This window comes from Eulemur rufifrons, chromosome 18 (genome assembly GCF_041146395.1).
Source record: "Eulemur rufifrons isolate Redbay chromosome 18, OSU_ERuf_1, whole genome shotgun sequence".
In the NCBI taxonomy this organism is placed as follows: Eukaryota; Metazoa; Chordata; class Mammalia; order Primates; family Lemuridae; genus Eulemur; species Eulemur rufifrons.
This window is the reverse complement of record NC_091000.1, coordinates 43,529,043-44,682,475: the sequence shown is the minus strand read 5'-3', so window position 1 is coordinate 44,682,475 and position 1,153,433 is coordinate 43,529,043. Positions and strand designations below refer to the sequence as shown.

At 33.1% G+C, this 1,153,433-nt stretch overlaps 1 protein-coding gene across 3 annotated transcripts; it reads left to right on the top strand.

Moving 5' to 3' along the window:
* The first annotated feature begins 222,727 nt into the window (after positions 1-222,727).
* FSTL5 (follistatin like 5) lies at positions 222,728-865,404 on the top strand. Of its 3 annotated transcripts, none has more exons than XM_069493243.1 (16): positions 222,728-223,121; positions 273,571-273,712; positions 340,384-340,414; positions 443,689-443,937; positions 545,399-545,595; positions 560,862-560,982; positions 640,875-641,041; positions 708,477-708,597; positions 750,799-750,960; positions 754,287-754,421; positions 770,914-770,940; positions 780,770-780,888; positions 797,173-797,322; positions 808,192-808,299; positions 813,527-813,651; positions 862,843-865,404. In XM_069493243.1, exons 2-16 carry the CDS (start codon positions 273,587-273,589, stop codon positions 863,543-863,545), a joined length of 2,541 nt encoding a protein of 846 aa, XP_069349344.1. In that variant the 5' UTR covers positions 222,728-223,121; positions 273,571-273,586; the 3' UTR covers positions 863,546-865,404. The 3 variants fall into 3 exon arrangements, with proteins under 3 accessions (XP_069349344.1, XP_069349343.1, XP_069349345.1); XM_069493242.1 differs by having other exon boundaries at positions 340,381-340,414; XM_069493244.1 differs by lacking the exon at positions 770,914-770,940.
* Positions 865,405-1,153,433: the final 288,029 nt, after the last annotated feature.

Below are 1,153,433 nucleotides of genomic sequence, written 5' to 3'. Positions count from 1 at the left end.
TTTGATGTGGTACAACACAATTATGTTGATGTTGTCATTACTTAAGAATCACTTGTAGCAGATGATTGGTGAAAATATAAAATTATACATATGTGGAAGATTGCAATATGCCTCTCTGATGCTTATGCCAATGTATAAATTAGGTTTCCAATTTGGGAACTGCCTCTTACTGCACTTCTTTTTACCAGATCAACAATGCTTTTCTCTTCTAGTGGGGAATGAAAATACACTTATTTTCATCTGAAGAATCAACTATTTTTCACTCTCAATCTATATGGTTTAGATGGCATTGATTTCATCTCCTAATTTTAATCTCATTACCTGATTTAGTATAATAACAATAGTCAGTGTTACAGAGATTGGTTCACAGAAAGGCAATGACTCAAGCCAGATGCTGGAAAACCAGACTGGGAAATATATATATGTTTGAGAAGACGAAGCAAGCTGTAACATTGGGAAAAATACACCTTAGAAATAAGCCACTTTAGGGGAAACAACATCAAAAGTTGAAAAGGTACAGATTTGATACATGATTTAAGAATTTGGGTCTGGCTGTGCTTAAAGCCAAAGAGCTCTGACTTTAGTTATGAGAATCCAGTGGTTTCCTTTTTCATCTAACCAGCCATTGTGAGTTGGGTCTTGGTTTCTTGTAACCGAGAAGCCCTGCCAATGTCTACAAGTTTGTCTTCCCCGGCCCCTCCTACACTGCCAGCCCTTGGTGGAGTGGGAGAGAGGAAATATTTTTCTATTTTTGTTTAACTTTGGAAAATTTAAAGAAAGGGAATATTAAGCCTACCAGAAAAAAATTTCATTAAGAACTACTTCTTCATTGACTATGAAGGAATTTTTATATTATTGGGCCATGATTTAAAAATTACTCTTGTAGTAATTTTAACAACATGCTATTTGAAATATCTCATAGTTTTCTGCTAAGCCAGCAATTCAGCTAATATTGCCTCCAGCAGGTAAGGTGCAAGTCAAGGCATTTTCAGTGTGTTGTATGTTGTTAGGACACTTACCTGGATGCCTGGATGATTTATTCACTGCACAGTGCATCAAGGATGTAGTTCACTATGCAAAGACCACTGGCATTGAAAAGGGAGCTTAAATCTAATGCTGACTTTACAAAGAGTTTGTCCTTGAAAATTAATAATTATACATTAATTATTTCTTCAGCCCCCTTAACACTCAGCTCCTACTCACCCTCTAGACAGAAGGAGTTCAGTAAATATAATTCAAGTGAAAACACAATGAAAAATATATAACTATAAACAGTTACCCTATAATTGGAAGAATTAGAATCCTTTAATTAGAATGATGAAAATTTGTGCCCAAGATCTATTATATTTACTGTTGGATCCATATTTCCTCATAAACATATAATAACACCAAATGTACAGCACTGAACCCAACATTAATTAAAAACATCATTCCCAGGTCTAGGAATTAAAGCCACTATGATTGTAAACTTTGAAATATACTTATTCATGTGATAGCTTTAGTAAAATATTCATGTCCCACAAATTCACACTATGGTTGGATAGGCTTAAATGTACAAGTGCTGATTGGTCACTAGGATGTTACTAAGTATTTTTTAACAAATGAGGGCAACAAATGTTTATTGCATGTATAAACTGTGCTATTTACTAAGATTTATGCCGTGAAGAATCTTATGCTGTACTGCCTCTAGTGGCATTTTTGGTGCATTCTAACTATTCTTCTCTCAAATTCCATGATACTGGTTTTCACCTAAGATTTTAGGAATCTCAAAATAAACATTTGATGTCCAGTTGGTACCGGGGCCAGCTTTAATGAGGCACCACTCTATTTTTTGACAGAAACATGGTGCCAATATATGCTTTTAAAGAAATAGTTCCCCTGATTCATCCCATTTATTCTACATCCTGCTAATAGCAGGATGTAATTGCTTAATCATTTCTAATCTTTTTTACAGCATGTTAATTTATAAACCGCATGTTAGCATGTCCATTTGCAAGGAACTTTAACATTTTTGAGGTGGGAACAATGTGTATTCCTTAATACATAAAAGTAACATAGTAAGGACATTGCTTTAAATTTTATGGGTAAAAGTATATTGAATTTTATGAACAAATTAAATTATAGTGCAGTCATAAATATATTTATGGAAAATTCTATTTTTATTGACAATTCATATGGAGGATGTAATTCATAAACTAACCTTCCATGAAGTCTGTTAATTATATAGTTGGATTTACCAGCTGCTTTATTCTTCATCAGCAAAAACTGTAAATGATCAAGATGTTATTTGCAAGAACCAAATCATGAGTTTTAATCATTAGCAGAAAGGGAAGCGTGGACCCTTGTTATTGACCATGAGCATCAATTTCTACTGAGTTATGTGATGTCTTCCCCTACCTCCTTTTGGTGCTGAAATGCAAAAATGACATGTCCCTGCCTCTCTTGCTATAGTCTGCATTAATTTAAAATCTATCGGTTAAATATATTCCTAAAACTTTTTGAGGGCAGAAAGTAACCGGAGGCCATTTTTCTCTGTGCTTGATTTTCTCACATGTGCACATCTGCAGTGATTACATACCAGCCTTCTACCCTATCGCTAACTTCATGGCGTGGGGCAGCTGCGATGGTAACAGCTGGTGGGGCCACAGAAGTCCCTGACCTCTTGGCAGCAGCCACAGATTCTGGCATCTAGATCACAAGTTTGAGTACACAACATGTGGAAAGAAATAAAATGTGTTTGAAAAGTAACTGAAGGCAGCACAAATAGGAAGAGAAAATTCATAAACCATACGCGTGTGTGTATGTATAGAGTCTTCATGTTTATGACAAAAGTTAATAAATGGAAGAAAACAAATTTACATGTGGGTAAAAGTTGAAAATGATAGGATAGATGGCTGAGAATGTGGAACCACAATCCAAACGTATGGTTAAGAAGGTGATTTATTGCTTGAGGTCAGGAGTTCGAGATCAGCCTGAGCAAGAGAGAGACCCTGTGTGTACTAAAAATAGAAAAATTAGCCGGGCATGGTGGCCTAGGTACCTGTAGTACCAGCTACTGGGGAGGCTGAGGCAGGAGGATCGCTTGAGCCTAGGAATTTGAGGTTGCAGTGAGCTATGATGATACCACCGTACTCTAGGCTGGGGGACAGAGTGAGACCCTGTCTCAAAAAAAAAAAAAAAAAAAGAAAAGAAAAAAAAAGAAGAAGGTGATTTATAGAGTTAACACAGTAACCAAGGATGACTGCATTATTGACATGTTAGAATTAAAAATAACAAGACATTTAAATTTTAATATGCTTAATGTTTTTTAAGGCTCATATAATGTAAATTAGTTTTATACATTGTGATTGTTCTGTAATTGTGTACTTTCTTTGCAGCAGTGTTTTTCTTTTGTAGTGCTCAGGGGCTCTGTGAAGCTGCCTTATCCTTTGCTGCCACCCTGTGTTAATAGTAAGGAATTACACAAACAGTTTTACTTTGCCTGCCCTTACTTATTTATTTATTTTTTGATTAAACATTAAGGGAAATTTAGCAAAGCAAATATTTTAAAATTAAATGTTAAGTCACAATTCTAAAAAGTAACTTTTAGTACAAGTAAAATAATGAGTCACAAATATATTTTCCTGTACTAAAACACAAGCACACACAAACATACATATATGCAGAGAGGGCTTGCCACCTTGCTGTCATTTATTAACAAATTCAATTTCTTCAGGATTTTGTGAAATAATCGAGAGCAGAAAAGTGAAGAGAACATCATGCTTTTTATAAAAGGATCATTGACATCTTTTTTCCATTCACAAGAGTAAGCTATGGCTTTAACCAAGGAGATGCCCCTGATGTCCCTCTTAGTTACCTCTCTCCCTCCCCTCCTTTCCAGCTGTCTTTCCTATGTATCAGATTCATTAAAAGGACAGAAATGACGTATTCTGTACAGAAGAGTATATCTATGATCTATCAATATTAGTGTCAATGTTCAAAAACTTACAAACTGTTAATTTTTTCAGAAGTATCTCAGCTTTAACATCTTTTCTTTGAGTGACTGTGGAATTCAAAATCTAAACTGGGACAATTCTGAGAGTAAAAGATTTTATTATGGATAATCACACCAAGGTGACTAGGTTAACGAAGATGGCCCCAGCCACCAAAAACATACCACTCTGCCACATATCAATGTGCTAACTTATATTGTTATATGCAAAGGACCCCCCAAGGCTCTTTGCTCAGAAGGATTCAATGCTTGGTTTGCTAATCTGCTCCTGTCTTGAAATTCTTAATCATCTCTGAAAAAGGGGCCCCACATTTTCATTTTGCACTGGATCCAATTATGTAGCTAATCCTGGATAAAGGATGTTTGAATAATCCCTCTATTCTGTCTTTCTTAAAGAAACTCAGCGATCTACTTTCTCTTTTCTCCATCAGCAAAAAATTCATAACCCTCCAGACACTGTCGTCTTCAAGATGTGATTTCCTAAACAATTAAGTTAATCATATGGAATATTTATATTTTGTCTCTATGCACTAGTTATTTTTTCTTACCCAGTATTCCTCCAATTTAGTTTTATGACTCAAAATATTTCTGGAATTTAAAAATTGCTTTTATCATATACCAACAGTCCTCACTTGGCACCATTCTGATATGCACAGATTTTAGCTATAATACCATGTTTTAGCTACATAAACGCAGTTCCCCAACAACAACATTCAAATTTTAGCTAGCATGGTCTATTAACAGTGAGTAATTATATCAAGCAACAGACATCACTATTAGCACTTGAGTCCACAAATTACTACATAAATAACAGATGTGCAAAATCACATTCATGCTTCCAGAGTCTGTCAGCGATTGGTCACTGAACATCTGTTATTAGTTCACACACAGACAGCAAAGCATGCAATTGTGTTGCTTCCTGTTCTCCCAGTGATAAATGCATGTCATACTTTATTAAATGGATAATTGAAAGAGGGAATTAGCCAACAAAATAAAAGTGTATCGAAGAAATGAAAAGTGATTAATTAAAGGAAATTCAAACCAAGCACAAATGAACTTATAGAAGAAACAGCTTAATTTGGGAATGTTCACATTGCTGCATCTGAGGGACTTTAGATATGCAGCCAGAGGAATTTGGTGAAAGTGCATTTATTTAATGTTTTCTCAGGGTGATTAAGGTCACCTTGTACATTTTGAATCTTACATGATTACTTTTATGGTTCTGCACTAGTGTGTATTGTGAACACTGCTTGTATACATATAAATTATTAATAAAATGGTCAGGATACTTCTGGTAAATATTTCAAGCTACTGTAATTTTTAACACATTAACTTCCATGTGAGTTGTATTTAATTCATGCTAGTTTTGAGCCTGGGGCCTCATGAAGCATAAGTAACTCACATGTCTCTTCACCCTGGGAGCCATGTGAACCATTTTTCAACTTGCCTATAACTCATGTACAGAAAACAATAAAAAAATAACAATTTTTTTGTTAAATTTGAAAGGATCATTTTGTTTTCAAAGTTTTTATTCTATTTTTGTAATAAAACACCATGGCCCCAGGGAAAATTTTTTTTTTTTCTAGTGTGGCAGTCAATGTGTTAAATGATTAATAGTGATTATATTACATGATCATGCATGATAATAAGCCAAGTGTGCATAAAGTATTGAGAACATTTAAAATTTATATGTGCTTCCAGGTAATTATGAGCTCCTAAGCACGTCCATTTATTTCTTTTCTTTTTTTAATTTTCTTTTTTAAATTTTTAATTATTATGGATACATAATAGTTGTATGTATTTATGAGGTACAGGCACAAAATATGTAATAATCAAATCAGTGTAATTGGAGTATCCATCACCCCAAGCATTTATCATTTTTTTGCATTAGGAAAATTCCAATTTCACTCTTTTAGTTATTTTAAAATATATAGTAAATTATTGTTAACTATAGTCATCATATTGTGCTGCTGAATACCAGATCTTATTCATTCTATTTAACTGTATTTTGCACCCATTAATCATCTCCTCTTTATCCTCCACCCACACTATCCTTCCCAGCCTCTGATAGACGCCATTCTACTTTTTATCTTCCCTTCTAAAAGTTCATCAATTTTCCAATAAAAAAGCTACTACAGGTCAAGAACCCATGGCAGAGAGAAGATCGAGACAGGTGCTCACTAATGTAAAAGTGTCGTGGAGGAATTTTGGTAAGGAGCAGTGGGTGAAAGTTTATGGAGGGAAAATGCAATGCTGAGGGTCCAGCAGTTCTCACTCCAGGAGGAGGCTGGAGGAGTGGAGCGGGGAGGGCAGCTTCCCTGAGGACCTGGGGGACAATGCAGCCATGGAGCTGAGGGGAGTGGGCACACAGAGCCTGGCTAGTTAAGGAGTCACTCATAGAAAAACCAGCCCGCAACTCCTCCCGTGCTTTAAAAATGCCGGGCAACATGCAGTCAAGAATTTCATTCATGTGTTCTATTTTAAAAATGAACCCACTTGTTTGGGCAAAACTATAGATTTAATACAGGTTTTGATGACCCAAAATAAAGCCCTCTGTATTTGGCATGGCAGAGCATGCTTAGTGACCTGCTAATGTCCTGTCTGTGCATCCCAAATTAAAGCTCACCAGTTGACACATCCTGTCCACATACATGGAAATCTTGTTCAGAGAATATATAAGAAAATGGGTGTTCCTGTCTCTCCACACCCACGCCAACATGTGTTGTTTTGGGTTTTTTTGATAAAGGCCATTCTCACTGGGGTTAAGTAATATCTCATTGTGGTTTTGATTTGCATTTCCCTGATGATTAGAGATGTTGAACACTTTTTCATATGTTTGTTAGCCATTTTTATATCTTCTTTTGAAAAATTTCTATTCATGTCCTTTGCCCACTTTTTGATAGGATTGCTTGATTTTTTCTTGCTGATTTTCCTGAGTTCTAAATAGATTCTTGTTATCAGTCCTTTATCTGATGTGTAGTATGCAAAAATTTTTTCCCATTCTGTAGGTGGTCTGTTTATTCTCTGGACTGTTTCTTTGGCTGTGCAGAAGCTTTTTAATTTAATCATGTCCCATTCATTTATTTTTGTTGCTGCTGTGATTGCGTTGGGAGTCTTCTTTGCAACCCCTGTGGAAAGCATTATGGAGGTATCTTAAACAGATTCAAGTAGACCTGCCATTTGACCCAGCAATCCCATTACTGGGCATATACCCAAAGGAAAAAAGGTCATTCTGTAACAAAGACACATGTACCCGAATGTTTATAGCAGCACAATTCACAATAGCAAAGATGTGGAAACAACCCAAATGCCCATCAATACATGATTGGATTAGTAAACTGTGGTATATGTATACCATGGAATATTACTCAGCTATAAGGAATGATGAAGATACGACATCTCTATGGTTCTCCTGGAGAGAGTTGGAACCCATTATATTAAGTGAAGTATCCCAAGAATGGAAAAACAAGCAACACATGTACTCACCAGAAAATTGGTTTCCCTGATAATCACCTAAATACAAATCTGGGAACAACACCAATTGGACATCAGACTGAGGTGGGGGGTGGGGGAGTGGATGGGGGGTATGCCTACACAATGAGTGCATTGCGCACCGTTTGGGGAGTGGTAACACTTGAAGGTGCTGACTCGGGAAAGGGGGGGTGGGGAAACAAAATATGAAACTGTTGTTTTTAACTTGCATTGTTCACTTAATAATTTATCATGAATATTTCCCATATTATTTCATATCATTGTACAAGAAATAATGTATACATTATGAGGACATACTGTATCTAACAAGATATACTGTTAGACTCTTTGATTCTGTAAAATTAAATTGTTATTAATGAAAAAAAAAAAAAAAGAAAATGGAAGATTAATCTAGAAAGTTTAATATTTTCCTACTAAACTGCCAGAAAATGGCAACAGAGAAAATGAAATAGAAAAAATAATCAAAGAAATCATCATGTCAAGTTTCTCAAGAGCTGAGGAAAGAATATAAATTGTTATATTGAGGGGCTCAACAAGTGACAAACTAGATTAAATCCCTAGTTTAGCAAAATTATTAATAATTGCTATTTAGTTAACTAGTGTTGGTCATTCTAGTTTTATTAATGAAGGCTTGTAGATTTTAGATAAATCAAACCATTTTAACACACATTTTGAATGACTAGAGTATGAATTTTTGAAACTTTTAAAATAATATTGTATACATGTAAGGTATACAATATGTTTTGATATACATATACATAATATATACATAGTGAAATGATTGCTATACTCAAGCAAATTAACATACCCATATCCTCACATAGTTACCAGGTGTGTGTGTTGAGAGCACCTGAAATCTACTCTCTTAGCAAATTTTCAGTATATACAATACAGTATTATTAACTAAAGTCATCATGGTGTACATTCATCCTATGTAAACACAACTTAAATTAACCCAATGAATTACATTAATATACACAAAATCTTTAATATATTCTCCTACAGATACATATTTAAATTGTTTCTAATTTTACTTTTTTACAAGTAATACACTGTGGATATTCTTGTATATGTCTCCTTGTGCCCACATGTGAAATATTCTCTAGGCCATGCATTTAGAAGTGGAGATGCTGAGTCATAGGAAACATGCATCTTTATCTTTACAAGATAGCGGTTTCATTGCTCTCTAATGTGATGGTACTCATCAGTGTCTCTCCATGATAAGACCATCTTCACCAAAACATTGTATTGTTAGATGTCTTAATTTTATTCATGTAATGCCAGTATGACAGGAAACTCATTTGCATTTACCTGATCACTGGCGAAGTCAAACATGTTTTCATGTTTCGTTGACTATCCAGGCGTTTTATTCTGAGAATTGCATTCCCACGTGTCTTTATTTTCCTATTATTTGTTTGCCTTTTTTATTAACTTGTATGAGCTCTTTATAACTTGGATTCTAATCTGATGACAGATTTTTAGTTATTGTAAATATTTTTCTCAGTCTGAGGCTTGTCTTTTGATTATTTAAAAACAATTTTGGGGAGTATCCATCACCTCAAGCATTTATCATATCTTTGTGTTGGAATATTTCTATTCTACTCTTTCAGTTATTTTTAAATAAATTATTGTTATTTTGTTGTCATATAAAATAAGCCATAACTTATTGTTGACTGTAGTCACTTTGTTGTGTCATCAGATGTTGTCCATTCTATCTAACTATATTTTTGTACCCATTAACCACTCTCACTTGATCCTCACCTCCCTGCTACTCTTCTCAGCCTCTGGTAACCATGATTTGATTATTACACATGTATGCCTGTATCAAAATATCACATATACCATGTAAATATATGCAGTTACTATATATCCATAATAATAAAAAGTAAAAATATTTGATGAACATATATTTTTATTTATATTGCTATAAAGTGTATCAAATGTTTTCTGCATGTTTGTGTTTTGTGTTTTTTAAAGAAAAATATTCCTACTTCATCATAACATTTTCTTTCAAAATTTTTGTAGTTTGAATTTTTACATTGATGTCTTTAATTTATCCAGTGTATTTTTTTAGTGACAATTAAATCCAATTTCATCCATTTTTCTCATGTGGATCATCCACTAAAGCAGAAATGTTTACTTTTCTCATTGATAAGTATTGCTACACAAGCCACATATCACATTACAAATTTATGTATGTATTCTGTATCCTAGCTATTTGCAGTGTTCCATTGATTTATTTTTTATCACTGCACAAATAACTCCCTGTGCCTTTGCCACAGTGTTTAAATTACCATCATTTTCATATGTCTTGATATTTGATTCAGCAAGTTCTTACTTTGTTCTTCTTTACAATGGCCTTGACTGTTTCAGGCAATTAGTTTTTTTCCCATACATGTTTTGTACTCTAGATCCATGAAACACCCTTAGCAATTTTGTTTAGAAATGAATTTAAATTATGAAATATTTTAAAGAGAACATTAATATTTTATTATTGAGTCTTTGTAGCATGATTATAATGTAGCTGTTCACTTGATTACATTTCTTTTTATAACATTCAAGTTTTATAATTCTTTTTTCAAATGTTTCCACAACTTGTTAGAGGGATGTTTAGATGTCAAGCTTTTGGTTGCTTTTTAATCTAATTTTGTGTTTTGCTGGAATATGGAAGCATAATAGTTTTGTGTATATTGATCTTTAATCCAAAAAACTTGTATTCTCTTTTTAACTGTAGTATTTGCTCTATATTTTCCGATTATGATAACCATAATAATCGTGCATAGCTTTATCATTTTTAAATTTTTTGTAACTTTTTTGTTTACCTTTTACATATTTGAAAATGTTTAATCTTTTGTGATTAGCCAATTATTGTGTCTATTTCATAATAAATGGGCTTTTACTACAATCTTATTTATATTAACTTTAATTTACATCAATACATTTTACCTGTACCTCTGTGCCAGTATCAACTTACTGTCTGTCTGTCAACTCCCAATAGTCCCTTCATTACCTGCTCAATAATGGACTTGAAGAATTTCTTCTCTGCAGTGAGTCTGCATGCTACACTTTGTCAGTAGAGGGCGCTGGAGGGACGTTGCAAGTGAAAGAGGGCTCTCATGATTTTATTTATTTTTTTTAATTTTTTAATTTAATTAACAGTGTTTTGGACTTTTTGTATTCATATACGTTATAGATATGTGTGCATAAATACATATTTATGTACGTATATATGTATATAAAACTTACTTTTGTTCACTCAGCAGTATCATATAATCATATAACAGGGTAAACCTAAAGGATTTTTGGATGTTTTATCTGCTTCAGAGTTGTCTTTTTTTTTGTTTTTTTGTTTGTTTGTTTTTTGAGACAGAGTCTCTCTCTGTTGCCCGGGCTAGAGTGCCCTGGCGTCAGCCTAGCTCATAGCAACCTCAAACTCCTGCCTCAGTCTTCTGAGTAGCTGGGACTACAGGCATGTGCCACCACGCCCAGCTAATTTTTTCTATTTTTAGTTGTCCAGCTAATTTCTTTCTATTTTTAGTAGACGGGGGTCTCACTCTTACTCAGGCTAATCTCGAACCTGATCTCAAGCAATTTTCCGGCCTCAGCCTCCCAGAGTGCTAGGATTATAGGTGTGAGCCACTGTGCCTGGCCTGCTTCAGAGTTTTTAACAGATTTAATTTGTATTAAATCTGAATTATCTGAGGAAAAAAAAAAAAACCTTAATATATAATTCACACTCATATTCTAAAGATTATGAAGATTTAAAGACATTCTATCTAAAATTAATTTTACCTACATTTCAGCATAGACATATAGACATAAAATTGATTTCATTCTGTTAAAAAATTCCTCTTAACACTTATATATAAATAATGAATAAGATTCAAAAAAGTAAGCTTATTCTAAATGTTCAGTTTGATAGAAAAATCAAGTACTATATACAGCAGTCCTAGCTTTGCACTTAAGCAAGGATATGGTTTCTATGTGGACAAGTTTCAGTTAATATTGTACCATGAGAAGTGAGGATTGCTGGTATAACAAAAGCATTTCTATCTAAAAAGATCATTTCCCAATATTCTTCATTGTAAATAATATTTAGTATCTAATCTTAACTACTCTGTGGACAGTGTTCCATTAGTAGCTGAAATGTCCAAAACCAGAGAATTTAGGCTGAGAAATGGGATTCTCTTCCAAATAGTCTCCAGGAACTGCTTTCTAGAAAGTTAGAAAAGCGAAGTCCACTTAGAATAAGATGATTTAGTCAATGAAGAGTTAAATTGGGTATATGGTAGACACCTAGGAAATCAATTCACTTTCTGTAAGAGTTGACAAATCAAATAATTTTATTAGCTTTATTAAATGTTTTATTAAAATAATATATCCACCTGTACTTCATAGTTTATATCAGCACCCTGAGGACAAGTAAAGTAGAATTTTAATTTTTCTAACACATGAATATATTTGTGTTTTAAGGATTAATATAGTGTTGATATTAAGCGTAGCTTCCTCTGAAGTCATATTTAAGTATTTGTAGATATTTGGAAACATATATCCCATAATTAAATTATTGGTATTTAAATTTAAGAATAAAACTTTTTTCTGATATTTATTGCCTTAGATTATAGACAGAAACTCTTTTAAGTAACATGACGGACCCCTTTTGTGAATTGTTTAAAGATTTATATAAAATACCCTTTACAGCAGAACAGTACACAAGACTCTGGACCACAGGAAAGTGAAGCATCAGCAGAAAATAACTTAGCCAAGGATCCAAGATATGCCAGATATCTCAGAACGGTTCAAATGCTAAGCTAATTTGGCCCGTCTCTCTGTCTAGCAGCCTCATTTGAAATTCTTAACCCTGGAGGTCGCCATTGTTATTTTTTCAGTCTGAGGAAACTGCAACCAAGTGACCAAGTTTTCTACTCTGTTACTTCTTTTCTATTTTAAATAATACCTTGATAAAAAGTACCCAGAAATCAATGTTTTCTACTTAGAATTGATCACATATTTCAAATTAACATAGTTTAATACAGATTTATGTAAATTTTCTTGCTTTACAGTTATCAATGCAAATCTTGGATGTATCAGAAAGAAATGAATGTAGACGATTCATTTGGTAAATCATTTGATTTTAGCTTAATTCCCTTATGCTAGCACAAATAGTGTTTCTTAATTTTTTTTTTTTCTGATGTTCATCTATTCCTCTTCGTTTTACTTTTGTTGTTTTGTAAAGTCTTGGTTCACCTATACCCCAGAGAGTGTTTCCTGTTTGCATAGTGACTGTGGACCAGCTCTGACCCTGTGACCAGAAAACCTACCGGCCTGGTGGCTGCAACTGTATCTTCCCCCGCAAGTTGTGGGAGCCAGTGAAGGGCTGCTCTTCCACATTTGCCCCTGCTTGGGTGCTCTCTCTCAGCCCTGGGGTACTTTATACCATGTCTGCCTATCTTTCCAGTTACTTTCCTATTCTGCAGTTTAATAATTATTTATATTAAACGTCCCCTGCTTAAATGTTGTGTGGCTGTGTCTCCTGATTAAGTCCAGACTGATAACTCCTATTTTTTCTTTAGAGAATGCAGTTTGCAACACTTTATTCAATAAGGTAAAAAAAAAAAAAGAAAAAACTAACTTTAATCAATCTGCACAAAAGTATTATATAGATGCCTTTAACAGTTGTTATGCTGTTTTTGTTATAGTAGGTAAATTTCCCCAAAGAATCAACCTTTTTAAATCCTAAATTGTTCCTATAAATTGTCAGAAAGTTGCCCTAACATTACCAATAATGATACCTGTGGCAAATGATGCATAAATGAAGAAAGATCTGATAGTGATTGCCATTACAAGGCCCAGAGACAGCGCACCTATAATTTCACTAAAGATGATAACATCTCCTTTGTATCCTTTGTGGTCTCTTTCCTATACAGAAATAAGACATTTCAATGAGAATTCAGAACCAGGCCTAATTATTTTGTGTGGCTAATAAACATTCCACATGAATGCTTTCCACTATCCTCAGTAGATGATGGTTCATTACAAAGAGTCTAAAAGGCTATCACCCTGTCTAGGGGCATGAGTAACTCTGAGTGGAACAGACTTCTAAGGATATTATAATAGTTTCATTAATAAAAATTGGATTCAAAGTAATTACCTAGAACTTGTCATCACTTTAGCTGACATAGTGAATGATACCACCCAAGTTCTAGAAGCAGCACAAACCAATTTTAGTACCTTAAGATAAATAGTCATGGAAAATAAATTAGTCTTGGATTTTTTTCAACCAAAGAAGGTCTGTGCCATTGCTAACAATTCATGCAAATGTATAATATGAATACGTAAATTTAGAGAAAAGAAAACCTTGCTATATAACATAAGACATTATAGGGACTTGCTTTCTCTGTCAGGTAAGGAAAATCTTGGGTCATTGTTCCAAAATGTTTTCTATTCCCTTTTTATAATTTTTCTAGTTATAGTTATTTGCCTTAGAGTTCTTTGATACTTATTATCCAAAACCATAAATGCTTCTGGATAGGCATTGTCTCAACGGATGACTCAAAAAGTGATTGAAAGACAAAACCAGGATGCAATCATGCTGACTGATGATCAAATTGAAAAGGAAATATCAGAAAATAAAACTTTGTTTCAAGAATAGTGGTGAAAATATGAACAATCCCTGATGGTCTCTCTTTCAGCTTTGGCTGTGTTAAAATTAAAGATGAAACTAAGAATAAAATAAAAAATACTCTGCTTTTAAATAAAAACTAATTATTTTTTTTTCAAGTAGTCACCTGAATCAGATTTTACCCATTCTATTGATTGACGACAATTTCTTTTTAGTGTTGGGGGGAGAAAGCCAATCAGTAATTGTTTTCCACTTTAGAAAGTCAAGCAATTAGGAATAAACTCACTCCCACAATTTTATCAGACTAAATACGTTTTGACAGTTAATGTCAACCTACTTAAGCCTTTGCAAGTCCACCAATCTCTGACCTCTAAACTTTGAAAAACTCTTGCATAAATCCAGCAGGGGGCTCTCCTTAGAGACTGTGCCCGACCAGCATGGCTCTCTTTGCTGTTATAGCATAGTAAGCAATAAGCACAACTTTCTGTTTTCTTTCAAATAATTGAGTAGTGTTTTCCCCAAGGTTTGACAGTATCGTTTATCCTATAGCCAAATGGGTACATCATTCTGGGATTCCTTTTCAACATTAAAGCAATCTTCCCCTAATATCAAGAACTTAAAAAAAAAAAAAAAAATCTCCATTCGAGATTAGGTGGAAAATCAAAGTCAAAAACATTTTAGCAGAATTTATTTTGCTGTTTTTTTTCCTCCTAAATTTACCACTATAGTTTGGATACAGTCAAGATACTTCATTTCACAGACAACATCATATAACAACTTTTCATAACATTACTCATCATGGCTGTTTTCTCTCAAAAAAAAGTGTTTGGAAAGCAGAATTAAAAAGTGACTTTACAGTAACTGTTGCTTTTTCCCCCAACATTTAAAAGAGTCTGATTTTTCTTAGTTTTCTGTATACATAAAGTGCATATGACTACATTTTCTTTTATCTGAATATAAGTATGTTGACAGTGTAATGTGCATAAAGGAAAATATGCTTATTGAAAAGATCAGGCTTCAGGGAAAACTGTCTAGGCCTGGTTTTTAAGAAATGTTACATCTTGAACATTTTTTATATTATAGAAAAATATTACTTAATTAAAATGTAAGCAACTTAAATATTGGCGATGACTCTAAAAGAAATATTATAGACTAGTAACTAACACTTTGCTAATGTTGGGTATTTGTGGTGCTACTCTGTTCTCATTGCATGAGCTTTTAGACTATGCATTATAGAGTTCATGGCCATTTTCTGCTTACGAATGAGAATGTATACTTGTGAAAACACGGCATGTAAGATATCAGAAATACATATATTAAAATATGTCAGTTGCTGAAAAATGATACTTTTATTACTGAAGAAAATTACCTTCAGACTTGACTAGGTTTAGCTGTGGGACAAAACAAATGTTATGCTTCTAATTTAATGGAAGAGTAAAATGTGGTTATTTTAAAAACTGTTTAAAATTAGATTAAATTCTATGTTTATAAAACATTATGTGAGACCACACTGCATTATCCTTTTTATTAAATTTATGGCTATATATTCAAAATCTTAGGCTTTTTATATAAAAAAGTTTACACACACTTATAAAACAATATTAAGATTTATTCAGTATATATCTCCTGCTGTGTCTGGATATATATATCCAGGAGTTTAAGTTATAAATAAAAAAGACCTCTTTTAGAATGAGTGACTTCTAAGCTGAGCTTCAAATCAATTTTCAGTGGTAAGAAAAAGAAAGACTGTCAAAACTAGCAAATAACAATACAGGATGCCCAGTTAAATTTGAAGTCAGGCAAACAAAGGTAATTTTTTTTTTATTTCATCTTATTATTATGGGGGATACAGAATTGTAGGTTACATATGTTGCCCATGTACCGCCTTTCCCCCCAAGTCAAAGCTCCAGGCGTGTCTGTTCCCCAGACAGTGCGCGTTGCACCCATCATGTAGGTATATATCCCTCCCTTCCCCAGCCCCCCTTCCCGAGTCAGCACCTTCAAGCGTGACCATTCCCCAAACGGTGCGCAATGCACTCATTATGTAGGCATAGATTTTTTAAACAGAAGTTTATCCAGTCTGGGCGCAGTGGCCCACACCTGTAATCCTAGCACTCTGGGAGTCCGAGGCAGGATCTTTTGAGCTCAGGAGTTCGAGACTAGCCTGAGCAAGAGCGAGACTCCTGGGCTCAAGCAATCCTTCTGCCTCAGCCTCCCAAGTAGCTGGGACTACAGGCATGTGCCACCATGCCCGGCTAATTTTTTCTATATATTTTTAGTTGTCCAGCTAATTTCTTTTTATTTTTTAGTAGAGACAGGGTCTCGCTCTTGGTCAGGCTGGTTTCGAACTCCTGAGCTCAAACAATCTGCCCGCCTCAGCCTCCCAGAGTGCTAGAATTACAGGCGTGAGCCACCGCGCCCGGCCTAATATTATACTTCACATTTGGTTCCTTTTTATAGTTTATGTTTCTCTGCTCAGATTTCCTGTTTCCTTTCATTGCTAGCAAATTTTTCTTTATCTCATTAAACATCAGTATAACGGTTGCTTTAATATCATTGTCTTCTATTTATGTCATCTCAGGTTGGTTCTCCTTTTATTATCTTTTCTTTTTAGAATGTGTTGCATTTTTCTATTTATTTAAGTGATATCTGTTTGATTCTGAACATCGTGAATATTAATTTGTGAAGGCTAGCGATTCTCTTATATTTTCATGAAGAATGTAAACATTTTGGGGATGGCATCTCAGATCTCACAGGTTTTTTTTTTGTTTGTTTGTTTTTAATTTTTACCTGGTCTGTTAAGTATGATTCTAGAGTCAAAGGGAAATTTTGAAAGAGTTTGTAAGCAAACTTTGGGGTATCCATCCTGGCTCTCTCCTTTGTAGAATTCCCTCCTCATTGTACAGTTGCTGTGGTTCCTCTTAAATTTGACCTCTTTCTTCAAGCATAAAATAATCCAGGCTTCCTGTAGGCACAGTGGGAACTGGAGCCCATTCTCAGGCTAAAGGTCAAAACATATAGGAAAGTTATCTCATGTCATTGCTTTCTGCCAAGTGTCATTTTCCTTCCACACTTTGCCAGCATCTGTTCACTTTTTATTTCTATCAGGCATTTTTCATTTCAACCATTTATAGTTTTTATGTGTGGGAAGTGTTAATCAGGTATAAAGATCCTTGCTCTTTCCAGGTGTAGAACTCCAGCTACGTAGCTTATATATATAATTATTAAAATTAATTAATAAATGTTCAGACAATTAAATATATGTGTATATTTACATCTAAAAAACAAATATTGACTAGATAAATCATGCAATTAAAATTTTTAAAAAACACTTGAAATTACAAGGATTAATTCTGATTATTTTTTATTTCATCACTGCCTGGCATATAGTAAGTTTTCAGGAAATACCCTGTGAACAAATTAGGTGCCATCAATTCTAGCTTCCTGTTGCTTAGAAATTTCAACTATTGACAAGTACATGACTTGAGAGGAAAAGAATCAGTGAAAAGGATGTGGTTGTTGAAAAGATAATAATTCTGCCACGGTTTTCAAAAGGACTGATGAGCTCTCCCTACTGCATTATGGAGTCCTCAACTCCAATTATTGAACTGCCTATTTCTCATTCTGTTCCCTGGACAGTGATAGAAAAGTTTTGTTAAGTACATGGACTTTAGGATCTTCTTTCTTTATACTGTATGTAGGTAACATTTTTTGTTATTGTTGTTGTTGCTCATTATTTTCCATCAAATAGATGATCTTGCTAAAAAAAACATATTTTGACTTCAATTAATTTTTCATGTTTTCTTCAGTCATTCCAATTAATGTGTTTTCTTTTTTAAACCATCCAATAACATACTTACAAGTGTTAGTAGGATAATTTACCCAAATAACAAACTTTATATTTTGTGTGTTGCTTCTTATTTGTTTCTTTTTTAAAGATTATCTTTATTTGCAAACTCTATAGACACAGTTATTCATGCTGGGGAACCTGAACAGCAACATCAGTCATGAAGAATAGAAAAATACAATATGTGTAGAATATGACTATTATTTACTGATTAACATTGAATCTTATGAAATATTGTGATTATCATGTTTGAAAACTATGCTAAAATATATCCATTAATTTAACATATAGAGCTTTCTAACACCTTTCACTCAAATCCTATTACTGTGACCTGAAGCTACTAGGAGGAATTCAGTAGGCTTTATGGTTTAGGACAACACTGAAATTTTCAATTTTGTTATCCTTTTTTGTAGATCTAGGAAGAACATTACAAAGAATAAAGGATTTGCAATTTACTAGGAAAGATCTCAACCAAGTGACAAAAACAAGTTATTCTCTTGTGATTTGAAGAAACAAAGTGTATTTTATTCACTAGTCCTTTGTCCCTCTGTATTGACTTTACAGGATTATATTATATAAGATAGAACGGTGTTATTGTAAGGTGTTCTGATACGCTCTTTCTCTGGAGTTTACTCCCTGAGAAGGAATATATATTTTACTATAGTTTCCCAGCATGTTCTTTAAAATATAAGGTAAATATAAGTCTAAATTCAAAGAACATTTTAACTAAAATATCAATCAGTAGTTGTCCTGTCAAACATCTTGCTAGAATTTTCAGTGCTAAGATTTGTGCTTTAATGGGGATTAGCTGAAACAGGTCTATTGAGTATTACATTATTTATCCTGTTATTATTCTCAAGAGTTGCTTTATTGGTAAGACAGTTATTTTCCTCTTTAATTTTCAACCAGCTCTTTAATGATCTCAGTCCCTCATTCAATTTTGTTAATGAAGGGCAAAAGCCAAGGAAAATGAATTTCCCCATAATCCTTCACTCTAGTCTCTGGTGAATTGACTTTCCCTGTATTCATTGAAATGTGTTATCCCATTTATCTAGCCATGTCAGTGTCTTGCAGAAGGGTCTGCATCTGAATGTGACTTGGATAAACATGAGCTAATAACCCAAAGCAAATGACTTTTCCTTTGCCCTATAGATATAATTTATTAATAGTAAATGACCTTTACATGTTTTGAGGACATTAAAGTAGAAGAAAACAGACAGGTGCCACATGGAACCTTTAAAAGCACAGATAAAGAAAGTAAAGTTACTGATGGGACAGATGCTGCTTTACTTTCAAAAGTAAAGTCAGGAACCAAAAAGACCGTGTGTCTATGTATGTGTATAGTATTTATGGAACTAACATTTGCTGGGAAAGTATTATGAGCCAGGCACTAGTCCTGTGTGGAATGTACTTATATTTTGTTATGTAGCCCTCACAGTCATCCCTTTAAGAAGTGTGATTAAAAGAAGCATGTACTCAAAGAAAATGCAGACTTAGTTCTGGAGGCGAAATGCATGGGATAGGAAGCTGTCTGTTCTTTGTGCAAATGAAGCAGCTATAAAGCTGCCTTTCCTTTCCTATTGTCTCTCAGAACCTTGAACATATTAACACAGAACAGAGGAGGATGTTTTGTGGAAACTTGATGATGACTAAATATAAATATGTTAGAATGTGTTCATTTCTTTTTGCTTTGATGATGAAATAACACAAAACAGAAATTCTGGTTTCATGTCACCAAGCTCAGAACTATAAGGAAAAATAATGCAATTTTGCATCCCCGTTGCTCGAATCATTTTCTGCATTTAGTCTCAGGCTGCTAATGGCCAGGGAGACAAATTGTTCACGCAGCTTGCAGAAATGAGGAATTGGTTCTGTATTGTCAGTTTCCCTGCTAGATATGGGATTGCGCACGAATGAGATTCAACTACTAAATTGATAGACATCAATGGTAGTTATAGATTAAAGTGAAATTCAAACACAGACAAGGGTTCTTTAACAAAGGAGGTTTATCTGAGGGATGAAGTAGGAAATCATCACAACTAGGATATCCAATAGAGAGATTAGCAACATTCTAAACTAAAGGGAGCACAGTTATGGATGATGATGTTTAACACATTCACTGCCATGTGAGTTGTATTTAACTCATGCTAGTTTTGAGCCTGGGGCCTTGTGAAGCATATGCGATTCATATGTCTCTTTATCTTGGGAGCCGCGTGGTGCGCAGGCAACTCATGCTGCCATGCTGTAGCATAGGTGTTATGTGATGGGTGGCCCCCTGTAAGTCATGGACAGAAAACTATAAAAAGTAACAAATTTTTCATTAAATTAGGATCATTTTTTCCCTAAGTTTTTATTACATTTTTGTAATAAAATACTGTGGCCCCAAGGAAATTTTTTTTTTTTTCTAGTGTGGCAGTCAATGCGTTAAATAAAAGACTCATCAGAAATTCTGAAAGTGTAACTGTCCTTTCCCAGCTACTAGGTCTAGCCTTAAACATATAATACTGCCTGGATAAAAGCTGTAGACTACTTCTTTGGGTCAGGTGCACCTCGTCATTCTTCGAGTTGCACAAGGAAAAACATGACTATCAGTGTACAATCCACTTAGCACTAAACGATTATCTTAACTGACATCCACAGCTTCTACAGGCTAATAAAGCTCGGTCCAACTAGATTGTCAAGGACAAAATCAACTAAGTAAGGAAATTTATTTTACTGAGGCTATTGTAATAGGGAATGTACCAGACTGGAAGATCACAGTGTCTCAGCAGGGAGGTTTTATCTGAGACTTTATTGGGAGGAGTAGAGAAGTTAGAGGTAGGATGCTTTACAGTTAGTGTCTAAGTCACTTCTGTCTGCTATAATAAATTACCATTTAAGGGGTAGCTTAAACAGTTTCTCACTGTTCTAGAAGCTGAGAAGTCCAAGATCAAGGTGCTGGCAGATCTATTGTCCGGTGAGGGCCCACTTCTTGGTTTGTAGATGGCTGTCTTATCCTTGTATCCTCACATGGCAAAGAGGAAAGAGAGAAGCAAGCTCTCTGTGTCTCTTCTTTTAAAGGCACAAATCCCATTCATGAGGGCTCTACCCACATGATCTAATCACTTCCCAAAGGTCTCGCCTCCAAATACTATTGCATTAGGAATTAGGTTTCAAGACACAAATTTTCGAAAGACACAAATATTTGGTCCATAGCATTTGAGATTGCTTTGTATTCAGAAAATGTCTCAGTCATTTAGCTGTAGAGGAGGTGTTTATCTCTAAGTCCAGTTTCATGGGGCACAGTTCTAATCTCAGGTCGTAATTGATAAGACAAAAAATAGGGAGTTTAATGTTCTTTGGCCTTGTCATTAGGCAAGGAAAATGGGGACATGGGAGAAGGCATGGATAACTGGGAAACACATACTCCCAGATCTTTCGAAGATTTTTACACTGGATCTCTCCTAGTTACCCAAAGTAAACATTCCTCCACTTTGAGGTTAGAATTCTAAGATACCATTGGACAATCAAGGTAAATTTTCAAGATTATGAAAGGAAAGTTACTGCTCCTTTACTATAAAACCATTGCTCTTCTCTTCTGTTCTGAGATTAATGCTATTATTAGGAGAAAAATGAGTATGGGCAAAAGAAACCCAGAAGGATTCATTAAGGAAAAATGTATCAGGCTTGGTGATATGGGCAAGGTAAAGAAAGATGATTTACCACCACAAGAGTCCTCAAACTGAATTGATAAGTAGTTCACTCAAGGAGCTATGTTACGAGAAATCTCATAATGGAAAAAAAAAAAAGTGTTGCAATTAACTTAACAAACCAAGTTTGGAGGCTAATCTTCAAGTAAAAGTCAGGAGTGTACTGTAGTAATGATAACATCTTTACTCTCAGCCCTTTGGGGGAATTCTCCCTAATTACTTTTTGTAGCGTAAATATTTAATCATACCTGGTAAGTGAAACTCTTGGAACATAAAAGACAGCAGACCAAAATTCAAACCCAATGAGGGCAAATGTTTGTGTTTTGTTCACTGTAGAATACTCAATGCCCAGAACAGTTCTAGAATATGGAAGATACGAAATACATAATTATTGAATGAATGAATGAATGAATGGATGGAGAATGTAATGAACAAGTGGGTGCCAAGAAACTCAGTCCATTCCCAAAGAACTCAGTTCTTAGATTGATGCCAATGATATTCTTTAGTCTTTTTGCTCACCAAATAGATCCTTATTCTATAGGATTCACAAAATAATATAGGATATACCAATATATTTTGGGAATATCTTTCTTTCATTTCCCCTTTCTAAACATGAGTGTATTTCAATTGTCCTTTTTTCTTCCATCGTCTATGTCCTTTCTTCTTTTCCTGTCATTTAAGGATCACAGGTGGTCTTTCATTCCCATATGTGTTGATGTAGCTCCAAAGATCCTCTCAATCTCTTTCTTTGTTACTTAGTCTGTTTCTATAGAACACCACATTTTACTTTCTGGAGAAATATATTAAGTTCAATAGGCTCACATGTACTAAGCAATTGTTGAGTTATGTATCCAAAACCAATACAAAAAAGATGAGCTCACCATCAAAACATTTGTCTCTGGCACAGGGTCTGACCTAATGCTGATTAAAGATGTGGCTACCATAACCAAGAATAATTTCTATGCTTTGTTGCTATTTTGAAGCTTATTTTTATTCTAAATATACATTCCTTGACAAGACACAATAACAATAATTAGAATAAACCAAAGGATTATTTATAAACATTTAACACATATATGCATCACAGGTATCAAGGTAGTAAATGTAACTACATATGATGTATGAAAAAAGTATACAGTGATAACTACTATTGATTTCGGTTTATATAAACTTGCATTCATTTATACAATTTGAAATAAAGCATGTAGTATTATCTTTACATATTGTTTTAATATACAAAATTTTAGAAAAATTATAATGTCAAAAATGGTTTTATATTTGTGTCATTCAGCTATTAATGACTTCAGAATAAACCTTTGTTAAAATATTTTCTTCATGGTTAGCAAACACAAATTTGTAAGGTCAGTATAGTTGCAAGAAAACATTTGCTAACAACATCAAAATTAATTATAAATAGGAGAATGGCATTTCCTTTGTGGATGATTTCTTATATTATCCTACATTTGTAAAAGAGCCATCAAAGAAAACTGCTCATTAATTTTACATTAAGAAATTATCCCCCGAGTCCTTGCTAATTTCTTCTTGACAGATTCAGCCACAATTCCCAATAAGGTGGCAGAAAATGTAAGTTGAAAATGAGATAATGCCATTTGGGTTCACATAAATTTCTTCTCAATCAACCTTTTCGTAAATACTTCACTAACTCTATCTCATCGTCAGCATTAAGGAGAAACAGTAGGAAAATAAACATGCTGTGTTGCACTGTATGCTTGGGTTATAAAAATAAATTCTCACTTATGAGAGCTTTTGTGTGTCATCTGCACAGAAGGGGGTAAGTGATAACAATATTGAGCAGGAAATACATGGCTAAAAAGTACTAATGAATACCAGGTGTTTTACAAGAGTCACTTTTTTAAAATTCTGCAAGTGTCAATATACTGCCTACCAAAAATGCTTTTAGTAACATAACCACTCTACTCAGCATGGAAATAACACACTAACCAATTATCTATAATGACTATCCCAATGGGACAGAACAATTTATAGTAGGAGAATAAATTTGATTTGTCTGAGTAGGACTTAGTACTGCTTTTGGAGTCTTTTTTCTAATCTTTGCAAATGAGATCTATATTACTTAGTCTATTTATCTATCCCTCTTTTTGATATATTTCTATTATATTATATTATGTTAATATATCTTGCTGTATTCTTTCTGAAGTATTCATTATAATCATTATTTAACATTTATCAATTACTTAAAATGTAATAGGCAATGTACAGAATAAAATAAATATAGGAGATAAAGTATGGGTAAAAAACCCAAACTTACAGTGGTTTTATACTATGGAATATAAACTTTTGTTGGGGGTCACCAGAGTAGTTGCTCTAAAAGGGAAGAGTTTTGCATGAAATGTTGAGTTAGAGTTGTTAACTGTCTCTCATTTCTTCTGCTCAGTTAATACAACTGAAACAGAGAATATGGTGGAAAGCCATAAGACGAAAAAAATACAATGCACTTAACCCTAAAGCAATGCTGAAAATAAATTTTACTTTTACTAATGATTTAGAAAATAGTTGTTCTAACAAAATTAAATAAATATAATAAATATTTTATGTAAGAAAACTTTGAACTTAGAAGTAATGTAGCAAGAAGATATTATTAAAACTTTTTATAGTATAATAAATATATATCTTCTTTAGGATAAGTTATCTAACTAGCTAATATGAATTATAAAAAAATTTTGCTGAAATAAAACATCTAATGTTTAAGAGCTTGGAATATACTTGCATATATTCCAAATATAGCTCATCCTATATAGAATAAGACTTTACTAAATAAGCTTGGATGTTATTCAAATCATCAATAGATGGCAGTAGGAGTTTATATTTTGAGGTACTTTAAGGCATTTGGCACTCTATTCCAATAACGCATTGAAATTGTTGACTTTAAATTGTTATATTTAACTTTAATAATATCAGCAACATTCATCAAAGTTAAATATATGTTAATATATATTTGTATATATGCACATATATATGCATATACATCTCTATATATTTATATATTCATGTATTAGCCATCTGTTGCTGTGTAACAAATTACTTCAAAACTTAGGAGCTTAAAACAATAAAAATTTAAACACTTATTATTTCCCCCAGTTTCTGAGGGTCAGGAGTCCAAGCATGACTTAGCTGGGTGGCTCAGTGTTTCTCATGAGGCTGCGCTCAAGCTGTCAGTCTGGGCTGCAGTCATGTGAGAGACTGGACAATCTACTTCCAAACTCATTCCTATAGCGGACGGTAAGAGTCTGCAGTTCCTCCCTAGGTGGGCCTCTCCGTAGAGCTGTACACATGGCGTGGATGCTGCCCTCCTCCAGAGTGAGTGATGAAGGAAGAGAAAGCGAATGAAAGAACAAACAGCAGGAGAACCCAACGACCCCCCACACACTCACACAGCACTTAGCATAATATTACTTATGCCCCATCTATTGGTCACATACCTTTGTGTAATTTGGGAGAGGAATAGTATCAATACTGGGTGGCAATGGGAGATACATCTTGGGAACTGACGGACATCTCTAGCTCTATGTCCTCTTCATACTCAGTTTTTTTATTTTTATGCCAAGTTCAATATTTCTATTTCTGTAATTGAAAATACAGATTTTCCCATCTTTCTACTCATCACATTTCCTTTCTGCACTTTTCTTTCGTCTGTCCTTCCTTTCCATCTTCCTTTAGATCAACACGCATCATTATCAACCAAAAGTGAAATGAGTGTAAAAGAATAAACAAGTAAGGAAAAATCTGATCTCTTGATTAGGGCATTATTAAAACTTTTGGAAATTGAATGTCAGAGGAAACAGTGTTTATTATTCACTAATACAACAAGATCTTCTCAATACCAAGAAAAATATTTTAAATGAAATCCTTCCCGGATTCTAACTTACTTTCAGTAAATCTATGACAATCCTCACTTGCTAAGGATCTAAACAGGGGGACCAGGGTCTTTTTAGAGTGAGAATAAGTTTGTTAGAGATAGAGCAGTTGTTATGGGTACAGGGAACATGTCAGAATTAGGAGCGTAAAGGCAGTCATATAAAACTTTTAAAGTATCAGTTCTATATAAAAACAGCTTTACCAATGTTTTTTAAACAAAACTGTGATGTTGATAGGATAATAAAAATAAACAGAAAAAACACATAGAAAGGAGAAAGCCCTTCCTTTAAAAAATTAATAAATTTAATTTGAAAGTGCTTACTGGTTTGCAAGTTATCTCCATCAGGTTTCAGTAGAGGAAACCAAACCACTGTACATACTTCAATCAGAAAAAGATTTAACTCATGAAATTTGATGCCAACAAATTCATTGCAATTTGTCAGAGAGAGAAGTCAGGTCTCCCCAGAATGACTCATTAATAGAATGATCAAAAGTGAAGAAAAAAACTAAAGGGGATGAGAGAAGTGATAGAATGCTTTGAAATTTAGAATATCATACTAGGTTGCCATATTAACAGAATACTAAAACATTAACGGGATACCAACTTTTTAGATCAAACGTAAACTCAAAATTCGGAGTTTAAGAAGTTTCATTAATATGAAGCAAGACTTACTCATTGGTAATTCATTAATAAGGTAATTTTAAGTAAAAGTTAGGAGGCAGATTTCATTTCATTAGAAATCAGAAATTTCAGGCAACCATAATTCTCTAGATTTAAATAGGTTCTTTGCAAAATAATGGACAAGATTTGTTTAAAACATAAATAAGCAGAAAATATGTACAGGGCCTATAATTTGGAGTGAGAATTAGACTAGATGACCTCTAAGATTATTTTTTAAATAATAAATAAGCTGTAAATTTTTAAGAAATAATGTGTCATATGTTATATGTTATTTAATAAATTACAATGCATTTATGAAGACCAGAAAAATGTAATAAATGCTAGAACAGTTTTTCTCCCAAATTTGTTATGAGCTACACTATTGATTTTAAATAATAATATATTAAAAAATTAAGAAACTGTTTTAAATGTTTTCCACTGTTCTTTAAAAAATATATCTGAGTCTATTAATTTCTTCTCTACTGTTACTACCAGTTCCATACAATATTTTGTTTATTAATTGCACTGAAATAATCCAATGATTCTCCCTATTTTAGCTAGCGTGTGACTCCATACTGCAGCCACAATGTTACTTTCTTGATTAAAAATTTTCGTTAGCCTTTTATTGCATTTGGTGCACAAATATGTTTTTATAAGCACTTGTAGAATATCCTAAGAGATGAGTTTCTGCCAATTTTCTGTCATTTCTCTTTTGCTCACTATAGCCAAGTCAAGTCACACTGACCAACTTTCAGTTTCCTATTTGAAATAAGCTCTTTCCTGTTGCATAAGCCTTTCCCTCCCCTCTACTTTCGAGAACCCCTCTCCATCCCTTATTATCTGACAAATCCTTGTCTTACAAATGTCCCATAAAGGTACTTCGTGAAATCCAATCTAAATTATTTGCTTATATTTTCCTCTCACAAATCTTTTTTTTTCTATTGGAAACATTGTATATTTTAAAACTACATGTTTATGTATACGACTCTTTGTTTAATCAAATAATCCATATAATTGGTTGGTACAACAAGGGCTACCACAGGACTTTTATTCAATAAATAACTCAAAATATGGAAGAACTGGAGTTTTGGCTCTGGAAGAGTAAAATAGATTTTATAAAAATAATCCTTCAGAAGTAAATCATAAACTCTGGACAAACTTTTATAAAGAGGTCTTTGAAAGCACTGGGAAACAAACAAAAGCAGAAGAAATCTGAATGAATTTTATTCTCTAACGGAGGGGTTCAAGGTGTGTGAACTGTACGCTATACAGCTTTCTCCTGAGGACACCGCCCCATGCATATGCGAGGAGAGTAGAACACGAGCAGGAGGCCTCAGTAGTACTGTGTGAAGGCATCAGAATTCTGGGACCTCGTATTTGTAAATCAAGGGAGATCTAAAGTGGAGGGAGAAACAGGAGTCCTAAATCTGCATATTAAACTCACCTCAGATCTTAGTTGAGGAGTGAATTATGCACGTAAGGATGAGATTTTGAGGAGTCCAGGGAGCCAAAACAGATGAAATTCTGAGAGGAAAAAGTGAATATTTCAGCTGCTGCTCAGTGGAGAGGACACAATGTTTGAAATTTTAATCCCACTAACGTAGAGGGGTTTGGTACACTGCCTGGGCTTAGTCTTCAAACAAAGAAAAGGCCATGCCTGGAGAGTAAAACGGAGTAGGTCACTCTGGGATTAATGACTAAACAAAATAGACTCACCAAAACGGATTCCACAAGTTTAAAGTTATTCACTGATAATCTGTTCAGTGGAGCAAAACTTAACATTCTTATGAAGAAAACAACAGAAATAAAAATATTTTTAACGTATTTTATACAACATTCAGATTCACACATATATGAATACTAGAACAGGTAAAACTAAGCTATGGTGATAGAAATTAGAACAGTGGTTTCCTGAACAAGTGGAATTATTAACTAGAAAAGGGCAAAAGAGAATTTGAGATGATAATGGTGACATTCTTTATATTAATTTGGGCTTCGGTTACACAAGTATATGCATTTTTCAAAATTCATTAAACATTACAGTTTAAAATGGATAGATTCCATTGTATGTAAATCATACCTAAGTGAATAAGTAAATAAAAGCATAATTTCCTATAGTTTGTGCATAATATGTAAAAATCATTTTGTATATTCCTTGTATATAACTTAAGAAATAGCTAAAATTACATTAATTCATGCGATGGTAGCCAAGATTTCTTTGTTGGGGGGATCGTGTGTGTGTCTTTCTTTTTCTAATGTTATACACACATAACTCTCAAATAATTCCAAATTCCTGTTAGGCAATTTTTGCCTATTAAATTTTTGTTCTCTAATATAGAACAATATCAGCATATTCTCCCTTTGATTTGAGTATAAGTAGTAAGAAGGTGTGGTGATAAATACATTGTATTTCAGCAAGTCAGTGATTCTCACTTTTGCTACATTCCGGGTCACTAAACTACCTAAGCGTCAGTTTCACTATCGACTATCCTCTAGTTCATTTCTCACTCTTCAAGCTCCACCTCCTACATAGCAGTAATAGAAATTAAACCTATTCTAGCCTAGCGCATGCGTAGAATATAGAGTTCATAAAATATATCATTTTCAAAGGGAAACCCTGTAGAGTTAAATCCTCCGATTTAAAAAGGAAAGGGAAAAAAATACACTTCTTTTCTCATTAAAAAAAAGCAGCAGGATGGTTGTTTAGATCCAAGAAAAGACCCTTTAAAATAAGCCATGCACTTTGATTTACATATTTTACTTTGATTGAGGACTTTTAGGACTTGCCTTCAGTAAACAGAAAGAGTGGGTTTGATGTTTAAAGAGAAATTCCAGCAGTATTTTACATAACAGAATTTGTCTCTTTTATCATACTTTACAGCTTCATATCCAATGTCTAATGTATATGTAGACCATGTTTTGGTAATTTTAATTTTAATTTTAGAAAAGCTATAAAGAATAACAAGTTGTTTCATCATCCTGTGCTACTCTCAGATATGAAACATTATAGCACTTTTGGTAAAAGTACATGGTTGTGCATTTATTCATAAATCTTTATTTTGACACAAATCTATTGAGGGATGAAACTCCAGGGTAAGCATGAATGATTTTAATTTCTTGACACCCTTCTTCCTTAGATTCAAAATGCATTTAGCAGCTCTTGGCTTTCATAATATTTGTGGTCTTACTTTTATAGATCAAAGAACTTTGGAGATAACTTATACCAAAGCCTTAATTTTATAAGAAAATAGAAACAATAACCCAGAGTGGAGAAGCAAACTGCCAGCTTGTGGCTAGTTCAGCAGAGTAAAATCTAGGGCTCGAACAGCACATTCCAATAACATGTGTGTTAGGCTCTGAACGTTTAGCATTTTCTTATGTGATTCTCCATGCTTTTGGTTTTGCCTTTCATATGGAATGCTCTGAGCAAATCCCAGCCTCAGCATAAATCTGTAACTAATTAATTCACTTATGTGGGTTAACATTCTGATCTGGAACACATTTTTCAGATGAAAGAGAGGAATGGTTGTACATGGTTTATGCTGCATGAAATTTAAATAGAGCTGTATCTAGAAATATTTCCTTGGTGTTAGTAAACCTATCATTGTATGATTTGCTCAAAGATTTTTTTTTTCTAATAAGAAAATTTTTTTTACTTTAATCTGCCTGCAGACCTAATTCTATTGCCAGTGACAGAGAGCTCTCAAATTGCAGACTTTAGTATTTTTAGATATACTTAGCATAGGCATTCTAAAATGTTGTTCAAATCACCTTCCCCTCACTCCTGTAATACTATTCTTAGAATTTTTATTTTTTAGTTGTGATCAGGTAATTCTCCTAAGTGAAGAATATATTTAGCTTGAACATGTATATATCAAATGAATTTCTATTTGAAGCAAAATTTAGCTCATCCTTTTCTATCATTACCAATAAAATGGAGATGTTTGGGGAAAATATTTCTGAGTTTCTTTAAAAATTTTAAATTACTGTGGGGACACTCTGCATGCATTTATCCTTTGGGAGTCAAGAATCAGGTCTTTGTCTATAGACCAGTGGAATTGCATAATTCAGTCATAGTCATTGATGTTTTCCCTGCGCTATCTAGTATGGCTAATATTTCTTACCATTAGATAAAAAGGGTATTTTATTCTACACTCATCAACTGAGACTCAATTTACTCTGCATTCTATTTTTTTTCAATTATATGTATCATTGAATATTCTTTATTGTTATTTTTATGGGCTATGTCCTATTAAATATGACACATGATTTGTTCTTTTTCTGCTGTAATCAGTTGTTTATTTTTTCTTCTTCATTTCTACATTCTCTTTCTTTGGTTAAATGAGGCTACTTATTATTCTAAAACTAAAGATGCTCTTTTCAAGTGCTGGGAAGCAGAATCTGAACAACCACATTTTCCTTCAAAGCAGCACAATTCACAATTGCAAAGATGTGGAGTCAGCCCAAGTGCCTATCAGTTGATGAGTGGATTAACAAAAGGTGGTATGTGTATACCATGGAGTACTACTCAGCCATAAAAAAGATGAATTAATACCTTTTGCAACAATCTGGATGGAACTGGAGACCATTCTTCTAAGTGAAGTGTCTCAAGAATGGAAAAACAAACACCACATGTACTCACTATTAAATTGGTGTTATTGAGCATTTTAGTTGTTTTCAGTTTATTATTATAAATAAACTACTATGTCCATCCGTCAAAAAAAAATTGGAACTAACCAATGAGCACATGTGTGCACAGAGAGAAGTAAAACTCAGTGAAAATCAACTGGGGGGAGAGGGGAGGAGGAGCAGAGGGGGAAAAACCTGCCTAACAGGTACTATCAACGCTATTTGGTGACCGGTACACTTTTAGCTTGGACTCAAGCATTACAAAAATGATCCATGTAACCTAAAACATTTGTACCCCCTTAATATTTTGAAAAAAAAAAATGAAAGAAAAGGAAAACATAAATAAAGGGATTGGAAAAGTTGCATGACTTTTCTTTAACACGAAATTTTCTTTTGAGTTGAGAAATTCCCATTTATTTCCTCTATCTAGTTCTCTAGGATAGTAGATTATGCAGATATGTAGCTACTGCTATATTATATATATTGTTATTCATGTTTGTAACTTACTTTGAATACTTTTTAAATTTCATTAAAAAATTATTCTAGTGGCCACAATTTTTTAAAGAAAGGTGATGGTTCATTTTATGGATCAACTTGGCTGGGCCACAGTGGCCAGATATTTGGCCAAACTTTATTCTGGATATTTTTGTTAGGGTGTTTTTTAGGAGAGATTAATATTTAAATCAGTGGAGTTTGAGTAGAGCAGATTGCCCTCCATAAGGTGAATGGATCTTCCAATCAGTAGAAAGTTTTAATAGAAAAAGATAGACATCCCTTGAGCAAAAAGGAGTTCTATCAGGAATTACCTTTGGACTCGAACTGCAGCTCTTCCCTAGGTCTCCAGCCTGCTACCTACCAGGCACATTTTGGCCTTACAATGTTTCCATAATGATCACTCGAGCCAATTCCTCTGTGTGTGTGTGTGTGTGTGTGTGTGTGTGTGTATTCCTTAAGCATGTATATACCCTGTTGGTTCTGTTTCTCTGTAGAGCTCTGATTAACACAGGAAGTCAATTTCATAATTACTCATTATAAATAGATTTATTATATTAGCACTTTCCATAAGGCCAACTTTTCCAACCTTCATATAGTTAATAGCTGAACAACATCTCACATACAAGTAAGTATTAAATTATTTTTATTTGCACTATAAACATGACATGCAACTTCTTTAACTAAAAGTTTAAATTCAATGCTGAAAATCGAGGTATTTGTGTAGAATCCTCCTTAGTCCTTAAATGGCTTTGCTCTCTTCTTTTGATTCATTTTTCTCAACCTCTGATGATAAAGGAGCTTTGCATTTCACCAGGGGACTCAACAGAAATTGTTATTAGCAGGAGTTTTCTATGAGAAAATTGCATTGAGCCATATGGGCTTTCCAGATTTCACTGTATTACAAATGGGGATTTTAGGAGGGTCGAGGGAAATAAATTACTCACACCCACAGTGGAGAATATTTGAGACATCTAAGGAGGAGGATCAAGACAATATTAACGTCAGCGTGTTTCCTTTCAGAGATGCCTTCAGAGTTTGCTCTGAAGATATGTGAGAAAAATAAGTGAAAATTGTAACTTATTTTACTGAGTTTTTAAGAAAGCTTATTATACATGAATAAGATTTTTGAAGGATTTAATGTAGCAGTAAAAATTTAAATGTCCCAATTTTCATAAGATAAAAGAAAAATAACTAATACAATTAACCATTTCAAGGGGGTCGTGTATACGTATAGGTAAAGCCTACTGAGCCTCCAAACTTTGCATGAGTAATTGATTGCTTCACCCCTGCCATCTTGTTCTGCAGTAATTGCCTATGTGGCTGTTTCAATTTGTACTGATGTCATAGAAGTAATTGGCTATTCTGCCTATTTTTCTGCACAACCGTCCCATTCATGTCTTTAATTCTAATGTAAGAATTTAGGACTGTCCCATTTTGCCCAAGTCACATCCCTGTGTTTAGTTAATCATAATTGATTGGATAAGCACAGGTTTATTTATTTTTTCATATTTCTTGCTACTAATCTCCATAAAGTCTCATTCAACATTAATATTCAAAGGTTGTTTCTCACTGTGTGTTGCCAGAGTATATGCACAGAGAATCACAGGATTTCCTTATCAGAAGGATCTTTCAGTGACTAGTAGTCAAATTATTAGTCTGATACTCAGCACCAGCTACATAATTTCATTTACACAATTTCATTTGTGTAAATGAAAGTGAGACTTCTCGTTCTAAAAGTGAAGAATTTCACGACAGTGATTGCAGAGCATGAAACTAATTCTGGCGCCCTTCTGAGCAGATGATGCTCTACAACCGGCTGGTTCACACATACACGCAGCCTGTCCTACTGATGCTCGAATTCCTCCAGTATCATCCTTCCCATGTGGGTGGTGAGCCTCTGCTTGCACGCTTCCAGAGACTGGACACCCAATAGTTCTCAAAGATACTGATATCTTAATTCAATAGCTGTGTCTATTAGAAAATTCCTCCTTATTCTTTTAAAATAAGGAGGGGGGTTGATGGCACATGAATAATTGATGATCCTTCTTTTTTTCATTATTTATCACTTGCCTTTCTCAAATTTTTTTTTTGCATCCTGTGTTTTTAAAGTTAGGATGGGAGAGGAACTAAAATTATTTCCCCATTTTTCCTACCTTGTTATTGTTATTCCCTTCATTTTCTTTACCAAGTAGTTTTCTCCTCTCTCAAAACTAGAATAAAGAACATCACTAACCACCCCTCCAATGTTGGTTTTGAAAAAGAAGTGAATAGCATAACAGAGGAGTAAATGTGACATGATACCATCCAACCTAATTGCTGCTGGGCACACAGTACTCAGAGAGTCCACACAATGGTCCCCACCCCAGTTATCCATGCTTTCACTTTCTCCTGTTGCAATTACCTTGGGTCAACTGTGGTCTGAAAATATTAAATGGAAAATTCCAGAAATAGAGAATTCATACGTTTTAAATAACTTTTATTACAGTATATTGTTATAATTGTTCTATTTTATTATTACTTATATTAATATATTACTGTTCCTAATTTATAAATTAAACTTTATTATGTTAATAGGTATGTATGCATAGGGAAAAATATAGCAAATGTAGGGTTTGGTACTTCCTATGGTTTCAGATATCAGCAGGGCATCTTAGAACATATCACCCCTGGATAAGGGGGGGCTACTCCACTGTGGGAAATCCAGGCATTGACAGAAATTTCAAATGCCAGAATTCCATTTCCACACTAAACCAGTCCATGAAAGGGTCTCTTACTCACTGATGTACAAGCAATGAAAAGAAACTGAAAGTCTGTTCTATGTTCTACTGTCCTTTTTAATGTATCTTTGACTAGATAACTAATGCATCATTTTCATGTACCCAGTCTTACTGGAAACATTGATGTAAAAACATTCACCCCTTTGCTTAATATGTAGGTGAACTGTACTAGTATAGGAACTTTAAGAAGACATTTACATTCCATGTTCTTGTTAATCTTTCTCTGTGTATTTAGATGATCTTTTGTCCACCTCTATTTCAAGAAATCTTATTTATCCCTATAAGTCTTTCTTTGTCCTCTAATTCTGAGTGTCTCCCTCTCTCCAAAATTACATATAATATCTCTTTCTCATTTGAATCCTCACTAAATTGTGCTTTGATCTTTCCTTATTACATTTCTTTCCTTATTCACCTTCTATACTGCAAGCAACCTGAGGGTCACCCTCACAGCATGCGGCATAAGCCCTCATGAAAGAACTTAACTGCATTTAGTGGGCAAAAGATCATTAACTATAATACTTTTTTTTATTTTGGATAATACCTATGGAATTTGTTCACAATACATGCAAAAAAACCACACACATTCAAAGTCATAAAGAAAACAATGCTGCTAGTTTTAGAATCATTCAGTTTTCCATACATGAATATTATAGTGTTAAAGTAAGATATATAGTAATCTTCAATATAAAATTATTTCAAAAATCATATCAGAATATTTTAGAAAGTTTAATATTTATTGATTTTTAAAGTAATAGAAGTCTTTATTATATAAAATAATACCTGTGTAAAAATCACCTTGACAAGGTGATTGCTGACATGTATGATTTCATGATCACAAGTAGCATAAACTAAGGAACTATTGATGCAAACAGAGCTCTAGTGAAAAGTCTTTTTTTTTCCATTTTGGTATAACCAATAATTTTAAAAAGTTTTTTTTTTTTCTAATTGAAGAATAAGCATATGTTTTAAAGGAACTTGTGACCTATTGAGGCACCATCATAAAATTTTTTAACATGGTGATAGACAGTAAGATTGAGAATTGGTTACTAAAACTTTTATTAAGATATAAGACATTTTAAAAATCCTGAACCTAAATAATAATTTTGATAAATTTTCATGCTGGATGTTTCTGTTACTTTCATTTTAAAATCTTATCTACCAAAAATGATATATTGTTCCCTTATAATATTATAAAATTCTACATTTAATATCATTAAAATAATACTCTAATGTCATAGTTCTTGTAGTTTTTAAACATTTTAAGTAAAAATGAAATTTTACCAATATATTTTAAATTTATTTAAATAACATTAAACTTTAAATTCAGGAAAACTTTGACACTATGGTTATCAGAATCATCAATCTTGTGCTATTTTAATATGATCCCTTTACAGATATTTACATACATTTTTTTCTTATGTCACGTGGGTACTGATTCTATTCTATCCTTTATAATAGATTAATCCTTATAGAATGATGTGCTTAAATTAAGTATGTCAATGCCATATTTTGAAATAGCCATTCATTATGTTTTCTCATACATAATAAGAAACTACTCTGAGTTATAATTTAATGGAGATATATTTTCTACTTCTTATAGTATTTATATGTAGTTTATTGATCCAACAATATTTATCAAGTTTTTACTATGCTCTTGAGAGCATGCGAAGTAGTGAAATCAAATTAGTGATAAGATATTATACCTGCCATAGAATTTTTATTTAAACATAAACAGATAAATAAGAATATATGTTAGTGCTATTGAAGACAACTTACGAAATGCTGTGGAAGCTCAGAAAATGAAACAACTTCTGCTGGGGAAAGCTGAGTGAGAATGTAGAGTGATATATGAAATGAATGTTGATTTTACATTGTGTATAATAAAGTTCTTCAGCAGCTGGGTGGCATGAGCCACTTGCTTTTAGAAAGACTATTCTGACAGCTCTATGGGGGAGGGGCTCGAGTGAGGGAGAAATGGAGTGTCAGTAAAGAGAGTTATGAGGCTATTATTGTAATAGTCCAAGGGAGAAATGATGATGGCCCAGACCTAGACAGTGACAGTTGGCTGGGACAGAAAGACTGAGTTTGAGAGACATGCTTGAGGGAAAATTGACAGCATCTGGTGACAGGGCATTTTACTGTCAATCATAGTAAAAGTAGTTTAGTTTAAGAAATACATAAGAATATATGAATTATAACAGTTTATTAGCATTCTTAATTTAAGAATTATTTTGATGAGTTTTATTACTTCTATATAGATTGGTATTAAGGAGAATGTAGATTGATAATATTGATAATAGTAAGAGAACACATTGTTTCATGTAAAAATAGGAATTACAGAATCTATGCTAGAGTTGATTCTGTCATTTTGGAGAGTGTACTAAGGTCCAGGGGCATAAATTCAGTTAGTGGAAGATTCCAGGTCTCCTAACTCTGTTGATTTGATGGATCAAAATTTTCTTAAGTCATTTAATTTTATAAATAAAGTGTGTTCATAAGTATTTGGGATAATCTCTATTTTTAATGTGTTCATTCCCAAAGCCTCTCACTATCAGTGTTGCTGATATTGAGCATGCATTCAATATTTGATGGATGAAAGCCTGTATCAAATAGAACCAACAAGCAAAATGAAATGAATGCATCTTTTTATTTTATTTCATTTTATTTTATTATTTTTAAGGGATGATAGAGATGTAATCAGTACTTACTTTAGTGCATTACAAAATAAGTAGAATTGTGCCATTCTTAGATTTTATGTCTGTGATGAGCAAAAATTAAAAAGAAAAACTGGAAGGTAACACAGGAAATTGAGCCAGCATCGAACAGAGAAATGCATGGTAAACAAAAGAGATTTTTAAAGGTTTATAAGGAAAATAAAAGTAACAAGAAACTTAGAACATTTAGAACATAGCCCTCCAAAAATAAAACAAGGAGATAAAATCAAACTAGTTTGGTTTTTGAAATACATCTATTGAAATAAGATTAAAATACATCAAATATGATTTTGTTTTTAACTCTTTGAAATAAAACTAAAAAGTACTATAATTCTATAACAATTAGTAGTTTTTATTTTAAAGGGAAAGATGAAGGAAAAAGTAAAAAATAAATGCATTTACATAATAGAGAACTTTCAAATAGAGATAATATCAGATAAAGAATATATTTTTTCCTAGTTTTCAGACAAACATTTTCAGATTTTTGACACAGGAAATACAGAGTGAAGTATTTATAAATAAGGAGGGAGATAAACTCATGCAATGGTGTCCATGCTAACTACATGAAAAGCAGACACATGCTATGGTAGTCCATATACTCAAGCATGCTTTGGTGTTTACAGTGTATTCAGTACTGCAGACAACAGCGAGTTCATTCAGAAGCAGAGCCTTCTCTCCAGCTGTCTGAGTGCACTCCAGTGGATAATGCAGGTCTGGTCTGCACTCCTTTGTGTTCGGGACAGAATGAGGGATGATTTCAGTGTGACCAGACTTCTGAAATGGCCCTTCCAGAATCTGTGAGGTTTCAGTATACAGATATTCCTACCTAGTGGTTGGGCTGCTTTGATAACAGAATTAATTTGACCTCTAAAAGATTTGTTCTCTCAGGAAAAGTATTTCACAGAGTTGACTTTCCCCATAGTCCTTTATTTATCAACAAAATACCAATACAGAAGGAACATGAAAGTCATGAAATCACTTATAATTTCTTGAGTGAAGTAGTTTAGACACTTGAAGTATTCTTAGGGGAAAAAAGATTTTGATTGATGGCTTTCACAGAAGAACTCTATGTATATTAACAAAAACTTATCGCATATTTGAGAGTTTGACAATAATAAGAGAACAAGTGAAATCAAGAGAGTCTGGATAAAGTCATGTTTGTTTAAAATTTATTTTATTATCTCCATATATAGTTGTTGGATTTTTATAAGTGTGGTTACACTTATTTGAGTATCCTTTATGGGTTTTTAAAAAAAGGAAACAGAAAAGACATTGTAAATATATCTTTGGGAAGAATATGAAACCCAGATGTTGCAGTTATATTATTTGCTAAAAATTCCCAAAAGATGCAGAGAATTTTAAAGTAAAGAAACACATAGTGTGTATATTTAAAGAATGAACAAATTCCAGTGAAGGAAAATTGAATCGTGTATGACTTTTCCTTGTGTGCTCATTTATCTTGTTAATATAGACTGACTTTGGAAGTCTACTTTTGATAACATAGCTGGTGGTAGTTAGAAGCTTGTTTTAGGTTTTATAGACTTGACAGATGGAATTATAAATTTATTGATTTAATATTCTCTTACCTAAAATACTCCAGATGCAGATGTGACAAAATAAGGGTTTATGGCATAGTTAGAATAAGTTATAAAATATTTAAATATTCTAATCCATAGTACTGGGCTCATTTTGGATCTCAGAATATTGTCATGGTCTTTTATAAAGGGATCTAAATTAATTTGATGAAAGCATCATCTGCCTATATGCAAATTTAGGAATGTTTCTAATTGATATGCCAAATTCTACACAGTGTAACTAAATTGCCACAGGAGATTTAAAGTAATTATCTGAGCAATCTGGTCAAGACAAACTTATAATCATCAACAAATATTTATGGAGTGTCCACTGAGTGCCTAGCTATGTATTAGTTCTACAAAGCTGTTTGCATTTCTGGAAGTAGAGCTGATGCTAAAGTTGTGGGTGGGAAGGAAACAGACCTGTAGTCCCAGCTACTGCACAGGCTGATGCAGGAGGATTGCTTGGCCTAGGAGTTTGAGACTAGCCTCAGCAACATAGTGAGACCTCATCTCAAAAAAAAAAAAAAGGATAAATTAGATTATAAATCTACCAAAAAGATAAAATAGGAATTCAAAAAGAGAAATTCTCATTCACATTTCTATTTATTATATCTTCTAGTAATTCTAAAATAAAAAATGTGCTTAAATTAGATTTTTAAGAAGTCAGTCAACTTAAAATTCTTTGTTTTAAAGAAAATTACAGCATGATATAGGAAAATTTAGTCACTTTAGAGTTAAAAAATAATTTCAGGGTGAAATATTCTAAAGAAAAAAGAGAAAAAGAAAAAGAAATCAAAGGTTATCTGTGCCTTGATCTAGAAATCCTAATGTCATTTTCACTTATAGTAGGAGAAAAGAAAAAGAAAAAGATAAAAGAAAACTTCTGACAGCAAAAATAATTTTCTTCTTCAAGAATTTACCTTGTACACATAGATTTTTAAAATTAGATCTTACATTTCTAGGGCTTATGCTGTCTCTGTTGTGTTAATCTGCATTTGTAATTCTCTCCCTGCAATTAGGCTAACTGAAGCCAATGAGTTGGTGGGGCTTTTATACTTTTCTATGTGTTAATATTAGCTATATGTGGGAAAAAGTGTGTGTGTGAACTTGTCTATATTGTTGAGCAGAAGAACAGCAAATGGTGTTTCCAACTATATGGATCAGTTTGGCATTTCAGACATGACTGACCCACTTGTGGGCCTCCATAGACTCCATCATTTAATGGCAGCCCAATCCTTACATCATAAAGATGGATAAAGAATTGATTATCAAAATATTTCCAAAGACACATTCAGCTATATTTAGCACTATCAAACCAATATTTTCCTCTTTTTCTTTCAATATATGTGAGACTAACATGTATCTATTAATATATACATATCTGTATCTATATGAAATTAAAATGACTATAGGAACCAGGTATAAAATGTAATTAAATGCAACCCTTTGAAAGCTGAGTTGAAAAATTGATGTGGTGAGAACTACATCCTGATATAATAGACTATACCCATTGAACTCCAATTTATTGTGACAAGTATTGGAGGGGAAAAGTAGGTCCACAATTTTCAGAGCTTCTTATTTTGCTAGAGAATTCATAAATCTGAATGTAAAAATCTCCATGCCTAAAAAATAAAGATAACTGTGCAGTTCAAACAAATACTTCTTCTGTGGGCTGGATAGAAATTATTAGCAAGCCTCCAAGTTGTGCTCTTTCAGGATATGGAACACGATACCCCTTCAGTTACTTATAACCTGGAATAGAAGTTATAACTACATACAGATTTTTTCTAATATTTTATTTTTTCCACAATAAAAATTGTTTTATATTCTAACACATTTCCTTGTTATTGTTTATGTGTATTTTTTTCCGAATATAAAGTTGAATAGTAGGTTTAATTTTTCACTGCATAACCCCATATTAAATCACTATGAAGCACATAGTAATAAAGATATAATAATAAAATAATATGTATTTTTATCTTGTAAGATATTTAAAACGTCAACCTTTTCTAGGTTTAATGGAGGGAAAGAGATGAAAAGTATAATGGAGATATCTGAAGAAATGTTTAGAGTTATGACTGCTCAAAAATGCAAATCAAACATCCTTATATTTTCTTTTTCTAGAGAATTCACTAATATAAATAATGCTGCAATGAACATGGAAATGCTAATATCTCTTTGAGATAGTTATTTTATTTCCTTTGGAATTATAACTAGAAGTGAGATTGCTGGATCTTTTGATAGGTCTATTTTTAATTTTTTGAGGAAACTCCATACCGTTTTTTAAAACGACTGTACTCATTTACAATGAGTACCCTTTTACACTAAAAGGGTACAGACTTCCCTTTTCTCAACACCCTTGCCACATCCAAGCCTCAACAATACTTTTTATTTTTTACCTTTTGATAATAGTCATCTTAACAGGGATGAGATTATACCTCACTGTGGTTTCAATTAGCATTTCCCTGATGATTAGTCATGTTGAGTATTCTTTCATGTACCTATTGGCCATTTGTATGTCTTCTTTGGAAAAAAATGTCTGTTCAGGATTTTATGCCCATTTTGAAATTGGGTTGTTTTATTAACACTGTTGAGTTTTTCTTATTTAGATATTTACGTGACTGCTTAATTTTGTGAAGTGGTATTTTATAGCAGTTAGCTAAGTTAACTAGCTAAGTATATTATTTTAGCCAAAATACGTCTTCACTGCAGTCAGTCATTTTATTTTATTCATTGCACACACATAGCCTTTAAACAGCATGTAGAACATAGTGCTATCTTTTATAAGATTGATTTATAGTTCAAGGTAAGTTTTAAGATTTAATAAGCAGAATAGCATGGGCAAGAGCAATTAAAACAGACTAGCTATTATAGACAGTCCTCAACTTATGATGGTGCTTTCATAATTTTTTCCTTTAAGATGGTGTGAAAATGATACACATGGAGTAGATGCTGTACTCAATTTGAGTTGCAATACAACCATTCTGTTTTTCACTTTCAGCACATTATTCAATGAATTACATGAGATACTTATGACTTTATTATAAAAGAGGCTTTGTGTTAGATGATTTTGCCCAACTGTAGGCTAAGGTTACGTGTTCTGAGCATGTTTAAGGTAGGCTAGGCTAAGCTATAATGTTCAGTAGGTTAGTTGCATTAAATGTATTTTCAATTTATGATATTTTCAACTTAAGATGGGTTTACTGAGACTTAATCCTATCATAAGTGGAGGAGTAGCTGTATTGTTTTTACCTAGTTAGTTAAAAGTTTTCCTTTTCAACTTTGAAAGCATCTAAGATTGGTTAGAAATGAGGTTGTTTTTACTCTTACAAGCATAAATGAAGCACAGTATGACTAAAGGGAAATGTATACATACTTTCAGTGGAGACTCAAGTAGAGCAGAACACAACATTAGACAGGAGAATTGGTCATAAATTTTCTGATACCTAAGGTAAAAAGACTGCCATACTGAATTATGGTTTTCAGACAATAGGAAACACATAATACAATTTGCAGGCTTAATGTAAGAAGCAGTATGTTTTATAGATTCTCATACAAAAGGCATAGAGTTACAGGTAGAATATGAAAATGACATTTATTAAGTGTAAAAAATTGTAAAAATGATATTTTTCTACTGCATAAATATATATTTTCCTGGAATGTTTAAAAACATGCCAATGTATAGATTAAAATAAGTACTTAAACTGTTCTGAGATTAGTTTAAAATAAAATAAAATAAAATATTAATGGTTTTTTAATCCCAGGGAATGAAGTGATAACATCCAGAAGCAGTATCGAGAGAGAAAATAAAGGGGTTTATCTTTGAGTCCTAAAAGTTCTAGACAGAAGAAAATTTCCCAAGTGAAACTGAAAATTGGGTCTTCCTCTGCTCCTCATTGCCACAAATAAGAGAGTTACATTTAAGAGGATGAAGGAGATCTGAAGTTTAAGTATTTGATTTGTCAAAATGGAAGTGGCTAGTGATTGTGAAAAGTACAATATCACATTTCCAGTGACTGAGATTGAATCTAGATTAAAATAGGCTGGAATAGATATGGACATTTTCACGTGGGTAATGTGGAGAATTACACGTAACACATTCCTAGCCACAAAACACTTTAAAAACTCAAAAGATAACAACAATATCATTCCTGTAATAAATATCCAAACTTGCATAAAAGTAGAGACATCATTCAGGGACAAAGTTGAAACACAGAGAGATTTTCTTTAATGAAAATTTTAATTGTCCTAGAAGCACATGTTGGACTCTATATGCAGAGGATTTTGGTTTAATGGACAGTAGTGACAAGGTTCATTACTTTGGTTAAGAGAGGGGGCGAACTAAGACCCTTCAAAAAACCGGGACATTCAATGTAAAGACAAAATAGAGAAAAATCCATCATTAAATTTTCAAAAAGTTAAAAACTAGAAAGAAGAAAAAAAAAACAAAAAACACCTTTCTAGCCTTGGCTCATTCTATAGGTGGAAAAACAGTCTTTTCCAAAGATTTATAAGCGCTGGCCTGTTCTTATGCAGGACTGTGCTCACATTTATACTGATGAATTACCTACCACTAGAACTGGTGGCCAATTAGTTCTAATTTCCCCCCTCCCTTTTTCCCCCCCTGGAAAAAACTCAAAGACATCAAAACAATAAGGAAAATATATATATTTTCTCAGAAAATGTTAGGAGTTTGAGGAAACCTCAAATTACAACTTCTATATAACTGCTGCCAAATCAATTCAGATGATCAGATTATGCAGCAAGTCCCAGAGGAAGCTGGAATAAAATAGTAAAAAGCACAAACATTGCAGAGCGGTCTAATGTTGCCAGATCTCTGGAACTGTCTTCCACAAGAAAAACTACCCTGAATGAAAATTTCTATGATTAAGGCTAGGATCAAATAGAGTGTGAAAACTGGAATCTGAAGAGAGCAGGTGCAAAAAGTGCTTAAGGGAACCCAGAGGAAAAGAACAGAGAAAACACCAGCATATAAACATACATCTTCTAAAAGAAAATGTATTACTTTGGAAGGCAGGGCTGTGCCACTTCTAAGTTCTTAGAAGCATTAAGAGAAACGACCTTTTAGATATGCCAAATATTAATGAGAGAATATGACAGTGTGACCACAGGAGGGACAGACCTTGACCTGAAAAGGATGGCTCTTGGCAGGAAAGCTAAAGTGGCCAACTCCACCTCAACAGAAGGCTCGAGAATAGTTGGTTAACAAAATCCAATTTTTTCAAATACACACTGCAAAAAGAATTGGCATAACATTCATACAAAGACGGTGGAAATGGAAAGAGTTTGTGTGAGAAAACTAGAGATGATAGCTAAAAGCATGTATCTATCCAGGAAAGCTGGTTCTCAACGGTGGAAATCAAGACATGTTCTAGTAAGATAATTGGACACCAGGGGAGACTTCTCTTTGCTATTTTTAAAAGAGTGCAATAATATTGCATTTTTTCTATGTTAAAATACCTTGTCTTTAGGAGGATGAGATTACTGATAAAGAATTACAAAGGGATAATGAAGTTGTAAATTCTTGATAAGGCAAAAGGGAATTCAGCTCACATGGGGAGGGACTGATCATTGAAAAGATAAGGAATGCCTCTTGCACAGAAATAGTAAAGAAGAAAGGAAAAAAAAACAGTCAGACATGGTGTGTTTACAGAATTAGTCTTGGGAAGATTGATGTATTTCTGATAATTTCTATTTTCTCAATAAATATGAGCTCAAATTATGTACTCAAATTATGTACAGCTCAAATTATGTACTTGATTATGATAAAGGAATGTATGAAGAATGAGATAAAAGATGAAAATGTCATTGTTCAATAAAGCAGTGTAAACATGATGTATCATATTTTTTAAAAAAATGATATCCAATGAATGCCATGAGAAAAGGGCATAAAATGTTTTCAGAAAAAACTCAAAATACAATGTTTCTTATGGAAGATATAATGCTCATAAAAGTCGTAAGTACCACATAAATTAAAATTGATAATATCCCACACTCCCAAGTCCACTTGTCATTGTATTCTGATGACTTCTTGTTATAACCACATGGCAAATGTTAATAGTTTGAAGGTGCAGTATTTGAATTGTTTTCTATAAATGCATTTAGCTATATGTGCATAAAAGTGTACATTATATATCCCTCCCTCTTTCTCTCTCTCTTTCACTTTCTCTACTTTCTTTCACAAAAATGGTATCTAGCTTCTTGGTATCCCTTTCTTTTCTCAGTATGTAAGATCTACTTAATTATTATAAAGATTCTATGGTATCCATAACATGAATATATTATACTTTATTTATACCTCTTTCTGTATTTGAAGATTTGAATAATTACCAAATTTAAAACTACAAAAAGTAATGTGACAATCAGTTTGCATATATATTCATAAAACTGGTGAAAGTAGGATTGAACTAATGTCACTTTCTGAAATCTGTTACTTTTAAGTTTTTTATGTGGCATTTAATTATCTAAATGGGTTTGTGTGTTCCTTTATTACAATTTTCTGGCATTTCCTATGAAAATAAGAGGCATTTGGCTTAATTATGTGTCTTTGTGAAGAATAACCTTATATTTTTGTCTTAGCATATTTCTTATTTGTTGGTTAATATTTATAAATACTGGTTAATATTGAACTTACTTCTTAAAACTGTTTCAAGAATGTGCATATGAAAGTCTTAGCAGACCCTAAGACTGCATCCTGACCCCTGAAACACTTTCTAATGGTAGGTTAGCAAGGTGCATCTGTCGGATTATTTGGAAATATTTTTGCCTACATCCCAAAAAGCAGAATTTTCAAATATATTAACATATATATAACACACATAAGGTATATAAAATAATATATAACATATAGCATATAATTTTATGCATATAGTTAGTTATACGAGACATGATATAAAAACAAATATTGTGTACACATAAAATATCTCTGATGGGATACAAAAGAAACTGATGAAAATTGTTGCTCTTGTGTGAAGGGAACCGTGGTGGAAATAAGGGCTTATTTTTACTTTGCACAGACTGCTTTTTTGAAGATTTAAATTTTTCAATATCCGCTTCCTGTCCTGTGCCTTCTGCCCGAGCGCGCAGCTGACGGGAGTCCTGCGCTGCGTGAGTTACAGGTGCTTTTCCCGGAATCTTCTGGTCACTTGGACCCAAGAGAGGCAACAGCCCTGGCTGAGGCTCTTGGTTTCCAGAGAGTCTGGGCTGGTTTGGGTGCCTTGAAATAGATTTTTAGTGCAGTGGTGCTTATGGGGGAGGTAGGGATAGAACTTAAATGTGAGACTTGGGTGGATGGGGAATGCTAAATATTGGTCTCTTCAATTTTCTTTGCTTTTGATATTGTTACCATTTGTCATTGTCTCCATGTTAACATGCCAAAAATGGAAAAAAAAAACTGTATACCTAATATTTTAATAATTAAGTAATTATAAAGTACGTTTTAAAGTGAAAGTAAAATTATGTGGATAATTTAATACCAATCTTACCTTTTAACAATCTTAAATTCTTTAATCTCTAATGGCAAGGTCTTTATTTAGTGTAAACATAAAATGAGTGAGTTAAAATATTACCAATAAAAAATAACTAGTATTTTTACATTTATGAATAATGACAGATACCATGTTAAATGCTTTACATAGCTTAATATATTAAATCCTTGCATTGTGTCAGCACCTAATGAAAGTGATATTATTTCACTTTTGCAAAGAGCATAATTGAGAGACTAAATAACTTATAAAAGGTTGTGTGCAGTTAATTCATAGAGGTAGGATTTTGTTCCCATTGACTACAAAACAGAGATTCATGTAATATATGTATATAACACTGAAAATATAGATATAACACATTAAAGGTAGATGTGTAAATGAAAAAAGAAGAGACTTTAGGATTATTATGTATAAACAATGAAAGAAAAGGTCTGTTCAGCAAGAGAGGAACCAGGGGGAGAAGAAAAATACCAAAGAAACAAGTATAAAAATAGAACAAGTTCATTGCTGGAAGTACTGAGTTTTAAAAAGGCAAAAAAAAAGCAGGTAATCATCCAGAAGCTGTTTAATTCTGTAGTTCAGGGAAAGAAAAAAGTGGCAGTAAACAGAAGGAATACGACTTCAGTGTGATTTCAAAGTGACAAGGATGTGAAATGAGAGATGAAAATATATCAGACAGAAATGAAAGAGAAAGTAACTGGAGTTACATTTATTAAAGTCATAAACCTGCAGAGAACAATAAAAAATGATATCTGAGTCATAAGCAGAAATCAGAATCGAGTGATCCATATAACATATATTTCAGAGTTGAATTGTTGCTTGAGTAATCATACAAATTCAAAAAGATAGGGGAGAATTAACATATAGTATTAAAATAGTGATTAAGCTCTTGAATATAAAATGCAACAACCTGAACACAAATGGCAATGAAAAAAAAAACAGGAACACAATTCCTATTGTAGTAGAGTGTGTGTATGTGAGATAAATGACATTTGGGTAAATAATGGAGAAGTTCTGTTAAGATAGGAAAGCAAATGTCATTAACTCCATCAAGAAGTATAATTCAATGAAAGTAAAATCAAAAGGAAGTATACATATTATTAAGGCTATTAAAATAACCTATGATGATTAGGACGATAAATTACAGAGTGTGAAAATTTAATATTTTGGAATTCCCAAGAAAGAGAAAGATATTTGATAGCCTATGGGTTCCATTAACAAGCAAGGAAGATTGGGATGATTCACAGAAATGAAGTGAAAATGGCCATGTTGCCTGCACAGCTTGATGGAATGTATTTATTCACCTTTGTGTGACAAGAGATTTTCATGCATAATTGGAAATGCTAAGAAAACAGCATCTTTGCTTTGTACTGGACTTGACCAAATGTAAGGAAATCAAGACATTGAGAAATAAGAATAAGCAAAATGGAAGATTAATTAGCAGGTAAAGAAGGACTAAATAAAAAGAAAATGAATTTTGATAATCACCAAGAAAGATGAGAGAACTACAGGGATTAAATTAGGTGTGTTAATACAGTAGTCTAGTCAGAATAATAGATTTATGAAGATGCAGAAACTTTGTATATAAAAGAGAAAAAGTAGTATAGTAACATCAAAGGAAGATAATCCTTAAGAGGACAAAGTGGAAAGCAAAGAGAGAAATAAATTTGAGGTTAAAAAATTCTATGCATAGGGGAAGAAAATAAATAAATAAATAAATGTATGAAATATACATGAGTTTTTAAAAAGAAGTATAAAGAGGAGATAAAAAACTCAAGGATCTAAAAACTCAAAGAACTCCTTTGTAAATTATCTATACAGCCTGTCATATTCTAACACTCTTCATATGGATTATATCAAGTCTTATTTCCACAAAGGAAAGAAAATCTTACTGTCGAAAACCTGTGGTATCTTTTTGGGTTTCAAAATTTTTATGTGTTGAAAATGAGGCTCTGCAAAAGCACAAATAGGGGGTGGGCTGGGAGGTGTGGGCTTGCAGAGCCACATTGCTCTTCTCCAGGAAGATTGCTCAAGTGGCCACAAGGGGCACTTTGTTTAGTACTTACAATTTTTCTTTTTCTTTTTCTTTTAACAACAAATATATTGATGCATATCACAAATACAAAAAGGTTGACAAACCCAAAGTGGAGATAGTGATAGATTATCACAAAGTTAACCCATTCTTCTAAGAACTACCCAGCCCACAAAATAAAATATTAACACCGGAAGCATCCATATCTCCTCACTGTCTTTATACCCTTGGTCCTTCCAACAGGTAACGTTATCTTCACTTCTAAAACCAAAAATCATTTTTCCACCTATGTTTGAATTTTAAAAAAATAGAGTCCTATAGTATTTGTCCCTATATGATTGACCTCTTTCAGTTAATACTATGTTTGAGAGATCCAACTAAGCTCTTAAAAGGAGCAGCAGTTCATTTGTTTTATTTTTTAAATTGCTATTTCATCATATAATATTCCACTTTAAGGATATGCCACTAGTTAAATTACATTTTATTATTGATTTACATTAGGGTGTTCACCTTTGTAACTATTGTGGATAATGTGACAAATTTCTAGGACATAACTTTGGGGAACATATCACACTGTCATGTTATATTCCTAGGAGAGTATCTTCAAGGTCATAGGATGTGTACATATTTAACTTATTAGATACCACCAATTTTCTTTCCAACTGTTTCTTCAACACCTGTCAACAATGCAAGAGAGGACATAAAGACCTAAAGCATGTTCATTTACATAGCGGGAAAATTCAGTATTGCTAAGATGTCAATCCTCTTCAAGTTGATCTATAAATTTAATGTAATCCCACCTGAATGTCTCCATGCTTTTGTTTTAGTAGAATTTGACAAGCTGAATGTAAAATGTATAAAGGAATATACATTTTTTACATAGAATAATCTTGAAGTAGTAAAGTAACATTAGAGGATATTCACTACCATATTTTAAGAATTAGTATGAAGTTAAAGTAATCAAGATAGATTTACATTGGCCTAGGGTCAAAAACTAGTCCAATAAAACAAAATAGAGTGTCCACAAATAATAGAACCACATATATACTTTCAATTGACTTTCAACCAAGTCAGTATTTTAATAAAATGGGAGGAAAAAATCAAAACATGGCTTGCAACAACTGGTTAACCAAATAGGAGGGAAATAAAAAAATCCAATCCCAACCTCCCTAACTTAAACTAAAAAAAAAAAAAAAATGAATAAATCATAGATCATAGATATAAATGTAAAAGGTAAAACTTACAAAGTTTTTGAAACAAAGCAAAGAACATAGTGTATCATTTATGTTAATTTGGTTTTAAATAAAGTTTTCTAGAACAAAAAGAGTAGACAAAAAAAATTGCTGAAGTGTACTTATTCAATATAAAAAATTCAGAATTTCAAATGACATTGAAAGAAAAATAAGGTACTTTTTAAATAATGGCCATTCTGACAGGGGTAATGTGGTATCTCATTGTGGTTTTAATGTCATTTCCCTGATGATTAGTGATGTTGAGCATTTTTTTTCGTATGTTTGTTCACAGTTTGTCTATCTTCTTTAGAAAAACTTCTGTTCATGTCTTTTGTCCACTTTTTAATGGGGTGGTTTATTTTTTTCTTGCTAATTTGTTTGAGACTTTTGTAGATTCTGGATATTAGCCCTTTATCAAATGTATAGTTTGTGAATATTTTCTCCCATTCTGTAGGTTGTCTACTCTGTTGATTATTATCCTTGTGTTGCAGAAGCTTTTTAATTTAATTTTCATTTATTTATTTTTTGTTTTTGCTATATTTGCCTTTGGGGTCTTAGTCATAAATTCTTTACCAGAGAGTATTTCCTATGTTTTATTCTAGAATTTTTATTGTTTCATACCTTACATTTAAGCCTTTTTTATCCATCTTGAATTAATTTTGCTATATGGCAAGATATAGGGGTCCCACTTCATTCTTTTGCATATGGCTATCCAGTTTTCCCAGCACCATTTATTGAATATGGCTTACTTTACCCAGTATATTGTTGTCTGCTCTGTCAAAGATTAGTTGGTTTTAGATAAATGGTTTTATTTCTGAGTTCTTTATTCTGTTCCATTGGTGGATATCTCTACTTTTATACCAGTACCATGCTGTCTTGGTTACTATAGCCTTGAAGTATAATTTGAAGTCTGGAAATGTGATGCCTCCAGATTTGTTCTTTTTGCTTAAGATTGCTTTGGCTATTTGGAAAATGTCAACAAACAATAGATGCAGGCATGGATACAGAGAGAAAGGAACACTTATACACTGTTGGTAGGACTGCAAATTAGTGCAACCTCTATGGAAAACAGTGTGGAGATTCCTCAAAGAAATAAATGTAGACTTACCATTCAGTCCAGCAATCCCACTACTGGGTTATCTACCCAAAGGAAAAGAAATCATTTTATCAGAAAGACACCTGTACTTGAATGTTTATTGCAACACAATTCACAATTGCAAAGATTTGGAATCAACCCAAGTGCTCAACAATTCATGGGTGAATTAACAAAATGTGGTATATGTATACCATGGAGTGCTACTCAGTCATAAAAAAGGACAAATTAAGGCCTTTGTGACAATTTGGATGGAACTGGAAACCGTTATCCTAAGTGAAGTATCTAAAGAACGGAAATCAAGCACCATATGTACTCGCTATTAAACTGGAACTGACTGATGAGCACACGAGTGAATAGGGAGATATAAAACTCAGTGGAAATTAAGCAGGGGGAAGGGGGGAGGGGCAAAAACCTACTTAATGGGTATAATGAACACTATTTGGGTGATGGACACACTTACGGCCATGACTCAAGCATTACAAAAGTGATACATGTAACCAAAAACATTTGTACCTCCTTAATATTTTGAAATAAAAATAAATTAATTAAATAAAATGTAATGGTGGAAAAAAAATGAAATAAATGTACACTTACCATTCAGTCCAGCAATACCATGCTGGGTTATCTACCCAAAGCAAAATAAGTCATTTTATGAAAAAGACACCCTCACTTAAATGTCTGTCACAGCACAATTCACAATTGCAAAAATTTGGAATCAATCTAAGCGCCCATAAATTCATGAGTGGATTAAGAAATGTGGTACATATATACCATGGAGTACCACTCAGCCATAAAAAGAAATGAAATAATGTCTTTTGCAGCAACTTGGATGAAAATTGAAACCATTAGCTTAACCAAAGTATCTCAGGAATGGAAAAACAAACACCACTCTCTAATAATAGGCTCTAAATGATATGCACACACAGGAACAAAGAGATGTAAAGGTCATTGGAATCCAAGATGAGTGGAAGGGGCCGAGGGGTAAAAACTTAATTATTGGTTACAATGAACACTATTCTGGCGATGGGCACACTAACAGACCTGACTTAAGCATTATAGAAGATATTTATAATAAAAACATTTGTACCCCCTTAATATTTTGAAATAAAAAGGAAATGGTCCATTTCAATCCTGTTGCTAAGTGAAAGAGGAAATTAGTGACTCTGAGAATTTCTGTATCCACCAGTTGGTTCTTACAGCAGCCCAAATTCCTACCTTAGTGGTCTAAAAAATTCGGCCTCACTCAGAATTTCAAATAGCCTCAGGCTGGTGGCACCTGAACTTCCCTGATAGAAAGGCAAATCCTCCCTGATGTAATCTACCTTCAGTCTGAGCTGCAAGGAATGATCATAGATAAGTTCCAAGACATATGAATACATAATATAAAGCAGACACAGAAGAGAGTCAGCCCTGCAAGACTGCAGATATTGAAGCACCTCAGTGCATCTTGGTATGAACATAACATAGCACAGTAAAATATAACAGAAATAAATGAAGACATTGAAAACATGAGTAAAGAGTAAGACATTATAAAAATTCCCAAGCAGATGTGAAAAATTCATCATAGTTGACAAAAAAAAAACTAGAATATGAAAAGATTATTTAGAATAGAAAACAGAGTCAAAAAGATGACAAATGTGAAATAAGGTTAAGAGTCATGGAAGAGAGAATGAAAAGGACCAACAATCTACATCTAATAGGAGCTTTAAAAAAAAAAAAGCAAGGAGAGGAGAAAAAACAAACAGAGGGAAGATTTGAAGATATAAGAGCTAAGAACTTTCTGGAATGGATAAAAAGATGCCAATCTGCAGATTCAGGAGTTCCAATGAATCCCAAAGAGGATATCACAGCTAAACAAGTTATATTGAAACTGTAGAACAGAAATGAGAAAGCAAAGATATTTTTAAAAAATACCCATTGAAGAAAGGCAGATTGCTGGCAAAGGAATGGCAGTTGGACTGTGAGCCAACTGCTCAACAGCTGTAATGTGGAGAAGAAGACAGTGGATTGATGAGAAAAGAGAGTGGCAAACACATGCTTAAATCTAAACAAATGCAGACTACAAGTGTGGTAATAAAAATGACCTATGTGGTTAAAACATAACGAACAATGATATCATACAAGTTAAGGGGGCTGAAAGCAGTAAAATGTAAAATGTTCCAAAGTCCTTATGTTGTCTAAAGGAAGGTAATGATATTGATTAATTTTAGACTTTGGTGACTTAAATGTATATATATTTCTAAGTGTTAAAGAAAGACAAATAAGACACACTGGGAGAAAATATTTGTGTTCATTTCAGATAGAAAATTGTATCTATAATATATAAAGAACTCTTTAAACTCAATAATACAAGGACAATCAAATCAAGTTTAAAAGATTTCAGGCCGGGCGCGGTGGCTCACGCCTGTAATCCTAGCACTCTGGGAGGCCGAGGCGGGTGGATTGCTCAAGGTCAGGAGTTCGAGACCAGCCTGAGCGAGACCCCGTCTCTACTAATAATAGAAAGACATTATATGGACACCTAAAAATCTATATAGAAAAAATTAGCCGGGCATAGTGGCGCATGCCTGTAGTCCCAGCTACTCGGGAGGCTGAGGCAGTAGGATCGCTTGAGCCCAGGAGTTTGAGGTTGCTGTGAGCTAAGCTGACGCCACGGCACTCACTCTAGCCTGGGCAACAAAGTGAGACTCTGTCTCAACAAAAAAAAAAAAAAAAAAAAAAAAAAAAAATAAAAGATTTCAAAAGACATATCACCAAAGGTGATATATAATGTCACTAAATACCCACAACAACGGCTAAACTTTTTAAAAAATGAAGACAATAGGAAGGGATGACAAGAATATGGAGTGATGGGAACTCTCATGTAATGTTCATAAGAATGTGAGCTATTATAGTAAAACTACTTTGGAAAACATTTTGTCAGTTTTTCTAGAGTTACAAATTAACTACCCTTTGACCTAGCAATAAAATGAGAATGGAAAGCATATACCCATCCTTAGGAGGACTTTTATGAAAATAAATATAGAAGACTTATTCATAGTAGCCAATAAATTTGAAGCAACAGAATTTCTTTTCTTTTAGGAATATATAAACATAATGTGGTGTATTCATGCATGGATATACTACTGAGCAATAGATACATCGAGCAAAGAAGTCAAATACAAAAGAGTGATTCCATTTGTATAAATCCTAAAACAGGAAAAACCAAACTACAATGATTGAAATCAGAACTGCAGTTGCACCTGGATGGTATATTCATTGGGAAAGGGCACAAAAAAATTTTCTTGGATGATGGACATCTTTTATAATTTGATTAATCTGTACATTTAACAAAAGTCACTGAGCTGTACACTTGAGTTTAATTCATTTTATTGTATGTAAATTGCAAACCAACTTAAATAAAAGAGAGAGGAATAAGTTACGGTGATATAAGAAGAAATATAGTGAAAATATCATTTTAATTTTGTACTATGGCAAAATACTTACAATTCATATTTTTAAAATTTATTACCCTCATTCTTTTGCAAACCTGTTTAAGTTAATCCTTACAGTTTGCACATTGTGACTTTCAGTTTCTAAAAACTACAACTATTGAAAATTAATTGAGATGTCTGATGCTGGTATGAATACTAAATGTTTAGGAGAAAGGAAAATTGTTTCTAAAGTATATTAACATTCAGTCAAGATAGAGTGATTTAGCTTAACTATACAGGGATGAGTAAATTTGGATATATTTTGATTTTGCAGGTTGTTCAACTTGTCATTATTGTTAATTTTGATATGATGCTTTTTCTGTTTTCAACATTATAAACAGAAGGCAGTACTTCATTAATATGCATTTTATTTGCAGAGATGACTTACTTTTAGCAGTAGGTACTGCCATGAAGCCCATTTACAATATGGCAACAGCTACGAACTAGTCTGAATGATTCGATGCGGCCGTTTCTCCCCTACATGCTTCTATCCTTGCTCCTGGAGATGTTAAAGTTGGACTCCGTGTGTCAGTGTTCTCTGCTTTTGCTTTTGACGTTATGTCAGTGAATATCTTCAAAGAGAAATATCTTTATGTTGACTGATAACCTTTAATCTTTTCAAGAGAGTTACATTTTCCCACTTTTCAAATGTTTTGACTGAGGGATTTGGTAAAATATTAATTCTCTGAGAAATGCCAGGAGTGAATTCCTGCATGAAAACACTAATCAAATATAATTTGTGGAAGAAACTAAATTATTGGAGGCATTAGCCAATGGGATATTGAAGTTGTTCAATAAGATAGCAGGATTAGGGGTGAAACATAGACTGACACATGCTAATGGCTCAATGAATGAGGTAATGGCTGCGACATCTGTGGCTGAAGACAAAGGTCAAAGACACAGTATTATGGTATATCCAAATTATATTGGCCTCAACGGACCAGGTTATACCTTTTATTTTACTTTTCCATTAGTAAAAAAAAAGTTGGGATGGTAATGGCCGGGAATGGTAGAGTTATTCCACATTATTTGAATGCTAATACTATTTTCTAGGAACAGTGCTGAGAATTATACACAGATTACCTCATTTAGTTTCCCAAGATGAAGCAGTTATTAAGTATGAATATTTGGATTTAAACCCTAGTATACTGAAGGAGAATCAGTGTGCTTAGTACTATATCATACTGCTTCAATAAGCCTCAGTGGGGATCCTAAAAAACCTGAAAAAAAAAAGGGACATTTTTAAAATAGAGCCTGTCTTCAGTTAATGAACAGAAACAGAGAAGAAACTCTCTGACATAACGGATTTGGCAGCTGACAGAGAGACACAACTGTGGAGGGTGGAGTTGAGAGAACAGAAGGGCAGGGATAGTCTGGGCTTGAGAACACGCAAAGCCACTTGAGAATAAAAGAGACAAAAAGAATAGGATACCAGGGACTCTGAATTTTGAGTGTTGACTCTTGAAAAAAGGATAAACGGCATTGTGTTTAGTAGTTTCTTTAAGGAAAGTGGGTTTAAAGCCAGAGGAAGTGCCTCACTCAGGTTCATTCTGGATGAGGTGCACAACGAAGTCTGAATTTTCTGTTCACTTTGCCTAGGATGAGGCAATGCTTGTGGCTCAGCCTCTGCACTCAGGCATCCCAGGCTGGTAGTGGCATTTGTTCATGACAAGTACTGGACAAGCATTTCACACATTTCTCGGAATATAATAAAAATGGAGTAGTGAATATAGTGACCATTTTAACTAAATATAAACTTGAATTAAACAAAACAATTGACTTTATGTTATTTTATATTTTATATCATTTTTTGTAAAAGTTTTCTGTCATTTGTCAAATATCTACTGAATGCCTACAACACGCAGAGTACTATGATCAAAGGTGCAGATGTAATGGTGAACAGAAATAGATATAGTCACAGGCCCTCAGGTCTTAGGGGGCTTATAATTTAGTGAGGGGACAGGAGACAGACATTAATCAAATAATCATACAAATGAATGTATAATTATAAACTGAGATGGAGAAGAACATGAATCTATAAAAACATGGAACAATAGCAATAACAAGAAAAGGATTTTTCTGGAGTAAATCAAAAGCCTGAGAAAGTTATGTTTCTCATGAGATCTGAAGGATCAAAAATTGTTAATTATGTATAGTGGCTGTGGGGAGGGGAGTCATGAAACTGTGAGCCAAGCATAGGACACAGACGATGCATGGATGCTGGAATAAGAGGGTACATGATATCTTAGGTATTTGCAGCAGACAATTCTAACTAAAGCATGGATGGGCTGTGTCTGAGATGAGAATGGGGAAATAGAAATACGTAGAGCCTAATATAGACCATGTTAAGGATTTTGGCCTTTTTCTCCCCGCAGCCATTAAAACCTGGTACAGAGTTTTAGAAAAAACTGATCCGATTATATTTATATTTTGAAAAGGTAACTCTGCTGTATAGATTGAAGGACGTCAAAGTTGGAGGTTAGGAGACTAATTGGAAGGATGTTGCCTAGCCTGGGGCAAAGATGACAGTAACTTAGACCTCTGAATTGGCAGAAATGATGGAGATAATTGCATAATTTGAGATATGTCAATAAGAACTGGCATTCCGAATTCCATTAAAATTCTTGCAAATAGTTTCTATAGCATTTCAGTATTCTGAAATATTAGTAATTTGAAATTTTCATATAAGTGCATTTTTCTCACTTATTTAGATAGTTTCTCCATCACAATACTAAGATTTAACTGGGGTGGGTCTTTCCATTGAATCAAATTAAAATTACATTATTTTACTTATGGTAATATCAATTATATTTGTAGCACAGATATTTCTTGAGCATTATCTTTTCTTGCTCTATTTTTGCACGCATTCAAGTTTTCCCAATATTCATTCTCTATAACACCCTTTGTGGTATAATTGACAAAACAGCTATTTCATATTAGAAACTAAATATTTCATTTAAATGAAATGTAGCCAACTTTGTTGATGAAATATTTCTATAACCCTTAAACTGCTCTTCCGAAAATAATAAATGTTTTGCTGAAAAATATTGTCACTCCTTTTCTTGTCATCACTTTCTTTTTCATTTTACTGCAACATTTACCACTTCATAGCCCATGCAATTTTGCTCTTGTAGGATGGAGATAGAGTGTGCATTGTTCTGTCTGCATTTGGATGGCTACTGCCCCATTTAGCTCGCTGCAGACAATTGGCTCGCTTAGAAAATATTTCACCATCCAGGCAGAAATAGGTAATGAAAGAACAAAAAGGTCTTTGGAGAGATTTCTTTTAAAACTCCTAGAACATTTCTAGGAAATCTTGTAAAATAAGATCTAGATAACTTTCTTACAGTGTAAGAAATTAATAAAATATTTTTGTGCATGCCAGATAACCTGGTATGTACGAAAGAGCGAAGGATGTATAGTCATAGTACTCATGTTTAGATACTGGCTCAGCCACTTTCTAGTGTGTGAAGTTCAGCAAATCACTTAACATTTTGCCTAAGTTTCTTCATTGGTAGATGAGTACAATAGCACACTCCTTCCTCAGAGGATTGTTGAGAAGAGTAAAGAAAATCAGGCTTGTAAAGCAGTCCTTAAAACTGGGATTCCTTAATTAACATGCATTTTGGAGCTTCCAGGGGTTCATGATATTTTTACAAAATTGTGAGTGTTCTTGCATTTTCCTGTACAAAGAATGAATTAAATTCTCCAATGAGTCACTGATTGCCTCCATAGGATACTAACAACTACTCGATGCAATGTTAGATGTTGCCATCATTCATAGGTACTTTCACTACTGAGAGGTGGCTGGCGTAACAGAAGGAGCACAACCTTTGGAGCCATACATACCTGGAAATGGGCAGGTCACACGTGTAGACATCCAGTTCCTTGATCCTTAAAATAAAATTGGTAATTATTTGAATAAATATGAAGATTATAGTATAGGAACTTAGCGGTTATTAGTTCCTTTATTTCTCCTTTTGTATTTGTTCTGATATGCTTGTAATACTAACAATTTAGAAGAGGTGAAATTTTTACAGAGTATGTGTTTTTCTGAATTAAAGGCACTGCTTTGTAGATTCAATAATTAACAAAAGAACTTCAAATTATGGGACTTTTGCTAGAAATATTTTTAAACTTGAAGTGTTTTTAGAATTCAATATCAATCCTTTAATTTAGCATAAATTTACTTGTAAAAAAGATTTCTCACTAAATTACACTGATGGAAAAACTCTGATTCACAACTTGAGATTCTCAAGTGACAAACCTTATCATATTTCCTAAATTTATAATGACATAAGGAAAAGTAGATATTTTATGTCATTTTCTAAATTTTGAGAACTCTCTAAACTCATTATTTCTTTGTGAAATACTAATAAATCCTTGCTCTCTTTGTTGTATAACAGACTCAAAAAGTTTTTTCCTACTGTCAGGTAAATGGAGGCCATGTTCATACATAGAATCCTTTTCTAGAATGAAAGCATATTTTGTATTTTCTCTCTGTGTATTTGTCATTTTAAATTAATTTATAAATTCAGTGTGGTCCTTTGACTGTCTTGTTATTAAGTAAATAATTTGCTATCTTGAATAATTAAAGAGTACTTTTTGAAAAAAATTTATAGCCTCAAACAGTACACTGAATTTGTGGGATTTCATGTCCAGTAGGAAGCTGGTGGCCATAGGAGAATTTAGCAGATATTTCTTTATCAAGTTGGTGATGTTAGTAGGACCATGTACTTTCAGAGCTGGAATAAAATTTTAACCCATGCTCCAGCTATTCCACTATGTGCAGAGAATAATGGATCCATTGCTAAATACTAAGATTATAGTTCACAGGAAGCCAAGCCCCACATAGCTAGCATTTATGTATTGCTTAGTATATACTAGGCTTTGTACTTAGTCCATCATTTCATCTTATTTAATTTTGCAACCATTCTATGTGGTAGTTTTATCTCCATTTTATTTATTTATTTATTTATTTTTTATTTGTTTTGAGATAGACTCTTGCTCTGTTGCCCGGGCTAGAGTGCCATGGCATCAGCCTAGCTCACAGCGACCTCAAACTCCTGGGCTCAAGCAATCCTTCTGCCTCAGCCTCCCAAGTAGCTGGGACTGCGGGCATGTGCCACCATGCCCAGCTAATTTTTCTATATATTTTTAGTTGTCCAGCTAATTTCTTTCTATTTTTAGTAGAGACAGGGTCTAGCTCTTGCTCAGGCTGGTCTCAAACTCCTGAACTCGAGCGATCCTGCCACCTCGGCCTCCCAGAGTGCTAGGATTACAGGAGTGAGCCACCGCGCCCGGCCATCCATTTTAAAGTTAAAAGAACATAAGGCTGTAAAACTGTGTTAAGAGACATGGTATAATACCACATAACTACAAGGGGTAGAATCTGAATTCATCATCCAAGTCTTTTTAATTTTAAACTTGTGTTTTAAAATATTGTGCTGTACAAAAAACGTGCTTATTTTATTCTAAGTACAAGATAAATTTTATCTACTGGGTTTATATTGTCAACAAACTATACTATATTTCATTATGTATTTCATTCTACTTTGTAATCCTGGATAGTAGCTACCAACCAAATAAGTGACTGATGACAGTAGCCATGAGTAATTAAAAAGCTTTTTAGAATGTTTCATTTTGCTATGCCCTGGTATTCAAGAACATGTGGCAAAAGTAATGCCTGTTTTTTCTTTCAGGTAAATGAAAGGGCCAAATGGGAAATAGCTTGAGTTCAATAGTTTTGATACATATCATTTTTTATGCCTAACATACAAGATCCTTTCCTTTATTCATGAGGATTCTCCCACGTGAATAAAATAATGTCAGTTTCCTTTTTGATTGAACATTTAACAGTCTGTTTAGCTTTGTTCAAATTCTGTTGGATTTGTTTTTATTAATTAATCATTTTATGTTTTATTCTTTCCATGTCATATGAGTCTCTCTCACTCATATTTAATTTTATCCTTTCAAAAATAGCTTCCTACATTAAGGCGTTTTTCCATTTTTATTGAATAAATTAAATTATGAAATGCATTTATATTGAATATATTAAATTATAAATTATAAGCTTTTTTATAATGGAAGTCATCTTTATATTCTAACATTTAATATGAATGACTACATGTTCCTTAAGTTAAAAGCAAGCACACTGATGAATGAATCCAACCAGCTTCTACTCAAGTGCATTCCCTTTCCTTGCTTTCTACAAAACATTTCTAATTGTCATCCAAGCATACAAGGGCATTGTTTCAGCAGTTTCTCATACTCTCTCTCTCTCTTCTCCCCCCTCTCTCTTTCTCTCTGTCTCTCTTTCTGTCCATATATTGTCCATTAACTACTATATTAACATACATATATCCTATTGTATGTCATATAAAAACAAACAAAATTCTATATTGGCCTCTGTAAAAAATCTGTGTATGTATTATAAATACTTACTATTTTCTGCTTTTCTTATAATTCTTTCTTGAAACCCATCCCAACTAAGTTTTTACTACCAGCACTTCAATGAGACATCTTTTTTCAAGGACCTCAATGTCTTCTACATGGCTAAATCCATGGGCCGGGTCCCAGCTCTCATCTTAATTGATCCATTAGTATTCGAAATGGATGACCTCCCCTTATTGAGATGTTTTTTTCATTCTATCCTTTTCATTCCGGCCTCCTCACCCCCTAACACTTCTCCTCTGTCAATTGCTTTCCATTTCCCTGAGCTGTGCATGTGGAGGAGTCTCAGGGCTCAGAATTCTAATTACTAGTTTTTTTCCTACAGTCATGCACTTGACAGTACCATTTGGTTTAAAGGCTCTATATACCAACCACATGTCTATGTCTTCAAAATCTCTATCTACCTGATTATCTGTGAATACTACAAATTTATTTATCCAATTGCCTAATTAATATCTCCATGAAGATGTCTAATTCTTTTCACAAACTTAACATATCACAAACTGAATTTGATCTCTTTGTTGCTCAGGCCATACTTGGAGTTATCCTGTTACCTCTTTTGCTCTCATATTCAATATCTTAATCCAATAGCAAATTCTGTATATTCAATCATAAATATGCAAAATCCAACTATTGCTTCATTGCCTTTGAGTTTTCTACCTTGTCCAAACTGTCTTCCTCTTTCACCTGGATTATTTACATAGTTCTTACCTGCTTTCCTTGCTTCCTTCCTTGCCTTATTATAATACATTTCCAACTCATCTGTAAAAGGAATTCTTTTAAACATAAATCAGATCACATTGTTCTTCCGTTGGAAACCCTTCAAAGATGGACTGTGTTACCCAAAAAGTAAAAACTGAAGTCTTTACTACAGCCTAGAAGACACTATGGATTCCGGCCACCCTCCCTCTCTGGCATTGCTCTCTACTGTGGTCCCCCCACCCAATCTTCTCACAGCCACAATGTGACCTTGCTGATTCTTGGATATGTTCAGCATGACCCCACTATAGTGTTTTTGTACCTGACTTTCTCTCTGTTTTGAATGTCTACTGCATGTTTTTTGCTCAAATATTTTTTTTCTTAGTAAGGCCATATCGAAACATCTCATGTGAAATATAACAAGGCATGTTTTCCTGACAGGCACTTTTCTTCTCCCTCACTTATTTTGTGTTTTCTTTCCACTTGATATATGTGCCAAAGGCAGAGAATTTGTTTTGCTCACTGCCCTATCACTAGAGACTGATACATAGTGGGAACTAAATAAATATTTACTGCCTGAATAAATGAATAAATAAATGAATGAATCCAGTTACTCCCATGTATACTGCTCTTCTGATCTGTGATGTCAAACAGTGAGATCTCAGTACAGTTTGAGTAATCACCTTAGACTTAGATTTTTTGGGGTTGGTTCCCATGTCAGTCCCTATTAATTTGATTCTGATGTAATATCTTATTTTTCACTGTATGTATTTATTGTGATGCTGTTTCCATTATTGGACTCATTTTTTCCCATCACTTCTCCAGTATCACACTCTATGCTATGGAGTCTATACTATGACTTGGAATCATCTGTAATGGCCTTTATGGCCATCTATTAACAAGTTATCACTGCTCCCCCCTTGATTAAAAGCTACTGACTTTATACCCAGCTACAGGAGTAAGACTGAATTTGCCTACGATAAACATAGTAAGTTTATTTACATGGCCACTGCGATTGCTTCACTTAATGCAGATCTAAGTCTCTCAGCTCATGGCATTTACAAGGCGATGATGATTTCAGAATAAAGTTCAGAACACTAGCTGGAAATTTAGACATACAGACAGTCTCCTGCTACATACTATGGTTGGTGTTTATGAAGTCTGCTACTACTGGTACCTTTTAATACAAGCCCAGGGAATACAACCAAATGATGAAATTAGAAAATGGAAAAAAGCTAGACTGCTGAAGAAATGAGCTAGTGACCTTATTAAACTGAACTTGAACTTTCAGTTCCTTGAGGAAATGAGTCTCTCTGAATACTTAAGCCAATATTAGGTTATGTTTTGTTTTGTTTTTGTTGTTGTTTTTATGCTATCTGCCATTTTAAAAATCCTATTAAAATATACCCTCATGAATTTCAGACTACTCCAGGGCATGTAACTATTGTAACTGGCAATTTAGGAGCCAGCCCTTGTCCAGCATCTCCATGAGAAAAACAAAAAACCAAAAACAACTCAGAGATTTGATTTTACAAGCTCCTACTCATTTTAAGGCTATTTGGAAGAGAAAAAGACAAGGAGGGAGTGAGGGAGATGGGGAGAGAGAGAGAATAGGACAGGGGACAAGAGAAAATAGAGAATTTGGAAGGGGTCATAATCCACATAAATTTGAATTTTGGGTGATGCTCAAAATAAAAAGAAAGCTATCTGTTATGTCATAGCTTTGTCCTGTTTTATATCCACCATCTAAATTTATATATATATATATATGTGTGTGTTATATGATTATATAATATATATTATAATTTTTTCTTTTTACAGAAAATTTTTCAGGGAATAAAAGATCAAAAACTTAATTCACAACCAATTTTGTTTGCTTTTTATAAAAATAATCATAGACATTGTATACAGATACAGATATTCCTTGACTTATGATGGGGTCATGTCCCTATAAACCTATTATAAGTTGAAAATATCATAAGCCAATAATGCACTGGATACACCTAACCTAATGAACATCATAGTAGGATTTCTACTAAGCACGTATGGATTTCATGCCATTGTAAAGTCAAAATAGCATAAGTTGAACCATTGTGGGGACTGTCTCTGCTAAAATTCATACTTAATTGTTTTTCTTCCCTGAAAAAAAGATGTTTAAAATTCTTAGCATATTTGAAATAACTTAAATTCATTTGGAGCCTAGTGTAGTCCTTCTTTAGTTAAAGCCAGGTTGCGCAGTGCTGTGTGAGAGAGACCAGCCTATTGGATACTCCAGAATTGAAATGACTAAACTTATTCTTTTTTGTTTGTGTTTAATTGTGACAAAATACACATAATATAAGATGTACCATCTTAACTGTTTTTAAGTGTACAATCCAGTGCCATTAAATAAATTCATATTGCTATGCAAAGATCACCTCCAGCCGTCTCTAGGACTCTTTTCTTCTTGCAAAACTGAAAACTCTTTATCCATTGAACGGTAACCCCCATTCCCACCTCCTCCCAGTCCCTAACTACAGAATATATTTTTAATAAAATGGACTTGTAGCATAAAAGAAGGGATGTAAATATATGTGTGTGTGTGCAAATATATGTATAAGTATACATACACATATAAATATATACGTATATATGTATGTATAGCCAATAGTGGAATAATTAAGTAGATGTGATCAATTCATCCAATAAGCATTATTGTATAAACATTACTTCATTCTGCTTTTGTAGAATATAAACAAATATACATAGAGTGGGGAGGAAAGAGAGAAAGTACAATAGGATTAGAAAGGTGTTTACTATAATACTAACATAGGTTCTGGTAGTGGGTTTTATGGTGATTTTTAGTTTCTTTTTGTAAGATGTTTTATTGAGAAGGTTTTTCCTTTTCACAATAGCAGCTATTATTTTTACAACTGGAATAGACCTATTTTTAAAAGAAAATAATCTTGTCATGTATTCTCCATCATTTTAGATATTGGGGGAGTATTAAGTAAAAAAATACATGTTTAAAATGGCTACCTATCTCCAGCAGCACGGGTTGTTCAATGTTGCTGGGGAATGAGAGCTATATCCAAATAAAATTGAAATTAGTGTTTGCATAGTTGTGTGATTAATGATTATAAGTTTAATAAGAATTCAGAGGAGAGAAAAATCAGTGTAGAACAGAGTATTCAAACTAGGGTTCATGAAGGAAATGGAGTTTTATCTTACGATCCTTGATTTGGGGACCTAATGGGAAATATACAAGTTAATAGGCTAAGTATTAGAATGATCTCAGAGAGACAGTATTAGGATTTGTGCAAGATTTAATTTTGGATCAATTGTAAAGTATACGATAAATTCTAATTGATATAATGAATGGAAAAATTTTTTCAATGCATAAATTATATGACTGAATATTTAGACAAGAGCTTAAATAATTGCATGTCTCGAGATGTTAACAAAAATGGAAACCATCATTCCATTCCTGTGCTTGTTACATGTTGATATTTGGAAAAAATGCAAGACATTTAATTACTGTCATCTTATTACATTAGGCATCATTTATTTTTTTCAGTTGTCAATCTTGTAACATATATAATCTCAATATTAGGGTATTAAATTCCCTCGAAACACTCATCATTTATGCTTATTCTCTTAGTTATTTGTTTTTCTTCTTGTCTCCTCTGTATTATAAGGGAGATAAGGTGAAAGAGATTTATGTCTGACTAAATTTTAGCATCTGCTCTATCCTTCCATTATGTTGCTGCTCTACGTGTAGTATTGTTGCTGAAAAATTGCTCCTGTCAGCAAGAAAAATAGCTTAGCAATATGATCTAATGTATTTATCTTGTTCTTGAGCAGGGATCTTTCTAGTAGCCATATTACATAAACATGTTTATGGTAATGTAATGAATACTTTATGAAACTACCATTAATTAGCAGAATATTTAGTATGGGCCTGGCAATTGAGAATCTACTCTTCTTTTCTACAGGTTCTGTGGGATATTTTCTCTTAGGTTACATCTAACTGATAATAAATGAGTTCTTAAGAAGAAAAGTTTGCATTAAACTCTGAGCAAGATAGTATCTTATCTGGTAAGACCAGGCCATGATGCAAAGGTTAAGGTACCCCAACTTTTACAAACGCACTGTGTACGTTTGTAACAAGAATTTCCAACCTTTCTTCTTCAAGCAGGAATGGTGAGTTTATTAAGGAGACCTGAAATTCTTGACTATTGGTGGAAAGAAGCATGAAAATGTTTTTTTTTTCTTGGATGGCAAAATGATCTCATTAAATAATCAAAGGTGGGTACCTACATCAATGTGAAATCTTGAGGGCTGTCACTCATGATCCCTCAGAGAGCAAAGGCACTTGTTGGATTGAGATCAATTGGCTTTCTGGGTATGAGCAATAGGTTTTGTGCACAGAGTCTGTTCTGTCATCCTGCAGATTCCTCTATGGCTTCAGCCAGCCCCTTTGCCTTTGTAAGACCGCTGCACTCACAACCTGGGAGGCTCAAGTGAGTATATATGGTCATTAATTTAATCTCACTATTGAATGTTCATCTATCTTTTCTTAAACCTGCTAGTATATTGGGTAAATATGCAAAAATTGAACAGAAAGTGTACAAATATTAGAGAAAAGTGAATCCAACAAATGTGACCTGAGTAAAGAGGTGGGCAAATAATTAGCTTTTCCCTTCTGGGTAAGTGCAGTGTAAAACAGCACAAAATGAGGCCAGGGTATAGTTTCAAGCACACGGTATATTAAATGAAAGGATAAAAAAATGGATGCTATTAGCTTTTTGCCTTAGAGCATAAACAGCAAATAATTTTCTATTCTTCAAGTCCAACACATTTTCTTTCTGTATTGCAAGTATAAGGTAATGATTCTCAGCCAGGGGCTATCCTATTAAAAACACGTAGAAAGATTTTGGCAAATTGCCTATCACTGGAGTGAGTTAGGATTGAACGGATTAGAATTTTTGAAGAGACCAGTTTATGGAATGAAAAATTTTCCAATTATTCTGATACTCACTCCCTGTTCACTCAGCCACCCAGGTAAGAAAGCTGGTTTAAATGGGATAGCTCAAACAAAATTATATCTTTACAGATAAATCAGAATTTAAAAAACAACAAGCAACAACTTTTCTTTTGTATGACTGTGGCGTGCCTCATTGTTCCTTTAGAGCACTGGATTTATTACAGCACCTACACCACTGATCTGATATTTTTTGATTATAAGTCTGCCACTTATGCTAAACTGCAAGTGTTCAGCACACACAAAAACCTGAATCCATTAATAAGCTAAATAGGATTGATAAAGCATTGCATGAAATCTTTTGTTTTAAAGCATTTACTTCTGAGGAATAAAAAGTTGACATACATTATTTATAATTTAGCTAGAAAATGGTTAGCTCTTAAGAGGTGGCATTTAGATATGACGATGTAAGATAATTCATTAGGGCATTTTCTATTCCTAATATACTTTATAGCTATTAAACAGATAATAAAATATAATTTTAAAAAGTGCTACTTTCAATATACAACATGGTCTTTGTTATTTATCAAAACATTGTACAGAATTTTGTGTGTTAATATTTAACAATTGTTGATTTTTTATTTTTTTACACCTTTTCCAGTCAATCTATTAATATATATTATACTCATAGAATTGACTTTTAAAATGCTTGCTTCTCTCTAAATCATAAAGAGTTATGTCAATTTCAGGGTTTACCCCCAAAACTACCTCACAAATAAATAATCTACCACTTTAGCAACCTCACCAGAATCAAATAGACATGAACTCTGGCAAGTGACTTCCCTAATTGCAGAAGAATAGATGAAGCACTTTATATTTTACTCGAATGCTTATGCCTCAGGATGTTGAAGGATAAAATTATGTAATTATAATCCTATATATTATTATACTTTGCAAGCATAGCTGAGAATATTTAGGAGAAAAAAAGTAGCTCATGTTACAGAAATGAAATAATTTTATTATATGCATTTATTAAATGTACTGAGGTAAAACTCCTTCTATGGTCAAATGTTTACGTCCCTTCAAAATTTGTATTTTGAAACCTAATCACCAATGTGATGGTATTAAGAGGTAGGGGCCTTGGGAGGGTGGAAGATTAGTCCCTTTATATAATAAAAGAGATCCCAGATAGCTTCCTTGCTCCTTCCACCATGTGAGGCCACAGGGAGAAGGCATCTTCTATGAAGCAGAAAGTTGGTCCTCACCAGACACCTAATTTGCAGGTGTCTTGATTTAGGACTTCCCAGCCTCTGGGAATTGTGACAAATCAATTTCTTCTGTTTAGCAGCTACCCACATTATGGCACTTTGTTACAGCAGCCTGAATGGGCTAAGACAATGATGGTGTACCAAATTGTACTCTACTGGCCAGAAAGAATTAATTTATAATGCTGCTAATGTATGTCATTTATTTGAGAAAAAACTTGGCTATGAAGGAATTTGATAGAATGGTTACATTTACAGAGTACATGAGATTATAGTGTTTGTGGTTGAGAAATTATATGTTATATGTTACACTATGTATACATACATATTATATATTATAATCGAATTGCTATTTTTACACACACATGCCCCCACACACATGCAGAATTCTGAGGAAGTTACCATATCCATAACAGTTGTTTTCTTTACAATACAAAAGCAATTGTGAACATCAGAACTTCAAAGCCCACAAAATCATTGAATGAAGAACCAGGAGCTGCCTTATAGAACAGTTAATTAAACACTGGAGTGTTTTAGCTATTGAAAGTGTACATGGAAGTCAAGAAAGTTGGCCAAATGACCAAATAAACTGTAATTTAATAGCTAGCAAACATGCATATTGGAATTGAACAACATAAAATATGAGTTGGAACATAAAAATTTAGGATTTTTATAATTACTAAAAGTTATCTGTTTGCTGTCTCTATTAATTTGGCATTTTGTTTTTCTGTAATTATAAAGTATTGAGTACATTTGTCACATGCTATCAACCTCTCTCTGGCTTCCCTGTGGCTGCGTAATCAGGTTTTCCTTCTTCTCACTTGTCTTGTCCTTGAATATACAGTGATGGCCCTTAGCTCACTGCGGCTATGACCTTTGATTCCAATGCCTTCAGGTTGAGCAAAGCATATTCCAATCCACTCCTCCTAGAGGTCATGTCTCAATGTCCTTCTGGGTTTTATCACTGACTCTGTGGCACTTGACAGTCATGGCTCTGCACATTGATGGCAGGTATTCTTCCAATAATTGGTATATTTAACATATAAGGAGTGTGTTCCCATTAATTTCTGTCTGTTGAGAAACTAAAAATAAGTAAAGGTTTGGCAAGAATTAGTAATGAGTTGTGTAAACATCTGTTTATATGATATGCAATATTCTGCAAATGGAAATTTTTCTGAACAATGTTTTTTCAGTATGAAAAATATGGTTCAGAATATAAGCTATGCAGGATCTTTGTGAGGAATAGAGATAATCACCAGGACTCAGCCAGGGCTCAAAGAATAGCAGATATCTATTTCCACGCCCTCCCTTTTCCCATTGCTGCCTCTTCCTCTTTTTTCTGTCTTCTTGTGCTTTCTGATCACAGTGAACTGTGCAGTAATTAGCACAGGAACGTCAGCAGCAGACTGAAGGGCAGATTGATGAAGATAGCAAATGGGTGCAGTGTATTTAGTGACTACATTACATGTGTGATGTAACAAGGCCTGATTACAGCAAGGGCAATGGAAATAGAAAGTTGAAAATAAAATTGTGAGACAGAATCAGAGATAAAAATAGCATAGCAAGACTTGAAGCTTAGAAAGAGAAAGATTTTATAATATCATACTAGAGGTTAGATTAATAATGTAAAATAGACAAATTAGGCAAAAACCAAGATCTGATGTATTTATTTTTTTCTTTGAACATTTTTTGTGTTTGTAACAGCAGACAGGTACAACATTCCCTGTCTATGGCACTGGGATGCAATGATGAATGAAGCAAAGCAATCCTGGCCCTCATGCACCTTGTATTCTACATCACGGCTCATCAAACATTTTCTGTAAGGGGCTAGATAGCAAATACTTAGGCTTTGATGGGCGTTAGGTAACCTTATATTTGTAGTGTTAAATCAGCCAAAGAAATACTTAAACAAATCAACATGTATATTCCCCAATGCAATTTTTATTTATGGACACTAAAATTTGGATGCTATATAATATTCATGAATGTGTCATGACACACTATTCTTCTTTTGATTTTTTTCTCAATCGCAATAATAGACAAAAACACTGGTAGCCCACAGGCAACACCAAAAGAGGCAGAGGGATGGATTTAGGGGGAAGTCCTATTTTGCTAACCAGGTTCCACATTTTTTTTAACATTTCAAAATATTAAAGGATGAAAATGTTTTTGTTACGTGAATATCTTTTGTAATGCTCAAGTCAGGGCTGTTAGTGTGCCCACCACCTAAATTGTGCTCATTGTACGGGATGGGTAAGTCTTTCTCTTTCTCATATCCCTCCCTCCCCCTTCTTGATTTCCAATTACCTTTACATCTCTTTGTGCCCATGTATGGCCACTGATCAGCTCCCAGTTATTAGAGAGTATATGTGGTGGTTGTTTTTCCATTCCTGAGATACTTTTCTTAGGTAATATTTTTCAGTTCCATCCAAGTTGCTACAAAAGACATTATTCAATTCCTATTACAGCTGAGTAGTACTTCATGGCATATGTATACCACATTTTCTTAATCCAGTCACGAATTGACAGGCATATAGGTTGATTCCACATTTCTACAATTGTGAACTGTGCTGCGATAAACATTTGAGTGAAGGTGTCTTTCTGATAAAATGACTTCTTTTTCTTTGGGTAGATATCCAGTAGTGGGATTGCTGGGTAAAATGGTAAGTCTACATTTACGTCCTTGAGGAATCTCCATACTGCTTTCCACAGAGGTTGTACTAATTTTCAGTCCCACCAACAGCATATGAGTGTTCCTTTCTTTCTGCATCCACACCACCATATACTGGTTTTTTTTTTTTTACTTTTTAACAATGGCCATTCTGATAGGGTTAAGGTAGTATCTCATTATGGTTTTAATTTGTATTTCCCTGATGACTAGCGGTGTTGAGGATTTTTTTCATATGTTTATTGGCTATTTGCCTATCTTCTTTTGAAAAACTTTTGTTCATGTCTTTTGCCCACTTTCTAATGAGATTGTATTTTTCTTGCCTATTTGTTTGAATTCTTTGTAGATTTTGGATATTATCCCTGTATCAGATGTATAGCTTGTGAATATTTTCTTCCATTCTGTAGGTTCTCTATTTTTTCTGTTGATTATTTTCTTAGCTGTGCAGAAGCTTTTTAATTTATCAAGTCTCATTTATTTATTTTTGTTTTTGCTGTGTTTTCCTGTGGAGTCTTAGTCATAAATTCTTTGCCTAGGGCAATATCTAAAGGAGTTTTTCCTACATTTTCTTTTAGAATTTTTATGGTTTTGTGCCTTATATGTAAGTTTTTTTATGCATCTTGAATTAGTTTTTGTATATGGCAAGAGATAATGGTTCCTGTTTTATTCTTCTGAATGTGGCTATCCAGTTTTCCCATCACCATTTACTGAATAGGGCTTCCTTTCCCCTGTGTATGTTGTTGTCTGCTTTGTTGAAGATCAGTCGGTTGTAAGGAGATGGTATTATTTCTCCGTTCTCTATTCTGTTCCATTGGTCTCTGTCTCTACTTTTATACCAGTATCATGCTGTTTTGGTTACCATAGACTTGTATAATTTGAAGTCTGGAAATGTGATGCCCCCAAATTTTTTCTTTTTGCTCAAGATTGCTTTGGCTATTCAGGTTCCTGTTGGTTACAAATGAAGCATAGGACTAGGAGACAGTTCTGGGTGCTTGGTGGCAGTGCCTTTGTCCCTGGTGGCAGTGCTGGATCCTTAGGGGTCAAGCCTCCAGGCCAACAGCAGGGCTGGAGACTCAATGGTGGAACCTTGGGAGCAGAGCCTCGTGACCCCGGGGCAGTGCTGGAGGCTCAGGGGTTTAGCCACAGGCCCAGCAGGGGTGGAGCCTCAAGGACAGAGCTTCAGAGAGAGAGGGGGCTTGGAACAGGGCAGAAACTGTGTGGGTGGGGCACATGGGGTCAGATAGCAGTGTGGGAATCATAGAGGTGGAGCCCTGCAGGGCCAGTGGCAACATGGGGGCTGCAGAGTGGGTGTGTGGAGCCAGTGCCACTGGGTACCCAGGGCTCTACCCCTGCCCAGGTCCCATGGAAGCAATCACTGTGAGGCTTCTCAGGTGGCTTCTGTGGTGCTAATTCTGCTCAAATCCCCTACTGGGGAAAAGAGTTGCATGGTTCCAGTCACAAGGCGTGGCACGGGATAGCGTCTGCTCTGCTTGCTCCCTCCTTAGCTCTACGGAAGTGATGCACAGGTGGCTGCAGCAAAACTGAGCACCTTATAGACCTCACATCCTCCTGAGAGCTCAGAATGGCATCCATTTCAGTAACCTGATGACGGAAGGCACCAGATCCCTGCTACACCAACTCTCTGGTGCAATCTTACTGTAGAGAATCCAAGCAGCTCCCTGATCAGTCCAAACGTCTGTGGTGGTGGTGGCGGCCCCCTCACTGGCTAAACTACAGGGCCCATGAGGGGAGTGTGGGGCTCCAGAGATCTCTCCTTCTATCATTCCCCACATGTGGATGCCTCCCCCAGGTACCCTCTGATCTTGCAGAATGGATAGCCCTACCATTTTCTCCTTCACTCTGAATGTCCCCCGTCACTTCTCTGGTGATTCGCAATGCTCTTTCCAAGAATGCCCATCCATAGGTGGGCATCCATCTGCACCTTTTGAGCCTCTCCTTGAGAGCAGCACATAGAGGCTGCTTCTTGTCTGCCATCTTGTCCCTGAAACTCAGGTTCTGGATTTTACATGAGAAGCTTCATTTAGTTCAGGATGAATTTCAATGCTGTGGGACACCCTTGTGAAGATGTCTAGAAAATATTTAGAGGACTAAAAGCAGATATAGAAGGAGTAGGATCAGGTGTCACACATTTAGTGTTAGAAGCCAAGTGCAGAAGGGTTCAAAACATGGAAGAGGAGCTGAACAGAGACAAGGAAGGAGAGCTATTGAGTATTGGACCTTAAACTTACATCAGAACTTAGAAAACCAACTGATTTGCATTCACATTAAATTCAAAATAGATTCCAGGGAAGAGGAAAAGCAGGCTAATATTTTACAGAGGAGAAAAAACAATGTTTGAAAATAAGACACATAATTTGACATGAAGCAATTCACTAAGAGATAAATAATGTTTTAAACAATTTTAAATTTTTGTTATGCTTTGCCTTCACCCTCTCCTAGTACCACATGAAAAGACATCAAAAACATCAAAAGAGAAGAAAAAACAGTATCACCATGGGCTGCTAACCACTCTGATCTATATTTTAGATCTTAGAATAAAATTGAGAAAATCTAGTGTATCATAAAATATTCTTGAAAAAGAATCAGTTAGCTCTTTAATACGCTTTTGAGAGCATAATTTACATTTTAAAATTTCTCATCACTTCATCATAGATTGCTGTATTATTTTTAAATAATACTTCAGCTTATTGAAAAAATTTTATAATATTTTTTGTTAACATAGAGTTATTTTTATTCAATTTTTTTCTTGAAGTAATTCTACCCTTTCATGATGCTTATCCAGTTTTATAGTCATTTTAGACATGTCATTTTCCTTTTTTCTCCATATATAAATTGTCTACATATCTATGAACATTACTCTTTATTTAATGCTGGTCTAACTCATGCAGAGGTTGTGGCTCTCTGTTGATATTTAGTACACTGACTCCTTTTGGATCACTAGTAACCTCTGTCACCCTGAGTTTAACTGAAGGCCAATTTAAAAACATGATTTAAAAGACTGACTTTCTACCATTCTTTTCTTGACTGAGAGCCACCTGTGTCAGAGGTAAAAGCAAAACATTCTTTTTCATCCCATTGTTTTTAATTGCAGTTACCCCTATTGAAGTGGTTCTGGGAAATAATGGAGGGGAGACTGGACAGAGGAGTAAAATGGAAAATGAGTAAAAGCAATGTAAAAAATTTAAACCCAACAGAATTTTTGTACAGCCCATTAGTAACTGTAAGTTTCTTTTAAGACTGACTTAAATTATAATTAGGAGAAAATCATCGCACATTGAAAAAGTTAGAGACACCAAGTTTTAAAACTCTACATGCTACTTAATTAAAATTTGCATAATAGATTCTGCTGTCATCATTGTGGAAATGATGACTGTAGCAATAGGTATGACTTGAGGCCTAATTATATCCCTAATTCCCAAAAGTCACCATGAGCTTTGAGTCTATCATGAATGCAGCTTCCTAAAGGCTGCACCATCTGTAAAAACCCTGATGCCATATTTCTAATCTTCCCTGACTCTTGCACTATTGGGACATTATATGTTCTGGAAAATTTAGTAGTTCTCTTGAAGACCTCAATATAAATCCACACACTGACACCACAGCTTTGGCTGAGAATCATGACCAAGATATGATTCTAGGTTTGCAGTCTGTGGACTTGAGCCAATGACGTCTGATTTATGCCTAATTAGAAACAGGCTCTCACTTCAGTTGCAAACACACAGACACACACACACACACACAAATAAAAAGAATATATATCTGAACACTACTTGGGGAAAATATAATTTCAAAACATATTTTTAAAATTTAGTAGATAAATAAATCCTTTGTAATATAGAACATTTGCCTTCTTTAAATTCAAATCTATCATTATGTTTTGCCTGTATATAAATCTTTATATTACTGCCTAAAAGTCTCTCTTACTATGAAGAATATTTGAAAGTGAAGCTTAGACAATATTCTAAAAATTTACCAAGGTAAAACAACTTCCAATAAATATTCATTAATTAATTTGCAACATGGATAAAGGATTTATTTGTGAAAAAAGAAAACTTTGTCTCCAAGGACATAATCCATTGATATTTAATGAAGGACTTATTTTATATATTTCCTTGTAAACGTAACTAGTACTTGTTACCAAAATTTGTCTTTCTACTATATTTTAAATTCCCTGAGAAAATGGGATCAGCAATATCCAGTTTTATTATACTAAATGCACTTCATCAATTGTTAAAATACTGAAACAAAAGTACAGGAAAAAATCTTTTGGTCTATTACAGTACTAGCCATTTAGGAAGAGGCAAATCATCATAGAATATCCACATTACCCTTGAGAGAGAAACCCTTTGTACCTGACAAAAGACACTATGCTTTTGCAGTAAGGCCAGATAATTATATAATAGCAGGGTTTTTGACATTAAATTTAAATGTATTTAATCTCTTAAGTCCAAGAATAAAACAAAATATTATTACTTTTTAAGAAAGAAAGTTGACTGTTGTTTAGCATAAATTACTTGTTACAATGTGCCATAGACATTATAGGTTTTGTACTGTGTATACAAACAAGAGATTTGGGTGATATAAATTTTAGAGGAAATATGAATCTATTTATTGTGATGGTTAATAAAATATGTTTCACTTTGACTGGACTATGGATTGCCCAGATATTTGCTTAAACATTATTCTGTATATATCTGTGAGTGTTTCTGGATGTGATTAACATTTTAATCAGTAGACTGAGCAAAGTATTAATACATTGCCCTTCCTAGTGTGTGTGGGCCTTATCTAATTCATTGGAGGCCTGGATGAAATGAAAGGCAGAGTAAGGGAGAATTCGTTCTCTCTACTTGACTGTCTTCTAGCTGGGACATCAGTCTTCTCCTATCTTCACACTCAGGCTTGGTCTGGAACACCAGCTACCCTAGTTCTCAGTCCTTTGGACTTGGATTGGAACTACCATCTGTTCTCCCATGTCTCCAGCTTGCTGACTGTGGATCTTAGAACAGCCTGCATTACTGTGTAAGCTAATGCCTTGTAATAAATCTCTCTCTCTGCCCTCTGATCCCCGCCACAAACACGTACAATTGATTCTGTTTCCCTGGAGTACCCAGAGTAATAGTAATGCATCTATTTTGAGACTTCTCAAGTATCTTTTATTATTTAACGGGGAATCTAATGCTCTCCACAGAGAGCAACTCAGAAATATTTTGAGTATTTCTATAATACAAGATAAAGAGATAACAAGTATGTAATTTAGAGATTGTTCAAAGTGGCCCTTGATGGAAAATAATAGTCACATTGTTTCACAGGGATATGTCTATCTTGCCTACATGTTCCCAAACAGGAAAACTAAATGCCCAAAGGATGATCTAAATCAGATTTTAAAAAATTGCACATCTATTTAAAGTTATTTCAGTTTTTATAATTATAAAAGAAATGTTTTAAATGCCAAGCTGATATATAATATTTATTTTTAAAGATAATAAATTTGAATGTTAAATTTAACAGGTTATTCCCATTATAGACTTGTCAAAAAATAGATGCAATTTTAATTGATTCATATTAATTTTTACCTATTTATTAATTATATATTGACAAACTATAGTTCTATGTATTTATGTGTACAAAATGATGCTATAATTTTTTAAATATAATATGAAGTGATTAAATTAGCCTATTTAACATATCATCGCCACAAGTATTTAACATTTTTTATGATGTTAACATTTGAAATTTATCCTCTCAGTGATTTTGAAATATACAGCACTCAATTATTAGCTATATTCACCACACTGTAAAATAGATCTCACAAAAATAAATCAAACTTATTCCTCCTATCTAACTGAGGATTAATATACTTTGATTATCATCTCTCTATTCCTCCCAGACCCCAGCTTCTGGTAACCATCATTCTACTTTCTGCAACAGATGCAAACTCATGAGGAGGGACAGAGTCCCTTACCAGACACTGAATCTACAAGTGCTTTGATCTTGGACTTCCCAGTCTCTAGAACTGTGAGAAATAAATTTCTATTCTTTATAAATTACTCAGTCTTGAATATTTTGTTACAGCAGCACAAATGGACTAAGACAGTCCACATCTACCTAAATAAATCCAAAATAAATCCAAAATCCAATAATAATGACTCTATAGTCAATTTCTATAGAAGACCACGATTGATGATATTTATCAAGAGCTCTTTATATGCAACCTACCATAACATGAATGGGGGAATTCAAATTTAAATAAGAAACAAAAATTTTCATAAAGATGGAAAGTGTATTATTTGAGTTTTCTAAGAAGCAGAGGCCATAACAGAATTAGACCTGAGAGAGACTATTTGGAGGAAATGCCGAGGCAAGAAAGTGGGGAGGGAGCCAGAGAAGGGGGAAAACACACATTTGACCCCTGTAAAGTAGAGAGCAAAGGAATAAGAAACAAGTAGGAAGAGTTACAGACTTCAGCCAGCCCAAAGCTGTTCATTAAATGAATCCCAGATCTCAGAGGAACTGGCCTGTGTACTCAGTCACTGGCTGTTAACAACCTGAGGGAAGCATGGCTTTAGCAAAATCTTAGAGGTGGATCCAGAGGGCTTGGGGCAGTAATTGCCAGTCAGCTATGCTGCCTGCCCCAGAGGATTTGAGGGACACATTTTTAAGATGCACATAAAACTAAATGTAAAATGACTTAGAAGAGAAAAGTATATTAGTAAAGTTATAAAACTTTACTATGTAAAACCAATAAGCCATAGTATGGTTTTATAATAAACACACAACGGAAACTGAAATCAAATTTAAGAGAAGATTAATGATCATTAAGGGCTTGAGGAAAGCTTTTTAAAACCAAAAAGCAATATTTGACCTGGCCTTTGAAAGATATATAGGATTTCCATAGCACAAGGAATAGAATAATGGCTTTCCAAGAAAGGGAACCAGGAAGCTACAGCATGAAGACAATGAAATGCATGGTGTGTGTCTGTGACTCATCCAGCATTGTGATGGTCCTGGCATAGAGTTATGAGGGAGTTAGGTTAGAACAGATTGAGGAGAATGTATCCTGTGGGTCGAGAATATGTTAGGAATGAATATGTCTCAACAAAGTGACCTGATTTGATCACTACATATTGTATGCATGTATCAAAATATCACACTGTGCTCTGTAAAGTTGTATATTTGTTATGTGTCAATTCAAAATAATAATAAAAGCAAACAAAGAAAGTGATCAATGAAAAGAGCTACATGAGGGGCTAATTCCAGTGTCAACAAAGACATAGAGAGATGAAGGAAGGAGTAGAAGGTAGCTCAAAAGTGAAGGTGAGATGACGCCGAGGCAGGGGGATGAGGACAAGCTGGAGATTGTCAGTGTGGGGAGGAGCACGGAGGAAAGACAGGGACTAGTCTGAAATCATTTGGGACCCTTGTCTTCCAGGATTGTGCTAATAAAGAATATCAAGGAAAGACAGGTTTCAGAGAAAAGATGGTCAGGTTCATACTTACTGAGTTCACAGTGTATTGGATTACCACTTCCTCATCCTGCCCACCAAGGTGTGATCATGGCTCCATCATTTACTACCTATGAGACCATAGGTAGTAAATTCTGTGCCTCAGTTTCCTCATCTGTAAAATCAGAATAATGTTATCTCTACATTTTGGTACTATTTTAGTATTTAATGATGTAATTGACTATAGTTATTATTACTACTTTATAGAAATGCTTTTCCATTATTTTATATATGTTTTTATACATATATATATATATTGATAGCTTTTGTTTCCCATGGATCCATAAAAATATAAGCAAATAAAAAGTAAGTAACATCAGGCAACTTAATTTGTACAACTCTTTACATATTTCTTAATTTCAAATGCTATAATTCTATAGCATCTTTATTAATATGTAGTATATATTAACAAATATGTAAAGTATATATATTTAATTTGAGTGTAGTTGCACTTTGCTGAGTAAACTATACTGCATTATCAGTTCCTAAAGAGAGTTATTTGATTTGATATATCTATGCCTCGTTCCATAGCTGACATCCTCTGGAAACTCAGTCCAAATGGTTAGATAATAAAGACAAATTCCCCAAATTAGATGTATAGCTACTTTTTGAGAGAGAGAGGATGCACGCTGAATTTTAGTCCTCTCTTCTCTCCTCCCATGCTAACATGGCATATTTATAGCTCATTCTCTCACATTTCTTATTAAAGCAACAAATTTTGTCTTGTTTTTTTCTTTCTCTTTGTTTTTATCTCACAATGAAAAATATTATGCTTATGTTGCTATTTATTGATTTATAAATGTTATATCTTGCCTACTTTTCCTTAATGCCATGGTACATTGGGATTATGTACATTACATATGTAATATATTGCATATTACTACATTATGATTCAGTTCTTTTAACTCACCTCACCACTTCTCATCCTCCCAACAGAGGTAACCTCTGGCTGATTCTATTAAGTGTTAAGTGGCAGCATTGTTATAAATATATAAATACTATTAATTACAGATCAAAACATATATCATGAATGATTACCCTTTCTTTCTTTAAAACTTATTAAACTTTTAAAATATTTCACTTATTTTGTGATCTGTGTGTCTAAACTTTTTTTTCCTGATATTAATCCATGCCTCCTCACTCCCTCAGGAATCTCCTTCCCATGGTACTCCACCCATCTACTCTTTGGCTCTGATCTGGACTGTTCAGTTTGAAGCACTGTTACATGGCTGTTATCATCACACTTTCCTGTAATGTATTTATTGCTTCCTAAATGTCATATGTTTATCTTTTTTGCTTATTTCTTCATTTTCAGGAGTATTACTCGAGGGATTACTAGGAAATTAAAGGATAGAAGAGCTTGCAAGTTTTTTGAGTATTTGCTGATTGACAATATTTTAAATTTAACGTTTCCCCTTGATTGACATGTTGGCTGAGTGTAACATTCTAGGTCAAACTCATTTTACTCCAGAATTTTAAAGGTGGTTCTCTCTTGTCCTCCATCATCTATTGCTTCTTTTAGGAATTTCAGTATCATTCTGATTCTTTTTCATTGTTGATGTTTTAATGTGTGTTTCTTTTCCATCCTTTAGAAGCTTTTTGTTATCTTCCTCTTACTTTTAAATTCTGCTATCTGTTGTTGGTATGATTGGTTTGGTGTTGGCCTTTTTCATTTGTGGTGCTGGAGAAATGCTTGGGCACTTTCGGATTGGAGAAGGATGCATTTCAGTTCTGGATTCTTCTGTGCTAGATTCTCTATCATCAACGTGATGATATCATCACAGCCATCTTTTACTGTCTCCTCTGCACAGCAGAAGAAAAGCCTGGGGCTCATTTATTATAATCCCCTTGCCCCCTACGGTTGTGAGTTAGAATTTGTTAACAAGTAGTATTCCAGGGACAGCTGCGTTAACATATTGGGAAGATAGTAAACTCTTGAGATAGATCTCATTTAGAATAGCCAGGCAAAGAAAACAACAGTAATGGTGCACCTCCCTCAGGATTCTTGATTTTGCTGCCAGGTAAAGCTTCTGGGAATCACCTACTTTCACAGTTGAGACTGGGCAGGGCTTTCCTTGAGCCTTTGGGTGCCAGATATTCTCTGAAAGCTCCCTGCCTTAGCACTAGGAGCAGTGGATAGCAAGAGTGATTGGCGCCCCTGAGAACCCTGAGACTTGCAGTAGGAGTGCGGATAGATCTTGGGATCCCTTCCTTCTCTCCACACTTTCCTTTATCTCACACATTAGCCCTGCACATTTCAAATGATTTGTCTTGAAAGTCTTCCTACTTGGAATACCAAGAACGGCTTTTCTTGTCTTGAATGAACTTGGGAGAGGCCCCTTCTTTTGTTACTTACTTGGTAATGTCTTTGTTTTGATTCTTTCTGCCTATGCTTTCCAGAGCTGCTGTTTTCTATGAATGGGACTCTCGTATTGATGCTCTTCATTTTTGTTTTATGTTCTAGGGGTTATTTTCACCTCTTCATCTTTTGTTTGTATGTTTAGGAAGTTTTCCTCATTTTGTCCATTGATCATTTTGTTGCTATCTTTATTTTAGCTATCGTATTTTTTATTTCTAATGGTAGTTATTTTCTGATCTCAGATTGGTTTCCTTAATACCTTATTCTTATTTTATGGGGGCCAAATCCTTTTCTGAAAATTTATTTATACATTATAAATAATAATTTTTACAAATTATAGCTTTTTAATATAATTTTTATTTAAGTTTACCTTCTATTCCATGCATTATGTCTTTTTCTTCTTTTTTATTCCCTTATTTTCTATATTATTGGAGGTATTCTACAAATGTTTGGTGATCTTTAGATTCCCATTTGGAAGTAAAATACTAAAAAGCTAAAAGGCTCAGTGGAAACTGCATTGCTGAGGCTGGTGAATGGATGGATTTTGACCAAAAATTGCTCAGTTAAGGTGCTGATTATTTTTTAAAGGACCCTGAATAGCCAAGATCCAAAGAGATTTCCCGGTGCTTCTCATCTTTGCTGAAGAATAATTTTCCATTCTCCCCTAGGAGCCAATACTTGGCTAGAAACATTCTGTGAGTGGGAAAGGAGAAGCCTGGGATTCTATTGTTAAGTACATAAATTTTAATAATCTGTTTTCTCTCCATAACTCATTCCTTCCGTCTGCCATGTCTGATATGCCTGAAAGGGAAGCGTGTGTTGTTCAATTTCTGCAGAGAATAAACTACTCGTCTCATGCCTGGGAGTGCGACATATCAGTTCAAACTCCTACAATGCCTGCTATTTGCAGCTCATGAGTCTTATTTGATTATTTTCTTAAAGATCCATAGTTTATCTCTTTCCTGCTCTGTCTTTTTATCACCTTTCATTGCCTTTTTATCTTCCAAAATATAACTAACATCTCCTATTTACCTCTCCCATTTTATTTGAACTTGTAATTTTATACCGTTTAAATTCTATATTGTCATTTTATGGAGGTTTTGGGAGGGAAAAGATAAATACACATGGTTAATCTTCCATGTGAAGCTGGAAATCTCAAAGCCCATGATTTTATTCACTGTAATACACTGCTTTACGGTGTTATTTATTCTGAGGAGCAGTGGGAGGAGGATAAAACAAAGGCTGAATAGAATAGAGGTTAAGCTTTACAAGTAAATTTATCTTCCGGTTTGTAATTAGTCCCACTTCTGACTGACTCAGTCTCTTTTGGGTAAATGCTCAGTCTTACAGAGTTTTTCTTCTAATTATTATTTTGTAAGACAATTGCATGTGAGGTAATGGAGGGCAAGGCCTATGTGGTCAGTGTCCATTCTGTTGTGTTGTATTTTCTGGGCCTAGTTAACAATGTGCTAATATACTTGTGCATCTAAATGCTGCTGAAGTCAAAGCAGGTAAAGTTGAGGCTGTCCTCTGTTCCCTTTCTGTATCAGCAGCAGGGGAATCATAGGGGCCTTACCCAACCCACATCACCTGCCATTTCTAGGTGGCTGCTGACGGCCCATATTGGTCTGTATAGACATGAGCAGCAGTTTCCACCTAAAGTCCCACATAGGGAGTTAGAAGAGCTCATACTTTCCCAGCTTTCTCCCATGTCTATACCTGACATTGGAATCAGGAACGTGGAATCTCATCTCCTTATGACACTATTCCATAATCTACTCACCAGTACTCACCAATAGTGATCAAATGTCTATTTCTGCATCTTTTTTTTTTTTTTTTTTTTGGGAATAGGCACATCTCCTATATTATATCTTGTATTCCATCAAACTATGACCAATAATAATTTGTTTTGAGTTGTCCAGGCCTATGTTCCTATGTAAGAGAAGCTAAGGAATCTGAAATAATAAAATAAAATAACATAATATAAAGCAACATAAAATAAATTATTATGCCACTGTCCTCTTGTTACCAGCTGTTCTCTTGCACTCTCTTGAATCCTACATGAGAATTAGGGCAATCCATGGGCATATATTCCTCCCCTAACAGCCCAATAATGCATGGGCGCTTGCTTCCAGCTTCCCCTTAGTAGTAGAGTTTTTCTGGTCACCCTGCCTATGAGGATTTGCCAGTGTTTTTGTTTGTTTATTTGTTTTGTTCTGTTTAGATGGGGGGTTGGAGATATGGGAAGAGATAAAGAAAATGGTTTTGCAGTTTGTATTTCATTTTAATTATATGCATAATGTAGTTTCATTTTTAAAAACTGAAAAATCAAGTATTTGGCATTTGGGTTATCTGATTATTTTTTGACAACACTCTGTAGGATGCATTTCTAATAATCTGAAAGAGGGGACTGGAGTGAGAAGAACAGAATTTATCTGTGTTTTCAAATTATTACTCTACCACATGCTTAGTCGTTTTCTATAATCTCGATTATATAGTGACTTCATTAAATTCCATTTAATCATATTGTATTTTAATACCCAGGTTTTTTATTTTTTTCCATGTTGCTAATGTGCCAAAGCTGAGTCACTTGGAAGGCAAATATAAAGAGGCAAGAAGTACTTGTTCCTTAACTTCTCCATCATAATTGATGCAAAAAAATAAAATGTTTCCCATTTTGAAAATTTTTTATAAACCACTGTATTGTACATCCATAGATACATATACTAGAATATATATAATGGTTACAATGTATGATTTTATACTGTTAATATTTAAAATATATGAGCACCAGGTCACATTATCATTCTCTCTTTTTTTTTTTTGCTTTCTATCTTTGTGCAATTTTGATCAAAGTAAATTACATTTCTCTCTGAATCTTCCCTTGACTTTCTAGTGGGCAGAATGCTAATATTACAATTTGAATAATGCAAAACTGCTCTGAAAGTGGGAAAATCGGAAATGCATGCTGTGTCTGGTAGCAGAATTAGAGTCTTTTAAGTATCGAAGTTGAATTGCTTCTTTCTTAATTACGGTGTTGAAGGATGTGCGATTATTAAGTCACAATTGAGTAGATATGAATATTTTACTTACATTAAATACCACCTGTGGTGTGTTTGAACAGTTATTCCTGAAATATTATGCAAAAAATGGAACCTAAATTATTTATTGAACCCTTGAAGTGTTTAGTGTCTCTGACTGTAACAAGGTACTGTTATTTATTCACAGCTGTCAATTTGGGATTAATTCAAGGGTTAACTATCCATTTTATGATTTGTTCATACCTTCCCCCTCTGTCTTCCTCTCTCTGTCTGTCTATTGGACATCTTCTTATTTGATGGCCCCTGAGCCATGAGATGGAAAAGGGAACTAGTGTTAGATGAAAGGCAACAAGCCTCTTTTAAATGCAGAATGCCTCCATGAAAAGGTTGACTAGTACTGGAATTACTTCTTTTAAAATTTGGATTTGTATTAGCCTGTAAGCATTTGCTCTATTTCCAAATACATATCTGCCAAAAATTCTCTATGAGATGTTTTTATTATAATATTGACAATAAATAAATTGAATTCATTTCAAGAATAGATAAGCATCTTGATATATTTTAGCACTGTAGTGTAAAGTAAGCTAGTCAGTCATTTAAAATTATACATTGCAATTAAAACATGAGAAAATGACTACAGTAAATATATTCCCTTATTCATGTGTTGGTCTTTTAAAAATAAGTTTAGAAATTATTTTAAAATAAATATGCATGTATAGGGGGAAATATAAATATTCTTTTTTTAGCAAACACAAAGAAAATACAGGTGTTCTTTCTGTAATACTGAGGAGATAAACACAGAATCAATTCCAATAATCATCTTAATCATTTGGTAGCAACTTACTGTCCATATGGTGATGAACCAAAACCTAAAGATAAAAATGATACCCTTTTAACTCATGAAAATATTTACTTCATCATTTATTTGCCTAACAACAACAACATAAAAAAACCCAGTAACTGTTATGCCTTTTCATATCACAGGCTGTGTTTGCTGTGTGAATTGGTGTTTCAGACATTGATTAAACTCCCACTCCATCCAGAAGTTTGGGTTTGGTATCTCTGCTAAATGGGAATGCCAGAAGAGAATGGACAAACACGCCTGGTTTTAGCTCTTACGTATGAGAAGAAGAAGGTGATTCGAAGCTCAGCAATTACATTTCTCATGATTTAAGTCTGTCCCAATACTAGGAAATGGTTTTCTTCTTAATATTCATCTGTTTATTAAATTATACACTCAGCAAACAGTTATTTTGCATCAGCTGTGCATCAGTATCACACTATTAAAAATTAGCTTATATAAGTTCAAGACAGGTCTCTGGGTTATCTTTTATTAATTAATGTGTGGAAAATCATTCTCCAAAATCATTTCAATTAGAGAAAGGCCACTAATAGTGAGAAGATCTTGTCTCTGTCTCCTCCCTTGACCCCTGAATTGATATTTATCGAGGTTAAAACAAGTTCTTATATTTACTTTTTCTATATTTTATATTCTTCTACTGTAAAATGAATAAAGTCATAATTACTACCTGCCTAACTTAAAGAGCGTTATCAAAGTTCATGAGATGAAAGCCTTAAAACATTTTGATCTCTCTAGATCAAAGGTGCTTCATATCTATGAAGTAGTTTTATTTTTGTAAATTAAGTTGAATAAGATATGCATTATATCTAAAGCAACAATAACTCATCACTTGCTATTTCTTATAAACACAAAATGATCTAATTAGCACAGTGGTCCCTTCTACTTGAAATTGCTTCGCAAAATATGAAAAGACAAGAGCACCCGACAACATGCATAGAACTAAGTTCCTGGATTTTTTGAGGGAAGAGAACACTCAGTTCTCTTCTACTCAGAGTGTATTTGTGAGATTAACACTCCTTTGTAGTTAAATGCCCTCTCCCTACAGCATAAAAAAAAATTGAAAAAAGAAAAATATTCCAATTAAAACAAAGGAAGAAATATTTTCTTCATCTGGCTAAAAAAATATATCTTTCTACAAACACATAATGAGAGCAAGAAAGTACCTTACAAAATAACTTTTAAACCAATTTAGTTATCATTGCCTGCAATAAACTAATTAAAGAAAAAAAATGTAGAACCATTAAGAAGGTCATTGTAATTTAATATGCAGAAAACATGACCATGGAGGTGATTTGTCATTGTTTTGGTGGCACAGTACCTGAATCTTCTTTGACATTTTGGATATTGCCAGTGTTGTGGGTGGTACTGGAAGGCAGTGTGCCTGCTAACAGAGAAGCTAAAACAGTAGAACTTACTTTCTCAATGTCCTTTGCAGCAAAGAAACAAGCACATGATCCCTGCTGCAAGAGGGAAATGCAGGCATCCCAGAATTAAAGTGGGAATCTCATTGTGTTCATATGCTTTGAGTTAAGGTACTCTCTCCAAAAAGCAGTTTCTCGGGCATCAGTCACAGCACTGGTGTATAGTAATGTAGAACTGGCCATGCCAGTAACAATATTTAACATCTTGTTGCCAGTGGCGATTATATCCTCAAATGACTAATCATGGTGCAAATTCGAGTGTATTGTTCTTGTCTCTGTAGCCCCAAACTTAATTCTCTAATTGTTCTGTGAACAAACTAATTCCACTTTCAGAAACATTTCTTCTATAATCAGAGATAGATGGTTTTATGTCACTTGAAATGTAGGTTCCTAACTGATTCAAAATGGAATTAATAGCGTTATGGTAATATTAATCACATTCAAATCCATTTAATGCAAAATATTAAGTGAAACATATTGCACCCAGAAAGGAGAAAAGTCAGCAAGTTATAACTTATATTAGCAAAACATCAGGATATCTTCATCAATTCTTAGTAAATAAAAAAGTTTGCAGTCAAATGAAAGATATTTTGAGGTATGATATTTTATGGTGACAAAAAGAGGTAGAACTGAGAGACTGTCAGATCTGAAACGATATCCGGCTTTTCTGCTTTCTATGTGGCTTTAGGTAAGTAATTTAAATTCTGTGACTTTTGGTTCCCTCCCTCCTACGTAGGGTAAGAAAGATACTATTTATGTTATAGGATTGATTATTGGATTAGAGGTGATAATATTTCAGATAGTTATCATAGTGTCTAGGGCATGACAAGTGTTCATAAAATTATGTGACATATGAATTGATATCAATGAGTTAATTTCTCAAACTATTTTGCCTAGACATAGATTTTAGCTCAGTGTGGTACTTAAACACACAGAAAGTTGATGTTGAACCAGTCTGTCCCTATGTGGCACTACCTGATACTTATGGTTGGTGTCTTTGCTGATGGTTTTGTGTCTCTGCTCTATTGATGGTTGAATATTCTTTATATCACTCTTGGTCACACAAGAAGAGGATGATATTGAGTAAAAATATGTTAAGTTCTCTAAATTGTATTACAAAACAAAAAATTAAAATTAAAAAATATTTTTGTAAAGTGTGACTCTTTGTTCTTGTTTATATTTTATATCTGTCCTTACTAACTGTGAAAGACTCTATAGGTTGGCTACCCTAACTTAATTTTCCAAGATTTTACTACTTGACTGCTTAAGCTCGAGTTGAAAATTTATGAAATAAAGAGACATGTTATCTGTTCCCAAACTTTCAACATGCCTCTTCACATTGGCTTCAAATGCCTTTTGATACCACACTAGTCTTTGATAACTTCCTCACTATGTGGTCTGACAAAATGTTCTAGGCTTGTGTTGTATTTTCTGCCCCAGATACATCTATATCTCTTTATCCATCCTGAAGAGTCTGGTTTTCAAGGACACAAAGGATAATTGAATTACACTTTCATATAATTATTCACTGGTTTAATCCTACATTTTATAGACACTATTTTTATTCAAAAATATCAATACTACTACCATAATTATGATTATGAAAAAGAAATAAAGTATTTTTAAAGGCACTTCTCATTTACCCTGTTTTAAATAGCTATATATCTACTTATTGCAGCATATACCTTTACATAATAGTTTTTCTCTCATATAAGCTGCATTTAACTTTGGTATTAAGTGCAAATTTATGTTGACTGCTCACGATGAGTCTTTGCCAGTGTCTGCCTTGGTAATTTGTTTCTCTGCAGTCTGATCTCTACTACATTTCTCTCCCAAATGGTCTGTAGCTTTTCTGCTTGAAAGTCGGTTTGGCCTAATAAAATTCTTACGTTTATGTTTTCATTTCTTCAGACCCTAAATATATTTATCCCAGCATAATGCATTCTTATTGAAATTTCTGCTAACAGTTCTTTTTATTTTTTTTAATTTATTTTCTTTTTTAAAATTTCAGAATATTTTAGGGGTACAAATATTTTGGTTACGTATATGGCCTTTGCATCACCCAGGCGAGAGCTACAAACATGCCCAGCCCCCAGACAAAAGTTGGTTTTTCAAAAACAAACAAAATTGACAGTCCTCTTGCTAGATTGACAAGAACTAGAAAGGAAAGGACACTAATAAGTTCAATTAGAAATGAAAAAGGAGAGGTCACTACAGACATCACGGAAATATAAAACATTATCTTGAATACTATAAAAATCTATATGCCCAAAAACTACAAAACATGGAGGAAATAGCAAATTTTTACAAACATACAACCTCCCTAGGCTCAATCAGAAAGAAACAGAATTTCTGAACAGACCAACATCAAGAGCTGAAATCGAAGCAGCAATAAAAATCTTCCAATAGAGCCTCTTACTATAAATGTGTTTTGTCATTTTTGCTGAACTTATAGACTTGGCATATTCTATTGATACAGACCTTCATCCTCATTTCTTTTATACTGTTTTAATTCTATTTATTTTAATCCTATCAATCTTAGTATCCTATTATTTATTTTATCCTATTAATCTTTATCATTTGTTTTGGACTTTTTTCTTTTTACCTTCTCTTAAGACTATCTGCCTATTTACGCCTAGTTTAATTTTAGTTTGTTCTTCATTTTTGAACTGATGTTTTCTTTTTATTTAAATCACTTCATTTCGGTTTTCCAATACTAATTTCCAAAATTTGTTCTGTCAAATCTTGTATTATTTAAATATATGTATGTGTGTGTGTGTATCTCTCTTCATACTGTAGCAATGCTTATCTGTTTTGTGATCCAGTCATTCTAGAATGCTTTTCTTATCCATAGCAATGTTTTTTGCACTTCACTGTATTAAAATTCCTAAATAATTTCTTTTCTCCAAAATCACAAATTCAAGAGTTTGACACCATTAATTCAAGTGCTCCCCAGCTCATTATAAGAGTGTTCGTTGTTCCAATTCACAAGTAGCTTCTTTACCTTGTTTCAAATTATCATAAGCTGTCCTCTATATGTGTCTACCCTCCCCCCACCAGGAAACAATGAAGAAAAAACATACATATTTTTAAAATATGTACATTTATATTGAATCCACAAAAACAAAATCCACTTAAGATTTTATAAGGTGGATGAAGGGAGTACTTGTGTTATACATCCTTCAGGAAATTGCTTTAAAATATGTATTTTATTTATAAAATATATACATATATAAAATATACTATTCATGATATATAAGATATATAAATATATAAAATATACCAAGTATATTTAAGTCAAATAACCATTGAAGGGGCATAAACAGGGATGACTCTTTTCTACATGGAGTCCCCTACTTCTCCATGTCTTCCATCTATAGAAGAAGATTTGTTCATCATCCATTTAAAGGAAGAGAAAAGAATACTTTGCTTTCCCTGAAGGCAATTCTGGCTAATATGCTGTTTTCTTTATTATTACTATTATTATTTCTGATCTCATTACTATTTTAAATTAAAAAGACAATTTCTTTCTGAATTCCATTGCTTTGCTAATATTTCATACATAACACTGAAAATGTAAGACAGCAGGATACTCTTTAATTGAAGTAAACAAAGAGGAGAAGAATGATTAAATACAAATTAGAATTTTATCCCCTACAGTAATATTTTATATCTTTTTGTGAAGAGCACGTCAATGACTTGTACGTTTAATTATATGAAAAGAGATATATTGAGTTCAATATTTATTCATTAAAAATAAAATATTTATTTGCTCCCTTTTTCATATTATGAAAACTTTTTACTGATATTTGAATATTGAGAATAGTTACACATGCATACATGTGTCTTTTTATACATATATTGCACAGTATAGAACAGCATACGCAGGCACAGATATTCCTCTAACACCACAAGGGAAGGACGTTTGTTTGTTTTCTTCACCAATTATTTCAAGTTTTTAAGAACAGCATCTAGACCGTATTTGGCACCCATAAATAGTTATTGAATGACTATTTCTGATATATTGCTTCCTCTTCACCAACCTTTTCGTTTGAAAAAAAATTAAATACAGTATTTGGTGTTATAAGAGTATTGTGATTAATTCATGATTTGGAGCTCTGGAAAATAACATTATATAGAAGAACATAATATAGTATATATTGACAAATAATGCATGTTACATAAGATTTTCATTAAAAATTTTGTATATTACATTTAACTTTTTTGCAAGCAAAACACTGTTTCCTTAAGGATTTATAGTGAGTACTAAATGGAGTGGTATGATTTCTTTTCACACCATTAATGATCTTTGTAACTAATATTGTTATGTTTTTGATGTTGTCCTTGACTATGAATATATATTTCCTTGGACTGAGGAATTGGTGGTAAGAACAAAAACGTGGTTTATACTACAAAATAATAACCATTTTTCAAGAAACAGATTTCTGCTTTATTGCCCAGGGTATTATCTGACTGTTTTTGTGGCTGAAAATCCAACTATCAGTCCATGGCAGGCCTAAAATTAGTGTTGTGCAAGGACATCCTTGCACAGTGGGCAAGGTGCAATGAGATGCAGTAGCTCCAAGGCTGAAAAGAGCCCTAAATATTCCTGTTCCCATGAGATAGTTTTCCATTAGAGTCCATGCAATCTCTGAGTCCCCTTTTGTTTTTAACATGTCATTGAATAACTAACTGGCTAAGGATTGCAAAATCTCCTCCTGATATAGATCTTTAACCCAGAAATCCAATCAGGCCATATGCTGGAGGGTTTATAAACAATAACGTTTTTATCTCAAAGGTAACTAGTTTTACTTCAGTTTTGTAATGGAACCTCATTTTTTTGTTCACTTAAAAATATTATCAACTTATCAGCCACATCAAACTAATTATACTTGTCATTTTCTCAGTTATTCCTACATTTAGTAGTTTTATCAGAATCTGACAATTTCATCTGTCCAAAACAATCTGTAATTTTCTGACTTCAATACTAATCAACAGGGGTTTGGAGTCATTTCCATGAAAAGTTGTGGTATCAATATCTCGAGCACACAAGAATGAAAATTCTTGTCTTAAGATAAAAGTTTCTAGAGGATATGGCATCCCTTGGGGCCTGCTTCACAATAGCTCTAACTCCTCCTTGTTTGTTTAAATAAAGCTTTAACCCCTTACTCTGTTATTGATGGACCTGATATCAGATTTAGCTAGCTTTTGGTTGAATTGTTGGCAATTCTTGAATATTCTGAGAACACAAGAATCATTTCATTTTATGGTCAGGTGTAAAAGAGGAGAAAAACTGTTGAGCAATTACTTTGACAAGAAAGAGGACCTAGGGAAGGGCACGGGAGCTCAGGCCTATAATCCCACCACTTTGGCATACCAAGGTAGGAGGATTCCTTGAGGCCAGGAGTTCAAGACCAGCCTAGGCAACATAGAGAGACCTCATCTATAAAAAAAATATTATACAGAGGTGGTAGCATGCACCTGTAGTCCCATCTACTTAGGAGGCAGAGGCAGGAGGATCACTTAAGCCCAGGAATTCAAGGCTGCAGTGAGCTATGATCTCACTACATCACTCCAGCCAGAGCAACAAAGTGAGATCTTGTCTTAAAAAAAAAAAAAAAAAAAATTAGCTGGGAATGATGGCACATTCCTGTAGTCCTAGCTACTCGGGAAGCTGAGGCAGGAGGATCGTTTCAGCCTAGGAGCTTGATGCTGCTGTGAGCTGTGATTGCGGCCCTGAACCTACACAACAGAGTGAGGCCCTGTTTCTTAAAAAAGAAAAATAAAAAACAAATAGAATTTAGGTCTTTCAAAAATATGTCTATGATTAAAGGAAATAACCTGAAAACATTGTTTTATTTTCATAAATTTTTAATTAAATTATCCTTTGACTGTCTTTCAGCTCAGAATTTCAAGTTTATGAAGTTGGCTGTAGGGGTAATTGGTTTATAAACTACCATTTTCATCATCCTTTTCTTATCGTCAATGATATTTTATATCCTTTAGGCGTGTTATCTAATAAGCTTTTTTTTGCATTTACTTTTCCAGCCCTTCACTGTGGTTACGAAACATACGTTCTTTTAACTGAAGTTATAGATGAAAAATAACATCATGGTTTATGATGTGATACATTCAAGGGACCACTGCTACTTCCTCTGTGGATAATTTTAGAAGAAATATTGATTGAAATCCATAAGTTTTATCCATTTCTCTCAGGATGTGATAACCCTCAGCTCAAGGAGAGAAGTTCAATACTGTTCATTAACTCATGCCTGCATCTTTCTACCTTTGACATGCAAGAAAGATATTTCTAAAAGTGTGATTTGACCAACTAATATTTACAGTAATTGGCCACAGGAACCGACACAACTCCCATATCTAGGGGAGCCTGTGACTCTGGGACCAGTGGCATTAATGAAATACGTTCCAGTGTCCACTGTGGTAGATTATATTGCTGTTTGTCAATACCCATTTCTCTACTCTAGGGAAGGGTTTTCTTTGCCTTCCTCTACGTGAGTCAGGCTTGATCATATTACTACCTTTGGCCAATGAAATATGACTGCCAATTGCTAGAAGTTGTAAGAGCAGTTTGTGCTTTGCCAGATGCATTTTCTCTTTCTGCCTTACTGACCGCAGTGCTCTAGATAGACAGATGGTGTCAGCCTGGGTGAGAATGAGGATAACTGCAAGGATTTAGTTCCCCTTATGCTCACAGTCCCTGATGACTGACGACGGGCATGTAGCATAAATGAGAAATGAGCCTTTATTGTTATACGCCACTAAGATGTTTGTTTGTTTTTTACAGACATGATTTGTAGTTAACTCCCATCAGAGGAAATATCTTTTGCCTCATGATACCCAATTTACCAACCAAGAAATTTCATATTCTCTAGAACTATACCATCACTTCAGCTACCTCTTAGTATGTATAGAATTATGACTTCCTATGGGGCCAACTTCTTTTGTTTGCTTATTTGTATTTTTCTTCACTCCCAAGGTCATAGCATATGTCTTGTAATTTCTTCTGTGGAGGTGACATTTCTGACAACAGGTTAGGTACACTTGATTTCACTTTTCTCAGCCTCAATTATGTAATGAGTGGATTAACCTGTGAATCATACATCTCTCTAGAGTTTAAGAAGAGTTGGCACCCTGACCAGTTTTCCAACGTATGTGTGGTGTATTTCAAAACAGCATTTGGAATCTATTCATTAGGCAGATGACTATCAATTCAGGATTCTTGCTTCCTTTTGTGGAGCACCTTTAACCTGTCTTAGATGTATTTCAGTTTAATAATAGAATAATTCTGTATGTGCCCCACTGATGGCACAGAGATCATGAAATGCTCAATTCATAATTGAGTATACTTGCACAAAAATAACCAAATTGAACCTAATGTTCAATTTCTGAGCTCACTGAAATCCAGTAGAAATTGCAGCCATTGTTTAAAGTGTAATTTTTTCAAATATCTGTTTATTTATTATTTCAGCACATTATGGGGTACAAATGTTTAGGTTACATATATTGCCTTTGCCCCACCAGAGTCAGAGTTTCAAGTATGTCCATCCCCCAGTGGGTGCGTTCTGCACACATTAGGTGTAAAATAAACCTGTTCCCTCCTCCCCCCCCACCTGCCTGATACTCAGTGAATGTTACTACTACATGTGCACATAGGTGTTGTTCAGTTAATACCAACTTGATGGTGAATACATGATCAGAATGGGTCCTAGCTGCAGCGTGCTCAAAGAGCAACCCTCCTCCCATGGGAGGGCCATGCTCCCAGCTCAGGCCATGATCCTGGGCAGGGAACCTCCTGACTTGCATCACGATAATCAGGGTAGATCCACTGGTTTGAGGTCCTGCCTTCTGGCAGAGACCTGGGAGAAACCCTGGAATAGGGGGTGTGTCGAAAGGAGCAAGGCCCTGCTCCAGACTGCCAGACTGCCAGTCTCAGACAGCCCGACCTCCACACTCAGACTTTCTGGCTGAGCGGGGCTATTTCAGTCCCTCCCTGATAGCTTTGCCCAGAAGCAGAGAACAAGACCTTTGACCCCTGCCAACAGCATTTGTAGAGCTTGAAGCAGGCTCACCCAACCCAGCCCCACCCAGCCTCACTTCCCCATCTGCCCCTGCTGAGATGGAGAATAAAGACTCACCTGGAAGTTCCAGGGCCCCACCCACCACCTGAGGCACTAGTACATCTCCAGAGCAACAAGAGCTGGTCACAGCACCCAAAAACAACAATGCAGCCTGCTACTCCCAGCAAGCGCCACCTACTGATAGAGAGGTAAATTTGCATGTCCTTGTACTGCATTCACATGACTCATCATACAGGGTGTGGTCAAGTCTCCCTCCCAAGCACCACCTACTGGCTCAGACACTAAACTGGGTGTGTCATTATCTAAAAGAAAATCTAAAGGTAAGAAGCAACAGGAGCTCCAGATGGGAAGGAATCAGCGAAGGAACTCTGGAAGCATAAAGAACCAAACTGAAAGGATACCCCCAAAGGGGAACACCAGCTCTCTAGCAATGGATATCAACCAAATTCAGAACACTAAAACAACAGAAGAAGAATTTTAAACATGGATTGTAAGAAAACTCAATGATATGCAAGAGAAAATGGATACCCAACACAAAGAAACCACAAAAAAAAAAAAATCCAGCACCTGGAAGAAAAATTCACTAAAGAAATTGAAATATTAAAGAAAAATCAAACAGAACTTCTGGAAATGAAGAATTTATTCAAGGAATTACAAAACACAGTGAAAAGCATCAAGAATAGGGTAGATCAAACAGGAAGAAAGAATCTCAGGGATTGAAGATAACACCTTTAAATTAAATAAGTCAGTCGCAGAGATCAGAGAAATAAGAGTAAACAGCAAAGCCTACAAGAAATGTGGGATTATGTGAAGAAGCCTAGCATGAGAATCATAGGCATCCCTGAGGGTGAAGAAGAAAATACACAAGGGTTGGATAAACTATGTGAGGGTATAATGGAGGAAAATTTCCCTGGCTTTGCTAGAAATCTAAATATCCAGGTATAAGAAGATCAAAGGACTCCTGGGAGATGCAATGCAAACAGGAAGACACCACGACATATAGTCATCAGACTGGTCAAAATAAATAGGAAAGAGCCCCCCTATGAGCTGAAAGGTGAAAGCAGCAGGTAACCTACAAAGGAAAACCCATCATACTAACTGCAGGCTTCTCAATTGAGACCTTATAAGCCAGAAGTGACTGGGGCCCCATTCTCAGTCTTCTCAAATAAATTGTAAAAATTTTAAGGCCATTTAAAAATATTTTGGCTGCTATTCCAATTTGCAAGCAATATAATGAGAAATAGTAGAAAATTCTAAAGTCATATTCCTTTCAGCATATACTTTGACTCAGTTTTGCTAAGAAATTGTAGCTCAGGGCCACCTCTTCACTGAGATCCGTGGCTGTGGAGTGAGTGGTTATCAAGTGCGTGCAGAACACCCTCGGTGGGATAGAGTGGTTGGTTACAAGAGCATAAAGATCCTGAGGTGGGACTATGTGCCATGGCCAGATGACAAACAATCGTGTCAGCCACTTGGCTTCATTCTAAAATTTGTGTGTGTTGAGGAAAGTGGTATGCGAAGAAGCTGTCATGTGAAAATTATTTTTTGATGATTTTCAGTCTACCTTTGGGCCATTTGTACAGCTACCCTCTGAGGCCAGGAGCCATGGCCTGCAACAGAGTTCTGGAGGATGCTGTTCTGGAAGATCAGAAAGCAGATAATGGAATTCGCCCTCAGAGGAAAAAATGGGTTTATTTACCTGCAAGGATCTGAAAAGATGACTAATAGGCCAAGGCGTTCCTAGGATGTAGCTGGGATCCACAGTAGGTAGCCAGTGAAAACATTACTTGATTTATAAACAAAAAAATCAAGAGTTAGCAAAATACTGATGTCTGCTGCTGTCATGGAAATTCATACTCCGTCAGACAGTTTCCAGATCTAACTGATTTTCAGACCTAGAGCTCATTGACTGAAGGGGAGCCCGGGTTCCCTTCGAAGCCACAAGTGTTTAATATAAATTTTAACCCAGTTCTCCTCCAAAAGAACCTAAAATTTTTATCAAAGTTACTATACATGAGGAAAAAAGAAACCCAGATCTTTTAAAATCTGTGGGGTTCAGCTGACATAAAACATCATCGTGACCACTCCCCACTTAGTGTGTAGAGCTAACACGCCCAGAAGACAAATGATAAATTTCAAAATAAATGTATTAGACTAATCCATAAGATTTCCCAAATGTTATATTTTTAAAAGCATTATATGCATTTTAACATGCACAGATTATTTTTAAATTTATTAAGTAGTTATTCCATTTATTTGATTCATTTCTCCACCTCTACATTTAATTACAATAATTCTCCAGGATAATTAAATTCATTTTCTAAACTAAAGAAGCAGCTAAAATATCTCAGGCAAATTGAGGTTCCTATTTTGAAACTTTGGAAGCATTAGAGAGTTGAGTAACACTTAAAGATTGTCCACCAGGACAGAGAATCTGAGTGCTCCGTGCCTCCAAGTTAATTACATATGAGTCACAGTTAGGGACACTAAGCAGACGTGATAATGAGCTAGTTTAGCAGTCTCTTTCTACATTCTTGACCTCATCTTGCCCTGTGGTGCAGGGATTTCCTGATATTTCAGCTGTGTCCTTTCATTGTCCCAGACTTTGGCTGTGTATTCTGCACCCTGTGGTTTGTGACTAATTGGCTGGCACTTTGGTTCTCACTTTCAGAAAAGTCCTGCTTTACTCTTGGGCAAATGGTGTCATGTTGATAAGGTCCCTGTCACATGTAAGTCATAAGAAATTCCAAAGGTCTCTTTCTGTTCTCTCCCACATATGTCAATGTTCCTGTGCAATTGCCAAAGCCTGTTATGGACGTTTTAAATCTAATAGTGATTTTATACAACTTTCCTTCTCATTACTTTTATTTGCTCCATTATGAGACTGAATCATAAATCTCTTAAAACCTCCAGGATTCACCCACTTCTCTCTATCCCTCGCACTATCATCCTAGTACCATCTCTTACAAGACTCCTAAATTACCTGCCTTCCTGTCCGCATTCTTTTCTGTATCTACTCATTAGTAGCCAGATGCTGTTTTTGAAATATAAACACAATTATGTCCATTCTTCCTTCCTCCACAGTCACTCACTGTCACATCATCCCATGGGTTTGCACAGTGCTTAGTCCCAGTGCTTCCAGCACCTGCTGCCTCCACTGGACTGTGCTTCTGGTAGCCCCTCCGCTTACGATGCTGTCCTGCCCACTCCACCTGCAAATAACTGCCATTCAACGCAGAGCTCCACCGGTTGTCACACCTACAAACAAGCCTTCTCTGTCACACCTGCATAGGCTGTCATAGCACCTTGGCTTTATTTTATTTTATTTTATTTTATTTTTATATGATTGTCTGTTTACCTCGTTCAATTCCATGTCGCCAGGGGCTGGGTTCACCATTGTATTCCAGCACTTCTGTTGAATAAATTGCCTACGAAGTTCCATTTTGGAATGGTGGGTGACCATACTCTCACCACCACACTTCATTCTAGCCCCGAAAGCAAGCGGGAGGAATTTTCTTTCATTCATTTTTTCCCACTTATCAGGAAGTAGTAAGGTAGTAAGGTAGGTTTCCAGAGTACTGGGGAGGCAGGTCTTTGGAACCGGAAACCAGGTTCAAGGGAGTCTGGGTTTAGGAGGATGTAAGAGGCTGGAATAAGGATGTTAAATTTAATGAATAAAGAAACATGATGGAGTAAGACAATTGCATAAGACCATCAGTATGGCATCTATGGAGTTAAGGAAGGAAGGTAATTTGATGGGACTAGTCCCATTTTCCCTCCCCTTAATCTTACCACTGTTCTGTTACCAACAATTAGTTGATGACTCTTCTTAGGGATTATGAAAATTGGGGCAGAGGTATTGTTCTGCACTGAGGACATGAAACTTTTTATAACACTGATTCTATGGGAGCATGCATTTCAGAGCTCAAATTGAATAAATTGAATAAACAAGAATTCCTGGTACACAACTCATTCACAACCTGAAGACTGCATAAATCAAAGACAAGTTGCCTGACAATAGTTTTCAGCATTATATCTCAAAAACATCTGTCTTTCATGAATGAGCAAAGAAAATATATTCTTTTGGAAGGAGAGACACTATAAAATAGTGCTTTATATACATTACAGAAAATTGTTGGCTTTACTCCAGATAAATTATTCATCACTTTTCCTGGGCAATGTTAAGATTTTAAAGTAATGGCTAAGTTTTTGCTTCATCTCCATAATGTAACTTTTAAAATACTTCAGTTATACTTTTTAAAACATTTATTTTAGCATATATGAGTCAGCAATAACAGCTACTCAGATAACTATTGAACTACATAAATATATTTTGTTTCACAAGCCATCCGTTCTTTTGCAACTTCAAGTTTACTATCTAGTAGCAACAATACAATTTCAAAAATGTTATCTACCCATATCCTGAATTTGCCCAGTTCTCAATTGTCTGTGGTTTACATTTCAAATTTAACATGAAACTCATGGGCATTTACTTACCCCTTACCGTGGATGTCTTCAGAACCTTTTATATTTCTCCTTAAATATTTCTTCATTCTTCTTGCTCAAGGATTTTTCTGGAGGCCTCAGAAGCTGCTTCACTTGTCTTTTATAAGTATGTTTATTCCGCCTGGTGCTGTTCTTCCAGTTCCCTGTTGGTTTCACCATCTTCCACAGGCACTGCTGGGAGCTACCTGGCAGAGCCAGGGCCTTCCTGAGTATTTGCCTTCCCCTCAGCATCTCTAATGTGCCATCAGGCACTGTTGATGCCACTGCAGAAAGCGTGGACTTTGGCAGGTGAGGCCACTGTTCTCTTGAGGACCTGTGGTCTCTTTCTCAGGTGCTTACTGCAGCTGTTGTTCCTCTTTACATTCCCAGCAATGCCTTGAGGTAGCAGTGCTGCTTCCAAAGCTGCTTTACCAACTGCTGGCGCAGTGCAGGACTACGTGTCTCTCTTTCTGGTGACACATTCTCTTGGACATAGAGAGAGTCACATGAAGCACTTGTACCTTGTCTTACAGAGTGTTAGACAAACTTGCTTCTCCTGTATTGAATTTACTTTATTTTATTTTATTTTATTTTATTTTATTATTTTACAGTCAACCCTTGTTATCCATGGGGGATTGGTTCCAGGACTCCCTGGAAATATCAAAATGCACAGATGTTCTTACATAGTTGGAGGATGCTCTTCATAAAGTAATGTAGTATTTGCATATCACCGAGCAGATCCTCCTGTATACTTTAAATCATCTCTAGATTACTGATAATACATAATACAATGTAAATGCTATGTGAATAGTTGTTATATTGTATTGTTTAGGGAGGAATGACAAGAAAAAAAATCTGTACATGTTCACTATAAACACAACCTTTGGTTTTTGTTTTTTTTTTTCCTAAAATATTTCAATGTGTAGTTGGTCGAATCCGTGGATGCACACCTCACGCAGACAGAGAGCTGGCTCTGGTTTATGTATCATCTACCTATTTTCTATAGTTCTCAAGCATGAATCCATAGGAATTAGGCTGTGATGTAAATTTTGGCTTTTTTGAAAAGTAATGCTTCCTCTGATTATGCTCTTAATGCAAAAAAACCTTTGCTCTTAGCAGATCGTAACAAATGTTAGAATTCTACTTTGAATATCAATCAATGCATTCCTTCAACCCCAATTACCATCAATTTGCAGCAAGACTAAATTTTATAAAGTTCTCTTACTTCCTAATTCTGTTAATGGGGGTGCTGAACTGAAATGTTCTCTTCCAAAAAAAAATCATACTGATTTTTTTTAAAAAGACAGGCATTGAATAATATAATGTGCAGCATACCACACAAAAATAAACAGATAAATAGATAAATAAATGAAATCATAAGCTTATATATCTTATAATGCAATTTATTTTATATAAATATTTCTGAAATGAAATGAAGACTGCTGTGTCTATTTTCTGTTTGCCACCATTGATAACCCTGGCTTACTTGAAATTAGACAAATAACATGTTATATAAATTATGAAATCTAATAAATGTAAGAAATACAATTTATTCATTGACTGTTGTATTCACAATCAACATTTTTAAGGCATATAAATTTCCATAAAAATAGAAAATATAAGTTATCATGCTATAATGAAAAATAAATTAAAAGATCTAATTACTAAAAGATCTTCCTTGATCTGCAGATAGAAATATGGAAAAATTAACCTTATGATTTAAGCTAAGAGCACTGGAAAAAATTGCCTCAACCAAAGCACTTTTGGAAACACAATGACTTAGGATGCTAACTACTTTGTGAGCACACATTTCGAACTGCTCTCACTTCAGACCATGCTCAGGTATTCCCAGGTACCCACACTTCTGACCAGATGGCTAGAAATTTGGAAGTTCCCCCTACCCCCTTGAGTTCAATAGTTTGCTAGAATGACTCACTGAGCTCACTGCAAACATTATACTTATGAAGGAAGTTTTATTACAGAAAAAAGAATACAGATACAATACATATATAATAATGACTTTTGTTCCATATTAAGTAAGACTCTTTTGAAGATCAATATCTACAAAGCAGGCCGGGTGCGGTGGCTCACGCCTGTAATCCTAGCACTCTGGGAGGCCGAGGCCGAGGCCGGCGGATTGTTTGAGCTCAGGAGTTCAAGACCAGCCTGAGCAAGAGTGAGACCCCCATATCTACTAAAAATAGAAAGAAATGATATGGACAGCTAAAAATATATATAGAAAAATTAGCCGGGTGTGGTGGCGCTTGCCTGTAGTCCCAGCTACTCGGGAGGCTGAGGCAGGAGGATCACTTTAGCCCAGGAGTTTGAGGTTGCTGTGAGCTAGGCTGATGCCACGGCACTCTAGCCTGGGCAACAGAGTGACACTGTCTCAAAAAAAAAAAAAAAAATATATATATATATCTCTCTACAAAGCAGTAATGCAATAAACAGGAGCAAGGGGATAGTCAAGGGCACAGTGCTTCGTGTTTAATATTCCACATTCCCTCCACCTAAGTGAAATGTTGAAAGCAAGCTAATAACCAAAAAAGCATCAATACCCATAAAATTCTGTTTTTTTTAATACACATAAAATCTATCACTTCTCCCTGACAGAGATCCAAATATTGTGAAGATCCCATCTCAGTAAAATCAAGCAGTGCTTGATAAATGATGAATGGTTAATGAGAATTTTACTGAGAATTGTATATATCAAACTTTAAATCTAAGAAGTGAATTAAAACATAGCTCACGTAGATAGGTAATGACCAAGGAAAACCACATTCCCTTTCAGTTGAAACACTGACTCTGGGTAGATTGCTTCCAAGTATGTGGTTTATGGAGAAACGCTGCAGAAATGGGATCAGCCTGAAACTCCTTATGAATATGTAGTTCAGAGAGAGATAATTGATCAATCAAATTGCCCCCCATGAGAAAGATGAGAAAGTGCTTGGGAAATTGCTTATTCTTATGTAAAAAATATATAAAATTGGATCATTACTTCATCCTCTGAAATAAAATCCATTTCAGGTGTATATAAGACTTAGATATAAATTACAAAACAAAGCAAATTTTTACCCTTTAGTGTAAACGGAGGAGTCTCTGTTTTAAAAAATTAGTATGAGTACATAGTAGTTACATATCTTTATAGGGGACATAGCCTGGTCAGCAGATGAATCATTAGGGAACAAGTTAATGAATTTGGATAGATTAAAAATAAAAACGTCTGCCTGAAATAATGCACCATCCCCCCAAAAAAGTAATAGATTTGTATCACAGAAATATATTTGTAGCCTCCATAACTAAAACTCAATGACTATGTAGGATGTGTTTTTAAAAATTCCCAACAAATCAATAAGAAAGACCAATTAAAAAAAAGAGTAAAGGTATTTAATAATCAATTCATAAAAGTGACTAAATAACTGAAAAAAAGAGATTCAACCTGCAAGTAATCACTGGAGTGAACGTTAAATAACAATAAGATAAAATTTAACATACAAAAATCTGTAGAATATGTAAAATCTGCCAACATCTAGCATTAGTGAGAATGAAGGTAAAGAAATATTCACTGGAGGTGGGAGCATAAATTGGTACAACTACCTTTGAGAATGTTTAAGAATATCCAGGAAAAATAAAGATAAGCGTATTTCTAACCTTGTAACTACGTTAGTAAAACGCTTCCAAACATTCACTTGTAAGATTATTCAGATATTTATTACGGAATTGTTTGTAACTGTCAAAAATTTGAAAATGTAATGTGGAAATGAGTATATGTGAGCATATATATTTATATGATTAAATATATTGAAAAGTGACAAAGAATTAATTAGTACTGCATACACCAAATGGATAAATCTGAAAGAATGCTTTAAAAAAAAAAACTTCTTGTAACATTATATCACAGATTCAATATATGTAAACTTTAAAAACACACTAACATTGGCATATGTTCTTCGTGAACTCATGCATATGTAATATAATTCTCAAATATATGGATAGGAAGAAAATACATCATCTTCTGGGTTCAGTTTGCTACTGGGAATAAAGATTAGTAAGAATAAACATGTTGTGAAGCATTACACAGGACTCTAACCATATCTGTAGTATTTTTGTTCTTGAGAAAAGGTGTTCTGACCAAGTACGTCAAATGCTAACATCCAGTAAACCTCGGTGTAGGTACATGGGGCTTTGTTACTCTACCTTCTTTTATGTATAGATCAAATATTTCTTTAAAAATTTTATAAGAAACAAACCACAACAAAATAAAAAAAAAATCAAACCAGTTAGCATTCCATGGCATTATAATTCTCAATCTTGAATAGCAGATAGTAAGGAAATTTGAAATGAAATATGTGCTCAGACCTTGAGATACCATAAGGACTGGAAGAACAGATGTGGTCATGTGCCGCATGATGATGTTTCAGTCAATGGTGGACTACGTGGGAGACGGCTGTGCCAGAAGATTATAGTGGAGCTGAAAAGTTCCCATTGGCTAGTGCAACGAGTTACTCACCTGTCTGTGGTGATGGTGTAAACAAACCTAGTGCACTGCTAGTCCTATAAAAGAGTAGCATATACAATTATGTATAGTGCATAATGCTTGATAATCAACAACTACATTAAGGGTTTATGTATTTACAATACTATACATTTTATCGTTATTTTAGAGTGTATGCCTTCTACTTAAAAAAAGAAAAAGTTAACTGCAGAACAGCTTCAGATATGTTCTTCGGGAGGTGTTCCAGAAGAAGATATTGTTATCATACGAAATGACAGCTCCATGCATATTATTGTCCCTGAAGACCGTGCAATGGGACAAGGTGTAGAGGTGGAAGACAGTGATATTTATGAACCTGACTCTGTGTAGACCTAGGCTAACGTGCGTGTTTGTGTCTTAGTTTTTAACAAAAAGTTTAAATAGTAAAAATAAAAAAATTAAAAATAGAAAAAATATTATAGAATAAGGATATAAAGAAAGAAAAACTTTAAATAAATTTAGTGTAGCCTGAATGTTTATGATGTCTACAGTAGTGCACAGTAATGTCCCAGGTCTTCACAGGCACTCACCACGCACTCACTGACTTACTCAGAGCAACTTCCAGTCCTTGTAAGCTCCGTTCATGGTAAATGCCCTATGCAGGTATACCATTTTTATCTTTTATACTGTATTTTTACTGTACCCCTTCTGTGTTTAGATAGGCTTAGATAAAGAAATACTTGCCATTTTGTTAAAATTGCCTACAGTATCCAGTGAAGTGACATGCTTTACAGGTTTGTAGCCTAGGAGCAATAGGCTGTACCACAGTCTAAGTGTGTAGTAGGCTAAATCATCTGGGTTTGTGTAAGTACACTCTGTGATGTTCACACAATGATGAAATCACCTAATTCTGCATTTCACAGAACATATCACCCTCGTTAAACAATACATGACTATAATCCAAATGGTAAAAACATATATTCAATCTACATGGGCTTACATACATTCTTGGATAGTTAATCATGGAGGCTGGGTAAAAGAAAAAAAATTAAGTTAAAAGAATATGGTTTTTATTATCAGAAAAAGATTTTGGGTCTTCTTAAATTTATCACCTCAGAATTAAGAAAATTAAAGCATTATAAATTTTATAATAAAGGTTCTAAAATCATGGCAGAAAGTTTTATAGATTTATATAATAAAACTTTTTTTCTAAATAATATCACATCACATCTCATTAGGTTCCTGAATTTAACTTTGTGCTTTAGATTAACTGCTTCCTTTGCTTTTGACATTTTAAATGAGTGAAAATTAATAAAACAGTAGCCAATTGACACACATAATATTTCTTTCCCTCTCCTTACAAATGTGGTTTAATGTGAGTATCAATATAAAAGTCAAATGGTGTTGCACTAAGTTTAAATCATATGCTCTTCATTTGAAGATAAGACTTTCAATCTACTTAAATGTAAGACTAAAAATGTCAATAATTCTGAAAGTAAGATTCATAGATTAAATGATAGGGAGACAAGAAGTCTAACAGACCACGAGTTAGGATATGATAATTAGATATCATTTTCCTTAGCAATTTCACTTTTAATACTACCACGAAGTGAATAAGATGGTGTGTGTTCCCATATTTAATATTATAGGTGTAAAAGGATTTGCATTAAAAAGAATCTGTGCCAGCAGTATCTGCAGTATTAATTCATGAAGAGATTTTTCTCATAAAAATTTAAACACATTTTACCAAATATTTATTCTGTAATGAGTATGGAATGACTAACAACAAAAACAGATCTTTGGAAAATTTCATATTCCTTTTTGCATGTAGTAGTATTTCCATGTAAAAATAAAAATTAAAATAAAAGAATTTGAGAAGAGGCCAGTGTGAAATATCTATTAGAGCTCAATAGGCCGGGCGCGGTGGCTCACGCCTGTAATCCTAGCACTCTAGGAGGCCGAGGTGGGCGGATCGTTTGAGCTCAGGAGTTCGAGACCAGCCTGAGCAAGAGCGAGACCCCATCTCTACTAAAAATAGAAAGAAATTATCTGGCCAACTAAAATATATATAGAAAAAAATTAGCCGGGCATGGTGGCGCATGCCTGTAGTCCCAGCTACTCGGGAGGCTGAGACAGGAGGATCCCTTGAGCTCAGGAGTTTGAGGTTGCTGTGAGCTAGGCTGACGCCACGGCACTCACTCTAGCCTGGGCAACAGAGTGAGACTCTGTCTCAAAAAAAAAAAAAAAAAAAAAAAAAGAGCTCAATAATCTGTTTCTGAGCGTTTTTCATGGACTTTTTGAATCTGGTGGCTATAAACTAAGGGACACCAGTGAAGTGAGATTAGTGAGGAGGTCAGTAGAATCTGTTGAAACCAAAAAACAAAAGAATGACGCCTGGAAGACTTGAAACTAACTGCTACTCTGCCACTTCCTGGCGATATAATTCTGCATATTGCCAATCTTCTCTCAACTTATTCGATTTAATTAATAAATACAGTAAAATATTTTTTTGTCTCATCTCACAGGGTCTTCCATATGCTTGCTATATGGATTCAAAGAAAATCTGTATGGAAATATTAACAGATTTTGAAAGCCACACAGTGCTTTGCAAGAATAAAAGTTAATATTATAACTTTAACCCTACATATTCCTGGAGACATGACAAATACATAAAAGAAAATAACATATTCAGGCACAAAGTTGGTGGGGTTAATTGATTAATTGTACTATCTATTGAGAGGAAAGAATTTGCTTTAAATCATAAGATTTTATTAAGAGTCAAAAACAGAGTTAGGGTGACTGCACATGTTGCTGTCAGGACACTGAAGACCCGAGAGACAGGAGTATTTCAAGATGCTATTATTTTGGACATGTACACTGATAGCTGACAGATTGGGTTTGGTAGATACTACTAAACAGAGTAAGAAACAAATTTATTTTTAAATTCTTACTCAACCATTTCCCATCTGTATGATCTTGGGGAAATTACTCAGCTCTTTGAATCCAATGTTTTAAAATATCTACAATAGAGATAGTCAAAAAAATAATACCAGTAGTAAGAGAAGCTAACCTCTGTAAGCCTCAGTTTTCCCACTTTCAGAAAGATGAATAACAACAGCAGATGGTTAAATATGTTGAATGACTTTTATGATATTGCTTTTTCATTATATTATCAAATGATTCCAAATAAATATTTGTATATTATGCAAATGGAGGTCCTGCTCAGGTTCTATGTTTTGAGACAATTAAAAAAAAATCAGAAAGTAAAGTGTGTTGTAATGTTGTACTGCACTCTGAGTTTGTATCTGGTCATATTTGGAAGGTTCTAATATATAATTTTTTTAATGTGATACATCGGTTAAGATGAGCAGTTTCATTGAAATCAATAGTACTTTGTTTTCAATTCATTTTTGCATATTTTACAGACTGAAAATAGATTTTTTTGTTGGTTCATTCTTTAGCAATTTATCAAATTCATTCAAAAATTAAAATAAGACAGCCACTTCTTAAAATCTTTATGAATGATCAGGAAGAAATTTCTTGGGAAACAAATTAAGATAATTTTCAATGTAATATTTATTCTTCTGTATTCCAAGACATTATTTTCCACAACTAATATGGAGTTATTAAAAGTAAAGTGCATGATATATATCAACGTGTACTTGTGCAACACTCAGTCATTTGACTATCTCAGCAGCCCAGCGTCAAGTGTTACTGAGAGATAAGCTCAACCCCACTCTTCTGGTTGTGGGTTTCACACTTGGAAAGCCATCTGGAGTGCTCTGAGTATTGAACAATGATTATTGGTCCATGTACACAGGTGCACAGAGCAGAGAGAAGCAGATTGACCCACTTGGCTAATAATGGAAAATCTAGTGAGGAGTGAAATCATGTTTATTTCATTTTCTGATTTTTTAAAGCTTTAGATCGTTTGAATGTATATAAGGTGCAGAATACTCTGCTACATGCTATAAAGAAAGAAGTATTGAGAGGTAAATCAAATATAGACTCGGTGTTTACCCTTGAGAATTTTCCTTTATAAGATAGATAACATTTGTGCAGACACCAAAAATAAAATATTTAAAAGATGAGGGCATGTAGGCAGTCAGGCAATCCTGGAAATAATTTCCAAGATGTTTCCTCTGGCCCAAATGTGCACCAGAGTTTAGTGATATGTCACTATTGATGTAGTAGGTTATTAGTCAAAGTGAATTGACTGAAGCATGGATCAACAGAAAGACAATTTCCAGGGGGGAAAATGCACATCCAAGCATTATCTATTCTTACTGGGTTTTTTTTTTTTTCAATGTTGGATAGTTACAAAATATTTCTGAAGCTTTATTTCTGTGTTTCTCTCAATCTCTATGTACCCTGAAATTTATTTCCTGTTTTGTATGCTGATTGACTTTTTAAATTTATAATCAGAGGATTTCCTGCCATTGTGACATTCATTCATAAAACAAGTACTTGCTACTTCTTTTTATTTGTGAGGTTCTGGGCCAGAAATTTAAAGTTAGCTAAAATACAGTCCTTAAGCTCTAAATACTCAGTCTAATTATTTTTACCAAACAGTAGAGAAGACAGTAGAGGTGCAGAGAAGTCTTTTCAGAGGAGAGTCCTTTTTGTCCTGTCTTGATAATGAAGTACAACTCATTAGAAAGAAAAGGGGAAGATAATTCTAGGAAAAAATATTTTTAAAATGTGTTCAGGCTTAAAAATTCATGACCTATGAGGTTCTCATGAAACTGTGAGTACACCAACATTGTTGGAATACAGGATTTTTGAGAAAAGACAAGAAATAAAGTTGAAATAAGTTTAGATCATATATTAGCTTGTTATTGCTGCTATATAAAATATTATCACAAACTTAATGAAACAATACAAATGTATTATCTTAGAATTCTGTAGTTCAGAAATCTAAGAGTGTTCACGAGGCTAACCAAGGTTTTGGCAGGGCTGCTTTTTTTTTTTTTTTTTTGTCGAGGCTCTAGGGGTCCCTTGTTCATGTGGATTGTTGGTTTATACCAGTTTCGCACAGTTGTAGGACTGCAGACTGAGTTTCCTGGCTGAGTTGGCTCTGAGGCTGCTGACTTTCCAGCCCTTGTGATGACTTTCAACAGCTTCGAAGCCAGCAGGGGTGGGCCGAGTCCCTGTCCACTTAGAATCTCTTCTGCCTCTACTTTCACTGTTGCATCTCCTAGGCTGAGTCCTAGGCTCTTCTCCCCCTTTGACAGGCCCAACAGATTTCATTAGTTCCACATGATAACAGAGGACACTCTCCTGATCTGAAGGTCAGCTGACTAGTAAACAATTCCCTTTTGTGTTGTAAAGTAACATAATCACAGGTTCTAGTAAGGTGGTCTTGGGCATCTTCGGGGAGACCATTATTCTGCCTAACGTGATTTACTATATCCAATTAGTTTGAAAAAAATAAAGAGGAGGGTCTTTTATTTCATTTGAGGTCATTTAGTGTACCTCTGTCTATTCAAGTTTCCTAATTTTCTTTGCACTATTTTAACATATTATATGTGTTCTAAAAATTCTTTCATTTTGTTTATGTTACAGAACTAATTAGCACGTAGACATTCGTGCTATTGTGTAATTATTGTTTTAAGTGTTGACTGTGTTAGTACATATTTAGACCATTTCATTCACATATTTTCCCTTTCTTTCTTTTTACTCAGCATCATTAGAAGTTTGGCCTTCTCACTGATCTTTTTATAAAATGGTTGCTAGCTCATTATTTTTATTTCTCTAATTTGTTTTCCTATGTGTCTAAGCTACAAAATAATCTCTATGTATTTTTTATTCAAATTTTGTCATATTATATTTTTTTAGCATTCAGCTCTAATTATTTTTAATTTCCCTTATAATTTGCCTCTTTAACCAAATAGTAAGTGGCTTTTATTTAATTTTCAGATATTTGTTATAGCTTTTGCCATATTTTTAAAACTTAACTTCTATTTTTATTACATTGTGAATAGAATACACATTTGGTATGCTGCTGATTTTTGTTTCTATTGAGGCAAATAAGACATTTTTTACATTGTTTTGTGTTAAACATACTAAAGTTTTTCATTGAAACAATGTAAATGTTCATTTTCTGTTTAGATGTATTTAGTTCTATGTGTAGCTATTGGTTAAACTTTTATACCTAAATTATTCAAATATTATACATTTTGCCTTATTTATTTTGTCTTTTACATATCTTTTGAAATAAGTAATAAGCATAATTTATTATTTTTATTATTGATTTAATATTTTGAGGATATTTATTCATTGTACATGACATTAGAGGCAAACTCTATCAAATTTATAATGAACAGATAATCATTATCTTCAAAAAAAATTTAAATAATTATGGGAAAAATAATATGTAGAAAAACTGTTCAACTGATTTTATTAACTAGCTATGTATGATAAAAGGAAAAATGCCATTTAATTTATGAATACAAGAAATTATATAGTTATCATATAATTATTTTGTAAAATGTGTGTCACTGATAGATAAAACAAATATGGAAAGACTTTAGGCATATTTGTATTAATATATTTAATACGTTATGAGTGATACTTTAGTATTACTTCTAAAGAAGTTTAAAAGATTATTGGAAGGGATGAATGAATAAAACTGTGACACAAAAGCATAAGAAGCATGAAGACTGGAAGAGAAGATTTTTTAAAAATGTGATACAATTATCTCAACAGAGGACTAAATAGAATCATCAGATGAGAAAGTTTATCCATGTGGCTGAATAAAAGATCACCTTAAGACTATCAATAGCAACTCTTCATAGCAGAAGCAATTAACTTATAAATGTTATACAAAACAAATATTACTCATAAAACAACCAAAAATTAAAATACTTAGAAACCAAAATAAAGAGCTAAAATTTTTAAGTGAAAATTAAAATTATTTTAAAGTACTATAACAAAAAAAGATTTAAACAAATGGAAACGTATAGCATGGGCAGGATGGATAGCTATGTTTTACATCTAACTCATCAGTTTCCTCCAAAATTATACATATTGTTAATACAATCAAAATAAGACTTCCTGTTGAGTATCCTGAGACATTTGACAAACTTATTCTAACATGGATTTGAAAGTATCCAGATACAAAGATAGTTGTCAACTTTGATAAAGAAGGTAAAGGTAATCTTACTGATAAATATTGGTAGCACTAAACTGGTGCCAGAATAAAGAATTTGATTAAGATAACAAAATATAAGACACAGAAATGTATGTGTGTGTTAATGAGAAATGGTTTATCACAAATGGGAAAAGACTGGGCCATTTAGTAAGTGGTGTTGACAAAAAGAACAACTCCCTCTACAGAGAAGCGTACAGCTGTGTCACCACTTTATTACAAGTAATCTTCCACTTGACATGCATTAATGCCATAAAGGTGCAAGAAAAATAAATATAAAAATGACAGAACACAACTGGGAAACTTTTTTGTCACCAAGGGATGGGAGAAACTTCTTAAATGAAATCTAAGAAGCACAAACAAGGTAATGAAAAAACAGATTCGGCCATACAAATGAAATTTTTTTAAAAAAAATATTTTCACTGGCAGTTTTTATAACCAAAGTCAGCAGATACATAAACAACCAGCAAAAGATATTGTTAAGCATCTTCTAATAATCTAAAACTAAATAAAGATTAATAATATAAATTTTAAAAAGTTCTAGATAGTGAATAATAGAAACAAAACTATTTCAATAGTTAAAATAGTAAATTTGGCAAAGAGATGAATAAGAAGTTTATAAAAGTTGTAGACCAAATACCTAAGAAAATTCCTAAGTAATCAGAAAAGGAGTACAAGGTAAAATATCAAACTGATAAAAATAAGGAATATGGATACAACCTACTGGTGATAAGACTGTGAAGAAAAGGAATCCTTAACAGCATTTAGATAAACTAAGCATGTATACTCTACGGTTCTGTTATTCTATTCCTGAGTGTTGTAATTTCAAAAGGTGGGGGAGTTCTCAAAGGACTTGAGAAGACAAGAACAGTATATTTGTGGAAACTTTGTTTGTCATGGCTGGATGTCTGTCTCTAGATACGTAGATCACAGATGGGTAAATACTATTGAAAGCTAAGAGCAGTAAGAAGGAAAGGACTAAAGTACATGCAGCACCAAGGACAGATCTAAGAATCTAGAGATTAATGAGGACACTAGTAAACAGATTTAAAGTTAATACCATTTTTGTAAATTAAAATAACATATTCACATAACCACAATACATATTTTACAATAATATCTTCAAATTAATAACACATATTGGACACAGTAGATTCAAATTTACAGAAGAGAGGGAGAGAAAAGAGTATTAGGAAGAAAGGGAAAAATAAGATAGTAACTTATCTATTTTATCTTGGAAAACCCCATATTCCTTTTTTTATTCTAATGTAAACAGAGTCCAGAACTAGGTAGGAGTAAGTCAGTATAGCAGCTCATAGTATTATCAATCCATCAAACTCTTTCTATGTTGAGCACGTAACTGTGTCCATTATGACTGCAATATATGTGCATTTAACTCCAGGTTTGGCACATGCATTACAGTTGGGAACACAGGTAAGACATGGAGGCCAAACACAAGAAGGGGATGCCAGTTGTCTCAACTTCTTTCCCATAGTCCCATTCACAATCTTTTGGTTACGTCTTATTGACCAAAATTATGTCATATGGCCACTTCTAGGAGCATGGACATCTGGAAAATCAAATACTTAGACTTTTAACTCGATATAGTAAAGGAAATTACAGAAAATGTCATTGTAAATGTGTGCCAATACAGAACTCATGCATGCATGCTACATAGATCTAATGGGCTGAGAATTTTAACAGGGAATAAAAGGGATTGGATCTTGATGCATAGAGAATACAATAGTAACTGGATTTATTAATATAATGATAATATGTTTCAGTATAAAAGGTAACAAGAGTCACTGGCAATTCCTGAAAATAAGTAATAAAATGATGAAAATGCTATTTTAGAAAGATCAATATGACTAAAAGCTATGGCATATTTTGTAAAGTGGTAAACTAGAAACAGAAAAATGGAGTAGGAAAAAGTTTTGTAGTATAGTAAGAGGTTCATGGGCTTCATGCCCCTTAGGTTTTTTTTTTTTTTTTTCTTCAGACTATTAGGGTGGTACAAATGTTTTGGTTACATGGATTGCTTTTGTACTGCTTACGTCAAAGTGGTGTGTCCATCATCCAGATAGTGTACATTGTACCTGATAGGTATGATTTCACCCATCCCTCCCCCCGCTCCCGCCTGCTTGATTTGCACTGTTACTTCCATCTGTGCTCATGAGTGCTGATCGTTTAGTTCCAATTTAATAGTGAGTACATGTGGTGTTTCTTTTTTCCATTTTTGTGATACTTCACTTAGAAGAATGGTCTCCAGTTCCATCCAAATTGTTGCAAAAGGTATTAATTCCTTTTTTTCATGGCTGGATGGTACTCCATGTTGTATATATACCACATTTTATTAATGTATTCATGAATTGATGGACATTTGGGTTGACTTCACATCTTTGCAATTGTGAATTGTGCTGCAATAAACATTTGAGTGCAAGTGTCTTTTTTGATAAAAATACTTTTTTTCCTTTGGGTAAATACCCAGTAGTGGGATTGATGAGTCAAATGGTAGGTCTACGTTTAGTTCTTTGAGGAATCTCCATGCTATTTCCCATAGAGGTTGTACTAGTTTGCAGTCTCACCAACAGTGTATAAGTGTTTCTTTCTCTCCTGATCCATGCCAGCATCTATTGTTTTTGGACTTTGGATAAAAGCTATTCTCACTGGAGTTAGGTGATATTTCATTGTGGTTTTGATTTGCATTTCTCTGATGAATAGTGACATTGAGCATTTTTTCATATATTTGTTGGCCATTAGTGTATCTTTTTTTAAAAAAGCTTCTGTTAATGTCTTTTGCCCACATTTTAATAGGGTTGTTTGGTGTTTTCTTGCTGATTTGCTTGAGTTCTTTGTAGATTTCTGGTTATTAGCCCTTTATTGGATGTATGGCATGCAAATATTTTCTGCCATTCTGTAGATTGTCTATTCACTCTGTTGATTGTTTCCTAGGCTGTGCAGAAGCTTTTTAATTTAATCAAGCCTCATTGATTAATTTTTATTGTTGCTGTGATTGCCATTTGGGTCTTCATAAATTCCTTGTCTAGGCTTATACCTAGAAGAGTTTTTCCAACATTCTTTTCTAGAATTCTTACAGTTTCATGTCTTAGGTTTAGGCCTGTTATCCAATTTCCCCAGCACTATTTATTGAATAGGGATTCTGCTTGTTTCATGTTCTTGATGCTCATTAAATCTTTCTGGGTATCATTTTATTTATCTGGAAATTAGGGATAATGATACATATTACTATGACAAGTAAGTGAAATAATGTTTGTAAAATTACTTAGGAGTGTAGCACTTTTAGAGCAGACAGAAAGATCCTTATTATTGCAAATGATATCTACTAGGAACCTTTAACAAATATCGTACTTACTGGTAAAATAGTGGAATGTTTCTCATCAAAGGGAAAAACAAGCTAACAATGTCCACTATAGACTACTTTTACATATTGAACCTTATTGTTGGCCAATGAAATAGAAAAAAATAGAAGATAAAAAGTAATTAGACTTTGCTTCTAAACTAATTCTTATAACAAGGGCCTAATAAAAGCTACTCTTCTCACAATTTCTAGAAGGAGCTTATAGAAGACAGAAAGAATTCTAGCCCGGCCAATATTCACAGTGAGCCCTGTTAGTACACAAACCAAACTCGAATTATTTCCCCACTTGTAAAATAAGCCAGACTCAAGAACACTTTTCCTTCCCATAAGCTGATATCTCTAAATTATCCCTACGTAACACATGGCCTACTTTGATCATTGTTCATAGGTGTTTACCATTACAGAATGCTAACACTTCCAAAGTGTCCCCAAGTGTAGCAGAGTTGACTTTGTTACCTCTGCTAGACTGTCATACTGGTGATAGCTGAGAATTTAGGATTATCCTTAAGGTTACCCACTCTAGGGTATTGTTTATCAATGATTGCTGGTGAGCATGAGTTCTTTTATAATCTCTTTCCCTCCCACTGAAACTACACTGCCCTTTCCCTATCCACTAAAAAAAATGAAGCTGTACAATTGGGAAAAAGATATCTATAAGAAAAACATCACTATTTTATGGACATGGGCTACATAATGATGGTTTGGTCATATGCGATGGACAGTGAGTGGTCTCATAAGATTATAAAACCATCCTTCTACTGTACCTTTTCTATGGTTAATATATTTAGATACACAGGTACCATTGCATTATAATTATCTATGGTATTCAGTACAATAGCATGCTGTACAAGTTTGTAACTTAGGAACAATAGGCTATACTATCTAGACTAGGTGTGTTATAGGCTATATTAGCCAGGTTTGTGTAAGTACACTCTATATGTTTACACAACAATGAAATTGCCTAACAATGCATTTCTCAGAATATATCTCAGTCATTAAATGATGCATGACTGCTCATATATATGTATATATTAACAAGTACAAAAATACAGTTAGAGTGAATGAGATCCAGTATTTGGTCACACAGTACAGTGACTATAGTTAATAATAATTTATTGTATATTTTAAAATAACTAAAAGAATGGAATTAGAATTCTCCTAACACAAATTAATGATAAATGCTCAAGGTGACAGGTACCCCAATTACCAGATTTGATCATTATACATTGTATAAAAATATAAAAATATCACATGTACCTTACAAATATATACAATTATTAGGCATCTCATCCATATATAATAGTTAAAAATAAAAAATAAAAATATGTATAAATAATGAGTATAATCAGAGATCTACAAAAACAATAAAAGTCTCAATAAGATGTATATCCAGAGCAGGAAGTTAGGCCTATGAGAAATCATTCTCATCTGCACAGCAATATTTTGGCAATTACGGAATAATCTTGAGAATGACAAAAACTGTACTAAGTTTATTATTTAATTTTCCTTGCTTTGGTTCATTTGCTTAATGAGGCCAAAACTTTGTCAGTTTACAAGTGTTGATTAATAAATAACAAATACTATACTGAATACTATAAAACTAGAATGTATTCTAATTTTAACAAAACATCAACAATTTCAACTGTCATGAATAATTCAGCATATGTTTTAACCAAGCGTGCTTATGAACACTACAAGGACTTTGGATCTTAAATTTGCAGAAAATCCCATGGTTAAGAGAGTGAGAATTTATTATACAGTATTTGCATCAGGATCCTCAGATAGCAAGCTGACATACATACTAATTTTTAAAATGATAATGTGGTTTCTTCTTTTTAATCTAATTCTACAAAATGTAATAGAAAACCACTCTACTAATACTTATTGACCTCTGTTCTCAAGTTCCTCATATACATTATCTCATTGAATCCTCACCCAAACCTTTTCAGGCAAGGGCTATTATTTTTCCTACTTTGCAGAAGAGGAGATTAAGTCTGAGAGGATAAATGACTGCTTGAGCTAAAGAAGCTAGTGGCCGTGGGGACATAATTGAACCTCAGGAATTCTAGCTCTAAAGCTTGTTAGCTTAAAAACTAGACAACATTGCCATCTCTTAGAGATTTCTTTTATTCTTTGTTTAAATTGAGGTTATACCTTGACCAAATGTAGAGCTTGGATATGAGCTTATTAGTATGTGTGTCAGTGATTGAGACCTGTGTTTCGCTCCATAGCTTATTGCATGTCATGAGTGTAAAAGTAGACTTATATGAAAGGAATGAAACAATTGTTCACTTAGAGCACAAATAAATTGCCTTCCTTCTGGGCCCTATGTAAACCTGTGAAAGGATTTTTTTCATGACTTTAAAAGTATCTGGCCTCTTATATGTGATTTATGAAAATAGGCTGAATGAATTCTAAAAAACAAGTGATTTGGAGCTTTTTATTTTCTTTTATGGGAACATAACAGAGAAGCCAGAAGCCAGCAAAATAAGTTTATCTTGTTGCTTGTGTGTCAGAGATGCCCCTGAGGTTCCTTATAATAATGTACTATGAATAATTCTGTCTTAACAACTCAAGTTTAATAAGAACAAGTAATTCTTATATTGAGAATTGAGAGAATGTTCTTTAGTATAACATTCTAAAAATTGTTTTCTAAATTGAGCAAGAGTGAATGATATTAAAGCTGAGTAATGAATTCATACACTTTTTTCTATGTAAGATCTTTTTGAAAACAATTGTTCTCTGGTAATCCTTTTAAAATTGCGGTATTTTTACCAGGTAAAATTATACCTTTGTCAGCCCTCATAATCTGGCTTTTGTTTATTTTATACTTATACTTTAAGCTATAATATCAAATATTTGGAAAAATAGTAGAGATACAAGTAATACGTAATATTTTTCTGCATTCCTTTAATGATGCAAACAAAAGTAAGAGTTCTAAAATGGCATTCTATTCACACGTACTTTCAATAAAATTGTTAAAATTAAACATAATTTGATTTTTTCAGTACTGAGATTAAAATAGCTGTTGAAATCATAAAATGTAAATAAAGCCAAGTCTTTAATTGCCTCTAATCTACTTTATAGCATCAACTCAATATATAAATTAACCATATTTAGTATTATTTTTACCTATACATTTTTATAATGAGATGGTCACATTAATACTATTAGGAAAACCCCCAGTAGGAGGGAAGCTTAGTATCTAAAATACTTTAGGTGTTCCCAATTTCCAAAAAAAGTAGACCATGAATTGCAACTAAATTTCCTGTAAGAATTTATCTCTATTTCTTTTCAAGCCACCATTTGATGGGGCTGAGTTGATCCAGCAGTCCTTTCTAGTTGCTGACAACATACTGGGTAGAGCTGTCTGGTAAACCATCATCAGTATTATTAATCTTCAGTCAACAGATCATAAGTAATTTCTTCAAAAGAATATAGAAATGAAATGAGAAGTATAGTGGTAAGGTATGAATATGCACACTGGGAATGTATGCAATTTACATGTTTCTTTAGAACCTGTGTGAAGATACCTTTTATTACTATCTCTACCACTTCTCTTTTATAATTGAGCATGTTACTATGTAGCTCCAGCTATGTGTATCCTCTGTAGTGAAACAGTGTGCAGTCCTGTGAGATGATGACAATGAGGATCTTTCTAGACTGAATTTGGTACACATATAGAAAATTGACACTTGACAAATTTCCCTTTTGAAATACCGCCTTATTAAGTTTTAATGCACTTTTATTTTTTAAGATCCATCAATCTTTTCCAAATCGGTCAGTTACAAAGTGTGATCTAACACTGTGATTCTAGGACTGTAATTGCCCCAGGGTAGGGCACTAAGTCTTCTTACTCATTTGATGTGGAAGAGAATTTCTAAGCACACATTTTTTGGCCATTTATTCGAAAACTTTTCTTTATACCAAGAATCATGGAAACAATGAATATTATTAATAATTCCACATTTTCTGCAAATATCTACTCCAACTACATGCTCAGAAGAAAGTTAGGCATTGTATGGCTTTTGAGTCCCACTGTATTAACCAAGAGGCAGACTCAGGCTCAAAATCCACTTATTAACATACCAACAATTATATATGAAACTTGATAGTGGGGTCCTTCCTGAAGAGTATGCAGACTTCAATTTCCATTAAAGAACACTCAGCATTTGTGGTTCACAACTGGCAAAAGAAAATTATTTATCATAATGGCCATAGTCACATTCCTAGGCCTATACTTTTCTCAGTTTATAAATCTAGTAGTAACTGTCCTATGGATGCCATGAACACTCTCTTAGAAGTTTTCTATGATTAGACAAGTTTCACTGACATTTTTTTCTGTTCTGCATTGCCTCTGGCAGATAACTGTCATTATTTGGCCTCTGCTACCTAAGACTATTATCATTTTTGTTGCATTCAGGAAATTTTTTAGTGGCATAATCTTCCACCTTCATCCTCAAACTACACATAGCCAATAAAATATGTTTTTTCCTATGGCTACTTGCCTTACCAATATGATTCTCAAAGAGGGATTTTATGAGAACTCAGGGTACATGATAGGCTATAGTTGAATAAGATACACCGACATAGCTCTTCTAACATTTCTAGCTCCTTTAATTAATCCTATTACATAATACAAATTAATTTTTAGCATCAAAATTTCAATTTTACCATAGGCCACCATGAAGTCTAAGTTCTAGTCAACCAAACAAGTGAATCCAGAACAACTGGCAAATTCAAAGTTTCTTTTATTGGCTACTTTATCCACAGATATGGCCTGACATAATACAGAATATGCCCTCAATTAAACTGTTCATACATATTCTTCATATGTTATAAAATACTTATTTTTTTTACATTTTGGGAATATTGAGAAGTACCAAGTTTGACTGAACAATTTTATAGCTATGCTATAAAGCAATAGAAAAAAATTTTATGTGTTCAAAAACGCTTGCAATGATGTCAGTGTGAAACTTCCTTGAGCAATGTGCCAAAGGATGGATTTCATCTAACCAAAAAGTAGTTAGGAAACATTAGCTAAAGGATTGCCAGCAAGAAGTAAACATAATATATCCTAAGACAAAAACAAAGTTGTGACAAGGATGGAAGAAAGCAAATGTCAGTGTCATATATTATATTAATATTATGCCAAAAGTCGGGGGCAGAAGAAAAATATAAAATGGTAAAGTAGAAAAACACTGATTGTTGAATAGGTGGGTCAAATCAGTTAATTGAAGCTTAGTTAAAGAGAAGAAAAAGTGAATTAGTGAATAGGTAAGAAGAGTTAAATCATCTATTTTCAAGCTGAAAATAAACTAGTTGAAGCTTGGCTAAAGGTAAAAAATGAAAGAAATATGTTATAAGAGATATTAACAAGAAAGTAACTGCTAGAATGATAATAAAACTTTTCATTCCTTCTAAAATACATACAAAAATAGCAAAAAAAAAAATACCACCTAAAGAACAATGCGACTGTACCTCTTTCTCTATCACACACACACAGACACACACAGAGAGCAGGTATAAAGTGATGTGCATAATATGTATAAAATAAAACAATATGACAGTGTTGAGTATGGTCTTATCAATCATATTAATAAAGACAAATTGGTTTAAAGAACTAGTAAAAGGAAAAGTTATTCAGATTAGTTTCAAGGGCAAATGCAACTCTATGCTGTAAAATATAGTGTCATGAACTGAGTGTTTCTGTTTTGCCAAAATTCCTATGTTGAAATCTTAACCCTCAATGTAACGGTATTGGGAGGTGGGGCCTTAGGAATGTCATTAAGTCATGAGGGTGGAATCTTCATGAACGAGCTCAGTGCCCTTATTAAAAGGACCTCAGAGGGCTCCCTTACCCTCTTTCCTCAATGTGACAATAGAAAAGTCACTGTCTGCAACTTAGAACAGGGCTCTCATCAGAACCAATCATGTTGGCACCCAGATCTTGAACTTCCAGCCTCTAGAACTGTGAGAAATATATGTTTCTTTTTTAAATCACCCAGTCTTTGGTAATTTGTTACAGCAGCCAGAACTAAGACACATGGGAAACAAACACCTATATAAAAAAGGTGATTCAGAAATGAATGAGAGGGAGGGAGGGAAGGAAAGAGGAGTGGAGAAAGAGAGGTGCAAGGACATATCAGGCAAATGGAAATACCAAGCACGCAGATTTGAAATCTTTCTTCAACGAGGAAGGCCTCAGGTCTCAGTATATAAAAGCAGACAAATAAAGCTTATTTATGATGCAAAATTTTATAATGAACAATCAAAATATAGCAGGAATGAATAGCTATGTACAAAGCAACATGGTAACCACCTCTTTTATTTTATTAATAGAAACTAAAGGATTACAAGGAGAAATAGAAGAAAAACACTAGGAAAGTTTAACACTCCTTTTAAGTTTGTGCCAAAATAGCTGAAGAGGACATAAAAGTAAGCAAGCATACAGAAGATCTAATCAATATCAAAAAGGTAGATTCTGTGGAGAAATATCAAATAATATACTCTGATAATAGAGAATGTTCCTCCTCAAGGGTAAATGGAACACATGCAAAATATGCCATATATTAAGACATGGAGAGAAGGCAAATAAGTTCAACAAAATCAAATTTTATACACAATACTCTCCAATCAGAATTCAATAACACTAGAAATTGATAACAAAATTGAGGAGATCTTTAACCTGCAATTTAATTATTTTTTGTTTAGGTTTGCTCTGGTATAATTATATACAGTAAAATTAATGTTTTAGGTATACATTTCCATGATGTTTTTAAATTTTAATTTTCACAAAAGTTAAATTTGATGAAGTCCAATTTATCAAATTTCTTTTTTGGTTTATATGTTTTATATCCTAAGACCTTTTTCTCTAACCAAGAGTAGCAAGTTTTGTTTTTATTATTTTTTAAAACTTCCATCTTTAAGTGATAGACATTTTTTATATTTGTAGATCTTACATTTATGCCTATGACTTAATGTTAATTTTTGGAGATAATGTACGGTATAGGTAGAATTTCATTATTTTCCATATCAATACCCACATGATTCAGTACCATTTTCAGAAGTCATTCCATTATCTATTGAATTACCTGGGCACATTTGTCAAAGATCAATGAACATTTGTGTGGGTCTATATCTGAAGTGAATCTCTCCTTGGTTCCTGTCCTTGATCTTTCTTTCCGCACATGTTATTATATGTATTGAGACAAAACACCTTGCTTAGAAATCTTAGCTAGATCATTCAGTTCAGTACATATGATTTTTACTTTCCACCTTACTGCAGGGGATGTTTTTGCTAAACATTCATTTGCTGCATAAAAATATCCCTCTTCCTTCAGTTTCCAGTAAGATTTTTCATACTTTCCTTTAAGTCCTCATCTGCAGCCTTCTCAAATCTTATAACATTTTACAGTTTCTTCAGGGATCTTTGTACTTTCAGAAACACTTTCTTCAAACCCCAACATTTTAGGTTTCTGGGTTTTCTGTTGTTGTTTAGTTTGTGTTTTGCTGCCATAACACCCACTTCTCAGAACCAAAAGGTAAAAATTATCTATAGCTATGTAAACAACTGCCTTAAAACATAGAGACATAAAATAGAAAACATTGATTACCTAAAGTTTCTGTCAAAAATTCAGAAGAGGCTTTTCTGAGTGCTGTTGACTCAGAGTGTCATGTCTGGTTGCAGCTAAGCTGTTGACCAGGGCTGCAGCCATCTGAAGAATTGGCTAGGACTGGAGGATCCTCTTCCAAGCCTTCTGACATGGGACTTGGCAGGAAATTTCAGTTTCTTTCTGACCATGTAGGACTCTCCATAGGTCTAATTGGTTGATCTCATGACAAGACAGCTGGCTTCCCACAGAGTGAATGATCTGAGGGAGAGAAAGGAAGAAGCTACAATACCTTTCATGACTTAGTCTTTTAAGTGATCCATTTTCACTTCCACCATATTTTAGTCATTAAATAAGTGACTGATTCCAGTTCATACTGAGGGGAGAGGAGTAAAGCTTCACTTCTTAATGGGAAGAGGGTCAAAGAAATTGTGAATGTATTTTAAAACAACCACACAGCAAAGGAGGAATTTTTCATATGTTTCACATATACCAGACAGATTGAACGACATAGTAGGAATGTCAGCAGTATAACTGGATATAGAAATGCTTACGTCATGACCATACAGACAAGAGTTAACTTATTTGAGGAGGTGCCATATTGATATATGAGAAACTAGATAGGAGAGTTTTGTGGTAGGCAATTAAAATGAGCATTAAATTAAGAACATTATTTCTTTTAATTCAAGTCCTTAAAATGATTTTAAATCCCTGAGATCATTTCAACTTGCTTGTCTCAGGAAATACTCAGTTCGTGGTGAAGAGCAGCACACATTTTCTCTGTTTCCATTTGACATTCCTCTTAAGCTCAAATGCATCACTGAATAAAAGAGTAAAACATACAGAAAGTCATATTTAAGAAACAAAATCTGTTAGTGAATTTTGGTATAATTTATCTTAAATTTCTCCATCAGTTTTCTATGGACAGTGAAATAGCCAAGATTATTTTGGTTTGAGCAAAAATTATACACGTTACTCATACACAGGGAAAATAATAATGATAGTAATACTAGAGGTAGCCTAATATATTGAGCTGAATACTTATGTGCTGCTAAGTACTCTGATAAGCAATTTCTATGTGTTGCCTCTTTTAATTATCTACAAAAATCACATGAGATGGATGCAACAAGGAAGTAATTATTTTCCTTGGGGGAATTACCTTTTGGATTATGTTAATATGTTACTACATGCATATGAATCCCATTTTTCAGAAGTTTGTGTGAGCATTCAGTTTTTTGACTTACTTTATATCTACTTATTAAAACTTTAGTTGATTCAAGGTCTACTGATTACTATTATGATTTCACATTAGCTTTTGTATTCACCAAATCTCATACCACCAAAACCTATTTTCCACTATTTCAGGCAGTTAAAACTAAAACAATTATATAACATTTTTGTACAATGAGAGGAGAAATTTTACTTTTCTAGTGTTTGAACTGTGTACCGTTAATCTAGCTCTTCTTAATTCAGATCTAGTTTTCCCTATATAGGCTAAATTTATTTTTCCTATTATTTTTAGTTCATTGACTAAGTCTTAGCTGATTTACCTCAAGCAATGCCAGTGCCTTTTTGAAAAAGATTAATCTTTCTTCAATTGCCTTAATATATAGCACATATGAAAACATTCACAAACTTTAAAACATTATTCAAATATTAAGTATTATCAAGGTGTTATTCTAGTCCTGCTGTGACATAAATGGGGAAATATTTTTTCAATATCATTTTTCTAATGGTAGGAAACAATTAATTATAGACTTCAGAAAATGTAAAAAGGGGGCTAAACAAGCAAATATCTAGAAATTACCAAGGTTAACTATCTCCAATGAGTTTATGGTTATATGCATATATATGTACACATATTTGTAAATAAATACATATATACATACACATTTATATATAAATATATTTTTAAAAGATCATACTACATAATGTTATTTCATTGAAGGTTTTATCAAAAATATTCCCTGGTACCATTAATATTTTTCAAAACATAATTTTTAAAACTATACTGCATTCTTGAAAACATATATACTATCTTTCATTTGATTATTTTCCAATTGTTGAAATTATAATTGATGAAACTTGATCATCTTAAGCACAGTGAGAATGTATTTTAAAAGAATTCAGGGTGTTGATATATGAATGCAGTGGATGCCTTCTTAATGTATTCCTCAAGAGAATTCATCAGCCTTCTTTAAGATTGGCCTTCTATGTCCCCAAGGTTCTATTTTTCACTTGGAAATGTTTTAATATCTAGCTACCAATTACAATTGCACTATCATAGTACCTGAGGCATTTAATCATACATGATTCTCCCCTCTTTGCCCAACTCTATCTCAATTATCTTGGTGAGAAAAAAATCGTTATTCTCAGCATGGCTGCAGTAAAACTAGTGGAAAAAAGTAATATAAAAGATCAAGTAGAAAAGTCTGGGAAATGCAGCAGAAATTGCACCTGGATATAAGGGAAAGGTTTCTATTCACTGTTGAGCACTTAAATATTTTTGTGCCTTTGGGAAAGTCACTTAAATTTTTAGACCTTTGACTCCTCATCTGATAATATATTTCAAACAGTAATTTTAACTGTGAAAAATTTTAATTTATCCTTAGAGGAAATAAATACCTCAGTAGATACAATCTTATTTTGAAGTGATATATCTGAAGTCAGGTAAAAGTTATATAAATTAATTCTGTATACTTGGCTAAGTTTACCACTGAGGTTTCTATAATTAGAGTCTGAGTTACTTGCAATGACTTATTGATAAGAAGTATGTTTAAATTAGAAATTAGTTTGGTAAAAACTTATGTTATTATAATATCGAGTCTCATAGGGGTGGAAGTTTAAAATTGCTTTGGCCAAAAAGCATCACTTAGAATCTGATGTTTTCACCCCTTATTAGAAAAGCTGAACAGGAAGAGGCTCTTTCTGCCAGTGTGGCTTGGAAAAATAAATGTATAGAACTAGCTCAACTTAGTGTGTATGAGTAGACATGAAAGAGAGCTTGCTCTAATAGATATTAAAATATATTAACCATGTTTGATATTGGCCCTGTAATAAATACTGAAATCAAAGAAATGGAAATCATAATCTACTAATCAAAACAAGTCTGACATTAATAGAAAAAAATAATAAAATATTCAAAAATGAGATTGAGGCACTTATTAGACACTTAGATTTAAAAAAAAATTATGTGCTTTTTTTTTTACAACTTAACCAAAATGAATTTGATATGAATCAAAGTTAAAACAAGAATATTTATGAAATGTAAAATAAAGCACTATAATTATTAGAATAAAGTTTAATGTATTTTTAATTACTATTAATATGGCATAAAATTATTTTCCTAGCAAAATACCAACAATAAAAATACATGAAGAAAAAAATAGTAGATTTGACAGCAAAATCACTATAATCAAAATGCAAGAAAGGAAACAAAGGTAAGATAAGAAAAACTGAAGAAAGCAACTGCATCACAGCCAGTAGCATATGTGAAAGATCAGTTTAATATCTTTAACAAATAAGGAGATTTTACAAACCAATATAAAAAGTTTATGGGTGATAAGAGAGAAATGACATAGAAGTTAAATGGATTAATTAGAAAATATACAAAAGGCAAATAAACACATGTAATATATTTGGCCACACTTGTAAGAAAAATAAGGGAAATTAAAGAAAAAATATGAGATATAATTTTACCTACAAAATTTCTATTAGAAATTATGTGGAACACTATCATAGATTATACTGCAGAAGCATAAACTTTCTTTAAGCTTATTTATCATCAAAAGTCTTCAAATTTCATGGCCTTTGTTCTAGCAATACATTTCCAGCAATGTATCTGAAACTAAAAATGGACAAGGGCATAAAGATATGGTTACAAGGATGTACTGGAGAGGTCTATATCAGTGAAAAATTGGAAGCAACTTAAATGTCTTTCAATAGAAGACTGGTTAAATTAATCATGGTGTATTCCCAAAAGTAAAGTTACATTGGTCAAAATGATTAAAATAAATTTGTGTATTCATAAACAGGCAAAGATGTATACAATATACATTTGCAATATTTCTTTTTATTTTTTTATTTAATTTATTCTTTGTATTTTTAAAACCCCCTGTTCTAGATCCTATTTTCCCTGATGACATTGGTATAAATCCTACTTTCAGAAAAGCCCAGTTAATATACGTGTGTGTATACATATAATCACACTTATATAAAAATATAAACATATCCTGTCACTTTTTTACAATATAGAGTTACTGACAAAATTTTTCTATAAACAAGTTTTAAATTAGTATGATCTGTTAAGAGGTTTTAGGAAGTCATTTTGAAAGGAAGTAATGAGTGTTATAAGTTATAACTTATAAAATAATGCATTATAAAAATATTATAAACTAATCAAGTAATTTATATAATTAAATAAAAATTTACAATTTGGACTCATATAAGACACTTAAAAATTAATAATTTTGAGGGGGGGCAAGATGGTGGATTATAAGCAGCCTGCACTCTCCATTCTCAAGGAGAAGATCAAAGGTTGCAGGTAGAGGTTCACTCGCTGATGGACTGTCTCGAGAGAGCATTATGAATCATCAGGGAGGTGCCTGGAGATACCCAAAATGGGGAAAGGAGAGGCAGGGTGATCTACTTGACAAGATAAAAAGGTACCTGGGGAAGCATCCACATGTGGGGAAGGGTCAGGGAAGAGATCCCCAGGGCTCCACAGTCCCCCAGTGCACACTGTAACCTGTGGTGGGCTCCCCCCCACCACAGCAAGCTTCTGAACTGATCAAGGCGCTCCTTGGAGGCTGCTTGGAGCAGCACTGCACTGGAGAGTGGGCATAGTGGGGTACCGCCAGCTTCCAGTTCCAGGTTGCTGCAACAGATGTCATTCTGCACTCTCAGCCCCAGAGCACCCAGCCTGCAGAGGAGTTGGCTCCACTGCAGCTACCTCCCTATTAGCTCTGCCAGGTCAGAAAGGGAGTGGGCAGGGCAGGCACTTTCATGTGCACTGTGACTGGGTGCCTCCCAGGGATCCAAGCAGAGCAGAAGCCCACTAGCCCTCAGCATCTGCCACCACCATTTCGCCATCTTGATAGAACCATCACTGCTACCTAAGTAGCACCACAGCAGGTTCCAATTGGACCTGGACAGAGGGAGAGACTCAGCTACCATGACTCCCTGGCAGGGTGCCACACTTTTCCCTGGCCCTGCCAGCTGTGGGTGGCTCAACTGCTGCAGCCTTATGAACCACCCTGCCACCACATGAGGTTCCATGATCTACTCAGGCACCAACCAAGGCCTCCCAAACTGTCTAGGCACCTGCCAAGGTTCTGTGCCCTACACAGGTGCTCTCCAAGTTCTCACAACCCATGCAGGCACCTGCCAAAGTCCTGTGACAGGCTCTGCCACTGGATGCAATCCTGTGATGCATGTAGGCACCTGCCAAGATCCCATGATGCTCCCAGGTGCCAGTCAAGGTCTGTGACCTGCCCAGGCACTGGCAAAGGTCTTGCAACCTGCCCAGCTGCTGACTGCAGTCCCAGGAGATGTCCAGCCACCCAACAAGGTCCCTGCTCAGATACTGGCCAAGGTCCCAGGAGCCAGTGAAGGTCACACCACCTGTCACAATGGAAAGGGACTTATCCAGCCCCTTGCCCAAGCTTATAACAGTTGGTCAATGCAATTCCCATCCAAAACCAATGTCCTGTTTCACAAATCTAGGAAATATAATCCTAAGCTTTATTTGGAACCAAAAACAAGCCCAAATAGCCAATATCTTAGCAAAAAGAATAAATTTAGAGGCATCACAGCAAGAATTGGGGAGGATAGGAGGGGGTATGAGTGACAAAACCTTACCTCTAGGGTACAATGAGCCTTATTCTTATACTGGGCTCAGCAAAGCCCTGATTTAAGCCTTATACAAGGTATCCATATAACAAAGACGTTTGTAATACCTTAATATTTTGAAATAAATAAATAAAAATATTATTTTTATTTTGAAATGTTGATCAATGTTTCTTTTATGCCTTACATGTTTAGTAGATAGATTTGCTATATTTTATATACTTCAGACTGTTAATAAGTTGTCCTTGAACTTGCATTAACACAAGCTTTTTTGATGTTTGTAGAACTAAATATCTTTTAGATGATGCTCAATGTGAGTTGGCTTTATAGTGAATTTCACAGTGAATTGAACAGTGTAAATCAGTTAACTGATTGCATATCCATTTTTATGCCTTCTGAAATTTCATTAGATCCTGTATAGTGATGTAAAGTTTATATCTTTAAACAGTGTATTTCTGGAATGAATTTGAAAATCATTACTCCTCAGAAAAGGGGAAAAAAAGATTTGAATGGAAGTTATTCATTCTCACATTGTTTCACAGGTTCATTTTAATAATACTGATTTTTAAAAATATATTCTTAAAGTTGGTTTGCATGTATGTCCCAGAATTAGATGGAATCTGATATGGCTTTACATATCTAGTAGTTATCAGTAAAATAATTTAAATATTTATCATTTGTCAACAACTAACTTTGGCAGCCATATCAGATTACAGAGCAAACTTTCTTTTAAGCTATCTTTATAAGAGAACTGGATAACTGTAAAAGAGATGAATGTATGATCAGAGCCGTCCTAGGTCAGTCTCTTTCAAAATGCAAGAAGCAGCAAGATGAGGAAAAAGCCCGGAGAAAACTACCTACACAGGAGGCTTTATCATTATTACTTTTTATAAAAATTATCAAATATTGTCTAAATCTGTTCTAATTTATGGTTTTCAAAGTTTTCAAAGGGACTTCAACTACCATGTCCTTTATTTTTCAGTATAGTCCTCGTCGGTAAAATGGCCCAAGCCGCAGTGGCACTGTTGTCAAAGCCACTTTTGAGAATGTTTACAAAACATCATATAAGTTACGTAGCACAGAGGAGGCTTTCTGTACTTAAGGTTTGTCTTTATCTCAGATAAATACTTGTTTTCAGTTTTAGTTAGACACCCAGGACATTTTAGGGAAACTCAGATATTTTCATCCATGTATCCAGATGAACTTACCTTTTGGTTTCCCTGTTTAACAAAACTGACTTGAGGACCAAAGTCCTCTCTAGCTCCCAGGGGCAGCTTCACTGTCGTGTGACCTGTGCTCTCACATGGGTCTACCTTTGGAAGGGCCCCACACCTGGGCCAATGCTTTACAGTTGCCACCCTAAAATTTTTAACAGTTTTGTACAGGAAGCCCTGAATTTTCATTTTCCAAATTATGTAGCCAGTTTGGCTTACTCCTTATAGGTGCCATCCATAATGATGCAGAAAACTGGAACTGGTTTGTAGAATTGGTCATAAAATGGCACTTACAAGCAACTTTTCTAGACTCTGTGTGTTTTTAATTTTTTATTTTGCAACAATTATTGCTGTGGTTTGAATATGTACCAAAAAGTTCATGTGTTGGAAACAATCACCAATGAGACAGTGTTGGGAGGTGGGACCTAATAACAGGTGATTGGGTCACCAGGGCAAGAATACATTTGTGTGCACTAACGGGTGTAGGCTAGGTATGGAAAAAGTGGATTGTAATAAAGCTAGTCTGGCTCCTGGTGTCTCTCCCTTTTGCACATGCTCATTTGTCCTTCTGTTTTTCCACCATGGATAACGTAAGAAGGCACTTACAAGGTGTAGATGCTTGATCATGAAATTTTAAGTTTTCTGAATCGTGAGCTAAACACACCTCTAATTTTTTAATAAATTATTCAGTCTGTAGTATGCTGTTACAGCGACAGAAAACAAACTAAAACAATTATAAACTCACAGAAGTTTGCAAAATTAGTAAACGTAAGTCATGTGTACCTTTCACCTAGTTTTTCCCAATGGTAACATAGTGCAACATCAAAACCAGAAACTGACATTGGTACAATACATAGACACCCAAATTTCACCAGTTTTTACATGGACTCAATTGCATGTATATGTGTGTGTGTGTGTGTTTGTGTAAAATTCTATGCAATTTTATCACTCAAGATTGGGCAATATGCATAACCTAAACTTTTGTACCCCCATAATAAGCTGAAATTAAAAAAATACAGAGCTATTAAAGCATCACAAAGGAGGTCTTCATGGTACCCCTTTATAGGAGGAGGTATTATTTTAAAGACATGTCTTAATTTACATAAACAGAACAAAATATTGCGCATTACATCTGACATTAATTCAAGTACTTTTAAGACTACTTTCCAGGGACTAGTACCATTAGCATTTCATCTATACATTTACTAATTTATTTATTTATTTGTGCCTATGGGAAGACATGGTCCCTTACATTCTAGGTGGCTTTAGTTTTTGATATGAGATGTACTGAACTGCATATTTTACTCCCCTGTGAGGGATAAACTTAAATGATTCACATCTTGCCTACTGTAATCCCAAGAATGTCATTTTTTGTTTGTTCTTTTACAGTGTTGTGCACAAACCTAAAGAAATACTTGATGATTGATATTATTTTTTATAAAGCATGTATTCCCGGTGATTTATATGGTATAGTTTAATTTCTAGTTTGTTTCTAACTGAAAACTGATCAGCTACTGATATCTCATTACTGCTGATGTTGGTAACAACAAAGGATCTCAATTTTTTTATTGTTAATTGATACATTGAATCCAAATTCAAGGAGAGTGTATATCCTGTTACACTGAAGGAAACTGTATTCAAATAATAGTGTTATAAAATTGCTAAGAATTAGTCCACATATTTCCATACATTTTATCTATTTCCATCAAAGTTAGAACAATTTCAGACTTACATTGATTTTTTTGATAATCTGATAAAGTGATATTCAATTTAATCAATTCTGGGGTCGGGCAGAAACCCCTATCTATAATTAGATGTTGTTGTTTTTGCATCATATTTTGTGAGACATCTAATTATTTGTTTGAAGTTGAATATAATTCCATTTACTTAAAGCATTAATTTCTGATTTTTATGATTTGTAAACCTACATGGTGGCCTATGTGTATAGATATTTCTGATAACACACAAGCCCACCTGTAATTTCTATAAGTGTGGTGGCCACAAGTAAAATGCCAAACGTAATGTGTAATGCAAGGTGTTTATATCAGCCTCAACATCTCTACTTGTGAACCTTAGCTCTTATAGAAATGTCACTGCTACACTACTAGCTGTTTCTTGCTTTGTTTTGTTTTACCATACTGTGGCTATATTCCCTTTGGATGTTTGTGATTGCTTGCAAAATTTCATTAAACAGCACAGTTTATATCTAAATCTCCTTTAAGAATATTTGTAAGTAACTCATTAAACCTGTTACAAATAGCTCAAGTAAGACCTGGAGTTTTTGTTATCATTGCATATACTTGTTCCTTGAAAAGTATTTCAGGATTAAATATGTTTAAAACTTAAATATTTCTAAATGTGGTCAACATTTTGAGAGCAAATAATTTTTTGAAACAAAAAATATTTGATGAAAAAATCATATATTTAATATAAATTATACTAGACTCCAATGTTTTGAAGGAAAGAATTGTTATTGAGTTTATGTCCCTAGCATCAACTTCTTTAGGGTCCTGCATATAGTTGTAAAAAAAATAAGAGTATTTGTTATATATTACAGAAATCATTGCTTTTCACTGGTTTGTATCTTTAAATTCCTCTCAAGGTTTAGTTTATGTTAGAAACTGAGACAGGATGTTGAAGATTTTATTCATAGTCATGACTTCATTTACTATCTATACATGGATGATTTATTCATGTTGTTCAAGCCAGAAACCTTATAATCATGACACCGGTCTGCTCATATTATAAAACGAGCTGTCCATCATCAAGTCCACTCTATCACATTTACTATAATAAATATCTCTGAAATTAATCAATTACTTTTCACTTTGGGCACCATTACCCTGGCCTAAAGTTTCATCAAGGAAGGCAGATTTTCTCCTAATGCTAAAAAGCTCCTAAATAGTTTCTCCATATCTATACCTGTTATATCCAATACGGTAACTACACCCATGCCACAGAGAACACATTAAAAAGTGTGAATCTGAGCATGTCAATCTTCTTCTTTTAACTCTCCAAACTATCTCATGGCTCATAGAATATAGATCCTAACTAACATTAATATGGTTTCAAAATCCTATATCACTTGGCCCTTTTGGGTTTATTTTCTATATGCTCTCCTTTTTTAGTTATGATAACCTCCTAGTAGTTTCACAAAAATGCTGCAAGTAATGCCACCTCAAATTCTTGTGAAACTGCTATTATATGCTTTACTTGGCTGACCATAATATTTTGCCCTTTTCATTTTGTTAATTTCTACTTGGCCTTCAGTCCACAGTTCAAGTGTTAGTACTGCAAAGAGCCTTTTTTAAGCCTAGGACTAAAGCAGATTCTATAGTTTCATGGCCACATAGTTTCCTGTGCTTTTTCTTCTTCATAGTTCTTACCACAGTTTACAATTTACTACTTAAAGTATTTAATTTCTCTCTTTACCACAAGTGGCTTTAAGTTACACGTGACCTGGAATCGTATATATTTTATCCACCATTGAATTTTTTGGCCCCAATTAATTACCTAGTAATCAACAATATGTTTACCGATAAATATTTTACTTGAAAAAAATATTTGAACTCCTAATGGTTTGGTACCTATATATACAGCTGCCTTGGAACCTGGACACCATAGTACCCACACAATGAATGAGTGTGGTTCTGAAATTGGGTGTATGGACTCCCTAATGACCTACAGAATGATGATTATTAGATTACTCACCCGTGATTTACCAGGTCACAATATAATGAAATGATTTTCTCTTTTCTCTCACATTGCTTCTTCCTAAAATCTCTGTTTTATCCTTTTGCATGTCAGCAGAGACCCATATTACCTGTAAAAGTTATTATTTTGCATCTTATCTATTCCTCATGTTTAATTTTCAAAAGGGAAATATTTTGTTTAAAAAAGAAGAGGAAAAGAAGATGGACAGTTGAGAAGGAATTAAAAAAATGCAAGTTACAATTTTTTCATGCTATTACTTGATTAATATTCTTGTGAGATATCCTCCTCAATAATCAGATCCCAGACCAATTTTCTACATGAACTATACAGAGAAGGTCGTAGAAAATGTCCTTAAAACTCTACTCCTATCTCACAGTAGTAAAAGAAGGGCAGTGCATTGTGATGCAGATTTTCTGCACTGTTCAGCCTAGTTCTCTAGCAGACAGTTTCCAATGAATATCATTATCCTGCCCATAAAAAGAAGCATACCTAGTAATGGGCAAAAAACTACCCACAGTAAGAAAAAAAGCTCTCCCAGCTAGCAAACCCAACCACCTGACATTTGAATACTTGGAAATTACCAACAGGTGCAAGGAAGCAAGACAATAAAGATATTAGGTTGCAGTTTAAGGAATTAGAAAGAAAGTTTAGTATTACCACTGAGAGCTGTTGAACTGAGGTTGGTATTTGACAAAGGTTATATATTTGAGAGCTATAATAAAATACGTAAGGCTATGGAAATGAGTACATTACTTAGAAGAATTACCAAGAAGAAGTCTTAAAGGCCTCTCTCTGAAACAAAAAATATAGCAAATGAGGCAGTTTCTTATTATTATTGGCTTTCAACAAAAGTCTTGAAGTAAAAGTGTACATAATTTATGCTATTTGATTATATTTTATATATTAAGCATTATTTTGATATGAAGTTAGGAGTCTCCAAGGTAGATGCACATTTTATTTAAAAGTGAATCACTTTCAGTAAAATTTATTTGCACATTCTACTGAGTACTATATAATAAACTACAAGGATCTTGAATAAATAAATTTTATCATCTCAAGAAAAATAAAATTTGTACCTAAAAATCTAGGGTAACATAAGGCTCTGAGGGGTCTTTATAATCTATTTGACTTTTGAATGAACAATAAACATGTAAGAGGAATCTTAGATTAAGTTTACATGCTATTTTAATAGAGGCATATCATGATAGGCATTCCATATCTAATAATTTGTTATTGTCAACATTTGTTAGGTCCCTATCATTAAACAAGCATGTTAAATTTGAAGCAAATATTCTTAATTGTTTGAGAAATCAGGAGTCTCTTGATGGAGTCCTTGGATTTTTTTAGATATAAGATCATATCATTAGCAAAAAGTAATAGTTTGACCTCCTCTTTCCTGATTTGGATAACATTTATTTATTTATGTTGCATGATTATTCTGGCCAGGACTTCCAGTACTATGTTAAATGGAAATGGTGACAGTGGGCACACTTTTCTTGTTTCAGTTCTTAGTGAGAATGCTTTCAGTTTTTCCCCATTCAGTATGATGTTGCCTGTGGGTTTGTCATATATGTCTTTCATAATCTTGAGATATGTTCTTTCTATGTGTAATTTGTTAAGGGTTTTTATCATGAAAGGGTGATGAATTTTGTTGAATGCTTTTTCTGCATCTATTAAGATGATTATATGGTCTTTGTTTTTGCTTCTGTTTATGTGGTGAATCACATTTACTGATTTCTGTATGTTAAACCATTCTTGCATCCGTGGGATGAATACCACTTGGTCATGGTGGATTATTTTTTTTGATGTGCTTTTGAATTCAGTTTGCTAGTATTTTATTGAAAATCAGCAAAGAAAAGAGTCCCCATTAAAAAGTGGGCAAAAGACATAAACAGAAACTTTTCAAAATAAGACAAACTGATGAACAACAGACATGAAAAAATGCTCCACATCTCTAATCATCAGGGAAATGCAAATCAAAGCACAGTGAGATATTACTTAATTCCAGTGGAAATGGCTTTGGTCAAAAAGTCCCAAAATAATAAATGTTGATGTGGATGTGGAAAGATAGAAACACTCATACACTGCTGGTGGGACTGCAAACTAGTACAACCTCTGTGGAAAGTAATATGGAGACTCTCAAAGAGTTAAAAGTAGAGCTACCATTTGATCCAATAATCCCATTACTGGACATCTACTCAAAAGAAAAAAGACATTCTATAAAAAAGACATCTGCACTAGAATGTTTATTTCAGCACAATTCACAATTGCGAACATGTGGAATCAATCCAAGTGTCCATCAGTTCATGAGTGGATTAACAAAATGTGGTACTTGTATATCATGGAATACTATGCAGCCATGAGGAAGGATCAATTAAGGCCTTTGGCAACAATTTGAATGGGACTGGAGACCATTATCCTAAGTGAGGTATCTAAAGAATAGAAAAACAAATACCACATATACTCGCTATTAAATTGAAACTAACCAATGAACACACGTGTGCACACGGAAGTAAAACTCAGTGGAAATCAAGCAGCGGGGAGAGGAATAAGGGGTTGGGTGAAAACCTTCCTAATGGGTACCATGAACACTATCTAGGTGATGGAAACTCTTATAAACCTGACTTAAGCGTAACAAACTCAATACATGTAACCAAAAACATTTGTACCCCCATAATATTTTGAAATAAAAAAGAATCTTAAATAGTTAAAAAAAAGACTAATGAACATAATAATTGAGAACTATCTGGAAATATGTATATGTACATATTATGTACGTGTGTTTGTGTATTTATATAAAATCCTGTAAAATGAAACTGTAAATAAGACCTTAAGCTCTCCAGATAAAACGGACTCTCTGACTGATAGAGATACCCATGTTTATAAAAGAGAACCAAAAAGCCATGGTGGAGTGAGAGAAGAGGCATCACATGCCCTTTGTGATCAGAAAGGCAGTTCTTGACAAGCATCTTATTTTATGCTCTGGAGCCAGACTGTTCCTATAACCAAACCCAAAATAAACCGAAGCCCAAAAGCCCTTATCGTGATTTGAAAGAAACACTCAACAGAGACTTCTGATTTTGGGCTTAGAAATCACCCAATCAGGGCCTAACTATCTCAACCAATTGGAATTGAACAAAGTTGAATCATTCATTTACATAAATGGACCTGATTGAGAACTGGGACTGGAACTTTCTCTGTTTAAGAAAGATCCTGTCTTTGTTCTTTCAAGAGCACATATTCAGTTGTACTTAAAACTGTGCCTCCCTTACCTGCAGATTGTTGTTTATCAAAAATAAATTTCTCCCTTTCTCTCTACAGATCTCATCATCTTTTGTTAACAACCCCAATTAGAATATAAGCAGACTTTTTAAAAGTGACTTGTCAGTTCTAAAATTATCTGATACAGAAATGCATAAACTTATAATTTAAAAACAACAAAGTAAATTTAGAATAGAAAAACACAAGTGGAGGAAAAACACTCATATGACTTCAAGCTATAAAGTTGTAGTAATCAAAACTCTAGGTTCACAGACTTTTTCTGAAAGAGAACAGAAAGAAAAGACCTTATCTCTTCCAGGCCATATGTGTTGTCTCTTCACAATTACTCAACTCTGTTACTGTAGCATGAAAGCAATATGGACGATACATAAACAAATAAGCTTGTGTTTGAATATATCTTCATTCACAAATATTGACAGCAGGCTCAGTTTGCTGATCCTGATCAAGACTATGGAATTGAAAAAAGGATAGATCTATAGATGAATAGAAAAAAAATAGAGAATCCAGAATATGTCCACTCATATATTATCAATTGATGTTTTTCAACGAAGATACTAAAGCAATTCATTGGTAAACATTTGGCAGTAATGTCTTTACGTAGTTATATTTGAATTTCCTAAATAATGGTGCTGCATATCATTTGTCTTCAAGGACTTTACTGAAATGTCTGTTCAAACCTATTTTTTTGTAAAAATTTTGAAAATACAAATATTTGATTCAGATTTGGAGCAACTAGAACTCTTATACATTGATGGCAAGAATGTCAATTATATACTGCTCTGAAAAACTAGTTTGGCAAATTCTTAAAATGCTAAACAAATCCACCATATGAACCAGCAATTCTATCCCTAGTTATTTAACCAAGGGAAATAAAAAGATGTGTCCACACAAAGACTTGTAGATAAATATTCATAGGACATTTATCTATTAATACAATAGCCAAACTTGAAAAAGAAATCATCTATCAACTAATGAATAGATAACCCAACTAGGGTATATCCATAAGTGGAATACTACTGATAATAATTAATAAACCTCTGAAACAAGCATGATAGGAATAAATGCCAAAATCACTGTGTTGACTGAAAGAAACCAGACACATATAAAATTTTAGAAAATGCAATCTAATCCATAGTTAGTGACAAAAAGAAAATCGGTTGTTTCTTATAACTGGGGATAGAGAGAAGGGTGATTCGTAATGAGACACAAGGGATCTACTCTATATTTTGAGTATGGCGGTGGTTTTACAGTAGTAAACAAAATTAAAAACTCATCACATTTTAAAAAATTTTAAACAGATGCAACTTATGCTGTTTACATGTAAATATACTTTCGGGAGATGTCCATAATGTAACTTGATGCAATATAAATTTATTTTTGTAGTTATATCTAATGTAGTATTTAAAAGAACTCTTGAGGAGTAGCAGTTCAATAATTTATAGTGGAATAAAATCTGTCATGCTAAAATTGTCAGGCTGGACTTGAGTAATGATTTCATTTGTAATAAAGAAGATCCATTTTTTTAACAATCTGTATCCATTCAGGAAACAGAAATCACACAGTAGAATTTCTCCTGATTATCTGTGGGGGATTGGTTTCAGGACCTGCTGTGCACATCAAAATCCATGGATGCTCAAGTCCCTTATATAAAATGAGGTAGTATTTGCACATTCTCTGGTATATTTTAAATCATCTCTAGATTAATTAAAACAACTAATATAATATAAATGCTACATAAACAATTGTTATACTATATTTTTTAGGGAATAATGACAAGAAAAAAATTGTGAACATGTTTGATACAGACACACCATCCATTTGTTTTGCCAAATATTTTCAATATGTACTTGGTTAAATTCAAGGTACAGGACCTACAGTTATGGGGAATGACTATTATTTGAAAAGGGAATAATTAATGTAAGGAATATTTAGCTTCTAACAGGGAACTGGACTACTATTAACTAGTGACACAATTAGCTATAAGGATAAAGAAAGTCTAAGGAATACAGGAACAGCAGTCATAGACATAAGTAGTAACAGATCTTATAGACCAAAAATCTGATGGCAAGAATCTCCTTACCTTGAATGGCAGATAAAGACAATACAGTAATATGCCAATTGTAAATAAAGCACAATATAATCTTTTATTTTACATGGAAACTTTGTCTTAATTGATTAACAGCTAGTCTTAGCTCTTTATTTATTGTATTGCCATAAACAGACAGACATTTAACAGCATAACATCTGACTTACAAATTTATGCATGAATGCCTCGCTTTATAGCTGATTCCATTCTTATAGATGGCCTTATAGTTCTAGTTTTTTATATTACTTTCTTCACACAAAAATGACATATTATTCTGCTACACATTATTTGATATACTAAAGTAGAGAAGTTGTTTGCTATCCTGTAGTGACAGTCATAACTGTCCTCAAGAGATCATCTAATGTAATCTTACATCTTTATGTCATATGCATCATTCTATGACATTTTTCAAGCACAATTCTAGTCTTATTCTCTAATAGCAAAGTCTCCAAAATAGGCTCCCTATTTCCATTACTCTCTTTTATCTTAAATCTAGCCTCTCATATTCCAATTTACTTATGTTATTAGAAATTTTCATTTTGTGTATATTGGGATTAATATTTGCTGGCTTAAGGTAAAACATTGGTTATAGTAGGGGATCATTAACAAAATTATGCCATATAGCTTAAACACTGTTTTTTAATTCAGAACATAATAAAATGCATTCACCCAATTACCTTTTATGGAGAGCCAATTTTCCCTTAGGTCTGGTCATAATAGTGGCTAGTCTGCCTCATCTTTCATTTGTAAAGTACACTCATGAAATGTCATCTATAACATCCAGTTGAGTTCTTTAACTTGAGAATGATTTTGAAGATAATGGCAAAGTAATCTAAATTCAGAATCATTCTATATTTTTATAGTTTTCTTTAGTATTTTTGTTATATTCTTAAATTTAGTTATATTTTAGTAACCAAAAAAAAAAAAAATAAAGTAAATGCAGAGCCCAAATTTACAAAAGTTATAAAATTTCAAATAAATGGTACTACTTTTTAATGTCTCATTCCTTCCATTGTCTTATGTAACATTTCTTTAAGTTACATGGTACAATTATAAGTATAACTAGCATAAGTAAGATCAAATGAAACAGAATCACAGTAAGCATATATTTCATCAACCAGATAGAGTGCTTGTTCATGGGCACACTAAGGAATAACCTTATGTGATCTAGGGAGTGGCATCAAATAACAGTCAAAATAGTAAATACTTAATAGATGAATAGTGGTGAATAAGGCAATGTCTTTTGAGTTGAAACTGTTTTTAAGTTTTCCAATTCCACCAGACCACTAACTAAATTGTCTATTTACATATTTAATGAATCTCTACAAATATACACTAAGCACTGGCAATGTATAAAAAATAGAACAAGTCAAAGACCTGGGAGGTTCAAGTCCAGTTTTACTTACTGGATTAATGAACTGGAAAAAAAAACACTTTCCCATCCTTCTCTTCAATGTTTTCTTCTTTAAAATAGAAAGTATGCATATATCTGATGAAAACTTAACAGGTTAGTATTGGGACATATCACTCAAAAATATTAATTTAAATAATTGCTGACAATACCTGGTTTTATTATCATTCTGAGGTTTTTTTTTTTTAAGGAACAGAAAAAATTGGTAAATGAGAGATGAATAAGGGCAATTGTAAACATAGACAGGATTGGGAGACTGAGCAAATAAGAGGAAGTGGAAAAACAACTGGCCTGTAGGAATGCATTCTTGGTGTTTCTTAGGGAACTGCAGGAGTCAGCGTGAATTGCTCTGTTGAGTATTTTGTTAGTTTGTTTTATTTTGTGTATTTTCTCTGATATGAAATAATTATGAATAGAGGTAAAATCATAGGCATTGAGAAAAGGTGTCAAAAAATTCCCTGGGTATATATAATGAGGGCCTTATTAGGTTGACCAAAGAAATTGTTGCTTAAGTTTAACCAGTGTTTATCAAACTTTTCAAATCACCGTAACCATCCCGGACCTTGACTATATAGAGTTAAATACCGTGGACCTCTTTTTAAATACTCTTTTTTGAAAGATTCTCTCTCCTCTTTCAAAACACAGGATCATCAAAGTTTTAAGTGATATGGAAAAAATAGTCAAAAATCCATAGATAAGTCATAATTGTGTTTTTAGATAAAACTATTTTCAAATTTATTTCACTTCCTAGGCTACTATATTGAACTATTTGTATTTTCAAATTAATCCTCCAATGTAAACTCTCTGATAAATGTTAATAAATAGGAAACTACATTAAATACATTTATGCTACTTGCTAGAGCTACATACCCTGAGTCTTAGAAATTACTCTTGGATGATGTTTTTTTTCCTTCAGTTTTGAGGTTAATGTTTGGGAATTTTAGTATCTTTCATGTTTTTAAACTAATACCCATTAGAAAATATTTCTCCCACTATGTCCATAACAGATGATAAGGGGCCTGGCTAGTAGGTGAGTCAGGCCAAGAACAACTAAGACAAGAATAGAATATTATTGAGAAAATCTTACACATATAGTGCTTGGCAAGTATGTGTTTCAGTGTGGGGATTAATTAAACCTAGAAAAAGGATAAATACATTCATTAAGCATAATTTATAGACACGTGTCCCTGTATCAGGTATTTTTCTAGATGCTGGGGATAAAACAGAGAATGAAACACACAAAAATGCGTGCCCTTACATTGCTGCAAAGATATTTTACTTTCATTGTTTTATGAATTCAGGTTTATATAGTAATCGGAAATCAGAAAATTGGGGATCGAAAATGAGTTAGTTTTAGGAAATTTAAGCCAATCTTATGGAACAAGGGTTTATGCAGGATAGGACAGAGCCCAATACAACCCGTACAAACATCACAAGGTCGGCATTACTACCAGGTTAAGAGCAGCGCAGCGGGATCAAAGGGAAATGAGGTGTGTCCAAACAAGGAACAGTGAACTGGTGGAAAACAGGAATGTTCCATGGCCTGTGCCTTAGTCTTATTCTCCCTAGGTGGATGAAAATTCAGAGCAAAGCATGGTTGACCATTAAGCTTTCCAGATGAATGAAGCAGCTATTTGACCATAGGAAAAAATTAACTTGACATGCTTAAAAGTGTAATAAAACAAGTTATATACTTTGTTTTTTTTTAAGCCACCTTTTAAAAAATCAATTATTCTGGATAGTTTTCTTCTTTATTTAAGAGAAGAAACTTTTGATTTTATTTTAAAAATCAATCTTGTAGAAAATAGTAAAATTTATGAAATTTATTTTCTTCATTATGTTATAAATGGTAGAGTGCTAGCATTTATCTCTGCCTCACGGCAGAGAAGGCTAAGATTACTAAGAAAGCTGATTTATTCCTAAAGGACTACAGTTAACATGAAGCTCTGCCTTGAAGGTTCGAAGGTAAGGCAAGATTCACTTTGTCCTTCAGATTGTTGCTTTTGTATAAAAGTGACATTTTGGTTGGAATTTGTGTTTGACAGCTCTATAATGTAATTTTCCAGAATGTGTTGAAGTGGAACCAAATGTCACTGGCTTCATTCAGTATGTTTTCTGCTTGATAGAACATACCATTATTATTCTATTTATTTTTACAACCGATGAAAAAATTGATTATTTTGATTTGTGGAGTTCTTTTATACACAATTTTCCAGAAGATAAAGATCATATATTAGCCTCTATATATGCCCCTGATTGCCCATTAATTGACTTTGACCTATAAGAAACTGCCTATGTTAGTTCCATTTTGACATTACTTGTACTAGCAGTCAATAGGCAGTATATTGGATTAAGGAGTATGTGTGAGTGGTGGGAGAATTCTGTGTAATGATTTAAAGGGTGTTCATGTAAAAGCCATTCAGAAGTGCCAAGAATAAAAAAGGCATTTTATAATATAAAACCAACTCATGATTTGAGAGCAGAAATAAAGCTGAGTCAATTACAAGCTCTGAGTCAAACACACTGGGGTCTTGGACACACTTCTGTTTGAGAAAGAAAGCAGAGATAAGGCTGAGGGTATTAGAGGTAGGTCACAGAGTCACACAGATTTTTTTTTCTGGCCAGGAAGTTAGCCTGGGAACAAAAGGTATATGGAAGTATAGGTACTAAAATAAAGAAGCTTAGGCAGACATGGAGCTTTGTTTGTTGTTGTCATTTTACCTCCAGTTAACTTGAAATTAGCATTTTAAAGTAAAATATTGCTTAACTATTTTTATCAGATTAATCAGAGTAACCCTTGTGACTCTTGAGGAAGCTGTGACTATTTGGAAAGAGGGTATTACTAGACATCATTATAAGTTTTAAATTTCTAAGACTACATTTTGCTGCTTATCATTATTCCATTCATAAAAGGAAGAAAATCTACCTTTTAACATGCAAATTGTGATTTTAATCTATCTACTTAGCCTCTTGAATTTGGGAATAAAATGGAAAAGAAATCTTTCTTAGTGTAAGAGAAACCTAAAACTACAATGTTTGTGATAGTAAGTATGTAAACTTAATTTCTTATTTGCTTTTGTTTTCCAGCCACCAATACTTTCCAGCATGAAGTAGTTCATGCAGAATAATAATTTACTTGGATTATAAAAATTAACTTTAATTTGGATACAATAAAATCATTCATTCAAGATGATTATATTTAACAAGAAATATCAATACTTCATTTTACAGTGCTTACACAGTTTCATATGAGAGCACCCTCTTTTCTCACTTATTTTACTGCATATGTGCCTTTGCATTTATTTCAATTTTTAGAAGCTGCAATTTAGAAAATGGGTAAGAAGCAATAATGCAAGACTGAAGTAAATTCTAAAGATTAAATTAGCTATGTATAAAGCTCTTACCATTATTCATTGTGTTCTATATTCTATAACCTCTGCATTTCATTTTCTTAATTTTTTCTCTCTTTGTTATGCCTTTCAGTGGAATAAATAAGCAAAGTTTTAAAAATGAAAGCAACAACAAGTCTATTATTGCTCTATCTTGATCATTATTCCCATTCTCTTAATCCCTAAAAATTACAATATTGCATGTTTTGGAATAAATGGTAATAAGCCTCATATATTTTAATTCTGTTGTTAAGAATCTAAATGTTCCAGGGCAAAGCAAGCAGAACATGTATTCTACAAGGGAGGTGTGCAACCCCTTTTTCATATGCATTCTCTTTACATTTGCAAGTTGCATAATTGTAGCTGTGGGAGTTTCTACAGTTAGTTAAATGTGAACATGTGCAATTATATGCCAGCTTACTACTATTATTTGTAAAAAATGAGATGATATTTATATAATTTGTACTGAAGTACCTTAAATTCTGCCACTTCTAAACCTAATTTTATGATGCATATTGAAATTCTAATTGAAATTTCCATTATGTATATTTATGCATGAATGTATGTATCTATGTATTTATTACTGATTTGAAAGCATTTTTTTTTTTTATTTCTCATATAATGCCAATTCTGTGATAAGCAAATATGTTAGCTTGGAAACAAATTTAAAAGTGCTGTATTTTTCATTATGTTAGCCCTTGTCTTTTGTGAAATTCTTGTAGAAAGAACAGGTTGTCAGGCTTTTAGAAGGCCTGTATCAATGAGAAAAAAAAAGTCATTATTGTTAAGTCAAAATTCCATAATCTTGGGTTAGCTACAGAGACCTTGAGCAATAATCCAGTCTTCTGAGTTACAAGGGAAGATGAGAAGGGAAGATGACCGGGGTGATATATATATCAAAGTACATGCTAACCTGAGTCCAAATTCAACAGAATATCCTAGCTTTCAAAGAGTCTATACTCATGTCCTTACATCTTGTATTCCCCTATAAAGTTGATCACAAAATATTTGAAATTGTAGGTAACAAAAGATAATCATACAAGGAAGAGTACATGTTTAATATGGGGCCTCCATTAGGAAGAAACGATAATGTAGGATATACTAACAAATCCAATATAAATAAAGAAAGGACCATAGATTTGTCTCTTAGTTTTGGAAATCACATTGAAGTGAGAAATTGGATTGATTGATAATTCACAATGACTATAAAATATAAACAAACCAACTGCTCATTTTAAGGTGATAAATTAATTATTTTCCTCAAATTTCCTATAAAAAAGATGCTCTTGTAATTAGCAATGCCTTTAACAGCAGGATTATAATAAACATGGTTTTTCTTCTAACGTCTTTCAATACAATGTTTATGGAAATCATATTATATCCAGTAAAACATTTCCAAATGGAAACCATACATAACAAAATCCAAAACTCTTTATTAGCCTGGCTAAATTCTCACGTAGACCTTTACTTAATGTTCTTGAAGCATTTCTTCCTAAATATTATTATTTCTTAAAAATTCCTCATCCTATAGCCCACTTTTGTTAATTTCCTGAGTTAACTTTAGCTTAAATTGTTCCCTAAATTGTTTTAGGGAAATAACCCATGTGATTTGGGTGGTGTCTTCACCCTGCCGTTCCTCTGGAGAGCAGCAATTGGTCTTAACCAATCGACATGTCACATTCCCTCAGCTAAGCAGGGAGGTTCGGGAACAGGCACATTTCCAAACACAGCCCATGAAAAACTGTGGGATGTTTGCTGAGACTTTTGAGCCAGAGGTATATTCTTCCCTTTTAAAGATATATTCAGATATATATCTTCTTGAGGTATTGCCATGACTTTTTAAAATTATCATATGTCACCTAAAAATGACACCATTACAATGCTGGACAGAGATACAATGAATTCTTGTGACAGGTTTGTGTGCTAATCCAGTGGAAACACAGGACGAGCTTCTGCTGACTTGCACGTAAGGCATTGCATCCTCTTTTGTCTTAATTTAGACATTTTTGTATTTTTTGTTGGAATCTCTTAATATGTAGACTAAAGATATTTGATATATTTATTATATGTGGTTGTATTTTTTTCCAACAGTATGGCAGATTTTTCTCCTTTTTTAAAAATATTCTTTGTGTACCACACAGTCACATTTTAAAATTTCTCTATACCTCTATTACCAATACCTTAAGGTTATGCTAAGCTATTTTAACACTTATGCTTGTGGTGACAATTACTTTCTACCTTATGTAATCCCTTCTCCATTTGTGTGGAGTCTGTGAATATGATGAGCTAACCCCATCATGACTATATTGCATTATGTGGCGAAAGGCAGATTAGCCCAGGAGCCCTTTTAAAGCAGAGAGTTTTCTCCAGCTGGTCACAGAAGGGGAAGTCAGACATTGGAAGCATCAGAAGGATGTGACACTGCTGCTGGCTTGAAGATGAAAGGGCTCATCAGATAATGACTTGAGGGTCACCCCTAGGAACTGAGAGTGGTTCCTGCCCAGGGGCCAGAAAGAAAATGGGGACTTCAATGAGACAACCCAAGGAACTGAACTCTGCCAATAACAGGAATAAGCATGGACAAGGATCCTGAGCTTCGGTGAGAATTCAGCCGGCTGATTTCTTGATTTGAGACTGAGCAGAGAACCCAGCCATGCTGTGCAGGACTAACAAAAAGAAATATGAGCTAATAAATGGGTGTCATCACTAGCCACGAGTTTGTATTAATTTGTTAGGCAGCAATAGAAAACTAATACAGGAATGTCCATCCATTTTACTTTCTAATAGTCTGTTACTTGTTACCCATTTTCATACCCAATTTTTGTTCCCAATTATTTTACTAAATATTGAGCTAAAAAATCATACTTTTTCTTTAGTTTTTTGGGTAAATAGGCATACCTTCTGCAGATAAGAATGAGTTTGCCACACAGAGAGACACACATTGCATGTTATCACTCATATGTTGGAGCTAAAAAAGTTGATCTCATGGAGGTGGAGAGTAGAATGGTGGTTAGCAGAGGCTGGGAAGGGTCCAAGGCATGGGGGGAGGGCTATGGATGAAGAGAGGTGGGGTAATGGGTGCAAACATACAGTTAGATAGAAGGAATAAGTTCTAGTGTTCGATAGCACAGTAGGGTGCTGTTGTTAACGACAATGTATTACATACTTCACAACAACTAGAGGGGAAGATTTGGAATGTTCCCAACACAAAGAAATGATAAAAGTTGAAAGTGATAGATATGATAAATACTCGATTTCATCATTACACATTGTATGCATGTATCATAATATCACATGTACCCCATAAATGTGTGCAATTATTATGTATCAATAAAACATTTTAAAAGTGTTGCTTTTTCTATTTCTTTCCCCTATTCAAAGTTTTGACTATTATTACAAAATAATGTTACCTCATAAAAATAATTACAGACATTGTTACTTGTAGACACTGTTGTCACCCTGGCTATGATAGGCTTTTTACTGGAAGTACCTGAAACTCTCTGAGAGGTTTTCCTGGCTGCACGATAGCCATTGTGTATGTCACATTATAAATGTTGGAGATTGTATTACTTTTTTATTGCTGATATACAAAAGTATTTCAAATGTAGTGGCTTAAACAATACAGATGTATTAGCCTACAGTTGTGTGACAGTCTCACCAGGCTGAAATCAATGTGTTGGCAGCATTGTGTTCCCCTGTAGGATAATCCATTGCCTTGCCTTGCCAGCTTCTAGAGCCTGCCCACCTTCCTCAGCTCATGCCTTCCTTGTTCCATCTTCAAATCCAGCAATGATGGATTCTGTCCTTCTCACACATGTAACTCTGCTTTGACTCTCCTCTTCTGCCTCCCTCTACCACGTTTAAGGACCCCGGTGATTACATTGGACATCTGGATAATCCAACATAACCTTTCTACTTTAAGGCCAGATGATTAGGAACTTTAATTTCATCTGCAATATTAATTACCCTTTGGCATGCAACCTAAAATATTCACAGATTTGAGGCTTAGGACATGGAAGTCTTTGCAGGAAGCATTATTCTGCCTAGAAAAGAAATATGTGCTAGGCTTTCTCACCAATTGCATGGCTCAACTCTAAGGTGTGATCTTTGCTGTCTTCCATAGGGTACAAGTAGGACTGAACCCAGGTTGCACTTATTCATATGCTCAGTCCTTTCAAATAAGTGTTTAAAATCTTCAGTTTTTTTCCATTTGTTGGGATTGAAAGATTTACCTTAAACAAATAGGAATAGAAGTACCATTAGGAACTGGCCTCTTCTAGAGTACTTCTAGAACTAGGTAACTCACTGGTCAGATGATAACAAGGAACTCATTGCCTGTTATAAATGAGGCGATGATAATCGCTAATATACATAAGTATCACCAATTATTGAGATTTTTGCTTGAGGAGGGGGTTAAAGGCAGAAGAGGATGCACTTTTGATACAGTAGATTGAGGACATGACAGTTATGGAGGGATGGTAATTATAAGGACTGAGAAGTTATTTGACAGTTGTTAATTGCCAGGTTTTTAAACTTCAAAGTAAGAAAGTAACAGTCTGAGGTCAGCAAACTATCAATCCAGTGAGCACTGTGAAAGCTGAAAGTTATCATTTCATTGTTTAAAGAGGCATCTCCTGCAGACAGGTAGTAGACCATGATCGAAATTTGGCCCAGGTTTTGACAGTAAAAGTCTCAGAATTATAGAGGAAAATAAATTCAAATCCTTGGCAAGATTCCTATGCTAAAATTTAATCAAAAAGAGGGGAACTCAGATATCTAAAATTGGTATTATGTGGGATATACTTGAGAGCCTTGAATTCACAATTCTCTGAGAGTTCTGGGCTAGCAGAAATAAATGGCTCTTTCCCTCTTGCAGGAGGAAAGCCTCTCATTGCCTGAAAACCATGCAAAGGTCCCATCTGAGAAAGATGCACCACATGATTGTGCATATCCTCTTCAAGATCTTCCACTACCTCCTTCATTGATTCCACATCAATAAAGAGTGAAGCCTCAGCATCATTGGGCTGTAAGGTGCTATCTCTGTTATAAGAAGAAAAAACTATTCACGAAAGAGCTAACAAACATGGTTAATGTGCACTGGCAGGAACTGCAAGATAATGCCTGGGAGAGGATCCTGATGGAGCTGGAAGAGAGAAGGAAGAAGGTAAGACTGGAAAAGGGGAATTTATCAATATGGAGAATTTTCCCATGACTTAAAATTTAACATATTAATGAGAAGGCTTGAAGTCATCATAGTATCTGGAATAACTAATCGAAGCATGATAAAATGATAGCTTACAATAAAGAGTTGGAGCTTCCAGAACAACTCTGGCAGAATATCGATTATGGGTTTGAATGGCTTTGAGATATGGGCATGTTGAAATGAATTTGCTATCTAAGGTCAGAGAACCTAGTGGCTGAGAATGCTTCCCAGGATGACACAGAAAGTATCCCTTCACAAAAAGACAAGAAATGCACTTGAGAGAAAGGCATTGGTATATCTGAGGAACTTAGTGGTGGCTGTCTTATGTGGACAAGGATTGATGGTAAGATATGCAGCTTTAGACTTTATCTACCTAATAATTTCTACAGGGATATTAGGATTCTGGGAAAGCAGAAGTCATGGTCAGAATTCCCTACAACCAGAGAAGGAAAACCTTAAGATTGGTTCTCAATATACTAAAGTGATCTGAAAAGGGACTCCACTATACTTCCACTCAGTGGTTGCCCCAAAATACAGTATGAGGGGAAATCTGTTTACTCTTTTAGCAGCACAGTTGGTCATTAGCTTTATATGGAGGGAGACTTAGTCTAAGAAAAATATATATGAATATATTGACTATGAATAGGAGGAAATTCCCTGATTAGAATGTCAGAGGCCCCAAACCAAAGAGGTCTTGGAGAAGATTGAAATATGTCATAGATCTTTGTGTCTCCTGTCAGTGCCTGTGAGGCATAAGTTTTTCATCTGTGGCAATAGCTATATCCGCTTCCGAGCTAGGAAGCCACTGCAGATGCACCATCTCTGCCAGGAGCAAAAATGCTGAGCCTTTGATATGGTGCCATTGCTCAGGAGACCAATCAGCGCGTGGTATCAAGTTGATTTTATTACACCTCTTCTATCCTGGAGAAAGCAATGATTCATCCTTACTAGGATTGATATATATTCTAGATTTAGCTTTTCCTTCTTATCTGGCTTGGCAGAAGCACTCTATGAGACTCTTAGAGACTCTGATTTAATGACGTGTAATGTTACATAAGAACATCTTGGATAAAGGGACTAACTTTACGACAAATGAGATGTGACAATTGGCATCTGCTCAGGATTATATCCTCAGGATTCATTTTTCCATTTAAGAATAGTATAATGTTTTTTATACTGCTTTATCTGGAAGATGGCAGCCTGAAGGAACATTCTAATGGATTCTTAAAGGTGCAGGCAGCTAAGGCACAATCTTAGGAGTGACAGTTTACACGATTGAGGAGGTTTATATATATATATATATATATATATATATATATCTGTGTGTGTGTGTGTGTGTGTGTGTATATGGTTTCCATTGTATGGTGATATTATTCTAACTACTAAAATATACTAGTCCCCCAAAATTTAAAAGTTATAATTTTGTGTGGCCCCTATAACCATTAATCTCAATAATCCACTTGAAATATTTACACTGGAATCAAGACTATTGAATTATGGGTTCTGGTTCTTGGTGTTGGTGTAGGGGATGGGCAGATGCTGCAACCAGGCAACAGCAGTGGTACTGAAAGGGTGAGCAGAAGGTGAAGAAGAGAATGGTGGAAATTTTTATTCCTGAAAGGAATGAGTATATTATTGCTGATATTGCTTAGAATCACTATTGAATGTTGATACTAAACAGTAGACCAATATGTAGTTCATTATTGCTTTTAAATTCTTTACCATGCACCACCTCATTGCCTGAACCTAGAAAAGAGCACTCCTGTCATCCTCCGCCTGGGCACACCACTGGTTAACAGTACAGTTCCCGATAATCTAAAGCCAAGGCTGCCCTGCCACCTGATCACTTTGTAATCCTCATGCCTCTGGACCAGCAAGTATTAAAACCTGTCACTGCAGCAGAAGGAATAATTAATTGTAAGTTCCATAAGGAGACAGGGGTCGATTTTGCACAATGGAAGCAGGAAAGGTTATCTCCAAAATTCAGGGCACTCACTGAGTAGATACCTCCTGGTGTTTTGTGTCCAGGGTTAATCACTAACAGGCAAATGCAGCAACCTCATCTTGACAAGAGCACAGCAGCTAGAAGCCAAATTCCTCAGGGATAAAAGTCTGGGTTGCTACATGAGTAGAAAAATCTACACTAGAAAATGTAGTGGCTATGAGTGGAAACCTAAAATGTAGTGGCTATCAGAGGAGGAAGATGATGTTTATAAATTCCAGTTTTGGAACCAACTAGACCAATGGTGTGTATAGTTGTGCATTTTATCTCTATTTCTTAGTAAGTCTTTTTATAAATTTATTTAAGAAATTATGACTGGCCACTACCTTGACAGATCAGTGATAAAATAAACATACCGTGGATGTATGAGTGGATCTGAGATGGGCAAAGAATGGGATGCAACAGACAACGCCAGGACTACACAGTCCCTTCTATGCCCTTCTTGATGCAAGCATCTGAGACCTCGCACAAAGCATTCACCTTGCTACAAGAGTATGCTCAGGCACAGCTGGGCTAATAAAATTGCCAAAGCATCATTATTCTTAGGAGAAGCCTCCAGCTAATCACTCCCTCATCTGTCCATATTCTAATCCTTAGAAACTGCGAATGTGTTAAGTACACGGCTGGGGGAAATTCAGGTAGTACATGGAATTAAGGTTGCTAATCAGCTGACCTTAAAATAAAGAGATTATCCTGGATTATTTAAGAAGTCCCAGTATAATCACAAAAGTAAATCCCTTAAAGAGGGAGGTAGAGGAATGAGTGTCAGTGCAATTTGATGTAAACAAGACCATCCATTGCTGCATTTTGAGGGTGGCAGTGGGGCAAAACAAATGAATGGGGGCAGCCTCTGAAGGCAAGGAATGAAATTATCCCCAGAGCCTCCAAAATTGGAAACGTAGCCCTGCCAATACTTAGCTTATAGTCCAGTGTAACCTAGTTTGGATGTTTGACCTACAGAACTGTAAGATAATAAGTTTGTCTTAGGCCAATCAATTTGTGGTACTATGCTATGGTAGCAAGAAGAAACTAACATGCTCAGCCTTTTTGTAGGACAATTCTGAAGCTTACAGATATCTCTTGTTGGTACCATTGGGTAAACTATGCTCATTTTCTCACCTTCTATTGGCTTCCTTTTCTTTGCGGTTATATTTCCACTCTGCACTACAAATACTTTCTGGAATTACCTGCCAAATAAACTACCTGCACCTGAATTCACATCTCAGGTGTTACTTCTGGGGGAACTCATCCTGAAACAGGAGTTATTGTTTTCCTGTTTTTAATGGAATTTTTTTTTCTGTTTCACCCTCAGAATGGTGCTGGGTATGTGGTCTGGTTTCTTTCGAGTCTTGGGACCAAAACTATTCTAACTGAAACAATTGTTATCGTGAGGTGAGAAGCCCCAATCTGTGGAATTGGCAGAGTGAGAGTTGTGCTGGGCAGCAGTCCTGGGAGTTGGTCATCCTGGCCCTGAGGTACAGCATGGCCGGCTAAACTTTAATCCAGTCTGGTTTGAGATTCACACTGTATGTCTACGAGGGTGGTAGCTTTAGCAGACTTGAAAGATAAAATCAAGATGGGGTGGGGGAGGCAAGGGCAATCTACGTAACCTAAACTTTTGTACCCCCATAATATGCTGAAATAAAAAAAATAAAATAAAATTAGAAAAAAAAAGATATATTGTATTGGCTACTTATTGTGCTTTTCGGTAAGATCGTGTGTGTGCGTGTGTGTGTGTGTGTGTGCGTGTGTGAATTTTTGTTAAAAGGAGAGACTCACACCTTGTCAGCAATACTTCATAATTCTGAAAATCCTAAAAAATGTCCAAGCATCCTTGGCCATAAGTATAGAAAGGAAACTGCAACATGGGTAGAAATTCTGAGAGACATTTTTCTGTTACCAGTTCATATCTAGTCATGAAGTAAAGTGAGTAAGAGGGAAATTGCTGGATACTAGATCTGTGAAATATGAAAGAAAAGCCATGAAAGACAAGGTAGTGGTCAGTATGCTCCTTCCAGTTTGAAATTTTTCTCCCAGATGGGCCTGTTCATTGTAGTCCTTGTGTCTTCTTTCCCATACAATGAGTATACTGGATTTCAGGAGGTGACAGTGGGGTGTTGATCACACCTGTCATTTGTTCACTGGTTGCCGTACCTAGCTATCCATCAGTACATCTATCTATATGTCATTCTCATCATTATCTATCGATTAAATTTTTTTCTGGAAATTTTCTAAAATAAACTCTTTTTCATTTTCATGGCTTGAAGATTTAGACTAATATGAATGCTATCTGTTTACATTTATAATTTTAGCTGTTTCAGTGGCAGCTTATGTAATAAGTGATGATTATATTAATAAAAAAAAAGAAAGGGTTGGAGGAGGTAGAGAGAAGATAGGACAAGAAAAATTAACTTTCCCTAACCCCCACTTACTGCACCATATTTGGCAACTGTAGGAATAATACAACATTAACTGTGGACTAAGATGTCAGAGGAGGACAAGAGACTTTTGTTGATATCACTTCAATACATTTTGTATTTTATAAAAAACGATGTCCTATGGAGAAAATTTGTTCAGCATAATTCTTGTATTCCAATAAATTGCAAGATTTTTCACTTTTGGCAATAATGATTGCAATTCGAGTTTTCTTCGTGTCTTGAGAGCTTGCTTTACTTTACAGGTTTCTTAGTAATGACTAAAAGTTTTCTTTCAGAAAATTGAAAAAGTGTAACATAATATTTTCAATTACATAAAGCCTAGAAGATATATGCAACTTTCTATAACAATTACCATTGTTTAAAATGTATTTCTGAAAATTACATACTAATTATATATTAAATATAATTAATTATTGCTATATATTTTTACATTATCATGCATTGAATTGAATATTCCAGGTGGCATATAAAACAGGGCTATGTAAATTACATATTTTTTTCTCAAGAATGTAATTTTTACCTTTTGTTATTTGTTTTAAAATTTGTTTTTTTAAAAAACTTTCATTTTACCATCTTGCTCAATTTTTTAGCTCCTTTAGAGAAAAATATTTCATATACAAATAGAAAGAACACTAAATTGAATCTAAACACAATTTTTATCATTGTTCATAAGCCTATCATTTTCCAAACTTCTCTTGTTCAAAGGCTATTACAGTAATCTTCATTTCTGTAACTAGAAGCCAGTAACATTCATAAAATGATGCTACTTCAATATAATTTAATGGTAATAGATAAATATTACAGTATTGTAATGGGCATTGGCTATTTTCTAATTAAATGAGAATGTTAATTACTGTCTTACTCTGAAAACATAGAGGTCTTTGAAAATCTGTTGAGGTGAATGTGAAGTGACTGAGAGACATAAAATTCTGTGATGGTAAAAAAGTACTTTGTAACAGTGACCTTAAAGTAAAAGATATAATTGTTCTCTTAGCTAGTTTTGCAGGTAAGTAGGAGACATGGCAAGTATCTCAGTGAATTACTTAAATTTTCTAAGTTTTAGTTGACTCATATGTAAAAGAGAAATAAGTCAAACCCACCTTATGAAGATATTACAAGTACTTAAAGAAAATGATGTATTTAAAACTCTGAGGCACAATGCCTGGCATGAAATTAGCAGATGAAATTTACTCATTGCTATATTATTATTATACTATTTTATATCTTCTATTATATATTTTATATAGTACATATTTATATAAAATTTATTTTATTTAACACTTTATCATATGTACTATAATAATATAAATGCAACATGTTACATAAATATACTTGTATATTACATGACATTATATCATATATTTGTTATGTATTCTATGTTATGTTATAATATTAAGTCAGATATAGATCCGATTATATTAAATCTGATGTGAGAAAATAAATGGGTTTGGTTTAATAATATTTTCCATATATTATAATAGGTCAACCTACATATGAACTTAAATTTCCCATATATCTTATAGATACTTATCCTAAAAGTATTTACCCAACTTCAGACTGCTAGTAAAAACAACAACAAAAAATATCACTCACTGACTTTTTTAAAAGACTTTACAAACTGAAAGTTAATATTGATTTAAAAAACAAAGCACAATAAGTAAAAGGAAAAATATTTTCTTTATGTTTCCCAAAAGCAGAAATCAGAAACCTTCAGATGTCCCTAGTGGTAAAAATATGGTGTGTATGTGCGTGTGTCTTTTTTCAATACATTGCTACTTGAAATATAAGACAGATTTGATCCTAAAAAAAGCAAGGGAGACAGCTGTAAAGCATTAGATTAATGGCCATGAAAATTCACAGTTAGTTGACATTTAGTCTCCGATTTTTTTCTTATTTTTTACATCCATGAAACCTTTGTGTAAATTAAGTATTATCCAAAAAACATGAACATAAAATTAGATAAACTTGAAATGACAATGATTTAAGGTGGGGAGTGATGTGGTGATGGTAGGAAGCCTCTCTGTCACCTGCTCATCCACTCTGTCTACTCTTCCTCCAACCACACAGATCTACGAACACAGAACCTGAAACTTAAATGAAACTAACCGGTTTAAAAAGCAGAACAATTCGGAATTATTGTGAAAGTCAGAGTAAAAAGTAAATAAATAAAAGGGTAATTCTTAGTTACCTTATCCTGAAGTTCTCTGCCAAATATTTTTATTGCCATTCTTAAGCAGGGTTTCCAGTCTATTTTTGCAGGTCTTGAATGGCTTGTAATATAAATAAGTGATAAGATCTGTGTAATAGAGAGTGAGAAATGCTCAGTTTACCTAACAGAATAAGTATTATTTAACTCCTCTATTAGTCACTGTTTTAAGAAAATGGTGTTGCTAGATCTGATTTTCCAAGATGAAGACTGAAATTCTGAGTTTTACAAAAAATTTTCCAATGCTTAAGTATTTGCCACAAATTCAAAAATTGTTAAACATATTAGGTAAGTCAATGAAGTATCTGTAGTTAAAATTCAGCCCAAAGATAACCAGTTGTCAAAAATTCTATATACAGAAAAAAATATTTGATTGTTCAACATGCCACCTGATGCGTTATTCCTTAAACTTTACCTCGGTCTACATTTCCAAAACCTCTTCTACTATTCTCTAACATTTATATAGTCAACATTACAATTAAATCAAATCCTTCCCAGTTCTCATACTTATTTGTGTATATATTTTATTTATATAGACACAAAATGTATATATACTTTATATACATATTTTATATATAAAGTGTATATATATGTGTGTATATATATACTTTATATATAAAGTGTTGATCACTTTTCTGTAATGTATTCCTCACTGAAGAATTCCCTCTAATGTATTAAGGTGGAAGTCAATGATTGTCTTCTGGTAGCTGTGTTAACCAGCTCTATCTGTGTTCTGAAGATAATTTTCTATAAAGCTCTATTATATAATAGCATTTATTTGAAGAGTAATCTAAGGTTAACTTCATTAGACTATTAATACATCAAGACAGGAACCTGCTGTACTAATCTGTAATTATTTCCCTACTCTCAAATAACATCCAGTAGAGAAGAGATGCTCATCCCGATGGGAAGCAGCAGATGTTCTATGACACTTGAGCATGGAATAAAGCTATGGAAAAAAAACCCTTTGTCAGATATATGTGTCATAAATAATTTATCCTTGTCTATGTATTTCTTGTTTTTACTTAGTAACTTTTGATGACAAGAAGTTTTTAATTACAATAAAGTAAATTTTGTAATTTTTTATTTTATGGTTAGTGCTTCTTATATCCACTCTAAGAAATCTTGGCCTACCCCAAGAGAAGAATAATATTTTCCTAGTTTGTGTTCTCAATTTTTATAGTTTCATTTTTGTGTTTAGCTTGATGATGCTTCTTGAATAAATTTTGTAAATAGCATTATGGCATGAGGTAGAAGTTAAGGTATATATTTTACATATGTTATTCAATTTATCCAACAGTTTTTTGTTTGTGTGATTTCTATCTGTTGTTTTTGTTGTTGAATGGCACCTTAACATTTGACAAAATTCCTTAGCCTTACATATTTATATGTAAGGCTATTTTGTTCCATGGATCTATCCATATCTATCAATCTATCTGTGTATGTGTCTCTGTATGCCAATAATAAATTGTCTTGTCCATTGTAGATAGTAAGTCTAAATTTGTTCTCCCTTATGAGTATGCTAGATATATTTAGCTCACTGTAAATTTTAGAAACACCTTGCATTTTCTACAACTAACGAGAGGATCACTTTTATTTGTTAATATGACATATTACGCTATTTTTCAATTGTATAATAAACTTTCATTCCTGAGAGAACCCTATTTGCTCATGACATATAACTATTTTTATATATTGCTGGATTTTGTTTAGCTAATATAGTAATAGGGATGTTTGTCTTTTTGTTAACGAGAGACAAAACCTGTAAGTTGTTTCTATTGGTATCTTGATCAGGTTCACACTGGTGTTGCCTTGGCCTCTTAAAAGAAGTTTGGAATTGTTCCCTTCTCCTTTATTATTTAAAGATTTTGTGTAAAATTAGTGTTTGTTTTTCCATAAATATTTAAAAGACCACCAATTAAGCCACCTGGACCTGGAATTTTCTTAAGGGTCTCTTCTTATCCTTGTGTTGCATATAGCATCTCTAGAAAGATTTCTTCCTTCATTATTGCTATTAGAAAATGATTTTTTTCTCTATTTTTTGAGCAGTTTTTTTAGAGTATATGGATTTCATTTTTCTTTTTAAAGAATCGTGTTTTTGCTTTGTTATTTTTCCTTTTTCTGCTTTTATATTTCATTGATTTCTTATCTTCATTTTCTAACTTCTAACTTCACTGGGTTTAATTTGCTCCTCTTTATCTAGCATGTTAAGCTTAAGGCCTATATCATTGATTTTAGTCTTTTATTTCTTTTCTAGTATAATAATTACATTTAAGGCTAAAAATTTTCCCCTAAGCATTGCTTTATTATATTCTATAAATTTTGATTTTTTTGTATTTATATTTCAGTCAAGTTTAAAATAATTTCAATTTTTCCATGTGATTTTCTAACTTGACATTTGACTTATTTAAAAGTTTGTGGTTAATTTCCAAATACTTCCAGATATTTTTTAGATATCTTATTCTGTTGATTTCTTATTTAATTCTGTTGTGCTCAGAGAATATGCCTCGTAAAATTTCAAGCTTATAAAATTTATGGAGGCTTATTTAATAGCCCACCATATGGTTTGTCTTAGAGGATAATCAATATGCACTTGAAAAAAAATGTATATTCTACAATTATTGCATGTTGTCTTCTATAAATATCAATTAGATGAACATAGTAGCTAATGTTCAAAATTTCTATTTCCCTATTGAAAATTTTCCTACTTGTTCTATCAGTTAAGGAGACAAAGCTGTTAAATATCTCAAATTGTAATTGTGAATTTGTCTATTTTGACCTTTAATTCTTGTAGATGTGTCTTCATTTATTTAGATTTTCTGTTATTATTGACATTCATATTGAGGATTATTTCTTCCCGAGGACTTTACATTTTAACATTATAAAATTTTCCTTTCTATGTCAATAATATTTCTTTCCTTGAAATCTGCTTTGTCTGATATTAATAGAATTGCACCAACTTTCTTGCACTTATTGTTAAAGAATATACTAGTTTATAGTTGGAAAGTGCTTACAAAAGGGCCTGGTATTATAGTCAGTGATACATAAGCAGGAAAATAAAGAAACCCACCATTTCTGATAACTTTATTCCACATACACCAATATACATATTAGCCTCTTCATATGCTGTTCTCTCTTACAAAAGCCATTCCTTTTTCAAGAAGTGCCCTCCTACTTCTACTTTTTTCTGAGTCTTACCCATTTTTTAATATTATTTCTTCTCTCCTTCACCTTTCCTACAAAAAGTGGGCCTTCTCTAAACTCTTACAGACCCTGCCACCTCTCATTCATATTTGTCATTTGCTACCTTACAATGTAAGTTCGGTTTTATGTCTCTTTATGCTTAGCATTAGACCATATGCTGTTTTCATGTTAGGCTACACTCATTTTACTTGTGCACCTCTTTCCTCATAAAAACTTAGAGAAACGTATTTTTGCTTTAGATCACTTACATTTACAGCTTTTCCTAAGAATTATCTTTGGCATTGAGAAGGACAGAACAGCAACAGAGAATAATATGGCGATGGGCAAATGGAATCAAAGAGACACCACAGGGGGGAACTCATATTCTTTCTTGTCCCAGTCTTGTCTTCTTGTCTGACAAGGCCAGTTGAGTGTTGCAATTTTCTTAATCTGCCTCACACTTTCAACCAGGCCTACTTGGAACAATTTTGATAGAGTAAACTGTATAAGAATCAAGTGCATGTAGAATCAGGAGCTTTCTACAACCAGTGTCCTATTGATTATTCCACCCAGTGTTAATAATAATAATGATAATCCTCTATAGTAATTATACTATGTACCGGGTGCTTTCTAAGTACTTCATATAAATACTACCTCTTTAATCTTTATCATATTCCTACTATTATTTTTATTATTCACTTTTACAGAGGTGGGAACTGAGTGACTACAATAGACAGTAACTTGCCCAAGAACTCTTAGCTATTAAAAGTCGGAGTCAGAATCTGTACTAATAAGATGTGTTTTTATAGTATCCTTGACTTAACTGTGGAATCGTATTTTCTATCTTTCAAATCTCATTGATTTGGCATATATTATGCCAGGACCAAGGAAAAGATAGATGTATTGTGAGATACAGGAAAATCAGGCAATCAAGAGTTATAGGTCAGCAAACCAGGAAAGAAGGAGTTTGTGGTAATGAAGCCTGGAGCAGGCACAGTAAATGGTATATCTAGGATTCACCAGCTTGTGGGTATAACATAATGCAAACATTAAAATGCTTGCAGCCATCAACCTGCCTTTAGCCTCTCACTATTTTCTCAGATTTCTTTCTGACAGTGTCCTCAGAGCTCTCCTTCCTCATAAGAACTCCAGACCTCCAGTGGATCCTTTGCTGGTGATGTTTGCTGCCCCACCAAATGCCAGTCTCTAGGATCAAGGTGCTCCCATACAGATTGTTTCTTCATTTCTCCCACAATATTATAAACCAACACCAATGAAGTAATCAGAAACTAAGTAAAGCAGAAATCTCACGTAAGAAGTTTGAGAGAGAGAGCTAGGTTTTGCTCTTCTACAGCAAGAATTTGAGAAAATAAGGTAAATTTCGGTTAGAATCCAAGTCAACCTATAAGGCTTCTTTGACTTTTCTTTGAATGTTAAAATGTTATGTTTAAGATTTTTTTAGAAGAAAATGTTTTCTTTTCTTATATTTGAAGACTTCCTATAAATGAAGACTTCACGAAATTTTATTAAGAATCGTAGGAAGATCAGAAAACAGACAGAAAACAGCCTTCTGCTACCAGCTCCATCGCTTACTTTCTATTCTCTTTAACTTCTTACTCTCCCATACTCTTTCTCGTCCCAGTAGACCAGTCTTAGACATTTTTTCATGGGTTTCATATCCATGCTGTCAAGATCATTTCAATCACTGCAGCATTCCTTCAGGAGATATCCACATTCCGATGGAAGGATTTGCCATTTAGACACCAAGAATAATTCCCAGCCAAATCACAGAGAACAGCTTATGGTCTTTCTAAACATTTTTATGGGAAATTTTTTATAGTAATAAATTTAACATTCTTTATGTAACTGGAAGTGATTACATTAGTTTATATATCTTTTTGAGTTGTCTGTATGTAAAATTCGGACTTCTCCCTAAATTTCTACATAGAGCAGAAATTCTGCCATCAGACAGTTTAGTGGAACATGTATTGGAATATCTGTAAAGAGAACTGGCTTTGTTAACTTGGGCGAGTTACTTAACTTCTAGAAGCCCCAGTTTCTTCATCCATAAAATAAAGGCATTGAACTCGGGTCTTTAATAATATTTAAAAATCTTGAAATTTGAATCCAAAAATAAATGTTTTCTAATGCTGTAAAATTCTATTACTTGATCTGTTCTTTTGCATCACTTCACATTGTCTAGTTGAGTTTCTCTGCACAGAATAGCAAGAAATGTTGCTAGATGACCAAGTTTCAAAAAAAAAAAAAAAGCCTAAAAACAAAAGTCAGAGTCAGATTTTGAACTGAAGTGTTTTAGCTCTGGAGTGAACATTCATGTGTAGGAGGCATCTTTCTCTGATTTGTAGCAAATATAGCAGCAGCATTTCTTACCCTCTAAATACTCAGGAGTGAGAAAGAGAGGTTGGTGTAAGAGTTCTGATTTGTCCTGTTAGCTTGCCAATGCCGTCACCGTCTCTGGATAAAGGGATACAGCATTAGCCCTTGATAACTACTGCAGGCATACTTTCCTTAAATAAAAGACTAGATAAATAACCAGCGCAAATGGCATTTATCCATTAAAATTAAAACTCTACACAGCAAAATATCTACTCATTATCTGAATGACTAATACACTCCAGTGTCTTCATATATATCATAAAACATAATAAAATAGATAATAGCTATATTTCCCTTAATAATATTGCTGCAATTTAAATTTCTATTTAATGACATAAAAAGGAGCACATTTCTCTGCATAAAGTAGTAAAATGTCAGATTATAACTCAACAAAGGACTGCGTTATTATTTAAAGAAAAATTAATGAATCATCCAAAATAGCATATAATGCTTTTTCACATCTGTTTTTTATTTGATTTCTTTCTACTCCAAGAATGAAGCCCAGTATATTATACATACTCTCAGAGTAGATTTCCACTAGAAGGGTTACAAAATATATTTTAACAAATTATTGCTTAGAAATATTTTTTCATAATTCTGACATAAGACTCTTTCATTATATTCTAAAATGAGCTATTAATAAGTGGAAAATGTGGTATAATAAAAGCAAGAGTTTCATATTCTCTAGTCTTTAACAGTCTTACAGTTGTGTAATATCAAAATATCCCACAAAACAACTTTCCTAAAATGACAACCTAGCATAATACAAGTGAGAGTTACTGCACTTCAAAAGATGAAAAAAAAAAAGCCTCACAAATCCCAAGTACTCTTATCCCAAGGCATACTTCATTCTGTTTATGTCTTAAATGGAACATTAAATGCATATCTGCAAAAGAAATCCATAGCACTCCATCTAAGTAAAGACATTTTCCGAGAAGTATTATAAAATTCAGTGAAACCTATTGCTGTGAAGTCACCCAGAATGAAATAGCAACTTTAAAATTTTTTATGAAGTTTTCTATTGTAAAGCCTGACTAATGTTATATAGGAACATTTCACTGGTATCCTTTTATCTTCCCTATGTTTCTCCTTAGAAATGTTCCTAGTGCCTCATGAATTATGGAATAAAATAGTTCAGTAAATCACTGCTATATTTCTTTTCTAAATTTTAAGAATAGCTAAATATTTATAAATGCATTGGTATCCATAGAAACATAGGTAGTATAAACACATATTTCTGTTTTAATTTTAAGTTCTGAAATTGAACTCTTTCTTAGAAATAGAAATTAAACAAGATATAAGAGTAGCAGCAAAAGAATATATATCCCTGAAATTATTATTTTGAGTATAATTGCTAGTGATTTGGGGGGGAAAAGTAGGATTAATGATTCCCAATATTTTGAGATCTGATGATTACATTCACATTTAGTCATGAAAAAGTATTTACTATCTACTTAACTGTCAGCTATATTCTATTTATTTTCTGGGTGGATGGATTACCAAAGAAGCAGGAACTGAAGTGCAGCAGGAAGCCAGATGAATAGACAGTGCTGATGTCATCTGGACACAATCCCCTTGAAAGGGCGTGTCAGACTCAAAGCAATCAGTTTATGAAAGAAGTGAAACTTCCCTGTTGCCCTTGCCTGATCCTTGTACCATCCCAGAAGGGTCAGAGATCCTGAGAAGCCAAATGAGGGAGGAGGGGTGGAAGCAAGACGGTGAGGAAACTAGACTGACCAAAGCAGTCTTCTAGAATTTTCTTGCCTGAAACAAGCTCCAGTTGGGTGAGGAAGAGTAGCTACTGCCTTATACAAAATTGACATCCTTGAATAGTAAGCGTGACTGGCCTGTAAGTACTGAATCAGATCCATATCTATGTCTTAAAGTAGACATAGACCACTTTGTATTAAGCAAAATTGACCAGAGAAGGCATGAGTCTTCACCCAAGAGAAGAGGAAGAACTTGCTCTACTTTATTAATTTGAAAGGTAAGATAGGTGACCAAAAAAAAAAAAAAATGCTTTCTGATTATATACTATGAATTATTTATTCAAAAAATATGAATTTAAATAAAGATATTTTAAAAAACAGAGTCAATAACACCATATTATATAATTTGCAATGGTATAAAATAGCTCATACCAATAAAAAATGTGAAAGAGATTGGAAAACAAAGCTATCATAAGAAAAATTGAAAAAATGGGGGAGGCAATACTGCATGAGTGAACCTTTTATCCACAAATCATGCTATTTCTCAAAATATTGATTTGTACTTTGGTTCAGAAAAACAAAATGTGCTAATTTAAATGGAATAGTCATTCACATTGTACCTTTAAATGAATGATACCAAATAATTTGACTGTCGGAGTGTTACAAAAGAAATTTATATGGGAAATAACATGGTAATTTATATTATATAAACTTTTGCTAATATGCTGTTCATATCACAATGCACTTTTTGTAATGTAAATTGTAGTGCTGTATAGACAGATAGTAAAAGTTTTTAAAAAGAAAAAAGTAGCCCAGACTTTTAATATAAAATACTACTGAAAACATGAATATATAAAAAGATCCTATACCCCAGATGGCTTGCCTTGGAAGAACATTATTGCATATAATCTTCAATGCCTCCTATCATAGTTAACTTTTGTGTAATACTCTATACCCTAACATGGTAACAAAGGAGTGCTTATATATTTCCAAAGAGGAAACAACTATTTGGAGAAAATACGTAGAAGTTTGAAAATACCCCTGAGTTTGGAAATTGCAAATCTTCCTGGACTTCATCCTGAAAGTCATCTTCTAGAATCTCATATGCCCTATCAAAGTGTGATTATTCTATCATGCTGTTAAGATAAATGATTCGTATCAGCTTCAGTGAGCTCCTGCCTACCATTCATCTTCTTGATTTCCACCGCCAATGCCAATGTGTGATGTACTCAACAAGCTTAAAATTGCTCAAGGTCACTAAATAAATAATCTTTGGAGATGAGTGCTTGGATGGACAATCAAATTTTGAAAGTTGGCAAATAAAGTACCTCAGAATTCTGACAGGTGATCATCGTCCAAATAAAATTCTCTGGAAGAGTAGCATCAACTGAAAATCTAATTCTGGTCTAAGGTAATTATTATTACCTTCAGTAGACACAATTCTTGAGGAATTAGTATGCATTTACATCTCGAGTACCTCAACAATTCTGAACTTCAATGGGAAACCCAGCACTGTTTTTATGCCATTTCTACTAAGCACTCATTGCACTGTGCCTTCTTGTATAACTACATATGTGTCTCTTTTTCTCGGTAGATTTAGAGGACCTAGTACATTTGTTCCAGTTAGCTAAAAAATATTAAGGACTGAATAATTGCATCCAGGCACAAGAGATCCTCTATGTCTCTTACCATATTGTTTCCCCATCCACATAGAACAACGGTTGCCATGGATGGATTGATTAGTTCCAAGGACCTTCTACTGGGCTAAACATCTGAGTATTAAAACTTTTAGCAAACATAGACTATCAGTGCTCATAATATAGGACCCTTTCCTTCTCTTGTTTCTTTCTGATGAAAATGGTAAATATAAGCATTATTCAATTGGTAGACCAGGGTTATTTCTCAATACATAAGTATTTATTCTCATTCTTAACATCAAAACAGAGCATTTCTTTTATGCTCTGAGAAAGTCTAAAGTGTGCAGCTGTAGCCTACTCTGTAGTAGACATCAGGGACAAATTTTGCAATTTTTGTTGCTTGATTTTTGCCAACTACTAGAGGATGTACCTTTCATGTCAATAATGTGTTAGTTTCTATTATATGAGTTTATATATTTGTGGTTGTGGTGGATTATAGATGCAAGAAGGAAGAACTTTCTGAACTATATGTATGATTTAGCTGATTTAGTATTTTGGTATTTGGTTTGGTGCTGGGTCCTCAGCTAACCAACTACTACTGTTTGGGCTTTTTCGTTGTTTATTCCCATTCATTTGACGACATCTTTGGATGAAGAGGTGGTTGGAACAACTTAGGTTTAGGCATTCCTGCATTGTTGATGCTTTAATATTTCATTACATGCTCTTAATATTAATATCACATCTTACTAACATCCTATTATTATTCATATAGTATCTACTTTTTATATTGGGACCTTTTCTTCAGTACTTAATAGGAGTTCTTTACTTTCTCTAGCTTCACTTGAAAGTATATCTTTTTCATGATTTTTACATAAATTAAAAAATAACCTATTCTATTATACTAATTTATAAACCTAAAGGATTCAGCATCTTTCATCACCATGACAACCAGGAGTCTAATCAGGGATAAGGTTAACCATCTGTAAAACTTTTTCCTATACTTGGAGATATTTGTTCCAGAAAGTCTTCTATCAGATTTTATTTTATTTTTTCTGTTCATTAACATCTCATAAATTCAGGTCAACATCTTAGCACTTGTTTTATTCCCCGGGGTCCAAGATCAATAGCTCAAATTCTCACAAATAAAAATCTTTTTAATATCTAAGGAAAAGTGAAAAATATTCAAAATTCATAAAGGTGTAGGTTTTCATTGAATGGGTCTGTTTATTAATAAAGAAACCAAATTGACTAACAAGTATAATGCTACATAATGCAGGAAAACAATGGGGAAGAAATATTTATCATGGAATCTTGTGTAATTTCAGTCCATGGTAGTTTGATGCCATTTGAGTCAGAATTGGGCCATGTCATTTCTATTAACTATCTCAGCTACATTAATATCTTTTGTATGCCCATGATAGTGTTAAACTCTAGGCGGGAAGAATGGGCCTAGATGAATAAATTGTAATGCCTTGTGTTGTGAGGAAGATATAAACATTAACAGATGATTTCAGTATAACAGACAGCTGCTAACGAAAAAGACAAGCAGAGAAGAGGGCAATTGACCCAGCTGGAGAAAATTAGTTATCAAGGGAGGCTTCCTGGAGAAAGCCTCACCTTGAGTATAATCACATGAAGAAGTTAGTCAGCCCAAGAGCAAGAGAGGATTGAGAATAGTGGTAAAGAAGCTATTCTAACTAGAGATTTTTAAAAGCCTGTATGAAACACAAAAGTATGCATACAGCATACAAGCAAGTAGGTAGGTATTGCTTGAGTATCTCCATGAACTACAGTACGGTTTAAGATGCAGTTTAGCAAAAATAGCTCTTAGATAACAAACCAAGATACGTAATCCTACATGAAATAAAATTAGCAAAAGCCCTTCATATCAAAATATCTTAATATTTTCACCTCCACACCTGACAACAGTTATTAGCATAGAATTTTTGATTAATAAGTACAGAACAAAGTATTAAGTAGATATGAAAATAGCTTGCAGAAGATAAAGCTTCATCAATGTCTTTTACATACAATATAAACATGTTGTGGAATGGTTGTAAAAAACAAAATAGTTTGTATTTGAAAAGTGCCCCTTGTAGTTTCAGTCTAACTAAAATGTCACACACACACACACACACACACACACACACAAAATATGTTTGCCCAGAAATATTTGTATAGATATTTACAATATATCTTAGTGAAGACCTTTTGGGATGTTCTCATTCACTAATTATAAAATGATACAATATTTACAATATTATATTACTTAAAACAAAAAATGTGCTATTCACTGATTTCTTAGGTCAATTATTCCAAGAAACATACTCTTAGGCAGAAATTTGCTTAAGGGTAGCTTTTGGGAGAGTGGCGTGGGGAAAACACCTGTAAACAAATGAGAGAAGAGGTCTGGACAGAGGGGAAAGGTGACCTGCAGTGCGCTTGCAACAGATGCCTCAGCAGAGCTCAGGGTGACAATGGCCCTTCTGAGGTATCCTAAAAGTAGCAAAGGGACCAGACTTTGTACCTTCACATTAACCAGTCTTTAGTTACTGGATGCCTGAACACAGCCACTTTTGTCAAGAAAAATTTGTGGAAAGTAACTCAGCTGTGAGCCATTAGCAACCACAAGTATCGGCAATAAAGGAAAAAATCAAAAAACAAACCAGAGTTCCTTGTTGGTGTAGCATATCGACGCACTAAGTCTTGCATTGCTGGGTCCATTTACTTCAAATACTGAGTTCACATTATCTGAGAAAAGCTCCTCCAGGATTTTCATATGTTCCTATATGGAGAAAGTAAAGTTAAGTTAGTGTGACAAAGGACAGTGCATGTCATTCAACGTGGCCTCAAGGCCACACATAACATACAATGTCTTCTTCTTCCCTGCCCTAACCAATGCAGATTCCCTTACCTGTGGCTAGCACTTTGGTGATTAGTTTTTTTTGGGGTTTTTTTTTTTGGATATAGAGTCTCACTCTGTCACCCTGGCTAGAATGCAGTGGAGTCATCACAGCTCACAGCAACCTCAGACTCCTGGGCTCAAACCATCCTCCTGCCTCAGCCTCCCGAGTAGCTGGGACTGCAGGCACATGTCACAACTTCCGGCTAATTTTTCTATTTTAAGTAGAGACAGGGTCTCACTCTTTCTCAGGCTGTTCTCGAACTCCTGACCTCAAGCGATCCTCCTGTTTCGGCCTCCCAGAGTGCTAGGATTACAGGCATGAGCCGCCATGCCCGGCCAGTTGGTGATTTAGTATGTTTGCCTTCAGAGTGACCAAAACCTTCATCTTTGAGGAATCTGAGTAACTGGGAATCATGACTTCTCACATGGTGACTGCTGCACTCATCCATTTACAATTAAAATTGGTCAAGGTGGTAAGAAGAGATCTCCCTGGTGTTCTCTGAGCCACTTACATCTTTATGTCTAAATCTCTAGTAAGAGTACAGAAGTTATCCTCAGTTATTTCCTCAAATGTTCCCCAAACATTTTACTCTCTTTTTCTCCCTCAGGAATACCTATGAATTACAAGTTTGGTCATTTTACTTAATCTGATACTTCTCAAAGGCTTTGTTCATTTTATTTCAGTTCTTTTCTCCTTTTTTTTTTTTTTTCTGACTGGGTTAATTCAAAGACCTGTCTCCAAGCTCTGAAATTCTTTCTTCCACTTGGTCTATTATATTGTACATTTTATTTTGTAACTCCTTTAATGAATCCATTATTTCCAGAAGTTCTGTTTGTTTATTTTTTTAAATATGTATCTCTTTAGCAAATTTTTCATTCATATCCTGAATTGGTTTTCTGATTTATTTGTGTTGGTATTAATATTCCACTTACTTTTGGATTTCATTGAGTTTCTTCAAACTCAATGTTTTGAACTCTTTATTTGGTATTGCAAAGATTTCATTTTGTTTAGGATCCATTGCTGAAGAGTTAACCTGACCCTTTGGGATGATGTAAAACTCTGTTTTTCCATACCCCCAGAATTGTTTTTCTGGAACCTTCTCACCTGGATAAACTATCTCTTCTTTTTATCTTTGAATTAACTTTCATTTAGATTTTTTTTTTTTTTTTTATCTTGTCAATGTGACTATATTGTATGTTGTATAGGGTGCTTTGGCTTTGATTCTGGGTACTATCAGTTGCAAAGCTACTGTATGAGTTCCTTGGTTATAGATAGCCTTTGTGTGTTGGCTTTCTTAAATGCTAGTTTTAGTAGTGGTGTCCTGGGCATGCGAGCAGGCTTCCTACCTCCTATAGAAGTGGGATGACTGAGGTCTCAGGAAGCTGATCTCATTCGCCGGCATTGTGTACTTGTGTCACCAAGTTGTATACTGGGTTGTGCAGTTCAACTTACAGGCCTGTAGGTGGCACTTATGGGTCAGAGCTGGCTGCAGCAGAGCAGGTGGATATTTGCTTGATTTCTTTGCAGGGAGGGGCTCTCCATTTCTTCAAGTAGTGGGCTGGTCTATGGTGTGTGTGGTGGCCGGAACTCCCTGCACAGCCCCTGTCTTAGTCAGTTTTACATTGTTATAAAGGAATATCTGAGGCTGGGGAATTTATAAGGAAAAGAGGTTTATTTGGCCCGCGGTTCAGCAGCCTGTACAAGAAGCATAGCACCAGCATCTGCTTCTGGTGAGGGCTTCGGGAGCTTCCAGTCAAGGTAGAAAGCAAAGGGAGAGCAGGTATGTCACATGGTGAGAGACGGAGCAAGAGGCAGGGGTCGGTGTGCCAGGCTCTTTTAAACAACCAGCTCTCACGTGAACTCATAAAGCAAGAACTCGCTCTTTACTGTTGGGAGAGCCCCAAGTCATTCTTGAGAGATCCAGCCCCATGAACCCCTCCCACTAGGACCCACCTCCAACACGGGGGATCACATTTCCACATGATATTTGGAGGGGTCAAACCCTCAAACTATATCATCCCCTGAGGGAAAAACAAAGCTGGGTGGAGCTGAACCACTGAGATTGCCCTTGGGCACCCCAGTGGCAGGCACAAGCACCCGCCCTGGGGGGGTGGAGGGGTGGGGAGAGCTCCTGGGAAAATTCAGGAGTTAGGGGAGGAGGATTCTCTAGCTCCACAGCCTGCGCAGGCAGAAACGCAATTATCATCCCTGTCATGGCACACTGGATGCTCAGATTTGACAGGCACTGCTGTCTATCTCCAGGCCGCAATTTAACCAAGTGCCCTGCAAGACACCTGTCTTGTGTTCTGACCGCCAAAATGTCCTCAATGTGGAAGCTCCTCCCTCTGCTGTAGACACATAGCTTTGCAGCTCTCCTCTCTGTTGCAGGAATGCTGCCACTTCTTGTAGAGAGGGGAAGGGGCCCTGAGATACACCCAAGCCCAGCCTGGTGGGCACCCCACCAGTGAGGCTGCATTTGCACCTTTTCCAAGTGGATGAAGCTAGCTAACAGAGGCCCTAATCATCAATCTTGTGGGGGAAAGTTCATTTTCTCCTGTTGCCACTGGGTTACTGCAGCCCTCCCATCTTACAATGATCAAAACCAATTATCCCTGACAATTTGATGACCCCTCTCCTTGCCTGCTTAGCACAAGAACCAGGAAGTGAACAGGTGGCAGTCACAGCTTAAAATCCAGTAGGAAATTTCTGTATCATCTGGTGTAAGCAGGTGATACCCCGCCAGAAACCATGTGTTTTAGACACAGAGAACATAAGTTTGTAGGGGAGGAAAGCACCAGTTATCCAGATTACTGTGGGTGAAGAAGAAAATACACAAGGGTTGGGCTGGGTTCAGTGGCTCACGCCTGTAATCCTAGCACTTTGGGAGGCCAAGGCAGGGGATCGCTTGAGATCAGGAGTTCAAGACCAGCCTGAGCAAAAGCGAGATCCCATCTCTACTAAAAACAGAAAAAAATTAGTCAGACATGGTGGCTCATGCCTGTAGTCCCAGCTACTGGGGAGGCAGAGGCAGGAGGATCATTTGAACTCAGGAGTTCAAGACCAGCCTGAACAAGAGTGAGACCCTGTCTCTACTAAAAACAGAAAAAAATAGCTGGACAACTAAAAATATATAGAAAAAATTAGCCGGGCATGGTGGCACATGCCTGTAGTCCCAGCTATTCAGGAGGCTGAGGCAAGAGGATCACTTTAGCCCAGGAGTTTGAGGTTGCTGTGAGCTAGGCTGATGCCACGGCACTCTAGCCTGGGCAACAGAGTGAGATTCTGTCTCAAAAAAAAAAAAAAAATTGGTATTAATTGATCAACTCCTATGTGCACATAATATAGTAGTAACATTCATCGGGTGTCAGACAGGTGAGGGGGGAGGAGGGGATGAGTATATGCCCACCTAATGGGTGGGTGCACAGCGTATGGGGGATGGACATGCTTGAAGCTCTGACTTGAGTGGGGCAAAAGCAGTACATGTAACCTAAACATTTGTACCCCCATATTATGTGGAAATAAAAAAAGAAAAAAAAAAAGAAAAGAAAATAATAATTTCCATAGTTCTGCTAGCACATTCTTCAAAGACATATACTGAGCAATTCTTCATTGTTATATCTTGAGTGAGTAAATGAATTAAATGTGTTATTTTTTCAAATATTGAAGATCAAAGACATCTTTCACACAAAAAAATCAAAATATGAATAATAAAATAGCAACATATATGCAACCACTTAGAACCTAGTTATCTAACAGTAGATATTTTAATATAAATTTGGAAAATTAGGTGAAAAACTATACTTCCAGTCATCTCAATCAAGTTTAATATTTAAAAAGCATGAAAATTTCTTAAGCTAAACATTTAAGTTGAAATATTGTACCCAAGAAATTTATTCTCAATTATCTGAATGATATGGAATTATTTACCGATCAACTAGGTAGTTTATTTAAACTTGAAGATTGGACAGTGTGCAATAGTATAGTTTTTTAAAAAGTATGTTTTTAGAAACAACTATTCAATGAATCATTTTTATGACAAAAATTGTAATACATTTGATACAAAATCCATCTCTTTTAACAAGCCTAGAAAATAGAATTAAATTATACCATCCTCGTTGCAGTCCTGAGTCAGTCACTTCACATTACTTTTTGCTCAGGTTGATGTGTGCATTCACAGTCATTGCCAGACTCCCATTACTACCTTCCCCTGTCATTTATCATTAGTGTAGGATAGAAATCCAAGAAGAAACTTAACGTGATAAGGAATATATAAAAGAAATATAGCAAATAAAATGAAGAGTTTCAAATAATATTCTTTGCATATTCTTGTACATCACAAGTTAGAGAAAGTATTATTGTTGTATTTGTTCCCTTTCTAATATTATTATAATATAATCCATATGGGAAATACGTTAATGACATATAATTAATGATGGATGATTATACAGCATTATATAAATTAATAAAGCAAATTAAAAGTTAGCCCTTCTTCCCAGTCTCTTTCTTGTAATTCAGAGACATGGCAAAAATTACAGAACTGTGATTGAATGCTTTGGTGAGGTCATACTATGGGGAATTTGAGCCTGACTCTATGCCACTGCCCACTGGTGAGACTCATCATCCCAAAAGCTAATCTAATCCCTTCAATTTATAATGTTTCCTACATAAATCAAAACTGTGTTTTGAAAGTTTAGGGTACAAAAATATTTCCTGAAAATATGGAAATATAAAGAGTTTAGTTAACACTATAAACTCTCAGGAGAGGTCTAGGTCTTGAAGAATGTAGGACCAATCTGTCCTCCCAATGAAGTACTCTGTCTTTTCATATCTTTATCTATAGATTTATGGAGTCATGCTAATAATTGCTGGAAAACTAGCAAGATGGACCTGGCAATTAGACCGATGGCTGGTGTGCACCAAAGGCAGGATTGTTGCCAATGTCCTTATTAGTGATAAAGAAAATATATCATTCTCAGTGTCTGAGTCTGTTTGTGTTGCTATAAAGGAATACCTGAGGCTGGGTAATTTACAAAGAAAAGATCTTTATTTGACTCAAAGTTCTGCATGCTGTATAGGAAGGATGGCACCACCATTTGTTTCTGGTGAGTGCCACTGGAACCCTTAATTTGAGGGGAAGATGAGAGGAGCCAGCATGTTATATGGTGAGAGAAAGAACAAGAGAGAGAGAAAGGAAAGGTGTACCCACAGTCCTTTAACGATCAGATATCATGGTAATTAATAGAGCTGGAACTCACTGATTACCACAAGGGTGGCACCAAACCATTCATGAAGGATCTGTCCCAATGACCCAAACACCTCCCACTAGGTGCCAACTTCAACACTGGAGGTTTCAACATGAGATTTAGAGGTGACAAATATCCAATCTATTAATACATCACTCAGAATCTTTTTTCCCAAAATGGAAAAAAATAATTAACACTTTGTTGTTAGCCTTGTCCTAACAGTATTTGTGGAAATAAAAATATTTTCCATTAAAATTAAAATAGAGACATTTTGATCATATTAGACATGCTTACTTAGTTCTTAACATCTATTTATACCTCCTATGTGCCTTGCTCTATTGCAGTAATGGTAAAGCTAAAAACTATGTTTCCAAGAATATCTTATGAAATATTCTAGGTGCAAATTAAATTTTACCAATTATATGAATTTAAAAGGTATATAAAGTAGAAGAGAAGCCAATGCCATCTTACTGGTGTTTTGCTTTTATACTCAGCAAGAAAAGCCAAGCCTGTGAGGACAAAAGTGTCTCCCCATTTCTGTCTACAGCTTCATGGATATTTAAGGCAATTATGGATTCAGTTGCAGCTTCCTGATCCTGATTTTCTTATCCTTAGATCAATAGCTTCAGCAATAGCCATGTGATTCTCAATTATCTATTTTTTCTAATAATTTTATGAAACTACTATGTTAAGTGACTTTCTGTATAAAATACCTAGAGTGGTTTTGATTCTTGAAACAAAGTCTGATACAAACAACAAAAAGTAGGACATAAGCAATCTAGGTTAGTTTGCTTCTTATGTTCAAAGTAATAAGAAGTATTCTGCAGAACAAGCTACCATTAGCCGTGGAACAGATAGAAGTATCAGACATGTGAACAGCAAGGAAAAAGCCTTTCTTCAATGTCCTGGTCTCACCACTAGGCAAGGTGACAGCCTGAGATTGATGGGTCCACTGTGGAAACATTAAATCTGAATATTCTTTGCTCTATCATTAAGTTAACAATTGGAACATGTCTTCAACATCATCTACCATGAGATTCATTCTTTAAGGTTCAGCTAAAGAAAAGAAAGGGGTTCCAGCATTATGTTGAATGGAAGACATCTGCACTGGAATGTTTATAGCAGCACAATTCACAATTGCAAAGATGTGGAAACAACCTAAGAGCCCATAAATACATGAGTGGATTAATAAAATGTGGTATATGTATACCATGGAGTTCTACTTAGCCACAAAAAACAATGGTGAGATAGCACCTCCTGTATTATCCTGGATGGAGCTGGAGACCATTCTTCTAAGTGAAGTATCAAAAGAATGGGAAAACAAACACCACATGTACTCACCATTAAATTGGCACTAATTGATCAACACTTATGTGCACACATGGAAATAACATTCATCAGAAATCAAGCAGGTGAGAGCAGGAAGAAGGGGATGGGGATGGGTAAATTCACATCTGACGTGTACAATGCACACTATCTGGGGGATGGGCACACTTATAACTTTGACTCAAATGGTACAAAAGCAATTTACATAACCAAAATATTTGTGCCCTGTAGTATTCTGAAATTAAAAAACGTAAATAAACATGCGGGAAAGCAAATAAAAATTCTAACTACAACTAAATAGGCAAGAATTTAAAAGGATACATGCATGATTAACAGGGATACCTGGGGATAGAATAGGTACTTTTTGTTTTATACATGTCCATATTGTTTATTTTATAAAAAATATGCATTAGTTTTGTTAATTGTAAATATTTCCTTAAAATTCTGCTTTAGTATTCTTTCTCAAATGATATAAGCAAATAAATACAAAAAGAAAAATATATATATAATCATTATGTATTAATTAAAAGCAAAAACTTATTTAAAAAATCATAGAAAGCTCTACTCAGAAAAATAATTCAGGTACCAACTCATTGACCATCTGCCATCTCAAGTTTTCCTAATAGTTTATAAAAAATATAATATTCCATATATAGTCTTATTAGCTATCAAATACATACTTTGGCCAGCAAGTGAGATACAGACTTTCTGCACACAATCCTTTTCCAGAACTAGAATGGGGTGCTACCTAAAAAGACAAGGAAGTCCCAAGTCATATCCTTTCATAGGATAGATACAGGCACAATAAGAAATATTTGGAAAATATGCAAATTACAGTGTATCAGGCACTAGACTAGGCACTGAGCATTTTCATCTACCTGGAGTACTCTTGCTAGAATTTACTTTAGTGTGGGCCTAATGCTGGTGAATTTCCTCGGTTTTCATTTGTCTGAAGGATCTTTTCATTGGAAGTAGACTTCTGAGATGACATCTTACTTTCAGCATTTTGAAAATGTTATAGTTTGTTTTTTTTTTTTCTGTTGAGATATCAGATTCAAGCTGATTGTTTCCACTGAATTTTATTCTTCCCAGTTTATTTACGCAACAAATTTCAACGGATATAAAGCGTGATACCTCCTTCAGTGCAATTGAATTAAGCTGAAAGGTAGTGACAAAAAGATAGCTAGAAAATATTCAGTGCTTGGAAATTCACTGCTATGAGCCTATGAACAAATCACAATAGGTATTAAGTAAAATTTTGAAATGAATGTTAATAAAAGTTTATGTCAAAACTTGGCCATTGCAGCTAAATAATGCTTAATGGAAACATAGTATCCTAAAATGCACATAATAGAAAACAGGCTGAAAATCAATAAACTAAGCTTTCTTCTTAATAATTTAAAGACAAAATAGCAAATTAGAGTAAATGTGTGAAAAATGAAATAATAAAGACAATAGCAGAAATTAATAGAATATAGAAACCTACCACAGAGAGTTGTTAAACCAAAAATTACTTTTTATACTAATAAAATTGATAAATCCATATAAACAATCATAAACAGTGTGTAAAGAAAGTATACATAAACTAATATATAAACAATATTAGTATTTAAAAAGTTTGCACTACTACAGAACCTACAATTATTATAATGTTAATAAAAGAGTTCTATAAATAACACTATAGAATAACCTTGAGCAATATAAATGCAATGAGCACATTTCTAGAGAAACAACTATAACTAAAATTGGCACAAAAATTAATAAAGATTCTGAGCACACACACACAAGCACATAATTTCTTTCAAAGAAAGAAATTCTTATTCAAGACTCAGATGACATACTGGCGAATGCAACTTGGCATGATAACATTACTTGACTCAAAGGAAGCTCAGGAAAAGTGCTGCAAGTCCCAATATTTCCTTCACCCAACACTTTGTTTGGGTGAAATGAAGAAAATCGAAATTCACATATGGAAGTTGTAGGGCTAAATTAAGAAGGGCAGCATGCTAGTCTAGCTTCTAATCTCAGCTGGGTGTTATATTTACACGTACATTCTTGGGGAGGTATATATTCTAGCACTGAGCTCACATGGGGGTGGCTCACTTTAAAGTTTCCAACAAATACTTTCTCTAAAGGATCTAATAGACTCTATAGAAGTATCTATAGAAATATGCAGAGATTTGGAGTAGACAAACTTTATCTGCTTTATGTTATATGAAAGGGAAAGAAAAGGATAAAAACCAACACTATATATTTTTAATTTTTAAATTTCTAATCCTTTTTCATGATATTTTTGACAGCCTTATTTATTTAATGCTTCTTCTTTAAACAAGAATAACGTACATTGAATCTAGGATATTTTTACTTAACAATGATTTGTATGATTTTTAAAAGCTGTCATGTAGTGTTTCCATAGATATTATTTTCTAAATTTTCTATTTTTTCTTTCATTTAAATTTATAAATTCCAAAGAAATGCAATCATATTGTTAACAATTCAAAATGTACATTATTTAGTTATTCAGTATACATTTGTGGCAGTTTATATGTCTAACTTTGTGCTAAGCAAAAATAAGATGTTAGTCCTCAACATCAAAAAGCTTGTAGAATATAAGGGGTATTAATAAAATTGCAAATAACAACAACATAAATTGTTTAAAACTATTTCAAATTAAAATTGTATAAAAAGACTTCTTATGCATCATTACTCATTAACCAGATTTTATAGCTAAAACTGAATAAACTTATAATTTAAATTTATAAAGTTGATTCAATATATATTAATACATGTCAGAACTTAAGGAACAACATATAAAAACATTCTTGATTTATCTACAAAATATATTACAAAATGTCCAAATATAAGAAATAAAAATTTTAGTTTTTTCAAGGTATGCTATTTAATCTCAATATCAAAAACTAGAAATTAGTTGAGTGTGGTGGCATATGCCTATTGCCCCCACTACTTGGGAGGCTGAAGTGGGAGACTAAGGGAGGAGGACTGCTTGAGACCAAGAGTTCAAGTCCAGCCTTAGACAACACAAGACATCATCTCAAAAAAAAAAAAAAAATAGAAAATAGTAAATATACATGTATACTAAGGAAAATGTTATGTTATATAATATCAGAATCAAACAAGAAATTAAAAATTAAAAATAGAAAATTTAGAAAATCATGTAAATGAAAAAGTGATGTAGCAATGTATAGGAATCAGACGTGAAATTGATGAGAAAATGCAGTGACACATGATCTTTAAAATGAAGCATTAAATAAGTTTAGTGGGCAAAGGTAACCATGCAAATGGAACAGAAAACAGCCCAAAGGAAAATATGATTGCAATAAAGATAAAACTAGTAATATACACATTTAAGATAGGAAAAATTATAATACATCTAAATTCTTGTTCTCGTAAAAATGCATCAGAATTCATAAAGGCTTTGTAAGCTTAATCTACAAAATACAGAAAAGAAGTCCAAACAGCAATATTTTAATAAAATAAAGCTTAGGAAAATATAACAATGAAGGCTGAGTAGTCTATACGTGATATAGTTGATAATATCAACATATTATTTTCTGTATAAAATATTATTTGGTTTTATAATAATGATTGACAGCAACCCAAATTTTTAAAAATATTAATAGCACTCCAATAACAATTATTATTCAACCATTACAAATAAAAACTATTGAGTGTGCAACAAATTAGAAAATTCATATAAATGCTATGCTATTTTTGCAAGTTAATGATATGTAAAAATAAATGAATTCTGTATAATCTATCTACCTCATTAGAAACAATGTATACCTAAACATTATCTTCCAAGTACATTTGCTTCTTGAAATACATAAAATGAGTATATTTTTATCCTTTCTTCAGCAAAACTATATATCTTTTCATGTCATTAAAAATATAAATACCTTCTTTGAATTAAAATCGATACTACTAACATAATCACAACATTAATTATAATTATGGAACACTTAAACAATGTGACAAGCAATATATTAATACTAATACAACTGTACAAGGTGGATATTACTATGATTGTTACTATTTAAGCTTTTTCATGTTTAATTCTTACATCAACACTGAGATTTGTGCTATTTGTATCCACATTTTACAAATGAGAAAACTGGGTCACAGAGAGATTAGTTAACACACCCAAGATCATAATGTTCTTTAGTGCCAGAGATGGTAACAAAATCCATATTTTTCTGTCTCCAAAACCAGGGGTCTAACTCACCACGATATGCCAGCTTGATACCTACTTTTAATTGTGTGACAAGTATGTAAGACTTCATATTAGATGACAACTTATTTCTAAATAGTGATTGTTTTGCATTAAAAACATAATTATATATATTTTTAATAAATATTTTTATTTTTAATTATTATGGGTACATACTAGTTTTATGTTTTTATAGGGTATATATGATATATTGATACAGGCATGCAATGTGAATTAATCAGATCAGGGTAATTGGGTAGGATATTCATCACCTCCGACATTTATCATTGTTTTGTTAGGAACATTTCAATTTCACTTTTTTAGTTATTTTAATGTTCACCTTAACTTATTGTTAATTATATTCACTCTGTTTTGCTTTCAAATATTGTTCATTCTTTCTGTCTATATTTTTTCACCCATTAACCATCCCCTCTTTAGTTCCCCCTCCCTGCTACCCTTCCTATCCTCTGGTAACCATCATTCTACTCTGTATCCGTAAGTTCAGTTGGTTTTAATCTTTAGCTAACACATATGAGTGAGAACATGCAAGATTTGTCTTTCTGTGCTTGGCTTATTTCACTAAATATAGTGTTCTCCAGTTCCATCCATGTTGTTGCAAATGGCAGTATTTCATTATTTCTTGCAGCTATATAATATTTCATTGTGTATGTGTACCATAATTTCTTTATCCATTCATCCACAGATGAACACTTACGTTGAGTCTAAATCTTGGCCATTGTGAATAGCACTATAATAAACATGGGAGTGCAGATAGCTTTTTGATATACTGAGGCAAACTCTTTATCCAAATCACTTCTAGAGAATTTGAGAGAAACAGGTAAATTTAGAAGATGAACTACATATCTATGAAGTCATGCCAGGTCCAAAATCACAATTTTATATATCCAAGCAACACATACCTAGTGGAACTTGTTTCTGACAGACCAGGTGGCCTTAAAACCAGCCTCAGTGATTCTGGTCTGGATTCTTGGTATTCTTCCTCCTTAAAGATATATTTCTTTCTTTCTTTATTTACTGTATTGTGTAGCAATCTTTAAATATACCAAAATATATCAAATAAATTTTAAACAGTTTCTGAATACCGGAAAAACCTATTGCTCACAAGATGACCATGTGTGCCCTTATGGTTTTGGTGGAGCCACAAAAAGATCTAATAATTTTTGAGGGCAAGCAATACACAAGGCATGATGTTGTCCTTTACAAATACTCTTTGCTTAAGCTAATGCAGGTATGAGGCAGAGTAGTATTATCCTTGTTTCATGAATGAAGACAAAGTTAGGAGAACTGGCCACAGCTAGTTAATAATAGAATCATTGTTCAAATCCTGGTCTAATCCAAATATTGTTTTCTGCTACCATGCTATATCATATATAGAGGGGATGTGTACGGAGATGTGAAAACTATTTGCATATTTTTAAAAGACCTTCCCTCTGTTTCTCTAATGTTATTAATGTTTTTGAGAGAAACACCACTTTCCCCAAGTGTGGGTAGGAAGCCATTGGTGACATTCACAAACTCCGGCTCCTTCCTGGAGCATCAGAGTCCAGCAGTCTAAATTGCTTTTCGATACAAGAGTTTTGTAACAGCATCATCCTTATTGCACCAATGGAATCACCTCATGGCACACTTTCCCTGACATTTTTTTCTATGTGCAGTTTACTCAAATGAAAAGAACAGCCACAGAGGAGAGTGCCAATTATTTTTTATTGGTCTTTTCCTCATACATCCAACTTTCAGACTAGAGGGAAAACAACTGGATCTGTAAACATCAAATTCACATTAAAGTTCTGCATTTTCTTCCAATTACTGTTTATTTTCCTAAAATTCTGGTGATTCATATCTCTATTACGCACTTTTCACCAGCATTTCTCTCATCATTCTAATTTATTCTCTAACCACCAACCACTGTTATCGTTTAATATCCGAATTCCAGGTGCTGGGGATTTTTCCCCTTTTTGCTTTATTGGGCATAGAATGAGATAATAAACCTAAAGATATTTTCAAAGTCTCGGCTTCTCCTCATATGACAGAGGGACTTGTACATGCCTGGACTATGGGAAGATCTAATTTGTATTCCTCTTGTGCTGAGCAATTCCCTGCAGAGTCCCAAACAATCAATTGTGCATCACAGCAGCAGGACTAGCAATGCTCCTCCCATATCTGACATTCAGTTGATTATCTCAAGAATGTCCTTGTATCACTTTCTATTCTTGTTGATGAAACACACGGCAAATTGTGTCTCTGTTCTATTTGTTTCATTCTTTTTCTCATTATTATTTACACGAAGCACAGTAGGTAACGTAGTTTTCTTAATATATTTCTCTCTTGATTTTTCCCCTTAATAGCAATAGTAAATAACATTTTCCTTCGTGTGTGTGATTTTCCTAAATATATTTAGATTCTGTCTAAACTTGTGAGATTGCTTAATGTGATATGGAATAAAACATACTTCTTTCAGTTAGGCGTTTGCACTAACTATTAATACTTTGGATAATTCCCTCATGGGATCATTTATTTCCTCCTTTAATTGGAAAAGAAACGATTGTTAAATTAGTAACAAAATGCAATTATCTTTCTGTGGCCTCTCCTAACATCTGTTTACAGTTGTATGTTAATGTATCTTATTTAGATTGGAAAGCTTTTTACCTCCCTTGACAGTTCCAATAAGTAGTTCAATATTATTCATGCATATGTGTTATTTTATGTTTAAACTGAGAAAAATATTCAAGACTCTTTAATACATAAGACTCATTCATTTTAATGAAATGAATTTAGCTAATACTCTGAATATGAAAATGAAGATGTGTAAGTACTTACTATTAAATTATAGAACATTATACTATTTCATATAATTAGCGTATAATCTTCTTGAACATATGTTAAAGTTGATGGTTTAAAAATTATACCACAACTATTTACTTCAAAATGCTAATTGCCTATGTATGTGGTCAGTTTATATAATGAAAACACATGAAAAATTGAGAAATGCCATTCATTCAGTCATATAATAAAATTTATTAGACAGTTATTTGGTGCTAGGTACTTAGCTAAGTGCTAGAAATGACATATTTCCTTGAGAGGATGACAGGTTAACAGTAAAATATGTGAACAACTAAATATTTTTCAATTGTTTTAATAAATGATTACATATGTTTCCAAAGAAATGCATATATGAGCAAATATTAATCATTCCATGTAAGAGTCCTGAAAATTGTCCAGGGTTAATAGTTGAGTTATAACATAGAGACTGTGACAGTGACATTTCTGGCAGGGGAGCAGAGTGAGAGCCATGCAAAGCACATGTATGCCCAAGGAAGAGGAAGACATTTGTGTTAGCACCTTAAGGCTAACACAGGGTGGGGGACCTGCGGCCCGAAGGCCACATGTGGCCTTCTAGGTACTTAAGTGCAGGCTTTTGACCAAATTGAAATTTTACACAACAAATCCGTTTATTTTTATTAACACATTTTTGTTCATCTTCTATATTTTAATTTTATCTTCAAAATGAACATATTTAAAATTCCAACGAATAAAATAGATTTCAAAGAAATAATCCTCCTTGAATGGCCAGAACAATTAGAATATTAGTAGGCCATGAGGGCTAAATTGATGGCTGCTCCGCTCGCTCATGATTTAGTTCTAACTTCCCCTGCACTGCTACCCACAGGAGATTGGTTGGCGAAGAGTTTATGAGGGTCAAGGATGCTGGTCTGTTATCAGCTTTGACAACAGTGTCCTGTGTTTCGGTTAAAATATTTTTTTCTACTTTAATGCTGATGTCTATGATCATTTGAACAATGATGGGCTTTTGTCAGGATTATATTAATCTTGAAATTAGAATGTCAAATAGAAAAATACCAAACAAGGTAAATAGAAAATTTTAATAGCTTGGTTTGAATTATGCCATAATTTTGTTTTTATAGTTTTGTAAAATGATTTGGGAGATCTTTCTGCAAATGGTGAATGAAAAATTGTGTAGCATGTGTGTAGGTATGTTGAGACAAATTTACCCCATAAAAATCCTGATTTAAGGAAACATTAGAAATAAATCTAGGCTGCTATGCTTTCACTTTATAAATGCTAACATAAAATTATCCATTTAATAATTATAATATTTATTTACTATGAAAATAAATCCAGTATTTTAAATATCTATAATTTCATACTGTAAAATAAAGCATTTGTTTGGTCTTTTTCAGGATCCTTGGGATGGAGCTTCCAAACTTTTTGAATTCCTCCAGTAATAGGAGTGATTTTGTTATTGATAGTGAGCTGCTAGGAATATTCTTCAGTTTATGCTACTGAGATGACTCAAGGTGGAGCCCTAGATAGTCTCTGGGTGGGGACTAGCTTTGCTAGAAGGACAAAGCATGTGATTAGTGGGTTGTGGCTGTGTGCCAGGTGATATAAGCTTGACATCTAGGAAAGGGATGAGGGCTATAGATTCAATCACATGGCTGATGATTCCACCAATCAAGCCTACATAATAAAACCCCACAAAACGTTAGCAACTGAAACTTAGTTGACCATTCTGGTTGGTGAACACACTGCTGTGCCAGCAGGGCAATGGCATCTTGATTCCATCAGGCAAGGTCACAAAGCTGTATGTTTGGGGCGGGCTCAGACCTCATCCTCTGGGTCTCTTTTCTGATTTGCATCCTTTAAATAAGTAAAACTTTAATCACAAGTATAGCACTTTTATGAATTCTGTGATTCGCTCTAGTGAATTATTGAATCTGAGTGGGTGTAGGAACCCTGGATTGGTAGCCAATTGTTCAGAAGAGCCCATGTCTTTGGAATTTCTGGATTTTGCAGCTAGTATCTGAAGTGAAGACAGTCTTGTTATGGAGTATGTCCTTAACTTGTGAAGTCTGCACTAACTCTAAGTAGTTTAGTGTTAGAATAGCGTTGCATGTATTTATACTTCATTTAATTTAACATTTGATAACCACATTGCATCAGGAATTATCACAGGCATTAGAGGATGATACAAAGATAAAAATAGACATTATCATTGCTCTTGAAGAGCTCATTGTCCAATGATGAAAACATAAATTTGAATAAATAATTGAAATGACAGGTGCAAATACTTCAAGTTCTTTGTTAACCGCAAAAGGAGAGATGACTCGTCTCTTCTGGAAGGAGAAGAAAGTGATGGGAAAATGCTCAGGCTGTAGAAAATGAGATTTTTTAAAGAGAAGTGATATTTGAACTTGATTTTAAAAGATGATAAAATTTAAAAATCTGAAATTAGGAAAAGATCTGTTAGAAAGAATTGTATATGAAAACTGAGTTAAGAAATTTAATGTGAACTTCGTGGAAAGGAATTTCAGGAAATGAAAGTGCATCAGGAGACTGAAAAAAAAAATCTTGATTGTTTTAGGTCTTTATCTAGTGGACATAACAGTGGGTTAGCCATTGCAGGTTTCAAGTACAGTGCTATTGTCTGCTACGCACATTTAAAATATAAGTTGGGGCTGTGTGTGGTGCCTCACACCTGGAATCCTAGCATTTAGGAAGGCTGAGGCCAGGAGTCTGAGACCATCCTGAGCAAGAGCAAGACCCTGTCTCTACAAAAAATAGAAAAATTAGTCAGGTGTGGTAGCCTATGCCTGTAGTCCCAGTTACTTGGGAGGCTGAGGCAGGAGGATCGCTTGAGCCCAGGAGTTCGAAGTTCCAGGGAAATGTGATGACAGCACTGTACTCTAGCCCCGGCAGCAGACCCAGAGCAAGACCCCGTGTCAATAATAAAATAAGTTTGTGACAATATGGAAAATGATTGGAAGAGAATGAGATAGGAGGCAAGAAAGTCTGTTAGGAGGTTATTATAATAAGTCAAGATGATAAAAAGTTATGAGATAATGCAGGCATGATCTAAAACATCAATGAAATGGGGGGATTAACAGATTTTGGTGGCAGAATTTATTTTATTTTGTTTATAAAATATTAGATATGAGCAATAAAAAAGGAGGGGTTGAGTTCTAGATTAACAGGTGAAAACTGTTAACCTTGGTCTACGTAAATGCCAGATAGAGGCACCCTGGCTCCTCTGGATCGGCTCAGGAATGTGTGTGAGTGTGTGTGTGTGAGTGTGTGTGTGTGTTTGTGTGTGTACATGCATGAATGCATAGACTTTTTACTTTTGGAGAAATATCAATATGCTTCTTTAGTTTTTTCGAATGCAATGATGATCCAGAGAGACTAGGAACCATTTAGACAGTATGTGTATTATTACATGAAGGCATGAGTAAACAAATGATATGTTGTTTGGAATCAGCGAAATAGGGAACAGATACGCAGAGATGATCATTGCTTGTGGATATAAATGTTTGAGTTTCTTATAGGACAAATATCTTGAGGGTCATGTCTATTTGCTGAAGATAAATATTAGTGTTAATCACATATAGTGCATAAAGAGTAAAATTCCTCAATCATTGATGTATGTGGAATTTTTTCATTCCAGGTAGGACACTACATTTGGATATTTTCTGTATGACATAACCATGGAGTAGTTTCCAAACGTTAAGTTTTCTGCTTTGAATTGAAAAGCATATCTCCATTCAAGCATTGCATCATCCATTACAATGTATTAAATTTTTAATATCTAAAAATAAGAAAAAAATAATCATGAAACAAATGATGGTTCATACACATTTATATTACTGATTTTATTCCTTTGGAGTTATTAAATAAATGTCTGTGCTTTTTAAACTGAATGACCTTATTTTTAAAATCTTTAATAAATTCTAACATGCCAAAATTTGTAGTCTACTAATGCATACATGCAATTCACTAATAAGCATAATTAATGTTATATCAGACAAAGAAAAGGAGGAAAATAGAGATTGATAAAAGATGCCTAGACTTCCAAGCTCACATTACAACCCTGGGAGCATGAGAAGCTTAAATAAGGTCTTTAATATGTCAAATAAAATACCATCTCAGAAAGATCAATGTGAGCAAAACACTCATTAGCAGGAACAAAATCCTAGTGTAAACAGCTTTAAATAAAACAGAAAAGGGCATCAAAAAACAAGGAAAAAAAAGTTCAATCACTGTCTAACGTAGATCACTATGATTTAACTTTCTTCCTAATCAAAATGAGTAAATCTGTCTTAACTTTAATTTTTCCTCTCTTTGAAAAATTTTTTCACATAAGCAGCTGAAACATGCTCCGTTTTCCAAACCCACTTCATTACCCAGAATCAGCAGTTCTTTGAATATAGTTTCTTTTTTTTTCCTAACGGCTTTATTGAGATACAATTTACATATGCTAAAACTCACCCTTTTAAAGTGTACAATCCAGTGGCTTTGGTTATGTACATACACAGAGCTCTGCAAGCATCATCACTATCTAATTTTAGACCTTTTTTTTTCACTCCAAAAAGAAACTTTGTACATAAGAGCAGTCTGTCCTCATTTTTTTTCCCCTCTCCCAACCCCTGGCCACGACAAAAATATTACACTTTCTGTCTCTATGGATTTGCCTATTCTAGATATAGAATTGTACAATATGTGATTTTTATGACTTGTCTCAGCATAACGTTTTCAAGGTGTGAAGTGGAATCTCATTGAGATCTGATCTACATTTCCTTAGTGATTAATTATGTGGAGCATTTTTTCACGTTTAAGGTTATCAGTCTACCTATTTTGCAGAAAAGCCTATTTGTACTGTTGTCCATATTTAAATCGTTTTGTCTTTTTATTGTTGAGTTGTAAGTATTCTTTTTATATTCCAGATATTACATGTAGAGTTATATCAGATATATAATTTGTGAATATAGGCCGGGCGTGGTGGCTCACGCCTGTAATCCTAGCACTCTGGGAGGCCGAGGCGGGTGGATCGCTTGACGTCAGGAGTTCGAGACCAGCCTGAGCAAGAGTGAGACCCCGTCTCTACTAAAAATAGAAAGAAATTATATGGACAACTAAAATATATATATACAAAAAATTAGCCGGGCATGGTGGCGCATGCCTGTAGTCCCAGCTACTCGGGAGGCTGAGGCAGTAGGATCGCTTAAGCCCAGGAGTTTGAGGTTGCTGTGAGCTAGGCTGACGCCACGGCACTCACTCTAGCCTGGGCAACAGAGTGAGACTCTGTCTCAAAAAAAAAAAAATAAATAAAATAAAATAATTTGTGTATATTTTTCCCGTTCTATGAGTTATATTTTTACTTTCTTTTGTCTTTTGAGGATAAAAGCTTTTAATTTTTATGGACCTGAATTTTGCTATTTGTTTGTTACTTGCATTTTTGGTGTACTATCTAAGATACCATTGCCTAAGCCAAGGTCATGAAGATTTATTCCTGTTTCCTTCTGACAGTTTGATAGCTTTAGCTTCTATATTTAGGTATACTCCATATTTTGAGTTAATTTTTATATGGTATAAAATATGGATCCAGCTTTATTTTTTTAACATATGGATATACAGTTGTCTGGCACCATTTGTTGAAAAGGATAGTCTTTTTATATTGAATTGCCCTGATACCCTAATCAAGATCAATTGGTAGAAATTGTAAGAATTTAATTCTTGACTCCCAATACTGAGCTATTGGTGTGTAGTTCTATTTTTAATCCAGAAGCACACAGCCTTGATTATCACAGCTTTATAGAAGGTTTTGATATCAGGAACTGTGAGTCCACTTATTTTGTTCATTTTAAAGATTGTTTTGGCTTTTCTGCTCTCTTGCATTTTTATATAAATTTTGGTATCAGGGCTTTTTATTTTAATTTCTATGAAATAGCTGTGATTTTAACAGGAATTATGTTGAATCTGTAGATTGATTGGGAGAGTATTGTTATTTTAACAATATTAAGTATTCTTATCCATGAATATTGAATGCCTTTCCATTTATCTAGGTCATCTTTGATTTGTTTCAATGCTGTTTTGCAGTTTTTAGTGCATAGGGGTGTTTTGGAGGGTTCAGCGCACAGATGTTTTGGGAAATGTCTATGTACAGCATCATGTCCTCTACACATAAAGTTTTACTTCTTTCTTTTCAATCTAGATGCTTTTTGTTTCTTTTTCTTGCCTTCTTTTGTAACTACCGTATCTTAAACCTCCCATAAAATATTGAACAGAAATGAAGAGACTAGATATCTCCTTTTATTATCCTTACTTTAGGAGTAATGCATTTAATCTTTCACATTGAGTATGATGTTATCATTTTATAGATGGATATTATCAGGTGAGGATGTTCCTTTACATTTCTAGTTTATTGGGTGTTTCTACCATGAAAGGGTGTTGGATTTTGTCAAATGATTTTTTCTGAGCCCACCGAGATGATCATGTAATATTTGCCCTTTATTCTATTAATATGGTATATTGCATTGATTGCTTTTTATACATTAGAACCTTGTTATATCACTGGGATAAAAAATTCTCCTTAGTTTCTAGTTTATACTGCCCTTTAGTTTTCACAAATGAGCAAAGATTTTTTTCAGTAGTGTGGTTTGCTTTGTTTTTCTTAACAGTATGTCCTAGAAATCACTAGATATCAGTTCACAGGAATCTTCCTCTCTCTGTTTCATAGCCTCATAATACTCCATTGTGTGAGTAGCATAGTTTGCTCAACCATTTCCCTATGAATGGGCATTTAGATTGTTTTCTATATTTTCCACTTCCAAACAATGCTGCAAAGAATAATCATGTTCATCTGCATTTTTGTAGTTATAGAGGCATATCTTAAGGACATATTGCTATTAATAGAAGTGGGATTAATGAGTCAAAGGTAAGTAAATACAATGTCTCTCAATATTTTTAAAGTATTCTGTATACAGTGATTTTTCTGGATAATAAATGAGCCATATTGAGATAGATATTTAGTGCAATTGTTTTAAAAATAATGCTATTTCTATTTGGAAAATTCTGCTAAACAGCTTTCAGGAAAAGCCTCTCAAGTATGTTAATGTTTTTAATTTCTCAATATAAAACCCTGTCTGTCAAAACCATCAACCAAACAGTGATGCAGCTATCTTTAGAGATGCATCAGACATCACAAAATAGGTTTGTTCTTTTGATTGTATAGCAAGCAATTTCTACTCTAAAAAACTAATGTAACAATGAATGTGTTTAGTTATTTTAAATCTAAGTGTGAATCTCAAATGCTTATTCCTTGTTAAAATTATGAAGTGTTAAAAAGGTGATAACCTCAAAGTTCTGCAAATTATTTTTTATGAGCTTGACTCATTCTGGTAGAACACTGAGGCTATTCATCTTTTTGCCACAATTTGTCATTGAAAATATTTTCACCAAGTTGACCAGCTGGAAAAGTTTAGAGAACAAGATTTTCAATATTCTCACTACTCACATATTCTAGTATTTCTACTCCTCAACCCCAGTTCTAAGACTATATTCTCAATCAAAAAGAATTATATACAGATTCAAAAGTATAGGATTAAAATAAATTAATAAGAATTGAAGTCAATAATTTTAAAAACGTTACAAGACAAAACTAATTCTTCTAAATTAGAACAAGTTTCTAGTGTTTCAAAATCATATTTTCTTAAAAATAAGTTGCAAATGTCATTTATTATTAACATATGCTCATTACTTTTGAGGCAATGGGGAGCAGAACTAGAAAAATTATGGCAGGTAAATATAATACCAGTTTTTAGAAAGGACATGAGGAAAATAGGTATTATTATATGTATAAAGATTTCAAAACTGAGTTAAAATTTTAGAATTATGTCTGTGGGAATTGAGAAATGTTGCTGCATTAAAAAAAGTACTTTTCTAGGATTTTTGAGTGATTACTAAATTCTACCAAATATTAGGAATATATATTTTAATTTATACTTTTCTGTTTATTGGGTTTTTTAAAGTAGCTAGTTTGCTTTATAATAGCCTAGTTGAAAAAAATAGATATGTGATTTATATAAACTTGAGGTTTATGCCACAACTGCTATAGATTTAGATGTTCAGTTGTAAAACTGATGAACACAGGGTTAAAATGACAGATCGTGTTGGATGTTATACAGAGGATTACTTTTTAAAATAAAAGTTAAAAATCTTTTGAAAAGAGTTACCTCATTCTTCAAAAGAAATATCATAATATCCTGATGTCAATAATGGCTTAGTTTTCTGATTTATCATAGGTATTACCTCATTTGAGCTTTGCTCTTAATTGAAGGGAGGAATACAAAGTTCAGTAACAACTGTTACTTAGATACTTCATGTCTTAGTCCTTTCTGCTTTGCCATAACAGAATACCTGGACTGGGTGCTATGGTTTGGGTATGGTTTGATGGTACAACATATTTTTCATAGCATTCTTATAAAAAGTGCATAATCTCCATCAAGTCATGAAAAATACCAGACATAACCAAATCAAGGAATGTTCATTAAAATAACTCATCAATATTTTTTCAAAAGCTCTGAAGTATGAAAGACAAGGAAAGACTAGGGAAATGTTAAAGACTCTAAGAAACAGAAATATGGGATCCTGATAGACTCCCAGAACAGAGAAAATGCAGTGAAAAAATGGCGAAATTAAATAATACCTTTGATTAGAATTAACATTATTTTAATTTCCTTATTATGTTAATTATACTACAGTTATTTAAGATGTTAATGCTAGGGGAAGGATATATGAAAACTCTGTATATTATTTTCCCAGTCTTCCATAAGTCTAAAATTAAAGTTAAAAAATAAAATCATTACATACCTAAGCAATTGGTAAAATATTAGAAGTCTCTGGCAACCAGGAAGGAGGCAACACAATTTGAGGGGGAAAACTGCTATTTACCATGGTGTTATTTGCTGTCTTCAGGTTGCCTAGAACCATTACTTTAGTGAGGTCTTACTTATAAGGCACAAAATATCCTGGGTAAACTCCCAAAACATGGGATGGACCATTCATTACACCATTAATAAAGGAGTACTAGATAGTCTTCCACAGTGCATAGGACAAAGGTAATGATACTTGCCTATCTTTTCTTTGTTTCAGGGAGGGTAGAAAACAAAACAAAACAAAACAAAAAGAAAACACAAACAACACATAAAAAAGTGAAAAAAGATTTCTTACCTCATGGCTTCCCTCATACTAACAAATAAATTCCAAGGAAGAAATTTAAAGCAGTCTCAGGTTGATAGTATTCAAACTCATGGCACAATCAGATACTTAAAAAAAATTGGCCTGAAATAATTATCACAGATAAATATACAAAGACCACACCAAAACAAACCAAATCAAACAAAACAAAACAAAAATAGCAAATGAATTTGGAAATAAACTTTCTTGAATGAAAGCTAGCAGCAGATATGCATATAGAATATATCTTAAAATATATACAAGTATTTTATATGTTTAAAGACATGAAAGCTATCATTGAAAGTGTTATGAAGGAAGAAGCATATATCAAAAAGGACAAGGGAACTTTGAAGAACAGCCAAGTGGAACTATATTAAATTTTAATAGAAATAAAAATAAATACTTAAAATTAGAAACCCAGCAGATTAGACTAAGAGTAAGAGAGAATTAGTGAACTGGAATAAATAGCACAGAAAGAAAAGTCATGTGATTTATGCATACTAAAAAAATATTTTAGGCAGAGCCACCAAAAATTTTGCATGACATATGAAAAATAATGCTTAAGCAACTCCACTGCAACTATGGTTTATGGTTGGATTGGATGGCAAAAACAGCAAAAGGGGTCCTCTTTCTATGGTCTGCAAGTAATACAAATGCGAAGTAATGAAGTCTTACAGGGTAGAGACCATGAAGATGGGATAGATAAAAAGAAGTCAGAAGCCATTTTGAAAAAGATACATTAGTACTCAATGGTCCATTAATAAGATTTTACAGCATTTTCTTCAGACTGTTTGTATTAATGAAAGTAGAAAAATGATGAACACTTTTTGAAGCTAAAAATATCTTAAATCGTATTAGAGCATGTTTTAACAACCAGACTTTTAGGAATATAGTTAGCTTAATTTGATATGATTGCCTTGTTAAAATGCAGATACTATGCCATTTAATTCAGTCTCCGCAGCATTTCCAGGATGCATACATAATTTTGTTGATATTGCAAGAAATAAGAAAATCATAGATTCCAACAAGGAAAGTTTAAACAATTCAGCCATTAAAGTACATATACATAAATGAACAGCACTAACACATTTTAGCTGCACAACATTCTCTTGGTGGCACTTTGTGGAATGTGGTTTTGTCAGTAAATTTTGGTTCATCACCTGTAAGATAAAAATGGTCCTATTTTAAATCAAACATAAAAATTAGTTTTCCTGAATCTATCAACAAGTATTTATTCAATATAGCTTACACAACAATTGACTTCTTTACTGAAGCATGGAATATAATAGTGGAAGGTACCTTTGTCAAAAATCTGGTTTACAGACCCTACATAACTTTCCTAGGATAACACAAGTTCAAAGTGGTAAAACTAGAATTTAAAAAATCTTACGATGCCGTAAAACTATGCTCTTCTCAGTACATAATATTGCCCCTTAAAATTAAATCCATATTTCATGTTTTTTCTTATTCTGTTCTAATAAGTTTAAAATGTCAATGATGTCAAGCATATTTTAATTTAATTTCAATTGAATTTCAAATTAAAACATACAAAAATTCTTATCAGCTTCAAAATAACAATATATCTTCTAACACTTTTCTATTTAAGAAAAAAAAACTTACATGATTATACTCTGTCAGTGAATTAATATATTGCATCCTCACTATAGCCATTCAGGAAATTAAGATGAAAATCAAAAGATTCTTCTAGCCAAATGACAAAGGGGACACAAGTTATCAAAATCTATGGGATTTAGCAAAAGCAGTTCTAAGAGGAAAATTTATAGCCTTAAAATGCCTACATGCAAAACACAGAAAGATCACAAATCAACAATCTAATGAATAGTCTCAAGGAATTGGAAAAGGAAGAGCAAGACAATCTCAAACCCAGCAGAAGAAAACAAATAACTAAGGTCAGAGTAGAACTAAATGAAATCAATAACAAAAGAATTATACAGAAGATTAATGAAAAAAAAAGTTGGTTCTTTGAAAATGAAAACAAAATCAACAGGTCTCTCACTAGATTATCCAGAAACAGGAAGGACAGGACCCTAATAAGTTCAACCAGAAATGAAAAAGGAGGTATTAACTGATACCATGAAAATACAAAATATTATCTCTGAATACTATAAAAATTTCCATGCACATAAACTTGAAAACATTGAGGAAATAGACAAATTCTTGGAAACACACAACCTCCCTAGGCCAGATCTCATATGTTTGGATGTAGGTGTTTCAAACACATTCACTCAAGAAATAAAAAACCTTCAGCTTTTCTTTGCAATAAAGAAATTCAGTTTCGAAATTTAGTAAGAAATATTTTAGACATGACAAAGCTATTCTTATACACTTCATTGACAACAATTTACATGCAGAGCCATTTTGATGGTTCTAATATAAATCACTAAAATCTGTGCTTTCTTTTACATCATGAAATAATATTTAAAATAAGCATTTGTATTCCAAACACTCTTCAAAGTCACCCTATTGATAATCTTACTAAGCTGTATGTTCATAAATTTTATATTGTATGAGTATCATAGAGGTTCTACATATTGATTATTTGGAGGGACAGGGAAAGGCTTTTAGAAGCTAGCCCATTTTTAAAATTTCTTTATAAAATTTGATTTTCTTCAAATAAAATTTTCAAAAAATAAATTAATATGTAAGATATATTCATTACAAACAATCCCCATTTTGCACAATAGTAAGGGACTGTCAAATGACCGTGACAGTTAAAACCATTTACAGAAATCTTAATAATCATTGGGGAAAATTATGACTCTTTCATAATTTTAAACATTTTTTTCAAAATCTTAAAAGTTCTCTTGTTGTCAATAAGGATGAATATATAGGAAAATGAAAAAGTAGTAATTATTTATTTATGATATTTTAAAATACTAGAAACATTGAGAACTAATGTTGAGAACTAATTTCTTTGTAAATGCTTATCAAGAGTAGCATCAACAGTGTTTGACTTCTTCTTTCCATTGTGTAATGCACATGAAGCAGTATCTTTCATATGCAGAGTTTGTATCAACTTCTAACACTTTATTCTTTGTGTTTTCAATGTTATGAAATATCTTTTAGAGTTCTCTTAATGCAAAGTTTATGCTTTGTCATTTGCGACAACCTGGATAAACCTAGAGGACATTATGCTAAGTGAAAAAAGCCTGGCACAAAGAGACAAGTACTGCATGATCTCTCTTACATGTGGAATATTAAAAAATCTGAACCCTTAGAAGTAGAGAGTAGAATGTTGGCTGCCAGAGTCTATGGATTGTAGAGGAAAGAGGAACTGTTGGTCGAAAGGTACCAAGTTTCAGTTAGAGGGGAGGAATAGATTCCAATGATCTGTTGCACAGCATATTGATTATAGTGAATAGTAATGTGTTGTATATTTCAAAATAGGTAGAAGAATGGATTTTAAATGGTCTCATTACAAAGAAATCCTAAATACTTAATGTGCTAGATATGTTGATTGGCCTGATTTGGTCTTTCCACAATGTATACATGTATTAAAACATCTAATTACACCCTATAAATATACACAATTATCATTTGTCAGTTAAAATAAAATAAAACTTAAATGAATTAAGACTAAAACTATAACTGCCTGCTATTGATTAATCAACTGGAAAATGTTGATGATATTGATGGCACCTTTGTTATATTCTAGTTCCCTGAGTGAGAGAGTGTAGGCACCATAATATTAACTCGTCTTTCAATTTGATATACACTACTAAATAAATCACATTGCTTATACTCAGAAACTCAGTTTAAGACATTGACCATACAGGTTTTAAGTGTAGAACAGCTGGAATATGTTCCTGATTAAATTTATTTTTTGTTTTCTCCTCTCCAGAATCTACTTAGCCATAAAGAACACTGGCATAACAATTGGGTACTCTTCACATAAGATATATCGTTAGTATTAAAAAGTTTTTTATAAGTTAGTTATAAAACAATGCACAGAAAGTTCAGTAAAAACAGTATTTCATTTTAAATACAGTGGGATCGTGTATGTGAAAGCCATGTGTTATGGATTGGGGCTTGAATTAAACTCAGAATGATATATGATTTCAGATAATATTTCTTGGAACAGTAAGAAAGCCAAAGGTCAATAAGGGAATGCAAACATTTTTGACTTCTTACTGTACCACAGAAGGATGTTCTGTGGTCAGGAACTGCCCTTGGACACTCAGTGGATTTGTAGGACTTTAACCCTTCTTGTTCTACCTTCTTAGAGAAGAGAAACATATTCAGCAGGTTTTCCATAGACTACTGAGACCAGGCAGTCAGGTTTAGATGCTACCTCTTTAGAGTGCTTTTCTGGGAATTATAGCTTCCTAGCACTTTTCTTGTCTGGAAGATGTTACAGCCTCCGGGGCCTGTGAGGGGGAGCCATAAGCCCTGTGGGATGAATTGACTGCAGCTGAACTCACTCTGGCAGAAGGTGGATGGGGCAGGGTGGTTCCAGCAGTTTTTATAAATGGAGGCACAGAAGACAGGAGAAATAGAGAAGCACGTTCTTGTCCTTTTCTTTTATTTTAGGGTTTCTGTCCTTGTTAGCATGACTCCAGCACCATCACTTCACCCAGCATCCAGCTTCATTTAGAATGGCAAGTACTAGGCTTCCTAGAAACCTTCAGAGGTACCAGCCTCAGGTGGTTAGCCCTCCCTTCTCAGATGTCTACACCCCTGATCCAAGGGGTTTATTCTCTGAAATCCTGACTTACCTGAAGAGGATTTAATCACTGAAGTTCAAGCTAATCAATACTATACTTAAAATCTATTCAGAGGATGGAAACTGTGTGTGTGTATCTGTGTGTGTGTAGCTTGGAGGTTGGGTAATAGTGAGCTAAATCTTTAACTTCCAAAGTAAAAAAGCAAAAACAAAATCTAAAACAGAAATGAACTCGATAAATAACAATATAAACATATTTAGACATTAATACCAAAGCATTAGATAAAAGCGTAAAAATGAAATGCTTTTGAAAAAATATAAATGGAAAGGGAGTAGTGGACATATTTTTAACAACTCTTACTGAATTATTTACAAGTTTAAAGTAAATACATGATACAATTTGTTTAAAAACACTAAATTAAAATATCAATTCAGGAAACTAATTCCACACAATAAAATATAATTACCCCACCCAAATAACAGGAAACATGGTATTAAATATTATAACCCTGAATTCAATTTTCATTACATTAAGATCAAGATACAGCAGCTTTCGCTAATTTTTTCAACACCATTTTGGAGAACTTAGGTAATATTGTAAGATAAGAAAATTTTAAAATGTGTACACAGCAAAAAAAGGTGAAAATCAGGTTGCATATTATAATAATGGACTCACAATTATGATCAACCAAAAAAAATTATAATACAATTGCAAATGCTTGTGTATATATCTTGGCAAGAGCTATCGATACTCTCCTTATTGTAACTGAGTGATGTATATTTTTGAAACCATACATATTGAGTTTTATTGTCACTGAATGTATCTTAAAGAAAAAGAATATGTTATGATTTGACATCAACACAGACATTATTTTATACACAAAAAGGCTTGGAAACAGCAATGAGGATGTACATTTGATATAGTAAAACAAATATTTATTTGAGAAACATCTACAATTTTATGTTTACTTGCCAAAAAAAAAAAAAAAAGCACCACAATGTTCTATAAGACCTGAGAAAAGAAGTAACACGGTAATGTTCAACATTGTGTTATACTTTGTCATCTGTATATGAGAAAAAACATTTTTCTATTACAAGCCATGTGGTACAACTATGGCAATGGAAATTGCCAGCTCTGTTGAACAGATAAAAAGAAATTCAAAGCAATGAGAGACTGATTTGACCAATTTATGATTTGTACATGACTCTCATCAAGGAAAAAATTTCATGTTAGAAACTTCCTGCTTATTTTGAACAAAGGCTACTTAACCTCCAACAATCCATGATCCAAATGAGGAAAACAACAAAACTATGATTTAGTCAAAAAAGAAATGCTGATAAAACCCCAGTGTACTTCAATATACCTAGAAAGTATACATGGAGTCCTAAGGATGTTAGATAAGTTAAGATCATCAGCATCGGTTGCAAACCATTGTTCCATTGTGATTATACTGCCCTATTTAATCTTAAACTGCAGCAGAAGAAGGACATATACAAAGATTCTATCATGAGGAAGAAAAACTTTATATAAAGGCTGAAAAGGAGGGGTAGGGCAGAAAAAACGTAATTAGGAGTGGGCATATATAACATTATTAGAACTATATGTGTTAATAGTTGAATTCGTATTCAAAATATTTCCCACAATGAAAAGTTCAGACTAAGATAATTTCAATGTTGACTTCTGTCCAATATTTCAGTGTGACGTTCGTAATCTAATCCTTGAACAAACTCATAAAGCAAAGAAGGAAAGAACACTGGCAAATTCTTATTGTGAATCCCAGAGTCACCCTCTTTTCAAAACTGGGAAGGGCATTACAAGAAAAGAAGAGGGCAGATAGGTATCTTTCATGAACACCAATACAGAAATTTTCACCACATAATAACAAATCAAATTCATCAATACCCAAAAGCATAATGTGCATTGGCAAAATGGGGCTTGTCCAGAAATTAAGTGACATATTAACAGTTTAAATTTAATTAAAATGTTTCACCCAATTAACAGAATAAAGAAAAAAAAACACATAATTCTCTCACTGGCTGCACAGAAGTCTTGACAAAATCTCACTTCCATTTATTATCTTAAGAAAGCTTCCAATAAAGTAGGAATAGAAGAATACATACTTAATTTTCCAAAAGACATTCACAAAAGTGCTACAGCTAACATGTCTAATGGTACAGTGTTGAACACTCTCCCCATAAGATCAAGGAGAAAAAAATACTTTGGTGCTTATTCTCACATGTTCTAGTCAATGATTTACCAGAATAACTCAATAAAAATATTTAGAATGCATAGAGTGTAAAGAAATTGCAGATGACATGGTTGTTTATATACAAAATTCTAAATATGTACACAAATTTAACAATACATAAGTGAATTTATCAAGTTCTTAGGATACAAATTCAATATACAAAAATCAATTGCATTTTTATATATTAGCAAGAAACACTTAAAAATGAAATAGAATAAAAGTTCCATTTATAATTGCATAGCTAAAATTTATCTCTACTTAGCTAAAATTCGATAAAATGCAAGCATGATTTTTTATACTGCAAACTACAAAACATCGTTTTAAGAAATTAAAGACTACATCGGTAAATGGAGAGATAACCAAAATTAGACATCACCTCACACTTGCTAGAACAGCTGTGTGAAATTGGAACACTCATTCATTTCACACAGGAATGGGAGTGTAAAGAGATACAACAACTGGGCTATTCATATAAAGCCACACAGACACGCACACACACATACACACATACCCCTACTGTATAATCCAGAAATCCTTCTCCAAGGTATTTATTACAGGTTGAATTGTATCCCTCCAAAAAAGAAATGTTAAGGTCCTCATCCCCAGAACCTCAGAATTTTACTTTATTTGGAAATATGGCTGTTGCAGATGCAATTAGTTAAGCCAAAATGAGGTCATACTGAAGGAGGGTAGGCCCCTAACCCCATATGACTGGTGTCCTTGTAAGAACACAACTTGTGCAGATAAAGACATGCCAGGGAAACAGCATATGACGATGAAGGCAGGGACTGGAGCTATGCAGCCACAAGCCAAAGGATGCCAACAATCGCCAGCAAACTGCCAGGAACTGGGGAGAGGCCAGCAGGGATGCTCAACAGGTTTGAAAGACGGAGACCCTGATGACAGAGCCTTGATTTCAGACCTTTAGCCTCTAGAACTGTGAGACAATAAATTTCTGTTGTTTTAAGCCACCCAGTCTGTGGTATTTTGCTACATTAGCCATAGAAAGTTAATACAATGTTTAACAAAATAAATTAATTAATTAATAAGTCCATAAACAGACTTGAAGAAAAACATATATAACAGCTTTATTCAGTATAGCCTGCAGAGGATAAACTAAAGTAATGAACAATAGAATGGAAAATAAATTATGATAATAATCTTACAATGGAATACTACCCATCATTAAGAAATAATGACGTAAAGATACACTAATCATCCTTGGTTAATCTCATAAAACATTGAGGAGGGAAAAGAAGGCAGACAAAAAAGTGTAAACACTTTATTATCCCGTGGATGTAAATGTCAATACCAGGCCCAAGGAAACTTTCTGGAATAGTAAAAGTTGTTCTCTGCCTTGAGTTGTTCTGCGTCATCCCCCATGCCCCGCCTCCCAGTTTTCTTCTGCATTTAACTTTCCACTGCAGATGGGCCTCTTCTGTTTCTGAAATTTGTCAAGCACACTTGACCTCAGACTCTCTGTATTTAGCACTCTCTCTGTCTGGAATCCTTGCTTTCAAGTAATTACATGGCTTTCAGGTGGCACAACATTCAGGTGTCTACTATTAATAAAATGTTTAATGTTCAAGACATCTTCTCTCGTTGCACTGTCTAGAATAATAATTCTCATCACTCTTTCTCTGCCTGTCACACAGTAAGTTCTCAATATTTATTTGAATGACTAAACAAAGGAATAAGTTCAGTCGTGATTAACATCAAGAGAAACACAGAAAATATTTTTAGCTTTTATATTAATTCACTTGCTGTCAGATAATCAGCATTTGTAACCTTATTGGTTATGATGTTTATTTAGGAACCACAAGTAATCAAGTGAAAATGACACAAATTATTTTGTTTTACTGTTTTTTGTTTTTTTTTTTTTTACCAAAAGTAACACCTTCTTGCCTGTAGATACATTACTTAGCTAACTAAAAACAAAACAAAAACAAAAACAAAAATAGAGCACTTAACATGAAAATTAAATATAATTGAAATTCATTAAATAGAAGCCTGAAGAAAAGTTTATTTGATGCCCCATACTAAAAGGTAAAAAAATAATTTTTCTTTCAATTCACAAACAAGAACAAGCAGGGGCAGACATACTAATTATGACCATGTAATCTGATGGTATTCATTGGTAACTTTGTAAGAAAAATATTCATGGATTTATAAACAGTAAATGGCTAACAAGCTAAAACTTTTCAATACAATACATGGTTTTACACTTTTAAAAGTCATTGCCTTGAACTTGCCTATATGTCATACAGTTTTAATAAATCTTTGCTTTGAAGAGAATAGCAACATTAATACTATTTACCTCAAACTCTTAGAGTGTTGCAACATTGCTAGTAGAAAAATTGAATAAAAAGTGACTTGATATATATAAATACAGCAAAAAATACAGAAAAAGGAATAACTTATTTAAAACATATGCATTGTGTGATAAAGTTTTACCAGTACATTGATGCTAATTAGAAAAAAAAGAAAATAGAAAGAAACCACTATGACCATTAAGCACAGAGTGATGAATGATTAAATTTAAAATAACCACACATGTCAGGGAAATATTTTCTCTTTTAGCAATTCAGATTTTAATTGCTACAATTTCTGGAAGGATATACCCTAGAGATCCTTCTCATTTCCAAGTTGTGTAGAAGAATATATATATATTAATATATGTGTGTGTGTGTACATGTGTGTACCTATCATCTATCATCTATCTATCTATCTATCTATCTAGTTAAATAGGCAGGAGGCCATTAGCCTGAGGCTTCTCCTTTCCATGGTTACAAACCGAACCTATAAATAACATAAAAAAACTGAAACCTTACTTAGGGGAGTATATATATATATATATATATATATATATATATACACATATATATATTTATAACAAACAGCCAGGTTCCAACCAGTGACAACAGTTGAACTTAAGCCAACTGATCACAGGCAGCCAACTGATCAAACCATGTCCAAATAAAGCAAATGCCTAACTGTAGCATTTAATGATTACTTTGCTTGCAGGTTCAGCTGATAAAAGTTAACTGCTCACTTTGCTGGGTGGAGCTCTGTGAACCTCTTCTTGGTTTTCAGTGTTACTTGATTCATGAATTGTTCTTTGCTCAGGTAAACTCTACTAAATTTAATTTGCCTAAAGTTTTTCTTATGTATATGTGTGTGTACATATAGATATGTGTGTGCATATATATGTGTATATATAGTGTGTGTATGTGCATGTGCATATTCATATACATTCAGATTTGGAGAAGTAAAAATTTACTTTTTTCTACTAACTTTATAGGCCAAAAGATACCTTGGAGTTTGCAGTTATATGTATTTAAATTCATTTAGATTAAATTTCCCTCCATACACAAATGAGATTCTTTCTTCCATGGAATTATCTTTATCAGTCATAAGGTTCTCTTTGCCATATGGTAAAGTATAAGTAGTACAGTGCAAGCACTGTGAGCTCAAATCTCATCTTCACAGTGAGTGACCTTGGACGAATTAAACACATTGTTTGACCTCAGCTTATAATTAGAATTTAACAATGTCACCAAAAAAGCATTAAATAAATGTTGGTTCTTTTTAAGTTTGATTGTATACCTCTATTATTTTATAAAAATATTGCATTATTATTGTTCTTTTTCTTTTATATTATGAGGGAAAAATTCTATATTCTTAGCACAATGCTTAGAAAATGGAATGCCTTTGTTAAATGTTTGTCTAATAAATGATTTATCAGTTTTTCTGGGTACATGTGTTCTCACCACACAGAAAAATGTCATAATTTGGGTTCTGCATATTAGATACTAAGGGCAATCACACCACCTCTCAGGAAATTTTGAATTAACATAAAGTTACTGTTTGAATGAAAGGTATGACCTTCCTACTCAGGACTACTCCCAAGGGTCAAGCTCAAAAGTGTGATTCCATGCACATACCAATATATATTTACATTGACACATTTCTGCTGTAAGTAAACATTAAGTCAAAGTGAGACTATTTTTTAATCAGCAAAGTGCAGACAAAGGTCATTTTTCTTCACAATTCAAAAGTTTAAATATTCACCTTGCTAGATAAATCACAGGATTTCTATATATTTCAATAATCTACCGAGAAATCTCCAAAATGAATAAAATGTCACGTAACAGACATAAAATGAGTTGAAATATCAATAATTCTTGAAATCTGAGTGAAAAAGCAAACTATAATAATAAAATTGTTAATAGAATGAACATACTGATGGCAAAAAGATCGCTAATTTTCTCTCAATTTTATTGGCTCATTTAAAGATCTTAATTTCCTTTCATGCAATCAACTTAGGTTTCATACAGTCCTTACTATCCTGAATTATCATTTAGTAATCTATGCATGTTTTGTGTGATAAATGTTGTTTCCTGTATAAAAATTGAGAATACAGGAAATATATGAAAAGTCAAATGTGACTTTTTAACTATTTCATAAGTAAAGTCAGTATATGCTAATTTTGAAGATAACTTCAATAATAGATTTATATTGTTTATGTCCTTTTCAAAATGAACACTTTTGATCTGTTACTAGTTATTGAATGATTATAAACAATAAATCAACATAAGAAAAATTTATCAGTAATGATATTCTTAATTATACCTTTCTCGTTACCTACTACTGGCAAAAATGTTTTAGTATTATAATTAGAAATGTTCATATCAATTGAGTTTATAAAGTAATAATACTGACAAAAGATCCATGTGTATCTGCATAGAGTACTGTCTACACAATATTGATTCTCTTTTTCATGCCATTTCCCACATTTTTTTCCTAGACATAAAATATTGAAAGTTAATACTATTGTATCTCTAAGTAAACAATTTCTAGTAAATCCTTTTCAGAAACTGTAATTTAGAGAATTAGTAACAAATCAAATATTATATTACACAATTCTTGATGCCCTTTACCAGAGAAGGCCAGATGAGGTGAGCTTGGCTAGCCCAGTTTCCTTCACAATATTGAATTTTTTTTACCAGATTTTTAGCTCTGTGGAGAAAGGAATGCCAAAATTATAACACTTATAAAGAAATTTTTGGGGTTGAGCATTGTGGTTTATCCAAAGTGTCATCAGAGGAATGCTAGAGACAGTTAAAACAGGCCAAAGACCCAAAAAAGACTAAGGATCTACATAGGACAAGAGAGGAGTAATCCAAATGATACTTGTTTTTCATAGTTAAAAGATCAACAATAACCTCTTTTAACTGTTACTATAAATTCTTGTGAAATGCTTGATTGGGATTGGAATTTGATCTAATTAAGTGACCAAAATGAGACAGGTCACATACCCTCTAAAAATGTATGCCCACATTATTTGACATTCCAAACAGTCAAGCCAGATATTGGTTTTGAGCTCTAAGTTATTTTAGTTACTTTTCTTGGCTACTTCAATAATGACATTTAGAATTATCCAGCATTAAGTTATCTTGTGCGACATGACCTTCCTCCTTGATTATTAAGTAGAAGTTTGGATAGTCATAACTCCAGAATGTGGTAGGAAAATTTCTTCTACAAAGGTTCTCTAAGATACCTATCAAAATTATTTTCTATAGTTCCATGGAATTAAAAATATTAAAATGAAACCGCATGTTCATATTTTCACCAGAAAATACATAATTATGTACATATTTATTGTAATAATTATAAACTTTGGTTCGGAAAGTATTGTCAATAATTCTTAGCCAGAAAAGATACAGAATTCTCATAGAAAATTCTGACTAATCGATTTACAGGCAGGGAATATTTCCATTATACTAATTTAGGTTTTTGTGCTAAATTAGACCATTACTTAGTAAAGATGGGGTTTTAATCATACAGTTTGACCCAAGGGATTTTAGACTTTTAAAAAATAAGATTACAAGGATCAGATCAATATTTAAAGCATCATTAATGTGGTACTTGTGATAATGTAGAGAGGAGTGAGTTAAAGTTGTGTTGCCACTAAGAGAAGGTTTGAAATGAATAAATAGTATTTTAAAATGACTGGAATGACCGCATACAGTGTTCAAATGGCTCAACTGTACCATATTAAGAGTATTCCAGTATTTTAAAATATCAATCACAGAAACAGTACTATGCATGTGTGTGTATATAAATATATGTTTCTACATATACGGTAGAGATTTAACTGGGAATTATAACAGATTATAGTTTGAGAAGCCTAGTTTATTTTTGAGTGCATAATAAAGGTTGGCATCATTTAAGTAACACACATAAAATATACCTTACTTATAATTTTGAATGAATATTTAAGGGAGAATACCCATCACGCGATGAATAGTGACAAATCCTACTAAATTAAAAATATCAAATCATTAAAATTGAACCATAAAAATAAAAGATAATTGAAATAATTAAACAACTGTAACAAAATGAGTAAAAATCTCTTTTCTGCAAAGATAAGGAATGTAATATCATTGGGGATTAATGCTTCACCAATATGTGAAGGTAAAATTATAAAAAAGAAAATAATAAAAAAGAAAAACAAGATGCTATGAGTAAGGTTTATTCTGCTAGATGAAATGTCTAAGGAAAGAAGCAAACATGAACAAAATCATCATTATTACCACCAAATTTAATTTGATAAATTAAAATACGGGAAATAGACTCTTGCTAATTTGATTTTAACCTGTGAAGAATGATGTCTGAATATAGGACAGATTTATAGTACATTGATAATATAATTTAAGGTACATCAAATTTATCTCATTGGAGACTATTTTACATAAAATTATTTTTGAAATAAAGAATTGATTATAGTTTCAGGAGACGAATACTTTTCTGACATATGCCAGAAATATTTACGAAGGCAGGGTTTACTTTACACTTCCTAATCAAGATATAATTTAACATGTCTGTAATTGTTCGATGTAGGAGACATCAAATGCCACCCCAAATTATATGGCAAGGCTTCAAATATACAAAATTCTACACTGTTAAGGAAAGCATGATACAACAATAGAAATGAAAAATTACAGTTTTACCTTATGCTGTGCATATAACACTGTTAAAATAATGTTCTATGTGTATATAGGTGTATGTGTTCTAAAATTGTAATAATGGGACTGACGTGTACATTTATCCAAAATTACTTTTTTATTGATACAAATTTGTATTTATTTTGTTAAAAGGGAAAAACAAATAATAAAAATTTCCACAAAGGCTTATCCAAACAATTTTAAACACCATTGTGATTGATTACTGTTAAACAATGTCAATAGAAGTAAAACTACCAACCTGACGTTGATTTCCAGTGTTCCATATTGAGAGTAGATATTCTGTACATATTTTAATGACATTGATTGGACAAGATAGACAAGAACATTATTTGCGTGCCCAATGTGTTCCGTGTACTTATATACTGTCTAATTTTATCCTCCTCACAAAAACTGAGAGCTATCAATCCACAATTTACTGATGTGAAAATTTTGGTAAATAGTTGGGATATAAAGTAATTCCATTTATCTGGAAAGGATGAATGGAACTTTTGGAAGAAATCATGGAAGGTTTGTGGTAATGGGTAGCGGCCAGAACAACCCTGGTTTACACCTGTTACTGAGGGTGATTATTAATCATGCTTCTTTCACTCTCAAATGGCTTCCAGTTTGGATGACAAATTATATGGTCACTGGAGCAGTGGAGAACCATGACAGGCTTTTTAGTGGATAATGACATGATGTGGGCAATGCTTCAGAAAGATTAATCCAGAGGAAATGTGTAGAAAGGAATGAAGATAAGAAAGACCTGAAGCAGAGAAACCAATTAAGTGTCTACTTCAATCATCCCAGGAAATGTACTGAAAATCTGCACTAGGACAGGGACAGTCGCAGGGAAAGGGAAATATGTAAGACAAGCTGACGAGAGCAATGTTACAGATGTGGAACAAATAGGACTCGGATGTTAAATATTTTTTCATGCAGAAGATTGAGGAATTAATGGTGATATCAAGGTTTGGATTCTGAGTGATTGCGAATATCACGATGCCGATGCCACTAACCTGTGGAAGGCATTGTGTTTGTGTCCTTGGCCTTAAGGCTTTTTTGTTTGTTTATTTGTTTTTGTTTTTTTTCTTTTGAGAGAGCTGCTTCAAACACTTTCTCGTAAATTATTCCTTCAAGTACAAAGATGCCAATTTACATTTCTCTGAAGAATTTCTAGCTACATAGGTCACTTATGTGTACAGTGGATTTTAAAAACTGTGTTAACATATAAACCCCTACCTTCTAAAATTTTCACAATTGATTATTCTTTCCTCTTTGCATATATTATCCTGCAGAACAACGCCTCACCCCAGCATGAGAAATATTTTACAGTTTTTTAAAAAATCAATTATTATGGTATCTATTCTATTTCCCCACAGAATCAATATTATATATAATGAGAGTTATAAGTCTTAGGGTACCATGGTCAATCAAGCCTATTCAATCTAAAGAGTGCTGATATACTTGATATTTTAGTAAAAAATCAGAAAAATAATACTAACAGGTAAATACTACTGACAGGTTAAATTTGTCGATAAACAATTTTAAGGTAATTTTGAGGATAAAACACTGTATTCTTCTAAATAAAAGAAAATTGCTTTAAAATTTCATTGGGAAAGCTGATATCTGAAGAAAATCATGCCAAATTAGAGGATAATGATGTGCTCAATGAAAACTTAGATGGGATTAAGAAGTGGAGTGAGGCCTTCTCAGTGGAATCAAACGATAAGCACTGTTCTTTTATTTGGAATTTTTCCATGGATGCGTTACATTTGGGTTTGTATAAGTGTGTCACTAGCTCTACTTATACTCATTAATTGTGATCAGGGATTTTAGTTTTAACTTATAAATGAGACAAAAAGTGACAGAAACAAAAAGGTATTATATGTTTTCTGGAGTTATTTGAGCAGGAGGTAAAGGGAAATGGAGGGTTTTGGAAAAAATATTCTTATATTCTTATCTCTGAGAAATAAAATATCTACAGTGGACTCTAGTGAGGAGTGAGCAAGAAAAATTCTACATATAATTATGATGAAACTCCATGTAGAAGAAAAAAGACAAATTACAGGGAAGAAATAGCTCATTCAAAATACCAGGTGTTGTCACCATTTTAGAATAGTTTTGCTATAAATGGAATGGCCTGTCGGTAGATGAAGTGAGGAGGTAGTAACCAAAGGAAACATACAAATCCAATGCTCATCAGCTGCTGTTTATATGTGTGGTCCATGCAGTGGGTAAAAATATTTATACTACCACTGTTATTACAACCACTTTTCCTATAATGTGCCAGGTAACGTGAGAAGCAATTTACACAAACTACATGTCAGTGACATTAAGAGGTAGCATTAATTTTTCCACTTTACAGATGAGGAAATTGAGAATTGAAAAGATAACACACTTTGAAGTCCCCTCTGCTCAAAGACTATTGGAGACTCTATTCTGTGACTTCAGACAATGAAGACTGTATCTTTACTGCATTCTAAACTCTGAGCCCACATATTCTCATCCAATTCATAGTTTGGACCTCGAATTCCAGGGAATCTCTAAAATAATAACTGTTGCCTATTTCATAAATAGGTATTTTATCACACGTAGCCTGGTTACACTTGGAAAGGTCTACATTGAAAAACCAACATCCAGTCTTTTATCTCCAAGTTGTCTTTGAATAATTAAAATTGTTTCCCAACCTTCTCCTGCAGCTTTAATGTGAAAAAGTGTGCATTATAAAGTGATTGTAACAAACTGATACACCTTTATTTTCATTTTACCTTTCAAATAAAACAAATATTTTCTCACTATATCTATGTAAAACTATATAAATGGTAGACACATTTCTTTGTAATTTCTTAACAGTGCCTGTTACTTGCCAACAATTTTTGCCTTTTTTTTTTACTATGCTTTCAGATAAAAATCTTCTGTGGAAATCTTTACTAGACAAATGAAATTTGAAGACTCAAAAGTTTTAAACAATAATGCTTTTTAATAAAATCACTTTAAGCCTAACTAAGCCTCCATTATAGAAATTTAGTAATCAGTTAATAAATAATTTATTCTTTAAAAGTTACTGAGCATGTCGTGAATATCTTCCTTTTTTCCCTCCAGATGTGTCTGTATCCACCTCCACCTTACTCTGTGCCTCCCTGAGGCTGAGGCATGGGTGGGGTACATCGCTGGGCTTGCCAGCTGAATTCAGGGAGTGAGGAGCCTGAAAGGACATCCAGAAAGGGGGACAGGCAAAGCCATGCTAAGGTATATTCCCCATCCAGCTTGAGAGGTTTCCCTTACTGGCAGTATCCCTCTACGTAAAGTCTCACCTGGCCATAGTCTCTCTTTTTTGTAGGAACCAATAACTGTTTCCTACCTCACTAGCCCCTTCAGGCCAGAAAGTGCTAATGGGTGGCTGGGGACACAGTTGGTGGCGTCTTTTGTGCTTTTCCTACATCGTTTGTATTAGTTTGCTATGGCTGCTACAAACTAGGGTGGCTTAAGCAACCAAAATGTATTGTCTCACAGTTCTGGAGTCTGGAAGTCTGAGATCAGGGTGTCAGCAGGGTAGGTTCCTTCTGAGGCTGTGAAGGAGAATTTGTTCCAGGCTTTTGGTGCTTTGCTACCAATCACTGGCACTCGTTAGACACATCACCCCTATCACCGCCTTCAGGCTCTTAGAGCATTGTCCTTATTCACACATTTTTAAATATAAGAGATACCTATTATTAGGATTCAGGAAGTTTAAAGATTGTACCGTTTATTTATTTCCCATGTGCAAATCTGTATTTAGAACACAGATCATGATATTTTGTTTACAGAAATCCAAGCATTAAAAAGCCAACATTAAATCTCCTTGGTTTAATATCCAAATGGCTTAAGCAAATTTTATGCATTTCCATAACAAAGTTTATGAAATTTTGAAAAGAAACAAGAGTTTAACTACACTCCTAAAAATCTTATGTCTTAAAGATATTGATGTTAAATAAATGCTATTCCTCAGGTTTGTTTGCATAACCACACAGTAATGGACTAACATGAAGCATCCGTGTAATATTAGTGTCACAATTCTTATCACCTTTCTCATTATTAAGACATTTGTTGCAAAATACATTAAACAGAATGTATCAATTAGCAAACATAAAACAAATGCTGGGTATTGTAAGTATAAGTGTTAGCACTACAGTACTTAAGTACGGAAGGGGTCAATGCCAAGAGTTTGGATGGAGTACACAACTTCTCAAACGGTAAGAAATTTTCCTGGTTGAATTAAAAACAGAACTTTATTAAAGAATGAACGTGGTGACTATACAGATGGAATACTTGTGGAGTAGAAGTTGAAATGAAAATAACTCTAATGTAAAAGTTAAAAAAATGAACTTAAACTTGTCCACCAAATGTGTAGATATCCTTTCCTTGTTTTTAGAAATAAGGTTTCTTGGGGGTTATATTTATGGCAATAATATACATTCTATAATATTATTTTCCCAAGAAATTCTATAGCTTAAAATAAATGCTAAATTACTTTATAGTTGTGTATTTAGGAGTAACAAAAAGAAGAAAGAGGGTTTAGCTTTAGGTACTGTTTTGCAAAAAACCTTAATGCTTCATTATATGTGTCTGGAATCATGAAAAAGGAAGAGTGTCTGCAGCCTAAATATTTCCAATAATAATAAGAATGTCTTAATTCTTAGAGGGTGCCATTTCCTCTGAATGTTTGTTTCAATGCCATGCTCAGGGAAAAAGGAAAGTGAGAAGGTATCAATACAGACGGTAAAATCTCCAGATAACAAGGTTGCATAAGCAACAGAGGGACACTGACATGAGGGTCAGGAGATCATCAAAGTCATGGCTGACTCAGGAGAGACAGGGGAAACTAAAATCTTGCAGAGAAAGGAAAATTTAACTTTAAAGTTATAGACCAAAAGGAAAAGAGAAGAAATTAAGTTTGGAAAGTTATAATAAGATAATAAGAGAAATAGTATATGATGTTGAGAAAAATTCAATGGAAAGAATGAATTTAAGTAAAGGGCAGGAACTCAAGTGGCAGTCTTAAGTGGGAAAAGTGATGCTAAATTTGGGAAGCATGACGTTTTACTGCCAAATAATTCAAACCAATAGTTTCCCTGAACTTATAGTTGAGATTGACTGCATTCCATGCCATCGAAGGGGCACTTAACAGATGAGAAAAATATTTATTCATTTAGGCAACAATCAGTAATCACAGAGATTACTATTAACTAAGCAATAAATCTGGATATTAATACACACCATCTGTGGTCATTCATGACCTTTCCTTTGTTGCTTCTATAGTTCTGAAGTTCCCGCACACAGACCCGCTGGCATCTTACGTCTATCTACCTTCCTCTGTTTAGGACTCAGTCTTCACCAGAGCAGAGAATATATCAGGGATATCAGCCTCTTCCACTTATGAGGTTAAAAATTACTTGTGATCCTCATGTCTATGTGCTGGTGGTTCATTACTAATAGGCATGTGTGTACCATCTGGAAATAGTCTCTGGAAAATCTCTGCTACAATACAAGCACCTATAAACTTCTGGAGCCACATCTCTCAAGCCAGCCTGCCCAATCCTCACTTCCAGAAACAAAACAAAAGAAACAACAAAAAAATATTGTCATTGGTCTAGTCTATAAAAACTTCGAACTCTTGCCTCAAAGAGACAACTTATTACTATCAGTAAGGAAGGTGGAAAAATCATGGTTCTTAGATCCAGGCAAAATTAGATGTGAATCCCTACTTTTGCCACTTGCTAGATATTGTACTTTGAAATATCATTTTGCTTCTCTAACCTGGGGATAAATTTCAGGGTGAACTTTTTTTTTTAATTGTGAGAAAAAAACACTTGACCAAAACTTACCATTTTAACCATTTTTAATATACAGTAGTGCTAACTATATTTACATCATTGTGCAACAGGTATCTAAAACTTTTTCATCTTGAAAAACTGAAACTCTATACACATTGAACAGCAACTTCCCCTTTTTTCCACCCTCCAGTCCCTGGTTACAACTATTCTACTTTCTGTTTCTATGAGTTTAAGCACTTTAGGTGCTCCAAATAAGTGGAATCATACAGTCTATGTCTCTCTGTGACTGACTTATTTCACTTAGTATAATGTTCTCACGGTTCATCCATGTTGTAGCATTTGACAGGATTACCTTCTTCTTTAAGGCTGAATAATATTCACTTTAAGGCTGATCTAATATCACTGTTTCTTTATTCATTCATCCATTGATGGACATTTGGATCGCTTCTACCTCTTGTCTATTGAGGATAGTGCTACAATAAATATTAGTGTGCAAATTTTTCTTTGAGATCTTGCTTTTAATGTTTTTGAGTATATACATTAAAGTGGAATTGCTGGATAACATGGTGATGCTATTTTTTAATTTTTTGAGGAAACCTTTACTGTTTTCAACAGCAGCTGAAACATTTTACATTCCCACCAATAGTGCACAGGGCTCCAATTTCTCCATATCCTATTCTCCATATCCTAGCCAACACTTGTACTTTTTTTCTCTTTGTCTACTGTATTCCCAGTGCATATTCCAGCATCTGAACAAAAGGAGATGGCCAATAAGTATTTCTTTAGTAATTATGGTGATAAATCAAATAATAAAATAACTCCTTTATATTTCATATCAAATTCTTCCTCTAAAATCTACAATTTTTGTATTTAACTCCACTTATATGACAATATTAATCTAATTTGTATGTATATTTCATGCAGATCTATAAGTTTAATTTGGAAGCAAATCCTATTATTGGCAAGATATGCTTTTTTGTATTTGGAAAATGAACTTAAAACGTGGTTAAAGTTGAATTACAGTCCAGTAATTCATCTTTGTCAAAGTATTTTATGAGTGTTAAGTTGGAGCAAATGCAAAGAACATTTGTAGGAAAAAATATGAACTTCTGTAATAGATGAGGTGGAGAATGTTGAGAATCTTCAGCTCTGGTTTAATTAGGATTGATTAAATGTTAAAATGATAATGAAACAAGGGAACTGGAACCATTAATTGAACACAAAGAGAGGTAATAAGGCACGTTATCTGTGAACTGAAACTGAGGAAGCAGCTTTGTGAAGTCACCTACAATTATTCTGGGATAAATATTGTGTAGCTAAGTGAACCTTGTCACTTGTCTAGAGTCAGTGTATAAAACAGTGTCAGTGACAGTAAAAGTATATAAATAGCAAAACATTGCATTATGTGTGCTCTGAATTGTTACACAAGTCTAAGGCATCTGATTAGTTGTTTAATGTTTTTTCATAAATTTTCTTTACTAGTTTGTCTTGATATTTTATGCTCAAATAGTAAACATAGCTAGTAGAACATATTAATCTTCAAGACTCATTTTAAAATGTGTTATTTCTCTTTGTTTATAACTTTTAATTTCTTTCTTATATTTCACTGGCTAACAGAACACTTTTATTTATTCAGTACAAAATGTCCTCATTGAACTATTTCAGTAATTTAAGCAGCGTTCTGTAAAATAAATGATGCTATAAAACTCTTTGGGCTAAGGTTTTATGAAACAATGTAGTAGCATTGTATTGTTATTTATAATTGCTATGCCCCGTTGAGGAAAATATTAATATAATTGTTTTCAATGTATCACAGCTACATCATATTTGTTTTAAATTTCTCTTTCTGCAATAATTAAATTAGTTTAATCTCTATTTTTCAGGTAAAATAAGTAGAATTTATACATATTTAAATCATATAGTACAGAAATATTTATCCTATTTGCCACGGGTTTTCCCCTATTGATAGGTAATAGAGTCCTTAAATATGCCAAACACCGTCTGTGCTTGTTGCCTTCTTATAGGCAAGATATAGTTATTTATCACTTTTTAACTGACAGGAGGGATTATCACATTGGTAGCAATTAAATTTTGTCAATTTCTCCACTGCTTTGAAGCAAAACCATTCAAAAATATTAAATTCTATTAATAATTGCTAATGATTACATTTTTAGCAAATTACTCAATCTAAACATTATTTCTTAGTTATTTGGCATGGATATATAAACAGACTCTGTGTAATAGCCATAGTTTCTATATAGGTCTGAAAGATGGAGTAAACATTTTCTCAATTTTTTTTTTGTAGGAACAAAAAGATGGCTTAATATTAAAAATCTCATCAACATAATTTAACCTATAAAAGGTGGCGTTATCATTCTTCATAGATGCTGAAAATTCAGCATTAATTTTGTTGACTAAAATGATTCTTAATAAAATAATAGTAAATGTAGAGTATCTTTCTTTTTCAGAATATTATGGGAGTACAAACATTTTGGTCACGCATAATGCCTTTGCCTCACCCAAGCCAGAGCTGCAAGCGTGCCCTTTCCCCATATGGTGGTAGGGTGGGTAAACCCACAATTTCTCAATTTTTTGATCTTATCAATTTATAAAAGTGTGTGTCACTAACAAAATAGTACTAAAAGAAAACTGGATTTGTATTCATGTAAAACTAACAATTATTGTTTGGTCAATGTTTTCAATGTAAATTTAGTTTAAAGAGTTCTACATGTCCTTCTAAGTTTTAGGTATAAATACTTAAGTTATCCTTGTTTACATCTCTCTTCTACGTTTACCAAGGATAACTATAGACTAAGAACCAACAAAATGCTTCACAGAGTAGCTAAGACACCTAAGTCACTGTCATGAAGTTGAAATTTATGAATCGGAAAGTAGATCATTTACTCTCAGAAAATAAATTTTCTATTCACTCTATTCTTAGAATGTATTATTTTTCCTAAATATTCATAAAATATTACATTAACCATTTGCAGATAAATAATTAAACATAATTAAAATTCTAGTAATTTTAAGACATTGCTTCATAAAATAAGTATTTTAAGTGATCAGTCAAAATATAATAGGCTTGAGATAAATTCAGCAGATGATACTAATACTCTCACTCATAAGGTAAAAGATTATTTTAGGGAATGTTGAATTTGGTGGAACCACTATTCAGACATTCATTCTTTCATCAGTTATTTATTGGACTTCTGCTTGCCAGTTCCTGAGTAGAGAATGAAGACAGAGCATTGAGAAAAAAAATAGTCCAAACTCTCATTCCAGGATAAACAACAAACACATAAGTAGATAGAGAACAAACACATAAGTAAGTAAATATACATTTCCAGATTATGTATTTACTGTGAGCCTGAGATTCACATTACATCATGAATATAAATTTATAAATCTCAGTTGCTTTCTCTGAGGTGATCACTACCTAGTGATTAGAGGAATCGGAAAAAAAAAAAAAAACTTAAAGTCAGAATGAGCATGATAATAGAATTCTATAATGGTTCAAAGGAAGGAAGTGTCACAGTTTGCAAATTAGATAAAGTTCCATGAGAAAAATAGTATTCAATATATTCTTGAAAAGTGAGTAGAATTTAAAAAGGCTTAAAGGTGCAGAAAATGATTGCATTGCCAAATACATTAATGTTTTCATTCAGTAAATAGATACTGAACCCTTATGGGCAGTTCTCTATGCGTCCACAACACAGGTGTGAACAGGTTGAATCTTACATTCAAAGAGTTAACATTTGGGTGAAAGAAGACATAATATTGATAAATGAACAAATAAATGGATAATAGAATTTCAGACATACATGAATTAGTGTCTGAAGAAAAAGAAGCAGTGTAATGGTTAAGAATTGGTGATAGGGAGTATTGGTGGGCAAGAAAAGCCACTTCAGGTAGCTAAATGTTAAGGTGTCATCCATAGGGAAATCTGAGAGAACAGAATTTGGGAAGAAGAAACATGAAGCATGAAGGCACTGAGATGGTTATGAGCTTCATATATTCAAAGAGCAACAAGAAGTCTACAATGATTGAAACGCAATGAAGAGAAGGGAAGGTGTAGAATCTGATATCAAAGATGTGAGTGGCTGACTGTAGCAGGATATATAAACAATAGTAAATAATTCAGATTCTTAAAAATACCAAATGCAATGTCAAATTTAGGCAAACAAGGGGCGTAATAAGATATATTGAAAAATAATGATAGCTGATGTATAGAAAACACACTTTAGCAGAAGAGAAAGTAAAGAGATCAGTCAAATCACTAATCCAATAGACAAGGCCATAAGGTAATAGTAGGTTAGACTAAGGTGTGTAGTGGTGAAAATATAAACTTACAAAGTTTGGCAAAATTTATGCTATCTAATTTTACTTGTGTGAGAAGTTGGCAAAGAATTAGGGCAAAGCCAGTTTTCACTTAATTTAGTAGACAGTATCAATTAACTTAGTAGACAGTAGTATACTCCTTAAATGGTTTTTTTTTTTTTGCCTTTCTCATTCTTCCCTCTCCCCATCTGCATGCCTGCCTTTCTCCCTCCCGCTCCCTCTCCTTTTCCTTCTTCTAATCCTGAGTACGTGATATCTTTTAAAAGCATTAATCTGGAAATTATTAATACATGGTATGATTTCAGAAAAGAAAAGCCTACAAACTGAGTCCTACTTTATTTGAATATGTCCATCAATATAACATTTCTTATCTACTTTAATTTTTCTATATTAGGAAAACTCTTAGAATTTGAAGACCTTTCCTAATATTGAGTTTCATGCTTCCTTATTTCTTCTTACTCCTTTTATCATATCACAACAAAACAAACTTGAAATTCTGAGGGAGACACGTTATAGTGGTAAGTGGAAAGATGTTTTAAGTCAGACAGGCTTGAACTAATTCTGGTTTCTTTCACTTAACTGACACTGGACAAGTTAATTAACTTCTCTACATGCCTTCAACAGTAGATCAGCTATAGTAATAATAAACTCAAAGAAACATAGTGAGTTATAAAGGAAATCACCAATTTAAAGGACCTAGCAGTGTTTGACACAAAAGATTTTCTCATTTAAAGCTAATTCCCTTCCCCATGCCTTTTCTTAGTACTCTGAATGAAATTTTTATGTATGTATTAAATAGTACATCATAACCTTTTAAGATGAGTGTGAGTCTGGGAAAGGAGCAGAAGGATTTGACAAAACTAGATCAATTCACTACCTTAACACAACAACTGCCATGTGAGTTGCATTTAACTCACACTAGTTTTGAGCTCTGGGCCTCCTGAAGTATATGTAACTCATACATCTCTTTACCTTGGGACCCACGTGAACTATTTTTCAAGTTGCATATAACTCATGCACAGAAAACAATAAAAAATAAATTTTTCATTAAGTTAGAAAGGATTGTTTTTTTTTCAAAGTTATTATTCTATTTTGGTAATAAAATACCTTGGCCCCGAGGAAATTTTTTTTTTCCTAGTGTGGCAGTCAGTGTGTTAAATGAACGATGGAGGCAAATTGCTGAAATTCAGCCATATGAGCAAATCACAATTTTCAAAAGAGTAAGCAATTCATAGTCATTTTAGGTAGATAGTATAACATAATTCACATTTAGCTAGCTATTGCTCAACCAAGTGGGTGGAGTATGGAAATAGAGAACACAGGCAGACGCTACTCTGAAATCTGGAGATCATATATCTGATATTTGGAACCAATGTTCATTCAACGGACTTGTCAAAGCTTCAGAATGAGTTTCAAAGGCAGAACTTTTGTCCCTAGTAGAGACAACCTTAAGTCTTACGAGACTTGAATGATTCTAGGCATATTACACTATTTGAGTACTTATTTCATTTTATTGTAGTGGCATGGATAGGTCTTATTTATGATGTCATATATTATTTATTTTTGACTCTCCAATTCCCAGCATATCTCTTTTGGAGTAGGCATCTGATTTCTATATGTTGAAGGGAGACTGAAGGAATGTTTGGAAAAACCCACCAAGAAGGCTCTCATTCTGGGTAAACATGGGTAGGTATAAATGAAATTCATATAACTGAAGGATAGTGAGCAATTACTAAAAGTCTACAATGAAATCCAGGCAATTAGTTTTAGAGCAATACATCTGGGTGAGAATGACAGAAAAGCCAATTTCGTGCAGAACAATACAGGTCAGCCTAACTTAAGCTTATTTCAGGATTGGTAGTTAGAAGTTGAGATTCATTTTATCTAATTCCAGATAAATATGACTAGGAAATAAATGAGCATTTATCATAGGAGATCAGCGGTATCTGTCATGCAGGAAGCTAAAGAAGTCAGCAAATGTGCAACTAAGATATCTATAAGGGACTGATGCATATACATCTACTTCAAAATCAATTCATTTGCTGAGATGCGTCACATTGTTTCAGCAATTTCTGCAGTGATAACTGACCAATCAACCTCAAATCTCAGTGATCTAAAACAAATTTCACATACCAGTGTCCTCAAACAATCAAAGTTTATTTCTTGCTCATGCTACACATCCATAATGGGTCAGCAAAGGCCTCTGGGTCTATGGTTGTCCCTAAGGAATCCAGGCTGACTGAGAAGCCACTATCTCAAATGTTACCAGTTTCTTTGACAGAGGGAAGGGAGCCTACAGGATCTTACACAAACAGCTACATTCTCTGGGACCCGTGGTCTGGAGCAGCCCTCGCTCCTTTCCCCTCTCCCCTATTCCACGGTTTTTCCCGGGCCTCTGTCAGCAGGCAGGACCTCCAAGAAGACCCCAAAGGCAATCACAGCAACAACAAAAATAAATAAATGGGACCTGATCAAATTAAAAAGCTTCTGCACAGCCAAGGAAACTATCATTAGAGCAAACAGACAACCTACAGAATGGGACTAAATATTCGCATGCTACACATCCAATAAAGACCTGATAACTAGAATCTATATAGAACTCAGGAAAATCAGCAAGAAAAAAATCAAACAACCCCATTAAAAAGTGAGCAAAGGACATGAACAGAAACTTTTCAAAAGAACATAGACTAATGCCCAACAAACATGAAAAAATGCTCAATATCTCTAATCATCAGGGAAATGCAAATCAAAATCACAATGAGATATCACTTAACTCCAGTGAGAATGTCCTTTATCAAAAAGTTCTAAAACAATAAACGTTGGCTTGGATGCAGAGAGATAGAAACACTCTTACACTGATGGTGGGACTGCAAACTAGTACAACCTCTGTGGAAAGTAATATAAAGATACCACAAAGAGCTAAAAAATAGAACTACCATTTGATCCAGCAACCCCATTACTGGGCATCTACCCAAAGGGAAAAAAGACATTCTATAAAAAAGACATCTACACTTGAATGTTTATAGCAGCACAATTCACAATTGCAAAGATGTGGACACAACCCAAGTGTCCATCAGTACATGAGTGGATTAATAAAATGTGGTATATGTATACCAGGGAGTACTACTCAGCCACAAAAACAATGGTGATCTAGCACCTTTTTTATTATCCTGGTCAGAGCTGGAGCCCATTCTACTAAATGAAGTATTACAAGAATGAAAAAACAAGCACCACATGTATTCACCATCAAATTGGTATTAACTGATCAACACTTATGTGCAAAGATAACAGTAACATTCATCGGATGTTGGGCAGGTGGGGGGTGGAGGAGGGGATGGGTGTATACACACCGAATGTGTGCGGTGCGCACAATCTGTGGGATAGACACGCTTGAAGCTTTGACTTGGGTGAGGCAAAGGCACTATATGTAACCTAAACATCTGTACCCCTGTAATATGCTGAAATAAAAAACAAAAGAAACAACAACAAGAACCCACAAACAACTACAATCTCTGCCCAAAAGTGATTTGTGTCACTTCTCATAATTTTTTGTACAGAAGTGGACACATGGCTCCACTCAACCACTGGCGACTAGACAGTGTGATTCAAACATGTGCATAGGAGGAGAGCGCGGGTTATGTGATGAGCAGCAGTAATAAATGCAAAAGAAGCATATTGTTGTGAAAGCTTAATCTATTACATAGGATTGTGTTCAATTCTGTTTTTTGTCACTGTTTGCCTTTTTAAGTTCAAATAATTTCTGTATAATAGCAACAAACAACAGAAATAGGCATTAAAGCAGCGAGACTTCAAGAAAAGTAATATAGACATCATTATTGGGTCCCTTACCACATTTTGTTCCCGACGGTTCTAGTGCCATTCTTGGGTTCAAAAACTGGAACATCTGCTTTGGGCCATATGCTTTGGGAAGATCTCCTATACAGGGAAGTCTAAAATGAACAAATAAAAATCAGTAGTAATAATTTCTCACTTCTCTAAACTCTTTACTTCTCTTTCAGAATTTATCACTTTGTAACTTGAGAGTTTACTAATTTTTACCTGTGATATTTTCTCTATACTTCTAATACTTTTCATTTATAACTTATCTCACATTAGAATTTTACATAGTTATTAATTTATATATTATTTAATACATGCAATATTTATATTATATATTATACACACACAGATGCAAGACCTTGAATTCTACATCCTTTTCCATCCTTTTTCATTGTTATGCGTTTTTTTCTAGAAAGTAGCTATGATACTTTGTGCAAAATTACTTCTCTATCTGGCTGAAGATATAGATTATTTTCACTTTTTACATTACATTTCCTTACATATTATGTTTCTGAATTCAAGACTACATTTTTCACATTCTCAATGTCCTTTTACATTCTGCTCTTGAAAATTGTAATGGAAAATATGTTACTGTATGTAGCTTCTACTGAAACTGAAAGAACAATTATTTTTTCTCCTATAAAAATTTAGAAGTTTAAATAAAATGGTGAAGACAACTAATCTGAACAGTGACATATTAGACTCTAAAAGACAACATAAATTTTAATAACTTTGAAATAGCCAATATTATATTACAAACATTTTATAAGACCAACTCCCATACCATATTTGTTGTTATGTATTTGCTTACTTCTTTAAATCCAACTATAAACATTGCAGATTTCCATCATAATTCTCTTCATCGGTATATATTTTAATCATTGTGGGAAAATACATAACTCTAGAATTGTGTGAAATTCTCATATGCAATAGCACCATTGGCCAATAGATGTCCTAAGAGCTCTCTTAAACACAAGAACTCGAGAAACGAAAATTGTCTATTTGAACATCAACAAATTCTTATGCTCTATTTTCATAGTTCAATTAGGAAATAGCACCCTATTTTTAGGTTCCAAAGACTCTTAAGATTACCAAACTCCAAATTACTTCCCCAAACACTGTCTATTAAAATGACAGAAGAAAGAAAAGGAAACTTTTACAGAATTGATTTTAAAAACTACAATGATGGTAGGAATATATCTGATCTGTGTAAATTGATTATTTCTAATTTCATAAATGTAACCAATACTATTAATTGTTACTGTGATACATAAATATAACTCAAGGGTTAATTTGATCATAGAAGCAGATCAGATTGAGTTGTAATGTATTTCTTGAATTAACTGATACATTAAGATTTTCCTTACTTTACTATAATTTGCATCTTTATCTCTAATATAGCTATTAACAGGGTGTACACAGAGGGCTATTAATGGATGTTATTTTAATAATAGCTATCTGATTTTAGATTTTTTTAACATTGAATTTCATTAGAAAATAGAGTGCTCAAATATATTTGTTATATAAATCTAGCAAAATAGAATTATGTTCTTATCTTGCCATCTTTACTTTATAAAAAATTACTGTCAGATGGTTTTCTCTACTAAGCCAAGGACAAAATGATATACTGCTAGGTTTATGTCCACATCTAACATCCTCCTAATGAGGCCATCTCAAATTGTGAAGATACATGGCCCTATGAAAACAATTTTTAATTCTTATTTAATTACACTTACCATAAAATATTTCATTAATTCATCATTTTAATTCATGCTCTCTTTTATAGAGCAACATATCTGGAAACTATCCACATGAGAATTCTGTGCATGGACATATTGATAGATGCCAGCACTTATTGAAAGCTTATTCACATTATTTACAGACTAGTGTGGAAAAAGCAAATGTTCTTCAAGCCAAAACAGGGAGGCAATATTTAGCTCTAGGGGAAAACTTACAGTGGTATCACTTGGAAGCCAGGGGGAGTATGTCTATGAAGAAGATTAAATGAGAAAGATGAAAGTATTAATACGTAAAAACTAGATAACACAAATCCAAGTCTGCTAAATCTGCCTATTAATGTTCCTTCCCATCCTATGATTATATAAAAAGCAGGTTTTATTTTTGCCTTCAATTTAGAAGATAAAACTTATAAAGTTAAGAATCTATGTTTATCATAGACAAAAATATTAGATTTATATGTCTTTGCACTTTCAGCACCCATGGTACAAACCTTTGACTGTAGTCTACAGTTGTCCTTTGAATGGCCAGTCACTGTGTTTGATTCTCAATTCACTTTGACCTCAAATTATTGATGGTAAGGGACAAACCATTCCTTAAAGCTCAACCTAGATTTCTCTATTAAATGTTTTAAGTTTTAGCTTTCCAGTCAGCAGTATTTCTTGAAATATGTTCTATCTTTTCTCTAATTCATATTACCTCAATAAAGGTTGACATCAACTGATTTTTTAAGCCTGTAACTTTTATTTATACTATACATTTGTCCAAGTTTTTGTGAAATTTGAAAATACTATTTACTCAATGAGAATCAAAGTTCATTTGCACATTGATCCAAGAATGTAAGTAGCAGAATAAAAAGTTACATTCAATTTTTAGCATAGTATTTCTGAGAAAGACCTTTAATCCTTTATGAAATGTGCCTTTTGATGGTGGAATCATGATTACAGATAATAAAAATTGTCTTTCTTAGTGTATCTTTCTGTGTGTTAATGTAAATACTGCACAAAAAGACTTTGCAGAGTACTCTTGATTAAATTTTACCATGGCTTATCTAAAACTACCACAATGTCTGCACTATAATAAATAGTAGAGATGATTTTTAAAAAAATCATCTCAATTTTCAACATTGATTGAGAGTTTTAAAAGTTAAAAAATATAGTTTCATAAAAATTATGTAGTTCATTTTAAATACCACTTAGATCAAAGATGTGTATGTGCATAATGAAATAGTGTTCTTCAATTTGTAGTTGTATATATTAGGACAAAGTTCTTCATTCTTATATCCTAAGTTTTATGTCTATACTTTAAAGAAAACATATTTTAAAATACTTTTAAGCACATCTTACTTTCAAATACACACATACACACACATACAAATACATTTAAGATTATAATTCTGGGTTAATGAATAAACATAGATATAAATGTGTTGTATCAACATTCCATTCAATAACATAATACTGTATTTAAATATCCTATGTAGCACAACAGATATACAACCAACAAACATTTCAAACAGACCATTAAAATAAAATAAAACAGGTAGAGAGCAGAAAAGGGCCAAAGGGAACAAGAGATGGAAAGGTGGAAAGGAAGGCAGTAGCAGAAGTCAGGAAGAAAAACAAAAGAGAAAACAAGGAAAGGAAAACATATTTTCAAAGGTCAAATATACAAATAATGTTATATATATTATATATTCAGCATTTGGAATCACTATAAAAAGGTTAAAAAGCAAGAGCATAAATTAAATGTTAGCCATTCTTTCCTCATAAATACTAATCATTAAACGCAGCATCTACTCTTTAAACACATTATATAATATATGTTAACAGGAGAAACCACAATCATGTGGGGGTTCCCACGGCAGGGGAGTTAGAATCTCTAATATATTCAAATTCATGTTTATGTTGCAATATTTTCACTTTCTTTAATTAAAGAAAGCTTGGTTATTTGTGGCTATCAGCTTTTTCCTAGCCCTGCTTTATTTTGACCCCCGAATAGTAAAAGTGCTGGGTAAATAGTAAAATTATCCAGCAAAAGGTAGCATATTTTTGCTTTTCAAAATAATTATCTTCTTAATTCACAGCAAATCTTCTCATAATTGATTCAAAAAGAAACATTAACAAATATTAAGCACTTATTATCTTTAGAGTATTTATAATTCTAATGTACCACAAATACATTAAAATAATTATAATTTGAAAAGGAGCTTGTAAAATTTGATGACACTACAGAAGCCCAGAAAGTATACAGAATAACAAGACATCAGTACAATGAACTTCATAATTTCTGTGTATAACATTTCAATATGTTCATGTAAATTACCCAAATTAAAATCTGTAAGTAGATGTTGGTCATACAACTTTAAAGATATTTTCCTTGAATATATTTATTTAATTATTTAGTCATCTTGCCAATGACAATTTGTAACTACCATCTAATCGCTTTTCCCTGACTTTAAATTTTATTGTTGCTTTACAATTATTTTAAATATCCTGCAGAGTAGTTATATGTGTGACCACATGTGAGAATATTATAATATTGTTTGTATAATAAGTGGCTTCTTTAACAGTCCCGTTCTGCCTTCTCTTAGTTTCAGCCTTGGTAGGTGAAATTTATGTTTTAACCTCTCTTAGCTCATAATTGATCCTAGTCGTGCTTCTCTCCACATCTCCCAACTTAAATACCCTAAGATAACTTTGTCATAGTCTTAGTAACCACATGCCAATTTAACCCACTTAAGGGGAAAGTTCTTAAAGTTTCAAATTCTGATGTAGAATTTTTAAGTTCTTGAATTCTTATATAGAATCATAGAATGACAGATATGTAAGAAACTTTAAAGATAATTTAGTACAATCTACTTACTTTACAAATGATGAATGTGATGAAAAAGTTTAAAAACTTGCCCTCAGTTCACTGCCATTTGGAACAGAGCTAAACCCAGAATTCCCCGGGAGGCTTTTCTCAATGCTCTTCTGCATGTGTTCATCTTTGTTCATACTTGCCAAAATGGATAGCTCCATTTCCTTTTCTTTTCTTTCTTTTCTTTCTCTCTCCCTCTCTCTCTATCTCAGAGACAATGAGAAAATGATCTGGTTTCCCTTTTCATATTTGAAAGGTAGTTTTGTTTTTCTATTGCAGCCCCTAAGCCTTTTTGAATAATATTATAACTGCTTTAATTGAATTCATAGCCCCCAAACAGTATGATCACTGCAGTGAACTGAAAAATAGTGTCCATCAAACAAACAACAGAGGTTTTTGATAGAATTTTATAAGAACTATATATATCTACAGTGAACTATTAAGCCTTCTCTGACATTTTGGCATGTTGGCACGAAGCAGACCAAAGTGTGCCATGTGATATTTCCCAAAGAACCATATCATGTCTGCCCCAGCCAGACTAAGTACAGGTAATTCAGTTGGCTTCATTGTAATTATAATTGTACAATGCCCACCTGCCCTCACATATCATGTTTCATGCCCTACTGTGGTGTCTAAAACCATTATTAGAATCACTTTGGAATTGAAGCACTCTTAATAGGGGAGTATGTGTGTGTGTGTGTGTATGTGTATAACGAGTAGTGCAAAAAATCTTGCAATTTTTATATTAACATAAAAGCGGAAGTAGAGAAAAATAAAACATTGTAGATTACCCAGAATGCAAGAATTATGGTCTAGGTGTGTTGGAGGGATAATGCCCCAAAATTGCATATTTAGGAAAGAAACTGACAAATTCTAAAATAAAGCTGCAAAGAAATGTTTAGTGTGGGTGCAAAGCAGAAAAAATGGATGTTTCCCCAAAAGCAAAAATACCATATTTTTTCACAATTTTCTCTAGTTTAAGGAACTGCAAAGAAGGAATTTTAGTATATGTACCCACAAGGTAAATATGCTTCCTTACATAACTTCTTAAATATTTCAGAAAGTTAAATTTATTAATTATTTTTCTTGATAGGAAATAAACAAGTATATTTATTTGATTAGAGTCTCTGAAAATGCTCGTGAGTGATCCAGTGCTAAATTATGTTAGACTTCTGGAATATGATGACATATATCAGTAAGTATGAATTCTGATGAAAAATAATGTGTTAAATACTGTGAAATTTTTGGAATAAATAACTTTCTATGAAATATGTTGTATCCAACTTAAGAAAATTTAGCCTTAGTTTTATGTGGCCATTTCTTTGTACAAGTAAGTCAGATGGCAGTAAGTGGGACACGTGGAGAGTATGTGAATAATGCCCCTTCTGGATGCTTGATTGTTTCAGTTCACCAAAAGTGTTTGTTTACTACTTTAAGCAGTCTGTGGAATTTGGCGTGGCAAGTCCTCTTTTTTTTTTTTTTTTTTTTTTTTTGCCGTCAAGGCCCTCAGAGTTTCACTGGGACAAGAAACATCACATACACTGAGACAATTACTAAAGGCTATGAAAATGCTTCCAGCATACCCCATCTTTCATAGAACAATTGATATATTGGACATAATAAATATTGCATAACCTTCAGAATTTTGGCAGTGGAAATTGAAGCTGAGAACTTTCACTTTTTACATTATGAAATGATTTTTTTTTTTTAACCCCTGGAATCTCCAACTCCACATAGTTTGAAGATAGATTTAAATCATGAGCATGAATAGGGAAGGTTCTGTGGGTTATATAGGAACGTATATGAAGTCTGATATATGCTATGCAGCACTCAAACAAAAATGTTTTAAAAAAATTTTGTGTACAAACGATGATTGGCGTTGCATGCTTTCACATTTTCTCCCAGTGCTCAAGCAGTTTTTTTTTTTTTTTTTTTTCTTTTTCCTCCAGACAAGTTTCTGCAGCATCGACTCCCTCCAGCAGCTCCGTGAACCAAGCGAAGGGAGCAGGAACACCAAATGCATGGGTTTTCCGATAACCAAAAGACAGGGAGAAGGAGCAAAGTTTGGTCAGGAAGATCAAAAGGGTTAGGGATATTTTTAAGAATGGTTGCATGGATTTATTCTATTTTCCGTCACCTCCCCACTCGCCTCCCCACCCGCTGCTCTCCGTGCTCCACTGCCCCCTCTCTCCGCCCCGTCTTCCTGCCGAGCTGCGCCAGCAGCGATCTTCAGAGTGCACGGAAACTGCAGTCCCGGCGAGGCAGAGGCTCCAGCACCGCCAAAGCAGTTAGTTTCCACTGGACCGGTTGCCGATGGATCTTTAAGTCCAGTGATGCCCATGCTGATCTTAAGCCTGGATTTTGCCGCCTTGATTGCCACAGCTGACCCTAGCAGAAGCCCAGTCAAGGGGGCGGCCCCTCACCTCTCAGCGACTTGATATGCAAAACAGTTACGTCAGATGGTGGGGGCGGGGCACCCCCGGTTGAGTGGCAGCCGCTCTCGCCTAAGGAGGAGGCGCGAGAATCAGCCTGGTTCAGTGACTGAGACAAACTGGAGGTGAGCGGAGCTGGTGCTGTCCACGGTGCTGCCGGTGCTGAACCTGAGAGGCAAACGGACCGGGTGCTCTAGTACCTGGAGGCAACGCCCTCTTGCATCCTCTGTGCCCTGTGGGACCCGCTTCACCAGCAGGACCCATCTCAACTTGACAAAGGAGTGTGTTATCGGACGTGGGAGAGAGTCCGCTGTTTGCCACCTGGGCTCCCATTCAGGCGTGACTTTGGAGATTTCTGTAGTTCTAGACCAAACTATTTTTATTTTTTCCCCATCTAAGACGATCTTTTTAGTGTCTTTTTTTTTTTTTTAATTGTGGTTTATATATCCACACCATTTAGGAATCTTTCTGGGGGACTTTTTTGACTGTTAAAATAAGGTAAGAAAAAATAATATTGTTATAAATGATTACAAGTGGGGGAGAAATGCAGACTTTTATACAAAAATTTAGAAACAAGTTATGCTTATTTTTATAATTGGAAATTGGACTTTTGGCAATGATTGCAGAAATATTTTAATAATAATTATTATTATTACAAGAACATCTGTTGGTGATTATGCACTGAATTCTAGAGGGGAAGTTGAGAGCTTTATTTTTTGTGAAGTTAATGTCATCGTGTTACATCTTGCTTAATAAATATAAATATTTTAGAGGAATACCTCCAGCATGGCTCAAAGAAAAGGAACCATTCAACACAAGTCCCCAAATACGTTAGCAACTGACATTAAATAAATCAACCAACAAGTTGTTTAAAACAAATATAATCTTAAAAATATTTGAAATCCTAATCTCTGGTTAATCAATATTACTTTCCATATCTAAAGCATGGGCTGCAAAGTGCAGAGCTCGCCTAGCGTTTTTTGGAGGGGAGAAGATAGAGGTAGAAACATTTATTTATACCATGCTGGGTTCATTTAGATGTGTTGTTATGCAGTAGATCCAAATAAAACTTGTGAAACTCAGTCTCTGAGAATCCACACCCCAAGGTCATGTGTATTTCCAAGTTGGGGGCTGTTTGTTCCGCTATTGACTAGTAAATGTCATCCCCTCACCACCCCCTTGGGTTAGAGGTGGATGTAAATGGGAAGCTCTGATTTAATAATACAGTATTAGCTTGTATTATAGTCGCTACTGCTGTTGGTAATTGAATGGAACTGGGAAGCGTGGGCTGAGAAAATGTCTCGCTATTTCAGCAATGTTTAACCTCTTGCATGCTTAACACAGAGCTTTTCTGTACTTAGAAGATTTTCTTTTGAAGCTATGTTCCCTTTGTCAATTGGCAGTGTGTTCTGAGTGTGTATGAAGAAAGAATTCAGTGTGGAAAAACCAGTGAACAGTACGTCTCATAGTGAGCAATTATTAAATGATAGAAGTTATCTGGTACTCCTTGTATTTCTTATTACTATTCATGACTTTATTTGACAGACATGATGGTTTGCCTGATAAATAGAATTGTGATCTTTCATTTTTGTCATTCAGTGACATTAGATTAAATACATACAATGGCTGGAAAAGTGGGGCGGGGGGTGTTCCCTTTACATTACAGGGAGAGAGTTTAGGTTGCAACTAGATGTCCTATATTAATAGGAATGAGTAACATATAAAACTGTTTCATACTTAATAATTATTGTTGAACTGACTAGGGCTGTTTTTCAGCAAGTAAAGAGTATATATTAAGCTAGGTTTAAATATTTGTGTATTTTAAAATACCATAAAAATTTCTACTCTAGTTGCATTGGATGAAGTTTAGCCTAAGAGTTTATGCTTTAAAATAATTCCTCTGGGTAGAAATTTTTCATTTTATATGATTCCCAGCCCTACGTGTGAGTGATTGTCACAAGAAATGGATATTATTGCAAACACTAGAGGTCAAATGTAAATCTCCTTAAGTTGATCATATGTTTTACCCTAAACAGATGTTCTTTGTAGAATTCATGGCAGTCATGTGATCTTATGTTAACTATTCACACAAATTTTTAAAGTCTGAACAGGTAGAAAGGCAGAAAAGAATTTATAAAACACTGAGCCAGGAAGTTTATACCAAACAATCTCTTTTAAATGTATATAAAATCATTCTTTACTATTACATACATAGTAAATTTTTTTAAACTAATTACATTGGTTATAAATAATCAGACTGTGGAATTTAAAACAGAATTATGGCTTATTTTAATTTTAATTGTATTTGGGTTTTTTTGTTTATCTGGAAACGTTAATGTATATCTTAACTTTATAACTTACTGGAAAGGCAGTAACATATATAAACATTATATTCACTCAAATGTATTTGAGTGTCTCATTGACTTTTGTTTGCACAAAGTTTTCCAATAGGCATATCCTTGTTGGAGTATAAACAATTATTTTGAGGTACCAATATCTGGAATTCTTTCAAATGAAATTTAATGTTCTCACAATGAGATAATTAAACATGAAGATCAAACTATGTTCCTGGCAATAATAGTACTAAAGATCAAGTCAAAGAGATTGCATATTGCAAACTTAAAATATCAGAAGTATTTTTTGTGACTTTTCTACACATTTAGCTTTTATATCTTAGTTCTGAAGTAAGGAAAAATTAGGTTCCCATCAAACGCCCAATTTTAACACACAAGAAACACTATTTGGATAGAGAATAAGATTTCCACTGTAAACTAATAAAATTGCCAACTTTGAAGACACTTATGAAAGATATTCAAATGTGATGGCCCTTTATTAATTCTTTATTCCACAAAGAAATGACCATATATTGGAGTTATAACTTATTTGTATAAAATGCACAGGGATATTCAGTAGCAAAGCATTGAATAGCTTGTTAAGACATTAATTCATTTCATTAAAGAGACACTGCAAATATATGAAGTGCTATTGACTACAAGATGATGAACTTTGACAAAGTATATAGAAAATTGTTAAAATAATTTAATTATTTGTCACATGATACAGTCAAATTGTTTCTCAATTTTAGGCAACTCGGTCAAACCAAAAATTAAATAAAAAATAAAACTTTTAGATAATTTTTCCTTACAAATAAGATAAATTCCCACATATATTTTGTGAAATTTAAGATAAGGGTGAATCAGTTTGGGTTTTCTGTTATCAAGGCTATATATTACTTTCTTTTTTTCTTTTCTATTTAGTAACATGGGCAATAGAAAAATACAAGTAATAATGAACCTGAAATATTCTAAAAAGTTTGGAAAAAATTTTAAAAATGACTTTTAAAGTTTCATATAAGAGGTTATATGACTAATAATTTATTGAGAATTTTCTCTAAACAGTGGTCCTTTTTAATAATCTTTAAGGCTCATTTATCTATGAAACCCAAAGGCCTTGAATGAAATATTCTTATTAATCATTTATATTTGCCCCAAATTGCCAAACTAACTCTCGTATTTTTTGTTATTTAATATATTATAAAGCTCAAAAGACCCTTGTGAACTAATAGGCTAGAAAAAATACTTCCTGTTGTTAGCATCATTGTAACAGCCAGGTGACCAATTATACTTTACCAAACAGACTTAATCACCTTCTGCTTCAACACCTCCAAAGTCTTCTGGGTATAGTTTACTTTAGGTGAGCTGTAGGATCCCTTGTGGAAATATTCTAATTTTCCAGTTAAATTGGTAACCTCACAACAAAGCAATTGGTCCCTTTGTGTTTTAAATCACCTTGGTATTGAGGAATTAATATTATTATAATGGATGAGATTGTGTTTTGATAAACTCAGGATTCCAATGGGTTTTCCAAAAGACAAAGAATTAAATAATAGTGTAAGTGCTTGACACAAGGAGAGAGAGAGAGAGAGAGAGAGAGAGAATATGTGTGTGTGTGTGTATACACATATAGTAGATTCTACTCTGCAATAAACATGCAATGGAGATGATCTAGAACATGCAAGTTCAAAGACATGCTACCTAATATGAAAATACTTTACATCATAAGTTGTAATACAATATATAATTTTTAGTGGCAAATATGTCTTTTAATTATTGTTATTTTTTATTTAGGCTAAGATACTTGAACACATACCAGATTTTGAGGGGGCACAAAAATGCCATTTAGAAGCTCTTACACTGATTGGCAAGGAAAGAGACAATTGGAAATTAAAATTTGCCAGGAATAAGAAACAAAATGGATGTGGGCATAATGAAGAGTTTACAGCACTACATTAATTATGAGAAAATATGATGAGTTCTAACAAAGGATTTGAAAGTTACTGCCTATAAAAGAGACACATCAGTTAACTTCCTACATATCTTTGACTAATAAGCCATGAATTTCTAAGGAACAGAGCCTCAATACCCCCCACACATAAAATACTTTTCTTCCTTGCAGATTAGTGTTTTCATGCATACATGTGGTGAAATGAGAGAAGAGGAACAGCTTAACTCTGAGCCTTTTTGCTTTAAAATAAAGTAATTAATATTAATTTAATGTGGTTTTGGTATCAAATTATGTAAATCTCTAAAGCAGAGTGGTTGCTTAGTTAATTCATTTGCATGTCAATACAAAGAATATTATTTTAACTTATAACTAGTTCATAGCACTTCTAGCAATTCTGAAGCATGATGCAAAAGATTTGAAAAAACTTTTCATTGAGTTTTATTTAAATGTATTTATTGTAATAGAGAAACTTACTTTAGTGATTTGTTTTTCTATGAAAGTAACACCAAGGTAGCAATTAAAACATTCATACAGTAGCAATTAAAACATATACACCTGAACTATGTTCCCCAAAGATGATGATGAAATGGAAATAATTTTCCTTTTTTAGTTGGACCACTTCCACAAAACACATTAGATAGTGTTATAATGACCAGTGAGGCCTTATTTTTTTTTTAATTCTTGAAACCCTAAGAGTAAAAGTTCCTTACTTATATGAAGAAACAAATGCCTACAAGCCCTCTGTGGTTATGTGCCCTTTCTCTAAAAACCCAAGAAATTTCTGTGATCCTAATATCAATCAGACTCTGAACTACCTCATTTAGGATTAAGGAGATAGGCCCTTCATATTTCTAAAGAAAAATAGCCAGTGAGCTACTACTAGTAAAAACATTCCTGCTGCATAATGGAGTGCCTATTGATGTTTGGCCATTTGGTCTTTGAGCCTGGATTTGCTTGATGGTTTGGGAAGAGGAAGAAGACAGAAATAGGTACCATTCAAAGTATTAATAGGAAAAAAATATATGTATACACACACATAGCCATATTAGGTCATCTTATCCATATTAGGGCATTTATCATTTACATAGCTGTGTAAAGGTTGATATTATTCATTGTAATATTCATTTTCCATATGAGAAAGCAGAAACTCACATTAAACCTCTCCACTACTTTCTCCTGTGGTCATACAACTAGGAGTAGGTGGATTAGAGAATCAAACTGAGTTTGCCAGCTACACTGCACATGTCTAGTACCTCTGTTTAGGTGAAATATTCAACTGAGTGTGTCTCTCTTTCAAAACTAGGCTTTTTTTTTCTTCTGTGATACTGTCTTTACTAAATGTAAATGCCTCTTATTTTTCCCCTAAGACTTTTCCTCAATTATTAAGTTATACTTAAATTATTTTATAGCATATAATTTTTAATATACATACTTTAGAAAGTATGGTACCAAAAATCTTAAAGGGTTTTCTCTCTGTATATAATGCTATGAAAATGCTACCTTAGTCTATCTCACAAACTATTCAAAATATTAGCAACAGCCAGGGTTTTCCTTGTTATCATAAACAAAACAGAATAAGGATGAATGGAATAGACTAATGTTTCCTAAGAGTTCCAGTCTTTTTTCCCCTAAAAACTCCTACTGGACACCAAATTCAAATACAAATATGTGGTGATCTTCAACCCGCTTTGAACATTCAGCACCTGTGTGACCAACTGCTACCCGGATTTAAACCTTCAGACTAGTTAGCTACAATATTTTGAGTAGTCTGTGAGATTAAATAAAATAATCAAAATAAAATTACTGGATTTGAAGCACAATACCAAAATAGGTGGACTCTTGAATCCTTAGGAATCGTAAATACTTTACTGTTTCTAATTCTATTTGAGGTAAAGGAAAATATTGACTACTAGCCGTTGCTCTCTGGTTTCATATGGCATTCAGGCTGACTGAGGAGAAGAGATGACTGTTGTTTGTGGTAATTACAACACAGCTCCCAGGTGGGCCACAGACTTGCATCAGATTCCCTACTGAATGCCCATTAGACAAGTTTTTGGTTGTCTGTATTAAATTGATCCCAAAGGAGACAGAAAAGTTAGATTTGAGAAATTACATAAGGGGTATGATATACGTTATTTGGGTTATGGATACCCTAAAAACCCTGACTTCACCACTACCCAATTTGTGCATATAACAAAATTACACTTGTTCCCCATAAATTTATGCAAATAAATAAATAAAAGACAAAAAAAAAGAGAAAAGTTCGATTTTGTGGAAAGTTTAACTTTAAAGTGGAAAGATTATGGGGTCTTTTATTTAATATTTTACATATTGGTTATTAATACTCAGTGTTTCACCTTTGAAATGAAACCTGGTGTATAAAAGTTTTTAATCTTGAAATTTTTGCAACATTGTGTATACCAAACTTTTGATTCACTGTTCCTCATTCTTTGTGGAGTCAGTTATCATTTCTTCATAGATATTTTCCAAATCTGTAGCTCTGACCAAGATTTGAAGTCCCTTAATATATTTACAAAGGTCTGTAAGACATTTTTAACTCTGATTTCATGGTGACAGCACAAACTCCATGAACTCATGGTCTCATCCCTAACATAGCCCCCCATTCTGTTTTATCTGCTTGTCAGTTAATGTCACATTCTTTTTCCATTCATCTTGGTCTGAAACTTCATAGATATTTTAAACTTATATTTTTCTTTCTTTACTAATATGCAGAATCTTCAAGTTTTTGTACTCTTTAATTTGTAATGTAGCTTTATCATATTCTCTACTCTCTATTTTTTCTTGTCACTTTTACCTTGATCCAGACTATCCAGTCTCAACCAGGATTATTTTGACGTTCTTTACATTGGCGTCCCTTATTCTCGTTTCTTCCTCCTGTAGTAATCATTAGTGGTAATAGTAGCCACTAGTTGCTAAAAATTTTCATGATTCATTATAAGCCATGGATGGTGTTATTTATAAAAATGCTTTCATTTTATATGCACAATATCTTCTAATGTAGATATAGAACAACCAAGGCTTAAAATGTTGCTCACAGTATGGAACTTAGACCAAGTTTTGTCTGAAGCCAGAATCATTATCCTCTGATGATACAGAGTTCATACCTCCTCTAGATTTCTCTTGATTAAAGTCAACTTTCAAATGTCATTGTGTTCAGAAATCATCAATGGATTTCTAATTTTCACTACATTAAGTTGACCTTGTCTTTCTGCTTTTAAGATCCTAATAATTGCTTTTATACCCTGTAAATAGTCAATTTGATGTTCAGTTGTCTCATATGTATGCAATGCACATATGTAAAACAAAGTCAAAATATAAAACATGGTTCCTTACCTCCATATGATCACGATGTCCCGTCTGGGCTATTGTACTTTCAAGAATCCCAGCTTAGATCCCACTTCTCTGTATCCAGTTGAGTTTTCTTACAATATAAGAGCAGATTGTCCTCATATGTGCTTTTCAGAGTCTCTATAAGTTTTGTTGCAGTAAATGTCATGTTAGTGTCACCCTGGGTTTCACCAAAATGTCCAGTTTTTAAAAACGTACATATTTGTTTTTTACTGTTAGGTAAAAATGGCAACAAACTTAGCAGCTTAAACATTTATTATCTCATAGTTTCCAGGAGCCATGAATCTGGGTACAGCTTAGCAGGATCCTCTGCTCAGGATTTTACAATCAAGGTTTCAGCCAGGACTAGGTTCTTACTTGAGGATCAGGGCTCTCCTCCAAGATCACTTGGTTGTTGGCAGGATTTATCTTTTCACAGCTAAGAATTCATGGAGACTTGTTTCTTCAAAGCCAGCAGTAACATTTATCCGACTTCTTCAGTTTCTGACATCTAGACCTACATTTAAGGGCTAACTCATCCAGTCAGGCCCAGCTAGAATAACTTCTCTTTTGATATACACAAAGTTGACTGATTGAAACTTTAATTACATCTTTTAAATTCCTTCCTCTCTGCCATATATTGTGATATAACCACAAGACAATACCTTTGTTGTGTTCTATTGGTCAAAAGCAAGTTAAAGGTCCTGTGTACACACAAGATGAGGTGAATATACAAGGGTTATACAAGACTATATGTCATTAGGATTCATATAGAATTCTGCCTACCATACCTATTTAATGTTTTACTTGTACTTTAGTCTTTCTTAATAGCTGTAATGCTATTGAGCTCTTCTTTCTCAGCCCAGAATTTATGACCTGAATTGTGTGGTGGACAGTCTGGAGTTGCTTTTGGATTTTTTAATGTGTCTTAGGCTGTTCTTCCTAATTAATTCTTTTATAAGGTGAGGCCTAGGAACTCCTGTGTGTAAAAACTGCACATTTTAAAATTACTTCATATATATTATTATTTGATTCTCATTGGAGTTTATTCTTTTTTATGTTTGTTTTATTATGTAGTGTTTTGTACATGTAAGATTATGATAGATTTGTATAGTATTTTGTACATATAGCACTATAATAGAATTTATGCTGGTAGATTTCGCTAGTGTTTTCAGATTTTAGATTTTGATAATCTGCAGTGTTTTCCAATTCTTGTCTCTGGTCTCTGACTAATTGAAAACCTCACAAAAGGTGTTGTGTTAGTACTTTATTTTAGGCAACATGGAATCCTTCCACACAAATCAGAAATTTGTATTATGTTTTGTAGATAATATAGAAATTATACATGACATTTTACATTTGCTATTTAGGAAAAGTATAAGGTATCTATTTTATATTTACTTTGAAAGAAAAATTTCACATTTTAAAAGAATGTCATCATCAAAAGAATGTCACACATATGCTATGAATAATTTTTTCTTCTTTATTTAGTCTAAAGATTGGCAAATAATTGGATGTTACTTTTACTAACATTAATTATACAGAAAAATGTCATTACACTTACATATTTCATAGTTTATATACAGTTAAGGCAATCTCATCTTGACAAAAGCTAAATAAGATAATTAACCAGTGTAGAAATTCAATTTGAATTTTGATATACTTTTCATAAAATAATTAAAATTACATTTATTATAAGACGAATGAATTAATACCATTAACATATTAAGTATCTACTATGTTTCAGGTGCCCTTTTGGGTGCTGGGGTTGAGCAGGAATGAGAAAGACAGAGTACCTGCTCTGCCCTTTCTGTGGAAAGCTAGACAATAAGCAAACTAATAAGACAAAGTATCATTTCTGGCATTGGTCACCGCTAAGGTGAAAAGTAAAACAGGTGAACTATTACAAAGGGGTGAGTGCTACCTAAGTTAGAGGTTATCTTAGGTGCCAACTTTGTGCTATTCTTAGATACTTATCAGGTAGTTTCTGACTAAAGTTAACATAACTTATGTTATTCTAAAATATGTTATTCTAAAAAGCGTTAACGATTTTATTTGTAATTATAACCAAGAGAAAATGATCTGAGTAAACTCCAGGGACTTAAGGAAAGAGCTGATCATCCAGTAGGAAATCAATACAGTTAGGTTAGAAGAATGTTGAATTCTGAGCATCTACTCACAAAAATGAATATTATGATTATCATACCTCCATTTGATGTGATATCTTAAAATCCTCTCGAGTGAACTTTATTTTGTAAAATCCTGTTCATTCTTAAATGTCAAATCGTTGGCAAAAACCAGAAGGCTCACATTCTTTTTATTTGTGATTTTCTTCTTAATAAAAATTAGCTTCCTTCTTTGGCACTATATTTAAAATATGTTACGTTATTTTTTTCTTTCAACTTTTAAATACACATTCTTGGACTTTTTAAAGTTAATTGCTGAGAATAAGTTTGTATTCTTTGTGCCTTGTGCAGTTTATTAGTTTGGAACTTCACATTCTTTCAGAAAAAAACTCAACTATTCTAAAATTTATATACTTAAGGCAATGATTGAGTGAGCTAGTATTTATATCAAATGATTTATTATCCCAAGCACTATGACTTTATTAGAGAAACAGAAATGCTTAGAATGCTTTTTGGGTTTGTGCACATGCTTGAGAAAATACAATGTTTATCAGTTATTATTTAATTGTGTTCTTTTTCCAAAAAATGTGACATCATGGGAATATGTAAGAAAAAAGAAAATAATGATAATAAAACCACATCTATACTTTTAGAAAATAAAGACAACAATTAAATGTAAATATGTCAGTCCTTTGGCAGAGTGTCAAAAATTAGTGCCTTTACCGAAAAAGTAAGACTTGAAAGAACTTGCACAAATTGTGTCAAAGATTTTTTTGAATTATTTTCTTGGTGAGTTTTCTCATAAGCTATAATTAATTGAACAACAACCAAAAAAAAAAAAAACTGCAGAGAGAAAATTTTACAGAATACTTTGCAATTTAAATCTATATATTTATAATTCATGACAACAATAATTTCAAAAAAATCCTCTCTGCAACTTTTTGTGTCTTTTGGCAAGTTTCCTATTTCCCTGCATTTCCTGAGGCCTGAGGAAGGTGAAAGATTTTCATCGAGTATGTTTCTCTGTCTGTGCACAAATAGTGTAACTTAACTGATAATGTCTGGAGAAGGACTGTGCCCAGCTGTGAAAACTGCTCTCAATGCTGACACTCCACTGGACATCTAGTTAATTATATATGTTTTGTTGAACATGTTGGTGAAGTTAAAGACTGTCTAAAAATCAGTAGAGGGAGCTCAAGAAGGCAGTAAGGATATTTGATGCTGGCCTTCTAATGCCACAATGTTTTTCCTCCAAAGTAGTCCTCGGGTAGGGAGAAAAAGTTATTTTAAATGCAAAATAACCTTTGTGACATTATGAAAGTCAGAATTACTTAAGTAGTTGAAGAAGATACACTGTTTCTCTCTAAATGTCTACATCCCATTTGTTATTGACTGTAAATGAATTTTACTTATAAATTGTTAGAACATTATGGAAACCCCACTATGTGATACCCAAGATCTTACTGCCCCAGTTTTTAGATCTTAGCACTGAGTTCTTGATCCAGAAAATAGAAGATGACAAAAAGATTCTGAGGACACCAGAGACTTCTACAAATCATCATCAAGCTTAAATTGAATCTGTGATAGTCGTAAGAATACGCCAGGGCATATCAAATTTTGCTGTTTGGCTTAACTATACTGGACTTAAACATAGATTTTTGCTATACCCCAGCACCTTCCGAACTTTTAAAATTTTCACAAATATAAAGCCCAGCAATTCTCAGAAACTGTTACACAGGCTGTTTTCAGTTAGCAACTTCATGCCAACAGACACGTCCCATATTTATTTATGTATTTAATTTATATATATATATATATTTTTTTTTTGAGACAGAGTCTCACTGTATCTCCGAGGCCAGAGTGCAGTAGCATCATTGTAGTTCACCGCAAGCTCAGACTCCTGAGTTCCAGTAATCCTTTTGCCTCAGCTTCCTAAGTACCTGGGACTACAGGCGAGTGCCAGCACGACTGGCTAATTTCTTCTATTTTTAATACAGACGGGGTCTTGCTCTTGCTCAGGCTGGTCTTGACTTTCTGGGCTCAAGGGATCCTCCTGCCTGGGCCTCCCAGAGTGCTGGGATTAAAGGCATGAGCCACCACGTCTGGCCCCATATTTATATATTTTATAAATGAGAAAGTAGCAACTATCTCTGGGTATTTTTGATTGGGATGTTGCCCATGAGTTTTCAAAGTCCTGCTGAAAACATAAAACTTGCTAATTTAAAACACTTTTCCAATTAAAATGTTTTTTGTTGTTTTTGTCAGAGAGTATTAAATATACTCTAATTGTTCAGTTGAAACCTTACAGTGCTATAAGAATGAGCTATTAAATAGCAACATTCTTGAAAAGGAAGAAAAATTTTACTTCTAAGAACTTCTTAACATAGTTTCATTGTAATAGTATTATTCACTCCTGATTTAGTATTAAATTAATAGATTCCCTTCTTGAATAATGGCATTTTTGTAATTAATTGACTTTTTATGTGACATTTAAATTTAATAGCACATGTGATTTGTTGAAATTACATTAAGGTCAGATTTTAGTAAAATTTATATATTACTTGCTATTATTTGGCATGCTGTTTTTTTATATGAAGGCCTAGTGATCTACAAACTTTCGAAATGTATATTTAAATCAATTATACTTTTATTGTTATTATGACATTTCCTTAGAAGTTGAAGTACTTGGTTAAATCACACGATGACTTTTAAGTGATACAAACAGCTATTGTCATATTATTTGTATAGTGATTATTTATATCAGTATATTCAGACTAGTAATATTTGAAATATTATGTGATCATAGTGTTATGTATTAATTTAATGACAAAAATGCACTTTATGGGTTTTTATTTACATTTGCTTTTTTAAAATATATATATATTTATTTCAGAATATTATAAGGGTACAAACGTTTAGGTTACATATATTGCCTTTGCACTGACCAAGTCAGAGCTACAAGCATGCCCATCCACCAGGCAGTGCTCACCGCACGCATTAGGTGTGAATACACTCAACCCCTCTTCCCCCCTCCCACCTGCCCGACACCCAAAGAATGATATTATACTTCCATATGTGCACATAAGTGTTGATGAATTAGTACCAATCTGTTATGCTTGTTTTCCCATTCTTGTGATGCTTCACTTAGTAGAATGGGTGCCAGCTCCATCCAGAATAATACAAGAGGTGCTAGTTTACCATTGTTTCTTGTGACTGAGTAGTGCTCCATGGTATACATTATACCACACTTCATTGATCCACTCATGTGTTGATGGGCACTTGGGTTGTTTCTACATCTTTGCAATTGTGAATTGTGTTACCATAAACATTCAAATGCAGATGTCTTTGTTATGGAATGTCTTTTTTTCCTTGGGTAAATACCCAGTAGTGGGATTGCTGGATCAAATGGTAGTTTTACTTTTAGTTCTTTGAGGTATCTCCATATTACTTTCCATAGAAGTTGTACTAGTTTGCAGTCCCACCAGCAGTGTATGAGTGTTCCTATCTCTCTGCATCCGTGCCAATATTTGTTGTTTTGGGACTTTTTGATAAAAGGCATTCTCACTGGAATTAAGTGATATCTCATTGTGGTTTTGATCTGCATTTCCTTGATGATTAGAGATGTTGAGCATTTTTTCATATGTTTCTTGGCCATAAGTCTATTGGCTTTTGAAAATTTTCTGTTCATGTCTTTTGCCCACTTTTTAATGGGGTTGTTTGATTTTTTTCTTACTGATTTTCCTGAGTTTTACATAGATTCTAGTGATTAGCCCTTTGTTGGATATATAGTATTCAAATATTTTCTCCCACTCCGTAGGTTGTCTATCTATTCATTCTCATGAAACCAACATCACCCTAATACCAAAGCCAGGAAAGGATACAACAAAAAGAAAACTACAGACCAATAATCCTTATGAATATAGATGCAAAAATTCTCAATAAAATTCTAGCAAATCAAATTCAGCTGCTCATCAAAAAAATAATTCACCATGAGGAAGTGGGCTTTGTCCCTGAGATGAAAGGATGGTCAACATATGCAAATCTATAAATGTAATTCACGACATAAATAGAAAGAAAAACAAAGACCATATGATCTTCTCAATAGATGCAGAAAAATCACTCGACAAAATTCAGCACCCCCTTATGATAAGAATGCTTAACACAATAGGCATAGATGGGACCTCAAGATGATAAAAACCATATATGACAAACCCACAGCCAACGTCATACTGAATGAGGAAAAATTGAAAGCATTCTCTCTTAGAACTAGAACCAGACAAGGTTGCCCTCTATCACCACTTCTCTTCAACATAGTGCTGGAAGTCGTAGAAAGAGCAATCAGACAAGAGAAAGAAAGCAAGGACATCCAAATAAGGACAGAAGAGGTCAAACTCTTGCTCTTTGCTGGTGATATGATCTTATCTCTAGAAAACTTAAAAGATTCTGCCAAGAGACTTCTGGAATTGATAAATAAGTTCAACACAGTCGCAGGTTACAAAATCAATGTACACAAATCAGTAGCATTCACATACATTTGCTTTTTAGTGAATTTGATGCTTTAATATTTTTCATACAAGCAATTCTTCTGTTGTAACATATCCCTGTATGTTTTCTGAACACTAATCCAAGAGAATCTTAACTTGATCTTATAGCATCAATGAAAATAGACTTTGTAAAATAATAATGATTGTTTATTGAGCAATTATTGTGTCTCAAGCACATTTCTACATACAAGTTATTTCATTATAAGTTTAGAAGAGCTAATAAGGTAGAACCAAGGCTGAGACCAAGGTTTCTGGGAGGGTAAAGGCCACACTGTTACAGGAAGCACACATGGGCCTCTCCAGCTCAAAAGATCCCAACATTCTCTGGCCATATATTAATAACCCTATAACTTTAGTGTCATATTTTCCAAGCAAGTTTATTTTTTTCCATGTCTAAAGTCTTCATTAAAAATACATTGGGCCTAATGTGTTTTTGAAGAAAGCACTTGGACTTCTCAAGTATATGAGTATTTCTTCAAAATAACTTATCTCTTGAATGCTTAAGATTCTAAACAAAATATATTATTCTGATGTAATCCTGATTTTCCAATATTCTTTAAAAAGTTCTAAATTGCAATCAAAACCAAAAGAACCTGTCCCTAATTAGAGGGATACTAAAACTAATTTTATTAACATAGTTATATATCTTTGGTTTTCATTCATTTTTATCACTAAATGGTGGAATATTGGAACTTCTATTTCTGTCATGCTCCAAATATTTTATCTTAGAAATAGATGTCAAACTGAGCATAATATTGAAATTGGTTAACAAAATAAGTAAAATCATAATGTAGCATTTTTATCAAGAACAAAAATATTTTTAAAAATCATCTTTTATATATGTATGTATGTTCATGTAGATGTACATGTATAGGCACATTGACTCTATATTGACTTTTAAGTGGGAAGAATCATTATTATATAATTCAATAATTAGATATCTAATATTAAGCCATTTTATTTTAATTGTGATTAAAGCCAACCATGTATGAGTCTCATTTTAATTACTCCATACTCCCAGATTTGTTAACAATCCTGAAAAGACACATTCAGACACTTCATTTTGGGGGTATTTTCAGAATAACTTTTGAAACTAGAACTCCATTCATGACTGTGATCATATAGTGAATGACACATACAAAAGATTTTGGCTCTGGCTTTGTAGTATTTTTTCTCAAATATGCTTGAGTAGAGAGTAGAGTAACATCAAACATTTTTTTTATTTGTTTGTTTGCCTGTTTGTTTTATGTATATTCTTTTCAGGCTGCCTGTTAGATGTGGTACTTTTCAAGAATTTACCCTTTGAAATCATAGTGGTATTTAAAAATCATTCCTAATTATATAATCTGCATTCATTTTTAAAGTGGTTTAACAGATCTCTCCTTATTGAAATGCAGGTTAAAAATGCTAAATTCAGATATTTTGTGCTATATTATCAAATATTATTACCTGTTTAAGATAAACATAATTATCTCTTTTGAGGTATGAAACTACACAGATGATAATTTATTATTAACAGTGAATACTATAAATTTAATCATGTTTACCCTTAAATATGTAACATTCTATTTTTATAATGTATATTTTAAGTGTATATATATAAAATCTCTTAAAATTTTGAATCATTTGGAATTTTCATACTTATTAATATGTAGATAAGTACATGAAAAATAGAGCATTCTGTTGATATATCCACTAGATATATCTGTTGAAGATCCTCTAGAATGATGTATATATTAGATATAATGATTAAAAATGCAATAAAGCTCCAAATTCAAGACATAAAATGAATTTAGGGCGACACAATAATTATTACAGAAAAAGGACAAAGAGTGCATTTTATCTCAGTTTATTTTGAATTGTGTTTGATCAATTTTTTCAAATGACAGAATAGTTGAGGTATTCTGAAGGAAGATTTGGTCAACCAGCATGGAATAGTCTAATTTGTTCACCAACACACCTAACATGGGAAAGTTATGATAGCTTCAATGTTAAAGTATTTAACTATTAGTTTTAGATGTCAAGTTTCCCTAAGTATTGACTAGTAATCTTACAGAATTTAGGTAACTCAGATTGTGACTTAGGCAGCAAGATTGTGACTTGAGTCAGTTGGGTAGGTATAAATGTCTTTCATTTATCTAAGTAGTCTATATACTTCACATATTAATTTTATAGATACAAATGAATAAAAAATAGGCAAATTAATGAAACAATACCACCAATGAAAAAGTTTCTAGGAAGCTTCTTCAAAGAAAGGAGAGTAAATTGATCTCAAGTTAAACTGTAACTTACATAGTATACAAACATCTGAATTTAATTTGAATTTATCACGCTATTTTGTATTTTCTTAAATCTTACAGCCCTGACTATTATACACGCTTAGAAAAACTGAGCATAAAAGAATAATTGTGGATTTAATATCCAATTTTTGTCTGTTGTGAAAACAGCTTCGTGTGAAATGTTTCTTGATGTTGGATTTGATTGGCGTTATTTAAAAAGCAATATTTCTATGTTAAATAAGGAAATGTGAAGTAAAATGAAATAGAAGCTAAATTCCCAGATAAGGATATTTATAAAATTTTGAAGAAAATAAAACTTAGAAAACAAGTGAGATCACAGTTAAGAATGGACTACAGAAACATGATGACTAAATGCCATGTTATGTCCTGACTGTAATCTTGGAAAACAAAAAGCACATTAAGTAAAACTAAAGAACTCAGAATAAAATGTGAACCTTAGTTTAAAAATAATGTATTGGTATTGGTTCATCAGCTGTGACAAACGTATCATAACATGATACTAACGTAAGATGTTAAAAATAGAGTATACTAGTTGTTGGGTATATAATAACTATTAATGTATGATATATGTACCATCTTTGGAACTTTTCTCTAAATTTAAAACTATTATAAAATTCTGAAATATTTTTACCTGTGAGACATAAATATATGTATTTAAAAGACTACTTTAGCTATAGATATAATGATTTATTTTGTGGATAATCGGTCATTTTATGCTATATAGAAAACCATTGTTTTGGACTTTTTTAAAATATCTCTTTATAAGGAGAATAGAAATTATGACACAAAGTCAATATTAAGGAATTTATTCTAGAAAGTAAATTCTATATTTAATACTTCTATTAGAATAGATTTACTCCAAAGCTTCACAAGTATTTCAATTAAAAGAGAAATATTCTTTCGATAGATACATACATACAAACATGCAAATATAGATGCACAGATATGGATGATACATTTATATAGATACCCCTATCCAACTGTTAGAAAGAAAATCACATTGAGTGCTAAATGGGTTAAACTTTACATTCCAGAAAATCATTATTATTTTCTTCACTATCATGTTATATAAATAAAAAATATCATATCAGGAATCCTTTACTTATAAAAGAACATCAAAATCTTAACTATTATAATAAAAATGTGATTTTTTTTATCTATTTATCTGCCCCTATGTAAAAATATTGCATAAACTCTCAATTCACAGTCTGCTCACAGAGATAAAGTGCAAAAAAATTCCACTTAAACAAATCATGTGCTCAAAAAGGTTAGGAAACTTTCAATATTCAATATTGTCTCACCACTGGCATTGGAGAATCATCATACACATTAGGATATTCTAAGCTTTACAACATTAAAGGTCATGAACTATGGTAGAATTTATTAACGCTCACCAGTGTTTTTTGATTCTCTTATCTGCATGAGCATACAGTAGAATACCCTGTCTAATTCTCTTGAAATTAAGTGTGGTCATGTTACTTGTTTGATCAGTGAAAGAATAGCCAGGAAAGGGTTACCTCCATCTGAAAGTAATTAAGAGCTGATGCATGATTCTCTATGTTTTCTTTCCTTATGATGGCATATTCTAGTGCCCATGTTCCAAGGAGAGTGTCACAAGATGGAATACTCTTCATCAGTTTGTTTTTAATAATTTTATGAAAAAGACTTTCCTCCTGCCATCCCTCAAGGGATATGTAGGATAAGCAAGAAATACACGTTTTAAAAAATAGGTTCCTGAGATTTTGGACTTGTTTGTTGTGTAACTTAGATAATTCTGACTATAAATATTGTATAGAAACTTCTATAAACTTGCATTTTTATAGATATTTTGAAAATAGAATTATATTTTTATCATATTTATCAGGGATATCCCATGTGCATTTTACTCTGTTTCTGAATATGCATTTTGATTCTAATTTCTTAAAACCCATTAAGAAGTTGAATGAATTCAAATATTTTCCTTTCATTATTTGTTAAAAAATAAATTCTCATATTTTATGTTTATAGCTACCTTTATATATAAAAATGCATGCCTATAGAGATTTGTATTTGCATATGTCTGTATATGTGTGTGTAAATATATGTATGTGTACAAGTACTAGGTATGTGTTTATTTAGCATGTTATTTTATAACATTAAAACTTAAAAAAAAATTTTTTGACAATTCTCACTTCTTAATTTACTAACTAGAACAATGATTTTGTATGAATGTTTACCATTTAGAGCTAGTTCTGTATTCTAAGTTATACACTTTTATAAGAATTTTTATAAGAAAATTCCAAAACAAAAAACAAATTAAAAAAATAACAATTTAATTAACCAGATCACAATTATGTGCATACATCATATTTTACTTAATTCTTTATGTTTTTCTGTATTGGTTCCTTACTGTAATATGTATTCACTTTTTTAATTGATCATATTTGTCTAATCAGTTTTTCAAAAGAACAGTGAGGTTCTTGATATTTACAACCTCATCACCATGAAGCACTGCTATTATATTTGGTGTTATCATTCAGAGCTGACAAGTTTGTTTAAAAAATTAAGTTGATTTTGATTCCATACTAATCACACAGTCTGTCTTTGACAACATAACACACTCTGATATGTTTGATTGCAATGAATGGAATATAGCTCAAATAGTAACTTAGAAATAAATTTCCATTTGGAATAGCCTTGTAGGAGAAAAGTTCAAATTAAATCCTCTTAGTGCATTAAAATGCAAATATAAGAAGGCAATCCAATTGAGTTACATCAATAATAGAACATATAACACAAATGGAAATTCCTCCCAAATAATTAAGTTATAGCTATATAAATCACTGATGTGTGCATTTGAATTTTGTTCCCTTTGTGCATGCTTGAAAGTTCATTAACTTTAGATCACATTAGAATATGCTTTGTTTATCTCCCGCCGACCAGTCACTAGGCAAGTCCTTTGCTCCACTGAGGCCAATGAAGGCTCTTTCCTGCTCTTCACTGCATTCAATGTACTATAACTAAAGCTTTAAGCTCTACCAGCAGGTCTTGTTTTAGACATAATTACGGAAGCTCTGAAATTAGGGCATCATTCTGGGAGATTCAATGTCTTGAGTTTTCCCAGTAAATAATTTTGACTTTAAAATATGCATTACCATGAGAACAGTAATATTTATACTCTAATTGTGTGATTTATTTTTCTTTTTCCAATTATGTAATCTTGAGAAGAAACAAAAGCCTCAGATGTAGTTCTGTTTGGAAACTCTGCAAAGGCATGTTTCTCCTTGGGTTGTGTGTGTGTGTGTGTGTGTGTGTGTGTGTGTGAATTTGAGGTCAGAAATAATGCCACATTAGGTGGTGAGATTTGAGATTCTAAGCCTTGGTGTTTTAACCTATGTGTAATGCTTTAAAGATCTAGGTGCCCTAAAAAATATACAGCTTATAATAATTATGGAGGCCAAGTAACTGTTACAGTAAAAAGAGAAAAACAGAAAGAAAATAAGACACATTGAGCATTTAAATTGGTGATGGTAGCTACTGTAAATGAATGCTATTGAGTTCTTGATTTGACTCTCAGCTTGACTTATTAGTATATAGGAATGCTGTTGATTTGTGAACATTAATTTTATAACCTGAGAGTTACTGAATTTATTTATTAATTCTAGGAATCCTTTGGTGGAATTTTCAGAGTTTTACAGATACAAGATCATGTGGTTGTCAAACAGGGATAGTTTGACATTTTCTTTCCCCATTTGGTTGACTTTTATTTCTTTCTTTTGCCTGATTGCTCTGGCCGGGACTTCCAGTACTATGTTGAATAGAAGTGGTTACAGTGGGAACCCTTGTATTGTTCCAGTTCTTAGTGGGAATGTTTTCAGCTTTTCCCCATTCAGTATGATTTTGGTTGTGAGTTTGTCATATGTGACTTTTATTACTTTGAGTTATGTTCCTTCTATATCTAGTTTGTTGAGGGCATTTATCATGAAGGGGTGCTGGATTTCATTGAATAATTTTTCTCTATCTATTGAGATGATCATATGGCCTTGGTTTTTGCTTCTGTTTATGTGGTGAATCACATTTATTGATTTGCATATATTGAAGCACTAAAAATAAAACATCTGGGAATATACCTAACCAAAGAGGTTAAGAGAATTATGAAACACTGATGAAAGAAATCATAGATGACACAAACAAATAGAAAGTTATCCCATGCTCATAGATTGAAAGAATCAACATTTTTTAAATGTCCATACTATCCAAAGTGATTCACAGATTCCATCCAATTCTCATCAAAATTCCAATGTCATTTATCATGGATCCAGAAAAAATAATTCTAAACATCATATGGAATAAAAAAAGGCCTTGAATAGCCAAAGAAGTCCTAAGCAAAACGAACAAATCTGTAGGCAGCACATTACCTGACTTCAAATTATACTACCAGGCTACAATAATCAAAACAGCGTGGTACTGATATAAATGTAGGCATATAGACCACAGAACAGAATAGAGAACTCAGAAATAAAACCATATAGCTATGACCATCTGATTTTCAACAAAGCAGACAAAAACATACACTGGGGAAAGGATGACCTATTCAGTAAATGGTGCTGAGAAAATTGGATAGCTACCTACAGAAGAATGAAGCTATATCCCTTTTTATCACCATGTACAAAATTTAACTCAAGATTGTTTAAAGAATTAAATGTAAGACCTGAAACCATAGAACTTCTAGAGGAAAATATAGGAAAAACTCTTCTAGACATTGGCCAGGCAAAGAATTTATGACCAAAATCCCAAAAGCAAGTACAGGAACAACAAAAACAAGTAAATGGAACTTAATTAAACTAAAAAGTTTCTGCACAGTGAAGGAAATAATCATCACCATAAACAAATAATCTACAGAATGAGAGAAAATATTTGCAAACTATACATCCAACAAAGGAGTAATATCAAGAATCTACAAAGATGTCAAACTAATCAGCAAGAAAAAAACAAATAACCCCATCCAAAAGTGGACAAAAGAGAAGAACAGATTTTTCTCAAAGAAGATAGACAAATGGCCAACAAACATATGAAAAAAAAAAATGCTCAACATCACTAATTATCAGGGAAATGCAAAGTAAAACCACAATGAGATATCTCCTTACCCCTGTCAGAATCGCCATTATTAAAAAGTCAGAAAAACAATAGATGTTTGCATGTGTGCTATGAAAAACACTTGTACACTGTTGGTGGAAATATAAACTAGTACACCCCCAATGGAAAGCAGTACAGAGACTCCTCTAAGAACTAAAAGTAGTCCTACCATTTGATCTAGCAATCCCATTACTGGGTATCTATCCAAAGGAAAAGAAGTCATTGCATCAAAAAGACAACTGCACTAGAATATTTATCACAGCACAATTCACGATTGGAAAGATATAGAACCAACCTAAGTGCCCATCAACTGATGAGTGAATAAAGAAAATGTGGTGTGATACACACAGACACGAAAATATGTATACACACACACACATATATATAAAAAACACAAATACACACATACATATATGCACACGATAGAGTACTACTCAACCATAAAAAGGAATGAAATAATTTCTTTTGCAGCAATTTTGATGGAACTGGAGACCATTATCCTAAGTGAAATGTCTCAGGAATGGAAAAACAAATACTACGTGCTTTCACTTATAAGTGGGAGCTAAATGAGGGATATATATGATCATAAAGAGGTGTAATGGACATTGGAAACTAAGAAAGGGAAAGAGTGGGAGGGAGGTGAGGGATAAAAACCGACTTATCGGACACAATGTACACTACTCTGGTGATGAGTACACTGAAAGCCCTGACTTCAGCATTATACAATTCCTCTGTAAACAATAAGCACTTGAATCCCCTTAATTTTTGCAATTAAAAAAAAAGGAGAAAAAGAAATCTGCTCTCTCCATTGGCCACCATCTTATATTTTTAATCCTAAATAAATTTCTTCAAGGAATAAAAAAATAAATAAATAAATTGGAAATGGTGCCAATTATATATGCCATTATCCTGGAGCATTACCAGTTGTGTTCACCACTAAACATATAAAAGGCTGTCTTTGGTACAAATTCTGATCTTGAAAATCAATCGTCTGCTCTTAGATTTAAATTATATAAGGAACATTGGTAAATGATAACATGAATTCATAATTAAAATATTAAGATAAAATAAAATTTCATTAAATAAAATTAAATTCATGTAAATTAAGAAAGCATATTAAATACTTTAAATTCAAATCAAGCTAAAGTCAATAATCTTCAAAAGTGATTGATTTGGATCATTGTAATTTAATATGTTATACAAGAAACAAAATGATCTGATTAAATATAAATTATAGATGATTAATTATGAAAAAAGGAGATAATTGTTTAAGTTAATTTTTGTAATGTTTTGTTATTGGATATTAGCATTAATTTTTTAGCAGAAAGTATCTTACTTTAAGAAAGTGCTAAACAACTATAGATATTATATTTGAAGCTTTAAATCATGATAATCAGAAATATTTCAAGGATGAAGTAATTGATTTTATCATTAAAGATTATAATACTGATAGTTTTCATTATTTGAGAGCCTAATGTGCATCAAAGCAATGTGTTAGGTATTATGTGCATCCATAATCTTATCTAATTCTTAAAACAGCTTCAGATAAAGGAAGTATTATACAGGTGAAAGTGGAAGTACAGAAGAGTTTAAATAATTTGTCTAAAGCCAAATAGCTAATAATTGACAGAATCAAAATAAAATTTATGCAGGTAGGTATGCATATGACTGAGAATGCTTGTCCTTTCATCTTTTCCTTTGTCTCAAATTTTGGAATATATTGATTACTATATCAAATCTCTCTTACTCAAGGCAATTGCTCTAAGTGTTCTCCCCGATCTTTTCTGCCTCATCAATTTGTTCTGCTCTACTGAATGGTGGTATTTTCCTCAACTTTAAACTCAGCAAACAAGCAAAACTTTTGACCACAATTATCCTCCAGCTATCACTTCATTTATCTCTTTTATTTTATGCAAAATTCCTTGAAAAGCTGTCTCTATCTACTGTCACAAATTTCCATCTATATATACTTTTTTGGATATACTCTAATAGTTTCTGAAATCTACTCCTACCAAGGTTAGCAACCTTACTAAGTATCTCAGTAAGTTTTTAGTTCTCAATTTCCTTGAACTTAAATAATTTGCCATAGTTGAGATCACTTCCTCACCCTTAAGATATTTTCTTCACTTGCCCTTCACGACACCACAATCTCATTTTTCTCCTGACTCTCCAGCCAAACCTCAATTTCCTTTGCAAGATCTTTACCCCTACACTCCAAACCAGGATTTCTTAATAGAGTTTTCTAAATTTGGCACTCTTGAGTTTCTGAGTTGGTTAATTCTTTATTGTGGAGTTGCCCTTTGCATTGTAAGATGTTTAGCAGAATTTCTGCCTCTAATAGCCTCCTCATCATCTATTGTAACAAACAAAAATGTCTCCAGATATTGCCACATGTCCCTTGGAGGACAAAATCACTTTTGGTGCAGAGCCACTGCTCTCAAAGGTGGTATATTCTTAAGCTCTTTTCTTTCTACTTGTGTGCACTCCCTTGATACTCCCATCCAAATTCATGGCTTTCAATACCTGCTCTGTACTTGGGGCTAGACTGCTTTCTTCACTTCCATCCTCGTAAATCCAATTGCCTTCTCAACACCTACATTAGAATATCTACCAAGACTCTCAAACGTAATAGTCACAAACTGAGCTGCTCTTCTCAGCCCCTTCCCTCCACCACCACCACCAACCAGCTTGTCCTGAAGACTTCTCTGTTTCTCTAAATACTGTTTGAATATCTTGGGGTCATGTTAACCTCTTCTCTTTTTCCTACTCCTCTTATTGGATTCTTCAGCAATTCCTTTAGGTTACCCTCAAATTATATGTAGAATCTGAAAATTGTTGTATCACCTCCACTGTTACCTTTAAAAAAACCACCTCTATTTATGCATGGATTATGTTACTCTTAGTACTGATCTCCTTGCTTTTATCTCTCCCTTTAGTGTATTATCACCATAACAGTCTGGTGATCTTATGACAACCTGAGTCAGCCAAAGTCACTCCTGTGCCACATCTTCCAGTGGCTTCCTGTTTATTCTGAATAAAAGCCAATGTTGTTAAAGTGGCCTCCGATGGCTTACTCAGGCTGCTCCTCACCCCTGTTGACTCCCTGACCTCACTGGATTCTTTCCTTATGATGACTCTAGTAGCTTTCATACTTTAGTTTTTATAATTGTAAACATTCCTTGGTAAAATAGTACATCATCAACATATTCCTTATGTTACTGATTATTTCCTCATGCACACGTGTGAGAGTTTCTCTAGGCTCTTCCCACAGGAGTAGAATTGCTAAGCAGGTGGATGTTCAACCCTAATAGACATGCTAAATAATTTTTAAAGGGGTTGTGCCAATTTACCTTCTCATCAACAGTGTTTAGTTTTTGGTCTCTTCATATTCTTAGTAATATTTGATATTATCAGGCTTTTAAAAAAATTACTAACAGCTTGGATTGTAACAATCTATTCTTAATGTTTCCTAGCATTTCTCTAAAAATGGTGAAGGTGAACATATTTTTAAATATCAATGGGTTTTTAAAAGTGTTTTCCTTTCTACAACATTCCTATTCATGTCTGTTTGTCCATTTCTCCATGTAGCTTTTTGATCTCATGCTGTTGCTCAAATCCTTTGCTGATGACATGTAAAACAAAGAATCTTCTAGTTATAACTTGTCTTTTTACTCTCTTAATGGCATTCCTGAATCTAGTAAAATTCTTATTTTTGTCACAATATAATTTGTAATCCATCTTCCTTTGTGATGTGTGTACATTTTGTATCTTATTTAAGAATTCTCTCCTTACACAAATTTATAAAGAAATTCTCTTGTATCATGTTTAAAAAGTTTCATAGTATGAATGTTTATAGTTAATAGGTATAGATTAGATTTATATATTGTGTGGGACAGAAATTATTTTTTTTCCTATGGCTATACAATTTTCCTAACACAATTGTTCAAGCAATACACACACACACACACACACACACACACGCTCACCATAATATGTGTTGAAGTCTGGTTTGGAAAATCCTCCCACCTACTCCATCTCCAGAAAGCTCTCAGATGTTCTTGACCCTTTTCCTTTCATATGCACTTTAAAATCAGCTTATCAATTTCTATAAAGAACCCCATTGAGATTTTAATTGGAATTGCACTGAGTCTATAGCTCAGTTTGAGGAATATTGATACATTTGTGATAAAGAGTTCTCTCCAGAAAGTTAGTCAATGTCTACATTTTTTTAAATATTATATAATGTTTTCAATAAAATACATAATTTTTCCATAAAGGGCTTCCATGTATTTTTGATACTTTCTCACTTAAAAAAAAATACATTTTCTGACTAAATGTGGTAGCCTAAGGGTATTCAATTGCTTGTTGCATGTCAAATTTCTTTTTCTTTTTCTTTTGGTTCACCAACCATTATTTATTCTAACAACAAAAATGCATTTGGGGCCTTCTATGTGAACAAGCATTTCATTAAAAATAAGCAATTTTTTCTCAACTTTCCAATTATAATAGATTTTATTTTTATTTTTTTTCAATTTCACTGCTTAGGATTCTAGTACAGTCCTAAATAGAATGGATAATAGCCAGCATTTTCCCTTGCTGCTGGTCTTATTAAAAATTATTTCAATAAATGTGACATTCTTGATATTTTTTCATTTTTAGTAATAAATGTCCTTTTTAGGTTAAACAGTTTCCTTCTATTCTTAGTTTGCTAAGAGTGTTTATCATATATTACCTTGAATTTTATCAAATGAATTGCATGTACATGCACTAAAGAAGAGCTCTCATATCAGTATTATTGTCCTTTAATCTGTAAATGTGGTAAGTTACAGTAAATACTAATCATAAATACCAATCAAATTGATGAATTCAGTTAATTACCTAATTGAGGTCTGTAACTCTGAAGAGTTATTTCCATCATATGATTTCTCAAAAAACTACTTCAAATTCAGATTAGAGCTGGATTATACATTGAAGAGTGAGAAAGCTCATATTATGTTTATTTATATTATCTACTATGTGTGTATGTGTGTGTATATGTATATATTTCTGCTTTCTTATCATTTTTGCTTTCATTGTGTTGCTTTTTGGCTATCAATGACTTAAGTAAAATATTTAAAATTTGCTACAGTTCTTTTGTTTCTCTTTCTCATACTCTACCTTCCCACCACCCCAGAGGGTACTCAATAGATCACAGAGCCACGCTGTTTGCCAGGTTACTGTAGTCACTGACATGTGCTTCAAACTTCCATTATCTCTAAATGTACTCTTTTGTCCTTCTTGAAAGTTTAGCTTGATTGACTTTATTGGTTAGCAAATATATTAGTTTATGATATGTTAGCTATTATATTACTTTTCTGTAATGATGTAATAGTATTTTCTAATTATAGTTAGCAATACCTCTGGAAAACAAAAGCAAGTTTTTTTTTTAAGTTGCGAACACATTGGTAGACATATTTAATTTCCCCCAAATGTTATTTGCTCAAACTGGGTTTGTTGTGGTTTTTTTTTTCTTTCTCTTTTCTTTCTTTCTTTTCTTTTCTTTTCTTTTTTTTTTTTTTTTTTGGTAAATTTGTAAAAAAATGCAGTGCCTATTGCCAAAAAAGGAAAACTCATTCAATCCCATAGTTAACAAGCACTTATTATGCCAAATTATGAACTAGTCACTGGGGGGAAGAAAAGGCCCCAGCAAAGAACACAGTCCCCAAGAAAAAATTCCTAATATAGTGAGGAGTTAAATTTCACAAGTGGTTAAGAAAGGTTTAGGTATATATATGTCTCTGGTATGTGTTCCAATAGCTATTTTATTTGCTCATGTCTGGATGAAATTCCTTGTCCTAAATTATATTCTAACTGTGATTTCTGTGAACAATCCCCCAAATTCTGACATATTAGATGACTAAATAGTCTTCAAATTTTTAAGTAGTGGACTTTGTTAAGTTATGACCCAGTCAATGGCTGATAGAGATTTGGCATTCATGAATAATTAAATATGTATGTTGAGACGTTTCTGCATATATTAAAATTATTCATTATGTAGAAAATATAACTATTGATTTATAGCCAAGGAAGGAAAATAGCTGAAAAAAACAGGGTATTTTAAATGTGATTTTTTTCTTTGTTTAATATACTTCTTTTTTTTTCAGTTTTGTTTTACTTAGTATCCACTATATGTAACTGGGATGCCTGGATGTATTTATAGCAGTCTATTTCAAAGTTTAATCACAGGTCTATTTATCCCTTAAAATGTTCTTTTGAAAAGTAGGAATTGCTTTCAAATATGTTTAGGAAATCCTGCATACTACAACTTCTACTTGATGTTTCCAATATAAATTATCAGACTTAAATCTCTGAGAAATCTTTCAGGAATTTTTGTTTCTTATTTCAGCTTTCTTAAATTTTATTTGGTCACCTAAGTCTGTTTTCTTTCTATATAAATCCAACTAATATATCTGTCACTAGTGTTCTGCAAAATACACTTTGGAAAATATAGTTTTAGTTATGGAATGTTTAATTTTGCAGTAATACTGTGAATTGAATCACTTCCCTTTGGTATATTCACAGGTGGGCTTTTCTGGTATGGAGTTACAGCCTTTTTCTCACTTATTTGACTCAGTGATCCCATCCACTCCTATGAAGTTCTGTCTGGCTTTCTTGGTTAATATTCTAACCAAGTACCCCTCTCTATCCCAACCCATCTTGTAGGAACCCTAATATCCACAACTCCCCAAACTTTAAAGATATAAAAACCTGAATTTGACAAATTCTCAGTAAGTAATTTGGTTTTCTGGTATGTTTACTTTAAAAGTAATCATCATAGCCTTGTTAGTCCTCTAGACTCATCTTCAATTCCTCTCCTTTTCCTGTGATAACTAGGATTTCATCATCCTTCACAGCCAAGTCCATTTCAGTATGACTACTCCTAAAGATCTCACAGGGAGATAGTGTTATGTCTTGGGGGTAAAGAGTTAATTTTTTGGCTTAAGATCTGTTGTTTCTGAGATGTGGTATGTGTATCAAAGTGGAAAACTATAATAGGCAGTCACATTTATGAATCTAAGAATAGAAGATTTTTGAAGTATTTTGATTTAGGAAATATAACCATCTATATGGTAATTGAAGACACAAGAGTGCATGGAAAAACAGATAGAATATGCAAGATGAAGATGGGAAATGGAAAGTCACTAGCATTAAAAGTATATAGAGAAGAACAAAAGAAAATGAAAGTAATTTGGAACACCATTCTGATACAGAGTGAGAATCCAAAAGGTTTACTGTCATAAAATAAAATTCAGATATTTTGTTAAAATCAAGGACTTGACCATTTATTCAACAAAATATCCATGAAGCCACGTTATCTGCAGGGACAGTACTGGACTACAAAGATAAACAGCACAGGTGTAATCCCAGACCTTATGGAGCTTAAAATACATGTTAATACCCAACATTTGGGAAAAGATAAGGCAGATAAAAAAGTATTGAGAGGAGATGTTCGTTAAATTTAACAACAATAAGGCTATAAAGGACTCAAGGAGATAACATTTTGTGCAGCAGAGGAGAAAGAAGCCATATTCAAATGGATTGAACTGCAAGACATTTATTTTAGGTTCTATGCATAAATAAAAGACTGAAATATACCAAAATATTAAGCATCATTACCTCTGAGATGTGGGATTACAAGTTATTTTCATTATATTTTTTCTCATCTGTATTTTTCTTATATGTATTTATAAATGCCTACAATGAAGACACATCCTTTTTCATGATAAGAAAAAATGCAATTTATTATATTAAAAACAAAAACTAAAATGACTTTGTTCAAATGAATTATGATTGTGTTTTAAATATACATGAAATTGAAGTATAGAATGTATGATTAATAGTTTGATAAACACAATGAATTTAACAAAAGTATTCAAATAAGTAATAACAATAACTAAACCTCAGTAAATCCACTTTGAGGACTTCATTAGTCTGATTATATCCATAATGATCTAATTAAGTGGATAATTGCAAAAACTCCACTTGTACTATGCTGACACATCTACCCAGCTAAGAGCTTGTGGAAGTTTTTAAAAAGTAGCAAGCAAAGCATTGATTTATGTAGTTTCTAAGTTGGCACATGCTAATGCTTTCAAAATGTAGAATAGCTTCAATTCCCACCAGTTTAGCAGCTGACATGATTATGTACATGAATCCTCTAGGAAATTGAGGAAACAGTAATAACAAGCCTAGTTAACAAGAGAAGAAAAGGACTGCCTGGCTGACTGTATAAGTTTCCTATGTTAACACTGATTATAAACATCACTGGTGGTAAACACAGCCATTCCATGAGATTGAGTTGTGAGCATTTATAGGAAAATGAGATCAGCAGACATGATTCCATTCTGTTAAAACAACTCCTCTGAGGACTGTGTGGGATAATACTTTTGTTGTTCTCCCTTCCCTCTAGCATGTGAATGGGACTATGAAATTACAATCTCCAGGAGCTAAATGAGAAAGGGTTAAGCTGCTAATTTCTTCCAGTGTTACTGCATTGTTAAAAAAATGTACCGTGGCAACCAATGAGTTACTAAGTTGTTCCTTTTTTTTATTACCTCAGATATAGTGCATAAACAAATTAAAACACTTTGGAAATATTCTCAGGTGGTCTCCCATGTCATTTAACAGAAAATAGTGTGTAATTGCTAGCCTGAAGCCCATCAACCAATTACAGATTAATATGCGCCTTCTAAGATGTAAGACTTCAGGGGCAGTGAAATCACATATTTTAAAATTGATTACTTTGAGTTACACCTCAGTACACCTCTAGGTCCCTCTCATTAAAATTATTCTCTCCCAGTACACTCCACTAAGCCTCCATGGCCTGAGATACCGCCATGCTTAACATTTCCAGAATTATTCTTATTCCTCACCATTTTGCAATGTTGTAGCCCAGAGATAGATATGAAAGAAAATAAACTGGATGCAAGATAGAGGGCAAATAATGGGAAGCAGGATTAGAAGTCAGAATTGTGAGCTTTAAGAAACCATGAAACAAGAAAAACACCAAAACAATTTCAGTGATTCACCCATAAGGTTGGGGTCAGATGACAAGTTCCCCAGTTCTCAGGATGAGTTGCCCTTCCAATGGGAGCACTGTGACTTTAGTTCTTGTATGGGGAGGCAAGATAGTCAGAGAATCTCAGAGAACTCTTGGTTGGCAGTGGCTACCCTGCTAAGAGTAAATCTTGACTGAAAAGAAAGGAAATTGGATTCCAGGAAATGCACAGTACAATCTCTGTTCTTTATCATTTTAAAGGTGCTTACTTAATGTTCCTTTAAGGCAGAAACAGAGGAAATGAAACATCATTTTATGGCACCAATTATAACAAATTTAGAAAGTTTCATTTTTTAAGGGAACTATGTATAATTGATAGAGCTTTGTTCATTCAACTTTTAAATGTTTATCGAGATCTACCTATGACTGGCATCAACTAAAATGCTCACCTCATCTAAGATAGAGCCACAGCTTAGAGTGTCTGAATGTTACCAGTATTTATATTAAAATAGAACCTAACATGAAATACCAAAATTAAAACAAAAACACAAAACAAGATCAGGGTGAGAAGAAGAGGACGGGAAGGAAGCGTAGGGAGTTGGTAAAAAACTGTCAGTAAACAATGGTATGTGTCTGCCTCTTCTGCTCAGTGTGCTGTACAAACACAAATAGGGACCAGAAGAGCTGAGACTCAGGGTGACCTTGTGACTTACTATCTATGTGACCTCGGAGAAGGAACTTTCCTGCTTTAGGCCTCACTTGTTCAATTGTATACTATACACCAGACTTTTGTTCCTCTCTCACTTTCAGTGTTATTTAGAATAACAGACACTGTTAAAAGCTCAAATGCCTGTGAAAATATGTAAATTAAATCCAACACTACAAGCTTCTGAACAACTATTTCTGCTACACTTTGAGGTGATTTTAATCTATTTCTAATATTAAACACAGGTCAAACTATTTAAAAATAGTTATAATCACTTAATAGCATGTGAGAATTTGCAGGTTGACAGTCTTGTGGCCAATAACCTCCCCCTCTAGAAGACCGAGTTAGCTCCTCCTGGGGAGTAGATGACATAACCCCAAAGAGAAATTTAAATGCCTGCAATTTTCTTGAGTGCAGCTTTTTTTTTGTGCTTCTGAAGTTTGTTTTAAATCTCACCTATAGCAAAGATGTTCTATTGCCAATATATGAGGAACAATGTACAATGTAGGTATTTTTAATGCCACTAACAATTTCATCTTAAATTGGAAAGACTGGATTTTTTAAATTCTCAAGTATGCATTATTTTGCCTCTGATGGAGCACTTTAGTGCCTACAATTTTTTTGGCTCCTAAGATTGTAAATGAGAGCACTTGTAGATATAGATAACAATTCTACCTGTTCCCATTTAGGTATAGAACAAAACCAATATTCAGCCACTGAAATCCCAATCTCTAGTTCTTAAATTATGTTCTCAGGAAGCTACATAATCACCCACAGATATTTAGCTAGACTTTGCTTTACAAGTTTTAATTCAAATGTTTTGAGGTTAATCTGTTTTTTACATGAGTATAGGAGATAGTATAGAGCAGCATTTCACAAGTATGAGGCCAGCACCACTGTATTGAATCACCTATGAACCCTGTTTAAAATGTAGATTCTTGGTCCTTATCTAAGACCACTGGAATCAGAATCTCTTTGGTTGAACCCAGGAACTTTTTTTTTTATTTCAGCATATTATAGGGGTACAAATGTTTAGGTTACATATATTGCCTTTGCCCCACCAAAGTCAGAGCTTCAAGCGTGTCCATCCGGTGCTTGTTTTTCCATTCTTGTGATACTTCACTTAGTAGAATGGTGTCCAGCTCTAACAAGGACAATACAAGAGGTGCTAGTTTGCCATTGTTTTTGTGGCTTAGTAGAACTCCATGGTATACATATATCACATGTTATTAATCCACTCATGTATTGATGGGCACTTGGGTTGTTTCCACATCTTTGCAATTGTGAATTGTGCTGCTATAAATATTTGAATGCAGATGTCTTTTTTATAGAATGTCTTTTGTTCCTTTGGGTAGATGCCCAGTAATGGAATTGCTGGATCAAATGGTAGTTCTACTTTTAGTTCTTTGAGGTATCTCCATATTACTTTCCATAGAGGTTGTTCTAGTTTGCAGTCCCACCAGCAGTGTATGAGTGTTCCTATCTCTCTGCATCCACGCCAACATTTGTTGTTTTGGGACTTTTTGATAAAGGCCATTCTCACTGGAGATAAGTGATATCTCACTGTGGTTTTGATTTGCATTTCTCTGGTGATTAGAGATGTTGAAGAGGGCCCAGGAACTTTTAACAAGTGATCTCCACCCATAATCCTCCTGCCCACCAAAATCTGATAACTGTAGGAATGGTGTAAGTTCCGCTAGTCTATGAGAGCAGAGAAAGGGAAGGAAAAGGATAGGAAAGTCAGTGAGGCAGAAACTGGCTTAGAGTAGTGTCATTACAGACACCAGGGGGCCGGCCCTTGCTTAGTGCCTGAAGCTTGTGACTTTGGTTCTGATGCTGTCCCTGTCCTTTCAGCCCAGGGGCTCTCCTCTCAGTAAGAAGCCCGTACTGTAATGGGTACTCTCCAATTCCATGGAGTAATTTTATATCTTTGTGACATTTGATTACTATAATCTCTGTAAATAGAGTTGAATCATTTAGCCACATCCTCTGGAGAACCAAAGTATACATTTGGGAACGTGACTGCAATTTTAAAATAATGCCACCAGATGGCCAATTTTAGAGACAATCAATGAACTTGTTCCTAAATGGGCAAAGGGTTCACTCATTTTAAAATTTACTTGTTTTTTATATTAAACAATTTTGACATTCTTATAACCTCAATCCATATTTTTTCATTGTGTGAGTGTAAAAAAAAATGAATACATGTAATAGAAAATACGTACAGAACTTTATTAGTAGCCCACAAATAACAGGATCATGTTCTATGGTCACTCGAATTACTCAGATGATATCTGAGATTCTAATTTTATTCAATTTAAGGATGTCTGTTTAGTCATATATTCCTGCTTTTCTAAATACATTCTTTGAGTCTTCTGATGGGATTATATTCAGGTTAACGTAGCAGACAATGGAATATAAACCCATTGGACTACCCCATTTACAATGAGCATAATGTAAGTTGTGATCTAATTGAAATGATATGTTCACATAGACTATATAAGTATTCGGGCTAGAATATGTGGCCCTAAAAGAATATGTGTTGAAAAGTAATTTTTCTTTCCATTTATTATTATCCACATATCTAACAAGCAATGTGATTTAAAGATACCACTATTAGGATTGACATGCACATTTTAACAAAGAGTGTAGTGCTTCTCCAAGGAAATAAGTCATATAAATAAATGTGGAAAATATGTTCAATATATTATTAATGGCCATATTTAATATTCCATACCTTATCTATATTATAGAAATATTGATAAGGTGAACATTTAATAACTACATACCCCGTGCCTATTCCATAGTGAATTGTACTAATAATTAATTAGAATCTATTGATTTTTGGTCATCATAAATAAAAAGGATCTAATAACAAGGACCATCTGACTTTGTCAGTGTGGTCATCTTGGTCAAATCATTGCATGTGTCTAAGTCTTAGCTTTTTAGTTTTTGCCATAAGATGAAATTGAGTTATTCATATAAGCTATGTAATATAGAACCTTAAAAAAGGTAATCACTCAGCAAATGTTTGCTACTGCTATGATTATATTGTTTTAACTCTGTAGGGCTTGATGTGTAGGGAAGGGATTTTTCTATAGTTCTCTTTGAGCTAATGCAGCTTATATAAACACAAAAGCTAGGAATAAGAAACAATCACGTTTACTTGGAGTTTTTCTTACTTAATGTAGACTGTTAGTCATTTGGAAAAAATATGCTTGTAAGGATAATAAGCTTCTGTTTACATAGGTCATGGAAATGTAGTTTGTGTACTTTCCTAATCAGTTGCACAGAACGTGCTTAACACATTCGAGTTTGATTGAGCTTGTTTTAAAAGGCTACACATAATTTTCAAACTGATGAACCTATTTATTATGCATTTGATGAGGGGTGAATTTATAGTTCTAACAAAACATATTATACAGGTGATACTGAACCTATGGGTTTAGAAATATTCCTCCTTCCGAAGAATGAACTCATACAGACAGAACAGAAAACAAAGGGAAAGTTTTTTGACTCCCAGACACAGATGATTTTTTTTCCTAAACTCTCTGTCAGGTGCTCAGGGATAGCAGAATACAATCATTTTACAAGACCTTCAGTTTGTTGCTTAAAATGGCAGGGTGATTTCAGAAAATGAAAAACTCTCAATACCTGTGTGGACATTATCCCTCTAGGCCCTTTAGAATTCTATCACTCTATATTTGTAATCTCACTGTGTTGTCTTCCTAAAATATATTTATAGTGTTAGCATGTTGCCTCTTCAAATAGGGCACATTTAAAATCTTGTGATGAGTAAATCTAAAAGGAATTGATGGTTTTGTTTGATTAAACCTTTCCTCAACTCCTTTCATATCATACATATTTGACTACTATCTCTAAAGCTATAAAAATTTGGAAAATTGTTTTGATTACTTATTTAAATTTAGCATTTGCATAATATAGTTATACAACAAAATAGAATGCTTAATTTACTTTAAATTACTGTGTAAGAAAAGTTTAAAAGAATATTCTCTTTTTTAAATTTCAGTTTGTTTTTAACACGGAGCTATGAAATGCCTTCTCTTATAAATAATGCCATGGTACATTTTCATGACAATTTTAAAAGTTTTCACAATTACAGAGCAAAATTTGTGTTTCTTCTTTGGGGCAGCCTGTAAATAATATTCTCTTGATATTTTTGATTAGTATGAGTTTGTTGATTATTGTGCTCTAATTAAGAATTTGTTTTGTAACATCAAGTATGCTATCACAGTTTTTTTTCCACTTATGATTTTTGTAAAGAACTTGACAATTTGCAGGGATTTATTTGGAAATATTAAATTCCAGATGAGTTAAATAGGAGACTTTGTCTCAAAGCTTAAAACACAAATGATACTCAATAAATTTCCATTATAATATTCAAAAGATTACACTTTATGTAAGATATGGATTTGAACAAACAAATTAGTTAATGGACCATAAAAATAGACAAACTTGAACAGTGAGATTTTAGAGCCAAATTTAACTTGGGTATAACATACTACCAAAATGTGACCAATCATTTTTATATAAAATCATTTTTTACAGTGAGAGTCACTTTAAGAAAAAGATGAATTTGCAAATACCACTACAGAAGTATGTATAATAAATAATGAAATACAGTCTTGGAAAGATCAAAGAAATACCAGTAGCTTTTTCCTGTTTTCTCAACCTGGACATCTTTTTCTACATCTTCTATATATTAAGATAATCATGTGGAGTTACTCAATTAGAATCTGTCTTACTCCATTTGGACTGCCATAACAAAATGTTATAAACCAGGTAGGTTGTGAATGACAAGAATTTGTTTCTGGAGGCTGGGAAATCCAAGATCAAGGCAGATTTGGTGTCTGGTAAGGGCCCACTCTCTGGTTCATAGAATGTACCTTCTCCTTGTGTCCTCATGTGGTGGAAGGGGCATGAGATCTCTCTTGAGCCTTTTTCATAAGGGCACTAATCTCATTCTAAGGACTCTGCTCTCATGACCTAATCATCTTCCAAAGGTCCTACTTCCTAATACCATCAACTTGATGGTTAGGATTTCAACATATGAATTTGGAGGGCACATAAACATTCAGACCATAGCAGAATCTTCAAGTAAACACTTAAAAGGAACTCTGGGTTTTAGGAAATGTTATGTCTAGACATATTCTCCTACAAGTATCTAAAAATATTCTAGACATATTACTAGAAATAATTGGTTAAATACCATCAGAATTCAGTTCATCTTGCTGACTCTTTTTTTCAACTCTGAGAAATATCTTTGAACTATGTAAATTCTAAGGAGTATTTCAAATATGTATAAAATCCCATTTTTTTCATGTTTCATGAATTAGATTTATGTTGAAACCAAGCTAAATTTAGCATATAAATTACTTGCATTATACTTTGAAAATCAGTACAACTAGAATGATATGTTTTAAATTTTTTTTATAATAATTCCCTTAGTGCATAATTTTAATTATTTATAAGATATAGATCCAATAAGTTAATGATTTGTAAATGTTATTATCAATTCTCTCCACCCAAGCATTTCTGTTAGTGTGTAAATAGAATAGTAATATGCCAACTCTTGATATTTATTTTAAAAACCCATTCAGATTGACATTTTCTTCTTTTCTCTCTCCCAGACTTTCACAGTGAAGGTCTGGTTCTATCATTAGACTATATATCTCTATATATGTGTGTGTATGTATATGTGAGTGTGTGTATATATATGTAATTTGAATTCAAATTTGTAATTAAAAAAGCTCATAAATACACAGAAAAATTGTCTATTTTACTTTCCTTATAAGAAAAATTAACATAAATGCTATTAAATTCAAAGAAACAAATGGTTTCAAGATATACATACTCATTAAATGACTTGCAAATGGTATTTCTGTGACATACATCTGTTTTTTCAAATTTCTGACAACTCAAATTTATTTTTTGGATCTACCCAATAAGTAGTCAATATTTTATTTATCCTTGCACATCTCATAAATACAGATCAATTAAAGTGTGAGCATGTCTCAGATAAACCAAAAATCAAGAAAAAAAAACATACTTGTTATCCTACTTATCCTTTGAGGCTATTCCAAAGTATAAAAGATAGAACACTAATGAACAAAACATAAAAGGGGAAATCAAAGAGGCATACTATATATAAATGCAGGAGAGGAGCAATTGGCAAAAGCCAAGAGTTTACAAGAAATTTGACCACTGGCTTGGTGATAGAATTTGCATCATTCTCAGGATAGTCAAATGACAGAAGTCCAAAGTTGATAATAAGTCTTGGAAGGTAGGGTGAAACACAAACAACAACCCTCTCTCAGACACACATGCAAACATACACATTCATCAATACTGCAAATAGATCCATAAATATATAATTGAAGATGATTATGTTTCAGAGTAAAATTAAAGAAAAAGTCTGAAAATTTTAAGAAAATAAATGCATTTAGGATTGTCAAATAGGTAAAAGAAGGCAAAATGTCCAAAATCACCAGAAATTACAAAATGAAATAAGAATAAATTAAATAAAAAATAATTTAATACTTCTAAAAGATAAAACAATTAAAATCTTGACAAAAATGCCTATAGACATTTAAATAAAATTTAAAATGAAAAGTTATACATTAGGTTATACACAAAAAGAAAAAAATGATGATTTGTAAATTATTACTGAGAAATTCATGAGGAATAAAGTTCTGAATGACAAAAATAATTTTAACAAGAAGGGTGTTAAAAACTACCAAGGATAAAAGACACATTGCCTACAAAAGTATAACTGGATAAACAGGAGACATGTCATCATATTATAAGTGCCACAAGGTATTAAAATGTTGGGAAGGAAGTACTACCAAACTTGAATTATTTACCTGAGTAAAATAATAATTGAGTTATTATTTCAATAATAGTTTTAATATTAAGGGCGAGTCAAAGACATTTTAAGACACAAAGAACAAGAGACTTTGCCTCTTATTGTGCCACACTGAAAAACTATACAAAGATTTACTTTAGCATATAGGTAAACCATTAGAAATGTGTGGGATTCAAGGAAAAACGGCAAGCACATAAGTTAAATGACAATTGACTTTAAGTATTATAATAATAACTGATTACTTATTTTTTAAGGCAAAACTGTTCTCATTAATTTCATGTAAGATACTGTGTTTTCAAAACATGTTTAAAGCTTATGATTTTTGTCTGGTTCAGAAGAAAGATATATTGAGTATTGTAAATTTTGTGGAAACATGGTTAGTTAAATCCCATCTTCACCTTCTAGAAAGGGAGAAAAAAAGATGTATTGAGAAGGTGTATCAATTCAATTGGAAGTATGAAAGAAAACAAAAGAATCAAAGATATACAACGGTAAATACACTTGTACAAGCAGAAAACTAATTGTAGAGATGTGTTCAAATATATCATCAATCTTAATTATGTACAAAAATTAAATTCATCTATTAAAGATCAATTTTTATAAAGGTAAAAAAATACTGCTTAGATAATAAACACCTAAAGTAAATTACACTGAAGGATTAAAAATAAATGCAAATCAAGTATGAATCACAGCAAGGTCTGATGAAGAACTTTATGTGCTCATTCCAAAATGGATATGGAATATAAAAGAACCAAGGATTTTGCTTACTGGTATCAAGAATTATTATCAAACTCTAGTAATTAAAAGCTTTGGCATCTACATAGGAATAAGTTAATGAAAACAAAGAATTTAAAAACATAACCACAGACACAGGGAAATCCAACATGTGACCAAGGTACAGTTGTAAATCAGATTAAATTTTCAAAACCATAGCTTACTCCCAACAAGACAAAACAAAGTAAAACAAAATCTTGTCACCAAACTATGACCCAAATAATTTCAGAACAATTAAAAATTAAAGTGAAAAACTATAGATGAAAATATTTGAGAATATTTTTGTGAACTGCGGAGATAGCTTTTCTTAAACATGATAGCTTTATCACAAACCATTAAACAATTCAAAGAATTGATAGTTTATAATTAAAATTTTATACATATTAATTTAAAATAAAAATATAAGTATAATTTTTTTTTAATGAAATAAAAAATTCAGAAGCCAAAGTTGGTAGAAGGCTGTGTCCCCTGAGCTCATGTTCCTACATGCTTTATAGGCAATTCTGCCCTCTAAGGGTTGGCCTTAGCAATTTTTGTGTTTCCTGTAGGGCTATCAGTGGGTGGAGTCAAATTTGCAGCTTGCTTTTTCAAAAAAAGTTGTGAAATAAAAAATGAATTTGAGTAGAGTGCTTGAGAGAAGTTCTGATATTTTCCAGCTAGCACTCAGTATTTTTTGCTCTCTTGGGTGTTCAAGGGCCCGTTTTGCAATAGATTCCCTTATTAAAGAGACATTTTTTCTCAACCTCCAGCTGCAGGAAATCATTATAGTTTTTTTCTGGTTCTAGTTCTATAGGAACATGGAAAGGAGATATATTTTACTACCAATTGGAGCCCAACCGGTTATGCTGGGAATTTTTTATTCATTACCCAGAGAAAAAGAGGGATTAGAGAACAAAAGTTGCTAAAAATTACTGATTGTCAGGGTTACTGAGGTTTTTGCAGAATTACAAGGATTCTGAAGCAGTCTATCCGTGGGTTGGTTGATGCTACTGAATTTTTGATACCTGCATTCAGTCTAGAAACAGCGTCTTGATGGACTTGTACGTAAACTCTAATTATATTTAGTTAATTTTAGTGTAATCTCTATCTCTAAATTTAATTAGGGGGCATCATTTCAAAAGTATTCATATGTGAGATTCTCAGATATCACACTGGCACCAATGTCTTGCCTTTATTTCCTGTAAAAACACTTGTTTCAAAAAAAACATAATTTAGAAAGCTGTTATGTTGTCTGTACTTACCTGAGTAGTCTAGTGGATTTCATATTGACAGATTATCACGAAGGTGAAAGCTCATAGTGTAACTGTACCTGGAACACAGTATATATCCACTAAGTACTTTTTATGGTTATATTATAAAGCATTATGTTACTGTTTTTTATTTTTCATCTTTCATTGGTTGTCTTTCAAAATATGATAAAATTTGGTTAAAAACCAACCTTTTACCTGTGTTTATTTTTCAAATTAGAAACACTGGTATAAAATAAAATGTGAATTTTCTTATGTAACTTGCTGATAACTAACTCAAAACTAACTTTTGATATGTTAGTTGCTCATGATTTGTGTTTTGACCACTAGCTACCATTTATCACATGTCTAGATGAAACAGTTCCAATAGCTTTAAGGTTTTCTTGGAAAGTTTCTACTGCTCTTATCTGCTTTGGTTTAAAACACTAGGAGTATGCCCAAGTCTTCAGCTGACTGAGCTGAAGTTTATCTAAAAGGCTGGTTTACTCTCCACTTTCATATTTTCTACAAAAATATGGAGGTTTTGATTCTGAGAAACTTTGTGAGAATCTTCATGGTGAAACTAGGTAATATTAACCTATCTTCCCTCTTTCCTCTGCACACTAGGGTAGCCCAGGTCCCTCCTTTTGGAAACTTTCCGGAAAATATCTTGAGCCCCAGTTACTTCTATTAACTATAGAGTCCATCCTCAGATTCTCCATAGTTTTCTGAGAATGAACTAGAATAGCTCTAAGACTCAGCTGACCCCAAAGGATGGGCAAGTTTTCCCTATGGCATTTCAGTTTTAAATACAGAGGAAATTAAATTGTTCCCTGTGGAGCGCTTCATTGTTAAACTGTGACAGAATTTTTTTTCTTGTACAATAAATGTAGTTCCAGACTTAAAGAACATGGGCTGCTGAAGACCTTGGTGTGGAATAGGTTGAATTTAAAATCCGTCTGACATTGACAAAACTGCAATGATTTTTTTTAATAGCAAATAAAATCTGTAACATTGTACCTTTGGGAATTTTGGCAAAGTCAGTCCTAAGAGCTGCATTCTTCCTTAATTTACATTTTAAGTGCTCATCAAGGTAGAAGACAATGGATTTGGAAGACAGAGCCTATCATAATTTTCTCTTCTCTTGAACAAGAGCAAGATCTTCAAGGTCATATAATATATAATTATTTTTAAACTTTTAAAACATCATTTTTTCACATTATATTAGGCAAACTTAGATGCAGCTTAGATATAAAGTAGGGTAATAGGTCTTTCAGGCTAGACACATAGAAATGTACAAGATATATCCATAGTGTTTAGGAGAAAAAAATAAAAGTAGAATTGGTGATTGGTTAGTGTTAATTTGCATAACTTCCAGTTGGTACTTATATTTAAAAGAAATAAGATATTTTTCTTAACTTTCAGCTTGTATTACCATGACATCTAGATGTTGTGCTTTAAATTTTATTGAAGATAGTATTAAAAATAAAATTAAAAATACAAAGAAAAAATACACTTTATCATTCTGATAAAATTAGTTTCATGAATTTAACATTGCAAACCTGTGGCACATTAGCTTGAAGAGATTAGCTTGAAGAGATCAAGTGAGTAAAAGAAAGTGGAGGCTGGGCACGGTGGCTCACGCCTGTAATCCTAGCACTCTGGGAGGCCTAGGCGGGTGGATTGCTCAAGGTCAGGAGTTCGAGACCAGCCTGAGCAAGAGCGAGATCCCGTCTCTACTAAAAATAGAAAGAAATTATCTGGCCAACTAAAATATATATAGGAAAAAATTAGCCGGGCATGGTGGCACATACCTGTCATCACAGCTACTCGAGAGGCTGAGGCAGTAGGATCGCTTAAGCCCAGGAGTTTGAGGTTGCTGTGAGCTAGGCTGATGCCATGGCACTCACTCTAGCCAGGGCAACAAAGCGAGACTCTGTCTCAAAAAAAAAAAAAAAAAAAGTGGAAAAAGAGACTACTACAAAATCACGTCTAGAAAAGTGAAATGAAATCAGGAAGATATTGTGTGTTTAAGGTCAAAGTGAGGAAAGGTCAAGTTCAGTGGTGACTTCCAAACACAGTTTCAATGAATTAGTTGGTGGTAGAAGCCTGATTACAGTTTCATTCTGTTTCACAGTTGTTAAAAATGCTTTAAAGAATATATCCCATATTATATATAGCCATCTATATATAACTATAAGTATAAATATCTATATGGTTATATAACCATATCTATTTATATACAAATTTATATATATTTATATATAACTAGTTATATAACTCTAACTGTAACCATCTATATATAATTATAACCATAATTACATATAACCATCTTCTCAGTGAAGATTATTGTGATGAACCAAATGTATAAACAACAAAAAAAAACTAAAAAATCTACTTAAACAAATGGTTCCATAAACATGCTGACTCTGATGTCCTTTCAGCAACTTTTAGAAACTGCAGTGAATAGTAAATACAAAGCTGTCATGGCTCACAGAGACGCAGCTTCTAAACAATGTCTTAGACACTAAGGATTTGCAGATGTGTGTTTTTGTCTTTCCATAGTGAATGGGTTGTAGTCAGGCAAACTGTAGAATCTTAAAAAACTACTACACTAGGAATCAGGGCAGTTGTATTCTAGGCTCACTTTTTGTCATGGGCACACCTGTAACCTCTCATTTTCTTCATATATAAAAAGAAGAGGTTGCACTAGGTTTCTAAGTTCTGTTATCTTGTGGTCTATGTTGTACTATGATGTTCTTAAATATTTTACTTTAAAATATGTTTTTAGTGCACCAGAGGAGTTACTATAACTACAGCATAGTTTTGTAAAGCAAAGATGGTTTGCAAAATATATACTTACCACATAACATACTTTTGATAATGTGGGATTTTCATAAGTACCATTTGTTTAAAGCAGATCATATACATCTTCTTCTTTTTAACAAATTAAATGGAATTCAGTGTGAATACTTTCTACTAATGCAAGCTCAAATTCTTATGCATTTTGTATCTTAGTACCTCTAACATGGCAAAGAATATATTTTATCTATATTTGGCTGCTTCTTTCAGCCTCGAATTAAGCTGATTTTTGAAAGGTATAGTTGATTAGAATCTGGACAATTTTGTTCACCCAAATTAATGACTGAGATGTCATTGAAATAAAAGTTCCTCCTTTCTTGAAAAAGTGAAATTAAATTAATGGTCATAATTCTCTTTATTTAATGTTTAAATTTCTATTCTTATCCCACAAGCTAAGAAAAAAGTGTACTGAACATGTTGTAATCTTTCCACATAGAGTATGACATTGAAAAATGTTGGATACTTTCACAATATGAACCAATAAGACAAAGAATTAAGAACTACAGACAGAGGATATTAGAAGCTGGGAAGGGAAGAAGGGGATATAGGGAGAGATTTATTAAAGGATACACATTTATAGTTAGAAAAGAGAAATAAGTTCTTGTGTTCTATAGCATTGTAAGATGACTATACTTCACAGTAATATATAGTTTCAAATACCTAGAAGGAAGTTATTGAATCTTCCCAACACAAGGAAATGATAAATGATAGAGATTATGGACATGCTCATTACCCTCATCTGATCACTATGTATTGTATGTATTGAAACATCACTATGTGGCCCATAAATATGCATGATTATTATGCATCAATTTTAAAACAATCCTTTAATAATAATAAAAAAAATACCTAAAGAAACTCTCATGTTTTCTAGTGTTTCCAGATCTTTTTGAAAGGCCCTCGCCCGTACACATAGAAGCTACACAGGCCTCGTGCTGTCATCTTCATGGCATTTGTTTATTTAGTGTCTTCACTTACCTTGATCTAAAACAAATGTAAGTGAAAGATTCTCTCATCCAGCAGTATTCAGTATGGATAATTACGTTTTTTCCCCCCTTTGTGGCTGCCTCTTGTATGAGAAATCTTTTTATGTCTGCATCATTATGGGTGTCTTAAAAGTAGAATTATAGAACAGAAATGGGTCAAATTTGACTGAAGTCAGCCTTGGATTCAGACACCAGTTGCAGTGGGATCAGTTATTGTCACAATTGGCTTTCTAAACTTGGACACTCTTTTCTATAAGCTTCTCTCCTTTTTTTTTTTTTTTTTTTTATCTTAGCTCTTTATAAGCAAAAAAATACCTTCAAAAATATTTTTGGAGAATTAAATACCATACGGTACCATCCCATTATATCTAGTAGGATATATATGGTATGTTTTTCCTTTCTTGCTCTCCCTTATGGCTATAGAACATGGAGGTTAGTGATTCTCAGTTTGTTTTTAATTTTGTTTTAAACACTGCTGGTTAGAATAGTATTTGCAGCAAGTGCAAGAAAGGGGGGCATCTGTTGCACCAAGGAGGAGAACCCACTGCTGGATGTAGAGACTCCACTTTGCTGAAGGAGAGAATCCGTTGCCCTTAATGAGACTGGATTTTTCGGAGCATGGTTTTTCCTAACAGAAGTATTAAATTAGAACTCAACCATAGAGTTCAAAGTAGTAGGTGTGAAGTTAAAGTGGGTCAAAAGATGAGAACAGCTGCTACAACAGACTTGCCTGATGGGTGTAAAGAGTCTCTCTGGTTCTTCCAATTACACTTAAGCTAAGAAATGAAAAGCTTGTCTGTCCTTGACAAGGGGGGTTTTTCCAAAGGAACTTCCCATTGAAAGCTTCCTTTTGATCCAGGTGTAAAAGAAAAGCTTTTGTGATAACTGCAACTTAATTCCTAGACAGATTTCACCGTCAATTTGAATGAATATTCCATTATGTAAAGAATATTAAGAATCATTTAATGTCTACCTACTATTTCAAATTAGTTATCAACATTAGTTTATTCAGTCTTTTATTTATCCAAAAATATTTACTGAGCTCATACTATGGGCCAGGTACTGCTTTAACACATCAAATGCCATGAGAGTTGTATTTAACACACTATAGTTTTGACCCCAGGGCTGCATAAAGCATATATAAAATCTTGTTGATGTTCTTATTGTTACAATTAATATTGGCAATTTAATTCTAAAAACATGGATTAAATGAATAGAAGTCAATAAATTTCATTTTTCTATTTATGTTTACCTTTAAATTACACTTGAAATTTTTATTCTGTTTTCATAATAAAACACCGTGGCCCCAAGAAAAACTTTCTTATTTTTTGGCGAGTGTGTGTATGTATGTATGAGTGCGTGTGTGTGTGTGTGTATGTGGCAATCACTGTGTTAATTCCCACAAATGATTAACCAAGTCTTTTCTTTGTAGAGTTAACTTTGTGTCTGAATACAGAGAATACACAAATAAGCCAATAAACATACAGGATGCCACATAATAATAAGAGCTGTGGCTTCCAGTTATTCCATTCCAATGAAGTTTTTCATCTTTTTTTCCCCCCAAAATTACCATTTCACTATTCTCATTTTTCTCTACCTCTTAGAAGCCTATATCCTTCTATTTCAACTATACCTGACTGAGTGCTTAGTCTTTGGACCTCTTCTCTCTAACATCGTCGTATCTGATACCTAGATTGGATGATTTGTAAATGCTGAGAACCCCAAGCAGATATCTCTAGGCCATATCTCTTTGCTAATCTCTGGGTTTCTATATTCCAATACCTACTTAATATCTCTATTTGGACTACCAAAAGGCATCTCAAAAAAGAAATTGTAATTTGCTCTCTCACACCTGTTCTTCCCCCATCATCTCCAATTTGATAAATTCCTCCTCAGAAAGAATAATCTGGAACAGGTGTTAGACTATATAGGGTCATGAATGCCTTCTTACAGATGGGGCCCAAGTAGGGTAATTGGTTTTGCTTATGTTACATGGTAAGACACAATGTAGTTTAGAATTCGGTTTCTCTGTCTCATAGAATTCTAGGATACCAGAAAGGAAAAAAAAAAAAAACGCTAGTGATCATTTAGGCCTCTTTCCTGCTACAGAGCAGAGCAGGGAGAGGTATGTGGAAAAGTTAACTTTGCCAGATTGTGGCAGCACCAGTTTAGTGAACTTTCTTCTATCTATGTAAGGGTGGTAGCCTTTATAAAATCAATAACCACAGTGCAAGGTAAGATCACATAAGGGAGATATGCAAAAATTACAGCAAAGCGCAGCAAAGTGCAGCAAAGCCTGTGTTTCGTCGTCAGAGAACATCTCACAAAGAATGCGGTTGAAGCTACCTCTGAAAAAACTTTCAGTGTAATAAACTTCCAGCATGGAGTGAGGAGTTTTCCAGCATGGAGTTAGAAGCAGTTGAGGGTATTCCAGGTAAAGATACTTGACTTCTCTTTAACATTTGATAATGTTGGAGGTTTTCCTTCATCTTGACGCTCTTTTCATTCATAGGCACTATAGGACAGTTTGCTTTTTCGTCTCCAATATTGCCTTTTGTTCTTAAAGCGACACTTTAACAATCTTAGTTTGTTTCTCCAAGTGATTAGAAGTGAGATTCGGGAGGATATGGAAACAAATCAAAATCCCTTAAGTTTAAATCTACGAAATAATGTAACAACTCTAAATCCTACCCCCATGAGCAGCATGTCATGTTATGCCACATGGTGAAAAGAAAACTGGCTCGATTCTAAGAAAAATATTATTTTGTGAAGAACTGAAATCTCTGTTTCCACTCCTCTTACCATTTTAGATTTTGACGTTGTTAAATCTAAAGTTAGGCAGAAACTTTTTAGACACATATGAATTTTGTTTTCTTTAATAAGGAGATTGTTTTCGGAGGATTCCATGTACACATGGAGGTTACGAGGAAAAGGCACAGGATCATTATTGCACCATCTGTTCCAGCTGGTTTGTTTTAGGCACGTGCTTTCAGTGTTGTTAGAGAGCTGTCAACAAACTGCCAATTAATTATGCAAATCTAACAGGTTGTCAGAGGTTACTATGCTGAGAAAGTGAGATCACAAATGAGTATATCATGGGATCGATTACCGCTGATTTACAAACAATTTCCAGAATACCTTCTGTGGGTGAGTGAACTTTTGAAAATGTAATAATGACATCTTCAAATTCTGTAACTGAAGAGAAATAAAAAAATGATAATTACTCTCTGAGCATAAAGAAAGCCATATTTTTGTTTCAGTTGCTATTTGGTAACTATATAATTGGTTTCAATTATTTTTCTTAATAATATTTCAACGAAGAAAAAATTCAAAGGTAGCTATTCAGACACACACAACAATAAACACAGAAGCAAATCTTGTCTTGTCTCTTAGCTGTTAACTCTACACAGCTGAGCTCAAATGCCTATCTGTAATCTTAGTTCTCCTAAGGAAAAAAATGTTATTTGACTTTTAATATTAGTTCTGGTTAGCTTTATCTATGATACCAAGTAAATCATTCCAGTTGTATGATAACTTTTGCTGAGGTAAAACATATTTTTTTTTTATTTTTGTATAACTTCGTATTATTGAGAGATTTTAGACTTGAAAATCATAGGACTATCAATTAAAAGGACTATTAATCATTATTAATAACATAAGAGATATAGAGTAAAATAGCACAAGTAGGTCGCATATACTTCCCCAAGATTTACACGCTGAATTATTTTTATTGATTTTTATTGAAAGGTAAGGTAGATATTTCTAGGTCACTGCCTTTTGGTGGAGAAAATATTTCAGGAGAATGTTGATCTAATTATTAATATATGGAATTTGCTCATGGAAGATTTATAAGATTTTTGGCAACCTATTAAATTAATTAATTGTTAATTTATTCTATATTTTATAGTGGATGAAATATTTATAACCATGTGGTATATACCTGTGTGTGTGTGTGTGTGTGTGTGTGTGAGTGTGTGTATGCACACATACAGAGAAAAGAAGGAGTGGGGAGAGAGGAAGGGAGAGGGAGGACAAAGAGAAACCTATAATGAGCACTTTTAGGAAGGTTATGATTTTACCTATTCCCAGAGTCATGATGGGACAGGATTATTTTCATACCTCTTTTTCCCCCTCTCTTGTATGACAGTAGAAGCAGCATAAGTATTCAGAGTCTTCTAGAAAATAAAACTTCACTTGAGCTAGTCCTTTGGCTTTATTCTTGGGCTCTATCTTGGATTTAATATATTCCATCCAGTTGTATTATAAACAAATATTTACCTCTGAGAAAAGGATTAGACTATACATCAAAATGACAGAAAAAAGATGGATTGCAAATGAAAATATTTAGTTTTCTCAGGTTAGTTTTCAGACGCTCTGCAGCAGTAGTAGAAATAGGAATTGTATTCAATATTTTCAGAATGCAGGGAAACATGATCTTTCTTTTATCCTTGAATGCAGAATGACATTCCTTTATGCGTTCATTTATTAAGTGTCTAACAGATGTCAGGTTAGATCTAGGTGATATAATGCTGAAAAAAATCAAAAACAAAAGCAAACAAATAAAAAACCCCAAATTCCTGCATTCACAAAGTTTGGAGAAGATATGTATATCTTAAATAATATCTTAACTAATATCTAAGATAACTAATATCTTAAATATACATAAAATTTAGTGCAGAAGACCAACATTTTTTCAAATAATCATATTAATGATGTCTAATTACAAGGAGATGCTCTTGAAGGAAAACTGATTTATGAGAATGAGTACCTAAGACAAGTAACTCAAGCTACTGTTGTGGGAAGGGATTCCTGAGGAAGAAATCTGACATGTGCAGATCTTTGGGTGATAAATGGCGGCGGGGGGGCGGGGAACAGAGGAAATAGCTTACAAAAACCTTATAGCAGAAATGGACAAAATGATTTCAAAGAACTGAACGAAGCTTAATTTGACTAGAGAATATATATATAGGGAGAAAGAGACAGGCAGAGCCCTGACTCTGTGGGAACTTGTAAGCTAGGTCATTTATTTTGTTTTTGATCTTAAGGGCACATGAAAATCTGCTGAAGTTATTCGTAAGCACAGTAACATTATGACTCAGGTTCTTGTGTGGAGAAATGAAATTCAATGCATGTGCATAAAAGTGGAAGGCTAGAAAGGAAATGATTGGGGCAATTTCTTTGAAAAGTGGTGCTAATGGCTTAAACTAGAGTGGGAACAGTATATGTGAAGAAGAACTGAAGTTTTGGAGATATGTTTAGAATGTAGATCTAACACAATTTAGTCATGGGTTTAATATGAAGGCTCAGGGGAGGAAAATGTCAACGATGTTTCTTTGTTTCTGGCTTGGGTAAATGGATGAATGAAAATATAGGACAGCAGGGCTTTATGTGGGGGCATACATACTATGAAAAGTTGTTTTTGAAACTTGAGGATAGAGCTGTTAAATAGGCCAAACCATACCAATGTAGAGATTGAAGAAGACATAGTATATATAATTAAAACTATAGACAATGTTAAAATAACCTAGGCTGAGTGAATGAACTAGGATGGTAAGTGACTGGCAATGAGATTTGATAAACAGCAATTTTTAATGGCAAAACAAAGGAATAGAATGAACCTACAAAAGGACTGAGAAGTTTTCACAAATTCTACAGAAAGAGCAAAGTGTCAGAGATACCAAATAGAGTGACAATTTCGTGGAAAAAAAAATGGCCAGCAGATGTCTTGTAAGAAAGGGATTAGGAATGTTCATTGATCGGGGTGACAGGGGTGCTACTGGTTATTTATGAGAGGTGAAAGTTGCTCTGATGGCATGATGGAGTCAGAAACATGACTAAAGTGGACTAAGGTAAATAAAAAAAAGGGTAGAATGATATATACAATGCTTTCAGAAAATTCAGAAGGTAGAGGAGAGAAATTACCTTAAAATATAGGCTGTTTCAGCACGTCTAAAGATGGAAGAATATAATTGAGAGAGGAATTTAAAATATAGTAAAGAGTGGGATTGGTTATGTTGCTCACGAAGTCAGATATACAGATTGGCTAAGATAGGAGGAGACAAAGTTCCTCCATTGTCACAGCAGGGAAGGAGAAGTGTTGGTGAAAGCAGTAAGTAGAATATAGTTGAACTCTACGGTGTATCTAAAAACAAAGATCAGCAGAAAGAGTCATAAATATTTAGTTTGAAGCACTTGTAAAGCAATTTTCTAGAAAATGTTATTTTAAATACTGGAAAAATGCATTAATAATATTTATCTGCATAACTTCTGTTGTACTCAATTTATTTATTAAGTACCTATAATTGATTATCATCTTATTAATCTCTCATCAGTCTTTACCAGTGAGTTATAACAACTGTGGGTTTGTTAAAATTTATCCATCAAATGTACTTGAATAAAAGTACTAGATTTATAAATATTTTGGTAATTGTATTCTGTATAGAAAATTAGCTATAATTTAATACTTTCTCTTTTTTCTTTCAACTTATTTTTATTAATTTTTCCTCAATATATTTTATCAGACCCTATGTCTCTTCTTATTTCATGTTTTGTAAGGAAGGCTGAATTTAAAAAATATTTATTTGTTATGATTTGTTAGGGATAATATTTGGAGGTGCTTATGTCAATTGGGCAGCTGCCAGCAGGTTTTGATTAGATCAGTGAAAATTTATATGTGATGTTGAATATGTCTCGATACATTTCTTCAATAGGTAATGCATTTTCTCTGATTATTTGCAATTTTAATTTTGACAGGTGAAAAGCAATAAGGATGTTTAAGTGCTGGTCAGCTGTTTTGGTTCTTGGATTCATTTTTCTGGAGTCAGAAGGAAGGCCAACTAAAGAAGTGGGATATGGCCTTAAGTCCTATCAGCCTCTAATAAGATTGCGGCATAAGGTACAGTCAACATTCTGAATCTGCTCATAGTGCCTACAAATTATAAACTAAGCTATTAGTTGTCTGATGTATTATTCACTTAGGAGCACATCTTCAGAATATGCTTTTAGTAGTTTACATATTTAAAAAATGCACTTTTTAAAACATGAACTAGAAATAAATTTGGAAATTTAAAATTTGGGGAACTAAATACTTCTTGATAAAGAATAGAGATGAACCATTTAAAAATATTAAAATTTCTATTAAGTACTAATAGTAGATTTATAAAAATAAGTAAATATATTAACACCTGATCAAACAGGTAATTTCTGTAAGTTCCATATTAATTTCAAAATTGAAGATTTTAAATTAAAAAGCAAAGAGTTATGCTCTGGAATTTGCCATAAAGGTAAACAAAAAGATGGTTAAACCATCTGCAGATATATAGATTGGCAAAGGATTCATTTTCATAGCAATTATTGTAAATTTTAATTTCATCAAAAATCATAATTTTGGGGTGTCCGATGTTGGGCAAATACTTTACTTTCTGTGTTAAATATTTTCAAGTGTAAAATAAACTGATAATTAGGTGTACTATAAATCATAGAATTAAATATTTACAATAAATTAAGCTAGTGTTTTTATTTTAATAATAGTCCATGATAGTGCAAATAGTGTACTCAAATAACCTTTTTTTAAATTGAATAAAAGTTTACAATACATTTTTGGTTTGCATAGAAAGTAGTAAAAAATGACATGTTAAGTATGGGAGAAAACTACATTTATAAAATTTCTTATCTACTTGCCTTCACTTCAGAAAAGACTTTTGAAATAAACAAATACTGATTTTCTCCCTTATATTCAATACATATATTTACATTGCATATATTTTTGCTGAAATTCTTTCATAAATATCAAATACTTTGATAAAATAGTAGCTAACCTTTACTGGGATTTTTATGTGCCCAATACTAGGCTAAGCTCTTAAGTGTATTATTTTATTTAATCTTCAAAAGAATATGTAGATGTATCTATTTTCATTTTATAGACCAAAAAAATAACTTGTAGAAAGGCTAAGGGATTTTCTAAATGCACACATTTATTAAATATATTAACTGGCCAGGGATAACATGAAAGATAGGTTTGATACCAGCAAAAACGAAAGAAATATGTGAAAATATACTTCAATGTCAAAAATCATTGTAAAAATTCAACCACATGTGAAAGTAAATAAGTTTTTAAAGTGTCTAGTCTGGATAAATGCAATTGGAGAATTGGCCTTGTTCTACTGCCTTGCAACTATCAGTGCTATCCTCTACCTCATGGACTAATAATCAGTTTTATCTCCATCCAATGTTTAGAAATAGTAACTCCTTTATGAATGCTCTCAGAACACATTGCTAATACAACAATTTGGCTCACACTGTTACATACCCAGTGAATATTTATTTATTCTGTGCAGCTTGTCTGCCCTAAGTTATGTGTCTTGAGGTGGGGAAATGTGCCTTTCTCATCGATATATTCCTGGTGCTGCAAACATACTAGATGCTGTTTAATTGAATCAGTGACAGAAAAATGACAGGTTGAATATGTGGCTATGCTTTTCTGATTGTTTCCCTGATAAATATAATACCACAGGTTTTTATGCTTCAGTGTGTACAGTTATAAACTATTCTGAATTACATTTGGATGCTAAACCATTACTGTGAGATTAACAAAACTTTAAAGGAAATAAATAACACAATCATTTAAACGTGATTGAGAAGAACTAGTACCCACTAAAAATCATCTAAGTCACTTTCCAATCTTTTCCATTTCTGTGTGTCTTTACCTTTAAAGAGTTAAAAATAATACATCATTGTTGGTATGTAAAAGCATATAGGCACAGAATTGTCATGGCAATACCTAACTTTCAAAGAGCTTTGAACAGAGGTGAGATTAAACTATAAAAAGCATTTGGTGAATGTGTGTGTATGTGTCTGTGTGTGTGAGAAAGTGGATGTTTGACAGGACTACAGAGGGACCCCATGTTGCGCAAGTGCCTGCAAAATCTCCACCAGATACTTTCCACTCATAATCAAACTCTGTACTCGGCCTTAGGAACTACCTTCCCTTCTCCAAGACCAGGAAAACTGTATTATAGCCTTTATTTTTGTTTGTATCAGTCACTGTCAGGAGCCTGGAAATTCCTGGTCACCCTTTTCCCATTGATTCCCATCCTCATTATATTCATAAGCCTCTTTATTGGTGAGGCCCTCCCAAAACATGAGTGAAAATGGAACAGCCATAAACATTCCCTATTTATTTCTATGATTTCTTTTCATCCACAGAGCTTATCACCATTTGTCAAGACACATATTTCACTTACTTATTGGTTTCTTGGGTGTTTCCTTCCATTAGGATGATCTACTTTTCATCTTGCCCCAGCACCTAGAACAGTATTTGGCACATGGTAAACAATAAGTATATGTGGAATTAATTATTCCATCAGATGACTAGAATAGGTAGAAAACAAGGTGATATATGTATCATATATATACACACACATGTTTATTTCTATTTATACAATTAATAATAAAGTAAAATTTCCTTTCCTATTATTTCTCAGAATAAAATCAATAGAGCAATACCTCAAATTATAAAAATAAATTATTTTAATAGCATTATGCAAGTTAATTTTCTTTTATTTGTTATTTTAAATATAGTTTTATTTAAATTACAAAAAATATAAATATTTATATTTTTATAAGACAAAATGCATGAGGACATTTTTCCTTTGGATTAAATATTACTTATTGACTAGAAAAGTACAAAATAAATAATAGACACAATAGATATTCAGGTATTTTTAGCCATTTTGCACATTTTCCCCAGAAAGTTTGAGGCACTTTGAATCTGAACAAATGTATGTATAGACCTCATTTTTTCCAAATGTTTGTGTGCCAACTGTATAATAAATCTAATACTGAGATCAAAATGTAGTATGTGATATCCACTTGTCAGATTAGATTGAAATATTGTAGATATAAATATATGCATCCATATATATATCATGTGCAACTATAGATACACATAAATATGATTGAAAATTTTGCATATATCTTGAGATAAATATGAATAACACATAAACTTATACTAATTATAGAAATCTTAATTATAGTTCACAGATATGTCTCTGAGGGAGCTGATCATGTGTTTTGCCCAATTTGTTTATCCAACAAACATTTCTAGAACATCGTATGCAGGAATTCATTAGCACTCTAGAATTGTAAAATACAATTACCAAATCTAAATCTCAAAAGTGGTTCTTTTATTTATTATTATTTTAATTTAAATATTGCATACTTATATTGTGCTAGATGTTTTCATATACATTGTTATAATTTACTCATAAAATAATCCCGGAATGCAGGTAATTCCTGTTTACTCAAATGACAATATTACAACTCAAAAAGCTAAAGTAACTTTCCCAAGGAGAGGAGAGGACAACAGGCAGAATCAATGAGATCAATGAAAGGCAGGTAAAAGCAAAGGTAGACCATAGATGGGGGAAAACAAAACAAACAAACTCAAGTAGATGATGATAGTAAAGCAATGTGGCCTGACCTCAAGGAGAAATAGCTAATGCTTTTCCAGATTGCTCCTCCATAAGCACAACCACAGTATCTCCACATCCATTTCTGAAATGAATGTCTTCTCCTAATGGTTTTTGTAGCCCCAGTTTAGTCCAATCTCCCAATGAAGAAAGAGGAAGGAGTGCCACTAGGAAGCCACACTTACCACCGTAATTGCAGGTCTGTGACCAGGAATCTGGGTGATGAGCAGAGTGTAGTAACTACCACTGGCCATGAGTATTTGTGAAACAGTTCCTGGAAGCACTCCAAGTTTTGAGCCATCTTTATAATTGGAGTACTCAGAGCATCCATACAGAATTAGACTTAACAGTGTCACTGGTCATTTACCATATACCAAATACTGTTAGCTTTATTCTATACATTAGATCATTTAATTATATGAATATTCCCATGGAGTAAGTGGTATTATTGCTCTTTTATAGACGAAGAATCTGGAATTCACAGGTGTTTAATAATTTTTAATGTCACATAGCTATAAAGTTAGGTAGTAGGATTTATTTTTTTATTTTTTTACAGTTTCTTTTTGAAATTTTTAAATTTTTTTCTATTTCAGCACATTACGGAGGTACAAATGTTTAGGTTACACATATTGCCTTTGCCTCACTCGAGTCAGAGCTTCAAGCATGTCCACCCCTCAGTCGGTGTGCACTGCACCCATTAGGTGTGAACATAGCAGGATTTAGAAATACAGCCTAAATAACTTAATGTAGGTTCCAGAATGAGTACTTTGTATAGTAATGTGGCCTGTGTGCCATGTATTTCCTGTTCTCCCCAGTTTCTGGTCACATGATGGTAAGATTAGGTTATATGTCTTAGTCCCTTTGTGGTGGATGAGACCATATGTCTAGTTGTGACCAATGAGTTAGGGGCAAAAGTGCTGTGGAATGCATCTGGGCTGAATGTTCAATCACAATCGTAAAATCTTCCAGAACTCTCTTCTTCCTCTAGCACAGAATACAGCATCTGTTCAGGGTGGTGGCTGCTTAATCATCCAAAATTCTAAATGTCTATGATGTTTAATATAAAATGCCCTAGAGATTAGAGATTGTCATAGAACAAAAACTGAATAAAAATCTTTGTTGTTTTAAATCATCGAGATTTGGGAGTCGTTTGCTATCTCATTATAACCCTAGCCTATCTTCACCAATAAGGATAGAACTAGAACTTAACCACAAAGCCTGTACTTCTTTTTCTATATCTTCTTGGCTCCCTGTTTCGTATCTATTCTTAGCCTTTTCTTATTATTATTTCTCCAGTATTTCTTTCTTCTTACTACTTCTTGCTCAGATATAATTTCCCATCACAATTTACTCTCCCATTATATTTCTGTACTAATATTTCAGCACATTTACATGTACCCTAATTGGTTGCCTGTAAATCCTCTTAGGGTCAGCACATGTCTTAGAACCCTTTTTCTTATCTACAACACTGATGACGCTACTACATTGTTTGCCAAAGAAGATAATCAAAGTCAGGCTTGAGGGAAGATCTTATGAGGACAGAAGGAGCGTTCTTTGAGTATACCTAGTGGGACCACTTAAAGCCCTTACGATGCTTTTATTGCTATCTGACCAGAGAATCTATGCCCTGCTTTATAGTGCAGAGCTACCCCTGCCAATCTAAATTGACTTATGGTTTCTTTACTTCCTAAATCAAAATATGTTTATCTGTGTGGATGGTTTCTGTGCAAAAGGGGCAAGGAGTAGGAATCATTTAATAATTCCTGAGAGTGTTAATATTCACTGTAGTACAGTATGATTTAAAAAAGTCATTTGTGGTTTTTTTTTTTTTTTTTTTTTTGACTTTTGTATTAAAAGAGTGATAGATGTGGCTAGGTGAAGAGTGGTGGGGGAGAACTCTAGGGAAAGAGAGCAACATTAAAGAAAACATCAAAATGGTGACTGCTTAGAGCCTGTGAACCTTCAGGCAAACCCAGGAGCATTATTTTCTGGCTGAGAAAAAAATAGTGCTTTCCCTACTGAAATATCTGATTGCTTGCAGCATATTCAAGGGAAAGCTCTTTAAAATGTTAATGTATTTTGTAGAGGTCAGGAAGCAATTTAGGTCACTATCTAAGAGTAAAAATGTTAGGAGTGAGGGAGTTAAAAGAGTATGGGTTAAAGAATTTGTTAATTAAATGTTAAGGAATATACCAATTAATATGTTTATTACATATGTATCATAAAGTCTGAATATTATTGACAAAACTCAGAATTTTTTTCTAATCAAATAAAGTGGGTTTGAAAATAAGACTCTGTATGGATTTTTTTCTAACTAATGAAAACCCAGTATTTACTGACACCATCCTATTCCCATTTTTGGGATTGTGCAAAAACTGTTGAAGAATAATTTAAAAATTGGAGTCCTAGGTTAGTAAGATCAAAGTGCACATAATAGTTACATATTCTTCATAAATGAGAAGAATGGATTGAAGAAATCTCAGTAACAAAAATGTTTACTTAGTCATTTAAAAGCCTAAGCAAAAATCGAAACACAAAGATATTTGTAAAAGTTTCAGTTATGCAAGATGAATAAGTTCTGGAGATCTGAGGTACAGTAAGGAAACCACAGTTGACAACACTGCATTGTGTACTTGAATGTTGATAAGAGAGTAGATCGTGAGTATTACACAAGAAGACCTGTGACTTAAAGGACACCAGATGTTTCAGGGGCCACAGCATATCTGTTCTTTGCATCAGAGGGAGACACTGTCTCTATTATACTGGGCAGTAAGTATCCCTACCCTGTGTTCTGAACGGAGATACAATTTCTATCTTATAAGGCTGTAAACACAGTTGCCTTTTGCTCCAGAGGAAGACATTATGTATGTTTTAAGACTATTTGCTATACAAACATCCTTGAACAGACAGTCTGGAGCAAATGGCCATCACTTTCCTCACATGATTTGCAGAAACACAAGAAACCCTTAGAGAATTGTCTCTCAATAGACATTGGGAATACCACCTGTAACATACAGGTCAAAATTGCCACTACTAATTAAACTTGTCTCAGGCCAAAACTAAATGCTATGTGGGCAAAGTTAATCTGAAAACCAGGTACATGGTTATAGTTTAAGTCTACCTTTTACCTGGGTGACTTTGTCCTTTCAAGAACTTTAAGAAAATAAAAAGTTTTGTTGACTTTTGGATATGTTCTTTGCATTTTATTCCTTCAAAACAAGGTTTATTTGCCAATCTGGAGAAAATTAGCATTCAGTGGACTGAATCGCTTTGCTTAACTAAAGCAAGTAAATGAAGGGATATATCTGGCTTCTAAAATTCTCATGATAAGGGCCTGCTACAAAAAAATTGTCTTTTGATCTTTTTGAGAGTGAATTCTAAAGCAGTACTATTATGATAGATCTGTAGGTGGTATGCAGAAAAGACGCTCCTTTCCACCTCTATGACCCTACATTAAAATATTTTGCTTAAAGCTTTAAAATTAGCTATAACCTGAAAAAATAGAGCTGCTTTCCTTTGAAAATGTGAAGTTTTGAAATGCTAGAAATGTCATGCATTAGCATTCTATTTACATCTATTCAACGCAAATACAACAAAGTAGTCAAATTCATGTATTACATTAGAACCAAGCTTGTCAATATTCCAGAGCACTCCACCTATGCGCCAGCCTCGGGTACATACGATGTTTTCTATCACTCAAATACAGATTTTCAAGTGTCCTTACTTACAATGCTTTCTCTTATCCAACTGCATATATGTATTTAATTGTCTTGATAGTTGAAAATTAACATGGCTTTATGCTTGTGTCCAGGAATAGTCATTGATTCTTTGCTGACAAAGAAGGATAAGAATATTAGGCCAAAGTTGCAGTGAAGTAGGTTGTCATTATTGCTCATTTGTTTTGGATGACTTCCAAAGTGTTGTTACCATTGGATGTTTTTATTCTCACTACTTTTGTGGAAAGGATAGTGCTAGATTATACTGGTTTGCTGAAGAAAATCAAACTATTAACACATCCAAATCTACATTAATTAAGTACTTTGTGCTACCACCCATTCAAAAAATATAGATGTGGCTGTTTTTAACAGGTTTCAATGTGGATACTCTAAACATGTATATGTAGGAAAGAGGGTTATGAGTTAAGAGCAGATGCTAATCATAGATACTGACTGATATATCAGGAAGCTGGCATTTGAGTCACACTTCAATGTGTAAATTATAAGTTGTTTTGTGCATATTTTATTATTAAAAATTCTTTTGTGACATCAATTAGCAAAGTTCTAAATTATAAATGGCAGGAAATATCCTGATGTATGAGCTTGGCATTCAGCATATTTATGAGATAACACTTTTATGTATGAATCACAACTGAAAGAGTATTATTTTTAAATAATGTTACTTATGCTTTATTTTATGTATTAGCACCTTTGTGTACGAGCTGAGATGTAGCATTTTTAGAGCTATAAGACAGTAGAAAATATTCAATCCACTTCAAAAAAATATAATACAGCTGTGAAAAGTGAGGGCCTGAGAGGCAATGTTTTTTGTTCAAAGTGACACAGCCAGATACTGTTCAGCTGAGATTAGAACCCAGATGTTCTTTTTTATAATACAAAACTTCAAGTACTCCTTTTACCAACAAAAAAGTACATTCAGTCATTATTTCAGCAAGTATTAATTAGGTGCCTACTACACATGAAGTACTGAACAAAGCAGTTCAAATTGAGTTCTTAAATAAATAGCTTGATTTGCCCTATGACTTTTGATGAAGCAAACATCTCAGATGAATTTATTGAAAACATAATTCAAAGCCTTATTTAAATGTACCACAAGGGGACTATCCTTTATGGAGAGCCAGTGCAAAATTTACTTGTTAAGAAGTAGTCTACAAATAAATAAATGAGGACGACTAAGTATATTTGCTGGACTAAGTACAAGAAAAACACACTTAGCTTAAGACATTATAGCCACCAGGCTGTCTGAAGCGAATTGTGCATGTATCAGCTGTGTGAGTTAAACCAAGGGCACCCTTCAAAGATGGGTCTGTCAATCATACAACCTACTGGTAGAAACACCCAACAATAATTATCTAGTTTCAACAAGCTGTCAGAAGTTTGCATTGAAGGTTCCTCCGTGTATTTTCATAGCTTGAGAGCTCATTTCTTTTTAGTGCTAAATAATATTCCATTGTCTGAATGTGTCATAGTTTATTTATACATTCATGACTAAGGGACATCTTGGTTGTTACAAATTTTGGAAATTATGAATAAAGCTGCTATAAATATCCCTGTGCAGGTTTTTCTGTGGAAATAGGTTTTTAACTCCTTTGAGAGTGATTGCTGGATTGTATGGCAAGAATATGTTTACTTTTGTACAAAACTGCCAAACTGTCTTAAACTGGCTGTACAATTTTGCATTCCTACCAGCAATGAATGATAGTTCCTGTTGCTCCCCTATCCTTAACAGTATTTGGTCTTGTCAGTGTTTTGAAGTTTGTCCATCCAAATAGGTGTGTAGTGTTATGGTTTTAATTTAAAATTCCATAATGACATATGATGTTTAATATATTTTCATATGTATCTTGCCAATTGTATATCTTCTTTGGTGATTGTGCTTGCTCAGCTCTTTTGTTCATTTTACAATTGGGTTTTCTTTTTGCTGAGTTTCTAAAGTTCATGGTATAATTTGCATAACAGTTGTTTGTCAGATATGTCTTTTGTAAATATTTTCTCCCAGCTTTTCTTTTCATTCTCTTGAGAGTATCTTTTGCAAAGCAGAGGTTTTTTTTTTTTTTTTTTTTAATTTTAATGAAGTCCAGCTTATAAATTATTTCTTTCATGGATCATACCTTTAGTTTTGTGTTTAAAAAGTCATCACCATACCAAATATTATCTATATTATCTCCTGTGTTACTATTTGTAGATCATAAGTTTATTGTATATCCATTTTTGCCATAATAGATGTACCTCTCTTATTGCAATTTTTTTCCTATTCTAACAACACAAACTATGAATAATTCATTTAAAATAATGCTGAGAATTTCAAATTTAATTCTGCTTTCAACATTATCCTCATATGATAATCAGACATTTTATACACTTTAAAATACTTTAAGTTTTATTTTTTTCTCCTTTACTTAAATACCTTGGATACATGAAGACAATAAGGGGAAGGGGGCTATGAAGAGAAGTTGGTTAACAGATACAAAATGCAGTTAGAAGGAATAAATTCTAGTGTTTGATAGTACAGTAGGATGACTATAGTGAGCAATAATTTATTGTATATTTCAAAATACCTACAATAGGATATTTGAAATGTTTTCAACACAAAGAAATAATAAATGTTTGAGTTGATAATATACCAAGTACCCTGATTTGATTTTTACACATCATATGCATTATCAAAATATCACATGTACCCTCAATATTTTTACGGTCATTATGTTTCAATAAAAATTTTAAAAAAGAAATAAGATCTTCTATATTATCTTCTACTTTTATAGTTTGTTTTTTGCATTTAGTTTATGATCCACTTTGAGTTAATTTTTGTGACTGATTTAAGATCTGTGTATAGATTCATTTCCTTGCACACGGATGTCCAGTTGTTCCAGAGAACATTTGTTTAAAGGACTATCTTTGCTCCATTGTATTGCCTTTGCATCTTTATCAAAGATCTGTTGGTTTTATTTATGTGGATCTTTTTCTGGACTCTCTGCTATATTCCATTGATCTATTTGTCTATCACCAATACCAGACAGTCTAGACTGCAACTTTATAGTAAATCCTGAAGTTGAGTATTGCCAGTCTCTGACCTTGTTCTTCTCCTTTAATATGGAATTGACTTTCCTGGGGTTTTTGTCTCTCCATATAAACTTAGAATCCATTTATTGGTATCCAAAAAATAACTTCCTGGGATTTTGATTGGGATTACATTGAATCATTTTGTATTGAACCAGTGGATCCCATTCTATACAATGGGAAAACCCAGATCTTATGTGAATATTCTCTAAGTTTTGACAAATATGCCCATTTAAGAAAAACACGTTAATATATCGACATGTCAAATTATAGAATGCCATCATCCCCTGAAAAAGTTTCCTCAGGCCTCTTCCCAGTTGATCTCTCCTTCCATTCCCTCTGAGGCCACCAATGTTCTGATATTTTTTTACCATAGTATAGTTTTTTTCTGTTTTACAATTTCACATAGATGGGATTATATTGTATCAGCAGATTTGGGTAATACTTCTTTCATTCAGAATAAGATTATTGACATTTGTCTGTGTTATTTTGGTTATCAGTAGAGTGTATTTCTTTTTATCACTCAGTAGTTTTTCCCTAACTTGATATACTATATATTTTTTCCTCTCTTTAAGTTCATTTTCCTTTTGATGGAAACTGGCTGGGACTCTTATGAATGACTGCACTAGTTTTTTTGTGGCTGTATATTTTCATTTCTCTTGGGTAATTACTAGGAGTGGATTGCTGGTTCATAGTGTGGATATTTTTTTTTAAATAGGAAACTACCCAAACTTTTTCCAAAATAGATGTACAATTTTACATTCCCAACACAAGAGCAATGGATGAAATTTCTAGTTGCTCCACATCTTTGACAGTATTTGCTATTCTTGGTCTTTTGAATTTTAGTCATTCTGGAGAGTGTATAATGGCATCAATTGTAGTTTTAATTTAAATTTTCTTGTTGACTAGTGACTTTGAGCATCTTTTTATTTGTGTACTGACCTTTCATAAATTTCCTTTTGTGAAAAATCTGTTTGAATTTTTTACTATTTTTTGTAAATTGTTTTTATTTTTATTGTTCAGTTGTTGAAGTGCTTTGGGTTTTATCAATACTTCAAAACATATAGAATTATTTTATATAAATATTTATTTTATATCATTGTAAAATTTTAAATTAGATAAAACTACTGTTAGCCAGTTTAATATGATTTCATAAAAAATAATGTTCATTAAAATAATAAAATAGACCACATTTGGACAGAAGTTTTAAACACTTAATAATAACAATTGAAAGCTATAACCCCACAAATTAGACATGACTAAAATAATAGTATATTATATCAAAATGCATCTGAACATTTTATATATGTGCGATATATATACACATATATATGTAAAACATAATATTTGTTTCACTGATATTTCATTGTTAAAAGAATTAGAAATTTCTCTTCTTTATTGCAGTCAATTTACCAGACACTAAGATAATCAGTTACACCCAATTTAAGATTAAAACAGTATTTCCCTAGTATATCATCTCTATAACTCATTTCTCTGAGAATATCAACTATACACAAAGCAGAAATGGAAAAAATAACATTTAAAAGAAGAAATTAAATCTCTAATTAGGAAAAAAGCAATAGTAAAGAAACATGTAACTGTTGTAATGGGAAAATATCTCTTGCTTTATCACCTTATATTTTAGAGTTTCAACAAGTTTAAAAATGAATTATTTCATTTTGAAGACTAAAACCATAAGAAGTGTTCAATCCTACTGAGTTCTACATTCCAGTCAGTATTATAGGCATGTGGCCAGTGAGAATATAGTTACAATATATCACTCATTGTGCAAATTCCATTTCATGAAGTGAATATTGTTGACTTTTGATAATTTTTGTATTTATTTTATAAATTTATTTTGGATTTGTAGTTATATAAGTGAAGCATCCCAAGAATAGAAAAATAAGCACCACGTGTACTCACCATCAAGTTGGTTTTAACTGATCAACACCTAAGAGCACATATAGGAATAACATTCATTGGGCATCAGGCAGATGGGAGCAGGGAGGAGGGGATGGGCATATACATACATAATGAGTGCGATGCACAACATCTGGGGGATGGACACGCTTGAAGCTCTGACTTGGGGTTGAGGGGCAAGGGCAATATAAGTAAGCTAAACATTTATACCTCCATCATATGCTGAAATAAAAAAGAAAAAGAAGATTTATATGGTGAATAAAGCTTGTAACTGATATTAATCTTGTTCATATTTAAGCAATATCATATTGAAAACACTTTAAGGCCGGGCGCGGTGGCTCACGCCTGTAATCCTAGCACTCTGGGAGGCCGAGGCGGGTGGATTGCTCAAGGTCAGGAGTTCGAGACCATCCTGAGCGAGACCCCGTCTCTACTAAAAATAGAAAGACATTATATGGACAACTAAAAATCTATATAGAAAAAATTAGCCGGGCATAGTGGCGCATGCCTGTAGTCCCAGCTACTCGGGAGGCTGAGGCAGTAGGATCGCTTAAGCCGAGGAGTCTGAGGTTGCTGTGAGCTAAGCTGACGCCACGGCACTCACTCTAGCCTGGGCAACAAAGTGAGACTCTGTCTCAAAAAAAAAAAAAAAAAAAAAAAAAGAAAACACTTTAAGACTACATTACTTTTCCACAAGAACTACTTCTTTCTTTTAAATGGAGACATACATTAATCATGTTGTAGAGATACTAAGGGAAAGGGTATGTAGGAATTTGAGTCACTGCATGAGATTACTAGTGTTAATTCGGATTTATGTTTAGCTTTAAGGTTACTTGGATATAACCAGGAAACACATGAAAATACAAGTGAGCAGAAGGTTGAGCAGCAAGCTCTCTTAATTATCTACTCCCATTCTACCTAAAGCATTATATTTATATATTGTTACTGATCAAAAATTTTTTTTGAAGAAATATTTCTATTGCTTAAAAAAAGTTAAATCATTGGAGGGTTGGTCTTAAGATTCTAATAACCTAGTGATTTTGTGAATTTTGATTTCAAATGTTTTTTTTCCTAGTTCCAAAAATCAAATTTATCTTCAAAGAATGATTCTGAAAGTTTTTTCTAGGGTAGCAAATTAAATATGTGGAAGCATTGTTGCATTTATCTATAAAACAACTACAAAAGCATAACTGAAAGTTAAAGTTGAAATGTAACTTATCTGTCTACACATCTAATATCTTCATTTTACTAATGAAAAATTTACATACTAATATTCTTTTGTCCAGTTGCTAAAATCAAGTAGTGGTAGATTTGTGAACAAAACTCTGGTCTCCTAACAAAGAGTAGATAGAGATTCCATACATCAAGGACATCTTTTCCATATATTTGTTAAAAATACTCTATTATAGGACTTACACACATGTGATATATGTGTCTATCTTGTCAAGCATATTTCTATCAACTTTACTAGAATTTCAGCTCTTATATAAATTTTCTCTTTAAAACTTGATGTTCCTAATAACTATGTGTTATCCCAAAATAAGTACTATACCTTGTAATTCTCCCTGTGAAATTTCCACCATTGTTTAAGTCTACCATTATAATAAAAAACACCCTCTTTAAGAACACAAATAAAATTGGTTTATGTGTGATAGTTAAAAATCTGTCACTGTGCCCAATGTCTCTCTCTTTGAAAGACTATTCCTCAATATTTTATGGTTTTTCTCTTTGATTGATACAATAAAGTCCCTTATTCACCTCCCACAAGTCTACATTCATTGCCCCAGAGAACATTATTTCTGTGAAATGTTCTGCTGAAAAAGGATTCTAATGGCTGAGTCATTTGAAGAAAACTGCATATTACGCTTCTGTGGAAATCCACAATGCCCAAGAGCATACTAAAGTCTGAGAAACATTCTAAAGTTTGCTTAACCTAGAATTTCCCAACTAATGGACTATAGAAATTTTTGAACACCTTCTGATGTTCTGGGAAACACAATTTGGGAAAATCTGCTCTGGTGGCTTTTAGAAGTAACTGGTGCTATACATATCAACAGACTTGGCTTCTCTTGAAACTCACAACGTTAACAATCTGGCTTAATATCATTTTATAGTTACGATAATAAAGTATAATAAATCCATTTTAGCTTTTTATCAATATATATTTTATGCTTTTTATTTCTAGAAAGAGAATGTTGATGCTATATTTTTTAGGAATCATAATATGGGATTTAAATCATATGCTGTTCATGTATGAAATACTATTCCTCAAAATATTGCTATCAGAAACCAGGCTGTTTGACTAAAGAAAAATTTGAAATATATCAATTTTTAAATTTTAATTGAAGTAATTTACATTATTATACACTTCAATACATATTTATATTTGTGTACACTCATAGTACCACCTCTCAGATTATGACACAAAATATCTCCTGTGATTCAGAAAGTTCCTCTTGACACTTGAACATTTTAGTTAATATCATCTTCTGAAGGTAACTACTATTCTGAATTTTCTACTACTGATTAGTTTTTCCTTTGAATTTCACATAAAAAGAATCCTACAGTGGGTTTTGTTTGTTTGTTTTTTGTTAACACTATGTCTGTGATATATATCCATGTTGTTGAATGTAGTAAAAGTATATATCCATTCTTGTAAATTTCCCTCCTCATTTCCTGTAAGGATAAAATTGAGACTATATCATACTTAGTAAATATCATTAAGATTCTTGTGCTTTATAGGTTGACACAGAAAATTATAAACCAATAAATATTATAGCTAAACATATTTTGCTTAACTTTCATTAATTAGAGTAGTCTTATATAAGCTTCACTTAAATAAATTAAAATTGTAATATTCTATTTGGGCATAATTTAAATTACTCCTTTTTGTTCTCTTATTCAAAGAAAATAAAATTTTGTTTATTTCCTTTGGGCAGAAATAAGGTAGTCATTATGGGAAAGAACATAGAAAATCTGAAGAAGAGTTCTAGACATTCTGAATAGTTGCATTTTATACATTAGCATTAGTGCCTATCTTCAGAAATTTACTCAAATTTGGTGCATCAATAAAGTTTTTATGGATATAAATAAAAGAAATTTTCATCAGAAGTTACTATTTTCAAATATTTAAAGACTAGTCATCTTGATATTCACAGGAGCATGTGTAATGCTAAAATATTAGCCACACATTAGATTTAACCAAACCATCTGATGTGCTTGATTTTATCTTCCTTAACTATTGAACATCACTGAAACATTAACTTCAACTTTCTAAGGGTAAAATTATATTATTATTCTCCTAAATGGAAGTTTGTTGAATACATAGGAATCAAGTTTTGAGCTCTTTGAAAAAATATAAAAATCTATAGCTCTCTGATCAATAAACAGTTTGACAGATATACGGAAACCAGAAGAGGAAAACTAAAACCCCCAGGCAAAGTACATTTGGGAATACACCATAAAGACTGCCACATATTCAGCATTAAAAAAGTAATAAAAAAATTCCATTTTACATAGCATCAATTTTCAAAAGCCAGAGATATGTCTTAATGCTTACAAAATAATAACAGCATACCACATATTTATTATTCCAGAATTAAAGGTTTTATAAATATCTGATATGTTGTTCATGCTGCCATGGATATGGAATATTAGGTTAAGACATAACTGAGTAAATAGCATGCATTATCAACATCGCAGTTTGAAGGAAAAACTAACAAAAATAAAAAGGGAGGAGAGAAAGGTAGAGTGAGAGTAGGTAGGATAGGGAGAGTGAGAGAACAGGGAGAGGTAAAGAAGCATGGCAGAGAAAAGAAAAATGCCTATAATATGTAGGGTGGAAATTATGTAAAAAAAAGAAAAATTTGGAGGGGGTATTCTTCCTAATCTAAATTACAGATGTTTTGGATTTAGCCTGGTGCTCTCAGAAATTAGAAACTTAAAGAATACATTTTGATAAAAATTGAGTGAAAAACACATTAAGTTTATTAAATATTAAGGGAGAGAAGGAAAAGAATATTAAATATTGCATATAGCACCCCCATTGACAACACTGTATCACTGCTAACAGATTCGACTTCAGAGATGACATGCTTAACATGCTGTAAATATTTTAAAACAATGATTATGTAGACAATTGCTTATATCATGCTCAGGTGTCCTTCCTTAATGTAGCTACAATAATTTCTGATTTAAATTAAATTGTTAAATTTTGTAGAAAAAAAATCACATAGCATATAAATTGGATATCTAAAAAGCTATCAAATATAAAGCCCTGTATTTTAATGTCTGGGAGACTGAATCTTTGGAGCTACAGTGAACCACCACCCAAGCGACAGAAGTATTCAATGGCAGGGCCAGCAAGACAAGGCAGGAATTTTTGGTGCCTCAGAAAAGAAAGATACTAACAGGTATTATTATCTTTCTTTTCCATACCCACTATAATAACATTTGCTATAAATAAATCCAGTGTTTTAATGCCTGGCTAATGATTATATATGGATATACTGGATACATACTGGATGCTGTTTATTTATGTATTTACTTATTTATTTATTTTTGTGTATTTATTTATTTCTAATCTTTCTGTAAACTGGATAACACAATTGTAAGCAACCAAGAATTATTAGATTTTTTTTTCAAATATTGTTATATACAGTATCTTGTTCAAATTTCCTTATACTTAAGCTAAAAAATCTTTGTTATTAAAAATTATTTTTTAGTGATTTTTTTAATATTTATTGGATACTTGAATTTTCTTTGCTCTTTTTCATTGTAGGTATTATATCTTTTATAAGTATATAGAAGTACTTGACATATTAGAGATATTAACACTTTGGTCCTAGTTATCACAGAAATTTTTCCACTTTATTCAATAGCCTCAAAGGTTTTTAGTGAATAGAATTTTCAATAATTGAAATGTTAATATTTTCAAAATAAATTCCTTGACTGTTTCCCATTTTTTTTAGTCATTATGACTATTATTATTTGATGAGTTTATTTATTTTTCCTATGCTGCTGGCACCGTGCTAAATACAAAATGCTTAAAATATTTATCCCAGAAGTCATATGACTTAATTTATATTTACATTAAAAAATTTAAATATACCTTTCAAGAAAGTTTGTAATACATTTTGTTGTTGCTTTTATATTGATGTTTGGGCCAGGAATCTTTATTTCTTTTATCCAAATGATTAACCAGTTTTTAAAAATATTATTTATAAATGATTCATGTTTTTCCAACCTCTTTAAATGCTATTTAGTCACAAATTAAATTTCAATATAAATATAAATCCAGGAAATGCTACTCTAAATATTTAACAATAAGTATGAGATGGGCATTGACCAATTAGAAGGATTGTTGTATGTGTGTATCAACTAACAATCAGCCCTGCAAAATTCTATGTCTATTAATTTATACCACAGATGCATCTGTTCATTCTAGCATGAGTGCTACAATTTTATTAATGTAGTTTCATGAAATACTTTACTGTTTGAACTGGCCTACATCACCCCTGTTATAATTCATTTCTCAGAATTTGCTCTGCCTATTTGACACTCTTTTTTTCCCCCACAAATACATTGAAATAATGCAGCTAAATTATAAAATGATTTATTGTTGCATTGCATTAAAATTATTAATGAATTTGTTCTTACATCAAATATTTATTGGAAGTCATGTTGGTCAATTTTATTTTGAGGAGAATAATCTTATAATAATAAATGTAACCTTTCCCATAAAGAAACAAAATGTATCTCAATTGACTTTCCCTTTATAGTTCACAGTAATGTTTCTTAGTTCCTCTAGTATTGAGGAACTAAGAAACAAAATATTCCTTAATATTTTGCCAAGTTGATTTCTAAGAGTTTATTTACATGTTTTGCTATTGTAAATTTGTCTGTTTTGATAATATTTGAAATTATTCCTCCCAAGTGAATAAGAATGCCCTATGTTTTGTAATCAATTTTGTAACTAACCACATTCAGATTCTATTAGAGAATCATTATCAGTTAATAATCGTGTGTTTTTAAGGTAGAAAAACCTATTCCAAAGAATGCAGTTTTCAACATTATTTGCTTCCAATACAGTTCTGTAATCTTGTACAAGCTATTTGAATGAGAACCTCTGTTCATCTGACACCAAACTTTGTGTCCTTAAATACAGGCAATATTTTAAGTCCTAAAGTTGAACTATCTCAGTTTTCATCATGCTTTGAATAAAGTCATGTTCACACCAATCATCAATAGAACATATTATGATGTAATGATTGTTCATTGTTTTTTATGAGTTTAGCATTTTGAAAGTTTTCATTACTCTTGCTTAATCATTAAAAACAAGAAAATCATCAGGTGTTAGTGTCCGTATATTCTCTGCATGTTTCCAATAGACTTATGCCAAATCAGTATTATAAAAGGTCATGTCTGTCCATTTTATTAAAAGTGTAACAGGGGATAAAATAGTATATTGTGTCTGGCATGAATATTCTTATTATAAATTATTTATCCAAACAAATGTTTCTCAAAGATCTTGCCATTAAGTAAGCACAAAATACTGACAGCAGCTTTTACTGATTGGTACCATTCATTTAGCAAGTTTATAAAATATCACTATGAAGTGGCTTCAAAATTCCCATTTAACTTTGTATTTGATATTGATTTACTTTGTAGGATATGCTGAAGCATTTCTTCCCTGATTAGTTTCTGAGTGTGTTTGGATGCCACATGATGTTGAATAGGTGAGAGTATTTATATTATGCCCTGTCACCAACAAATAAATAGGAAAGAAAAAGTTTTATGTCCTGGTTTGAATATCTATGGGTTAAATTTAATATGATCCAGATATCAAAAGATATATAGGTATATATTTAATTTCTTGTGATCTCAAAGTTTATATAAGTTGATGTATTATATTTAAAGATTGTAAATTTGAATAAATTTGGGAATCAAGTAAGCAACATTAATAAATGCATTGGGCTTGGTGAATACTGTGAGAAACTAGAATACTTAGAGAAAAAAAATATACACTTAAATACCCTCATCATTAAAGAATTTGAAAAAATAAAGAATTTACTTGTTTACCCTCCAAATAAAGAATAAATCCAACAAAATCAGGAATTAAAAGTTAATAAAATAAAAGCAGAAAATAAAAATTACTTAAACAGGTAAATAAATCCCAAAACTAATTTGTTAAATAACCAATAACATATATTTTCTTCTTATAAGCCTAATAAAATATGTGAACAATCATAAATATCGGGAGAGACGAAAAGAATCCTAAGCAATTCTTACAGCAATTCAGTTGCAGCATTTTGAAAATTTAGACAAAATGGATGATTTCCTAAAAAAATGCAAATTTTCAAAATCAACGCAATTGAAAGTGGAAATCTTATTCTCCAAGTACTATAGAAGAGATTGGAAAGAAGATTAGAGATCAACATTGATAAAGACACCAGAATCAGATGGCTCCACAGCTGAACATTATCTAGTTTTTAAAAACCAGATGTCCATGGTATTAAAAAAATTCCAGTTTTAAAAGAGTAGCCAAAATTTTCATATTAGTGTGAAACACCTTAATTTTTAAATGTTAGCATTAATTCATGTTTTTATAGTTAGTAGGTGCTCAAAATAATTTTGCAGAATATATTGGCCACTGATTTAAAATGTTTTATCATTAGGATTGAGAGCTGCTTATTGGTTACTGAACTCTGTTTAGAAATTTTTGCCTGGTGCGATGGCTCACATCTGTAATCCTAGCACTCAGGGAGGCCGAGGCAGGAGGATCACTTGAGCTCAGGAGTTCTAGACCAGCCTGAGCAAGAGCGAGACTGTCTCTACTAAACATAGAAAAATTAGCAGGACATGGTGGTACATGCCTGTAGTCCCAGCTACTTGGGAGACTGAGGCAGGAGGGTCGCTTGAGCCCAGGAGTTTGAGGTTGCTATGAGCTAGGTTGATGCCACGGCACTCTAGCCCCGGTGACAAAGTGAGACTGTCTCAAAAAAAAAAAGAAAAAAGAAATTTTTGAAGTATATGTTCTTGTAAATTTGTCTACCTAAGGAGGTGTGTGTGTGTGTCTGTGGAGAGCTGGGGAGACAAAGAAAGAGGAAAAAAGAGATAAGTAATTTTTTTTCTGGTTCTATTCTCATATTATGTACATTCTTTAGTTTACAGTGTCTATGAACAAGACACCATACCATAGATGAGCTCTTGTTTATCAAATTATTATATTAAGTCTATGGTGATGTTAAATAATAAATGGAATACTTTCTGGACTGCCCTCCTTAGAAGTAAAGGAATAGTTTAACACTTTCCTATGGCCTGCCTCCAGTGGGACAAACATGAGATCTTTGTTTCCCAACTAGGTGTATTTTGCCTTTGGGAGGTTGAAGAGGAAAGATTGCCTGTTTCATTTTCCATATATTGTTTGAATTATCAGGGTTCTGTTCACTGACAGAACCACTTTGTGAGAGAGAATCACTTTGCAAATTAGCCTTTGACTAACCAAATGCCAAGTCAGAAATAATGAGAATTAAATCGTTCTGACTGAGTTTTTGCCTGTGATCTGCCTCATTAGCAGAGGACCCTCCTCCCGTGGCCCTTGGACCACCTAGTTTCACTGTGATCCGTTATATTTTGTCACTTCTGATTTACTCTAATGGAGACTTTGCTTGTTAAGGGCATTTTGGTGCCACTGACCCAGGAAAACTGATTTTATGTAAACCCCAACATTGCTAGTCCTTGAGAAGCTGGCATTAGATGAGGAGTGATTAAATATTCATTATTAAATAATTAGAATGCTTCCTAAAGTGAAGTTTATTTAGAGGGCAGGGATAAAATTATGCCCTAAAATGAACTTTCCAGCTTAATCAATCAAATGGTATATTTCAGTCTTGGAAATTTCAATTCCGATTTTGGGAAAAAATAAATCTCTAGAGCATAATTTGCACAGAATAACACTGTTTAAAGCAATAAGGCTTATTAATGTTTAGGTCACAGCAGTGTTTTCAAAGTTTGGCAATTTAAATACACTCTGTTCCTTTTAGTCAATTTATTTAGGACTCGTTGGTTAAAGAAATTGTGCTTTAGAAGCCCCTATATTTAATCTACTGAGCAAAGCTTTTTTGTCAAACTCAAATTAACAACTTCGGGAAGAAAGAGATCACATAAGCAAAGTTGAGAGCATGGGGGATTTTGTCCAGATTCAGTTTCCTGTTACTGAAACTCATGCAAAAAACTAACATTTTAAAAACAAGATGATGAAATGGTAAACTATATCATACAAAAAAATAGTAAAATATTGAAAAATCGTTTTTTAATAACTAATTTTAAGAAAAATACAAATCTGTGATACACATTTACAGTATACTTTATAAGACTTAACAAAAATGTCTAGAATTAATCTGACATAAGTTTTCCAGAGCTGTCTGTAGTTCAGTACCTACAAAATAATGAACAACCAATTCTCTGTCTCCCCCTCATCCTGCTCTAATTTGTCATTACACAGTTTTGTGCTCAGAGAGAACACACTTCTCTAAAACCCTCTAGCAATCAGCTTATGCCCTGCAGCATGAGATTTAATTATTCATATCAGTGTTAGGACACACATTAAATATATTAAGTCAGAATAAATCCTTACACAATTTACCCTAGAAAAATAAATGCTATGAAAATGTAAGTAAAATTATTCCCAAAAGTGACTGAAGTAAATCATATCTGAAGAGGCACCTGGAATCCATCAAACATAAAATAATCTCAGTACCATGTTGTTTCAAGAGATGTTGCTCAGTGAATGATGAACAAGGCAGAATATTTAAAGGTTCACTGGCAGCAGCACAAAAAATATAATTCTAAAGAGGGTAGTATATTTTTCCTGATTGCAATATGCATCATTTTATTATGGTAAAAACTTATAATACCTTCAGGCATGTACACATTGTTTTTCCATCAATGAATATCATGTTTAGCTTGCTATAATCACTTAATTATTATTTTCCTTCAGTGTATATGACACTCTTATTTCCTTGACCAATCAATGGAATGCATCCTTAAAACCAGCAGTAGTTTCTTGCTCCTCATACCACATACTAGCATTTCCTTGAATCCAAGGTCTACTTTATTTTTTTTTTAATTTTTTAAATTTTTTTATTTCAGTATATTATGGGAGTACAAATGTTTAGATGAGCTATATTGCCCTTGCCCCACCCAAGTCAGAGCTTCAAGCATGTCCATCCCCAGATGGTGCACACTGCACCCATTAGGTGTGTATATACCCAACCCTTCCTCCCCTCTCCCATTTGTCCGACACCCAGTGAATGTTACTGCTATATATACACTTAGGTGTTGATCAGTTAAAACCAATTTGATGGTAAGTACACGTGGTACTTGTTTTTCCATTCTTGGGATACTTCACTTAGTAGAATGGGTTCTAGCTCTATCCAGGATAATACAAGATGTTTACTTTATTATTCTAAAAGCTCTTTCCAATTTGATCATATTGAATATTCTGATTTTGTAGTTTTTTTCCCATCTATTCTTTCATTTTCCTTGATTGAATTAAATCTCCCTAAATCCTACACTTATTCTTATTTATCTCCTAGCATGAAGAATGTATAATAATTCATCAAATTAAAGGGTATTTGTCACCATACCCAAATATTCACACATGCAACTTTAAGGGCAAATAACATGAACCCATACTTCATTTTTTTGTTAAAATTTTAAAACTTTTAACATATATAACAGTACCAAAAAAATCTATAATAGAAACCAATGTGCTTGTAACCATTTTAGAGACATTGACATTTTTCCATGTTAATTTTATACTTTTTTCTTTTCATAAAAAAATGAAAAAAAAAAACACATATAGCTAATACCTTCTCTTCTTTTTCTCCCTCTTCTCTACCCTATTTCCAGAAGGTCTTTTGCCCATAGTGATATGCCCAGAAGTAGACATTCTGAGTTCCACTAGTCATGGATTGTGTCTGGGGAGGGTATCCATTGCACTCATATGGTCCTATGATCTCAACATGATATGCTTTAACCTGAAAGATAAATTAGAAAGTTAATCACCACCTATACACCTTATGTAAAACCATAGGAGAAAAGTAGACCAATATTAAAAATGTGGTTGATATTTGTAGCAGTTATAGCATAGAAGAAAGCAGAAAATACACAGTTTCTACAGTCTATAATACTCAACTAATCATAATGTCATAGAATTTCTACAATCTATAATTCTCAACTGATCATAGTATCATAGTTGGTGTTTAAAACATCCTACCTTTACTAACTATTCCATGTTTTCTGCATCCCTAGACAATACCTTCATCATTAGAGTTTTGTTGTTATTTTTGTTGATGTTTTCCATGGTAGGGTGTGCCCAAAACCCTTTCTTAAAAGTTAAAAGTATTCAGTAATTTTTCTTGTATTAGGTTTTTTATAACTTCCCATCAATATTTACCAGTGTATGTGAAAATACTATGAGTTAATCCAGAGAATCTCTTGAGTTCCAGACAGAAGCCTTGTGTCTGCACCTCTATTCCCTTGATAATCATCATAAGTCTCCCTGTTTACTTCTTGTTTCAATTGCATGAAGGTGTAAAATTGTCAAGTGGCAATTTAAACCTGGAATGTTTCTTTGCCCTACTGGGAGCATTTCTCCTTTGAATTCTAAAGTAACATATCTCAAAGTTGGAAAAAGAGTGAACAAAATTTGAGAATAGGTTATTTAGTATAACAGTAGGAAATATTTCTCCCACTTCTACCCCTCTGTTCCCCGGTATGCTGGGACATGAACAACATCATATATTGGTTACCAATGTATAATATCTATCTCATCTTGTACCATGAAGTCACAAACAATTGCCTCTTCCTAGCTGGCAACATAACGGAGTTCTCAATAAAATAAAACATTACACTGATTTGTAAAGCCTGCTGCTTCTAGATATTGGGATTCATGGTAAGAACAGTGAATTTCATAGTCATATTTATCACTTCTCTTATGTGAAAATGAGTTGTTTGATCTACAAGCAATATTGTATGGTGTATATAATAGTACATGAGGCATTTGGTGACTCCAAAGAAGGTGACAACTTCAGAAATGTTGTAGACAGGAAAGGTAAATCCACATCCAGATTACTATCTATTCCAGTGTGGACTTTTCTGTCAACTCCATGATGGCATGTGACCAATATAATCAACCTGCCCTAGGTAATTGGCTGGTGCTTTTATGTACAGGTGTATATCAAAAATTCAGTGTTGATTTCTGATGTTGACATAACCATGTTAGTTTTCAAGCGTGCTGGTTATCAACTCCCCAATGCCTTTATAAAGATTTTATAGTCTGGTCTTTCAAGGGACATTATGAGGGAGCCAGAGTACATAGCTCCAGGTAAGTGTATTCTAACTTTACTATCATCCTAAGTGTTTATTTAATTTTTTGTACTACATCAAGAAAGTTTAGGATACTCAATAGTATTTAATTTAGGGCACTGTTGAGTTTTATTTTGGTCAGTATATCAAGCAAAGGAATCAATGGTCATATTCTGAAAGTACCCAAATAAATCCAGAATACTCATTATTATAATCTATGTTGATAAATATGGTCTATTTTATTTTCCTTCCATTCCAGTTCTTTACTCTTAAATTCATCCCCACATATGTTCTTTAGGTTTTTGCTAATATAAATTATCAAAACTTTGCAAGTATTTTGGTGTGTTAGCTACCACCTCCTCAGTCGGATTTTGTATTCCCCCACCTGGGCCATGCTAGATCTGACACTGTGGGGTAAGAATGGAACAGAAAAGATATCGATGTGTCATTATAAGGTAGCAACATCAAATGAGGTTATTACAATGTCTTTAAGAAAGACAGAAATAGTTTAATTTTAAACATATTATAATCATTTGAATATGTCCCCCAAAGGGTATACCATGGAAATTTGATACACAATGTGGCAGTGTTGGGAGGTGTTTGGGTCATAGGGGTGCCACCCTCAGATGTGGATTAATGCCTATATCACAGGAGTGGGTTCCTTATAAAAGGACCAATTTGGCCCCCCCCCTTGCTGTTCTGCCATGAGTGACATACCAAAAAGGCTCCTGTAAGATGCCAGCTCCTCTATATTGAACTTCCCAGCCTCTAGAACTATAAGCAAATTAATTTGTATTTATTATAAATTACCGAGTCTCAAGTGTTCTCTTATAGCAACATAAACAGAGTAAGATACAATAGAATGAGCTAATTCTGCTGGCAATTGAGGTTCTGTAAACTGTCTCTCAAGGTATCTAATGGGTCCATTCTAACTTTTAGAGACCCACTTCTTCCCAGTTGGTACAGTAACACTTACATAAGAGACGTGCAGAAGTTATAAATTTATCTTGTAATCCAGCAATCTATATGTTTAGATTCTATGATTGATTTTTGGCTACATCAACTGCATGTATACAAAATATAATATATTATTTTAGGGCAGTTATAAAACCTCTTTGGTCCCTTCATCTGAGCATACGAAGCCCTTAGCTTACAATTTTCTCTATTCATTACAGTGTAGCCAGAAGCAGGCAGTGTTCCACCTGTATATTTCTATTCTTTCTCATCACAGTGCTGTCTCCAAGCAGCCACTTTATCCACTGTCTTCACTGGCTTGTTATTCTATATGATCTGAGATGATAATTTATGTAACCATTTGACACTGAATATTTGTGGGTTTGTCTCACAGCTGAAGAACTCAGAGCTTAGAGAACCCAAGTCTTTTGTAATGAGCTTCAGCAAACCTGTCAAAGCTTTTCCTAGATAAAGATAATGAATATTATCTTTATTATACTTAAAATTAAATAAACATGACCTCTACTCCAGATACAAATAGTATCTTTATCTTCCAAAGCTGTGTACTATGCAAACATCCTTGACAAAGTAGTTTGAAAAAGAGAGGCAATTAGTACTTTGTTCACAAAAATGTGCAGAAACATCAGAAACTCATGGGGAACTGTTTCACAACAACAAACTTTGAAATTTTAACTCTAGTTATAGCTGTATGGACTGTTCTTGAGTTTAATAATCCAGTAATCCCGTTGTGGTTGGAGACTTTTACTTTTTCAGCCATCTCAGTTATTTTGTAAGCACCTGAAAGCTGTATTCAAGTATTTGTGCTTCAAATACCAAGAATAGTTTCTGTTTCCTTCCTGCCACTGTATGTGTCTTAAGTTGGTTTCCCAGAAAGAGAAGACAGGATAGAGATTTGGGTTCAGTTTTCCTACTGGGGAGTACTCTTGGGGAAACAACCTTTATATAGAGGGAAACAGGATTGTGCAGAGGAAAGAGCTAAATCATCATATGGTTACAACAGAGATCCCAGCCTATCTCACAGAGAGTTCTGGAGTTGGGATGGCCTTTCTAGAATCGCTAAATTTGAGCCAAGGATGACAGCGTTTGTAACCCTGATATAAGCCTGTCACCACCTGTGCCCATCCCTAAGGACGCTATGCAGCATCTACACAGGTGTCTCCCTACTGCCCTGGTGCGATGGTCAGATATGATCACAAAGGAGTAAAAGCCTGAGTTTTAAGCTTTCTGCTCTGCCTTTAATAATGAAGTCATTTGTTTATGATCAAGGAGACTGGGGTGTCCTCTACCAACATTTGTGACATCGTGGCAGACTAACTTGTCAGTATGCAATAGTGTAAATTCTCAGATCCTTCATAGTGCTTGACATCAGCAAGCTATTGGTGCCTCACCACAACTGACTCTCATACCCATGAGCTTGATGACCAGCCACTGGAACATGGCATCTCTCTGATACTCCTGCCTCAGGTCCTCATAGAGCTGACATCCGGGCACCAGAATGCTAATTCTAGCCACCTTGCTCTTTCTAACACTCACTGTTACCACAGCACTTTCTGGCAACAATAGCAACAGGAAGATGGCCTTAGCCTCAACAGCCACCCCCAAATCTCATGCAAGTTTATCTAATTGAGAAAACCCAACTCACGTCCAAACCCTATGGAAAAGGAAATTTAGGAAATATAAATTTCAACTTTTCAGTCTGTCCAACAAACCATATTGGACAGGTTGAGAAATCAGGAGATTGAAAGATGCCATCTCTGGGATACATCCCAGGGCACATCTCTCTGGAAATCTTTTGCTCTTGGTTCTACCTGGGGCCTCAACAATATATCCAACAAGGTCCAAATTATATATTAATAACTTCCCCTGAGTTTTCCTATGGCATAGATATTTCATATTTAAAACCAACATTGTGGACTCAGGACTATGGTTATGTGTTTTTAAAGATTTCCCCCAATCCCCAGAACTAAATCAAACAGGTTACTTTATTTCCTTCTTGCTCCAATAAATACATGCCTTTATGTTTTCCCCAGTTCAGACTTTCACTAAGGGTATTTCCCACTCATGGAGCAGCTTTTTGAAGTCATAACAGATATAAACCAGTTTTGCAATCCCAAGTCTTCCTCTCCCATTTCATGTGAACCATATATATCAGGCCCTAAAATTGCTATACCAGCAGCTTATGGAATGTGCAGTTTAAGTTTTGACTCTTGCAACTTGGCTCTCATTTTCCTGTTTGTTTCTAGTAACTTCTGTTTCTTTCTTTCTTAAGAACTTAGGTATGCATTTAAACAAAGATGTAGCTTTTGTGTGTGTGTGTGTGTGGAGTTTTTTAGGTGTTCTTGGAGGGAGTATCTGTGTGTGAGTGTGTGTGTGTGTCTAACAGATTTCTGAAGCTAGGATCTAAATTATCCTTACTTTAGTCATGCCACTCCACTTAATATTGCCTGGTATAATTATTTCCTCTTTTTTTAAATTTATAGGCAATCAGTTTTGTCTGATAGGAATTTGGTAGCCCTCATCCTAGATTTCTCATTAAAAATGTGTTCTTAATTTTATCGCTAGATTACTTGAGGCCAGTATCCAGTAACAAACAACATTCTATTGATCAGCTTTGGAACATTTTAACATGGATATGGGGCAAGTCAAAAGAAATCAGCAGTGCTCTGAAAAATCTTACTTAGAACATGAATTCCATGAAAATATTCTTCTGAGATAATTTCCCATATATGTAAAGATGGAAATGATAACTTCCTTTTATTAAAATAATATTTTTGTTTATCTCTGATGCTGATCATTTTGAAGTGAATAAAAAGATAGGAAATCCTGTCCTTTGTAATAACATGGATGAACCTAGAGGACATTATGTTAAGTGAAATAAAGCCAGGCACAGAAAGACAAATACCTCATGATCTCATTTATATGTGGAGTCTGAAAAAGTAGAACTCGTAGAAGCAGAGAATGGTGGTTACCAGGGGCTGGTGAGGATGCTGGTGATGAGGGATGGGGGAGATGGTCAAAGGACATAAAATTTCAGTTAAACAGGAGGAATAAGTTCAAGATATCCATTGTACATCATGGTGACTACGGCCAATAACACTATATTGTATACTTGAAAATTGCTGAGATAGATTTTAAATGTTCTTACCACACACACAAAAAAATATTAAGTACAGATGGCTCCCAACTTATAATGGTTCAACTTAGCATCTTAGGAGTCTACAATGGTGCAAAAGCAATACACATTTAGTAAAAACTGTACTTTGAGTTCCCATACAACCATTCTGATTTTTGCTTTTAGTATAGTATTCAATAAATTACATGAAATATTCAACATTTCATTATATAATAAAATAGGCATTGTGTTGGATGATTTTGCCCAACTATTGGCTAATGTGTTTTAGGCACTGCTAAGGTAGGCTAGGTTAAGCTATAATGTTAGGAAGGATAGATATACAGTATTAAATCCATTTTTAACTTATAATATTTTCAACTTTCTATGCTTTGATCAGGACATAACTTCATGGTAAGTTGAGTAGTATCTGTATGTGAGGTGATGCATGTGTTAATTAGCTTGATTTAACCATTCAACAATGTACATATATCAAAACATCATGTTGTACACCCAAATATAGATAATTTTTATTTATGAATTAAAGAAAAAATAAATTTAAAAAGGAAAAAGAGGGCCTGCCTACAAGAAGTTTATATAACATTGAGATAGAGACTAGATTCAACAATTATGTAATGAGTGCATAGTAGAGGGTATAATTAAGTCCGTTACATTTTATGAAATTTAATATGCTAATAATTATGATAATATATTAATGCTGATTCAAAGATACTCATTAAACCCTTGGTAAATAGTGCCACTGGTATTCCATATTGAAACTTAAAATCTTTACTGGGAAAAATCCTTTGGTATAAAATTTATACTGACAAATTTAGAAAGAAACAAAGGATTCAAATTAAAAATAAATAAAACTTAGCAAATATTACTAAAATATTATTTAGACAATAATACATATTCAAAGAAAACTACATAAGCATGATTAAAAAATAATAAATATAGCTGGTAGAGAAAGGATTAAAGAATTTCCTAAGGAAAAGGGGATATGATAAATCTGTAATTTACTAAGTTGTGAGAAAAATACTCTGCCTTGGGAAATACTTGGTCACTAAAGGCATAATTTAGAATCACCTAAAATGGGAAAGTGACTATGTATAATCCAGCTGACTTTGTGAAGGGCTAATTGTGCTGAACTAATTTAATTTCTTTTTATAGTAGAATAAGAGTTTTCATAAGCAGGGAACAATTAAACAATTAGGTTTCAGTATATATTACTTTCTCATCAAACTGAAAAATATAAAATGCACCATGTTTAACTTATTTTTAAAATTCATTGGTTCAAGAATGTGGAGAGTAGAATCTGTATTGCTTTGGAAAAAACTTGTGAACAATATAAACATTTTCCAATCAATCCTACCTATTTCTCTAAAGGAGAAGTACTTCATGAATATTACATTTCACATACAATTATACCAGAATAAGTAGAGTTTTTAACTTAGAACAATTAATTTCCCTATACTTTTACCTATTATTATTTTTTTTTTTTATGGTAAAACTATTTTTTATTTTTTATTTTTTTTTTCTTGTTAGATACAGTATGTCCTCATAATGTATACATTATTTCTTGTACAATGATATGAAATAATATGGGAAATATTCATGATAAATTATTAAGTGAACAGTGCAAGTTAAAAACAATAGTTTCATATTTTTTCCCCACCCCCCCTTTCCCGAGTCAGCACCTTCAAGTGTTACCACTCCCCAAACGGTGCGCAATGCACTCATTGTGTAGGCATACCCCCATCCCCTCCCCCACCCCCCACCTCAGTCTGATGTCCAATTGGTGTCGTTCCCAGATTTGTATTTAGGTGATGATCAGGGAAACCAATTTTCTGGTGAGTACATGTGATGCTTGTTTTTCCATTCTTGGGATACTTCACTTAATATAATGGGTTCCAACTCTCTCCAGGAGAACCATAGAGATGTCATATCTTCATCATTCCTTATAGCTGAGTAATATTCCATGGTATACATATACCACAGTTTACTAATCCAATCATGTATTGATGGGCATTTGGGTTGTTTCCACATCTTTGCTATCGTGAATTGTGCTGCTATAAACATTTGGGTACATGTGTCTTTGTTACAGAATGACCTTTTTTCCTTTGGGTATATGCCCAGTAATGGGATTGCTGGGTCAAATGGCAGGTCTACTTGAATCTGTTTAAGATACCTCCATAATGCTTTCCACAGGGGTTGCACTAGTTTGCAGTCCCACCAGCAGTGTATTAGTGTTCCTGTCTCTCCACACCCACACCAACATGTGTTGTTTTGGGTTTTTTTGATAAAGGCCATTCTCACTGGGGTTAAGTGATATCTCATTGTGGTTTTGATTTGCATTTCCCTGATGATTAGAGATGTTGAACACTTTTTCATATGTTTGTTAGCCATTTTTATATCTTCTTTTGAAAAATTTCTATTCATGTCCTTTGCCCACTTTTTGATAGGGTTGCTTGATTTTTTCTTGCTGATTTTCCTGAGTTCTAAATAGATTCTTGTTATCAGTCCTTTATCTGATGTGTAGTATGCAAAAATTTTTTCCCATTCTGTAGGTGGTCTGTTTATTCTCTGGACTGTTTCTTTGGCTGTGCAGAAGCTTTTTAATTTAATCATGTCCCATTCATTTATTTTTGTTGCTGCTGTGATTGCCTTGGGGGTCTTCTTCATAAATTCTTTGCCTAGGCCAATGTCTGTAAGAGTCTTTCCTACATTTTCTTCTAGAATTCTGATTGTATCACGCCTAAGGTTTAAGTCTGTTATCCACCGTGATTTGATTTTTGTGAGAGGTGAAAGCTGTGGGTCCTGTTTCAGTCTTCTACAAGTGGCTAACCAATTCTCCCAGCACCATTTGTTGAATAGGGATTCTTGTCCCCAGAGTATATTCTTTCCCGCTTTGTCAAAAATTAGGTGACTATATGAGGATGGTTCTATATTTGGATTTTCTGTTGTGTTCCACTGGTCTGTGTCCCTGCACTTGTGCCAATACCAGGCTGTTTTAAGAACCACGGCCTTGTAGTATTGTTTGAGGTCTGGCAAATTAATACCTCCCATTTTGTTTTTGTTGCTTAAAATTGCTTTTGCTATACGGGGTCTTCTTTGATTCCATACAAAGTTATACTTTTACCTATTAAAAATTTTCTTGACAAAAATTGACTCACTAAAGTGAATCAAACCACTGTGAAACAAATATTCATTTTTATATTATTATTATAGTTAAACATTGTTTACGTACTTTTTAATTGGAAGTGTAGTTTTAAAATACAGCTTCTTAGATTCTATATTTTCATATTTCTTTACATAAAATTTCCCAATTTTTGCAAAGACTACAGGTATAGCACAAAAAATTATTACTTTGACTTTATATAGAATGTAACTGTGATGTTTGTGATTTATTAATTGGATAATTTATTATAAACATGTCAATAAGAAAAAGATGAATTTCCTAAACCATTCAATTTAAAATAAGTTATTTTTAATCAAAATAATATCATTATATTGAGTTCATACTCATAAAAATATACACACACACATACACACACAATACGATGATTAACAGCAATTCATTAAAAACATATTTGTATATTCAACATTAGGCAAAGTTCTTCAGAGAAACAGAAATAATAAAATAATGTGATGTAAATATGTGTATATAGAGTAATATAAAGAGACTTATTATAAGGAATTGGCTCATGCAAATATGGAGGCTGGCCACTCCCAGTTCAACAAGTTAAGCCACCAACTGTAGACCTAGGATTGCTGATAATGTAGTTCCAGGCTGAAGACTAGCAGGCTTGAGACCCAGGAAGAGCCAATGCGTCAGTTCAAGTCTGAAGGCAGAAAATAGTCAATGTCCCAGTTGGAAGGCAGGTAGGTATGATGAATTCTCTTACTCAGGGGAAGGTAGGCCTTTCTTTTTATTCTATTCAAGCCTTCAAGTATTTGGATGAGGCCCATCCACATTAGGTACCCCAATCTGCTTTACTTAATCTACCAATTTACATGTTAATCTCATCCACATACACCCTCACAGAAACTCGCAGAATAATGTTTGACTAAATATCTGGGCACCCCATGACCCAGTCAAGTGGACACATAAAATTAACCATCACACATTCTAAACTTAGATTTCAACTGCTGTTGTATTAGAACGCACCTACATTGTTAATGATATTTTCACTGATGAATGGCTATATTTTTCATATAACTATAAAATTTGATTCTGTGCAAAGAACTATTTCCATAATTAGAAACAAATTTGTGTGGTGTATTTATTCATTAAAGTAGCAGTAGATAAATAATTAATTTGGAATACACTTGTTAGTATAAGAAAATTCCCTTATAGTATTTTTAATAGAAACTTTGTTATCTTCCCTTACAATTACTATGTTATATGTTTCATTTCAACTTTACATTTTGGAAGAAATATATTTGAAATTATCTTGGTAAGTTTTTGTCTTTGTTCTGTATATGTTTGGTGGCAAAAAAAAATTAATAAATAAATATACTTTGGCTTTTCATATGTGAAGAAATATTTTGAACTCTTATTATATTATAGATAGTCCTTTATTAACTGTGTATTGATTTGTCCATCAAACTAATGTCAATTAAACTGACATTCATCATTGAAAAACAAATAATTACAAATACCTGTTATTTGATTTAAAACACCTGCATGTTACATCCATCTGTTACTACTACTTGGCATCAAAATTTGCATAATCACTTGCTGTAGATATTTATGTTATGATATCTCATTGGCATATAAAATATACAAGCAATGATGCCAATTTATTATAACTGATGTCAATCTTCACCTAATTTTTGTGTTAAAAATAGACTATCATGACATTTTTTTAAATTTTTTTATATGCTTCATTGACCCATTAGTCATTCAGGAGCAGATTGTTTAAGTTTCAAGGATTTGTACAGTTTCCAAAGTTCCTGTTGTTACTCATTTCTAGTTTTATTCCATTGTGGTCAGAGAAGATACTTGGTATAATTGCATTTATTGTAAAATTTGTTGACACTTGTTTTGTGGCCTAACATATGGTCTCTCTTAGATAATGTTCCATATACTGATGAGAAGAATGTGCAGCCATTGAAATGAAATATTTTTTAAATGTCTGGTAGGTCAAGTTGGTCTATAGGGCAGTTTAATTTCAATGTTTCTGTGCTGATACCCTGTCTAGATGATCTGCCCAATGCCAAGTGTCAGGTGTTGAATTCCACAACTATTATTAAATTGGGGTGTCCCTTTAGCTCTGATAACATATTTGCTTTACATATCTGGATACTCCAGTGTGAGGTGCACATGTATTTACAATTGTTATATCCTCTTGCTGAATTGATCCCTTCATCATTTTATAATACCTTCTTTGTCTCTTTTTATGTTTTTGACATAAAGTCTATTGTAGCTGATATAAAGTTAGCTACTCCTGCTTGCTTTTGATTTCCATTTGTGTTAAATATCTTTTTCCAATTCTTCACTTTCAGTCAGAGTGTCATTACAAGTGAAGTGAGTGTCTCGTTGGCAGCATATAGTTGGATCTTGTTTATTTATTAATTTTTATTTACTTAGCCAGTCTATAACTTTTAATTGGGGAATTTAAACTATGTACATTCAAAGTTGTATTGATAGGTTAGGACTTACTCCTGTCATTTTGTTAATAGTTTGCTGGTTGTTTTATATATATTTTGTTTCTTTCTTTCTATCTTTGTGGTTTGGTAGTTTTCTGTAGTGGTAGCATTTGTTCCTTTCTCTTTCTAATTTGTGCATCTGCTCTAACAGTGAGTTTCATACTTTTGCATGTGTTCATAATGATAGATACTGTCCTTTTGCTTCCAGATGTAGGACTCACCATATTTTTTTTAGGGCTGGTCAGGTGTTGATGAATTTCCTCAATTTTTGGCTGACAGTTTTTTGTTTTTTTTTTTCCTCCAGCACTTTGAATGTATCATCCTATTCTTTTTTGGCTTATGATATTTCTTCTGAGAAATCTTCTGTTAGTCTGTTGGCCATTCCTATATATGTGAATTAAGAGACAACTGATTTTCAATAAAGGTGCCAAGAACACACATTGAGAAACGGACAGCTTCTTCAATAAATGGTGCTAGAGAAACTGAATGTTTATACCCAAAAGAATAAAACTACACCCCTATATGTTAACATGTAAAAAAAAAAATCACCTCAAAATAGATTAAAGAATTAAATGTAAAACACAAAACTATAAAACTACTAAAGTAAACTTACGGGAAATGCTTTAGGACATTGATCTGGGAAAGAATTTTATGAGTAAGACTTCAGAAGAATGGGAAACAAAATTAAATATAGACAGTTGTGATCAAACTAAAAAGCTTCTGTACAGCCAAAAACATGAACAGATTGATGAGACAACCTGTAGAATGGGAAAAAAATATTTGCAAACTATTCATCTGAAAAGGGATTGATATCTAGAATTTATAAAAATCTCAATTCAACAGCAAAAAAAACCCCACCCCCCAAAAAAAACCCCAAATAATCCTATTAGAAAGTGGGCAAAGGGTTTGAATGACATTTCTCAAAAGAAGACATACAAATGGCCACCAAGAAAATTAAAAAAAAAATGTTCAATATCGTTAATCATCAGGGAAATGCAAATCAAAATTACAATGCGATATCATCTCACCCCAGTTAGAATGGGTACTATCAAAAAATCAACAGTAACATGTGCTGTTGAGGATGCTGAGGAAAGGAACTCTTACACACTGTCTGTAGGAATGTAAACAAGTATAGCCAATACGAAAAGAGTATGGAGGTTCTTCAAAAATTAAAAATAGGAATATGATATGATCCAGCAATCCTATTACTATTTATCCAAAGAAACGAATATCAGTATACAGAAGAAACATAAGCACCTCCATGAATATTACAGTATTATTCATGAAAACCAATATATAGAAGCAAAATAAGTGCCCATCAACAGATGAATGGATAAAGATAATGTGGTGTACATACACATTGAAATACTATTCAACAAAAAAAAATGAAGAAAACACTTATTCATGGCAACATGCATGCAGCTGGAGGACATTATGTTAAGTGAAATAAGTCATGTGAAGATAAGTACTGCATGTTCTCACTCATATGAGGGAGTTAAAAAATTTGAGCTCATAGAAATAGAGAGTAGAGTTGTAGTTTCAGAGGGTAGAGAGAGTAGGGTGGAGGGGAGGATGAAGAGTAGTTAGTTAATAGTACAAAGTAACAGGAGGAATAGGGTCTAATGTTCTATAGTACTTAGGTTGATTATAATTCATAATAATTTATTGTATTTTTAAAATAACTAGAATAGAGGATTTTTAATGTTCTCAGTACAAAGAAATGATAAACATTTGCGTTGATGGATATGCTAATTACTCTGATGTGCTCATTGCACATTGTGTGTGTGTGTGTATATATATATATAAATATCAAAATATCACTCCATACTCCATAATTATGTGTCAAATAAAAACACTTTTAAAAAGAAAAGATCTAATATCAAAGAGTGATGCTTTTATTGGCCTGGTTCAGTTTAGGTGTATTATAGGCTTATTATAAATAAAAGGAGTAAAGAAACCAATGGCAGGGAAATAAATTTTCAGCCCTCCTATCCTTCTTAGCTGCTGATTTCTTACATACCAATGTGACAAATAATGTGTCATGAAAGCCTTATTTTCATGCTTGAAGTAGCCTCTTCAATATCACCTTGTTTTTTCACCAAGTTCAAACCGAGAGAGTTGTGTGCTCTCTCGCTCTCTGTATTACCTTTTATTTAGTGGCACTTTCCATTTCCAGGATTTTACACCAAACTAAATAGCTAAACTATTTAGAAACCACAGATTTTTAAACCAAAAAGTAAGAAGTTTCAGGAAATAACTTAATAAATGTAAGTATGTACTTATTTGAAATAAATTATGATTGAACTGATCAATCATATGTTTGTTAAGTCTGCCAAGGAAATCTTTGATAAGCCAACTGTAGAAAGAATGAGACAAAGAGGATTCTTAAGGAGCAGACATGTTTATGTGGGAAAGAGTAGACCTCTCCACAGATTCATTTATTTTCCCTAAATTCCTCTTTTACAATGCAACTCCAGGAAAAATGTTTCATTTTTTAGGAAATGAAAACACTATGTTACAGAGGTATAAAAGGAATTTTAAGTGACTCAGTAGATAAAAATAAAACGATAGTTACCTTATGTTACGAGTGTAGTATTTAAAGAGGGAATGTGTCAGCTCTCAATAATATTTATGCCGGAAACAGTGTTAGATAATACATTGGTACCAAGCAACAGATGTCATTCAGATAAACTCATGTTTTACTTAGTAAAGATGATCACATGCTATCTCAGTTGGTAAGGCTGCTGTAAGAAAGTGCCACAAACTAGGTGGCTTAGAACCATAGAAATGTACTGTGTCTCAGTTCTGGAGCTAACCATCTGATATCAAATGTCAGCAGGGGTGGTTCCTTCTGAGGGTTGTGAGAAGAATCTATTCTTGGACTTTCTCCTGGCTTCAAGAGGTTTGTTGGCAATCTTGGCATTCCTTGTAGATGGTATTCTACCTATGTCTTCATATCATATTCCCTCCATATCTGTCTATGTCCAAATTTTTCAGTTTTGGGACACCAGTCATTTGGATTTGACCCTACTCTAATGACCTCATTGTAACTCCATTACCTCCTCAAAGACCATCTCTCCAAGGAAGGTCACATTCCGAGGTACTAAAATTAGCACTCAGACTTATCTCTTTTGGGGGTACACAGTTCACTGAATAACCCATATCAACATAAATAGAGTGAAAGGAACCTGGAAGTAAAATACAGTAGAAAATTTGTTTGACTATGTTGTTATGATGTGGACTTGCTCTTATTTTAAAAGAAATCACTAATACAAAGAAATAGAGGTTTACAAATATGAAGTGAAATATTTTATCTTTCTAGTATCTGATTTATAATTTTGATTTTTGAGAAATTGGATATGATATATTGAGGCAAGAATATCCTTTTCAGTAATTTCATTATAGTAAGATAATTATCAATAAAAGAGTACTTCCTATTTTTTGTCATGTCAAATTGTGATGTAATATGCTGAAAAAGATTTTTAAATAAATCTTTTCAAAAATTATGTCAAAAGTTTTAAACAATATTCATGATGCATCTCTTGATAAAGTATTTCATAAATTGCAAAAGCAGATAAGTTAAAGAAGCAAAAATACTAAAAATAAAATAGAAACCCAGAGAAGTTCAACAATGTAATAGGAGGATAGCTGACCAAAAAAGAACAAAAGTAGCCAATGTAAGAGGATAATATTAATATATAGAATATATTGTATAGAACCAATATGAATATAGATGAAGTAAATAGGAGTTTTCTTAAAAAACAAGTTTAATGTTTTTAGAAAGTTGCATAGACTCATACATATTAAACTTTATTCTTATCAGAAACCAAGCATAAACCTTAAAAATTACATTAAAGAAGTACAATCACCATTCCACAATTCAAGGAAGATATTCTGAATTATAGAGTCTCTACTATGCCATGATGCTTATAGCTTCAGATTTGAGTATATATCTAATGTGAGGCCACTACTGTTTCTAAAATTTCACAACTAAAAATCTCTGCTAAAATTTTTAAGAAAGTTATAGTACAGGTTATGGGAAAAAAAAAAGGTTAGGGATAAGAAAAAATAGCAGAACTGAAAATATGGAATTAATTTAATCCCAAATGAACACAAAACAACTTATTGTAACCTCGATTTTGTTGTTTTTTATTCCTTATCTCTAGTATAATTTTAAAAGAAATTATAAGAGATGGCTAGCATAATGAATTTATAATGAATATATATATTATGAATATGTATAATGAATTATTTTAAAGATATTTTAGACAAAACATATTAAATCAATTCACTTCTCTTTAAGTAGAATTCAAGGAAGTCGGCATTTTAACAAGTCCCACAGTGATTCTCTTGCACACTAACATTTCAAAAATTCTAAAAGACTCTTCCCAGTCCTGTGACCTTTATCCAAAAGTCAGACATCTGTGTATGAGTTTCTGATCTCTTAACCTTGATCTTTGCAGTCCACCTTTCCCCACAGAGTCTGCTTACATTTTGTGAATGACCCTGCCCTATCTTCCTCATGTTTATAAACATAACCTTGTCTCATTTGTCTGCATTATAGATTATGCTGTTTATGGACTATTATTAGCATTTTTTGCCACTGTGACACTCAACTATTCCTGACCTTTGTGACTGTGCACTGACTTAACAGATTAATCCGATATTACAGTATTCTGAAACAGAATGTGGTCTTCATATTGTGCTTGAAAATACTGATGATATTACATAGGTCAGATAAATAAACAATAATTGATATTATTTTTATTTCAATTTTCTTCTCAATCTCCAATATGATGGAGTAATTTAGAGCTTTGAACCTAACTAGGTTATTCTGTTGCAACTTAATTTTTATTTGACTCTGAAATAAGTTTAAAATTTGAATACTTTAATATAACTGCAGTACTAATATGTAAGAATGTATACTTTCTACCATGCATGATGTTCTATGGCTAATATTTTAGTTTTAATAATTGAAAATTGTTGACTATCTATAAGAAATTAGTACATGACTCCTGGATTTTTCTTTTTTTCTCTTTCATTGAGTTTGTATAAAAAATATTAGCCACTTAATGCCTGTTGGGATTTAAATATCACATAATTTTAGATTGTCTCAGACATCTGATAAAACCACAGACTTTTAAAAATTTGGACTGTGTTTAAAAGATAGGCATGTACCCCTGTATTAATCATTGAAAATATTGTGAGTGTTCTAACTTGTTTTTAAGTTTCTTCCATCATTTTGAAATGTTACTTCTTTTCTTAAATTTGAAATTCGTTAAATCGCACTTGTTCAAAGGGCAAAGAATTAGTGAATTTGCATTTCTAATACAATTATGCCATTGTTTCGGATGTAACAATGAATTATATCACTGAAACCCTTTCGCTTATTATTTTTTCTCTCTTAATTGTGTGAATAATGTAAATATACCCCATCTTCTTTGACTCAAAGCAAGTACTATATCTACTTTAAGTTAGTTTTGAAATCAAACTCCATTTAAATTGTATGTCAACATAAGAAAAGTTCCTGATTGAATCAGTAACAAATTAAAACTGTAAAGTTGATCAGATGTATTCTCCCTTTTAGAAAACTGGCTTCCTGGTCCATTCTATTTCCTTGTCATTTGATATCCTTGCTCTCTTACAAGGCCAATGATTCAAATGAAACCTCTCTATTCCCAGTTTAGCCTTGTCCCTAATTCTTTGGAAAATGAACTTACTTCCTCATCACTGATGTCAAATGTCCTACACTGTCATACTCATCTTCATGTATTACCTACACTCAGTTTCACAACATTGTATATATACAATGCATGCATACGTTTTTATCCAGTAACTAGAATCAAAATGGAATCAGTTAAGTATGCACACACACAAGTGAAATTGATTAGATTTTAAAATTTTCTCTCAGTATTTCACACTATTCTTCAGAATGTGTTGGCATACTACCTTGCTCTTGCCATTACTCAGTACTCCAGCATTTTATCTTTCAAATAAATGTGTTGAATATATAGTGAAATTAAAGTTAATTTTTAGAGAGCAATTTTAGTAACGCTTAATAAATTCACGGGTGCATTTTTATTGTGTATTTAAGCAAAGTAGTCAAAGTAGTTGTAAATATATTTAACTTTGCACACTGTTCTGCATTATGCATAATGCAAAAACGTTATAGATAACAAAAAATATTAATTCTTAAATCTGTTAAAATAGCTTATAACAGTATGAATAATTGCTAAATTATCCTTAGATACTTTTTTGTTTTAATTTTAGCTGAGGGATTTTCTTTTCAATGATGTAATGGTAGGGAGTATAGAGAATTTATCAGGGTAGAAGCCTTCTAGGAGTAGAGCTCTTGAGGGAAACCTAGATTAAAAAGGAATAAGCAGTGGAAAAGCTTTTACAATCCTCCTAGAAAGCTATGATTTAGTGAAATGAGGTTCCTGGAATTTAAAGATTAGATAAAAATAGAAGCCGCTTGTCAGCTCCTTTCAGCTACGGTGCTAATTGGGCAGATGGGCCACACACTCCAGCTGGGATGTTCTGTCCCCTCAGGACATATTTGCAACCTGCTGCACATGGGTCTTTTTATGTGAAACAGCAGTTTAAATCATACTCCTGTGAAGACACACAAAATCAAATGTCTCCACGTATCAATGTATTTTTCTCCGTGATAATGAAATCAACAACAGATGTTTGAAGTTAAATAATATTCTTTTTTTTTTTATTTGTTTAAGAGTTGGAATTTGGCATTTAGATACCTTTTCTTTTCCTTCAATTTACTACAAAATTTTTCATATATACAAAAATATACAGAAATAATTTAATAAATCCCTGTAAATCCAACACAAAAGTAAGAAATAAAATATTGACATTAAGTCCCTCTTTCTCCCCAGTTATGGTCCTTACTTGACCACTTCTTCAAAAGAAAACTTTCTTTGTGTTTTTTGTTGAACATTCCCATTATATTCTTTGTACATTCCATATATATGAATATGTTGGTAAACAATAAATAGTGCTGCTTATGTTACAAAATGCTATATTGTCATAACGTATCTTATTTATCCACATTGATTCCAGTAGCTTAATTTATTTATTTCTTCTATAACTAGTATCTCACCTACAAATATGCCACACTCATCATATGAAGGGTGATTTGCTTCAGATATTTTGTTATTGCAAACAGTAAGGCTAGTGACATTCTTATACATCTCTCCAAGTGTGCATGTGCAGAAATTACTCTTGGATACATACTCAAAAGTGGATTTTCTATCTCATAGGATATCTGCATATTCAAATATAGTTGATATTCATAAATGATTCTAGAAATGGGTGAATGATTTTCTCCAAAAAAATATTACCATCTGGTGAAAATGATCTGCATTGATTCCAGTTTCTCTGTTCATTCTGTTCATATATGTAAACCTTTTTTTGTTGTTGTTACCATTGAACTCTTTGTCTCTATTCTAGTTGATTTTTAGCATTTTATATATTCTGAGTACTGTCTTCTTAGTGACATTCATTGCAAATGTCTTTTTCCAATGTGTGCTTGTCTGTTCACATTATTGATAGGTATTTTGGTTCACGTATTTTTATGGTTTTAATTCAGGATATTATGGGGGCACAAATATTTTGGTTACGTGAAATTGGTTCATGGATTTTTTAATATGGCAACCATATTAATATTTCTAAATGGTTTCATTCTTACTATTTGTTTGCTAAATTGTTTCTTGTAGATCATATAGAAGCTTATATTATCTTTAAAATGTATAAAAGTTTTGCTTTTTGTACTTGGATCTTTAAACTAAATGTAATTATTATTCTGTATTGTGTGAAGCAAAATTCTATTTTATTTTTGTCTATGGGGTTATACAAAAGCCCCAGAACCATTTATTATATAATTTATTTTTTCCCCACTGACCTGCAGTGCCACATTTTTAACATGCATATTTCTTATTCTATTTCTTATATCTCTCTTTTATCAGTGTAATTTTCTGTCCCTATCTGTCCCTAGTCTTAAAAATTATAAGAAGTTTCAATACATAGTAAATTAAATTTCTCCATATTTTTTATTTCAAAATTTTCTTAATGAGTTTTGATTGTTACACTTCCAGATGTTTCAATGAAAAAAAATAACATTTGATTGAAATAGAGTTAGAGTTAGATTAAGGAGAACTAAGATGCTTAATATATTGATTCCCTATCAGTTGACCATACATATATATTTTATTTTTATCTATTCTCAAATGTCTTTCAGTACAGTTTATGATGCTTTCTATAAGAATATTTTCACAATGATATATATAATTTGCTAAATTTATGCCATATATTGTATTGATATTACAATGGTATTATGTTTCCAGTTATATTGCTTATATATAAGCATGTAATTTATTTTTATATATTGATCAAATTGCTTTCAGAATTATCTTCTAGTTATTAGAGTTCTTAGCAAAACAAATATATATTTTTTAAAATCTCACAACCCAGAAAACCTCTATACAAAGGCAGAATAAAAAGAAACATTTTTATTATTAGATATGCATGAAACCACAATTTGGTGCACATCACAGGTAATCCACTAAGAGATTGCAAAGGCAAAAAGAAATTTCATCTTTTTGTATAGCCAAGAAGATACAGCACATTCCCTACATGTTTCCAGAAAAACAATAACTAGTTCTCAAGTAAAAGGACTTGACAGCACCATTTGTCACAAAGTTCATCCATAATTCACCTGGTAATGGGGTGACGATCTGTGTTAGCTAATTTGCTTTATCCAAAAGGAAAGTTAACTTCTCCTTATATCTTTATGATAAAAGGTAGTTTTGCAACTTGGAGATAGTTTTGCAACTTGTAGCTGCAGTTAGGCTCCTACCCTCCCAGGGAAACTGGTATATAGGGACACTCTCTACCTTGATGATTGCATTTCAAAGAGATGTTGCCCAGGTCCTTGAGAAAGACATTCCTAGGTCTTAAAGCTGGCACAGCCTTATTTAGCTTTTAAAAAGATTTATACACATTTCAAAGAGACAGAAAAAGACCTTGTAATTGCAAGTTTTCTAAAGAAAATGTGCTAAGAAAAAGGAGTAATAGGAAGTTTGTTGCCTTATTTTCAACGAGGAAAATTTAAGCCTATTATTTTAAAATTTTACTTGCTCTTTACATTTCCAGTTTATTTCTACTTTCTATATTGACAAATATATACTTTCTCAAACAATGGTAGTGTTATTCTTTTTTGTTTACTGTTATTATAGCATTTACTTATTTTTTTTTCTCATTGTAATGTTTGGAACTGCCATTAAATTGTTTATTGGAAATAGGGACTGTTAATATCGCGGGTAGATTCTTAATTTTAAGTGGAATGCATCTGCTATTTCATCATGAAGTGAAATGTTTTTTGCAGGATATACTCATTAATTTACAAATGTTTTCAATATAGTGTTACTAGTTTGTTAATTAGTTCCTTATGTTTTTATAATGAGCAGATGTTTACTTCTGCATATTCTTTGGCATATATTAATATGAACAATTTCTTTTTTACATAGTGAATATTATTACTAAATTTTCTGATATAACTGCATCCTGAATCCTTACAATTAGCCTAATAAAAGCTTGATGTAGATGTGTGTGCATCTGTGTACTCAAATGTATAAAACAATGAGTTGATTTAATTAAATATTTTACCAAGTTTGTATCTATTTAATAGTAAAGTCTATCCATAATATTTCCTGTTGAATTTTAGTATTAAATTAATACTAGATACTAGATTCATCAAATAAGATGAGGAATCTTCTTGGCTTCTCATTTTATTGTCTGGAAAAATCTGCCTAGGACAAGAATTATTTTTTCAGTGTTTTAATGAATTCTCCTGTAAAATCCTCTGGGTCCATGTTAGGTATTTATGGGTTTGGAGTAGAATTTAAACTAATGTTTAATTTTTAAAATAATTGTATGGTTTTTAGGCAATCTATATCTTCTAAAGTCAGTTTTGATATTATAAATTTTTTCTAGAATATATATTTTTCCAAGTTTTAAAATTTATTTACATATGACTATAATATTCTTGTATTAATTTCAAATCTTATCTATATCTGTATTTAGGTCATCTATTTCATGTATAAATCAATTATCTGTGTCTTCTATCTTTATTTCTTAATCAACCATATTGGAAACTCGTCTATCTTAACTATTCTTTTCTAAATAGCTATCTCTTGAATATATTTATTTATATTATATCTTTGTTTTATATTTTACTAATTTCTGATTTAATCATCATTTTCTACTTTGTATTTGTGCTTGGAAGTTTCTCTATGTTTAGTGGTAGATGTATTTTTTCATATTCTTGGAAGTCATTGTACTTCCTAAATTAAGATTTGTGTTTTTGTTGTCAGTAAATGTAAATTCTCAGCTACTAAATTTTAAATTTTTAAATATTTTATCATCCTTTATATATGTATACATATATATATTTATATGGCTTCTATATGGTTTAAAATGCCTTCCAAGTTTTATACCTTTCATATTTTTGTATACTTTAGTCATATTTGTCTTTCAGTCCTCCAGTTCTCCTTAGCTCAGTGCTGTTTAACCCATTATTTGGTTAGGTTATTTTCAAACCATCCTAGTCATTCACAGAAAAGCTTCTCATACCTTAAATATGGTTTAATAATTCTCTGTCTCTCCTTAAACATCTTTAATTTCCTCAATTTTTATTCTATATTCAGTAATCCCTAAGTTTGAAATTTGGGGAAGCATAGTTAGCATAATTGCTTCCACTGACATTTACTCCGTAAATTGATAAGTATATATGTGTTTTCTATATTTGAATTCTGAAAATTTATTTTGTTTATTTCTGTCTTTGGGAATCTTGTAAGGTATGAGTCCAGGGCACAAAATTTCAAAGATGAAGTGCTTCTCTTTTTCAGAGGACCTTAAGGCGCTACCAAAGAAGGAACATTTTAACTTATTTGTTGAGTTTTGCAGACATAGCCGTGTAAATTTGTACTCCAGTCCTTACGAGGGCATGGATGTGGTTACAGATATTCAGGAAAATATTTTCCTCACACCTAGAGCACAGGGTGAAAATGGGATTCCCATGTTGCCCCCATTTGCCAAAAAAGTTCTTTTTAAAATGTATATAGAAGTGTAACTATGTGTCTTTCCTGTTGAATCCCTGACATAGACAAGTACCTGTAATCATCAGCCTGTTGAAATGAATTTTCTACTTTATTTTCATCTATCTATCTATCTATTTATCTACCTGTCATTTCACCCATCTATTTATTGCTTTTTATCATTATCCTCTATGTAACTCTTCAACCCATTGTCAACATTTTATTTTGATTGATGACTTATTTTTATTTGTGTGTATTATTATAAAACATATTTTCTTGTGCTGTGTGTTTTGTAATAACAGGAGGGATAATTTCAAGTGATCTATTATATATAACAATGACTATAGGTAGAAACAATATATTGTATTCTTAGAAATTGCTAAGAGAGTACATTTTGTGTGTTCTCATCACAAAAAATTAAGTAAGTTCTGTGTTTTCAATTCACATAAATATCATTATTTTTGTCTTCATGCTATTGCTTAATTTTTCACTCAGTGCTGTGTTTTTAAGATCTCTCCATTTTGTTTGATTCTTGCTTCTAATTGTTGAATTCTCCATTTTTACAAATCAGTGCTGCTAGTAATGACCACATCAATTGCCACCAATACCTGCTACAACAAATAACTCTGTGACAGTCATCCTCTCACCTGATCCCTTATGTAACTTAAATGAATTTCTAAGCTTTTATAACATATGATTTGCAGGGGATTATTCCTACTCAATTGCTCCAATCTCACACAAATAGCAGCATACCTTTTGCTATTTTATATTTTTGTGGAAAAGTTTTTAATATAGAAGCCATTTATTTCCTGCCTGTCTACAAGAATTCATCCACAAATACATTGGATGTGGGTATTTTGGAAAGAGATCTTTGGTGGTCATTTAAGAAAATTTTTGTTACTGTTCTTTTATTTTTGTTTTTCCAAATTTTACTCAGCTATGTAAGTTTTCTTTTTCTTCTTGTGCTATTTTGGCAGTCTGTGTTTTTTTCAGAAATGTGTTAATTTACATCTAGGATTATTACATGAGACTTATCAGAATGTAAGATTTAATTACCTTTACATTAAATCTCTGTTGTTTATATTTCCAATAATTTTTAATCTATGTTTTGCTTATTTTAACATTCTACCTTTTATTATTTAAAGCCTTCTTACAAAAGGTTTGGCTAGGTGATTTTATTAATCTTAACGAAAAGAAAGTTCTGATTTTATTTATATTCTAATTTTCATTTAGTTCTCCATTCCCTTGATGTCTATCTTTCTTGTTTCTTTTTATTTATGCCGTTACTATTTTTCAACCTCTTAACTTAAAATCATAGTTTCTATTTTGTAACCTTTCTTGTTTCCTGATAATTAAAGCTATAAATTTCCCACAAATGTTCCTTTTCACTGGTCCATGAATTTTGTCACGCAGTGCTTTCCTTTGGCTCAATCTAAATATTTCATGATCCCTTTATGATGTCCTTATTTAGGGTTATTTAGTAATATTACTTAGTTTCTGGTTACAAAGTGCAACTTTCAGCAGGCTTTTGATATTTATTCTGATATTACTGAATGATACCTGGTAAAATTAAATATATAATTTTTCCATTGTTTTTATGAAGCTGCCTATCAGGTTAATACAGGTCAGTTTTTGCTAATGTGTGTTTAAAGAATGTTATTTTTTCTTTTTTCTTAACGTGCCTAATAGCATTTTTTAATATGGTTGTTTATATTTCTAATAGTATGAGCTGATTCTTTTTCTTATCTTTTATATCTCGGATGATTCTTTTGGACTTTTTGGTTTCTGTGAGAGATGTTAAAAATTACATTACCATTTATTGGTCTATCTATATGCATATTTATCTCTGTATTGATTTTTATTTTATATAATTAATTTACATTTTAATTCAGTGTTAAATCTGTTATTAGGTGAATATATGTTTATGAAGATACATCTTCTTGTTTTGTGGTTCCTATCAGGGCTATATTTTTTTCTAATTCTCTTACAATATTTTTAACAGTTTTCTAGTTATTTTCATACCAGATTTCAGTATTGCTATACTAAATATATTTTGGCTCATATTGGAACCAAACACACACACACACACAGATATATATATGTATATATACATTTTTGTCCTCTTGTTCTAAGTTTTTCTTGCAAACAACATATTGCTAGACCTTATTTCTTGACCCCCTATAAAGTTTTAAATGGTGAATTTAAGCCATTTATAGTTATTATTACTACTATCACATTTGGCTTTATTTCTGCCAGATGTCATATATATTTCTACTATACTCTTATGTTCTATTTCTTTTTAATTTTCTGCTTTCACTTTACAGACCTAATTTCCTTTAATTAGTCGAAAATTTATAGTTTGTTTTTATCATTATCATGGATAAATAAAAACTCAAAATCCTTATTCATATTGTCTTTATTTATTTATCAACTTCATTAATACTCATATCTTCCCATCAAAGGACAATTGTTTTATATTAAACTCAAGTCCTTTTGTTTTCCATTCTCCCCAACCCCAAACACATCTTTCCTTTTACCTTAATACAAGTTACTCTCTTCTGTTTATATTTTTGTCTTTGCTATGTAAGTAACAATATACTTGAACAAAGTTATTTTTCATGTCAAATCCTCCTGGAGGTTTTTTTTTTTCTTTTCTTAATAATGTGTTTTCTTCAAGAGTGACTTTCAAAGAAAAAGGGAAAAAAAGTCAAACTGACAATAATAAAGAACATTGCTGAATTATTGTCAACACAATATATTGAAGCTATTTTTGTTCTTTTTGTGCCTATGCCTAGGGATATCTATATTATGAAGTGACATATAAATGTTGAAAGTATTTCATTTATTAATTTTAAAAATATTCAATGGTCATTATAGGCATGTTTCTATTGAAAAATCTGATGTCAATATAATTCATATTCCATTATGCATATTTATTCTTTCTTCCCAGAACTTAAAAAAAAGTAATTGATGTCTTTACATTTCTTCCTATGAAAGTAGCTATGATTCTTTAAAAAAAAAAAAGAAATCTTAATTGACGTTTTAAAAATCCTTGAATTCTAGATTGTTTATTTACTTGTAGAAAATATATTTGCACATGTTCTTTAATTCTCTTCTGATTTCTAGTTCTAGGTTTCTGTTTTTCTGGAATTCTTATTAACAGTTGATGGCTCTACCACTTAGAAGCCTTTATCACTTACCTTCTCTTATATATTTTCTAACTCTCTTGCCATTCAGAATTTTTGCCTTAATTCAATCTTCTACTTTACTAATAATTCAGCTTAATTTATCCTGCTATTTAACTCATTTCTTATATTCATTATTTCAACTACTATAATTATCTTATTTGATATTTTCACTTAGTTTTCTGTATCTTTTCTTGTTCTCATTTCATATTGCTAAACTATTTTCTTTCTCTTGTGTGTGTGTCTTAAAATAAATTTATTAAACCAATATGTGCAAATACAGATCAATAAGAAAAACCATTACTACTCTAAAAGAAGCATTTGTTTTACAAAATCATATAAAATTAATTAAATCAAATCAACAAATATTGTTACACTATTTTCTTAAGTATGCTCATCATGCTCATTTTAAAATTATAATTGTTTCAGATGTTTTATGTTGTTCAAGGTTTCTCTTTCGTAGAAGTTGTGCTCCTGCTTTTTCTGGTTATTTTCATGAGTAAGACCATATTTCAATAGGAAGATCAGCTATTCTTCCTCCGTAGCTGAAGGGCAGACGGATAGCCACTGCTCCCATTTAATCCTGACTCAATTCAAGAGAAAGGAAGAGCCACAGGGTTGAGATCCAGAGGCCTCAAAGAACCACCTCTGATCTCCTACTTGATGTAACTGTTCTGCTGGGAAGTTTACCTTTTGAATTCTTTGAAAGAAACAGCACTGTGAAGCTGTAATGCCTTGGTTCATAATCCATAAATTCTTGTTATTTTAAAATAGAGTAGGTGGAAGAATACAGGAGGAAGTAAACATAATCAGCCGGCTCACTCCAGCTGAAGGTTTGGGTTACACTAAAATTACCCCGCTGATAGTAGCTTTGGGGTATCTGTTGCAAAAATATGTATTACATGGCCAACAATAAGGGCATTTATGAAGCTTTTGGAGGTTGAGTAGGCATGAAACTAAAAGCAAACCTCCAAAGCTTCTTTCCAATCTAGTGTCCAACCCCTTACCATTGGCCACTTACCCTACTCAAAATCTCTGATTTTCTCATCAGTTTATCACTGTATTTCTGGTAGCTCCTCACTTGGAAGGTTTTAATCATGCTTCGGTAGATTTTCCAAAGTATTAGCAAATGATTCAAATATAGCCTTTTTTTCCCAGACCATTTCAAGGGTTTTAGCATTATGCCAACATCTTAGTTCCAAAATTTCACTTTGTGCTGTCCCAAGAAATTTTACATGCCCTCCCGCAACAGAGTATACGGAGTAGAACAAATGCCTACACTTTCAGCATCAGCTGAATCTTCAGCTACCTCTTTGGGTTTTGGACCCCATAATTCTGAGAGGATGTCTTTTCAGAATATTTGATTTATAATATTATAATAAATCAGTAGCTACAACACATTCCATTACTTATTTTCTTATTTACATCTTTGAATCCATTCTCTTAGCGGCTTTATACTACTACTTGAACCCATGAACACTGTGTGAAAAGATGATAGGCTTGTAAATTCAGTACGGTTTGTTTTATATATATCTCACAATATTCAATGTTCTTGTGAAGTAAGCCAGCATTTTCCTAAAGAGGAAGAAAATAATACAGAAAACGGTGGAGAACTCAGATGAGTTATTTACCACCATAATTATGGTATTATTTTTTATAATGTGCTAGGTTATCCATGTAAATTATTCTGAGATTTTGGTTTTTCTAAATCTTTCATATGTCTTAGTACTTAGAGTACATTGTAAGATTTTTGAAGGAAGAAGTTTTAACATGAACAATGGTAAACATAATGCTGTAGGGGTCACTCACCTGTAGGTTAAAATTAGGCTGATTTTATGATAGATATCACTACCTACTAGCCAAAACAGGAATGAAAATCCTGTCAAATATTCCTATTTATTTTAGGGAGATCCCAGATGGGGAGCTCATATTTTTAAATGGCATTTGACTCATGTTTTTGGCTTTGCTTTCTTGAAAAAACATTTGCTTTAAAATGCTGTGGTGCATACCATAGCACCATCCCCTAGAGACCTTCATTAACCCTTGGGTTGTGAGGACGTAAGTGGGGGAAATGACACCATGACTTTCGGGCACCTCAAATGAGATAATAGATGTAAAGAACTTAAGCATTGCCTGGCACATAATAAGAATGATGTAAGTGTTTTAATCTTATCATTTTTATTATTTTCCAAGCCTCAATCATCTTTTCATAGAGTTGCAACCAATACCTCTGTTTCCCAGGTAGCCTGAGTGTGTCTGTGCTTAGGCTAACGAGCTCCACTGTGCTTGTCTTCTCTCATCAAGACCCTTGGTTGCCTGTGCCCAGAGTGTTTTATATGAGTTTGGACTTGCCTGGGTTGTCTGGCAATGTCTTTATATTTTCTACTTCACAGAGTATAGTTTATAGTTTATTTTCTACTTCACAGAGTATAGTTTTTTCTTTTTTGCACAATGTATATTTTCAATAAGAAATGTTAGTTATTTATTGGTAGCCTCCAAAAAATTTGTATTACTGGATAAAGCATACTCTACTCCCAGTCACTGGGAATTCAAATACCAAACTATTAGATTCCTATAACAATTAATAATTATGGGCTGTTTACAGACTTAAACTGCAAACTTAAATCTCCTCAAGGATAAACATAATATAGACAGAATTCTAATGTAAATTTCTGTATTTTAAGTCATGCAAACTCACTAATTTACATAACAAAATCATTAATTAATTAGTGATTTATATTTATTACATTTATTACAACCCCCTTAATTAGTGATTTGTTTTTTAAAAAAATCATTAATTTTCACACTCCAAAAATACATTGTAAAAACTGTTATAATAATTGGCATGTTTTGTGAAAGGAACAGGAAAGAAAAGCACAAAAATAAATAAATAGATAATAATTGGCCTGTTTATTTAATTTATATGGCTCTGTACCAAATACCTTCAGTGATAAAACTTAACCAGCCATAAATTTTCTTCTGGAAATAGGAGAAAACTTTCTTGAATATATTTTTATATAATCCTCATGTCTAAAGAAGTATGCAGTTGGCTAGGCTTAACTGTTCACAGTTCCTCGGAAAGGATTAAATAGTTTACAATTCTGTGCCTTTGCACAGATTAATGCTCTTTTGCCCTGTCAAATTACTTTGCTATCCTTTAATTCTTAGCTCAAGTCACTCATTGACTGTGAATTTTCCCTTTGCCCTATAATTCAGCAAATGTAACTGCTCCTCTCATTCTTGTTTTCACATTATCCTATATATTTTTTATAATTGTTTTGTAATTAATAGCTATTTGTCTCTCTGGATAGAATGTGAACTTCTGAGATCAGTAATCTATGTTATCTCCTGTCTCCTAGCATAGCGTTAAACATGTATATTCCAAACAAACCTGTATTCAAATACTGAGTGGTTATTTAGTGGGTTAATAGCCTACTTAAGTGGCTATATGATCATAAGAAACTTAATGCCTTCCAATTATATTTCAAATTTCTTCACACAAAAATGAGACGAATAGAATATCTGAAACATGTTAGAATGTGTCTTATCAATATGAAAAATGTAATCGCCCTCATTTTATTCTTAAAAAATTATTTAAAAATTTCAAAATTAAATAGGTTTGTCTTTTAAATGTTTCCAAATTAATGTTAGGCATCTTTCACAATGTTATGTTGTCTAAGAACTGTAACAAAAACTGTTGAGTCATTTAATAAATTATTTATTTTGTTTTTCTTTCCATTTTATCATAATAACCAAATAAAGTGGCTTATCAACATACAACTATACATCATTTCATCGCATTTCATTTTATTCCACTTTATATGTATTACATTTCTTATAAATTGAAGGTTTGTGACAACCCATCTTCCGACAAGTCTGTCGGTGTCATGTTTCCAACAGCATGTCCTAACTTCCTATCACTGTGTCACATTTCAGTAATTCTTGCAATATTTCAAACTTTTTCAATATTATGTGTTATGTTGATCTTTAATCAGTGATTTTTGAATTAACTATTGTAATTGTTTTGGAGTGCCATAAATTGCTCCCATATAAGACTGTGAACTTAATCAATAACTGTTGTGTGTGTTCTACTGCTCGACAAGACTGACCATTCCTCATGTCTCTCCCTCTCCTCAGGCCTCCCTATTCCCTGAGACAGAACAATATTAAAAATAGGCCAATCAATAACCTTACAATAGCCTCTAAGTGTTCCAGTGAAGGGAAGAGTCACATGTCTCTCATTTTAAATCAAAGGCTAAAAATGATTAAGCTTAGTGAGGAAAGTATGTCAAAAGCTGAGACAGGCCAAAAGCTAGGTCTCTTATGCCAAACAGCTGAGTTGTGAATGCAAAGGAAGAGTTCTTGAGGGAAATTAAAAGTGCTACTCCAGTGAACATACATACGATAAGAAAGTGAAACATCTTATTGCTGATATGAAGAAAGTTTTAGTGGTCTGAATGTAAGGTCAAACCAGACACAACCTTTCCTTAAGCCAAAGCCTAATCTAGAGTGAGGTCCTAACTTTCTTCAGTTCCATGAAGGCTGAGAGAATGAGGAAGCTGCAGAAGAAAAGTTGGAAGCTAGTGGAGGTTGGTTCATGAAATTTAAGAGAAGGAGCCATCTCCATAACATAAAAGTACAAAGTGAAGCAGCAAGTGAAGATGTAGAAACTGCAATAAATTATCCAGAAGATCTAGTTAACATCATTGATGAAGATGGCAACACTAAACACAGATTTTCAATGTAAATAAAACAGCCTTTTATTGGAAGAAGATGCCAGATAGTACTTTCCCAGTTAGAGAGGAAAAATAAGCACCTGGCTTTAAAGCTTCAAAGAACAAACTGACTCGCTTGTTAAAGGGCTAATGAAGTTTGTAATTTTAGAAGTAAATGCTTATTTATTAATACTGTTCTGAAAATCCTAGAGTTCTGAAGAATTATGATAAATCTACTCTATCTGTGCTCTATACGTGGAACAAGAACCCCTGGATGACAGCACATCTGTTTGCAGCATGGTTTACTGAATATTTTAGCCCATCATTGAGACCTACTGCTTAGAAAAATATTACTGCTTGACACCTGTCCTGGGGGAGGGGCAATATGGCTGACGAGAAACACCGTCAGCCAGAATGTCTCTGCAAGAAAGATAGATTTTAGAAGTGAAAAAAAAAAAATAAATAAACAGGCAGACAAAGATAGATTGGATGAAGGTCAGAAGGAAGGGTGCCTGAAACTACAGGAGACTCCATGGGAAGAAGTTGCTGAGGAGAACTGGAAGGAGAAAGGCCCCTGAGAGGCTTGGAGACCAGCGACAAGGGTAGGTGGAGCGGTTTAATTTCCCCTTGCTTGCGTCTGGGACTGCTGGTGGGCTCCTGAGCGGTTGGAGAGACCTGCTAACACCAGCCCAGGGATGGCCACCGCCAGTGAGCAGTCAGCCTCTTGCGGACAGGGCACCAGGCTGCTAGCTCCCTCAGGGCACCTCCCAGCCCTCAGGCCCTCAGGCCCTCAGACCCGAGCTGATCGGCAGGCGCCATATTGCTTCATTCTCCCCTTCCCCTTCTCTACCTGTGGCTGCCAGGAGAGACAATTTAACAACCACCTGGAGGCATCTGCTGGGTACAGGACCTCTCCTTCTGGGGCCCTACAGCAGACTGAGGGGTCCTCAGGCTGTGAGCTCCCTACCCACCAGCCTCCCAGGTGCTGCTTGCCTGGTGACTCCAGGAGAGTGGGGCAAATCCTGAGGTGGAGAAACATTGATCCAGACTGGGCACCCTGTGGGTGACTTGAGACCAGCGCTCTTCTCCCTGGCAGGGTCAGGGATTGATCTCCGGGGCCCAGGGGACAGGTCTGCTGGCCAGATTCTGTACACCCAGGTCTCAATAGCATTGCCCTGGGGCACAGAAGGGATATTTGTGAATGAGCCTACTGAGGTGTGTGTGCCTTCAGGGGTAGATCAGGGTGCTTGAGGGGCAACCCTCCTCCCACAGGAGGGCCCTGCGCCCAGCTCGCGCTGTGATCCTGGGCAGGGAATCTCCCGGCCCATATCACAGCCAGGGGAGATCCACTGGCTTGAGGTCCTGCCTGCTGGCAGAGGCCTGGGAGTAACTGCAGAATAGTGGAGGGAGGAAAGGAATGAGGCCTGCTCCAGACTGCAAGTCTCAGACAGCCTCACCCCCACACACAGACTTTTTGGCTGAGCGGGGCCATTTCAGCCCCTCCCTGGCAGCTTTGCCCAGTAGAGAACATGACTTTGACCCCTCCCAACAGCATTTGTGGAGATTGAGGATAGGTTACCCAACTCAGCCCCTCCCAGCCTCTCTCCCTGACCTGCTCCCACTGAGGTGGAGAATAAGGACACACCTGGAAGTCCCAGGGCCCCACCCACCACTCCTCTGGAGTGCCTCTTCAGAGGAACAAGAGTTGGTTACAGGACCCCAAAACAACATTGCAGCTTGCCCTCCCAGCAAGCATCACCTACTGACGGAGGTCATTCTACACACACTTTTACTGCAATAACTGACTCATCATACAGGGTGTGAGGGAATCTCACCCACAAACACCACCTACTGGCTCAGAGAATAAACTGCGTGTATCATTATCTAAATGAAAATCCAAAGGTAAGAAGCAACAGGTGATCTAGATGGGAAGGAATCAGCAAAAGAACTCTGGAAGTATAAAGAATCAAACTATTGTAACTAAAACAGCATGATACTGGCCCACAAGAACATAGACATAGACCAACGGAACAGAGCTGAGAACCCAGATATAAAACCATCCTCATATAGCCATCTAATCTTTGAGGAACAGACAAAACATACACTGGGGAAAAGAATCTTTATTCAATAAACAGTGTTGGGAAAATTGGATAGCCATGTGTAGAAGACTGAAACAGGATCCACACCTTTCACCTCTCACAAAAATCAGCTCACAGTGGAAAACAGACATAAAACCCAAGGCATGAAACTATAAGAACTCTAAAAAAAATGTTGGGAAAACTCTTATAGACATTGGCCTAGGCAAAGAATTTATGAAGAAGACTCCAAAGGCAATCACAGTAGCAACAAAAATGAATAAATGGGACCTGATCAAATTAAAAAGCTTCTACATGGCCAAGGAAACTATCACAAGAGCAAACAGACAACTTACAGAATGGGAGAAAATATTCCCATGTTACACATCTGATAAAGGGCTGGTAACTAGAATCTATATAGAACTCAAGAAAATCAGCAAGAAGAAATCAAACAACCCTATCAAAAAGTGGGCAAAGGATATGAACAGAAACTTTTCAAAAGTAGACAGAACAATGGCCAATAAACATATGAAAAAATGCTCAACATCTGTAATCATCAGGGAAATGCAAATCAAGACCACAATGAGATTTCACTTATCTCCAGTGAGAATGGCCTTTATCAGTAAGTCTCAAAACAGTAAATGTTGGTGTGGATGTGGAGAGATAGGAACACTCATATGCTGCTGGTGGGACTGCAAATTAGTGCAACCTCTGTGTAAAGCAATATGGAGATACCTTAAACAGATACAAGTAGGCCCACCATTTGATCCAGCAATCTCATTATTGGACATCTACCCAAAAGAACAAAAGACATTCTATAAAAAAGACATCTGCACTAGAATCTTTATAGCAGCACAATTCACAATTGCAAAGATGTGGAAACAACCCAAGTGCCCATCAATTCATGAGTGGATTAATAAAATATGGTATATGTATACCATGGAGTACTACTCAGCTATAAGAAACAATGGTGATATAGCACCTCTTGTATTCTCCTGGATAGAGCTGGAACCCATTTTACTAAGTGAAGTATCCCAAGAATGGAAAAACAAGCACCAAATGTACTCACCATCAAATTGATTTTAATTGATCAACACATAATTGCACATATAGTAATTATATTCATCGGGTTTTGGGCAGATGGGGGAGAGAAGGGGATGGGTATATTCCCACCTAATGTGTGTGGTGCACACCATCTGGGGGATGCACACGCTTGAAGCTCTGACTTGGGTGGGGCAAAGGCAGTATACATAACCTAAACATTTGTACCCACGTAATATACTGAAATAAAAAAAAAATTTAAAAAAATAAGTAAATGGTGGTTAATGTATGCAAAAAAAAATATTAGTGTTAACAATGCACCTATTCACCCAAGAGCTCTGATGGAGGCTTACAAGTAGATTAACGTTTTCATGCCTGCTAACGCATATTCATTCTGTGGCCTGTGGACCAAGGAGTAATTTTGACTTTCAAGTCCAATTATTGAAAAAAAATACATTTCATAAGACTATATCTGACATAGATTTCTCTGATGGATCCCAGCAGAGTAAATTAAAAACCTTCTGGAAATGATTCAACCATCTACATCTCAGTAAGAACATTAATGATTCATGGGAGGAGGTCAACATATCAACAGTAACATGATTTGCTTTCAACCCTCATGGATAACTTTAAGGTGCTCCAGACTTTAGTGGAGGAAGTTACTGCAGTTATGGTGGAAATAGCAAGAGATCTAGAATTAGAAGTGAAGTCTGAAGATGTGACTGAATTGCCACAATCTCATAGTAAAACTTGAACAGATGAGGAATTGCTTCTTATGGATAAGCAAAGAAAGTGGTTTCTTGAGATGGAATTTACTGCTAGGAAAAATGCTGTGAACATTGTTGAAATTATAACAAAGGGTTTAGAATATTCCAAAACTTAGCTGATAAAGCAGAGGCAGGTTTTGAGAGAATTAATTCTAATTTTGAAAGAAATTCTGTTGTGGGTAAAGGTCTATTTAATAGCATCACATGGTACAGAGAAATCTTTCATGAGTCAAACGTCATATATATATTTTTTTTTCTTTAAGAAATTGCCACAGCCACCCTAACCTGTAGCATCCACCGCCCTGAGCAGTCAGCAGCCATCAACATAGAGTCAATATTTTCCACCAGCATAAAGATTACAAATGACATTACAAATTACTCAGATGATTGTTAGCATTTTTTAAGAATAAAGTGTTTTGAATTAAGGGGTGTACATTGTTTTGGGACATAGTGCTATTGCATACTTAATAAGCTATAGTTTAGCATAAACATAATTTTTATATGCACTGGTAAACCAAAAAATTCCTGTGACTCACTTTATTGAAATATTTGACTTATTGTGATGATCTGCTGCCAAACATATAATATCTCCAAGGTATGCCTATATATTAATTTTAGATTTTCCTCATATTTCATCTCAAAGTCTAATAATATAAACTGATGATATTGTTAGTAGCTTGTACATAACTGTCTTTTTTTATCTTAAATTATAAATTAGATAAAAGAGCATTTCCTTTTCCTTAACATATTTTTTAAATGCTCAAATTTATATGCACTGGGAAATAGATAAGTAATTTTATCCTTTGTTATGGAGAGGAGTGTTCATATGTGTGTGTAATGTATAGGATTTTTAGGGCATAATTGCCCTTTAGTTATTTCAATTATCTATCATGCTTAATATAATATAAACCTTTGTGTTATTTCCTGTGTAACACATCTCACTTCCTAATTCATCTCTTCTACATGCTATTTTTTCTGTCTTGGATGCCCATGATCCCTTCACCTAGTTGCATGCTGCTCACCCTTTAAGACCCAACATTTTATGTCTTTCATGAGTCCATCAACCAAAGATGTTCATTTTGACACTGGGCAAATTCTTACTGATTTTATTTGCCACAACATGTGATTATTAGTGCATATGTCTTATCCATTGAACCCGAACATACATTGCCTTGGTTAAAAAAATAATAATAAAACCAAACAAGCAAACAAAAAGCTTTTTGATATTTATAAATATTTTAAAACCATAAATATTATTACATATTTCCCATATTAGATTTTAATTTTATTTTCAATGTAAACATATATAAATTTCTTTCATAAAATTTCTAAATTTAATATTAAAAGTCAGAATATGTATGCAATAAAGTCATAATGCAAATATTTTTGAATACTGAAGGGATTTGATGAGTATATTCAGTTCTAGTTTGAAATTTTATTTTAAAGTCTAGTGCACATCTTCTGATATCTGACTTATGGTCTTTATAATTTTAAGTAATACGGAGAATCTAATCAATCTAACAGCAAGTTCTCTCTATTTTTCCTGAAAATTACAAACTTAGCAAACATAATATGAATCTACAATTAGAAGCAACTACAATTTTAGCATCAGAATGAATGACTTCACACCAAAATATTAAAACCAAAGGAGAGAAGCAACTGTAGATTGTCATTCTGTTGCTTTTGCACATTGCATTTTGAAACAATATACATAGGTGAAAATATTTCGATCAAATTTTACATGTGCTATATGTTAGGTTGCTAATGAATCCAATGACATTTCTTATAAACATAAGAAAATTACTTTCGTTTTTCCTGAATCATTGAAACATACTCCTTACTCAGACGTACTTAGTATAGTAACTTAACCATCCCAACCCCGCATTACCACAACACTCTGCTTGTTTTGCATGCATTCTTTTGGATCTGTCACTTTGTTCATGCCATGTCCTGTGCAAAGAATGTGCCCCTTCCCTTTGATGTTCAGATAAACTACTTTTTCTTACAGTCTCGTCTTTCTCCGTAGATTTCTCAGCTCCCCACCTTCACACAGCTCCCTTTCACCTGCCAAAGTTAAGGAAATATGTATGTCTCCCCTGACTGTACTATCTGGATTTGACAAATAATTCCACTCTTTAATGTCACATTTCATTTCATATTTTTGTGTGTGTGTGCCTGTGCCCCCAGCTGACTGTGAAATTCTAGAGTTCAGTGACTGTTAGGACAGGTGCTCCCTCTCTTGCAGGTGCTCTTCTAGCCACTGAGTATATACACCATGTAAAACTGCAAAGTCCCTATGATCATGGAGCATACATTGTAGTCAGGGAACAGACAATGCCCAAATAAATATATATTGTTCTGGGCAGTGGTAACTTTCATGAAAAATTACTAAAAATTAAGATAATCGCATAAGAATGGAAGTACTGTTTTAGATAGAATGGTCAGGGAAGGCCTGGTCAGGGAAGATAATACTGGATTAGGAAAATGATTTGAATTCCAAGAAGTATTTTAAGTAAAAGATGAGAAGGCTGTGATTAAACTAAGTAAACCTGAAAATTTGCCATTATAGTTTATTGATAATGTATCTATGACACCAAGATTGAGTAGGCTAGTTATATTTCATTATGATTGATAATGTCTCTTATTTTCCAGGCATTTTTATAATTAAATTGCCACTGGCAAAATAAATGTTTCTGAGAAAGTGTGTGTGTGTGTGTGTGTGTGTGTTTGTGGCTTGGGGGAGAGAAAGAAGTTCATGTATTTATGGGTATTTACATGTTTTATGTGTCAGAATGATGTAGAAGGAATTTGTTATGGGATTATGGTATGGTGGCTCTACTGAACAGTCTCTTATTCCCACCTTTCATAAATTTATAATCTATATTACTTAGTAATTCTAACAAATATTTTTAAAAAGCCTTCAGTATTTTGCATTTTACCATCTAGCACATGGGAACAAATATATGATGAATGTGAGTACTCTACTACAAATTAGCACTTACTCTACTGCTTTTAGTGGTGGAATTTCTCTGGGAAATAATAAATACATCAGAGAGAAGGGAAAAGTTAAGAGAAGGAATGTAAACTAGGCAGCCTGATAAAATTAATAAGATTTACCTCTATGTATATTTGACACAAAATTTATATTTTTATATACTTGCTTTCCATAAATTTAATTTTCAGTGTTAGGATCTACTGGCCATTATTCATGAGTTTAAAATTACACATTCTTACCTAAGCACTAAAGTATACATGCATAGGCCACCTTTGGTGAATGATGACATTAATTTACTTCAGGAATAACTGTAGATGGTGTGGATTGATAGCAAGATTACTTCAGCTAGGACACATAACTTTTGGTTACTACGGACTTATTTCTATCTTCTGTTCATTTTTTTTATTTTAAATATTGTTGATTCAGTATGGGCTTTGTTCAGTATTCCAGTAAAACTCCTCTGCACATTCACTTTTCTCAAACACTGTTAGGTAGGGATGAGGGTATGTAGGTGACAGGACAGGCAACAGGGGGATGTAGTCAAGGGCTGAGGGTCAGGATCAATAAAAGCAGAGTAAAGAAAGCACAACAACAAAAACTTGAGGTTAGGGACATGCAGCATGCTCAAAAACTAGGTGCTTATGACCAAAGATAACCTTTCCCTCATTAACATAGTAAAACTCATACTCCTTAATGCCATGACAGTTTTGGAGCCAGACATACAAAGACAGAAAATGAGAGGGTACATGATTCTGGTAAGCTCCACCCACTTCCCCCAAAAGACATAAATATTCCATCCTCAACTTAACATATTATTAGAAAGTATGCTCTCTACTGACCTTAAGAGTGTACTATTCTTTCTATGCTCTGTCTTTAAACTCAGGTTGTCTCCACTCATAGGAACAGATTTGTTCCTCTGTCTGGGGACTGACTTTCATTTTTCAATAAACACTACTTGTGTGAAAGTGCTTATGTCTGTCAGCACTCTGTCACACTGACCCTGCTTGCAAATCTTCCAAACAAGGAGCCAAAACACAAGGACAACTCTCCCTAACCACACCTGACACCATGAGAGAAATTATTTATTTTCAGCATATGGTCAAGCTAAGCACAGTTTGAATATGCTTCATATATACACTTAAGGCAAAGAACGATAGCAAATAAGTAGTCTATGTTTTTCTAACTTTATAATCCCTCAGTCACCCATTCAACTAAAAGAAATGCTATGTTTGAGTAGAGGAGGAGTTCTTAGGAAGGAAATAACTTTCCAGTATTGCTGCAAAGAGATGGAAGAAACCTACACCTAGACTTTTCTTTCTTTATGTCTTGTTTCCAATAATACTTATTTTAATCATGTTAATCATCTAGGTAACATGGCCTTAGTGCATGTTTTTTATTAATGACCAAATGCAACTTGAGTCACATGGTATTAAAGAACAACAATAGCAACCCAGAAATTTTTTCCTCATCACTCCCATATTAAAAAGGAAAAGAACTTTGCGTTTTATCCACTTGATATCCCTTACTTCCTTCAGTAGTATAGCCAGATTATTTTCATGTACAGTAACAGAAAGACTATATATACTTTCTCAAAGTCAGAGAGAATTAGTTTTACCTCTATAGAGGAACAATTAAATTCTGTCTGCACTTGCTTCATTCTTATGTCCCTCTATGTCAAAGGAAGTCTGTGATATTCTTGGTGTTGACCACAAAGCACATGGTTAGTCTCATTAATGTAATATCATATGTATGAACATTTAATAAAAAGGGGTGTCCATGGGTATTACCTGTATGGAGTTCATGCCTTCCTCTTAATGTAATATTAGTGTATAGTATGGAAAGGGAGAATATTCATTGATAGTTTGATGTTTATTACCTCAATGCTGTTATGGTGGAGATAATGTACTCAGCATTTAGATGATTTCTTCATTTCCCAGAGAGCACGTGCTTCTCAGTGAGAAGGAAGGAACTGGGTAAATGATATTTGAAAATATTGTGGCCAGGCATTAAGTTTTAATTTGATCATAAGACATCTGTTTTCATGTTATAACATAGCCATCATCAAATGTTAAGAATTGTCATGCCATAAATCCAAATGCTGGATGAGAAATAGTCTTAATAATATCTCCCAGTGTGGTAACATTCAGCACAGTTAAAGGAGTTGCAACCTGGCACCTCAGTGTTATTTGCTAAACTCCAGTTTGCTTAAATGCTTTAGGACCACTGCACATCATTTACACAACTACTATGCATCTCAAATTGACTTAATTTTACATTGGTTAGCTATGCTGCATTTACTATATTGTTGTTTAAAAATGGTTGTTTAAAAATGTGTTTCTTCTGAATCCATGCTTCTTCCCAGAGTGCATTTGCTAATCTTTATCATACTGTCTGCAAGAGCTATTAGTCCTTTGCTACTGTTGGGCTGGATTTTATGGAGTCTACTTATGTAATTAATATACAGCACTTTGGGATTCTTCCAAGGTATGGTGTAGTACAAAGTAAAACATGAATAGTTTGCTATTATTTAGCTCTCATACATGGCCAAATATTTTTCTTATTTTAAGACAAGATCACTTTATCAGAAAATCTTTGGAAAGAATGTTAAAATTCAGTTATGCCAAGAGATATTAGCATTCTGCTATTATGAACAGGAACTAAGGTGTTCTAATGTAAGAATGTTTTTTCAAATGCATCATATGGACAGAATAACAAATCTTTCTGACAATTTATGAGTTCTTACATAATTAAACAATCACAATTACTTCATAACCTTTTCTCATTTTAAAGTTTATATTTTAAACATGAAGTAATTGTTAAAATAAAATCAGAAAATATATATTGCTTAGTTGAACAATACAGCATTTTAGACATAGAAACAAATTGGACCAGTTATTACTTTGAAAATCCTAGATAAGTCTCTACTGAAAGAGGTTTATATGTATTTGACAGTAAATGGAGTAGAATAACATTAAGTTTCTTTCTCACTTTGCAAGTCTGTCTTCATTCTTCCCATCCCGCTCAATTAATTTGTTTTTTTCCAAATTCATGCCTCAAACATTTCCTGCCTATAGAATATTTAAGCCAGTTTGTATTGTTAATTTATAATTATTTACAATCATGTAGAGAATCGAATTTTAAAAAAAGCAAATATGGTCAAATATAATATCAATGAATGTTAAACCCATTCAACTATAATTAAACTAAGGCTAAGATCAGTATCACAAATTTATGATGACAAAACTCAACTAGGATTGCCTCAGTGATACCTGAGGCAATCCTGATACAAGTTTTATTGTGTGTGATCCTTCCCATCTACTCTTGCAAAAAACAGTACATTTAAAATCTCCTCTATCTTCTCAATTTTCTAATAAACCATTCTACCTCTATCACTCAGCCAAAGCCTTTCCTTCTATTACTTCAATAAAACAAATCATCACAGATTGAACATGTTTAATTCATTATATTAAACCTACATAACGCCTGCATCTATGACTAAGCCTCCCTGTGCCCACCTGTTACACTACAGGAACTGGTCTTTCTTCTACCTAAATTTGCCCCCTCCTGTGTCCTGCATCACATGCATCCTGTCAATAACGTTGTATAGTCAATCATATCATCTCTCCCTTGTGTGTTAATACTCTCAATTTCTGCTGTGTATCTTCTGTTTTACAGTTAGACACTCTCAAATCTCACTGACATATAATATTATGTTATAAAACACAATAAAACAAAAGCCAAATGAACAAAAGCAAACACAATACCTCTTTGAACTTTATTCTCCAGCTACACACCATTTCAGACTTTCCTTTTCCACTCATGTTTCTCTCATTCAATTTTTACCACTTCATACTTTTCTCAATCTTCCTCTCCTTCCTTGAATAACTTCAATTTAACGTCTAAGTCCAGAAGAGCGCCAAAAACAGTGTCAATAATTCTATCTATGCTGATAAATCTAATGAGCATTTTCTTAGAAATAATTGTATTCGATCTCTCAGAAGAATTCTATATTATTGAAAATTTCCCTTTTAAATAATGTATTCCTTGGGATTCCATTATTCCTTGCTTTCCTGATTTTTCTCCTATAAGTTTTTATTCTTCCATTTTCTTTTGCTGGCTAAGTAAACTTTACATTTTCTTATATATTTTCTAATAGTTCCAGATAATCCAACTCTACTCTATGTTGTCCTGATTCAGAATGATTTACACATAGACTGGTAATTTCAAAATTTATATATCTTGTTGAAATATCTCCCATAAGTTTCAGACATTATAACCATCTGCCTACTGTGCATCCTCAGAATGATAATAAAAATAAATTCAAGGTCAACATGTTCAAAAATCAAATCCATGGAAAATTTGAGGTCTATTATCTCTTAAGAGACAGAGTAACAAGGGTGACACTGGGGCTTTGCACAACTAGCAGAATGAAGTTCCTGCTACCTGAGATGAGGAAGACAGTCAAAGAAGTAAGGGAAGATCAGAAATGCAGTTTTTAACACTAGAAGTATGCTATGTTATTAGATGTCAACGTAGTGATGTCAAAAACACAATTGGACATATAAGTATGAAGTTTAATGTTGAGGTTTTGCTAGATACATAAATCTGGGAGTCCTTAATAATAGAATGGTACTTAAAGCCAGAAGGTTAGATAAGATCACAAAAGGAGTGAGCTACATGGAAGAAAGATAAGACCTCAGTGCCTGGGAAACTAGTATTTAGGAATTGAGGAGATGAGGAAGAAACAGCTAAAGAGACTGAACAGGGGTGGCCAGAGAGCTAGAGGAAAATTCAGTGTGGCTTTGCTAGAAGACAAGTGAAGAAGAGATAATAGTGTTTCTTCTTTGACCATCTTCCTCCACTTAGGGATAACTCCATCCTTCTAGTGACTCAGAACCTTGCAGTCATTCTTGTCCTCTCTGTCTCTCACATCTGTTTATCAGCAACCCTTGCTCTCACTGGATATTTCAAATCCATCGCTACCCCACTGTTCTTTGCCATTGTCACCGTCTTTTTCTGAATAGAACTTATTACCATCTATGTAATATGTTCCATGAGGACATGACATTTTTTTCTATTTTGCTCACTCCTTGTAGACTGATCACTTAGAATAATTCCTGGCACGTAAAAAGTCATCCACACGTACTTGGTGAAAGAACGAATGACTGAATGAGTGAATATTAACAGAGAAGACAGAGAGAGAGAGAGAGAGAGAGAGAGATTTTCATTAACAAATATTCCTTTGGAAAACTTAAACCTGCTAGTCCTGTAATTATGAAAGAATAATGCATTTTTAAAACAAGTAATTTTGTTATTTACATTTAAATTTTAGTTTAAGTAACTACCAGATACTCTAAATTAAAAATAAATCAGAACTGGAAAAATCAATTAACTAACAAAGAGCACAACAAAATTCAAACACAGAGGTTGGTTGAGTTAGAATGAGAGAAATAAAGCACAAAGTCTTAAAGCTTAACAATCATATCATTGGGCTGGTTGATTCAATAAATATATATTTGTTGATATGCATTTTATTCTCAAAATCTGAATCTGGGATTAATGTTTACAGCAAAATAAGTTTTCATTGTTTTACCCTCTTTCCAAAATTTATTGGCATTTAAACCATTCTGCAGTTCATTATTTGTGTTATTGTTATTTTTATTAGAAACATATTTCAAAATTATTTCAATGTGAGACCCTGAAACTTTTAGACAGAGTAAACTATGCTTGAATATTAATTGAGAAGTGCACAATATCAACTTTAAAACTTGAAAGCAAGCTAATTCTTTTGGGGGTTGCCTGGTAACTAATAAAGAGTATGTCAGATTGAGAGAAAAGTCTGACTGGAGCAGCCTTTGAATAAATAATAGAATTGTTGTCAACTTTAGCCTTAAAGATGTGAGAAGGGGTCCAATTCTAAATTAAATTGAATGAAACACAGTTGAAATCTTTTGTGTCTTTTTAGTGGAATTTTCTACTATGTGCCCCTAAACTTGTTCCTTTGCCAACAATTTATGATTAATGTAGAGCCCTTGAAAGTGAATTCTGAAGGCATCATTCAATATCTGTTGGAATTAAATGGAATGGCTTAAGGCATTTGAGAAGCATGGCTATTTATTATTCATTAACCATTTGATTATTTATTTATAAATCCACATTCATATAATTTATTGGTTTCATAGAGAAATACATGGTCTACCAAGAGTTACTACTACTCTAATAAAATATTTTATATAAGTATTTTTTTAAGGTAAGAATAGTGTTCCTGGGCATATCTATAAAACACATTTTGACAATTCTTTATAATGATACTTAACGTCAGACTATTGCTCACATATTTACTTACATATTTTGACCTATTTCTGTTTTAATTCCAGCAGGAAAAAAATCAAGAAAGTTCAAGAATCAAAGGTAAGAAATGAATGTTTTAAGATAATAATTATATAAATTCATAGGAGAAAGAAAAAGGGTGTGATGCTACTTTGTAGATAAAGCTAAAAATGAAAAGAATGATAATTCAAAATCTTCCATGTGATTATAAATCCATTTTGACCCCTTTGGGGATTCTCTATTGATATTTTTCTTCTTCATATAGTGCTCTTGAAAGTTTCAACACAATTTTTGGTGCATTCCCTCTGTAGTTCTGGTGTAATTCCTCCACCAAGCCCTGCCCTACAAGTTGGTGTTCTATCAAGTCTATGAATTGGCAGATGGATCTTATCAAAATATATCTCATAGTGAACCAACTATTTAGTCACTGCCAGCTCAGTATATTTTCTACAAAAGAGCTGGAAAATAGTTATTTATATTTTAACAGTTAGTAATAGATCTTAGTATGGCATAATCAACACTAGTCAAACATAGAAAGACTCTTTTCACTATAGAGACATTCCCAAGTTTTGAAATTTATTCATTGAGATAATAAATTACTCTAGGTAGATTGTCATCTTTCAATAAAAGGTTTCCATTAACTTGTGCTCGTGCTGATCGTAAGGATGGAACATCACAGATTTTTCTTGGGTTAATCGCTCTGGCCTCTCCGTCCACATGCTGGCCCTTGTTATCTACATTTTGGGCTTCCAGGGCTCACTTTTCCCAAGGGTGTCCTAGTCCTGTGCCTGTCCATGGAGTAAAGCACAATTGCCCTAGTTTCTTCCCTCCTTTTTGAATAGAAACATATGTTTATTGGGTTTTTTTCTTTCAGCGTTCTACAAAAATTTTTAAAAAATTGTGGGGAAGTTACTAAGCTTACATGTGCTCCTGAGTGGTGAAAGGGTAGTTACACTTCTGAGAGTCCCTGGATTGGCGATATAGTCTTGCTTGTTTATAACAAATCCAAATACAGTCCTCTCTGCACATTTTCCCACAACTGACTCACTGCCACAGTATTTTTTTCCATGTTTGGTCATCTCATAAAAAAGATATGTATTTTTTATTTTGCTAGATATATTTTGTTCAAATGAATTAGGTAAGACTGCCCTTCCAGGAATTCCCAAACTATTTGTGTTCATTTTCAGCAAACTGAAGTATGGCTTGTTATTTTATATGTAAAATTATTACACTTATTTATCCTCAAAACACTCATATTAGCTCAAAGTTATATACTTTTGTATTGCAAAAGGGAATTTTTACTTCAAGATGTGCTGTATGATGTGCATTTAAATGATATATGCATCTGATGCAAACTGAGTGCACATCTTCCTTCTTGCGAAGGGTCCCAGTGTTTCAGGCTAATCTTAAATCACATTTGTAATTCTGTTATAGTGGAAATAAGTTTAGTGTAGCTTTCTTCTTGATGCTTTATTGCCTTGGGGTACATAAATCATATCATGTGAAGTAGTAGAAATTATGTTTTTCAAACTACTGTCTAGTAACATATTTTCTTTTATAATGTAATAAAAATTTAAAGATGATCCTCCTCATTCCTTTCACTATTATTAGCGGACACATGGTTCAGAATGCTGAAGGTGCATTATGGCTTCCAGCTTCTGACCTGTAAGCAAATTGCAGATACATGATTACATCAGACTTGTTGCTTATCTCTACTTAGAAGGGTTCTACATTTTTCTTGACTATTTATGGGAATGATCTTGAAATGTTATTTTACTGGAAACTAAAGTGACCATTTAAAAATGTTTTTAGATGTCAATATTAAAACAAACAAAAAAACATTTCAAGCCATGAAAGCAATAGCTTACCCGTTACCCATTGGTAGATGACAAAAATTCTGAAAATCAAATATTTTACATTTATTGATAGCTAATTATTGAAATATGAGCTGTGTCTCACTTCATACTAGTAATCCATTGCCAGCTAGTAATTCTCTGGACTTCCTGACTAATGGTTAACCTCATTTAGCAGAACACATTCATTACATTATTGGAATGTATCCAGGGGAAGTCTTAATCTTATTTCCTGCATTCTGTGCCTATTTCTGTTTATGACAACAATCCCAACTTAATGACACCAGTGCCCTGAACTTGCGCTAATACGCAAAGCATTTGTTTAAGATAACCTTCCTTAAAGTTGCATTTGAGGATTATAGCTGGGAAATGAAGGCAGTCCTACAGATTTTAGAAAAAGGGTCCACAAACAGCCAGTCATATTTAAACACTGTTTTTCAGTAATAGTATGGATTTAACATTTTAAAATATTGCACATTAAATGTTTAACATCCATTGAGAATTTCATACATTTTATTAGAAAATATTTTCCTTTGAAGAATATTTCTAGAATAAAGAGTACAATAAATTAGTTTACTTCTGCCAATATTTCTGAGGGAAGTATTTAAATTTATGGTTGTTTTATTCATTTATATTTAAGAGCATCTCCCTAGTATTCTCAGTGATGAGAACAATAACTGTTTTTGAGGAAGATGGAAATAATTCTTAGTTAACAAATAGCTTACAAATAGTTTACAAATTCTGTCAACTTAGTAAAGTTTTTAGTTTTCCAAATAATTTAAAAGATTTATTGCCATCAGAAGGATAATATTTGTGGGAAATGTGCACATGCCTGTGCTTGGCATGTTCCTCAATATTAGCTTTACTCTTGCCTTGTAAAGAAAAGAGTGTCCATCCACCAAAAACGTACAGTTGCTTTTATCACACAATTTTTTCCTTCTCCCTTTTTAAGTGGACACTCTTGGCTCTTCCCATTCAAAAGTGATAAAAATAAAGATTATTTCCCTTTTACTGCTAGTTATATCTTGGTTATTTTAAGACTACAATTAAGAGACCCAAAGCACTAAAGATATTTCCCTAATGGACATTTTCATGCTTTATTTTTAAATACCTAAATTTTGTTAAATACCTATTAGCTTCAGACACTGTGTTGAGTTTTTACATATATCGTCTCATGTTAATCCTCAAACACATGCTATTAGATACAGTTTAGCATTTGTACATGCCAGCATTTTGAGAAGTCACATCCAAAGCAAATAATTCAGATCAATAGTATGATTTTTCTACTATTTTAAAATGGGCTGTTTATATAAAAATTGTGTGTGTGTGTGTATGTGTGCTATGTTGCCCAGGCTGGCCTTGAACTCCTGGGGTCAAATGATACTCCCACCTCAGTTTCCCAAATAACTGGGACTAAAAGTGCATGCCACCATGCCAGGCTTAAAGTGGGTCATTTTTTAACCAATTACCAAATGTACATTAGGTAAATTTAGTATACTGTTAGCACCAATGCCTTTTGCTATTTTTATTGATTTTATAAATATGAATTTTATTATTAGTGCTATTTTCCTTTAATGACATGGTTACAAATATTGTCCTTATTGCCAATTTATTTAAATACTGCTTAGTGCTTTATAACTTAATAAAAAATAGACAATGATAAAAGCAACATAGTACTATTCCAAGGGACATATCTAGGATTTGTACTACCTTGTTTACTAAAAACTTGTGATCTTTCCTTAACCTCTCTAGATACCATTTGTCTTTTATGGTAAATATGAGCATAACATATCCATGGTTATAAAAGTGCTTTACATATCTGAAATACTAAGGCTTATAATTTTATAAGAATATTACATAATGCTATTATTACAAACATTCTTCAAAACTATAATTCTCAATAAATGTCACATGATATTAATAAATATTAAGTTATATATATTCATGTACATGAAAAAAGTAAGCCACATAATTATTCTTCATATGGAGCTTACTACATATATCAAACAATAAACTAAAATAGTATGCTAAGATCATACCTAATCAAATTAAAGGTATGTATTTGAGACAGTAAATGTTATTAAAGAACTATAGGTCCTGCAGTCTTTACACACACACACACACACACACACACACACATTATGCACATACATATGCATTAAGCTCTATTTTCTATTTATTTTTACACAACCATGTGTTCAGATTCTTCTTTATTTTCTGTATTTCATATTGGCACCTGAGCAATGATGAAAATCGTCCAATCTATTCAGGGATGTATATGTGTCAACTAGGGTAGAGGGAAAGTTGCTATGAAGACTAGAATGTTTAACTTCTAATTCGAGATGCCTGAATATTCAGAGCTCTTTCCATTAGAGTTTCTGATGTTGCCTCAGTACTTCAAGGGCAAGTAGCTAGTCAGGAACAGTGATTAGACAGGAGTAGACCCTCAGATTCTTATTACTGAAAGCCATTGGTTATTATTACATCATCTAATGAAAATATCATGTAAAACTAAAAGGTGGTAATTCAGTATATGAACTCTTATTGAGACTCTTTTTTTAATTGTTGGGTGTCTTTATAATTACAAAATACAATATAGCCAGTACCATAAGTAATACCTAAAATGGAGATTATAACAACTATATGAAATGCAGATTCACTATATTTTAATGGATTATAATATCATACATTATTATGAATGTTATGTTCTTTGGTTTTCAGTCTAGAAGGTTATTTCTGAGGCTAATTACTTACAAGATTTATTAAAACTGTGGTTTTTGTCTATCACATTCAATGTTTATAATCCTCAGAAAGCTCAAATACCTAAAAGACAAGAAAACTCATTCCTCATTCCTTGGTTGAAGTATCAACCAAGAAATTGATAGTTTATTTGCTTATCTGTTTTTAGAAAAAAGTAATACTGGCTAAAGCTCAGACAAGTGTATTTATGGCAGACTCGTGATAATAATTCTTAAAAAATAATTGTGTTGTAAAAGAATATGAGGGAACAATAATTAGTTTCTACTATAATTTTATAGCATAGCAATTGTATTATATCAGAACAATTATATTTTCACTCTATTTGTTTTATTAAAAACTCATTTTCAAAATTAAATGAGGGCAGAATGCATTCTCATGAGTATTGATTACCTTGTAGCAAAATATCAGTTTCCCATATACACAACTTGATAATGTATGATTGACTGGCAACTCTTTAATTACCAATATTAGAATTTGAAATATTTCAATCCCTTTCACTTTACACCTGACTTAACAATATGAATACAAATTGATTTTTGAGTAATAAGTCAATTAAAAAGGTAATTCTCAATTATTATGAACATATTGCCACACTTTTCAGATTTCATTAGCTGACATCTGTTCCATTTATGATCTTTACTATTAAAAAAGTCATATCTCTTTATGTGAGTTTTATTTCTGTGATAATGTGAGTTTTTGAAATAAAAATAATAATAAATTGAATGAAAATTCTGGAAGCCCTTATATATGTAAGTTAATAATTGCTACTTTGACAAACTTTCAAAAACATAATTTCAATTCTAATATACAATTCTATAAAAAATTCATTTGGAAAATATTCACTATAAATCATCTAAATGAGGCCTCCAAATGCTTCACTAAATTACTTTCACATAGTATAGATTTCAATGTAAGTAATAACTTTCTTCTGGGAATCAAGGTAATATTCACCATCTATCCTTTAAAAAAAATCATTGAAATAAATTGTTACACAGCAAACAGGAAGACAAACATCCTTCTCTATATCATGATCTTATTATCATCAACCAGAAGAGTTTTCAAAAAGTAACTGGTCATGTTTCTTACTTATGCTATGAAGCGCCAAATTTCTATTATGCCAAAAATATCACCCTTTCCCCTCTCACACCCATTTTGCGTACAATCTCTAGTGTTCATAAGGTTACCAATAAATCATTTCATCCAATGGGTCGTTTGTTTGGATTTCAGGGTGATTTATTTTGCAGCTCACTTTGCCCACTAGGAGGCAGGGCCACTTCAAAGATGTCAACGCATAACTGAGGTTTGGTGATGTTGAGGAAAACAACCCAGAATAACTGGATGTTGTTTTTTAAATAAATAATTAATGCTGCACGTGATATCAAATTAATATTGTGCAGACATTGAATTAGGCTTTTCTTTGCATAATTCAATGCACTACTTAGCCTGTACACCAACATCTCAATATTGTTCTTCCCTTCAATCATCAAAACAAAATCTCTTTATTCTAGACTTTTAACAGAAAGCTAAATGGTTTCCGACAAAAGTTTTATAAAACATTCCATTAACTGTCTCATGAAATACTTTAATGTCATGTTTCAAGAAATATCAAGTAATATTGACCAAAACGTTTTTGATGGCTTCATTTATTTAGCTTCAAGGAATAACTTCACTTACCTACAATGGTCAGCCTTCATGATAGAGCAGTTCTTGAAATGGTTATATGGACGTTACGATTTTTTTTTTTGCCAAAAGTGGCTGTTTTAATTGCTAATGAAAAAATTATGTCTATGACTTTTCCCTTTTTGCTTTAATCTCTCCAAGCACTTTAAACATGAGATTTTGCTTTATTATAGAAAGAATATTTACTCAGGTTTTTGGAATATGTATTTCTTCCATCTTTCCTGAGAACTTAGCATTTAATGTAATAAATTGTAAGTTATTTGTAAGTTATTTGAAATATTTTGGGGATTATAAAGAATATAAATTTTATATAAAAAAGGTTTGCAACTTTCTAAATAATATTTTACCCAACGACTTCTAGATGCTAAGTAGATATATGCAAACTTTTTGTCTATGATGGATTAATTGAGAGTCTTACCAGTTATGTCAAAAACCAAATAATATCATTTCTAAGTAATTATAAGATATATTTCACAGTATCAGCTCATTATATTAGTAATAATTCCTTCAATTGCATAAATAACAAGATAATAATGTCATTCTACTAAAATTGACATCATTGTTTCTTAAATTGTTGGAGCATGGAATCCTTATCCATTGGACACTGGAAAATGAATTGGAGTCAAATATGCACTATGCTAGTCTAAAATTTTCACACACTCTTTAATGTTCCTTACCTTTGCTTCACTAAACATTTCCAATGTATTTGACCAAGGATTCCTTTCTCTCCATCACCTACATTTCTGGAAACAGCTATTATTATTCAAAGCACTAAATTTACAAGAACCACATTCTGAGAAGTACTGTCTTCCACAATACTTTTCAAGATATGTCATGGGGTTTAGATGCAGTGTACTTAAACTCAATTATTTACACTTCACTTATGGTCTCTGGATCTTTTCTCATCTGTAATATAAATATAATATGACACAAAGTGCTGTTTTAAGTAATTTTTCATAAACATCAGATATTTTTATTTTCTACTTATTTGTTTTCCTTTTTCATACACCAATTTTATTTTATTAATTTTTAATTTTTTTATTTTAATAGATTTAAGGAGTACAAGTTGAATTCCATTATATACATATAATATGTGTATATATACACACACATAATATATGTGTGTGTGTGTGTGTGTGTGTGTATATATATATATAGTATAGAGTCTGGGCTTTTGGTGTACTCATCACCCAAGTAGTGGACATAATACCCCACAGATAAATTTTCATCCTCCCCCTTCCTACCCTCACCCCTTTTGAGTCTCCAATGTCCATTATACCATTGTGTGTGCCCTTGTGTAACCATAGTTTATCTCCTACTTATAAGTGAGAACATGCAGCATTTTTTTTTTCCTGAGGTACTGTGCTTAGGATAACAGCCTCCAGTTCCATTCAAGTTGCTGAAAAAGACTTTATTTCATTCTTTCTTATCAATGAGTAGTAGTATGTTCTTAATCCACTCATCAGTTAATGGGCACTTAGGTTGATTCTGTATATTTGCAATTGTGAATTGTGCTGCAGTAAACATATGAATACAGCTGTCTTTTTGATAAAATGATTTCTTTTCCTCTGGGTAGATACCCAGTAGTGTGAATGTGGAATTGAATGGCAGATCTATTTTTAATTTATTGAGAAATCTCCATACTGATCTCAATAGATGTTGTACTAATTTATATTCCCACGAACAGTATGTAAGTGTTCTCTTCTCACTGCATCTGTGCCAACATCTATTTTTTTTTACTTTTTATTAATGGCTATTATAATTGAAGTAAGATTGTATCTCATTGAAGTTTTAATTTGCATTTACTTGATAATTAGTGATGTTGAGCATTTTTTCAAGTTTCTTACCATTTGTATATCTTTTTTTGAAAAATGTCTGTTATTTGCCCACATTTTAATGGAGTTTGTTTTTTTCTTGTTGAACTGTTTGAGTTCCTTGTAGATTCTGGATATTAGCCTTTGTTGGACATACAGTTTGTGAATATTTCTCCCATTCTGTAGGTTGTCTATTTACTGGATATGGCCCTCAGGCCCCTGAGCAGTGGTGTGATGGTGTGATGTGGGAGGCTGTGGTAATGGTGGAGCTGCCCACCAGGACCAGCACCAAGTGGCCCAGGTTGGTGTTATTGGTAGCTGCAGTGGGTTGGGCAGGTTAGTCCCCAGTCCTTCAGCTGCCTGTAATAGGGTGGACGGTATTTTCCTAAGTGTGCTTAGGGAAGCCTGGTCTTCCTTGTCCCTTCCTGGCTGTGTGGTGGCTGTATCCATACCACCTTGAACTCAGCCTGAGGGCAAGGTGTGACCAGTATTAAACTCTCAAAACAGAACCTGCTACGGGCTTGCAATCAAGTGGGGGGCAAGGCCCCTTTCAGGCAATCAACAGTGGCAAAAATCCGTGGGTGAGGAGTCCTCTGCTCCCATTTCAGTCTCATAGGAGCCAATAGCAGGGCAGTGAGAATTACCCTAGTTATGTGTAAGACAGCTATAGGAGAGATTGGGCTTTCCTGTCCCTCCTTAGGTAGGCAGGAGCACAGCTTCCTCAGCCCATGAGCAAGCACTGTCCAGCTTTAAACTTCCAAGATGTTACCTTGGGCCTGTGACCAGAGAGGGTGGGGCCCTTCTCAGGCAGGCTGTGCTGGCAGGAAACTGTGGGGAGTGCAGTTTGCTGGAGACTTGAACCCACAGCAGCTGGCTGCAGGATGGTGGGCACCATTCCATATGTGTGCTGAAAAATCTGATTTCCTTTCCCCTCCCCAGCTAGGCAGAGGCTGCAGCCACATCAGCCCAAATTCAGCCCGAGTGTGACTGACTCACCACCTGTCAAACTTCCAAAGCAGTGCTTTGGGCATGTGACTAGGGAGGGTGGGGCCCCACCCAGGCAAGCAGCAGGGGAGAAACTGTGGAGAATGCTGTGTGCTCACATCTCAGGCTCAACAGCAGCCTGCAGCTGGGCGGTGGCGACCTTCCAGGGGTGCACGTAAGCATCTGGGCTCCTCTGTCCCTCCTTGAGCTATTCAGGGCTCAAGCTGCTCTGGGAGCTTCCCCGGGGTTTCCACATGGACTCCCTTCCTGGAGCAAGGACTGTGCAATTTCCAAGCAACTCCCTACTTTAGGCCTGAGGCCGGTATAGGTTGGGCATTCGTTGTCTTGTAGCCAAGATCGTAACAGCTTGTCTTGGAGAGTGGAGTTGTCTATTTTTCTGCATCCAGGAACTTCTCCCAGCTGTTAGTCCTGGGCTGAGCAAGTCGCCCTGAACCCCCTTCTTACCTACTTTTGGTGCTTTCTATTGCTTCTGTGATAATCCCAGCATTCCCTCTGAGAAGATCTGTTCAAAATGTGAGAATCTTCTTACTCTTCTGGTTCCTTTCTGTAGAGGAGGCAGATATTACCGGTGTCTTTTTGGCCATCTTGATCCTATCTCTCTGTTTTAAGTATTAAATGAGGTAAAGTGTGTGACCCTTTTGAATAAAATGAAAAGTTCTTGGTTTATGTGAGTTCTTATTTCAATATGTTTTGAAATATTTGTTATTTTTTGAATACATCATGGTAGAAACATGTTTATAAAAGAGCCTCAATTTCATAAAATATTAAAATTAGAGATCAAGACATGTTTATTTACATGTTGCATCATTATTTTACATAACTGTAAGTTATAATTCATATATTTTCCAAACTTGAAGATATGTGACCTACTGATGTCAAATATCCTCTGGGTGTCTTGACATATATATTCTTAGACTAGCACAATTCCTACCATGTTCCTACCATGATGCATTAAGCACCATAATGGAAATAAAAAAGTAGTATGATGTAGACAATACTTTGAACATGAGCATATATAGATGATGTTTTCCTTATTCTTTAGAAAGTAAAGCATTATTCTCTGAGAGTATTAATTTGATGTTCTAATGGCTTATGTTTAATAAAGAAGTTTATAAGAAATCTTTAAAAAGGAAAAACCAAACTTAATTGAACCCATTGATTGTGAGTTAACTACATTCTACATGCTACATTTAGAAACAACTGCTTTGTGCCAGAAATTGTGTGGTAATGTTAGCATGACTGAAGAATTCCGAAAAGGAAAACATAATGGTAAGCTCAGCTGCATCAGATAATAAAGTTTAAATAAGTAACTTTATTAATTTAAATATTAGAAAAAGAGTTAGGTGCCAGGGAAATTAAGATTATAGACAATGGTTTTTCCAGGTCCTCTGCCAAGTGCTTCCCATGTACTATATTATTTTCTATAACCCTCAGAAGAATTTTATGTACCAAAAAAATGGTAAATTTCACTGTCGATCTATATATCTATCTAAAAATTACCCTGGTTACCATTTCGGTACATATTAATTTAGAATATATTACATATACATATATATTTGCAAAAAACTTTCAGTGTTGTTTTGGAAGTATTAGTGAATACCCTTGTTTCTCAAAAGTTTGTACATGTTTTGGGGTATATTCTGTGAATTAGTTCACTCAGTATAACCATTTCAAAGACCAATTAGCATGCTTTCCTTTTTATAGAATTTTCATAGAATCTAATAAATACAAAGCTACATTTCCCAGATTCCTTTACAGTTAGACTTCTAGATTTTTTTTTATGTTTCTCCTATCAGATTCATGCAAGCTTGGTCTTTTATGGGGTGACTTATTGAAATCAAGCCCATTTTTGTGGGATATCCATTTTCATTTCACAGATAATGGCAAAGGCAGTGTGGTTCTGAAGCCAGAAGATAGAGTAAAAGCTTTCTTATATAGTTAGTTCTGATAATGATAGAGGCAGCAAATCCTTTGGTGTTCCAGTTCTGTGGTGGAGTTTTAAAAACTGTTTCTAACAGCTCAATCTACAGCTCTTTTCTTCAATCCCATCAGCTATTTTCTATATCCCTTAATAAATATCTTTTACTTAAATTAAGCAGTGCAGATTCTATTCTGTAACAAAGATTCCTGATCAATGCATCAGTCCATTCTAGGACTACGGTAAGTAGAGATCTGGTATGAAAAAATAAATAGGCAAGGTATTGAGATTGGTATCAGAGATTGGTTTACCTTGTTCACTGGAAAAGACTGGGCAGTGAACTTACCTGCATGCTGGTGTGGGCAATGACAACCTGTAGGGACAAACTGTTAAGCCCAGATGGGATGTAGCAAACATATGAATGGTTCAGACACATATTAAAACCAGATGGTCCAATCTAGCTTGCAAGCATAATTCTAAGAAGTTCTTGAGTCAGACATAATGATGGTTAATACAGTCACTTACCCAAATTGATGTGTTGGGCATCAACTATGTTCCAACCATAGTTTTGGGCACCAGAGATATACTAGTGAAAAAACGGGAAAAATTTTCTTTGTGGATCTTAGATTGCATGTCCTAGCAAATCTGTTTATACCATAGGATAGTTGATGTTTTCCAGCAACCAGCTAAAATCCCATGAAAAGATCAGAAAGTTTTTCTTGTAGACTGTGAGACCATGAGCAGTCTCTTAATCTTACCCCTAAACCTCTTTCCAGTGGTTCAGAGTCACAGGAATTAAATGGTAATTTTCATGGTTTATAAAAGAAAAGTACTCCATATATTTCCTCTATTTGGTCTTCCTCAATATTTTATTCTCTCAAAGATGTGAAGCAGCAATGGCTTTAATATGATGACTTAGAACACATAGCAATCTAGCTTATGGTTTACTCTCAAAGGTACCATAACTTTTCTTGGTTTTTTTTGTTTTTTTTTAAATGGTAAACCTTCTGCTTTACTATACAAATTGCTATACTTTCATGAACAAGATAGAATTTTATTATTTATTATAATTTTTAATAAATTATATTTGAAATTTCTTCCTTAAAAATATTGGTAGGAAGTATATATGCAAATTATATATAAAATGTTAATATATACCCTGCAATATTATAGATCATAATAAATAATATATTATGTAAATATATCTAATTAATATAATCATAATATGAAATAATCATAGATGTGATTTATTTTCTATTTATGTATTTGTTCTGCTGTTGTGTGTGTTGTAAGGCTTTAATATAGAACTAATATTTATCAGTCTCTTGCTATGTACCACAAATTCGCATTATTTTTTCAGCTTATTAAATCTTGAGAAAAAGTTCTGAGAAATAGGTATAATTTTACATGTAAGGAAAATGAATCTTGGAGATTAAGAAACTTACCCAAGATGATGCAGCTAATAAATGCTTGAAGCTAAATTTTTTAATTTGTTTTTACTTGAAATTGTCTTCTTAAAATTATTCCTATGCTTCCTATTGCATGTGCAATAAAATATAGTTAAGCCTTTCTAATTTGGGGTAGATCTATATCTGAGAATATGTTCATCATTTGCAACTGCATAGCAACCAATATAAAGTACATTTTGTGTCCATTACAAGATGGGAAAGTCCTGCTTTCTTAAAATTTGAATAAATGAGTTAGTACTTTAGATGTCAGAATTCAGTTGAAAAAATTATGCTTCATAGCCAATAAAAATGTAAACAGGTCGAATATTGTAAAATGGGAGACAAACTTTTTCATAAGAAATGTAATTTCTCTGTGATTTAAAGAAATAAAAGATTAATTTTATTTACTTCAATAGCAATTTTAAAAGATTTTAATAATTAAAATGAGGACATGAAAGGACCTTTCATGAGCTGTCTGATAAGGCAATAATTATTTGGTTCAATCAGCACAGGGCACATGATAATTACAGAAAAATCATAATTGTTATTTGAAGTACTTTTATATTTGCTTGTTTATTGTCTTCTGTTTTTTTTAATTAAATAAGAAGTAACTTCATTCTCTTTTGCCTGGCTAAACAGAGTCAAATAATAATGCCATGTGATGAATAGTCCAACGGCCTGGGTTGCAAGCTGGCTTTAATGTTCACTAGCCATGTGACTTTAGGCAAATTACCCAATTAGCTTGAGACTCAATTTTCTTTTTCTCTAATTGAGGGCCAAACAATAGTTCCTATGTATTTGGGTTGTTGTGAAGATTAATTATGATTATATATAAAAGTGTTTGAAACAGTTTCAGTTTTGTAGTTAATACTCAATAACTATTAGCTTAAACACTATTGTAGTTTACTAAGTTAACTCCTTATGTGAACTAAGACTTAGGGAATCATTTGAGGACTATACTATGAGTCCCTGTGGATGGCGGCAGACAGGTAGGTACCTGTAGTAAGAAGATTGATGCCTTTCAACATGGATATCATTTGTAACACTGAACTTAACCATCTAATATTATAAATATTAGATATTGGATTTAACTTTAACTAAGCAGAATTACCTGTAATCCATTTTGTTCAACAACTTAAGCAGTTTAGTTTTGTCCACACTGTGAGTTTATCCACAAAGCCTGTGTCCCATGACATTGGTTAATTAAGAGATGAATGTGTAGTGCTACTTATTCTAATAAAAAAGAGTGGATAAATCACATATTTTTTCATTTCCTATAAATTTTCTCATTTATAATTCGGTGATAGCTTTGGAAATTTTTTCTGGTGAGGTTCAAATAAGATAATGAATGTGATGATGTATGATACATTATTTAGGAGGTTACCTGGAATCTTGTAGGTACTCAATGAATACTAATTATGTTTAAATCAAATTGTAGCTTGTAAATACAGATATAGATAGGTAGATATTTGTATATGTATATATACATATTTTATATTATATATAATCTATCATATAATTCACATTTTTATAAGCTTTTGTAGAAACGAAATATATTATAACTAAATATATTTATTTGTATATACATATATACTTAGATATGTAAAGACATAAAATTCAGTCACTTTCTACATTTTGAAAAGCTGCTATGTATTATAGCATAAGCACACACACACACAGACAACCAGTTTCTTTAAGGTTAAAATCAAGACATTCATTTTTTATATCTTTCTAGACACCCTGGCAAATGCCTTCTTTATAACAGGTATTCATAAATATTTGTGAATAAGTGATGAATGAAGTAGTAAAACATGTTTAGGTAGAAAATGTCAGTATACTTTCATATGAAAGTATTTAATGCAACATACCATGAATTAGACTATTTCTAAGTAGAAATGTAATATATTTTTTCTCAAAATTAATTTCTTTTCATAGTGTTCTATGTTTAAGCAATAGCAAATATATTCCATTTTCAGTCATCTTTTATAATGTATAATCTAGAAAAACAATGTGGCATAGTCTATTGTTAACTTTTTACATTTATTGTCATACAAAACTTTTTCATTTAATTTCAATTTTAATTGCAAATTTGGAAGCACACATTTTCTTTTCTTTTTTTTTTGTAATTATTTTTAATGTAGAGATGGAGTCTTGCTATGTTGGCTGTTTTCAACTCCTAGCCTCAAACAATCCTTCTGCCTTGGCTTCCCAAAGTGCTGGGAATTTCAAGTGTGAGCCACCATGCCTGGCCATTGAGAATTAAAAATGGATTGGTATCTGGATCATATGTTATGATTAGCTAAATTTTTAATGAATAGTTTATGTATATTGTGATCAGTGCAAACTGATTTTATTTCATAATCTGCTTTAGGGATTATACATGTATTACCAACATTTCATTTCCCTTAGTTGAGAAAAAATGTGTGCCATATTGCAAAAACTGCCAAATTTCAGATGCAGGGAGAAAAATATTTCTTCATGGCTGATGGCAAAGTCAAATTATTATAGGCCCAAATAACTTGACTAATATTATCAAAGGGCTATAGAACCAACAATAGTAAGTTTATTAAGTTTTTATTAGGATAAAGGTACTTAGATATTAATTAGTGTAGTCATATGATAAATAATATGTGGGCAATTTAGACTTTTAACAGATTGTTTATTCATTTCCAAGTTTTATACTTAAAAATTATTCAGTATTGGTTGATGGGGACAGTTAGTGTGGAAGAAAGGTCTCTCTAGACTGAAATGAAAGAAGGGAAAATATTTAGCTCCTTCGATGTAGAAGTTTAACTGTGGAGTTCCAGAAGAACAGGAACTGGACCTGATCTTATTTGGGGAAGAGTGTTTTCTCAGGTTTTCTGGAACTTGAGAGCAAATACTGAGTTAGCAGGTAGCAGTCACTTTTTTTTTTTTTTTTAATTAAAGAAATGTTAAACTATTGGACACAAAACACAAATATTATGTAGGTAGACAAAAACAGTTTATGACAAGTAGGTGTTAGTGTCAACAATGATTAAGGGAGCAATAATCTAAACTGCACTTATGGCTTCCATGATGTACTTCAGTATTATCAGCAAGCATTTTATAATTAATAATTAATCTTATCCAATATGCTACAAAGAAAGAAAATAATTATCCACAAATTCAAATTACTGTGACCAATTAACTACAATGTTAAATATCAATAGCATTTTTGGAAATTAAATGGAAAACAATATTCTAATGATGCAAAACCTATGATGTTGGGCTCAACCTATGTTAACTTGAAGAATCTTGCTTAATACATGTTTTTACCAGGCCCAACTCTAAAATTTGTGAAGCCTGGACCAAGAGTACCAATATTGCACTCTGCCTACCTACATACCTGGGCTTGCCCTCCTTCTCTTCTCTCACACATAATCACATTCCCTTTCTACACTTTCCCCCTGGGAAAATTAAACACTAACAAACAAGCAATGTCTGCCCTGGGAAGGGACTTGTGTGGGTCCTGGAAGTAGGCTCAGGGCCATTGTTAGGAAATTTGGGGGTTTAATTACCCTGAGCAAGACCCAGAAGAGGTCCAAACACAGAATTGGACTTAACCCCAAGAACTGCTTGCCTTGCGAGGAGGGAACGGCCAAAGCCAGGGGCTTAGGGAAGGAACCTAGCAGCCTACTCACAGTTGGCACTGCTTTAGAAGGTATAATGAGTTGGAAAATACATTTTAAGAAAGGTATAGTGATAGGGAAATTTGCATTAGGGGAAACTTTAAAAAAGGGACTACGTTGGAAGAACAACAGCTTACATGAGATGAAACCACATTTTGAAAATCTTGAGAGTTTGACAAACTTGCTAGTACACCTTTATATATTAAGAAAAAATGCTGTCCATTTTGTTATCTCATCCTCGAACATATTTTATAATTCTGACTCTATCCTCTGCTGATCCTATTATCCTGACTTAGTAAGTGGCCTGCTGGAGGTATGAAAATAAACAACAAAAACGCCCAAAATATCACACACCTTCCAGTTGACTGATCTGTGTTGTTGTTCTAAGATGATCCCGTTTTAATCTACTCTTCAAAATGGCAAAGGAAACCCTGCATTGAGTCATAATATCTCTGTTGCAGATCTGTTAATCATACAACTTCCCTTTTACATGGTCATCTTGCAGGTACCCAATAACTTTTATAATAATTTCTGCATGATGCAATGGAACTCAGAAATATTGAGTCATTTTGTCAGAGAAAAACATGCTTTACTTTTATTTTAGAGCTCTGATTATTTACAGAATTTATCTGAAAAAACACAAGCAAGGTCAGGTAGAGCTGTTTCAAAGAGTTTGGCTATTGTCTGGCTCTTCCTGAGAATCTACGTGATGCCAGCCTTCAGCCCATCTGTTACATGGTTTGCACACCACAGGTCCTATGATTATAATTACAGCAGGGCAAACCTGCCCGGGGTTACCACAAAGACTGACCTTAAGGGGCAATTATAAAGATTAGAAGCAGAGGGAATTTCCACCTTCTCCATCTAGATTTTTTTAAACTTTACTTTTAAACCATTTAACTAAACTGTTAGGCCTATGTCCAATCTTCAGTGTGGTCATTTTGCTTGGAATTTACCAGAACTGTTATAGGACTTCATAAATTCACAAATCCAATAACAATCAGGGCTACTGATGTACTGATGGTTAGTGTAGGTATTTGTCCCCCAAAGATGCTAAAATAGGTCAGAAGAAAAATAGCTTTAACTCTAACACTACTTCCTCCAAATTTGAAAATCCATTCCAATTCTCTTTTACTTCCCAAATTTATGCCCAGCTATGTTGTGAACTATATTTCATCCAAAGTTCTATATTGAGATTATATAACATTATAAATATACTCAGAAAATGCCAAGAACATAGTGATACTCCCAAAATAATTATAAAACTCATTCTTATTTGAAACCTGGGGAAGCCATTAGAGAAATTTAATCAGAAAACTAAATCTCCATGTAAGTTAAAGTCCAAAGACACTAAAATCCAAAAGAATTAAAATTTTAAAAATATCAATTATCTTTCCCCTTTAAGTTTAGAGAAAACCAAAATTTTCCCATTTCTTATCCTGCTCAGCGTCGGCCCTGGGAGTGTCTGAGCGTGGTAGTGGTAATGTCGTTTCCTTCCGCAGCTGCAGCCTGGCCAGCTGTTTTCTACAGGGTTGATCTTGTTCTCTTACAACTTCAGAATTTGAATTAAATAAGTACCAAGTTTGATGTGCCTCTCTTTCAGAGAGTGCAAAGATTATCACAGTCTGTCTTCTTATCAAATGATTTTTGAAAAGAAGCTCATTTTCAGAACCTAGACAAAGTTATCTGACACAAAATTGTGTTTTCAGAACCCCAAATTTAGTTTTGGCAAAGACCGTAACAGAAACTCAATGCTATCTGAGGAAATGAGGCTAGACAGTGAAAATATGTTTTGTTTCAGCCACTCCAGGAGGCCTGTTAGTGTATACCAGCTGCCCATATTCGTGAGCTTTGACAGTAATTTCAACCAGAAGACTCTCACCAAGAGGTTAATTATGGAATAGCATTTACTGTATCTGGGAGAAGAGTAATATGTAGTTTTCTTTTTCATCCAGCATATTAAACACATTTTAATCTCCTGTCTCAACTGAACTTCCCTGAAAAGCAACGCCTTTGGAAAAGCTTATGTGCTAACATTTTATGGTGAGCATAAACCCAGGAATTGGAGGGTAAAGAATAAAGGAAAGAGGAAGAGAATGTTGGAGAGACATAGAGGCTGTGCTTTGCCAACTTGGCCATCATACTTTATGACAGGCTAGTTATTTGGTCTCGCAGTACATCGTTAACGAAAGTTTATGAAGCTACTTCTTGGACAAATAGCTCATCCATAGGCAGGAAGGGAAAATAACTTGTCTGAATTTATCCAGCAGCCCCCATATCCCATTAGTCAAAGCTTGCCACACAAGTACTAACGGCCCCGCCCCACGCTTCCAGGCTGTGATGTGTGCATGCTAAATTGTATCTGTGCCTCTGTGGGCAGTGTGTGGTGTGGCGTGACCTCTTACTGGGGCATGCACATGAACATCAGTGAGTGCGAGCATTCCTGAAGGACCATTTTGAAGGCCGCTTTTTTGCTGTGCTTTCTTCTGTGATCTCAGTTCCACAAATTTATCTAACATGTTTTCTCCAAGTCAACTGAATGTAACTACATCACCTAAAAATTACTATATTATTTTTCAAATCTCAGGTGTCTGGATTAACTCCATGAATTCACACTAAATTCTACCACCATTTCCTCTATAGGCCTGAATGCAAAATGAAATTTGAAGCATCAGATTTAAGCCTGACAATGATAATTTTAAACCAGAACCTCATTAGTATGATGCTGCAAGCCTGGACTCCAGCTGCCTTGCAGTATAAAAGTCATTCCTTGTAGTCAAGGCTGAAAAGCACAGTGCAAATAGCAAATAACCATTCTGCTCTTTAAAGTCTAAATGGTGGATATATAGGAAGATTATCTTTTCCATACACATAAACTCTTGCTGCAGGTAAACCTGATGACTACAGCCTCTGCAGCCCCCTGGCTTATTGAGGCTCCCAGCTGCCTCCACAGATATGCCATGGGGGGTACTGGTGAAGCCACCACAGACTGCACTCCGAGAGCCAGCTTTCCCTGGCCTTGAGTCCTGCCCCTTTCCTGAGGCCTGTTAGGAGGTCTTTGTTGTATGCTATGGCATTTACTGCCCACATTCAGTGCATTTTTGTTTCTGAGACCCATGGGGCTCCCATTTTGCTTAAATCCATGATGCTCAGTACCTTTGCCAGAGTCAGTGCACCTTTGTTAAGGTCTGAGGTTAGAGGCATGCCTTTCTATATCTTTTTTAAAAATGCCAGTGGACAAGTCCTTCAAAAGTTTCCATGATCAGCCAAGGTAAATAAGAAAAAAATCATACCTGTTTCATTTAAGGCTCTTGGCAACCTAAAAGTTATTTATATAACTTACTATAAACATCTGCAAAAGAAGCAAAAAGATTCTTTTTTACTAATGTCTGAAGTCAAGCCGTGACCCCAACCTGTAAAACCTAAGTCATTGAGGCAAAAAAGAATCATCTTTAAAAAAAAGAGGAACAAAACAGAACAAGCCCAATGTTTTTTTTTCCTTCCCAAATTCTACTCTCAAATATTTCCTGCCTTTTTCTCTAAGGAAGACTGTAAAGGAACAGAAAGAAACTAGGAGTGTTATGTATTATACTGTTGTAGTTGCTCCACATGGAAGGAAATATCAGGATAGGAGGAAGGCCCCTCCACATCATCTTCATTTGCTGGTCTTCCACACTGCCATTCCTAAAAGCTCAGGTGTCTGGACTATTGCAGGGATCTCAGGAAATGTGTCACCTGTAATAGACACTTGTAAAGCTATTCTGAGAGGTCGTATTTTAGTTAACACAATTCATAATGTTCTAAGATTCAAAAATTCCAATGAAATGTAATATATAATGGAAAAGATAAAAAGATGCTTCTGGAAAAAAATCTATATGCCTCCTCCAATTTAATTAAGCACTCAGATGTTTGATTTTCACTTGACTTGCATTTGATATATCTAAATTTCTTCCTATATAATTTAACTAAAATCTATAAAATCAAATCAACCTTTCTATGAGATTTTCAAGTCTTGACAAAAAGGAATTTTTCTACCAAAACTCATTACCAGGGCAGAATTAAAATTCATATGCTTAGTGCCATACTTTTACTTAGAATTATGCCACAGATTTTCTTTCCTTTTTTTTTTTTTCTTTCAAGCAGGCTAGCAAACAGTAACACAGATTCTCTTAATTGGAGAAATAATTGGAATGTTTTGAGGTCTGGTTAAATTAAAATTTGAGTTGTATTATTTCATTTTTAACTGTAATTTTCTGTTTTCACTAATAATCCTTGTTTAATTGAAGAATTTATATATTTTCCCTAGATATCTAAGATGACATTAAGGCAAAAGAATCAAATTCTGATAACCTAAACAGTTTGAAAAAGGATAATTAAAATTCAGTATTTTTACTGCTGGAAAACTATCACGATTTCTGTGGTGGCATGTTCCTCAGAATAAATCATATTTTTTCCTTGGCCTCACCTGAAAACTGATATTTAACTTTCTCACCTCAGTCTCCTGTACTGAGGAAATTCATCCACAGAGGGTTTGCAAAAGTTGTGTTTCCATTTTAAATATAAACCAGATAGTATATTTCTGTCTATTACCCTTGGAACACAGTATATCGCACTGAGATTTAGAGTTCTACACAGTTATTGAACATCAAGGTAAGTGCAAAGTGCTCACCTAGGCATACTAAGAATATAAAATTATAAAATATATCACTTGTCCTCTAGAAGCTTGTGATCTGCTAGCTAAGTCAAAAATACACCAAGAGATAAATATAACAACAAAATAAACAAGACTCTAAAGAAGAAAAATAATTAGCAGGTTTTAGGAAAGATTTGATACAGCATTTGAAAATGGGACAAGTGTGGAAAGTGTTAATAAAGGAGACACACTTTCCAAGCAAATGGTACAACTTAAACTAAGTCTAAGAGTTGGGAGAGTAAAATTGACAAGCACAGGTTCATTGAGAGGGCTGGGCAAAAATCAGACTGGAAACAAAAGAAGAGTATGTCTCCAAATTTTTAGGAAAATATGATTTAAAATATTCTGCCCCACTGTTAGCCCATATGTTAAACCATATGCTCTGGGTTTTGCTTGAAAATCTGGTCTCTGGACTATGGGCCAATTTGTGGGGAGCTTTTATTTCAAAATTTCAAGTAATATTTTCTGAAATATAATCTGATATGAAGCTGGGGATGGAAGTCCTATAGATTTGATAATAGAAGGAGCAATGGCTCAGCATAAGAGTGGCCCTGGACATCTGGCACGAGAGTTCTGGTAAATCCAGACCCCTAACCTTCCAGGAATCACTGTACACCAGTTTCACTGCCACGCACACTTCTCATAATGTTAGAGCCAAGTAAAATGTCAGTAAATCAGATGTGTTCTGCCTTCCTGGGGCATCAATAAACAGTTCTGTTGTTCCTGGGTTTTATTTTGTTATATAGCACTCCTTAAAATATAATTAGCTTAAAAACAGAGTTATCATATAGCCCAACAATTCAACCCCTAGGTATATATAAAGAGAAATAAAAACTTACATCTACAGAAAAACTTATACACTAATGTTCCTAGCAGCATTATTCATAATAAGAAAAAAGTGAAAACAATCCAAATGTCCATTAACCAGTGAACGGATGAGGAAATTCAGTATATTAATGCAATGGAATATTTTCAGTAATAAAAAAATGACTTGCTGACACATGCTACAACATAGACGAACCATGAAAACATTAAATTAAGTGGAAGATACCAGACACAAAGGGACATGTATTGTATGGTTATATTTATATGAGATGTCCAGAATAGGCAAATATATAAATACAGAAAATATATTAGTGGTTTACTAAGGCTAGGAGCATGGGATGTGGTGGAGGTTAACTGCTAATAGGTGTAGGATTTCTTTATGGGGTGATGAAAAGGTTCCAAAATTAGGTTGTGGTGATGGTTGCACAATCCTGTTATTGTACTGAAAGTCATGAAACTGTACACTCTATGGTATATGAACTGTTTCTTGTATGTTCCTCCATCACTTTTTTCTTTTTAACATGATATTTATTATACAGGACTATACATCCTATTTAACTTCTCTATGATCTTGAAAAATAACTAACATTATTAATTATATATTAAAATGTATAGTTTTTATTTCATAAGTGAGTATACATTTATGTTTCTTTTCTCTGTACTTTTTTATATATCACCACGTCAGAGTGCTTTAACAAATTTATATCTTTCAGGAAGGCCAATGCATTAGAAAATGGAAAAAAAAAAAGAATTTGTTATATATGCCTGATACAACCTTGTTATTTTGAAATAGCATTGTCTCTTGAACCCCCAAGTTCAGTATGTTGAACTCTATAAAAAGAAAATTAACCTACAAGTAGGAATAAAGCACCAAGAAATTGTTCAGAATCTCCACTTATGGTTATATTCTGTACTAGCAAAGGGATAAGAAAGTTGTGGAAAGATATAATAGATTCCATTTAGTAAAACAAAACAAACAAAACAAAAGCAAACAAAAAATAAACCAAGAAACTGGTTAAAATTACACATCAAAACCAAACACCAACAATTGCACGCTACATTTCATCTTTATAGCCTGCCACTACTACATCTAATTTGTAGAAAATTGATCAGAAGTTTATTGAGTTGAAAGATTACTTATAATGTACACAGGAAGAAACACAAAATACTAAATGATGTTGAAATCTTTATGCAGGCAGAGAATAATGTAGGAATAAAAATAATCTTTATTTTCTGTGTATAACAGTTTTATTATTTTTATTTTATACCACCTATTAGCCTCGAGTCTATGAGTTAATGCTTTTAAATGTTATTAATTATATATTAAGATGTATTATTTTCTCTTATATTGTCTGCTAGTAATTTAAAGGGCAATCAGAGCTCATATAACCTTGAAATATGAATACAAGGAGTGCTTTTTTTGGTGGCATATTTTATAATTGTAGCCTTTTGCATTATGCAGGTTCTTACTGAAACAATTATTGTATTCATTTTGTGATTTTGCCTTTTCATAGAACTGCCTCATTTCATTGACTATTAAGGTCATGTTCTGGTTCACTCCAAGTGTACTCCTTTGCCCCTACCCCTGATCATAGCATGCTATTAATAGTGCCAGCTCTGGTTAACATTTATATCACAGTTGAGAAGAGATATTGCAATGAAGTGCAAATTAAGGCCTGCTAAAATGTGTCTGCCAACAATTATACGGGGACACGAGTACATTTTTCATTTATTTCAATAGGTCAGATTAACAAGGCTGCATGCCACTTGGTCATAAAAGGTGGCCAAGACTGTCAGTTCTGATTATTGTTGAAGGAATGGCATTTTAAAGAAGGCTTTGCTAAAAGAGAACACATGTATTACTAACTAGTGGTTTAAATATATATAATTATTGGACACTTTTTGTAGATGTTAGAAATTTCCGTCAAAAGGTCATTTTTTTAATTTCTCCTCTTATGTTCATTTTTTTTCTTTTCAATTGTCTACCAAAAGAAACAAATTTATGTAAGCTAAATAGATAGAAGAGAAATATTCTTACATTTCAATAACTTCTTTAGAAACTGAGCCTGTTTAATTTAAAATATCATAAAGCAAATTATTATCCTAGAGGAGGACTGTGTAAATCAAGCCCAACTTTATATAATTCATCTTCCATATTAAATATCAAAAAAGAGAATGGCCTAAAGTATTTATGCTAAAGGAGGTCAGCATTTTCTATCTAGTTCACTGTGTTTCAGGTAATGGTATCTATCTCCTGCAACACAGATGAAAATTGTATTTAATAACATACATTGCATAATCAATTGCAATGATTATGTCATTGTTTATACAGAAAAAGAACATCAAATCAGATTATTCTTTTTTGTAAGCTTCCTCAGGAGAATGGTGTATGAGTTATAGGCCATCTCTAGATTAAACATGAAAATAAAATAGTTTTCTTATCAGATCATCTTAATCAAATAAGCATCCTTTATTAAATATCATTCTTTCATATTGAAATTAAGTGGTCTTAAGTACTCTAAAGTATTAAAAGATACTCTTGGAAAATTAGTACAGTAATGGATCTTAACATTAGATCCTAATTTTTTCACGTTTGCCTAAGCCTCACTATGGCACTATGTTTCTTTGATATGCATTCAATTATTACTATCATTATGTAGAATACCTGTGTTTTCTTTATTTCATACCACCTTTTAGTTTTGCAAAGATCAAGATGAACATAAGTTGGTAGGAGCTGTACTCTCATTCATGATCTTTATATTAATCTGGCAATCAGTTCAAATTTCAGAAAGTTTAACAAGACAACAGATTTCCATTTTTATGCAATTTTCACTATATCTTTTCTTAGTATATACTATACTAAGAATGTCTTAGTATAGTATATTTATATAATGAAAGAAACAAATTCTAAGTATATAATTTGATATATTCCAGATCAGTAAATAGAATATTGCCGCTTCCTAAAGCTCCTCTTATACCCACTGAAATATCGGTGGGTATACTCATTGCTCAGTCACTAGCAACTTCCAGAGTTAACCACTACCATGACTTCTGACAACTAGTTTACTTTTATCAGTTTTTACTGTATATAAATAGAATAATTTAATATATAAATATATAATTTAATATATAAATAGAATAATATAGGTTCTTTTGTGCTTATCATTTCATGCTATTTATGTACATGTTGCTTGAAGTTGTAGCTTATTCATTTTTATTGCTATACAGCATCCCATTGGTATGAATATAACACAATACAATTACCCATTGTACTGCTGTGCAATATTTACCTATTACAGAGCAGGGATTTAAACCCAATTTTGCCTCTCTTTTGAGCCTGTACTTTTCTCCTACACTTTAATTTTTTTTAAAGTAAGTTGTATATGGTACAATATTGTGTTCCAGGCATTGTAAAATTAATAGAAGAAGACTTATGTGAGCACAACACAAAATTTATCAAACCATATAAATGTTTTAGGCCGAATATTTTTCCTGAAAATCCAAATATTCAAAAAGCTAGTGTTAATACACATTTTATTGTACTTTATATTATGTTTTATTTGAAAAATACATTTTCTTGACTTTAAAATATTGTAGTATATGTGATGTGCATATATATAGTCATTCTTTATGGTACCCGCATGAGAGTAACTTCTCAATGTCGAGTGGTGCAGTTATCTTATTTCTTTCATTTTCTAAAATAATAACTTATATGTTATCAACTACTGAAGAACTCCTGGCAATAGGTAACTGGTAAATTGGGCCACCTCCCTAAATCCCTTGTTGCTCAACTATCTGATAAAATTTTATCTATCAGAAAGTTAGAATATGTCAAGGACTAACATGGAATGTTAGCAGATGACTTATATATCTCTTTTCTAACTTAAAAATAGTATTTACTGATCCAAAAATTTAAAGACTTTAGCAGTCCCTGCCCAGAGTCATGAGCTTGTTTTGTTGTGTTTGCAAATGTGCATTATTTGGAAAAAATCTATCACAAAAATAGTAGATTCAGATTTGACAATTCTGGTTGTCAAAGCAGGAAATACTACTTGTAGAACAACATGAGCATGGCAAAATAAAAGAAATTGTGTTGGCTTATTATTAGGCTATTTAGAGCAATGAATAATAGTAGAGACTTAGGAAATATGTTTCTTTCTTGTTACCAAATGAATACAACTTATAATTTTTGAATACTCAACCCAACATAGAAATGTAGGAAAATCGTTCATTAATCACAAATTTGTTTTATGAATATAATCACATATAAAATTTTATAAGAAACACAGAGAACAAGTATTCCCTATGTTTTTTGTATAATTTCAATATAATTAATTTCTTTATTCTTATTACTTAAGTATCACAATGCTTGCATATTTGCCAGTTCAATTTTCAGAATGAAGGGCAGAAAGTTATTTTTAAAAGTTCTCCTATCATATCATTTTCTTCCATTTTCTTCTGAATGTAGAAGGGATCTAGATCATTAATTATGCTTACAGAAAATTACATTTATAATAAAAATGCAGGAACCTACCCAAATATAAAGTATATGGAAATATAATTTTAGCTTACATATTAGGACATTCAAACATCTCATTATCTTTTATGTTCCTTATTTACATCATTCAAAAAAAAATGCCTGTTATTTGATTTATGCAATGAAAGTTGATAACACTGAAGATGTACATATGGCTGCCACTAGTTAATTGTATATGTGTGTTGGGAGTGCTGTAAATGTGTGAGTGCACACTCATAATTTGAGACCAAAACAGGAAAACGTACAATTTGTAGAATTAGAATTTTGTAAAAACATAGTACCCAAAGAAGCAGTATACAAACGAATAAGAGAGTGGGTTTCTGGGTTTAAATACTATTTCAGCCACTTACTAAAAATGTTTCCTTGGGAAAGTTACTGAAACTCTCTGTTTTTGGTGGAGGTGTAAATAGTACTTATCCCACAAGGTCATATTGAGGGTGGAATGTGATACTATATAGAAAGACTGAGAATTATGCCTGACATTTATTTCTAGCATCAATGCACCTTAACTTATCAAACAGATGAAATGAAGGAAACAAAAGAGGAAAGAGTGTGGGACTTGTAATATTCTCCTCCCCTAATTCTTTTCTTTGTCTACTTCTCCCTTATCTACTTCACTGTGAAGTTTCTTGGGATCCCATTCCCATCTTACTAGTCTCATTTAACTCACTCTCTGGAATTCTTATTCAACTGCTTGATTTTATTCACCACCCATCTATTCAATAATACATGAGAAAATGTAATAATACATGGTAGGGCGACTACAAAGGAATTAGTAGTAGACAGGATATAACTCAGTGAAGTGATGGTTTAGTAATAAAGACAGAAAATTCACACACTAGCAGAGGGTGGTATGAGAACGTGACTCACATGGGTCTAATCTATTCAGAGAATGGAAGGCTGCCATCTGAAATTTGTATTTAAAGTTGTGTCCCAAAAGAGGAGCAAAAGATTGCCTAATGGAGCCAGAGCTGGGAGTTGGAAATAATTTTCTAGGAAGAAAGAACAACACCATCTGAAAACCTAGAGGCAGGAAAAATGGGACACACTGGAGCAACAGAAATAGGTCGAGGCAATGGAAGGGGGATGACTAGCAGGGATATATTACACGATCTGAGAGAGACAGGCACAAGGTCCTGCAGACTAATTTTAGGGAATTACAAAATATTGTAAGCATGATAGAAAATACATTAACAATATTAAGAAGAGTTGAATGTAGTTTGAAAAACGACCATTGGTGTGTGGATTGGCGTGGTACAGGAACAGAATCGTGGGGACCAGTCTGGAGTGAAGCCTGGAGGTTAGTATAGAAATCAGTCAATATTTATTGGATGCCTACTGTGTGCCAGCCACTGAAGTTACCTAGTGATCATTATTACTACTATAAAGCTTATTTTATAGTGTAACGAAACTGCAATCCATAAATAAATATCCAAATAAACAAGTTTACTTTAAATAGTGATGTATCCCACAAAGATATTAAAAATAATTTTATGGAATAAAAAGTGTTGGGAAAGAAGAAGAAGATGTGTGATATTTTAAGAAATGTGTTCTGGTGATACCTACCTGACAGGACAATATTTGAATAACCTAAATGATAAACACCTAGAAAGTGCTGCCAGATGCAGTGGCCACAGCAAAAGCTCTGAGGCAAAAATGAACTTAAAATATTAAAAAAAAAAAAATGGAAAGAGGACACATGTGATTGGATTGTTATGAATGAAGTGTAGGTTGGCATGAGGTCTAAGAAGTAGACAGGGATGATTATGCTTCAGTTGTGGCAGTAGCGTTCAGTGGGCAGATCTGAGAGAATTTTGAAAGCAGAGATAATGGGATTTAGTAATGACTAGTTGTAATAGATGAATGAAAAAGGTCAAGAATAAGTCTTATGTTTTTGACTAGACAAATTTCTGTGGTGGGCACACAAAAGAAGGAAAGTGTCTAAAGGGAACAGCACAACTGAAGTTGTGCTGCATGCTATTCACGTGAATAAATATACAGAAAAGGGAAATTTGATACCTGGGTCTAGAGTTTAGGGGAAAAAAGTGATACTCATTCTGATTAAGATGAAGAAAGCAGAACTTGGAGAGGTTACTTAACTTGTCCAGTAATGCAGCTATTAAGTGGTAGAAAAAGGAAAAGCAATATTTTCTTAACTTCTGAATTAGGTCTAATGCTACTAGTCTTGATTCTGCTACCTGTTTTTGGAAGTCTCACTTCATTTATTCAAGAATATCTCATTTGTTGGATAATCATAATAATATATGAACTACCTGTATCTATAAAATTTGTGAGGGAAATGGGAGTAGTAAAAAATGAAGCAATATGTGAAAAAGCTCTTTATTTACATAATGTGTTAAATGAATAAAATATATAACTTGCATATATATCATTTCATTCACTATTTTATTATTGTCATGCTTAAAATATATTTATGCCACCTCTTACATATATATATTTAATATATATTTACACACAAAAATAGTATTAAGTCAGTCATTCCCATGGGTGATAATTATTTTTTCTATTTTCATCATTCATTCACTGTAGGCAAAACACCAACCTTTCCTCTCTACCTTTCTTTCTTCCTGACTGCCTTGCTGTCTTGTTTCTTTCCTTCATTTCTCATTTTATTCTTTCCTTTCTGTCCTCTCTTCTATTATTCATTTAAGCATTTATTTATTTAGTACCAACTGTGCTGAGACACCAAAACAGTATGATTGAGAGGCCCGATTCCAAAGCCCAGAATAAATTATGAATGGCTTTGGTGACTATGTCTCGGTTGCCCATCTCCTCAGTGGGAATGACAATACCAGTCTCACAGCACTTCTGGGTAACGGAATGAGTGAAGCATGCAGAACAGCGTCTGGCACGCTGTACATGTCAATGAAAGAAACTGTAATAGATATGAATAAGTTGAGATGAATAAAATTATTAGTGGCCCCCGCTAATAACATCTGATAACCCAAGGTCTGCAGAAACAAAATCATAGTCAGACATGAAAAACAAATAACAATAATAATAAATGTGGTGTTTGATTACCAATGTAGCTAAATACTGCAGTAACATAGAAGAGAAGCTGTCTGATATAATAGTAAAAATCTTCACACAAAATAAATATTTTTAGGTCTATGAAGTAGCTATTGTTTTATCTGATTCCATGAGAGGCTCTTGTAAGTATAGAACTAGACACTGATATTCCCCTGTCAGATTACCATGGAACATATCCTGAAGCAAGCTAGAAATGCATTCAATTCTGCATCTGTAGACATTTGTTCTGTCAATAGGATTGCTAACAAGGTATATACAATCCTATAGTTAAACTAACAATAACAACTGTAATGAAACAATTTGTAGGACAAGACAAGATGTTATGGACACAGCTAGCAGGAGAGCCTATCTTATGGAGCCCCTGTGCAGTGAATGGACTCAGTTTGGGAAGGGCTTACAGAGAAAGTAAGGTTAATCTGATACCTGAAATATAAGCAGGAGTTAACCATTGGATGTGAGGCTGGTTTAGGGGGAAGAATGCTACTGATATTAAAGTGAATCTCTTTCTCTAAAATTATTTTGAAACTTAGTATTTCTGTGTTAGTGCGTTAGTTACAATTATATAATGGAACGGATATTTTCATTAGTTATAAAGGTTGTACATGAAATCATAAAATATTAATCTCTTTGAGTTTATTGTAGAGTCCATATTTGTGTCGTAGGTCCATATTTGGAAAATTCCCATATAATAATTAGGTACAATTGTTGCTATATAAAATGCTAAACTTCCAATTCAGTTAATCAAACTAAATAATGATTTTTTTTGAAAAAAATATTAAGCATATTTGAATGCTATCTTGAAACTTTATAAAATTTGGGAGTACCTTTGTAACCTAAAAATATTTTTCTAGGAAACAAGAAATTCTTCTGTATACTTCTTTGAACGACTGCAGTGTCTGTAGTCATATCCTAAATAAGCACATAATTCTATAGAAAAATGAAAGAAAAAGGAGAATAAATCATTTTTCTTAATTTGCATCAAAACAGTAAGAGAATGAGAAGCATGTGGCTTTGGCACTCATACAGTGAGAGGTCTGCCTTCAGTGTAAAGAAAAAAACAAACCTGGGCAATACTTTGCAATAACATTATCATTTTTTGAACTATTAAACAGATTAAACAATATTAAACAGTATTATTATAGTATTAAACAGATTATTAAACTATATAAACCCACATTCGTTGAATGTTAGACACATATACTCAATGTATATATGCCTATCAGAATGAGCTTTATGTATGTTATTCAATTGACAGTTGAAAACATAAATATGGTCACTATGAGACTCTTCATGCACACTGAGGAAAACTAGAAATCATAGAATGAATGTGATTTGTCTAAGGTCTAATGGCTAGCAAAAGATTAAGTTGTGATTCAAATTCATGACTGTATGACTCTTAATTATGATTCAACCATGTCCCCTTTCCACAGCCTTTACTAATTGCTAAATATTTTCCCAGTTTTACTACATATATATGATGTTCCTTCGTCTATACAACAGGGAGTAATACCAATTGCCTTATAAGAATGTGAAAATGGAATGTGATAAAGATATAAAATACAGTATTCAGTTACTGGCACATAGCATGTAGCTGCTAATTCATGTTTGTTATGAAACTAAATTAAATGGTATTAAAATGAGAAAAATCTCAAGGCTTCTTTTCTTTTCATTTTTTTGAAAGTAAATTAAAACTGTGTGTGTTGGTCCACTTAGTTTACAATGAATAGTTTTTAATAGATGTGGATCAATGAGATATCAAATTTCATTCTTTATACATAATTATATGCCACTTTTAGTAATTCATTTCCAACACTTGCAGTTCTAATACCTTGGCAAGTATTGACAGACATTCCTTTTTTCTCCCTCTCTCTCCATCTCTCCCTCTCTCTCCCAGTTGCTATTTCCTTATTTTATGCCAAGAACTGTAATTTTTATGTTACATCTACTTCCTCAACCCATGTATGATAGTTTATAATTATGATCTTCTTGTAGAAGATAATAGCATTTCTTTTAATAGCACAACCATCAGTCCCCTCATTAGATTAAAGAGGTCATTGTACAGAAGTGACTTTGCACAATTATCCAAGAATACTACCCTAGCTTTGTTATTTTATTTCACAGAAGTTTAAATAATCATATATGTAGGAAGTATACAATTTTAAGTACTTTTTAAGACTGTAAGTGGTTCAGTAAAAAAAAAAATATTCAGTCTTCAGTTTTAAAGCATGGACTACTCAACCTTATGGATACCTGCATCTTTGTGCCTGCCAGGCATGAGTGTAAGCATGGAGATTTTGACTGATGTTGCCAGAAGTCAAACTTATTGAAATCTGTTCTCCTGATAGCCCTTGAGCAAAAGAACTTCAAATCCAATATATCAGATCAGGTCATCACAATCAATTTCAATCTTCAATCATTTAGTACAGGTTGACCTTATGATGCCTGTAGAATTCAACAAAATCTGTTACTTGTGTTTAAAAATCTACTTGTGTTTTACTTGGGAAGTCAGAGCTGAATTTGGCTGAAATATTTTCTAACTTTTGACTAGACTGGAAATTACTTTGATGGTTTTCATGTGAATTGTTCAAGGAAGTATAGTGGGAGTGTGCATTTTAAATCATAATTTCATATAGGCTATAAAATTTATACAATTTATGAATTAAATTTGAATTTTTCATTTCTAAAATTTAGATATAATTGGAGCATAAGTTAAATTTATTGGCTATCATGATAGTCATTTAGCCACATCAAAGTGTCTTATCCAAATGATCATTTGTGCATATATAATGCATTGTAATTTTTCCAGAAGAGGGTGATTCTCTTATTAGATGTTTTTAGAAAATATGTTTACTGATGAGTACAAATATGTTAATCACACCATGAACTGTTTGCTATACAGAGTTAATTAGAAAGATATTTTCTATACAAAAAAGGAGATAATTTCAACATGAATTTGTTTTCTGAGCAACATAAATTTCTATTACTGTATTAAACTTAATATTTCATTCTCAAGGTTCAATCTCCTTTACTTTCAGGCCATTATTTATTTTCTTCAGTATTTTACATAGGCCAGATATTTTATAATGTTTGGTCCACATGGCATAGTATTTATCCATATAATCAGATAATATATTCTTTATAGCAGCATATAAAATTCCTTTTAAAAGAAATAATAATTTCATATTTCTTTCAATGTGGAAGTAAAATAAATTAAGATCTTTATAAGTAATCTTTATTAGAACTTGAACAGATCCAAGGACTTGAAATATAACAACAATTTGTTATTGATTACTTGGCTATTAGATATAATTTTAATAGAACTTTCATAATTCATTTGATCAATATGTGTCATCTATTGTTTTTGTAAATAATATCAAAAACACATACAAACTCACCTTTAACACACTTTATGTTAATTCTTTATTTCTTTTCTTAGCACCATAATGAATTCAAGAATCTGGCCTTTTTGCCATCCTTGATATGATCCCAGACATCTCTGGAAATATCCTTGTTTTTAATATAACCAGTTTTCATACCATGTTTACTTTTTCCACCAGGATCTAGAATAGTTTACTCAGGCAAGGGGCCTGATTTCTTTAGTAAAGGCAGTGTGTGGTAGCAATCATCACAGGTTTTCTTATCCCATATGGTTACTGGTTCTTGATAAGGCAATACCATAGGTAACTTGGATTATTTCAGAAACTAAGCAGAAAAATTTCAGGCATGAGTGCTTGCCAATGTTTTCAATTTAACTGCATCCTCATTTATTTTATGTTGCTTTCAAACAGTGTTTCTCCTTTGCTTTGCATTTAAGCTCTCAGGTGATATTTTATTCTCATCCCTATGTTTTCAATGTTTTTTTTTTTCCCTGCATAAAATGAGACTGGCCAAAAGAAATAGAATATTTTTAAGCACATTTTACATTTAGATGATTTTAATGCCCATTCTGGATTATATAACCTCTTAGAAGTTTCATCTAGTTATATCAATTTGCAGTAATAAATTTATGTACCAGATTAGAGGTCACAAAATCCTATCACTTATGGAATACTTAAAAACAATGTAACTCTCAGAAAACTATGCATTGAAGATATTTTACCTAAGAAAAAACACAAACTATGGGAAGAGTTAGGATAAGGATCCAAAAAGCCATAGATCTTCCACTACCATATCTAGATAATTATTGTAGATAATGTACTTGAGACTGGAGGTTGGAAATATTTTAAAGTCTATACCCTGAAAGGCAAATTTTCTAAAAAATAACACAATCAATGCAAAATTTATTTTAAAGTACATTTGAAGAACAACAGCAATGTAAATATAAATTGTCTAATATTTTATTATAGATATTTTTTCTTAATGGACTATTTAATATAATGTACTAATTGATATATTATAATAAATAAATTTTATTTTATTTAAATATACTACACCTAGAAAGCACTTACTTCTCTTATATCGGTAAATTTGAATTAAAAAATTATTTTCTAGTATGTCACTGCTTTTTGTAATGCAGATTTATTTATCCACATTTATCTTCTTAGCTGAAAACCAATTTGCTAATTTTAGAAAAAATAAGTCTTGAGCTTTGAAAACAATGGAATCATATTGCTCTATAGCAATTTTGTTGAGGTTTTATCACCTCAACATTTGACAAATTTAAAACATTTGACAAATTTAGAAAATATGTATTTTTTAAGATACATATACAATAGTGTTTATTTTATCCAAGATATGTGTGTGTGTGTGTGTATATATATATGTGTGTGTGTGTGTATCACACCAAGTGAAGGCAAATATATTATTAAATCTCTCTTTGCAATTCCTTTTGTATAGTAGAAGCTAATGACCTAACTATGTAAGGCTCCATTTGCATGAATGAATATCTTAACTGAATTGACTGATTATTGAACCAAAAGCAATTCAATCATTCTCTTTCAGGTACATATGTTGAATACCTACTATAAAAGAAAAATTCCACTAGATACTTATTAAAAACAGCAAGGAAGACTTTATTCAAGATTATTGCAGTAGGAGTGAAGAATATTGAAATAGGGGAGAGAATGAACTCAACTCAGGCTGAAACAAAAAGTGAGAGGATTTTAAATGCTGAGGTCAGTTTGCAGGAGGATCTTCCTTAAGGAGGAGGTTGGTCCATGTGTTCAGACCATCAACGTTTGCCAATTGCAGCTTATTGAAGTTAGACTCCTACCTTCCCATGGAGCCCGGGAGAGGGGATACTGTCTTTCTTGATGGTTACATTTGAAAGGGATAGTTGTCAGGTACTTGCTAAAGACATCACTGCTCTGGGGAAGATTCACATCTCAAAGAAGAGAAAGAATTTACCACAAAAAGTTTTCCAAGGTAAATGCTGTAAAAAAAAGGAGATCAAGGGCCTATAGTGAGGAAAATGCCTGTCTGAAGTTCAGACAAGTTGAAGGAAACCTTAAGGCTTTCTTGGTTACTAAGACACATAAAACCTTGTGAAAATTCTAAAGCAAAGAGCAGACAGAGTCTCCTTCTTGGAGTAGCTTTAGATGAAGTATTGTTATAGGCATCCAACTCTGTTTCTTATATGATCCTAACTGGAGGTGTCAGAAGCCATCGTTGCTTTAGTCTCTGCTGTTGGAGGATGGTGCAGACACAGTGATCTACACTCACATACACACACATCCATGTATTCTCTCTCTCTCTCTCTCTCTCACACACACACACACACACACACACAGAGTTATATATGTTAGATAAAGAGACATAAAAAAATTTTGTCGTTTGTAGTAAGGTCTTCAGTTGAAGGGAATGTCTATTATAAGAAGAATGTACACAATAAATCTATTATATACAGCACTACCACATATGCAGAATATATTCAGGGATTATGCAGCAGTTGCCTGGGTTCTTTAGGGTTTGGTATTAGTTATGTGTGCATCCTACATTTCCTCCTCAATGCTTCATGTATGTTCTTTTGTCAGTTGTATCTATTTAGGCCATATATCTTAAGATATATTCTGAAGACAATAAGGAAAAATTTACTAAAACATAATACTATAGGAAAAATTAAATTGTGCTTAATTAATCACATAATTTCTGCAATGAAAATGATGTTTCTAGATATATTTATTTTCCTAATCTCTAATGACCTTATTAGTTTAAAATGTTTCTAAAAATTTAACTTAGCTACTTCATCTGCTTTTCACCAGGTAACAATAAAAATTTAAATAAAATATTTTAAAATTATAAAATAAAAACACAATATACATCTGTTTGACTCACTCCATGAAAGATCTAATTAGTATGTGTTTTGACTGTAGTCACATAAATTTCATTGAAGTGGTGATTTTACACTTTAAATATAATTACCCACTCAATTGCAGTATATATTTTTAACTATAAAAGCAAGATTTCCCTGTCATAACATCTATCCCAAGAGAGTGATCTTGCAGCTTTAAAAATATTTTCTAATTAGCAAAAGATATTATTCTTAAAGTACAGTTGGACTCCGTATTTATAACCAAACACTCAAGACATGCAAAAATATGGCCATATAGTACAATAACTGTGGGAAGCAAAGAAAGTTGGCAGATTTATCAAACAATCATCTGGTTCCAAAATGGGGAAGATGAACACCAGGTGGTACAAAATAGGACACATTTGAAGGCAGGAAAAATAATATGCTGTAGGCAAAGCCTACTGAATGACTTTAAATATGATCAGTTTTATATCTTAGAAAGATAATATATTGGCAGTGATGTGGAGCATGGATTAACAGAGGGAGACAGAGGAGACAGGCAAGAGGGACTTATGAGAAATACAGTTGCCTAAATTATGGCAGTAGCAATGAAGTTTGAGCAATGGGGAAGGACTTTAAGATATATGAAAGAGTTAGGATTGACAGTGAACATTAGGATGTGAGAGGATGCGATGCTATAGAGATAACTTACAAGGGCTTGAATATTTCCCACGTGCTGTGAATATGAATTCTGGAAAAAAAAAGCAAGTTGTGAAGAGTAAAGTCGTTCACTGGTGTGCAACCTCTATTTAAGGTTCCTGCAGTCATCCACTGAAATAATTTTATGGTTAAAATGTGGCTTTGCCGTGTGCAGGATGCATTACCTTGGGCAATTTACTTAATGTCTTTGAATCTCAGTTCTCTCATTGTAGAATGGAGATTGTAATAGCTAATTCACACAATTATTTTCCAGATTGGATCCATTAGCGAAAGCTATCTTTTCCTAGGCACTAGGCTTTACCACTCCAGCTTTTCTGGGCCTTAGTCAGTAAATAGTTGTGTTACTGAATTAACTCCAGTGTATTTCTATCTTGCTAATAAAGCGGTTTAGACGCATGTGAAATGATTGCTGTTTAAGAATATGGTCCTTTCAGGAGAGCAATCGTACTTTGAGGAGAGTAGCAGGCCTTGAGGTTCTCATGGGGGATCTGAGAGTGGTATGGGTCCCCCGAGAGTTCTTTTGGTTAACTCAAAGAAGCAGAGTGTTTTCATTAGACTTTAAAGGGAATATAAATCCAACCATTAAAAAAAAAAGCTCATTATGTGTTAATAGATACTTTGGGAAATTGTCAATTTATTTAGGGATGTATTTAGAGAACAGAAATTCATTACGTATTAATTAACAACTGAGTGGTCTGTATCCTAATTTATACTTCTGATGTGACACAGTATCTTTCCTAGGAAAGTACTGATGCTGAGTGCTGAGTACTGCATTCTGAGGTGCTGACGAATGAATAACCCTGGTTATTAAGGCTAATAAGAACAATCTTCTTTTTATGTACTAAGAGGGCATTTGTTTAGAGAAGGTCAGTCACCAAAGGATACAGGTGATACACAGAAATTTGATATATTAATACCTTGCCAAGTTGCGTGCTCTAGTGTTGGACTATCTGGTTTGGAATCCTGATTCCATTGCTTCCTCACTGTGAGAAGTAGGAAAAGTCGCTGCACTTCTTACTTTTCTTATTTTTTTTTTCTCTCCCGCCATCTTTTTTTCTCTTTCTTTCTTGTTTTTTTTTTTACTTTTCTTATTTGTAAAAGGGTATAATTCCATATTATCCAATAGAGTGGTTATAAATAACTGATATTGTACATGTGAAAGTATGTATAACCTTATGCAATTTGCCTAATATATGGCATATAAAATATAATTATTATTTTATCACCATCATTGTTTTTAACTACAGAATGAATTTTGATTGCCCTCCTTATATTTATATTCTATCCAAGTAGACCTCTTTTCATAACTTAAAGTGTTATTGTGAAAATTATTGATATTTTGAATCAATCACATATTCCAAATTATATTATACAAGTATCTATCCAAACAGGCACAAACACATTGACAAAAACTGAAAATCAGGTTAAAGTAACCTTGGCATTAGTGTTACTCACCTTCAATTTCCTCTTCCCTATTCTATATAACAAGCATGCCAGTAAGGTATCTTTAATTCAAAAGCCAAGTTCTTTAAAAGTCTTTGTGAGCCTATAACAAGGTGTTATAAGTCCTATGTTCATAGTTTTAAAATCTTTGATTTCAGTGTACACCCAAAACACAAAAATGTATTATATGCTTATATCCAAATAACCCATAAATATGTGCAATTATTATGAATTAATTAAAACAATGTATAGTGTTTTCCATTTACTTTTGAGTGACTTACAGTATGGTTAAAAATAATACAAAAGTAAAATAACTTAATTCGTACTTTTGAGAAAGACATGAATTTCCAGTTAAAGATTATATCCTAATTTTTCAAAGATTATATGGCATTATTATATGCTTCATAATTATTTCATATATTTTATCCTTCTTTTTAGTTGATCTTGTTGCTATTCAGTTATGTTAATTTATAAGCTTTGTAATTTTTTAAATGAAGCACTATACATCCAGAGCCTTTGGAAGAGTTCAGTTATATGATAGTATCATGATGTTTTTGATTTGTACATGCTGTATTAATGAATTATTGAAAAGGTAAATAATAATTGACACATAAAGAATTTTTTAAAATCCTTGTTTACATTAGACATCGAAAGCCATGAAGTGACCTCAATGTCAAATAAGGTACTATATGTTAATAAAACAAAGGTGGCTCATACCTGTAATCCCAGCGACTAGGGAGGCTGAGGCAGGAGGATCACTTGAGGCCAGAAGTTCAAGACCAACCTGTGCAACATAGTGAGACCTTGTCTCTAAAAAAAATATGAAAAATTACCCTGGTGTGGTGGTGTGCACCTGTAGTCCCAGCTGCTGGGGAGGCTAAGGCAGGAGAATCACTTGAGCCCACAAGTTTGAGGCTACAGTGAGCTATGAACACATCACTGCACTCCAACCTGGGCAACAGAGTCAGACCTTGTCTCATAAAAACAAAAAAAAAAAAAAAACAAAAAACAAGCACAAAACAAAAGGAAACAACACACACATACACACTACTTGACCACTTGTGCAAACCTATTGGCACATACCTCTACTTGGATATATAAAAACATCTCAAACTGAACCTTCTAAGGGTGCCATAATAAACGGAGTACTTCTTCTTCCTCCTCTTCCTGTAGCTCTTTCCCTTCTCGTTTAATGGCTGCTCCTTCCTTCCTTGTGCTCAGCCAATTCTAGCTATCAGTTTAGACTCCACTCTTACATTCATCACACTCCCAGGAAATCTTAGTCTCTACTTTCAAATATAGTCAAAGCTCTAGGTTGTCCCACAGCTTCTGCTTCTCCAGCTTGTGTCCAGGCCACTATTATCTCTGCCTGGAAGATTAAGCCAACAGTCTCCTTGCTCCTGCACTTTTCTCCCTAGAGACTCCTCCCCACCCGGGAGCCAGAGCCATTCAGATAGAGCCACTCCTCTGCTCAAACCACTCTCTTGCATGGTTCCTGCCCCACCCTGAGTGAAGGCTAAAGACCTAAAAATCACTAGTAAGGTCCTGCTGGACAAGTTTCTGCCTTTTATGTCTCTGATCTCAACCAGTATCACTTTGTCTTCTTTTGCTTTGTCCCTGCCATGCCACCTGCTGGCTGCTCCTCGAACAAGAGCACCTCAGGTGGCCTCTTCTGCTTCTTGCGCTTGATGCTCCCCTGCCTGAAAGGCTCCTTTGCTAGTTGTCGGAATGGTTTATTCCCACATATCTTTCAGGTCCGTGCTTAAAGACCATCTTTTCTGTGAGCTCTACCCTCCTATTTAAAACTTCAGCCTCCAGTTCACCTAGGACTCCCTGTCCTCTGCCCCTGCTTTCTCTGTCTTCATAGCCTTACCACCTTCTAACAAACTACACACAGTGGTCCCTCAGAATACCAGGGGATTGGTTCCAGGACCCCAGGCATACCCTGAAATGCACACATACTTGAGTCCCCAGTTAGCTCTGTAGAACCTGCCTGTTGGAAAAGTTGCCCGTCTGTATATGCAGGCTTCAGGGCCCGGAAACACTGTGCTGCTGATCCGTGTTTGATTGAAAAGAATCTGTGTATAAGTGGCCCTCGCAGTCAAACCCGTGGGGCTGAAACTCTGCACGTAGAATACTTTTTGGCACATAATAGATCGTTGATGAATATTTTTAGATAAGTTAAAATATGGAGGTTTGATTTGTGTTTATATCTTAAAATGTTACGTAGAATACACGAGGAAATTCCTCCAAATCATTATCTTCCGGCAGAAATATTGAACTAACCAAGTGAAAGACAGGAGACACAGAGTTGAAGGTAGTTGGTGCTGCAGGGACCAAAATAGTTTCATGATTTTGATTGTTTCCTAATTCTCAAGGTGCTTAATTTTTTTTTTCTTTTTCTTTTCTTTTTTCTTTTTCTGTTTTTGCTTTCTCAAAGTTCAGTCATCCCAGGTATAAAATTGGATGCAGATTATGAAATGACAACAATTACTCAGTAGGTTTTAGATAAACCAATGAGTTATGTGAACTAATTTACATTAAAATGAAATGCAAAATTATATGAAATTAAAACATGGTATTTCCAGTTTGAATATCTTAATAGCCCTTTCATTTTTATGTCTTGATGATTTTTCTGAATCAATAGCAGTATAATAAATTTTTTTAAGAAATTAGTGTTGGGATTTGATTCATATCTAGAGAATTTTTTTAATCCGAGTCTATTTCCATTCACTTACTTCTGGGATCCCATTGTTAACATCCTGCTGCGGGCTGCACTATTTTGATCTCTAGGTGAGTGGAGACAGCAAGTTTGGACATGCACACTCAACACCTAACTGGAGAGAGAAATCACTGGGCAGCCATTCTTCAATTTAAAACTTTGTGTGTTGCATCTCACATATTTCATTTACTGAGAAGAGTTCAGGAGTGAGTTGTTGTTTCAGTTCATTTGTAACTGAAGTCATGATGTTTCACAGGTAATTAAGCTGAAAATGTCTACACAAAAAAGAATAAGATTGTACCCTAAAATAAGCCGCAAATAGTCTTTCAGTGTAGCATCTCTGTTCTTATCAACCAATAAAGTTTCATATTTAATTGTATATACAGTTTTATCTTGTTCATGGGTTATAAAGAAAAGAAATTTATACAATGGTGATATAATTTGTGCAGGTAAGTTAATGTTAAGTTCATGAGAGAAACATAACTGATATATTTTATATTTTCAGTTATGCTATTACCATAATTTTATAATGATACATATTATTTAAAAGGTAGTATTGTTTAATAATTCATTCATATTTAAAAATACTTAAATTGAATTTTTTATTCATCAGATTATAACATTTAATATTTTAGTTGAAGATGCAACAAATAAAAAAAATCAAGCAAAATTCAGGAGCTTTTGTTTCAAGGGTGTTTAGATGAAGAAGAAATTTTGTATTCAGTCTAATATATTTTTCCGGTGTACTTACTTGACTTATTATGATATGAGGAAAATCACATAGAAACTTCTTTAAGATTGATTACATAGTTTAATTTCCTAAGATAGAGTTGACTAAACAAGAAGCTTGCATGGCTCGTTTGAATAGAATCCATTAGACTGTGTAGTATCTGAATTTCATTTTGTTTTGAGTATTTAAATTTAAATTGCTGGGAATAGCTTCCCCAAAGTTATTTTATGTATATGTAAATTTATTTAACATAATTTCAAAAACATCTTTATTGAGGTATAATTAAATCATAGGTGTTATATAGTTTTGGCAATGTATCATTCACACATTCCACCTTCACCAACATAAGAGATATAAGCAGATATATCTATCCATCTACACACATGCAAACACATATATATTAAATTCTAAATTTTATATTATAGTTCTATAAATTTAAGACCTGTTTAGCATCCTGTAATCACGACTACAATCAGGATACTAAATAGATCCTTCACCCCAAAACACTGCTTAATTCTAGTTCTTTGTAGTCAAACCTCCTCCACTCAACCTCTGCCAGTCACTCATCTGTTCTCTGCCATTATAGTTTTGCAGAGTATCACGAGTAGAACCACGTAGGATGTAACCTTCTGAAACAGAACTGGCTCTTTTCATTCTACCTAATGCATTTGATACTTCAATAAAGCAGCATTTGTTTTTAATGTATTAGTGCACATGTACAAAAGTCAATTAATAGTCAGCCACCTTTTTATTTAGCTTTGATTCCATAGGTATGCTTTGTCTGGTATTTAAAGCATGATAAGTCTATGTTCTTGAAATGTAAAACATGCTGTAATATTTTTAATGAGATCTCAGTTGAAAGTACTAAGATATTTTCCTCTTTAAAACATTATATAATTAAATCTTAATTGAGTGTAATATTCCCAGAGCATATTGATTACTTAGTGTACAATTGGCTGACCTTTCCTATTCTCTCAGCTTACTCAGAGGGAGGAAGTTTTTCATGTGCTAGTTTGTCTTTTTGAGAAGTCAATTGCAACCTGAGGCTTTCTTGCCTTGGATCTCCTGAGAAACATTATGAGGCAGGAGGCCTGTTTATTTCTTCCAAGCCTTTATTGTACTGGCAGAGACTGCCCTTTTCCAGATGTCTATTTTACTTCTCAAGTTGTGGAAACTGTTTAAAGGTTAGTGGAATCAAAGATTTAAGTAGAATACACCCTTGGCATAGAGGGTGTGAAGGTCATTGCCACATTCCACAAAATAATTATAGTTTCCCATCAGACACTTTTTCAATCTGATCCACTTGCTATCAGAAAAGTCAATATTTGCATTCTGTTGAATATGCATGACCACTAGTGTTTGAAGAAAGGGCTACTTGATATATGCACTTCTATGATTATCTTGTTTGCATTCACAAGGAATTATCTGAAAATCCTCTAATGATTCAAAGACTTTCTGTAAGGGGTTATTTCATTATTAGAATTAGTTCTACTGTAACTTTAAATTAAACTGACTTAGCATTTTATATTTCTTAATTTAAAATAAATCACCAGAAATGGGGACAAATTAAAATATCTAAGAAATAAATTCTTTTCTCATAAAATGTTAGATTATGTGTGTAAATAAATTTTTAACTTTTTTCATATTTCTGATTTATTTAATCTCTGAAGTATATGCATTGAAGAAGTTCATCTTCCCTGGGGGTTTCTGGTATTTTAATAGCATCCAACTAGCTTCAGTTAAAAATTATAATGTGGAAGTTTTTAACTGATAAGCAATTTCCAAGGTTTACTTTCTACAGAATTTCCTTCTCTTTGAGATTTTAGCATATCCTTGAGAAATATTGACTGTTGCTGTAATTCCTTTACACATATTCTATTTTGTTGTTGTTTTTCCTGTATCGACTTTTTAAATAACCCATCTTCTGTTTTTAATTATTCTGTTAACTTAAATACAATGAAGATAACTTTGCCTGTCTATCTGTGACTTTTCCATTTTAACCATCACGTTTTGTGTTTTCAAAGATATGAAAACAATAAATCTCGCTAAATACCACAGGAGACAGATCTAGATCTTAATATTTAGCTTTCCAATTTTGCAAAATAAAAAAGAAAGTGCTACAGCTTACATAGTCCTAGGGACAATTTTAATTTCTCATTAGTTTTATCTGTTGCTTTCTTAGTGTTTGAGTCTAATCATTTCTTCTCTCAACTATAAAATTTGCATTACTCTCTTTGTATTTTCAGTTTGAAGTTTCAAACTGAAATACGGTAAGGTTCTTCACCTCTTTTACAAGTTTGTAAAACGGAAAAGTTGGACTAGGTAAAAACCTGTTTTATTATGATTTGGTAGTCTGTGCCTTAGCTATCTCTCAAAGTCAAGCTAAATGTGGCAAATCTCTAAGTCAAAGGACATTTTATTTGGAGATATGCTCAGGTATGGTGTTCTGCACTGGGAACCTTCAGTTTACAAATTAGAATTTGTTAGAGCTACTGGGTTAGGAATACTTCTCATGATTCTGATTTCCTCCACGAGGCTTGGTAAGCTCACTGGACTTTTTTTTTCATACAGTAAGTTATTAACTTAAAAGAGTTATGAGCCTACTTTGAAGCCAAAATTTTCCTCTCCTTTTTTCACCACGCTAACGTACCTTCTCTTACTGCCTCATTACCTGCTTCTGAAAACCTACTAAATCAGATACATTTGTTTGGGTTACAGAAATGCTTTTGCTGAAAATAACCAAATAAAAATAACCATCAGTACAACAAAACCTCTGTAGCCAGAAGGCAGTAAGAGATCATAAGTGATAAAGAGGAAAGAATGATTTTTAAAATCAGATTTCTGTATAAAAGTGAGTAGATAAGTTTTGATAAGCCAAAACTAGAGATAGAGAAGGGATTAGTTAGATTGGGACAGGAGGAGGAAACTCAGGGAATATGTATCTATCTTGGAAGTAGTGCAGATTTAGAGAAGAGCATTGCTTTGTTTCTGTTTCGGAACACAATGTGAAAATTATGGATGCCAGCAATAGCTTCCTTCCCCCATAATGTATCAAAGTCAATTTCACAACTTCAGGTTTTAGAATATTAATATCATATTTTTAAGATTCTTTTTTCAACGTTTATGATCCATCTGTGGTAGTTTTCCCCAGACCTCAAGGGTTAAGACTCATTCTAGTCTTCAGAAGTTGTCTGAACAGGAATCACTTAAAGGCAAAGACTGGAGCCATCATTATCAAACATGGTGATCTGTGGTCAATCAATCACCCTCCTTCACAGCATCTCTGTCTCCAGCCCCTCACACCCTCTACTTTCAGAAAGCTTTTAATTGATGAGGTGAAAAAAAATTGGCCTCCATTCTCATTCAGCTACCTCATTCTGTAAAGTAACACATAAACAGTGATGTTCCTATATTTGAAATAACTGTGAATTCTCTCAATTATGAATTTTCAAAATATATTTGATCTTTGTATTTATTCCTCCATTTTTTAAAATCATTCATTCTTTAAACAAATATTTGTTGTTTATTACATACCATATTTTTTAGTAAATACTGAGATTACAATTGTCAAAAAGTTCTTTTCCCTACCCTCAAAGACCTTACATTCTAGGAGACTGAGGTGTAGAAATAACAATGCAATTTAATTATTTTAGGTACAAGAGTCTGTGGGAGCATAGGAGGAACATAGTCACATTTCCCAGGGAAAAACACAAAAAGCTTTATAGAGAGATGTGTAGCTTAAATAAATTTTGACAGTTACACATGAATATGCTAGGTAGGAAAAGTAGTTTCATGGAGGACACTACATCTCAGGGATGCATATTAAAACAATACCTGTTTTATATGAACAAGCACACATTATTCAAATTATTAGATATACATGGAATGTAGGTATGTAAGTAATGATATTTATTATATATCTATGTATGCAAATATTCATAAAATTATCTGAGGAAGAATAAATTACTCTTCCTCAGATAATTTTAATCAGTTCTTCAATTTATAGAATGTAAAATATAATGTGCCATCGAAAACTAAGTAGGATTTAGTGTTTGCATATTAGTATATGGCTATTTAAAAGTGTAAGCATATTCAAACCTAAATTCACCTATATACATTGGGCTTGTCCTTATTTCAGTGAAACTTTGAGCCAATTATATTTTTAAGAAAGTTCTTTTATTCAGTAACAAATTTGTTTATTTCAAGAATTTAAATTTGTGGTGAAACTTTGCAATATTAATAGATAGAGTAATTGGGTAAACTGCAAATTTATCTTATGAACAACATAAACATTTAAAGTAATGCACCCTACTTTTTTGAAGAGACTTACAACTAACATTATTTTAATGAAGTTTTTCATCAAGTTTTCAGAATGTTAATGTCCTTAATAGTGAGAATGAAGAATCTTAAAATACTCTTTATTTTGTAATAAGATATAAAAACAACAAAACCAATACTGATGGCATTTTTGACTCACTAGTAATTAATAATCTTGGGTAAACATTAGAAACACTCAGAGAACATGTTCAAAAGAGATAGATAAAATAAATAAAGATTCTTTAGCCCCATTATTAGAGATTTTGATTTCATAGTTCTGAGTGGGCCCAAGAAATCTGAATTTTAAGAGTTCTCGTGGCCATTCTGATATATATAGCTAAATTTGCAGAATGACTGCTATAATAGGAAACACATTACAAATATTTTTACCTTTTCTTAAATGTTAAAAGAAGTACAGATTGATTACTGCTAGTATTACTGTAATTCTTTGGAAATGACTGAGGTTATAGGAGCTAAATGAACTAAAAAGAATGAAGCAGCAATATAGAAACTTGATTCTAAAGTGAATGGAATTACTTTTAAGTATACTTTTTTATTCCTTCTTATCAAGCTTTATCTGCAAAAATTTGGTAAAATAAAATAAATAAATATATAACATTTATACAGTAAGTGCTGATAAAGTATCTGTAACATGATCAAAATATACTATGTATAAAATGTCCACAAACTTGATCTTAAATCTAGCGCAGAAAATTTATAGCAAAAAAAGCAAAGATCTATAGCAGATGAGCTTGAAAGAATATAATTCTAATTAATCACTAACTGATTTCACTTTACACATTACTCTGATAGAAAAAGGTTTTTGGTAATTTTGACTATAAATGTTTTGAAAATATATATAGAAACCAAAATTTTCAAATAGCACAATGTAGAATATAAAATAGAAAGCCCTTTTGCAATGGTTAGAATATTGTATTTAGTAATTATTTTAATTATAAAAGTGTTAAGAGAAATGTGTTTATCAGTTCAAATATTTAAAAGAATCAGGGCTTAGATATTGTATTGAATAAAAGTAAAATAGAATAGATCAATTTTGTAGAGAAATTTTCTAAAAATATTTGTCAATTGCATGAAGTACTATGAGCAGACATGTAATGTTTTTTGGTACATAAAATTTCAGTGTAGACCTGATTGGAAATAAAGAACTATAATGACCATTTTTATAGAGCCCCAGACAATGATAGTTTAATTTAATATAAATCATATAATTTTGTGCTATCTGGTTTTAAGAAGTTTCATTTGCACTACTCAAGGCTATCTTGGTGAACGATATAATACTAGAAAACATATATATGAATAAGATGTGGCTCATATTTTTGATGTATAAATGACTGTCTTGGGTTCTATTTTAATTCTCACTTTGTCATTTTCATGAAATGCATAGATCTTTAAAACTCTCTAAGAAAAGACACATATTTCACATTAAGGCTAAAATAGCAAGTATAAATCTCAAACCACAGACACAAGTTTTCAAAAAATTTGTTCTCATAATTTATAGTTCCAAGTCACTATTGTATTGGGTTAGCAGGAAATACCACAAGTCAGTCTTGGTTTCTCTCATGGGTCCTTATTTCCTCTCTTGTACTTAGAGCCACATAACCTAACTATACACTTTCAATGGTTTCAACCTTTGAAACCAAAAGCCAGGAAAGCAAGGATTTTGCAGACAGAGTTTGCTCTCTTGCCTGCCTCAAAAGTCCCCTGGGACAAGTAGGCTGAGTTTACTATCTGCCTGAATGAAAGTCATAAAAAATGGAAAGGACAGATTTCACACACACACATCTCTGACTTGCAGAAAATTATTATTTCACTTTCTAATGTACCACTTATAATTGATATGAATGATGATGGTTTCCTTAAGAGTTTGTTTTTCTCCTTGAATGTATTTTTCTGCTGTTTTCTCTTAATTTGTCAGTGCAATACATATAAATGTGAAACTGGAATGTTTCTGAATTTCTTTGATTATCACATGCTCTGATAATACCTTCTTTTTTTTAAGATTAAAATACCAAAATATAGTATTTGAGTTGGGTTTGAATAACATAGCACTGTAGAAGCTTCCAAAACCCAGGAAATGCATTGTATATTTTGATGGTAACTAAATTAATCTTAGTATCTTATCCATTGTTATAATATAGTTAATGCATTTTAAGCATGATCAAAATCTTAAGAAGTTCAAAAGAATACTACATAGACCTAACAAGTAGTCCATGAATATCGTTAATGAATCAATGAGTGAAGAAATGATCAGCTTTTTTTGGTAATTTTTCTTAATTTATTATCAAAATGGACCATAGTAGACTATAAAAGGACATAATCCTATGCATATAAATAAACGTTATCCTTCCATGTCACAAACGTTAAGTCAAATATTGTTCAAATACTATTCATGTATTCCAAATCTATGTGAGAGAGGTAGTCTTTTACAAGTATATTTTTACAGGTATTTTTTTCCCTAAACAAAGAAATATATAATGCAAATATGGCAAAGAATATACAAAGAGGTTATTAGAAAATTAGCAGAAACACAGGAGTAGGAGAGAATTCGTTTTTCTAAGCACAACTTTGTTTCCCTTTTCAGTAACTATGTGTTGCAGAAAAATGGCAGTTGTATCATTCTATTTTCTAATTGCCAAGTGCCTCTTTATACTTACAACAGACATTTTTACAATTTTGATTTCAACATTTTGTGAATACTGTGAGCAGGAGGAGAGCCCACAGCAGTTCTCAGAAACAAGTCTTAATCCCAAACAATCAGCTGGGCAGATGCCTTCTGTGCAGCTCATTCTCACAAGGTGACTTCCTAACCCAGCCTGTCTTTACACAAAGCAGGTCTCCACAAGCTGTTGTTTCTGTTGTTATTTATGAAGGCATGGGTAATGTTTGAAAATCCTAGGTTAACCCTCAACTAAATTGCTATAACTCAAATTTGATCTATAGGAGCCACTAGAAACATAAGCTTAAAAAGTGGGCTCTAAAATTCTATAATTCTATGAATTAAAGAAAAACGAATTAGAATTAATGGGCTAGGTTTGTTGAGTATTTTATAATAGTAAACATAACTCATTATAAAATATATCTATTTCTTACTGAAGAAAACTAGGAAGAACTTTAAGGTAACTATAGTTTTTTATATAGATCAATACTGTTCATAATTACTATATAAATGTACAATTTAAACATGTAAAGGAAATATGAATTTCAGTTTATTATACTGTCAATATTTAAAATGTATATGCTGGAATAAGGAAAGGAAAGAGTGTGCCTGAACACTAAAATATCCAATTGAAGACCAAGTCTGAGAAACAAAGATGCAAAATTCAAACCTATATTTGCTGCAAAGTGTCTTTAAGGATGAGCTAGTCATGTGCTGTGAGGTGAGAATGTAATCATAAATTATGGAAAGCAAAGAAAGTATAATGGCATTATCACTAGGGTAAAAAGAGTAAAATATGGGAGAAATGTTGTCAATATGCATGCATGTAAAAATTCAGAAGTACAAGTGGTATTTTATACCAGTTACCTGTATCTTCAGAATTAAGTAAATAATCTCAAATTAACCAAGGTCATGAGACTGAGAAAGTTTTACCTTTTGGTTGCAGCATGTCAAAAGGCAAAGAGCGTTGCTAGATAATCCCTGAAAGTCTTTCCATTCATTACTCTGCTTTCTTCTTAGAAAGTTAGTATAAAATGCATGATCGTCATTATAATGGCAAATCATTTTCATTATCATTTAACAGATCTAACTTCTGGCAGAGAATGTATGTTGTGCATGATAGTGAATTTCAATTGTGGAAGCTAGGATTTTGTATCTGTATTTCAGCAAGGAGGGAGCACATGGGATTTAGTTGGTTGTCTCATCACATCTTTTCAGGTACTGACTTTTCAGAAAATATGTGTCTTAGAACTAACTATAAAGTATTCTTTTGCTTTTGGCACAAAAAAGAGTGAAGGTTTATATATGCTAAGTTTTGCAAAATTACTTAAAGAAAGTACAACTAAGTTATGCTTATTGTTAAATTCCTTTTATGTTTCAGGGGTTTTTTTAGAGAAGGTATTGGTGTCTTTAGTAGATAAATTTAGAGATCAAGTTGGAAATTAAAAGAACCGCTCACTTCTCTATAATTTCCACATGGTATAGATAACATGAGAGACAAAAGACTAAATTGAGGATTATATAAGAAAAAAACAAGGAAGACAGAAAAGTGGAAAATACAGAGAGGGAATTACAATGAGCAAAGACAGAGACAACTGGGAGAAAAAAAATGCAAACTATAGTGTTTAGAAATAAGGGAAACAAAAGAACAGGTGCCATGGATGTTCTTTGGTCCTAAGCAGCTGCTTCTTTCCCAATGTTTCTTTTCAAATCCATCTGTCTCTTATAATTTATTCAGTTCCTTAGACTATCTTTTTTATCTTCTTTCTTTCATTTTTTTTGTGGGAAATGATTCAAGTGTATTTCGCTAGAAAATGTTTTGGCCTTTAGATAGAAAAGATGCATAATGTTGGCTTTGCATTGGTGACATCTGAATTAAATCATGAATTAAATACAATATGTATTATACATATTTTCTATATATTTATATTCTTTAGGTATGTCCTACACTAGGACCTAGAAACAGTCATCCAGTATAGGATTGAACATGCACAGAACCCGTATCTTGATTTTAAGGACCATTCCCCAATGAAATGACTTGGAGATCCTTGGGAAAATGGATGACTCTAGGTCTGGATGAGCAGTGAATACACTGTTATCACAGAAAGCAAAGAAATGCTCAGAGACAATAGCGTCATGTCAAGAGAACACAATAATCAGTATTATGGATATCATGGATATCTCCCTGTAGAATTTAATATGATTTCTGTTTCAAAAAGAAAAATGAGGCCAGGCGCGGTGGCTCACGCTTGTAATTCTAGCACTCTGGGAGGCTGAGGCGGGTGGATCGTTTGAGCTCAGGAGTTCGAGACCAGCCTGAGCAAGAGTGAGACCCTGTCTCTACTAAAAATAGAAATTATCTGGCCAACTAAAATATATATATAGAAAAAATTAGCCAAGCATGGTGGTGCATGCCTGTAGTCCCAGCTACTCGGGAGGCTGAGGCAGTAGGATCGTTTAAGCCCAGGAGTTTGAGGTTGCTGTGAGCTAGGCTGATGCCACGGCACTCACTCTAACTCGGGCAACAAGCGAGACTCTGTCTCAAAAAAAAAAAAAGAAAAATAATGGAAATAGATTATAACAGGTTGACAAAATATCCATAAATCCATAGCGACTCACAGAAACTCAAGAGTGTGTATGTCTGTCTGTATGTGTGTGTGTGTGTGTGTGTGTTTATGTGTGTGAGAGAGAGAGACAGAGACAGAGAGATGGAGAGAGAGGGGGAGAGAAACTTTTTAAGGCAAGCTAATAAGTGTAAAAGGAAAGAAAAATTAGAAAATTATTACTTTGGAAGCCCCAAAGTAATAACTAAATCGAGTAAAATATCATCAGTATATATTACATTTCAGTCTTATGCAATCCTATGTTGTGGCATATACAAAGAACATTTATTTTTCCCTCACATACCTGACACGTCTGGGTCAGCTGGGATTGTGATTTACTCTAGGCAGTAAATTGGGCTCATTCTATCTCATGTGTTTCTCATTCTCCGTGGACCAGTGGTTATCCAAGTCACATTGTTTTAATGGTGAAAGCAAGAGTGCAAAAGAATAAGCCCAACTGGACAAGGCATTTCAAGCCTCTGTTTTCATGACACCCACTGATATCCCATTGAACAAAGCAAGCCACATGGCCAAGTCCAGATCCAAGAATCAGAAAGGAATAATTTCCTCATGATTTAATCTGTCACAAATTAGCTAGATCTAATCTATCTAATTAATTTTCTGAAAATGCATCATCAGGATATTCAAATCTAAATATCATCCTATGTGTTATATTTTTGGTTCAGAGAGAGCGAGCGAGATCTCACAGCTACTTCTTAAATTAAATGACAAAAATTAGAATAATCAGTAATGAAATAACCTGATATTATATATCTCCTGTTTTGATACAATAATATCACTTACATAATAATCTTTCCTGAAAAAGTAATTAACTTTAACTTAAATTTAATTCTGAGAAAACGATAGGCAAAGCTAGAATGTAGAATACTCTAAAAGACAAATAGCTTTATACTTTTCAAAACACATTCTGAGACAAAAGTATTATTCTACAGAAACTAAGGAGAAATAACAGCAAAATGTAATGTGTGAAGCTAGATTGGATCCTAGATTTAAAAAAATATATCATTGATAAATTGGAAAACTTAAGTACAGACTATATATTAGGCATTATTAAATCATTATGATTTATTTTTTTTATTTCAGGAAATTATGGGGGAACAAACATTTTGGTTACATGTTATGACTTTTCCATATCCCAACCATGATTTGAGACATGTTCTTCCCCCCCACAATGCTCACCACATCCATTAGTTGTGAGTTTACCCACCCCTAAACCCTCTATCCCCAAAGAATATTACTACTGTGTGAACACCTTAGTGTTGATCAGTCAGTGCCAATTTGATGGCAAGTACATGTGGTGCCCATTCTTTCATTCTTGTGATACCTCACTTCAGAGGATGGGCTCAAGCTCTATCCAGAAAAATATAAGAGGTGCTAGATCACCGTCATTTTTTATAATTGAGTAGTATTCCATTGTGTACATACACCGTATTTGATTAATCCACTCATGGATTGAGGGGCACTTGGGTTGTTTCCATATCCTTGCTATAGTGAATTGTGCTGCCATAAACATTCAATTGCAGATGTCTTTATTATAGAATAACTTTTGTTCCTTTGGGTAGATGCCTATTAGTGCTATTGCTGGATCAAATAGTAGTTCTGCTTGTAGGTCTTTGAGGTATCTCCAAATTCTTTTCCACTGAGGTTGCATTAATTTGCAGTCCCACCAGCAGTATAGGAGTGTTCCTATCTCTCCACATCCTCACCAGCATTTGTTGCTTTGGAATTTTTTGATAAAGGCCAATCGCACTGGAGTTAGGTGATATCTCATTGTGGTTTTGATTTCCATTTCCCTAATGATTAGAGATGTTGAGCTTTTTTTTATATGTTTGCTGGCCATTATTCTGTCTTCTTTTAAAAGTTTCTGTTCATGTCCTTTGCCCATTTATTGATGGGGTTGTTTTGATTTTTTTCTTGTTGATATTTTTGAGTTCTAGATAGATTCTTGTTATCAGCCCTTTATCGGATGTGTAACGTGAATATTTTCTTCCATTCTATAGGCTGTCTATTCGCTCTAATGATAGTTTCCTTGGCTGTACAAAAGCTTTTTAATTTGATCAGGTCCCATTTATTTATTTTTGTAGCTGCTGTGATTGCTTTGGGCGTCTTCCTCATAAATTCTTTGCCTAGGCCGAGTCTGAAAGAGTCTTCCCTACATTTTCTTCTAGGATTCTTAAGGTTTCATGCCTTAGGTGTAAGTCTGTTACCCATCTTGAATTGCTTTTTGTAAGAGGTGAGAGATAGGGATCCAGTTTCAATCTTCTGCATGTAGCTGAAAATATGAATTTTATATAGTATTATAATAATACTGTATGTAGAAGACCATCCTTGTTCTTAGGAGATGCATGCTGAAATATTTAAGGGTGAAGTTCATGACATTTGCAGCTTACTTTCAAATGGGTAGATTGATAGATAGATGATAGATTATAGAAAAAACATAAAATTTAAAACTATTGTTAGATTGTGAATAAGTAAAACAGTATGACTTGTTGCATGAAAATAAAGCATGTCAATCAGCTTAATGTGAATATTTCAACAAGACAAAAAGTATATCTAAATGGCCATAAGTACCCAGTAAAAGGTTTTTTTTTCTTTGAAGGTTATCTTAACATTTTAGAAAACATTAACATTTTATAATCAATAAGTTCACAAGAAAGTTATAAAGTACATGCATATAAATATATATTTGAATATTCTGTACTCTACTTAAATTGGACATAAATAATATGTTATGACTGGAAAATTATTATTTATGTATAATTAATAAGTACTCTTATTAGCCATTATTTTCATGGCTATTATATACAAACTGCATTAAACAGACACAATAGGATGAGTTACCTCTGGATGTTTACAATTTAAATGAAGGTGGAAAGGCCAATACTATTAGTATCATTTTGATACTGTCAGTACAATGACATGAATAATAAATGGATTCTACATTGTTATGACAGCATTAAGATAAATTGCATATTTTATATGGTAATTCCTTGTGGTAATGTAAACATCTACATAACCATTATAAATTCCCAGTCCCTAGATTGACATATAGATTAATATAGAATATTGCATCAATGGAACCTTCTGGTCAGTACAATTCTGCTTTGATGAATTGTGGCTGATTATAAAGGAATGATGGGTCCACTTATAATTGAATTAGAATTCCAATTTTCTGTTATCAATCCAAAGATGGTCTCAAAGTACCTTGATAAAACTAATCATTTTCAGTTAAAATTTCATTAAAATAATTTATTAGTTTTTAATTGTGGTACAATATACATAATATAAAATTAACCACTTAAGTCATTTTTAACTGTAGAATTCCATAGTAGTAAGTATATTTATCATTTTTTCTTTCTAAAATTTATAAGCATGATACATTAAATTTCCAATTACAAACTTTTGTAATAATTTTATAATTTTGATCTAGCATATCCTATTTTTACTAGAATATTATTTCTTCTCAGTTTTTAATAACATATCATGAAATGTTTGTGTCATATCAATGAATTACCTTCCCTTTACTTTTTATAACTGACCTTTCTCTGAATGAATAAAATGAAGCTAACCGTAATTCTCATGATGGACAATTGAAAAGACAATGTTCAGTTCCAGAGAAAATTGGTTATTTTGATAATAATAAAGTATTAATCATGGCAACTTACTCTTGGATGAATCTGTAATCCTCATTATCCTCATATATCTAGAAAATTTTCCTCTTCTGTTCCCAGGGTTGGTTAGACTCCTACAGTTTTAAAAACTAATTTCACCTTAAAATCAAGTGATAAAAAACTAGTCATGCATCATTTCCACACTGAGAAATTTTTGTGCTTATTAATTGGAAGAAAGTTTATCTCACTGTTTTTTATCACCTCTTCTGCATATTTTTAATTAATCACTTTAATACAAAAATCATTAAGGAGAGGTATTCCTGATTTCATGTTCCAAACAAAGTAAGAAGTAGCAACACTAATTCCCCATCTACATAATCTGCCATATATCCCCAAGAAGAACATCCTCATAGTCTGAGGTTTCCCATTTTAGGTGAATGTGGGTGGAGATGAAATGCTCAGAAGCAATCGTTAAGTGACTCTGACTTAGCTCCTGTCTTTATTTGATCATTCAGTGTTAGAAGTTGGGTCTCATAGCACACATAGCTAAGATTTTTCCATACTCTTGCCATCAAAATTGTCTCTCTATAGTGATCTATGGTAACTTCCCTAACATTACCACAATAGGAGAATTTCTCTTTGGACTGAATTACATTTTTAAACACATATTTTTTTAGCACTTCCTCTCTAATAGGCATAAAACTGAGTGCTTTCCATTCATTTACTTAATTTTTCTTATGAGCTTATGGGGCTATATGTAAACACAACATAAAGTATTGTCTATTTCACTAATGAAAAATTGTTCACTAATAGTGAGGAAACTGAAACACAGTTTTGCTGATTCCAAGTTCCAATATTTTGAAATACTTTATTCTTTCTTGTATTAACTATCCTTCTTAATGTTATGTTACCTGCAAATTAAATGTGTATTATTTCTAGTTTCTCTTACACCTAAGGTCAAAATATTTAACAGAATGGGACTGTCATGGAGCCCAATAATAGTAATATCTTTACAGACACCCTGGCCTCATTTGACACTATTTAAATATATCAAAATCACCTTTCTTTGTTGGGTTATACCTGTGCAATTAAAACTGTCTTGAAATATAACTTTCACTGAGTTATACGAAAGATAGGAAACACTTTACCAAATGATTTCCTGACTTTAACTGCATGGATAATAAGAGGATCTGAAAAAAAAAAAAAAAAGTACCACCTAAGGAGAATAATGGGAGTCTGGAGAAATAGGTAAGGCTCATGCATGCAACATATTCAGGTCATAATAAGAAAATATCAGTTTCTTAGAATCAATGAGAAATCATTCAAGGAAGGATTTTAAGCAGTATACATAGCTGAAAGAGAGAAAGTGATATGATTAAGGTTGCATTTTGTATGAGCAACTGTGGCTAAGTTGTGAAGAATGTTTCTGATGGAGACAAAGGAGATGCTATTAAAATAGTAGTACTCCATGTGAGAGTGATGGTAACTATGTTTTCTATTTCCAGTAATAAATTACTACAAACTCATACACTTAAAACACATTTGTATGCAACAGTTTCTGTGAGTCAAGAAAACAAGCAAAGTTTAACTGGGCTCTCTGCTGTGGATTTCTCACATGCAAGATGTCAACCATGGCTGGAGTCTTATCTGAAAGTATGACTGGGGAAGGATCCATTTTCATGCTTACTTGGTGGTTGACAGAATTCGGTTTCCTGATAGCTCTGATGCCCATTTCACTGAAGGCCTTGGTTCCTTGCTAGCTGTTGGCCAAAAGTCATCCTCAGTTCCTTGTCACATGGACCTCTTTATACACATCAGCTCACAGCATGGGAGCTTGCTTCAGCAAAGCTAGCAAGAGAAAGAGTCTCCTAATAAGACAGATGTCACAATGTTATGGCATCCCATTATATTTTTTATATTGCATTGTTAAGAAACAGGCCAGAGTTTATTCCCAAAATTAATCAGAGCAATAGAGGAGCAGGCAGGAGGAGTTATGCAAGTGACTGAATACCAGCGGTCAGGGTCTGAGGACAGTCTTCGCATATGTGCACCACAAGAAGTTTGACTTGGTAGAGTCATGGATGATGGAAACAAACGGGTGGACTTTTGAGATAATTAGAAAGCATTATCAACATGGTAACAGACTGGATAAGTAAGAGTGAGAGAATGATTTCAAAAATATCCAACCATCAACTGGAGAAAAGATGTTGGAATTTACTGATACAACATCAGTATTTGTTTATACTATTTTTTGGATTTTTTGGGATATGCTGAAAATATGTTAGCACAGCCTATAACTAGGGTCTTTTGCATCATGTCAGTTGATAGACTGTGACTGATACCCTTTATGTTCTGACATTTAAGCACAGGAAATTTATAGTTTTCAAAGAATTAACCCAAATTATTTATTTAAATATTTTACCCAGGAATGTTGGGGTAATCACACTTCTTATTCCATGTTCCTGGTTACCTCTTAGTAGTGATGCCTCCTAGTAGATCTATTTCTTCAGAGGGGAGAGCTTCAGCTATGAGGATGGGTTTGTTAGAGAATTTGTGAAAATAATTCATAGGTACATCTTTTATTATCCCAGGTTTACATGAAATTTGTTTTAATCTTTTAAAAATGTTCTGGAAGTAATTTAATATGAAATTTATAAAAGTAATTTCTGATATTTTAAAATAGAACTATATAAAATTTCTGACATATTACAGTTTCTGACCTATTAAAAAGGGCAGTTTCATATGGTTTAATGTGATACCACATCATCAGAGATGACTGACAATCTGCTATCAGAAGTCTAATTTGAGAACTCTTTCCATATATCTCATGAAATCTCCAATCTGACATCATTTTATTTAAATGAAATATAAAAAAATGTGTTGAATATTTATCAGGACTATTATATGGTAGTAACTAGCATATGTGTTAGTAGGAAATCATTATTGTTTCCTAATAAAACAATTCATAGACCCAAATGGAAAAGTCATTTCTTAATGATGAATCCACTGTCCTTTTAGGTAACTATATCACGTACAGAAAGTACACAAATGAAATGGAATCCATACCAGTTATTAACTTTAATTTCTGCATGATTCACTTGAATTTCATTGTTCAAATATAACTGATACAGTTACAATTGCTTAGAATACAAATTAATTTCCAATTATCTATTGAAATCATATTATTCTTTTTGCATTTTAGAGATTATATTCTGAATACTTGTGTGCTTTACCATAGGGATTTTATTTCTAATCTTCTGTTTTTAATAGCCTTTCCTTAAACCAGGATTAAAGTTTTGTACCTTTTAGGAAACTTTCTGTTTAATATTCTAACCTCAGATAGTCTTTGTGCAGGATGGAAAATCTCTGTTTCCCACTGCACAGATCCCTTCTCCATAAGGCAATATTTTGCTTTTTGCTCTTAGTTCAATCTGAACACCAGATTCCTGAAAATTTATAATATAATTTAAATGAAATAAGTCTTATTTAAATTTTATTTTTTCAATGAGATATAATCTGCCCTACTAACACTCCTTGTTGCATTTCAAAACATTAAGTATAGTTCATTGATCTGTATTCTTTCCCATTGTCTTTTCCTCTAAGATCCAAACTCTCATTGATATTCACAATCAATTAAGGTATTTCCATACTGCAATGAGTCCCTTATAATCCTGAAAAATATTATTACTGACATATCCAAGATAAACTTCCTAAATATAGAATAATTTTTGTATTAATATTAATGTTTTTTAAAATCTATCCCTACTTTTTTATTTCTACTACCATGATCTTGCTTCAGGTTCTCATTATCTTCATCTGGACTATTTTAATAGTGGAAATCAGTCTTTGATTTTAATCCTTCTCCCTGAAAAACATCTTCTGTATTATTGCATGTATGCTTAAAAAAAACAAACCAAAAAGTATATTATTTCCCATAATGAGAAACTTAGTGACTCCCCATCCAATCAAATTCAACTGTTTTAGCCCAGAACACAGTACGAATTTGGTCTACACCAGCCTCTTCAGCTCACACTCTCACTCTTTGCATTGATTCCTATACTATATTAATACTTAATAATTGCTTTTTTTCAAACACACACCATACCCTGTATCTCCTCTAATCTTCTCTCATTTCCTCTGCCTATATTATTATCACCTCCCATTTCTTACTCACGTTTTCTAGTCATTTTTTTTAAAATCACAGTCTTAAATCAGTTTGTCCAAAAAGTGTTCCCACTCATCTTGAGACCTAGTTCCATCTCTTCTATTTCCCTACAGCATGCTTCAATACATCTGTATTAGTAGGTTTTATCTTTCTTAGTTTCACAGGAAAAAAAGTGTATCATATTCAGTGAAATACAAGATGAGGTTATTTTAGTATTTTTAGAAGTATTTTATGTCACAGTATTTCCTCCTTCTCCTAACTTCCCAGTCAGTGGGAAGTATAATAACTTGATTTCTTACAAAATAAAACATCTACATTGATATTTTGATTTATGTATCCTCCCTAATAAATTCTGCTATTTTTCTACACCTAATTCGTTTACATGATACCATTGACATATCACTGTCTATATGGTCTTAATTTTCATTTTTTACTTCCTCAAAATGCTGAAGATCTTAAGCAAGTGGTGTTGGTTACTTTTTCATTGTTTGTTCCTTTTTTTTTTGGTATAGAGATCTATCATTTTGGTTCTATCCTCTGCCTTTTTGATTATTCTATACCACAAATTGTAAACATAATATTAATTATTATCATTTCACTCTGTATTCCAGTTGGTTGACGCACCACTGCTGTATGGCAAGCTTTTGCTAGTAGAAAGAAGATACTCGTATAATGTGTTGATCATGTTCTCAAATTTTCAGTGCCTGCCTCACGTCACCACCATTTTTGTCAGCAGTGCCCCATGTCAAGTTGTCCCTCTTTTATGTTGCTGACCATTTTTCTTTGCTGCTGTTGTTTTAAAATATGTCCTCTGTGTATATATTATTCTTTTACCTATTACAGGCTGAGTTTATTAACATAACTGACTGTGATTTTCAATTATACATGGTCTATATTCATGCCTTTAGCCTATGTCTCCCAATGATAAATATGGCCCAAGTACATTAGCATGTTTTCTTGTACAAATGTATGCCTTTCAAAACAAAAGCAAAATGAAGGGCATTTGGACATTTTTGACTCTGTGTTGTTGTATCTTTTTAGATTACAGAGGAAACGCTTGTCAAATTTGTATATATCATGAAACTCTAATTGATAGATGTCTCAGTTTATTTGGGCTATTATAAGAAAATTCCATGAACTAGGTAGCTTATAAACAACAAAAATTTATTTCTCAATTTTTGGAGTCCTAGACATCCAAGATCAAGGTGCTGGCAGATTTGGTGTCTGGCCAGGGCCCACTTCTTGGTTCATACACAAGAACCTTCTCGCTGTGTCCTCACGTAGTGGAAGGAGCAGCTCTCTGAAGCCTTTTTTTATAAGGGCACTAATCCCATTCACAAAAGTTCTACCTTCATGACTTTATTACTTCCCAAAGGCCCCACTTCCTAATACCATATCATTGGTGATTAGGCTCCATCATATAAATTTGGAGTGAACACAAACATTCAAGCCATAGCAATAAACTAGATGAATATTTTGTAACCTTAAGTATATCAATATCCTGGTAGAGTAGTGTTACTATAACCAGGTAAAGTATGTTATTTCTAACATTTGGGTGAATAAAATAATTTGAGAGATACAGGGAAAGGAAATAGTAAAGTAGTAAAAGAAAGTATGAATTAAAATGACTTGTCCATACTTCGTAGATCCTATGACAGAACAGAGAGATGAATTGATAACTTCACTGTCTACCAAACCAAATATGGAAGGGATTTTTTACATACAGGTGGGGACTATAATCACAAAAATAAAGTGCCCCCAACATGTACAGAGGAATCTAGTTAATGTGGTACAAAGTTTTATGGACAGGTGATAGGTTCATGGCCCTTAGAAATTTCTCTGAAAGGGAAGGCCCTGTGTATGTGTCTGTATGTGTGGGTGTATGTATGTGCATGTGTGTGCTATGGCTGGTAGTAAGAGGCATAATAATCATCTTTGCTTATTTAAAGCTTTTCATGACAAGAGGGATTTTCCTCTCTTTTAATGTCCAAAAGGATTAATAAATAAAGGCAAAAGTGAGTATATTTGGTTCTTTATAAACCAAATATTAGCTTTGAATAATGAAGATGCTTGAGACCGTCTTGGCAGGCAATACGTGGTGTTGCTTGTCACAACAGGTGTTCAAACATAGACAGAATGATTGCTTGGCTAGAGTACTGCTGAGGAGATTAAAATATCAAACGAATGGTTGTTTTAGAATGTCTCTGGGGTTCCTTCTAAGCCCCAGGTTACCTAATTTTTTAAAAATATCTTCTTCCCCAATGTCTAGTTTAAATACTAAGTGGAAGATTTCTGTCCTAAATTTCTGCTATGAGAAAAATAACATCTCATATTTCTCCATGTAAGAATGTGCAGTACTGCATATATAAAGTAATGCACTTATTTGATTTATAAATAGACTGCTTTTAAACTCCATGTGTTTTATCTCTTTTATAGATATATCATTTATCTCAAAAATAAGGATGACATTTTTTTCAAAGAGATTGCATTTATGTGTACATGTGTGTATTTAATTTTACCCACGTATTTAACTAATGATGAAAGCATATTTTTCCTTCAACCAATTTTTTCCTAACAATTTTTTTTTGTCATACACTGAACTTTCCTTCTATCATATCATTTAACTTTCAGAACAATACATCTTATAAATGAGGAATTGATGTGCAACATAATAAACTAATTACCCATAGCTGCATAGCTAACAGGGGAAGGATCAGGGCATTTGAGAAAATTAGAAATACACCAAAGCCCTTGTCTTTAACAGCTACATTTTATTTAAAACAAACAAATAAACCAAAACAAAGAAACAAGCATTTATTTTCTTCCTGAAACATCCATAAGCACAGAAGATGTTAAAGGTAAACTCTTGAGGGAAATTCTCTAGTTTATTTCCAGCATAAAATATTTTCACTTCTAAGATTTGTCTGGAAGATATATTAAGATATTTCTTTAAATATGAAGGTTTTAGATTCCACAATCTATACTTTTAATTACTTTTATTAGCTTGAAAATATAGAAAATATTAGTTATTTTTTTAAAATAGATACTTAAGACTGAACCAATTGCTTCCAATTATTAATGATTTAAGAAAAAAGAAAAGTCAACTTAATCTACATAAAACTATGACTCCAAATTAATAGTTTTAGAGGATGTTTTTGTTTGGTCTTAATTTTTAAATACTTATCAATATAATGCAAAAAGTGATCTTATCTTTAGTTCATTTATATCCTCATATTAATTTAACAGATCAACACCTTACAAAGTTACTTTATAGAATTGAATATTTTTCTTTTTTCCTTAGATGTAGGCACCATCCTGTTTTTAAATTTACTCTTTTTCCGTGTTTTTTTCTTCCTTTTTTTCTGTTTTTATTTTTTCCTTCCATTTGCTCCCTCTCTCTTTCTTCAATGTTTTTCTGTTTTTTTTGTTTATGTTTTATTTTTGGTTTTTGTTGAGGAAACTATTGGTTCTATTGAGGGTATATGGAGGCAGGCTACTATCTTGTTTCTAAATCAGTGAACCTTCCAGATGAGTCCAAAAAAATTGCATAAAGTGGAGTTTCTCAAGAATACACCACAGGGATGTGTCTTATTGCCTTCAATAGTTGAGACTCTTGTCTAGAAAATTTTAAGATGGATTTAACAAGGTGACTATCTAAGCTAAACTGAACTAAAACTAAAGTTTTCATCAAATTCCTATATTTAGGTAATGACATATGACATTGTACACCTATGAGATAAATTTTGTGTGTATGGAGTATAAACTCCAAACCATTAGTCAACTTTTTATGAACTTGTTTAAAAAATTAAAAATTGTGTAATTGCCTAAAGCAATGACTTTAGTTTTAAAATAGCTTAACCATGTCACTTACAGAAAAGTCAATATTCTGTTTAGAAACTTGCAAATTCAAATAAAAGACAAGAATGTGCATAAAATAATATTTTTTCTTATTAAGTAATTTTAGTTCACTCAAGAGTAATTGTCAGATTCTTTGAAAATAAGTCAAAGAGGGAGCACTAGAATACACTCTATTTTACTGTGTTTGAATGACATTGCTGATTTTTAGAGAACAGTTTCCATTTGTTCAACAATGACATTTTGGACTCCTGAGGTTTAGCTGGTACCTTATTCTGTATGCAGAGTAAAGAGCTAGAAGGAAATAGGAAACAAGTCAGCCAATCTTATATTAACTTTATGTAGAGAGGTTTAGCAAGTTTTGTATGTCTAAGTTAGCTGTGACTAAGTCCATCTCATGTAAAACATTTCCACTGAAAGATCTAGATTATTTGCATGTCAAACAAATAGTTGGTCTTTAGTTTGAGTTAATTAAAGCATTATTTTAGAAAGATGGAATAGAGGTACCCAAGCAGAATCGTGAGGACAAGGTTAAGGAAGAGTGTCTGTGTTTTTTTTTTTTTTTTTTTGTCTGTGTGTGTGTGTGTGTGTGTGTGTGTTTTGTTTGTTTGTTTGTTTTCTGGGGATGTCATAACAAAATTCTAGCACCTAGGTGGCTTAAACAACAGAAATTTATTTTCTCACATTTCTGGAGGCTGGAAGTCCAAAATCAAGGTGTCAACAGGGTTGGTTCCATCTGAAAAGGCAGTGAGAGAAGGATCTATTTCAGACCTCTCTTCTTGGCTTACAGATGGCCATGCTATCCCTGTATCTTCACATCATCTTTCCTCTTAACATTACTGTGTTCAAATTTCCTCTCATAAGGACAACAGTCATATATGATTAGAACTCACCCTAATAACCTCATTTAACTTAATCCCCTCGGTAAAGACCCTATCTCCATATATAATTAAATTCTGAAGTACTGGAGATTTTTGAGGGGACACAATTCAGTAAATAATAGGTCCCTTTCAGAAATTGCCTTAAGAGTAGATTTCCTGAGTAATATATTTAGTGTTGCTTTTTATAGTTGGCTGTACAAGTGAAGGATTTAGTGAAGTTTAGAATAGACAGCTAGAGATCAACAAAATTAGCATGGAGGGTCTCAAATTGTAGAGCTGTAAGCCATTTCAGTATGAATTGAAACTTAAACTTTCACAAGCTCACTTACCTGCTCATACCTACATATGAAACCTTAGTATGAATCAAAGACAATACATTATATTTTCTTATTATAGTTCTATATTTCTTACCACAAGATTTCATTGCAGCCATGTTGTATTTGGGGTAAAAAGAAAATTACACACACACACATACATGTTCTTACACAAAATTAGAAATTCGCACATATGCTATGATGTACTACGTCCCAGATGTGTTGCATATCATCTATTTTATGTGGCTAATCAGTAGTCCTTAAGCTAATAAACTAAGTATGTGGGAACCTAAACTGGGACAGATTATCCATGGTTTATTGATAAATGATGAAAAGAGAAACATTTTTATAAAGCATCTACATCTAATTTCTTACCATGGGACACCAGTAGAAAATTGTAATCCCTGTCATTTTTTCACCAATTAAGCGCCTCACCTCCGTGTAGCATGAACAAATAGCCCAATGGACACTAGCTTCAGCATTAAGTACATTGTAAATTATCACTTTCTGATGGATTTAAATATCTTCTTAAGGACAATAGGGAGCAAAGCAACACAAAACGATGGCCTCCAGAGTAGATATGTAGTTTGCATATTCCAGGTTCCAGGAATCATGTCTACTGGGCATGGCATCCATTCATTAAGACAAATCGCATGTACTCTCTGTGGAAACTGTGCCCTCACATACTTTGCTAATAATAAATATTTTTAATGAATAAGTAATTAGAGAAAAATAAAAGATAATAGAGTAAGATTAACAGTCACTCTTTCTATAGCCTAGAAAAAATTACATGTACTATTCCACGGTGAAGATACAAAAACTCTTTGAGACTCTTTGGGCTTATTCAAAAATGGGGCTGTGAGATGATCTAAGTCACTAAGATTTATAAGGGGTCTAAACATTCTCTACTTCTATGAATTGGGGACACTTAGAAAAGTGTCTAGAGTGGGATTATGTGCCTGAGATACTGAAAATAATTTTAAAAGAGATCACAGATATTGAATGGAAGTTAAATCAAGTAACAATGGCAGTGGGCCCATGAGATATATAAAAGATATATAGAGATATAAGGGCATAATAAAAATTCAGTATTCATATAAATAAATATGAACTTTAGAAAAAAGTATTCAAAACAATTAATGTAGGATTACTAATAATCAGTTCTCTTTTAGATGTAATGAAGCTTTAGGGAAAATCTTAATAGTTTTGTATCAACTCTGAATGTTTTTTTGTTAATTAGGTGAGCGTTATCTTGCTCTAGAATAAAATAAAGCAATGGAATGATGCACGAACAATTATTGAGGGTCTCATGTGTACAAAGAAATTATTATACTTTTCTGGAAGTTCAGGAAAAGAAAATTCTAAGAAATTGTGACCATACGTGTTATAAAATTAGAAAGTGGTTTATTCCGAAATGTAACTGTTACAAACAGAAGCCAAAAATCATGTTTTATAAATTTCTATTACTATCATGCTGTGTCCTAGAAGGCAAACATGGGAAGCTATTAATATTTATAGACTAAGAATGAAGAAAACATTATAAATTAAATATTACATGTTTCCATGGAAGAGCACAGGAAACTGACCAAAAATCTGACAGAATATTTTCTATGTTAACAGAAGAAGAAAAGCCACAGAGAGCCTTTAAAGTAGTTAACTTTTGTTATTAAGTCCCCCATTTTACTACATACAAGAGCCTGAGATTTCTTGAGGTAAATAATAAACATCTACTCCCTAGTATTTTAGGTAAAACTTTGTATGCTTCAATATAATGTAGCTTCATTGTACTATGTGATTTTGAAAGGAAAACCTTAATAATCTGTATTTAATTTGTAAACCATGTGTAAGAAGCTGCTGCACAACTCTGTAGAATCTAATGGAGAATATGACAAACTGCTTGTCAATTAAATAATCAAAAACCAGTATCAGTGAGCTGATGTGTGATGTCATTTTTGGCTGGAAGTTAAATCTGACTTGAAATTTTCCATCTCAAGCAGATGACTGCCAGTCCAGAACACACAGTCAGAGACATTCTTCAAATTACAATAAAAGCCACTTTCAATTTAGTGTCTTTATTTATTATCCATCATACTTCAGGGTTACATCAGAATTCTGATTCATAAAGTCTAAATAAAACTAGAGAAAAAGAAAATTACTTAAAATTATTCTTATTATCTTTTCTAAAATCCTTTGTCCCAGTAATTCAAATATATACATAATTCAGAATTCTTTGAAATATATTACTAAATGCAATATTATCATAAGATTACTATTACAACCAATTTCCAAAGTGTTTTAATTGGTTCAGGAATTACTTAAATCACCACTCAGAAGTATTTTGCAATTACATGTGTCAAGCATGAGCAGAAAAAATGCTTTCTGAATTTGTTCAAGAAAGTGTAGTATCATATTTATACTTAGCCAACATCATTAAGTGGTAATTATAAGTATGTACATTATGTTGAAATCAAGAATAGTTGGGCACATTTTTTGTTTAAGAACTCTTTCTTCTGAATTGCATCAATTTCTTATAAAAGTTCAGACACTAATAATGGGGAATTCACTTAAGGGCATGGTGTGCACCGTCTGGGGGATGGACAGGCTTGAAGCTCTGACTCGGGTGGGGCAAAGACAATATATGTAACCTAAACATTTGTACCCCTGTAATATGCTGAAATAAAAAAAACATTGATAAAAAATATGGAGTTCATAGAAGCATAGAGTTTATAAAAATCACATATTTATGTTATAATTTTCTTTATTTATATGACTGTTCAAGCACATATCCTAATTTAGCTGTCTTTCTTTCATATAGTGTTTGGGTCTCCTTAAATCAGAAATTTATTAGTGGGAAATTAAATTATCTGAGGAGGAACCAAGGTTGCTGTAGTATTTCAGTTGCAGCAAACATGCACAATAAATAACCTTGCAATTGAGAAAGCTAGCTGAGAATTCTTTAATAGCTTTGATGTATTTTAAAAGTTCAAAATCAACTACATAATGAGTGTGATGCGCACTTTCTAGGGGATGGACACGTTTGAAGCTCTGACTGGGGGGGGTGGCAAGGGCAATATACATAACCTAAACTTTTGTACCCCCACAATATGCTGAAATAAGAATTAAAAAAAATACTCTTCTTGTAAGTATATATAATATATGAGGAATAGCAAAAATGTAGCCTTTTAATAAAGAACATCTTTGTGTCTTGAAGGTGAGTCTACATAAACTTGCTAGAACAAAGGAAAACTATTTCATAGATATTTTCAATTCAATTACAAGAAAGTAAAGAAAAATCCAATAGCTATTATGCGTGGTATTCTTATTTTGTCAGGTGTTTTGCATAATTACTTTACTTAAGTAATTTCATTTTAATTTACAGCACATCTGTGTGATAGTTATTGTATTCCCTCTATATTGATAGTAAGTTGGAGATAAACAAAATGCAGCTAGCAAGTGGCAATGCTGGAATTCAAAGCTAGTTCTAACCCCAAAGCCTGCGATACCTTTTTCATAATAAGAACTACCTAAAATATACCACCAACACATGCACACAAACACACCCCCACACATCTACATACCCTTTTTTTCTTTCCTTGAGATATCTGTTTAAATGAAAATCTTCCTTCCCTGGGTCCTAAACATTTTTTGATAGCTTTTTGATAGCAGAATTTACATATATACACAGCATTTCAAATAATTACTGGCATATAATAATCAACCAATGTTTATTAATTATATATATCTGCTTATGAAAATATATATCATTTTTATTGATAAAATTCAGCTTTTAGAGAAGTAGGTACTTTTTTCATAATGCTTGGTTCAATGAGAAAAATGAATTTCACCAAAATATTAAGTAGGTTGTGTATTTTTCATTGTTTTTAAAAATTTAAAAAATTTTAATCATATGGATGATATTCTAATTAGAACAAATTATAATGTCAAAATCACATATCTAGCATATAATTTTTTTACATAATTTTCCTCATCTGGAAAATGAATGTGTTTAAATGACTCTTTAAAGTGCCTTCAGAAATAAAAGTTCTTTATTTCTATAAACATGCCTGAAACTTAAATTAGTGATTATCTAAATAGTGTTTTAAAAAGCATTAAGAGCTAAGTTAATAAGCTGTCTCTGTGATAAAATTAAATTTAATTCATGATGCCTGCCCTAGAGGAACTTAAAAGACAGGGCATCAACTGATGAAAATTAAATGACAGATAAACACTAAAGGAAATGATAGAAGATGCTACTATACCCATAATTCCATTTTCAAAGAAGCAGTATGGGTTCTTCTGAGTTCATAGGAAAGTATGAATTACAGTGTTCTAAATGGTTACAATACAATAAAATAAATTTATTAGACGTCAAATAGGGAACAGTCTTGGCTAAAGTAGCAAGCAGGGAAGATTTTTAAATTTAGATAAAAATAAACATTGAGAACCATTTAAATATTTAAAACACTAACCGGTACTATACTCTCATGGAGCTTACAATCTATTTAGAAATGTTTGTATAAATAGTCAAATTTTATTCTGTACCTTTGTAATATTAACATTTTGAATAATATTATAAAATGTTATTATTAAATTTGAGAATAGGGTACAAAAACACTTAAATGCTATAGCAGATTTTACTCATCGTTGACTTTCTGTGAGTGTTTGGGACTCAATTTTCATGAAATATAGAAAAAGATTCTATTGCAATAAATATGCATTATGTGATATTAAAATAATATACGTATAATAATGTAGTCAAAACAATATATTTAGCATAAGTAAAATACATGTCAAATTAGTTGGTACAGATCTAGTTAACCTGTTTAAAGTTATGTGGATTTTCCAGTTTGGGGCAATCAAACACATTTCATAATTCCAGTATCCGCTTTATGATTTTATTTATAATCATAGATTAGGCCATGCAATAAAGAAAAGGACAATGATATAATTTTTAATTCAAGTTTGCAGAAATGAGAACTTTTTGATGATTATTCAGATATTAACTGGGTTTTACAATTTAAAAAAGCTAGTTAACACCAAATTTTTTAACTTTGGAGAATTTGATATTGTTCTGTTCTTCTATGGAGAAGTCTTTTGCTAACAGATTTTGCAATGAAAGAAGAGTATCTAAATTTAAGAGATTTCAATTTAATATGAAGTGATGTCTATTATATAAAGAGAGAATTCTCTTCAGAACTCAATTTTATACACACATACACAAACATACACATATTTCCTTTCTAGAGTAAGGTGAAGTATATATGATCTGATTACTGATTATCTCTTTGGGACCACGTATACCAGTTAAGTTAGCCGCTATGAAATGACATCATTTAAAATTTTATGATATGTTATAACTAAAGTCATCTATTCAAGTTTTCTGTTCTTTTGCTAATAAAGAGCAAAATAAAACAAATTAAAATCATATATAATCAAAAAAGAATAAATTAAAATCCTTCACCAAGTGGTTATATTTAATGAGATATACATTTAAAACAAGAATTTAAATTTAAAAGTTTTCACATTCACTTATAATTGAACTCACTGTATTCCCTGATTTATTTACATTGTGGCTCTTGACTCCTCTCAATCTTGAAATGTAAATTTAGTTTTCCCATTCCTAACTGATATTTCTGAAATTATTTTTCTTTAAAGTGTCTTCTCTGAGTCTCTCATTACTCTTTTAATGGTATCAGGATTGTGTTTCTTGGAAAGCAGATAGGTTAATAGGAATTTCACTTCTTTCTTGAAATTAATAGCAAATATGAACATAAGTACAGAACCATAGTTAAATAATTTGAAAGACATTATTTTAAAACAAAAATAAAATATATCAAATTTAATAAGTCATAAGCTATTTTTAGCCAGTTATGTAATATAAATATGTCCATATTAGCAAACATATTTCATATCAACTAGACATATCTTGGTGCTCATTAGTTTTAGAAGATTTAAAAATATATTTGTGTGTAAATATACATATATTAATAATGTCATTTGTTGGAATTATATTAAAAATCTATATTTTTCAATCTATTTTTAGCAAGGAAATAAATATTGAAAAAGCAAATAAGCTAAGTAAACATTTAAGTACTGAACTTAATTTTATTTAATGACATTGTAGATACTCAATAAGTGCATGTCTACCTTATTTTGTTTGCGTTTGTGTTTTTACGTGGTTTTAGTTTGAGATCTGGGAATATTTTGCAATGCTAGCTATGTCACAACGAGCACATCAAAAGCCAGAATTGGTCTTCTCTGTAAACTGCTCTCTGGATGTAAATTTAAAGAATAGTTCATTCTTCTAGCTAACCAAGGCACCACTTAGTGAATTACTGTTTGTGTTAAAGAGTAATTCAATAGCACACCTCTGAATTAGTTTTCTCAGACAGCCAATCCTCACCCAATAAATTGTAAAACACAGAACAGAACTCTAGAGGGCAGAAACATTATTATAAATAATGTCTAAGACCATCTGTATACCAAGAAACATCTCCAGTCTAAAGGCATGGTATTTTCCATGCATATATGTATTACTTCTCATTAATGTAACTAAAATTTACTGATATTAAAATATATTAATTTAAAAGCATAACTGAATTTCTTGCCACTGTTATCATTATCTCAATCAACTGCAATTAGAACTTCTCTTATGTATGAGGTCTACATTTTTTTAACACAAAAATGTAGTCATTATATATTGTCAATGTAAACTATTTACTGAAAGCATATGTAACTCTCTGAGGTAACAATTTATACTGAATGTAGAATGACATTACTTGTAAGACTTTATTTTGATACTATAAAAGTGAAAAATAAAATCCTGAAAAATTACAATATTACATTTATGTTAAACATATGTCTTAGAATCAATGAAATGAGTATATTTCTTTTAAAGTTATAAAGATCTGCCTACCATAACACAGTAAATGTTCTTGTCACTTTTCATAAAATAATAGCTTTACAATCATTAAATTTCAAATTCTATTGCAAGACTTTTGCTTCCAGCCAAGATGAAAGAACAGGGAAAAGATTTTTCCTTCTGCTTGAAACAACTAAAAAATTAGGATTAAAAATATGAAACAATGTTTTAAGACATTGGGTATCAGGAAACAGAGGACCCTGATACTTGAGAGTCAGATAATCATCAGTGTGAGACTTGTGTGGGAAATCTTCAGACTATCACTCAGGGAGAGGGATCTGAGTAAGAGCCAGGAGTCCCCTGAACTAAAGAGATAGAGCTGAAAGTCTAGGGAGGCTAAGATACCTAGAGTTTAAAGGACAAAATACTGGAAAGGAGATTACTTCACAGGGAAAAATTCTAGACTCTGCAGAAGTGCTTTCTCAAGTCTTCAGTTTTTTAATGTCAGCAATCTTTTCTTCTACAGTATCTGATCAGCTCTTAATTCCTCCATTGTATCTCACAGCACCAGCACATGAGAAAATGATCAGTGGTGGGAGAATGAAAAACCTGAAAGATTTGTGATAACAATTCCTGTAGCTCAGATAGGGCTAGGAATAGTTTTCCCACCATCCATAGTAGAATACTTCACTATTCAAGAACTAAAACATTAGATAGAATACCCAAAAGGGTTTTGCCTCAGTAATGGGTCAAATTTAGCACTAAAATAAAATATTATTCTGGTTCCCATTAACAAAGCTCTAAAGAAATACACAGAAGGGTCAAATTGTGTCTAAGTAACTTAATTTCATCCAAGAAAAAAAATCTCAATAATATTTATACAAATAAAAAAATATGAAGCACTAAAGGAGGTAAAATTTAAAAAGCATATTATCCAACCATCATTCACCATATTTGCAAAGAATCAGCAAAGTATGCCACACAATGAGAAGAACACCAATTAATTAAAATGAACCCAAACATGGCAGAGATGGTAAAATTAGTACACATGGACATTAAAGAAATATTATAACTTATTCCATATGTTCAAGAAACTAGAGGAAATATTTAATGTATTAATTAGAAATATAGAAGATATGATTGAAAACTCAAATTGAACTTCTAAAGTTGAAAACAACAATGTTTGATATGAAAGATACAACAGAAGAATTAACAGCAGACCAGACAGAACAGATGAAAAGACTGCTAACACTGAAGACATACTAATAGAAGCTAACTAAAATAAAACAAAATTAGAAATAAGAGTGAAAAAAATAAAAGAGCATCATTGAGCTATGGGAACCACTGATACCATAGAAATACAAAAGATCATCAAAGACTGTGATGAGCAAATATATGCTCACAAACTGGAAAACCTAGAGGAAATGGACAAATTTCTGAAAATATACAACCTCCTAAGATTGAATCCATAAGAAAACCTGAACAGACCAATAATGAGCAGTGAGATTGAATCAGTAATAAAAATATCTCAACAGCAAAAGAAAGCCCAGAACCAGATGGACTCACAGCTGAATTCTATCAAAGATACTAAGAAAAACTGGTACCAATCCTGAAACTTGCAAAAACTTGAGGAGGAGTGAATTCTCCTTGACTCATACTATGAAGCTAGTATCACTCTGATAACAAAAGCAGACAAGGATACAGCCAAAAATGACAACTACAAACCAATATCCCTGATGAACATAGATGCAAAATCCTCAACAAAATACGAGCAACCCAACCCAACGAGTTAATACAAAGTTAATACAACGTGATCAAGTGAGTTTTTTTCCAGGGATGCAAGGATGGTTTAACATATGCAAATCAATAAATGTGATTCATCATATAAACAGAATTAAGGACAAAACCCACATGATCATCTCAATAAAAATTAACTTATTTTCATTAACACTTGCATAGTTTACATAACCAGCCTCTTTTCATGAGTATTTTTTACTATTAAAAAACACACTATAATAAGTATCCTGGGCTATGCTAATATAGGTGAGGTGTTTTTTTTTCTGTCAATAGATTTTTAAAAGGATACCTAGTAATAGATTTCATGTATGTAAAACTTTTACTAGGTAGTACCATATCACTCTAGTAGATAGCAGCAACTTAAATGTGCATTATCAGTTTTTAAACTTCTCATTTTAAATACATTTTCTTTCACATTTAGTGTCATAACCTCTTGAAATTTTAACCAATCTGGTAGGTAAAAAAGCAGTTTGCATTATTTTGTATGCCTGTATTAGAATTTCAGCTTTTATTTTTTACATAAAATTGCATTTTTTCTTCTGTGTAGTGCTTTCTCAATATCACTTGCATATTTTTCCACAAAATTATAAGCTGTCATATGTTTGTAGGAATGATCGATATATTATAGATACTAATAGTGTGTTTCATGTGCTGCAAGTATTTTCTCTCTGTGCATTTTTGGAAGTACAGAAATAACCAAATTTTATGTAGTCATATCTGTCAAATTCTTTCTTTTAATGTGCAGGCTTTGGATAAGCCTTACATACAGTTAAAAATTTGCTTTTTAGTATTTTTATGTAATAAGTTTAAAGTTCATTCTATGTTTCATACATAAATTTTTCCATAATTTATTTTTATATATTTCCTTTTAGTCTTAGTTTTAAATTAGGCAATCAATTTATTTACATTTTTAAAGAATTAGACTTTGTTGTATTAATTGCACTTACTTTTGAAATTCATTTAATTTTATGTCAGTATTCATTTCTTTCTTAGTTCTCCTTTTGTAACTGGCGATTTATAGCTGAAATCCTGAACAAACTTAAATAAATAGGGGGGTTTTATTTTTATTTTTTTAGCATAAGAAGCAAAGCAGGTAATTCATGCAGTAGCTTCACTGTGATAGTCAATCTTTTATGCTCTTCCTTTCTTTCTCTAGCAACAGAAGCCTGTGATTCTCATTCTTACAATCTTTTTTTTTTTTTTTTTGGTTTCCCAACTGATTTTTCCTTTATTTTCAAGATCAGTTTGCTTTGAATTTATCACATATATTATTCCCAAAGAATCGAGCATGGTATATTCTCTATTTTTGGTTCTTATTTTTAGTATTTCTTTCTTTCTGCTTGCTTTAGGTTGAATTATCTCTTCTTTTTATAGTTTCTTAAAGTAGAAATTTAGATTATTGATTTGAAGCCTTTTTTTCTTTTGTAATGTATGTATATGAGTGTGTAAAATTTTTATAAGTACTGCTTTAGTTATAGCCCACAAATTTTAATATGTTGTATATTACTATTATTCTCTTAAAATATTTTGTACTTTTTCTTATAGTTTTTTTTTTATTGACCCATGGGCTATATAGAATTTTATTGTTTTCTTTCTCAATGTGATGAATGAATTTAGTATATTTTTATTGCAATACTGTTTTATTTCTAAAATAGATACATAAGTATTTTTTTACAACTTTTATGTCTCACCTCTTCATGATCATGTTTTATTCTACATTCTTAAGTATTCTTAAGGCTCTTGCACGTCCAGGTATCTCAGTGTTCCAAGCATGAAGAAGGGTAAATTATAGAAGTAAAAAAAAAACACAAACCCCCTAAAAACCACCACCACCAACAACAAAAACAACACCAGCAAAGAAAAAACTCTTTCCTTGAAAAATCTTTCCCTTAATTTTTTTTTTTTTTTTAGTTAAAGCTTATAGTTCTCTTGTATTTGCCATATTTATTATTAATGAAAACCATGTCACAAGGCCACTTACCCACAAGGGTTACAAATGCTGAATATACTAGGCTAGACTTGCACACTCCAAAGGAAGGTTCTGTTTGCAAAGAAGAGGTCATGCTTAATTAGGCTGCTAATCATGTATATCACTGCTATTATCTTCTGATGTATTTTGTTACTTAGTTTTTGATTTGTTATACTATATGGTAAGGTTAATTTATTTCAAGTTGTCTACTTAACATTGAATTGTATAAGAACAAACATTTTCCTATTGTGGAGTTCTGCATCCTTTTAGTATTGAGATACAATGTTATCACTTTGCATTGATTTCTCAAAAATTCTTATTTTAGTTTTCATTTTTTATTTGACACAAGATTTATTTAGAGCAAGATTTTTGTTTCTTTACATTATTTACTTGGGATTATTCTTTTGTTATTTATTTGCCATTTTATTGCCTGAAGGCAAAGAATGTGATATGGAGTAGTTCTACTTCCTGGACTAGTTAGGATATCCTTTGTGTTTAGGTACATAATCAGTTTTTTTACTATTCCTTATACAGAAAAGAAGAATTTGTATTCTATGTATGGGACATAGTTTTTCTCTCAGTTCCTCTTTGTCTCTATAATCATGGAAATATATATTAACTATAGAAAATTATATATTTCATAACTTGAAAGGCTCAATTTTTATATCAACATGGCATACATTTCTCTTAAGATCAAAATTGGGTGGTAAAATTTATTTGTATTAAAGCTTGCCTTTTTCAGTAAATTTGCATCATGAATTTTATTGTATTCTGTCAGTTGCAGAAACATGTATTATCATTATGTTTTCATGGTATATTAATTCACTGAATTTTGCCTTGTGTTTGATTTAGTATCTTGCTTTAAATTCCACCTTATCTACTTGAGTATTACCATCTCCAATTTAGTGTTTTATATAATCATTTATTTTTAATTTACTACAACATTTATCTGAGACACATTTGAAATGGTAGAATAATGTTATGTACATACTGATTTTGCTTCTGGTAGACATATGTAATGTGTTCAGTATTGGCGAATAAAAATAGTGAAAACAAGTAAAGAACAAAGGACAGTTTTGCCTTACTGCAATATAAAATCCAGGTATAGCACGATGCTAGATGCTAGATAGATAGAATGTAAAGATACATTTTAAAGGCACATTTTACACAAACACATACACACACATATTCCAATGCATATTCCAATGAATAGAAAAATTTTCTGATTTCCAACTAGTTTATAAAATCATCTTTGCTAATTGTATGTAACAAAATACTGGAGGCATTTGGTCCATGAATTTTTATGAAAATTTTAAAATAATCTCTTTGAAAATGTCTTCACGATTCTACTTGTATTTTATTCTTAGTGAATAAATGTCTTTACTTTCATTTGAAAGATTTATTTATTAAAAATAACTGTATTAAGAAAAATGCCACTAATTTTACTCTGTTCAGAATCTGAGATTACACATTTACTATTAATGTAATATTGTGGCTCTGACCATTAGTGATTCAAATTCTGTAAAATATTCATTTTGTACAACCTCATTTTCATGTTTTAAATGTTACTCTAACATTTATCTACAATTATATCTTAATTTTGTCATATATTGGTTTGACACTATAATTCTCCAACATATAGCACTTTGTTGAATAATGAATATTTTTATACAATGGATCATCTGGCATATACTGTCTCAGTGTATTATATTGTATAGTCAGTCAAAAATTATTTCAGTTGTGTTTGTGTTTTTGAACAATGGATATAAATTACTTACTCTTTGGCAAAAGCAACCTCATATTTAAATGCACTTTTTGGAGACTGTTACCAGAATCTTCCAAGTTATCTATCTTGTAATTATATAGAAAGCATTTGAAAGTTATTGAAAAGAAAATACTTTGTGAGATAATTGCAGGGTTTGAGATACACAAAGAAGTTATTTTGTTGTTTTTGTTCCTTCTAAATTTAAAGTATTTCTTCACATTTGAAAAAATATATATGCTTGCTAATTCTGTGGTGATCTAAAATTGTGCAATTTTATTAAAATAATATAAAATGATTGTTATATGACTTTATCAAAGCAAAGACAGCCTACCTACTTTAAAGAAGTATATATAGTCTATGAAATGTATGCCTAATCTGTGAATTGTAGTTACATTTGGACACATACAATTTATAAAGTAGTAGTCTCTATTTTGTATCTTCTATATGTATAGAACAAATTTCTTGCCCATAAGTTTTCCCACATTTCATATTTTTAAAATTATTTAAAATAACTCATCACAACTTAAAAAATGTAGCACTAAATTTTAAAGATACAAATTTTAATAATGTCTATAATATTTTATAGTTATCTCATCCTACTAAGATTGGGATGAATTAATTATAAGTTAAGAAGCCGACTACAGAACTATTCTTGAAGTTATGGACTTGAACTGAATCTACAGACTCACATAGTATATTGCAGATTAGAGTACAAATCTTATAGAGAGAAAACAGCCATATTTTTAAAATATGCTCTAAAGCAGTGGCCCCCAGCCTTTTTGGCACCAGGGACCGGTTTCATGGAAGACAATTTTTCCATGGACTGGGGGGTACAGGAGGGGATGGTTTCAGGATGATTCAAGCTCATTACATTTATTGTGCACTTTATTTCTATTATTCTTACATCATAATATGTAACGAAATAATTATACAACTCACCATAATGCAGAATCTAATGCTGCTGCTGATCTGATAGGAGGTGGAGCTCAGGCGGTGATGTGATGGGGAGTGGCTGTAAATACAGGTGACGCTGCTCACCTGCCTGCTCACCTACCTGCTCACCTCCTACTGTGCAGCCCAGTTCCTAATAGGCCACAGACCAGTACCAGTCTTTGGCCTGGGGATTGGGGACTGCAGCCCTAAAGGACCCACTCAGATTTCCTGAGATAACTGTTAAGGGGAGAAAGAGAACGTAAATAATCCTTTGATCCAGCCACCAATTTTCAGGGCCTTCAGGCACATACATGTCTAAAACATTTCTAAGAATTGTGTCTTGTGTTCAGGAAGATAAGGAAACTTGCCTTGAGACAAGAGTAAACGCTCACATAATTTAATGTATGCGTAGTTCTCTACAAACCCACAGTATTTTTGTACCTTCAGAATGTTTTTAATAATAAATTTTGTTTTAAGAATAAAATATTTCTTAAATTTATGACTGTGATGGCTAAATTTGAGATACATAATGATATATTTAGAAGCAACTAACAGTCAGATTTTATTTACCTGGCCTGAGAGAAACCAAAAAACTATCAATTAATACTTCAATCATTTTATTTCTCAGCCTAATACCATGCTTAGGCTTTCCTTACACATGTGTTAAATAAATGAGTGAACTTAATTAATGTACTGAATTTAAAAATTAAGATAAGATACTCACTATGTTATTTTCAAAGCCAGGTGGCATCTCTTCACTGTGTAACAATGTTGTAAATCCAAAGACATGATTTCTTATACTTTTAAACCAGCTATCTGATACCTAAATCAAGCCTGCACTATACGTTTCATATATATCTTGAGGCTTTGGCTAAAAGTACTATGCAGTATTTTTTTCTCATTATTATCTGATGCATTAAACTATTTTCTACTGACTTCAAATCAGTCTGTAATGATCACTTCAAAACCACTGCATCACAGTCCACCTTCTTTCTTTCCCTGTACAGAGTTTTATCTTCTCTCTCGCTTTCCATCCCTAGTTCCTCTGAGGCATATTTTTCAATAAGGTCAAAAATAGAACTATTGATTGTGTCTGACAAGTGTCAAAAGTCTTTTCTATCAAAAAGAGAGAGAAGAGAACACCTGAGTCTGATCAAAGTTAGTGAGATAGATGGTGTCACATTAAAAAGGAAGATACATTATTTCACCACTTATAACCCTTAAACTCCATAAGTGATTTGTCAAGTTATGTTTCTGTGAAACTTTCTCTTTTTGGAGATTATTTTTGACTCATGTTATATGAAGGGACTTATATTTTTAATATCATCAATGAGTAAACACACAATACCTTGAAGTCTATTTCAAGTGAGTAAGGAATCAGTGAATTTGGTTGTAGATACATCTAAATCTTTCTTATAAAATGTGAAGCATTTTTTCTTTTTTTGGACAGAGTCTCACTCTGTTAACTGGGCTAGAGAGTGCAGTGGCATCATTATAGCTCACAGCAACCTCCAGCTCCTGGGCTCAAGTGATTCTCTTGCCTCAGCCTCCCAGGTAGCTGGGACTACAGGTGCTTGCCACATCGCCCAGCTATTTTTTCTATTTTTAATAGAAACAGGGTCTCGCTCTTGCTCAGGCTGGTCTTGAACTCTTAACCTCGAGCAATCCTCCTGCCTCCACCTCCCAGAGCGCTAGGATTACAAAATGTGAAGCTCTTTAATCCATATAATTGAGTTGAGAATTATGTTAGGAGATTATTATGAAAATTTATTATTTTACCACTGCTATTCTAAAAAAATTCTATTTTTAAAATATAATTACACCTCCATGTAAAGACATAATAATATATGAAAATTCATATATACAAAATATACATTTAAAATCTAAAATATATGTCATTTTTGCAGCAAAGTTTTCTATAAGATTCTTTAATTAAAAGGTATAGATCCTAATATATTGTGGTATTTGGCATTTAACATTTACTTGAAAAACTATTTTCAGTATCTTTAATGGATCAAATGTTTAAATAATAACTAGTCTAATTTTCAATATATACCTTTTGCTCAGGATTAGTTAGTACACATTTAAAATCAAATAATGCAGACTGCTTTTGAGCATGAGGTAGAATGTTGAAAGAGAATATTACTTTCACTCTAATAATTAGAAAAAGCCAGATAACCAACAATATCATGGTTTTATAAACCCATCAGGGATTTGAGGATGTGAAAATCTTAATGAGCTAAAACCCTTGAAGTGACAAGCCCTTTCTAGTAGAGAATAGACCTATGGCTGCTTTCAGTCTTGGTAGAATGGATGAAGGAGGAGGAATTCACCAGAGAACAGGGCTGAAGGAGAAACAAGTTGAAACTAAAATAATATTATTAGTAGTACTAATAATACTACCAATGATAATAATAATGCCCAAGTGTTGTCTGGCATGATGGTTTAGAATGCTGAAAGGCCCTAGTCTCCTAGCAAGTGTGCATCTACCTGACAGCCCTTTGCAAAGACTTCCCTGAAAGACCAGAGCTATGGAACATAGCAGGAGAGTAGAGAGAGAGAACTCCCCTGAGGCACTTGAAATCCACTAGAGGCTAAGAATAGGGAAGAATGTTTGAGAAGAACGAAACTTAGGCATTCTGGGCTTCAGTAACTTGAAGGCCGCAGCTGTTGACTGTTGAACACTGGAAGAAGGGAAGGCAGAAGAGCAGTGATGATAAACCCATCACAGGTAAGCATTCTGATCCTTGGGAAATAGGAAGCATGGTTGTTACTGGCTGTGTCAGAGCAGATGAACTGAGAAAGATGTCCCTGAGGGACATGATGATTTTCCAGAGTATGAAGCACTGCAGCCTGAAGATGGGGACAGGATGAGAAAGTTGGGAAGAATTTTCCTAAGACTTCTTAGGCTTTCATTAAATCCTGGACTGCAACCCTTCAAAGGGTAGGCTCAGGGCAGCAGTACAGAAAAAGAGAGTACCTGAATGTCATCAATCAAGGATCAGGAGTTGACAACAAATAGAATTCCTCAGGAACCCAAATAGCTAAGAACTAGATCACTGATGGTTTAGAGTATTGGCAACTGATCTGAAAAGCAAAAGGGAATTCCTTGAGTGTCCTTTTTACTAAGATCCAGACCTAAGTCTTCCTGAAGAGAATGTTCCTCAACAGTACTAAATTCATTTTAATCAAAGCAATAGGCAATCTCAGAACTATCTCAACAACAGATGTATTGATTCAGAGACTCACATTATTGCACTGTTAAGAAGAATAAATTTGCCGTTTTCTGAAGTGAATATTATTTATCTCATTCTCTCATTAATATTCCTTTAATTATGAGACATGCAAAAAAATCATAAAATGTAACTTATCAAGAGACAAAATAACTAATAGAAGCAAATGTAGAAATGGCTTAGATATTATATTTATCAGATAGAGAATTTAAAATACTTATAATAAGTGTTCAAAGATATAGCAGAAAAAGAAACAACTTAAGTGGACATATGAAGAATTGAAGCACAGAATGTCAACTACTTTTTAAAAATAAAAATGTGAATGTTATAAAAAACATTTCAGTTTGCAACTATCAGAAACATGGGCACAGGAAAGACAGAATCAATGAAATTAAATCCTGATAAATAATAATCACATAAACAAATACTTGGAGAAAAAATATAGAATACTAATAACCATAAACAATGCATGTGAAAGCTGTGGGACAATAAGAAATGTTCTGACTGGTGTAAAATGAAGTCCAAGAAAGAGGAAAAAAGAGATTAAGCGAGAAAAAGATTGAAGACATAATTGCCAAGATTTTCAAAATTTGGTAAAATACATTTACCCATAGAATCAAGAAGTTCAGCAAACCCTATGTAGAGAAAAAAAGAATCCACTCTCAGATATGTTAAAGTAAAACTAAAGAACATCAAAGACTAAGAAAGACTTTGTAAAAATTGTGTGGTAGACTGAGTAATAGCTCACCAAAGATGTCCCTTTCTGAGTCACTATATGGCACAAGGAACTTTGCAAATTTGCCTAAGTGGAGGATATGAAATGGGAAGATTCTTCTGGATTAGCCAAGTGGGCCCAACATAATCACAAAAGCCCTTATGAGGGAAAAAGGGAGAGAGAAGAGTGACAACCATTTGGCAAACCCTGGGTCTTTTGATTGTTGAATTCATTTACATTTAAAGTATTATGTTAATGATAAGAAAGGATATGCTTCCTTATTTTCCTATTGTTTTCTGTATTATATTTTTTGTTCCCCAATTTCCTTCATTATTGTCTTATTTTCTGTTCAGCTGATGTTTATAATGTACTATGTTGATTTCTGTCTCAGTTTCTTTTATGTATATTTTTAGATGTTTTCTTGGTGGTTCTCCTGATGATTGTAATTAACCTCTTAAATGTATAATAATCCATTTGAATTAATATTACCATAGCCTTAATTGTATAAGAAACAATATCCTCACAACTCCATTCCTCCCCCTTTATGGTGTTGTTTTGACTAATTACATCTCTATACATTATTTGAATATTAGTATAGGTTTAAAATATGAGATTTTGCTTCCTCTCAAATCCTATAGAGAAACAAAAGAACTAATATGTCCAAATGCAATAATTCTGGCTTTGTATTTACCTATGTAGTTACCTTTACAAGTGGTTTTATTTCATATGGCTTTAATTCTCCAATGTCCTTTCATTTTCTTTTTTCTTTTTAAATTTTAATTATAATGGACATGCAATAGGTGTATATATTTTTGGGTTACATGTGATGTTTTGATACAGGCATACAATAGGTAATTATTAAATCAGGACAATTGGAGTACCCAACACCTCAAGCATTTATCATTTCCCTCTGTTAGGAACATTCCAATTCCACTTTTTTAGTTATTTTAAGTGTACCACAACTTGTTGATTATAATCACTCTGTTGTGAAATGTTATATTGTTTATTCTGTTGAATTATCTATATTTTGGGCCCACTAACCATCCCCACTTTATCCTCCTCCCCTCCCTGCTAGCCTTTCTAGCTTCTGGTAACCATTAATTCTACTCTCTGTCTTTATGAGTTTGATTGTTTTAATTTTTAGCTTTTACATATGAGTGAGAATATGTAAAATTTGTCTTTCTGTTGCTGGTTTATTTCACTTAACATAATCTCCTCCAGTTCCATCCATGTTGTTGCAAATGACGAGATTTCATACTTTTTTCCATTATCTATATTTATGACATTTTCTTTGTCCATTCATCCACTGATAGACACTTAGGTTTCTTCCATATCTTGACCATTGTGAAGTGCTGTTATAAATATGAAAGTGAAGATATCTTTTCAGTATACAGATTTGCTTATTTTGAATACATGCCTAGTTTTATAATTGCTGGATTACATGGTAGTACTATTTTTGGAATTTTGAGTAACATTCATACTGTTCTCCATATTAGCTGTACTAATTTATACCCCCACCAATAGTGTACAGGGTTCTACTTTCTCCACATTCTCACCAGCATTCATTATAGCTTGTATTTTTGATAAAAGCCATTTTAACTGAGATGAGATAATATCTCATAGTAGTTTTGATTCACATTGTCCGATGATTAGTGATGTTGACCATTTTTAATATACCTGTTGGCCATTTGTATGTCTTCTTTTAAGAAATGTTTATTCAGATTTTTTGCCAGTTTTTAATCAGATCATTTGATTTTTTCCTGTTGAGTTCTGTGAACTCTTTAGATATTCTGTTTTTTAATTCCATGTCAGATGGGTAGTTTGCAAATATTTTATCTCATTCTTCTGGCTGTCTTTTCACTTTTTTGGTTGTTCCCTTGCCATGAGGAGGTTTTTTTGCTTGATGGGATCCCATTTGTCCATTTTTGCTTTGGTGGTCTATGCTTTGGGGGTATTACTCAAGAAGTTCTTGCTCAGATCAACATCCTGAGAGTTTTCCCAATGTTTCCTTTAGGTAGTTTCATAGTTTCAGGTCTTATATTTAATCCATTTTGATTTGATTTTTGTATGCGGTGAAAGATGAGAGTCTAGTTTCTTTCATATGCATATGGATATCCACTTTTCCCAGCACCATTTATTGAAATGACTGTCTTTTCTCCAAGGTATGTTCTTGGCACCTTGTCAAAAATGAATTTACTATAAATGTGTGGATTTATTTCTCGGTTCTCTGTTATATTCCTTTGGTGTATGTGTCTGTTTTGATGCTGGTACCACACTGTTTGGTTACTATAGCTCTGTGGTATAATTTGAGGTCAGGTGATGTGATTCTTCCAACTTTGTTCTTTATACTCAGGATGGCTTTGGCTATTCTGGGTCTATTGTGATTCCATATAAATTTTAAGATTATTTTTTCTATTTCTGTGCATAATGTCATTGGTATTTTGATAGGGATTGCATTGAATCTGTAGGCTGCTTTGGGTAACATGGACATTTGTAACAATATTGATGCTTTCAACTTATGATCATAGAATATCTTTCTATTTTTTGATGTCCTCTTCAATTTATGTCATCAATGTTTTACAGCTTTCCTTGTAAAGATCTTTCACATATTTAGTTATGTTTATTCCAAGGTATTTTATTTTATTTGTAGCTACTCTAAATGGAATTATTTTCTTGATTTCTTTTTTAACATTGTTTACTGTTGGTATACAGAAATGCTACTGATTCTTCTATGTTGATTTTGTATCCTGAAACTTTATGTAATTTGTTTATCAATTCTAATAGTTTTTCAGTGAACTCTTTATGTTATTCTCAATATAAAGTCATATTGTCTTCAAACAAGGATAATTTGACTTCTTCCTCTCCAATCTGGATGCCCTTTATTTCTTTCTCTTATCTAATTGCTCTAACTAGGACTTCCAGTACTATTTACTAACAGTGGTGAAATGGGAATTTTTGTCTCGTTCCAGATCTTAGAGAAAAGGCTTTCAGTGTTTCCCTGTTCAATATGATACTAGCTGTGGTTCTGTCATATATGTCTTTCATTGTGTTCAAGTGTGTTCCTTTTATATCTTTTGATATATTTTATCTTTAACTGATGTTGAATTTTATCAAATTCTTTTTTAGCATCAATTGAATATATCATATGGATTTTATCCTTCATTTTGTTGATATGATGTATCACATTTATTTATTTCTGTATGTGGAACCATCCCTGAATCCCTGTAATGAGCCCCATTTGTTCATGATGAGTGGTCTTTTTTTTATTGCATTGTTGAATTTGGTTTGCTAGTATTTTGTTTAAGTTTTTTGCATGTATGTACATCAGAGATATTGGCCTGTAGTTTTCTTTTTGTGGTTGTTGCTGTTGTTTTTGTTGTTTTCAGAGTTTTTAAATTTCTATCACAAAATATCCCTTTACTGCTTCTTGGAGAGTTGGACTCCCACAGCTTTTATCTGGGAATGTCTTAATTTCTCTTTCATCTTCAAAAGATAGTTTTACCTGATATAAAATTCTTGGGTGACATTATTTCTGTTTCAGCACTTTAAATTTATCATTCCACTGCCTTCTGGTCTCTATGGTTTCTGCTTAGAAATCAGCTGTTATTCTCATGGAAAGTTTCTTTTACAGGACAAGTCTTTTCTCTCTTATGGCTTTCAAAATTCATCCCTCAACTGTCAAAAGCTTGATTTTAATATGGATCAATGCAGATATCTTTGTGTCCTTCTTGGAGTTCATTGAATGCATACCTTCATGTATTTTACCAAATGTGGAAAGAATTTGCTTATTTTTTTAATCAAATATTGTCTTTTCTTTTTCTCTCTTGTCTTCTTCTGGGACTACCATTATATATATATGGTATGGGTGATGGTGTTCCACAGGTCTAGTGAGCTTTTTTCATTTTTCCTCATTTCTTTGTAATTTTGCTCATCATACTGAATAGTTCCATTGACATCTTCATATTTTCTGTTCTTTCTTCTGATTGCTAAACTATGCTGTTAGAGGCCTCTGGTAATTTTTAAAATTTCATTTATTGTACTTTTCAGAACTATAGTTTCTGGAAACATGAGCTCACATCTTCAATACCACTGTGAAGCTGAGGAAGGGGGAGAGGGTAAGGGGAAGTAAAAATACAGCAATATTTTCCTACTATTTTTAAGTTGCCTTTTTCATGATTCAGCATTCTCTTGGCTTGTATAAATATTTGACTATTTTCTGTACCTATTCCAAAGCTGATTCTGACAGTTTATGCTTGATTTTTTTGGTATTCCTGTAAAGGCACAGTTCCATGTAGCCACCTACCACACTGTTATTGCTGAAATTATTTTGTACATAGCTTTAAAATGAACCTTTCTGATTTACTATTTTCCTCATGTTAGTGCTTGTCCAATAACTCAGAATGACACCTTATTTCCTGCTAAATGGAGCTAAATTCTCTGAACTTGCAATACAAATTGCTGTACTTTGCCCTTATATAAATAACAAAAATAAACTCTTCTTGTAGAGTCCTTCTCATTACACAATCATTTTCATGCCTGAGTTATGAAGTGTGTCAGCCAGCTTAATGAGCCTGAGTTCAAACTAGATGAGAATCAGCTAAAGGTTATCAAGAAGAAAATTTGCTAAAACCATTGGCTGAAAACCTTAAAACAGAATTGAATCTTGTCTTTATTATTAGGAATTTAAATAAAGAAAAAGTATTCTAAAGAATTAATATAGGCCGGGCGCGGTGGCTCACGCCTGTAATCCTAGCACTCTGGGAGGCCGAAGCGGGTGGATTGCTCAAGGTCAGGAGTTCGAGACCAGCCTGAGCGAGACCCCGTCTCTACTAAAAATAGAAAGACATTATATGGACACCTAAAAATCTATATAGAAAAAATTAGCCGGGCATAGTGGCGCATGCCTGTAGTCCCAGCTACTCGGGAGGCTGAGGCAGTAGGATCGCTTAAGCCCAGGAGTTTGAGGTTGCTGTGAGCTAAGCTGATGCCACGGCACTCACTCTAGCCTGGGCAACAAAGTGAGACTCTGTCTCAACCAAAAAAAAAAAAAAAAAGAATTAATATATCTATATTAAAAAGAAAGCTTCTTATATTTACAGATATTTCCAATATGATTTCAAGATTTAAATGCTATAATATCAAGAATATGTATTTTAATAATTCAATGTAATTTCTGCTCCCTTTTTCAACTTAATATATGGAAATATACTTTTTATATTTATTCTACCTAGATAAGAAGAATTTATTTTTTAAATGAATCCTCTTTATTTTAGAATGTTTACAAACTTTATATGTGCCAATATATAAAATGGTAGCACTTAGTACAATATAGTAATTAAATTATGTCATTATTACCTTTTACGTTTCTTAAGTGATGTAACTAATGGTACTGGTTAAAACTAAGAAAATGGTATACTGTGCTTGTTGTCATTCTGTTTTCTTGTAACTACATCTTCTAAATATATTTTTCTGCTACTAATTGCTCCCTTAGTTGAGGACTGAAGCAACAAATAGACATTTTAAATTATCAATTAATAAGCTGATTATAATTAGGCACTGGATATCTGTTCCATGACTTATATCACCAGTAAAAAGAAACTTAAGGTAAAGGATAACCTATTCCCTATAGAGAAGAGTTTCAAATAAAGATGGTGCTTATTCATAAGAATGCAACCATTAAATTATTAAAAGGATTTTATAACCAAATTAATCAGACAAAGTGGAAATCAAAGACAATTACTTTGATATGTAATACATATTGCAATTTTCCTTTGGGATGCCACATTTTTTTAAGCTATATATTATTTAATAATTTATTATTTTTCATCATTGGTAATTTTACTTTTCCAAATTCCCAATGTTTTAATCAACCATTATGCACAAAACATGAAGATGCACACCAGTATTTCTTATGATATGTTATCTCATGTAATATTTCTCATAGGAAAATGTTTTTATCTAATTTATGGAATTTTAAAAGAATTATTTTTGCCATATATATTTTTATATATTTATGTATAATTTTAAAATGGTATATATATATCTTTTAAAAATATTTTACAACATGCTGTGATCTGATGATGCATTTTGATCATCTTCATGTATACTATCGACCAGTGTATCAAGCAGTTCACTTATTCTCTTATCAAGACTCACTAGAGACTCCTAGTCCCTGAAAATAGAGTTTTTGAACAAAACGACAACACCTTTGCTCTCTTGGAACACATGTTTATTGAACATAGATATTAACTAAATATTCAAAATATTAATAGTAGTGCTATAATCAAAATTTTGTTTAGGTGTTATGCAGGCAAACACAGAGTATTACAAAGTGCATTGATATTGATCGGTGGTGGTGGTGAAGGAGACCTAATTTAGTAGGTGTAAAGAGGAGTAAAAAGGAAAGGTGTAAAGGAAGTTCTCTTAGATGAGAAGACATACAAGGTGAGATCTCTATGATGAGTGAGAGATGAAGAAACTGGGCATGTTGGTAGAAAGGTGAGCCAATTTCAGAGGAATCACCATATTAGAATATTTCAAAGTTCAGGAATTTTGCAATAGGTAGGGCATCGGGCAGGGCTGACGTGTGGACCAGGCACCAAAATGTACAGCAGACAAATGAACAGAAGGGGAGATCTGAATTTTTTTCTTCTAAGTTTACCATTGCCTATTTCCAGTACTTAAGCATATGTCAAAGCAGAAATACCTCCACGGGGAGAAAGAAAAATCCTTAGCTGACTGGGGATAAGCGGTGAAGGGGAGAGCAGGGTCAGGGACATTGTTAGCACAAGGTCCTTTTCCTTCAGAATTTTGTAGTGCTTTATAGCCTTCTTGTTTACTTGATGCTGTTGGGAAGTCAGAAGCAATTTTAATTCCTAATCCAGTTTGTGTGACTGAACATTTTATTTATCTTTCTGGAAACTTGTAGAAAATTATCTTTGTCTTCAATATTTTTAAACTTCACAATGTGTCATACTATATATCCATTCTAATTCATTTTATTGGGCACTAAGTGAACTTTCTCAATTTGGCAATTCATGTCCTTCAGTTCTTGGAAATATTTTAATATTTTTATTAATTATTTCCTACCATCTGTTTTTCTCCCCTCTCCATCTGGACCTTCTATTATTTAGACTTTGGAATTCAGGAAGTGATTATCTATGTTGTTTTATTAATATATATTTTCTCCCATGTGTTATCATTCTTTTCTATTTACTTATTTTCTATAAGACTTTCTTAACTTTATTATCTGGGCTTATTACTGAAGTTTTTGTTTTACTATCAGGCCTTTAGATTCCCAATAGCTCTTGTTGGTTTTTATAAAGTTGCTTCTTGTTTTTATTTCATAGATTGGCTATTATATCTTATTTCTGTGTTGATATAAATTACAGGTTTGGGTTTATTTCTACAGTATTTTTTCCTTGGGGATAATCTCATTTCACATTGTTTTTATCTGTTTGTTTATTTTGGTCTTATCTTTCAAGTTAGAGAGTTTATTCACATGTACAGTTAATGTTGGCTTTTGTTGTTGATTAAGAGGGACATACCAAAAGTACCAAAAATCTCAGTTGGAATCTCTGAGCACTGGGTAAGGATTTTCAACTATCATCTTCTCTGTGTGTGATCTGGGTGAAGCATTTTTAGGGAACTCCAAATTTCACATTAAACATTCTTTAGAAAGAGAAGAGTCTTTGAATCATCTGCCTAAAGGCTATGACTGTGGCTTTCACCATTCTTCTTCGGTGCTGGGGTGGAACAGTCTGTAGGAGAGAGCTGCTCTTCATTGCTTTCATTCAGAATTCAGTATTTTTTTGATGCTGTATGGTCTGAGTCCGGAGTGAACAAAATTTCCAGACTCCTACTAGGGTTGTACAGGCAAGAAGATCTGGTAATTTATTGACTTCTCAAATAATTTTCACCAGGCTCCAATATTTTAGTAACCACTGTCATTTTCATTTCCTGAGATACTTAATATTGCTAATTTATGTGCTTTTTTGAGGGATCTGTGAATAAATAAGATTTTCTGCTTTATCCACCAGGCAACTAAGTCAGTCCTCATCTTTCCATATGCTTACAGGCTTCCAATATTGTGTTGTTATCTTTACTTCTCTTCATCCTTATAGATAACTTTTAAAATGTTTTAATGGCTTTGAGGATTTAAGAAGAGAGTAAAATGATATTTAAGTCTGCAATATACCTAGGAGTTCATTTAAGAGGAAAATGTATTATTGGTAGTATATATGCACACATACACATACTGAGGTTATGTATTATGTGTACATGTAAATATATGTAAAATAATCTACATTGTTTTCCAAATTTCACAATTTCCAAAAGTCATAACTATTAGGAAATTCATCTGCATTTCAATAAAAGAAGATATGTGTTGGGTAAAAGTGGTTCCCTTTTGGTTTGTTTGCTTTTTGGTTTGTCTTTAATAAAACGATCAGGGGAGAGTCTTTAAGTCTACACATTTCTCATAAAACTATTTGTAAAGGATGTGTAGATTCATCCTACTGATTACCATTGGAAACACTGAGAGACCTATATAGAAAATCTATTAATGGATAAAAGTTTATAATGAGGAAAGTAAAAAAAACTAAGTCAGAAGCAATGGAGACAGGTGAAGAACAAGAGGCAGAATTTGATATCCAACAGCTTAAAATAAGTCCCCACCTTTTCTAGAAGAGTTTCTTGAACCATCCTGCCCAATCTTTAGTTACCTCTGCCTGGTGATTAAAGAGATGTCTCTGGTTATGTAGCCGTATAGGCCCATCAGAATGTTTATTTCGATATCAATAGTTGAGAAAAGGCAAAGAATTCTGCCCCCAATATAGAGAATAAATTAGAAACGAGATCCTCTGTGAAGCAAAATTGAAAGTAATAACGGGTCTCCAAAGCTTTTTTTCTTTTTTTTATTTGTATACAATTGTATAAATTTTTAATTGTATAAATAAATTTATTTATACAAAAAGTTTGTATAAATATCTATAAATTTAAGTGTAATTTTGTTACACTGATATGCATCATGGTGGAGTCAGGGTTTTTAGTGTCTCTACTACCTTGGAATCCTTCTCTTTACTGACCCATTGCAAATGCCTTGCAAAACTAGAGCTCTTGTGCCAAAGAGAATCATTAAGCAGAAACTGAAAGAATTCTCACTTTCATTACTTTACAAGTTTACAATGTAGGCACGGAATATAGTCATGAGATCCAAAATTAAATTGTTAGTCATATTTTGTTTAAAAGTGTTTTATACATAATGATTATTTTCTGTAATATCATCAATATGCACCATACTGTTGAATTATCAAGGAGTAAGTAGAGTTTGTCTGCTAACCTGGGAACCTATCATTTTTTGTGCTGTTTCCATGAGTACTAAATAGTATGCAAATTTTGGATTATAACTTCTTTGCCAATTGCATAATTTTTTGTTGTTTATTAGAATGAAATAAAATAACAATAGCAGCAATGATATTGATGTTAATAAGAGCTGACATTAATGTTGCACTTATTGTCTGACAGGCAGTATTTTAATTTCTTTGCATGCATTAATTTATAACTGTGATATAAGTTCAATTGCTATCTCCATTTTACAGATGAGAAAATTAGAGAAAAAAGAAAGCAAAAAAACAAATTCTAAGATTACACAGCTAGTGACTGATAGAATCCAGTTTCATTCAGGCAATAGGACACCAGGTCCAATTTTCCTAACCATGAGTGATCATATGAGTTTTTTAAAACTGCCAGTTCTTTAATGACAAACAGTAAAGGCATTCATATTTCCCTTGAAAAACTTTTCCAAAGTCCAAGTTGCTATATTTCCAACTCTTCTTTCTATACACTTTTTCTTCTCTTCCATTGCATTCATTCATATCTTCACCTATAATTTTATATACATGAATGTCAAGTTAAGATTCCTGGACGTTCTACTAAGCTCAACTTTTATGTTTCCAATCACCTGTAATACATAATTCCTATATATTCCACCAGAACCATAAAAATTGATAGGAACAAAACTCAGGCAGAATAATGTAAATGTTAATTGTTCAAATAGATATAAGTCTGAAGGTTTGAAGCCTGGCTCCATGACCGTAGGGCATGTTAACCATTTGGAGCTAATTTCTTTTTTACGTGTAAAACAGGAAACAAATAGCACTTACAGCATTGTTACGAAAATCAAATGAAGTAAAATGCTTAGGAAAATGCTTTAGTTGGAATGTCTAAATGATATTTATCAATATTACAAGGGAAACATGGTTTGGAGGTTTGTTTTCTTACTCTTTCTACTTTAGAGGTACTACTCCAAGACCCAACTACATAGAAAGAACGATTTAGGTGCTTTTTATGTAATTTAAAATATATATAGTAAGCAATAATTCAAAAATAAACCAAGAAGAGATATAATACGTTCTGCAAGTGTTCCTTCATTGGGTCAATTGTAAGGACTGGCTTAGCAATTTAGGGAAATATCACTGTGAAACCACGTGCGAGGGCAAAATAAAAATGATAAAAGAGTTGAGATTTAGGGGACAAAGTATTGCTTTTCTGTCTTCCTGTGCTCTTCTTTTTTAACCCATTTCCAACCGTCAAAATACTAACCATTTTTTTTTTAAATCCCTGATCAAATCTGACTTCTATTAGGAAGTTTTATTACCTTCTCTCAAAAATAAATGTCTCCCTCCTCTAAAATTTCATATCATTCTGTCTCTCTCATGTGAAGACTTTTTTAACTTATGAAATATTTATATTTTAATTATCTTATATCATTACTAAAATATAAGGCTCTTCCAGGCCTAAGCACATGACATGTATCTTAGTGTCTTTTTCAGTGTCTAGGCGAGTACGTTTCAGAAGAGACAGACGTCTATGGCATACACTGTACACACTCCAAAAGGAGATGGTAGGCAGAGGAAAGACTCAAGGGCAGTCACCAAGTCAGAAACCCGGTAAGACAGCCATCCAATGTGATCCTGTGGTTCTGCAGCCTGAAAGGGATAATCAGAGAAACCTCTGGCAAAGGGCAGCAATGCAAGATTCGCTGGCAGAGTAGGGACAGAAAGGTGCCAGACCACGTCATGCTAAGTATACACTAACCTGCCAAAAATGTAAAATAGATAATAAAATAATAATGTTAGTATCTAATCATATTATACAGGACATAAAAATATGTATAGAGAAGATTATCACATGCAAACTAAAATAGTTATGAAATATAATTTCTTAATGAATTGTATTATTTTATAACTTGTAGAGAATTTATCAATGGCTTGAATGTGACCAAAAGCCAGGGATAGGAAGAAATCCACAATCCAAATATCTGGAAGTCTAAGAAAACACCTTAATTAACCAATAAAATTAACAAAACAATCTTTGAAAATAACGTTAAAGCCTTTAGCTTTGGTTAAGCGATGAGTTCAAAATATTGACTTTATTTTGTGGGTGAGTAAAGATTCCAAACATGCAGAATTTGTAAATATGGAACAACTTAAAAAATAAAATTAGTTGTTATAAAAAGAAAAAATAATTACCATAGAGATGGAGGCAAAGACAAAATAATTATAGAGCTGCAGAATAGAGACAAATCGGTAATATCTAAAGACCCAGAGACCATAATGGGCTATGAGCTAAATGGGATTTTTAAATACATATTACACATCTATACAAAAATTCTAATATGATAATCATTATCATTATTGTTATAATTAGTTTTCAGATATTTTAATTATATTTCCGCTAATTTTACAGCTTAATTTTCAGACATATGAGAAAGGCAGGTAACTATCAAAGCTAATGAATAAAAGGATGATAAATGGTATCTAAAAAAAAGACTACAGATCTTGGCAATTGTCAATAAAGGGACTCCCCACTAGACTGAGTTATGTGCCCGTCTTTTATGGTGGTGACTTAATACTTTTGAGGTAGTGTCCTATTATTTCCCCCTTAACTTTTGTCCAATTCTAGCAGCAGATTAACTCCGTGTCTTTAGCCCCAGGAAAAGGATATAAGCACAGGAAAGCTGAAAGCCTTTAATTATTCCAAACAGCTAAAGTAAGGAAATTGAAAGAATTCAGATGTTAAGTTTTTGGAGTAATTAGTTATGAAATGGATTTAAACTATAGCTGTTGGAGGAGAGAGGTGAGGGGTTGAAGGAAATGAGTTTATAAGAGTAGAGAAAGTACTTTGCATTCTAAGTTTTGTTTTAAATATCCAAGGAACTCAAGTGATCAGGTGACTCGGAACCACCGTTGTATCAATAATGAGCCCAGGATTCTGAACCCGAGGACAACATATTCACCTCTCATGACTTGCTAGTACACAAAACTCTACCATTGGCCTAAACCTTCAAAAGGCGGGAAAAGCCTCAAAAGTAATTGAGATTAAATTAAAGTCTAAAGAGATGTGGTACTAAGTTAATTCTTAGAAAATAAAGTCTTTTTTTTTTTTTTTTTTTTTTTTGCAAATAGTAGATGTTCAAGATTTTGCAATGAAATTAATGAACTAATCAGTACTTTAAGTCAACCACTGCATTGAGGTTTCTTGTGGGGGAAGGGGAGAATTTGTTAATCATTGGCTCTGTTTAGATTTTTGCCAAGGCTAAGAAATCAGTTTTGCTGGAGTTGTCTTATACTGGTTTATGAGAGCTGACTATTTGATTATTCATATCTCTTCTTAAATTCAGGCTTCGTAATGTCTTATTTGTAGCTTTAAATCACTCACGTTGGGGGTATTTTGCACCATAGAAACTGGAAAATGCTACAAACAGTGCCTTTCATCACACATAGATCACCACATTACCGGTTATGAAGAGCTCAGACATTTTAAGGACCTTTCCAATAATCTGATGTTATAACAACTGTTATAAATATGGCTCTTACACAACCCTGAGGTTGTTTCTTATGCAACAGGTGTAAAGAAAAGGTGGGGTAAACATAACTAGCCACATTTCAAAAAAGTATAAATTTGAAGGAAAAAATGAGACAACCTTTAATCCAGTGCTGTGGAAATCTTGAGTCCTTCTCATTTCCCTTAATGGATGCCAGGGGGACTGGAGATGGTACTCCCATCCCTGCTTTAACCTGAATGGTGACACTTTGGTTTACTTTATATGGTGGGATTTTGCATTAGATTTTCTCTAAATAGTAATTTCTCAGTTAAAACAATGTGTACACACACACACCCACATACACCCACACACTCCTACCTACATCATCTATAGTAGTATTTAGAATTGTGACTGAGGGGTGTATGTTCCATTAACTAAGTATATTGCCAACTTTAAAGTCATTTCAAAGCCAGGTGCAGAAGCATGCACCTACAGTCCTAGCTAGTCAGGAGGCTGAGGCAGGAGGATTGCTTGGTCCCAACAGTTTGAGACCTGTCAGGTCAACGTAGCGAGACCCCATTTCTAAAATAAATAAATAAATAAATAAAGTCACTTTCAGTTATCAACATTCTACACCAAATTTTATGAAAGTAAATATTTTCCAATTAAAAATCTCAACAAATTGTTTTGTGGATATTGACAAACTGATTCTAAAGTTTGTGTGCAGTGACAAAAGACCCAGAATAGTCAACACAAAACTGAAGAACAAAGTTGGAAGACTGGAATTACTTGACTTTAAGATTTACTATAAAGCTACCGTAATCAAGACTGTGTTGTACTGCAAAAAGAGAAAAAAGACTGACAGAACAGAGTGGAGAGCCCAGATGGAAACAGACCCACACAATCATGGTCAATTGATTTCTGACAAAAAAGCAAAGGGAATTTAATGGAGAAAGGCTATTCTTTTCAATACATGGTCCCAAAACACCATACAAAAAAAAAAAGAATAGAAAAGAAAATGAATCTAGACACAGCCCTTGTATCCATCACAAACATTAACTCAAAATGGATAACAGACCTAAATGTAAAATGCAAAATTATAAAACTCCTAGAATATAGCATAGGAGAACATCTCGATGGCCTTGGGTTTGGTCATGAAATTTTAGTTACAACACCAAGCACAATATATGAAAGGAAAAATTGATTAGTTGGACTTCATTAAAATTAAAAACTTCTCTGTAGAAGACACTGTCAGGAGATTGACAACACAAGCTATAGAATGGGAGAAAATATTTGCAAAAGGCATATCTGATAAAGGACTGATACACGAACATACAAACTCTTAAAATTTTACAAAGAGAAAAAAATGGGAAAAGGTCTGAGCAGACACCTCACCAAACATGATATACAAATAGCAAATAACCATCTGAAAATATGCTCAACATCATATGTCATTAGGAAATTCCAAAGTAAAACACCAAAATAGCATTACTACTTACTGGAGTAGTAAAAGTCTAAAACACTGCTGACATTAAAAGGTGGTTAGGATGTGCAGCAACACAAACTCTCGTTCATTTTAGGAAATTGCAATTAAAACACCAAAATACCACTACTATTTAATTGAATAGTAAAAGTCAAAAACACTGCTGACACTAAAAGTTGGTTAGGTTGTGCAGCAATGAGAACTCTCATTCGTCACTGGTAGGGAATGCAAAATGGTACAGCCACTTTGAAAGACAGCTTGGCAATTTCTTACAAAACTAAATATTCTCTTACCATCCGATCTAACAATAGTACTCTTTGATATTTATGAATACCTAAATGAGTTGAAAACTTATTTCTCCACAAAAACCTGTACATGAGCATTATTTTTCATGCCCAAACCTGGAAGCAACCAAGATGTTCTTCAATAGGTAAATAAATAAATAAACTGGTTATCCATACAATGGGGCATTATTCAGCAATAAAAAGAAATAAGCTATGGAGCCACAGATAGACATAAAGGAATTTTAAATGCATATTGCTACATAAAAGAAGTCAATTTTAAAAGGCTACATATTGTATAATTCCAACTTTGTAACAGTCTGGAAAAGGCAAAACTAAGGAAACATTAAAAGGGTAAGTGGTTACCAGGGGCTCAGGGGAACAGAGGGGATGATGAGTAGGATGAACAGAGTGAGCCCCGATGTAAACTATTTACTTGGCTCACAAGGCTGTGGCAGAGTTGATTCATGGACTGTAACAAAGAAACCGCATGGCAAAGGAGCAGGATGTTGGTGGTGGGGAAAACTGTGCATTTGTTGGGGAAGGAAATATATGAAAACTCTATTTTTTATTCAATTTGTCTGTGAACATAAAATTGCTCTAAAAATAGTCCATGAATTTAAAAAAGTAAATATCAATGCATTAAAAGCACATTCTCATAAAGAAAAAAAAACAATTTTTCCAAAACAAATTAAGTGTATTTTTCTACTTTTATGCTTAATTTTTAAATCTTATATTTCTTTATGAGAAACCAATAGTTTTCTTGCTTTATTTTTACTTTTTTAGTTAATAGACTATTTTGGGTCAATTTTACTCCAAAAAATTTGGAAAAAATGTATATTTTTAAGAAATAATTTACTAAAGTTGATTTTATAATCAAAACTTAAACATATAAAGCAATAATCTTCTAGCAGTCATTTATCTCTATAATTATAACAGAAATTACTATGTCTTCATTTTTCAGTCAATTTTATATTAGCCATATGACAGTCTTGATTCTAACAATCAGCATAATAATTTAAAGGCTTAGCTGGCCAAATCTAACCTTCTATTATAATGTTTGACCTTCACTTAAAGATTTTTTAATATGTTGTTTAATAAAAATGTCTACCTTATCTGAGAATAATCTATTTACTAGTTTAAATTTTAATAAGAAATAAGATGTTTTTAAAGGGTTGGGTTTATTCCAAAGCCTGAAATATTTTAAGTCTCAAATATGATTCAGCATATGTCTTTAATCTCATTGCATAGATTTATATAAAATAAAATGCTATTTTTATTTATGCTAATTGATTTATTTTCTTATTAATTATATGGATCAACATGGTTTATAGAGGGAGTAACAGCTAACTATTGAGCAAAATAAAATACCTTTTTTCATAATTTCACTCAAGTATCTTACTGAATCAAAACACTTGAGAACAAATATTTTGCTTCTACTAATCAGAAATCTTCGTTCTCTAATAAAAGGCCTTAAATACCATATATTCACATATGGTCTCTCTCTCTGTCTTTCTATCTATTGACATATCTATAATGTCAAGATATTCAATAGCTACCAAGGGAAACTATATAGAGTAAAATTTTTGACTTTTAACCAATTTCTATCATAAATAAAATATTTTTACTTTTAGGAAAGTATGTGACCGTAAGTACTACTGTAAGTAAATTCTCAGTGGGATAGAGATGTTAAGGTAATATGAGAATTCATGGCTTACAAATGGGACTTGGAAAGGGTAAAATAAAATAAATGATGAAGAAAATCTTCGTGTACTTCACTGTCAAGGTCACAAGTTTAGGTTGGAAAGAGTTTTGAAATTGTACCTTAGACTCTTCTGTGTTCTACTGTCAAGATTATTGTAATTCTGTTGAGAACATCATATAAAAAATAATTGTTCGAGACCAGCCTGAGCAAGAGCAAGACCTCATCTCTACTAAAAATATAGAAAGAAATTAGCTGGACAACAAAAAATATATAGGAAAAAAAATTATCCGAGTATGGTGGCATATGATTCTAGTCCCAGCTACTTGAGAGGCTGAGGCAGGAGGATTGCTTGAGCTCAAGAGTTTGAGGTTGCTGTGAGCTAGGCTGATGCCACGGCACTCTAGCCAAGGCACTCTAGCCCCGACAACAGAGTGAGACTCTGTCTTAAAAAAAAAAAAAAGAAAGAAAGAAAAGAAATAATTGTTGCCATTTTAGTTACTGATCTCAAATCATCTAACTTCTGGAAATGACACATCAAAAATCATCTCCACTGGCAAACATTCATTAGTATTAAACAGAAACTATAATTTGGATGGATGCAATTTACCTGGATCCCTGGCTATTTTTGTACTTATCTTTTTCATATTTACCTATTCTTAAAAGGAAAAAAAAATCCTATTGCAAAATTACATGAAGGTGCTTGCAGAAGTCCAATGGATTGTCTAAAATAAAATAGAAAAGAAGGTTCCAAATTCACTGAACTCCAGATTATGTGACCATTCAAAAGGATTGTCATTCAATAGTGGCACACTGGCAAACTTTTCATTGGGCATCCTTGTTTTGACTGACTTCTCAAAGTAGCAGCAGGAAACACACATCCCAATCATTAAAGGTCATGAAAAGATCATACTGTGCTCAATCTTTTGTGGGCATTCCTGTATTTACTTGAAATGCCCCTTGCCATGAATTTTGTGAGGTCTGAATGCATTTTGTTACAGTTTACAGTGTGCAACAGGAAATTGTATTTTGGATTTACTGAAGAGTTTCACAGTTTTTCAATGTGTGGGTAGGAAAATGTCACCAAAATATTATACTTAATTCTAAATCAAAATATATAATTATATAATTGTGAGCCTTTACTTTCTTTTTTCTTTTTTTTTTTTTTGTTACTGAGAGAAATGTTCTTGAAAATTTTAGGAGTATTGAGAACACACGTTTCATCAGTTCTCTAAAGGCATTTCAAATGAATATAATAGAAATTAGAATTGTCAAAGGCAGTTTTATTTATTCCAGTGACTTTAAGTCAATATATTCTATGTGCCAAGTCTGTAGTAAATGATAATTCTTAATAATAATAATCACTACATTTTTAAGCACATATTTTGTGCCAGGCACTTTCAGTGCACCATCTCTTATAATCCTCTCAACAGCAATATGTATTATAATTATTATTATTTTTATTTCTATTTTATTTATTCATAGAATTAATACTTATTGAGTTCCTACTATGTTCTAGTTTAGATGGGAAAACTCCAAGACTCAGTCATTTTAGCCAACTTGCCTAAAATTGCACTTGTAGTAGGAATAGAGATAAAAGATTCTGATTTTAAAGACCACATTGTAACTATTAGCATAAAATAAAAACAAATAATATCAAAGTCTTAGAAAAAAAGAGCAATATGAATAATCTAAGTTAAAATTCTGTTGCACTTTGTATAGTTAAGGGTATTTCTACAGTATGTAAATATTATTCAAATTAGAGAATTATGAGTATATGATTATTTAATGCCAGTGAACTATAAATATTAGACATTCTAGCGTAAGCTTACTAAATATAATTACAAGACATTAACTTTCATTAGAACTGTGTTTTGCCAAGCATTATTAAATTAAAGTATTATTTATATGAGAGCAAATCTAAAGATAATTTGTTAGTTACCTTTTATTTAGCCGCTAGAATAGCAGATCCAAAGAGATTGCAGCCTCACCAAGGTCAGACAAGTATGTAATGAAAAAGACAAGACTTAATCCCATTCTATACCAAAAATCTGTTGTTCTTTTTAAAAAATCAAAGTGAATATAATCCTTACATTTTGTACTTCGACATAATAAATTTTCATAAGATAGCACCTCAAATAACTTGCCACTCTAAATACAATGATATGTTTATGTTCCACAATAAAAATTAAAAGTAGTTAGCTCATCAAAATCTGGCTCTTCCCTCCCCCTGCTATTATTGATTAAAAATCCAGCGTCTGTCTTTATTCCATGCTGCTCATAGCAGCCATCTGAACTCCTACCCTCTCTTCAAACACAACCTCAACTGTTACACACTACATTGTCTGTAAGGTCTGACCTGACCTTAGTCTCCTTTGTGCCCTTAAGTGTGTGCCTAAATCTTAGCCTGTCTACTTGAGCATGTTCAAGTTCTATCTTAGGCTCTTTCTAAGCCACTTGAAGAAAGTGTCATTGACTGTTCTTTTTATGTATCCTATAGCAACTAATATGACACCTTGCATAGAAAAATAATTTCATATTACTAAAGTTTATTTCGATTTAGATCCACTGTATGTTAAGTACCTGTCGGATATGTTAGATATGCATATATAGATATAAATATAAATATAAACATAGATTTATATTCCTTGAAGAGAATTTCATTCACGATTGAGAATCTGGAAAGAAACATCTTTAGAATTAATGTCGAATTGTTTGTTTTATGACTTGGTGTCTTTAATATTTTAATGTTTTATCTTTATTGCAAATCTGAGGAATTTTTGAAATTCTCTGCAGGAATAGAAATTATAAAATGATATACTTGTTAAATATGTATCCCTTTTTTGGAAAAAAGTTATATTTTATACAGCTATAAGATACCAGGATATAAATTCTAGATTAAAATGCATTTAGTGTATTATCTGACTGAATGTACTTAAAAGAAATCTTTGACATGTTGATCAGATTAAATTGATTTAATCTCAGCTGAAACTGAAGTTCAGCATTAGTCATGGATAATTACTGTCAGAAAGGGTATGTTCTAGCTATTCATTTACATAATATGAGCTTTCTTTTGGATTGCATATGAATTAATTAAATTTCCTTTAATTGTAGCAGCTACATGCAACACACAGCTTCTAGCTAGTGTAAAGTAGTTCATTAACTTCTAGAAAATGGCCAGTATCCTAATACAAATCTCTGAACACGAGTAGAGGCTCTCAGCAGAAGGATTTAAGAGGAGAAAATCTGGGAAATAAATAGTCGCCAAGCAAAATATGCTACGTATTGACCACATGTTATAGTGAAGCATTTCCCCCCAAGAAGGAAAATTACACTGATTCAATTTGTAACCAAACTTAAAATGATCAGGTACTCTTAATAAACTTTAGCTCATTTTGATAATAAAAAACTAAAACACTCTGTTGATAAATCTAACTTATCATTTGATAGTAAGAAAATATATAAAATTAACAAAGTATAACTATGTTAGTGAAATTCTTGTGTAATAATGGCAGCCCCATTTTGGACTCTATAAACATTAGATCAATAATTTGCCTAAGTACTGGTATAAGGATGGGGAAATATTTTTCCACTTTGAAATGCGTATTTTATAGTCATAATTGACATAATTTTGGACTTTCTTTTAGCACATTTGTTAAAATGAAAACTTTAGACAAATTGAATTTAACAGTTTATTTGACCAAAGAACAATTCATGAATCTGTAATAGTCAGACTTAGAAGAGATTCAGAGAGCTCTGTCCAGCAGTGTGAGCAGTGAGCTTCAAAAGGCCAAACACAAAAGCAAAGTAAAGAAATGACAAGATTGGTGACAGCTATGGCACTACCTTATTCTGGTGTGATGAGGTATTTGCCTTATTTGGGTATAGTCTGATCAGTCTGCTGCTGGTGATTGGCTGAAATTCAGCTGTTTACAGTTGGCTGAAACCTGGCTTTGTTACAAAAAATATACTCCTAAATTTAGTTTTGGTTTGTTACATACTAAGTTCAGTTGCAGTTTGTCACTTAGAAACTCAAAGTACTGAAACAATCTCCAGCTAATGGACTTCTCCTTATTTAATTTAACATATTGAACATTAAAAAGCAATAATATAAAAGTGTAAAAACTTGCCAAATATCATCTCAATCCAGCTAATTAATTATGTTCATTTTTCCATTTCTTTTCCTTGTATCTTCCGAAAAGTTGCAATATTTTATATGGTTTTGATTATAGCATTAACTTCTCATCTTTTCTACTTCAGAGCATTTCATAATCACTTACCTAGTCCTTTTCTTAGTATTATATCTATTTTAACTATAAAGTAGGGTTTCATTAAGTCAGAGGCCCTGAAGTGTGATCCTGGAAGCAGCAGTTATCACTATTACCTAGGAACTTGTTAGACATATAAATTTTGGACTATACTGAAGATTTATTGAATCAGAAATTCTCGGGTGAGATGGAGGAAGAATTTTTGTTTTAACAACTTCTCTAGGCTATTTTTATGCATGCCAAAGTTCAAGAACTATTGCATTAAATAAATATTCCAAAATTTATTAAAATATTTGAATGGATTGTCAATATTTAAAATAATACTACATTGGAAAGCTCTGTTCAATAAATTATTTTTTTCACTTTTTTGTTGCTTTCTTAACAATTGGAATATAGTATCAAATAGTGCAAATATTTTAAAATTGCTTTTTAGTAGATTTGTTCTAACTTCCACTGCTATCAGAACATGTAAATTAATTTTTTGAAAAAATTGTGCTATTGAAAGTGTTGGTCTTTACTGTGTAATTTTAATTTTGCCTATTTAAATTCTATTTGGAAATACATGCATAAATATAAAAATAAAATTAATGTATGAACTTCATTAAAAAAACTTGATTATTTAAATGTTTTTATTCACATCTTTATGTCCTATGAAAACTAGTTTTTGAAGAAATAATAACTAACACTTAAAAGTAACACTTTTAACAGTTAAAACTAACTAGTTTTACATATACCAAGCCCTTTAATCTCGATGAGCCTATGAGAATATACTACTGTTACTCCTATCTTATGTATGAAGAAACTGAGTTACGAATGGGTTAGGTACACACTCTCGGTGCCAAAGCTTACAACTGGTAGAGCTGTGATTTAAACTCAGGGTCAGATTTCATGTTCTTAATCATTTTGAAGCCATGATGTAGAGAGATGATCTAAAACAAACAAGCTGAAAATATACACTAAGTACCCAAGAAAATTACTATAATTTAAGTTTAAAACTTCTCAAATCTTTACTTTTCTTTTTGCAATATAAAGGTGTCATTGATGTTAATCATGTATACACATATATTTATGTGTAATATATCTTTGTATGCATGTTTATTTGTATGTGTATATGCTTATGCATATATGCATATATTTGTGTATATGCATATATTTATATTCAGTTTATTACCATTTTTGATTTTTTCAGAGGTCTCAAAAGAGAAAAGCCAGTTCTGTCTAGAAAATCATAATCATTTCAGCCTTAGTACAAGACTGCTGGATCCACCTATACTTTTCTGATGTCAATGGAGATTGTTAGACTGAATAAGTAACAAGAAAATTGATTTCTTCATGCCTTGTTCATTTAATCATGAAATGCATCAGTGATTTCAAGTGTTAAAGATCAAAATAAGAAAGGGTCAGCTATCAGAAGCTACTAAGAAGTTCATTATTTTTCACTCTAATCTCCTCTCATTTTCTGCCTTATATGCATGTATTTCCTTTCTCTTGTCCAGAAGTCTGTTACTGTAAAAGTTAATATTTATTATGTGCCAGGGATGTGCTTTCTATGGATTATTGCATGTAATATTTTGTACAACTCTAGGAGATGGTCCATACTTTTATCCCCATATTACAGATGGGACAACTTGGCACAGGGAAGGAATTTATCCAAGGACATCAAGCTAATAGAAGGAATTTATCCAGGACATAAATCCTGGTAGAGTCAACATTTGAACACAGGCAGTTTAGCTTGAGAGACCTTTCTTGAATGAAGCACTATACTACCCTGGGGATGGAGAGGAGGAAAAGAGGAGAAGAATGTTGAAAGCATTTTGAAAAAGCTCATCTGTGGGTGCTGATACAAGCATCTTCTCCACTGAAAACAACTGAATTCTGAATATAGTATTCTATAATTGTCTTAGAACATTTTTTTCATTTGATACTTAGAAATGTCCATATTATTTGGACATTTTAACCAAATGATTTTCTTTTCTTTTCTTTTTTTCTTTATTCTCAGGATTTCTGACTCAGGATGGCTCTTTTGGATCTTGTGAAAATAAGTACTGTGGTTTGGGGAGGCACTGTGTTATCAGCAGGGGGACAGGGCAGGCTGAATGTGCCTGCATGGAACTTTGCAAACGGCACTACAAACCTGTGTGCGGATCTGATGGAGAATTCTATGAAAACCATTGTGAAGTGCACAGAGCTGCTTGCCTGAAAAAACAAAAGATTACTATTGTTCACAATGAAGACTGCTTCTTCAAAGGTAAATACTGGGTGAACCTAAAGTGTCACTCTGTTTCTTTCCTATTCTCAACTAGTGCCTTTAAATATAAATGCTAGCACAATTTTATATTAACAAGGAAGAAAAGAAAGGCAGAAAAAATAAATTCAGCTTAATTAAACCAATAAGCAGTAGTGTGAGGAAATTTACATGGATACAATTCTGATATTCAGTTATGAGAAATAAGGCTGGCCAAAATATGACTCAAAATTTAATATAGCTTCCAGCATTGCACCATATGGCTTCTCAATCAGGGATTATCTTAGGGACACAGGGTGGCCAATTCACTCTACAGGCCAAATCCACCCAGTGAAAAGCACCTGGAGTGAAATTGAGGGAAGAATGAATGCCAAGCCATGCTGTGATAACATTTCATTACTTCCTGATGAAAAACAATGGTTTCAGTTTGCACCACATAATTCAAATTACATGGAACTGGTAATTGCCCACTGAAATAACTATGAAGAAATGATGCTAAACTTAATTAGTGAATCTGAGATGACAGTAGTTTAAAATTTTAAAGTGTTGGTATTTACTTTCATGTACTTGAAAATCATTAGCTTATGGAAAATTAGTAATTTGATACGTTATTTTAACATGTGATATAAATAAATCAGGGAACAGCTTTAATATCATTTATTTATTAATTTGTTGTTATTTGTTTATGCCTTTGGGAATATTTTCTTGTTCACAGTCATAACTTAGATTGAAATTAGTGACTTAAATATATAGATGTTCCACCATTCTAATAGGTCAATGATCAACCTCATTTCTAATCTTAGGTCGGTTCCAAGTCTCAGTTTCTCAGAAGGTCTCTGAAATGGGATTACACTTACAAACATGTTTGACTGCTTTATTCCTAGCTTAAATTTTTGGCTGAAATTTAATGTTACAATACTTCATTCATCTACCTAATGTTACAATACTTCATTCATCTACCTATTAAGGAAAATTGAAGATTTAATTTTTTTAAACTTAATAGGACAAAGTATTATTTTCAAGGTATTAAAAAAAAAAAAAAAGAATACACCCAGCTTTTCAAATGATACAAAATGTAGCCATTGTGGCTACTAGAAGCTCTTTGACATAATTGAAGTAAAATTATATGGATAGTTTACTTACCGTAGTGCACTATCTGAATCTTAAATATATGTGCATAGAATTTTATGATGCTAGATTCTCTTCTTTTACGAGAAGAATAAGAGATGGCTTTGGTTACAAATTCAATTTATTTCCCTTTTCAATCAAATCTATTTTATAAGTAGTTAGAACTGGTTCTATGAACATTGTGCTTTGATACTCATACACTATTTTTTCTGTCATTTTTACCTGAGATGGTACAGTGGAAATTATACTATTGAACTAATGGATAACATTATAAAATTATGTAAATCATATGCAATATGTAACCATGTAAATATTTTAACTTAGAATCATATTCTCAAGCTGAGGTTTTGTTCACCTGACACTCAGTGATTGATTATATGGAAGCACATGATATTAAATACCATGTGAGAAAGTAACCTTTTATATTTAAAGTCCTGCTTTATAGCCAGGTGCTTAGACATAATGCCATGCAATATATAAATCAGTATGACATAGATGAACAAGGACATAGATTACCTTCCTTATAAGTTTACTTCATAAAGCAATGCTTTGAAAAACTTTTGTCCTACAGACTTATATTAAGCATATTTATTAGATCTATAGTTGCTTCAAAATACTTTCTCATCATACATAGCATTAAATTCCATTTATATTATCTGGGTTATTTACCAAGTGTTGGCGTGTTTTCCAGGTCTCAGAAATTGTGGGTCTTCTGTTTGCTTGTTTATTTGTTTTGGTGTTTGTTAACATACAGCTTACTCATAAAATTACTTTATTTCAGCAGAAAAGGAGTAAACAATGTAGAACAAACTAATAAATTTCCTATCTTATTAGTGTGCATTTGGCCAAATTTGCGATGGAAAAGCAGATTCCGTAAAGGTGAAGGACTGATGTTGTTATAGCTAAAATTAATTCTGTGATTGTGAATGATATTTTCTGTGGAATTTCAGCAGGTTATATAGCTTCCTATAATGGCCCAATGAAAAAATCAAATCAAAGTATTAAGTTCAAGAACTGCAAAATGTTATATTTAATTAGATATTTGCAAATAGAATATTGAAACAAGTCAAAACAAATGAAATAGAGAAAACACATTTGCTACTTTTAGATTAACAAAAGTTGATTTTGAAACCTTAGAATGTGGGTTAACAAACATGAACCTATTGGTGAAATCCAGGTCAGGACCTATTTTTTTAACTTGTGTTTTATTGGAACAGAGCCACACTCATTTCTTTAGTGCTTTTGCACTACAAAGGGAAAGTTGAGTAGCAATGGGAACAGAGATCTTATGGCCCCCAAAGTCTGAACAATTTTTATCTGGATTTTTCCAGGAAAAGTTTTTGACCCCTGCTATACAAGATTACTGAGATCTTAAAATTCATTTTTAAAAATTTTAGATTTTTACTATTCTTTATGTTCTTGACTATCTTGATGAATATAGAGATTTACATATGTGGTAAAAATTTAATGAAATTAAACACATACACAAATGGGTGCAAATAAAATAGGAAATCTGAGTAAGATCCATGGATAGTATCAAAGTCAATATCTTGGTTATGATGTTGTACTATAATAATTTTGCAAAATGTTACCATTAGGAGGAACTGGGTAAAGGGTACATGGAATTTCTCTGTATTATTTCTGCCAATTATATGCAAATCTACAATTATTACAAAATAAAAAAAAACTTTAACAAAATATAAGTACTGGAAAAATATTAGAAAATAATTGAAAATTTTTAAAGAAAGTAGGATTTGCATTTTTCCTTACTGATTTGCACTTAAGGTAAGTCCCATTTCCTTCACATATTGAATTTATCAGATTTGTTTGGTATTTACATTTAAACTTATTAAAATAAATTGATGCATTGTTTTAAATTTAAGATTAAAATTCAGGTTAAAAATTATGTATCTATATCAAAATATTTTATATATAACTATATATATAATATTTTTTCTGTTATTTGTGTTAAATATTGAAATGCCTCTGTAGTAATCTCAGCATTTACTATTATTGACTTTTAAATGTACACATGAATTTACCAAGAATTTTCATTAGTGATTTATGATTTGTGGAACTATCTAAAACAAACATCCCTATGAATATAATATTTTTCTAATTTATTTTTATTCATATTTATTTGATCATGAAATAATAGGCTATAATAAGATGTAGAATATTGCAGCATTTGTTTAGTGCCATTAAATACTTTGTGATGACACCCAACATAACATAAAACCTTCTCTGTATATAATGTCTAGCTATTCGTTTTTTTTGATAAAATGGTTCTTCCTTAAAGCCGTTTCCCTTACAAAGGGCTTTCTAACTGCTGCAATTCACATCATCCTTATAGCAAGTACAATTTCCTCTCACCCTGACACCAGGGCAGTCCGTCATACAAAACCTCTAAACTACTCAGAGGGTAGATGTAAGCTGGAGTAAGAAACTCAAGATATAACCTCTGCCAAAATGAAAGAGAACTAAAACTTTTATGAGAAAGTCAATTGAACAGAAACCCTTTTGCCATTTACTATGCTGAGAAAAAAACTGCTGGAAAGGCAAATGTTCTGTGCACTTAAAAATGTGCATCACAAACAATAACAAATAACAACTTAAGAAATATGGTTGTTACAGCTATCTGTGTGCTATTTGAATGAGAACCGATGTTTTCTTTTTCTTTGGCATAATCTGAAGAGACTTCTGTATTTTATCTTTTAATTGATTCTTTTACCTGATTCTTTTTTTTCTTTTTTCTTTATTTTTCCTTTTTTTTTTTTAGAAGGGACTTGTAGAACTTAGACCTGAAAACTGGGCTGCCAAGAATATTTTAAAATGTATCAATGAATGGCATGTGCTAACCTACATGTACTTAGGTCCTTTAGTTGTTTTTTTTTTTTGAAAGGATACCTTTGTAAAGCTTCTATTTTATATATTTATAGCCTTTTATACCACTTCAAGAAAAATAGCAATCCAAATATATATTGTATATAAAAATGTATATACTATCTATGTATTTTATATATATGCACTCTGAAAACTGATACCCAGATTTTTATTTGCTTGTTTGATGTTTTGTTTTTTAGTCAGTATTGGCCAATTGGAACTGCATATTGATGGTGAAATTAATTACTTGGATTATTAAATTAAAATGATAAATTTAGGTGAACACTTTTGAAGCCAGAATATGAACACTTAGAGACTTTAGTTTCTCTGAATTCATTTAGTATCCATAGCATCAAAACCAATTTGATTAATCCCTTAAGTTTTGGTAGATTTATGTTAAAATTTTTTGAATTCAGTGTTGTGAATTTTACATATTTTACACACTTTACATATTTTATATGTTTATCTGCTATTTATAGATAAGTAGTAGCGAGACAACAGATATTATATCTAATATAAAAATGATCTAAAAGAAGTGATTAATAGGGTGATTAATCACTTTTTTCTGGGATTTAGAAATTAGGTCTACTAAACAAATGTTTTTAAAAAACATGTTACCAATCTGGCATGGTGGCTCACACCTGTATTCTAGCATTTGGGGAGGCCAAGAGGGGAGGATCACTCGAGCCCAGGAGTTTGAGGTTACAGTGAGCTATCATGGTAACACTGCTTTCAAGGCTTGCAACAGAGTGACAACCTGTCTCAAACAAAGAAAATATTACTGGAGACTGAAAAGGTGGGAGAGAGAGGGAGAGGTGGGAGGAAAGGGGAGGGCGAGAGGGAGAGGAAGATGGTGAGAGAATGCCAGTACTAGTGATGATGATAATAATAATGATAAATTGGGTATTTATTTCAAAACTTTCACAATGTTATATTATTAATTCATCATAATAACAAGCCAATGTACATAATGAATACAAGCTTAGTGCTTTAAAAATGGCTTGCCAACATTTATCAGTAAGTTAATGCTAAACTAGGACAGGAACCAAGGAATTCTGGCTTCTCATTTAGTGTATGTATGTTCTAAATATCTCTGCTTAAGGTTACAATATAATATCTTACTTGCCCGTGTGCCTGCTTTTCTAAATAAATTTTACTTCTAATAGTGATTTTCATGTGAATATTTGACATCATTTAGAAACAATCTCTCTGTAGTATTCATGAAGATTAAATCATGCATTTAGCATAGTTCTTGGCCAATAGAACACAATGTTAGTGGGTTTAAGACTGGAACTTCAATAAATGTGGACATTTGATTGTAATAAATTTTCAGACTTCAGTCTGTGAAGTCACACATTTTCTTTTAGTTTTGTATTTAGTTATAGCCTTGCATCTGGGCAAATCATGAACTAAGTTTGCCAGATCATTATAGGCTAATTGATGGTAGTAAATTTTCTGATTTTAGATAAGTATATTTAAAAAAAATAACTAAACTGAGTTGGGAAATATATTTGTTATTGATGGACATTTGAAAAACTTTCACTCATCATCACTTTTCTCATTGATTTAGTTTAGGTTAATTTTATCTTGTACCATAAATAGAATACCTATTGGATCTATAACTTAATACCATTTCACCACCCAACCACTCCTGCCCCCCCCACACACATACAAATATCTTTAGGGATTATGAAGTGGGTATTTTTACTGCATTTAATTTCTGTCAAATTGTCCTCAGTGATCTATAGGACCTAAATTTAACTTGCAAGTATTTTAATAGTCTTATCTCATTTTGTTGCTCATTTTTCAGGCTATATCATTTTATTTTAGTTCCCAGTTTAAAATAAGTATTTTAGCTTACTATTTTATTTTGCATTTTCTATGTATGTATGAATATTCCATTCATAGTTATGAGCACAATATTCAAAAGTGACAGGAAAAAAAAACAAAAACATTTTATTAGTTCAAATAATTTTTCTTCCACTTTAAGGAAGTTTAAATATTGTTTCAGTAGTTACCTTCCACTAACACTTTTGCATATCATGTTCATTTTCTCAGTATCCTCTTTTCAAATGCTGAATGTGACATTTTTATTGCTTACAAAACATTGAACAGTGAAGAACTTATTTTACCATGGTTAATTTTCAATATAGTTGATTTTTCTTCTTCCATTTTTTTGCAAAGTAAGGATGATGAAAACATTCCATTAAGTACACCCTATATATATATATATATATATATATATAATTGAGGATAAAATATTCTAGAAAATGCAGTTGAAAATTGTTCTCTATTAGTATGATTTATATTTCACTTTCAAAATTGTTTCTGAAGAGCAACCACAGATATTTCAGAGAACATATGAAAACTTATTGATAAAAAATTTAAAATCAAATGAAAAAAGTGAAAAGCTTTGCACGTTATCATTCCAGTAGTTATGTGAAAGAAATTTGGATGGAATCACATTAAATAAAGGAAATTTGGCACTTTCCAGCATAATGAAAAAAGCATAGGTAATTAGCAATGTTGCTTGTTTGATACACGTTAAGCAAAATTTAAGGAATGTCTTTGAATCTATCAATAAACACTTAAATTAATTTAATTCAGTGGTATGCAATTAGTTAGTTTTAGTTCAAGATACCATCTAATCTAGCTATAAATTATTTATCAGTCCCATGGTTACAATGGAGCTTCAGTCTATTGGTTACTGTGTATTTAAGCAGACATTCTACATTTCATATCTTACTTTATGTGACAATCACTTTAAGGACTTGTTTCCATAAGTTCCTCTTATCAATATATAAATTTCTAGTAATTTGGATGAGGTTTTCCTAAAGGTACCTCCTGAAGTCTAGACATGAGTTGTAATTACATTTTTTTTTGATACTTTTTGTTCTTGGTCATACCTAAAGAGCACACAAATGATTGCCAAAGTTCTTGAATAGATTCACTCTTCAGACTAGGATGAACTAAAGTCCACAATATGTAGAAAGAGTATTGAACCACAATTAAATTATAGCTTGAATAATATGTACCCTGAATAAGATATTTAGCTCCATTTTTCATCAGAATTGCAAACATACAAAATAACGTAAAAAGAAAAGACAATTACAAGTTGGTCTAGGTAAAACTTTGTGGTAATGGTGGAAATGCCTGAATAGAAATTTCCACTTTCTTTATTTCTAACATGAATCCATAATGACTTTCAAATATCTGTAACAATTTTATATAGAGATATAAAAAGTGGATTTATGGTCAATTCAAACAACGGATACTTGTTTCCAAAGGTTCCTTTTCAATTATTCAGAATAACTTAAGTCCCAGATACATCTTTCTTGTTGACTGTCCTTTATTTTAATTATAATATTGTGATTTGAAGTCCATAGGCAAAAGTGTGGAAGTATATCTGTATGTAACACTTAAAGGTCGGGGATAACAACTTGGTTGCCTTTAGGTGACAGACCAGGAAGAAGATAAAATATGACAGGAAGCCAAATCATAATTTACATTTGAAGTTAGAATAATAAATTAAGAATCTTGGCAGACTTGTCAAAAAAGAAATAAAATGGTTTCCCTAGTAGACCAGATAAGTAGAAAAAATGTTAAATGCTAGACATAAAATATGTCGGTGTATAGATTAGATTAAAATACTTTAGTATGACGAAGCAAAGTTGAAGCAGAAAGGTCAATTAGGACCTTTTTCTACTTGTCCAAAAGAGATAGAGATGATGGTGATTTCAACCAAGATGGCATAAGTAAGTGCTGCTGGTAAAATGTCAGATTGCCTAATATGATCTGCCATGGATTGAATATTGAGTTAATGGTAATTAAAGAAACTAGCTAAGCAAACAAGGTTTGGGGATCCATTTACTGAAATAGAAAACACTGGTGCTTCCTACATTTGTATACGTCTATGAGGAGAATATGCTTGTACATACTCATTTAAGATTAGTTAAATTTGAGTGTCTTTTAGACCAGCAAAAGAAAATGCCATATGTGCAATTGGATATGAGTGTGGAAATCAAGGGAGAGCTCAGGGCAGGAGATCACATTTATGATTGATTATATTGATAAAGGGGCAAGGACAAAGGACTCTATAGTTAAGATGAAGTAGAGAATGAGTGAAGATTGGGAAGAACAGAAAGCTGAGGATATAACTGTGGGGCACTTCCATTTCAGAGGTCATGAAGAGGAGGCAAAGCAAGCAAAGCAGATGAGTAGGTAGTCACCAGAGATGGAGGAGGAAAACCGGAGAATGAAAATACACAGAAGCTAAGGAAGAAAGTCATAGGGAGGACAGAGTGATGGGCTGATTGACTGTTGCTGAAATCAAGTATGATGAAGATTTGGGAAATGAACATTGATTTGAAAGGTTAAGGCCACGGTTGACTTTGGTAAGAGATGGCAAAAGAGAAAATAGGAGCTGAGGAAATGAGATAGTGAGCATAGATAGTTCATTAGACATGTTTTACTCTAAAAGAGCATTAGATATATGTGTATTTATTTAGAAGGAGATGCAGCTGGGAACAAGGAAACAGACAAAGAAAAAATTATGGTGTAAGAGAAATAGGAGGTAATTGTAGGAGTAGAGCCATTGGATACGCTCGGGAGGATGGGAGTCAATGCACAAGTGGCAGATTTAGTTTTAGGTGAGAGTGTGGACGATTCTTCCATTAAACTGAAGGACAGGAAAAATAAGTGCTTTCAGGTGCAGGTATTTGGGCATATTTTGTGGTATAAAAATGTGCTATCTCATCAGATTGCTTATATTTCTCAATGAAATAAGAAATGAAGCATCAGTTAAAAGTAACAGATGTGAAGGCTTTGGAGATTTCAGGAAGGGAAAATTTGTGAAATAATAAACAAAGAGAGAGAGAGAGAAAAGACTAGGGGAACATAATAAGTATTCTAGCAGTGCTGAAGGACCATGTGACACCACTGCTCACAAATTTAAAGTGAAGATAGTCTTTCAAGGCTGTGTATTTTTCTCAAAATGGAGTTAGCTGCATAGAATAAGGCATTGAGTAGTTGAAGAATTGAGTTTAACCAGGATTTATTATTTTTCCAGAAAAACTATAACTGAGGAAATGATCCAAAGCCTATTTTTTATCTCTCTTCAGGGGCAGTATTTTTCTTGACAACGGCATTCAGTTTACATCTATGCCTTTTAGTTAAAATCATTAGTCACGGAATCTGTTTAGACTAGTAAGCCAGGCCACACATTTCCTAGGCATCTAGAAAGCAATATAGGGTTACAGTAGCTGCTTAATTTCAATGGAACTTCCATCTCTGGTCAATAAGCAGTTACTAAGGTGGGCATAGTGACAAATTACATACAATATTTTTTTTTTTGGACAAAAAAATACTATTGACAAATAACTTTCTAAAACAGGGTATGGATGGGCAATTATTTTGAAACATATCTAATACAATATCACTTTGTTATTAATTCTGTAGGCAAGCTGTAAGTCAACATTACTGAGAATAGCCTTTGTGCTGAGGTTGCACTTTGACAGATGAAACTGCTTTATTGCATGTTATTTAAAGTTTGAGGCAGCTAAAACATTTGCTACCTAATATTTCTATAAGTGAAACATTTCATTTTTGTGTTTGTTTTAATTAATCAGCTTCCAAACATGTTGGAATATAGATTGATTTAATTAATGTGGGTGTGTGCCAAGTTGTTGCCATTGAATTCATTTTTTTAAATAATTTTTCCTAAAAAGGAAGAAAGTACTATTGAAAACTTGAGAAAAAATACATGAGCATTTGATGAATTAGTAGAGCATTGGTATAATTAACTGAAAGGAAAATATTACACATTAATTTTATAAACTGATTAATTTAATATTCTCAAAATGCTTATGCTTGTCAAAAAGATTTCAGGTAATAATTCATGTAGCATATCTACTGAAATAAAATACGTGCATATTGCATATAATAGATATGTATTACCAAATATGATTTTTTGACTGTTACTGATAATCATCTATTGACACCAAACCGTGTGGCAGATCCATTCTTTAGACTCTCTCCAAGATGGAGATATGACACAGTTCTCACTCGGTGGAGATGAGTGGGTAGATGAAGCAATTCATGGCCAATGATATTTTTCTCCATTGCAGGAGAATCTCATTCTTTTAGATTACTTTAACATCTATCCCTGATATTCAGCGACATCAAAATCATTCTATGTTGAAATAAACCTTTTGTGCAAGTAAAACATTTTTCCTATGTGTCTTGTTATAGCCAATCGTTATTCATGGACACTCAGTTTATTCTCTTGACAGTGTATTAATACTGAATATAAGGTGCAAATCAAAAGAGAGAAGCAGGGATCCATGAGAACCATACCTAGGAGCACATGATTGAATTAAATTAGGAAAACAGCAGCATAGAAGTTGGAAATCAAAAGCAATATGTGGAGAATTAATTGCACCTTTCATCACGCATGTTAACATGCTGCAGCTTTGAAAGATACTGTATATTGTTTTAATAAGTAGGCAATGTTACTTAATGAGAATTCTTATCTTGAAACATACTGAGTTTACTCTAACAACCTAGAGAGATACTGATCATTCACCTTGACTTTCAGATAAGTAAGTGAAGTATCAGCAACAGTGTTCGTATATGCAGAAGTTCATTCTCCTATTTAAACACCTAAAGAACTTAGCATGGTGTCTGTCAGATTGTGACTAAAATGAATATTGTAAGGAGGAGAAAAATTTTGGAACTGCTCATTTGCATTGTATCTATGTGGTGCCTTCATCTATGAATACTTCCAAACAAGCATAGAATATTAACCATAGAGCTCTAGCTTGAGGTGTTTTTATGCCCTATCTAAACTCATAACTTTTTTTGCATATCCTCACATTTACTTATTTTTAAAACAGACTCATATATGTAAAATATATACATAAGGCAATAAAGCTTATTATTTAACTTTTTCTCGAAAATATACATAGGCCCATATCAATTGTATTTTTAATGAAATATGAAAGAACATGTAGGTTTGTATAGAGTGTGTTTTCCAGTACTCAGAAGAATAAGTATGGCATTTAGCTGTGACAATAGTCTACGAAACATAAGAGTGGGATTTTGGGGTTTAATTACATTTATGTCAAAATTGCTTTCAAATCTGGAGAAAAATATGCCTGACTAACGCAGCACATGTTTTGGTCTTTAAAGATTTTAACAAGTGGAAACATTTACATGACACATTGGCACAGTCTCTACAGCTCAAAAATAGCTAGTATATGGCATAGCAACAGCTTTGTTCATTAATTCCATAGTAAACATGCACAACAACTCCTGTGTAAATTTGTCACTGCTGTGTCTACATCTACTGGAAGCCACAGGCATGGAAGCAAATTCCATTTAAATATATCTATAAATATATGAAAGGAATATTACCATGCCCTTTCCTAATTATTTGAATATCAAAATACTACACAAACTAAATACAGAAATATAAGTCTTATCTAGCCATCTAGACATTATCTTATAAACAATATTTGCTGTATTTGACTGCAGATCATTGTAAATATTTATAAAATTTACCTCCAGATACTTGACTTTGTTATCCAGAGGCAGATCCTTCTTCCAACTCTGCTCCCTCCCCACAAACAGGCACCATTTCATTGCTCTCTGAGACCTGATAGCAGTTAACCCCGACAGAGATACGTACTTACAGTGTGGCTCATGGAGGAGGCTGAGGCATGGTCCCCATTTACAATCCAATTTCCTAACTTTGTTTCTGTAGAAAAGTTCAAGAGGACCAACCTGTTAAGTGCATAAAAAACAGCCTTTCTTCCAACTTTATTTCCAATTAAATTAGAGTGAATGGAAAAATTTGCCCCAGCCTCTAGCTATTTCAAAACCTTATCTTCTTTTTACCAAACTATTTCACCTGAATCCCCTTGCCTTTGTGATTGCTCTGCTGCCATTTTTCTTCCTTCCAGAGATGGGTGAGATTCTTTACTTCCTCTCACCACTGAGAGGAAGTACTAGTACTAAAGAAGGAAAGTATGTGTCTATTCGTAATATCAGTGATGATTTGCAAGATTTGACTCTGGTTTGTTTCTTATAACTTTCTGGGGTGAGTTAGATATGTGTTTTCTTCAGCAAACTCAAGACTCTTCATTTATCATAAAATTTATGCCTTTTATAAGGATTCAAGTGTTTAGAAGTTTTGATTCTGATAACTTATCATAAGTTGAAACATGTTGGGCTCTATCTTCAGAGTTCATATGTGAAGATGACAGGTTAAAACAGTGTTATCCAAAGGTGAAGACCCAAGAAGTGTCCAGGCTCAGCCACATGCTGGGCCAAAGGAAACCCTTCTCACAAACCCACCTTCTCCTCCTTCTCTTCTACACAGTTGCACTTTGAATGCTCAGGGTTCTTTTCTTAATTTTTATTTCAAAATATTAAGGGAGTACAAATGTTTTAGGTTACATGGATCATTTTTGTAATGCTTGAGTCCTGGCTATAGGTGTGCCCATCACCCAAATAGTGTTCATAGTACCCATTAGATTGGTTTATTCCCCTTCCCCTCTCCCTCAATCCCTGCTTGCTCTCCATTGAGTTTTACTTCCCTCTGTGTACTTATGTGCTCATCAGTTAGTTCCAATTTAATAGTGAGTACATTGTCTTTCCATTATTATATGCAAACTCCATTTTAAATATTATAATCATTGTTATCTATTGAGGAATGGAAACCAATTCCTAATATTACATAAAACAAAATTGAAAGCGTGAACTTTTCCCAGTTGCATTAAGTTACTTTAATATTGTCTAATTTAGGTTTGGGGGAAGAACAACATCTCTCTAGAATTTTAATTAAAATTTTCATCTAAAGCATTAATATATTGCTTGAAGTCAATTAAGAAAAGGACAACCTGATAACCAAGGGTAGCATGAACATTTCTAGAGATAAGACTATTAGTTCAGAGCATGAGAAATTTCTAAAATTCATCCATATCTACTGTTAACTAAAAAAAATTAATGAGCTTGATACTTTGGGAAAAGGAGCACTTTATTTTTCATAGAGGGTAGCAACTTATTGGGTAGCCCTTCTAACAGATTGGAAAGCAAAGGCCCAGCCAAAAGCCAGGCATGTATGCTTGAAAGAAGAGACAAAAAGTGAACAGGATTTTATACCTAGCGGATGGTCAAATATACATATTCAACAAGCTATAGGAAGAGTCATGAATATACATGAAGTGAAATCATATGCATGTAATGATGCTTTATCTTTCCCATCTCATCATGACTGGGAACTCAGTTTTAAGGTGTTTCTGGGGTTCCCTTGGCTGAGAGGGGTCCATTCAGTTAGCAGAGTGCTTAGGATTTTACTTTTAGTTCACACTACCTATGAAATTAACAACTTTGTATATTTCACTTTAATATCTAATCTGTCATCTTTACTGTTAATTAAGGAATGAAATAGTTCAGGTGACAAAACTATGAAGATACAATAAATGTTTATGTAATCATCAGCAGTAGTTTTGAGAGTTTTAGAAACATTATGGAATTCAGAAGTAATGACAACATTTCAAAAATGTTAAGGCTAAACTAAGATTTGATAAATTATCTAGACATGTACTGTTCTCATGTATCAAATGTATATTTTCATGACCATGTAAGTGCAGGAGGAAACTACATTATATTATTCTTTTGCCCTGTGCCATTGATAAAGCCCAATATCATCAGGTATTAAATATTGAAGGGAAAATAACATAGGAAGAAAAGCTGTATTTTTGTTTGTGTTGAAAAAGAAAAAGCAAAAGCAAGCTCTGGAATCTGGGATACTGGTTCTGAATCTCACCATTGCCACTTAGAAACCCGTGGTCCTCTGGTCAGTCACTAGTACATGCAAAAGAAATTGTGACATGTAAAATACAATCCTAATCATCTTTTGAGAGGATTAAACACCATATGTATAAATGTCATTATCTCAGTAGCTGGCACAGAGTTAAGTGCACTCTAAAGTAAATTACAAACATTGGCATTATTATTTTGTTTTCTGCTGCTTGCTATGGTATTTCTGTCCTGACATATTATGAATAGCATCACAGTTACGACTGCTGTGGATAGAGCCATAGCAGATAATTTCAAGCTCTCCAAAACCCAATTCAAAAAAACAAATCTGAGCATAAACTCAGCTTCATTTTCTCTAGTTAAATTAGCTCTGGACTTAAAATCACAGATTGGGCTTAATTTCTGTTCTTGCTATTTACTAACAGTGTGGTAAATCTTGCAATTTGATTGGGTTTAGTTACAGGTGAATCCTAAATCTAATTTAAAAGGTGGATCCAATAAGAAAAAGGAATTGACACAATAGTTTTATTTTTTTAAATTAATGTTTCTTTGAAAGGTAGAAAGAACTGCAACACTCTATTGTTTTTCTTATTCATACAGAAGAAAGGGCATTTCTAATATAATTTTGAAATATAATAATGGAAAGCAGTGTGGCTAAATGGTTAAGACGATGGACCCTGGAGTCAGTTTAAATCTACTTATTGTGCTCTTGCTACTTATTAGCTGTGAAACCTCAGGCAAATTTTCCAAATATTCAATTCTGAATTCTCTTATCTGAAAAATGGAGATAATAACAATACCAACCCCACAGGGTGGTTGTGTTGATTGAACGCTCTAAAGAATGTACCTCGCAAAGCACAATGCTCGTGACATAATAAGTACCCTGTGTATATAAGCTGTTATTATGATTGATTTCTCTAAGCATTGATTTGCTTTTGACAAATACTGATATAGCTGAGAAAACTTTACTAAATAATGTGCACATTCTTGAACAAAATATTTTTGTTTTATAGAAGCTTCAGGTACAATATGGAGTATGTTATAAACATGCACCACCTAAATTAGCATGTGTATATGAGTGTGTGTCTACATAAGTACATTCTGAAAGAAACATCTGTTATTTGTCCACAGGCAGACATATACAAATGATCAATAAATGTTTTTTATTTGTTTTTAACTTTTCAAATACTCCACAAAAATGGACATTGGTGGTGATCTTGTACTTATGTGAGCATGAACTAAGAAGAATTACAAAATATTCAACTTACCAACTTTTGTTCTTGTTTATTCTGATGACAGGCCTAATAGCACTACAATGTAATGGAAAAGAAATGGAACTCTGGAGTCAGAGAGGCCTGACATTAATCTAGGCTCCACCTCTTACTGTGGGACTTTTTCCAAACATTCATCTCAGACTTGTATTTCCTCATCCATGAACATACTATTGAATTAAATGAATGGTAATATCCTCCACATTTAAAATTCTAAACTGAGAATTGCATACCATCCCCCAAACCCAACCATTTTATAATACAGCCCATAGAAAGAGGATAAAAAACACACCTATGTTTTTCTGCAATGGATAGAACTCAAACTCTTCAGGCATTCCCTTGAAATCCTGAATAATATTAAGTTTGCAGAAGTAAAAGTCTGGACATGATTAAAAATATTTAGGTACCAGGATTATTGAATCTTTAGAAAAAGGGGGGAAAGCCGTTAATAAAAACTGCTGATGTTAATTTGGAGCACTAAAAATTCTTAAGGGTGATTTTTTAAGGGATAACTGCTGATACTGCAAATCAGTCAGCAGTATGCAGTGATCATTTGTTCTGTTTTAATAGACCTTATATAGCTACTTAGGAATTACCCTGTTAGCAGAGTACAATAAATATCCAATGTTCAGAAACCATTTTGAATTACCTGATGAGAAAATAGAAGTGCATGGCTGCTTATTTTTTCCTAGGCAAAGGCATTAAGGGATTTTTTTTTTCTATTGCTCTATTTGATTGGAAACAGTATGAAGCATTCTAAATAATCCCTGTGGTTTAACTGTTAAGGATGATGTGATGGCTTTGGTTTACATTGATGACAACATTAGAAAAATGAAGCGAAACCACAATCAAAGAATTATGGTAAGATGACAAGTTTTACAATATTAGAATGGAATATAGAACTTGAAAACAATCTTTCTAGTGTTAAAAGCTAATTATGACTTAGAAGTTACATTATCTGTCTTAAATTTAAAACAACTGCTAAATGGATCATTTCTTTGGTTATTTAGCCATTTAAGCTTCTCTTTGATAAAGGTCCTTGCCATCCAAATGGAACATAAAGATTTTATTGGTCCCTAATGATGCCAACTACAGCTGTACAATCATCATTTTGGAGTCCAGGCTCTGTCTGCTCTTAGATCTGTTGTCACTTGATCACAATTGTAGAAGTATCTTTAAGTGTATTTGCTTAACCAGATGGTAAATGGCTGTACAGGGAATACATTCATCCTTTTTACTCTATGACTAAGTGTTAAAATAGAAATTTTAGCTATGGTGGGAAAACACAGACTTGTATCATTCTAAAATTAGTGTTTTTTTCATTTATTGGAAGAAACAGATATGAACATATGAACCAAGAGAATACAACATTATGGCAGAAATTTTTTGAATACGCACTTAAATATTTGAATAATACTTTATTAATAAAGTAATTAAAAGTTTTTAAAAGATAAAATAGTGGTATAAAATATATAATTTTTGAAATTTTTTTCAAAAGAAATCTAAAGACTATTTGCTATATTGTCCTTCAACAATTAATTTAATTCTTAGAATAACAGAGCTAGAGATCATAATATTCAAAGGTATTTTAATTTTCTATTAAAATAATTGTAAATATATATAATTAGAAATATTTATTTGCTATTTTTTAAATAAAAGATCATTGTATTTTATATATGAAAATACAATTAATATATATTTTATACATCATATACTTAATGATATTTTTATATAATTAATATATAACTATTTACATTTATATATAAAATCAAATTGATTAACGACAATTCGATAGAAAGCTATAGAATTTTGGACTGACAAGAACATAGACTGCTAGGGGAGGAAGATCAGGCAGCACCAGCTAGTTTTTCTGTGAACTCAGTGTTGTCAGAGCCCCTATGTGATACTAGTTGCTTTTGAGTTAGAGACACGACATATAATTTTAAGGTTCAATCAAAGGAGAGAGATTTATGGACAAAAAGTGACAGAGGGACACAGAGTGTGAATATTAGTTTTTTTTTTTTTTCTGACTTGAATTTTCTTATGGTTTTCAATAACTAAATATTTTAAATAATTTTACTGGTTACAAAGTATTTCCACATTTTATTTTTTCATTTTACAAAAAATAACACTGGAGATAAAAGAATAGATAAATTATTTTTGAGATGTTTTGTTTTACACTATAGTTAATAGAGATATAGGGACCTATACTATGGTCCATTCAAATTTAAATCTGTGATAACTGACACGGATAATTTGATAACATCTTGCATCCAAAATTTGTACCTTCAAGCCAACACTTAATCAAGTGTACCCATTAGGTGCCAACCAGGCAAATATGTGAACTTTCTTAGTTTTATACCTAATGTAGTTTATGAAAACTAATTTTAAAGATGTTATATAGATTGATAAATTTACATTCATTAACACAGAAAAAAGTCTAAGAAGCATTTAAAATTTGGAAAGTAGAGACCCAGTAGTATAGATATGATACATAGATGAGAGAGAGAAAGAGAAAGAAGTAACACAGAGGCTCATAAACAGAAGAAATGTTTCTATTTCATAAATAGTCGTAAAGATATACCCGATTTTTAATGAGAAAAGCTTAACAGTGGTGAATAAATTAACATTGTTTTTTTGTCGTTGTTTCTGCTGTTGTTACTCTTTTTCCTTTCTTGGTCAGAGATCTCAATGTTTAATTTATCTTATTTGTGCTTAAGTAATTGTCTGATACCCTTGAAAACATGTAACATTAATTTAAGTTAAAATACTATCAGTCTTACTTTCTAATGCTGTAGTGGGATTGGAGATTTGAGAAATTGTTACACAGAATTTCTTCAGAACCAGTAAATATTGCCTTGCCTGTGAATTACCAAACCAATAAAATGTTAACGGTCATAAATTAAGTTATTTTAAAGCTTAAGTAGACCAAGCTTGGAAAATATAGTTAAACATTAAAGTTTTTAATTGAGGCTTATAATCATTTGTAGAGGATAGCTCATATCAGAGTTGTGTGGACAATGCTGGGATTCTTGAGCTGCTACAGAAACATTTATGATGTGTTTCAATGGCAAGTTTAGCATGTGAATTTCCTAAAACAAAGGGTGTGCTCTTTCTTCTTTTGTATTAGGAATATAACAGCAGAATATATTACAAATGTGGTGGACTTTTCAAAATATACTAAGCTTCCTGATGAATGAATTATTAATGTTTACTTTCTGATACAGATAAGGTAATGATTATATGAAAATGTCCTCTTTTGTTGTTGTCTACTTTGCAGTCTATTCACAGACTTTAATGTACTGGCTCTTTTGTATCCAAATATGATTGAAGAATATGGAAGATATTTATCTTAATACCTCTTATTTATTGAAATAAAATACATTTCTTCTAAGATGGAGCTTTTTCCATCAGCTACACATGAATATGAATTAGTGTGGGTAATGCTGCACTTCTGGTTTTTGCAAATTTCAGTGGTTTACTGAAAAAGACTCTAGTTTCTATCACTTTTTAGAGAATTATGTTATGTCAAACTTTATTCTAAACTCCACACATATTGCAACTTGATCTCCTGGTCTCTTGGTCTACTAGCAGCTTTTCCCATGCAATTCCATTCATTTCCCTTGAGATGTCCATTTATCCAGGAAGACTTCACGACCTTCTAGGTTAGAGTTAACTGATCCTTCTATGAACTGTAATGGCACAGGATGCTACTGTCTAGGACATTTTCAAATTATAAGAACCTATTTGCTTGTCTCTCTCCCCAGATCAGATAGTAATCTTCTTATACGAATTCGATAGTATTGCTTATTGCTTCAACAGTGTCCAAGAACTAGTATAAAATATGATTTTAGAAATAATTAAAGGAAAAAGTAGGAGTTAAGTGTACAAGTTAATGTTATATTATTTTTAATTCCTTTAAATAACTTTTCGTATCATTCCTCTGATATCCCTCATTTTGTTATAACAGTTGTCTACCTAACTAATCCAAACCTTAGAGTTCTTACCAAACATAAAACATACATACATATAATACCACCTCCCAACACACATAGCCACCCCAAAAATAAATAAAAACAAAATCGATAACCATATTTTTCTTTTATTTTTGCCTTTGTATGTATACAGCTTCTTTAGGGGATTAATTCATTATTAGAATCCAAAATGCAAAGTTAGACTTTCAAAACACAGTATGCCATCAAAAATGTATTGAGAAAAAAATGTCTAAGTATCTTACCTTTGATTACTTTTACTCATTCTCCAGTTTATATAAATATAAATGACATACAATTTCATGTGTATGTAATTTTTCTGATTTCCAGATCAGGACAATTTAAATGGCAAATTTTATAAAAATTCGGGTGTTTAAATATGTTTTTAGACTACACACTTGGAGTTCTAGTAGCCAATAAACATTTTGATAATATCTATCTTTATACTTTGAACATTTTGATGATTAACTGCCAGTCAAGAGATGTCCATTTAAATAAATGTGCTGATGGTTCTCTTTTAATCATAGAAATTATTCAAACATTTAAAATTGATGGGTGGCAATTACTACCACTGAAATAATTCATCTAAATTTTCCTGATATTTTTCAATTTTTAATTGCAAAAACTGAATTTCATCCATATTTGGGATCTCAGAGCAAGAAAAACACTAGTTTCAGATTTTTTAAAAGTGGAAAATCCCTTTTAACTGAAATAAAAACTTTTCATTCTTTATTACTATTTTTGATGGAAATACCTACCTTAATCTTAAATTCATCTATTAGTTGTTAACCTACAGCTTTTCATCAATAGTAGATTTCTGCACACTCATCTCTAAAGCATAAAGGTATTATAAGAATTTAGAAACAAAAGGGAATATAAACCCAAATTTTAGTGTCAGTTTATACCTGAGATTTTGTGGATAACTAAGTATAGAAAGGCAAATCATGTATCTTTTCATTTTGTTGTTTTGTGGGATTATCTTTTAGTATGTAGTTTTCAGATTATACACTTGCTCTTTCATAGAAAAAGTCCTTAGTAACCTGCAGCGAGATACAGAGGAAGACCTTGGTTAACATTTCAATATTTTCAAAATTCTGATATCATAGATACAGTAATTCTTTACATGTGTATCATGTAGGAGATAAAGTTGATAAGGACCCAAGGCAGAGGTGTAATGAACACTCTAGAATTTTTTAATTGAGGTAGAAAAATAGGTTTAGAAAAATGCAATATTATCAAAGTATCTTTTAAAAGTGATTATTTTATTGCAAGTATCTTTCATTTATAGGTTTGTCTCATTCTTAAAGCACTAGCTTTTATATAAGAAATATCTCACATAAATGAAAGCCCAGTTTAATTAAATGGAATTTTGTAAGCTTAAGAAAAACAAATGTTCAAATTACATTGTTTAAATTGTTTCTACCTTCTTTTACTTCAGTAGAATGTGAGCTTCATTTTATTTTGCATTTCATTGCATTGTGCATTAAAATTTGTTTCTCAGGAAAGATAGAATAGTGGAAGACAATGGAAAGGGATACTGTTCTTAGATTGATATCAGATTCATAGTATGGGTTTTTTGCCTGTCTTTCACATCAGTTACCGCATATAATCCTCAAAACATATCTACCAGTGTACATGTGATAGATGAGGACGATGAGATCAAACTTTGTCCTAAATTCCTCATCTATAAAGCGTCAACTGTGAACTAGAATCCTCACCTGTCGCCTCTAATTCAGTATTCTTTGCTTCTGTCTTTCCTTTGTATTATAACAACCTATTCTAATGGACATAGAATTATTCCTGATAAGAGCAACTAAGATAGATTTAAGCAATCAAAAATTCAAGGAATTAATAATAAATTGACCTCAAAATATAATTTCACAGGAAAAAATGCTGAATACATTCTCAAATATGTAAAATGTTCTTTTAAAAGCATTAAATTTCACAGAAAATATTCAAAATATTGAGGAAAAAAATTTGATAAAGAACATAAAATAAAGCATCCCAGTCTGTGAGAAAGCTGTCAGGCTTTGGGAGTCACCTGCTGTACTTCAGGGACAATCTCAGACACGTGAAGCTCTCCTTTCTGACCTGAGAGCTTAGTATCTTCATTTACTTGCCTGCACCAATTTTCAACCTATAAATTAATATTTCTATCTGTTTATTTCAGTTATTAGAAATAAGTTCCTGATAAAATTTGATTTAAATAAAATGGTAATATGGCCCATGATTATTAAATCTGAGATAAGTCATATTGAAACACTTTCATTATCCCAGAGGGCTGATCTTGCTCCCCCAACTTATTACAGTAAATATCAAGGGAGACCTTTATTTCATTTGAATTTTAAATTACTTAGCAAACAACTGCATGAGACTGATATAGGAATAAAAACAACGACAGAGTTAATGTGACGTTGAGAAATGTGATGGATACAGGAATTAATTTATATATCCTTATAACAGAATAAATTATTGATAAGTTAGGCACTTAGAGGATGTTTTCTTACTTACTGCTGTTAAGTGAATGAGGCTTGTTCGGCTGAATGTCCTTGATTCTGCTCAGATCAAAACAAACCCTTACTGATGGTCTCAACAGGAGTTGAAGAGTCTATGGATTAGAGATTAAAGTATTACAGGTATGCACACTTACGCTGTTTAAGAGTTTATCTTTTAACTCTTGTTTGCAGACAGTAATCTTGTGGCCTAGGAAGGAAGAAAAATCGCACTCCCTTGAATATTATGTACTTTCCAAACATCCAAAACATATCTTTAATTGAACTTTACACAAAATTAGATGAAATACATATTCTTCAGCAGTGATCTCACTAAAAATCATTAATTCACTATTGACCCAAATGAGATAATATATGAGCATCAGGGAGGAATGTTTTTTTTCTTTTTTTCTCAGAAGAAAACAAACATCTTTATGAACTTGGGTCAAGCAAAATCTTGTTACGTATGTCAAAATCAGAAGTAACGAAAAATTAGACAAATAGGTTTCATCAAAATTAAAAATGTTTCTGCTTTGAATTATACCATCAAGAAAAGTGAAAAAGACAACATACAAAATTGGACAAAAATTTTGTAAATCATGGATCTGATATGTAACCAAGTAATCAAAAGACAAGCCAACTAAAAATGTGCAAAAGATCTAAGTACTTTCTCTAAAGAAGGCATACAAATGGCCAGGAAGCACACAAAAGGATGCTCAAAAGCATTAGCCATTTAGGAAATGCAAATCTAAACCACAGTTAGATGCCATTTCATACCCTCTAGGAAGGCTATAATAAAAAAAGACAAATAATAACAAATTCATGAGGATCTGAAGAAATTGGAACTCTCATATATTGCTGGAGGGAACGTGCAATGCTGCAGCCATTTTGGAAAACACTTGGGAGTGACTCAAAACATTAAACATACTGTTGTCATATAACTCAGAAATTTTCTTCTGTTTACCTATTCAAGAGAAGTAAAAACATTTCCACACAAAAATTTGTATACAAATGTTCATAGTAGCAGTATTCACAATAGCAAAAATGTGGAAACAACCCAAATGTACAACTGAAAACAAATAAACAAAATATGATATATCTGTGTGATGAAACATTATTCAGCCATAAAAAGAATGAATTATTGACACATAATACAATATGGATGAACCTTGAAAACATTATACTAAAGTGAAAAAAGTCAATGACAAAAGATCACATAGTATGATTAATAGACATGGTATGATAAATAGACATTTAGGTGCTGATAAAAATGTTCTAAGTTGAGATTGTGATGGCTGGAAAATTCTGAATATACAAAAAATTTTTAATTCTATACCTTAAATGGATGCATTTGTATGGCATGTGAATTATATCTCAATAAAGCTGTGAAAAAGTGCACATAAGTAAAAATATTAGCATTTTGTTTGTCTCACACTCCAGTGATGTGTAGAAGTTAGAAAAGAGAGGTCCGGGAAGGCATTGATTCTGCTCTTATCTGTGTACTTTTTTCCTTCTGTAGTTAAAACAAAAATGAAAGTAAGGTCTTAAGCTGTTTCTATAAAATCCACCCCCTTTCTGGTGAGGAGTGTCTTTTGGAGGTAAAATAAAAACAAACTATTAGTACATTTCAATGAATCATTTAGCAATAATCCTAATATATGTATGACTGCAGAATTCTACTGATAGTGCAGCCTACTCCACTAGGTGAGGGGTCTGTGGCTCTTGCCTCAAATGGAAAGATAACTTGAGTTCTGTAAAAATGATTATTGCACTGGAAATGGAAATGTAGTGAAGGAGAAAATGAAGATAAAACATGTTCTAAAAATCATTTTTATTTTTAGGTCTTGTAAATCTGTTTAAATTGGAAATATTCTAGACATATTATTCTTACTCATTATTTAAAGTTTTTATTTTTCTTTAATAAAGAACTTGCCATGGTTATTTTGGACTAATGGATAATACATTGGGTTGAAATGTTTACAGTGAATTTCAAAAAATAATACCAATAGAACAATCAAGTGTAAAATAGTAAAGAGATAAGAACAGAAAATCTTTTCGTTAAGAGAGGTGCTAAAAGGAGTTGGAACATTTTCAATTTTCCAAGTATTACCAGATTGCTTTGGTACAATAGATGAAGTTTCCAAATAATCTGCTGTGTCAGGAATTAGTTGAGGATTTGTGGTTTTCGAGTAGTAGGTCAGTAATGATTTGAGAAAATCCTGAATTAAAGAGAATCAATTTGAGATAAGACGGTTGATCAGCTTAAAGTCCATTACTGCTGGCTTAGGTCTTATAAGAGGAAAAAAAATATATTACTAGTGCTCACGGCATCTGGAAAAGGTTGACCAGAGGATGGGAGGAAAGAGGAAATGGAGAAGAAGGATTTTAATATGATTAAATACTATTTAAGCAAATATAGTAAATATTAAAATGATATTTTGATCAGTTGTAAGGCCATTGTATATCCTGTCTTAAAAGTGTCACATCACATAGGAATTTTAAGTGATCAAAAGGAATGAGTCTGACCTACTTAAGAGCTAACATCAAATAGCAGTTTGAGGCCATTTTGTAAAATCCACTGGATGTCTCCTGACATGGTTAATAAATAATCTTTGAGGGTTAATGCATATTAACATTTAAGAAATTGCTGTATTCGTCATCAGGGAATAAGGCAAGAGAAACAAATCAAAGAGAGGAAAAAAAGTCTTTTAAAGCCCAGGCTATAAGCGATCACACGGTATTATGCTGTACATGCAGTCCGTCTCATGACTGTTATGGAGCCAGATGGCCTAAAATAAGCCTATGTGAAGGAAGGTAGTTTTATTCCATAAAAGCAAAACAAAACGAGAGTGCAGTGACCTAAGTACTTTCTTGCTATTAGTAGAATGCCAGAGCCTGTGCACTTTTTTCACTAAAACAGTTAAAGCATCAGGACAATGGTGACTGTCAGAAGAAAAAAATAATAATCAGCAAGAATGTGCTGGAGTTCAAATGTCAGGATAAGAAATATCAGTATTAGTTTAAACAGTGATTTCTAAAATTTAAATATGAATGGGAGGTAGCTGTTTGTATGCCTATTTGATTTTCATTTATTATTTATTGTATTATATGATGTCCTAGGTAATTAGTATAATATGTTCTTAAAAATATATCCCCAGGTCCTGAAATTCACTGATACAACTATAGTTTCTAATTTAATCCCACTTTAAAAAAGAAAAAAGAAAAAAGAAAAAAAATACGTGTGTGTTGAGGAAAAGAACAAAATGTTGAATTGTAATCCTGTTATCAAATAGATATACTAAAATATTAAATATATTAATATTAAAATTGTAAACACTATTTATAAGCCAAATCATTTACTTTCACAAACGAAATTTCATAGAATAAAGTTTCATTTCTCAAAATATCACAAATTACTATATCATGCAACACCTGAAAGTTAATATTCTTTTTTAATTTACATATAGTAAAACTTACCTTTATCATCCCTCTACTGTACATTTCTATGAGTCTTAACATATGTATAGATTTTTGTAGCCACCATTATAATCAGGATACAGGGCAGTCCCCTCGCTCCCCCAAAATTCTTTTTACTGACTCTTTGTAGTCACACCCTCTCCCTACCCTACCCCTACCGGATGACAACCACTGATCTTATCTCTGTCCCTATAGTTTTGCCTTTTCCAGAACGTCACATGAATGGAATCATAAAGTATGGGACCATTTGAAAATGACTTCTGTCATCAGCATAATGCCTTTGAGATTAATAGGTATTGTGTGTATGTCAATAGTTTGTTGCTGTTCATTGCTGAGTGGTATTCTATTATATGGATGTGGTGCAAGTCCATTCACCCTTTGAAGGACAATTAGGTTGTTTTTAATTTTTGGCAATTAGGAATAAAATAGCTATAAACATTCATGCACAGAGTTTTGTGTGGACATAAATGTTTATTTCTCCAAGGTAAATATCTAGAAATGTTTATGCTAGGTCAAGTAAGTATGTGTTAAGGCATGGTAAGTGTATGTTCAATTTTTTGAAGCACTCCCAGACTGTTTTTCAGAGTGGCTGTATTATTTTACAGTTCAGCAATATAGGAGAGTTAATTTTTTTGTTAAAAAAAAATATTACATAGACAAGAGTCAGAGTTCTGTTACATTCAATATTTATGGTTTGTGTTTAATCAGCGTGGTAGATTGAATAATGCCCACCCCCACTGCCCAGATATCTCGGACTTAATCCATGAAAAGTGTGCATGTTACCATATATGGACAAAGGATCTTTGCTGATGTGATTAAGGTTTTGAGACAGATGCCTGCTGACAGGGTTAATAAATCACCCTTAAGGATTAATACAAATTAACATTTAAGAATTTGCTGTATTCAAAATTAGAGAATAAGGTGGCAGAAACAATTCTCTTGCTTTCACAGAGCTAACATTCTAGTGGGAGAGAGCAGATTAGAGAAATAGATAAATACAAAATATACTGCACAGTGGTAAGTGCAAGTGAGAGGAAAGGATAGGGGTGTGTCCCAGGGCTGGAGGAGGAATATAATTTTTTAGAAGTTCTTGGATGGTCCCTCATATAAGATGACATCTGACCAGAGAATTGAAGTGAGGTATGCTAGACATGTGACATACAGGAAAAGAAAGTTCAAGGCAGAAGGCAAAGGGATTGATAAGGTTCCAAGGCAGAAGCATGTTGCATGTATTTGGGCAATAACTGTGTTGTCCATGTGGCTGGAGAAGAGTGAGGAAGGAGACACTTAATGGAGATGATGTTTGAGAGCCCACAGAGATGAGCTCTTGAAGAGCGTTACAAATTTTGGTAAGCAATGGATTTCAACCGTTTTCTTTCTTTCTTTCTTTCTTTCTTTCTTTCTTTCTTTCTTTCTTTCTTTTTTTAATTTATTTCAGCTTATTATGAGGTACAAAAGTTCAGGTAACCATTTTCTTTTCATAAAAGAAAGTCACTGGAATGTTTTGCCTGAGGAAGTACCATGAACAGATTCTTTGTTTTAAAACAATTGTTTGCATCTACCAGCTGCTAGATGTAGTCTTTGTAAATTTACGCACATAGAATCTTACAGACTATTTTGCACACCTTACTTGTTTTCCTTTTAATATATCATGGAAATCATTCTATATGCATACAACATTTTCTAGAAGAAATTATTAACAGAGGTTACCTGTGGGGAGATTGACGAGGCTCTAAGGGGAAAGGCATTTTTAATTTCCTTTTATACATTTCTGTACTGTTTGAATTATTTTACTAAATTCATATGCCATTTTTAATTTAATAAAAATACAATTTTTTTGATAAGGAAATAAAACGATTGGTTTCTGTATGATAAATAATTTATGTATTGAGAAAAATGAAAGACAGGCCCAGGTAGGAAGCTGTCAGTAGTCTAGACATTAAGTGAGAGATGATGCTGGCTTAAAGCAATCTTACAGTAATGGAAGTGTGTAGGATTTCTTGGATTCTGGATATAATATGAAGGTAGATCCAATGGGATTTGCTGCTGGTCTAAAGGGGCAGGGAATGAGACAAAGAGAGATGTCAATGATAACATCAAGATTCCAGATCTCAGAAACTAGCCATTTATTGACCAAGGAAAGACTGACGATGAGAAAGTACAAGAGAGGGAAGAAGCCATAGTTTGCTTTTGGGAGTGAATATGAAATATTTAAGTGGAGATTTTTAAGTGGGAAAGATAAAACACAAATCTGATATTTAGGAGAGATGGAATAATTGCAGGAAAAAAAGAGACTTGCCAGAAAATAAAAATTTCTGAGCCCAGTAGTATCATCTGTAAGTGTGGGATGGTAATATCAATGTTAAAGAACGGATGAAAAACTTAACTGTGATTATATATAAAGAGAAAGTTTATAATATTTGCTATTATTATCATTCATTTTATTTAAGTTTAATCACCACAGAAATGGGCATTTAAGTTGATTAAAATGTGATCTTTTGAGAAAACTACCAAATCAGTAGGACTATAGTAAATGGAATTATAAACCCTTTGAATGTAGATGCTCCCTTTTTCTCTACATTTCTTTTACACCAAATCATTTTTTTCTCAAGTAAATTATTTGGAAGAGTGTTGACAAAACCAGAAGGCAGAACAAAAGTAGAGAAGAATAAATAAAGGGAAGGAAAAGAAGAAGGGAGGTAAATATGAAAGGAAGAAAGGAAAGAGAGGGAAGGAGAAAGGAAGAAAGAATTTTTGCAAAAATTCCATAGTTGAGCTGGTAACTCTATAAGTCTCTCTTGTGCATATCTTTTTTGTTCCTTTTTACTCTTAACCCTAAAGGACACACTGATGGTAGGTTCCTTGGAGTCTTCTACATGTGTTTACTAATGTTACTTATCATTGTGGGATCTGCTCACAGCCATTAACAAGGGCACCACGCAACTATTTTATCATTTTTCCAAAGAGGTTGTATTACGTGTCTAGGGTCCAGCTCACCGGGCTAGTGGAGGGTACCTGACCTAAGTGTAAGTAGGCTACGCTCCTGGCTTCTAGGGATGAGTGTGGCTACTGTTTTTATCTTACAATTAGACTCTCAGAAAAATTTATAAACCTGCAAAAATATTCTGGCAAAACTCAAGATTCTGTCTCCAGTCCCAACATTTATTAATATCTGAAGTTCTAGGTTCCTCTTTTTGTCTTTTCAATATCTCCATATATATTTCTAACACATATTCCAAATATAGTATGTCCAAAATAGAGTTATTTTCCTCTCCTTCCATTCAAATCTATCCCACCCTTCTCAGTCTTCCCTATATCAATAAAATAGAATCATCAATATTTATATGTATACACAATTATAAAATCTTTATAACATTTGTCTTTCAATTTCCCTCAAACTCCAAGTCTTTTATTGAACTCTACATGCAAAAAGTAGCAGAATCTATTCTCCCTATTTCCATGGCTACGACGCTGGTCTCAGCCCTTCATCTCTTACCTAACTTCAATATGAGTCTGTGGTTGGCTGTCACTCTTGCTACTCCATGATACATTTTGTGTGTCTTATTCACCACTACTGTCACCAGTGCTGAGAATAGTGCCTGGCACACAGTAAATGTTCTGTAATATATTCTGAGTTATGAATGAACCAAGACATCGAATAGCATAGATACAGCCTTGTCTAGCACTTGCTGGATCAAAATCTTTTGGAAAGGAGATCAAGAATGTAAAATTTTGTGAAGGTCATTAGAGGACCCTTCAGGATTCCTAAAGCCACTGCAGTAGGGTGTGAAAGGCCCTTCTGAAATTCAATAAACTTTATTTTTCAACTAAGCAATATATTTTGGTGTGAATAAAATCTGTAGTTATGAAATGTACAAACAAGACCAAAAAAGTTAATTTTATTATGTTCTTGAAATAGTAATTATAATAATAGCTTTTGTGACTATGAATTTGTGACATGGCAAATGCTTTCCCGTGTGCTTTCCAAAAATCCATTGATGGTTTCATGCAAACACCTTGTGAGATAGACACTATAATTATATATAACTGAGAGAACAGAGGTATGGTAATGTTTATTTCCTGCCCAAAGTCACACAGTTAATAGAAGCAGGAGCCATGAATCAAACCTGTTGCATAATCATAACTTTAATATATATATATATGTTTAGTATATTAACAAATAAGTTAGTTTGGAAAATGAATAATCTCCCTGAAGATGGTCAAATAAGCCTTTAACAAGCATTTGTTCAACATTCCATAGCTGGTCCCTTTCCCTGAAAATGGAGAATATTAATTGATGTGTCCCCTATAATATGTTGTTAAATGCATGAATATTATATGTGGAAATATATGTAGGTTTGTGTTATACACAACATGATATTAGGTAACTCTTGGTTTTACTGTATTGCTTTTCCAAAAGTCTTGACAAATTAGCAATCTTGATTTCAGCAATTCTTCTCATAAAATAGATCACAAATAAAAATGTAAAATTCTGAAATTTCTAATAATTAAGAATTTATCAATAAAACAAACTCAAAAACCATTCTTGGTTTTGAAAATTCTCACTACATAAATCAGTCTATGGAACATTTTTATTACTAAGAATGCAAATATATACAGACTTGTTAGCTAACATCTGTTATGGTCTATGTTAATTATGTAAGGTAAAACTGTATTGGCTTCTGTGGTCTGTGCTAATGAATGTCATAATGCAGATTCTTTATAAAACCAAAAAACTAAGATATATTTTTAAAGTATTTGGTTTTTATGAATTGGACAGTTTTGCAGTACTTATTTAAAAGATTGATCCATTATTGGACAACATGTTGTGAAGGTGGTGTTTATATACTAAGTCTATGGTTTTCAAAGAAGCAGCTATATTTTTAAAAACAAAAATTAAATTATAATTTATTTTTAAATAAAAGTACTGATTTAAAAAGTACCAGAATATTATTGAGGCATCTTTATGCATCAACAAACTTTATTCTCTCTTGTGTTTGTCATTCCTTTTGGGCTTGTTTTTATTATGTAGAGAATTTGGCCCATTTAGTACACTTGATTAGTATCCAGCTGTCTGAGACATTTCTCAAGCAGAAAAGTGTTTGGAAAAATAAAGACAGAAAGGGAATTAATATGTATTGAACATCTGTAATGCATCCAACACTTAGCTTACTTAATTTAATTGAATCCTAATAAAACCTTAAGGTAAGTGTTATTAACCCTTATTTACAGCATCAATTGTGGCTCGGAAAGGTTAAGTGATATTTATTAATTCATTAAGAATTTATTAGTGTCATTAAGAATTTATTGAGTGCCAAGTATATGCCAGACATTCCTTATTCTAGAGACACTTTGAAAATATTGCTAAAAAGAAAAAAAATTCCTACATGCATGCAGGACACTATAATGTGATATATTATAAAATAGGCAGGGTCAAGATTAGAAATCAAAATTGGTTAGAGTATTTTGAACTTCTTCTATACCATGATTCATTCTTTCTCTCTCTGTCTCCCTCTCTTTCTGTGTATATGTACATATACATACACACACACACACACACACACAAATCAAGAAATAATATTTAATCTTTGTGTCTTTGTGATGAAAAAAGGAAAATTCTTAAGCAACTTACTCTTTAGTGAAAAAGGCATAAAAACAAAGCAAGAGAAAAATTAATTATCATGTATATATCCCCTAATATGTGCCAGATACTGTGCATTGCACTGGATGGTGACAAATCATACATGACTTGTCTTAGGGAGTTTACAGTATAGTAAGGGAGATAGTGCAAAAAGAAATAAATATGGTCTTCGAAATCCAAGACTCATTCTATCACTTTTCTCTGTTGCATCTACTATATTTCCCTTGCAATCTGAAAATGATTGTTGATATTGATCAGAGCTACAAGCTTTCTTCTTCACCTTCAATGGGAAAATAGAAAAGGGGAAAAGAGAAATAGGAGGAGGAGGAAAGGAGAGGGACGGAGATTGAAGGTGAGAGGAGAGAAGTGAAGAAAGTGAGAGAAAGAATTTACTCCTTAAGAGAAGCTGTATGAGAGGGGAAAAGAAAAAAGATAGACTCTACTCTTAAATATGATTTCTGCAGTAAGTCAAACTATATCAACTTAAGCCACATATACCCTGGCAAATACCTATCTAGAGGAAATGCCATGTGCTGAAGTTTTAAAACTAACACAGTGCTTGAGACATCCATGGTTGATTATTAGATAGAGATTTCTCAACATTGACACAATTGGTATTTTGGGTCAGATACTTATTTGGAATGGAGGACTTTCCTACATATTGTAGAATGTTTATCAGATCCGAAGGTGACCTCTACCTATTAGATACCAGTAACACGCTGGAGTTGTAATAACCAAAATGGTCTTCAGATATTGCTGACTGTTCTCTGGAGGGCAAAACCACCCTTGCTTGAAAACCAGTGAAATCAGCATAATCCCTACCTAAAGGCGGGGAGGTGGGATGGGTGGAGAAGTCAGCTATCATGTCAACAACAGTGGTGTTATTCTTATTTTGCTGAAAAAGGAACTGATAAAGATTAAGAACCTTATTTGTGATCAAGCAACTGGTAATCTGGATCTATCTGAAAGTGAAACCAAGACTAACACCTTTTCTGTAATATATTTTTACTCCTGAATAGCTATCATCACCCACGGGGCATATTTTTTGTTTCAAAACATTTGCACATACTACCACATTTTCCCTTATAGCTGCCCACTGAGATAAGCATTATTCATTATCTTTTCACAAAGTGAGATCATTGCTGTATGAGATGACTTAGAATACAAGGGTAAGGCTTTCAAACTCTACTAGAAGACTCAAAGAAGATGGTTAAAGGAGGTAGTTTGTGAGGTTGGAGGAATAAGTACAGCATGAAACATATGCAAGGAGAGCACATCAAAGAGAGGGTCTAGCATTTACAAATGAAGAAAACTATGAAAGTGTGTGTTGTTAAGAAATTACAATGGTTTCAGTGTCATTGTGGATAAAGTGTCTGAAAGTAGCAGGATGCACACTTATGAAAATGAGCTCAGATACTGTCTAGTTCATGATAAGGAGTCACTGAGAAACTGTGACTAAAAAATTAATAACAGTACTAAGTTTGAAAAAAAATTACTCTGGCAATATTGTGGAAATTAGTTTGGTGGAGAGGAAGATTACTTGAAACAGAGAAGAGTCAAGTGGTTCAGGCAAGACTGAGTGAAAGATGATGGGCACCTAAACTAAAACAATGGTTTGGAAGAGAAAGTCAAGTTCCACAGAGATTTAGAAAATGAAATCTATGAGAGACACTCGTTGGTTTGAAACAGTAAAAGAAAGGGAAGGTGACACCCACACTTTTGTATTGGCCACTTGATTGGTACAATAGACTGATAAATGGAAGACCAGGAAAAAAATAAGATGGAGAAGGAGGGAAGGTTCAAGAAGGCACAAGGTTTGCAGATGATGAACAGAACAGGAGAAGTGATAGACTAACCTAAAGATGTTATTCCTGTTTCATTTCAAAAACCTTATTTATTTAACTGTTTCTCTAATTTTACAGAAACCTGTTTTAGTTAAAGTTATGCTGTTCTACAAACATTTATATATTTGATTACATTTCAAATAGGTTATCTTAATTTTTTGATGCTTCTTTTTTCCATATAATGTAGTTGAGATCACACTATAGATAGAAATTTGTGTCATGTTTCTTTCATTTTGAATTGTTTTATATGAATACCTATGTTCTTTTCACAGATATTGCTGAGACATTATTTAATGTCTCCATATTTCATTAAATTGATTGCATTAAACCCCAATTATTCAATAGTTATTTCTAATTTTTGCATTAAAAAACCCTGAAATGACCATCTTATGGAGTAATATTTTTTCTCTGTATATTGAATTCTTTCAAAAGAATAAGGTTTCAGTAGTTTACAGAATCAAAGTTTGTGAATATTTAATGTTCCTATTATATGTTGCTTCCTTTCTTTTCTAAAGCACTTTACTAAACTATTTTCACTCAAGTAATATTTAATTATGCTAATTTACTTTGGATTCTGTCAAATCTAATGCAATTATTTTTCATAGTTCATATAATATGCAAATGATTATATATGTAACGTTCACATAATTTTGACTATTTCATTCTAAAGTTAAACATAATTTCCATATATATTTAAAATATTTGTATTTCTTCATTTCTACATTGCCTGTTTATGCTTTTACTCAAATATCCACGTCACATAGAAAGTATTCATTAAATTTATTAGTAATTAATTATTTGATGCATTGATAAATTAACATATCAGTACCTTATATTACTTAAACATTGATTTTAAGAGTATATGATTTATTTAAGAAAGCAAATTATAATTAAAAGAAAATTTCAAGATAATAACCTATAAATAATATTTTATAATATGTACTGTACATGTATATAAATATGCAATGTATATGTGTGGGACTGAGACAAATTTATAAAGGTCAAAAGATTAGAATTTGAACTGAAGCCCAGAATATCTCATTCTATTTCTGTCTCTCTCCTTCTGAATTAACAATGATCTTAAATATTTCCATGGGCAAATGAGGAAGAGAAGTCATTTTACTAGCCAGGTACAAATCACATTCTTTCATGGTCTTCTTTTGTGGAAAAACTTAAAGATGGAGTAAAAATGTTGATAAAGGCCCTCAACTAATGTTACCACTTAGTTGCAGAACACAAATTTATAGATACTAAATTCATCATTTCCCAGAACTTCTTTATTTCCTTTATTTTCCCAAGGGTATGTACTTTAAAATGTGTCCACTTGTATTGGTCTTAGGAAAAAATTTTAATTTAATATATAGGAGAAAAATGTATGTGAAACTAAATATATTTTATTTTTAATTTGATCACTAAAGATATATGCTTTCAAAATTATACTAAAGTTACAATATGATTAATACATGAGAAAAATAATATATGCCTTTATGGGCATCATTGATTGTATGCTTTTGCTTATTTTCATATGTCACCCATAGTGTTGTTCTTTAGCCTATGATTTGGTTCAGACAATTTTACAGATGATTATAAACTGTCTAATAATCTTTAGAACAATAATTAATTTTGTTATTTTACTTTTAATTTTATTTTTATTTAAATTTTTAATTTTTAATTATGAGTACATAATAGTTGGATATATTTATAGGGCACTTGTAATGTTTTGATATAGGCATATGATTAATTTTAAATTGAATAAAATATATGTAAACTTTTCCCCATAGTGCTTACCACGATGCCCTTGTGGAAGTATTTAAAACTCTTAACTGTCTTTTTATCTCTTGACATTCTCTCATCTTGTTTTCTACATGACATTCTGTGGTTCTCTTCTAATCTCTGTGTATTTTATTGGCGTCTCTTTCTCTCTTTCCACTTGCTACCTGTAGGTATTCTCTAAGGGGAAAAAATTGACCCTCTTCTCATGTTATGCTGTGTCCCTTGGCCTATTTATGTAAATCAATAGATTTTATTCCTATCACTTGCTTCTATATGTATCTGCAGGTATCTATGGTTACTGTAACCTTGATCCTTTACCTTATGTCTCATTGCTGGGCATCTATTCCAAAAGAGTTCATTAGCAGTGCAAAAATATAAAGTGACATTGTTATTCACGCTCATTAATACTTTTAAAATAATTTCATTATAATATTATAGTAGCTTCCTACCTTTCCTCTATATTCTGCTTGGTTCCTTCTATGCATTAATAGTAACTGCCTTTAATTTCATCTGTGTCCAGCTCTGGACTAAGTGCTACTCTTATGTTATGCCATTTAATCCTCACAGCAACCTGTGAGGTTAATTACCCTATCTCTTTTATACAGATGTACAAAATGAGTGTCCCATGACATAGTTGACTGTCTATAGCCACACAGTTAGTAAGAGTCAGGGATGGCATTTGAGGCCTTATCCACCTGAGTCCAAAGCCAGAGAATGACATAAACTTCGCCACCACCACACATTGCTGTGAGAAAGAACCTGAAGTGCACTATGCTACTCCCCTTCATAACATCCTTTCAGGGCTTCCCTCAGGATTCTATTTTAACTCCTTGGATTAAAATATTTCAGGATCTAGCTTGACATAATTTGTTTCTAAAAGATGAAAGTATAATGTGTTCAATATCAAGCTAACCTATGGGAAAAATAAAAGTCAACATTACTCTTGAAGTCTTCAGAAAGGTCCAATTGAATATTAATAGAACCTCTTTATTTTTAAACAAATTTTAAAACAACAATAAACAACAAAAACAGACACTATTTTTTCCTCACTGATAATACCATGATCGGAAGACATGGCTTTAGATTTATTAGCCTAATGGTCTTACAAATTCTGATCCCAGAAATGGCCAGGCCCATCCCAGTAGTGCTGAAGTTCTTCCCCAGCAGAACGAAGCTCCTGGGGGAACAGGTGAGTAAGCTCGCTGCTGGCAGGTGGGCAATCCTCAAGGGAAATGGGGTAGAGCTGTGCCAAAGTTGCCAAATTGTACTTTGCAAATTTTTAAACAATTAAAGGACTCTATTTCTCAAGCATGGACCCAGTACAAGTGAGAGAGGGTGAGGTAAAATGCTTCTTATGAAAACCAGGAACAGAAAAGGGAAGAGCCTCTTATCCCACTTAGACAAGCTGGATTTTTCACACAGACGCTTTCTTTTCTTTGCCTGTATCATATCCAGCCTGTCAATCCTGCTACCATCAAGCCTCTCACGTCTCATTCAGCCTCTCGATGTTCTCTATTTCTGTTGTAACTATTGCAACAAATTGATTCCCTTGCTTCTTTATTTTCTTTTTGTGTTGACACCCGCCATGACCCGAATACAAACATTCATCCTCCTGCGCAGCATTGATGATAAAACCCCCTTTCCTGAAATGAAACAAAACTTATCTGTTACTGCATATGGTAAGAAGCAGTCTGCGACACTAGGTCTTCTGTCTTCTGACATAAACCTGTGCTTTCCATCATTATTGTCTACTGTTTACATCTAACAAGATCATTTGTCTATTCCTAACACAGCCATCCATTTCCCAGCACTGCACCCTTTTATTATTCTTCCTTTATACCTATGACAAAGATAGCTATGACAGAATTTATATTTCCATTGAAAATAAATGTTTAAATGCTGTAACTGATAGAAAAATGAAAAGTCTATTTTGATACAAATGAGTAGAAACTTCTGTAAAAATGGGCTTTACATGTATGTAAGTGTTATTACGTACGACAGCCAATTTTATCAAATTAATTTTTAATGGTATCACTGACATTTGGTAGGGGGAATATTTTGTACTTAATGGAGAATTAATGATACACAGTTTCCTTATTCATCCATAGCCTTATTGCTTGTATTCTTCAGATAGTTTGAATTATAACAAAAGTGCATTTGTAAATTCTCCACTTTCTTTCAGAAAAGAGGGATAACCACTCAGGATTTCCAGGTTCTTTACAATTTCTTTTTCTCTTGTAATGACTTCTTGTAGATCATTCCTTCATACATTGAATATGACATCCTTTCCAATATCAATACATTGCACACCTGATTTCGGTAGTGATGCTATTACTGCCTTAAAATTGAAATTGTAATATAAAATATTGAACTTCTTTTACTATACTAAAACTATTAATTGCCCAATAATTATTGGTTCATATTCTATCTTTCATATTATTCATAAATGAAATAATTAGCTATTGTCCTATTTAGTGTATTCCATTTTTAACAACTAAATGCGACAATGAAATATCACTACTTTAAGAAAGAACATATTTCATAACATTATCAAAGAAACTTTACATATAATTAAATGAGTCATTTAAAATGTTTTTTTACAGTTTATTTATTAAGTCAGAAGTATTTGCATAAAGAATCCATTTCTATTGAGAGTTAATTTGAACTCAATGTTATAGTTTTTACCAAAGAAAAAACTGAATTCTCTTGAGCATGCTATGTCAGTTTTACCAGGTGAGAAAAGACTAATGATGTTACATTACTTTTCAGTGAGACGGAATGAACTAAATTTGCATCAAGGGAGAAATGATTTCTTAGCCACAGACATATGCATTGATCAGATTGTCTGGGAGTAGTTTATTCTATGTATTTATATATTTTCTTTCTATCTTGCTGTCAACTATTATTATGCCACATTTATCATCAGAGAATTACAGTAAGAAAGCAAGTTCCAAAGACTGGTTGAAATGAGTTGAAGTTTGTTTACTAAATTCATTAGCTGCTTCTCTAGTAAGAGTCCAAAAGGAAATCAACCTCTACCTATCAAAAAATATAATGCTACCTGAATTTTTTTTACCAAAAATTACTCTGCTGGATTTTTGTACCATGTTTGAATGAGGATCAATGTCAGAATAATTTTTCTTCTAATTTGGGTGATGTCACTCACCTAGCATTTAGGATTCCTGACAAGAAAAGAGGATGTAATACACTCTAGTAGGGATTATACCATAAAAAGGATAATATCAACACATTTACAAAATACAACACACAATGTACCAAACACAAATATGTAAATCAGCAGTCCTTTTTGGCATCAAGAACCAGTTTCATAGAAGACAATTTTTCCACGGCTGGTGGAGGGTGGGGATGGTTTCAGGATGATTTGAGGGCATTACATTTATTGTGCATTTTATTTCTATTATTATTTTTACATTGTAATATATAATGAAATAATTATGCAACTCATCATAATGCAGAATCAGGGATCCCTGAGCTGGTTTTCCCGCCACTAGACGGTCATCCCATCTGGGGGTGATGTGAGAAAGTGACATCGAAGTGTGTTGCTTATGTCCAGTCTACTCTGTAATCTCATTTTGGTTGCTGTCACTGCAAAAAATTGCTGTCCTGCTTCACAAAGATAGGATGTTGGAAATGGAAGCAGGATTTTCAGAGCTTTTGTGGCAACCTCAGGATATTCCACCTTGATGTTAGTCCAGAACGTTTGGAGATTTGAAGTTGTCTCAAATATGCTTTTAAGGCCACCATCACTTGCAATTTCAAGCAATTGATCCTCTTCTAGCACAAAGTGGAGTCACTTGGCTTATTTACAATTGGGTCACAGATCCCTTCCTTCCCAGTTTAGGAGTCCTTTCTGGTTGGAAAGTAATGCTCAAACTCTTTTGAAAGCTGAGGTAGGTGATCATGCACCAGCTGGGAGAAATAAGGCCGTGGCTCAATCTCTTTCAAAATCTCTGCTAATGTTTGAAACACGTCAAAAATCCCAGTGTTCACTCATCGCCCCCATAATTCCAGGTTAGCTGTGAATGTAGCTACTTTATCTTCTGACTTGAACACAGTTTTTGTTCTCCCCCAAAGTGACAGATTGAGTTCGTTGAGCAGGTTGAATATGTCATACAAGTAAGCAAGTTTTGCAATCCCATTCTCTGTCACTGAAATGTGCTGCCAGTGGTGACTGTTTTTCTAAAAGAAATCTCTGGAGTGGCTCTCCTAACTCAAAAACTCTGGCCAGTGATCTATCTTTAGAAAGCCATCTCACTTCTGTGTATAGAGAAGACATGTGTGCTGTGTGTTCACCTCCTCACAGAGCTGGGCAAACAGACATGAGTTAAAGGCATGTACTTTAATGTGGATGATAATTTTAATCACATCCTACAAAACATTATTTAGTTCAGGTGACATTTTTTGGGTAGCCAGCACTTCTCTATGGATGACATGGTGCATAGAATCACATTCAGAAGTGACCTCCTTGACCTGAGTAGTCAAACCAGAAGGCTGTCCAGTCATGGCAGCTGCTCCATCCATGCATATACCGACACAAAATGACCAATTCAGTTTTCCTGATATGTAATCACTCAAAGACTTGAATAGTTCTGCAGCTGTGTGTTGGCTGGCAACAAAAGTGCACATAAAATATCCTGATGCACATTCTCCAGTACCACAAAAACAAGCATTATTGCCTTGTCGTCAACATTGGTAGACTCGTCAACCTAGATTGCATACCACGGTGACTCATTAATCCTCTCTAACAATTATGTCTCAATATCCTCTGCTATTTCATCAATTTGCCTAGTTATGGTGCTAGCCAAAAGAGGAACACATGCCACCTTTTGAACTGCAGCTTCTCCTAAAAGTTCACAGCAAATGTCCTTAGCGGCAAGATCAACTCTTCACCAATAATAAAGAGCTTCTTAGTTTAGCAATGCAGTTAGCCACTAAGAATGATTCTCTCAGTACAGACACATTTAATGAAGTGGTGGCCTTCAGTAATTGCTTCTGTTCTTTGTGTTCATGTGTTTTCTTTTTTTTTTTTTCCTTTTGAAAAACTCCAAAGGCTTGTCTTTTAATGCAAGGTGCTTGGTCTCCGTGTGGTGAAGCTGTTTTGAAGGTTTCATGGCTTCGCTGGATAGCTAGCTGGTCACAACATATTATTCAAAGCAGCCTTGGAGAATGTGGATCACCTGCCACAATGAACCTGTAATTTAAGTAGGACTCCTGGTATTTTCTTAAATGAAGCTTTCATTTTGTTGACAGTCTTAAAGTCTTCTGCTGTCTTGTCATTGGTTCTTTCCCCCTTTTCAAAGAAACTCTCCAGTGACTTTTGTTTTTTACTCATTTTTGCTATGGTTAGCTTGTGGCTTATCAAAACTGTGACTGACACAAGTGCACAATCTGGGAAAGAGATGCCGATGGAAGTGGTAAATAAAATAATGAGTGGGCCACGTGGACTAAAATAAGTGTTGGATTCTAACTTAAATCTTGCCACCAGAGGCAGCTGTACAACTGAAGTAAGATGCTTCCTTGCCACTATAAAGCCTGCCACCAGAAGCAGTTTAATTGTCACTTCCCACTCACTGAGAGGGTTTTGATATGACTCTGTAAGCAATTGATTTATGATGGTCTCTGTGCAGTCAAACCTCTCTGGTAATGATAATCTGTATTTGTAGCCACTCCCCAGCGCTAGCATCACAGCCTCAGCTCCACCTCGGATCATCAGGCATTAAATTCTCATGAGCAGCCTGCAAACTAGATGCTTTGCTTTAGTGGTTTAAAGTAGGGTTCGGTTCACACTCCTATGAGAATCTAATGCTGCCTCTGATATGACAGGAGATGGAGCTCAGATGGTGATTGGAGCAAAGTGGAGCAGCTGCAAATACAGTTGAAGCTTTGCTTGCTTGCCTGCCCCTCACCTCCTGCTGTGTAGCCTGGTTCCTAACAGTCCATGGACCGGTACTGGAGCAGCCCAGGGGTTGGGGACCACAGATATAAATGATATTTTAACGTATTTGCTTATAATATTGACTTAGGTATTATATTTTTGTGAAATATCATATGTGCTATCTAGGTGTGTTTCTGGGAGTAATAAATGTAGAATATTCTTCCAAGATCTCTTGAGCTATGAAGTTAGTACTTGTATTGTAAGGTGCATGCCAGGCATTTATCCATTGCTAGACAACACTTTGTTCAGCATTTCTTATAATGTGGGGCCACATAAATATAGTGTTATGAGATAACCTATGAAAAATAAATAAAGGCAACATGTATAAGAAAGGTGACATATTTTATTCCCTTCTTAGAGATTCCCCAGACAGAATATAAATGCACAAACCTAGGAGAATGATTAAATTAATTTCAGATGTCTATAGGATATTGTCCCCAGTGCTTGTACTTAGATGTAAGCTACCATCCCCTGCAGCACAGCTGCCTCCTAATTTAGCAGCTTGCCTCCAATTTTAAGCCTCTGGAAACTTTCTCTACCCTGGAGCCAGACTGACTGATATAAAAAGTTTAAATCTTGACCCTCTAACCTCTGAATTTTTCAAAACCTCCCCATGCTTTTGTTATAACACCCAAGCTCCCTAATACAGTATACAATCACATTATTACCTGTTAGCTTTATCTCTCACTCATCTTCACCTTTAGCTCTGCATTTCAGCCAAAGGAGGTTTGAAATTCCATGCTTTTTTACTTCTCAGAAAAGGACTGCACACATTGTTGTCTCCTCCCTGCCATGCCTTTTCCCATTTAATACATTTTTCTCATGCCATAGTCCTTACTGAACTTCAAAGCCTTCCTGGACACCTCACCTTAACCCTTCTCTCTGGGTTCTGCTTCCTTCCAACATGTTTCAGTAGCCCTCTGCACCTGAATACAATAGCATTTAATCCAGGGTATGTAAGCATCTGCTTTTTTCACAGGGGTTGTAAGCCTGGTGATGGTAAGGAACATGCCTGCTTTGATCATTAGTTTGTTTCTAGCAATTTGTGCTATAGTTCTTACATAGCTGACATCTTGATCTGAATTCATTTCCAAAATTTTGAAAACTGAACCAGTATAATTTTTAAAATAATCAAAGATACAAAATGTTGGGAAAAATAAAGGATCGATGAAGTGTGAGTCCATATTTAAGAGTTAAAGTTGTTACCATTGAGTTATGTTATAGAAAGTTTTTAGGTAACCAGATGAAGAAATTAGGAAATATACTAAAGGCTTAAAGAAATTTTTGGAGGTTTTGGACATGGATGTAACCCAGAGAAATGTGCTTTACTAAGGCTAATCTGGTGGGGAAAATGTATGATGAATCAAAGAGAAGAGACCAAGAACTGAGAGACCACTTACGAGGCTTGTAAATTAATATCAGTTTAAACCGTAAGACAGTGCAAGAGAGGAGATGTTTCCTTCATTCCTCTAAGATAGAAATAAATGCAGTTGGGAAGTTTGTGACAGTAGATAAGTTTGTAGGCACCAGAGTAGTAAGTTAAGGATTTCATTTTTTATGGACCAAATGTTCCAAAAAGTGGAAGCACTGTCATCTGCTAAGTAACTAGGAAGCCCTGTTAAAAGAGCCATCTGGGGAAAATGGAACTGAGAGAGGGATCTGCTCAGGAACACATACAAAGTCTACTGAAGATCAATCCTAAAGGAGATAGGACACTGAAAATTTGCAAAGCCACTAATTGAGACTTTTATGAGATTTTTTTCCCCCAGCAATATCCAACTGTTGCCATAGGCATAAAGAAAGCAAGATACGTAAAGGTAGTACAGAATGGGATTTAACCAGAATGTGTGGCTGGGAGGAGAGTTAAAGGAGGTAAAGCTCTAGGTAAAAGGAGGTAAAGCTCCATGGGATGTCAAGGGAAGAGACAAGAGGGAGTACAGGCAGCAGCAAGACACACATCTGGAAGTACAAGATGTAATCATGTACTGGCTGTCTCAATATAGTCACAGTGCAGAACTCATAGGACAAAAGTGGTGGAAGAGTCAGATTTGTGGTCAGAAAATGAGAATTAGAATTATCATTTCAAAGGTGGAGAAATTCAAAGTAGTATCTATAGAAGAGGGTAGGTAAAGTGGACCGAAGAGTATTTTATGAGATTGCTTAGTATTTGTCTCCTCCATTAGAACTTGATTTGCATAATGGCAGGTGTCACATCTGCTTTAGCTCACTACGTTGTCGTTAGTGCCTATCATAGTGCCTAGATATAGAAAGAACTCCCAAAATACACTTTATGAGGTTAATGATGCAAATAAGTCAAGGACTTTCAGGGCAGGTGTCTTAGTTTGTTCAGGCTACTATAACAAAATGCCATAGACTGGGTGGTTTATAAACAACAGAAATTTATTTCTTACAGTTCTGGAGGCTGGAAGTCCACGATCAGGGTGCTGGGATGGTTTGATTCTGGTGAAGTCCCTCTTCTCCATTGCAGATTGCTAACTTCTGGTTGTATCCTCACGTGGTTGAAGGAGCTAAATGTCTTTCTCAGATTTCTTTTATACGGGCACTAATCTCATTTATGAGGGCAGAGCCCTGATGACCTAATCACTTCCCAAAGGCCCCACCTTCTAATACCATCACCTTTGGGGTTAGGATAACACAGACACTAAGATCTTAGCAGTAGGGTATTTGAATTGGTGCCCAGAAGAACTTTGAGTTTGGTGGTTTGCCAGACATTAGGCTAAAAACTTCTTCCCTCCAACACTTAACTGATTGGTAATTGACAGAAATAGGAAAAGGCTTAAGGTGATAGAAGCAGATGACATAAGCCTTCATATAAAATTGGGAAAAAAAGAGAAGAGCTAAAAAGAGAGAATTACTTATTCACTCAATAAATATTTATTGACTTTCCATAGTCTGCAAGGTCCTAGTATTGGGAATAATCTGTGAATATAACAGACACAGGCTCTGCTCTTCTGGAGCTTTCAAAAAGGGGATGCAAAAATCAAATTAATGAGTTAAAAAGGAAATGATTAAAATTCGGATAAATATGCTAACATATACTCATGTGGGCTTGTTTTCAATAGAAAGCTGTATTTATTCTGAGTAATGAAGAGTGAGTAGCAGTAAGCTCAATGACAGAAATGGAGGATGGTCTGGGAGGGGGTAGCATTCTAGGCAGGTAAATATAATGTAGCAAGTGAGAATGTTACAAATAATTGCTCCCCAAGAATTGTCTTTTGGAGATATTAGAAAAATATTTCTAAATGTGTTGAAATATATTTTCACTTAGGTACTCAGACCAAATCACAGAAAATATTATTTTCTCCATTCTTTCCCTCCCATCTCACATTCAATCCACCAGCACGTACTGTAGCCAATACCTTCAAGATACATATCTGGTTCGAGAATCTGATCATTTCTCATCACTTTCACCACTGTCACTTAGACCAAGCCACTTTCATCTCTCACCTGTACTGTAGCCCTGTAGCCGTGTCTTTTTAATACCACTTGTCTGATGCAAATTTGTAATCAGAATAAAAAGGCAAGTCAGAGCATGCCACTGCTACTTTTGAACATTCCACCCAACCAATGGCTTTCCAGTTGCCCTTAGAATAAATTCCAAACTCCACACAATAATCTACAAAGACTATATGTCTGGCTTTTATATCTATCTTGATCCTCATCATTACGAATTTACTGTGTTTTAATCAAACTGCCCTATTTTTCCTTTTCTTCAGCATGCTAAACTCAGTCTGTCCTCAGTGCCTTGAGTACTCTACTTAAACTTCTCACCCATGCCTTTGCAGTGCTCATTTCTTTAAATCATTCGGATTTCGAACTCATTCCTGACTTCCCTCTTTGTCTCCTACCCAAACCTGCTCTCCCCCTTCTTGGTTTGATTTCCGTAGGATATTCAGTATTTTTTATATTTATGTTATTTGTTTACTTGCTTACCTGAGTTGGTGAATATACACATACATACACACATATACAAGTATGCAAATAAATATTAATAATAGATGCACAGATAGAAATGAAAATACTCTTTCCTCCCCATTAGAATATAAATGCCATAAAGAGAGATAAGCATTTGGCTTTGTTCACTCTTGTATCTCCAGGTTGAAAAGAGTATCTAGCCTATTATATGCCCAACAAATGTTTGAAGATTCATAAAAGTAAACCACATGGTTGCTTCAAAATGGCTTTTTAAATACAACTATACTTTGATGCTATGTAGACCTTCCTAAAATAATAATTTTATTAATTTTATAGTTAAATATATCATTGATATTTCTCTTGAAAAATATCTTTTCAAACTACAAGCTACTTGATTATGGTATTTTCCATCCTTTTATGCAAACACATTTGCCCACCTGTTTGCTTTTCCATGTTCTTCAATGTTCAATACTAACAAATTAGGCCTGAGTTCTCTTTTAAAGGAAATGCTTATTTGATACAGTAAACAAGAATTGTTCATTCTTCCAAATTGAACTAAGCTCACTGTTCCCTCAGCTTCAAAATATTTTGCCCATAGTTTCATTAATAATTAATATTCAATATTATGGATTTTTTGCTCATTGTAGTTCATATTTTGTTCCTATATGACTCTAAGCTCCTTTATAACATGATGCATATAAACATTTAAGAACAAAACAAAAGAAACAAACACCGAATAGCAAGGTTTTAAATATCGCGGTTTTTGTTTATCTGTTGAACCTTACTGCTTTTTCAAATATAGATGCTGTATCTTTAGCACTTTTTTTCCCTTCTGTTGAACAACTTTTTTCAGTTCTATCAAAATTATGTACATCTTTATAGTACAAATTGGAAAAATATCCATTAACTGGGATTCCATTTAATTTTGAGGTGTGTATTTTACCAATCTAAGTGAGAAAGTTAAATTTCATTAAATTAACTTCAGGGCAATATGATTGTGTCTCCAGTTACATTATATTAAATCCCCTATAAAGTGACTGAGTTACTGTATGAACAGGAATAAAAAGCATATACTTAAATAATATTCAGAGAAATCAGGTATTTTTACCTATTGCACAAGTTTCAAACACAGTCCTAGGACCAAATATTGTACCTACTTATCTTTTTCCTGCATCTCTATATTTTTTAGCATTGATATAATAAATAATTAGGAGCAGATTTCTGTGTTTCAGTGAATTTCCAATTTAACTCCAAATGCTATGACAAATTGTGATTCAGTATTCTGATTGCAAACAAGCAGACTGACATTATATTGAAAGAAATGTGTCTGTTTTATGCTCAGAGAAGAAGTTTGTTTTGCTTGCATGTATGCCTTATGGACCTGAATATATAATTTTCTTCTATTGTGAAATTTCAAGGGAATGCAGATTAGCTCTGAATGTGCCAGTTAGAAAGCCCTCCAAAGATACCTTATGGCAATGTTGCCCTATGTGTACATAGCCAAAAGCATAAAACTTTGCTAATCTTAATTTTTATATTTATTGCAATATAATTAGTTTACCTCAAATAGCACAATTAGAGTTTAATCAGACTCTCTTCTCTTTAATATCATCACCTTTAGTCACATTTTTGAGAACATTTTCAATCTTTGTTTCTAAACTGTAGACCTTAGTGACTATAAGGCTAGAAAGAAAAAACAAAACAAAACTCTAAAGTGTATTCCTCAGAAGAAATGTGAAGATTGGTTTAACTAATATTGTTATTTACATGTTCATTGCTATCAGGTTTAGATTTTTAAAAAGAATTTTAATATTACTAAAATAACCTTCTGAGTTGTTGGTAATATGTTTGTATGAATACCTATATGGTAAATATATGTCTATTTGTTTTAAATAAACACATATTACATAGCACATACTGCATTTTGTGCATTATAGTTTATGTAGTTAATTATTATTACATATTTTATAAAACATTTTTCATGACTCCTCTATTATCATGAAAGCCAGCTACTGTTTTGCATAGCAGTGTATTTATTCCTAATATTTCTCATTTGAGTCAGGCTCTCCGACTGAAGAAATGCATCCTTATCTACAAAATTGGTGTTTTTGTTGGGATAACAGCGGTAATCCCCATGGAGAATTAAAATCCTATCTCTGGCTGTGTAATAGCATGTCTTTTGTTCTCTGAGGCCGATGAAGAGGCATGCAATCATTCCCAATGAATGTGAATGCTTACCACCAAAACCCCTGTCAAGAGGAATTATCATGCAGGGACTTCCTGGTAGTCTGCAGTACTCATCCAGAGACTGATACTGCTCTTTCCTGTGCAAGCAGCCTCTGTGCCAAGTGCCGAGATTGTCTCATGAAGACTCATTCCATAACATAAGCCCCTTCTGAGGACTGAATTTACTTTATTGATCAAGGGTTCTTCTCAGTTGGGAGTGAATGTTAGTCATATTTTTCTTTCCATAATGCAAAGTGTTACTGTAACTGCCCAACTCAACACCTATCTCCACCGGTCCTAAGATTCTAGTGAAAGCCTTTCCCACCTACCTCCTGGCCAGCCCCACCCTCCCCCACCTTTGAGTTCTAGGATAAGCTTGCATTTAACTCCAAGTTATTACTGCAAAGAAATATACATAGATTATGATCTACATGTATAAATATGTTGTGATAGTTAATATTATTATATACTGTCTTAGTAGATGGGTTACTTTATTCAACCCTCAACTTGAGCCTGTAAAATAGAGATTATTACCTTTATGGTGTCAGTAAGTAAAGTAAGTCTCAAAGTCATAACTTACCTAATTTTACATAGCAAGTGAATGGTAAAACCCAGATGGTTTTATCAAATTCAAGAATCCAACGTTCCCCTGTTTTCTGTCAGAACCTAGCTAAACGATGTTAAAATGTATAAGAACATTTGAAATCAGTTTTACTGTATTTTTCTGACCAGAATAAAGAGGAGTAAATACCTCCTCAAGAAGAATTAACTTTGTTAACTTGACCATGTCAATAGTATCAAACCATTCAAAGTTTGAAAATTCTACCAAAAGTGAACATGTATATACCTAGACAAAGAGTAACAAATAAGTATTAATAATTCACTCTTAGGAAAGTTTAAGACTTTCCTTTTTCAAAGTGAAATGTACATTTAAAAAAAAAGAATAAGTCACTTAACACTTATTCATCTATATGTTGAAGAATTATATTATACTGATATTGTAGTTAGAAAATGGATAGGCTAGACAAAATGAAACCCAAGTATTTTTATGTAATTCTTTAGGGGAGCTATTAGGAAAACATTTTTTCTCAATTAAATGATACAATAATACATAAATGATGCAAAGTGTGAGAAAAGATAAGGCAAGAAATTCTTAATTTCACCTTTGTCTATTCTACATGGAAGGATGCATGCCTTTTTTGTTTCTTGAGATATTGTTATTTGTTTTTCAGGTAAATTCATTATCTTTAAATATGTTATTTTAGGTCCTTTGTTGGCAGTCATTTTCCTTTAGAATTTGTACATGCATATATTTTATATCTTCCTATGTTGAAAGAATGTATTCAACGTACACTTTGAGGTTAGTGTTACTAACCTCATTTAATAAGATGAAAAACTATGGTGGTCCTTAAGCAATACTCTTCTGGAAGATGAGATAAATTAACTAATTTACAATGTATTTTTTGATAAGATTATGACTTACCAAAGTGGCCAAACCCTCATGAATAATACTAGTGAAATCAAAATACATTTAAGTTAAATTAAATGTATTAAAAATTATATTTTCTTGTGTGTATATGTGTGTGAGTGTGAGATAAACTGTATTTTTAAAAATACTATTTTCCTTTAACACATGAGACAGTTGTAAAATAAAGTGAAAATATTCTCAGCTTGGGTAACTTCAAGAAAAGCCAAAGTTATAACTAACATAAAAAAAATGCAAAATATACTTCTCAAATAATAGAGGGAATACCTATGACTCTAGCATCCAATTTATTTTCTGAGTTACTATAAAATTTTTGCTAAAATTTAAATATTCTAATACCATTTACAATAACATAAAATTAAAAATATTTCTATCATAGGAAACTATTATAAAAACATAATAATGTTATGAATTATGTATGCACATGTTGCATGCATATATGCACATGCATATGTATGCATGTATTTATGTATATATGTGCACATAACTTTCATTTTGGTAGTTTGTCATTAGGAAGGACACTTGAAATGGTTTCCCAAATTAGCTATGATTAGGAACACCTGTGTCTGTGTAGCCAGGTAGGTAACCAGACACAACTCAAGATTCTCTACTCCAAACACATAAGTTTAACAGAGGCACTATAGCAACACAGAATCTGGGAGAAACTCATGTTTTGATTTATGTTGTAAAAATTTTCTAAGAAAGTGGCTTCTGTATTCCTATATATTTCATTTAAAAGAGAACTATGGTGTTAGCATGATGAACACCCAAATCCTGGCTCAAATTAATTATTAGCTAATGATTACGAGCAAGGGATGTAAGTTTTAAAGCTTTAACTTTGTCATGTGTAATTATGGGAATAACAATTTCTACAAGAAGACTAAATTTGACTTGAATCATTGTTGTCCTTGGAGATATGGGTAAACAAATCAATCCTCTAAATTCATATCCTGGCTCCCCTCCAAATTTATACAAATTTCTGACTTTATTTGCTTACAGTCATTTTTGTCTCCTTTTATATAAACATACCTGTCACAGCTTTCCTTTTGCTGGTTAACCCTTGAAGGTCTGTGGGTTAATGAGGAGGAAAGTTGCTTTATGGGATGCACAATTAGTGCCCTATGAGGGTGAGACACCACTTCGTTTTGTCATCTGCTGATAGTTGCCTCAGGCTCCACAGTCTTCCAAATGTCTCTGGGCCAGAAACATGACTCTCTTCCACTGGGAAGAGTATTGCTAAGTCACCCTTTCTGTCCTCACAGCATACGTGCATATGCACACATGTATATACACACACTTACTCTTTGCCTGAGACAATTCAACTGTGTTAAAAAACAATTTTCTTAACCTTGTTTTATGACATTGAATGGTTGTTCCAATAATTAAGTGGCTGAATGTTTTAAAAATCAGTAACATTACACAGTAATACAATCAATGCACTTTAGTTTCCCTTCGCTTTAGACATTGCAATTTTTATTCAATAGTGCTGGTTCTAAAAACACACTATTAATCTGTATAATTACTAACTTCTACCGCTTTCTGGCTAAAATCCCCTGAAACCCTATCATCTCTTTCCCTAAGTTAGAAGTTACTTTTTAACTCTCCGTTTGAAGCCAGTGATAAAATGTATAGAGGTGTTGTTGGAACTAAGAGTTTCCATGCTCAAAGATACTGATGATTGCAGCCTTAATTTTTTGTGATACATATTGCAGGAAAATATCTAATAGAATTTGGGAAGTCTGTGTTTGTGTTCGTGTGTGTGTGTGTATTATGGGGTTGAAGGCAATGATGAAACCTTGGGAGTACTTCTGGTCCATTGACAGCCAGGTTGTAGTATCCCTCAACAACAGATACTGCTAACTCAGAAGACATAACGAAGCTTTAGAGACTATTTTTTTTCCTTATAGTTTTAACCAGTGTGATAGCCTCAATGCTGTGTTGTGCGTAGTTAAGGAATAATAATTCATATATAGCTAAGGAGCCAAATAGGTCAGACCTATCCCTGCTGAAGAGCAAGGAGGCACAGAATGGAGAAATACAATCATGCTACTTTTTTCTGGTGAAATATACAGTTTTTTCCTAGTTTGCTCAGATCTAAAGGTGAATGGGCACTTTTTTAAAGGTCTGCCCAAGAAAATTTCTTTAATGTAGAAGTAATTTTAGATTATTTAACATCTATTCAAAAATATCGATTTAGCAACTGCTATGTTCAGTAAGGTACATATTTGGCACGAATCCGTTAATAGAGGCCATGATAGCTTGTAATACTTTTCCCATTTGTTTCATCTCTTCCCTAAGGGAGCAATAGTCAGCTCTGGACACTGATGGCAGTTTTTACCACATGAAGTGAGAAAACCCTTAATGAAGTCAGAGTGTCTATATGAATGACTTTGGTCAATTGAATGCAAGCAAAAATGAGATACCTGTCACTTTGAAGTAGGTGTAAAACTGGCTCTTGGCTTGTCAAAATTCTCTTTTCCCTCTTCCATGAGGATCTGAAAATTTCCAGGTAGAGGCAGCACCAACAGGTTGAGTCCCAAAATGATGATAATATAGAGCAGAGTTTCAACCAGTACATTGTGAATATAGAGCTAGGGTTTTCTGATTGTTCACACTGAAGAAAAATGTATCCTTTCTTGACTATTTCATGAAGAAATAAGGTCACATTTAATATGCAAATATGCAGCATATTATATTAATTTCTTAAAACTTTACAAGGCATGCTAGCATATTAAACATTGAGAATTTTCAGGCACTATGTATTCTAGTATTTTTAAAAACGATAATGGTGCTCTACTTCTTATTTTGTAGTTCCCATTACAGAAAATGAATTTAGGGTAGTATTAGTTTAGAAGAATGATAAAAGACTTAAATAGGGAAAATACAATTTCAAAAGTAGTAACTCTCTATCTCCTAAATCAAAGCTAAAATAATCAAAAAATCGGGATCCTGAAAATTATAAGGCTGATGATCCTTTCATTGTAACCATTATATTTATGAAAAGCCTAATTATGCCTGAAATCATTTTTATGGATTATTCTTAGAAAATGGTACATTTCTTATAAATAGTATGTCATCTTGGTATCCTAAAATTACTGTAATTGTGTAATACTGCAAACTATTACCTTTTCTTAAAACAAAACATCTAGAAAAACAATTGTATGTGCTTTTGGATATTTCTTGGATTTTTCAAAGTAGAAAATGATTATATATTATATTGAAATGAAAATGTTAAGGTTATATCTACAAATGCTGAAGTAAACCTGGAAGTTACTTCATTGTGTAATAGAATTCCATGAAAGAGAGAAAGAGAGGAGAAAAAAAACCTTAAAATAAAAAGAAAGAAAAAAGACTTTCAAACCTGATTTCTGAAAAAGCAACTACAAGTGATCTTTAAGGTGCCTTTGCTCCTTTATATATATGCCTGGGAGAGTCAGCTCTGTAGCTACATTGACTGGCATTATATCTCAGCACTGCCATTTTAATATCTGTGTGACCTTGAGCATGTGACTTACCAAATTGTATGTTTTCTCATGGGCATAATAATGGTAGCTGTCTCGTAAAATTGTTGTATCAATTGAGTTAATCCATTAAAAATATTTAGAACACGTTTGTACATTAAAAACACTCAACAAAATTATTTATTATAGTCATAGAATTACCAATTCATCATTCTCTTTATAATGATCCTTTGCTAAAACTTTGGATTAAACTTTATATGGGGCATTTTGGGGATTTTTTTTGACCCTGAAATGGATATTTTCTAAAAATTATATTTGACACATATATTATGTGACTTGAACACCAAAAAAGTAGTATTCTTATTCTAACATTAAATATTATTCATTTATCCCAGTTTTAAAGACTGTATTAGTTGATGGAGACAATTCTATAACACTGTCAAGTAGCTGACATTTGAAATAACAGCAAAGTCTAATATAGGTTATTAGAACATTCAGGCATTGCATGTAATCTAGGACTTGGGGTTAAATATATGCATCCAGTTATATTCAAATGAGATAAATTGTATGTATTTACTTACATTTATCAAAAATATTTTATGTTTTCCTAATCAGGTACAAAAAATTTTCAAGTAGACTCCTCGGTCAGTGCTACTTGGCTGCATGGTTGTACAGTGAGTGATGTTGGCAGTGGAGCACGGACTGCTTAGGTTCTATCCTCCATTTAACTTTCTCTAGCCTGTGCACCTAGGTAAATGCACAAACTTTCAGTGTCTCAGGTCCCTTATCTGCAAAATATTAACAATATAAAACCTACCTGATACTGTGATTTTAAGAAAAAATGAAATAATGAAAATAAAATTATTGGCAGCGTGGATTATGATTGATTAACCATTGTACATTCTCTTCATAGAAATCTATGCAGTGACTTAGTATCCATAATGTTTTCTAGTGTAAATACATAGTGTTTGAAATAATTATTACTAGGATTTAGGTGCTAATAAAAACCTACAAATGCCCTAAAGAATTATGTTAACTAATAACTTAAAGTAACACTCAAGAACTATTAAGCCATTGGTATATTGTCTATGATGTAATCAGTTACAAAAATTGATACCACAAATCTAAGTACTAAATTGATGATTATTTAATTATAGAATTTTAACATATGATAAATATATGATAAAATTTAATAATTTTAAACAAGATACTTTGGAAATATAGATATCTAAAATATATTTATTTTATAGTTGACTTCATTACAGAAAATAATTTATAGATTACTCCAAAAATAACATTGTGAATCACAGATTACTTACCTTTGGTTCACTACACACACAGACACAACTCACTGTACTTGATGTCAGATAAAACACTTAAAGTCACACACTTTGAATACCTCCAGCCTCTAGAAGTCTAATATGCTTATCCATTGTGCCACAGACACTTAAATTAATAAATAATTTTTTAAAATGTAAATAAATAAATAAATAAATAAATAAAAATGTATAATGACATGTATCTACCATTATAGTTTCATACAGAATAGTTTCACTGCCCTAAAAATCTTTGGTACTCTGCTTGTTCATCTCTCCCTCCCCTCTAACCCCTGACAACCACTGATCCTTTTATTGTCTTGATAGTTTGTCTTTTCCAGAATGTCATGTAGTTGGAATCACACATCATATAATCTTTTCAGATTGTCTTTTCTACTTAGTAATATGCATCAAATGTTCTGTCCTAATCTCAAAAGAAAGTACATGCTAAAAATAACATTACAAATTGCAGAATAATTAAATAATGAGCTATATTACAAACTAATACACCTCAACTATCAAAGGAAATTTTAAAATGTTGGCATTTCTGAACACATCATGAGTTTCTCCTTTGCAATTGCATTTGGATCCTAAGGCACAAATTTCCAATATATTCAGTGGTGTTAAATATGCTGTCTTTCAAGGTAGAACTCTTTTTCATGCCTGGTGAACAACATGAGTAATCAAACTTGATAATATCACTTGCAGTCACAAATCCAATTGTCTATTAAAGAATGAGATGGATTTTCCAGTGTGACTTGTAAACTGGTTCTGAAGACAGCTCCTAAGTACTCTGAAGCCTGAAAAAACAATATTCATGCTTGTTTTGGGAGTGCAGTACATTCCTACAGCAGGAGAGACAGCACAAGTAGAGAGAAGTAACATCTTTGTTCAAATAAAACTCAAAAAAAAAAAAAAAGAAAAAGAAAAAAACCAACATTTTTACTTGGTTTTAAAGATATTTAGCAATCAATTACTATAACTGAAGGATATATTAGTCTCATAGTCAGTACTACTAAAGTATAATAAATAGGTTTGTCAGACATGCAATTTGAAGATCTGGATACAAACTCAGGAAAGAAATAAATAGTCCCAGCATGGCTGAACTCATAAGAACTGTTTTTGTTGTTTTATGTTCTGGGTATTTTTTTTTCTTCTTCAATTATATTCTTCAATACAAAATTGAGCAACAACTTTCCACGTACATTATTTTCATCTAATTTTTAAGAACCTGTGACAAAGAGAGTAAGTAGCATAACAGAGTTTACTTGAATAATATAGCTATTCAGTCCTGTAAGTGAATATTCACAAAGCGTATAAAGAAGGTCTCTGGAAAAATGGTACTGCTCAGCAAACAATAAAGAATAGGGCTTATATTGCAATAGCTTAATTTAAAAAAAATACTAAATCATGTTGAAATAATTAACAAATGTTAAAAAATATAGTGGAGCAAACACAATCAAGTTAGCAAATATGTATTCAAATTATTCTGATTTCCTTATGGTAATAAATAATTATTGAGAGGATTAATGATTCTGTTAGAGAATTCAGTTTATGATTAGAGTCTCAAAGGATTCTCATGTCTTATGATATATGTCTATGTTTTATATTAATGATACTTGAACTTCAGAGGAGGGAAACTTAGAAGAATTAATGAAATGACTACTTGTAATTTCTTAGTGAAAGAAGAAATAATATTTAGCTGCTTGGATTTGGCAAAAATCAGTAATAGCAGATTACATATTTTTTTTGATAGGATAACATTTTTGTAGAGAAGAAAAATCGGTTATTTTTTAAAAATTTTGGGGGACATGGCCGGGCGCGGTGGCTCACGCCTGTAATCCTAGCACTCTGGGAGGCCGAGGTGGTCGGATCGTTTGAGCTCAGGAGTTCGAGACCAGCCTGAGCAAGAGCGAGACCCCCATCTCTACTAAAAATAGAAAGAAATTATATGGACAGCTAAAAATATATATAGAAAAAATTAGCCGGGCATGGTGGTACATGCCTGTAGTCCCAACTACTCGGAAGGCTGAGACAGGAGGATCCCTTGAGCTCAGGAGTTTGAGGTTGCTGTGAGCTAGGCTGACGCCACGGCACTCACTCTAGCCTGGGCAACAGAGTGAGACTCTGTCTCAAAAAAAAAAAACTGGGGGAGACAGGAAATTGCTAAAAGAACTTATAATTGTTCAATTTAGTGACATTAATTATGGTAAGTTTATATTTACATTAAAAACATAATAGACTTGAATAAAGTAGGTGGTATAAACAGCATATTATTAAATAACACATTCATCATATATAAAGAGACACAAATTTTATATCAGGTGAAGGTATTTGTGTTCTATTTTGGAACATTTGTAACTTGAGAAATAATCTGAAAGAATGTTTATACTGGTGTTCATTTTTAGAAGACCATTTTTAGGTTCATAGTTGGTTCTCAATAACTGTATAAACGAACTGTATAGAAGAACAGATGTTTGAAATTATGTAAGCAAACGTGGAAGCCAACTTGGTAAAGTCATAGACATTGGTTGAAACAAGCCTATAGCATTTATAATGCAAACAGCCTTCCTGATTGCACGCAGGAAGGTTCACAGACTGTACCTTCAAAATACAATAATCATCATCACATTTAAGCTCAAATTTAGCCACCTGTTTTTGATTACAGGGTACCAGCTGTCAATTTGCAGCTATTTATATTGATGTCACAAGGTGTCCTAGCTCTGCTGGAGTCCTTCAGCTGACACCCTGTGGAAGCCCTACAGTGTTTTCCCCGGAGCTCACTCTAAAGACAGCCTCGTATGGTCCAATGCCAACACACACTCAAATCTGAACAGACAGGGAGCCCAGCTGGGAGCAGATCTTAAGGCCCACAAAGTGGATGCCAAAGCCTCATCAGCATCAAAAACAGTTATTGAATAGACAACTAGCAGAATAAACAATAAAATATTAATTATGCTCTCATTCACTGCACATATACTGCACTGGCCACCTTTCTGCTCCTAAAATAACTTCCTTAAAGACTTAGGATCAGGGATTAACACTGCCTAATTAGACACTTAACACTACCCCAGATTTTTATATATTTATTTATCTATTTGTTGCCTGTCATCCCTCACCTAAATATAAGCTCTGTGAGAACAGTGGCCTTATCTGTTGTGTTTAGCAATATATCTCCATCTCCTAGAAAACTGCTCAATAACTATTTATTAAGTAAAAAGCATCCCACATGTTCATCTATGGGATTTTGTTCCCAAATATTATATACGAATATCTTGGAGCATATTTTGTATATAACCAATGGAACTGAAGTGTTATTTTAATATCCTCTGGTGAAGATGCATACATTCTATTATATTTCCTATGGCCTTACAAATATTAATATATATTATCAATACATTTGGACAATGCTTTTTTATGAGACATGGCTAAGAAATGACAACATTAGTGTATCATTTTCTTTTCCCCTTTAATTTAGAATATTTTTATCAAGGAAAGAGGTGATTAAATCTGAGTCTGGCAGGAAAAAAATATGGTGCATGCACTTTGGGCAATTTAATGAGAATTTAATTAAGGAACTGTGTATAGAAGTGTGGACTGGGCCTATGAACAGTAGGGTCCCATTTCCAATTGTGGGCTTGAGGAAGCAAAAGAAAACAGCTGTTATAAGGATACTGAGAAAGACAGACATGTGTAGAGCACCTTTGACAGGAAATGTGATGTTAGTTCAAGGAATGTAACTGACACCCAGGAACCTGCAAGTGATAGGGAGAAGATATCCCTATCTCTTTATCTCTATTTCCAATTTATATTCCATCTATCTACCTGGCTTTCTATCTCCACTCTCACTCTCCCTCCTCCTTTGATTTCTTGCAATTGTCCTCCAGATGGTGAAGCCTACCAGAAACTAAAAGGTAAAACAGTTCCTTGAAATCATCCATACAAGTTAAGAGAAAATCTGAAAGGGGAGCCAATTTGGGGGATAAATGCGTTCATTGCCCAGTTTATCCTGCACAATAATTTTAGCAATATGTTGGGGGTAGTTTGTAAAATTTGGTTTGCCAGATAACGTGGATTAGGTTGGAGTGAGATTATTTGAAAAGAAATATCCAAGAGGACATAGAGTGGCTAAAGTTAAAAGCTTACCGAAACAGTTCTCACTTTTACTACTGTTCACTTCTGTTGTTATCAACAAGGTTTGGAACTACTAGTTGGTGGTTAGTCTTGAAGATCATGCTACTTGTGTTTTTCCACCTTTTTAATCCAAATAAAACCTTGTTATAGACTGAGAAATAAGCACTATAATATAACCCCTACACAGAATACAGCAGTTACTTTGGATATGTAGATATAGGATCCAATCCAATTTCTTCAAGAGTTTTCTGAAGTCTTTATGTGTTACTTTTTAAATTTTTTCTGTCCTCCTCATTTTAACCAAGTATCTTGAAAATAAAATTTCTACTTATTATCTTCACCTCTCATTTCCCAATCACACCTCAATTCTCTGTAATTTGATTTGTGCTCCCGAGAGTTCATGGAAGTCACTTTCTCTCAGTTCAGCGGCTGCTGCCAAATACAGTGGGCACTTTCAGTCATTACCTAAAGAAGCTTCTACAAATAGCAGTGTAAAACAATCAAAAACACCAACATTATCAACAGTATTAAAACTCTATGATTTCTTGGCTTTTTGAACACCGTACTTCTCTTATAAGTATATTCTGAATTCTCAAAAGTCCTTAAGTCTGCTTGATCCTCAATTTGCTCAGTGCTTTTCTTTGTACATACTCTCCTGAGGCAAGCTCATTCAAAGTTTTCCTTTAAATGTCTTTTTAATTTATGTAAACTTAAATACAATGACACGCACTAACTTTGTGTTTAGTTTGAGTTTTGACAAATGCATATACTATGTAATCACCACTCCAATCAAGATATAGATTGTGCCCATCACTCCAGAAAAGTCATTCATTCCCCTTTTCACTTAAACCCCCTTTCTCAGCCAAAGGTACCACCATTTTTCTGATTTTGACCATTTATGGGAGGTTACTTTTTCCTGTACCTGATTTACATGAATAGAAGCAAGGGTAAACACAATTTCAGTCAGGGCTATTTTATTCGCTGTGTTTTCTGTGAGATTTATCTATGTTGTTGAGTGTGTCACTAGGTTTCACCCTTTTTATTGTGGAGCATTAGCATGTTGTACTATTATTCCACATTTGTTTGCGCATTCACCTGGTCATATTGGGTTGTTTCCCATTTCAGACAATTACAAACTATATTTTTGGCAAAATGTGATTCATAATAACCATATGATCCTGAAAGTCTGTATAATTGGTATAATCATGTCCTCTTTCATTCCTAACATATTTAACTTGTGTTGCGCACGCGCTCTCTCTCTCTCTCTGTGTCTTTCTCTTTCATTAATCTTGTTAAAAATATAACCATTTTATTAATGTTTTCAAAGAAATAACTTCCGGCTTCTAAATTTTATTGAGTGGTTTTTGTTTTTTATTTTTTCGATATTTTCTTTTATCCTTATTTCATCTCTTCTATATACTTTAGGTTATATTTTTCTTTTTATTTCTATCTTCTTAAGATAGAGTTATATTATTTAATTAAAACTTCTCTTTTTTCCTCATATAAACATTTAAATATCCAGTTTTCCCTATAATCCCTACTTTAGCTGCATCCTACAAATTCTATCTTTATTACATTATAGTTTGAAGTTTTTCTAATTTTTCTTTATTTTTGACCTCTGCTTTACATAAAAATGTATTTAATTTTCAATTACTTGAGGGTCTTCCTAAGTATTTTATTTTTAATGCTTTCCAGTTTAACTCCATTGTAATCAGAGTAAATACTCATTATGATTTCTAGCTTTTAAAATTGACAGATTTAGCCCAACATGGTTTATCTTGATGAACAATCCATGTGCTGATGAAAATAATCTTTTTTTATATAACATTCTAAAGATGTCCTTTAGGTCAGGGATCATATCATTTTTTTTACTCCATATATTTTAGCATTTTTTGACTTTCTTATTTTAAAAATAGTTGTGTAACTAAAATTTTCTAAATTTAGTCATTTCACAATGTATATATACTTCACATATATTTTTCATATCTCTTATGTCATTGCTCAATAATTATTTTTATTTTGACTACCTGTGTTATCAGTTTTTGAAAGAGGTGTTAAAACATCCAACTATGATTGTTGTTTTCTATATTTACCTTTATTTCTGTCAGTTTTTGCTTTATGTATTTTTAAATGGTTGTTGATAAAATACACATTAAGTGGTGCTATGCCTTATCTTCTTAATGTTGTAATATTCCTTGTCCTGAAATCTACTTTTCTGAATTAAATAAAAATTCACCTGTTCTCTTGTGCATACACCTTCCATGTTTTGTTGTTTTCTATATTTTTACTTTCACACTAACTTTTTCTTTACATCTAAAGTTTTTTCTCTGGTAGGTAGCAAGTTTGTGGTTTTGCTTTTTATCAATCTGACAATCTTTTTTGTTTCATTTTTAATTGGAGTGCTTAGTCCATTTATATTTAATATAATGATTTACAGGTTTGTCTTTAAGTCTAACTTTTTGCTTTTTGTTTTATAGTTTCTAATCTATTTTTCTTCTACCATCTTTTTCTGCCCTTCTTTTAGTATTTCATTTTGTTTCTCTATTAAATGTTTCACTACACCTTTATTTTCTGCTTTCCCTAGAAATTTTAAAATACATTTGTAACTTATCACAGTATACTTAAAAATGAGATACTACTATGTATAAATGTAAGAATTGTTCAACAGTAATATTTTAGTCCTCTCATTTATATTATTATTGTATTTAGATTTTTCAGATTTAGCAAATGAAAATACAGCAAATATACACATAATGTATGTATATATGTAAATGCATCAGACTCACACTACAAAATTATGTACTGGTTATCTAAAATTCAAATTTAAATCACTATTCTTGTTTTATCTGGCAACCTTATGTGTATTTTATGTTTATTTATAACTCATAATACTTTGCTTTAAACAGTTATTTTTAATTAAAAAATATTAAGATAAAAAATAAAAGGTAGGCAAAGATTTTAATAAAGAAGTTATTAAAATGTTACAGAAATCAAAATACATTATAAAGCACTACTTTCTAGTTCTTTAATCATTGCTCTCATTAAATCTGTAATACCTTCTAATTTTTATATTAGCATTTCCTCAACACCTTTATGTCACTAAAAATCTATTCTATTTAGAATTTTCTGACAATTTAAATGTATCTGATATTTCCAATAAAATTTTCTCATGTGCTTATGTTTAATCTTTTAAATAGCCTACAAGGTATTTTAGAGGAAATGCTATGCTTTATATTTCATACTCGTATTTGTGTTTTAACACCAAGTGACTCTGTTGTTTGATATAGGTAACACTAGTTAGTTGCCAAGAAAGATCGTAATGTTCTCTCAAGCCTTCTTTTGATATTCTTTTCTTACATTGATTAAATTTAGGAATAAGGAAAAATTTCAATATAAATTACAATCTTTATTTTTCGTACATAAGGTTATAGATGTAAAAACATACAAACGTACAATTTCCTGTCTTTATCATTATTTAGTAATATCAGAGAGGCAGTATTTTATTATTTTTTCTTTGCTATCTTATTTTGCCTTAGTTTTAGTTTGAAATTTTCCTTAAATAATTAGCTACAATTATTATTTATTTTTTCATGTGTAAATTCTGTATATATTTTGTTGAATTCCCCTATTTGTCAAAATTTAAAAATACATATGACATTAAAATAACCTAATAAAAATGGCTCTTTTAAGCTTAGAAAACCGTCAAGTCAAGCAGTAAACATTATATGAGTTCCATAATGATATATTAGCATTTATTATTGACCCTGAAAGTCAAATATATGTATTTTATAAATGAAAATGTACTTGTAATTTCAAATGAATCAGCATTGCTTCTATGAGTAGATAAAAGGGTATTAAAGGCATAATGAAGAAGATACATCCACATCATAAGCCATAAAGTGGATTTTTTGACCTTATTCAAAGCCTCAGTAAAAGTTAATCTTTATAAAGTGCTTTGTTTTTCTTTATGGTATTTCAAATACTAGGGTTTGTTGTGTAATTGGATTCTTTTCTTTATGAATCATAGGCAAAGACTGAAACAATCTCACAAATTCAGTAATGCAATCCTTTTAGTTTATTAATGATATTAAAGTGCTTTATCTATGTTAAATCCTTGTTTAATTTCATTATTTCAAATTTCTTGCTGTCTATTAACCTCAAACTAATGGGATGCCAACTTTTCCCAAAAATCCACTGAAATTTTTTCCCCCTAACATCAATAGCACCCTATTTATTTACTATATATAATAGGCGCTTATCAGGATTGGTTTAACTTTTACAGTATTGAAAATTTTTGAGCTCTTCATTCATATTAAAATTCTTAATGGTATTAGTTTCTAAATTTCCCTCGACACTTCTTTGATAACATCTTCTTGGACTCTTTCAGGGGCTCCCATTTCTCCTTCGTTAGTCTTAAGAAAGTATCTTTCTCAGAGCCCACATTTTGTGCTCTTCATTTTCACAATATATTCTCTCTTTGGATGACCTCAACATCACTTCTGTTGATGTTCCAAAGAAATTTCTACTCATTTTATGACCCATTTTCAATAAAAAAATATTCTTCTCTATGGATTCAAATATTACTACATTTTAATTAACTGTTAAGTTGAAAATCTGTCTCGAACATCCAGAGTCATAGGTCCAACTACATATTTAGTGCCTATGATGAGATGTCACACAGATGTCTCAAGCTCAATAGATCCAGACCTAACTGGCTATCTTTTCATAAACACTGCTCTTCTTCTTGTTTCCTATATCAAGGATTGGAATCAATATCCTCTCAATTATTCAAATCATAAAATAGGAAAATTTTCCAGATTCTTAAAGAAAATGTCTTTTTGCATTCTTAAATACCTCTTCATATGTCTCCTTTTTTTATATCTCCATTCTCCCTATTTTGAGTTGAAAAATATTTTTTAAAAGTCCAAATTTTCACTATATCTTAAATATTTCTCCTCAACAGCCTATTCTCAACGCTGTTTCCAAAGTTCTCTTTCTAATACCTAAATTTGGTTATATAATACTCTTGCTTAAAATAACTTCCTTGATTTGATTACATAATAGCCTTGCATAAAATAGCTTCACTGATATATTCCAAACTCCTTAAAAGAGCATACAAGAGACTCCATGAGCCGTTTGTCATCCACTGGACCCCCTCAGCAGCCTTTCCCCCTGAGGAATGCTGCACTATGTGCAGGTGCAGGAACACGTATTACTGGTAATCAACTCCATGAATTTCTTGCAATGCTTGCTGTCTGGAATGATTATCTCACCTCACAAAAATCATAACTTCACTATCCTCTTGTACAGCTCATTCATTTAGTTTGGTTTTCATATAGTCTATGAATTCTTCTGCTCTTGCTCTGGGAGCTTTGTTAGTTATCTCTCATCTGAAGTGTCCTCAAGCCTTGTAAATGTACACCACATACAACAGTGTAATAACATTTACCGTGCTATATGACAACGGTTTGTTTATATGTAGGAATTTTTCATAGCCTTCTATCAAGCCTCTTTCATCTCCAAACTATTGTCTCTAGTGCATAGTTAGAATCTGTTTAATGAATGAAGGATCTTAATTGGACAATGCTCCTTACGACTATTCAAATCATTTAATAAGATTAATAAAATCACAAATCACTGCTTTCAAAATTATTTTAAAATATAGTTTTTAGCAAATTATCTCTAAAACCCTAAGAATGATTGATTTTTTTAAATTTTCCAGAATGGCAAATTTATATATATTTATTTATTATATTTATATATTTATTTATATATTTTTATATATATGTGCTATTATATTATGGATTACAGTGCTATTAAGAATTATAATGTATTACAAATAAAATAGAAGTTATTTAATGAGTACTATTACTTTGAGAGGTTTCCTAAACAGCTCTTAATTTTTAAAACTAAAATCTTGTGGAAAAACATTTTAGAATAAAACATTCTATTAAATTTGAATAGAAAGAAATTGAAATTTATTTATGTTTTAATCTCAAATATACTATAAGGTAACTTTTTGAAACTAGGAATTTAAATCAACATAAAATGATACCGTTTTATGTTTTTATATAATTTTTCTATACCAGAACAAAGAGTAACCTTGGAGAGTTAAACCCTTCAATTTTGTTTCCAAATTTTATATTATCTTCTCAAAATACCACAAAAAATGCATTCCGGTGATGAAAATGTCAATTTAATAACAAGGCAAATGGTGCTTACTTTTCTATCAATTGCATAGTATAAAGTAGGTTTCAAAGTAGGAAAAAAATACAATTTAAATATCTAAACAAAAATTTGCAATATGTCCATTGATTCAATTTTTTAGAATAACTAAAAAGTCTCAAAAATGTTTCTTTTTTAAAATAAAATATAGTGTTTATATTTAAGGTATACAACATAATATCATAAAATATGTACTTATGGTAAAATGATCACTATAGTGGAATAATTTGACATATCCATTATCTCACATAGTTACCCAGCCCCCACCCCCATGGCAAAAGCAGCCATAATCTACTCAGCAAAAATTCTGTATGCAAAAATCTTTTTTAACGTTAGGACATGAAAGTTTCATTTCAACTTCTAGGAAAACATATAAAGTTGTGATTTTCAAATATTCTAGGCATCCTAGCAATTTATTGCTGATAGAGATCCATATATATATATGTCATGTAATATCACCCTTGGGGGCACAGGCAATATATGTAACCTTAACATTTGTACCCCCATATGATGCTGAAATTAAAAAAAAAATAACAATGCAGAATCCTAGAAGTCAAAGAGATGTTAATACATTCTGACTCTATCACCCTCACCTCAATTTTTTTAAGTACTCTCGTCAAACAATTTGAGGAAACGCCAGTTTATTTATTTATTTTTATGTTTTTAGTTTTGCTGCAAAATGTGTGGAGTCCTTAATATTCTGAGGTTCATGATGTCTGTCTTTTTTGAGAAGCTATAGAACAACTATTTCACAAACATATCTTCAAGGGATACTTTTCACTTAATTTTATGTTTTGTGAAACAAATAGGAGCATCTTCAGTTTGCAATACTTCTATTATTAATACCTTCATTTTTCAGAGAATCTCTAGTCCAGAGATGTTAAGTACCTTTCCTAGATCACAAAACGGAGAGAAACTAGGATGCTCTTCACAAAGTAGTGGTGCGTGTCAGTAGTCCCAACTACTCAGGAGGCTGAGGCAGGAGGATTGCTGGAGCCCAGGAGTTTGAGGTTGCAGTGAGCTGTGATGATGCCACTGCACTCCGGCCTGGACGACAGAGTGAGACCCTGTCTCAAAAAAAAAAAAGCATTCCTGCAAACACAATTTCATTTTTAATCAAAATCATTAATTTAAGCATACAATGTAAGTTTGGGTAAGTTAAATGCTAAAAATAACAATAAACACTTATTTTCTTATAAAATCCAATAATAAATATATTTACTATTAATTCTGAATATCCACTTAAGAATTTGGAAATTACAGCATAAAAGGCAACAAAATCTCTAGAATTAGCAGGATGTACATTTACTGTGGAAGTATACCCTCTTTGAAATATGCTAGGTGTCCCAGAAGTACAAGAAAAATGTGTGAAAGTGATTGGCCAATTGTTTTGTATAATAACTGAAGACCTTAAGTAACCATAAAAAGATTTTATTTGCACAATATCAAATATTTTTGCCTAAAATCTCTATGAATGCCATTACATCAGCCAAAAGGTCTATAGATATTTGTTTTCTTCTTTTATCAGTTATGCATACAATATATTTTTGTAAAATCTTTAAATCGATAAAATGATTCTGAAATTTTACTGTATCTTTTCATTCTAGTCTTTTTATACATCTCGAAAAAGGCTTCTGATTCTAGCCTTTTGCTGTTATAAACCTAAGTATTGCTCTTTCTTTGCAAACAAAATTGTAAAATGTGTTTGTTCCTTGTCATTGATGCACATAATCATTTAAGGGAAATTGGCAGGATATATTTGAGATTTTGGCTCTGTGGTTTGAAGACATTCTGTATATGCTTGTGTAAAGGCAGGTGGCAAAATGTGAATCCAAAACTATATCCATTATGTTCATTTACTTTACCATTTAGAAAGCACAGATGTTAACTATATAACAAGGTGGTTTTTATTGTAATCACCTGCTGTTAGGGTCCCTCCTGGCACAGTAGCCAAATAGATTCTTGTTTCCTTCCCATTTACAAGGTGTTTGCTATTTTGATGACTCAAAACAAAACTGGAAATTATTTTTCATTCACAAGAAATACTTAAAACAAGATAATTTTAAAGCAAAATCGTTATGAATTTGAATTGCATACTATCATAGGTAATTGTATACATTCATTATAATGTAATTTGTGTTGATTTTTAGCTTAAAAATCTAGTTCTCCCACAGCTTATTTTTTGATTTGCTATTGTTTAGAATTCCTTCTATTCACTAACAATCCTAAAAAATATTACTTGATTCTTTTTTCTTTTAGTTTTTATCCACAAAATGAAAAAAATTAATATTTATTTTTGCTAATTAAAATTAATATTTTAAAAAGCTTTTGCTCTTAAATATCATATCAGATATATAAATATGCATTGATATGCATGTATTCATATATCTTATGTGTAACATGTATGTTACATATTTATGTATTATGTGCAATATGTTATATATTTATATATAATATAAAGATATAAGAAATGTTTCATTAATATACTGACTAGAAGCCATATCATCAGATAAATAAATAATCTACAATCCACCAAGAACCAGTTCCTGGAGGTAGATTCCATCTGCATCCTACTTCTTATTATGTCTAATATGACTGAAGCTCTATTAAATCTTTGTCCAGTTTTTTCTCTTTGAAAGAAATCTGTTTTCAAGGATCCTAAATTCCCTACCATTTACACCAATAAAACACTGAGTCATAAAAGTTCACTCCTCTCATAACTTGGTTCTTAACCTGAGACTTGGTCAAAGACAAAGCTTCATATTTTGCTCTACTATCACGGCCTTTGACAAAAACTTGAGTTTACTGGAATTAGCCCCTGTCCATAGCTAGACCAAATCAGAACATCTGTTTCTATATCTGTCTTGTTCCCTCTCTTAACATGCATATTACATTTATAAAACACTATAAAAACTAATAAATGTGTGTTGTAATAATAATGTAAAATAAAAACCATAATTTTAAAGTAAAATTGGACACAAAATACATACATTTATTTAATCATTCAATTAAAGTGTAGTGACCATCTTATTATTTGTTAAAAATAACCAAATTCTAGCCTGGAAAGATTAATGATATATGACTACTGTCCCCAAAGAAAATACAATCTAGTAAAAGAAATCAGAGATTCTAAAATTTTCAGGTAACTTTCCTAAAAAAATCAATGCCTTTGTTGTATAATCAAATAATGCCCACTCCCAAAGTAAACACTTTAAAAATATGAATATTGAATATGTTTCAAAAGAACCTATCAAAATCTCCAAGTCTTCATTGTCCTTTACTTAAACCTGTTTTTAATTAAATATCATTTTTTCAAAAAAGTTTATAAACATATACGTTTTCCATTTGTAAAGTTTTGTTTTTTGAAAATCACCCTTGGAACTCTAATTAAGAATCTTTGAAGTATTGAAAGAATGGATAAACAAACACCACATGCATTCAATACTAAATTGGAACTAATTGATCAACACTTATCTGCACATATTGAAGTAAAACTCAAGGGAAAACAAGTAGGTGGGAGGGGAGAAGAGGTGATGAGTAAATTCACACGTGGGTACAATGCACACTAACTGGCTGAAACGCACACATATAACTTTGACTCAAACTGTACAAAAAGCAAATTATGTCAACAAAATGTACCCCTGTAAAAATCTGAAATTAAAAAAGAATATTTGCAATATTATTGTATTAGAACACTTATCTAACAAATAAACAAAAATATTATGGTGGATCAAATATGACAGACTTTTTTATTGCTTATATAAAATCCAAATTTTATTTCTGAAGTATTGCTGAAGGGCTGGTAGTTCTCAAGTAGTAACACAGCGATTGACTCAGATTTTTCCATCTTAGAGCTCCCTCATCTTCAATGCATGATTTTAAAGTCTCCCCTGCTCATTTGCATCAGGTTCATGAAGGAAATGAGCAGTGGGAATCACCCATGGAAAGTTTTTCTGGTCCGGGCCTAGAATTGTCGCATGTCACTTCTCATTTTCCATTGGCTAAATCTCTGTCACTCCACTATACCCTACTACAAGAAACACTGAAAAATGTACACATCTGTTAATTATAGAAGGAAAAAGAAATTAATTTGGAGAACAGCTATTCATTATATGTTTCAGTAACCTATTTTTCAAATAAAATTAGTGTATGTGTACCTATGTGTGTGTTCATGGACATGTAGCATTAGATTGCCTATATACTGCAAGTTATCCTTAAAATACACCTATTTGAATCCAAAGAATCATCAGAGGTTCTTACTGGGAATTTTGAATTCTTTTATTTTTCTCCCCTCATTGTTTCCATTTGTGTTTTACCTCGAAAATAAGGAAAAAATATATAATGAATCACCTCCTGTAATCTTTATTTTCCAATAATACTTCTAGATTTATTTTTAGATTAGAAATATTTCTGTCAATTGATATTACTTGAAACAGTAGTAAATGTAAAAAGAAAATTCTGGTAAATTTTTGTAAATAGTTTGCTACTCTGTCTTATTGGAAAAAAAATTGGAAAGCATCATGAGACAAATATTTTCCACTTAAAAAATCCCATAACAGAGTAAAAGTTTAAACATGCCAGAACTTTAATGGAACTAAACTCTTCAATGTCTTTTGGAGACAATTATTGAATAAGTTTAGAAAGTACTTAAATGATTTTGTTACTTTTTCCATTATATTATGATAGCAAACAAACAAAATATCATCAATTTTTGATGCAGGCTTAATAATTTGAAAAAAATAGTTGACCCAGATAATGCGAACTAAATTTTCCTTGGAATTACTGTTGCTGAAGAAGATGAGTTAATCCTATTTTCATGCCAATTTTATTAGAATATGCTGTTTACACTTAAATTTCAAAAGAGTTTACAAAGAAGATCATTTTAAAATGATCAAGCTGATATTAGGTTTCACTCATGAATTTAGAATTGGATTGTCTATTGAAGTCCAAAATTTCCTTCACTAATCTAAAAGAACCATCTAATACAATGGCTTGAAAATAAACTACTATATATCTGATTGATGCACTTTTCTAAAAAAGATCACACTCTGTCTATATCAAAATGCTAATATCGCATTTTAGGACTTTTAAATCTACAGACAGAGACAGGTAGAGGATGAGAACTGGAAACTGAAGATTAATTTTGGAAAACTGTAAGCCCTCTACTTTATTTATGTAAGCTATATGAAATAAAATCTCAGGGAAGTGTTTTGACTATTAATGCATAAAATAGAAAGAACCAACTCAGTAAACAAATTGCCTGTTGTTTGCTAAGTTATTTGACAAAGAGAGCTATTGCTTATTTCCAATAGAAATTTTTGGCTTTCCCTGAATGCTGAAAAATTCTAGTCTTTAAGTTCCACTAACGAAAAACAAATTTATTTTACTCCAAACACTATCAATTTAATAATTATTATTATGTAAACATTTAACTTCATATGTTAAGATAGTAGAAAAGTAGGGTTAGTAGTATATTTTATTACATTAGGCAACTGAATACATACATGTCATAGGCATTAATATTTATGATGCTTAAATAGTACTACTTTAAATTTTTCTCCTTATTTCTGCTTATGCATTTCTTTTCACTTCTCATCTCTAAATTAAGAATTTATTAAGCCTCAAGAGAGTGAAGATCAAAGTAACTACTCAAGATGGTTAAAAGGCAAATAAAATCCCAGAATTTTAGGAAGTCATAATTTTTCTAGAAAACCAGGAAAAATAATGCATAAATACATTGAAAAAGCACCTATTAGTAGATCCAAAATCATACAGTAAAGGTTGTTGTAATTACTGAGCAGAGGTTTTTTAGTATCAGTATTTCCCATATATTGAAATTTTAGAAGAACTTCAAAAAAAGGGGGATCATTCTTTGAATATTAATTAAATGTGTTACTATAAGATTTACAATGCAAATTAAGATTCAATTTTTTGAAAGAATTGAAATAATCTAAAAACATTTATGATCCCAGATACTTCCAGCTGAAAATGAACACACACATGCACACACACAAGACTTCACAATCAATTCTCAGATACATGGCCTAAAATATCTGTAAAACATAGAAACTGTTGTGTAAAATAGTGGTAATTTACACAACAATAGTATTTATTTCTCAAAGGAGAAATAAAATTGATAAGTGTTGTTGAGGGTATTTTGGCAAAATGAGAATACAAATAATTATTCTGTTTAGAAACCTCACCCAATTTCCTCATTTCATCATTGCAGAACTAAGATATGGCTCAATCTCAGTCCATAATTAAATGGCTGCTGCTCTATAGCTCTTGCTCTTTGCTGGCTTACCCTTGTTGCCAAGTCAAATGTTGTGCTAAATTTTCTCCCCAGAGGTCTCTTTTCTAAAAAGCATTTTGTTTTTCATATAAGCAATATTTCTACATAAGTATTTTTTACCTCAAGTCTAGATATTAAGCAGACCTTCTCATTGACCCTGATAAGCTATTAAATTCCCTTTTTTGCAATTTACAACACATTTTAACTTTTGTGTGGCCTCTCCCCCAATACATTGAGAGCCTTTGAAAGAACAGCTCAGGAAATACCTTTTCTAATTAGCTTATGGATTTCAAATTTGTTCTTGGCTTTGCACTTCATGGTCCACATTTTTTCCCAGCTTCAACATTACATATATCTTGTCTTCCTCATTATGACCTAGGCCTTTGATTTAATTCTTCAATTTCTTCCATGTATCTGACTTTTAAAGTCTTGGTTATAACAATGACACACCCAAATTTCATCTTTGATTACTCCACTAATAAAATATTTATAATTTTGGCCTGTTTTTTACAAGACCACTCAGATTTGGATATCAACAAGGTTATAGTATCATCTTGAATAGTTAAGAGCCTTTAAAATTAATCATTGCTGGTACATGTGACATGTCAAATGACTTATTCGATATTGTGATATACTTGGTAAGTAAAATTGTGATGTCAATATTGTTTGGCTCTATGAGAAGTCAATCAGTCAAGTCAAAATGTATAAATGTATTTACCATGTTCATCACTGTAAGAGGCACTACGAGCTAAAGCAAGGGTAGGGGCATAGACACAGATGAATGACGTGAAACATAAGAAATCACAGATAATGTTAGACAAGATTGCTGTTCCTAATAATTCTCTCTTCTCACCAGCCTCTATATGACAATATCTCAAAGAATAGGTTAGAGCCCATTGACATCTGAAGCCCAGTTATCACCCTTTGACAAATAGGATGATTCACTTTTACTTCGATTGTCTATTTAATTTCCAAGATTCTCTTTTATTCTGGGATAAAGTTTTTCTATGTCTCTTTCCCACTTAATTGCTCAGATACAGTTCTTAAAGCTTTTGCCCCTTTATAAAATGGAAACAAGTGAGGTGAATGAGATCTTTAGGTTGTACTAGGAAAGTTATAAACCAAAAACTAAATTTCAGAGAAAACTCATGAATATGGATAGATATTACAGTGTATGGTGGGAAATAACAGATGAATACTTCAACAGCTACATGAGTTTTTATAACACAAATGTAGAAACTTTAGAAATTAAATTTTAAATGTGAATGTCAGTAACATATTTAAACTTGTATTTCACTCAATGAAGAAATAAATATATAATTAAATAGATAGTGCTTGCTAAAATTAAATGTTCTATAAAGCCAAAATATGAAAAATTTCAAATAGGTACCCTTCTCAACCTTCATGCTAATCAGTATTTGCACCTGTGCAGAAGTGAGTGACAGCCTCACAATATGTATGTCATCAGCTTAGTTTATTTGCTGGATTTAGAGTCTGAGCATACCCTGAACGTTCTTCTGCCTGATTTAACACTACACCCCAGTAGCTTCATTTATAAGAAAATTATTCACATTAATCTAGACTGCAGGATGGACGCCAATGTTCTAATGTTCTATGTGATTAACTGTGTGTTCAATATAAGCTGCTGTTTCAGGTAAAGCATCTTTCAAGGCACTGTATTTTTCCTTACTTCTAAGTTCTTTCTGGGGGTGGAGTGAAGACTTTCATTTGGCTTATTTTCCATTATTTAAATTACTATTTTTAACAAACTGCTATTCAATAGCATGTGAAGTAATTGTAGCAAAACCAATAACTTGATGAAATTTAATGATCTGCTAAAAGTACAATAAATAGAAAATTACAAAATAGAAAATGAATTACTAAGGAATATGCTAAATTATTTGCTGCATATATTTTATCTATTAATACGTTTTAGCAATGTTGAAATCACTCAGATTTCCATCAATAATGTACTATAAAATGACTCCTAGTTACAGAATTATTTTTTCTTAGTCCTAATTGGATAACTATATTCATTTAAATTATTTGAGTAGCTGAATAAAAAGTCACTTGGATGAGGGTGAAAATAAGTGATAAATAGACCTTGCTTTCACACAGTCTAATTACTAGAGTTACAAAATTTAAACCATGGGAAAAAAATTAAGGCTTTCTGTATTTACAGGGTTAAAATTCTAAACACATATTTTGTTGTCTATAGAATGATATATAGTGAAATGGCTATTTTTATTTTTAGGATATAAATATTTACATAAATATTATCTCCATCTCCAAATTGGTACAATATTAATGAAAAGAGGCAACACACGACTTTCTAAACATTTGTAAATAAATATAAGCTGAAATTATTCTTATTTATCACATGATATTATCAAAAATATACAGTTTATACTATTCTATTTATAGTATCCAATATTTATAAATATCGTAATATCTTTTGTTATGTAATACTTTAGGTAATAATACATTTTGAAATTAAAATAGGTTAAAAATATATTTAAGAGCTTAGAAATGATATGGACTTGTTAAACATGAATGTTAATATGAAATTTTTTTTTTTTTTAAGATTTTTTAAAGGTAAGCCATTGGATATAATCTACAACTGCTTCAGACAAATGGTTTTTGGGATGCTATTTTAACTTATTACACTATGGCCATGGTTATCTACAAAAGTAGTCCTTAAATTTACAAAATAAAATTCAATCATTATTGCATTGTCTTATGAAGGTGCAGTTGGCATCTATGCTGACTTATATGCTAGTAATACCTATTATAAACCCACAAAAGTCAAGGCTATGTCTTCTTTTTGCATTGAGACATTGTATAGTATGAGAGATATACTATCACCATAGACAGAATTAATAAAGGTCTATCTTATAAAGTGATTAAATATAAAGTATATAATTGGATCAAACATCAACTTTTTTGGTCATCAGACTATGCAAGTTTACACTAAGTATAGGCAGACAAAGCTTTTGAGGTGGGAAACATTTAAACATTTTAAGCCAGAGGTTGGAAACATTTTAACTTTATAAAGCCAATGCCATATACACCAGAAAATTATTTTATATAAATGTTAATGTTTCTACCACACTTCCATGAGTCCATTATAACCTAACATTAATGATAAGAAACTTTCTCCTATTTTTTCAAGCTGTCTCATGGAAATGGAATCTGAAGCTAAGATGAACTAGCACCTTCACTACATTTAAAATATTATAATGATGCCAAAATAATCAGTCCAAATATTGAAAAGTCAATAAGTGCAATAACGTATCAAGAAATGAGCTAAGGAATCTCCTTTTCAGGCAAGTTTGAGTCTTTGCCTGTATTTGATTCATGATTATAACAGTATAAGCCTGGCTGTAACCTAGTTGAAGAACTTTATATATAGTAACTTGACCTGAGACCCAAGGCTTCGGGGCTCATTGTTTAATCAGATTTTCACAGAGCAGCTAATGTACTGATGATTTACATACATACTAATTTTCTCATTACTTTCATTATTCTTACCCTTCTCTGTCTCCTCTCTTTCATTGCTTTCTTCCTTCTCTTCATTTTTGTGCATATTTTTGTCTTCATCCATTGTTTCTCTTCCTCATACTTTTTACTTTCTTTCCCTCTCCCACTTACTCTCCTTTACTCAACGGCGTTTGCTTTTGCTCTTTTTCTATTTCTCTCTCTTCTTCTTCCTTACTGATTCCCTTGCAAATCATCCCTTCATTAGCTCTTCCTTATACAGAAATAACTTTCCTTACTGATTAGGTTAATTAGAAAAAATTTGCCTCTCCTATTTAACTCAAACTTTAAAAGAGAGGCAGAATTATAATAAGATACACTTTGTACTTGACCTTTCTTTCCATTTCCAGGTTTTCTTGGGGGTGGTCAGAGGATTTTGCTAAGAATTTGTTCTTTAATTCCTAATTACTGATAAAGAGTAATAAAATAAATGTAATTAAGGATATAGTATCTTCTCTGCAGTCTGCTAGCAGTGATTGTCAAGGAGGTCATTTAGATAAAAGAACTAAGGCAAAGAAGTCAATTTCTACAGAAGCTCTATTCTTGAAGAAAGAGTAAGCCCGTTGCTATCAATGCAACAGTACATAAACCGCAGAATACCAAGTGTGCACAAAGGAGGAACACCAGCTAGCATTCTCACAACAACCCCCAAGTGGAAGTTAGGATGCAAAGAAATGGAAGAACTTTCCGGTGATCTTTCACAATTAAGTGCCTGATTCTGATTTCTACATTCTCTTTCCACTCCAACATGCTGCCTCCAACAACATTTTATTAAACATAACTGCTTTTAATTCTTCACAGTTTAGTATGTTTAGTAAATGGGGTCTTAGACTTTGCTTTATGTGATTCTAAATAACCCTCCATAGTCTCGTATCCCCATGCCCTCGACCCTGCCAAAATCTCAGTAAAAGTCTATGACCCGTCTAAATGGCATCACCCACTAGAGAACAACTTTTTTACCCACTCTTATTACTTCTAAAACAGAATCTTAATTTGGTGTAATTTAGTATCTTGTTTGGATTAAATTTTTCCCTTATACCTAAAGATTTACATATATTCTCACTCAATAAAATACCTAATCAAGTACCCAGTAGGAGCAGCATGAGGAATAACAAATACTGGGGCTAGTATTATTGAAAATGTAGGATAGGATAGTGATGAAATATGCTAAAATAGCATTTTCCTTTGAAAGGCTGCTCCTGAAAGATGCTCCGAGGAATCATAGTGAGAACAGCTAACTATTAATGGGCCTTTTTATGTGCCAGATACTACTTTCAAACCTCAAAATACTAATTTTTAGTCTTCATTAGAACCTCATGTGGTAGCTTTGTTTATTTCATTTTATGTAAGTTTTTTTTTTTTTCTTAATTATAGATGGGGAAATTGAGACACAGGGAGTTTGAACAATTTGTACAAAGACCCACATATGAACAATGACAAAGCTGGATTTGTCCCCAGTTAATGTGGCTCCAAAGTTCAGTTCTGAGCCACTCCTCCTCATACTTATACTTATGCTGGATTGGCTCAGTGGTCCTATAAATAAATCAGGGAAAGCTTCAACTATGTGAAGCTTAAAAATTCCCAGTGCTTTTTATAAAGGTCTAAAAATCTCTTTAAGAATGTTTGCTTTAATTATTTTAAAGTATACCCTAACTTATTGTTGATTATAGTCACTTTGTTGTGCTATCAAAGATTGTTCATTTTCTCTATCTAAATATATTTTTGCACCCATTAACCATCCCCACTTTATTTCCTCCTCCCCACTACTCTTCTCAATCTCTGGTAACCATCATTCTACTTTCTGTCTCCATGAGACCAATTGTTAGTATTTCCAAATATATTTGTCCCACAAACTTTTTAAAATGAAACATCCATTAATATTTTATAGAGGTAATGTTGCCTAAAACACAGTTTGGGCACAAATCTCTCTAACCTCTATTGAATTTTCAGCTACATTTCCATTTTATGTACTATAACATAAAACAGAGTTTCTGTCATTCTCAGAGAAAAACATTTCTTATTAACATTTACATTATATTCACATATTTCTCTCAGTCATCATTGTCAAGTATTACTTCAACACTTAACCCATTAGTTGGAAATATTCTGAGTAGTAGCAAAGTAGTTGTGGGAACATGATCCTCAGAACATTTAACTTGCATTTAGAGATGCAGACTGAAAACCAATTGGAAATATTTGTTTATTTTATATACATCCTATTTTATATTTAATCCTAAGATAAATATTTGATTCCAAGGCTCATCGAGTATAATTAAATATTCAGATGAGTTATTGTGTATGGCATTTTCTGATTTGCCATAGGAGAATGGCATCTTAGTGTGGTACTGTGTTTTCAATGGTTTGATAGGTTTAACAATGATTAATGACATATTTTTTGTTTTTTCAAATCCTGTCTTGATATAAACAGCAAGTAGACTTTGGCGCAAACTATTTGCTTATGATTTCATCTCTAGGCTTTCAGATATACTGTATACTATGCAAAATTCACTCCCTTCTCAGTAGAGTCATTTTAAGGTTAACTTTGTAGCTTGTTTCAGGAAAAGCTGAGTGAGGGAAATTGAGATTCAATTGTATGTATATAGAAAGTCCATTAAAATGCTGTCACAATGTACAAGTCACTCAATAATTCAAATGCTTGTCAACTACATGAAAGGAAAACATTTTTTAAAAATTTTATTATAAAATAATGTTATAATTTGATAATCCAGCAAAAAAAATCATATGTTGTTATATATTTAACTCTCTCTTGCTTTGACTTCAGTGAAATTGTATTTCTTCAATCCTCCGGTGAGCACTGTGGTTGTTCCTTCCTTGAATTCTTTTGCTCCCCTCACATTTCCCGTCAACCAAAAAGTGTTCTCTAGATACGACCCACATTCCTCATTCCTTCTTTATTTAGTTAGTTACTTTGTACTACCTATCTATAACAATAGTTGGGGAAGGAGGGTCCTCTAATCTTCAAAAACCTCTAGGAAGGTTTTTGAAGATTAGAGGAGAAAATTCATTTGAAATATTTAGGTCAGGGCTAACACATAGTAAACACTATTGGTGCTGTTGCTTTTCTTGTTGTTGGGGTGGCTGCTTTTATTATTACTGGGTGCTTAGGTGTATCTATGTCACCTGATCTCAATAATTATGATTATTTTTGTTATAGCTAAAATATCTCAGCAGCTTCTATGTGATAAGGAGTTAATATAAATTATTATTATATAAATTATATATCAATTAATATTGTTATAATTAATTATATAATTTAATATTGGAACTAACCTATGAAGTAAGTATTGTCTTTCTCACTGAGACTCTAAGTAACATACCCAAGATCACACTGGTAGTAGAGTTAGACATCATAATCTTTCTGTCTAGCTGTAGCTAGCTGTGTAGGAAAGAGAAACATTTCACTATACCAACCACCAAATTAATTTCTCTAGTCAAAACATTGTCTCACAAGGTAGTCTCCAATCTTCAATTTTCTGTTAAACATCTCTATAGTTTTCTTCTCAGCTACTTAAAGTGAAAACACCTATCATTGTGGCTGTCTTTTTATATAACATTCATTTATTTTCTCCCCTTGCATTCTCTAATTATGGTAGTAATTTTATTATAATCCTACTCATCATAGACCCCAAAACTCAAAATAATAATAATATTACAATAATAATTAATTTTGTTGATTTCTTTATGTGCCACATATTGGGCTAAGTACTTCATACATATCTCATTCTATCTCACAACACTCTCATGATTTAAGTTATTCTCGTTAAAAATGTAGTAACTGAGTCTTACAGAGACTAATTGACTTGTCAAGGCTCATCAATTTGTAAGCAATGAAATTTTTACTCAAACTAGTGTATCCTGACTCCAGAGTCTATTAATTAGTGATGAAAATATTTGACTCTACATAATTCTTTTAAAATCTTATGTAAAATATACATAACATAAAATTTAGCATTTTTACCATTTTTAAGTTCTGTGGCATTAAGTACATTTGCATTGTTTTGGGACCGTCATTACCATCCATCTTCAGAAATTTTTCATCTTATTCAACTGAAACTCTGTACCCATGAACACTAATTCCCCATTTCCTTCTCCTCAGGGGATCCTAGCAACCATCATTCTACTTTCTATTTCCATGAATGCAACCACTGTAGGAACCTTACATAATTGGAATCATATGACATTTATCCTTTTGTGATAGATTTTTTCTCTTAGTGTAAAATTTTCAAGGTTCATCCATGGTGTTTTATGGTTCAGCATTTTCTTCCTTCCAAGGCTGAATGATATCCTATTATATGTATATAACACATTTTGTTTACCCATTGATCTATTTCCATCCATTGCTTCCACCGCTTGACTGTTGTGAATAATGCTCCTATGAATGGGAGTGTGCAACTATCTCTTTGAGATCCTACTTTCAATTCTTTTGGAAATACTGTAATTCTTTTTGTAATTCTTTAAGGAACCACTGTACTGTTTACAATAACAGCTCTATCATTTTTACATTCCTACCAATTTGCACAAGAATTTCAAGGGTTCTAATTTCTCTATATTCGAGACAACACTTATTAGTCCTCACCCTCCTTTTTAAATAGTGATCATACTAATGGGTGTGAAGGAAATCTCATTGTGGTTTTGATTTGCATTTCCCTAATGATTAGTTGTTAAACATCTTTTTATATGCTTCTTGACCATTTGTATGTCTTTAGTGGGGGGGGGGGATGGCTATTAAAGTATTTTGACCACTTTTTAATCAAGTTATTTAATTTTTGTTGTGGTGATTGTGGAGTTGTAAGAGTGCAATATATATTCTGGATATTAACCCCTCATCAGATAAATGATTCACAAATATTTTGTCCCATTTTGTAGGTTACCTTTTTGCTCAGTTGATTGTGCTCCTTGGTGAAAAGAAGTTTTCAATTTCTTTGTAGTCCAGTTTATCCATTTTCACTCTTGTCTGTGTTTTGGGTGTCATATCCAAGAAATCATTGCCAAGTTCACTGATATGAAGCTTTCCTTCTTTGTTTTCTTCTAAGAGTTTTATAGTTTTAGCTCTTACATTTAGGTCTTTGATCCATTTTGAGTTAATTTTTGTAAATGGTATAAGATAAGTTCCAACTTTTTGTTTATCCATTTATTCATTAATAAACACTTGGGTCATTTCCATTTTTTGGCTACTGTCAATACTGCCAGAACTCTGTACAAGTTCCAGCTTTCATTTTTTCTTGTGGGGGTGAGAGGAGGATACACCGAGAAGTGGAGTTGCTGGATATTATGGTAATTCTATGTTTGACTTTTTGAAGACTCTCTAATTCTTTTACTTCGTAGTCATACACTGATTATCTGTTTATCCCAATCTAGTTCTATTATTATTTTCTGCCCACAATATTTTAATTTCCTAACAATCCTTTCTCTGAATGCTATATCACTTAAATTTTTTTTCTTCATTTCTACGTTGCCCAAAATCATAATTCATTTCCTTATTGTGTAGCCACTGTCTTATGTTTCTACTGCGTCTATCCAACTTAGGTGCTATCTAATTGCAATTTAGCTTTACTTTCACCATTACAAGACACTTTTGCTATATCTAAAAGCTATTTTTAGTCTTTTTCTACTTAGACTTAACTGTGTCCTTCACTGCTGAACATTTTTCTTTTTCAAATATTTCCCTCTTGAATTGTCATATGACACATATTCCATTTTCCCTCCAATTCTGTATAATATTTTTTGAGTGTTTGAGGACTTATGTGCCCCACAGTGGTATTAAAGTGGGAGAAATGGACACACACAGACATACTCCAGGGAAACATTTTGTATGCTTAATGGTAAGAGTGTTTATCCAAGTACCACTGCAACTTACTGTATAACTTGGATAACTCTCAAAACTTCACTTTCACTTACTTTTCTCATTTATTGACTATAGTTTAATAATTTCATCTATCTCATAGGGTTTTTTAGGATTGAGTGAGTTAATGGGCATAAAGTGCTACAACTCTGCTTGGAACATAGGTGAGTGCACCCCCTTATTAGCTGGGTGTATGTTCTAAGACCCCCAGTGGATGCCTAAATTGCAAATAGTACCAAACCCTATGCATACTGTTTTTTTCCGATACGTATATACCTATGATAAAGTTTAATTTATAAATTAGACACAGTGAGAGATTAACATAATAAACTAGAACAATTGTAAAATATACTATAATAAAATTTATAGAAAATTGAATGTGCATGCTCTCGCTCTCTCTCTCCCTCTCAGAATATATTATCATATGTAATGTTTTCAGACCATGATTGACCATGGGTAGCTCAAACCACAGAAAGTGAAACCATAGATAAGGAGGTACTACTGTAGTATCTATATACTATAAGCAAATATAAAAGCAATAGAAATAGTCTCCAAAGCTTTTCTTGGACCACCTTAAGGTCAGTACATCTTAAGATCTCCATATTTTATGATGATAATGCCCTCATCCAAATTTTTAGCTAAATGACATATATTAACTCTAATCATGTTGTGAAAACGCTTGCTCTGGTGCCTCAAACACACTGTATCCACGCCTGAATTCATTGTCTACCTCTACGAGGCAGCTTCGTCATTCTGTAACTCTCCCAGGAACCTGAATGTAATTCTTGCCTTATCTTTCTATATCAGTGCAACAGCCAAACACTACAGCTCTTACCTCCTAAATGTCCTTAGAATACATCCCTTTTTAATTTACTCTCATAGCCATTCTTCTCTCCATGACACAATTTTCTCTTATCTGAAATGTTTTAGCAGTTTCCTAACTGCATCCAATCTTATAATATTGTTTCCCTGAAAGGTTGTCTCAAAACACAAACCTAATCAGAGAACACTTTTTTTTTTTTTTTTAGAATATTTCAAAAGATAGCTATTGATCTCTTAGTTAATATTTCTTAGAAAGTATTCCTAAGAAGTGAGGGACTGGTACAAAAATTTATTGGAAATGCATTTGGTATAAAGCAAATAGGAGTTGAAATTGGAAGGATTTGAACTATGATTCAAAAACTTTAGGTTAATCAATGGTGAACTCCTGAAATGGGATGATCTCACAGAATTGTCCTGTATCAAGGCAAAGGAAATGGGACATTGTATCTACATGCTGTATTCATTGGCCATTAGATGCAGGTTGCCTCAAGAGAGTGTTTACTCCTGGATGAAGTGTCTCTCTTTGAAGATAATTCTTGAAGAGGTAGCTGAGAAATCAGTAATCAGCAATGCCAGAAGCTGAAAAGGAATGTTTTGGATCTTAAGGATCTTGTTGCCCCATCATCTCATCTACTACAATTGCAATTTAGATCATGTCCAAAATATTTTAAGTGTCTTAAGTAACTTAATAATTGCATACATTTTCCTTTTCCTCCCCAGCCTTATCTTATATTTGACTGAATATACAATTAATCCTTTACTCTATTAAGAAGCTGAATTTAATTTTTTAAATTTACATTAGGCATACCTCCTAAAATTTTCATCATTAAATTTCTCTTTATTTTTACATAAAATATCATAAAAATCCACCCCAAATTTTTATAATTATCTTATAAATGGGGGAAGTATGATAGTTGTTTTATACTTTAAAGCAAAATGATGGCTGTGTAGAACCTATTTGATCATATACGGAGCTGTTAACATGTATTTTACACATAATTTTTTCAAGGAACATCAATGGTTATTTGGAGTTTGAAAGTAAAATGGAATTGAAATAATTCAATAGTAAAAAGAACAGAGAATGAAAATAATGCAGAAAACATCAGTGATAGGCAGAAATCATCATCCACCCCCAAAGATTTCCTTATCCCAATCTCTGGAATCTGTTAATATGCTGTCTTACACGGCAAAGGAACATTGCAGATATGGTTATGCTTAGGAACCTTAAGATAGAGAGAGTACCCTGCATTATCTGGGTGGAGTCAATCTAATCGCAAGAGCTCTTAAAAACAAAGACCTTACTCCAGCTGAATTTAGAGAGATGTGACAGGGAAAATTGCAGAGATTTGAAAGATGATAAGGATTTGATGTGTCATACTCAAGAACCACAGAGAGAACTCTGGAAGCTAAGGGTGGTCCCCAATTGACATCAAGCAAGAAAAAGGGATTTCAGTTTTGCAATTGCAAACACTCAATGTGACCAACAATCTGAAAGAATTTAGAAGGGGGTTTAGCTCTAGAGCCTCTAGAAAATAATGCAGCCTAACAGATACCTTTATTCTAGCCTTGTGAAAATAAAAGCAGAGGACTCAGCTGAGCCACAGTGTACTCATACTTTTGACCTAGAAAAACTGTGGGATAATACAGTTGAGTTATTTTAAACTAAGTTAGTGATAATTTGTCAGGGCTGCATTTGGAAACTATTATACTAAATACTTTTTATAAAAATTATTGATCAGTATCTTTACAAATAGAAAAACATCTGTTCATATAAATTTACTTGATATATTAAAAATTATATCACTATGAGTATTTTTAATATTTTGAAATTTGCATATTATAATGAGTAAATACAGAATATTTGATCTTCAATGTTTTACAGACTCATAGATATTAAAGACCATACAAATTATATATTATTTGCCTCCAACTAGTTGCAACCAATTAAACGCCAATGTTTTATTTATATGGAACATTTTAAATGTATTTCTAGCATAAATCTGAACCACATTATGCTAGAGGATGAATTTTATCCATTTAATCAATCATGAAGCCAGTGATAGAAAGTACTACCATGCACCGAAGCAGAATAAAAATGTAAATAATTTTGGCTTTATTCAGAAATCATGTACTATGCTTTTAAACACAGCATCAAATTAATTCACTTTTAAATTTGTAAACTAAGAAATGTAAAATATACTAACGGCTAGGATACCAAAAAAGCTCACAACTCAATATATGTGTTTTATATCTTTATTCTCTCTATAGATTCTTGCCATAATAATAGGAGCAAAAGAACTTTTCAAAGACAGTGAATTATTAAGCTTCAAAAATTTTCAGGTCATTGCTACAAAATATATTCAACTCAGCTATCTTCAAGTACAAAATTTCAAGAGGCATCCTTTTGTTTATAACATGGTGAATGTCATTATTGATAGAACAGAATAATTTTTTCAATTTCTCATCCACATATGAATAGAGTTTTTCTATTCAATAGCAGCATTTATATTCTTTGTCTCCTATGTTTTAGCAGCCACAATATATAAATTGAAGATGCTGTCTTGGACATAGCAGACACCAACTACTAAATTTTACCTAAAACTCAGAAGAACATCCTCGGGTATTGACCTAATAATAAATATAATTAATACTGTGGGATTGGGAAGGATGGAACATACAGCTTAATAAGGCTGCTCATATAGTAAAGTTTATCATCTTGTTTTCCCTACCAAAATGAATGGATATGGGAGTAGAGCAAACTGAGAGTTCTACACCACTTTCCTTGAGTGCATTGCCTAGCTCATCATTTGCTGGTGTCTTCTGAATTGGATGATTATAAGTGTGCCTATTAGGTTTAGGCAAATATCTAGACATGCACATGTATACAAATATACACAATACCTTTATAATGACTGGTTAGAGAAATGCTTAGATGATAGTGTCTATAATCACAGTCACAGAACCAACTCTTGTGGGAGGCAGTTAACTTTCTTTCATTTCATGACCAAAGATTGCACCTGGTTTAGACATAACTAAGGCAACAGAGGTATGATGTAGTTGCATCTTCAAGTACATGTGAAGGAAGAATTCAAAGAATCTATTATTTTTCCAATGAAGAAAATACTAAAGGTCAATCAAAATTGTCTTTTTGTGTAAAGAATAGCACATTATCTAAACGTGCTTGAGAAGTATACACAGATGTGAGACCTTTCTATGACTGCATGATTTTTTACCCACTGTTATGGCTTGAGCATCACCATAAAGTTAGCATCTATCCTTACATGCCGTGCAAACAAGGAGAAAGACATCTTCAAAGAATGCCATAGCTGTAGTTTATTTGCTAAGGAAAAGGAAGCATATTAGTACTAGAGACACAACAGAAATATCTTTTTACTCTGTCCTTCATATATTTCAATCACAGCTCATCAAGTGTTCAAGAAATTTGATGGAATATCTGCTACTTATAGACATTTTTCTCAAAAATTTTTAGTATTATTGTTATACATACTGTATTAGCTAAGATACTTATAAATATTTATATATAACAGTAATAAAATGAAATATTAAACTACAATTTCACAAGAATGTATGAAAATTCTGATTACAGTATGTTTAAGGCTGAATGCTATCAGGATAAAAGATTTTAAATCTGAGACCTAGAATTTCTGGAAGAAGAGAGCTTTGCTTTCCCATTAGGAACATAGAATTATAAAATAGAAGGATCTCTTAATATTGCAGATATGATTCTTTCTCATATTTCTCTGAGCAAATTTTCCTTTAAAGAAAATCTCAGACCCCAGGAAAGCATAACATGAGAAAGAATTTGTCAGGCCCTATTCATTTCTCCAAGAAATAAATATGCATTGAATGAATAAATAAACTCACATGGAACCCCCTGCTGTTTGCCAATTATGCTGGATACTAGTCATAAAAATATTAAGTAGTAGAAATAATATAGTTCCTATAAGAAATATATAGTTTTGTATTATTCTTGTCCTCCCAGAACCACCCCCCAACAATAAATGCATGAACAACAAAAATGAAAACATTAAGATATTTAAAAACAGGTTTTATTTTTTTTAAAGATTGGGACTTTAAATGTGCTGTTTTATTTATTTTTTATCTTCATAATTTGACAAGTGTACCATTTTTCATCACCTAATACCATTCCCTGTAGCTGTTTAATGAAGCACATTAACTATCATTTATCATTATTTTCTAATGGTTCTTAGTATTTCCAAACTCCTATTGAAAGAAACTGAAATTAATGTGTTCACATAGACTATCAACTACTTAAAAATATCACCAAAATATATTTCACAATATTCGACAATTCTGTAATATTATCAGGGATTCTGAGGGCTCTTGTGATAATTAAATATTTATTGATAGTAAAGATATTTATACGACATGAAGAACAACCTACTATAGCCAGGGCTTACACAGTTTATGGTTCACAATTTTCAAACTAACAATTTTTCATGGCACTTTCTGAATTAAAACATCACTGGACCTTGGTAAAAATGAACTTGCTAAATTTCCAAGTTTCAGTCACTTAGAAGGGCTAATTTATGAAAACTGCATCCTAACAAAACCTAAATTAAAAGTTAGCATTACTTAAGAGGTAGAGAAATCAGGGCAATTCTGTCTCAATTGAGAACAAAAGGAGGTCTTTGTATATTCATTTCCATCTGCCAGCTTGAGGAAGACTTTCTCTTTTTAAAGATTCTTTTAAAATTTAAATTTAGTCTATATGATGGCTCCGAAATGTCCTTTGACATAAATATTGAAAGGTGAAAATTGGCTAGGCCATGTGGGGAAAGCTACTGACAGTGGCAGTTGTCCTAGTTCTCAGATTCTAATGGAAAAAATAACTGTCATAGCAAAATGTTCCTCTCAGCCTTTTCTTTAAAAAGATCTTATTTTCGGTTTGAACTGGTTTTACTTTACTATATTTATTTCATTACATGAAATTAATGATCAGGGAAAAGATTTGTAACATAAGTTTTTTCCAGCCCCCTAGTAAAAAATAAAAGGTTAACTTTTTTCAGATCCTCGGAATTTGCATGTGGAAATTAAATATAGAGCCAAACAGTCAGGATGAAAATAGAAAAAAGATTTTATCTCAGTAATAAAAAGAAAATGTATAATTAATGCTTTAAGAGAAGACACTACCATTTGAATAATCAGCTAGCCATGCTTAATCTTAGCATCTATGGCATTCTACACTACATCTGTATGATAAGGTAATCTAAATTTGAACAGATGTCCTGCGTGTTATGTCAATATTTGAATTGCTGTCATGATTATGAATCAATATTACTTTGTAAACATCCTTATTTCAAGTGGCTTGAATCACAGCCCAGTGGTTAAATACACAGACTCTAGAGTTTAACTGCCTGATTTCATAACCCAACTCCAGCATTCACTAACTATATCTCTTTTGGAAACTTACTCAACACCCTATTGCCAGAGTTTACTCATTCACAAAAAAGAGATAATAGTTATCTCATAAAAAGGTAGCCAGGATTAAATGTATCCATGCTCAGTTTTGGCCCCTGTGAATATTCAGTTTTAATTGGCTGCGGTTAATCATGTATACATTAGGTCTTGCTTCCCTTTTGCTTTCAAGTAAGCCATGGATTGTACTAAAATATAGACTAGGTGAGCAAGATGTCAAGTGGAGATTAGAGATAAAAAGTAAAGTAATTTGAGTCAAAATCTCTTTGCTTCTATCATCAAAACAGTTCAGGCAAAAATCTTTTATTTTTTTCCATACATTTTCCCCTTGCAAACATCAGAATATAATAAAGAAATCTCTTCAAGTTGAATTGATATCACTATTATCTAACTTAAAATGTTTTTAAGCAGAATATTAATATTTAATTTGATCTCTCATAACTCTCTCATCACTGTGGTGATGTATTATGTTTATATTAAAAGGAGAATCTAACATTTTGGGGCAGAATCTAACATTTTGCTATAAACTGTAATGAGCTCTTCACATACACTATCATTTAATAATTTCAAAAATGCATGCACAAGGTTTTGATATCACTATATTAATTAAGAACACTAAGGCAGAGAAAGATGAAGTGGCTCACCCACACTTTCACAACTAGTACATACTGTCAGGTCAGCAGTCTGAAATGTCAGTTCTTGGTGTGCTCTTGGCCGGAGAATGACCAGACACACCAAAAACTAGGTAAGCACTAAAGGAGGTTTACTGAGGAGAGAAAGACAGGATTATAGACCAAAAGCAAGATACGTGTTTACAAAGCAAGAGCAAGATACATTCGCCACAGATGACAAACGAACCCCTTGTCATAACAAAAAGGCTTTGGTCATGGTCTGAGGTCTTGTTTCATAGTGTCTAGATTGGGCCCTGCTGGTGCTTCAGATGTCACCATGGACCCACTTTGTTGGACAATTGGGAGTTATATGACCTGTGTCTTACTGCACATGTGGATCTCCCATGAGCCTCTCTGAGAGCCTATTTTGTGGGGGTGAACCGCAGTATAGATTTAAACTAATGACATAATAATTAACCTTAGGTTGTCCTAGGTCACCTTTTAGACCCCATTGCACCTGTGCTCCTAGAGAATCCTCTGCATTCTTTTGTACTTGGCACACTAAGTTATGATTGGCAGATTCATAGGGTAGTCCCTCCTCCTCCAGATGTAGCAATTGCTGGAGGCTCCAGCTTTGTCCTCAGGAGGGGCCAGAGGTCCCTGGATAAATACCTAACAATATTAGAGTTCATTTCTAAATCCAGGTGCCTTTCCCTTTGGTAACTGGGATCAGTCATTTAATGATATATAGTCTCAAAATCAAACCTAATCTAGGATTTACCTTTTGACTTTTCATTAAGGTTTTGCTATAATGACTTCACATCCCCTCATAATTTCTCTCCAGTCTCAAATATATCTAGATTGCTTCTCACCTTCTGCTTTTCTTTCTATTTCATCCTTTTTAGAAATTCAAATGTTTTACTTGTTTTTCCCTTATTAAGTCAAATTATTAAAACAAAACACTTTTGCATTTATTATGCAATGCTAAAATTTAGGCTTGGCTCATCTCTAAGGTATTTAAACTTTGTGATTTTTAGATTTCCAAATGGGCCCTGTCACCAAATTATATTGTCGTGAGTAAAAGCCAGTTGTTGTCAACCTTGAGTGTTCACTTGCAGAACTTGTTACAACACAGATTGTTGGGCCACAAAACCGAGTTTCTGATCCATTGAGTCTTGATCAGAGCTGAAAATTTGCGTTTTCAAACTCACACAATTCAACAGCAGAAAACTAAATAACTCAATTTAAAACTGAGCAAAGGGCTTGAATAAACATTTCTCCAAGACATAAAAATGGCCAAAAGACTCAACATCACTAATCATTAGGAAAACGAAAATCAAAGCCACCATATGATATCATCTTACAGCTTGGCTATAAGGATGGCTGTTATCAAAAAGACAAGAGATGACAAGTGTTGACGATTGTAAGGAGAAAAAAAAACCAACCCTTGTACATGGTGCAAATGTAGATTGGTTTACCCACTGTGGAAAACAGTATAGAGATTCCTAAAGAAATTAAAAATAGAACTACTATATATTCCAGCAATCTCTCTTCTGGATATATACCCAAAAGAAATAAAATCACTACCTCAAAAAGGTATCTTCACCCCATTTTCATTGCAGCATTATTCACAGTGTCTAAGAAATGGAAACAACTGAAGTGTCTGTTGACAGAAAAATGGGTAAAGAAAATGTGGTATATATACACAATGGAATATTATTCAGCCTTTAAAAAAGAAAAGAAATCTTGCCATTTCACACATGGATGAATCTGGAGGAAATTATGTTAAGTGAAACAAGCCAAACACGGAAAGAAAAATACTGCATGATCTCACTTATATGTGAAATCTAAAAAAATCAAACAACTGACAAAACAAATAAAAACAAACTAAAATACAGAGATAGAGAATAAAACAGTGGTTACCAGGGATGGAGGAAAAAGGAGGTAGGAAATGGGGGCATGTACTTCAGAGGATACAAAGTAGCAGATATGTAGCATGAACAAGTCTTGCCATTTGATGTACAATAGGAGAACCATAGGTAATACTATTGCATATATTGCATTGTATTCTGAATTTTTGCTAAAAGAGTAGATTTTAGATGTTCTTTTCATACACACAAAAAAGTGAATAACTGTATGGGATGATGGATATGTTAATTTGCTTGACCATAGTAACACTTCACTATCTATATCAAAACATCATGTTGCACATGTTAAATATATAAAATATTTTTTTTAAAAGGAAGAAACTGGTCAAACTAACAGGAAAGAGAATTCTCTTACATCTTAGCCAGCCCACCCTCAGGAGAACGGCAAGTTTTTCTCCTGGCCCTTCCCTCAGGAAGTGCTCAGCCTGGCTATGCCTCTCTGTTTTCTTGGAATTCTTCTCTCATGTCATATTCCTTTGCCCTTTGACATACAGAAAATTTAGTATCACCTTAAATAATTTTAAACAATGTAAAGGAGACATAATAACTTATCAGATAAAGTACAATGCAATCTTTGCGAAAACTTATACTAAAAAATTATTCATTTATCTGAAATTCTAAAATGCCTTGCATTTTATTTTTTAAATTTGGCAACCCTAGCACTAAATAAAATGTTTATTTTCTGCACTCTTTTAGTTGTTTCTGTTTTTCATTTTTAAAATTAGATATTATAGTATTCAATAAATATTTAGTAACCAAATAGGTACTGGGCACTCAGTACTATTTATAACTAAAATATAAAAATATAACCATATTGTATACATACAGATCTATGTATGTATAGTTAGATAGATAGATATACATGCAGATAGAGTTTCTTCAATAAGCTGGTCACTAAGTTCACCTGATTATGACAATAAAAAATAGATGACATGTATGGTGGGAGAGTAAAGTAATATTATTTTAATCCTGGTATTTTATTTATTTTATGACTACTTATTGAAACTTTATTAAGTACAAAACCCGGTTCAAGAACCTGCAGATAATATATAAATGAATCATAATTGGTCCTTATCGTTAGTATATTATGGTCCAAAGGGGTGGGGGATAGAGACATATTCAAAAAATAAAGGGGGGAGAAAAAGAGAGAATAAATTTGATTTAGATATATTAACATTATAGAATGTTAAAGGGAGAAACACACTATTGCCCTCTGAGCCCAAATGAAGGGGGACACTGCCTAGATTGTCCCTATACTTATGTAGAGCATTAAAAGTGTGTGAGACTTGGGAGGCAATTTATTGGTGAAAGCACATTTTTCTTCAGCTCCTCTAATTTAACTCAGACTTACAGTTACCATAATATGCACAAATCATAACAATCTCTGAATGCTCAAGGCATTTTTTTGCTGCATAATCTACTAGGCTGACGTGAGTGAAAAGCAACCAGGAGATCGTGGTTTAGATTTAATACCCGAACTAATGTCAAGTCTCAGCTTTTCCTCTTGTAGGGATGTAAACTGAATCAGATTATTTAACCTCTGAACCAGTGGGTCTCCAACCTGGCTGCACAGGTAAATCATCTGGAGTGCTTCGAAAAAATGCTGATGCTCAGGCCCCACCACTGATCACTTAAATCCAAATCACTGAGATTGTGGCGCGGGCATCAGTTTTAAAGCCCCTCGGTTGACTATAATGTGAAACACAAGTTGAGAACCACTGCTTCCAAGAGTCCTGTTTTCTCATCCGTATGCCTAGAGAGCAACTTCAAGCTACACCAACAGTCCTCTCTGTGGTCTGGACGCCTGTTTGTCTTGCTTTCCTGACTGTTCTCACTGGGTGATGGAAAGACCTTTCTTATATTAGCCAAGTCATGTAATACCCATTTTACCCTGATCATATTTTTAAAAACACTTTCACCTAAAACAACTTCATTTGACCAAGAAGTTTCTTAAATAAAAGAAAAAAATGTGCAGTTCACATTTTGATTACAATAGAGAAAAATCAAGGACTTTCCCAAGATATCTGTGTTCCATCAGCCCTCTTTTGTTGTGACACTATTATCTCCTGAATTTACATAAAATATTAATTTCTCACACCTTACTTGAAATGCATTTGTATAACCAATGTTAAAAAATCTTTTAAATCAAGATAATAATGAAAGCAACGCTTCTTTTAAATTCAGCATTGAATATGTATATCTCTACATGTTTTTCTGTCATTCTCAAAAATACTGTACTTAAATTTCAGCAAAACAGCCCCCCCCCCCAGTAAATAGCCCAGGAATAATGTTAATGAATTTTATATCTATATCTGTCTTTGCTGTACTATTATTCGATAGATCAGAGGTCAGCAAAAGATAGCCCACAGCTTGTTTTTCTAAATAAAGTTTTATTGGAACACAGCCATGCCCATTTGTTCATGCATATGGCTGCTTTGCCCTACAATGGCAGAATTAATTAGTGGTGACAGAGATGGTGTGGGTCAGAAAGTCTAAAATATTTACCCTCTGGGCCTTTACATAAAGAGTTTGCCAAAACTTGTTGTAGATTACTTTTTAAAAATCTATAATTTAAGATAGCTTGAAATTACTAATTTTCTCAAAATGTTTTCTGGCAATACATCTAATAAAGGAAGAAAAAGAAGTAATTTTTGAAACAACTCTATCCCTTAGCATGTAAATGATCTCTCTTTTCTCTCTTTCTCTCTCTCTCTCTCTCTCTCTCTCTGTGTCTCTGTCTCTCTCTCATTTCTCTTTATCATACTCTCTTCTGGAGTTTCATGAGAAAACTCTCACTTTTTTTCTTTTCCTTTTATGGGTACAATTTTCCTATCTTCCTAATTCTTTGGACTTTTCAAATGCTTGCTATATTTCCACAAACTGAATGCTAAATTTTTCTTTGTTTTTCTGGAACAAAGTCTGGGAAAGATCATTCAAGAATCATTTGAAGGGTCATTAAAATAAGATAAGAATACAGATCATGCCTTCACAAATCTTGCCACTTTGTCTCTAGAGCTGGCAAAATTCCAGAGAGATGGAGTTGTGCTGGGAACTTCAAATATTGGGTGCCAGCCAAAATTCTGTCTGTCTTTTAGGGTGCTATGATCAGATAACAGCAGGAATCAGTCAGAGGGATCAGGTGTTCCTGTCTCCAGAATGTAGTAGAAAATGCACACTATGAATGAGAAAAATTGAAATATAAAAAGAGCACCTTCTTCAGTGGGTATGATATTGACTAAATAGTGACACCATTTCCTTTTAAACTGGGTTACTGATGTATTTGTCTACCAGATATTTTTTTAAATAACAATTTTAAAGCAGTATTTTTACAATTCTTTTGTCACTATTAAATATTATTAGCAGATCTCTTTACATTAGATATGAAAGACTATGATAAAGTATGAATAATACATATGATAGTGCAAAAGATTATATGTATTTTCATCAAAAAGGCCCTCATTAGAATTCATAATAGAAAGCTTTCTGCCTAGTATAAAAACGCTGAAGGCAGGGTTACTATAACAGTGTACACTGCACAAAGGCACCTGTCCAAAGCAATAAATATATGGGCCTGAAATCCAGCCTGCACCTCACTTGTCAAGCCAGGCCTCCTAGGGTAGGTAGGGTTGTATTCACTGCGATGTAAGGATGCTTTCTTCTTTCCACAAAGGCTGTATTTTCTTTCTAAGCTTTGTACCCAGAGTTGTGTCCACTCAGGTGGGCACCTTTCTTAATTCACAGAGAGGCATAGTAAAGTCTAAACTACTCTGTTAGAAGTTTATAGTAATTTGAAAATTCCTTTGAGTCCAACGAATCAAAATACTGAAACTTCAGGAAATAATAGAAAACATACCCTGATATTTTTGTTTACTTCATGGTCTTTTAAAATTTCTATTTTTTATTTCTCTACAATGAAATAGACGTGATAGTATTTTCTCCTTGAAAGGATGTTGCAATGATTAAAAATAATAATAACCTATTTAAAGTAAAGTGGTAGTGTATTTGTTCAGAAAGGTGAAGAGTTTAGTGAGCTCTATCATTTGAAGTTTATTTTGCATAGTTATGTAGAATGGAAAAATTAGAAATAAAATGTGTTATATAAGCTTTCTATTTGGATCTCTTTTTTTGTTACATTCTTTGCTAAATTTGCTGGAGATATATTCAGACTGATCTTTGTGAATTCACTTATGTACATTTACTTATATACAGGGTGTCCCAAAAGTCACCATACATAGGGAAAATGGGAAATTATAGCTAAATGGAACTTTATTTATAAAATATTCATTAAAAATTAAATAAACATACATTCAGCTACAATTTTCCATTTTCTCTATTTATAGTGACTTTGGGACACTGTATTATAAGTGATATATAGCACTTATGTTTGAAATAGTCATAAACAGTTTGAACCTATATTAGGCCTTTGTTACTCTTCTAAGAAAAAAGAGTTATAACATGTTTGGAATGGTGAAGGATAATTTTTTAAAGATAAAATTATGAGTACCATACAGATATAAAATTAACACATATTAAAAATTAAATTAGCTCATTATTTATAAGGAAACCCGGCAGTTGTCATAATCAGTTAAAAGAAGGCAAATAGCCACGAATTTATATGAAGTAGAGGGTGGTGGAAATGAACTTACAAACTCTCTTTATCCATGGAGCTGGGAGGGAATTCAAATGAATCTCTTTCAGTCAGAATTCATTTGCACACTGATAGGCAATAATTATTTTTCATTGCTATCAGCTATCTACAATTTATGGGATAATAAAATACCTCAGTCTAGAATCAGATAACCTAGAAAGTCATGCTATAAATAATGAATAATTTCCATTGACAACACATAGTAATCTTTTTGCTTATTCCAAATTTCTTTACCAAACTAAACTATTTAATAGAAATTAGTATATGTCCTAAACAACATTCAAGTCACACAAAGTGGCAATCATTAGACATAAACTATGTAAGCTACTATCTTTTATTTTAATTATGGAGCCTAAGAAGAAATACATGTGATTTAATAAAATAAAGTATTACTAAACGATTATATATTTTTGAATTAGTGTATAGATATACATATATAAAAATAGGTATATGAATATTAATGTTTGTTATGTTCAAAGAGAGCATGTTTTTTTTGTTTCCATTGCTCATAAACAGGTAACTAAATCAAGAGATGAAAAAAAAGGATATGACGTATACGTAAAGACAAAATATTGGTTTTCCTCTTTCATCACAAACTTGAAATCCAGACATTGTTTTAAAGTGAATTTATTAAATAATTCTGCAACTCATTTGTGAAAATGAATGACTAAAAACAAAGACTTTGTCACAGAAGAACAAATAATGCACGTTCTTACTCACATGAATCTAAAAAAGTTGATCTCATAGAAGTAGAGAGCAGAAGTTGTTACCAGACATTAGGGAAAAGGGAGGGAGGTGGATAGAGAGATTGGTCAATGGGGACGAAGTTACCATTAGACAGAAGGAATAAGTGTTGTGGTGTTCTATTGCACAATAAGGCGACTATAGTCAATGCTAGTGTATTGAAAGTTAAAAATAGCTATAAGAGAGGATTTTTGAATGTTCCCACTGCAAAGAAATATGTTTAAGGTGATGGATTTGCTAATTATTCTGATTTTTTCATTGCATAATGTATATATGTATGGAAACCTCAAACTCTACCCCATAAATATGTACAATTATGATATGTCAATTAAAAACAAAATAAAACTTAAAACAAATGCTGTGCAATTAATTTTCATCTGACAACATACATGAAAAGGACAACTACTTAAGTAATTTTCTTCTGATGTTTATTCATAGGTGAAAATTAGAAATTTTACATCTTTCTATTGACTTTAGAAATTTCACACATTTTTATTGAATTTTTTTCTTAAGCAAATATATTTATAATTCATATGCTTTTAGGTTGTAGAAAAAATTGATTTGTGTAAAGTAAAATTAATGAAAAGGCAACTTTCATGCTAATGGACCAGCAGAATCCACATTGTTAAAATGTCTTTTCTACCCAAAGTGATTTACAGATTCAATGTAACCTCCCTGAAATACCAAAGTCAATTTTCTCAGATCTAGAAAAAATATAAAAAATACTTCTACCCTTTATATGGAACCAGAGAAGACTCCAAATAGCTAAAGCAAGCTTAAGCAAAAAGAACAAATCAGGAGACATCACTTTATCAGACTATATGCTATATTATAAGGCTACAGTAACCAAAACAGCATGGTACTGGCACAAAAACAGAGACATAGAGAAATGGATAAGAACAGAGAAACCAAATGTAAAACCATCCTCATATTGCCATCTGATCTTGACAAAGCAGACAAAAAATACACACTGGGGAAAAGAATCCTTGTTCAATAAATGGTGCTGGGAAAACTGGATAGCCACATGTAGAAGACCAAAACAGGATCCGCACCTCTCCCCTCTCACAAAAATCAACTCACAGTGGATAGCATACTTAAATCTAAGGCATGAAACTATAAGAATTCTAGAATAAAATGTTGGAAAACATCTTACAGATATTGTCCTAGGCAAAGAGATTATGAAGAAGATCCCAAAGACAATCATAGCAACAACAAAAATAAATGGGACCTGATTAAATTAAAAATCTTCTGCATAGACAAGGAAATAATCAATGGAGCAAATAGATACTCCACAGAATGAGAGAAAATATTTCCATTCTATACATCCAATAAAGGATTGACAAGTAGAATCTACACAAACTCAGGCAATTCAACAAGAAAAAAATCAAACAACCCTGTTAAAAATTGGGCAAAAGACATGAACAGAAGCTTTCTAAAAGAAGATAGGCTAATTGTCAATAAACATATGAAACAATGCTCAACATCTCTAATCATAAGGGAAATGCATATCAAAACCACAATAAGATATCACTTAACTCTGGTGAGAAAGCCTTTTATCAAAAAGTCCAAAAACGATAGATACTAGTGTGGATCTGGAGAGAAAAGAACACTTATATGCTGTTGGTGGGACTGCAAACTAGTACAAACTCTGTGAAAATTAGTATGGAGATACCTCAAAGGACTAAAAGTAGACCTACTATTTGATCCAGCAATCCCACTATTGGGTATTTACCCAAAGGATAAAAAGTCATTTTATCAAATAAACACTTGCACTCAAAGGTTTACAGCAGCACAATTCACAATCACAAATATGTGGAAACAGCCCAAATGCCCATGAATACGTGAGTGGATTAATAAAATATGGTATATGTATACCATGAAGTTCCACTCCACCATAAAAAAAAAAAAAAAAAAATGGTGAGCTAATACTTTTTGTAACAACTTGGATGGAACTGGAGACCATTGCTTCTAAGTGAAGTATCACAGGAATGGAAAAACAAACACCACTTATACTCACTGTTTAATTTAAATTAATCAATCAACACCCAAGTGCACATATGAAAGTAAAACTTAATGCAAAACAAGCAGGTGGGAAGGGGAGAAGGGGATGCGTAAATACACACCTGACAGGTACAATGTACATTATCTGGATTATGGGCACACTTATAACTTTGCCTTAAACTATACAAAAGCAATTCATGTAACAAAGACATTTGTATTCCCGTAAAATTCTGATGTTTTACAAAGAGAATATCTTTCATATATGTTTACTCCTAAATGCAATATAAATCCAAGGAAATATAAATCAAAATTAACAACCCTTATAAAGCACAGCCTGCTACATCAAAACTATAAGATCTATGTGATGTATAAGACAAAATGCACTCATATTTTAACAGTAATTGTAGGGTTGTGAAAAGAAGGATGGCCTTGCATGCCATGTCCAAATTATTTATAGATAAGTTATCAGAAAAAAAAGATTAATTAGAAAAAACTCAAGTGACAAACAGCTTAACAGCATTAGCTTTCATATATTCTATAGGAGATATGTCTTTTTTCATATGAAGAATATATTTTCCTGGTTTTTCACTCTAAGAATGATTTTTAAAGACTATTAAATTCACTGAGCTTAAAATAATGCATTTTACCAGTTATAATAGCTAATATTATGTTACATTTTCTTATGGCCTAAGCATTCTAGATTATCAATTTCTTGATTGTATTGTGCTTTGTTTTATTTTGTTGTGTTTTCTGCCATCAGTTCTCTGCATCTTTAGTTTATAACATGTTTTTGTGTTTGTGAGAATGGTGGGAGGGGATGGTGAAAGGAAGTAACAGCTAAGCTTCACATTTGATGCAAAGTGTTTTACATTTGAATATAGTTGGAGACCTTAGAAACATTTCAAGTAATGTTGTCTCCGGGTTAAGAAAGCAGAGTGACCTGGATACTAGAACATCTTTTTTAAAATTCTCATACATATTCACAGTTGCCAAACAGGAGAATCAAACCCTTTTTACTACTGCTTGAATAGATTAGAAGACAGTTCCCAATGACAGTGTGGCATATAATTGACAAATTATTTCTTAAGTAGTAAAGTGTTTGAAGAATGGATTTTTAACTCATAACACTTCCCTTTTATTTCAAGTAAGATTAATTCCCAAAATTAATCAGTAAGCATGTCAATCGAATTAATTTTGTTTTTAGTCTTTTTTATTTAACCATTTAACAATGCTTAGGGCAATATTAAATTAAGTCAAATCAAATTTCATGGGTGTGAAAAGTGAGGGAAGAGTAAAGTAACCAAGGTCTCTTATAAAAATAATCCCTTATTAATTTAAAAAATTCTCTCTAAAACAAGATACCACTATATACTTATTAAGATGTTGAAAATTCAAAACACTAACAGCACCAAATTCTAGCAAGGGTGAAGAGCAACAGAAACTCTCATTAATTGCTGGTGGAAATGCAAAATGGTACAGCCACTTTGGAAGACAATTTGGCAGTTTCTTATGAAACTAAACATAGTCTTACCATACAATCCAGCCATAATGCTTCTTGGTATTTACACAAATTTATGCTCATATGCAAAAACCTGCACACAGATATTTATAGAAGCTTTATCCATAATCACCAAAACTTGGAAGCAACCAAGATGCTCTTCAAAAGGTGATTGAATAAGCTGTGGTACATCTGTACAAGGAGATATTATTCAGTGCTAGAAAGAAATTAGCTATCAAGCAAAGACAAGACATCTTGGAAACCTAAATATATATTTCTAGATGAAAAAAAGCAAATCTGAAAAAGCTGCATACATACTGGATGATTCCAACTATATGACATTCTAGAAAAGGCAAAACTATGGAGACAGTAAAAAGTTCAGTGGTTGCCAAGGGTTACGAGGGAAAGAAGGATGGATAGATGGAACACAGAGGATATTTAGGGCAGTGAAACTATTCTGTATGATACTATAATGGTATATATATGTCATTATGCAATTGTCAAAGCCCATAGAATGTATAACACCAAGAGCCCTAATGTGCCTAATGTACCTAATGAACTGTAATGTAAACTTGGATTTTGAGCGATACTGCTATGTCAATGTTGGTTCATTGATTGCAACACTATGATGTGGGATGTTGAAGTGGGGGAGGATCTGTAGATGTGAAGGAATAGGGTATGTGGAGCTCTGTAATTTCTGCTCAATTTTTCTGTAAACCCAAAACATTTTTCTAAAAAGTCATTTTTAAAAATTTCTCCAGATGTATGATAAAACCATGGCTCTTTAAATGTACTGTATTGTGAATTGGTTTGTGTATGTGTGTTTGTCTGAGTGAATCCCCAGAACTGGAATAGTACCTGAAACATAGTAAGCCTACATTAATTTATGTATAACTATAGCACATTTAAGTAAAGTTCATGTAACACAATATTATTTTCATCCTTTTGTTTTTGACATTTAAGTAGATATTACAGTTAAAGATTAAAGTTTGTTTTAAAATTCTGTTGAGGCTATTTTTAACCAAGATAATTTTAATTCTTTTGTATGCACAGTTTTATAACTTATAATTAGTATGAATATGATAGCTTTCCATGCTGAATTTGATTCATATGTGCATATTAAATCAATCAACTAAAGTTGTGACATGGTTGTTATGCTATAAATGCAAAACATTTATCTAAAATATTTTAAAAGAATTCTATAATATTATTGAATATTTCAAAAAGAAAAGTTCCTATATACATCATAATATACAAATGGAATTGACACTAAAATGAAAACATTAAATTTTTATTATTTGGATTTCTCACATTTCAGCTTATATTAGAATCAAATTAATCAAATTCTAAAAATAAATGTTAAAAAGAGAAAAAATAATTTTTTAGACTTTGGATATTTTGTGTTGAAAGGAATTGGTACTTTTTACTGGTAGATCAGAGGGAGGGATAAACATGTAATTTCAAAAGAGATAAGAACAAATTGAAGCCTTAGCAAAAACGCATTATACTAAGCATAATTGATATAATCTGTAAATTTTAGTACTTATCATGTACTCAGAACTGATGGTTGCATCACCAGATATGTGAGGCGTAATTATCCTCAGTTCCGCAGGGACGCGGAGAGGCGCTGCCAGCTGCACAGGTGCAGCCATCTCAGTGTCGGTGACTCTGCGTCCTTCCAGGCCTCAGAAGGCCAGATGGATTTTAACCGCCCTAGGAGTTACTGAGAGTCAAGAATGGGCACAGCCCCTGTCACTACATCCATGGAAAGGAAGCTGATGTACATACAGAGACCAACAAATTGGTCTCTGGGTCTCTGGTCATAGGGTCTTGTTCACCAGTATATCCTCGTGTCTAGAATAAGAACAATAGAGGAGGTTTTGTACTGGTTTTCCAGAGCAGGAAGTGAACCCAGGAAAATATTTCTTTACCTTTAACTATGCCAATCCTGTATCACTTGTCTGCTAAGTTTTGAGAAGAGGATTCTACCTAAGCAACCAAATAAACAAACAGAACTTCTTACCCTACTGCCCAATGCTAGTCTTGGATGGGGCGGGGGGCAATTTTAAATACCTGTTGTTCTTCATTAACCGTATTCGTTCTTTTTCTTTCCTATTGACAATTATTAAAAGAATAGTAAACACCTAACATTTCCAAATCATCATTTTGAATTCATTTCTTAACTCATCATAATTTTAAAATTTTTTTAAATCACCAATTACTTCCAATTGAAGGAATCCAATGGACATGTCTTACTGTTTATCTTACTTTTACTGTGAAACGTTTGACATTTCATCATACTCTCTTGAAAAGTTCTTTTCCCTTTGATTTTCTTTTTAGTACTTTCTCAGAGTCTAACTGTTATTTCTCAGATTCTTTTATTTTTTCTTTGTGATTTTTCTTTCTCCACCTCTGGTATAAACAGTGATATTGCCTAGAGTTTATTATTATATTTATCCTTCACTTTGCAAATAATCCTTAGAAAAATTTTCTGAATCCATATAAAACTTTACTTTAACTATTAAATGGCCGTGAAAAACTCTGAAGATGAGAGAAGTAAAATTAAAGAATAAAAGAGAGAGATTGTCTATGTGTAAAAACCATTTTGTACTTTCTAGCTTTGTAAAACGTGAACAAGTTATTTAATCTGTCTTTGCCTTAGTTCCTCAGCTGTAAAATGGTGATAATCATATTGTCTTTCATTTTGGGCTGTTGTAAGCATTTAATATGTATAAAATGATTTAATATGTATAAATTTCCTGGCACACAGGAAGCCTGCATTATATGCAAATCTATTATTAATAACAGATATACCTGTTTATTACTAAAGAATTATGAGATTTTTATTAAATTAACAAATTTTACAAATATTTAATTAATTTCATAACTATTTATTGTGCATTTCCATAGAATATGAATGCCTTAACTAAAGTGCTTTTATTAATATTTTCTTTGGATTGCCAGCAACCTCTCCAGTGCCTGAACTTGAGAAGAAATTTATAATAATTTGGGGAATGAAAGCGTTAATGAGAGTATTATGATCATCACCACTGATTTGATTAGATCAAAATAAGAGTGTGACAACCTAAACTTTATCTCCTCCCCCAATTTTAAATATTAGTTACAATGTTTTCAGTGTTTAAATCCCATTTCCCTTCTGACTCTCACCAACATCCTGATCTCTTCATTGCCTGTGGTCTAAGGTCAGCACCCACCTCCCACCTCCACCCTGCACCCCTGCAGTCCATAGAAATGAAGGAGATGGAGATCCAGGGTCATATATAAAAATCCAAGGTGCGGCTACTGGAATGAACTATAATCCTGTTTCTCATTCTTCTATCACACATTCTTCTCCTTCCTGGTGCACACATGCGCACACACACTCATATTTGAAGGTTCTTTTTGTGCTGCTTTCCCAGACACCAAAATTGCTAGCAGTGGCTCCAGATTTGTTTACTTCTTTTTTTGTCAGTGAGTTCCTTGCTATTATGAAAACATATTATTATTATTCTTTAGTAAGAATAGAATAATGCAAGATTGACTTAATCTGCATCACCAAGTTTACATTTTATTGTAAAAAAGAACTTGTTGACAGTATTGATGAAAACTGAAATTGCTGAACAACAGTAGTCATTTCACTGTCTTTGAAAAATAAAGATAGTCTATCATCTCTCTGGAAGAGATTGTATTTCACTTTGTCTTGAAAGAGAGTGAGATTTCAAATAATGTTTGTCAACCCCATGCTTCTCAGACATATTTAAACATCTTTAGAAATCTGTTTTTAAAATTGTAGATGCTGTCAAAGCCTAATTGTAAAAATTGACCATAATTATAAAGTTAGGGTTTTTTTCTTAAAACTATGTTGTAAAAATTTTCAGCTAATATAATACCTAGTGTTTAATTTTCAAATTACATTATGCACTGCATTCTTGTGTAATATATTTTATATCACATTGACTATCAGCAGCATGCATTTCATTTCAATGCACTATTTATAAATATATCATCATGTAAATATATCAGCAAGTGAAATTCTTTGTAAAATAACTTGTGAAGATATTAGAGGAACTGTAGTTATTTTTGAGAGACATTAAGCCAAGCAATTATTTTCATTAACTATGATGCTCCTGGTATTGTGATGATTACTTACATGGGAGATACTGAAAATCTGTAATGTTGCTTTAATTCAATAAGCATATAAATTAGCTGTGGAGAAGAAATTTACAAAGATCAAATTTAAGCTACCAAATGCAATTATATACCATGTTATACATGGAGTTTTCTAAGGGGAGAGAGAAATGAATATCAGAGCAATTAGAAAAGACTTTTGGGAGAACACTAATATAAGCTTAGTGCCATTAAGAATAGCCAGAACTAACAGAAGTATGTTGGGGGGGTATGTGTGTGTGTGTGTTTGTGTATACACACACACATGCATGTGTGTGCGTGCACACACACACACACATATATATATTATTAAAGCAAATCCAATGTCTATAAATATTTTAGATAAAAAATGTGGTATAATCTTTTGGAGCCAGATATATGTGCATTTAAGTGCAAGTCCAGCACAATTGAACCTTTTGCTTTGGGCAATTTATTTCACCTCCCTACACCTCATTTCCTGCACCTGTAAAACTATCAATATAGAGATGTATAGTCAGGATTAAAAGTAAGACAATAAATTTAAACACTGGAGAAAATTGGAGCCATCACGTTTTTCTACATCCCTCATAACATCAGTGTCTTTGTCATAAAGAAATCACACAGTAAATATGTTATTTAATATTAGATTTGATAGAAATGAATCTCTATCCTACAGTGGCAATAGTTCATTCCTTCTTCCTTGAATAAATTGTAAATCATGCAAAACTAGACATGTAAAAATTATGTACATAGCATCTTATCCATAAAATATCAGCTCCTAAACTTTAATAAAATAAATTATTTATTTTCAATAATATTGCTTTTAAAATAACTTATTTCTTTTATTACAGGAGATAACTGCAAGACCACCGAATACAGCAAGATGAAAAAAATGCTTTTAGACTTACAAAACCAAAAGTATATTATGCAAGAAAATGAAAATCCTAATGGTGACAACCTTTCTCGGAAGAAGCTGTTGGTGGATCAAATGTTTAAATATTTTGACGCAGACAGTAACGGACTTGTAGATATTAATGAACTAACTCAGGTATGATTATTTACTAAATTAACAAACTTACTGATGCATAGCATACACAATATGCTTGCATTTGTGTGAATTTACTCTATAATAATACTATATATATTTAATCCATATTGTTAAAGTGTGAGAATATAACTATTTTAAGAACGAATTTGACTAATTTGTGGTGTTTTACAGTTTGAAAAGAGATTTCTGCTTTTGATAGATTTTTATACCTTAAATATCTAAAGGAATTACCAGTTATCTATCCTATACAATTTATAAGATCTCTCCTGATATACTCTGGAGCCTATACAATGTTTAAGTTTCTATCAGTCAATAAAAGATGGTTTATCCAGAATATAGAGATGCTACTGACCAGCAGCTGAGCACATCTATAGCAAAATGTAAATAAAAACTTAAGATAGTATTGAATCACTGACATATTCCAGTACCTCTTAAATAATCAAGGATCAATTTGAACATATTAAATTTGGTTTTAGTACTGTCTAAAGTATTAAACTGTCTAAAGACCATGATTTCTTCCAAAACATATACTGATTTCAGGAAGTAATGTAGAGAGAAGAAGCCAAACCAGGATGATAGAAAAATGGTGATAGGAATGACGGATTTTGCTGACTTTTTGATGATCCCAATAACATATTTTTAGGCAGATTTTGCTCCTGCCCTTAACAGTGAATATAGGTTTGGAAAAAATAAATGTTAGATAGGTTATTTTCATAATATCATGCTATTCATTTTTGATGGTTAATTTTATGGCTTTTTTCAAAAACATGACATTGGAGAATATTGGTCTTATTAAGCAAGGATTTCTAAGCTTTGGAATAGAGCAACATTTTAAAGACTTCATATTAAAATCACCTTGTTAGCAAATTTGATTATATTAATAGTTATTATCCAAATTAGTTAAAATTTATATCATTTGCATTATCTTCTTTAATTTCAGCCTACATTTATTGAGTAGTTACTAAGTTTCAGGAATTAGAATTTAAGAAATTGAACTCTGGAATTGGAATAAAATTAGAAGCTATTGTAATTAAGATATTTATGTTGTCATATACCCCATGATTTGTTTTGCAAAAATGAAACTCTTGAAACTTATATTTTGTAGTAGCAATAAATGACTAGTTAACTTAATCAAGATACATTTATAATTAAGTCTTGCCATCTTGATCTATGTGTGCCTGACATATTGAAATATTTTGGGTTTTTGTTCTACTTTTTAATTTTAAATTTTTTATGATTTTTTTTAGTTTTCATTAACATAACTGTACCACTATAGCCATTGGTTGAACACAAAATATGAACAGATCAAATCTAGTTATTATCACAGTATCCACATCTAAATCCCAAAAGGAAGATTGCTAATCATTGGAAAATGGTAGTGTCTAATAGCACTGCATTCGTACATGCTTCAAATTTCCATTGTGTTCCAGTTTGTATTAGTTTCCTAGTGCTGCCATAACAAAATATTACCAACTGTATGGTTAAAACAACAGAAATTTATTATCTCACTCTAGAAGCTGAAAGTCCACAATCAAGGTGTTAACGGAGCCATGCATCATCTGAAGCCTGTGGGGAGGGTCCTTCCTGCTCCCTGTGGCTTCAAATAGCCCCAGACACTCTCTGGCATCCCTTGGCTTGTAGGGCAATCACTCCAATCTTTGCTTCTCTAGTCATAAGATATTCTCCCTTCATGTTTTTCTTCACGTGGTATTCCTTCTTTTTATAACGACACCAGGCATATCGGATTAAGGATGCACCCTACTCCAGAATGAACTTATCTTAATTTATCTTATTGTATCTGCAATGATTCTATTTCTAAATAAGGTCATCTTCTGAGGTACTAGGGGTTAGGACTTAAAAATATCTTTTGGGAGACACAATTCAACCCATAATAAAGTTCATCTGCTACAAAGTTTGGTTTTGTTTTCTCAACTATTTTTAATTTAGACTTTATGCCTGAAGAGTATTCTTTCAAATCATCTGAAAGTTATGATGTTGTGAGAGCAGAAGATGTCTTTAGAATCTCATTTATGTATTAGCCAACCAAGAGGTACAAGAAGGTAATAATCTAGGAAGGTCCTTACTGACATTTTCTGCATACATCCCACTCACCTACAGGAGAACATCTTGGTTACTTCCAAGTTTTAGATATTATGAATGAGGATGCTATAAATATATGTGTGCAGGTTTTGTGTGGACATAAGTTGTTAACTATTTGGAGTAAAAATCAAGGAGCATAATCACTGTATCATATGGTAAGAGAAAGTTTAGTTTGGTAAGAAACTGCCAAACTGTCCTGTGAAGTGGATATACCATTTTGCATTCCCACCAGTGGTGAAGGAAAGAGTTCCTGTTGCTCCACATCCTTACCAGCATTTGGTGGTGTCAGTGTTCTAGATTCTGGCCATTTTAATGGATGTGTAATGGTATCTCATGATTGTTTTAATTTGCATTTCCTTGATGAGATATGCCGTGGAGCATCTTTTCATATGCTTATTTGCCATCTGTGTATCTTCTTTGGTGAAGTTTCTGCCCAGAGTATTTGCCCATTTTTTAATCATATTGTCCATGTCTTACTATTAAATTTTAAGAATTCTTTGTATATTTTGGATACAGTGTTTTTTTAGATATGTCTTTTGAGAATATTTTCTCACAGTTTGTGGCTTGTCTTCTCATTCTCTTGACATTTTCTTCTGTGTAGCAGAAGCTTTTTAATTTTGATAAAGTTCAGTTTATCAATTATTTACTTGAAAGAGTGTGCCATTGGTGTTTTATCCAAAAAGGCATTTCCATGTCCACAATTATCTAGGTTTTCGGCTATGTTATATTCTAGGAATTTTATAGTATTGCATTTTGCATTTAGGTCTATGAGACATTTTAAGTTATTTTTAGTGAAGTTATTTTTGTGAAAGTCTTTGTCTAGATTCATTTTTTCCATGTATATATCCATTTGTTCAAGTACTATCTGTTGAAAGAACTGCATTTGTTCTGTTGTATTGCCTTTGTGCCTTTGTCCAAAGATCAGTTGACTATATGCATGTGGGTCTGTTTCTAGGCTTTCTATTGTGTTTCATGGGTTGATTTATCTATTCTTTCACCAATAGCACACTGTCTTCATTACTTTAGATTTATAGTAAGCCTTGAAGGTAGGTAGTGTTAGTTCTCCAATATTGTTCTTCTTCAATATTGTGTTGGCTATTCTATTTTATATTCACAAAATAACTTGTTGGGATATTGATTGGGATTGCATTGAATATATACATCAAGTGGGAAGAACTGACATCTTGACAATATTGAACATACCTATCCATGAACATGGAGAATTTCTCCAATTATTTAGTTCTTCTTTAATTGCATTCATCACAGTTTTGCAGTTTTCCTCCTATAGATTTTATACATATTTGGTTAGATTTACACCTATCTCATTTTGGAGGGTGCTAATGTGAATGGTATTGTGATTTTAATTTTAAATTATACCTATTAATTGCTGGTAGGTATAGGAAAGCCATTGACTTTTGTATAATAACCTTGTATCCTGAAAACTTGCTATAATTGCTTATTAGTTCCAGGAGGATTGATATCAATTTTTATATAGTCTACATAGACAACCATGTCATCTTTGAAAAAAGCCACTTTCCTAAACTGTATAATTTTTATATCCTTTTCTAGTCTTTTGTAGTCTTATCAAATTACCTAGGACTTTAGTACAATGTTGGAAAGGAATGGTGAGAGGGGGCAGCCTTGCATGTTCCTGGTTTTTGTAAGAAAGTTTCAAGCTTCTCACTATTAATTATGATGCTACCTGTGGGATTTTTGTAGATATATTCTTTTCAAATGGAAGAAGTTACCCTCTACTCCTAGTATAGTGAGAATTTTCATCATGAATAGATATTTGATTTTTTCAAATGCTTTTTCTGCATCTATTAATATGATCATATGATTTTTCTTCTTTAGGTTGTTGATTTGATGGATTACACTAAATGGTTTTTGAATCCTGAATCAGGCTTGCAACCTGAGATAAATCCCACTTTCTCATTGTGTAAAAATATTTTTCATATATTGTTGAATTTTATTTGTTAATATTTTTTGAGGACTTTTACATTTATGGTCATGAGAGATACTGGTCTGTAGTTGTTTTTTCTTGTAATATCTTTGTCTGGTTTGGGGATTAGTATAATGTTGGACTCATAGAATGAGTTAGGAAGTATTCTCTCTGCTTCTATCTTCTGAAAGAGACTGTAGAGAATTGGTACAAGTTCTTCCTTAAATGTTTGATAAAATTCACCAGTGAACCTATCTGGGCCTGATGCTGTCTCTTTGGAAGGCTACTAATTAGTGATTCAATTTTTTAATAGATATAGGCTTTATTCAGATTGTCTATTTTTTTCTTGTATGACTTTTGGAAAGTTGTTTCTTTTAGGAATTTGTTTATCTAGGTTATCAAATTAGTAGCATAGAGTTGTTTTTTTTTATTGTTTTCCTTTTAATGTTCATAGGATCATTAGTAATAGTTCTGCATACATCCCACACCACACAAATAATTTTTTTCATTCAGCAATATGCAGTGGAAATGTCAGTATCTCATCCACTAATGAACTGTGAAAAACAAAGAAGACTTTAAAAGGGACCCTGTAAAATATACAAGAAATTTTGGGCTATTTATAACACAAATATTGATTTTTGACTTGTGTGGTTTCAAGTTAAAGGTGCTTTTTAAGAACCTATATGTGAAGTATTATAACACCTAATACATATAAGCTTATTCATAAACTTGAGACTATATAATACCATAATTTAATATAAAATTTAAAATAATTTAAATTAGGATAAGAAGAGAATGATCTTAATGATGTCTGTTAATAAGTTACAAGGTATGATTAGCAGAGAAAATAATGTACAACTCAAAGATACTGCCAATCACAAGTAAAAATTTAAAAGTACAATTTGGCCTTGGGCTTTATAAATGCAGCATGAAAGCTGGCTGCACACATTCTTTTCTTGCTCCATATGATGAAGATATATTCTGGAGTTTCTTTTGCAGACTTTCAAGTAAATTAGAACCTAGGGGTCTGTCCAGTTGAAAGAAAAGAAGACATAATAAAAAGCAGCAAAGGAGGCTCTTTTGTACCATAGTTAGAAAGTTTTCATAGCAAGAAAATGTTTGTTAAAATGAACTGACCAGTTATAGAAATAGATCTTATTCAATCCACCTCTTCACCATTCTAGTTTTACATAAATGTCTACAACTGCACATTTAGTCTTTCTGTCTGAGACCTACTTTTGTATTTAGAAAATATCCAATGATAAAATACTTATTCCTTACAAAGTGAAATTTTAAACTCTCGAACAAACACTGTTTCTTGAAATTGATAAAATTGATGTTAGAATACTTGATTTGTCATTGACAATTGAAGATCTAGAAGAGCTAAAACAGGTAATGACTGAAGAAAACAAGTCAACAAAGATAGGATGAGACATGCATTTCAAAAGACCAAAAGTATATGTTTCAAATAGCAAAGGAGGAAGTGGCCCTAAATTGAGGAAATCCTAAGAAATTTTTTAAAAATTATCTTTTTTATGATCATAGCATAGTGGTTAAAACTATGAGCCTGGGTTCAAATCCCATCTCTATTGCTTACACGGTATGTAACCTATGGCAACTTACTTAAACTCTCTGGGTCTCAGTTTCCCTATCTATAAACTAGCAATAAAAATAATATCTAGTACATAAGTTTTATGTGATACTTTCATGATTTAGAATATGTAAGCTTTTTAGAAGAATGGCTAGCACATACAAAGTGTGATGTAATTGTTAGCTATAATTATACTTTCATATCTAACTTTCATGAAGATGTAGTGGATGATAGTGGAAATAAAGAGGCCATATACATTTGACTTAGTGCATCAATGATTGATAAATATTTTCTTTATGCTAAACCTTTGCATTATTTTAATGCTTAGGGTTGGATGGTGGGTGAGAACAAATCAAATATCATTAGTAGCCATTATAAACCAGAAATATGTATACCTCTTTAAACAAGTAAAGTTTTAACACCAATTTTTCAGTGAAAAAATTATCTTGCAAAAGAAGAGAAATAGTTTTGCTTATTTCAAGAAATTAGTGAAATATGCATTCTCATGAAAATAATAATAAATACTTACATGGCCTTTACTAGATGGCAGATTGTACATCAGTAGGTCATTTAATCCTCATCATAAATCTAAGAAGTAAATATGATATTATTATCCCCATTTTATAATGGTATGTACAAATATTTTATCTAGATGTTCACATAATTTTAATTATAAACCATGATCTAATACAAAGGTTATTACATTTATAATAAACTATTAAAAATGTAAAAAAAAAAGAAATTAGTGAAATAAATGACAGCATGATATTTATTTTGTTCTCATTTGAGCAGTTTATGTACCTGTCTCATATAGCTGGCATGAGTGCTATTAAATCCTGAGAGTTCTGTTCTAAAGACAAGGAAATATTATCATTCTACAACCACTGTGATCCTGGGCATTTCCCCCTCAGATTATAGAGCATCCATGTGTTACAGATAAAATGTTAAATTGAGCTGAACTTTAAATAAATATCATATAAATTTTATTTTGTGATGTTAAATATATTTTACTAAAATGTCTATGCACATCTTTAAGTATTAAATACCTAAATTCATGCAGTTTTTTTCTTGCCCATGAAACTTTTAAGGAATAATGAAAGCATTATTTTGAAAAAGGGGACACAAATGTGTTATGAAGGAAACAATGCATTTTCATTGACTATATTTTACAACTCAAATATTTTTTAAAAATACAAGTCCTCAGTTATGTATTGCTATAATTCAGATTCTGTTGTCTCTCTTTTATTTCTGTTTGAGGTCTACAGAAAAAATATATATATTTGCAAAAACTCATGCCGGCTTGATCAAAGAGCTCCTCTGTTATGCATAATAAAGGAGCTCTTCTGGGTGGTTTATTCACATGGGTATTGAGAATATTGAAAGAGTAGGGGTAGACAGAAATATCCCTGAACCAGGAGTTAAATCCATTAGTGAATTATGGGGAGAGAATAGGAAAGAATCATGTAGCAAAACTGCCTGAGATTTAAAGGAGTGGGTCTATCTATTATCTCATTTTTCTCTCTTTCTGTTTCTTTTTCTGACACTCTCTCTCTCTCTTGATCTTCCTATTTATCTATCTGGAGAAGTCTGGTTTTAGAAAAGGAAATATTCCAGAAATACCAATAGGGAGCCATTCAGTTGTCTACCACCTTCCTTACACTGAGCTAGAATGGACATGTGACAAAAATAAGCCTTTAATTAAATTAATTAAAATTACTGGACAAACAGATTATTAAGAGGCAGCCAGATTTTTCTAAAGTCAGTATGGTGAAGAACATATTTTTATAAGAAATTGAAGGCAAAGGAGAGTTTTCTGATCAAAGAGCAGAATTTCCAGAGGGCACAGTGATGGGTTTGGTTTGGAGAAGAAAGGAAATTGGATCCAACTGGGATATGTGCAGAATAATGTGGGGAGACTTGGATTTCACAGGTTAGCAGAAGTAAACTAGGGTAAAAAGCACAAAAATGTGTCTAAATGTTCCCTTAGAGGACAATGGGCAACTATTTCTTGCATTGTGATTTTGTATATTTGGTTCTCAGGGTCAGATGAGGGATGCATAGTAGGTTTCATTTGATTGAATGGCTGCCTTGAGTTAGCAGCAGAGGAGTACTTGGAGTACAATGGTGCTAACAACTTGGCAAGTCTGCTCGTTAGGCTTTTCTCCATTTGATAAAATAACACCCATGGAATTTAAGTCAGCAGTCATTCCCTTGTGATTCTGAGTTTAGACAAGCAGCTGCATTGAGTATGTTGATTTAGGCTTTTCTCCATTTAGATTCTGTCATCTTAATAAGCTGATGTACATTAGAAATGCATATTAGAATGAAATAATATTTCCCTAATGTACACATATACCAATTCTTTATTAAAATAATAAAAAGAACTACTTGTTCACAGGATTTAGATTATTACATTATACATATTTGACTTAAAATACCATTTGCTCAATGACTTCCATATGTAAATACATTTACAAAATTAAATAAAAAGGAAGCATAAAAAAGTAGATATTTTCAAGCTTACAAGATGGGCATAGCAATGAGTTTTTTTTTAAACATTTACATATATCAAGTATGTTTCTTTAAAAATTATTAGAAATGCTACCCAGGGGAATGGACAGTAAATCTGTACTTTGAGTTGACAAATCCTATCACAATTTTAAAAATTTCTTTAAAAATTCTGATCTAGCCAACAAATTTATTTTCCATAAAATTAGTAATAATTGTTTTGTTTCATGGATAAAAAGCTCTTTCAGTGGGAACCAACTAAATACAAATAAGTAAGCATTTGTGTGGATAAGGAAGTAAGATTAAGTGAGGATTTCCAGGGAATGCTATGGTAATTAATCCTATTAACATAGGAGGGTAGGAAGCACAGAGGAATTTGTCCAAATCATCCCTTAGAGGAGAATGAACAACTATTTCTTGCATTTAAAAGACCATAATCCTATCTAGAATACAAAATAAGGGGTTTGACAGAGAATGGCATTGTCAATGCCAGTAGAACCTAGTTGTACTGGACATGTCCTTGGCAGTGCTGAAGATTTCAGAATAATAATAATGGCAACAATTCACACTCAAGAGAAAAAGATAAGGCCTGTAACTGTTGGTTTGTGTGCTACAATTAAACACCAGTACTTTCAATTGCATTTGGAAACCTTAGTACCTAGTTTCAGATACTTTTTTTTTAAAAAGTGCTGTTCATAACATGCACAGAACAACTGGAATATTAAATTTTAGGTTTCTTAAAAAATTTAAGCATATTTTGTAGCATCTTTTCTTGAGAAGGTCAAGATACATTTAAAAATTTGGAATTCCTGTTCAGAGACTCCTTATAAGCCATGTAGGATACCCTAAAAGTAAAATACTTTTCTTCCCATCAGTGGCTTAATAAAAATAATAATATCTCTTTGGTTGGATATTTCAGAAGAATTACAATTAGCTCTATAAATTTTTTACAAAATATTATATTAGACACTTTAGAAAACCTAAAGGAAAACTTAGATTTAATTATTTCTATTTAATCATTTTCTTTCAATACATCTTTTATAGGGGGATAACATCCTTTATATATGATTAAACAATTCAAATTTATCATATTATTTACTCTCTGTCCTTTCATGTTGTTTTTTTCTTAAAGCACTGTTGATAATGTGTAATTATCTTCTTTAATAATTTGATTACATGTTTCCACTCATCCTCTCTAGGATAAAAATTCCATGAGGGCAGAGACTGTGTCATTCTTATAGATTAACTTACCCCCAGCACCTGGCAAAGTTCTCAGTATGTATTGGGTGCAAAGAAGGGGAAGAAAGGGGGGAGAGAGGAAGGAAGAAAAGAAAGGAATAAAGGGAGGAGACAAGAAGGGGTTCAGACCACATAGAGAAGCCGACTTGCAGTGAGTATGTGGGAGGAGCATAAATCTAATACCTGGAGATGTGTGTTCCTACCAAAGGAGGAAATTTATCTTCTAACCCTTAGTCTTTGATGTAATTGACACATTGGCCAAAAAAAGAAATAACGTATCTCCTTCTCCTTAACTTCAGAAAAGACTTTAATGGCTTTTCTTTAAAAAGAGGGGTACTGAGCACCAGCATTATCAAAATCATTGTGACAGTGACATGATCATGATTTGTTTGGGGAAAAATATTTTGTAAAGGGATGGGGAAGTGCTCACATGACTTGAACATGTCAGTGGTGTGTCTCTACATGAGTTCACAGTTGCTGTTTCTCTCCTGGCCCCACTAAGGAGAGTAAAGAAAAAAACACAGAACTGGACAATCTCACTCCTCTATCCTTGTCCCCCTACACACATACTTTCATCACACGGTCTGCGTTCACACCATTAAAATCAATCCAGTGCAGAAGAATGAAACAGGACCCCTATCTCTCACCATATACAAAAATTAATTCAAGATGGAAAAAGCACTTAAATGTAAGGCATGAAACCATAAAAATTCAAGAAGAAAATGTAGGAAAAACTCTTCTAGACATAAGCCAACACAAAGAATTTATGAAAAAGACCCCAAAACCAAATACAGCAACAACAAAAACAAATAAATGCAATTTGGTTAAATTAAAAAGCTTTTGTACAGCTAAGGATATAATAAACAGAGAAAATAGACAACCTACAGAATGGGAGAAAATATTTGCAAACTATGTATCCAACAAAGGGCTAATATTTAGAATCTACAAAGAACTCAAAAAAATAAATAACCACCAAATAACCCCATAAAAAAGTGGGCAAAAGACATGAACAGAAGTTTTTTCAAAAGAAGAGAGAAAAATGGCCCCAAAACATAAGAAGAAATGCTCAATATCATTAATCATCAGGGAAATGCAAATTAAAACCACAATGAATATTGCCTTACCCCAGTTAGAATGGTTTTTATCAAAATGTCCCCAAACAACAAATGCTGGCATGGCTGCAGAGAGAAAGGAACACTTATACACTGTTGGTGGGACTGCAAATTAGTACAATTTCTATGGAAAACAGTATGGAGATTCCTCAAAGAAGTAAATGTAGACTTACCGTTCAATCCAGCAATCCCACTACGGATATCTAGTCAAAAGAAAAGAAGTTGTTTTATCAAAAAGACACCTGAACCCAAATGTTTGTTGCAGTACAATTCACAGTCTTAAAGATGTGGAATCAACTTAAGGGTCCAACAATTTATGAGTGGATTAAGAAAATGTGATACACACACACACACACACACACACACATATCATGGAGTACTACTCAGCCCCCAAAAGGAATGAAATAATGTCATTTGCAGCAACTTGACTGGAACTGGAGACCATTATCCTAAGTGAAGTATCTCAGGAATGGAAAAGCAAGCACCACATGTACTCTCTAATACTTGGGAGCCAATTGATGGGTTCACATAGCCACAAAGAGATGAAAGGTCATTGGAATTCAAGAAGGAGCAAGAGGAGAGGAAGAGTGGGGTAAAAACCTACCTATTTGGTACAATGAACACTATTTGGGTGATGAACACACTAAAAGCCTCAACTTAAGCATCGTTAAAGGTATCCATTTAACAAAAACATTTGTACCCCCTTAATATTTTGAAAGAAAAAATGAATAACATGTCTTTTATCTGTTTTATGAAAGTCAGCATAATAGTCCTTGGATTTCCAAATCATCCCATATCCCCAGAAATCTAACACACAGACCTCTCTAAAACAGGGAGACAATACCTCTACACCCATTCCTGGCATATTCTATTTCTCTTCCCAGTTTATCTATCTTTTTATCACTATTATCATCTGACATAATATATGTTTTACATATATGTTTCTTTGCTCTCCCTTCACTAGAATATAAATTCTAAATGGGAGTGATTTTTGTCCATCTTATTGTTTGCTGTGTTTTCAGAGCCTAGGACAGTGCCTGACACATAGTAGGCAGTCAAACATGATTTGTTGACTGGATGATTGAATAAATGAGTGAAGGAGAATGGTAAAGAGACTAGTATAGTCTAGACAGAGCAGTTGTTTTTATTGTTTATTTTGGAACAAAAGAGAATACAGTGCCTAAAGCGTTGACTCATTCTTGAATTACTGTAGTCCTTATGCAGCTTTGACAATTGCATTACATTGAATTTGAATATGCACCCCTTCTGGGATGCTGCGTGTCTTAACTCCCCTGATGCCATCCACTATAGTAATACTTCTACCTTATCACACTGATCCTAACCTCTGTGGACCCTAAGATTCCTACAAGTTAAACTGTGATCTAGGAAGAAATATATATGAAAAATATTTCTTGTAGTCTTTAGGAGTTCACCCAAATATTGGTAAGTTTGGGAAACCTTCTTACTATTTTACAAGAGATAACAAATGGAATTATGATTGGCCTCCTTGATTGAGGCATCATCATAGGATATTTAAATTATAATATGTTCTGTGAGTCTGTCTTTATCATGAATTGTGAATCCGGAAGTAACGTGCATTTTGAGAAGCCTAGAGTGAAAAGTTTTTGTAACCAATACCAGGTTCTAAATGAAAGAAGTTGAGGGAACTGCCAGAGTCCTACAAGTTGGGATCCCCTGTGCCAAAGAGTGGTCAACATGTAGTGGGGGAGAAAGGCTACTTGTATATTCTGTTTTACTTTCTTCTTGACAGTCAAACACTCATCACCATTCGGCTGTCATGTCTCTGGCTATCTAAAGCAATTTTTCCAGGCTGATTGAAAGGTCCTACAAACTCATCAAACTATATACATTAAATATGCTTCATTTTTTGTATAGCGATTGTATCTCAATAAAGCTATTAAAAAGAAGAAAAAAGAAAAGTCATAGAAAAGTGGTGTAATAGGAACACACCAAGAGTGTGCTAAAGCTTCCCATCTGGAAACCTAAAGGAAAGAAATAGTTGCTAGAAATCATGTTTTACAGGGTTATTTCATCAACCAAGAATAAGCAATATATGTATTTGAAAGATTGATGAATAACAAAATGAGTCACTCCTGTCCTGCCCATGCACATATTCCACTATAGATGAGCAGGGCTTTTTAAAAACAAAGCTTACTAGCCAGGACAATGAGTTGCTCTAGGACCCAGTCATTAAAACAAGATGCCCAACTTAAGTTGTCTAATCATGGTCTTATCAAGATCAAGCTAGCCTTATACAAGAGCCAGTGATCAGGAAAAAGGTAGAAGTCCATTCTCTTGGTCTAATAAATAAATTTAATTTGAGTAAATATTAGAATGGAAATAAATATGAGACAGAAAATGATGAAAACTTTTCCCCCAACTTTCTATTCTCTGTATTCTTACAAATAAATAGAGAATAAAAGTCACTAAAATATTATTAAAATGCCTGACCAAACTCTTGTGTCACTGCATCCTAAATATTACCACAACACTAACATTGCACATGTTTAGGAATCATATCATATAGTGAGGCAAGATCAAATACTCTGTCCCCACTCCCAGCCCCGAGAAAAAGTCAAAAGTCATTTTCTGTGATCTAACCAATAACAGATGGAAAATCCCTGAGAGCTTTGTTGCTCTCTAAATAGAAAAGCAATAGTATTTTGTTTTCCCATCAGGCTCATAGGAGAGATGGCTTCAGCATTAGGTAGTTTGGTTAATCCCTCCAGCTGGATTTTGTAAAACTGTAGGGCTTAATATTTGCCATTTATGATATCTATTTGTGTGGATCAGTTAAACCAGATAAGCTTTTTGCCTTTTTTTCTCCTCTAAGGTGACAAATGGCAGCTTAACCAATAAAATTTTAATACATATACATACATAAGGATAGACCACCCACTTGCAGAAGTTCTATTTAGCAATGCACACGCTCACATTGCATCTCGCTGCTCAGGTGGCTGGAGAGGGCACTGGAGGCTCCAGTGACCCTCATGCTTAACCCCGTCTTAGAGCTATGTCCACAGCCCAGCCACACTCAGACATAATCCAACTGTCAACATAGCAGTGTTCCAAAAAGGGTTAAAAAATAGTTCAAAAGCATCTGAGGGTCTTTAGAAACTAGCATCACCAGTTTGCCATTGATGTAGTAAAGTCTGAAACATTCTGCTCTACCAAAAGTAATGAAAATCCATTGTGAATGTGCAATCATAACTGTTAGGTTTGTTCCTGGTGGGAACCCGAAAACTATGTATAGGACAGAATGTGGTTAATGGAAAACTTAGATAGTGATCATAAAGCCTGTGAAACAGGAGTCTGGAGGTTGTAAATCTAACTCTGACCACAGGCAGTTGCGGAACTGGTTCATGTTCAGATAAAAAAAAACAAAAAACAAAAAACATTTCCCTCCAAACCTCCTGTAAAGCCCACTGCTCTCCCCTTTTCTCTCGTGGACGCTCTCTTTTGGCCTCCACCCATCTACACCCAGATACTCAAAATAAACAGCATTTTGCTACACATGAGTCTTGGCGTGTCTCCCTCTGGGCTCTGGAGGTAACAATAACATGCACAAGCTGATGTCTGGAAGTCTGCAGGGAATTATTTGAAGAATAAATGCATTATGTAAAAATTACTATTTTTAATGTTAAGTGATTACTTTTAAGTATATGTTAATATCATATGTTAAGTAACACACCTGACTCTGTGTATGTGAGTGTGTGTGTGTGTGTAAATCTTCACATTCATTTTCTAACTGAGAAAAAGATAAATGATGTGCCTGAAATTATAGAGCTATGATGTGGCATTGACAAGAGCCGAACCCAGAGCTGACTGACTTCATAGCCTGTGTGTGTGTGTTTTTGTTTTTATTATATTGGACTGCCTTTAAAACAAACAAACAAACAAAATACTGTGATGCACAGCCCCAAGCAATATGAATTACCGTCTTTGTATGTGGGAGAGTAGGAAAGACCACAGACACAGACATGCAGCTACCCACAATGAATACAAATATCTGAGAAATCTTGGAGAGCTCTGTTACATGACAGGCAATAGTCAAAATCAGTAGAGTATAAAAAAGCTGTACCCTCGGTCCGTAGGACTGAGTACAGAGTAGAAAAGCAGTTTGATGTTATCTGCACCCACGCTTGGATAGATTTTCATCATCAATCGGTGCATTAATTCTATTTGGCTCCTGGAAACAGTCGTTTGCTTAATAGCTCTTTTGTGACCAAGAGAGTTCCTGCACAATCCCAAATGACTTAACTTCCAGCTGGGGAGGAGTTTAGGCAGAGGGAAAAATAAATTCTCACTTCATTTTATATAAATAATATGAGGAAGAAACTTGGAACAAACTGCCTCACCATTTTTTATTGGGAAATAGCACTGTTTTATTTTGACATAGGTCACTGAGACACAGGAGGCAATTTTCAGTGGAGGCATTTCCTTAAGTCAGTATAAATGAAGCAAAGTAAATGAGTGAATATAAAATGTGCTTTTGATGTGATTTGTCGGGTCCTACTGTGGGACTTTTGTATTAGAATGCCCAGACTAAATTCTAAGGACCTATCTTAACTTTCTATCTTTGAAATGTTTAACAATAATTGTTCGGTAACTGAAAACCTGGATTTTTCACAAATTGCATTCTTTGCTCTGCTGCAGATTTGAAATGATTTATTATGTGATTATTTCATATAATAAATTATACTATAGAAATTTTAAGACAGATATAAAAGTATGGCTATAATTTTCTTGTCAGGTGATAAAACAGGAAGAACTTGACAAGGATCTTTCTGATTGTACTTTGTATGATCTACTGAAATATGATGATTTTAATGCTGACAAGCACCTGGCTCTGGAAGAATTTTATAGAGCATTCCGTGAGTACACAATTCATTCTCGAGTTTCTCTTTGTTCTTTTTCCTGTTGCTTTACACAATATGGTATGTTTACATGATCTCAGAGAATAAGTTGTTTGCAAGAGAAGTGATATAATTGAGAGAATTTAAATTTTCAGCGGTATTGAAACATATGTAAAAGCTAAGAGATTTAGTAGCTCTAAAGTGAACACTTGGAAATATTTGATAACCTTTTATATAATATCAAATATTAAATATTTGATATCATCAGTTCTTATTGATTCTAGTTTAAGACATTTATTTCAGATGCTGCTTCCAAGGTTATTTCAGAGTAGGAACAACACTTGTCACCAGTTGTCACCAAATATCTATTAAAAGCAATTTACACAGTCACATTTTTAAACTTCGTTGGGAAACCAAAGTGGATTAACAGATGGAGTATCCATATATTTGAGGAGCAATAATTAGCTTTAGAATGAAAGTTATGTTTATATTAAGGTACTTCGGACTAATTCATATATGTTCAATTTGCTAAATGTGTCTTAAATTTACTAAATGTGTTTTATAGAATGTAGGTATAAAGATGACTTAGCTAACCAAAATTACCTGTCAGGTTATTCTTTAAAAATAATTAAAAGAGAAATAAATAAGATACAAAAAACAGAAAGCAAAGATTTAGAGGCTGTATGCAGAAGGAGGAGGAAAACATAATAAATTAACTAGCTGATATTTGAAAATAATCAAACAAGTCAAAGTAAACAGGACTTAATTCAATTAAGCATCTGAAACAAAAATATAATTTATTTACTTATTTTTTTTCAGAAAAGACAGGAAATAGGCTATGTACTTGGTGTAAGAAGATTTTCTATTCTTTTTTTCTATTTATATCAGGATATTATGAGGGTACGAACGTTTTGGTTACATTTTATATCTTTGCTTCACCCAAGTGAGGTTTAGAGGCTTGCCCTTCCCCTCTACAATGCACACCTCTGTGGAAAAGAATTTGGAGATACCTCAAAGAGTTAAACATAGAAATACCATTTGATCCAGCAATAGCACTATTAGGCATCTACCCAAAAGAGCAAAAGAAGATTTTCTTTTTGAATTATGCCTTGGTCATTTTGTCATTTATCAACTGATATTGTAGACTTTACTTAAATATATTATTATTCTTAAAAATCCATGTAAATAATTTTCTTACCACATGATAATTTTTATTAAAACATTGAGTTATATTTTATGCAATATTTTATATAAACAAAATAATATATGAGAAAAAGCTGCAGATTATGCATTTTTAAAGCGATATATTAATATGTTCTTTGGATTTAATTAAATTGCATTTTCACTTTAAATTACAAGGCAGAACATAAGACAGGATGATCAGTGAACTGTTAACCCTTTAAAAGGGTGTCGTAAAACTAGAATACTTTTTGGAAATAATCAAAATGAAGGAGCATTATTACTCTATTTTTACATGAAGCCACTGAATCACAGAGAAGTTAAGAAATAAGTGGCTGTGTTTATAATCAAATGTATATCAAGATAATTATGAAGTCTATGTGTTTTCTACTAAGTTTTACTCTGACGTAGGCATTCTTTTATGTGCTTCAGGTGAGGGACAGAGAAGAGGTTACGGTTTATCAGGGAAAATTTATGTACACATAGTAATATATATATTATATGTGTATATATCATATATATTGTATAATAGTATCATGCAAGATACATGTTATGGAAAGGCCTATGTAAAATACTAAGTAAGTTGAGAATATGATCTCTAGTTTTGAAAATTGAGACCTTATAAAGGTGTTAGAAATTGAATTAGTCTTCAGGATGAGTGGATTTGAACTTTGGGAGATAAACAAATGGTAGTAGACAAAAAGAATAACGTAAATGAAAAGTCAGGTGCCTGACATAATCAGGGCATTTAGAAAAAACTAGGCCAACTACATTATCTGTTCCATGTGTGAAATTCTGTGAAAATATATTAATTATTTTTATTTTACTATACTTATTTTATTAAGTAAACAGTCTAATTTCCTAATTCCTATCCTCATCTGACACCAGGAGAATATATGTATTTGACTAAATAAAAGTAGTTGAAATCTGAAGCAATAGCTGGAAATAACTTCAATGGTACACAGCTTATCAAGCATCAACAAGAGTATTAAATGGGTACGTTTGCACAGAACTTTCATTCAAAATATCACTATTGGTGGTGGTGCAATGGGGGAAGAAAAATAATAAAAATATATGTGAATGAGTAATATGTAATTTTTATGACAGTCAGAAAAGACTGAATAATGATCTCTGACCCTATTAATAAATAAGAATTTTTCCTAGAGTACTGCTGCTTGCACGTGTCATAAACAAAAATAATTCTGTGTTTAGGATATAACTTAATGTTGCTAAAGAAGGCAAGGTAGATCAGTCCTGTTAAATAACACTTTGCAAGTCAGATATCTAAATCGTCAGTGAAAGGGTTCAGTAAAGAAATAGCAAAACATGTTATCTATAGAGGAACTAGATTGCACTCGAAACTATTGACTATGTATAGTAGAAAATATATGTGATTTCATTAACTATCAGAAAGTAACATGTAACAATTTCATGGAAATTATTTGTAGTAAATGTAATGAATTTAATGAATTTGGTAATGATTCTACCATTATATCAAAGTTATGTATAACACAAAAGGTCTATATTTTTCATATTTAGTCATAAAGAGATGTTAGGTAATGAAATCATTTGGCAATCAGCAATCATGAGGTTTTTTTTTTTTTTTTTTCTTTTTGGGTAATCACGAACTATCCCGTAATAATGGTAAGATGATGTTCACATCATGCTTTAGAGAGATAATGTTTTTCTAAGTATTGCTGCAATTATAGGGGATATTTTAGTATTCTTTGTGATCTAACCAAGCAGTGTTCTGCAAAGTATGACACTTTTCAGTAAACCAGCCATCAAACTGTATAATGACCCCTCAGGGATAACAAAACCGACTTATATGTATAGTATCTGCATTAGTGAGAAGATATTTATACTTTAATGTGAATTATAAACACATATTTATTTCTTTCTCTTCATCTGTATTAATACCTTATAACTAAACCCACTTGGGTTTTGTGAAGTTTAGTGACAGGCTTTGTATAAATGACATGATTTTATAAAGTTATAAAATACTGAGATATCATGAATAAAAAATATGTAACTATAATGGGAAAAGCAATCTATTAAAAAATCCTGTATTAAGTACCTTTGTGTATAGAGTGTTGTGATAGTTAAAGCAACTTAAGAAGATAGGTTTCCTTTCCCATAGGAATATATAATCTCAGACAGTGATAAAAATGACAGATATAATAAGATGAAAAAGCAAGCATTTTTTTTTCTAGATCCAGGATGCATTCCCCTACATAATTTATTAAAAGAAGCTCAGAAAACTAGGAAAGCCCTAAGCAAATATCCAGAAAAACAAACTAAAGCCAGAGAAGTTAAGAGACCTATCATGATCAATCCATTAATTGTATTCTGGTAGTTCCAAATGTAGACAGATTTCTTGAGTTCCAATTTATTATTCTTTCTGCTATGACACAAAATAGAAGAGAATAAAGAGTAGTTTGCAAGGAGGAAAAAGTTAATGGTAAAAAGCAATAGATCATCAAATATTATTACACTATTACAATGTTATTACAGTAGTTATAAGTTTTTTTTATAAAATAGCTATTTTTTCCTTTGTAAATAAGGGAAATTAATATTTTCTCATAGGCATTGAATGGTCAATTATTCTTAATTTTTCTAAAGAATTCTTGGCATTATTAAAAAATCCTCTGATTTTTGCTAAGATATTTAAAATAAATCCTCAATGTGAGCATCAAGTATTCCATAACATGCCTTATTTGAATAACAAACTTGGAAACCTATTAATGGGATCCAATAAATAGTAAAGTCAGTGACATACCTTTGAACATTTAGAGGAAATACTAAATCCTCCAGTAAAGTGATGTACACCCTGCACCCTGGCATTTTGTTGCGATTAGTTTTAGTAAATTGTTTTCATCTTTCAGTGCAAAGGTTTCTTATAGAATTAAGATGAGTTAATAGTGTCATTATTTTATGCAAAGTAATAATGTTTTATTTTCTCCTACCTCAAGTTAAATCAAAATATAAAATTACATGTGATTTGTATGAAACACTATACTTCTGATTTAAATCTGTAGAGGAATGTAAGTGATTTTGCTGTCAGACAACATGACCACACACTGAATTGAGGCCTTTAAATTTAGAAGTGATATCAAATAAATGTATGTGTTTACTTATTGTTGCAATTAAACTCAATTGAGATGATGGAGTGATGTTATATGCTTATTGATTTTAGGAATAAATTGCTTCATTTGGATTTCCTAGATAATGAAGAATGGTATAATTGACAGCCCAGAAAAAGGATATTTGTTATGAAAATACTTTCTACATACTTTATTTCCTGAGTTAAATCATGTATTGCTTTGACTATAGTACTAAGCCTTAAAATTACACAAAATGAGAAGCTTGGGTAATTCTGATAGATTCTTAAAGTCCTATTAAACTGTTATAAGTTGCAGTTCCTCAAACCATATACATATACTTTAATATGTGTATATATTTTAGTGTGTTCAAATTCTAATGCCACGCTTAAATAAATCCCTATTAACTTAAAATGATCTTTATATGTGGAAAGATCCAAAAGAAGATTATTTTTCCAGTAGGCATAAAAATAATTAGCTTTTTGTAAGCATAATGCACCAGTTGTGAAGATTATATCGGCACTAATTGTGTAATAGCTCTATTGTTCTTTCTCTAAAAGAGAAGGTAACAAGGATTCTAAAATTCTAAAATATTAAAAAAGGAACAGTTATTTAAAATCACCTAACTATTCATGATTATATTCAAAATGCCATCTCTCTATGTAAAACTGTTCTTAATGGAATATAGATTTGATACTTACATTACAAGGAAAAGAAAATTCATTTTTCTAGGAAATCACAATTGCTACACTAAAATATTGCTTATTGGAACTTTCTAATAATTACAGCTATAAAAAATGAATATTGCATTAACATTCATAGATGTTAGATCAATAGTATATGAAAATGTTTGAGAAAAATAGCAGAGGTTAGTGAATAAAATTGAGAATATTGCAGTAATATAAGTTAAAGGTGATAGGGCCAGAACTGGAGAAGCAGTAGTAAAAATGCAGAGAGGTAGCTGTATTTGCAAAATAACTTATAAGCAGAAACATCTTGAATTGGTGGGTGATTAGATTTACATGGGAGTGAGAGGCTTGAGTCAAAGACAGTGCCTGAATGTCTAGCTTGCCTACTAACATGAACGGTGATACTGTCCATTAAAGTGGGAAACACAGGAAACAACTTTGGGTAAAGGCATTGAATTAATATCGAACATATTGGCATATTCAAAAAGAAACATCTAATTGGAGAATATTGTGGCCCAGAGTTCAAGCAGGAGACTTGGGCCAGAAATAAAGATATGGAGTAGACAGCTAGAAATTGAAGCTCTGTAGCAGGAGGTGAGGTTACCCAAAGTGAGTACATAGAGGTAAGCAAAAGAGTAGTAGTTGGGAACCATCCTAGTGGGCTGCTATAACAAAATATCACAGGCTGGGTGGCTTAAACCACAGAAATTTATTTCACACAGTTCTTGAGCCTGAGAAGTCCAAGATCAAGGTGCCAATCAATTCAAGGTCTGGTGAGGGCTGGCTTCCTGAGTTTAAACAAACCACCGACTTCCCATTGCATTGTCATACGCTGGAGGTGGGGAAAGTAGGAGAGAGAGAGTGCGAGAGAGAGAGAGAGAGAGAGAGAGAGAGAGGGAGAGACAATCCCTGGTATCTATTTTTAAGGACACCAGTACTATTGGATTAGGACCTACACTTATGACCTAATTTAACTTTACCTTCTTATAGGCCCTATCTCCGAATTCACTCACATCAAGGGATATAACTTCAACGCATGAAGTTTAGGGGTGGACATAATTCAGTCCACAGCAGAAATTAAAACTGAAAAGCACCAGACAGGTAGGGGGAAAACCAAAGCAAGGCACAATCATGGCATTTTAATAAGGAAGAGTTGACCAACATTTTCCAAGACTGACCAAGACAAGAAAATAAACTTTTCTCAACCACTAGATTTGTCACTAAGGAAGTTCCTGGTTAACTTTGGTCATGACATTTTCAGTACAGATGTAGGGGTGGAAGCAAAAATGCTGGAGATTGGGAAGTTTGATATAACAAAATTGAAAAAATGATGATGTTGAGCAAAGAAGCAGAACATTTAAGCATCCATCAAGTATGAATATATTTAGATAAAATCTAAAACAGCTAAAGCTCATCTATGGTTTTAGAAGTTAAGATGTTGAGAGAGAGGAAGGGGAAAGGCAGGAAGGGGGGTCGTCTGTGGTGCTGGTAATGGTCTATATTTTTTTGACCTACATGGGGATTTCACGGATGTCAATTTGACTGATTTATAACTTTTTGTTAATTTACTGATTTATATATCATGATTTGTCACTTTTTTGTATCTCTATGAAAAAAATGTTTACCGGGGCAACTGAATTAATCTCTGATAGAGTTCATGAGTTATCTCTGAAAGATCAAAACATACAAACAAATGCAATGCCATTGATGATTCTAAGCTCACCCTGATTTGGGAAACATTGTGTTCGATATTGATATAGCTAATATAAAATAACCATACAGACAGATCATTATAATATGAAACCTTGCAGCAAGTCAACCGGCTGACACATTTGGGAATAATTCTAATACAAACGTGGATTATAAAATTTATGATGCACATTTTTGTTTGTATGATTATAACATTTTGTGTTAGAGTTTACAGGTATCCTCTTTTTTGGTAAATACTGCTCAGCACCATTTGCTTGCAGGTAGTTTCCACTTTGTGTTGCTGTCTCTATCTCAGTTCTCTAGAATTCCTAAGAATAGGATTGTCCAAAATGATTACTGAGACCCAGACTACAGACATGTATTCCAAAAGGACAGTTTTATGCTCCTACACAAAATAAATTACTTATATATACCAACCACTAATAGAAGGAGAACAAGAGAAGCAATATCAAATTAAACAGTAATTTAAAAAAAAAAAGTCTTAGATTTTTTCCTATTTTAAAATGACTCGGTCCTCCATTTTGTCCTCTAATTCCCCACTGTTAAGATTCCTTAATCTATTATAGCTGTTGTGCCTTTAAGTTTCTTTTTTTACCGGTAGCCTCAGGCATTCTTCACATTCTGATGTCTCACTGGCAAATTTTGCTGGCCAACCTAATGATTTGTACTTCTAAACATAATTAGACATTTCAGTATCTCTTTTATTTCAGGTGAAACATTTATAGTATTTATTTCTTAAAGTATTGGCTTTTTCATACCAGTATTGATAAAGTAAGGCCTTTCCTTACTGAAAGTGAAATTGAAATTTAAAATCCAATAAAATAGTAATTGACCAATCACTCGTATTTTCCACAGTGTACTATATATTTTGCCAGTCATAACTTAGTGTATCTAACCTAAAATTACTTTCCACTGATTACAGGATAATATTCTGGGGTAAGGTTTGCCTGAGGCTTATGTTTTCAGACTTTCCAATCATTTCTGTAAATCATTGTTACTCTGGCTTTAACTCTGTGCTCTTTATACCAATTTCTCAGGAACTCCTTGAATTCAGCCTGCATTATGCCCGTGTGTGGTTTTGAAACCCTATCTGGATGGTGTTTTCTTCATAATGGCCAGAATTTATGAGCCACTTAAGCCAGTTGCCCTGTGATTGTGTCCAGACTTCCCCAGCAGCTTCTGTTCCTTAGTTTTACTGTCCAGGTTGCCAGCTACACTGATGCCTAGACCTGATCCCTTTGGGCAGGACAGAGTTGCTGCAGCTTGGCACCAAAGCCTCACCAAATTAATATTTTTTTGTTGTACGTTAAAAATCTATTTTAGTAGTTTTGAAATATACAGCACAGTGTTATTAACTGTGGTCACCATGCAGTACAATAGATCACTAAAACTTATTTCTTCAGTCTAACTGAAACTTTGTACTTTTTGATCACTGTCTTCCCTTTCCTATCCCTTTCCCTGCCCCAGCTTCTGGTAACTACCTTTCTACTCTCCATTTCTATGAGATCTACTTTTTCAGATTCCACATGTAAGTGAGATTATAGAGTGTTTGTCTCAAATGCAAATTAACATCATCTTTTAATGGCTGCCATTGTTTGAAAGTACCATAATTTAAAAAATTATAATGATTGTGTTCTACTATCATTCTCAAGCAATGATTTTTCTCCTTAGAGAAACACTATCCATTTGAAACATACTGCAAGCAGAAAATGCTAGCTATCATAATAATTTTTCATTTTATAGCAGTCACATTTAAAAAAACACAAAGTTGATTTTAATAATACTTTACTTATCCAAATATGTCCAAAATATTATCACAATGTCAATATAAAATTAAGTAAACATTTTCTATTCTTTTTTCCTTACAAAGCCTTTGAAATCTGGTATATATTTTACATTGTTACAGCCCAGCATATTTGGATATTCCAAATGTTCAATAGCCACATTTAGTTAATTACCGGCTACCATCTCGGACAATGTAGTGTTAGAGTGTGAAACAACAATAACAACAATCTATTTAAAATTTTGTTCCAATTATTTTAAATATGAGACTAAGTACAAATTCCAGTTGTACCTAAATAACATGGTATGAACTTCATACTGATATTTACTTTTCAGCAATTTAGGAAACTATACAGTAAGGATGAATGTACTTTCCTTGAAGGGAATATATATAGACATATAATATTTATATATATATCTTTAACTTAATTAGGGTATTTATTTTAAAGAATTCAATAAAATGTATTTAATGCCACCATATATCCCCCAAATGCTGTTTTATCAGTCCTTATTTAAATTATATATATCCTGCTCACAGTTAGCACATGTAAAAATAGTTTCTCTGATTTGTAAATAATCTCATTTTAGTAACTAATGACTAATTTGTTTCCCTTCCAAAAAAAAAGAAGAAGAAGAAGAAAATGCCCAATCGTGTAAGTCTTCTCATGTGAGTTGCCGTTCAGTCTGAGATTAGTGCTACCACACTGAGTTATTTCAGTCCAACAATTAACAGTGAAACAACTTGTAGGGATTTTGTACAACCTTATATAGCACATGGCTTAATGTTTTATGTTCAATTTTTTTAAGTATTACAGATAGCTCCAGAATATTGTTACCTCTGAGAATCCTAGGGAAATTAATATACTACATGGAACATAACCTAATAATTATTTAATCCTTAAAAATATTGAAATATTTTGTAGTGCCTCAGACTCATCACAATGAACAGAAATATTAACATATGTACATATGTATGCATTTATGTTTAACAAGATATGTGCAAAATACTTTAACATGCTGCATTGTAATTCAGTGCATGATACTGGATTACAGTGCACAAAAGGAATTGTGGAAATTCTTTTTATAGATATTTCAAAATCATTAATAAATTTGTTTTTCACATTTTAAGAAGAAGTGTAATAAATTAACACACATCCACCCTTATACTTTTATACAAGTAATTAATTTGATGGTTACTATTTTATATATGTCTACATCTTTTTTAGCAATACTTAATTTCTTGAATATTTTACTCTATTTTATTTGATATCAAAGTGGAATTTCTTAACAAAATTTTATTATACAGTCTATCCGTTAATTTATAATCTACTGCTATCAATGTAGTGTTATTGGGTGAGTAAATTTTTAGCATAATCTACCATTGCGATCACCCTTAGTAAATTTTGAAATAATTTCCTATAATGTATGATTAAAAAGTATATTTATGTTACACTTCTAATGAACATTTGTTACATCCTTAGGTGAGAAAAAATAGATTGAAGTTAAATAAAAATCTTAAAAATGGAAACAAGCCATCTATACCAAGTGCTGTTTAGCTGGCTGACTGGGGATTTTGTTAGGCACTGAGTACTCTATATAATCTGCAATGCACTCATGGCAAAATGTGTTCATCCTGATGGAAATTGTTCTTATAAAAAAATAGAAACTGCAATAAACTTGTTAGTGATCATTCAAGTATTGTAAACAGACCATGGTTGTTGCTGACCATATGGGACTAAAGAAAAGTATCTATGATGTTTAAAGCATTATAGAAGTTACAGATTACAAATCACATTGAGAGACTATGCCCATTCATAGGGACTATCTAGAGGACATCACAAGATTAACTTCTTTCTTCTGAGTGTTGCTTAATTGACTTTTATGATAATAATACTTTATTGAATAAACAAGTAAGTTAAACATTTTAGTATATGATATATTGTACTTCTGTATTCCAAAAGAAGAACATTTTCAAATGAAAATAAAAATTTTTATGTAAAATGGAAGGGAAAGGGAGAGACAGACAGAGATAAAGAGAGAGAGGGAGAGAGAGAGAGAGAAGGGAGAAGGGAGGTGAAAATAGATTGAAGAGAGAAGAGGGAAAAACTGAAGAAAAATAAATGAGGTATATCTTACGTAAGTGTTTTATAGTTTAAAATGTATTAGCTGTGCAATGATACAATTACATAATTTTACACATTTAAAGTAATATTGAAGTCACAATTATTAATTTCCTGTTAGTATATGCTTTTATTATATGACATTTTCAAGGGTAGTTACTACAAATATAAACATGGATAAGAAACAGTTTGTTTTCTCAACTCTATGAAATTAAACACTAAAAGGCAATTACAAAAAATATGGCATGGGGCAATGAAAATGGGTCACCCTCAGGGACTGATTCTGAGCAGAAAAAACTTGAATTACTCCCCTTGTATAGGAGTTCTTAAGGACAGAACACAGGAGGCCAGGCCATTTTCTGAGAAGGAGAGCATACATCAGCAAAGACTGTAATGTGGGAAATTGAAAGCATTTGGGGGACTGAGGGAGATGGAAATGCAAAATGGAAATTAGTGAAAAGAGGGATGTAGAGGCTAGGTCTTGACAGTTTATAAACACAATATTGAGAAACTGAAGTGATCTATGTGGTGATAACAAGACACTGGCGGTGATAACGGGATTGTCAGATTTAAACTGGAACGATTGTTTATGAAGCTGAGTGCAAGATAAGTAAGAAGTAAGATATAAAGCAGAAAGAACCACAGATCAGTGAAATCAGTGGTATTTTAGAGTCAGTGATTAAATTTTTAAGAATTTAGTTGTCAAGTTGATGTCACATTGGTAACTTGAAATTGGATCATAGTATAAATCTCTGCACTACAGATATTGTCAAATGCTACAAATTACCCACTACCCCCCACAAATACACACACGCCACACACAGACACAAACCCACATACAAAACACACCATCACCACAGCTCAGACAGCTGCTTTTTAAACATTCGCTAGAACACTACAGGCTGCAGTCCTCTAGGTGATGAATTTTTGAGGGACTGAACAAGGGCAATTGGGTAAATAAGAAGGTATCGATTTAAAGAAGATTTAGAAGAAAGACTCAACACACTTTTGGAAGGATAAGGCTTACAATTTCTAGAAAATATTCTTATAAAATATTCATCGTTCAATCCAAAACAAATCCAAAATTAGTGTTAGCAATAATCTTATCAACAAGTCTGTGACTTATGAAGGCAACATCTAAATAAAGTAATTGGTGACAATTTTTACTTTGTCAGACTTCAAATTAAAAAAAAAAAAACTCTTTTGTCTCCAGAAATTTTATGTAACATTTTATTACAGTAGAAATAATTTATATATGTGATACAATAGATGCTTGGCAATGAAAAGAATTCCTGACAAATTCTTTGCAAAAATTTTGAGCTATCAAGTAAGAAAAATTTAACTGTTTAAAGGTTTTTAAGTTAAATTTTAATTTTTTTATTACTGATGAAAAATGTAGACTGAAATAATATCAAACTAAGTTACCTGAGACAACTAAAGATCTGAACAAGTGATTGTATTTAATAGTATATGTACAATTCACATTTCCATTGACACAATTCATTTTATCGGAATCACCTTTTATAAGTGTCTATGTTAACATTGCAAAAACTAAGTACTACATAGGTGACCACTCAACATTTTTCTCTTTAATGATAACACCTTTTCTGGAATATATGAAGTGGTAACATTTTCTTCTGAGATCAAGAGTTTATCTTATCACTATAATGAGTGAGATTTTTTACTTAGGGGTTTGACACATTTCAAATACAAAAGGTATTATTTTGTGAAGTCTCATTAAAAGTACAGATTCTTTTCCCAACCTTTGTAGACATTTTGACACTCAACTAAAAATGTATAATTAAATATTTTGAACATCTTTTCACTACATTTGAACAGGCGAAAGTGCTATATACACCACTGCCTATACATATTCACTGTTGCTAACACCGTATGTTGTAAATTAAACAGCTTTATCTTCATATTATGTTAGGAAACTGTCTAACCTATTATGTTCCTAACATATTATGTTAGGAACACTGTCTGTGTTCCTGGTGTTTATAATTTAAAATGCAGCACAATTTCATATATAACCACATATGTGCAAAATAAATAGTGCCAGTGAAAGATTTTCATATGAAATTATACTGCCTCTTTAGTATAATTTTTGGGATATATGAATTTGTTTTTATTTTGACTTCAAACTCAACTCATGAAGTTATTACCTACTGAGATATTTTGAGACACTTTGATAATTTATGAAGTTAGTGGAATTTATCAATTTCAATCAAGATCATTTCTCAAAAACCACACTACATGGTCACCTTTTTTGCCTTTTTTAGCAAAATATTTCATTTTTTTTCCTCCAGAAACTCTTCACTCTTGCTTCTAGGTCCAATAAATCAGAATAAATTGAATCTGAGATTTTCTATTCCTAAACTTATTTCATAATTTGTATTACATGGCCTTTTACCATTTTTTAATGCATGGACAACTACTCAAAAAATACTACTAGCTGAAAGCATTAAAATTTGATTCTATACTCTGTATCTGTCACCAGAGAAACAAAATAATCTTCACATTTTGAAGACAATATAGTTATAAAGTGGATTTGAACCCAAAGGTGTTTACGAACAATTTTATCAGTTTTTAAAAATTTTATTTTAACTGAGACATGACTGCAGGGTGTTGAGAACTGATCTATGGCAATTTGATCATTAAGAGCCATTAGGTTCCTTTCAGTAGCAATCAGAGACCCCAGATAGTTAGAGGTGTGTGAATTCCTTATATTGCACCCCAACAGAAACTGCATTTGCTGCCAGGTGGTATTATATGAATATTGGTATGTACAGTGGAATTTGGTGTAAGACTTGCTTTTATCATTTATCATGTGCTCATAAATGTACAGACATAAAATTAGGAACAGAGCATGATTTTGCCACTATTGTTCTAAGGCATTCTATAATAAGGTATAGAAAATACAACCCAACATTATAATGCCTGGAGGAAGGTACAGATCATCTCAGCTTTGACCTTACCAGTTCGTTGAACCCTGAAATCTATCTCTAGGAGTTGAATGCGTAATTAAAGCATATTCAGAGATTTGTGATGCAAATATATTTTTAAGTTAATTGGGCAGGAGTCTCAGAGAGTGTTACTGTCCAAAAAATATCCTCACTGTGATGTACTCATTCTTTATGCATCCCTGAACATATAATTTTAATACTTTGTAATGTGCACAAAGCAGCTATCAGTGGAAAAAAACAGGATGATTTATATTTAAAAAACCACCAAAATCTTGTATTTGTCATGTTCTTGTAATAGTGGTAGAATTTGCAACTGGCTGAGCATAACATATTAAATGGTTCTGAACCTGTCAGCAATCTAGCAAATAAACTCACATATTGAATTATATTAGAAGAAAGAGTGGAAACATGTTTGATTCTAAAAGTTCTGCTACTGTATGTTTAAAACAGATTCCAGCTAAAACATCATCTCAAATGCAACTGCTTTGAGCCTCATTGTACCCATCTATCAGCTTAAACATGATCTGTCAATATACAATTTTATAAGCAAAGTATATTTGTATTTTTTATCTGTAAGCATTTCTGAGGTCATGAAGAAAGAAGTTGCAAATTTGGTGGATTTAATATGTATCTGTAAGACTTAATATTGTCAAGATGCAATACAATTCAAAGTGATCTACAAACTAAAAGCAATCCCTATCAATATTTGAATGGTACTTTTTGTAGCAATAGAAAAAAATCCATTTGAAAATTTTTATGGAATCTCAAGGAATCCTAAATAGCCAAAAACAATCTTGAAAAAAGAACAAAGATAGATGCTTTAATTTTCATTATTTCAAATCTTACTACAAAGTCACAGTAATCAGTATAGTATGATACTGGCATAAAAACATGCATATAGAGCAATGAAATAGAATAGAATAGAACAGAATAAAATAAAATAGAATGGAAATACCAGAAATAAATGTTCACATACATGGTCTAATAATTTTAAAAATGATGCCAAAGCCATTCAATGGAGAAAGAACAGTGTTTTCAACAATTCATGTTGGGAAAACTGGATATCCACCAAAAAAAAAAAAAAAAAAGGAAATGGACCCTTACCTTACACCATACACAAAAATGTATCAAGGACCTAAAAGAAACAGCTGAAACTATAAAACCCAGAAGAAAACATAGGAGGAAATCTTTATGATATTGGATTTGGCAATGATTTTTTGGATATGACAACAAAAGCACAGGCAACAAAAGAAAAATAGGTAAATTGGACTTCATCAAAATTAAAGACATTTATGCATCAAAGAACACTATCAACAGAGTGAAGAGACAACCCAGGGAGTGGTAGGAAATAATTTCAAATCATCTATATGATAACATTAATATTCAGAATATATAAAGAACTTCCACAACTCAACAACAAAACCAAAACAACTCAACTAAAAAGTGGACAAAGAGCTTGAATAGATGTTTCGGCAAAGAGGATATAGAAATGGCCAATAAATACACAAAAAGAATCTCAACATCATGAATCATGAGGGAAATGCAAATCGAAACCACAATGAAATACCACTTCACACTCATTAGAATGGCTATAAAACTTAAATAAAAAAACCTCAGAAAATAGTAAATGTTGGTGACTGTGGAGAAATCTGAACCCTGATGCACTGTGCAATGTAAAACAGTATAGCTACTATGGAAAATGATATAATGTTTGCTCAAAAACTTATTCATAGAATTAACCTATGATCCTGAAAGTCTATTTGTAGGCATATACCCAAAAGAATAAAAGGAAGGGCTAGAAAAGATACTGTATACTCATGTTCATAGAGGCATTATTCACAATAGCCAAAAGATGGAAGCAATCCAAGTGTCAGTCCGTAGATGAATGGAGCAAGAAAATGTGTTATGTGTGTACAATGTGTATATTTACAGCAGAGATACATACAATGGGGCAGTCTTAAAAAGAAAGAAAACTCTGACTCCTGCTACAGTATAGGTGAACCTAAAAGACCTTATGCCAAACCATAAAAGCGAGTCACAGCAGGGCCAATATTGTATGATTCACTTACATGAAGCATCTGGGGTAGTCAAATTTATAGACACAGAAAGAAAAATGGTGGTTGTCAAGGGCTAGGGAAAGGGGAAACTAGGGAGTTTGCATGTAATGTGTACAGAGTTTCAGTTGGGGAAGATGAAAAAGTTCTGGAGAAGGGGGTGGTGGTGATGGTTGCACGACAATATTAGTGTCCTTAATGCCACTGAAGTGTACACTTAAAAATTATTGAAATTGGGACCGGGTGTGGTGGCTCATATCTCTAATCCCAGCACTTTGGGAGGCTGAGGTGGGAGGATCACTTGAACCCAGGAGTTGGAGGTTGCAGTGAGCTATGATGACACCACTGCACTCGAGCCTGGGCAAAACAGAGTGAGACTCTGTTTCCAAAAAAAAAAATATTGAAATTGTAAATTTTACTTTATGTATATTTAATCACAATTTTAAATGATAAAAATGTATGTGCAAATATTTTGCAAAATACATGTAATGAAAGGATTCACTTATTTATAATGCCAATAATTTTATTTACTGAGTAGAATGGAGAGCTTTACCCATTGTTCTAGATGCCCAGGAAGCAATTAGTTATTATGAGTCAATTTTGTTCTTTTTAGTTGATTAAAATCAATTAGTGCACTGTGAGAACTCCCTGCTGAATGGATAGAGATTAGTCATACATTCCAGATAAATCTATCCAGTTGTCTGTATCCACCCTCATCATTTATTCATTATCTCTAGTTACAAGAGAAAACTCTTATCTTTATTCCTTGTAATGATATTTCTTACATCTGTTCCCTACATCCCTTTCTTTCCCTGAATCTTCTAAGACCTGAGTATAAAAATTATTCCTTTGCTGTAGCCTACTTTTGATCTCACATATTATCATGACTACCTTGCATTAATAATTTTAAGGACTTCAAGGCTCCCCACCCCCTTAAACAGCATGCATTCCTCCAACTGCCATCCTGTTTGTACTCTCTTCTCATCCAAACATTTGTGGTTTATATTCACTAGTCTACTACTTACCTCACAACCTGATTCCCAACCCTCCACTCAGAGAAGCTGCTTAGTGTCAATATTAGCCTGCATGTTACTAAACTCAGTAAAGTGCTTTTAGTCCTTGTTTTAATTAATGTCTCCTCACTATGTAAAGTTTCTCACTACTCCCTCCAACTTAAATGCTGGTGTTCCTTGGTTTTCTAGTCAGCATATTTCCTGGAAATCTGTTTATCTGGTGACTCCTCAATTTCCTTTATTGAGTTCCTTCAATCATCACATTAAGGTTGATGTTCCTCAGAGTTCTGACCTATGACTTTTATCTTCTCATCCTATCCACCTTGCTTTGGCAGTTGCAGTCTATACAGTACAAAAATCTGATTGATACCTCCAGACTAGACCTCTCAATCCAACTGCACCCTATCCTTGGCCAGCTGGACACTCTTGCTTGGATTCTCTTCTGGCACTTCAATACCATTTGTTCAAACCTAAATTCACTGTTTTTCATGTGTTAAAGACTACTCCTATTTCTGTGTTTCTAACTCAGAGCATAAAATTACAATGTGCCCGATTGCTACAGCAATATTAAAATGAAAAAGAAAATTCTCCCTCTTGCTTTTGTTCCAGGAGGAATCAAATATATATCTTGAATTCTTCTCCTAAAAATTAAAATTGGGTCCCCCTTTTTTTTATCCTCACTGTGAGTCTTCTAGAGCAGGCCACCATCATTTCTAGATAACACAACAGCTTTCTATGTGACCCCCGCACCATGCACTTATTGCTGTCCTCTCTTAATCCAGTCCCTGTACTGGGCAGCAAGAATATTCTTCCTAAAATGCAGAGCTCATCCTGAAATCATTTCAATGGCCCCAAAGTCTCCTCAAGATAACGAATACCTCTCTTAACATGTTTCTCTCTCAAATAGCTACTACTTCAGTCTAACAGTATTGATTTACTTATTTATTTTTTTGTTTTGTTTTGTTTTTACTCATAAACTACAAATCTGCCATACCAACTCTTAGCTGAAAACACCACATTCCTTCTTGCTTTTTGGACTTGGTAACTGTTACTCACTCACCTTAAGTCATGACACTAACTTACACTTTCCTTAATATTCATTCTTTCTTCCATTCCTGCTTCCTTCCCAGCCCCTGCCTGTGTTTACTGGACTTGCCTACGTATTCCTATACGAGTTCATACTTCCCCACCATACCTCCTACCATTGTCTCACGTAATTTCTTGTATATTTTTCTGCATCTTCCATTAGATTAGAGAATTACTTAGGTCTAGGATATTATCTATATTCACCTTCTGCTGCTGCCATAACAAATTACCACATTTAGTGGCTTAAAACAACATGAAGATTTTATCTTAGAGTACTGTAGGTCAGACATCTAACACAGGTCTTCCTGGGCAAAAATCAAGGTGTCAGTCCCTGGGCTGTATTCCTTCTGCAAGTCCTAGAGAAGGATTTGATTCCTTGGTTTTTCAGCTTCAAGAGGCCACCCCAGAAGTACTTGGCTCATGGCTTCAGTCCTCTATCTTCAAAGCCAGCAACATAGGGCCAAGTCTTTCTTAAGCTTATATCTTCCTGGGTCTCTTTATTCTGCCTCCCTCTTGCACTTATAAGGACCCTTGTGATTAGGCTCACCTCAATAATCAAGAATAATCTTCTCATCTCAAGGTCAGTTCATTAACAATCTTAATTCCATCTGCAATCCTAATTCCTCTTTGCCATGTAACCTAATTTATTCACATTTTCTGAGAATTAGTATGTGGACATCTTTTGGAGGGGGACAATATTCTTCCTATCGCACTGCTATGGTCTAAATGTTTTTGTCCCTCCAAAATTCATATGTTGAAACCTAATCATCAATGTGATGACATTAGGAGGTAGGATCTTTAGAAGATTATTAGATCATGAGGGCCGAACCCTCATGAATGTGATTAGTGCCCTTATAACACAAGTCCCAGAGAGCTGCCTTACCCCTTCCACTGTGTGAGAACACAGTGAGAAGGAGCCATCTATGAACCAGGAAGTGGGCCCTCACCATACACTGAATCTGCCTACACCTTGATCTTGGACTACCCAACCTTTAGAGCTTTGGGAAATAAATTTCTGTTGTTTTAAAGTTACCTGGTTTAACGGCTTACAACAACATAAAGCTATTATCTTAGAGTACTGTAGTTCAGACATGTAATACGAGTTTTCCTGGGCAAAAATCAAAGTGTCAGTCCCAGGGATCCATTTCTTCTTTTTGGTTCCAAATGAAGCTAAGGATTATTTTTCTAGGTCTATGAAATAAGATATTGATATTTTGATGGGGAATACATTGAATCTTTAAATCACTTTGGGCAGTGTGGACATTTTAACAATGTTGATTCTTCTAATCCATGAGCAAGGGATGTTTTTCCATTTGTTTATGTCATCTGTGATTTCTTTCATCAATGTTTTATAGTTCTTCATGTAGAAATCGTTCACCTCCTTGGTTAAATATATTACTAGGTATTTTATTTTCTTTGTAGCTATTGTGAATGATACTGAGTTTTTGATTTGACTCTCATCTTGACTGTTATTAGTATGTAGAAATGCTACTAATTTGTGTACATTGATTTTATAACCTGAGACTTTGCTGTATTTATTTATCAATTTTAGAAATCTTTTGGTGGAGTCTTTAGGGTTTACTAGATAAGGAAATTGTTCCATAACATTGAAAAGGAGGGAATCCTCCCTAACTCATTTTATGAAGCCAGTATCACCTTGATACCAAAGCCAGAAAAGGAAATATCAAATAAAAAGAAAACCACAAACCATTATCTCTTACGAATATAGATGCAAAAATCCTCAACAAAATACTAGCAAATAAAATTCAACAACACATCAAAAAGATAATTCACCATGATCAAATAGATTTCATTCTGGGGATGCAAGGAGGTTCAACATACACAAATCAAGAAATGCTATAAACCACATAAACAAAAGCAAAAACAAAGACAGCATTATCATCTCAATAGATGCAGAAAAAGCATTCAATAAAACCCAGCACCCTTCATGATAGAAACCCTCCACAAGCTAGGCCTAGAAGGAACATACCTCAAAATTATAGAGAACAGGTCAGGCGTGGTGCCTCATACCTGTAATCCTAGCACTCTGGGAGGCCGAGGTGGGAGGATTGCTTGAGATCAGCAGTTTGAGACCAGCCTGAGCAAGAGTGAGACCCCATCTCTACTGAAAATAGAAAAACTAGGTAGGTACTGTGGCATGTACCTAGAGTCTCAGCTACTGAGGAGGCTGAGACAGGAGAATTGCTTCAGCCCAGGATTTTGAGGTTGCAGTGAGCTATGATGATGTCACTGTACTCTACCCAGGGTGACAGAGTGAGAATCTGTCTCAAAAAAAGAGAATTATAAAAGATTATATGACAAACCCACAGCCAACGTCATATTGAATAGGGACAAGTGGAAAGCACTCCCCATAAGAACTGGAAAAAAACAAGGGTGCCCATTGTCACCATTTCTATTCGATATAGTGTTGGAAATCCTAGTCACAGCAGTCAGGCTAGAGAAAGAAATAAAGGGCATCCAAATCGAGAAAGAAGAAATCAAACTATTCCTGTTTGCTGACCAATTTCCTCTCTTTATAGGAATATCAATCATAACTGATTAAGGCCTATCCTAGTGACCTCATGATAACTAATTACATCTGCAAAAACACTATTCCAAATCAGTAAACCTTTTGGAGTACTGGTGGTTATAATTTCAACATATGAATTTTTGGCAAAATATATAGTTAAACCCATACCACAAGTAGTCTCATAAAATACATTTTTAATTACTGAATCATAAAGATTATGAATATATACATAAGATGAAACATGATTATTGGAATTTCCCTTTACAAATACTGACTTTTGTTAAATTTGGTTAAGAAAGTTTTTCCTCTGTAAATTTTAGAAATAATAGGACATTACAAAGGAACTTGATTGCAGTTTCTATCAGTAAGGAATTGTGTAAGTGATTTAATCAAAATATGTAAATTAATGAAAATAGAAAAAACAATTGAAATGTTTTAAGTATTATCAAACAGTATGCAAATAATCAAAGGTTTACTTTGTAGTTTAATATTTTGTTAAGCCAAACAGTTTTTATTTAGCATGCAATTTTCCAACTAAAGAATTATTATTTGAGTTTGATCAGCACTAATTAGTTTGTTTACCTTTCAGGTAGGCGTCCCCATTATATCTCTATTCGTTTTGATAAGCTTTGGCATGATTTAAGCTACACTTAGCTCACAATTTATTATATTAATTATCCTTGTTTCTGGATCATTTTCAATGTCAGCTTTTCTGACTTTTTTTCTTATTCATATGATGTGTTTTTTTCATTGCTTTTTTTGTGTGTTATACTTGGAAGAGTGAATGAGTGGGCTCTCCGCAAAATCATTCTTGACCTTTCTTATTTCGTCATTGAGAAAAATTATTACTAAATATATGATGAGGTGTTATTTCACAATTATTAAGCCAAATCATATGTATTACAAGGGCTTTCTAGGCCTCCAAAAGCCAGCACCCTAACATGATGTAATGTTAGTATTATTGACAGGTTAATGGTTTCTGCTCAACACAAGAACTTTTTTTAATATACTGTTTCTGTTTTAATTGCTTAAGTAAAATTGAGACTCAGAAGAAAATTATGTTTTGCCTACAATGTTGACCAAAAAATTAAAAGTTAATGGCATTTCTCAGTTTGGAAATAATTAAAATATGTAGATTTTGTTTATTTGGAAGATAGATAGACTGTTTTTTTTTTTTTTTTTTTTTTTTTTTTTTTTTTTTTTTTTTTTTTTTTTTGTTGAGACAGAGTCTCACTTTGTTGCCCAGGCTAGAGTGAGTGCCGTGGCGTCAGCTTAGCTCACAGCAACCTCAAACTCCTGGGCTCAAGCGATCCTACTGCCTCAGCCTCCCGAGTAGCTGGGACTACAGGCATGCGCCACTATGCCCGGCTAATTTTTTCTATATAGATTTTTAGGTGTCCATATAATGTCTTTCTATTTTTAGTAGAGACGGGGTCTCGCTCAGGCTGGTCTCGAACTCCTGACCTTGAGCAATCCACCCGCCTCGGCCTCCCAGAGTGCTAGGATTACAGGCGTGAGCCACCGCGCCCGGCCAGATAGACTGTTTTTGAGTCTTAATCTTCCTTTCATTGTTTCAATGTAACACGAAATATGCCAAAAATAACTTTTGAGAGCTACTTCATACTGAGGCCTAAGTGATGATAAATGGACACTTAAAGTTAATGATTGAAATTAATTTTTTAAAACATTGTATACTGTTGTTGCAGGAATAAGTTATAAGGTAGAACAGATGTTCTAAGAGAAGATGCCCCCTTACATTGTATGGTTCTTCTTGCTAGTCCTGCTCCATTGTAGGATCAAATTCCCTCTTCAACTCATCACGACAGTTACATGTATCTCCCTTGGTATCGGACCACACAGATTGACTGTAGGCAGCACTTTATTTTTCTTTCCTCCCTGTTTCCTTTATTTTCCATAAAGCTAAAACACCCAGCTATATGGACATGTCAGATATTCATAAAAGGTTAGGTTTCCTTAAGGGAACTATAAATTGGAATAGAAAAAGCAAAAACCTGAACTTTAAATCTGACATTTCTCATAAACCAAAGCCCAAGTACCCACAGAGTCAATAGTAGATTCCTTTGTGGATTTCACTGGTCATTCATCTTCTTTGCTCTTCCTGTTTTGTAATTGATGTCTCTCTAGAAAATTTCCTCCTTCTTCTAAGATCCATTTCGTTAATCTTCAGTCACATTTTGGCAATCTAAATTTCTTTAGATCATCCAGGGTAAATACAGACACCGCAAGTCTAGGTTCCTTAGACTAGTAGTCATTAACTTGAGGTACAGATATGGCATTTTATTCTTTAGACTTTTCAGGAGCAGCAGTTTAATCCTACATCCCCATCCCCCTCACATACCTCAGATGAATGAGCAGGCTCCCATATTCACAGACATCTCCTGCCAAGTGCAATATAAACCCATACAGAGATATCTGTTCATAACTGCCTCTAATTTGTAGGACAAATTCTCTCATAATCCCTCTTCAAATAATGCACCCTTCTCATCTGGCTCTCTAGAAATAATAAAGGAACTCTTATAATGACTGTTCCTTAGCTACACACCAGGAAAAAATTGAAGATTAGTTTGCATGATCATACTTCCATTTCTTTACTTATCTCCTGGAGAGCAATGTGAGGTCACTGTTTCAGTTACATTTGATTATTCAATACTAAAATATCATCTACAGGGTTTAGGAAGGGAATAAACTGTATGTATTTTATGTACTACAAAATATATTAGATGGTATTAGTAAAGCCAAAACTGCTTGTTAAGTGGTAGATTCACACCATTAAATAGATACTTTTATCTTGGAAGCTTGGTTTTATCTACAGAGTGAATTTATGTCATAATACTGCTTTTTTAAGCAAGAAAAGTTAATAATGTGTGTTCTTATTAATACAAAATGGTAGTAAAACAATGGGCTAGATGACACAGTAAACTATTTTCTAAAGAGTCTTACATCATTAAACATTTATTTTGTTAATTGTAAGCAAATAGCATTCTATAATCAAATGTACTGTTACAAAATTGTGATAGGATTCACTTTTAGGCTTTAAAATACATCAAATTTCCTAAAGAATGTCACATACACTCACCTAATAAGTTCACTGAGAGAACTCTATTTTCATATTATAATTGTAGATCTTTGGCCTTTGTGATTCCTGAACATGAAAGTTGAACAATATATAGACAATCCCTTCTCTCAGGTTATGCTGATTTTCTTTTCTTTCTTATCTTGTCTTATATTATCTTTTCCTTTCTTTTCTTTTATTCTTTCTTCTCCTCCCCTCTCCCCTGCCTTTCTTTCTTTGTTAAAGTCTAGATTAAGCTATTCCATTGGAAAATAAAATTTTTTTAAAAAGTATAAGATTTCTGACCTATGCTCTTTATAAGAATTAATATGCAATAATGTATAAATTATCACTTCATTACAAAGTATGCTTGGGAGTCTGTATATTCAGTTAAATGCAAACACAAACTACAATCTCTTAATAAGATCTTGTGGGCCAGCAATTTAAAAATATCTTCCTGATATATTTTGCTAAAGTTATCTATACATTAACAACAAATGAAAGTAGTACTTATACTATACAAATGATTAATTCTGAATAAAATATAAAATTTTCTTAATTAAAAAATGTATGACATTAACTGATCCAATTAGACCTCAGCTGATACGTTGATCTTAGAAGAAGGAGATGATAATAGAAGATAGGATAACCACTTGATTTTTGAAATTATATATTTACCTTAATTTATTTAGATTTAATTTGAAAGACTGACTGACTACTTGTCAAGGAAGAACCTCTGGGGAAAGGGAGAGAGGCTGGAGCTTAAGCTGATCACCAATGGACAATGGTTTAAGCAATCCTGCCTATGTAATAAATCCATGAAAGTCCAAAAGAGCAGGTTTCAGGGAGCTTCTGGATGGTCTAACATGAGGAGGGTCCTGGAGGTTGGTGTGTCTCAGAAGGGCATAGAATTTCCATGCTCTTTCTCCTTTCTCCTGTACCTTGCCCTATGCATCTCTTCATTGTCATCTCTATCCTTTGTCATTTCTTTCTTTCTTTCTTTCTTTCTTTTTTTTTTTTTTTTTGAGACTGTCTCACTCTGGTGCCTGGGCTAGAGTACCATAGCATCAGCCTAGCTCACAGCAACCTCAAACTCCTGGACTCAAGGAATCCTCTTGCCTCAGCCTCCCGAGTAGCTGGGACTATAGGCATGCGCCGCCATGCCCGGCTAATTTTTGTAATTTCTTTTATAATAAACTAGTCAATTTAAGTAAGGGCTTCCCTGAGTTCTGTGAGTTGCTCTAGCAAATTAATCAAATCCTAGAAGGGGGTTGTGAGAAACCCAATTTACAGCCAGTGCACAGGTAAAACTACCTGGAGAGTGACTGACATTGGAAGTGGGGGCCAGTCTTGTGAGACTGAGCTCTCAACTTGTGGGATTTGAAGCTATCTCCAGATGGATGGTGTCTCAATTGAATTTGAGGACAAACAGCTGGTGTCCCTGTAGAATTGATTGCTTGGTGTGTGGGGAAAACCCCTACACATTCGGTCACGGAAGTCTCCTGTGTTGCCTGTCCTGGTGTGCGAGAAGGGGAAAAACAGTTTGTGTTTTGGAGTATTTTTTCCACTCAGACTTATAGAATCAAAAGGAATTTAGCTAATAGATAATGAAGAAACCACATTGATTTGAGGTACACATGGACAAACTATTTTTATTTTCAGTAAAGTACATTTTGAAAAGTTTATGAATGTATATTCTTAAGCTGTCACAATCATCAGAGAAAACAAAAAATTTCAACCAAAAATTTACATGATACCTCTATTTAAACAGTAAAAATATTGAGGCTCTGGGATAAAAGATATATTAAACAAGGCTTCAGAAGTCCTTAGTATTACCCACTGAAATTTGGTTACAGCTGTCTGAATGCTAAGCTTATTCTTTGCTTTGATACTAAAATATTGCTTCATGGTGGCATGTCTTTTATGTATCTCTATTGTAAATAATAAAAACTTGAACTACTTTGAAAATGTTTTATTTTCATTGTAAAAGGAGCTTTATGTATTTGGGGCTATATTATTGGTATCTAAATTTCACTTCATTTCTTGTCCAAAAATCTTATAAATTATTAAATACTTAAACATTTATAAAAGGGCTCATGTACAGTATAATGTTTAAACAAAAAAATATTTCTCACCTATTAAAAGGCTTTTATATTAGCATTATCTAATTTTCAAAGATATGTTTATATTTTCTCATTGAATGTAAAATGTAGCTTATTGTAGTGTTATCTAATTTTCAAAGATATGTTTATATTTCCCATTGAGTGTAAAATGTAGCTTATTGAAGAGATTGAAAATGTAATTCAAAAATATTTTTATGTAATTTAAAGAAGGAAGAAAATGAAGAAAGAAGTATATTTACTTTACATTTCTGAGTGACCTTTAGACAGTCATTTAAACAAATTGGAAATCACAATCCTAATCTTAACAGCTCCTACATTTCTAAAAGAAGTACCAACTTTATATATAAAAGAAAATATAATCAAGTGTTTCAATAAATTTTAATTATAAAATTAAGAAAATACAGTAAACAAATTTGGTAACTTCACTAAAGTAATGAACATAAAAATAATTATAATCTTTCAGCATCCATTACTGAAAAACTGTCAGGAAACTTGAGGTAGAATGGAACTACTTCACTTGATAAGAAACACCTACGAAAGCCCTTTAGCAATCGCTATACTTAAAGTTCACAGACTCTATGCTTTCTTTCTATGACTGAGAAAGTTTGTCTGCTCTCACCACTTGTATTCAACACTGTACCAAAGTTCTATCAAGTGCAATAAACACAAGGACATGAAAAGCATACAGATGAGAAATGAAGTAAAACTGTCTTCATTTGAAAATAACACTATTATCCTAATGAATCTACCCCCCCCCCAAAGCTACTGCTACCAATAAATTTTGCAAGGGTACTGGATATAATGTGACTGCAAAGATGAATTGATTTCTATAAACTAGCAATAAATAAATGGAAATTAAATAAAAAACTATAGTAGTAACAAAAATATTCATAATAGTAACAAAAATATGAAATATATTGGGAAAATCTGACAAATGTGAAAATCTGTGCAGTGCGAATAACAATTTTTATGAAAGCAATTAAAGAAGACCTAAACACCATAGATAGAGAAGTAAATCATGTTCAGGAAACAGAAGACTCAATATTATTGAGACACTGATTCTGCCAAAATTGTCCTATGGATAGATACAATCCAAAACAAAATCATAGAAGGCTTTTAAGCAAAAATTAACAGCTTGATTATAAAATTACATGGAAATAAAGATTAGGTATGACAGAGAAAGCTATATTTAAAGGAGAAAAGCCAAGCTGGGGGATTTATATGTAATTTTAAAACTTATCATAAAACTACAGTAATAAAGACAGTGTAGAAAGTGCATAAAGATAAACATAGCACAATGGACTAGAATAGTCAAGAAATAAAATTCATAAAATCAATTGATTTGACAAAAGTGTTAAGGCTATCTAACCAGGAGAGGACCATCTTTTCAACAAATGATAGTGGAACAAATGGATGTGCCTAGACAGTGTAAATAAACTTTGACTGTTACTTCACACTAAAGACTAAAGTTAACTCAAAGGAGATCATAAACTGGAAATTAAGAGCTAAAGCTATCACACCCTTAAAATCAACCATAGAGTAAAATTTTGCTTGCCTTGGTTTGACAAAGCATTCTTAATTGTACATAAAAATCATCAAGTATAAATGAAAAAAATCATTCAATTAGTCTTCATCAAAATTAAAATTCTGTTCACTAAAAAATACCATTACAAAAATAAAAAGGCAACCCACAGAACAGGAATGCATTTTTCAAACCGTATATCAAAGAAAGAACTTTATATATAAAGTATAAAATATTCTTCCACCTAATAATGGGAAGTAAAAAACCTCATTTTTAAAATAGGTGGAAAAAATCAATAGAAATTTTACCAAAGAGGATACTCACGGAACATGTTAAGTATAAAAATGCAAAAACATCCTTAAGTATTGAAAAAAATGGAAATTAAAACCACAATGAGCTATCATGTACTCCCACTAGAATTGATAAAATTATAGGTTGGCTATACTAAGTGTTGGCAAAGATATGGAGCAACTGAAATTACTTTTATACTGCTGCGTGGAATACAAAATAGAACAACTGCTTTGGAAAACAGCTGGTTTCTCAAAAGTTAAGCATACAACTGACACATGACACAGCCAATCCACTCCAAGGAAAATGAAAGAAGAAAATTGAAAACGAAAAATGAAAGTATATGTCATACAATAACATGCACCTGAGTGCTTTTCTAGCAGTTTTATTTGTTGTAGTCAAAAACTGGAAATAACCCAAATGTCCATCAACTAATAAGTTGATAAATTATGGTATACCCGTACAACAGAATGCCACTCAGCAATAAAAAGGAATCAAAGATTGATGCACACAACAAAATGGATTAATCAAAGTGATCATACTGAGTAAAAGAGGCCAAACCAAAAACTAAATAAATAAATAGCACATACTAGATTTCATTTATAAAAATTCTAGAAAATATAAAGTAATCTATGGTAATGGAAAGAATCAGTGTTTGTCTGAGGATGGTGTGAGGCTGGGGGGTGAAGAGTGCAAGGAAAGGATTACCTAGTACCACAAAATCTTCTGGAGTGACAGATATGTTCATCATCTTGAGTGTGGTGATGTGTACACAAGTCAAAACTCTTCACTTATGCATTTAAATATGTGGAGTTTAGTCTACATCAATTTTGCCTCAATGAAGGTATAAAATTAGATATATTTATTAAAAACTAATAAACAGCCAGGCACAGTGGTCTGTAGTCCCAGCTACTCAGGAGGCTGAGGTAGGAGGATGGCTTGAGCCCAGAAATTTGAGATTGCAGTGAGCTATGATCATGCCACTGCACTTCATCCTAGGCAATGGGGTGAGACCCCATCTCCAAAAAATTAAAAAAAATAAAATAATAATAATATAATTTCATAGTGACTGATAACTATAATTTTGACTTACAATAAAAATTAATGATCTTAAAATTAATTTATAGATTTATATTTGTCTCTTTCTCATGGACACTAGCAACATGTTTTTGTTTGTTTCAGGATAGATACACTCCTCAGAATTCTCAATTTATTATATTGTGATATAAGAATATTGGTGTTTTTATTAACAATTTTCATTTAAGTAGCATAAAGTTCCTTGTAATTCAGTATTCATCTGTAAATCTAAAAATCTTCCAAATCTCTGTGATTTCTATATTTAAGTGCAAGCAAGAAAATGTAAATTAGTGTTGAATCAAAATTTACGAATACTAGAGCCTGCCTTCTGGCTAATGAGGCAATGCATCATTTCAGAGAAAAGACTAGATTTGTGGGAATTTGGCTAAAAGAGGAATGAAAAGTCAACAATTGAAGATTGATTCTGACAGCAGCAAACTTTCTGTACTAGCTTTTCATATGAAACATAGAGCCCATTTAGGAAGGATACCATTGCAAGAAAACCTTGATATGGTCAATACAGTCTTTATTAACTTTTGTTTTAAATAAATAAAATTAAAAATAATTTTAAATAAATAATCCTATGTTAAATAAGTAAAATAAAATACAAATAAAATGGAAAATACTTCCTTTTATAAGAAATTGTTTTGGTTTAAGGTACTTAATAATACTCCCTAATTCACATTTGTTGTAAATTGGTTCAGAAGAATACTATATACCTGAAAAATGCCTCAAAACAACTAATATTATAATTCCTTTGACACTATATTCTATGACCAGAATTTCCAATATAATAGACACTTACTAATTCTCAAAGGAATATTAGTTTCATACAAAGTTCTTTTTCATATGATTCCATTTGTGTAAACACACACCCCCAAAGAAGAATTGAAGCTGCAAAATATAGAAACTTACATATGAATATGATTTTCATAAAATAATAAAAGCATTCAACTTAAAAACGAATAAAACACACACCTATATGTACTTCTAATAAATGCTATTTAGAACGCTCTAGGCTGAAATTACATCTAAGTTCTCATGAAACATAAACATACACAGAAAAAAATTACATTACATCCACTCATCGGTGGAATTAAGGACCAGCATTGCCTGGCACGTAGTAGACTCAAGGCATCTGTCTCCAGTTTCTCTGTCCAAGTCCTCTGCGTAGTGCAGAACACATAATACTCCTCCATCTTTGCCACCTTCCTGTACCTGAAATTCCTTGGAGTTCAATTTTAATCATAACCAACTGCTATGGCCCCACTTCATGATAAATGGCTGTGGGAATAAATGAATAGTGGCACAAAGAAGGGTAAGATATTGTTTGCTTTTATTTCAAAGCTGAGGAAGGTAGTGTCTTCTATATTTTTCAATAGATTTTCATAGTTCAAAATTGCCTTGCTTAGAATATCTACTTTTGTTCTTTCTTCCAAATCTTGAAGTCGCTGAAAAGAATAAAAAGGAGACAGAACTCATATACCAGCGAACACGATGAAATGGTAATTGCCATCTTTTTTAAGACTGCTGGGCTAGAAAGATCAGGTATGAGGGCAGAGTGATTCAGGAGTGTGCGTTTAAAAACCCGTGAAGCTTAAAATCAGACATGCTCAGCATCATAAAATATTCTCAACCGCTTATGCCTCTTGGCCCGGCACACTTCCAGACTTTCACTTACAGAAAAACTGATGGGACAAGGACAGTAAGACGTTTATTTTATGAGAGCTACTGAGGAAGTTATAAAAATGGAGGGATGTGCTAGACTATGCACTAAAACTTTCTTAAACCTAAATTTTATAAAAATATTTTGGTATTCTGGCCACACTACCTGACAGGATATCTTGACTTGAAGGGGATGTGGCAGGGGTTCAGTCTTATTTAAAGAAAAACAACAGGAAAATGCAAGCATAATGGATATGCTGCTCTCTGAATTGAGAGCGGAGAGGTAGGAGACTCTGCTGGCCTCCTAACATGTTGGCTTCTCCCGGCATGTCTTCAAAAAGGGACCGTAGGTTCCCCACAGCTTTCTGGGACTTTTGAGGACATTTTCAAATTGGGTAGCTGCATAAGGCAGCTCTGAATGCATTGCCTGGGTAGCAACATTACCTAAAGAGAGCAGCATATTTAATTTCACTATATCAGGGAAAACATATCTATTAATTTTAAAATGGCATTAGAAGATCTAAAAGGATGTCATGTACCACCACATAATATCATACTCTACTCACTCTCAGAGAAGTTCTCTAAGTCTTTTTTATATATCTCATTTAATTAGACCTAAGTTTTCATTTTATTATATAGTCTTCACAGGAAATAGTTTAGCTGGTATACATTACTGAATCATGTAAACAGTAGAAGGTGGTTCAAAGTTGGATGTCTTCTTTGTCATCTGAAACTGAGTTCATATATATATAATTAGATAAATTGCTATACACGATCCCTTGAATGGTCGTATAAGCATTTTAACCCAAAATAAATTAATATCATGCCTCCATACTGTCATTACTTCCTTATCTCCTCTATGAGGTAAACACCAATTTTCCAGGCCTAAGTCTTTGCACTGTTCTTAATGTCTTTTTCCCCTGTCTGCCTTCCACAGACAATAAGCTATCAACAATAAAATTTTATTAAACTAAATATCCCTCAAAAACATTCCTCTTTCCATGCACATTTTTACTAATTGGTTAGGCCTTGAATATATTTGCCTAAATTATTGCAAAGGCTCCCAATTAATATTTCTATTTCAAAAATTTTTAACTTAATTTCTCTTCTCCAAACTGCCAATAGAGGAATATTTCTAAATTTCAAAATTGTTAAATTACTATCCCACTATAAACCTCTCAATGGATCCCCATGACTGTGGGAATCAAGCATCACCTTCTCGTAATCTGGACTCTACTTACTTCCTGAGGATCCTTTTATTTGTTTTACTCTTTCCTATTTGTAGCCCTTTCCATCCTCGTAAACTTTGACTCGAGACATTTGGAACTCACCGTGTTTCGTTTCATTCTATTATTTTAAGAAAGCTACTCTCCTTCTCTTGAACACCTTTTCCTCTCTTTTCTATAGTTCTAGTTTTGCAAAACTAAGAATTCACCTTTCCAGAAATTCTTCTCTTATATTTACAGTTTTTATTAATAGCTGTTGCCACTTCTCTACTGCTATTTTAAGGGCAACTAGAGGAATTTAGTGCTGCCCTGGGCAATGTTAGGAGCATAAGTGGATAAAGGCATGTATTCGACACATAGTAGAGAATATATTTTATACTAGAAAAAAATGCACCCAATTCCATGTGAAAATGCAGGTTTAGGGTCAGGAATCAAAGCTGGTCAGGAAATAAAAGAAAACTTTGAGGAACCTCTTCAGCAATTTGGCAGGTTGGAGATTCAATAAAATCACTAAGGTGAATTGGTATTTGGCAAATTGGCCAGCTTTACTCTCTCTATTCAATAATTTACCTCTCTTTCAAAACTGCTGAAGCAGAATCACATATGCTTGCCTGGGAATTTAGAAATATATCTAATTCTTGATCTAAATTAGGAGTAGATATGTTAACAAATAGTCTCTTTCTCTCTCTGTCTTTCCTCTCTTCCCTACTTGTGCAGGACTAACCATAATTCAAATCATATTAGTGTATATTCAGGCAAGGAATAACTAAAGGCAATTATATAGCAAAAAATAGCCTTGTGACATAAATAAAGAAGTCACTTGTCAAAAAATTAAGGTCGAGCAACAGCAGGATTCCCACCTCGGTGAATTTGCAGCTATTTAATTTTCACCTTTGATGCAGTACAACAGTATAATATTTGTCTCCCAATTCAGCATCATAATTAACATGTGATACCTTAGACCATCAAAATAGCTCTTTAAAATACTTCATTTCTCTAGAAGTATTAAATTAAGTTTGTACATAAAATTTTAAAATTAATACTTTCATTGTGCTTTAATGCTATTCTTCTTCTATAGACAACATTTACATGAAAATGCTTTTTGTTGTGTGTGTTGATATCGTACAAGAGCATTGATTGACTCTTGATTTGTTAAAATCACTTTATTGCTAATGTCTTCCTTAATCTTAACACTATGTGCCTATCAACCTCCAAATAATCTTGACTACATACATATATAGAGAGGGAGAGAGAGAGAGAAGTTTTTATCTAATTTTTAAAAATTATTTGTATTATAATAATGTACTTTTAACATTTCTGACAATGAAAGGTATGGCTACACATTTTAGTCTTTATAAAAAATGATGAATGATCATAAAGTGATGCTAATAGGGTTAAAACCTCTGTTAATATTTTTCCAGTTTATTCGGTGTGCATAGTAGTTTATTTTTTTCAGAATTAAGTTCAGACTATTTATTTAGAGTTAAATCCTATTTTTTTTTCTTTTGCTATCAAAACATCAACATTTTCCATGCCATTAAATAGTCTTTTCAGTTTGAATCCATTGTAAAAGCAGAATAGAGCCAGAGAGTCTACATGTACAATCTGCTTCTGACCCTCACCAGCTTTTGTACTTTGGGTAAATTACTTAACGAATTGGTGTTCCTCTTTCCTTAGCTGTGAAATGGGGATAATATTGCCTACCCCATAAAGTTGTAATGGGAATTAATTAAATTAATATATAAAGCCCTTGAAACATTTTCCAATACACTCTGCAACCATTATCATTACTCCTATGATTTAGGTAATCTTTCTCTTTGAATACATAGATGACTCCCAAGTTTGAAGTATTGATTATATTTTTAATTCAAATGATGAAATTTCTCATTTCACAAATGCACTGAATTACAATACCAAAAATGCATGCTGTCACTGAATCTTATCAAGAATAGATGTTTTTCAAAAATATGTCTATATATTAACTATGTGTCATTATCAGGTATTTTATTTATATATTCTATTTTCCATTTCCAACAACTATTTATATAATAATTTAAATTCTATATTTAAACTATTTTTTAAATTTTACAGTGCTCAAAGACATGTCATGATATTATCAAACTTGAATTTTATTTTTCACTGATTTTTAAAATATTAGTAACTATATGCACATGGCACAAAATTAATAATACTGAAGAATTTGTAGACTCAGTGGTCCAGAAGAGTTTTGCCCTTATCCCTCTTTCCCAAATGCAATTTACCATTTCTAAGCCACTTAAGTGAATTTCCAGAGATACTCCAAACATTCACAGGCAGTTATGAATTGTGAGTATGTGATATACATGGGTTCATATCTTGTTTTTTCATTACTATATTGTTGAGAAGTTTCATATTAAATCTTATGTTTCTGCCCCATTTAAATAAAATGTTCCTTTACACAAATGACTAAACATTTAATTTTGATTCATGTCATTTATGCAGGTATAAGTTTAAGTAAGTTTTACAGATAGGACATATGATTGGTATTTTTTCTGAATAATTGTGTATGTATGATTGTCTTTCTAGTGCTTTACTGCCTTTAGACATAAAAACTAAGGCAAACAAACAAACATTTACAAATATAAAATCGTGCATCACAAGCATAGTTTGTACATACTGCAAAGTCTTTTGAAATTTTGTAATCTAAAAGAAGTCTTCAAAATAACTAGTAATTTTATTTATTCATACTATATATTCCTTCATATACATATATAGTATAAACACACATGTACATACAAATATGAATATTTTGTTTATATATCTTCTCGCTAACTTTTCCATTTATTTTGACTGGAACATGATGGATTCACATCTTTAGGCCCATTTCTCAGTTTGCCAGGCATTATTCTAGTTTTGAAGCCATTCCATCTGCCTCCATGCAATGTACATTTAATATCCCATTCCCCAAATTCCTAGTTACTACACTTTTAATATACATTTTATAAACAGATATAGAAATATAAATGGGAAACAAAGGGAAATTATGTCTCGATATTCAGGATGCCCTGAAGATGTTGTGCCTTCCCTACTATTCTGTTTGGTATAGATCTTTGATTTGCTACTTAGAGGACCGAGAGTGGAAGAGGAATGTATCACGTATTTTAAAAAGGCCTAAGTTGTCCGCTGATGGTTTTTTCAGTGAAGTTCAATAAATTTTACAGTTAGTGGAAAATTTGTCTATGCCCTGTCAAAAAGCTACTGTAAGTTTTGATTTAGATTTTTTTCTTCTCAAATATTTTAGTGGATAGAGGAAGCTTCTAATCAAATGAACTTACAAAGCCTGGCTTTTAACTAAAACTCTTTATAGATGCATCTATATACATATACACACACACACACATATATATATACACACACATACATTCCTTCATTTCAGCAAGAAAAATATGCTTTAAATGTGCACATTAATTATAAAGATGAATTCTTATTTCAAAAATGTACTTTCTGGCTGGCCCCTTAGATGACTTAGCCTTGCAGATTTCTGTTCTTGTAAAATTATACATTCTCCAGAAAGCAATGTAGCTGGGCCCTGTAAATGTAAGGATGACATTATAAAAAACCTCGTACAGCTCTTACTGAGTACTTTTAATAAAGACATGTTTTAACAATAGCTATTCAAGGCCCAGAAACCTCAGTGGCATTCTAGTGGCCCAAAAGGATTAACGTGCCTCCGTGATTCCTGTGACATTTAGCATATTTAGTTTCAAAAGCTAATCAATCATGCCTTATGAGATATGTCATTTAAAAATAGTTTGGCTAAGAATATAATTCAATATATTTAAGGGAATAAAAGCTGTGAGAATGATTAAAATGAAAATTGTCTAGATGAAGGAAATAGCTAGTTAAGTGCCACAGGGTTAGTTCTGCATATAGATGGATCAGCAGTGCCATTATAAGGAAATACATCATTGCAATTTACATACATCAGAATATTCAAAGGTGTAGGAAACATACCGGTAGGGAAAATAACCTAAAATAAGTGAACTAAAAGGAGATATAGGAAATGTGAACTGAACATCAAATGAGATTCATCTATAGAGTAGAAGAGAAAATTATCTGAAATTGGTATTTTTATAGCCACGTACAGCCTAGAAATCAACATTCTAAAAAGACTTAGGTGACCTAGCTATTCATTTTGAATCACATCCATGTTGTGAATTAATTAAAACTTAATGACAAATGTTGAATAGAATTCAGCATTAAAACAAATAGATGCAAGAGGTTTTTTGGGTTTTTTGGTTTTTTTTTTTGCATAAGAGTAGAAGGAATTTTGCTAAGGAAAATGTTTGCATTTGCATTTAATTCCCCAGCTGTGTTTTCACATCATTGAGAGGATGAAAATAAAGTAATATTAACATTTCTGGGAACTAATCCCAGACACACACATAATCCTTAAGGCAAGGAAATAGAAGTTAGGCATGTCATTTCAGAGAGAAATGAAAGAAACAGACTTCTTAAAAATCTTTTTTTCATTTATATTTGTATGCATATTATGTATAAGAAGATGTTATCATGTTCTAATTATAATTTAATTCACCAGATATCCTTTGTGTCTTTTTACAAATTCAATTACTTTGACCCCTGGTTCACCACTACAGTGATACCTGGTTATGCTCCTTTAAATATCCCTTTGCAAACTATTTTAAAATTCACTCACTATTTCTTGTATAATCTTTACCAAAGGAAGAGTTTGAAGAATTTCTATTAGGTTAAGCAGCTTTATTCCAAAGAAAATTTCCCCTATAGGGAATGGTGAATTTTATGTTGTATGTCTTGTGTTGTAGCCTAGGAGGTCAAGGCTTTTGAAATGTGATCCTTGGAGACATTTCATTACAAAAAAAAAAAAAACTTAGAGGTTGTCATAGGAAGTGGGGTAAACTTGTAGGTCTTGGACCTCTACTTCAGCAGCTTTTTTTTTTCTTTTGAAACCACTTTATTGAGGTATCATTGACAGTACAAAACTTGTACATATTTAATATAAACAATTTGATGAATTTGGAGATAAGTGTATACCCATGAAACCCTTATGACAATCAATTTCATAAATACATCCATCACCTCCAAAAATTTCCTCTTGGTCCCTTTATTTATTTACTTTTATTTTTTTATGTACTTTTAAAATTTTTGTGATAAGGTCATATCAAATACATTAGGCCAATCAAATAAAATTGAGATCTCAGAAATAAACTCACAAATTTATGATCAACTGATTTTTAACAAGGGTGCCAAGAATATACAATGAAGAAAGGATAATCTCTTCAATAAGTGTTGCTGGGAAGACTGGATGTCCACATGTAAAAGAATGAAATTGAATCCTTGCCTTGTACTATATATACAAATCAACTCAGTTTGAGTTATTAAACTTAAACTTTCAGGGTTTTATTTGATGAAATTATAGATGAAGGTTTGTGTGTGAATTGTTTATATAAATATATCTCAATTGTAAACAATGGTTTTCTAGTGATTTCCAAAGAATTTCAAAGAATGTTGACTTATTCTTTCCATTCAAAGCAAAAATTGAGTACCTTAATTTGTATATTAGGCAAGTATCTCAGTGAAAATGAAATACACACACAATGATTCAGATCCGCCATCAAAATTTTAGTTGGCAGATATAGCTGCTGTGGTGTTAACACTTTACCATGTTTTAATTTGTAGATACATATTGTATAACTTATACCTTAATAACCATGATTTAGAATTGGAGAATATAAAAATACAAATTTTGAGATTAAAAATTTATGAATAACATAAAAGTACTAATAATTCTGCCAAATTAGCGAAAGATGCTATTCATAGATGAGTAAAAATCGTTCACTTGAATGAACTTTTTGAATTCTTTCCATAATATTTAAATATATCTCTAATACTTCAAACAGTATGGATAATAAGCTGAGACATGGTGAAGGTCATTTCTAATTTCTCTTTTCAGTTATTGAAGTATAGATAGTAAAACCAACTATATTTAAAGAAAAAGTACTTTAAAATGGCAGACAGAATTTTTAAAATTTATGTTATTATTTATAAATAAGACAAAACAATTATTATAAATGTATGCTGGTTGATTTTTCTAGGCATAAGATGCAATAATTTCAAATATCAGGTGATAAACATAGATTGTTTTTCTTCTTGATGCCATAACATATACTAAAAGCCTGCATATATTTTAGAATTAATATTTCCCAGATTAATTATGCAATATATCTATTTGCATGTGGTTACTTATTTTTAAACTCATATATTTGAATAATAAAATGCAAATTATGCATTATATCCAGTGACGTATGCCACAGTAACTAAGACCTGCTGCCACTGGAATCTCTAACATAGACATGGTACTGCCACTGACATTAGTAATAGTTTCACAAAATAAAGGCCAAGAGATCACCTTTCTTACCGACATACTCAGCTATGTGAGCACCACAGTCTTGGTACTCAATACAGTCTAAATATTCATGTCAGAAACAAAATCTCTAAAGAAAATATAATCTGTATACATGTAGATCTACCAACTTCCATTAATAAAGAGTATTTAACTTCTTAGTTTGATTTATAGGTATTTGGGTCATGTCACTACATTTATGTCTTAACCAAGAATCAAAAGATCTACTAAAAGAAATTTTCCAAAACAAAGGATAAGTCTGTCCCAAAAATGTCAATTCAAATCCCAGGTAAAAACAGTGTTTTTGATTTGACATAGTAGTTTCTTTTCATTCTAATCATAAAATTTTTCAAAAACATTTTGAAGTCTATGTTGAATTTACTACATAGATATTTTTATCTAGTCACTTCTCTCTACCTCAATGCTGTGACCTACATAATCAAAATAATAAAATTAATTAATTAATTATCTTTTCTAGACTTCAACAATTTTCTCAGTCATTCATTTAGTTAACAAATATTGTACATCAATCACTCTCCAGGCTTCTTGTCACTGAGGATAAAAATGTAAATAAAATACATAAAAGTTCACAGAGCTTCCATTCTACTGGAGGTTGGAGAGAGTGAGAGAGAAAATAAATGTGTAAAATATCACGTGGAAATAAGATAAAGGAAAAGTAAAGTAAGGGATTAGAGAGTGATGGGAAGTGTCATTTTCTATAGGAGAGTTGGGGAAGGCCTGTTGGACGTGACGACAAACAAGAGAGAACTGAACACAGTGAAGGAGGAAGCCATACACACATCAAGGGTATGTGGGGAAGAGACAGCTTTATCTAGCACAGGGAAGAACAAGTGTAGAATCCCTAAGGCAGGAATATGGGCCCTGTTATCAGACATGTGCATGGAGACCAGTGCAGAATGGCGGATAATGGTAGGAAATCATATAAGAATAGCTGCCAGGGCATAGTATTATATAGGGCTATGGTTAGGGTTTTGTATTTGATGTGGAGTGTGATGAGTCAATTATTTATTTTTTTATGGGATTTCTCTGACTGTGGTGTAATGAATAGTCTATGGAATAGGGGGAGAGCAAAAATGGAAGTGATAGGCCAGAAAGGTGGTTTTGGCACTAGCCTAGACTAGAGATTGTTTAGATGTATATTTGAAAGGTAGACCACATCTTTTGATTGGATGTGGAATGAATAAGAAAGGAAAATCAGGGATGACTGTTAGAATTTTGTCCTGGACACTTGGATGAGTGTCCTGAACACTTCCTGGATGGGGGAAGACTGAGGGAGGAGCAGGTTTTGTATATATTACATTTTGGTGCCTAAACATCCAAGTGGAGACACTGAGATGGAACTTGGATGTAGCAGCTAGGAGTTTAGAAGAGGGATTGGCTTTGGAAGGATAAATTGGAAATTATGAGCTTACAGGTGGTAAACCATGGAACAGGAGTGAGTGGAGAGTGAATAGCTCACATGAATATTCTCAGTTGTGAGTGCTGCTTCACTCTTCTGTCTAAAAGTCAGGAAAAGGAAAAGCATACAGCAAAAAGACTGAGAATAAATGACTAGTGAAATTGGAAACAAAGGAAAATACAGGATGTGTCATTTAAGAAGCCAATTAAAATAAATATTTCATTAAGGAGATAATGATCAACTGTTACCAAATACTTCAGCATTAGACAAAACTGCTTTGATTTCTGAACTATGTGAAATTACCCTTTTGTAATAGTGGGCATGTATCATCAGTATTAAATGGTTCATCCTAGTAACCTTTCTGCACTTTAGTTTTTGTTTTCAAATGGAGGGGAAAACCTACACATATGTTAAATGCCTTGCAAGTAGTAGGTTTCAGTGTACTTTTTTTATTTTCTCTCACCACCCTCCTCCTTAAAGCATTTGTTTTCCATTGTAGCAATTCTGTCTGTATTCATAACATGGCCACTATAATTATTTTAAATTATCAAAAATTATTTATTGTTCAAATATCCTATATAGTCTGTTTTACTATTAATACAAAATAGTGATGCTTTAAAATTAGTAAAACTTTTGCATTTACTTTTTATTAAATGGGGTTTAAAATTTGAAAGAAAAAAAATATAAGATTGTTATTAAAATCATTAGTCTTTATACTCAGTATAAAGACAACATTAGATAGAGAAAATAACCTCAGGCTGTCTTTGCAAAGAAAAAAAAATCCCAATTAACCTACTAAAAGCAAGTTTCACCTGCTTGCCTCCATAACCAACCCAGTGCAAAGGAAAGTTTCTTTCTTTCTCTGCAGAAACTATAGCTTGTATCTAAAGCAAATATTTTTAATTAGAGCTGGTATTTTTCTGTGTTTCCTTGTTTCCAAAAGGGACTGGTTAGTATGTATAGGTGATGTCGGGATAACCACAAAACTAAACAGATGACAGTATCAGTTTGAGAGTAGGAAACAAGGAGTCAGCAGCATAGAAAATCCTGCTTATGGAATGAACATTCATTACAAGAGATAGGCTAATGGATTAGAAGATTTGCTGAAGGATTAGATTTGAATCCCATTTTTTTCCTATTCTTTTTTATTCATCACAGTAGCTCTCATTGTGTATATTTTTTCTGAAATGTTTTATGTTTGAACATTAAGTAGAAAGTGGACAAAGAACTAAGTAAGACAGAGCTCACTTTCAACAGAAAACAGAACTCATAATATTCTGGGGTGCATTTTGGTACTGAGTAAATTGAATAAGAATTTGAGGTTTTCATTTACTTCCTCCTTGTGTGAGAAAGAGTGTCATGAAGTGACCTCAGACCATTTCACACACATTAACAAGCTTCTGCATGCCCTCTGAGTCATCTAGCCGGGTGGAAAGCTCCTGAAACAGCTTTTTCCAAAGAACATTTTGGAGGAAAAAGGAAATTCAATAAAGTAGGAATGCAAGTGACCAACAAATAGGAAAGGCTCATCAGGTTACTAGTAAACATAAAATTAAAATTTAAAATAGTGAGATTGTTTTAAACTTGGAAATAGAGAGTCAAATGATGCTTACTGTGGCAGGGAAGGGTAGTGAAGAGCAGGGGGATATAGAGGGAATGATGGGCAAGGGTACAAAAACACAGTCAGATAGAAGCAATTAGATTTAGTGTTTGGCAGCACAACAGGGAGACTGTAGTTAACAATAATTTACTATATATTTCAAAATATTTAGAAGGGTGGAATTGGAATGTTCCTAACACACACAAAAAATGATAAATTCTTGAGATGATAGATATCCCAATTACCCAATTTGATCATTACACATTGTGCTTGTATCAAAATTTCACATGTATCGATAAATATGTGTACCTATTATGCACCTGTAATAATTAAAAATTTGACTTTGCATTATCCAACTTTTCCCTACATTACTTCCCTACATTAACTAAACCCCTTTTGGTTTATAACTGCTTCTACTGAACATGGGCTGGGAAATACCTTCTTAGAAACTTCCAAACCTCAATTGTTTATCCAATACCTGGCACATTTCTAGGCAAAACTATTAACAGCGTGTATATATATAAAATACATTTTGGCATTTTGTTTTTCTCTCACATTATCAAATTATTAATAATTTAATGTGTAATTGTTTCTTTTTTTATAGGAAATGTACCAGAAAGTGGCACAGTTTTGTATAAATGCATCATACTAAATTTTTTTTAGAATAAATATCCCTAATATATATTTTCATAGGTCTAGAGCTAGCCTCATATTTATGCATGACAGGCAAAGATAAACTATTTTTCTTCCTATTATATAATTCATCTCTCTATCTCCAATTACTAAAACAATACATATTCATTAGAATTGGGGGGAAAGTTATACAACAAATTCATCACAGAAAGGAAGCAAAGATAAAATGACAATGGTTTTGTAATTTGGAAAACTTTAAAAACAATTTATATAAATTACTTTAATTGGGTATAAGTAAAGACTTAAAAAAAAAAAAAACTCAGGCACTAAATAATGCACATGGATTGAAACAGCTTTAAGGGGCACATCCAACAATAGAACTGCCTTCCTCTGACTCATAGCGCTGGACTCACTCTTGTTTGTGTTTTTTGGGTTTCTTACCTTTGTTCGTCTGTTAGTGTATTTGAAGTATTAAAGTGTAGCTATGTATTACTTATGAAAATATTCTGATAAAGAGAAGTTGTTATTTTAGAATATACTGACTGCAAATATAAACTATAAGTGCCTTTCATTTTAGGAAAAATCTAAGTAAAGAAGTGAGACAGTGCAGAGCATTAAAATTTATTTTATGTAAGTTAAAAGTTAAGAGATGTGAAGTTTTCAGCCCGAAATGGACACAGTTGAAAAAAATGTAATAGAGGAGAGTTCTTAGGCTACAAGGAAGGCAAGATTTACAATTTTTTCTTTGACTCTGAAGTTGGGATAGGTTACTGGCTACCTTCGGTGCTTAAGTTTTTTTTTTTTTTTTAATTTTATTTTTATTTTACTTTATTTTTTTTATTTCATCTTGTTATGGGGGATACAGAATTGCAGGTTACATACGTTGCTCCTGTACCGCCTTTCCCCCCAAGTCAGAGCTCCAGGTGTGTCTGTTCCCCAGGTCGTGCGCGTTGCACCCATCGTGTAGGTATATATCCCTCCCTTCCCCACCCCCCCTTCCCGAGTCAGCACCTTCAAGCATTACCATTCCCCAAACGGTGCGCAATGCACTCATTGTGTAGGCATACCCCCATCCCCTCCCCCACCCCCCACCTCAGTCTGATATCCAATTGGTGTTGTTCCCAGATTTGTATTTAGGTGATGATCAGGGAAACCAATTTTCTGGTGAGTACATGTGATGCTTGTTTTCCCATTCTTGGGATACTTCACTTAATGTAATGGGTTCCAACTCTCTCCAGGAGAACCATAGAGATGTCCTATCTTCATCATTCCTTATAGCTGAGCAATATTCCATGGTATACATATACCACAGCTTACTAATCCAATCGTGTATTGATGGGCACTTGGGTTGTTTCCACATCTTTGCTATTGTGAATTGTGCTGCTATAAACATTCGGGTACATGTGTCTTTGTTACAGAATGACCTTTTTTCCTTTGGGTATATGCCCAGTAATGGGATTGCTGGGTCAAATGGCAGGTCTACTTGAATCTGTTTAAGATACCTCCATAATGCTTTCCACAGGGGTTGCACTAGTTTGCAGTCCCACCAGCAGTGTATGAGTGTTCCTGTCTCTCCACACCCACGCCAACATGTGTTGTTTTGGGTTTTTTTGATAAAGGCCATTCTCATTGGAGTTAAGTGATATCTCAGTGTGGTTTTGATTTGCATTTCTCTGATGATTAGGGATGTTGAGCATTTTTTCATATGTTTGTTAGCCATTCTTATATCTTCTTTCGAGAAGTTTCTATTCATGTCATTTGCCCACTTTTTGATAGGGTTGCTTGATTTTTTCTTGCTGATTTTCCTGAGTTCTAAATAGAGTCTTGTTATCAGTCCTTTATCTGATGTGTAGTATGCAAAAATTTTTTCCCATTCTGTAGGTGGTCTGTTTATTCTCTTGACTGTTTCTTTGGCTGTGCAGAAGCTTTTTAATTTAATCATGTCCCATTCATTTATTTTTGTTGCTGCTGTGATTGCCTTGGGGGTCTTCTTCATAAATTCTTTGCCTAGGCCAATGTCTGTAAGAGTCTTTCCTACATTTTCTTCTAGAATTCTGATTGTATGACGCCTAAGGTTTAGGTCTGTTATCCACCGTGATTTGATTTTTGTGAGAGGTGAAAGCTGTGGGTCCTGTTTCAGTCTTCTACAAGTGGGTAACCAATTCTCCCAGCACATTTATTGAATAGGGATTCTTGTCCCCAGAGTATATTCTTTCCCGCTTTGTCAAAAATTAGGTGACTATATGAGGATGGTTCTATATTTGGATTTTCTGTTGTGTTCCACTGGTCTGTGTCCCTGCACTTGTGCCAATACCAGGCTGTTTTAAGAACCACGGCCTTGTAGTATAGTTTGAGGTCTGGCAAATTAATACCTCCCATTTTGTTTTTGTTGCTTAAAATTGCTTTTGCTATACGAGGTCTTCTTTGATTCCATACAAAGTGTATAATTATTTTCTCTACGTCTGTAAAGAATGATGTTGGTAATTTAATAGGGATTGCATTGAATCTGTAGATCACTTTGGGTAGTATAGACATTTTAACAATGTTGATTCTTCCGATCCACGAGCATGGTATATTTTTCCATCTATTTGCAAGTTCTGCTATTTCTTTTCTCAGTGTTTCATAGTTTTCCTTATAGAGGTCCTTTACCTCTTTAGTTAGATATATACCTAGATATTTTATTTTCTTTGTTGCTATTTTGAAGGGTATTGAGTCTTTAATTTGGTTTTCCGATTGACTGTTATTGGCATATATAAATGCCTCTGATTTGTGTATATTAATTTTGTAGCCTGAGGCTTTGCTATATTCGTTAATCAATTCCAGGAGTCTCATGGTTGAATCCTGGGGGTTTTCCAGATATAACATCATATCATCAGCAAAAAGTGAGAGTTTGATCTCTTCCTTCCCTATTTGGACTCCCTTGATTCTGCTCTCTTGCCTGATAGCTCTCGCAAGGACTTCCAATACTATGTTGAAAAGTAATGGAGACAATGGGCAGCCCTGTCTGGTTCCAGTTCTAAGTGGGAGTGCTTTCAGTTTTTCCCCATTCAGTATGATGTTGGCTGTGGGTTTGTCATATATGGCTCGTATCATTTTTAGGTATGTTCCATCAATGCCTATTTTGTTAAGCGTTTTTATCATAAAAGGGTGTTGAATTTTGTCAAATGCTTTTTCTGCATCTAATGAGAGTATCATATGGTTTTTGTTTTTGCTTCTATTTATGTGGTGAATTACATTTATAGATTTACGTATGTTGAACCACCCCTGCATCTCTGGGATGAAGCCCACTTGGTCGTGGTGGATTACTTTTTTGATAAGTACTTGGATTCGATTTGCTAGTATTTTATTGCAAATTTTTGCATCTATATTCATGAGGGAAATTGGTCTGTAGTTCTCTATTTTTGTTGCGTCCTTTCCAGGTTTTGGTATCAATGTTATATTGGCTTGGTAGAACGTGTTGGAGAGAATTCCATCCTTCTCAATATTGGAGAATAGTTTATGTAGGATGGGCACCAGTTCTTCTTTGTATGTATGGTAAAATTCAGGTGTGAACCCATCTGGACCAGGGCTTTTCTTTTTGGGAAGGTTTTTTATTGTTGTTTCGATTTCAGTTCTTGATATTGGTCTGTTCAGGTACTCTATTTCTTCCTGGTTGAGCCTGGGAAGACTATGTGTTTCTAAAAATTTGTCCATTTCCTCCACATTCTCCAGTTTGTGTGCATAAAGATTTTTGTAGAATTCATAGATGATATCTTGTATCTCTGTGGTGCTTAAGTTTTAATGAAGGAGTAAGGATACAACTTTTTCCTTTCCACATTGTATATAAAATTCTGTATTATAATATGTGTAGTCATTTACATGTTCTACAATCTGTGATTTTGCGGGCATTCAATTTCTATAACTGATAAACTACACCTTTGTAAAATTCAGAAGATGTTTTTGTGGAGGAAGTATCTGTTAATTTCTAATATTTTGTTCCATTTTTAGTCTTTGTTTTAAAGTTATCAGGTTTAAATCCCAAATATCAATGAAACAAAGACACTGTTTAGATACCAAATTCTGTTAAAGATTTTTTATCTTTTTTGTTCATAAAGTACTCTTTTATTTTATATCACCATTAATGAATGATTAGTTATTATTGTTTACCATTATGTAAAAAATCAAAATTTAAAAAATCAGAAGAAGAAAATGTGTTAGCAAATTAAATATTGCTATATCAATATAGTTGTCAGAATGATACTGAAAGAGCAAGGTTTTGTGAAAAACTTTGAAGTAAAATTTTAGAAGAGACATGTTTTAAATGCCTTCACTTTCAATATTAAGCCTTGTTAATTTATAAAGAATTATTGTATTTGGTACATTGTCAATCTTTATGCTTTAAAAATTTTTATCATTAAGACATTTGTAGCATAATGAGTGATGTATAACTTCAAAGTTTTATCTTTATTGTTTTCAACTCACTTATCTTCCAATAAACCCATCAACATAATTTTTAAATATTTCAATGAAAAAGTAACCTAGTTATTAATCACATAAACATAATTTCTAAAGAGTACATGTCTTGTTTGTATAATAGGAAAATGGCTAAGTAACTAGATTTAAAAATTCATTTCAAACAATGTTCTTCTGATATGTGAAAATTAAATTTCTTGCTTAAAAAGTGAAAAGTATCATGGAAATATTATTAGTTATAAGTAATGTGTATTTCCAGAAAATATTTCTCTCTAAGCAAATTATAGAATAAATTAATTTTTACTGAGATGATTTTAGTTAAATAAATGCATTAAAGCATGTATACGATAAAATAAATTACATTGTAGCACTAACTGCAGTCTGTATAAAAGTAATGGCAATTTAAGAAGAAATGACAAATAGCTGTGCATGTGTAAATATTTTACTGTTATTTCATGTCACTTTTCAATGAAATGTCCTAATATCTGAGTTATGTTGCTAATGAGATGATGTCAATATGCAAAGGCTGATTTTGAGAACATAATTTAGAATCTAGAATTGGATTACTCTGGAGGATGATATTGGCTTGTTAATTTAAACAAGCTACTTCCTTCTTATTTCTCTCTTTTAAGTATGATCTCCCCAAACATCACTAAGAGTACATTGTCGTGTCTTCACTTTAAAAACCACTTTTTAAAAAAGCATAAATATTTATAAACCATATTTAACCTATAAAATATTTTAAATAATATAAACATTTAGAGAAAGAATAAAAGTAGAGACACCTAGTATTAACAAATACAGCAATGTCTGTCACTAATTTTGTTTGTTTTCTTGATTAGAATCAGAGTTATGGTAATGGAAACAGTATTAAATTGACAATTGAACATTTCATTTCCAATCTCCTTTCCAGAACTTATTAAATTGAAAGCTTGGATAGGTTAGTAACACTTTTAGATACACATTTTATTCTCAATAAGAATTTTAAAATTGGGCAGAGTGCAGTGGCTCACACCTGTAATTCTGACACTGTGAGAGGCCCAAGCAGGAGGATTGCTTAAGGCCAGGCATTTGAGACCAGCCTGGGCAACACAGCAACAGAGTGAAACCTTGTCTTTACCAACAAATAAATAAATGTAAATTGATGATAAATTTATTCTGCCTCTAAGGCCAGATAATTTTGTTACATAATAAATGATAAAATATTATAAAGATTACATCTTTTCTACTTATAAAATGAAATAATTTTCACTTTCTTTCCTATCTAAAGCATCCAGACAGTGGCTTCCTTATACATACTACAAGCTAATAAATGTTAGTTCTTAAACTGATGCATTTACCTAATATTTTTACAGATGTTGGCAGTTAAGTCTCAACAGGTGGCAGTGTCATGAGATTTTTTTTTACTTGTTCATCCTTGTTTGAATCCAAATTAAACTCTAATCACTAACTTAAAGTCAGTGATTCATGCTGGATAGCCCCATAAACCTGTTATCAAAAAAAGTAAAAAATGTAGTCTCTTTACCTATATTACAATAGAATTACCCTTATAATTATCATTATGTTAACTATTTTAAAGCATTTTATAACGATGAAGTCTTTGGCATGCCTTTTAAGTTTTGGTATTCATTGTAATTCTGTAGAGAAAATTGGCAAAGCAAGTATTATTTTTGTGTTTTGTGGATGAGAAAACTAAAATTCAAAAGGGAGGATTAGACCAAGTTACAAAGCACAGAATAGTCCAGGCAGTAGATCTGGAATTCAGACCAAGTTTTTTTTTATCTTTAAGTTAAAAAAAAATTTTAAAGAATGGTTCTCTAATGTTGTGTTTATTCTCCTTTCCAATTTGAACTGGGTCAATTGACACAGATATTTCTTCTAAACCACAAAAGACATATGTTTCCTGTGATTTCCCATGAGGTTTCTGTTTCTTTTAGATTCAAAATCAGTTCTACTGTTAGCTTTCATTTTGATTTTTCTTTTTTAGGAAAAAAACATTTCTCACATATGCTCGTAAAAATAAATATTTATTCTCTTCTAATCAGTTGTCATAACAGGTTCAGTTCATTTCAACATTTGTTTAATGTCCACTTTGAAGTAGATTTACCAATATAAATATATAAATTTAAATTTGTATGTATATTTACAAACATAAATATAGAGTTACAAATATAAATGTTATTCCTGTATCTGAGGAGTATATAACCTATTGGGAAAGTTTATTTCAAAATAATATCACATAAATTAGAAATTTGACACAATATTTTAAATGTTATAATGGGATGCTATTAGAGCATACAGATGTATAAACCCAATGTAGAATTCAAGGGAGGCTTTTCCAAGTAATAGATGACAGAGTTTGAAAGATAAATCATGTCTGAATTTTAGGAATGAAAATGATTAAGTCAGAGAAGAAAAGTGCCAGAGAGAACAATACGAGCAAAACACAGAGAAACAAACCTCTAGTGGTTGATGATGAGAAAGAAGATGGCTTCAAACATGAGAAAGAGAGAACAATAATGTGGGGTGTACCTCTGTTACCTCGTATGGTTAGCAATACCTCCTAGGAAGTAGGTACATTTCTGAACGTAGATTTAAGCAATTGACTGAAGGATTTAATCTTGAAACTGCTTAGGTAACCACTAGTCTGTGGTGAGCCTTTTAAATACTCCTAACTAGATCCTATATTTTTGTGTTGTGCTAGTTTGCCAGTATTTTTAAATCGTCCTTTCTTTCTATGAAAAATTTTTTATCAGAAAAGAAATCTTGAATTTTCTTTCTTATAAGGTAGTGCCTTGTTGCAAGTTTGTAATAAAACTTTGACAAAAGGTAGTAATCAGCTTTTGTAAAAGTGTTACATTCCCAATTGTGTTTTCATTAGGTTGTTACTAAGTAATAAGTGGACAGGAGTTCTTTATAGCTGAATATGCTTAAAAATTATAGGTTGGATATAAATAAAGGTTTTTTTTTCCTATGAAAACTTGTTTGAACTTTTAAGATAATAGCATATGTCAAGTTCAAAGAAAAATATGAGATATAAATGTAAAGAAGGTAGAGCTAGATCATGGTATATAAGTCTCTATATTATAGCAGGTAATTGGGAAATTAACAAATTTTATGACTCTCCTGTAAACTCCTCAATGAAATGTTAAAATGTGCATGTCACGTCTCCGATAAGTTGTTCAGTAACACTGGGTTTCAAAACTAATTTCATGGCTGGAAAATAGAGTAATTGACAAATGTAAGTCATTGTTCTATAAAGCAACCCACAAAAAGGCTATTATTATTCATATAAAGGTCTACACATGTGGAAGGAGTAAAACTACATCAGTGGAAAGGGAAAGATTTATAGCTTCAAGGGAATTTACCTGATCCCAAGGATGGTCTTGAATCTCAGGAATTGGATAATAGAGCCATGAGATAAAGACCACCAGGAACAAAACTTGGGTCAAATAAATGTAGGTTTATTAACTTGCTGCATCAGGGGAGAATATATGAGGAGAACTATGCAGCATCTCAGTAAAAGGAGAGAGTCTGTGGAGTTTGGACTTAGGCTGAAAGATACTGAAAACAGGTTGCAACAGGGATCAACTATTGTAATCGTTTGCCAGGGCTGTTATAAAAAAACACCACAGACTAGGAGGTTTAAATGACAGAAATTTATTTTCTCACAATTCTGGAGGCTAGAAGTCCAAGATGCAAGTTTGCTTTCTCCTGAAGCTTCTCTCCTTTGCTTGCAGTTGGCCATCTCTCACTGTGTCCTCGCAGGGTCTTTATGTGTGCATGTCACTGGAGTGTCTCTTTGTATGTCCTAATCTCCTCTTCTTACAAGGACATCAGTCAGATTCGATTACAGACCACCCTCATGGCTCATTTCAATGTAATTACCTCTTTAGAAGCCTTTCCCCAAATACAGTCTCATTCTGGGGTAGTGGGGATTAGGGCTTCAACATATGAGTTTTGTGGGTACACAATTCAGTCCATAGCACTCTATCTGTCAGGTGCTTTTCTGAGTAGGGATTAGGGAAAATGGAGTTCAGCTTTGTGTTGGTTACTGTCATAAAGCAAGGGGGTCTCAGCCATCAGTGAAATCAGTAATCTCTTAATGGAAACCAGGACAACAAAGTGGAACTGGGGACACGAGTAGTGTGATAGGAGAAATCACCCCACAGAGGTGGCAGTTAATAGCATTCTATAGGTGTGGCAGCCTGGGGTGACTGTTTGTTAGCGTTGGAGCTATTCATATCTGTTCTTAATCACAATTACCACAGTCTGATTATTACCAGGGTTGATTTCATTCTCTTCTAGGATGTCACAGGAAATGAAGTACAAAGGATAAAGAATCCTGAGTTTACTCTAAAGTGACACCCCCTGTGGCATTCCTTTTGGGGGCATTGGCTGTACAGTAGCTACTCATAGATAAAAGGGCGTTAATGCATTACTACCTCTAGGTCAATCTCTGAAAACACTCCATGACCAAACTTAAGGCAGAGGAATTAAGAGTTAGGAGAGACATCTTCAAATAGATTTCAAAAGACCTAAATTTACCTGGTAATTTTTTTAAAAAATGGCTATCACCATGCAATATTCTTATTATCTTTCCCATCAGTTTTATGCAGACTTAAACTTTCATTTGATTCAAAAGATTTTTAAAAGTAAATATAGTTTTACTTGTGTCTTGTGTGTCATAAGACAATTAATTTCAATGACATAAAGTAATTCTTATTTCACTTAGTAAATCAAGAGAAAGCTTTAATAATTTTAAGTAGGAGAATGCCAAGGTCAATTTTTCAAGACTCAGCTAATACCACCAATGTCATAACATATTTGTGCCCCCTTTGAAGTGTGTTCACATATGTACTAAAGAAATATATAATATACTATGATATGAATAACCTACATAATATCTTATAAAAAGTATATCATTGTAATTAAGTATATTAACATATTTGTGTAGGTACTGCATGATACAATAGTACAATTAGATTTATAGTACAATATAAATCTAATCACATACCATTACAGCTTACTATTTTTTATATTAAGCATCAAAACATAAATAAAATGATTTTTTAACTGTTTCATGAGTGTTTGTTCTTTCATACACAGTGTATTCAAACACAGTTTGAATATTACATTGGAATAAATCACTTAATAATTATTTTAGTCAAATCAGTAGTCCTCTAACTACAAATACTTATGATAAAATCTTAAACTTACTTATATTTAGTGTGGTTTAGTTTTTGTTGTTGTTGTTGTTTTTAGAGATAGGATCTCCCTTTGTCTCCTAGGCTGGAGTGCAGGGAAACAATCCTATCCTCGCTGGCTGCAGCCTTGAACTCCTGGGCTCAAGAGATTCTCCTGCCTCAACCTCCCAAGTAGCTGGGACTATAGGCATGTACCACCACTCTGGCTAATATTTAAACTTTTTTTTAGAGATGGTGTCTCAGTGTGTTGCCCAGGCTTATCTCAAACCCCTTGGGCTCAAGTGATCCTCCCACCTCCCCCTCCTGAGTCACTGGGATTACAGGTGTGAGGCACCATCCATTGCACTAGGCCTTAACTTAAATTTTGAATAAGAAAGACAATAAGGAACATTTGCTTAAAACATTACCATTTTTAAGGATGAATTGTCATTATGAAAATACAGGCATTAAAATTGGTTATAAAAGTCACACCTTGCTTTATCTAAAACTTGTTCTGATTTATACTGTATGAAAAAACTATAATTTACTAGTTTCTTCTCAATTCTTATAACCAGAAATTAAAATGGTCCTGTTTTCTTTTTAGAAAATAATAGTGTCTTTAGTTTTACTTGTGAAATTTTTTTGAGAAGATATTTTAGTATATATTTAATGTTTTTTCTAAGTAGAATAACATTTAAGACAACATTTAAGAAAATGCAAAATATTTATTTCAGTGGGTACTAAGTATCTTTGTCACCCATACGAATGGATATTGCAAATCTTTTTTTTTTTTTTTTTGTTGAGACAGAGTCTCACTTTGTTGCCCAGGCTAGAGTGAGTGCCGTGGCGTCAGCTTAGCTCACAGCAACCTCAGACTCCTCGGCTTAAGCGATCCTACTGCCTCAGCCTCCCGAGTAGCTGGGACTACAGGCATGCGCCACTATGCCCGGCTAATTTTTTTCTATATAGATTTTTAGTTGTCCATATAATGTCGTTCTATTTTTTTAGTAGAGACGGGGTCTCGCTCAGGCTGGTCTCGAACTCCTGACCTTGAGCAATCCACCCGCCTCGGCCTCCCAGAGTGCTAGGATTACAGGCGTGAGCCACCGCGCCCGGCCGATATTGCAAATCTTGAGAACCAATATTATCCCTTTAAAATACATATTATTTTTTTCCTTTCTTGATACTTGGATGCATCAAAACGCATCAAATTATGCATCTGCATAAGATGAAATACTCAGTAAACTTGAAACATAGGCTATAGACTAAAGGATCTTTTGTGTCTGTTTAAAAGGTGATTGCTTTAAATTTATATTCTAAAGAGACAAACTAAATGAATGCAAGTTTAATTCAGTCTTAATTTCAGATATAAAGAATATGCCTCCATAAGCTTTATTGGTTTAGAATTTTAACATCATTTTTGAGGAAACTAAGAACTAGAACTTGAAAAAAAATAAGAAATCCCAAACTACAACAGTTCATAAAATACATGAGTGCAATATATGTTTTAAGCAGAAATTTTCTTGTCAATGATTTTGTAATTTGCAGGATGCTATATGCATTATAAAAATACAGGCATATAAATGTAAAAATTAACATAAATTTATATAATTGTACTCTACATAAATTCAGCATAATTTTTAAGTCTCTTTTCCAAATTCTTACTAGATTATCTTGATTTCTGTTGCAGATAAGAAAATTTTACTCTCATTCCCCCTAAAAATTATTTTACATCTAGGCATATAATTCTTATTTTAACACCCTATTTTATATAATTTTTATCACTTATAGCAGTGGAGGAATAGTTGAACCTGGGTTTGAATTATGGCTCCAACGTTTATTAGACATGTGTGACTCTAGCAAGATACTTTACCTCTTTGTGCTATAGTTCCTTTATCAGTAGAATGAGCATAATAATATACCACTTTATCCACATTACTTTAACGATCAAATATATTGATTTTTGTAAACATTAGAATAGTAAGTAACATATTGTAAACAGTATGCATTCATGAACCACTATTATTAATACTGATTGCTCCACGCAGCAAAAACTTTGTTGTCAATGTTTATGTAAAATTACATAAAGTGCCATAAAGATAATGATTGTGCTATTAGAAATCAGAAAAAAGATTTAAGAACTAGAACACTTAACCAGATGCCAGAAATCCATAGGTCATGATGACATTAGACATTCTGAATGCTGGTAGATTCTGAAATTTTAAAAACAAACCAGCATGGAAAATAAAAAGCATAGCACACAATCTTTGCTGCTGTTCCATTTTCTGTTCAAGATTCTGAGTCATTCTTGTCCTCATCAACTCTAGCATCAGAAACAGTTTTCCAGTCCCACAAAAACAATAAATGGCAATACAATGGCAATGCTCTCACCTCAGGGTACATAGTCTATGATGGGTAATGCAAAAACCTTTTTATCCCAACATTTTAAAAAAACTCTTGGGGGCAATGGAATGACATATTTAAAGAGCTCAAGAAAAAAATAATCTTTGAACTGATAATTCTATAGATGCCCCAAACACCCTGACTTGACCATTACACACTCTATGCATGAGTCAAACACTGACATATACCCCATAAATACATAAAATGTAATGTATCAATAAAAGAGAAAAAATAAAAACAATGAAGTATAAACAATATATATACAGCTGTGTATAGTGGCATAAGTGCTTCTCAACAAAACCTAGTGCTGCATGAAATGAAGTAATTCATTGACTTCAAGTAATTTGTTTATTTTGAAATTAACTAACCATAATAGGGCTAATAAAATCAGTAAGAAACAAGGACAGAAAAAGTCAATTATTATTTGTAAATGATGTAATTGCATATCTAGAAAACCTAAAGATCTCAATTAAAAAGCACTGTAATTGAGAAGCCTATTGGTGTCAAGGGGAATAAACAAGCAGTAGTAGTCCTGATTCCAGCAGTAAACATTAGAACACATAATGAAAGATGTCATTCATTGTATCAACAGTATAATTAAATATTTTCTGTCAACTTATCCATAAAAATACATCAACTATAATAGGAAATTTAAAATTCTGTAGCATTGTAAGCATATAAGAATATTTCTATAAATCAGAAATGATAACATACTTTTGAAAGATTTGGTGAAATATAAATGGCCCTAATCTCTGTGCCAATCCTCCCCTCAAGAGGTGTGGTCTATTTCTTTTCCCATTAAATGAGAGTTAGCTCTGTGACTGTCTCTGACCAACAAAATGTATTAGACCTAAATCTTTATGACTTTTGAGGCCAGGTCTTTAGAGAACCACGGTTTTTGTTTTCTGTCTTAGTCCATTTTGTGCTGATAAAACAGAAGTATCACAGACTGGTTAATTTATAAGGAACAGAAATTTAATTCTGACAGCATCACAGACTGGGAAGTCAAAGACCAAAGAGTCATATCTGGTGAGGGCCTTCTTACTACATCCTCACATGGCAGAAAAGCAGAAGGAGTGAACCCACTTGTATAGGCCCTTTTATAGTGACAATAATCCAGACATGAGACAGGAGCCCTCATGACAAAAATATCTCCCGTTAGGCCCCATCTCCCAACACTGTTGCTTTAGGAATTAGGTTTCCAACATATGGGGTCTGGGGGACATATTCAGACCATCGCATTTTCCCTCTCTTGAAATTCTTCTTGGAAGCTAACCATGGTGTAAGAAGCCCAAATACTGAGAGATCACTATGCTGTGAAGAAGCCCAAGGTAAAGAGAGAACAGTCCAGAAGAAGAGCACTGAGGTGACACATATGTGTCCAGTGACATGTGAATGAAGTCTTCCTGCACCTACCTGTCTAGTGCATTTACCAGGAGAATGCAACAAGGTGAATGTCATGGAGCACGATAACTGAACCGAGGCTGAAATGCTGACCTACAGAATCATGAATGAATACAATGTTTGTCTCTTTAAATTCATTAAGTTTTAAGGTAGTTTGTTATGCAAAAAGAACAATTAATTAACAAATTAAAATATATACACTATTTTGCCAATTAAAAAAATAAATATCAAAAAATACATGCAGGAAGATGAATTTTAAAAGAAAAATGAAAACAACTATTATAAGGAAGGGTTTCATTAACTAACTGAATGCATTCCAATACCAATCCAAATATGATTACATATACATATATATACACACACGGTCACATAGATATACATGTATGTTTAGAATTGCATATGGAATTTCCAGAAAATTTCACTTCTCTCATTCCAGTTTCTTCCTTTGTGTGGAATGCTAGGACTGGTTCAATAGTTATCTTAGATCAAAACATGACTTTGAAGGTAGAAGACAGAGGAGGTGAAAAAAAAAAGAGAGAGAGAGAGAGAGAGAGAAGGATCTGGTCATGTTCTCAAGCTACCACCTCTGGACTTCTCCCCAGTGCCTGAGAGAGAACAAAACCTTTTCTGTTTGCACTACTATAGCTGAACCTTATGAAAGGTTTATTGGTTAACTATATGAAACATAATATTATAATACATCGTTACATTCTTACCTCAAATTATGGAATATTTAATGTGAAATGTTTCCAAAATAGTAAAGTTAAAAAAATGAACTACCAGAAAACAATAAATGTGTTTTAATCACAGGTTGGAAAGGCTTTGTATAATAGGAGCACCAGTGGAATAAATGCTAAAGCATATGTGTTAAGTGAACTGCAAATCAATAAGTATGACTCCATAGCATAAATGATCATCAAAATTATTTAACATGTATGACAGATAAATAAATGTCATTAATTATTGTACTTATCATAAATGTAATATAAATTATTTAATCTTTATCATCTCATTGGATATTAAGTTTGTTTCAAATCCTTCATTTAAAATAATGAAAATGCAAATTAAAGCAATGAGGTACAATTTTTCACTTCTTTAATTGTCAAGGCGTGTGTGTGTGTGTGTGTGTGTGTGTTGTTTCATGATAATACATAATGTTGGCAGGGGCCAGAGAAACACTTGTTCTTTGTTCCAGTTTATTAGATTACATTAAAAATTGATATTCATTTTACATGTCAAATTTCAAATATAAATTAAATTATTAAATTTGTCACAAAATTTTTTCACATATTCTACTACTGGGAAATTAACCTAAAAGCAATCAAATTTGATTTTCAAAAGTGTGTCTATTGTACACAAGTTGTGATTTATTTAGAATAAATTATAATAGAAATGTGCAAGACACCAAATATATTAGTTTAAGTATAAATATTTTGCAACTACAGAATGTAATACAACATGATTATTAAAAAGAAGACAAAAATCAATAGGTGACGATTTATAATGTATTGCTGCAAAAAAGATTACAAACCTGCAGATGCAATGTTATCCATGTAAGTTTTATGTTACCATATTGAATGCATATACTTATATAATAGTGAGTTTTATATATATACACACACATACACACATTTAGCAAAATTTAGACCTCTTTATACAATTATTTGATATGTATATCAGAATATTTCAGTGAAGGATCATGGATGACCTTTCTTATATGTAGTTTTATTTTTTTGTTTTTTTCCTAAGTACTATAAAAAATTATATACAGAGTATGCTTAATTTGTAAAAATTTCTAAAATGCTAATATGAGAAAAGGAACAAATTAGCTTAATAGTGTATTTCCTAGCAAGTAATGCCAATGCCAAAATTATTTATATAGTATATAGTTTATATGTATATATCAAATATATATTAATAAATAGTCATGTGTGACATACGGACATTTCAGCTAATAATGAACTGCATATATGAGGGTAGTCCTTTAAGATTACAATAGAGCTAAAAAATTTCTATGACATGGTGTCGTAGTAGCATTACACATTACTCACATTTTTTTTTTTTGGTAATGCTGGTGTAAATACACCTATGCACTGTCAGTCATAAATGTATAGCACATACAATTGTATACAGTACGTAATACTTGATAATGATAATAAACAACTATGTTACTGATTTATGTATTTACTATATTATACTTTTTTACTGTTATTTTAGGGTGCGTTCCTCTTATGTATTAAAAAAAAGTTAACTGTAAAGCAGCCTCTGGCAGGTCCCTCAGGAGGTATTTCAGAAGGCGGCATTGTTGTCACAGGAGATGGCAGCTCCATGCCTGTTATTGCTCCTGAATACTTTCCAGTGGGACAAGATGTGGAAGTGGAAGTTAGTGATATTGTTGATCCTGAACCTGTGTACTAGGCTACTGTGAATGTTTGTGTCTTAGTTTTTAACAAAAAGGCTTAAAAAGTAAAAAAAAAAAAAAAATCAAAAATTTTAAAAATGGAAAAAAGCTTATAGAAGAAAATATTTTTGTACAGCTCTACAATGTGTTTTAAGCTGTTATTGCAAGAGGCAAAAACTTTTAAAAATAAAAAGTTTATAAAGTAAAAAGTTACAAAAAGCTAACGTTAACTTATTATTGAAGAAAGAAAAACATTTTTATAACTGTAGTATAGCCTAAGTGTCCAATGTTTATGAAGTCTACAGTAGTGTGCAATAGTGTCCTAGAACTTTGTACTCACTCACCACTCACTGATTCAGAGCAACTTTCTGCTCTGCAAGCTCCATTCAATGCCCTATACAGGTGAACCATTGTTTTTTATCTTTTATACCAAATTTTTACTGTATCTCTTTTACGTTTAGATATGTTTATATGCACAAATACTTTCCATTGTGTTACAATTACCTAAAGCAATATTTATTAGGGTAACATGCTGTACAGATTTATAGCCAAGGAGTAATAAGCCATACCATATAGCCTAGGTGTGCAATAGATGGTGTAAACCATCTAGGTTTGTGTAAGAACACTCTATGATATTCACACAATGACAAATTTTCCTAATGATGCATTTCTCATAAAGATTCCTTGTCATTAAGTGATGACTATATATGAAATCTGTATACAATATTTTTTCTTTTGTAAAGAAATTTGGCAACATGTACCAATCATCTTAAAACATTCTAAATTTTGACCTTTCCATTCTTATTTTGAAATGAAGGTGAGATAATATGAGGGAAAATATAGTTATGGCTATGTACCTTATTGTGTTGCATTTATTATACAAAAGAGAAATATTTAAATAAATTATATCTACTCCATACAATATGATCCAGTCATTTTTAATGATGATTATGAATAAGATTTCAGTGTTTATGTAAATTCTGATTGTTGTCAGGGCTAATATGCAACTGGCATGGGTCAGTTTTAACAGTATCTCCTGTATCACCTGTTCTGATTGGTCAGTGCCAATGCTATATTGGTTTGTGAAATTTGTTTAGTATATTCCTGGTTACAATAGTGGAAAATAAACATAAACATATTTGAATCCCACAAACATCCATTCATTCATAAAAATATAGCTAGAAAGAAATTTGACAAAATGCTAGTGATGTCTGCTAGTTTGTTTTCTAATTATTTTATATTTCTCAGATTTTCTGTGATGTAGTTTTTTATTGTTGTTGATTTCCTTTTATAATAGAAAAAACAAAAAGAAATAGTGTTTGTTCTCACCCTCAGTATTTAGACATATTTAGTGGACTAATTTCTGTTTTATGGACATTATTTTCAAATCTCTGTCTCTCTCTCACACACACACACACACACACACACACACATACGGACGCATAGAGGCTAATTTTCTTGATTCATGTGACCCAGGACTGAATTTATCTGCTTCATTAATTGATTTCCACAGTTACTCTCTCATGTGATGGAACTTTTGCTTTCACTCTATAATTCAGTTTGATTTCTGGACTGCATCTTCATATCATTACCATTTGCAGTGTTCCACTTCACTGAACTGAGTGATTTAATGTGTTTTTCTTTAATGTCAGAGAAGAACTTAGAAAAAGTGGAGAGTTGAAAACATGGAATTCCTTTGACTCTTGCTATTTTCAGTCTTTTAATGCATCATCTATTTTCAATCATTATTAATACTACTGTTATTGTGTATGCTACGATTTTTACTTAACTTTCATAAATTTGTTATTTGATGACATGTTTTCCAGATATTTTCTTCCAGGGAAAATTTAGAAGGCTATATCAATAAATATACTTTATTATGATTCTTTCCCTAAATTTTTCTTTGTGTAATAGAAAGAAATATAAACACTTAAAATAAAAGCAAATTCTAATCTCTAAGAAAGGTGGCATAATTCATAACACTTGAAAAATGAATGTCTCTACCACACCCTTGTCCTTCTGAATGCATATGACACATGAATAAAGACAAAAACTAAACAAACAAAATACAAACCAGAAAAGTTAAAGCTGCTGGCACTTCTCCTCACCTGTTAGTGGGGAGGCCGTTTATTAAACAGATTAAGAGTCTTAATCTAAAAATTAGTGGACCTGAAGCTGAATAGGGAATGATGAGACCCAAGGAGTGAGTAAATAGGTAATGAAAGGCACAAAGAATAGCTTGGATTGAGGCAATATGCTTACAAGATTGTTAAGTGGTCCCAACACTGATATTAAGTAGTTTCAGAGTTTGGAATGTGATGTGACAAGCAAAATATATGACATTGCACCTAGCATCAAATTCAAATCTAATTAACTTGAATTTCAAAGCACTAGATACTTATATTAAAATTTGGGCTATGTTCATTTTTAATATAATATGTTATTCTTTTCTTCCATAAATATTTATGCAAATAACAGTTTTTTAAATTAAAATTGTAGCTTTTAATATCTTTGGTATATTAATGGATATACTTTATATTATAAAATTATGTTTTGATTCATAACTGGAAGAATATAGTTCAGAATAAAAATGTAAATGTTTGAACCCTGGCATAATATCGTTTTGTAATTTCTGGAATATAAGCTCTGTAAGGGCATGACCTTTTCTCTTTTAAAATGTATTTTTTACATCAGAAGAGTGCCTAGCACATAGTATGTGCTCAATAAATATTGTCAACTGAATGAGAGAAGAGATTATATTGGTTTATTATTTTTATTTTCTCGATGAGATCATGTTTATCTCAAACTTTCCCTAACTTACTTAGGTTATTTTCTATGTATTCAATAAATATTTATTAAAAATTAGACTATATAGTAGGCATGATGCTTTTTCAATAATTCCCTTTTTATTTTATTTTTTCTACACTTGTATTCTGGTATACCTTTGCCCCTTTTCCCAATACTAGACTCAGCATAGCATAACAACTAGTGCATATTCATAGACTGGATGTGGCAGGTGTAAAACTCACATGCCACTCTACCACGTAATAGCTATGTGACCTTAGGCACATTGCATGCTCATTTCCTGCTTCAGTGTCCCTACTGTAAAAATGGGATAATTCCAATTCCTATGATTTTTGAAAATTAAATAAATCAAAACTATCAAAGCATGGCAAATAGTATGTAGCATATAGTATGTATTCAATGTATGTTAGCTATCACTGTCATTTTTGAAAATTATGTTTTAATGAAACTCTTTATTCCTATAATAATATCCAGTGCTTTTGCAAGATGTTTTAAATTTTTCTTCTTTAAGTTTTATCTATAAATTTTCATATTTTGTATCACCTTGATCCACCATTTATAACTATGCAACCTTGAAAAATTACTTAAGCTCTCTAAGACCTAATTTCCCATTAATAAAACAGGAGTAATAAGAATATTTGCTTCAATATTCACTTAAATTTTCAAAACTAAGATAAAGAATACAATATGTTTAGCACAGACTTAGTGTCTAATAAATTTTAGCTATTATAATTCTTCTTCTTTTTAAAGTTATTAGTTTTTGCTAAAATTGACCCTAGGTATACAAATAAAAAGCTAATAATGCCCTTTACATACTACAACTAATACTTATATTAAGTTTTACTTCACTCTCATTTAGCAAAATTCTCTCCCATAATAATCCACAGTAACTCTCCAAATGGTGCTCCCTAACCAGTACTCTTCAACTTGTTTCTTTCCCTTAGCATTCCTTCTGTGTATTCCCTTACAGTTATCTAAATTAAATCTCATCCTGTGTTGCTGTTTTCCCATTTCTCACTTCTCATCTTTCCGAAACTTTCTCCACCTTCACTGAGTTTTCAGTTTATTTTGAAAATATATCTGCAGCTCTGATAAATGCATACTCTTCTTTCTCTTGATCAAATGTGATGATAGAGGTCTCTCTGAAATCCAGCTAGACTCTGGATTGTAATATTCCCTTTCTAAATTATCAGTGATTTATATGTGTAGTTTCTATTATCAGCATTAATACAATAATAATAAAGATGAAAACAAATCTTGAAAGAATGTCAGAAACTATAAGATTGGCTCACTGTTCTCTTGTTGCATTTCTCTGAATCCAAATGTCTGAAAAATGAGGACAAAGAATGTTGGCAATATTTTATTTTTCTTGATATGGGAAAACCAAGAGTACAAATTTATAATTACTCCCTTTACTCCTTTCACTTCTTTCCCAATATTTACATCTCTAATTAATTAAATTAATTACTGTGAGGATGGACTATGTGAGCGTGGGCACTGTGATTTATTTCCAAATATGTGGGACATCTATATATATGTGTATATATAGTATATATTTACATGTTTTATAATATGTATAATATATATGCTATATAAAAATATATCTAGATTATACATATTCATATATATAGCATATTAAACCATTGCATACATCACAGATATTTATATTGACCAATCTGCCTATGAAAATTCAAGTTTTGCTGCATTATTTGTTAGTCATTCAATTGCAGTCTACAATTTTGGGGTCAATAATTTTTAATTAATTTATTTTTTAATTAACAAATAAAAATTGTGTGTGTAATATATATGGGTACAACGATCTCTTTATTGTACAACATGGTGATTATAATTAGTAACAATGTATTATATACTTGAAAATCCCCAAGAGAGTAGATTTTAATTACAGTCTTCCTAGTCTTGAGTAAAGTGCAAACTGTAACTTCAGCTCTTTAGAGAAAGTGAACAACTGTTCAGTTCTCACATGGAAGCAACAAGGACCAGAGTTCAGTATTGAAATGCTTGAAACTTTGTAGCTAAATGTTTCTGCCCTATGACTCTCCAATACGACTGATAGCATCATGAAGAGAATTTGTAAGGTTTCGGCCGGGCGCGGTGGCTCACGCCTGTAATCCTAGCTCTCTGGGAGGCCGAGGTGGGCGGATCGTTTGAGCTCAGGAGTTCGAGACCAGCCTGAGCAAGAGCAAGACCCCATCTCTACTAAAAATAGAAAGAATTATATGGACAGCTAAAAATATATATAGAAAAAATTAGCCGGGCATGGTGGTGCATGCCTGTAGTCCCAGCTACTCGGGAGGCTGAGGCAGTAGGATCGCTTGAGCCCAGGAGTTTGAGGTTGCTGTGAGCTAGGCTGACGCCACGGCACTCACTCTAGCCCGGGCAACAGAGTGAGACTCTGTCTCAAAAAAAAAAAAAAGAATTTGTAAGATTTCAAAAGGCATGATATATAATGAGCACACACTTGTTAACTAATGAATGACCATTTTAAAATAAAAGCAACATATGAAGTGGTAGCTATTAATTTCAATCTTAGATCATATAGATTTTTTCTGAAATGCAATATTATTTTGAATTTATTGTTTTGCTTGACTCTGCCCCTTCCCTTTCTCTGTTCCCATCTCTCTATTTGCCTCTCCCTGCCTCTCTATTTCTCTGTCTCTTTCTGTTGTGCACTCTCTCTCACTCTTTATTCTTTATTTACTTGGAAATATATGTAAATTAAATGCTATACATAACTGAATATTTCTCAAAGAAATATATACTATAGTTTCAAATTAGTATTTTGGGCCGGGTGCAGTGGCTTACACCTGTATCCTAGCACTCTGGGAGGCTGAGGCAGGAGGATGGAATGAACTCAGGAGTTCAAGAACAGCCTGAGCAAGAGTGAGACCCTGTCTCTACTAAAAATAGAAAATTAGCCAGGCTTCTACCCGGGATGACCGAGTGAGACTCTGCCTAGGGAAAAAAAAAAAAAAAAAAGAACATTTTGTGCTTTTATGATTAAAACTGGGTGTCATTTACATATAAATTCCCTAAATTGGGGTCATTTTTAAATTTCAATTTAAATGTAATTTTTAACATTTATAAAATTGTATTCTACATGAAGAGAGAAGAATTATACATATGGATCAATTCAGAAAAATATATTGCTATCTTAATATATTTAAATATATTTTTAAGATATTACTATCAATATATTTTTAATAGCAAAAAGTACTGTTAATTGTGTATTGCTGACATTAGTTAATGTGTAGAATAAAAGGTGAATTAATTCATTATGATTATTGGTATTCTTGGAAAATCTGAAAACAACCTTAAAAACTACACTGATCTCAAGGAAAGCAAACATTTTCTTTGTATGCTTCTTTGTATGTGTGTGTATGTTTGTGTGATTTTTTACACACACACATATATATACACACACATATATACATATATATGTTTTCCAAATACTGTTGTGAATAATTGTAAGTTTATTTTAAACAAGTGTCACACCATAAGATTGGAATTACTTGGAGGGGTAACATTTGGTAGCCTAATTATATTAATAACTTTCATTTATGGGATATTTAGTAAGCATTTTATATTAATCCTGACAAGATGTCTATTATATAGCTATTGCCATTACCCTCATTTTCCATATGAGGAAACTAATATCCTATAACTAGCAAGTGACAATCAGAATTTAAATTCAGAATCATAACAGAAACCACCTTGCACTGATCCAATGTCCTTTGCTCCCTACAACTATGTCACACAAATCAATTTATTTTGGGTAATAGGTTACATAGCAAAATAATATAGTTTATGTGATAATACACTCATGAAGTTGAAATATAGTACTTCCTTTGCAACGTTTCTTTCTCCCAGAAAATATGACCTATATCATTCATAGAAAATGTGTATTAACAATTTTTAAGATTTTCTATCAGATGGCATCTCATTAGCATAAATTAAGTCATGATTCCAGGTTTTGTGGTTTTTTTAAAAATGTTTTCCTTAAAGAAAATTTATATAAGTATTTCTTAGTAATATATTAAAATCTAATTGTACAACATGCCTTCAGGGGAATAAATATAGTTTCTTGTCTAACTAGAATCTTTTTTGGTGTTTTTTTGCTTCTATCTTGTTTTCTATCAGCATAAGTGGAATTTTAATATTTGTATTCCTAAGGAAATTAATATATCCAAGTTTGTGTTTTCATGATAATACAGTAAATCTGTTTCTTAAAACTACCAAATGAGAATTTTAATAAAAAACATGGATTATGGGCCGGGCGCGGTGGCTCACGCCTGTAATCCTAGCACTCTGGGAGGCCGAGGTGGGCGGATCGTTTGAGCTCAGGAGTTCAAGACCAGCCTGAGCAAGAGTGAGACCCCATCTCTACTAAAAATAGAAAGAAATTATATGGACAGTTAAAAATATATATAGAAAAAATTAGCCGGGCATGGTGGTGCATGCCTGTAGTCCCAGCTACTCGGGAGGCTGAGACAGGAGGATCGCTTGAGCTCAGGAGTTTGAGGTTGCTGTGAGCTAGGCTGACGCCACGGCACTCACTCTAGCCTGGGCAACAGAGTGAGACTCTGTCAAAAAAAAAAAAAAAAAAAAAAAACATGGATTATATAAAAATAATGTGCTAATTACAGAGATATGACATTATGAGGATAAAAGGCTTTAGTTAAGGAACTCAGTATCTTCCTGGGTTGCTATTTGAACAAATGGCCAGTTTAATGTCTGAATTATATAGTATTAAACCAATAATTAAGAAATACTAGAGAAATATTGTGTTCCGTGTGTTCATTTGTATTACTATTTTCAAAATAAATGAAATACTAGTTATATGCATTTAGAAAATGTGATGTACACCTTTTACAGCCCAAATTCAAAAATAAAATAGCAAATGTCTGGGTTTATCAAATTTCATAGAGAGAATAACACTAATGAAATATTTTCCTACATAATTTTTAACAGTATGTTATTTTTAATGAGAATGAACAATTAGTCATTATCAAGTGTTATATGTTTTACTTTTTTATCGAAGTGATTAAGAGCACTCCCATCTAGAGTCACATCTATTTTGTGAATTGAAATGGAGTATTCTGTTCTATCTGTAGTCTCATTTTTGCCTTTAAATCTATTTGCATGATGTTAGTCTTGAAGCAGACATCTCAACTGATTCAATCTATATTATAAAGCTAATCTCAGATACTGAGTTATATACTTCTGAATGGGAGAGAAGGGATCTATCTCCTGTGGAGCCCCAGAAGTGCAGCGAAGACACTGGGCATGGAAGCCCAGGGCATTTCCCAGGAACAGAATATATTCCCATCCCATGTTAAGCAGAATAGGATATATTGAGACCAAAAAGTTTCTTTGTCAAAATTAATAGTCTCTCTGTGCCTACTGCATATTGACTGCCTTTGTTGCATTTTTCCTGATAAACTGCTAAGTTCCAGACGTTAGCCCCTGGCATGATCACTATCTACCTCTTAAATATGTAATATCCCAATCAAATAAACCTATCAGAGAGACCCTTTGCAGGGAAACATACCGATAGGACAGCAGCGCCCTGCCTCAGTGGGGCTGAAGAGTGCAAAATATGTCACAGAGTATGCAGCTCTGACTGTTGAGTCTTGGAGCATTTTTTTCCTTCTGAAAAGAGATGTAAATATTAAAAGAGTTATAGGTAATTTATTACTTTTAGTAGTATTTACATCAAAGGCCAGGTAGCAATGGAGAAAAGAAACCAGTGGATGATACATTTGTCCATAAAATATTTTCCCCATTGCCTGTCTTTAATTCGTATATTCCTTGCATTGAATCTGCTGTACCAAATCTTTTCATTTCTTTCTTTCCTCATTTCTATTCCTTCCAACTTATGCTGTCTTCTCAAAGAAATTCTAATACCATGTCAGTGCTATAAAACCTTAAATTTTCACATTTTGTCAAAATATGTATTTGTGTTTTTTTTAAAAAATATATTTCTATTAGTAGTGAAAACCTATAGTGTTTTTCTTTTGCACTAATGCTTCAGTTTCCTTTAATTGTGTACTAAATAGTACACAGCCAAAATAAAATCACTCTTGTTAACAATTTTATACATAATACAGTGTTTGATCATATCTTAAAATTGTCTTAATTCCAAATAAAGCACATTATAAAGTTTAAAATACTTTGACTTTTTTCCCTTGATATTTTATGAATATACATTGAAATATCCTATAAATTCTATATACTTTGTAATTTTTTAAAAATAAATTATTATTATGGATTTAATATAAATATAAAAATATATCCTTAAAATAGTCATTTAAAAATGTAAACAAATGCCATCTTGTAAAGTAAATTATGTACTTCACATCATAAAATTAATAATATAAAACTCAGGCTTAAATATAAAAACAGTGACATTTGAGACTTCGACCATACTCTTAAATTTTATTTATTACAAAAAAAGGAATAGTGTGTCAGAGACTAGAATAGATCTGTGTGTGAGTTTGACTATCTGCTTAACACCAAACAACTGTTTTGTTTGTTTTTCATAGGATGCTATAACTAGTTAAGCATTAAGGATTACCTAAGGATTGCTAAATGTTTTTTGGAATTGCTTCAGTAACTTCTTTTTGGAAAGAAATGCATTTTATTTTTCTAGAGAATATCATTCACAAAATTTGTTCAGATGAGGAGGATAAAGACATAGTAATTTAGTAAAATCTCCACAAAATTGAAAAACTTACTACAAATATTGAATTGACATAAAAAATTGGGAACTTTGCATGTACAAAAAGCCACACAATGCTGATTCCCTTATTTATTGTACTGGACCTCTCTTCTCAAATAATCAAATGCCCATAACAAATCTGAGATGTGTACAGACAGAATCATACATGTTAAAATTCATATAAATACATTTTCAATCTGTTTAATTTAAATCCAGTACATTACTTTTAGCAATAAAAGTACAGAGTGTATATTTTCACTTAGTTAATTGCATAATTGTTCACATCTCTTCTTTGTTTTAATGATGAAGATGAATTACCCAAAATCTGAGTTCTTAGGCATCTAAATAGCATTTAATTTTCTGGAGAGCTTCCAACTGTACTGTATTACTTATGATTTTTTAAGAACCGTAGTTTCAAGATAGTGATACCATTTAAAATTATGCCTACAAGATACTAAGAGAAGTATATACTTAAAGTAATTAAAATTATATTCATATGCAGAGAAGATGCGTTCCTAGAATTATAAGTGATATAAAATTATCATTGTATAGCACCAATTGTAGGCTTGTAAAAATTCTTAAATTTGTGGCTTTTTATTTTGGGAGAGATGAAAATAAGCAAGGACAATCTGTGTTTTTTTCAATTTTAGATGTCTGTGGAATTATAGACCATAATTAAATGTTAGTGGTCCTCTAGTTAATATTTTGTAAACTCCCTCTCTCTTAAGCATAAGTGAGAATGAATGGAAGAGTTAAGCCAAAATTGGAGATTTTTCAGAAAAAGAAATCTCATTTCTGATTGTCAAAGAAAAATTGCACAGACAAGTTAAATGGGCATGGAAAATTCTATTTCTCACTGTTGCAATAGGGGCAAAACTCCCTTAAAACAAAAGACAAGAAAGTTATTAAGCCCTGGGGTTAGCATGTGAAAAAAGTACTGGAGTACAGTGGGAGTGTAGTGAGGTTGGTCCATGTGCTTAGGCCATTGTGTTTGTTAATTGGCATTTATTGAAGTTAGGCTCAGAGGCTCTCACTGAAACTGAGACAGGGGCACTGTCTTCTTTGATGATTACATCTGAAAGGGATAAGTCTCAGCTTGAGAAAAAATATTCTTGGGTTGTAAAATTGGCAAGAGGCTGGGTGATGATTTATATACAAGGGGGCACAGAATGTAGTTATAATTGCAAGTTTTCTAAAGCAAACAGGAGGTCAGAGGAACAAACTTACCCAAAGTGTTGTCTAACAGAAAGAAACACTAAGACGGTCTGGGACAGATCTAGATCTCTCTGGTTTCTTAGAAAGTGGTGGCAGAGAATTGACAAGGATTACTTGGAAGGTTTCCTTCTCAAAAGCATTTCTGTTAAGCATTTTGGTGGTTAAAGACACATTTGAATCAAAATGTTCCCTATTAAAATGTAAATACTCTTGGAGAATCAAACTTGTTCACAGATTAGTACTGTGAACGATTTACATGGGATAATCAGATTGCTTTCCTTCTGGCTGAGAACCTGTCCCGGGAACTTGTATTTTGATTGGGTGTTAAGAAGAAAGAAGAAATGATAATTCTTCTGAATGATAGACTTGGAAAGGATAGACCTGGTAGGATCCTACTACCAGGGACTAAAATTGCATTAGATAGGATAAATTTGACTTACTTTTTCATGTTGCTTTTGACTCTGAGAGTAGCAACTGCTATAGTTATGGTAGGAACTCATCCTGTGCCATTATTTACAGAAGGGTCAAAGAAGCTAAAAAAAAAAAAAAAAAAAAAAAAAAAAGGAGTAGTTTATGGACTCACCCATATATAAATGAGAGTAGTTTTCATGCAGACTCTATGTAATTATCTTAGGTTTAATGTTCTGAATCAAGAGAATGAGCCAAATCCAATAGATTACATGTAAACAACTTAAGCATGTCAAAGGAATGCAAAAGTGGCAAAGTAGTATTTTAATAAATAGGCAACTTTCTGTAAAGAGCCAGGAACTGAATATCTTAGGCTTTGCATGCCCTAAGTTCTCAGTGGCAGCTACTTAACTCTGCCTACATAGCTGAAAGCAGCCATAGACAACACAGACAATACAATAATGAATGGGTACGACTGTGTTCCAATACAACTTACTCACAAAAACAGGTAGTAGACCAGATTTGGTCCATGGGCATAGTTTGCCAAGCCTAGGACCATGGGAACATTTCCTGATGTGAAGAAACCTGTAATGTATTCAATTTTTCTGTAGCCTACCTGAGTTAATGCTCTAGTTGTACGCATATGGTGCATAGTGTAAAAAAAAAAAAAAAAAGAGAGAGAGAGAGCGGCTAAGAATTTGTCAATAAACTTGAAAGTGACAAGAAAAAGAAAGGCTCTCTGGCACAAATGTCTTTAGAGTTGCAAAGGGCAATTCATTAGCTGATTAGAGCTTGACTGCCTTGAGAATAGCCAACTCCCTTTTTTGTAATTTTCTGTTCATCCATCTTGTGAAGCTTTGACCTGTGCATTAGAAGGGAGATTCCCAGGCTCACAGCTGACACTTACTACTAAACCTGATGCTTTCCCCATTGTAAATGAATAAATTGGTATTCCAGTATAAACAAAGATATCCTGTGATTTTGATTAGCTCACTCAATCCCCAATAGCCTAATTAATTCCAGATGAATTGTTAAATTTGTTTCTGGATTTGCATAGCTGAGGCCCCGTCTTTGGACCCTGTGAAGAGCTGCCAAAATGAACAGCCAGTGTCCAATTCCCCACTGTTCACATCTATTTGCTGCAATATCCTAGAGAGACTAAACTGTAAAACTTCATAGTGAAGGCAAATGCGCTGGATCTCAGTGTCAGTTTTATCAGTAGTAGTAGCAGTGTTCTATCAGGGAAATAGCAATCTCTTTTAGCTGAATTGTTTTAATTAGGCAAACAATATTAAAGTCTTTTTCAGTCTGAAAGGCTCAAATTCTATTATACCACATGGAGGGATTAGTTCATTAATTTAACTCTCTCTGACTGACTGTAATCTAAAAAAATTGTGAAAAATTTTCAATTTATTAAACACAGAGCAAATAATGTGTCATTTGATTGACTCCAACATTAACATCCTGCGGTTTCCTTGAGATAAGTTGAAGGAATGAACATAGGTTAACATTCTGTCCTTATATCTGTAATAGCTTTTTAACCTGGCACTGAATACATCGTTAACATACAGGAAATGAGCATTGATTGACTGGTTGCTTTACTCTGACTGACAAATGAGGAGTCACAGCAAACTCTTCTTGTTAGACTCTCTTCTTCATATGTATATGCACATTCTCTTTCCAATATAAATAAAAATATATTAAAGATAGTAAATTAATTCAGTATGGCATGTGTCCAATATATCACAAATTTATAAGATAATATTTTTTAAATCAAACATATTTATACCAACAAATCATATAGGAAGAAGATACTTGATTAATTCAACATTTCATTGATATTTCTCATGATTTTTTGTAAGTGGAAGAGTGATTATCATTATGTTTGATGGCTTTTGCAAGTGTACATATATTTAAGAATAACCTAAAGACATTTAGTTTTTATATACAATTATAAACAAATAGAGCATTAAACGGCCTTATGATCTAGCCTATGGTCTACAAATGGCCTGGATTTTCCTCTTTTGATTAATTTTTTATTTATGAAAATAAAACCAATATGATTTTCCATGCATAAATTTATAAACATAAATTTGATAAGTTATCAAAGTAATAATAATGGTATATTCCTAACATGGTGAAATAGTGCCTATCTTAATCTACAGACACTTCAGTAACTCTTCATTAGTAAAGACAGCCTCACCATACGTATAATGTACCAAAGGCAGGCCCAGTAGGACTTTAATAAGCATTTAAAAATATTATATCTAATCTTTACATCAATCTTAAGAGTTAGGAATCATCTTTACTTTAAAGATGGGAAAATTGACACTAAAGGACTTTAAATAACTTGTTAAAAGTTCCCCAAATAGTGTACCTTAGAAATCAAACTGAGGCAGGTAGCAAAGTCAAATTTCAAATCCAAGTTTGGACAACTTAGTTCGTGTTGTTATCCTTCATGCTATTCAGTTTTCATAATCTGCAGGATGTGTCATTTTTTAAAAGACTTTATTTTTTAGAGTAGTTTTAGGTTTACCTATAAATTTAGAGGAAGGCACAGAGATTTCCCATATACTATTAGACTCCACACTTGCATAGAGTCCCCATTATCAACAACCCCTACCAAAGTGGTATGTTTGTTACAACTACATCAGCCAAAGTCTGTAGCTTACGTTTGAGTTCACTCTTGCTGCTGTACATTTTGTGGGTTTGGACAAATGTAAAATGTGTCCACCATCATAGTAGCATACTGAGTGGTTTCACTAACCTAAACGTCTTCTGTGAGCCACCTACCATGCCTCCTTCACCCATGATCCCTAGCAATAACTAAGCCTTTTACTGTCTCCATAGTTTTGCCTTTTCCAGATGTCATGTAGTTGGAATTGTACAACATACAGCCTTTCAGATGGGCTTCTTTCATTTAGTAATATGCATTTAAGGTTCACATCATATGCTTTTATGGATTAATAATTTATTTTTAACATTAATTTCTACCATTGTCAGGTCAGATGTGCCACAGTTTATTTATTCATTTACCTACTGAAAAATATATTTGGTTGCTTCAGAGTTTCAGCCGTTATGAATAAACCTGATATAAATATCCATGTGCAGGTTTTTGTGTGAACATAGGTTTTGAATTCATCTGGGTAAAAACCAAGAGACACAATTGCTGGATCGTAAGGTAAGAGTACATTTAGCTGTGAAAGAAACCTCCAAACTTCCCATTGGAATGACTACCATTTTGCATTCCCACTGGCTATTAGAGAGCTCCTGTTGCTCCTTGTCCTCCAGATAATGATTTTTCTAAGAGGTATGTAGTGGTATCTCTTTGTTGTTTTAATTTGCATTTTCCTGATGACATATGTTGTGGAGCACCTTTTCATATGCTTATATGCCATCTGTGTATCTTTTTCAGTGAAGTGTTTATTAATATCTTTGGTACATTTGTAAGTTAAATTGTTTGCTTTCTTATTGTTTACTTTTAAGAGTTCTTTGTTTATTTTGGATAACAGTCCTTTATCAGATATATCTTTTGAAAATATTTTCTCCCAGTCTCTGATTAGTCTTTTCATCCTCTTGACAGTGTCTTTTGCAGAAAATATATATTTTTAAATTTAATGAAATCCAGCTTACCAATTATTTCTCTCTTGTATCATGTCTTTGGTGACCTATCTAAAATGTTATCACCAAATAGGTCATCTAATTTTTTATCATCTAGTTTTGTAAAGTTTTTTGTTTTCCATTTAGGTGTTTGATCCATTTTGAGTCAATTTCTTTGAATGCTGTAGGATTTGGGTGTGTATTCATTTATTTATGTGGATGTCCAGTTGTTCCAGAACAATTTGTTGAATGATTATCTTTTTTACATTGCATTGTCTTTGCTCTGTCAAAGATCAGTTCACTATATGATGTGGGTATATTTCTGGGCTCTCTATTCTGTCCCACTGATCTATTCATCTATTCTTTCCTATACCACACTGTCTTGATTATTTACCTTACAGTGAGTCTTGAATTCAGGTAGCTTCAGTCCTCCAACTTTGTTCTTTTCCATCAATATTTTTTGGTTAATCTTGATCTTTTGCCTCCCTGTATAAACCTCAAAATCAGTTTGTTGATATTTATGAAATAACTTGCTGGGATTTTCAGTGCAATTTTATTGAATCCATAGATAAAGCTGAGAAAATTGGAATTTTGATAATATTGAGGAGTTGTCCCATTTACAAACATGGACTATCTCTCCACTCATTTAGTTCTTCTTTAATTCGTCAGAGTTTTATAATTTTCCACACATAGATCTCTTACATGATTTGTTGCATTTATACTTAAAAATTTCATTTTCAGGAATGCTAATATAAATGATATTGTTTTTAATTTCAAATTCCTCGTGTTCATTTCTGTTATATAGGAAAGTGGTTAATTTTATATATTAACATTATATCCTGGAACCCTGCTATAATTGTTTACAAGTTCCAGAAGTTTTATTGTTTATTCTTTTGTATTTCTACATAGAAAAATCATGTCATCTGTGAACAATGATAGTTTTATTTTTTCTTCTTAATTTGTATACCTTTTATTCTCTTTTCTTGTCTTATTGCATTAGCTAGGACTCTGGTGTTATGTTGAAAATCAGTGATGACAGGGACATCTTACATTGTTCCTGATCTTAGTGAGAAAGCTTCAAGTTTCTCACCATTAACTATGATGTTAGTTGTAGGCTTTTTGTAGATATTCTTTATTGAACTGGAAGATATTTCTTTATCAAGGAAGTTCCTCTTTATTGCTAGTTTACTGAGAGTTGTTATCATTAATGAATGTTAGAATTTGTCAAATGCTTTTTCTGCATGTATTAACAACATCATGTGATGTTTCTTCTTTAGCTTAATGATGTGATGAATTACATTAATTGATTTTTGAAACCTGAATAGGTCTTGTATACCAATAAATTCTACTTTGTCATGGTGTATAATTCTTTTCATATGTTATTAGGTTGGATTTGCTAATACTTTGTTGATGATTTTACCATCTATGTTTGTGAGAGATACTGGTCTACAGTTTTCTTTTCTTGTAATCACCGTCTGGTTTTTGCATTAGGGTATTGCTGGCCTCTGCTTCTATCTTCTGAAAGAGATTGCAGAGGATTGATATAAACTCTTCCTTAAATTTTTGGTAGAATTCACCAGCGAACTCATCTGGGCCTGGTGCTTTCTGTTTGTGAAGGTGATTTATAAGTAATTAAATTTATTTAATAAATATGGACCTAAGGCCAGGCACGGTGGCTCATGCCTGTAATCCTAGCACTCTGGGAGGCCTAGGCAGGTGGATCGCTCAAGGTCAGGAGTTTGAGACCAGCCTGAGCCAGAGCGAGACCCCCGTCTCTACTAAAAAATAGAAAGAAATTATCTGGCCAACTAAAAATATATATAGAAAAAATTAGCTGGGCATGATGGCTCATGCCTGTAGTCCCAGCTACTCGGGAGGCTGAGGCAGTAGGATTGCTTAAGCCCAGGAGTTTGAGGTTGCTGTGAGCAAGGCTGACGCCACGGTACTCACTCTAGCCCGGGGAACAAAGAGAGACTCTGTCTCAAAAAAATAAAAATAAAAATAAAAAATAAATAAATCTGGACCTAATCACATTGTCTATTTCTACTTATATGAGTTTTGGAAGATTGTGTCTTTCAAGGAATTGGTCCATTTCATTGAGGTTATTAAATTTGCAGGCATAAATTTGTTCATGTACCTTTATTATCCTTTTAATATCTATGAGATCTGTAGTGATCCTGTCACTTCTGATATTAATAACTTGTGTCCTCTTTCTTTTTTACTTAGCCTGATTTGATGCTTATTGATTTGAAATAACCAATTTTTGTTTTCATTGAATTTCTCTATTGATTTCTTATTTTAAATTTCCATTTATTTCTGTTCTAATTTTTATTATTTCTTTTCCTTGGCTTAATTTGTATTTAATTTGCTCTTTTTTTTATTTTCCTAAAGTGAAAGCTTAGATTATTGATTTTATATCTTTCATCATTTCTAATATATGCATCCAATGTATGTATCTTTTTAAGATGATTGTTTTCTTTCTTCTCACCCATTGTGATCAAGGATATGAAGTCCTTCTGTCTTTGCATTTGCCATCTTTAGTGTGTTACAGAACGTTATCACTGTGCTTACAAGATGGCTAATGAGGCTTGAATTATCTCTTCCTCACATGATAGCATCACAGACATAAAAAAAAAACAAAATCAATATCAGTACCTAGCTTATAAGCTAGTTATAAAAAATAAATGAATGAAACACTTTGAACAATGCCTGATAAATAATATGTGCTCAGAAATGCTCACAATTCTTTCCTTTTACCTATGTGTTTCAAGGAGTAACTCATTTGTAAAGAAATTTTAAGCTTAATATAATATACCTTGCAATGTCAGTATCTTATTATTCCACTGTATATAATTATAATGTTAAAATAATTCAGTTGTCTACATCTGCAAACTTTTCTAAATAATAAAGTTAAAAGTAATTTTACTACTTTGAGTGACCACCTAATTCTCCCTGTTAGATACAATTTTTGTTACAACAGGTTTCAAATGGAAACATTCTGCATAAAAGAGAATTATTTTCCAAGTTATTGTTGTCATATATATCATTGAATAAATGGACTGATATTTTACTTATTTAGCTTAAAATTAAACTGTATATAATTCATTTGAAAGAAAGAGATTAAATGAAATTGAATAAAGAGGTTGAATGAAATTGTACTATATTTATAAGACCACTAAAGGAATATCAAAATCATGAATAAAAAAGAAAATGAGACTTGTTATTGTTAATATGTAAAACTGCTTATAGTAATATCAAAATACAATTCCGTCTATAGGATTGTATTGTCATTATTGCTGAATAAGGAGAATATAAGAAGAATGAAAAGCAAAATTCCAATTTTGCACAAGAATCTTTTATTCATTGTTTTATAGATAGCTTGTATTGAAAAATCTTTTATTCATGTATTTTTATAACTTTTCAGTCCTAATGGCATTGGAAGCAACTACCTTTTAGCTACTAACTACTTCTATTTATATTTGTGATTATAAGTCCTCCTTATTACTTTCAAAACTTTTGGCAGAAATAATTCTTTTCTCAATTGCATTTTCAGAATCTTTCTCTCTGCTAGCTCCTTCTTTTCAGAATAAACTCAGGATTTTCTTACCCTATTTCTTTTTTTTTTTTTTTTTTTTTTTTTACTTTCTTTTTTTTTTTATTTAGCATATTTATTTTATTTTATTTTTTTTTGACTTTTTTTTAATTTATTTTTTTTTTATTTAATTTTACAGAATCAAAGAGTCTAACAGTATATCTTGTTAGATACAGTATGTCCTCATAATGTATACATTATTTCTTGTACAATGATATGAAATAATATGGGAAATATTCATGATAAATTATTAAGTGAACAGTGCAAGTTAAAAACAATAGTTTCATATTTCTTAACAGACTCATCTCTCCCCATTTAGACCTCTCCTTTTTCCTCTCTGTCTGGTGTATTAAAGGTATCTTGAAAATTTATGCATTGCTACTTCTGTTATCCCTTTATAACCACTAAACACGCTGCCTTTTTCTCTGTCCTAACTCTAGGCCTCTGCAACGAATATGGCTAACTTGGTTCTTGGCAACCTTGGCTGGCCAGGAAAGTTTGCCTAGACTAGTTTTAATTTACTAATGGGAAAAGTTTACACATGAATTTACACTCTTATTTAAGATATATAAGAACTTATGATCAGCTCTGTTCTTCCCATTATTTTAAAAGAAATTTTCAAAGTTACTAAAATCGTCCTCTGTGGCTCACAAATATTTATAATATTTCATTATCTTTCTGTATGTGTTTACAATGACATAATATTTTTACTCAAGTTAATATTACCATTTCTAGCACCTAGTTGCTATTGGAATAAACACTTCATAAATACCCACCAGGCATTGTTTCAGTTATACTAAATTATACTTGTCTCTTTGGCTTCAAATTCTTCTAGAAAAAAACTTCCAATGTTTCATTTTTTTGAAAGCAAGCTCTTAATATTTCTCTAAGCCAAATTTTCAAAATGAGAAAGCACAGAAAAGGATTCACGATGAGAAATGATTTTACTTGACTCTTAGGTTTCCTAAGTAATCAAAAGCAAACATTGGACTAGAAATGGCATTGTCTTCCTAGCATGCAATCAGAGAAAATACCATTAAAACTCGGACTTCATTCCTTGAATACTTGAGAGGGCCTCCAATGGGAGGCAAAATTTGTAGAAGACAGAAGTACTGAAGTGTTTCAATACAGTTAGTCCCATTTTTTATACTCAGCCTATATGTTTTCATTAATACCTTTTGTCAGGGCACCAGATGACTCTTCTGCATGTATCATGCATTATATGTGATTTTACTTTAAAAAGATATTCAGTAAATATCATTAAAATGCACTATCATTAGAGTAGAAGGGTTGTAGAAGCGCATTAAATTGATCAGTGCATTTGCTGCAAAGCAGGTATCAGTACCTAGCAAGCATAAGACGTTTATGGATAAAATGCTACAAAATGAAATACGCCATCACTAATGTATATCCCAGAAAACATAAATTAACCATAGTTGATAAAGGATTAAGTTTTCAATATTTTATTTGCAACTCATTTCTAAACTAACAACTATAATCATTAAAATGTAAACACACTCTGAGACAAACAACCTGTAATGATATACCTTAAATCAGTTTTAAATTAAATTACAGCTTGATTCATAGTTATTGTTTCAGGTTGTTAACACATTTCCAGACATAATGATCATGTATCAACACAACTTGTAAATATGACATTTTTAATAAGCATCTCACTCATCATTAATGCATTCTTGATGAAATTTAATAATAAAATGTTAACATTTGTAATTTTATGAGATTAAATTTTTGCCTGTTAATAACAATCACAAAGATAAGTAAAGATGGGCATGGCAGTTGTGTAGTGCAAAGAAATCTTGGTGCTAAATTTATTTAAGGGAAGGGCTACTTGATTTTGAGAGGTAACCAGTGAACATAATTGGTTTGGTGTATGTAGCTCTATCTGATATAGCAGGGAAGAGGTGAAACATTAAGCATTGAAATATGCAGAAAACATTCTATAGAGTTTTCAAAATACATATAATTATTTAGTAATTCATATTACCAAGATAGATTTAAAATAATTTAAAGTGTAGCCCTAAAATTTTTTTAAAAACTGTTTTCTGTGCATGTTAATATTCTAATTGAATAGTAATTATTTTAATTACACATCTTCTCAAAAAACTTTAGAAAGATGTCCCACATAATGTTATGCCAAATCTCAACATTATACAAAGATGATTGTATTACATAATTAGTATTGTAATATATAACTATGAAAAGCACAGCTAATTCAGATGGCCCAGTACCTAATACCAGATGCAGAAGTTTAGTGAAGAGATTCCAGGGTGACTTAGTAGCAATTGTATTTCTAAATGTCAGAATAGCCAATATGAACATGCTGTTTTTAAAACCAGATGTCCCATTATTTCTTACATTATTTAATGAGGAACCAGAAGCTGGAATTCAGCAATGCAAATTGAAAATTATTAATAATTATTACATGATACTCTACGTGATGTTATTACCTTTGTAATGTTCTCTCTTTCAATAAGTTTATAATACTCAACAAAGACATAATGGAACACTGTGTCTGCATATTTCAACTTTTCCTATTCCAATTGGTCAAATATATTTTCTTTTAGTTTTATATATTTGTGTGTAGATATATATGTGTGTGTGTGTATGTGTCTGTGTGTGTATATATGCATATGTATATATCTATATATACACATGAAAAAATATATATTAAAGAAAAGCAGACTGAAAATATTCTCTATGTTTTTATTACTCAGGAAGCATTAAAATAAAATAGGAATATGTCATCCAGGGAAGATTAAACTCTCCATACAAAGGACTGAATAAGATGTTCATTAACCATTTCTGTCTGGCTACCTATCTTTATTTCTGGTGATGTACCTACCAAAAGAATGTTTGGGCCGAGCCTCTCTCTAGTAGAGTTTTTCAATTTCAAGAGCATCCCTATATCCTTCTTTGACAAAACAAAGCAATATTTACCCAAATAACTGTGGCTCTTAGACTTAGAAATTATATACTGTATAATAGTATATGGGTGTCAGTATATTTCTGTTTATTTTCTTCAAATAATGAGGTGTCAGCCAGTACTGATAACACTGCACATCACTGAACATTAAAACCTAATGTGTTGGGGGAGTGTGGATTATATGTTCAGTCCATACCTTCTACTGCAAAAGCATGGACCATTTTTGGCACTGCAATTTGTGCCAACTAACTCTTCATTGAGTAGTTATATTCTATAAAATTCACTTGATTAGCATCTTCTTCCTCCTCAAGGAGAAGATACAATTAAGAAAGAGAAACAAAGAAGGTAGAATCCTGACAGATAGGGGATTCTACCTCTGAAGTAGATTACCAAAATTACACATCACCATGTTTATTACAAATTAAAGATACTACTTTCTCCTGTCAACCCCTCTTAAAAAATAATACCAACCACAACAAAGGAACAAAGGACAATTATTTCACTCCTTCACGTTGACATTTAAATGAAAATAGTCATTTTTGGTATTTCTAACCTGGCTAAGACTGAGCAAAGTCAAAACAAGACTCAATCATAGTGTAGAAAAGTTTGTGTCTGTGAATGTCAGCTGGAAACAAAAGGACAGTTTTTATTAACATATGGATGCAGAATTAGTAGACATTATCCCAGTCATCTTTTATAATAATTGACAATGACATAGTTCTTAATTCTCATAGCTGGTAAAGGTTGAGTGAAAACAGGTAAGGAAAGCCACACCCAGATTTCAAATAGTATTTTTATTTTCAGCAATAAACAGAAATGAGTACATTGGCAGAAATGTGTACACTCGTTAGTTAAAATATGATATTTAACTTTCAAATTTAAGGATCAGGAAGTGATTGTTCTGTACCAATATTACCTGATAAAGACAGTTGATAGAATTTCACTTAATTGCTGTTTGGTTGGTGAAGTTCAGATTTTGTTCTCCTTCAACTTCTCAAATAAATCTATTCCTTTAGAGTCAATTTAAGTTTCCAACATAATGATGCATTTTACCCATTCAGCTATGCTAGCGTTCTCTGAAGCCAGCCAGAAGTGATCTCACCTCACCTACAGTATAAATCTATCAGCGAATAAACAACATCATTTTTATTTCAATGCCGATGACACACTACATGTCGATTTGGCAGTTAAATAATTTATCTCCCTTTTGGGTGCAGTCTGCCAGACTTAGTATAACTCCACTTCTGATACTCATTTCATGTTTAATAGTTCTTTGCCTCATGAGGATGCTTGTCAATCAATTAAATTGAAATGTCATTCTGACCTTTTATTGGAAACAATTTACTCTTTCTTCATTTCATCACAAGCTTTTTTCCCTTTCATTCAAATTAAAAGCCTTAATTACTGGTATTCAGAAACTTTATACTAATTAACCTTACAAAACTACATGCTCATCAGCATCGGTGACACTTTCTCATTACAGAGGTGATCCAGTTGAGTCTGCCTGACGATCAGAAACTCAGCATCACTGCAGCCACTGTGGGACAAAGTGCTGTTCTGAGCTGTGCCATTCAGGGAGCCCTGAGACCTCCCATCATCTGGAAGAGGAACAATATTGTTCTAAATAATTTAGACTTAGAAGACATCAATGTGAGTACACAGAGTTGCTTTATAAAGTGTGTATTTCATGTGATGCACTCTAGACTTTGTGAAGTCTGGGGAGCTTAATGAATATTGAATTTATGGTAAAGGATGATTATGAAACATTGTTATATCCATTCTACTGACTGGGAGGTATGCTGTAGATCATTTGGAATTATCCAAATCATTTGTATTGGTATGGTAAGCATGTTATGTGGTAATGTGTTGGTAAGAAAATAAACTTGTGCAAAATCTTTACAGGGAATGCCTATTAAGTTTTAAAATACAAGTATAAATCCACATCTAAGAATTATTCCTGTAAGTATACCGATAAGTGAATTCAATATGTATGTACAAAATTGTTCACCTTCACACTTTTGCAAAAGTAAAAAGTTAGAATACTGTCAATACGTAACATGTGATTGTGTATGAGTGTGTGTGTGTGTGTAATGAAATTCTATATAGTTATTACAAACTGGTGATTTTTATGGGCTGATATGAAAATATAATATTTATATGTGTTTGTATTAAAATCTTACACAATGCTTCTATCCATCTAAAAATATATATTGTTTACTTATAAAAAAATTGTAAAACCATGTCTGTGAAATTATTCAGTGTTTGTGATAGGGATAGGGTCCCAGGATAAGTTCCAGAATGGAATGTAGACTTGCCTCCAACAGATATCCTCTTGGACTTTTTGCATTTCTAACATGTGCATGTATTAATTTTGCATAAGAAAATGCTTTTTACAGTAATACATGATGTAGATACTTATTGTGTTCTGATATCTATGGAATACATTCTACAAATTTGTGTGACTGGCATTGCATGGCTTTCACTTAAATACTTTCTTGGTTCAAGAATATAATACTCTGATTGGCCAATCTGGGGTCGAGTGTTCACTGGGCCAAGAGGGAAGCACTCACATGGATTGATCTGTATTACGATTGAGCAAGAGCTGGGTAGTTTCTCAATAAATGGGGAGGGCAGGAAAAAAATCCTTTGTAGTCTGCAACTCTTGGTTCATTATTTCTAGAAATCATGTTGATATGCTAAAGGTCTGACTGTCAGAATTTCTATAATTACTAACAACCTCTGTATAATGTTGCTAAGGTTGAGAAACAGTCTATAGCTTGTGAAAAGTTAAAAAAGAGGGCAAAGGCAGTTTTTACTTTAAATTCTTCATAATGTATTAGAAACAAGAGACATTAATCCTAATGAAAACATATTTTATTTTTCTAGAATGAAGGAACATGTTTCTCTACTCAGGTTTATTCCTAGGGATTCAGAATTTAAACTCAATTGAATAGGCTACACTTCAAAAGGGGAAAGAAACAGAAATAAACTCCAAGGATTTCATCTGTTCCTTCCATGATATATGTTTAAAATGAGCATCAAAAAGTGAACATTATCCTAGAAGATGAAAAGAAGTAAAAATCTTGTACTTACAAAGTTATCTGTGGAAATGAGGTGGGGCAATCCTTTGCCTTGGTGATTTTGGGGTTTCACATTCTTCTTGCAAAGTTTTTATCCATAATAGGAGCCCAAATCCTACTTGTTACATTTTCCTAATGTTTTTGTTTAAGGTCCTAGAATATGCTAAAAACAGGAAGCTTCTTCAATTTTTATTATGTTTAATTTTGACAGAATTTTTCTAAACTTGCTTACATATGGAATTTTCCTCAAAGTATATATGGAAAATGGTGTTTAATTCTCTAAAATATCAAGAACATTGAGCATTCAATGTATAATCTTAGGAGCATTCAAGAGTCTTTGAGAATCTTGACAAAATCATCATGGATTTGTTTTATGGGCTATTATGTCTGTGCTTTGTATTTTATTTTGAATCACCATTCTTATTCTTAAGCTTTCCAGTATTATTTTCAATAAACCCATACATTCCAGGGTGCTATCATCTGAAAACCTCAAAATAAGCTCATTTAAATTGTTTCAAGAATATGCTGTGAATGATCTTCTATGGACAACTCGCAAAAGTGGATACATTCTGGTGCACAGATCTTGTCAGTTACTTTGCTTACTTCCTAAATCTTACCTCTGTTCCAGAAACTCAAAGTTTCTAGAAAAATAAATATTGGATAAGTTAGGTCTCTAAAATATGCATAACCATTAGATAAGTTCTGGCATAAATAATTTGATTTTTATTGGATAAATTTATTTTGGATAGACTTCATAGAGCATATAAATAAAAACATTTCCAATATTTAGAAAGGTTCAGTTTCATTTTGAGCCATATTTAGTTAAGCTGAATAAATATTCATAATCTATAGTGTACACAAACTATTAGCCTTTCAAAATTTAAGCAGCAGAGAACATTCAAAGATATCTTTGAAAGAGGGATATTTATTTAATTTTCTGATATACTCGTGATGTGTTTAGGTACTATGACACCAATAGCCAAATTATCAAAATACATTTTACATACATTTACTAATATAACTATAATGTGAAAAAAGTTACAAAATATCACTTACTGTGTTTCATTTTATACTCATTTCTACTCAAAGCCTGCTATTATAAGTACTACACTATATCAATAAACTATATATATATAGTGTGTGTGTGTGTGTGTGTGCAAGTGTGTATAGTCAGCACTGTTGCTAGTAGATATTTGATGTGTTTTCTGGTTACCCAACACCTTTTAAACACTCTTTCAATGTTGTCAATGTTTTGGCAATTCTTACTCTGATTTTTGCTTCCTTAAGTTGGAAACCAAAATGCTAACTTGATTAGCCTTCCTTGTAGTTAAGGAGCAGATATGTGAATAAGGCTCTAACAAATAAACCAATGAACAAAACTCCATTTCATAAACAAGAACAAGAAAATGCAGGTGTTTTACAGAATTTATTTTCCTGGTCCATTCTTCCTGGTGAGTGCTGGGACAGAGAATCCCACTTTCAAGGACAATAGTGATAAGAGCTCTGGGGGTTGTTGAGTGCTGAGCTGCAACAGGGTCTTCAATGAACCAGTCTGACTATGTGGCTTGGTCATCTTTCCTGGCTTTTTAGACCCGAAGACAGACACTCTGCTCTTTTGAATATTCTGTGAGCTTCCTGATATTCTTTACTAGATTCATTTCCTGCTTAAAACTAGTAAGAATGGGCTTTGATATTTGCCACTAAGAATGTTGTCTCTTTAATTTTGAGGCTTAATTATCTTAAGAAACATATAGAATTATATTTGCATAAAATGAATTTTTCATTGTCAGCTATGGATTTCTTTTCTTTCTTTCTTTTTTTTTTGATAGAGTCTCACTCTGTTGCCCGGGCTAGAGTGCTGTGGCATCAGCCTAGCTCACAGCAACCTTAAACTCCTGGGCTCAAGCAATCCTCCTGCCTCAGCCTCCCAAGTAGCTGGGACTACAGGCATGCGCCACCATGCCCGGCTAATTTTTTCTATATATTTTTAGTTGTCTGGCTAATTTCCTTCTATTTTTTAGTAGAGATGGGGGGGTCTCGCTCTTGCTCAGGCTGGTCTCGAACTCCTGACCTCGAGAGATCCTCCTGCCTCAGCTTCCCAGAGTGCTAGGATTACAGGCGTGAGCCACCATGCCAGGCCTCAGCTGTGGATTTCTAATGTGTTGAAGGATCAAGATGATCTTCCTGTAGTAAAATACATTCTCACTTTGTTTGCAAGTAAAAATGATGTTCAGAAAATTCAGAAATCAGTCAGTTTTTATATTCTATTAGTATATTATCTATTTTCACAAAATGGTTTCAATTCCCATTAAGTTATGTAAATTAAACTTTTAAGTGTCTTTAATGTCAAAAGGAAGCAATAACAATTAGCAAAATTCTTTTTTTTATTTTCAGTATATATACTAGATAGGATTCAATGTATATTACCTAGAATATATACATACATTCTCATTGCAAAAAATTAAAATACTATAGATGCATTTAAAAAGCATAACTATCCTTTATTTTTATATACTCTCATTTTTTTATCTGCTATATTTGATAAAAATATTTTTATTTTATTCCTAAGTGCAGAAGAAACCCTGTGACTATACTTTTCATCCCCATTTCATACATTGCATATATAATTTTATTTCTTTATTAGGGATGGGTTCATATTACTTCCCATTATCTTATTACCTCATTATCTCATTAGCTCTAAAAACAGCTCCATGAAGCAGGGACTCTTATGCCCATTTATATTGGTGGAAATTTATGATAAGAGAGATACTCAGCTGGTTATTATTTACTGAAGGTCACTGAACTAATAAGTGGTATTAAGTGCTGGGATTTTTACGTGGCCTGATTGACTCTAGGTCAAGAATTTAACCACTGTGTGAGACTGAGATGTTCTGCAGATTTCTGCTACCTTTTGGAAAATGTATCCCAAATAATTCTGGCCATTCTATATTACAAATAGATGTGTTATACTCTGCTATTATGTGTTAGACTGATTGATATTCAACTGATGTTTGAAACCTTTCATTTTACCTGTCTTCTGTTTTGCATCAAATGAATAAAAAGCACACCACCAAACCACAGAAGCCAAGATGACAGTGGTTTGCAACATGAGCTGTGGATTCAGACTGTCTGGATTCCAATTAATCTTCAGTCACTTAGGAACAATGTGACCTCAAGCAAGTTATTTAAACTCCCTTTGCCCCAGCTCCCTTATCCGTAAAATGAAGATAACAATAGAATTAACTCATTTTTGGTGAGAATTAATGAGATTAAACATTTTTAAGCTGTTAACATTATATAAGGCACATTGTAAGTTTGTGAAACAACGTCTGTATTTTCTCTTCTTTCTTTTTCTCCTTCTTCTCTCCTCTCTCTTCTCTTTTTCTTTATATATATGTTTCAAGGAGCACAGATGCCTTTAATCTGCCTAAAACAATAGGAATTTATCGTTAGGGTACATGTAATACTAAGGGAGATTGGGATTCACAGAAAACACCAGAACCAAATTTTATCCAGTTATAATAGCCACTGGAAATGGAAGATTTTTTTCAATTCAGGGCAGCTTTAGGAATCATGCTATCTTACCTCTTAATTAGCAATCTTTTATTAATCCTTTCTGTAAAAATGTGCCATTATATTCACTCAGCTGAATGAATTTGTCTGTATGGGTCTCCTCAATCCTCTTTCTGCCCAAATTCCTGAAAAAGCTAATTGGCTTATTTTGATCTGGTTCCTGGTTTGCAAGTTGCTTTTGTCAGGGAAGCGGAATTAAGGAAGGTGAGGCAAGCATGGGGATAAAGATATAGATTCAAGAGAAATGTAGGGAAAGAATATAGAATAGGTCAGCAGGATGGGCAGTCAGGAGTAAAGGAAAAAGAGAAGTTGAAATGAGGCACTGTTTTAGATGTGTTGACTTTACCAAGAAAATTGTTGGTAGGCAGCTGGACAGCAGAAGCTTTTGTTTCGTTTTGTTTGTTTAACTTGAGAGAAATTAGGTCTGAAGATCCTAAACATTATTGTCTATATTTTATTTATAATATCTATAATTGTTCACCATTCATTAAGTTATATTATAATCTAGTCTAAATTCAACATTGAAATCAAATTACATCATACCAAAGTAGATTCCAGTCCTGGTTTTGCCACTTCTTGGCTTTGTGGCTGTAGTGGATTTAATAAAGAGATTTAAACTTCAGTTTCTTCATCTGTAATATACAAGTTGTCATAAAATCAATGACATATCCAATGCTCAATAAAACGTATGTTATTTCTTTAATCATTATCAGTAGCTTGATTCACTATGGCATTGTTGATTGTGTTTATACCAAAACTAAAACACTCATGAAAATATTATTTCTTTGAAAAAAATTTGATTTGATTTATATTATTATGACTTTCAAAAACTTAACAGGTAAGGTTGCTAGATAAAATACAGAACTCCCAGGTAAATTTAAATTTCAGATATACTATAAATATTTTTTATTTTATTACATACTTTTATAAAAATCATTCTTGTTCACCTGAAATTCAACAAAGTGAATTTTTCTTATACTCTATTTGCTAAATCTGGCATTCCACATAAAAGTCAAGTTGGTTTGAATACTGTATTTAGCCACTTTTCTACAAATGATAATGTGGCTTATATCACTGGGATTAAATGTTTGGACTGTCAAAATATCATGTAACTTTTACTGTTTTCTCATTCTTCCTCTTAATATTTTGTTATCTACACCTTTCTAAACTGTATTAGTAATTATGCTCAGTACTGAATAGAAGATACAGGAAACAAAAGTGGCTTCAATGTATAGGGGTTTATTTTTTCATAAAACATACTCTAAACAGCTGGCATTACTGCTCCATAGAGCATCTGGATCTCAGTCATCTATCATTTTCTTTTTTTTTTTCTCCCCCTCTCTATCATTTTCTATAGCATTACAAGACCATGGCTTCCATCCTTAAGGTCATCTCAGGATTCAAGAGGGCTGCTGCAGCTCCAGCCATCAATCTATAATCCATCAATATATATTGCAGATCCACAGCAGTGGAAAGCAGGTGAAAGATAAAGAGCACTTATCCCTGCTCTTCTAAAGAGTCTGCCTAGAAATTCTACCACTGTCTATAGTATAGTTTACTGCCATGCAATAACTAAAATAAATATAGCAGGGTGGTTGGTCAATATAATCATTTATCTGGGCACACTGCTCAGCACTCTGTTAAAAAGGAGGAACAGGAAAATGGATATTTGATGGCAATAAGCACTATTTAACACTTTATACAAGGCCATTTAAGAGAACATAAAATGCCCTACTTTACACTTTTTTTGTCGTTTTTCTGACTTGATTAAATATGATCATACATCTGATTTTAAATCTCTGCAACTCTGCATATCATTTTTCTTTCATGGTAAACTGAATCAGTCTTCAGTTTGGTTCTTTGTTTTGCTTTTATACGCCTTTCCTTAAATATGCTGCTTTTTGTTTTTTGTACATTCAGTCCGACAGTTTTTTATTATGATCTTTTTTTTTTTGTAGCAACTGAGTTTATTTCTGCCAGCATGGGAGAAAAATATGACAAATTTGATAAGAATATAGTCTGTCTCAAAAGGAAGTATAAACACCAGTTTTGTAAACAGTTTGAGAAAAGAAAATCTTGCAGATCTAATCTAGAATTGAAATGCTAGGTCAAGATGTAAATTTCAAGGTCCTAATTTATCTCTCTCATTGGATAGGTCTTAAGAGGTTGAATTAATCAGAACAAATTTGTGCCTCTAGTCATCTGAATGTCTGGTTACCTAGTTATCTCTGCTGGTTGCCAATATAGTTGGCATTAGAAATTTTGTCTTTTGCATATCTGACTTTAGTAGCTAATTTTTGATAGGCTTTATTCAGCCTACACTATTGATTTCTCTGTGATTATTGAGTATTTTCACAAGTTCTGACAGATCTGCAACTTTGCTGGAAGAATGTGCTCCTCTTAGTCTTTTGTCCACATAATATGCTGTCATGTACACATTCAGGAGCCAATTAAAACATGAAAAATATGTAGTAATGCATGAATTTACATACTAACTTCCAAAGAAATAATGTCCCTAATACCTTAAGGCAGGCAGCTTTTTAGTATAGCTAATGGAACATAAACTTAGGGCCCTTCATTTCATAGTCCTATACCTGGTACAGGAGGCACCCTAGCAATTTTGTAATCATAATTTTGTATTTTTTTAGAGAGGACCAAAGATAACCCAACCCAATTTGTATAAAATTCAGACCCTATAAATTCTGTATTCCTCCCTGTCTTACAGTAAACAATAAAATTACTGGTTTTGGATGCCATTTTTAGAAAATGAGAATTTAAAAATGCATGAAAGAAGTACTAAAGACATGTTTCCCCCCAATTCACTTCATTTTCTTTCTTTCTTTCTTTTTTTTTTTAATTGTGGTAAGACCACATAACACCAGATCTACCCTTTTAACACATTTTTTAAGTGCACAATACAGTCTTGTTAACTATATGCACAATGTTTTAGAGCAGAGCTCTAGAACCTATTCATCTTGCAATACTGAAACTTTACATCAATTAAAGACAACTCTTCATTTTCTCATCCTACAGTCCTTGGCAAGCATTATTCTACTCTCTGTTTTTATGACTTTGACTTGTTTAGATTTCTCATAGAAGTGGAATCATGAGGGATTTATCCTTCTGTAACTGGCTCATTTCCCTTAGCATAATGTCCTCTAAGTTCATCTACATTGTGAGGATTTCCTTCTTTTTTAAGGCTGAATGATATTCTATTATATATATATACATATATATATGTATATGTACACATATAAGTATATATATGTTTTATTTATTTATCTATTGAGAGACATTCATGTTATTTCCTCACCTTGGCTATAGTGAATAATGCTACAATGAACATGGGTGTAAAAATACCTCTTAAAGATAATGATTTCAGTTATTTTGTATATGTATCAGAAGCAGGATCATATGTTAATTACATTTTTAATTTTTTTGAAGAACTTTCATACTGTTTTTCATGTGGATGTACCATTGTACATTCCCACCAACAGTGTACAAGGGTTCCAATATCTCCATATCATTGATAGCACTTGTTATCTTCTGTGTTTTTTTTTCTTTTTTCTAATAGACATCTTAACTGTGTGAGGTGATATCTCATTGTGGTTTTGATTTGCATTTCTCTGTTGATTAGTGATATTGAATGTCATTTCATATATCCCTTGGCCATTTGTATTTCTTTTTTGGAGAAATGTCTATTCAATTCTCTTGTCATTTTTTAATTTGTTTGTTTGCTTGTTTGTCTTTGCTATAGAGATGCAAAAAAAAAAGCATTTGGCAGAATTCAATACCCATTCAGGATTTAAAAAACTCCAAACAAACTAAGTATAGAAGGAATCCACATATTAAAGGACATATGTGAACATCCCAGAGCTAACATCATATTCAATAGTGAAAAACTTAAAGTTTTTTGTCTAAGAGCAAAACAGGGCAAGGACGCCCCACTCTTGCCACTTCTCCTTAACATAGTACTGAAAGTTCTAGCCAGAGCAATTAGACAAGAAAAGGAATTAAAAGACATCCAAATAGAAAAGAAGAAGTAAAATTATCTCTGCAAAATGCATACTATATGTATAAAACCCTAAAGATTACACACACGTGCACACACACATATACTCACATACAGGCAACTCTGTTAGAAGGAATAAATGAATTTATTATAGTTGTAGAATACAAAATCAACATATATCAGTTGTAGATGTATGTAATTCTATATACTACCAGTGAATTTTTCAAAACAGAAATTAAGAAAATAATCCAATTTACAATAGCATCAAAAAGAATAAAATACTTAGGAATAATCTCATCCAAAGAGGTGAAAGACTTTTGCTCTAAAAACTACCATTTATGAAAAAAATTTAGGAAGACACAAATAAAAAGACATCCTGTGATCACTGAATGAAAGACTTAATATTGTTAAAATGCCCATATTACCCAAAGTGATGTGCAGATCCTATTTAATCCTTATCAAAACTTCATGATGTTTTTTACAGAAATAGAAAAATAAATCCTAAAATTTATATGGAACTACAAAGAATCCTGAACAGCCTGAGTAATCTTGAGAAAGAAGAAACAAAGCTGGAGAACTCTCATTTATTTCAAAGCTTACTACAAAGCTACAGTAATTAACACAGCATGGTACTGGCATAAAGATAGATATATTGACTTACGAAAGCCCAGAAATAAATTTATACATAGATGGTCAATTGATATTTATAAGGGTGCCAAAAATACACAATGGATAAGAAATAATCTCTTCAATGAATAATGTTGGAAGAAATGTATATCCACATACAAATGAATCATTTGACTTGTACCATACACAAAAATGGACTCAAAATGGATTAAGCTTAAAGAAAGACATGACACTGTAAAATTACAAAAAGAAAACATAGGGTAAAAACTTCATGATAATCTTATTGGCAGTGATGTCTTACATATGACACCAAAAGCATAGGCAACAAAAGCATATACAAGTGAGACTTCATCAAACTAAATAGTTTCTGCATAGCAGAGGAAACAATCATAAAGTGAAAAGTGAACTTACAGAATGAAAGAAAATCTTTGCAAACTGTATATCTGATAAAGGGTTAATATCCAAAATATATAAGGAACTACTGTAACTCAATATCAAAAATAAGTAAAACACACGTAATAATAACCATAACATCCTGAGTAAAAAGGGATCATTCATAAGATAATCTCTTCTCTGCGACTTAAAGTGGTTCAGACCATATATAGACAATCTTCATTTAAAGCAAAATATTCTGTTAAAATAAAATACACAGATATTAAATAATTAAAATGATCATTTAAATTCAAACCAGAATCCAATTGCAGGTATAACAACTTGCCATATTACTAGGTTTTTTTATTGTTGTTGTTTTTGTTTTTTTTTTAATCATGTAGGCTAAAGACAAACAATAATAATAATAAACACCTAGATTTTCCAGTACATAGCTGGCAAAATTAGTACTGAAAGATAGCATATTAAAACATAATGAATAAAATTTGCATTGTATGTCTGGATTTTAAAAATCATTAAATACTTCATATATAAGATTATATCTTATATAGAAAAAAAGTTTCAGTATGTATACTATACTTTAAAATTATAGGTAAAATCTTCAAGTCATATTTAGTTTCCAGAGATTGAAAGGAATGATTTTAGTAGTAGAGCATTCTAATTGTGCCATTAACACTTAATTTTAATATTTAAAGCAATGAGAAAATATAACTTTTCCCCTTAAAAAGTATGAATTTAAAAAGTGTGTGTGTGTATGAGAGAGAGAGAGAGAGAGAGAGACAGAAAGAAAGGGGCGTTTTTATCTTTTAGGCTATTCATTGGTAACAGAGCTGAAATTTTATATCACAATAAAAATAATTTAATTAGCAAGATCTTATTTCACCATTTTAGATTCCTATAATGTTGTCTTAATATGGGTCATATTAAGAGAATACCATCAAAATTAGTTATTTAAAAAATGAGCTATTGACTTTTGTCATCCCTAGACTATAAATCCATTCCTTTTTCCCTTTCAACTAAAAATGTAGACATTTAATGTTTGTAATAGAACACACTGCTCACTATATAATTTTTATCACCGATTCATTTTTAATATAGGCCTGAGGACATTGTAGCTCTAAAAATCCAAGTGGAATCAGAGAATATTTATGATTCAAAATCTTCCAAGCCAAATAAGCAGTGAGCATTGGCATGGCTGAGGAAGTTATATTATCTTTCACAAATATAAAGCATGAAACATGCATTAACTTTCCACCTAATGTATTTATGTTATGTTATCCTACATGTTATGTAGGATCAATTCTAATTATTAAATTGGAGAAACCACATGTGATCATAAATCACCTAAGAGTACATTGTTTTAAAATGAATAGTCTTCCTAAATTACTTTTTCCTGCTGATATATTATGGCCCCCTATATTACAATTCACATCTCAAAAATGACTTAAAATCAGTAATTTAAAATGTATTTTTAAATGTCATTATCCATAGTTTTTGGAACCTATTTTTGAAAATAGTAATAAATAAAAATGCAATATCCATGTGATAATGAGTGGCAGAAATATTTACATATGAGTTTGTTAAGTATATGGTAAATTTAAGTTCAGCTTCCAAAATTATTAAAAAAATCATATTATTTAAATTTTATGAGACATATTAATATTGAAACATGTCCTCACAATAACATTTTTTAAATAAGAATCTTGACTAAATAACTATTTTATATATATTCTTTTATTGAAGTATGCATGTTTAATATTTCTTCATTATCTTTCTGAGCCACGGACCCAGGCAACTACTGTGTTTAAGCTAGAAAATTCCAAAGTTGAAGTTCTTCTTGAAATTTCTCTTTTGGGTCCCAATTTTTTCATTTGAATGTGCAAAATTCAAAGAAATATCATTATCTCCAAACCTACATTTGTAGTGTTTCCTAGTCAATGGAGACACGGCCAGAAAACAGTCTGGCCAGGTTTTCCCCTCATATTTTTTCCCCCTCAAATCTAATCTGTCACAAAACCTTGTGAATTTAACTTTTTCATTTATCTTAAATTCATTCTGTCATCTCATCTCCACCGCAGTTGCTGCAGTTTAAGGCCTATCATTTCTCATCTTCAAACTTTATCCTGGCCTACTGAGACTGCTCCCTCACTTTGAATCCCTACTTCAAAGTGTTATAGCCAGACAGATCTTCATAAAATTTACATGTGGCTATTTCACTTTCCTTTTTAAACCCTTTAATGGCTTCTTGTAGCTTCCTGAGGAAAAAGGTAAAAGTTTTTAGCTTGTTCTAAAAAGTTTGTTTCTCTATTATTAATAATTATTCCTACTCTTCTCCGATATTCACTCTTTATTGTAAACTCTCTGTAGCACTAGCTGTTCTCTATGTTAAGTTGCTTGATTATACTATTCTTGAACACATTCTTTTCTCTACTGAAAATCCCTTTCTTATCCCCTTCATCTACCTAAATCCAGTGTGTCCTTTAGAAATAGACAAACACCTCTTGTTTTTGAACATGCTCTCTTTTTTTCCCTGTAAGTTCTTCATACACTAACTACAATACTTGTTGCGTCGTAATAAAACTGTTTGTGTTCTTTTCCTTCTTCTCTGGGGTACAAAATTTGAGCACCAGAACCTTCACCAGTGCATTATGATGATAGCACTGTACTGACACGTAGTAGGTATTCGATAATTTTTAAATGCACAAATAACAAGTCATGGAGTGATGGTTCTTATATTTGCAATTATGCATTGTTGAAAATTTTTGTGGATTTTTTGTATTTAAAACCTTGCTGAAGATTTTATTTTCTTACTGTAGCCACATGCAAGATTATCCATCAACCAGTATTTATTGGCAATCAATCATTTAAGCCTAGCACAGCTCAACAATTTCTAGATTCAATTTCTTTAATAACAGTTTTCATTAAGCATATTGATTTTTTACTACACTTTGATTTAATCTCTTATCATATGCAATAAGGTAGACAAGAAAAAAATGAAGGGAAACACATATGTGATCATTGTTTAATCTTCATGCATTTAACAAATATTAATTTAACTGCTACACGTTTTCAGGCACTCAGCTAAATGCTGAAGCTATAAATGTAAGAGACATCATCCCTGTCTCTAAAATCTCATTGATTGAAGGACTCAAAAAAAAAGAAGAAGAAGAAGACCACAACTGCTCTACATTTAATAATGCAATATGAAACAGTTGCAGAAGTATATACACCATGAAAGAACAGAAAAGGGAATGCAAATTAAGTGTTAAAGGCCAATACTTTTAAAAAATACACAAGTCTTGCAGTTTAGATGATAGCCAACTGAAAGAGTAGTAGGCAAGTATCCTTGGGAAAGGGAAGAGCAGGCTTGAGAGTGCATGGTACATTCAGTGAAGATCAAGTCCCTCATTATATCTAAGAGTATGCAAAGACTATGGATCAAGAAAGGGCATGGCTATGAAAAATAAAACTATTTTTATTTGATTATTGAGCTGCACATATATACTTATAACACACATCACAATGATATTCAGCTGTACATTCATACTTACAACACACATCACATAACAGTTAATGAATACTTAATGTTTTTCAAACATTGTATCCTGTCATTTAAAAAATATTAACTCATTTATTTTTCAAAATAAGACATATGTAAACCAACATGTCTATTCACAAACACAAGATGATGTTTAAATTGATATTTTCCATTTTTTTTGCTATGGTAAAATACATATAATAATCTACCATATTAACCATTTTAAGTGTACAGCTCAGTGATAATAAATACACCCACAATGTTGTGCAACCATCACCGCCATCCATCTCCATAACTCTTTCCATCTTGCAAAACCCATTAGACACAAATTTCTTATTTTTCCTTCCTTTCAGCCCTGACAACCACCATGCTACATTCTGTCTCTATGATTTTGCCTACTCTATGTACCTCATATAAGTGACATCATACAGTATTTGTCTTTTGTTACTCACTTATTTTACTTAGTATAATGTTCTCAAGGTTCATCTCTGTTTTCATAAATGTAAGAATTTAATTGTATCTTTTTATTGTATTGAAACTTTTAAAATATAATTCCCTTCTTTGTCTCTTATAAAATTTTTTTTATTTTATCTATTTTGTCTGATATTAGTATAGCCACCCTTGCTGTCTTTTGGTTACCAGTAGTGTGGAATATCTTTTTCCATCCTTTTACTTTCAATACATTTTTGTCTTTCTAAAGTGAGTCTCCTGTATAAGGCATATAGTTATGATTTTCTGTATTCTCCAATATTTGTTTTTTGATTAGAGAATTGAATTCAATTTACATTTAACATATTCATATGGTCTAGGGGTACAAAATTTCAGTTATGCAAGATAACTAAGTTTTGGGGATCATTTTTTGTACGTTAGTAGAACAACATAACTACAGTTAACAATATTGTATTATATACTTGAAATTTTCTAAGCAGATCTTAGCAAAATTTGTTAAGAGATCTTAAGTGATCTCACCACAGAAAAAAATAGTAACTATGGGAAGTTATGGCTATGTTGTAGCTTGATTTTGGCAAATATTTCACAACATATACACATATCAAATCATCAAGCTGCATACCTTAAATATGCACAGCTTTAGTTGTCAACTGTATCTCGATAAAGTAGAAAAATTATTAAAGTTATTACTGATAAGGAGAAACTTATTTCTGTCATTTTGCTATTTGTTTTCTATATGCCTTAGACCTTTTTTATAATTTGCCTTTTTTGTGTGTTTAGTTGATTTTTTTGTAGTGAAATATTTAAATTCCTTTCTCATTTCCTTTTTATATATATTTTATAGTATTTTCTTTGTGGTTATCATGGGGATTAAATTTAACATCCTAAAGTTATAACACTCTAATTTGAATGTTCACCAACTAAACTTCAATAAAGTACAAAACTCTGCTCCTTTAGCAGCTCCATCTACCCCTTTTTGTTGTTGATATCATAAAAATCACGTCATTATACAACATACGCTCAGAAACATGAAGTAATAAGTAATTTGAATGCAGTCATCTTTTAAATTAAGTAGAAAACAAAATGTGAATTGCAAACCAAAGTTATAATGATACTAGCTTTTAGATTAATATATTTTAATGTATTATTCTCCTAAATAAAGTAGAAATCAAAAAGTGGAGTTACAAACCATTGTTACAATAATAGTAACTTTTATAATTGCCCTTGTATTTATCTTTATTGAGATCTTTAATACCTTCATATAGCTTTGAGTTACTGTCTAGTATCCTTTCACTTCACTCTACAGGAATCCCTTGAGCATTTTTCACAGCACAGATAAACTGGTGTCAAGTTCCCTCAGATTTTGTTTATCTGGGAATGTCGTAATTTCTTCCTCACTTTTGAAGGACAGTTTTGCTGGATACGGGATTCTTGGTTAATGGTTTATTTCTTTTAGCACTTTGAATATTAGCTCACCGCTTTCTGGCCTTCAAAGTTTCTGGTTAAGAAATTTGTTGACAATGTTCGGATTCCTTGTATATAATGAGTTGCTGCTCTCTTGCTACTTTCAAGATTCTCTCTTTGTCTTAGCTTTTGAAAGTTTGATTATAATATGTTTAGGTGTGTATCTCTTTGTGGTCATCTTACTAGTTTTTTGAGATTCTTAGATGTTTATATTCATGTCTTTCATCAAATTTGAAAAGTTTTCATCTATTCTTTCATAAAATACTTTCTTTGCTTCTTTTTTTTATTTCAGCATATTATGGGGGTACAAAAGTTTAGGTTATGTATATTGCCCATGCCCCTCTACCCCTCCAAGTCAGAGCTTCAAGCGTGTCCATTCCCCAGACAGTGCACATCGCATTCCAAAGCTTTCTTTGCTTCTTTTTCTACCTCTTTCTTTTGCTGGATCTCCCACAATGCATATGTTGGAGCTCTTGGTGGTATATCATAGATTTCTTAGCTTTAGATAACTTTTGTTCAATCTTTTTTTCTTTTTGCTCATCAGATTTGATAATTACCACTGTTCTGTCTTCAAGTTCGCTGATTCTTTCTTCTGCCTGCTAACATCTGAATTTGAATCCCTTCAGTGATTTTTTTCATTTTTAGTTATTGTATTCTTAGGTTCAGATTTTATTTTTGGTTTATCTTTCTTCCCCGGGATTTTCTGCTTTTTGTTGTTTTTATTTATTGTTGTGGACTGTATCTGTGCCAACAATCTGTCTGAAAGGTAAACTTAAAGTCTTCTCAGGATTTTTCTGAGGTTGTGCATTTTCTTAGGTATGTGCAGTCACTTTCTAATTTTCCCATTATATGGCCACCCAACCCTCTTTCTGGCCCTCTAAGATCAGAAGCATCAATCAGCAATTAAAGCACAGATCCCCAGTGTTTGGGTAACAGGGTCCCTTTTGCTGCCCTGACTCCTGCAAGCCATGTGTAAGCTGCTTCTGGTACACTTGGGTTGATTTCACCTCTTTGCAATTGTGAATTGTGCTGCAATAAACATTTTAGTGCAAGTATCTTTTCTGCAAACTAGTACAACCTCTATGGAAAATAGAATGGAGATTCCTCAAAGAACTAAAAGTGGACCTCTCATAAGTTAGATTTAATCTAATTCTACACTAACATTAGCAATAGGTAAACAGAGTCAACAGATATGAATGAGCTTAGAGCATAGGAAATACATTGTTTTATATAAATTTATATTGGATAGATACAAGATATCTTTCAGTTTGTGGCAAGAACAACTCCAACATCAAAAATAAAGGTAATCTTCAATGGATTGGCATTATGTGTAGGAGGTGAATTAATATTTTTTAGATTAAAACAACTGGGATGAACATGATTTCAATGAGGTATTATAACATTTTCCCAGTTATATTGAGGTATAATTGATAAATAAAAATTATATACATTTATGGTGTACAGTGTGATATTTTGATACATATATACATTGTAAAATGATTACCACAATCAAGATAATTAGCACATCCATCTCCTGACATAGTTATATAGTTACCATTGTGTGTGCAAGTGCATGGTGTCAATAGCTAAGATCTATTCTCTTAGCAATTTCCCATATACAATAGAATATCATTAACTATAGTCACTGCTCTGTACATTGGATCTCCAGAACTTATTTGTCCTGCATAATGAAAAATTTATATCTTTTGACCAATATCTCTATATTTTCCTCATCCCCAGCCCATGACAACCATTCAACTCTCTGTGATTATGATTTCATACAGAAGTGAAAATCTTAAATTCCACATGTAAGTGAAATCATGAGGCATTTGTCTTTCTGTATCTGGCTTATTTCATTTATCATAATATCCTATAAATTCATGCATATTGTTACAAATGGCAGAATTTCCCTCTTTATAAAGCATGGAGAATATTCCATTGCATATTTAGACCATATTTTCTTTATCCATTTGTCTGTTGATGGACACGTAAGTTGGTTCCATATCTTGGTATTGTGAACAGCACTGTAATGAACATTGGAGCACAGACATCTTGTGAAAATACTAATTTCACTTTCTTTGGCTACATACCCAGTAGTAGGATTGTTAGATCATTGATTAATAGCCTGGGTTGGGATAATTAGAGGGCCATTTTTTGGCTAATGTCTTAGCGTCAATTGCTTGAGACAATGTCTCTCCCTCTCATTAGGAAAGAAGGTATTGACATTTAAAGTTTTTGTGTCACTATCTCTCCTGTCCAGCTGGGAATGTTATTGAGAAAAAAAAACTTGGAAATAAGCAAAAGGATGACAAAGCTTTCAAAGTCATATTGGAGCACGATGTAACAATACCATCCAGGAATTATTTAATTCTCCAGGGATGTGGCATTGGCTATTAATTACTGATTAGGGCACAGATTCTCTGAATGAGTATTTATTTGTATATTTGTTGTACAACAAAGATTCAAATGATTTCTATTCTATAGAAAATATAACTCTAAAATCATTGTTTCATTGCCCTGTAGGACATTAACCAGTTTTGTGTTTAACATGACAAACTTATTTAGCGTATCTTTTCCAAATTTTATATATCTCTACTCAAAAGCACTTTGAACTAGCTTTACCATCTTACTAGTTTTCTCATCAATGAGTTAGGTAAATCCTATCTCATGTCCATTTTATATTTGTATAACAATTGTGTTTTAACTGTTTTAAAATTTCACTTTAACAATGTTTTAAGCTCTATAAATCTACAGTTCCTAAAAATAAAGATATGCTTTATATTTCCTGTAATTTAGCTGAATAAAAGAGAGAGCTATTATTTAGATAATTTAGTAATAAAATTAAGTATTAGAAACAGGTTTTTTGGTGGGGGGATAAAATGTTTCTACTATTTAAAAACATTTAGAGACCTTAACATGATCCCTGGCCTAACAGACGTGTGCAGTCATGAAACACCTATGTTAGAAACACTGTGCTATCATTTCCTAGGTAACATGATGCTGGAAAAACATTCAATATTTCTAAATCCTTCTTATTTGTAAGGAAAATAAAAGACATTATAGAAACTTTCCTTGGAGATTTGTAAAAATAATTGCATTAAATGAAACATATGTGTTTTGACTAATACCAGGTATATAGTAAAAATATCATGATAAAATTAGTTCTTCCCTTCAAGAACTTTTACTCTATTCTTGTTGTCCTCACGTAAATTCCTTTATTCATTTCTAATAAGAATTTATCCTATTGTATTTGAATATTTTATTAAACAAAAGACTGAAAATTAAACTTTGAAATAAAATAGAAAAGTATACAAAATTTTAATGCATATTTCACAGAAATATGTAATATTTACCTCTAACTCAAAAACATAAAAATAATTGATAACACACTTTTCTTTATATTTCAGACTTTTATTTTACAAAAAAATATGTTTTCTTGACATAAATTCACAGAGTTAAATGTACAAACTACAATTGTAGAAGCATAGTCAAAAGAATATGATTACATAATTAGTAAGATATATGTGGTCAGGTTATTCACTCAGAAAAAAATGTTATTGGTTTTTAAATAACATAAAATTTTGGTACATCAGAAAGTACACACCAATGCCTAAAAATATTATGCACCATGTTTATTTGAATTTATTTTCTTCTTAACAAAATAAAACAAAAATTATCCCTGCACAGTGCAAAGTCACTCAGCTGAAAACAGTTGTTTAAGTTGGAGTTAATCTTGCTACACACTAAAATAAATTTTATACGAACCAATTATAGCTTCATTGTATTTCTAAATTAAATGTAACTCTAAATGAGAAATAGTAGAATAATATCTTACCTGAGTTCCCACTTAATAATGCTGAAATTTCTCATAAAATTTGGTTTAATTACCAAATTTATTCAGGTACTAGTGCAAATTTGAAACTATCCTTCTTAATTGAATAATAATGATGTACTTTAAAAGTTTTAACTTGTTTTACATGCTGTCTAATCAAAATGCTGTAGTAATTTATATGCCAAAGAAGGCTCTATGGAACACTAAATACTATTATAGTTTATTGCTAAACAAAATAACATCGCATCAATTGCCAAATTATTGTTGTGTGTCACACAAATTATCCATAGAAGATAAGATTATGAATTGGTGAACTAAAAAACATAATGAAAAAGTTCAAATTTTAGCCTTGAAAGATAAGAGGAGATAAAATAATTATAAAGGAATATTAGGAAACCTTAATTGTAGGAATATGATTATGAAGGCAGAAATGGGCAAAGAATTGAGAAGACAAAGAATTCACCACCCTCTTGCTGAAGTGACTCCTGGTATAAGGCACCAGCGAAGAATGATGTGTTCTTGAATGGAAGTCAATATTAAAAATACCTGGTATGTCTAATCAATTATTAACTTGGTCTACAAGGAATTGATTTACTTGTTTGTTATTGAGCACATTTGTTATAGGAATATGGGGAAAAAACAGAACATTTTGTGTCAGATTCCTGTTAAGAGAACAAGTATAGATGGTATGAGAGAGCCAGTTTCTTTCACAAGTTCACATAAAGCAATGTTCTGTCAGCAAATGAGGGAAAAAGCAGGAACAAAGTATGACTCAAAATTTGGAATCCGAGTGATTCAAAAAATCAGTAGAAATAGAAGAATCCTGTTAGTTGGATCTGTTGTTGGAATTAGAATATGGTTTTCATATAAATATGTTAATGTGAGGTGATTGAGTGACATCCTGTAGAAAACATTTGTAGTTTGAAGTGGTAAAATTTATTACTCATCTTTGCAGAGACATCCTTAACCAATGTTTGAAATTAGATAATATTCATATATCTAATCACTGTCATTAATAGTTTTGCTGATCCTTCAAGTTTCCAGTTATAATTATGATTTCGAAATTACTGCTATGGAGTACCAGTTTTGCCCTAGGAAATCCACATGTATTGTCTGTTATGAGAAAGGTAGCGTTGTCCCTGTTTTGCAGGCAAGGGAGGTTCAAAAAGGTACAAAATCCTAAGGGCTGTGCTGAACTGGAGAGAGCTGTGCTGCCAGGTGCCATAGGAGCTGATTGAGGCAAGGAGCCAAAACGAAAGCGACAGTCAAGACTTTAATCACTTAGTGTGAAAATATAAGCCAGAGGCTAAATGAGGGAGTGTGCTCACTCATCCCACTGTTCCATTTTCCCCCTGGAAACAGCACCAGTCAAGGGTCAGCTGGATGAGACATGGTGAATTGCCTCACTGCACAGAGAAGCTGAACAAAAAGGCCCTGCAGTTTTATGTGCCTGTGGGGGAGGAGAGAGGAAAGGAAGAATAAGGCATAGGAGTGGAAAGGAAAATACTGAGTCCTAATGGGAAAAAGTGCCTTCAGCTGCTCCCTCCCTCCCTCCCCCATTAAGAGGCCTCAGCAGAGGTGCCTGAAGAAAGAGTGCACCAAAGGCCCCTGGGCTAGGAATGCAGAGATGCATGGAGTATGGCTGGCCAGGGGATCCTGAGTCCTTGGCTGCAAGTCCCATCAGAGATGGCAGTGCATTGGCTGTGCACCACGACTGCTGTGCAGACGATAGCTTCCTCCACAAGAACTGCCAGGTAAAGCCTTTGTACTTCCTTGTGGTCAGGCCTGAAAGTTCACACATGGGTTTTTCACCAGGAGCCAGACTCCTCAATCGTTTTGAAATGAACTGGCCTAAACCAAACATAATATGTGATGGCTTGAAAAACATCCCATTTTCTTCTAATCAAGATGATTACCTCATTAAGAACATTTTTAAAAAGTTACTGTAACTGCATTGATTTTCATGTTACCTCTGGAATTTTTACTGTTCCTTACTAATAGATGTTTGGACATGTCTGTTGTAACTTGGGACAGAAAACAGAGCTGGAGATGAGTAGTATGTGGTAGTCCTATACGCCACGTAAAACGTGAGAGAAGCAGAAACTCCGTGTGCTGAGACTGATGGCAGGCAGCCACGGGATTCTGCTGCCTGACTGTACCATAAAAATCACTGATATCCAGGAACAAAATAAACTTAGATTTAACTAATAATTAGTTGATATCATTTCTTTCTACTTTATCTAACACATATTTATATATGTGTTGCTTTATCTTCACCACCAAATTCTAAGCTCTTTGAGATTATGTAACCCTATAATAAATACCAAAGTCATATCTGCATAGAAAGTTTTTGGTAAATATTATTGAGTTGAATATGCTAGGCAATTAATAAAACACAGAGCGTCACCGTTCCTCTAGATCAGTAACTTTTATGATACATCCGGGCAGCAGAATCTCATGGCTGTCCATTAGTACTTTGCATCTTGACACTTGATTAAGTGACAAATTGCGATCCAGGGAATAACATTGGCAAGGCCAACCTGATAGGAAGTTAAAAGGAATAAATTACTAATTAGTAATGGAGATTTCAGATTGAGATGCATTATAAAATTCAAACTTAAATTTCATTGGGATTTAATGTTACACTTAATGGGCTAAAGTGATTTCAAATGTCCTTTTTGGCATCACTCTGCACATTAAAAGTAATATGACTGTCATTTCATCATTGGTTAACCTGAGAAAGTAAAATAATTATGCTCTGATATTGTATTTTATATATTAACTTTTCTTTAAACATATTTTTAAAAATGGAACTGCCATTTGTGTGTTTCCATTAAGCAGTTTTTCTCATTGGTGCTCAATTTCTAGTTGGAGTGTCACATTTCCGCCTAAGAAGACCTTTAGACTCATCAGGACCCCATTGATATTTTAAGCTCAATATATTGTTGTTTTGTTGCAATTTCCAACAACCAACATATTCTTCATAATTTAAAATATAGAGATTATAGATTTTCAAGTGGAATATCATATAAAATAAGAAAATTGTGGAGAGGAGAAATAACATTTCTTAAGTGGCTAACACATGCCAGACACAGTGCTAATGTGTTATGTTACTTGGCTTATTTGATCACGATAAAAATGTAGGGAACAGTACTTCTTTCCATGTTCGTATCTGAGAAAACTGAGGCTGAGAGATTGATTTAACCAAAAGGAGACCTAGAGGTAAAGCAAAAATTAAAAGCTAGATTTGATGGTCCCAAAATTATACTATTTTTCTGTGTGGGAATGTTTCCGTTTATGTCTAATTCCTCTATGTGTATTAGATTTGAATTAAAAATAGGTTATATTGGCATATGTTGCCATCATAAAACTACTTCAAAGTCTGTATCTGTATGGCAGTACCAACATCAAATAAAATTCTTCTTAATACTGTCTATTTCAGATGTGAAATTATATGATCCTATAATATATAGACTAAAAATCTTTTCATTGTAGTGAATTTCCACTTTAACACTCCAGAAAAGTATTTCATAACATTCAAAGTTATCACACGGTAAATTATCAGGTTATACACTACTCATGAACCTTAAGCAATATAGTAATGGATATAAATATGTGGAGAATTACCAAAAATTTATTTCATATAATTAACCATTAAGATTTTTGACTTTCTGAATTTTTGCACAAAGGTACCTAACGAAAATACATTTCCTAAAGCTACAGACAGGCATATCTCAAAGATCTTGCAGGTCTTGTTCCAGACTGCTGCAAAGAAGTGAATATTGCAATAAAGTAAGTCACACAAAAAAAAATTTTCAGTGCTTATAACAATTTACATGAAACTGTAGTCGATTCAGTTTGCAATGGCATTATGTCTAAAAAATTAATGTACATACCTTAGTTAAAAATTCTTTTTTGCTAAAAAACATTAACGATCATCCGAGCCTTCAGTAGGTCATAATCTTTTTGCTAATGGAGGGACTTGCCATGTTGTTAATGGCCACTGACTGACCAGACCAGGGTGGTAGTTGAAGGCTTGTGTGGCTAAGGCAATTGCTGAAAATAAGACAACAGTAAAATTTGCCCCATTGATTGATTCTCTCTTTCATGAAAGATTTCTCTGTAGCATGTGATGCTGTTTGTTTTTTTGCCCAGTGTAAGACTTCTTTCAATAGCAGAGGCAATTCTCTCAAACCTTGCTATTGCTTTTTCAACTAAGTTTATGTAATATTCTAAATCCTTTGTTTTCATTTCAGCAATGTTCACAGCATCTTCTCCTGAAGTAGATTCCATCTAAGAAGGCACTTTCTTTGCTTATCCGTAAGAAACATTTCATCCATTCAAGTTTTATCTTGAGATCGTAGCAATTCAGTCACATCTTCAGCCTCCACTTCTCATTCATAGTCTTCTCATGCTATTTCCACCATATCTGCAATGACTTCCTTCACGGAAGTCTTGAACTCCTCAAAGCTATCCATTAGAGTTGAAATCAATTTCTTCCAAATACCTGTTAACATTTTCACCTCCTCTAATGAATCATGATTGTCTGTAATGGCATCTAAAATGATGAATCATTTCCAGAAGGTTTTCAATTTACCATGCCCAAATCCATCAGAGGAATCACTATCCATACTATCTATGGCAGCTAGCTATCTATAAACCTATGGCTTTAAAAAAATGTATTTCTTATATGATAAGACTTGAAAGTTGAAATGATGTCTTATTCCATGAGCTGCAGAATGGATATTGTGAGAGGAGTTATGAAATCAACACTAATCTTGTACGTCTCCATCAGAACTCTTGGGTAACTAGGTGCATTGTCAATGAGCAGGAATATTTTGAAAGAAATCTTGTTTTCTGAGCAGGATGTCTCAATTATGGACTGAAAATATTCAGTAAACCATACTATAAACAGATGTGTTGTCATTCTGGCTGTGTTGTTCTATTTATAGAGCACAGGTTGAGTAGATTTAACACAATTTTTAAGGATCTTAGGATTTGGGGAATGGTAAATAGCATTAGGGCTTCAACTTAAAGTCACCAGCTACATTAGCTTATAGCAAGAGAGTCAACCTGTCCTTTGAAACTTTGAAGCCAGGCATTGACGTTTCCTCTTCAGCTGTGAAAATCCTAGATGGCATTTCCTTCCAATATAAGGTTGTTTCGTCTACATTAAAAACATTGTTTGGTGTAGTTACCTTTATAAATTATCTTAGCTAGATCTTCTGGATAACTTGCTGTAGCTTCTACATCTGCATTTTCTGCTTCACCTTGCTCTTTTTATTGTGGAGATGCAATATATGTAACCTAAACATTTGTAAGGTTGAATTTAAGATGTAAGATGCTGAAATTAAAAAAAAATAATTAAAAATTTTCTTTAAATAAATAAATAATTTTGTTTTCTTTATGAGGAATGAGTCACAGGAAAAAAAAGTGGATATTTTGATGAAAACTCAACCTAAAACTAATTTAGAGTAACATGTTATCAAAAATTACATAGGGAATAATTTCATTGATAACATAGCACTTCAAGTAAAATTCTGACAAACAGGGAATTCATTTAACCAATACGAAAATTGCAAATGATCTTGACCAAAATAATCAAAACATGTTTTATAAAGAAAGCCCAAATATAATACTTCAGATTAAATTTTTTAAAAGATATAATTTATTTAATATCAATGTTGAAATAAAGATTGGTAAGAACATTTAAATAGTGATGATTAAAAAATTAAAAGGGCAAAACAAATTTCTTTTTGCGATCACATTTTTGTTACTTTTGTTAGTGCACGTGAGAATCAGAGGACATCAGTGTTTTGTTAATATCATAATCTGTAATTGGATGCAATATATTATAAAAATAAAAAGCTGAGCTAAACATTTAGAAAATTCCTGTTTAAGATTGAGTTCCAGGTATGACCCAAGAGATAATTCTGTGTGTATGTGTTGGGAGGGAATGTACTTAATATAATTTTTACTCCCCTCTCACCCTGTTTTGTGATAGTTGACATTTCTATGAAGGATAGGAGAAAACTCAAGAAATAAAACTTGAAATGGAATTGAGCCTTTCTGTCTCAAAATGCGTTCATAAATTAAAATAAAAAACCTTAATTGTTTGATGTGAATAATATTTCTTATGTTAAGGACATAAGTATTTTGGCTGTGTGTATTCTTACTTGACATTTGTTGAAACCTCTTCATTATTTTGTCTTAATATCTGCTAACACTGACACAGTTGTTTCTTTCCTATTGCTATGCTTTTATTTATTTTCATTGTCTTATTGAATCTCCTAGAAAATCTAGTACAGTGTTGAATGAAAGTGATGTTAACTGGAAATTTTCACTTCTGACAGATCTCAAAAGTAAGCTTTCAGGGTTTGACCCTTAAGTATGGTGTTTACTAGAGATGTTTTGTATATTCCCATTGGCGGATAACAGATGTTATTTATTCTAGATATGCTAAAAATGTTACCATCAATGATACTTTTTTAATAGAATGTGTTATTTTTCCAACAGTTAGTCTTACTAATTTCTAATCTTTTACTGTGATTAAATGATTTTTATAATATAAATTATCCTTGGCTTCCTATATTAAACCAGAAAGCCTCAGGTCTATTCCTAGCTTTATTTCTAGAGTCTCCTGATATCCTTAACAGAAATGTCAACCATCATAAAGCCGGGGTGGGAAGTACAAATTACACTATTTAAATACACACACACACACACACACACACAGAAACCCTGACATAAAAAACACAGTTGTACTTTGGGTTATACCTGAAACTGATTCTTATGTAGGAATTTTCTAAACTTTTTGGTTAGCTTTTTATTTTTGCACCATATTGCCTTCAATTAGAGATTATGATATTAATGAAATACTATTATCAAATGTTTTGCCTTCATCTATGAAGGTGGTTATACTATTCTGCTAACCTAAAAGATTACAGAGTTCGGTTTTCAAGGATTGAACTAACTTTTCATTCCTGAGATAATTCTAGTTGCTCATAATATTTTATCATTTGTATATTATCACTTACATATATTGTTTTTTTCAATTGCTAATATTTTGTTAGTGATTTTTGTGTCTACATTCATGTGAGTTATTCATAAAGGTCTATAATTTTCTATTCTAATAACGTGCTTTTCATGTTTTGATATCAGGGTTTTCTTGGTCTCATAAAATATTTTCAGAGGTGGTTCCTCTTCCTCTACTTTATAAAAAAGTTTGTTTAAGATTGATATTACTTCATTAATCAATATTTCTAGGATTCATCAGTGAAAACCTCCAAACCCAGAAATTTTTTATGGAGGAAGATTTTGATAATAACTTAAATTTCCTAGAGAAATAAAGGGCTATTCAGATTTTTTATTTAATCTCATGTTTATTGAGTTACCTTGAGTTTTTCAAATATTTTTTTCTGTCATTCTAAATTCCTGTTCATAAATTTATTGACATAAAAGTGTTTGTAATATGAACTTTTATCACTTCTAATGTTTAGGCTCTATAGTAATAGCACTATCTCAATTCTGAGATTGATAATTTGGATTGTCTTTTTTTTCCCTTAATAGATCTTATGAGGGTTTTTATCAATTTTAATAATCTTTTTCAAGTAACCAAATTCTTCTTGTTATTTTTTCTGTTTTTATTCTATTTTATTGGTTTTGCTGTAGTCTTTTATTATTTTCTTCTTTTATTTGCAATGGATTTAATTTCCTTATTTTTCTTAAGAGAATATCGTAGCTAATTTAGGCTAAATTTGCCTTGCTTTATTCTAAATTATTTATTTGTTTAAGCAAACATTGAGAATATTTCATTAGAACATGACTTTTTCTCCATTTGTTCATATTACACAGATTTACATACGCAGCAATAAGCATGCTTTCTTAAAGATTCTTCATAAACTATTTTCTTTCAGTGAATGGAAGTGTTCTACAAAGAAACATCTTTCTAAGATAACCTCTAGAATATGTTACTAGAACATCTCTTTCTCCACTGGGCACTATTAGGCCAAATTGAGTAATCTGACAATAAAAGGCAAATGCAAGCATGCTTTCTTTAAGACACATCATAAACTGCTTTCTTTCCATGAATGGAAAAATATGACAGAAACACATTTTAGTAAGAAAACATTGAGATTATGTTGTTAGAACATGTTTCTTTCTCCTTTGGGCCCTATTAGGCCAACTAAAGCAATCAACAATAAAAGGAAAATGTAAGTAGGTTTTCTCTAAGATGCATCATAAACTGTTTTCTTTCAGTGAATGGAAATGTATGACAAAGAAACAACTTTCTAAGCTAATCTTTAGAATGTGTAATCAGAACATGCCTCTAAATTATTTAATTTAAATCCATATGCACCATATTAGCTGTTACCCATAGATTCTCAAATCTTAATATTTTCATAAATATTTACTTTGAAATATTTTCTAACTTCTGATTGATTTCTTCTCTGCCTGATGGTGAGATATATAGATAGATAGATAGATACACACACACACACACATACACACACAGACACACTACATTCCCCTACTATTTGGGGATTTTTTCCAAATTGGTTTCTGGAGATGATTTCTTGTATAATTCCTCAGTGGTCGGAAAATATTCTTTGTAAGACTTAATTTTTTGAAATGCATCAGGATTTGTTTTATAGCTTCCATGTGATCTATCTTGTAACTGTCCCACAGGCACTTGGAATAGTATGCATTCTTCAGTTACTAGGTATACTGTCATGCAAACGGTAGGTCAAAGCAGTTGACAGTGTCATTCAGATCTTTTATATCGGTACTGTTCTTTTCCCCTCTTCTATCCAGAGAGACGATACAAATCTTTGATTGTGATTGTGGATTAATCTCTCCCCAAAGTTCTGTCAGGTTTTTTTCCTTGTTTCATTTATTTTGAAGCTCTATTATTAGGTTTTCTACGTATTTATGATTGTTAAATTATTATGCCTTTCTGTTATGTTGATCATTTAAACATTTATAATTTATATTTACTCATCTGTTTCCCATTTTGAATAACTTTATTCCCGTATATCTAAGAGACCATTGGTGTCATTTGCTTTCATCCTGAAGAACCCCCATTAGCTTTTCTTATAGTAAAGGTCAGCTAACAATGAATTCTCTCAGTTTTGTTTATCTGTTTTATTTTTTTTTCCTCTATAGAAAAGTACTTTCCCTCTATACATATAATTTGATGCTCACAGTTTTATTTTCATTTCTACCCGTGATTTAAAGATGTCATTCCATGGTTCTCCGGCCTCACCCCCTCCCCATGGGGATGCAGTGGTGCACCGCATTATTGTTCATGAGGCATGACGTGTCATTCTTTTTTCTAGCTGTTTTAAATACTTTCTCTTCATCGTTTGACTTCAGCAGTTTGACTGTGATGTGCCTGGGTAGGGTTTTCTTTTGGGTTTATTCAGGTTCAGTTTTGTTCTTCTCCTTAGATCTGTAAGTTGGTATCTTCCTTCAAACTTGAGGCTAATAATTATTTTTCTACCATATTTTCTCTTTCTCTCCCTTAGTGTTACGATTACATACACTTTGACACTTTAATGTCTTTTCTCAGATCTCTATCACCCTGCTAACTTTTCTTTAATATTTTATCTCTATAGGAGAATAATTTATTCATGGCGTAATTTATATTTATCTACCTTCAGGTTCAGACATGTCCTTAGGCCATCACCAATCTGATGCTAAGCCCATCCAATGATGTTTAATTGAATTTATTGGCTTTTCAGCTCTAGAATTTATATATGTATACACACACACACACGTATACTTACTTATCTTCATTTTTCAGCTGAATTCTCCTTCTATTCCTACTTTTTGCCTATATTTCCTTTAAGTTCTTCAACCTATTTATAATACTCTATTTAAAGACTTTGTTTACCTACTGCAATAGCTAAGGCATCAAGGTTAAGTTTTTATTGACAGATTTTTTTTGTTGTTGTTCTTTTTCTCCTGAGTTTGTTTGCATTTATCTGTTTGCATGCCTGATTGATTTTTAACTGGATACTGGACAATAAAAACAATTGTCCACAGTGGTTATAGCCACTCTTGACTCCATGTTCTTCCTCCAAAGAGTGTTCAGTTTTACTCTAACAGACAGATAACTTGACTGGACTCAAATTCCAATGTGTCTCTCGCCTTAGACATCAGTGGAAAACGGCACAGTCTCCCTGATATAATCATATTCCAAAATGGAAGGTATAAAAGGAACATAAATATGGGAAGAAACAGTTGACTAGGGAATGCAACTTAGACAATGTATGATGGCAATGTATTAATGAAGCATTAGAAACAGAGGATTTAAAAAGGAATTGGTATGGCAATATTCCAGGCAAATATAGAATCAAAACTAAACTAAAACAGTAGCAAAGCAAACAGAGTTGTGTTTTTGGTCTCTTTTTTTTTTTTTCCTTTTTAAATTTTGGCTGACTAAGATTTTTTTATCTTCTTAGACTGATCATCTCTCCATTACTCTATCTTCATTGGTTTTGTTGAGGTTGATTCATCCTTAGCTTCAGAGGGACATATGGACCTAGTCAATTCAATCAAAACAGGCATTCCTCAATCAACATAAATCCCAAGTTCTCCCCCCCCAGCTTTATTGAGGTATAATTGATAAATATTAAAGCTTATGTGTTCTGTATGGATTCTAATAAAATGCTCAGTCTTGTTCTACTATGAATCAAATGATTTTAATGCTTATGTGGTTCTGAGAAAGTTGAGCTACTTGAATCTCAGTTTACTTATCTTTAAAATAGAATGAATAAAACTTTCTTCATTTGACTAAATAAGCTTCAGTCAGTAAATCTTCTAGTATACTGCAATTCTGAGATAAATAATTACTAAACAAGAATGCCAAAATATAACAGAAGGGTTTAGAACTGTCTAATATAAAAGCTACACTGTGAAGTCCCCACTTTAGAGAGTTCAAATAAATTGCAAGCATAAGTGTTTTAAATAGAAATAATCCATTCTAATTGTTGGGAAGATGGCGGAATGGTGGTGACCTCCTGGATTCGTGCTCCCGGAGTGGAAGGCATGGGTCTCGGACTGCCACAACGCTAGAGGTTCACTCCCCCACAAGAACGGCGGCGTGAACCCACGGAGAATCAGCGTGGGACAGAGAGAGAACGAGAAAGGACTGAGGTGATCGGGAAATACAGCGCGAAAAACTAGAGAGTGCGGAGGGTCATCAGAGAAGGGAGCGCGGGACGGTTGTACGCACCCCACCAGAGAGTGGGGTGGGTTCAGCCCCACAGGAAAGCATCTTGTTCCCCCTCTGACCTCCACACCCACTCAATTGGGGATTTGCCCAAAGTCGGCGCAGAATTGCCGCGGGAGACGTGAGCTCTGCAGAGGAGACATTGGCGGGAGGCTTTTTGGACCCTAGAACGCTGTGCGCTGTGCGCGGCTGAGGCGCCTAGCAACTGTCTCCTATACGCGGGCTGCGGGGCTGCCTCCCTCCCGGCTCGAGCAGACGCCGATCTGTCTCGTTTAGGCGGGGCTGGGTTCTCCCGGTCTCGGCTCCTCTGGCCTCTGCCGGTCGCTGAGCGTTCAACCCCAGTGACAGTGCTGCAGACGGGCGGTCGCCATTGTTGGGTTTTGCACCCTAAACCCGGTGAAGTGATTGGGTACCGGGCGGCTCCCTTCCCTAGTCCACGGACCGACTAGGAGCTAAGCCTTTGTGTGAACACTGAGTGGTTCCCCAGTCACGAGAGAGTCGAGCGTGGACCTTGCGGACATTGGGGCGGGGAGGACCATCGCCCACGGGAACTGCAGCGGCTGGGGCGCTGGGCGAACGAGGGCGCCGCTCCCCTCCCCCTATCCACTGTCTTTCTCGCAGAGAGAGACGGAAACCACCTCGGGAGAGGAAGAGGAGCAGCCCCCCCAGCGGAGGTAGCAAAACCCTGAACAACACGCGAAGGGCTCCCCCTAGCGACAGAGGAGGCAGCTTACCTGGCGCTCACTGCCTGCCCCTTTCCAGACTAAAGCTGAAAGAAGGAATCTTAAGGATTCATCCAGATGGGAAGGGCTCAGCGAAAGAACTCTGGAAGTATAAAGAATCAAACTGAAACTTCACCCTCAAAGAGGATTACTAGTTCACCACCAATTAACACAAACCAGATTCCAAATAGCAACATGTCACAGGAAGAATTTCAAACATGGATCATAAACACGCTGAACAGCATGCAAGTAAAAATGGATAATCAACATAAAGAAACCACAAAAAAGATCCAGGACTTGGAAGAAAAATTCACCAAAGAAATTGAAATACTGAAGAAAAATCAAACTGAACTCCTGGAAATGAAGAATTTATTCAAGGAGCTACAAAACACAGTGGAAAGTCTCAAGAGCAGGGTAGATCAAACAGAAGAAAGAATCTCAGAGATCGAAGACAACACTCTCCAATTAAATAAGTCAGTTACAGAGCTGAAACAAACAAACATGAGAATTAACCACAGTCTACAAGAAATGTGGGATTATGTGAAGAAGCCTAACGTCAGAGTTATCGGCATTCCTGAGGGTGAAGAAGACAATAAGCAAGGGTTGAATAAACTATTTGAAGATATAATTGAGGAAAATTTCCCAGGCCTAGCCAAATCTCTAGATATACAGGTTCAAGAAGCTCAAAGAACCCCTGGGAGATTCATACCAAATAGGAAGACACCACGTCATGTAGTCATTAGACTGACCAAAATATCCACTAAAGAGGCCCTTCTTCGAGCTGTAAGGAGAAAGAATCAATTAACATACAAAGGAAAGTCCATCCGAATCACGCCAGATTTCTCAACTGAAACCTTACAAGCAAGAAGAGATTGGGGCCCCATTCTCACTCTTCTGAAACAGAATAATGCCCAGCCTAGAATCCTGTATCCAGCTAAGCTCAGTTTTATATATGAAGGTGAAATTAAGACATTCTCAGATAAACAAAAACTTAGGGAATTCACCAAGACAAGACCAGCTCTCCAAGAAGTACTCAAAACAGAGTTACACATGGTCCAGCACAAGAAGGACCCTCGAATGTAACACTAATCAAGAGATAAATATAAAAACCCAGTTATCATAATGGCTCAAGAGAGAAAACAGATCAATGAAATTCAACCCAAATTGAGGAAAAGCAATCTGTCTCACCTATCAGTTCTCTCATTAAATGTGAATGGATTGAATTCCCCACTCAAGAGACATAGACTGGCCCAATGGATAAAAAAATATAAGCCAAGTATCTGCTGTCTTCAGGAAACTCATCTAACCTGCAAGGATGCATTTAGGCTGAAGATAAAAGGATGGAAATCAATATTCCAAGCAAATGGAACCCAAAAGAAAGCTGGCGTGGCGGTTCTAATCTCCGATAACGTAGTTTTCAAATCAACAAAAGTAAAGAAAGACAAAGATGGTTACTATATACTGGTGAAGGGTACAATTCAACAAGAAGACATAACTATACTTAATATATATGCACCCAATCTAGGTGCACCCAGATTCATAAAGCAAACCCTACTTGATCTCAACCAAATGATAGATAACAACACGTTAGTAGCCGGAGATTTTAACACGCCACTGACAGTTCAGGACAGATCTTCCAAACAAAAAATGAACAAAGAAATAGTGGACTTAAATACAACGCTCGATCAAATGGGCCTGACTGATATCTACAGGACATTCTACCCAAAAACCACTGAATATACTTTCTTCTCATCAGCTCATGGGACATTCTCCAAGATTGACCATATCTTAGGTCATAAAGCATGCCTTAAAAAATTTAAAAATATAGAAATTATACCATGCATCTTCTCAGATCACAGTGGAATAAAAGTAACAATGAACCCTAACAGAAATCCTCACTTCTACTCAAAGTCATGGAAGCTAAATAACCTTCTCCTGAACAATCATTTTATAAATGAAGAAATCAAGTCGGAAATCAAAAGATTTTTTGAATTAAACGACAAAGGAGATACAACCTATCAAAATCTGTGGGACACAGCTAAAGCAGTCCTGAGAGGAAAATTTATTTCCATAAATGCTTATACCAAAAAGACAGAAAACCTACAATTAGACAATCTAATGAATAGACTCAAAGTGCTGGAGAAGGAAGAACAGACCGATCCCAAACCCAGCAGAAGGAGAGAAATTATTAAGATTAAATCAGAACTAAATGAAAAGGACAACAATCAAACCATAAGGGAGATTAATAAAACCAAAAGTTGGTTCTTTGAAAAAATAAACAAAATTGACACACCTCTGGCTAGACTAACCAAGAACAGAAAAGAAAAATCTCTTATAACCTCCATCAGGAACACAAAAGGAGTAATCACGACTGATGCCACAGAGATACAGGATACCATATATGAATTCTACAAAAATCTTTATGCACACAAATTAGAAAACCTGGAGGAAATGGACAAATTTCTAGAAACACACAGCCTTCCCAGGCTCAACCAGGAAGAAGTAGAATTCCTAAATAGACCGATATCTAGATCTGAAATCGAAACAGCAATAAAAAACCTTCCCAAAAAGAAAAGCCCTGGACCAGATGGGTTCACACCTGAATTCTACCATACCTACAAAGAAGAACTGGTGCCCATCCTACATAAACTATTCTCCAATATAGAGAAGGATGGGATTCTCCCCAACACTTTTTACCAAGCCAACATAACCCTAATACCAAAACCAGGAAAGGATGCAACTAAAACAGAGAACTATAGACCAATTTCTCTTATGAATATAGATGCAAAAATCCTCAATAAAATTCTAGCAAATCGAATCCAAGTGCTTATCAAAAAAATAATCCATCACGACCAAGTGGGCTTCATCCCAGAGATGCAGGGATGGTTTAACATACGCAAATCTATAAATGTAATTCATCACATAAATAGAAGCAAAAATAAAGATCATATGATACTCTCAATAGATGCAGAAAAAGCATTCGACAAAATTCAACACCCTTTTATGATAAGAACACTCAAAAAAATAGGCATAGACGGGGCCTATCTAAAAATGATACAAGCCATATATGACAAACCCACAGCCAACATCATACTGAATGGGGAAAAACTGAAAGCATTCCCACTTCGAACTGGAACCAGACAAGGCTGCCCACTGTCCCCATTACTTTTCAACATAGTATTGGAAGTCCTTGCAAGAGCTATCAGGCAAGAGAGCAGAATCAAGGGAGTCCAAATAGGGACAGAAGAGATCAAACTCTCACTCTTTGCTGATGATATGATGTTATATCTAGAAAACCCCAAGATTTCAACCAAGAGACTCCTGGAATTGATTAATGAATTCAGCAAAGTCTCAGGATACAAAATCAATACACACAAATCAGAGGCATTCATATACGCCAATAACAGTCAAACGGAGAACCAAATTAAGGACTCAATACCCTTCAAAATAGCAACAAAGAAAATAAAATATCTAGGAATATATCTAACTAAGGAAGTAAAGGACCTCTATAGGGAGAACTATGAAACTCTGAGGAAGGAAATCGCAGAACATGTAAATAGGCGGAAAACCATACCATGCTCATGGATCGGTAGAATCAACATTGTTAAAATGTCTATACTGCCCAAAGTTATCTACAGATTCAATGCAATCCCTATTAAATTACCAACATCTTTTTTCACAGACATAGAAAAAATAATTTTACGCTTTGTATGGAATCAGAGAAGACCCCGTTTAGCAAAAGCAATATTAAACAACAAAAACAAAATGGGAGGTATTAATTTGCCAGACTTCAAACTTTACTACAAGGCTGTGGTTCTAAAAACAGCCTGGTACTGGCACAAGTGCCGAGACACAGACCAGTGGAACAGAACAGAAAATCCAAATATAAAACCATCCTCATATAGCCATCTAATCTTTGACAAAGCAGAAAAAAACATACTCTGGGGAAAAGATTCCTTATTTAATAAATGGTGCTGGGAAAACTGGATATCCACATGTAGAAGACTAAAACAGGACACACAGCTCTCACCCCTCACAAAAATCAAATCACGTTGGTTAACAGACTTAAACCTTAGGTCAGAAACTATTAGAATTCTAGAAGAAAACGTAGGTAAGACTCTTACAGACATTGGCCTAGGCAAAGAATTTATGAGGAAGACCCCTAAGGCAATCACAGCAGCAACAAAAATAAATAAATGGGACCTGATCAAATTAAAAAGCTTCTGCACAGCCAAAGAAACAGTCACAAGAGTAAATAGACAACCTACAGAATGGGAAAAAATTTTCGCATACTACACATCAGATAAAGGACTGATAACAAGAATCTATTTAGAACTCAGGAAAATCAGTAAGAAAAAAGCGAACAACCCTATCAAAAAGTGGGCAAAGGACATGAATAGAAATTTTTCAAAAGAAGATATAAAAATGGCTAACAAACATATGAAAAAGTGTTCAACATCTCTAATCATCAGGGAAATGCAAATCAAAACCACAATGAGATATCACTTAACTCCAGTGAGAATGGCCTTTATCAAAAAGTCCCAAAACTATACATGTTGGCGTGGGTGTGGAGAGACAGGTACTCTCATACACTGCTGGTGGGACTGTAAACTAGTGCAGCCCCTGTGGAAAGCAATGTGGAGATACCTTAAACAGATTCAAGTAGACCTACCATTCGATCCAGCAATCCCATTACTGGGCATCTACCCAGAAGAACAAAAGTCATTCTATAAAAAAGACACCTGCACCCGAATGTTTATAGCAGCACAATTCACAATCGCAAAGATATGGAAACAACCCAAATGCCCATCGATTCATGAATGGATTAGCAAAATGTGGTATATGTATACCATGGAATATTACTCAGCTATTAGAAATGATGGCGATATGGCATCTCTTTGGCTCTCCTGGAGTGAGCTGGAACCCATTCTATTAAGTGAAGTATCCCAAGAATGGAAAAACAAGCACCACATGTACTCACCAGCAAACTGGTTTCCCTGAGAGCACATTTGGGATTCACACCAATTGGGTATTGGACAGAGGTCGGGGCTGGGTGGAAGGGATGGGTGTATACCTACTTGATGAGTGCGATGGGCACTGCCTGGGGAATGGACACGTTTGAAGTTCTCTCTGGGGGGGATGGGGTGGGGGGAGGGGAGGAGGGCACACCTACATGATGAGAGTGATGTGCACTGTCTAGGAAATGGACACAACTAAAGCTCAGACTCGGGGGGATGGGGAGGCATGGGCAATGTATATAGCCTGATCTTTTGTACCCCCTTGACGAGCTGAAAAACAAACAAAAAATAAAAAAAAAAAAATAAATAAAAAAAAAAAAAAAAAAAAAAAAAAAAAAAAAGAAATAATCCATTCTAAGCCTATATTGACTTTTTAATTTAAACTCTCAGATATTTCATTTTATTAAACATAAAAATTGGAAATGTAATATGCATAGTGCTATAATTATTAAAATAAACATAAAAATAATTTGAATAGTCAATGATATATGCTATATAATCAAGCTGCATTAGGAATTCATGTTTTGCATACTTCGTGTTTGCTTCCAAGTCTTTAGCAGAAAATAAATATTTCAACCATGAGTTTGAGACTTAATTGTATTTTCTGTTTTTTTATATACTTATATTATTAGTCAGTTCACAGACCAGCTATGTACCAGAAAAGTTACATGGGAAACAAAATTGTAATGTATAATTTAAATGATGCTGAGGGAAAGTGCTCTTTAAAGAAAAGATCAGGTGAATAATTGTAATGTATTAGATTGGTCCTTGTTTCCAAGAAATCTTGTGATCATTTTTATGATTCACTAGAGACTTACCACCTTCCAGGCTTGGTTTAAGTCTTTGTTATTATCTTATCTAGCTCCAAGCTTGTCTGCATTCCAGTATTCAATCTATCTTACAGTATGTGTCAAACATTTAAAATTATAACAAAACCACAATAATATACCTTATTGTGTTGCAGACATTTTTGCAAGTTGCTTAAACAAATTAAATAATTCAATCTTATAACATGATATTAATAGATACCATTAATGTCCATATTTTATAGATAATTCTGAGACAAGAAGAGGTTATGTGACTTGCCTATTGTTTCCACTGTATATCCTACTTCAATACCTTTCCCTACAACTCCCAATCCCTCAACACCATGGTAAACAGTTTCTCAGTCCACAAGCAAGAATCCTTTCTGAAGTTTTATAGCTTCACATGCCCTCATTGAAGTAACGCTCTAAAGAAGGTACTTGGTCCTTCACATTTTTAATTTCCAAATGAATTATATGACTTTGTATCTTTGTTAAAATAACCTAGAAAATCATATCACAAACCTATGTCGATGTGTTAATGGGGTCAATGACTATTATAGCACAATGATTGAATGCAATGCTATGGATTTCAAGAACCCAATTAATTTATCCTGATCATACAATAGTTTTGTTGAAGTGCAAAATAAAGAAATCTGACTTTTCTAGCCCTCTGAAATGCCACTAATTTTATTTTCCTTGACTGAATAACACACTGATACTCTCATTGAAATAAATCTTTGCTCTTTTATTGCTTTGTTATTGAACTACACTCTATTATCCTGAAAATTAGTAGAAATAAATTTTCATTTATTAGTATGAATACAATATTTCCATTCATTAACTCAAAATTCTTTTTCTGTATATTTTATTTTATTGCTTTCTTTTCATTCTGAACCAACGTTAAAATTGAACTTTATTCTTTGAATTACTATTTATTTTCTTCTCATGTTTTGCAATTAGTTGAAGTTCTGCAATATAAGTTGTTAATTATTATAAGGACACAAGGTGAAGAAACTCTTTTCTTTCTCAGCTTCTCACACATTGCTGGTTTTACCTGTGTCCTCTGGCTGCTCCTTAGCCTTCTTTTTTGCCCATTCATCCTCCACTAACAACCTGAAGATTTGGGAGGCTTTAGCCTTATCTCTCGTCTCTTTTCCTCAGATGAACTCATCCAGCCCTTAATTAAGGGTTGACGACATCCACAAGTCCACCAAGTCTGATCTTTTCATTTGCTCCGTTTGGGGCTTTGAGTCTGGTCTTTCTCACTCCTCCCATGGCTGGTTCTTTTTCAACATTCATATATCTCTTATTAATAGGAAGTTACCTTCTAGGAGAGAGACCTTTCATCACCACTCCATCTAAAGTAACTTTCCTACCTTAATTTTTCTCTACCATAATTTTTACACTATGAAATTAGCTTTTGTGTTAGTCCATTTTGCATTGCTATAAAGGAAATACCTGAGGCTGGATAACATATTAGTATGAAGAAAAGAGGTTTATTTGGCTTAGGGTTCTGCAGACTGGGCAAGCATGGTGCCAGCATCTGCTCTGCTTAGGGAGCTTCGAACAAGGCAGAAGGCAAAGGGAAGCAGGTGTGTCATATGATGAGGCAGGGAGCAAGAGAGGAAGGAACGGCTTCTAGGCTCTTTAAACAATCATCTCTCGAATAAACTAATAAAACGAGAAGTCACTCATTATTGCCAGGAGAGCACCAAGCCATTTATTAGGGATCTGCCCCCATGATCCAAACACCTTCAACCAAGCCCCACCTCCAACACTGGGGACCACGTTTCAACATGGGATTTGGAGGAGCAAAACATTCCAACCATATCAGCTTCTTTTTTTTTTTTTTTTCTCTCTGGCTGATTTTATTTATTTTTTTTTTCAATTTAATTTTACAAAGTCAAAGAGTCTAACAGTATATCTTGTTAGATACAGTATGTCCTCATAATGTATACATTATTTCTTGTACAATGATATGAAATAATATGGGAAATATTCATGATAAATTATTAAGTGAACAGTGCAAGTTAAAAACAATAGTTTCATATTTTTTCCCCACCCCCCTTTCCCGAGTCAGCACCTTCAAGTGTTACCACTCCCCAAATGGTGCGCAATGCACTCATTGTGTAGGCATACCCCCATCCCCTCCCCCACCCCCCACCTCAGTCTGATGTCCAATTGGTGTCGTTTCCAGATTTGTATTTAGGTGACGATCAGGGAAACCAATTTTCTGGTGAGTACATGTGATGCTTGTTTTTCCATTCTTGGGATACTTCACTTAATATAATGGGTTCCAACTCTCTCCAGGAGAACCATAGAGATGTCCTATCTTCATCATTCCTTATAGCTGAGTAATATTCCATGGTATACATATACCACAGTTTACTAATCCAATCATGTATTGATGGGCATTTGGGTTGTTTCCACATCTTTGCTATTGTGAATTGTGCTGCTATAAACATTTGGGTACACGTGCCTTTGTTACAGAATGACCTTTTTTCCTTTGGGTATATGCCCAGTAATGGGATTGCTGGGTCAAATGGCAGATCTACTTGAATCTGTTTAAGATACCTCCATAATGCTTTCCACAGGGGTTGCACTAGTTTGCAGTCCCACCAGCAGTGTATTAGTGTTCCTGTCTCTCCACACCCACGCCAACATGTGTTGTTTTGGGTTTTTTTGATAAAGGCCATTCTCACTGGGGTTAAGTGATATCTCATTGTGGTTTTGATTTGCATTTCCCTGATGATTAGAGATGTTGAACACTTTTTCATATGTTTGTTAGCCATTTTTATATCTTCTTTTGAAAAATTTCTATTCATGTCCTTTGCCCACTTTTTGATAGGGTTGCTTGATTTTTTCTTGCTGATTTTCCTGAGTTCTAAATAGATTCTTGTTATCAGTCCTTTATCTGATGTGTAGTATGCAAAAATTTTTTCCCATTCTGTAGGTGGTCTGTTTATTCTCTGGACTGTTTCTTTGGCTGTGCAGAAGCTTTTTAATTTAATCATGTCCCATTCATTTATTTTTGTTGCTGCTGTGATTGCCTTGGGGGTCTTCTTCATAAATTCTTTGCCTAGGCCAATGTCTGTAAGAGTCTTTCCTACATTTTCTTCTAGAATTCTGATTGTATCACGCCTGAGGTTTAAGTCTGTTATCCACCGTGATTTGATTTTTGTGAGAGGTGAAAGCTGTGGGTCCTGTTTCAGTCTTCTACAAGTAGCTAACCAATTCTCCCAGCACCATTTATTGAATAGGGATTCTTGTCCTCAGAGTATATTCTTTCCCGCTTTGTCAAAAATTAGGTGACTATATGAGGATGGTTCTATATTTGGATTTTCTGTTGTGTTCCACTGGTCTGTGTCCCTGCACTTGTGCCAATACCAGGCTGTTTTAAGAACCACGGCCTTGTAGTATAGTTTGAGGTCTGGCAAATTAATACCTCCCATTTTGTTTTTGTTGCTTAAAGTTGCTTTTGCTATACGGGGTCTTCTTTGATTCCATACAAAGTGTATAATTATTTTCTCTATGTCTGTAAAGAATGATGTTGGTAATTTAATAGGGATTGCATTGAATCTGTAGATCACTTTGGGTAGTATAGACATTTTAACAATGTTGATTCTTCCGATCCACGAACATGGTATATTTTTCCATCTATTTGCAAGTTCTGCTATTTCTTTTCTCAGTGTTTCATAGTTTTCCTTATAGAGGTCCTTTACCTCTTTAGTTAGATATATACCTAGATATTTTATTTTCTTTGTTGCTATTTTGAAGGGTATTGAGTCTTTAATTTGGTTTTCCGATTGACTGTTATTGGCATATATAAATGCCTCTGATTTGTGGAATTGATTAACGAATACAGCAAAGTCTCAGGCTACAAAATATCAGCTTCTTTAGATGTTTATTGTATGAACCTTACTGTAGTTATGCTTCCTGATGAAGGCATGCTGTTGGTTAGTTGGTTCACTTCTATCTACACACTACCTTGATCAGTGTTTATTTCCTAGTAGGTGTTTCATAAATATTTGTGAATCGATGTTTAAACTTCATGAATAAATGAAAACATTTAACACATTGTTAAAATTTAGCTAATTAGTGATAAAAGCTTTACTATAATAGTGTGTATATTGGGTTATAAAAAATATTTGTTGGATAAATGCATAACAGATTAATGAAGAAATTTAAATGAAATAAAAACACCTCAATTTTCTTGATAAATTAATAATTAAAGTACAGGCAAAAAAGGCCTTCATATAATGAATGATATAATCTACTGATTTAGAAAATTGTATCTTTTCCTTTCTTGTCTTCATCTGTTGAGACCTTAGGCAAATTATTCAAATCTCCTATGTCTCAGTTTATTCTTTGATGGAGTAAGGATGCTGAATTATGTTACAATTAATTATATATCTACCCTTTATAAGCTTAAAATTTAATTGTGTTGCCCATTTTGTCTTATGAATGAGAAAAGAGGCTGTAAAAAGTAGATATAATAGCTTTGGGAATCTAGTCTAGCTTGGTCAATTTTTCATTATATCTGCACCTGAAATTACCAGATATAAACTACAGCACATAAAATCTCCACAGAAAAACTTCATCCACAACCAAAATATAAATAAAATAAATTACAGAAGAAATCAACTTAAGTATGTTAACAATTTCAAATCAATGTGTCAGCAAGCTGCCTTATCATTTCAAGAAGGAAATTTGCAGCAGAGTTCTAGTTTTCAATTTCAACTTCTCTCCATTTGATTTCTAATTTAAGTTTCCACAGGAGAAGGAAAATATTCCCCCCACTGAAATGATCTTCCCAGTCTTGTTTAGAGCAATCCTGCACTAGATTTCTGAAACCTGGGTTTTATTTATTGACCTCAGTCATGTAATCACCTCCGGGTTCTCAAATTTAAAGTAAAGTTGAGCTATAACAGGGATAGAATCAGTTTTCTTCTTAGGCTATCAACACATGCTGGGAATGGAAAAGGAATATAACTGATGTTTAGTGTTATACGTGATGTGTCACCTTTGACTAAGTCATCTTTATCACTGCTGCTAGCTTAAGGATTAGATAATAAAGACCACAGTTTTGTGATTAGAGCATATTTAACTTTTACACATCCAACAGGGCATTTTACAAGTATGCAACATGATTGACTCTAGAAATATAATTCATAAAAAGGGAAGCCAACATTCAGTATTTTTAAAACCTCACATTGTTATGCATTTTTTTACTAGCAAGAGGAGTTTTGATAAGGCAGTATACTATTATATTTCTCTGGGACAGTATTTTGCAGGCTCAAATTTACCCTATTGAAATTAAAATTATTTAACTGACACATACATGTGCTTCTTTGATAACATGAATAATGTAATTATTCCAAAGTATAAACTGCAAAATCTACATTAATATGAGAAAAGTATATTCAGAGACAATTTTCCATAAGTCTCCCGTGTTTTTGAACATCCTGTGAGCAGAGGCATTGACTATATTTACAAGGGTATCTGTGTAGGAAAAAGTCTTTGAAAATAAAAATAATATGTTCCTGGGGAACAGAGCACAAGTTTGTTTACTGTCTGCAGCATTCACCTGGCTGCTTTGCATTGCCTCAATGGGACTTGGGGGACCAGGAGAATTACACAAGTATGAAGCTCATGCTGCTTGCTGTACCAATGTCTCTGATTCCTGAATCTGATGTCTTCTGCCAGTATTCACGAAACTGTGGCGGGATGACTTATTAGCTTGGAAGTATGCAAAAGTGTCAGACATTCACAGTTCTTTGACAACTTGAACTGCTTTAACATAACAAATTCACCACATTAAGTAATAAGATTAAATTTAATTTGACAATCATCTCTAACATTTTGTTGCATAATCTAATGAAATAAATAATTTAAGTGTTTATATATGTTGTTGGTTTTGAAACTGGAATGCTACATCGCAGTATTACATAATAATACAAATAATCACACAAACATCCACAGAGGTGTTATCTAAGTCTGACAAATCTAAATGGCAAAACTTAATAATATACCACTTCTTAATAAATCGAATCAAAGATAAAAATAAACTGGTTTTCAGCATTATACATTTTTTCATTCTAAATTTTTATGTTTAATTATTATGGGTACATAATAGTTGTATATATTTATAGGATAGTTATGTTTTGATATAGGCATACAATATGTATTAATCAAATCAGGGTAATTGGGGTATCAATCCCCTCAAGCATTCATTATTTCTTTATGTTAGGAACATTCTAATTCTACTTTTTTAGTTATTTTAAAGTATACCATAACTTATTATTTACTATAGTCACTTTATTGTGCTATCAAATGTGGTTCGTTCTTTCTTTTTAACTGTATTTTTGCACACACTAACCGGCCTCACTCTATCCCCCATCTCCACTACCCTTCCCATTTTCTTGTAACCATCATTCTACCCTCTGTCTCCAAGAGATCAATTGTTTTCCTATTTAGCTCCCACATGTGAATAAGAACATGAGATTTGTCTTTCTGTTCTTGGCTTATTTCACTTAATATAATGTTCTCCCATTCCATCCATGTTGCTGCAATTGACAGGGTTTCGTTTTTTATGGCTGAATAATATTCCATTGCATATATGTACCACATTTTATTTATCCATTTATCCATTGAGGGACACAGGTTGCTTCAAAATCTTGGCTGTTGTGAATAGTGCTGCAATAAACATGGAAGTGCAGATAGCTTTCTGATACACTGGTTTCCTTTCTTTTGGGTATATACCTAGCAGTGGGATTGTTGGGTCATATGGTAGTTCTGTTTTTAACTTTTTGAGGAACCTCTATACTCTTCTCCATAGTGGTTGCACTAATTTACATTCCCTCCAATAGTGTGCCAGGGCTCCCCTTTCCCAACATCCTCACCGGCATTCGTTATTGCCTTTGATAAAAAAACATTTTAACTGGGGTGAGATAATATCTCATTGTAGTTTTGATTTGCATTTCTCTGATGACTAAGGATCAGACTTGAGGATTTTTTTCATATGCCTGTTGGCCATTTGAGACATGTCTATTCAGACTTTTTTGCCCATTTTTAATTGTATTATTTGATTTTTTCCTATCGAGTTTTTGGGGCTCCTTATATATTCTAGTTATTAATCTCTTGTCAGACAGGTGGCTTGAAAATATTTTCTCACATTCTGTGGGTTATTTCTCCACTTTGTTGATTGTTTCTTTTGCTGTGCAGAAGCTTTTTTTAAAAAAATATTACTGTAGCTTGTGTTTCAAATCTCAATATCCTTGTTCCCTTAGGTTTATCTTGTGAATGACACAAATATTTCCTTGCCTGTTGAAGAACGTACCAATAGGTTAAAAGATAAACAAAGATAAAGGTACATAGAAATATGAAAAAGGCACTTTGAAACTGTTCTACTTTGGGGGATGAAGCACTGAATGGAAATTTAGAACAGCTGATTTCTATATCGAGCTTTAAACTAGCTCAATATGACATAAAAATCTCTTACTCTACTCACCTGATCTCCTATAGCCTCTTATTTGGTCTTCTACCAGTCAAATGAGGACAAAAATTCTACCATTACCAGAGAAGTTCTGGGGATTGAAAGCATAATTTTAAGCAGTACTCATATAAAAATATTTATAGATTGAAAATTATTTCAAAATGTAGAATACATTTTTAAAAAAAAAATAGTAACTGAAAAAATGTACTATTGGCATTACTTTTTAATTGTAAGCTTATAATTTAGATTCAAATATAGGCTTCTCATGTAGTATCCCACAGATAACAGTGTATTCAATTTATTCTATTCCTCACACTGATTGATTGGATTTTAAAATTTCCCCTTTTTGGCAAGAGAATCCTCAGCATGCATGCAAGCTTTCAAAGCAGCAGAACATGAGGTAATAACTATTCATGATCATGAAAGTTTGGCGTTTGTTACTTATCAAATTGTCGAGCTTGAATTGGGACAAACATGGGTCTTTTAAATATCTGAGAAAAGTCCTTTCCTTTGTAGAATTAAAGTCTTTGAGTAAAACACCTTTTTCATTTAATGTTTACAAATGGCACACTACTTCCTCACATTTCTCTTTATAAGAACACAGGTTGTTTAATCGAAAAAATATGGCATTTGACAAAGAAAAACTTCTAACATAAATGAAAAAGATGAGACAAATTATACTCGACCACAAAATTGTGTATGGGCATATCGGAGGCTTGACTTATGCACGATTCAGGGAAATCACATTCCATGTAAAGATTAAAACACATTTGTTTATTTTGATTTTGATGCATAGGAATCCAGAATCACATATTTCAATATGAAAAACTCAACTTCTGAAAAATAAAACAAGAATATTTTACCTTGGGCTTCACTATATACAATAAATATACATGATATTCCTAAAATACGAGTTTAAACATATAGGACATCTACACTCAAAGGAATTTCAGTGGATTTATATATATTTTCATATATACTACATATTTTATATATTTACATATATATTTGATATCTATTTTATATTATATATAAAATATATGTATACCCACACATATATATGGTATCCTTTTCAAATAATAGTCTTAACCACTAGGTATTTGTTTAAAAAAAATACATAAGAAAAATGAACTGCAGAAATCTTTTAAATAATACTCTCAAAATTAGTTTTAGTTCATCATTCCTTTTGAATGGTAACTTAACCAGTGTATGAATTCTTTTCTTTATTTATTTTTTCTTTTTTTATTTCAGAATATCATGGGGGTACAAATAGTGATGAAAATGGGCATCCTTATCTTGTTCCAGATCTTAGAGGAAAAGCTTTCAGTTTTTCCCCATTCAGTGTGATACTAGCTATAAGTCTGTCGTATATGGCTTTTATTATATTGAGGTATGTTCTTTCTATAACCAGTTTTCTGGGAGCTTTTATGAAAGTATATTGAATTTTATCAAATGTATTTTCAGCATCAATTGATATAATCGTATGGTTTTTGTCTTTGGTTCTGTTGATATGAATGTATCACATTGATTTGTGTATGTTTATATATCTTGAATCCCTGGGATAAATCCCACTTGATCATGATGAATAATCTTTTTAATATGCTGTTGGATTTGATTTGCTAGTGGGTTTTTTTGAGGTTATTTTCCTCTATATTCCTCAGAGATACTGCTCTGTAGTTTTCTTTTTTGGTTATGTCTTTGGTTATGGTTTTGGTGTCAGAGTGATATAGGCCTCATGGAATGAGATTGGGAGCATTCTCTCATTCTTGATTTTTTGGCACCTGCTGTCTTGCTGTCTCTGATGTTCATTCGAAGTCCATGAGCACTTTAGTCAATAGGTTTTGTATCCTGTAAGGACTGAGTTCTTTCCTTCAGGACAGTAAGTTCCCTTCTGGCCCAGGATTGGGTCTAGCAATGCCATCCAGGAACTAAAGCCTATAATCAGGGGCTTCAGAAGTTTGCTTGGTACTTGATTTTATTGTGGCTGAGCTGGTACCCAGGTTGCAAGACAAAGTCCTTTGTGCTCTTCCATTTCCTTTCCCCAAGCAGAAGAAGATTCCCCTCAAGCTGCCTGCCTGATTTTTGGTTTTACTGAAGTTTCTTGTGGGATAGTTCTTGAATTTGGTTTTCCTGTGCAGGGATGATTACTGGAGGGTTTTATTCTATCTTGCTCTTCTCACCAGCATTATGCATTTTTAAAATGTCATTTATAATAAATAAAATTTTAAATAAATACTTAAGAGCTAAAAATATTAATTATAATTGATGTATTAATTAATTATTTCAAATACTCCTTGAACACTTCCTGTATGCCAGGTGCTGTGCTACATGATGAACTTAACAGCATCTGCCTTCATGAATAAGTTTATGGAGATAGATAATTAACAAGTAATCACACAAAATTTAAACCTCATAATAATTATATTAAAAACTAGGAATAAAAGTATAGAGTAATAAGATAAAGTACACAAAAGGGACCTAATTTTTGTTATTTAATGGTAATAAACAGTAATGGTAACAGTGACATTAAACAGATATTTAACATAATGTCTCCAGGACATAGGAAATATTCTGAAAAGTGTTTACCAGGCAACAGGTGTAAAAGAACTGTGGCCTGCCGCACCATCTAACTAGAGCCTGCTGGCAGGAGAAAAGGCTGGGGAAGCAATCAGATATGTTTTTTTGACTTAAAATTTAAAACTCTCACATGACATTTTATTGTTATACCATATATCTTCTTTTCTCCTAGAAATAACCTAAGTGTTAAAATACTTTTAAAAGATATTTACTAATTATTTATTATTATAGATTATACTATATTCACTCTAGAAATATATAATATTAAATTTTAAGAGTTCATAGGCATGATTTTTCACTTTATCATTTCTTCATGATTTTAGAAATGTGTAGAAAATTTCCAAATTATGAAATGTAGCCTATTTTCTGTTACTCTTTTCTTTCTTATTTTTTTGAACTTGAAACCATCATCTTAAAAAAGGTTCCTGAACCTGTCTATCCCAAAGAAAAGAGACCATTAGAGAAATAGCTCTTCAATAAGAAAGTAATAACATCCACCTTCACTTATAAAGGAACTCCAGAACATCTTAATTTTACCAATCACATGAAAGAAAAACACTGATAATTGATGTAGGGACAAACTGTTAGAGCGATTATAAAGTGCTAGCCCTTATTACTTTAACAAGTTTATTCCCATTTAACAATGCCCGATGCATGCAAAATGGGCCAATATATAAACTGTTCATTCTTTATCATTAAGAAAATTCTGCCTCATATTTTATTGTAATTTACAGAGTGCTTTTCAAAATATCATTTTATATGCTCCTTACATCTACAAGTGAGATAAAGTGAGCAGATGTTTTAATTCCCATTTTGTATAATTTTGAAATTAAAGCATAGGGAGAGGAAACAACTTTTTCCAGTTTCTTGAAACTAGTCAGTGGCAAAACAAGGTTTCATATCCAGGTCTTTATTTTCCAAAGCTTGATAACCTAAATAAATACTTGCATTTGAATTTTTCTAATGTTAACAAAAGCAACAGCAAGCCTTCTTTAAGAAGCATGGATTTCATGGGAAAAACATTATGCAAATGCAGATATACAATAACATCAACACAGCTGATGGAAAAAGAAAGAATAAATAGAAAAAATAAACATTTAAATATGATAAATAATCAGCATCCTGTGAATACTGTCTATAACTTTTATTCAACATAAGCATACATTGAATTGGTGTGTTGACAATGATTTAAAATTAGAAGCGGAATAAGAACCAGCTTGCTTTATTCAGGTACTCAATACCAATTATATGTTTTTCTTTTTGATTAGCTAGAAGAAAATTATCCCTTCCAATAGGACCTCTAAAAATACAACCATGCAGTCTTTGCCTAAGATTCATAATGTCTGGTAAATAAGAGGTACCTAATAAACATTTCCTGAAATATATGAATTGTCTAAGAGAAACTTTTTAATGCTCTATAATTTTTTAAAAAATTTTTCTATTATCCTAGAAACAGACAGGTAGCATAAATATAAAAATAAGAGTTATCATTTTAGGGCATGATATATATATTTCAGCTGTTGTGTGTTGCAATTAGCACAACCAAACTCCCAATTCTCTCCTGATTTATAATATACAGCAAAGCCAATATCAGCAATACCATGTAGCTGCACCTAGAAAATATATTCATAAAATTTAGTAATAAATTTCTTATACATGACATATTTCTTGACTGATCATAAAGTCACAAGGTTTTTTTTTTTCTTACATTTTCAGAATGATACAGAACATAGATATACAGTTTTATGCAGCTGTTCATCATTTTTACCTAATTGACAGTCATCAAACTCATTATATTACTTAATAACAATCTGTGGGTTAGTGTACTTTGTGTGAAACCAACTGTCAGTGTGTCTACATTTATTAAATTACCACATTTTTATTGTAAAACATTTCCAAATAATTTTCAAATTATTTTATTTAACCCTTGCAACCTCTCTTAATGAGGAAATAAGATCTCCAGTATTATATGTTTAATTCTTATTTTTTAACCAATTATATCATTTGGTGAGGTTGTCAACCTAAAAGGAATAAGCTGAAGCAAAATTAATATAAGCAGACAGTTTATTTGTGCCAAGAGGATTGCAACCTGGGAGCATGGATTTCAGTTGCCCTGATTATATACTCTAATGAGTAGCAATTATAAGTGGATTTTTAAAGACAAAAAAGGAGATCAGGGAGTACACTGATACGAAGGAATTCTCACTGGTTTACATAAATAATATTGATTAGTGATAGGAAATACATTGTTAAGTTATAGAGTGTGGGTTATGGTGTCCAGTGTGGCATCTTTAGGTTAATTTATAGCTACTTATAGAAGTAGCAAGGGCTTTCAGAGATGCCTACATAGCTCAGAGGGGGAGTAGGGTGTGACTGATGTTTCAGTTTAATGCCTCTCTGGGCTTAAAAATTTAAAAGGACTCACATGCCTCAGATGGAAGTTCTTTTTTTTTCCTCCAACACAACATTTACAGATTTCAGATTTAAGCTTTTAACTCTTTCCACATAACCTTAAATGTTTATGGTACATAGTGTTCTGTATTTTGCTTGTAATGCAATTTAGATTCACACTCATTGCTGGTATGAAGAAAAATGGTCTCCAGCTATTGAGAAATCATCCAGATGACCATCTCATATAAGAACCTCAATGTGGCTTTTTGCTTCTCAATTCAGTTTGCCTATGCAATGACTCCAATGAAGTGCTATGAACATTATTTCTTATGAAAATGAAATAATATTAAGCATAAAATCAAATTTTAAAAAGTGAACAAGTGAGAGAGAAAACTTCAGCTAAAGGTTAAAAGGCAGAATAGATATTGCTACATGACATATTACTCCAAAATTTGGTGAGTTAAAATTATAAATATTCATTATTTTTCATAAGGTTTTGGATTGAACTTGACCAATCTTGGCTGGGTTTACTAATTCCTATATAATAAGCTGATGGTAAGCTATCGACCAACTAAATAGTCTTTAATGGCCTCAGCTGGGTTGACTTAGCTCTGCTCCAGTTGGTGTCTTGCCTTCCAGTCTGGGCTGACTCTCACGTTGATGGCAAGGATCCAAGAGAGCATGCCATGTCATCTAATAGGGCAAGCAGAAATGAGCACTTGTCTTAGAGTCTCTGCTTGAATTACATTTGCGAATACCACTTTACCTGGGGCAAATAACACAACACAGCACATAGTAAAAAAAAAAAACAAGAAAAAGAAGAAGTAGGAGGAGGAAGAAGAAGAAGTCATCCTGAAAGTTATAGAGCAAATAGCACAGTTTAGAAAATTAAGTAAGACCATCAATGAAATCAGTCTACCACAAAAGGTAACTTATTTGTTAACAACACTGTTGAAGAGACCTGTCTTCTAAGATAGGAAATGATTCTCCAATGAAGGATGAAAAGATTTCAATTTTCAGTCATTGGGGAAGATTTAGGTTTCATGCAAGGATAAGAATGTTATAATAAAATAGTGGCAATTTGATTTTTATGAAAAAATAATTAATAATCTTGGGGGCAGCTTCCTCAAAGCATTTATTATGGCAATTGTGTTCACTTAGGGGCAGACTGGGAAGTGCCAAGAAGTTATGGGGGATAAAAACATTTTGAATGACTAACAAGTCTTAACTTCTACAGTAAAGTCACTCTCCATTTTTTTTTCAATAAACACTTATTTAGGATCTACATATCTTTAGAGCTTAGAAACAAAATTATTTTATAATTCAATCATTGCTATTAAATGAGCAATTACAGCATAGAGAAATAAGTATGTTAATAGGCTAAGTTCATGGATTGTATGGGATGCTATATGCAGGCATCAGTTAATCAGAAATTAATCTTTGTAACACGGCATGTTTTATTTTTAAAGTTTTTAAATATAAAACTCTACAGATAAGTGCATAAACCATATGAAGAACTTGATAAATTTTCACAAATTGAAAACACTCCTGTAACCATCTCTGAGATATTTTTTAATTTATTCTCTGTATGCTATTTCTTTCCTTTTCCCTATTATTGATGGGTAATTAGGACAGAAAGTGTGTGTAGCGCAAAACATGTGGCCTGCAGTAGACCATATTGTTGACTATTTGTTCTCTTAAGCTGACATTTTTCCTGAGAGATATTGAAAATTGAGGACCTAGTTATTAATGCATTGGCATTGTGTTTTTACTCTAAATTATCCTGAAATCGTTGCTCCACAATATATCTGGATTCTGTAAATATCCCTTTTATTTAAGGATGGATGAGAAAAGGGGTTTCTCTTCTTAGTTCTTCTCCCTTCTTCTAGGCAGGCGCCTGCACTTCTGCAGCGTCGCCAGTGCCTTGGCTCCAGCAGAACATGAAGCTTCTACAGTCCCTAGATTCCTATTGACATAAAAAACCCCCAAACTCTAAAATAATTTAAAGAAGTTTATTCTGAGCTGAATGTGTATGACCCATGGCCTGGGGCACACATTTTCAAGAGGTTCTAAGAAAATGTGCCCACAGTAGCAGGGTTACAGTTTGGTTTTATACATTCATGGAGACAGTAATTACACATAAGATCATAAGTCAGTACGTGGAAGGTGTACATTGCTTTGGCCCACAAAAGCAGGACATCTTGAAGGGGGCAGGAGGAGTTACAGGCTTTAAAGATTCTTTGATTTATAATTGGTTAAAGAAATGAAGCTTTGTCTAAAGACTTGGAATGTTTTAAGTTAAAGTAAGGAAGTCTATTAATCAGTGATAAGCCACTGGACATTTATTGAAACTCAAGTGATCTGTTAAGTAAATTGATGGCCTTTAGGTGTGGATTAAGCTTTCTTTCTTGGCCCTAGGTCTATTAACGATTTAATATCTAGTTACAAAGAGTAACTCCAAAAGGGAGGGGTCATCATGAGGTATGTGTGATCTCCCGTCTCTTCATGGACTACAACCCAGCTCTAAGGTTTCTCTAGGGTTCCCTTGGGCAAGAGGGTGTCCATTCACTTGGCTGGAGGGCTTAAGATTTTATTTTAGGTCACTCTTCCAAAGTACTTGAGAAATAGCAGCTCATAGCAGTCTCCATGAGCAGATTTTCCCAGCAACACCATGAATGGATTCTCAATGGAGGATTTCCAGCAAGGCTCCTCCCACTGAAAATTTCCTCCTGTACCCTTTTGGATGGCTTTGCAGCTCAGTGATGCTCTCCACTATTCAGTGAGCCATAAATGTGCCCACTCTCTAGAAAGAGGTCTAGGTCTCAACACGGCTAGAGAGAAATCTGTTCCTTAAGAGCACTATCTCATTTCTAGGGGTAGTGTTTACTCTTTTACCTGTTATTCCTATATTTTTTAGAGTATCCTTTACCCTTTAGTAGAAAATGGCACATTACTCCAATTCCCAGTTATAGTTAATAATTTATTTTTATTTGAAATTTCCTTGTTCAAATTACTGTATGGTTTTTATCTTCTGATTGGTTTCTGAATAATGTGCTTATTTTCTTCAAGGCCCCAGAGTTCTGATTCAAAACTGACGATTCATTGTAACAGTACTAAGAGTAGATTTATACACAATACCATATTTACAGTTTATTCCATGATAATTAAAATATTTATCAAGAGAACTGAATACTTAAAATCAGCCCAAGAAGATATTGGAAAGATAATTTAAAATTTTATCTGTTGTTTATGTATGTATTGGGAGCAAAGTCTCTTGCTTTCCTAAAGTTCATTGAAAAATCTCTGACAAGAGGTAGATTGATTAATTGGAGAAAAAGATACAAATTTATTTAACATGTATATAGGGAAGCCTTCTGAATGAAATAGGGCTTAGAAGCTTATATGCTCTTCTGGTAAAATGGGTTTTGGGAGGGGAGAAAAGAGGAATTCCATTGAGAAGCAATAATTACTAGAGAGGATGAATGGATAGGAAAAAAAGATTAATTGGTAAATATTTCTCTTTGGAATTTGAATAAGTCTGAGAGGCAGAATATTATCTTCTTAAAGAGTCTATTCAGGTGTGGTCACTGTTAAGGGCCAAAAGCTTCAAGACTACTGACTATTATAACTTTTGGCCCTATAATGTTAAAGGCTAAAATTTTAATATTATCAAAGCTATTTCTGTAATGTCACAGTGTGAGTTTTGGGCAGAAAAATCATTAACCTGCTGTCTTGCTTCTGTAAAACTGCTTGCTAAAGACAGTGCCCCAAGTATGGGAATACAACACCCATGTTCTGCATGACCAAGCCCTAAACTGCCCAGATCATGTTGCACCAGGACATGAGAGTGATGTAATGCTACTTTTTGCCCCTGTAATCTGCTTATAAAAAACTTATGGGATTTTATTAAGCCCACCTAAATAATATTTCTTTTACATATCATGTAACATATTTATAGGAGTAACCTCTCAGAATATGAGCAGATTTAACTCACACTCAAGGGTAAAGTTTACTGGAGGTTCTTAGAATCCTATCCACCAGAGGGGAGGTGAAGCCTCCAACTATAAATGCAAATTTTCTGCTTCTCCTATCAGTTACAGAAGTTTTTGCTTCATTTATTTTTAAAGCAATGTATTTTCTTGATTAATTTATCCTTTTTCATTATTAATATCCTTCATCTCTGGTAATATTTCTTCTTCTAAAGTCTAATTTAGCTGATACTAAATAATCATTGAGCTTTCTTTTTGATATCAGTGTATATTACATTCCATCTGTTAATGTTTAACTAAATATATATTTATAGGCAACATGGTTTTCTTGAAGACAACATATCATTGAATATTGCTTTACTCTATTTTGTAATTTGGTGTTTTGACCATTTACACTTAATGTGATAATCTATATATTTGGATTAAAATCTATGTCTTAATTCTTCTTTTCTACTTGTTTCACCAGTTTTTTTCTTTTTTATTTGTTGAATCTAGTATATCTAATGACTCCATTATATTTCTACTGTTGGATTTATTTATAATATTCTTAAAAATTGTTTTCTTGTCACCCTCCAGTGCCATGCACACACACAAACACACACACATACATATATATGCAGGCATAGTTTCAATTATTGCACTTTGCATTATTGTCTATTGCAGAGCTTGAGTTTTTTACAAATTGAAGTTTTGTGTCAACCCTGCCTCAAGTATATCTATCAGTACCATTATTTTAAAAGCATGTGCTCACTTCATGTTCCTGTGTCACATTTTGGTAATTTTTGCAATATTTGAAAATTTTATGTCATTATTATCTCTTATGGTGTTCTGTGATCAGAGATCTTTGATGTTGCCATTGTAATTTTGGGGGAGCACCACAAACCACACCATATAAGACGGCAGCCTTAAGAGATAAATGTTGTTCATGTTCCCAGTGCTTCACTGACCAACCATTCCCTTATATCTCTCCCTGTTCGCAGCTCTCCCTTTTTCTGAGACACAAAAATATTTAAATTAGGCTAATTAATAACCCTACAATGGCTTCTAAGTATTCAAGTGAAATAAAGGATTGCAAGTCTGTCATTTTAAATCAAATGCTAGAAATAATTAATCTTAGTGAAGAAGGGATGCTGAAAGCCAGGCCTCTTGTGCCAAATCACCAAGCTGGGATTGCAAAGAAAAAGTTCCTGAAGGAAATTAAAAGTGCTCCTGCAGTGAACACATGAATGATAACAAAGAAAAACAGCCTCATTGCTGTTATAGAAAAAGTTTGAGTGGTCTACATAGAAGATCAAATCTTCTACAACATTCCCTTAAGCCAAAGCCTCATTCAGAGCCAGGCCCTAATTCTCTTCAATTCCATGAAGGCTGAGAGAGGTGAGGAAGCTGTAGAAGAAAAGTTTGAAGCCAAAGGGTTAGTTCATGAGGTTGAAGGAAAGAAGTCATCTCCATAACATAAAAAGTGCAAAGTGAAGCAGCTAGTGCTATATAGAAACTGCATCAAGTTTTCCAAAAGATCTAGCTAAGGAAATAGATGAAGGTGGGTACACTAGACAGCATATATTTAATGTAGACAAAGTTATCTTATGTTGGAAGAAGATTAAATCTAGAATTTTCATAGCTAGAGAGGAGAAATTGTTGCCTGGCTTCAAACCTTCAAAGAACAGGTTGACCCTTTTATTTGGGGCTAACACAGCTGGTAACTTTCAGTTGAAACCAGTGCTCATTTACTGTTCCCAAATCCTAGGTCCTGTCCTGTATAAATGGAATAAGAAAGCCTAGATGACAACAGATCTGTTTACAGTATGTCTTACTGAATATTTTAGCCTACTTTGAGACCTACTGCTCAACAAGAAAAGATTATTTTCAAAATATTACTTCTCATGGACAAGGCACCAATTATCCAAGAGTTCTCATGGAGGTGTACAAGGATATTAATGTTGTTTTTATGCCTGCTAACAGAAAATCTATTTTTCAGCCCATGGATCAAGAAATCATTTCAAATTTTATGTCTTCTTATTTAAGAAATACATTTTGTAAGGCTATAGTTTCCATAGATACTGTTTACTTTGATGGATCTGGGAAAAGTAAATTGAAAACCTTCTGGAAAGGATTCACCATTCTTGATGTTATTAAGGTCATTCATGATTCATGCAAGGAGGGCAAAATACCAACATTAACAGGAGTTTGGAAAAAGTTGATTCCAACACTCATGGATGACTTTGAAGTATTTACAAATCCAATGGAGGATAGAACTACAGATGTGGTAGAAATATCAAGAGAACGAGAATGAGAAATGGAGACTGAAGAGCTACAATCGCATCATAAAACTTTAATGGAGGAGGAGTTCCTTGTGGGTGAGCAAAGAAAATGGTTTCTTGAGGTGGAATCTATTTCTGGTGAAAATGCTATGAACACTGTTGAAATGACAACAAAGGTTTTAGAATATTACATAAACTTAGTTGATAAAGCAGTAGCAGACTTTGAAAGGATTGCCTCCAATTTTGAAATAAGTTCTACTGTTCTATTAAAATGCTATTAAACAGCATCACATGCTACAGAGAAATATTTCATGAAAGCAAGATTCAATTGATATAGCAAATTTTTGTTGTCTTATTTTAAGAATTTATTACAGCCACTCCAACCTTCAGTAACCACCCTCTGATCAGTCATCAGCCATCAACATCAAGGACAGGCCTTCCACCAGCAAAAAGATTATGACTGACTAAAGGCTCAGTTGATTGTGGGTACTTTTTAGCAATAATGTACTTTTTAATTAAAGTACATACATTGTTTTTTTTAGACATAATGCTATTACACACTTAATAGACTATAGTATAGTGTAAACATAACTTTTATATGCACTGAGAAACAAAAAAATATTGCATGGATTGCTTTATTAAAACATTCACTTTATTGCAGTGATATGAGAAAAAAAACCCTGCAATATCTCCAATATATGGTTGTGTGTGTATGGGTGTATATGTATTTAAACACAGATAAATATAATCACCATTTATTTTCAAGTTACATACTATTTAACATGGAGTATAAGCTTCTTACAACTCTATGCTGTCAAATACTTTCTCTCATTTTTTATCCTATTTTTATGCATTTTACTTTCACATGTGGTATAAGCACAGCATAACTGCTAATAATAATTTGTTTATAATTAGTAAATTATAGATACACCAAAAATATGAATATTTTTATTTATCTATTTATACACATTCAAGTTTCTTTCTCATATTACTAATATAATGAAGAATTTCCTGTAGTTCTTCCTATAGTGTAGATCTGCTGTTAAAGAATTCTCAGGTTTTGTTTGGCTGAACAAAGGTTTATTATATATCATATCACATATCACAAAAGTGCTTGTCCAGTATATATCTCTCTGGGTTGACTGTTGGTAATTCATCCCCTCCCTCTTCACCCACACCCCAGCAGGTTAAAGATATCATTCTATTGTCTTATGGCTTTCATAATTTTGGATAAGAGGTCTGTTGTAATTTTTACATTTGCCCTTCTGTATATAATGTATATTTTTTCTCTGGCAGTCTTAAACATGTCTCTTTATTTTTCGTCTCCAGTAATATGAATATATTTCTAGCTTTTTAAAATAATTATTTTCAAAAAAATTTTGACCATTTATTTTTAAATATTTTTCTCCCCATTTTCTCTGTCTTTTCCTTCTCTGATTCTAACTGCACATATTTTAGACTGATATTGGCTGACTTCTCTTAGATACTATGTTCTATTTTTTTTCCCAGCAGTTTACTCTTTGTGTCTCAGTTTGAATAATGTCTATTGACCTACATTCAGGTTCACTGAGTCTTTCCCTGAATGTGTTAATTCTACTGATAAGCCTGCCAAGGGCATTAATCATCTTAGTGTGTGTGTGTGTGTGTGTGTGTGTGTGTAATTTATTTCTAGCATGTCCTTCAACACTTACTTCTTTTTTCTTTCCATTTTACCCATTTCTTCATGAATGTCAAGTCTTTCCACTAGAAGACTTTAACATATTAGAGTTATTTTAAATCCCTGTCTGATTTTTTGTAACAATAGGTTTATATTTGAGATTAGTTCCATTGATTTTTTTGTCTTTCAACAACAGGTTATTTTTCCTGTCTATATTGTGTGTCTCATAATTTTTAGTTGGAATCTACATATTCTATGCAGGGTCACAAAGACCAAGTTAAAAGTATTTATGCCTCAAATTAGGCAGGCCTTTTTCTGGTAGATCTTTATTGGGGAGTTAAGCTATATTTCAGTTCTGTTGGTTGCTGTGATTACAATGTACTACCTGCTTACTACTCTAGTGATATCTTCAGCTGAATTATTTGAGCAAATTCTTGATTGTGCATGGTCTACCCTCAATTTTACGTGTTCCCTGTGAACCTGCACCTCAATGAGATTGTTTCTTTGTGTTCTTGTCCTCCAACCAGTGGCAGTTTGCTGTTGCTTATTTCTTGGTTCTTGCTAGCCTGGGTGGTGAGGGACAAGGAAGCATTCTACATTTCTCATTCAGCATCAGCCCTAACAGTTACATGAGTCTGAGCCTTTTGAGCAGAATTTTCTCAGTGATTCTGCCCTCTCCCCCGTGGTGAGGGATCTTTAATTTTCTGGAACTAGGAGGATTTCTCTCCTTTTTTAAAAACTCAAAGTGATAGGCTTTGCTGCCTTTTTCAGCAATTTAAGAATTTGTTACACTAGGGAAAAGAATCCCAATAAGATTTATTTGTTTATTTTTTTTTTTTACCTCAGCAGCAGCTGTTACCCACCACCAGGCCTGCGTTATGAAGAATGCTTTCTCTGATTTGCTAGTCAGGTGACCTGCAAAGTCCAAGCTTTGATGGGCTCAAGAAAAATAGGATTTTGTAGATTATTGTTTGCATAGGAATGACATTCTTTCTATTTTATCCTAAGATGAAGCCAGAACTCTGCAATACACATGGATTCACTGATTATACAGGTTATAGAACTTTAGGTTCCTTTGGCCATTATGTTATTACTATTTTTGATGAAACCAAAATACAAATTTATCCTTTCAAAATATGACAAAATACAGCTTAAAATCTAAACAGGATGTTTTCACATTAAATTTTAAGAAGTACAATCCAAGTATATCTACAGTAATAAGAAAAAAACATGGACTATTCTACATATACATAAGGAGAGATAGTGACTTTAAGATACATTATTTAAGGTTTAGTTGAAATATTTTACTGAATTTGTTTTTTGAGTTTCAGTATCATACAAACTCAAGGGCATATATAAGGATGTATAATTTAAAATAACATAATAAATGGATATCTCTATAACCAATAATCATTTAAAAATATAACATGATCAACAAACTGAAGCCCCTGTAGTCCCATTCCATTCTCCTTCTTCTTCTCTAGATATAACTCCTACCATAATATACGTTAACCATTTCTTTGCTGTTCTTTATATTTTACCATAAACATATATACAAAGGTCTGTCCAGAAAGTATCCAGCCATATAGTATGTTCTTGTTGTATTAACAATGGCTGGATACTTTCTGGACAGACCTCGTATTCTTAAAACACAGTTTATTTTTGCATGTTTTTAAACTTTACATAAATTGAACCTTACTGTGTGTATGCGATATGTATATATGAAGACATTGTGTTTGGGGATTCATCAATGTTGATACCTGTAGCTATGAAAAAGCGTAGACTTTCAGAACATGAACTCTAGTTTTGAGTATTTTATTGTTAACTTAATAGCCTTCACAGAAGTTAGTGTCCTTATGTATAAATCATGGTATTGTTATAATAATACATACATAATATATATAAGCAGAAGTGTTTCAAGGTTATATAGATCTTGAAGTTTTAAAGCACCTACATTTTGGAAAATGAATACAAAGTATATTAAATAGATAACAGTGAGCTACATAAGTGGATATTTATTTACTATAAGAGAAAAAGAATCACAGCAAATTATAAATATATTTGAAAATTTTACAGAAATATGTGTCCATGTAAACACATTGCGTAACTGCTCTCTCAGTTCTTTGGAAAGGGCTTATACAAATGAGGAGCACTTAATAAACTTAAACTTAATCAGCTTTATGGCAAATCTGTCATTATATATATTTAAAACACTTAGAATGGTATTATAAAAGTGATAAATATTTTTATTATTCATTATTATCACATTGTATGATTATACTATAATACAATGTATTAATCTGTTGTATTTTAGGTTATTTTTTGCAGATTTTTATTGTTAAAAATAATGCTGCTATAAACATCACTATAGCAAAATTTGTGTGTGTATGTGCAAGGGTATGTGTGTATTTTTCTATGTCTGAGTTGCCGGATATACATATATTCAAATTTATATTTCACAGATTAGTTTTTCCAGTTTACACTTTCACTACCAATTTGTGAGAGTTTCCATTGCTCTATACATTGGTCAGCACTTGGGATTATACAACATTTTAGTTTTTGCAAATTGAATAGGTGTTTAAAAAGTATCCTCATTATTACAATAAATTTGATTGCAAAGATTAGTAATAAGCTTTAGTATCTCTTCACATGTACAAGGTACATTTGTGTTTTCATTTTCAGGAAATGTCTTTTTATACCGTCACTTTTCTATTCAGTTGTTAGTCTTTTGTTTTTCCCTTGGTCAGTTACACATAGTGATTATATTTGATTTGTAGTTTGTTTTTTCACTGTCCTTATAATGTATTTTTAATAATTCTTAATTTTGATATAGTTTATTACTTCTTTTATGATTTCTTAACTTTTTCTCTTAATTTTAAAATTAAACCAATATCCTAATTCCTTACATTATGGAGATATTTCCCTATATTTTATACTAAAAGATTTAAAAGTTCATCTTTCACATGTATGTCCTTTCCCCTCTGGCCTTGATTTCTGTGTATGCTGTGAGGTACAATTCCAGTTTCAAATTTTCTACATGGCTAAACTTATCCAACTGCTTCAGCCCTGTTTCCTTAATAGACCAACAATCTTTCCCCATTAATTTGCCATGCTAGGTCTGTCATGTATTATAAAAGTGATCTATCTATCTATCTATCCTCTATATGCCATTTATTTCTATTTATTTATTAAGACAAAGAAAGAAGAAATAGCTTAGAATATTGGTTCTTTCTGAAACCACTTTATCTTAGTTTTAATCTTGTACACGAGTTTTGATATGTGGTAGAGAGAAATCATCTTTTCTTGCTTTTTATATTTCAGAACTGTGTTGGCTTTTCATAGTTTATTATATTTTCTGGTAAATTTAAATCAACTTTCAAGTTCCTTAAAAACTTGTAGATATTTTTATTGAAGTTATATTAAGATTTCGGATCAATTTAGTAGAAATGGGTACATTTAAAATATTGAGTTTTCCTTTCCATGATTTTCTACTTAAATATTCCTTAATATCTTTCAGTAAAGTTTTATTATTTGCTCAATGGAGACTTTTCAGGTTACATGTCGTATTTTTTGATCCTTTTTCTATTGTATTATAAGTGATATATATCCTTATTTTGCCTACTTTGGTTTCCTTTATCTTCCCCACACTAGAATTTAAGTAACATTGCTGGCCCCTCTGCCTAGCTCTTCATAACCTACAGTCACTCTACACTGCATGTTGCATAACAATCTACTCATGACAACTACTACAGACTTCTGCTGGCTTGCTTTTCCTTACAACCAGAGAAATATCTCCAGCTCCTTTTACTCTTCTCAAAACCTTTTCAAGTATGACTGTTGGAACTTCTATATTTACAAGACCCTTTTACTTTTCATAAACCACATTGTACCATATACCACATTTATAAATCCTCATGAAACTCAATAATCCTTAGGAACTTGTAGGGATTTTCTCTAATCCAATTCAATTTATAAAATAAAAAAGGACTCGCATGGAATTTTGTCAATGTTCCTTCTTTTCTCTGACTGTTCTAAGGTAGTTCTCATATATTTATGCTAACAATAGAGAATTCTGAGAAATGTGGCCAAGAAGAGTACATATCAATTAAAACATTTTTACAATTTATTTTCTTAAATGAAATAAATGATGAATTATCTTACCTATACCATTAAATAATATTATTACACAATGTTCTCATGTTTTTAGTTTTTGTTTTCCTACCAAAGAATGCAGCTGCTTGACTTCTTTTATGATAGTTTCAATTCACGTTAGTTGACTGTTCATTTCTAATGTGTCTCTTTAAATTGATTCATGAAATGGTTTACTTTAGGAAAACTAGGTTTTATAAATAATGCATTTACCAAATTGAACCTATATTATTTAATTTATTATTTCATAGTGCTATTTATTGGTAATAAATTAAGTATGTAAGAAAATAGGCTAGAGAGAAACAGTGATAGTTTCTAGCAAATCATGCAAACCATAATAGTACTTTAGTCAATTTCAATATGTAGATGTTTGCTTAAATTTCTTTTATTATTTTATGAAAATTATATTTTTATAGATAAAAATCTAGGAAAATAGCTTTTACAATATTGCAAAGTAAAAATATTCTAGAATAATCAGTATTAGAAATTACTTTAATGTCAGTGTATATGAAAACAATGTATTTTACATAAAGAAACTGTACTTAAAATATGGCAATACTGATATCATACAATATAGAACTACAAGAATGAACATAATATGAAAAGGAAAGTGAACTCAAATTAAAAATTTACAATTTTGTAATAGATACTTATTTTTTGATTGGAACAATCTAAACAATGCCTGTGGTTAAATACCAACCCACAATTCATGTGTTATATTCTGGTATAATCATCCCTGCTCTTCACTGCCTTGTCCATTCTGACTGATCAGTGCTCATCACCTATAAGTTGTTAAATGTTTTGTTTGTTACTCTTACACAATTTATTTATGATCAGTTTTGTTATTTATTTTGAATTTATTTGATCAGTTGTTAGTTGTCATAAAAATTTTCAAAATTTTAGAAATGTGCTATAGATGTTCTTTTTTCCAAAGTTCTCATTTGCACAGCCTTGAAAGGAATGTAAGCAATCAACTCAATAAAATCAATTTTGGATTTTTTTTCCTATCAACTCTTTCCAGACATCAGTGCCTTGAGGCAGCTCTAATGGTGTAGAGACTCATAAAGATTTAATGGCTAAAGAAATATTTATGGAATGTCTATTGGCAGCAAGATTATAAAGGTGTAACAGGGATTCAAAATAAGTGTGAGATTTTTGTCCCTGAATTCAAAATGTCTGTTCTACGGCCATAACTCTCAACCACAGCTGAGCACAAAAATCACACATTGGATTTGATCTATTTAAGATTAGAAAAATGCTGAGAAAATTTTTTAAAAAAGGAAAAGATTACAACTGCTGAATCAGGATGAAGGTAAAGAAGAGGTTTGATATATCTGTAATAATAATAATAATAAAACCTCAACGGGTAAAATTGAGGCTTGGCTAAAATTAATGTAGAATCTGAAAAAAGAAAGGTGTGTTAAGAATTATTTAACAACAAAAGTGGCTCAGTTCTGCAGTCTGCTCGAATGCTAACCTGAACCCCCTGTCTTTGTGTGGTGACTTTAACCAAGTTAGTCAACATGAGGACATTTCAGTTTTCTTATCTGCAAAATGGGACTAATGATGGTGCCTTTTTAGAATTTCATTTAAAGGATGAAATTTAACCTTTCATTTAAATTATTTAGTACAACACTTGACATATTGAAGTGCTCAGTATGTATTTACTGGGTTCTATTTTAAGTATACTGAAGAGATCCTTGTTTCATTCACTGTGGCGAGGACATATTGGGTACAGTCTTCCTTATTCAAAAAGCTGCCTGAAAATGTGCTCATGCAGTCATATATTGAAGGAAATTGAGGCTGGAAAATTTTGATCCCATTTAGAAGAAACAGGAAAAAACATGAACAAAGATATATAACTTAAAAGGAGTCACACATATGCTAATTTATAAAGGAGAATATTCTAACTAAAAGAGATTTTGTGTTATGGAATAACATAGATTTCTAGAAGACACTTGGAATAAATATTTTCCAGTTGTCTTGGATAATTTTCACATCACCACGTGAAGGAATTCTGATTATAGTGGAAGGGAAAAGAGCATGCTCTCCAGATAGCTACATAGAATGTGTGGAAAAGTTCTTTATTTCAGGTTTTATGGAAATTTAAAAAGGATTGTATAAAATATGTAAATATAAACATACTTATAAATGCCATATATATTTAAGGTTTTTGCTATTATTTTCAATTATTCTTTTCCAGCAAAAGGATTCATCTTTGCTCTGATTTTGTCTCCATGATTTTTCTGGTTGTGATGCGTCTGACATGTGCTTGTCCTGCATGTGTTTACCTTATGCACACTGGATATCTTGCTGTTATGGTTCAGTCATCAATAATTATTTTTTGCTCATAATCTTTCTCAACATAATTTTGGCTCTAATCTTGTTCAATTGATTTCTTCAAAAATTTGTCTCTCCTTCATTATACTGCGCAACATGTCAATTATCTGCTTAATGTTCACATGCAGCATGGCCTTTGCCTTTTCAGTTGACATTTCAGTTCTCTAACAGTGTTCTGTCCTAATGAGCCCTGTGTCTTTAAGGGTAGTCTGTGATGAAGCAGAGATACAGCGTTTGTGTCTCACAGATACTTCCCCGTTGGGGTTCAAGCTCCAAATTCTCTCCTAGTTGCAGTTCATGAGGCTTCCTCTTATGAATGCCCTAAAAGTAGCACCATGAACCTTTCCCCGGGAGTTGTAAAAATAAGGTATGATTAGTCTTATATAATATGATGTTGAGGAAGGTATATTTATCTGATAGCTCTTAAGCAAATATTATTCTTCACCTAAGTGGTATGATGGCCAGAGTATTTGTATACAGTATATATTTTTATTTCCCTTTCTTCCCACTCCTCACTTTGATCCTCCCCTTCCCCTTCCTCTCCTTCTTTTTTCTCCTCTTCTGGATCTCTCTCTCTCCTCTTTTTTTCTCTCTTAGATTATTTTCATCATTTTCAGGGCCAGGTTAAAAGCCCCGTAATAATTTTCTTGATCGTAATCAATCCTTAGTATCAATTAGAGGGAAGCTATATGTAATGGAAATGCACACACATGGCATAAATATAGGTAAAGTCAGAAACATATAAGGTACACTTGTAGGACACTGCTATGTGAATATTGGAAAGTCACCTAGAGCTATCATATTTTAAAAATACAAAGATTTAAAAAATTCACAATTGGGATGTTTGAGGCTACCGCGAGCTATGATTCAGGTGCTGCACTCCTGCCTGGGCAACAGAGTGAGACCCTGTCTATAAAAAACAAAAAAAATAAATTAATCTCTTTAAAGTGTGGCATTTGTTGCTTTCCAGTATATTAGGAAAATCGAGCAGCCATTGTGGCTATCAATGTTATAGCATTTTCATCTCCCAACAAAGGACTTCATACTTATTAGCGGTTATTTTCCATCCCCCACTCCCTCAGTCCCTGGTTACCACTAATCCATATTTAATGTCTACAAACGTGGCCATTCTGGACATTTCATATAATTAGACTCATACAATTTGTGGCTTCTGTGTCTGGCTTCTTTCATTTAGCATATCATTTTCAAAATTCATACATGTTATAGTATGTATCAGTACTTCATTCCTTTTTATCACCAAATATTCCATTGTATAGATACATAACATTGTGTTTATTCATTTGTCAGTTGACAGACAATTAGGGTGTTGTCACTTTGTAGCTATTATGAGTAATGTAACTATGAACACTTGCACATAGTTAGTCTGTAGATGTGTGTTCAATTCTTTTGAGTATATACCTAGGAATAAAATTGTTAGTCATAGGTTACTCTTTGTTTAATTTTTTGAAAAACTGCCAAAGTGTTATCCAAAGCGGATGTACCATTTAATACTCTCACCAGCAATGTTGAAAGGTTCCAAATTTTTCACATCTTTTGACACTTTTTACTGTTTGTCTTTTTAATTTTAGCCATGCTAGTGAATATAAAGTGGTATCTCATTGTTGTTTTTATTTGCATTTCCTTAATGACTAATAATACTAAGCATCTTTGAAGTACTTACTGTCCATTTATAAATCTTTTGATAAATGATTATTTGAATTTTTATTCATTGTTTTAATCAGACTATTTGTCTATGAATTATAATTGTTCTGTCTATATTCTGAACATAAGATTCTTATCAGATAAATTATTTGTAAATATTTTCTCCTATCCAGTAAGGTGTCTTCTTACTCTCTTGATAGTGTCCTTTGAGGAACAAAAGTTTTTAATTTTGATGAAGTCTAATTTATCTAGTTTTCTCTGTTTTGCTGTGTGTGACCACTAACATCTTTGCTTAGCTATTTTAGTGGCGAGCTAATGATTAGACAGATTTAATTGAATGTCTTGAATCAACAGGTCTCCCAGACTTTGCTGAGATGCTCCATTTCTGTTTTGTGTCACACACTGAGTGCTCCTACAGGCAGTTCACAGCTCTGCTGTTGCCTTCACTTTCTGCTTGTGCAGAGCCTCAAGGCCGGCTAGAGATGACAGTGTAGGGATTCTCAAATCTTTTCTGGGTACACACACAGTCCTGTATATTTGAATGCTTCTCTAGAGTCCCAGGAATATGTGGAGCTTTTCAAATCCCTCTCTGGATATCCCATTCTTCAGTTTTTCCTTTAGAGACTTTTTCGGTCAGCCTATTGTTATCTCCAGCTAGTATCTCTGTCTCAGGAAGTTGTAATATTAAACAATTGCTATTGTTTCTTTTCAATAAAGGATAGGACTGTTTACACAGAGTGAGCTCTAAGTGTTGCTCAAATGAAGAAAAGTCATGAAAATGTAAGTTTTCAGGGAACGACCAGACCTATCCAACACGGACAATTCTCTGAGGATGGGGCCTTCGAGGGCTGGAGCAGGAGGCTCCAAACCTGTTCTTCCCCCTCTAGTTTCTGCTAGGATGATGGTTTTCACAGCTAGCATAGTTCCAAGGCTTTTGGTTAAAGGACACCATGCAGCTGTGGAGAGGTGATGAGGAAGTCAAGTTAAAATACTACAAATCTCGCCAGCTTTACTGAGATTCAGTCACTTTTTTGAATAAATACTCTGTGGATAGTTCTGAGCTTTTTTCTATTTCCAGAATTCTGGAAAATTTGATTTGGGCAACTTTTGCCAGTACATTCATTACCCTTATGGAAGAGGAGATTGTCTCGTCTTTACTCTGCTTTTCTGGCCATGCTTCTTGGACTTGATTTTAACGAACAGTGAGATTTTTTTCTTTCTTTTTCCAAAATGGTTATTGGTTTGTCTCCACTGATTTGGAATGATATGGTCATTTTATTTGAATGTATTGCTTGTTTCTGAATTTTAAAAAAATGAATTCTGTTGTATGATATGGGTATAAATTTTATCAGTGAGATCACACTGCTTTAATAATTATTTTTCTTGGTGAATATATAATTAAATAACAAAAACTAGTGGATAATTAGGAGTGTGAAGAATGGAATTAAAAGGTGTTTGTTTGTTTTAGCTATAAATAAGAAAAAATGTTATCACTTCACTAACCTAAAAAAACATAAACTAAATTAGAACAAATCTGTGTGGATTGTTACTGTATATATAAACTCATATATTTCAAATAAGTTTTAAGAATCTATATTTGTGAGTAAGATCATACTTTTTAAACAAATCATATCTTTAAAAAAACGGTAATTACCAGTCCTCCACATTTACAGGCCTAACAATGATCATTTTGATAATTTTACAACAATATTTGAGTCTATTTATTTTGCACCTGAATACACCTTTTTAAAAAGTGAAATTGTGAAAATTAATTTTAAATACAAATTATTGTATTTTATTTTACTTTTGTTTATAGGACTTTGGAGATGATGGGTCCTTGTATATCACTAAGGTTACCACAACTCACATGGGCAATTATACCTGCTATGCCGATGGCTACGAACAAGTCTATCAGACTCACATCTTCCAAGTGAATGGTAAGAAGTGTGGTGTTGCTAAACTTGCATTTTGCTTAGGTAGATATTCATAGAACATCACAGTTGACTAGGAAGGGGAGGCTTCAATTATTTGAGTTTTGGCAAGACTCTAATTTTTTGAGTTTTGGAACTTAATATGAAAGTTTTTTAAGTTAAACAAAAAGTTTAACTATAAATTAGTTAGTAAACACTATAAATTAGTACTACTTTTGTCATAAGATATTACAGAGTAACTCATTATAATTAGAAAATTAAATCATAAGAAATTTAAATTACTTTTTCAGTTTAGAATATCAACAGTTAGGCAAATATATAAATATTAGAAACTGAAGAAATTAACTATTAACAATTTTAATCAGATCATCTATTTAATTGGTCTTATTAATGATATAGATATTATCTATGTATAGCAAATTTCATATTCTTAATGGTTAATTTAATGGCTATAGATGTTGACCAAGTAGGCTGATATCATTCCTATAATCAAAGCTTGGCTTTATTCCTAATTTAATTTATATTTTAGCCGTTTACTTGAATTGATATAGGCATGCATATATGCTTCATTAATAAACACTAATTCATTTCCATAATTTATCCTGATATATATGTTAATCTACTCCATGTTTTATGAAAAGGAGGCAGAAACTTACTTGGCTTTCTGTAGGAACAGCAAGATGGCTAATGTGATTGGCATGAATTAGGAGGAGAGTGACAGATAATGAGCCTGGAGAGGTAGCTCAGGGCAGATCACATGGAGTCCCATGGACCTAGGTAAATGTTTGTATTTCCATTCTAAGTGTAATGGGAAGCTATCCAAGTGTTTAGTGTATTCAGTGGCACATTCTGTATTGTTTTAAAATAAATGCATAGCAAAAAAAGATCTTAGCAGTATAGTTAAGAGATAACGGTAGCTCAAAATGCAATGTCAGCGGTTGAGTTATAAAGAAGTGGTCAGATTTGGAATGTATTTTGAAAGTGGTCCTTGACATTATCACTGAGGAATATCAAGTTAATGTGAGAGAAAGAGAATTAAAAATAAATGGGCCTAAGGCATTTGAAGGAGGCAGTTAGGTATATGGTGACACCTTTACTGCTATAAAGTAGCACATTTGGAGCTTGGGTAGGATTAATTTTTTTGATATCTTAAATATAATTATTGATGGAAAAGTCAAGTATTCAATTGAGGAGAATGACAGCTCAAAGTTGTATGTTTAGAGAGTATCAATGTGCATAGATTGCATTTAAAGCCATAAATCTGAGTTTGATGATGTCACCTGAGGAATGAGTATAGGTGGATATGGAGTTAGAGGACTGAGGCTTGGATCTGAGGTTAACAAGTAGAGAAGACTAAAAATGAGCACCCCGGAAAGGGAAGTATGTGTCCTAAAAAACAATTAATAAGATGTAAAAAAATACTTGAAAATATTGGGGAGTCAGTTTTGATATTGTTGACACTCAACAGAAGCAGATCTAGACCTTGGTTTCTGGTGAAAACCCAGCTGACAACTAGGCATAGTCAAGACTTTGATCCCAACTTCCCATGAAACCAGTGAAGAAAGCAGGCAAGATGCAAAGGAGTTGGTGCATGCTGTTCCCAGTGGCCTCAGATGTTTGCAATCAGACACTCACATATCTAACAATTGTACCCGCTGATACACAATCTTGGGAGGACAGAACAAGTCCATGCTGGGAATGTTCCCTGTCTAGATGTTGCATCTATGGGGAAATTGTTACTGCAAGTTGTCTATCACCTCCCTTGTTGGTAAATGTTTACTGACTGCTAGCCTATTTGACAAAACTAATGCCCTACATTTTTTTTTTTTTTTTTTGGCCAAGAGTTAGAAGGAGATTCTCCAATTTTGTTTTTGTTTAACAATTCTGTCTTTTATCTCTTATTCTCACTCCTAGTCCTAGTTTTTCCAGTCTAAGTACCAACTAAATACAAGTTCTTGGTAGTTTTTAGAGCAGTGTATAGTTCATGTTCTAATTCCATCAGATTCACATAAAAAAATTATCACAGATGCAAAACCCTGGGCTTCACTACCACTCTCTGGAAGTTTAATTTGAAATTTGCATTTTGACAAGCTTCCTAGGTAATTGTGATGCATGGTAATGTGTGACAATTATTCTAAATGGCTACTCCTCAGGAGTTGCTGTTCCTCATTCATGTCTGCTGTAAGTTTCTTGCATAACTCACTCATTTGCCATGCTCCAGCTGGTAAACCCGGGAAGGAGATTTGAGCCAAACTGCAGGCTTTCACTGAACAGCATTGGGGAAATGCATCTTCCCTATTTCATCCCCTTCTGTGAATGAACTGGTTACTCTCTGATCTCAGGTTTTTCTGAAGAAGGAATATGGGAATAGAGAAATAATGAAGTCTCAGAAACAGCTCCCCCACCAGCCTGAACATTATGAATTAATCAAGAGGAATTCAATACTAGCAGCGATTGCTTATGCTTAACTCTTTTCTAGGAACAGAGATTCTTGAACCAATATCACAAAGGGGATAAAATCCATCTTTTTCTATTACATCCTACTACATTTAAATTGCTTCAGATTTCTTAGGTTTTCATGAAGGGATGGGTTTGGGAAGAAGAACAATGATGTTGTCATTGCTGAGAGGGCAAATAAGCTGACAGGTATAATTTAAGCACTAGATTTGAGTACTTGGGTGTAATTAGTAACCTTTACAAGACCAGTTTTTTTTTTAAGTAAGGGGGAAAAACTATGATTATAGTTAATTTAAGAAAGAATGGAAAGTGAAAAAATAAAGAACACTAGTATTGTTAAGTCTTTCAAGGAGAACATTGGCTGAAAGTAAACAGAGCACTTTGCAGTAGATAGAAAATGCTGTGGGGTCAAAGGAGGAAATTTTATGAAAGTTATAGATATGCTAATCTTTCTTTATGTGAATTATTCAGAAAAAATGAGAAGGATAATTTTTGAGAAAAAAGGATAATTGTAATAAATTAATTAAATTAAAGTCAATGTGATCTAATATACAGAGGGACTGGTCTTTGGAAGATGAATAGTTAATCTGTTGAAACAAGGAGAAAGAAAATCAATTAATAAAATGTAACAAAATTCTTGAAAATATTGGGGAGTCTGGTTTAACTATTGTTGACACTCAGCACAGCGTGAGGACTGTTTGGGAAACACTCTCAGTGTGGGAACGTGAGGAAATCGTTTTTTCATTGCTTGGATGTTTTCAGTGACATGAACAATAACAGTGGTTGGAAGTGAAAGAGTTTGTGAGATCCTTAGTGGTTTCTGGAGAGGAAGAAATGTAAAATAATTATCTTGCAAGGCAGGAGGGTTATAGAAATAGCGATATGTAGTTGGTATGTTGGGGAGGACTTGGAGTACTTTTGAGGTGATATATATTAGTATATTTTCCTTCAGTTGTGGTTGACTGTGAAGTGGCAGTCAGAGAAAATAAGATTTGGATTTAACTAGTGTTTTTGTTTGTCAGGTGAGTAAGTGAGAAAGAGACAGGAGTGAAGAAATTAGTCAAGTTTATAATGGATTGATTATAGTGACAGACTATAGAATAAGTGTGAAAGGAGGACACAAGTGAGACCCAGAGATGTGACACGAAACAAAAGGTTTACTGGAGTTTAGAAGTTGATCAAATATTACCAGAATGAGGTACTAGAGAGAAAGATATGCAATACCTTTGTGACTGACCTCCAAGAGGAGGTTTTGCCAAGTTCTTGGTATTTGCTTGGTGTTCGTTGGGAAAAGAATTTCAGGACACACTACATAAGCCAAGCAAGCAACAGCTTTTACTGAAAGTGAAAGTATACTCTTAGGGAGTGGGCAGGCTCGAAAGAGAGCAGCTGCACTGAGAGGAAGTGCTTTTAGATCTTTTGTAGTCTTACTAACTGAGGGGAGGAATATTCAAGGCCAAGGGCCTGGCTTTTACTAAGAAGTTGGGCATTAATTCCTAGAATTGTGTTCTCTCCCCTTTTCATGCTTTATATGAATGCTTCAGAACTGTCATGGTGATTTCAAGGGCAAAGAAATTTTAAATCCACAATGTAAATGAAATTGTAGTTAGCCAAGGTTCATGTCAAGTGGCAGAATAGCCGACAAACTGGTTGAAGACATTTCTTGCCCATGGTTATCAGCCTCTCTGATTATCTTCTGCTTAAGAATTATTTATTCTAACACCTGCACCCAATCTTCAAGCCCCTGCATCTAGTCACAGTCCTGTCTCCTAGTCTCCTACTCTAATATCTTTACTCAAATATTTTTCTTAAAGCATCTGATAATTTATGTTTATGAGAAATGCTTTTAATTAGGTTAAGTCTATATAAAGGAAAGCAGAGCCACTAACGTTTACAAGGGGTTTAAGCAGCCCTAGAGTTCTAAATCTAATTTGCCAGCTCTAGTCTGAGCTAAGAGAAGAAATGAGGTATAAAACAACATGGATTCATCAAATTCAACCGTCATTGGTCAAAAACTTGTTCTACTGCATTTGTATCAACAAGAGAAGACAATAAGTGTGCTTCAAGAATCATTTTTAATACTAAACCTATGTGAATAAGACAAATAGAAGAGTAGAAAATATATTATGTTTGTATCAGTAAGGGATTATCTCCAGCTGCTATAACATAGGACCCAAAATAAAAGGAGCCCAAAGAATACACAGAGGTGTTTTTCTTACGCATAAAAGAAGCCCAAATGGGGTCATTTGGTGATAACAACTCCATGATGTCATCAATATCATAAGCTTTCCCTATTGTGATTAGCACATAATTTTCACTCTCAATGTCATCCTGTGTTTTCAAAATGGCTGTGGAAATTCTGTACACATTAAACAGGGAAAAAGGAAGAAGGAGAAGGGAAGAATGGCACCTGCCACAAGGGAAAGCACTCTTAAAGGAGTTTAATGAAAGCACCAACAGTAACTTCCATAGACCCTCCCTGAATGCAAAGATATTGCAAAGTATATTTCTTTCACCATGCACAGAAGTATAAAAATTATATTACTTGTAAGGAAGTGGGAAATAAATTTTGGGTGTGTAACTAGCAATCTTTGTCACAAAGTTTCTGGTATGTTCAAAACATTTTTCAAAACAGTAATAGAATAATGGCACTTTATAATAAAATACCCAGAAATGACAAGATTTGTTAAAAAAAAAAAAAAAACAGCATCTCTAAAATCGATTTGCTATGTTATGATTTTCTTTGGTGTTTCCCTTTCTTTTGGTTTATGGTGTTTTATATTTGGCATAATAACTTTTTTTTTTTTCCCTAATATTCTCATTGCTGTATTTTCAATGTCTTTTTTTTTTATAGTTGTACAGATATATATTTGTTTTGATATATACATTTTTTTTTTCAATTTAATTTTACAGAATCAAAGAGTCTAACAGTATATCTTGTTAGATACAGTATGTCCTCATAATGTATACATTATTTCTTGTACAATGATATGAAATAATATGGGAAATATTCATGATAAATTATTAAGTGAACAGTGCAAGTTAAAAACAATAGTTTCATATTTTTTTCCTCACCCCCCCCTTTCCCGAGTCAGCACCTTCAAGTGTTACGACTCCCCAAACGGTGCGCAATGCACTCATTGTGTAGGCATACCCCCATCCCCTCCCCCACCCCCCACCTCAGTCTGATGTCCAATTGGTGTCGTTTCCAGATTTGTATTTAGGTGATGATCAGGGAAACCAATTTTCTGGTGAGTACATGTGATGCTTGTTTTTCCATTCTTGGGATACTTCACTTAATATAATGGGTTCCAACTCTCTCCAGGAGAACCATAGAGATGTCCTATCTTCATCATTCCTTATAGCTGAGTAATATTCCATGGTATACATATACCACAGTTTACTAATCCAATCATGTATTGATGGGCATTTGGGTTGTTTCCACATCTTTGCTATTGTGAATTGTGCTGCTATAAACATTTGGGTACACGTGCCTTTGTTACAGAATGACCTTTTTTCCTTTGGGTATATGCCCAGTAATGGGATTGCTGGGTCAAACGGCAGGTCTACTTGAATCTGTTTAAGATACCTCCATAATGCTTTCCACAGGGGTTGCACTAGTTTGCAGTCCCACCAGCAGTGTATTAGTGTTCCTGTCTCTCCACACCCACGCCAACACGTGTTGTTTTGGGTTTTTTTGATAAAGGCCATTCTCACTGGGGTTAAGTGATATCTCATTGTGGTTTTGATTTGCATTTCCCTGATGATTAGAGATGTTGAACACTTTTTCATATGTTTGTTAGCCATTTTTATATCTTCTTTTGAAAAATTTCTATTCATGTCCTTTGCCCACTTTTTGATAGGGTTGCTTGATTTTTTCTTGCTGATTTTCCTGAGTTCTAAATAGATTCTTGTTATCAGTCCTTTATCTGATGTGTAGTATGCAAAAATTTTTTCCCATTCTGTAGGTGGTCTGTTTATTCTCTGGACTGTTTCTTTGGCTGTGCAGAAGCTTTTTAATTTAATCATGTCCCATGGCATAATAACTTTAAACATATGTTTTGTATAGAAGTAATTTTAACAAACTTAGGCTTACCCAAATGTTATAGGCCAAGAACAAAATAGTTGTGAATGAAGAATGACACTGGAAAGAAAATACAATGAAAATGAAAGAAAATGCAAATTATCTAGCCAAATAGCACATTTATCGTCCCAATAAATCTCTAAAACTAGTTTAATTCATTTTCCATTTTCCATCCACTTTCAGAAAAGGTTAAAAAGACCTTTAGAAAATCAGGTTTTTATGTGGATTTAAAATATTTATCTTACCAATTTGTCAATTAGTAATAAAAATAAAATATCACATTGATTACCATAACAAGCCCTGAAAATACCAAAAGTTATTGGAATTTGTGAAAGAATGTTTTTGAAGTGCAAAGTCTATTTAAATATCCCAGGGTGCAAACCAAACAAGTCTACCAATAGCCCTTTTTCTTTTCAAACAATGCAAAATTAGATTATTGAAATACGAGAGTGCTTCTGTGTGCTTGTCTGAAGAAACATTATGTATAAATCAAAAGAGCTTGAGTGTACCAGTGGATTTCATTTCATGCTTTTCTTTTCATTTTACATAAAGCAAATCGCCTTTAGATCTTAAGCTTATGACACAGAATGTTTGAAAATTTTAAGTCATCAGTGTTTACACTACCCTCTGGGCAGAGATCTTGTCCATATTCACAACGAATCCATATGTATGCTGTTACTTCTCTTTCATTCAAATTATTTAAGTCGTTGTACATAATACTGAGTGGATTTTTTCCCTACACATGTCAAAAACTTCTTCATAAAGTGGTTGTTCATCATTAGTTTTATAGAATGTCCATATACAATACCCCTATTTTTCTCTTTCAGAGTTTGCAAACATTTATAAGAAAGACAGAAGAGCCATATATATGGGCATCAAAGCATCACCTTCACTACTGACAAAGCTATTTAGAGAAAGTGATTTTTAGTCTGGGGCAACAATAGGCTTCTTTCTTGAATCGTAGAATTGAACTTTCTCATCCAGTTACAGGGAGCATTGCAACTTCTACACTGCTTGTGTTAAACCTTCCCTGCTAAGCTTTCTGCATGGCTAAAGTGCAGAAGAGAATAAAACCTTTCTGCAAGCAGTAAGATCCAAAAAGTAGGAAGTAAGAGTTCTCCTTCCTCCTTCTTTTTCTTCCTCCCACTGTGAGTTAACAGAGGATGAGAGAATAAGTAGCTATGAGGGTGACTTGGGGCCAGTGATTCTCAAACTGTGGTTCATGCACAAGCAGCAACAGCAATTTGTTTTAAAGGCAAATTCTCAGGGATTACCCATGCCTACAGAACAGAGACTCTGAGCCTGGGGTAGAGCAAGCTGTGTTTTAACAAACTTTCTTGGTGATCCTGATGATAAAGTTTGAGAACTACTGTTGTAGCAATTTGCCTCATACAAAAATGACAAGTGATAATTTATGTTCCTTCCTCATATTTCCAGCTTTTTATTCTTTTAATTTTGACTTGAAATGTTCAGCTTACATTCATTTAGGAGAGTGGCTCTCCCTTGGGAAGCAGTATCCACCATATATCATTGCAGTCTTCTCCCTCATGGGGCCCTGCAGCAGACAAGACTTATGTCTTGCTCCATAGCCCACCCAAGCTTCCTCAGCTGTGCTGGATGTCCCCTGACAGCATCCTACTAAAAGAGCCTGCCTCTCTGCCACTCTTTCTAAAGATTTTATTTGGCGCAAGAAGATCTGTTCACCTGCACTCATGGCAGCCCAGATGTCTAAGCACTTAATGTCCTCAGAGACAGTTTTCAATGAATGAAGGGCACAAGTCAGGAGGTAAGATGCACAGCTTCTGGGTTCTCTAAGAGTTAGCTCAAAGTGGAATAAAGTCTTAAATGTAATACCTGAAATATAAAAATTCTACAAGAAAATCTAGGAAAAACTCTTCTGAACATTGGCCTAGGCAAAGAATTTATGACTAAGACCCCAAAAGCAAATGCAAGAAAAACAAAAATAAATAAATTGGACTTAATCAAACTAAAATTGCACAACAAAAGAAATAATCAACAGAGTAAATAAGACAGCTTACAGAATTGGGGAAAATGTATGCAAACTATACATCTGACAAAGGACTAATAGTATCTAGAATCTACAAGGAACTCAAACAAATCAGCAAGAAAAAAACAAATAACCCCATGAAAAAGTGGGCAAAAGATGTAAACAGACATATATCTAAAGAAGATACATAAATGGTCAACAAACATGACAAATATTCCACATTGTTAATAGTCAGGGAAATGCAAATTAAAACCATGAGATACCATCTTATCCCTGTCAAAATGGCCATTATGAGGAAGTCAAAAACTAATAGATGTTGGCGTGCATGTGTAAACAGGGAATGCTCATACACTGTTGGTGGGAATGTAAATTAGTATAACCTTTATGGAAAACAGTATAGTGATTCCTCACAGAACTAAAAGTAGACCTACCATACTATCCAGAAATCCTACTACTGGATATTTACCCAAAGGAAAAGAAGTCATGATATCAAAAAGACACCTTCACTCATATGTTTATTGCAGCATAATTCACAATTGCAAAGACATAGAATCAATCTAAGTGCCTATAAACTGATGAGGGAATAAAGAAAATATGGTGTTTGTGTCTCTGTGTGTGTGTTCACAAATACACAAACATATCATGGTATACTACTTAGCCATAAAAAAGAATGTAATAATGTCTTTCACATCAACTTGGATGGAATTGGAGGCTACTATCTTTATTGACATTTCTCAGGAATGAAAAAAAGAAATACTGCATGTTCTCACTTCTGAGTGGGAGCTAAACAGTTGGTATGCATGGTCACACAGAGTGATGTAATGGACACCGGAGGTTCAGAAGGTTGGAAAGTTGAGAGGAGAGTGAGGAATGAAAAATTGCCTATTGGGTACAATGTATACTATTCAGGTGTAGGGTGCACTAACAGCCCTGACTTCACCACTATACAATTCATCCATATACCAAAAACCTACTTGTACCCCCTAAATCTATTGAAATAAATAAATTAATTTTAAAAATGTTGGTGGCAATAAATATACATGCTGTGGATCCATACTCTTGCAAGAAACAAGAATTTGCATTTGGGCATAATGCATCTAGGAGTAAATATGTTATTCCAAAAAAATAAGAAGAAGAAGAAGAAGAAAAGAAAAGAAACACAGCTTCCTACTCACTCAATGGGAAGGTCCTGAGGTGCATTCTACATTTCTCGGAGCATCCACCCTGGAACTGAATTCTTTGTATCCATAGTGATAACATGCTCATGAATCTCATGAATACACTTGCCCCTTTTTCTTTTATTTGCTGTTTTCCTTTCCCGCCTCACTTTTCCCACTCTCACACTTATGTCTCTTGGGATCATTTCCCCAATCAACTGTTTGAACTTCAGTTCTCTTCTTAGAGCTGCATTTAGAGACACTCAAAAAGTCCTTACCTTAATTGCTGTTCTATTGTAGCTCCCCCTGAGAGCTAATGGTGAGCACTATAAGTTTGTTTCCAGAAGACTTTGAAATATGATAGAACAGTACATTAATTCATTTATTTGAAGAACTGGAAAATTCTATCTATTGTTTCCTTGCTAAATTATGTCCTGCTCAATAGAGGTCTTCAGAGGCTTGTGGTTAAATTAAATCATGACGTAAAAATCCTCCAATTATTAAGTAGCAAGAATACAGACATGTTTAAAATTTCATATATATAAATGTTCCAGTTATTAAAGTACCAGAGAGAAATAAAACTTAAAATATTAAAGTTCCAAAGAAATTAGCCCAAAGTAGTTAATATCCAAAATTAAATTCTTCTGCCCTTATAAAGTCCTTATAATTTAAAGAAGTTCAAAAGTTTCTTCTGCCCTTATAATTTCAAGCCCTTATAATTTAAAGAAGTTCAAAAGTTTAAAGTAAAAGTAAAGTCTAAAGAAACAAGTCCTTCCCTAATTTCTTATTTTGTTTTCATTCGGTGAAAGGGGTCCTTGAAAATTTATGACTTTCGGATAACTTAAATATCTATATCCTGGGCCTATTCTCACTTGGTGTGGGGATTCCATTTGCTATTGGTTTTCAGCTAGTCACATCTGTTCTTTATTTATCATTTCCTTTTATATTGGCTTCTGTTGGATCACACAACTTTTAGAATTCAATTTTATTACCATGATTGACTTACTAGCTATACTTTTCTGTTTAATTTTGTTAGGTGTAGCTCTAACCTACATTTATAATACGTAATTTAACTTATTGTCATGTTTCTTTAAATAATATTTTAGCACTTCATGTATAAAAGTAAAAATCTTACAACAGCATACTTTGACTTCTCCCTTTTCCATCCTTTGCAATAAAATTGTCAAACATTTTACTTCTACATATGTTATAAACCACACAATATGTTGTTTTATTTTTGCTTTGAACAGTTAAATGTCTTTCAAAGAGTTTTTAATACAAAACAAGAAATCAGGACTTTTGCATTTAATATTGCTGATCTTCCTCCTTAGTTCAAGTAAATCTGAATTTTTGAATTTTCCTTTATGCTAATAAACATCTTTTAACAATTTGAAGTTTAGATCTGCTCCTAACACATTTACTCGGTCTTTGTTTATCTAAAGGTGTTTTTATTTTTCCTTCTTTGAAAACCATTTCTCTTGGATGGTGAATTTTAAGTAGCCAGCTTTGGTTTTTGTTTTTCTTTCAAGACTTTACAGATGTTCTATTGTCTTCTGGCTTGCTTGGTTTCTAATGGAAAGTCTGCTCTATTTCTATTCTTTTTTTCCCCATTTGAGTGCTTTTGAGATTATCTTGATTATATCTTTATCTTTGGTATCAGCAATTTAACTGTGGTATTCTTTGGCTTGGTTTTCTTTACTTGGATTTTTTTCTGTCAGTAATTACTCAACTTCTTGGACTGGGGTACATGTTTTTCAACAACTTTGGAAAATATATTGGCCATTCTTTTGGCCAGTCTGACGATTATGTGTTGTGGTGTCTTCCTGTTTGTAATGAATCTCCCAGGAGTCCTTTAAGCTTCTTGTACCTGGATATCTAGATTTCTAGCAAGGCCAGGGAAATTTTCCTCCATTATATCCTCAAATAGTTTATCCAACCCTTGTGTATTTTCTTCTTCACCCTTAGGGATTCCTATGATTCTCATATTAGGTCTTTTCACATAGTCCCACATTTCTTGTAGGCTTTGCTCTTTTCCCTCACATACATTATTTAAATTGGCATGACATGGCTTCCTGGACTAGTTTGCACTGGTCAGTAGGAGTGATACTTCAAAGATTACTTCTGTGTATACAGGTACTGGATAATGTTACAAAACACTCATGAGGTGGCCAGCACTTAAAAAACAGTATAATGACTAATTAATGTAATGACACTTGTATAACAAGAGTGGAAAGAAGGTTAATGTGATAATGAGGCTTATTTGATCTTAAAGATTTAGCATAAGGGCACTCTCAAGGCAGCTTAATTAGATTTTAAGCACCTTTTTCAATTTGCATGTGTACTTGTTAATCCATATGTTTTAAAAATAACTTTTAGTTCATTTAAATTAACAAATTTACCTGATCTCTTTCCTTGTGTTGTTTTACTGCTATTAGTGATAGCATTTTCTCAAATTTCACATTTGATGTGTGTAATTTATGATTATTTCTTCCATATTATGTCTGAATTGTAGTTCAATTTAAAATAGTACAAAGATATTTCTGAAGTTTAAAAGTAATAGCTTCATATAATTTATGCAGTTATGACAAGTTACAACTAGAATTATCTAATTAATCTTTATGTCATTTAACATACTTCATTATACCATATATCAGTAAATTTGATTTATTCATTGGTACCAGTGTTATTTTTAAACTTGACCAAATGGGAGGAACATTTTAGAAATTAATTTAATAATGAAACAGAACATCATTTGCAGTAGTAGTTCAGTCAATAATATGCTGCCTTCTCGTGCCCTGGGAAAATATAGAATACATTTTCTCATTCTACATATAGGCTTTTATGAGTTCTCCAAATTAATACTTTTTTATGCTTTTCTTGTACTTGTAATTATTACAATTCATTTGCATGTATTTTACTACTCACTCCTTGCATGAGATTCTACATGATCTAGGTTTTTTTCAATGTAGTTTGCTCTTATAGCACATTAATTCTTAAAGTTGTCAAGGCACAAGTACTGGCCTGAGTGTTCCAGTCTCTCTGACCTAAGTCAGATCATTCAGGCCTAACTCATGATCCATTTTTTACATGAAGATGCCAGTGAACACTGAAGCTCACAATGAACACTAATCTCTGCCACATCAGAAGTCCTGTGTTACTAGATGACTTTTTATTAATAATAATTAATTTCATATTTGCACCTCTTTTCCTTTAGGATTTCAGTGTATATGTAAATTTGTAATTAGATATCCAATGAACAATGACCATATCTCATAAGTTCTTTCTTTTCTCTTATAGATTTAATTTTGTATTTTTCAAATAGTAGAGAGTAAATAATTTTTAATGATCTACTTTGTTTATTGAACTAGAAGTTTTCTTAATGTACTAAACTAATGGTTTGTGGACAGGTGGAAGTTAACCATTATATTTATGTCTCAAGTTACATTACCCTCACAAGGAGGAAATCAGCACTCAGATTAATCTTACAACTGTTAGGCTATCAAGGAAATGTTCTGGTGGCATAGGCAGGGATATAACTCCTACCCACATAGATTTTTTTTTTAAATTTGAGATGTCAGACAAATCCATAAAGCTGTGTGTAAAGTGCAAAAGGAAAAATGTCTAAGAAGGTAACAAGAGGACATGTTTTGCTTGCTTAAATTTTCTCTCAATAAGCAAGATTGCCAGACATATAGATAAATAATTACATATGAGAGTCAGAGAGAAAGATATGGTTATGCAAATAGCATTTTTTCTCTCATATCCTACATATTTATTTATTTCAATTTATTTATTGAGATTGTAATATGTGTACATGGTTTTCAGTTTAGTTGAAATTATGAGGCAAATCTACTTCTAAGAACTTAAGTCCAAACACTCTAAATCGATCAAGTGCAAAAAGATGTCATTCTTATGGTCAATTATTATGAATATGATGATGACTATGATGATAGGCAAGATATGCCAAATGAGCTGGAGAAATCTATATGGATTGGAGAGCTTTGATTATTTTGCTGTTACTAAGAAGACCTGAGAAGCTCTTATGAATTCTTTGCTTCTGGTTTTACATTTCCAGATAACACAAATTATCTTAAATAAACTTTGCCAAAGTATAAGTAGAAGGTTTCCTATACCCTGGCAACTATGCTCATGATTTTAGAGCATGCTTCATAAATATATATATATATATATAATTTTGTTTGTCATACAGTTGCATTAACAATAGAAAATATATTATTTGGGATTACCAGTAGTGCTGTATCACTATTAATAGATAAGTTATGCTATTGAATCATAAGAGTTTCCTCCAACTCACTTTTTGATTTTAGAACATCAATTAGTTCAGAATAAAGGCAGGTAATAAGTAAGCAGGATACCCAGTGACAATAACACTCCTGACAACTGCAATACTCATCTTCCCCGCAAACGCTACTCTCAGTTAGAATATCTTGAACAATAATAAAAATAGATGTCTTAAAGAGTATCTGAAAAATATTGTGAATTATAAAAATGCCTTTTACAATAATTTTCATTTTGTATTAACATCATATAAGTATCATTTTGGAAGTGAGTATATTAAAGTAATGCATCACTATAATAAGAAAATAATAAATTGTTCATTGAAAGTAAGTTTTTTAAGAAGATAAATTATATAAATTAAATAAATTATATCATTTAATTAAATAAATTATATTATTTACCAGTTGATATATATCAGCAAATATTTTGTTATATTTTAGCAAAAAATGTGGTAAATAGTAGTGCCATCTATTGATAAAACTAAAAACTGCAGTTACTTCTTGAGTAAGGAATACTAATACTTCTGTTTACAGGAATGTATTTCCAAATCTAATGATTCCTTACTATTATGATTATTATTGGGTTAGGTCAAATACTGTAACTGTGTTAAAAAATAATTTGTGTGTACACTTATGTGTGCATATCTGCATATATATGTATATACATGTATATATATTACTAATAACGTGATGGTTCTGATACCAAATATTAGTTATTATTTCAGATTTAATTAGGCTGGCTGTGATTCATTTGAATAATATAAATTTGAATAATAATAAATTTAGTCACTCTTAGGAAAATTAAGTTTAATATTAAATACTTATTTTCTGCTAAAAAAACTAAGCAATTAATAACCATGTGGTGGATGATGAACATAGTTTTATTTTTATTCCTTCTATTTTAATAAGCAGATAGTATATTTTAAACATACAAATTTTCATATTTTCATTTTTGCACCCTACTATGACTATTTTTATGTTTCTTTTTCTTTTTAATTTTGGATTGATTATATATAATAATACACTACTACTTAGAAAAGTCTCAACTGAGGTTGGCTCTTTTACCAATTTACATTATAGTACACTTATTCCCCAAAATTCAAAATTGTATCTTTAACTTTTCCAAATTTGCTATGGTACACCTGGCAAGAAAAATCTGTATGCTATCTAGCCAAATTGTTGGGGAGATATTGAATAGTTTAGGAGAGTTAGATTTTTCTTATTACTAATTAGGAAGCAAGACTACAGAGAACAAAGGAGGGAATAGCAGTGGTAACATTCATTGACCCCTATGATGTGATCAGATTATTTGTTGCAGGGGACACATACCAGATGTTGTGGAGAAAGTGATAAGAGTGACCGGAGCAGAAATAATAATGAAAAAGCACAGGCTTAATAGGGACAAACAAAAATGAAGGCTGAGGTGAAATCAGGGCTAACTTTGACACACTATCATGGTGACAATTAGAACATAAAGTTGTTATGAAGCTCTCATTTAGTCATTTACTTGCACATCTTTGATCTATTTATTTTCTAACTGTAGATTTATTATACTATACCAGAGGCTAAGAATCCAAAAATGAACAAACAATAATTATAACTGGGTCTTCAAACCCATGGGTTCCACATACATGGATTCAATCAACCACAGACTGGAAATATTTTAAAAACTAGGTGGTTGCATCTGTACTGAACATGACATTTTTCTCAACATTATTCCCTAAACAATATGACATAACAACTATATACATAGTACTTACATTGAGTTAGTTATTATGTTATTTAGAGATAATTTAAAGTATATGAGAGGATGCATGTAGGTTTTATGCAAATAGACACCATATTATATCAGGTAAATGAGCATCTAGGTATTTTGGTGTGTGTTGTGGGTCCTGAACCAATTCACTATGGCTACTGAGAGACAAATATGTATTTTTTGAGGAGTTTACTGTCATTCTTGCTGCTACCCCATCCTCCCTTATATTGAATAATTGCTGTAATCAGTCAGGTATTATCATAAATACATAAATTTATGAGAAGTAAAAATATGAATGGGGCTTACAAGTTTGCAAAGTACACAACCAGCATAGCCATGAGTGATGGTCCTGTATGGAAGTGCGTGGGAGAAAGACAAAAGGATAGTTGATTGGACTTTTGCACTCAGGGAGACAAAGAAAAAGGGAAAACAAGAGGAAAATTATGGTTTAATCAGAAAAAGAGTGTAGTCTGGGTTATTTCAATCAGCATATAAAAAAACTTGGCATCAAAGGAGAGGAAGAGCAGAGACAGGGCAAAGCCTGTTATGCAATACAAACTGGAATAGAGCCAAAAGAAAAAAGATTAATAGAATAAAGGAAAAAATATCATTATCTCAAAATACACAGAAAAACCATTTGACAAAATCTGATACCATTTCATGATAAAAAAAAAATACACAACAAACTAGGAAGAGAAGGGAACTTTCTCAACTGGATAAGAAACATTGACAAAATCCTCACAGCAAAGTTGTGGAAGACATAATGGTGAAAGACTGAAAATGTCCTTCCTAAGATCAGTAGCAAGACAAGGATGTCTGTTCTTCCCAATTTTATTCAAAATTTTACTGGCAGTTCTAACTGGGACAAGTAAGTGAGATAAAGAAATGAAATGTATTCATATAGGAAAGGACAAAGCAAAACTTTTATCTATTTGCAGATGACATGACATTGTACATGGAAAATATTAAGGAATACCCCCAAAAAGAAACTATTAGAACTAAAAAGTGAGTCCATAAATTTTGCAGGATATATTCACAATATACAGAAAGCAATTGGGATTTTAATAGCCAAAATAATGTTGAAAAAGAAGAACAAAGCTGGAGGACTCTTCAAAACTATTACAAAGCAGAATGACTGGGACATATAGACAGACATATAGATCAATGGAATAGAATAGAAAGCTCAGAAATAAACCCTTGCATATGTGGTCAAATGATTTTTGAAAAGAGTACCTACCATGTCCATCCAATGGCAAAAAACAGTCTTTTTAACAAATGGCCTTGGGATATTAGGATATTCACATGCAAAAGAATAAAGTTGGACCCTTACCTAACATCATTTGAAAATTAACTCAAAATGGATCAAGATCTAAATGTAAAACCTAAAACAGTACAACTCTTAGAAGAAGACATAAGACTAAATCTGTATGGCATTAGAATTGGCAATGATTTCTTGGATATGACACAAAGGCACAGACAATAAGAGAAAAAATAAGCAAATTGGACTGCATGAAAATTTAAAATTTTGTGCATCAAAAGACATTATCAGCAGAGTAAAAAGGAAACCAACAGAACTTGGAGAACATATTTGTCAATCATATATCTGATAAGGGATTAATATCTAGAATGTATGGAGAACTCCTAAAATTCAACAACAAATAAATAAACTGATTGGAAAATGTGACTTGAATAGATATTTTTTCCAAAGAAGATAGAGAAATGGCCAATAAGCACATGAAAAGTGCCTCAACATCACTAATCATCAGGAAAATGCAAATCAAAAGCACAAATGAGATATCACCTCACACCCATTAGAATGACCATTATGAAAAAAAGCAGAAAATAACAAATATTGGCAAGGCTGTGGAGAAATTGGAACCTTTGTTCACTATTAGTGGGGATGTAAGAATATTATATTAGAGCTGCTATAGAAACAGTATGATGGTTTCTCAAAAAAATTAAAAACAAAATTACCATATAATCCAGCAATTCCACTTCTCTGGGCATATATCTGAAAGATCTTAATGCAATATGTGTACACCCTTGTTCATAGCAGTATTGTTCACAATAGTTAAAACATAGAAGCAAACTAAATGTGTGTTGACCAATGAATGGATAAGTGAAATGTGGCATATCATATAACAGAATATTGCTCAGATTTAAAGAGGAAGGACTTTCTGCAATATGCTACAACATGTATAAACCTTGAGGATGTTATGCTAAGTGAAATAAGCCAGCTATAAAAAGACAAATATTGTATAATTCTTCTCATATGAGGTACTCAGAGGAGGCAAGATCATAGAGACAAAAAGCAAAATGATGGTTGCCAGAGGGATGGAAAATTATTGTGTAACGGGTATGAAACTTCAATTTTACAAGATTTACGAAGATGGATGGTGGTGAAGGTTGCACATTATGAATATATTTAATACCACTTCACTGTATACTTAAAAATGGGTAAGATGGTAAATTTGATGTTATGTATATTTTACCACAATAAACATGATGGGAAAAAGCAGTTAGATTTTTATACACTCACAAGGAGCAATCCAGAAACAAAATTTAAAAAAATGTCCATTTATATTAGTATCAAAAAATAAAATAATAAAGTAATTAAGATTGAACTTAACCAAATAAACAGAAGCCTTTTATACTGAAAACTATAAAACATCACTGAAAGAAATTAAAGAAGACCTAAATAAAGGGAAAAACATCCTGTGTTCATGAATTAGAATACTTACTATTGTTAAGATGGCAATACTCCCCCAAAATGAAGGAGAGATTCAGTGTAATTCTTATGAAAATCCCAGATGTCTTTTTATGGAAATTGACAAGCTAATCCATGTATGTGGAAATTCAGGGGATCTGGAATAGCCAAAACCATCCTGAAAATGGAGAGCAAACGTGGAGACTTCACACTGCCAATTTCAAAGCCAACTACAGTGCTACGCTAGTCACAACAGTGTGGTGCTGTTACAGGGTAGACATGTGGATCAATGGAACAAAACTGAGAAAATTGCAGAAGGAAAAAAATGAATGTTACATGGAGGAGAACAAGGAAAATTGCAAACCCTGAGCACAAACTAGGACCCATGAGATGGGCCTGTACTCATGTCAATTCTCATTGCCTCTGGCCGACCGTGATAAAGTGAATATCAGGAGATTCTGGCTCCTCTATTGCAGAACTAAATACACACATGCCCAGGAACTGGCAAAGCTGGGAGAAGGTGGAGCAGTTGCAGGCCAGCTGCTGCTCTGTATCAACATGAGCCCCAGATTAGCCACCACGTGTGTGAGCTGCAAGGTCACATAGCTACTCGTCTCCAACATCCAAAAGTGGCTTTTGCTTGACTTTTGCCCTTCAACCCTTGAACAAAATTAAATATGACCCATTGTCACTAGAAATACAAAAAATGGGAATCCTGGGAAACAGAGTTCAGCCTAGCCAAGTCGAGATATTACAAGCCACTGCTATTATTTTTTACTATTTCTTCACACAAATGAAAACATGTTATATACATTGTTCTTCCCTTGCTTTTTTTTTTTTTTCACTTTGTCTTTATTGGGTTTTTTAAAGCTATAATTGCTACCTCATAAAATGCATCCCTTTAAAGTACACAATTTAGTGGTCTTGAGAAAATTCCTAGATTTATACAACCATCACCACTATATACTTTTACATTTTCACCACCTCAAAAAGTAACCCTGAACTAATTAGCAGTCACTGGGCATTCATCTTCAACCATCCAACCCCTGGCAGTTGCTAATTTACTCTCTGTTTCTGGGAATTAATACCTATTTCCTCACTTTCCATCTATCTCCCCTTCTGGACTATCTCCAGAATCAGACAGGAAAACAACAATCTTACAGAGGTTGTTTATCCAGTTTCTACAATTGAACTGTGTTAAGTCAACTTCCTATAACAAATCCTGTAATAAATTATATCTATACTTGTGTGTATATATATCTAAAAAATATAGTTATGTATGCATAACAGTTCAGTCAATGATGTATAACAAATATGGTGGTGGTCCCATAAGATTGTAATAGAGCTAAAAACTTCCTATCACCTAGTGATGTCATAGCTATGGTAATGTCATAGTGTATCGCCTTACTCACCTGTTTGCAATGATGCTGGTGTAAATAAACCCAGTGTGCTGCCAGTTGTATAAAAGTATAGCACAAACAATTATAATTATATATAATACATAATACTTGATAATCGACTATGTAACTGGTTTATGTGTTTACTATACTATACATTTTATCATTATTGTACAGTTTCTCCTACTTATAAAAAGATCAACTGTAAGACAGCCTCAGGCAGGTCTTCAGGAGGTATTCCAGAAGAAGCCATTGTTATCGTAGGAGATAACAACTCTATGTGTGTTATTGCCCCTAAAGACTTTCCAGTGGGACAAGATGTGGAGTTGGAAGACAATGATATTGATAATCCTGTGTAGGCCTAGGCTAATATGTGTGTTTGTGTCTTAGTTTTTAGAAAAAAAGTTTAAAAAGTAAAAAAAAAAAAAAAAAAAAAAAATTAAAACAGAAAGAAGCTTATCAAATAAGGATATAAAGAAAGAAAATGTTTTTGTACAGCTGTACAATGTGTTTTTATCTGAAGCTGTGTTATTACAAAAGAGTCAAAAAGTTAAAAAAATTAAAGTTGTTAAAATAAAAATGTTTCAGTCAGCTAAGGTTAATATATTATTGAAGAAAGAAAATATTTTCTTATGAATTTAATGTAGCCTAAGATACAGTGTTTATGAAGTGCACAGTAGTGCACAGTAATATCCTAGGCCTTCACATTCACTCACCACTCATTTACTGACTTACCCAGAGCAACTCTAGTCTTGCAAGCTTCATTCATGGACAGTGCCCTATACAGGTGTACCATATTTGAATTTTTTTTTAAGGCTAATCAAGTGAAGCAGTGGGAGTGGAGAATGAACAAAGAAATCTGTAATTAGTTATGAACACTTAGTTGTAAATACCACTTCACTCAGACTAGCCCATTTTTTATCTTTTATGCATTTATTTTTACTGCATCTTTTTGTATGTTTAGGTACACAAATACTTACCACTGTGTTACTATTTCCTTACATTATTAGGTATAGTAACATGCTGTGCAGGTTCGTAGCCTCGGAACAATGGGCTATACCATCTAGCCTATGTGTGTAGTAGGCTATGCAATCTAGGTTTGTGTAAGTTTGATTGTAAGTTTGATATTTGCTCAAGGATGAAACCACCTAAAAACGCATTTCTCTCAGAACGCATCCCTGTCATTAAGCTAATGAATGACTATATATTATAAATGTGTATGTGTATGTGTATATAAGTATACACATAATATCTCTGGAAGAATAAGTGAGAAACTGCTAGCTTTCTTTAGTTGCTTCCAAGAAGAGAGAGGAGAACTAGAAAACTGGAAGATAGTAATGGGAGACTTTTCACAGTATATATTTTTTGTATCTTTTGAATTTTCAACCATGTGAATGTATTGTCTATTCAGTAGTAATAATGAAATTAAAAGCGAACATTTAGAAACTAGAACATGAACAGAAAAAGGGGGAGGAGTAGAGGATGAAGAAAGAGATAAAGATGAGGAAAAGTAGAGAAAAATAAAAGGAAAAAAAGAGATAGGAAGAATTGGAAGTGAAGGAGAAAGCAGAAGGAAAGGAAGAAGAGAAAAGGAGAATGGCAGGTAAAATAACGGGAAAACAAGTCTACATAGGAGGAGAAAGAACGGATCATATATAATTTAGAAACATCTGAGCAGGTGTTTAAGAATGGGTTAACAATATATAAATCTTAAGAGGCTACTGCAGATCAGAAAATGAAGGAAACTTTATGTTAAATAGTTTGGATATTACTCTGAATAAAAAGAGGGATGCAATAATGGATTTTAATTAGATTTGTTGCATCATCATACTTTCCATGCACAAAGAAGTGTGGCAGCAGTGTGGAGAATGGATTTGTGCAAGCTATAGAGAGGAAGGGACAGTTCATATAGATTGTTCACTAACAGAGGCTAGAAATAGTGAAGGCCTAAAATGAAGGTAGAAAAAGGGAATATTTGAGAAAAAATGAGAAGAAGTATGTCGTGGTAAACAATTAGATTGTGGGCTGGTTGAAGGTTGCTAATGAGTTAGAGGGAAGAGTCATGGAGGACTCCCAGTTTTCTAATTTGGCTAATAAACTTATAGGAAGCATGTCATTTTTGACTAGAAGATGACATTACCTTGAGAGAGAACCTATATTAGTTGTTGGTGCTAGCAGCCACTACTAGCAGTGTGGAAAAAGACAAACGCTCCTGTCTAGACAAGACACTCCTCAGCAGTGACCTATGTCACATGCCTGTGGAGGGACCAGGAACAGAGAACATTTTGAGGGTTCCAGTAGTGTAACTAGTTTTCTTAGAGCTACTCAGGGTGGACCTCTCTCCATGACTGAAATAAATCATGTTTTATTAAAATGGATTAATAAATAATATTTAATTAACTTTTTAATTTTGAAATAAATATTTTCTTATGCAGTTTTAAGAAGCAATGCAGAAAGATGCTTTAACCCTTTCCCCATTTTTTCCTGTCGGTAACATCCTACAAAACTGTGGTACGTTAGACCAGCATAATGACATTGACACAGTCAAGACACAGGGCAGTTCCATCTCCACAAAGATCCCTAATGGGGCCCTTTGAGAGCCATATTGACTTCTTTCCAGCTCCCACCCCATCATTGACTCCCAATGACCTCTAATCTGTTCTCTGTTTCTATATTTATTATTTTAAGAATATCATATGAATGGAAGCAAACAGTGTACATACATTTTCAGTGCAGTTATCTGGAGATTCATCTATGTAGTTGCATGTATAAACAGTCCATACCTTTTTATTCCTGAAGAGTATTCCATAGTATGTACGTACCAGAATTTGTTTAACCACTCACCTATTGAAGGACATCTGGGCTGATTCTGGTTGTTGTCTATTATAAATAAAGCTGCAAAAAACCTTCATGCACAGGCTTTTGTGTGACATAAATTTTCATTTCTCTGGGATAAATGCTCAGTAGTTTCATTGCTAAGTGATATGACAGTCGCAAGTTTTGTTGTTCTTTTTAGAAACTGACAGAATACTTGTATCATTTTACATTGCCACTAGCAATGTATGAATTCAGTTTCTCTGCATCCCTGCTAGCATTTGGCATTGTTACTATTTTTATTTTAGCCATTCTGATAGGTATGTAGTGAGATCTTATTGTCATATTATTTTTCATTTACCTAATAGCGAATGAAACAGAATATCTTTTTGAGTGTTAATTATTTACCATCTATATGTCTTTTACAGTAAAATATCACTTATGTCTTTTGGATATTTTCTAATTGGATTACTTGTTTTATACTGTTGAATTTTTAGAATTCTTTATATGTTCTAGATACTAGTCTTTTGTTGTATGTGGTTTATAAATATTTCTTCCACTTTGTAGCTTGTCTTTTGATCCATTGCATAGGTAGGGTCTTTTCCAGAACAAAAACGTTTAATTTTGGTGAAGTCTAATTTATCATATTTTTTCTTTTATGGATAGTAGTTTTGTTGTAAAATAATTTTTTGCTGAGTTCTAGATACTAAATAATTTATTCTATGCATTCTCTTAAAAGGTTTATAGTTTTAAAGTTTACATTTACATTTGCAATTTATTTTGAGGAAATTTTTGTAAAAGGTGGGAAACTTAATAATTTTTTGATAGAAGGATCACATATCAACACTAACAAAAGAGAAACAGGAACCTCCATGCATGAATATGACCTTATTAATAGTAGGCAATAAGACAATGGCTCAAGTCTGTGTGGCCACTTCTCCTTATAATCACATATTTACCTCAGACAATTTATAGACCCCCCAAGTTCTGATCCCTAGGTAGGGAAGGGAAACGAAAGGATTCCCAGGTCTATGTAATATGACTGAATCAGAATTTTACTGGTTCTGTTTTCCCTTCTTCTAGGTTTTAGGAATGGATGTGAGGATCCGAAAAAAAGTGAGGAAACAAAAAATTCCAAAACTCTATTTTGAATGGAGATAGTTTCATATCTTGAGAGTAGCTGTTACTTAATTCTTTAATATAATTTAAAAAATAGGGTTTTATATATAACAATTAAACATAGGACTTTCACAAAAGCAGAACTGAAGGGGAGGGAATAAAAAGGACATTTATCAATGACCTATAAGAAAAAGTAAGTGAAAAGAAGGAACAGCAACACTATGTAATATACATATAAAATAATAATGAAAATTAAAGCAAATATCATATTTATCACAATTTATATATGTTGGTTGAATTTCCTCATTAATTAAAAGGTTGGGTTAAAAAATTCAAATGTGATTGAACAAAAAACACCTTAAAATAAATGATAAAAATAATGGTAAAAAAGTGATGGGTCAATATATACGGAGAATAAATTAAATGTAATCAAGAGTAGTATACAGTCATGCACTGCATAATGGTGTTTCAGGCAGCAATGGACCACGTATATGATTGTGGTCCCATAAGATTATAAAACCACACTTTTACTGTACCTTTTCTATGTTTAGCTATGTTAGATACACAAATACCATTGTGTTACAATTGCCTACAGTATTCAGTACAGTAACATGCTGGACACATTTGTAGCCCGGGAGCAATAGGCCATACCATACAGCCTAGTTGTGTAGTAGGCTATGCAACCCAGTTTGTGCAAGTCCACTCTATGATGTTTAGACAATGATGAAATCCCCTAATGACGTCTCAGAACATATCACTGTTGTAAGAAATGAATGACTGTAATTTAAGGTTTACCTCTATACAACTTATATGCATATATACAACATTCATGCACCTATGTTTATTTCTCAAATATGGGTTTATTCTCTACGTTACTCAGAATTTTTTTCACTTAAGATATCTTAGATATATTTTAGGGCATTAGCTCATTATTTTTAGTTTATTAATAATATTTCAAAGTATAGGTATGTGATAATTTATTCATCAGTTTTAATATTGATGGTTCAGATTCACAGCTGTGTACATAATCATCCTTGTACTTACATACTGGTACTTTCATTTCTTTAGATTAGCTTAACCAAAGAGGAATTGCTACATTAAAAAGTACATGCATTTAAAATTGGATATATAATTTTATATTACTATGCTAAAAGCTTTGTAACAATTCCTTTTCCCAATACTAACAAATGTACGAGAGGGCCCATTTTTCCCACAAATTCACTGAAAATGGCTTTTACTAATCTTTTTAATATTGAAAATGGGTCCTCGTTTTTAAAAAAGTGAATTTCACTGACTGTCACTTCGATGATTATGTTTTTACATATTCAGCCATTTTGATGCATTACTTGAATTGATTGTTCACAGCTTTTGCTCATTTTTTTCTTATTAATATACTAAATTTTTCTTAATAATACTTAAGTAAAAAAGTGCAATGATCCTTTAATTTCTATATTTTACATATTGTATCTAATCTATTTCTGTTGAATAATTAAAATGCAGTTTTATTCAATGTCACTTATCAAACATTTCTTTTCTCACTGCTGGATTTCTTTTCTTACTAAAGAAATAATCACCAACTTCGTCCACAGTTATAGGAATGCTTTCTAAATAATGAAATCCTAAAATTTAATGTATTTCACTTTTTTAAAATAATTGTATTTAAAATTAGATTATAATTCAGTTTATCATCCATTTTCCAGTTAGATTTTTAAAATTTTTTGTACTGTGTGAAGAAATATAATTTTCTTTTAATAGTATTGACTATTTCGTATATACAACCCAAGAATAAAACAATATGTTTTCTGTAATTTGATATTCTTTCTTCTTCATATCTTTTATATTTTTATCATTATATATTTTTATCATATATTTTAAGTGTTTATTTTTATTTTATGTATTATACACACATATATTATATATATTCATATTTAAAATGATTTTGCAGGTATATAGTTGCATCTTTTTCTGGTATCAATTCTATCCACTCCATGGATTTTAACATATCTTTAAAATAAATTTTAATGTCCCTTACAAGAAGTGCACTTAAACTAGTGTTCATTTTATCAGTTCTTTTTAGTATTTTTCCCACATTTGTTTTTTATTTGAAGAAGGAGGGGGGAGAGAAAGAGAAAAAAGGAATAAGAGAAGAATTAGAGAGGAAGGAGAAGGAAAAAAAGGAAACAAAGGGGGAAGGAAGGAAAGACAAATCCTTTGGAATTCTGATATAAATTGCATTAAACTTATTTAAGAAGATGTACGATTATTTAAAAATATGATATCTGCCAATCTAAGAACCTAGGTTGATCCATTTATTTATTTTCTAAGTCCTTCAATAAAATTATAGTTTTCTTAAATTAGAATCTTGATCTTTCCTTCTAGATCTTTTCTTTTGAACATTTTGTTTTTTTGCTTTTAATGGAAAATGTATGTCCATTATCTACTCAGAGATAGATTTGTCCATGAGCCCTAATTTTATTTTAATTAAAATTCTTTTAGATTTTGGTCTGCCGGGTTTCAGAGGTAAACCATAATACCATCTGCATATATATTTTTAAAAATTATCTATTTTATAATATTTATATTTTTGAACAATTTTGGATGATAGATGATAGTCCTATTTTGTCTTGTTTGATGTGAAAAGAAATGTCCTTTATGATGCAAGTTAGCATTTTAAAACTAAGCTTTATAACATACCGCCTGATTCTTTTTATATGTAATTTAGAATTTTTAAGAATGGTAGATGAATTTTATCAGACACTTTTCAGCATCAACTACTATAACATTGAAAAAAAAAATTCTCATTGGGGCCAACTATGATTTTAAAAAATACATAAGGAGAAAGCACTAATGTAATAGCCATCCAGACATTCATCTGTCTATCTGTAGTATATCTCAAACATATGATTGAGTTATTAAAATCCTCTTCATTTTTGCTTAGATTGTAATCAGTTCATATGTTACTTTTTAAAGCATATATTAAAATTTCCACTATTGTTAACACTTTTATCAATAAATTCTTTATTTTTATATTTTTCCTGAAGCAATTTTATTTTATTTATTGGGCATATATAAATTTTTGACTCTTATATGTTCTTCATCCATTCCTACTGTGGGAAAATATTTTTTTATTCTTGCCAATGAGTTAGCATAAATAAAACTTCAACCAATATAAATATATTTTCCTATTTAAAGGTTAAGACTGATTACGTCAAAATGTGTGGTGGAGGAAGACAATATTTTATGTGCTCTATATCATGGGTTTTCAATAAAAAAAATGCAGTAGAAATCAATATTATGGAAATACTAAAAAAAAAATCCAATATAAAGAATTTCTATTTTTTAGCATTGTTTTATGACTTCTCTACTACACACATGTTCTGCCTTTTATCTGCAAAAATTCTTTAAGGTTATTGTTATTATGCTGATTTTATGATTGAAGAAACTGAGAAAGCTTAGGAAGCTTCCAAGTATACATGACTGTGTTGAATGTGGACCTTAAGCCTGCATTGGTCTGGATTCATGTGACTCATCATTTTAGATGAAAGAGGGATACATGTTGGTCTTTGCTTCGTCCCCTTGTAAGATAAAAGTAATAGGTTTTGATTAGGAAAAATAAACTGTGCCAATGTCCATTAAGTTAGGGAATATTGTAAAAATTATTAACTTTATTAAGTACAAAATAACAGCATAAGTCTCCTCTATTTAGAGTTATCAGATTTAGTATGTTTGCCGTGAATTTTTTATAGATATGAATACTTAAAATAAAAATCCTAGTATACTTAACAATAAAAAATGAGGAAAAATTACATAATAAATTGTGCAAATAAGGCATATATATTTTTTTCTTTGTTTAGCAAGTTTTGGGCTTAATATGACTCACATAATTTTTAAGCCTGCTTTTTTATTTGTAGTTCTGTAATTTAAAGATTTTTTTGAAAGTTATTTTTGGTTAAACTATAAATAAAGTGATGTTTGGTCAAGCAAGCATGTTGCTGCTTTATTCAAGAGTGCTTTTCAAACTAAGTATCCACATATCTTTATTAAATTTATAATGTGGCTCAGTATTACATGACTATTGCCAAGTACAAGTGGATTGCATTTATAGTTCCTATTAAGAAGCTCATTCTGAAATGAGGAAATTATATTTACCAATCTCAGTATATTGGTTCATATAAAAATTGTTCTAAGATGAATTAGGTAGTTTCTGAAGAAATTACTTCATTTTGACAAAATGAATTAAACCTGTAATAAAAAATATACATATATCTCATACTTGGAATTATAGACTAGCTATGTGTGTATAACTATAGCTCAATTTAACCCTCTAACCTGTATATTAACTTTTGATTTTTACATAAATTCATTTGCAATGAAAATCCCTGAGCAAAATTTTTAATATTAGTGATTTTCATCACCTACTCAATTGAAAAGATTCTCATCCACATCTGTATCAACAACGTTATCATGAATTCACTTCTCTCTGCATAGTATATTTTAAAATGCTATCACGTGCCATTTCATCATAATGTTCATTTTACCAATGACTAAATAGGCATTGATAGAGTTGGAGTGAGTCCCCAAAATCACGGAGCTAGTCAGTTACACATTGTAATAAAAAATCTGGCTCTTGAATAATCCCACCTGATACAAGGCGTTTTATATTTTATAGTCTTTCATGTTCTTAAAGTTCTTCCATTTCTTACACAAATGGTGTTAGAAGATATGGCTACATAGAGAACTAGCTGTAAGAAAAGTTATGAGCAAAACCTCTAAGAATCATGTATATTTTTCTACACATTTTGATTTAACATTGAAAGACATTTTTTTTAAATCTTTTTAAGCCCTAACTAATGCAGTTGTTTATATTACTTTCCAGTCACAAAAATTGCTTATTACAGGGTATATATATATATACTTACTAGTGAGGTTAAAATGTGAGTGAAAAGAGCTGAGTAGATATATTTGATCTGTTCAGAGTATTTTAGAGACAGCTTTGAAGAAATCTATTTGTACATTGTATTTAGATAGGGTTTATGTTACATCTTGAACATTAAACTAGTTTGGAAAATGTTGTGCTTCAATTTCCTTCTCCCTAATCATGATAGATATTGCTGATCAATTATAGTTTTCTTTCCTATTAAACCCATTCATGGGCTTAGGTGGTTTCAATTCAGATCTCTAAGAAGTTCATTTCTACTAATCAGTTGGTATTGACAAATGAAATTAAACACATTTTCAATTCCTCTTATTAGGCCTCAGACATTATGCATGTAACTGGTAAAAATCATATAATTTCAGGAAGCAAAATGTATAAGACACTTAACATTTTCCTGATGATTTGTGCCTATCAGTGGGCTGGGAATTTACCATAGATTGTTTCCTTAATCTATTTAATCCTCAGAAGGAGTTCAGATTTTACAAATGGGGAAATCAAATCTCAGAAATTGGATATTTTATTCCTTAGAACAGAGCAGCAAGTGTTAGATATGCATTTAAATTTTCTGGTTGGAGGGGGTTACTGTAACATATCTATTGCATAGTCCTCGCCTCAAATAATTAATTTGAGATCTCCTGACAAATTATTTAAATCATGTATGTATTAAATCAAATTAAATAAAGTCTATAAAAAACAGCATCCATCATGTGCCAGGCTATATGATTTTTTTCTCATTTACTTTTGTTTTCTTTCATAGGTTTAGAGAACACCTTATGTTTAATAATTTTGGATGCTTTTGTTGTGTTTTCTTTTGTGTTTCAGATAGCCTTTCTAAAAATGGTGGCTTTTTAGATTTTGAAATTGGAGATTAAAAAGGCCACTAACTTTAAGGATTAGTAGAATAGATATAATTTAATTACACTGGGAGAAATCATTCCTTTCAAAGGAGGTTAAAAAGTTGTGATTTCTTAGAATACCATAGGGTAAATAGGAAGATTAAATAAAAAACTCACAAAAGTTTATAACCGTAAGAGTGCTGCTCTTAATTTATATCTTGCCTCCAACATTTGTTGCATCTGTTGCACTTTCATGAAGACTGCAATAATGTGATCAGAGAGTTTTGTAATATTGACAAGAGGCAATGTGAAAGTCATGAATATAAAAAGACTGCTTTGGGACAAAGTTAAAGAGAAATTGATGGCTTTAATAATGTCAGAGACAAAAGGCATTGGACAAGCTCAGTAGCATTTAAAATATTTATTAAATCCAGCCTGTAATTTTTCATAGGAAAGTTGCTTTAATGACAAAGAAAGTCATAATGCAAACAGAACGACGCAGCTGCCGCTGTGAGTCAGCACTGCTTCAGAGACATTTATATTCCTACCCTCAAGCTTTCTTAGAACCTTTTCTAACAGTTGCAGCTGTGTGAATAATTTGTGGAAGAGCGGTGATAGAATTCTTCAAAAGAAAACAAGATAATAGCAAAAGGGAAAAATAGCCAGTGCTTAGTTGTTTACTTACCAGTGACCTGACTATTCACCTTAAATTCATTTTAGTTTTCAGTTAGAATGAAGCCACTGTATTGGGTCAGTGATCTCTGTCTCCTGACTAAAATCAGGCATCCAACGCAGCCAGGTTATGCCGTGCTCATATTTTCTGGAAATAATGCAGGAACTTCTGAAGAAAGATCACAGTATAAAAGTATGAAAGATGAGGAAAAAAGCAGGGTTATTCTTATAGAGATCTTTTTATACTTTAGATTACATCTAATATTAGATTAGAAGAATTATTACATTAAATGGATTCTATTAGATCCTTCCTAATATTGAGAGAAGCACTGATCTATCTCTTCTAATATAATATAATGAAGTTATTATGGGCCTTTGAGAAATATAGCTGTCACAACGCAGAGTACTAATTCACAATCGCAAAGATGTGGAGACAACTCAAATGCCCATCAATTCATGATTGGATTAGTAAATTATGGTATATGTATACCATGGAGTATTACTCAGCTATAACAAATAACAGTGATACGACATCTCTTTGGTTCTCCTGGAGAGAGTTGGAACCCATTATATTAAGTGAAGTATCCCAAGAATGGAAAAACAAGCATCACATGTACTCACCAGAAAATTGGTTTCCCTGATCATCACCTAAATGCACATTTGAGAATGATACCAATCGGATATTAGACTGAGGTGGGGGGTGGGGGGAGGGGATGGGTGTATACCTACATGATGAGTGCGTTGCGCACTGTCTGGGGAATGGTCACGCTTGAAGGTGCTGACTCGGGGAGGGGGGGATGCGAGGAAGGGATGGATATATACCTACATGATGAGTGCAGTGCGCACTGTCTGGGGAACAGACACGCCTGGAGCTCTGACTTGGGGGGATAGGCGGTACATGGGCAACATATGTAACCTGAATTTTTGTACCCCCATAATAAGCTGAAATAAAAAAGAGAAAAGAAAAGAAATATAGCTGTCTACCACCACAGTTTTGTGTGTATTATCATTATAAAATACATTATGGTTTTGGGTTGATAAATGTTTACAAGAATTCCATATAGACACCAAAATTTCCAGAAAGAAAGACCTGAACAAATGTAATTATGCCAATTATAATATTTTCTTTAGTTTATCTATTTTTTTATTTCTATGTTTGTTTAAAGTACCAGAACCCCAACTCCATTTTTAAATTTCTATAATTTGTTAAAATGTATTAGTCTAAAGTGTTCTTAGAACAACTTGCCATCCATATATAGTATCTGATTATTCACATTTTATGCTCTAGGAACTATAAGATAAACTAAATAAAATTTCATTATATTTGTTCAATTTATTGACATGGTGATATCATTTATTTTAACTGAGCAACATAAATAGTTCAGTTTCCTTGAGAGGTTACATATATTTGAGATGAATTATTAATACTCCAAAATACTATAAACACACTAATTTATTTGACCTTAACATTTTACAATAGAATTTTTCTGGGATCTCTAATATGCCTTATGTATTACTCCTAAAAATCTAATCCATAATGTAAATGGGATATGAAGTAGTTGAATTCCAGTAGATATTTTTATGGAAACATTTAATTTATGATCAGGACCTGTGAGACAATTTAAGCTAGGAATGCATTTTTTTTTCAGTGCTCCATTTGGCTAATTTCAACTTGAACTCAGCACTCCCTGGACATGTTAATACTGGGTCCCAAACCCCTTGGCCACAGACTGGTACCAGTCAGTTGCCTGTTATTGGCTAGGCTGCACAGCAGGAGGTGAGCAGCAGGGCCAGTGAGCGAAGCTTCCTCTGTATTTACAGCTGCTTCCTATCTCTAGAATCACCACCTGAGCTCTGCCGCTGTCAAATCAATGGCAACATTAGATTCTGCATTATGGTGAGTTGTATAATTATTGCCCTATATATTACAGTGTAATAATAGAAATAAAATGCACAAAAAATGTAAGGCTCTTGAATAATCCCGAAACCACCCCACTCCCCCACCTCCTCTGCCATGGAAAAATTGTCTTTCATGAAACCGGTTCCTGGTGCCAAAAAGGTTGAGGATCACCCTGTTAATATAAAAAGGAGAGCAAGTGAAAGAGGGAAAGAGAAAGTCACTAACACAATGCACTACACTCTGAAGTTGCTCAGTGAATATCTGTATATTGTTATTTTAAAACTCAAAGGCCATGTAGTGCTTGTTTTTCCATTCTTGTGATACTTCATTTAGAAGAATGAGCTCCTGCTCCATCCAGGATAATTGGTACTAATTGATCAACACTTATGTGCACATATGGAAGGAACATTTACAGGGTGTCGGACAGGTGGGAGGGATGAGGAGGGGATGGCTAAACTGATACCTAACAGGTGCGGTGCGCACTATCTGGGGGATGGGCATGCTTGTAGCTCTGATTCAGTGGTGCAAAGGCAATTTATGTGGCCAAAGTGTTTGTACCCCAGTAATACTCTGGAAAAAAAAATAAAAAATCTCAAAGGACAGGTGTAGTGGTTCACACCTGTAAGCCCAGAACTTTGCCAGGCCCAGGTGGGAGGATTGCTTGAGGCCAGGAGTTTGAGACCAGCCTGAGCAACATAGGGAGACCCTGTCTCTACAAAAAACTGAAACAATTAGCCAGGTGTGGTGGTGTGTAGCTGTAGTCCCAGCACTTTGGGAAGCTGAGGCAGGAATATTGCTTAAGCCCAGGAGGTTGAGATTGCAGTGAACTATGATGACGCCACTGCACTTTACCTGGGGAAACGGAAACAGAGAGATCATTTAAAAAAAAAAAATCCATTCAAAATAAACCGATAAAATTTTATTCATGATTAAAACTTATATATTTACATCCTTTTGTATCCCTTTCCATTTTAAGTAATGGAAACTTATTAGAATATATTTTTGGAATAAATTATAAAAATGTGTAACCTCAACTATTCAACATGTTGGTGTATACATAAACACCGCATTATATTATTTGGAATTTATATTATTTGATTTTATTTGATAATATATCAAATAAACCAATGAATTTAAACTATTTAAGTTGAAGGCAATTCCTCAATTATTTTAATGAGACATCAAATATCATCGGGAAATATTCAGTGCATAGAAACTTACCTTTAAATATCAACTTTTGCATAAAATATCAGGTGCCTATTTAAAGTTTTTCATGGTAAATTGAGTTCTAAATCCAATGTGAAAACCCTTTGGTGGTCTTCATCAGTTTCTTTTTTCATGCATTGCCAATAGAAAGGAAAAGCCAAGTTCATAGAGTGTACTTCCTAACTAAAAATGACTGTAACAAATGGTTTGAAATGTTCTCTAAAGGATTATTGACTTTTTAATTCAGGCTGCTATCAATCCTCATTTATATTTCATAATATGTATCCCGGGAAAAGTAACCTTTTAAATGTGTAGCTTGTCACTGAGGTTAAATAGTTGTTATGCCAATCACTTATCTTTCAATCCTGTCAGTTAAGAGATACGTTTCAGAACACCACTTAACACTGATAAACAAAGTGAGACACATATTACATAGCAGTATTATTTTTTCCCAAAATACATATTATCTATTTGAGTATTAAAGTTTCACATGACAAAAATTATTATTCACTGATTTTCTTTCTGTCCATTCATGATTATATCAATAAAGTAGAAGCATCTAGGAAGACAGGAGGGGAACTGAACATCTTATATGAAAAGTTTACCTTTGGGGAGTATCAGTGATGGTATTAGTGGCCCATACAATATCTACATTTTTTACCATGAATAATATAGGATCTATTATTCTCATTGAAGTGACTCTCAAACATTTGTAGATTGTCTCAATTTTTTGCTACTCCAGAAAATGTTGCAAGAAGCATTGATCCTTACTTTGACTACAAATCTTTTAGCAAGATAAACTTTCTCTTATTAAATATTTATTGAGAATTGTTATCTATTCTGGTTTTCTGTATGTCTTTTTTTTAAAAAGCTCATCTTCTAACTCCCTAGTTGTTAAAAGATTAAAGATTAGGTTTGAATATTTTAAAGAGTCTTTTGTACTCCACATCTTATAGTGATGTGGGTTTTCCACAAGTATATTAACATATCTCTTTTAAAAAGTTATTTGTTTTAACCACTGATAAAATAAAATGTTACAAAAACTACTCAGCTCTCTATATATCAGGAGAGCCTAGATATGTGCTTTATGTCTCCAGGAAAGCAGGCACAGAATTAATGTAATAACTATTTTTCAAAGTGTATTTAATGTTTAAAAAAACTATTTAAGTAGTCATCAAGTGAAAAAACTTCAAACCTGGTTTGACTCTCTGTGGTTGTGCATGTTTTTGTGTACTGTATTTCTTTTGAATTATATTTGGAAGAGGGGAAAATGGTGCAGCAGATTTCTTCTAGTGCTTAGAGCTTTAAAAGTTCTATTATTTTCCTGCTCCTAAGAATAGTAAGACAATATACAAGGTTGAGTCTCAGCTGTGGGCTCAAAGTGTTATTTGGCCTTTCTGAGGAGCCTCACCCTCTTCTGTCTCTGTGTAGTTGATATGAGTCTAGTCTAATATCTCTAGAGTGCAGCCTAGAAAGGGAACTAAGGGACCAGTGGGGTGATAGGTATATCTATATCCTGACCTGGTGGCTTCAACTAGTCTCTAGGTTTGCATGGCTTTTATATTTTCAGTAGATCTGGAAGATTGACACTTATTCAGTAGTCAATCAAATTTGTGTATACAATCGATCATCCAGACGCTGAAAAGAAGAGAGGTGAAATTAACTTTGGGCTGGCTTTGACTCACCAAAGCAAGTCTCAGATTGGATGCTGACGTTACGTCTTTGATTGGCATTCTGATGGCTGAAAATGAAAAAGATATCAGGGAGTTTATAGTATATACATTAAACAAAGAGCGGGATGGTCCAGGTGTTCAAAACCTGTATGTCCATTGTCTTTTGATAAATAAGATATCTACTACAGAAACGTCTTTGAGAACTGGAGTACTTTTCTTTCTTTCCCAAGTCACATTCTTACTAAGGCAAATGCAGTCTGCGTTTTCATGGTCATTCTCTTAATAAATAGCAAATGCTAAAGTACAAGAGTGAAAAATGGATAGATGTGATAAGCCTGTAACAACGCATCGCCTGGACCACTTCTCGGTGCTCCACAGTGCTTCAGTCACCCACATATGTATGGGGACACAAGAACTAAATAAGGCAAGACGCCTTTTAGCAAGGAGCCAATTATTTTTGATATATATATCTATCTGTCTCATATCATGAATTGCTTTAAAATATATGAAGCTTTTTCACGTTTATAATTTCATTTGATTTTCAAAACCTTAAAATATGATACAATATCTATTTTACATATAAGAAAATGAAAGTTCATAAAGGTTTAAAAATGGGCTCAAAATCTCGTAACTATTGGGTAGCAGAATGAAGATATAAACTCATTATTTATCTCAATTTAAATGTCATTGAAGGACCACAGATATAAGTGTTTTCATTATTATAGAAGTTTCAAAATCTGAGGTCTAAAATTCACCTGAGAAAGACTTTCATAAAAACAAATATGCATCTTAAATACCAAGTATGTAAAACGACCACACTCTACAGTTTAAAAAATTGAGCTATCTAGAATGACTTGCTTCAGTGTGAATAGATTTAATATTTATATTAGAGATAGTATATTAGTTTTCCTTGAAAAGAACAGTATGCTTTTAGATATAGAATTAAAATGTCTAAGCCATTTTCCCTAATATACTCAAATTCTCATCTAACTTCAAAAATTTAAGTTGCATGATTGTTTGAACATTATATAATTAATAGTCCATCATTGCATAATTCCTGGACAATTTCCAACAAGGCATAGTACATTATAATGGCATTTATAATGTTCTTGGAATGTCTGGCACTAGTAAATAATCAATACATGTATGTTTATTGAACAAATGCAGGATTTCTCTCAGCACTCTTGGTGGCAAATTGAATTATTGACTCTCAGTATAATTGCATGTGATATATATCCACCTATGACACAGCTCAAGTTCAAGAAGCATAAACTCATTGAAATAAAATAATACTCAGCATTTTGCATCTGTTGTAAATGCTTCCCCCACAAGCACATTCACTAATGTGTCTGTCACACTCCCCAAAATGCTGCAAAATCCATTTCGAACAGTTTCCCTTAAAGCATTCTATGTTGATTAACTCCTTTTTTTCTGTAACCATCACAACTTCTATCAACGTTACTGCAGGACGCAATATGTTATGGTACGGTTATTTGCTTCTTTGTTTCTGTTATTGAACAGTACATACAAACCACATCCTGTCCCATGTGTCAACCTACCATTTTAGAGATTATCACAAATATTGGGTAATCAATATATGACTATTAAATAAAACAAATAAAAGTGAGCATTTCTGTAAGACACACAATATTTAGATGGTTTTTACAAAAATTGGTTTAACTGTTCCTGAAGTTAATGCAAATGAACAAAGAACTTCGGATGGCTAAAATTAATATAATGATAACTAGAAGAAATGATAGCTAAAGGTGCCACAAACATGGTTTATTACTCTATTGATTTAGTTCTTATTTAATTTTTCTCAATATTACTTTTAAATAATATTTAAAATTTTTTGCACTATTTGTTAAATATATTCCTAGATACTTAATATATTGATTGCTTTATTAAATGACATTACTTAAAATATTTTCAATGTTCATTACAGGTATTTACAAATATATAAATTTGTATTATGCAAACTTAACCAAATTCACTTATCTCACCATTCATAGACTCTTGTAATTTGCTCAGTCATGCCATTTACAAAGACTTAAAATAATTTTTACCATAATAAGGAAAATATACCCTCTTTTTTGTTTGTTAAAAGTAAATGATTTTTCTGCAACTATGGAGAGGATCACACGTTTTTTCTTTAAACTGTTTATGTGGTAAATTATATTGAGTGACTTGTGAATGTCTATAATAAACCCAATATGTCATAGTATATTACCATTTTAATATTCTGAAAAATTTGGTTTAATAATATTTTGTTTGGGACTTTTTCACCTATTTTCATGAGTGAAATTGACCAATAATTATTCTTTCTTATAATATCCTTGTCAGATTTTAGTATTAAGCTTATGCATCTTCTAAAAAAGAGTTGGGAGTTTCATTAGTTATCTATGTATGCTGCATAATAAATTACTTAAAAACTTAGTAGCTTAAAACAATAAATGTTTATTTTCTTATGATATAATGGTGGGAAAATAGTCGTATGAGATAAAAATAGAGAATGAGATAATAAAATGATTTGAAAACAACTTAGCTCAGTGTTCCTGACGTGAGTTCCTTTCTAAGCCTGCAGTCAACATGTTGATCAGAGACACAGTCAGCTGAAAGCTTGACTGAGGCTGATGGATCTGTTTCCAAGATGAGTCACTCACATGGCTGCTGGCAGGAGGCCTTAGTTCTTTTCTGGCTGTTGTCATGGGGTCTCTCTCTGTTGTTTGACATATAAGCAACTCCATAAAGCTGACTTAGTACCTTTATAACATAGCAGCTTACTTTTTTCAAAAGCAAGAGAGCAAGGAGGGTATTGCAATTACTTTTATGACCCAAAGTTGGATATTTTGTGCCATCACTTTGTCATACTCTGTTCATTAACAGTGAGTCATTAAATCCAGTGCATAGCTAAGGTGAGGAGGTTCACTCCACCAGAAGATACGAGTGTCAACAAATTGGTAGAGATATTTTAACACTACCAAAGAATACCTTCCCCCCAAGCTCCACCCATCTTCTGTTCTCTAGAATAGTTTAAGATTTGTGTTATTTCTTCTTTATTTCTGGAAAATTCTGAAGTTTTCATTGGTTAAAAGTTTTTACTGGTGCATAAAATTACTTAAATGTTATAACACAGATTTTATGTTACTTTTTGTGTAAGTTCTGCTAAACATTTGTGTTTCTAGAAATGTGTTCATTGAATTTATGGTTATGTATTGACATGAAGTTGCTTACAATCTTTTCTCTTTACTCTTCACCATTCTGTAAGAATTTAGCTTTCAGTCTGACTTTCTTTATGTGCCATTTTGTTTTCTGGGATTGCTTTTTTATTATTCTTCTCTTTTTCTTTGGTAAACAGTTTAACTATAATGTGCATATGTAACTTTTAAAAGAAGTTTATCTTTGGGCTTTTGGAATCTCTGGTTTATGCCTTACACATATTTAAGAATATCACAGCAGTTATCATTTCAAATATTGCTCCCTTCTTTCACTCCAGATAAATACAAAATAAGATATTCTTAATCTATACTGTATTCACTTACTGTTTCATCTGTATTTCCTATTTTTTATACCTCTGTACTTTATTATGGATATTATTTTTCCTGACCTAACTTTCTATTAGGTAGTTTTTTCCTTCAGCTTGGCTAATCTGAAGTTAAATACAAAGATCGAATTTACAATTTCTGTGATTGGCTTTTAAAAAAAATTACTAACACTTCTAATTGATTTTTCTTAGCTGCAACAGTATTTTTTTTTTTTTTTTTTTTTGAGATAGTGTCTTGCTCTGTCACTCGGGCTAGAGTGACATTATGTTTTATAGCTTCTCAACTTTTTGATATTTTTTGTATTCAACTATTCACTCCTTAAACATAGGAAGCATGGGTGAGTGTATGATAATTTCACTTACTAAAAGTTTATGGTTTTATGTCACTTGACTGTTGTTTTTATTGGTTAAAATTGTATTTTCTTGATGGAGCCTTGATGTATTTTATTGTATGCTGCAAACTTTATTTTATAAACTACTTTAAAATTTTTTGAAACATGAAGATAGTACATTCTTCAAGAGAGGCATTTCATCTACTTTTGCAAGGCACTTAAGACTTCCAGAAGTCCAGCAGTGAGTCTTTGGGCAATTTTTGGTCATTTCAATGTAATGCATCCCATGACTGGGTCTAGAGATAGAGTTACTATGCTGGGTTTCCCAGCCTAAATTATTGTGAAAATATAATACTGAGCCCATTACCTTCAATTCAGGTTGCCTACCAGAATCAGTTGATATTGGCATGTGTTTGTAAGCCATAAATAAATAAGTAAATAATTCAGGTTTCCCAAAAACTTTGGGGTTGAGTAGGGTAGAAGAGAGAAATCAGTGTATCTGATTCAATGCAGCAGCAGGGCTAGAACTTAAGGAAACACTTAATAAAGTAGTGGATTAAAAAAATGAAAACAAAACCTCCTAGAATTTTGAATTAATTTTTAAATTGCACACACACACACACACACACACACACACAGAACCTTTGACTAGAAATCATTTCTGACTTTTGGAATCTTTACCTGGTTTGGGAAATATTCTTGGTTCAGAAACAGCTCTAGCTTACTTCCATGAGCCTTAAAGTTCCTTCTATTATATTCATTCTGCCATTTACTATATTCCTAGGTTACTTATGCTTTCTAAAAATGCTTTTTGTAAACGTTTCCAGGATTTTAATTATCTTCAGGAAGATTGGAATCAATCAAAACCACTTTTCCAACATTACTGGAAGCAGGAAGTTCTCAATTGATACAGATTTCATTTTTAACTATTTTTTTTTAGTTATGTCTAATATTGTCTTATTTTTAATGTCAGTGATTTTATATATGTAACTGAAAATAAATATGAGATAATTTTTCTTTTTATCACTAATTAATTCAGAAACTGGGTTTTTTTAGAGAAAAGTACTTTAGAGAAAAGTAGTCAGAATGCAATTATTAAATTAGGAAATGTGACATTAACAGAATCCCATTATGGAGGACACAGTCCATATTCATACTTTGTCAATTTTCCCAATAATTGCTTTATAGCTTTCTTTTCCTGGTCCAAGATCCAATCTTGATTTACACATTACATTTTGTTATCATCACTCTTTAGTCTCTTTTAATCTACTTTTGAATTTTTCTTTAGCCTATCTTTGTCTTTTTTTTTATTAAGATGAATTTTACATACCATTTTATAATGTACAATTCAGTGGCTCATAGTATAATACATTCACAATGTTATGCAACCATCACCACTATCTAATCCTAGAACATTTTCATCACCCCCCAAATAAACCTTATATCCCTTAACCAGTCTTTCTCCATTTCTCCTTTCCCTCAGTCCCTAGCAACCACTAATCTGCTTTCCATCTCAATGGGTTTGCCCATTTGGGACATGTCATGTAAATGGACTCATATAATATGTGGCCTTTTGAGTCAGACTTCTTTCACTCAGCATAGTACCTTCAATATTCATATTATAGCATGCAATACTACTCCATTCCCTTTTATTGTATGGCTGTATCATTTTACATTCCTACCAGCAAAGAGCAGGATTCCAATTTCCCCTCATCCTCAACAACACACATTATTTTCTATTTTTTGTTTGTTTTAATACTTATCCTAGTGGATGTAAAGTTGCATCACATAGTTGTTTTGATTTGAATTTCCTTTTTTTCCTCCTTTCTTTACGTCTTGGACATCTTTTCATGTTCTTATTGGCCATTTGCATGTGCTCTTTGGAGAAATGACTATTCAAGTCTTTTGTCCCATATTTTAATTAAAAGTTGTTTGCTTTTTATTTGCTAATTTGTAATGGTTCTTTATATATTTAGATACTAGTCTTAGAAAGAACTAGCAAATTTTTTTTCCAACTCTGTGAGTTATATTTACATTTTCTCAATAGTGTCTGATGCACAAAAAAATAATTTTGATGAATTTTAATTAATTTATTTTGTTACTTATGCTTTGGGGATCATATCTAAGATACTATTGTCAAATCCAAGGTCAGAAATATTTATGCTATGTTTTCTTCTAAAAGTTTTGTTGTTTTAGCTCCTCGTTTATGTCTTTGATTCATTTTAAATTTAATTTTGTGTTTGGTATAAGGTAGGAGTCCAGGTTTATTTTCTTGCATGTGGATATCTAATTATCCCAGACTTCCTTGAAAAATCTATTTCTTGGCACCTTGTAAAGAAACAATTGATCATAGATGTATGTGTTTATTTCTGCATGCTCAATTCTATTCCATCCTTGTGTCAGTATTATGCTGCTTTGATTACTGTAGCTTCATTGAATATTTGAAATCAGTAGACAGGAATCCTCCATATTTCTTCTTCTTTTTCACAATTTTTTTGGCTATTTGCAGCCTCCTGTAATTTCATATCAATCTGACGATCAGATATTTTATTTATGCAAAAAAATGCAGTTAGACTTTTGATAAGTAGTACATTGTACCTATAAATAAATTTGGAAATACTGCCATCTTACCGATAATTCTTAACATCTTACCATTCAATTCTTTCAATCCATGGACACAAGATGTCTTTTTATTTATTTAGGTTTTCTTTAAATCCTTTCAACAACGTTTATAGTGTTGAGTGTGAAAATCTTGCGCCTTTTTGGTTAAATTTATTTCTAAATATTTTAGTTTTGGATACTATTATAATTGGAATTATTGTCTTAATTTCTCAACATAGTATAGTAAAGAAAAGCTTTCCTTTCTCTCCCATTATATATTCATTTATATAACTGAATGTATAGAGCTTTATTTAATTCCTTATACTCCCTTATAATTGATAATTATTTCAGTGCTCAAATTGTCCCATATTTTGCAGATAGTAGCCTCTTTGCACTGGTTTCTGTGTCCTTTTGGCATGTGTCAGCATTCCTTGAGGACTTCTTTAATTTCTGAAACAAGATATCCCAGGTTGATCTTGTAATTTCCCTGGCACAGTCCCAGAATAGCCTTTATCCAAGTAACGCGGGTATATTTTAGTGGAAAATATGATAGTATTTGGAAACTAAGATCTGTAAAAACATGCAGCATCATTAAAATGTATAATCTATGACTTCTCATATTGCGATTTTTGTTTCCTTTGAAAAATTGAAGGTGAATATGATATGAATCACTAATTCACTTTCTTTTTCTTTCTTTCTTTTTTTTTTAGTTCCTCCAGTCATCCGGGTGTATCCAGAGAGTCAGGCGAGAGAGCCTGGGGTGACTGCAAGTCTCAGGTGCCATGCAGAGGGCATACCAAACCCTCAGCTTGGCTGGCTGAAGAATGGAATTGATATTACACCAAAGCTGTCCAAACAACTCACACTTCAAGGTGCCTTTTGCTTGCATTTTTTTTTTCTTTTAAATGACCAGGTAGAAAATTTATAATACATCTTATATTTTTTGGAAAAAAAGAAAATGAGTCTTGGTGGCAACAGAATGTCATGAATATGAAAAAATGTAGTCATATCTAAGAGATTACATTTGAAAGGGTCCTTTAATATTTTTAATGTTTTAAGTAATAGTCTTGTCACAGTGATTAATTATGTCATTATTTTGGTAATAAGTAAAATATTAAATTATATGTCTTTTAAATACTTGTCCTATGAATTATAGCAGATACACTGAACAGAATAATTGGATCTCTTCAAAGAAATACATTTCTTAAGTTACATTTTAAATGTTTAAATAACACATGAAAATATGTATTATAAAGACTTTCAATAATACAGAAATTTTTAGTGAATGTTTTCCAGCATATTTGGTAAATGAAGAGAAAAATATTGAAAAGTTACTAAATATGTTTTGCACTTACATTTCATTAAAGTTAAGTTATTACATTCTAATATACGAAATATTTTGTATGTTCTAATATCTAATGTGTAGACATGATTAGTCAATCATTATATAGATTATAACAATCATAAATAAGTGGAAAATAAAAAACAAAAGCAGAAAATTTTGTATGGTTAAATAATTTGAATAGTGCAAAAGCAGTTACATATGATATGTTGATTATACTGGCAGTAAAAAAATACACAAATATTTTTTCCATTGTTAGGAGTTACATACATGACGTCATTTTACTGGAGTTTCTCTTGCATAGGCATTATATTCCTTATTCCATGCCTTTAAATTTCTTCAATTTATCATTCTAGAAATGGATATGTTTTCATTTTTTATTATTTCCCTAAACATAGAATTCTATTATTATTCTACTTTAATAATGAATATGTTTAATCATTATAAATTTTTAAATAAAGCTTTTTCAAACTTTTACTTATTTTTGCAAGTCAAAAATGACATGTCTCTAAAAGTGTTCTTGAACTTTAAAAACTTGATTCCTAGAAATCAGTAAATTACTGTAAGTAGGATTGACAAATTTACAACTTATATCTAATAATTACATCTTGGTGTCTATAATCTAAGATAAGAAGATTGATACGTTCAAGAGAAATTAAATTAAGAAAAGTCTAAGTAGCTACTTATTTTAGTATCTCTTGCCCATTCAATTGGAGCAAACCATATTATACAAGCATACCATATTTTTGCTTCCAGGATTATGCAGGAAAACAAATTTGGGGAATTGTGACACCTCAGGCTCTACAATGAAAGAGTAGAGGCCCTTGCAAAATAGTTATTGTCAATTTTAAAGACAGGAGAACATAGGTAAAGTTTTGAGGGAATATGACAAAAAATAAAAGAAAATTAGAGAGAACAATTTAAGACATAAATCTGAGCACAAAGGATTACAAAATTGCATGTGGTTTAATACATGATTATGTATTACCAAACACCGCAGTTACCTAATCATCCACTCATTGATCAGATGCTTCTTTAGCATTTGAGTGTGAAGGTCAAGTCTAGGCACTAATTGAATAACTGTGGCAACGGATGGCATAATGCATGAGTGAGAGGAAGTAAAATCCTGAGAAAGCACAAATATTTTATTAGCAGGCAAATGAAGATAAATAATACATGGAGATTAAAAGTCATCAAAGAGACAGGAGTCCAGGGGACACTTCAGAAGAAAAGAAAAAGTTAAAAATGCAGAAACAGTTCCACAATTGGACGTGTATAGAAAGGTCAAGGAAGATCATTCATATGTGTATACATGTTAGGTGATCAGCTTGTCCTTGTAACATTTAAAAACAATTTTTGCTTGTATAATTTGGTTTTTGTTTTTAGAATAAAGCCACACTCATTGTTTTTTTTTTTAAATATCATATATGGCTATGGCAAAGATGAGTAGTTGTCACAGAGACTTTATGATCCACAAAGTCTAAAATATTTAATATCTGGCCTTTTGTAACAAAACAAAAACCTGCTAACCCTTATTTTGGAGTACTGATTCTCAAGAAAGGATGGAGAGCAACAGGGATGTGCAATAAGCATTCATAAATTGAGAAAGGGGTTCAAGTGATTCAAATAATTATTCCTCCCCAAACACCCACTGCCTCTTTATATCTCGCTCACATCCCTTGAGAGCTCCTGGCTGCGAGGGATGGCATTCAAGCTCTTTTCCCATTGGTTTTCCACCCTTCTGTCTCCAAACTCAATTACACCAATTAAATACATCTTCTACCTGTCACAAATAGTCCTGTTTCATTCGACTGCACATTGTCTTCTTATAATTGTGTAACATGGAACACGAACACACACACAGAGGCATGCACACAGATGTGTGCACAGGAAGAAATGAAAAAAAAAAAGGAAAAGAAAAGAAAACTAAACAAATGACTACACCATATACTGAGCTTTAGAGTCACATAGAACAAGAGTCCAGCCTTCACCCTTAGAGTTGAGTGACTTGCATGAGTTCATTCTGTGAATCTCAAATTCTTCCTCTGATAATTAAATATCATCAGGGATGATTAAGGTATAATATATGGGAAGGTACCTATCATGTTGCTAATATGTAGTAAATGATTAATTATACCCTGATTTCCATGTTGGGAAATGCGACTCATTATTGAAGGATTAGCTTGAAATACTATCCCGCAAAAATTTAAAAGTTGGATTAATCACTCCCTTACCCATTTGGTCATACATTGTCTATATTAATTTTCATATTATAATATAGTTTATTTTAGGTATAGTTCTGAAAAAAGACTGTAACTCTTATAGACAAATCATGTATTATCTTTCTGTCCTATTTACCTAATAATTACAGATATATAATTAGAACTCAATAATTAGCTTGAAGGATGGCAATATTATATTTGCATGATGTTCAATTAATTCTCTATGAAAATGTCTTTTCATATGTATTTTCCTGCAAATGAACCATATTGCTGTTATTTACATTTCCATAAACTCTTAGGAAACGTGAATTCTGATTATAAGTAAATATATAACTAAAATTATATCTATCAATATGAAATATGTCATTAACAAGGCAGAAAATAGGCAATGATATAAAATATAAAGTATGTGCATTGGATATAGAGTTTTGGGTTCTCAGCAATAGGATGAAAGCACAGTTTATGAAATGCTTAAATGCGTCTGGAATAATTTGGCATGACTCCAAGTGTGGAAGTAGGAAGGAAAGCAGTTTAATTAGGACAAGCTAAGAGAACTGTTTGACTGTGTAATCAGAAAGCACTGTACCAAAACTAAAATTGTAGTTGACAAGTTGCATTTGCCTTCTGTTTTCAGCAAATGGCAGTGAGGTTCACATAAGCAATGTGCGCTATGAAGATACAGGAGCCTACACTTGTATCGCAAGGAATGAAGCAGGAGTGGATGAAGACATCTCTTCTCTTTTTGTGGAAGATTCTGCTAGAAAGACCCGTATGTATTGAACACACACACACACACACACACACACACCCCATACGTTACAGATTTTTGGAGCATACATTTGTTACAGCTTTTTTCAAAAAGCAAAGGCACCAGAAAACTGTGAAATGCACAACACATCAAAACAAATAATTTTCAATATGTAGGACTCTTGAAATACTAAAAGTAGATTTTTTTAAAAAAAGAAAAAGCTTGTGTAATTTTCATTACAACACTAGAATAATTTTCTTTTCTTTGCAAGTGCATGTGAAATGTTTCAGGTTCTGTCTTCCTATTTGCTCAATCACGAATCAAATCCCTTGCAAAGTTCCTCTCCTCAATGATATTTGGGGAGATCAAGGCTTCCAAGTATATCTAAAGTGTATCCTATAGGTTGAAAAAATTGCTATCTTTCTTTTTCTGTCAGTTGCACTGTAGTCACCGATCCAGTAGCTATATAGCAGCCCTTCTATGCAGCAGGCATTGTGGTTACTGCTACCCCAAGACACTCCCTGCTCTCAGCACCAACACTACTCTGTAGCTGTTCTTGGTTTAATGCTGGAAATCCTTTGTCATCACAGTTCATGTAGTCTGATTGTCTCCTGAAGTTATAAGAAAAATACCCTGTCCTTTTTTTTTTTTTAATTACTTGGCAAAAGGATATGGATGGGGTGGAATGCAAAGATGGATTGTTGTTTTTCAGGACAGCTGAATTGCTTGGAACTCATAATACTGTTACAGCATTTATCAAGTAACTCTCTGTAGGCAAACGCACATGTATTTTCTTTCCCTGGTCAGCACATGACTCAATATGGTTGTTTGGGGATAGGATCTGGATGTACTTGGAGTGACTATTCCCTTTGCTGTCTGCTCTTCAGTCTGATTTGTTATGCTCCTATTAATATAAGTTTTGCAAGGGTCTGATATTTTAGGATCCTCTTATTTAGCAGGTTCATTTTTTTGAACCCAGTTTTTGAACAAGTTTGAAGCATCAACCCAGGAGTCATTGCTATTCCCTTTTAAATCAATGAGTGTGTATACATATGCGTGAATCCAACCAGTAAGGAAGGCCTTACCTGAGTCCTGACTACCAGCGTACCTTTATCTATATTTCGTCTGACTAGGACAACCGTCATTATAAGCAAATATTTACAAATAAAAGTCTCAAAGTAGAAAAAGTAAAAAGAAAGCTGTAATAGATTTAATGACCTGAATGAGGTCCACCATAATTTCCTTATTTTATTCCTTATATGTATTCCTGCCAAATGCCAATTTGTAATTCACTTTCTGTTGAAAATTAATTTTAGGTGACAAGTAATTGAAAACAAATTTTCTTTGTCCTTTATGATGATATTTTTGAAACACTTTAATAACTCTATATTCTTATTTTCTTTTATTAATACTATCTGTTGTGCATTTTTTAGTATCTTTACCTAGCTACAAGAATAAAACACATAAGCAATCTTTTAGCATATATTAATAAATTCCAGAAAAATTTTAGAGGAAGATTTAATATAATTTTATTCATAACTTTAGTCATATGAATGTATTTGGTTATAAAGAGTTTCTGAAATACTTTCTCTCTTTAATGTATTTTACTTATCACTTCGAGCTCTTACTGGTCAAAATGATACATTTAAAATAGATTGTTGAGATTATATGTTAGCACTATATTGTTAAAATTAGAAGCAGTATTTTTATGAGCTATACCAGTGCAGACCTTACTATATTTGTATTTATGGAACTTTCAAAGTCATCTCATAGGAAAGACACAATACAAGTGAAAGATTTGGAGATTTTTTTTTCTAAATACATAATTAACACATTTATAGATGTAACCTGTGTATTTAAATTGTGCAACCTATTCAAGGATCAAAATTAGAAACTAACAGATTTCAGTGGTAACCTGAAAGTCTCAAGCATTTACTGATTCATGTTTATATTCTACTATTTTTTATAGTAGAATGCATGAAAATACAGTTTCTTTGGACTAATAAACTTTACATCTGATTTAAATAAATGCCCTTAATTTTTGCTTTGTGTTCTACGTATTTGCTACATTCATAATTAAGAACTTATCATATATATGCTGTTGATGTAAAAGGGCCATTTTTAGAAAATAATGTACGTAATTACAATCAAGACGATAAAAATAATTAAACTAGCTGAGTAAAATATTAGTAATTACTGAAGAATGTAAACTGAAAATGTAATAATGTCTAATTGGTAGAAGACAGTTTTCCTTGGGATGATTCCTAGTAGTGAGTAAATTGTCAGGATTCTGTAAACAATATAAAACCAAAACCAGGTGGAGATCATATTAGTGAAAACTAATGCCTTTTGTAACCCCCATTTTAAAAATTGCTCTGGATTCTCTTCTAGTAATTCCATGGACAGAGACCAATATTAATTATTCCTAGCACATTTGTATTTTGACAAACAGATGGTTTCAAGAAAACCAAAAGAACCAGTCACAGACCAGTAAGTGATGTCTTCACTCTTCTTCCTTGCACGAATTGAAAAACTTATTGATTTTTTCAAATCTACTAAAAATAATTTCAGGGATTTTTCTTTTGTTAGTGGTAGGATACATACAATATACAACTAAAAAAGCAGATTCAGAAGAGCATACATTTTGTAATACAATGTTGTAATCACATAACAGCTCAATGATTTGGGGCTATTATATGACCTATCTGAGTTTTCATCTCTTTATCTGTAATATGAAATAAATACTAAATACACTAAAGGATTTCTGTTTGATGTTATATATAAAGCACTTATCATAGTGGTAGACATGAAGTAGTTTTTCCTCTGACTCAAGCTTATTTTCTGAAAATAATTTCGTATTCCTTGCTAGAAAAGATTGACAAAAATCTTTTTTTAAAAAAAGCTCAAAAACCTGATAATTGCTAGATAGCAGGGAGTTTCCAAATTCAATGATGCATATAGATACAGACATAGATAATATAGGTATAGACACAAATAGATATATGTATGTTTATTCATATGCATTCAAATATGAAATATTTCTCTTGACATCTAAAAAAAATAATTAGCTGATTGGTTTATATACATTTTCTCTACTGTAAATATTAAGATATTTTGAATAAATTTCAAAATCTTTTGCCAGAGGCCACTTTTGTCACAGAGGCAAAACAACTCTTTAGTTCCCCTTTATATAGAATCAATTTATATTCCTATTACATTTTGAAAGTTCTTCTGCAGTGCACTTTTCTTCTATCTTATTTATGAAAGATGCAGAAAAGTATTGAATCCCATGTAGACAGCAATAAAAATGGGGAAAGATTTACAACTTTTGGGGTAAATAACACAACATAGACTGACTTTGTTTAGTACAGCTTCTGAGTAATCATCTAGCTATTTTCTATATAATATAGGACTCGTAGTAGTATCAATCACATTTTACTACACTACATTTCCCAGCAATATGATACTGTTGAGAGAACGATTCATGCAAAACATCACATGGCTGAGTTTGTGTTCCACTTCCATCCTAATCTTTGAATTGGGAAACTTTGATTTACGGTGCCCAACTTTATCAACAAACCTCACTGGGAGTTTTCTCATGTGACGAATTGAACTATAAAAAAGTGCTTCAAAATAATATAGTCTATGCTTCCATTAAGGATAGGTTTTGATAACTTAGGTTTAATGGAGCAATATACAGGGAGGATTTAAATGCAAAGACCAGTAGAAATGGACCACAGGGGACTGTGCAGCTCTCATAACAGGGAGTAGAAGATGATGTGAAATATGTGAAGGGATTTAGGCGGAAGTAGTATGTTATTTGTTTGAAAACATCGTGTACATAGCATAAGCACTTGACACATTTTTATTCCCAATGGAAGTAAATTCCCAGAAGATAATCATTCATCTTTAAGATGAGGTAAATGAAAGTGGTATGAATGTAGGCTGCTGTAGAAAACTTTTAAGCTGTTGGATGCATTAAGCACTGAACACAGATTAAATCACACTTTGCTAAAATTTTAGTGAGGAATGTGATTAATCCATGTGTTTGTAAATATTGGAATATAATGTCTAAATATATTGTAATGGTATATTATAGTCAAAATATATAATGATAAATATATTATTGTAGTATATGTATCTTTTATTTTTATTGTTGTCACAAGCAGTGTGACAGTTGGAAATATTAGGCTATTGCAGCAATATTTATTTTAGAATTTACTCTAATAAATTAATAGTAGTTGACTGAATTAACAAAAGTTAATATTTTGACTGTTCATGATTTATTATGAGCTAAAAAATAATTTTCAGATTCTTTAAAAAATAATTGTCAGATTCTTTAAAAAATGTTAGATGGGTTAAACACTAAAATAAGATTATTTGAATAAATAAATTATGTAAATATATAATGTTCATATTAGTTAATAATTATCATAAAAAGGCAATAAGTTTAATTCACAATACCGAGATTTAGAAATATGGTTAAATTCAGCCACTTGTTCTGAAATATTTTAAAAGATATATGAAAGTTTATGAAGTATTTGCCTATTTTAGAAGTAGAGGAAAGGGTCTTAAAGTAAATTGAGATGTTCTTTTTACATAGAAAGGCAGTATGATTATGACATCGTAAACTTTGGAAATAGAATAGATTCTGATAACATAGGCAAATTAATTAACCTCTCTAGTCCTCATTTATTCCTTATTTTTACAGAATGGAGAAAATACTTACTTCAAAAGGGAAGTTGTATAGATTTAATGAGATCACTTATGTAGGATCTTATTAATGTCTACAGAGGCTGGAAAGAGAATACAAATAGGTGAATAGTGTAGTCTATAAAGAGGTATAAATGAAGCCAGATGCAGCAGTCATCAACTAATAATTATTTCTACACTTAAGCAAAGTGACATAGGTGCAACAGTCATCATATTAATAATTGGGTTTTGTTTTACACTCAACAAATGAGAGATAGGTAGAATAATTAGGAATAGAGAAAAATCCATAGTTAAAAATAAAGTACAGACATTACAGCTAGGGTGGAACTTTAATCCTAACAGTCATGAGCTAAAAGCTAGAATCAAATAGAACCAAATAAAAATAAATATTTGGGGAAAAATGAAGTCAGTCAATAAGTTAAAAATATTCATTTTTATTTAACATTTATTGAATATTATTCAATAGAGGAGTTATATTAATTATATTTTAAGGCAGAATGAACAATTCATATTACTTTTTGAAAAGACCAAAAACTATTTGTTTAACATTTGATACAGACATTTACATAGTAATAAGCTTTTTGTGAAATAAAATACACTTAGTATAATCAGAGTCATGTCAAGGTTAACCATACTTGATAAAGATTTATTATTTTATGAGCTTTCATTATTTATCACAAATTTAATATTTATTCTCCTCAATTTGACCAATGACATTGTTACACCCTGTGAAGTAACTTGTTCCATAAATCTTTTCTTCTGTTGACCCAGAATATACTGAAATTATCTGCCTTATGATTTCCGTATCTGAAGGCTATATTTTTAAAATAATACTCTTTTTAATGTCACTAAATAGATCTGTTTATAACAACTGGAGAGCCTTGTTATCTAACAAGATGCTATATGACCTAATGTCACAGAATTGACAGGCTTACAGAAATTCTAAGCAATAGGGCATCTCTATTGCCTTCATAACAAAATAAGACTTAAAGCTTCTTATTTTGATTTATTGTCTAAATTTTCTCTGCAAAGTGTTATTTACCTTTAGGAGAGTGTTCAGTCTCATCTCATGTCAATGCCAATGTAGGGGTGAGGGGAAACTTCCTCTTTCCCCTGAAAGTTTGCTGAAAGATCAACTAACTCACAATTAAAATTGATAAGAGAAAGGTCTATTTACCATGCTTATGGGGAGACTCACTACTCAGTTTCCCAATGAAGTTCAGTCATTTTGATACCTGTCCTTTTGGAGGGGAGAGGGAGATAAGGAGTACAGGTAATTCTGTTTGGGGACAACAAATGGTGCTAGGGAGGATAAATGGATTTACAGATTGACTTGTAAATGATTGTATTTGCAAATTAAATTAACCTGAGAGAGGGGTATTATATTTAAACGTTTTGGGCCGGGTTTGGTTGCATTCCTGATCTTCTTTCATGCAATATATTGAGCTAACAGGGAGAGGAAGGGAAGTCATTTGTCCCTTTGATCCATTGATGGGTCAGTCAGGTTTAGGCCGATAAAGGGAAATCCCCCTCCAATGCTTTTTGATCTTGAATGGCCTTTATTTCAACATATTCTTTATATGAAGGAGTCATATTTTGGGGTAAAGTTTCTTGAGTTCATTTACCAATTTGACTAATTTATGATAAGTGATTATGAAATGTTATTTATATTATTTTAGACTCACAGACTAAGTGTGTGTATAAAGTGACAACTCTGAGTATAAAATCTCTATGAAACCTTGAAAAAATTTACATGCTAATATTGTGTACACTGTTTACAATGGCTGTAATTCACTTATGTAATTTAAATGTGTGAAGCTAGTTACCTTACAAAGTGTATAAATATTATTACTGTATTACTCCAGACTTAACTATTTGTTTCTCAATTGTCCATTAGAAAAAGGACATTTACAAAATTTAGAAAGCGAATAAGAACTTTCATTGTAAGCAAAATAAAAATTTCCAGGGAAAAATAGGTATGTTCATTCATGCTTTCACCTGCTAAATATTTCTAGAGGGACAAACAAATGTTGCTAGCATGTGGCTAACGTTGAATAAATCAAGTATTTACTTTCAGAAAGGCTATAGTTGAGTGCAGGTAGAGATGAAGACCAACTTTAACACATAGCAGAATGAAATACTTGCTGTAATAGGTACATAAGGCAAGTGTGATAGGATTGCAGACACAGAAACAAATTCCAACTTAGTTGAATATAGTAGTCTTTATGCAGGTGATGAAATTTGAGCTGATTTTTCATGGCTATAGTTTTGCTTCCATTGCTGGGGACTTAGGAGCAGGTCAGATCATGAAGTACACAGTGGGTTTGGTTAACTTTGTGTAATATATGATCATGAAAATATTTGCAATACTAGATGAGAATGGATTGTTGGGTGGAACCAAATTAAGAAAAGTCTTAAAGTATATGAATGGTAAAAGTCGAATTAGAAAAGATATACAAGCTGTATTTCTGCAAAGGTAAAAACCATTTTCTAAATATTCATTATTTAGTGTTTATCCTAGAAATATCACAATAAACATTTTTTTCTGCTGGATTTTATTTTTAACATGTAGTAGGTATTTGAGTATTATTATTATTACTACGGGGGAAGGATTAAGCCAAATTCCAATTCTTAACATAGTTTACAAAGCAAGTTGTCTTGTTTGGTTACCTTGTTTCCACCTGTAATCTCAAGGCAGAGTATGTATTGTGGAAACTCATTACACCATGCTGCTGGAGCTCAATTAATGCTGGCACTCAATGTGAAGTAGAATTATCTTCTTTTATCAATCTTTTGAGATTATTTGGCATAATGGAATTTCCCAAGTTAGTATTACTTGGCTTATGAGCTTATTTGAAATTCGAAGAAGAAAACCAGTTCATTCACAAAATATTATTTTTCATAATAAATAATCATATTAAAATAAAGATTAAAATCATGTTTTAGGCCTGTGGTCCCCAATCCTTGGGCTGTGGACCAGTACAGGTCCGTGGGCTGTTAGGAACCAGGCCTCACAGCAGGAGGTGAGCAGCAGGAGAGCAAGAAAAGCTTCATCTGTATTGACATCCACTCCCCATCACTTGCATCAACACCTGAGTTGCTGCCCCTCCTGTCAGATCAGCGGCAGCATTAGATTCTCATAGGAGCACGGACACTACTGTGAACTGCCCATGCCAGCGATCTAGGTTGTGCTCCTTATGAGAACCTAATGCCTGATGATCTGAGGTGGAGCTGAGGCGGTGATGCTAGCATTGGGGAGCGGCTGCAAATACAGATTGTCATTAGCAGAGAGGTTTGACTGCACAATAAATGTAATGCACTTGAATCATCCCAAAACTACCACCCCCCCACCCCCCAACCCAGTCTGTGGAAAAATTGTCTTCCATGAAACCTGTCCCTGGTGCCAAATAGGTTGGGGACCACTGCCTTAGGCCACTTATGCCTATTACATTGTAACCATTAAATTGGAGCAAAATTGACACTAGAAAGAATTTATTATGATAACAGAAGATAATCTGATGTCAGCTTTTCATGCTTTTGTGGCTCCCCGAGCATCTTTTTCTTCATGCCTATGTGTACATATGATTGGTATTGTTGGCCAGAAAGATAAATTTGGCTACAGAGCCTAATCTGAAAATATTTTGTGTAATACTTAAAAGAAGTAGATGTTTTGTTCATCAATTTGCTTTTAGAACATTATTATCTTACTCCACACTATTTGATTACCCTGTTATATTTTTAACACATGCTTGCTTCAATTTGCATTTTTAGATTAAGCTGTTATAAAAATTAACTCAATTAGAAACATTGTAGAAATGAAATTTTAGTGGATCCAATTCTCTAAAATACTTGGCAGTATATAGCCCTAATGTGGCTTCAATAGATGTTTCTTGTAATTACCATTATTGTTATTATTTTGGGTCAATGATTATTAGCTTTAAAATTTTCTTAAATGTATTAAACAATGAGTAAAATTTTTAAATAGATAAAAATGGTAGCATAATATTCTAGATATAGGAATAATCAAAATGGGAAATAAATTAGATATTTTATATTTGTATGTAATATTAAAATATTTTAAGGTTCAAATGTATTTAGAAATTGTTTATACTTTTATTAGCAGGTATAGTAATTGACTATTTGATTCTTTTGTATCATAGGTATTCTATTAATTACTCTTCAAAGAAGCTAAATTCCTTTTGTGAATCTTATATTCACACAACACATTACATCTTCAAGTTTGAAAAAATGATTCAAGAACATGAGATTTATAGTATTATTCAAATATGATAATTTTCCTTTGCTGTCCTGTCTTATGGAGTGAGTGTGGGAAAGATAAGTTTCCCAGGAAATGTTAGTAAATAATACTATATATGTATGTGTATATTAATATATGTGTATATATAAATATATAATGTATTAATAGTAACATTTTATATATATATATATGTAGAGAGAGAGAGAGAGAGAGAAGAGAGAAAGTGTTTTTATATTGTATTCTCAAAGTCATGCCTGGCCACATTTTGTTTTTAAGAATGAGCAATAATTAAAGGCTACGTGTGTGGAGTCACCACGCTATCAGAAGGCTTCAGCGGGAAATGCTCTCCCATTTCAGTGCCAACGTTCCTTCTTACCGTAGCCACAGTTGGCTACACTGCTGCTACTTGGCCTAGTTTTTTTTCTCTCCCTGTCGCTTCTCTGCTGAGCATCTCTGACCCCATTCTCTTTTTTCTGTGCCAGTAACTGCAGCTGCTAGAGTATCACTGCTATCTGTTGTTTGTTCTGCCTTTTTTGCAGGATTGACAATGGGAAGAAGAGCAGCTGATATTGCTCCCTCTTATTAATTTAGAAACTCTATTGTATGGGGGTGGGGATGGAAAAGAATGGGAGAGAAAGAAGGTAGGGCTAGAGGGAAACCGAGCATATTTTGTCATATTTCATCCTTTGTTTCTCCACTGTAATAATTTGAAGTAGTGATCCAACTCCTGGTAGGAGCAATAATGCTTCAAATAAAGAAGACAAGAAGTGATAAAATAACATGGGCAGTAACTCCAAATTCATCACCTGAAGTTTGTGGCAGTAGGGCATCATTTTTACTTTACCTAGTCTTAGATATTGATGTTCCCTTTCTATGCCTTAGTTTTCCCGTGTAACCTAACGAGAAAAATGGTGGTTCTCAAACTCATTTACAGGAACTTAAAAGCATAATGATAACTTCTCAACAAAGAAAGATTTAGGCTCCTAAAAAATTAGAAATTTAAATCCAGGTGGCATTATGACCAAGGAATATAATGTATTCGTATCAGAAGCATTTTAATTATCACAGGGAAAAAAACCTGTATGTGATGAGACATTGTTCTAGTTTTACTATGATATTTTCCTTTATCCTTAAATATATTCAGCTAATTCTTAATTTGTAATATTCAAAACACCATGAGTTCACTTAATTTATCTAGTTTTTTTAAAGATAAGTAAATTGTATTAACTAGAGCATATCCATCAAGAATTTTAGAACGTATACTAGTAAGTGGTAACTCTGTAAAGAGCTGAGATCAAAACGTCTAGCTAGAGCAGAAGCTCTAGAGCTTATTATATCATTTTTGGCAGAAGCTGCCATTCTCTCTCCACTAATGCAAGCAAAGCAAAAAAACTAATATTTCTAAGTCAGTGCTACTTTCAAAATTAAGTCACAGAGGAGATGGTTAATGGTACAAAAATACAGTTAGATAGGATGAATAAGATCTAATAGTTGGTAGCACAACAGAGCAACTATAATTAACAATTTATTGTGTATTTTAAAATAACTGAAAGAGCGGAATCAGATTGTCCCTAATACAAAGAAATGATAAATGCTTGAGGTGACAGATACCCCAATTTCCTTGATTTGATCATTACACACTGTATGCCTGTATGAAAATATCACACGTGCCCCATAAATATGTACAACTATTCTGTATCCATATAAATTAACAATTTATTTCCTTTAAAGATTGGATATTCTTTTATTTTACCCTATAGTTAAATATAATTATATTTATATGCTAACATTACATATATAATATATGTAAATATATATTTAAATGCATATTAAAATGAGTAAATCAGACTATGTAAGTAGTCATAAAATTTGTTAGAAATAATGTTGTTTTATAAAAAGCATCTGGTACATTGCAACAGCTTTAAAGAAAGCTTTAAAGATTTATTTACCATCTTTATTTTTTTTGCACGTTATTAATTAATATTCAACTACTCTTCCATTTCTCTAATGATTTTGTTCTCTTGAATGATAATATAGAGAGTTCTCAGATAGCTTTAACTATAGATTAAATATACTTTTTTGCAATATTTTGTTTTGGATACATTTCTACTTAATTTTGTGGGCATGATCACCTTGAGTTCTACCTAGGATACATATGGCTATATAGCTAACATCTATTGCGCACCTGGCTATGTGCCAGGTACTTAAAATATACAGGGTGTCCCAAAAATCCCCATACAAAGGCAAAATTCTATAAATTTGTTTAATGCATATTTTGTAATAAAGGTACATTTAACTACAATTTCTCATTTGTATGGTGACATTGGGAACACCCTCCCTGTATTATAATCATTTTATTTTTTAATTCACTAATTATCATTTAAAAATTAAAAATTTTTTGATTCACTAATTTTAAATCATTAATTATCTCTGTGCCATATTTTCTAAATATAAGAGGAAGTCACTTTGCTTGCCACCTACTTATAATGAGAGAATATACGAGGGAGTTATAGGGCGTGATTCTCCCCTCTTTATCTGTAGCTAGTTACCCACAATTGTTCAATAATATCACTATTTATTGTCTTTCAAGTAAAAATAACAATCAATCATTTGTGTGAAGAATTATAAAAGTTAAGTCACTTCCTGATAGTGGTGGCCTTAGAATTTCTATATAAAGAGAAGCTCAGCTGTTGGCAATCTGGCTAGGAGGATGTTAGCTAGAAAATTTTTCTTTAAGTTATGTTTTCTTAGTAAGCAGTCTCTTATACTAAGACTGTGTGGTGTCCAGGAATAACTAAGGACCATCATCTCCTGCTATACACAACGTTGTAATCTCTTTCCAGTTTGAAACAAGGAAGGTGTCTATCACACATAAAGTAGGCTGGCGGTGAAGGTGAATGACTTATGAAGCCTGCTCCTTAAGGGCATTACAGCCTCTGCCTTGCTTTTTTGGATCTCTCCTTCTGGGGGAAGCCTATTGCCAGGATGTGAATACACTTAACCAGCCTTGGGAGAGGCCCAGGGAGTAAAGAACTAAGGCCTTCTGCTGACAACCAAGAGCAAATTACCGGGGGCACATATGAGCTAACTCAGAAGTGGATCTCCCAGCCCGAACCAAGCCGTTGGATGAATGTACCCTTATGAGATAGCCCAAACCAGAACCATCCCAGCCAAGCTACTCCCACAAAGACCATAAATGTTTATTGTTTTAAGCCACTAAGTTTGAGATAATATGTTACACATCATAAGGTAAGCACTCACATTGTATGTTTATTTGGTTTGACATTGGAGGGAAAGATGGATGCAGTTTTTATGTTAATCTTTTGACACAGCAACACTTCTTACCTTGTCTTGGTTTCAATCAGATTCATTTGATTGCCACGACTAGACTTACATTATTTGGTTAAATAATAGATTATTTTAAAACTGGTCTGAACTGTAAACTGGCAAGACAAAGCAGTCAGGGATAGATCCACAATCAGAATCCAGAAACCTGCATTACACAAAGGACTTCTGACCCTTCTTGCCTCTCTCCTGGGTTGCATCCACTCTTTTTTTACTTTCCTTTGTTTTGAGTCTTGCTTTACGTTACCACAAGTTGTCACGGCGCTGACTATACCTCGTGGTGCCTTTTGCTGTGCATTCTTAACAATTCTTGTTCTCTCTGCTGTTCATTGTCAACATGATTCCTTGATTCCAGTTTTCCTAAAAAAGAATCTGATCATCCCATCTCATCACTTCATGGTAATTGAGACCATGGTTTCCTGGCTAGTTTCTGTATTATATATACCCTAATGTAAGCTGGACACTGTGGCCTGATCAGCTGATGTTAGATACTGGGTTGGGACTCTGGGTAGTCACAGGGGGGAGTCACCTTCAATTAGTGTTCAAAGAGTGACAGTTTCATTTAAAAGTGGATTTGAATTTGGCATATGGCGGGCAATGTACTTGACATATCTAATGTAGTTTCTAGCCTAAAAATAGTACAGTTTAAATGTTTCGTTTCATTTTTCATATGTAGATTGGAAGAAATTTCAACTACCATAACACTAACCATACATTTTACAAATACATTAAATTTTATCTACATTTTCTTTTACGGTTGCCCTTTTCATTTGCCTGCTGAAGTTAAGTCAATTTCTTAAATCCAAAAGGAAAGCAGTCAATAAGACATCTAGTTTAAATGTTATCCTTACATAAATGAACTTTATGAAAAAATGATTTGCAGTGGTGCACATCTTAAACTTTTAGACAAGGAGAAGGACAAGCAAAGAAATTTATGTCAATGAAAAGCCAGGCAATTTACATGAATAGCCAGGGAAAATAGCTGTTCAGTGCTATATTCTTGAAAATTGATAAATACTCATGATAAAAACCTCTGACCTTAAAAGTATTTCAGAAGAAAATGGTTTTTAAAAATATTTCTACCAATGACATGGTAATACGTATTCAGTTTTCTTCATGTCCTGTTTGGAAATTTGTATTTCCTTGGATGTTTTTATGATATTTAGATTTAGCAAAAAATCCTACATAATTTAAAACCATTATAGCTACAGTCATTTTTCCTCCCTCCCTGTCCCCCTCTCTTTCTGCCCCACCACCTTAATCCTCCCCCTCTTTCTTCCTTCCTTCTCTCACTTTCTCTCTTTCCTCTGTTTTGCCCAATAAAGCATCAATTAAGTCTATCCATTATTTTTTGGTTAAAACCCATTGTGTCCACATGTTAAATTCTCTTTTTCATTGTGTTTTATGTAAACTGAAATTATATTTTATTTTTTAATGTTGAATTTATCAATGAAGTTTGTGGATTTAAATTTAAACACTTGTATATTTGCATTTTCACTTCATTATTGTCTGAAAATGCCTAAACAATTTCTGCTTATTGGAATATACCTATAGAATAGGGAGAGACATTTTATTTTGTAATTTACCTCGTGGCCACACTTGGAAACTTTCCCCCAAAAAGTGAAAAGAAAACACTCTCTGTTTATATAGTTAAACCTTCATTATAAATATAGTAATTCAATTTTGATAATTGTATTGTTGAAATTTGTCTTTTTCCATCATTTTTTGAGTAATGAGGGTGATTATGTTAAAAAGCAGACTGTGATTATAGATTTATTAATATTATATCCAGTCCTAACAGTTTTTGTCTCATATTTAACTACTGTGTTTTTAGCTTTTGTAATTTTAAGCTCAATATGTAGTTACTTGACTTTTACCTTATATGATATTATGGGTGATTTTGTATTTTTTTGTTATATATTTATAGATGATTGCTTACTCTAAAATGTCTCTGTCCATAGTACTAATGTCCTTAGTCCTTTAAAATAGCAGTACTTTGACATACCAGTAGGATTTGTGCATGCTTTTTCCTGTATCTAGAAAGCCAATCCCTATAAACCTCACTTAGTTTACCCTTATTCATCTTGCAGACTTCACTTTTATCATTACCTTTAGGGAAGTCTCCCCCAGGTGTACTGACTATGTCTAATCCACTCAATAAAAACACTCACAGTACTGACTCTCTCTTTCATAACACACTAAATTTGTAATTTTTGAATTTTTTTCTGTCGTTGTTTGAATACTTTTTGTCTATTCAGTGAGAATATGGGCTCTATTAGAACAGAAACCTGTGTACTGTAGTGCTGAATACACTGTCTAACACATGCTAGGTACTCAATTAGTATTCATTAAGTGAATAGATGGAGATATAAAGAAACGTATGCTTAGCTACCTTTTTCTGTCAGACAGAGAAATAATGATGTCTAACTATGACTCAACCTTTCCTGAATCTACAGAAGAAAATTTAATTTCTTTTGTATTGTATACAAAAACTTACTTGATTTTATCATAAACAGTCCAGCTTCATCTTCTATAAGTTTTATCCTCCAAATACACCAAATTGCTTGAAATTCTCTGGATGTGTTTTGATATTTCTGGCTGGTATGCCTTGAACGTGTTTTTTTCTTGTGTGTAGATAACCTCTCTAGGCCTCCTACACCCCACAGCTCTCCTGTCAGCTCAGGTAATGTCACCTTGCCTACAGAGCACCAGCCCAATGAAGCCGTCCCTTCACCACCCAGCATCTTCCCCTCAGAGATGATTGTTCTGTCTCGCCCATACTGGCTGACTCATATTTACTTCTCCTATCTCACTTATCACCTGTTAGTAATCTTTGTTTCTCTTTCCTCTCGTGTCTGTAGCCTCTCCTTGAGAATAAGATTTGTCTTTTTATTTTATTATTTTAAAATATTTACTTGACAAAGATTGGGTATGTTCAAGGTGTACAAGATGATGATTTCATATATATATATTTTATATATATGTATTGTATGATGGTTATCATGGTCAAATTAATTAACACATTCATCACCACCCATGCTGTACATTAGATCTCCAGAACTTACTCATAACCAAGAGTTTGTACTTTTTTTCCTATTTATTCCAGGCACATTGTATGCACAAGAATAACAGCACAAAATGTGCTGAAGGAATGCACACGTCATGTATTCATGTTTGAATATATATATTTTAACACTGAAAAATCACAAAAAATGCTTACCTTTAACAATTTATTTTTAAAAGAAATATAGCAGGTGCTGAAAGCTGCATGACTTTGGCCTTAAGCCTCGAGTAAAGAGTGCTAAACTCCATTCTTGGCTCTGCTACATATACACAGGAGTTCAGTTAAATGAAAAAGTGATTATGCTTTAAAATAATCAAAATACTCAGGAAGTAATTAATGTGTGTATGAGATTTTCCATTTTTTACTTTCTTTTCACTTACATTGTTTTACTTTGAAAATATATAGAGTTTGTGTGCCTTTGAATTATAAAAGAGGTAGACATTTCCTCAAGAATATTTTCAATTGGCATTTTTTTACTTCTGTCTTACTATAATAACTCTCTCCTGATTTACTCCCTACATAATTATTTAATAAGCCTATTGTCTAGGAACAATTCAGTATGCACTGAAATACATAAAATATATCCAGATATATTTTCTTTCTATCTATTTTGAAGCAGTGAAAACATCTACTACTTAAAACTAGGCTACTTCTGTGTTTAATATCTTGTATGTACAAGAATCCTTCTTGTTCAAGAATATTTCATATTATGTAGGAATAGTACATATTGTGAGTACTGAGGATTAGAAAAAGTATAGCTTTTTTGTTGGTAACTTTTAACTAAACTGTCAACTAAATAAATAGTTTAACAACCAATACTTGCTCTAAAAATGTTTTTTGATAAAATTATCTTAAATACCCTATTCTTTTCAATGATGCATAAAATGTTCTTTGTTTACTAACAAAATATTTATTCTAAAGAAAAATAAGCTATTTCAATAAATGCAGAGAGCATTATCAGCTGATCCAAATTTTTATTGTTTTGTTAATTTAACTTGCATTCATTGTCACTACTTTTGTGTACATGTTCTATCCTAGAGATTTTGATCTCTTTAATCGTTAGATATATTATGCAGTTAATGCTCTCTTTACTCATTTTTCATTCTCTTCTTTTTCTTTTTAACATGCTGCAGTAGCTAACATATTATGGAGAGAAGAAGGTACTAAATTCAATTATTTTTTACATCGTTGCGACAATTTTGCTTGATTTTTATTACATTTGTTGACTATCATATGTTTCAATAATTATCTTATTCTTTATTTTGATTCAATAATTTTATTTCAATATTCTTGTGTAAACCTGCTACTATTACAAATATTTATTACTTTTCATCAGCTTGATACATTATTCATATATAGCCTGGAAATTTCATTGCAATATATTAAAATGCTTTCAAGAGTATAAAATTAGGTCAAAGATATATACACATGATCATTTAAAAACAAACAATTTACATAATAAACTCTGATTAAGTTGGAATGAGAATAATTATAAAAACCATTGCCTTATCAAGGGAACAAATAAATTATATTAAAAAATGGGTTACAAACTTGGAGGACCTGGATTCAAAGGTGGTCCCCACCGTTACAGAATATAGGGCAAGTGATGCAGCGTTTTTATGCCACAATCTTCTTATTTCAAAAAGGACTATAGTAGTCAACACTCAGGAGAGTTGTTATCAGTTCCTTAGATATAACCAGAAGTCAAAAAGTGGTATCCACTGTCATTTATTATGCAATTGCCATTAGTTTTTCCTCGTTTAGTCACAAAGTCTGTGGAGAATGTGTTTGACCAGGTCTCAAATAGTCTATCAGTTTTGCTTTACTTAAATTCCAAGAAAAATGTTTATAAGCCATCATTGGTAAGCAATGGCCAAAATTGCCTTCACAACCCATGCTAGACAAACTTTCTCTTCCCCAGTTATAGCTTTCTGTAGAAACTCGGGTCACTGCTCTCTATGAGGGACATTCTAATAAACCTCAAGTAATTCTGGAATTTAGCTATCTCAATTCTGTGTGCAAGAATGAGGCATCCAACATATTTTTTCTGCCTTCGTATTTGTCACTCCTTAAGTCTTTTGTATAAGCTCCTTTAAAATCTGGATTTATTAAAGAGATTCTGATGTACCTATACTCTCTCCTTTTATTCCACTTGAATATTTCACATCCGAATGTACCTGATTCAATCATTATTGAACCCAGCATTGACATATCTTTTAAACAACATTTCTTTACACTGCCTTGCTCTTGAGATCAAATGAGTATTTTGGCATTTTAAAACTTGATTTCATTTTATTATTGTAATGGAAGGAATAAGACCTAAGGAGTCAGAGATCAAGTACCACAGATCTGGCTCTGATTGTTAATTGCTGGAAAAAATTTTTTACCTCACTGAGTCAGATGCTTTTAGTGCAATGCTTGAAATAGACTTTGCACTCTCCTCACGATTTTGTGACATATAAATCAACTTAAAGTGTGTGAAACCACTTTCTTATATTTCGATTTTGATTATTACTATGAGCATTATTAGTTTATAATAATCTTTATTGCATAATAATAATCACATACCATTCTTCAGGCCACCATCAAAAGTATAGGAGCCCTTCAGATTAATTAAAATCATGATGAGATTCATTATATGAAATTTTTTTTATCTATTTAAAAATGTCTTCCATTAGTTTACGGAAAGATTAAGCCTCAATAATTTTTCTCCATTAATCAATTAATGTTCTTATTCTTCATGATTTTGCTTGACACATAATATGTGCTTAAGAAAAATATATTTAGTACATTTTGTGATACAATAAGAATTCTAGAAGAAAATGTAGGAAAGACTCTTACAGACATTGGCCTAGGCAAAGAATTTATGAAGAAGACCCCCAAGGCAATCACAGCTGCAACAAAAATAAATGAATGGGACATGATTAAATTAAAAAGCTTCTGCACAGCCAAAGAAACAGTCATGAGAATAAACAGACCACCTACAGAATGGGAAAAAATTTTTGCATACTACACATCAGATAAAGGACTGATAACAAGAATCTATTTAGAACTCAGGAAAATCAGCAAGAAAAAATCAAGCAACCCTATCAAAAAGTGGGCAAAGGACATGAATAGAAATTTTTCAAAAGAAGATATAAAAATGGCTAACAAACATATGAAAAAGTGTTCAACATCTCTAATCATCAGGGAAATGCAAATCAAAACCACAATGAGATATCACTTAACCCCAGTGAGAATGGCCTTTATCAAAAAAACCCAAAACAACACATGTTGGCGTGGGTGTGGAGAGACAGGAACACTAATACACTGCTGGTGGGACTGCAAACTAGTGCAACCCCTGTGGAAAGCATTATGGAGGTATCTTAAACAGATTCAAGTAGATCTGCCATTTGACCCAGCAATCCCATTACTGGGCATATACCCAAAGGAAAAAAGGTCATTCTGTAACAAAGGCACGTGTATCCAAATGTTTATAGCAGCACAATTCACAATAGCAAAGATGTGGAAACAACCCAAATGCCCATCAATACATGATTGGATTAGTAAACTGTGGTATATGTATACCATGGAATATTACTCAGCTATAAGGAATGATGAAGATACGACATCTCTATGGTTCTCCTGGAGAGAGTTGGAACCCATTTTGTAGATAATTTTAAGGCATATACAAGAAGTGTCTTTGGGTAAATTTTTTAATTCTTTTATTCTATCTATATACAATTATCATCGGAATGCTTTGTTGCTTCTTAAAAATATTTAAAAAACAGATACATGAAGACAACATATTTGATTTAGATTCATAGATATCTATAAACTATTTTTTATAATGCTACAATTATTGGCAAGGTACTACAATTAAAAATTATAATAGACCAGCTTAAGAAGTCACTGAACTCCAACATATATATAATTATTACATAAAAATAATTAAAATATTAGCTAACAAGTTTCCAAAGCAAATTTTTAATGCCATTTTTAAAAACTAGAATAATAATAAGTATAAATTATATATTTCTGAGAACCATTTTTATTTCTATTCTAGCTGTGTTTTATGTTTGTATGTTTGCCTCTTTGCCAAGAAAAATTTATCCAAGAGAGAATCAATTGTAAAATTTCAGGCATTTTAATATTGGAAAGAGAGTCGAAAATGATAATACCTCTCATATGGTCATTTTACTTATCTATAAATGTTAAAACTATATTACTTTATATTAAAATTATAATATTTTTAAAACATGAATATTAGAATCTAGCTTAGCCATGAGTTTGTAATTTAAATACATTTCACTGAATTTAATATGTATTATCTTACCAATCACCTTAATATTTAAACTTAGAAGACAGCACTCTCTATCTCTCTGGGTTCAACTTTTAGTTCTTTCTATTCATCATTTTAATTTACAAGAGTGTAAAAAGAGACATTAAGAGAGGATGTACCTCATTTATTTGTGAAGAAATATTTTAAAGACTTATTAAATATAAAACATTAGAAATTCATAGATGAATAAGATTTAATACTGACCTAAACTTTCAATCTTAAAAGAAACTGTAAATCTAGTTTCAACGCCAAAATCATTCTCATTGACGAATAATTTTACTATATTTTTTTAAATATATATTAAAATATTCTGCTTGATTGGATTTATTTTTCAGTATATTTATGATTTACTAATCAAATATAATCAGAAAAGTATTTCCTAATGTTTATTTAGTGAAAAATAAGTTTAGGGGTATGTTATTAAGTTAATAAGTGTTTTGGATAGCATAGGCAACCAATTACAGGAATTTAAGCCATTATATTCACAGAATGATTTATCTGAACTTTACATATGCTAATTTTAATCTCCAAGGAGAGGTATGGGTTGGGTCAGTACATAACAAGACATTTTCCAAATTTATTAGAACATAGAGTTATTTTGATGACTATCTATACTATCAATATTGAATAGAACATACATTGAAAAATACCAGCTTCATATGACATTTGAATAATTTGAAAGCAAAAAATTCATATTTATGAAAATTGCCTTTTTTATTCTGTGTAAATGTTTATGCGTCTATTCACACAAAATGTGCTTTAGAAATATTTAAAATAAATCATGATATTAGTTGGGTTAATTAACACAAACCAGTTAAAAATACAAATAAAAATGCAGTGAAATTATAAAACAAAATTTATATATAACATCATAATGTAATTAACTTAGTGATCTGTAATATGAGGTTTCCAATGTCACCAAAGTGGGAAGAAATGGATACAAGAAGCAGGTCCACTTAACTCCCTCAGCCTAAAATTATTTGAAGTTTCATTAGCCACAACTAACCTACCCTGTGAGAAAGATTGAGAAATACAGAAGAACACACAGCTATCTAGTGTGCTTTTAAAACTTCTGGTATAATTATTTTTAGATGAAAAAGAGTTAGACTACTGCCTCACAATAATATTGAATAATATTTAAAATGAAAAAAGAGAATTTTCAGAGAATAAGCCTTCTAAATTCATGAGATTTAGTATTATAATAGCATTGGGGGAAGTGAAGATTATGCTTTCTAAGGGCTAGTACATTGTGCCAATTAAATTATAATCAAGCTGTCAGTATTTGCACTGGCCAGTTCACTAACTTCTCTGTTAAAAACTGTATCAACCTAAGCTTTTAAAATTACCTTACAAGAAAGTTTTTTTAAAATCTAGAAGTAATGTGACAAGAGATATCCATTTGTACATTTATATATGCATATGCACATGCATGTATATATCTGTATATATGAATACACACATACACATGTGTGTCTATGTATATATAATCATATATATGTATGATTCCTAACCAATGTTATTTAATGTCCTGCTAATTATTCTATGAAATTAATTATGCAGACTTGCATTCAGTTTTTTCAGGATAACTTTGGAAGTCAGGAGATTGTATACCACTCAAAAAGATTGGTTTTTGATAACACCCCTCTGGCAAATGTACATAGTGGCCAGATAGTACACACTTCCTGGGTTAACAGTGCCAAAAAAAAAGAGCTTGACACAATCACTCCCCAAAAAACTTTCTAGTAAGAATGAGAGAATTAAGCAAGTCTTATTTTAGTTGAACATCCTACAAAGACCTTATGTGCAATGTTATGATTTTGCTCTGTGAGTGAAGACATTTTTAGCTCCAAAAAAGAATATGAGAACATTTCTGAACCAAAATCTATCCCTGCTGAGTTATTCAAGGTGAGAAATGCAATAAGACCGTCTATTCTAATACTGATATTATTCTGTAGCTAAAAGACGGGGATTTTGTCTATATTTCAAAAATATACCTGTATAAGTTTAGTATCATTTGAAAGTGAAATGGACAATATCAACACATGAAGGATTTTGTATAACACCAAAACCTACTGAAGCACATTTGATTGGTTACCAAATCACTATATCATAGATTTATAACTTGCCATTGTCTATAACATAAATGCTAAAGCAATGTCAATTTAAGCAGAGCAAGAAAATCACCACAAAGTATCTTTTATGAATGATTTAAATATGCATCCAATAATCAGAAATTAACCGAATTTTATTGCTTACATAAATTATATACTATATATGAATGATACAATTATATTAACATGGTACACTATTATCCTTGAAAAACCTCTTATTCCCAAAGGATTGAGACAGAAATGTGCATTACATCCATTTTTTTTCCTCAGTCCATTTCATGTAGTTAAAAGTATGGTATTGATTAGAAAATGCCATGGAAAATACTTCTTTCTCATGAGACTGCAAGTAATTCTTGCTTATGTCCTCCCGGTGTATAAAAAAATAAAAACAAAAACAAAATAAAAAGAAAGCTCACAATGTGAGGATCAAATTATGGATCACTTTCTAAAGCTACTATGCTCCATTAGATTAACGATCGACCTGGAAAAGACAAAGTACATGTGTCTATCTTCACCAGGGGATGAAAACCAAAAAACAGCCTGCACATACTCCCAATCTTTACTGTTGATTGAGTGGTGGAAGCTTTCACTGGAGTTGAGAATGTTTGTAATGTATTTCAACGAAATGCATTAATCAAGAGAGAAGCGTATTTGAAACCTGCATGATTATCAAACTTTTTGAGATTCAGGACCCCTGTATACTCTTAAATATCATTAAGAATTTAAAGAGCATTTTTGTGTATGGTTTATTTTTATCTACTGATATTTAGATAATAGAAATTAAAACAGATAACATTAAAACATGCATTTATTAACTTATTAAAAATAGCCATAATAAACCTAATAGATGTGGACATAAATAGCATATTATTTTTTTTAAAAAGCACACCCCCCCTAAAAAAAAATAGAAGAGTCACATTGTTTTACATTTTGCAAACCCTTTTAATTTCTAGCTTAACAGAAGATGCTAGATTCCTGTGTCTGCTTCTGAATTGAATTGTTGTGATATCATACGTGGAACATCACAGTTCATGTAGCCTGTCGAAAACAACATTCTACATTTGTATGAGAATTGAGAGAGAAAATGTAAATGACATCTTAATATTATGATGAAAATAGTTTGAATTGGCAGACTCCCTGAAAGGATCAAGTTTGAGAAATGCTGCACTAGAAAATGAAGTTGATCTTTTTAGAGTCAATTCATGGATTCTCGGAAAACAGGACTTAAAATTTGATATCCTAGAAAACTAAGATTTAGCAGCATATCTCCCAGCATAGGTTTGAGGAAAAATGAGGAGAGTAATCAAATTCTTGTTATGTACCATTCCACCATTTGCTTTTCTTAAAGAGTGTTTCAAAGGAGGGATGTCAGCTATAATAATGATAACAGTTATTGTTTCTTGAAATCTTACTGTGTGCCAGTCACTCTGCTAAACATTTACCTTCTTTACCTAATTTAATTCTTACAACAGCTGCATGATGTAAGTGTAATTATAATCTCCAAATTTGATATGGGAAAATTATCACACAGATTAATATTCCCATGGTAAAAGAGTAAATTCTATATCCTATAGCATTTTTATATAATGATTTTCCTCCAGTCTGTCAGAATGCAGAATATGGAGCTTACCATTTCTTTTTTGTCATAATCCCTCATCCTCTGCCCCCCTAAAAATATAAGACATAGAAACTTAGTAGCTGGAATGAACATACACAAATTCATTATTATTTTCTTTACACATAAAGCTAATGAATGCCCCAAATAGAAATTTGCATGTCTCTTCAGTTTCCAGCATCTCCATCATTAGGTAATTTGTATTACTCTTGCTGAGTATAATCTTAATACATTTATATTATTGCTGCAATATTATAGCAGCAAAGTTAAAAAGAAACACATCTAAGTCATATGTTCAGATCACAAATTGTTTCTAAAATCTAAATAAAACTTGTGAGGAACAAAATATATCTTGTAAAAAAAGTAAATGGCAAAATATTACCTCTTGTGAGTAATGAGGGGAGAAGTTCACAAGTAGCTTTAAAGGTAAAGGTATGGAGTTATATTTCATAAGCAGAATGATCAATATGTAGATGTTTATTTTATAATTACTATTTCAAATATAGTTATACACAGTTTTTTGTTGGCATTACTATTTCATTAGCACTGAGGAGTTAAATCCCCACTGAAAACAGTTAAATGAAAAAAACAAACTAAACTTTGCATAATGATATCTGTATTTCTTCTGTAACTTGTAACCTGGAAGGTAGTTTATGCTTTGTAAGAATGTTGATATGTAATTCATATTTTTAAAAGTGAGAAAATAGCTCTCAGATTTGAAAGAGTGCTTTGGATGGATTAAGTGGTTTTAGAGGAAAATACAGCTCAAAAATTTCATCAGTGCAACAAATCATAGTAGAATCCCACTGATTCATGTGTTTGCAGAATATGGTAAAACGAAATAATAAAAGTATGCATAGGGGTAAGAGAAGAAAATATTTCAAGAAACATTGCAAACAACCTGGACTCAGAGTAGTTGTCAGGTTCAAACACATTCAAATTCATGAGTGTAGAACAGTATTTTGGAGGAGTTAAAGGAGGGCAGTCATGTTCATTCAAAAATGCTAAGAGCTTTGTAATAAACCTCAAACATAGTATATAACTGACACAATTGAAAATTAGACACCACATTGCTACTTGGTTTTGTTCGTAAGTTTCAACAACAATATTCAGGAACCAATAATATTAAATTGATAGTTATTGGTATATAGCATATATCAATCTTATGTTAGTGTTTACAGGAGACTTTCCTGATACAAATCAAAATTTTTGCATACATGCTGATGTGCTTTTTTTTTTTTAGAGTTTTATCCTTTGGGCGTGGAATTTGTATTCATTTTTGCACCACTATAATTAGAAATGACAGCTAACTAAATTTTATTTTATGAAAAATGTGGAGAATTTAGTTTTTGTCAATTCTGCTACTCTTCAGGAATATCCTACCTTAACATAGTGCTCTCTGGAATTATAATGCAAAATTAACTGATAAAGATCGCATCTATTAATATATAAGTACTGAGAATCATTTATAAAATAATAAGATGTGTCAAACATGGGTTCATTTAAAATGTATACTTATTATTAAAACTAATGTTATGTGCCAAAGAAAAATGTATACACATTATATACAAACACCAATAAAGTCGTAATTAAGTTTGAATTCATTTTTCTCTGAAGAGTATATGAATACATGGCTCCATGGGCAAAATTGGGAATTTTTTTTATTAGAAACACATTTATAAGATTAAATATGACTTAACTTCAATGTACAAATATTTTTACAAATCAATAAACTTTTATTGTAATCTTCAGTGGATGCAAAGCCCCAGGCTAGACTTAATAGACCTTACACGAGTTCTCAGTTGATTTAAAAAAAATACTTGGGGAATTTTTTTGTATTTAAATAAATTATCTTTCTCTTTATAGATGTTTTTAGAATTTAAACATTTTAAGCAACAACGGTTTGGCTTTCCAAACTATCAAGATTTTAATATTATTGCTTATCTTTCAAAGAGCATGTGCTATCACTGAATTATGTAAAATACAACTGGAATGAATAAATTTAATTGTGCAAATCAATACAACTGAGCAAAGGAGCTACACAGGCAAGGATCAGAAAAGGAAGAACTACATGGGCTTGGGGCTGGGCACATAGGAACAAGGCAGAGGCAGAAACAATAAAGAGAACAGGTGTGCATGATTATGCAAAAGCTCCTTAGGCTCAGGCCTTGGTTAATCTGCATTACATTCCAGGTGTCAAACATGTAGCCTCCTGCAACCATTAGATGTGGATTTATAAAGTAGAGAAGACTAAGTTCTGAGATGTCACACACCCAGATCTGTAGCATGAAAAAAAATCAAAAGTATGATTTAAATGATTAAAATGAAATCTTTCTGAGACCTTAAGTTAATTTGTTTTAAAGTACAGAAATAGACCCCCCCAAATTGCTAGTGTACAAACTAATTTGTAGGGTCTCTATGGAGCATTATGTGGACAGAAATTAGTTTGAGTAAATATATATTTTACAAAATCTAGGGCACTTGGTCTTTTCGTTTCTCAAAATCTTTCTATAAACTAAACTCCTACAAAGAATGAAATTTGATTTTCCCTAGTGAACTCTAATAAAAATAGAATACATCTGATTCTTCAAAAAGTAGTCATTCCTTAATCAACACCTTCATTAAATGGAGAAGGTATCCAACATAATCTATGTATCAAAGAGTATACGATCCCCATGTATAATTATTTTAAAATATATGAAACATTTATTGAATTATATTAAATAAACCATTGAACTGCAGATTGGGGAGAATAAAGTAGAATGTCTGCATATCACAAAGTGGCTTGGGTATAGAATAAAGGTCCCATATGGTTTGCTTTATTAACATGACATGACTACACAAATTGATCTCCTGCTAGGGATGTGAGGGGCACTGAGTTTTGGTTGTAAAGGTTTATGATAATTCTATTTTGAACTTTTAAATGTGTTTTTATTCCTAAGGTCTGGGAATTGGGAACATGTTCTATGTTTTTTATGAAGATGGAATCAAAGTGATACAACCTATAGAATGTGAATTTCAGAGGCATATTAAGCCTAGTGAAAAGCTCCTGGGATTTCAGGCAAGTATCAAAAAATTCTTTTGCAATTTCTTACAGCAATTATGTATTAGAAATATAATGAAACCTGTACACTTATGTTGGAAGAAAAATAATAAAGCCATGATATTGGCTGTTACTCTACACAGGCTTTATATTTGAGGAGAAAGACAAAATAACATATTATGTATTCCTACATACTTGTTTGCATTTAAAATAAGGTGACAGAAGTGAAATACCAGGAATAAACAAAACGTGCAATAACTTCATCTGCTCCTTAATTTAGAATGCCTCCTATTTTTGTAGGCAGTGGTTACTGTCACAAAATAAAAAGAAAATATTGTATCAATAATCTGGTGTAAATTTGGGGTACATTAAATGCTTTAGAAAAGTTGATTCCCTTTATTCTTTATTTTTCATGAGGTCTTAATGGAATGGACAATTTAGATTTATAAGGGGAAATATCAGTTCCTTTATTTTCAACTCCTTACTCCAGCTACCAGTAACCAGTGTTGCTGTCATATACTGATATATGGAGACAACAATTTATACTTTAAAGCCATGCTCTAGAATGAAAAGAAGGAAAAAATATCACAAAAGTGAGATAAGACAGGCCAACTTCTCCTAGATATTCTATAGGACAAAGCATTCTAATATCCTCTTATTTAAGTAAAGGAAATTAATTAACTTAATATGTCCATGATTATTTAAAATAAATTAAAGCAATTTTATTTTAAAAAATTTCATCCGTTAGCTATATTATTAAATGGTATTACCACCGCTTTTGTTAAGATGTAATTTAACTACAAGTACAAAAACACCTTAAATTTAACATGTAATTTTATTTTCTAATATAATCTTACATTATTAATACTAAGTCCATTTTTGAATAAGGTATGTTTATGTGTGTAATAAACATATGAATAAAAACATAAATTCTTGCTTCTGATAAAGCAAATCCTTTCATTTTACACCACATTCACATTTTTACAAAAACATTCTGCATGAGAAATCTAGGCTAGCCTGCACATATAGAAAGTGTGGTGTCAAAATAATTATCAGAGCAAAATTATCTTGCAAGAGAGTGTTTCTCTCTGATTTCTACAGGACCAGCAGTTTTGTAGGTAACTAATACAGATGTCTTGGTTTTACCACAGAATTTGAAACTTGAATTACTAATACTAATCAAATCGCCTGTGAAATCCATATTCTTCATCACAAAACTGTCACCTCAGGAATTTGATTTGCAAATTTGGAGACAAAGCATGATCTTGCTGTACCACATGTGTGCTACTCCAGGGTGCCAGTAAATGGTTCAATGCTCTGTGACCAAGGACTTAAACTGTGTGCTTTTCCAGAACATTTTTGGATAGCTCTGGAAGAGTTAATTTAACCACTTGGAAGCTTCATCTGGAAAAAGAAGTACAAATTTGATGTGGCAATTTTGGGACATGTCTGGGTAACAGGGATGTGAACTTACCTGAATCTCTCTCTCTGTAAAGCCTTGGAATATTTAACTAGACATTCTTCTGAAACAAGTAAAGTAAAAACTATGTAGAACTTATCTCCCTCTTTCGAGAGAGAAATTAATATACAAAATGTACATATATAGATTTTATAAATGTAAATTATACATAATTTTCTATAAAAAATAAAAACTGAAAAGGAGATGGAAACCAAACATGAATAGTGACAATTTTAACTCATTTTCTTCATTCAGAGAACCCTTATTCACAAGTACACATCAATAGTAACAAAGCAGGGATAACTAGTTATTAAGAACTAATTTAATATACCAGATTTCACAAGTCACAGCCCCTGGAAACCTATAGTCATCTTCCATGTGGGATTAAAGGAGACTTGCTTAAACTAATTCCTACTCATGATTTCTAAATACAGAATATAGAGGCACTCACTTATACCAAAAAAGAAAGATATATTTCTTATTTAATTATTTTATGCCACATATGAAAGAAAGGCTAGAGTAGAAAACCTCTTATTTTATATTGCTCTGTTATTTTTCATTCTTTAACATAAGTTTAAATAATTTGAATATGTATACACAGACATTTTTATGTATTCATAAGAATATAGGAATAGAATAAGAAGCAGATTGATCATGCAATGCTTTAAGAATGAAATAATTACTTCTTACATGAAGTTATTTTTTTCTATGCTTAAACACAAGAGATGACAATTTCAGAATATAGAGGGTATTTGGTGCTACAGTCCACTAGATTTAAATGACTATTTATACAATAATTTCATGAGAAAGTTGTTGAGTATTATGTAATGAGAAAATATTTCTCCAGAAAAACAGAATAAATAGGATCTCTATCTCTATCAATTATCTCTATCTCTATCTCTATCCAGAGCGAGATTTATTTTAGGGGATTGACTCACATAATTGTGGGTAGAATGTCAAGTCCAAAATCTATAGGGCTAGCCAGCCAGCAGGAAATTCAGATTAAGAGTTGATGTTGTAGTCTTGAGTGCAAAATCCACAGATCAGACCAGCAGATGGAAACTCAGACAGGAGTTGATGCTGCAATCTTGAGTCTTAATTTGCAGGGCAGGCTAGAAACTGACGCACGGTTTCTATGGTGAAGTCTTAGGACAGAATTCCTTCTTTTGGGGGAAACCCTAGTCTTTGATCTAAAGGCTTTCAGCTGACCAGATGAGGCCCATACACATTATGGATGGTAATATGTTTTATTTAAACTCGACTGATTGTATATGTTAATCACCTCACAGATACCTTCACAGCAACATCCAGACTAGTGTTCCACCAAAAGACTGGGCACCACAGCCTAGCCAAGTTGATATATAAAATCAACCATCACATCTTCCCATTTCCTGAAGTCAAGGACTAGGTTTAATTAGTGTTTGTATTCCCCACATGCCCAGTACAGTGCCTTATACATGACAGGTGGTCAAGAAACATTATTATTTATTGTGAATTTAACAAAAATGTCATTGCTGAGAGCCTTGGCTGTTTATTCTTTTGTGCATTCTCTAAGTTTAAAGACGTATTCATCTAATTCTCTCCTCAACTTTCTCCTTACTTTACACTTCTCACAAAATATTTTGTTTCTTCCAATGTGTTTGTGAAACATGTTTTATAGAATAATTTATCATTGCATTGTTTCAGTGTAAATATAACCTCATGGGTCTATTAATTTAGCATCACATGATCAAAAGGTCCTGTGCGGATGTGCTGTATAAGGTAGTTTGGGTTTCCAGTATAGGAAAAAAGCTAATTTAACTGACTCTAGAGGATAGATCTCTTGAGTACAAGTGGGAAAATCATTTTGGAATCATTTTTCCCAATAAATACAACTAAACATGGATAAAATATTTTTCAGATTCATGGTCAACATTAAGAGAGTAGCAGTGCAATTCCCAATATAACTCATTGATCAGTAAAGTTTAGATAATATTGATATATTTAGAATATAAAATAGACCATCAAAACTCTCAGAAGCAGCTGTTTGCTTGCTCTAAATAAAAATTCAATTTTGATCCAGTGTCAGATGACATTAGGTTTCAGCTTTTGATAGTGAGTTGGTGAGAATTTATATGACAAACTTTCGGTTATTTTTTAATCTCCTTTTTTTCTTTGTGTTATGTAGCTTTACTAAATAGGATTCTTGCTACATTTATCCTAGTTGTATACATGATTTTATCTTGTCACCTAGAGTATGAACTTCAAGCAAATAGAATTCTCTTCTAAACTTATGGATTCAGGACTCAAACTGAAATGAGTTTGGAAAAATGTTTAAAATTAGAGGCTCAAGGATGAGAGGCTTTTGCAAGATTACCTTACAACATTTTTACTTTTCTGGTTTTCAACTACTGTGTCAACCTTATCTGTCACTCTTTTAATCTTGAACACTTTTTAACTCAGTCACCATCTTTGTTATAGATCTAGTTGCTTTTCTTCACACATACCATGGTATTACTCTTTAATGGGTACGAACAGAGCTCTAAAGAAAATCACCTGAGTCTTATTAGGCCTATGTTAGGTCCTATATTGTGGAAACTGAAGGTTCTATTCCTGTTTTTAACATTAACTTAAATGATAATGAACTGTGTAACTGAACACACTATACTTTACACAGGAAATCTGATGTGAATCTTTAAAATGTCTGCTTTCTGGATTTGAAATTTCCACGTACCAGAAGTATTTCCAATTTCAAATAAATACTATTACTACCCTATTAGAACAGTATTCACATATAGATCCAGGTTTTCTGTAGCATCCAGAATGTTTAAGTATTGGGTAATTGAAACTGAGGTCAGAAATGGGGAAACTCAATAGTCTACATTTCTTTCTCTGCTGGTGTCCCCTTTAATCAAGCAGTGCAGCCTTCAGGACATTCATCAGTTCCCTTAGTAACACCTCCACTTTGTCTTTTCAGCGTTTTATTATGTTTCCGATCCAATTACTACTTCTCTAAACAAGGTCCACAAAAATATTTGTTAAAACAGCAGCCCCTTTACATGATGCAGAGGATTCATTTCCCCATGTAACCAGGGAGCAACCTTTTGAATTTAACACCATTATGCATTTAAGAAAAGTAATCAAAATGTTTCCCCACTTATTCTTTTCTCAGTGGGTCTCTATTCAAACATGGCTTAACTTACAACGAGTTATAGAATGATAAAAATTTAAGCTTTTGTCCCTTTGTGGTTACACTGATGTCTTGCAAAGAGCTTCCTAAAGAGAGTAATGGAAAACACCTCTATTCCTTAGATTACGCTGTAGATTTCAAAGGAAATAAATTTGTGAACTTGGTTTTTGACATCCTAGATTTAAAGAGGTCTTCTAAAGTTTTATTAAAAGTCACACTGTTTTATAATTTTCACACTGTCTCTATTAAACCTTAGTGTGTAAGCCTAGCATTTGGGGGAGAATGACAGTGGGAAAGCTTATAATTTGTGCAACAGCACTGTGATGGAGATATATGGCATTATTAATTGGGTCAAGTAACTTTATCTAAAGCAGTATATTAAGTCCTCTTCAAGAGATTATTGATAAAAACCTGGCAAGTTATTTGGATGAATGTGACCAGAATGATATGTATGTCTCAGACAATACTTTGCCAACATATTTAAACATTTTATATGAGTAATAAGGACTCACTAATACACATATAAAAGTACATTCCATGTACCCTAGAGAGAAATTTGTTTAAGATTATTTAGATTATTCAATAGAAACTTTTAAGGGTAAACTTGAAGATTTTAACTGATAGAAAAATTGTTAATACAGATGTCTTTAAACATCAAAAGCTTTTTACTTGAGATTTACAAAATCACACAAATCTATCTTATTATATGTGTCTTAAATTATACTATTTCTTGATACTTTATTATGCTAAAAAAGAAAAAAATTACACTACGTCTTCTGGTCTAAGATTTATTTACATTCACAAAAAAGTACCTATTTGTTTTTTTTTTCAAATTTATATATTTGGATGTTAAAAATAAAATAATATAAAAGAGTATGTGATAAAAAATATTAGTTTCTTCCTTCGTGCCTCCTTATCTATATTCCAGTTTATACAATCAATTACTACATTTAATCACTTTAAAAATGTGCTCAGGAGTGACATTTCTTGAATTATCATCATTCCTCTATGAAAGATGATAATTTTGCTCACATAACTCCTAGATTATATTCTTCCTAAATATATTAAAAATTTTATAATTATTTCAGTGTTTTCATGGATTAGATTTATAATTTTAATGACTAATTAAATCTTCAGTCCTTATTTTTCTCAAAATTACTCCAAATTTCCATTTAATGTTAATTTTCTGAATACTTGTTTGATTTCTAATTGTTGACTTCTTATATGTCAACAATACTTCTTAAAATTTTAATTTAAAAGTGAAGGTATTCAGTTTTTAAATTTCCTTTCCATATTTCAGATAGACCACAAGTATCAGTTTGAATCATTTCAGTGTAGTAAATGATCAGTTTCAATTTTATTTTATTAAATATTTTAGTTGGTAAATATTTAAAAATAATTTCTCAGTGTTTAAAATTATATTTGCATCCCTATATATACTTTATAATATAATTAATTTATATATTTTTCCTGGAAATGAAGTTACAACTATATAATAAGAATTATAATAAAAACAACTTAAAACTCAAAATTATTGTTCATCTTTTAAGTATTTAAGCTGCTAATTTATTGCCTATTACAATTCATATTTTTTTCCATTTTAGTCACCTTCAAAATATTGTTGAAGCATTTTTAGAGGACATATTATGGATTATTTAGCAAATAAATGACAAATTCAATATTTTATCTAGGAATTGCCAACAACATAGTCATGTCATGAGCTATACTATACACTTATTTCTAAATTTTAGAAAGCAACGGAATTAGAGCAGCTACTGTTTTCATATAAATACATGCTATATATGAATGCATGGCACCAAAATGTTATCTTAGAATTCATAATATAGAGGCATGAAATTTATGTTTCTGGGTATATTTTCAAATAAATATTTCATAGAGAATAACTCATAATGATGTTTCTGCCGTTGTCTACAGATGGGGTCTAAATTTGATCTATTTAATACTGACTTCTGTATTATCACTCATGCACTTTTTTAAAGGAGGTTTGTTTACTTATTAATCCACAAATTGTTATTAGGAATTTGTTTCCTGTCAGGCATTGTGGAAGGTAGACACTGAGGAGAAAAGACTAATGGAGCCCAGGTCTGTAAATGTAAGCACACTCAAGTGCTTATGGGCATATGCATAATGGGGCACAAAGGAGGAAACAGTAGCATTGAATTTCTCCTAATTTAAACATCTTCCAAAAGATCAGGTAGATGGGCTGTCTTAAAGATATGCAAGGGTAAAAGGGAGATGGAATTGACATGTGGCTGCATATGTCCTATTTTAATTCTTATCTGTACAGCTTTAAAGAAAATGTAACATAAAATGTATTTGGAAAGGCACAACGACTGGCAGCATGGTTAAGCTGCCTGAAAACCCCACTGAGATGTTTCTGTAGGAATGGGATATGTTTGCTGCCTGTCTTTAAGTGTTACTTCTTCCATCCTGAAAAAGACAGCAACAATCAGTCCTATCTCACCCCTATTTTAAATTGAAAACTTTAGTCCTTATGATAGGAGCATAGAAGAGTGGGATTTCCATGTTTAAAAACCTATATATCTATCTCTGGGAGGCCGAGGCGGGTGGATCGCTCAAGGTCAGGAGTTCGAGACCAGCCTGAGCAAGAGTGAGACTCCGTCTCTACTAAAAATAGAAAGAAATTATATGGACAACTAAAAATATATATATAGAAAAATTAGCCGGGCATAGTGGCGCATGCCTGTAGTCCCAGCTACTCGGGAGGCTGAGGCAGGAGGATCGCTTGAGCCCAGGAGTTTGAGGTTGCTGTGAGCTAGGCTGACGCCACGGCACTCACTCTAGCCTGGGCAACAAAGTGAGACTCTGTCTCAAAAAAAAAAAAAAAAAAAAAAAAAAAAAAAAAAAAAACCTATATATCTAGTATCATTTTCATTAAAAAATAGTTAACTCTATAATCAGGAACTTTCAATGTACAGTTATCTATTAATATAATTATACAAAATATTTTCTTGTATCTGATAGCTCACTTTTGAAATTACTTGGAAAATTACAAAATAGAATTAAATAATAGCATGCTGGTTGTATAATCTGGATACATTTTCAAGGATTTGTGTTGAACTAAATCACAGTCAGTTTTGCTGAAGTTTCACTCAATATTGTTTTTATGTTCTTACTCTGACGGAGTTTCCTAAAGTGGATAGTGTAACTGGACCCCTATTTAACTCTCAGGTAAAAAAAAATAGGCAAGAAAAAAAAATGTAATTCTTTAAAAAATAACAATAATTTTTTAAAAATACAACAATTTTTTAAAAATACATAGTTTTAAAGAGAGTGGACAAAGAAGACATGCCTTTTATCTCTGTTTCCACCTAAAATAGAGATAGATACTGAGCAAAATTTTTCCTTTAAAGTAACACATTTCTAAAGATTTAAAAAGATGGTTTTAAAAATAGATCTTTTTTTCATTTTTTTATTAACTGATAAAAACATAACAAAATATACATGTATATAATTATTTTTCTAGTATCCTTTTACCACATAATTGTAAGAAATCAAATATAAGGTTATTGGTAATTATAATTAACCAGTAAATAGTATAAATTATGTCAAAATTACTTTAAAGAACATTGACATAAAAGGTTAAGTGCAATTTTACTCTTTGTAGACATTCTTATGTGGAACAAATTTATGTGTGAATTACAATAAAGTTTAAACATAGAAATGCTTATAATTACTTCTGGAAACAGATTAATAATTTTTTGAAGATAAATCCATTACACTTTAGAGTCATGTTTTCAGTCAGTAGAAGTCTTGCAAAAATCTATTAAGCCGAAAACTTATGTCTTCAACATAAGGCACTTCTGTGCTGGACAATGTGGGAAAATGGAAGAGCTTGGTCAAAATGACATGGCACCATCTGCTTGGGGAGATTATGTGCTACAGAAAAAAAGTTCAATTTTTAAGTAATATTATACTGTACAGAACCAAATGTAGATAATCCAACAATCATAAATTCAACTCGGTTTATGCTTCCATGTCAACTTTTCTTAGTTATAAAGCCAAAGGTGATCTTCACAGAGAAGGTCTACATGTAGATATATAGAAAAACAATCAGTGAAACCTGTCTCACTCCTCAACAAAGGCTCCCAAAAAGAGAAGTTGGCAAAATGTGTGTTACCAGAACTCATATGTCATCACTAAATGGAGAAATGTGATAAAAAAGGAGTAGGGGAACTTATATCTGATGTTCCTTCTTACTCAAATTGTTGGAACCTTTTTCTTAAAAATTTGTTTCCTTTTTCTATTATGGATTTGTAAATATGAGAAATAATTTAATTTATTCTACAATAATATGAGAAATATAAAGCATCCAGGTAAATTAAATCCAACTGGAATACATTTAAAATGTCTTTTAAAACCTAGAATTTTTGTTTTAACAGACTTCACTTCTGTTTTCATATATTAAAGAAAATATAGATTTTGAAATAATTAATAGCTATGAAATTGATAATTGGTCAGGCCAAGGAAATGAATTCCACAAGAAAGGACTAAAGTAAAAATAAAATAAAATAAAAAAGTAAAAAATTGAAGTTCAGTTCTTGGGGTCATGGCTTAAAAGCTGAATTAACAAACTATCAAAGACTCCTGGTTTTCAAAGTCTAAGAAAAAGGCTGAACATCCAGCTATCAGAAGAATCGTACAGAGAGATGTGCACTTTGGGCATTAAAGCAAATGTTTTATTGATCTTTTTGATCATAAATATGTATTAATCAATAACTGGAATGGACCATTTGGGCAAACCTTCTTACTACTACTTAAGGAAACTAGAGCATACTATGTATTTAAAAGAAGGCTTATCTTCCCATGATTGTGGTATTCAATGATGTTTATGGTGATGCCGTGATTATAATGAGCTTCCCATAATTTTAAGAAAGGATTACATACTTATAGCAGCAGTTGTGTGTGTATGTGTGGTGTCAGTTAACTTCATATGTTATACGGTAGTCAATTTTTTAATCTTATTTTTTTCTTGCCAACCCACTTACTAATTTTGCTTTGTAAAACAAATTTTAAATAGAGTACTATTGCTCCTATAGACATCAAATCATTGTGTTGGGGAACAAAATTAAACACATTTAATTCTTTAATTCCAGCTATCCACACTAGGTTTGAATCAAGTGTGGATTTTTAAGTGATATCAATTAAAAATTGATGAAAATACTTTAACCTCAGTGCCTTTAGAAAATGTCAAATAAAGAAGACATTCATTAACATTAAATTGTTTAATGCACTATTGTAAGACTGATTTTTTAATATCACAAAACAAGATTAGAAGAAACATTATATCTAGGATATTCACAAATAGTTCAGCCTTGATTTTCATATATAAATGTATGTTTGTCTATATACATATATTGTGTATACATATAAATATATTTCTACACTATCATAAAGATTACCCTGAGAATTTGAAACTAAACATTCTGCTATGGTACAAAAGAATCCTTATATTATTTGCCTTGATCTATGACAAATTGAATAGCTCCTCATCGAGAGTATTTACATTCTATGGCATTTGATAAAATGAATACTGTTTATTCAAGTATTTCATTATTCCATTATTTGCTTTGGTATTTATATCAATTGACCCAGATTGTTAAAGCTTTGGCTAAATATATACAAAAAAGAAAGAAAAATGGAAAGACAAGAGAAAGCTAGAAAAGAGAGCATGAAATCAGTGCTTCTTACACTCCCTGTGGGAAAGGATTACTTTAGTTTTTGCTCAATCTATTTTTCTTTTTTAAAACCAGTAGGTAGTTTTCACCACATGAAATCCTCCAGGCAAATTTGACAACACTCTAACCGGATAGGTCCACTGATCACATACATGGATTTTGCGGCAATGTCAAATTGCTATGAAAGGTTCTATATGGTTATTTTCAATTTGGTCACAAATGGTTGACAACTTGCAGCAGTACGCGGATCGCATTTTAATTAGTGCTACTCTAGAATTCAGTTTCTCAGTGACTCTCGATGATAAGGCATAGTGTTCAACATCATGATTAAGAAATATACATCACTTTTTGACTCTTATTTTTTGACTATAAAGTAAGATTTGAACATGTGTTTACCAAGCAAATAATGTACCTTTACCATTATGTTTACAACATGTAGAAATATAAGGATAGCAAAGGCTAACATTTTAATTGGGATTGATAGTGTATGATTCAATGCCAAAGTATGTGGTACAGAATATAAATTCTGTGACACTTCACAGGAAAATCAGTAAAACACAAGATAGTTAGAGATGCATTATGTAGGTGTTAGAAATGTGGCTGCCAAATGTAGATTAAAGAGAATTTGATTACTAAATATGTGCTGTGCTTTTCCATAGCTGTGGATAGTCATTTACTTTTTATGAAATATTAAGGAGAAAATTCTAGCTCACAGAAAAGACATTTGTTGAAGAACAATGGAGATTACAGTTATATATTTTGAAGTAAGGATTTTTAAAAATGAATGACTTCATTATTTTTGTACAAAAGAGGAGGTTCTTGGAAAGAATAATTTGAAGGAAATTCTATAGAAAGCAGAAAGAATTATGTTGATTGTCTTTCTTTTTTCCTTGGCACAATCTTATGCATTATTTGTGCCATTAAGGAAAGGAAGAGTAGATTTTGAGAAATTGGCAGCCAAGAGAACAACTATGTCAAATCAATTTTCAATTACTACCAAATGGAGGGACCTCTCCCTGTCTTAGGAATCTAATTGGTAGAGAAGCATGAAAGTGACAAAAGGCAGAACTATTAACACCAGTTTATTTTCCATAGCCACTTACCAGGTCAACGAGATAACCACTTCTGCAGTATCTCTGTGTATTTTCAAACTTCCATGCTTATATTCAATCATTTATTAAAACACCAAACTCTCTTTCCTCCTTTGTCTCAACATCTGTTTCTGTTCCATACCTCTCTACGAGTGTCTACATAACACTTTTAGATGGATCCACAGTGCTGCCTAATTCAGTGCCCAAGTTGGGTGTATGCATCTTAGGTCATTTTATTTGTTGCATATATATTTCTGTGTGCTTTATAGTACTAATGCCCATTTGTTTCCATTCACAGCTGTGTAAATTACATAATGCATCGCTAATCCAAATTACGCAGAGAATCACATATTGGCTTTTCTTTATATCTGAGAGCACCCTGACCCACTGGTGTTTATTTAACCTCCCTTTTCTATGCTTTAGCTGCTGTACTCCTAGGCCTGTCATTCCTTACATAATTAATTGTATATTTTTAATTTTTTCCTAAAAGGTAGAATATTTTACATATCAACTATATTTATGTTCTATATATAGGTTTAGAAATGATTTTATTGATAATTTTATTCTCTGTTACCTTACTATTCAATAGTCTATTATTTTATGAAATTGCTTTACTTTTTGAAACTTCCTTAATGTAATTTAAACTTTATTATCTTTCTTTGTCTGTGTACATGTGTGGGATTTTTTTCACCCTTTCTCTGTTTAACTTTTTTAATATAGCACACTTTCTTGTTCTACATAATATCTCTATCTGAAATGCCCTTTCAGTCATTTTTTTTCTAGATGAAGATGGAAGGAAGAAAGCCTGGTATATGGCGAAGCCATAGATTAAACTCTGGGTGTCATCTGACCATAATAGCAAATAGGCGATCAGACTGGTTGAGTTTTCAGAGGAATTTAATGTAAAGGAAATAGAGCAGAAAACTAAAGTCTGAGCCTTGGCCTTCCTGAAGCCATAATTAGCAAATAGAAGATAAAAAAGACACACAGAAAGAATTTAGCTAATAGGACTGAAATGATAACGAGGGCAGGGATGTATACTAGAACAGCATCAGCAACATCTTTTCTACAAATGGAAGAACAGTAATATCTTAGCCTTTCCAGTCCATATGGTCTTTTTATTTCACCATAGCATGAAAGCAGCCAAAGACAATATTTAAACGAATGGGTAGAATTGTGTTTCAATACACATTTATTTATGTAAATTTGAATTTTGTATAATGTTTACATGTCACAAGATTGTAATCTTTTCTATTTTTTCCCACCATTAAAAGGTGCAGAAAACATTCTTGTCTCCTGAACCACACACATAGGCAGTGGGTTGAATTGGCCTGAGGGCCCTCATATGCTGATCCTTTTCTTACAAGAATGAAAGAACATTCTATGAGGAATGAAGTGTCTGAAGCAGCCAAAGGCAGCAGAATTTATAAGCAACTTGAGAACAGGCGTTCTGTCATATTCATGTTCTTATTTTCAAACATAGCTCTGGACAATATCCTTGACATAGTAAGTGTTCAATGAATGCTTCCCAAAAAGAACTAAAGATGAACAATTAGGAATTTTGATGCTACAGGTGATTTTGAAGATATCTCTTTTGAAAGAGGTAATATCATGAAAGCCTGTTTGAAGTGTGATCAATTTAGAGGGAAAGGACAGGAAATGGAAGTAACATTCCAGAAAGCTTGTTCAAAAGTCAGAGGAGAATTACAGAGATGGTTGGAAGGGAAAGCAAATGAATCCAATCAATATTGTTGTAACATTTGTTTCTTAAATTTAGGGGGCAATGTGTATGCTTGAATACTTGGAGGTACAATTTTTTTTGTGAAATGTAGGGTGGGTCTTTTTTTTAAGTGAATTGTAGGGTGAGTCTTTCTGAAAGCAAAGGATAATGGACAAATCTAAGATTAGAGAGAAGGATGAGAGGAGTCATGACAGGAACTTGTTGAGCTGGATGCAAGGAAAACAAATGCTTGTGACAAATATTTTTCTTCTCTGTTTGCTGAGAGGGGGAATATGAAGAAAAAGGAAGGAAAAGATGAAAATTTGGACATTTTAGGGTGAAGTATTTTTAATAATTAATACAAGAAATGAAAATGGCAAAATCCTAGAAGAAGACAGGTGAACATACTCTTCTGTTTGACTTCCTTAGGTCTATAGATGTAAATCAGGAACTATTAACACTATTTTAATTGCTAAATTAAAACATCATCAATAGTAACACAACTTGTACTCCTTTAAAATTTTGGGAAAGAATAATACATATGCAAGAAATAAGTCATTCAGTATGGAAATTACCAAAGGGAATAGGATACGTTATGAACTAATATTTTCTTTTTCTTATTGACTCTCATCCTCATTAGTCCCAATATCTTATTAATTTCTTTCGCTCTAATTGGTAGTACATGTTTCTATAAAAAGGTGATTGAATGATACACTTTTACATAATTCCTGACAATTTTCATCATCAGTATGTGTTATCTTAATCTGATTTTCCATGTCTGGTATTTTCTGTCTTCTTTTTATACCATTAAATGCTTAACTGATGTGAAGAACATTCCTCTACAATTCGCATTCATGGAAATAAATATTAATCTATGTAATCTGATAAAATAAGAGTGCTGTTATAAAATGGGACCTAATAGACTACTGTCAAAATAATGGAATAAAACAAAGCAAAAAAAAAAAAAAAAAAAACTCAGGGTGACTATCTGGAAATTTTTAATGGCTTTTTAAAAATGATTATAAGTCTAGTCAGGGATATCTTACGGGAACAGCATACAAATAGAAAATAATTCCCAGCAAAGCAGTTTATTTTACTGTTGAATAGTTTTGTAGCAAACAAAGGGGTGGATATTGCTCCTGGTTCAGCAGTTGTTTGGCTGACAGTTATGTGTCAGGTCACTCACGCTTTTCATTACCTTGGCAGGTTTTGTTGGTTGCTTTCACAAACAGCAAAGAATTTGTAAACAATTTCCCTATGTTCTGAGCCTTTCACCAGCCTGAGGTCCCACTTTTTTCCCACCTCTTCGTGCCTCTCAAGTGCATATTTTACATAGTGTTTATTTCTCACAAAATAGGTTCTTTCCGATGTCATTTAGTATCTTGAGGAAAAGTTGGACATACAATATGAATTAATCAGATCAGGGTAACTAACATAGAAAACGATGTTTCAGTAGGAACTGATGAATGAACTCCATGGTGAACACGTGCTGAGGGTAAACTTCTGCTTCCAGGTTTGTGCTACCTCCTCCAGGGTGTCATGAATGTTACTCAGGTTGATGCCGCTGGTAGTCACCTGTAATGGTTCTGGCACATTCTATGAAATGAAGTTAATTTCATAACTCCAGAGCCATCGTACACAGTGCTTAGTTTTCAGGTTTTTTTGCTTTTGTCTTGGAAGCCGGAAACAAGCCGTGCTATTTATAAGAAAACACCACTGTTATATCTTCCTAAAGCTCATAATACTAGACTAGATCTTAAAAATTAATGGACGTTTTAGATCCTTCCTGAATTAGATCTGAAGTTTGGAGAACAGCAGACCACACACTGGATATCTCATTACAAAGTGCTCTGGTAGTAACATTATATTCCAGATTTTATGCAAACAGAATGAACCATCTATAATGGTTGTGTTGCCTGAGGAGGGTATTCAGTATAGTTACTGAATGCCAAACGTGGTATATCTGCTGTCAGGATTACTTTTAAATAAAAATAAATACTTAGCAATGTTAATAATAAAAGCATTGTTGATTTTGTTTCATGATTATTAAATATCAAATATATGTGTTGAAAGAGATCTCTGCTGAGAAACTGTTTTCATATGAATTGGAGAAGAAATAAATTATTATTCTAATTTAGCTTAGAAGATAACTAGACTATACAAATAAATGAAATTATGCATTAGTTTTTAATGATCAGATGTAAATAAGTCAAGTGAAACACCAGATATATCATTACACATATATTTTATGTACAATTTAATAAATTTCTCTTCTTAGCAATTTTCAACTGTAATTAATAGACTAGCGAAAAAAAGAAAACTGAAAACATAAATCATGAGCTAAATGACATTTTTCATGTCCTACTTATATGCCTGTTAGTCTGAATCACAAAGGCTTATGTATCCCTTCAACAATCATTTATGGACAAAATGAAGGAAAGGAGGAAATAGAGGCTATTATTTTGGCCTCATTCATGGACATCTAACACAAACTATACAATCTTCAACCAGCGGTCAGTTCTAGGGTAAAAGAGCAGAATAAAAAGCCTTGGGAAGATTGAAAGGTTTTGTAAAATTTGACCTTGATATCAAATTTAAAAATTAAATAATCATTGTGAATAAATACCTTATTATAATTTCTCTAAGTTTCTGAGTCAGCACAGATTGGAAGACACTTGAAATCATTTCCAGAGGGTTTTGTGACTTTTGACAAGACCATGGATGTGCCATGGGGGCAGCCACTAATATTTCAAGAAGCTCTGAATATGCTTTAGTGTGACATTTATTCTGTTAAAAAGGGACTTGAGATGGGGAAAGTTGGGGAAAAAACATTGGCCTTTCTGAAGTTGCTGATAAAAACAAGTAGTAAAAAAATGAAAGAACTCCATTTCACTAGAAAAATAAGTAATTAAGAACAAAACATTTATTTTAAAGGGATTTCATTTATTTTTGATTTTTATACATATTTAATGAACTTACGTATGCTCTACATACTGGTTTATTTGATTAAACCCTTTCTGTGTACATTTTTAACATTTGATGCTGAATTTGTAAAGCATCAAACATTCATTTTACCCATGATATTGCCATGTCTGTGTTATAATTTAAGATATAAACTCCATTTTTTATTTCCTACATTACAGGATGAAGTCTGTCCCAAAGCTGAAGGAGATGAAGTTCAGAGGTGTGTGTGGGCATCAGCTGTTAATGTCAAAGACAAGTTCATTTATGTCGCACAGCCAACCTTGGACAGAGTCCTCATTGTTGATGTGCAATCCCAAAAAGTTGTTCAGGTATGAATATTGCACTTTTGAAAGTAAATCTTTAAAAAAAATTATGTTAATGCAATAGTGTTTACCGGGTGACTTGTACATTGCCTTGGATTGTCATTGACAACATGTTTCATTACTTTAATAACTCGAAATGTATGCATTTTCTTAAAAAATCTCCTCTCATTCTACCTCTTGAGCCTAATGAATTAAGGAAGTAATTTAAATATCTTTTGTTTTCAAAAATTTGATTCTTAAACACATCATAATATTAACGTGACCAGTTGCACACAGATCACCCTCATAGTTGCCTGTTCTGTTGAGAGCAAGGAAGGTTCAGTCAGCGGCCAGTTAAGATATTCCTAGTTATTATGACAGAATCAGAATGAAATATTTCTTGTTTTGTCATTAGCAAAAGCCAAGACAATAGTAGGCTTCACTACATAATAGTACTTAAGTAGAATTTACTAGTCAGTAGTAAAATAAGAACTATGCATGTGGGTTAATGAAAAGTACAGCAATCTCTAATAAACATTGCCCTGGTCATGTTTTTATAACCCTGTCATTTCCTATTTGAAGATTAAGCCATTAGCTATTTCTGCTGTTTCTCGTAACTTGAACTAAGTTGCACAACAACCAAGGAGAGGTACAAGACCTGCATCTAGTCAGTCTGTCTCCAGAGTCTGGACCTTTGATTATTTTTATCTATTGCCTCTCAACTCAGAGGAAAGAGTCTTAAATAGCTTTATGAGATACATATAATCTGTTAAATGGGAATATGTTTCAAAATAACTCAGTTTTCCCTCTGCTTTCACACCACAACAATAATCAACACAAACTTCTGTTAACCCAAAATATGTGGGGATTTCTCCCCACCAGCAAACAAGCCATCAATTCTGCAGTGGACATAATTCAAAAACCATATGCCTAGAGATATTGTCAGTGAGATCCTATAGGTTGAGGAATCAGTCCCACAAGCCTGCCCCCACTTCTGACATCAGTTGCAAGTCTGGGCCTCCAGAAATTCTGATTGACCAGCTTCAAGTTGGAGTTCCTATGACCTTCTCTTTGGGTTCAATTAATTTGCTAGAGTGGCTCACAGAACTCAGGGAAACAATTACTTCTATCATTTTATTATAAAGGATGATACAAAAGATACAGATTAAGAGATTCATAGGACAAGGTATGATGGAAGGGGTACAAAGCTTCATGATGTTCCTGCATGTGTCATCCTTCAGGAACCTCCACATGTTCTGCTATCTGAAAATTCTCTGAACCCAGACTTTTTTTTTTTTTAATGGAAGCTTCATTACACCGGCATAATTGACAACTCTGTACAAATGTGATTGGAAAAAAAGGGTATGATCTCATACTAATAGACTGAATGGGCAATCCTAGCAAGGCCTGTCTATTCAGATTTTTCTGGCCTCTCTACAGCATTCTTTACTGTAGGGTATGGGGCAGGGCTCTCTCTGTCTTATGAACCAACAATAAGATTAGAGTCCAATTTTTTCTCTGAAAAAATTTGAATTTTGCTAGTTTTGAATTTACCTAAGCTCTCCTTTTTGCAACCATATATAACTTCAGTCTGTGCACCTCATAACTTTACTACCTGCTGGGTGAAATAGCACATCCTTATATTTAACTTAACATTACCTTCATAGTATGTGAATTTTAGTCCTCAAAAGAACATGCTTAAAGGTGAATTATCAATATGCTAATGACTCTATTTTTATACTTGGAAATACGTCATCTGTTAGAATTTTAAATTCTCTCAAAGCTTTCTCCAATTCAAAAACATGTGAAATGACAGATTTTATAGACATGAATATAATTTAAATTTATAATTTAATTTAAATTTATATATTTAATTTAATATAAATAAATATAATTTATAAATTTAATATAAATACATATAATTTAAATTTATAATTAAAAAAACTCCCTGTTTTATAAATTAATAATCCTAGTAATGCAAGTTTGAAAACGACTTAAAGAAAGAATATTTCTACCTACTAAAAAACTAAATTAAAAAAACCCTTTACTTGTGACTTAAGGTTTTATTTATATCCAAAGACATCGCACACTTTTGAAGTTACAGTGAACTGCAAAGTACAAAGTTAATTTTGTAAAGTGTAAAACATCCTTTCTTAATTTGGCCACTTATGTCAAGTGAGCCCAGATTAGAAGTTAGTCCCTTTTTGTAAAATGATGTTTTACTTACATTCAGTATGCTATACTTCTGTTTACTAATTTTTTACATAACCTGAACATATTATACAAAGGCAACTAAAAGTAATACTTATAATCAAAATTTAGCTAATAACCTTCCAAATATTATAGAATATACTATAGAATTATGTGTAGCAGGGGTATAGAAGTGGAACAGTGAAGTCCAAAAGCAAAATATCTTTTTCTTGAAGAAAATAATAATATAAAAGAAAGTAAGTAATGCTACCCTTATTTGAATTTAATCTTCCAAGCTTTCTTGTTCAACCTAATTAAAGTAGGTCCCTAGTGTTTTATACTGATCTCATCTATGAAATCATATTTCTGACTTTTGCATGCATTTGTCTAGACTGATATTAAATGTGCATTTTGGGACTAAATACTTTTTAAAATTTAAACTGCATTTTATATTTTATCATTAAAATAACAAATATTTTCTTGACAATATAAGATTTTACAAACTTTGTGATAAATTATTAGCATTAGGGGATCACTGGTATGCTTGTTTTCAGCGGATACATCTATATCATTTTTATCTGCAGCTAAAAAGTAAAGGTCACTTTTTTTTTAATAGAATCTATAAACTAGGTGTTGGTTTAAATGTCAAATAGTTTCAGTTATTGCTTTTCTTACCATTAATGTTTTTGGAAGAATGGCGCACAGGTGATATTTTGTAGCATAAAGATTAACTAGCAAACAACTGACCTCATTTTGTCTTCTATGGAGTGAGATCAGGTTCTGCTTGGATGCAGAAGGGGCTTATTGTAACACCTTGGGAGTATTCTTAAGTATCATCAGCAGTCTCCTCAGGCCATTAGCACATTATCTTGAGAACCACATCATTAGTTTAAATTAAGTTCACTTAATTAGCCAGCTGGTACTTTCCTTGTCAGACTGATAAACAAGCTGTGCTTCACTGTTCCTTCATGTCAAGACTAAAGCCTGAGTTCTGCATATCTTTGTTGCTGTTATCAGTATTTCATCTTTAGAAGTTGATACAACTAGTCCATGACCAGTGTATCACAACTTTTAAATTTTAGTATTTCTTGCACCACCTCAAGAAATATTATGAATTTTTAACATTATGTATGTTGGGATTATGAAGGAGTTAAGGTTTAGAGATCAACAAAAGGAATCAAAAATCTCATAGTATAAGTAAATTATATTCTTAAATAATGTTCTAAAAAATTAAACAAAAAATGCTTTTATCAATACCCTTATAAAGCTACACAAAATAAAAACTTAAATTTTAATTATTACACCATGTATTTTAACATATTTTTACAAAGGGCTGGGACAAAAGTTTATACATCATGATAATGTAACATTCTCAAAACAGTATTTACATAAGAAATTAAGAAATGTGGATTTTAGAATATGAATATACATCATTACTATTAATTTAGTAAAGTGACAAAATATTATTTGAAAGCTATTTCTGAAAATGTTTAATAATTCAATAAAACTTCAGAAGAAGGATTGTAGTTTAATAATCTGAATATCACCAGGATAAGCAAAAGCTACTCTGCGCACAACATCTAGTAGTGTTTACTGTCTAGGAGAAAAATTCCCAACCTTTAGTAATGGGACCATTTATTTAAATAAAATCGTCCAGAATCATTCACTAGATCAAAACTAATCACTTTTTTTCTGTTATAATGGGGTTCGAATCACCAGCTACAAGTAAAAGTCTCATTTCCATAGACTTCTCAAGGCAGAGTTTGAAAACAATTTTTCTAACACACTAATACTGGTGGTCCAATGCAAATTATACTAAGGAATAAATGAACATTCTATATCCGTTAATTTTGAGGTGAAAGAAAAGCACATAAACAGTGCTTTTTCTTAATCACCTATTCCTGAATATTGTTTTTAACTTATATCATTTTTCCTGAATTAAATGGATGGTGGTTGCAGAAACAAAAAATATACACACCAGTAGTCTCCAAAGTGGAGCATGTGCAACCCAAGGAAGATAAAAGGTGACTAGTTATGGGAAGAGAATCTTATGGCATCTATTTATATTTCTTTTTTCTCTTTAAGAAAGAATCACATTTCATGTTACAAAAATTTAATATATGTACCAATATTGAAGGCCTGAATTCATCTGTATGTTAGATGGTCAGCTATCATATAGTGGACTAGAGAATCTTGAGAGGAAAGTGGAAGTTTTATCATAGGGAGGGATCCACATGGGTGAGACACTTGGGCTTTTGTTTTCTTTGGTCTGCACAAAAGGAACAACAGTAGTGCATACGTCCACAAAAAGGTTGTAATTCAATGTTTTAAGATTTGTATTTATAAAATAATCAGCAAAAAGCTGGATGTATAATAAGACTGCTGCAGGAGTATAATTGTTTTTATTAAGTAAACTAATAATGATCTTAATGATAATTAATTGACATACTGAACACCTTTACAACTTATTTTTCACAATTAAGTAGATTTATAATTCATTAATATAATCATAAATTGAATACTACTATTTACTAAATATTAGTCTAAGTGCACAGGTCATTCAGCAGTCCCCAACCTTTTAGGCACCAGGTGCCGGTTTTATGGAAGACGATTTTTCCACAGACTAGAGTGGGGGGTGATGGTTTCAGGATGATTCAAGCGCATTACATTTACTATGCACTTTATTTCTATTATTATTATTACATTGTAATATATAACGAAATAATTATATAACTCACCATAATGCAGAATCAGTGGGAGCCCTGAGCTTGTTTTCCTGCAACTAGACAGTCCCATCTGGGAGTGATGGGAGACAGTGACTGTAAATACAGATGAAGCTTCACTCACTGGCCTGCTGCTCTCCTGCTGTGTGGCCTGTTCCTAACAGGCCATGGACTGGTACTGGTCCAAGGCCCGGGGCTTGGGAACTGCAGGGTTATATCATTGACCTAAACAAACACAAGAAGCCTGCTGTCTTAGAGCCTATTGGGTGGAACAGACAATAAAAAATAAATATACTAAAACACAAATTATTTCATATGTTGCTAAGTGTTAGTGGAAAAGATAAAATGGTAGAGGAAGACGAGGCAGCCTTGGGAAAGCTAAGGATGCAGGGACATTCACAAAGTGAAGGTGGGTTACATTATTAAATAGAGTGGTCAAACCGGCCTTGCTAAGAAGATGAGTTCTAAGCAAAGATGTCAAGGAAGCAGACATTGGAATATATGGGGTAAGACCTTTCCGGGGAAAGGCCCCTCAGAAGGCAGAAGTATGACTGACATGTTGGATGAACAGCAAATGAGGCCAAGAGCTTCTGTATTAGAGATACCAAGGAGAGAGAGTCAGAGAAGAAGACTGGAGAGTGTCAGATCAGGGAAGTCCTGATAGTAATTTTAAGGACGTTTGGCTTTTACCCTAAGAGAAGATCCTGTAGTGTTTTGAGCTAATTAGTGGCATGATTTGCTTAGTGCTTAAAAAAAGAAAAAAATCACTCTGACAAATCTAGTTAGATTAAGGAGCATAAGGTTAGGAGTTAGACATCATGTGATGAAGTTAGAGATGATAGTGACTCTGTTCATGGTAATAGTAGAAATGTTGCAAAGAGATAGTCATTCAGAAGGTAGATCCAATTGCATTTCCTGAGGATGTGAGGTGTGGGAGAAGAGAGAAGTCAAGAATAATAAAATCTTTGCAATCCTTTCCCCAAAATGTGGAGAAACAATTAAACTATTTTATGACACAGAGGCCCACAGGTTTTCTTGTGGTGAGAAATGTTTTAAAAAGTGTCACAATACTGCCTTTCTGTTTTACAAAAAGCAAATAGTCTAAATTTGCTTATCCTTTAAAGCAAATTTCCAGAGTATACTAGGAGATACTGTGTAAAATTCAATACCTAATTTATCCCTTCCAAAAGCTGGTGATATTAGTAGAAACATACCTACTTTTTGACTGAAAATTAGACTATGGAAAGATTATCCTAAAGATGGTCATTTGGAAATGTTTCTATCATTATTATATGATTTTGTTGATGAAAATCATATAAATATTCCCTCTGTAAAATGTGTTATTTTACACCTGAAAACTTGTAAATAGATTTTACCTAAGAATTAAAATTTTTTGCAAATAAAGTATGTCACATTACTTTTCTCCATTTTTATCTGCGTGTCTTTTTCAGTTATGGTGAACTTTTATAACCAAACACCAAAATAACAGAATTTAGTACAAAATTCTGGAAATGCTGAAAAAATATTCAAAACTTTGATCATCAAACAGACATTTTTTAAAAGTCTGAAGTCACTTTGAAAATTGATTGATTGTTCCTTCCTCCTCTAGGTACATATATATTAATTTATTTGAAGGCAATTAATCAGGAACTGCCTTCTGATACTGCCTGGAAAATATTCACATAAATTAACTTTTCAAAAAAGTCTCTTTCTTCCCATTCATAAAAATATTCATACTTTAAGGCTCAATTAAAACCTTACCTCCTTTCCTTATCTCTCATCCTGCATTGCACTTCTTCCTCTAAGTGTTCATAGCACTTGGTCATTATTTTTATTTTGTGACACACATTAACTTATTTTGAGTGCTTCTTTCACCTGCTAGCCTGAAATTCTTCAAGGACAAAGACAGTGTTTATTTATTTTCTCTCCTAGGTCTCAGGTTCTTCAAATAAGATGTGCAATACTCTTATTTGAGTATTGCACATCAAACTTTACAGCATTATGATGCTAATAGTCATGAAAATACCTCTAGTTAAATTAGTTTTTCTAATAGTAGTAGCAATAGCATGAGTAGTATTTCTGTAGTGTTTAATATTCAGCAAACGCACCCTAAACACTTTATATTTACTATCTCACCTAATGTTCACAACAACATTTGAAGTAGATATATTATATTCCCCATTTTATTGTAAAGGAACCTGAGCCACAGAAAAGTTTAGTAACTTCTTTAAAGTGTTATCATTATAATTGTTTTAATTTAAGTGAAGGGTTAAAATTTGAAACTGGCTTTAGAATACACGCTCATTAAATGGAACGTATAGTGACTTTCGATGATTCTGCACTAGGCTTGTGCTGCTTCTAGAGATGATACTGTATATATCTGAGCCCCTCAGGAGTTTTTTATCCCCCAATAGGGGAAAAAGACTTAAAAGATTGCCTCTTATACGTGAGACATAAATAAGAGGGCAACATGTTTATACATTCTCAGGAATTAAACTATCAATCAACTAAGAGGGAGGGACTTTTATGTGTAGAGAGGTTCCCACACTGGGGAGGAACACACACTATTACATCCCCGCTGTCCTAATCATTGGCTGGAGAACCAGTGGCAAGACTGAGCCTCTGTTTCCTTATCCCATTAAATGTGGGTATTAATATAACCTATGAAATGTGGTATGTCTGTATAAGATAAGATAATACTTGTGAAAGGCCACAGTACTTATGAAAGAAAAGCAGCTAGTGAGCACTGACAAACTAGAAATTTTCATTCAAATTGTTTCCTGATACTTAAAAGTTACTTACAGACCTTTGCTCACTGTATAAAGTATTCTTACAATTGAATAACAATGAAGGCTTTATTACTGTTGCTTTTATTGTTTGTATTGAGCTATTTTATCTTTAACATTTTAAAGACCTAAAGATTATTTTATTTTAAGCTCCATGCAAAATTACGCTGACTGTTGTATTCACACATAGATCAAGTTTAACATATAAAGGAGAAAATATGAAAAATCAAAGGAATCTTATTTCTTTGCCATAATGTGGTGATTAATGATGTCTCTTTTGTTATACATACATTGAAATTATTGATTAGTACATGAACAAATTTAAATGAAGGGTACGTTTGCATAAAATTAACACAATACTAGACTATTGCTTAAGCAATAAAGCTAGTTAGTTACCTAAATAACATCGAGTCTAGAGATAGCTATTCTAGGTTTGTGTGCAACTCAAGGTCATTATGGAGGAGTCAGTCTCCTTTTACTTTTCTCCTCATGCATCCTCAAAGTGTTGGCTTTTTCTCTTTAAGCTTATAGCTTCATGGCCTCAAAATGGTTTTGGAAAACTGAGGCTTAATATCCTCATATGACAGCATTTACAACAGGAAGAAAGGGAGAGTGTGGTGGAAGGAAATCTCCTCCTGCTATCATCTCTGTTGATGAAATGTAGTATTCTCAGAAAGCAGGCACCATATTAATCTTTACAATGCAGAAAGCAGAATATGCCATGTGACCACTCTGAGCCTCTGAAGAGGCTGGGACACTTAGTGTCTATCAAATGGCAATGGGATTAGTCATTGCCTTAAATTGCTAGTACACATCCAAGTGGGCCACCTTCCCTGAGGACACTGCTGCCCCTCTGATCCCAAAACAATATCCTGACTATGTTAACCAGGAAGAAAGGGGTGAAGACACTAATACAAAAATGTTTAAATAAGTCTCCTCAGAAACCCAATAGTTATTTCAGTAATCCAATAATATTGGGAATTTTAAATAGGCAAAATGAAGGGCATGGTGTTAGAAAAGAGATGCATTAGTAAAACTAAATTGGCAACATTTAACTTAAAATATGTATTTCCACATGTCCAACTGTCAGGTTTTAGTCTGAAATGTTGGGTCTTGGTGTGCTCATGGCTGAAGAATGACCAGGCACACCACAGTAAGGCAAGTGTGAACATGAGGTTTATTGAGGAGAGAAAGATGGGGTTATAGAGCAAAAGTAAGATACAGGTTTCCGGAGTGTGATATATACGCCGCAGATGATGACCGGATCCATTGTCGCAGTAAAGGGACAGCAAAAGGAAGGGCACAAAAAGGGTTTGGTTATGGTCTCAGTTTTGTTTTATGGTGCCCACATTGGGACCTCCCTGTGGCTCAAATGTCACCATAGAACCACTTTGATTGGACAGTTGGGGATTGTATAACTATTAGTATTGTCTTACCATGCACGTGGGTTGTTCTAGGTCACTTTTCAGACTCTGTGGTACCTATGCTGCTTGGCCTGGGGGCTAGCGTGTCCTCTGCATTCTTTTGCAGTTGGCATGATCAGTTGTGATTGGCAGATTTGTAGGGTGTCCCCTCCTACCCCAGGTATGACAGTCACTCTGGACAGAATTAAGGTGGGGCAGGACCAAGATGGGGGTCTGGGGTCCACCCTTGTCCTTCCCAAGTGCGGCAGTTGCACCAAGGCAAGGCACAAACTTTCATCCTTAAAAGATCTGGAATCCCTCACTAACTACCTAACATAACCACAACTTTAGTTTACCTTTTATTAACCACACTGAGAACATTACATTATGAATTAGTACTTAGAGAATTCTCTAAGGATATTTAACAGAGCTTTGGGGAGAAATGCTTTCAATATTGGATAAATGTTGTTTTATTGAATATACTTTATTTTATGTTATAAAATTAGAAAATACATATAAGTACCTACTACAGGAAATTGCTTTTAAGTAGTGTTAGTTTCTAATATAAATAGCTTGAAATTAAGATGAGTGAAATAACTTCCTGGCAGCAATTTGTTTTCTGGGAGTTGGGCTTTAAGTAAATGCTAAATATTATAAATATTAGTACAAAAACACATTTACCATAGCAAGCATGGTGGAAAAAAAGGCTTATTGTTTTCTTCTGTGGTTTTGGACTTCTCACTAAGGAAACTAAATTAGTTAATCAGTTATTAGAGTAGTTTGGGTGGAGATGCTAGTGCATAAGGGTTTTGAGGAAGATTTCTCCAGACAAAGATTAGGACAGAAAGAAGAGGTTTATTTACTTTTCCCTGGGGCAGAGGAAAGACCAGCACAGAGGTGGAAAAGGAAGAATGTGCTGACTTGGAAAACCAGTTATTGAGGCTTTTTAAAGGGGGTTGTAAAAATGGCAGGTACAGTCAAGAAACCGCTGAATCGGCTCCTTTTTTTCTCCTTGGTGGCAGGTAGATAATGAAAACTGCAAGGATGTCAAAGTCCAAGAGTTGGCTCTCCTGCCTTTGCTTAGAGAAGGGATTGTCACGGGAGATGTGACTCTGCCCTTGCCATATGGTTGAGGCTTGGCCCTCGTACCCAGCTGTTCGCTCAGGAGCTCTTTAGACTGTAAGAACGCAGATTTTCAAAAAACAATTTTAAAAGAGAGAGATTTACATCTCTTTTCCATCCTTTCAGCTCTTTTCAGAAGTTGTGCAAAACAAAACTCCTGCAGGGTACCTCTTAAGTGAGAGAACTCATAGGATTGATCTTTAACTGTTACTGGGGAAATTGTGGGATTAGGTATTTTCCTGTTATTTTTGCAAGGCCTCCCCTTTCAGAGTTATACCATGTATGGGATTGTTGGCATTTTAACATTATAGATGATAAAGTCTCATAACCAGCATTGAGGTGGAAAAAACTTAATGGTATAAACATAGCTCTCACCTGCATTTAACACTTGATTAAAATGAACATATTAATCTTTTATCCCTTGACTCAAAATTTGCATAGGTAATAAGTGAAAATAAGGATGTATATAATTGTGCAAATAATGAACAAAACTGTGTTTGAATAAAGTATGATATTTCCAAATTGATCAAATAAGGCTTAGAAAACTAGATAAGTAGCAAACTTTTGATCTGACCTCTAAATTCTTAGAATCTTCCATAATTTCTAGCCTAGTTTTAACTAATATTCTAGTCTGAAAATACTTTTTTTTTTTCCAACTCTTATTTATTTCAGGCAGTGAGCACGGATCCTGTCCCAGTTAAATTACACTATGACAAATCACATGATCAGGTCTGGGTGCTAAGCTGGGGCACCATGGAGAAGACGTCACCAACACTACAGGTAAGTACATCTCAGAATATTTGAGAAAATAGTGCTCTTTAAGCCTTTAGATATCTCATTGGGTATTTACAACAATTTAACAATGATAGCTTTCATGGGAAGACTGTAGCTTTCTTTAATCACAACTAGATATGTACAGAAAAAGGGCAAAAAAGTTAATGCTAAAGTACTTTTGGATTGGGAAAAATCATGAGTCATATTTATTAAAGGTTATATTTATATGCAAAAAGAAACAGCTATGGTGACAAAGCTAATGCCATTAGGAAAAACAGTCATGATTTACCTTTCAATAATTTTGGTAGGGCAGGTGAGATAGAGACCAAGAGAATTTGATGGTGAAAGTCTCGAAGCACTCAAAGCAGATCTGTTTTTCTACAAATAGTATTTTATTATCTGAGCACAAGCTCATTTTTAATGGAAGAATATGTAGTGTTATTCTCGTCGAATTTGCTTCTGCTTTGAAGTTGTTTATATAAGATCTTCACAGATATAGAAAAAGTATGCATTTTGCATGACCTTTTGGTATAGTCTTTAGATTTTTGGAATTACAAGTTTAAGCAGAAACAGAAAGGGTGTAGGAAGGAATGTTTGGCTCTGAAATGCGTTTATGCTATGATATCACTTCCTTAAGATTATACTACTTCTTTCAATATACCTCTCCTTACAAGGCCTTAAATCATCGACTTCTAACCATTTTTAATAAGTTTGTTGAATGCAATAATTTTAATCAGTTGTCGTTACTAATACTTTTAATGTTTCTGAAGTATTTTCGATATTGCAATATTTAACTTACAAACAAAATTCTATTGAAATGAAATACTTTAATGTAGCTATCTTAATTTAATGATGGTTCATTTTATAGTCACTAGAAATATGCATCATTTGAAACATCTAAACTCTAATATAGTATTGCAGTTATCTATTGTTACAAATCAATCCACTTCAAACCTTGAGGTTTTAAACAAAAGTAAAGAATGACTTATCACTCACAATTTTGCGACTTGAACATCTGAGGCAGCTCTGCTGATGTGATCTGTGAGCACTCATGGGCTCCAGTCACCTGATAACTTGGCTGGAGCTGGAGGGTCCAAAATGGCCTGATCCCCATGTCTATGCCATGGTTGTGGTGTTCAGCTGGATGCCTTGCATGTGGCACTCACCCCTCTAGATAGTCATCTTCAAGTGTAATGGTTTCACATTACAAGAGAGTGGAAGCTACAAGGCCAGTTAAGGTCAAAGCTTCAAAATTCACATAAAGTCTCTTCTCCCACATCCTATGGATCAAAGCCAGTTACACTGCCTGTCCAGACTCAAGGGGATGGAGCGATAGAGCCCGTCTCTCGATGTGGGAAGGGGAAGCACAGTCTTCATAGTGGGCCACTGTTAGAATGCTCTATCACAATCGGTGATAGGGTCTAGTTATTTGGGATTATGCATTGAAGTATCATCTTGATAAAATACATAAAACAGGTAAATATATATGATTTAAAAATTATTCCTATAAATTAATACTATTAACTTTAAGAAAAACATAGCTTTTGAAGTTTAAATACATTTTTTCTTTTTTTTTTTTTTTAAGAATAAAGCTATGTGTATTTTTAATGTATAATTTTCTTCAGAATTCATCCCTTTCCCTCCCCTTTGGTCCTTGCTGCTTGGGGAGATTAACAACTTTCCCAGTGTTGCAATATTTTACACAAAATGGCTTAGACAAATTTCTTTCATATTTCATGGGGGGAAAGGCTTCATAGAGTGTTAAGTAACTACCTAAACATTATTTATTCATTTAAAAATAGTTTCTTCATTTTTCTCTGAATGCCTAATAAAAATATTTTTGTGCTAACAGAATATAGTAATTTTTTAAAAATTTGCTGAGTAGCAGTGAAAGATAAGTATCACATATTAATAATATAAAATAAATTGTAGAAATTGAGAAGTATCCTTAAAAAGTATATATAAGAAGAGTTATTTACATAATGTTTATGAATATCTATATATGAATAGTATATATGATTGATGATAGATAAATAGACAGATCGATAGGAACCACAGGTTCTCTGGATCAGAGAATAGACCATTTCCTGCTTGTGGAGGATATGAGTGTTTATTTTCCAATCCTAATCAATATCGGGTCATGTGGTGAGGGACTAATGTTATCCTGTATGCCCAGCACACTTGCACTATAAGTGAGGGACCCTAGAATTATAAGTCTCTTAAGTTATTTTTAGGCTGCAGGTATATCAGTACATATTCACTTTGGAGAGATAATCATCATTACTCTGGAATGTATGAAAATCTTCTCCTGAAAGAGGAGGGGTAGGTCAGTTCCCTGGAATGTCAGTAATTGACTCAAAGGAGATAATTCTTAAAACCTCTCAGGAGCAATACACCATCACTAGCCTCTATGGCATTTTTGCTATATTATCATCCTTTAACCAAATTTGTCAATGCTCTTTGCTGAGAAAGACCTGACTTTGAAGAAATGTCAAAATATTCATGGATATTTGTTTCCCAACAGGATTATCAGGAAACAGCCACAAAGGAAATGGGATTTAAGACATGTTTGAAAAGGGGAGCAAATATTCCTTTGGAGAAATTGAATGCACAGAGCTAAAAATATGAGCAAGCCCTCACTTTGACCATAGTGTTCCTATGCCATAATGTTAAAAATTAGATTTGACAGAGATATCGATGCTAGTTTCTGAAGGCTAGGAAGTGACTTTTTTGTTCTAATGTAGTGTATCTTATAATGGTACCCACTAATCCTTAAAAATGCAAAAGCATCAAGGATCAGAAAACTCTACTTACCTTTCTATTTTGTATTTTTATTTTGATTATAATTTAATCTATACATCTTTGTCAATTATGAAAGCAAAATATGTATTTTCTGAGATATGTATAACTAATAAAAACTCAAAGTGTCTTAATTTTATATACATAAGACAATGATTTTCCAGTTAATGTCTTCAGATAGATAGATTCTCAAAGATTTATAACAGTTTTTTTCTAATTTTAAAGTCATCTATGTCTTATAAAAATTTAAGAAATACTGTTCTAAATATAATGATAAGTCTACAGTCTGCACAGTTTTACAAATGGTATGTAATGTCTTACTGAATACACAGCAGAGAAGAAAATATTCCCAGGAAACAACTTTAAATAAAGTCCTTCCAGTTTGCTGTTGGTCAGGAAGTGGGCCCCAGCCAGGCGGGTTGACAATGGGAGGCGAAGGCTGTGGGTTTGTGAAAGGCATCACAGGTTCAGAGCCCAGAAGCAGGATGCCACTAGGAATGAGCCAGGGGTTGCTGCAAAATTGGACATCCTGATTAAGGTACACCATAGATTTACCTGTGTGCTCTTGCAGTTAGTCATTTTAGTCTTGAATGTGGCAATTCAGGTGACCCACTCTTTTCCAGCAGTGTGAAGAATCTAGAACCATCAGGGAATAAGGTCCAAACTGAAGAGAACTAGGAAAGTGGCATTGTATTTTATTATGATTTAGGACAATGCCAAGCCACAAAAGAGACGTTCACACCTTGAGTGTACTGAAGGTTTTTTCATCTGTCAGTAAGGTTGGGATTGTAATACATACATTACAGCATTGTTTGAACATTAAATTTTGTGATGCCCATAAATTACTTAGAACACATACCGCCACATAGCAAGTTCTTAGTGAGGGTTGTTATTGCTGCCTTTAGTCTATTACTATTAATTTCAAATACATGGAAATACACTTTGAGTGCTATACATTTCTGCTATTCCTTTGAAAAGGAAGAAAATTTGGAGAATTCTCTCCCTACTTACTCTTGCTGATCTTTATTCAATTCTTGTAGATATTATTAGGAAAGGCTAAGATCCAATGACAACTTTCTCACTGATCAATGATATTATTAATAACATTGCTATACTGTTTTTAAAGGTTTTTAATCAAATCCTTTAGATTTTCCCTCCCCTGGGCACATGGTGGGCCCTTTTTGGTTAGGTTGAGCAACGTAATTAGTTCTGACAAATGAAATGTATTATGGGTGGAGACACTGAAGTTAGGTGGCTGTCCCTTCAGCTTGGAATGCTGAGTGAAAACAGTGAAAACAGTGGATATTCTCCCAAAGCCCTCTGGGAAAGGAACATGTGAAACTAAATCTTTAATTTCTGAGCCACTCAGACTTTAAGTTTTATTTTCTGTTTTATTTTTTTAATTGTATCGTAACAACCTATCCTGTTATAATTATTTATTTTTAATGAATATGGCAATTTCCAGTGGAATTCAATGAAACTATTCATTTGAATGAAGAAAATTGTCATTTTAGGAAAACAAACCCTAAAAATAAAAATGTTATTTATTTCTGTCATAAAAACCAAAGGAAAAGGGTTCAGTCTAGAAGAAGGATCAATATTTAACTTAGAGAGTCAATCAATAGCTTAAGAAGTTAATTTGGTGGCCATACGTAGAAAGTATTTAAAAGGGGGAAAACTGAAGAAAAGAAAGAAAGCCCTTTAAATTACTACCACAGAACAATGGTTGTACAGCAGGAACAATAACAAGAAATGTGGAATTTTAAGAAATCTGATGGATGAACTGATAGAATTTGGTGCATAATGGGAAAAGAGGAATAAAAGAGTTTAAATGGAGTGATCTTTTCTTTAATGGATTGTAACAATTTAAAAATCAATGATGAAAGAAGAAACCTCTTTGATTAAAACTTTCTTAAATCAGTTACTTTCAATGTATAAGAATAAAAAGTTTTAAAATATGGTTTTAGGCATTCTAATATTTTTAAAACCTAAAATATTTTAAATGATGTATTTTAGAGTTTTCAGACGTACATTGCCAGCTATGTTATATAGGAGGGATTTTGCCCTAATATCTCACTTATACCACCTAAATGCTTGCTTTTATTTTTCTCATTTTTAGGAAGGTGAAGATTTTTATAATGCAGAAATTTCTTATATGTCTATTTATTTTATATTTAAGCTGACATTGTTCAAAATAATATTTTTCTTGATTTTGTTTCTTTAAAGAAACAGAAATAAGCAAACTTAAAAATAAGCAAACTCATTTCAGAATTGCAATTAGCTTAATAATATATCAATTTTGAGGAGGCCAATTAAGAGTTTATGCAAACAACTGCCAGGAAGAAAGAGATTTATTTCATCTCTAAATAAAATGACAGCTCATGCTATTCCGTGACTGCACTATCGAGGTCTAACCGTGATGTGCTCTGTTTAGGTAATAACCCTGGCCAGTGGGAACGTGCCCCACCACACGATCCACACCCAGCCTGTGGGAAAGCAATTTGACAGAGTGGATGATTTTTTCATTCCTACCACAACGCTCATTATCACTCACATGAGGTAAGTGCTAAGTTGACTGATCAAATTTTTTAGCTTCCTCTAATTTTGATAAACAGCCATGTGAAATGATAAAGAAATTTAGTTATAAAACAAATACACCCATTAAATTGCACATGATTTTAGCTTTGTCCCACCTGCTTGATGAACCTGTATTTATCGTTAGTGATGAATTTCCCATTAAATGCTGTTTTTATGCCTAACAGAGAAGGGAATATAAAAAGATGCAGTTGTGTTTTTGAAATCAATTTAACAAATAATATTTTTCCCAAATTATCATTAGGATTCTACTTTCTAAGTGTTTGCAAGATGCTGACATTTCTAGGAAAAATAAATAATTTAAATGATAGAATCACTTCTCAAATGGAGACATGTTCATTTGAACTTAGCATGATGAAACAGCTGCAGCTATAGAAATCTATTTAATAAATGTTTACAACACTATTGTATTATTTTGGTCATATTGAAGTTAATATAAAATTGTACTAGGAAGTATCGTAAGTTGAAATGTTTGAGATCTTCACTTTGAGAAAGCATGTTGTGTTTTTCTATCTTTCCATGAATTTACAAGAGATGAAAAAGTAATATTAACTTCTAGTGATAACACTCCAAAGCTTCATAGAAGTTGTTTAAATACTTGAAGAGGAAGAATTTTGGTGTATCATGATTTCAGTGTTATGTTTCTTGATAATTCATTGAAATATTTTAAAAATACTTGCTCAGCAATGTTAAAAATGAATCTGAACCAAACAGATATTTTGTCCTTTTACTCAAGTGAATTCTGATGTGTGGGAACTGCTCCAGTTACATTATATGAGCCATTATTTGATTCTTGTGTGTATTTTCTTTCTTTGCATTAACTTGAAAATTAAAATTATATCATCTAAAAACTGGAGTTGTAAGAATAATGAAAGAGTGCAAAATTTGACTTCACAATAATAAAAATGGGAATTAATAAATCAGAATTGTGACACATAGACAGAGAGAGAATAAATTATTCCTCGCACAGCCAAGTGTGTTTACAAAGAGTTTGATATATTTGTCAAGCAATTGACCATTATTTTGGAATGCTTATTATGTTCTCAACAATAAAGTGATTAAAAGGGTAATATCCTATCGCAATTATTACATATTTATGGAAAATAAGTTATTGAAACTGCACAATACTTGAAAAATATTTACATCAAAGTAATAATTTTTAGGTTTTGAATGTATTAGCTCAAAGCTGAAAAAAACCAGCATTGAGCTGAAATGATACCACTTGAAATGGTATTTAAAGAATATATAAACTTTTTACACTTATACAATGAGAATAAAATTTCATTTAATTGGCATTGGCTGTTATGATTAATAAATATTCCTTTGTTATTTTCAAGTTATTGATAAATTGTTAGTAACCAACAATTAAATAAGCAACACTTGTTTTATTTATCCCATTCTCCTATTCCCTATTACAGTATTTAATATACTATTATCAACTTCCCTTATTTTTTAAAAAATGTACTGTTCATATAATTTCTTGGGGCAAAATTCTAGTCTCTAAGACAATAATAGGCTTAATTGTGCTTATTTTGGGAATATTTTTCCCCTGTAATATGTAAATCGTATCATTATGTTAAAATAGCTACCAGAGATGAAAGTATAGACTTTGGCTGCATGCAATAAGTGTTATGTGTAATTCTGTGTGCATAAATATAATTGATGTGTTGTCAGAACACTGCAACTCTTTAGGCTCTAAATGATTATTAAGTAGCTGGAGTTGGAGCTTATAATTAGCAAAATATCCAAATATTGTGAAAAAACATAAGGCGTAATTTTATTTTAGCTATTTCTAGATATTATAAAAAAGATTGAAAAGTATGCTTGAAGATATTTTTAAGCATCTTTATTCCTTTTAAGGATCTGTAGTGAAATGCATAGGCGTTTTGCTAGTACTTTATTTATAAGTATTTAATTTATCAAGAATAAAAAATTAAATTATAGCAATTCTACCTGCATAGAAAAATCCATTTTAATGAACATGAATGATCATCAAATTCCTATTGCAGTTTAAAGTAATTATTCCTATCACTACAATGAATGGTAGGTAGGCGTAAAAATTAACGTGCATTTCCAAATATATGCTGTTAAGTGTGTAAAGTATTTGTAGTATAATGAGGATTTATTCCACATCACGAACACCTGACTTGTTTGATGTGGTCTTCCTCCTACAAATTTCATGTAATATATTTCTAACCAAATTGGTGTATATTTACATATGTGTTGCTGACATTGGATCTTTATGGATTGTATTTTTCAGAATCTGACATTACTTTCTGCCTGTTGTGCGGGATAGATATTTCCATGCCAGGCAGAAGATTTGACACATAATATGTGTTTAATTAATATTATTTTTCTTCCTCTGCCCCTGCATCACATTAATCTGCTGTTCTCTCAGATTGCTACATCTTCATTTCAAATAATTTATACCTCCAATGTCTGAAGAGCTCCTGAACAAGTGTCAGGATTTGATATTCTTAGTGCCTAAAAATCGGTAGGCACTTAATTTATGTTTCTTATAGGCACTAAAGTAAAGAAGAAAATGCTACACTATTTCCTAAACCAGACTGTATAGTACTAAGGGAGGAACTCCGTGTCCCATGTACTGGATTTCTCAGTGTCTAAAACATTACCAGCATTCAGCAAGGGCTGCATCTAGAACATAGGAATTGTGTAGAACTGGTAATCAGCAGTAATAAAAATTTATATCTCCTGTCAGACAAATCTCAGCCTGAATGTCCCAGCAACACCATTCACCATTGTGTATGGTGACCTTAGCCAACATACTTCATTTCTTTCTAAGGATTAGAATAAAATAATGTCTGAGTATTGAGTTACCCAGTAATAGTTGTCCAGACTAGTCATAATCTACACTGGGACTCAATTTTGTTAAAAATTTATTTTTCCCTCCCTGATTTTTTCTCATTTTTTCCTCCAGTTATTTGGTTATTGTTGCTGGTGTTTCTGTGCTTAAAATTCTCAGGCTTTAGTCTGTAAAGTAAATCAGGATTGAGGAATTTAAGAATATTAAAATGGATATGTTAATTTGTTTGACTGTAGTAATAAGTTCACTCTATAATTGTATATTAAGCATATCAAGACGTCATGCCATATGCATTAAATATATACAATAAAAAATACCAAAATAACATTTATAACCTATTTTAAAAGATAAACGTATACTTTAAAAGCTAGTCAATTTTCACAAAATTTGGGAAGTTCACTTTTTAAGAATGTTTGGAATTCTCAGCACTTTAAAAAGTCTTGAGATCCTAAGTTAGGTTCTTTTTGAATCGCCTTAGGGATTTGAATTTTAGGGAACTAGTTTTCATGTTCAAAATATCTGAGAATGAGGGCCTGGAACATCCGCTCATTCAGAAATTCAGCTGAAATCTGTCCCATTCCCTGAGCGATGTGACCTGTGCCACAGACATGCTGTTCCTATTTTATCCTGTAGAGTAAGAGCTTATTAGTGAAAAGATCCCCTTTGGGTTTTATTTATAGCTTCCTTCTCCATAGAAATGTGAGACCCGGGCGGGGAATAAGCAGATACACCAATGCTGTACTACATTTGATCTTAATCTAAATATACTTTAAACTGTTGAGCTCTGTTTACTGGACCAAGCTTCCCCTGCCTTTTCCTTTCCTGAGAAAGTTTAACTAAATGAAACATCCTGGAAGATGAGAGAGGATATATTATACTCCTGTCTCCCAGATAGCTCCAGCTACTTGCTGAGTTTTGAAAAGGACTAAATGCTGACTAAAAGTTTACTTTTAAAAGGTTAATAAAACTTTGTAATACATATTTTCATATACCAGAGTGTGAATTGTTTAATGCTCCCCACCCCCAATTATTGTAGGAAAATTTTAAGTAACTTGAAATTTTAGTTACTAAAACAGACTTGATTTTCTGATGTTTATTGAAAATGTATTGAGTTAAATCACTGTGTGTTTTTTTTTGCCTTTCTGTTTTTAAGTAAGAATAATTGTTTTTATATTTTATGATTTGATAATTTACACAAAACTAGCTCCATTTAATATTTTTTAAATGATGTATTTTTCACATCAGTCATTCATTCCACATTTCAGTTAACTGGCAATGTATATTAACTAAACACTCATTTCCAGACTTGCAATTAGTAAAAAAAAAAAAAAAAAAAAAACTTAAATTAAAAACCTCAAATTTCAGCAAGATATTAATAAATATAAATTATCGTTCTAAAGTTGAAGAAATCATGCAGTGCAAAAGGAGTATATTTTGCCATGACATAAGAAATGTAAATTTGTTATAGACTTTCAATTTAGCGTCTATGTACAATTATACAGATAGGTAAACTTAAAAGATAGACTGTTAACAATAAAGAATGTAATTCTTATAAGAATCAACTATGTCTAGGCCGGGCGTGGTGGCTCACGCCTGTAATCCTAGCACTCTGGGAGGCCGAGGTGGGCGGATCGTTTGAGCTCAGGAGTTCGAGACCAGCCTGAGCAAGAGCGAGACCCCATCTCTACTAAAAATAGAAAGAAATTATATGGACAGCTAAAAATATATATAGAAAAAATTAGCCGGGCATGGTGGTGCATGCCTGTAGTCCCAGCTACTTGGGAGGCTGAGACAGGAGGATCGCTTGAGCTCAGGAGTTTGAGGTTGCTGTGAGCTAGGCTGACGCCACGGCACTCACTCTAGCCTGGGCAACAGAGTGAGACTCTGTCTCAAAAAAAAAAAAAAAAAAAAAAAAAAAGAATCAACTATGTCTATTTAATTTAACAAAATTTGAAATAATTCATTACCCTTTCAAATAAAAAGTGCTGTACAAATGGAAAGCAAAATGTTTCATCATTCTGCTTATAATTAGTATCCAAAGAAGTAAGTTATTATACAACCCAATTGTCAAATTAAATTGAAATACCATTACATGCAAATAGACGTATTTTAATTATATTGTAATTCTACTAATCTTAATGTTTCATAATATGGCTAATGCATGGGGAATTCAGTGATTTGTTATCAATCTTTTGAAATTAGCCAAGAAATTAGAAAGGAATTAAAAAATAAGTTTGTTATGTTTCAGAAACAATGCTTGTATTAAACCTCAAAGCAAGTAAATCTTATGAAGCATGGACATTTAATAACTGATTGTTTTATTTTTGGCAGCATTGTGAAGAGAGAAAAATTTAAATGTCAATTTTCTTATGTGTGAACACTGTAGCTTGCTGTGCAGGTGCTATTAGAATTTACATACAAGAAATGAAGCACAATAGGCTTGGCAGTGATTTGTAATGCTATATTTTGTTTTAATGTGTATATAAAGATTCTGGAGGGGTAAGGAGAATTAGGAAAAGGAGGAGAAGCTAAGGAGGTGGCAGATATTAAGCAATGAGTGATGAAATTTTTCCACAGAACCTCCCTCAAAAATTCTTCGATAATCCTTCCTGAGAATGATTTATTTTTGGTAGTAGGACGATGAAAGTGAGAACCATGTGGAGGCCAGTGTGATTCAGAGCAAGGAAATGTGATGAAGCTTAGTGCAGGATACCAGGAAGGCCAGAAAGTATAATCTACAACAAGTGCAAGAGTTATCAGAAGTCTTTCCTAGAGCTTTTGACCTGAGAAGAATAAAAAGTGGTGGAAGGAGGGTAACAGCAAGATATTTTCACCTCAATTGCAAGGGAGCAGCTAACATTTAGGTTATTTGGTGTTATAAGTAGAAATCCTTTAAAGTTCACGCTGACTAAAATAATACCTTTGATACAATTTAAAATAGGTGCCATTTGATGAAAAAAGATGTATTTATAGCCTGTCTGTTGTAGCACCTGAAAATCATTCCTTTCCCATCTCTTCTCCTATCTCTCCCAGTTAGAGTTCATGTAGAAACAAATTTAATCCAATCTAGCTGAAATATGTCAATCCCAATTGGCACAGAGGGCATCCAGAGTAAGTACAAGAAGGAGACGATTTAGAATTTATGCATCTGCTCCAGGACTAGTCCTGTAAGTAGTAAGGGAAGGCAGTAACACAGGCAATGCTATTTGAGATATCTGAAAGGCTTACCTACCCTTGAAACCACCCCTCCACCACCACCATTTGATCCTATTGCCTGGAATTTCAAACCACTACTCTCATTTCTTTGGGTTACATTTCTTAAAAAAAAAGAAAAAAAAATCATCTTTAAATTGTTCGTATTTCTTGAGAGGAAATGGAGCAGTTAGGAAATTAATATATTTACTATTGTCATTTTTCTTTACAGGTTGATTGGTTGATTATACAGTGTCTTAATGTTTGTACTTGGCAGGGTGTGTGTGTATGTGTGCATGTGCATGTGTATTTATTTCAATCAGTGAATGATTACATGATAAGCTATAAGATGAATAGAGTATATTTGTAAACCATAGTAATAGGGGGCCCCTTAAGGAGCAACATTTATATAAAATCCTAAAAATGCCAATTCCCACACTCTTCTCTTCCTCTGTATTTGACCTGCTAAACAAAACAAGTAAACGAATAAACAACTAGCGTTCAAAAAGCTTCCACATAATTCCTTCCTTCTTCAACACCATAAGGCAAGATGATATTGGTTTGAAATGAATTATCTTAAGTTGGGTAGGAATTTCATGGCGAGTGCACCTCAGTGTTACTCTACGATTTGGGTGGGCTGGAATGCATTCCTTAGGATCCTCGAAAGCCAAATGAGAGCTAAGAGTGTAAGGGTCCTTGCAGCTAAATTATTTACTTGGGGGTAGTAAGGGGCTAAGCATTTACTTTGTTTCAGATCTGTCATAATTCCTGCACAGCCAATGGCTATGGATCCACTGCAATTGATGAAGTACGCTGACATAATAAGTACGGACACCACTCTGGCAGTCTGGCGAGTGGTCTATAGTACGACTTTTCTGTTATAAATTACAGCAAGGAAATGATTAACAAGGGGTTGGGTTTGATATATGTTTCCTTAAACCTCCTCCAAGGGAAAAATAAACATTCTGTGAAAGTGAAAGTTAAAGTATATCATTCTCTCCCATATTTTATCGAATCTGTTAAAGCAAAAATTATATATATGGCTAGCCATATATCAAGACAACTCTAATCTTGTGACTTGATTCATGGGCAGGCCAGGTGTATGGAGATCCAATTTTAGCGCTAAAATTGTCTGGTTACAATGAAATCCTGGTACATCTGAAATTGAAAAGATCAGTTGTTCAATAGCATTTTAAGAAAAATAAAATCTCAGGATGATAAGCTACAATTAAAATTGTTCCAAAACATGGTTTTTAGTTGAATATCTCACAAAAGTCACAATTTGGTGAGGTACCTTTTTTTTTTTACTCCATTCATCCTTATATGTTAATTCCTCTCACAAAGAAAAATAAACTAACAAACAAAAAGGATTAAAAATATCCCAGGAACCAAAATTCTCTCTGTCTCAAAGAGCAAATATCTGAAACATTTGTGAGTTCTGAAACTATGACCTCCTCTTTCCCCAGTTTGTTTTAAATTCTTCACTCCCCCTCTCCACTCCACACAAACACAAACTCTAGATTGTCATGACCTGTTATCTCATCGGATCCTTACCTCCTCAGAGCCTTGTGCACTATCTGGAAAACAGAAGGCATTCATAAAATGCTTATTAAATGAAGTATATGGCCAAGGCGGGAGAATCACTCAAGGTCAAGAGTTCGAGACCAGTCTGAGCAAGAGTGAGACCCCATCTCTGCTAACAATAGAAAGAAATTAGCTGGACAGCTAAAAATATATAGAAAAAATTAGCTGGGCATGGTGGCACATGCCTGTAGTCCCAGCTACTCGGGAGACTGAGGCAAAAGGATTGCTTAAGCCCAGGAGTTTGAAGTTGCTGTGAGCTAGGCTGACACCACGGCACTCTAGCCCGGGCAACAGAGTGAGACTCTGTCTGCAAAAAAAAAAAAAAAAAAAATGAACTATATACATAAAGTTTTATGTATGTGTACGTACATGCATATGCAAACCATTGTTAGCAAACCTTCCAGAATTCTTATATGGATGCAAAGCACTGAATACATAAACATTGGATGACTTTCTTAATCTTACTATATTTCTAAAAAAGCAAGCACACTGGCCTTCAAGTTTTGATCTACAATGCCATTCGTCCTTTTTTGCATTATGTTTACCAGGCTTGCTTTTATTTTAAGTAATACTTTCAACCTTCTTTTGCATGTTAATACCACTCACACATTGAATGTAAAATGCTTAAACAGAAAAACAGAGTGTTCAGTTTGGTGTTTTCATTATTTCTTGAGTGAAGAGTCTCCTGTCTGTTCCCCTTCTTAGCCTCTGCTCTGTGTTAACTGTGCTCTGTCCTCTCTGAGCCTTGTGAGAAAAAAGTCAAGTACTCAGAGTGGATGAACCAAATAGACCATCACCTCTTTTTACACAGCTTTTAATTTTTTTAGTAGCCCACATTTGCTATGTAATGTTTTTGTTGCATAGGTAAATGAGATTGGATTTAAAGAGCAAGCTATTTTTAAAATATGGTGATTTAATTATTTTAAAAAGGAAGAGTTTTGTATGGGTTTTATTAGCAGACTCTAAGCTCTAGGATTTAATAAAGCCTCTGAATAGGCTTATTCTACAATAATTTTTACTGACGAAATCAATGGAGCACTAATAACATGTAATTTAGAAACATTCCACCTTGCAGATCTGACTCTTGAGTTTTATTATGCAAAGTAAAATAGCTCTTGACTCCTCACTCAGAGGTCCTTAAAGTGTTCAGTTAAACAGGGTAGTCCATTTGACAGTACCTAGTATACTTAAGAGACAGCTGTGGTAGACATATATAGCAAATTTCTCTACTTTTTTTCTATATTTTCAAATTTATACTTTTTTTTCTTTTTCATATATGATTTTGGGTTTGCTGGAAATGGTAAAATGAAAATTATTTAACCCTCAACAAGTAAATTATATGGTTAGAGAGATTATTTGACTCTGTTTGCTCAGGAATAAAAACACCCTCAGATAATAATAAAGGTATATAAAGAAATCTCTCAGAAGTTAAGATACAATGTAATTAATACACCACAAGAGAGGAGCAGAGCTCATTGTGAGAACTTAAGCAATTTCTTGGATGCATTTAATGTGCACGTTGCAGGGCCTGTTTCAAACACACATTTAATAGAGTAGACTATAATATTTTGAATCAAGCATATAAAGCATTAACTAGTTCTCATAAAATTTATATAAAGAAAAGGATAACATATATTGAGGTTTCTAATTCTTCATATTGTTAAATGGATATATTATTTTTCTGTTGAAGGAAAAGAACACATAATATATTCTACCGTAGCCTCTTTATGATTTCATGAAATTTTTCTTGATGCAATTTATATTTAAATGTTAAAATTTTAAATATGGAAGTATACAACATCAGACTAACTCTTTTGAATTAAAGAATCCTGCTGTGACTCAACAGAGGAACATTATTAAATAAATATTTTTATCTTTGAGAACACATGCATAAATTAATGATAATCAACAAAACATTTTGGAATTTTTTTGTGAATGGGGTCAAATGCTTATTTTATATACATACTAGTTTTCAATTTTGTTTGAGCACAAAAGCAAGGTGAATTTAAATGTAAAATTAGTGGTGGTAGTTGTTGGTGCCATCTTTGGATCTGCAATGTTGGCGTCACTGATATTCGCCATGTTCGCAAAGATCTGAGGCTGTAAAAATTATTCATTGTGAATCCAACGGAGTTAATATTTTGTATCATTTAAATTTAGTTGTAAATCTGTAGATGCAGCTTCACTATAGCTATCTGTGTAGAAAAAAGAAAGTATTACTTAGCATGAGTCAATCCAAGAATATTTAGATACTTCCTTTTTTCATTTAAATTAAATTTTATTTTATTTCATCCAAGTATGTTCACTTATTAACATTTACTTGTTGTTTACAGTGTTTTATTTCTTGCTTTTCTTTTTGAAAAATAATTATGCAGCGAAATGTCAGATTTTAGAGTTCTTTAAGATATGGTGCAGAGAAACATGAAGTATATAAAAAGGATGTCATGGAGCCTTTAAAATGAATTGTAACAGAGAAACCCATTAAATTATTAAATATGTGGAGAAGCTATCTATTATATCCAAACTTTCATTTGTCACAAGTAAAAGTATTCAACATAACCACATGCATGCATTAATAACATTAGGCAATGACAAAATGCCATGCTACTAGGCTTTGGTGTATCTCAAAATGATAGTTTCAGAGGAAATAAAAATGACAGTTGTTGTTAAGTGACTCTAAAACTGTTTATTTGGGTTAGTTATGCTTAACCTTTTCTCTGCATTTGTTTAGACTGAGGTTATTTTTTTTCTATAATATAGAAAGCTTTCTCTATTTTATTATTTTTTCTACTTTTCTCTATTTTTATTATTTTTCTTACCAAACTCTTATCTTTTTCTGGGGGGTGGGAGTGGACAAAAAAATATTTATACATTTTCCTGAATGTATTGACGACTTATTTTCAAGGAAAACAGTATAAAAATTACAGTAGCTCTTTTTTATGTTATGATATTGAAGTTTATTTTTATGCTTATGAAATTTTGGATGCATTAATATAGGTTTCAGCTTTCCTCTTTTTAATATAGCAATTTAAAACAAAAAAAGATTCAGAGATTGAATATGCTATGAAAGTAGTGGTTAATTTATGTGACTGAAGCCAAGAAAACTCTAAAATAATCTAGATTTTTTTCCTAAAAGATGTAAATCACAATTATTTATCAATTTTGAGTAATGGGAAACATTGCCTATATTGTTATTAAAGTATATATTATTTAATTTCTATTTGAAATGTATTAATATCAAATACATGTTGAACTTTTGAAGAATTATTGATCAAAAACTCAATAAAACTCATTTAATTGATATATATGTGAATATAATTTGAAAATAGATTATTAGTTTATGTTGGAAGAAGATAAATATTTTTAGTTGATCATAAATATACACCTATTTATATTGGCTAAACATGTCTTCATGATTTCTTGCATATAATCTTAATTCATTTGGTAATATTTTACACGAAAAATCTTTACCTCCATCTAAATTATTTTTCAGGCCGGGCGTGGTGGCTCACGCCTGTAATCCTAGCACTCTGGGAGGCCGAGGTGGGCGGATCGTTTGAGCTCAGGAGTTCGAGACCAGCCTGAGCAAGAGCGAGACCCCATCTCTACTAAAAATAGAAAGAAATTATATGGACAGCTAAAAATATATATAGAAAAAATTAGCCGGGCATGGTGGCGCATGCCTGTAGTCTCAGCTACTCGGGAGGCTGAGACAGGAGGATCGCTTGAGCTCAGGAGTTTGAGGTTGCTGTGAGCTAGGCTGACGCCACGGCACTCACTCTAGCCTGGGCAACAGAGTGAGACTCTGTCTCAAAAAAATAAATAAATAAATAAATAAATAAATAAATTATTTTTCACAAGAGGAAACAGTGTAATCTAATTCAAAGAGATTTTATTGGACACAAATGACTTTTTAAAAAATAGATGCAGACCAGGCCGGGCGTGGTGGCTCACGCCTGTAATCCTAGCACTCTGGGAGGCCGAGGTGGGCGGATTGTTTGAGCTCAGGAGTTCGAGACCAGCCTGAGCAAGAGCGAGACCCCATCTCTACTAAAAATAGAAAGAAATTATATGGACAGCTAAAAATATATATAGAAAAAATTAGCCGGGCATAGTGGCGCATGCCTGTAGTCCCAGCTACTCGGGAGGCTGAGACAGGAGGATCACTTGAGCTCAGGAGTTTGAGGTTGCTGTGAGCTAGGCTGACGCCATGGCACTCACTCTAGCCTGGGCAACAGAGTGAGACTCTGTCTCAAAAAAAAAAAAACAAAAAAAAAAAAAAATAGATGCAGACCAAATAGAAACTATTTGTCAACATATAGTCATTTGAGATGTACATTATTTTGATAACTTAATATTTTATGTTTCATGAATTTTTAAGAGATATCTTTTAAGGGCATCATATTATCAGAGACCTTGTAAAAATAGAGGTTACATTAACTTATTTATTACATTTTTTATTTCCTGAGTCTGACCTGTGTCTTGCCAACATAAAGTTATTAGATATATTCATAGTCCTTTTCATACTTGTACCACTAATCTGATTTTAAATTGATCTGTTTTGCCATCTTTTATTATTTTAAAATACTTGAAAACATTTTTTGGACTACCACAATACTTGGGTTTGCAGAATTAAAATAAGTTATATTTATTCTTCTGATTTGAAAGTCATTATTAAAACTTCAAATTCATTAGGGAAACATTCTTTCTTTCTGTATTTATGCAAGTAAAAACATAAACAATAAAGTTTAATTTTTATTTGTAAATTTATAATGTAAATAATTTACAGAAATTCACTATCTTATAGTAAACTTAGAGTGATTTTAGAAGTCATATACAAGAATAAATAAAAAATTTGGACTTTAGTAGGAAATAAATGACAATTTCAAAGAAAAGCAGAACAGTTATGTGAGAAAGTTACTGGAAATTGAGGCATTATACTACCATTTATTCATATTGTCTAACATAGAGTTTCATCAGTAATTTCTAACTTTCCTCTTTTCCTATGCACAATAATCACTTAAAGTGTTTCTCTATAATTTTTTTATTTTAATATAAAGTTTAAAGTCTGTGTTTATAAATCAAGTTTGAGTTTACCATTTACAGGCCTTCAGATTTTAATACTCAGTTTTAGTTTTTGTTCTTTTACTATGGTTATTATACATGTCAATAGTAATTAACAAACATTGAACACTTGCTCTATGCCAGACACTGGGCTAAGCAATTTTTATGTTCTGCCTCATCTAGAACTAACAGCAACATAAATTTTTATCCCTATTCTACATATGGTGTATTACTTAATAAGTGTTAGAACCAGATACAAACTCAGTTCTGTCCAAATTCAGTCTTACCACTAAATACATGATAGTATTCGAGTTCTTTCTTCACTTTCAAAATACAACCTAATGACTGCCGCACTCTACAAGTTACCCTTAGCCTACCTTTGTAACATTCCCTACTTTCCCTTATGTGTTTTTGCTATAACAAAACTCAACTCCTCACAACAGACCTATACTATATTTCCTTGCCTATCCTTATTTATTTGCAGAAAACCTTGTTTCTTTATTCTTTGCCTAATAAATCCTTCTAGGCCTATCTCAAAGCCACCTTTTACAAAATTTGTTACAATTTCCCTAATTGGAGTCCCCCTGGCATTTTGAATTTTCATTATTCGTCATTTGTATGAGATGCAGGCAGAAGTGAGAATTTGAGACCACACAGATCTAGGCTAGAAACTAGATTTTCAGCTCCTTTGAGACCTTTAACACAGTATTTAATATCTCTTAGATCAGTTTGATTTTCCTCTTCCAGAAGTAAATGATTTCAGAAGGGAGAGAGAAAAAAATACAGTGTAGTGTATGCAGTCCCTGTAGACCCTGCAATAATTTTTGCTGTCTGCTCATGTCTAACTTCATAAGGTCTGGTCATTAATCTGTTCCTCTCCAATCTCCCAGACACAGCCCTAAGCTGAGCTTCTTTACCTCTCACCTTGTAAATAAATACATTTACCTCTTTCCTTTTTTTTTTTTTTTATATTTCTCACTTTCTTCATACTTAAATTCACCAAAGAGAGAACCACTGAATTCCTTTTTCTAACTTATACCTATGATGATCTAACCCTCCAATGAAAAGGAAAAAAAAAAACCTAATAATCATTGCTTATAGATTATGTCCAAACTACATTGAACCCCCTCCTTCAGCAGCCCTATCTGCTAATACTGATCTGCACACAGCCTGTGGTCCAGCCAAGGTAAATCTGATTAGCTCCCATGCTTTCCTGCTTCCACTTAATTATTCATTATATCTAAAGTGCTCTTTCCGATTCTAATTTAGATCCTCTCAATTTATATCAGTCATCTGGCCAAACTCAAAAGTACTGTAATTAATGCAACTTTGCTTGTTCCTCTAGTAACTTATGATAGTGTTCTCTTGAGAACTTACTTCTCATTGAAGGCATGCAACCTTGCATCAGTTGTGAGCACACTTCATTTATTTATTTAATAAGGTTTCATTAAATATCACCGATTCACATGCCAGATGTAATTCCAGATTCCAATAGAAAATTGAATACAGATTTTGTTTTATTCTGCTATTGTGCTATATAAATTTATTATAGCTTAATAAAATTTAAAAACAAGATTTTTTAAAAAAATAACTTACACTTTTGTTCATACTTTGGAACAATAAGGAGGATATAGCTATAAACTCATGTTCTACCACCTACTACAGTGTGATTCCAAGTAAATTAAACTGTGGAATAAACTTTTTTAAAAAAAATTAGTCTGCTAAGGATTCACATCTGTGTAGGTCTATGTCTTTTGCATAAGTTTTTTTCACTTACTAATTGAAGGGGTAGAGCACCTGAAAAAGACATAGGCCAATTGTTCTTCAAATTCTCTTTGGCCACAATGATTAGTTCCAGTAGGAGCGTGTGACCCAGTCAGAGGCCATATGTTGCACTCAGACTTTAGCTAGGACTTTCGGAAGGAGACTGACTTTCTGTGTATGTTACTCTAGACCTTCAGAAAATGGCAATCGAGAGCTGAGCAGCTGTTTTCACACCACATAAGGTCTGGGTTTGAAGCCAAAATAGAAAGTGGTGGAGCTGTTCAGATAAAAAAAAAAAAAGAAAGAAAGAATTATGAGTTGATTACTGCAGACCAAAATTCAGCTATGATTGACCTCATCCTAACTTCAGAATTTCTACCTGTGAACTCTTAAATTCCACTTGTTTTTAAAAGTTTGGATTGGATTTCTTATTATCCACAAATGAAAAATTCTAAGATTAGACAAAGACTAGCGTTCCTTATGTCTAAATCATGCAGATTATCCACTTCACACTTTTTTAGGTTGACTGCAGCATGTTGTACAGTTTCTGGCACACAATAATTGTTTAACAAATGCTATTTTCCTTTTCCCTTGGATGATAGATGTTTGTCATAGTATTTCTTATAGTGGTTATAATAATTAGCATTTAATAAATTTTTGTTGAAAATTAATGCACTTATAAGGGAGAGTTTCTCTAAATATCTGGCCAGCATGGTGATTCTTCATAAAGGAAAAAAATTACGGTGAGCCAAGCCAATTTGTGCTCTACTGAAAACTTCTGTATGGCCTTAGGTGCTGCGGAGACAGGGAATTGCCAGTTCCCAGCCACCTGCATAGCACCATATGATGACAGTTCATGTGGAAGATATTTGGGCTACTTGAGTTAGCTCAAGAATAACACCAAAGCCATACGATTTCCATGGGTAGAAATTTTCTCAGTGTCTTTTAAATTACAACAGTTATACACGGGGTCATTGGTTTATTCAATCTAGGCCTCTATCCCTATGGCTTATACATAACCACATTTTTTTCTAAGTGTTTTTAAAAGGTAAACTGAGTCACAAAAAAAGTTTTTAAAAGTGTATTTGAACAAACAGTGATGAATTGGGAGACACCAAACTAAAACTGGTTTGGGGATCTGCTGAAGGTGCACAAGGGGAAGGCTTTTATAGGGTGAACCAGAAGCAAAGCAAAGCAAATTCTTGATTGGTTACAATTATGTAGTTACTCTATTTGGTCTATCCTATTGGAAAGTCCCTAGTTGTATAATTATAAATTGGTTGACAGCTTCTGATTGGTTGAGTTGACATTTCATTTCTCTTTAATATAAACATTTTTACAAGAAATAGCCCAAGTTAAGTTTCACTTGTGTTAGCAAATAGCTCCAGATAAGTTTTGCTTATGTTTGCAAATCTAGCAAGGTCAAGGTTGCCTCCATGGCTTGACTGGCTGTGCCTGCTCAGGGGATTCTCAAGCCTGGTCTCCATTTTATTTTATTTTAACAGTGCTGAGAAGAAGAGAAAACTTACTAGGCATTTCCTCAACTGGAAAACTTTTTATTTCATTTAGGATTTGACTGAAATTTATGATTGAATAAACACTGACCCCTGGAAATATTATAATTTTCGTAAGGTTTAGATAATGTATTTTTTTTCCACAAGTAGATTTTATTATAAATCTCCTAGATTGTTTAAGATTTATATCTTTCATGCAATTCTGAAGATGCCTTAGAGACATTTACTCAATGAATTTTTTTCTGTTTTAAAGCAATATATATTGCAGTGAATATTTCATTAAGCTTCTCAGTTTTCATTTAATATCAACCTAGATTTTAGAAATGTATATTAATTGGTAAAGTTTATAAGTAAGCTGGAACCTCAGCCACCTTATAGCTATTTCTGCAAAAAGTATAATTTTTCATAAAATGAAATTTATTAAATTGTAACACAATGAAGAGCAATATCATCTACAGTTGACTTGAAGTATATTCATCAAATAATTTATAAACCTCAGGAAGCCTTGTTTACTTGTTTATTTTAATTTGGAATTTTAATAATGGTGCTGAAGAAAATTTTTATTCTTCAGCAAACAAGATATGGAAGAGGTTCAAAACCTAGGATAGTATTTTTTTGTTTGTTTATCAGTTATGAGCACTAATGATTCACACAACTCTGGTGGTTAATTCCATGTAGAGCCTTATGTCTGACCAGAAATATTTAGAGAAAAAACATTCTGTAACAAAGATGACATGGAAGATTTCTAAATAAATGCCTGTCAAGTGGAATACTGGAGGATTTTTTAAAATGTCAATATCAAAGTAATCAAATAATAAATATATGCTCATTAACTAACATGTATCAGGCAGGTAAATGCTTAAACACGCTCAAAATTTATTAGTTTATAGGGATATCAACATCTACTCAAATTAGTAAAATATCTCTCGCAATTATTTCTATTATGCTCAATATATGCCACTGGTCAAAAACTATAAACATCAATTTTATCATGTAATTGATCACAGGCCCTTTGAGATAAAACACCATTAGTGGTTGAAAGCATAGCTACGATGGAGACCTTCATTTCCTCAAGGCTGAGAGGAGAGTGGTGGAAACAAGAATGTCTAAAATGAGAAGTCACTGAGATGTGATATCTGGCAGGTCCAGAGGCAGGTCAGTGTTATTAACAGCATGACCAAGTCAGCAGCATGGTAGATACTCATTGGGAAAGTCAGAACAGCATAAGGAAAGCAAGACAGAGCCTCATTCTACTGGAAAGTGAGGTTGTCAGAGAATTTCTGTAGGCGTAGGGAAAAAACAAAAACAAAAAACTACTTCATCAGGTCCAGATATGTGATTTACTCTCATTGTGCTCACTACAAAACTAAATGAAACAAAGACCTGTATGTTCGTCAGTCCCTTACATGCTCAATGGTGACATGTTCATTTTTAATGCCTTCTATGGACCATTAAGGCTCTTCTCTTTTCTTTTCAAAAACGAAAAATAAATAATAGCCTTGTCATTATGAAGTAAACTACAAAGTCATCTTGTTCTTCTCTGTGACTCTAATAATATTATCACATATTGTATTGTTTGGCATTATCTGCTCTGTCAGATTCTTTTTTTTTTTTTTTTTTTTTTTTGAGACAGAGTCTCACTCTGTTGCCCAGGCTAGAGTGAGTGCCGTGGCGTCAGCCTAGCTCACAGCAACCTCAGACTCCCGGGCTCAAGCAATCCTCCTGCCTCTGCCTCCCAAGTAGCTGGGACTACAGGCATGCACCACCATGCCCGGCTAATTTTTTCCATATATATATTTTTAGCTGTCCATATAATTTCTTTCTATTTTTAGTAGAGATGGGGTCTCGCTCTTGCTCAGGCTGGTCTCGAACTCCTGAGCTCAAACGATCCGCCCACCTCAGCCTCCCAGAGTGCTAGGATTACAGGCGTGAGCCACCGCGCCCGGCCTATTCAGATTCTGAAGCTTCTGGAAATGGCAATAATCTATCTTCAATTGCTTATAGAAAGTAGACCTGACCAGGGGATAAGAGCATGCTTAACTCAGAGCCAGCTCACCTTGGCCATTACTTGGGATAATCCCTGAAGCAATCCTTAGATGCACAAAATTATAGCTAGATCCATATGTAACTTAATTTTGAGGTAATAAAAATTTGAAGGTGTCATTTGATATCAAATTGCCCCATATGTACATACATTTGTACATATGCACATATGTATGTATATCAAATAATCAGGACCTGTATTAAGCAGGTGTCCACCAAGTTGTCAGAGATTCTAATTGGTTGATGTGTGAGACCTATCAATTTTCATATATTTTTAATAGGACTTCACAAATAACTGATCTTAATTAAGCACTTAATCTTTGCAAGGTGACGTTTTTTCCTTTGCATGTTTTAATCCATTATTGATCGTAAAAACCATATGGTCTAATTGCATGAATTAGGAAACAGACTCACAGGGAACTTAAATGGCTTACTCAACACTATATGGTCATTAAATTGTGGAGCTCGTAGACAAGCCTTCCTCATCTGGTTGGGTTGCTACCTGTTAGTCTTAACTACTTTGCTCTGCTGCTGCACTACATGCTGCCAACTCTCTCACCCTCAAAAATCAAACACACTCCCTTACTGCCATTTAAAATTTGCCTTTACTTGGTTTACATAGTAACCGTTTGTTTTTGTTTTGGAGCCATGTTGGAACTATTATGTAGTCTGATATATTTCTGAAACTTATTTTATTGGCAGCCTTTTGGTACGTATCCATTATTAATGTTCAATAAATATTATGTCATATAAAAAGACATTGAATCAATTTAATTATATGGATTATAATATGCATTTCATAATAATTAGGTAGTTGATATGTTCTGGTATTTTCAATGCTTGTATCATTTCCAGAAGAAAATAAGCATGCTCATTCTCTGTTTTCATCATTATCTAAGAACCTCCTTCATAGCTGTCACTGTGTTAAAAACACTGTGATCACCAACATTTGTACTCACTATCAAATAATACCAGCATAGGCTTTAGAAGGGATACAATTTATACTTCCATTTCAACTCTCTGGGAAAGGAATAACTATAAAATAGATTTTCATTTCTAATTTTTCTATCAGAGTAGATTGCTTATCTCTTTCAAAATTTTACTTCATATATGGTAATTAAAGAGTCTGTAAAAAATTCAAGCATTTGGAATATACTAGTTAATTCATTACATTAGATTCATCGGTTTAATTTTGCTTTTGAATACTTATACAGTAATGATATACTTTAATCCAATTCAATTATATTTTGTTCATTTATATTTATGAATTGTGGAATTGAAAAATAATCCTGGGTGTTCTTTAGATTTTTATAAATACTTTTATCATGGGGAATTGTAAAAACACTATTCTGTAGCCATATAAGAAGAAGCTAATCGGGGACCCTATTTTTTATCATCAGCAAGAGATAAAAGGGGAAATTAAAAGGCAACATATAAAAGATTTCAGATAAAATACTTCTGTTGAATGGGATATTCATTTTCACTATCAATGCATCTAGTGCAATGAGCTGCTCACTTGTTTCTAAGTAGCAGTTGTTATTTTCTCTCTGGTACATTATGTACGTAAAAGGAAAAAAAAGTAAGTATAAGCTTTGTCCCACTTACAGATAAGTGGGAAAAACCTCAAATAGCCAGATGGGCTCATAGGCAGAGAATCACTTTGAATGGCTAAACATTATCTCACTTTTATAGACTGCTATTTAAGTTAAATTTCCTTACATCCACAGCCTTGTACCAGTATTTTTCTTCACCCTTTTTGCCTTGAATGAAATCCATTCTCCTTATTGAAGCTTCTTTTGCACATATGCCTGGTATTATCCTTTGAAACAGCCTGATGTGTGTGGGAACGAGGGAAGGAATTGTTTGCCTTGCCCATCTCTGCCTACACTGTCATTTGTAGACCATGGGTTCTTTACCAGCATGAGCAAGATAAAAGCATTCTCTTTAGATGTACACAATCCTCCATCCCAATTCTATCACTGTCTACTCTTCTTATTCATTGTTATCTAACGACATCTAAGCCACTCCTTGTCAACAACTACATAATGACAACTTCATGTACTTCTTTTCTCTCCATGCCAAGACCTGGCAAGAGACTTCTTCTTCCAGGTGGAAAATCCATCTGCCAGGGCACTTCCCACATTCACAAAATCACCAAATTCTAATGATTCTATGATCAAAATATATTTTTAATTTATCTAACTACCTCTATTGCTATATTGCATTTAGAGTTAAGTTATGGCTTCAAATATGGCAATACTAGCCATTATCTTTAAAGTAAATAGTGACATATTTTCATAGAATTAAGACCATTTATGCCCTAGTTGTTTTCTAATTTTTTTTTTTTTACCCTCACTAACTGCTACTTTTTTTTTTTTTTTTTTTTTTTTTTTTTGAGACAGTCCCATTCTGTTGCCCAGGCTAGAGTGCTGTGGCATCAGCCTTGCTTACAGCAACCTCAAACTCCTAGGCTCAAGTGATCCTGGTGCCTCAGCCTCCCAGGTAGCTGGGACTACAGGCGAGCACCACCATGCCCGACTAATTTTTTTATTTTTAGTAGAGATGGGGTCTCACTCTTGCTCAGGCTGGTCACAAACTCCTGATCTCAAGTGATTCTCCTGCCTTGGCCTCCCAGAGTGCTAGGATTACAGGCATGAGCCACTGCACCTGGCCATTAGCTGCTACTTTCTAATATTCACCTCTTGCTTCTGTCAAACTACTCACAAAGCCTCTACCATGCCAAGCTCTCTTATGCTTCAATGTCTCTACTCCTATTATGACCTTCTTTGATGAACCTATTTCAATCCCTCTAATTTGTATTTTCATAGAATTCTATGCAAGCTTCTATGATAGCAGAACTAATTTTTTAAAAATATTATTTGTTCACATATTTTTCACCATCATGAGAATAAGGCCCTTAATAACAGAATCATAATCATTGTATTTTTATTCCCAATATATAGCTCATTACCTGGCACATGATGCAAATTCAGAATGCTAAATAAGAGAGTGATTGAATATACTCAGTAGAAGTTACTTGCAAAGCTCTTCAAAATCTTTCTTCTGCAATCTTGAAACCACTTAGGAAAAGATTTTCCTGCAAGTCTGACCCTGAGTAAAAAAGACGATAAAAAGGAAGTTAGTTTGGGTAGAAGCATTTTGGACTGCTGTAAAGACTAGGGAAGATTTAGCAGTGCTGTTGGGAGCCCCAGAGCCAAAGTCTCCATTCCAAGGAGCCTCACAGATAGCAAAAATGGGTCTGCTTTAGTATCAGTACTACATTCAGTCACTGGCTCAGAGAAGCCTGTCAAAAACATGGTCATGTCACAAATGCAGCTATAGATTTCAGAGCTCAAGAGCTGGGACCCTCAAGAGCTCAAGAGCTGGGTCAGTTAAGTTTCTCATAGAAGAGCTGGTAGGCTCATCTCCATGGCTGACACAGCATGTAACATGGATCCTACAGAAATCGATACTGACCAAGAGCTTAAAAAAATTAAATTATGTTAAATTAAAACTAATAATAAAAAGGAAGTAACACTTTCTTAAGGAAGCATGTTGAGATCTGTGCAAAGTTTTAAAGTTAACTTCTGTTGGACATTTGATACCTACTTTAGGAGTTCTCTAAAGTTCTCTGAACTTTATTTTGCATGTTGGTAATGTTTGCATATTAGTCCCACTTGGTTTTGTCAGATAATGTTTTATTTACACTTTTATCTCAGAAATTGATCTAGACCATTAAAATCTGTTGGCAGGATATTGATATAATACATATTTATCATGATCTTTGGTAATAAATGTACTTCTTTTGTAAACCATATTTTGGTGATTCTTCTGAGACAGCTGGCAAATGATTAAGTGTGACTAGAGACCATAACTACTTAAATATTATATACAATTATTTTAAAGTCACTCATAGCAAGATATCAGACAAAGGAGGGTTGTTTTACACTTCTTCAGAATTATAATAAAAATTTAACTTCTTCTATTCGGTGATTTGTTCCCTCAAGCTTGGAGAGGAGGGACGGGCATGTGATAGAAGTGAACTCAGAACAATTCCTGTGCCGAAATACTCACTTTTGAATCTGCCCACAAGTTCTGTCTTTTGTTTAAGAGCAACCTCAAATTGTGTCTGTTGATTCTAAAGAAACTTTCCAGATTTTTCCAGTACCATTGCCTACCTGGATCTATATTACTCTGTTTCCTATATTCTCAAAACTTATTATAATTCCAGCTGTTGCAGCATTTATCATATTGTGTCTTGTATCAGAGGATTTTGTTTATCTTTGCACTTGTCTAGATATTAAACTTCTGAAGTTAAGGCATTAGAGTTTGTGAAAATCTTCACTCGGTGCAAAAGACAATTACGATTAAATAAATGTAATTTGAATAGAACTGCTATATGTAGTTAATTATAGTGAATCTAATCACTATATAATGAAGACTGTGTAGAGACAAAATTTTTTCCAAGTTACACAACACAAATAATATGAAGCAAATAGCATAGATTGAGATAGTAGCTAGAAGATGGTGCATTTTCTCTCTTTAAGCATTTTTCCAGCTCTTTTTTAGGTTTACAACCTTCAATACAACTCCTAAATAGTTAATCTTTCTTTTTTTCTGTGTACCAATTTAAAAATAAAATAAATATCCCCTCATAGTTTTGGCTCTATCCTTGACCACCTCACTCCTGAGGAAAGAGAATAGGATTTAGGAACATAGTATCTAATCCAAGCTCTTCAGTAAGTGAGCTGTGTGATTTCAGGTAGATCCTTTAATCTCACCGGGTTTCAAGATTTTCATCTGTAAAATGAAGGGATTGAAACAGATCATCTCCAAAGTCACTCCAGCTCCAAAGCAAACTCTAAGATCTTAAGACTGCTGGCCGGGCGCGGTGGCTCACGCCTGTAATCCTAGCACTCTGGGAGGCTGAGGTGGGCGGATCGTTTGAGCTCAGGAGTTCGAGACCAGCCTGAGCAAGAGGAAGACCCCATCTCTACTAAAAATAGAAAGAAATTATATGGACAGCTAAAAAATATATATAGAAAAAATTAGCCGGGCATGGTGGTGCATGCCCGTAGTCCCAGCTACTCGGGAGGCTGAGACAGGAGGATCACTTGAGCTCAGGAGTTTGAGGTTGCTGTGAGCTAGGCTGACGCCACGGCACTCACTCTAGCCTGGGCAACAGAGTGAGACTCTGTCTCAAAAAAAAAAAAAAAAAAAAAAAAAAAAAGACTACTCACCCCAGAACATCTGTTCTGGGTGCTGTTCTTCTCTCTAATGCCTTGTGGTAGAATATAAGAACTACCAAGTGTTAATCATTCTCTTAAAGAAAGCAAACGTCCTGGGCAATGAATAGCAATAAAAATACAGTTCATAATCATTCAAAGATCAACTAAGTCTATACTACAGCTCAATTCACCACACTACCAAGTATACCCTTCACTGCAAATAAAATCTAGGCTCGATCTGTCTCATTGACATTCTACCAGAAACAGACACACCCAGATTTTTTGGATCTGGTGTCTAACCTACTTCGATATGGCTAACATCTAAATATAGAGGACTTGGACATTAAATCAAGATAGTGGCCTTTTCTGATATAATGTTTTTTCTTTCCTACCTCCCAGTTTCTCTCTTACTTGAATGTCTGCCTCTAAAAATTTCCAATATCCTATAACCTTTTATATTAGTTTCTGAAAATTGAAGCACATTTGCACAAAGTATTACTGCAAAAAGGCCAAGTAATGTTCTGCTATTTTCTGACTTAATTTCTGCGAAAGACAAAATTACAACAAATTTATTTACAGGTATAATTGGCTTGTGTTTGCTGTTCAAGAGCCAGAGTTACCTCCATTCTACAAAACAAAATGAGAGCTCTCACTGGGTAATGGCAGAACAATGGGTTTTGTAAAGTAGGGACAAGGAAACAGAAAAAGCTGATTGTTTAACATCACCTTAGTTAATGTTAATTAACTTATGTTAGTTCAGGTTACTTTTCTTGGAAGGGTTTAAGCAGAGATGACTTACTTATCATGCTGGCTCAGATAAAATGGAATCTCCTATTTTCAGGAAAAACTGATTTGTTTTGAAATCTTTATGCTTCCTTAAAGTTTAAATTTGATTATGTGACATTTAGCATAAATGACTCCATTTTGGTTTCAACCGGTCTGTTGGGACTTATTGCATGAGCTCAATCCAAAATAATGGCCTCCCATAATTTTTGTTTAATGTGTCCAATCTCTACACTTAGAGACTATTTGCAGAATCATATCAGCACACTGGGTCCTAAAGAAAAATAGGAAAGAAGCAATATTCCCTTTATCTAGAAAAAAAATGTTCAAAGAGATAGAATGGGGAAATAATACAAAGGGAAAACATTTTTTTTTTTAATTTAGAGAAGGAAGAAAAGGAGGTATAAGCTTTTCTTTAAATGAATGGAAATGCAAGTATTCTACAGAAACCATCTAGGAAATCCTCCCCCAGCTCCTCAAAAAATAAAAGCTTATAAAGGGTAAATTAGTTGCTTTCAGGATATCACATGTAACACTATGCCCTGTGGTCCTACTAAATAGTAAATAAATATTTGGATGAAATGAGCAATCTATTTCAAAAGATAAAATTTAATTATATTAAAACTACTTTAAGAATTACTCTTACTACATGGATAATCAGATAGAAGGAGGGTGGGAAATAAAGCCTGTGTTTCTATCTGAAAAGGTCAAGCCCTTTCTACTCCCTTAAGCTATTCTCAGGGAGGCTTCAGATCAGCTTCTGGTCCTCAATTTGTACAAATAACACACCTTCCTGGAAGAAGAGGGTACTTTCATTATGACCTGTAACTGTCCAATTATCTCAATGATGGAATGCTCAATGCTGTATTTCACTAATGTCTTAGTCCTGAGAAATTCAAGCTAATACTGAATGAAAAATATAGTAGTTCTAAAAAAGATATAAAGCCTTTAATTTAAATAAAAGAAAGCAATGAACTATCATGTCACAAAAAGGCATGGAGGAAACTGGAATGCACGAGAGAATCATCCCACTTCAAAACCCTAAACAAAACCAAAAAATGCAAAAATCCAAACACAGCCAATGAAAGTAATTGAGAGGATTTTTCACATTATTGAAAGATTTGGTTAAGTGTTTCTTTAGATAGCCAGCATTTCTATGTTAAAGCATGATATAGTTTACTACAAATTATTCTTCACATGATTTTTCAGGAGAATATTTTCAGGAAATCCTTAAAGAAGGATGATATTTCATACTAAACTCAACATTGTTTTTATTTATTTTTCACTCGCCAAGACATGAGCTTGGAAAGAACTTTCCATATGAGGGAAATGGTGATTGCCCCATATGCCTTTGAAATCGGTTCCATGTAAAGAAATGGAGTTTTGAGCCTCATCAATTCTTAAACACAAAGGAAGTACTTGACATACTGTAGTGAAAAAAAGTTATAGTCTCTCATTATTAATTCACAGATCAGCTGTTCAAGCAAAATTGTTTCTGAATTTATAGCAAACTAAAAGGAGCATAAAAATTATTTCTTCCTTGTGGTCTCCATAAACAGCTTTAACAGGTACTAGGTAAGAAGTGCAATATAAATGCCTTTCCAAATAGATAAGTGAAGCTGTGATCGGATTGTAATATGCTATAATGGGTTTCTAGTCCATAGGTCCATTCCAAGGCAACACTATAGCTTCTTTCATACTCTTTTTTTTTTTTTTTTCCTAAGAAAGAAATGTGATGCATTGTGGTTTGATTTATTTCAGAAAAATAAAACAAACTCCCCAGGGCACTTTGAAGAGTAGCATTTAGGTATCCTGCAGGGAATGCTCAAATCGCTAGCTATTTTTCTTGTCGCTGTTACACAGTCTGCAAGAGAAAAGCAAGGGTGAGCAGTATAGGCAGCCTTAGGCCTAACCTAGATGCTCGGCTCTCTGAGATACGCCAGTACCTCCACATTTTACTTTAGGCCCCCGGGCTCCTATCATCACTTTCTGTGTGATAATTCCAACACTTTCTCATTTCTGAAATATTCTAAGGCAATCTAAATAACAAAATTGGTTTTGTACTCTTAACAAGATTCTCATTAGCCCAGGAAGAAAAACTGTGTTCCTGTTCAGGAATCTCATAAGCCTCATTAAAATATCAATAGTGATAATAGTAGATGCTCTCTACTATTCTGTGCTCGGCAATCTACTGGATACTTTATGTATAACATTGACAGTATTCTCAATAATCCTTTAAGGTAGAAATTTATAGACATTAATAGAGGATGAAATATGGAAATTATATATAATGCCAATTACATTAGTCTGGGTTCTCCAGAGAAACTGAACCAATAATGTATATATGATATGAATACAAGAAGAGATTTGTTATAAGATAGTATCTCACACAATTATGAAGACTAAAAAGTCCCACAATCTGCTGTCTACAAGCAGGAGACCCAGAAAAGATGGTGTTATAGTTCGAAGGCCTGTGAGCTGATTCCAATCCAATTCTGAAGGTTTTTTGAGAACCAGGAGCATCGAGGGCAGGAGAAGATCAATGTCCCAGCTCATACAGTGAGGCAGAAAGCAAATTCAAGCTTTTTTCTTTCCTTCTTGTTCTCTTCAAACCCTCAACGGACTAGTTGATGCCCACCCACATTAGGAAGAACCATCTGCTTTACTCAGCTGACCAATTCAAATGCTATAATCTCTTTCAGAAACACTGTCACAGACTCACTCAGAAGTGAGTTCAATCAGATATCTGGGCACCTTGTGTGCCGGTCAAGTGGACACATAAAATTAACTATTACAGGTCCATTCCTTGTCAACTGGGCATCAGGACATGCCTTCTGAAACTGTACTTAATCTCTAAACAAAGAAAATAACAGGGTCATAATTTCACATATTTGATAGAACTATCCTTTGCACAACTGAAAATGTACTAGCCTCTACCCCTGAAGAGGAGGTAATGTCCTTGAATAATGTTTACTCTTTTCCTTGATATTCTATACCTCAAATACTATGACGTAAAATTAACAATACTTAAATACTTAATATTATGACAACGTCTTGGAGACAGAGTGTAGAATGATAGCTACCAGAGGCTGGGAATGGTAGTGGGGAGGGGGAGATAAGGTGGAGATGGTTAATGGGTACAAATATGTAGTTAGCTAGTTAGACAGAATGAACTATATTTGATAAGCACAACAAAGTGACTATACTCAACAATAAGTTAAGATATACTTTAAAATAACTAAAAGAGTGAAATAGAAGGGTTCCTAAGACAAAGAAATGTTCAATACACAATGTGTCTTATGTTACATGATAAGGAAATAAGAGTGGAAAGAAAACAACTTCCTCTTTAAATCAAAAATTATTTTAAAATATTTGCTTAACACACACTCATATACACACTCACACACACACATGTGTATTCATAGCAAACTAAGGAGGAAATATTTATACAGTTACAGTCTTGGTTTTGTATTTGGTCACATGGTCATAGCTGGTATTTATAACTGTCTTCTTCCACTACCCTGTCTAGATTACCTCTACCTTAAGCAAGCACCTTAGCTGGTCATGGTTTTTACCTGGTAGGATGACCGAAATCATCATTCCTGAATGGTCTGGATCATTAGTAGTCCTGCCTGGATTGAGTTGTTGTAGTTTTCTATTGACCTTAATCATAGTGCACTGTTATATTAAGAGATGCCCTCAGGGGTTCTCCTGTTTTCCAGACATATGCTTCCTTACCTGCATTGCATAGTAGCATCTCAGTTTTTCTTTGATAATAAATATGAATCACTCCAGCCAGCACTATAACACTCTTCTTAGCCTGTTGATTCAGTGGCATAAGGATCCCAAAGTGGCCAGGTGGCAGTTTTAACTTTCTGTTCAATGGAATCATTGTGTCTCCTGGTGGAAGAATTCCTCCCTCTAGAATTAAGACCTCTAGGTCAGCAGAGCATAAAGTTGCAGGAACAGGAAATTTTGCTAGTGGGTCACTGGTGCCAATAATGAGTGGTGCCGCCCTCATTTTCACCTCTTGAATCTTGGACATGTGAATCCCAGCTTTAGAGATAGGAGATGTGTTGCACACGTAGGGCCAGTTGCATTTTGTTCTGAGTGAGGTGGAAGCCAATGGAGATTCCAATCAGAGATATGTTAGGTTCTGATTTTCATTAGAAAAATGTCACTACTGGTTGTGGAGATTAGATTATATTTTAAGAGTGCAGGACTCAACATCACTAATCATCAGGGAAATGCAAATTAAAACCACGATGATGAGATATCACCTTACCCTATCAGAATTGCTATTATTAAAAAGTCAAAAAATGATAGATGCTGGCTTGAATGCACAGAGAAAGGAACACTTATATACTGTTTGTGGAACTGCAAATTAGTACAATCTCTATGGAAAACTGCATGGAGATTGCTCAAAGAAATAAACACAGACCTACCATTCGATCCAGCAATCCCACTGCTAGGTATCTACCCAAAGGAAAAGAAGTCGTTTTATCAAAAAGATACCTACACTTGAATGTTTATTTCAGGATAATTCATAATCATAAAATGTAGAATCAGCCTAAGTGCCCATCAATTCATGAGTGAATTAACAAAATATGGCACACACATACATACATGTACATATAAACATACACACATACACACATGCGCACACACATACACACACACCTCATGGAGTACTACAAAGAAATGAATTAATGTCTTTTGCGGTAATTTGGATGGAAGTGGAGACCATTATCCTAAGTGAAGTATCTCAAGAATGGAAAAACAAACACTGCATGTCCTCTCTAATAGTTTGGAACTAATTGACACAGTAGTAGCCCTGACTTAAGCCTTATAAAAGCTATTCATGTAACAAAACATTTTTACCCCCTTAATATTTTGAAAAGAAAGTGCAGACATGACAAATGGTGAGTAAGATAATGTAAAAGTCCAAATCCAAGGACAGGACCTTAAGACAGTGATTCTTCAAGGACAGGGTAGTCAGAAAAAGTTCTTGATAGTATTCAAGGAATTAATCTCTTTTCTTTGGGAGTATTTTCTTTTTTGCTTGCTGGTACTTTCCTTGATTTTCCCACTACAGTTTTTAAATCTCTATATTTAAAGGCTACTATGAAAAAATACATGTATCATTGTTAAAAAATTATGTTTGTTCCATGTGTGTAGACAAATACATACATATGTATGATTTAGATAGAATAACAGAAAAGGCTAAGTGGTAAAGGTGCCATCAAGTATGAATAGATAGGACTAGTTCCAGAAGACAAATGTGTTTTCAGTGCCATTGGTAATGGGCAGAAAACTGAAGTTTTTCAGTCTACTTTTTTGAGGGATTATGTGTGTATTATAGGTTATCTTGGAAGCTCTACATAAAACAGCTTGAAATGTGATTGAGAAGAGTGCTTAAGAGATGTTTGGGAAGCTGTTGCAGGAATAATGCATGAAATGATGGGTATCTCTTATGTTAAAGCTCCCTGTTAGAGAGTACAAGTACTGCAGTTATGCTAGCCCAAGACTTACCTCTAAGGAGCTTAGAAACAAGAATGAAATAAATTTCTGCTGTACACATTTCACTTGTGTAATGCAAGGCAGCTTGTATTTGCTATTACAGACTATGTTGCCTGTGTTGTTCCCTACATTTAGAATCTGTTTTGCCCTTTCTTCATCTGACTAACGCTTTTCAATACAGTAAGTCCTTACTGAACATCACGGATACGTTCTTGGAAACTGTGACTTTAAGCTAAGGATGTATAATGAAACCAATTTTACTGTAGGCTAATTGATATAAACCAGAGTCAAGTTCCTATAGTATGCTTCTGATCACACAAATATCAGCAAACTTATAAATAAAGACCCAAAACACCTCTAATATTAAACATTTAAATCAATGTGAGCTATCCATACATTGAAGAAATAATGGTAAAAACAAGATAATTATTTACTTAAGTTTTGGTGAATCAGTGAGTACGAGCAGTCATGGGGTGGTAGGTGAAGTCAAGAAATAAATTTTTGCAGAGCAATAATTGTAAGAAGCACCCTCTACCACTACGTAGTTCAAAAACAACAAATACGGTAGGCTTGCTGAGTGCTTTCATACTGCATTGTTGAGTGTCATGCATTTATGTGAGTATTATCTACTTTACAAATTTTTATTTGACAATAATTTGTATTCATTCATTCATTTTTGAACACACTTATTCTAGTTCAGGGTTGTGGTGGCCAGAGCTTATCCCAGCAGCTCAGGGAGCAAAACAAGAACCAACCCTAGGTAAGACATCATCCCATTGCAGGGTACACCCTCACGCACACCCACACTCAATCTCACTGGGACCATTTGTACAGCAAATTTACCTAAGGTGCACATCTTTAGGATGTTGGAGGAAAACAGAGAACCTGTAGAAAACCCATGAAGATGTGGGGGAATGTGCACACCCTCCATAGTCAGTGGCCCTGGCTGGTAATTGAATTTTTTCGTCATCAACATTATAATGAAATGACATTGAATAAAACATTATTCAAGGACCTGTTGTACTTAACTTCGTATCTTCCAGAAAGACTCTCATAATCTCCATCAATCTGTGTAAAGTGTTCATTTTCCAGTGGAACTTCATAACTAATTATAACACTAAGAATAGTGTATTAGAGAAATTTCTGTATTCACTTAAATACTTATTTAACAAATATTATGGCAGTATGTGCAAAACACTTTTATTTATGTTAGGTGATTTAATTGTTAGTCTTCACAAACCCCTATTAGTAAATCTTATTGCTATTCTCATTTTAGATGAGGAAACTAGATCTCTGGATACATAGTAAGTGGTGGGATTTGAGGGCAGGTAACTTGTCACCTGGGCCCATATTCTTTTTTTTTTTTTTTTGAGACAGAGTCTCACTCTGTTGACTGGGCTAGAGTGAGTGCCGTGGCCTAGCTCACAGCAACCTCAAACTCCTGGGCTCAAGCAGTCCTCCTGCCTCAGCCTCCGAGTAGCTGAGACTACAGGCATGTGCCACCATGCCCGGCTAATTTTTTCTGTATATATTTTTAGTTGTCCAGCTCATTTCTTTCTATATTTTTTTAGTAGAGACGGGGGTCTCGCTCTTGCTCAAGCTGGTCTCGAACTCCTGAGTTCAAACGATCCACCCGCCTCGGCCTCCCAGAGTGCTAGTATTACAGGCATGAGCCACCACGCCCTGCCTGTGGGCCCATATTCTTAATCCTCAAGTGTAAACTACTCCAGAATAATGACATTCCACACTCAATAATCTATTTCCAGTGTTTAGGCAAGTTTTTGCACAGTATACCATAAGATGAAGAAATAGAAAGTCAGAAAAGGATGAAAAATGTTAAAATAGTAACTTTATAATTTAGCTGTAATATAGGACCACACTATTGAAAATTAGTATGAAATAACGCAGAGAAGTCATTTTACAGGTGACATGATTACAAGAGAAAGAAGTTCACTCCATTTGCATGACCATTAAGAGTTTTGGGTTTTCTGCAAAATTAACTAGAGCTAAAACAAGCAAATAAACCCAGTTAATTATCTACTTGCTATGCTACTTCAGAATTAGGCTGCTGTTGAAATTTAAAGTAGTCAATGTTATTTGAGTTTGTTAAATAAATAACACAAAAGAGGCTGTTGAATGTACAGATTTTAGTATAACATACTAAATATTAAAAGTAGGGATGAAGTTCCTTTGGAAAGTGGTCAATTTACACAGACTGGGAAAGGCACCAATAATAGGCAATAGTTTCATGAAGAATATTTTAAAAACTTGCAGGAATTAAATTAGGAAAAGTGTGCTGATAAATTAACACTTTGTATGTAACTGAAGGCATCATGTGTTACGAAAACAAGTACTGATTTCATCATCTTTAAAATAAAATGGCCAAATAATAGAGGAACAACATCTTGAGTAGAAACAAAATTATCAGGAAAAGTTTGGGAGAAATATTATATGACAGTTTAAAAGTTGTTAATGGCACAAAGAGACCTGGCATGGTGGTTCATGCCTGTAATCCTAGCACTTTGGGGGGCAAAGGAGGGAGGATTGCTTGAGCTCAGGAGTTCCAGACCACCTGAGCAAGAGCGAGAGATCCTGTCTCTAGAAAAAATAGAAAACTTAGCCAGGCGTGGCGGTGAGCACCTGTAGTCCCGGCTACTGGGGAAGCTGAGGCAGGAGGATCACTTGAGCCCAGGAGTGTGAGGTTGCAGTGAACTTTGATGACATCACTGCACTTTAGTCAGCGTGACAGAGTGAGACTCTGTCTCAAAATAATAAAAAAATAAAATAAAATAAAATAAAAATGGCACAAAGAAATTAAAGAAATCAAATGAAAGGCCGCCGAGTCTGTCAATTGTCTAAATTGTTTATTCTGCCGAGCCATGGCAATCTGACAATACATTTAACATTGCATAGTCATCAGAAGAAATGAACAGCATTTGATGACCCCTCTATCAGATGAAACATTTTAATTTATTTCTTGGCATAATAATGATAAAATTATGTGTTGCACTAGATCATTGTGCTTTAGGGAAAACATTTGCTATTCCATCTATTAATGTTGATGGATTGACATCAAAAAGCTCATCAACAAATAAAGATGTAGAATAAGACTTAAAGTAAACACGGTCTCGTATATTGAATGTGCTGAGCAGAACTATTTCTCCATATGGCATTTTTAAAAATTTGAGTACTAAGTTCTATGAATAAAGAAAAGATCTGTGCAGGCCATCATCACTCACTTACCAGTTGTAGACATAAATTTAAGAACAATGTCAAATAGCAGCTGGTGTTCTGAAATGCTATATACACAGCCCCTATAATACCACATATCTCTTCTTGAGTAGGTAAAAGATGAGAAATTATTTTAAAGCCAAAGTAGCTAAGTAAGCCTCAAAAGTGAACAGACAAAAAAAAACTGGCCCAAGGGGAAAAATTGTAGCTGTTACATGTATTTATGTACCTTCTTTTCTCAGGGAAATGATCTAAATTCTTGAAAAGAATAAGCCGGTGACTGATATTTGCATTCTTTATAATTTTAATATATTTTCTTGACATCTCACAATTATCTTTAATGATAATAGCTGTAATTTACTAAGTATCAACAATATATTATATCAGACATTGAAAAAAATCTTTTTCTAATCTTCACTAGTTATACATTAGGAAAGAACCAAAGAAACATTGTTAAGAAAGGAACAAAGAAAAGTACCAAAGTCCAGATAAAGTAATTTATTCCAGATTTGCTGAACTAAGACATAGGAAACTGGGACTCAAAGCCAGGCCAAACTCCAAAACACAACTTTTCTGTATGAACAATCATTAGAAACCTGAATTAGAATATTCTCTTTCAACATTAGAATCCATATCAATATTTAAAGGAAGAAAATAATGTCTGTTAATTTCTTTTCAGGGGCACAACAAAATTAATTGCCAGTTAATATGGTTATGGGATTGCTGGTTTCTTGTTATTCTCGTCTTTAATTTTTTTCTAAATTCTTTCTTCTTGCTTCTCTACCTGTAATTTTTATTTTACCTTTTTTTTTTTCAGCTTATTATGGGGGTACAAAAGTTCAGGTTACATACGTTGCCCATTTACCGCCTATCTCCCCGAGTCAGAGCTCCAAGTGTGCCCATTCCTTTTAAATGAATTGAACTAATGAATATTAGGCAACCATCTAGGTTGGACCTGTATTGACTTTCCGATTGAAATTATGAAAAATAAAAAGATTCCAGACACCTGCTATATATTTCCATGATGAATAATTGGCCACTTTGAATTAAATACTAAAATTTCACCAAAGATTCAGGAAGCATGATCCTTACATTATGGTAGACTCAAAGAATCTCTAAATGTACACATTGAAATGTGTTTATTTTTCACTTCTTTCAGGCCCATGACCTAAATTATGAAGATAAGATTTTTTCTTATTATGATTGTCTATGGGATGTTATGTTTTTTTTTTTTAAATCCATTAACTAAAATTAAGGATGGACTGAGGATGTGGTAGAACTACTATGCAAATGTACTACAAGACAGAGGCAGAATTCTTTGATATCATCAGTGTCATGTTGAGTTAGACTTAGCAACCGATTTCTAATCTTTTTTTAATTTTAGTTTAGCCATCAATTAACATTTAAAATGATTATTTATTTTTAATCCTATATATATATATATGTGTGTGTATATATATATATATAGATAGATTAGTTCTTTTTACTCTATCCATGTTTTCTTTTAGCTGTTTGAGCAAATTTCAGACAGTTGAGTTAGTCTTTGTCTAGTAATTCCAATGTCTGTTTTTATTCAAGAATAGTTTCTGTTCATTGCTTTTTTCCCCCCTGTGTATGGTGCATACTTTCTTCTTTCTTTACATACCTCATAACTTTTTGTTTAAATTTCAATGTTTGTAATCTGTAATGTGGAAACACTGGAAATCAGATTTTTCCCCTAAGAGTTTACTGTTGGTGCTTTCTGTGGGTTATAGTGTTTTCTTTTTTAGTCACTTTTCTAAACCGCCTTTAAATAATTTATTCATTATGATGTACGGTCACTTAAATCTTGGTTCCTTAATTTGTGGTGAGCTTGTGGTTTAGCAAAGACTTTCTAAATGCCTGAAGCCAACAAAAATAAATAATTAAAGAACAAACAAAAAAATCTTCTGGACTCTGCCCTGCACTGGCCCTGTCGAGGCAGCCCTCGGGTCTTAGCCAGGCCATTTACAGTGCTTCCTGAGCCTCCACCTGCTGCTTGCATTGAGTCTAACGATCAGTGGGAGGTAAAAGCTCTCTTTTCAGATCTTTGTGAGCATATGTCCTGCCCTATTAGTGTGCATGGCTTTCTTGAAGCCCCATTATAGATTAGATCTTTTTAAAACTTACATTTTTCAAAGTGGTCCTCTCCCCAGAATTTTCTGTCAGGACTTTAAGTGTGTCTAGCCTTGGCCTAATTGTAATCTTTTGACCCAGGCTTCAGTAGCTTTTTCATTTGCCTCTCGATATTTTTCAGTATCATCCTCTGCTTAGCTGTTTTTCCTCGTTGAGGGAGTTCTTTTTTGGTAGGAAAAAATCAATGGCAAGCACCCTACATTCCTCCTTCAGAGTTCCCCAAGACTAGTCAAAATGCACAAACATAATCACTTGGGAACAGGGTCCACTCTGCCACCTCTGGAGTCAGAGACGTTTACTGGGAATGTGCGCTGCCATTTCCAAGACTGCCATCATTCATGGAAAAAGGATGGGGCAAGACTAGGATAAGTTAAAATGACACAGAGCTTGCCCTAATATGCTTAATTAACCTTTTTCTTAATTCAGTGTAGGCTTGGTTGCTGTAAACCTTTGACTATTTTCCAAGGTTCTGACAAAGTTGGTCCTGGCAGTCATAATTCCATCTGTGTGAAGGGATAGGTCCTTATAGTTCCCTACTGCATTGTTTTGCTGATGTCACTTAGTGAGACCTGCAGTTGTATTTTTAAAAATGGAATATATAGTGATGTTCTTTTGCTTTAGCCATATATTTCGGCATATGATTTTCTAATAACTAGACCATGAAAAATGTTTCAGTTCAAATATAAGTTTTACATATCCCTATTGCTAAAGCAGACATATACATGATTTCCTATTATAAATCCTGAATTGCTTACCTTATAAAGAGACAAGAAGGTGGAAAGTATTCTATTCTCAAACATGAACCAGCAATAGAATTAAAAAAAAAAATTCTGGAGAACACTTGGGGAAGGAAGTTCAAGAAACTGGCCTACTTTGGATACATTTAAATGTCAATGAACTAGGTCATAACTACTGGAATAATTAGTAATTCTTTAAATTTTTAAAGCTTTCTCATATCTGTTAATTTTTAAAAATTTTCTCTTGTCTTTCTTAGAAAAATAAGCTGTGTTAGTCTTTTGATGACAGCAAGAAATTCTAGTGTCCAAGAAGTTTGAAAACTGGGAAATTCCATAGGAGGAATTAGGAAAAACTATAATACTTTTTATGGTATTGAAGTATTTAAAGCTATAGTCACATCACATTGATTCAATATTTTGATTGTCATTTACCTTCATTAATTAATGATCCTGGGAAGTACTAATTACTATTTTGATATTTCAGAAAAACAAATAGAGTTCAAAGAATAGCTAAATTGCTTGCCTAAGGTTGTATAGTAGATAGTATAAGTAGAATCTGAATCTACATTTTCAATGCTCTTTAAAGAGGTGGCAACTGCTAGAAAGAGGGTATGAAATCAGGCTCAGTCAAAGGCCCTAAAGCAGCAGGGAGTGTGTAGTGTACATAAAGCTAACATAAGGAAGAACACTAGATGAGAATATATGCAGTCTGAGTCCTTTCCTCACAGAAACAAATCTTACTAAATTCTACTATCACTCAAAGCAAAAGAAGTTATATAATCTCTAGATGATAAGACACATTCTGAAAGCAAAACACAATGTGGCATTGTTTCAAAAATGCAATGGACAGTTCCTAATATTTTAAGTATTATACAGCAAAATCCAGCCATGTAGATTCCTCAAGGGAAGAGTCAATCTAAAGAGTCAAATACTTTATATTATTAATAATCCAAAATATTAGTGATAATTTATTTTAAACAATAGTTTTCATTTTAAATAATTCTAAAAAATATTTCTCACATTATTTATTAAATTTGTTCTTTTTGTTGCAAATATTGTGTTTTCTGAAGTGTGTGTATGTGTGTTTCATTTCCTTTTTCATCAGGCTGTCATCAAAAATATTAGAAAGATTCTTCCAGCTGGATCATTCCAGGAACGGTTCCTATGAGCCTTTCCTCTACTCTTAATTGACTGATGGTCGTATTGAGATATGAAAATCACTCTAAAAAACCTTTGACTAAATTAAAAGTAAGATCAAATCAAATAATTAAGAGAAATTTAAAATCACTGTAACAAAATAAGAAAAATCTCTTGTCATTGAGTTCTAAGTTAATTAGCATTAATTATGTATTTTAAAAGGATAGCAGCAATATAATTTCCATCTAAGTGAACTACAACCAATTTTCAGTTCATTATTATGAACAAGCCAGCTATATATATTTTGCCCTTCATAGAAATTTCATGATTTAACACCTTGAGATTCTTAAAACTAATTTATTTTCAGAGCATTCTGGGAATTAACTGTCATAATCACCATTATAAAAACAAAAATTAAAACAATGACATTATAGTATTTAAGTAGACTTACAATATACATATCAGGAACACTTTGGTTTTTTTAATTTCTAATTTAATCCTCATAAAATTTTCCAACATGTTTCTCTATAGCATCATTGTGTCAATTAAAAAAGAAGTCATAAGGGAAAGGTGACTGAATTTATAAGATTAAGTTTTCAAGCAGAATTGGTGACATAGTTATACAACTCAACTGCTTCAGCCTTGTTTTTCCTTACTTCTGAATTTTGTATGCTTGATTCAATATATGAAATAAATATGCCTTTTCAGAGAGTTACAATAAAGTCACATTCGATTTTAAATTCTGTTGTTCGGCAACCAAATTGTACATGATAAAATTAAAAATGGAAAATGTTCAAATATTGTTGAAAATGGGAATTGAGACAATTATTAAAGGTGCCATTTCGAGTAAAGAAGTTGTGAAAAACAATTAGTTACTGCTGGGTTGGAATTCAAAACAGGTTTTCAAAGAGAGAATAGGAAACCATAAAAACAATTTGATTAACCTTGTGGAATGATGTCTTGAGAGGAGAAAGAAATTTCACTGCTTCCAGGCCGGGCGCGGTGGCTCACGCCTGTAATCCTAGCACTCTGGGAGGCCGAGGCGGGTGGATGGCTCGAGGTCAGGAGTTCGTGACCAGCCTGAGCAAGAGTGAGACCCCGTCTCTACTAAAAATAGAAAGAAATTATATGGACAACTAAAATATATATATACACAAAAAAATTAGCCGGGCATGGTGGCACATGCCTGTAGTCCCAGCTACTCCGGAGGCTGAGGCAGTAGGATCGCTTAAGCCCAGGAGTTTGAGGTTGCTGTGAGCTAGACTAACGCCACGGCACTCACTCTAGCCCGGGCAACAGAGTGAGACTCTGTCTCAAAAAAAAAAAAAAAAAAAAATTTCACTGCTTCCTGCACCAATATGAAAAAATGCTTGGCATCACTAACCATAGGAGAAATGCAAATTAAAACCACAATGAGATACTACCTTATCACAGTCAAAATGGCCATTATGAAAAAGGAGTTTTTTTCTGATGTACTATCTACTAAAATCACCAGTGCAAGAATTTTCCCCTAGAAACTTTTAGTTTCACTCTACTACAAAAATTCTTTGTTGATATTACATCATAACATTTCTCATTGGAACTCTATTGAATATTTAATTACTATATCTTTTTTACTTTTACCGGTAATTTATAGTTCTAACATCTTCTTGGTTGACTTATGTATAATACAAGGAATCTTTGTGTTTATAAATTTTTCCATTTAATTTGACATCCAAACATACTGTGGTACTTAAAAAAATTCATTATTTCCGTCTTTGACCTATACCTCTCTGAAGTCTTTACATGGATGAATCTTTTTACTGAAGCATCAAGACCATCTGTACATATATCTCAACCCTTAGAAATGTATATTCAAGATTAAAATTATTATGAGAGCTATCTGAAGTTTTATTTAGAGATCTTATATATTTTTACATTTGTATCTATTGATTATCCAGCTTTGTATCTATAGTATCTATATATTTTTCTAGTTACAAAAGTAGATTATGCTCATTGAACAAAGACTTCAAACATAAACAAAAAAAATTACAGTTGACATTTTAACAACATGGGTTTGAACTGCACAGGTCCACTTATACACAGATTTTTTTTTTTGGTATGTGTATTGGAAAATCTTTAGGTAAGACAGTTTGAAGAAACTTGCCAAGGCACTGTATAGCTTAGAAATATCAAAAAAAAAAAAAAGAAAGAAAAGTTATTTATGTCATGAATGAATAAAAGATATATAGTTGCTAGTCTACTTTATCATTTACTACCATAAAATATGCACAAATCTTTCTAACAGAAAAGGTTAAAATTTATTAAAACTGAGGCATACAAACACAGACTGTACATGGCACCACTTGTGATGGACAGAAATGTATACAAACATAAAAATGCAGTATTAAATCATAAGTGCAAACACTTTAGTGTAATATGTAACATACTATTCTAATAACTTTATAGCCACCTTCTGTTTCTATTGCTGTGAGCTCAAGTGCTTTATTTGCTTAATACACAGTATGACCTGTGATGCTAATCATCTCCACATAAGCAGTTCATCTCTCCAGTAAATTGTGTATTACTGTAAGAAGTGATCTCTCAAGGTTCTTGTGTATTTTTTATCACGTTCAATGCAATACTGTAAACCTTGAATAACATTATGGACCCATCCGAAGTGTCATTAGTGATGCTGGAAGTGCTCCCAAAAAGCACAGTCATGATATTACAAAAAAAAAGTCGAAATGCTTGATGTGGACTAGAGTGTGAGGTCTACAGCTGCAGTTGCCACCATTTTGGACAGAAAGTTTATCTTGTAAACAGATGATGTAAACTCAGGGTATCAATAAACACAGTACAGTACTATCAGTGTATTTTCTCTTCCTTATGATTTTCTTAATAACTTCTTTTCTCTGACTTACTTTATTGTATGAATAAAGTATGTAGTATATATAGCATACAAAATATGTGTTAGTTGACTGTTTATGTTATTGGTAAAGCTTCTAGTCAGCAGTAGGCTATCAGTAAAATAGTGACCTTTGGAGGAGTCAAAATTTATGTGTGGATTTTCAACTGTATGGGAGGTCTGAGCCACTAACTCTGGTGTTATTCAAGGGTCAACTGTAAAACATAACAAAACAAACTTAATGCAGTCTTCCAACATGACCTCAGTTGACCTTTAATTTAACTCTTCAGCCCATGACTGGGCTTTGCTTATTTTATTTTTAATGTTTTAATCATGTCATTTATATAATAATGTGCTATTTTTACATGATTCCTTTAAATAAGCATAAATCCTAATGTCATGTATTATAAACATCCTTTTAACATGTGCAATCCATTGCATTAAGTGGCTGTATCATCATTTACATAAATATTCACTTACATCTGGGCTCTGGAATTGCTTATAAATTTTTGCTACTGCACATAATAGTGTTAAGTATGCATTTGCTACTCTGGAGGCTGAGGAGGGAGGATCATGTGAGCCTATGACTTTGAGGTTGCAGTGAGCTATGATGATGCCACTGCTTTTATAATCATGTTGTTACCTATTTAAATCCCCTCAGGATCAACCTCTTGTTTCTGCCTTAAAATGTAATATCTATAAACAGGCTATTTATATTAATTTGTCAATAAGAGACAAATAAATCTAACCACTAATTGAATAGCCCAAGTAAAACATGGGAGGCAAAGGCTGAAATACTTCCAAATGGTTAGAGATAATTTTAGAAAGTGCTAAAAGCAAAACACAACTTTGACTTCCCTTTCCATCATTTTTACATTCCCAAACACACACAAATACACAAGATAATAAAGTTTAAAAAAATAGCAAATCCAGATAGTTTTCTAAACATATATTACAAGCCTATAATATATTACATATATTATATCAGTCTATTAAGCAATAATTATGCAGCTGTAGTGTGTCTGAAAAAAAGGTAAAAAGTAATGACAAAATAGTAAAACAACAGCTAGTATTAATCATGTGTGTAACTTTTGCTACATGGCTATTAAAAACATGTGTATTTTACCAGTAATTGAAAGTTAGCAGGCATTTTCTGAAACTTTACCAGACGTAAGAAAATGCTACCTAAATAAGTATTCATTTCAGGTGAAAAAAAAATCAAATATTTCCCATTTTCCTACTTGCAAAGTTAATACAATTTTTTAATCAGTTGTCAAATGATCCCAATTAGAAACTAAATACATATGTCACAGTCCTCATTCCATGTAGCTTTGTATGTTCACTAGGACTGAGTTTTTCAGACTCTTCAACCAGGGAAATCTGTGCCTGCTCTTTTGCATTTCCACGCCCAGGTATACATTCTCTACTCCTCTCCACCCTGCCTTCTGTCCCCAAAAGCTGGCTGGTATGATTTTGGGTTGGTTTGGAAAGTGAGAAACCTGCCCGAGGTTGCAAGGAGTGCAACCAGAGGACTAGCTCCCAGCATCAGCTCCGTGACTGCTGATTTGTAGGAGACCAGCTGTTTCCTCCAATCAAAGTTTACCGTTTCTTGTTTCTTGCAAAACACACATCTCCACAAAACTACTTCCAAGGCTGGCAATGGGAACAGCTTTATTGTTACTCTGCCCATAATACTGCACTATCCCTTCTGGTCAATGTACACTTCTCAGAAAACAGTCCGTTTATTGTGCCCTCCTTGATTTATTCTAATGAAAATTTGTCCTTTTCCTTCTGGGGTCTAGGGTACTAATATGAACTCTCTCTTTCAATGAAAGCCTAGCCTAACAAAAATGCAATTGAGTAGCTGAAGCTACATCCATCTCTTCTCCGATCTTTGAAGAAGTTCCCACAACACTCAGGGAGTATAATTATAAGAATCCTGCTGCTTGCCTGTAGTTTACCTTGAGGATAGAGACCATTTATTTGCTCTCCATTTCTTTATAAGGTTTTGCACAGTGTACAGTCACATAGTAGATTGTGAATAATTGAATTTGCTCAGATGGTATCTAGAACCCCACTCATGCCAAACCTGCTTCCTCACACTTTTTTTTTTCACTTATTATTTTTGTCTTACAAGTATAAAATGAATGCTTTGGTAATACTGTTTGATCGATTAATATATTTTAGTTTGCTCCAGCCTTTGTTTTACCTTTCTTTTCTATTTCCTCCTCTGTACTCACCAATTATTTTTCATTCTTTTAATCGTTTATTCTATTTCTGTTATGTGAATTCTGAGCCATTAATCAGCTCCTGCATAAAACACACCCTAATGAGAAAAATGGGTGACATTATGGAGGCTGGTCTTTTCAGATTTTTATGTCATTTTTTCAATCTCAATTTAGGAAGAACAACCAATCTTTTAAAATGCCATCTTGAGGCATAGTTGTCAGTTTTGTGTCTTAAGCTCTTTGAAAAAAGGTGGAAGGCTTTAATATCAGAAATACAGTCTGTAATATATAAATGATGTGCACAGAATTATTAATAAATCTGATTTTGCCATATGTCGTCATTACTCACTAGAAGTGATAGGCTATTAGACTATAAAATTAACTCTGTCAAGCAATTAGACGTTCTTTATATCTCATAATTAAATTATGCATTTAATTTTTTGATTTTTTTAGAACAATCAGACTCCTTACATATCCAAAGAAACTGGATACAAGAGAATAAATAAAATAAGGATTTTAATATTCAGAAATCTATTCTCCTTTTTCAAGAAAAGAAATCTAAAAGTAAAAGTAGGGAAAGAAATAATGTAGCTAAAATTTTTATGTCGTATATCTTTAATGTACTTATAAAAGTCAGGGAGGAGGGCATCTTGTGGTTTATTTTAGCTATTTCAACCTATGTTTTGAAAACAGAAAACTTCAAAGTGCAGTCATTTATCAAACATATCTAAGCATTGGTACTATTCAGAAACTGTCCTTGCTCTAGTTATAAATCTTTACTAAATGTAGCAATTCCAGTTCTCTCTGCTTCCCCTCTTCCAAATATGAATGTGGCCACTCTTTTATGAACAGGTATGTTTTACTGAGCTATTTATGTGATGTTCAGATAAAAACTAAATCCTCCGGTACTTGAGTAGGAACAGCATTCAATCTTTTCTTACAAGGGTCGGTCTGGGATAATAGAAAACAACTAAATATAAAGGAATGCATAAACTAGTGAATAATGGTGCATGTCAGATTTATGGTTTGTATCCATGAAAACACTGTGTCAGCTGTAACACAATGGAAAATGTCGCTGCAACAGTATATTGTGTATATGGATTTACATATTAATTATGTGTGTTGGGGGGTTATGGTTTTAGTATCTTATTTGCTTAGCGTTTCTTACCTCCAAGTGGAAAAACGTGGTATTTATATTCCAATTAGAAAAGCAAAATAATAATAATCCTGCCCACTTTTATTTATGAGGTATGAACCACTTGATCATATATTTTGGGTATAGGTTTTCCTCAAGTAAAATTCCTGTACGACTCATTCTTAGGGGTGCTCAAATTCTTTGGTTTTGGATTTTATTTCAAAGAATATGGTTTCAATAATTGGGACATCAAAACAGCTTTTGAAATGCTTTTGTTTTTGATGTGAATTGCAGCAATGCTGGGTTTTGTAACAGATACAGTGTCTGGCTAACACAATACTCGAATATACTCAATCACCACTCACTACTTTTCATCTGCATCCATTGATATGCATACGAAGACTTGTTTTCCAATCCTGGGACGTGTTGATGAAGGTTTGAGGAAGAAGATCATGTAGGAACGGAGAAGCAGCATTTGGTCTCTTCCCAGCTTCTCGTATGGGAATTGAACATCAGTGGTTAGACATTAAAAGTCAGCAGTAAGGTGAACAGTTTAGTTGAGAAGCTCTGAGGACTCTGGAGTTAAGCAGTGCTATGTTAAGACCCAGGGGATAAAATAATTGTTATTCTGCAAATCTTACAGAATTCTCTCACTTCAAATGTTAGAGTATCTGGGACCATATGAGGACATTGCTATTGGCACCGACTATGGCAAATTTATATGACGAATTGACTGCAACTGTTAGATTCTTTTGAAAGCATCTCAGATGATGGATTTGAAAACAGAATAGAAGGGGAATAACATGCCGTGAGGTGACAGTGACTGGAAACCTGTTTGGTGAGACTTTGTGTGGCCAGACCCCTTCAGGGACTGTCTTAGTGCGGGACATGGGGAAAACATTACTCAATTGCAAGAAACGCAGCCTGGCCTTGTGGGATGTGGAGATGTTCAAGCATTGACTCTTTATCAGGCATCATGGTGTTTTAACCACGCTTCTCTCCAAATATCTGTTCTCCTGCTCTCTCTACCAAATAACTTCCTTTGTAAGGCTCCTGAATCGGCACACCATGAACACTGACCACAACTCTCCATGCCCTTCGATATCTATGACATAAAGTCAGCCACAAAATTTTCTCTGACTTTTAGCAAAAATTCTTAGTAAGCAAAGTATCTATTTCAATTTCCATCATCTGTGCAGAGCTCAAGTTCACCCAGTACACCATGGTCTAGTGCTCCATGTCCTCAGCAAGCAATGAAGCAGCACCTCTGAAGAACTTGGAGTGAACCAGAATGTCTTTATTTTTAAGAATGTGAGAGATTTGGTACTGGGCATAGATCCCATTGGTGCAAATGAAGGCAAGAATAAAAATATGAATTATTATTGTCAATGTGATCTCTCCACTATACATAAGTGGAAAAATATAGCCCTGCTTGACTAATACTATATGTTTATTTTTAACCTCATGGGAATATCAGCTATAAAGAAAAAGTGATAACTTTGGGTTTTTTTTCCATGTATGGGTTATAATAATCTGTTGTCCCGCAGGAAATATTTTGTGTGATTCATAATGGGAAAATAATGCTTCCTAAAGTGTAAAGGACTGAAAGTTTCTCCTTATTGAGAATCTACTGCATGTCTGATAATATACATGCATTTATTCTCATCCTCAAAGCAAGGTAGTACTTTTATCTTCTTCCTGCTGATAAGGAAATTGAAATTTGTGGAAGTGAAGGATTTTACATGAGGTCATATTTACACAAGGTCTATTATTTTGAAAAACTGGATCATGAAAGTAAGTCAGCCTGGAATGAAAGTCCTTACATCAATCAAAACAACAACTCTATGCATATGGATCATTTTAGAAATAAAAGCAGTAATTAAAGTTGAACCTTTTTGCAAACTTTATAATGAACTATACTGATTAAACATTCAGAAAGAAAAAATAATTTGGGAAAGAAAAAATAACTATAACTCTCCTCACCAAATCTGAAAAATCCACACAATGCCATGCTGAGAGCCCACACTATTCTAGTGGTATTAATTTCCTAGAATAAGAAGTGATTTTGAGAGTAAGTTTTAACTCTCTCATTTCTCAGTCTATAACTTCCTATCCACATTCTGAGAAATATTAGACAAACTGCATGAGGCCTAGTAGTGTGCAGGATTTTATGCTATTAAGCAGGCATGAAAGTTGAGAGCCTTGTAAATATTAATCAAGACTAATGAACAGTGGGAGACTGCTGAATATCAATCTGTACTGGGGGAAATTTTGAATTAGAGACACCACTTCCTAACCAATAAATCAGTGGTGAAAAATTGAAGGCATTCTCATGCATCTGCTTATGTAGCTAGATCTCTGGTCCTGAAGGAGTATACAGTGCAGATGCGAAATGGATGCAATTTTATCACCCCACACGGAGCTTCTGCATTTGTAACTGGACAATTTTTTTAAAAAATTTTAATTACCTGCAAAAGACGCTAAATTGTATCATAAAAAACTTGAGTATATTACATAGTATCAGAGTTAAAATAGTTCAGGAGTAAAGAGAGCTTGTCTCATTTTAGCTCATTGGCATTCAAAAATCTTGCCCAAAGGGTCTAGAGCAGTGGTCCCCAACCTTTTGGCACCAGGGAAAAGTTTTATGGAAAACAATTTTTCCATGGACTGGGGCTGGGAGAAGATGGGGAATGGTTTGGGGATGATTCAAGCACATTACGTTTATTGTGCATCCAAACCTGTCTGCTCATGATAAGCTGTATTTGCAGCTGCTCCCCAGCGCTAGCATTACCGCCTCAGCTCCACCTCAGATCATCAGGCACTAGATTCTCACAAGGAGAGTACAACCTAGATCCCTCGCATGCACAGTTTACAGTAGGGTTGACACGCCTATGACAGTCTAATGCTGCTGCTGATCTGACAGGAGGTGGAGCTCAGGCAGTGATTGGAGTGATGGGCAGTGGCTGTAAGTACAGGTGAAGCTTCACTGGCTCATCTGCTGCCCATCTCCTGCTGTGCGGCCTGGTTGTAACAGGCCACGGACTGGCACTGGTCTGCACCTGGGATTTGGGACCTGTAGGACTAGAAGACTCAAGGTTAAAAGGAGAGCTGAAATGCTAAAACTTGATTGGCTTATTGCTTTTATTCAATGAGCCTATTACTGTTTTTTCTCTAAGCTCACATACAATTTATAACAGAAAAAAAAAGATCTTCCATCCTAATTCATAATTTTATAAATAATACAAATACATCTACATAATTCCATATTAACGGTTGTCCATTAATGAAAAAAAATTTTTATAGTAGATGACATTAATATTTATTAAGACAAATCTGAGAGTGGATAGTGACATTTATGATTTTATAATATTTTTGATGCTGAGACACAAAAATACGGAATTTAGTTGACACAGGTTTTTTTTTTTTATTATTCTTTAGTATTCAGATAGGATTTCAAGCCTACGCTATGTTTCTGCACCAGGCATTAATTTTGTTATTTTGTTATTTTAAATTATTATGTGTACATAATATTTGCATATATTTATATGGTACATGTGATATTTTGATTCAGACATATAATGTGTAATAATCAAATCAGGATAATTGGAGTATCCATCACCTCAAACACTTAGCATTTCCTTGTGTTAACATTCCAATTTGACTTTTTTAGTTATCTTAAAGAATAACACAACTTATTGCTGACTATAGTCACTTTGTTGTGCTATCAAATATTGTTCATTTTATCTATGTTTTTGCACCTGTTAACCATCCCCACTCTATGCCCTGCTCCTGCTACCTTTTCCAGCCTCTGGTAGCAATCATCGTACTCTCTGTCTCTATGAGAGGAATCATTCTATTATTTAGCTCCCACATAGGAGTGAGAACATGAGCGTTTTGTCTGTCTGTGCTTGGCTTACGTCATTTAACATAACGTTCTCCAGTTCCATCCACTTTATTGAAAATGACAAGATTTCATTCTTTTTTATGGATGAATAATATTCCATTGTGTTTATGTGCCACTTCATTAATATTTTAATGAAAATATTTAGAGCTTATTGTTGACAATATGAATATTTCCTTATATCATCAAAATGAGGACTAAAATTTTATCCTGAATAGATATGGCATGAGTTGTGTTTATTGAAAGGACACAAATACATGTATTAAGGACACAGAAAACATAAAGAGCCAGGAAATAAGCCGGAAATGGTGGACATCATTCAGAGATACACTAGAAATACTATTTCCAAATATATTACTTTATATCATTTCAAATATATGAAACAAGTAGTCATTACTAAGTTAGGTAATGGTACAGCAAAATGCTATAATTAAGCATTAACCACTAACAGTTTTTCAATTTTTTGTTACTCAAAATTTCTAGACTCATTGAAGGCAGGGAGTGATGTTGATCTCCAAAATATTGTCACTGCCTTGTAATTAGTAATTGTTTAATAGATATTTAAGAAAACTTTTTAAAGAAAAAGCTATACATTGAAGTTTTTCCTTCATACAGAAGAATTTGTACTCTTTTCAAAGACAACAAATAGTCTCATTGCAAATGTTCAAATATAGCTAAAATTATAATATGGTTTCCCAACTATAAGTAATGTTATAAAAATGGAAGCAGTTATAATTTTGTCTCTTTTAGTAAGTATCTGTGCTTAGGCACTCCTTGCATTCCAAAATTACAACACAAAACTGATTTTTTTGAGAACATGGATCTTAGTTATTCTATGATATTAAATATATAAGTTTATTTGCATTTTGAGCTTGCTAAATGCTTATATTTGAAATTTTAAGGAGATAATACTCTGAATGCACCATATTTTACATTATGTGAGGAAGAGATCTTTTTTTACATAAAAAAACTTTGTGTGAAAATTAGCAAACAAAATTAATTACACAGATGACAATAACATAATTGGCTATCTTTAGAGTTTTTGTTTGATTTGTTTTGCTTTATCTTAATATTCATGATAAGGTTATCTTATTTTTTCATTTAGGAACACAATCAATGGAACATTTCTTTGATTCTGAGTTTTATGATCTTTTGGAACTATTAGGGGGTGATTTAATCAATATGATTAAGGTACATCAAAATAGAAATATTACATAATTCTGTTGGCTAATATCCATTTTGGATATAATTTTGTTTAATATTAATAGTTTCTATCTCATCTCTTAACTTATTTTTGATAGGAAGCTGCTTGTTATATATCAAAGTTTCCAAATATATTTATATTTAGCACAGAAACTTCTTATTATTTTCAGTCAATATTTAGAACAAATACTTTGAAAAACTCTGAACTAATTAAAGAGGCCAACAAAACAAAACAAAAAATTTCAAAATTAACTTTAATGGAAAAGCACAATAAATCTCCAAAGTCCTTCATTGTTCAATATAGGATAACCATTGCAATGTAGGTATATCATTAGAAACAATAACAACATAAACATGGCAAGGCTGAGATATGTAAATTGTATTTAAAATTTATAATAAATGTTAAAATAATAAAGGTAATCCACGTTATCCTAAAATTTAATAAATGGAAGTCTAATAGTTCTATACCAAAACATAAAATAAAATAAAAATTTGTATCTATTCATGTGGTCCTTTGATGTAAATTAAAATGAGAAAGATGTGCATACGTATCTAAATAGTAATGAGTGTCAGATTTAATAATGGTTAAAAGGCAATATTAAAAATAAATGATGTGAGTGAAATAGATATATATTCACGCCTTTTAATTCTTGCTGGGTTTAATAACAGCTAACCAAGCTTATTTAATATCAGAAGATTTAGAGACACACAAAATAATGTTTACTTTTTTCTCCTCTATGTGAAAAGAAAAATTTGTTGCTCCAATTATCTAGATTTATTTCCTTTAATTATTTTTCTTTCTTCATCATGAGTTATAATTATTTGGATGTAATGAAAGATTGACCTAGAGAAAGGAGGAGGGTGGCTCAATCTTAAGATTAATTCTAACACGACTGTGACGCATAGTGCAGCAGCATAGCCTGACGATTAATGCCTGGGTTTGCAATGGACCTTCGCACCATAATGCATTTTCTTGTGGTAAAACCTCTAGAGTTTCTTGTCTAACTTTGGTTTTCATCCTTTTAGGTTTGGATTTATTCTTCACAAAGCTGAAGCTGCACTACAAAAAATTGATCTTGAAACCATGTCATACATCAAGACAATTAACTTGATGGACTATAAGTGCGTTCCTCAGTCGTTGGCATATACACACTTGGGAGGATATTACTTCATTGGCTGCAAACCCGACAGCACTGGAGCGACTCCACCACAGCTCATGGTAGACAGTGTCACCGACTCAGTTATTGGGTTCAATAGCGATGTGACAGGCACTCCATATGTCTCTCCAGATGGCCACTATCTTGTCAGCATTAACGATGTGAAAGGTCTTGTGAGGGTTCAGTACATCACCATCAGAGGAGAAATACAGGATGCTTTTGACATTCACACAAATCTGCACATATCTGACCTGGCATTTCAGCCATCCTTTACTGAAGCCCACCAATACAACATCTACGGTAGCTCAAGCACACAAACTGATGTACTCTTTGTGGAGCTCTCCTCTGGGAAGGTCAAGATGATAAAGAGCCTTAAGGAACCACTCAAGGCAGAAGAATGGCCTTGGAACCAGAAGAACAGGCAAATCCAGGACAGTGGTTTGTTTGGTCAATACCTGATGACACCTTCGAAGGACTCTCTCTTTATACTAGATGGACGACTCAATAAGTTAAACTGTGAGATCACTGAAGTTGAGAAGGGAAATACAGTCATTTGGGTTGGAGATGCCTAGGAACCCTGTTACATAATTACTGAATGAAGAGTTTTACCGTACATTGCACTTAATCCATTATTTAAATTTACAGCTTAACTTTCAAAGTTTATATCCTAGTCAAAGATAATTACTTGGTTGGCCCAAATGAAATAGATTGTTTTTACAAAGACATACACAATTAACAATATTGGATGATTAGGAATATTTAATAAGAAATTACAAAAATCACAAGAATAAAAGGTCTATTATGTTTTAAAACCAATACAATTGGATTTTAAATTCTTAAAAAAAAAATAACTAAACTGCAGGGAATTTCAGATGACTTAAGCATCTTTTCATTTTAAAGGTAGTTTTCTATTTTTTTCTCTGTCCTTCTGGTATGCTTAAACCAGAAATAAAAGGTGTCGTGGAACCTTAAAATACTTAATTCAAAATATTCTGTCCCGTCCACTGTTTATAATCTTTTGTGCCTTGAAGGGAATGTCACAGGAGGAAAAGGAAAGCTAAAAGCTGCATGTTGACCACCCTCATAACTATAAATCTCTTGTCATTAAAAAATGTTTAACATCTCTTGCGCCAAATCCTGCCTTCAGTCATTTATTTAATCCTCAGTGGAATATCATTTGAAGGCATAAGTTGGCCTTAGGTTGTATGCAGGTGACAAACTCTATCTGACATGTTCTGTATTATCTGCAGCATACTATAGAAAATGTAGAGGAAGGGAGGAAAAATAATTATGGTAAAAATGTTTGCAATGCATTATCTATCATTTTGCTTTCAATCACTAGAGTGCATTATATTTTTAATGCAAGTCTGTCTGGGATGTTAACTGCTTACAAATGTTTATTTCATTATTAGCGGAATAGATTCTTTCTTTTCAATTAGTCCAGTGTTGCATCATCAGGAACTTTCATTTCTAAAAAAAAAAAAAAGCATTACTGTATCTGCTTAAGGTAAACCTCATATAGGGAAATGAACACCTAGGAGAAAAAAACTGGCAAGAGAACTGATAAAATATTATGTGGCTTAGAAAAATTAGTAATAGAAGCTGAAAAGAAAGGGTAGCCCCACAGTAGTGAGTAAAGATGTACTGCTCCATTGTTTTGTATTTAAAAAATAAAGCCCATAGAAAAACTTCATACCTAAGAATTTTCCTAAATGACCTCTTCTATTCAACTCTTACATAATCCTAAAATCACCTTCTCACTAACTGTGTGCCGTAGTTTGAAATCTAACTAATCCTCTTATTTGAGGCACTGCAGAGAAATAAAAAATTATTGCTTCTTTTTTTTTTTTTTTTAAGGGGAAAAGAGAAGGCCAGTAGAAGTAGATTAAAACTAGAAAGCTGGTTTGTTGAAATAAGCAGATAATTATCCAGGCTTAAAGTAATAGCTTACATGTTTTGAGAATCTTTTTACTTATTTTTGTTTTTATTGTTGCTAGAAATGCTAATGGGCTGTTGAAATGACCTCCATTTACTGAAGGGAATCCAGTAAGGTCTTTTTTAAATACAAAATTTTACTCAAGTTTAAATTGTGTAAAACTGCTTAGAAATCTGAAATTTTATAGTGTGTAATATCTTCTGTGTATATAGCATCCTGAGCTGTGTGATACAGTAGATTTCTTCTTAGCTTAAGGAAACATTATGCAAGATAGATTTAATAAACAACAAAAATCAGCTTATGTTTCTACTTATTGAATCTGCTTTACTTTTTAACAATTTTCTCCCTTGTGAACATGAACCATATAAAATGTCTGTGACTTAATGATTTAATGTAAGTCTGTCGCATACCTCCTACTTTGGTAGTTTACACCATGTGGATGCTCTGTCTGTAGATACTGCTTGATAAAAGGAGAATAAACCTCTTACATTTTAACCCTTGAGTGTTCAGTCAATGATTTAATGTGCATGCCATTCTTTCTGTTCCTCCCAGTGCTTCACACATAGTCTGGTGCCCGCATTATTTTGAAAGTAATTGGATGAAATGGAGGTATTGGGGAAGTAAAGTGAGATTGATCAAGAAAAGGAAATTTACTTTGCCTTTTTATACAAAAATCTAAATTGCCATATCCTCTCATCCTTTAATGTTTACAGCAAGGCATATAGCCTTTACGTGATATCTACCTCTTCAGAACCCCTTACTGTAAATTAAAGGAAAGAATATCAGAATGGAATATCAAAAGTGTACTCAAAAGAATAAACTTTTCTTTCCACATCCTTACACTATTAACCACACAAACATTAAACCATTTAAAAAACATTTTAATTGCTAAAATGCTGACATTTGTGAACTTAGAAAAAGCAGATGCAGTATTTATGTTACAATTATTTCTGAAGTATATAGTTCTTTCTTCAAAGATAGGGTAAGAAATAGCATACTGGGCGTCAGCATGATGCTACATATAGTTCTATTAAAGTGTATTGCAGGTAGTAATCTCATCAATAACATGGGTATGTATAAAAAGGGCAACTGAAGAAAAACTAGCGTAAAATGATGACTAAACTCATTTTTATAAAAGCTGTAACATCAAAGCATAGATTTTTAATAGGATGAAGAAAAAAGTGAAGTGATACTAATGAAGGGCATGAAATGAGTAAAAATATAAAAGCAGGAATGAGAATAAAATGGGGAGATCATTATGTAAAACTGACTGGACTGAATAAATGACTTCTGGAGAAAAGTTGACACAGATAAGACAAGAAGGTAGGTTATGATCAGTTTTTGAGTGAAAGACATAAAGATCAGAACTAATTTTAAAAAGCTGGACTTAATTCAGATAATAGAGACCTAACATTAATCTTTAAAAGGATAAATGATAGTAAAAATAATACTTAAAAATTTTTTATTTTTAATGGAATGAAAATTTAACTGAAGAAAAAGGAAGTTAGAGGAAAATTTTCAGGTAGCTATTGCAAAAATGTCATTTTATAGTTCTTAATACATGATAGTTAAATTGAAAGTATATATTAAAAAATAAGATTTGTTAAGGAATCCTACCAAAATGGCAACTGAATAACTGTGGATCATAAAAGAAACAAGAATGATAGGAGTCAAATATGACATTGTTGAAATAAGAAAGCCATGAAGGAGAGCCAGATTCAGGTGAGACAATGAGGAGTTAGAAAAAAGGCAAATTAAATAGAAGTATAGAGCATGGGATATAGTACCAGAGAAGTGTCATTCTGTATAGCAATTCAATATAACTTTTAGGAGTCATTCAACCTTCTGTTTAAATATATCTATGTAAAGTTCAAACACTTAAAAAAATTGCAATTCACCTTTCTGATTCCTATTCAAAATTTCTTCACAGAGTTTTCTTTTATAAAATAAATTAATTTGAATGAATTTTACATTCTCTAGTTAAGATTTTATAAGATAAAACAGTATGTTTAGTCATATCTTACAAGTTACATATACTTTTAAAGTGAGAGAAAAGTTTAAGAACAATATTGCTATTCATGGAAACTCATAAAATAAGATGAAAATATACCAACGTTACAATCTTAAGAGCTCATTTAGCATGTTCCTTTATGGGCAAAGACAACAAAACAAGCACCTACCAAAAGTCTATTTTCACTTTTCTTCCACTCATGCTTTCATGTTATGTACCTCTCCTGAGAAATTTCATAGGAAGAAATATGTCCTGAAAGTCATGTTATAGAAATTATCAGCTGCTTTCTTAAGTCATGGTAAATTTCCCCAATTTTCTAGAAGACTAAGTCATAATCATATGAGTATAGTGTTTTGTTTGTCTGCATTTAATAAATTGCACAGTCCTGTTGGTGAATGAAAAAGCACTTAGCTTTTCAGTAATATTCAGCTGGAAAATGAAGCTGTCTCTATGGTATCTAATGGTTACTGCACAGCTATTTTCCAATAATTTGCAGCTACAGTTGGTGAAGTGGAAAAGTTTTAACAGTTGTTTGCTTACACTAGACTTTAGTAATGATAAAGTTCTCAATATTTTGGGACTTGTGTTCATGTTCATAATTAAGTTTTATATGTAGTATAATTTGGTCTAAATTGAAAAGGAACATGCTAAAATACCAGACATATTCTGTTTTGATGTTTGGTAAACATTTTGAAAGACTATCCTAAAATACACATTTTTCTACTTTTTAAAAGAAGACTCAAAATCACCTTAGCATCAAAACAATACATTGGTACTTTAATTGAAAAAAATTGTCCACATTATTCATGTATATAAATTCCTTTTGCATTTCCATGAAAAAGCACAATTTTATTTTATAATTGTATCCATAAACTTGCTCAAAGTTACAAAATCCAAGTCAAAAGTCTCATGATATTCAAGGCAGACACATAAAAATATATAGCTCTTAAGAACGGTTAAACACTAAATTACTGTACTATGCCTCTGATCACCTACTACTATTAAATGAGTTTTGCTCTTAATTCAGTTCCTATCCTTTGTTCACAACTATTAGAAAAAAGTAGCAGAACAGTCAACATTTGTTCTTGTGAATAAAGTATAACTCATTACTTTCTCTAGATCAGTAAACATCATTTTGAAACATTAATTGTCCTCTAAGGTTATAATTGTTATAAGTTGAGCAAAAGTTAATAAATCAATTAAATTAAGGATACCAACACATAGGATGTTAATTTTATATTATTTTAAAAAGTTGGCCGGGCGCGGTGGCTCACGCCTGTAATCCTAGCACTCTGGGAGGCCGAGGTGGGCGGATCGTTTGACCTCAGGAGTTCGAGACCAGCCTGAGCAAGAGCGAGACCCCATCTCTACTAAAAATAGAAAGAAATTATATGGACAGCTAAAAAATATATATATATATATAGAAAAAATTAGCCGGGCATGGTGGTGCATGCCTGTAGTCCCAGCTACTAGGGAGGCTGAGACAGGAGGATCACTTGAGCTCAGGAGTTTGAGGTTGCTGTGAGCTAGGCTGACGCCACGGCACTCACTCTAGCCTGGGCAACAGAGTGAGACTCTGTCTCAAAAAAAAAAAAAAAAAAAAAAAGTTGATTGCTGATAGAAGTAGCACATCATTTTATTTTGTCTATTTTTGTGTAAATCTGCCATAGGCCATGCAGTTTTTTCATTTTACAACAATTAAACACCTCATTGGGGTTTTGTGTGTGCATGTGTGTTTTAATTTGGACATATACAAAAATGTAAAACATATTAGAAATATTGGATAATTAAGTTTTAATATTCAAACATATCTTGTTAGTATTTTGGAATGCCTATTAAATCTAGAACCATGATATTGATTTACATAAAGTATATTAAAATATAAGATTCTGTGTAAGTTTGAAGAATGATTCTATACCACAGGATCTTACATCTCCTATAGTGATCAAATGTATAAAAATATAAACTATAGAGATGTAAGGAGAAATTAAAGAAACACAAGAGTAGTAGGTCTTCACTCTGGAGACTATTCAAACAAGTAAATTAAGGATGTATAATTATTTACAGAATAAGAATAATTTAACGCTAAACTTTAATAAATACATAAATACATGCATATATATATTTATTAATGTATATTAAAATCACTTCCCTGATACATTTTCACAATACATATTTGAAATCAATTACAAATACAAATTTAATAAAGGAAAATAGTATAAAAACATTCTTAATTCATTCTATTAGGCTGAGAAATAAAAATTTCAATCACTTAATATATATATCTAAACAAATAAGCATATACATTTAAACAAATATTCACACAAAGCACTTTAAAGAAGAAATCAAATTGAGATATGCACAATCTGCAGAGTCTTTACATAATAATGAAAATGAAAACAATATCCTGCAAAAATAATATGGAGATACTTACACTGCTTAGAAAGTAGCAAACTGCAAAGAAAGTCATCCCCTCTTGAGTGAAGAGAAAAAGGCCACAGGTTCCCCACCCCATCAAGATCTTTTCCATAGAACTTCACCAGGTGCTCACACAGAAGTTCAGAGACAGGGCAGGAGACCAGAGGTGGATAGTTTCCTTGGTAGTGTGGTGTTCAAGTAGAGATCAGCTGCCATTGGGAGACAGGCCGTGTCCCTTGCCCTGACTCTTCTGCCCAAGGAAACACAAGTGTTAGGCAACTAAGGTGGGGGAAGTTATTTGTCTCACTCCCAGGGAACAAAGATCTCTTGCTTCTAGGATGAGTAAAAGCAAAACCTGTTGCCTCTGAGAGAGAGGTAGCAAACACTCTCATCCTCATAAGCAAGACACAGATCAATCTATTGCTACCTAAAGAGGATTAAAAAAAAATACATTCTACTGTTGGGGAGAGGAGCAGGAAATCTTTTCTAGGGGAATGTGTACTGAGAAAAAGTATAGCACTTACATTTAAAGAGATAGATACTCTAGTAATGCTTTTGTATTAAGTCTAATTTGTCTGCTTCTCCAATTTTCTTATTGATACTTTTTGCATAATGTGTTTTTTTCCATCCTTTTGTTTTCTATTTGAATCTTTCAATCTGAAATGTGTCTCCTTCAAATAGCATATATTTGGTTCTCTTTTTTTTTAGTCTCATCAGACTAAAAAATTAGATTGTTTAAACAATTCACATTAAATGTATTAGTTGTATAGTTGGATTTACACCTTCCATGATATTTTTATAGGTATCATGTGTTCCTGTTCCTCTGTTCTTCATTTTTTGCTTCCTTTTGTGTTCAGTGAATATTTTCTAGGGTAACATTTCAATTTCTTTAATGACATTTTCATTTTTTAAAGATTGTTTTTGTAGTTGCTCTAGGGCTTACCATATAAATCTTCACTTATTAGAATCAACATCAGATTTATACTAACTTAATGCTAATGAGATACATAAATGTTACTCCTATATAACTCTCACTGCTCGTTCCTTTTGTGCTAATTTTGTAACACATATAGTCCAAAAAAATGCATGATAATAATTACTTTATGTAATTTTATGTCTTCTATAAAAACCGGGAAAAATGAGAATAAGTATATATTTATATGGTCACAAAAATTTTCTTATTTACCATTTCTGGTTCTCTTTATGATTCCTGGTGGATTTAAGGGTACCATTTCCTCATTTCAATGCAGGTTTACTCCTGCTCACCTCCTTTGCACTTTTATTGTCAAATATATTGTGTAACTACTTTGATAGGTCCAAAAATAAAATATATACACTTTTGAAACAAATTATTTTTATATCAGTTAAAAAGAAGAAAAAATCTATAAGCATTTAAATTTTTTTAGTTGCACAATTATAATTCGTGCTTTGTGTGTGTGTGTGTGTATTTAAATTATTTTCTATGGTTATTTGCTTTCAGCCTGATGAAATTTGTTTAGTATTCTTGTAAGGTGGATCTGCTATCAAAAAATTCTCTCAAGTTTTGTTTTTCTGGCAATGTCTTTATTTCATCTTCATTTCTGCAAGATGATTTTACCAGATTATTGATTGAATTTTTTTCTTTTAGCAATTTGAATCTGTCATCCTATTACCTTCTGGCCTTCATTGATTTTGATGATAATATGATGTAATTCTTACCAGGATTCCCATAAATGTGACATGTTATACTCTTGCTGCTTACAAGATCATCTATTTGTCTTTGTCTTTCAGTATTTTTCCTATGATACGTCTGAGTTTTGATCTCTTTTTCTTTATACAACTTGTGGGTCATTGAGCTTTTTCAACGTTTGGATTGTTGTTTTTCCTCAAGCTTGGGAAGTGGTCAGCCATGATCATTTTTAATAATTTTTCTGTTATTTTCTCTATCACTTCTCCCTCTTCTATGCTAATTATATGTATGTTGGTATAATTAGTAGTGGCCCACATTTCTCTGAAGCTTAGCGCATTTTTAAAATTCTTCTCTCTTTCCTTTGGATTGTATGTTCTCTATCCATCCATTTTCAAGTCCATTGGTTCAATCTTCTGCCAGTTCAAACCTACTGTTGAACCACTCTAGTGAGTTTTTATTTTCCTTTATTGTAATTTTAACTCCAAAATTTTGATACATTTCTTTATATCAATTCTACCTTTTTACTGATAGTCTCTTTTTGATTAAGACCTTGTCATTATGCCTTGCTTTAGTCTTTAAGCAGTTTCAAATTAATTCTTTGATCACATTTATAATGACTACTTTGAAGTCTTTGGCTATCAAATGTGACAACTGGACTCTCTAATTGGCAGTTTCCGGTGTGTGAGGTTTTTCCCTGCCTTTTGTATGGGACATACTTTCTTGTTTCTTTGCATGTACCATATTATTTGTTAAAAACAGGGCATTTTGTATAAGATATCGGAGCAACTCTGGATATTTCCTCTCCCTGGTATTCTTCTTGTTAATTGCTTCCTTGTTTAGTTGTTCAATGACTTACCTGGACTACTGTGGTGAAACAGAGATCCCCCACATTGTGAAACCTTTGATGTCACTTGTCAGAGAGCACAGCACCGAGCATGTGTACAATAATCCTGGGATGACATTGTCTTTGGCAGGGCTTTCTTTGACCATTAGTTTGCCTGATCTTCCTATTAAGCTGTGTGTCTCTGTTGGCATTACTTCCAGCTGTTAGGCTCCACTAATAGCTGACTGAATTTGCTATTGTTTTCAAGAATGTCCTGGGAGACAAGTTGCTCCACAGACATGTCTGTTCCAATTAAATCCAGACTCCAATGCCGGGATTGTTTGGAAGTCTGCCTTCAAGGTTTGTTCTGACCTTGCTTTTCTTTGCTATCTTTTTTCCTAGTCATCTCTGGTAAATTAGCTGATCTAAAATTTAGCTTTTTGCCTACATAGAGCTACCAGCTTCTTCTGAATTGATTGTCACCAAAATCTCTACTGTTTTTAAGAGATCACTTAGGCTTGAATTTCTCCACACTCTGTTCAAAGTAAAATAGAGGTTATATAAAAATTGGTCTGTTGCTCTGTTTTTATGACCTGCCTCTCCCTCTGTTCTTATCATCTGCAAAGTGTCCGAGCCATAGCTCTGGAACTGGTGATGGAGATATTTGCCTTCTACACTGGAAGCAACATTCTGGATTTATGAGCAGGGCAGCAGGTGGGAGACACTAGTCTCTGTTCTTCTAGGCTTGCTTCTCTGATCCTGAAACAGTCTTAAAATTGCCTAAGTGGAACTACATGATGCACCTTTCATTAGTTCTCCAATCACCTGTTCACACCCTTCACCTTCTTCTTCACTCATTCCTCTTCAGTCACATAGCTTCCTTTCTCTTCTTCTGAAACAGCATATGTACTCCTGACTTTGGCCTTTATACGTGCCGTTTCTTCCACCTTGAACACACATTCCTCAGATATCCTCAGGAATGGTCTCTTTACCTTCTTCAAGCCTGTTTACCAGTGAGAATTCCTGATTATTCTATTAAAATTAGAAATCACCCTCCACAATATCCAAAATATGTCTATCCAGTTGTGCTGCTTATTTCCATAATTTTATAGGCATCTAACATGGCATATGATTAATTTTATTTATTACCTATATTACCTCATTCAACAATACGAATAATGAAATTTAATGAGAAAATATTTTTGTCTGTTCTGTTTATACCACATCCAGAACAAGGCTTGCTATGTAGGAGGGACACATTAGGCAGCCAATGAACATAGGTGAAATGATTGAATTGCTATTTTTCCTACTCTCTCTCTCTCTCTCTCTCTTGTCTGTATAGAGCATAGATTTTAACTTTTTGAGAATCTAAAATAATTATGACAAAAATGTATGCCTTGAACGTTATTAAACTGTGATAATTACAAGCAGCAACATTCAGGCAGGTGTTCTCTACTTAATATTCTCTAATTCTCTAATGTATTAGAGATAATAGACATGCAATGAGCATTTGAATAGGTAATGTCTTTTCAAAACATTTATCATCTCAATTTAAATACAATTGCTTGTATGAACATGATGTTTGTTATGTTAAAGATTAATCTCTTTGATATATTATTAAACTCAAATATACATCATGTTTTAGTTATTTATAGATGCAGCTTGTTCTTTATATATTAGCCTTACCACAAGAAGCATGCTTATATGAAAAAGATAAAGAATGTTGCATTTATGGTATTCTATAGCAATAGCTGTGTATTTGGGAAGGATAATTCATACTTTTGTATTGCAATTAAGTCCCTAAATAAAAAGAATACCATTTTATATTGAGAATAACTACAATTTTATTTAAACTTCTTTTAATTGAAAAGTTTCTGCTTTCCAAAACATTTGACATAATATAGCCTGTTTTTTGAATTCTCTTACTCTCACTTATTATGCATAAAATTATACGGTGTGTTATCCAACTGTAACTGAACTCTCCGTCCAGTACTAGCTCATTTTCTATTTTTGCTAGTAATATCACTTGACTTATTTGGACTGAGAATCATTTCTACAAAAATCATATTGCTTTAAAGAAAACTATAATATAAAAATAAATAAATGTATTTATTATGGTTGTAATGCTGAAGTATATTATTTAGAAGTTGTACTTTTGAATTCTATCAAGAATTTATAAATTACATTTTGGCTTTTAAAATACTATTTTAAAATTCTCTTAAGATTTTTGTTTATAAACACATTATTATACATCATTTTTATTTGTAAAAACCAAATCCAGATATGTTTATTAGTCTAAGTCTAGAAGAAATATACATAACAAAGAAGACCGTTGGAGAAGTGATATTATGGGAGGTAGGTAGAATTTATCTATTCAGTAAAGTATAAGAAAAGGTCATCCATCTACCTTAAGGTAAGGATATTTAATATTCAGAACTTTATAATACTATAAAAATTTAAAATAAGCATTGTTGATAATGGAATAGAATAGTAACTTGATTAATAAAAGGTCTAGGTTACAATATAAGGTGCCCTGTTACTTGGTTCTTATTAAATCTGCAATCCTAGTGGCATTGGAAGAACCTCTAGCAAGTCCTCCTGAATTCTGGAGTATCATCTTGTGCCAGAAAGATTTTTTAAAATAAAAAGTAGCTTCTTGTTTGCTCCTGGGTGCTAGTAGAGACTAAACTCTTGATCATGTTGAACAAAGTCACTATTTGACTTAAATTGTACTCATGATACAATTTAAGTCAAATATTACCTGATATGTTGAACCATAAAACTGTATGTCTGAAGAAACCCACTCATAGAGCAAAGAATCTTGCTGAATATAGACAAAATAAAAATACTGGTACCTTGATCAACTTTGCTCTAACTTACTTGAAAGGGAGAAAATTCAGGAATACCGGTGTCAAAAACCCAAGCCTACTGTCCTTAAAACTTAAGTGTTGCCCAGAGAAAAATGGTTCACTTTCTCCATCCCTAGTTTCAGAGCAGTGGCCAGATATTTTGTCCAGGAGGAGAAACAGGCCATATGAACAGAGAGCTCCAAAATTATCCTCAAAAGAAAAAAGACTATTTGAAACAAAGTGTATAGAAATTCAAACCTTAATGACAATCTTAAACACAATGAAGATTTTCATTATAAGCAATTAAGTGAAGGCTGATTCATTGTAGCTCCATGAAAGCAACAAGGTAACTTATAGGACAATTAGTTTACCAGAGAGAACCAGGAAAAAAAGACAGCTAAGAAGAGCTTTCCCAGCTTCAGAATAAACCACAAAGATATGCATCAAGAACTATCCTTACAGAGGGTCCTGAATTTAACTTGAGGAGATTGTGGAGTAATTTATCCTCTAGGGCACTGTTGAAAATAATAGCAAATTCAGTCAACAATTAGTGGACAGTAACATCCGGGTGTCGTATCAACAGAGACAAACCACTAAACAGAGAATTCATGCAAAGAAATAGAGAGCCCTGCTTAAACCAATCTCATGCCATGGTTATTGTAAAAATGCTAAAGGTCACACCCACTAAGTAGTAATATTAAAGGAAGTGTGAGGGGACTATATTTCACTGCAATATTTTAGCTAAATCACTAAACAAGCTACCAACAAGTAGCTCTGTTTATGGGTATTCAAATTTGGTATTATACGTCATTGAACATATACTGCTTTTAACAATACAACAGTAAAAAAATTGGGAATGCAAAGAAAAAGGAAAATGTGACTCAAACAAAGAAAAAAGCAAGCAACAGAACTTCTTGTGAGGGCGTCCACCTGTCACATTTGAACGAAAAGGATTTCAAAGCAGCCTCTGTAAGTATGTTCAAGGAACTAAAGGAAACAATACTTAATGAAATAGAGGAAGGTATGATAGCAATGTCTTATCAAAGAAAGAACATCAATAAAGATATGGAAATGTAAAAGGAAACAAATTGAAATTAGTAAGTTGAAAAGTATTGTAACTAGAAAGAAAAATTTACTAGAGGGGCTTAATAGATTTGAATTGGCAGAAGATAGAATCAATGAACTTGAAGATAGATACATAATGACTGTGTGATATAAATACCAAGACACAAGAGAATGAAGACAAATAAACAGAGTCTAAGATAAACATGGAACATCATTAACCATGCCGAAATATGCATAATGGAAGTGCAGAAAGAAAAGAGAGAAAAAATTTAAAGAAATAATGTCTGAAAACATACCACATTTTATGGAAAACATTAACCTTTACATGCAAGAAGCTCAATGAACCTCAAATAGCACAAATGTTATTATATCCATACCCAGGAACATCATAGTAAAACTTAAAATTCATTGAAAGAAAAAAAAATCATAACCGCAAGAAAAAATAATTTGTCAATTACAGGAACACCAATAAGAATAATGGTGGATGCATCATCATAAACAACAGAGGCTACAAGGCAGTGTAATGACATATTCAAAGATCTGGAAATATAATGATTAGCCAAGAATTTTATATCCAGCAAAATTATCTTTCAAAAAAGTAAAGCAAAATAAGATATTCTTGGACAAATAAAACTGGGTGTATTACTTTCAGACTCAACTTAAAAGGAATTTTTAAAGGAAGCTTTTTGTCTAAAAGTATGTGGCCCCTTGCACACTTAAATGGCTGAATTTTAGGGTATGTGAATTATGTTGTAATAAGTCTGTTATATAAAAAACTGATGGAGATAAAAGGACAAATTTAAATATACAATTAAATATGGGGAATTCAATAGCTCACTCTCAGCAATTTATAGATTTACTATTATAGAAACAAGAGCATAGAAGCACTGAACAACACCACAAAAAAAACAGATTCTCATTGATATGAGACACTCCACCCAACAACAGCAGAAAACGCATTCTTTTCAAATGTGCATAGAACATCTACCAAGGTAGACCCTCTTCTGTGTGATAAAATAAACATTAAAAAATTTAAAAGGTTTAAAATTATAAAGAAAGTTTTGTGATTATAAAGAAATTAAACTAGAAATCAACAGTATAAAGACAAAAGAGAAGTATTCAAATACTTGGAAATTAAACAGAATACTTTTTAGTATCCATCCTGTGGATCAACGTGCAGATCTCAGGAAAATTTAAAAAAAAAATGATATGAACAAAATTAAAATACAATGTATGAAAATCTGAGAAACCAGGTAAAGCAATGCACAAAGTGAAATTCATAGCACTAATGTAAACATTTATAAAAACAAAATTTCTCAAATCAAACATCTCAGCACCCATCTTGAGAACCTAGGAAAAAAAAACAGTAAAATAAACCCAAAGCAGAGAAAATAAAATACAGTTAATCAAGATAAATCATGAATCAATGAAGATAAAAATAGGAAAAAACAGATAAAAAAATGACTTTAGAGAAATTCAATAAAATTGATAAATCTTTAGCAAAATTGGGAAAGACAAAAAAGAGAAGGCATAAATCAGCCACATATTAAAGAAACTGAGATATCAAAACAGATCCTGTAATTATTACATAGGATAAAAAAGAAAGACTATGACCAACTTCATGGTTATAAATTTGACAAATTGGAAGAAATGTATCAATTCCTCAAAACCCACAAACTACAAAAATTCAGACAAAATGAAATAGACACTCCTGAAAAAGGAATCTCTAGTCTCCAGGCCCAAAATTGTTTCATTGGAGAATTGTACCAAACATTCAAAGGATTAACATCAATTTTGCATAATTTCTTCCAGCAAACAGAAGAGGTAGGAGCCCTTTCCACTGGCCCTATATTATAAGAGATCAGAATTATCTTCAGATCAAAACCAAATGCAAGGAAAAACAAACCAAACAACAACAAAAAACTACAGAACAATATCTTTCATGAACTTAAATCTCAAGGTGTCTGTTTTTTTTTTTTTGTTTTTGTTTTTGTTTTGTCAATTGAACCCAATAGTGTACGTAAGGAATAATACACATTTACTAAGTGGGATTTGTTCCAGTAGGCATGGCTGGTTCAATATGTGAAAGTCAATCAAGAATCATTTTATCAACAAATTAAAAAACAAACATGATTATGTCAACTTATGCAGAAAAAAAATTTTGAAAAAAATCAGCATCCTGTCCTCTTCTAGGCTCTGTAAACCTCATAAAGAGCATTTACAAAATCCTACAGCTAACATAATACAAATGGTAAAAGACTGAATGCCTTCTCTCTAAAACAGGGAAGAAGGCAAAAATGTCTGCTCTTACCTTCTCAGTCAATATATTATTGGAAGTTGTAGAAAGAGCAATTAGGTAAGAAAAATAAACAAAAGTCATACATATTGGAAAAGTTTGAATTCTATTCGTAGAAGACATGGTATTCTATTAAAAAATATTCTAAAGAATCTAAAAAAAAGTTTCCACAACCAATAAGTAAAAGTATGATCATTGGATAAAAGATCAACACATATAAATCAAGTATAATACATTTCTATATATTGACAATGAACAAGTGAAAATAAATTAAAAATGAAAACTATTTACAATTGGCCCAAAGAAAGTGAAATATTAGCTATACATCTAACAGAACATATCTAAGATCTATATGATGAAAATCACAAAATACTCAAGAAATAAATCAAAGTCCAAAATACTTGAAGAAACGTATTGTGTTTATTTACTGGAAGACTCAACATATTAAAGATAAACATTTTTAAATTGATCTATAGGCTTAATGCAATCCTTATCTAAATTTCAGAAAGATTTTTGTAGACACAGACAAAATTACTCTAAAATTCATATAGAAATTTACTAGGGTAGACAAAAAATGAAAAAAAAAGAATAAAGTGAGGAGAACCATTCTATACCATAAGAAATCTTATTCTAGATCTGGAGTTATCAAGACAGTATGGTACTGCTAGAGGAATAGACATGCAAATCAATGAAACAGAATAAAGAAACTAGAATTAGTTTCAAAATTAGGGTCAAAGCCAATTCAATTTTGGGGGATAGTATTTTCAACAAGTGGTGCTGAAGCAATTGGACAAATAAAAGTAAAATGTGAACTGCAATCTATATCTGTCACTTTATGCAAAATTAACTTAAAATGCATAATGGATTAAATATAAAACATAATACTATAAAACCTCCAAAAAAATAGGAAAAAAAATGTTTGCGGCCTGGGACTAGCCAAAGAATTCTTAGACATGACACCAAAAGCATGATCCATAAATAGAAAAAGTAATAAAGTAAACCTCATCAAAATAAAAAACTTTTCTCTGTGAAAGACCCTAAGCTGACAATTCAAATTATATATATTTTTGAATCCATCATCTGACAAAGGATTTGCATGTAGAACATATAAAGAACTTTTAAGATTTAATATCAATAAAACCAACCATAAAATTAGAAAGCAAGCCAAAAACATGAACAGACATTTCACTGAAGAGGATATGCAAATGAAAAATAAACACATAATGCTATAAAAATATGGTCTAATAAAAAATAAACACATGAAAAGATCTTCAACTTCAGTACCCTTTAGAAAAATACATTAAAAGCACAATAAGATATCAGCACATACCTATCAGAATGACTAAATTAAAAAATGGTGATAACACCACTAATGCTGTCAAGGATGTGTCAAAACTAGATGACTCATGCATTGCTAGTTTGAATGTAAATGGTACAGTAACTTCAGAAAAGAGTTTGACAGTTCCTTTTAAAACTAAAAATGATCTTAACATGTTATCCAGGAATTGCACTCTTGGCATATAGCCCAGAAAACTGAAACCTTTTTATATGTAGTAACTTATCCATGAATGTTCACAGTGGCTTTATTCATAATTTCTAAAACCAGGAAACTTTTAAAATGTTCTTCAGCACGTGAATGGTTAAACAAACAGTGGAACATCCATATCATGGAATATTCCTCAGCAAGGAAAAGGAACAAACTATCTATACATATCTTGGATGAACTTCAAGAAAATTATGCCAATTACAAAAGAATACATACTGCATGATTCATTTATATAACATTTGCTAAATAACAGAATTATAGAAAGAGGGGCAGAATGATGGTTGCTGGGGTGAAGGGTCGGGTGCAGTGGACATGCTGGCTGTAAAGTGGAAGCATGAGGAAGTCCTATGACAGCACAGGTAAGTATCCTGATGATGATTACATGAAGCTACACACATAGTAAGAAGGCACAAATACACACACACATACCACACAGGAGCTTATGTATCACTGTTGAAATCTGAACAAATTCTGTATTTTGAGTTTACAGTAATGTCCTAGTTTTGATATTGTAGTATCTTATGCAAGCTGTTAACGTTGATGGAGGTTGGATGAAGAGTACACAGGACTTTACTGTATATAGTTACAACCTCCTGTGAATCTATAATTATTTCAAAATAAAACATTTTGAAAATTCATATTTATGGAAAACGAATCCTACATTTATATTAATGTCAATTTTTATGAATGTGGTGAATAAATAATTTATTTGCCAGTTAAAAACTTTATGTTCCAGACCTTCAAATTCTGATTTTGTGCTATAACCATGGGGATGTGTCACTATGGAGAAATATATATATACACATACATATATATATAATATTACAAAATATGTTTATTACATTAAGAAGAGTATCATTGTATTTTATTATATTATATGAATGTCTACAGGAATTTTGTAAGCAACTGTTGTGGATTGAATTTCATCCTCCCCAAAAAGATATGTTGAAGTCCTAATCCCCAGTACCTCAGAATGTGACTTTTATTTGGAAATAGGTTCATCGAAGATGTAAGTAGTTAAAATGAGGTCATACTGGAGTAAGGTGAGGCCTGAATCTAGTATGTTGGTGCCCTCATAAAAGATATGAAGAGACACAAATATAAGAGAGAAGAAGGCCACATAACCAGGGAGGGTGAGATTGAAGTGTCACAGCTGCAAGCCAAGGAATACCCAGGATTGCTGGAGACTGAAATATGGGATAGATTCTTCTCTGCTGGTTTCAGAGAGGGCACAGCCCTGCTCAACCTTGATTTCTGACATCAATGCTCTAGAACTACAAGATTATACATTTCTGGTGTTTCAAGCCCTTCAGTTTGTTACTCTGTTACAGCAGGCCAAAAACACAGATATAAAAGAATCAACTAACGCAGGATAGATCATTCATAAACAGGATTACAGGGCTATCCTGGGAGGAAGAGAAACCAAGTCAAGAAGTTTCTGAGATACAGTATTTTCTAAATCTTTTTTTTTATATGAAATTCTATGTGGGAGCCAAATACATTAGGTGGGAGAAATGCACAGAAAAACTGAATACTATAAGATGAGTATGGAACCGAGAGGAGCAGTCACTGGCAGACAGATTCATTAGAGCTGTGAAGCCCAAAAGTACTTTCTGCACTGATGGGCAAGTTCTGTATCTTTACTATCCAATGTGTTGACACTATCCACATATGGTTACTGGACACTTGAAATGTGGTTAATGTGATTGAGGAATAGAAGTTTTAATTTAATTTAGTTAATTTAAATTTTAGTCCAGCTACATGAAGCTAGTGTCTACCATATTGAACATTCCCACATTTCTCAAGGTTCTAGTCTGAAAGCCATTAATTAGGGAAAAGCATTTTTTTAATTTAACCCTAGGATATATGACTTCTAAATTACAGTTGTTTATATTCTTGCCACTTCTTATCTGCATAAACCTGAATAGGCCATAATCTCTCCCGAATTGTTTACTTATCTCTGAAATGGAGGAATTTAGAATACTTTAAGGTCCTGTGTTTCTATATATTATCACACACCTCCCAGTGTTATGGTTTTGTTTAAAGTGTTTGTGTCTGCTGTATCACCTGGTGTACTACTCCCCCAGTCTCAGGTAGATTGGAGAATACTTTTCAACACAAATCAAATTACAGCCCAAGGGACTACAGTACAAGGTTTTTCTCATTGTGTGGAAGCTGTGCTCTCTTAGAAGCAGCGCTTTACTAAGCCAATTGATTGAATCATCAAAGGTATAAATGTTCTTTCTCTGAGGGAGTCACTGTCTTCAGAGGGGCTGACAGGCAGTGGGTGGCAGTAAGGTGTCTGACAAGACAGATTTTCATAGCATGCCTCAAGTGATGGGATTATATAAAGGAAAACATTTAAAAAATCAAATTAGTGTCAATGTCATGGTTCTTTAAAACCAGAGGAAGAATTTCCTAATGTTACCTATTTTACAGAAGATTTAACAAAGTAACAACACTAGCATCCTTTGTTGTCAGAGATTAGGACAAGCCTTATTTGATCTGGCAGGATGTCTGTTTTGCTGAGAAAGTTTCTTGGGATTCAGTTCAATTAAATTAATAAATGTGTGCCTGCTCTGTATCAGACACTGCATACTACCAGAGAACAAAGATGAATGACATACTATTGCATAAGAAGTTACCAATCCAACAAGAAATGACAATAAAATAAAACAAATGTTTTAAAACTGTTGTTTGGTGACTCTTTAACGTTATCAATTCAATTATTTGCATTTGTTTTGCAGCACTCCTAGTTTAGGTACCTGGTAATAAGGTATTATATGGGTGTGATTTTATTATGCTTTATATAGTAGCATAGCTTTCCCCAAGTTAATAAATATTTACTTTAGGAACGAATGGGCATTGCCTTTATTAGCGACCTGATTCTTTTAGCAGAAGAGTTCTCTGTTTCCTTAGCTACACTGATCTTCTAATCTTCAAATTCTGCTTCTTCTGTGCTACTTTTGTTCTCTTGTTCATTCACTTATGAAATATTTATTAAGCAGCTATGCTTAGTCTCTGCTCTAGGTGCTGGTTCTGCAAAACCAAAAACAAAGCAGGCAAAGATTCCCTTTAAGGGAGCTTATCTTCCAGTGGGGGCAGGAGCAGAGAGACAGGAGGACAGAATTTCTGTTGTTCTTCTCTCCTAAGTCTTTCACTGTGACTCCCTGCACCACCACCAGTCCTGTTCTTGGTGGTTTCAAAAGCTGTGCTGCAGCCAATTCCCATTTTATTTTCTGTGCTTTGTCGTTCACCCCTTTCCAGGTGATTGTATCATCCTTCCTCCATTTTCACTGCAGCTCTCAACCACAGTGTACAAGTTCCCTGGGGAAAGGAACAGAAGAAGAGAGACACATGTGCACTTGAATATACTGATGTTAAGGTAAAGCATAGTTTGAGGAGGCATAAAATTGCATGAAGCTAGCCTGGCCACTTTTCTCCATACTTGCCAATGATCTCTTTAACAAGATTGTCATGCTGCCTTCAATTCAACTCAGAGTCACTGAGTGTCTTCTAAGTGCAAATGTCATATCTTAGTTCATTAAATTCATTCAACATCGATATGACTTCATACCTTATACTGGAGTTTTTGAAATCATGGCACACTTGAGTCTACAAATAATTTGATTGCATATAACAGGTTCAAAATTTTATGTTTAACAAATTCATTTTAAAATGTCGAGTGTTAAACATAGGCCATGTAGTTTGCCTAAAAGACTGTTAGCCAGATGCTCAGAGATATTCGGATATGTGACCATTGTTTCTACTTCTCTGACTTCAAGAACACACACATGTGCAGGACTTTATTAGCCTGGGGAGGCTGTAGATGACAAATGAGGAATGGGTTCATGCCTGAGTGTTCTGTGCTTTTGCTTAGCTCTGTGGTCATACCGATACTGACTAGGTGTATGACATGCTTCAGATCTTGCTATGTGTTACAAGGACCCTAGCCTTGTCATATATACAGAAGGCTGAGTCTGGGTGGCTTAATGGAGCATCCTTGAGATTTCCTATGACTCAAATATTATTACTTCCTGGAACAGATGAGGATTTTTAAGTTTCAGAACTTTGTACCACTGTTTCTTATGAAGAATAATGCTTCTCTCTGTCACATATCTTGACTGCACTAACTTAGGTATGTATAGTTTCAATGAATTGCTGTGGAAACTCTGCACCATTTAGGGCAAATCTCAGCAGAGAATTTTCAGGGTGATAAAGGGAATGGAGGCAGGAAGAAAAATGTAATGCTTGATTGGACTGATTACCTCCTGTGACTCAGATATTAAGATATATCATGGCAAGTAGAATTCCCAGTGGAGTATGAAGATTACACTCTTATCTGTTAGGGGTCTAGCTCTTTAGATTACATTAGAATTTTTAAAAGAAAGAATTATTGCATTTCCCTGGTTACTGTTAACTGCTCTGGAGAAGACTGAGACAAGAGAGTTTGCACAAATACGATGGAGGTAACTTCTAGGTTCCATGGCTTATGTTCTTAGTTCTAAACTGAGAGACAAGGGGTTTGTTGTAACCTTGGCCAGATGTGGGGCTGAAGTGGTAAAACGTCAAAGATGAAGGGAAAGTTAACAGTGTTTAGCATAAGATCTATTCTGAGTAACATGGTTATTATTATAATAAAGTGGTGTGGAACTTATGAATTAATGCTAAAATCTTGCTGACATACGGATACTTATCCTTCTCACAGGTTTAAGAGGTCAGGCTTACTAGAAACCTCTGATCTTTCTTACTAAAAGCAGTGGGGAATTTTAAATAAAATTGGCTTGCAGAAAATGTGTCTTCTAATTAAAGCAATAGTAATATAAATATTTAGGGTATAAGAATTATATTAATAGCAAGCACTTATACAGTTTCTCATATTTTCAGGCACTCTATTACATACTTTAAGTATTTTAACTCTTTTAATGCTCACAACACCCTATGAAGGAGATACTATTAAAACTCACACTTTACTGATTAAAGAAAATAATGCGCAGAGAGATTAAACAACTTGGCCAAAGTCACACAGCTAACAGGAGGTGGAGCTGGAATGTGACTCCAGATGTCTGCCTCCAGAGTCCATACTTTTCATCACTACAGTAGTAGAAGTTCAGCAACCTGGAGGAGGAGGATATACTGTTATTGTTCCTTCTAATGCTAACTTTTCCCACTGTATTACAAGAGACAATCAGAAACAGTTTGCATGTACTTGGGGAAAAAATTCAAAACCTTTAGCGTGTCATTTTAGCAAAAGGTGAATTTTACTTTAATGATAATAATATGGTATGAAGAGGTATAATCTTTCATAAAAGATCATGACAATCATCACCTGTGCTCTGATAAATTGCATTGGTGATTTAATGTATGAGTCAGTAAAGAGAAATGATTTCTCAATTTGAGAAGACACATGACATACTCAGATGGACTATTTAAGATGAAAGAAAAAATGATTATGCCTGAGTCTGTCTTAAGGTGAATGTCAAGGAGTGAAATTATATGAATTTTGGTAAAATCATATACTTAAATGGGATAAAATTTGGAGACAAATATGTCGAGTCACATATAAAAAGGATGTTTCTGAAGAAGTTAATAAAAATTCCTATTTGCTCTATGACATTTAAAATGTCAGCTACAAAGACTCATGCAAAGACTGATGTCTCTGGGAAAAATATCAGAAGTTACTCTGCAGTGTCCACAGGTGTTGGACACAATGATTTATAGCAGTTGTTTACTCCCTTTTTGAAAGATAATTATTAGCCTGCTGCTTCACACTGGTTGAGACTCATCTCATTACTAAAGAATATTGAACTATGAAAAGAGGTCCCAGCACTGTACTTGGTGAAGTCGAAGAGGCATTTAAACAGGAAGGTTCCTATTCAATGAAGCTAATTGTTTACATGGAAAGAGTGCATGCAGCCATATGATAAAACAAGCAGAGGAAAGATACAAAAGTTTCAGGAAAGTGTGGGTAAATACCTTCTCTTGGCCCCAATGACTCCTCATCTTCCCAGATGCTTGTGTCTTAGGAGGAAGACACATGTGGTCTGAATCAGTGGGCTCTGCAGTCTTCCTGTATCCACTGTGAGGAGCCAGAACATGGTACAGAAGGCAGGAAGAGGGTAAAGTCAGGATACTTATTTCCCTGGCTCCTGCATCACTATGACATGGTCGCATCACTCCGTCAAAGTACATAACTTGAGTCAGAGGCTTCTCCATTCAGCTCTCTCAGATGCCAGTGAACATACCCTACTTTGTCCCTGTAGGCCCAGTTGTAGTGACAGCTTCCTGATGTTACTAGACTTGGAGTACTGCCTCTTACCTTCAGGCACTTTATAAACCCTGCCTACACTTTTTTAAGGGCGTGAACTTTCCTGAAATTATGCAAAGAAATATCCCTTTCCTATCAGGATCTTGACTGTTGCAAATGGAATCAAAAATACGCCAAGGAAAATAGAAAGTCCAGATGGGATCCTGGGTTGGTTTTCCTCATCTCAATAGGAAAAAGAAGACTCTTGAATAGTAAATACAAAAAATAATAATAATAATAATTGATTTTATTATCAGCAAGTGTTTTTACTCAAGTTAGCACATAAAATAGATGCTTCAAGTAAACAAATCAAATTCATCGTATGGTGTTTACCATCTTAGCTATATTACTGAAGTATTTATATACCAACATAAAAAGTATAATTTGAGTAAATCTATTTAGTACTTTTGTGTTGTTGTGTGGTACTGTACAGAGATTTCGTTTCTTACAGTTTTACTATTTTCTTTTTTTGGTAAATATGGCCCTTCCTCTCCTCCTTCAACATCAAGAATGTGTGGTAACCCTGAGCCTGCCTCTTTCAGCCTTCCTGCTTCCCCCCCAAATCTTTTCCTTTCCTTGTGTCTAGTGCTTAATAACCTATAGATGATACAGGAAAATGGACCCCAAAACTGGAGTCCAGCCAGAAGGCCAAGTGAGTTCTTGGCTTGTTCATGCAGCAAGGAATTCAAGAGCAAGCAGACAGAGGAAGGCAAAAGTAAGTTTATTGAAGTAACAAAGAAACAGAAGGAAGCCTTGCTCCAAAGGCAGAGCAGCCGCTATCACTCAGAGTAACAGACAGGAGCACCTTGTGAGTTTCTGGGGTCTTATTTTATACCTTTTATTTAATTCTATGTTAGGCAAAGGGAGGATTATTCATAAGATTTCTGGGAAAGGTGTGGGGCGTTCCAGGAACTGAGGGTCCCTCCTCTTTTAAATCATATAGGTTAACGCCCAGGAGTTGCTATGGCATTTGTGAACTGTCATGGCACTGGTGGGAGTTTCTTTTAGGATGCTAATACATTATAAGCAGGGTACAATGAGCAGAGAGGCTAAGCTGAGGTCATGTTTTATGGTCATCTTGGTCCTAGCCGGTTTCGACCAGCTTCTCCACCACCTCCTGTTTTACCAGAGACCTTGGTTTGGGTGCTGTGAATCCTTATCGAGCAAGGCCTGCTGGTTCCCATCTCATAGGGACCATTCTGATAAATAACTCTGATAAATTTAGTCCTGAAATAGGGGTAGGCAGATGTCTGGAAGGTATACATCACAGTTAAAGCCTTTATGTGATATGTGGAATAATGACAACCAAAAATTATCAAGTCCTAATCTCTGGCGTTTATAAATGTTACCTTATTTGGAAAAAAGTGCCCTTGCAGATGTGGTTAAGAGTCTTGACATGAGAAGATTACCTTGGATTATCTGGATAGGCCCTACATGCTCTCAGATGTGTCCTAATAAGCTGAAGTCAGAGGAAGATTTCACAGAGACATGCAGAAAAGAGGGGACTGTGAGGGCAGAGGCAGAGATTGGGGTGATATGGCTACAAGCCCGGGAATGCTGGATGATACCAAAAGAGGGAAGAGATAAGAAACAGGTTTTCCCTTAGAGCTTCCAGAGAGAATGACATCCTGACATACTTTAGACTTCTAGACTTTAAAACTGTGTGAGAATAAATTTGTTTTAAGCCACAAAGTTTGGGGTTATTTGGTGCAGCAGTCACAGGAAACTAAATATGTCCTTACTATGTGTTAAGTACTTTTCTGTGGATTATTTATGCATTAAATGAAGTACTCACAAAAGCCCCAGGAGGTATGTGCCATTGTTAGGACTCTTCTTCGGATGAAGAAACAAAGATACATAGAATGCAAGTAAGTTACTCAAAGTCACAGTACTGATAGGTACCCAAGACGGGGTTTGAACTCAAGGGAGTCTTGCTTCAGTGCCTACACTCTTAACCACTGCATCAGATATATGTGATACATTGTTATGTATCTCATTGTGTCTCATAATGTATCTCATAATGAGGGCAGCCTCACAACGGAGGGCAGGCTCAGCCTTTCTAACCATCACAGTCAAACAGTGGGACAAATTTTGCCTTCCTAATCAGGAAATTTTGTTTTCTCAACATAGTTTTTTTTTTTTTTTTTAAATTGATGTTAAAGTAATATAATACTTCTCCAGATACAGTGCAAACTCAGGGCTTATTCAAATATTTTAGGTGATCCTTGATAATCTTAGATTTCTTTTAGTTATACTAGACTCTATGTTATTGCATGCTCTCTACCTTTAATTTTCTAAATTGCCCTTGATTCATCAATATTTAAAGCAGGCTTGAAGAAAACTTTGAAACAATAAAATGAGATGGTTACAAAGCAAGGAGATACTTCACAACACTTACAATTAAGTAGCAGAAAGTCTCAGCTTCCCAAGATCACACAGTTGGAATATGATAGGCTATATTTAAACACAGGGATCCCATCTCTCTTTAGGGTATTGTACAATGGACTTTGGTACTGGAAGCAGACATAATCACAAACGGCAATATAGATATTTAATTTTTGGAATGATAAATTATATTTAAAGCATGGATATTCTCTTCAACATTTGTGTTGGTAATGTTTGTGGTATAGATTTACATCAAATCATTTTTTATCACTGAAATCTGGCAATATAAAACTTGAACTACTTTCATCATTTGTTTGTTTTTTGCTTCTAACTTAGCATAGTTAGCATATTAATTTTACAAATCAGTAATTAAATCACATTTCATTTATTCATTTATTGCACACTTATTTATTTTTCTTATTTATTTATTTATTTTTATTTCAACATATTATGAGGGTACAAATGTTTAGGTTATGTATGTTGCCTTTGCGTACTTATTTATTGGCTATTACATCCATGTCCCTGTACTTTCTAACATCAAGGGAATATAACAATAAATCAGGGCCTCCGCTTTCTAGTACTTGACAGTCTTGGAGGCAAGAAATAGAAGAGAGATATTTAATACTAAGAAACATTGTCTTGAGTGCTTTTATAGCTATGTAAACAAAATTTTTTGAGTGGCACAGAAGAGGTAGTGATTAAAGGCCTTATAACTGAACAATACCCTGTAGATTTCTTGGCACTGCTACCTGCATTAGTTTATTTAATCCTTATAACAACCCAATGAGGTGGTTAATTTAAATACTGTTTTTAACACTTTACAAGGGAAGAAAATGTTAAGTGTTTAAAGTAGCAAGGCAGAATCATGTCAAATCTCTTCTGACTTCTAACAAAATATTTGTTTATATTTTCATGTTACCTGAGTTTATCTTTAATATCTAAATTTAAACCAGAATATTAATGTTATTTCAATTTTCTTTTTTATATAAATATTTTTAATTTCAGAATATTACAGGGGTACACAAGTTTTGGTTACATAAATTGCTTTTATACTCTTTGAGTCAAAGTTACAAGTGTGCCCATCACCCAGATAGTGTGCATTTTACTAGTTAGGCATGAATTTACCCATCCTCCTCTTTTCCCTCCTACCTGCTTGATTTCTGATGAATGTTAACTCCATGTGTGCACATAAGTCAATTTTCAAGTTAAAATGGTGAGTACTGAAATATATTCACTTTTGCCTTGTGAATATTTAAAGTAACAAAAAAATGATGCAAGGTAAACATTCCATCTGGGAAGTGTCAGGAAGCACCAGGTACATAGCATTGTAATAGCTGATTTGTATAAGTTTAAAGAGATGAATAATGGAATATTGGGTCTCTAGAACAATAATTAGAATAAGATCCGTTGTGGACAGTTTCAACACTTTCCTGCTAGTTATAATACAGTAGAGTCTATTAATAATTAAAATATTTTAGTTAATTCTACATATAGAAGTATATCCATGCATATTCAAGACAATATACACTATTATCCTTTGTATTATATCAATTGCAAATTATAAAAAGAATCCATTTTCCCCATCCCCATTCACATTAATTAAGATGGAACTGAGTGGAGGAAAATTAGGAAAAAATTTTTTTGTGTGTGAAAATTTATCTAAGAGCCAAAGGTTATATTCTAAATGTTTTTTCTAAGAATAAAAATGAGAGTTTAAAGTAGATAAAGTCACCCTTTTAACTCATCACTTATATTTAATATACTTAATATAATATGTATATCAATAATATGCTTATCAATGAATGATTTGTCTAACAAGCATAGTTATGTTCATTTCTAATTTAATCACACGAAATGGTTTTGAGTGTTTGTACAGACATATTCTGTCCAGGGCACTTTGAGAGACGTGGACATGTAATACATCATAGATTTCCTTAAGAAGCACATTCTCTAATTAAGGGAGCAACAGAAATAGTAGCTGACAATCTATAAGGCAAAGCTTTGTGTAATTTATTAATTGAAATATTTGAAAGAGCAATGCCTCAGGGTGGAGGAGGAGGTGGGTGTTAATCTGAACTGTAATGGCATTCAGGATTTGAATAGGTAGAGCACAGAAAGCTAAGCCCTCTAATCAAGGACGTGGGTCACAGGAAATCTAGTCTGAATATTGACTGAATATAGGAAAGGTGGCCCAATTAGGGAGGTGGATCCATGTAATAGAAAACTTTAAAGCACTAGTTGATAAGGTCAGATTAAATGTACTAGAAAACAGTGGGTCAGATTAGTGTGTGAGGGAATACCTTTAGAAACCTGGTGCGTTTTCCTGGCAATGCCATTGAGTTTGAATTGAGGGAGGAATTAGAGTCCAGATAAAAAGCTGTCTCTAAAAATCCATAAGAAAAAAAATCTAAGCCCATTATGATTGTTAGTGGTCATCTAAGAGCATATAGTCTGAGAGACTGACAATTCTTATACAAACACAATTTTTTTGTCTCTACTTCCAAGTTTACAGTATATTGTTTTCCCTTCTTATTGCTTTACCTCTAACAATGTTTACTTCACTTTGCTACAGCTTTGCTATTTTGATTCCGCCTGTCTCAAGTTTTTATTTTCAGATTGTAAGCTTCGGGGCAAAGACTATCAACTTTTCATTTTCTACAATGTTCAGTGCACTGTATTCCAGTGATGAAAAGAAAATAGAAAGTGAAGAAGTAAACTAAAGTGAACTGAATTTCACCTTCCAAGGTATCACAAATCATTACTTTTTTTACACATAGTAAAAATAAAAAAGTTTATTTTAATTCATTAATTTAAAAATAGTTGTATTTGTTGCTATCAATAAAGTACAAAGTTATTGTTATTGGAAAATCTAATGCATATTCTATAAAAAAAGTAGAAACATGGTGTGAAAAAGATCTCCAGAGAGAGATTTTCTAACTGAATTTGGATAGTATGTGTAAACAAAACAGATGGATGAAAAGCTAACATATAAAGAAAGGAAATAAAGATTTTCTTGCAAAATGACTAGATCTGTGTAGGTTCATAATTTGTCATTCTTCCCCTTCTTAATACATTGTACATATCCATTAACAGCACATTGCAGGACAGATTTAAACAACAGTATGTTTTGCCACACAGAATGTGCTGCTACTTTTATGATTCCAAAATGTACTGTGCCCTCAGAACTGCAAATGTTGTCATATTAAAGCACTTGTCATTTGGATTTGCTGAAACAATAGCTTTTGCCAGAATTTGCTCTTTCTGAAAATGATTGCCTTTTAGGGGTTCTCACAAATAGATTTATTAGCTTTCACACTGAATAAACAACCACGAGCTTGCTATGCAGATCAGCCCCAGAAGCTGTTATAGAGGATATATTTCCAACTTTTATGGCAACATCCTTTACTTTTATGTTCTACCCTCTCTTGAATTGATAAATTGAGTTTTGTTTAAAAAATACAAGAAAATGCAACAGAATGAAGCAGGACAATTTCTTCTTCTTCTTTTTTGTTTTTTGTTTTATTTTTATTTTTTTTATAAATATAAACCTAACTCTTAGAGTCTTCTTAGTTTTAATGTATACAAGATTTTACAGCAGCAGAAGTTTTTGTTATAATGTTGTTAGAAATGGAAATTCAACAGGGATGGATTGAGGCAAATGAGAAATTTAGTAACAAACAAGAATTGAAATATCGTTTAGGAAATGTAGCTTCCCTGTAACTTCCTCTTCCCACTGGGTTTTTTTTGTTTATTTATTTTTCTTTTGAGAGTGTTGGTTGCTGTTTTTAAAGAATAAGTAAGCACATAAAAATTTTATGTCTTGTGAAAGCATGCTGTTTTGTCAATTAAAATATTATTAAATTTTATGAAACAAAAATACTTTTAAAATATAGAGAAAACTTTAGATATATACAGAGAGGTGAGAAGAGGGAATAAGTGACAGAGAGCAAATGAAGGCTAGAGACAGAGGAAAATAGAATGAGAGACTTCCAGGACCACATGTGATAACTGACTCGATGTAAGAAAGGAAAGGCATATTAACTCCAGTGATGATTATATTTCACACTAGATAAGAAATGCAGGTATTTCAGTTATGAATGAATCACATTGTGATACTATTTACATAAGTAGATTCCATACTTCTTTGCACTTACTTTTTTTTCTTGTAGAATAAACTCCAGGAATCAGATAACTCAGTGTGGGATGTTTCCCCTTCATATACTGCCTACCGAGTGTATCCTGGTTGCCTGCTCCAGGGAGTTCCTCTGTTTTGAAATAGAAAGGCTCTTTAGGACTAGATATTGATGGACCTAGTGCTGCATGTTTTATATTTCTTTGTAATATTTTTACCACAAGGAAAATATAGCACATTCAAATAACTATTTCCTATATTTTAGGTGAAAATGTTTTAAAACAAAAAATTGTAATACCCTATGATTAGAATCAGACTGCAAAGTTGAGGTTTGTTTGACGTATTTTCTCCAATCTCTTTCTTACCATCACAAAGTTTATAACAATACTCACTGTGAACTAAGTATTCAGTACTTTCATCCTCAGAGAAGTCTCAGCTAGGCAGGATCTGCAACAGAAGATGGAAAAAAATGGAAAGCCTTCTTTAACCTGAATTGCTTGAATCCAATCTTATAGGATTAATAAAATTTTGCCTACCAAAACAAGCAATATAGCATCCTTACATAATCTGCAATTATTTTCTACAAGTAGTATCAAAACTATACATGCTGTTGGCATCTGCCTTTATTATTTCTTCCAAAAACATATGGGAAGGGTGAAATGAAGAGTAGGAAGGTGAAGGAAGTGTTTTCACACTTCCTTATACCTAAGGAGGTCTCCTCTCCAGAGCTGTGAAATAGGAATGCATAGGCTAGTCCCACCCATTAGTAAACCCAGCATAAGGGAAAAATTGTCTGACAAATTTGTACTTTTTGCCCTTTGGAACAACTCTTTCTAATTTGTAGAAATTTTCCACATGTATGTTTTTGAACACATTTTTTTCTAGTCCATATTTCTTCAAGCTATTAAGTCCAGGGTAGAGTAGGAATAATAATAAAATTAGTTAACACTCGCTTAGCAATTGTCATATGAGAATTCCAATCTAAGAATTTTATATTTATTAACTCACCTAACTTTGCAATAATCTTTCTGTTAGATACTTTCAAAATCCCTGTTTTAGAGATGAAGAAACTGACGCATAGGGAGTTAGGGTAATTTATTCAAAACTCCAGAATTAGTAAATGACAAAGACAATCCTATTTGGTGTGTCTAAATTAGATGGTTCAGGTGGGCTAGGGTTACAATTGGAAGATTACCAGGCATATGGAATCACAATCAACCCTCAATCTCCCCCAACACACACATACATGTGCACACACACACATGCACACACAGTCTCTATATATTTGTATATTTTAATATGATTGGTAATGACTAATTTCATTAGAATCTTGGATATGGATTCAGATTAAAAATGAGATGGTGTGAAAGAATAAGGAGTTGATAAAGTGAATGTAGATATTGGCATAATTTTTATTGATGGAGACTTGCACTTTTAAAAAACATGGGAAGGTTCTGAACACAAGTAGTGTTGGTTTAAAACTCAGGAAATGAAGAACCACACAGATAGGAGCATATGAGCATGCTACTTGCCATTTCTAGTTGGCCTGGGCTTTGGTACTGTTAGCTCTCAGCACAATCACTAACAAATGATAACTTTGCTTAGTTGATCATTATTCTCAGCCAGGAAGTGAGAAGCACTTACATTTATTTGTTTATACCAAGAATTATTCAAAATGTTATAAAATGTACAGTGTCATTTTTATCACACAAAGGACTTAGATTAGGAGTTGTGATATTGAAAAGAAACAAACTGAGAGTTCATCAATCAGAGAACTTGTAGGAAAAAACAGAAACCCTACTGGCTATTTGAAATGAGGGAATTTAATAGGGAATTGGTTATGCAGGTGCTGAATGAGCTAAATGAAAAAAAGAAAAAATAAAGGAAAAAAAAAAATCCCTGAGGTAAGCCAGAAATAATAACTGCAAGAAGAATCTATCACTCTTAAATCTGGGAGAGTAAAGGGAAAAGGTTGTGATTATCACAACACAGGCTGTCAAAAGAGCCGTCATGCAGAGATGGATCTCAAACCGTAAGGGGGAGGGGAGCCCATTGCTGCTAGTACCAGGAGAGGTTTCAATGACGCTGGTGCCCGGAGAGAGAAAAAGATCTGGCGGCCAGAGCCAACTGCTACTGCTGGGGTGAGATGCTGCTGTTGACAAGAATAGCAAACACAGGAAATGGAAAAAAAGATTCTTCTTCCCTTTGTTTGCCTTAGTTTTCTTCTTTTGCTGCCTCCTATTGTCGGGATGTAAAAGGAAGGCAGTTACCATGAGAAATGTTGTTTGCAGAGTTTCAGACTCAGGATTGTAGAGATTAGCGAGGTAGACTTAATGTAATAAGACGCTAGTTTAATAACCAGGAAAACGGGCTAGTAGATATTAAACCTCATTATGACTCATTTTTCTCATGTATGAACTTTGGCATAAAATCGTATCCACCTTAAAATGGTGTTATAAATATTTAATAAGCATCTTTATTGCTTAAAAGAATAATGGAATCTAGTAAGTGCTCAATAAATGTTACCTATTAAAATAATCATTTTTCATTGAGTTCTCTAAAATACATGAAGGTGTGAGAGAGTTAAGTAAGAAAAGGGAAATCTTTTTTTTCTTTCTTAACACTGTAGAGAAATAATGGATCAATATTAAAATTCTAAGCAAAGTCACAAAGTAACTTTCACCTGACAATGTCTATATTGTGGTAATCAGCCACCCTTCTTACGTGTGAATAGTAAGCCAAGCCAGCAGAAAAATCAAATGTATGAAATATGTTGAACACACATTTCTAAGGTATTATTCATTCCCAAAGATTCTATTAAACTCCACGAAGAACACTTACATAACATTCCTATTCCAGTGACAACTCAATTGTGTCTCTGAACATTCCTGTTTATTAAAGTTTGAATGTGTAGCTGGCATTATATTTTAAAAATATGGTATCATGAATAAGAATCTTATGCTTAATCTCAACATTGTTTTTAAATACTGCTAAATTCTTATTAGAAAAAAAAATATTTCCTAACATTTTTCATTGATGGTCTACTATAGGAACATGGAGAAAACCAGAACTAAAGCAAACATCCTGTTCAACTATCACACATATCTGGAATGAACATGTGGTTTATAAGTATGATAAACCACAACATATGGCCAAGTTATTCAAGTGGTTTTATTAACCATATTAGGCCATATTTGCTTTAAAGTACTCTTTTAGTGCCCCTAGAATAAACAGAGAGGCAACTGTTATTTATTATGCCTTATACTTTAACTTTTTGCATTTAATGAGCACAATAACCTTACAAAACAAATGTTATACCATTTTATAGATGAGAAAAGAATTTGAGAAAACTTCCCAATATAATTATTTTAAGTGACAAAAACATTTATAACCACAGTTGGCTATTGTCTAATTTATCATGTTATTTATGTTAGATCATACTTTAATATATTTTATATATCTCTAACCTATAAATATTTCTTGAATGCTTATTATTTTTCTATGAATTAACATGCTGAATTTTTTTTTAAGTTTCATTCTTTGTCTGGAAGGTATTTTTTTCTTTTTGGAAAGATATGTCATCTAATATAAAGACAGGGAAGCATTTAGGGCAGGTTCAATGGCTCATGCCTATAACCCTAGCACTCCAGGAGGCCGAGCTGGGAGGATCATCGCTTGAGGCCAGGAGTTCAAGTCCTGCCTGAGCAAGAGTGAGACCCCATCTCTACCAAAAAAAAAAAAAAAAAAGGAAAGAAAAGAAAAATTAGCTGAATATGGTGGTGAATCCCTGTACTCTCAGTTACTCGGGACGCTGAGGCAGGAGGAGGAGGAGGATCGCTTGAGCCCAGGAGTTAGAGGTTACAACTCACTGCACTCTAGCTGGAGTGACAGAGTGAGACTTTGTCTCCAAAAAAAAAAAAAAAGAAAGAAAGAAAAGAAAAGAAAAAGAAAAAAGCATTGAATAAAACTGTTTAATTATTAATATAAATTATAGTGTATTGTCAGAGAATCTGCAGATTAGTGTTTACTAAATCTCTTAGTATGTAGTCTGCTTGTGAAGAAAAATTTGAATTAAATTTAAAGTGTTGATTGCATTTGATATATATTAAGGAGGGGAGTTCTCAGAGAGTTCTTGCTGATTTGTTTGTAACTGAACCTTGTGGGGTATGATCAGAGATCCTTGCCTTTAATCTGACACATTTTTATAGTGTTTTTCATACACACATATGGGGCATGTGGAGGCTAGTAAATAGCATCCATGTTCCTTAGTTGTATTCTGGACCAACTAAGAGATAGCGACTAAGACATGTGCACATGAAGGTAACAATATCAATTTAACTACCAGCAGAGAGATAAAATAATGGACTTCACTTTACAAAACAACACAGTAGACACATCTATTCACTTAGTTATAGAGGTGCTGATCACCAGTAGGGGCAGAGACCACCCTTCTGAAATGCAAGGCAGGGAAGTAATCTCAGCAAAAATAGCAATAGAAGGACTTCTGAAATTTTCTTAGTTTCTTCATAAATGCAACATGAACATTGGCAAAAAAAAAAAAAAAAAAAAATCAAAATCAGCTTTTTCAGACACCTAGAAATTATCCAAAAACTTTTAACAATCTGGGGAGGCTTTTTTTCAAGAAAAACAGATGAATCATGGAAAGAACAACCAGCTTTGTGGTGTTTTAACTTGCCCTCTTCCCAATTCTCATCCCCAGCTCTGTGGTCACCTTGAAAATCAATGGCCCATAATAACACTGGCATCTGCTAGAGGTCATAAATGGGACTGGAGTCCTTTCAAATCAAAATTTTCAGATAATTTTATTTCATATGACTTGTCTTGTATTCTCTGGGAGACTCAATTTGCAATGATGGTTGGCTTTGTTTAATCTGTCTGAGACTTTTCTAGCACTAACAGGCTTTTTCCCAGATTTTTTTTCCTGAAAACAATCAGAGACAATTGTTGAATATTGTAGCTGCCCAAGGTGGTAAATGATAGGAGGGGAAATCAGTTGGGGGGAGGATCCCGATAGAGTTATTGTCTCTATAGACAATAACTCATGCCTTGCATCTGGGGGATAAATGAAAAAGGAAGTTGTTGTTTCCCACCCATTGCTTTTTAGTGTCCATCCTGATCTCCCATTGATTGGAGTCTTCAGGAAGGGGTTGAAGGGGATGGAAAGCCCTTACAGGGTCCCCCATGGAGAATGAGATGTCAATAATTATAAAAGAAGGATTTATAAGAGGAGGAAAGGAGAAGACAGACTGATCAAACATGTGACACAAATGAGAACTATCTTTTAGGGAATTGCTGTATTGAGATTCAAAGATGCTGCTTGAGATGTATAGTGCAGGCTGCAGTTGTCTTGTCCCCTCTCATTAGCAGCTTAAAACCTGTCCTTTAATTGTCCATTAAAATGCTCAACCATCCTATGGCTTGGGGGTAATATGGAGCATGGCCATTTCACGGTACGGCCCATGATTGGGCCCACTGACGTGTAGCTTGAGTTGCAAATCTGGGGCCATTATCAGATAAGGCCATGCTCAGGGAACCTGAATACGACATAAATGTGGTCTTGTAGGACTTGGACAATTTGTCCCAGTTAGTGGAATGTAGAGAAATGACTACGTCAGTTCTAGAAAATGTGTCAACTGCAATCAGAATACAAGGACACAGTGAAAGCCGCTGGATAGTATTCAAGGACCAATATGATCTGTCTGTCAAGAATGCCCTGGCACATGGCTCAAGACACCTGTCCCTGGATTGTAGTTATAGCCTTAGCTAGGGTCTGCCAGGAGGGACAGGTTTTTCATGCTAGTTCAGCATTTTATGACGACAGTATCAGTCTGTGCATGAGGCTTAGCCTAGGACGTTGTCAGAATTCTCATGGGCCATTCTTTCATGTATCTAGCTGTGTGGATTTAAAGGTATACTGAAACCTATTCCATATAGAGGAAAATTGATCCTGATCATGGAGGGAGTTGCCAGAAAGGTCATTTGCAATAACAGTTGCTGCATACCAAGTTCTCTCAGTTTGGGCAATAGCCCCTATGATAGTCGCAATGCACTGTCAGTGCCAAGGGCAGGAGGATGGTGTTGTGCTGCCTATAATCAATGGTGGGTCTCCGGGCACTCTAGGCATTACACTGAGGCAGACAGGACTACTGAATGGAGAATAAGGTAAAAGAGGTAAGGTAATAACTTTTCATATCAAAGGCATTTTAGTAAATCATTATTATAATTATAATAAGTTAAATCACATTAATTGTGTATAACTGTTTTTACTCCAATTTAATAGTTCATATCTTCTTGTGATTTTTGAGGAGTTTTGAGGGGTTTTTTTGGTTTCTTTCTTTTTTTTTTTTTGAGACAGAGTTTCACTCTGTCACCCCGGGTAGAGTGGCATCATCATAGCTCACTGAAACCTCAAACTTCTGGGCTCAAGTGATCCTCCTACCTTAGCCTCCCGAGTAGCTGGGACTACAGGTGTATACCACCATGCCCAGCTAATTTTTTCCATTTTTAGTAGAGTCAGGGTCCCACTCTTGCTCAGATTGGTCTAGACCTCCTGACCTCAAACGATCCTCCTGCCTTTGCCTCCCAGAGTGCTAGAATTATAGGCATGTGCCATCATGCCCGGCCTTCTTGTGATTTTAAATCAATGAAAACTCCTCTGATGCTAATGATAAGTTTTCAGTGTGTACTTTAAGAGCAAGTTATTTCACTTTCTGGGAATGAAGTAGTGGACATTTGAGTTTGAGTGAACTTAATCAGTAAAGAATGTGCTGAAAGATATAGGGACACATACATAGCACAGCAGCAACCTAAGGAGCTGAGTAAGAAGATATGCTTTTATCAGGTCATGGGGTACATGACCTGATATAATCAAATAAACGATGTATATTATTACTAAAATTTCATTAGTGTGACATTTTTCTTCAACCAGCAAAAATAATTATTTTTTAAATATATGAAAAAATTTTGACTTATTCTTAGATTGAAATATATTTCTCAGATATAAACCAACCTATTAACCAACCAAGCAACAAAAAAATTAGAAAAAATTTAGTTCTTTCTAATTAAGGAGATAAAACACACATACACGTATACATCACACATACATTCACATATACACTCTAACATACTCATACCCACAAAAACATTATCATACTCACAAACACACTTAATAGTGAAATACTCACACATATACACAAATGCCTATGTCTTTTCATTGAGCAATTGTGAGGAGCTAATTTCAATAATCCATAATGAAATATTTTTATGGAAAATTGAATTATTTAAAATATGCTTATTTACATAATATCGACATTCTCTTTGTATGAAAAAGCTACAACATAGATGAAATGACGTTCAAAGAAAATTTCTTACAGAATTTTTTTCAATATACTTATAATGGTTTGAATTTTTCATTAAGTAGCCTATTCTAAACAGCATAATGTCCAACATACAAAGAATGGTTCCTTTTACAATAGAACAGAAGAAAAATAAGTGAATTATATATAATACTTTTAAGTACAGATATTTTTCAGAGGCTTTTCAGCCTAATGTCATCTAAGTAAGGGCCGTAATTATGTGCTCAACAATAAAATCTTTTACATAAAACAAACACTAATGGTCAAATATTACTACTACAACATTTAAAATCAATAAATATTGTAGTAATCCTTTCAGGCACTTCATTTAATCCCTTTCATAGAAGTATATTTGTTTATAACCAGATATTTATTTGTAGCATTCCTTAAAAAGCTATACAAACAATACATAAAGTACAAAAATTAGAAAAAAATATAACCTGTTTAGATAATAAAAACATGATAAAGTAGTCAGCTCCACACTATAGCTACATTGGAAAATATTGATTAGGATGAAAAAACATGTACTCTGATTTAGAACCAGAACAGATGCGGCTGGCATGTTGTTACTGAAACAACTGTTACTAAATGCAAAACTCCTTGCCTGGGAAATTTTTAATGTATGAGGGAAAAGTACTGGTTATAAAGAAATAAAACATTGGAATGCTGAAACTGAAACAAAAGTAAAAATGAGGCAAATATCCAAGTAGAAGAGAATTTCAAAATTTTAACAAACATTTTAAAGTCTAGTTTGATTTATTAAAAAATAAACAACTAGTATTTATTGATGTAACAGAAATGGCACCACAAAGGCTGCCGCCTCGGCGTTGAAGTAGAATACGCATTCAAACGGCCCAAGCCAGTAGCCAGAGATAAGAACTGAGAGGCAGCTCGGGTACCTAACAAACCCGGGCTGCTTGCTTCCGCCACATTTTACATGAACCATTCAGGCATTTGCCCCAGAACTTGTCAAAACCCTCGCCCTACGCCCTTGTACGTGCGCATGCGTGGTCTCTTGTGCGCAGGCGCTCTCTTGCTTTCTCTCTGTGTTTGCCGGAGTCATTTCTGCCTCCCATCACTGAGGAGTAGAGGATTGCCCTCCTCATTCTTTGAGCCCTCCCTGCTCAGGATCTGTAAGTAAAAATCTTGAACTTGCTTTCTATTGTGCTGGTGATATTGAATTTGGGCCTTCCATCTGAAGAACCAGGGGCTGCCTCGGGGTGGGATTTCCCTGGGCATGAGGGTGGGGGGCACAAATTCAGGCTTCCCATGCCAGAGCTATGGTCAGACAGGCATAAACCAGACACAGGTCAGACAAAAGCCACAAGATGTCTCCCAATTTAAGCAAGTTTCCTGGTGACGGACACCTTGGTCACTGGTCACTAGGCATTAGACTGCCCTCAAGGTAAAAGAAGTGTCCAGTGAAAGGCACACGGTAAACACCCAGGCCCCGCTCCCCTTTATCTCCCATTAGGGCAGGGTTGCCAGCCGCCCTGATACTGGAACCCCAATTATCTGGGGATTCTCAAACAACTGAATACTAAGAGAGAAAGTATACGTGGGGAAAATGAAAGGAAAAATTTCTTACCATCAGTTTAATACTGTCTTAAAGTAGCTTGCTGTTGGGAAAGACATTCCATGAGAGTGAGTACCCTAATGACAATAACAAAAGAGAAATTAAAGAATTAAAAGACATAAATTCCCAGAGGCTTTCAAAGCTAAAGATCACATCTTAAAGGATCTGGAAGGCCTTCAGAAGGTAGCTATTAAATTGAAACTATGAAGGATCTGAGATTTTACTCTGTTTGCAAGTTAACAAGTGAGCCTGCCAAAGTTTGCAATATATATACTGAGAAAACCTAAGAACTCTGGATCACAGATAAAGACAGGTAATAATTCATAATAAAAGCAGCACCCAGAGCATTGTCTTGCACTTCTCTAAGCCTCGATTCCCACACAGGGACACAGTGAGAAATGGATGATGTCTACATATACAGCAAGATGAATTACAAGACAGGAACTCAGAAGTTAGGAAATGCTAATAACCTACTGATTTTTTCCTCCAATGATAGACTCTTTATTTTCACTCTGAAAGGTAGATAAGTCTCCTCTGGAAAGGAGATTTTGCTCTCCTAATTGGTTACTGGGAGAACTTCTCTCTCTTTGTCCTCTGATATGGAGGGAGATTCTATTTCTAGCTTCCAAAAAAGATTTTTAGTACATTTTGCTCAGAGGACCCAAGCCATGTAGAAACATGAAATATTCATGAAGTATTGTTTTCCCAAATAGACAGCTGTTGAATTGGCTAAAAACAAACAAAAAAAAAAAAAAAAAAAAAAGAGAGAGAGAGAGAAGTAATTGGAAATCATCTTCAGATGGAAGAGACCCTTTGAACCAAAATATCCAGTAATACAAGACTGGAATGTATCTATTCAATTCATATAAAATTGAATTGGTGGCTCCAGTAGAAGAGGAAGAGAGGTAGCTGGGACATGAAAAAGTAAGGGGAGAAGGAGGGTTTATGCTTGGGCTGGTAAACCTGTCGTGGTCTGGTGGCTCTGCTATGTCATAAGCCTTCAGATATGAATAAATTGAATATGGGCTGCTGCTAAGACATCACGTATAAATGTAAAAAGTCTAGTAGTTATTTAAAATGTCATTCTACAGTTTGAAGAATGAATAGAACTCGAGACACAATTAGAACCCTTCACTAAGGGCTCATAATTTGATCTCTGGCAGTTGATCATGATGTTCTTGAAACAAAAATTATATATATCAAGGCCCATTAGATACATGATAGCAAATTGGAGACTTGATTGACAACAATAAGGTTGCTGCTTGTGAGTGAGGAACATATGTTATAATCAGTGAAATCCCCAAGCATGATGTGACTGCTATAATCTTTTGCCACATGACATGCTTACTGAACACGGAGAACACTGTCCCAGAACACATCAAGGGAAATGGGATCCCAATGCTGGAGGAAGCTCTGTGGAAACGGAAGGCATATTTTAATCTGAAATATTTTTCCATCTCTGTGGGAGCACAGCATGTTGATCCATGGTCAGAGGGGTTCACTATGATGAACTTGATACCAGGTAGCTCTCTGCCTCCTTGTCATGAGCTCAGTTTTAGTTTCTGTTCTTAGATGACTGTGTATTTATTTAGCAGTGTTGGTAGGCAAAAAAGTCTCAGTGAGGGGAAGTCCATTACTGATTCCAGATAAAGACTTCATCCCCACCACCAAAGTCATGTTATATATGATGGGTCATCTTGTCTGCAATTATAGACAAGAGAATCTTCTCCACAGGGGACGTCCTCTGGTGGACGTGTGTAGATATATGTGATACAAATACATACTCAACCTATTCCTAGAGGCCCATCAACATGCCTTTCTCAGACATATTTGTCACCAACTTTTCAGAACTTTTCAGTTTTGTTCCTTTTTTTTTTTTTATTTCAGCATATCATGGGAGTACAAAAGTTTAGGTTATGTGTATTGCCCTTGTCCCCCACCCCATCAGAGCTTCAAGTGTGTCCATCCCCTAGATGGTGTGCATCGCACTCGTTATGTATGTATACACCCATCCCCTCCCCCACCCATATCTGCCCGACACCCGATTAATGTCATTCCTAAATGTGCTCTTAGGTGATGATCAGTGAAACCAATTTGATGGTGAGTCCATGTGGTGCTTATTTTTCCACTCTTGGGATACTTCACTTAGTAGAATGGGTTTCAGCTGTATCCAGGAAAATACAAGAGGTGCTATATCACCATTGTTTCTTATAGCTGAGTAGTACTCCATGGTATACATATACCACATTTTATTAATCCACTCATGTATTGATGGGCACTTTGGTTGTTTCCACATCTTTGCAATTGTGAATGGTGCTGTAAGAAACATTCGAGTGCAGATGTCTTTTTTATAGAATGTCTTTTGTTCTTTTGGGTAGATGCCCAATAATGGGATTGCTGGATCAAATGGTAGGTCTACTTGTATCTGTTTAAGGTATCTCCGTATTGCTTTCCACAGAGGTTGCACTAGTTTGCAGTCCCACCAGCAGTGTATGAGTGTTCCTGTCTCTCCGCATCCACACGAACATTTATTGTTTGGGACTTTTTGATAAAGGCCATTCTCACTGGAGTTAAGTGATATCTCATTGTGGTTTTGATTTGCATTTCCCTGATGATTAGAGATGTTGATTATTTTTTCATATGTTTGTTGGCCATTTTTCTGTCTTCTTTTGAAAAATTTCTGTTCATGTCCTTTGTCCACTTTTTGATATGGTTGTTTGATTTTTTTCTTGCTAATTTTCCTGAGTTCTAAGTAGATTCTAGTTATCAGTCCTTTATCAAATTCTGCGCTGCCAAAGAAACTATGACGAGAACAAACAGACAACCTACAGAATGGGAAAAAATGTTCGCATGCTACACATCAGTTTTGTTCCTTTAAAATTTTGTCCAATTAATTATTGGGTCTCTACTAACTAATAGGTCTTGACTATTTGAGTTTGGATATTGAAATTAATATTTAGTGAGTTCCTTCTTTAACTCTGTCACTGTGTTAGAACTTTTCACGAAATACTATATAGTTTATTTTCATAAATATCCCACAGGATACAAGGGAGATGATTTTCCATTTTTATAGAAGAGAAAATTAAATCTCAAGATAATTGAATATCTTACTAAGGCCACACATTTAATAAAGGGTAAAAACAGAATCTAAATCAATTTCTGACTCCAAGTCCCATATTTCTTCTAGAATCAACTGCCTCTGAGTCGGATGAAACAGACCTGTTAAACTCTTATTGTGTGTGCATGTGTATATATGCGTGTGTTCTGGTACCTACAGAAGCAGGCTTATGCATATTAAATGCATTGAGAACATGACATTTTGCTACAGTCTTACTGCTATCATTTTTTCTTTGAATTTCCTCTTAGAGAATAAAAAAATTGTCTAATTCCACTAATACTTCTGGATCCTCATTGGTTCTGGGTACATGAGTATAGATCTGAACATAATCTTAAACATCACACTGCTTAAAATCGTGCCCCTTGGATCCCTCAAACAGTTTTCTGCTTAAGTTTTAAGTATTTTCAAAATCAAATTATCTGTTTAGCTTAAGAGTGCTTTAAAAACTATTTTCTTTTCACTATCTTCATTCCGTCACTTAATTTTTATTCAAAATACCATTGCTTTCCTATAATTTATTTATTTACCTCAAAACTAAATGTCAGCTTTCTCCTTTAGAAACTATAATAATGACTAATGCATAATAGCTTGTACTGTAGAGTCTAAAATAGAAAGGAGATGAATAAACAATTATAATAAGGAATTATTAGTATAAATGCAGAGCTAGGGCTAAATGCAAGTGGTTAGGTCTAAGAACTTAAATGAGTAGAAGTCTGTACTGACACTATTGACTTTTGTTGTATTCTCTTTAGTTCACTACCTAGTAACTGTTACTACTTGCTCAGGTCCAGTGAGAAAGAACACTTACACATACAACAAGTTACAAGAAGAGGGTTTATTACTTACAGATTGGCAGCAAGGCACAACAAAAGCCTAGGATTCCGGGCGAGCTGGTCCCTAAGGCTCACAAAAGCTGCCCAGGGCAGATGGAGTCTTGACCAGGTACGCTCCATTACACCTTAGCTGAGGGCCTCAGAAAGTAGCTGCCCTGGCATTTATAGCAGGGGCAATATGATCCATTGGGCTGAAGCATTGAAGGGCATCCTCTTCGGGGAGGGAGTGAAACAGAATCTGGCTGTTCTAGCCAGGTCCTCCCTGTCGCAGGATGTTACATTCCCGATACATTCTACAGTTATTCTTAAGAACTGTAAGTGACAAAGGAGAAAGAACTGAGTTGGTCCAAGTTCACCTGGAGAACTGTCCTGCAGTAGCCATATTCTTACTCACTAAACAAATATGTGTGTATATAGCCTGTACTATATATATGCCAGACTAGGAACAAACAGCTATACACAGTCTGTCTGTGCCCTCAGTGAACTTACAATCTTATATAAAAAACTTTCCGCAGTAACAAAATACTCTGCAGCTTTTTTGAACTTTTAGTATATTTACAGTCATCAGCAATAGAGAAAACTTCATAAGCTTACATGTTGGAGGCTCTTAGTCTTTCTGCAAAATATTAATTTTATTACCATTCCAAAAAAATGAAATTAGCATAAATTCTCTTCCAGTTGAAATCATATTTGGATCTCCAGAGATGCAAAGATAGACTGTAGTTTATATTATCTCAGGTTTATCTTCTTGGGACATTTTGCCTGTTGACTATACAGTACTCCATGTAATTCCTGGAAGAAAATCAAGATTTCTCTTTTCTCTCATTCTCTTCCTAACAGCTTCTTTACACCCCCCGTTCTTATTTTCTTTACCTAAAAAGCTCCCACTCAATGTTAAATGTCAAACTAAACAAAAATTCCTCGACATCGCACATCCATCATAGCACAGCAGTCAAGCTGTTGACACTTTAGGCTTATATTCTCCGTCTTCTCACCCTGCATATTTTAAGTTCTAATAAATGCAATTGGTTTGAGGTCACCATTATGTTTTCTGAAAATTTCATGCTGATCCCATCTCTCTAATAAACCAACTCCTTTGAATATAGAAGTAACATGGAGTCAGAGCTCTCTAGCTAAAATAATGAAAATTTATTAGCCATAGAGTGAGCACCATACCCATAAATGTCACCCAGTAGACCAAATTTGTCACAGAGAGTGCTACTGTCTTCTGTAGTTTTATCCTAATTGCTCTCATCAGCCATCATGCCAAACCTTTGTAAAAGATAGGGGATGATTTCTTTTGCTTATTTTGAGAGATATTTCTTTCTTTGCCATTTCATGTTTTGTAATACCAACTATGGATCACGGGCAACCTTCTAATTACTCTCTGCCTTACATCAAAACTTTAAAATAAACTAGATTTCTATTCTTAAATGGCTTGATACTCTAATTTGGCTCCTCTCAAAAATGTTTTTTTTTTTTTTTTAACCTTAACAAAGTTATTCATGTAATATTTTTAGTATATTTTTGTAAAACAGTAACAAGAGAAAACAAATCATAACAGAGCCATTTGACATGTGATATAATACCTTAAGGAAATGGTGTTAAACACTTTGAGAATAGAGATAGAAAAATACTCTGAAGTTTTCTGTTAGGCTGAATTTATTCCAATTGTGTTTGAATACTAGCCATCTTTATGATTACTATTAGGTTTTTGACAGATCATACCTCTTCAACCTTAAGTTGTTAATATTCCTTATAGACACTGTTCTTTCATATAAAATTTTCCTTCAGCACAGACTGAACTTATCCTATCTTTTGCTCCATTCCCTTCAAGCTATGTGTTCATCATCTTTAAGATTCAGATTCAATCACATCCTCATAAAACCTGATTTTCTCACAGGTTGATTTGGCCATGCAACTAATATTTATGAGTTGTCAGCTATGTGATAGGCATTGTGCTATATCTTGGGGAAATAAATACAAAAATACAGACTGTGCCCTAAAGGAGCAAGGAAGCAGTAATCATAATGCCATATGCTAAATTCAGTGACAAGCTTAACATAGGATAGAGACAGAAAAAGGCAAAAAGAAAAATAAAAGATTTTTATTACTCTTCCTCTATCAAATAATATTTTAATAACTTGTTTAAAATCTCTGCATATGGCACAAGCAATATCTTTTATATGCCCAGCTTTGCACAGCTGTTGGTCATTAAATATGTGTTTAATAAAGAAAGGAAATGAAAACTGTATCACTATATCAGTAGAAGCACTGGAAGAGTAACAGGATGCCTTATAAGGGATATTGTAGAGAAGACCTTTCTAAAGAATAGAGTTTTAAATTATAATGGTGATCTCTCTCTTTTTTTTTTAACAAGTGTAACAATTCATGTTTCCATTTCTGAATTAATGTTTTCCAGGTAATTTCATTTTAATTGCCCACATTGAAAATTTTCTGACAACTATTTGCACTTAGATGCAGCTTGTCAGATCTCCATAAATATTCTCAAAACTTATCAGTGCCTTGGGAGTATAGAAAATACAAAAGTCATAAGGAGCTTTTTTTTTTATGAGGTTTGTCACTATATATTGGAGCTGGAAGATCAAATAAAGGTTGAGTATAGTTATTGCCAGCTATGGTTTGAATGTGTCTGCAGAAGGCATGTGTTGGAAACTTAGCCCCAAATGCAACAGTGTTGGGAGGTGGGATCTACTGAGAAGTGATCAGGCTATGAGAGCAGAGTGAATGGATTAATACTGTTACTGAAAGAATTGGTTCCTTATAAAAGGGTAAGTTTGGCCCCTGTTTGCTTCTTCTTTTTTCTCATACTCTTTTGCCCTTCTGCCTTCCTCCATGGGTTGATACAGTAGGAAAGCCCTTGCCAGATGCCAGTCCCTTTATCTTGGAGTTCTCAGCCTCTGGAACCATGAGACAATAAATTTCTGTCCATTATAAATGACCCAATCTCACATATTTTTGTTATAGCAGCACAAAATGGACTTAGACATTTCATCTTACTGAAGCCCCCTCCCAAAGATCCATGCATGACAGAAGTTTATGTATTGTCAAGTTGCAGCTCAAAAGCTCTCTCTTCCATAAAATATTTTCAAAAATTTCAATCATATTTGATCTCAGTTTTCTGTGTTATCAGTATAAATTACAGGCAATACTATAGACTATAAACATAATCATTACAATTGTTTTTTATTAAGTGTGCTGTGTTCTCATATTTCTGTTCTGCTGCAGTGGAAGCTTCTTGGGTGCAGGACTAATTTGGTTGGGTTTCCCTCTATCCTATAGTTTTTCATACTAGCTAATTTATTTGGGACTAAAGCAATTACATAATTTATTCAGGACAGAATTATATGTATTCTCATCTAAAATCATATTGATACCACCTCAGGAAAGACAAAACTAAATATGAAAATAAAAATAATATCCATAATTATAAAAATTTTGAATGTTATCCATAAAGTAGCAAGTTAAAAAACAAATGTATGAAGAGTGTCTGTAAAAAAAGAGACTATAGAATGAGAAAGAATGTTCCTGATGATACTGTTTCACTCAACACCACTGTCAGTATCACTCAACAGAAGAAATTTCTCAACCAAATCACTTAACATGGTTAGCATTTGGACCTATGCATTTTGATTCCATACTGATTTTTCTTTGTAGTATACAGAACCAAGATTGAGAGGAGACATATAAGAACAATCACTTTTTAGAGTTAAATAGCAAATAATAGTCAATACTCCAAAGAATAATAAATGTTTACAACATTGGTAAGAGCAACATTATTGGATGAATATGTAATAGTAATTTATTAATTTATAATAGGCCTATTTGGACATCATTTTAACTTCAAAGTTTAGCATCACCTCACAAATGCAAAATTTATAGTTATAACACAAAAATTGATAGACTAGCATTCTAAGTTTAATATAGACATCTTTAAATTCAGAATGTATAATTCAAAGACTGAAGGAATTGGAAACAAATTTTGTGGTAAAAAATAATAAAACTATATTGACGATTGTAGCTCCCAAAGTAATAAGTTTCAATTGCTATGCCTTGAAGTTAGACATCAACAAAGTAAAAAGTGTGACATACAGCTTTCTGTTTTGCTTTTCATTATAAGATATGGTAAACATTCATAATAATCATATTTCATACTAGTCTTAGTATATAGTTATTTCTTGAATCTTATATAATCCTACAGTCTTACATAACCAGACACAGTGTGAGTTTACATGTTATTATTTTGAAAAATTGGACTTGTCAGTAAAAATATTTGTAACTTATAGGCAACTCTACCGATGAGGTATAAATAAATAGTTCTCTACCTTTCATATAGAGCTCTCTTGTCATTTATGAAGGGTAGGTTATAGAAATTTCCATGACTGATAGAACTGAGGAAGATCATTATTTAAGGACATATTATATAGGGAGGATCCCCAAACACAGAAATATAATACTTGCAAAAGCATATTTTGCTAATAATAAATGTATAATGATATATACCAAAGCAATAAATATGTGGTGAAATACTGTAGGGCTGCATAAAATAAATAAATCTTAACAGTAAAGCCTTTCTCCTGTATTTGGAAAGAACTCTATCAGACAATAAGAGAGTCAGTATGGTTCTGCTGCAACTATCTGAAAATATTAATATAGCCATTAATGTTACATTGTATAGGACACATTTAAAATCTTAAATGGTTTAAGTGACATTAAATAGATTTGCATATATGTGTCAAAATTGATTAATGCATTACGTTTCTTTTAATTAACATCTATGCTGTGCATGGATAGTTTCTTTCATGATATATAATTCAAATATACATATATTGAACTATTTTTACTTCCTTTTAATTACTAGATTTCAAATCAAAATAGACTTCTTAACATTTGCTGCAATGGAAATGTCACTACTTTCTAATTTCTCCTAATATCATTTAATATGAGAATTTTCTAAACACACATTGTGCCATTACTACATTTACTAAATGTCTTAACCTATTTCTTCTGCAATGACAAAATATCACAGAGTAGGTAATTTGTAAGTAATAGAAATTTATTTCTCATAGCTCTGGAGGCTGGGAAGTCCCAGATTAAGGTGCCAGCAGATCTGGTGTCTGATGAGGGCTACTCTTTACTTCCAAAATGGCACCTTTTTGCTGTGTCCTCATATGGTGGAAAAGATGGAATCTCCTGTAGATCTAAAGCTTCCTTGTATGGGCATTGATTCCATCCATGAGGGTGGAGCCCTCATGACTTAACCACTTGCTAAGAGGCCCACCTCTTAATACCATCCCCTTGAAGTTTAAGTTCCAGGTTATGAATTTTGAAGGCACTTATACTTTTAAACCATAGCACCAAGCATATCTAATCACTGGCCTTGTTAATTCTCCTCTCATAAGATATAAAAACTACATTTCCATTGATTTGCCCTGGAAGCTATTATATGTAAAAATATACAAATCTATATCATATTCATAGTAGATCATCCTGAACTGGAGTTCAAGAGATAGAGAACATGGATACCAGATGAGATGGAATAGTGTAGACTCCAAGGTTAGCACATTATAGGACTGATAGTAAATTATGCTTACTGAGAGTACTTAATGTCTCAGGTGGTTCAACTATAAACAGAAATACATAATCTTATGCTGTTGTATTTAAAAAAATCCGTTTTGTTCATCTCTGACATTTTCTGGATTTGAAGTCAGAGGAATAAGGAATAAAATATTAAAGTTACAAGCAATCAATTTAAGTTGCACCCATTTCATGTTGATTTTGAGGAGGTGACAAATATTACACAACAACATAAAATTATGTTAAGATTTTATGTTTTCTATGCCCTTGGTGTACCCATTTCTCATGCATAGTTATTTTCAGTCAAGGTCAATTTCTGAGTTCCAGAGCATCTCAGAAACTTATGTATTAGCACTTTCCACACCTTAATGAGACCCTCCCTGATTTTCCTCTTAATTTATTGTTCTTTGACTCTTTTGTTTGTTTTGTGAGATATTCTTCCTTTTTTGTTACCCTTTATAGGTATAATTGAAATGAGTGTAATTTGGAAGAAAAATTACCTATTTGATGGTATATAATTTTTGATAGTGTTCTTCCTACTTGTGTAACTCCAAGGATTGAAGTAAAAAAGTCAGAAAGTTTTATATTCTGGATTTGTTGTTCCTTTGACAAAACAATCCTCTCAAAAAATTTGGTAAGTTTCTGAGCTGTTTACTTGCAGGCATCTCAATGTGCCAGTAAAATCACACGAAGTTTTCTCTGTACAACTCCTCGGTCTGCTTTATTGATTAGATTCATGAATATTTTCTTCCCACTTAATTTTGGCTAACTTGAGGTAGACTGAAGAAAAATATTCTGGTGGATCAGTATTAGCTTCAATGACCTTTATCTGAAGATTAAGGCACTTGTTCAACTGAGGAGTCTTATTGTGTTTTTATCATTATCTCTCTTCCTGTCTCCTATCTTTTTAATTGGATTGAGAAGGAACAAGTGGCTTTTCCAACCCTCATACTTTATTTCCATTCTTATCTATGTTTTAAAACTACACAATTCTTGCTTGACACCATCTCTTTTAACACCTTGCTAAAAGCTGTTAATAATAGCTAATAACAGTGTATTTGTTTTAACCCACTTTTCCCAGAGTCATATCTTTAGGCAAATAGTTTGTTTTCAAAATTTTCAAGAGCTTTATGGACAACAGCTTTACTGAATATCTTTGCTATTGTATAATACTGATCTTCATCTTTACAACTTGCGATATCTGTTTTCTTACCACTTGTCATCCAACTACTAAGCCAATGTCACATACTTTAGATGCCTGCGAAGGCAGCAAGCCATTTCTGGTTACCAGTTTTGGTATAGGTTCAGGTAGTGCTAGCAGCTATAATAAATAAATGCACAAAGAGTCAAAACATGAGAAAATTTCATTTATCACTCAGGTAAATTCCAAAACTAGTGCTCCCAACTGGTTTGTATCTTTCTTCCTGGTGGTGATTTATAAATCTGGGTTTCTTTTGTCTTGAGGCTCTGCATTTTTCATTATTTGGGCTTTCATGCACTTTGGGTCATGTCCAAAGAAAGGAGAAAAAGCATGGAGGATTGTGTACAGGAAGTTTCATGGGTCAAGTCTAGAAGTAGTACCCAACAAGTCCACTCATGTTCTGCTGCTCAATCAGAGTGCAAGATCACAACTTATATCAACGTAATCTAGTTGTGAATGCAGAGATAAGAATAAAAAGTTCTGTATTCGTTTTCATGGAAATCTCTTATTTAATAATGTTTCAGTTTCTTTAGAGAGAGAGATTGCTCCCTTTTAAACAATACTTTTTGTATAGTACTAGGGATAAAAGACTGAAGGTTTGGAAAGATATTTTAAGGTCATTGAATTGATGACAGTTTATACAGCTGCCCCCTGATAAGAAAACTGGTAACTGGAAATATCTGGGCGAGTGATGATGGACATATAAATTATATTCCTTGGCAAGAAAGTGTTCCAGGAAAATCAATATAGTTCTCTAAATGGGTTTTACATTAGAAAATGTTAATTAGCTTGGATTTTTCATTTTAGAAAAAATTCAAAGCATAAAATGGGAGAAAAGAGGCATATTTTTGGATAAAGTGAACTCAGTTTTGTTTAGAACTACCACTGTATTAGGCATGGATGTGATTTGCTAAGTTGAACATGGAATGAGTATTTCTGGACGTGAACTGACATAAGTGTGCTGAATACTGTGATACAAATCATGCAAAACTTTAAATGTTTATTTGTTATATATTTCCAAAAAACTCAAGGTGGGGATGGCACAGGAAAGATTATTATAGAAGGATATTTTTCAGACAAAGAAACTTAATTAAATCTTTTTTTCTTGTCCTGAAATGCATCCCTCTTCCAGCTCTACATCTGGGTAATGTCATGTCTGTGCACATTTAAAATTTACATAAATATTTTTATGTTTCAGAGCTTTTCATTTACTGTTACGATTACTCATTATAATTTTCAAATCATATCATCTAACAAACCTTTTTAAATAAAAAAAAGCAAAGCAGTGGCAAATGATTGTGTTTTCTGGTTCTCAAAATAATATACAAAGGAGAGTAGTTTTAATCATAATTAACTCCAGATTTCCCAAGAGAGTAAGAAATAATTAGCTTGTATTGTGAATATTCCTTTTCATATATGCTATATTTTAAATTCTGTTTCATACAGGCACTTCTCATTAGAATAAATACGGTTAGTATACAACCATTGTTTTTAAAGTTTAAATTTCCTTTATATACATTTGGAACTAAAATATATTTTGAATTTAATTAGGCTATAGAATAAATATCTTGCCATTATAACAGTTTCTCTTATTATTTTCATGCTAAAAATGAGTAATTATTGGTACCTTGTTTATTTCTATTTTGGATAGGCCAAATAAAGTAACAAAGTCAACTGCTTCCTGCTTTTGTGTTTTTAAAGTTAGTTTTTATTGGCATTTGGAAAGAACATGACACTGAAAATTAAAGCCATAAATGTAAGCCCTATAGAGTTGAGAACACTTGAAAATAACACGATAGATCAGAACTAGCTGAGAACAGTGGAAGGAAACTCACCCTCGGAGGGTCTTAAAATTGAAGGGAAACAAATTCGTAAACAAGATAAAGATAATGTGTTCCAGGTCACATAAAAGATTATAACGTTTTGTTATATTAGACCAATTTGAGAAACTATGATATTTTTAAAAAGAGTCTGTCATTTTGCAACCTGGAGATAAACCACCTTGGAGCTGAATATTATCTAGTAGCCATCTTCTCTAAAATTTATGCTGTTGTCTTTTACAAAACAGAAATAAGGTAGAAATAAATTTCTACCTTCAGATTAGAAATTTGCAATAATGGTACCTATTTTGCCAGCCTAGGCACTAACAGCCTATTGACCTCAAAAGTACTCTATTCTACCCCTTAGTGATTTTACTGTTCTTTGTAAATCACGTAGTTTTTGCTATTTGCAGGCCTACGGGCTTTTTGAAGCTCAGTATGACTGGTGTTTTGTGTCATTCTTCAGAGTCCAAAGCATTATATCTTTGTCTCTCATACTGGAAGGTTACATGACTGACATTATTAATTTTCTTTAGCAAATTCCCTCTGTCAGCAGGAATTATCCTTGATTGTTTAGAATGGTCATGCCAATAAACAATTTTTAGTCAGCTGTGCTCTAAGCATTTAAGGATGAAATGACACCAGTGATGTCATATTAGATCTAATAGTTAGTATGCCATATTGTAGAAAATTTAAGTGAAGGTGGGAAAAGAGGCTTTTGAACTATACAATATTGATCACTGTCAAGTGATGCCCAGAATTCGACTACCTTATAGTGATTGCAGTATCAATGGATCCCTCCAACATTGCCTAACTGCTTCTTCCCCATAATATATCCCCCAAAAGAAGATTAAGGGATTGAAAGTAATAAGATTTATGTCTTGTATTAAGGTTTTTTCCTTGATGCTTTTTATATTGAGGTACTATAGATTACATCTATATAAAAATAATTGTATCATACTTTCATATTTATCTGTGTCCTAAATACAAATTATAAAGTATTTCACCTCTTGCTCTATAAAATAAGAGTTTTCTACAGAATTCAGGAGGAAAAACCAAAGCAGTATGAGAACACAAACTTTGCTAATTTTAAGAAAATAAAAAGAATAAAAATATAGTTTGTTGACAGATTTTACATTTCAGTTGAAGTTCATATGTATAACTCTAAATGCCACAATTGAACAAAACTTACCCTATGGAACTTTGCCTAGTTTTATATAAAAGGGGCCTTTATTATTGTGCTGTATCATAGCTAATCTTCGAGTATGACAGTAAACAATTATTAATTAAAAATAAACCATGTATAATAGAACAGCCATGGTAAAGAATAGATATGTACTGATTTTTTATTCTAAGTCAGCCAATTTTACCATACATCTCTCATGAGAAAGGTTTCTAAGTAGGAAATATATAAATATTAATATATATACACAATGCAATGTAATATAATATATAAAATATATTTTATTGGTATAAATATAAGGCATATACTTGCACACTGACATAGTCTCAGAAACATATGTACATGCACACAAATGGAAAATAAAGCAGAAGAAGATATCCAAAGTTACTCAATGAAGATTTATTTGCATATGAAGTAGAACACAAACATAGTATGTTGTAACACAATGAACACTTTATTGTGTCAAAAAGTTTTTGTTTGTTACTGTAGTAGGTAGAATTGAAAATATTATTGTTTCGTCCTCAGATATTGAGTATTTGTGGTAGGCAGAATAACAGCTCCTCAAGATGTCTCTATCTATTCTCCTGAACCTACGAATGTTAGATTACATGACAAAGGGGAATTACAGTTGCAGATATAATTAAGGTTGCTTATCAGCTGATCTTAAAATAGAGAGATTATTATGGATTATCTGACTGAGCTCAAGTAATTACAAGGGCCCTTAAAGTAATAGAGGGATTTGGAAGAAAAAGCAAGAGATGGCAGCACACCAAGGAATATGGGCCACCTCTAAGTGATGGAACAGGCAAGGTATCAGATTCTCTTCTAGAGCCTCCAGAAGGAACTCAACCCTGAAGACATAGTGATTTTAGTCTAGTGAGACCCATTTCAGACTTCTGATCTATAGACTTCAAAATAATAAATAATGTTGATTAAGCTACTAAGCTTGTCATAATTTATTACAGCAGAAATAACAAACTAATATAGATTTGGACACATTTTCATTCCAAAATTTTGAAGTCCTACTCTATCAAAATGTTTGAGGCCATCCTGTTTGATTTGCTATCTGTATGTTATAGTGTCAGAAAACTATTAAAATGTATTAACATTTTTGAACCATTGCAAGTGAATTACTTATTAGCTACATCTAATATTAGCTATTAAGTCAATTACTTATGAGCTACATCTAATATTTACAACATACGCATATACACACATGCTTTTATTATCATGAACTTTTAGTTAGCATTTTTATTTATATTTTAGACACTGAGAGTTAATAATCCTTTTTTACATAAAGATCATAATTCTAGGTGAAGTTATTTGAAGTTTTAGATTTTATTAAGAATTAAAACTTATAAACTTATTTATATTTCACAAGCACTTATATTCCAGGTATTGTTTTAAACACATTTTATGCCTCAATTTATGTAATTCTCACAACAATGTGCTAAGTTTATTTATATCTCCCTTGCTTAAAAGAAGATCCTTCAGTACAATGTCAACTACTTAACCAATATCATCCAGGAAGTCTGGATTCAGAGTCTGACTGACTCCCCGAAATCTTATGGACTATATTATCAAGCAGTTATTGTGATGATGTTGTGTAACCAACAAACTCAAAAGCTCAATGCCATACCACAACAAATATTTATTTTCCTTCTTTCTGAATCTATAGGTTGGCTGTATTTTGGGTGCTCTTTACTGGACTTACTTGATCTTAGGCTCAAGGCTTCAGAGCAGGTTTAAGTCCTCTTTATAGGTCTTCATTCTGGGGACAAAGAATGTAGAGCATCTTCTTTTCATGGAAGATGGTAGAAACTCAAGTGACTAAGCCAAACAACATAAGCACATTTTAAATCCTCTGTTTATATCACATCTGTTAACATTTTATTGTCCGAACAAGTTACATGGTCAATGGGTGGTTATATATTAATATATACTCTGTCAGCTCTACTGAGAGCTACTGTAAAGCCAAAATGACAAAATAATGTGGATGTATAATACATGGTAGAGAGATAGTGAAGGAATAAAGACAATTGTTAAATTTATCATAAATTCTTTTTTTTTTTTTTTTTGAGACAGAGTCTCACTCTGTTGCCCAGGCTAGAGTGAGTGCCGTGGCGTCAGCCTAGCTCACAGCAACCTCAAACTCCTGAGCTCAAGCCATCCTCCTGTCTCAGCCTCCCGAGTAGCTGGGACTACAGGCAGGCACCACCATGCCCGGCTAATTTTTTCTATATATATTTTTAGCTGTCCATATAATTTCTTTCTATTTTTTTAGTAGAGGTGGGGTCTCGCTCTTGCTCAGGCTGGTCTCGAACTCCTGAGCTCAAACGATCCGCCCACCTCGGCCTCCCAGAGTGCTAGGATTACAGGCGTGAGCCACCGCGCCCGGCCTAAATTTATCATAAATTCTATCGCATCAACTCCATTTCCACTTCTGGCATTTTAACTTTCTGTTATTCTCTATGGTTCAATGATTTTTACAAAATTTCATTTAACTGAAAAAAGAAAGAGTTTTAAGTTAAACCCTTAAAAAATATCTATCCCAAAGTTGACCATGCTCAAGTCTCAAAGGACTATAAAAGCTCAAAAGTGTTTTATTGTTAGACTTCTCAAAGGAATCAGGTAGAAGCGATTATCTTTTCTTTACATAGTTCCAGTGGGCCAGAAGAAAAGTATCCTCATGCTCATGTCTCTTCTCAGTCTTTTAAATAAAAGTTGAAAGCTGTTAAAAGTATAATTATTTACATTAAATTTCCTATTTACTGTGATTTATATATTTCCTTCATTTTATACTTGGTTCTTTTGAACAATTTATTTTTACCATATGTGCTATTTTGAAAAAACAAACACAAAACAGGGTAAACTGTTTTTGGAGAGAACCTTATACTAACACCCTACTTTTGGCTTGACCGTTTAACACTTATGTTCTTTTTGTGCACCATCTCTAGTCATGAAAAAAATGACAGAATAAAAGTATGTACATGAAAATGTTTAGAGAGTTTCTCTAGGTTCTACGTTAATGGAAATTTATTTTATTTTTCATAATTTTATGTAAATTTCCCAAATGTTACTGTAATTTATATATGTAACTTTTCTCATACAATAGTTTTAAAACCTTAAATATAATTAAATCATGTGACTAGCATTTCTTATATATTAAATGAATTTGCTGTTTAATTTCCTAGCTTTACTTAATATTTACATACATTTAAAACTGGTAACCCATAGTGGAAAATATCTTTCCAACTCTGTTTTAATGTCTGTTATATCATAGAGTGCTCAAGTATGACCCAAACTAAAGGTAAGAAAATGTCTTTTAAACTATAACTTAGAAGCAGGAGTGGAAAGACATAATTCTCAACGACAAAGAAAAATTCAAGCTAAAATGATTTCTAGCATAAACTTTCTAAAAAAAATTTTAATTATAACAACTTGTTTCCATGAGGATGCGTTATAATAATTTAATTTAATTACAGAAAATACTTTCCTTCACCAAATGTTCTTCAGAGCCAGATATGATAAGATAGCTGTTCAGTAAATGTTCATAATCAATGATTTGAGTGTTTATTGATATTATATAAAAATCATCATATATATATACATATATATAGTATATGTGATTTCTTACTAAGCATGCAGACTTAGAAGACCCAGGAAAGAATTTGAATGTTCTTTTCGTTGTCTTATATTGCAAATTAAGCACAATACTTTCTATTTTTATTTAATTCATACTCTAGGTTTCTCAAAGGAAGAATGATATTAAGTTTATTTGACATCATATCTGCAGAAAAAAGGTGTTTCACACATTTAGGCCATGATCAAAACCAGAGGCCCCTTAGGTAACACTCGGCATGACAGTTTGAGAGCTCTACTACTTGTTTATTCTAAAAACTGAGAGATTTTCTTTCCCTACTCACATTTAACTCTTATCGGAGTAATGATGGACATTCTTAAATACTCAATAGAGCAAGCTGTTTAGGATTATGATAGGCAGAGCTCTTTCTGTTGTATATGGAAGCTCTTAAAAATCCTTTGTGTTGGCTGCTTCTATATACTAGGAAAACAAAAGTTACCCTTTACAAATTGTAGTAGAAAAGACATGTAGTGCTAGAGTATAGTCAAATTGATTTTTATCTAGACATTAATTTTCTAACTGAATTTTAATTTTCATTAAAAAATAACATTGTTATTTATAATAATCAAGCCTTAGAAATCTTATGTGTCTGAATGTAATGGTGACAATGGTGGGAGCAATAGAAAGCGATATTTTAAGTGGAGGTAATCCTAGAAAATCTGATATAAATGATTATGAAAATAATATTTAGTCTATTATATTTAGCTTTAGTTCTCCTAAAAATCAGAATTGTAAAAGTTCAAAATAACCTGGAAATATATGTATACACACACACACAAATATATAATTTTTCTATAGTGGTACCAGTTTCAGTTCTAAGTATGTTGTGTAGGGTTATATAAACAACACTTTGAGGTAGATCCTATCATAAGTTGTGTTTTTTTTTTTTGTTTGGTTGGTTTTTTATCAGAGAAAATGATGACATAGAGAAGTTAAGTAAGATTTCCCAAGGTAAAAATTTGTCAATATTGAAGCTGATCTTAAGATGAAGCTATCTGTGCGTGTTAAATTTTAGTTGTGTACACAATAAAATGTTGCCTCTAAGTAAAAGAAAACACAAAAGTAGAATTTCAAATAATTTTCATTCATGTCCAATGTTTTGTCAATGTTGCTTATAATGTTTTAAGGAAACCAGAGGGCAAGTGGTTGGTAGAGTTTCAGTAGTTTCTTTTCAAACTAAAGACTATAACAATTTTCCTATGTTAGAACATGTGTTAAGGGAAGATTGACCAACTTTTTCCCCAAGGTAGCAGGCTCTTTAAAAAAGATTGATGAATCAATCAAATATTATTTTGTAGCTTGATTTCATTAATATTAGCAAAGTTGTTAAGATAATAAGTTTTATTTTTCTAAAAATAATACAATTTTAGGCCATTGATATTTATTTTTTAAATTTTCCTTTAAATTCTTAAATCACTGAATTTTTTATGGAAACATTTTATGAGTTTTAATATTCATAACCTATTTTGTGTGACAGAGTAACACTAAATGAAAGAATATTGCTATGACATACCAATCTCTGAATTGAAAATAGAAAATCCATGTTATCTAATAGAAATAATATAAAATAAATGAAAAGATAAGACCTGAAACCATAAAATTGGTAGAATAAAACATAGCAAAGAAGTTTCCTGAGATTGATTGCCAAAGATTTTTTTGGATATGACCTCAGAAATATAGGCAACAAAGCAAAAATAAACAATTGTGATTGCATCAAGTTAAAACACTTCTGCATAGCAAAGGAAATAATCAACAGAGTGAAGAGACAACCTATGGAATGGGAGAAAATATCAAACACCTTGATAGCAAGAAAACAACCCAATTAAAATTTGGGCAAATGATGGTGTTTCGATAGGATTTGCATTGAATCTGTAGATTGCTTTGGGCAGTTTGATCATTTCAACATTATTGGTTTTTCCAATACATGAACATGGGATGTTTTTCCATTTGTTTGTGTCATCTGGGATTTCTTTCATAAGTGTTTTGTAGTTTTCCTTTTAGAGATCTTTTAACGTCTTGGTTAAATATATTCCTATGTTTTTTTTGTTTGTTTGTTTTGTTTTTGTTTTTTTGCAGTGATTGTAAATGGGACTGAGTTCTTGATTTGGTTCTCAGCTTGGACATTATGGTTGTATATAGAAATGCTAGTGATTTTTTTGTATGTTGATTTTGGAAGTATCACACCACCTGACTTCAAATTATACTTATATAAGGCTATAGTAATCAAAATGGCATGGTACTGGTATAAACGTAGACACACAGATCAATAGAACAGAATAGAGAACCCAGAAGTAAAGTTATATACCTACCACTAACTGATCTTTAACAAAGTATACAAAAAATACACTGAAGAAAGGACACCCTATTCAATAAATGGAACTGAGAAAATTAGATAGTCATATGAAAAAGAATGAAATAGAATCCCTATCTTTCACCATATACAAAAATTCATTCAACATGGATTAAAGACTTACATGTAAGACCTAAAAACTTAAAAATTCTAGAAGAAAACCTAGGAAAAACTCTTTTAGACATTGGTTTAGGCAAAGAATTTATGACCAAGACTCCAAAAGCAAATACAAATAAATAAATAAACAAATATAAACAAATGGGATTTAAACTAAAAAGCATCTTTACAGCAAAAGAAACAATCCACAGAATAAATAGACAATCTACAGAATGGAAGAAAATATTTGCAAACTATGGATCTGAAAAATGACTAATATACAGAATCTACAAGGAACTCAAACAACTCAGCAAGCAAAATCAAATAACCCCATTAAAAAAGGGCAAATGGATGAACAAATATTTTTCAAAATAAGGTAAACATATTACTAACAAACATATGAAAAAATTCTCAACATCACCATCAGAGAAATTCAAATTAAAACCACAATGAGATACCACTTTATACTAGTCAGAATGGCCATTATTAAAAAGTCAAAAAAACTGACTGAGCATAGTGGCTTATACCTGTAATCCTAGCACTCTGGGAGGCTGAGGTGGGAGGATCACTTGAGGTCAGGAGTTTGAGACCAGCCTGAGCAAAAGGGAGACCCCATCTCTACTGCAAGTAGAAAAAATTAGCTGGGCATCGTGGTGCACACCTATAGTCCCAGCTACTTTAGAGACTGAGGCAGGAGCATTGCTTGATCCCAGGATTTTGAGGTTGCAGTGAGCTATAAATCATGCCACTGCACTCTGGCCAGGGCAAAGAGTGAGTCTCTGTCTTTAAAAAAAAAAAAAAATTAAAAAACAATAAATTTTGGCATAAATGCAGTGAAAAAGGAATGCTTATACACTGTTGGTGGGAATGTAAATTAATCAACCTTTATGGAGATTTCTCAAAGAGCTAAAAGGAGATCTACCATTTAATCCAGCAATCCCTTACTGAGTACCCAAAGGAAAGGAAGTCAGTATGTTAAAAAGATATCTGCACTTATATGTTTATCACAGCACAATTCACAATAGCAAAGATATAGAATCAGCCTAAGAGCCTACCAACTGATGAGTGGATAAAGAAAATGTGTGTGTATACACACACATATACACCCACACACACACCACATGGAATACTACTTAGCCATAAAAAAGAATGAAATAATATCTTTTTCAGGCACTTGGATGGAACTTGAGACTATTATCAAAGTAAAGTAACTTAGTAATGGAAAATCAAATGCCTCACATTCTCACATATAAGTGAGAACTAAACTATGGGCACACATGGTCATACAGAGTGGAATGATAGATATTGAAGACACCAAAGGTGAGGGAGTGGGCAGGGGGTGAGTGATGAAAAACTGTCTATTGGTTAAAATGTACACTATTAATTTGATGAGTACACTAAAAGCCCACACCTCACCACTATAGAATATGTCACAAAACTGCACTTGTATCCTCTAAATATATTGAAATTTTAAAAAATGGATGAATGACCTGAACAAACACTTCTTAAAAGAAGACCTACAAATGGCCAATAGGTATATGAAAAAATGCTTGAGATCCCCAATCAACAGGGAAATGCAAATTAAAATCACAATAGGGTATCACTCATACCTGTCATAATGGTTTTTATTTAAAAAACACAAGATAACAAGTATTGTGAGGTTGTGGATAAAAAGGAACCCTTCTACATTCTTGGTGGGAAAGTAAATTAGTACAGCCATTATGGAAAATAGTACGGAGGTTTCTCAAAAAATTAAAAATAGAATTACCATATGATCCAGCAATTCTACTTCTGTGTATATATACAAAGCAATGTTGAAGGAACATCTTCATTTCCATGTTCAATGCAGCACTATTCACAATAGCCAAGATATGTAATCAACCTAAGTGCCTATCAATAGGTGAGTGAATAAAGAAAATGTGGTGTATATAACACACAATGGAATACTATTCAGCCTTAAAAGACAGGAAATGCTGACATTTGAGACAACATGTTAATAAAAGAGTTAATGTACTATGTATGTGAAGACTGCTTAGAGAGTAGATTTTGAAAGCTATCATGACAAAAAATGGTAAATACATGAGGTGATAGATGTTAATTAGCATAATATAGTCATTCCACAAAGTATGGACATATCAAAACATCCCATTGTGCTTCATACATATGCAATAAAAAGTAAAAATAAACATAAAATTGTTACTTAAAATAAAAATAAACCAAAAAAAGATAAGCATCCCACAAGTAAAGACACTTTTATGTTAAAAGTTATGAGATGTAAACAAACTTTGAAAATTATAAATCATTGATCTCAAGTTTCTTAGGCAGTTCAAGATACTTCTAATGGATATGTACCTGTTAAAAAGTGTAGTCTTCCAAGTTTATTTTTGCCTGTTTAAATAAGTTTAAACTCTAGGATTCATCCTACGATCTCTCACCACTGTAAGAGCTGCAATGATTTGTCAGGGATTGATGTGGATTCCCACTGAGTGTCCTGCTGTCAAAGTCTCTTGAAGAAGACCATTCAAAACAGCTGACTAAACTACAGAGACACTGCCTGTGAAAGATTTCGTATACTGATTGTTGAAACTCTGAGGAATTTGATTCATCACATCATTTTTGTTCTTGAAACGCTTGTTTGCTATAGATTTTTATTTAGAATACAGAAGACCTGTCTTAAAAAACATAAACAGGCAAGAGACTGGACTCATCAAGGAGGAGATTTATCTTTTATTGGAATCTTTAATTTGAAAGTTGTTGCCTTATTTATTTATTTAATCAATTACTTATTTTTGGTGTGATATTTTAAAGTTAGTTTTCTTTTGTAAACCTCACCTAACTACATTTAACCCCTTTATTAAATTGTTTTCATTTTGTGTGAGATATTTACAGGTAATTGGAGATACTGTATGCCTTTGGTGAGGTGTCTGTTAAGGTCTTTGGCCCATTTTTTAATAGGGTTGTTTTCTTATTGTAGAGTTTCAAGAGTTTCATGTATATTTTGAACAGGCCATTATCATATATGTCTTTTGCAAATATTTTCTCCCATTTTGTGTTTTGTCTTTTCATTCTTTTAATAGTACCTTTCACTCAGGAGACATTCTTAACTTTAAAGAAATCCAACTCACCAGTTTTTTCCTCCATGGATTATGCTTTTGTTGTTATATTTCAAAGATCATCAAAAACCCAAGGAAAATTACCTAGATTTTCTCCTTTGTTATATTCTAGGAGATTTATACCTTTGTGTTTTACATTTAGGTCTATGAAACATTTTAAATTACTATTTTGAAGGTGTAAGTTCTGTTCTAGATTCTTTCTTGCTTTTTTTTTTTTTTGACATTTGGATATCTTGTTGTCGTAGAACCATTTGTTGGGAAAAAAAAAAAAAACATCCTTTCTTCATTGAATTGCCTTTTCTCCCTTGCCATAAATCAGTTGACTCAATTTATATGAGACTATTTCTGGGTTCTCTACTCTGTTCCATTGATCAATAGTTTATTTTTTCAGCAATACCATACTGTCTTGATTACTGTAGCTTTAATTTTGAAATTGGATAGTGCCAGTCCTGTTAAACCTATAGATCAAATTGGGAAGAACTGACAGCCTGACAATATGTAGTCTTCCTATCCTTGAACATGAAATATCTCTCTCTTTATTCAGTTGATTCTGTTCATCAAAGTTTCATACTTTTCTTCACATAGATATTGTACATATTTTATACCTAAGTATTTAATTTTGAGGGGTGTTAATAAAAATGGTATTGTGTTTTTAATTTGAAATTTCACTTATTCATTGCTGGTATATATGGAAGTGATTGACTTTTATGTATTAACCTTGTATCCATCCACATTACTATAATGACTTTTTGTTACAGGAGTGTATCCTTTTGGATTTTCAACATAGATGATCATTCCATCTGCAAACAAAGATAGTTTTATTTCTTCCTTCTCCTGTTAAGTACTGTTATGTCCTTTTGGAGAATTGGCTCCTTTATCATTATGTAATGCCCTTTTTATCTGTGATAGCTTTCCTGATTTGAAGTGTGCTGTATCTGAAATTAATATAGATACTTCTGCTTTGTTTTCATTAGTGTTAGCATAGTATATTTTTATCTATCCATTTATTTTTAGTCTATCTGTGTCTTTATATTTAAAGTGTGTTTCCTATAGATACCACATAGTTGCATCTTGTTTTTTGATCTGCTTTGATATTTTGTCTTTAATTGGTGCACTTGGACCACTGAGGTCTATGAAGGGTATGACTTTGAGTAAGACACAAAAAGCTTTTGTTTCCTAGTACAAGTTTCCAGAATATAAAATCTCCATTTATAGAATCAGTGACAGTATCTGTTTATACATTTAAATTTCTTGCTTACTATTTAATTCTTTAGATTTCTGTCATACTGGATTGATCTCAGAAAATTTCTATCATGGATCCAGAAAATTCAACCATAAATAAAATAAGTAAATATAAAATCTCATAATAAAAGTTAGTACATATATATATTTATGTATATTTATAGTATACATGTATAGATCAACTCCAGGAAATGGAAAGTATGTGATTTCTATTGAACTTTGAAAAAGAAACAGTGTCACAATTTATAAACCTGAAGGAATTATCACTAATTTTCTAGTTCAAGAATAATTTGTTAAAGGTTTTTTAAATTTTCAGTTAGAGATCAGTTGTTTGAAAACTTTAGAATTAAAAATGTAGAATTATATGAATTATATGCATTAATGATAGTATTAGAATCTAGTTTTGATAGTCATTTAAATTCACTTAGAATGAAATTTTTTGATATCCTCTCTTTAGATATGGATGCAAATATTTTAGCTTTTGAAATTGTTAAACTGTAATACTAGAAATATTACCTATACACTGAACTAAAATTCACACTTCAAACTTCCTTCTCTGTTCAGCCTCCTTAACTTCATTTACATTCAAAATGTAGTGAAGATGCATGTTATAGTAACCTTCAAATCAGTCAAAACTCAATTCAAACTGAGCCTCTGTTTGTTCTATTAATGCTCATTGACCTTATCTCTGTGCTAATATGCTATTTTTATATTGCCAATGCCATATAATACAAGATTTGTAATTTACACATCTGTGAGAGTTTCACAAGTCATATATTTATTTGATCCAAGAAATCTCAGCTCAAATAAATACAATCAGTTAGTCAAACAAGGTAAAGAAATAACCTTAGGGTCAAGTTCTCTCAAAGAAAAAAAAACCTCGAAGATGCTCTGACTGACAAGAAGAAAATGCTCATGTTTATTTCAAGAGAAATTATCATTCTTATAGGAATACCATATCTAAAATGAGTGGAATATGATTTGCCAGAGTGTTACTTTTACTCATTGTATAATAAATAGGAATAATAATATGCAAATCTAAATGTAACAAGCCGCCTTTTGGTGTGAGAGTAAGTAGTTAGATTGAAATAGAAAGAGTATTCCATTTGGGGGAAACTAGCATCTGAGAAAAAGTTCTGGTGATGCAATACAGGATATCTCTGAAAATGGAAATGGTAAGATGTTTGTTTGTTTGTTTGTTTGTTGTTTAATCTGGAACTCTAGTATGCGTGGAAGAATAATAAGAGTTTGGATAGGAGCTGGATTGCAAAATGTCATAATTAATTAAATATTTTTGCTCTCAACTCAGTAAATATTTGTGTTTTGGCTAGGGCTCTGTAGATACTGAATATTTTTTTTAACAAGATCGGCATGTAAACAAAGCTAGATTTTTGTGATGATTTATCTGATCAAAAAATATGGATGTGGTTATATAGACCTAAAGATACCGCTAAAAAGTCTAGACACATAGTAAAGCACTGACTTAGACAAAAGTTGTTTCGGGTGTAAATGAGGAAATAATTTAAATGAGTATATACAGAAACCCAGGAAAGAGGGTAAGTGATACTTATTGAGCAGCTACTATATGCTTGTTTTGCTAATAACTTTACATACCTTATCATATGAAATTTTCATAGAATTCATCTTGGTAGGTATTTTTATGTCCACTTTAAAGATTAGGATATGTGTTTGAGTACAAGTTGACCAGGCATGGACTGTGATAATTGGTTTAATGTGTCAATTTGGCTAGGCTATAGTGCCCAGTGATTTTGTCAAATGCTAATTTATGCGTTGCTATGAAGGTATTTTGTAGATGTAGTTAACATCTACAGTTAGCTGGATTTTAGTAAAGATCACTCCCTATCCTATATGTGGGCCTCATTCAATCAGTGGAAAGGACTTAAGAGCAAAACTGGGGATTCTCAAGGAAGGAAAACTTCTTTATCAAGACTGTTAACAGCTCCTGCTAGAAAGCATCTGGTGTCCTGAACTCCATGAATATTTCAGACTTGCCAGCTTTCACAGTCACATAAACCAATTCCTTAAAATAAATTTCTTTACAACGCACACACACACACATATATACACATGCACACATACATTTTGTTTTTCTACTGGTTCTGCATTTCTGAATAACAAGACAACCCTGACTGATGCAACGAGTTTCTAGTCAGGGCAATTAGGCAAGAAAAATAAATAAAAAGCATCCATATTTGAAAAGAAAGGTAAAACTAACTCTGCTTGCAGGTAACATGTTGCTATTAATATATATAGAAAATTCTAAGGACTACAGTAAAAAAAAAATTAGAATCAATAAGTAAATTCAGCAAGGTTGTAGAATGCAAAATCAATATGCAAAAATCAGTTATATATATATATATATATATATATATATATACACTTCCAATGAACATTCAAATAGAAATTAAGAAAAAATTAATTTATAATAGCATCAAAAAGCATAAACTATTTAGGTTTCAAGTTAACAAAAGATGTGCAAAACTTATGCTCTAAAAACTAAAAATCTTTTTTGAAAGAAATAAAGAAGTTTTAAATAAATGAAACAACATTCCATATTCATGGATCAAAAGACTTAATGTGGTAGAGATGGCGATACTCCTAAATTGTTCTCCAGAGTCAATGAAATCTCTAACAGAGTCTCAGCTGATTTCATTGTATCTGCATTATAATCTCAATTTTTCTATAAGTCTAAATCTGTTCTAAAAAGTAAATTACATTTTTAAAAAAACTCCTTTAAAAATTTTTCATGTAGCTTCTAGAGTTTAAAATCCATATATGCCTCACTGTATTTTGGATCCTGTTGACACAGAAAAGATTAAGAGCAAGATGAGAGACCTAAGCATTTGTAGCTTGCTACATAGGATGTGAATTTGAGAGCCTTGTGGTTTCAGATTATGCCAGGGAACTAATTAACAGGAAAGAATCTAGGAAAATTAAAAAAAATTTTTTTTTTGCTCACATTGCCTAAGTTTCCCAAAGTTGGAAAAGAAAAACAAACAAGGTATTTGTAATGTATCCTAAAATATGCAAGATGAGTCCACAATTTGGTATTTATGTCAAGAATTATTCAATTGCTTCATATAATGGAATCTCTACTTTTTAGTAATTGTGTGATTAAAATATATTGTACAATAATCAACTTTGTCCAAGTATTAGACATACTTGAAATTAGAATGCTATTTATTTTAGGATTCACAGTTAATATCTGGTTACCTAACAGTTGAACAGCAACAACAACAAAAACAAAACATAGAAAGGAAATTCCTTGAGATTAATAATTTTGGGAATTATAATTTATAATTTTTTTTCTGACAGTAAATTACTAATCAGCCATGACTTTCTAAGGACAGAAATATGATAAATATATTTTCTCCAGTAGATAATTTTTGGTTTATATGCTGAACAACTTTGGATAATTTGTTGTCTATAGTTCTTTTCCTTTAAAGCATTTAATTTCATTATCTGTGGTCCTTAAACTTTAGAGGCCAGAAATATTAATCATAACACTTTTATTATGTATATATTTTATTTATTGATTCCACAAATATGAAGTGAATAAAAATTAATAGTGTTTGGTAAATGATTTATCTGGTTAATTTTGACAACAAATGAGACTCATTAATTCTAACTATTTGGGTGACCTGTGAACTCTGAATCAAATTTCTTCCTAGTTATTATAGAAGCTTGTTCCATTTCTCTTTTGTAGTCTTGATACCTCCTTTCTAACTCATTCTTTTCTAAAATATCTTTCATTGTCATCTATATTATTAAAGTCAGCCCTTCAAAATACATCTGTATCTTCCCAGTATCATATCTTTTGTCTTATTTTCTCAGCCAAGCTTTCTTAAACATTAGAATAAAATTGACTCTAAGGAAATTAAAAAAGGAATTTAAGTTAATCAAGTAATTTTAAATAAGTTTTTGCTCTGACATGGACCTAAGTTTTAGACATGAATAATAATCGTTTGCTCTGTATATTTACCTCAGGTGCCTTGAATACTATGTTCTCAAGTTTACCCAGTTGGAAAAAGTAGGACTTAAAAAACAGTCACTTCATTCAACTTTCAGTGCCAGCTCTTTAGTAAACGCATCAAAGTCAGAAATTATATAGTGTCTACATTTAAGATATATGTTTGAAAAGGTGATGTATTGAGAAAATGGGAAGAGGTACATCAGAACAACTGGACCTTGGAATATCCAAGAAATATAGCAGTATGCTATGTTTTCAACCATCTATACTATCATTTATCCTCACTTGAAGGTTACTCTCACAATCACTCAAAGCTACAATAGCAGTGATTTTCAGAAGAGAGAAAGGACAAGAACTGGCAATGCGTCATATACACTCACCAGATAGTACAAGAAGGGTACTTGTAGTTTGAAAAAATCCCATAGGTTATGTTGATATGCACCTAAATAGAATATGTTTTTCTTGAGGATCACTTTTCAGATGTCACCAAAAGAAATTTGACCACAAGAAGTTTCATGAGTTTATATTTTGCTCAGGTGAGTTGTTTTTTTAAAAAGTCTTTCCTGTCAGCCAGATCAAATCAATATTATTTAATGCACTTAAAATCCTCAGCGGGAGGGAAGTAACCCTCGACTGCCTTCAGTGCAAGGCTGTACTTAAGGAGCAGATACATGTTTAAGTTTAAGAAATAAATAACATACATGGACTACAAATAGACCAGGACACAGATGTCAGCAGAGAAGATGGAGGCCTCAAGACAGGTACAACGTAGAGACTAGTTTGCATGTATATTCTTCTCTTTGGAATCACCCTGACACTTCCTCCCTTCATCAAAGTTTACTGTTGGGAAATTGTTCTAGCCTCAGTGTGTACAGATTGAGAATGGAAAGGAGGGAGGCTAATATTTGCTGAGTGCTTATTGTGCTCCAGGCACTGTGCTGCCACTTTTCTCACATACATCATTTTGGCGTCTCAACCATATCTAAACTGCTTCTCAAAAATGGAAAGAATACAGAATTTCATTGTGAGATCAGATGCCCTTATTTTTGGTTTAGAAAACAATGCCAATGCATCTGTACACAGATTCATGGGAATACAAGATTTTAGAGTTGAAAAGGGCTATGCAGATTTTTCAGTTTATCGCACACAGTTTATGGAAGACTTGAGGTCAGACTTCTTAAAAGAATGATCAAGTTCATATAGACAATTAGGGATGGACCCCAAGCCAAATTTTTCTGTACTTATTCCACATCTCATATGCCCCTAACCATGCCTGATCCCTCCTCAACTAAAACTTATTGTTAAATTGCACCAGAGCCCAATATACAGGTAATTACATTATATTAACAGTGTATTTTCTTATTTGACATTTATAGTGACATAGTCATAATGGTAAAAATAATAGATTAAAGAATAAACACGATTTCTGAATTTTAATGTTAAATTTCAATTTAGATTTTAAGACTCCCATTCAGGAGTGTCTATTTTTCATAAGAGATGAATTATTTTTAGAAAATTTTCATTTGTTTTTCAAATGTGTGTATGGCCTTTTGGAAGGATGTTTTATGTTCAAACTGCTTTATTTTCATGAATTTGATGCCTTATGTAGCTGTTTTTAAATTTCATGAGAGTTTTTTATTACACTGATTTTTAAATAAAATAGTTTCAAATTTGAATGAAGTGATGAGAGCAATTTATCATTTTCTAAGGCACTATTTTTTGAGACGTATTTTCTGAATTAAGTTTATAAGATCTGGGCTTATCTTGCACTTACAGAACTGTAGAACTTCAGGACTATATACAACCATAGTAATTATTTTTTATAATTTATTAAGTATTTACAAATAAGAAAGAAACACCAAGAAAATAGAATTAACACAGACAATTTTTAATTATGGAAAATATGTGGTAATTGAACATTCATATACAATTCATAAGCATTTGTTTATTTTGTGTATTTTCCTTAAATAAATATATTTTCTGTTTTAATATTTTTAATTGTCATTGTTGTGTCAGCAAAATGAATTCCCAGTATGCAAATTATAGCTTTAACTTAAAACAAGTAACACTCATTATGAGTGTCTGCAATTAATACATAATAAGGAGATTTTCCTTTTAAAAGAAAAATGTGTGAAACAAGCAGGTATTACACACAAGGTTATCTCACATTTCTTTATCCGACGTTTTTGATCTATGTAAAACTTTTGGAAAACCTGTTTTCACTGAAATAACAGATCAGGAAGATTTGTTGAGAAATCGACAGCAATAAAGAGAGTGTGTGTTGTAGAACATCTTGGAAGTCCTTTTAATCAATATTTCTTTTACTCCTAGAATGTGAAATAGTCTGATGTTATCTGTTGATAATTATTTAGCTTCCCTATAAACTTCCAGTTGTTCGGAATAAAAAGCTACATATCCAGGAAAACATCTAAATAAGTTTTTAAATGCTTGAAAGCCGCTTATCTTGCTCTCAGAGAATGTAAGATTTATGAGATCTGTAGAATGTGACAGAAAAGGGAAACTGAAATGCTTTCATCGTGCCCAACAGAGAAAGGCTGGGCTTTTGGACTGCAGTGTTAACAGAAGGAGAGAGGGAGGCACTGAAGCAGATGGGAGTGAGTAGCAAAAAGACTGATGAGTGTAACCTGACTACGAGGCCATGTTTGGTGGAAACATATGGTGCTTCAGAGCTACGTAGCTTCCAGGAGGTAGTGTTTAACTCTGGCTTGGTTCAGGCAGCTTGGAGAGCTGAAGAGGTCCATTAAGTTAGGTGAGACATTGTACAGTGAGAACACAGATAACAGGCAACTCTTGGAATCAGCCAGGTAATAGTGGACCAGCCTGCTTCACATAGGGCCACCGCTGAAAAAATACAAATTTGGAGGAGGGGTTGGCAAAAGGAAGATTGAGTGTTAGGGCCTCCAACCAGCTTGCCTTTGTTTGGTGAAGTGCCAGAATTAAAGTATACAGTGCTGAGTAGGGAAATCCAGGCTGGTAAAAATCTAGTTATACAGATATAGCAAGATGGCAGTGGAAGGGGCAGTGATGGAGGCGAGAAGGAAAAGACATGAACTTACATGTAACAAGGACTTTCCTGCACACTAAATACCAGGGCTTCAGCAAGACAAATTGCATAGCCTATCAGCTGCTGTAAGATGACAGTGTGCTGCCTACCTTGCTCAGGATAGGGGCAGGTGGAGTCTTTAGTTGATAAGCATCATTATTTTAAACTGAAAAGTGTAGACACTATATTGTATGGAGAAATAACAATATCAAATGAGTGAGTCAATATCAAAGCATTACAGTGGTAAGAAAAGTACAGATAACAGATCAGTTATTCACAGATAATTGATTTTAAATGTATTTTCTCAATTTTTTTTCTTGTTTCAAATTGCAGAGTCAAAAATACCTACACATTTTTGGGTGGTGAGAAGTACTATCACATTATTTTATATTAATGCAAACATAATTATTGAAAGTAACTTATTGCTTAGGAGTGTTCCAATATGTTTGCACATGTCTCATATTTATAAGTTCAAGCACAGGTGATTTGGGGAAATGGAGGCAAAGTCACATAAGGTTTAAGGCAAGCCTGGCTGTCCATGTTCTCAGGTTACCCTGATATCTGAAATGCTTTACTGTGCAGTCACTATCTCACAGTCCAACAGGGCATTTCCCCACAATGAAGCAAATATTATCTTAAAACCTTTATAATTTAGTTTCTCCTGTGGTGGTTGATCAGGATTCCTGTTGATATATAGGTGACCAAGTAATGATTCAAAGAGATTCATGTGTATCTGTCAGGGTTTAATGTAAGAAAACAGTCTAAGAATATATTTCAGGTATTTCAAACAGGAAGAATTTAATAAAGGAAGTCTTTTGGTCACAATTTTGGTTGAAAGACAGGATATATAGACGTTAAGAAATCTTTAGATACGGCTATCACCATTGCATTCTCTGTGTTTGACTTATACCTATGAAACTTGTGGCTAAATACAAAAATATGGCATCAGCTGTAAATATTCATATATGCCAGATCTTACTCGCTAGACATCAAAAGTGCAAAAAGATGGTCTTAGCTTCATTTTATTTTGAATCTCATTATTTATGAAATGTAAATAAACATAGAACTCTACCTGCGAGAGAAAATGACAAAAGTAGCATTGATCTTCCCACTTCTGTGATAAAGGAGTGGGGATAGAAGAGTTGGAAATGTATGTTTCCAACTGACAATCGGCAGCACCACATACAAAATTGTTTTCTAGGATAGACACTCATCATGGCCAGTTCATGTTTGAGTCAGCTAAATGTCAATGTACCACTGTTTAGCAATTACCAATAAGTACATCCAAATTATTTTGAAATGATTAGCTCTTCTTGGTTGAAAGGTTTACTATGTTAACAGCAAATGGATTACTTCAAATTGTACTTAGGAGTTAAATGCAAATTCTGAAATAATCTGTAATAATAGAATAAGTAAATAACCATAAATTAACTAAAAATTCATATGATATATATTATATATATTATTTTTCTAATAATAGTTCTCTTCCTGTTTGATTATTTCTTTTTATATGGAACTGTTCAAGTGTCGTTGCAAAAGATAGCTAACTAGAGGCAATGTCCTGTGCTGTTCCAGTTTTCTGCTTTCTCCTTTTGTCCTTGGAATCTCTATTGTCCTCTCAAACTTGTAATTTTCTCCTAAGGCAATGATTTTTAAAAGTGTGTTGGTCTCAGGCCCTCTCAAATTCCCTATTCACTAATTTCTCTAAATCGTAATAGCTGCTACTTTTTTATTAGTTTTTACTGCTACTACTATTGTATCTTTCATCTATTTCAGTCTCTTTGCATTTGTTCATTCATTCTTTATGTTTTACTACTAAGTGCAAGGCACTTTTCTCTGTCTAGTTAGGAAAACTGCTCTTTTTTAATCATTTGTAGTTTATTTTTGTGTGTGACATTGACTTTTACTGGAGTCAGTGTTTATAGACAGCACTTTCATAGTTACAATCAAAAGCTGCACTTATATCAGCACTCAGACTTTGGTCAAAATTGATTGTTCCCAGTCAAGTTAAAGTGTTGTATATCTCCTCTACTGAATAAGTGTCATTCTGCATGCATTTCTTAAGGTTATACATGCTCTTTTGTTAATTTCCTTCTCTAAAGGCTGGTTTTGGACAACTTAATATTCCAAGGGGCCAGACCTTCCTCATGTTTTTTGTTTTGTTGATTTCATTAAACTGGAACTATTTTTCAAAAATCTCCTTCCCTGGATGCTTCTAGGTTAGAGTTGGCTGAAAGCAGAGTGTATATTAGATTTGGAAAACAGGAATGAAGCAGGGTCGTGACTCTCTGAAAGTTGTCACACACCCATGGGTTCCAACTTCTAGCTCTGCTCAGCTCTTCTTTCCGATTGGTTAACTCATTGACTAACAGGGACTCCAGGCCACAATCATATGCTTGGCCATAGACCGACAGACGTGACAGAGGCAGCAGTTGCTCGTGGATCTCACCATGACTGTCTCCTTCTCAGGCCTATATTTGGGCCTAGGCATGCTTGCCTTTAATGACTTCTCTGTTTCTCTAATTCCACTTTTAGACTTTAGCTGTTTCAGCTCCTTCCATAAATGTAAAAGGTCAAATTTGTGAAGTAAATCTCTCATCCCATAATACTCAGAGTGACTCTGTTTCCTTGACTGAATCTTGACTGAAAAATATGGCTGTAGAAACATAGTATTAAGGCCTTAAGGTATCTAACGTTCTCCCCAAACCATATGTCTGAACTCTATTATTCTTAGCAGTTTAGACTCATGACTACTAAAAGCCTTATTCTAATGATCTCATGCTTCCATTGTGCTGTAAGCTTTCTTACAAAATCAGTGCTTACCTAAGTCCAATTGACTTGCTTCATCTTTCCTCTCATCATTTTCAGAAAATCAATTCATTCTGATTCCATGATTAGGCAAGGATAGGAAATGAATAAGAAGACTGATCTCTCTGGAAACATCAGATCATTTTCTTTGTGATTTCTTTTGTTTTTTCATTCCTTTTTTCTCCCTCTAATCTCCTTTCTTAAATCCATCCCCTTTTCCAAAAATTATAGAACAAGACATATGAATTATATGCAAAAGCACCTAGATAAAACACAAACTGGCACATAGTAATTCCTCATTAAAAGTTTTTATTTCTAAATATATTTAGCTTGACTTCCAATTGGTGTTGACACAGCTCATTTTAAGTCAGCAAAAGACCTAATTTTTTAAAGCCTCACTGCCTGAAAATTTCCCATACAGATACACATAAAGACACAAGAGATTATTATCCACATGTTTATTGTTACAGTATCTATATCTAATAATATCAATGTGGTAACAATATCACTGTGCAGTGTGCTGCATTTGCTGGCTGAAATTAACAACAAATTTTCAAAGCATACATTTGATCCAGATAGTTTGCTCTTTTCAAAGACAGTAGAAGCAGTACCAATAAGAAACGTTCTTTTCAAGAATAACATAGAGCTCTCAAAGTTTAGTAATGAAGTATAGTACTAAGCTCATATTGGTACTCAGGGAATATTAAAGATTCAGTAAAGGGCCTATGTTATATTTATTGGGATATTTGGAAAATATCCCAAACAACATAAAAATAAAAAGTCTAATGGTAGTTTACACACATTTACCAATATATTCTAAATCTGCCGTATCTCACATGCCTTGACAAAAACACAGACAGGAGGTTAAAGATGAATATGTTCACCATCTATCTTTCTCACCATCTGAGAAGAGTGTTTTGGAAGATTCTTGATCAGAGGAATCAAATAGATAGATATAAAATTCACCTTTTATATGCTACTTAAAGAATACATTTACACAAAGGCCAAGTTGTACGAGGACAGTGATTTATCTTTTTGGGTCAAATTTCATGCTTTTCTCCATAAATCACAAGCTGTTCTTACCAAAATATATGAGATACAGTGGCAGTCTCAATTTGGAAATATAGATTATGCACAACAGAAGTGATAATTGGCTAACCAAGGGTTTAAAAATCCTTATCTGACATGGGGATGATTTAACTAAGATGGCTTGGGAGTACCATCTTTAAAATCAAAACAAATAAAAAGATTTCTTTCCTTACTTCTCAGATGATATTCCTAGAATTCCACATTTAAGTTTAATTCTTCTTATATTAGACAATGGTTTTTCTGTATAAGAGCTAAAAACCCTGACTCAATGTTGCTTATACAGTGTATATATTGACTTATGAAAAGCTGAAAGTCTAGGAGTCTTCTGGCTTCAAGTATGGCTAAATTTTAGTCAAAATTTTGGGACCAGATCAGATATCTCTTTATGTTTATATAGTCTATAAAACAAAAAAGGAGAAGACCTCACTACAGAATATGCAAGGAACAAAAATTGTTTTGTACCTTGATCCAATTTCATTCCTACCTTGGGGACAACTACTGTGAACAAAGGTAGAGTACACTTGATGGCTCACTCTGGATCACGTGCTTACCTGTGTTGCAAGGGGGAGAATCAGCTCACCTGGATATTATTTCTTGTAAAAAATCAGTTAGACTTAGACTTCACACTGTTAGACAAATTAGAACATAATTTATTTAAAGACATTTTATTTTTCATAAAGCTTAAATGTTAAGTATCTCCATAATCTTGAGAAATGCAGTATTTAAAACATTTAAAGGAAGAATGGCTCAAGGCAGAGATATATAACACAGAACTGATATTACAGAAAGAGTAATTAAGATTATAATATAATGGAAGTTTAATTTATAATTAAAATATCAAGTAGTTTCTGAGAAATGCTTACACAGATCAGAGTTTTGGATTTGGAAATATGTACTATATTTTTCACCTCTGAACCATTTCCAAACAATGAATTTCTCTATTTTCTTGCAATTTGTTATGCAGACAATCTTATAAGATTATTTTCAAATGTACTTAAATTACTTAAATGTCACTTGAACCCATTTATTTTATTTAGTTTCCTAAGAAATGTAGGCCTGTTAACTCTGCAATGGAAAGCATCACTACTCTTCTTGTAACAACCATTATGTTTCATATAAAGAACAAAAATGTTAACCCCTTAGTTGAACTTTATTATTCGATAATTCTCTCAAGCATCATATGAAGGAGAAATTCTGAGTTGTTGTTTTTTATCCTCAAAATGGAAATGAATAAAGAAAATATTTATTGGAACATTTGTAGAATTGAAATAATCTAGTTCAAATATTTTGGTTCCCAAGTTCTCTTTATAGTAATACTTCTGATATGAAAGAAAATAACTTCCTGATTTGGTTTGGGGGGAAAATGGACTTATTATCTGAATGCTCATTAATTTTTCAGCAAGGAGTTAGAGGAAATCTTGGTGCTTATCTCTGCTCTGTGTATGTGCAGTAAGAGGAATTCTTGTATGTTAATCTTTCATAGGGCTTCTGTGAGCATGAAGTTAGCTAGGAAGTGATTTACTGTCTACTGACTGCAGATTCTGAATCTTTGTATTTTGTTAATGGAATTGATAAGAAAAATGGGCCTCTCCTGGCTTTTCTCTCCTATTTCTTTCCCACTTCACCTTGGCAAAGATTTATCTGTAGGCATGAAGAAGAGTCAGCTATATGAACTGTAGTGGTGTTTATCTCCCTCTGAGGTGACTGTAGTGTATGCCTTTTCTTCTATTGCAAGAAAAGAGTAGATTGATCATAAAGGCATGATGGCAAATACATGTTGTTGGTGAAGCTACTGCTTTTTCACAAGCTATACAAAATCTTTGAGAAAGGTCATAATTATCCCTGTTAGATACTAAAAGCCAAAGTAGTTTAATTTTTATATGCAAAGATACATAAGGCTAGTAAGTGAAAATGGTACACATGAGCTATTTATTGAAATATCGTAAACCAACTTTTAATTAACTAAGTCAATGAAAACAAGGTTTAAGAGAAAATATGATTTTTTATATTAAATGTACTGATAAATCACATTTTGCTTTAAAATATTTGTTTTAATTTAGAACCGAGACACTTCCTCTATCAGCTTGTAGAATATATAGGAAAATCAAATGTGATAAAGCTTCCAGAAGTCATCTTGGAATGTTCCTTGTTAGTTTCCAGCCTCCATTATCACTTCACAATACATTTATACTTTACCGACTACCATATCTAAAATTTGTGGTCTCTTGAATTTTGAAAGTATTTTGCTTCCCTTTTGTATTGTTAGTAAATACATTATACTTTTATCTACATATAAAAGGAGTTAGGCCTCTTTTACACTGTCATATTTAATTGTTCTCTATGCTTTGGAATTAAAGAATAAGAGCAGCTCTCAGGAAACAGTAGTAACGTGTAAATGATTGCCATAGTATTGAACATTTCTGTTTTTATCTCACTCAGTGTTTTACATTTAGAATACCATTGACATATATATTTAAATTGGAAACAAATATTATTCATTCTTATAATGCTCAAGAATATTATGGTATAGTTATAGATTAGAGTCACACACATTCATGATTATTAAGGTTAATAATGTTAATTAGCTTAAAAAACATACTTTTTAATATTATACAAAATATCAGTTTGCAAGGTGAACTATATTATATGTATATACTTGACTCTAAAAGATACGCATGCTTAGAATACAGCCTTGGACAAAGAAAACAAAAATGAAAATAGGTTGTAAGAAAAAATAACCTTCAATTTTCCTTTTTATAAGTATATCTTGCTAATTTTTTACAACGAAGATACTTTTATAGTGAAATATGACAATTTTTAAATGTTCTTACTAAAAGTGTGTAAAAACAATAAAATAAATTATTTTTGGAATTATTTTATCTTTTCTGTTTCCATTCTTTCTTCATTAGTTTCCCCATATTAGTCAATAAAATGTAGTGTATTGATTTTGAGAGAGAAAAGAAAAGGTTCAATTAAGCAAAAATATTAACTCACTTATTTGAAACAAATCTGTATTCCAAATTTGGTGGACATATATTCTTTAGTTTTAATAATATTATTAAGAATACATCCTGATATTTCCCCAACATGGTGTTTCTTTTCCTTTGTTTTCTTATAGCATATGTGGCATTAATTTTTTAAAAATTAAAAAAATATTAATATATAATATTTGTGTAAATATATAGCATACATATTATATTTTGTTACATGCATAGAATGTGAAATCATCAAGTCAGGGAACTTAGGATATCCATCACCATGAGCATTAGCATTTCTGTGTGTTGAGAACATTTCAAATCCTCACTTCTAGCTATTTTGAAATATACAATACCTTATTGTTAACTATAGTCACCGTGCTCTATTATTAAATGTTTTAACTTATTCCTTCTATCTAACTGTATTTTCGTATCCATTAAACAACCTCTCTTTTTCACCCTTTCCCCATTACACCTCCCGGTCTCTGATAGCCAACATTCTACTCTGTATTTCAATGAGATCAGTGTTTTTTTAGCTCCCACATATGATTGAGAATACACAGTATTTGTCTTTCTGTTTTGGCTTATTTCACTTAACAAGATGACCTCCAGTTCCATCTATATTGCTGCAAATGCATGATTTCATTCTTTTTTATAGCCAAATAGCATTCAATCATGTAAGGATACCACATTTTCTTTATCCATTCATTTGTCGATGGTCAGTTAGGTTGATTCCATATCTTTGCTATTGTGAATAGTTCCGCAGTAAACATGGGGGTATATGTATCCCTTTGATATACTGATTTCCTTTCCTTTGAATCAATACCCAGTAGTGGGATTGCTAGATCTTACAGCAGTTCTATTTTTAGTTTTTTGAGAAATCTCCATACTGTTTTCATTGATGGCTGTACTAACTTATACTCCCATCAACAGTGTATGGAAGTTCCCTTTTCTCCACATCCTCACTAGCATCTGTAATTTTTTGTCTTTTTGATAACAGCCAATCTAACTGGGGTAAGATAATATCTCATTGTGATTTTAATTTGCATTTCCCTGATTATTAGTGATGTTGAACATTTCTTCACATAGCTGTTGACCATGTATATATCTTCTTTTGATTTGATGGCTAAGACTACCAAAACAGGCAACAAAAATAAAAATAGACAAATTAGACTATATTAAACTGAAAAGTTTCTGCATAGTAAAGGAAACAATCAACATAGTGAAGAGAAAACCTGTTGAATGGGAGAAAATATTTGCAAAATATGCATCCAACCAGAGACTAATATCCAGATTATATTAATACAAGGAACTCAAACAACTCAACAGCAAAAATCCAAACAATCCCATTAAAAGATGGGCAAAGGATCTAAACATTGAATTCTGAAAAGAAAATATTGATTTGTTTTTGATTGTTGTTTTCTGTAACAGTACATCTTAAAACTTAGATTTACTTATTGGCTACATTAAACTCAACAAAGATATGGAGTCTGTTGTAAAGTGATATAACTTCATAAAAATTATAATTGCAATGTTCCCTTCCTTATGAATTTTGACATATCACTGGACCTTCTCTTTTAGAATTAAAAGTATAACATCACTAAAAATATGTCTTGAAATTCCAAATTCTGTTTTTTCTTTTGATTAATTCAAACACAATTAAAAAGTTTAAAGAATTATCAAATATACTTCATACAACTTTAGCCACAATATTTTTATCTTGGACATTTTCATAGTTAAATTAAGATTTTTATCATAAGTTAATAAACTCAATTTTACATTCTTCAAACAAGGAGCATGTCTGTCGAGATTGCGTATATAGACAAGATAGAGTCCAATTTAACACAGTATAGTAAATCTTCTCACCTAATAAATTAGAAAAAGGATCTCATATGTGAGTCAACACAAAGATTTTATATATATATATATATATATATGCTTCTATAAAGTTTTGCATGTGTATATGTGTGTATACACATATATATGTGTATGTGTGTATACACATATATGGTTAGGTACAGGATATATCCTACATTTGGAATTAATGTGAATTACTGTCAGCCACTAAACTTGAAATTGTTACCAACTCATTTCAGATTCTATGCTAATACTCGCTAGGTACTATGATTGAAATAAGAAAAGAAGAAGACATACGAAAGCAAAATTGCAATCTTAATGATTTTAGAATGTGAATAGAACATATTCTGGTCAGTGACCTTTTGCACAAATGCCAACTCAAACAAGGGTTATATCCAACATGAAGGCAGTTAGACCTCATGAAATAGATGAAATTTCCATCAGGAAAAGAATGATGAGTTGTGGAATAGCATGTGAAATACACTGGAAATGGACAAGAGGGCATATGATACTCAGATGCTTAATTTACCAACGTACTGTGGATATGTAAGATGGAAATGCTAATGAAAGCTTTAATTTATCTAAACTGATTATTGGGAATATCTTTTTTTTTTTTATTATGGGGGGTACAAAAGTTCAGGTTACATACGTTGCCCATGTACCACCTATCCCCCCAAGTCAGAGCTCCAGGTGTGTCCATTCCCCAGACAGTGCGCATTGTACTCGTCATGTAGGTATACACCCATCTCCTCCTCTCACCCCCTCCTCCCCGAGTCAGCACCTTCAAGTGTGGCCATTCCCCAGACGGTGCACAATGCACTCATCATGTAGGCATACCCCCATCCCCTCCCTCCACCCCCCACCTCAGTCTGATATCTGATTGGTATCATTCCCAGATGTGAATTTAGGTGATGATCAGGGAAACCAGTTTTCTGGTGAGTACATGTGATGCTTGTTTTTCCACTCTTGGGATACTTCACTTAATATAATGGGTTCCAACTCTCTCCAGGAAAACCAAAGAGATGTCGTATCACTGTTATTTCTTATAGCTGAGTAATATTCCATGGTATACATATACCATAATTTACTAATCCAATCATGAATTGATGGGCATTTGGGTTGTTTCCACATCTTTGCGATTGTGAATTGTGCTGCTATAAACATTCGGGTACAGGTGTCTTTGTCATAGAATGACTTATGTTCTTTTGGGTAGATGCCCAATAATGGGATTGCTGGATCAAATGGTAGGTCTATTTGAATCTGTTTAAGGTATCTCCATAATGCTTTCTGTAGGGGTTGCACTAGTTATTGGGAATATCTTAATCCAAATCTTATTTTATAAAAGATTTAACTATAGATAGCGAAGATTAGGTAACTTTTCCAAAGCCATATTGCTCACTGATGCTTTAAGTAGGAGTAGAACATTGTTTTCAGGATGGCTTGTCCAATTCTTTATGTACTGTATTCAATTTAATTTGAATAAGAAGTAAATTGCAGCCTGGAGAATAATCCTTCATAATAAGTGAGTTGCTTAATCTCTATTAATAAGGGTAGATTTTCTGAAGGTTAAAGAAATATCTAATCATTTAATTCTGCAAATTATGTTTTTGTACTGGGCTATAGCACAATGTACTGGAAAGGTAATGGGTCTGAAATCCAGCAAACTGTACTGGGAAGCTTGATTATGTTAACACTACTGAGTATCAGTGTGACCTCAGGTGAGTAGTAACTAAGAGTCTTTCAACTTCAGTTTAGTATGAAAATGAGCAGAGTAATTCCTACCAAACAAGATAGTTGTGAGTATTGAGTGGCACACAAAGAAAGAATGCTTAATACATCCCAGCAGGCATTACGTAAATGTCAGTTTCCTTCCCACTTCCCTTACCTTCCTATATATTTAGTGATTCCTTCGTGCATTTGTTTATTCATATATGCCAGACATTTCAATAGATTTTATGAATATAAACACAAATAAAATAGCTTCTGTCTTCCTGGAAACTATATTTTCTGTTTTGATTCTTATTATATGTTGTGTCCAATGAATCAAACTATAGAGACTCTCAAAAGAAGAGGGAGAGAATTGAATGCTTTCTTATACTATTTCTAATATTTACCTAATTTGAGACTTTAGGTATATACATTTGGCAGCCAAGAACTGTTTTTGGTTTTTTTTTTTTTTTTTGCCATCTATTTTACATGTTTTAGTTGTTATTAGGGAATGCTGAATACAACGTCAACAACAACAAAACTAGTTGTAGGTGTATAGGTTGCATGTGTAGGAGGTCCTTTACTCATTCACATGTAGGCACTATTCCAGGCATTGTGAATATATCAGTGAACTACATAGACAAATACTCCTGGTTTTAAGGAGATTGCATTTTATTGGGGAAGGACATATAATATAAGTAAATAAATAAGTAAAATGTGTTTAAGGGCTATGGAGAAAAATAAATGGGGATAAGAAGTGAGGTAGGGCTGTAATTTTTAACAAGTACCCAGAGAAGGCTATATTGATAATCTGATATTGAGTAACCCTGAGGAATTTAACAGGAATTGGCCATTTTGATATCTGAGTGGAAGTTGGAGATAACTGTAGGTAGAAGGAAACAACAAGGAAAAAGGCCCTAAAGAAGTAGTGTGGCTGTAGTTGTAAGGGGGCCAGTGGAGCTGCAGCCCAGTAAGCAAGGGAAAGATGAGTAGAAAATAAGATTAAGGGCCAGGTCATGTAGAATTTTATAGGTGCTTGTGAGAACTTTGAATTTACTTGAGATGAGATGGGAAGCCATTGGAAAGTTCTGAGCAAAACAATGACCTTATCTGACTCTTATTTTTGGGTCACTGTTAACTGTTATGTTGAGAATAAAAGTTTAGACATTGTTAACTAAGAGAAAATAAGATTTTTTTATTGCCATTCAAATTCCAAATATGTTTTTAAATAAGAGAACTGCTTGAGCCCAGGAATTTGAGTCTACAGTGAACTATTATTACACCACTGCACTCTAGCCATGGTAACAGAGTGACATCTTGTCACTAATATATATAAATATATATAATATGTTCTTGTCTATAACATATAGTATCATTTTTCTCATATTTCCATTATGTAATCTTTGATTGGAATGTTCAACCAATTTATGTTTAATGAAATTACTGACAAATTAGGACTATTTATATTTCTTATTTTATATATATAATCTTAGTTTTTATGTTCCTTTATTTCTCACATTATTGCCTTCTTTTGTGTAAAATAAACATTTTCTATTCCTTTTTAATTCATTTTTTTAATATATATTTTGAGATATTTTCTTCATGATTGCCCTGAGATTACAATTTACATCTCTACATAAAACTATTCATTTTCAAGAATTTGGGCTGGATAGGGATTTCTTAGGTGATGGCCTTTTTTCTTTAGCAATGCGAATCTATAATTCAACCACTACTGCTTTCTGTTCTTCACAGTTGGTATGAGAATTCCACTATTATTCTTATCACTGATCTGTTGCGTTTCATGAGTCTCTTGCTTCATGCTGCTCTCAAAAGTCTTTTTGGTTATTAGCTTTTGACAGCTTGACTATAATATGTCAAGATGTAACTATCCTTGAATTCATGTTACTTACAGTCTTTGAATTTTGTGGATGTGTAAATCATGTTTTTCATCACATATGGAGGTTTTTGACAATTAGTTCGTAAGTACTCTTTCTGCCTCTCTTGTCTGTTTTTCCTATGTCACTCTTATTATGTGTATGTGGTATGTGTTGTGGTGTCCTTCAGACCTTTGAGGCTCTGTCCACTTTTCCTCATTCTTTTTTTCTCTCTGCTCTCCAGACTGAATTAAATCTATTGATACACTTTGGGGATGTCAGTTCTTTCTTCTGTAAACTCAAATATGCTGTTGAGCCACCCTAGTGCTTATTATAAAGTTCAGTTAATATACTCCTCAAATCTAGTATTTCCTTTTTGTCTTTTTTAAAAATTTCTCTCTTTTTACTGGTATTCTGTATTTGGTTAGACATCAATCTCATACTGTTGTTTTATCCTTTAGACGTGATTTTCTTTAGTTCTTTAAATGTATTTAAAATAGATTATTTAAAATTTTTGTCTAGTTAAGTCCAGTATTTGTTCGTTCTCAGTGGTAGTATCTATTTACAGTTTGGATGCTAGGTATGGGACACAATTTAATGTTTCATTTTATATTTCTTGAAAATATTTTTAATTGAAAACTGCATGTTTTATTTTATTTTATTTTTTTTTTTTTATTTTATTTTTTTTTTTTTGTTGAGACAGAGTCTCACTTTGTTGCCCAGGCTAGAGTGAGTGCCGTGGCGTCAGCTTAGCTCACAGCAACCTCAGACTCCTCGGCTTAAGCGATCCTACTGCCTCAGCCTCCCGAGTAGCTGGGACTACAGGCATGCGCCACTATGCCCGGCTAATTTTTTCTATATAGATTTTTAGTTGTCCATATAATGTCTTTCCATTTTTAGTAGAGACGGAGTCTCGCTCAGGCTGGTCTCGAACTCCTGACCTTGAGCAATCCACCCGCCTCGGCCTCCCAGAGTGCTAGGATTACAGGCGTGAGCCACCGCGCCCGGCCTGAACTGCATGTTTTAGATAATATAAATGGCAAGTCTGGATATCAGACTTTCCCTTCTTCCCTAGGTTTTTTTATTGGTGGTGATTTTATTGCTGTTATTTTTGCTGTATTTTATTTAGTGACTTTCCCTAAATGAACCTAAAAATCTGCATTCCTTGACATTTATGGTTACTAAAGTCTCTGATCATTTAGCTTAGTAATTAGATAATAATTAGACAGAGATTTTCCTAAATACCTTAAATCAATAAGTCTCCCAGACTTTGTCGTGGTCTTTTGTTTCTGGTGTTGATTGTGTGTCAATGCACCTTTAGGCAGTTTGTATTCCTGCTTGTATAGAGCCTCAAAATCAGCCAGAAATGAGGCATTAGGGCATTCTTCGGGCTTTTCTAGGCATGCACACAGTTCTGCACATGTACACTGAGTTTTAAGTCCCTATGAAAATGAAGAGGTTTCAAAGCCACTATGGACATCACATTTCTCCCTATCTTCTTTATAAATGTTTTACATTCCTCTTGTTTGTTCCAACAGGTAATGTTGAATTCATCAACTACTGTGTTAAATAATTGCCATAATTATTCAGCAATTACTTGGGAAAAAAGGACATTTTCCACTGAGCAAACTCAGAATGAAACCAAATAACTATCAGCTCTGTGAATGCGACTTTGATAGGGTGTTCCCATACATGTCAAATAGTGAAAATTTTCTGGCTATAGGCTTTTGAATGAGCTGCACAGTAGGCCTTCTCCCTTCAATGGCTACTAGGGTTGTTGGTTTTTATAACTTTCATGGTTGTGTGACTTCCATTTTAAAGACTACCATTCCTTTTTCCTTGGATTCAGTTTAAATAAATAAATGAATAACTAACTAACTAACTAACCAAAAACTACTATTGACTTGGGGCAAGGTGGATGAGAAAAGAGCAAGTTAATATGCCAAAAAACTCATGGTTCTTATGAAGGTTTGGCTGTTGTTTTGAATAAGTATGCCTCAGATTGCCGAAAGCATTTGGTTAATTCCAGAGTCCTGAAAAAGTTGACTTTTATACATTTTGTCAGTTTTGGCATGGTTTTTATAATGATATGAATTTTTGGCCATTCTTCCATCTGCCATTCTGGAAGTTCTGCCTTTCTCATGAAACATTTAAAAGTGTAAGTCACCGAAATAATATTCATTTGTGAACAAGCATTCAAATAAATGTCTTAAGGCATTTTCTCCATATTAAAATTTAAATAGTTTTTTCCCCCTAAAATTTAATGATTAATTCTAAGACTAACTTTTCAGGTCTCTGCCTAAATCATTCTTTACCAAAATATACTTGTTAGGCAGGAAAAACAATAAATTTATGTACAATGTAAGGTAATCTGCCATTAACTTATGCATGTATTCATTCATATATTTATTTTAAGCAAATACTTATTGAGCAATCAAAATATTCTAGACACTGGGAAAACCATTGTGAATAACTTATACCATCATTACCCTATGGATGTTACATTACATATTTTCATGGGGATAATTAATAATATTGGAACATTCCTCCTTTGTTTAACTACTCTTTTCATTTCATAGAAGGATTATATATGCCTTAATTTTCACTTTTGACATTGAAGCAGTTTAAAATGTAAAATTTATGTCAATTTTGGTAGTTAATTGTACATCACACAGCGAGTAGATATCACATAATATATGTTGAGGCATTTCCTATGCCAGTATCTCTTAAAGCTGAATAAGATACGGCCTCTTTAAAAAAAAAAAAATCAAATTAAATACCTCAAACAACTAAAAGTAGAATTATCATTTGATCCGGCAATCCCACGGTATTTACCCAAAGGGAAAGAAAAGACATTCTATACAAAAGACACTTGCACTCAAATGTTTATAGTTGCACAATTCACAATTGCAAGGATGTGGAAACAACCCAAGTGTCCATCAGTACATGAGCAGATTAATAATATGTGCTGAATGTATACCATGAAGTACTACTCAGCCATAAAAAAATGGTGAACTAATACCTCTTCTATTAACCTGGATGAAACTGGTGACCATTCTTCTAAGTATCACAAGAATGGAAAAACAACACCACACGTACTCATCACTAAATTGGAACTAATTGATCAACACCTATGTGCACATATGGAAATAAAATTCATGGGAAATCAAGCAGGTGGAGGGGGGAGAAGGAGGAGGAGGAGGAGGAGGGGGGGTTCAATGGACACTATCTGGGTGATGGGTACACATATAACTTTGACTCAAGCAGTACAAAAGCAATTTTTGTAACCAAAATGTTTGTATACCCATAATATTCTGAAATAAGAAAAAAATCAAATTATTGTGAATTTCTAGTCTTACAAGTACTTTGTTAAAATACTAAATATTTTTAAAGCTAAATATAAACTCTTATGGTTTCTATGCAGCTATAAAATAAAATTAAATTAACAAATTAAGCATTAACGGAACTATACAAACAATAAAATTCCAATTAGCTAATTAATTTAATGTGATGAGTGATATTCTGAAACCAAGTTCTTGATAAAAGCTTGATTATGATATTTATGCTATTTTTTTTTTAAATTTGAACTACTGTGGAACTTTCTTTTGTACAGCTGGATAGCATTATTCAGGTTTTACTTGACATGAAAACATTATTTTTATGTCACATTTCCAAAGATCAATTCTCATTCACCTTTTCAGGTTAAAGTAGGACTACTTGTCACTAAGGCAGTTATAAATAGCATACCAAACACTAACTCTAAAATTATGTGGCACTGCTCAGTTATAACGTAAATAACCAGTTGATCCAGACTATTATAACAAATATCAAAGAGAAACTGTGTCCTTCTCCATACATTTAAAAAGAATAAGCTTTACCAGTCCTTTAAAAGAATAAGTTAGATTTTCATTCAAGGGTATAGAATGTGGCACAAAAAGTATTATCCTGAATGACACCAAGTTATGTAATGTATTTCATTATAATATAATTCTCTGAAGTATAATATACTAAATATTATATATTAAATGTGAATATTTAATTATATATATTTTATATATAACATATACATGGAAGGATAAACTCCAGACTATTAATTGTTTTTGCTAGTAGGGAATGGGAGTGGGTGGGGAGCTGAAAATTCGCTTTCACTTACTAGTTTGCACACTTTTATATGGTAAGATTACTATTTGTAATGAAACACCTATGCCATATAAAGAAAATATATGTTTGTATTCCATGGGATTGTTAAATTTAGGATAAGAACTAGATAACATTTTTGTAAATGTAAATTCATAAATAGAATTAACCCTCAAATGAGTGGGTAGGCAGTACACAGTAATAATGAGGTTTTGTGTCAAACCAACCTGAATGGAAAAGTATTAATACAATTATCTGAACCGGAATACATAACAAAAAGCAGCATTTTCAATTCTTTTAAAGATTAAGTTACAGATAAAAACAATTCAAGTTTATTTTAGATTTCTAGCCTGGTACTATAGGGACACTCAAAGCATGTGGTTCAGAAATCTGATCATTAATCGTTATCAGGCAAAATAACAATCCCTCCACACAAATAGATTTATTAAAAACCCTCAACTTCTAACAGTAGAATGTACCATTTCTTGTCTGACATCATGACAAGAGCCAGCTGTTTTAGAGCTAACAGGAAAACTCACCTCTTTATTTAGTATTTTCTTCTAAATGAACTACTGATTCATTCTATTACCAATAAAGATCCCTTTGTCACAGAGAGAAGTCATAACTTAAGCCAAAAACTTTTTTTCGTAATGTTCACGGAAGCATGGGCTAGCTTAGCATAATACAAGTTAAGTATAAATAACTGCTCCCTTGTGCCTCTTTTCTCAGCAACATTCTTTCCTATATGTTTGGCTTTTTTTTTTTTTTAAAAAAAAAGCACTCTGTACTTTATCTTGAAGTAATCATTTAAATATTTATAGAGTAATATAAATTTAAATATATACATGTACATATGGAAGAGCTACATTATTTGCATATCATTTGTACCTAAAAGTTGATACAAACAGGAATTAAACATATATTTTCATGATACCTCTTTCCAACTAACCCTTAGAATTAAACGAATTGTCTTACTAAAGTGATTATCTATGTTTATAAGATAATAAATTTCAGAAAAACCTTAATAACACTTTAGGAAATGATGATTATTAATTGACCTTGTTTATAAAATAGTTCAAAACAATAGCAATAATATCTAAATATTTTCCAAGTACACTTAATGTATTCATTTCCTTTGATACCTATGTAATTATTAGTTAGGTTGAAAAATATATCCATTTATTAAAAGGACATAATTGGGTAAATCAAGTGTATATCTAAAGTATGACAGAGGCCAGGTGCGGTGGCTCATGCCTGTAATTGTAGCACTCTGGCAGGCCGAGGCGGGTGAATCATTTGAGTTCAGGAGTTCGAGACCAGCCTGAGCAAGATTGAGACCTGTGTCTACTAAAAATAGAAAGTAATTAACTGGACAACTAAAAATATATAGAAAAAATTAGCCAGGCATGGTGGCACATGCCTGTAGTCCCAGTTACTCGGGAGGCTGAGGCAGGATTGCTTGAGCCCAGGAGTTTGAGATTGCTGTGAGCTAGGCTGACGCCACGGCACTCTAGCCTGGGCAACAGAGTGAGACTCTGTCTCAAAAAAAAGAAAAGAAATCTCATTAATTAGGTATAATAAATATAGCATAGGACCTTATTTTTCCACTTGAAAATGATACCTGAAAGCAGACCTGTTATGTGCTCTATAATTTACAAAACTGTAGACATAGGTAGTATAGAATATTACCTTCAGAAAATACCTTTATAGTTATTGGCACCACAGGTAAGAAATGGTAGAGTTGTATTCAAAGGTTCTTGGTTTCTAATCTTTGCAGAGAAGCTGATGTAAGCAATGAAATACCTCTGACTCGTTAAAATAAATTACAACCCTAGAGCCTTTAGCATGCCATCTAAGTTTCACTTTTTTTTAACCAGACAATAAGAATTGCTTTGCCTACTACTCAGTAACTCTTGACAAGTAAGTTTTGTATTTTGTTATACAAATAAACCTGGGCAATAAAAAATTAATGGTATTGACATTGAAACATCTCAATATTAAATTCTGTACCCAAATTGTACCTTAAGAGAAGAGGTTTGACAAAAGGAAGAACTGGGGAACCAAAACTGACATTTTCTTCAACTGCCATCAGGAATATAATTTTTCAGAGTTAACAAAGAGTGGGGTAAGTTGCACTTTGAGAAAAACAAACAAAAAAACAGTATAATAGTTTTACTCTGTCTGATTATATAGTTCTAATCCTCCGAACAAATTAGACCTTAAGCATGTTTGTTGTTGACTTACTAATTAGAAAACAAACAAACAAATAAGCAAATTCTTTTATGCTTGGGCTGTGTGATGCTGATTTTGGAAGATATGTTACATCCTATGCGGATATGGAAATTATGTGAGCAAGTGGCTATTTTCCTCCATAAACAGTGGTAACTATTAACTTGGTAACTCTGATAATTTTGCAGGATATTTTTTGTTCTGGTATATATTGTGTGTGTGTTTATTTGATGAGCCAGTCTTTTTGATGTCTGCCTTCCATGCAAAGTTACCCTTCAGCAAGTAAATTTTTCTTGTTCTAATGCTTTTGTCTTTGAATCTTGCTTTCTAGTGATTAAATTATATATAGATATTCTGATATGAAACATGAGGTCTTAGGATCCAAAGACAGTCTGTTTATTACTCACAGAACATGAGTAATAACCCTGTTTCTCTTAACTCCAATCTCTATAGGAAGATGAGGTAAGAGCATGATGTTATCTCATGCATACAATGGGATTGTGTTGCAGGAGAGGGATAATGGAGTTTTGAGACTTGAAACTTAGGTAGGGTAGCTAGCACACTGATGCAACCTCTCCTCTAGAGAGAAACACTGGCATCTTAATAGAAACAAATCTCTGTGGAGGAGAGAGAAGGCTCTCTAGCTTCCTTACCCAGGACTGTAAGTAAATGGTGGAAAAGCCTCTAACTATCTCCAGAGGGAAGCACTTAGATCTACCTTCCCAAGCATTTTTGCTATTGAATCAGGCTTCAATGATGTCTGCTAGTGTTCTTTCCACAGAAAACCTAAATCATAAAGTTTTTTTAATGTTTCATAAAAATGAAAATATTCATGAAAAATTATCCCCAATGGTTTAAAAAACTGAAGATATCTGTAAGTATAAACTGTAGAGAAGAAGACTTAACAATAGAAGAGAAATATTTAGGTTTTGTCTTAGATTCAGAAAAAAATATTAAAGAATTTATGCCTGGTCATACAGGGTGACTTAATGGACATTGGGGACTCAGAAGGAGGAGATGGAAGGGGGTACCATGTGAAACATTACCTATTTGTACAACGTACACTATTCAGATGTTGGGTAAATTAAAAGCCTAAACCAGTAGTGGGGAAACTTTTCATGTTGGAAGGCTGCATTAATTTAGCTGTAATCAAATAAGGCCACATTCAAGAAACTCCAAATAAATATACTTACAGATGTGCATTATTTTGTAAAAATCTACTATATATTTAATAATTTCAAAAAATGAAAACTATCTCTTTATTTTAAAATTAACTAACCTTTTAATGACTTTGTTATGTCTGCTTTTTGTTGGAAAGCATGTGAATATTTGGTTGCAGCATGAAAGTCTGCAGTTTCACTTCATCCTCTAGATGGATATCAGTCATTCGTGACCTTAGGGACATCTTGATTTGCATCAGGTAGAAAAATGTAGATTCCCAGCAATAAGTGGTTGAAAAGCAAGGAAGCATTTTTCGAGCATATTGCCAAAGGCATGGGTATTCTATTGCATTTTTCTTAATTTCAGTTGGATCTTAGCATCAAACAATGACTTTAAAATGCCATCTACTGAGATCTCACTCAATTCCATCTATAGTTCTTTAGGTTCCTTGGTGATATAAACTAGTTGAGGCTGAAATGCTAATTTGAGTGGGATGTCATGATTCTCAAAGTCAGTGAACCTTTCATTGTATTCTCCAATTAATAGGTCTATAACAGCTGCGTATTCTTCAAATTATTCACATATACCATCCTTCTCATCAATGACCTTTGCTAACTGGGAAAAATGTCCATTCAAAATTTCTTTTAAAGAAATATTTTGAGAAAAGATAGCTTTTTTCTAAATGCTTCAATTTTTTGCCACGTTATATATAGATTTAGTTTTACCTTGCAAAGAAATATTCAAGTCGTTTTGATTTGACATGATATGACACAGAAATGCTGCATTCCTATGGAAATCTTCTTTCAATAATCCACATTGCTGATTCTGTTCTTCATAAAATTTAACTGTCTGTTTTCACAAAGATAAAATCTTGTCTAACACCTGTCCCTGTGATAGCCACCACACTTTAGAACTATATGGCAAATCCACACTGAATACCTACCTCATCCTTCAACTTTACCATGTTACAAAACTGATGATGCCTTGTTGCATTTGCAGGAATATAGTTAATAATACTTATGACTTGTTGCAAAATGTCACTTAAAATAGCAGCTTTAGCACAGAGATTTTGCTGATGCAAGATACAATGAAAAGAAATGAGAGCACCTGGATCTGTAATACTTTTTTTATCTTCATGTTTTCCTGTCAAGGAAGGTGCACTGTCTGTACATAAACTCACTAAATTTACCCAATTCAGTCCAACTCCACGACATTTATCTTGAAAGTTGTTGAAGGTATCTTATTCCCTGGTGTCTGTTTGCAAGAGTGCCCAAAGTGGATTAACTCTTTGTAGCAAAGAAAATCTTCTGCTATGACCCAAATGAAGTATAAAACCTGTGCTGAGTCAATAGTATCAGTTGATTTGTCCAAAACAGTTGAATAATATATATTTTCTTTTTGAAGTATTGCATGAAGTTGTTCTGTTAAGTTGAAGGCTAATTCATGCTATGTAACAGTTGTGGTTCTCCTTGAAATAAGAGGCAGTTTGTACTTTGAAACCTTATCAGGGTCTAAACATCCTACAACTTCTACAATTTATTCTTTCACAGTTTTTCCATCATTGAATGGCTTTCCTTTTTTCCCGAGTATATAAGCTACTTTGTAAGTTGCTTCAGCGGTATTATTTCCAGGTCTTATTGCTCCTTGAAAGAATTGTCTTTGCTTTTCATCTTTTAATTTCTGCAATACAACCTTTTGTGTCTCTCTAATTTAAAATATTTGTGGTCCTTATGAGAGTTATAATGCTGATGAGCATCGAATTTCTTTAATGTTGATACTGCAGTATCACAAAGCAAGCAAATCATCTTATCTTTCGCAGAAACAGGATAATATTGCAACTCCCAATCCTCATTAAAAAATCTGTTTTCTTCCCTCCCTCAGCATTCTCTTGGCCTTCTTTGACATAATGGGCTGTTAAGCAGACAGAATTAAAAAATACTGTCGAGCTGTGCAACTATTCACAAATTCCACTTCAAATAGAAACAGTGCGTTGTTGTCAAAGCTGATAACAGACTGGGGAACTTGACCCCCATAAACTCCTGCCAACCAGCCTTGTGCAGCTGAGGCACCAGTCAGGCAGGGGAAATTAGAACTAAATCATGAATGTAGCAGCCGTCAATTTAGTCCTTATGGCTTACTAATGTTCTAATCGTGCTGGACAACTGGGAGGATTATTTTGCTGAAACTTATTTTATTCTTTGGTATTTTAAATACGTTCATTTTAAACACGAAATAAAAATATAAAAGACAAAAATGTATTAATAAAAATAAAAGGATTTGTTCTATAAAATTTGGATCAGTCAAAAGGCCACACTTAAGGACCTAGAAGGCCATGTGTGGCCTTAAGGTCTCAGGTTCCCCACCCCTGGCCTAGACTTCTCCACTGTGCAATCCCTCCATATAACAAAATCCACTTATACTCTCTGAATCCACTTAAATAAAAAATGAAACAAAAATAATGCTTAAGAAAGTTAACCATATCTAAAAAGTATACATACATATATGGTAATATATTTTAAACCTGTATGTACTTTCAGGATTTCATAGTAAAATAATCACTTGTGGAATATAATATCTCTTTTTAGTATATTGTGATGGCAGAAATATGTGAACATGAAAGTAGTATTTGACTTTTGTCACTTTCATGATACTAATTCCTATGACACATGTGCATGAACAAATGGTAAATACAATTTAACTACGTTAGCACAGAGCAATGTATAGTTCCACTGTCACATTTAAGATACTACCCTGCTATGGCCTGGATGTTTGTGTCCCTCCTGCCCCAAACCATATGTTGAAATTCTAACCCCCAAGGTGATGGTATTAGGAGGTGGGGGCTTTAGGAGGTGATTAGGTCATGAGGGTGGAGCCCTCATGAGTGTGATCAGTGCCTTTATAAAGGAGGCTCCAGAGGAACGCCTTCCCCCTTCTTCCAGATGAGGACTCAGCTAGAGGATGGCCATCTATGAACCCGGAGGCAGGCTCTCAGCAGACATTGAATCTGCCTGCTCCTCCATCCTGGACTGCCCAGCCTCCAAATTTGTGAAAAATAAGTTCCTATATTTATAAGGCACCTGGTCTATGATATTTTGTCATAGCAGCCCAAGCAGAAACCTTCTGCACTATATTAAAATATTGTTTTTTTAAGCACCACTTCCATTATGTAGCAATAAGAATAAGGAAAAATTTCAAAATATTCATGTGAACATGAATTTAATAAAATTCCTTGAAGTCAGACAAAGGATAATCTATGTTATTGTGAATAAAGTAGCCTATGTTGGGCAAGTTGCTGAGTGGTAACTCAGTTCTCTTAGGGAATTTTTAATGTAATCTCAAATCAAACTTGCCCCTTTCTTTCAATGTTAGATACATAAAAATCTTGCTGAGTGATGAATATCATGGCTCTTCAGGTTTTTGCACTTGCTTTGAAAGGATAGTAAAGGCTCAAGGAAAATTATTGTAGGCACTTGAAGTTTCTCACCTGTGAAAGACAAAATGCTGCAGTAAGTAAGAGTCCTTGGAGACTACTATAAAAGATTCATTTGCAAATAAGCTCAAGTGCCAAAGAGAGAACTTCTAAAGTACAGGCAAATGTTTGATATTTGACTTTTTTGTATTACTATAGCAATTGTGAGAACAAATGATTTTCTTCTCCCTAAGTATGTTTTTGAGGAGTCACAATTCTTTAAAGATAATTAACATCTTTAAAAAATCTTGTATCTTAATAAAAGCTGTAGGTCAGTTAAAATAAAGATTAAAGAAGACATTAGAAAGAAAACTTAGGTAGACAGAGGTTCATTGTACGAGATCATTATTTTGAGTGCCTAACAGGACTCTGAGCTTCCTGACAATTTACACTCCATCTCTCCTAATGCCAAACATCTATATTTTTATCGCACTTAATGTTTTTCATTATTACCTACATCTTCACATATTTATTCTTTATTCATCCTTGCATTCTCAACTTTATACTCTTTTCCACACTAGTTTTCCCTAACTCACACATTAACTCTAACTTCCATAAACATGCATTTTAGCACCCCTTATTATTTTGTAGGACTTATTAACATTAAATAATTGAATGCATAATTATCTGCTGAATGTCTGTTTCTCCCTCAGGAATACACGTTGCATGATGCTATGAACCTTTATTTGCCACTGCTTTCTTTGAAATGCCAATCATATTCCCTTATACAGAGAGAATTCCCAAGAAATCTCACATTGTGAATAAGCAGTTATATCATCACAGATGGATTATCTTATTACAAAAGATACCCAGAAAGTCATTAGAAATGAAGAATGTGATAGCCTTATAAAACTGCCCTCTTTTACAGTGACTGTGGGTAACTAGACTTTTTTCACCTTGAGTAAAAATAAAATGCCTTTTTATATTTGTGCTTTCAAAATATTTCAAATATGTATATGCATTGAACATAGGAAGTACTTAATTAGTAGTAATAAAATTAATGAATAAATAGAGTAGATTTATGTTAGCCATCTTCCTTATCTTCCATCTTTCTATGGAAATGCCCATAGTTCAGGGCAGGGTTAACCATATTTTATCTATAAATTCTGACTTATTGATGTTGAAGAGAAAGAATAATGGTCACGTAATAAGCTCTGTCTTCTTTGTGTACTTGTGTACCTTGACCTAGATAATGTACAATTGTAAGTGGGTACTTACTAAATTTGTATTTGTGATGGATCAGAAGTAATACTGCTTATCGGAAATGCTTTATTCATTTGTTTTAAATTAGCACAATTATAGGAGCTGACTTGCTTGCACAAACCAATAATTTTTGCTATAGATAATTTTGCTATAGATTTTTACATTTACATTAAAAAGTTGGGAAATAATAAATGTTTAAAAACTTATGTTAGGTCAAGAGAGAAATTAGAGTTCCAGAGAGATGGCACCAAGGAAATTCAACTCTTTAGCTGTTTTCTTACAAAGTGACATAGATTATTAGAGTTCTTATTTTAAGATTTGATTATTAACTTTTTCAGTTGTGTAGCTCTCTCTGGACTGTGAACTGAGAAGTGATCAGACTCAAGGGTATCAAGTCATGCTAGGCAAACTCTCAGGGAATAATAAATAGGATATGATTATAAGGAACCTGAACACCTTTTATCATTGTTTCACAAATTATCTCCTAGTAAGAAATAAACTGCATTAGAATATATTTTTTCATGAAGTATACTTGATAACCATAGACACCCTCAAAATATTAAGTGGCTTTAAGCAGTGCCAGCTACAATGGTAGCACGATGAGGCTATCCCTCCAGGAGAATATGACCTTGGCATTCCATCACCCAAAGAGTATTAGACACATATTAACAGGTTGTTTTTTCCTGTGAAATTCAATTTTTTTTTGTTCTTGTGAATGTTTTCTCATATTTACTAATAAAAGTTTTCTTTAGAAAGTACATTCATCAGGAAATAAATAACACTAGCTTTGAAAATTGAGGAGAGCTTAATAAAGAATTTTTTTAAAAAAATTGTGCTGGTAGGGATAGGAGAAACCAACAATGGATGGCAAAAGAGCCTAAGCTTATAATCAAGGGATCCACCCCTATGCCTGAAGTTACCAGAACCTGGACAGATTAGCTGTAGCTAAAAGAATTCAGCCAATGTACAGTGACTTTGCAGGGATGAATTCAGGGGAAACGTTCCATGACTAAGTCTACTTCCACTCACTGATTTTTTGCTAGTACTTCTTCTTAGTTCAATTATATGCCAAGAGGAAGAAATTACTTTGATTCATTTCACAAATACAAGTCTCTCTGGACATAGAGCATGGGTGAAAGGAATGGAGAGTGGATTTGGTGAGGCAGAAAGGAAATATATAACTCGTATAGATAAAATACGTTAGACAAAGTTTTACCTACTAAAACAAACATGTAAAACAGACCATACTCCAGACACCTTGGCTAGACTAAGGCTATTCAAAATTCATTTTTTTCAATGATTACACAGAGTATTATTTATTTTAGTTACTTTATTAGAGGGCTAACCTTATTCCATATCAGTTTTTCCAATTTGCATTATCAGAAAGTAACTTTTTTTCTAAGTTATAAATTCCTTTATATATTTCCTGTGTACTGATTAAAATGTCCACAGCTTTAAGTTAGGAAGTGTGAATACATACACACATGCACACACACATGCACACTATACAAACCTACAGAGTAGCTTTGTTACACGTCCCATGTTTCATCCTGTTTTGACTGGACATATGTTCCTTTATGGTGCTTTATTTGTTTTTCTTTAGAGTTGTATAAAAATCTGTTAATTCAATCTGTCAGTCATCAATTGCACACCTGTTAGTATACATTCTCCATGTAGTGACTGCATTTCAACCATTTCAAGCATGGCTGAATTGTGCTTTATTCTGTAATGCTGTCTACTTTCTGTTTACAGTAGGCTCTGATGTGGTATTATTTCTCTGGCAAATAAGAGGCTATTGTTAAAGCTATTTTCATTTCCACTATTCCAGCCAAAGAATCAAAATCAAATTTGCTTTTAGTAAGATATGAATGAAGCATTGCCTTGTGCTTCATGTCCTGAAAGTGCTACTTACCAGTTCACAAATGCTGCCATTACTGACATGGTAGGTATTACATATATCTGCTATTGCTACATATTAAGTATTACTGCACAAACATTTTCCAAATAAGAATATATCTCTACAATGAACATGGTTAGAATGAAATGATTAAGCCAACAAAATCTAAACATTCTCTACTGAACATTCAAACACTCACTTAATTCTAGACAACTCAGTTACCTCTACTCATAGAAATACAAAAATGTAAAAGAATATATAGTCTATAAATTATTATATTTGGGGTTGAAATGAGTCAAGAAACCAAGCATAGTCAAACATTTTTATTTTGCTTATGCAAATAAAGTGGCTCATAGACTTTTTCATTTCACCCAATGATTATTTTCTTATAATTCAGTCAACATCTAAGAAATATATAAGAAATATATTTTTCCTGAATTGCTGCTACATACACATCCGTGGTTTATTTTGAATGCATGTGACTTTCTAGTTTAGGGAATCACATTTGTCAACTATACTTATTTAGTGCTTATGGTATTAACAAGAGTTATATAATAACAACAACATATATTTAGAAAGAAACAGTACTAAATGTTCCCAATAATTATTTCATTTAATTTTCACCACACTACTCAATGGAATCGGAACAATAGTGTTAAAAGTCACAAGGGTGCCTTACAGACGGGCCATGTCACTACCTGCTGAAAAACAAGCACACAAGAAAAAGATACAAATTACCTGATATAGAGCAGTCATATGAGCTATTTATTTTTTAATTACATAATTTCATCTTTTAAATAGCATGCATATATATACAAACATATGGAATAAAATTCTAAATGGTAGAAAGGTTTATTAAATTAACAGTTTCCAAGAATAAGAGAAATGCTCTTTAGTTTCAGTGAAGTTATTTATGGCACAGGGTATATTTGTGATTTTGTGTTAGCTTTTATTATTCCCTGCTGTCAGGTATCTGCAGATATAGGGTAGCTCATAATGCACTCTTTAACCATACTTTTCTTACCAACAGACAGCTTCCTATAGATATGGCACATCTAAGGGATTGCTCATTTATCCTAATTCCCAGCTCCTCCTTCATGGTAAACCTGTCCAGGAAAGCTCTTGTTAATCCTTGGACTATGCTCCCATTGCTTTAAACAAGGGGAAGTTATTTTTCTTCCCAGGATGTGCTGTCTTCTTTAGAAAATAATTTTCTGCCCACATATCTCTGAGATCTGAAGCTGTAGGGATTCTCTTTAGCCTCCTTGCAACCTTCTGTCATCTTGTTTTATTAAAGATGGATTTTGTATATCGCTCTCTCACATTCCCTGTAGTATTTAATGATTTATGAGAGAAGTGGGCATTTCCCATTTATAGTCTACAATGTAAATGCTATAAACAAAATGGCTTTGTTTTTGTTTTTGTTGTTATTTTATACTGATTCAAAATAACTATGTCAGTGTGCATTGAGACTGAACCTAACACTAGTATTTTCTGCATTGTATGTGCACATGCAGAAAATATTAGTCATTATTTAGGTTTTGCTTATAGCAAAATATGTAAACTAGGAATATCTAAATTAGAGAAATAGGAGGGAAAGGAGAAGATTTACTACAAATAACTATGCAATTTGTATTAATTAATACATTAATGTTATTTGTATTAATATAATGTAGAGTATAATTTTGGCTGTTTGTTGAACATATAATTATTTCTTCATGGCACTTGGCAAGGTAAAATAGGAGATACCCAAGGGATAATATATGGTCTTCTATCTTTAGGAGCTTGCAGTTTTGGGAAAGGTAGGCTAGTTTTTAAGGCATAAATTCTTTGTCATGAAAAAAGAAAAAGGAAACATTGTTTCATGAATCTTGAGGATGAAGAGAGTGCTTTATTAAACAGCTGGTTCTTGAGGATAGGAATTGTTCAAAAAAAAAGAAGAGTGAAAATATTACAGAAGAAGAAAGAGCATGGGTGATGAGAGAATACATGGTGCACACACAAAAAGAAAGTAAATAAATTTCACTGAAGCCTAGAAAATATAAAAGATTGAAGAGAATTTTTAATAGTTTTGTAGAAACTCTTGAATTCCAAGTCAAGTAGTTTTATCCTTTTTCCTTGAACAATATAAAAGAAAATGCTATAAAATACAAAGACAGTTTTTATTAACAAGGGGATTTGAATGGATATTTTATTTGAACAATTTTTAAGTTTCCAAAATATTTGTGTTTCTTTTTTAGAACTTTTGAAACATAACAGACATGGAAACACTTTAAATGAACAGTTTTACTACTCAAAGAATAATTTTCACACAGGTATAATTTTAGGAAATCTAATTTGCTCTGCTTTCCGTGGATCAGTGAAACCAGTCTATATTTTGACTCTCTAAGTTTCTGTCCACTGCTTGAAGATAAGTGTGAAAGCTCTTAAGATTTTATTCTGGTAGTATCTTCACTACGAATTCCAACTAGTAATTAGCAAACTTTTGACCGTGCTACAGTGAAGCTAAGAAATGTCAAACTTTGGGGCTTTCACTTTCATTGGCTTCTTCCAAAGCCCAGGAAAAGGTTCTGGATATTTGTTAATTAATACAGTTCTATATTTTTGTAAAATTTTCCAAAGTAAGATTTTTAAATGCAATCGCTAAAAACTACCACCTTTTACTGGTTTACATTACCATGGACAAAGCATGGGCACCTTTCAGTCCAACTGAGGAAACATTGCGTAGGGGAATCTTTTACTTTTGGTTTGGTGGAATGTATTTCTAGGACTTGGCAGAGTATGGCCAGCAGTCTACATTTTAGGAATTACCCTTGAGTGTGCTGACTTGCCCAGCATCATGATACAGAGTCAAACAAAAAATGCCATACAAATGTAATCTGCAGCTCTAATGTCTGGAATTATGTGGGTAGCACAGAAGAAAAGAAATAAACATATGGATCCAAAAGTTATTTTCTGAAAAATTGCTCTAATTGTGAGATGTATAAATTGTAGCTGTAGTGCTCAATTTTGTAGTGCTCAATTCTTGTCTGAGTAGACCTATAATTCAATTTTTGCTGTTGTACCAGATGAATGGATGGATGGATTGATGGGTAGTATTTGGGAATTGTATAAAATAGAAATCATCAATGTTCATGAGTTTGTGTAGCACAAACTGGTTTTAATACTTGACAGAGTGAATGTGCCTATATGTGAAATTGTATATTGTATGTATCTAAGTGCATTAGATTCTATTTTAGCATGTTTCATGTGTTTTTCTGATAACATTTGACAGTCCAAAAGAAATGGCATGCGAAATTGCCTCTAGTGCAGCAAAATGGCTTGGAAAAACAAATATTGTAGTGAAAAAACTCATATGCAAATAAATAAATCATTATAAGTACTACTACAGTAATTTAATATGTGTGTTTTTGTAACTTAATACATATTGGCAAAATACAAAATACTTTCAAATTATTCTCATGTATGCCTTGATTTCAGAAGAAATATTTTTCTATAATCATTCATTCTACAAAAATCAAAATGAAACTGAAAGGAAGATCCTAGTTGAAGCCAAAAACATTAAAAGTAATACTTTCAAGAGCAGTAAAATATCAAACATTTGTTCCATTTTGTGTATGTGTATTCTAGCAAGCAATTAACTTGGTTGGACTCAAACAGCAAACTGTTTTGTGTAGAAGTTCGAAGCTAAATTCAGGTCTTTAATCCTTAGCTTTAGCTGTTTAGTGTCTACCTCACATATATGTTGTTCAAGGATAATCTAGATATTTGGGCCATGTTTACACACAGATTTAGAGGCGCGCGCGCGCTCTCTCTCTCTCTCTCTCTGCCTCCCTTCTTCTCCTCCTCCCCTTCTCTTTCTCTCCCTCTCTTTTTCTGGCTTTCTCCTTCCTGGGATTCCTCTCTCACTATCCAGCCCTGTGGTTGTCTCAAACTTAGTACTTTTCCTCTTCATGCCAGAAAGATGTGACATTTTCTTTTAAAGATTTAGACATCCAGATAACACTCCCAGCAACCTGCCTCAGGCCAAAAGTGGTAAAAAACTAAACTCATTCAGGGGCATTCCCCTCCACCAAGTGCCAAGCAGAGTTGGAGGGCTTTGTTCATTCACCCTCCAGGATTTTCAGGTAATTGTTTTTAGGATTTAGTCTAGAGTTTATTTTTTAACTATAAGGGTTGTTCCCCTAGGAGTTTACTAGGCCAAAGTCTAAGTGGTGGCTCCTTCTGAGTCTGGTGTTTGAGGTTGTGGCAGGTTTCTTTTTCCTAAGAGCTAACAGATAGGGAAGATACCATTCTATCCCTCAAAGCTTTTTGTTATTATTATTATTTATTTTTTAGCCCCATCCTGCTCATTTTTACAGACTGACTCATGCTTTGAGGGAGAGTCAGTGTCAACAACACTCTCAGCATCCTCCACCTCCTGCACAAGTGGGACCTTGTATCCTCAGCACTGTAACACTATGTGGGGGTGGTTTCACTTTGTCTTTATGGCCCAGACATCCATCCCCCTTAGCCACCTATAATTCGGAATTCATAAAATATGCCAGGGTAAATCCAGCCTTGTCTTATGGATTGACTAATTCCCAAACTGTCAGAATAGTCCTAGGTAATCATGAATGTTTCCACTCCCCTTCCCTAATGAGAATGTCCTATTGGGTTAATCCTGATCATCATCCCACACAGAGAGTTGGCAAATAAATTTCCATAGGGGAAAAAAATCACTGCTGATCATCAAATTAGTTATGAAGAGTTTTTCTTCTAAGGAATTTTAGTTAATCTAATTTTAGCTTATTTTTGTACTCATTATTTCTGTAGTCCTCTGATATTTTTAAAAATTAATTTCTGCCTACACCCATTAATGATGATAACTCTCAGAAAACTAGGAATAGAGTGGAACTTCTCAACTTGATAAAGAATATATAAGAAAACCTACAACTAACACAATCAATATCATTGTTAATGGTGAAGCACTAGTTGCTTTTCCTCTAAGATCAGAAGCAAGGGAAAGATGTTACCTCTCTCACTTTTATTCAACATCATGCTAGAAATCCTCCTTATAGGTAATGCATTAAGGCAAGAAAAAGAAACAAAAATTATAGAAATTGGAAAAGAAAAAATAAAACTGTCTTATTGCAAGATCATGTGATTTTCACAATGAATCAACAAAAATATCCTAAAATTAAAAATTCAGTATAGTTAGATTATAGGAGACAAGGTAAATACATGAAGGCAACTGCTTTCCTATATATCAACAGTGAGCAATAAGAATTTGAAATTAAAACACAACACCATTTACATTAGCACAAAATAAGTGAAATTCTTAGATATAAATCTAACAAAGTATGTACATGATTTATCTAATGAAAACTACAAAATACTGATGAATAAAATCAAAGTAGTTCTAAATAAATGGAGAATTATCCCATGTTTGTGGATAGAAAGGCAATATTTTTAAGATGTCAGTTCTTTCTGACTTAGATTGGAAAGAGTAGTATAGATTCCACCCAATCCCAACATCCTAATAAGTTATTGTTTGTGTAGGGATCGTCTCTGAGCAAGAATTGGCTTGAGCTCAGAGTCAGTGAAGCTGGACATGCTTCTTGGGTCCAAAGGTCAATGGGTCCAGAACGGCTCCTTGAGGCCAGAAGTCAATGAGTCCGGACACGGCCCATTGACTGCTGAATGCTTCTTGGAGCTAAAGGTCAATGGCCTATTGAAATAGACAAACTGTTTCCTATGGCAAATAGCCAAGGTGTGTCTCATTGTCCTGCATGCAGGTAATGAGGTCCAAAGGTTAAGATGCAAACCTTTGCCTTCCCTTGAACAATTTCCATAAGAAATGGAACATGTTGCCTCAGGGCTCTAAAGATAGTCACATACCAGGAAGTAGCTGCTGGACAAAAGGAGTATAAAAATAAAGCGACTGGTGCTTTACTGCACTGCAGTCTTTACCGTCTTTGTGTGTCTGCGTGTTTCTTTGTGTTGTCTGTATGTATGTTTGTGTGTTCATCCCCCGTTCTGTAATCAGGCCTCAACAGTTTGAATGGTGACAAACTGATAAAATTTATGTGGAAATGCAAAATATCCAGTATAGCCAACAGACGAAATCAATGAACTGATACTACTCAATCACAAGACTTACTATATACCTACAAATCAAGAAAGTGTGATATTGGTGAAAGAATAGACATATGAGTGGTACAGAATAAAGATCCCAGAAAGAGAATGACACCAATATAGTCAACTGATCTCTGACAAAGGAACAAAGGCAATCGAATGGAGAAAGTATAATGTTTTTAACAAGTGGTGCTGGAACACCTGGACATACACATGCAAAAAATTAAATCTAGACACTGACCTTGTACTTTTTGCAGAAGTTAATTGAAAATGAATTATATACTAAGTACAAAACAAAACTATAAAACTTCTAGAATATAACCAAGGGATACATCTACCATAGTTTTGGCAGAGTTTTTAAATACAACACCAAAAGCAAAAGCAATATAAGTTAAACCTCATTAAAATTATGCTCTGTGAAAGGCATTGTTAAGATAAGGATAAGACAAACAACAAGCTGAGAAAAATAATTTCAAAACATATATATAATAAAGGACTTGTATCCAAAATACACACAAAAAACTTAAAACTCAACAGTAAGAAAACAACTTATTTAAAAGTTGGCAAAAGAGATGAATAGATGCCTCACTGAAAAAGATCTACAGATGGCAAATAGTCATATGAAATGATGCTCAAATCAGGTATCATTAGTGGATCCCAAATGAAAACAACAGTAAGATACCACTATGTGCCTATTGGAATGGCTAACATCCAAAACACTGACGACATCAACTGCTGGTAAGAATGTGGAGCTACAGGAACTTTCATTCATTGCTGGTGAGAATGCAAAATGGTACAACCACTTTGGAAGACAGTTTGGTAGTGTTTTTCAAAACTAAACACATTCTTACCACGCAATCCAGACATTATTCTTCTTGGCATTTACCCAAAGGAGTTAAAAACTTACTTCCACTCAAAGACCTGCACATGGGTGCTTATAGTAGCTTTATTCTTAATTGCCATAACTTGAAAACCATCAAGATGTCCATCAATAGGTGAATGGATAAAGAAACTATGGTACATCCATACAAGGAAATACTACTCAGCAATAAAAAATGAATTATCAAGCCAATGAAAGACATGGGTAAACCGTAAATGCATATATTGCTAAGTGAAAGAAGCCAGTCTCAAAAGTCTACATACTCTATAATTTCAACTATATGATCTACTGGAAAAGTAAACAAACAAACAAACAACAATAAAAAACTATAGCAAGAGTAAAAATATCAGTGATTGCCAGGGGCTGTGGTGGAAGTCACAGAATGGGTAAGGAATGAATACGCAAAGCACAGGGGATTTTTAAGGCTGTGAAACTATTGCATATAATTCTGTAATGGTGAATATATGACACTATGCCTTTGGCAAAACCTGTGGACCTGTACAACACAAAGAGTGAACCCTAATGTAAATTATGGGCTTTAATTAATAATAATGTATCAATATTTGTTCATAAATTGCACATCAATGCAAGATAATAATATGGAAAATTGGGCAGACAGGAGAGAGAGTATATGGAAACTTTTTATTTCTTGTCAATTTCTCTGTAAATCTTAAAATGCTTTAAGAAATAGTCTCAATTAAAAAATAGTGCATGCAAAAAATTAATTCTACAATTTATATATATATTTTTCTATTTTCAGTGGGAGTCACAGCCTGTCACAGTCTACTGCATCTTACTCATGACAGGATGAAAGAAGTCTCAAGTAAGTGGAATTTTCAAGTAATACTTGAATAAGTTATCCTATGGTAGACTTTCAGGATATGCTCTCTGCAAACTAAATTGCTCATAGACAAGTACTGTGTAATTTCTCTTCACAAAATGAGAATAGACATTCAAAGCACCCTAGCATTTCACTGTTAAAACTCTTATCACCTGATATAGCAAAAAAAAAAAAAAAGAGAGAGACTTCTAATCTCACTCAGTTGGTGAATGGAGCATTAGGCTATGAGTCTTGAATACTTGAATCTGAGGTTGTGGTTACAGAATATGTAGCATAGGGAAAATATTTAAAAGTGGTAAGCTATAGTATTTTTAATATACTTTAGTTTTTAGAACAGTTGTAGATTTACAGAAAAATTGAGAAACAAATACAGAAAGTTCTCATATACATGTACAAACTTTCTACTATTGTTAATATTTTCTATTAGTATGGTACATTCATTATAATTATTTAAGCAATGTTGATACATTATCATTAAGTAAAGTTCATAGTTTATTCAGATATCCTTTAGTTTTTATCTGTCCTTTTAGTCTTCCAGTGTCCATCCAGGATGTATTGTATTTAGTTGTCCTGTCTTCTTGAGATCCTCTTGGCTGTGACAGTTTCTCAAAATTTCAAAATTTCCTTTTTTTTTTTTTCCCACTGATCTTGACAGTTTTGTGGTGTACTGGGGGGCAGATATTTTGCAGGAATATCCTCTATTGAAATTTTTCTGTTGTTATTCTCATGATTATACTGAAATTATGAAGGTTTCTGAGGACAGAGCTAATGTGCCATTTTCATCACATATGAGGGGTACACTTTATTTATTATTCATAATTGTTGATGTTGAGCTTGATTACTTAGCTGACACAGCATTTGTTAAGTTTCCCCACTATAATGTCATGCTTTCTTCCACCCTCACCATTTCCATACTGAACTCTTTGGAAAAATATCACTCTGTAGTTTGTATTTAAGGAGTGGAGAGTTACGCTTTACCTTCTTGAGGGCAAAGTATCTACATAAACTATTTGGAATTCTTCTCATGAAAGATTTGCCTTTTCTCCCTTATTTATTTGTTTTTCAATCATTTAATTTGGATTGTAATCCAATGCTAGTTTACTTTTTGATCAAATGGTTACAGCTTTGACCATAGGAGCTCTTATTTTGTCTAGTGTACCTCTTTTGATACATTCCCATTAATGTTTTTATTTTTGTTTTTGAGCACTTCCTTACTTTCTGTCACTACAAGATTCTCCAGAACCGTTTTGTATGTTCCTTGTGCCAGTCCTAAAAATCAGTCATTTCTCCAAGGAGACCTGATATCTTTTATTTAAGAGTGCCATTGTAAACCAATATTTGGGTGGTAGGTGTGCCTGTTACTATTCCGGTGTCATTTCTTTTAGGTCATTTATAGCATTTTTATATCAGTAACAAAAAAGATATGCTGAGTTATATTATTATAAAAATGATATAATGTCAAAAAAAGAGCTCAGGTTTTATACCCAAGAATAAAATAAAGTGAGGATGTATGGAATAGCTAGTTGGAAAATAAAGTTTATAGAAAGTCCATCATCTAATGAATGGGTAGCTGGTGAGTTGATTGGTAGATTTGTTGGTTAGTTGGTTTTGCTTGAAGCTAGAAGCATAAAACTGCAGCAATTTTTAGAAACTGTGACATAAAAATAACACTTACCTAGAATTAGAGAATTTTTTTTTTGCATGTGCAGTATCTCTAAGATGACCCATTTACCAATAATCTTGTCTATAGATGGCTGATAACCGAATTACATATAACTAGGAATTCTAAAAGTCTATCAAATTGTCCTAATTATGGCATTTTCAATGCTGATTTTTGATGTACCATATCTGCTGTGAAATAAGAATGCCTCTGTTCTCTGAGATTGTTATGACCCCTCCAATCATTTTTAAAACAGATAATTAGCACGATGCACAAATTGATCAGAAATCTATTTAAGAGATGTATTACTTATACATTAATTTAGAAAATAAAGTAATACTGACTTTTTATGAGTTACTGAATAACAGTTATTTTCACTTACTAATGAAAAGTAATATTAGAAAGAAATAAAAGATATTTTCTAAAACTGCATTTAAAAAATTGATATAACTGAGAAAATGACTGCAATATTATAATTTCTGAAAACCAAAAAAAAAAAAATTAACTAAGAAAAATAGCCCACAAATGGATAAAAATGCAATAGAAAATAAAATTGAAAATGTTTAAAAGTACATACTCTAGTACTTGCTTTAAAATTAACAGCAGAATGAATCTTCTAGTGAAATTTGTATCAGTGAAATGTGGCCCAGAAATAATAGATTTCTTTGGAAAAATGGGCCAAAAATAATATTTAAAATGGTATAATAATTTATAATTCATCAATATTGGCATGAACCAAAACTACTTACTGAATATTTGTTTAAAAGTTAACATGGCAAATAAGTGATCCCAAATAATAATTTTTGAGTAAAATTATAAATGTATTTTTTAAGAAAAATATAATTAATTTCACTTAATGAATTTTGCTACAAAAAATGTTTTCCCCAATATTAACACTTGTTTGCATCATTTTGATAAAATATCTGTTTTCATTTGGCTCAATTTAAACATTTTCAGGCAACAAAACAGTAAAGTCAATATGTCCACTAAAGATGAAGCCAGCAAGTTTTGAAACAGCCTATGTTCAAAGCTGTCTACAGAACAACACGAATCTATTAAAGTTTAGATTATCTGAAGTGATTTTCCTCACTTGGAACAATTTCTATACTTAGAATTTCTGGGTACCATTGGTGTCATCTGAATTTTTTGTTTCTATGACACCTATATCTAATTAAACTGTATTGAAATAGGAAGAAAATTGAATTGCATTTCCCTTAAGGAATTTAATATAAGACCTCTGGGAGTCAAAGTTAGAATATAAGTAAATAAGGATTATGGTGACTCTATTTTGCATGTTATAAAGAATGAAATGAAAATGTGGAAGGGTACTGAAACAAATAATTAAGAAAAGATGGAATAGTTTCAGATTTGGGTGAATTGAAACCAGGTTCATCAGTTAAACTTAAAGACAGAGCCAGTTTCATCCAATAGTATTACATGGCATTCTTTTTTATCATATTTTTTCTAGAAATCATGAACTTGTTATGTATTTGTATTATGTGGATGTTAAGATACATACAAAACCTCTTGTTTTTATGATTTTCAATCTTAAACACTAGAAAGTCACAAGAAATAATTTCCCAAGAAATGTACACAGTAAATTCTCAGAGGAAAATCTAAACCATTTTTTGGGCTTTCAATCAAAACAATGTCCTTATTAATGTCTGGGTGCATTGTGTGACCAATTTACTTATTGATTTAACAGAATGCTTTCCTTTTAGCATACGAAAATGTATGTCCAAAGTATGTCATGTTATTTCTCCCCCCCTTTTCCAATAACCATAGGCTTTTAAGTAAATATTTAGTTATTGTTTTCAGTTCAGTTAAACATGCCTCTTCCTCCTTTTCAGATCCTAGTACTGCATATAATACATAAATTCTGTGGGTGTGGGTTTAATATTAGGCCAGATAAAGAATATTGTTTCCTTAGACTACTTCTAGACAATGGAGAGTTATTTTCAGAGTACTTAGAATAATAGTCAACCCCTATAATAAAGACAGTCATACTTGCTGAAAAGATATTTTATTGGCAGTGGTTTCACAGAGCCATATGGATAGCTTTATTTTCTCCTTGTTGCTTTAGCTACAGTTGTTTCCCTTTTCCCCTTAAGGATGTCTTAGATATCTTGTTTATAATAATTTAAACAGTCTCATGTCCAGTGAGCTACTGCAACACTACGGCCTTGACAATAACTAAAAGTTTTCTCACCTTGGCATGGCAGGTAAGTGTGGATATATATTCATGATCTAATGAATCTATAATCATGTTTATGTACCAGCTGTTTACTTTTCCTCAGCTGCAGTGAATTTCCTCCTACTTTTTATTAACTCTCTTGGAAAAAGAAAAGAAATAAAAAGTCCACAGGCTATGAAAAGAGTCTTTTGATAAATATAAAATTCTGACTTTATAACTTAGCAAATATATAGGCACCATGATGAAACTCAATATTCTATGTGTACAAAGTACATCAGTGATCTTGATTTTAATATTCTAACTTATTTTAGATGGAGATTTTAAGAAATATACAATATGTGACTGCAAATAAAACTGATTAACACAAAGTACATTAATCACTTTTTTTTTTATCACATCTCACAGTCAAAGCCTTCCTAGATCAATCTTGCTTAAACAGATTCTGTTTTCTTTGTTCCATTTTCCACTGAGTCTACCTCTCAATTTTCTGATCTTAACATAATAGAGTTTCATAAGTTTTTAATGTCTTAGTAGGATTTGCCAAAAATACTGAATAAATACATTTGCTGTGTTCAGAATTTAAACGGCATGGAAAATAAAATGAAAATGTTAAATTCTTAGACCACTATTCTGAAGATTAGAAACATTTTCATCACCTTTAAACTAACACTGATGTGACACTTATATGCTCATTATTAGCTACATGTAGATCTGAGTGTAATTGGCTCATATTTTCACCCAGACCACGGATTGTGGAAATGTCATCTAGTTAACTCACATTTCAGTAAACTCTTGGAGCCTATCATTTTCATGGCTGTGTGAGACTCTAAAACTGTAGTGACTTAATCAAAGGATATTGTGGGTACCATAGATAGACCTAATGATTTTTGAAGATGTCGTATAGTGTACACTGAATGACCATCTCCTTGTTTCTCTGGTTAGTATAACTCTTCCCAGCCCAACAGTGAAAATAAAAAATGGTTCTAAGTTCTCCATTAATTAATTCATTGATTTAACAAGTGTTAATGAACACCTGCTAAGGGAGATACTTTACTGGATCCTGAGAGCTCAGCAGTAAGAACAGAATAATGAATTATCTTTCTTTATGAGCATTTATAGTCTCCTGCATACTTACAAAGAGTAGCTTAAAAACTATTTTCTATGGCAGAAGCACACACTAGAAACACATTATCTATCCAAATGGCTTTCTATACATTAAACAAATAAAGTTAGCTAAAAATAACAAAAATTTTATTTTTGTTACAAATACTATGAAGAGGGAAGAGTTGATAATAATGAATATTTGACAAATTCTTCATTGATTTGGCTTTCTTCTTTAAAACCAATTTATTAATACAGTTCACTTTTTAAAGTCATAATCTAAATTCCTTGCGTGCATAGTTTATTTACATATTTCTCATTTTAAAAATCAAGACATGAATTTTTAAATTTCAGGTATAATATGTAATGAAAGTTTTATTGTTAATATTTTCTTCCTAATGTAGCCCAATTTTATTAATTAAATCTAAATTTCTGATTATTTACTCAGGATAGATTTCTAAAAAGTAACAAAAATACTTGGCAGAATGCTAATTTGCTATAAAATATTTTTTTACTTACAGTTCTACTAACATTGCATAGTGATGCCTGTCTTATCACTTCCAGCCTCTTATTCATATCATAATTGAAAATTTTTGCTAATTTAAAGAGTAAAAAGAGCATCCCATTGAATTTTTAAAGCTTGATAGGTACTTGATTGCTGGTGTAGATAACTATGTTTTTACAAGATATAGATTTCATTATTTATTCTTTAATATATTATCTCCTTTATTATTCTTATCAATGAAATATAATCACATTTTTTAAAACAAAAATAAAATGGCTTAAAGAAAAAGCAGCCATTTGCTCCCACTATCATCATCTACCGACTACTATTTCTATTTTGCCAGGCAAGATCCCTGGACTCTTTTAGGTCTTTCTTCTGTTAGTTGTTAACTGTATAACAAGTTAAAACGCTTTCTGGTATATGTTTGATTTATGAATTTTATATATTAGCTCTTTTATTGAATAGGGATTCTTTTCCCCAGTGTATGTTCACACACATTTTTAATATTGGTTTCTTTTTTTTTTCTTTTTTTTTTGGTTTGGTAGTATTTTTGCTCTTGATTATTAAGCTTATTTATATGCTTGAATATTTTAACAGTAAGTTTTTAAAAGAAATCAATTTGAGTGTTTGACAAGGACTGGTTTCTGCAAGCTTTTGGCAAGGACTCGTCATTGCCTTCCTTCTACATGTATTACTCAGGAGGTAGCCTTATACCTGATAATTATCCCTCCAGCCACTTCTGATAGAACATGGTGAGTTAACCCAGAAAAAGCAAATCCATTGACTGAACTCAGAAAATCAATTGTGTTCTTTCTTTCTTTTTCTTTTCTTCCTTCCTTCCTTCCATTCTCCCTCCCTCCCTCTCGCTCTCTCTCCCCTTTTCTTTCTTTGTTTCTTTCTCTCTCTCTCTCTATCTAACTAACTTCTTCTTTCTAACTTCTTCAAACTAGCATAAACCCTATGGAAAATAGTATGAAGATTCCTCAAAGAGCTAAAAGCAGACCTACCATTTGATCCAGCAATCGCACTACTGGGTATTTACCCAAAGGAAAAAAAAGTCATTTTATCAAAAAGACACTTACACTAGAATGTTTATTGTAGCACAATTCACAATCACAAAAAAAGATGTGCAATCAACCCAAGTGGCCATCAATACATGAGTGGATTAATAAAATGTGTTATATGTATAGCATGGAGTACTACTCAGATTAAAAAAAATGGTGAATACCCCTTTTGTAACCTGATGGAACCAGAAACCATTCTCCTAAGTGAAGTATTGCAAAAATGGGAAAAAACAAACACTATATGTACTCACTATTAAATTAGAAATAACTGATCAACACTCATGTACAAAATGAAGTAAAACTCAATGGAAATTATACAGGTGGAAGAGGGCAGGAGGGGATGAGTGAAATCGTACCTGGGTACAGTGCACCCGATCTGGGTGATGGGGCACACTTATAACTTTGACTCAAACAGTACAAAAGCAATCCATATAACCAAAATATTTGTGCCCTTGTAATATTCTGAAATAAAAAAAAAATCAGGTAATAAAATAAAAATGAAATTGAGTTAATCCCAAGTCTCTTTATTGACCAAAATGATTATGTTAATAAAAGATCTTGTAATCATAGCAGACTTCTTGTTTTTATCTCTGTCTTGATTTAATAAATATTTCATTAAAAAAAGAATATTTGACCAGTGCCACTCAATTGCAGTGTATGTATAGACCAATAAAGAGTGTTGTTAGAATGGGATTGCAGTTCAGGTCAGAAATGAGGCCTGAGATTCACCATTTTTTTTTTTCTTGATTTTACTTTTAAGCAATTTGGTATTTCTACCAAACTCTAAGCTGATGCTCTGCTGCTTTTCTGAGGACTGCATTTTCAATAGAAATATCCTAGGCCTTATATTGACAAAGGAGTCAATGTTGAAATATCCTCAAAGCTCATTATGTGGTAAAAGAGAATCTAAGTCATCCTTCTTCAGTGTAAACTACAATTGAAAAAATACAATAAATGAGGGTATAGGAAGCATAGTTTATTGATTAGGATCCTGGTTCAAACTTTATTTTAAAGCAAATTATCCTTCTACTTTAGAAAAAAATATAGTCTTCCAGAAATAAAGTAATTCAAACTTTTGTCCTTGCATAATGTAAAAACTTATCAAGTATTTTTAGTCATAACAATATTTCTATAATCTTATGTAATTATAGATGATTTGAAATTTTATACTGGCTTTGGACCCTATCTTTTCAATAAGGTTTTATCTGTACTCTAACAATTCAGTAATTTAAAATTGAACTTATAACATTTATTGTTTTAATGGTTATTATGAAAAGTAGACTAATATATCTTTTGACTTCTGCTTAGTATAGAGTGCTAAAGAACACTGCCATGCATCCCACATTATCACCGTATCTAGTCAATTCTAGATATTTTACAAAATCATAGCTTTTCTTGAACCTACCAGAGAGCTAATGTCACAAGGTAACTTATCTAAAATCCAAGAAAGGAAAGATAGGACATGAGCAGAGCCCTGGATTACTTGACCAGTCACAGGAAGAAGACACAACCACCTTACCAGTTTTTTAAAACTTCACTCAATTTTTTAAGGTTTAAAAAATAATTAATATAATTTTTGATTGCAAAACATAATTGTATACATTATGGGGTACAATGTGATGTTTTGATACATTTATACAATGTGGAATGATTAAACCAAGCAAATTGACATATCTATACTCTTGCTTATCTATCACTTTTTATCATGAGACATTTGGAATTTATTCTCTTGGTTATTTTGTATATATTATTGTTATTATTATTGACTATAGTTGACTATAGTTACCCTACTGTGCAACAAATCTCAAAACCTATTTTTCTTGTTTACCTGAAACTTTGTATCCTTTGATCAACAACTCTCCATTTCTCCACACCCAGCCTCTGGTTGCCATCATTCTACTGTTTACTTGTCTAAGTCTGACACTTTTTTAGATGCCACATATGAGTGAGATCATGCAGTATTTGTCTTTCTGTGCCTGGCTTACTTCACTTATATACTTCAGATTCTTCCATGTTATGGCAACTGAAAGAACTTCCTTTTTTAAGGCTGAGTAGTATTCCCTTGTGTATATATCCTCCAATTTCTTTATCCATTCATCCATTCAGGGACTCTTGAGTTGATTTCATATCTTGACTGTTGTAAATAATGCTGCATTGAACATGGGAGTGTAGAAATCCCTTTAACGTGTTGATTTCAGTTACTTTGCGTACATTCTCAGACATTGGCTTACTGGATCATATGGTAATCCTATTTTTCCTTTTTTGAGGAATTTCAATAGATGGAAAAGCCTTCTACCCTTGGAGGAAGTGCAGGAAATCACATTTGGTCCAGCATCAAAGGTCTTTTATGTTGGAGGAAGGGCAGGATCACTGAGAAAACCTGACTCTCAAAACCTGAACACAGGTCCTACCTAGGATTGAGGTTGAAATAGGATAATAAACAATGTACTTCTATACCCATTGACCAACCAGTTTAGCAAACATCTAGTAACAAGGGACAGCAGTCTGCCACTAAAGGAATAGCAGGAACATGGCAAGAGACCCTCTCAAATGCACAGGCTCAGAGAGAAAGCCTGAAGTGGAGGATGGAAGAAGATGAAAAAAATCTCTATTGGTCTAACCTCCAACCCTAAGCCAAAAGCAATGCTGAAGAAATTTGAAGCTCAAGATAGTTGATGGTAACCATAGCAAAAAACCCCTCACCTAGCTTAATACTTGAGATCAACTCCTACTAAATACCTGCAGGGAAAAAAAAATACTTATGCCCATTTTGAGGCATAAGTATTATTTACATCACTCTCTACTTCACTATACACTATGTCTAGTTTTAAGCAAAAATAAAAGTCATATGAAAATTCTGGAACATCAATTCACTGGCAAGAGACAAAGCAACCAACAGAACCAGAAGTATTAATACATGATCTAGACTGGAAACCATCAAACAGTAAATGTAAAGTGACTATAATTATTTTATCAGCAGCATTAGTGAAAATAATTTTAAAACATGACAAAGGAAATGGCGAATTTCAGCAGAGAGATTAAAATAATGACAGAAGTTAAAATTGAAAAACCAAAAAGAAAAATCGTGACAATCAGGGTAAGAAAGATGACAATATTTCAATAGGCTCAGCCCATACTCATCACAGCTGAGGAAAGAATAAGTGAATTTTAAGAAAGTTTAAAAAAGTTTGTGACTTTATCAGACTTTAAAATATGTGACATTGACAAAATATCAATAGACATTACTCAGACTAAAACATAAAGAGAAAATGTAAAAGAAAATAATAGAACGTATTGCTGCTGGTCAATATCAAATGGTGTAACACACATGGAACTGAAATTCCAGAAGGAATAGAAAGATAACGAGGCAGAAGAAAATATCTGAAGAAATAATTATTGTGATTCTTATAAAAATAACAAAAGATAGATAAAATTGTAATTTTAGGAAGCTTGGGGACCATGGTGGAAACTATTAAAATAAGGCAAGGTAAATATTAAAAACTTGTAGACACATCATAATCAAAGTGTTCAAAACTGAGAGAGAGAGAGAGAGAGAGATCTTGAAGGTGGCTAGAGAAAAAAGGCAGATTAAATATCGAGAAACGGTGATAAAGTTATAACACTCTTCTTGGCAAAAATTATGTAAGTCAGAAGACGGTAGACTAAAACATTTAGTATTAAAAAATATAATAAAATTTTCCCACCTAGATTCTTCATTCAGTTTTTCATATTTATTTTTCTTCCTATCTTCAAAATTTGAAGGAGAAAACAGATTTTTCAGATGAAGGAAAGCAAGGAGAATTCATTACCAGCAGACCTGTACTACAAGTAAATTAATGGAAATTCTTTAGGGAGAAGCTTAAATCTATTTATACAAGCAATGGAGGTGAAAATGGCAAAAATACAGATAAAGATAAAATTTATTAAAAAAATTTTTAATCTTTCTAAAAATGAATTGACTACTGAAGCAAAATTAGCAGCAATGTTTATAACATTGTTTATAACATATGTTTATAAACAATGTTATAACATATGCAAACATATAGCAAAATTAGCAGCAATGTTTATAACATATGTTTATAACATGTTTATAAACAATGTTTATAACATGTTTATAACATGTTTATAAACAATGTTTATAACATGTTTATAAACAATGTTTATAACATGTTTATAAACAATGTTTATAACATGTTTATAAACAATGTTTATAACATGTTTATAAACAATGTTTAACATGTTTATAAACAATGTTTATAACATGTTTATAAACAATGTTTATAACATGTTTATAAACAATGTTTATAACATGTTTATAAACAATGTTTATAACATGTTTATAAACAATGTTTATAACATGTTTATAAACAATGTTTATAACATATGTAAAAGTAAAAAACTTACATCAGCGCTACCGAAAAGAATAGAAGGTAAAAACTGTGATGTGGTAGATATTTGCTATTATAAGGCTCATACATTATGTGTCAAAAAGCATATGTTTAAGGCAGAGTATGAATAAATATATCTATTTTACACCTTAAGGCATCATCTTAAATATTTTAAAAAGTATAAATAATAAGCCAATAGTGGAGATGATATGTGATCATAAAAACATTAAGACTAAATATATCGCTGTCTTAGATGAATAATGATGCTCACAGAAATATCTATGATATTTCTTAAATCCTTGCTTAGTCAAAGGAATTAATGAATATCTTTTTTCTAAAGGTAAATACAGCATAGCTACATTAAGTCATTTCACAGAAAAAGAAAAAGAAAAAAAACCTAAAATTTGTACAGAACCATGAAATTCCCTGAATGGTTAATGCAATCTTGACCAAAAACAAAAGGTGGAAGCATTATGTGTCCTGATTCCAAATTATATTATAAAACTATAGCAATCAAAACAACATGGTACTGGCATAAAAGCAGACATAGAGAACAATGAAATGGAATAGAGTCCAGAAATAAAACCACCCATATAAACTCATTTTCTACAAAGGTAGCAAGAATATACAGGGGGGAAAGGACAATCTCTTCAATAAATGGTGTTGGAAATACAGATATCCATATGCAAAAGAATGAAATTGGACTCATCTTAAACCATACAAAAAATCATTATAAAATGGATTAAAGACTTAAACATAAGACCTGAAACTGTGAAACTGCTAGAAGAAAACATTGAGGGGAAGCTCCTTGAAATTGGTCTTGGCAATGATTTTTTTTTTTTTAATATATCACCAAAAGCATTAGGAGCAAGAGCAAAAATAAACAAGTGGGACTACATCAAACTAAAAAGTTTCTGCACAGCGAAGGAAACAATCCAGGCAATGAAAAGGCAACCTACAGAATGGGAGAAAATATTGGCAAACTGTATATATATCTGATAAGAGGTTAATATTAAAAACATGTAAGCCACTCATACAACTCAATAACAAAAAGAAAACAAAAACAAACAAAAAACATGATTAACAAATTAGCAAAGGATATAAATTGATATTTTACCAAAGAAGATATGCAAAGGGGCAACAGGTATATGAAAAGACGCTGAACATCACTCATCACCAGGAAAATGCAAATTAAGACCACATTGAGATTTCACCTCACTTCTGTTAGTCTGGCTATTATCAAAAAGTCAAAGATTATCAGTTGGCAAGGTTGTGGAGAAAAGGGAACCCTGGTATGTTAGGTCCGGAGCTGAGAGAGAGACACAAGAAACTTCGTGTAGCAAAATGCTGCTTATTTTGAGCATCTGGGTGCAAATGGGTGGAGGCTGAAAAAGGTGTCCACCCCGAGAGAGGAGAAAGCCTTGGGTTTTAAAGAGGGTTTCACCAGGGGGAGTCAGTAAGTGGGCCAGAACAGCCGCTTGTAATAAATTCTTTTTCCAACAACCAGCTCCTAGGACTACTGCCCCAGTCACATCCATCCTGCAGCTCTGGTGGTCTTTCTTATCAGGAGAGATAGGGAGGGATAAACTTAGTCTCTATGGGGGTTTGGGGGAAGGAATGCTGGCTGCAGCTCTCTGTTAGATTTACAAAGTCCAGGTACCCTCCAGACTTCCTGCAGTTATTGTTTTACAGGCCTGTTTTCCATTAACCGCATTCTGTCCTATACATATTTTTCGGGTTCCCACCTGGAACAAACCTAACATGGTACACTATTGGTAGAAATGTAAATTGATACAGCCATTATGGAAAATGGCATGGAGGTTTTTCAAAAAGTAATAACGGAACTAGCATATGATCCAGTAAATCTACTTTTGTGTGTATATTCAAAGGAAATTAAATCAATACCACAAAAGGCTACTGCACTCCCATACTCACTGCAGCGTTATTCACAGCAGACAAGATATGGAAACGACCTAAGTGTCTGTTGATTAATGAATGGATAAAGAAAATTGTGTACACACACACACACACACACACACACAGAGAGACACTGAAATATTATCCAGCTTTACAAAAGAAGGAAATCCTGCCATTTGTGACAATATTAATGAACCTGGAGGACATTATGTTAAGTGAAATAAGCAAGACACAGAAAGCTGAATACCGCATTATCTCACTTATATGTGGAATGTAGAAAAGTTTAATTCATAGAAGCAGAGAACAGAATGGTGGTTATCAGGGGCTGGGGAGTGGGGAAAAAAGGGAGATGTTGGTCAAAGGGTACAAACTTTCTTTTATAAGATTAATAAGTTCTGGAAACCCAACGTACAACATGCTGACTGATTAATAATAACAGATTATATTCTTGACATTTGCTGAGAAAGTACAACTCAAGTGTTCTCACCACACACACACACACACACACACACACAAATGATACATAAGTGAGGTAAGGGATATGTTAGCTGGATTGTGGTAATCATTTCACAATATACACATATATCAAAATATCACATTGTGCACCTTAGAAATATAGTTTTTACTTGTCAATCATACCTAAATAAAGCTGGAATTTTTTTTTTAAGTTTTAATGTTTTTTTTTTTTGGTGAGAAAGAAACTAAGTATAAGCAGACTTGATGGTCCCCAGAGCCTAACACACTTAGCTATGGATTAGGCATCCCACCCAGCACATCCCGGTCTCTGTTTAATCTTCCTGTTCACCTCCTTCAGTGTATTTCCTTGGCACTGACTGATGATAAATTGCTATCATTGTTCTTTTTGTTATTTATAAATGGAATTAGATTGAGCTATTTCTCCCACTGGAAACCTTAATTGCAATGCAGTTTTCTATTCTCCCAAAATGACCCAAGGCTGTGTTTTTTTCCTTAATTGAAGACTTCAGGCCACCTGCCTTCATCACACATTTATTGAAGCTGTGTGCTCAGATGTCTATGGCTATTAGATTGTAAAACAATCATCTGTTGTTTATCATGCAGTAAATCTGCATTCTGCATTCAGTACACATAAAAAGCTCTTATATCATAATACAATTTCTCTTATTTTATTCATTCTGAAAACGTAATGAAAAGTCATCACTGTGTGTTATAGAACCTGGGAAACACTTTATTTCAATTTTTAAAAAAATAAGTTAAATGCAAACTAAGAGTATAATGTTAACTTCTACTTATGTTAGATTTTTCTTTTATCGTCTATCAAATAAGCTCACATATGACCTGATACTTGTTCTGATCAGTTGGATTTCTATGCCAATGGGCACTTGGGTTGATTCCACATCTTTGCAATTGTGAATTGTGCTGCAATAAACATAGGAGTGCAAGTGTCTTTTTGATCAAATGACTTCTTTTCCTTTGGGTAGATACCCAGTAGTGGGATTGCTGGATTGAATGGTAGGTTTGTATTTATTTCTTTGAGGAATCTCCATACTGTTTTCCATAAAGGTTGTGCTAATTTGCAGTCCCACCAACATTGTGTAAGCACCCCTTTTTCTCTGCATCCATGCCCACAGCTCTTGTTTTTGGACTTTAAAAAAAAGAGCCATTCTAACAGAGGTAAGGTGGTATCTCATTGCGGTTTTAATTTGCGTTTTCCTGATGATTAGTGACATTGAGCATTTTTTCATATGTTTATTGGCCATTAGTTTATCTTCTTTTGAAAAGCTTCTGTTCATGTCTTTTGTCTACTTTTTAATGTTTTTTTTTTTTTTTTTTTCTTGCTGATTTGCTTGAGTTCTCTGTAGATTCTGGATATTAGCCCTTTATGGGATGTATAGCTCGCAAATATTTTCTCCCATTCTGTAGGTTGGCTATTTGCTCTGTTGATTATTTCCTTATCTAATTTCAATCCCATCCTTTGAGCCAAACTCTTCTGACATCTCCACTGAGATGTATCACTCAATGCTAGAATTAAATATGTCCAAATCTGAAGAGGATCTGTCTCCCAAATGTCCACTGTCTCTGCCTTGCCATCTGCATGAATTGCCCTGCTTCTGCAGTTGGCCAGCCTAGAAACTTAGGAATCCTGCTTTCTCCTTCTCATTCACCTACCCTCCTGATCATCCACCGGTCTTCTTAATTTTCCTTCTTACTAAATTTTGCTTCCTCATCTTCTCTCCTTTTTCATTTTCTCTAGTTCTTTTGTTTTCCTCACCATTTCTGCCTATGTATTCAGATTTGACTCCCAATTGTATTACTTTCTTTTATTATCATGAACATTCAATATCCATCCTCCACATGTAACCAAAAGTTTTGCCAAAATGCAAATGTTCTTTAAATATTTCTGTAACAGTAAATTGTCATAATTTTAAGATGCTTAACTTAGAACATCAAATCTTTCATAATTTGACCAGTACCTTCTTCTGATGTATCATTTCTTGTCTCCAATCTCCACCCTACTCTCTTTTCTTTCTATGCCATCCAACAGAATGTTCTAGGCCATCTTATGCCTCTGTGGCATTACACATGCTCTTTCCTGGAACATGCTTCTCCCCTTCCTCATCCAACTGACCCCCAGTCCATCTTTCCAAGAACAGTGTGAGTATTATTTCATACAATGATCTCTCTTTCCCCAGTATGATGGCATTTCTTCCCTCTCCCTTCCTGAACATACGGAACAACGTAGACTTTTATTACCGTGCACACAGCATAATTTCTTGTAGTCTTTGATATATTTGTCTCTCTCACTGGGATAGAATATTCTTTTCATCAAGATTTGTCTTCTTTAACTTTGCTTCTCCCTAGCATTGCATAGTGCCTGGAAGATAATGAGGGTTTTAAAAACAAATGCTGCAAGTTATAGATTGTTTTCTGTACTTTTATATTAAAAAAATAAAAAAAAAACAAAGAGTTAAGTCTCATAGAAGCTAATAATGTAGCCAAAGTCACATTCCAGATGAATCAAAGAGCCTGGTTTAAACTCAGTTTTCTCTTTGACAGCCCACAAAATCCTTATCTGTATACTCTTACAACAAAAGTAATACACTTAAGAAAAATGAACATTCTCTACATAATTATATATGTGACTATTTAAAAACTCATAACATTTAGCTGTTATTTCTTTTATATTAAGAAAACTTTGTATTTACATTGATTAAAGCTGTATGTATCATGCCTATTGGTTCTTTCACTATTATACTTATTGAATACAAAGCCTGTAAAATCCAGATCTCTTTTAAAAAACTTCTTTGCTTTTGATTTGTTTCTCTTATTGGATTTAATGTTGCAAAAACATTAGACAGAAATATTTATGCATGTTTTAGTTAGACACATAATGACTTAGTTAATGCCAGTATTCTAGGTATATGCTGCTTATATAGAATTATGTTGGGAGAAATCAGTTATTTTTATAAAATGTAATAATGCTGAATATTAAAGCTTTCTTTGCAGCCATTGTATCAACAATGCTCTATAGGGGAGGGGCCAAGCTGGGGGACTAGAAGAAGCTTGCATATGCCACTGTCGCAGAGAGGATCGAAAGTGGTGAGTGGTTATTTACTTTCAGATCGATTGTCTAAGAGAGAGCACTATAAATCAAAAGAGAGGTGACAGGAGGCACTCAAAATGAAGGAGAAGGAAGGGAAGTGACCTGTTTTGTGGTTTGGAGGTACACAGGAAAGACAAGTGCACAGGTGGGGAAAGTCGAGAGGGGAGAATCCCAGGGCTCCACACTCCCCACCCCCCATCACTGCTGTTCAACCTGCAGGAGGAACCCTACACTGCAGAAGGGCAGGAGACTGACTTAGGGAGCTATCTGGAGACTCCACAACAGCATTACTCTGGAGAAGGCACAGCAGTGACACACCAGCTCACAAACCCTGAGTGCTGCAGCTGGTGCCATTTTAAAACCCTAGACCCAGAATGCTGCATCTACCCAGGGGTCAGATCCATTGCTGTTGCCTCCCCATCACTCTACCAGTCTAGAGTAGGGGATGGGAGCAGGGAGGCTGCCCTATCATGTGTCCTGTGGACAGGAGCCATGTACCCCCACTGCCGCTGGAGCACCTGGGTGGCCGACAGTCACCACCACCTGTTGACGTGGGTGGGGCTGCATTCAAGCTGGTGCCCAGACAACAAATGCCCCTACGCAAGGATCTGAATAGGGCAGCTCTCATACCAGCAGAGACCATCAATCACCACTGCCTGTGGGTGTGGACAGGACTACTTTCAAGCTTCAAGGACCAACAAATGTGCTGCTGCCCACAGATCTAACCTGGATGGCTCTCAAGCCTGCCTCAGCTGACAGTCACCATTGCCTGAAGGCATGGGCAGAGCTGTGCTAAAGCTGGCACTAGGCTCACAAATGCTTCCTTCTGTGGGTCTGAGCTGGGCAGCCCTCAACCTGGTCAAGGGTGTCAAGCGTAATTGCTGGAGGGTATGTGTGAGACTATGCTCAAGCCACACAGGCAAAAAAATGCCACCACTCACAGATCTGAGTGGGGCAGCTCCCAAACCAGTGCAGGCAGATAATCCCCACCACCCAGGGGAATGGGCGGGGCTGAGCTCAAGCCAGTGCAGGCTGACAAATGCTGCTGTCTGCAGATCTGAGTGGAGCAGCTCTCAAGTGGAGCCACTGCTGACAGAACTAGGTGGAACATTCACTCACTCTGCAATGTGGAGACTGGCAGTGACAACCACAGGGGAACAATGAGGCAGGAGACTCAGGAGAACAACAGTGTTAAACAGTCACAGTACATTCATGCATCTCAGGATGGGTAATCCTCTAAAGTGGGACACAAGTGTGCCATCCAGGGACCTCTCCTACTTTGTACTAGATAGCGGAGTTCCCAATAGAGGAGAACAGGTGCACTACAAATTTATCTGTCTTGAGCTGAGACAATAGATTTCAGATGAGAAGGAAGCAGCATAAGAACTATGGCAACATGAAAAAACAAGCTGTTTTGACAACCCCAAAGGATCATACTTAGGTCTCCAGCAACAGACCTCAACCTAAAGGAAACTGTCGAAATGTCAGAGACGGATTTCAGAATATGAATGGCAAATAAGATGAATAGGATTGAATAGAAAGTTGAAAACTAACACAAAGAAACCAAAAAAATGTTTTAGGACGTGAATGAAAAAAGTGAAAAACTCGCTAAAGAGACAGACAGCATAAGAAAAGATATAACTGAACTTAAAGCAATGAAAGAGTCATTTAGGGAATTTAAAAATACAGCAGAAAGCTTCAACAACAGGCTAAATCAAGCAGAATAAAATATTTCAAAGCTTTAAGACAAGACTTTTAAACTAATCCAGTCAGTCAAAGACGCAGAAAAAAAGAATAAAGAAAAATGAAGAATCACTCTGAGAAATATGGGACTATACAAAGTGGCCCAATATGAGAATTATAGGTATCCCTGAGGGAGAAGAAAAAGCAAAAATATGGGAAAGCAATTTGAGGGAATTAGTGAGGAAAATCTTGGTATCGTTAGAGATTCATATATACAGATACAAGGTGGTCATTGAACACAGGAGAGATTCATAACAACTAGGACGTCTCTAAAATGTCATCAACCTGACCAAAGTCAAAATGAAGGGGAAAATTGTACAAGTTGCAAGATGAAAGCAAAAACTAACCTATACAAGAAAACCCATCAGGCTAATAGCAGACTTTTTAGCAGAGACCATAAAAGCCAGAATGGATTGGGGCCCCATTTTTAGTTTTCATAAACAGAACACTGCCAGCCAAGAACTTTGTCTCCTGCAAAACTAAGTTTCATAAGTTACGGAGAAATAAAGACCTTTTCCAGGTAAACAAACAGTAAGGGACTTCATCACCACTAGGACTGCCCTTCAGGAAATACTCAAAACTGCATTTCATTATATGTCGAACAGCATGGTAGTTAGTCACCAGTGTAAAAACACCCAAAATGTAAAGCTCATAGCTCTAATAAAACAATAGCACAAGAGGTAAAACAAAACAAGGTATCACCCAACAAAATGAACAGAACAGCACCCCATCTGTCAATGCTAACACAGAACATAAATGGTTTGAATGCCCCACTTAAAAGACATAGACTGGCTGAATTGATTAAAAAAAAAACAAAAAAAAAACACAGTTTTTTTTTTTTTTTTAATGGGCTGTCTCTAAGAAACACATCTAAATTGCAAGGACTCACAGAGACTCAAGGTAAAGGAATGGAAAAAAGTATTCCATGCAAATGGAAACCCAAAGTAAGTAGGTATAGCCATTCTCATAACAGATAAAATAGACGTGAAATCAACACTGGTTAAAAAATGACAAAGATGGTCATTATATAATGGTAAAGGAAGTAATTCAACAAGAAGACATAGCAATCCCAAATATATATGTACCTAACACAGGAGTATCCAGATTCATAAAGCAAATTCTACAAGATCTAAGCAAAGAAATAGACAGTAGCATTGTAATTGCTAGGAACTTCAAGACCTCACTGATTGAACTGGACATATCATGAAGCAGAAAATCAATAAAGAAACACTGGACTTAAATGGAAGTCTAGAACAAATGTAACTCCTAACAGATATTTACAGAATATTCTACCCAAACACTACTGAATATACATTCTTCTCACCAATACATGGGACATTTTCCAAGATTGATCATATCTTCAGCCACAAAATGAATCTTAGCAAATTCAGAAAAATCAAAATCATACTAAAAACCTTCTCAGACCACAGTGAAATAAAACTAGAAATCAATTCCAAGAGGAACATTCAAATCTACACAAAGTCACAGAAATTAAATAACCTGCTGCGGAATGATCCTTGGGTCAATGATAAAATTAAAATGGAAATCAAAAGTTTCCTCAAACTGAACAACAAAGGAGACATAAGCTTTCATAATCCATGGGATACAGAAAAAGCAGTCCTAAAGGGAAAGATCATAGTTGTAAATGCTTACATCAAAATTATAGAAAGGTCACAAATTAACAACCTAATGTCACATACCAAGGAACTAGAAAAAGAAGAGCAAACCAAACCCAAAGCCAGAAGAAGAAAAGAAATAACAAAGCTCAGAGCAGAACTAAATGAAATGGAAATCAAAAACGCAATACAAAGGATTAATAAAACAAAAACTTGGTTATTTGAAAATATAAACAAAATCAATAGACCAGTAGCCAGATTAACCACAAATAGAAGAGAAAGGACTCAAATAAGCTCAATCAGAAATCAATCTGATACTGCAGAAATACAAAATATCATCCATGTATACTACCAAAACCTCTACACACACAAAGCAGAAAACAAAGAGGAAATGGATAAATTCCACACACAACCTCTGAAGCCTGATCAGGAAGAGATGGAAATCTGGAACAGACCAATAACAGCAGCGAAATGGAAGTAGTAATACAAAATCTACCAACAACAAAAAGCCCCAGACAGATGGATTCATAGCTGAATTCTACCAGATCTACAAAGAAGAACTGGTACCTATCCTACAGAAATTATTCCATAACATTGAGAAGGAGGGCATCCTCCCTAACTCATTTTATGAAGCCAGTATCACCTTGATATCTAAGCCAAGAAAGAACACAACAAATAATGTCTTTTGCAGCAACTTGTATGGACCTGGAGACCATTATCCTAAGTGAAGCATCTTAGGAATGGGAAAACAAGCACAACATGTACTGCCTAATAATTGAGAGCGAATTCATGGGCACATGTGGGCACAAAGAGATGTAAGGGACATTGGACACCAAGAAGAGGAGAGTGTGAAAGGGGATGAGGGATAAAAACTTACCTATTGGATGCAATGAACGCTATTCTGGTGATAGGCACACTAAAAGCCCCAACTTAAGCATTATACAAGGTATCTATGTAGCAAAAACATTTGTACCACTTTAATATTTTGAAATTAAAAAAACATTTAAAAAAAGACTGGGGGGAAAATCATACAACAGTAGATGGATCATATACTCAGCCTGCTTTACATTTATTTTTTAAGCAAAACAAAATATTTAAGAAGGAAACCAACAAAAACCCACAATAGCTCTGTAAACTTCTTTAATAATATATTTCATTTATGAATATAAATGTTTTGAGGGATAAAACATTTTTACCTTATTCATTAAGCTCTGCAATTAAAATGTGTAAACAAAGTCCTATTGTCATTTAGAATTTTGAGTCAATTTTTTCTTTCAACTAAAGATGTGGCTTTAAAAACTCTTTCTATATGTTTGTCTAATAATCAGCTGAGACAATACACATTATTGTTTAAGCAGTTTTCTCATTCCTTATCAACTGTATGAGCATTATAGCTTTACTTATTTAGAAATGTTCTAAAACTATACTCTGGCTGATTTATTATGTGGTGCTGCTGGCTTAAAAATGTTCATTTATGTATAATTTTTCCTTCAGTAAAGATTTAGCATTGTAATGTCTTAGTACTACATGTTCTCTAATTTCATTAATTTTTAAACTATACTATCACCATTGTTTTGATCAACAGATAAGAAAACAAATAAATTGTTTTCTGAGATATTTTAGATTTTATGGACATCAGTAGATGTATTTTTATTATTTAAATGCATTAAGAAAGAGGCAATACTTTTATGTTGACATATTAATCATAATAAGTAACCACAAAACATAGTTTAAAGAAATATATTAAATAAAACATCTCTGTATGCCAACTTCAAAGATAAGTCTGAACTTGTTTAAACAGATTTTAGAAAAATATATATGAACTTGACTTTTTGTTCTGTCACCTTTAATGAAAATCTTTAATGTCTGGTGAGAATATAAAGCAAACATAGTAGAGAGGGAAGGAGGTAGAGGAATATGTTAAAGAGATGTGGTGGGAACTTTCACTTTATATGTAATAATTTGACTGAGTGGATGATAAGTAAAGGCAAATTTAATGTACAAAATTAACACCAGAAGCTCCTTGAATACATTTCCAATTGTTCTTGTAGTTATATGTGGCCAGATTCGTTAAATTCAGCCAGTGGAATTCGAATAGAATTTTATATGCCACTTTCAGTTTAAATGGTTAAGACAGAAATCCTATTCTCTCTCCCACCTTTCCAAATGATGAAGAGTAAATTTCTTGGTAAACCATCTTGGCTACCATTGGTTTTACTCTCAGGAAATAATTCTCTTGGCAATTCCTCTTTGAAGGTTACACTGTTTCATAGTCCGTTTTCTACTAATGCAACTTTTGGGGTCCCCAAAGAAGACCTCAAGATGAGGACTTGGGTCCAGATTGTTTCGAAAAACGTAACCAGGGGGAGCACAAATGAGGAAAGTGAGGGGATGGATGAAGAAAGTCAAAAGGGCTACATAATTGGGCTGGGGTTCAATTCCACAGTGAATCCCTGAGAATCCACATGGGATATATCAGAGTTCTCTCACTAGAGAAATTGTTCCATCTGAGGCATTTATCCACCCAGACCCATGTGTGCTGAGTGTTGCACCTGAATCTTCAGACTTCTAACCACAACTCCCATGCTCTGGTTTTGCCCAGCACTGCAGAGTCAGCTCCCAATTTGCAGAGACACAAGTGCATGGAGAGGGAGATGCTAATGGAAATTGCCTTTCACAGCTGCAGGCAAACTCAGAGGTGGGGTGGGTGTCAATACCACCTGCTACAACTGGCTTTTGGAATCCAAGCTTGTGGTTTCTTTGGCAGGAAATTTCCTAAAAAACGTATTAGACCCTTTTTGATTTACTTGTAATTATTTCCAAGTTGAAGGAACACACTCAAAACTTGCTAAGTCTCTTACTAGGAAGGACTGTAATCGGCCTATCTCTATCTCCCTCTATTTAAGAGCAGGAACGACTGTGCTCCCTTTTCCTGACCTAGACGAACTCTTAATCACAAACTCCCATTGATCAGGCCAAGAGACCCCTTTCAAATTTTAGTTGTCCGTCAATTTCTTTGTAGGGAGGTAGGAGTGGGAGTGTGATTCTATTTGCTAATAACTAGTATTAAGCCTCTAATTCTTACTCTTTGAAGTTCCAGCAAAGATTGAGACATGCCTGAGAGGTTTGCTTTCCTTAGCATCATGACTAAGGGCTCTCTGCCTGTGACCTGCACCGGGAGCACAATTGGGAAAATATAGAAAAAGGGGTGGAATGATTTTCTATCACTTTCAAGTTAACTGCATGACTTGAAAAAATAATCGAGCCTAATAGAAGCCTCCACTAACACCATGATTCTATTGACCTGGGCATCAGAGTCCAAGATACACACCTACATGGCTCTAAAAGCCACTGTTATATTATTTTTGATTTCTCAGTGTTCATGGATGATAAAATGAAGTGTTGGGATATCAGAGGGATCACCAATGAATCATGTGCCTCTTTCTTGACTGAATTTTGATCATATTTAATAAAAGCAAATAACTCCAAATGGAAAAAAAAAGTTTACTCAATCTTCTAATCAAATATTAGCCCTCACTCCATTTACAAAGACATATGACATTAAACAAAGAAACATGATGCTAAAACAAGAAAGGAAAATTAAGAGGCAATACATGACAATTTTTTGCTTAAAGTGGTAAATGCGTAGGGCTAATATTCACCTCTGTGTTTTCTTGATTTCTCCCAAACTTAATTAAGTTCAGATGTCATGGATTCTGGACAACTAAAGAAGAATGATTAACATCTTGTGTCTGAATTTTTTCATCACTCCTTTTTGAGAAGCTATCACTGAATAACTGTTCTGGTCTTTGATGAATCTAAGTACAGAGTTCTTGGAGCAAATTTTTGACTCATTTAACCTTCTAGGGCCTGGATTTTCTTTTTTTGGGGGGGTGGGTATATATAGTTTTCTGTGTGTAATGTCATTAGTGTGAGATTACATGTCATATTACTGCTATAGTCTTTTGAAAATTGTGGAAATTCAGTGGTTTAACATTCTAAATTTTGAGACCTTAAGGAAATCATATCTCCTCAATGAGAGAGCAGGGCTGGAGCTACTGAGCAGACCCAGAGGCCTCCCAGGCACCAAGACTTCTCACTTTTCAAAGGTAGACCTGGAAGGAATCAAGCTGAAGCTTATTTTTTTCATTTGCTGTTTAACTTTTTGGAGTTTTATGAGTGAAACCATACCATGATAATACTATAATAATAACAATAATATAATAATCATAGTATATACACTAGTAATAAAATATGAGAGAAATAGATAAAGATCCCTGGGAAAAGTCATCAAGCACATCCTTCAACTCATACCTGTGGACACCATCAATTAATCAACAGTAAAGCAATCACAAACATAAGTGTATAGAATGAAATATTTTATATAATAGAAAGTCATTGTTATGTGGTACATTTATAATATATAATTATAATAAATATACATCTCTCCAATTTGAATGTCAGATTAAATCTGATAATCCATATAAAATTAAGTTAGTACATTTGACTAAATTTAATATTTTAAGTTATAATCAGCATAATATCTTTGCTAATGAATATTATTTTGTACTAAATGTTAAGGATTATAAAAAGTGAGGAAACAAAAGAAGTGTGTGTAGGAACAAGTCCATTGATCTGCTCTCTGTTTTAAACACTCAGCAGAAAAGGTTTTACAATATGTTTGAGAAAAATGGGTGATAATTTAGAACAAATTATGTCAGATGTGTGTTGAATATGGGAATGATCATTGAGACTCTTTTCCCATTTGTAATGACATGCCCAAAATGGCATTATGCACCACACTTCTTCCACCGTTTTGCTGTGGATCTTTTGCACTAATCTCAGATGAAGCAGAGGTTTCATTCTCATTTGGTTGTTTACTCCAAATTCAGCACACATAGCATTTCTCTAGCTTTTTCAGCAACAAATCAATGGCATATGTCTCTAAAAATTGAGCTTTGTTTATATTATTTACAGATACAACACCCAAACTTCTCTTTGTAGCATGTAATTTATATTATAAAAACGTAAGATTTGATATATTTATAAAATATATCAAAGTATGATCTATAAACACCATTAAAAATAAATTTAGCACCATTGTTTATAAATCTCTATTAGGTTTCTTTTCTTCATATAAGAAAGAAAAAAACATGCTTAAAAATGTACTTAAAAATGTGCCTGCAATATAAAATAGTTCATTAGAAAAATATATATTTTTCCCTTTAGCTATTGACTTAAGTAGAGAATAGAAATATTTTAAAACAATGCAAATATCTAATCTGTACAGGTGAATACTTATATGACAGAAACAGTTTAAATAGATTCCTAGAAGCCCAAACCATAAAGTATATATTAGTCCACTGGAAATTCTGGAAGAAATGGTCACTATTTTGCCATTTAAAAATTAATATAGATAATATTGCAATTTCCATAAAATGAATAAAACCAATAAAATATAATATATTTAAATTGAAAAGACAAAACACTGTACAAATAAAATCTTTTGAGGTCCTAAATGTAAAAATGCTAGCACTTATTTCTTCAAACAAAAGTGATTTTATTTGTAGAGAAAAGGTGATTGCTACTATACATCTAAGATTTTTAAACATATTTGTTACCATAATGGTATGTGTGAAGTATCTGAATGTAAATTAACATCCATACATAACTATATATATATATTTTTTAATTTGGTGTAAAGTTTCAGCCTTTGTTAAGAGTGAAAAATACATATGGGAACTGCCATTACAAAATCACATTAGGTAAAATACAAATACATTAAAACTAACATAAAAAATAATAAAAATGACTAAATTATCAGAGTAATCCTGAGCCATTTTCTAGTAGATATTAATGTTTTCTACAATTTCATCTTGTTTAGTTCACATACACTTATATTTTATATTTTCATTTTTTGCATCTGATCAAAATTGATTTTCAGAACAATTTTCTCCCATTGTCTTATTTTTTCACTCTCTTCCCTTCATTTCTCTTTATTTTAATATTGATGCCTTCCAGCAGCATAAATTATATTATGGATTGATGAACACACTTTTTGTCAAATGTGCTTTAAACAGCAGGTATACTATAATAGTAAGAAAACTGTGTGTGTGTGTGTGTGTGTGCGTGTGTGCACATAATTTCCTTTACGTACTGTAGGAGTAAGAAATCGTGTGTGTATACACACACACACACATATACATGTATGTGTAGGTGTATACACAAACACATATTTATATGTATATTCCCACTCCTCTGACTTTACTCATAAGAACCCTCAGAAATTTTCTCATGTGTAAATGTGTATTCAGATGCCAATCTTTTTCACTATCAGGTGTTTATTTTTTTTTAAACTGCTTTTCCATTTCCCAGCAAAGTTGCCTGATGCTAGTGCCCTTGTTAAACAAATATACTGCTCTGCTTTCTTCTTCCCAGTGCCTCATTTATCTTTCCACTTAAGGTACTTTGTTCCATGTGCTGTCATACAGGCAAAAAAGAATTGATACAGGTTAATAAATAATAATAAGGTAAAAGACTGTCCAGGATAGTTATACTGGGTCTGTCCTTGTTTTAACACTAAAAATGCTGCATCTTGGAAAAAAATTCTTTCCAGGATTTGAAAAATCCTGTTTTTTGATGATGAGTTTGGGGAAAAAGTATAGAACCTATATTGCAGCCCTCAAAATAGGGGCTAAAAGCAATACTCTTTCTAGTGTTAAATAGATAAGGCATTGTTCATCCATCCTCAGTAGTCTCTGCTCTTTGTCCTGACCTCTGATATTGGCAACCCTGATCTGTGGTTCCCAGTAATGGATCATGTAATGTTGCTTTTTCCCAAATCATGTGACTTAAGTATACAATTTAGGTGTGTTGTAATTGTGAATGTTAATATTTCATCTTTGATTTTGCCTGTGGACTAACTGTAATGCTTCATATCCTGATAATGCTAGCTTAATTTTCAACATTTAAAACATTTTTGCATATTGTGACCAAATTTTCTGAGTTAAGATAATGAAAATGAGGATGAATGATTGATTACAATACCAATGCCAGGATGAGCCAGACATCTCTGAAAAACAAGCTTGAACAGCTCCGTTATTTTAATGGTAGAGAGAAGGACACGTACAACTGAAACAGGGAGGTAAATAATCACAGCAGAGCCCACTGGATAAGCTGAAAACAAAAATTTGCGATTGGACCTGGTGGAGCAGAGCATGTAAAAGCACATGGGGAGCTGGAAACTCACAAATCCAGGGTGAGACACACAAGCACATTGAAATCAGTCAGAGTTTTTCATCTCCCAAAAAGATACCGATGGAAAATAGTGGCTGCTGAATTTGCTTGGGCATACCACAGAAACAAACACATACTCATCCTATTGTTCCCTTGATAGATCTAAGAAACTGAGTAAAGCTACATTTCCTGCTTCAGAGGTTATAGCAAAATGTCCTGTGGGCACACACAAGGAGACATTTTAATAACAGATGTCTTGGTCCTTCATAGTACAGTGCTAGTAGTGGGGGTCCTACCCATAACCATGCTCCTTGCAGTTTATCATGTGTTTAATCATGGTAGAAAAGGAAAAGATGAAAGAAAAATTTCCCTCTTAACTTTTACAGTACTTGGATTTGAAAGAAGAGTTTCAAATCATCTTGATTTCCATGAAGATTGTAATAAAACTGTAGAAAACATGAAACAAAAGATCGTTAATATCTTACCCAAATACAAACTAACCTTTGCTCATCTATTTGCGTGTTTAACAGATAATGCAAATGTAAATTTTTGCAAATTCCACTTCACCTATAAGCTTTTGACCAAATAAAAACATCTTACCTGCTAAATATCCTGCATAACTTGTACATGACATTGCTAAAAAAGAGTGAGATTTGCTGACTTGGAATATTGAGGCTGTAGTGGTAAAGATTTTGCTCTCTTTTCAGTTTTCTTAAAACATGTAGTAGCACTTAATGAGATTTCAACTTTATAGAAATGGAAAGAGATAACCTCTTTAGACATGTGGCTACAAGATGGTAAATACTGTTGGTGGCTATAGGAAAGATTTTAAAATGTTTTGATTTGCCATTAAATTGTATTTTCAAAGTGTGGAAAAATAGGATATCCTTCTCTAATTTGGAGATACATTGAGTATAACAATGAGGAAAAACATTACAGTAAAACAAATCTATACGTAGATAAAACTGTTTTTCTGAAACTGATGATCTTTGAAGAGGATATAAGGAGCCTAGAACATGAAGAGAGGACTGAAATAGAGTTTGTTCACTGTTACATGAAAGGTGTGACATATCTTTTCACTGTGAAAAAAATTAGTAAGATTTTAGAAATAAAACTGCTTTAGAATTGGGGAAAAAAGACATCAGAAAAGGGCAGTCAAGTTAAAAAAAACTTTCTCATGTTTTTACTAAAACTAATTCATTTGAAATTTAACTTCAGTTTCATAAGTGTAAATTACCTCTGTGCGTTAAAATCATTTCCCTTGAATTATGGGTATTTAATTCATGATGACATCAATGTATTGCAGAGTAATTAAAATTTATAGTCATTTTAGACATGGATATGTTAAAGTTGTAGGTGCAATGAACTTGTTTGAGAAATAGCTGGTCTACCAGAACTAGCTGTAGTATAAGTGGGTGGACAGTTTTGGAGAACTGGCCTCTAATTCCTACAAGTCTAAAAACCTGCTGTATCCCATAAGTAAAATCCTAAGTATTTCATGCCTAAATGTTTTGGGGGGGAGAAGATTTAGCTTGATGTCAACCCATCAAACTGGACATAACCTTTCCTAAAGAGAGAGAGAGAGAGAGAGAGATGATGACAACCTTTCCTAAAAAGAGAGAGAAAGCAACTGACGATAAGTCATTAGTCAGAAGATGTCTTCCAACTGCCCTAACCCAGACTATAAACCAATAATCCAACAGTCACCGTTGTGGGTATATATTCAAAGGGAATTACATCAGTATCTTGAAGAAAGGTCTATATGCTCATGTTCATTTTAACATGATCCACAATAGTCAAGTTGCAAAAACAACCTAATAGATGAACGGATAAAGGAAATGTGACATATATAAGCAATAACATACTATTCAGCCTTGAAAAAGATGAAAGTTGTGTCATTTGTGACAACATAGATGAATCTGGAAGACATTATGCTAAGTGAAATAAGCCAGACATAGAAAGACAAATACTGCATGATCTCACTTGTATGTGGAACCTAAAAAGAGTTGAACTCATAGAAGTAGAGAGTAGAATGGTGGGTACCAAAGTCTGGGGACAGTGAAGAAGAGGGGAATGGAGACATGTTGGCCAAAGGGTACAAAGATTCAGTTAGACAGGAGGAATTTCTGGAAATCTGTGGTGACTATAGTTAATAATAATGTACTATGTATTTCAAAATTGCTACAAAAGTATATTTTACATGTTCTCAGCACAAAAAAGTACGTGTGATGGATATGTTAATTAGTTTGATTGTGGTAGTTATTTCACAATGGATACATATATCAAAACATCATGCACTCCATAAATAAATATAATTATTTGTTGATTAAAAATAAAAATAAATAAGCCATAACTATAGATTTAATCAAAACTTTTTGTGAATCATTAAAAAGGCATAATCATAATTTTGAATGTTGCTTTTAATGCAAGGGAACTCAAATTTTAAGACATTAAGATTTGGGGAGTAGGAAAAGGAAAGAAAAAGAGACAGTGATACAGAAGAGAAGTTTATAACTAATCAAGAATTCCAACAGGGCAAAATATCAAGGAAGGTGAAGAAAGAAGAACTTATAAGTAATGGATGATCAGTGGCACCAAATACTTCAAAAGAATTGGTGAGAAGTATAATCTAAAGGATTGGAGAAAGCTTTTTTTTGTAAATTTCAGTCTCACTGTGTATAGAGTAGTATAAGGTTGGAAGCCAAATAAGAGAATGAAAATAAGCACTTGTAGGTTCTGATTAAATGGCTCATTTTAAGGAGTTTGAGAGATTAAGTAGTCATGAAATGGTTAAGTTAATCATTTTAAAATATATGATCAACTCAAGAATATTTAAAGATGCAAAGAAAGGAATACTTAAGAGGTATTCTTAGAAAGGAAGAGCATATACATAAGACTAAAGCTTCGTGTGTATTAAAGGATGATAACCAGAGACAAGATGCAATTGCATGTTAATTTCACAAACTGTACAGGTATGTTTACTGTTATACTGAGATGAGAATGTGAGAAAAATTCAGGTTTCTCTCTTGAGTAGGGGGAGTCAACTTATATTATTAATGGTGAGGGGTGAGAATGTGCTGAGATTAGGAAATTCAAGTAAAATGAATCCTTCAGTGATAACATCTGTGAGTCAGAGGGAGTGAATTAGAGATAACCAAAGGGCTGGGCAAGCATCCAGAGGGATAAGTTTAAATAACTATTTGACTTCAGGAAAGATTATTATTTTAAAAATGTGCACATGGATTTAGTCAATTTTCATACAAACTATTTGGAATAAATACAAGTTTTATGCCTTTCTTATAAGCTCCAATATGTAGGCTTAAGTGTTTTATGAATTATAACTACAAATTTCTCACTTTGTCCCTTCTTTGATTATTATTACCCCCACTCCAGGGACACTGGAGTAATCTATTATAAAGGGTTGAGCCACAAAGTTCTAAAGCAAAATAACCTTTGGGAAAATGTATCATGGTTTCTGTAATGAAAATAATGAGAATTCTAAGAATAATAATATTTAGTATTTTTCTCCTCTATATAAATGGGACCATATTTGCACCCAAGGGCTAATCAAAAGGCAAGCTGTATCTGTATGTTCAGAAATTCTATCCTTATGACTCTGTGGCCAAATATTTTTCTTTAAACAAACCAAAAAAAAAAAAAAAAAAGACAGCTTTAGATAAGAGTAAATTTGACATTTGTCAAAAATCATGATCTCTTTAGATTATCAATATTAAATTTTCTTGTCTTTGATTTATATATATTTGCAGGAAAGGTTTTTATCACATGGAATTTTGAAATTTAACTTTTATTTTTATCAATAATATTTAATTATCTTACATTCAAAATTTTAATAATTTTGGAATTTTTAAACTTTACTGTTAATTCTGGCCATAAAATATCATAAAAATTTTTAATGCCTGGTTATAATGCTAGCAGCAGCATTGTATTTAGATTATATGATCAAAGGGCTTAGACAATAAAACTGTGAATATAATACCATCAGAAGAGTGTAACAAAATGAGTATAAGAGCATGCTCACTGACAACCATATTTCAACACTAGTTTTAGTGAATTTTGACAAAGAAAACACAGTGAAGAAGAAAAGTATATAATAAGACTTATACCTTCCCCTGTCACAAATTGTTTTTGTGAGACAAGATAAAGAAAATAAATAAATGATGTGAATTGTAAAAGTAGGCATAGAGCAAATTAACAATTATAATAACTGGACTATGGCATAGTGTAAAAAAAAGAAAAGACAATTTTCTGAGATTTCAAAAAATACTGAAATCTTTGTGTTGGTAACCACATTAGAAATACTTAAAATCCTTTTAAGCAGACTTAAAATAAATGTGCATAATCAAGTCCTGTTATGAGGAATGGAGTGAGTGATGGCAAACACTATGATTTATAAATTTCTTGTGGAACTTCCAAAGAAAGTGAAGTTAAGGTTCCAACAGGTAAAGGTGACAGAACCAATATTGTGTTGAGAATGAATTCTCAACTTCTTGTGTATCCTTGTGGTCCTAAGTATCACACTTAGCATTACAGTTATCTAAGCTCACATTTTAAAAACCCCAATCCTATTTATGGATAGAAGTAGGTTCCATGTTTGTACCCTAAACATGACCCTTCTTGATCCTGACTATGCCATTAAACCCAAGAGCAAATAATGGATTCAATGCCATTTCCAAGGAGCTATGCCCACAATATCAACAAATAGTTGAAAATGTTTTATCTCCAAACATCTTAAACCCATTTTATATTTTTAATTAAAAAATTTGTCTAAAAATGTGAACATTTGTCCATGATACCTTGATTTTATACACTATAAAATACATATGATGAGAATAGATGCTTCTTATATTTTATGGTAAAATTGTATGAGGAATTGCAACTGTGGGTAACAAAAACCATAGAATTTTCTGAGATCCAATTATGAAAGGAAAATAAATATCTTTCCAAGCACAGTCATAGTAGGTCATGCAAAGCATAGCAGAAACAGGACAATACTGATATCAAGAGGCTGTTGCTATGCTTGTTTTCTACATAATCTCTTTTAGGCTTTTATTTTCTCAACTTCCATCAGTCATACCAGAGAGTTATCAGTTGACAGATACATGTGAGAATTAAAAACTTATATATGAACAGTGAGAGTTTCGCATTCTATTTGTTATCTCTAAAATCACTGCCTTTGTCTATTTTTCTTTTCTTTACTACATGGTATTTTGAATATACTCTTAATGAAAAAGAGGCTAGGTCACTCAACTTAACAAAGTTTCAAAAATGGGAGAAAAGGCAGAGAGAAGAAAAACCACCCTGTGGGATAGAGATGGTTGAGTTTGGATTTATTTTACATAAGAAGCTTCAGAGGAGATATGGTGTCATGAAAATTGGATAGAAAAGGGGAAATTCTGAAAACTTTGGTATGGATTTTGAATTAGTTACCTTTGATAATCTTTCATAGATTCAGGTAAAGATTATAATTCCATTTGAATTACTTATTTTCTGTATGCCGCTTTAGAAGCAATTCAGTATAGAGATGAAGCAATTCAGTATAGAAATTGAGTAATTCAATGTAGAGGTGGAGATATTTGTCACCCCAAGTTTATCAGGTTTTTTTTTCTTAGGGAATTCATCTTACATTTTGTAACTTAGGTGTGGTACTAACCTATGGAGTAAGCCTATGCCACTTAATAAACTCATACATCTACAGTATCTCCCTCAGAAAGGAACACACTGTTTTTCCCACACAACCTCAAGGACATTAATTTACTTAAGAATTTGAACTCCTTTTTGGATGAATGAAAGATCAATATTTAAGATCATTTTAGTGTGTCTGCCTGGCAGCCAACATCAGAACTTCCAGAATTTAGGGTTGCTACCATGGAAATCACGGTGAAGTTGCTAGTATAGCCAAATTACTGTTAGAAACTTGAATAGTTTTATGAGATAATGTTCCATTACTTGGAATATATTTTTATATATATGTATGTATACATATATATGCTGTATATATATGTATGTATATTATATATAGTACTTAGTGCTATTGTCAGGACATGGTATAAGTTTGTTTAAATATGAGCTACTTTAGAGGAGGAAAGTTCACTGGCTATGTGAGAACATATACCTTAGGGGGTGTTTATAAATTAAAAGCCACAAGATGTATTTTGTTATTGTATATGTAACATGTTTTTATCTATTATCCTAGAAGAATGTGTGTGTGTATATATATAAGAATACACACAAAATGTGTATGTGTACAAATATTTGTGTGTATATATCTATATCTCTCTATATGAAGAAGGTTACTAACAGGAGGAGGAAAATATTAATAGTGCCCTGCTCTTTTTTCATCCTTTGGGAAGAAAAACATGTTTACATCAGACACAGCTGGAAATAATGTTCTCCAGGAAAAGAATTTTCACCCAAATATGTTATACAATTTTATGTAGAGAGCATTTGAATGTCCTTACAAATGGTATAATAACAGTCTGAGATTGGGCACCAGCTGATCGGAGTAGCTGTGCTGATTTCACCAGAAAACGCTGAAGGATGCTGAGACCCTTCACAGCTTCTCTTACTGCCTAGCAACGGTACACACTGGCTTATTACCAAGCAATGCAAAGACAATTGTCATAATCTTTAACCTTGCAGAAAATCCTGTTTGTCCCTGCCCAGTCAACTTTTGATCTTAAGAAATCATCAAACATAGTCAGTCTTATCAGGATACATATTAATTGAATCAGGAATAGGGAAAAAAAAAAGAGAAAAAGGTAAATATTCTCCATCTCACTTCTAGGGATTGGCAGTGTCCATGAATAATCAGTTGGAGTTTTCATCCACATTGAATATAAATCTTCTCTCTTAGCCAACAGACAACATTCTACCACCAGATATGATCTCTGGCAACAGAAGAGCATAGTTGTAGAACCACCTGAAATGAAATCAGTGCCCAATTTGTGGCCATCCAGATGCCCTTCGTCTAAGCAATAGAAATCATCCATCTGCCTATTAAGTTCAAATCAGTTACAGAAACAGAGAGAAATCATCAAGATTCTCTACCCTCCCCATAATTCTAGGTTTCTAGTTTTGTCAGGGGAAGAAGTCTGTGTGTTGATTGCTTTTCTTTGGGGGACTTGTCTATCAGCATTTTTGTTTGCAATGATTACTCTTCTGTAGCCATCAGTAAAGATCACAATAAGCCATTTCAACTGCTATTTTGACACTTTCCCATGGAGTCAATGAAACAACAGCCTTCACCCATTCCAAAAAACTTTGTATGGCAGATATTTGTAATAAAAATTAATGGGTTTGATTGGTAAGTCTTTCCTTTCCAGAGGAATACTCTTTCCAATCTCCTAGCTGGTTCCTTCTTCTCCAAACTCTCTATCCTGATATTTTGTTCAATGACATGCCCACCCTTACAAATTTCAACCTCTATTTTAGGTTTTATTCTCAGTTGTCTGGTATATATGCATCTCTGTCCCAGCTAATTTGCCATTGGAAAGCTCCCATGGGGATCACTCCATCTTCAGGATCAAAATGAAAACTTTCCTTAATGCTATCCAACTTCCTTAGGGATCCTTCCAGGCCCAATGGCTTCCATCTGATTTCCCATAAGGAAAGCAATTGACAACTTGGGGAAGATAGCTGTGAGGAAGAAGGAGATACAATCAAAGATACAGTGTTCAACACCACCAGCTTTGGTGAACTCAGCTTCTAATGGGAAGCCTGAAAAATTTAACTGGACTTGGATAGCTAAAGTAAAAAATCAGATGTTCCCCACACTTATCCATTGGATTGTCCAAAGGCAAAGAACTAGTGGGAGAAAAAAAAAAGTTTCCATATTTTTGATCTGAAATCTTTTCCCATTTAAGCTCCAAGTTTTATCTCAGTGATTGTTATGAACCAGTCAAATCTTTCCTGACAGTGTTATTAAAGATGCTCAAGAAAAATCACACAGACCTCTAGTAGAGAAAGAAAAAAAGTGGAAGAAACTGGAGTGTAAATAGAATAGTCTCTGGAAGATGCATTTATTTATTTATTTATTTATTTATTTCAGAATATTATGGGGGTACACGTTTTGGTTACATGGATTGCTTTTATAGCACTTGAGTCAAAGTTATAAGTGTGCCCATCATCCAGATAATGCACATTGTACCTGTTAGGTATGATTTCATCCATCCCCCCATCCCTGCATGATTTTCATTGAGTTTTACTTCCAGCTGTGCATAGGAATGCTGATTGGTTAATTCCAATTTAATAGTGAGTACATGTGTTGTTTGTTTTTCCATTCTTGAGATACTTCACTTAGGAGAATGGTCTCCAGTTCCATCCAGATTGTTGCAAGAGGTATTCATTTTTTTCATGGCTGAGTAATACTCCATAGTATACATATACCACATTTTATTAATCCACTCATGAACTGATGGTCACTTTGGTTGATTCCACATCTTTGTGATTGTGAATTGTGCTGCAATAATCTGCAGCACAATTGGAGTGCAAGTACCTTTTTGATAAAATGACTTTTTTTCCTTTGGGTAAATACACAGTAGTGGGATTGCTGGATCAAATGGTAGCTCTACTTTTAGTTCTGTTTTTCTCAGATCCAGAAAAAATAATTCTATGCTTTGTTTGGAACCGGAGAAGAGCTCCAATAGCCAAAATAACCTTAAGCAGAGGGAAAAAATCTGGAGGCATCTCTTTACCAGACTTTAAGCTATACTACAAGCCTACAGTAACCAAAACAGCATGGTACTGGCACAAAATAGAGACATAGACCAATGAAACAGAAGAGAGAACCCAGATATGAAACCATCCACAAACAGCCATATGACCTTTGACAAAGTAGACATCAGTATACACTGGGAAAAAGAATCCCCTATTCAATAAATGGTGCTGGGAAAATTGAATAATCACATGTAGAAGATTGAAACAGGATCCATATCTCTTACTGCTCCCCAAAATTAATTCAAGGTGAATAACAGACTTAAATCTAAAACATGAAACTGTAAGAATTCTGGAAGAAAATGTTCAAAAAACTTCTAAATATTGGCCTAGGCAAAGAATTTGTGAAGAGGACCCAATGGCAATCACAGCAACAATGAAAATAAATAAATGGGACCTGATTAATTTAAAAAGCTTCTGCATAGCCAAGGAAACAATCAACAGAACAAATAGACAACCTACAGAGTGGGAGAAAGTATTTGCATGCTATACGTCAGATAAAAGGCTAATAACCAGAATCTACAAAGAACTCAAGCAAATCAGCAAGAAAAAAATCAAACAACCGCATTAAAAAGTGGATAAAATGCAGGAACAGAAGCTTTTCAAAAGAAGATAGACTAATGCCCAATAAACATGAAAAAATGCTCAATGTTAGTAATCATCAGAGAAATGCAAATCAAAATCACAGTGAGACATCATCTAACCCCAGTTAGAATGGCCTTTATCACAAAGTCTCAAAACAATAGATGCTGGCCTGGATGCAGAGAGAAAGGAACACTTACATACTGTTTGTGGGACTGATTCATTTAAATATGTAGCATCTCTATATTTGCAGGCCAGCTATTGGAAAAGTGCACTGATACAGAAATTAATATGATATTCAAATATTTAACAACTGTTAGAATGTGAATATCATGATACTAAAGGTTGTTCCAGAGGTCTCCTTCTGTACTAACCATTAACTCTTTAAAAATAATAATATTAAATCTATCAAAACCCTTATTTAAAGTCAGACTACTGTAGAATACTATAGTTGTCCTTTATTGTGCACCAAAATATTATAAATAACCAGTGGAAATGAAACAGTAATATGCATAACTTATCCCTATGCCAAATACTGACAGTTATTTCTTCTCATATGAATTTAGTCATAAAGGTGACCTTTTAATTACTTTAGGTAAGAATGCAATCAACCGGATATTGTCTTGTACCATAGGGAATTATAGAAACTTGATATGATTCAAATGACCTAAGAAGCTTCTGGTTGTCATTTTACAATAACCTCAGAAGTAGTAGTCAAATGGTTGGATTATTGTAGGGTTTTCAACTTACAAGGCAAACTGGGAGGATTTTTGTTAAACATCTAATAAATCACACATGAAAATAAACTGAAGTGCCATTTACTCACTGCATAGTCTAAACATTTAAAGGGATTATGTTTGCCTTAAAACCAAAAATAAAAATGTGGATAACAGTAACCTCAGCCCTTATTAGTAGTTATGTATGACTGTATGTGTGTTCTTTATCACTTGTAGTTTGATAAATATTAAGGTAAGAGAAATATGGACACAACATCTTTACATTTTTTATATTACTGCTCAATGCAATTTCAGAATATTTGAAACGTGAAATAATTCTTTACAACTTTCATTTTGTGTTAGCATCTTTTGTAGGTAATGTCAAATTATTATTTTCATATAATAGGTATAAATAAAAACAATACTGCAAAAACTTCTTACCTTTTTATATTCTCTCATTGAATGCCAACATATTCTTCGGGATGGCATTTTCATGGTTATTTTGAACAAAAGGATCGGTTTTATACTTTTTTCCATTAAAGAGAAAAATCTGATGATTCAGTAGAAACCACACATTTGAAAAGGGAAATAGCATCTGCAGCTAGTCTGGCTGGAGTGCAGCCTGTTCATCAGGACAGAATACCACCCACTAAACTCCACCCAGTGAAAAACTATCTGGACTCGATCAGTCATAAACTTCTTTATAATTTGCTTGCTCTAACCAGGGAGTCTCAACCACATAAGAAAAAATTTTGTGTTTTGGGAAGGATTCAACCAGAGAAGCAGAACTAGGAGGGCATATATTTAGGATATTTATGAGTGGTTTATTCAATTTTATATGGATTTATTGCAAGGAATTAGGATATATGATTGTGGGGTCAGGCTAAGCAAATCCAGAATTCATATGGCTGGATTTTTGGACATGAATCCTGCCCAACTCTTTACATGGGATAGTACCCAAACTATAAGCCTGGATTTTGCTTTATATGGATCATACTTCTCTGAAGGTGTGGAAGGTCCAGAATTTCATACTGCTTCCATTGAAAAACCTCAAGACTAGTTTACTTCAAAGTTATTAGAAAACCATGACAATTTTAGTACTATGAATATTTCCAAAAAAATCAAAGAAAAAGGGACAATTTGCTTTTTAAACTTTGCACCCATTTAAGATTTCTGTTGGAGCCATAAAATCTGAAAATCATGACTATGTCGTATGACCCAGCGAAATGGCATTCAGAGTAGAGGTGAATGTGACAGTTCATACTTGTAGGAGCAATTGTTGAAAACATCAACCTACCTTATTTTCTGGACTCAGATGGGGGACAGTGTTGCTTTGTGATTGTATCATAAACTTTAGAATATGATAGACATAGTTTCAAGTAATGAATCTTCTTCACATTGGTTGCCTGATTATAAACAAATTACTTAACCTCTGTGATTTTCAGTTTCCACGGTGTAAAGCAAGAAGTAATAATAGCTATTTACCAACACGTCCTAAAAATTAAATGGGATAATTATTTCCTCTTCCTGTGCCCAGCAGGTAGAGGAAGTAACCATTAAATGATAATTTTATTATGATATGCACTAAAACTGTAAGCTTAGTTTTCTCTATGTGAACAGTTTACCATTGTATACACAATGAACTGAACAGTGGTGTGGAGAAAATAATCATTGCCTAAAGAACACACCAGAAAAATGAGAAGTGGGCAAGAGTGTTGTCCAGTGAAAAACAAATAGGCTTTAAAGATTTGAGTTCAATTCACTTTAAATAACTTGGCCAAGTCATTTTAATTTTCTGGACCTCATTCTTCTCCTTTGTATAACTAAGATAGTAATGTATATGTTCTAAGTTTGTTGTGAAGATTAAATAAATAATGATGAAGTAATGACAGAAAATACATTATTGAATACATTTTAGGTTCTAACAGCTTTTTTATGTCATTTTAATGTCATTTTATTTAATTCTGACAGAAATCACTAAAGGTGGGTGACAGTGTTATTTCTGTTACACTTAAGGAGACAGCACTTGTGGAGAAGTAAGAAACTTGCCCAAGTTAATGCAAATGTGAATTATGTCTGACTCCAAAGCCTGCGTACTTAAGCCCTCCACTAACATTTCTGGCACTGTACTTGATATTTGATAAGCAGCTGGCATTTGGTAAACACTCCATTATTTTTAATAGCTTTCCCTTTTCCTACTTAACTTCATGTCCAGGAAAAAGGAAGTAACTCTCTTGAGCTTGTTGGAACAGAATTGATCTCTCTTTATTTTGAGAAGAGAACAACATAACAGGCTATTTTTCTGTGACTCGATAAACATTCTTTTAATTACTAGCTTTGTACACAAACACAGAGATGTATGCATTAAATCAGTGAATTCAAGCATCATTTATTTCTTATGCATGAAGACAAATACTTGTTTAGGTTTACTTTTCACCTTAACTGGTTATAAAACAGTCACCATTTGAATATAAAGAACGCTTCTTCCAATAGTAGCCAGGAATAGAACATTGTAAGACCCTCTGAGGGGCAAAAAGCTTAATTATTCAACAATGGTGGCAATGATTATTTTTCTGTCATAAATAATGTCATGTATTTTGCAGTGCTTCAAAGTAAATCTCCTTAATCTTAATACTTCACATATTAACAAACCAAAATAAAGCAGAATACAAATGGAAATGGAATGCATTTAAAATTCATTCACAGAGAAGTGCATTTTTATTTCTTTAATATGTTTGTGGAAGCCAATATAAACAAATTTTCATGATCTTTACTAATACAGGGCACCTTTTTAGACCAATATAGTGTATCTAACCAGTTTTTACATATTTAGTGTCACATCACCAAGTGTAGCAAATGAATAGACAGTATTGAAAAACAGGCGATTAGGAAATATTTAACTCTAGCCCTTCATTTAGGTTTTACAGCTCTTCTGTGTTTCACCAGAGCAAGTGTTTGTATGAATGTATGAATGTAACTTTGAAAAATAAGGTGTTATCTTTTTTTTTTTTTGGTGTTTTATTTTTGTTTTGTTTTAACACCAGAAGTGGCTCCCTCAAGTGAAGAGTGTAAAATTGCTGGAATCTCTAAAGATCCAAAGGAAATTACTGGTGGCATAAAGTGTGGTGGTAAAGCACTCTCATTTTTTATCAAGATGTAATCCAAGAAGTCAGTGGGGATAGACCATTGCTATTAAAACATAAAACAAAATATCACCGTGGAAAACTATTTATATGCAACTCTATAAAGAGACCAAAGAGAATGGATTTTTCTGAGGTCTCTAGGTTTCCAAATTGCTCTAGATATATAATCATATTCCACAGTGGAATGAAAAAGACTCTCCTAGTTATTACCTGGGTTTCAATATCTCAAAACCCAGGTAATAACTTACACTTGGCAAAGTTTAGCTACAATATAACTTTTGACATTTATGCAGTGCTACATTTGAACACTGTAATTTTGATTGAAATCAACTTTGTGACAACCCAAGCAATTATCTATTTTACATCTATAGTTTTATAGCTTTTACAATACAGTGCAGTTTTGTCTATATATGGTTTGATTATATATATCTCTTCCAAATTGACATGCTTAGGAGGATATTGTATTATACTCCTTATATATTCAAAAGTAAATTGCAAAAAGTTAACAGATCCTGTATGAAGGTCTACTTAGTGTGATTGATCCTCAGAAACATGATTTCAATTTCATAGCCTTCTGAGGTATTTATGGATTTTAGAATATGTCTACAGTCTCCAGCTACTAGTGCAAAGTTGAGAACAAAAACAACACTGATACTAATTAACCATAATATTGTGGAGTTTAGATTTTATATTAATCAAACATTTGTATAGAGCCAGACACCATTTTCAATGCTATTTATGTTGCCTTATTTTTGTAACTCTGAGGTAGATGCTATTGTAATCTGCATTTTTAAAATAATGAAACTGAAGCACAGATATTTAAAATAAATTTATAAAATCACACAGCAAGTGTGAAAGCTGCTTTAGGAGCCAGCATGTGATCTTCCTGGTCTCTGCTTTCCACCGCACGATGCCTTAGTGTAGAATGGTGTATGTGGCAATCGGTTGGTATAATTGGCATCCCCATCATACATTTTCCTGATTATTGAATTCCTACTCCATGTAGGAAAACTATTCCATGTGATTTATGTGAAAATGATCTCACCAGCCACCTGTACCATATGGCTAGACTGTCTAGTTTTTGACAGCCGTACCCTGAGAAAGAAAGGGTCTCTCTTTTTAAAGACAAGTACTTGTGAATGTCCGGGAGTGGATTTCTATCAATTTCCCTGGCCTTATGAAGGAGTCCACTACAGAACAGAAAGACAGAACAACATGCAAAGACAAGCAGAACTGACGGAGAAACAGGAGAAAATATGAGCCAAAATAACATATTTTCAGTCTCTAGATTCATTTGTACCGATAGTCAGAGTGGCACCATATTTCTGTTTCATGAACAAACGTTAGGTGGATAGCTACGATCTCTGGCTCTTCGAGGGACAAGGGTGCCCTGCTTTGGTGTTGCCTTGAGCACTGGAAAAAGGATAAGGGCGGGCATCCTGAGCGACCACTACACCTGGGGAAGGAGGGAATGCCTTACCAATCTGGGAATTCCCCAGCCCAGACTGTTATCCCAGTTCTTTGCCTCCTTGCTTGGGGAAAAAAATTACAAACAGGGCCGGTGTGATGCAGTGACCACAAGGAGGAAGCAGATTCACACAAGCATCTTTTTATTATAAAACGAAATGGGTCTACCTCCTTGAGAGACAGACTGACTCACTGAGTGACAGACGGACTCTGGGAATTCTCAGGCTAATTATTATGTACAGTAACCTAAGGCTAATTATTATGTCATTAGCTTATATCTACATTGTGGTTCACTCCCCCAGCTGGGCTTTCAGAGAAGAAGCTCACATATGCAAATGAAACCTTGAGAACACCTGTTAACCATTTGATACCATCTGATACCTCCCCTTTCTAAAAGCCTTTCCCAGGATCAGGGCAAAAAAAGGAAAGAACCTGAGAATTCCCAGAGTCCGTCTGTCACTCAGTGAGTCAGTCTGTCTCTCAAGGAGGTAGACCCATTTCGTTTTATAATAAAAAGATGCTTGTGTGAATCTGCTTCCTCCTTGTGGTCACTGCATCACACCGGCCCTGTTTGTAATTTTTTTCCCCAAGCAAGGAGGCAAAGAACTGGGATAACAGTCTGCCAAGAGGCTGGACCTGACACTTTGGCATGTCTGATCATTCTTCTGCCATGAGCACACCAGCAACTGAGAGCAGACTGTCACCCTGACACAATGATATCCCATTTTAGCTTAGGCTTAAGGTAGGACTTAAGATCATCAAACACTCCTTTTACAGATGAAAAAGCAAACTAAGAAAGGTCAACTTTAGCTCCACTTTCAGCTCCTTAAGGGCAGGGGTTATGTCCTTGATGTATTTGCACAGGAAGGCACACAAAAATATTTGTTGATGAAGGAAGGAAAGATGGGGCTCAAAGCTAGTAATTACAGCATGATAATAGGCAAAGTAGGGCCCCACCTTCCAGTGCAGGCATCGATTGTTTGATTATTATGATGCATTTATACTTGACTAAAATGTATATTGAATATTTGATTATCACCACATTTTTAAAATATTGAAAGATAATATGCATATAATGAAAGTAAGGTATATTTAGGGAAAGCTTTAATGACTTTTGACAAATGCATACATCCATGCACCTGATACCCTATTGTGATACAGAACATTCCCTCACCACAGACACTTCTCACATCTGTGCCAGTTGGTCCTCATTAGTAGAATCATATATTCTGAATTCTATCAGGGGTTAGTTTGGCCTGTCTAGAACTTCATACAAACGGAATCACACAATATAAACTCTTCTGTCTGCCTTCTTTCTATCTAAACACTATTAATATCCTCTTTCAGAGAGAAGGAAAGTGGGAAAAGGAGAATAAATAATTAGTGACTAATTATTAGCTGAAAGTCATCCAGACAGTAGATGTCAGAGCTCAGGTCCAAACTTAGGAGCTTGGTTTCAAAGTCTATACTCTTAAGCAATATGTTTAATGCCTTCTTGCTTGAGTTTCCATGTATTTAAATTTAATAGCTAGATGTATTATCAAAGGGTTAGGATTCAAATTTTATTGTAGAATATGTTTATTAGAAAAAGTACCTAATATTAAATCAAAGCTATTTCCTCATGTTACTTTAGCATATTTTACACATACAAAGGAAAAGAGAACCAAGGCAATCACCTCGAAATTGAAACAATCAAAAAAAAAATTTTGCTTTGATTGAATTATCTTACTGCTTTAGGGATTGTTTTTAACAAAGTGTTTATAATTAGTTTCTAAATATTCCATTTCACCTTGTATATGTAGACGTAGCATTAATTGGAGCAAAGTGCTATAAATAAAAAGTTAAATCTTATGTTAAAAAAGTAAATGTACCCAATTGGTGTTATTCCCAAATGTGCACTTAGGTGATGATCAGGGAAACCATATTGCTGGTGAGTGCATGTGGTGCTTATTTTTCCATTCTTGGGATACTTCACTTAATAGAATGGGTTCCAACTCTCTCCAGGAGAACCAAAGAGATGCCATATCACCATTATTTCTTATAGCTGAGTAATATTCCATGGCATACATATACCACATTTTGTTAATCCATTCATTAATTGATGGGCATTTGGGTATCAGACAGAGGTAGGGGCTGGGGGGAAGGGATGGGTGTATACCTACATGATGAGTGCGATGTGCACTGTCTAGGGAATGGACATGCTTGAAGCTCTGACTCGGGGGGATGGGGGGCATGGGCAATATATATAACCTGAACTTTTGTACCCCCATAACGAGCTGAAATAAAAAAAATAAAAAAAGATAAATATATATCTCAATATAATTAACAATGATGTTAATAGGATCATTAGTTTAATTGGTTTTGACTGAAACACTGACATGATGAAATTATTAAAATCAACATTTCAGATTCAACAACATAGTATCATTGAAGCAAGGTTTTAAAAAATACTTCTGTTAATCAATTAATGCTATAAGGATTAAAAATACTATTTACAGAGGTATTTCATATTGAATTATTGGAATGAAATCGCTTAGCAAAAATTTGGCATGATAATGCCATAAAATATTGTCTGAGAATGAATTGCTGCAAACTCCTCATGAGTTCCCAAATGGAAAAACATTTCTTATTGAAATTTAAAGCCTCTCATTAAGAACTCAGAAGAAAATTATTGACATGCTGTGGGACTTTCCAGGGTGAATAGAAAATTATCTGTTTTTCTTCAACATCATATAAAAAGACATATATAATGAAACAGATGTGAATGGGGATAATAATGAATGCACAAAGCTGCTTTTTAGGGGATTAATTATTTCTCTCAATATATTTCAGGCCCTTTAACTGCTCCTATTATGGCCATTATTAATTGTATATGGGCTCATTTTGATAATATTTTCAATCATAAGCATAAAAAATATGTCCTACCCAGGACTAATCTGGGTTTCTGTCACTGCCTCCTGAACCTGCCCTCCCATTTTCTCTTTTCTGACCCTAGTGAGCTAAAATAACATTTAAATTGGTAAAGTAATGAGGTTTATATTAGTCACATATAAATCAATTGACAGAGATAGATTTTGCTTTTATCTTAGCAGTATTGCAGAGAGGAATGTGATTTGTACCTTATCAAAAGATTTATCTAAACCACAAATTCTCAAAGGGAGTGATATCACATTCAAAGGGGCACAAATAATTCTTTGGGGGCCAACATAACTAAGATATTACAATTGTCTGTGGCTTTCCAAAGAACTACAGCGTATAAACAGACATATAATACAATATATTTGTGGTATTAAAATTTTATGATGGATGCTGGACAATTAGGGTGGAAAAAAATCTAAAAAGGCTCCTTGGGGGCAGGTGGTAATAAACAAAATGTTTGTGAAACATTGAAACAATATTATATCAGATATAGCAGTGTTGATTCAATAATTGTGGCTATGTGTAAGTATTTTTTTGTAAATATAGTCACAGAAATAATGATGTTAGTTTTTTAAGTTACTGGACTATGGACAAATTCAATACATATGTTCAAATACCTCCTTAATTTTCAATAACACACCACTCCTTACATTTGAATGAATATACATGAAATTATTTTATTGGAATTTACTTATGAGATAATTAAGATCACAGTAAAGGGAAAAACTTGGTTCTTAATCTATGCCATTGCCTTAATAGTAGGTAGGTGTAGAAAAGCACTGATGAATAAAAGGGTTAAAATAACTCCCACACAAAGGGCAGTGGTTTTTGTTTGTTTGTTTTACTATTTGTTTTTTGATATAGAATTATCACAATAAATTTTTGTTTCAGTTTTGTAAAGAGATATTGTCAATTCTTGGCTACTAGAAAGTTCACATCTGGCCATACCTCTCTCAAATCCCAAGACAGAAGTGTCAAAGTAAAGTTGTGGAGTTAAACAGGCAAGGAAGATTTTATTCAATACTATTGCAATAGGGAAGAGAGGTTGAACTCAACTCTCCTAAAACCCAGACTGGGAGTTGGGGCCCTGTATTCTTAATGGTTACGCTTCAAAGGGATGCCTCCCACATCCTTGAAAATGACACCCCTAGGTTGTAAAACTGGCATGAAGCTGGGAAAAGATTTATGTCTAATGGGGACAGAGAAGGAATTTATAATAGTTTTCTAAATGTTCTAAGAAAGGGGAGGTCAGGGGGCTTATAACCAATAAGAAACCTGTCTATAGCTTGGTAAAACTGAGGGGAACAATATGCCCCTCTTAGCCAGAAGAAGACTATTAATGACCAGAATCCATTATATAATTAAATCATGTATTCTACCCATGGATGGAGTTATATTATCAGGAGAAGAAAGGTTACAGTTAAACCTGGTTTTGATTATCACTCTCTCTTTGTGTTTGTTGGTTAACTTATTCCAATCTGTTATAATACTATGGTAAAATTAGTTTGAGGATTTTTTCCATTTCTGTTTTTTGTCCTTTGTTTTGTGTATTTACTTGTTTCATTCCCCTGTTTTTCCTAAATGTCCTGATTGACTTCCAAACTCTGCTGTAGGGCCTTATAATGAATACTTTTTCTTCTGCTGTGTAAAATTTTAGATTCCTCTTTTTTTGTTTGTTTTACTTCACTCTGGCTTTGAGATGATAACTTTTTTAAGTATAACATTTGTCAAGAATCTAGTGAAATGGCGTTATGCAACATAAAATCACGAGAGAATTACTAACACTGTTTCATGAAGAAAAAGTCAAATAAGCTAAAGTAGCAGCCTGTATAAGAATGTCATAATGAACATGAACATGACCTTATAAAATGTACCAGAAGTCCTTCAGTTGGGAAAGGAAAACAAATTGTTGAAAAGTTATCAAAGGGCCATTTACTTGGATTTGGGGTCAAGTTTAAGCTAGAAAAATAAAAAAGACCCTTGTTACTCATACATGGCTTAGCTCAGATAACAAGGGGACTGTGGGAGCATGATTGCAGGTAGTTGATTACTGGATGTGCATCTGGTGTTTACGGTTTCTTTCAGATAGTTTTTCCTTCTTACATTATAAATACCATAGTATTCTACATTTCTCCTGAGAAAGTTTAGATCAAATATTCTGGATTATCTTTTTTAAAGTATGGTAGAGAAAACTAAATTTTCTTTTTATTGTCAAAAAAATCCCATGGGACTATGGAAAGCAAAACAAAATTGCAAACTGTATACCTGTTTATAAGCAAATTATATGATTTTATAAAATCTAGATTTTTAGTAATTTTATTTTTAAACAAGCGAATTGGTCTCAGTGTAGAATAAAGTATGAAAAATTCATGTTTGTGCAGGACAATTGGAGATTATTTGACTATTGATTAAAAGAAATAAAAATTATTCTGGTATTTATTTTACACATATTTCTTATTTTCACATAATTATATTTAGCTTTGAAGTTACCCTGACTATAATCTCATTTTGATTCAACAGTGGTCTAGGGGCATTTCCATTCCTTATTTATTAAATATTTATTTTAGTTATTTTCTTCATGTCAGATACTTGTTTCTTTTGATAGAAGTTTAAAAGATCAACTGAAGGTTAAAGATGAGGAGGATATATCAACAATAAATTTCTCTATTTGCAGACTGATGAATTCAAGTGAGAAGAATGTAAAATCATCTCCTAGGGAGGCCTAGTCAGAGTACGTTGCAAAATACAATATTCCCCCCTTATCTGGGGGATATATATCCCAAGACCCCCGTGGGGTGCCTGAAACAGCAAAAATATTGGATCCTATATATTCTATATTTTTCCTATACATATCTGTGATAAAGTTTAATTTATAAATTAGCCACAAAAATATTAAGAACAATAACTGATAGAACAATTATCATAATACACTGGAATAAAAGTTATGTGAATATGGTCTTGCTCTCTCTCTCAAAATGCCTTACCGCACTGTGCTCACCTATTTTTGGGTGGCAGTTAACTAAGGGTAACTGAAACCATGGAAAGTGAAACAGTGCATAAGGAGAGATTACTCCATTTAAATATTCCTCTGAGCAGGCAGTCAATCCATACATCTACCTCAGTGAGGTATCAGGGAACTGTCAGTCTTTTTTTTTCTGCTTAAGGTCTTCAACTTAACCTTACCACCTACTACTTTTTCTTTTTCTTAGTCACCCCTGCACTCCCTTACCATCCATGTCCTTGTTCTCTCTCAGTGGACCAGATGTTAAAATGATGGGAGTTTTGGGGGATTTTTCTTGTCCCTCAAAACAATAGCAGTAAATGCCTCTATATGATAAACCATCATTTCTTTGGTTACTTTTAAACTATTTCATCTGAATTCTTTGCAGGAGCAAAGTGCTTGTCTCTTTCCTCCTCCTCACCAAAGATTACTAAGACTTCTGTTTTCTTGGTATGGGTTAGGACACTGAGGTAGCGAGAGTGTGAGCAACATGGGCTGAGCACACAGAAAGAATGCTGGGAAATATGGCCTTTAAAGACTCTCCTGATGGTTGTTTTGAGCAGATTCAAAGTGAGGACACTTTTCCCTCCCAGCTTAGTGAGTACGGAAGGCTAGAGAGTGTCTCTCCAGGCAGCTTCTAGTTACACAGGGGAGTTTTTTCTCAGGATTACCACCATATTTTAGGTCAGAAAAGGGAGTGGATGGATTTTCTGGTGGTTTCAATGTGGAGGTGTTGCTTGTTTCTTATCTTTCAATGCCAAGAATCACACATCCTCATGTCACACCCCTCTTTTATATTCTCCCATTGCATTCCATGAAACATTTCATCTCATCTTGACCCTGGATATTCTGAAGTTGTGGGATTCGCTGGGCTGTTACTTCATGTATTTTCATTAACCTTTTCCTACTTGTTCCACTGGCCGAGTGAGAGGGGTAAAGATGGAAGGAGAGTCAGACCCTTGGCAGTGAAGCTCAGCGCACTGCTGGGGATGTGAGCGTGGTCATGGGGAGAAAGTTCTGAAGGAGGTAGCCTGGATCAATACCACCACCCTCCACTTCCCTTGCTCTTCTGGCAGAGTCCTCACCATTTTGAGTCAGTAAAATCTCTTAGTTGGGGTTCCCCTTAAGAATATACATGGCTCTTGCTAACTGTAAGACTTTTGAAAAAACAGATGCTCAAAATCTCCCCTTTGTCAGAATAGGTTGAAGCCAGGAGTCTACACAGGGAGAATAGATTTTTCTTCCATCCTTAACCACATCAGTGTTTTTTGGTCTTATCCTAGATGAATACTTGAACAGGTTCTGATGTCTCTTTAAAGAAAGGGTCAGGGAATGAATGCTAATGTATCCTAATTCTAGCAGCTTCTTGATTTGAAAATATTTTAAATAGACTATTTTACTATGAAAATTTCTTCTCAATGACCCAAATTGAAATCTTATCGGAACATCTGCAGCCACACATGACCAGAAGAAACACACCCTTATAATAAATATCCTTTCTGTTCTTTCCAAAAGTATCCAAAGTTATATGCATGATTGCTATTAATAGAATCATAAGGCAATATTTCTGAAACAGTGCCCATGTTTTTCTCAGTCCATTTATAAAGCCCAGTAGAAATCTATAAAATAAACCACAAATTAGCTTGGTTCCTTTGGTTCCTTGAGCATATCTCTTGTGTTCTTGTCTTTATTGGGAATGTTTGCACATTCCATATTGCTAGACTGCAGCCTTCTCTCATGTGCTGCCCCACCCTATATATACTTCCATTTATTTCTTGAAGTCTCTCTTTTCCTACTGATCATTACATCAAACCTTAATTCTCACCTAGGGAAATCTTTATTCCCATCTACAGTGCTTTAGGGTTATACAATTTACATTTGCTGTGTCTACAGCCTCTAAGTAAATCCACACATTATCAGACTGAGTTCTTTGAATATTTGGGTCTGTTCCACTCTTGCTCAGCCCATATCCCAATCACAGAGTGAGAAATAACACTTTTCCTTGTGGTGTCACATTCCATGTTTTGAAGCCTAGAAACGACTATTGAAAGCATTGAGACGTTCTTCTCTTGTGCAGGACATAAACTGAAAACAAAGCAAATGGAAAATGGCTGGGTATTGCTGCCTTACCACTGACACAATAGGAGCTCATCAAATTATGAATTTGTGGTAGATAAGCTTAAAGAGAGAAATCATTTTGCTGAACTGAAATTTCATGGAAATGGCTCAGAGCCATTTTATATAATTTAATACTAATGTAGGGGAGTTTAATCCTAATGTAGAGGAGTTTAATCCTAATGCTATGTAAGGCTCATAGGCTTCAGCCAGCACACCAGGCATTTACCAGCCAATTCCACATTTTCCCAATATCAAAGAGGGGTTCCTCAAGTGGGTGTGGTCCAGTGGTGTGCCAAGGCTGGTGTGCTGGGAGACATCTGTCCTGGGTACCTGCAATAGGGGCTATTCATTTTCTATAGAGAATTCATGAACCAAAATAAAATTAACTGAAAATTGGTTGGCTTTATAATATCATTATATGCTGGCAATTTTAAACAAAGTTAGTGATAAAATTACTACTCAATAAAAAATATACTGGTTACAGTTTCAAACAATTTATGTAGTTCATGTTGAATATGTATGTGTGTACATGTATGTGTGTGTGCTTCAAATTAGCACATTTTTTAATTACTTGTACCTTAATAAGCATCATAGTCTATATATATTCTACAAGGAAGTTTATCTGGAAACCAATTATACAATTAATGCTTAAATCACACACATTCACTTTTTAAAGAGTATATACATTTTTAGAGGTAAATTAATCAAGATTTGAGTTTGCTTTGGCTCACCTAAGGCTTGGTTTTGTTTCCAAACCCTGTTGTGATACATTTTCCTGCATTCAAACACTGGACTTGAAATAAAGAGTAATAGCACAGGATTATTAAGACAAAAAGACAGAATGTCCATTATTCAATTCTGTCATTTTATGTGATCACTTAGAATTTGTGTTTAAAATTTAAAATCATGAATCAGATTTTGGATTACAGAATTTTGATGCAAACGTAAACTTGGCACAATATTTAGAGAGGTTCACTCTGACCCAATTTAAGTGCCTGTGTGCTGGGGAAAACACAAACCCAAAAAGCCTTGAGTAGTGGTCCCGAGGTGGTCAGATCACAGTTCGATTTTATACATTTCAAGGAGGCAGGAGTTACAGGCAGAAACATAAATCAATACGTGTAAGGTAGACATTGGAAAGATATCTTGTAGCTGGGGCTTACAAGTTATAGGTGGATTCAGAGATACTTCAATTTGCAGTTGGTTAAAGGAGTCAGTCTTTGTCTAAAACTTAGAGTCAGCAGAAAGGAATGTTTAAGTTAAGGTAAGGATGCTATGTCAGAGTCACCTTGAGAGAGCAAGCCACAATATATAGGGTAAAAATGGTCTGTTTAGTAAGATTAATGGCCTGCAGGTTTGACTCCTTGCCTTGCAAGTTCTTCTGTCCTGATACCAATAATATACCTAAATTTGCTATCTTATTGCTACAAAGAGACTGTTTTGTCAGTCTTACGGTCTCTATCTTAACATTAATGCTGGTCAGTTGTTGTGTCTAATCCCCAAATGGGAGTGAGTATAACTAAGCCTGTGTGACCACCTGTCATGGCCGGGAACTGAGTTTTTAAGGTTTCTCTGAGGTCCTCTAGGCCAAGTTCAGTGGGAGACTAAATGGTTCTACTGGTTATGCTACCTCATCTACAGAGATCAGAATTTTGATCATAATTAAACATAATCTGGTTACTTTAATACATATTTTTTAAAAAATTTCCTGAATCAAAATGCCTTTACTCAGAACCAATGCATTCAGCACCATTATTGTTCAATCTGGTCCAATTAAATTTCTTGGCACCATTTTGTTAAAAGTGTTGAGTTCAACTTAAAATATCTCTTGAGTATTCTATATGGTTTACTTGCCAAGTTCTGCCCCAGATTTCAGAAAAACCAAAAGAACACTTCTCAATATATGCCCACAACATCGAAAATGGTGGAAATTTGTGTCCTATTATGAAAAGTAACTCACATCTACACAACTAGGCACACCTGAGGGTCCAATGGGCAGGGCAGCACGTTTCTTTGCATTTCCAACTGAGTTCCTACGTGTGCCTTGGGGAAACGTTAGAAACTTTCACTTATCTGAATTTATTCCCAACTTCTAAACTTCTAAATCCTCAGGTGTTCTCATTTCTTTGTTTGTTTTTGTGATTTTATTTTTGTTTTAGTGCCTCTAGGTACCCTTCAGAGTCGAAATGCTCAGATACTTTCTACTTACTTTTACCTTTATAGAGTGACAGGAAAGGGATCTTTAACTCTTTCAGTTTTCTGTTTTCCACATTCACAATTGGATTCCCTCTGCCCTATAAGTTTAGTGTAATGTAATATTTGTCACTGTGTATATCATGCTTTCTGCCCTCTGTAAGACCAGTTGGCACTCCCTTGGACATTCACTCTGTATTCATACTTTCCTTTTCTAGTTATTTTGAGCTATCAATCCATTTTTTACCTTCCCTTCACCCACTTCCATATATTCTGGCATGGCAAGATGTGTATCTGTCCATCCATCCATCCATCCATCCATCCAACTTATACCTATCTGTGTATGTTTGTGTCTGGTTGTCTGCAATGTTGCCTTAGGATAGACTCCCATTCACACTGAAACCCCATTCTAGGTAACAGAAATTTCTACCAGTATGCATATTTTTAGCAACCCTTGTTTCTTTCATTCTTCCTTCTCCTCCTTCTTCTTTAACATCTTTATATTTATTGAATATATATTAAATATATATAAATAATAAATAATTATATATAAATATATAATCATTAATATAAATAATAAGTACAAATAAATGTTTATATTTATTTAATAGCTTTTTCTCAGCTAAGTTGAAGGCTTCACAAGGGCAAGGAGTATGTCGCTCTTATTCACTGCTTTATCTCCAAAACTTTACTCAGTGCCAGCAGGTTCTTAATACTTAATGAATTAATGAATAAATAATTGAATGAATGAATGCCTCTTAGTTCTGCCAAATTTCTACGCTGTTTAAGTAAGATGAAAGTAACTACAAGGTATGACTGGAGTATGTAATAGTTTAAGCTCATAACTCTGTCTATCCCATTGTTTTTTAGAGAATGGAGATATTTTACTTTGAAATCCTATGCGATTATATTGTGGGTAGTCTTCTATGTCAGTAAATCTAAGGGAAAGAGAACTATCACTTATTTTGAGCTTGTTATATTTATGGGAGTATTGAGGATTTTTAAAATCTATTATTTAGTTTAATTTTCATTATAACCTTAGGCCACTATTATTCCCTTATTATAAATGATAGAACTGAGACTGAACATGTAAGTTAAAAAATACGCATGCTCTTTCTTCAGCAATTTTAAACAACATTTTTTTCTGGGCCCTACTATTATGTGTACAGGCTATACACAGAAAAAAAGGATGAAGTCCCAGAGGTGAAGTGCAGATGATAAAACAAAACTCAGCTAGCTTCGGCCAAAGCAGCTGATACACAATTTGAACTTCCAAGTGAAAACTCATTTGAAGAAAGACATAGCTAGCTTAAAAATATGTACATGATTTTATCATGGAATTTTATCTCTCCCTATCAATGCTTGAGATTACAAACTCAATTGCCAAATCACTCAATTATTCCTGGGTGAATTCTTTGTCCCCAGACTAATCACGTTCATGCCAAGACCTTGAAAAACAAAAACAGGAGGAGTATAAAGGTCTGTGTGTGTCACAGGCCCTAGATTCTCGAAGCAATTATCCCTGGACTTCAAAAAACACACAGGGAAAGCATTAATGTCCTTTGAATGCAGGTTTAGTTATTCACTTCTTTTCTATATTAATAACAAAATCAACAAAAAAGATCCTGATTGAGGATGATTTCTTAACTCATAAGCATTTGAATAAAAATCTCCCTAAGTGAAGAATTTTTCTGCTGTGTATTTCTAAAATAAAGTGCTACAGGCACATTTGTGCCATTCATTTCCATACAATTTTTTAAGTTATTACCTATTTGGAATATTACCCAATTTTTTCATGTATCACATAAAAATTTATGATGGATACCTTTTAAATGTGTATCTAAAAGGATGCATTACAATAAAGTATGATTTGTGATGGGAATAAGCATTGCATCTTCATTTTTAATTACCTTTCTCTTGTAGATGAACTCAGGAAAATATCAAAGTAAAATGTATCCTATCACAGAAGAATACATTGGGATGACTTGTATACTATATTAAACATTCCCCATATTAATAATCAGAGTTATTCCTCTAAATAACCACACAGGTTTGAGTTCAGCATTTTTTTTATGGAGATGATTATTGAATTACACAGTCTTACTGATGGTTCCATGATATAGTATTCCACAATACAGAAATGTCTGTGGGGTTTAAAATATGCCCATTGAGTTCTGAGAGATTCTTTTATGTATTTTCTATTGTCTTAGATGACAATTATGTTCATATTTTCCAGGACACTAAATGATTCATAACTCTGCTATCTTAAGATATTTTATTTTTTGTCATAAAATGTGAAGTGGTATGAAATAAAACTAAGCAGGATAGTCATCTTATGAAAATGAACCTTTCCATTTAAGTTTGGGAGTTACAACTTTTTGAATTGTGTGCAATGTCAGCATTTTTGCAAAGCAATAAAGTTCAGAAAATATGTAGAAAACATAATACACAGACAAGAGAAGAATGTTAAATATACTTGTTCATTTTATTTTGTAGTGTGTTTACAACCTATGGAAGAACTCAGAGATGGGTTGTGTAAAGATAATCATACCCTGTAGCAGAATAAGTGTAGTCCTGTCATTTTAATTGGTCATTGCCAAGCCACAAGGCTCTAAAACATGATCCAACATGCTGCCATCTTCCAGCTGATATCAGAAGCCATCCTCTCAGAGAGTGCTCCTTTCACTTCCTTCTTCAGATGCCTAGTATCTCCCCCAAGTAATGAGCCTTTATGGTATTCTCAAAAGAGTACTGAACTACCATGCCATATTTCATGTGTATGTCAAACTCAATTCTTGGTAGTGGAGAAGATGGATATTAAAATCACAACAACTTCTTGGTTCCTTAGATGCAATGACCAGTCACCAGGGGCTCCATTTATAAGATGATTGCAAATTCAACAGAGCAAACAGGGCCCCAAGTTAGCTAGCTCTGTATACAGGTTGGATACCATTGTGAGGAAGAGAATTTCAGTTTATCAACAAAAGATAGAATTTTATCCCTTGGTAAAAGAAGACAAACTTCATTAGAAATTTTTGCCTAGTGCATTGGGGGATTTGTTGGATGCCGTTGGGTAATTTAGGGACAGTGACTTGTGAGAGTCACCAGGTTATTGAGGAATATTGGAACAAACCAATATCCCACAGATGACCTTTTTCTTAAATACAGTCTAACAAATGCAAAATTAGATAAAAATCCAAATCAAGCACTGTGCTTAATGTTTATATTTCTTTGTGTATTTTCTAACCATAAAATGATACTCACTTGAGAATTTTAAATTATTTAAAATCATCAAATAGGGAATAAAAATTGGATATTTTCTCATTATATAACCCAGAATTTACCAATTATTATGTGGTGCATGGATGTCAAAAAGAATATGCTTTTTTAGTATATAGTATCTTTTAATTCTTTAGCAAACATGAAATTTGAAAGTAGATTAGAAAGAAGAGCAACAGTTCTCTCTTTGTTTTCCCCATCTTCCTTCAATAACATCCCACTCATTCAATTTATATGCACTATTTCTCATTTCGACTTTCAGGATTCAAGTTATTGATTTATCCCTATTTGGCAGGATCTATTGATGTATTACAACAAAATATGGCTATTTATCTTATTAGCATTACTCTGCCCATCTCTGTTTTTACTTCACACAATGTGGAATAGTTATATTGTTTTAAAATCCTAAGTTGATTTTTAACTAAATTATCTATTTTAGACAACTTTAAGCATTGTATATTGACTCATCATTTCCTTTTAAGATGAGAATACAAGCATTTGTGTTCTTTGTATCTTGAACTTATGTAAGCTTTAAGTTTACTTTTACTTTGTCAAGGGTAAAAACCATTTTATTATCTTTTGTAGGTGCAATTAAGTCTCATGTGCTTTGTCTGTTTATTAATACCAAATGTTACATATTCAACAATAGATCACACTTCCAACTCTGATGGAGTGAGAATAAGTTAAACTTTCCACTACAAACAAATAAAAAACAAAAACTATGTAAGGCAACAATTATTATAAATTGGATAGTAAACAATATACAACTACACATTCTGAAAGTGCAGAAATTTATGGGGCAAACTCTGTAATCATCTCCCTACCACCAGAATATTTCCTAAGGATGTCTCAGCAAGTTGGTCTCCATGTAGAACCACAATGATAGAATTAAGATAAGGAGAGATAGATCAGGATTCATAAGTGCTCAAGCTGCTGAATTCTGTAGATAAAGTCATTGAAGAGGAGGGAGGCTTACACATGCGGCTTCCAGAAATGTGTATGAGGTTTCCTCATAAGTCTAAGGCCAAAGAGCAGGTCTCAAATGCACAGTGGAAGACTCTACGAGATTTCCCATACAATGACTGTAAAGTTGAGACTGAAAACAGAGACACAGGAGGTCAGATAGTACCAGGAGACACTGGTAGCCAAGTTTAGCCAACCTGAAAAAATCTCCTTAACATCTTTTGCATCCAGAAAGAATATGGCTCTGAGGAAGTGCCATGACATAGAGGAAGGTCTACACTACCCCTTCTCTAATGCAGCTAAAATCAAGCCCTGACAAGTTCTACAGGACAGAATTTGGGTAAATCCTACTAAGAGGAGCTTGATAAACACTTTCCAAAGATCATTTGCAACAAGTGTTAATGAAGCCTACGTAAGGACTAGGTGATCATCCAGGAATTAAACTCGTCACTGGAAGAAAATAAACAAACTTCACAGGAACATAACAGAGTCTAGAGTGTCTATGATGTCTCATCAAAACTGCTCAGTAGAAAATAATTTTTTTTTTTTTTTTTTTTTTGAGACAGAGTCTCACTTTGTTGCCCAGGCTAGAGTGAGTGCCGTGGCGTCTGCCTAGCTCACAGCAACCTCAAACTCCTGAGCTCAAGGGATCCTCCTGTCTCAGCCTCCCGAGTAGTTGGGACTACAGGCATGCACCACCATGCCCGGCTAATTTTTTCTATATATATTTTTAGCTGTCCATATAATTTCTTTTCTATTTTTAGTAGAGGTGGGGTCTCGCTCTTGCTCAGGCTGGTCTCGAACTCCTGAGCTCAAACGATCCGCCCACCTCGGCCTCCCAGAGTGCTAGGATTACAGGCGTGAGCCACCGCACCCGGCCCAGTAGAAAATAATTTTAAAAAATAGATATGCAAAAAACTCTGGACTGTGTGACAAGTAGTCAGTAAAATAAGCAAGCAATAGATATCAAACTAGTGATGTCTTGTGTATTAGATATAACAGAGCAATTTAAAGCAGACATTATTTATTTCAAAGAAATAAAGCAAGTTTTATAACTATTTTCAAAGTACTAAAACAAATGTAGACAAAAATAAGGTAATAAGTGCACATAGATGATATTTCATCAGAGAAATGGGATTTATTAAAAAATGAAAACTCTGGAACTGAAATCTACAATAACTGAGGTAAAAAATTTCCTGTGCCTCACAGTACAGCAAGGATGGTGGAAGAGTCAATGAACTTAATGACTGTTCAATAGAAATTATACTATTGGAATAACAGAGGGAAATACAATGGAGAAAAAAATACACTTTATAGCTCACATTTGAGGGACAAAATAAAACAATCTAACATACATGTAACAAAAGTTCCAGAAGGAGAAGAGTAAAGTAGAATATTTTTTGAAGAAACAATGGAGAATAATTTCCCAAATGTTTATAGAAATGAATATATTTCCAGATCCAGATAAATTCAGCAGAAAATCAAAGAAAATATGAAAGCATTCAGAGGAAGAATAAATATGTACAGGGACACAATAATGCAAATTTCCACCTACAGATATAATAGAGGCCTTAATTCATCCTTTTTTATGGTTGAGTATACTCCATGGTATACATATACCACATTTTATTAATCCACTCACGAATTGATGGGCATCTAGGTTCTTTCCACATCTTTGCCATTGTGACTTGTGCTGCAAAAAACATTCAAGATCAGGTGTCTTTTTGACAAAAAGACTTCTTTTCTGAAGACTGAAGAAAATAGAATATTTTAAGAGATTGTAAAAATGAAAGGAAAATAAAACAAAACTAGATTTTGTCCACACAGAGTTATATAGCCACCAAAAATATTCTTTAAAACACGGTAAAATAAAAACATTTTCAGACAAATGAAAACAAAGAGATTTGTTTGCCTGAAGACCTGAACTACAAGAAATACTAAAGGATATTTTTCAGACTGAAGGATATTAACACCAAACAGAAACATGGATCCACTGGAAGTAAAGAAAAGTGCCAATAAAGGTAAGTAAGTCAGTATGGATGAAGGACTGTGTGTGTGAGAGAGAGAGACACTCTTAGGCTATAATGGATGAAAATGAAATTATTAAAAGTATAAAATGGGATTTACAATGCATATAAAAATACAAGATATGACAACAATGCATAGAATTATGCTTTCATGTAAATGTGAGAGTAGATATAGCAAATTATTATATACTGCTGTGGCATTATTTCATGAGAGATATCAAAAGTGGGATGTTGGAACAAAAAAACTGGTAAATGTGAAGTGTGAAGCAGGAACTGCAAAGGGTAAGGTGTGAAGAGCAAAATTTAAGTAGTGGAATATTGACTCCAAATATCTTTTCATCAATTAATAATGAATATTTCTTCCCTAAATAACCACTAAAAATATCAAAAGAGGTATAATTAACAAATTCATGTAGAAAATAAATAGTAAAGTAAAAAAATATTTGAATATAAGCAACCAACCATGTTGGAGTAATTAATACTCAACTTTCCCCCTTCCCTAAAAAATTAAGACAGTGGACAAAATTTTATTTTATTTTATTTTATTTTTTTTTTTTTTTTTTTTGAGACAGAGTCTCACTCTGTTGCCCGGGCTAGAGTGAGTGCCGTGGCGTCAGCCTAGCTCACAGCAACCTCAAACTCCTGGGCTTAAGCGATCCTACTGCCTCAGCCTCCCGAGTAGCTGGGACTACAGGCATGCACCACCATGCCCGGCTAATTTTTTTTTTTTTTGTATATATATATTTTAGTTGTCCATATAATTTCTTTCTATTTTTAGTAGAGACGGGGTCTCACTCTTGCTCAGGCTGGTCTCGAACTCCTGACCTCGAGCGATCCACCCGCCTCGGCCTCCCAGAGTGCTAGGATTACAGGCGTGAGCCACCACGCCCGGCCAAAATTTTAAATAGATTAAAAAATGATTTTTAATCTGGAGTGTTATTATTTTTGGATATAACTTTCTTGCATATAAAAACGAAAGAATTATTCTTGAACAGTAATTCTCAAGTGCATTTTCACAGACTGGCTATGTTATCTGAATTAGCTGAAGAATTTGTTTTGTTGTCACTTTTGATATTCATATTTCTGGCTTCCCAAAGAGTCTTACTAAGGAAAAACTTATAGAGACCAGAATATCCTAATGTGCAAACAGGAATGGAAACTACAAAACTAAATGACCTTCAGTGTCTCTTAAATCTCCTACATTCTAACTCACTGAATAACAATGAATTTTAAACATATATTTGCAGTTTTACTTCCAGTAATAATACATCTTTAAGGATTTTTCTAGTGCTTATGAACATGCCATTACAGCATCATTTAAATAGGCTTGCTTATGAATTTAGATATTTAATGACCTTTCCAATGAAATGTTTCATCTTAATACCCCTTCGCTATAAATGTCTCATTAAAGGGAGAATACTCCCAAGAGTTTATAGAAGTCCTGAAATTACAGTATCAGAACTACAAATAACAAATTGTAACAATCAGAGAGATACTACAAAATAAATCTTCAGAAAGCTAATATTTAGTAGCATAGTTTTCAAAAAAACAAATAATATGGTTGCCAATATAAATACAAATAATTACAGTCCTAGTAATAATTTTGAAATTACGGACTGTTAAATAATGAATGATGGCCAAAGATACTATGCATTTATCATTTCTTTCACTTTATTTTCCAAAGCATTTAAACTTACCTGCCAGTGGGATATTACCTAAGAGCCCATTATCTGTTCCAAAAATTGATTTTCAATTAATCTGCATCTCAACTTATCACCTTAGCCAACATATCTCCAGGAAACAATGCTCACTTGGGAATACTAATTCATGAGATTTGATTCGATGACATTTAATGGGCTCAAACCGACACTTACTTCAGTTCCTCCGGACATGTTAATTATACATTTGGTTTCTTTAACTAAATATAACTCTTATGACTGTCTCACGCATCACTGGAAACCAGGTCAAGACTGCTGATGACACTAAGAGACATGAAATACCTAACCATATTTGCTAGGGATGTGATTTGTTATTTTTTCCCCCTCAACTAGGAATCTTTGCAAATATTACCTACTGTTACATTTTCTCAAATATGAATTTTATAACCTGTAAATGAGTTTAAACAATAAAGTCTGTTCAGGTGAAACAAACAGGAGAAAAATTACGTATGCCAAATTACTCTGTTTTTACCTCTCTGTCTCTATTCCTATGCACCTCCTCCCACAGGTAACACAAATGAATCAACATAGTGAGCATGCATAGATACTCACAACTGGAGCACAAAATGTACCTAGCACCATGTAAAGAAAAATGCTATAGTCTACATATTTTCATTGTCCCACAATGGAATGACAATGAGCATGCCTCTGTGACTAACCCATGAAAATCTCTAGATAACCTCTTTTCACATCTACTTCTTGTATAAGGAGCTGGATTTCCACAGCTCTGGAATTTCTTTTAGCCATGGTCTTTTCTCAACAGTCTTTCAGACTGGTTTTGCAAGAAAGAGGTTCCAATTAAGACTTACGCTGTGATCTTCCTTTTATACATTTTCCTGCGTATACTAAACTACTACAGAATTAAATCCATTTTCTCCTTTTAACTTAATAATAACTTATGCTTCAAATAGGTACAACTTAAGTTTTAAAAAATTTATGTTAGAAAATGTAGACTAAATAAACAAATAATTTAACTTTTAAGAGCTAGTATTACTGATTAATGAGATTTCAATGATTTAAGGGCAATAGATTTGGGGGCTGTAGCTTCTAAACCTGAGTAAATAAAATGCTTCTGAAACCTGTGATTTTTTTTTGTCATACATATTCTTTTGATATTAGTTCTAAACCCCAGAACAAATTATTATTTTTGTTTTAAATAATCAACTATAATTTAAAAATAAAAAGGAAAAATGGAGTTTGTATTTGCTCCATATTTTCTGTTTTCATAAATCTTCTTTCTTTGTATGAATCTTAGTTTCCAACAGCTGCCATTTCCTTTCACCTAAAGATCTTCTTTTAACAATTTTTAGGGCCGGATGCGGTGGCTCACGCCTATAATCCTAGCACTCTGGGAGGCTGAGGCAGGAGGATCGCTTGAAGTCAGGAGTTCGAGACCAGCCTGAGCAAGAGTGAGCTGGACAACTAAAATATATACAAAAAAATTAGCAGGGCATGGTGGGGCATGCCTGTAGTCCCAGCTACTCGGGAGGCTGAGGCAGGATTGCTTAAACCCAGGAGTTTGAGATTGCTGTGAGCTAGACTGACACCATGGCACTCTAGCCCAGGCAACAGAGAGAGATTCTGTTTCAAAAAATAAAATAAAATAAAATAAAAAACCAGTTTTTAGGATAAGCCTCTCAGCAATTAGTTCTCTTAGCTTTTGTTTGTTTGAAAAAGGCTTTAGGTTTACTTTTGTTTGGAATGATATTTTTAATGGGTAGAGACTTAAAATTGCAGAAATTTATTTTAACACTTTAAAGACGTCGTGTCTTTTTATAGGCCTTACATTCTGTAGTGGATTGAATGTTTGCATCTCACTAAAATTTCTGAGTTGAAACCCTACCCCTCCATGTGATGATGTTTGGAGATTGGGGCTTTGGGAGGTAATTAGGTTTAAATAAGGTCATGAGAGTGGGTGCCTTCATGATGGGATTAGTGTCTTTAAAGAAGAGGAAAAGAGACCAGAGTACATGCCTGCACTCTCTCCCCCACCTCCTCTCACTCCTCTCTCTCTCTTTTCTCCCTCTTCCTCTCTCTTTTCTCTCTTATCTTTCTCTCACTTTCTCTTTTTGTCTCTTGATCGCTCTGTGTCTTTCTTGGCTGTGTAAGTATAAAGAAATAGGGCAACTGTTTGCAGGACAGAAATTGAGCCTTTGCCAGACACCAAATAGGGCAGCCCCTTAAACTCGGACGTTGCACCCGCTGAACTGTGGGAAATAAATATCTGTAGTTTAAGCCAGCTGATACGGTATTTTGTTATGGCAGCCCACACTAAGGCAGTAGGTAATTGGTATTGAGAAATGAGGTGTTATTGTAACAAATACTCAAAAATCTGGAAGCACCTTGTTAATGGGTTGTGGCTGAAAGAACTTTGAAGCACGAGCTACAAAAATCTGAGAATGCTGTGTAAGTTTTTTAAAGATGATTCTGGTGAGGACTCAGAAATAGAAGAGAAAACCTATAGAGAACACTCCCATCCTCTTATTAAATACACAAATAATTATGAATGAAGTGTTAAAAATGCCATTTTGGTGAAGTCTCAAACAGAATGAGAAGCATGTTATTGTAAACTGGAGGAAAGGTGATCCTCCTTATAAAGTGACAAAAAATTTGGCCGAATTGTGATCGTATTGTAGTGTATTGTGTCGGGTAGAGCTTGAGGGTGATGAAACTGGATATTGAGCAAAGGAGATTTCTAAGTTAAATGTTGAAGGAGTGCCTTGGTTCCTCCTGATTGCTTATAGTAAAATGTGAAAAGAGGAAAATTAATTGAAAAAGGAATTGTTAAGCAAAAAGGAACCAGAATTTCAAGATTTGGAAAATTCTCAGCCTGTTCATATTACAACCATGAGGAAGCATGGTCCAAAGAGAATAGCAAGGGTATGGCTAACCCCCCATTTGGTAGATTAGCAGATTAGTATGGGTGTGAGCCATGGACATAGTCAGTCATCTCAACAGAGGCCAGAAATAGAGATGGATTATACCAGCAAGGACAATGCCGGTTTGAACTAAAGAGAACAGAGAAAGCACGATGAAATGAATCAAGGCTGTTAAACTTCTTAGATCATACAAGAGTAGGCTATAGAGCTATTAGGCTATGAACCTAAGCTATTCTTTAAGACAAAAGAAGAATGATCCCAATTCAGAGATGAGGGCTTCTTCCTTCATTTCCAAGGGGAGGGACAGGATTGCTTAAATGTCAATAGGCCAGACAGCAGCTATCTGAAACCTTGGGGACAGGGCCACCCTGCAGAGCCTTGAGGGTTGCAACCTGTCTGCCCAGGAGAGCTTTAATAGTTGTGAGGGAGGGTGCTGCTCTCCAGAGCCTGGGAGCATGACCCCCAACACAGTGGTCCAGAAGACAGAGCAAAGACCCCTAAGATCCCATGGAATTTGCCTTGCCAAATTTTAGACTTGCTTTGGATCCTGTTACCACTTTCTTTCTCATGATTTCTCTCACTAGAATGGGAATGTCTATCTTGTGCATGTTTCATCATTGATTTTGGAAGCACAACTTATTTTGTTCCATAAATTTACAAGTAGAGAGGAATTTTGCCTCAGGATGAATCCTACCTTGAGTCTTACCCATATTTAATTTATATGATATTTACATTAGACTTGTACTTTATACTTTAAATACTGGAATGAGTTAAGACTTTGGAGCTCTTGGGATAGAATGAATGTATTTTGCTTGTGAAAATGATGTAATTTTGCAAAACCATGGGTGAATTTCTATGGACTGAATGTTTGTGTTTCCTCAAACTCCTTGTTGAAACTCTAACCCCCAATGTGATAGGATTTGGAAGTGGGGCCTTTAGAAAATAATTAGGATTAGACATGACAATGGGTCCTAGATGTGGCTGATTGTTGTTCTTATTTATGCAAATTCAACTCCAACATTTTCCTTAAAGTTGCCTTTAAAAAGTGGTCCTCAGAACTTTTGCTAATATTTCCTCCTAATAGGATTTGGAAAATATATGTATTTTTGCTTTTTAAAATCGGTCTCTTTCCGTTATTTCCAGACCAATTTGAAATTAGGAGGGGATCTATATCTTACTCTGGAAAATGGTCTGTAAGTAAAAGTGATATGTATTCTACGTATATTTAGCTTACTCTTCTCCACTTTGAAGGCTATTTTTTAACTTTTTTACAGTTTTTAATTTTTAAAATTTACTTATTTTTTAAACTGGCATAAAATTGTATGTATTTATCACATACAATATGATGCTTTAAAGTGTATAAACATTGTGCATTTGTTAAATCAAGCTAATTACCATATATATTATCTCAGTTATCCTTTTTAGTTAGAACACTTAATATCCCTCTTTTTGTATTTCTAAAGAATATATCAACATTAACTATAGTCACCATGCTTTACAATAGATATCTTGAACTTCTTTCCCCTAACTAGTTTTGTACCCTCTGACTCACATCTCCCCACTGCCCCTTACCCCAATCCTCTCAACCATCCCAGCCTCTGGTAACCAACATTCTCTTTCTATTTCTACAAGGGCAACATTTTTAGATTAAACGTAAGAGTGAGATCATGTGGTATTTGTCTTTCTGTACCTGGCTTATTTCACTTAACTAGAATTACTATATGGTTTAGCAATTCTACTACTGAGTATACAGTTGACCCTTGAACAATGTGAGGGATAGGGACACTGACTCCCTGCATAGTTAAAAATCTGTGTATAACTTTTAACTCCAACAAACTTAACTACTAATAATAGCCTACAACTGACTGGAAGCCTAACTGATAACAGTCAATTAGCATGTATTTTATATATGTGTTATATATTGTGTTCTTATAATAGAGTAAGCTAGAGAAAAGAAATGTTAAGAAAATCATAAGAAAGAAAAAATATATTTACTATTCATTAAGTGGAAGTGCATCATCATAGAGGTCTTCATCCTCATTGTCTTCATGTTGAGTAGGCTGAGGAGGAGGAGGAGGAGGAGGAGAAAGGAGGGGTTGGTCTCATTGTCTCAGGGGTAGCAGAGGTGGAAGATGTAGAAGAGATGCCAGCAGGGGAGTCAGGCCAGGCAGTCACACTTGGTTTAACTTTATTAAAAACGATACATGCATAAGTATTAATAGATCTACACAGTTCAAACCTGTGTTGTATGAGGGTCAACTGTATAGCCAAAGGAAATGAAATTAGTATATTGAAGAGATTTGTACCCCGTCTTATGCTGAAATAAAAAAAAAATAAAAATTTATTAATAGGTACTGAGTCTAAAAGAAATCATGCAAATTTTATTTTTTGTGTTTATACGGTGTATCTTTTTTTTTTTTTATTTCATCTTGTTATGGGGGATACAGAATTGCAGGTTACATACGTTGCCCATGTACCGCCTTTCCCCCCAAGTCAGTATACGGTGTATCTTGAAAAAGACTTGGTCTCAGGAAACATTGCAATTGCAGAACCATTACCATTTATTGGGTCAGAGACTGGAGACTAGCTATTCTCTCAATTTGTCATATTGTTTTAGGTGCACATTTCATAGCTTTCTTGCAATTAGGTGTGATTATGTGTCTGACTTTTGAAATCTACTTTCAGGCTAAGTCCCAAAAGAACTTCTCTTCCTCTGCATTTGAAAGCTATTTTTTATTCTTCTTTTATCTAAAGTTATACGATAAGTCAAATGTCAAAGAAGGTAGAGTCTCCATCAATATGGGTTCCTGAATAACTCTATTGAGCAAAACTCCTCCCACAATAAACTTTGTGTGACAGTGTTAAGCTATACTTCTCTGTGTTCATGAGCTAATTCACTGAGATGTCAGGGTTTATCTATTACAGCACTGAACTTACACTAACTAATTCTTTCACACCACAGCTTCAGCTATTTTCAGTTCAATTCCAGCAAACACAGACCAAGTTTCACGCCTAATAGAAAAATGCATTGTGCAGAAAAAAACAGAACGCTCAAAATGTACAAGTGCTCCAGGTAATTATTAAGGCAATTTCCCCAAAACTGATGTTTCACAATAGATATCTATTTGTTTGTCATGTTTTTACATCTCAGAGCAAGGCACGATTTCTGTTTCTCAACAAGGCATTCATGATCTGTTTCATGCACAGGCCTTTGCTGTGGGTGCTCTTCTCATTCTACCTGTCTAGTCTTGCATATTATTCAGGATTCTGCTTCGATGTGCTGTACGCAGAAAAGATGTTCTAATCACCCTGCCAGAAGTTACACTCCATCAGTTTATTACTCAACTTAGTAATTTGGTTGTTCCAATTAGTTATCACACTTAGAGTTATTACATTTGCTTTTCTTCTAAGTTTAGTTCTAAGTAGAAAGTAAACTACCCCAAGGAAATCATCATGTTTTCTTGGTTCACTAATTGAGTTCCTGTGCTGAGCTTTGGAAGACAAACTTAAAGATCATTTTTAAATTGTGTAAAAAATGGATTGTTTAGGAGTGCAGAATGAAGCTAAATGAAAGAGGCAGGGGGGCCAGAAGGGAGTCTGTTGCAGATGAGAAATAAATGAGCATTTAGCACTACCTTATATAAGTATGTACAAACAAAATACATTTAAGTAATCCCTATATTACTTGAAATCGATTAGGAATCAAAGTAATTGGTGGGGATCATCCCTGGATTAATATCTTAGTAATCAGAGAAAAAAAAGGCAGCATCTAGTGATGTGAGAGATAGAAGAAATGTGTTATTTTTTCTCTTTTCTCTCATTATATTTGTCTTCCTATGACAGAAGTATACATATTTTTATTTTATTTATTTCACTATATTATGGGGGTACAAATGTTTAGGTTACATATATTGCCTCTGCCCCACCTGAGTCAGAGCTTCAAGTGTGTCCATCCCCCAGACAGTGTACACTGCACCCATTAGGTGTGCATATACCCATTCCCTCCCCACTCTACCTCCCCGACACCTGATGAATGTTACTACTGTATGTGCACATAAATGTTGACTGGTTAATACCAATTTGATGGTGAGTACATATGGTACTTGTTTTTCCATTCTTGTGATACTTCACTTAGTAAAATGGGCTCCAGCTCTATACAGGATAATACACGAGGTGCTAGATCACCATTGTTTTTGTGGCTGAGTAGTACTCCATAGTATACACATTTTATTAATCCACTCATGTATTGATGGGCACTTGGGTTGTTTCCACACCTTTGCAATTGTGAATTGTGCTGCTATAAACATTCGAGTGCAGATGTCTTTTTTACAGAATGCCTTTTTTTCATTTGGGTATATGCCCAGTAATGAGATTGCTGGATCAAATGGTAGTTCTACTTTTAAAAGGTTTGATCAAATTGAAAGGCTTCTGCACAGCCAAGGAAACTCTCACAAGAGCGAACATAAAACCTACAGAATGGGAGAAAATATTCACATGCTACATATCTGATAAAGGGCTGATAACTAGAATCTATATAGAACACAGGAAAATCAGCAAGAAAAAATTAAACAACCCCATTAAAAAGTGGGCAAAGGACATGAACAGAAACTTTTCAAAAGAAGACAGACTAATGGCCAACAAACATATGAAAAAATACTCAACATCTCTAATCATCAGGGAAATGCAAATCAAAACCGCAAAGAAATATATATATATTTTTAAATGCTGCTCCTTAAGAACGGAATCCTAAAGCTACCTGTAAGCTAGCATACAGTTTTTGGTGTTGCTCCCAGAAGCAGCATTAAAGTGATGACAGTAGGAAAATTGTGTATCTAGATTAAGAAACTTATTTATACTAGCAACTCTGGGAGCAATAAAGTTATTAATAGCAAGGAATGTTTGAGTTCAAGAGATATTTGTCAGCTTAGAGCAGACCAGTTCATAGCAATAGAAACAAAAGGATAGCCTGATCAAGGCATCATAAAACAGAAGGAAACGTGCAGGAAAATGTAGTGAGGTGTAGAAAACCAATGGGCTTAGTTAAGAAGGAGCATCCACAAGCAATTGAAAAAAAAACAACAATAAATTTGTAACAATTTGCAAAGCCCAATGACATAATATTTAGATTCTGAATGAGTATAAAATGTGTTTCTGTACCCCTTGCAACTCTGAGAAAGATGAATAACACTACCACCCACTGCAGCAATTCTGGGGATACATTTGGTCATAGCTCTTAATTTTTTTTCAAATCAATACCTCACCAATTCATTGATTAAATCAATGGGAAAATTAGTACAGCCTTTTTTTTGTTAAGGTTTTAATTTTCTTTGTTTTTAATAGTGCAAATATTTTAAAGTGATTTATTCATCTCAAAGGGTTAAATCTACTTTCAACAACCAGGTCAGAGAAAGCCCTAGAGTGGTAACTCAATACCTTTACTATTGAACTCAGTATTACCTGCTGTCATTTCCATAATGTCTATATTGTGTTTTTGTATGCTAATTTACCACTCAATGAGGCATATTTTTTCATACTGCTATGGTCATACAATTTTACTCTTCCCGATCCTTCTATAAGCCGGAAAAATGGCCAAGCTTGGTCAACCAAATAAACAACTCTTTATTCTAGGCTAAACATTTTCCAAATTCTATGAAAATTATAAGCCCATAGATCCTAGAGTTTCAAGATAAACACAAGGAAAATATATCAAATCACATCATAACAAAACTGCTGAAAAAAATGAAAGCAAGAAAACTTTGAAAGTATTCAGAAAAAATTAAGACAGTGTAACAAAAATTAAAATGATGCCAGACATCAGAAATATAAGAAAGCCAGCATATAAATAGAGCAATATATTTAAATACCTAAGAGAAAAAAATACACTGCTCTAGAATTCTGAATTCAGGAAAAAAATATCTTTCAGGTATGTAGGTGAATTAAAAACTTAAAAAATAAAATAAAACAGAATATATTTCCAGAAACTGGCTATAAAGAAAAGTCAAAGATCTTTAGATTAAAAGGAAAAACTCCCAGATAGAAATTTGCATTTGCAAAAAGGAATAAAAAGTGCAGAAATGGTAAATATGAAAGTATAAAATAATGTTATGTTTTTAACTTTTAGAAAATAAAGATAACTAAAATTTTAAATGTTTTATAACTTATATAACATATCCAACAGTAAATAGCACAATGAGGAAGAGAAAATGGATGCATACAGTTTATAAAGTATATACTTTATAAAGTTTATAAAGTTCTTACATTACATATGAATTAGTATAATACTAATTGAAACTAGACTGTGATAAAGCTATATGCTGTAAACCTTAGAGTAACCAATAAAAATAAAAACAAAGGCTGTAATTATTAATCAATAAATTATAATACATTACATATAATATTAAAAATATTCAATTAATCCAAAGGAAAGGAGAAAGAGAGAATAATAATGAAAAAGATGTGACAAATGGAAAACATATAACAATATATTAATAATATGCTTGTAGTCAATAACTGTGATGCATACATTAAATAAAAATGTTTTAAATATTGCAAATATAAGATAGAATTGTCCAAAAAGATAAAATCTCAAGATCCAACTGTATGATGATAAGGATCACAGATTTAATATGGACAGAGAAAGTTTTAAATTTTTTAAATAGAATAAAATACACTATATATTAATCATAAGAAAGCTGGAGTGGCTATATTAATAGCAAGATAAGGTAGATTCAGAACAAGGAGTATTACCAGGCATAAAGCAAAGTTATTAATTTTAAGAATGTTATTTTATAAAGAAGACAAAAAATTTTTAATGTGCATACAACTAATGAAGTTTCAAAGTACATGAAGCAAAAATTGACAGAACAGAAAGTAGAAATATACAAATCTATGACGGATTGAGATTTCAGAGCTCCTTTTTAGATACTTGATGAAATAAATAGAAAATTAATAGCTCTATAAAGGACATGTACAATATCATCACTTAAATTGACCTGATTTATCTTTATAAAACCCTACATTCAAGTCCGCCAGAAAATATTTTTTTAAGTGTACATGGAACATTCACCAATATAGACTGCATACTACACCATAAAATAAGTCCGATGAATTAAAGTGTTGACATCATATAAATTTTCTTCTCTGATTATAAAAGTGTTAGATCAGAAATTAACAGTAAAGAGATATTTGGAAAATCCCCAAATAATAGAAATTAAACAACACATTTTTGATGTGTTAGGTAAAAATTGGCAAGAGAATTTATAAAATATTTAAATTAAGTAAGATGAAAAATATCAATAAATGCTTATATTAGGGAAGAATAAAAGTCTGAAGACAATGACCCAAACTTATAATTTAAGAAACTGAAAAAATAAGTGCAATTTAAGTTTAATTTACTTATTAATAATAGTGAGGAAAAGTTAATGAAATCATAGATGAGCAAAAATTTGGAAATATAAAATTAAAAGTTGGTTCTTTAAGAAAATCAACAAAATAGTTAAAACTGATAATTATTTACAGAAAAGAGTGCCTACTTTATGACCCATTTAGATGAAATTTTAGAAATTGAGAAATGGAATATTGTTCACTTAGTTTGGATAAAGAAATTATTTGAGGAGTTCATCATAAGAAAATTTTCTGGGGTGATGAACATGTTCTATACCTTAATTATGTAGGCATTATATGAATGGGTGTATACTTTTCTCAAAAGTCATCTCGTTATAGACTCAGAAAGAGCTTTTTCATGTGTAAATTATACACAGATAATGTTTATTTATTTAAGTAAAGGAATTCTATAGATATATTCAAGATTCATTGATGTGTATTAAAATTGAGTGGTATTTAGAAATAGTGTGTACTTTTTTAAGCAGGAAAAGTGGTATATTAGAATGCATTATGTCCAAATTTATGATCTATAAATCACATCCAAATTTAAATTTGACAAATCTATTATCTTTCTAATATGGCACTATATTACTATTTTATTGGTGGTGACAGTTATATTAATGATAAACATCATCATCATTATATAAATGACTAGATGCTATAATATCATATGGCATATTTCGTTGGCTGAAACTTCCTACTTTGGCTTTTAATTCAAAGTCCTCTTGGAAAGTCACAGCTCACTTGTTCCTACTGGAAAATGCATATTCTGGACAAGAAAAGGTGGTAAATCATTTATTTTCAAAGTTTATCTACATATGCTTTTCTGCATCATCTACTTTCATTTCCAAATTCATTCTCACCTCAAGATTTTCCTCATATACAACCACAGAATCTGTGAAGCTGTGTATTCAAGGGATCAAAAAAATCTTCTATATTTTTAGCTTTTTAACTCTTTCTTGTCATTCTTCCTTTTGTAGTAATTTTTAAGTCCTTTCATTTGTGTTGTAGCCATAGCATGTCTTTATATGCTTGATTGAAGATGAATTCAGATACTAAGTATATTTATTACACCAATCAAAACAAAATATAAAAAGTTATTTTAAGTTAAAATGAGACTTGTGTTTATATTTTGTCATTATATATTCTGGATACCATTATTTTTGTCAGCGTATTTTCTTCCAATATATTGTTTGCCTTTTTATTTTCTTAATAGTTTCCTACAATTGATATTTACCTACTTGATAACATGGCATAATTTCCATTATTTTTCTCAGCTGAATTTCTCTTCAGTTCCCCATGACCTTTCCACCTAAAAATACCTAGACTTTTTAATTTTTTCCAAGTCATCACAATAAACCTCTTTACTAAAGAAAGCATTCAGATCTGTGAAGCTGAAGTTACAGACTTTTGTGTAGATAGAAATTTACTTAACTATTATTCAACTGTTATTCTACTTTCTAGTATAATATTTCCACATTAGTGTTTTCAAAAGTAGAAGTAGTAATTTTGTTTCCAATTCATTCGTATTATTCAGCCCTACATAGTAACCATGCATATTATACAGTTGTGTAAACAACCATAACATTCAATTAATCGTTAATTTTTCGGCATCTCAGATTCATGAACTCATTCAGAATCCCAAATTTTCACAACTGCAACACAATGTACAATCATGCAGAATGGTGTTTGGGGCAATAATGGAGTACATACACAAGAGTGGTCTTAGAAGATTATAATGGAACTACAATATTTCTCTCTCAAAAATGCATACCACTGTGTTACAATTATCTACAGTATTCAGTACAGTAACATGCTGTACCCATTTGTGGCCGGGAAGCAGTATAGCCTAGGTTTGTGGTAGGCTATACCATCTAGGTTTGTGTAAGTATACTTACTTATGTTCTTACAATGACAAAATCGCCTAACAATGCCATTTCTCAGAATATATCCCTGTCGTTGAGCGATGCATGACTGTATTTTGACTCCATGATATCACTCTCCCTATTAAGATCATTTCAAACCACGTATAATGCAGATTCTTCTAACAATCCAACTTGAAGATTTAAATAGAATTAGATTTCTAATAATAATTAGTAATCCTCTCACCCTTGGCCCTCATATTTGGTGAAAGTTTAACTCACACTCAAAAGTGCCTTCCTAACTATTTATGAAACTTCAGGGGTTGGGGGGCATATATTTTGGGTAAGTTTCTATTTGTCATTAGGAGTCCACCTGTGTTTTGCTTTCAACCCTATTCCCCCTTTATTGCTGTCCTTGCACAGGTATTCAGTGAGATTAAATTTTATGAATCTATCTTATTATGATTAAATATGTTTTTCCTAGTGCTCAAGATCACAGACTTAAGATCGTGAACACTACTTCTTATTGCTTCTGATGTCTTTAGTGCCAGTTCCTGATATTTGCTGTAACCTTCTGCTGCTGAAGCTACTTACACTGGGAGCCAGCACTATCAAATCCCTCTTCCTATAAAATACAGTTTCATTCCAATGCAGTCGCATTCTTGTGTCTCATTCTTTGTTTCTGGATTGCTATATGTCTGCATGGGTGTATGTATTTCTTGCAGTCAGCATCTTAAAATTTCACACACAGGCTCCTGGCTGCAGTAGTCATATTATCAATATAAGCAAAACTTACACTTAATCCAGAAACCCTGCTTCATTTATTTTAAATTAGAATAGATTTGTTTAAAAAATCTTTTCTATCTATTTAGGGGGCATCTTCTAAGGGCTTATGTTCAAATTTTAGTACTAGAACAATTTTTTTCCCTTTCATTCTATAGGTTTGCTTTTCTTTCCACGGATTTAATTATAAAAGTACAACTCTTGATCAAATATCTCTTAAACAAGAGGAAATATCTTACTTAGCCAAAAGAAACTTGTTTTAGAAGGAACAATTTGTACGTCAACAGAGAAGAGACAGGGCCTAGTGCAGTCCTTTCCTAATGCCAGTGCTCCCATCCACCAGCCCTACAGGCTTGCTAGTGAATGTGTGTCCTACAAGGGAAGCTGGAGAAAGAATGTCGGGTCTTTGTTCTGATGATGTGGTACCAGTAATTCTTGATTCCAGAGACTCTAAAAATTACAACTTTGAATCAAACTACAGAGTCTACAGAGCTGAAAGATTGTCACTCAAAAGGAAAACAACATACCATAAGTGATTTATCTAAGCATTTGGTGCAATTTTTATCTCCAATTAAACAATTGGGAGTGGGCGGGAATGGTAAACTCAACTAAATTCTAACTTAATGCTGAGCTGAATGTCTAAAATAGACTTAGGAGACAGTTAAGATTTTAAACATTTAACTATTTTAAGGGAACTACATGTTCTTGTTTTTTAGTTTTTGCTGACACATTTCTCCAATCTGTCTTTGAACTGAGGGCCACTTTACTCTTCTCAATGACACTGGTGTGATATCTTGTGAGATTACAAATTTAGATGCTAACCTTGTGAGTGTTGATGTATGTATGTGTCAGACAATTTTTCAAACAGCTCTGTAAAGAAATTTTTTTTTACATTTATCTTTTCTTTGTGTTTGGAGCATTACAATTCTTCTAGCTCTTTTGAAATATACAATTAATTATTGTTAATTTAAAACAACTTGTAATAACTGTCAAAATTATGCTACACACACCAAGGTGTAAATGAATATTTAGATGTATTTAAGAGAATTATCTCATTATTGATGAATCTAAATTCTAGAACCTGGTAAGCAAAGAAGTAGAAAAAATGTTACCTCTCAATCTGTTTGTATATTAATAGAATAGATTCTAGCAAATACACACACAAACCACACACACATACACACACACTCAGAGTCATACAGGTAAGTAAAGCAATGAGAATGCCAATACCAAAACAACTTTGTTAGGACTAGACCACTTGTATGAGACAGTGGTTTTCATTTGAACTTAGCAACATACTTTATTAAAACGCGTTTCATAAAATGTGTTCCCACACATAGAAACACTTCTGACTTGATTGCCAATGAGTCATTTAATTGGTTTTCTAAACTTAACTTTACCTTCTTTACTAAAAGGAGAGTAGAAGAATGAGGGATTTTGGGTGGAGTAACTAGTCTATATATTTGAAATACTTCACCTTTAGTGTACACATTCTGGAAAAATCAGAGCTTTTATTTATTGTAATCTAATCTAACATGGGCAATCCTTGGGTTATAGGCAACTGACTTAGGATGCTCTGTACTAACGGGCTCCCAAGGCTCCCCATAAAGATAATTTATCATTAAATAATTAAATTAATAATTCAGGAACTAGCTTCTTCCATGCATGTAAACAAACTCACATGGCGTAAGCAGTTCCTTGGAGTAGCCCCTTTATGCTAGTGGCTAGTTTCATTGTTTATAGGGTTGCTTAAACACAGCATCACTTTTGTCTTAACTTTTTTATTGGCTTTTGTGAGTCCATGATCATGGACTTATGATCATGCCTGCAAAGGAAAATCCACTGCAAGTCCAGGTGAGCCTGCAGCAAAGAGAAAGATGATTATAATGGAAATGAAAGTAGAAATAATTAAGTGTTCAGAGAAAGGCCAAATGCCATCATTCATAGGGAAAGCATTAGACTTCAATGGCTGGACTATCTGAACAATATAAAGGATAAAGTGAGACTACTAGAACATGTGAAAGGCAGTGCTCCAATGAAAGCATCAATTATTACTAAGCAGCATAGTAAATTAATTAATGAAATGAAAAGGTTGTTATTGATGTGGTTAGAAGATCAAAATAAGCATAACATTCCTATTAGCCTAGCATTGATACCACATTAGGTGAGTGTTAACCTTCAATATTCTTTTTCTGAAATTTCTCCTGTCTACTTTCTAAACTTTTTGTTTGAGTTGGGGTTTTTTTTTTGTTTGTTTGAATTAAAAGAAAGAGTACAATAATAGTTTCTGTAACTTATTACAGTACAAAGGCATAGTATTATTACAGTATTACAGTATATTATTATTACCACATATGAGCCATTATAGTATTGTTATTATTATTATTATTACCATATATGAGCTTTTCATCAGGGATTCAAGTCACATAAAAATTCGACCTAAAGACGTTCTCAGGAATGTATCTCGTCCATAACCTGGGGACTGCCTGTACTGTAATTCAAGTTGATGGGATGAAAGCAATATATACCTGCCATTATTTGAATGCAGGAAACTATCATAATGGTGTACATTTTCACAATGAGAAAAGAGATGAATGAAACACACATTAACCTGCTTACAAAGCTATGTGAGTACTTCAAACACTACAAAGCTGAAAGCTCTTGTTACCATTTCTACCGCATTTAATTTTTCTTTCTCTCTGTGTCTTATTAAATGACATTCCTATATAAAAACATCTCAAATCAGAACCTTGAAGATTAACCTTTCAATCTTTCTGAACTTGCCACTGCAATATCCCATCTATTTTTGTTACATCTATTTCATCTCCATGGTGATTATTTCTTGCAGCTGATCTCTCTCATTTGGATTGCTATTGTTCTCTTCAAATCCAGTCTCACGCCTTTCGGTCAATCTCCACACCATGACAGAGTGATTGTCCCAAAATGCAAATTGGTTAATATCATCTACTGGATTTTTAATTTGCTCTCAAATTAGCTCTCAAAACCAGCAAAATCATTCCAAATTATTAAAATTGTACACACTATCTACCTCTTCAGCCTCGCCCCTTTCAATTCCCCTTGTCTTTGTATCTTCCTGCAGCTACACACAATCCTTTCAAATTACTCAAAGAAGTTATTTTCCCATTTGTCTCTCACTCTTCTGATATATTCATGCTTTTGCCTTACAGTGCTACTAAGAGGTGGTCTAAATCAGTTTGCTACCAATCCATTTATGATGCTATAAGGAACTTGCATCAGAATATGGATCAGCTATGTACCTAATCCTACAATTCAGTTGAGATGACGCTTATATACATATGTATATAGATCTACAAACTCTCTCACGGGCATATACATGTAAGCACAATTATTTTATGTATGTATACATATTTATAAATGTATACATTAAATATGTTATATGTATGGGCATGTATATGTATATATATGTATTTGTGTGTGTATATTTATATGTGTGTATATATGGAGAGAGAAGGAGAGAGAGGGAGAAAGTTTCTGAATGAAGGAAGCAATGCATTGATTTAGATTATAATGAAAAATTCCTTATCTCCTCTTTGACCAAAATGACCTTTCTACCATTCTTCACATAGTGAACTCCAGCTTAAATTGAGAAAATCAGGTAAGGTTGACATTCTCCAAATCAGGCATCTATGTTCTGCCTATTGATGCAGTATCTGTGTGACTACTCTTCCTGTTTCTTTGTTTCCTTCTTCTTCTCCCTCTTCTTCTTTTATGAAACTTCCTTTTTATGCCTGTTTCCCCAGTACAAACAGTGTGTCCTGCACTCCAAAAAATTGTCTGAGTCTAGACAAGTACATGATGTATTATGTATAACACTATATTAAAGCAGTGTAATCTACAGGTTCTCATGGGACAGTAAACACCAGGCAGACAATAACTGTACATTGTGTGTAGTTCTTAACATCTGATACTCCCTATACAATAGTTTTTAATAAACATTGAATAAATATAGATTTAATGAATGTAACACTTTGATTAATTTTTCATCAGAGGAAAAGTTCCCCCATAAGAAAGTAAAAGAAGGTTGAGAATTTAACTATAGCCAAGAATAAAAATTTAACTATAATGTAAGAATAAACCATATACCACGTAATGTTATGTTGTGAAGAAATGATAGTTAACAGATTCTTTTGGGGAAAATGTCCAGTTTTCTAGAGTTTGCCAATTCTTGTTATATAATTATTTCTATCATGGCCAATATGAAGCTACTAATATGATGTCACTGACCTCAGTTTTGAGAAAAGATGTACATATTTTATTCACACAATTCCAGTATTAACCAGCTCCAGTTCATATAACAAACCATATGTTATATGGTTTTATACCATTATTTCTTTAAAAATTATCTTATAACTTCTATATATTGTTGCATGGTGAAGATAAGCAAACTCTACCATATATAAACTTTATGAAATTGACTAAATTTATTTTTATCATTTACTTTTATTGTTTACTTCAGTTTACTCTCACGATTGATACTTCTTTCTATTTAGGGTACATTTTGCTTTATAAACTTGTTTTACAAACCAAATCAAAAAAATACATAAAATCATTAAATGCTTTATTATGGATTAATTAGTTTATTTGCTATCCTAAAATATATTTGCTTTCCTTGGATTTTACTTTATTTGAATTAAAGCATTTGTAATCTGTTAAAGAATTTCAGATGTCTTCACTGGGTTACAAATACTTTGAGTATAGATGAATCAGACACTGAATAAGAAGAAAGTTACAAACAGCTTTACACACACAGGCACACTTCAGACTTTTTGTTTTGTGAATCACCTGCTGGGAAAAGACAATCTGTATTTTGCAATCACTCACCCTGGAAACTTTTTTTTATCTTAGTAAATTCTCAGTACTGTATCTTCTCCGACTCAAACTGGCTGAAAAAAGAAGAAAAGTATTGATTTTGTTAGGTCTTGGTCCACCTTAGAATGGTGGTAGCTTAATTCTGGAGGCCGCTGGCTGTGGATTTATATAACCATTTGTCTCCTTTAAAATTAGGAAGTTTTCATTGCATATTACATTCTCCCTTTCACTAGTCAACATTTATCTTTACTTCTTTTCCTTGCTGCATTATTTTATGTGCTCTACTAATTTAATTAATGATATTTTACATTATCTACATAAATATACTTTTCTGAGGATTGGAATGTATTTATCTATCTCTGGTTATTTAAGCAATTTAAAGCAAAATGTAATCTAGAATTTCATTAAGTCATTCCTTTCCAATAGTTCATGAAATATTTTGAGTGAATATTTTAAGTAGACAAAAGAAAAAAAAGATTTCATTGATTGTAGGGAGGTGCATTCAGTTTGTCAATTTTAACAGATCTATCTACTGATTCGGCTGATGAAACAGTGCATTCTTTTAATTTGCTATGTCATTCGGTGTTTGACCTAAAATCCTCCTATGATTCTAGGTCTCAGGCATCAAAATGATTTTGATTAAACTGAAGCTTTCTTAGTGGGTATCAATATCATGCTCAGTCTTGTATTGGCTGTGACAATGAACATACCAGTTCTTCTCTGTGTGAACTTAAGCAATCATTTACCCAAGCCTCAATTTCCTCATTGTGAAGTGAGAGCATTAGGACCTACCTTAGAGTTGCTATGAAAGTGAAATGAAATTCTGTACATAAATGAGTTAGAATAGGTTTACACATGCTATGGTCTTAATAAATGATAGTCATCGTTACCATCATGAAGATCTTCAAAAAGGGTAATATATAACTATTAAATAAAGACTAAGAGATCTAAATGAAAAAAACTAGCTCTGTTTTTCTTGTAAAGTGGTAAATTGCAGGAGAGTAAGTTTTCTCTGGGGGGGAAAATGGCCTATTATCATGGAGGGACACAGAGGAGACTTTTACAGTGCTGCTAATACTCTCATTCCTTTACTTTCAGGTTTTGTGGTGCTTAATTCATAATTATTTGTTAACCTGCAAATATAAGTGTCATGATGTGTGCTTGAATATGTGTACATGAACACATGAATATTTTACAGTAAAGTGATAGGCATATATATAATAATTTTATATATTCTTCTTAGTGAGTGGAGTTGACATGGTAATATATAAGCTATTTTTACAAATGATATCATACCATTAGTTTAAAATATATTTTCTTAAAAATAGTTGATGTATATTTAAAAATCACTTAAGTACAAAAAAAAAACTCTTAAATGATTTGTGGAAATCACAGGCAATGACAATAAGCAGTCTCAATTATTCTCATATTAGCCAGAAAACATAAATGCAGGTAAAGATAAATCTCAATGGTACAATAAGAGCCTTTTGCCAATACAAAAATAAAATAATAAGTAGTCCATTAAATTAAACAAAGTAAATGTGAAATTTCAAAAGTAAAAATGGTTAGCATGCAGCAGCCAATGATAGAGAAAAAGGAGTCATGTTTTTAATTAAATGGAACATCATCTCAGTGATATTTACTAGTTGACAGAGCTACTGCTTACCCTTTAAGCATCAGTGATCTGAAACTCAATGAGGAGTTCATTGGCTATCTAACTGTCTAATCTAGTTAGCAAATAGTTTCTCACGAAGGTCTGTATTTGCCGAAATAACCTGTGTAGTTTTTAGCTTATATACTGTAATCCATTGTTTTGTTCTCTTTAGGTAGTTAAACTTAATTTAGATGACATTAGAGTTAAATTTGTTAGTAATTATAGTACAATTAATAAAACCCCAAGCAATTGATCCTACAGATATTTGTACTTATCTTTTATTCAGTGCACTGTTTGCAAAATAATTTATTACTGCCTTAGGCAAGAATTGATATAACGAAAGCTCTGAATTTAGGATATCTATGAATATCTTTTGAGGACCTCAAAAGCTGTCTTCAGTCTTTGTCCTGAGATCATAGTAAAACACATTAATGAAGAAAATGCATTCCCTTTTTTCCGTGAATTCAAACATGAGTGTTTTTCAAATAAACAATTAGAGATGAATTAGAGAAAGAAAGATAATTAGAGAAAGAAAGAAAAGAGAAAAAAGTGATGAAGGGAGGGAAGAGAAAAAGAAAGCAAAAAAAGAGGAGGAAGTTGAGAAAGAGGAGGAGTAACATAAATAGATGAAGCAGGTGAACTAGAAGCAAAAACAGTAAAAAGAGGAGGAGAGAGGAGGGAGGGGGAGGGGAGAGGAGAAATTTTGGAATTCATTAATACTAGTCAAAAGATTCATTTATGGGACAATGTGATTTTTCTAACCAAATTAATCCATATAAATGGCCACTTAAAAATAATATTTAAGCTATCTTTTTTCAAGTGGAATGAACATTTCCCAATGAAGATAAAATCACAAAAATTCTCTTTGTGATAAATAAGTAATGTATTCATATAATTAATTGCCCCATTCATCTCTTTATTTTAATGCTTATTTTTATTCATTGATTCTTACTGGCTAATTACAATACATTATACCACTCAAAATGTATCAACATTTGTATTTCTGTAAACATATTAAAAACCCCTAAGTTATTATAATTTCAATTCTATAAATTTTACCAAATGCCAATCTTTACTAGAATCCAAGTTTATCCTATAATATGAGCTCATAACAAGCTCTTCAGTACACAGATACTTAAACAGTGTTGGGCACATAATATTAACTTAATTAATATTTGTCAAATACATGAATAAATAAAAAGATAAATAAATGGAAGGGAGGAAGAAAATAAGAAATGAATATTAACTCTATGTCTTTTTAGCTATGGAGTATAGTATACTTAGTATGTATTATTTTGGTAAACATAACATCAACTGTGTAATGTTATTATTTTTATGCATATTGATTTTAGCAGGTTTAAAAGATAAGCTTCAGTATCTCCAAATGAAGGTAGAACAAGTTAGAATTTATACAATCTGAATGTCATTTAATCCGAACATTTTTACAATGTGAAATGACTTAGAACTGTCAGGGTGGGGGGGGACATGTGGCCTTAACTTCAGCCTTTTGACTGAATCCAAATTTTATAGAACAAATGTTTTTATTTTTATTAACATATTTTTATTGTTCTTTTATATTTTTATTTTATTTTTTAAATGAATGTATTTAAAATACCAAAGAATAAAATAAGTTTCAGCAAAGTAATCCTCCCCAATTGACTAGCACAATTATTAATAGAACATAAATTAGCCATAGAGGGTAAATTGATGGCTGCTACACTCTATGAGTTCTAACTTCCCCCATCTGACTGGCACCACTACCACACAAGGCTGGTTGGTAAGAGTTTAAGGGGGTCAAGTACCCCAGTTTGTTATCAGCTTTTGACAACTTTGTATGTGTTTCTGTTCAAACTGAAATTTTTGAATAGATGCACAGTTTGATAGCATTTTTTAATTCTGTCGGCTTAACAGCCCATAATGTCAAAGAAAACCAGGAGAATACTGAAGGAAAAAAACAGATTGTTTAATGAGGATTGGGAATTGCAATATTATGTTGTTTCTGCTAAAGATAAGATGATTTGCTTGTTTTGTGATACTGCAATGTCAACATTAAAGAAATTTGGGCCGGGCGCGGTGGCTCACGCCTGTAATCCTAGCACTCTGGGAGGCCGAGGCGGGTGGATTGCTCAAGGTCAGGAGTTCGAGACCAGCCTGAGCGAGACCCCGTCTCTACTAGAAATAGAAACACATTATATGGACACCTAAAAATCTATATAGAAAAAAATTAGCCGGGCATAGTGGCGCATGCCTGTAGTCCCAGCTACTCGGGAGGCTGAGGCAGTAGGATCGCTTGAGCCCAGGAGTTTGAGGTTGCTGTGAGCTAAGCTGACGCCACGGCACTCACTCTAGCCTGGGCAACAAAGTGAGACTCTGTCTCAACAAAAAAAAAAAAAAAAAAAAAAAAAAAAAAGAAATTTGATGCTCGTCAGCATTATAATATTCATAAAGACAACAAATATTTTAAATTGGAGGGAGAGCACGAAAAGTTGTAGTGCAGAAATTAAAAGATGAAAAGCAAAAGCAAAGACAATTCTTTGAAGCAGCAATAAGACCTGTAAATAATTCCACTGAAGCAACTTATAAAGTAGCTTATAATATTCAAGACAAAAGGGAAGCCATTCAGTGATGGAGAAATCATGAAATATATTGTCAAAGTTGTAGGATGCTGAGATCCTTATGACGTTTCACAGTACAAGCAACTATCTCTTTCAAGGAGAACCATGACTGATCAGCCTTCAACTTAACAGAACAACTTCATGCAATACGACAAAAGGAAAATACATATTAGTCAATCGCTTTGGATGAATCAACTGATACTAGTGACTTGGCCCAGGTTTTATACTTCATTCGGGTCATAACAGAAGATTTTTTTTGCTACTAAGAGTTACTCACTCTGGGCACTCTTGCAAACAGAACCCAAGGAATAGTTATTTTCAACAACTTTCAAGATAAATGTCATGAAGTTGGACTGAATTTGATAAATTTAGTGAATCTATGTACAGATGGTGCACCTTCCATGAGAAGAAAACATGAAGGGTTTATTTTGCATGGATTTAAAAAGTATTAACAGATCCAGATGCTCTCATTTCTTTCCATTGTATCTTGCATCAGCAAAATCTCTGTGCTAAAGCTGCTATTTTAAGTGGCACTTTGCAACAAGTTATAAGTGTTCTTAACTATATTCCTGCAAATGCAACATGGTATCATCAGCTTCATAACTTGCTAAAGTTGAAGGATGGGGTAGTTAGTGTGGATTTGCTGTATCATTCTAAAGTGCATTGGCTGTTGCAGGGACAGGTATTAGCCAAAATTTTATTTCTGTGAGAACAGAGAGTTACATTTTATGAAGAACATAGTCAGCAATGTGAATTATTGAAAGAAGATTTTTATAGGAATGCAGCATTACTGTATGATATGTCAAATCAAAATAACTTGAATATTTCTCTGCAAGGTAAACTAAGTCTATATATGATATGTGGCAAAAAATCCAAGAATCTCAAAAAAAACTATCTTTTCTCAAAGCACTTCTTCAAAAGGAAATTTTGGATGAAAATTTTCCTCAGCAAAGGTTATTGATGAGCAGGATGATATATGCGTATCATTTGAAGAATACCCAGCTATTACAGACCCATTGATTAGAGAATACGATGAAAGGTTTACTGACATTCAGACTCATGACAGCACACTCAAATTTGCATTTCAGCCTTACCCAGTTGATATCACCAAGGCACCTAAAAAACTCCAGATGGAATTTATTGAGCTCTTAGTAGATGACATTTTAAAGTCATAGTTTGATGCTAAGAAAGATCCAGTTGAAATATGGAAAAATGCAGAATACCCACGCCTTCGGCAACATGCCTGAAGAATGCTTTCTTGCTTTTCAACCACTATTGCTGTGAATCTATATTCTCCTACCTAACCCTAAATCAAGACACTTTTAAGGTCGCAGATGACTGATACCCATCTAGAGGATACAGTGAAACTGCAGACCTCCATGCTGCAACCAAATATTCAAATGGTTTCCAACAAAAAGCAGACACAACAGAGTCATTAAATGGTTAGTCAACTTAAAAATTAACATGTAGTTTTCTTTTTAAAATTATTATGTACACAGTAGTTATATTTTTATAAAATTATGTACATTTTTAAGTATATCTATTTGAAGTTTATTGAATGCAGCCTTAGTTGATTACAGATAAATTAATGGGCCTTCCAACATGAAAAGTTTCCCCACCTCTGATTTAGAATCTCTTATTTTACAGTTCTCATTATTGTTGATTAATTTTAAGTGATGAATGAATAGAAAAAATGTAGATGTTGAAATATTCAATTGGTAAATTAAAATATTGAATATTCTACACAAACTCACAAAATTAGTGGACTATGAAAAGAATTTGAAAACTTATGTAAACTATTTCCATGGACACAACAGTTTCAAAGCTCGGTGTTTTGTCTACTTGCAAAACATAAAATTATATTTTAGTTCAGTATTTTTGGAGAAAGAAAGGCATTTTTATATACTATTTTATTTTTCCCACAACAGACTACTGTGAATAGTGCTATGATGAACTTGGGAGTGCAATTATCTCTTAGATATACTGATTCTTTTCTTTTGGATACACATCCAGCAGTGGGTTGCTAGATCATATGGCAGTTCTATTTTAGCTTTTTGGGTTGCATCTTCACTTTGTTAATTGTTTGCTTTGCTCTGCAGAAGGTTTTTAGCTTGATATAATCCCATGTGCCTATTTTTGGTTTGGTTTCCTGTGCTTTGGAGGGCCTTACACAAAAACTCTTTGCCTTTAATGTCCAATCAATGTCCTAGAGAGTTTCCTCAATGTTTTCTTCTAGTAATTTCATAGTTTCAGATCTGACATTTAAATATTTAATCCATTCTGATTTGATTTGTGTATATGGTAAAAGAGAAGGATCCAGTTTTATTTTCTGAAAATGGATATATTTTTATCCCAGTGCCATTTATTGGAAAAACTATACTTTCCCCATTGTATGTTCTTGGTGCCTTTGTTGAAAATTAATTGACTATAAATATGTGCATTTATATATGTGCTTATGATTCTGTTTCATTGGGCTGTGTCTGTTGTTATGTCAGTTCCATGCTACTTTGTAGTATATTTTGAAGTCAGGTAGTGTGATGCCTCTAGCTTTGTTCCTTTTGTTCAGGATCACTTTGACTATTGTGGCTCTTTTGTGGCTACATATACACTTTAAGTATTTTTTTTTTTTCTCTGAAGAATGTCTTTGGTAATTTGATAGGGATTGCATTGAAACTATGAATTGCTTTGGGTAGTATTGTCATTTTAATAATATTAATTCCTCCAATAATAAGCATGATATATCTTTCCATTTTGGGGTCCTCTTCAATTTCTTTCATCAGTGTTTTATAGTTTTCCTTGTATAGATCCTTCGCTTCTTTGGTTAAATTGATTCCTAGATAGTTTATATTCTTTGTAACTGTTGTAAATAAGTTTGCTTTCTTAATGTCTTTTTCAAATTGTTAACCGCTGGTGAATATAAATGCTACTGATTTTTGTGTGTTCATTTTGTATCCTGCAAATTTACTGAATTAGTTTATCTGTTCTAGCAGCTTTTTGGTGGAAGCTTTATGTTTTTCTAAATATAGCATCCCCATTTCATTTGTTAACAACACCAGTTTTACTTCTTACATTCCAATTTAGATACCCTTTATTTCTTTCCTTTGCCTAATGCTCCGGCCAGGACTTCTAGAACTATGTTGAATAAAAGTGGTGAAAGTGAGCATCCTTATCTTGTTCCAGATCTTAGAGGAAAGGCTTTCAGTTATTCCATGTTCAGTACATTGTTAGCTGTGGGATTTTATATATGGCCTTTATTATTTTGATGTATGTTCCTTCTATACCCAATTTGTTGAGCTTTTATACCATAAAGACATGTTGATTTTATCAAATGCTTTTTCAGCATCCATTGAAATGATCATATTTTTTGTTCTTGGTCTTGTTAATGTCATGTATCACATTTATTGATTTGCAAATGTTGAAACATTCTGTCATCACTGGATGAATCCCACTGGATAATGGTAAGTGATGTTTTCAATGTGTTGTTGAATTTGGAATACTAGTTGAGGATTTTTACACCTATGTCAAAAGCGATATTGGCTTATAGAGTTTTTTTTAGTGTGTGTGTGTATGTGTGTGTGTGTGTGTTTCTGTCTGGTTTTGGTATCAAGATAATGCTGGCCTAATAGAATAAATTTGGAAGTATTCCCTCCCCTTCAATTTTTTGAAGAGTTTGAGTAGAATTGATATTTCTTTTTTAATTGTTAGGTAGAATTTAGCAGGGAAGTCATCAGGTATGGAGTTTTCTTGATGGGACACTTTTATTATGGATTCAATCTTATTACTCATTATTTGTTTTTTGAGATTTTCTATTTTTTCTTGGTTCAATCTTGGCAAGTACTATGTGTCCAGAAATTTATCCGTTTCTTCTAGGTTTTACACTTTGTTGGTGTATAGTTTGTTCATCATAGTCTCAAATGAGTCTTTGTATTTCTGTGGCCTCACTTGTTATGTCTCCTTTTTCATTTCTGATTTTATCTTTTTGGGTCTTTTCTTTTGTTTTTTTTTTTTCTTAGGTGGTGTAGCTAAAGGTTTGCTCATTTTGTTTACCTTTTCAAAAAATCAACTTTTTGTTTCACAGATGTGGCGTTTTCTTTAGCCTCAATTTTGTTTATTTCTGCCCTGATCTTTATTTTGTCTTTCCTTCTACTAATTTTGGGTTTCATTTGTTCTTGCTTTTCTGATTTCTTTAGATGCATCTTTGGATTGTTTATTTGAAGTCTGTCTACTTTTTTGATGTGTTTATTGCTATCAATTTCCCTCTTAGTACGGCTTTTATCATATCCCATGGATTTTGGTATGCTGTATTTCCATTTTCATTTGTTGCAAGAAATTTTTAAAATTTTCTTCTTAATTTCTTCACTGACCCATTGGTCATCAAGGAGCATAGTGTTAAATTTCCATGTGGTTGTGTAGTTTCCAACATTCCTCTTATTATTGATTTCTAGTTTTTATTCCATTGTGATCAGAAAAGATACTTGATAAGACTCTGCTTTTTAAAATTTGTTGTGACTTGTTTTGTGGCCTACAGTATGATCTATTCTGGAGAATGTTCACATACTTATGAAAAAAAATGTGTGTTCTGCAGCAGTTGGGTGAAATGTTCTGTAAAAATCAGGCATATTTCATCTAGTATATAGTTTAACTCCACTGTTGCTTGTTAATTTTCTGTTTGGATGATCTGTCCATGACTGAGAAAGGGATATTATAGTCCTCTACTATTATAGTGTCACAGTCTATCCCTTTAGATCTATTAACGTTTGCTTTATATACATTGGAGCTCTGGTGTTTGATGCATAAACATATATAATTGTTATATCCTTCTGCAGAATTGACCCATTTGTCATTATATAGTGATATTTTTATCTCTTTTTATAGTCTTTGACTTACAGTTTATTTTATCTGATATAGTATGGCTATTCCTACTTTTTTTGGCTTCCAGTTGCATGGAATATCTTTTTCCATACCTTCACTTTTAATCTATGTGTGTGTTTATATCTGATGTGGATCTTTTGAAGGCAGTATATGGTTTGGTCTTATTTCCTTATCTATTCAGCCACTCTTTCTTTTATAATAATTTGAGAACTGAGTCCACTTACATTCAGTGTTGTTATTAAGTAAGTACTTACTACTGCCATTTTGTTGCTAGGTTTTCTGGTTGTTCTGGAAATCCTCTCTTCCTTTCGTCCTTTCTTCTCTTCTTACTGTCTTTTTTATTTCTCTAGTTTAAGCAATTTTTTTTGGTAGTATGTTTTAATTTGTTGCTTTTTAGTTAGTTTTGTTGTTGCTGTGGTTACCACAAGGCTTAGAAAAATCATCTTTATATACATAACAAGTTATTTTAAAGAGATGACAATTTACCTTGCATTACCAAAAAAAAAAAAAAACAAAGAAAAAAATCTACTCTTTATTTCCATCTCCTCCACATTTTGTCTTTTGATTTTTTTCAATTTACATACGTTTATGTTGCCTATCTCAACAGTTTGCTGTAGCTATTATTGTTTTTGATAGATGTTTTTTCAACTTCATACTAGAGTTATTAATGGATTGCATACTGCAATTACAGTATTAGAATTTAATATTTTGATTTGCCTGTCTACTTACTTTTACCAGTGGGATTTCTACCTTCAAATGTTGTCTTTTTGCATATTAGTGTATTTTTCTTTCTGATTGAAAAACTTCCTTTAGCATCTTTTGAAAAATATGTCTGGTGGTGGCAAATTATCTCAGTTTTATTTGTCTTGGAAAGACTGTATTCATAGTTAAAGAATAGCTTTATTGGTTACAATATTCTTAGATAGCAGTTTTGTTTTTCTTTCAACACCTAGCAAATGTCATCCCTTTCTTTCCTGTCCTGTGTGGGTTCCATTGAAAAGTCTGTTGCCAGATGAATTGGAGCTCTATTATATGTTATTTGCTTCTTTTGTCTTGCATATTTTAGGATTCTTTTTCCTTGAACTTTGGGAGTATGATTATTATATGCCTTAGAACTTATTGGGTCAAATCTGTTTGTTGTTCTCTGACCTTCCTGTACTGGATATTTATATCTTTCTTGCAATTTGGAAATTTATCTGTTATTATTTCTTTGAATAAGCTTTCTACCCCTTGCTCTTGTTCAACTTCCTCTTGAACACCAATGATTCTTAGATTCAGTTTTTTGAGGCAATTTTCTATATCTTGTAAGCCATCTTTGTTCCTTATCTTTCTTTTTTTATTTTTTCTCCTATGACTATTTTCAGTAGCCCGTTTTTGAGCTCACTGATTCTTTCCTCTGCTTTATTGATTCTACTGTTAAAAGTTTCTAATGAGATTTTGAGAACAGCACATCTATTTTTCAGTTCTAAGATTTCTCTTTAATTTTTTTCATGATTATTTCAATCTCTTTGTTAAATTTCTGAATTTATTTTCTCTGTTATTTTGGAGATCACTGAGTTTCCTTAAAACTGCTGTTTTGAATTCTTGGTCAGAGACCTCACACATCACCCTCTTTTTAGGGTCAGTCATTTGTTAGTTTCTTTGGGGAGGTCATTGTTCCCTGTTTGCTGTTGTATCTTACAAATGTATATCTCTCTATTTTTGCATTAAAGTGTTAATTATTTATTTCATTCAGCTCTATCCAACTTGTTTTTCTTGGATTTGTTTGCTTAAAGATTCTTTGTAATTTACCTGTTGAATATCTTTTTTCCCCCCAACTCGGTCACTACCTCTTTTATGGCACTAGATGGCACCTTAAGCCCAGGTTCGCCTAGGCTCCAGTAAAACATTGGCGCATTGCCCATCTGGAATGGAGGAGGTCCCAAAGGGGGTGTGGGAAGGCTGACAAGGGAGGTTTTACCCAGGAGGCCTGTGGAACACACTCCTACAACATGGTGCTGTTGAACAGCCACTGTGATTTGGTATCTCCTTTGGCTGAGTTACGAAGCAGTTTCCAGGGCTGGAGATGGTAATCTCATCTCCTCTCTGTTTCTGGCTGTCCTCAGGAATATTTCTCCGTGAAGGCATTCATGATGATTCTCATGATTTGAGGCAGGAACAGTTCTCCTGTCAGAGATCCCAGGATGATGGGGAAGCTGATTGTCCACTTTGATATCACCCTTTCCAGTGTAAAAACCTTGAGTCGGGGAAAATTTTCTATGCATTTGGTGTTGGGCAGATTGAGGGTAGAGCCAACATGGATGTAGATATACTGTTCTCTTACCATCTGCTCAGAGTTCTTTCATTTCTCTCTAGCTCCAGAAACTGTCTCCTTTTATTTGATTTCTGAAATATCGCTGGTGACAATCTTGGTACTATATATTTGTTTTAGGTTTTCTCTCTGAGAAGTGAAGTCAGATTGTTTCTATACCACCATTTTGAAACCAGACATGTTTTTGTTTCTTTTTACATGACTTCCTTATCTATACGTCTTCCAGGTAACCATAAATCAGTTTTTGCTAAAACCTTTTGAAAAAACATGGACATGATTTGTTTGAAACCATATTTGCTCTCAGCAGACATCACTAATGGTCTGAGTGTTGAATAATAGCTCATGGGAATAGAAGTTAAGAAGGATAATCAGCCCCACAGAAGAATGAGTGGTTCTCAGTGTAATATATAATCATGAGTTTTTCAACTTGGGAGTCCTTCACTGTCCTTATTAAGCTTGGCTATTGGAGTAGTGTCTTGGGAGTGAGTCTTAAGCATTTTTTTAATCTACTCTCTCTGTGGTTAATTAAGTCAATTCTCCTGTCAGAGAAAATATTAAGTCATCTAAGTATGATTATAAATCAAAGCCACAGTCTAGGCTATTTCTATTAGCAATCAAGTTGATATTTTGATCAAAAAATGACACTTGTTATTATTTTTCAATTGTTTCAAACTTGGAGGAAGAAAGTGGAATCCTCTTCACCCAAATTAGAAAGTGTACACTCATGACACTGAAGAGGAAAATAAAAAGAACTGTGCTACAGGGCTAAACAAAGTAGGCACAATTCATATGAGAAAAGGTAAATCTAAGCGGAGAAAATAGTACCACATTACCCATGAAATAAGACACCAATGGGGCATGAAATTATCACAATAAGCTAAGAAGAATAACATGAGTTAAAGAGGTTTTTAATCTCCTTTAAAGGAGCTCTAATATTATTTGTTAATAGAAATATGACAAGAATACATTGGAGACTATGAAAAATGATTAACTATGGGAGTGGGGCCAAGGGCAGAAAGGGTGAAAGTTCAATATATGTTTTTATTCAGTTTTCTTTGGAGCCATGAAAATGTATTGGATGGTAAAAATAACACTAAATTTAAATGAAAAAAATAACTAAAACACATCAAACACATCAAAGTGGCTCTAACTTGATGTGACTTAAATAATATTTGTAGGTAACTTACTTAATTTGTTTATACTTATGTATTTTTGTCTGCATGCCTTTATTTATGCTTTTAATTTTTTCATCCTCCCTATCCTTTAAAGCATTTCTTGGAATTTCTCGATTGCTTTGTCAAAAAACAACTCATACTTAATTATTTCCATAATGGTGATTTTTTTTTATTATTTCTTACAACACTTGAGATCAATTTGTATTTTACTTTGTGTAATAAAGATTTTTCATACATAACTTATTTTTCCTAAAATAAATAGTAATTAACAGTATTTTGTTCTGCTTTTGGATATTTCAAAAATTTAAATGCAGGCATTGTTTAATGTATACAGGGAAACAGACCAGAGAAATATAAGGGGCTATCAATTGGCATTGATTTTGAAGCTACGGAGAACCTGGATCCAAGGAATATCAGAGACAATAACTTTTGGCTTTGTTTTTTGCTTTCTGCATTTTTCACAAGTTTCTCAGAGCAGTGTTTGCATAATTACTTTTCAAAGTTTTATGTATGCCTCAATCTCATGTTTTCTTACAAAAGATTTTTCCATCAAAGAGACCACTACAAAATACTTCTTGAAAATTCTGTAGGAATGTTAACTATATGTTGAATACTCTTTGGAAAGCTTACTCAGGTATTGAAACACTTTCCTCCCATGTTTTAGGTAATTTGGTAAGATTTTCTCCTTTCCAATTTTTAAGTTTATTCATTTTTCTCTTTTATAAAAACCAAACCTCCAGTGACTAGTAGTGCTCTTAATGTCTGTTGATCAAGAGGCATACAGAGTGGATAGAGATGGTGTTGTAGGGACACTGTGGGTATTGTTTCATCAAAACTTAGGAGCAGTTATTTATCAGTTGTATAGAAATCTGTTTAGTAAGCTTACTGACAGCCAGGTACATCTCCTTTAAAAGTAGATGTTATTATTTTTATCTTCCTAATGTATTTTTCTTCAATGCTATGTCTGTGTTTTTTAAAAAAGGAAAACCTTGTCATGAGAGAAATTATGTACTTAACAGATATTGCCAACTAGAGGCACTTTGTGGAGTAGTTACTCTTAAGTGTTAAGTTTTTATTTTGGGCTGAATTTGATAACTTCTACATTTTAGTGCCCAAGTCAGATGTCATATTTTAATGGTTCTTTCTGAGTCTTATGCTTGCGATGAGTAGTAGAATTAAATATATCCAGGATTTGTAATGAAGTCTGATGGGAACAATGTATTATGTTTCCTATTCACTGTTCTTATAGCAAGCCTTGGGCTTACATATTTCTTTGAATAGAAAATGGTAATTATCTTGTTTGCTGTAGTTATGATGTGGCTTACTACAGATAAGGAAGCATGTGCACACACACACACACACACACACAGAAAAGCATACTAACTACATAAAATAATATAGAATATTTCTACACCTTGGAAATGTCTTATTCTCAAAAATTTATATGGTTATTATGTTATTCTGTTTCCTTCTTTAAGCAGTGACTTTATGAGAATATAATATTGAAAACACAAGATATCGTTACATCTCACTATTGTACAAATGTATTATATTTGCTAAAAGCTAATTGCCTACCATGCTAGCCTTGCCAATTAGGTAGAAGTGACTGAGACATGTAACTAAGGAGGTTTAATAAATAAGAAAAAGACAGATTAAAGCACAAAGAGATTATCTGCGTTGTGAGGAGTAGTCTAGTCTGCTGTGGCTACTAAGATTTTTAAAATAAATTTGTTTTTTACCATCCATTATATATACTTCACACAATAGTCAAAGAAGCATTTACTTATTGTATCTGCAATGTTTTCATTGAAGTCTCTGCGTTTTGATTAGTGACTTGAGCTTGGATTTTAAATTTTTTTTTGGTAATTCTGTGATTATATAATGTATACATTTTCACCTTTATGGGCTCTGCTCCATATGTTATCTGCTCCATTGTAGATAGATGAGCTCAAACTGTTAGGCAAGTTCAAGACATGTCTTATTAAAATATTGTTTAAAATGTTTCAAATTAAAGATAAATACTATTTTCATGGTTTTGCACATATTATAAAACATTACTATTAATACACAAAATGTATTATATAAATGCCCAGTACACAAGGTATGGGCGAGAGATTGTGTGAGGATCCTGAGAATCATGAAGCCTAAAGAATACCAAATATGATAAACCAAAACACATTTTAATCTAACTGTCAAAAGTCAAAGAAAAACAAACAAACAAAATTAAAGGCAGCAAGAGAAAAGTGACTCATCACATACAGGAGAGACTTTATAAAATTATCAGTGGATTTTTGTAGCAGAAACATCGAAAGCCAGAAAAGAACTGTTATGATATTATTAACGACATGCAGGAGTCAAGAGGTCTGGTGTGTTGTAAGCTTTTTAAATGAAATTTAAGCCACGATAGTGATAAATATCAATCTATAAATTCTCACTTCAATGAATGATCTGAAACTCAGGGATATTCTATGTCTTTATTGAAAGAATCTCTTGCGTCTTTGCTTACAGGCCTGTGATAGCCAGAAAATAAACTGCAGTTGGTTGAATTATATTATCAATTCAATTTCCATTCTTTCTATCCTTTAATGTAACATTTGGAGCATTAATAGGCAAAAACAAAGACCCATATTATTAGATTAAGGCTACCTGAGAGGATTTAGAGGGTAGAAATTTCCCTAAAAATGAATCCATCTGAAGGTTCTCAGTCAACCTCCTTTATCCTATGAAACATCTTTTCCATCTTATTTGATAACATCGTGGCTCTCCTGCTTGAATGTAATTTACTTCCTTGCCATCAAACTGAAGAAATTTTCTTGCAGTAGAAAGTGAATAATATCCTGTGACCCTCTGCCACTACAACCATACTGCTATAGAAACTCCCTTTTTATGGAGAATCAGTATCTTATTAGGATATTTTCTCATAGTGTGTACTGATAACAATGCTTCTAAAATATATTTTATCAACAATCACAGTTAAATTAGTTTACTTTTCACTCAAGTCTTTATACTCTCAGCATTCTTAAATTTATTATCAATGTGGATGTGTTTAGCCCATGGCACCATTCTATACCAACCTAAAGCTACTGCTTTCGGTGATTTTGTGATATGTCAGCTTAGCTAAGTTGTACTACATCACCCTCCCTTTCCTGTGTCCAGATAGAGCAAGCTACAAAAGATATTTTGTGAATGTTTTGTTGTGCAAAAGTGAAATAGTCATAGTGGACAAAGGAGTGAGACATTAGCTCACACACAATGGCTCTTGTCTGCCAAATCAGTGTGTGTGTGTGTGTGTGTGTGTGTGTGTGTGTGTGAAGAAGCCTGTTACAGTCTCAACATAAATTCATATAAGGAATATTTTTATATATCCCCCAAATGACCTTTGATCACACTTGCATCGGTTGTTGTGCACTGAATAAGGTGGAACATTCAAAATTTCCCGTGGACATTAGATACTGATTTGGAGCAAACTAATTCCATGGTATCTAGAATACCATTAAGGCTCAATAGTAAGAGTGAGCACTTGATTGAAGAGCTCAGGTGATGAAATTTTTTATGTTTGTTTCATTTTGTTTATCTTATTTCTCTTCTGTGCTTTACGTGCAGTTTTTGATCTTACATTTGATTGATTTTTTTCTCCATTTTGATATAAGGAAAATAATTGAAGTAGTTTTTTTTAGTTTTTACTCATCTGAGGACATATTTTAACATTACAATTCTATTATGGGGATAAATCAACATGCTGACATAGTGTCTGAGTATAAAGTGCAGAAACCTTGATTAGTTCACAATCACATAAGCCAACGCATTGATTTTAACCTGTTAATGCCATTCCTGGATGTAGGAAATGCTAGGTGCAATAGATGACTTAGGAAGACACATATCTGGCAGACTATGAACAGATTTATCTCATGTAATATAGGAGCCTGATATGTTGTGTAGTTTTGGGAATGTTGTGGCTTAAGTAATGTAGAGTTACTCCTTTAAAGAAAAGAACAGGTTGATGAAGTTTATCTTGCCTAATATTAAGAAAAATACACAATGTAGTAGACTTCTTGGAATTATGAAGGCACAAGTTGTTGTCTTTGGCTGTTCTATTTTTACTCATTTCCTATATGTCCGCAAACCTATCAGCTTTACATAGGGCTCCCATAAAGAGAAGGTGTTATCCAGGTAAACTAAGGAAACTATAGTCTACAGTTAAATCTTTATGATTATCCAGTGCATTAAATTGCCTGTGAAATTCTTTATAGACTATAGCAAGTCACAATAAGAAAATCAGAGTCAAGGACTCTGGATTTTTGGAGCAAAGGTATTTCCCTTTTAAAAATGGAAAAACAAACAAACAAACAAACAAAAAAACCTCTTTTTTAAAAGAGCTCTTGCTATTCCTTTCTGAGAAAGACTGAAAAACTGGCTATAGTTTTTAGGAAATTAGAGAACTTTACCTGCCTGCCTATCAGAAATTTAACATTATCTGATATGATTAGCCATATAAATCACATGTGCCCAGTAGCATTCTGTTATCTAGTAAAAGAGTTATACAAAAGACCTAAACAAATTTGGAAATTTCAGTTGAATTTCAAGAACAATTTTCTCACCTTCTAACTTATCTTCCCAATCCTGTCATTCTGCTATTTCTTCTTTAACCTACAGCTAAGATTTTATATGTGGTTTTTTGACAATTAATAGATCAAAAAAAATTCCAAAACATGGTTTATCTTTATTATCATGACATTAGATTCTGCATAATGGGTTCCCAGATGACTTCACAGTGAGCAGAACTTCACCTATTATATTACCTTTCCCACTGTGCCTGAAAGGAGAAATACTAGAAAAATTGATCTACTCCAATTTACAGGAGGGAGCAAGGTTTTTTTTCTGAAAGTTTACAAGTGTATTTGTCCACTTTAAGACTCATTAATGATGTTCAGTCTGGAGGAGGATTTTTATAACTGAGGAAATTAAATACAGCAAAGCACTCACGGATATCAGTCAGCCCCAAGGGCTTCCGCAATTGCCTCACAAGGCGGATGTGGTGGCAGTTTCCTGGTTATGTATTTAACCATGAGTTCAAAAATATGGTCTTCTACTCACCACTAACTTGATTACAAACCTTGCTAAGTACCCAGTTTTCCAGCAGCAACCATCAACCCATAGCCACCTGCTGTTTGAAACTAGTACCAACTGTTTGAACAAAAAGGTAATAAACCATTAATATGAGTCTGAAAGTTGCAATTTTCTTTTACTTATGCAATGACATTTCCTTCAAGAACCTAAATGTAGGGAATGCTGGGTATACTAGATGACACATATTTGGCAGACTATGAACTTAAATCTCATGTAATAAGATCAAGAAAAGATCCCAATTTCTTGAAGGTCTGTGGTGAAATGTGGGAGAGGATATCACTCAGTATTTTATGTGAAATTATATTGCTGGGACCCAAATTATTTCTGCTTGGACTACAGAATTTTATAGCTTTGTGTTTGCTTGTTTGTTGGTGTTATATGGAAACAGCTGCTGCAGCTGTTAATTTCAGAAAAGGGAAGAATATTTGAATAGATATTTTAACATAAAATACGGTAACTGCATTAGACCTCACTCTCTATTTCTCTGCTTTTATTTTAGAAAATTTCCTATTTTTTATTATACACAGAATTATATATTTGATCCATCTTTGAGCATAGTCTCAGAGTGTAGATCAGTACTTAAATGTGTATTCAATAAATTAGTATGACGTACTTCTTGAGAATTGAAAATTCTCCTCCTAAGAACCAATTTTTATGCCTATGAGGGTTGGTGGATAAAGGAAGATTAGGATTATAGCCACCAGGTCATATTCATAATCACTATCCTGTTTTGAAATCTGTGGATCATTTCTTGAATATTATCTATTAGAAAAATTGTTATTTTTTGTACTTTCCAATTCTTTATACAGAGTTGTTTGTATCTGTTTAATCTGTTCAATTTACCACAACATTTAATAAATTTTTTCAGATGTGTAGGAATTTCAGATAAGCCTCCAGCTGGTACTTCTTTATATAAAGGATTAGATGTACTTATACCAAAGAGAAAGTCAGCAGTAAATCCAATATTCTCCTATTCTATAGAAAATGAATTTTTAATTCTCAAGAAGTACGTCATATTAATTTATTGGATACACATTTAAGTACTGATCTACACTCTGAGACTATGCTCAAAGATGGACCAAATATATAATTCTGTGTATAATAAAAAATAGGAAATTTTCTAAAATAAAGGCAGAGAAATAGAGAGTGAGGTCTAATGCAGTTATCGTCTTTTGTCTCAAAACGTCTATTCAAATTTTCTTCTCGTGTGACTTCCTTCCCGTTTCTGTGAAGGGCAGAAAGCTATAACAGAATTTTCCCCAATTCATTTTCAGTTGATGATCCAAATATGATTTAGGTTCTACATCAGATGCAATCACATTGAGACTTGAAATTTGAACTAAGATAAATAGGATATGGGCATATATTTGATCAATATGGATTGTAGCAAATGTAGCATGGTCCTGGAGCCAAAATCTGTCTTTGCAGCTAGCTGATTTAGCAGAAATAGCTTCTTGATAGTAGAAAATGTGGCATGGTGTAGCAGCTATAATGGCAGCTTCCTGATTTTGCATATGACATTTCCAGATTGGAGAACAGTGATGCTTTTTGAAAAACAGTAACCGAAGCTAATTTAGCAGTTACTGAAGTAATCCTATGAGGTAAACAATAGTTCTAATTTGAAAACTGGGTAAAACTTTGTTAAATGCCAAAATTCTGGGCCAGACTCAGGAGTCATTACTTCTCTTTATCTCAGTTTTCTTTTCTGTAAAGTGGGCTAATGATGGCACCTATTTTGTAGAGTTGCTGTGGGAACTAAATGAATACATACACACATCCTCACATGCACACACACACATGCACACGTGTGCTTGTTACATAGCATATAGTATACCAATATTAATTGTGTTGCTGCTGGAACTACCCTTAGCACAAATCAATAATGGGGTGCAAAGTGAGAACTGTGATAAGGGCCTAGCTAAATATAATGGTGATAATTAGCCACTGTGCCCCTTGTTTGCTTCTCTATAATTGCCACTCTGGAGCGACAGAGCTGGTGGTCATAAAGATTCTTAGCCTTCTCCATAGATGACATCACCTTTTTGAAACCTAGGGGTAGTTTCTGAGATATCTTCCAGGTCCCGCATTCCAGTCGGACTGCTGACCCATCCAGACCAGTGGCCCATTCTGGTGAACTGACTCAACTGGTCTCGAGTCAGACCGCCTAAGAACCTGGTCAGCAAGGAAGACAATTTCTGCAACCCTGTGGTTCTACCCAAACCCAGCCAATTAGCAGACTCAATTGCCTATGGCAAATTATCTTTAAAAACCCTGTCTTCCAAATTCTAGGGGAGGCAGATTTGAGAAATTTCTCCTGTTTCCCCACTTAGTGCTATGTGGAATAATCTCTTTCTCTGCCTTTAACCCTGCTGTCTCAGGTATTGGCTTCTTCCTGGGCAGCGGGCAAACAAACCTGGTTGGGTGGCAACACTGCTGCTGCTCCTACTGTTGCTTTGGGGAAGCTTTCTTTGAATGAATTTAAGAGATATTATTGACAAGAATATATATATATGGTTGAGTGACAGCAAATAGCCAACATAGGTAGTCAAATGTGATTTTATGACAGCTAGAGCTCTGTTCCCTCCACATCCTTTTCTTTCTCCTTAAATTCACCAAGAACATTATAAACTAAATAATATGCTTTGGATCTATTACCAATATTAATTACCTAAGAGGGAGACTGATATCTTTAGAGAAATATGAGTTCACCCATAAAGAAAATAGCCATAATACAGACATAAGTATTTAAAGAGATCTCCACACAAAGTAGAAATATTGGGAAAACCATACTGAGAGCATCTTGAAAAAAGCATAACAATAAACTGCAAAGAAATAATTAAGGGTATTGATGATATGACATAGGAGTGAATTTTCATAAAATGGAACCAAGTGGAAATATGAGCTGCATGGAAGAATTAATTAAAATAAATACACAAATCATAAACCAAACAGTAGAACAGATATGTTAGAAAAACAAATTATTGAGCTGAAGAATTAGAATGAAGAACTCATAAAATACATCAGACAGTTTTAATAAGTAAATCATTTTAAGAAAAAATGTGCTAAAATGCATGAAAATTATAAATATTAAAATCTGGATAATAGGAGTTTCAGAAGGAAATAGAAACAAATGGAAGTGCGAAAATATTAGTGATGGCATATTTCACATAATCAAAGAATGATAAAAGAACACATTAAAGGGATTCACAGTGTGCTAAACAGGATACAAAAAAATCCATACCTACACCTTGAGAAATTTACAGTCACAATGAAACAAAAGTTTTCCCCACTGAGGGGGAAAAACTTTTGAAAAATACTGGCTGAAAAAATAATAATAATGAAGCAACATTTACAAAGCATTAAGACTTCACTCCCCTTTTAAATTGTCATTTTATGAAAGGCACAATGAAGATATTATTAGTTAGCTTCTCTTATGTTTTTCACCAAGAAAGCCTACTTGAAAGGAATTTTGGAGGAAGGTTGAAAATTAAAAGAATAATGTAGATGATGCTGGAGAACATAGGTAAATTAAACATAATCAAAGAGTCAAACAAATGTAAAGCAAAACGTGTATCTGCAAAACTCAATATAAAATTGTAGTATCATGAAACTTTTTACCTTCATAGGTAAATTGGTTTTAATTCCTAATGTGCAGCAAGGCTGGAAGTCTAAGTGTGTTTTTTTTTCAAAAAGAATTTGTAAATCTAGGCCCATATCCATAATGATGTGGGGTTTGAGGTTAGTTAATGGTAAAGCCCATCATTACCCAAACAGGAATATTAACTTACAATAGTTCTAGGGGGAGCGCTCAGGTGTTTTGCAGAGGCAAAACCAATATCTATGAAGTGAAAAACCCTTAGCTCAGCCTCAAAGGAACCACCAACTCAGTCAATCATCAATTTATATGTAAATTATAAAAACTCAGAAAATGGGCCAAGTGAGAGACAAGAGAAACAACAACTGAGTTTATATGCAAAAAATCCTAAATTGGAAAACTACATCAATGTACACATTCCATTAACACATTAGAAGAAAAAAGTCCCAATAAATGAACAAATCCTCAAAATCCTATCCCATTCATAATAATTTCTCTTTATGTGCTTCAGCCAGTAAATGTCAATTACCAATGTCTTACAGCAAACACCATCTCAAGGCTGAACCATTGGAACCATTTCTTTAAATCAGATTTTAGACAAGTCCTTGACATTTAATGCTAGAAGTCATTTTTAAAAATAGTTGAGAATTAGTCAGTCAATAGTAAAACAAAATAATTTATACTGACAAAAAAATGTTAAAATAGTATTTATTCACCCACATAAACATATTTGTTATTTGGGCCATATTTCAATGACATAAATTTCACCTTTCATAATTTTCCCTACAGCAAATAATTTAAAAGCACTTTAGGATTTTATGTAATTGCTGAGGAAAAAAAAACCTCTTTATGTTGTTCACTTTTAACCTATATAGTTTTTAGTAATTAAGATCTTGTTCTACATCTGTGATTTACATAATCCCAGTACCATTTCTCAGATATGGTTATGCTATTTATATTACTGCATAACTGCTTGCTTTTCCAATGGAATTTCAAAAACAATGTGCAGACAGGAGAATAAAACAATATATATATATCCAAATACAAAAATAATAGTCTGTTATCATAGTCTTTTGTCCTATGGTTTAGCTTTTTTTAGGCAAAATGCATATTACATTTCTCAATCATTCTTGATGTTGGGAATTCTAGAAATTAGTTGCTTGAACCTTAATTATTTTTTTTTCTGTTTTATCTTAATCACTGAGATATAATATAGTTAACATAGCAACAAATATATATATCAGAGAGAAACTATTCAGTGGTATAATAGTCATATTGCCTTTTTTTACAATTACAAATAAAATTTAAAATTCCAATATATGTTTGTAGGTTCAATGAAACTATTTTAAAGAAGTAGGAACAGGAAAATCTGTGTATCTCTGACTTACACATGGATTTGATTCAAACATATTTTTAAGATGGCTGATTCATGCTCCAGATTTTTTCTTCTGAGCTAGTGCTTGAAATGAAGTTAGCCCCAAAAATCGATATACCATATTATGGAACCTGCATATAGTGTATTTATTTAATGGACTCAAAGAAAAATATGATTAATTGGCTGGGTGCCGCCCAACCAGGTTCATTTGCCCGTAGCCCAAGAGAAAGCCAGTAATGCTCGCTGAGGCATGGTTTACAGCAGGATTTACGGTAAGAGAGAGTTTTTTGCGGCATAGAGCTAAGCAGGGAGATGGGAGAAATTTCTCAAACCCGCCTCCCCAAGAATTTGGGAGACAGGTTACTAAAGACAGTTTGTGTAGGCAATTGAGTCTGCTAATTGGCTGGGTTCAGGGCAGAACCATAAGGTTGTAGAAACTGTCTTCTTTGCTGACCAGGCTCTTAGGTGGAGATCACAAGACCAGGTGAGTGAGTTCCTCGGTGTGGGCCGCTGGTCTGGGTGGGCCAGCCATCCCACTGGAATGCGGGGCCTGGAAGATATCTTAGAAACTACCCCTAGGCTTCAGAAAGGTGATATTGTGTATGGAGAAAGCTAAGAATCTTCATAACCACCAGCTGTGTGGCTCCAGAGTGGCAATTATAGAGAAGCAAACAAGGGGCACAGTGGCTAATTATTATCATTTTTAGATAGGACTGTGCGTTCTTTTTAGCAAGGCCCTTACCACAGTTCTCGCCTTGCACTCCTTTTTATTTATTTTATTTATATGTGAGGCCCGTTTCAAAAGTTAGTTAAAAATTGCCATGAAACTGATTAGATCATTCAAGAATTTTTAGAGATTGATGATACTTATTTTATATGCCTAATTTTACTTAATAATTTTCATATAATTGAAAAATATTTCAAAGTTTAGGATGTAGATTATGATTTAGATTTTTGTTCAGTTATTAGCGAAATAAATTTAGATGTAAAAAATAAGTATTTTCCTTAAGTAATTGAGGAAAATACGAAAAGACTGAATGGAAATCTGAAAAGAATAAATAAAATATTTGTGTACATATGAAAGAGAAATAACCTGAAATTAGCTGACTCAGGGATTAAAAAGAAAAAAGGAGACTTTTTTCCCCTCCATTATTTATAACTTTCCTTCCATTTTATTTATTTACGAATGATAATTTAAAAGTAAGATTTTAAAATGAAAAGACATCATCAGCCTCTGACCCCTGGTTTAGGCCTATTATTGGAGATAACAATTTTTAAAATTTTTAATTTTTAGTTATCTGATAATTGCATAACTTTGAATCATATATATTTTTCTTCTAGTTTTTGATGGTAACATTCTTTAGAAATAATGCTAACTTATCACTAAAGATTGTGAAGAATGAACTAAATTTCCCACTTAGGCATTTAACTCCTGATTTGTTAATTTTGTTATCATTATACACTGCCAAGTTTTACAACACTCACCCTCTAACTTACATTAGCACCAAGGGTTTAAATATGATATATGTTCCAGCATCCTATCTGCTAATTATTATTATTATTATTATTTTGGCTTCTTTCCTTTTTTGAGACTTAGCCATATTTGCTATCAGTATCTCTAGTTGGTCTGTTTTCCTACATGATTACCCATATAACAAAACTATTGAAGATTATTATTTCATTTCCCACATTAATAATTCGTTACTGAGAAAACGTTAATGAAGTATTTCATGTTAACAAATCATATTTATATTATGTTAACATATATTAAAATACTAAAAACTTTTTATGTGTCATTAATACAAAACAACCTCTGTATTTTTAATTCAATTTTAATTCAACATTGCATTTATTCCCAAATTATAATTGTAGATGACATGTCCTATATCCTCCCTACTGGGTGTCACAAAGATATACCACAGATTTCAAAATGCATTAGCATAGCTTTACTAAGCACCTTTGATATGGTTCACTCAGACTTATTTAAGTCACTGTTACAAGGCTTAATTTATAAATAATATTAACAAACTTCATAGTTATCATTGTCTCCTGCTACAAAGTGATACCAGTTAGAGAGTTTTCAATTTTTTACAATCTGCAAATAAAAGAATAAAAAATTTCTTAGCTGACTCACTCTGAAAACAAGTATATTTTATATTCACACATATTTTTTTCAGGTCATGAGAAAATAAGTTTGTAGCTCATATTATCCTGCAGAACTAGCCTGAAACTTGTCTCCACATCCATTTGCACTTTTTAATGTAAACAAATGGTGCAAAAATGCATGTTTACTTAGGTAGGAATGAATATTTTACTTACAGCCTTGCCCGAAATCTCTTCAAGCTATTTCTGAGTGTGAGAAATATAACTGTGTTTGACAATATTCTAATTTCTTAAACTATTACATTCTAGTCATATTTGATTATATTTTTTCCTCAAAAGGAGTTAAATTTATTGATTACTTACCTTGTCTGGTTGGGCTAATAATATTTTTTTGGTACTGGGTCACATTTTATAGAACATGGAACTATCCATTTAAGATACCTGTCTAGGTTCATCTATAAAATGACCTAGACTTCAGATGTAAGATCAGTGATTATCTCCTGTTTCTGTGATCATTGCTTCACTTACTTCTTCTTGGTCAAATTCTGAAATTTATAATTTCTTAGAAAATTTCTCATTTCATTTATACTGCCTTTATAAGTGCATTGGCATAAGTTGGATAGAATTCTCTATTATAAAATTTGCAATCTCAAGGTGGCTATAATTTTGTCATTGCTCAAACTCTTTGTCACATATCCTATATTGATTATGAAATTTCATTTATTTTTATGCATTTCAAAGAAATGCCTTTTAATATTGACTATCATATATGTTAACATGTTTCTTAGGACTTTAGAAGAAATACTTAACACCCTTTGGAATGAGAGAAAGTATTGATATTTACCTTCCAAATCTCTGATATATCTTTTTGAGGCACTGGATGACAGGGTGGTATATGCCTTTGGTGTGTGTGTATTCCTGCCTTTTTTTTTGTTTGTTTTTTTTTCTCTAGAGAAAGTATGGTTGGGGGATTTCATGACTGTGTGAGGCACTTTGCTCTCTAGTCACTGGGTGGGGATACTCCATTTATCCTTCAAATATGAAGGCTACAGGCTTCCAGTAGCAGGCTACTTGGAACTTTGCTCTCTTTCTTCCACCCTAACTCACATATTCATTTTTCTGCTACTGGCAGGATTAAGGAGGGTAGGGATCAAGAATATGCAGGGTGTGATTCTTGGAATCGTACTGCACATGCTTTAGTACTCCTGGTCTTGAAGAAACCTTTTCTCTTTCCTGTATCCACACCTACTTAGGAAAAGAACTGTTGATGCCTCTGGCACACCCTACTAGTTATCAATCTAATATCCATTTGGGCCTTCTTCATTACTAATAGAAACTATAAAAACTTCAATTTAGTTTGGAGAGGCAATGTGTAAAGCTAAACAAAGGAAATGAAAACTATATTTCAAAGAGAGAGAGATTGCTATAGGACAAATTTTTGGCCAAAGAGCTGCACGAAAATAGAAAGCCTGTTTATTTTTATTATTATTATTATTATATTATTATGTTCCTCCTTTTCCTTTCTTTTTTTTTTTTTTTTTTTTGGATAGAGTCTCTTTCTGTTGCCTGGCCTAGAGAGCAGTGGTGTCATCACAGCTCAGTGCAACCTCAGACTCCCAGGCTCTCGTGATCCTCCCACCTCAGCCTCCTGAGTAGCTGGGACTACAGGCATGCCATCATGCCCAGCTAATTTATTTATTTTTTGTAGAGACAGGATCTCGCTATGTTGCTCAGGCTTGTCTTGAACTCCTGGCCTTAAACAATTCTCCCACCTCAGTCTCCGAAAGTGCTATGATTACAGGTGTGAGCCACTGCACCAGCCAGAAAGCCTGTTTAAAATAAGGTCACCTGACATAGGCTTCTCCTCTTTTCTATGTCCATGTCCTTTTTCTGATTGCCTACGACATGATCTTGATTCCTGGAAGTAGAGGTATCATCCTGAGACCATAAAACAAAGATGCAACACTAATGACAGGGGAACAAAAAAACATGAGAAGCCTACCACATGATGAAATCATGAAATCCTGGCACTACTGTACCAGCCTTATCTCTGAAAGTCTTGTCTTGCAAAAAAAATAAAATTCTTATTTGTTTAAGTTATTGTTCAAGTTTTCTATATGCCACAGCCAAATGGAATCCTACGTTTTCATACATAATTTTTCTTTCATTGTTTAAAAGTTTTCTTAAGGTTTAATGCACACAAGTTAAAATGTATGTGGTCAAAATATGCAATTTGATATTTGTTACATTGCTACAGTTGAGTTAATGAGTGTATCCATCTCTCTAAAAGTTGCTGACTTTTTATTCCTACCTATCCCTTCATGAGCCCCATTCCAAGACAATCATTGATCTTTTTATGTTACTGTATTTTAGTGTAGAATTTCATATAAATGCTTTCCAAAGGAATTGTACAATGTTACATTCTCAAACTGTGTATAAGAAGTTGAATTATACCACATTTTAGCTAAGACTTGGTATGGGTGAGTTTTTTTGTTTTAGACATTTTAATCAGAGTGTAGTAGCATATCATTGTGGTTTTAATTTGTGTTTTTCTAATAAATAATGGTACTGAGCATGTTTTCATATCTTTATACTTTTTTGTTAAAGTATCAGTTGAAACATTTTACCTGTTTTCTAATTGGCATGTTTGTTTTCTTATTAATGAATATTGAGAACTCTTTATATATGCTGGATAAAATTGTTTTATTAGGTGTAAATTTTGCAAATATTTTTTTTCCAGTCTGTGGCATATCCTTTGATTTTCTTAACAGTGTCTTTTGAAAAGTAGGTTTTAATTTAGATTAAGTCCAAATTACCATGTTTTTATTTTATGAATCATGTGTTTGATGCTGTATCAAGACAATATTTGCCTAAATCATGGTCACAAAGATTTCCTCCTATATTTTTTCCCACTTTTTTAGTTTTAGTTTTACGTTTGGTGTACAATTCACTTCAATTTAATTTTTCTATACGGTGTACAGTATCGATCAAATTTGTTTTTCAATATATGAAAATCTAATTTCCCTAAACCAATTATTGGTAAGACTGTCCTTTCCCCATTGAATTTACTTTGCTCCATTGCAAATGATCAGTTGACCATATATAAGTGAATCTATCTCTGTAGTGTCTATACTGTTGTATTGATTGCTAAGATTTTAATTGAGATTGTGTGAATCTATAAATCAGTTTGAGAAAAACTCTCCTGCACACCTCTACACTGTGATCTCTAGTTTACTTCACCTGTTTGGACTTTCAGCTCCAGTTTCCTTAATTTAAAGAAACCACAAGACTGTCTGGATTTCTCCTGTCTGCTCCAAGGACTAGAAACTTTCTCCAAACGGTAAGCCAGGACAATTCTAGAACTCAATCTACTCTGTTTTTCCTCTCCCACTGAATACCATTCTTTGTTGTCTGATGTCCATTGTCTTGAGAACATTTGTATTATACTAATAGATTTTATCCGTCTTACTGTCATTAAGTTGGGAGGGTAAATTTGGTCCCTGGTACTCTATATGGATCCATAATACTTAGCATTCTTTCAAGCATTTAACATTGCACTTTTACTTTTCAGTAATGTTCCATATGTTTTCCCGATTTCTGGGATTCCCCAAATTTCTTGCTCACTAAGCACTGGATTTATAGCTTTCTATAAAATCTATATATGTGTACTTTTTTTTCTATTAGTACCATACTCTTAGTAGGCCAGGGTAGCTAAGGTTTGTGCTCAGCTCATCAACTTGAAGTAATAGATTTTTATGCAAAATAAATAATTCAAGGTGAGAATTCAACTATAGATGTCAGATCTCAAGGAATTACAATAAAAAAATATATTTTACAGCATTCTTCTTTTGTGACTTTATTATGATTTATTGTTGTCATTTGATTAAGAACTCAGCAATGTGAATGATGTTGTATATTGCAAAATTGAAAGTTAGCAAAAAATAATGGTCAAAATATTTTTATTTTAGATCCATATCTGTTGCTAATTATGTATGTGATATTGAATGATTCACTTAAGTGCTCTAGATCTGTGTTCCTGCTCATGAGAATGAGATGGTCACTAAATTTCTGTCCAGCACTAACACAGTAATTTTCTAGCAAGCAGTGATTAACAATCATTTTGTGGGCGAGATCTACATGGCTTTCTATTCTCCAACTCTAAGACACTTTCCTATATAAAGATACAGATCTGTTGTTTTAAATGAGAGCTAGAGAACATTCAGAGTTTTTGCCACCAGGTTTATAATTTTGTTCATTTTTTTCCAGCTTATCTGATCCATTACTTTTCCTTTTCAAACTCTAACTACCTTGAAAGGACTTATTATTTAATTTTGTTCTATATGAATTGAACTCAACATATTACATCTCTAAGGAGATATTTGAAGTCTTTTTTTCTGATTGTGGTGTATAAGATTAATCCCTTGTTAAAGGGATTTCAAATATTGATTGGAGAAAAGTTACTTTGGGATTAGAGGAGTTTCCCTGAGGCCAATAAAACCATGTCATGTATATCGAATTTACTTTAGTTACATGCAGTATGACTTTTCCATTTTGAATGCAGAAGTAAGGGTTGCATTATAGTGATATACTATTATAAGATTTATAGTCTCATGAATATTGTTAATTTGGGACTCTATAACTCAACAGATATTTAGAAAACCTAGACAACATCTAGATTACATCAAAAATAACACTTCAGAAAATAGAAAAACAGATATGTTAAAAATAAATTTAATCGATAGGAAGAATGACAAAAATGGAATCAGCAGGAAATAACCAGTAGGAAAAAAATGAAGTTACATTCTGACATTTAAAGAGCTTGGAAGTCATCATGTGCATCCCTACAAAAAGAGAGAACTAGATAAAATGGCTTCTTTGGACTCATCAGAAAACTGAATTTGTAGGGATAACTGCCAGCTAAAAATAGAAATATGCATATCCTGAGAGAAACACCCTAGATCTGACTACCCGGATATGAAGTTGCTGGAGCCCTAAATAGGTACAAACATTAAAATAGTAACTTTGATGACTGTTAGTAGTTAAATGTGGATTAATATGAGCATGAGAAACTCCTGGGGACCTCAGTATCAAGGGGCAGGGGGTGTATACTTCCATTTGTTTTATTTCTGCAAATTCCATCAGATTCTCATGGTGAAGATATAAGAAAGATCCCTCTTGACTCCTGTGGTAGAAGAGAATGCTAATTATTATGGAATAGACCATGAGATTTCTCCATCACAACAGCCTAAACTCCAGAGAAAGCACTTTTCTAATACCTTATGACAGAGGAAAGTCATTCCTGCCACTCCAGCCCTTACTATTTTTCCTGTAATTAACTAAAGGGAAAAAGGTAGTGAGTAAGGGTCAAAACTTCAAGAAAACATGGTAGCCAGGAGTCGAAGTCAGTGGGAAAAACAAAATCCAAACAAAACAAAATTATACCACTGGAGAAACATTTGTGAAGGTCACAATCCTGAGACACAGGATCATTTAAACAAAGATTTAATTGGAAGATTATAGCATGATCTTCTTCCATATATCTTTCACCACACCAACAGGGTGCCAGTTTAACAACAGGTGATTACAGTTGAAAGAGCTGTAAAACTTAGACTATTTCTGAGGAATAGTACTTATGGAAGTCCAAAACCAAGAGAAAAGACAAAAACAAGGACATTAGAGGAAATTAATGACTCCGACACCTACAGTTCCAGCAAACGTTTATGCAGCCCAATTCCTAAGACAAAACCTCACACTAAAGACCTTTTTAATTCAGATCCTTAAGCAGATACATCATGCTCAGCTTTAAACAAAACAGTACAAGACATGCTAAAAGATGAGAAAACATATAATCTGCAGAGACAAAGGAAGCATTGGAACCAGGATCAGGTATGGCAGAAATTTTGGAATTACCAGACTGAAAATTTAAAATACCTAAAATTAATGTATTAAATGCTTTTATGAAAAAAATGTAGAAAATATTTGAGAACAAATGAGTAATGTAAGCAGAAAGATAGAAACACTAAGAATCAAAGGAAATTCTAGAAATCAAAAACACTAATGAAGAATGTTGTTAAGCTAAGCATTAGACTTCACATAGCTGAAGAAAAAAACTAGTGAGCTTGAAGGTAGATCAATAGAAACTTCTAAAACTGAAATTCAAAAGATAAATACATGAATAAAATAAAACATTCAAGAACTGTGAGACAATATAAAGTTGTAACATCTGTATAACTGAAATTTTGAAAGGAGAAAAAACAGAAAAGAAATATTTGAAGTATTGACATACATCTAACCACAGATTCAGGAAGCTCAGGGACTACAAAACAGAATAAATACCAAAGCAAAAAACATAAAAAAAGTAAGCAAACAAAAAACCCAAAAGGGTACACACCTAGGCATATTATTAATATATTATATTCAAACTGAAGAAAAGCAAACACAAAGGTAGAAAGAAGTCAGATTTAAAAAAAAAAAAAACCTATATATATAAGAATAACAAGAGCCTTCACATCAAGAGCCATGCAAGAAAAAAGAGAAGTCAGAATCATTTGAAGTGTTGAAAGAAAAGAATCAACTTAGAATTTTCTATCCAGCAAACTTACCCTACAAAGTTGAGGAGAAATAGTCTTTCTCAAACAAACAAAAACTGAGGAAATTTACCTCTAGAGGACCTACCCCATAAGAAATGTTAATAGAAATTCTTCGGGCAGAAGGAAAATGACATAGGTCAGAGATTGTATTTAAGAAGACCATAGAGTAGGTATAAATGAAGGTAAAATAAAATCTTTTATTTTTCTTATATTTATTTGATCTTAAAGGATAATTATTTAAAGTAATAATAGTACCACTGTATTGGGTGATTATAGCATATAGATAAGTAAAACAAATGCAGCAACATTCCAAGTGATGGGAGAATGGAATTAAGGATATTATGGTGAAAAGAACCTGTACCACATGCAATAAATGTTATTTGAAGGTGTATTTAGCTTAGATAAACTGTTTATTATAAGCTCGAGGGTAGCACCAAAAAGTTTTCAAAGGAAAGTGCAATAGGTATGAAAAGAGAGGATATAAAATGAAAAAGTATGAAATGCTCAATTCAAATCAGAGAACGACAAGAGGGAAGAAACAGAACAAATGCAACATGTGGAAAACACAAACATTGCCAGTACTAGGCTAACAATAGCAAGGATACTTTTTAAATGAATGTTCTAAATACACCAAATGAAAGTCAGAGGTTGATAGAATCAATGAAAAATAAGATCTAAATATGTATTTCTTACAAGAAGCCCACTTTAGATATAAAGACTCAACGTTAAAAGTGAAGCGATGAGGAAAGTTACATTATGCTAAAATTATATGAAATAAAGCTGGAGTAAATATATTAAGTTTGGGCAAAGCAGACTTCAAAAGATGGAATATAATCAGTGATAAAAGCAGAATTACATAATGATAAAGAGCTCTCAATTCTTTAAAAAGATACCATGATTCCAAACATTTATATAGCACTATGGCTCAAAATACACGAGGCAGAATTGATAGGAGAAGTAGACAAATCCACTGTTATATTTGGAGAATTCCACAGTTTCCTATCACTAATGGTTAGGTCAAGTAGGCAGAAAATCACTAAGGTTATAGATGACCAGAACAGACTATCAATCAACACTACCTAATTTACATTTGTAGAAAAAAATCAATACAATTAATAAACCTCTAGCCAGACTAACAGGGAAAGAGAAGATACATATTAACAATAATAGAAATGACAGAGGGGGTATGACTACTGATCTCATGAACATTAAAAGAGTGATAAAGGAATACTATGAATAATTCCATGCCTGCAAATTTTATAATATAGATAAAATGGACCAATGAATTTTTGAAAAATGCAATCTATTAAAACTCACACAAGCAGAAATAGATAACCAGAATAGATCCTGAGAAGTCCAGCTCCTGGCCAAAACAAACAAACAAACAAAAACGTGTGATCTTTCAGATTGATTATAAGCAATTAAAAAAGCTTTACCTGGCAGGCGTCACAGCAGACTTAGTGCACAGTCAGGGTGTTGCAATTTTGAAGGGAGTTGCACTCAGGGAATCTGGTGCTCCGTGGCTGGATATGCTTTTATGAGTATCTGCGTTCTTAGCCGAGATGTGTTCATGTGGAAGCCTTTTACTTTGGGCTCTTGGCTGAGGCCTTCCTCAGGTTGCCTCTGTTGAGATGCACTGGAGGTAGAAGGTGGGTTTGCAGACACTTTTACTACTCTGACCCAGTACTTGGTAATTTTCCACTCTTAGAGTTTTCTCTACTCCCTCCTCCAAGCCTCAGCATCCATAAAACTACAGAAGCTTTTTGTTCTTATCTCCCTTTTTTTTTTGTTTGTAAACAATAACAATTTTTTATTGTTTTCCTTATTTTTTTAATTTCAAAATATTACGGAAATACAAATGTTTTTGGTTACATGGATCATATCGTGTTTGTAATGCTTGAGTCAGGGCTGCAAGTGTGCCTATCACCCAGATATTGTTCACTGTACGTGTTAGATACGTTTTTGCCCATTCCCTCCTCCCTGTCCCCCTATTGATTTCTACTGAGTATTACTTTTTTCTATGCACATGGATGCTCATTGGTTAGTTGTAGTTTAATAGCAAGTATATGTGATATTTGTTTTTCCATTCTTTAGATACTTCATTTAGGATAATGGTCTCCAGTTCCAACCAAATTGTTGCAAAAGGCATTAATTCATCCTTCTTTATAGCTGAATAGTATTCTATGATATACGTAAACCACATTTTGTTAATCTACTCATGAACTGATGAACTCTTGAGGCAATTCCACATCTTTGCAATTGTGAATTGTGCGGCAATAAACATTCAAGTGCAGGTGTCTTTTTGATAAAATGACTTCATTTCCTTTAGGTAAATACCCAGTAGTGGGATTGCTGGATCGAATAATAGGTCTGCTTTTAGTTCTTTGAGGAATCTCCATACTGTTTTCCATGGAGGTGGTACTAACTTGCAGTACCACCAACAATGTATAAGTTTTCTTTTCTCTCTGCCTCCATGCCAGCATCAATTGTTTTGGGACATTTTAATAAAAGCCATTCTAACTGGGGTTAGGTGATATCTCACTGTGGTTTTAATTTGCATTTCCTTGATGATTAGTGACACTGAGCAATTTTTCATGTTTATTGGCCATTTGTCTATCTTCCTTACTGATTTGCTTGAGTTCTTTGTCGATTCTGATTATTAGCTTTTTACCCTCCACTGTACTGATAAGCCTGACCCTCCATCAGTGAACTGGCCCATCTGGGGAAATAGAACAGGGACAGTAGGCATTTTCTCTGGATTTAGCCTCTTGCTTATACTATTGCAGTAAGTGATTAAAGGCTTTACTGTTATTTTAGTTTTGGCATGATTTTGCTTTAATTGACTACTGGCAGCTGGTATTCAGCACTCTCTCCAGCTCAGCTGAGCTCTTGACAGCTCTATATCTAGTAAATAGATTTAATCAATAATTAATAACCTTCAAAAAAGAAAACATTAAGCCCAGATAGCATCACTGGTAAATTGTCACATTTATGAAGGAAACATAATCTCTCTACAATCTCCTCCCGAAAGCAGATACAGAGAAAACTTTTCCTGACTCATTGTACAAAGCTAACATCACCTTAATATGAAAACCACATAAAGACATTACAGAAAGTAAAACTACAAAACAATATTTCTCCTGAACTTAGACATGAAAAATCTCAATAAAATAATAGCAAATTGAATCAAACAATGCACAGAAATAATTATACTCCATGAACAAATATAATTTATTCAAAGAATTCAAGGCTAGTTTAACATGCAAAAATCAATACCATATCAACAGGCTAATGAAGGAAAACATGATCATATTAATTGAAATGCAGAAAAAGTATTTGACAAAATCCAAAATCAATTTTTGAAAAAGATTACAGCATACTAGGATAGATATCTTCCTTGAGTTAATGAAGAATATCTAAATAAAACCAATAGGCAATATCATGTATAATGATGAAGGCCGGAACACATTCTCATTAAGATCAATAAATGTGATTCAGCACATAAACAGAAGCAAAAGCAAAGACCATATGATCACCTCAATAAAAGCAGAAAAAACATTTGACAAAATGCAATTTCATTTCATGATAATTACCCTCAACAAACTAGGCATAGAAGAAGCATAACTCAAAATTATAAACCCAGATATAACAAACCCATAGCTAACATCATACTGAATGGGGAAAAGTTGAAGGCATTCCAACCAAGAACTGGAAGAAGACAAGGGTGCCCACTGTCAAACTTCTAATTAACTTAGTGCTGGAAGTCCTAGCCAGAATAATCAACCAAGAGAAATAAATAAAGGGTATCCACACTGGGAAAGAGGAGGTCAAACTATCCCTTTTTGCTGCCAATATGATCTTACATCTACAAAACCCCAAACTCCATCAACGGACTCCTGGAATTGATAAATAAATTCAGCAAAGACTCAGACTAGATGGTCTTCAACAAATGAATAAACAAAATAATATGATGGAGTACTATTCAGTGTTCAAAAGAAATGTTCTGTCGAGCCATGCAAACCCATAGATGAATTTTAAATGTATATTGCTACTCTGCAAAAGCTGCATTCCATATGACTCTATATGACATTTGGAAAAGGCAAAACTATAGAAACATAAGCAGATCTGGGGCTGGCAGGAAATGGTGAAGCACAGGGAATTTTAAAAAATTAATATTTAATTTTAGAACAGTTTTAGATTTGCAGAAAAATTGTGAAGATAGTATTAAGAGTTCTCATATACTCCTATACCTAGTTTCCCCCACTATAAACTTATATTAATACGGGTTGGGTCATTTGTTAAAAATTAATGAAACAATGTTGGTGCATTAATATTTACTTAAATCCATACATTATTAAAATATTTTTAGTTTATTAGTTTTTCAGAATATTATGGGGATACAAATATTTTAGTTACATATAATGCCCTAGCCTTGTCCAAGCCAGGGCTACAAGCGTGCCCTTCCCCTATACAGTGTGCAGCACGTTCATTAATTGTGAGTTTACCCAGCCCCACCTCCCCCCTCCCACCTGACCGCCACCTAGTGAATATTGTTACCATGTGAGCCCCTTAGTGTTGATCAGTTAGTACCAATTTGATGGCAAGTACATGTGGTGCTTGTTTTTCCATTCTTGTGATACCTCACTTCGAAGGATGAGCTCAAGCTCTATCCAAAATAATATAAGAGGTGCTAGTTCACCATTGTTTTTTGTAGTTGAGTAGTACTCCATGGTATACATATACCACATTTTAGCTTTTAATTATTTTTTTTCTGTTCCAGGAACTCATGCTGGGTATTACATTTAGCTGTCATGTCTCAGGTTCTTCTTGGCTATAACAATCCCTCAGCCTTTTCTTACTTTTCATGACCTCAGCAATTTTGAGAGTATTGCTTAGATATTTTGCAGAATTCTCCTGAAGTAGAATTTGTCTCTTCTTTTCCTTTTCATTTTGTTGTGTTTTGTTTTGATGATAGATAATACTAGGGTTATGGTTTTGAGGGAGGAAGTCACAGAGCTAAAGTACCATTTTCATCACATTATATCAAGGGTGCATACTAACAACATTATTAATGTTGATGTTGACTTTGATCACCTGGTTGAGGTAGTGTCAGGTTTTTCTCCTGGATAGTTACTCTTTTCTTTGTCCCTTTTCATACCATACTCTGAATGAACTGACTGTGTGCCCCTTACATTTAGGAAGGGGTAGTTATAGTCCACCTCCCTGAAGATGGGGTACCAACATAAATTATCTAGATTTGTTTTATCTCCTCAATACATTTATTTATCAAATCATTCACTTATCTCATTAGTAGTTCTTATGTATTTATTTTATACTTTGAGCTATAATCCAATACATCATCATCATCATCATTATTACTTTGCTCTAATTATTCTTGTCTTGGACATTGGGAGCTCTTTCCATTGACTTCTGTGTTCCTTTAATATAACCCCATGAATTTAGATTTTATTTTGAGCACTTCCTCACTTTCTGGCACTATGAATTGTGTTGTGTGTTTCCTGCCCTGGTCCTGTAATCAGCAGTTTCCCCAAGGATACAAAGATACTTGGTTCCTTTTATTGGAAAATGGCATTTGAAACTAAGGTTTGCATACTGGATGTGCCCATTGCTATTTAGCTGTTGTTGTTCCTAGGCCCCCTCAGCTGACCGTGTGAGAAGATATGTGTGTATGCTAGACTGTATACATGCACATATCCATAAATATTACTATATAAAGTCATTTGTATCTTTATTAAGCTAAATTTGAATTCATAGTGATTTCTCCATCTCTAACTCATTACCACAGAGATTATTCTAGGCTCATCACCTTGCTTTCCTCTTATTCCCACTGCAACCATTAGAAATACGTCTCCCTGCATTCTCTGTCCATCATAGTATCACACATAATAGGATATTGTAGGGGAAGTTTCTATATAGTTTACATATGAGATTCCTTGAAATGGGATATTTAGAGGAGGTCCACATAGTGAAAACTTGAAGTATGGTATATAGGAACTCTCTGCATTTTCTCCTAAACTTTTCTATAAATGTACAACCACTCAAAAATTTAAAAAAAGATTAGAGAAGAATGGGCATTATTATATATTTTGCTTCCTTCTTTTATACTTAATTCAAACATATTCCAAGATTATTATATGTTCTTAGAAAGGTATTATTGAATGAAAGCATAAAGTATTCTATTTGACAACCATGATATAATTGCTTAACTCTATTTACATATTTAAAAATATTTGGTTGTTTTAAATGTGGTGGCATTACATGTAACAATCTAATTAGCATTTGTAAGAGTATATTTTGGTCATACTTTATATTATTTGATTTAACTAAATTGCTAGAAGTGGGAGTAACAGAAGACAATATTTGGAAATTGTAAATTTTATATATATATATTTAAAAGGAAGTTTTAGCTTGTGATTTTATCTGAGGTTAATGTGAATTGAGCCCACTTTATCCTGGAAAACAGTTTAGTATCCTTTTTAAATATTTGCATATTTTATATTTTATGCAATTAGGTTTCTATTGTTTGATTACATTGATGAGGTTGATAATTGTTTCTACATCTATCAACCATTTCTGGTCATATTACTATTCATTGCATCTCTTAAATCTTTATCAATCTCACATTCTACTATTATTCCTTTAATGAAAATTGCTCTATTGCTTCTTTATAAGTTTTTCCAGAGCTTTATTTTCATTAATGTATTCATTAATGAAACGTATTTCACTAACGTTTTGATTTTCTGAGAGATTTAAGTAAGATTTTCACATTAATTAACAGAATTAAACATAATCCTACCAAAAAGAAAAAGAAAAAAGAAAAGAAAAGGTTGAGTAATCTAATAAGAATTGGTGTGAGATTGTATTTTATTTAATTAGATACTATTCAGAAGCATAATTCTTTATATTTGCCCAATTTTACACCTTGAAAAAGTTTTGAAAGCCATTATACTTAAAGAATAGCATAATATTTCAAGTCAGATCTCATTCTCCAAGTAAACTTTGTCAATAACTAACTGTTTGGTCCTGAACAATTTATGTAATTTTTCAGGGGTTGGGGGGATTCTTTCTCGTTTAGAAAGAAGGGCGGGTTTATTTGCAGCACCCACCCTCTAGGCTGTTGGAAAGGTGAAACTACAAAAGAAAAACAGGAAACCTTTCTCTCAAATAGCACTCAATAAATGATGTTTGTGGCATTGCTGCTGCTGATGACAATGATGACAAAGGCTAACATGACACAAGAATTATTTTTTCCAGCTATATTGAGGTATAAGTGGCAAAATTATATAAATTTCAGATGTACATGATGATACACAAGAATTCTTGCACTATAGCAATAATGCATTTAAGATAGTCACTTTCTTATTTTTATACAATACTAAAACAAGGTAGAGTTTAGGTGACTGCCTGTCTCATAGCTTGTAAGCATCAGAATGAAAAAGAGTATTGGTTCTCAGTTTTTGTTCCATGCCCTTCTCCTCTACCACGATTCCAGTTATAACTCAGAGCAAGTATTATATTCGAAGATTAGCTATGCATCGTGTATTTACATGACCATAGCTTATTTTAGATAATTTCCTTGCTGCTTGAATAATCAGACCCAGAAAGTTGATAATTCTTCATTTTTGGGTCACTATACTATAACACCATTTCTATTCTACTTAACATTTCAGCGGTTACTTCTGTGATGACATGGCAAGTCCTTGTCAAATCCACAGATGATTTCCGTCTCTGAGGGATAACTACCATTTCATGAAAGACTGAATCAGGATAGAATACATTTTTTAAAAGGCAGAATGCTTGAATATCAATTACCACAGAACAATACAAACAATGTAACAATATACACATCTTACAAAATAATAATATACATTTGTAAAAAATGAGGGTGGGATAAAGAAAGATAGGTAATTAGAATTGGGTGGGGGCCAAAAATACTTGCATGTTGACTGTATCATTATTTTATAATGACAATATGAAGTGCTGCTAAAAGCACAAACTCAAGACAATTGTTACTGGCTAGATATTTTTTAAAAATTTGTAAAATCTATATCAAAGACCTTGGCTTAGCTGAAAGTGATCATAGTGCTTAAAGGATATATTATTGATTGATAAGCACATTGTCATAGTGCGAAACTAATAACATGAGATGAATTTGGGATACTGTATAATTTCAAAACTTCATTGCATAAACTTTATAAAATAAACATGGCATTTACAATATAAAAATAAGAGCACTTTATTTTATACTAAATATTTTAAGGCATATAAATATAATTAGGTCAGAATCATTGCCTTTAAACTGATTATAGTTAGGAAAGTGAAAAAAAAAAAAATACCAGGAAAAAAAAAAAGTCAGCATAGCATCATGATTAGGACTATAGAACCAGGGCCTCACAGTTTAGGTTTGAATCTGGCTCTTTAACTTACAAATTATGTTACCACTGTCAATTTAGGTTTTTAGCACTTGGCTGTGACCTAAATTTAATAGACAAAAAAGCTTGTTATATTTCTGAGAGCACTCTATTTCCTAAAATATCTGAAATAAAATATGATGACTCAGGACCTACAACAAAACTTGTATCCTCAGATGCCTATGTGCATCATGTGGGCCAAAAGCAGTTGCTCAGAAGCCACAGAGGAGGTATTTTACAAAGTCCCTTTCAGATAGAGCAACAGGGATAATGAAGAAGGCAAAACCTCCAGGAGGGCAGAGTCGGGGTCTTTGGGGAACAAGAGTGCTATTCCCAGGGAAAAGGTCTTATGAAGGGAAATCTCCTGCCTCCATCCTCACTTAATTTTCTGCCCAGAGGCATTTCTGAATTTCAGAATTACTATAGACCAGGACTGTTCTCTTTTTTCTTCTTCACTTATCCAAATGAAGGTGTTTATTATAAATGTATTAATCTTGTTCCATCAATATCAACTAAATGTATGATTAACTATAAGAAGAGGAAGCAAATTTGTACTTTTATTTCATAGGGATCTAGATCAAAGGGGTACCATCTAGTCCTGATGAAGTGATAACGGATCATACCCAAAGTTTCTGGACTTTAGATGTGATGCAATCATGTTTGTATTGAACTAGGCTTTTGGATAGTTTCCTTTGGGGAAGAGGTGGGTATATTTTACCTATAGTGATAAGAAAAGTGGATTATCACCAGAATTAGTGCAGTTCATCGAGTATTTTTCACTTTTGCTTTCTGGGTACAAGAATGGAATTCCTAGCTTCCTTAACCTTGGGTGGTGCCCAAGATGTGATATGTGTGTTGAGATGTCAGTATTCCTTCTGGGCCAGAACATTTGATTGCTGCTTTGAGATCCTTCAGAGATCTCTGTTGTTCTGGAACAACAACCAGGACATGCAAGATTGTGGCTGCTTCACTACACTAAAGAAATTCATGAGCATAACCTCCTGATATATCACCAGATCTTGTGTACAAAAACTGCATTTGTTGTTTTAACCCACTGATTGAGATTTTGACATTCTTTCTTACCACATCATAACCTAGCCTGTGCTGATAGATACAGGCATGATAGATAGATGATAACTAGCTAGCTAGATTTAGATCTATCTATACATACATATGTATTTAGTTCAATGTAAATTATCTATGTGCTTATGTGCATATGTGTGTATATAGGTATAGAAATACTGCCATATATATGTATATTAAGATGAGGAAATTCTAGTATGTTTACAGCTAATCAGAATTATTTGAGAGAGAACATAGAATTCTGCAGAGAAAGAACATAAAACTACTAAAATTATGTCTTAGAAAGAGAAAGGGAAAAGGATTTAAAGCACAAATGTGGCCACTGGGCTCTGTAGATGTCTGGAGAGTTTATCCATAAGAACAGAATGCAACTGGGAGGAAAGAGAAAAGTGGTGCATTATCAACTAGGCAGCTATTGCAGAGATCACACAATTGCCTTGGTAAGAATAGTGAATATAGAGATAAAAAATGATTTAAGGAAAACTGTATAGGTGGAAATTTCAGGATTGTTTATAGAAACAGATTCAAGAAGTACTTGAAGTTGTCTCTGAATTTCTAGTATAGGTGACTAAGAATTTGTAACATTACTGATTTAGGTTAAACACAAAGGGAAGACAGGTTTAGGGTGAGGAAGAGCAAAGATGAGAAACCTTCCACAGTAGGAAATACTGCTGGCTGAGTAAAGCCAAATAATCACGTTATTCTGAAAGTAAACAAAAATTACTAACACTATTCATTATCATCAAGCAAAGCAGATAAATTTCCATAATACTCTCAACTGAATGAATAAATTTCCTTCTGCATGTTTTACTTCTTTAAGCTTGTTTTATAATCATGAACAACTGCCCAAATAAATCTGTTAACTTTTCCCTCTCTCTTGCTTTTGAACCTCTTGCGTAGAACCTTCTTTACTGTTTCTCTTGCATGAGCTGATTTTTATTCATTCATCTTTTTTTCTAATCAGCAGAACAATCACATAAGAGAAGGATTATATTTATCATAATAAATAATAAAATGAGACTGAGATTAGGTACTTTGTCCAGTTCATATAGCTAACAAAAAGCTGAGATCAATTTCAAGCCCAAGTCTGTACAATTCTGCATCCCATGATGGTCAACAGTAAGTGTTACTGCCAAGTGCCTTAAATACTTTTTCCTTTTTTAATATTATTGAGCAAAGGCTCCCACTAGCATTTATCTGTTTATGTCACCTTGATAACTGGTCACAGGTATCTGCAAATTCTTCATCACTCTGAAATGCTGCATGCACTTTACTAGTTAGGACACTCTATTCAGCCACTCTAGGAGGAATACTTCAAATCATATGTCAAGGCAGCTTTTATCTGCACAACTTCTACAGTCTTACCCAAGCTGTCCTGTCGGAAACAGCTGCTTGTATCCATGTAAAAACCAAGACTATGTAGCAGACACATTTGATTTTGCTCACGAAGATATCTTGTTTCACTGTCATAAAGAATGACAACTGTATTACTACTTGGATAATGGGTTTTTTTAAGACATAATGAATCTGACCATTTGTGGACTGGGGGTTTATGTCTTCTTAATATAGCCTTATGATTAAAAACTAGGATTCTTTTAATCTCATCATAACTGATACCACACATGACATTTTACACTGTAAAGTATGAAGAACTTTCTAGTGATAAATCTTATTTGAGAACTTAGAACTCACAACAAACCTCTGAAAGGTTTTTATATAAGCAAGCAGCATATCTATTTTGAAATGAATAAATTATTAATTGTATCAGACAGAATGTATTCTTTTACATTTCTACTATATGTGAACTATTAGACCAAGAAAGTAATCATCCTAAGAAAAGTCTTCTTTTTGAGTTAAAAGTACAACAAATAAATTTGTTAAGTTCAGTCAAATAAATAATAAATTGAAAAAGAAACAATAAAAGCAGCTATTTGAATAGACATGTCAAAAATTAAAACTTTTCAAATGTTATTCTTCTATAGATGCAGCTTTACTTTGCCAGTTTAATATTAATCTTCATATTATTATATTTTCACTTTCATAAAAAACATTGCAAGTTAAGCAGACAAGTATTTATTGAAATCCCAATTTATATTAACTTTGAAGCTGATAGAAAAATCACAGAAAAAAGTAAATACACTGTGTATAATTATACTAATATAAAACAATGACTCATACATTGAATATGAACAACAGATAGAATAAAGGACTATGTGACTCCACACTATTTATCTCCAGAGTAGAAATCATAAATTTTAAGAAGGTAAAATGACATATGTTGGAAAATAACTGTCAGAGTTGTGTTTAGTTTGGTGTTGGCCAATTTAAGGAATAAAAAATGAATTAGCATATTCTGGATATTTTACATTACACAAGAAGGAAGATTGAAACATTATTCTCACAAAATAAAACTACATTATGATTTACAATAAAGGATACTTAATCACATAAGATCAATTTCTTACTATTTTTCTAGTTTTTGTTCAGCCTTAATGAAATTTATAAGTTATTTAACTATAATTATAAATAAATTCCCCTTTTGGAAACTCTCTTGATAAATGAATGATTGGCATAATATTTTCTTCAAATTTTATTTTGCAAATAATACTGTAAGTCACATATCCTCAGTATTTTCATGAAATTTTCCAAATGCATTTCAAATTTGGTATACAACTTTTAATAGTGTTAAAATTTTTTGATTTACTATATAAATGAACATGGAATACAATGGATAATTGTGACTAAAGGTCATTAAACTGCTACCATGTTGTACAATTTTATTTATTCCTCTAATTTTTATAATACTTTAAAACTTTATTTAGATTATTTTTCACTAAAACTGTTGAATCTGTTCTGCTACGCTTAGCAAATGTGTAGCATTAGCCTAACTGATTTTGAGAAGTTTGTCATTATTATTGCTAGAGGTTTTGGTGTACTACCAGATTTGTTATACTTTTTGAAATATAAAACACAATAAGTACAAAAAAAGTCATAAAAATGAAGCTTAATGAACAGTCGCAAAACTAGTACCTCAGCAACCATTACCCAGATCAAGAAATAGAATAGCACCATCACCTAGGAGACTCTCACTTGCCCAACATTATCATAACTTCTTCATCCCCTGCCTAATGTTAACTTTACTTTGATCTACCAAACTATAGTTTCATGTTTCAATTTTTATATAAATTTAACCATGCATTGTTATTTTCTATAAATTTTAATATACACAAGTACATCTTTTTGGTCTATCATCTCTTACCATCACATTTGTGATCTGTCCATGTTTATATTCACAGTTTGGTTGCTGTTTAATATTAAATGGTATGAAAATATTGCAATTGATTTACGAATTCTACTTTTGCTAGAAATGCGGGTTATTTTATTTAATAGTTTTATTTATTATGAACAATGATGTTTTGAATATTTTTGTATATATCTTTTTATGCACATATAAATGTATTTATTTGGGATATAATCCTAGAATTGAAATTGCTAACCCAAAGATATATATCACTTCAACTCTGGTAGATACCACCAACCTGAATTGAAAAATATTATATATTATCTATACCAGCTTTTATTCCTAACAACAGTGTAGGAAGTTTATTTATCCCACATGCTTTTTATCACTTGGTATTTTCAGAATGTTTAATCTTCACCTTTCTGATGGGCATGTAGTGGTATTTCATTACAGTTTAAAGTTGAAATTTTGTGATTACAAATAAGGTTGGTCACCATTTAATATTTTATTAAAATGTCATCTTAATCTCCTGTTCTTGAATTTTGCCCAATTTTCTAAATGGCATGAGTATATATTTCTTAAAGTTTTGTAGAAGTTTTGTCAATAATCTGTATACTAGTCTACTTTCTCTGTTTTTGTTCTATCAGTTGCAAATATATACTCTACCTTGTGGCTTATGGTTTGTTTTTTCACTCCTGTGGCTATTTACCTACATAAAGCAGAGGTTCTAATTTCAATTTAGTCTGATTTTTCTATCTTTCCTCTGTGAATATTGGTCTGTTTTTGTTTTGTTTTTGGCTAATATAAGAGTATTCCCTACCTCAAGATCATGAATATATTCTCCTATATCATCTTCTAGAAAGCTTATAATTTTGCATTTTACACTTAATCTATTTATATGTATTATATTTATATGTCAGATGGGGTCAAGTTTCATTTTTAAAACATTGATATGCAATTAATATACATTTGTCTAAAAAAAACCAGTGACTTACCTGGTTCTATCTAATGCCATCTTTATCACAAACCAGTTTTCTATGTGTTGGTAGGACAGTTTTTCTTGGGCTTACATGCTGTTCTGTTGGTCTCTTTGCCTTACAATGAAAAAAAGGCACTTTTTAATAAATCTAGCTTTATCTTAGTTCTTGGTAAACAGAAGAGTAAATCCTTCCACATTATTTTTCTCTGCAAAAGTACTTTAGCTGTATTTGCCCCTCAGTCTTTCCATTTGTTTTAGAATCAGCTTGTCAAACACAACCAAAAATAAATGAATAAATAAATAGATAAATAAATAAATACAAACTGTTAGTACTTTTATTGTGGTTGCATTTCATCTATAGTTAGTTATAGAATTATCTCCATATTTACAATATTGAATTTTCAATATATAATTATGATTTTTTCCCTATTTATTTAGGTATAAAAAGTTCCCTGCAATGTTTTGTAATCTTCAATCTATAGAAAGATCTTAAAGACTTTTTATTAAATGTATTTCTAAGTATCTTGTGTTTTTAATGTTATCTTTTAAAATTCCATTTAATAAATATCTGTATATAAAAGTGTAATTGATACAGAAACCTGACAAACTCAATTCCTAGTTGTCTTAATTTATTGATAGATATTTTTAATTTTATGTACACAATTATAATATTTGCTAATACAGTTCTTCCTTTCCAAACTTTATATAATTTTATTGGGATGATATAATTTATGTAGGGAAGGAAAGATCATTCACCTTGGGTAGGTATAAGGAGAGTCAATACAAGGAAAGTCCCGAATTAGTCAAAAAGAGATGCCATATCAGCTGAATCTTGAAAAAAAATGTAGAAGTAAATTAGGTAAATGAGGACAGAAGTGTATTCCAGGCAGACAAACAAAATAGGTAAATTTATGGTATCAAGAATCCATGTGACACAAACTCTAAGTTGTTGGAAAACAATGACACATAAATGCAAAGTGAGGAATTGCAGGGACTATTGATGTAGGAAGAGGCTACCACTTGGGAGGCGCTGAGCACTTTACCAAACCTGGGGATGTGAATACACCTTAGTGTTGCTCACAGGCTATAAACATACCTGTCCATGCTACAATGGAATTCAGTGTAGTTTAGCTCCTGCTCTCTGTATAGCTATATTTGCAATTCTCCCAGTGACAGTTGAGTCCTTTGAGGACATCCTGGGCCCATACATATTCATTTCTGTAGCAATTTTTCCAATTGTCATGCGTATGTATTCGGTTTTGGACCATGATGTATATCGATGAATATGTGAAAGCTCTTGTCTTTTTCTGTCATGAGGACCTAACATTTGTACTCACTGAATTCTCAGCTTGGGCTTAGTGCTGCTTCATGAATTCCCTCCAGGAAATGTTCTTGCTGTGTACACGCAGCCTGCATAGGATAGGATGCAAAGCAGTGCCAAGAGAGTGCCCCAGATCTTTAGAGATGTCATCTTAGTCACCAGGGCCACCCTGTTCAGATTCAGCATTCAGGTCACTGGTTGTAGTGGGGATCAGTATACGGATCTAAAGAGCAGAATCTGTGTCCTGCTTTTCTTAGAGCTCAAGAAGTGTTCACCATTTTTTTTTCTTTTTTGTAATGAATATAATTCAGGAATAGCAAGATGGAAGAGATGCACAGGGTAGGTGCAGGGTGTGGGGGAAGGGTGTGGAGCGTCCATGCCCTCTCTGGGCATTCCACCCTCCCGACACCAGCACATAGCCAGAAATTGGAAGCTCCTTTCTTTTCTCTTTTTTAATGTAATGTCTAATAGCTGTGATGCTAGTGAGCAACTTTTTCTCATTCATGATCTCTGAGAAAAATCTTTTAGCAATTCACCATCAAGTATGTTTGCTATAGTATTTTTTTAAAACAGAAATCTGTTATCAGTTAAAAAAAGTTTCCATCTGTTTATTAAGTGGCTTTCTGTATATGTTGAAATGTTTAAGATTTTTGTTTTGTTAATAGGATAAATTATTTAAGTGCATTTTAGAGTATTATGAAAACTTAGCAGTGCGTGAATAAACCTAATTTGTTTATGATATTATGTAAGTATATTACCTGTATTCAAAAGAGATTGTTTTCCTCATATGCTATTTAAGGTTATTTCACCTATGTTCATGTAGAATTGGCCTCTAAATTTCCTTTCTTGTAATATCCTTGCCAGAACTTGGTCGCAAACTATGATGCACTGATAGAACACATTGGGAGAAATCCCTCTTTTTCTATTCTTTCAAAGAGTTGTCATAAGATTGGCATTAGTTTTTCCTTAAATGTTTGATCAAATTGACCTGTGAACGAATTGAGCCTGAAATTGCCTTTGTGAAGAGGTTTTTAATTTGGATTTATTTTATTTAAAATTATGGGACTATTCATATTTTTTATTTCTTGCCTTTTTAGTAACTAAGAATAATAATTTTTATTCACATTTTTAAATTTATTCACATGACTTTCTTTATAATATCTTTACCTTATCTTTAATGCTTTTAGGTTATGTTGTGATGCCTCCTTTGTCATTAGATACTTGTGCTTTTTCTTCTTTTGATCCTGATCAGTATTCCTAACTATTTTTAACAAGGTAATTTTAGTTTTACTTATATATTGCTCTTATATATTTTAATTAAATTACTTGACTTTTAATAATCTATTTCTCTCTTCTACTTTTTATTGGTTAAAGTTCTTTTTTGTCTTATTGAGAATTATGGTTACTTAGGTCAATAGGTTTAACTTTTCTTCCTAATATAAGCAATTAAAATCCTATTTTTTTTTTACTTTTTTCTTTTTCTGTATTCTACAATTTTAAATTTTATTAAAGTATAATATTTATGCAGTAAGGGGCTTAAAATTCACTAATCTTTAGTATACAGATTGATAATTTTTTACAAATGTGTACATCCATGTAAATATAACTCGTTTCAAAATATACAGTCTTTCTAGAACTGCCAAATGTTCTTTTGTACCATTTTCTAAGCAATGGGACCTTTCAGAGATAATCAATAATCTGATTTTTATCAGCATTTTTTCTTGTGCCGAAACTTCAAATGTAATAACACATTCTTTTAACTTTATCACAATTTAAGTTTTCTCTTTGGGCTATAAAATCTGCATGGCTAATATGGTCATGTATCACAGCTACATTCAACAACCCTAACTCTTTTAGTTTCTTGACCTATATATAGTTTTGTTCAAAATGTATTGAGAACCCCCCATTAATATATTTCAATGAAAATTTTGTTTTTGAAAATCTGAGGGAATAAAATTCCATCTAAGATTTTTAAAGTCTCCTTTAAGGTTGCTTGTCTTTTTTCTTTCTTTCTTTCTTTCTTTTTTAAGTATTTCTTTAGAACAGAGTAACAAAAATCACGTATTTAAGACTCTGCAGAGCATAGCTTCGTGGCAAATTCATGAAAATTCTGAGAAGTTCCTGATTAATTATAGACCAGCTTTCTTTTTCTAACCTCAAGTTTGTCAGACTGCTATTTCTCTATATTTTTGGATTCTCTAGGTTACTAGAGAGTTAACTGAAGTCTTAGGTGAGCGCTACCTCCCATATGTAGCGGTGGACATTTTTAGTTGCAACATTATCCCCTTGATAAGACGTTTTGTTGTCTAAGGCAAAAGTAAGTGCCTTCCCTTTTAGAACAGAGCCATTATTGGGTGATGCTATTGTCAGGATCAAAATAAATCTGTCAAAATTGAAGAAATCATACTTGCTACAGACCAAATTGAGGGACTTATTTGAAATAAGTTATAAAATAGGCAATGGGGAGGGATTTGATTTCCCCATCAAGAAGACGATACACTTTAAATCACATTTCATTCTTAGACAAAAGTCTGAATGCCATTGTAAGCAACACTAAAACCTTTTTTGTTATTGTGATGGAGAGCCCTATGCAGCTTATAAATCAGATATAAATTTAGTGCACAAAAGCAGACCATATACCCTTTTCACGTATCCAATGTGCTGTACAAGAAGAACAAAATGCCATCAATCTTCAAAATCTATAGTATAGTAAGGTAAAATGTTAGTGCCTCGTTCCCTCACTCAGATTTTTCATCTCAGGTGCCAGGGCAGTAAAGTCTATAAAGAGAGCCTTATTCAGAGTCTCTTGTTCCTATCCTTTGTCAGTTCTTTATAACTTTTATTCAAAACTCACTACCATTCTCCTTCCTGACTCTAGAGCTATATTCATTATCTCTGATTCCAAACTACTAGGAGAGGGAACAAAAGTCTGTGGGTAAGGCAGAACAAACAGAGCTTTTAGTGACACATCTGAGGTAAATCAGATGTGTCATATATCTAGGGTGACCCTAAGTCCCAGTTTTCTGGGGGCAGTTCTGGTGTATACCTGCTGTTCTGAAAAGTGCTATGGTTTGGATGTTGGATAATATAACCTCTCTAGACTTACTGCAATCTATATGGTGGCACATGGCCCAGGACAATTTCTTAGTTTAATATAAAATTCATTAGTTAGGTTATTAAATCAATATATCGACAACCATTTTCATATATAATGTAACTAATGGATTCCAATTGAATCTCTTTTACTTATAATAATTTCCTGTTTCAGGTGAAAGAAAAATGAGACAGGAACAATGTGTTTTCCTTGTGTTATATATGCTTCATTATTGGTAAAAAAAAAAAAAAAAAAAAGTTCTATAGACTTCAGAGGAATATATTAGTAATTTTTTGTTATTTTACATATTTATGTTATTGGGCATAGTAAAAAAGATTAAAATCATGAAGAATTTTGGATTATAAGTAAATTTAAATTTTAGTTTTGAAATATTAATATTGATAATCACAAAAAAGGCCATTTTTAAATTAAAGAAATTTTGTTTCATATTTAAAAATTATATTCCAAATGTATGTAATTGTAATTCACATAATTAGTTATATATATTTGTAGTGTCAGATTTCAAAAATTGTGGTCAATTATATTTATATAAAAATATTTAAACAAAATAAAACACTACAGTTTCAAAAGTTGGATAGTTTTCTCCTATAGGTTTTTAACAAAATATATTGTTGTGACCCTCAGGAAAGCTGCAGTTATACAATATCAAAATGTTGTAAGTGAAAACTGTACTATCAGCTTCCATTTATATTGAATATAAACTATCAACTAGGTATTTCTAAAATACATGTTTACTATCTTTAAGTCCTTTGTTGAATAACATATCTTCTATTGCCTGCAAAGTTGTTGTTTTAATTACTTCTCTCCACTGTCCAAATCTGAGAGGTGTTAACCAGGAGGCCTGATGGCCTGAGAGTATGAAGTGACTGTGTAAGTGACAATCAGAGAGTTCACAGACTTGCCAAATAGGGAGATGAACTTAATTGCCCAAATCTTGCCCTTAATTAAAATCACACTGAAGTCAATGGGAATTGCCTTAACTTAGGTCAACACTAAATGCTGTGTATATTGATGTCCCTGTTTCATTACAGTGTCTCAAACATCAGTCCTTGAAAGTTCCATGGAGCATTTTTCACTTGCTTTATACATACACCAAGCTAAACTAACCAAAGCTGTTCTGGTGGATGAGTCAGCGCATAAAAACTTACTCTCTGAATACATAAGATAATCTGATTCCCAAAACATATTTCCCCCATGGAAAAAAAAAATACTTTGCTCATTTTCCTACTTGTAGCTATCATCTCTGTGTGTGAATACACAGCTTTTATTAATTTTTTTACAGATATTACTTCTTTCTAAGACTCTCCTTGAAGTTATTTTTCTTTTATATCCATTCTCTACTCCCTGGCACAGTTCCTACACTGTTGGCTGTGGCACCCTCAGCTTTAGGTTTTCCACTTTTCTGCTGCCTCCGAGAAGGTCCCTTTCGACATCCTTGTCCCCCTCCTGTCCCTCTCACAGCAATATTCTACTAGTACTTGTTACTGAGCACTTTGTAACCTGGAGATGGAGGCAGTGGAAGAGCCATTCCCTGCTTTTCCTGATGAAGCCACAGTCTTAGGCAGACACTGTATTCCTACTCTCAGGGAGAGTGGTCCCCAAAGTGTCCCTGGCCCTCCTAGACTGTATTTCTGGATACAGTGCACATGCCTACCTCTCTCCCAGGGTAGACTCTTTCCTATTTTAGCTCCCTTGCCCCTGCTGCAATGGCTTTTCTCCAGCACCCTAAAGACTGCGGTGTCTGTTTTCCTACCCCTAACTAGGTAAGGCTTCTTTTCCATAGAATAGATAGAGAAGAAAGCTCAGGGTGACTTTCCCACACCTCCCTTGTTGGCTGTTGTTCTCCTCCTCTTAGGCCTAAATCACAAAGAACACTTTCTTTAAAAGGTGAGCAATTTGGTCTAAAAATTGCAGGAATTAGTTTTAGCTTTGTGTTCCAAATTAGAAACTGTGTTCAAATTTGAAGTGAAGGCACCAATTAGCTATCCATCAAAGACAGTGATCAACTAAAGAATAGGGGTGCTATCACTGCTGTTTAAAGAATCCAAAAATATTACTTAATTAAAATATAACGAATTCTTATTCCCAGAAACTCTATTAAGTAAAATTATTTGAGGAATTAGTATGAATTATAGGCTAAAATATCTGCATTAACTTAATTACATGAAAAACATAAAAAGTATGATAGTCAAGCTATAAGGTCTGTCCTTTATTGAAAACATATGTTAAATAACAAATTTTTTTGTAGGTGCTAGACTCTTCTTATTTAAATATATGTTGTGCATCCAAAAGAAATCTTGCCATTGGTCTTTTTTAAAATCCTATTTTGTGAGAATAGCAAAAATGTCTTTTAAAATATTTTATGTATTTAACATGTACTGAACAAATATTTACTGAGAATCTTCAAGTCACATACTTTCAAGGTAGAGGGAATTAAATCAATGAGCAAGAAGAACAAAAAGGCAAAATACCTAGTCATCTACCTTATTGTATTCTAGTAGAAAGAAAGTAAAAACAAGTAACTAATTACAGAATATCATGTCAGATATGGATAAGTACTATGAAAATATATCAAAGCAGAGTAAGCAGAGATCATGAGTAGGAACGACTTCTATTTTAGATGCAGTGATGATGCCCGCAATGCTCTGAGGACTTGGCATTTGAGCAGATGTAAATGAAATGAAAAGGGGCAGACCAGGGAATCCGCTGATAGAAAGTCTCAGAACAGAGGATACAAATGCCCTGAGGCAGGAGGGTAAATGTGGCAGTGATAAGGAAAACCCCCATCTATTACTTGGCCCATCAGCCACCTGAGACCCCCACCCCTCCCGGAAGACCCACATCAGCATAACACTAAACCTCTTACGTGTACATAAACTACCCTATTACCTGGTACATCAACATAATACTAACCTATTACCTGGTGGGCATTAGCCACCTGAGACCCCACCCCTCGGACCACCCCAACTTAATAAAAGTGGGAAAAATCGGGTAGACGGGGCTCAGAATTTGGTGGCGAGACCCCTCTGAGCCCACCGACGAATAAACTGTAATAGCAGGACTAAGTGAGCGAAGGAAGGATTTTAGAAAATGAAATATTTTAGAAAATAAAACATTAACTTATTTAATCTTTATAACAACCTCAAAAGTAAAACCGTTATTTATAGGTGACAAAACAGAGGCATGTTAGAAATTTGCCTAAGGTCACACATCTTACAAATGTCTGCACTTAGGTGGGTATCTAGACAGTCTGACAGACAGTTATTGTACAATGCTATGGAGAGTGTAAACCATGTGCATCCTGTTTTGCTTTTCTTTTCCTTTTTTAAACCACTCACTAACAGCTCTTTTCAGACCCTTGTTTTCTTAGAGCCTCCAGGACTAAGCTCATTACTTTTATATACTTGCAAATATACTCCATATTCATCACAATGTCTTCACACCCTTCCTGGTACCTCTGAGGCCCTTGTGACTTTTCCACAAAACAAGCACTGTTTTTCTCAACTGAAACTGCTATTTCTGACCAACTGCAACATTTTTTCATCACCTTGCACCTTTTATTTTGACAGTGTATTTATTTGCTTATTTTTATTGCTTTCACTTATTAAAAAAAGAGAGTTGTTCAGATGTATTTAAAATACATATTCAAAAATACATATTTGAATTTGGGAAAAGAGGAAGCCTAAACATTTATACAGTTTATTATTCCTAAGATTAAAAAATATAAAAGTTGCATGACATTTTTGGATAGTGTACTTCCTCTAAGGTGTATGTTTTTATGAGCAACGAATGGGAAGTGGCAGATGGGGAAACAATTCTGAAATGGTGTGGGGTCATGAAGGAACATTGATAAGATGCCATAAAGCAAATTTTGAAGGATTATAAATAAAGAATGAAACTTTTAAAATTGGTTCAGGCTGAAAGTCACTACTGCATGAAGCTTGGCTTGAAAGGAGAGAGGCTTGGTGCAGAAAAATCAGTGAAGTGTCATTGCCACACTCCATGCTGGTGATAATAAGGTTTTGACATACAAAGACACAGGGAATGTGGAAAAGGCAGGCTTTGAAAGCTCAGGGACTGCTAGGATCTACAGGTTTCAGTTGTATTTGAATCTAGATTGTGAGGAAAAGAGAGGAAGTTTTAGTCTGGAGATTTGGTTTCCTGACTCTGCTCTCCTGTTATGACCAAATGTAAATATCATTTGTGCCAATCATACTCTCTACCAAAAATTAATATGGAAATCTAGAATTCAAGTAAAAAGGAATACTTGTTTATAGTACTACAGGGTGCTTTTCCACTGGTAATACAAAAACAAAACACAATGTATTAACAAAGGAATTTTTTGTTACTTTTTCCAACTCAATATAATCAGTGACATCAGTTATCTGTTGCCTATGTAACACATCACTGCAGAAGTTAGTGGGTTAAAATAATAAACCCTTAATGAGCTCATGAATCATTGAGTCAGTGTGGGCCTGGCAAGTCTCAGATGGCCTTGGTTATGTACCTACAGCAGTCAGTTGGAGAGTTAGTGGGAAGATTTGATGGTTTTGCTAAGCTTGCATGGGCTCTTTCACATATTTTGGGCTTTGGCTAACATAAATCAGCTGAATGACTCTGTTCCATTATGTTTCTCGTCTTCCAAGAGGTTTTTCTATTCATATGGAAGTTTCAGGAGTCCAAGATAGGGAGCAGAGGCATGCAAGGCCTCTTACATCTGATGCTAGGAAGTAGTATAAGATCACTTCTGCCTTACTCACTCTGGCCATAGCAAGTCAACAGCCAGCTCAGGTTCAAGGAGTAAGGAAAGAGTCTCGACTCCTTAAAGAAAAGACCTGCAATATCTGTCTGCAAACAGCATAGATATATAAAGCATTGATAATTTTGGCCACTCTTCCAATCTTCTGTAAGTGATCTTACATTCTTACATATTTGTAGAGAAACTTTACCCAGCAACTTGATGCTCTGAGATTTTCCTTAAAGAATCAAGGGCTTTTTGTCTATATCATTACAATATTAGCAATTTCTTACAAGAAGTTTCAAGTTGCTTACATATAATTTTACTCTTCCTCTGCTATCTCTTTGGCATACTTAAACTTGTACCCTTGGGCTTTGTCTCTGCTGGATGGTACTACCCTACAATAAAGTTATTCATTACTATCCTAATGCGCCAGTTAATTGAATTTCAGTACTAGTCAACTTCAACCAAGGTCATCTTAAGTCTGCTTCTATTTTGACAGGAATCTATTAGCATCCGGAAACACCAAGAAGTTAATAGCTATATTTAAAGTTTGGTTATTTTCATTTTTTATTTCTCTCCTTACATCTTAATAAATGGAAACACATATCAAACCTTACAGTTATGAATTAGAATGTCTTTCCTAGTAAATGAATTATTGATGTTGAAGTGATTAACCTTTCATTAAAATTTAATATAAAATTCTTCCCTTCATATATCTATGTTTATTACTCAGGCCCCAGAGGAAAATATATCAAACATAGGACAGCTTGGTTATTTAAAACACTTTTGCAACACAGAGACTCTTAAAGTCTGAAATTTTCTAATTTTTCCTGAAGTCTTTCTACTTCATGATAAAAGGGAATAGATTCCACAAATGTACATATACTTTTTTGAGATGGATCCTACTATCTACCTTCAGGATTGATAAATGATAATTAAAGTACTATTCTATATTTCTACTTAACATCTAAAGAGAGAGGTATAAATAAATCTTATATTTTGGCAGAATGTTTTACTGTTTGAATATAACTTTATATATCTCCTCACCACAAGGCTGTGACATAATTATCACGTATTTTATGAGGAACCCAGTTATTTTAGGACACAGTAGTCGGAACATTAATGTAGTGTCACAATTTCTGTAACTGAGAGAAGTTATGCGTCCCTATCCAGAGGACTCTTTCAAAGCATCTGTCCTGTTTATTCCTGTAGATCCACAGGGGTTGTGATTCTATGATCACAACATAGCTGTCAGCTAACACAGAGGCATCACCTTTTACCTTGTCTTCTGCTTTGACTCTGCCGCTCTTTGATAAAATTCACCTTCCCAGGCCTCTAAAGGCCAGAAAATTCCCCAGCCAGTATTTTAGTGGGATAAAGACGGTCAGAGCTGTCTGCACATCTGCTGTGCTGTTATTGTAGCTAGTGCCAGTGGGCAGCGCTAGTGATATCTGACGATGTCTACTAAAGTACTACTACGCTGACACCGGGCTGTTCTGAATTTGCTTCAGTAATATGGAAAGGATCTCTTCCCCTGTAACATAATACGTTACATTAGCAAAAACGAACTGTCTAATTTGCTAGAATTTAGAGAGTTTTCACGGGATATCAGCTCATATAAAACAATCAAAAAAGACAAAAAGAAAATCTCCACTATGTTTATCTCTGCTTTTCTTCCTCTTAACCGTCCCCCTCCTCATTCTTAATAAGAATGCAATGTCCTGGGAACAATCTGAACTTGGAACACTATGCTTGACTCAGAATCCCATGAATGATGATCCCTGTTGAATGAACAAACTTTTAATAGGTTTGTATTTTTCTTTCCTGGGTGATTTCCTGGACTTTTCCAGGTATAAAATATAGAATACTCAAGACAATCCAAATGAGCTTTGGGAATATATTAATTTTTACTCAAGTTTCTTGATAATGAAAATTAGTTTAAACATTATAGCAAGTCCTAAGACAATATTCCATTAGTAATTTTTAAGCTGCTGCCTGCTACATATAGCAAGAGATTGCCTTCTACCTGCAAAGTGAGGAATGGGGTTAAAAGTGCTCGTTTCTCATTGTTTTGAAAAGAACAGGAGAAGTAAAGAAGTAGTGAAGCAAAGTATTCTCAGAGCAGGTTATAATCTCCAGCTATGGAATGTATTCAATAACACATCGTAATACAAGTGGGGATCTGAATTTTTAGTATGAATCGAATGAGAAATGACATTTATTTCATTCTCAATAATGAAGACAAATGATAAACCTGGTGATATTCTAGGAAATGGGGACAATATAAGGTGCAAAACAAATATGCCTTCCCTTTGTTCATGTGCATATTAACGATACAGATAGACATTAATGAATTATCATGACTATGCTTAATGTAAATGGAAAGACCAGGCATTATGGAGATACGTAATAGAGATTAAGTGTAATAAGTAGAGTCAGAGAAGATGGAAATCTAGTGATGCATTTATCTTGCATTACTTTCTCCCTACGAAGGACTTATCTTAATTCTAACTCAGACAAAGGTCAAATTCTTGGACATGTGACCTGAAGTTGGCTAGTCAGCAATTCATTGAAAATTTTCAAATAAGATTACAGGCAACCAACACATTTTTTCTCTTTTGTATTCTAATCTCTAAGGATATTAACCCAGAAAATAAATTTTGAAGTCTCTTGAAACATGAAGAACGATAATGTGTCCTAGGAGGGAATAACATTGACATTAAGAAAGAAATAAGGATAGGAGGTCAGTGCAACAGGTCTTGAAAACTCCTCTTTGAAATTATGAGCCAATAGTTTCATGAGTCAATACTTTCTCTTATTAGGGTTCTAACTGGTTTTCTGTCACCAACAAATAAAAATGTTCCACTTAATACAAAAATTGGTAACTACAAATATTATAAGTGACATCATAAAATGAGAATGCTTGTGAAAAATGGGTTAGAGTCTATGATGTTCCTCCAAAATACTACATGAAGCTGTTGATGTTTGCTTTGTTATAATGAAGCAACCGTTTAAAATATATTTCTTAAAATAAAATATTTTGGCCTCAGATCATCTGCTTATTGATAAGGATGTTTAGAGGTACTTGATAGAAATATGTCAGGGAATGTTTTTATTAGCCTAATTTTTTAAATTTTACTAATGTCAAATGAAAGAGAAGCAAAAATTAACCTAATACAACTAATATGAATAATGACTTGGAAGGTCAGAAAAAAAAAAACTTTTTTTCTGAGGTGGAAAATAATTTCTGATAATTGTATCAAACGATTGTCCTTTCCTGATTTTCCCAATTCAGTACATTTAGAAGAAATTTCCACTGTCTCCTATACTTCCATCTACCCCTCCCATTAATCCACTTATCTTCAGGGAAGAAGGAGTTACTTCCCTCTTTGATGAAATGGAAAAAAGAAGCACTGCAAAAAGAAAACTTGAGTCACCCTCTCTTCTACTTCTGCTTTTGGATCTACTACATGCCACAGATACTGAATCTACTATATGTGACAGACTTTCTCTCCACCCGATGAACCTGAAGTTCAGCATTATTCAGTGACATAGCAAGGATTACAGTAGCTTTCCAAGCAATTGAGTTTCAATTTCTGCGCAATGTAATAAAAAGTAATGTTTAATGTATACCGAACACTTCTGGCGCCAGACACTGTTTTAAGAGCTTTACCTACATTAACTTACTTAATACTCATAGAAAACCCATATGGTAAGTACTATTATGATTTCTATTTTTTCAGATGAGCAGACTAATGACAAATGGGGTTAATGAGTTACACAAAGACAGAACTGGGATGTGGGGCCAGGATTTACACCCAGGCAGGCTAACTCAATAGTCCGTGCATATAACCACTATCTTAAATCACAATCAAAAATATAAATCTATGATATAGCATCTAAAATTTCTAATTATCCCTCTACTTCCCAAACTATGAATCAATTAAGAAATAAATATAGTAATTATCCAGAAACCAAACTATCTATTTTGTTATTAAGAAAGATGTATTGATACATTTTGAGTTGATGTAACATACAGTCTACTTATTTATTTTTCCCCTTGAATTGACCCTGTCTACCTTATAAAAAGCAGATGGACAACTGAATGCTTTTGTGAGGGCATATGGGAAGGCTTATTTAACCACTTGTTTGGATTGCCATTTTTATTACTATTATTATTATTAACTTCTGTAAGCTTTATGGATTTTTTAATATTTATTGTGAAACATGAAGATATTAATTATATTTCTCTTTCATTTAATACTCTGGGAATTTTTAATCTAAAAATTGTTATTCTTTTCTAGCATTATTGTTATTACTATTACCATTTTGGATAATTTCTAACCTCTATTTTCTAAGGCCTACCGTTCTAGGACACTTAGATATTTAACATTGTTACTCTATCTCTTTTGTCCATATTTTTTCCTCTCATATTTTTGATATCCTTTTTCCTTTGACTTTATGCTTTGCAAAAGTTTCTAAACAATATATATTTCTCTTAATGTTCCCCTTAATTATTATTATTTTAATTTAAACAAGCATGCATATCTGCATATGTAGGAATCTCTTCTGTTATAGAAACTTAGCATTTAGGCTAACTAAAATGGAAATTGGTAGCTAGGCATGATGACTCACACTTGTAATCCAGCTACTTGGGAGGCTGGGGTAGAGGATTGCTTTAGGCCAGGAGTTCAAGATTAGCCCAGGCAATATAGTTAGACTCCATCTGTAAATAAATAAATAAAATGTATGACAAGAGTATGGTGATTTCATAGCAAAATCCTAAAATAAGTGATACTGGTTTAGTGACCAGACAATAAAGGGCAATGAAAATGATAACTGAAGTCAGGAATTCTCATGTCCTTTGTTATGCTGTTGCAAAATACTCGGTAGATTGTCATGTATTATAACTTGACAAAAATATTCACGTATCTATGAGGCCTGTAGCTTTCTGATTATCAATAGGAATGGCCCAGAATATTAATGTGTATTAATTATCCCTAGCTTCTTTTAACAAAGTATTACTATGAAAGATGATCTCAACCAGCATTTGGACAGTTTGCAAGCTGAGAATAAAAGATGTGAAGACTACAGACTAAAAGATAAGGTATATGCTCCTACCACATCAAATTTAAAGTCGTGGAAATAAAAGAACAAACAAAAATTTGGTAGAAGGAAGAATTGAAATCACACAGTAGTTTTTGGTTCATAGCAATGATAAAATCAGCTGGGCAGAGTTTGAAAATCTCCTTAACTTGACATAGAGTGAATCCTTAGTGTATTAGTTTTCTATTGCTGTTGTAACAAATTTCCACAAACATAGTGGATTAAAACAATAAAATTTATTCTCTTATAGTTTGGGAGAAATACATCAAACATTAATAATAATAATATCGGGGTACTGAGTATAACACTACTTCTCATGCTGTTCTCAAAGGGCTCATACCAAGGCTCTCCTTTAAAATAAGAGCCCAGTCCTGCAGCAAAGATCATATTAAATAAAGGTATCACCTTCTAACTCAAGCCTATTATTGCAGATAGTTTTATTGTAAGTACTACTAAAATAAGGGGAAAAAATATAGACTTGAGGAAGTTATTAATAATAAGGCAAACATAAGAACTGTGTCTAAAAAAGAACATTGTACTTGGTTACTAGCCCATGCTACTAGAAGCCTATTTAAGTTTTGGGAGAAAGATCATGACCACAAGCCTGGCCAAAAAAAAAAAAAAAAAAAGAAAGAAAGAAAGATTGATTGATTCAGGCTCCCAAGTATGTATCAGAAGAAGCAGGCTATGAACAGCACCTCCTAAAGGAGAGTTCTCCAACACCCACTATGGCCATGGGAGAAAATGACAAGAAAGGACCTCTAGGAGGCCATAGATTACAATGGGTAAAGGGATTCTTCTCAGAGAATAGAAGTAGGGTCTTTTCTAAGGGTGGTAGACTGAATATCAGCTTCCCAAACATGTCCACATCCTAAGAATCCCCAAACCTGGGAATAAGATGTTACCTATATGGTAAAAGGAACTTCACAGGTGTGACTTAAGCTAAAGATCTTGATGAGACTATCCTGGTTCATCTGTGTGGGCCCAGTGTATCCATAAAAAGGTCCTTATAAAAGGCAGGTGGAGGGATCAGAGTCATTAGTAGGATATGTGATGACAGGAACAGGAACAAGAAAGGTTGTATGGTGCCTACCGGAAGCCAAGGAATGAAGGCAGCCTCTAGAAGCTGGAAAAGACAAGGAAATAGATTTTCCCCCTAATGATTCCAGAAGGAACTAGTCTTGCTGACACCTTGGTTTTAGCTTGAAAGGACTTCTGACATCCAAAACTGTAAGAGAATAGATTTGTATTGTTTTAAGATGCTAAAGTTGTGCAAATATGTTACAGCAGAAACAGAAAACTAACCCACAAAGGACACACTCCCCTGCCAGGTTAATGAGACTTTCAAACCCTGTTCACCTGGGTTTTAGCACTGCTATGATTCATGGACTCCTATGTAATTTCAGTTCTTCTCTTTGCCAGTTGTTTGTTTTGTTATCTTGTTCTGATTCCACAGTTTTATATTCGATACAGTGGGAGCAAATACCTTGTCTTTCAGTCCATAGATCTCAGAACAATTAGCAGTCAAATTTGGGTGTGATGCAGAGGACAATGCATCACACAGGGATGCCAGAATTTTGGTGAACAAGGTAATTTGATGGACCTCATGAAAAGGGAGAGTCGTGTTTGAGATGTGACAAGATTATTCCCATGCATTTCTACATATGCCTTAGATTGCACATAGCTGTCTCCCTCGATCTATCATTCCTCTTTTCCAGGGCATAAAACTTTTTAGCTAGAGACTCTATTATTACCCACCCCCCCCCAACTACTATTACCACCTTTCAGGAAACATGAGCAGCTGACTAAATTTTTACCAATGGAATATGAACAGAAAGCAAATTCCACTTTACTCCATCAAAAAAAAAAAATTGTTGCCTGTGATGGTTAATTTTATGTGTCAACTTGAAGGGTGTTTTGAGATGAGATTAACATTTAAATTGGTGAACTATGACTAAGCAAGTTGCCCTCCACCATGTGGGTTGTCCTCACCCAGTTAGTTGAAGGTTTGACTAGAACAAAAAGACTGGCCTCCTCTGAGCAAGAAAGAATTCTCTAGCAGACCACCTTCAAGCTTTATCGGTAGTGTCACCTCTCCTCTGTCTCTACCTGCCAGCCCTTGTACTATAACTGCACCACCAGCTCTCCTGGATCTTGAGCCTTCCAGCCCACACTGCAGATTGGGACTTCCCAATGTGCATAATTATGTGAGTCAATTCCTTCTCATAAATGTATTTCTCTCTATATACAAATTCCATTCATTCTGTTTCTCTTAAGAACCCTTTCTAAAACACTGCGCCGAACTTTCTCTCTTTCTTCTTTCTTCAAGCTGGAATGCAGCTGTATCTACATCCACTGTAGAACATGAAGGTGAGAATAACATTTTAAGGTTAGAGGGAACTTGGTAAAGCGGAATAGCCCCATAAATATGCATTGTTTCCTGCAGAGCTGTTTTAGGATAGAGCAGTAACTTATTTCCCCTCCTTGTTACTTGCATTTGTAGTTCACAGTGCAGTAGTTCCCCCTTATCTGCAGGGGGGGATGTTCGAAGACAGCCAATGGATGCCTAAAACCATGGATTGCACTGAACTCTATATACACTATACCAATTTTTTTGTCCTTTTCAAAATTTTACTATAGAATATTTGTTCTTACCATAGATCTTAACAACCTCAGCATGCTATTTTTTTTTTCTTTCTTAAGTTAAGAAGTTTAACCTTTTCAATTAAAAGAAGCACTTCATGGCTTCTCTTTGACATATCCGAATTGCCAGCATCACTACCCTTGTGTTTTGGGGCCTTTACTAAGTAAAATAAAAATTGCTTAAACACAAGTACTGTGACAGCTGGACACTCTGATAACCAAGCTAGCTACTCAGTGACTAACTGGCAGGTAAGTTATAGAGCATGGATACACTGGACAAAGGGAGAATTCACATCCTGGGCTGAGATGGAGTGGGAAGGCGGGAGATTTCATCTCACTACTCAGATTGGCACACATTTTAAAACAAATGAACTGTTTATTTCTGGAATTTTCCATTTAATATTTTTAGCCTGCAGTGAAGCAAGAGTAAGGGAAATCTAGTGGCTAAGCGGGGACTACTGTATAGACTGCTTTCTTTTTAATTATATCCTTCTAAAGCCTAGTTGTCTAAAAACAGTTATAATTTTTTGAAAGATTTGGGGGATACAGTGGTTTTGTTATTGGATGAATTGCATAGAGGTGAAATCAGGGCTTTTAGTGTGCCCATTGCTCAAATAGTATGCATCTCACCTGATGGGTAGTTTTTGATCCATCATCCCCCTCCCACTCTCCCCACTTCTTAGTTTTCAATGTCCATTATTCCACTTTATGTGACCATATATACTCATTGTTTAGCTCCCATTTATAAGTGAGTATATGTGATATTTGTTTTTCCATTCTTGAGATATTTCACTTAGGATAATGGTCTCCAGTTCTATCCAAATTGCTATAAAAGACATTATTTCATGTCCATGGTATATATCAACATACACCACGTTTTCTTTATCCACTTCTCAGGTTATGGGCACTTAGGTTAATTCCACATGTCTGCAATTGTGAATTGTGCTGTGATAAACATTCAGGTGCAGGTGTCTCTTTGATAAAATGGCTTCTTTTCCTTTGAGTAGAGGCATTGCTGGATCAAATGGTAGGTCTACTTTTAGTTGCTTGAAGAATTGCTGTACTGTTCTCTGTAGAGGCTGTACTAATTTACATTCCTGCCAACAATGTATAAGTGTTCCCTTACCACTGCATCTGTGCCAAAATATGTTGTTTTTTGACTTTTTAACAATGGCCATTCTGACAGGGGTATGGTGATATGTACTTGTGGTTTTAATTTGAGTTTCCCTGAAGATTAGTGATATTGAACATTTGAATATGTTTCTTGGTCATTTGTATATCTTCTTTTCAAAAAAATCTGGTCATATCTTTTGCCTAATTTGTAATGGGGTTATTTGGTTTTTTTTCTAGTTTATTTTTTTTTTGAGCTCTTGGTAGACTCTGGATGGCAGCCGTTTGTCAGATGTATAGTTGGCAAATATTTTTCTCCCATTCTCCATATTCAGGAGGCTGAGGCAAGAGGATTGCTTGAGCCCAGGAGTTTGAGGTTGCTGTGGGCTAGGTTGACGCCATGGTACTCACTCTAGCCTGGGCAACAGAGTGAGACTGTCTCAAAAAAGAAAAAAAATGAAGTTGTAATCTAACACGGCACGTATCGTTGGTGTTTCATTTGTCATATAATACAACAGTATCCACACTCTCTCCTTTTTATTTACCTGCATAAAAGTTAATTGAAAAAATATTTAAAACGTGTATTTTTTAACTGTTGGTTACTATAATTGTAAAATTAATTTTAGTCACAGCACCGTTAATCCTCTCATCTCATATAAGAACCTATTCATCATTGATTACGGGAGACAATTATATAAGGATATAAACAACTTCTCTTTGCTATATTCAAGTTGTGTCAATGTCAAAATACCTAACTTGGGATTCTTATAAATAATGATCTAAAAATAATTTGAATAATAAAGAAATTTATTGAATAGAGAAAACTCTCTCCAGTCCTATTCTTCATGGGTTTTAGAAGACAGTTACTTGAGTGAATTCACAATTGACAGGATATTATGAGAACAAATGAATAAAAGACACAAGAATTGTTAAAATTTTATTTTAAGATTCATAATTTAGGTATCATATGTGTTTATTTAACAAAATAAGATATAAATAGTACATTTTAATAAAGGATACATGGAGAATATTTTATACTTTTTAAAGTAACAACAGGGACTTTTCAGGTATCTATTTCCCATGAATTTATTTAAAATGCTTATAAATTAATTTTTTCCCTTCTTTAAATAATGTCTGTAAACCATAAAAATTTTGCTCTTTGTCAATCCTCACTTGTAATATCCTTAAAAAAAATGTAAGCATAGAGATTAAAAATCACATTTGAAAACAGCTGCAGTTGCTAAGAAGATAAAGATAAATAAATCTGTATATAATTTAATTTTGCATTGTAATGGCCAAGGTTTGAAGGATGCTGTGCTGCTAAATTTGCATGAATATTAAAATTAAATATAAGTGGTATTCCGAAAAATGTGACATATGGTTGCTACCGTGAAGACATCTAATTCTTAGTTTCCTGCTTTCACAAAAGCAGAGAGTGTATATTCCTGTGGATTTTCTGAAATAAGCTTATATTGATCTGAAATTAAAAAGTGATCAAAGAGTTATGTAGGTTACAGAAATATGCCTGTGGGTCAAAAGCAGACAGTGGTATGTAGAGACTGAAAGCATTGTCTCCAGATCCTGAAACAAAAGAGGAGGGTTTTGATTCCAATATAATAATTGATATTAAAAGGCCCCATATGATTTAAATGACTGCCACGGGGTTCAATTCATCAATCTATTGCATAAAATGGTAGTTTTTTATTGCTAAATTAAAACTCTTCCCTTTAAAAAAACTATACACTTTTAATGGCACACACAAGATGAAATAGGTGACAGAGATAAGACGTGAGCAAAGCCTACCAAACTGCCCCTCATTGGATATGCAATACATAGCATATTACCAGGGAAACAAACTCAGAGTTTGCTGATACCAGCAATATTAGGCAGGGAGGAACAACTTGCTAGACATGGATAGTGAGTACAGAGAGAAAGAGGAAGCAATTTCCTCCAATAATGAATCTGAAAATTGAAGTTCAAAATGAAGAAGTAAAACAGTAGTAAGAGAGTCAAAAATATTCAACCATCAGGCAACAAATGCAAATCTGATTAAATGTAAGTTATAGAACCATCTCCATATGAGAATCAAATAGAAACATTGGACATTTCTTTGACAATAAGATAATTTATTTTTTAATAATTTTCTGCAAGAATATGTATGGGCCCATTGCAGGAAGGAACCTGGAAGTGAACAAAGGAAGAGGGATGAACAGAAGCAAAGCACAGGCTAGTATGTTTTTGTTTTTCAGCATTCCTAGCAATCTGAAATCAATAGAACCAACTGGTCATTTTTTAGGCCCTTTATGATTCATAAATTCAATTATTTATAAATTTAGTCTATAATATTTATGTGTCAAATCTATTCACATTATGGTAAAAATTCTTAGAGAGCAAGTAAAATAGAAAAGGATGGTTCTTTCATTTCCCTAATGTTTTCTTCCATGTAGAGGAAGATGAATTACTGTACCATTACAGTAGCCTCTCTCTACTCTTTTAGTCGCTCAGGGATGTAAGGAGAAGAACTTGAACAGGGTCAACTCACCTCCTCAGTGGTTGCCAATGGCTAGTGGGAGGAAAGGGTTTTCTGCACTGGGACACGTGAACATTTTGGGATGATGGAAATGTTTTCTATGTTTTATTGGTGATTATACTTTTACATTTGTTAAATTAATACATTTATTATGTATACATTTTTAAATGTGTATACTTTTAAAAATTCACTGAATTATACACTTAAAGTTAGTGAATTCATTGGCTATAAATTAGACTTCAATAAAGCAGGTAAGACAAATATGTATTTTCATCATCACCTTTTCATAAATTATACATTTTAATAAGAACAAGTACAGGTTGGTAATATAGAGATATTCTATAGTTATAATTTGTGCAAGTATAAATTAGACCCTCTTTGATGTCAACTGTAATGCCTAGTAAGACATGGATAACCCAAAATTCAATAATTTTATTTCTAGCTTTGTATGCTAGTGGCATGTACAAGTAGGCATGTATAAGTATGTTCACTGTAAAGTTTATTTTAATAGAAAAAGTGAACATAAATTTCCTTCAAGAAGGAAGTGAATAAGAAATTTATGCATATAATATGTATTATATTGAAGTTGAAATTAATAGACTGTTTAACATATATCAACTTGAATGTAAGAGTAAAATGAAAACAGCTATTTTTAAAAGACGTATGTGGCTGGGCACAGTGGCTCACGCCTGTAATCCTAGCACTCTGGGAGTCTGAGGTGAGAGGATCGATCGAGGTCAGGAGTTCAAAACCAGCCTGAGCAAGAGTGAGACCCTATCTCTACTAAAAAATAGAAAGCAGTTAACCAGAAAACTAAAAATATATAAAAAAATTAGCCGGGCATGGTGGCACATGCCTGTAGTCCCAGCTACTTGGGAGGCTGAGGCAGGAGGATTGTTTGACCCCAGGAGTTTGAGGTTGCTGTGAGCTAGGCTGACGCCATGGCACTCTAGCCCGGGCAACAGAGTGAGACTCTATGCCTCAAAAAAAAAAAAAAAAAAAATGAAACCCCAATATCAATGTATAGTATACATAGACACATAATACATGTAGTAAATGTAGAAAAAAATATATATGAGAATGAAACTTGACACTTTTATGAGAGTGATTACATATAAGACCTAAGAAGAACTGAATGGGTTGAAGCTGTAGCCTTGTTAGTGATATGATTCATTATAAATAATTTTATGAAGTAAATAATGATATACCTTTAACATTAGAGTATACAGATATAAATATGTATTTATGTATATGTGTACTATATGATTTTAGGCAATTTTCTGAATGCTTTAAATATTTTAACATTATATCAACCTAATGTTAAAAATAAATTGATCAGTAGATCCAGAAAATGAATTTCACTGTAGGAAGTGAGAGACTGGTGGGTGGAAGAATTGCATCTTAGAGAATAGGGTAAATATGTGTGAAAGGGTAAATAAAATATATTCATAACCAATTGCTTTTCAGTATTGAACTGGGGAAATTTGGAGGTTCATCTATTTGCTGGTGTGTGGATAGAAGTGAAGATTTCTAAGGTGTCTGAAATAAGGAAAGTCTCAGGAGGGAAAATGGAATTATTTTTGGAGACATTTCCCTGATATGTAAATTCTTACATGTTTTTTAATATCATAAAGGTGTTAATGTTTTCCCTGACAACTTCCTTGTTCCTACCTTTCATGATTAGGAGAATAACATTTACAGATTTCCCCAAATTATGTCAGATATACTGGGAAAAGACTAGAGTTTTCAATATAGAATACCTCATATGATGTTAGAAGAGATACAAATCCAAATGCTTGATGTAGGAGGAAGGAATGTTATCCATGTATCCTGAGGGACATATATGGATGTAGAAGTATGAGGTATATCTCAGTGAAGATGAAACTTTCTTTGGGGAAGGAAGGTAGAATAACAATAGATTGATTTCATGCAGCGGATAGATATTAAATGGATAAATGATACCTCTTGGGTGGAATTATACAACTTAGGAGAAGAAGATAGAAAAGATTTGTTTGAAAAATGGATGTTTTTTATCAAAACTAGAATTTATAGGTTTCACCATGAGGGATACCCAATACAAAATATGGAGAAGGTTGTTAGCAAAACAAATGGCTGTGCCTGAAAGCAAGAGAGAAAAATGAAAAAAAAAAAAACAAAAAACAAAAAACACCTCATAGAAAAAGAGAACTCTTAAGAAACAGTTAACGTTATAACTTAAAAAGCTTCTCTTATAGATATAGTTGAAAAATAAATGGAAAATGGAACATAAGTGGCATCTCTCACTGGTGAATAAAAATAAAAGACAGAAATGAAATGCCTCTGCTGTTCTTGAAGTAGAACAAATTGCTTGACATCTGGTAAATTCCAAAGGTGAAATAAGGCAAGGTCTTAAGAATAGCCCTTGGCAAAGCAACTGTGCCTCCTGGGCACAGGCACTGGGAATGTTAAGAACACTTTCTGTTTGAAATTAGCTAAGGCAGATGTGAACATAAAGGGATAAAATCTTTTTCTTGAAGATAGGGTCATAGGTTTTAAAAAAAAATTACAAAGCATGAATGTCCATGGGGAAAGGGTAAAAAATTATCTAGGGACCCCTATGGATAGAGAAATTCTGAGACAATAGGAAATCAAGACTGATAAGAATGTATGAACCCTCATTAGAGAGTTTCCTGCTCAAAGCTGGGGTGCATTGTTCTCAGAGAAGTGGAGCCTATGTCCTTACACAGTGCATGATTTCTAGTTAGTACTACTATGCTAGGAACACAAGCTTAATACAAATTTAAGGTGTTTTGAATATGGCATACAGTTGATCATTTAGACTGACTACCTCTCAGTCATTCACTAATAGTCTCTCTTTTTTTCTCTCTCCTTCTTAACAGAAGCATGATTTCATTTGTCCATCTCCTGATGAATATGAGTTTCAAGAGTACAGTCATTATTCTAAGCTAACCACTTTAAACCCATCCTCATTTTGTGATAGTAATTTAAGAGGAACATAAATATAAACCATATCTAGCTGATGAGATATAAGCAAGATCTAGCAAAACAAACTTCTGGAAAAATTTTCCTCAGTCTCAGGAGTTGTGTTCTCCCTCCTCTGAGATTTTCCAACGGTTTGTGCTACCTCCTAATAAAACTGTCATAATTCCCCAAAGGGAACCAACTGCTACTTCTAATGGGGAAGAACACTTACATCCAGTGAGTGCCTATTATGTGTCAAATAGTTTATAATTTCACATGCATTTTCTCACTTAATCTCCATATCCTGAGGACTTTCTCTAGAAACATAAAAATATGCTTAAGAAAATTGTCCTTTGCCAAACAGGGAATTGCTTACAATATACCTGCAATCTATGAATTCATATACATGGTCCATAGGACAGGTAAGATGTTTAATAATCTAATATAAATGACTTAATTACTTGACTAAAATGACCCTTTCTTTGTAAATGCTCTCAGCCTCACACATAACTAAGAGAATGCTTAGGCTAATTTTGTAATGAGGTCAGAGTAGGTCCAGTGCAGAAATAAAGCACCAGTGGACCAGTGCTGATGGTCCTGGACCTCTCCTTACTTCAGCTGGGCCTCAGAATTTATTGGTAACTCTGACACTGGGTAGTGTCTCTGATTCATGAGTCTGAGTTAATAATGTGAGCCTGTGTATTATTTCTGATATAATTGTGTATTATAAGATTATTACAGAGGTGAGTTTAGACAGAGAAGAGAACTAAGAACTGATATCCCTAAGATATTCCAATAAAAAACACCTGATAGAAGAAGGGTACTATATAAAGAGAATGGATATAGAATAATCAATGAGATAGGAGGAAAACCAAAAGTATAGGCTATAAGCTAGAAGCCAAGTAAAGACAGAGTGTCAAGGAGGAGGGATTATTGACTCCATCAAATGTCACTGATAGGTACTGGAGTTTAGAATAGCACACCATGTGCTTTAATGACCTTGGAAAAAGCAGTTTTGGTCAAATGGCCAGGGTAAATGCTCAATTTAGCAAGGAATGGGAAACATTTTTTTTTTAAGACAGTGGGTATAGATGATCATTTCACAGAGTTTTGTTAAAAAGAGGAGCAAGGATATTAGAGAAGAGAAATAAAAAGTTTTATTTAAGAGAGAAAAAAATGTTTAAAAGTTTCTAAGCTGTTTGAAATAATCTATTAGAGAAGAAAATTTTAATAATGTACATAGGAGAGTAGAGACATGTTAGAGAAATATCTGAGAAGGAAGGCAAAGGGAATCTAGGACATAGACTGAGTAGTTGGCATTAGATAGATAAATGAAGACTTCATTTCCCATGAATGGCAGAAAGTTACTTTATATTTATACAGCTGCTGATATATGAATAAATGTAGTAGTGAAAGTCTGTTGATATTCTCTTGTGATTGCTTTAACTTTCCAAATGAAGTAACAAGAATTGTCGTTGTATAAGAGTATACATGAGGTAAAAAATGTTGGCGTTTTAAGGAGATAATACTTTAGGACAGTAGGAGAAAAAATAGATTAAATAAGTAGGGTTTAGTTGTCAGATAGCAAAAGAACCTACTTTAGTTTTTTGATCATAAATTTAAATATTTATGTGCATTTTCTTTAGTTCTACTCAGCAGTGCATAGTTGCAAACTAAAAGAAATCAGAGACTGAATTAAACCAGGATTGTTATTTGCTAATATATGAAGAAGTGAGCCAGGTGCCTGGGATTCAACAGTAGGTGCAAGGGAATAGTAATAATGACTGCACATGGAACTGAAGTAGGATGAGGAGGTTGAAGAGCACCTCTAGTAGTGAAGGACCATGGAAATATGGCATGGACAATGGTTTGGAATTCCTGGTTGAATGAAGGGACACATGGAAAGCTAGAGATAGTATTTGGGAGTATTATGCATGAAATTGTGATTATATAAAAGCATCACAGTTATTAGTAATGACAAAACTTCAGGAATGACTCTGGTGTTGAGTAAATGAATATAAGACACTTAATTCTGGTTGCTGTAAAGATTATACACATGTATACTAAGATAGGCAAGAACTAATACTGGAATTAGAGATAGTGCTTTGAGCAGAAGTTTAAATCATCTAGAAATTCCAGTGAATGATCAAGTGTTAATAGATGGGATGCTAGATGATAGCCGTGTGTTAGATATTCTGAAGACTGGAGAGTTAAAATTAGAGTTTTTAAAGATGAGCAGAGAAAAAATAATCTGAAAGGATTAATTAGGAGCAAATAAAATGTCTATAATCAGGTCCGGGGTCAAAAGTGTAATGGCAATGATGTCTATACTATCCAAAGTTATCTACAGATTCAATGCAATCTCTATTAAAATACTAATATCATTTTTCACAGATTTAGAAAAAAATAATTCTATGCTTCATATGGAACCAGAGAGGACCCTGTATGTTAATAGCTAAAGCAACCTTAAGCAAAAAGAACATATTGGGAGGCATCAATTTACCAGATTTCACAAGCTATACTACAAGGCTATAGTAACCAAAACAACATGGTACTGGCACAAGAACAGAAACATAGACCAATGGAGCAGGACTAAAAACCCAGATATAAAACCATCCTCATATAACAATCTGATTTTTGACAAAGCAGACAAAAGCATACACTGGGAAAAGAATTCTTATTCAATAAATGGTGCTGGGAAAATTGGATAGTCATATATATAAGACTGAAACAAGATACCCACCTCTCACCACTCACAAAAATCAACTCATGATGGATAGAAGACCTAACCTAAGGCATGAAGCCATAAGAATTCTAGAAGAAAATGTTGGAAAAATTCTTATAGACATCCATTTAGGCAAAGAATTTATGAAGGAGACCCCAAACACAGCAATGACAAAAACAAATAAATGATACCCCATCAAATTAAAAAGTTTCTGCAGAGCCAAGGAAACTATTACAAGAGCAAACAGATGACCTACAGAATGAGAAAAAATATTCACATGCTATACATCCAATAAAGGGCTAATAACTAGAATCTATATAAAACTTAGGAAAATCAGCAAGAAAAAAAGAAAACAACCCCATGAAAAAGTGGGCAAAGAGCATGAATGGAAGCTTTTCAAAAGAAGATAGACTAATGGCCAACAAACATATGAAAAAATGCTCAGCATCTCTAATCATCAGGGAAATGCAAATCAAAACGACAATGAAATATCACTTAACTCCAGTGAGAATGGCTTTTATCAAAAAAAAATGCCAAACAAGTGTTGGCATGGATGTGGAGAGATAGAAACACTCATACACTCCTGGTGGGACTGCAAACTAGTACAACTTCTGTGGAAAGTAGTATGGAGGTATCTCAAAGAGCTACAAGTAGAAGTAGCATTTGATCCAGCAATCCCACTACTGAATATCTACCCAAAAGAAAAAAAAGACATTCTATGAAAAAGACATCTGCACCCGAATGTTTATTGCAGCACAATTCACAATTGTGAAGATGTGGAAACAACCCAAGTACCCGTCAATACATGAGTGGATTAATAAAATGTGGTATATGTATAACATGGAGTACTACTCAGCCATAAAAAGGATGAACTACCTATTGTATTATCCTGGAGAGTGCTGGAGCCCATTCTTCCAAGTGAGGTATCACAAGAATGGAAAAACAAACACCACACGTACTTACCATTAAATTGGTACTAATTGGTCGACACTAATGTACACATATGGAAAGTAACATTCATAGGGTGTTGGGCAGTTGGGAGGGGGGAGGAAGGGATCGGTAAATCCACACCTAATGGAAATGGTGGGTGCTTTGTGTGGGATGGGCATGTTTGTCGGGCAGTGCAAAGGCAATCTCTGTAACCAAAGCATCTGTACCCCCATAGTAGTCTGAAATTAAAAAAAAAAAATGGCAGAGAAAAAGCAGAAATATTCAGAAATAAAAGGAATATTCAGAGTATCTATGCTGTTTAGGTATACGTTGAATGTTAGGATAATGATTATTTCCTGTAGGCAAACTAGAATATTGTAAATGAGATGGCAGATGAGTGGCTTCTGGGGTACTGCTGCCAATATTTCATTTCTTGACTTATTTAATGATTCCTAAGGTATTTATTTCATAACTATTCATTTACTGACGGTGTTTTATATATTTTTCTATGTGTGACATTTTTACAATAAAATTAAACAAATAAATTAGTTCTGAAATTGGGGTACTAGTGTTTTAGTCTTAATTTAGTGGTTGCTTGAGTATAATTTTTGTAGTATCATTTAATGGATATGCTCAGCTCTGCTTCTCATTTTCTCTTTTGAAATGTGTAGATTGGAGTTTGAAGTCTTTTACCATCTCTTCAGTCTCATCTTCTTGTCGTATATAACTTATGTAACTATTCTCATTTCACCCTCCTATTTAATCACTCATCCATTCAAGAAATATGTGTTGAACATCTTCTATTGCAAAACATTATATTAAGCACTGCATGTAAAGTGATACATAAATACAATCTGAAACTGGTCATATTTTTAGAAATGTATATTTACACTCACACACAAGATACATGAATAGCCTAAATCTAAATCTGCATCTCTTGGCTAGGTGGCTCAGGTAAGCAGGGTTCAGCTGCTGAGTATATATGCCATGAACAGAGAGTCATGTCATGCTAGATAACTAAATAACCCAGGTATTTCTTGTTTTCCTGCAAGGAAAGGGGGAATATGTTAAGAATCAAGAAACCCAGGTATTTATTTCCAATTAAATTGAAGTTCTCAATAATATAATGTCACAGAACAAAATCAAGGAGATGTGGAATGGTATTTAGAAAGCTTTAAATGTCATTCCATTTTATAGATGAGTAAACTAAGCCCCAGAAGTGCCCGGGAGAAACAAACAAAAAACCCTAGAATATTGAACTTAATCACTTTTACACATTTTAGCATGATTCATTTGCATATAAACAATGTGATGATTGTATGATTCATATTTATTTATTAGATTAGGTCCAGGAGGAATTATAATAGGCAACATTCTGCCAATCTAATTTCCAAACTGACAAGAAGGAAAAAAAAAAAAGAAAGATTCTCCTTCAATTATTTAAATTAATGAGGTTTTACTCTATGTTTACAATTAACCTTCAAAAGAAAGTTATGAATTTTCTTGCTTTAAAAATGGCTTTGGGGCCGGGCGCGGTGGCTCACGCCTGTAATCCTAGCACTCTGGGAGGCCGAGGTGGGTGGATCGCTCAAGGTCAGGAGTTCGAGACCAGCCTGAGCGAGACCCCGTCTCTACTAAAAATAGAAAGACATTATATGGACAACTAAAAATCTATATAGAAAAAATTAGCCGGGCATGGTGGCGCATGCCTGTAGTCCCAGCTACTCGGGAGGCTGAGGCAGTAGGATCGCTTAAGCCGAGGAGTCTGAGGTTGCTGTGAGCTAAGCTGACGCCACGGCACTCACTCTAGCCTGGGCAACAAAGTGAGACTCTGTCTCAACAAAAAAAAATAAATAAATAAATAAAAATGGCTTTGGATTTTTATGTCCTATAGATAAAATTACACCTTGAAATTGTTCAAAGATGAAGAACTACATTATCTCCTTTATTCCGTAGCGGGTGACTAATATTCACTGAACCGGATGCTGATTTCTGGGAAAGTGAATGCACTCAAGATTCACTAAAGTTAAATTAAGCACTTACCATCTTCTCAGACAACTTATCTACGTTACAGAGTATCAGTCTCCTCTGTCCCCTCGCCCTCTCCATCTCCTCTCCTCCTCTTTTTCCCCTCTCCTTCCCTCTTCTTTTTCTTTCTTTTCAATGAAATAAACACAGGTAATTGTTTCCTAGTGCACTTCATGTTTTTTTCACATTATCAATGTAAAAGGGATATCCTCTTTCTTTTTTTCTTCTTTGAGAGAGAGGCTTGACTTTAAAATTAAAAACTAAAACTAAACCAGAATAAATGATGAGTGCATATTCCAGTGACAATATTTTCAAAAACAAATAAGAGAATACATGAATAAAAGTAACTGGCAAAAGAAGTTGTTGTTGTTTTTATTTCAGAACAAGTAGTATGATTTAGACGGTTCCGGATTAAGTAACTCAACAGAACAATGACAACAATTCTGTCTGTCACTTTCTCTTAAGATTTTCTTGGCTGTCTCTTCAAGGTCTGCAGCTGACTTTTGCTACCGTAAGCAAAGTGATCTCCCACAATAATGCCCAGATAATGCCGAAGGAAAAAAAGAAAAAGAGAAACCTCTCCCTGGAAATTGTTTTCTTCTTTAAAACATTTCTGAGAACCCCCATTGCAAACTTCCCTTCAGGAATGTTTGGTAAGGATTATCCTTCATGCTGTATCATAGCTGTAAGGAATGCTGTGTTTGACCACCACAGTACATTTACCAAATTTCATTAAAAACTTGGAGGATGGAAAAGAAAACGTGCACTCCAGGAAATATTAATTTATATTACCTGTCATTAAATCTATATAAATGTAGATATTACTGAGGTAAATGGCATAAATTTATCTCATAAATGCCAATTTCTAAGTGTACTGCAGGGTAACAGGCAAGTTGCTAACAATCCTTTTTATATTGATGTTGGTAGTAATAACAGAAAAAGGAAACATCAGAAAATAGCCCTTTCCTTCTGATTCATTTGTGCCTTTAAAATCCATGTGTTGATAACAACTGTAATAGCTTATAGTTGCTATGTATTTATAAGGACTTTACATTAATCAATTAAATAATATTTACAGTAATCCAATGAGGTAGAGAATATTATTATCCCCATTATACATATATCAGTAAACTGAGTCAAACAGAGAGTAAATAATTATCTAAGATTGTGACTGCAACCACTCTGCTAAAAATAAGAAACTAGTCAAATACCTACAGAAATGCTACTTTTGAACTGGTAGCTGCATCGTTGTTTATATGTGGGCTTTATGTAGGGATATATTGGTAACATGATCGTGTCTTTTCAATAGCAATAATAGCAGTGTTGGCATTGTTAGCTGGTGGTGTGTATCTTTATATATTTTGTGGTGTTGTAGTAGAAAAAAAGATTTAATAAACTTTTTGGACAGCACTTATTTAACATTTTTTAAGTGCCTTGTTAGGCTAACTCATTTAATGGTCATAAAAATACATTGGGTGGGTATAATCATAATTCCTATTTCACAGATGAGAGTATTATAGCATAGAAGGTACCCAAGTGACTTGACCAAGTAATTCTGGGATTGCAATTACTCCCCAGTCATTCTGGCTAGAGTCTCTGTATTCTTACCCATATTATCATATGGCCTCTTTTATGCTGGACACAATTTTTGAAAGCATTGGTTTTCCAGTCACTGCTTGGGAATCACCAGGTACCTTCCTTCCTTCCCCAATATTGGTTGTACATTAACACCAGCTTTGTAATTGTGATGCTCAATGTAAAATTCCAACTAAATCTTTTTTAAAAGTTAATTTATTCATTTCAATAGATTTAGAGGGTACAAATAAGGCTAGAGTAATCAAAACAGCATGGTACTTTTATAAAAATAGACACACAGATAAGTAGAACAGAGTAGAAAAGCCAGAAATAAAGCCATATACCCACAACCAACTGATCTTTGAAAAAGTATACAAAAGGACACACTGGGGAAAGGACCCCTATTCAATAAATGGTGCTGAGAAAATTGGATAGCCCCATGTAGAAGAATGAAACTGAATCCCTATCTCTCACCATATACAAAAATTAACTCAAGATGGATTAATACTGAAATGTAAGACCTGAAGCCATAAAAATTCTAGAAGAAAATCTAGAAAAACCGTTCTGGACGTTCGCCAGGGCAAAGAATTTATGACTAAGACCCCAAAAGCAAATACAACAAAAATGAAAATAAATAAATGGGAGTTAATTAAACTAAAAAGCTTCCACAAAGCAAAAGAAATAATCAAAAGAGTAAATAGACAACCTACAGAATATTCACAAACAATTTCAAGTAATTCTTTACATTTGAATTTTAGTCTACTATTACTTTCTTATAAACCAAAATATTTTTAAACCTATGAAAGCAAGTTTCAGTAAAAAAATCTTAAAATGGCAGCAGGGGGATAGTATATATCTGACATTTCTTTTTCTGAGCAGCAGAATTTTAAATTAAATAGTATCTGTGATCCATCTGGTTTATTTGACAATTTATAATAATATTTTGGAGGATTATTCAATTTGTATAATTTGGATATTATTACATGTATGAGTATTGCTGACTAATGATGGGAAAAACCACATAGCCATGTAAGTTTGTGTCACTATATGAAAATTGTTTTTTTTTTCAACTGAGCACCAGTGTTGCTGTCAATCCTTCTCAACTTCTCTCAGCTTATTTTGTCAATTGATTTTTCTATTTTCCATGAAGTTATTTCAAACTTAGTTCATTCTTGTGCATTCATAAGAAAAGCCCTTTGTTTTTATGTCCTCTCCTTTAGTTCTCTGAACCTGAGATAAAGAGGAAATGTTATAATCTACTGTGCAAGGCAAGGTGTTATTATTAAGCCATTTATGATCAGTATCTTTTCTAATAATAATGTCATATCAGATAAATTAGTAATAGAGTTCTATGTACTCACTTCCCTTTGTAATTTTGGAGTATGGGAAATTCTAAAGCATTCTCTTAGATGTGTTTTTATATTCTCTAATTATAAATTTCTCTGGGGAACACCAAATTGCAAGGATCTTAAAATTATAGCACAGAAATTGCTTTAAAAAACATGATTGCTATTTTCTTCTTCTTATATCTTTGTCCACCAATAATCTTTGCCAGCCATTTCCATAGATTCTTCCTAAACAGTTCATCTTGACTTGTACTTGGGATGATGACATTCCACTATTCTTCCATGTTCCATGAAAATGTGTTACATATCACTGATAGGGTTAGGTATTACATACCTAAGTGAAGTCAGAGTTTCATAATGTTTGTTTTTATGATTTTTATTTTGGAAACTCACTTGTAACTAATTTGCTTAAAACCTTTCAACTATCTTTTCTAGCATTATTCCTAGGAATAGAAATACTGATGCATTTTTCATTCTAGTCTGTTCCCACATGCTTTTTTATACCTTATTCTATAGACCAGAAGCTTATTCAAGTGAGTTATTTTAATGTTTCACCCAGATCTATTCATCCTATTAGAGTAACCTCATGCCATCAACAAACATATTGATTTTGGCTCTAGAGGGCTTTTATAGGGGATTTCATAATAGTCTCTTATCCCTTTTGTAGTTAAGCCCACTTTAACTTCAGATCCATCGTTTTTAGCAACACAGGTGCATATATGAATAGGGTCATACTTCCAGCAGGCAATGACTACGTATTGAATTTGCAAGTCATTTTCATGATGAGCTATTGTTTATTTCATCTACTCTTCTTGCTTCCAAGATGATTTTATTAAACAAATAATAAAGAAGAATAGGTACAAAGGGTATATATGGAAGCATGTAGGAGACCTCACATGCTGAATATAAATGTGCTGCTGAGAATGCATAATATCACAAAATAATGAGATGAGAACATTGTGCTAGTAGATATTCACAGCAAATACAGAAGGCCAGGCTTCCACTGAATCAATAAACCCCATATGCGACCAGACAGCAAGCAATCGTTATAAACACAAAGATCTTCTTTTTATTTACCTTGATTTTTTCATTATATTTAATAGGAATGGATTTGTGTCCTTTACATAAATGGGAACACTTACACAGTAGACAGTCAGAGCATTGGGTAGGGTAGAATAAAATTAACCATTAGTACTAGGGTTTTCTTCTTTGTGAATATGCACAATATTTGCATTCAGCTACAAAAATGGAGGATAAATAACAATGATTACTATAAATATAAATTGATAGATTGTATTAGCCTAAACATTCTATTAGCATAAAATGCTGTGTCATTTTTGTGTCCCTACATATGTTTTAGGTTGAGGCGTAAGAATAAAAAAATGAGTCCCCTCTTTCTGTATTTAAGCTAAGTAATGTAATGTCCTGAGAAAGTCTGGATTGCAGGGGAAAAATCACACACACTTACACACTTATTCAGCAAACTCAAAGCTGGCTGGGACTTCATTGTATTTTTTTAAATAAAACTATAAGATTCTGGTAATGTTTTATCCTGGTAAGTACACACACTGAGTCTGGTGTGAATACAGCCACACTCTGCTTCCCACAGCATGTAAACAGCGCTTGGCTCCAGGCAAGATCTTCTCTGAAGTTACTTGTAAGCCTGATTGGAAGAAAGAACAAAGGGCTGAAGCAGAGGTGTATTCTCCTCTCAAAGATGTCTTTACTGCATTCAGACGTTTTGGACAAAAAAAAACAGCCTTGAAGTTTAACACCTCAATCTTTTTTTTGAAAGACTGGAAAAGCAGAGGCCAAGTTTTAATTACTTACACCCACAATATATCTTACAGTATCTTTCTCCAAACCCCAAGTCTTTGTCTATCCTTCTTGTCTTCTCAATCCCTAAAAATACATAAATAAACCAACCACTACAGCATAAAGCCATTCCTGATTAGAAAAAAAAAAAAAAGGGCTTATTTTGCTAGAATGACTAGTAGACTAGTATAGGCAACTAGTAGAATAGGGTGGAAACAGAAGAGTCCTCCAGATCAAAAACCCAGTGTTGTACTAATTAGTGGAGATGTTGTTGACGGATGTTAGGCCTCAGAAGACCAAATGTTAGTGGACTGAATACACTCAGAAGTCAATAAGTAAAATGAAATTTTGGGGTTAAAAATTTAAACGATTTAGTCACCACACTGGGAGATTTATTCCGAAGTGGGACTATAAAAGTGTATAGATGTCAAAATAGGAAAGCAGATGATTAACCACAGAAATGTAAAGTAGTATAGGTTTCTATGTAACATTATATAAACATAATAAGTCTGCCAGAATATATCTTTTAAACATATTCCTGTGCTCACAGAGTAGGGCAGGAGATGGGAGGATGGAATGAGGGGAGTCTACTACTATTAATAGTATATACAAATGGAATTTCTAATGTAGCAGTGAGAAAGTACCTAGCCTCGTGGTACTTATACTAAGTTTGTTTTATTTTTACCATAGAATATTTTTGGAGAAGTTTATTAACTATTTTTAATATTAACAAACAGAAAAGCCTTAGTATATACGTTGTATTTTCCTACAATAAATCTGTAATTTGAATGCTTTGTACTGTATTTTTAATTTATTTAGTTTTTTTAATATTAGAATATTTAGAGTGTACAAATGCTTTTGTTACATGGATCACTTTTGTAATGCTTGAGTCACAGTTATAAATGTGCCCATCACCCAAGTAGTGTTTACTGCACCCAGTAGGTAGGTTTTTGACCCTTCCTTCCACCTCCCCTCCCGCCTACTTGATTTCCAATGAGCTTTACTTTCAGATAGGAGACTAATAGTAAAATCTTTAGTTATTTATGTACAAACTATTTAAATATAAGAGCTAACAGCATAAAATTCTCAGAAGAAAACATAGGAATCATGGCCTCAAATTTGACAATGATTTCTTAAATAAGACACAAAAATCACAACCATCAAAAGAAAAAATAAATAATTAGACCTCATCAAAATTAAAAACCAATATGCATCAAAGGACATTGCCAAGAGAGTGACTAATAGAATGGAAGAAATATTTGTGAATCATATATTTAATAAAATTCTAGTATATATTATATATTTAATATATAGTATTATATTAAATAATATATATGTTTAATATATTACATATATAAGTAATTATAATACTATATATTAAATAATTAAATGCATAAATAATATATATATTTTTTAAAACTTACAACTTAACATCAAAAACACAAACAACCAAATTTAAAAACTAGCAAAACATTTCAATAGCTATTTCTCCAAAGAAGATATATAAATGGCCAATATAAGTACATGAAAAGAGGCTCAATGTCATTAGTCATTAAGGAGTTGCAAATCAAAACCACAATGGGATGTCACTTTACATCGGCTGGGATGACCATAGTAATTTTTAAAAAGTGGAAAATAACAAATGTTGGCGAGGATGTAGAAAAACTGGAAAATTGAAACCCTCATACATTTTTGGTGAGAATGCCGAATGACAGCTGTGAGTGGAAAAACAGTTTGGCAGTCCCTTAATAACTTAACTTTAGAGTTATATATGACAGCAATTCCACCCCTAAGTGTATACCCAAAATAATTCAAAAAAGGTGTTCAAATAAAAACTTGTACACAAATGTTTATAACTGTGTAGAAAGTATTCTTGGAAGATTTAGACAGTGTTTTCCTCTGTATCAGAGAGGGTAGCTTTTTTTATAGTGCAGACAGAGAGTCTCCCTCCCAGAAACATTCTAGGACAGTAAAGTCACACTCCCCACCCTGGACATGATGCACTATTTATAGAGGCCAAAAGTGGAAATAACTTAAAGGTCTGTGAATTGATAAATGGATAAACAATATGCGCTCCCTCCATAAAATGAAATACTAATTGGCCAAATTTTTTTAAATGAATTGCTAATACATACTGTCACATGGATAAGCCTCTTCAAAGTTTTATTTCAATGAAAGTAGCCTGACACAAAAGGCCACATTTTGAAGGATTCCACTGATACGAAATATCCAGAATAGGCAAATTCATATGGGAAGAAAGCAGATTGGTGGTTATCAGGGCTTGAGAGAAGAGAATAATGGAAAATTACTTTTTTAATGGCTGTGGGATCTCCTTTGCAGGTGACGACAGTGTACTGAAACCAAGTAAGTGGTGATTGTTGCACATCATTTTGAATGTACTAGATGCAACTATACTGCATACTTTAAATTGTTTGAAATGATAAATTTTATGTTTAGGTATATTTTACCATGATATAAAGTAAAACTGTTTAGGATATGAACCAACATACTGCTGGAAAATTTCACAATTGTTTTCAACAAAATGGGTTCTCTGAAGGGTTGTGAAGTCCTGAGCAACCAATTGTCATTATGCTGTTAATAACATGAAGTATTTGCTAGCAGTGGGATTCAATGACTTCTAAAGATCCCATAACAATTAGATAATTTAGTAAAAATCTGATCTATTTCTCCAAATAATATTTTTTAAATGTTTCATACACTTAATTTGCTAAACCAGATGGCTAATTTGGGAAATTTCAAATGATAAATGTGGGCCATATTTTTGTTAAAATGTTTATTTTTACATAATGCAAATCATACATTAGTGTTATGGAGTGGCCTTTGCCAAATTCTATTTCTTAGAAATGGCATAGTTTATTTCAGGGAAATCTACTGGGTTTGGATCAAGTAAATAGTGAGTGTTACTTAGGGAAATTTCATGGTATCATTTGTTAGGTAGTTTTTGTTATATATTGTATTGGTACTTTTATTTTCCAGCTTGTGATATGTATAGAATTGTTTATAAAAACAGCACACAGGAACAGTTACTTCCTTGAGCTACTGTGAAGTAGGTGGGAATGAGAAGAGGAGGAAATGCTTAAGGAGTTTATGGAGAAATTATTCTGATATGTTTATTTTTATATATAGGTATTTATTAATACCCTAAGGTATTAGGGATTGAGGACTACAAGTTGGAGTTGTTTCCAACATGGATTGCAAATCTGGAATAAATTCTCAATAAGTATTTTAGTTAAGGCTGGAATAAAATGTTTTTAGTTGTTCAAAAGTATGGATTCAGAATTCTTAAAAATTCTTGTTACCAATATTATAATTTTATATTATTATTAGTTAACTTTCTAGAATTTTATTTAAATAATTTTATACAGGTTGTTACTATATCAAAATAGCTATGCTGGGTGAAACCTTAAATATCATAAACAAGATTATGTGTCCATTGGGACACATACTTTTTCGTGAGCATCTCATGTTTCTGCCGTCTGGATCTTCTGAGCAAAGAGCATTAATAATCTTTGTAATGATATTTACATATTTGCAGAATTATATTCTTTGCTATGTTATGGTGCAGTGAGTAGACACATTTATCTTTGTGAATCAGAAGTATGCTATGCATAGAAAATATTCTTGTAATATTTAGACGCTGTTTCCCTTTGTGTAAGAAAGTGTAGCCTTTTTTTTTTTTTTTTAACATATATACAGCACAGATAGAGGAAGTCTCCCTCCTTAGAAACATTCTAGGCCAGTAAAGTCTCATTGCCCACCCTGGTCATGATGCTTTTATATTACAGAGTAAAAACAAGTGTTCTCTCTCTCTCTGTCTCTCTCTTTCTCTTTCTCTCTTAGACAAGCAGGTCATAAGCATCCACATATAAAATCAGTGTTTCCAAATCTGGAGTTCTTCTCCAGTAATGCACCCACTGCATGTGCAAGTATCACCTTCCCTTTACCAAGTCACCCTGTAGAGACTGATACTCAAGAAACTGACACGAAAATATTGCTCTGGTTGATATCTTTTCTGTGAGTAGTAAATGGTCTTTGTTTTTGATGCAGGAATCCTACATTTTTGCATATATATAAAAATATACATACATATACATATATGCACACATATACATATATATGCATATACATATTTATAAAAGATACTGTAGCTATCTTTCTCAGGAACTTTGAGTGGTCTCAGTTAACCAGCTTCCCCAGGGGCAACTTCTCCGTTTTGTCCAATTTGTGTCGAAGATCAGTCTTTGGCACTGTCTGATGCTCAAGAGTGGTCAAGAGACAGCACTCTTACAAGACAGAAAGTGGGAACAGGCTGGGGAGCTTGTGCCAGATACAGTTAAGAAGTCAGATGATGGACTGACAGGAGATGGGGGGGTCTCCATTTGGAGACCACTCCTAGAGTTTAGATGATCCTTTCTCCTTTCTTATACCTGTATTCAGTCTGGGTCAGTTATCAGGTGTTTCTTTCATAAAGGAAGTTTAAGCTATTCTTGTAAGGGTACGCTTTGTTTTAAAGTTTATGAAACATGCATTTGTGCTGAGGTGACCGTGTCTCCTGGAAACCCCTGGGCCGGGGCTGGAAATCTCCAAGCCAGGTTAATCATACTGCTCAGTGAAACATAATATAGGCCCCTGTAAGATGGTTGAGGGCCTTATGGCTATTGTTAATGTTAGATCCACAACATGTCTCTTGTACTATAGTATAAAAATATGTGCATATATGTATACATGATGTATATGTGTAAATAAATATATGTACAGGTATTTATAACTGTGGCAGACTAAGTTGTTAGCTTACAAGTAGTGTAAAATCTCAGACCATTCAAAGCTTCTAACTTAACAATATCCAACATAGACAAAATCAAGCAACACAGTGAACTGAATGTTAGATGTGTTAAAATTTTCTGTTTCTCTCATAAGGTGTTATATAACAACTGTCTATATATTACTTCTTTGCTACAATATATTTTAGTAAGTAAATATATCTAATTTGTCTTTTTGGTGCAAAATAGGAAAAGGAAAATAAAACTGCATGTGCTTTATTGTCTATTGAGTCCTCTTGTTTATAACACAGTATTTTAAAGCTTGGATAAATATGTTGATATTTGAAATACTAGGGCTGCTTAATGACTTTTGCAGAATTTGTGCCTCCTTAATTTATAGACTTTAACATATATCAAACATAAGAATATAAATACATCTGTAACAGATAAACCTATTTCCCTAGAGAATGTACAGGAATTTTGTTAATCATTTTGCTTTTGAAATAATTCTTTAATGAAGAACCCTTTAAATTCACAATTGGCAATGATTTATAATTAACCACGTCAAATCTAGCAGAGTTTTACAAAGTGAGAATATAGGACCAAAGTCATTTTAAGTTTAATATATTTTATAAATACAATATTTTATAATTACAAGTTAATTGATATAGTGTTACATTTTATATTCATTTCAGTAAGTACACTTTACTTGCTAATTTCCAGGAGATAATTTTTTATTTTTAATTTTTATGGATATAAAATAGTTGTACATGTTTATGGGGTACATGTGATATTGGATTCAAGCATACGATGTGTAATGATCAAATCAGGGTAATTGGGTTGTCCATCACTTCAAATATTCATCATATCTTTGTATTGGGAACATTCCAAATTCACTCCTCTAGTTATTTTGAAATATACGATAAATTTTTGTTAACTGTAGTCACCATTTTCTGCTACAGAACACTAGATCTTATTCCTTCTGTCTACGGTATTTTTGTACCCATCATTATCACCACTCCCCGCTACCATTCCTAGCCTCTTATAACCACCATTGTATTCTCTATTTCCATGAGATCAATTTTCTTAGCTCCCACATATGAGTGAGAATATGTGATATTTGTCTTTCTATGCCTGACTTACTTGACTTAACATAATGTCCTCTAGTCCCATCTATGTTGTTGCATTGATAGGATTTCGTTCTTTTTTATGGCTGATTAATATTTCATTGGGTAAATGTACCGCATTTTCTTTATCCATTCATCCACCGATGAACACTTAGGTTGATTCCATATCTTGGCTATGGTGAATAGTGTGCTGCAAAACACATGGGAATGCAGACATCTCCTCAACATACTGATTTTCTTTCTCTTGTCTACGTATCTAGCAGTGGGATTGCTAGATCATATGGTAGTTCTACCTTCAGTATTTTGAAGAGATAACATTTGTTTTATGTTCTGGTATATTTTCAGGTTTCCTGCGTTTCCTAAACCCTTGAAAACACTATGTCCATTTCACTTAATGAATGATAATAATAACAATAATAACAATATAATCCTGCACAGGGCCACAATTAGAATCTTGATTTATTTAAAAGATTTTCCAGATAACTCCAGATTCTTAAGAGAGACCTAGAATATTCTACTCTGATGGCATGTAGATTAATGTACCATACCCTTTGAGGGTGCCATGCCTATCATTCCTTTCCAGATATTATTTCAGTTGACAATGCTTGGAGTTCGATTATTCACTTCTAACTTTCCAAGAGAATCTCAACTCTGTAGAGTCTTTATCTTATAAAAATAGAACATTATTCATACACAAGGGGGACCATTTTATTACCTTGGGTCAAACTGGGACATCTAGAACAAATTTATGATAGATCTAAAGAGGAAAGCCAGAGAACTTGAAAGTTGTTGATGGACTCAAATTAACTAAATATGTGAGACGTTATGGAAAATGTACATGAAGAAATGCCATACTAGTGAACATATTACTACATTAGGAATTGAATTATCTTACTATATTCTGATTTACAGGGATGCTTTAGTGTAAACCGTGAGTTCAAAAAATAATGACAATTAAGAAAATTATTCATTGTATTTGTTTTTGATTTTTGTGTCACTATGCCTAAATGCATAAGAGTATTTTTGGTTTTTTAATTCTGTATATATGTAGTTTAAAGGGACTATATAGTTCGGGCATGGTGGCTCATGTCTGTAATCCTAGCACTCTGGGAGGCCAAGGCGGGAAGATTGCTTGAGCTCAGGAGTTTGAGACCAGCCTGAGCAAGAGTGAGACCCAATCTCTACTAAAAATAAGAAAATGAGCCAGGCGTCATGGCACATGCCAGTAGTCCCAGCTACTTGTGAGGCTGAGGCAGGAGAATCGCTTGAGCCCAGGAATTTGAGGTTTCTGTGAGCTAGGCTGATGCCATATCACTCTACTCAGGGCAACAGGATGAGACTGTCTCAAAAAAAAAAAAAGGGGGCGGGGGTTATGTAAAATATGAGCTCAGAAAATAAAAATTCTAGTGACACTTTTTTTAGACTTAAAATTTTTTTTAAATATTATAATTTCAAATAATTGTTTTAAAAAGCCTTAAATGAAAGTAGTGTTACAATATCTTTAATTTACAAAAAGCTCTTACACTTTGAATGCAAAATGGAAAAATTAGTTGCCTTGGAAACGGAAAAAGTTCATAGCATCATGAATACATTATTAACCCATTACCATGCAGCTGTGATAGAACATTTAGATAAAAAGAAAATTGATTTTATGGTTGTATTGTTTTTCTTATATAGTACAATATAAAGTAATTCTTATAAAATGTTATATTAAATATTAACATGAAATTATCATAGCCTTTGAAACACACCTGAAATTCCTTTGTTTCTCCTACTAAAAGTATTTGTTCAGGAATGTATACATTTTTATTTATTTTTATTATTTATGACTTTATTCCTTGAGCTATAATTCTTTTGTATGAAAATAATTTGTACTTCTTTTTAAAAATTATTTAATTTTCCTGAAATAAATTTTTAAGTTTTTCAATATATTGTATGAAACACAGTTGCCACCAGTACCTCTTGTCATGCTCCAATAGACAATATATTGATTTTAGATATTAACAGTAAGAATAAAAATTATTGCGACTTGACTCTTGTCATCCGAATTAGTTGGGATTCATTTCAGAAATTAGTAACAGAATACTTCAAATCACAATTGCTCAAAAAAAGAAAGATGTTATTTTTCTCTGAAGTCCCAAAAATCTTCACATACTTAGTCTAGTACTAGTATGGCGTTTCTTCTTGTTAGAGACCAAGTTACATTCATTCTTCCTCAGCCTTTCATGACTTTTTCCAGAAAGTAACATCTTTGACTAAGATGATGTCTGCAGCTACAAGCATAGAGTCTACCTTTCTGTCACCACTTTTTAAAAACACATTGTGAAAGTTGTATGCAACACTGCACTTACAAACACTTACCCACAAGATATAAACATGGCTGCAAGTGGCTTCTTAGGTGACTGGGAAGTTAAAATTTATTCCATGTGATTGCGAATCCTGATGAAGATTAGGGGCTTTAATACTATGGATGGAGAGCAAGAGATAGAATATGAGAAAGAGAGAAAGAAATTGTGGGAAAATAAAGTTTCTAGAACATTCTACCTCTTTGTTCACTCATGTGTACATGTGCAACTTTGCAATACAAACTACACAGTTCTTTAACCAAAAATTATAACCTCAAAGTACTATCCAGTGACTTCATCTATTTAAAAATATATTAATATTTCATAGGGATGACATACATCTCTATCAAATCCAGATGTACTTCCTCATGTCCCAGTTACAGCAGGCATTAAGGTAATTTAAATTATAGTAATGAAGATAATAACATTAGGGATAGACAAGTAGACAAATAGAAACTCAAAGAATTTTAGAAAGACTCTCACATATATAAGGAGACATGTTTGATAGCAGTAGACATATATTTATTAGGGAAATCTGCATTTTTTTAAAAAATAAATGCTGGATTGGTTTTGTATCCATGTAGAAAAAATATGGAATTGCAGTTATATAGCACATAATACACAAAAATAAATCTTCAGTGAATTATAAATCTAAGTGTGAAAGCTATAATCCCATTTTCATACAGAGGATAAACAAGTTTGGTCAAAACAAATTCTGGGAATTGGAGAGGATCAAAATTTTATCATAGCTGGTATTCAATGTAGACATTAAATATCAATATACATGGCACATATCTAGAAGACTGTGGTTTCAGACATTTGGTAAATTCAAAACTAATGCTCAAAAATTCTTTGTCATTAAATATAAGCATTAATTCTGATTTAACTACCTAAAAAAGATGAGCTACTCTCAATATTCTTTTTGTTTTTGTCAACAAATATATCTCCTACTGTTTCATTTATGTCATTATAAATGTTTAGTAAGTAAAATATTCATAATACCATGGTAATTCATAACTATTAAATACAATGGTTGATCTTTTGGGGACAAGGTTAATATTTAGGAGAAAATATTCCCTATCCCTAAATAATTTTAGAATTGTCAGCACCTAAGTATTGACTAGATTCTTTGTCATTGTTTTTATTCCTATTTCTTTTGGTTACTTGATTTTCCAATCATAATTTGGTATTACTCTGGAGTCCTTATTCAAATTTTTGTTGATGCTACTCTTATTACTACTGTTGCTACTTTGAAATTATTTTGTAATCAACAAATAGATATTATAAATAGCATTTGTATCATAGTCAGTGATTTCAAGAGATTGCACATCAGAGATATTATTTAATGATAACAACATAATGAAAGGAATTAGAAAGCCATTATTTTCTTTTTTTTATTCTAGCAAAGTTAGTGAAAGCATTCTTAAGTTGCAACAAATGTTTTTACCATGTAGTTAATATTTTTTTACCGGGCTGTAATTCATATAAAATAAAATCCCATTCTAAGTGTACCTTTGAGTGAATTTGCATAATTGTACATATTTACAATCAAGTTTGAAAGAGTCTCATCACCCAGAAAGTGTTTTCATTGTACAGACTGCCTACTCATTAGTGTGTATATCAGAGATATATTCATAATAATTTGTTTCCAAGCAAATACCAAGAGTCTTATAACATTTTGTTTGTTTCTTTGTTTCAGGTGAACAATTTCTCACAGTGTAAAAATCTTAGAAGGTGTTTATTGCAAGGGTTTTTACACTTCCTTTTATTTTTTGTTTTGCAGTATATTAGGGATGTATAGAAATATTTTTGTGTTTCTGCAAAACAGGGGCACCCTGCATTAATTTTGTTAAGAACTTAGGTTTCCGGACTAAGAACAAGCCTTAGGAAGTTAATTTACATGTATATATATATAGTAAGAAAACTCCGGAGAGATTTAGTTACCTAAAAAGATATGCATATATATTTCAATGAAAAAGAAAGAGTAAGACCAGGAAGACATAACTATATTGGAAAACCCTGAGACACCAGGTCATATCTGGTCCTTGCAGACATCTATTTACATTCCAGAATTTTAGTGTGTGAATTCAGGATTCTTTCCATCTTGTATGCAAATAGCAAAGGATTTTCAATCACCTTTAAGGAGGGAAAAGGGTGAGAGCTTCATCTTTTTCAATGTATAAAATCATGGAAAATCCATTTTTTTCTATTCTTCATCTATGATACAACTTAGTTTTCTATATGTGGAACATTTGAGACTTTCATCTCATTGCCCAAATGACAAGAATTGATGTATTGGAGCCCTAGGGTCTTATTTGGTTTTTAAGTAAATTACAGTAATCTTTCTCTGATTCCAATACCTTCCATATACTTAAAAAATAAAATTATTTAAGATGATTATTAAAACTCAAAGCAAATAAAAATTCAAAACTCCACTGGAAAGAAAATATTAGGGAAATTATTTATCATCTAAATGCTTTCTGAATGAATCATATCTTTATTTTGTGCCATTTTGTAGGGAATAACACAATTAAAATATGTTTGAATGGAGTTCTGCTCTGGTGTTGGTAGTGTTGGAAAAATAACATCAGATTATTCTTAATTATCTAAAAACCATAAATTTGGACAAAATATATGAGAAAATATATATTTGACAAATGCTTTTCAGCATTTAACACTATAAGACTGCAATTTCAGTACAAAAGGAAACTCATTCTGTAAGCCCCCAGACTGCTCCAGCTCTCTGCCTGTGCTCTAGTCCCTGAATGCACAGCAAGCTCTCACGCAAGTAGAGTGTGACAATCCTACTAATCTGAGCAGGCTGAGATCAGAATTCAGGGCAGATGAAATGGCTTAATTCAGCAGAGGAGAGGACTGGAGAGGAAGATGTTGCCCAGAGGGAAATTCTAGAAGTCTAAGTGGATGTCCCTGAGCTCTTATTGCCAGTGGTGGGCAATACATGCTTAGACCAACATCACATGAGACTTACCAGAGAGAAGTTGCCATGAGATTGACAACAAAACAAAAACATTAGATATCAGACAGTCCTTTGGAAATGTTGGATTTTCAGACCTGCCATAATGTACAGACCTTATTACCACCCCTAGTATTCAACTGTGACATTAGAAACACTGTAACTTTGAAGTAAAAACTGTGCCTTATGGGTGTACCATAAATCCTGACTTCAACATTGTACAATTCATCTATGTAACAAAAAACAATTGAACTCTCTAAATCTATTGAAATAAAAAATATCCACACCTTAGAGCTTGGATAGATTACTCTAGACCTATCTTAAGAAAGTCTAAAAGCAAGCCCTGCAAAATCCACAGGGGAGACAAAATTCAAAGTTAAGTTCTACTGTGTTAGAGGGACTTGGAAAACCACTTAGATTTTTCACAGATAGATATGTACAAACAGAACCTAAAATCAAGCTGCATAAGTTCAAGTGCTCAGACGATAATTAACATATTTTGAAAAATTCACATTCTTTGGGGCATACAACAATCCTGATGGTTTTCAATATGTCATCAACAATGTCTAGTCCAATATAAAAACTATAAAATATGAGAAAAATGACACTGACCCAACAATTAAAAGAAAAAAAATGTTACTAGAGTCCTAAACCAGATAGCCCTGGTCTTCAGTATAAAAGACAAAGACTAAAAAGAAGTAATTTTGAATGTATTTAAATTACTAATGGAAAATAAGATCAAAGGATTGAAGGAAATTATGAATAATTAAAAGATAAACTACATAAATAGATCTCAAAATATGCTGAGAAAAAACATACATAAAATAATACTATAATATTTCATATAAATGAAGTTTTAGAAATGTTAATACTGATCTATTGTTGAAAATCACATCCATGGGATCCTAGTGCCAAGGTAGGAGATATTTATTGTAAAGGGGAAACAGGAAGCTGGCTTAAGTGATTGAAGAAAATGTTTTATAGCTCTATTACAATAGTGCTTACATCAGTGTATACATGAAAATACACACTTAAAATGTTTGCATTTTTATGCAATATATGCCTCAATAAAGTTAAGAGAAATATGTTTCACCAGCAATGTTCTAATTTTACATTTTGCATGTTACTTTTCCTGATGAAATGCTTTTTTTTAATGCTTCCCATCTTTAACCAAAAATGTCTAACTAAGCCTTATAACAAGACACATCTCTAATGTTTTCAATTCAGAAAGTGAGACACACAAACTTTTAAAAACCAGCACTACTAATTCCTAGAAAGAAATTTTACATCACAGCAAGTATCTGAAAAATCATTATCTTTTGCTGTAATCTGTTGTTTAAAATTTAGCCTTAGGGTTTGTTTAAAGAGTTAGAGCAGGTACTACTATAACTGTAGCAAAATATGACTATATTAACACTTAGAAAAATGTTCTTAATTAGTAATAATTAAACACTCATGGACTTTAATCTATTTGCCTTAAAAGTAAGGCAAAAAATCTCATTAATATAGTCATCATCTAAAATGTGCCCAAATTTCCATATGTTCCTAATGATTTCTGGAGGTGATAGAAAAGAAAATCCTTACTTTTATCTCAACAATACTTGAATTTTTAATTTGAATAACTAAATAACAAAAAGATCATATGTGAATTAAAAATCCATATTAAACAATCTGTGTCCTACACTTCTTAAAGGAAGATTTTTAAGTCTCCTGCTTTGATTTGAAATACATAGGGATTGTGTTGAATCTGTATATCACTCTGGGTAGTATAGACATTTTAACAATGTTGATTCTGCCAATCCATGAGCATGATATGGTTTTCCACCTGTTTACATCCTCTGCTATTTCCTTCCTCGGTGTTTTGTAATTCTTCCTGCAGAGGTCTCCTTAGTTAAATATATTCCCAGGTATTTTATTTTTTTTGTTCTTGTTGTTGCTATTGTGAAGGGTACTGAGTCTTTGATTTGGTTCTCTGTTTGACCATTGTTGACCTATAGGGATGTTATTGATTTTGTAACCTGAGACTATGCTGAATTTGTTTATCAATTCCAGTAGCCTCATGGCAGAATCTCTGGGGTTTTCTAGATATAAGATCATATAGTCAGCAAAGAGCAATAGTTTGACCTCTTCTGCTCCCCTTTGGATGCCCTTGATTTCCTTCTCTTGCCTGGTTGCTCTGGCTAGGACTTCCAGCACTATGCTGAATAGGTTATAGAGGGCAACCTTGTCTGGTTCCAGTTCTAAGCAGAAATGCTTTCAATTTTTCCCCATTCAGTATGATGTTGGCTGTGAGTTTGTCATATATGACTTTTATCATTTTTAGGTAAGTCCCATATATGCCTATTTTGTTAAGCATTCTTACCATAGCAGCATAATTCACAATTGCAAAGATGTGGAAACAACCCAAGTGCCTATCAATACATGAGTCGATTAATAAAATGTGCTTTATGTATACCATGGAGTACTACTCAACTACAAAAAACCAATGGTGATCTAACACCTCTTGTATTATCCAGGATAGAGCTGGAGCCCATTCTACTAAGTGAAATATCACAAGAATGGAAAAACAAGCACCATATGTACTCACCATCAAATTGCTATTAATTGATCAACACTTATGTGCACATATAGTAGTAACATTCATTGGGTGTCAGGCAGGTGGGAGGGGAAAGGAGGGGAAGGTTATATTCACACCTAATGAGTGAGGTACCCACTGTCTGCTTGATGGACATGCTTGAAGCTCTGACTGGGGTGAGGCAAAGGAAATATATATAACCTAAACATTTGTACCCCCATGATATGCTGAAATTTAAAAAAAAGAAAAAAAGTAAAAAAAAAAAATGAAATGCATATTTGTTTGATTTCTTTATTTTTCTACTATATTGAATAGTTTTTTCAGTTCTCTTTTGATTTTTGACTTATGAATCTCAATCCATCAAAAAACACTTTCCTATTGATTACTTCTTAAGAACTTGGTGACAATTTCATGAATGAAATCAATTAAAGTATAATAATAATAATAGGTATTTTGTCCTGTGATTTTATTAAGTGGCTATTATGCTTATCCCTGAAATAAAGTATTGTGATCTAACATTTTAAAAAGCACCTATTAGAAATTTCTATCTCCATGTAATATAGGCTGGTTAATATAAATCTTTTTACATAAAGGTAAATAATATACTAGTGTAATGTAGGATATTAATTTCTCTTAGAACTCAGAGTAAACAAAAAGAATGGCTCTTTGTAATGCTATGTAGTTTGGTTCAATCTTTCCTTGACATATTTTTCAACATTGTCTCTCTCTGTCTCCAAGGGCATCATTGTTCCCTGCTGTCTGTGACAAGCATTGAAGCCTATAGAAATTCCTCTCCTGCCACAACTTTTAACAGTTATCCAAGATAAGCGTCAGGCTGCAGTACTCTGAAGCCTCTAATGAAATCGATTCCACCTCCCACCTCCCAATCTATAACAGGATGTTACAATGGATGATTGGCAAAGAAACATCATAGTTTCTAGCTTGAGAGTTATAAAATTGCTTTCATAATACATAAATTCAACATATCATTCTGGTTATTATCCATGCTTAAAGAGATTGAGCTTTTTTTCTATGACCCACACAAAATAACCAAAGGATCAATATTTACTATTTGTATATAAACTGTAATATAAATATACAAAGGATTAATATATTGGCCTCGGGAATAGTCTCCTGATTCAAGCATGTACAATCACAGTACCATTTCATCTGAATACCATGATATATTCTGAGTTGGGCACATGACTCAGACATCTGTCTTTTTTGCTGTTGCCTAAAACAATCTTTCTTCTGACTAGAGGGACTGAGGCTCTTCATTGACCTTCTTGCCTTACTAAACATAGCAGCAGAATTGTTGAGAGAGACAGAATGGCTGACCAGAGACATCAGCTGCCAGACTGTCTCAGAAAGAATAAAAAATTTAGATGAAAAAAGAAAAAAACAAAACAAAACATAGTTTGGATATAATTCTGAGGGAAAAATGCCAGAACCTACCAGAGATTCCATGGGAAATAGTTGTAGAGCAGAACAAGATTATCAGCAGAAATCAACACATGAGAGGTTTGGAGCCCAGCCAGAAGGGTAGGTGGAGCGATCCTTTCTCCCTCCCTCACATCTCTGGCAGTCAGCAGGCTCCTGAGCTGCTAGAGAGCCTTTTTACCCTCACAAGCCCAAAAGTGGCTGATGCCAGTCAACTATGAGCTTCTTGAGGACAAGGCATCAGGCTGCCAGCACCCTTGGGGTAGCTTCCAGTTGCCACAGACCTGCGGCAAGGTAGCAGGCGCCATATTGCTTCTCTGTCCACTGTGCACCTTTATCCTCTCCAGGGAGCTTCAGCCCCTCAGTTCTTATCTCATTCCCACACAAACCTTTCCCAACTCCAGCCCAGACTGTGGGAGCCATAGAGGCTGGTGGGTCCCAGGGGATCTGTGTGATCCCAGAGCCTGGACATTCTGGGCAGGCTGCCTTCAGAGAGAGGGACAGAGATGACTAGAGTTCTATCTTTCCTCCATTTAGACACTTTTCCTTCCCTGGCCCTCCCCACCTTTGGCTGCAAGAGAGACTATTGAGTGGGGCTCTCAGGAGTGGCTACTTCTCCACTGTTGGTGCATCCACCACACCAAGGCTTAAACAGAGAGTGGGGCTCAAAGTTTTCCCCTTAAAAAGCTGCATCAGACTAAGGAGTGCTCAGAATATGAGATCACAGCTCCTCAGCCCCCTCTGGTGCTGCTCGCCTGGCTGCTCCATCAGATCAGGGCACACGCTGAAGTGGAGGGGCATCAAACCTGCTTGAGTACCCCAAAGGCAATGTGGGAGCAGCACACTTCTCCCTGGCAAGGTCAGGGATTGATCTTTGTGGATCAGGGAACAGGCCCACAGGCCAGGTCCTATACCCCCAGGACTTGATCACGTACAGGGAAATGTAGGGGAGATTTGTGAACTAATCTCAGGAGGCAATGGAGCCCATGTGGGCAGAACCAAGAGAAGAGTGGAGTGTGGATCTGAACCGTAGTGTACTCACAGAGCACCCCTCCTCCGACAGGAAGGCCATGCTCTAGGCCCAGGGTGGGATCCTGAACAGGGAAGCTCTCATCCCGCAGCACCATTGCTGGGGAGTTTGGGTGGTTTGGGCTCCTGTCTGCTGGTAAAGACCACAGGGAAACCACAGAACAGGGAGGGGGAGAAGAGTGAAACTTGCTACTGGCACCCAGATTGTGAATTTCAGATAGCCCCACCCACACAAGCAGACTTTCTAGCATGGGGGGCACTTCAGCTCCTCCCTGGTGGCTATTCCCAGCATCTTGGAAGGACCCTTTGACCCCTACCAAGATAGCTAACTTACCAGCTTTGTGGAGCCTGAGGCAGGCTCACCTGACCCAGCCCTGTTCAGCCTCATTTTCCCACCCTCCTTTGCTGTAGTGGATAATGAGGACTCACTTGGAAGCTCCAGGTTCCCGCCCACCAACTGGAGAAATCAAGTGCTTCTCCTGCCAGCCTAGAATTGGACACAGGTCCCCAAAATAACACTGCAGCTGGTTCTTTCCAGCAAGTGCCACATACTGGCAGGGAGTTCAATTTGTACCACCCTTTACAACATTTACTGACTCAATCATACAGGGTATGGTTGATTCTTACCTACAATCATCACCTACTGTCTCAAAGATTAAACAGGGCATGCCAATATAATTCACACTGTTAAGAAGACCACAGAGCTGGAGAAAGAGAAAGAATTTCAAAGACATCCATCCTCCCTCATCAACAAGAGACAGGTAATCTGCCCCCACACCCAGCTCAACACTGCTACAGGTTACAAAGAAATAGGAACTGAGAAAACCACCAAATAAGGATATCTATAACCAAGGAATCCATCCAGAACTTAGACCATCATCAAAGCACCCACAAGTAAAGTCAAAGATTCTTACCCAACATATGCTACATACACACCCCTACAAGTGATGGAGGGAAAGCCCCATCTAAACAAAAGACAATCCAAAACCAAGAAGTTATAGCTGCTCCAGATGAGAAAGAATCAGTGAAAGAACTCCAGAAGTATGAAAAATCAGAGCAAAGGACACCCTCAAAGGGTCACACCAGCTCTCTAGCAATGGATCCCAACCAAAATATAAATACTGAAATGACAGATAAATTACAAATAGAGATTATAAAAAAGCTCAATGAAATCCAAAAGAAAATGGAAAACCAACTCAATGAAACCAGAAAAACAATTCAGGAAATGAAAGAAAAATTTACTAAAGAGATAGACATATTTTTAAAAACCAAGTAGAATTCCTGGAAATGAAAAATTAATTTAAGGAAATGCAAAACAGAGTGGAAAACTTTTAGAATAGACTAGCAGACAGAAGAAAGAATTTCAGAACTTGAAAACAATTCTTTCACATTAATCTAGTCAATCAAAAATAAAGAACAAAGAATCAAGAGGAACAAACAAAGCCTACAAGAAATATGGGATTATGTAAAATATTCAACTATAAGAATAATAGGCATCCCTGAGGGTGAAGAAGAAAATGCACAAGGGCTGAAAAACCTATTTGAGGGAATAATGAGGAAAACTTACCTGGTCTCTCTGTACCTCTCAATCTTCCCACTTTCATCTAAACTGGGTTTCATTAAAAACTTACTTTCTACCTTTATATATGCTATAGCCCATTACTTAACCAAGGGAGTCTCTTTTTCTTTCTCCTGAGGTCAACCTCTCACACTTTCTTACACATCCCTCTCCATCTTTGTTTATCCCTTATTTTAATTGATGTAGTTATTCCCAGTAAGTAGGAAAGTAAATATTTTGAGGGGGCACTTATGAAGATGTTTTTGGTTTACTTTGACTCTCAGATGACAGTACATTGGTTACAGCTATCTAGATTGAAAGGCATTTTCCCTGTGAAGTATGAAGAACCTCTGGTCCTCATGCTTGGGCTGACAGGTACTATGTCTTTCCTGATCCTTCAGTGTAAACTCTTTCTCTTCACATTCTACCTCAAAAGCTTTCAAAATTTTCATTTGTCTGTGTTCAAAAAATGTTGCAGTAATAATATATTGGCATGGACCTTTTGTATCTGTTTTTTCAACTACTTCTATCTGCATATGTATGTTATTAAGTTCTGGGAATTATTCTTTATTAGCTCTTCCATCATTTTCTCCCTCCATTTCCTCTACTCTAACATTCTGAATTTTTTAATAGTCAGTAAATTCTCTAAAAATTGTCTTTTTTCAATTTTATAGTCTAACTATATTTCTTCACATTGTTCTTTCTGAAAGATATATCTTGGGGCACTTCTATGCTCTCTAAATGCTATATTTTTATACTATAATGTTCTGTATTTTATAAAAGTAATATCTTCTTTTTTTTACCTTTCTTTGTATATCACTTATCAGATTTTCATAGTAGTTTTTTCCCCGTTACATGTACTATTTTGTATTCTTTGTTTCCTTTAGGTTTTCTGGTTTGTTTTTTTTTATTAATTGTTGGTTAATTGATGTACGCTTTGGTTTATTTTTTATATTAGAAGATTTCCTCAATGTGTGATTATACTTGGCAATTTTTTCTTTTTTAATAGTGAGGCATTAAATGGTTGGAAGGAATCTGTGAGCCTGGCTGGAGCTTATTGACTACAGAACCTGAATTTAACATACTGGAGAGGCACTCAGCCATTTCACTCCAGGAGTCTCAATAGTTGATATATTGGACTCCTCAGCTGCCAAATAGAGGGATCTTTGTCTTGTTACTGGTAGTGGTAGGAGTGGAGGTGAGGGTGGAGTGTGGGGGAAGCAGGGAAAGACTGATTGTGTATGCAGGGAAGCAAGCAAGATTGGAGCAGTTAACCAGCCAGACTTTCACATAGCTCCCTGTAATTTCTGTATAATATCTCCATCTTCACTTTCCCTCACAGCCCTTAATCCAATGTATATCTCTTCAAAGACCTGCAAAAAGCAAAACTCCAAAGTTCCAGCAGGTAGGGGAAAGAGATCTAATCATTTTACTTGTAGGCTTTAAACAATGCCCCTGTTTTTAAATACATTTTTACCCCTACTTTTAAATGGATATAGCACCCCAAATTACTGAAATCTTCCATAGTTCCATTGTGTGAATCAGCTTGTTTGCAGACTCACTACTTTTCACTCCTATCAGACATTCATATTCTGGATTCTCTGTTAATGCAGGCCAGGTAATGCATATCCACATAAATTTTGTTTACATAGCTCTTTTCTTTATATATGTATTATGCTTACTTTTGCTCATCCACAGACTTTATTCTTGTAAGTTCATTTATCATTAAAAAATCTCTTTACAGTCATTTGATTGAGGTTTTAGAAGAAGAAAAAAATAAATTGTGTGTTCATTTTTCCATGTTTGCATAGAAGTCTTTCTACTGATATAAAATATCATGAGGATCCATACTTGCATTAAATAAGATTTCTGATCTCACTATTTCTGAAAAGAAATATAATTAAACACAATGAAATAAAATATGTGAGGTATAAAACTTGTACTATATTCAAGATATTAAATTTTGCATCTCTTGGGTATACAAAATTTAATAACAAATCAGAACAACTTCTTAATAATATGAAATATTACCCTACTTTATTTAGAAAATGTTCTATCACAATAATGCTTCTCTCATATTGTCTTATAAATACTTAATTAAATAGCACCACTTGCATCTGTCCTAGAAGAATGTTTTGTCTTTATATGTAAGACTTGGCACAGTTGCCATTCATACACATTTTCCTTGTGTGCTTTAGTTTCATTTTATGTCATTTAGTTAGACTATGCATGTCCTCTTTTTCTCTATAAGACTTTACTCATTTTAGAATATCATTTTTTAGAATATTAGTTTTAGAACATGTTGTTATTGGGAAGGACACAAAGGCAAAATTTTGTAGCCTAAGAAATATTGACACTCTTAGAACTTTTTAGTTAAATTTACCTTGGCCTTCATTTTATGTAGAAAGATAGTTTTTAGAAAAGCAAGTAGCACTTCTTTTGTCACTGAAGTGTTCTATAATCAGAAGCATATTTATCAGAAACGACAAAAGGCAAAGAAATGTGTGAGGATTTGAAAATGAGAAAATAATTCAAATAAATACTAGTATCCTAAATTTAAGCTAATCTATTTTCAAAGTTCATCTATATGGCCTGCTGTTTTTGATAATAAAAGCAAGAATTAGAGAACATATTGCAAACTAACTGACAAAATATTACATGATTTAAATAACAGTGGTACTTTGTTTACTTCACTTCCACAGGTTTATTCTTTATGCCATTGCAAATAAGACTATATTTTTCACATTGAAAGCATAACTTATTTTTATATTTAATTGATAAAATGCTGTCAACATAACATGAATCATAAACAAAAATTATTATTTAGATAGAACATCTGAATTTCCTTCACACACCCAAATCTTTAGTTATCTACACCAATGTATCTGTTTTTAATACTGTACATTTAAAAGCAAATAATTAGGATGAGGAGGTATAGTTTTAAGATGTTACACATACACACACACACATATACACACACATACAAAATCCCAGAATCTTTACCTGGCTGATTCTTTGTGAAATAAAAGGACTTTAATGCAAAAACATTCCAAAAAACTATTCTTCAGCATGAATTGGACATCTGGGAAAATGCATACACTTGCAAGTGATGCATGTTTGAAGGGTATTGAATATAAAACTGTCTTTACTTTAGTAGCTTCATTAAAGTAGAATTATTGTGGCCTATTATCTTTTTCTTAGACTGTGGATTATGCATGTGTATAACATTATTGTAAACTAAACTTACTTTGGCCTTTAACAAAATGGCATCAATTCTTAGTGACATTATGTTAGATCGGTAATTTTGAATGGAATATTTTATACTTAAAATTATAATTAATTAATCAATGCTTTGAATAATGATTATCTCTAGAGGTGGTGTGAGAAATCCTAGTATACAGAGTTTGTAGTTAAAACAAGAAAGATATTTTATTGTATATTTAATAATTTTAGGCATATTTCTAGCATGTAATGGTGATATTCAAAGTTATTTGCTAAAATATTGCTTGTAGTTTTATGTTTTATTTAGAAATTTTATTTTAAAAAGTAAAAAAATTATCAAGTTTCTACTTTAGAGTCTCTAAGTGTTACATATGATTTTACACTACCTATATGTTATAAATTATGGTTATAAAATATAAATATAAAACTATATATTGCAGGCCAGATGCAGTGGCTCACGCCTGTATTCCCAACACTTTGGGAAACCAAGGTGGAAGGATTACTTGAGGCCAAAAGTTTAATACCAGCCTAGGCAACAGCAAGACCTTGTCCCTACCGAAATAAAAATTAAATAAATAAATAAAATATAATGAGTGCCAAATTGTTCAAAAATAAAAATATAAAACTATATTCATTTAAACATGAATGAATGGTTTATAAATATAAACTATATTCATTTTAAACATTTAAGCATAATGAACATATAAAATAATGTGATAAAAAGTATTATAAAAATGCATAAAAAATTGATGCCAGATAACTCAGAAAAAAACAATAGCGATAACAATATTAGAACAATATAGAATATGAGGTAAAATATGACATTGAATTGCTAGGTATATTATATATGATAGTTTCAATTTGCGATAATTTGTTTTATGTTTCAAAATTTGTCTATTTCAAAAAAACAGGAAAGATGAGATTGCATTTGTGATCATAAGTTTAACATGAATTTCTACAAATATGAAAGTTTTAATAGATATAAATTGTTTTTAAAGTTTAGTAAATGAATAATAGTCATTAACCTCTTAAAGATTACACTTCTAAAAAAAAAAAAAATAGCCAGGTGTGGTGACATGCACCTGTAGTCCCAGCTACCCTATCAAAAAAAGAACAAAAACAAAAAACTGTATGTTAAAAAGCTTGACATGAGTTCCACTTTCAACTATTGCTAGGTTGTCTATGACAGGTCCTCCCAATGTGAATACATGTAGAAATTATACAAAATATATTAAAAATTGGATTAAAGGCATCAGAGAGCCATGGAGTTAATGAGATTTTAGAAGTTAAGAATAAGAAAGCACCAAATATTCACATATTTTTCAGTGGGAAAGTATTAATTCCAAAATTAGAGAATGAAATGTTGAAAATTTGAAAGGAGGTTTTTGCAGATTTAAGGCTGAGGAAAAATTGAAATCCAATGCTCATTAAATGTAAGAACTCTCTTTTGTCCCTGTATTTCTTTCTTTTTTTTTTTTTTTTCATGTTTTAAAAACTTTTATTTATTTATTTATTTTATTTTAGAGACAGAGACTTGCTCTGTTGCCCACGCTGGAGTGCAGTGGTGTGATCATGGATCAGTATAACCACGCATGGCAGCATGTGCCTATTTCTTAAACAATTTAATATTTTTTACTTTTTTGGTTTGGACCCAGAAGAGCCAAGCCCTAAAAGTAAGCACTGCATGGAATATGACCAAATTTTCAAAGGATTAGAGCCCTGTATTAAATTATCTCAAATGCCACATGAATTAATTTGTACTTAGCCTAACACTTGCAAAAATGAAAATAAATTATTTTGGAGGAAAATATTATTATTAGAAACAAATACAATATATAAAATGTTTATTTACAATGCTTAGCATTTGATAAAATATAGCTAAAAATAGAAACAGACAAGATGTTATTGAAAACCAGAGGAAATATGTCAAAAAATAAAAATAAACTAAAAAAAATCCAGATATTGAAGACATGAGATGCCAAATTTAAAATAATTGTGATTAAATTTTATAATAAAGGGTAAAAAGTAGAATTTTGGCATAAACTGTAAAATATAAAAATAAAGCAAATAAAAATTCTGACACTAAAAATAAAATCTCAGTATATGAAATTAGAAATCAGCCGAATGAAAATGGCAGTATAATTAGATATAGATGAAAAGAGAAATGTGAACTGGAAGATTGGTCAAAAGAAAATTTTCAGAATTAAATTACCAAATATTTAAAATTAAAACAATGAAGAAATAATGGGACATTGTAAAATTATTTATCATATGTACAATTTAATTCTCACAAAGAGAAAATAACATGAAGAAGAGAAGCAATATATAAAGATATAATGTCTATAATTTTGAAAAAACTATTGAAAGAAATCTAACCACAGATTAAAGGATTATTAAAAATCCAAAGCATGATACATAAAAAGAATATAGTAATTTGTCAGCAGATCAAAAAAAGTATCGCTGGCATCTAATGGAATATCAATGGAAACCAAAGGCAATGGAATAGCATCATCAAGGAAAAAATATTAGCTACCTCAATCTTATGAAGAATCAATGCTATTTCAAAAGGAAAGACTTGTATTAATAACAAATGAAAATAAAGGCATATTGAACATTTTGGGGAAAATCAAAGTTTAGAAATCATCAGCAGTATTTAACTAAAGAAAGTATTTGGAAGAATTGTTCTTTTTTGAAGGAAAATGATCACAGGTGAAAGCTCACAGAAAAATAAATAAAAATCAAGACCACAAGAAAGACTAAATATGGAGTAAAACTAAATTAATATCAACTGAATATAATCATAGTGTTAATATTTTTGAAATTTTAAATGTAAAATATTATATGGCATGACAAAAATGACATAGAGGAGGAAAAATAAATAGAAATAAGTAAAATTACACATTTGTATTGGAAATTTATGTTTTAAAATCTTATGTAGTAATTCAGTAAATTAAAACTTTAAAAATGCTTACTTCAAAAGATAGCATGAAAGAGGAGAAATGGAGCATAAAAAAGATAGAATAAATAAAATTGCATAGTAATATGGTAAATACAAACTAAAAACTAGCTGTGGACTAAATGTTCTAATTAAAGTTTGCCAACCAGACACATGATAAATCACAATTATATGAAATGTTTAAAAACATATTTTTATTTTTTTAAATTTTAAATTTTTAAGTATGGGTACATAATAGTTATATATATTTATAGGGTACATGTGACATTCTGAAACAGACATATTATGTAAATTAATCAAATCAGAGTAATTGGAATATCCATCACCTCAGGCATTTATCATTTCTTTGTGTTTGGAACATTTCTCATCCCACTCTTTCAGTTATTTTAAATTATGCCCTAACTTGTTTTTGATCATAGTCACTTTGCTGTGCTATCAAATATTGTTCATTCTATCTAACTAAAAAAAGCACATTTTTAATGTTAAGACAATGTTGAAAGTTAAAGTATGTAAAAGATATATTACAAACGAATAGACAGTGGTAAAGCTATACTAAACCGTGTAAAATAAAATTTAAGCTAAAAGTGTCAGTTGGTTAAAACATTAAGTTCATAAAGAAGGTATAAAATGTCTAAATTCTAAATGTGCATATTAAAAAACTATAACTTGTAAGCATATGGAGCAAAATTGACAAAACTAAAAGGAAAAAATATTGCTATTATGGCATGTGTCATGACATTTTATTTCTTATGAGAGTTGTTAACTGACTTATTTCAGTAACGTTGTAAGAGAACTTGTTGTATTAGAATATTGTTGTAATTGCTGTAATAGAACAATTACATGAATGGCTTCTCAAAGGGCAGTTCAAAAAGCCCAGTCAAATTTGAGCTAATTTACATTTATTGAATCCCACATTTTTAAAAAATAATCTTATATTGAGCTATAGAAGAAGTCTATGAACAAAATCACTGGCATTATTTTTTCTGATCATTGATGACTTAAAGTGAAAGTAATAATACAATTAAATCAATAAGAAATTAATATATATAAATAAAAAGTGATTCTGTAAATGTTTGAAAGGGAAGAAGCAAATTAATCCTAAGTAAAATAGAAAGAGAAATGAATAGATATTAGTGATACAGAAATTAAGTGCAAAACAGACAACCTGCAGAATGGGAGAAAATATTTGCATGCTATACATCTGACAAAGTGCTGATAACTAGAATCTATAAAGAACTCAAGCAAATCAGCAAGAAAAAATCAAACAACCCCATTAAAAATTGGGAAAAAGACATGAACAGAAACTTTTCAAAAGAAGATAAACTAATGGCCAACAAACATGAAAAAATGATCAACATCTCTAATCATCAGAAAAATGAAAATAAAACCCACCATGAGATATCACTCAACTCCAGTGAGAATGGCTTTTATTAAAAAGTTCCAAAAGAACAAATATTGGTGTGGATGAGGAAAGATAGGAACACTCATACAGTGCTGGGACTACAAACTAGTGCAACCTCAATGGAAAGTAACATAGAGATACCCCAAAGAACTACAAGTAGACCTACCATTTGATCCAGCCATCACACTACTGGGTATTTACCCAAAGGAAAAAAAGACATTCTATACAAAAGACACCTTCACTTGAATGTTTATAGCACAATTCACAATTGCAAATATGTGCAAACAACTCAAGTGTTCATCAATATATGAGTGGATTAATAAAACGTGGTATATGTATACCATGGAGTACTACTCAGCCAGAAAAAAAAATGGTGAACTAATACCTCTTGTATTAACCTGTAGGAAACTGAAGACCATTCTACTAAGTGAAGTATCAAAACAATGCAAAAACAAACACCACATATCCTCACCATTAAATTGAAACTAATCGATCAACACTTTTGTGCACATATAGAAGTAACATTCATCAGCAATCAAGCAGATGGGAGGGGGAAGGAGAGGCTGGGTAAATTCACACCTAACAGGTATAATGCACACTATCTGGGGGATGGGCATACTTACAATGTTGAATCAAATGGTAGGTGGATAACTCATTTATAGGAAATAGACACTAAAGGATTTAGGTGTATATGGGCATCAAATCTGCAACTTACTTTTTAACTGTTAGCCTGATTTGATAATTATACATTGCATACTTGTATCACAACATTACATGTACCCCATAAATATACACAACTGCTATGTACTCATAACAGTTAACAATTAAAAAAATTTAAAAATAAAAAGGTTTAAAAATAAATAAATAAAGATACACTTAGGCTTTAGGAATAGTAAATAGTCTTTCCTGATATACCTAATTTTTACTATGCATTTTAGTGTTATAATAAAGCTTTTGCTTTGACAAGAAAAAAAAAGAAAAAATATATCTAGGGTTTTGTCATGATTTTGTACTCTTTATAATTTTTCTACAAGTATGAAATTATGCAAAATTTCAAAAATAAACCAAAAAATTAAAATATTTATTTTATATGACTATTTTATATTCTTCAGTTCAATTGCATTAATATGTGAAGGGAATCTTATTAGTCAAAGGTATCTGGCATATCAAAATTATTCCCAGAGTTAGACATTATGAAAAACATGTCATTTGTCTATTTGTGGATTTTTAAGTCTCTTTAATTTTGTTAGCATCAAAATTTTGGCATCAGGAAAGCAATTCTGATCCTTAATTCTAATAATTGAACCAAAACCAAGATTTAACTGCTAAAACTTTTGTTCATATACATGTAAACACATATAGTCTCACATCACAAGTCAGAGTGACTAAATGCCTTCTTAGTGAAAGTGAAATATACTTTCATTATTTCAGAATTGTCCTTCATTACTGTGCAGTAATAAATAAAACTCTCATGAAAACCTATTTAACAAAGTCTGAACCAGATATTGTAATAGGAAAATCGATCCCAGATTTTATTTTATAAAAGTGACAATATAACTTTCAATCTCTTATTATTCTCTTAATTGACTTCTATGTGATGATATTAGCCAACCATTATTTTCTCATCCTTGATAATATATAACTCTATTTGATTGCTTTTCCGATGTTTTGACAGCAAAGGCTGGTGTATTGATCCAAGGTAAGAGATCTGAGAACAGGATTTTAAAGAGAAAATTCAGTGATGAAGTCAATTTACTACCAGGGTTTATGTACAATAGATGTGGATAAAAGAAGATGTTTATAAAAGAATTGCTAAGAGAATGAGTTACTATATTCTTTTGTTTAAAGAGGAACAATAATATGACAATCATGTTATAAGCTTTTCCTTTGCAAAACTTCCCATTCTATCTAATGATAACAGAGTTATAGGAAGCTTTGTGTTAATCAGGAGTATTTGTTCTCTCAGGAACATCAGTAAATATTGATCAGTTTTATAAAACAATATAAGAAAAGTCTATGCTATGAATACTAATGTAAAGAATATGTTTTGGTTTTGTAAATTAGGTTTCAAACTTATCAATTCTTGATGGACATTTTAGCTACTCCTTAGAATTCAAAATTATAATAAATTATAACAAATTAAAAAATAAAAGTGATGATGCCACAAAATAGGTAATCTTATTAGTTCTAACAGAAAATATTAAAAGAAAGTGATTAGTGTACCTTGCAAAAAAATTTTAAATACTTTTTTCTTCTGTGGGAAATATAGTGACTTATTTTAAAATTTATTGTTATATATTCAATGTATAACTGATACCAGTCAAGAGAAAGTAATTTTAATTTTTATATTTTATGTATTCTTATTAATAAACTCTTACTTATGCTAAATTTAATTATTAAGATTGTTCCTTTACTTTGAATACATTTTCAAGGTATATGTGGCCGTTTAAACAAATATATTGCCTACATGATAGAGGGAAAATACTGGGATAATATTGAAACTATCAAACTGATTATGAGATGCACTTAATAATTAGTTATTTAACAGAAGTTGTATTATATGGATGTTAGTAGCCATGGTGGTAGTTTATGGTAAGTACATAAATTTAAAGAGTAATTAATATTTCATTCTTCATACATTATGTTGAATAAAATTAACTGAACTTAGAACTAAATTTAATCTTTTAGCTGAGATTAAAGCTTACTCTTTTATTTGATTATATTCTTTGTCATATTTTCCCTCCTTTGTAGTGTAGTCATTTTGCCATGTTCTTGCTTTATTTCTATGTATAAAGCAGGATTACATATGTTAATTAATATTTTTGCAGATTGATCATAACATGAATAGTAGATTTACAACTCATATTATGAGTGGAAAAATCTTTTTAAGTCATCAGCTTCAGTGTTATAAATCCCGATCTATATATGAGAAAATATTATTATATGTGAAAGTTGACATATTTGGACTATATAATAAATGGATTAAATCTAAAGCCCATTAGATTTATGTCCATTTGTTGTCAGATTCAGTAGATGAAAAAATTCCTGAGTTTTATAATACTCTGTTCACATTTATTGTATAAGGAGTGTTAAATTAATCTTGTTTTCTCTGTCTCCTTATTCTTTATGTGTACACATCTTCATGAGATAACCAATTTAAAAATGCCTGTATGTAAGATAGATACACATCCTTGACTGAATCTAGGTTACCATATTTGAAATTGAAAAAATATAGTAATCTTATAAGAAAGAACCATAGTTTTGTAGCTAAATAATAAAGTGCAATGTTTGGTTTGTTTTCTGAATGTACTGATTCCTGTTATTTTCTTCTTAAAGTTGAGTCAAATGATTTAAAAAAAAAAAACACTTTCCTGGAAGTTTCTTATCACTGCAACTTGACGCACTCTTTAATCTTAGAACATTTAATAGTTTCTTCAGTGAGTTCATTCCTTCAGTCAATATCTTTTGTTCATCACTTTTACACAAACTTTGCCATTCTAACTTATCTAATAATATCAGGAAACTGTTTGCTGATTTAAACTGAATAAGAGTGGCTCTTTCAAGATTGAGAAAAATAGGCAAGATCAAGAGCTGGATAGTGTAACTGAAAGCAAACATAATAACTCAAAGATGGAATTTTTCAAATACTCATTTTGTATTTTTTTTCTTCAAGCAGTGAGTATTTATCATAAAACAAACAGTTTAGTCAAGGGAGATTTTTGTTATTGTTGTTCTTATTGAAAAGAGAAATTTAGTTTCTATATATTACCTAGAATACATATCAAATTCACAAAATATAATATGTAGTCACTAAATATAATAAATTTTTAATACTACAAAGCATATGCAGAGTGATAAATTTTAACTTTTTGTATTATTTGATTGTTAACTAGAAAAAAATAGATACATATTCTATTAACTGGGACAAATTGAACGCATTTGTATCTCTTTTCCCTGTTCAAACCCCATTAAGGTAACTGTAAAATTATCTTTCAAACAAGTCATTATTCTCTTAAGTTCAAAGAGAACAGGATATTACAACAGAAACTAGAATACAGAACAAAGACCAGGACTGGTTTTTAAATTCTTAAAAAACTATGTGTTATACCAGCAACGGGGAGCCTCTGAAAGCAAATAGATTTGAACTGCAGAAGCCCGAAGGGATTCAAAGAGCTCTTACATTGAGGGTGAATGTGGGAATTCAAATTGAAGGATTGAATGAAAATCTGTTTAAGGAGATAGAACACAAGATCCTCTATCCAACCCTTTACAACCTGTAAATATTCCATCCCACCCTGACAGAGTAATATAGGGCTATTCGTTGAAAAAAAAAATGTGTACACATGAAGGACTGAGAGACAATGGCAATTCAGAAGGGTGAGGAGGTGGGAGGGGGGCAGATGATGAGAAATTGCTTAATGGATACAATGTACATTATTCAGGT

Bases quoted from the DNA above. Each gene is read 5' to 3' on its own strand.
- FSTL5 (XM_069493242.1), top strand. From the start codon at position 273,587: ATGTTTAAGTGCTGGTCAGCTGTTTTGGTTCTTGGATTCATTTTTCTG. The intron at 545,596-560,861 runs GTATGATTATTT...TTTTCTTGTCAG, and splicing joins ATATTAATGAACTAACTCAG to GTGATAAAACAGGAAGAACT. The intron at 813,652-862,842 runs GTAAGTGCTAAG...TCATCCTTTTAG, and splicing joins CTCATTATCACTCACATGAG to GTTTGGATTTATTCTTCACA.